At 34.4% G+C, this 1,065,504-nt stretch overlaps 22 protein-coding genes and 3 long non-coding RNA genes across 51 annotated transcripts; 18 read left to right on the top strand and 7 right to left on the bottom strand.

The window, feature by feature from the left end:
• Positions 1-864: 864 nt before the first annotated feature.
• On the top strand, positions 865-3,268 carry LOC132705658 (lipase 3-like). 3 transcript variants are annotated; one of them, XM_060676410.1, is made up of 7 exons: positions 865-1,004; positions 1,598-1,784; positions 1,837-1,951; positions 2,003-2,246; positions 2,298-2,453; positions 2,511-2,738; positions 2,815-3,268. In XM_060676410.1, the coding sequence occupies exons 2-7, from the start codon at positions 1,604-1,606 to the stop codon at positions 2,971-2,973; spliced, it is 1,083 nt and encodes a 360-aa protein (XP_060532393.1). In that variant the 5' UTR covers positions 865-1,004; positions 1,598-1,603; the 3' UTR covers positions 2,974-3,268. The 3 variants fall into 3 exon arrangements, with proteins under 3 accessions (XP_060532393.1, XP_060532392.1, XP_060532394.1); XM_060676409.1 differs by lacking the exon at positions 865-1,004 and adding an exon at positions 1,034-1,390 and having other exon boundaries at positions 2,815-3,265; XM_060676411.1 differs by lacking the exon at positions 865-1,004 and adding an exon at positions 1,262-1,390 and having other exon boundaries at positions 1,575-1,784.
• Positions 3,269-3,582: 314 nt separating this feature from the next.
• LOC132705657 (uncharacterized) lies at positions 3,583-17,206 on the top strand. The gene is made up of 7 exons (XM_060676407.1): positions 3,583-3,750; positions 7,004-13,927; positions 14,501-14,621; positions 14,684-14,893; positions 15,700-16,041; positions 16,108-16,212; positions 16,617-17,206. Exons 2-7 carry the CDS (start codon positions 7,020-7,022, stop codon positions 17,013-17,015), a joined length of 8,085 nt encoding a protein of 2,694 aa, XP_060532390.1. The 5' UTR covers positions 3,583-3,750; positions 7,004-7,019; the 3' UTR covers positions 17,016-17,206.
• Positions 17,207-18,621: 1,415 nt separating this feature from the next.
• Positions 18,622-27,974, bottom strand: LOC132705164 (microprocessor complex subunit DGCR8). Of its 2 annotated transcripts, XM_060675605.1 has the most exons (4): positions 27,932-27,974; positions 27,224-27,639; positions 25,885-27,045; positions 18,622-22,295 (listed from the first exon to the last, which is right to left on the bottom strand). In XM_060675605.1, the coding sequence occupies exons 2-4, from the start codon at positions 27,618-27,620 to the stop codon at positions 21,742-21,744; spliced, it is 2,112 nt and encodes a 703-aa protein (XP_060531588.1). In that variant the 5' UTR covers positions 27,621-27,639; positions 27,932-27,974; the 3' UTR covers positions 18,622-21,741. The 2 variants fall into 2 exon arrangements, with proteins under 2 accessions (XP_060531588.1, XP_060531587.1); XM_060675604.1 differs by having other exon boundaries at positions 27,224-27,953.
• An 813-nt stretch (positions 27,975-28,787) lies between these two features.
• Positions 28,788-31,569, top strand: LOC132704661 (alkylated DNA repair protein alkB homolog 8). Of its 3 annotated transcripts, none has more exons than XM_060674818.1 (5): positions 28,788-29,372; positions 29,428-30,295; positions 30,344-30,531; positions 30,931-31,080; positions 31,145-31,569. In XM_060674818.1, the coding sequence occupies exons 1-5, from the start codon at positions 29,253-29,255 to the stop codon at positions 31,553-31,555; spliced, it is 1,737 nt and encodes a 578-aa protein (XP_060530801.1). In that variant the 5' UTR covers positions 28,788-29,252; the 3' UTR covers positions 31,556-31,569. The 3 variants fall into 3 exon arrangements, with proteins under 3 accessions (XP_060530801.1, XP_060530802.1, XP_060530800.1); XM_060674819.1 differs by having other exon boundaries at positions 29,428-30,232; XM_060674817.1 differs by having other exon boundaries at positions 29,428-30,531.
• Positions 31,570-32,819: 1,250 nt separating this feature from the next.
• LOC132705603 (THO complex subunit 2) lies at positions 32,820-50,066 on the top strand. Of its 5 annotated transcripts, none has more exons than XM_060676284.1 (22): positions 32,820-32,963; positions 33,095-33,257; positions 33,365-33,496; positions 33,548-33,663; positions 34,453-34,586; positions 34,642-34,895; positions 34,957-35,276; positions 36,127-36,954; positions 38,609-38,726; positions 38,880-39,224; positions 42,860-43,447; positions 45,139-45,666; positions 46,251-46,329; positions 46,387-46,492; positions 46,548-46,752; positions 46,803-46,977; positions 47,097-47,134; positions 48,474-48,647; positions 48,710-48,767; positions 48,826-48,926; positions 48,990-49,051; positions 49,128-50,066. In XM_060676284.1, the coding sequence occupies exons 1-22, from the start codon at positions 32,902-32,904 to the stop codon at positions 49,156-49,158; spliced, it is 4,617 nt and encodes a 1,538-aa protein (XP_060532267.1). In that variant the 5' UTR covers positions 32,820-32,901; the 3' UTR covers positions 49,159-50,066. The 5 variants fall into 5 exon arrangements, 4 of the variants coding, with proteins under 4 accessions (XP_060532267.1, XP_060532268.1, XP_060532270.1 ...); XM_060676285.1 differs by having other exon boundaries at positions 46,548-46,746; XM_060676287.1 differs by having other exon boundaries at positions 46,548-46,746; positions 48,474-48,626.
• Positions 50,067-50,203: 137 nt separating this feature from the next.
• On the bottom strand, positions 50,204-52,062 carry LOC132705605 (Krueppel homolog 2). The gene is made up of 5 exons (XM_060676292.1): positions 51,694-52,062; positions 51,317-51,498; positions 51,074-51,141; positions 50,886-51,019; positions 50,204-50,827 (listed from the first exon to the last, which is right to left on the bottom strand). Exons 1-5 carry the CDS (start codon positions 51,873-51,875, stop codon positions 50,587-50,589), a joined length of 807 nt encoding a protein of 268 aa, XP_060532275.1. The 5' UTR covers positions 51,876-52,062; the 3' UTR covers positions 50,204-50,586.
• Positions 52,063-54,074: 2,012 nt separating this feature from the next.
• Positions 54,075-58,201, top strand: LOC132705604 (ATP-binding cassette sub-family B member 10, mitochondrial). Of its 3 annotated transcripts, XM_060676289.1 has the most exons (7): positions 54,075-54,923; positions 54,973-55,170; positions 56,029-56,231; positions 56,325-56,606; positions 56,725-56,956; positions 57,017-57,563; positions 57,768-58,201. In XM_060676289.1, exons 1-7 carry the CDS (start codon positions 54,590-54,592, stop codon positions 57,994-57,996), a joined length of 2,025 nt encoding a protein of 674 aa, XP_060532272.1. In that variant the 5' UTR covers positions 54,075-54,589; the 3' UTR covers positions 57,997-58,201. The 3 variants fall into 3 exon arrangements, with proteins under 3 accessions (XP_060532272.1, XP_060532273.1, XP_060532274.1); XM_060676290.1 differs by lacking the exon at positions 54,075-54,923 and having other exon boundaries at positions 55,054-55,170; positions 55,987-56,231; XM_060676291.1 differs by lacking the exons at positions 54,075-54,923; positions 54,973-55,170 and having other exon boundaries at positions 56,108-56,231; positions 56,312-56,606.
• A 146-nt stretch (positions 58,202-58,347) lies between these two features.
• LOC132705606 (cyclin-dependent kinases regulatory subunit-like) lies at positions 58,348-59,206 on the bottom strand. Its single transcript, XM_060676293.1, has 2 exons — positions 59,065-59,206; positions 58,348-58,800 (listed from the first exon to the last, which is right to left on the bottom strand). The coding sequence occupies exon 2, from the start codon at positions 58,798-58,800 to the stop codon at positions 58,549-58,551; it is 252 nt and encodes an 83-aa protein (XP_060532276.1). The 5' UTR covers positions 59,065-59,206; the 3' UTR covers positions 58,348-58,548.
• A 380-nt stretch (positions 59,207-59,586) lies between these two features.
• On the top strand, positions 59,587-64,105 carry LOC132705452 (arginine--tRNA ligase, cytoplasmic). The gene is made up of 5 exons (XM_060676037.1): positions 59,587-59,703; positions 59,756-59,902; positions 60,030-60,249; positions 60,302-60,868; positions 63,072-64,105. Exons 1-5 carry the CDS (start codon positions 59,659-59,661, stop codon positions 64,094-64,096), a joined length of 2,004 nt encoding a protein of 667 aa, XP_060532020.1. The 5' UTR covers positions 59,587-59,658; the 3' UTR covers positions 64,097-64,105.
• Positions 64,106-115,885: 51,780 nt separating this feature from the next.
• LOC132705524 (teneurin-a) lies at positions 115,886-853,108 on the top strand. Of its 3 annotated transcripts, none has more exons than XM_060676144.1 (36): positions 115,886-116,056; positions 301,396-301,451; positions 391,353-391,568; positions 440,283-440,489; positions 445,777-445,977; positions 456,205-456,360; positions 547,522-547,606; positions 715,301-715,587; positions 716,069-716,188; positions 723,085-723,438; positions 735,300-735,542; positions 741,604-741,876; positions 765,002-765,178; positions 770,019-770,246; positions 771,676-771,861; positions 786,860-787,006; positions 789,085-789,292; positions 808,582-808,701; positions 815,350-815,514; positions 815,569-815,777; positions 815,841-816,079; positions 818,457-818,639; positions 820,964-821,175; positions 821,504-821,645; positions 823,384-823,635; positions 827,918-828,095; positions 828,268-828,606; positions 828,763-829,166; positions 832,437-832,626; positions 832,683-833,979; positions 834,048-834,215; positions 842,886-843,086; positions 843,140-843,470; positions 843,722-843,899; positions 846,204-846,922; positions 850,462-853,108. In XM_060676144.1, exons 3-36 carry the CDS (start codon positions 391,364-391,366, stop codon positions 850,735-850,737), a joined length of 8,880 nt encoding a protein of 2,959 aa, XP_060532127.1. In that variant the 5' UTR covers positions 115,886-116,056; positions 301,396-301,451; positions 391,353-391,363; the 3' UTR covers positions 850,738-853,108. The 3 variants fall into 3 exon arrangements, with proteins under 3 accessions (XP_060532127.1, XP_060532128.1, XP_060532129.1); XM_060676145.1 differs by having other exon boundaries at positions 815,572-815,777; XM_060676146.1 differs by lacking the exons at positions 115,886-116,056; positions 301,396-301,451; positions 391,353-391,568; ... (2 more) ...; positions 456,205-456,360; positions 547,522-547,606 and adding an exon at positions 680,780-681,221.
• On the bottom strand, positions 188,805-218,004 carry LOC132705517 (uncharacterized). 2 transcript variants are annotated; one of them, XR_009619449.1, is made up of 4 exons: positions 217,838-218,004; positions 209,948-210,107; positions 198,096-198,403; positions 188,805-193,495 (listed from the first exon to the last, which is right to left on the bottom strand). It is a non-coding gene; the product is annotated as an uncharacterized LOC132705517 (long non-coding RNA). The 2 variants fall into 2 exon arrangements; XR_009619448.1 differs by lacking the exons at positions 188,805-193,495; positions 198,096-198,403 and adding an exon at positions 207,377-208,485 and having other exon boundaries at positions 208,535-210,107.
• Positions 713,115-713,769, top strand: LOC132705526 (uncharacterized). Its single transcript, XR_009619450.1, has 2 exons — positions 713,115-713,240; positions 713,310-713,769. It is a non-coding gene; the product is annotated as an uncharacterized LOC132705526 (long non-coding RNA).
• A 12,633-nt stretch (positions 853,109-865,741) lies between the features above and the next one.
• On the bottom strand, positions 865,742-869,830 carry LOC132705027 (acyl-CoA:lysophosphatidylglycerol acyltransferase 1-like). Of its 3 annotated transcripts, none has more exons than XM_060675437.1 (6): positions 869,395-869,830; positions 868,949-869,169; positions 868,341-868,555; positions 868,011-868,278; positions 867,463-867,843; positions 865,742-867,408 (listed from the first exon to the last, which is right to left on the bottom strand). In XM_060675437.1, exons 1-6 carry the CDS (start codon positions 869,412-869,414, stop codon positions 867,386-867,388), a joined length of 1,128 nt encoding a protein of 375 aa, XP_060531420.1. In that variant the 5' UTR covers positions 869,415-869,830; the 3' UTR covers positions 865,742-867,385. The 3 variants fall into 3 exon arrangements, with proteins under 3 accessions (XP_060531420.1, XP_060531421.1, XP_060531419.1); XM_060675438.1 differs by having other exon boundaries at positions 865,742-867,843; positions 869,395-869,508; positions 869,596-869,829; XM_060675436.1 differs by having other exon boundaries at positions 865,742-867,843; positions 869,395-869,546; positions 869,596-869,829.
• Positions 869,831-870,395: 565 nt separating this feature from the next.
• LOC132705028 (uncharacterized) lies at positions 870,396-871,665 on the bottom strand. The gene is made up of 4 exons (XR_009619344.1): positions 871,257-871,665; positions 871,104-871,160; positions 870,791-871,013; positions 870,396-870,717 (listed from the first exon to the last, which is right to left on the bottom strand). It is a non-coding gene; the product is annotated as an uncharacterized LOC132705028 (long non-coding RNA).
• A 56,491-nt stretch (positions 871,666-928,156) lies between these two features.
• LOC132704322 (odorant receptor 49b-like) lies at positions 928,157-928,743 on the top strand. Its single transcript, XM_060674244.1, has 4 exons — positions 928,157-928,223; positions 928,275-928,367; positions 928,424-928,579; positions 928,630-928,743. Exons 1-4 carry the CDS (start codon positions 928,191-928,193, stop codon positions 928,678-928,680), a joined length of 333 nt encoding a protein of 110 aa, XP_060530227.1. The 5' UTR covers positions 928,157-928,190; the 3' UTR covers positions 928,681-928,743.
• Positions 928,744-933,179: 4,436 nt separating this feature from the next.
• On the top strand, positions 933,180-935,399 carry LOC132704448 (odorant receptor Or2-like). The gene is made up of 6 exons (XM_060674453.1): positions 933,180-933,219; positions 934,333-934,675; positions 934,726-934,825; positions 934,886-934,978; positions 935,034-935,189; positions 935,251-935,399. Exons 1-6 carry the CDS (start codon positions 933,180-933,182, stop codon positions 935,305-935,307), a joined length of 789 nt encoding a protein of 262 aa, XP_060530436.1. The 3' UTR covers positions 935,308-935,399.
• Positions 935,400-935,830: 431 nt separating this feature from the next.
• On the top strand, positions 935,831-948,024 carry LOC132705363 (odorant receptor 49b-like). Its single transcript, XM_060675914.1, has 8 exons — positions 935,831-935,930; positions 935,988-936,052; positions 937,829-938,068; positions 940,434-940,776; positions 940,832-940,931; positions 946,358-946,450; positions 947,680-947,835; positions 947,905-948,024. Exons 1-8 carry the CDS (start codon positions 935,845-935,847, stop codon positions 947,956-947,958), a joined length of 1,137 nt encoding a protein of 378 aa, XP_060531897.1. The 5' UTR covers positions 935,831-935,844; the 3' UTR covers positions 947,959-948,024.
• A 7,436-nt stretch (positions 948,025-955,460) lies between these two features.
• On the top strand, positions 955,461-961,475 carry LOC132705362 (odorant receptor 67b-like). Of its 4 annotated transcripts, XM_060675912.1 has the most exons (8): positions 955,467-955,545; positions 955,603-955,667; positions 957,506-957,745; positions 958,095-958,437; positions 958,491-958,590; positions 959,383-959,475; positions 960,789-960,944; positions 961,022-961,263. In XM_060675912.1, the coding sequence occupies exons 1-8, from the start codon at positions 955,502-955,504 to the stop codon at positions 961,073-961,075; spliced, it is 1,095 nt and encodes a 364-aa protein (XP_060531895.1). In that variant the 5' UTR covers positions 955,467-955,501; the 3' UTR covers positions 961,076-961,263. The 4 variants fall into 4 exon arrangements, with proteins under 4 accessions (XP_060531894.1, XP_060531892.1, XP_060531896.1 ...); XM_060675911.1 differs by lacking the exon at positions 961,022-961,263 and adding an exon at positions 961,285-961,475 and having other exon boundaries at positions 955,461-955,667; XM_060675909.1 differs by having other exon boundaries at positions 955,461-955,667; positions 961,022-961,262.
• Positions 961,476-962,415: 940 nt separating this feature from the next.
• On the top strand, positions 962,416-974,095 carry LOC132705052 (odorant receptor 82a-like). The gene is made up of 7 exons (XM_060675477.1): positions 962,416-962,632; positions 964,363-964,602; positions 964,699-965,038; positions 971,764-971,863; positions 973,279-973,371; positions 973,753-973,908; positions 973,968-974,095. The coding sequence occupies exons 1-7, from the start codon at positions 962,428-962,430 to the stop codon at positions 974,022-974,024; spliced, it is 1,191 nt and encodes a 396-aa protein (XP_060531460.1). The 5' UTR covers positions 962,416-962,427; the 3' UTR covers positions 974,025-974,095.
• A 1,451-nt stretch (positions 974,096-975,546) lies between these two features.
• On the top strand, positions 975,547-980,752 carry LOC132705025 (uncharacterized). 3 transcript variants are annotated; one of them, XM_060675434.1, is made up of 7 exons: positions 975,547-975,752; positions 975,859-976,098; positions 978,600-978,942; positions 979,955-980,054; positions 980,126-980,218; positions 980,267-980,422; positions 980,508-980,752. In XM_060675434.1, the coding sequence occupies exons 1-7, from the start codon at positions 975,548-975,550 to the stop codon at positions 980,559-980,561; spliced, it is 1,191 nt and encodes a 396-aa protein (XP_060531417.1). In that variant the 5' UTR covers position 975,547; the 3' UTR covers positions 980,562-980,752. The 3 variants fall into 3 exon arrangements, with proteins under 3 accessions (XP_060531417.1, XP_060531418.1, XP_060531416.1); XM_060675435.1 differs by having other exon boundaries at positions 980,126-980,212; XM_060675433.1 differs by having other exon boundaries at positions 980,126-980,422.
• Positions 980,753-984,584: 3,832 nt separating this feature from the next.
• Positions 984,585-994,624, top strand: LOC132705260 (odorant receptor 82a-like). Its single transcript, XM_060675745.1, has 7 exons — positions 984,585-984,786; positions 984,929-985,168; positions 986,700-987,039; positions 987,782-987,881; positions 987,936-988,028; positions 988,856-989,011; positions 989,833-994,624. Exons 1-7 carry the CDS (start codon positions 984,585-984,587, stop codon positions 989,884-989,886), a joined length of 1,185 nt encoding a protein of 394 aa, XP_060531728.1. The 3' UTR covers positions 989,887-994,624.
• A 12,434-nt stretch (positions 994,625-1,007,058) lies between these two features.
• Positions 1,007,059-1,012,516, bottom strand: LOC132704774 (odorant receptor 49a-like). The gene is made up of 7 exons (XM_060675011.1): positions 1,012,272-1,012,516; positions 1,011,698-1,011,937; positions 1,010,764-1,011,106; positions 1,009,207-1,009,306; positions 1,009,066-1,009,158; positions 1,008,856-1,009,011; positions 1,007,059-1,008,792 (listed from the first exon to the last, which is right to left on the bottom strand). The coding sequence occupies exons 1-7, from the start codon at positions 1,012,474-1,012,476 to the stop codon at positions 1,008,739-1,008,741; spliced, it is 1,191 nt and encodes a 396-aa protein (XP_060530994.1). The 5' UTR covers positions 1,012,477-1,012,516; the 3' UTR covers positions 1,007,059-1,008,738.
• A 6,941-nt stretch (positions 1,012,517-1,019,457) lies between these two features.
• On the top strand, positions 1,019,458-1,025,508 carry LOC132704663 (odorant receptor 49b-like). Of its 3 annotated transcripts, none has more exons than XM_060674822.1 (8): positions 1,019,458-1,019,710; positions 1,021,240-1,021,479; positions 1,021,533-1,021,872; positions 1,022,634-1,022,733; positions 1,022,830-1,022,922; positions 1,022,972-1,023,127; positions 1,025,204-1,025,369; positions 1,025,426-1,025,508. In XM_060674822.1, the coding sequence occupies exons 1-7, from the start codon at positions 1,019,476-1,019,478 to the stop codon at positions 1,025,258-1,025,260; spliced, it is 1,221 nt and encodes a 406-aa protein (XP_060530805.1). In that variant the 5' UTR covers positions 1,019,458-1,019,475; the 3' UTR covers positions 1,025,261-1,025,369; positions 1,025,426-1,025,508. The 3 variants fall into 3 exon arrangements, with proteins under 3 accessions (XP_060530805.1, XP_060530804.1, XP_060530806.1); XM_060674823.1 differs by having other exon boundaries at positions 1,019,459-1,019,710; positions 1,023,331-1,025,369; XM_060674821.1 differs by having other exon boundaries at positions 1,022,972-1,025,369.
• Positions 1,025,509-1,029,446: 3,938 nt separating this feature from the next.
• On the top strand, positions 1,029,447-1,038,425 carry LOC132704627 (odorant receptor Or2-like). Of its 2 annotated transcripts, none has more exons than XM_060674748.1 (7): positions 1,029,447-1,029,645; positions 1,035,045-1,035,284; positions 1,035,338-1,035,677; positions 1,037,704-1,037,803; positions 1,037,881-1,037,973; positions 1,038,026-1,038,181; positions 1,038,330-1,038,425. In XM_060674748.1, exons 1-7 carry the CDS (start codon positions 1,029,462-1,029,464, stop codon positions 1,038,372-1,038,374), a joined length of 1,158 nt encoding a protein of 385 aa, XP_060530731.1. In that variant the 5' UTR covers positions 1,029,447-1,029,461; the 3' UTR covers positions 1,038,375-1,038,425. The 2 variants fall into 2 exon arrangements, with proteins under 2 accessions (XP_060530731.1, XP_060530732.1); XM_060674749.1 differs by having other exon boundaries at positions 1,035,117-1,035,284.
• A 15,124-nt stretch (positions 1,038,426-1,053,549) lies between these two features.
• On the top strand, positions 1,053,550-1,061,777 carry LOC132704745 (uncharacterized). Of its 3 annotated transcripts, XR_009619317.1 has the most exons (7): positions 1,053,550-1,053,645; positions 1,055,156-1,055,954; positions 1,056,782-1,056,881; positions 1,056,944-1,057,045; positions 1,057,098-1,057,253; positions 1,057,341-1,057,552; positions 1,061,188-1,061,769. XR_009619317.1 is itself a non-coding variant. In XM_060674959.1 (6 exons), the coding sequence occupies exons 2-6, from the start codon at positions 1,055,170-1,055,172 to the stop codon at positions 1,057,380-1,057,382; spliced, it is 1,185 nt and encodes a 394-aa protein (XP_060530942.1). In that variant the 5' UTR covers positions 1,053,550-1,053,645; positions 1,055,156-1,055,169; the 3' UTR covers positions 1,057,383-1,061,777. The 3 variants fall into 3 exon arrangements, 2 of the variants coding, with proteins under 2 accessions (XP_060530942.1, XP_060530943.1); XM_060674959.1 differs by having other exon boundaries at positions 1,057,341-1,061,777; XM_060674960.1 differs by having other exon boundaries at positions 1,056,944-1,057,039; positions 1,057,341-1,061,777.
• Positions 1,061,778-1,065,504: the final 3,727 nt, after the last annotated feature.

A 1,065,504-nucleotide genomic window follows, 5' to 3' on the forward strand; every position in this document is an offset into this window, starting at 1 on the left:
GATCCGCAAAAAGATCGAGACCAACAGATTCGTTGCTCGCATTGATACACTATACCTACTAATCTAATGTTGATGAAATGATGAACGTTCTACCATCCAGTAACGCACCGCAAAATAGAGTTTGATTAGATGTTATAGGGTTGGACATTTTGATTCGAATTAGAGAATATTTAGAGAAAATAAACAAAAATGAAATTTGCCATTCTTAACCAAGGTAGTCGAAACCGTGACTAGCCCTGGCCTCCAATTTGTCTTCTCGATATTAGTTCCTCGGACTCGTTCCTTTGTATCCAGTACAGCCGGATCAACAAACCAAAACAGACAAAGTAACTAACATATGCATTGAACATCTTCAAGCATTGACATAACACAATTCACAAAAAACTTCGAATTTATAAATTGAAAAATATCAATTTGAAAGGAAACTAAGCACGTTCGGAACCATGTATGTGGATAACAATTCTTGCATTTTACTTGCTTAATCACCTGTTATAATTTCGATAGGTAGTTTCGCAAAAATAAGCAAAAAGGTAAGATGAAAATATTAAATTGAAAAAAAAAGAAAGCTTTGAATATGGATGATCATGATTGTGCAAATATATATTTAAGGTTTTATTTGTCACCAGCGTCATATAATTTTCTTGCGTTAAACCAGTGGTTTCAAAATTTAGCTGGTTAACGTGGACTCCCTGCAGGTAATATTTCTACCATCTTGGAGGACAAAAACATATTTTTTGTTACGCCAACGTAGACCCCCGTCGAATCTCTCTTGGACCCCTAGGAATCACTTTGGGAACTAAGGACATAAAAAGAAACACGTTCCAACAAACAACAAAATTACATATTACTGTCACAAATTAAAATGTCAATATTGTCAGTTTGAAAGGAAATTAAGCACGTTCAGAATTAGTTAAATTTCGCTTTTACCCTTTTTTTGTGACTTTGTCATGAATTAATTATTATAAATATTTAACTAGGGTCGTGGAATTCGAATCTATAAGACGGTATGCCGAGTAATCACTTATGAAACTGCAAATTTAAGGGAAACTTTCATGTCGACTTATTTCGTTCGCTTTTTTTATCTATAGAGGTTATATAATTTTTCAATCCTGAATTTATTATTAGCTTGTTTTTAACCAATATGACTAATAACTAATTATTCGAACGATTACAAATCGAACGATGAACTTTAAATTAGTCAGACTATGTAATTATTCTGACTAAATTTTGCAACAGATTTTACCAATCAACGTTTAACAGCCGAAAAGAAAAGATGTCCATTTTAAAGGGCTTTGACGTTTCGCTAGTATTTATCATTTGCCTTAACGGTTTTTCAAAAAGTAGTTTAACCAACATTGATATATATAATCCAGATAAATACTTAGATGTGGTAAGCAACAACTATTTTGTAGCGATGTGCTTTGTTATATACATATGAGCCGATAAAACGCAGAGTGAAGAGTCGTTTTTATTTTTATGAATATTACCTAAATTTTATTCAAAATATCAATTATTAGTATTACAGTTATTACCTGACCATCATCACTTTGCTTTTAACTGACTTATTTATTTAGGTACAAATATAAAACATTTCTAGCCCCAGATGATAGCTCGGCATGGATATCTCTCTGAAACTCATGTTGTTGTAACTAAAGATGGATACCTATTGAAACTTCATCGAATTCCTGCAAAAACTAATAACAAAAAAGAGGAAACTATATTTTTACAACATGGGCTGCTTGGAAGCAGTGCAGACTGGTTAATTAATGGCAACAACTCTTTGGGTTTATTTGGTATAAGTTTAGATAACTTATTTGTTCATGTATTGGTTTTCAGGATTTTTATTAGCTGATCAGGGTTATGATGTTTGGTTAGGAAATGCAAGGGGAAATCTTTATTCCAAAGGACACATAAATCTTTCCACAGAAAGCGAAAAGTTTTGGAATTTTAGGCAGATATGAGTGGTATTATATTCTATGAAAATCATAAAATAACTTTACAGCTGGCACGAAATGGGTACTAAAGATTTGCCTGCTGTTTTTTCGTATATCAATACGGTGACACAACGAAAAAACATAACTTACATTGGGCATTCTATGGGCACTACCATGTTTTTTGCATTGTCTTCTACTTCACCAAATCTTGCTGAGAATGTTACATTAATGGTTGCTTTGGCCCCAGTTGCATACATGACTCACATAAAATCTCCAATAAAGTACTTGGCCCCATTCGCTAATGACATTGAGGTTGTGCTTTTACATCTCGAACTCTAGATACTTACATAGTTTAATTTGCAGTGGGTGGCAAGGTACTTTGGTCTAAATCAGTTTCTGCCCAATGACAAAATAATGAAGTTTTTAGCTTATGACTGCGAACTCTTAAAAATTGAAAAGCAAGTTTGTGAAAATATAATTTTTATAATCAGTGGTTTTGATAAGAAAGAACTTAATCAGGTAATCAATTTATTTTGACAAATATTTCAGTTTACTTTTTTTTTGTTCATTGTGTAGGATATTTTGCCTGTAATATTTGCTAAGGAACCAGCTGGAACTTCAACCAAAACTGTCATTCATTATGCCCAGGAAATAAATAATGGCTGCTTTCAACAATATGATTATGGAAGCAAAAAGAACTTAATATACTACGGAACCAAAACGCCTCCACAATACAATTTAACAAATATTAAACAAAATATTTTTCTCATGTATGGCCAAAATGACTGGCTAGCCAATTATATAGTAAGTAATACTTTAATCATTCAACTTCTTTTCTTTTACCATTGCCTATGTACAACCAATAGGAATTATTTTTTAGGATGTTAGAAATTTAGCGGCAAACCTAAAAAATCTAAGGAGCCTCTATAAAATTCCAATGGAAGGGTTCAACCATATCGACTTTTTGTTTGGCAAGGATGCTGAAAAGTTAGTGTACAAACCTATTCTCCGGTTAATTGAAAAGTCGTCCAAAATGTAAATGTAAATAAATTAAATAAAAAAAATTTATAATGCATTTTGCAGCCTTTAATATTTAGAATTTGAAAATTACAAAAATGTAATATTTTGCTAACACATTTTCATTTTACATTTATATCCTGTATTAATATATCAAACGAGTGAGGGAAATATCAGTTACATCAAAAATAAATTCACGTTCCGCTCAATATCAGATATGAAAAAATAAATTATTATGAGAAGTAATTTTTGGCAAGGTAAATTTATCCAAAAAAATTGAATACAGCAAACGTTCCATACTCATCTTACCACCTCGCCAAGTATACATGTATAAAAGTCTGTCAATCTGTCAAAAGTTTTCTTTCCATTCGATGTTGGATGGCGCTAAATTCAGCAACGTTGTATTTTGCGGTCAAAATTTTAAATTTGGCCTAATGTTTTCCGTTGGTTAAACAATTTTTCTACTGCTAAACAAAGAAAATTTAAGATATTAATTACATATATGTAAAGCGGTACTTAATTTAGTTGTGAAGTGGCTAGTTTTAGTTTCAGTTCATTCTAATAATATAATTAAAAAGAGCATCAAAAAGTTCATCTTTATTAAAGGATATTTCAGCGGCTTTGGCAACGTTGTACGAAACCTCACCTTCGACCGCCATGTTGTTTTACTGGCTTCTACAAAATGCAAAAGAATCCGATTTAATATGTTTACGCGTTACAAACTTGGTATTTTAAGTTATTTTGTAAGTGGTGTAATACCAACTGTTAATAGTTTGTGATTTTGTTATTTGTTGATTATGTAAGTACGTTCATGCTTTATTAAATACACTTGTCGTGTTCGTTGTTAGAGGTGTGGTGTTCGGTACGTTTCGTATTCGTAAGCCATCTTCCGATCTGTCACTTTTGAAACGGTATGACTATGACAGTGAATTGCCTTGGCCAATAGATTGTACAGCCCATTTTTATTGGAGCGAGTTCTTGTGTAATATATTGGTTGAGAAAATTTAAAGGTATTATAATTTTGCAAATAAAAAATCGAGACGAAATATGTATTAGTTCCGTTGATGAACTTATGTGGATGTCATAAACCTAATAGGTATGTTCAAAACGGAAACAATAATATTTGTCATTCATTCGCCGACACGGACGCCATGATGGATATAACTGCGTCAGAATCACAGACCACAGAATGGAGTTTGCTTGCGTTGAACTTACGTAATAGTAATCTTGAAAATAGCGATTAGCTCTCGTTTTATAGGCAATGCTTTAGCAATAAGATATTATTTTCCTGGTCTACATGAGGTGGAAATGTTAAATTTGAAAACTACTATGTAATATATAGACCAATGAATAAGTGATTGAGATCGTCGATTGATTTTGAATGGAAGACGCTAATCGATTGTAGCTATATAGTCCGATATCAGTTTTTATCAACAAATCTCCTTTGGAGAGAAATTCGTCATTTTTTTTTAGGTAAATTAGTTAAGTAATAATAATAAAATCAATGCTATTAAAAGATATTTTTATATTCAAGATGTTTCAATAAATTCAGATGCGAATATGCTTTGTTTACAAATATATACGCACGTATCTATGAATAAGAGCCCCCCCCCCCCTTTCAAACAATTTAAATTCAAATTCAGATAGCATTTGCAAAATTTTAATTTCTCATCAGAATTTTACATTTTAATCTTCTTTCTCTTCTTCTCTCAGTGTAATTGTTTATTACAAAGTTCGTTTTTAAATTTTTAGATATTATTATGTTGTTTTAAGTATGCATTTCTAATAATTCATTGTTAAATAGAACGCGTTCTTACATTTTTGGGTCAATTCGTTAGTTAGGTACAATTTAAAAAAGAAATACCTTAACTGGTTTTTAAACACTTTTTTTTGTTCCCAAGTTTCTGTTATTATTCAAGTTCAGATATAGGTAGTGCACAATTTTAAGACAAAATTTGTGTTTGATACACAAAATGATGATGATGAGAAAATGGTGAGAACGATTGAAAATATTGGTATTTGTAGCATATTGCCTAGTTATATTCTGTTATGATTTTAGCTGTTTTAAAATAAAGTTTTTAATTTCTCAGCATTGAACAGAGTCAATAAGATATTACTAATTATAAATTCTAATTTAGAGTTCGTAAGGCATATTTTTTATTTTTGTGGTTAATTTCATAAATAAAAATACTTGATTCATAAAAGTGGCGTGTTTGTCTTATTTTGTATTATATCTTAAGAAACACTGATTTAGCATATCGATGGTCTAGTGGCAATATCACGTATCAACATTTTGATACGGATAAATATCCCGCCTGCTACTTAGAATTCGACTTTATTATTTTGAACCTTTTTGGGTTTCTATAGGATAAAGTCATTTACCATATTTGGTTGAAACCTCTTAATGAGCGCAGAAATTATTAAATAAAAATGCAAACTTTTAAGGAAATTGTGTTTCTCTCTAGCTACATATTCTGTGGTTTTTCAATGATGTTCTATTAAACAGAAATGGACTTTTACCGCTTCTGGGTCACTTACGAAGGCGACAATAATTTTTTCTATTCCCTACTTCAAAATACCCAATTATGGACTAATCAAGAGTATGGAAAGTGTCACTTCGTTACTCTCGGTCGGGAGTCACTTCCGGTACCCTAGTCACTGGTTTAGGTGTGATCGGAAGTTTTCGGCAAATTTTAAACACTCATGCCATGTCACTTCTGCTGATCACCCGTGAATATATTGGTGCTGTCTTGCAAAAATGTACCCAAAAGCTAATGGGTGCAGAAAAAATGTATTTTGCCAACACGTTGACAAAATTTTTCAGTCACTTATCATATTCAATATTAAAAACTTGCTATTATTAATATTAAGAAAATAATATTTTTTGCAGAACTCATTATATGGTGTCCTATTTAAAATTTGATAGTTGCTAATGGTTTCGTGTAAATCTGACAACCCGGGGTTTGGTATAATGTCTGTCAAAAAAGCGGCAAGAACATTTAAAAAATTATGCAATGAGGGCGTTGAGATTATGGTGACTTATTAGCCTTAATTTCCAAGTTTTTTCTGTAGGCTGACTTCACGATGATTTTTATTTGTTTAGAGAGTACTACAGAGTACTAAAGGACCTAAGTAAATAGTTAAGTAATATATACAGGGTAGCTTTAATAATGATAAAGTTGCATATCGATGAGGTGACGCGTATCATGTTTTCACCAACTCCCATTTTTCTTATGGACACCGCGTTCTATTTTTATCAGTTCGTGACTTCGATATACCATTCGATCTTTTGTAAAAATCCTACAGCTGCCTGGGGTGAGACAATTTTAACGTATTCGCGGCCTCTATATTTATCTAGTACCTATCACTTTAAATCAATTTTCTGGTTTTATGAGTTTATAAGACCATATAGCTACTAGAGATATAGAGGCAATGCCCCTGCCGATAATACATGAACTTATGAAGCAATTATGAAAACAAATTGGGAAGGTCCTTTCAACGTGCGTTTGCACGAGATTTAAAATCTCGTTTTTAACTGATGACCTTGAGTTACTCAACAACTAATATGGTCGCTGACAGATCATTAATAAGCTTGGATGGTTAATGGCGCAAAGTGCAGGTTAGTGGTTGAAATGTTGAGGCACGCGCGGAAAATCATTACCATTACCATCAATTTTTAAATTAGTAGGGCCACTAAATTATCTAATAGCTATTTGGTCTTGTTATTTAGTGTTTTGTGTACTGTGATATAAATTCCTTTGTTTCACTACTAACTATTTTAGATGATTGATGATTTTTTTGGTTTTTTGATGTTACTTCTAAGGGTTTATTATCAGATAAGGCCTCTGTAATAATAATAATAATAATATTCACTTGCGTTTTTTTTAGTTGTCAAAGCATGGATCAATATTGATACGTAGTTTTGCCATTAGGGCATCGATATGCAGTTAAGATAACATAGGTTTAAATTCGTGTAGTCTTTCGATAATTCATGTTAAGTACAATTGCAATTGAAACGGCGTTCCTAATATTGTAAAATGTTTTATGTGCAGAAATATAGGAAACAAAATGGAAATGGAAACAATCGATTTAACGGATCCGCTTCAGGAGTTTCTAAGGAGAACCGGATGGTCGCACGAAGAGGTATTGGAACGTTTAGAAAAATTGAAAGAAGACTCTCAGAAGACTAGGAATCTGGAGCGCAATTCCCAGAGCGCCGATTGTATGTCCCGTTCAGAATACGGCGTAGATGGTTTAAGAAAAGCGCATCTGGAAGAGATGGAAACTATTGAGCTGTCCGATGACGAGACAGAACAAATTACTAATGTCGTAATTGAAATAGAAGATGACGATGTAGACAAGAGCGGCTGGTACTGCACCAAAAATGTACACGATATCGACTCATTGTGTGAAAACGTCTCCGAAAACGTTATTAAGGAAATAGAAACATCTCAAGATATTGATAATCTTGAACAAAAATTGAGACACGAATACATTTTCCAAGAAGATGGGGATGATAAGGAAGAATCTAACACTGGTGTAGTGACTAAACTTAAACCACCGGCTGTTACCGATACTTCCCAAGATTGCTCTCAAGAAAAGTCTTCTCTGTCGCGGAATGAGGTTACAGAAACAGATATATCCCACCATTTGGTTGTAAGTGATATCCGTGCATCAAATCAAAGAAATGAGGAGAAAACTAATGCGAATCATAAACATAGTATAGAAAACAATCCAAGTTCCGCAATCTGTCAAACTACTGAGTTGATGAATTGGGAAAGTGTGGAGGACAATCAGAAAGATGGAACAGCCAATGATGATCACACAAAACATCAAAATATTGAAGCAAGTGATCCGGAATTATCACCAAGTCAAGAAGACAAACACATAGAAAATACAGTTACAATAGAACACACAGTTTTTAACGGATTTGGCGACCACGGTTTGGGGTTGTTGATTTCGTCCGTCAGAGGCGGTGTAGAATTCGATGAAACAGATGACCAAGCAGCTGTCACGCCGAAAGAAAAGTTGAGTTCAACAATTCAAGAAACTGCTGAGTTGGGAAACTGCGAAAGTATAGCTAACGCGCTCGCTAATAACCACTTGAGTTTGTTAATTTCATCTGTCAGGGGCGGGGTAAAATTAGAAGAAACAGACGAAAATACGACTGTGACCGATGTGGATGTTGCTGAAATACATAAGACCCATGATGATCGATTATCAAAAAGAACAAACGACAATAAAGAGAGCACTAATGACCATCAAGGAACTTGTGGGGAAGACGGTTTGGCGCAAGAAAAGTGCGAATCTTCGAAAGACAATTTTGGTTTCACACGACAAGAAACACCCGATTTGAAAAACTGGGAATTCATGGACAACAAACCGGAGAATAGAATGCCAGTCGATGATTACGAAGAACACGAAAATTCCGAAGAAACGGATTTGCAATCGTCATTGCTGATGGTCGAAGTCTTACAAACAACAACTGCAGTCGAACACTCGGTCGTTTCTAATAACGATTTCGGCAAGCACGATTTAGGTTTGTTAATTTCATCTGTCAAGAGTGGGATAAAATTAGGTGAAACAGGTAAACAATCAACGCTTATTGATACGTCGAAGCCAATACTTGAAATAAGCAAAGTTGATCTTGATTTGAAAAACAGTCCGCCAAGTAAGTTCCCTTCTTCGCCGAAGATGCTTCAACATATACCAGAGCAAAAAACACTTTTATCTCCCAAAGAAACATTAGAATTGTTAAGCGGGGAAAGGACTGAGTTGGAAAATTATAAATCTATAGGTAACGAGTATTTGGATAGAAAAACAGTTGGTCGCAAAGAACACAAAAATGGGGAAACTTGTTTGGAATCGTTAGGATGTACAGTCACTCCTTATAAAATTTCAAAGGATACTAATGAGGATCGCCTCGCCGGTTCGTTTTCGTGTTCGAACGTAACATCATTGCCACCGTCACTGACAAATAAGCTAATCATTCTCCCAGAAGATTTCCCAGATGTAAAAAAGGAAACGGACTTAAAAAACATCAAAAATATTCCAAACAAGCATCTCGAAACTGGAGATACAGTCAATTGTACTTTTAAGTGTCAAGAAGTAGAACCAGGTTATCTTAAACTAAAGGAAAATGAAGAAAGAGTGGATGACCCAGATTCGTCATTACTTGCCGTGGGTTCAGATAATACTTTTGATCAGAATTCAGGCATGATTGTAATTAAAAGACGTAAAGAAGCACGGCAGCCTTCGAACGAAGAGCAGCAGACACTGAACGATGCATTAATTACCAAGTTTGGTTCAAACGGCAAACCACATTTGCGCCAACCAAACGATTTTCGTATGCCACATCCAAGTGTTCCTACAACGAGAAGTAACGATGAGTGTTCGACCTTAACATCTAGTGTTTCAGAGGACGAGTGGTTGGTTATGCCGGATAAAGAAACAGCTACCACCAAACAAGACGTAGAAAAATCTTTATCAGCATCATCAAATGAACATTTGCTTTCAATTAAAGAAACAAATTCTTTACGATGCCCCGATCAAAGCAAACCAGGGAATACACAAGAAACAATTCGTACTCAAGCGACAATAAAATTGGCCAATTCTCCACAGCTCATTACTGAAATGCGAAAAAATGAGTTTATTAAATGCGCGGCGAGTGAGATCAATCTAGACCGACTCAGGAAGGATTTAAAACTGCGACTCAATGGGGTATTGCTTCCAGAAACTCCCTCACAGCTAGTCGGAGATGTTAGTCTTAATGAAGGGGAGTCGAGAGATGTCGATTCGGGTTCAATAGCTATTAGCAAGGCAAAACCTTCGGATCCGCACAATCAAATCGAGGATAATTTCGGTATAACCTCTGTCGCCGAGGACAAGGAAACCCACACGGCATTAACAAAGGACATTTGCTGTACGAATGCGGAAGAGACTGCGTCATTGAAATCTGTCGGAAGCGAGGAGGAAGAAAACGAAACAAAACTCAGTTTCGAAGAAATACGAAAGAATTTGAAAATGCAATTGACTAGCCTGAGAACCAGAAAAAACCTGGGTGTGCTTCCCGTATTACCTGATAACGAGCACCAATTGGGTAACATTTTCAAGAAAAAATTACTAGACGACGACGAAGGTTTTCTCCAGCGCAAACTGTTTACTACTAGTGTTTGCGCAGACGATAAGCCGGCGGTAGACGGAGACCGCAAAACACGTAGTCATGAATTGGTTGATTCTATTAAGTCGGTCAGCTTGTCCACACCGTCGAACAAAGTGACTACCACTTCCATTGATGTCGTCGCCGATACCGAACAATCTCCAGAAGCAAAAACCGACAAAGTCGATGAAGAAAATTTGAATGAAAGCGCCAATGACGGCATCCCAAACGTACTCAACGAAATCAGGAAAATCATTAATAAGCAGAAGGCGTCAGTTACTTCAGGAATTTCGGAATCCGTTAAGCCACCGGTTTTCCAGCCTACTGCGGAGCGCATAGGACTCGACAGTGGTGAAAAAATTCGAGAAACAAATTCAGGCAACGACCAAAAAACTGACTCAAAGAACGACGGCAACTCGCCGTTCGTGAGCGACTCATTGGACGAATTTCTCACGGAAAATTCCAAATTGAACGTGAGCTACGTGGTACCGAAATCCGGTGCCGAGGAAGGTTTGCGGAAAAACTACGCCGAGGAACCGGTAGTGCCGATCAGCGTGTCCGCGGGTCCCGTTAAGGAAGAACATTCGGAAAGGTCAAAGTTGGAAATGCCTAAATTTAAAGCTAAAACGTTGGCGGAGAAACGGAAAATGTTCGAGAGAAATAAACGAAGGGAACTAAAAGAGTTGAAACGGATGAAAAAAATTAGCGACGAACAGGAAAGAAGTTACGTACTATACGAGAATAAAAAGATATGGGTGAAAAGTGAGGCGAAGAGTAAATGTTTTGCTGAAATCGATTCGGATCGCGTCCAACGCTCGTCTTCCAAGATGACTCCTAGAAAATTATCCCTGTTGGACGAATTCAAGAGGCGCAAACATGAGGTGAAGTATAAGGCGGGGCCGCTTTGCAAAAAACCAGAACTGCAAGAGGAGGACGACACGTGGGAATCGGAGGTGAAGACGTTGCCGAAAATCACGCTCGAAATTCAACCCCAAACCGGCAAACCTATTTGGCCTGGTGTGCTGCATCTTTTGCCGAGCTACGACGGTGAAGTCACCGAGGACCAGATCGATTTTGCTCTAACCGCTTTGGTCACGAATCGTGGCGAATCTGACATAAAAAAATTCAAATTCGACGTTCCTTACGCGAACAACCAAGAAAAGATTTTGACGAAGAAACGAGTCGACCCCGCGTCGATCCCAAAATCGCGTCTCGATTTGCAAGAGAACAAGGATATCTCGTCTGAAAAACAGGTGGCCAGTGTCATCGAAGATTTATTAAAATTCGTCGAATTGAAAGAGATAGCGCCATCGTTAATAAAGGAAGACGAGGACCGCTCTGGTATCGAAGACGTTTCGATGAAGGAGGAGCCCAACGACGGACATCTCTTGGTAAAGAGGAAACGAGCCAAGAAGAGAAGCAGAACGGATTTGGAACTGAACCGTCTCAGTTGTAAAATAGTAAGCGTCGATGTCGAAGACAGTCCGAACGAAGCATGCGGGAAACCCTACTGCGCGTTGGGGTGCGTCTGTATCTCCCTCGCGTGCGAAACATTTATCGGGATGCATTGCAGGAAAGTGGATTGCATGTTTGGTTGCAATTGTCCTGAGGATAAGGGACTGAGTCTCTATCACGAGAAGATTAAGTTGCCGGTGGGATCGAACGTGCTCTCGACCGACACCGTGTCACGGATCGAAGATGCGGCCAAAAAAAATTTGGCGAAAGTGGAGCGTGAGTTTACGCAAACCGTGATACACACCAGTAACAAGACGATTATAGTCGGTAGCAACAAGCCCAGAAGAGCGACTCGTACTCCTAAGAAGTACACGGACTTCTTCGACGAGTCTGATGATGATTCCAAAGCGGAGGTAAAAAGTGCAGCAAAATCGTCGCACCAAATGATGCCCTGCACAGTAGAGGTGCAGAAGTTTAACTTTTCAGACTTGACACCGTTTTGCATAGTCCATAATTTGCACGACTGCCATTGCAATTTGACAGGCACGTTTCCGATCGACGAAGTAATATCGACCGTCCGGGATCCTTTAGATCTCACAGACTGCCTGGTGACGAGCGAAAATCCGACGGTAGTGCAGAAAAGGAACAATCGGAGCTTGCACAAAAAACCCACGCGTTATATCGACGCGGAAGACCACGCCCTTCCCCCAAAAGTCGCAAAAGTAGAACCGCCAGAACCATCGAACTGTGCTAGAACCAACGTGGCAAAATACAGAAAAAGTAGACGGTTATTGGAAACGGTGTTCGATAATGATTTTATCAGGAACATCACAGAAGCGGACTTGCTAAAAGCGCAGCTGTCCGGCAAGAAGCGGTTGACGGAGTGCGAAAGTTTGAAACTCGCACTGCTAGACCACGAGCAGAAGAAGACGGAAGAAATAGAGCGTAAAAACAAACGCAAGCAGTTATTGGAGGTGCGCGAGGAGTGCCAAAACGATTTGCCGAATACCGACGAAGTGGTGCAAGCGAACAAGACTTGCAGAGCGGTGTTCGATGGCGAGATTATCGTTAACGACCAAGAGTGGATCGAGAAATTTGGACAGACCGCTAAGCAGCACGTCGGTAGCTACGCACGCATCCTACCTTGGAAGGCGCTGCTCGAGGGGTATCTTTCGAAAAAGATTCGCGTATATTGCCTCACGAACAGTCCGTATAAGTTGATTATTACGAAAAGCGGACGCGTGGTAAGGAACGCTTTAAATGTCGACACGCACGCCGCGCTAATCCTGTCGCTGAAGGTTAAGAGTCCGTGGCTGGTGAGCCAGTGCGACAATGTGAAGGACATAGTGAGGTGGCTAATGACGTGCACTCTGCCGGAGAAGTATAGCGGGACGAGTCTCTCCATTTTGCTCGTCGAGACGCACAAAAATATGTTCGAGGTCAAAGGGTTGTGCACGCAGAACCTGAGCTCGGCTTTAGGGAAACCGGGCGACGAGAGCGCCGACGCGCAATTGGTGAAACACAGAGATATGCACAACGATGTCAAAACGTTGAATTTAATTAAAGAGAGGTTCCCGTTGCAAGAGCTGCTGCCTGAAAAGGAGGACTTCTTGAACTCGTCCGAGGAGATGTACCTGTGGGTAGGATTACCCAAGGTGCACGACTTTTGCAAATGGCGAGTGGTACCTCTTAACGGGGATTTTGCCTACCTTCACTTCAAAAAGGTCAACTATTCGGTAAAGTACACCGATTTGGTAAAATTCAGCGAAATGGCGAAGGAAGCGCAATGCACGTTAGTGATAAGGAACGAGCAAATAGCGAACGGTCACAGTCACAGTGAGTTCGGGCTCTATATAGACCAGAGCTACTCGGACAGGGTGTTCGTCGGTCCGTATTTTAAGCAATGCCAGGAGGAAGACGTGGAAACGTTGCGCTACATCAACGGCTCTTTGGTAAGTTGCGAGTGTTTTAACAAGATGCGTGGCAACACTTCTTACCAATGCGGAACGTGGATGACCGAACGCGTACACAAAGCTCCTAGGAGATACGTTAAGGCTACCATAGACTTGACGGCTGACGATGATGCCGTCGAAATCGACGATAACGCAAAACAGGAAACGATTAGAAAAGCACCGGATTTCCAGCAAGTGATATTCCATAATAACATAGCGATTCACATCAAAAACGCGAAACCAAAATCTCCTTCCGACTACAACAGGTACATTCTAACGAACATTCCGAGGTTCGGCTACCTAGGAGCCTATCAACCGGATAACTCTCATGTATTGGAAGTGTCTTGGCCCTTCGAGAAGAAAGTCCTTCAGTTTGAAAACGCCGATCACGCCAGAGATTTTTTGAAAGAGTAAGTGGTTCTCATATTTTCATTAAAAATATTTCTTAAAATTTGGATAATGTAAAATCGGGCTCAAACGACTCTAGTACTTGGCAATTAATCGTTACTTCCGTATATTTGGCATGTTGTGTGAGTGGGTTACTTGTACAAATATATTTATAATTTGTTGGTTTTCCATTTGTGGTCGGTCAAAATAGCCCAAGTCGAAGGGATCACGATTATTCGTACACTTGCCAAGTACATACTTGTGTATGGTTGACGAAATGCACAAATAATTGACTGTTACTGCAACTATTCAGACCTAGCAGAAGTGTACAAACATTTTGTTGGAGTTTGTTGATTTTTTTGAAAATGAGCCAGTCATTTGGATGACTAAACATAAAGACGATAAAAATTGTAATACAGTTAATGATGTCTGGAAAAGAATACAAGATAACAAATCAGTCCAGTGTACTATAAATGAACTGAAGAATGACACCATCCACCATCTTCTTCTTCTCTTATTAGAGGCTCCTGCATTATCTAATGGCTATATTAGTTTGAAATAATGCAGCACTCTCTTTAATATTTGGTATTTTTTAGGAGATTTAACCAGTTACTTCAGCCGGTACCGGAAACGTTTGAAATCCAAGTGATCGTACTAGTGGAATTGGACTTGAACGAATACAAACCCATTAATTCCGACTTTCTCAGCGGCCATTGCGTAAGGCACAAATCAATCGCGTATCGGTTTACCGGAAATTCATCGGACCTATCGATTTTCAGATATGCGGCTATTTCGGAACTTATAATTTTAGAGAATTATCGGAGGACTTTTGCAATAACGTGTTGAAAATATCAAAGGAAGAAATAACAAAGATGTTCGCTAAAAGGGCGCAGGCGTACGTAAGGAAAAGGGTCGACGAATTGGCCCTTGTTATCGGCATGAAGCAAGAAAATGTCCCCAATTGTACCCTCGATTTTGTGCTCGATGCGGTAAGCTCTTACTTATTTTTTGCAGACGTTAACTGACTTAGTACTAGAATTATATTCTCATATGAATGGCCTCTTTTATACATAAATATAATGTTTTCTATCTCTTTTAATTTATAATTTTTTTTTGTAAAAAAGTAATTTGAATCCGTCAATTTCCCCAGAAAGTTAAACGCCACGTCACTTGTTAGTGTTGGTTTAACCACAGCTGAACATAACACATAGATCCAGCATTACTTTCCTCACTCTTATGTTTGTTACGTTGTAATTTTTTAATAGTGCGGCTCTGATATGATTCTTTTCTGGAATTTAAATAAATAACCAACCAAACCAACGAAATGTTTCATATTCTCTACACAATCTCTAACTAATGAAACGAAAACGAAAAAATACTTTTGTTTAAATTTTTAACAGCACAAACATGTTCTGAGTTTCACTCCTTCCTTCTTAATCTACTAATGAAACTTGTAAACCAGTTTTGAAAGTCGAGTCGAGACACGTTGCTGATTTGTGCTCCCCGAAAGGTGGAGCTACCGCAAACCTTATTGTTGATTCAGTAGTGCTCCTACGAGAAAAGTAGGAAATTGTTACAAATAGTGTCCCACATAAAGTCCAAAAAAACAAGTTCTTATTTGCAAGGATAATTTCGCAATTAAATAACCGAAAAACGACTATCTATTTAAATATTGTTTTACCAGAGCGAAATCTTGACTAGATTCGCCAGTGAAATGTCAACTAACAAGTGACCAACCAACAAATTATGACAAAAATTACTTTTTTGACTTTACTACATATTGTTTGCGTTTCAGGCTTTAAATCTAATTAAAACGTTAGATGATACTAAAAAAAAACAAATAACGACTATAAAAAATCTAGAAAAAAGCGTAATGGAGAAAATAAAAGTTCTGTACGAATTAATGCACAATTTGCCACCAAAAGAGAGGAATATCGAGTCGCAGGTTTTCAAAGAAATTTTGAAGATAAGACCGGACAGATTTATTTCTAGAGAAACGGTTGAAATTGAAGATGACGATGCAGGCAGTTTCAATGCTCAAAGCGACTCTAACGTTATAACAATCCCAGTGAGCAGCCATACACAAAACAAATTCGCCGATTGTACTGATAATCAACGGAAAGCTAATACACATATGGTAACGAAGCATACAACCTCATAATAGAATGACCGTTACCGATACCTAATCAAAATGATTTTCTAGATTGGAATCGGCACATCTGGGGAAAAACAAAACAGCGGCAACAGTTTCAAGTTACTGAATCCGAGAGCGATGACTTCCGTTGTTGCGCAAGCCAGGAACATTAAAGTGAGTTAGTTGTTTTTGTAATAATATTTACAGAACATAACATAACATTTTACCTTTCATTTTGGAGTATCCTAATAGTGCATCGCCGATTCACATTTTGGAAACTGTTGGAGATTAAAAAAATTACAGTTGGACAGGTGCATGAGACATATTTTGATATATACAGGACATCCGATAAATGTGTAAAATATTTTGTTTTCTAATGGTTTTCAAGTATGAAAAAACATAAGAAAAAATATAATTGTACTTTCTTACACATCCATGGAATTAATCTTAGGTTATGCATCTTATGCCCTTGTGCCACTTTCAAATTCAATATTTTTATCGGCAATGATTTTCAAGATATCAATCGCGACTGAATGTTGGGACACCAACGTCAATATTTTTTAAATATGCCATTTCAGGTGGCCAAAGTAGCACCATTTCAGACTGCAAGTACGTCTGGACAAAGTTCCGTTCTACGACCTCTATTGCCTAAAGCCCCTATCCTAACCCCCGTGCATCAAAAAATTAATGCGTCCCAAACGGTTAGTGATGCTTCTGTCATACCGTCATGGTCAGATGTAAACCCTCCAGGTCAGGAGCCGCCCCCATCACCTTTGGCGCACACTCTGGGTGTAGTGAGTCCAAAAGGGACTCTGGTTAAAGGTATGAAAGTACTGAAAACGCGCGAAGGGAAGTTCCTGTTAGTGACGAAAAGTATGAAGGCTCTACCGGGTCCTCACAAGAGAGTGATAATCAAAAACAATAAAGTGTACAGACAAACTGTGGGTGATCTCGGCGCGCATCCAGTCGGTAACTAATTTAAGTTACTGAAAACAAGAAATTTGTTTTGAAGCCAAAGAGACTGAAGTTGTTTTATTTATTTTTTTAAAGGATGAACCGTTTCTGTAACATTCAGAAATAGGTCGATACTAGTTCTGGAGATTAACAGACTGTTAGTTTAAGTTAACGACTTTTGTTTAAGCTGCAATCAATAAACGCGACTACTTCACTGGTGTTTTTCTTTATTTGTCGGGCGTCACATGAGCATGTTGCGTTTCTGAATTTCGTTATATTCTTTGCTATTGGACTGGTCCTATCTAGACTTGCTTATAAGATCATCGGTAAATAAGAACTTTCACAAGTATTCAGCTAAAAAACATGCATGGAGAACATCAGCACAGTTTTTAGTAAGTTCTTTTATTAAATTTTCCGTTAGAAAACAGGTTAAGTTTGTGCAGGTAGCTTTTTAGGTAGAAAGTGTAGGTTCGAAAAATGTCATACCCTGATGGACAAAGATGACAATAGCGAAAAAAATAAAAGCAATTCGGATTAATTTTCTAGTTATTGTCTTGGCCATCTTGTCTCAAAAAAATACACAGGTGCTTCATAAATTTTTGTTCAATTCGATTCTACAGATAGTTACAATAAATTGCTTGCTTTCTAGAAAAACTGATAAGTTCTCTATCCATCTATATCTAACAATTTTTTCTGTTTATAAATAACCCAACTTTATTTTATGAACTTATCATTTCTTTGAAACGACTATTTAGTACCCATCCTTTCGTTAGAGGGTCATCGTTAAAAGCTTTTCTGGTCTCTTAGGGGCCTACGATTATGTCGTCTGTCAATTCGCCTTACTTCAAGATATGTTTTCCTGTGGAAAATGTCATTTCTTTAAAAAGTGAAAATATTTTTAGGAAGAAAAAATCGAAAACGCTGAAATATTTACGGGGAGAAAGTTAAGCAACCGGTGACCCCATAAACTAAGCAATAATAAAAACTAGAAATTTTATTCAGAATAAATTTGTGACCACGACTAGATGCATTGTCGAATTAAATCCAAAAGTTGGATCGGGCTTACTACCTCTAACTAGCTTGGCTTCTGAAGTGAACTGATTGATCAGTAATCATCGACGTCTATCTTTACCTGCAGTCTAGATGTTTCTGTTGAGCTTTGCTTGGAAACTAGAAACGTGATCTGAACTGAAGCTTCATCTATCGGACAAATTAAGAACTAAACATTCCATCCTCCTTACAGACGATAATCTGTAGCAGTAGCAGTGGTTAGTGATCTCCTAACGGTAATAAAAACAGCTCCAATAATGACGAGCGCTTCTGTACAAATGAGATTTTTTAGTGGACACCGTTCCACCCGGAACTGGCAATTCAACTTCAAATCACTTGGAAAACAGTTTTTGAGTTGCAAACTGCCGAAGGTGGGTACAGCTGTACTATCGAATGATACAGTAAGGTTACAACGCGCCTCAAGCGGCATTATTTTCCTAGAAAAGGGACTGAGATTCCGCGCATGCCACTAACTACCTAGTAGCTATATCGGTTCAGTCCATATTTCACTTTTAGGATAGTTAAAACGGTTTAAAAAAAATTGTGAGCATTTTTTCGTGTATTTTGTGGTATATTTTATTTAATATAAATGCAGGTGCGAACATATATTTTTAACCAATTTTAACCCACGGTGCAAGTAAAACATAATTGAAATAAGTTTGAAACATTGTTTTTATTGATTTAATTGCTCTTCTTTAATTGGTTTTTCACACGTTAAAAATCATAATTAAAATTGCGAGACGCAATCAAAAATCACATAATAAATATTAATTATAAAAAGTAACAATAAATACATATCAGTTCAATTTCACCACACATGTATAATAATTAATTTTTGGTTGATATCAACTTAAATAAAAGCCTATATATAACTAAATTCCTAAAAAAAAAACATTTTATTTTACCAAAATTGTCGAACACTCCAAAAAGGGATGTCTCAAAACAAGTTAAATTTTGATATCGTAGTTCAACAGGGTGAACGGGCTTATGCAGAAAATCCTTATGCACATTTCTTGATTCCTATTGTAAAGAAATACTTCATTTTGAGGCACCGTATTGGAATTTTGCTAATGTTAAACAGTGTTTTAGTACGATGTTAATAAAAACTAAAGAGTTTTCGTTAACGAAGAATTTATATAAGTATATAAAAGAGAACTTTCCCATAATATCATTTACGAAGGTCCCAAAAGTTTTGAAATAATTTTCAAACACTGATTGCGGATCCCATTGTTTACAAATGGATTAATTCGCATTGTTTTCTTTTTTTAACTTTTATTATTGGAGAAGCTCAAAATTCATTTTGATATCAGAAACGGACCAACAAAAGCAAATTCGCATGGAAAATTTCTCTTCAGTAATATGTAATAGGTTTAGTACGTAGCAAGTAACCAAAAATTTATCATAAAATGCAAAAATTCATTTAATTAAAATTACGTTACAACCTTGCTTTACGATGGGCAAATGATGACCGTCGTACACGATTGATACTTTTTGAAGGCACGACCAATTGTCATGCGTTTCTGACCCCTAAGAATAATTTGAATCTCGCAGCATTTTATATTTCTTACAATAATTGTAATAATTTTTTTATTTAAAAGTTATCTATTCGGGATCGCTAGGGACTCTGAGAGATCCGGAAGGCTTTGTGGGATATTCGGATTATCCCAAAGTCAAGGCCGGTCTGGAAACCCAAAAGATGCCACTCGAAGCACAAGTCAAACAGATAATAAAGTCTAAAACACCACACTTATTTGCTACCGATAATTATACTTTCCTCAAATATTTTTCTCAAAAAGAACGCCGAAAAAGGCAAATCACGGACAAAAAAAAGGGTAAGTTGACAGGATCCTTAATAGAAGGACAAAAATAATCATAAAAAAGATTTTAAAATAAACAATGCGAGGACGGACTCATTTTGAGAAAAAAATTGGGTGACACAATTTGTTTCTAACTTAAGTCTCTAAGCAATAGTACAATTGAATAAATTTTAAGTGCCATAGATATTCTAAGTACGGAGGGCGTAAAAAAGGAGACGCGTGCGGTCTCATCCCGATAATTATTACGAGTTCTACAGTATCACCAATAAAGCGCGTATCATATCATTTTGCCTTCACCTGTCAAAAGTGACATTTGTAATATGAAATATTAAACAAAAATTGTTATTGACTAGATCGAATAAAAGAATAGCTTCTTTCATTGAAAGTTGGATAGCCTGTTGTAATTCATTTGTATTGAATGAATGTAATACAACTATCAACATCAATTTTAATTGCCCAAATTTTCCAAGTGAGAAACGGGCTTAAAAGCTTTCGTAAATTGGTTTATTTTTTATTTTTTATGTATAAACTATCCCCGGGATCAAAATTTGCTAAAACTCATCGATAAAAAATGTTCCCATAATTAAAACAAATATTTTTTGAAATATGTGTGACCGTTATATTTGTAATAATGCCTTGGCATTTTCCTTTTTAGGTGTTTTAAAGAGAAAAATCTATCTAGATACTCTTGACACTCCATCTAGATCGTAAACTTGAAATAATATAAAAGTAGGGACTGAAATTTTGACGCACATTGTTATGCATGTCGGCTTATTTTACGCCCTCCGTAACTATAACGTACGATATAGTAATTTGAACCTGAAGAAGCTTTGTTATGCTACGTTAACAATTCTGTTCAAACATTTTGCAACGTTTACTGGGTGATATTGAAGTTTACCGAAAAAAAAACATACTCGTGACTATCCTGTCGGTATGCCAGCTTTATTGTTTCGAAAAGGTTATAGCAATCCAAAAAAAAACCAAGCAAATACCTGTACAGAGTCGATAAATAGGAAGGGCACTTGACCCTATCTTGAAAAGTATTTGTGGTATAGACGCAAAGCGGCCACGAGAAAATGTTGGATTAAAATTTCCATAATGGCCGACGTATTTTATATGACAGACAGCTAAAATGAACACAATTGAGAGAGACTATAGTCTTTTTCGTAGAATAGTGTCTGCTCTGCCTCTTAAGAGAAAGTTGGGGGGGGGGGGGGCCGAACATTTTCAGAAATAAATATTAAAATTATATATTATTTGGGGCAAATGCTATTACATTTCGGCCACTAATCTGCATTGTGTGCCATTTTCTTTCTAAACATTTATTTCCACAGACTCAATCTAAACATCTTTTGAGAAAATACTGCCGTAAAAATGCTACATCTAAACTGTGGAATTGACGAACTGTCAGCAGCCATGTTAGTTGTTGAACGTGGCTGGATCTTATTTGCTGAAAACGAGATTCCAATTTACCACGCGTGCGCATTTTAAATGGCGCACCTCAATATTTTTCTCATCGTCGCTTTAATCGAAAACTCTAACATTATGGCTTGAAAATGTCGAAAATACTTAATAAATTGAATCAATAAGGAAAACAAAATCTTAGGAACCGGACGGAAGCGCCTGTCATCTCATTAAATTCATTTTTGCAAGAAACACTTTTTAGAATATTTGCACAGAATTACCGTTTGCACCATGTCAACAATTAAAAAAACAAACACAACCTATTTGTCTAAGAGTAAAATAGCTCATTTGGTCAATTACCTACTCTATTTGCTACAATGCTACTCAGTCTGGACATACACGCCAAGGCAATTTTAATTTTAGTGCGGGGGTAACTTAATTAATGGCGAATGACAAAACAGCACCCTTACATAATTTTCTAATCATTCTCTAGAATAATTTCACCCTCGGAAGTGTTCACCAACCCAACTGGTCTTACCGTTTTCCTCTTTTCATTTAGTTTACCCAATTCCATTTTCAGTTTGTTGAGGATGGCAAAATTGGGTTGATTCACTGCCGCCTTGCTCTGTAAAGAAGTAATTTCTTGTTCCTCCATTTTCTTCTCCTTGAAACTCTTCACTGAGTGATTTCCGTATAAACGTAAAAGTGAACCCCATGAAGTTATACTGGGATGTAGGGCTTGTAAAATGGCCTGCGAAGCCCTTTGCTTGCCGTCCCGCTTGTTTTTGCACGCTACCGTCGTCGTGTATTTGCCGACGGTCATCGTAAACTCGTTGCCTTGGTGTTTGGACGTGTTGCCTTGATAGTGGATTTTCAAATCGTCTAAGCCGAAATTTCGCTGCAGACACGTTAACAGAATGTCGTAAGGCGCAGGTTCCGTCGTTTTCGCGCAGAATTCGGCGATGCGCGGATCTTCCACTCTGATTTCGTCAAAAAACGAGAGATCTTGTTCTTTTTCTTTTCTTGTCCGGCCTAAAATAAGGGAACAGCTCTTCTGATATTACATCGAGAACACAAAAATGTTGGTGTTGCAGATTAAACAAGTAAGCGGTAGGACCAACCTATAAAAGAGCTAGATATATAGAGGCCATGCCTATGCCGATAATACAGGCACTTTTGAAGCCACGATGAAAAAAATCGAAGAGTAAATCTGGCAGCTCTGTGAAAGCCGTAAATCCTGTGAAATCTTTGTTATCTCTAAAATCCATGAAATCTTTGTGAAATCATAACATATTTATAAAATTTTCCCAGAGTTTTGAAACATTTCGTAATTTAATGTTAAAAATGAAAAAATTAATAAATTTAAATAAAATTTAAATTTAAAAATTTAAATAAAATTTAAAAATTTAAATTAAAAACTAATTAATCAGAAAAAATATATATATGTCACTATGTAATTAAATAAGTATTTAAACACCCTCATTATCCACCGATCTAGCAGGTGCAAAGCGTCACTTTACCACGTGCGTTTCTTGTCCCACGGATCCGAGCCCCTTACCACTTTACCAAACGTGTTGTATACTACACTTTTTCTACGACCGTTAGTTTTTGAGTACAGTTTTGCAAATGACAAACGTCAAAACTCAAGCCGTGCCTTTTTTTCCGATTGCTCCCAAACCCGTGCGGTAATATCCAGGAAATGTCCGAAGGGGCTCGAATCCGCGGAACAAGAAACTCATAAAGTGACGGTTTCCGCATGCTAGATCGGTGTATAATGAGGTGTTTTACAGAAGGGAGTACAAAATATACTATTACGTTATTTGTAGATTGCGTCTAAGGTGCGACCCACCCCTAAGATTGCCAATTTTCACAAATAGCAGTTAGTATTATAATATTAAACTGACTTCATGTCATTATGTCTTATCTGGATTTTTTGGAGTTAATACGAGATATCCTCAGTTCGTTTGTTAAATTCCTCTTGGAATTCATCGAACTTAGCATTTTTAAGTTTATAAGATATAAGGCATACGATAAGGTCATAAAAAAATAGGCGGTTTCAACATATATTAATACTTAACTATGTATGTTTTCTATAAAGAGAATATCCTGCTTAAAGTTGAAGTTAAAAAGAAATTAATGAACAAAATTTTGAAAATAAATAAATAAAAATATTATTTCCACCTCCACAGACTACTGTAATACTTTTTAAAAAACTTCTGGATCCCTCCTGCGTCGGTTTTTGTTGAGTCGAACTAGTTAACGTTTCGCCAATCATCCTGTTGGCTTCTTCAGAGCTTGATTGAAACTCAACAAAACCGACGCAGGAGGAATCCAAAAGTTTTATCAAAAGTATTTATGGAATTTACAAAATTTATATTTATTAATGTAATACTGACAATATTCTCCCGCTTTTTGAAACGATTATTCGAGAGTTTTTTTTTATTTTAATACTTTTTTAACTACGATGGATTACAAAAATTTTAAACTAAAACCAAAAATTGTGATTCACAATTGCTGAAATCTGTAAAATCATTTAGAAATTTAGAAACCTGGTGTATGGTATGTTTCAAAGTATATTGTCTTGGCTTTTCCAGAAAGTTATTACGACCTACATACCTATTGATACGGAGTAAACAAAATAACCAATCATTTATTGACAGGTAAGGGTGAGTCAGCTAATGTCGACCACAGGTCTGCTGATATCAGTGGCAGTGTTGAATAACCTGTTTTACCGTGCCATTCGAAAAAACTTCTTACTAGCATATTTTTTCCATTTGTACCGTCAAAATCACTTGTCATTAGATGCAAAACAAATTGATAAAAATGGTTATGAATGTTTAATAAGTAGAAGATAGATAGACAAAAACGCCAATATTCTCGAAAAAGGATATTATTAACAGTGAACTATTGTAGGAAAAAAATAGTTATCAACACCAGAGTGGTCAAATGTGACAGCAGAAAATGTTACTCCTAAGTTAAGTCCGAGTGTTTGATTAAAAATGTAATAAATAATATATTTATTAAGGGATGGGAAAATGCAGTACATTTTAAAAATTGAAAATTCTTACACTTGCATACATCGAGCACATCGTAATTAATCTTAATGACGGTTTTGAGAGTGAAACAGAATTATATTATGAATAAAAACGTACTTACTTAGGTAATTATTTTTTATTAATGTGATTTTATAATGCTGATGCTCTGTCCTACAATACTGACTCGTCAGGTGTTTTATTGCCGCCGGCAGGGTATTTCGATTTCCGCCAAAACCCCAGATATACTTTGGGAGAGACCATACCAATTTTTTTTGGTTTGGACAGAAAAACATTTTTCAACGATATGATGATTTTACAATTCAATGAGACCTCTGGCGGAAAAAATATTATTATAGATTGCAAGTAAAATTGGGAATGGTTGCATTGCTTTCATATAAAGTTCAGCTTTGCGTTGTATTTTTTATGTTGATATTGTTTAACAAAAAAAATTTTTGGTATAGTTCTTATGGTATATCACTCAAGAAATATCGAATAACAATTATCCTATTATTAGTTTTTAGTTTTCAAGTTTGTCTTTAAGTTATCGGTTCCTGTAGTAGACCAAATTCAAATTACATGTTTTTCGATTATATGTTTAATTGAGGTATTTGATAGTGAAAAAGCGACAAATAAAAAACAATATTTGTGAAATCGCCGTCATTGCCATTTTCAGAGTTAGTGTATAGTTATGGTAAACACTTGCTGTCTTTCGAATTGTATGAATGAACCAAAAATGGTAATTTTTTCATTCTGACAAATTGTTCCAACAAAAAATACAGAGATGTAAAATAGCTGACATAGTGTAGTGTAGTAGTTGCTGGATAAGTGTAGGTATCTTTAAAATTTAAGTACTTCAAGATGGGCTAGCAAGTTAAAAATTTTAAAATCTTATTCATTTTAAGGTATTTAAGCTTCATTTTCCACCCCATAAAATTCACAAGGTTACAACCTGCACTGTTGAATCAACGAAAGTACTAACAGCCATGTTAAGAACCCCTCATTTGATCAAAAGTATTTAATTTAGTTATTTATTAATTTTTTAATTCAGTGATAATTAACTTTTTTTAAATAAGGCTTTATTATTACGCTAAAGAATACTATTAAAAAATATAATGACAGAGTATGTTTCTTCACATGATTCCTAAAATTTAATTTTATATTACTTAATCCAAGAAAATATGTTTGATATTAAGAGTAGATACAAAAATATGTTCTTCACATTTAAAATAATAATAATAAATAAAATGTTATATAATGTGATGACTGATACTTTGGCGTTTCACGACCTTGTCATGTGTTGTTCCAACCAATAAGACCTAATGGCATTCATCAACCAACATGGCCGGTGACAATGAATTCAATAGTTTTCAGTTAAATGTTTAAGGAAAGACGAGTTAAGTGTGTGGATATTGCTGTTTAGAAAGAATATGGCGCGAAGTGCAGGTTAGTGTGTGGAATTTACGGGCATGCGCGGAAAATGATTCCAATATCACCATATATAGGCTCATCAATTTTTATCTTCCTCATGGCCACTATAGTATCTAATAGCTGTATGGTCATAATTGACAACAAATATGTTTGCTTACCTGTCTGATTGTCAGTAGTTATTTTTGATTTCATTTCAGGAATCAAAATTTCTAAAGTAGCACGCGCAGCTTCAGATTTTGCTTGTTTTTTACTAGTACCATACCCAACTCCATATCTCATATCCATTATAATAACAGTTGCGGCATAAGGAGTCGCTGCATTTTCCAGTTCTGTAAATTGGTAAGTGGGTTGTTTTTTTAAAGCATGTTGAACATACTCATGCAATATACACACATATGATTTCCCATTTGGATTCATGATCCATTCTTTCTTTGCATTTGGGTTAGTTTTCTCGCTATTATCAATATCTTTAATGGGGAACGTTATAAGTTTTGTACCATCAGGTAAAGTTGGTCTTTGAAGTTGACTTTCGTGTTTTCTTTTCTTGGTAAATTTTCGCCTCTCTGACCAAGATTTAAACCGCAAAACGTTAATTGATTGGAACTGAAATACATTCTCACAATAATTTCTTAAGGCTTCAGCAGTTAAATTTTGAGTTTCTATATTTTCCTGGACTGTTTCTATCCTTGCGTTTGGTAGATTTTCGGGTAGTTTCGTATCGTCTGTCCTTTTTTCTTCAACTTTTTGTAGCTCCCTTTCATTCTCCAATGCTTTTTTATAATTCAAACAAGGAATTGCATTTACTGGTATTAGATGCTTTCTGGCAGAGCCGGGCCCCAAGAAATATGGTCTTGACAAGGTGCACACCCTTGTAGTTTTGTGCAAATAAACTGGCATCCCGCTATTATGAGTCACTTGTATCCATCCTTCTGGAAGCACATCAAAATGATTTCGTCCTTTTTCCACCAACACTATTTTAGTTTTTTCCTCAAATGGCACTTTGGGATTATCGGCATCCAGTTCTGCTTCTCCTGCTTTCCGTTTTTTTGTATTGAGTGCTTCTTCCAACATTTTCTCAACTTCCTCGTCAGGAATATCAGAGTCATACTCAATTGATTCATCAGATTCATAGCTGTAATATTGATTTTCCTCATTACGGCTAGTGTTGTTTTCTTTCAAGCTCTCATATCCTCTAGATAAATTCAAAGGGAGATGCAGTGCATTCCCAGTCTGAGAAGCATTGGATTGAAAGTTGGTTTGATGTGAAGTTGTTCCATTTATAAGTCTATTTTCACCAGCATTCCCTTCTTCAGATTCTCCTACAAATACAATTCTGATGAATAATGATCAATAGATGTATCAAATAAAATTAGAGTCTACAGGTTTAATATAACTACCAGTGATAAGAATGTTTTCTCTAAGCACCTACAGATTTCAGTAGAAAATTAGAAAAACCTTTCAAAACAATTTAACAACTCTGATCAAAAAATACTTTACCTATGTTGATTTCATGGAAACTTTCTTTGTCAGGACTTTCTACAGAATAAAAATTCCTTTTTAAAGTATCTTCAATTGATGTGGAACTAGGATCCAAATTCTTGCTTAATTTGCCATTTCTGAATGGACACTGTTCACTCATATTTATTATATGATTAAAGCCTTGCACAATATTTATTTCTTTTTTAAATATCATTTGTGACCTGTTGCTAGTTTTAATGACTTCATTAATTAAAGGAGGGTGGCTATTATATGTATTACGGCGGTTTGCTTGGTCAACTAATGGATCTGTTCTGAAATCTTTCTCTTCAATGGTATCAGTTCGATTTTCAATTAAGGTTTTGGTAGTTACACTGGTCCTCCCTAATGACCCACTTATACCTTCCTTGAGTTCCATAAGTTCTCTATCCCTAATACTTATTGCTCTTCATTGTCGATGATTAAGTTTTCACACGGTAACAATCAAAAGAATACTTCAACAATATTAAATTAAAAATTGAAATATTCTTTAGAGGGGAACCGAGGAAAACAAGCTAGCTAGATAGCTCATGTTCCAGGTCATTCCTCTTTGTCTAAGAGAGATAACCTTGAAATGTTATTAAAGAAAACTAATGCCGTGTTATAATTATATTTGTGAGAATGTTCTTTTTAGTTTGTTTTCAATAAATTCAAGTACAACTCCACCCCTAAAACTACTTGCATTAAAACCTTTATATTTGGTATCACTCAATCTTCTGTTGGTAACACAATACCACAGAATGTAGACAGCGAGAGAAAATGTCATTATAATATCCACTAAATTAATCGCCCATTACCGGTCTATACAATAGATTACAAAAATCATCCTTGAATGCTAGTATTGGGCGAATGACAGCCGTATATTCATATATATATATATATATATATATATATATATATATATATATATATATATATATATATTCAATAGACGCGGCAGCACATTCCTTGTCAGATTCCTGCAGAATTCGCTGTTTGTCGGTATAAACTGTTTGATATCAGCTGAATTGTGCTTGTGGTATTTCTTTGAATGGCCGGTTGGATGTCGGCTGGACCTGTTTGGTCCGCGGCAAAAGCCGGGAGAAATTGTTTTTTTGGAAAAAAAAATACTTTTTTGTTACTGTTGTTGGTCTTATTTGCTACTGGGTTAGTTAGTAACTAACAGTAAAAACTTTGAAACGTGTTGGTCTTTGACCAAAATGTCAGAAATTCTTGTTAGGGTCGCAAATGGGCGAATGATCCTAACAATCTTGCCTAACTTTTTTTTTGGAACTTAAAAAAAGTATAGTATTCTTTTATCATTGACTGTATTAGTGAAACGCATTATTGAATTGAATTTATCATTGACTTACTGTTATGATTCTGTGGTGGAGTATAGTACCCGGTGGTTTAACCTCCGTTCGCTCCCGACAGAAGCGAAAATCCTCGACGGAAGTCGGCAATGGGCAAATGATCCTAGCAGTCTTGCCCAACATTTATTGTGAAACGAATTATTGCATTTTTGATTCTTGTGATTCCAACTGTGGGATTCTGTGGTGGAGCATTGCACGCGGCGGTTTAACCTCCGTTCGCTCCCGACAGAATCCCTTGTATTCGTCCTCAAAAGTTTGATATCGGTTTCCACTGTGTGGACTTAGTGTTGTTAGTGTTCAGTGCATGTTTTAAAGTTATAATCGTCGTCGGCCCCGTCGTTTTTCCCCGTTCACGCCGGTATGGAGGCCGGATGGGCCCGGATGGTCCGCGGTGGAAGCGGGGGGTGTCGGTTTTTTTTTGGTATCGGTCAAATTTGTTTTTTTGCTAGTTGAGCAAATATTGGTTATATGTCTTCTTTGTACGTGTTGGTCAATGACCAAAAGCGAAGATCCTCGACGGAAGTCGGCAATGGGCGAATGATCCTAGCAGTCGAGCCCAACATTTTTTTTGTGAAACGCATACTTGAACTTGATTCCAACTGTATTAGTGAAACGCGTTATTGAATAGAAGTTATTGTGATTATAAGGAGCTGTTGAAAATGCAGGCTTTACAAGATGTATCCATTTCTAAATTTAAAAAGATTGAGAAGAAATTGAGGAAATTCCAACACATAATTAAGAAAGATGTTGGAATTATGTGTACTGCAATTCCTACTAAGGTAAATTTGTAAATTATTATCATTATATCTTCAATGAACCCCTCTGTTATTGCAGAATTTAGTCATTTGTAATGCAGGGTTGGTGAATGGATTAACTGAGGAGACAGTATTTCATCATTTTATTCAATTTGGAAACCTCACAAAAATTTGTCTCTTATCAGGAAAATCTTGCTGTTTTTTATCTTACGAAAATTGTGAGGCTTCTGTAAATGCATATAATGCTTACAATGGAAAGTTAAACATAGCACAACAGGACAAACCTATTTACCTCCTTTTTACTGAAATACTGCCTAATTTTAAGGAAAGCAAAATATGGGAACCAGAAAAGTATCCCTCAGGTTTAACAATTTTAAAAGATTTTGTTACAATGAAGGAAGAGGATGAGTTACTAAAATTGTGTAATTTTGAAGAGTCAGAGTTGGGAAACATGAGGCATAGGCATGTTAAGCATTTTGGTTATGAATTTAGGTATGACATCAATAATGTGGACAAGGCAAAACCACTTGAAGCAGAGGTTCCAACAGAATGTAGTTTCTTATGGCAAAGACTATTGCATACAGATTTAGAATGCAAAAATTTTATGCCAGATCAGTTGACAATTAATCACTATACTCCTGGTCAAGGAATACCACATCATGTGGATACTCATAGTGCTTTTGATGATCCCATTATCTGTTTATCCTTAAAATCTAGTATCGTGATGGAATTCAGAAATGAAAAGAAACATGTGTGTGTTTTTTTACCTCAAAGATCTCTTCTTGTAATGTCTGGCGAAACTCGTTATAACTGGACTCATAGCATAATTCCCAGAAAATATGATGTTATTCCTACCCCAACAGGGTATACATCTTATAAAAGAGGTACTCGCATATCATTTACCTTTAGGAAAATAGCAACTAGTGAATGTCATTGCATTTTCAATAGTAAGTGTGATTCATACAAAAAGCGTCAAGAAATCAATAACATTACAGCTGCCACTTTGGAAAATTTGCATGTTCGCGAGGTATACAACTCCATTGCCAATCATTTTAGTGATACCAGACATAAACCTTGGCCGAATGTTTTAAAATTTGTCGAATCATTTGAAATAGGATCAATACTTATTGACCTTGGATGTGGAAATGGAAAATATTTGGCAAGAAACCTCAATATATTTGATGTAAGTCTAAATACATTGCTAAATGTGGGTTACTGTTCCATAAAGTACTAATTTAACAACAAAGAAAATCATTGAAAATAGCAAATTTTGAGGTTGTTTCGTAAAATAATTGTAAAAAGTAATGTACAGTATGTTTCCAAAAAATAATATAGGGTCCCTTTTTTTTGGCTACTACTGAAATAACCAATTTAGCCCTCCCACAAAAATAAACAATTTTAATTAAAAAAAAAGCATGAAGAATATCTTATAGATGGGAACAATAACTTTCCATCATTTCCCATAATTAATCTCAGAGTGGCACTAAATTATAGATAAAATGTTACAAAATAACTGCCCTGCAAAATGTGAATACCATTTGCATATGTACCTACAAATTGCAATAAACTTCTGTTTTCTTAGGTAGGTTGTGATAGCAGTTTTGAGCTGGCTAAAATATGTAGTGAGAGAGGATTGGAAATATTTATTGCAAATTGTTTAAACATTCCACTTAGAAGTGAAATTGCAGATGGGATTATAAGTATTGCTGTTATCCATCATTTGGCCAATGAGGTATATATTTATATGCTTTGGATCATAGTAACTATGATTTACACAATTTTATTTTTGTCCGCAGGCTAGAAGATTACAAGCATTAACAGAAATAGTGAGATTATTAAAAACTGGCGGAAGAGCTTTAATTTATGTATGGGCCAGAGATCAATTAAAAGATTGTGAAAAAAGTAGTTACATTAAACAAAACAGAAAACATAATTCCGTAAATGAAAACTCAGTTCCATCCCAGGAAATCTCCGTCTTGGATCTATCATTTCAGGTTCATACAAATAGAACGCAGTTTCAGACAAAAGATGTCTTGGTGCCGTGGAAAATAAAAAACGACCAAAAAAGTACTTATTTTCGCTACTACCATGTGTTTGATGAGCAGGAGTTGGATAGTTTGTGTCAAAAATTACCTAATGCAGCTATTGAAAAAAGTTATTATGATCAGGGCAACTGGTGCGTGATTATTAAAAAAATTAGTTCATAGGTTGTGAGGTTTAATTTATACCAAATTCATCTCTTCCCTTATAATCAAAGTCATTGTCTATATTAAGCACTTTTTTGTCAGTGCCTGTACCTTCCAAAGACAATTCGCCCTGATATCAAATTTCTCGACTGATGGAGAAGAGAAACTTCCTGAAAGAATAGATACTACTGTAATAAAATACAATAAATTCACAAAAAAATTATGTAAGAGTGCTATACAGAATACTAAGATTTTTTTTTACTGGTTTATTTGGCCCTGCAACTCGGGCAATTTTTCCAGCTTACAAATATTGGCAAATATAATTCAAAATTCCTAAAGGATGCCTTCGTAAAGAAAGGGTTTGGTAACATAACGCTTTACTTAACATAACCCATTAATTAACACCCTTTGACAAAAAAAGTTTTTTTAATCAATACTATAAAAAACGCGGCTCTCCTCGTTTCTACCGCTGGACCGATCCGGCGTGTATGTGGAAAACAGTTTTAGTGATATCACTAAAAGACATTATCTATTCACTAAAATCGAAAACAATAACAATGTGACCGAAAACAAATGTTAAAGTTCAAAAACGGATTCTGTAGGCGGCAGACAAGAATCTACCTGTCTCATGCAAGCCATCCAAGGATAATACTAAGGTTAGTAAGTAGTAAGTGAGTCGGCAAAGTGCAAAACTTAAATATTCGACACGCACTAATTTAGCATTCAACAATTTAATGTACAATTAAGGCAGTTTTTTGGAGGCGGGCTGGGGTTAACCCCCCATGCCCAATGCTACCCAGAGATTCCCTGCATTGCACGCGGCGGTTTAACCTCCGTTCGCTACCGACAGAATCCCTTGTATTCGTCCCCAAAAGTTTGATATCGGTTTGTACTGTGTTGATATAGTGTTTTGAGTGTTCAGTGTATGTTTTAAGGTGATAATCGTCGTCGGCCCCTTCGTTTTTTTCTGTTCGCGCTGTTATGGAGGCCGGATGGTCCGCGGTGGAAGCGGGGGAAGTCGATTTTTTTTTGGTATCTTTCAAAATCGTTTTTTGCTAGCTGAGCAAATTTTGGTTATATTTTTTCTTCGTACGTGTTAGTCATTGACCAAAAGCGAAAATCCTTGACGGAAGTCGGTAATGGGCGAATGGCCATAGTAGTATTGCCCAACAGTTTGAAAAGAGCAAAGGAGAGAGAGAGAGATTCCCTGCAAAGAATTATAATTTGGGGTTAACATTTTTTACTTTGGGTCTACATTTATTTGCTCTCTGGTGATGTCATTTGTCAACACAAGCGGTGGTGGCATCGTTTAGCTTGATTTTTTTGTGTTTGGCATGGTCTAGATTTTGTTGGAAGTTTAAAGTAAAATGGCAGTTGAATTATCAAATGATATCTGGAAAAATTGGGATAAAAGTGGAAGACAAGAATTGTAAGTTTTGCTGTGCACGTTTGCTACAATTTGTATACGATACCTTTACGCATGCCGCGTCTTAAATGCGAGGATAAAGCTACTGATGAAATAAATATTTAGACATATTAACAGTATCTTTCTCATTCTAGTATCAAATATAACGTTGCCCGCTTAAAAGACGAATCGTCTCCGTTATTTGATAAAAATGGGAAAGCAGCCCCAGTAGTTACCAATATAAATTTGCTAATTGAGAAGGCAGTTAAAGGTGTCATTAAACGGGAATCTGTTGTACCTGTTCTACATGACCTAGTGGTATGTATTACAAAAATCTAAAACTGACGTTAATAAGATTACACATGTTTTAATGATAGTGAATGTATTTGATAATTTTAGATTTATTAATTTTGTAATTGTTTTAGAAAACCCATAGTATTGTGGCTTCAATAATTTGTGATGTGTTAAATATTACTGATGCTATAACTTCGCAAACTGATGGAGAAGACGCCAAAGATAGAAATAATTTTTGTTATTTGGTAAAAGAATGTGAAAAGGTATGTTTGTGTATAGTTCTGTGTGTTGTACCATGCAGTATTTGATTTCAGTTTCTGTCAGACAAACTACTTAAGGAGAGATTGGAAATTGAAACTTTACAGGAGGTTGGAATATTAAAGAACAAAACTTTTTATTCAAAATTTATTAAAATAAAGACCAAACTCTAGTAAGTATTATATTTATTGCTAAAGTAATTTTGCACTGAGCAATAAATGCTAGGGTGCTAAATTAAGTGAGGCTTAGCAGACTTCCCCAACTATGAAAAGTTAAGTTCGGGTTTTATACTAAGCAAATACGCTAGCCATTAGTTAATTTTTTCCTAATAAATGTTATGCTTTTTTTGTGCTTAATCTTACACCATTTTCCTTGTGATTTTTTTTTGTTTCTGGTGACTTTCTCCAAGAAATTTCACCTTTTTCAAAAAAATTGAAAGATATGGTTTTTTTTTACTGAACCAAAAAACTTGAACTGGAAATCAAAACTGTGCAAATAGCTTTTATATTGTCAACCAAATATGTTTTTGATTTTTCACATTGACATTTGATTTTTTTTTTCAAAAATTCTAACATTATAAATTATAAATATAATGGTGTTCAGGAAAGATGACCAATACGTTAGCAATGACACTAAGGGTATTCTTATGGCATTTGCTGGTGTCATCATGATTTTTTTGATATATTTTTTTATTTAGCTGCTTGTAAGATATTTAATTATTTTCATGATATATGTTTTTTGACAAAATTGGAAGAAAATAACCTTTATCTTAAATAGCTCAACCTATGTTATATAAAATGCTTCAGAATTTTTCACAGAATCCTAAAGTGCAATTTATTTTGCATTACATTCTATTTTAAAAAAGTAGTTATGCCCTTCAAGTAGATTTTGCAAAATTTGTTGTGCAAACATTTTTTGAAATTGTATATTATGTACTAGGTAATTTATATAAAATTTGTAGCTACAAACAAAGAAAATTTAACCTGTTCAGGGAAGAGTGTGAAGGCTTTGCAAAATTGCAAACTGAACTAAATAAGGAATTCAGTGATTCCACCACTCATAATGAATTAATAGATATTGTTCATTCTCTTATTGGTAAATAATTTAACCACTCTTAAAAAAAGGCAAAGTAATTGAGGTTTTATTGCAGGTTGTTTTAACTTAGACCCAAACAGAGTTTTGGATATAATTTTAGAGAGTTTTGAGAACAAAACCAGAGATGCAAGAATCTTTGTGCCCTTGATTTCATCCTATATGAATGATCCGAACATCATTACAGAAGTGTTATGTACAAAACTTGCATTTTTAAAAAATAATGAAGATGATATTCCTAAGTCATTTTATATTTTAATGGCTCATCTGATTCAAAATTCACTTATAAACATCAACGATATTTATTCTCGAGTAAGTTATTTACAGGGTCATCATTGTGAAAAATGAAAATCAATTTTCTACTAATTTCCAGTTAAGTCCTGATGATAAACTTATTCAGAGGGATTGTGAAAAAGCCATGAGAGATGCAAGAGAGTATGTCCGTAAACTTCAGATTATATCAATAAATAATAAAGAAAAAGAAGACAACCAGGAAGAGCCAGAAGTAATTGACGATAGATATATAAACAATCAGAAGTTAGGCCTTTGTGAGGCTTTGCTTCTCATAGGTGACTGGGAAAACGTTCAAACTTTCATAAAGATATTGCCAAACAATTTCGCTGTTGGGTATGAACCAATTGCAATCGCTCTTTGCAACTTATTACATTCCATTATTGAACCTGTCTACAATGAGTAAGTATAATAAACTGTCATATTTTGTTATAGTTGATTAAAATTGCGAATGAGAAAAATAAGAAAATTTGAAATTATTTCTTAAATTGTGGTCGAAGTGTTACTAATTATGAAACCTGTTTCCCAATTGTCTTAAATATTTATTTGGGGAAACAAAGGCAGAGAACAGATGGCTTTATTTACGCCATAAACTTCTAAATTGGTATCTATAGAGCGGCAAGATGGAGGCCAAATCTACTCATTTTATCCATTACCCATACCGCTGCTGCATGTCATTATACTCTTTATAATTGTATCATATATTGTCGTTTTCGTTTTTTTTTTTTTTGACATTCTTGTAGTAGCATTTTTAAACAGTGTAAATCCCAAGTATCTGAAGTTGTTTGTTCCTTTTTTTCAATGGTGTCCTCTATTGGTAAATTGACTGCATTCTCTTCCCCGTTGTCATGTACACTGTCTTTAAGTTTATTTCCAATCCTACCTTCTCATATTCTTCCTTTAACTTCCTGACCATGTAACTGAGGTCTTCTTTATCTTGGGCTATCACTACCTGGTCATACGCGAAACATGTAAAGGTATTCATTCCTTATAGAGACTCCAATTCTACTGACAGTTTTTCATGGCCTTCCATGGTTCTGTCGTGGGCACCGTGTCGTAGGTCTTTTTCAAGTCCATGAATGCTAAGTATACTGGTCTGTTCTTTACCTTTTTCTTCTCCATTAACTGTTTGTTTCAATTATTTAACTTTTCCTGTTTTGTTTTATAAAATCAAAGAGTGTGGCGCCTTTGGTGCGACGCACGCCACTGTTCAAAAATCCCAGATTTTTTCAAGCATATATTTTTATTTAAGATATTGCAGTCTTGGTCCCAAGATCAAACGGAAGTCTGTGCCACAGCACGAAAATCCCCGCGCGCCTAAACAAGCCACCACCTTTTTAGAGCTCCGCGATACAGCGATTCCAATGCTGGTCACGCTCGGTTCATCTTTACATTACGATCCCGTATTACTTAGCAAGATCGTGCGATTAGCCAAGTCGGCGCTTGCAGATTGCGGGATTAATAATTCCAAAGCCACGGCGACGGCAAAAAATTCCTTATATTACGATATTATATCGATTCTCGATCACACCATATTGCCGTCGCTTTCTTATTTGGATTGCAACTGTTGCCTGGCAGAAGAGATCTGGACGTTGGTCCAGCTGTACCCTTACCAGATTAGGTACTGCCTTTACGGCAGATGGAAAAACGAGACCTACTCTGTGTATCCAGAGTTGATGAAAAAACGCGGTGACTCGGAGAAGCAAATCAAAAATATAATGAAACGGGTCAGTAAAGAAAACATCAAGCCAGTGGGCAGGCTCATAGGAAAGCTCACCCATTGTTCTCCCGGTTTCCTTTTCGACTACGTCCTCCTGCAAATCCAAGTTTACAATAACTTGATCGCGCCGGTAGTGGATTCGCTAAAATACCTCACCAATTTATCCTACGACGTATTGGGATTTTGCCTGGTCGAAACACTAGCGAACGCGGACAAGAAAAGGGTTAAGCACGACAGCACGTCCATTTCGACTTGGTTGCAGAGCTTATCCAGCTTTTGTGGTGCGGTGTTTAAGAAGCACTCGATCGAACTGACTGGCTTACTCCAGTACGTCGCTAATCAATTGAAAGCCCAAAAAAGGTAGGTGATTAGGGCAGTTACTAACAGCTGTAATAGGTGTAATATTGCATAAACATATCTAAAGCTTTTAATAGAAATATGCCCCTAATTTTTTTTATTTTAAGTTTTTAGAAAAATATGGACTTATAATTGGAAACATTATTTTTAAAAAATAAAATCTAAAGTTAAACAAACTGTACTCCCTGAGGGTTACTAAACTGTAATTGCTATTAGACAAGAGTTATTCACTAAAATATTAGTTACTCGTCAAAATTATCTTTTTTTGAAAATGTGTAACCATTTTTCACAAAATTCTTAGGATTTGCATTTGTCTTGACTTTACAATTACATTAAAAATTGAGTTTATCATATTTACTTTTCTAATTATGTTTTTAATATGTTTTGACCCTATAGCTAATAGAGATAGAGACCCTGTCCATTCCGATAATATAGGAACTTATGAAGCAACTATGAATAATTTTTTGCGCATGCACCAGATTTAAAATCTCATTTGCAACCAATGACCTTGAGGCATTCAACATCCAGCGTGGCCGCAGTTACATCGTCAAAAAGTTTTTTTACGACAATATTTTCTCAAAGTATGTCCAGATCTCGTTAAATATTTTGTAAAAACGAGTTCAATGTGTAGAAAATCGCTGTTTAGAAAGAAAATGGCACAAAGTCATTGCGGCCCACCGATTTTTACCATATTAGAGCCACTATATGGGTTCGGCAAACTCGCTTCGCGTAAAAGTTTAGGGAAATTAAAATATCTTGCGTCCAAAATAACAAAGTCACCAACTATTTACATACTACTGTGCCCACATTATACACGACGAATAATTTATATAACATATTTATGTATATCCGAGGATTTCAGACTTCACTTCTCAAATGCAAACGATCGGTTTTATAAAATGCCTGCTCGCGATAAGCGTGGAATAGTCGAGCCGTCTTCCCAATATGGGTCTGTCCACTATATATATTCGACTTTTGGGAACACAGGTTGGGGCGGTGGCTGGCTCGCCAGTACCGGACTGAGTCAATTCTGCTCGTTCGTCACAAAATTACTTTAAATGACAATTTTGACAGGCAGGAGCTGTTATTTTAGCCGGCCAGTGCACTGTGAAACACAATTTAAATTGTTTAAAAAATATATAATATGCGGACCTTTTTTTTTTTCAATCATAATCTGTTTTGAAGCGTCGAACGTTGAAAACCTGTCAATAGTTAGCAAGGTATTCATTGATGATTATTAATTATGACATGACAAAGAGAGAACAGTTACCATAACTAATACCAAAAAAGCCCGACGAATCGAAATTTATTTGGGGTTTATTATGAACATTATTATTATATCAATATAAACTTAAACTAGTTCAACGTAATTATTCAAAGAAGTCGTCGCAATTTTATTAGTAGAGCGCAAACCACAGCTAGGAAGATGCTATATCGGTCCTCAATAATCGCTCTTACAGCAACGTCGGTTAAAGTGAGACAGATGGTTAGCGATTAATGACGGTTGTGGCATATTCTTGGCTAGTTTGGAATCTAATGGGCACTATAAAGCTTGTTGATTTTTTTCTTTGACTTATCTTTCATTTAGTCGCTTTCACAAACCACACATTGCACTTAAATGCTATATTGGCGTTTTTTATACTGGAACTCTTTTTAGCCTCGATCTTTTAATTCTAAAAGAAGTTGTGCAGAAAATGGCTGGCGTCGATCCTGTTGAAGATTTAACCATGGATCAGTTGAACGCAATGTCGGGCGGTGAACTTCTAAAAGGAGAGGTAATAAAAATGCCCACCAATGGATATTTATTTCTAATCTCCGTTTTTGTTTTTCTGCTAACTTTATGGAAAGATCAAAGTTAGTATCGAGATATCTGCTCATGTTCACGAAACTCGTCCGCTTTTTTTTGTTATACCATTGTTTATTTACAGGCGGGTTACTTTAGTCAGGTGCGCAACACAAAAAAATCTTCTCTGCGACTGAAAGAAGCGATGGCGGAGAATGATTTGGCGGTCGCCCTGTGTTTGTTGATGGCGCAGCAAAATTTTTGCGTGATATATAAGGAAACTCAAAAAAGTCACCTCAAACTTGTCGGCAAGCTATCGGATCAGTGTCAGGATACTTTGGTGCAATTCGGGACGTTCCTCGGTTCGACTATGTCGGTTGACGAGTACGTCAATAAACTGCCTTCGATTCAAAGTATGCTGATTGATTACCACATACCTACGGAGGTGGCATTCTTCCTCGCACGTCCAATGTTCAACCATGCAATAAACGTAAGCGAAACATTTGTATGTGTTGCCACCGCATTTGTATATTTCGGGGTTGATTGATGTACTTTTTTTTAGAGGTATTTGTCAATCAAATTGCGCTGCTGGTTACCACAGTTTTCCCTTTGTATCAAATTTTTTTTTCCTGTGTAAAATATACTCTACTTTTGTAGATGTAGAGTTCCTTTCAATAACCCAAAAGCCAAAACGAATAAAATACTATTTTTTAAAATATTATATTCAAGGCTATTAAATTCTGCCTGAAAATTTACCCTGCAAATCGAAATAAAAAAAAATTTCATAACAAAAATAGCTACAGCGATTTTTTGAAAATGTACTTTTTCGAAAAATGCACTATAAATCTGAAACGAAAACAAACATATGTTCTATCATTATGTTTTCTATAAAATCGAGCTCCGGACACCGACATTAATTTTCGTCTATCTCTTTTAGAAAGGGAAGTTTCTCTTTAAAAGTGACAAATTTGGTCCACTGTTAATCTAATCTAATTCACAATTCAAACAATATTTAACTTATTAAACATAATGTCTATCCATAGTATTTGTTTGTTTAGTTAGTTTTATTTATTTTGTAATTTTTTAAATTCTTCAAAGGCTCAGTTATCAGTCGAAACATTGGTTTTGATTGACTATTAATTAATTTCTTTTTTTTTATTCTTGGATTTGTTTAATCAAGTTCTCTAAAAATATATTACTAACTTTTAAAAATATGCGAATTCGATTTTGGGTTAAATTTGTTTATTTTTTATTTTCATTAATTTTTAATAATTTACAGACATATTTTTTAGTATATTTATTTTATTTTATTATATGTGTGACGTTGGGACAATTAAAAAAAAAACCTTTAAAAAAATATTGGTTAATATCATATATAAAATGCTAATTTTTCAAAGAACCTCCCGCAGGCTACTGTAATACTTTTTACAAAATTTCTGGATTTCTCCTGCGTCGGTTTTTGCTGAGACGAACTTGCTGACGTTTCGCCAATCATCCTGTTGACTTCTTCAGAGCTTGACTGAAACTGGCTCGTATTTTACGTACCTACTTATATATTGTTTGAGGGGGGCGGAGCTAAATGAGGAGGATAAACACTGTCTCGGTGACAGGTAGAGACGTGAGTCGCGGTTAAGATTTTTAGGTTGTTTATAGGTTTCTATAGACTCTCGGATTTTTCGTTGGTAGAAGAACTGATTGCATGCAAGAATTTTAGTTTTATCGAATAAAATTTTATATCCGGCTTCATAAGTGTGTTCGGCAACAGCTGATGAGTTTATTTATCTTAATCGTAAGGCCCTTTCGTGTTCTTTGAGTCTAGTTGATATTTTTTGTCCGGTCTCTCCAATGTATTCTTTGCCGCATATGCATGGAATGCTGTAAGCTCCTGGCATCTCAAATGGGATTTTGTCTTTGACGGACCGAAGATGTTGAGAAATTTTTGGACAAGTGGTAAATCTGGTTTTGACGTTATACTTCTTTAGAGCTTTTGATATGTGGTCAGTGATGTTTTGAATGTAAGGAAGGACCACAGTGGAAAATGTAGGATTGCTTTCGGGCTCATTGTTATTGGAAGGTTGTGATGAAGTGTATTTTTTGATGGAACGCTTAATATCTTTAATGTGGAAATTATTGGAGAGAAGAACAGAAGTAAGGTGTTTTAATTCTGGGTTCAGTGACTGGGGTTGAGATAGTTTTACGGCTCTGTAAACAAAGATTTGATAACCGATGATTTTTGGGCCGGATGGTGATGTCACCATGCATTAAAGTATCGGTCTGTGTGCGTAGGTTTCCTGCAAACACATGTTAGGTTTGATTTTCTATTGATAAGAATATCTAAGAATTGAAGGTTATTATTAGTTTCCAACTCAACGGTAAAACGTATGTTAGGGTGTATAGAGTTTAAATATCTAAGAAAATCTACTAGGGTTTCTTGACCATGAGGCCAAATAACAAAAGTATCATCGACGTAGCGTTTCCATAATTTTGGTTTTAGATGAAAGGTGTCGAGAGCTTTTTTCTCAAAGGCTTCCATAAATATATTGGCGATAACTGGTGATAGTGGAGAACCCATAGCTGTTCCCGCCGTTTGTTCACAAATTTGACCGTTATAAGAAAAATATGTTCCCGACAAGCATTTTTCAATTAAGCTTTCAAAGAAGGTTTGATTCCAGATTCTCGGACTTTAAAATATCTGAAATGATGTCGGGAGTTTCAGGAATAGGAACTTTGGTAAGGAGGCTCTGAAGAAATCAACAGGATGATTGGCGAAACGTCAGCAAGTTCGACTCAGCAAATACCGACGCAGTAGGAATCCAGAAGTTTTGTAAAAAAGTATTTATGACAGCTGTTTTTAGATCCAATTGGTCATTAAGTAATAGATTGGAATATTTCATGTTCTTAATAATTTCCATGGCTTCCAACACATTTAGTTTTTTTGCTATTTGATTAATTATGTCAAATATGAAACTTATCAAAACTTATCCATTTCTGGATTTAAATGAATGGCGTTAGACGTTAGAATCCGAACTTTTATTTTTATTCGCCTTCATTCGTTAATGCGTTTCTTCACTATTCTGGGTTTTGGGTTCTGTGTTTAATATGGGATAGATAGAGTTCAAAATTATTTGAAACTGCATTTTTGTTTTAATCTTATCTAGCAAAAAGGGGTCATAACCATTGTTAACAGCTACTTTTTGTTGAGTGAAACTTGCTAACGTTTCGCCAATCATCCGGTTGTCTTCTTCAGAGCTTCACTGAAACTGGTTCGCATTTTACTCTGTACCTGCTTATATATTGTTGGGAGGGAAGCAGAGCTAAATGAAGGGCATAAACATCGTCTCCGATGACTGATTCCCATATTGGTGACATGTAAAGTCGCGGTTAAGATTGTTAGGTTGCTTATAGATTTCTATAGACTCGGATTTTTCGCTGGTAGGAATTGATTACTTGCAGGAATTTTAGTTTTATCGAATAAAATTTTATATCCTGTTTCATGATTGTGTTTGTCAACTGCTAATAAGTTTACTTTTCTTAATCTTAAGGCCCTTTCATGTTCTTTGAACCTAGCTGATATCTTTGACAGATCGAAGCTGTTGAGAGAATTTTGGACAAGTGGTAAATCTGGTTTTGACGTTATGTTACGTTAGATCTTTTGATATGTGGTCAGTGTTGTTTTGAATGTAAGGAAGAACAAACGTTTTTTTTTTTTTATTTCATAGAGATGTACACGTTTGACACATTTAGTTTAGAATTTCGATTGTTCGCCACGATTTCACTGGTTCTCTAAAGATTTTCACAGATTACGAAATGATCTTCCACATTTCACCGATTTCGAAAAACAATTTTTAGGTTATGTGATTTTTTTTTTGGTTTCTGTCGTAATTGAAAAACTGCTAAATAAAAATAAAAAAATACACTTAAAAGCATTTTTAGGAAGTGGAAAAAATGTGTTGTCAACACAAAAATATGATTTTATCCAACTTGATTAAACAATTACAAGAATTAAAAACAAAACACGTTTTTTTTTTTAAATAGGCCTTTAAAAAAAAAATTTGGTAATAACAATTAAACATGCTGTTTTTTTTTTATTGAATTAGTTTTAAAAATAGATAAATTTCTTTGCAGCAAAAATACGATCAAATTCGTAAATCCGATCCGAACTACAAAAAAATGTCCAGTTCGCTGAAAAATCAGAAATATTACGAGGCCGTGCAGGAGATCATGCAGCCCGTTCATGGGTCGCTTTTACCGTTGCACTCACCGAAAATATGGGAGGACATCACATCCCAGTTTTTAGCCACCTTTTGGTCGCTAACTATGTACGACCTTTTCGTGCCCGAAGACACTTACCAACAGGTTATAAACAAGGCGAAAGCCCAATCGCTCTCGGCGATGGAATCGAGCACGAGTAACAAGAGCAAGAAAGAGCAGGAACGGTTCATGTCGCTGATCGAGAAGTTACAAGACGAGAAGAAAAAGCAAACGGAACACGTCGAGAAAGTGCTGTATCGATTGAAACAGGAGAAGGACAATTGGTTCCTGTCACGGTCAGCGAAGACCGCCAAGACCGAATCGATCACGAGGTTTTTGCAATTGTGTCTGTTTCCGCGTTGCACGTTCACGCAAATCGACGCAGTATACTGCGCGAAATTCGTTCACACCATACACATATTGAAGACTCCTAATTTTTCCACATTGTTATGTTACGACAGGGTAAGTAAAAAATATGCAGGGACGCCACTGAGACTTGCATCCTGTGCAAAAGTTAGTTTTGCGCGAAAAATATTTAAAAATTTGACATTATTTTATCTGTGAAATATTGCTCTGGTTAGTTTGTAGTACGGTCCTCTTTAAAATTTCAGAGCGTGGCGCTTTCTTTATCGTACCAAGGACAGACAGAATTAATCTGTAAACTTTGATTTGTCTGTTCTTAGAGTACTAGGCGAGGCAAAAGCAAAAGTTTTTTGAATACTCATACTTTCAAAGCATTATATTGCTATATACATTTTCTACATAAAAGGAGAGGTTGTAAGGTTGTAAAATAATTTTTAAAATACCATGAAATTTATATTTATTTACTTATATTGTGGGTTACGCCGCCGTCGCGTCGTTCTGGGAACCCAATGGAGTCGATAATATTGGGATTCCCAAATCGCTAAGTATCGTATTCGGATATTCATTGAGTAGGGTTATAAAATTATCAAAATAAATAAGAATTAAATTTTCACATTTTCACGAAATTATATATTTTGACATGACAATTGTTTCGACAAACACCGTGTCTTTATCAAATGTCATTGTCATGTCATGTCATGTCATTTGATAAAGACACGGTGTTGTCGAAACAATTGTCATGTCAAAATATATAATTTCGTGAAAATCTGAACTTTTAGTTCTTAGTTATTTTGATAAATGGATTTTCATCAAGTAAAAGCCTCCTCAGTTCATTTTTTTATAAAATTGTTATAAATTTCTTATAATATACATATTATTATTAAATAATGATAGGTAACACTCCACAACTGCAAGGTGTTATTTAAAACAATGTTTGACTAGTCAATTAAGAAGCGGTTAACTGGGCGTTCAATGAGAAGTGGTCAGTTGACCAGTCCGAACACTACATAAAAGCCATCACTCTGTCATAACCTTAAAAAAAGTTATGGAATCGTACTAACAAGAATGTTATGGCATGAAATAGCTATACCATAGCGCCCTATACATATTATGTGAATAAATGTAATCATATTCGCCATCTCGAAAGCTCCCAAACCAAGTTTTCATGTCAATGTTTCAAAAACTGCTTTAGCCGAACAGAAATAATTCTTCTAATATTATTTATTTTCACGTGTTTAATCTAGGATTGCTTCTTGGCATAACTTTCTTATTTTTAATAAAAGACCCCTTGAATTTATTCATCGATTTCTTCAACTGAAAGCATTTGTTCTATATTTTAGAGGTTGATATTTTAAAAATTAATAAATACAGAATATTTTCTGTCTGTTACAATTTTTTATTACTCTTATAAATCATGCCCTGTAACGAAGTTATTAAATCAAAACTAACCAAATGTTATTAAAAACATGTTGAAATTTGCTTAAAAATATTGAAATAGACAAAACCTCCAAGAAAGAGTATTAAACGAATAGTAGAAATTTAAAAAAAATTAGAACTGCTAAGGTTAGGCAATTAATAAAACCATTTTAATAAAAAAATCTCATTTTACATATTTTCGGAATGTTGCAATTAATCGATTTTATAATTTTTTGATTTTGCATTAAATTTTACAAAAAACCATGTTGTCAAATTACTTTGGAACCAAAAGCAAAAAAAGATGTAATTTGTTTTGACCTTTTAAAATACCTATTCAAAATATCCCAAATTCCCAAGAGATGTTTCCTTTTTAGATTTTTTGTGATGTAACGTATTCAATAATATCGTGCACAGAAAACGAAGCAATGCGCTACGGTAGATTTCTTTACGCAATGCTGGAGACGGTGATGGGGTGGCACAAATCCAAAGAGGTGTTCGAAAAGGAATGTTCGAATTTTCCCGGTTTCATGACCAAATACCGGGTTAGCAATCATACGGCCGACAACCTGGACAACGTTGGTTACGAGAATTACAGACACGTGTGCCACAAGTGGCATTACAAACTCGCTAAAGCGGTGGTAACCTGTCTCGAATCCAAAGATTACGTGCAAATACGGAACTCGCTGATTATTTTGATCAAAATCATTCCGTTTTTCCCGATTCTCGTAAAACTGGCCCAGTTTATCGAGAAGAGGATAGAAAAAGTCCGGGACGAGGAAAAGAACAACCGACAGGATTTGTTTACCCTGTCGAGCAGCTACTTGGGTCAGCTTAAGCAGAGAATGACCAGCGGTCATATGATGAAGGAGGGCGAGTTTCATATACCCGTTGAGAAAGAGAAGGTAAGCCAATTTCATTCTTAATTGCCGACGTACAGAAATGAACCGCCAACATTTTACATCAAAAGAAGGCGTTAATTGTCAAAATTAAAAAAAATATATTTTGAAACAAAAACTTCATTGTCGCAGGCTGGAAATCCGCTAACTAGAATTTGGAATTTAGAAACTCCAACATTAATAAAAGCTGAAATATGCTCCCTAAAAATTATAAATAATTTTTTTAGGTTTTACACTGTGAGGGGGTAGTCCCAGTCCATGTATTCCTTATTAATTTAATTGAGTTTTAAATGTCGATTGTTGTTTTCATTTGGGTTTAGAATGTGAGTTCGTGTTGGCTGCATGAATATTAGAGCTTGCTTATATATAAAATAATTTGGAAAACATTCCTTTAAATATTGCAGCTCAACATGCAATGTATGGAAAAATAATTACCAAAAACTTGATGAGGTCTTAAAAATGCAAAAATCATCAATTTACATTTTGGTTAGACGCATTTGTTCTTTATTGGGATATTTTGGGGGTTTTCGTACTTTTTTTACGAACCTTTCACACTATTGTGCAAAATTCAAAAAATTTCACATTTTCAGGTCAACAAAGGCAACCAGGACCAGGCCAATGTAAATAGTAAGGATAATTCTGCGAATAAGATTAATGGTGAGGCAAAAGGTAAATTTAGAACTCAATTTCCTCGTGATCATAAAGCATAATCCCTTCCGTTTATAGAAACGACGCCTAAGGAAAAATCCGAAAAGAAACTTATTCGGACGGTTTCCGAAGAGCCTAAACTAATTATAAAAAATAATATTTCAATTGTTGATGTCGCGCCGGGGTAAGAAAAAATAAATTACAAAAACTGATATCAAATATTTTTGAAAATATTTCAGTGGTGGGACGTCTAATAATAAAGAGAAGCGCGACGAAAAGAGCGTCAGGGAAGAGTCGAAAGAAAGATACACCAGAAAGGAGGAGAAACGCATAGACGAATATGAGAAAGAGCGTGAGAGAGAAAAGAGGCGAGAGAGGAAAGAAGAAAAGTTGAACGTTAGTAAGGAAGAGCGGCAAGAGAGAAAGCAAGAATATAAAGTGAACGTAAGTTCTGATATCTTTGGTGTGTCGATTTTTTGAATTTTTTTTTTTAGGAAGAGCGCTATATCGAAATGGTTAGTCCCAAAGACGATTACGCTGTCGATGGTCGGCAAGTCGATAGATTTTATGAAGAACGGCCTGGTCATTATTACAGAGAGGCAAGGGATGAAAGAGAACCTGGTGGTAGTAACTTGGGCAAGCACAATCCGGAACCCGAGCCAGATAGAGGTAAGTAATAATTGTTTGCAAAAAAACGCGATGAAATAAAAATTTTGGCTAAAAAGCGGTTTATGCTGATAAAACTGAATTTTTGCTTGTGTTCAAATTGAAATTTTTTACTCTTGCAGATGTGAAAAGAAGAAAAGTGGACGTCTCTGCATCGAAGGTTAGTATCGGAGTGAGATAGCATCAGTGCAAGTTTCAGGGTTCCTTTCTTCCAAGCATGGCTGATAGTTAGCACCTACAAGGGAGATTGGGCTGAGTTGTAAATAAAAAGAGGTGATTCTGTGAAGTGTATTACAAAGTGGACTTCAGAGGAAGATTATGAACTTTCGAGGTTTCCGGTCTCTTTTTTTTCCGGATGGAGGAGTCATTTCTTCTTTGAAAATATTCCATTGGAGGATCGATAGTTACTGCTTCTGAGCTGTGCATGTAATAAGAAGATTTGAATGAAACGCCCAGTTGACATATTAAAACCAATGGTCAATGGATTTTCCATTTAGTATATAAAATTCATCCAGAGAATTTCGGGCTAAACTGTTGACACTGTGCAAAAAAATGCTCAATTTACAGATCAGTCTTCTTGTGCCTTGATTTGAGCAAGTTCCACTATTGCTATGATTAGCGTATACTAATATTGGTACGAAGGAAGTTCCTGCATCAATTTTAAATTTGGATTCTATAGTTTTTGAATCTGATCCTAGCTATTAACATATTTACCTGAAATGTACATTGTCTCCCATGATCTTGCGAAAATGATGTTACGATTCAAACTGCGGAGCAAGATAAAAGGCACCAAGTTATTTGTCAGTTTATCAAAAAGCGAATGAATAAATGGAAATATACATTTTCCTTATGGAAATAGCAATGTCTGAAGAGATTTTGGGATTCCATATGGACCATAGAAGTTTCCCCCTGTTGAGCTGTTTCGAAGTGGATTTTGAAATTTGAAATCGGTTCAGCCCACGCAGTGATTTTGCCAAGAAATTTAAGATAATGGCGTATTCAAAGAAAATCCCGCTGCTGTGAGGAACATCGCGAAAGAAGGGTGTCTCCTGCATTTTTTTGCCGTTTCAATTCGTCGCGTTTCTTTGGAGAGGGACTCGCAGACTCCAAATCGTTTCCTACGAAAATCTATCCGTTTTATCAGCCCAATCTTCCGCTTTGTATCGTTTGATTATTGGGAGAGGGACGCGTCAGGTAAGTATTTATTTAAGCGTAAAGCGTGGTTATGGAAAACTTAATCGTTGACGTCGCCCATCGTGAAATTTTATTGTACAGCGATGGATTAGAAAATGGAAATTTAACATGTTTTTATTAATTTTATGTTGGAAAAGATCATTTTTGTTTTATTTGGCAAATCTTCGATAACCATTCATAAGGGAAATATTTCGATGTATCAACTTTAGCATGTCAGGTGTGTTTTGATCATCAACAGTTGATTAGTTCCGATGTGATGTGTGGTATATACCTTAATGCGCCCCCCATATGGTTGTCTGCCGCAGAATCCCAAACATGAAGAAAGAAAAACGCAGATTGAGTACTTTGTTGAAAAACCAGATAAGAAAGAACGGTCGGCCAAAGCAAAAGAGAAAAGGGAAAAACTGACGGAAGAAGAGAAAGAGCTGAAACGGGAAAGAAAACTAGGAAGAAAGAGGGTAGGTTTGGTTAAGACAAAGGTAACGGCCATATAAAAATGACCTTAAAAAGTAATTGGTCAGTATGTGCTGGAATTTTGTAGGATCGACTTGAGGAGAGCCTTCAGCAAGACCTGAAAAGAAGAAGGGAAGAGGAAAAAGGTAAAAAAGCCCGTCGGCTATGAATGAGTGTGAACCAAACGGTATGTTTTTCTTGTAGTCGCTAAGTTACTGTCACACCAGAATGGAGACATGCTAGAGCCTCAGGTACCTCGAGAAAAACACCACAGACGTGAAGCCAGGGAACTGAGGGAGTCGCGGGTAATTTGTGACGCGAACAGGTTGCTTCGGTCAGTTAAACCAAAAATTACCGTTGTATTTTAGGAAATATCTCCATATTCAGGTAGAGAGAGATCCCACGAAAGGAGCGAACCAAGAGAAAAACAATATCCTTTTTATACAATTTTATCCCTTTGAGATATTAAATCAATATGATTTTTTAATTTCCTTAACAATAAATACCAGAAGAAGTTCGGAGAACAAGAGGAGGTAGCTTTAGCGGAATCTGTGAGGAGAAGGCACGAGATTCCATAACTGTGTAAGAGTCGTCATTTCACTGAATAGTTGTTGAATGTGATATAAGTGGATGTAATATATCGAATTAGAACTTATAACGGCTCTTATACGATTTCTGTATATATATATATATATGTCTAATTTTTCCAAATAAAAACTTCACTGTCCACAGGTCCAATCATTTAAGGCCATGTAATATTAGGCAACTGAATGTTTTCGCGCTGAACGTGAAACAAAAATGCTGAAAAATAAAATTTAATATGTTCCTAATTATAAAAGAACATTAATGCGTTAATTTTCAACCTTACAAAACAGGCACCCAGAAAGTTTTACCAACACATTAACAACTCAGAATCAAAGCACGTTAATTTTGCCTTGCTTGACAGCTCTGCTGCTATTTTCACTTATGTAATATTAATTGTGACTCTTACTAGATACTAATTAATACTTTCCCACATTCAAATCTTTACTTTCTTTTCGTGCAATGCTCACAAACTTAAAAATATTTGTAAGTACACTTCTGCAGAAGCATTAAGAAGATTCTTTAGTATCTATGTCACTCGCTTCCTTGCCTGTGGCAGGTAACTATACATAATATATATAATAAAACAAATTCAGTATCAGAAATTCCAAATTTTTCCAATTTTTGGTAGTTAAGTCACAAACCGAAAGTTATTTATTTACTGTCCTATTTATGACATCTCTTTATGTACTGAACTAGATAGTAGGTACCGTTTCTTGTTGCGCTTAAAAATTAGCAATAAATAGTGTATATTTGGCTGACTTGACTTCTATGTTTTGGCTCATTCGAGCTACATTACTGTTTGTATTTGTAAATACAGTAAATTTGGCGGTACACCAACAATTACCTTATCGGGATTATTTTTCGACTTATTTGGAGAAACACTATGACCACTTTTTGAAACTCAGTTGTTTGTTTTAAATCAATTTCTCGTCGCTACAGCTTACTAAGGCACAAAGTTTTTTTATAAAAATAATATTGATTAAAATAATACAACCTATATCTTATAAATCTGTAATATACATATAAGTAGAACTTGTATCTCTCACAATAAAATAACCAACACCATAATTTGTTAGTGTTCCAAAGTCCATTTAGTGATTTTATTGCATAACATGCAATCTTGACAAAATGGAAATGTTGAGTGTACAAAAGAGGTGATAAGTTACAAGTAACTTAACTACATTTCTTGAACATAATTTCCCTACTAGGAATGCATTTAAACAAAAACGTCAAACTACTCACAATTTATAAGATTTTGATCTGCTGGCATACCACAGAGTTGAAGTTAAATTGCAAACATATAATAAAAAGAAAATTTTCGCTAATGCTGTTTTTGATTTGTTCTTGCAACACCTGGTATTACCTATAGCTAATTCAAAATTATTGTTGTGCTGTAGGTGACTGTACCTGAATTTGCGGAGGTGCTAATTTTACTGTGAAATTTATTATAGTAAGGAGAATTGTTTTTACAAATTGTGGTGTGTTTGGTTTGTAAGCAGTTTTTTCAAATAATAGCCGCAGCTCATGGAACATGTTTCTTGTGTATGGATTCCTTCTCGAAGCATATCTTTGAGTTAAGAAGTTGTAATAGATAAATGGTGTAAGCAAGCCAGCTCTACCCCTAAAATAAAAAGCACTCTTGCAAATATAGAGAATCCTATTGAAATTCAAAAACTTACATTAAGATTAGTAAAACTGTATATGGCATTAGTAAAATCTCACTCAAAGCTACCAAACGAAGTATATTCAAGGACTGGAATTCCACAAGAGATATCAGCAACCGGCATCCCCACCAAGAGTTTTGGCCCAATGTCTAAAAACAATAACATTAATTGCATTACAATCTAATATAGAGTTAGATACTTACATCTAGTAAGGTCAAGGAATAACTAGCAGCATGTAAAATTGCAAATAATAACACAGGCAAAATCACCACTAAAATTTGGGTTAAGGCTTGATATTGATAACATAAAACACTAAAATAGTGTATCACGTTGGTTGAAGAAAATACCTAGCATACTGTGCAAGAGAAAATACATTTCCAAGTTTGTGGATTTACGGTGACACTAAATCTTTGAAGGAACAAAAATGTTGCATTTTTAAAGGATACAGTTTACAGGTGCCACATAGATGAATATCAACGAGTAGAACAAGTAGTGACAGCTGTCTTCTAGCACTAATTCGGAAAGAAACTGTCTTGAGAACTGGACCCTCCCCAGCCTTTGGTGTAACCTAAGAGCGCTTATTGCAGCATTGGCTATAAGCACTTTGTAGTAGGCATTTTGGGCACTCCTAAATATTTAAAAATATTAGTTGGATACACAGATTTTTTTGAGGTTTTGTAAATAGAGAAATATAAGTTAATAGAAATCTTTTTATTTGAACTTTGATTCCTCAAAAGTGACCTTTGAATCGTGATCAATTACTTAATGAGTTAAATTAAAATGCAATTACAATGTGTACATTGTTCCAGTTTACATTACTCACCCAAATATAGGGATAAAATACCCAATTGAAAATACAATTACAACCATCCGTATTGCCCATAAAGCACAGTCAATTTTATGTGCAATCACGTGAGCCTTTAGGGCATCGAAGTTTAACCCTCTGGGTGATTGGGAAGCTGTATTCCCAGAAGAGGTTGAGCTGCCCTCATTTGAATCACTCATGTTTTGAGATTTAAAATTAATTCGAAACGTTCCAAATAAAACTGAATGCACCCAGCTTCAAATAACTAGTTTTTCCAAACTTTCATAACCACATCAAACGTATATATGAAATCAGAAAACGCCACTCGAAAAACTAAACCTAACTGTAGGAAGATGGGACCAAAGTATTTGTGGATTACAATGTCGAACAAAAAAGAAATGTCATTGAATTGGTATATTCTTTGGCGTAGTAACAATGGCAAATATGTCACATGCACAGTCTAGGTAACAATTTGGTAATATAAAAAATATAAGTGTAATCAATTAATAAGAAATATGCATCAAAAAATAAAAAGCCTCACTAGAATAAAATCGAGTAAATAAATTTGAGAAGAAGCTACATAACAAACTTGTACTCTTTGTATATTCCTAAACTACAAAAACCACTATCACGTATTTTAACTTTAAAAATTCATTAATTGAATCATTTTATCGTTATAACTAACTTAGAACTAAATAAAAGCGCATTTTATAATACATTATCAAGATCCTCTGCTTAAGAATCGCCCGTTCAATGTTTTCAACGACATCTTAATCCTATCGATGACCTGGTGTTTTTGGCTTTTTGTCTGTAAGTTCGTCTCTTTAATGCCATATACTTTTTGCCACAGGTTGTGCAAGTCGTCTTTCAATGTCGCGAAATATAGATATATTTCAGAACTACTCATGTTATGAATACTTTTCTCTATAGTTTCTAGATTTCCCACAATTACTAGCAATTCCTGTGGATAATTATTAAATACGTCGTCGGATTTGTTTTCTGTCACATTACGACTAAGCCGATCATTATGGGAAGTCTCAGCTTCGTATTTGTTATCAAACGGTAACGCGGTTGCGTCACTGAATTCGAAATCGACCACTTCTGTAAATTCGCTATTCTTTAAGACAGAACCGGTTTTTAGACGTCGATGAAATGTTGAAGACTGCTTATGGCCCATCGTGATTTCACTAAAAGTCTATGTAAAAGTACACATTTTGGAAAGTGGAAGGTGGATGGGGGTATAATATAGTAATGGTAATAAATACTCACGCAAACACGATTGTTTATGGAGAATACGGAAAAGTAAAATATCAAATATATGATTCCATTGAATGCTAGACAGCTTATTAGCACGTTGAAAGCCAAAATACGATAACGCGGTATGGGTTTCGATAACACAAAGAGATTAACGAAACGTACGTGCGATTACAACACCAAAGATCCGAATAAATTATGTTTGTTTTACGATTAATATTATACCCATCAGTCTACGCGTATAATGGTTTAATTGGGGAAGCGTTTGTTGACAAGTGATAGATATGCTTATATACATATAAGTATTAAATTTTATTAAAAAATGTGTAAACGTGCCCAATTTTAATAACTATAGCTGCGAATTGGGAACAGCGTAACTATTATTTTTGTTTGGGGTAAGCTTAATATAATTTTTTGAAAAAATACAAAACAGTCAAATGATTGGATTGCATTGCATTTGAATTGCTGTATGTACGTGGATAAGCAAATTTATAGTTAATTTTTGTAAAAGTCCTTTATAAATAATTTATAATTTTTATATAGGTCGTTAAGGTTGATGTATAAATTATCACAAGATATTTCTCGAAATAGATGCCTGTGTTGTTTAAATTTATATAAGATCAGCTTAAACATCACCGTTCCCGCACAATAATGTTTTCCTGCATAACCAAAAAATTCAAAACCCAAATAAGTAAATGTTTCTATCATCAATAATAAGCTGACTCTTTTGCATATAGCTATTAGATAATATACTGACCTTACTACGGTAAAAGTTGACCATCTGTCAGCGGCCGTGTTGGTTATTGAAGACGGCCAGATCATTGGTTAAAAATGAGTTTCTAAATCCCTCGCATGCGCATGGAGATTTTTTTTAATAGTTGCTTCATAAGTTTTTGCATTATCGGCAAGGCCTCTGCATCGCTAAAGCCTGGTAGACACGATGCAAAAGGGGCTTAAGTATTTTGGTACAATTTTGTTTTTAAAGGTTGTTTTTTAAATTTTGATACAATAACTGATACTTTTTAGCGTTTGTTAGTGTTAAATGGCTAAACTTTATGCAAAAATGTTTTTACCAACCCTATAAGAATAGAAACAAGAGAAATGAGGATGTTTGTTTGCTGAATTAAACCCGATATATACTAAATATATTAATTTATGTATTTTCTAAAACTAATTTCTTTGCCATTCTCTTACATTTATGTCTGACTTAACATGCGCATATGCGAGGTTTGAAATCTATTTTTTCCACCAATGACCATTCAACAACCAACATCAGTTGTGTTAAACTAAGCAAAACTTACCTTCTTTACGAAAATGTCAATGCAGCCTGCGTCGATTCAATTTTTACCGTAGTAGGGCCGCTATATTATCTAATAGCTATATGTTATAAAATAAAATAACTATGGGAATTAACCACTAATATCTTAGACAGTAAAAAACAAAGATTGAATCTAAGCACAGGTGAAAGAGCTTGAATTTATCATCATGTAACAAATTGTGATAACTAAAAACGAAGTAGAAGTAGAAAGTAACCTAAAGCGAAAGACGATTGTTTGAAATATCAAGCTTATCAAACTGATAAACAGTAATTTATTAGCAATTTTAATACCCCGTGAGACATATTAAATTGTTTTTTATCAAGGATCAGTTCATATTAACAATGATTGTTTATTCTGGAGGCTTATATAAAAATAACGTCTCTATACTACTCAAACATGTTTTACGCTTTCACGAACACTTGTTACCTAGAAGAGACTACGTTGTCAAAAGTTTTCAAAAAATGTCTCATAAAGTCGATCGGAACAAAACCTACGTGGCTGTTAATATTAATGGACCAGGTGCAGCTGAAAATTTGAATCAAAGAAAAAATATATTCGCAATTTTTCGAAGAAAGAAAACGTCAAACAATGTAACCAAAAAGGAACCTACCTTAAATAAGTCTGAACTAAAGAGACTGTTTAGTCTTGCAAAACCAGAAAAATGGAGACTGGCATGTAAGAACTTATTTGCTTTGTTTTTCTTTAAAAAATTCTATTCCTACAGGTGCAATATGTTTCCTGTTTATTTCAAGTTCAGTGACTATGGCCGTGCCATTTAGTTTAGGAAAAGTCTTAGACATCATATATACAATCGCTGAAGATACTCAACAAAGATTAAACAAAGTATGTGGTGTACTTTTATGCATATTTGTTCTTGGCGCTATATGCAATTTTGGACGGGTTTACTTCATGTCTGTAGCAGGTGAGTTAAATTTTTTTGTTTTGCAGGTCTTGAGTCGGGCTTATTAACTTTTGAAACCTAATTGATCTCTTCTGCTTAAATATCTGCCTACTAAAACTAAAATTACTTTATTTACCATCTTCTTATCTTTATTGGCAAATTACATAATCAGATAAAGTTTCTTAGCTTTTTATTTAATATATAACTTGTATCATTAGAACAATTGCTAAAATTTTTACTTCATGGAATAATCAACTGATGATCAATACAGTAAAAAAATGTATAGTGGGGTTTACATCCAGCATAAAACATTTAATAAGTTCATTGGTAATACAAGTTTTTGTTTATTAAAGCCTCCATCACTAAGCTTTTTTCTGCTAATCCGAGCCTCCTTTAAAATGTTTTAAAAAATTTGAACTTTTTCAAACTTTATTTAAATGTTGTGTTTTGTAATTTAATATCTAGAAACTTCCAGTCACCATAAATAGACAACCCACTTCTCACTTTTCTTATTAGAATGTGTCTTAAAAATAGGGGATAAAGGGATAAAATAGGTTTTACCAATTAGAATATTTTCTTGGATAATTTGTGTGAGATCATCATAATTTTTTTTTTCATTGCAAATATTTGACGGCTTGAAATCATGGTTGCTTTTAGGCAATTGCCTATTTAATCATTTAATGCAATAATTACTTCTTTGAAAGGAAACTACAAAATCACTGAAAATATATCTATCTAGTTCCAAACTGTCAGAAGTCCAATCGTACCTCATGCATGTTGTCTATGCTTAATCGTAGAAAGTTATTTTTGGTTCTGTAAATCATCAAGGATTTGTAGGGTCATTTCCCGTGGATATAATTTCATTGGCTTGAAGTATAGGTTACAGGATGACTCAGGCACTGAGAACAAAGGTTTTCAATGCCATCTTAAAGCAGGAGCAGGGATGGTTTGATAAACGACCTACGGGTGAACTGATTAACCGATTATCATCAGATACTCAAATTGTTGGACAGGCGTTATCCCAAAACATATCCGACGGGTTAAGGTCGACAGTTATGGTATTTGTCGGAACGGGAATGATGGTATTTATGAATTATTATTTGTGGAATTATTTATGACTTTGCATTGCGCCTAATAATTATTTTGGTTTACCAAACTTTAGTAATCATTTGTAGTTTTACATGTCCCCTCAATTGGCTTTAGTTGGCTTGGCGATAGTTCCTCCAGTTGCTGGAGTAGCAGTGGTATATGGGAGATATGTTAGAGGGATTTCGAGGCGGCTGCAAGACTCATTGGCAGAAGCTACTAAAGTGGCAGAAGAAAAAATATCGAACATGCGCACTGTGAAAGCCTTTGCACAGGAACCTAGAGAAATGGATGCCTACTTGCATTCTATAAAAAATGTCTTAAATTTAGGATACCTTGAAGCCAAAGCCAGAGCAATTTTTTACGGAATGGTATGGATAAAAAATCATCCAGTTGACATAGAGAAAAGTTCTTGTACTTAAATATCTTGATCATGTCACATAAGTTATTTTTAAATTGACAGTTCAAAAGAGTTCATACTCTTTTTAGACAGGCTTTAGCGGGCATGTCATCATAATCTCAGTACTGTATTATGGTGGAGTAATGGTATCTTCTCATGAAATAACAGTCGGCAACCTATCATCTTTCTTACTCTATGCGGCATATATTGGTGTGTCCGTGGGAGGATTATCAAGTTTCTACACAGAGTTGAATAGATCTCTGGGTGCCGCTACACGAATTTGGGAAATTATCGATAGGCCACCAACCATTGCAGTTTCCGGTAACATGTTAGCCATAGCTCTTAATTGGAATCAATAAATTAAAACGGCTTGTTTTGCAGGTGGTTTTACACCAATGTCTGAACCGGATGGTCATATTGAGTACAAAAATATAAAGTTTAGTTATCCCTCGCGAGAAGATATAGAAATTTTAAACAATTTTGATCTAAATATAGTACCAGGTAAAATGGTGGCCGTTGTGGGTCCTAGCGGTTCTGGCAAAAGCACTCTGGCGGCTTTATTGTTAAGACTCTATGATCCGGACAATGGTGCTATATATTTAGATGGACACAATATAAAAGATTTGGATCCATCATGGTTACGCAAACATATAGGTACTGTCAGTCAGGAACCGATACTATTTTCATGTTCAATAAAAGACAATATACTGTATGGAGCTGATGATCCAGAAGAAGTGACTGAAGATGAACTTATTAAAGTAGCAAAGGAAGCCAATGTTTATGAATTTGTTCAACAGTTACCAGACGGTTTCAATACTGTTGTTGGGGAACGTGGTGTAATGTTGAGCGGAGGGCAAAAGCAAAGGGTGGCCATAGCTAGAGCACTTATTAAAAATCCGAAAATTTTGCTTCTTGATGAGGCTACAAGGTATTTTTTTCCCACTACGCGAAACAAACGAAATTCTGTACATTTATTAAAGTGCCAACTATGAATATTGTTTTTCCAAAAACATCACTTTTAATGATGTAAACAATTTGGGCCCTCGAAATAGTTATCTTTGTAATATTTTCATATGCTATTCCATGAAATTCAAAATTTTTTTTGCTTCACATAAGATTTTAATCATTTCAGTGCTCTCGATGCTCAATCCGAAAGACTGGTGCAGGAAGCATTAGAAAGAGTAATGAAAGGGAGAACAGTTTTAACGATTGCTCACAGGTTATCCACAATTCAAAATGCGGACACAATTGCTGTGTTAAAAAATGGCCAGATAATCGAACAGGGCAATTACCAGCAGTTACTGAATAGGGAGAATGGCGCCTTTAAGGAATTGATGAAACATCAAACATTCGAAAGTTAACCTTAATTATTTTATTAGGGTGTTTTTGTAAATATGTTTTGTTTTTAATATACCAGGTCCTGCTTGGAGGTTGACTTATGAGTTTGTTTTTTCTTAAGACTTTCGTGTGCCTATAAGTTGTTTCAACGGAATTTTACCAATTCTAAAGTGTGAAAAGTACACTTTTTAGGAGAGAAGATACATTTCTGGTTCTAGACCTCTTAGGTCAACATAAATAAGAAAAAAGTAAAGGATTCCTAAGTCAATAATTTTTTAACTTTAAAATTAAATTTTATTTCATCACAGTATAGTAGGAATGTTATTATAATTAGTTTGAAATCAAAGTTGTTAGATCCAAAACAGGCATTTTTTGAAAATCCTATACATCAGCAAAAACTTAATTAAAAGCAATTTTTTAAATAAAAAAAATTAAAGAACTTACTTAATTCCATAGATAAATAACAAATTAAATTCCTGCAAAAAAAAAGAACTTGGTACTTTTGACTACATGAGCAAATTCACTTCATTTTCTTGAAACAAACTTCCACATATTATGATATAGGGTGTTTTATATCAGTTATAAGACACTGGTTCGAGTGTATGATATAATGGTCGTCTAAACAATAGCACATGAGGTTCGGGTCCATGTAGCATATAGTGTACCCAATTTGGACTTTGCTGTACACCTAAGTTTCGCCATTCAGTTTCAGTCATCAAATGCAGTCGTGGTACTAGTTTTGCTAAATCTGGAGGTAGAATAACATGTCTGTACTCGTAACGTTCATCACAATATTTTTCCGAATATTGTATATTTTCAGCTGGCATCTACAAATATTTTAAATATTTTTATTGTGGTTCCTGCAAATTCCAATTTGCCTTGGATATTTATTAATTCCACTCCCCGTGCAAATTCGGCTGACATTGAAATTTATTAAGAGGCTCTTTGAGTACGATTTCATATCCTGTATTACTTTATTGAAATAGTAATTTGTTTTTATTTTATAATCCATATAACCTTTATAAGCACTATATTTTTCATGCCAAAATTTGCAGTTCAAGCAGAGCGCAAAAATTTGTAATCACAATTACCTTCTAACTGCTTTCTTTCTAATAAATTAACATAGATATTCATAATATACACATGTATATAACGGTATAATAAATATACTTCCCTCCCAAGAAAACTTTTATTTCCAAAATCAATCAAGCGTCAGCATAAAGTAGTCACAGGATAAATAACTAAAGTTTAATATTCTGTGATAGAATTCTTATTCTTCTTTAAGTTGCCCCAAAGCAATTTGCTAGCATGTATTTAGGCTCCTAGAAATACAAATAGAAATAGAATAGAATACAAATAAAATATTCTACTTCTTTTGTGATTTGAATTTAAAAGTGGAATAGAAAATTATCTATGAACGCGATCAATAGACCCCGATTGGTTTACAATAAAAATGGTAATATGTAGATATTATAGAAATGATAAAATTATCCAGGTTGTAGTCCACAAAGCTTTGTCACTGATTAATGCCGGCAATGATCATATGGACCATGTCCTACTGATTTTAGTAAAATGTTCATGTATGGTTTCTAACTACCACGTTTATTCTTTGGTGATAACCTCATTAGGCAATTTTTTCTTGTTGACGAGAGAAATATCATTTATTTATTTTTTATTTTTCTATTATGGAAAATAATATATTAGTCTATATCAAGGAAACAAAAGAAGCCGTAAGAGTCGTATTGGACATATTCGAGAATTTTAATCCATGGTTATTTCCAGGAGCAAGAGGTGAACATATTAAAGAAGCAATTAGAGCAACTAAAACTTTGTATTCAGAATAGCGATTTGTTAATTGCTGATCCCGAAATTTCTAAGTTGAATACTCAAAATACTAAATTAAAACACAGGCTGTCAATATTGAATCGAGTAAGTTTAAAATTTATAAGTAATAATTTGTTATACTAGTTATTTGTTTAATTAGAATTTTGGACATTGTATACTTTTTTTATTTATATGTTTTTGTATAACAACCTTATTTTTTGATATGGAATAGGCAATCATGATAGAATCTTCTAAAACTAAATCATCTACTGATGAAAATTATCAAAGTATATCAAATATACTGAATATCCTCTTCTCAGCAGCTATAAGTCTAGCCTGTGACGATATTGCTGATGCCCCTATTGACATTGCGTTATCAGGTAATAATCCTAAATTTGCTGATTATCAGTGTAATTCAGCATTACAGATTGCAAACCTGTACAAGAAACTGGGTATGTGTTGTTGTAAATGGTTTGTTTTATGTTATAAGGTGTATAATTTTAGGCAAAAAAGTTAATCCAAGAGAAATAGGCCAAAAAATAATACAAAATGTACCCTCGCATAAGTTAATAGCAAAACTGGAATTAGCAGGTCCTGGTTTCATTAATATATATTTAAATAAAGAATTTGCAGTGGAAGCACTTACAAAACTATTGAATGAAGGTTTAAAACCCCCACCAATATCGAAAAAACTCAAAATTGTAGTCGATTTTTCTTCCCCAAATATTGCCAAGGAAATGCATGTTGGCCACTTAAGGTCTACTATTATTGGTGAGAGTATCTGCCGACTTTTGGAGTATCTAGGTCATACTGTATTGCGTCTAAACCATGTTGGTGACTGGGGTACTCAGTTTGGAATGTTGATTGCTCATCTTCAAGAAAAATTTCCTAATTATTTAATTAGCCCTCCACCGATTAGTGATTTACAGCAGTTGTATAAAGAGTCGAAGAAGAGGTTCGATGAAGATGAAGAGTTTAAGAAAAGGGCTTATAGTAGTGTGGTCAAATTGCAATCATTTGATCCTGATCATAAAAAAGCGTGGGAATTAATTTGCAATGTATCAAGAAAAGGTAAATTTAATTATTATTTTAAGTAATTATAATCATCAAAATACCTCAAATCTTGGCACTGTCCAATCAAAAAAGAGGGTGTTTCTTTATATTTTGCTTTATGCAATCTTAAAGACTAATACAAAGACGTAGGGTTTTTTTATGTTTTATCTTTTGGTAATATTATATTCTATACCTATTGTACTTGTGGTGAAATGAAAAACACCCTGTTCAACTTACTTTCAAGTCCAATAAATCAAAATCGTCATTAAACTTCAAATATATTCAAATATTAAAGACAGTTTTCCTTACCTAGTATTGTGAATGGGCCCATAATTTATTAGCCCAAGTTCACTGGATAGGTATAGTTTTACACTGACAATTTTTTCATAAATCTTTAAGTAATCATATATAGAGGCCCTGTTTATGCCGATAATACAGAAACTTATGAAGCAAGAAGCAACAATGAAAAAAAAACGAGTTAAACGAATTGCTATTTACAAAGAAAATGGCGTAAAGTGCAGGTTAGTCAAGGTGACCAACTTCGAAAGAGATGGGTCCAGGACGCTTACATCAACCTCCCTTCCCTTAACTCATGTAAAAATAAAAACAAATTATATATATTTTTAATTTATTTGAAAAAAATATCATTAACTTTAGTGTATAAAAAAACTTTTACATGGAAAATATGTACGAATTAAATTTTAATGCCAAATGATTTTTTAAAACCACCTATTGTTTAAAAGGATACTTATTTTGACCACCTATTCCTTTCAGAGCAAAATCATTTTTTTAAAAGGAATTTGTGAAACTCCAGACAGCTTAAATTCCCGTTGCAAGTTGACTTTTTTCGCTACTCCAAAAGTTGTTTATAATTGGAAACACTCTTTCTTCCTCTGCATAGGCAGACCCAGTACTAATGCTTTTTTATACAATTATCAAAAATTTTAAGCCATTGGACGCATATATTGATATAATTAGCTTGCCAATCTTCCAACTTTTCATTGGTTACAAATTCCTTTATTAAAGATATTTCGTCAAATTGTTCATCTAATTTGCCATTGTGAGAGGTATTCCTCGGCTGTCAAGTAAAACTCAACTATGGTTGTTTCTATGGAATTACTCGATTGTGATAGTGCATCTCGGAATTGACGAAAAGTACGACTTAAGAGCGGGAAATAGTTGGGAGATAAAATCTAATGCCTAATATTTAAAAATCCGGAACAGTTCAGTACGAGTAGGTTTTCTAGGACGTTGTCAGAAAAACCTGATATTGTACCGGCCAATTCTGTACGGTTGGTCAGCCAGGGTTAGTGGGTGAAGAGGCATGCATCAATTTCTATCGTACCCTCTGTATTATCTATTGGTTTACCCATAGAGCTACCAAAGATAAGAGGGCCTGTCCAATTCCAATAATATAGGAATTTATAAAGAAACTTTGAAAAAATTTTTGATAAGGTCCATTCAAAATGTGCTTGCGCGAGATTTAAATTCTTGCATTTAACTAATAACCTAATAACAGCTCCTCAATAAGTTTGGTTTCGGCAATTTTTTCTTAAAATGTGTCTAGATTTCGTTGAATGTTTTGGCAAAACGAGTTGTCTGTGAAAAGCAATTTTTTACATATGTTAATTTACTTGTAAAAATTCGACCTTAAAAGGATCCTATGTTAACCTACAAAATCTTGGTGCAAATAAGGAATTAATGGCCTATGATGTTTGAATGCTGTATATAAGTGCAACTATGGTTAAAAATCTTACTAGTTGCCTTAAGTTTATCTTCTGCACTTATCGCATCTCAAAAAATTGTGTTCATTGTTTTTGGGTTTTGACTCAGTATTTTATCAATATTTACTGTTGTCATCCTCATACACTGTTCAGGAACCATTTTAAGCTCTTTTTACACCAATTTATACACCTCTTAATTTTTTTTCTAGCTATTGCCTGATTGACCACCTTCTTCCCATGTTAGGTACCAGAAAATTATTAGCAGCAAAGACATATCATTTCTTTTTTAATTCTTGAACATTCAAACTAAATACTAAATACTTGGTTGAACTGGTAAATGATATTTGGAAAGGTTGAAATTAATTGAGGAAGATTGTTCTTAGTGTAAAGTTAGTTTGTCTTGTCAAGAATATCACGAATTTAAGCAGTTATTTCATGAATTTATTATCAGTGTAAAACTAGTATTCTGGACAGTAGTATTTTCAATTAATATTTAGAGTTTCAGAAAATCTATGATCGGCTCGATGTCAGTTTAGTTGAACGTGGCGAATCCTTTTATCAGGACAGAATGGAACAACTCGTCAAGGAACTGGAAAGTCGCGGGCTGTTGGAGGAGGACGAAGGGAGAAAGGTGATGTGGGGTGACACAAGTATTCCGCTAACTGTAGTTAAGTCCGATGGCGGTTTCACGTATGACACTTCCGACATGGCGTGCCTCAAACAGAGGCTTCATGAAGAAAAAGCAGATTGGGTCATTTACGTAACTGATTTGGGGCAAGCCACCCACTTCAATTCATTGTTTGGGTGTGCGAAAAAAGCTGGTATATTGGACGAGAAAGTGCATAAAGTAACCCACGTCGGATTCGGCGTTGTATTAGGAGAAGACAAGAAAAAATTCAAAACACGTTCCGGCGACACCGTAAAACTGCTCGATTTACTGGAGGAAGGATTGAAACGAGCCTCAGAGAAATTGAAAGAGAAGGGGCGGGACAAGGTGTTAACTTGGGAAGAATTAAAAAAGGCTCAGGAATCGGTGGCTTACGGGTGCATTAAATATGCGGATTTATCTCACAACAGGAATCACGAATATGTATTTTCTTTCGATAAAATGTTGGAAGACAGAGGAAACACCGCAGTCTATTTGCTTTACGCCTATACCCGTATTAAATCCATCGCTCGTAATGCAAATATGACGCCGGACAAAATCAGGGAACTGGCCAAAACGAACCGGGTGTCGCTCGAAGACGACAAAGGCTGGAAACTGGGAAAGGTACTGATTCGTTTTCCCGACGTCCTCTTGAAATCTGCGGACGATCTTTGTCTGCATCCCTTGTGCGAATACCTATACGAGATCGCCACAACGTTTACGGAATTTTACGATTCCTGTTATTGCATGGAGAGGGACACGAGCGGTGACGTGGTGAAGGTTCACGTCGGTAGAATTTTGTTGGCCGAAGCCGCCGCGACAATTATGGCGACCTGTTTCGATATTTTAGGAATTAAACCGGTCAGCAAAATGTGAAATAAAGGGTTCGTTCTCTAAGAAGTTGTTTTGATTATTTCCTATGGAGTAATCGAAATCGCAAAAGACAAGAAGTAATCTTTTTCAATCTTCTTCTTCTGATGCCAATCCATTCACTGCATGTTGGAATCTGCCTTTGTCTCTTGCTGTGTTTATGAGCTCTCCTATAGTCTTCGGATTGTCTGAAGTTTCTTGCCCATGACAGCTGCTTTCTACCAATTCTCCTCTTGCCTTCTTTCCATCTTTCCTTCGAGTATGAGTTGTAGAATATTTTCCAGGGTATTTTTAAGACACGTCTGTATGGCTATTTTATTCTATTTATGCTGCTGGTTTTCATGGTATGCGCTTCTACGCCATCGAGCAGGACAGACCACACATAGCATCTTGCGTACCGCAAACGTAGTTGCAGTTGGGTATATTGCAGCTTAGTACATTTCTAAACTTAATAAATGTTGCACGTGCTTTCTCTATTCTTGTTCTAGTTTCCCTTTCAGGGTTCCAGTCCGCATGCTGCCAACATCCAAGGTATTGATATTTTTGGACAAGCTATACGAGTTGGTTAGTGTGCGTTAGCATATATTTGTTTGTCTCTGCTAATGATCGTGGAATCTTGGAATTGATGTTTAGGCCATATCGCTTGCCGGTTTCATTCAGTCGGGTGCACATGTCCTGTAACTCATTCGTGTTTGCAACTAGTACGGAGTCATCTGCGCATCTCAGGTTCGATATTGGGTTTCCATTAACCGTTATTCCATGTTCGGAGTTCTCAAACGTTCTACTAAAAATCTCTTGCGAGTATATATTAAATAATACTAGTGAGAGTACACATCCCTGTCTCACACCTCCATGTATACGGATGTCTTCGGTTCTGATGTTTTGTGTTTTTATCTGTGCTCTTTGATACCAGTTTAAGTTTCCTATACATCCGATATCTTTTTCATCCAGTATGTTTTTCGCAGTATCTCAGGCCTTTTCGTAATTAATGAAGCACATGAACACATCTTTAACATCTAGACAGTACTGTGTTAGTATTTGTATGCTGAATAGTGCTTCTCTGGTGCCCATTCCAGCTACTGTAATAATATTTACCAAAGTTCTGGATTCTTCGAGTTGCTGACACCTGCTTATATACTGTTTGAGAAGGGCACAGCTAGGGAACATGCCTTGGATGGCTTATTCCCATATTGGTGAAAGTTTGGTGAAAGAGACCTGAGTCGCGGTTAAGATTGTATGGTTGCTTACAGATTTTCATCTAAGAATCAATTGTTTAAGACATCCAAATATGAAAAAAAAAACTGATTAAGCGATCTTCAAAGAAACTTAAACCGGCTATTGTAGAAATTTTCTTCTTAAAGTGCCATCTGTATTCAATGAAGATCGGTAACAATCACGGACAGTGATCTATTTTATACATTTTTTAATAAGGTGTGCGAGTCCAAATCAGTTCAGTCTCTGATGTTCTTCAATCTGGAGCATTGTCGACGCCCGGGACCGCGTTTTCCCTCGATCTTACCTTCCATTCTGAGTTGAAGGAAATTGTGTTTGTTATCTCTCATAAGATGACCGAGGTGCGCTACGAGTTTTTTTTTTCTTTATTGTTTCGAGGAACTCGCGTTCCTGGTTCACTCGATCTAGAACTTCCAAATTTGAAACGTGATCAGTCGATGGTATCCTTAACATTTTACGATACATCCACATCTCAGACGCTTCCAGCTTATTCATTGTGCTTACTTACTTCACTTTTACGGTACCGAAAAAGAAGTGTGGAGTGCACGTAGCATTTGACGAATTTGTGTCTTGTGTAAAGGGTTCATCTATTTCTTTCCGTCTGCATTTAAAGTTTATGAAATTAGTTTCCGTTAAAAATTCGAGCCGTGCGGTCGTTTGCAGATGTTTCAAATCAACTAAATAATTATCTATTAAAAATATACATGATGTACGTTTGCGCATATCAGATAGGCACTGTAAATTTTGCGTTTTTCGGAGTTCTTTAAACAATCAAAGATCATATAAAAAATTCTCTGCTCTTCGGATTATTTATAGTTCAATTAGGTTAGTGAACAGAACTAACTGCTGTTTTGCTAAATAGTACAATAAACCACACATCCGGTATAAATACTTTGAAAAACAAAATGATAGAAGTCAATAAAACCGTGTTTCTACTACGCATTGTTTTATCAGAATCAGTAGGACTTAAAGGGTTTCAAGAGTTGCTCTTGCTCTTCTATTTCAAGGTGTTATTTTATTGACACCAAATGTTACTATTTAAGTTAATGAATATCAAGTAGCAACACGGTTGGACCATAAAGAAGATACGCTCGGTCCAAATTAATCTTTATAGCTGCAAGTTCTAAACTCATCCGATGTAATTTTATCATGTTTCTATTTGCATTACACCATGAACAATGTATCAAAAGAAGAGTGGTAATTTATTCAATAATTACAAAACTATGAAATAAAAGTATGGGACCCCCAAATTACAAGCATAAAAAAAGTTAACACAGTATTTATTAGTTTATATCTTTATAACGATTAAAATTAGACGATCTTTGGTTAAGCTATTTCAAAACATACAATATAATTAAATCTAAGGGGAGTATTAATTTGGTGTAGTTAGGTTCAAAACTACTCTTAAAATGGCACAGAAAGAGTGCTTGCTTTAGTTATTTTTTGATTGCACATAAAAGTTTGTGAGAGAATTTGTGGAGACAACAAATAAAAGGGTTTCTTAATAAATCAAATTTTATTTTGGATTATCAACAACACTGTCCTGCTATTTTGATCGAAATATCATACAGTACGTACGCGTAAAATTTCCAACAGTCGTAGTTTGTTGCCCTTAAGGTGTGGATTTATATACTGGATCTATACTCTTTAAACGTCACTGTCGATATGTTACACAGTAAAAAACCCATAAAAATCAAAAATTGCTTAAACTAAAAAACAGTTATATTGCTCCCAAACCCACTTGATTGGGTATTTTCATTTTTTCTGGCTGGAATTCTACTCTCTACCCGCTTATATCCTGTATGAGATGGGTGGAGTTAAAGGAGGGGCATACACATTTTCTCGGATGACTGATTCCCATATTGTTGAGCCGCGGCTAAGATCGATTGCTTCTAGATTTTTATGGATTCTCGGATTTTTCTTTGGTGGAAAATTTGATTACAGTATATGCAAGATCCACTGGATAAGTCCTAGTCAATCAATCATTTCGATGCTCAGCACTAAATTAAATTCCGGAGTAAATCCTCCAATGGGATCTCCGGGGAAGACAGTTTTGAGCGGATCCAAGGATATAAAGCTTAAATATAGAACCAGAATCAAGATATGTACATAGAATGTGAAGACAATGGCAAGGGCAGGAAAGATTCAGAATGCAATGCAGGAGATGAGAAGAACGAATATCGGGATTATGGGAGTGTCTGAAATGAGATGCCCTAATTCAGGAGAGCTGAAAGTGGAGGACCACACAGTTTTCTACTCGGGAACCGATGGAACCCATGAACATGGTGTCAGAGTCATAATATCTCCTAACATAGCCCAGTGCATTACGAATTTGGTCCCATATCAGAAAGAGCTACTACAGGTCAATGCTACTCCAATCAAAATCAACATCTTGCAAGTTTACGCCCCAACTGGAGATAATCCAGAAGACCAGGTCATAGAGTTCTATCACTACATCAACCTCGTGATTGAGAAAATACCTAAACATGAGCTACTCATTGTGATGGGGGACTTCAATGCTATACTGGGAGCAGGGAACAGATCTCATCACATCGGAGAACACGGTCTCGGGAAAAGAAATGAGCGAGAAGATCTACTGGAGACATTTGCAGAGAGCAACGATCTGGTGGTTATGAATACATTCTTCAAGCTCCCGCCCTTTATACATGGAAATCACCTCAAGACCAACCAGGAAGGATAGTACGAAATAAAATTGACTATCTGCTCGACAAAATCAACACAGGCTCAACAACATCAGATATGCTGATGATACAATTGTCTTTGCTGATAGTCTCGAAGACCTACAGCTCCTGATGGACAAAATTACCTAACGCAGCAGTCAATACGGCATTGAAGTCAACGTAAGTAAGACCAAACTTATGATAATCAGCAGAGAAAAAATAACAGAAAGTCATCTAATTATAAATCAAGCTACTATCGAAAGAGTAGATCACTACAAATATCTGGGAACCATAATGAGGACTGGAATAACGCACAGGAAATAAAAACACGCATAGGAAAAGCCAGATCAACCTTTAACCACATGGGTGCATTTTTCAAAAGTCATAACCTCACCCTTGACACTAAAGTAAGGCTCCTGCGATGCTACGTCTTCTCCGTTCTTCTTTATGGTGCAGAGTCCTGGACGCTCAGCGAAACCACAGCCTAAAAACTGAACGCTTTCGAGATATGGCTGTACAGGAGAATGCTAAAAATCCCCTGGACGGCAAGAGTAACGAATACGGAAGTTCTGAGAACAATGAAATAAGACCTGGAACTAATGAACACAATTAAAACCCGCAAATTAGAATACCTAGGTTACATCTTGCGGAATGAAGAAAGATTCGGTCTGCTGCAGACAATCCTACAAGGAAAAATCCTTGGACGAAGAGGACCAGCTTAAAAATTTCAGGACCTGGTTCAACAAAACATCCACGCATTCCGAATTGCGTCAGACAAAGTCCGAATCGCTATGATGATCGCCAACATTCGCAACGGATCGGCACCCTAAGAAGATATGCAAGAATTTTAGATTTTTCGGTAACTGCTGATAAGTTTATTTGTCTTAGGATTAAGGCTCTTTTAGGCTAGCAGATATTTTTGGTCCTGTTTCTCCAATGTAATCGTATTCTTTGTTACATATTCATGGAATACAATAAACTTCTGTAATTTCATTTGTTTAGGGTCATGACTTTTTCACAGATTCTATTTCAACCCGAGTCACAGAGCCCAGAATTAAAACACCTAGAGATACACTTGACCACAACTCACTGTTATACTTCCTTACATTCCTAACACATATCAAAAGTTCTTAGGAAATATAATATTTAAACCAGAGTTACCACTTGTCCAAAAATCTTTTAACATCTTCGATCTTATCTTATTCGAAAAAACTAAAAATCTTCTCCCAAAGAAAAATCCGAGAATCCATAGAAATCTATAAGCAATCAAACAATCTTAACCGCGACTCAGGTCTTTACCTTTCATCAATACGGGAATCAGCCATCCGAGGCAATGTTCATGCCCTTTCATTAGCTTTGCCTTTCTCAACAGTATATAAGCAGGTGCAGAGTAGAATGCAATCCAGTTTGAGTTAAGTTCTGAAGAGCAAGTCAACAAGTTTGATTTATCAACAACCGACGCAGGATTGATCCTGAAGATTTGTAAATAGTATTACTACAGTAGTCAGTGGAAGTTTTTTTGAAGATCGCTTAATCAGTTCTTTTTTTCATATTTGGTTGTCTAAAAGTAATAAACTTGTTTCGAGGGTTGATTTATTTGTTTCTTTGTAGTGTCACTACACAAAGTAATACCGAAAAAGTTTTCTTTTATATTCGAGCTAATTAAATGCGAGGTTGCACGATTGCCCCACTTATTGCTGTAATTATTTTATCTTGCCGAGAGATGCAGTGGCAAGACAAGCATTTTTTTAAAAATATTCAAACCATCAGGCAGCCCACGTTTGTAATGAGTATTTTTGCGCCATTTGTTCCGCGACCTGAGATTCATTCATTAAATTATTTGATGTAACTGAGTTCTAACTAACTATACAACTAATTTTTATACTTATCGAACTTTGCACCATCCTATATAACCTTGGCGAATGTATGGTGCACCTTACTTGAACGATTTGCGCTGAAAATTATTAAGGTATAACTTGTTTAGTTTTTACTTTTCATAACGTTTACAAAGTACTCTTATCGCTTTATTGCAAATACGGGAAGTCACCTGCAAAAACCGCTTCCCGCTTAGAATGCTCTAGGTTTCGAAGTTGTTACTTTGATGCACAGCTTTTCCCGTGGGACCCGAGATTGGGAAAGTTCTAAAGCACTGTCACACTGCCCGATATACGATCGGAAAAATCAAACTTTTGCACAGGATATACTGTGCCCGGCCAATATGTATTACCGAGAAACTTCAAAGTGGTCGTCCCACGACGCGTATCCCTTCGGCCGCCCAGACGAAAAGAAATATTTTCGCTTCAGATTTGGGACGGTTTGTCATATTCCAAGCTTTCTTTAAATAAAATTTGGAAGTACTGATCTAAAATTGTCACCTTTTGTAGATTTGCTTAATATAATTGAATGAGTGATTGGAAAAAGGGTAACATTCCAAAAACATGGCGAATTAAAGTGAGATAGTCAATATATTAAAATTTGTATTCTCTTTCTGCTGAGCGCAAAAACGATAATATCGGCGGCTCCCTTCATATAATAATTTTGTTGTTAGGCGGAAAGAAGATAATATTCCTGGAATGTTATCGGTCTTCGGCGCAATATGATTTACGCGCCCTGTTGACAACCGTTAGCGTCTTGAACCGATTATTTCACATAGTTTTGCATTTTCGTTGAGACAACAGGTGTTTTAATAGTTTTGATTATCTGTAATTTGAAGTTTGAGAGTTTAGTGAGTAGAAGGTGAGTGCCTATTTAGTGATGGTTAAATAGAAATATTAAAGTTGTATTTCTGTATTGTACATTGTGTTGTATGTCAGATTCAGCGGATTCAGAGGGAGAACGTGAAGGGAAAAGGTGAAAGTTGGACAAAAAATGTCACATAAAAGAAAGGGAAAAATTAGCTAGACAACGAGGAGCACAGTTTGTTACACATAAAGGTAAACTAGTTAATGCTAAGATAACCGGGCCGGATTGCACGTGCCGTAAAAAATGTATTGCAGATTTTACTATTGAAGAAAAACGTTCACTAATTGAAATTGTTTATAATGGACAGCCAAAAAATGAAAAAGATACATATCTTATGGGACTAATACAAAGATACGATGTTGCCAGACATCGTCCTGCAACAGCAGAGTCTAGACAAAATCCTTCTTCTTTCACATATTTTGCTATGGAAGGTACGTGCAGAGTTGAAGTTTGCCGCAGTGCGTACATGAGTTTGTATGGTCTCTCGAATAAAGTCGTACAACGTTTAACCAAGCTCCGTGGAACTGAAACTTCACCATTTGACATGAGAAGAAGCCATGCAAATAAATTCAATGGCGCAATTGTTGCCAAAATTGATGACCATATCAAATCATTTCCAAAAAAAGAGTCTCATTAATTACCTACTTAGATGGAAGTTTGAACATCACTAAGATGTATGAGCTCTTCACTAATGAAAATCCTGATTTGTGAACTCGCGTCAAGTATGAATATTATTTGAGACACTTTCAGGAAAACTACGGATACCGGTTTGGTAGGCCTCAAATCGACGTTTGCTCGACTTTTGAAGATTTAAATGCAAAAATAAAGTCGACTACTCTTAATGAAACAGCAAAGAGGTGCGCATTTGCAGAGCTTATGATTTATAAAAGACGAGCATCCAAATTTTACAAAACACTTTAAGAAATCAAGGAGACCTGTAAAGAGAGGAATGACGTTGGAACCGTAGTATTTGATTATATGCAAAATCTTTCCCTTCCATTAATGCCAGTTCAGGAAATGTTCCATCTGCAATAACTTTGGTATTATGTTTTGAACGTTCACATCCTTGACAACGATGTATCGGTCTTTTCTATACTCATACAGAGGGAGATGCTCAGCGAGGCCGTAATGAAGTCAGTACGCCCATTTTGGACTTTATCACCCAATATATTTCTGAAGAAGTCAGAACCCTTCATGTTTTTAGTGATGCTTGCGCTGGGCAAAACCGCAACCATATTCTAACCAGGTTGTTTACTGCCCTGACTATGAATGGCAGATTTGAAGTTATCCATCAATACTTTCCCATTCGAGGTCATAGTTTTTTGCATTGCGATAGAAACTTTTCTGTTATCAAGCGCTCTTTAAGAAAGTTTGACCGAATTTACTCTCCAGAACAATACAACGATATCATTACGTCTACCAAGAAGAAAAATCCCAAGTTTCAAGTAAAACGGCTAACAAATACCGACATACTTGATTTCAAAGGTTGGTGGTCTCAATACTTTAAAAAGACTGCCTAAGATGTTGAGAACTCTTCACCCATGGTCTTTTCAATATGATGAAACAATACAATGTGGATCTTCCCATTCCCGTGGGAAAGTTTCTATCAACTATAAGAAGCTGGAAGATATTTCCAAAATAGTTCATTACATACCCGAAGACTACAGGACCTTCTATAATGAAATTCTGGCCAATCCCACTACAAATAGAGAAACCAGCGACCCAGAAGTCTAAGAAGCATATAAATAATATTTCTTACTAAGTTGGTTGCTTAAATAAATCAGAGTTCTTCATTAACGCCCTCATTTTTTTTTAACTAACTTTTTGCAATTTGGAAATTAACGGTTTCGCAGATAAACTGTTTTTTTCGATTTCCTAGAAACAGGCTTCACTGGAATGATATCCTTCTTCCAATCAGCCATTCAATTAAGCATTCATTTTCTATAAAAAAACTTAATAAAACTTAGTTGTCTGTGGCGCTTTTGTTTTCGTTTATTGTTTCGTTTTATATTTTACCCAATTAATATATCTTATTGGTAGAAAATTTATATTTAAGGGTCATTAATTATTTAGTTTTGGTTAGTTTCATCTAAGAATGCGCTAAGAAATTTTTCCCAGATCGATAACTTCTGCGACTCTGAGTATAAATACATAAAATAAAACTTAACAAAGCCCGTTTTTGTTTTGTCTTTTGCTACCAAGAAATTACCTACTTTCGCGTCAATAATTAGATAGTCTTTTGTACATTACAAATTGCAAAATTGATGCTAATTGCACGCCGAACCGATGCGCTAACTTCAGTATAATTATCTGCACGCATTCAATCACATATCTGTTTTTTTTTATTTTGCTTACGGTATCGAGTTATTTGCGGGCAAACGGTATACCGAAATTGCAATCAACTTTAACACGCGTCAGGCGAAATTCGACAATTTTGTTTATTAAATTCGCGCTTAAAATATGTCAGCGCTAACCGCCAAAATTAATCGAATACTCGATTAAAATTGCGCCACGGACCCGAAATCGAAGTCACTTACAAATCGCCGTAAAAATATTCGAATCGCTTAATTACTGTTAAAAATTAATTGCTATATTGTGACATTTTTAAATTGAGAAAAAATAATTAAACAAATCACTCTGCGTAAAACTTAACGGAACTTAAAATTTATTTGGTCCAAAATAACAAAGCCACTAACTATTTACACATTAATATGACATCTCTATTTGAATTGCTAAGTGCAGAAAGGAGACATCTCCATTTTTTTGATAAATTGACAACTATATATTTTTTGATCGATTAAACGTGTTTGCTATTGTAAAGCGATATAATTTCCGTTTACTGCAGAAAGGAGACATATCACCAGATGTGTTAGATGTTTCAAAGCCATTTGACACCATTAATCATAATTTGCTTATAAGTAACTTAAAGTTTTATAGTTTAATTAGATCACATCTATCAAACAGGTTTCAAAGAATATTCTCTAATAATACATATTCCGATCAGGTTGCTTTGCTTTCTGGAGTCCCACAAGATTCCATTTTAAATCAAAATCAAAATTTGTAACTACTGCAAAGAATCTGGGGATTGTATTGCATACTCAGCTTCGCTTTATGGAACATTTAAAATTAATTTTCAATTTGTTAATATTCGTAAACAAATTGAGTCCTACCCCGTCAAAACATCGCAATACACGAGTCGAGAAATTCATTTTCTGGATTGCAAATTATCTGTGAAAACAATGTTTGAAATGTTTCAACAAACAAAAATTTGACAGGCTTGCGAAGGACACATGTAGTACTTGTGAGGAGCTCAAAGCAAAAATTAAAAGCGAGACACTGAACGAAAATGCTCCGAAAATTTAGAAATCCAAAAATATGATTCGCTACTTATATTGTGAAGGAGAGTCGCGTAAAGGCGCAGATGACGCTTGTTCCTTTGTTAAATATTACTTAGACCAGGAACAGAATAAGAAGTATAAAAGACTTTAAAATTTTTGCGATAATTGTTGGGGAGAAAACAGAAACAACACTATAATTCGCTTTTTAATGAATTTGGTTGCTCTGGAAAGATTCAAAGAAATACAAATTTACTTGCCCATGAGAGGGCATTACTATATGTCATATTCCGAAATGTATCGAACTAATTTCGAAGGCATCCAAAATTGATCTCATTATTCTCAGTTATTTCAGTTTTCAAAGATTTAGTTAAGGATTACAAAAACTGGTGGCCCAGATTTTACAAAACAACTTGCCTTAGTAATAAATCTTACGGAAAAAATGTGCCACTCATTCAGAAGAAGTACTTTTCTATTGCCTCCTACTATTTCACGATTTCTTCCGCCCATGAATTAATTTACAGGGAATTCATAAACTTTCCAATAGTGGACACTTACCGACTGAGAAATACCGAGAAAGCAATAACGTGTTGTATCGAGAAGATAGCTACTTCCAAGAAAAAAAAATACTGAAGATAAATTAGAATTTTGGAAGGGAATTACCACCTGGTAAATCATTTTTTTATGTTATTTACTTAGTTTAGTTTTCGTGAAAAGAATGCGATTTAATTGTAAAAATTTGAAATACATGCTTTTTGTTTTATTTTACTGCTGACAACCAACCAATTAAAACACAAACAAAATGCAAAATTTCTCGTTGGTTTATAAAACGTATTCTGAAGAATACGCAATTCATTTATATCCGTCGATTCTCTTTTCGAATGACTGATAACTAAGTGTGACCCTGGACTTTGTATCGTGTTCCAGAAAAGGGTGGTGTGATCTCGCTCCGATCCCTGCATACGCCCGAGTTCTAGGAACGCACACAGGGCCAGGTCAGAGCCGGGTTCAGCTTACTAGGTCACATTACTTGGCCTAGACTATTTAAACATTAAAAAGATTACAAACAATATAAAGAAATATCCTAATAGGATAATATTACACAATAAAATAACAAAAATGTATAAATAATAATAAGACAGGATAGCCACTAAACTTTAAAGTTAAAAGAGTAAAAGCATTTGTGCTGGAAGTATAAGATTACCTCTCGTTTCAATTTCTCTCTGTTTTCAACCCTAACTATGCCGCTGGGCAAAGATTGGTATGGCTTTACAGCCCGATAATATGGATACCTTTCAAAAGAAGTTGAGTTGTTTACAGGGATACTGACTTCGACCTTGCTCCTGGTTACACTAGTTATTGACTTAGTTTAAGTCAGAATTGTTGTTAATGTTCACCAACATAACCAGCTACCGGGATAATATTATATATACCTATAATGTAATATTATATACCAAATAATATTTGCATTCCGCTTTCCCATGCAGAAATATGTTCTAAACATTTTGTCAATATACCAGAAACCAATGAAAGTCGCGTGTAAAAAGAAATAAAAGCATACTCCAGTTAAAAAGGATATAGACAAAATTAACTTTATCCAGGAACTAGCAACTGCACTAAATATTAGTTTAGTTTAGTGTTATTATGTTTCAATAAAGGCAAAACTTTTTTTAATTTAATGTTAATGTTCATCAATTTGACAGTTTTCCGTTTAGATGGGGCATTTTTTTGGTAGAATTTTGTCAAAATATGCCTTGGTCCCATTAAATTGACAGAAAAAAAAAGGTTTAAGTGTGTGGACATCGTTGTTTAGAAAGAAAACTGCGCCAATTACAGTTTGGTGTTTAAAATTTAGGGGCTTGCTTACAGTTTCATTACAGAATTGTACGAGTGGTTTCTATATTACCTAATGACATGAGTATGCTCCCACTCTTGATTGAGTTTACCCTCGCGGATTGTCGGAATTCTGGTAGAAATTAGATCGGCGTCAATAAGAAAGCACGAGGCGGGTTAATTTAATATAGTTATGCGTTGTGTGCCCAAAATAGCTTCTGCTGTGGTTGTTGAATTTTGTTCCCATGCTGGGGAGGAAACAAGACAGAATGCGAAAGGAGGACGCAACGTTTTGATTCGTGACTGGAATACGACAATGGCGTATAGGATTTTCTCAGACCGGCGATGATAGCGACTGTTCGGTCGATTTGGAGACGATCAGTTAATCTTTCTTGAAAACATGTTATGAATATCTTCAATTTTTTCAAAGCTTTTTTGTTTATTCGGATTAGGGAACGATTGTTTTCCCGGTTTTGTTTAGTTTGTTTCTCGAATTGGTTGTTAAAAATGCAGAATGACCGGTTAATGTGAGAAATAAATCATGAAGTAATGTAAATTTATTAAACCTCATAATCTCAATTGTCATTGTTTAAAATGGCCAAGCATGGCGTGCTGCCCAATTACGAAAGTGTTATTGGGCAAAATGCAGAAGGCGGTATTGCTGGGGTCTCTTCGTCTACTTCGGAAACACGACTGTACCGACCAGTGAGTCACTTCGAGACTCGAAGAGCCCCTGGTCATATTTAAACAAGGACGTCGTTTTGCGAAGTCGGAGTCACAGAGCGGCCTTTCTGGAATATCTCAATTAATAACAATAATAATAATAATAATAATAAAGGTCTTTATTGAATTAAGTAAACATATATTTTATAAGAAATTTATACATACAGGCGTGGTTGAGTCCGGAACTGTAAGGAGGCTGACTGCTATTAAATATACAGAAATATAGAGTAAATATATTATGTGACAATCGAAAATGTGCTTTTTGAAGTATTTGCGGAATTTGCTAACAAAAAAATGATAGAAAATCAACCGCGAGATATAAGCTTATAAGTGAGCTGGAGGCGTAAGGGTATCTTTAAACCTAATATAGATCTTACATACGTCAGTCTTAAAGCTAATTCTATTATATAGATACTATATCGTCTTTAGTGCAATTGTATTAAACAAAGTAGGGAATGTAAAAGACGCACAGAAGGTACAGTTTCTGTTTTTTCTATATAAAATATTCAATTATGCTGTGATCAGGCGTTTTCGGTACATGAGTCACGGGTTGGAGAGCGATCGGAAAAGATGGTCAGATTTTTTCCGATCATGTTACATGTCGAATGTTTCGTGTTGTGTTACAGAAATGATCTCAAAACTACTAAATGATAAACTTCTTCAGTCGTTAACTGATATAAGCAGGCGTTATAAAAGTTCTGGTCTGCTTTTCCAGGTGACGGTCCTGAAAAACCGTAAATATTTAAAAAATGCTGGTGTTCAATTCAAAGAGAACTTAAAAAAAGTCGACTTTCCTTATTTACTCGCGCTATTCATCTTTGAAAAGTGCATGGATGTTGAACGGAAACATTTACATTAAAAAACATGACGAATTATAACTGTAAATTATAAATATGTAAGTAATATGGGTTCATATTTAGTATAGTAACTATATTGCTTTTTTTTCTTTTTCAGACTTTCGAACATATTTCATTTTATTTCCTCTTCAGTTATGTGTTGTTTTGAAAGTTTATTACTTTTAAATAGTTACTACAAGTATAATCTCGGCTTATATGTTTATAGTGCTTCAACATAAGATGTATATGTAGACGCATTATTTGTTCCTTTATCTTGGGTTGTTTATTCTTCGATATACACCTAACACATTATCTTAAGCGACACATCAATTTTCTTAGTATTTATCGGTAAATATTGAATATACTTTTTTTTCCTTTGATTTTTAATATTTGTGTTCTTATTAAGCGATAATATTTATATCAATATTTTCGGGCGGATTCGTCATACTTGTCTTACTACGTTGTTTTGCTTGCTTTAGTTTACTTTACAGCAATTTTAGCGAGTGCATAGCTCTTGCTGATCGTTATTATGAAGGTTGGTCATCTGAACGTAACATCGATTTTTACTCGCTTTAATGAATTAAAATACATAATTATTGACAATAATTTTTAATATAATGTTCCTACCTGAAACATGGCTCTCGGAGGGTGGTGTCTCTGGGTCATTTGAGATTCCTAATTACTATTTTTTTAGAAAAGATCGGATTGGAAGGGACGGTGGAGTTGGTGTTTATGTCAAGCATGAGTACAAGGTTGATATTATGCAGTTTGATTTTGATATTAATACGCAATTAGAAAACAAAAAATAAGAATAGGGTCTATGCTTTTCTGATTGCCTACAGGCCTTCAACTTTATATTTTAATAGTTTTGGTTAGTTTTGTTTAGTTGCCGGTTATGATAACATATTTTCCAACAGTTAATGAAATGTTTTGTTTAGGCGATTTCAATATTAATTTGTTAAATTTAAGTAAACCGCTTTGTTCCTTATTTGAGAATTATAATCTGGTGCAAATTGTATTTTTGTATCAAACAATGATCTGGATTGTGGTGTAATTTCTGCCGATAATTCTCCTGATCACAGGTTAATATATTGCAATATAAATCAAAATACAATTCCAGTTGTTTCTAAAATTAATAGATATCGTTCTTTTAAAAATTTTAATTTAAATTATTTTGTATATATGTGCAGCTTGCCTTGGGATAGCATTTATATAAACACAATAATAGCGATACAATTAATATATTTAATAACCTTATGTTAGATCTATTTAATCAACATGCTCCCGTTAAGGAAGCTCGCATAACTAAATCGTGTGCCCCGGGGTTAACGGCCAACAGAACAAAGGATCCTAACGATTGGAAGAATTTTAAATTTTTAAGAAACTTTACACTATCCATGACAAGAAGGGAAAAAAGAAATAAGAGAGAAAAAATAAGAATACCGCCTTGTTTACAGAGCCCTAAAACTATCTCAACCAGAGTCACTGAAGTCAGAATTAAAACACCTTACATCTGCTCTTCTCTCCAAAAATTTCCAGATTAAAGATATTAATGGTTCCATCACAAAATACACTTCACCACAGCCTTCGAAAGACAATGCGTTTGAAAACAACCCCATATTTGCTACTGTTGCCCTTTATTACATTCAAAACATCACTAACCACAGAAGCCAACAGGACGATTGGCGAAACTTCATTAAGTTTGATTCAACAAAAACCGACCCAGACTTTTTATAAATCAAAAGTTATATATCAAAAGTTCTTAAGAAATCTAAAGTCAAAAACCAGAGTTTACAACTTGTCCAAAAATCTCTCAACATCTTCGATCCGTCAAAATTCCGTTTGAGATACCAAGAGTTTACAGCATTGGAGAGACAGGGCGAAAAATATCAACTAGGCACAAAGAACATAAAAGAGCCTTAAGACTACGACAAATGAACTCATCAACAGGTGCCGAACGTAATCATGAAACCTAAATTCTTGCATCTAATCAATTCATCCATCAAAAATCAGAGAATCCATATAAATCTATAGGCAACCAAACAATATATAACCAGGTAGAGGGCAGAATGCGAGCCAGTTTCAGTTAAGCTGTGAAAACGTCAGGATGATTGGCGAAACGTCACCAAGTTTGATTTATAAACAATCCACGTGGGATGAATCGAGAAGGCTTGTAGTGGGGATAATAGGGGAATAGTAGTGCCTAAATTTTCAGTTTTGCAAAGTTTTACGCGCAGTTTCACAATCGAGCTTATTTGGTTTTAAAACGTAACAGTTTTATAAAATGCTCCCAAATTTAAAATGTTTTACACAATATTAGTTGGAATGGTATTCTATTTATTATATCCTGTTTTTTTTGTCACTATTTTTAAATTTTACGCTGTCTTGCAACTCGGTAGATTAATTTTATAACTACATCAATTAATTTTATTTCTTCTAACATTACAATTTCACTGAATTTTTGTCGAGGTCGATATTTTTACCGACTTCCACACGAAAAAATATTTATTATCTCTGAGATAAGTTATAAAGTGGGAATACACAGGATTTTCCAAAAAAAATTTCAATTTTAAATCTGTAATTCGTAAAGCGATTTCCCTATTTAAGAAGTATTAAACATTTTGATATTCCGCATAAGAAGTTGCTTGAGGAATGTTTTATTAATTATCTTTAATAACATGAAGGTAGCATTGCTTCATTTTTGGTGTTTTTTGAAACGCCGTCCAGCTGTCAAATTTTTGCAGATGGCCAAATTTGGTTTGAACTAGCGACTCTTTTATATTATCCTAGCGACAGAAATATGGCTCCAAAATTTTCTCTTCAAATAAGATGTTTTCATTAGAAAAAACTTGTTTGACCCACCCTGTACAGTCTTTTTTTTTAAGTGGCGTTCATCCTTAACTAGTCATTTTCCTTTTTGCCTGCTGTCATTCATTTCTACGAAACGTTTTTGTTCCCATTACGCAAACGTAACTCGGAGAAAAGCGTCCTGAATACGAAACGCAACTCCCAGTTCTTAATTGCTCACGTCTCTTTTAAATAGGGACATTACGTAATAATTTTTCTTTTGAGAAATATACTTTTTCACTAAAAAGTTCTTCACTTTATTACGTGCCACAAATCTTACTTGCAGCGCTCTGTACCGTTTCGCATGTTAATGTGACGTATTAATTTCTAATTTGCATAAATGTCATAGTAAGAACCAACGTCTACGTTCGAGTGCTAATTGCGAAAATATTAGTTGGTCTCGGTGTGGCAAAATTTATAGTTAATTGTATGCAGGATAACGAAACACTATTTATTTTATGGTTTGGAATTTCATAATAAATTCTGAACAGTTTTGGAATAAGATATTAGGTATTTGAAATTAGGAATTTAAAAAACCATCGTTTCAACGATGCCAATTGCAAACCGCAAGGTGGTATGAACCATATATCTAATTTCCTGGTAAAAATGTCCATGTTGACGTATTAAAATTATTATTCTCATTGTGATGTTACTGAATTTTATATTGTATATTTCATAAAAGCGTAGAGTGATAAAATGGGAAATTCCGTCTAGTCCCGCTCAATTTCGGTGTATAATAAAATTATTTTTGATCCATATTGAAACTCGTAATAAATACATTTTGTTATGATTTTTGATCGCTTACCATCTTACCTTACCTTTGAGTCGTGCTCTTTTGGAGATTTTTACGAGGACAGTAAGTGGGATGTCTTTGACTCCAACTTCATATTGAAGAAACAACCTAGTGTAACTGTCCTGCGCACCGCCATATAACTGCTACGTAAACCCTACACACTACTTCATCAAGCCCACAATAGGGAAGACTTTGCCAAATTGGTCGCCAACCTGCCGAGAGAAGGTACACAGGAGGAGGGAAGAAACCTTATAGAACTTATATTGGCAAAACTGTCTTAATAAATCAAGACACCACCTGCAAAGTGCTTCAAAATGCTTGTGTTTGATCAAGCCATTGAGGAAAGTGATATCAGAGAACTCGCGACAAGCAGCACAGCATGTCACTAAAGAATGTGGGATCTCGACTACTTGATCGATCGACAAAGAGGAAATGACAGTTCTTCAGAAGACGAAGAATATCATGTTAAAACGTAAAAGTTTAGTTACACAAATTCTTCCCTTTTCACGAATTTTTTTTGGCATGTCTATTTTCAGTGGTTTTGAATAGGGAAGAATAGGCAAAACTTATTAAATTGATTCAAATCCTGATGGTTCTATCTACACTGGATAAAAAAATTGCAATGAAATCAATGCTCAACAATGAAAGTGGTTTAAGTATTCGTTGGGTCGCTCTTTGGTTCCTTTGCATACCTAATGAGGTTTTGTTCCTCTATAGTTTTCTGAAATAGACTATGGTATATTCGAATTTCGGCCACAATCTGAATAGAAAACAATTTAATAACATAAAAATGCTGTAAGGTTAATTATGTCTCTCTGAATGTTGAAGACTCTATTTCAGTGTTTACTTACAGCATGTTACTTACGTTGTCCGTTACCAAGTGCAAACTAAACTTGGGTCTCGTTGATCGTGAATTGACTAATAAGGACGCCAAAGGAGACACTTTATTGTAGAGGATGTAATAATATGTAACATCAATAGTGTCCTCAACTCAACAAACCCAAGAATCCATCTATCAAGTACATCGAAGAAAGTAAAAAACACACACGGGAGGGCGAAACATGACAAAATGATTAGAAGTGTGATGTGTGATGTTAGATGTTCACAGTGAACATCACTGGAAAGAGCGCAAATTTAAACAAGATTGCTTTCGAAAAATCGGCGGTGAGTAGGACAAGTTCATAGCAAATAGCGCGATTCACCTTTTTATTTTAAAAAGAATGCGCTTCACGTATTCTTCTCCTAGAGGGACGCATTGTTTTTCTATCGTGCTCTTGCGGACCACTATGGAACTGTCCAAAAATCGATGAAATTTGATTGTAAATACACCCTGTATAAAGTGTGCTTCAGTTCTCGTCGAACTTCAAATTTACGGCATACTTCGGTAAATATCAAAATTTGTACCGGTAATTGCAATTTAAAACGATATTTTTTCGAATATCTTGCGTCCCCTGTATTATAGGCTAAACCTCAAACTCTCTCTCAACACAATTTACGATACCGTTCATATCAAATTATCACATCTTTAAAAGTTTTTCATGTATCGCCAATAATTCACAAAAGCGGAAATTTTTTGCCCACAAACGACGTACACTGTATATAATTTCAACAATGTTCGAAATAGAATATATAGCTCTGGATCTCCTTAGTTTGCTGGTATCTGAATTTTTTTAATGGAGTAAACTGTTTTCAAAAAACAACTTGTTTTCTGAAACCATGCAGTACGTGGTAATTGTAAATGACGTCATCTCGTCTATATTGAGGGCGAGAAATGGTGATTTTCATTTGGATTTTTTCAAATATCTCGAACAGCGTATGTGATAGACGAAAACCGTAAATACAAAAATTGTAGCCCTTGATACGGCCTATAACACTGTTTGAACGGATTACCTATTGTTTGTACGAATTTTGATTTACGGTTAATAATTTACTCTCTAAAGGAACAATTTTCAGGGTCTTTTAGATTTTTGTCCATAAGTAAAAAATCTTGTATATAATCAAAAAAATGCGTAAAACAAAAGTTATAGCGCCGGGTCTCCCACGTATTACGGAGGTAAAATTTTTCCGATCGGATGAATGGCTTTGGAGGAAAAGATGTTTTTCTGGATGCCAAAATAACCACAAAAAAAAATAAAAATTAAAAAAAAAAATACTTCGCGTTATTTTATTACTACCAATTTAAAGAGTCTAAATGCGGGTCCAGACTTCTACTTCTCTCTCGAGTCTGAAGTCGGTAGCTGCAAATTTGGAGTACTTATTATGTTTTTTAATATTGCACGGAATATCGCGAACACTCTGTACGATACTTAAAAACCATAAATCCGGAAAGTTTAAGCTGTGTATATGGGCTATATCGACATCTAAAACACAGATTTGAAATTATTTCCAATTTTCAATGATAGGGGGACCCATTTTTCAGTTTTGTGAATTTGCGGCGCACCGTATATTTTTGAAAAATTGTCAAAAATAATAGTTTTAGAGCTGTATCTTCTGCTTCTTCTGGTTCAAGATTTTTTTTGGTCACGTAAACAGTTTTTGAAAAATGATGTTTTTTGTAGACCCTTGCACGCGCGATTTTTTATTTTTTTAGAATACTTCACGACCCCCCCCCCCCCCCATTTTCCAATAGGTTCCGTCCCGGGGCAAAGCTGCATATATGTGCCAAATATGAAGTCGATTGCTTCAGATTTCGGACACTTATCGTGTTTATAGCAAGGTCCAAAAAACAGTCGAAAATCCTGAAAAAAAGATGGATACCGCCGTCGGATCAGGACCATTTCTTATAAGCTTGTGTGCCTCGCAGCGGGTTAAAAAAGAGGCAAATTTCAATTTTGTAGCTCCAAGGGTTCGTAAGTTATTCAGCAAAAACCAAAAGACGAGAACGGAGAACGGACAAAAAGACAAAAAAATTTTTTTTTTCGACGGTGATCATTTCTGTACCAATGGTGATCCCATAGAACTTACCGTTACCGAGATATAAAATTTTTATACCAGCGCAGATACTTTCGAAAATTCGATTTCATCGATAAATTAAGCAAATATTAACGAACATTAGCAACCCACGATTTGACAACAAGTAATAAAACACACCATCTGAGCTTTTCATCAACAACGCACTGTACATTCTCTTATATAACCGCCAACTGGCTTAGTTTCTCTAAATTATCGTGTTCCGCAGACCTATTCGGGCTAACTGTCTTGAATGTCGTTCCGAAATCGGTATCGGTTATTAAATTGACTTTGTCAAGTCTCAAGGACCGTCAGGACTAAAGCGGTTTATATGCAGATTAGATTAATTGCTTTCATTATTATGCAAAAGCGGTGATACTAAAAAACTTGGTTTTTGACATTAAGGCATAAAGGCACCACAGATGCATGTTTTCGAGTCACCGACTTGTTTGTGTTTATTGTCGAGAAATCAATAAATATTTTGTTCGTAATAAAATTTCAGTCTCAATCAATTCTTCGGTCTTTCAAATCTATCTAGTCAATAAAATGGAACAATTTTGTGACGATTCCTGTATATTAAGAGTTGACACAAATCAACAATCTCTTCATGAGTTGTAAAACGGCTATGCATTGAAAACTAGTTACTAACTGAAAATCGCATGTATTATAAAAGTTCTGTTTTGTTTTTGTATAATTGTAGATCAAATTGAGACCGTACTTAGTTATAAAAAGATTCTGCTCTGTTGTCCACTTAGTATATTTACGGAAACGTTTTTTTCTTCCATCAATTATCAACAGATGTCAAAGTTAGAACCGCGCCTAACGAACGATTTTTTTTTGTAGCCGGAAATTTTTCCTCGATTCTCCATCAAATTAACTTCCAATCAAAAATCCTGTTCATAAAATTTCATATCACCATTGGCGCTTTTTCTTACGCCTCGAAGAAAGAAAGGAAAATGGGATTCGCCACTCCATCGTTGATATTAATTAAGCGTCCACAGACGTAGTTGCATTTCATTTTTAAAAGAAACCTGCACAGGATACTGTAATACTATTTACAAATCTTCTGGGTTACTTCTGCGTCGGTTTTTTATAAATTAAACTTGCCCTTGTTTTGTTAATTATCCTGTTGGCTTTTCAGAGCTGAACTGAAAGTGGCTCGCATTCCACTCTGTATTTTGTTTATATTGTTTGAGGGGGGCGGAGCTAAAGGGGAGATATGAACATTTTCTCGGATGACTGATTCCCATATATATCGCGGTTAAGAATGTTTGGTTGCTTATGGCTTATGAAAATATTTCGTAAGCAACTTTTTACGCAGAACTAAACGACTTGAATATAATATTTCCAAAATGAATGGAAAAATTGATTTTCTATATGAAACGCCTATATTTTTGTATAATTTTTGAAATTACCCTGCCAAAAATATGAGAAATTTTGAATTTTCTTTTGAAATTTTTGTGGTAAAATATACTAAAATACTGATTTATTGTTATTTTTAAATAATACGCAGAAATCTAAATTATCTTATCATACAAATGATAAAATTACATGAACTCAAACTCTCTCCCGTTCTAACACTTTTTGTGACTTGGGAGTAATAATAAGGTACTCTCAGAAGCCTCAAAAAGCTACGGATTTATGGTACGTTGCACCAAAGACTTACCATTCCTTAATGACTTTAAAATTTCAAATAACTTGTTTGATTGCTCTAAAATTTTCATCTATTTTTTCAATGTGCGCCAAGTACAATGCTTGACACGATTTGGACTTTTTTTGCAATCTATTACTAAGGTAAAAACGTCATTGCTCTATTAACTATAATTAATAATTTCCCATTCCCTTGCGTTTTTTTATTATAGTTGATGTTCATGTTAGGCTAGACTTTAGGGGTTAAGTATCGTCTTATCTTTATTTGCAATTCATCTATAACTCTATGTAACTCTTTAATACTTTGCACTACACAGACACAGACACAGGCATCTTTAAATAAATAAATAAATAAAAAAACTCACATATTTGTTATTTATTTATAAATCAAAATTTCATCTGTAAATACTTTACTGACTTCAAAAAAACTTTCTTATATAGAATATGTATTATTACAATCCACATAAGCAACAAAAGGATTTACAAACTAACCAATGACAAATTGGTTTCACGAAGTAGGTACCCTTTTGCAAACGATTTACGCTCAAAAAACCCAACCGCGTAGAAAAATTGATTATTAGTGTAAAATAATCTCGGCATTTATTAGTATAGGGTAGGTGTTTGACAAAGAAAATGATCCCCATTGTTACCCGTTTTGCTATAACTAAAATTTGCTTCACAAAATTGATATTGCTGAGTGAATTTCTGCCTCTATGTTTGGATTCTAGGGGGCACTGATGGTACCAATAAGTAAATTGCGTCAATCAGTCACTGTCTTTTGGCTTAACAGTTTTTTCTCGACTATTTGAATGTTTATTGAACCAAAATATGCTAAAAAAAGTCTGGAAGGCAAACGTATCGTGGAATTGCGTTATCTTCAAAAAAACTTCAAAATTTTCCGCGGGGCAAGTTTTCCGCTAAAAACTTAAGTTTCCGCGAAAAATATTTTCACCGGATCCGGCGCCTGTCGGAAGTTTATTTTTTGCCAGAAACCGCCGCAAAGCGTTTCTTTGTAGTGCGGAGATTGAATTCTTTGCCTTGACGTAATTTGACTATAAGAGAAAAGTGTTTTATTATATTAAAAGAAGGAATCGTTGTTTGCAAGTTAAAACCCGCCTCGGGCTCGATCAAAGATTTAATGGCGGCTAAGATATGAGAGAAAACATTTTTCTTTCGGGATGCGAAAGTTTTGTAGAAATGCGATTTTAAAAATTTAAACTTATCTTAAAACTTTATGTCGAGCAGCTACCGAGTGCGGGAAACGTTGCTTCTGTCCCTGACTTTGACAAAAAATGGAAAAACTCGTAACCACTCCTTAAGTGCGATACGCTTTTGTTATCTTTTTCTCCTTTCAGGCGCTCCAAACAAAGTAATGTTAAAACTGATTTAAAAGTTTTGATCATATCTTATTTCATCTGTGGAAATGGTAAAACCGTATATGCAGGTGATATACTTTTTTCTTTAGAATGAAGAGCCAAGTAACATTTTTTTGACTGGCTATATCTCGACGTTAACGTCAATGTATACGATAATGAATTAGTACCTTGATTTTCCGTCGGTCGTGGTATAATTTTGTGGCTGTGATGTTACGTTTATCTTCCTTAAACTTAAGTGACGAAACAAGCATAACCTTACTTGTGCTCAGTGTTTTGATATCATTTATTTCACGAGTTGGATTCGTTCACAATTCGGTGTCATTATGGATTCATCCAAGTCTTAAACATTGAAGGAAAAGTCTTACTGTTTCAAAATATAGACATGTATAATAATTGCTATGTTTATGGAAGGAAAGGTGAAAATATTTGTGTCTTTCCCAATAAAGTTAGCACAATTCAAGCTTTGGTCGAGAGGAAAAAATAGACCAAAGAAAAGCAAGGGAAAAGTTTTACTTGGGATTGTGTTAAAGGTACAATTCAAAAATGTCCTAGATTTCCGCAGTTAAAATTACATGCTCTGCATTTAGTAGGGCACCACTTTTCACAAAACATTTCTACCTCGTAATCTAAATAAAATGGATTTAAACGTAAGATATTGTTCCTGTGCAATTTTCTACAAACAACCAACACTAGTGCAGGCAAAACTAGGGTAAAATGTGCCGTTCACCCTTCAAACTCAGTAGGTGCCCAATTAGAATCAGTTCGGCTCTAAAATCTTTTCCTAGGAAAGCAATATAAAATCTTGTGTAGATAATTGATTTTTTAATGGATGTTTTCCCAGTTTGCTATTGGTTGATTTGTGGGTGTTAAGGGTTGAATAACATTTTTCGGTAACTTTATATTTTTTTTCCTTTGAGTTAACTTTTTTTTTCGCGCTGTGTATACAAAACCCCCACCATACCCAACCTGGGTTAAGCCGCGCGAAAAGACAGACTTGCGTGAAAGTCCGTAGCGCGATCCACGAAAAAACAAGCCATCTTCTGTGACCGGTTCGCGAGAACCCCGCGCTGTGGTCCTTACCACCCCCAACCCTCCAGAAAACACCCCTAAGAAGACCCGGCCGGGCAGACGACGACGCGGGAAACCATCAAGGTGGGTGATTAACCGTTTCGGGTGTTGTATGTCCTACCGTTTTCTTGCCGCTCTTCCCCGTTTAAGTTTTGAGGGTGATTTACAACCAGGAGTGTGCTGCCAGTTTTTATGAATCAGCATGTTCTTAGCCGTCGAAGCTTTGGAGTTATTTCTATCCTGTCTGGTGTTTGTTATTAGTAACAACCAACTTATTGTTATTCAATTGTTTTTCAAGACTCAGGGTGCTATTTTTATTGAGGTACCATATACATTTTATTACAGTTCATTTTTTACTAACATTATTCAATTTTGTTAGTCACTGGCGACGTCCAGCGACGAAGAAATTGAGATTGTGGTCGATGCGGGGATTTAAAGTTGTTTTCCTCCACATCATTGCAATTTTAATCCGATAGAACTGATAAGGGGACAACTGAAACCCAGATTAGGAAGAAGCAACACCTCGTCGAAATTCAGTTTTGGATCAATACAATTAATTAAAGTGATGTAGAAAAAGTATCTGCCTTTAGTTGGAAAAAACGAATATGTTGTCGAAGAAGAAAATGTTTAGAGAAGTCGACGAATGCCAGAATTAATATCAATGTGGTGATTATTTTGATGTAGAATAACTTTTTTTGCGAGAGTAAAATTATTGATTTTGAGAAAAAAATTAACCATTAATCACTATTTTAAAGCAACGGAGAAGCTAAAAGTGGAAAAAGTCAACGAAAAAAATGATACTAGTGAGATAAATAAAAAAGTACATTATCTTGAGCAAAGTCTAACAACTTCGAGGTCCAACACGTCCAGGAAAAACCTAACGAAAATTTTTCAAGTTTCGGTTATCTCAGAAATATGTAAGTTTCTCAAATTTAACGGGTTTAAAATCCCCGGCATATCTGACACACGTTATATAAATGAACATTTGCCACCCGATACAAAACTAATTCTGAAGCAAACGCGTCAAAAAGCTCAAGCAAAACAATACAAATTTGTTTCTATTCAGAATGGTAATGTTCTGGTTCGCCAGACTGAGAAATCTATGATCATCCATGTCCTTAGTGTTGATGGTTTAATCAAACTTTAACCGTCAAGTTGTGTTCTGGAAAGATATTATATTGAAAAATATGTGGCTTTAAAGAGAACTCTACCCCGACATTTTATGTGTAACTGAATCATGGCTGAATAACTTAATTTTGGACCATTAGATAGTTGATCTAAATCAATACGCTTTCGACGGGATCGTGACCGCATTGACAATACAAAATCTAATGGCGGCAGCGTATTTATTGCCGTTAAAAATAAGTTTAACGCGATATCAGTTACTGACTATCAAAATGGCGCGAAAGGTATCTCGGTAAACCTGAAAACATTACTAATTTCTTGCGTGTATCTACCGCCTGCTGATCTGGTGGCGCACGGAAGTTTCTCCTCCGAGTTAGAAGAAGTAATAATTAACATGTTTACAGTTAGGTGGTTAAAAGTGGACGAATATCACGTTGAACAAAAATACTCCTCGTTGATTCTAAATTCGTCTTGTCTTAATTGTATGCACTTTAACGGTGTCTTTAATTGTAGCAACAAGATTTTGGATTTGATATTTTCGAATGAAAATAATATAACGGAGGTTGTTCAATTTAACCTTTGGTAGCCGAGGATGCTTAGCATCCTAGTATTGAGTTTATCTATGAGGTAGTTTTTCGCAAAGCCCTTTAGTTTAATGTCAATATCTACTTTAATTTTAAGAAAGGAAATTAGAACCAAATTAATATCTCGACTGTTGACTGGTCCTATGAATTTAAAAACAAATCCCTTGACAGTTCAGTGCAACATTTTTACTCAATAATTGAAAACATTGTAGAAAAACACATTCCACAATATGGTAAGAATAAATACTTTTCGACATATTACAGATCTAACACAATAAAATTAATAAAAGAAAATGACTTTAATTTATTTAAAACTTTGAGAGCTCGCTCTAAAACAAATACTGACGACAGAACTCGATATTAACAATTACGTCAGGTCTGTTGAAAGTCATAAATTATCTAAACGAATGCTACTTGATGGAACAGTCGCTGAAAATGAAACGGATGCAAGTAATTTATTTAGTTCATAAAGCCAGAAGGGTGCATTTTTTCTCACTCAAGCTACCACTCAACAAATAATTTTGGTCTTCAAAGTATGTGCCTATCTCGGAGGAAATTTATCGTGAAATGCTGAATCTCCACATTAAAAATATTGGCAGTTCTGGTAGGCAGCTTCCAAATTTTGCTAAAAAAACATAAACCGATCCCACAAAATTGTTATAATATTCAAAATGTCTCTCTGCCCAAGACTGATCGAGATTTGGGCGTTCTGATAGACTTAAAACTTATGTTCGACTTGCATATAAATATGATTGCAAACAGCGCCGTTATGTGTTTCAAATTACAACAGCTTGTAGCTCAGTTGGAATAGCGTCTCGGGTATATGTTTTTTATAATATTGTACATATATTCTTGTGGATGCATTAATGGGTGCAAACCTGTAGTATCCCTGTTGATCTGCGACTGTGGATTTACATGTTATAAACTACTACTACTCACCTCTAAATATCCATAAGATGTAGTAATATTTTTCTATTTACTACTAAAATTAGGTATATTTAGTGATTAGTCTACACAAATTTGTGTTTACCGAACGTGTTGCATACTACCGTCAGTTTTTGGGTACATTTGGCATGACTGTCAGAATTGACAAATGTCAAAATTTATGCCGTGGGAAATTTCTTCGAAAACATCCGATTGCTCCCAAAACCATGCGATAAAATCCCGGAAATGTCCGAAGTCGCTCGGATCCGTGGGAAACGAAACTGAGGTAGTAAAGTGATGTTTCCCGCACGCTTGATTGGTGTGTAATTGGGCATTTTATAGACGAGAGTAGAAAAAAGGGTTTTATGTAGTTTAGAGCTCGTACATTTTGCCTTTATGGTTGCCTTTATGGTGGTTTATAAACGTTAATCAGTAGTTATTACAGGTTAAGTTGATTTGCAACCTATCGTTTGGTATATATGTGATATAGTATATGATCTCTCAAAAAAGTAAAAAAAAATACATCCTCCTCATTTTATTGGGTTGTTCGGAAAGTCATTTCGTTTTTTTAGGGGAACATGAAAGACAGTTTTCATATAATGAATAAATATTTTATTAAATTATATATTGGCCATCCTGGTCCAACACCTTTTGCCATCTTTCTGGCAGTAACATAATTCCCCTCTCATAAAAGTTTTGGTCCTTGCTGGCAAAAAACTGGTTCAGGTGGTTTTTGACATCTTCATTTGAGGTAAAGGTTTTGCCATCCAAAAAATTTTGCAGGGACCGGAACAAATAGTAGTCGGAAGGCGCCAGATCTGGAGAATATGGTGGATGTTGCAGTACGTCCCATTCAAGCTGTAAAAGTTTTTGGCGAGTGACCAAACTTGTGTGAGGTCTCGCATTATCCTGGTGGAACACTACATCCTTCCTGTTGATTAATTCGGGCCTCTTCTCTTTAAGTGAATCATTCAATTTGTCCAGTTGATGACAATAGACTTCTGAATTAATCGTTGTATTGTCCGGCAAAAGCTCAAAAAAAACGATTCCTTTGACATCCCACCAAACGGAGAGCATCATCTTTTTTTGGTGAATGTTGGCTTTTGACACGCTTTGAGCCGGTTCATCTTTTCTGCTCCATCACCTCTTGCGTTTAACATTGTTGTATACAACCCATTTTTCGTCCCCAGTAATAATCCGCTTCAAAAATGGATCATTTTCTTGACGTTTGAGGAGCGAATCCCACACCTCAACGCGACGACACAAATTTCGCTCCGTAAGGACATGGGGCATCCACACATCGAGCTTCGAGGTTAAGCCCATGCCTTTCAAATGGCCATAAACAGTCGAATTCGACAAATTTAATCTCTCACCGATCTCTCGTGTGGTTATTCGCCGATTTGCATCAACTAATGCCTTTATCGCATCTTTGTCAGCTTCGACCGGCCTTCCAGACCGTGGTGCATCTTCGACATCAAAATTGCCGGATCGAAATTTTGCAAACCAGTTCTGGCACTGGCGTACTGTTAACACGCCTTCTCCATACACATCCGTCAATTTTTTTCTCGCTTGGACAGCATTTTTACCTTTTCTGAAGTAAAAAAGTAAAATATGACGAAAATGCTGCTTATTGCTCTCCATATTTAAAAGGGCACCAACCAAAAACTACTGCGTAGAATTAATAGAACTTTTTCACACACAAGCCTTGCAATATCAGCTCTCAAGACATATAATGGTTATGCGGCTTAAGTGAAAAGTTGGTTTCGAAAAAACGTAATTAAGTCCTCTGACGGGAAAAAACGAAATGACTTTCCGAACAACCTTATAATTTAACCATATGATGTCGGTTGCCGACGGTGTGTCACAGTGCTATTTCAAAATGCTTGTTGGGGTACCACACTCATACAGGAAATTAATAGAAAGCGATAGCCAGAAGTTCCAAATTTGAACAAATGTAGTTCCAGAATAATTTATGTCATTTGAGTAAAAATATCCCAAAACCACAAAACAAAAATGAATTGAAAGTAAGTAGTTAGATAAAATGCCTAAACGGATATTATACTTTTAGAATTTCCATTTCTATGACGAACTTGGTTTCTACTAATTTAAATCAGATCAATTTTAGCATTGCGGGTTTAATGATACAGATGTGTCAAACTTGCGATAGTCAAATAAAAACAAGCCCCATTACGTGTAAATTACGGGTTTTCAATAAAATACGCTCTCGATTTCGAGGTGCGACAGAAAACTTTTGGCAGTTACGAAAATTTGCAAGCCAAGTTAAATGCTAAATCCGGCAAGTTGAATGAAACTTTACTGCACATATGAGATTAAATTTCATGGGGAGTTACACCTAAATAATAATTTTGTGGCTGGACTTTAGCTACAAGAGTTTACATGCTCGAACGACAATCGATATTACAGAGGCGGTGACCGTAGGGCAAGTTTTGTAAACGATATTTTAGTCACGAATGTCTGAAAAACTTTAGTTATGTGAGTGTTGCGTACTATATTTTTTCCTTCCTTTACTTACTATATGTTTGCCTTTGGATATATTGGGTACACGGACGTGAAACATTTGAATTCGTTTTTTTTTGTGGGGCGCGGTACCTACAAGTTTTTTTCAATTTCAAAGCCTTATGACATTTTTTACGACCCTGTGTTCGAAATGTTTTGATTGTTTGTTGCTATTTGGGACCTTTATCTCATGGAACATTAAACAACTAGAATCGAAATCAAACCCGTGGAATCTTTATTGCCTTGCCTTAAACGAACAACTACAGATCCGAACGCATAGAGGACTTAACCACCTGCTAACAGCTTCCGTCCAGGAGCCGCATCAATTCTGCCGTACTCCGCTTACCCCTTTTTTTGTAGGAAGAGGAAATACATTTACGTACGAACTGTGGGACTCTCCCGCAGGAGATTGGCGAAATGCTATTTTATGCCCTGTTACTAGGCGCCTCAAGCTCTTTGGTTTTCATTGCCTCCCTGTTGAAGCCATATATTTCCTACCAATGCTGCTCGCTTTCCAGCATTGTATCCACTATGTTGTGTGTCTCAAGTCGTACTTCAACAGCTGCCTCCTGCTAACTTCGAACTTGGGACACACCAGGATGGTATGTTTCGCGGTGTCTATATTGCCACTGTATACACACTTCTCGTCCGGAATCTTGTCGAACCCGTGAGTATACGCTTTAAACAAGCCGTGTCCTGTCAAGAATTGTGTTATAAAATAGTCGGTTCTTTTGTGGGCACACGTTATCCACTTTGTTATTTCCGGTATAAGTATCTTGGTCCACAAGGCCACCGAGGTGGTCTCATTCCACTGAGTCTGCCAGAGCTGCCGCGTCCCTTCACTCTCTCTGTCCGAGGAACTCCTTCGTTCAAATGCTCTTCTGCGTTTCTGGAGTGGGGCCAGCATATTCCTATGCTTATCCACCTTCAACACGTGAGCCCAGATAGGGCCGCCGTATGTCACTCGGGACTGCACCACGTCATGCAGCACTACCCTTTTGCGCCTGCCGAGCCAGCTGATGTTTGGCATTATCCTTGTCAGCGCTGTGCCCAACGTTTCGGTATTCCTCACGATGAACCGGACGTGCTCCGCGAATATATGACGGTCGTCCAACCATCACTGCCACCGTCCCCAGTTTAAAGCGGACGTCCTCTCTGTCCTTTCTTTCCCAGGGGCGCCTGAGCAATACAGATTCGGTCTTCTGTGGGGCAATTGCCAGATCACTCTACTCCATCCAGTCCGCTATCATCTCGAGGGCCCTATCGGTCTTTTTCGCTAGGCTTTGCTCGTCGTCGAAGGATGCGATGGTGTAGCAACAGTCCGGTAACCGCAGTGTCAGCACACTCTCATACAGTACGTTCCACAAGGTGTGGCCTAGCACGGAACCCTGTGGGACGCCCTAAGTCATTCCGTGTTGATAGTTCTCTCGTGGAAGTAATTCTCGACGATCCTGATCAAGTAGGGACTAATTCTTAGTTCCCTTAGCCTCTTAAAAACTTTGCTCCATATGGCTGTGTTGAAGACGTTCTCTTGACTGCATCTACGGTTGACCTTCCTTTCTTGAATCTAAATTGCGTGTAGGTCAATGCCTCTCTGTCTTCCGGTTCAAACTCAGATCTATTTTTGATTACGGGCTCGTAGAGTTTTCCAAATGAATCTAGCAGGCATTTGGGGTCATACGTCGTGCTTTCTCCTCCTGGGTGCCCCTTAGGCGAAGGACGATTTATGGGGCAACCTGCGGAGCCACCTTCACTGCCTCTGGGGTGATCTGGTCAGGGCCAGACCCTTTCCCTGAATTAAGCCTGTGGGCTGCATTCAAGACCTCTTCTCCTGTTATAGGGTCCGACGTGTGGGTCCATTGACCCCTGTTCCACCAGTCAGGCTTCCTGGGAAACGGTTTAATTACGATTTTATCTCGTTTAAGTCTAAGTTGTACTGGGAATTTGGGGCTTTCAATTGCCTGGTTACGATTTTGTAGCCCTGACACCATACGTCATTTTCAAGTTGATCGCAGAGTGTCTTCCAGTGTTCCTTCTTTGCTCTTTGGACGTACGTTTCCCATTGTTTAAAGCCGTCAAGGGAATAAACCGCGACAGAAAATTCTGGTCCTACAGGTTGGGGGTTGAGACGTAGGGCCAGCACCCCTACCCTTGGAAAAAATTTATTAATCGCTAAAGATCCTACTACGAACTTGAAACCGGACGGATTTAACAGACGACGACTTTGCAAACGAAAACGGATTATGAATATTGGAACTTGGAATATAAAAGGCTTACGAACAAAACAAAAAGAAGTTTTAGAAGAAATTAGACGATTTAAGATGGATATAGTGGCTCTTACTGAGACTAAAAAGCAGGTGTGTCGTTACTTATAAAAAACAGACTAGCCAAAAATATTTAAGATTGGGAGGCGTTTAATGAGCGTATATTGAAAGTCGAACTCAAACTGAAAGGCTTTGAAACTGTTATAATAGCAGTGTACTCACCCTCAAATGACGACATGGTCGCACATAAAGACGACTACGATGAGAAACTAAACAATTTATTGGATTCCATAAGCAACAGAAAAGAGATTATTCTTATCGCTTAACGCTGACGTAGGATCAAAAACAAAGGACGCAATAGTAGGACCTTATGGAGGAATTTACGTTAATGACAATGGAGACAGGCTCATAGAACTATGTCAACAACACTCACTACGAATTCAAAATGGATTCTTTAAACACAAGGACATCCATAAGTATACTTGGGTTCAGCCTACTCCCCAGAGAAAATCAATTATGGTTTTTATTATAACTAGACAAACCACCAAAATAAGATTATATGATGTTCAAGTGTATAGAGGTGCAGACTGCGGCACAGATCATTACCTCGTAAAGACAAAAGCTTTCTTTCCATTGATAATCCATTCAGAAAAACAGCCAACAACCAATTGTTGAGAAGAAACACATGAAATAACATATAAATTGGATGGTCTAAAAGAGGAATCGACAGCATTCCTATATACACTCAGGTTAAATTTAAAACTCAGTAATGTAACATATTCATCTGGTTTAAATACCTATGATAGCATATTGAGATGTATACGAGAAGCCGCAATGGAGGCCTTGGGAGAAAAACAAACAAATAACTCACATAAGATCACCGAATGGTGGAACGAAGACGTTGAACAATTGATATTAGAAAAGAAACAAGCATATAACACCTGGCTGACTATAAACAGAACAGAACAGAACAGAAGATAGAAGATACTATTCTCGATGCTCCTATGAGGTTAAAAAAGCTGTACGAAAACATACAGAAAAGAAAGAGTCCCTATCAGCTTTATACAGCCAAGTGAGTGGGTATGCCATTATAGGCAAATGTTCACCGAAAATCGCCCAGAATTTGTAAGAGAGAGTCAAGACGAGAGTATAAGTTTAGATAGCTCACTTACAGAAGAAGATTTAATAACAGAAGAAGTAAGAAAGGCTCTTAGAGAAATGAAAAATGAACGAGCTCCTGGGCCAAAAGGAATTCCCATCGAACTTTTAAAGAATGGACCAAACTTACTCTTCCAACTACTTACATTTGTTTTCAACTGTTTCTTGAGAGGCGAACAATTACCCCCAGAATGGAAAACTGCCTACATATCGAATTTACATAAAAAAGGTGACAGAAAATTATGCTCAAACTATAAAGGACTTAGTATAACAAACTCCCTTTCAAGACTATATGGAAAAATCATTAAAACGCGAATAGAACAACAAATTCATGATATAGATGCACAAAAGGGTTTCCGTGCAGGCCGATCATGCTCTGATAACTTATTCTGTTTAAAACAACTACTAGAAAAAAGAATGACTCGGGATTTAGAAACACATATGATATTTTTACATTTAAAAAAAGTCTATGACAGTGTGCCCCTCAGTAGACTGTGGCCTGCAATGTCGGAAATGGTGTAAGTAACGTCTATATACAGGCTGTCAAAAATTTGTACACTGATATGACTAGCAGCATTAATTTGGGAACGAAATTATCGGAGGAATTTCCAATATCTAAAGGCCTACGGCAGGGCTGTGCAATCACTCCTACCTTGTTTAAGATATACCTGAACACCACGTTAAAACATTGGAGACGCAGCTGCCGAAACTTGGGAATTTCTGTTGGTAATAAATTCTTCACAATGCACTTTGCCGAAGACCAGGTCATTTTTGCTGAGGATGAGGATGGTATAAACTATATGGTCAGGAAACTGACCGAGGCGTACAAGTCTTGGGGTTTATCAATTAATATGGAAAAAACAGAATATCTTATCGCAGGAGGCACAAACAGAGATTTAATCCTAGATCAGGGAACTATAAAATGTGTCGATTCCTACGAGTACTTGGGAGTAAATATAACAAAAAGTGGCACTAGTGAAGCTGAAATTAAGAACCGCATCCGACAGGGAAAACATGCAACAAAGCAGTTAAATGGAATACTGTGGAGTACCCAAATTCGACCAGAAACTAAAATCAGGATTTATAAGACCATTGTAGAGAGTATTACAACCTATGGGGCCGAAGTATGGAAAATGACTGATTATTTACGTAAAAGATTATTGGCAATGGAAATTGACTACTGGAGACGCTGTTGTGGACTAACACTGCTAGACAAAATAAGTAACAATGAGATAAAACAAAGAATGAAGATAGACACCTCCATTGTTGACACTATCGAAGTCAAAAGTTTAAAATGGTATGGCCACGTATGTCGAATGCCGGATGACAGATGGCCAAAAAAAATATTGAATTGGGTTCCTCCAGAAAAAAGAAAAAGAGGACGTCCCAGAAACACATGGGGAGACGGTATAAGAAACGCGATGACTCAAAGAAATCTACAAGAAGAGGACTGGAGAGACAGAAAGCGTTGGCGAGTAGGATGCGAGAAACGACTTTAAGTTGTATTAAAATCACAAATATATATAAAGCCGTCAAGTCTAGAGCAGCCATCCACATAGAGATGTACTCGCCCCGCGCATCTATAGCATTAGAGTCCCATATGGGTGCTTTAGCGTTTACATCCCTCGCGATTAGAACGCAGCGGTTTTTTCTTCAATCATCCTCCATCGTCGTGTCGAGCTGGTTTTTGAAACTCTGTATGGTAACATTAGGTGAGAAGTAACAATTGAAGATGGTGGCATCCTGGTCTCCTCTTGCGTTGGATCTCAACGGTTTCACCCCTTCTCTCTCTTGTGCTTTTCTGGACGGCACCGACAATCGCTTCCTCATCTATGTCCGCCTCGATTTCTGTGATGTGTATCCGTCTTTTCTTAGCCTCCCTTCACTTCTGGCATAACATCGCCTTTCGCAGTCCACATGCCGAGTTTCTGGATGTCAACTTGCTTCACCCCTCTGACAGCGTCTATATTGCTTTTAACTTCCGATTTTATTATTATTTTTTCTGTGGTCTTTGGGGCATCATCCTTACTAGACTTCAGTCTACTCCTTGCTCTTGCTGGTTTCAATAGTCCAACCTTAACATGTGCGGTGTATTCAGTACCGGGATTTCCTTAATCCGACACAAGGTATAGCGTGTTCACGCTCTCTCTATGGCCCGTACTTGCTTCCCTGCTTTGTTTACACTGGATTCGCTCGACTTTACCATCGTTCTCCAAAATGATGCTCTTAGGATTCGAAAGCTTGCTCGCTAGGGTTTTGACTTCAGCTCTGTTGATAGTTTTTATATGGGTGAGCAGTACTGTCACCCCTTTACATAGGTAGTCTATAGAAGATTTCTTTTCGTCCAACGTCGCCCCGTACGCTCTGGAGGCCAGACTACATTCAAAAGGCATTCAATGTCTTCGAAGCATTCTGCATTGCAGAGTCTGGATTTCCCTAGTCAGCCTTGCCTGACAGTCTGTCAGCCATATGTTCGTTTGTGTGGCACTGATTTTCTCTGTTTCCGTCTCCTGTTGTGGCTTGAAAATTTGTTCTTTTTCACGTTTCAGTTCTGACCCCCACTTTTCTGTTCGTTCGATCCACGCACAAGCACAGACCCACAACATGGCTCAGACAACGAAAAGTCATAAACCACTTAACATCCGGGTCCGTTACATACTACGTGACGTAGTCGATGCATATGTTTTTTAAAAAATGACACTATTCTAATAAGGGAAAAAAATATCAAGTTAGCTAGTAAGTTTATTCTACAATGCATTTTCAACTACTCAACCCTAAATCAAAATTTTATTATATTTGTATTTTTTGCATGACAATACAAACAAAACGTATTGTATAGCTTAATAGCTTTCTTGATCTTTTTTTAGAAGTGTTTCACTTTTATAAAAACTCATTTATCGATTAACTTACACTGTATCTGGAAATCGAAGCTCCATTGACTAAATGTTTATAGAAAGTATCATTTTGGACATTTATTAAATTACTCCCTGTATAACGTATAGAACTTTAGTTTGCAAATCTGATATGAAAGAGATCAGAGTGATTCAACTCTGATAGCACTAACTAACCATGCAAATATTTTTACTTAATTAGATTTTTTAGAATAGATTAAATTACTTTCACAATATAAAGAGGACTAAGTTGATATACACAACCCTGGCAAAAATGGAGATACAAGAAGAAAGAAAAGTTAAAACAAGCTCAATCAAAATGAGTAAAAATATACTGGATGTCCTTTTTAAAAAAATAAAGTCCCATAACCCGTTGGACCCAAAAACTGTATATTTTGCCATTTTTTGCGATTATTTGTTTTAATCATTTTAACCAGTCTGGATGGCCTGTAATAAAAATGAACATCAGAGACCAAAATAATAATAATAGGAAATGCTGTTTGTTTTTAAAGTTTAAATGACCCAGACTTTGGGACTAAACTATTTCGTTTTTATTTTTTTATCAAACTGCTTTTTTTACGTACGATTGGCATTAGAGTATATAGAGTAGTGTTCGAGACGCAACTCCACACCATAAATCTTTGCCTTTCAACGGGCTTCGAGGGGAAATTCCGATACTGGATAGATTCGGACGAGAACATAATCTACGATTGAGTCGGTGACCGGCTATAATGACCAAACTTTATCTTTCACGGAGTCAGCTTTCTATCCCGACTATGTGTTTTCCGTTAGATGTCTGGGGGCTCTCGCGCGCCCTTCTTTTCTTACTCGAAAAGTAATTATGGAATAGATTTTCTCTAAAGTTGAAAACTATGTGGGTTAAGCGTTAGAAACTAGTCGGATAGACGAGGAGTAAATCAGAAGTTGGAATTAATTGAAAATTATCAGAGTCGCACGAGTTAGTAATAAAAGTTTTCATCTTGCTTAGTGACTGGTAAGAACGGGACAATTATCCTTTTGAAGGCGACGTTGCGCAAAAGATGCCAGCCAATTTTTATTTGATTAAAAATTCGTCGATGGATAAGTATAGAAGCTTTTAATTAAATCTTCTCTTGTCGAAAGCGAAACAAATAAGGCACATGTATAGTCTGTCTCAATCTTCTTCGTGTTGGCTTTTGCTTGCAATTATGGAAGTTACCTGCCGACGGCAATAAAACTCTGGGGCGGTAGGCATTAAATTATTATTAAATTACACTAAGGAAAAACAATAAAATATATACAATAAATTCATAGTACGGAATATCTATTACATAATTTCATTTTTATCTAAATGTCTAAATCTAATTCTATTTCACTATCAGAGTCGTCATTGAGATTAATTATAATATTATTTATGTTGTTTTGTATAGAAATGTAAGAATCCTAATTTTTATAAAGTGATGTACTAAATTTTTCCAGCTCTCATTTGGCATGTTTTTATCAAATTGATAATACTGGGACTTAAAGTAGGAGTAACATTTTCTGCTCTGACCTTTGATTTTGCTCGGTTCCACAAATGCTCTATGGGGTTAAACATGCAATGATATAGAGGTAGACGTAAAACAGTATGTCTAGCCTGTTCAGCAGAATACATACTGTTTTTTAATTGCATATGACTTTCAAAAGTTGTGCTTTACTGTAACTGAATTCAAAATAAATATCATTTTAAAACAAATATTCGTGGATTTTAATTTTTGAACTTGATGAGGCTGGTACTTTGCTTAGCAGCCGGCTGTGGTAGCTTTACCCAAAATAATAATAATAACAATATTATTGGGAATATTTAAAAAAAATGTTTTTAAACGAATTTTCAAAAAATGCGGCAGTTGTATCCTCATGATAGTTTAAGCTGGAATGCTTAATATCCTTTGCAGACAGTAGCAAGCAGTGTGGGACAGATCCGTCGTCTGATCCAGCGTGTATTATGGTGACGCTATTTGAAGGTGTTTTCGTCATACAGTTTTGAGTGGAATCAACCCACCGTTTGGATACGGTGTCGTGTATATGGAACCATGTTTCATCAAGGTAAATTACGGATCTGTTGTCTATCTATCTTTAATTTCTTGAAGGTGATTAAATCTCCAAGTTCGTAATCTGTGTGATTCCATAACTACTTGCCTTTTGTCTCATGTACAAACAACTCTATGGAAGGTGGCACGGCTTATATTTATATTGGTTTCATCTTCTTCTAGCTTCTATTTCAGTTTACCAGGTAGGAACAACTTCGTTTTGATAAAGAAAATATGTTTTCCTACTTATTGGGTCCTGATCAGTACTGTGAGTTCGAAAAGCACTACGTTAATTCCTTTTCATCAATTCTCCACTATTAATAATATCCCTTATCGACGGTATTGGAATTTTTGTAGGTAGACAGGTTTCTTTTAAAGCTCTACTGATTAAAGCTTCTGTTCCGTTCAATCGGAATTGTTTTGTTTTATTTTTCCTCTTTAATTTTATAATTCGGGAATTTTTATATCGAGCAAATTGAAATTGGTTTTCATTTAATTAATTGCGTCGGTTATATTCTCCGCGTATTTTGGTGACAATCTCAATGGGTATATGGCCGGAAAAAACCCGTATGTTGCTCCGGTATCGTACTTCGCTGTGATCAGGACTACTCGGGTAGAGACCAACGTGAGAGCATTTTCCGCGTGCCAGAATTAAAATCTCGAGTGCCGTCAAGTATTGCGAATTTGTGCAACAGCAAGAGCTGCATCAACGTATGCCAAGAAGAAAAGAGATTCTCATTTTTTCGTCTCGTTACATCAATATGTTATTATTTGAATCACTGCGTTATTTCTAGCTTCAATTTTGTAAAAATTTACAGTCTCTTTGCTTTTTTTCGTCCAGCTTCTTATACATTTTTCACAACCTATTTTGCTTCATGCGTCAAATGATTTCGATGTTATATTCTCGTAAAATAACTTTTTCGAAATGCATAGAAGAAACAATTATTCAAAACTGCCAGAAATGGACAACACGGAAGAAATAGAAAGAAAGAAATATTGGCCCACTCCTGCCTTGTCACTCAAGTAACAATAAATTTTTTGTTAATGGCTTTACCCAATTACGACAAGTAATAATATCGTTAAAGTTTTATTGGGGAGGGTCCGTCGAAAGCCAACATGATGAAGATTGAGACAGACTATACCAACTAACCTCACTTTAAGTATTATACACAAAGCTTGTCTTTATACTAGTGATTTACAAGATTCGCAACTAAGTAGAGTTCTTAAGTGTTTGGTACTTTTGAAAAATAAAGAATTCTTAGTTGGCGTTATAAGGAATCTCAGCTCTAAACAGGGTCATAAAGCAAATGCGAGGAACAGTAGCGGTAAAATATTTAATTTTTGTTAAGTTTTCTTGTTTATTAATAATGTCAATAAATGTATTCTATTTTCGACATTTCTTATCTACGTCAACAATCTTAAAATATGTTCGTTCCATTGGCGATTGCTTGAGGCTACAGAAAGATGTGGATAAGGTCGCAAATTTTAGAAAAAAATATTCTTGGTTTCACATAAATTCTACTCTATTTTATTCGTCGAGAATCGGCAGGCAATAATATTTGATTTTAGAAATTTTCAAAGAAACTTCCACAGTTTCAGTTAAGTTCTGAAAGTTCTGAAGAAGTTAACAGCATGATTTATCAACAACCGACACAGCAGTAATCCAGAAGATTTTTAAATAGTATTTGATTTAAGAGTTGAGGAAATAAAAGATTGGGAAACATTTTAGACCGACATCGATTATATTGCAAATAATTTACTTCTCATTTATAACGAGTTCAGGTCTCAGGATAGGTTTACCTTGATTTCGTATAGAATGCGTATAATTTTGCGTGTTTAGTTTGGAATCCTTTTTATAGCATTCTATACATAAAAAGATTCGAACCACTACAGAACATATTTATTTGCACGATTTTTGAGTATTTAAGGTAAACAGTTGTTCTGGTGTTAATTACGTTAGTCAGTAAGAACGCATATTTTTATTTATTTATTTATAGCCCTATCTATAACGCACAATCCCTCTTGGGTCAGTTTTCATTGCATATTAGAGCAATTGGCACTAGATATATTGCCACATTTTACATATGGCAAGCGGGAACCAACTTGGGAGCTAATTCTTTTGCAATTGGCTTTTTTCAGAATATGGATTGCATTTTAGTAGTTTAAACCTAATTAATTCAATTGAAATAAGATCGTTGTATTTTTAATATCACTCTTCAATCTTATCACAGAATATTTTGTAGATTTTATGTTTCTCTCTCCCTCTAGATTTACATTAAGAGGATATTGTACCTGCTTGTAGGCCGAATTCAATAAGAAATTTCCCAAAAGTTGAAGCAATAATTTTATACTTTTGCCACAAGTTCCCATCGAGGCTATTGTTCCAAACAGTTGTATTGTGCAGTTATTTCTAAAAATTATCCAAAAATTATTTACTGACAAAAACTGTTTTCTCTATACCGTCACTACCGCAGACTATTTACATCTTTCATTAAAAGAGTGTTTAACGCAACAGAAGAAAACATGCTTATTTTAAAACGCCATCGTACTTTTGTTATTGAAGAGCATCTCCTGTAACTATATGCGAAGAAGAAATAAAATATACTGACAAAACGTGGACAACTAATTCAATTAAAACGCAAATAGAGAGAATTTTTACTGTGTGTTGAAATTAATAATACAAGTGAATGTGCCACGCTTTCAGTAAGTACTACCCTTCAAACATCTAATTACGTAGGCATTTCCCGAATTTAATTATTTATCGTCCAATTAATGGAGTAACCCAATTATAGGTGGGAAAGCATTTCTAATATCCGAGAAATTCCAATTACTTAACACGATTAAGTGACGTAGTCCAGTCGCATATATACATTCCACAAGATATAAGGCAAATTCCAGTTAATTTTCTTACGGCTCGAGTTATAACATCTTGATTTTGGAGATTCTAATTATACTTCATTTACACTTTTGAAGTGCACAAAATCTCTCTGATATCTAAAAGATGGAACTTTCAGTAATGAGAAATTGTTCTTTAATAAATGAGAAGTTTTTTCCTTCTGCCACAAACCTAATACCAAAGATGAGGTACTACGGTTGTTGCCTTTAGTAGTTTACTTGAAAATGCTTAAGCATATTTTTACTATATGAATGCAAACAGCATTCCCTGTAAAGCCTTGGAATTGGAGTGCCACATGACTCAGATTTAGGCCCTTTGTAGATACACACCTTATGGATTTCTCCTGTTTTAGGTGTTTGACTCTGCATCACTGGCGTTTCGCCAAACATACTGCTGGTTTCTTCAGAGCGCTGTCTGAAACTTATGGAACCAGAGCTCTGAAAAAGCCAGCAATATGTTTGGCGAAACATCAGCAAGACAGAGTCATTAACAAAAAAAATTTCTTACTTGAGTGTTGACCATTTGTGGCAGTGTTGAATAAAATTGTTTTTACTGAGCTTTTCGAAAAAGTTATTTTACACATGACACTGTCTCCAAATGATTGATTACACTCACAACTGTCAGGCGAAAGTACCTTTAAATAAAAGAAACCCAATTACCATAATACACGTTGGGTCAGAAAGACCCATTAGTTCCAAACTGCTTGCCGTTGTCTGCAAAGAATATTAAAGATTTAAGCTTGGATTATCATCAGTATACAAGTGCTTTTGAAAATTGAAAAAATAACAGTGTTATTGTCGCTTCCCCAGCCATCTGCTACGCAAAGCACTAGCCTCATCAAGTTCAAAAACTAACCAAAACTGAAGTCCAGGAATATTTGTTAGAAAATCATATTTATTTTGAATTCGGTTACAAAAAAGCGCAACGTGTATGCGATAATTTGGCTGTACAGGCTGGGCATACTGTAAAAAATGTAATTAATAACATACCAAATGAGAGCTGGAAAAATTCAATACAGCACATTATAAAAATTGTGGACTTACATTTCTATACAATACAACATAAATCCCATTATAATTAAACTCAATGACAATGAGAGTGTACAGAAATAGATTTAGACATGTAGAATAAAAATTTAATTATGTATAGATACTCATAGCTATGAATTTATTGTATATATTTAATGCTATTGTTTTTTCTTAGCGTAATTTAATAAGATTATACCCAACTAAATAAACAAAAAAAATACATTATTACCAAAACCTTTGAGAAAGAGTTTTATTGCCGTCGGCAGGTAACTTCCATAATTTCGGCAAAAGCCAGCACGATGAAGATTGAGACAAACTATATTTACAAGTTTGAAAACCTGCGGAGGTTTTTTCGAAAAAGTTTAGGGGTTTTGCTGTTCATCATATAGGTATCAATAAAGTCAAATTTAACATAGCTTGGTTGTGTTTGCATGCAAACCATCATCATTTTAAATCTAGACGCTCTACCTAATTATCTCTATCTAAATATAAGACAAAGCAATTATTTTAAATCCTTCTGTCTCTTCCATATTTTTCAAAAAGTTGTTTTTATTTATACATTAGAAACTAGGTTCATGTTAGCACTATAAACTGGACACGTCCTCAAACCATTCCAAAATTATCAAAACGATAAGAGAATAGTTTACACAAACAGAAAGACAATCATTTGAGGCTGTTAAGCTCGGGCGGCATTCTTGTTTGTGTAGTTCTAATTGCGCGCAAACCCATCATATCGGCAAACAAAACACAAAGTACGCTCTTAAACATAATTTAGGGGTCTATTACTTGGTGGCGTTGTAGGCAAGATTAACCGCTCGCCAAGAAAGGTATACATAATCTGTTTTGGTATAAGATGTCGGGCGGTTTAAGCGAGGGAAAATTAGACTCGCGGATCGGATAGCCTTTATTTTTCCACTCCACTCCTCTCTTGAGTAAATTGTGGGTATTAGGTCGGTTGTCCAGAAAGTGCGAATAAGTTTTTTTTTAGTCACCTATGTATACTAAAGTATATTTGCGTTGATTTAATAAACTTAAAATATTAAGAGAATCACAGCAGTCGTAAATATGCAGCAGTTAAGGTGGAAATTTAATCCTCAGTCAAAGTTTTTAATCAGGATTTAATCTTATAAATTTGCCCTAAAAGTATACACTGTTATATAAAAATAACTTTGAAAAAAAAAAGATTTAAAATGTCCGTGATTAATCAGCCTTTTTCAATTCCTCGGAGAATTTTAGATATATTTCATGTATGGCGTATTTTCACCTTTTTGGGGATATTTAAAATTTTCTGTCAAAAATAGCATAATATTGTTATTTAAACTTTTCTTTAAAGTCTGTATGATTTTCTTAATTAACTATTACCGAGTTTTTGATTCTTATATTATATCATATTTTTAAAAGTCTTCGAAAATTGAGTTTTTCGCCATAATATTGAATATGCAAACTTTTACAAAATAAATGCATATACTGGGATTTTTAACTATAGTCGAACTTCGATAAGTCGAACTGCGATTTGACACTTGAAAACTTCGAGTTATCAATAAAAACTACAAATGCATGTACTTTTTTGTGAATGAATGAATTCATTCATTTTTGAAAATACGTTACATAAATGCCCTAATATCTATGATTTTTGGACAAAAAACGAAAATTATTATATATATATATATATATATATATATATATATATATATATATATATATATATATATATATATATATATATATATATATATATATATATATTCTAGTTTGTGAGTTCATGGATCCTTTTCATTTGATATATTCTTAAGAAATGGTTCTTGGGTTTTTTTTGGTCCTTTTTTAGTGAAATTAAAATAAGTTTCCGTTACTTGTGAAACATTTAATTTTTTGTGACGTTTCGGCCTTCAAGACCTTCTTCAGACATTTAATTTTAAACTTAATCCAAAAAACAACGGTTCACTATATAGTTGTTTGGTAATTTACAGTTTAACAACATTCACAACAGACATATCGAATATGTAAATCGACAAGTCAAATTGATAAGACGAACCAAAACAATAATGCTCGCATTATTAGGCAAATCAAGGGAATCTCATCTTCTTCTTCCCATTCAGAATACCGACCAAAACCGGCTTTTTTAAAACAATTGGAAATTGTTTTAGGCTTAACGTCGATAGTCCATGCGGTAGTTACGTCGCCAACACAAAAATCCAAAAATGTCTTTAATATAATGTGTAAATTGAATAGGGACAGTATTTTTCACTTAGTATTAACTAGTAAGTCATACAAGTGAACTTAGCAAGCACAGAAACTGAACTGCTTGCATAGATACGTTAAAAAGACATGTTAAGATCGGTCGTAATTAGGGGTTTCCCCGAGAAAATTCGACTTATCAAAGTTGGCACCAAATGTTTCGTTCGAGTTATCAAGATATTCGAGTAATCAAGACAAACTAACACGCATTTCCTACTTTTGATTCTATTGCCAACCAATTTGGTTCGACTTATCAAAAATTCGAGTTATCAAAGTTCGACTGTAATTAATTTATAAAAAAATATATATATTTAAAATATATTTAAGAGGATGCAAGCTTTTAATATGCCAAAAACAGTAACATTTAGAAAAAAAACTGAATAGGTAATTGGATTCTCCAGTTCTAACAGGATTGTTAATAATAATGAAAAAGGATGAAAAATCGACTCAATATTAGCGAGCGCAAACAAAATTTAATTCTATTTAAGGTTTAGCTATCCGTGTTTTCTTGGGAAACGGAATATTAAAAACGTTCCGCATATACAGCTGCGTCGCAGTTTAATAACTGAATGCGACACGATCGTAAATACTCGTACAACTTTTCTCGACTAATAATATCGAAATGCATAAACCGGGTGAAATATTTTCTAATAAAATGTTCCTCTAACGTGCGCCGGTGCAAAATATTACCTACGTTACCAGTCTCGAGTAAATAAACCATCGGAGAAACAATTTTTCAAAAACGTTATTTTTGAATATTCGCATTCTCTTTAGTGACTGTATTTTACAATGACAAAACGTCAAAATAAAAAAAAACAAATGCCATTCACAAAAAAGAATATAAAGATTATTACCTAATATAACCATAATAATTACTATTATATACATTGTGTTTATCGGTTTCTGATTTCGACTGACTTTTATATAACGCATCGCCTGCTCGTGATAGGGGTCGAACATTCAAATCGTCTCCCAGATAAATGGCGTTTGTAATCTCACTCTGATTTCTACCTACGAGTTCTTGGGATGCAGACAGGGCCCGTCCAGGGCGTAATCGTAATCACCAACTCGTAAACGGTTTAAATGTCGCATTCAAACATAAAAAAAACAAATGATCACCGAATACAGAACAACATTGTCAAAAGAATGTTTGAAATATTAATTAAAATAACCATTTTAAAAATAAAGTTTCATACTCTGTGTTTTGACATTTTAGGAGACATGTTTATATACTTTTTTAATTTAAAATACACATAAAATACGACCATCATATATATTCATCGAGTGAAGTACAAGCAAAACGGCCAGGACAGACAAACGTCAAAATACCATCAGTATTTTAACAATTTATCCAAACCAGAAATCGGCAAAAATAAGATATAAAAATTAATTTGCCTTACCGGTAAATAATCATAACCTATATCTTTAGTATGGGCGATAATTTGCGAAAATTCACCGTTTTATACCTAAACTACGCAAAAAGAAACTAAATACTGGTGTTATAAAAATAAGTGATGAATTCAGGCAGTTGGGGGGCATAATTTCGGATAAGCATTTTTGATATGTTTCTTTATTTTGATAGTTTTATTTACGCAAAATACGTTTGTGCTATATGTGTGACATCATGCAGTTAGTGAAGTGCAGTGAGTCTTCGTGAATATTGGAATGGGATTTTTCTTTCAGAAATGGATTCTAAAACATATTATGGCACCCTGAAACATTCGTCTAATATTTAGTCCGGCAGTGAAGACTATGATTTATCTAGCAATGAACCCAAAAATCATGTGATACAACAAAGAGACAGCCAAAGTAATTCCATAGGTCAAGAATCGGAGATGATTTAGCATTTAGCATTTAGCGGAGATACAAAATTGAATTCCGAAGAACATTAACTGAAAAGAAGGTCATTTGATAAAACCGGATTATAAAACACAGTGCAGAGGTAACCGAGATTACCATCACAACTTCGTAGGCCAGAGACCCATTCAGACTCTCACATTTCTTTTTCCAAAAAGCCTTGTAAATTATAAGGGGTGTTTTTTTTTGCAATAAAACAACGATGGATTATTCGATTGACATGAATTTTATTTATCCGAAAGATAATCTTGTGGCATTACATTTTAAATATGATTTCTGGCATATGACAGCCACGGCTGGCATGGATGTAGTCCATTCTGAACGTCCAATTTTCGATGACATTTTTTTTTCTCCTTGTTTCGACATACACTTGAGGATTAGCTTCGCTCCAAATGCGGCAGTTTTGTTTGTTGACGCAGCCATTCAACCAGAAGAACCAACTTGAAGAACATATGGCTATTGAGGAACAAATTATACCTACCAAAGCCGAGTTGAGCAGGAGTCAGTTGAAACAATATAACCCCAAAAAGTTCAAAAATTTAGTTTTGAGTCGAATCTCAGGATTTATTTACAACTTTAATATTTTTGCGGGGTCTTAGAGCAACGTAGTAACCCACGCATATCCAGATTTAGGAGTTAGCAGTAATGAAGTGGTAAGATTAGCAGAAATAATTCCGAAAAACAAAAATGATAAATTGTTTTTCGATAATTGGTTCTCCAGCGTTCCCCTGGTAATTTACCTACGCAAAGAAGAATTTTTGCCTTTAGACACTGTTACGATCAACCGAATTTCTTGAGTTCTACTAAAGGAAAAAGAAATGAAAGCAACAGGTCGTGAAACTATAACAATAAAGTCGTAATGACACTTTCTTCCAACGTTGGTTTCAAACCCACCGGAGAGAACAAAAGATTTTTTAAAATACACATAAAATGATTGCATGTCCTAGAAGTGTTTTTGTTGATAAAAATTACATGGTGGAGTGGATCTCTTAGTTGATACGCTGGGATCTTATCGGATAAAAATACAATTACGAACAGTTGGCTGCTGTGGATGCGCAGACAAAAAGAATTTGTACTGAAAGACTCCAAGCTTGCGGTTGCGGACGCTTCGTGCAATGCAAATAACCCCACAATGAGTTACAGACTTTGTACGAAATGAAGAAAAAAGCGTGAACCTACAGAGATTCCCTAGCAAGAAATTCGACTTGATGGTATTGATTATTGGACGGAATGGCGTGAAGATTCAAGATCAAGGTCCAAATAAACTTCATGTGAATTCAAAACATTTGTATTCTACATTAAATGTACGATTCCTTTATGTTTCAACAAACACAGAAATTGCTTCTTAAGATTCCGTTGTTTTTAATTATTCAAATTTTGTTTCATAATGTTCACCACATACCATTTTTTTGAAAAATAATAAAAAAAATCTTAGTAGTAGATTTTTTTGTGTATTTTTTTCAAGCCTTATATATACATTCCCATAGTCACTCTCAACAGTGTTTAATTTAAACTCACGTTTTATAAACGTAAATAAGGTGGTCAATACGTTCTGTCACTTTTAATATCTTATTTAATATATTAGTATTAAGTCACTGCTTTTTCAGAATAAGGGTATCTTTTAAGAAAAAGAATGAGAATTGTCTTTTTTTAATGAAAATGTTTAGAAACTGGTTAATTTAAGAACTTTAATTTTAGTTTTCTTAAGGTTTCTAAGACAAAATTTAGAAAATTACTAATGACACTCGAAATTTTGATGATGATGTTTTTGGGATAATTAGCAATCAATATTTAATTTTACGTTACTAGGCTAATTTTACAATAATATGACAAGCCGAAGGGGCAAAACCAGCCATGGCCCCTCCAGCCCCCTGTCTGTGTTTCAAGAATATAAGTGATAATAATAATAACAATATAAATAGAGACGTTATATAAATTATTGATTTTTTGTATAGTGAATAGTGCAAATAGTTAGTGACTTGTTTAATTTTACCGTTGCGTCTGACAAAAACGAATAATTTCTCTCAATGTGCAATGTTTTAAAAATAATTTCTGAGATATTTCAAAGTTTATTTTTTATTAACGCATTGAAACTACTACCACTAGTACCGTATTTTTTTGTAACCTAGCAACCGCATTACTTGTTCAAAAGTCGTCATTTTTTTTACAATTTCTCAAGTCTTCAATTAAATTTGTTCCAAAACAAAGCTTTCTTATTGCAATAGCTATTCAACAAGATAAAACGGATAGCAAACGTCCTTTAGTAAGCCATTCTTAAGGTAGAACGAAAGTTTAAATAAACTTCAACACTATTAAATTTTGTCTAATTCAAATCATCACATTTTTTGAAGTTAGAAGTGCGGGGGGTGAAAACTACGTCTATATGAACTTTTTTATTTCTTTAAAACATATTAACTGCCATTCTAAAAAAGCGAATTTCCAAATTTGTTTTTCACAAATTGGACATTGAAAAACATTAAAATTTCCATTTTTAGTTCATAAAGTTTGCTTTTTTCTGATTTACGGGGATATACTTTAATTTATTTTATAAGCCAAAGATGGCTTGTTTGACTTGAAAATAAACCGCGTTTTTATTTGTAAGAAGCATTAAAGTTTGTAGTTACTGGTCTATCTCAGCTGTAACAACTGTATTTGTGTATTATATGATAGAAAATAGCATCAAGAAAGTATAAATAAGATGTTCATGATGTTGATATGATTTGGTTTTATTTTCATGTGAAACTTTGCGAAGTCTATGAAGCCTATTTTAACCTACTTAACCTTAAAATAAGTTATCAGGATCGACATTATTAAAAATTAAAAATGTATGAATTTTGCGATGCCAAGGCTTTGGACGGAACTTAGTGATTATGTTCATGATTGTTATTTTTGTATGTTTAATCCAAGTAAGTGTCGATTTAGTAAAAATGCTGAAAACATTTTTTATCCTGATCTTCCTTCAACCTCAACTGCCATCACTTTCGGATAGCTTTGAAGTTCAAGCGTCACAAAGTTCATCAGAATCCAGTACACCGCTAACCTACACTGATGGTAGTGAATTAATGGTAAAATCCCCATTTTGGGACTCATTTCGTCAGCCCAAGTGAATTTGATGATTTAGCTCGGGACTTGAACCTATCCCAGAGTAAAGCGGAAATTCTAGGTTCACGACTGAAATTACTGATTAAATAGAGCGCCATAAAAGTGTTTCATGTTTTTTCACAAAAGAAGCCGACATTTGTTACTCTAACAACGTAACTGAATTGTTTGGAATACCCTTCGTTGCATATGACTGCGCTTTTTATCGATAGCTCTTCAAATAGTTAAAACGAAGTTTTGCTTCACAACGGAATTGAATTGCCTAGTCTTTCTCTAGCCCATTCTCTATTTTTAAAAGAAAGCTATGACTACGTGAACATAATAATAGAAAAATTGATACAGTGATACCAGTCGCCAATGGTCGGTAATTTCAAAATGGTGGGTTTACTGTTGAGAATGCAAGGCGCATAACTAAATATTCCTGTCATCTTTACTTGTGGGATAGCAGAGCAGATTCAATGCATTATCAACTGTGTATATGGCCTCATCGAGTCGAATTTCATATTGGAAAACATAACGTAAAATCAAAAAGGCAAAATGTACTGACGCCGACATTACATATAAAATTAGGCTTAATGAAGCAATTTGTGAAAGCTCTGAATCCGAATTCCACAGCTTTTAATATTTGAGAGAATTTTGTCTTAAGTTATCTGAAGCTAAAGTTACACAAATTAAACCAATAATTAAAAATGATGACTTCACCAATCTTCAATAAATCAATAAATAATTGATAGACAACATGCTTCAAAGCTTTAATGGGTTGGAAAATGTCAACAAGATTGCTTTCGAAAAATCGTCACTGGGTGGGACAAGTTCATAGAGCGTAGCGCGAAACAGTTTTTTATTATAAAAGGAAGGAGCTTCGCGGTTTCGTGTGGTAAAGGGACGCATTGTTTTTCTATCGAGCTCTTGCGGACCACTATGGACCATTCGCAAAATCGATATAATACCGTTGTCGAATAATATTTTTTCAAATATCTCACGCCCTGTATAATTGACGACACCTGAAACTCTCTCACAACACGGTTTACGATACTGTTCAAATAAAATCATCCCATCTTTAATGGTTTTTCATTTATCGCCAATAATTTACCCACAAAAATGGAAATTTTTAGGATATTTTAGAGTTTTTGTACATAAATGACACACCCTACGATGATACAATCATTGTGCGAAGTAGAGGTTACAGCCCTGGATTTTCCATGCGTCCTGGTTCAAATTTTTTTTGAAAATAGTGAATGGTTTTTTGAAAATAAGTTTTTTCTAAAACCATGCAGTGCGACGTAATAATCAATGACGTCATCGCGTCTTGACAGCCCCCGAAATAACGACTTTAATATGGATTTTTTCAGATATCCCGAGCAGCGTATGAGATAGACCAAAATCGCAAATACAAAAATTGTAGCTCTTGATGCGGCCTATGACACTGTTTGAACCAATTAGCCATATTTTTTACGATTTTTGATATGCGGCTAATAATTTACTCTGTAAAACAACAATTTTCTAGGTTTTCAGATTTTTGCCTATAATTTGAAAACCCTGTATATAATCGAAAAAATGCGCGAAAAAAATGTTATTGCACTGATTCTTCTGCGTCTGCTGGTTAAAGAATTTTGCCGATCGGGTCAACGATTATGGAGGAAAACATTTTTCTGGAAGCTAAAATTAATAAAAAAAAATTCAAACATTTAAAAAAAATACTTGGTAAATTTTGATTGCGCCCAATTTCTACTGTTTAAATGTGGGCGCGGACTTTAACTTCTCTGCTAAATTTGAAGTTGATATCTGCAAATTTGGGACACTTAACACATTTTTCATTTAGTACGGAATATCGGGAACACCCTGTACAAAATCGATCACTTGTGAAAATTGTTTGCTGTTTATGCGGGCTATATCGCAATATAACAGAAAGTGAGATCTGAATCATAGTCTTTCAGTTATAACTAATTTTTAATAATAGGGATACCCATTTTTCAGTTTTTTTTCATTTGCGCACCTTGTATATTTTTGAAAAATTGTCAAGAATAAAAGTCTGCGTTTTTTGGTTCAACAATTTTTTTGGTCTCGTAAACGGTTTTTAAAAAACGATGTTTTTTGTAGACCCTTGCACACGCGATTTTTTATTTTTTTAGACTACTTACCGCACTCCCCCACCCCCATTTTTCGTCACGGGGCAAAGCTGCATATAAATTTCTTACACTTATCGTGTTTCATAGCAATGTCCAAAAAGCAGTCGAACATCGCAAAAAAAAGATGGATGCCGGCGTCGGATCAGGGCCATTTCTTACAAGCTTATGTGCCTCGTGGATGGTTAAAAAAGAGGCAAATTTTAATTTTGTGGCTCCAACGGCACGAGAGTTATTCAGGAAAAAATTCGATTTCATCGATTTTCGAAAGTAACAAGATACTCCGAAGAATAAGGAGAACGTTTTCCAGATGTACTTTGTCTAGATGTACTTTGAACGGCGTTATCAAGGGCAGCACAACGAGAATATGATGGGGAATTACATTTGGGGTTTAATCCGAGAGAGACCATACGAACATACGAACATAAACGAAATAAGAAAAATATTCATTTTTAGACACTTATTTCTTGTTATTTTACATTTATATGCCATTGTTTATTAGAAATTTTGAATAAAAATGCACTGATATTAAAAAAAAACGTTCCTTACAACAACTTAAAGTAAAACTATAAACAAACAACGTAAGATTTAGTTACTTTTGCAGAAAAAATGAAAAATTGCTCTAGTTTCTGGAAAAGCAAACTTTAATTCAAAAAATTTTTTTTTTCTTATTTTAGTGTAGGACCCAAAAATCTTGTTGACCGGTGTTATTTACTCTCTGGGCCTTGAGGTGCATGAGGGATGGTTTCGTGTGAATAAATAGGCCATTAGCACGACGGGCGGGGGGATAGGAACCTTTTAATCCGCCGCCTAAATGGATGCAACTGTGTCGCAGATTTTAAACCGTCGCCTGAAACGAATTAATAACTGTGTTGAATTTTGCGCTTCGAAAACGGCAAAAACAGATGAAGAGTATATGCGCGTCGATCGGCGTCGCAGGCAGGCGTCCAGAGCGTCGTTCAGTCCATCGACAACATTGTAGGAAACCGGGCAACCCGAATTTGGGATCGAATTTTCGCGGTTTGAGTCGACTTTCGGGAATTTACGGCGCGTTCCACGGTGGACGTTAATTTCGATTTGCATAATTTGCTAGTGATTGACGTTGTAGTGGTTGTAGTTCAGTGTCTAGGCGTGCAAAATATCAGGTAAGTGAGGCCAGTGTTTTGTTGTTTGTTGGTGCTTGTCAAATGATTTCAATAAAAATTAAATCAAATAATCGATCAAATATTTATTTTCAGTATAAATAATATGACAACAATAGGCCACAAGTCATAAAACACAAATCTATAAATATTGTGACAGAATACATCATATTGGTTTTATTTTTTATTTCATAATTATTTTCTGCGGATTTAAAATAAACAAAACAAAAATAACATATAAGAAATGCAATATGAAGTGTACATTAATAATATGTTAAATTAGCTGCTAATAATTTGTATTTTATATACTTAAATATTCATAAAAAAATAGAAAAAGAGAACTGCAAGAAGACAAAATGACAGTAATATCAATTTATAATTAATTCACATTAATATGAGAAAGCACAAAAAAGACAAAAAAATGTATGTACAATGTATATCTAGGTTTTTGAAGAGTGTATTAAAATGAAGCAGAATAGCCTACATAATAACTTGTGATTCTTCATTTCTGGGGTCTGTTGTAGAATTTGTTATTGTTGAACAACAACAACATTAAGATCTTTACGTAATCAAGACAATTTGGTAAGAACAACAACAGAGAGTGTCACAATAGTCAATGAATGATACAAAACATAACGATGATTGTTTTTTGTTTAAAAACCAGAATTAATGAGAGTTCGAAAGTGATCAGCCAAACGAACTAGATCTGTTTCCGGTTTTGATATAATTTTTGTCTTTGCAAGGTATTTTACGTTCTATGCCTTGAATGTCGGGAACATTTTTGAAATATTTTTCTTGTGTTTCTCAAAAAGCATAGTAGTTTTATTTTGATGTAAATAGGGACAAACGCTTTAAAGAAATTAAATAGGAATGAAGAGAATAACACTACATCAGAATTGACATAAAAGTCAGTCCAGTTCATCTAAAACAATGATTCATTTGTTGTTAGTTTGCCCGCAGGTGTAATACCACACATTGGGCAAATTTGTTAGTAAATTATCAATACAGCTTTTACCAGTTGTAGATACTCTGGTAAAGTCACTAATAGCTGAGGAGATATCAAAAGAAGCCTATTCCCTCACTATATCGTAGATGATGATGCTACTTCAAATATGATATTTTTTCATTTATCAAATAATAATAATAAACGATAAATAACAGTTAGCAGTGCACAATGGACTTATGCTAAACATAAAATTTCGTTTTAATTCAAACCATAGGGATTTGGTTCCGAACTAATTGGTTGTTCGACGTTTTTTATAATGGAGAGCATAAAAATATGAACTAGATGTATTGCCGGATATTAAGTTTCTTTTCTTTTGATATGGTGAAATTTATGAGCCCTCAGTTTTATTGTGGCAATGATTAATATTTTTTCATAGTTATAATATATTTAGGATAAGTTATTTTCCTTGTTTAGAACATCACATTAATTATTGGATCAATTAATAGAAACTAAAACAATCAATTTTAATTAATTTTTCTAAAATCAAAGCATGTTATTTAATTATTTAGCAGTCGAATTAATTTCCAAAAAATAATAGTATATTATGCAACAAGTGTGGTAAACGGCATCTGAGTCATAAGTTTATTTGGCACGTGCGGAGCGAGTGTTTAATGAACGACTGACTAAAAAAGTTTACCAAACGTGTTGCATACTATACTTTTCCTACGACTGTTAGTTTTTGGGTACATTTTTCCAAAACAACACGAATACATCCACTGACATGACCGTCAGAATTGACAAACGTCAAAATTCTAGCCGTTTCGTAATATCTCCGAAAACATTATACTATATAATTTACACATTAAAGATATTAAGCATTCCATCAAAAAATACACTTCACCATAACCTTCCAATAGCAATGAGGCCGAATACAATCCTACACTTGCCACTGTGGTCCTTCCTTACATTCAAAACATCACTGACCACATATCAAAAGTTCTAAACCACTTGTCCAAAAATCTCTCAACATCTTCGGTCCGTCAAAGACAAAATTCCATTTGAGATGCCAGGAGTTTACAGCATTCCATGAATATGCGGCAAAGAATACATTGGAGAGACCGGACGAAAAATATCAACTAGACTCAAAGAACACGAAAGAGCCTTACAATTAAGACAAATATACTCATCACCTGTTGCCGAACACACTCATGAAACCGGACATAAAATTTTATTCGATAAAACAAAAATTCTTGCATGTAATCAGTACTTCTACCAACGAAAAATCCGAGAGTGTATAGAAATCTATAAACAACCTATCAATCTTAACAGCGACTCAGATCTCTTCCTGTCACCAATATTGGAATCAGTTTTCCGAGACGGTGTTTATGCCCCTCATTTAGCTTCGCCCCCCTCAAACAATATAAAACCAGGTAGAGAGTAAAATACGAGCCAGTTTCAGTCAAGCTCTGAAGAAGCCAACAGGATGATTGGCGAAACGTCAGCAAGTTCGACTCAGCAAAAACCGACGCAGGAGGAATCCAGAAGTTTTGTAAAAAGTAATTGTGTGTTTAATAAACGAGTTATTTAAAAATTTTACCAAACGTGTCGCATACTATACTTTTCTTGGGTGCATTACTGCAAAACAACACTAATATCTTCACGGAAATGACCGTCAGGATTGACAAATGTGCGGTAATATCTTCAAAAACATTTGATTGCTCCCACAACCGTGAGGTAATATCACGGAAATGTCCGATGTGGCTCGGATCAGTGGGAAACAGAACTGACGTAGTAAAATGATACACTAGATCGGTTTGTAATTAGGTATATAGGAAATAGAGGTATATATAGGAAAAACATGTTTTTTTCTCCCTTCTGTAAAATAAAATAAAAAGGAATGCAGAAGTTTTGTAAAAAGTATTACAGTAGCCTGTGGAAATTACTTTGAAAAATAAAATAAACACGAGCATATTTTGAATTTATAGTGCGATTCATTCTTACCCGGACACAACTTGCGATCGTCTTCCTCAGCTTAGAATAAGTAATACAGTTAACGAGATACGGTCAAAGAAGATTTATTTTCTTAAAATAGTTAGTTGACTTTTCTACAAAAAATACAAGTGCTAAGAAGTAATAGATGTAACCAGCGGACACAATTTGAGTAAGTTGTTTTAAAAATTTTGGGAGATATATAAAAAAAAAGACTATGGTTCCCACAAAAAATGTTTTTATGAACATTTTGTCTTATTTTAAGTTAAAGAACTATTTACAGTAAACGTTTATAATAAATTTAAATCTAAAATTCAATAAATATGTAAAGCGGCCTATACACATGCAGGCAAGTGTTAAGACTTGCCTGTACAGGTACACGCGAGTAAGTGCGAAAACTCAAGGCGCGTTCAGTTCCAAGCTCTGCTCGAAGTGAATCAGATTGTGTCTGATTTTTAGAGCAAGTGCGAAGGCCAACTTCATTTTTCCCACAGCAGCAGGCCACACCAACTGGTGAACCTCGAGGTTTACCTGAATAGTGTGTGGCCGCAATTCGTTTCGCACTTGCTCGTGGACCTACCTGGACACACTTGCGCGCGGACTTGTCTGCATAACAAATGTATGTAAATACCCAACAACAGATAAATGAGGCCTGAAACTTCATAACAATAAGGAAAAGTCTAATGTTTACTTTCTTCTGACATGTGTACCGGTTCAATGGTTTTTTATATAAAAACGGCGAATCCTTTGTCCTGAGGGAGGCATTAAATTTGCAACAATATAAAAAATTGACTCTTTTAGACCTTCCATCTATCTTTTAACAGTCTGAAGACCCTCCTTAAGCTAATTTTATCAATCTGTGGATTTTTTTATCTTTAAGTATTGTCTAGATATTATTATAATTCTATAGGTCAAAATTCGAAAACAAAATGGCTTCACATTTTAGTTAAGAACATTAATTTTGTAAACACGATTATTAAGTTACGCGTTTAAAAATACAATAAAACGACTCTTTACCTCTAGGACAACATCGAAGGCCAAAAAAAAATAGAGCAACAATAACACTACGTCAAAAAGCCATTTCTCGTGCAGTGCTGTTATAATATTCTGTACCCTCCCCCTACGAAATTTACGACAGGTCAGGTTTTATCAAGCCAAGCATTTCTTCTGGGGGTTTTACCTTTCCGTATCGATTTTCCTATATTAAGGTGATGCCCTACAGAATACAGTGCACATTGTAAACCTTTAGCATTAATACTATACCACTGACGCGTGGAAGTTAAATTCTGCGCATTACGTACAGAAAACTGTACACTGTTGTGACATCTGGCTGAAATTATTTTTTTTGACGAACTCCGGCGATCCGTTTCGGAAAGTATCGGTTCGAGAAGAAAATTTGAGCATTAATAACGTCGAATCAGCTGTTATAAACAGCTTTACTGATTAGTTTTCCACGTAAGCAAAGAAATTTTTCACAGTACGTCGAAACGAACGTTCGAATAATTTAGTTGGATATACCATCGAAATTGAAGATCACACGTCAGCCCTCAATTTTATTAAAAAGATAGGGATCTTTCTGAATCCATAAAATATTATGGAAACAAACGAGTAAGTGTAATTTCCTTCTGTTTTCCATGGTTAACCATTTGACCTCCTTCCGTTTGTAGGACACTCTTTCGTATTTCCGAATGCCTTAAATACACTTCGAGCACGAGTTTGGTGCCCTCTTATTACCACACACCACAACACCATAGTTAAAATGACTTAAAATCAACAAGTCTGCAACTCTAATTTTTAGATGAACACCAGTAAGTGGCGATGAGGAAACAACATCTTTAAATTTATCTATACTGCATCAATCGATTTAGAGGATAATAAATATACAAATAAACAGCGTTATTATGCATTCTCGTATACATGAATGCTTACTTGTTGAAGCAATACCTCAAACTTTACAATCCAAAATAGAAATGAAAATGGACCATTACGCTAATAGGCAAATATTTATTTCACAGATAAACCTATACAAACCCTGACCTATTTTTATCTAAGCTTTTGTCAAAACTACACTAAGTCAACTTTTTAATACTTACTTTGCATTTGAAGTAACTTTTCTGATAAATAGTTGGTACAAACTAAAAAGCTTTACGTATTTCTACAAAGTCAAAGCCATTATGATTTTTATTTCTTGTCCGATTATTATCGTTTTATCCGTCATTCTCTTTTTATTACACGTCTGGCAAAATGGCAAAACAGAGGCCAATAAGAAAATTGATCGGTGACAAGTGTACATGTACCGTTATTCGAAACACTCTCCGCGGAAAAGTAATTACACAGTCGCGTCGGTTTGCTTTTGGGTGATTTTTAATGGAAACACTAAACTGTACACGTGGGTCTATATTGCCATACAAAGGGAACTAAAAGCGCGAGGTACACAAAGAGAAAAAATAGCGGTTTTGTATTTGCAAAAGACCGCCTGCCACGGCAAATGAAAATGCGACATGCAACCCGATGTACGCTTCAAACACGGCAGATAATAGTGGCGTCTTTTTTGAGGTAAACGCGGTGCAGTTGGTAATGAATGTTTCGTTTATTGACAAAGTTCATCTTACCTGGTGTTTCTTTTGATTATTAACAATCCATTTCTTCAGTATTGACTCTAAAAACGATATTCAAAATTGTACTTTTACATGTTAAATATTTCAACGTTAGGGTCGTGGGTTAACTTATTTATAATTCAATTTGACATTACAGATCCTCGTCCTCTATTAACAGCTTTCGTCTTAAATTGCAGACAATTCTGAAAGCGTTTCTACAAGTGATTGTAATAGTTTATTTAAAAAAATGGGTAATTGGTCTCGATCTACTTAAACCCATCAAAAGCGAAACTTAAGCGACCTCTTCACGCACAAAAAAAGTAAAAAAAAAATAGGTGAGAAAGGTGCAGAGTAATGGGACTGTTAGGACTAACAGGGACTATAGAGTAACTTAATGAATACTTTAATTTTAACGAGTGCACCCGGATTTGGATGAAGTAATCAAGATCCTACATTTTTTCCTATTCTTTAATAGCATGCTGGTGTTACTTACTCACTTACCTATTTGCTATTGCTCTCATATGCGCTGGGGGACTGCTACAGAGTGACTTATTAGTAATGTTTAAGATTCCCCACTGCTGAATCGTTTATATAAACTTTGCAATTCATTAGTGGATTGCCCTGAGTTGCTGAACCAGCTGAAATTTAATGTTCCTTCATGGACTATAAAGGCATCACCTGTATTTCACCTAGTAGCTCCAAGGACCAATTTTTTGATTATATTATTTTATTATTTTATAATATTGACGTTTTTTGTCTCAGTGGCTCCGTGTTTACCACATTAATTAAACGTAAATTTGAAATATTATAATGGGTTGTATGTTTCACTATTACTTTGCTGGAGTGAATATAGTTGACTACTTATTATAGTTATAGTTCTTAAGATGAAATTATCTTCTAAATGGACGTTAATCTGTTAGACAATAAAGATTATTATTAATTATTAAGTTCCATTGGATTTAGTTCGCAATGATATGGTGGTGTGCGCGGCAGAGTTACAATATGTTTTTTTGCTATTTCTTCTTTATAAAAATTTCATCAATATTTTTGGTGCTTAAGCACAAGATAATTACATGTTTTCTTCAACACTACCCTTTTGGTGTGTAGAGATCGCTGCAATAGCAATACCGTCTGGGATCAACCGAATCTTTTCTAAGATGGCTACCCCTCATGCGTCTTGGACGCTAGGTTTTTAATATGGAGGAAAAGTTTACTGGCAAAGTTGAGTCACGGTCGTAACGAAAAATTAATGACTTCAAAGTTACCGCGGTAAATTGTCGTACGATGCAACTTTAACGCTGCTTAAACAATGTTTATTTACAGAGTTTTACATCGCGTTAGCGTGTTTGCCCTCCATTGTTAACTGCGTGAGTTTAGATGAAAACGTAACGCCGCCTGGGGTGAAATTGAATGCCGGATTCGAATTTCGAAGTAATAATATGCACGAGGCAAATGTGCCTCTGCGCGATCAAGTAAACGTGCATCCTTTTAGCGCGTAATTCGAGGTTCGATTATCAAATATCAGTAATTTGGGTTTTTGGTCCCTCTTATGCGTTATCCATTAACGCTCGTTTCCGCTGGAGAAACATTTAGCGATTTTTTTGTTCTGTTTTCTGTTGCTTGTTTCGGAAAAAGTTTCCCAAAATTACTAAATGTTTCTGATTATTTCTCGATGTTTCGGAAACAAAAATTGTGTGTTATTAGTTTTAGTTAAATAATAGGCGAATCGGCGAAACAGAAACCAGTAGTCGCATGTGCTCATGCAGGCAATTATTATAACTAAAAACGGGAAAACTGTTACAAACTAGTAGCAATGACAAAATAACTATACCATTTAAGTGAAAAAATTAGGTAGTCATAGAATAGAGAGTTAGCAACTGGGACTCTCTCCACAGCTTTATATATAGAACAGTGACTCGTTGGTGTGCCTCGCACTCTCGACTAATCTTAGCACGTGTAAAAATAAGGAGGTGGGCAGCAATTAAATTGTTCAAGTCCCAGTCCTCAAATCTAACCTATCTTACATATTAAAAAATATGATATCACAGAGAAGAGATTTTTGTTCACAAGTGAATTTAAAGTTTAATTATTAAATGTTGTCATTTTGGGGACAGTTATCTCCCCAGTTTAACGATAACATGAAAACAAGAGCTTCAATCATAGTGCGATACTTTGAAATATTAATCTGTTTTTTTTTTAATTACTAATCCTCAGATACTGGATTAAGAAGGGACAATTGGATTGAGGTACGGGAATCTATATTTCACTAAACAGCAGTTTCTTTAGTTGCCTTTTAAATCCTCGTATGGTTAGTTTTTTTAGTTTTTTGTATTTAGTGTTAGGGGGAGTTCATTGTAGAGGCTATACACGTTGTAGGAGAAGCTTCTTCTAAACAATGTGGTAGAGTGTTGTGGTTATGAATATCAGTTCTATTTTTTTTTTCAAATAAACTTCCACTGGCTACTGTAATACTTTTTGTAAGACTTCTGGATTCCTCTTGCGACAGTTGTTGTTGAGTGGAACTAGCTAATCATCGCCAATCATCCTGTTGGCTTCTTCAGAGCTTGAATGAAACTGGCTCGCATTTTACTCTGTACCTGCTTTTATATTGTTTGAGGGGTGCGGATCTAAATGAAGGGCATAAACACCGTCTCGCATGACTGATTCCCATATTGGTGACAGGTGGAGATCCGAGTCTCGGTTAAGATTAGGTTGCTCATAGATTTCTATAGACTCTCAGATTTGTCGTTGATAGAAAAATTGATTACATGCAAGGATTTTAGTTTTATCGAATAAAATTTTATGTCCGGTTTCATGAGTGTGTTCGGCAACAGCTGATGAGTTTATTTGTCTTAGTCTTATGTTTTTTGAGCCTAGTTGATATTTTTCATCCGGTCCGGCATGGAATGCAGTAAACTCCTGTCATCTCAAATGGAATTTTGTCTTTGACGGATCGAAGATGTTGAGAGATTTTTATACAAGTGGTAAATCTGGTTTTGACATTATATTTCTTCAGAACTTTTGATATGTGGTCAGTGATGTTTTGAATGTAACGAAGGACAACAGCGCTAAATGTGGGATTGTTTTCGGCTTCATTGCTATTAAAAGGTTGTGGTAAAGTGAATTTTGTGATGGTAAGCTTAATATCTTTAATGTGGAAATTATTAGAGAGAAGAGCAGAGGTAAGGTGTTTTAATTCTGGGTTCAGTGACTTTGACTGAGATAGTTTTACGGCTATGTAAACAAGAAAGTTGCTGAAGTGCGACATTTGTTAAGTTTCGCAAATGTTTGTAATATAACCAATGATTTTCATTACTTGAGACCTTAAACCGATTGTAAGCCTTGTTCTTCAGTCTCACCATGCGAGCAACATTGTCAGTAAGAAATGGAATCTTTTGTTTTTTGACTAGTAAAGTTTCACAAGGAGCCAGCATTTCCAAAGTCTGAAATATGGCCCAGTTAACATGCTTCTTGAAGTAGAATTTGAAAAACGTTTTGATCGATTTTTTTAAGTTTCTAAAGGTAATTTGTATATTTTCATCAATTTGGCATGCGACATCATCAATTGTTCGTACTTGACAAGAAAATTATTAATCTTTTTAGGAAGAAGGATCAAATCCAAGAGAGTTTGCGAAGTTTGCTTAACTCTTGTTGCAGAATTGATAATCTGTTCTAAATCGTAAACTTCAACATAACAGAAGCATCTACTATCGATATCCAGATGATTATTGTTAACATCTCCCGACAAATGTCTCTATCCGAAGCTGGTGCATGCTGTGACAAAGTATCATCCACAGTTTCCAAGAATGTCCTGTACTCTCCTCTATACAGCCGATACAATGACCCTATGCAGTAATTTTTTTTATTAATTTTTATTTTAATCCAAATTTGCTCGATGCTGTCATTTGAAATGGTATCTAAAATGTCAAAGTTCAGCGAGCTCCTTATATAAATTCCCACACCTCTGCCCATAAACCTTGTCACCAATCGCCTGTCGATCTTTTCATGTTAGCATGTAGTAGCAGTAGAGTCTCTAACATAAAAAATACATCAAACTCTTCTGTTTATAACATTTGTTTGATATTTATAAAATGAGCTACTAGAGAGCTGACATTGAAAAATGCAATTGACAATTTTTTCATTTTTGTGCAGCACAATGAGGCAAAATATTTTTTTAAAATATACATATATAACCGACTGAACCTCAAAATATAACGATGACACAAGTTACCTTTTTTTTTGGGAGATTCTACATTCCGTGTTTTCTTCCATTACAATTGGGCTTAGATGTCTCTTAGGCCGGCTGTGGTCCGTCGGTACACCTACTGATCTACTTATTCTTACGCTTAGCTTTTAGGATGCCAAATATTAGGAGGAAACTAGACACAGCATTTGAGATCTGCCACTCTCCATTTTTTTTAGTTCAGTTTAAACTTTGGAATACCTATTCGCGAATTTATTCTCCAATGGTGTAGCTGTCGCATATTTTTAACCTGTTGGTTTCGAACCTTGACCTGAACTAGTAATAGTTGAAGCGTTATTGGTGGATTCAAGAACAATATGTTACTATATGAAACTAGCAACATTGGTCACATTAGGTCGGTTTAAAGGATCAAATATTTACATCTAAAGCCATTGTTATTTAACGTCCTTTGAGTGACGTGCATCAACAGAGCAATTTGGTTATGTTTGGATTTGGAACCTGCAAGCTTTTTCTTTATTGTTAAATAAAGGTTTGGATGTATTCCTAGAGGCACTGTATCGCTAACGATACCAAACGAACTATTCTAATCAAATTTTAATTCCTAAGCAGCAGTAACATTTTTTCCGTCAGAGTCAAAGGTATTGCAGCTTGAAGATATCATTACTCGCTTTTAATTGGCTTACTACACTTTCAGTTCAAAGAGCAAAACAAATATTCGTTGGTCGACTATTTGGAAATAAAAATTTCTTTTGATTTGATTCGTCGCATTCGTACGTTTTATTCCGACGACGTAAAAACTCGCCTTTCCTCGACAATAAGGGGGATATTCCGGTTTTTCCTATTTCAAACAACAATCGACGCCGATAAAGGAAGAGACGGAGTTTCTATCGCTGGCACGAGAACTCATTAATGACTCTTATCAAAGGAGTTATTCGCCGCCACTAAAAGCGTCGAGGCGTCCTCTCGCTGTAAACTTTTAACAAACTTTTCAAAACGTTATTTAAGAGGTATTGGTTCGCGCCGATTTCTTTTCTTACGTGTAGACGATGCCATCGTGAGACGTTCCTTTGAAAATTTATTTCTATGCAGCTACGCGAAGGCAAGCTAAGTCACAGTAAAATTAATCGTCGTAAACGTAAGAAAATTTGTTACTGTTTTAAGTCGTCTTAATTCGTTTTGGGTATATTTTTCTCAATTTCTCAAATTTATCTCACATACAGGGTATTGCAGCAGTATGGCAAAGTACTATATCTGCCTTGTTTATCAAATGTTTTAATAAAATCAAAAAATAGCATTTAATTTTTTCTTAATTATACAGAATGTTTCATAGAAGCGTGTCAATACCAAAATATATACATTTTTAAACGGAACATCGTATAATGTTAATGCGATGTTGGCAATAAATTACGAAAAAAAAACCCAAAATTGTTATATAGTAATACAAATTTTGCAGTAAATATTATATATTATATTAAAATTTAAATGTAACGCTTTATTTTATATTCAGGGCTCATTAAATAGCGATAGGTCATGGTACTTTTGTAAATGATTAATAAAAACGAATATCACGGAAAAACTTTAATCGATAGTTATAGGAAAACCATAACAAAAGCTGTAGAAGGGCAATAGCTGAACAAAATCAAGTTAGTTGGATACAGGCTCAATTTAAAAAAATATTGAAAACTTAGTTTAAAGTTCGCCAAGTTTGTAATGCTCTGCAAAACTCCATGTATAAAATAATTACTAAACTGTTTTACTAAGCTCTTAGTAATGCATTTGACTATATTATGGTCCATTTTTGATGTTATAAAGGCAAATCAAATTTTTCCCATGGTGTCTTATAAGCACTTATAGGAACAACCGTAATTTGCAAAAATGTATAGCGTGTTCCCTGTAAATAAATATTTTTAAATTTTCACGCTTTTACGTTATAGAATATTTTTTCAATGAATAAAATCAAATAATATGGTAATATGGATTGGTTAAGAGCATTTTTTTTTAAACTATGTGGGACATAATGCTTTTTTATGCCAAAGACCAAAATTTTATTCCTTGATCCTATCGCAGCTAATCCAAAGCGATTCTGTATGCGATTGATGTTTGGACACACCTGAGAAAAGTTCCGCATTTTTGCTTGTGATTGATATATGGGGATCGAAGAAAAGATCACATATGTACTTGCTTGAGGCGATCAGGCTGGCTAAATGTGTATAATAGACGTAACTTCATATGGCAGTTTTTTTTACAGTGCACTGAGGTTTAAACGTGACATATAACTGATTCTAACCTCTACTGGCGTCAAACACCTCTGTAGTCCTAGCCACACCTTCAAAGCGAAATTTAGGATCGCATTGCAACGGTCTCAGCAAAACAGTGCCAGCGTCTTATGTTTGCCATACCAATGTATGCGTATACTCAACAGTTAATATGTGTTTCGTTTTGTTGTTCTTTGTCATATTCTACGTCTATTTTGAAATATAATACAAACTTTAATATGTCTGTTTCAACTTCATAGGAGGCCTAAACAGCACCCAGAATTCTCTGGAAAACTTATTGATATTATGCCTTTTCTCATGATTTATTTGTTCATACAATAAATGTATTTATTATTAGAGAAGTTAATTATAGACCTAAAAATCTGCAGAAGTAAGGACAAAGTTACTGTTCCGCGTTTTTTTTAAATTTGGAAATAAGGTATTTTTATTGGTTGTAGCCTTCCCTTTCGTCAAACCGAATTTTCCTAAACGTCTTTGACCTTGGGAGTAAGGCACTATTTATTACTGTTATTATAATTATTTATTATGAACGTTTCAAAAATTATTATTTAATTTTTCTCAATGTTAAGTGATGCCAGGGAGTATTTAAATATAGAAATTATTTATATATGTAAAAGAAAATGTAGAAAACTTTGTACTGTTATTGGTTATTGATTTCTCCATTTGTTCACACTACATCTAATTTTTTTTGCTAATTTTAATGACTGCCTGTTCATATATTATTTTTCTGTTAATTTCTTAAAAAAAATATTGGGATTGTATCGTCATGATATTTGTATATTCTGGTTTTCAATTCCATTAATTAATGATGTTTTCGTTATTGCTGCAAAATAATATGTCATCTGAGATAATATAGTCATAAAATGCGTAAAACAAAAATTTCGGAAACTAGATTTAAGAATCCACATACAATTATCAGCGAGATCCTTTGCTGCTGACTTGGTGAACGGTTTATCTTCCTTTGAATCCCGGGTCGATGTATCTATTAACTTGTCACTTTGACTTCCGACTTTGACTGCCCTCTTTGAAAGACAAGCTCTGCCGTTACGGTCACACCTATAAGTGCTAAAAAACTCAAGGAACAATGTATTAAGTGACAAGTTTCCGTCTGAGCGTTAGTCACCGTCTTATTGGCGAGTAACCTGGGAGAATGTGGTAACTGATTTTATCCGTTAAGTTTTTGAGTTTGTCGTAATTGTTAAATTTCATTTCAAAGTTTTCCTAAGCTGTCAAATTTCGTTCTTGAAATCTGAAAATGTTTCACTGACATATTTTATGTCATGTTTACCAGGAAATAATTTCAATACTTTAATGCGCATTTTTTCTAGTTTTCTATATTTAATGCATAACTTATCGCGTGTTTTCTCAGAGACTAGAATAGACATTAAATAAGCCAGAGTTAGTACCATACAATAGTATATTACGTTTGGGTTAGTTGACAGATGATATACTATTCACATCTACTGAGTGTCAAGGAAAGAATTACGCATTTGCTTGTAAACAAAAACAGCAGTTGATATTTGTAGTCATTTTTCCGGTGCCGTAGCTACTGGTTTCGATGTGTGACCCTCATATAACCTCTAAGCACGAGATTCAGTGACACTCCCCGTATATCGAATATCGACAAACAGCTTGAGTGAATGCCTAAACAATTATGTTTAATGTGCCGGCGACCGTAATTGTATCGCGAATTATTACCTCGTTAATTAAAATCCACTCAATAATATTTAGCAAATGTATAGTAGACGATAAGGGTGTATATCGTTGTACGTTATTATTTTAATGAGGCAACACAAATATTTCGGTAGATCTGAACGATATGTCGGCGTGTAAGCTTTTCAACCGGTCGGTGATATACGATAGCTTGTCGTGATTCGTTGCATTAATGCTGAACATTATGTCGAGCCCCGTGCAATCTAGTAAACGATCTGTCCGTTAATAAATTTTAAACGAGATAAAAATTTTCTATTTATTAGGGTTGCAAATAAGGCGTGGGCGCGTTCGAACACTGTTCGTTTGAACAGGTCTTTAATTTAATTTTGGCGGACTTCAATTTACCGCAGAAGATGAATTTAGTGGCGTATATACAGGGTTCCGCAAAATCGATAGCCTAACGTGAAAAAAATTGGGTTGCGACCAAAGCAGGCTTAGATTTCTATTTTAAACATATTGGGGCAAGCAACGTTGCCGCATCTATTCGAACTAGGCGCCAACTGCAGTTTTCATAAACGGAAAATTTTGAAACTTTCTATAGAACATATATAAGACTCTCTTGAACTACGTACGAATTTTATTCTGCCAATGATTCTTGATGTTACAAGTATTATAACATACCGTAAATATTTTGTTCTATTAAAATAGTATACTAATTGCTCCATTTAATTATTCAAGGAAAAACATTTATCATTATCATATATCATTTTGTATAAGCTTTAACCGGAGTATTTTTTAAAAAGTTTGATTATTCCAAATGTTATTATTTACAAATATTTAAATAAAGTGTTTTTGACTATTAAATAATAGTATTTACATGATTTCAATAAAAATTATTTCGGTAAATAAAATAGGTAATTAAAAAACGAGAATATCTGTTTAACATTTATATAAATTAGCAAGAGAAAAAAAAGAATCCCCATTACTAGCCGACTTTTTATATTGTAAAACTTTAATAAATTCATCATGCTCTTACCATTCCAGTTTGGATTGAGTTCGCTGCTGTATTAATGGCGTATTAAACTAAACTAAATATATCATATTCACTAATAAAGCATTAAAATGAATGAAAGTTTCAAAGTGTAATTGTATAATTAATACCCATTACTGTTATTTAAATTAATAACTGGCAAAGATAGCAAAACTTGCCCTAAATTTGCAGCAAAATGCCACCTTACCGATTTTAAAAATAAGTACAATTAAGTAAGTACAATTTAAAATAACATTTATAAAAATGCAGCCTTCAAAAACGAACATGAAAAGAAATGTTTATATGTTCATCGTGTATCCAATGCAACTGCAAATAATCAAATAAGTTACAAGTTAAAATAAGAAACTTAAAATTGTGTACGTCGACTAGAATCGCAGATCGTCGCTCTCATCCACACTTCTAATGTAATGTATTCATGAAATGCTTGCGAAACGGTTTGTTTCGCTGTCAAGAGGTCAGGTCAAGCGGAAAGTCATTTTCTACGAATGACTTTCCCTACACGAGGTGCGTTCTTTTGCGGCTATGTGACCTGATGACGAAAGGCAACAAAAAGAAAAAAACGCATCTTGTTTAATGACTTTTTGCGTAGAGGTTTTGTTATATTCTGCCCATTATTTAAAAATTGTATTCGTTCCGTGGTTGTTTGCAACGTAGAAAATGGAAGATTGCGTTCAAACACACGAACACAGTTTCCCAATAAAAGTTTTAGATCAGAGTCGCTGAAGGGTCGTAGTTTCTGGGCTTTTCTTTAAGTCCAAGACAGAACATGAAAGAGCCTTACGACTAAGACAAATAAACTCATCAGCTGTTGCCGAGCACACTCATGAAACCGGACATAAAATATTATTCGATAAAACTAAAATTCTTGAATGTAATCAGTTCTTCTACCCACGAAAAACCCGATATGCTATAGAAATCTATCAACAACCTATCAATCTTAACCGCGACTGTCACCAATTTGGGAATCAGTCATCTGAGCTTTGAAAAAGCCAACAGGATGATTGGCGAAACGTCAGCAATTTCGATTGCTAGATTAAGTGTACATATACAGGAACATTATCAGACGTTCAGTATGGTTTTCGAGAGCGCAGATCTACTTTGAGAAATCTCATAGATTTTACAGAATTCTGGGGGGCAGGTGGATACTATCTTTACATATTTTTACAGATTTTGAAAAAGCTTTAAATATGACTACTTTATATTAAAACTAAGTTAGTTTATTTATCAAGTAGAATGTACTATGTCTTAGTTAAAAATAATAATTCCGACCATTTCTGGGGAGCCACAGGGATCAACAATAGGCCCACTATTATTTCTATTATTACATCTTACAATCAATACCAAAATAAAATGGATATCTTTAGTAATTCAAACGCATTGTTTGCAAAATTATTACAAAATTTATTCCAGAATCTTACCAATAGATTTATTTTAACTGGCGGGTCTCCTGTGTCTCTTTCGGAAGAGGCAACTCTCTTGGCAGATTATAAGTAGTCGTACTTAGTTTTTTAAGCTAGTTTTTTTAAGTTAGTTTATTAAGTTAATTGCAACTTAAGCTATTATCTTCATTCGGGTTTAAAGGCCGTCGTCGATTGGAATTACTTCCTAACGTTTCGCTAGCACGAGTGGCGAGCTTCTTCAGAGGTCCTTCCATCTCCGATGTTGGACGTAGACTGACGATTTCTCCTGCGCAGGTTGTATTTATGCCGATTGGTGGAGGGCGGGGCTTGTTCCGCTTCGGTTGGTCTCGGGATATCGATCGGTACTGCTCGGGCGTTCCTAAGGATCGGGTTCCAGATTTGGTTGAGTCTAAGGGTCTCCTCCTTTCGGTTGAAATTGTGTGGGTGTTTTTGAATCTCAATGGCTTCCCTGACTAGTCTGTTGTGATAGCCGTTGACCGATGCTAGTAACCTACAGCTCTCAAAGTGTATCCTGTGTTCCCCGCTGCCCAGTGCGTGTTCAGCCACTGCAGACTTCTCTGTATGTCTTAGCCTGCAGCTTGCTTTATGCTCCTTAAGCCTCGTTCCCATTGATCTCTTGGTAGTTCCGATGTAGACCTTTCCGCATGAACACGGAATGTGGTAGACTCCCGCAGCTGAAAGTGAGCCCCTCTTGTCCTTCGCTGACCTGATGGTCTGCTGGATCTTCTGGATCCAGCAGACCAACCGAAGCGGAACAAGCCCCGCCCTCCACCAATCGGCATAAATACAACCTGCGCAGGAGAAATCGTCAGTCTACGTCCAACATCGGAGATGGAAGGACCTCTAAAGAAGCTCGCCACTCGTGCTAGCGAAACGTTAGGAAGTAATTCCAATCGACGACGGCCTTTAAACCCGAATGAAGATAATAGCTTAACAACGGGCCGCGAAAGCCTTAACTAATTGCAACTTGTTATTGGGTGATCAGCCTGTAAGTTGAACTAATAAATAAATAAATTAAATAAAATTCAATATTCTAAGGTGACAAATGACATTTAGCAAAATATTGATCACCAGTTTCTGAGCAGTGTCTATATTTATGCTGATCGTCATTCTAATCATTTTGGTGGGTGGTTGCAATTACAATTTATTTCCCTTCTTTCATATTTTATATGTTTAGGATTAAGTAATCTCTAATTGTATTTATTTATAATCTCTTTGCCAAATATGAAGTAATAGTAAAAGTTGAAACGAATCATGTAATATGCCTTTTTCATTTCTTATATCGAATTTGCTTTTAACAGTTGAACTCATTGAACAAGTGTTCCAAATTGTACTGTAAAACGCCATTAAAAATAACAAATTTACGTACGACTGAATTTGTGCAGCTGCATAGACGCCGTATCTGAATTTGCTGTTCGCAGTTTTCGACAGATAGTGACGTTAACGTTTAATGTTCGGTTGGGCGTTGCGGAGCAGCTAATTTAAAATTTTATAACCCGTTTGTATCGGCTACTTCGCAGACTCCCATTAAAACAATCGGCGGAGCGGCAAATGGAAAGCCAATTTTAATTAAACAAAGCATTTATTTGCCGAAAATTAATTAGAATCGTTAAAATCGAAGCCAGTCCGGAATGCGTGTTTCGTGATTTGCCGGGCCGGGAGTCGGAAACTCCGGCACTGATCGACATAGCTGCAAGATTAAAACTATGCACTTATTAAAACTAATCGCATTAGAGAACCTCATAAGAATGCGATTAAACTTAATTTATGTGTAGTGAAAAGTGAAAAAAAGTTTTGTTAATCCTTCAAATAATTTTTAATATTTTAAATTAAATTATTAAATATTTTACGGACAATAGAAGTTATTTTAACGAGACCATGTCGAATTTGCTATTTTGCCATAGAACAATATACAGTAGACCACACACAATAACTAACTGAAAGTAATTAAAATTGGACAAACTACCTTTAGTTAACTATAAACTAGTTTCCTGGTTTCTCGTAAACTGATTTGAGACAGGTCAAACCTGTTTGGCCTGAAATACTAATGCACAGCCGTTCACGTTAACAAAAAAGGCGAATACAAACTTGTCTAATTATGACAAAATTCCGTATGTAACTTTTTTTAGACTTAATAATGTTAGTGCGCAATGCTGTCATCCATCGTCCATATTAGCATCTTCCCAAGATTTCTACCAGTGTTAGAATGCGACTCAGTATGGACCCTACTGGTCGTATGACTCGCTGTACAGTGCGCTCTCTAAAAAAAATGGGTATTTATTTGAATTTAATTTTTATTTTTTTAATTTAATTTGATTGATTTGATGATATATTAATTACACTAGTATAAAAGCTAATTGAATAAAAATAAGTTAATTGTGAATTCCTACATTGTTAGTTGAAAAAAGAAAGTGTAGCACAATATTTTAATTTATTGTCGTATAATCAATCAGTATTATTCGGAAGTAAGGAAGAAGTTGGGGTGAAAGGTGTATAGCGAATAGAGAGAATCGTACAGAGCTGCATGCCTTAAAGAAGCTAGGACCTAGCATTGCTTATGCCAAAAGTACTTGAACAAAAAAAAACAAACAGGTGGTTTGTAATGCTGTAACTATTAAAAACCTGAGTTTCGGAGAGTTCTAGAATAAGTGTTTTTGTAGACGAATATGTCCTTGTCGCCTTAACTTAGCAGAAGTTGTAGTTATTTTTATGGCAGGCGGTAAAACTGATCCATTGAATTAAAGGCCCATATAATCTCTTGGAACAGGATATTATAGCAGACGTCAATATTTACTGAAGTACTGAAGTACTGAAAGAAATAAAAAGTAAGAACTATAACAAAGTGCTCAAAAATATAGTGACAAACTTTCATCTAAAAGACGCTTATTATTAAATTATTATTAATTATTCCATCTCTGCAGGGGAATCTTAGTCTATTTACAACTCTGTATTTTTTGTATTTGATTTTTAACTAAATAAATAAATAGAAAAATAAATATTTTTCTTGTTTACTTTAAATGTCATTGAATATTTCCATTTTTAAATTTTCATCCAAAAATAAAGCCGATTTTGTGCACGCAAGTCGTGCTACTTTTGAAATACCAATTAATTTGCGCATTTTTTTTAAACCGAGGATTCAACGGCAGATTAATTTTGCTGTGCAGTATGAAGGAATCCCAGAGGAATACAAATGGAATTTAATTTTAAATGTTGCCTGATTTCCAGAGTTGTCTATCTAACTAACGATGATTACTGCTCATGCTCAAAAAAGGTGATAGATGAAGCGCAATCTGGACAAAATTAATTTTATTCTTTAATATAGGGCGAGTTCGAACCAAAAACGAGCAATAGAGATCTCGGCTTACATCTGTCTGTGTGTACAATATAATGTACGTGTTACGGTGAGGCGGCTTGTGTGTTTTTCGTTAAAATGGTACGCTTTCCAGACACTAAATTTCGTTTATTTTTTATGTTTTTCCGGTCAATTAGCGGCAGAAAAATTTTAACCAGCGCTTGCGACATTCTTACGACTCTTTAAAAACAATTTATTTTCATAACAAAGCCCATAATTTAGCCCAATGAGAAACCGCTCAGCTAATTATGAATAATGTTTGAACATCCTTGATTCCGAGCAATTTCATATTCCTTTGATGTCGTCTGCGTTGACGTGGAGCCGACAAAATCCCACCTCATAATTTGTGGTGTCGTGCTTAATTTGATTTTTGTTTTTATTAGCCATATTGTTGGTTCTAGTTGAGGCGGAATTATTTCTGGATATAATAATTTTATCTCGCCCGACGTGTTTATCCTTTCGGGCTATTCAACCGTCGGAGATGAATCGACGGAGTACTCTTCGGTATTACAGCTCCGCTGGACGAAAATAATATACCGCTTATTATTGAACTACAAAAGCGGTCTTAAAAAGAGAGACTCTCTCTCTCTCTCTATCTCTCCCTTTCTTTATCTTTATCTTTCTCGCTCATCATTGAACAAAGTATATTTAGGAAAACATTCTCATTTGTGTTCGTTGCAGATTTTAGGTCGATTCTTTCTCATTTTAAGGTTGTTTAAATGCATAATAATCTGACCAAATTAGACAAAAATAGTAATCACATAACGCAAATGGTAGAAAAAATGTGAGAAAAGTCCTCATCGATTCCACAAGTCTTAACATATTGAGTTTCAAAAAGTTGAAAGAGTCTTTTTTTTAATGTCGTTATTCCCACGCCACGATGTGTTATAGCCAAGTTTTATGGGAAAATACTGTATTTAAATGAAGATGATTTATTGCCACGCGTACAATAGAGTAAACAGATGTTGATCAAGACCATGGATATACCGTTTTACTACATAATTCACTATTTAACTTAGGTAAATTTTTATGAAATTCTAACCGCAAGCCTATCTCGCTTGGGTTTATCTTTGTACCCTTCTATAAATAGATACGCAATTCCACAATGACGTTTCAGAACCATACTTCGGTATTTCGTGCATACAAATGCAGAAAGCTGACGGATTTGTGTCGACTTTCATCGGTGAGAATCCTCGATTATTATTAGTCCATACAGTGAAAAATCCACTCTAAAATGTTTATTATAAATATAAATGAAGGATTAAATTTAGGTATAAAACAATGTTAGAATACTTAAAAAAAACTTATTCTACATCAAAATAATCACTATCGTCACCGGACTCGTCCTTCACATTAATGATTAATTTTGGCACTAGTCGACTTCCGTAAACATAGTCTTCTTCGATGTCATGCTCTATACATTTTTTACAATTAGAAGCAGATATTTTTTCTACTTCACTTCTAATTAATTGTATTGCCTCAGAACTAAATGTTGAGTTTCAGTTGCATATCATTTTGAAGCCAAAATTTTTGAATGACTTCATTAGTCGATGATGAATTCGGTATTTTTTCTGCTTGTGCAGAATGGTAGCTGGCGTTCCACCACGACAACACTGTTTGGTGGAATATTGGCAAGCAATTTTTCAGAAAATCATTTTTCAAGGATGTCTGCTGTCATGTTTTCGTAGTAATCAATCTTTGCTTCTTTGACGCCATTTGCAGAAAGCAGCAAAGCGTTATTTATCCAACCAGCTTCAGAGCAAGGATGTAGTATGATAATTCGTTTGGCCCGCTAAACTGGCACATCCAAATAACATTTCCTGCTGTTACCATCAGTCCATCCTTTCTTGACAGTATTGTGGCTATCAAACCGGGTCTCATCTAAATATATGATGGGGACGTTTTTACCACGAATTTCCTGGATTTCTCTAAAATGTCTTGTCCTCCACTCCGAAATTCTTTTTAATTCCATCAAAACTTGTCCAATACCAAAACTTTTCATGTGAAGTTTTAATTGTTATATTTATCAACCGTCTCGCTATTCCTGCATGGTGCATGTCAAGTAGACTTTTTGACACCCCACGATCTTTCTGTGTTTTTCTTTCATGGACACCATTCACAACTATGTCACGACTATGGCATACCGTGTTTTACTCTTCTCCAAAGTTAATTTTCACGATTTCACCAACCCGCACAAATCAACCAGTACTGGGAAAACATCCATTACAAATCAATTATGTACATAAGATTTTGTTAAACCCTTAAATTGGAAATAAGTTTAAGCTTTCTAATGCGTTTTTAATATAGAAGATCAACTTATCTAATGGGTAAATTCAACTTGAAATCGAGCTACCTCAAGTAGGGACTGTTTTAGCAAGATTTATAAAAAGCACACTAATGTGAATTAATATATCAGTTTAATCAAACAAAATTTCTCTACTCTTAAAATACAACAATCCGCACGGCACAGGTCTTGTCGGCTAACATCTTAAATACGGTCCTAGCTTGCGGTACACATGTTGAAAAGACTGGTCCGTTCCGCTTTACAACAGGCAGGTCTTAAACTCGTTTCCAAGTCAAAACCATAAAAAGTTGTAAAAACGGTATATATTCATATAATGTTCATATAATGTAAAAGGGAACTTTTCCAATCGTGATATTGTACGAATGGAAAAAAAGAAGTACCTTTTTTAAAGATAATTATTTGATATACTTAATGCTTGAATAAACATACTTTTTCTAGAAAAATTCAAAAAAAGGAGAATTTTTGATCTTAAACAATTTTTTTGGCGCTTTATTTCTACCGATTCAAGCCTGCCGAAATTTTTCTTATTTAAATGGGCAAGACTATGATATAGCCATATAGGCCAAATACGTGGAAAGCTACCAAACAATCAACGACCGCATTGTTAAAGTTACTGTCCGTACAAAGCCTACTAACATGCATCTCATCCAGGTGTATATGCCAACAACTGACGCAGACGACCAACAAGTAGAGGAGATTTACCAGGAAATAGAGCAATTAGTTTCAGCCACACCAAAAAAAGAACCCTTAATCATCCTAGGCGATTTCAATGAAAAGGTTGGAAAGACCACTGATAACAGCAACTTACAGAATGTCCCGAGTAGGTATGGACTGGGAGACAGAAACGCTAGAGGATAGAGATTAATTCAATTTGCATTAGACAACGATCTCACTGTCGCAAAACCATGTTTAAACACCACCCTAGACGACTCTCAACTTGGACATCGCCCGATATCTTAATAAGATGGCGGTCCTCTATTACCAATGTTAAAACAAGACCTGGCATGGAATGTGGATCAGATCTTAAACTCTTAGTGGCAAGCTTTCATCGCAAACTAAGCGCAATGAAATTAAACAAGACGACAAGATGTCCAATATCTTTTGCTGAGAAAATAATGATAGCACTGAGCTCCGTCAAAATGCCTAGAGAAAAAGATGATGCACAAGAAATGTGGAATGATACTAGAACTTGGATAAATGAAAATAAAATCCAAACCTTGGTTATCTAATAACACTGTCAGTTTGCTGGAATCACGAAAACACCTAAAAGCCTTGCCAGCAACAATTTCTGATAAAGAGTTGAAATTGGAAAGCATCAATAAAGAAATAAAAATCAGCTGTAGACAGGATAAAAACGCTCACATTCACAAAATCTGCATGGAAATAGAAAGGCACTCCGCAACCAACGAATCTAGGGAACTGTTCAATAAAGTAAAATACCTGTCTCGTGAGTTTAAACTTCGCACACAAATTATTCAGGACGAAAATGGTAGAACGATTACCGATCCGGATGGCATTTCTGAGGTCTGGCGGAAATACTGCAATAAACTTTACAACGGTGATGGACCCTTCAACACTGTAAACCATTCTACACTTACTGAACACGAACCCGGGATTCTTAAATCGGAGGTTGAACGCGCCTTAAAGAGTCTCAAAAACAATAAAGGTCCAGGCATAGCAGCAGAGATACTAAAGTCAATAGGACAGCCAGTAGTTGATGTTTTACATTTTATATGTTATCGAATGTGGAAGACAAGAGTTTGGCCAGGCGAATGGTGCGGCTGACTTTATATGGTACTGTATAAAAAGGGTAACCCAGCAGACAGCAATAACTACCGCATGATTGCATTAATACCCCATGCATGCAAATTTCTCTTACAGATCATGAAAAATAGACTTAGACCATATCTACTACCGAATACATAATGCGGGACATTCTGGATAATTGGCAGAGTGGGGGGAAGAAAAGTCAACAATCTGAGATAATCATAACATCCAGTGTGGAAGAAATGGAATTTATTATGCACCGTCTCCAGGAAACTAGTGCAGAATTTTAATTAAAATTAAAACCCAACAAAATTAATGTCTTGATTGTAGACCGGCAAAACCAGAACCAACCCCACGTAAAAAAACATAGCTGGATTCAATGTGGTGAATAAGTACCTGTACTTGGGATCCTTAATTGACAATAGCGGTGCATGTGAAGGTGAAATAAAGCGAAGAATTGCACTAACTCGAACAGCCGTAATTAAGTTAAGTAAGATCTGGAGAGATACAGCCATCATTAAAAACACCAAACTAAATTGTTGAGTTAACTTGTGTTCCCGATTGGCACTTATGAAGCTGAAACCTGGAGGATCAAGAAGAGCGATGAAAGGCGGATTGAAATATGAGAGATGATATAGCGTATTCGTTAGTCAGTCGGTCCGATCAGAGTAGTAAACGTTTGGGCTCTTGTGTTCCTATGTACATTAAGTAAATTCGAACTTCTTCTTCTTCGATATTTCCGTGACGTCGATGCGATCGCCGCTTCGTTTATTTTTTATTTAGACCTTGGTTGTGAACGATTCTGGTTAATGATTTAACACATTTTCGAGGTGCAGTTTAATAGAAAAATTGCTGAAACAGCTTTAGTAAAATCTGTTGATATGCAAACTAGGATGAAGTCCACGTACAAAAAAACCGTTGACATCTTGCAACGGTTTCAAAATTTCTTGAAGGTTTTCAAAACAAATTTAAATACATTGAATTCAAAAAAAGACAATTACTAGAACTTGTTGTGTATATTATTTTGCAGGGGTATTATTTTGAAAGACATTTTACAAAAAGAGGCAATACTATAATATAATTAATTATAAATTTTCCTGAGTATGAGTAGTAGAAATACAGTTATTTTATTATACAGATTAGACGCAATCTCGTTAAAAAAAAATATTTTAATTCACAGATTATATGAAATTGCAAATTCAAGTCAATTGCTTCTTCTCGCAAACGCACAGAGTATTCGTATCAGTTAATAAATTAATGACTACATTTGACAAGGGTGCAATTTAAACAAAATCCATAACTCGTACCTGCGATAAAGTAGAACAGTTTATATGACTGCATAAATGGAGTTGACCAACGCGCAGAACTTTAATTGGATTCCACCGAATTCAATGCGAGATATGTTATTCTGCACTAGTTTATAAGGATAATAACTGTTTTATAATATATTCCTCCCTATCTGTGGCCTGCGTTAACTCAAACTGAAACGTGAAGGTAATGATATTCAAACAATACTTGAAATACTTTTAGTCGGATTTCAAATAGGCTAGATATTTATTCAACGAAATATTGTACGAAAAAGGGCAAAACAAAATTCCCGCTTGCGGCTAGAGGCATTGCAAAGGAATTGTGTGTTTAATTACCTTGGGTTATTAAATTATAGTCATAGACAAACAGGACTTTAGATTAAACATTATAAGATAATACCTAAATGCTGCAACAAGAAACATAAAATAAATATAAAGTTTACTATCTCCATCTAGTAGATTCACATAACCATTAACTGAGTTGTATTATATATAGGCAAGGGCTACAAAGACTACACTTGATAGTCTTAGTAAGATTATTTATCACACTTTACCGTACTACAAAGCATTCACAATTTGCCAGCAGAATGTGACTTCTATTTTACTTCTTGTACTTAACTTTTTTACCATCTTCCACTTGTATTAATATTTCAAATATTGTGTCCGCTTGAGCAAATACCTAGTTTGCTTAAGTTTGGCATACTGAAATAAGGACGCGATAGCAAATTTGTTCAACCTGAGTTCTAAAATTCTGTTCCTCGTTGGAAATCACTATGTAGTTTTAAGAAACCTCTGTGAGTTAGTGTTTGGTTTGGATTATATGGCAACAAAGCTCAACGGAGAGATAAAGCTAGACGAAGTTCTAGCAATGCCACTGCTGCTTTGCGGATTATTACAGTACTCAAACCTCGACCAGAGAAGGCTGAAAAAATGAGCCACCAGCAAGGGCAGAAATAATCTGGTACACAGACTGCTAAAAATCTCAAGAATGAGAAGGAGCTTGAATATATATACCCAAGATGAAATTAAAATTCTTGCATGTGACAGTGTTCGAATTATTATAATAATAAAGAAAACGAAGATTCGCAAGCCGTCAAGCTGTAGCTATGCAATCCAGCAAAATTACAACCAAGTTAGAGTTTTCTATTGCCATAAAGCATTAAACGAGCTAGCAAGTCAGGATAAAGTGACTATGTCAGGGGTGCCGCTGCACAAAGGCCTCCAAGGTAACGAAAGCGCCGAATAAGTGACCTGCAAAGCTACAACAGAAAGGCCGTAAGAACAGTGGGAACAATGGGAATAGAAGAAAACACTGAATATAAATTCTGCCAAGAAGAAAAGGAAACCGTCACTTAAATGTGTCTCGAGAGTGAACGAGCTTACCAAGGAGCCACTATGGAAGATGTGGAACGTAGTCAGAAAGAGGAACATAGATACAGCTATGTAATATGGAGGTAGTCACAATTATATCCTTTAGGTCGCAGTGACGGACAGGCTTAATTGCTAACTCATCCAATCTGACTCTGAATCTGAATCTGGCCGAAAAGGGAGGCTTGGTTTTGGTCGATTAAGCAAAAATGTACGATGCATTAAATCCTCTCGAACAATAGGGCACCCGTTTCCTTTTTGAAACGCTACGTGAAGCGCACTTTAAATGGATGTTCCGAAACAGAGAGTATAGAAAACAAAAAGCCGCCGCACCTAATATCCATTAATCACGATGTCCCAATTAATTTTTCCATCCCCGTAATAATGAGATGTGATTTTTTTTTTCGCGTCAGTGCCGCCACACGTTTTATAAAATTGCCGTTGCATGTTGCTCGCAATAACTAGACCATAACAAAAGGGGATCATGAATCAACGGTACAATGGGTCCGTGAGCCTCAGTCTGTACGAAATTTGAGGATTTTGTCAAAGCTTTTTGTATTCGCGAACGCTCGTTACGTCCCGATCCATTGTCTAACGCAATCGGCTTTTGCTCGGAGAAGTAATTTATAGTGTTGAGGCGCATGGGACTAAAGCCAAATGAAACACATTAAAACGTCCATCGGATACTACCGATGTTGTGATTGTCACTCTGGGCGGTGCACAGTTTCATACTATCCACGCAAGCTGAAAGTCTGCTCTCCATAAGATGTTACCGTACGCACTATTATGTACTAATAATTTCATAACTCTCCCCCATCCATACATTAAAAAAGTCGTGTTTTTGATTTAGCTTAAATTTCAGTAACGTAGGCACATAATACAAAGGAAGGAAAGTAGCCAAAGACACACAAAATATTTTTTAAAATGGTGAATCTTATCAGGAGTCTGAATAAGTGGCTAATCCAGTCAAGGCGGAAAACGGACACCTTAATTGCCTTTGACTATGCCCGATTTTTATTACTGCTGCTGTGTTATATTTTCATCTTGAAATGATTTACTTTAGACCAGTTTATAGGTTAGTAATGGTTAGTTAGAATGTTAGTAGGTATACAATCAATTATTCTGTCGATAACTAGTGAATCATTTTAAAAAATTTGGTATTTTTGGAAGTAATATATGAAGCATACTATATTGTAAGGTATATTTGAAATATTAATGAATATTACAAATAATTAATATGTAAACAAAGGCGCTTTGGACACGGTTTTTTCAAAAAAACAACATTTTTAATAGCAAATAAGCGACCTTTAAAAAGTGCATAGTTTTTATCTGTCTACTACCTCTTTAAGAGAAAGAAGTTTTCCCCTACAAGTGCCCCATTGGACTCACCCTGTACAAGACGTCTCGATATCCAAAGCTCGCTTTTTCCATCTTTACCTGGCTCATCTTTTTCAATTCCTACTTATGCCAATTAGTTATAATCTATCTCTTTCGCCTGCAATAATTTAGCAACTGTGTGTAAAGATACTTAGTTAGAACATCTAAGTTTACTAAGGCTCCTGCGCCTTGGATCACAAATTATAGCAGATTCATGATAGGCTTTCCCGACAGAACTTAGAAGCTTTGAATCTATTACAAACAGTTACGTAATTCTGTTGTATCTGCCATTCGTAACGAGTAGAAGGCGTATTTAAATAACAAATTTAAGAAGGACCGTTCTGGATTCTGAAATACAATTAAATTGGTTAATCCTATTTCCAAGCCAGTTTGCCAGAATTTGGTGATATTTTTATCAACACCGCGGCTCTTTCAAAAGCGGATGAACACACCATCCCAGTGATATACGAAGTGCCTTTAATGAAGTCGCCAAAGAGGAGGTTGAGGAAGTTATTTTCCAAATAAAATGCTGCCCCTCCGGATCACGTATCACTTAAGATGGTAACTTATGTTTCACATCTAACTGCTCGCGTTACGTTTATAATAAATATCTGTATAAGACTGAGGCAGTTTCCCTCTGTATAGAAAAATGCTTACGTAAAACAGTTATTATAACTTAGTTATTATTATTATTATTATATTATTACATATGTCTGATGATATATATAAAGCCAGTGATCAGAGATTCAATGCCTGCCTTGTATTGATTTACTATAGTAAAGCATTTGACGTTCTCGATCACAGGCTGCTGACGACTAAGCTGGATATTGATTTCCCGGTAAATTATTTAGCAGAGTGAAACTATCCAGTTAAGCTAAATGCAAAAATGTCAAAGTATGTAGTGATCCCTCGTGCTGTGACCTAGGGTAGCATTCTCTGGGCACTTCCCTTCAGTGTGTATATTGCGGACGTGGGCAATTGTCTAAATATGATGAGATCACATCAATATGCTGACAATGTACAACTTTATTGCTCCTTAAGGACATTGGATTTCAATTCTTTTCAGAATCATATTAATAATGATCTAAATGCTCTACAAATATTCTCACTAAAGCACAGGCTGATAACAAATACAAATAAAAAAGGGTTATAATATTTGGCAAGGAATATAACTTTGTAGATCGCTGATTCTGCAAAAAATTTAGGGCTTCTGTTTGACATATGCACAAGGATTGCCTCAGTGAAGATGTGAGAATTAAGACTGTGTGACTCACTTATCCCCCCATCTCTGGTTTATTGTGACATAGTGTATTGGTCTGTCCTTCATAATAGAGAAAAGGTGAGTATTCAGAACGTCCCTAAATATGTGTTTTCGAAACTGATTAAACGTTCAAACTTTTACAAAAGAAATACTGGGCATTATTCCTAGACATCAAACTGCACTTTTTTTTGTCAGTGTTCATTTACGTACAATGCTGTAACAATGTAGATACTCTCTACTGGACCAAATTAAAATATACGTCAGATTGGAGCTATAAAACAAATAGTTTGAGTTTTTTTTGTTACATATTTATGAGCTGCGCATTGCATTGGTTTAAAGAGTCATTTTTTGTTCTCTCTTAACTATATTATGCTCTAAAGTGTTTTGCTCGAATGTTTCATCTAACATCTAACATATAGGTCACTAGATAGAATAGTATTTTGTAATAATAATGTTTCATAAAATTTAAATAAAGATATTAGTTACTTATTTATTAATTTATTTAATTATAATATTCTTATACAGTGACAACCATATAAGGAAGTATAGTAACAACTAACTGGTGTTGAACTAACATAATGAATTTTAGAAATTTTTGCAATTTTTTGTTATCGTATTAAAAAAATGAGCTGTCCAGCAAGACCAAGATTGTTAAAATCCGTTTAGTCATTTAGGAGTAACAGTTGTTTATTTAAAAAAAAAACATTAAATGAACTCATCACCTCTTGTCAATGGACAGGCGAAAAATTGTTAAATAAAACAATGGAATAAACCTTAGCTTTAAATATGATATCTTTTTTTGTTATAGTTACTTCAGAGTTGAGAGAAATATCACTTTAAATATCTCATAAGATTCTTGACGACCATATTGGACATATTTGACTGTTTCCTTGACTAATTTAGTAAATTTTGATTTTTTTGAAAAAAACTTGGATGCTGTTTGCGTCATCCAAGCAATAATAACCAGAAATTAACAATTTCATATTCGGGGTAATTAAATTCCAACCTCGGTCTTTGCTGGGACCGTGTCTGACTTCGAGCATTAAGCCGACAATATCTGCGGACAAAGCGGCCTACATTTGCATTTGAATGTAAAAACTAGGCCCTGCATATCGTTGTCTCTATCTAGAAACTGAAGGGGAACGAGGCAAGGCTTGCTCATAAGAGACTGCTCCTGCCGACTGTAAATCTAGGTCTGAATATATATAACTTGCAACGGTAACGTTAGCGACATGCTTGCCCAGGTTTCAGTTTAGTTACATTTCTCACGCTATATTTACGGTGGGTGCACTGCGCACAAGTGGAAGCCTGTAAGTAATAACTATGGGGACCACGTTACAAGAACTTCTGTGTCTATGGTATGTCTTCGATTAACCAAAAGAGCGTCGTCTGAAGCTTGCAGTTTTTATGTGCGTTAGTAGAAGATTCTGGCATACTAAAAATAGGCAAAATATTACACATATCCTCAAATACAAATCCACAGATATCAGAAATTACTGGCTTCCGTTAATGGCGAAGAAATAAGTGCAAATGTTTCTTGAGATAAATAAAGAAACCAACAACTATCTGTTCCTCTCTTATAGTGAACATGTTAACTAGACATTACCACATTATTAATTAGCCTGTTAGCAAATAAAATGCTAAGTTTAAGCCTACTTAATAAACAGAATCGTAGCATTTAGTACAGTGAACATATCAAATGTGTCTGTGAAATACCAATATACTCTCAACGTGTGACTGTTTAGTGCGCTTTATGTTCTGAAGGCGTTTCATTTACGGCGGGTCATTGGCGAACGTTTTTTCTTCAGTTTCAAGTAGTATACAATTTTTATATCAAGAAAATGGTGTGACACACTGTCGACGAAGAAAGAACTATGGCCTTTTCTGCCTCTGTCTTGTGGTGAAAGATGGATTCAACAATAAATTACAATTAATTACAATACCAAATTGGTTACAATCAAGTTGGTATTATAATTACCAATTTACAAGTTACTAATTTACAATTACAATATCAAATTGATTGTAAATGTATTGGTTAATTTATGTTCCACCATAAGCAAGTACCTAAGCAATAGATTTTTTTAAATTTTGCTAATTTTGCATATCAGCAGCTGATATAAACTATTAAAGCTAAGTTTAATGATTAAGTATCTGGAGCAGTGGTCTCCGAGTACTTTGTTGTTGTCACAGTAGCTTCGTGTAGTTTATTGAATGATAAAAGATAGTAATACATTATATATTAGATTAGGTTAGGTAGTTCCACGTTAGACCTGGAGTTTAGAGTTTTCATTTGTAAAAATACCATGTTTTAATCCAATATAACTATCAAATGTGGGATTCGCATTTTTCGTCTACAATAAAAATTTAAAAAGTATCAAAACACTTATTCCCCAAAGACGATATTTTGCTGATAAGACTAACGAAATATTAGATATAGGGGGAAATTTCGGCGGTTTGGCATCACTAAGGCAGTAACAGAAGCTAACCAAAACCAACCAAAGTTAAAAAAAATCAACCGCCTTCACAGTGGACTTTCTCAGCGACTGCTTGGCATAACCGTGGCGAAATCTGTGTTTTCTCTGCAATATTCAAGAAAATATTATCGTTTAGGGTTGTACTACGTACATACAATCTAAAAATAACTTACTGAATGTGTTTTCCTTTTTTCTTCCCTTTTATTAATTTATTTAATCCTAGGTAAGTTTGTAAGTTAGGTTAAGAACATTTGCCGACTGACTTATGCACAATGGCCCACAATAGGATATAATGGGTGTTTTTTTTCGATGTATAGAACTTTAAGTTGGTATTACTGTTCAAGATGGCGACCGATTTAACAGCTGTCAAGTGATTTATTCTCAAACGATCATCAAGTAAGGCGTACATTCGTCGAATGGGCCCAAAACGAGATTGCCGTTGTTCCCGATTTTCATAAGCGAGTTTTGTTTAGCGATGAAGCGTACTTCTGGTTGAATAGCTACGTCAACAAACAAAACTGTCGCATTTGGAACGAAGCTAATTCTCAAGTGTATGAAACACCGTTACATCCAGAAAAACGGACTGGTGCGCTTTATGGGCTGGTGGAATCATTTGTCCGTACTTCTTCAAAAACGATGATGGCCAGAACGTTACAGTCAATGGTGATCGGTATAGAGCTATGATTACTAACTCTTTCATTCCTGAATTGAATAACCATGATGTCCAGGAGATGTGGTTTCAACAAGACGGCGCAACATATCACACAGCTCGTGCCACAATCGATTTATTGAAAGAAACGTTTGGTGATCGCCTAATTTCACGTTTTGGACCTGTGAATTGGCCTCCAAGATCTTGTGATTTAACACCGCTAGACTATTTTCTGTGGGGCTATGTAAAGTCATTGATCTATGCGGATAATCCACAAACGCTTGACCATTTGGAAGACAACATTCGCCGTGTTATTGCCGATATACGGCCACAAATGTTAGAAAAAGTCATCGAAAATTGGACATCCAGATTGGACTGGATTCGCGCCAGCCGTGGCGGTCATATTCCAGAAATCATATTTAAAATGTAATGCCACAGGATTATCTTTCGGATAAATAAAATTCATGTCAATCCGTTGTTTTATTGCAACTTAAAGTTTTATTCATCGAAAAAAAACACCCCTTATATGCGAGTGAACGGACGAAATTTGACGAGTTAGTCCTAAACTAGGGTAACAGAAACCCCACTCGCCCGACCGACGCTGGTTAAAGGTTAAGACATAATTTTAAAAAGACGACTTTAGTTGTTAAACACTGTAAATAAAACTATTCATTTTGTGATAAACTATTCAACTTTAATTAATGCCCTAGACAACACAAGAAAACCCTACATAAATATGCTGGAAAACGAAGAATTTTAGTCAATCACCGAAAAAGCACATAGAGTTATCGGATAAAAAGTAACTAAATTTTGAAAAAAATACAAACACAAAATCGGTTAATTTTTGCGCTTACAAAACACTAAAAGTCCACAGCGCCTATTGGATTTTCGTTGTTAATTTTATCGCTCCACATAAATCGGGCAGAATGCGCAAAGCGTAACACATCATTGCACCGGGCAATTGTGGACTGTGTCGCGAAAATGCTATGCTGAATGTGTAAATGAACGGCTGAGCAAAAATTTATTACTACGGTTTTTCGGTTGCGCAATATTAAGGACCTTTGAGGTCAGACTTAAACTCGATTTAGAGGATGGTTCGGATATGGTTAACAAATGATTTGCTAGATTTTCGCGACGCATTTTGACTCACTGTCTCTGCTTAGAACAACTTTTCTGAATTTATGCATGTGATTATCATTACCTTAAAGCTAGTACAAAATATTCAATTAATTTCCCTCGTTTTGTTAAACCCACTTTATAACACTTATAACACTCGTCATGTTCAAAACCGCAAAGACCCCCGACATAGAATAAGAAGTTTTCAGAAATCCTGTTTTTTCGTTGCAATATAATTATGCAACAGCTTGCAGCGGCACGTGAAAAACTTATCAGTTATTTAAATTAAAAAATATATCACGAAGGAAATGCTGTTAAGAAAACAGAGACATGGTCGGGTATTCTGTTTTTTTTAGTTTGTTGTTTCTGCGTCGATATCTAAAAGGGTTTCATAACCCGGTCAGTCTTCTTCCCCTTTACCCCCACCAATCCAAAGAATTTTGTCCCACCTTACAAGGAAATACTGTGATTGTTTTCCTATTATTTTTAGATAGATAACACAACAACATCTAGTTATTTGCATACATTATAGTATAGGGCCTTTTTGAATGGGTTTTCTGAGACTTCGTCATCGTCATCGCTTTTTATAACTATTAAGAGGTCCTCTTTGTCTAACGTAATTTTTATAATTTGATTATTTTTATTCTTTATAACAAATAAAATATTTTGATTTTATTTGATTTAACCGGTTTCGTGGCTTCAATAAGACAGAAGCTAGCCAGCAATAGTGTCAATTTGAATTTGTTCACGCTATATGTTCTGATATGAGAATGTAAAACTTAAAATCGAAATCACCAATAGCAAACAACCAAATTAGGCGTTCTGAAATATCAACGCAATCATGTGCGTTTAGAATATGATCAGTGTATCCGTCCGGAAATATCAATAGTTTGTGGGGTCTTTTGTATATAATGCTTTAGTCTAACTACTATATATTTCTAATTTAATATTGCCAACCATAAATTACATGCCATCATATGCCTAAGAGGAGTTACATATAATTCTAAATTATTAAAAATTGTTACCCCATGTGACAAGGACAGCGAGAGGTAGACCAACAATAAAGAAATTTCTGTGACGTAATACCGGATGGAAAATAAACCGACAAAACAAATTCTTGGGGACTGTTCTTTTTTAGTTATTGGGCGTTCAAATCAAAGCGTCTTCGTATGCAAATTTTTATCTGAGCCGGGTATTTTACAACAGCCATAAATCAGTCCCGTATCAATATAACATGGGACCATGTATTCCTATTACGACACGCTAATGGACGAGATGGTATCGTGGTCGTAAATTTGAATTAATACTAGCAGAACGAGGGTGGCTGGCAGTTACTTGAGAAATTCTGTAGTTTAGTTCGCATCGAATTATTAAGCTAGTTAAGCGAGCAGAGACAGGTACGGATACGGGGCCTTATTATGGATTTAAAATTTAAAGTTCGAGTTGTTTACCGCCGCTTACGGCCGACCTGCAAGCCTGGCGGCCATGTTTATGACTTTGCGTGTTAATATCGTTCGACTCCATATAGTAGTGTGATAAAGTAACCTCTAGCCACTAACGAGTCGTGATTAACGAGTCGCCGCTGACCCTTACCAATTAATTATGCTTCAATTATAGTTAAGTACTTAAAATTAATCAAACTAAGAGGGGCTTTCCTCTACAGTCTCTATTATATCTTTTCAATTACTAAAATTTGGAAATGGAATCTACATAGATTGAACTAGTTATCATTAATAAGATTCCAAAAGTCAATCTCTCAAAACGGAGTTGCAAAGTCAAAGCAAAAGAAACAACCTTGTTCTTCTCTTCACGAAATTGATGAAAGATCCTTAAAAAAAAGCGTCAAGACGTCGGTATATGTTTCGACGACAGAAGTGTTCATCTTCTGGTAACCTCTAACATAATATATTCTGGGTCAAATCTCTAAAACTAACCAAAACTAACTAATCAAACAGGAAACTGGAGTCAAGGTTAAACTTTTAAGGTAGAACTAGAACCTCACTCTGAGCAGAAAGGCATCATCTTGAGTTAGAGTGATTTAGGTTGCTGTTAAGTACGAGAAAATGACCTCATTTAATCAGTAATAATTAGCAAACAAGTGTGACATAGTGCCAGAACAAAGGAACAAGCACAAGCAGTTTGGAAACAAAAAGACGTGATGATTTATGGTGGAGGGGGAATGAAATTGCTTCCAATTAACTATCTCCATCTCAAAAAACAAATTTTTATTCATCGCAAGGTGGGTAACTGAAAAAATATAATAATAATAAAATTATTAAAAAAAAAATACTTAAAAAAGAAATTTCCATTAAATTGGTGTGGAGAACAAGATTCCAAGATGAATATGTCCGTTTTCAACTGTTTTTAGCTCATTATGCAGGAGTAACAGTATACTTTATTTAATCAACCCACAAAATAGTTAAAAATGTATTTTATCAATCGCTAATACTATGCTTTTAAAATTTCTGACCACTGTAACTGTTAAACTGAGAAATATCGGTAGATATACCAATTCTCCTTTCTCCTCTTACTCACCATACTTTGTATCTCATAATAAAGTTAGCTTTTGCAGTACTTTTCCTGTCGTTAATGTCGAACTCGATTATTTCCAAATTTCTAGGTCAGTTTTTCTAGACGAGTATGGTAAGTAAATCACTTTTTTCATTGAAAAATAATTTTATATGAAACAATACAATTCTATTCGCTCCAATTTTGTATTCAACCTTTACGGTGTTTACGATCTACGTCCATTTCCGACCAACAGGAATTCTCGATAAAATTCTATATCGTATCAATTTATGGGACTCTTGGGGAATCCAGAAGATTTATAAATAATATAAACTTAGGTTGCCCAGAGTCTCCTCCAAAACTGCAAGATGCTGCCAAGAAGCTCTATTCACGTTATAGGGAGCCGGACTGGACTCGACTAGACTGGACGAGAATGCAGTGAAGAACCGTGGCTATTCTAACATCGCATGTCCCAAAAAGAAATGCACAATGATCTGACCTCTTAGGCATCATTGTAAACCTGCAGAGTCGTATTTAAAAAAAAACTAGTAATCAATACTTTTTGTATCCCACGCTCTTATATTTAATTCTTTTGGGAGACTAGCTTTCTTACATAGAGTGTATTCGCTCTGAAAACACAAGACCTTATGGTTCGCTGAGAGCTGGTGGAAGTCGGTTCCAGAACTTGACTTAGTTATGGAGTTTTTGAATAGCGAATTTAGTTACTGTTACAATTGCATTTACAGTTGTCGAAGTAGTAAGCCAATGAGGTTTTAGATGTTCTAATTTTCCATCTTAGGGGCTCTAAAATTACCGTCTTCAAGAGAGTTATCAATTTGACGTGGATGGTCGTATATACACCAGAACAATATTGAATTTTATTACCTCTCGAAGCGAATTCGACGCAATACTCTCGCGGAAAACGAGTAACACGAACCATAAACATAATTACTAACCACGACAAGATTAGGACGATAAATCAAGGGTATAGACACAAATTGAGATCGCTCTTCCAATTTGGAGGTCGAAAGAGGTTAAAGAGGGGGGTTTTCTTGGGAGAGGCGCAGCCGGCAAGTATTTATGAGAGACTGTAAAAGACGATGTCTCTATATCGAGTCGATATTAAGGGTTCGCGATAGGGTAATTTTGCTCCCGGGCTAGAGCCGCATTTCATAATCCATAAATCAGGACAAATTATTATGAAATAAAATGGGAGTTTGAATATAAATCCCTTGATATCGGTTACCATTGAAACTTTTGCCTCAAGGTGTTAATTTTGTTTTGCCTCTAGACTGCCACTAGATTTTCCGTGAACAAAAAAGAATCGCTACACACACACACACACATATGTATATATATATATATATATATATATATATATATATATATATATATATATATATATATATATATATATATATATATATATATATATATATATATATATATATATATATATATATATATATATATATATATATATATATATATATATATATATATATATATATATATATATATATATATATATATATATATATATATATATATATATATATATATATATATATATATATATATATATATATATATATATATATATATATATATATATATATATATATATATATATATATATATATATATATATATATATATATATATATATATATATATATATATATATATATATATATATATGATGACACTATATTCCGGGATATCATCCGTTCGCTTGTTGAACTCCGACTGGAATCCTGCAGACGTTTCGCCAAAATCTCACTCTTCACATCTTCAATTCTCCAAGTGAGATTTTGGCGAAACGTCTGCAGGATTCCAGTCGGAGTTCAACAAGCGAACGGATGATATCCCGGAATATAGTGTCATCACATTTTTCCATCCGTGAATCAATACATGAAAAAAATGCTTTTTTATTAAGTATGGATTCGTTTTTTTTGTTTTAAGATTATTTTGTACATCGATTGTTATCGATTCCCGTAGTACGAAGTCTGCCGGGTCAGCTAGTTATATATAAAAAAAATCTGAGCCCGGCTCTGGTTGTGCTCTTTTACATTTTCTATATACACATTTTGAGCTTCTTTAAGTTAAATTAAACAAATGGTTCGTGTTATCCATAGCTTCAAAATATGTGTTCGTCCAGTATTCCGAATTAGAACTTATAAAGCGTGTTCCAAACGAATTCTCCGTTAGTATTTGCTTATTTATTATTAAAACTTACTAACTAAAATTATCTGCATTTAAGGCACATTTTAATAAAAAAAAGTAACGTTCTTGAATAATCGTTTTCAATATAAGGTATGGCAGGTACATCAACAAATTAATAATTTGTTATAAAATGGTTGGACCGCCGAATAAATGCAAAGGATATAATTTAAATTTAAAATTATTAAAAATACTACCTACATAATTTTGAAATTAATGCAAAGCGATTTTTTCCAAATGCCAATCAAAATATTTTTCTTTTGAAATTATTCAGAAAAATCGAAAATGATACGAGCAATATGGGTCAAATGACGATCGGCAGGTCGATCATACATAAACGGATCGGCAGATTTCTCCTAATAAAAGTCTAATTCGATGATTGGCGACGCGTTCCAAAATTAATGTCCCAAATCGTTTTAGTTTCAGCAAATAACCGACCTGGGCAATAATTCAGTAGGCGGTGCTCTGAAAATGACACGCATTTGTTTGCACGAATGTCCGCATAACCATAAAATATCCGGCCACTTTCGATGTCTCGAGCAGATTCTTTCAATATTTCATTAAAAGGGAACGCTACGGACGTTTTTAGAAAAGCATATAAGAAATTGGAGACAATCGCGTTAATAAATTAAACAAAAAAATTTTTTGAGGGAATGTTAACCTGAATCAAAATATAGAAAAAAGGAAGAATGCAAAATCTACAGGGTTTTCCATTATTAGCGACACTAAACTGCACATTCCTTGGTCGTAAATATTAAGATTGGGCTCAATATAGTGTAGGTCATAAGTTGATAATAAGCGAGATACCGGGTGTCCATGTGTGTACATTTTTCGTCCTATTTTTGCGTGAAACTTTGGGCAGCTTCAAAACGCATTTGTTCTGTGTATTTTAAACTACAATTTTATTTTCGAAAAACAATCATTATATTATTACATTCTTGTGTAAATAAAATAACCAAAACTAACCAAAACTATTTACAAACTACTAATAATTTATATAAAATCTCTATATCTGTTGACTGTTTATATTTCCCCACTGCATTCTTTTCCAACTGACTGTTTGGCACGTAGTACTCTCTTTTATAGAATGGTGCGTCTGCTCGCGATATGGATCGAATATTCCAGTAGTCTTCCCGTGAGGGGGCGTCTGTCTGGCTCATTTAGCTAGTCACATTATTCGAATTTAGTAATAATTTATGTTAGATGTTTTATTTAAAGAGTCCACGCTATTGGTTGGTTTTGATTAGTATATACATATATTATAGGTAGTATATTGATTAATGTAAACAGCTTTATTTTAAAATGCCAGATGAAAAATATTTCTGATGTTTTAGTAGTTAATTTATTCAGCTAGAGAAAATTCGAATACATATTTTTTTTTATTCTTTAATAACAAAAAAATTAAAAGTCCTCTTCTGAAGCTTTGTGCATCGCTATTTCAAGTTTTGGTAGAAATATTTAATGCTTTCAATTACTATACTGTTGTTTGTTTTGAATTATTTTTTAAATTTATTATTTGAATTTATTATTCAAATTTTGTCTTTTAATTGTATAATTGTCTTAAAGTTATTTTTAATTTTCAATTTATATATGTGTACAAAAACATTAAAGCTCAATTAATTTTGGTTGCCGACATGAAGATCATCATTGCAATCAGCTCTTTTTATGTTTTAGTTTCCATCATGATGATAAATCCTTTTGTGTTCCGAAGCTAATACGACAGAAATTTTGAAAAATCGCTCCCCTTTCGCCTCCGACAATTTGCTGGCGCCAACTTACAGACCAAAGTGGAAGTAATCTATCAAGTCGCTTTCTTGAAAGATTTCGTTGGGTTACCCCCTTACATAATCTCGTTAGTCTTGGTGCATCTTTAGGCAAAAACCATTAATTTTGATAGACTCATTAACCCATATCACGCTGTGAAGGGGGAGGGGGGGAGGCGTCGATCCATTTCGTAATTTATAGAACTCTTTTGTCGGGCGAGTTTCTGCATACCTCCGTCTGGGCAAATAGGACGGGAACATTAACGCCATCGAGGCATTGCCGGGTGAAGATAAATTTTTTATTGTCGAAGTTATTTGATTTTAACCCAACATTTAAAACGATGAAAACGCAATTTGGAGTGGACTCGCTTTGAGTATGGAGATGCATATCTTAGAAAAACCATGGAAAATTTTTATTAATAAATAATAAATAAATATATGTTTTTTTACTACTATAATGCAATAAATAAATAAAAGTTTTCAAAAAATAATTCTAAAATTATTGTAAATAAAGAAAAAATAATCTCGCTGCTTGCACGCGATAAAAGACCTCTCCGATAATATCATATTCACTAGTTGTATTATGCTTTGTCATAATCGATAGAAGGGTCATAATCGGTATAAATTAAAGCATTTTGAAAAAAAAATAGGTGTGGATATTTAACTATTTTTAAAAAGGATATTTATATAATAATAGTGTAAACTCTTAAATATGTTATGTTGACGTGCTCCTGCATTTATGCACCAAACTGAACTAAACTATATATATATAGCGCAATCTAATGTCATTGTATGCAGCACTTCCGTGCAAAATTTTTCTACCACTTATATTTATTTGCCTAATCTGAGGTTTAGTCAGGGGTCCTTGCCCTACAGGTTCGTTGATAAATGAGTATTACGTATGGAGTGTTATTGGTTGTTAGCGTCAAGAAGCACTAATACCAGTAGTGGGATGGATAGTTTCTCGTATCAAAATCATTAAAAAAAAAAAAAAACAAATAAACTTGTAGGTTGATTTAGATTCGATGTGAATTACTTTTCTGATGATTTGTAGAACGATTTAGGAAAGAAATGACAATAATATTGCAAATGGTGGTTAGTTATTGATCATATAGAAAACTGTGAAAATGTGATATGTATCTTGATAATTATTGGAATGAAGAAATTATTAACTTATCAAAAGTGTGTGATGTTGTTTATTTTGATTTTATTGAAAGTTTCCTGAATGGCAGAGGGTATTGTGTCGAGAGGTCATGTTTAAAGTTCCCTGAATTTAAGGCAAGAAAAAGTTGGCTTTGTACAGTTAAATAAATGGAAGCCTACAGTGCGATGCCGATATAGATAAAAATTACGTTGTTGGGTCATAAGTTGTTACTAAATGTTTTAAAAGATTTGCAATTTAAATTTTCAGTATACACTACCGGACATGGTAAGTTGTTGTTGTTTGCAAATCTAAAGTAGGTTGATTTATAATTATTTATTGTAACAATTCATTGACAATTCAATTGACAATCGCGACGAAAGTAGAGCAACTCTTCCAATTGACACACAAGTAAAATGTATTTACTAGAAAAGTAAGTTTAAACATGAAATTTTGGAGGTTGGCTTTAAGCTCTATTGGTATTATTTTTGTTGAAATAAATATGCCAAAAGCAAAAGTAATCTCCACAGAGAAAAGTATAGAAAAAATATTAAAATCTGGAATGATTCAACAGAATTTACCAAAAAATATCCGTGGTTGTTAGGACCAATAATAATTTTTGATAATTTTTGACAATTAGTTGAAGCGAAATTTATATAGCAGTAGGCATCTAGTCACTAAATAATTTAGAAAAGATATTATTAGATTTGACTCAACGTATGTTATGCCAACAATAAAGCATGGAAAAGGTAGTGTGATTGATTTTCGTGGAGTAGAGTAATCCATTCCACTTTATTATGAATAGACTGGTATACAATATTATCTGCCATATGCTGAGTGAGAGATGCCATTGTTATTTGTGTTTCAGCAGGGCCATAATCTAAAATATTCATCTCGTCTTACTCAGGAGTGGTTCCAGAAAATTAATGTATAGATTTTTAAATGGCCAGGACAATCCATTGGACCTTAAAGCATTGAGAACCTTTCGGAAGTGGTGAAATGTCAAATTCGGATTGCAAGATTCTCAATTATGTTTTATAAAACTTCTGGATTCCTCCAGCGTCAGTTTCTGTTGAGTCGAACTAGCTGACGTTTCGTCAATCATCCTGTTGGCTTCTTCAGAGCTTCACTGAAACTGGCTCGCATTTTACTCTGTGGAAGTTTCTTTGAAAGATTCTCAACTATATAGTCTTGAATTGATAAAATTAATGAAGTTTTGACGAACATGACGATTATTACGATTATATCTTATAAATTATTTAAAAAATGTGTTAATGTTGTTAAAACCGTTCAACTCTATTTCCTGTTTCTTATGTATTTAAATGAAATAAAATTTTATTCTTTCAAAAATTGCTTTCCTTTTGTCGGGCCAATAAGTGTAAGTTATTACATAATATATTTGAAGACACTTCCATTATACCTGCGATAGGAGTTTACTAAGAGTCTATGCACTTCATAATTACTGATTTTCACATTGTTTTTCACATTCAGTCATTAGTTCAATTTCCAATAACCGACTTCATCGTAAAAGTTTGTCCGATAGTGTGTTTCCATAGCCTGCTTCTTAATCTTTACAAATAAAACAAACCCATTCAATGTCATTGATAATCCTACGAATACAGTCAAAATTGTCCCAGTAATTTAATAACCTAGTAAATCCAATGCAACGAAATAACTATATCAAAGAAATTTTGACAACAGCAACCATTAGACATGGCGGGGCAGAAAACCGAAGGGATCTGAAAATCTGAAGCCGTGACTAGCTACTAGTAAAAGTTATTAAATCAACCATCAATCTGCACGCCAGAAAAAAATGTAGAAGCGGTTTACGGTTGACGAATACATGAGATCTCCGAGCGTAGCAACAACAATGGCGACTTAGCTTTTGGACTTACAATTTATGTATTGCGTAATTCATACGCGCAGACTTAACGAGTCGCAGAATTCTGTTCTATTGAAATCAAAAGCCGTAACCTCTACGAAAGGGGAAAATTGTATATAACTGGGAGAACGTTAATATCGTCAAAGATCCGGGGGCATTAGCAGTATTTAAAGCAACGCCATAAACAGATTGATTAATGTTCAGTAGGGAAAGAATAAATAAGGAACGCTGAACCGCTGCGTCGCTGTGATTTCCGTGGTTTTCCGGGTAGGAAACCAAGGAACGATACAAATTCGAGATACGCTTTCAAAAATTACCCTTTTTTTTCTTAAGATGATAACATATTGTTGGCTAAAATAAGCAGCCGCGACTTCCTCTGTAAGGAGTGTGCCAAATTGGAGAATTTTAAAAATAAATTTCCTTTCTAAAGCAGATAGGCGAAAACTAATCTGTACCGTTTCTGAGTGAAATTGCATTTTTCGGAAATGAAGATGAAAAAAAATAATTTGTTATTGAAAATGCTGTGTTTCTATTATGAAAATATTTCTAAATCAAATTTTGGCATAAATATAATATTTTTAAAACTAGTTGCTTATTAGTTATCAACCGAAAAATGGATTGTTTACATTTAAAAAAAATTGGATTCATTTATTTCCGTTTGGCTAACCAGCTAAGGATAGAAACAGTAGTAAGTAAATTAACATAATAAAAGTGAGTGACATTGAGAGACACATACCACATCTCAAACACCAATTTTAGAAAATCTTATCAATTTTTTTTTTATAAAGAAAGTTTTTCAATTCTTTTAAATATATGTACGAAATGTACTTTGATTTTATTTATTTCATCATGAACTGGAAGTTTTCGTAAAGTATGTTGTGAAACTGTGACTAATTTATGAAAAATATGTGTGAGTTAGTGACTTTTTTAAAAGCTAGAACCTTTTGCTGTGCTGAACTTGTGAGTCATCAGTAATTTAATTGATTAATAACAAATTGTTCATAATTTTGGAAAATTAATTTTAGACCTTTTGTCGTGTTAGTAGACAAAATAATAAGTCCGTTAAAACAGTTTTTAACATTTAGACTTATTGCACTATTTGGCAAACCTCATAGCCTGACTTATCGCTGTTATTATTTCATTCCTCCGAAATATTCACATTGGTGCCACTGTATTTTATGGCAAATCTTTGGGCCAATTTTTGCCATTTGTTTTTTGTTTACAAGAATTATACATTGTAAGAAAACAGTTATGCTACATTTTGCTGAAAATAAAAGACAATTGCATAACTAATTTTCAAATCGAATGAACAAATCTAGTTTTGGTGAAGTCAATTGCCAATAAAATTAATTTTTAATTAATAAAATTAGCGCAACTGTAAAGGTCGAAATAAAAAAAAACGAGTTCAGTGAGATAGTCGAAATCAATTTTGTGACGTCTCGCGTAAGCTTAAGCCATAACCAGAGTGCACTCGAAACTACCTTTAATATTGGAAACGGTTAAACCATGTAGCAGACTCTTGGCGAGTCAAACTTGAAAGCTGAAACAGATTCGATATATATGTTCGTTTTCTTGGGGTAATACCACGTACCTGCCGCTGCCGGCTAAAGTAAACTTAAATGTAATGCCGGGCAAATAACTTTGGAAATTTGCATTAACTATTCCGATCCCAGCTGGCTTTGGAATCGTTGAATATTGCTTTGCTTTAAATGGTTTGTTATAACTACAATTCGTTTCGGCTCAACATAAATGGCAATTTGTTTCTGACAAGGATATGGACTTAATAATTAACTATTATACTCTTTTGCAGAATATTTAACCATTAGTAGAAGAATTAAAAATGTTAAGAAAAAATATTGTTTTTTCTATATCTTCTTGGTTCCTCCTTCTGCTAGTAATTTAAAAAGAACATTTTTTAGAGAAACAATTTAGAAACTGCAAAACAATGTATAAAAATATTATAAAATCTTGCTCAATATGACAGAATACGTACGTTTTCATGTTCCGGAACGGTTTTCTTTTTGGCAAGTTGTTAAAATGTTGTTACTAATTTTAACAGTAGTTTTTCACAGTCCAGATTATACGGTTGTTTTTCTTAAATAAATAATACTTAATTATAATATTGCGAATTTATTGGAACATATTACAACAAATAATTGAAAATCAACCCACCATCTGCTAAAGATTAAGTTGTTTTATTTTTTAATCGATTAGGTATTGCATTTCAAGTATTCCTTTTTCCTCCATTCTACCTCTCTGTACGACAGCTTCAATGTCTACAAGAAAGTAAAAGAACTGGCAGGGTTACAGAAAAAAAGACAACCGTCAATACTCACTGACCAGAATGGCAAAATTATTATGGAAATGGAAGAAAAACTAAGAACATGGAAGAATTACATAACAGAATTATTCGATGATGAGAGAGATATAAACAGAATAGTAACAGAACAAGAAAACAGTGGACCGGAAATAACTGAAGAAGAGGTCATCCATGCTATAAAAATCACAAAAGATGGAAAAGCTGCAGGGCCTGATGAGTTACCCTCTGAAATTCTCAAATTGATAGAAGAGGAAAACATACACAGTCTAACAGATCTGTTCAACACCATATACAAAACAGGTATTATACCCAGGGAATGGTTGCTATCAGCGTTCGTCACTATCCCAAAAAAACATAATGCAAGGCAATGCATAGACTTACTTACATACGCTAAAAATATTTCTGAAAGTGATACATCACAGGATATACAAAACATTAGAACAAGATATCAGCGAGACTCAATTCGGTTTCCGAGGTGGCTTAGGCACAAGAGAAGCAATATTTGCCTTGAACGTTCTCGCCCAACGATGTATGGATATGAATCAGGATCTTTATATATGTTTCATTGATTACAACAAAGCCTTTTATAGGGTCCGACACGAACAACTTATCCAGCTTCTGAAAGAGAAGAACTTAGACACCAGAGATATAAAAATTATTACGAATCTTTATTTTAATCAAAAAGCAGTGGTAAAAATAGAAGGGAATAACACCGAAGAAATAGAAATTCGTCGAGGCGTTAGGCAAGGGTGCGTGCTATCACCGATGTTATTTAACCTTTACTCAGAGGAAATAATGAAACGAGCATTGGACGATGAAACGAAAGTACTAAAAATTAACGGAGTGCCTATTGCCTATAAACAATATAAGATATGCGGATGATACGATCCTGATAGCTACCAACCTAAACGAATTACACATTGCAGTAGACAAAGTTAATACATCGAGTGAAGAGTTCGGACTGTCACTAAACGTAAAAAAGACAAAATTTATGATAATATCAAAAACAGCACAAAACAATTCACAAATTCATATAAATAACCACTCCATAGAAAAAGTTGACAGTTATAAATACTTAGGTACATTTGTAAATAAAAATAACGACTGCTCTGAAGAAATCAAAACTAGAATAGGACAGGCGAGACAAACATTTGTGAAAATGAAAAGAGTGCTCTGTGGCAGCGATCTCAGCTTGGATTTAAAAATCAGAATGATGCGATGCTATGTTTTGTCGGTACTGTACTATGGTGTAGAGTCTTGGACTCTGAAGAAACTGGACATAAGGAAACTGGAGACGTTCGAAATGTGGTTGTACCGTAGAATACTTAAGGTAAAATGGACCGATAAAGTGACCAACATGGAAATCCTGAAAAGAATAAAAAAGGAAAAAGAAATTATCATTACGGTAAAAAAGCGTAAACTTCAGTACCTTGGACACGTCATGAGAGGAGAAAAGTACCAACTACTCCAACTGATATTACAAGGAAAAATTCAAGGAAAGAGAAGTGTAGGAAGAAGGCGTCACTCATGGATGAGAAACTTACGTGACTGGTTCGGGTGCACCACAAACCAACGATTTCGGTCGGCTGTGTCACGAATACGAATAGCACTAATGATTGCCAACCTTCGCAACGAAGACGGCACTTAAAGAAGAAGAAGACCTCTCTGTTTGTTTGTTTATCTTAAAGGCGCTGCTTTCCAAATAAATTAATTGAAATTCTGATTGGCATAGAGGTTCGTTGTTTTGTTCTTTGTGTACTACTTAATTTTGAAACAGTAAATCTATCACCTACTTTGTATTTTTACTTGAAACCCAACGGAGTGTAAATTACTGTTTCATATGTATTTTACTTCAACTAAACCTACAATCATAATTAATAAGTCTGCAGGATTAATAAATTCTTGACTAATTTTGGTATACGAAAATGAGACGTCTGGATTTTTGGTGAATTTTAGGTAGGGTTTTTCTCATAGAGTTTATATTTAAAAGAAATTGGTGTTTATGAAAAACTATTTGATTTTCACACCTTTTCCGAGAACGAGAGGAAACTTTTGAAGCTTTTCTCTTCTTCCTTTCTTCAATTTTCTACAAATTACTTCTCTTGTACATTTTTTGATTTTTTATATAAAATGCCGTCCCCAAAATTTATCAAAGATCATATTTATGGTTACCACTTGTCGATCACCCTGTTTGTCCGTTTATAGGAGATGTTTACAACAATATTTCGTGGTGGTCAATTAACGGATTGCTTCATAAATAATTTGCGGCCCTGATAATTAGCAAAAGCATCCCAGTTCGAACGCAAAACACATCTCATTTGTTAATTAATGACGCCCATACTTCTGGCAATACCTCCAACAACTGCAATTATCCCCGACAGGCTTCGAAAGTGTATAATCGGTCGGATTTAAATGATTCCTTCACCATTATGACGAAGAATGAAATTGTGTCACCCGAATAGGTCATCGGGTCGCAAGAACTGGGAAGCGGCGAAAACTCATTCTTCATAGGCGGGGCTCCTTTTTATCGCGGCGGACCCCAAGTGTCGAAAGTTTATTCTCTCTCAGCTCTGTGTCCTTTTCTGTCCTTCGGATGTAATAAAAAACTGGTGGTATAATGTGCGGATCGATTCTGTACACAGAGGACATTCTCATCCCTGGCTTTAAGGCATAATCACGTCGTCAACGGTGAAGTTTGAATTATCTCTGATCGGTGTATTATTTTGAGTGGCACGGAAATGATATCCAACATTCTGAGAACGCGGATTACAGACACACTCTTTGTTTTTCGTTATAGCCAATGATAAAGATACATAAAACCCAGTTAACATTCGTATATATGTATTTTTGCAAAATATTATAAAAAAGTTGTAGGTTATGATATACACGCTGTATTATAAGTATCTACTGACGCCTGCAAACACACAACTAAAAGCACTCCTTAGTTTTTTATTACTTAATTACTCGTTAAGCTAATCCTCAATACCTAAACGAGTGTCCAACTACGACACAATGAAATGATTACTTCAATTAATTAAAGTGAAAGTTTTGTGAAAAGAAAAATGAAAAAGAAAGTAATATATCTTATTTATTATTTGTTTCAGAAAAAAAAAAGAAGTTAAATACAAAAGTTACAAATAAGACTAAATGAAACAATTTAAAATTTTTTTCAACCAACCAACCAAACTTCTATATTTTTAATGGAACACTTTGTATTTTATTCCAGTACTCATAGAGATATAGAGCCCCTGCAGGCAACATGGCTGCTCACAGATGGTCAATTAGTTTGGTTGCGGAATTTTTACGACAGTTTTGTCTCAAAATATGCCTAGATCGCTTTAAAATGTTTTGGTGAAACGCGTTACGTGTGTGGAAATAGCTGTTTAGAAAGAAAATGGTGCAAAGTGCAGGTAAGTGAGTGAACTTTAGAGGCTACGAAAATATCAATGCCGCCTGCGAAGCATCAATTTTTGCCGCACTATATTATGTAATAGCTATATTGTATACTCCCTTTTATACTCAATCACCCAACGAGTGTTTTCGGATTTATGGGTATTTTTTTGTGTTAAGCATTCCCTATACCTAAACTCTTTGAGGGGTACACATTTTTACGAATAAAACTTTTCAAATTACGAGAAAACATCGCAACGAGCCAAGACAAATAAAGATAAATTATATATTGGTATTGGAATTTAAGCGCTTCGGACACCAGATGGGCCCGTTGTTCCCCTCTAGAGGGCGCCCAGAATGCCGCCCGTCCTATGGAAGGTCAACAACTCCTTTAGCCCAATAGCGTGCACTGAGTCCAGATCGATCAGGGCGGTTCCGAATTTTGCCCATGTCAAAGCAGGGCACTCGGTGACCAGATGACAAGGGGTCTCCTCCCCTTTCAGATCGTGTCTTTTAGTGCAAATGTAAGTTGGTCATACAAATCTAAGCTTGGCGATGCAAATACATAATTACTTGACACCTCCCAATTTTGTATTAGTTTTCTCAATTAATTTGTTGTTAGTTCCTTAACTTGCAACTCAACCATGAATTTTTCGATGGTAGAAATAATCGACATGATTTTCGTACTGGGATCTAGCGAGAAGAATGCATTATTAGCTATGAGAACTTACAAGCAATGTCATCCCGATAGAAGGCAGCGCTCTAAAAGAACTCTTAAGAATTTGATGAATCGTTTTACTCGAACTGGAAGTGTTGCTTTAGAAAAGAACGAAAGAGTCAAGACTCCAATTTATGATGACACACAATCATAGAAAATGATCTTTCAATGTTTGGGGTGGTATAATAGGAAATAACTTTGTAGAGCAGAACTGGCAAAGTACTACACACCATGCCCATCAAGCTACGAACTGCTGAAATAATATATTTTGTCAATGCATAGGAAGAGATCGTAGGATTAGATGGCCAACTAGATCTCCTGATCTAAGATGGACTATTTTCTGTGGGGATATGTTAAAGACCAGGTGTATAGAACTGCCTTTAAACAAAAGAGGACATCAAACAGAGGATAAGAGAAAGCTTCCAAAGGGTTAGTCGTTTAAAGTCCGTATTAGAGCGTCTATCGAACTCGGTAGGCGATATTTAGAGCATTAAGGAATGCTTAATAAAATTGACAGAGTAGGAGTAATTAATGGAAGTGCAATATACAGGCTGTTAAATTTGATTTTGGCACGAAAATTAATATTATTCATTTTGACTCACCCTGTATAAACGATTTGAACTAACTTCAAGACAAGCATAGGATAAATGAACAAAAATGATGCAATTGTGTACATAATAAAATTACAGATGTCGGAAACGGCGTTAAAAATATAGGGTATTAAACACAGGGCATTTTTGACGAAAAAATGTCCATAAATCCAAAAACCTTCAGCATAAACCATAAAAACGCTACATTGAGTGATTGAGTATATAAGGGAGTATCTATTAATTCGATAATATACAGGGTGTTCCATTAAAAAATATATAAGTTTGTTTTCTAGCATATATTATCGTATATTTAAAAATAATGTTAAATTGTTTCTTTTAGTGTCAATTGAAAAAAAAATCGGCAAAGAGAAAGTGCTGGAAATTATTTTCGAGTTTTTGAATTAGGCACCAGAGGGCGTAATTGTTATCTTCAATTTTATAACTCTGTTTTCACAAAAATTTCTCGTGTTATTCAAATTTAAATCTTTTTATTTATTGCTGTTTGCTCTATCTCTGCAAGGAAAGCTTTGGGAGTATTGAATAGTGAATATATGAAAAAAGAACTTAGCGCTCAAAAGTTGACCAAATCCAACCAAATGAAACGCTAATTTATTATTTAAAATTTGGTTTTTATCTTTTATTACTTTCTTTAGCTTTCACAAAATTACCTAGTAGCTTTACGAATAATTGTTTTTATTCATTTGATCAAATCCAGTGAATTGTTGAAGACTAACGAATTTTGTTAATTATTGAATTATTTAAGTATTACAATATGTATTGAGATAATGAATGTCATTCTTCGTTCCTAACGCGCATGCAATAAATACTCCGTTTTCTTTCTAATGTAATTATTTTATTTTTATTATTAGTGTTATTATTAATGGGAAATAATTATTATTAATAAGATCGACTAAGATTATTATTGCAGTTGTTATTGTGGGAGATGATATAAGATTTGTATTATATTTCTCTAAGAGTTCTTTTTTTAATTCATAAGCTTCAATTTACTTAAGCGATGTGACCCTGTGATTCTTGTTATATAATGTTTTTACTAGGACCACTCTGAGAAATTAATTCGGATAACTAGTTTTTTTTATTGATTTGTGATTAATGGATTACCTAACCATAATTCTTAAATTTTGTTATTATATTATCTCTTGGTCATTCGCCAGCGTTGCATTAAAAATTTACCTGTGATACAAATAACACAGAGTTACGAAATTAAACTTGGAAATAAACGTCGAGACGGTAGCTGTTTGCGTGCTGTTAATATTGATACTTCACCGGATGTTGAAAATTTAAATTGTATTTGTTATTAATTGAAACCGGGGCGGTCGCAATTTAGTGGATAGTTGCTAAACGAAAATATTTTCATTTTGGACCGAATTAATCATTTGTAAGCGAGGGCCGCTCCAAATTAAATCCAAACAGTTCTACACTAAAGCGTAATGGCCCTTATCGCTTCCCGCGTAAATGAGTTTTTATCGTTCTGCTTTAAATTACTAGGGATTTTTATTATCCAAGTTGCAGCGTCCAGACTTTCATTTCGATTATAGCAATAAAAAAAACATCCGTCGCCAGGCGGTGGCCAGGGAAATTTTTTAATAGACCCTTCAGGTGCTAGATTTGGCCCTCAACAGCGTTCTGCACGTTTCCGTCTGTTAAATTTTGCTTTTGGTTATATTAATTCACTAGGGACTATATTATTTTGCAGTTATTAAAAATGCGCGTTCTACAAGTATTAAAGATAGAAAGAAATGGTAAAAATGAATATTCGGTTTTTTCATATATCTGTATAACTCATTTCTGTAATTCTCTATAATGCGTCGTCCCCGAGAAAGTTTATAATTGAAAATTAAGGCTGAACGTAGCGCAAAAGCTTCGTCGCCAATAAAAACAAAAGGAAGGTGTTTATCACTTCCCACAGGTTGTTCAGACAATGGTATCAATAGTTTTCCTTCCCTGAGTTTTGTGTAGAAAAGTGTTTCTTCAATAACGCCACCGTCACAAATGTGACTATCGGTACCAAAATCACATAATATAAATTAATAGTTGCATTAGCTACTGCCATTAAAACTAGGCTGTTTTAGCCTTTATAATTCCAAAAGTACGAACCACTTGCGGGGGGAGCTGTTATCTTTATGTGTTTGCCGTCAGCAGCTCCCATACAGTTAGGAAAATTACATTTCTTCTCAAATCCTTTACTAATTACTTTCCATTCAGCGGTAGTTGCCGGAAACTGAAACAATGAACAAATTGAAGACATTTTGTAACACATGTGCCACACCTATAATACCAATACATTATAAGTACGCATTATCTATATTGACATGGCTACGTGCGGAAATCAGGATTGCACCTGTTTGGTACTTTTCTAATGATAACAGTCAAGAAACCTGGGTTAGGATAAAATTTTCCCATATAGCTTTTTTATGTAAGTTCCATACTTTACATGGAAAAGTAACTATTACAGGTGCTGTCCGATAACCAAGACACCGACGACAACCAAGACGTACAAGACTCCCAAGACACTAGAGACACCCAGACGGACGGTTTTATTGATACTCCTTCGCCTGCTAACACTACAGAAACTGAGCATTTCACTTCACGTGGTATAATCAGACCTTCACGAAAAAGGCCAATATCCAATACTGCTCCGGTTTCTGAGGCCGATGAAATTTTAACATTAATTTGCCACAACTGAACCAGAAAAAGATGATGAGTTTAATGCGGTGGGCCACAATGTCGCTTGCAAATTAAGAAGGCTGCCAGGAGAAACAAGAGTGTTTGCCGAAAAGCTAATCAACGAAGTTCTGTTTTATGCCGAACTGGGCAGGGTTAATGAATGTACCACCGTTATGGCAATGCCTCATTCCTGCCCGCCTGGACCATCCGAAGCCATAGTTTCCCATACACATAACGCAACTGGTACTTCGATTAGCAACACCGATAATATTGGAAATACCGATAATATTGGTAATTATTTTAGTAATTATACTTCTTTAAATACGTACAACTATTAATCATTTTTGTTAGCAAATATGTACAATGTAGTTTTTTCTTTAGTTTTTGTTTGTGTTCTGCTTTTTAAAAAATAAAGTTCATACGTTTTATTAAAGTATAGCCTTATTATGTAATTACCTTCATAAACTCATTTTTTAATACAGAATATATAGCAGCACAGGTTTTATTGTAGAAAATTTGAGGTCTTCATAACTTCGGCCAGTTGCCAAGAAACGTAAAGTAGCAGTTAATTTTTCGTGTACGGATATGGCAGGTCTCATCAAAATGTGTTGTTTTTGAAGAAGAGGAATAACCAACTTCAATAGGTTTCTAAATCCATCCTTAAGTAGCTATGCCAATCAGCAGGTTCAAGCCACAATTCTTCGAACAGATTAACATGAGAATATTCATTGCGCTTTTGTAGCCATTGTTTAACCCATTAACCATTTAACACAAATGCACGCCCCTGTCATGTAGTATAGATCCTTCTTTGCAGACATAGCTATGAACATTTGATACACAACTGACGGGAAAGACGTAGTGTGTGTGGAGGTACAAACAGTAAACTTTTAACTTAGGACAAGCGTGCACACGTTTAATTGCACATTCTTCCCTCTATGTGAGTGGCCGGCTTTAGGATTGTTAGATTGCTTATAGATTTCTATATACTCTCGGATTTTTCATTGGTAGAAGAATTGATTACATCAAGAATTTTCGTTTTATCCAATAAAATTTTATGTTCGGTTTTGTGATTGTCTTCGGTAACTGCTGATGAGTTTATTTCTCTTAATCTTAAGGCTCTTTCATGTTCTTTGGGCCTAGTTCAATGTCCGGTCTCTCCAAGGTATTTTTGCCGCATGGAATGCTGTAAACTCCCGGCATCTCAAATGGAATTTTGTCTTTGATATATCGAAGATGTTGAGAGATATTTGGAAAAGTAATAAATCTAGTTTTGACATTATATTTCTTTAGAACTTTTGATATGTGGGATCAGTTATATTTTGAATGTAAGGAAAGTCAACAGTGGCAAGTGTGGGATTGCTTTCCGGCTCATTGATATTGGAAGGTTGTAGTAAAGTGTATTTTGTGATGGAACGTTTAATATCTTTAATGTGGAAATTATTGGAGAGAAGAGCAGAAGTAAGGTGTTTTAATTCTGGGTTCAGTGACTGGGGTTGAGATAGTTTTACGGCTCTGCAAACAAGAGAGTTGATAACCGATGATTTTTGGACCGGATGGTGATGTGACAATGCATTAAGTTATCGGTTTGCGTGCGTAGGTTTTCTGTAAACATAATGACCCAATGTAAGGTCTGATTTTCTATTGATAAGAATATCTAAGAATGGAAGGTAATTATTAGTTTCTAATTCAATGGTAAAACGTATGCTAGGGTGTATAGAGTTTAAATATCTAAGAAAATCTACTAGGGATTTTTGTCCATCAGAAAAAATAACAAAAGTATCATCGACGTAGCGTTTCCATAATTTTGGTTTTTGTTGGAAGGTGTTGAAAGCTTTCTTCTCAAAAGCTTCCATAAATATATTGGCGATGACTGGTGGTGATAGAGAACCCATAGCCATTTTCGACGTATGTTAAAAAATTTGACCGTTATAACAAAAATATGTTCCAGACAAGGATTTTTAAATTAAGGTGAGAAGGCTTGTTTCCAGATTCTGGTATCTTAATATATCTGAGATGATGTTGAGAGTTTCAGGAATAGTCTTGTCTAACTAATCTTGTGTATCTAATGTAATGCTTTTTAATTGTGTAATAATGAAGTGAAAGGAATTAAGTACGAAACTATCCGTTTTCCCTGTAAAGGGTTTTAAATAAGGAAGCTAGATATTTTGCTAGAGAATATGTTGGAGAACCAATGGTGCTGACAATAGTTCGAAGGGTAATCGTTGTTTGTGAGTCTGATAGAGAGGAAGCCTTAATAACAGATTTAAGGTTCCGCTCCATAGATGACGTAGGATCTTTTTTAAATTGACGATATGCTCCATCTCTAAGAATATCTTGAATCCTTTCCTGATATTCATTTGTGTTCATGACCACCCATTTCCTTTATCTGCTTTTATAATTACGATGTTGCGATTAGATTTTAGGGCAATGCGTTGAGACTTTGGAATATTAGATTCAGGAGGGTTGATTTATTAAGGATTTGTGAAAATGAACATTGAGTTTTTCATACACATCTTTTAAATTGGTGGATTATTTTCTCATCATTACCCAATTGTCAAAAAACAATTTAAAAAATATTTTGAAATTCACAAACGTTGATACTGGCAGGTTGATGAAATTTGCGCCCTAATTTTTATATCCAATGGAAATCGGGTTTCATTAATAGTATATTATGCAACAAGTACGGTAAACGGCATTTGACCTTCAAGTTTATTTGTCATGAGCAAAGCGAGTGTTTAATGTGACTCAAAAAGTTTACCGAACGTGTTGCATACTATATTTTTTCTACGACCGTTACCTTTTGGGTACATTTTCGCAAAACTACAACAATACATTTACTGACATGACCGTCAGAATTGACAAACGTCAAGGCGTGGGAAATATCCGAAGTGACTCGGATCCGTGGAAAACGAAGCTGACGTGGTAAAGCTACGCACCCTAGATCGGTTGCTACTTAGGCATTTTACAGACGGGAGTAAAAAAAACTTATACTTATGATATGTCTCAGTGAACACAAATTTCTGTTAGTTACGGTCATTCGTAGTTTACAGATTTGACAGTAATGATTTTTCATGAGTTTTTGTTTTTGCTTTAGGTTTCGTTAATTAAAAACAGTTGGGAATTATTAGTATTATTAAGAGAATTAAGAGTATGTAAAATTTTTGAATTAAAAGATTTGAATACCATAACAAGAACCGACAGCGACCTTTTTCATAGCAATTTGGGAGATACCTATGTGAAATATCCTTTTTGTTGCCATCTACTACTATTCGAAATTGGAATCCTGTCCGACAAAGCTTTTCATTTTCTAGAAATTTTCTTTGCACGAAGGTTAGCCTTTTCTAAAATTTTAATGGATCGATGTTTATTGTGTCAAATTTAACAGGATTTTGCAACCAATTTACAAACTAAAAAGTTAGAATAATATTTTAATAGCACGCGTTTTTTTTACTGCATCTAACTATGAGGGGAATTATATTTACCACTTTTAATAATCTTTCATAGTGCTTTCATATCTCCTTTCTATAGATCACAGACATCGCGAATTGAGTGGTTGGAATATTTTTAGGATTTTAAGAAAAGCAAATGGTAAAATACGTTTTATACTGACAAAACCATCATTTTTGAAAATTTTCTGGTTAACAAAAGCTTACTACTTACTTACTTTTTGATGACGTTTGGACATTAAAACTGAAACGAATTCAATCGGTTAAACGAGTTAAGAATTTCCGAAAGGGGACCTTTTCAGAAAAGTTCGCCATAAAAGAAATGGAGTACAGCAAAGGGAAAGTGAAATTCTGTTTTAACTCCACTAATTCTGGCTTCATTTTGAAACTTTATTCGCTTGTCAAAAACACGGCTCGCGCTGGAATTTTTTCTAAAATGTTTGTGAAAATTTAGTATATTCGAGGAGGGTTTTATTAAGCAAATCGATTTTAGGATTTCATATTCAATTTTATTTGCGTTATATATTTAATAGTTATTTGTTTATTGTTTCAGTAAATGTACGCGAATTATTCTGTATCATTGGAATATGAACACAGAACCAATACAAATAAATCTTTCAAAAAATGCGAACGGTTCAAAGTACTGGTTTAAATGTTTTAATTTCCTAGAAAACAGTATGCCGATTGTAAAACCGCCACATTTAATATAGGGTGGATCAGGTCTTTTTGTAGAAACTCAATTGACAGGAAACAATTATTTGGTGGCTTGGTTTCTGAGAAAAAAAGTGTTTTTATCATAATTTTTTCTAATTCTGTTATTTGTAAGGGGTTTCGACTGAACATTTTTGAAAGAAAAAACTTACGCCACTGAGTCTTCTCAAATATGTCCCATTCTATTTCAAGTCAACTAGATATCTGTTTTTTTTTTCGAACAATACGATCTGTGCTCAGAAATAAATTAAAATTTAAATAAATTAGTGATTAATTTAAAGTTTTTATATTAGCAAGTTGTTTAACTAAGTAGGAACTTTAAATAAAATTGTTTTGTACAAACAAAATGGGAAATTACTTTAGATCTTACAAATTTTTCCTTTTGGAACACGTAATGTCTGGCGTTCACATTTGCGACCAAACCAATCCCAGGCGCGGAAACAGTTTATGTTTTCGATCCTTAAAAATTTAACGAAATTGGATTGCACTCCGCCCCTGGTAACCGCCGGACGTTGTCCGAAGTTCTGTTTGTTCTAACGACAGCTTTTATTGATGGAGTCTCATTATCGCGCCTCTCCCTGAGGCTGGCACCAATTAATTGTATTTGTCTACAAAAATGGCCGTAAATAAAACATTCAAGTGTCCACTTTGTCCTGGCCAGGACTTTTTTACCGTTTTCTTCCTTAAGCAAGACAGAGCTCCCAGGTTTTTTTTCATTTTTATTTGATAGCTTTTACCTCTTCATTGCTCCGGGATGTCTCGATGTCTGTAGATTTTAGAAAAGGAGGGGATGCGAAGGGCTCGAGACGTTTAATTGAATTGGTTAGGGGAACGCTAAAATCCCATTTTGCTCTTGTCGTGACAAATTGATATCTGTTGGTAATATTTAATTTAATACAATTGAGCTAAACTAAATCACCAGTCCTGAAGGACCGGTCGTTCAATGAATAATGGTTATATTGCAGGGAATAGCATAAGCATTCAAATATTTTTTTTTTGTTTCTTGAAAAATTGGTAGCAAAACAGTAAAAGAATTAACCTGTATCGCCATACGTATATGAGTGGCGAAACTAATTTTTAAATAATCCCTCAGGTCAGGTCTCATATTAATCAAGAACTGGTTTGAAGAAAACAAGAGGACCCAAAACTCCTCTCAGAAATTTGTTTTCTTTCATTGAATATAAAAATAAGCTACTATCCATTGAAATCATAGATAAGTTTTGCTCGAACTTTTGTTGGAGACTTATGGAGCACTATTTGCGGATTGTTATGGTGGAAAATTTCACTTTCGGGTTATTTAGAACCATTTCCCAAAATGTCGCCTTTGTGTTATTTGGAACAATTTCCGAAAAGCATCGAAACCGATTTCTGTTTGCCAATAATGATGGTAAATGAATTGTTTTAAATGAATGTGCATAGATTGCAAGGTCCCCGCCGAGGGGTGTCTCGGAATCCAGTCCAAGTTTTAGCGCTCCAAATGGTGCTAATTATCTTATAAATCTTATAAACTTTAAGACCGAATTGGACTAAGGCTGATTATTGAATTAAATAAAAAGTAAATTAATACCGACGATTAATGGAGCAAAAAAGAAACCAAGTTTAACGAAAACTGATGGCGATAGTGCATGCGTGACTGCAGTAGCTGACAAAAACTTTTCCATAACCTTACTAATATGGTTTCTTGCGTTTCACGCTATACGATCTTCTGTTCTTTTATGAAATAGTGCCCCATAAAATTTATTTATTCTTATAATACCGCCAGGTTTATTACAAGTTGTTTTGCATTTTTGTCTTTTCTTATAATTTGTCACCCCCGATAAGAGATAATAAAAATCGGCAAGTTTTGGGAAGTGAAATGTACCTTCTTCATTAATCTATTTTGTATATAATGGGTGTTTTTTTCGATGTATAGAGCTTTAAGTTGGCATTACTGTTCAAGATTGCGACCGATTAACAGCTGTCAAGTGATTTATTCTCAGTTTGGTTTGGCAATTCATCATCAATAGACTCACGCCTGAACAACGCTTGCAAATGGTGCAATTTTATTTCGAAAATAATGGTTCTGTGCGGAATACGTATCGCGCACTACGTCCATTTTATCGTCGACAAAATCGTCCATCAGAGTAGTTAATTCGATTAACTATGGAACGTTATCGCACCACGTTTACTCTTATTGATAACTCGCATCCCCAGAGACGCCGTACGGTGCGTACAGAAGAAGCTATTGCTGCTGTAGAGCGTAGCATTGAGGAAGACCCGAATGAATCCATCCTCCATCGAGCATAGGAATTGAATCTGTGTCCATCCACTTTATGGAAGATTTTGCGGAAGGATCTTGGTTTACGTGCTTACAAAATCCAACTCGTGCAAGAATTGAAGCCAAACGTTCATCGTAGATGCGTCGAATGGGCCCAAAACGAGATTGCCGTTATTCCCGATTTTCATAAGCGAATTTTGTTTAGCGATGAAGCGCACTTCTGGTTGAATGGCTACGTCGACAAACAAAACTGCCGCATTTGGAGCGAAGCTAATCGTCAAGTGTATGTCGAAACACCGTTACATCCAGAAAAACTGACTGTTTGGTGTGCTTTATGGGCCGGTGGAATCATTGGTCCGTACTTCTTCAAAAACGATGATGGTCAGAACGAAACTCTTTCATTCCTGAATTGAATAACCATGATCTCCAGGAGATGTGGTTTCAACAAGACGGCGCAACATGTCACACAGCTCGTGCCACGATCGATTTATTGAAAGACACGTTTGGTGACCGCCTAATTTCACGTTTTGGACCTGTGAATTGGCCTCCAAGATCTTGTGATTTAACACCGCTAGACTACTTTCTGTGGGGCTATGTAAAGTCATTGGTCTATGCCGATAAGCTACAAACGCTTGACCATTTGGAAGACAACATTCGCCGTGTTATTGCCACAAATGTTGGAAAAAGTCATCGAAAATTGGACGTCCAGATTGGACTATATCAGCGCCAGCCGTGGCGGTCATATGAAATCATATTTAAAATGTAATGCCACAAGATTGTCTTTCGGATAAGTAAAATTCATGTCAATCGAATAATCCATCGTTGTTTTATTGCAACTTAAAGTTCTATACATCGAAAAAAAATACCTCTTATAATATTAACGAAAAAAAAAACACATACATACAGTCTGATCTTCTGTATTGTCGATGGCCTTTAACTTTTTTATTTTAGGTGTCCTAAAAAAGTTAAAGTTATGATTATAGAAACATAGGTACTTAAAAGCGATCAATGTATGAGAAGTCTGCATTTTGTAATGGATCACCCTAAAAAAAACATTATTCGATACAGAAGATTTAGGTGAAAATAGAGCAACCTGAACTATCGGAAAACCGTCTGTCATATTATTACGTCACCTCGTTTCTCTCCGCAAAGAAAGGCCAAGTGTTTCAGCGATACGCACTCCAAACGGCAAAGTATATAAGCGGGGTTAAAACGGGAAGCGGGTATATCCTTTCAGTATGTGGAATGCCGTTCAGAAATATCGCTCTATTTATTCTAAGTATGTCTGCGTGTGACGTGTTTATTTTCATTTGAAAACTTGGGGAAACATGTACGCTTCCTGTTTGTAATGAATTAGTTATATTCTCCGACGGTACGTGTTGAAAAATGTTGAATGAATCCTGAGTGAAAAATTGAATTACAGCCATGGTTTTTGAAGTTTGCAGCAAAATTTGCTTATACAACTCTCCGTGCTCCGTTTTGGGTACTATATTTTTCTTGTGCACATGACGTTTTCCAATATATCTGATACTAAACGATGTGCTTCTTTCTGATACATTTATCAATTCAGAGGAGACGATAATCCAGGCGGGCTAGAGAACAAAAACAATTCACTGCTGCTCTGAGTAAAATTGAAGTAAACACGTCACAATACCCTTAGAACTTTGTTTACATTATTATCGTATAAGTTATGCCTTCATACCATCATGTAATTCCTCTCATGGAATTACCACAATATCGGAAAATTACGGATAATGCCAAATTCAAACTTAAACGCGGTAAGCCGTTGTTTGTAAAACACAGGGTAATTGCAGTTTCATGTTCTATTAGTTATAGATTAACTCAGCTATAAATAATTAAAAATTTAAGTTCAGAAACTAAATATAAACACAATGTTATATATTGTCAATATTTATTATTATTATAATGTGTTTATTATTTCAAAAAGTATGTTTAACACCCCATGGTTTATTACATTTTTTGGGATTTTCTGTAGAACACTTTTTACATTTTATTCTATTAAATTAAGTAAAAAAAATCAGCTGTGTTTCTTATAAAATCAAAAAATTTCATTGTGAGTAATAATTCAGAGTTATGACTTTTGGCAAGAATATTGTTGATTTTTTTTTTCATTTCAAGCTTTTCCAAACATCAAATATTTCAGTTCAATATAGATAAGTCTTTTCCCTATCTGTTATAGTTTTCCAGATTTTTACATTTTTGTTTTTATTAGGTACATAAGTTGACTTGACTAGAATGGAATACTGATACTCCTCTAACTAGTTATTAATAAATTTGGTCTTATAAACTTTGCTTAAAGATCTTAAAAAACCTAGTACTGCAAATAAGAAGACTTAGTTTCAATTTAAAGCTAGACGATGGTCTTGACAATCTCATAATTTTTATTGTAATATATAAAATTGCATGCGTTAATATTATATTATGCAATAAGTGTGGTAAATGCCATTTGGCACGAGCACGGGTGACTTAAAAAGTTTACCATAATATACTTTTTCTACGACCGTTGCTTTCTGGCTACATTTTTTCAAAAAAAGTGAATATATTCACTGATATGACCGTCAGACTTGACAATAGTCAAAATTCAAGGAGTGGGAAATATCTCTGAAAACATCTGACTACTTCCAAACCCGTGCGATTATTTATATCTCGAAAAAGTCCGAACTGGCTCGGATCCGTGGGACAAGAAAGTCACGCGATAGTGACGCTTCACGCGGTGTATAATTAGGTATTTTACAGAAGAATATATATATATATATATATATATATATATATATATATATATATATATATATATATATATATATATATATATATATATATATATATATATATATATATATGTATATATATAGAGAGAGCGAGAAAGAGAGAGAGAGAGTAGGTTTTCTCCATAATAGTTTCAGCAAAATTTTTGCCAATAATCATAATGCGGCATTAAAAAGGAAACCACGCATTACCTTATTTAAAAGACTTTACAATTCACACATCTTGTGCGAACTAGCAAGTATTTAAAAAAGTACTAAGTTTATCCCTTGCATATATTACACAAAATGTGTTTAGAATTCACGGTAGAAAAAAACATGGGACGGACATCCTGTAGGCGTATGTATACATATCAACGGATTCCGAGATAGTAACCGCCGACGCACTATTGGGACACCCTGTATATGTTACGTGTTTATTTAAGACTTCTAAGACTCGAGACAAACAATACAATTGTAAACATTTTAACATTACCAAATCGTTCAGTCTAGTTGCACAGCTGTGTTCGTGTGCGATTTAGGCATCGACGCCACATCATCGCGACGGTTCCGAATTAGCGAAAATTTTAATGGCCGGATACTAACTGGCAAATTGGAAACATTTCCGGCGGCCCATGCTGATCGAAGACAAAAAAGCTGAGTGTTTCCGTCGCGTTATTCGCTAAAGCTTTTATAAGTTGCCAAAGTTCCGAAACGCTTTACCTCTAAATAAGTTATAGTTTAGCAAAACCGCGAAGTTCGGTTTTATTATTCTACTCTGGGTCCGTGTTTTAAAACTTTTGTCGACCAATAAAACAATCCCCCATGCGCGGAATCGTTGAAAATTCTTCTGTCTGTCTGAATTTCATTCGCCTCTCTCTCTCTCTCTCTCTCCCTCTCTCCCCCCTCCCCTCTCTCTTTATTTTCGTTTAAATTCAAAAGCTTCTAAATATTAAAAAAAAATGGTGACAAGAAACAAATTAATATGATTAACTCAATATTTGATGTTTTGGATGTTTGGTTCCTGCTTGTTCTATATGCAGGAATTTCTATATATTTAAGGCAAGACCTAAGGTACATGTGCCACCTTTCGGAAATATCTAACTTAAGAATAACGCAAAAAATAAGTTTTTCTAGTCCCGTCTGTAAAATACCTAGCCCGATCTAGCGTACCGAGAGCGTCACTTTACCATGTTAGTTTTCCAAAAATCCGAGCCACTTGGGACATTTATGGGAGTTTACCGCACGGATTTGGGAGTAATCGGATGTTTTCGGCGATATTTCCCACGCCTTGAATTTTGACGTTTGTCAATTCTGACGGTCATATCAGTGAATGTATTCGTGTTGTTTTGCGAAAATGTACCCAAAAACTAACGTATATAGTATAGTATGCAACACGTTCGGTAAACTTTTTAAGTCACTCGCTTAGTAAACACTCGCTCCTCTCGTGTCAAATGCCGTTTACTGCACTTGTGGCATAATATACTGTTTTCAACGAAATCGATCATTACTACTCCGCTATTATCCTTTCCCTACAGTCTACCAAAATTAAAAAAAGTAAACAATTATTTTCAAAAAATTATAAAATGTCAGGTTGGTACAACATCTCAAAAACTGCTTGTTTCATCTTTCGGGCTACATGTGCATTATTCATCGCTCAAGTTTTGTTTTGCTTTTGTTTTGTAAAATGGAATGTTTAACATGAAGACAATGTTGTTTTCTTGAACAAAAATAATAAAAATAAAATAACGGGAACAAAATTAAAACAAGTTTTAACAGAAATAATGAAAAATATGCAAGGAAATATAATACGCACTAAATATAATTTTTAATACCCACTTTTAGCAACATCTATATGTCGTACCAAACCAAATAATCAAATTATAGTCTATGCTGTTTTGGTCTACATAAAAAATTGTATTGCTAAGAGTATTTATCTAATTTGCTGGACGGCTGTAATAGAGGGATTGTCTAATGTTAGAACTTTTGGCACCTGCCATAACTTTAACAAAGCTTGTTTTTTAATTGCAAGCATTGAATCAAAATCAGTGAAGGCATACACTAGGGCACTGACTCTTTTAGTGTTTTTTTTTAACCACCTTAACAATCCTAGTTTTCTGAGTGAACTTGACTCCCCATTTGCTTTTGCTGCGTATGCGGATTGCTCATGTATGAGGAATAGGTTTTTAATTATTAATTTTATTAATCGACCAGCTTGCAATATGTTACGAATATGCTGTGTGTTATTTCCGCCCTTTTTATATGTTTCATTTATTTACCTACAACGCGACCTCGTAAAACGTATCGATTTTTAAACCCAGTCCTTCCCTGGACGATTCGGAGCGCGACCGAAATGTCACGAAGTTATTAAATATTTTTGTTGTCGAAAATGTCAACAGAAGCGAAGATATTTCGTTTGATTATCGGACCTACTTTTATAGAGCGGCAAAGGAAATTGTAGTGGAATGTTTCCGTTGGAAGTCCCGTGTTAAACTGAAATGTTTTAAATGTCAAAAAACGGAAGGTTAATTAAACGGAGAATTTTGTCCTCCGTCGTTTCTCCTAGCGCAGTTCATTTTCAATAATTGTCTCCATTTTCGACTTTGATGTTTGTTACTATGTGGCAGGCATCTAAGCCTGATGGAAGTGGAAGAAAACACAGAATGTAGATTCTGTCACGAAGAGGGGGAAACAGCCGCACACGTACTGTGCCACTGCGAAGGCCTAGCGAGAATGCGTCTCCATCTGCCGGGCGATACCAAACCAGAGGCAGAGAGCTATCTGAGGGAGCCATTATCGAAGTTGTGGAGTCTGGTTAGAGAGACGAACCTAGATAAAGCCCTATAGCTATGGAGAGAGAGAGTCACAATAGATCCTCTGGGTCGCAGTGACGGACAGGCTGACTGCTAGCTCTCCCAACTGTTAATCTAATCTAGTCTAATCTACTATATGGCAATTGACTTTGATTTGTGATACTAAATAATATACACTCATTACACAAGTATCAAGTCTTAAGAACAAAACTCTAAATATCCGGGTTGACTTTAGGGAAAAAGCAATAAAATGAACTGCTTTGTTAAATTAGATAAAATGATATATTAGAATACAAAGAAGTGCAGCCAATTATTTTGATTAGTTTTGCCGACAGAAAATTACAATTTTTTAAAAGATTTATCTGTGAAAATAACACCCGACAAACAATGATTATCCCAACCGATCACATTTGTCTAATGCGAGACTACCAACGTTAAACCTAACCTGGAAAGAAGATAAGGAGGAAAGGCCACCGCCAGATGAGAGAGAGGAAAAGTCAGCAAAAGAAGATAAAGCAAGAAATACCGAACTAAAAGAAAGTGACGTAAAAGTAGGACTAACTTCATTATAACAAAATCCAGAGAAAGGGTGTTCTAGTAAAGAAAAGGGGGAAATCACTAAAGATAAATAGTATTTTTTTGTATACGTGGGAGGATTTTCTTTATTTTCAATATATTCTTCAATATTTAGTCTTAAGTAGGAAATAGCTAATTTCCATTATCAAGTCCATTATCAAAGAAGATGCCCAAGTATGTTGCCTTTAGGGTAGGTTTAGTATAGATTTGATTTTTTATGTTATTTGCTAAACATGCCTTTGTATTTTGCTTCTTGCAGAAGACTAACACCATTTCTTACAATTTGTTGCAAACTTGTTTAAATTTTGTTTATTGTTTTGTTGATTTAAGTTGTACTTCCACGTTTGGTTTACATAAGGGTATATTGTCGTCTACACATTGACCAAAATTACTAATTTGGTCTGCATCATTCATTGAACAAAAATTAGGCTGGAAACACCGAACTTAGTAGCAGCCTTTTTTTCTAAAAAAAATGAGTTTTCTACTACTGTGATTTTTTTATATCATACTATTAGTTTGATCTATAAAATTTAAAATTTTAAAATTGAAGAATTACGTTTTAATTAGTGACGTAATGGACACAGAACCATCAGAAAAAATGTCTATTAGAAACATCCGATTGCCCCCAATCTATGACTAAAGTAAAAGAAACGCTCGAATTTGCTTGACAGGTTTTAAATAAGAGCACATTTTAAAGTGACCCCTTGCGCACGCTTAGTGAGTATTTTAGATAAATATTTTATAGCCAAGATCACATTTTAAAAGCACATGATTACATGGACATTATACTACTTTGCGGGAAAATTTTTACCTATCAGATGCTTTGGGATTTTGGAAATTTCAATTTTGAACGTTAAATGTGGTTCTTTGCTGTTGGTGATTTTGCGATTTGTGAACTGTTTTGTTTTTAAATATCAATTAAACCATTATTTTTAATGGTTTTGAGCTGTTTACTGTGTGGAATAAGCAGTTACAATTATCTTAACTTCAGTTTTTGTAGGTAAGCCTCATCTAAATGACATCACATAGCTTAAACTGAAAGCTTTGATATTTCCAAGAGATTGACTGAATCAAGTTATGGAAAATTCGTCCTATCGCCTCAAGCTGCCGATTTCATTTTATGAATGGATAGTCTTGTCTATTTTAGATATAATGCCTTTGATTTTAGAGTAGTATTTAAAAAAAAAAGATTGAACTGAACTCAAGTGAAGTTAAGAATTTGTTAGTAACCGTAGAGCGCTAATAATGACTCGGAGAGTGCTGCCAAAAATTTCAATCTATGATCACAATGTTAAAGTATACGTATGTCGATGAGGGCTACTCTTTTAAAATGTATTTCTGGGCTTAAGATTTTCTTTAAAGTTATGCACTAGAATTTCTCAGTTAACCGTTTTGATAAGAGGAATGGTTAATGAGACTGCATATTCAAACGGACATCTGGAAGTAGCTAGTAGGCACATTAAAGATCCAGCGAGAACATTACAATATTACAAAATGTGTAATTTCGACGAATTTTATTTTTTGCATAAATTTCCTTAGCATTTAGAACTTACCCAGTGCCAGTAATTTTAACGAGTTAACAAAAGACAGCGATCTGGAGGACTGCGGGAAGAAGAACAAGGCGATCGAGACATTGGAGTGCAAGCCAGTAACTTGGTTTTGATACGCTAGTGAGAAAGCGAGGTAACAAGCTGGACCATGTAGTATATAGCACGTCGACACATACGGATAGGTACCTGCATGCCAACCTCTCCAAGGTAAAAGTATGGGGTCATCAAAACTCTGGCTGAACGAACTCGAAAGATTTAAGAACCGAAGTACCTCTAGACCGAGTTCGAACATTTCAATGGACTCGACAGCGTTAAGGTCACAGGAAACCGACCCATTACCTCTCGAGCATATCTGGCATACATTTCAAGGGTTACAGACAGGATTAATAAGGTTCTGAAGAGACAGCACATGGAAATATTCTTTAAGATTACGAGAACGATCTGGCATACCATTAGAACAGCGAAGCATAAGAGAAACCCATTTTCTCGTGCAGGACTCTACCGCATACTGTGGTTCCCGCTGCCATATTGGAACTGCCAAAAGACCGATGTGAGTGACACTCAAGAAGCATAAAGCTAGCTGCCGGCTGGATAAATTAAGAAGTCTGCTATTGCCGAACACGCTCCAAGCAATGGAGATAACAGGATACACTTTGGGAGCTGTAGGTTGCTGGCATCAGTCAATATTTGTCAGAAAAGACTGGTAAGGAAAGCCATCGATATCCACAAACATTCGAATAATTTCAATAAGAACCAAGAGACCGTCAGTCTCGACCCGATCTGGAATCTGATCCTTAGGACTGTCCGAGCCTTAGCGATCAATAACTCAAGGTCATCCGAAACGGAAGTCAACCGAAGTGGAACTAGTTTCGTAGTCAACTGAAGCAGGAGGATCCGTCAGCCTACTAACCAAGACAACAGTTCAGTTTTAATTTAATGTCGATGTTTAGGTATAGTCAAATCCCTACATGAGCGGGTTTTTTCGTTTGTTGATACAATTTTTAGGGGCCCGTTTTTCATTTAATTATCCCGTAAATATTTCAATGTTATTTCTGGACATCCCTATGTAGGTATTGCTTTAACTTTGTTTATAGGAAAATATGTTGTATGTGCTCTAACACTGGCAGAGCAACAAACTTATTCCAGTCTGCATTTTGCGCTAGTAAGACTATTTGCGGATATAATATTAACGGCAATTCATTAGAACAACCGTATTCGCACGGCTAATTCAATAGTAACCCGAAATTATGAGTTAGGGGCCGCATAGAGGGAGGTAACCGGATTTAATCCGATGTAAACCTCATTGGCTATGCATAACTCTCGCGATTCGGGATCCCTCGAGCAACACCGAAGCGAACTTATTCGGCAATTATTGCGAAATAAGCTCGATATAAATTCTCAACGCTCCGACGACGCCGCCGACGTAACCTTTAAACGCCGGAGCGGCGCGTAAACTGCGAGTGGCGGAATTTTAACGTTATATTTGTTTCCGAACGTTGATTCGCCATGCATAGTTTTCATACTAAGTACACTGAATTTAAAGTGAACCCGCCCTCGCGCCGCATGAAAGAGTTATGCATTTCGAATTAAAATTCGCGGGTGGTGCGAATAAATTTGAATTTATACGATGCCTCCCCGGATGAAACAATCTGTCCGAAGGCCGGTCTCGAGGGATTTTAAATTTTCGCATAACAGCAACGCGAAAAACAAGCGCTAAACCCTATGCGAAAGTTAGCAACACCGCACACTGGAACTGCTCAGTATTCTCACGGACATAGAGGGTGTTATTATTATGTCATCATCTTCCTTTTGTCCATTGTCAAACATAAGCCTCCTTCAGTCTTTTCCATTCTTTCCTATGCTGTGCTGTCTGCATCCAAGTTCTACTTAATCTCTCTTCATCTCATAGGAGGTCTCCCTATACGTCTTTTATCCATGCGAGACCTCCACTCTAGTATTCTCTTTGTCCATCTGCCAGCCTGGAGGCTCCACTTTTGCTCTGTCACGAATTTCTTCGTTTCTGATTTTATTTGCGAGATTTAGTCCCAGTATAAATTTTTCCATTCTCAGTTTCATTTTTGAGGCTTTTCTGAGTGGTAGCGTTTCAGCTATATCTATATCCATATCTTTCGGTTTTCCAATGATATTCTCCTACTCGGCTCTGCTGTTTGGATTTATCTACTTAATTTCCCTTCATTGCACAAGTCTACCAGTTGTATTGGTTTTCTTTTCCTATTTGTTGACTGCAGAGCATGTTTGTCATCATTTTCGTCTTCAGATAGTTTATATGTACTCCGATTTTTGACGTGATTTGTTATATATAGTTCTTGAACCATGTCCCTTATGTTTGCGAAATTGAGGACTACATCATCTGTAAAGCAGAGGGAATCAACACCTTGTCGTGGTAAGGGGCTCAGTAACCTCATATGAAGGGAGCGTTACGGGTGGTCACTCATCCCGATGAGGCCTCAAAGTGACAAAGGTGAAGTTAAGAAGATTCCCATGTAGCGAATGATTCCGAGTGCGCGGCTGTAAACAGCGTGTGTACTCCACTTTAGTAGCCGCTGAAATCAATACTCACCAAGCCGCAGAGTAAGCGCGGCTTCTTTAGTAGTAAAAAAATAGTCAAAAAAAAAACTTTCATCGTAAAATTTTGAAGTTATTTAATATTTTTGTACAGTTCTGGTTAAATTCCACATTACGTAAATTATTTTCGGCATAAAAACAATAATAGCATAAAACTCGATAAAAAGACAAACATCAAAAATTTAAGAACAAGAAAATTTGAAATACAACAATACAACAACTTTATTCAGGTAATTTCGACAGAGAAAATTACAAAAAAAGGCAAGAGTGAACTGCCCAGACATATCTGCTTGCTGATTTCCATACTTATCCTTACAAAAAGAGGACGTACCTCAAAATTTCCATATGGTTTAAACTGAAATTCTCTATTCGTTAAGTACCTACCTATATATAGAAAAAAAAATTCTAAACCCAGCTTTATTGGTACAATGTCCTTGGCAGTTCCTGCTAACACCGAATAAATACTATACCACCTTCAAGCTTTGAATGACCACATCTATAAATCCTTAAAATGCCATATTCGTTAAGTACCCACCTATATATAGAAAAAAAAATCTAAACCACTAGCAAAACTAACAGCTAAAAATGCCAGTACATTTTCGAGAGTAACCAGGTTTATAGATTTTTGGACAGCGGTGGTGGATCAAGCGCCGCGTCTTCATATTGGTCGAACTCGCATTAGTCAGTTAGTGGCTGATGGGTATTCCATGATAAATGCCGTAAATTAATCACAGGCAGCATTTTTGAAGTTTCTCAATATGTTGCGAGAATTAGCTGTCAAGCAGGACCCGCCCATACACGACATCACAGCGAATCAACACAATTTTTTTAAGATTTCTAGTTACGAAATGCCGTGAACTATACAAACCTTTTAGTGATCAATAGCCCTTTGTGTACAAGCCGAGATGTGTTTTCCAAAGCGAATTTTGGTGACTAAACGTAACTTCAAATTTTTTACTTCGTGTTCTAATGGCAGAGAAGTATTGCCTATTCTTGTGAATACTTCGGTAAATAAAACAGGATCTAAAATCGAGTCTTGTGGAAATCCACTTGTTATGTCTAGCAAGCAGACTCGACTTTGTTCAAGACCACTGATAATTCCAGACATCTAGTTGGCATCACTAGCAACTAGCATTTTGACAGGTGTACGTCGTTTAACAAACTGGTTTTATGATATACTTTCAAAGCAAATTGAACCATATAAGAAATAATATTTCGTTCATTTAAGAAGTAAATAAATATTTTTAACAGCTCGGACGCAAGGCGCAAAAATGTATTGTCAAGATCTATCAAAACATTGAGCGCATCACCTACTTCACCAGTAAAGTTACGTCTTTGTTTCTTTTGCATTGCAGCCCTTTTTTCGTTTTTGTTATCTCATGTCGGTCTGATCGCTGGTATTGGTGCTTTCTAACAACTCTAACCCCTTTAATATCACAACTATTTACTGGATCAACAGATGTACTCTGTTTCGAATTGGCAAATTTCCACCCTGATATCGCTTTCAACCATTTAATCTATTTGACGTGTGCCCTCTTGTAAGTATTGGTCTAACCTTGCGATTTCCCCAGATTATTTTAAATAGCATCTTACTGTGTAAAATCGACACTTCTTAATAATAAATATTTATAAAAAAGAAAGAAATGCTTTTATTCAAGAGTTTTGAAATGGATTTAAGTTACATTAAAACGCTTTGGACGCTATTATTGTGCAAAAGTATTAGCTTCCATTTTTATCTATCTATCACTATTTGCTCAATTGCTCAATTGCCTATTGAGCAGTTCAGAAGTTTCTAAATGTATAAATATTTAAGAGAAAGCTTAACAACAGTCTACCATTTCAATAAACAGACATTATAACCGATTGCTTGTATTTTCAGGCGACCATAAGTTGGTTGGTTCTCGTTCGTTGCCTTTTGCAATATCCCATGTATCTTGCTTACTGACACAGTTTCGATTCTTTTTATTTACTCGAAAATCAGCGCCGGCATCACCATTGTCCCAGTTGTCTCCGAGGAGAAAGCCATTGTATCTTTTCTTTCACGAAATGGCAAAATCGCAATTGGTCCGCGAGAAAGGGGTCGAAAAACGTAAAGGAGTGTATTCATTTTCCCTTTTCCAGTTGCGGCTCCCGTATATTTCAATGGCAGATACGGATCTGATTGTATCAGAGGCGCATTACCGCCCGCTCTTAATTGATTCTTTGAAATAGCCGACGCTCTTGGAAAAATAAACGCTTTTATTTCCTTTTAAGTGGAATTAAATGGCTCCGCTCGTTTTTTATGTGGGCGTTGGAACGGCTTTCATCTTAATTTTGGTGCTTTTTTTTCGATTTTAAACAAACCGGGCGGCGGCGGGCCGATATGAAATTTTTGTCTTACTTAGTTAATTTTAGAATTTCCTGATTGTTGCTCATTATACAGGGTTGTGGTTTTTCTATAACGCCACTTTTGGATATTTGGTAGTGGTTGGGATCGTATTGAGCCAGGAGACCGTAAACATGGAGCACGTTTATCGGTTGATTTAGGCTTAGCTTTCTTGAAATGACAGATCACACTTATGAACGAGAGGCTAGTGTAATACTATTTACAAATTTTCCTTCTTTCCTTCTGCGTCGGCTGCGACAATCATTCTGTTGGCTTCTTCAGAGCTTAATTAAAACAGTTTTAAACTCTCGACTGGAACCTTCGGCACTGTACTAACACACATTAACGCGTTTTACCACAAACCGAAACTCAATTTTACGTATTCGACGCGCGTTTCGCCAACCAAGTTGGCATCTTCAGGAGATGCTTAAAACTAAACTGAACTTGAAGAGTTTAGTTTGAATCTTCTCCTGAAAATGCCAACTTGGTCGGCGAAACGCGGGTCGAGTATGTAAAATTGAGTTTCGGTTTGTGGTAAAACGCGTTATTGTGTGAAACTGTTTTAGTTAAGTTTGATTTATTAACAACCAGCGCAGAAGGAATCCAGAAGATTTTAAATCGCTTAACCAGAAGATTTGTAAATCGCTTAACCAGAAGATTTGTAAATCGCTTAACGTGATGAGACTTTTGTTATTTGGCCTCATGGTAAAGAATCTCTGGGAGATTTTCTTAGACATTTGAACTCTATAAACCCTAACTTACGTTTTACCATTGAATTAGAAACTAATAATTACCTCCCATACTTAGATATTCTTATCAATAGAAAATCAGACCTAACATTGGGTCATTGTGTTTACATTGTCACATCACCGTCCGGCCTAAAAATAATCGGTTATCAACTCTTTTGTTCGCAGAGCCGTAAAACTATCTCAGCCCGAGTCACTGAACCCAGAATTAAAACACCTCACTTCTGCTCTCTTTAGAAATATACTCCTTCACAATTTTCGAACGGCAATAAGGCCGAAAGCAATCCCACACTTGCAATTGTTGTCCTTCCTTACATTCAAAACATCACTAATCAAAAGTTCTAAAGTCAATACCACATTTACCACTTGTCCAAAAATCTCTCAACATCTTCGATCTGTCAAAGACAAAATTCAATTTGAGATCCCAGGAGTTAACAGCATTCTATGCTTATGAGGCAAAGAATACATTGTAGAGACCGGAAGAAAAATATCAACTAGACTTAAAGAACATGAAAGAGCCTTAAGACTAAGACAAATAAAGTCAACGAAAAATCTAAATAAAAAAAAGTCAAGCATGCTACATATATTGTTTCTAAATTGCATTTCGTTAGTTAGTTGATACTCAGATGCCGTTTAATTATAATTCTTTGTTTCAGTTATCATGTTATCATATTATTACTAAACTTAATTTGAGAAAACGTTTTTTTCGATGCAGCAATGGACTTAAATAGTAAATGCATATATTTTTCCAAATTACCATATATTTCTGGAAGTTGGAAAAAATGCTTCCCTAGTGAAAATTTTATCATACTTTCGTATACAGCTGGTGAAGTTAAACTGCAGCATCTTGTTGGTCATACAACTAAATTATATTTGTTTTCTGGAGTTTTAAATTTATCTAAAAATCGTTTAGTAAGTTTGTTCAATGTACATTTTAATATAGAAATATATTAGTTATAATGAAAAAATTCTTAGTATGTTATCATGCCTCCTATTGCTACTATTTCAATAAGGAATATAGTTATTTGTTTTTAGGATTGATATTAGTATATTATGCAACAAGTGCGGTAAACGGCATTTGACTCACGAGTTTATTTGTCACGAGCGAAGCTAGTGTTTAATAAACGAATGACTTAAAAGTTTACCGAAGGTGTTGCATACTATACTTTTTCTACAACCGCTAGTTTTTGGGTACATTTTAGCAAAACGACACGAGTACATTCACTGACATGAAAGTCAAAATTGACAAACGTCAAAAATTCAAAGCGTGGGAAATATCTCCGAAAACATCTGATTACGGTAATACCCTGAAAATGTGGCCCAGATCCGTGGGACAAGAAACTCACTTGCTAAAGTGACGCTTCTCGCACATTAGATCGGTGTATAATTAGGTTTCTTGCAAAAGGGAGTAGAAAAAGTAATTTCTGTGTGTGCACATTTTGCGTCTTGTGGCAATTTCTTTGGCTATCGTAGGTTTGACCCATAATAGAGGAAAATTTATGCTTATTAATCATAATTTTAACCATTTTTCTAATGGTCATATTAATAATGTGTTGTGCAATTAGGATTCAGTTTAGTAAAAATGCTCAATGTCTTCAGTGTGGAATATATTCCATGTATGCTTTAATTGATTAAATTAAGAGCATTGTTTATTTTTCTCGCACTTTGACAAGTTTGCTTCAACAATTTGAAACCAATTTGAAACCAGAATTTACGTCATTATTAGTGAACAGTTTTAGTTTCTGTACCCTAGGAAAAAGTTCTATTCCTGATATTGATTTTGAAAACTCTTTTGAATGACTGTTTTTAAGTTAGTTGTTACATAAAAGGTTTTCCCCAAAACTTGTTTTACAGATAGAGGGCGATTACTTTTCTTGTATGCAAACAGTTTTTAATCTGTTTGTTTTCTGGCAGTTCACGACAAATTGACCAAACAAGTGCCAGGGATTAGAAAATTGTTACATTAAGTTTATTTGTTTCGTTCGTACTGAAAGTTTTTCTAAAAACCATTCCAAAACAATATCCATCAAGCTGTCCGGGAAAACGGTAATCAGTTTTAAAGCTGATATTAATAGAGTTGATAATTTGTGCGCCACAATGGCCCATTAGTCTTTGTTCCTACACGTAGCCATGGAAAATGTTTTATCGCTCTTTGATTTTATTCTACGACCTATTTTGAATATTTTTAAACGTATATTATACGCTGTCATTATAACGTTTAGCTGTAAGACTGGACAATCCACAACAATAATCAAGGCATTAGAAACATATATACAAGTAAATTACAGTAAATTAGGAAGTTCCACTCTTTTTCGGGTTATACAAAAATCAATAGACTGCCCACCATGTGCACGTCGTGACGTCAGTGCCGGTATTTTTTGTACATTCGTTAAAAAACAAAATGATTTCGTCTGAGCGTTAAAAAGTGATGGTTATGTAATCTGTAAAACCAATTTAGTTCGTTTATCTGGTACAAACATGGTTTGTACTTCACCGATTAGTAAGTAGTAAGTAGTAAGTAAGTAATTAGTAATAAGGTGCCAAAACGTTAGCTTGGGTTGGATGACAAAAAAAGGCACTAAACAGATTTACAACCAAAGCACATTTATCACAAGTATCTAAGTCATTCAGGGCTAGCTCGAGTATTTTTCCACCGTGTGCAAAATTACTAGAGTTACTACTATCATCTTGGTCGGTTAAGTTTTTTGTAATAGGCTATTATCTTCTAGAATGTGAAATCTTTACTTCAAAGCATTTGGGGTTGTATCTAGACTAAGACACTGAAATTCTATTTTACACTTTTTTTTTTATCTATAATCAATATTTCTTTTTCGACGAAGGCTTTTATGCCTACCTGTAGCTTCCAAAGATTTTTCCACGTCAATTTTTACCGACAGTTCCCCAGCATCCACAAGTAGTGGATTAAATTGATTTTCTCGTAATATGTGCAAAAAAATTCTCTAAATTCTTTAAAGCCTCGGTGGAAGAACGAATATCATAATCTTTTGTCTTTATTAGTTTACTTACAGAGTTGTTGATTCCTAACTATCATTATATAAATTCAGCACGATCCTATTGAATAGTTACAAATAAAAGTTTGTGAAGGCACAACAAATAACAGTGTTTGTGAATCAATCAGATTTCATTTGTGATTAACAAGGACACGGTAGTATTATTTTGATCGAAATTTTATACAAAGTGATGTAACTAATGCAAACTAATCTAGAATGAATGGGAAGTTAATCGATTCGATGGATATTAACCAAAACTAACCAAATTTGGAATTTGGAAGGATTGGATAATTTTTTGGGTTTGAATTGATTTGTACCTCGGTTTCTAGAATAAATAGTTTTTTGTTTCATATTTGAACGTATTAAACTAATGGTGGTGAAATTTTGTTAACACTTGATTTAATGAAGATTAGCAATGCTCGTGTGAATATGAACCCTTTGTAGCATTAGTAGACACTCCGCTGAAACAGTTTTTTTTTTATTTGAACTTATTAAACGTGAGGTTCCGGAATTTGGCAACCTTGTTAACGTGTCTAAATGAAAACAAGACAAACCTTAATTTTCATTTTGTTAACTTTCCTGAAAAACAAAAATAATTATGGCATTTCGGTTGAACAAATCTTAATAATAATAAAAATTATAATAATAATAATATAGATTAAAAATAAAATTAAAATTAAAAATAATATGGATTAAAAACCAGAAAGACGCGTTTGCAGGCTTAAAAATGACAAAAATCAAGGTCACAACAGAGAACATTGGAAGAGTTATTGGAAGGGTAGCAAATTGGAAAAATGGATGGCACATATGCCGAACCATCTCCTCTACATGGACGACCTGAAAATATATGGATCAACCAAAAATCACTTAGAAAAAGTTCTAAAATTAGTGCACAAATGACATAGGTATGACGCTCGGACTGAGTAAATGCCAGACGGTAATAATAGCAAGAGGAAAACTCACATCGGAAGCCCCTCTCTCTCTGAATGAGGATGTCACTATAAATGCAATGGATAACCAGCCCTACAAATAGCTGGGAATGCTACAATCAAACAAGATAGAACATGCTGAAATCAAAAATATCCTTATCGATAAATTCAAGCAAAGGGTAAATGTACTCCTTAAAACAGAGCTAAATTAAATTAACATCACCAAAGTCAAAGCTGACTTGGAAAATCTGAACCGATTAGTGCACACGACAATCTTAAAGTTCCGAGAACACCACAAAAAATCATCGATGGAAAGAACTACTCTACCTAGGCACGAAGAAGGAAGAGGTTTAGCCGACGTACTCAACACGTGCTACCAACAAATTCGAAACCTGCGCAAATACTTCCAGCAGAAAACGGACCACCTTCATCAAGTGGTCACGAAGGCAGACCAAGCGTTTACACCGGTAAATCTTAGTGGAGAAATTAAGTTAGGAAAACCAGATACGACTCCGGAAAAAATTAAAACGTGAGCCAACAAAGAACTGCATGACCGATACTAACGTGATAAACCGAAACACTGTCGACAAAGATGCTTCCCTTAAAAGGCTGAGGAACGGCTATTTAATGCCAGAAACAGAAGGGTTTGTTGTAGCGATACAAGACCAGGTTGTCAGCACTCAGAACTATCGAAAGTACATCATGAAAGAAAACATCGCATGTGACAAATGCAGAAAGTGCCAAGAACACTCGGAAACGATTGAACACATCCTTTCGGGATGCCCCAAATGAGCCGACACAAAATATGTAGAGAGGCACAACAATGTTGTAAACATTATGCACCTCGAATTGGCGAAGAAATACGACATAAACCTTGAAGATAAAAAGCCATATTTCTGACTCCAACCACCACCAGTCATCGAGAATAACAAAGCGAAGATTTACTGGGACAAAGTCATAATCACAGACAAGGAAATCAGGCATAATCGACCAGACTTGACAGTTATTGATAAGGACATAAATACCGCTTATTTTGTTGATATATCGATCCCCAAAACACACAAAATCGACTCTAAGAAGGCTGAGAAGATCCAAAAATATGACGATCTGAAATGGGAAATTAAAGAACTGTGGCACATGGAGAGAGTTGAGGTTGTCCCATTGATCATATCCAGCATGGATGTTATACCGACGGACTTGAAAACAAACATAATTAGACTGGGTCTAAATCGCAATACTTATCGTATGATGCAGAAGTCGGCACTCTTAGGTGCAGCGAACATTGCCCGATCGGTCCTGGAGGGGAACGCTTGAGGACGTAGTCTTGCTGCCCCGCAGCTGACGAAGTCCTGATAACCTGTAACCAGAGTTAAAAAAATAATAATAATAGTAATAATAATAATAATAATAATAATAATAATAATAATAATAATAAACCGTCTTTATTAAAAATCAAAACAGTACAAGAGTGGCGACATTCGCAAATTGCGCTCTTCCATATAACCACAAGAACCAAGACAACAGCACCAACACGATAACTGTCAACAAAATACACACCGGTATCGTAAGTACAAGAAATGGCGCGTATCATTAACTCATATGCTTTTGCTAGATACTTGAAGGACTTTATTGTGTCTAGGAACGCAATATCTCAAACAATTTCGGGTGCCTTGATTATGAATATTAATTCTTCTGCAAAGTTTATCAAACAAGTACGACGGAGTCTTATTGGAGTTTAGTAAAAAGACAAAGGTGGCTAACTGAACTTTATAACGGTCCTCCAGTTTGAGCCAACTCGAATCATAGAGGCACTGCAAGCATTCTGAAGTCGAAGTCTTTATCTCGATTTAGTATAGCTGGCCAATAGACAATACTGCAAAAAGCGACATGGGATAAAACTAACGTATCACAGAATTTAAGTTTGAATCATAGGCGGGTCTATGTAACACCGAGTCAACATGGTTAGAAAACTGCAAGTAACCGTTAAACCTAATCCTAAATTTTTATACCCGACTGAAGCAAAAAAAACACGTTGTTAACGAGCTAATTTGCTCGAAGCTTTAACATTAAGACGCCATTTTGTCCGCAGAGATCAATTTTCCCTCTCAACAGGTCCCAAAGAGACACGGTGAAAAATTAATTGGGTTACGTGCAGCCCCGAAACAAAGCAACCGTTTATTGTCAAACAGGACGGTTAAACTCACGAAAGCAGTTTCATTTTCTTCGAAATAAAATAGGATTTCTCAGTAATTACAGTAGGATGAGGCTGTTAACGACTTGCCACCATCCCCATTTTCTTGACGCTTACTTGGAAACGAATAGTCTGTGGAGAGATTCGGCCAACATCTTATTCACAAAATAATTAAATTTCGTCACATTAATATAATATAAAATAGTATTAATAATATGCTTCATTAATAAATCAACTTTGATGCAAGTTTTGAACGCTAATTGCTGCTCTATTGCTGAAAATGTTTCCATGTTCAATAATGCTCCTGCAGGTTCAGAATTAGAGAGTAGATGCTGTTTTTTGTTACGCTTGAGGATTTCATCATTCATAAGCTTTCCATTGCACAGACTAGCAAGTTTATTCTCTATAATATTACTGGGTAAACTTCTTCTTGCTGCATCAACCCATTTTTTATAAATTGATTTTTAAAAAATCGGAAAAATAGTTGAGTTTCATAATGTTTTATAATTTATTTTATTTTATATATTATATGAAATGTGTCCAGTATTGACGTACACTTTATACAAATTTATATGTAGGTAAAACAATCTACGAGGGATAAATGTAGTTCAATGTATTTGCTTATTCATTCTACAATCAATACTTCATCAATAATATCTTGTTGCTCATTACGAAGCGCGTTATTAAATGATACCTATAAAGTATAGGGCGGCGTAATAAATAGCCCACACACGAATGCCGCGTGGGTTCCACAAAACATTGACTTTCCTGTTTAATTTAAACCCTTTCGAACTCAATTGAGAATTAATTATCGGAGTCGGGGGCATAGAGACCGGTGTTACAATACTTCACGTTTCGTTGCTACCCGGATTAGTGAAATTTTCAGATCGCTCCGGTTCGAAGGCGACCCTCTTTGTGTTTCTCGGCTTTAATTCGATTTTATTAAAAGGTTGCGAAGCTGATTACGGACAATTGAGTTTTCAGAGTTGAGAAGGTCGTTAACGAATGTCCTGCAGAAACTGACTGCTAATATTCCGGTTTTTTCTATTTTTTTTTTAAAGGCAACGAAAATCTGTTTTAAATTGCACAAGTACACGCGGTCAACACTACAATCCCGATATTGGAAAATACGTATACCTATATTTCAAACTGACTATAAAATTTTCCACTGTAGCATATTTAATTTCAAAAATAAAATGGTTTTAAGTTCACTACAACCTGCGAAGCAGAGTCAATAAGTTCTTGAATCGGATTTTGAGCAACGATAGAAAACACTATATAATTTTTATCACTTTGCGTTTCTGCACCTCCTCTGTGCATGGAAGCAACTGAGTTACTGACAGTAACTGAGGACCAATATTTTTATTATCTTAGATAAATAAATACTCAAAAAATTCAAAAGCTAAAAACTAATCAACAATGCATTATAAATGAATAATGCCTACACAGAAAAAAATCAAATTCTCAATTGTAGATTACGTATATCTTCAATATTTTCTACTCGATTTAAATTTAAATATTTTTAAATTTAGAACATCAGTTTAAATTAATAATTTCAATATGTTTGAAATTGTTTTAAAATGTTGAAAATTTTTATTTCTAAATTGCAAATTCTTCTTCAAAGGTTGCATCATCTCTTCATTTGTGTTGCCTCCTGAAAATGATGATATGTAATTTTAGAAGGAGAAACAATTATACCTATTATGGAAATGTATTATTTTCGGTTTTAAGCGATCTAATATTCAAATGAAAAGGACAAAACGTAACATACTTTCGATTTGAGAATATGTTTGTGCCGTATTCGCATTGTTAGAAAATATCTTCTTTAGTTGCCAAACAATTTACTGGATGTTAGCGACTACATGTTGGAATCTGTCTGTGTTTCTTGCGGTGTTTATGAACTCAGCTATAGTCTTCAGATCCGTCCATTGTCTGATGTTTCTCGGCCATGACAGCTGCTTTTTACCCATTCCCCTCTTGCCTTATATCACTCCTTCGAGTTTGAGCTGTATAATTTTATATTTTTCATTTCGAATTATATGTGCCGCGTAGGAGGTTTTCCTTTTTTTAATGGTACCAAACAATCCTCTCTCCTTCTGCATCCTATCATCCTGCTTCTTCATTTGTTGATCCATTGGTCCAGGATATTTTTAATATACGTCTGTGTGGCTATTCTATTCTATTTATGCTGCTATTTTTTTTGGTATACGCTTCTACGCCATAGAGCAAGACAGGCCACAGGCATCTTGCGTAGCGCAAACGTAGTTGCAGTTGTATATATCTGCAGCTCAGTACGTTTTTAAACTTAATAAATGTTGCACATTCTATTCTATTCTCTATTCTTGTTCTAATTTCCCTTTCAGGGTTCAAGTCTGCATGCAGCCAACAGCCAAGATGTTGATATTTTTCGACCCGTTCTACGCTTTCTATGCTGTGTTGCGTTAGCATATATTTGTTTGTCTCGCCTAATGATCATGGATTTAGTTTTCTTGGTATTGATGTTTAGGCCATATCGCTTGCCGGTTTCATTCAGTTGAGTGCACATGTCCTGTAACTTATTCATGTTTGTTGTTCGGAATTCTCAAACATTACATTGAAAATCTCTTCTGAGTACATATTGAATAATAGTGGTGAGAGTACACATCCCTGTATCACGCCTCTACGTATACGGATACCAGTATAAGTTTTTTATACATCTGATATCTTTCTCATCCAGTCTGTTTTTCGCAATATCTCATGAGTGTGTTTTCTTTGTTGTTCTTTGTCAAAGGCCTTTTCGTAGTCAATGACACATGTTTTCTAACATCTAGACAGTACCGTGTTAGTACTTATATGCTGAAAAGTGCTTCTCTGGTGCCCATTCCAGCTTTAAATCCGAACTGATTTGCACTTATATTACGCTCACATTTTTTATACATTCTGCTATGTAATATTTTCAGGAATATCTTAAGATTCATTAGACTTATTAGCCTATGGTTATTACAGTGGCGTGCATTGATTTTTATTCGAAGGGGGATGAAGATTGAACTGAGTCAGCTTTCAGAAATTTGGCCTGTGTCATAGATATAATTGAATACTCTTTGTAGAAGTAAATATAAGTCTATAAAATAATTATTTTGAAATTATGATATCCTTGATGTAATAAGTTTGATATTCTCAATTTGAAAATGCTTTGAAAATATACTTTCCATTCTAGCAGTAGTGGTAGAGTTGATCGCATATCATGGCTGCACGAAGCCTGACGAAGTGTAACGATTTCTCACACGACCTTTCAGTGCAGTTTCAGTTTTTACCTGTGTAAAGTGTAAGGGTTGTGTAACAGTAAATATAGAAGACTTATTGAAAAGTTGGGAACTTCCAGAGTTCGTTATAAAAGTATTGAAAGGTATGTATTTAGAACCCTATTATTTTTACATTTACTACCTACATCTTTTAAGTATGTTATAGGGAATAGCAATTTTTTCGAAATGTATCTGAATTTAAAAATTTTTAAAATAATTTTGTATCATTTGGTTAAACTTCATTCTATTTTTTTGTAAGATTTACTATGAGGACAACCAAACACTTACAGAAAATTGACAATGCGAAAAATTGCCTATACAAATTCTTTTCTAAAGCCCTCCCTCCTTCCATTTTCGAGATTAAAAGAAAAAGTTGGTAATGAATTTATTCTTTGTCTAGAAGTACTTTTAAAGGAACTATTTACATGTTCTGCCTTCTGGATCACAAAAATTTTCTGTATATAATAATAGACATTCTAGCTTACCTTCTTAATGTGAGTGTAATCGGTTTAGAACGTCTTTCGATGTTGTCCGACTCCTTGCCTCCACCTCTTTTGATCTTCCCAATAGACATCTTCTAGGTTTATTGCGTTCATCGCTTTTGTTACGCTCTGTTTCCAATAGGTTTTTGGTATTCCTCTTTTTCGGTGTTCTTTAGGTTGCTATTCCATTGCTTGGTTGGGAAGTCTTGTATGTGGCATTCCTTGCACTTGTCCATACCAAATTAATTGTTTCCTTCCAATATCATTTTGCAACAGTTTCTTCTTAATAAAATGTGTTATTTATCAGGAGCCTTTAACAATGAGAGAAATTTATTTTTATCATTATATATGTGTGTAATGTATCTTTAGTAACACCTCTGAAAAAGACCATTCTTAAAATTATTTGCATCTATCTTTATTTGTTAACCATTATTAAAAATCATCGCTGAATATTTTTCAGCATTCTAACGAATTTAAAACTAACTAAAACTAACTAAAATTTTAAATGATGGGATGAATTTGAATTTGGATTCCTTACATGAAATGGAAATACTCAAACCAAATATTTCATTTTGTTAAACGAAGCTTAAGATATTGAGAATTTGCCATTTTTATTTTAAGCCGACGCAGTCTTGAGTATATGCAAAGCTTACTTATGCTCAAATTGAGCCTAACCTATATGAACCAAGTATTTGGTGTACCTCAGGTATTAAAGAGGATGATTTTCAACAAAATAAAACATCGTATAGCTTGTTTTTTCTAATAAAAAATGTAAATTCAAATTTATTAGTGTTTACTGTGTATTGTTTTATGTTATATTTAGTAAGGTTCATATGTTTATGTATTTCAACAAGACACCCTGCTACAATACTGATTATACAACGATATATAATCAAGGGAGTATTGTTTCCATTTAACGTGATGCAAATATCTTCACGGGCGGCGGCAATGTTGCTGGGACTGCACATCGCCCGGGTTTTATACCGATTTAATACATTTCATATGCAATTAGAAATTTAGTTAAATATAGTCTAACAATTTAAACGCCATATGGTTTGTAAGAAATGCCTTTTTGAATATGACAATTTGCGCTGAACTAATACCAATGTAGGGGAGTAGTTTAACGTTAATTTTCTGTCTTTTTCCACGTCTACGTTTTCTTAACTTTTATTAGAAAAGCGACTTTTTGAAACTGAAAAGGTCTTTTTGAACATTGATATTACAAAGATTAGCTAATAAAAAAATTCCTAACTTTAAAATCGTTGTTTGCAGTGATATGTATTTGTCATATTAAAACAAATAATTGTGAAATCCAATTTCATTTTTGCTGTGTTTAATTGCTGTTAATTTTGTGGACGTTGTATCTACGTTGTCAAGATTAAGTAAAAACCATTTAAGTTAAAATAACTTTCCATAGTTGTAAATATACATTATATATATTATTATACATAGTTAAGTTTGTTATTTTCTTAAACGTGGGTGGTTCATTGTTCCTCTCGCGAATTAATTTCTCCTACCATACCGTTCATGGTTAGGCAATATCCCGCGACCCTCTCGCCCAAACTCACCCCGCAAAGGCAATTTTTTGAATGACTTATGCAGTGTATTTTAATTCGCAACTAATACAAGGTTTTTAGAGCAAACATTGTGCTAACCAAGTTGATATCATCGGTCGATGATCGAAGTTTATATACGTAAATAGTATATCATGTGCTGCTGATGTTAACTTTGTTGGGAATTCATATGTCTAGAACTTATACTCTCTCGCTTTTACAGACGCTGCGAATGGATATTTTCGCCTAAACTCGAGACATAAAAAAGGGTAAATGCGTATAGTACTTCGCGTTTTATATCTCTTCGTCGAAATGGAAAGAGTACGTTGTTTTAGCGAAATTGCGTAAGAGCCCTCGGTTGTAATTTGTTATTTTATTTTCTTTGTATATAGGCGATGTATTGTTCCGGGACTTATGAGAAGATGGAAATCTAGAAGAATTATTTTTAGTTAGGGATATGAAAAATTCTCGTCCGTCGATATTTGAAATTCACAGTATTACATTTACAGTCCTTAAATAATACCTGTTTTTCACCTACATTAAGAAATCATATTTTCATTGAAATTTTTTGGCCCCTTTTGCACGCCGCTGGATTTGACCGTTTTCCTTAAACGTTATTCCTTGTTGAAGTTTAGACGGTATATGTCATTGTCTAATTAGAATTTCATGATACTGGCATATTTCTATAAAAAGCAGTGCATCATGGAAATTGCAAAAGGTCCCGAAGTGCTGATCTAGTGAACATTATAAGGAACCATCCGGAACTTCTTCACGAAAAAAAAGAATTTTATAGCTGTTTCGCGTTTTTTCTTCTTTTTCAAAACGTTAATCGAAAAATGGAAATTCAGGCTCCCTTAGACTCGATATAACGAGAAAAAGTTAAAAAAAATCCGACACCACTTACTGCATCAGGTCGTCACAATATGAAATGATGTCAAAATACAACTTCATTATTTCATGTAGGTAAGCAACGTTAGTTTAATTTACTTGTAACACCAATACTTTACTCTTTTGCAATTTTTATTTCTATCTGCAAATTGCGTTCCCTCAGTGCTCAACTGGTTTCCGAAGCGAATTAAACGGTAACTAGATAATCAGTTCAGAGTTTTATAGTAACACATTACTTTTCATAGTTGGAAAAATTTTCGTTGCAAACTGCATACATTCTATCGTTAAACCTAACCGATGAAAAAATGTCGTTAATATGGTGTTAATTAAAATATCACGCGAGGCTGCAAATTATGCGTCAACAAAATACCGTACACTCCGATCGTAGATTACTAAAGTTAGTAACTTCTCGGAACCAAATACTCGGGCGCTATCGGGATAAACGAGGCTGTTGCAACTTTGAAAGTTTGCCTTATTAGATGGGTGACATCTTTTAAATTATGAAACTTATAAAGTTACTAGCGGCCATAACTTTCGAAGCTGTTTGTTGTTTACCCGGAGATGGTGTTAGATTGTTGGTAGTTTATCCTGAGCCGGAAGCTAAGTCTTAATCGCTCGGTAAGTGAAGATAATATTTTAATAGTTTGCAAAACTGAATAGAATCGACTTCGACCTTTTTTTTGGAGGAGGCTCATTGTTTCTTGCGTAATATTGGAATTTGTTTAATTATATATATATATATATATATATATATATATATATATATATATATATATATATATATATATATATATATTCTCACGTATTGATTCACGGATGGAAAAATGTGATGACACTATACTCCGGGATATCATCCGTTCGCTCGTTGAACTCCGACTGGAATACTGCATCCGACTGGAATCCTGCAAATCCTGCATCCGACTGGAATCCTGCAGACGTTTCGCCAAAATCTCACTTGGCATCTTCAATGCTCGCGCTCCGAGTGTTCGAAGTGTTTTCGAACACTCGGAGCGTAGTTGGAGAGAGGAGGTGGAAGAAGCAATGGCAGCAAGAATTATTTTATATATATATATATATATATATATATATATATATATATATATATATATATATATATATATATATATATATATATATATATATATATTCTCACGTATTGATTCACGGATGGAAAAATGTGATGACACTATATTCCGGGATATCATCCGTTCGCTCGTTGAACTCCGACTGGAATCCTGCATCCGACTGGGATCCTGCAAATCTTGCATCCGACTGGAATCCTGCAGACGTTTCGCCAAAATCTCACTTGGCATCTTCAATGCTCGCGCTCCGAAAACACTTCGAACACTGTTCGAACAGTGTTCGAAGTGTTTTCGGAGCGCGAGCATTGAAGATGCCAATTGAGATTTTGGCGAAACGTCTGCAGGATTCCAGTCGTATGCAAGATTTGCAGGATCCCAGTCGGATGCAGGATTCCAGTCGGAGTTCAACGAGCGAACGGATGATATCCCGGAATATAGTGTCATCATATATATATATATATATATATATATATATATATATATATATATATATATATATATATATATATATATATATATATATATATATATATATATATATATATATAAAATAATTCTTGCTGCCATTGCTTCTTCCACCTCCTCTCTCCAACTACGCTTTGGTCGAGCACGTTTTCGTCTCTGCGGGGGAATCCATTTTAAAATTCGTTTTGGCCATCTATCATCTGTCATTCTGTTTACATGTCCAAACCATACCAGTTGTCGCCTTTCTATTTCCTCTGTAATGTCTTTTTCTATTTCCATTTCTCTTTTTACATCGATGTTTCTTTTTCTTTCTAATCGTGATACGCCCAAGCTTTTCCGCCAAAAATCCATTTCTGTACATAATAATTTATTTTTATTGTCTCTATTCAGATCCCAGATCTCCGCTCCGTATAATGTCACAAAGGAAGAGGACATTCGTTTTTTTGTTGTCTTCCGTATGTTCTTCTCCCATAGTACTGAGTTAAGTGATCGGATTATCTTTCTTTCTTTTGCTACTCTTTCCCGAATTGCTTCCCTGCTATCTCCGTCCTTATTAAATATTACCCCCACATATTTATATCTTTCTACTCCTATAATTTTTTCGTTTTCTAGTGGTAGATCTCTTATTTCGTCATTACCTACAATCATGTATTCTGACTTCGTCATGTTTATTTTCAAACCGGCATGAACATAATACTCGTTCAGTTTCCGTACCATATAGCTCAGATCATCTGCATCTTCGGCTATTACTATATTATCAGCATAGAAGAGGGTCATAAGGAGGTTTTCATCTACGGCTATTCCCATACCTTTACATTGTCTTATCCACGTTTTAAATTTTCCATTTATATATATATTAAACAATGTTGGCGATAAGCAACAGCCTTGTCGTAGTCCTTTATCAGTGGTGTTATCTGTTAGATGCATATTTGCTATTTTAACTTTTGCAGTGTTGTGCTGGTACAAGTTCTTGATCGCCTCGATTAATTTTGGCTTGACTCCTATGTCGAACATTGTTTTCCACAGCTTGGGTATAGGGACGGTGTCATATGCCTTTTCCAAGTCAATGAAGGCTAAGTGTGTCTTTAGGTTTGTCTGTTTGCTCTTTTCTACAAGGATTTTAAGAGTAAAGATATTGTCTATCACCGATCTTCCGGCACGGAAACCTGACTGCTCTTCCATTTCCCTTGTAGCTATTTGCTGTTCAATTTTTGATTTTATGACCCGCGAGTATATACGTCCGATTGAACATATAACTGCAATGCCTCGGTAGTTTTTCGGCTCTCTCTTTGATTCATTTTTATAAGTAAGTGTGATATGACAAGTCTACCAATCCTTTGGGACGTTTTCCCCATTTATGCACCTTCGGAAGAGATTTGTTATCATTCCTAAAAGTTTTCCTGAACCATGTTTGAGAAGCTCTGATGGAATGCATCCCACGCCAGCCGCTTTTCTATTTTTTGTCTCTCTTAGAGCTTTTCTAACCTCCTCTATGTGTAATTGGATTTATTCTGACGTTGTATTCAGCGGTTCTTAAAATAAGTTATCCATTCATTTTCAGGTATCGCTGTGGTCACTGAGTTTATTTTATCACTTTGGCGTATTCTCTTTAATGAATTCCACGCTTCTGTACATCTTTGTCCTCCGATGGTTTTGTCGATTTTGTCACAGGTTCTTATCCAGATGTTATTTTTTCGAGCCGTTACTTCCTTCTTCACCTCTTTGTCTGCCTGTTTGTACCTTTCTTTAGTTTCTGGGTCCTTACTGTCTAGCCATTTCAGGTATAACTGCTTTTTTTCCTTGATTTTATTTTCAACTTTTTCGTCCCCCCAATATGGTTTTCGTTTAATTTCATACCTTCCCAGTGGTTCCAATGCTGCATGTTTTATACTATCAGCTATATGCTTATATTCTTTCTCTATTGTTCTGCTGTCTTCTATTAGTTTTTCATCTAAGCGTCGTTTATATAAATAGATCGTACTTGTATCTTCTAAACTTCCTAGGTTGTATTGTCCTTGTGTTGGAAGAAGGAGTTCATAATTTTCAAGTTATATTCTTCACACATTTGTATCAATCTATCCTCATTGTTGTTACAACAGTCTTCACCGTGAGGGCCTATTACTTTGTGTCTTTTTTTCTACCCACCCGGCTATTGAAGTCTCCAGCTAAAATGAGTTCCTCGCGTTTCGGAATTGTATCTAGTACTTGCCTTGTGTCAGTTTCAAAATCATCTTTTACCTTTACTAGAGAATCATCATTTGGAGCATATATTCCAATAATATTTATTACTCTTATAATTCGTTTGTTTATGGCGTCCCAGTATTTAACATGTTTTTCTAATTTCCTTTTTATAATTATTGATACTCCTGCCTTTGCTCTTTCACTTTTTTCTACCCCGCTATAATAGTGTGTATAATATTTGGCCCTTTCGCATCCTTTTCCCTTTTTTTGGATTCAGATAATATGGCGATATCTATATGTATCTCGTTCATTTCTGAAAAAACTTCCTAGTCTTTATTCCGTTTCCCTTGTTCGTTCGAAATTCCTATATTTGTTAATCCTTTTTCGTTGCCATGTCATTTTTGTTTAGGTCTGTCCGGTTTACTTTCGTTTCTGAGCTATTTAGCGGTTTATGTCTTTTTATATGAGCGGGGTGCTGACTCACTGCATAACTCCAAACTGTTCCAGTTTTGGTCCACCCCGAGTATTTTATTTCTCCGGTACCACCCATATCTGGGAGGCATTCCCTTATCCGCCACCTGGGGAGGCGCCCGATGGAGGACTAGCAACCCCACACAAATTAAATTAATCATGGAAATTATTCGAGTCTCGTGACATAGTTTAAAATTAAAATTATAATACAGAACTTAAAAGTGTTTGTGAGTGTAAAATATAGTAGTAATAATAACGTTTCCTTCAAACTAAAAAACTTGGCTCTTCTTAATTTTTCCTTAATTACCCAATTTTTGATGATGATCTATACCGCGACCACATTCTTTCCAATAGTAGCGAATATCTACATGGAATGGTTTTGCCCATACCAAGAATACTGCTATCGCTAGTCTGAAATAAACATATAGACGGCTGGACTGAATTCACTTAATGGCTGTTTCAAATTCCATTACTAGATGTCCCTGTGAGTACGTCTGCAAACCGAAAATCAACAAATACTAGACGATATCTAAGTTTTCTTCGAGCAGTTGGAAAACATTCACAATAGTACCCGTAACTGACCAAGATACGCTCTCAATACTTCAGAAAAGATCAAACGAAAAGCGAAAAGAGAGAAAACGCATCGAGTATTATATGAATACGGTGATAATATTGCAGAAACCAAATGGCCTTCGAATGTAAGCACGGAATAGAACAAATATACACAGGATAGCAGATTATAGGAAGAATCACAAATTTGGTACATCTTGTACGACGTCGTATCAGTAACTAGACTAAACTAAGTTATATTTATAATCAATTCTGAGCTATCGAAAGCATCTACTAATCTATTATTAGATGCACTAAAGCTGTGATTAATTTGTAAACCATTACTATATACCGTATATTAAATATTTTTATCCTAACATTTATTGAACTTTTTGTGTGCTTTAGATCGCAAGTATTACAAGTATTCGAGTCCTTCAGGATCTGAACTCGAGTTTATGCTCTCCAACTTTAATGTGTTTTCCGACGACGTTGTTCGGAAGGATATATCCCCAATAATTTCTGCGGGCGTACAGGTCAAGATTTTCGAAACCGTCTGGATCTCTCAGTGAGGAAATTTAACGAAACTCTATTGTTGAAATTGCGCCGCATCGAAGCGATTCGAGTGTTGCGCGAGAGTGTTATTGTTCACTCTAACCGTGTCGTGTTTAGTCTTCGGATTTGACTCGACTTTAATCAGATTGCAAGTTTATATGGCTTTTAAATGTGATATGTTTTTGCAAGTTGAGATTGCTTTTTGAGGTGTCACGGCGTTCGATTGTCTGCTGTAACTATGTAAATGTGTAGACATGGCAATTTACTTAGCAGTTGAAAAAAACCGCAATCTTTTTACTAATTTCAAATTCAGGTCAGTCGGTTTCAGAGCATTACAAATATATTTTTTGGTGTTGAATCACGTTTTCATAGCAGAGCGATGGCGGATTATTAGAATTCGATAACAGTTGTCTATTATTGGTGGTTCCAATGCGATGGTGGCACGATTTATTTTTGTTGACTAAATCCCAAATCAATCCAAAAAAGGTCGCGTTTGGACTACTTTGATATTCATTTAAACTACTTCTGGCGAGACGCTAAATACTTACACTGCATTACCTGCCGGAATACTTCATCAGACTGGCTTCGGTTCAGACAGGATACGAGTTTCAGATTACCCGACAGTAGTTTACATTGATCTGGCGGCGCAGCAAATTAGAGACAAAATGACAATGAGAAACGGGACCCTAGCTTCTGGCGGATCGTTTTTAAACCCATATTTATTTACTTATTTATTTCTTTTAAATTATAAAAAAGGAAAGGTTTACTGTTTTTCCAATATCTGTTTTCAGGTGTGGAATAAAATACGGTACGTATCGATTTGCTCTTTAGCCCATCTGCACAAAAATGTCTTGAACATAGACGGAAGTAGGCACGTACATTTTTTGTGAAATTATATTTTGTAGACGCATTAAATTAATATAACTTAGTATTAATTCCGGAATTTTCTAAAAATTCTGAAATACTTGTTTTTAATTTGGTTTACTTTTCATTATTTTAAAAAACTAATTTTGTCTGTATGTAATTTTATGATAGTATAGCAGAGCAGCTTCCGTACTTTTTATTTCTTTAAACCTTGCAATGCATAATGTGTATCCTACCTATGATGCAAGACGAAAAAGAATCTAAACGTTCTAGTTCAAGTCTCAACTAAAGCCATTTAGAGACTGAAAAAAAGCTACGCCAGCCATATAGAAATACAAAATGAAGTTATTACAATGGTCTCATTTGGCCAAGCGGAGTCAGCGGAGCCAGTGCTTAATAAAGGAGTGACAGAAGAATTTTGTCAACGTGTTGCACACTATATTTTTTCTACTCCCTTCCTTAAACTACCTAATATTATCGGAGATGGATGGCACATATCAATAAAAGAAATTACTTTAATCTCGATTAAAAGTGAGCTGTTCCGTTAAAATATTTTTATCTATATATAATACTTTAAATTTTAATTTCAATTCAATTTAAACATAACTTCTATTTGGAAGTGTTCGAATGAGTAAGTTATGTTTAATTACCCATCGGTAAATAAGGTAAATAAATTTGCAAACACAATCACTTTAGGGTTTACTAACCAATAAATATATTGCAAGTAACACAAAGGGCATCATGTAAAATAACTAAATAATATCTATGCGAGTAGTAAATAATGTTAATGTATTTACAATACTAAAATAAATATCCGAAAAATATTTTACAATTGTTATAACAAGAAAAATATATATTAAACGTAGAACACTAATAAAAGAAAATATCAAGTCCATACAAACTAAATACGGACAATCCACATCGACCAAAATTAAAATGATATCCACAAATATAAAAATTATCAAAATTTATATGTTTTTTAATTTATTTATTAAATTTATATTTTTTTCTACTCCCTTCTGTAAAACACCTAATTATACGCCGATATAGCCTACGGAAAGCGTCACTTTACTACGTGAATTTCTTCCAGCCCCTTCGGACATTTTCGGGATATTACCGCACGCACGGGTTTGGGAACAATCGGATGGTTTCGGAGATATTACCGCATGGCTTGAATTTTGACGTTTGGCAATTCTGATAGTCATGTCAGTGAATGTATTTGTGTTGTTTTGCAAAAATGTACCCAAAAACTAACGGTCGTAGAAAAATTATAGTAAGCAACACGATTGGCAAACTTTTCAAGTCATTCGTTTATTAAGTACTCGCCCCGCTGCGCCCGCTAGTGCCAATTGACATTTACAGCACTTGTTGCATAATATCCTATTTCTAATGTCGTGAATTTTTGCAAAACAGCAGGAATACATTCACAGGGTGACGTGTGGCGTGACCGTCGGAATTGACAAATGTCAAAATACGGAAAACATCCGATTACTCCCAAACCCGTGACTAAAATACGTCTGAAAGTAACCATTGCACACATGATTGATCAGTGCTTAACTGGGTTTTAGAGTATTGAGTAGAAAGAAGGTTTTAAAGTTGTTTGGTTTCAGGGTCGTCTTGGAACAACCAAAATCACGAGCCCACATACAATCAAATTAGTAACAGGAGGCAAGGTTCAATGGTTTCCCCACAAATAAGGGCTTATTTTCGATTCGGAAGTACGCAAACCGCTTCCATTTTAAACAACGATGTGCAGATGCAATCCAGACCGACAAGCGCCGAATAAAACTAAAAGATTGAAATTAAACTTTCGCCACAAAACTGATTAAATTGTTACTTTGTTTCGTTGAAGTTTATCATTTGAAGTTACACGCGACGGCGTGGCATCCGGAGACCGAATGCATCCAAATTCAAGGAAACACTGCACGGTTTATATTCCGTGTGAGCACTTATGTTAAATTAGTTCGGTTCTCTCGAGACACACACACACAGTATTCCTGTTACATGGCAGTTGAGGTTATAAAAAACGAATAAAACTTTACACACAACTCGCTGAAATAAATTTTCCCCACTTGCGCGGGAAACATCATTACGTCGATACACATGGGTTTGCTTTGTTGACAGAACGCGATGATACATCGGCCCGTTGTGAAAAAAAAAGTTATTCCTTTCGAGGGGTGCTATTTTGGGAGTTTTAGTTGGTGATGAATGGGAAATTGTGGGAATCGATTTCGTTAACCAGCCCTCGCAAAATATGATAATAATGTTTTATGACCCGTCGCTTTTTTGAGTTGTTTAGTTCCGAAAATAACTGACCTTTGGAAGCCATAATAAGAGCGAAACGTGACGTTGTCAAAGTCGCAAGCTCGAAACTGCACGACCACTTTAGGACAGCTAAAGAAAATACACATTACTAACCACTCAGTACCACCTACACTTACTGATCTTCTCTTGCTTGCTTGCTTGTTATCGATCATATTTATTATAAGTCGTTCTTGAGCCGAAAAGTTGGAGCACGTTTAGTAGCAAATTTTCCCAGTGTTATCAAATGAAGAAGTTCGTAATTTTCTGGGCTATGCCGCCTTCTGATTCGGTCTCTTTGCTCATTATCATATATTTTGTTTTATTAATGTTGAGTTTTAGGCCAAATTATTCGCTCTTCTTCAGTTCAATAAGGCTTGGAGATTATCACTACTAACTTGATATTTTACTTGCAATTATATAACAAAACAACCTAGGTTAAGGGTTAAATACAGCAAACCATCTATTAAAATCTGGATATAAGGGATATGCACACCGACCAAGAAGACAAACGAGATCTAGATGTAGCAGACTTTGCAATTTGACAGTCGGTACTAGATAGATATAATCCGAATAAGAATTAGCAAAAGGTTGATTGTTTTATAGATACAGGACATACATCGGATGCTAAATCCGCACAAGACACATGAATTCCTGTGCATACAATCAATTATTATTTCCAAAATAATAGTGATTAATTTTATTGAAGGGCACTACGACCCGAATGCAAAAGAATATTTTTTACTAACCCGTGAGTATCTTTGTGAATATTTTTTCGTCATTATCGTCCCTTATTTATTGAAGCCACCAGCTAAGGTAAAAGGTGACGTCTACCAAATCAAATTTATCTAAATTTTATGACAACTTCATTTTTTAAACAAGCACCTTATTAAAGTATTTATGACTTTTTTCCATCTGGAATTTAAAAATTACTTACTTACTTACTTACCCTATGAACCACTCTGGATAAAATTTTAAAAGAAACTTTCACAGGTTACTGTAAAACTGTTTACAAATCTTCTGCATTCCTCTTGCATCCGTTGTTTACAAAACATACTGGCTAACATTTGGCCAATCATCCTGTTGGCTTCTTCAGAGCTTAACTGAAACTAATGATGGCGAAACGTCAGCAAGTTTGATTAATGAGCAGAATTTCAAGTTTTTAACATTTCTTAAGCTTCGTCATAGAACTGACAAGTGATAGATTAGTGAACATTTATTTTTTAGCAAAATAGATTTTGAAAGTGCTTATCAACTTGACTAGATTCACTGTGCAACATGTCCCAAGTTAATTGTGAGTGACCCTTGGGGTAACAAACATGAATAAGGTGCGACATTTCTCATATCCACATGAGAATCACATAAAAATATATTTATAGTGATCCAAAATTATTTTGAAATCTGCAGCATCGTGGACTTGGCTTCTGGACCCACGGCCTCACGGCGACCCTGAAATGTCCCCACCAAATCTTTTGTTGCATTGGAGTAGCAGAAAATATTTAAATTGATTGTTCATCTTTCTGATGTAAAAAATGGTTAAAATGAAACAAAAAATTAAAACACAATCACTTTAATAATCATTCCTAACATATAGTATTTCCGCCATAATTTTCTTCCATCCACATTTCCTTGTCCAAATAAAAGTCTATAAGAATAACATTTTATATTTTTATGACAAATGCTAATCTGTGAAAAAATCAAAATTTATGCGACGGCAGAAGTAATCCACCCTACATCAAAATAGAACAGAGCTATTTTATGAATAAATTTTAAGGTTATATTTCGCTGTATTTTTGTTGCTTGCTTTGCAAAATTTGGAAATTGGAGCAATAATGAACCAAGCAATAATACTTTCAGACCGCAGATCAAAGTTCTCTTACGGCCATGTTCTACCGTTACCGACCTCGTAACATTCTATAGATATCATAATATTGCTCAAGTATCAGCTTCAAATGTAACTACTAGGCCCACAAGGTTTATTGAATTTACGGGAAATTATTTTCTGGTAGGAGAGACGCGTGCGTGCTTGCTGTAGATTTGACGAAGCTTCGCGTTTGCGATTTGCTATTTAAACCCTGCGATCACGTGAGCATGTTTCCGAGGTCGTGGCTTGAGAAGGGCCAAACTCAATCAAACTCTTTTGAAGCGCCAAGCCGCTCCGAATTTTCTTGGTAAAGTAATCAAAACATAAACAGTTCGTCGGGATGCGACGGCGGTGAATGATCCTAAGTGGTGGACTGAGGCAACATCGATTAAGTTTATTTACTCTACTCCGACAGATCCTGAGTAAAGTGAACATTTTCGAAAGACATTTTTTCTTCAACAGATATCTTGACTTAAACAGGTTTAATGCATTTTAGTTTTGCCAATAAATAATTGGCACACACCCTTAATGCATTACGTACTATCGTTTTACATAATAAAATGCTGGGATATGGGTAGTGAAACTGCCGTCCACTAGCTCGTTAATGCATTTGCTAATTAAATGTCCTTTCAAAACTCTCGCTTCGAATCTAACTTGTATTGCATAACAAGCTTTCCAGGACGCATTTTGTTGTAAGACCGGAAAGCGCGTCCTATATCGTACCGGAAAAGCTCCGTTAACCGGATACCATATCACCATGCCTTTTCGACGTGTTATTTTCCACGGACACTTCTTACCGTCCGTCTCTCCTATTCCTATTTTTACTTTAAAGGTGGACCGACTTTAAAATCATGAAACGACTGACATTTTAATAATTTTCTTTTATTGCTTGATTAAATTGTTTTAGATAAATCCCTAGCTTGTAAGATAAGTTACAGCTTACAGTAACAGTTTACAAATTACCAGTTACAGCTCCAGCGTTTATGCAGAAGTATTTAAATTTTTAAAATATTTACGAAAGTTGGATAATATATATAAAGTGTGCCAATGAAAAGCGCTGAAAAATTGTGGACTGTTTTTCGAGTTCGAATAATTTGTACTCCCGTGTGACATCTAATGTTAGGGTTCCATTCGCTATTTGTCCCTTTAACTTTGCTATATACGTATCTATAAAATGTCGCTCATTCACACAAGCATTCACAGCTGCCGGTAGGAATCAAATCCACAACCTCCGGTGAAGTTTAGACTTCCTTCTTGCGTAACCGGGAAATACGTAATTGAACTCGCGTATTAATTAAACTTCAGAATATATTTGTACAATTATTTCATTATTACATTGTATATAAGTATAAATATTCATTTTATACGATAGTAATACAGAGCTCAACCTAGATACTATTGATTTGCCCAATTCAATTGGATAAAGAAATACAGTATTTACTTTTTTTGCATTTTACTGACACCATACGCACCTATATGTGTGAAAAGTTCGTCAAACTCGCAATATCAAATTTTTGAATAATATCGTGTTAAAGTATTGGTGGTAAAATAAAAAAAACAATTACAAAATCCCTATCCAAATATTTGTTTAAGTTTTGTACATTTGAATCTCTCAAAACAGGCAATTTTTGCTTAGAAATAGAAATAGAAATGGAAGCTTATTTACCAGGAACTTTTACAGATTATGGTTTCGTCATCACAATAAATATTAATAAATGTTCATAAATCGTAGATGTCACAGGCTATATGTTATTGTCAAGACAAAGTCAAAACAATATAAATGTAAAACAATTAAATAGAAACATATACACAGATGAATACAGAATTATTAACATAAATATTAGCACAAGGCTCAGTACTGGCTCCACTACTTTTTAATGTTTACATAAGTGACACCCCAAATACTACGTCACGTAAGTTTTGTTACGCAGACGACATGGCTATAGCCACTCAAAATAAACACCTTGAAGAAGGAAAAACAATCATAACAGCCGACTTAGAAACCTTAAACCAATACTTCCAAAAATGGAGACTGCGCCCGAACCCAAATAAAACAGAGACATGTGCCTTCCACTTAAATAACAGGATGGCGCACAGAGAACTAAATGTCACGTTTTGTGGAGAACCAGTCAAACACAACAAACACCCCAAATATCTAGGCGTAGTCCTCGATAGGTCTCTCAGCTTTAAAAAGCACCTTGAATTGACATGCCAGAAACTTAAAACCCGAAACAACATCATACGTAAATTGGCAGGCACCACATGGGGAGCAAATGCAGCTACCTTACGCACTGCAACACAATCCCTTGTTTACTCTGTAGCGGAGTATTGTGCTCCTGTATGGGGCAGAAGCTCTCATGTAAATAAGATTGACACCCAACTTAATGAAGCCATGAGAGTAGTAACAGGGACACTGAAGTCGACTCCTTTACCATGGCTCCACGTACTATCAAATATCGCTCCCCCAGGAATCCGAAGACAACAGGCTACATTCCAAGAATGGCAAAAGATAAATCACCCAGACCAGCCAAGAACGTGGCCTATTCACAAGGTAATCGATGAACCCTGTGTGAATCGACTGAAATCAAGGGCCCCAATATGGAACTTGGAAGCACTTGCTCCAGGAAAAACCTACGACGCCTCTGAATCATGGACATCCGTATGGAATAACAGCAATGTCAATCAACACAACATAGAAGATCCTAATAAACAGCTCCCAGGGATGCAACTACCTCGTAAAACATGGTCCCTATTAAATAGAGTTAGAACTGGACATGCAAAAACGAGATCAGCGATGCACAAATGGGGAATTGCCAACAATCCAGCATGTGACTGTGGAGCTGAAGAGCAAACATTAACACATATAGTCCAAGACTGCCCACTGAGAAGATTTACTGGACAATGGAAAGACTTTACTGATGCAAACCCCGCTGCCATTGCATGGTTATCTGAACTGGATTTGGACCTGTAGATTTAATTTTCCCATACCGCTAGGTTGCTCGCATGCACCTGTTATATGTACTGTCTGTGTCATATTTAATGTGTATTACTGTGTTTTACATTACTTGTATTAATTGTCATTTATACCTACCTTTCATAAAAATTTTGTTTGTAACCTATTATATAGCACTTGTAGAGCCATACGATAAATAAATAAATAAGCACACAAAAAACAAAAAAGGTGAAAACTGCTTAATTATTTTTGTCGAAAACAAAATTACTCTCAAGGTATTCCTGAACAAAATAGAAGCAATGAGCAAGCAAATATTCTATCATTGATCTTTTAAATTTTTTGTTAGATGTTGGTAGTCTATTGTACAGTATGTAATTCCAAGAATTACGAACAGACTTTGATATCTTATGCAGCGGGATAATGATTTATTTTTATGATGCATTTCAATTAAGGGAAAATAAACGAAGATGCAAGGTATAGGCATAATCCCTTAGCTCAAAAAAATGCAATGGGCACGATAATGCCCACCACATAATCTAATCGCTCTGTTTTGTAATTTAAAAATGACCTGTGCTGCAGTACTGTGCCCCCACAATGGAAATTTATGCAAGATCGCAGTCTTCTTATTAAAAATATCAGACTCGATAAAGCTTTAGAGAGTTCATCTGTAAGGTGTGACCACGACAATTTGTGATCTATAATGAGACGCAACAGCTTAATACTGTTACCTACCGCTAACCTCGATTAAGTCGGTATTTTCAAAATTTCGGTTTTATAATTATTTAAGAAAAGATTATTTCTCACCGAACCATCTTTCGGCTAGATTTCAAGCAGCATTTGAGGTGTCAGACAAAGTTTCAATGCTGAGGCTGGAGGTAACAAATTTTGATTGAAATCAAATAATTACTCAAGTCATTCACATATACGATAAACAATAGCAAAATTGAGCCTTGCGGTAGTCCGTATTTTAGTTCCGGGGCGTTTGTTAAAGAGAACCAGATTGAGATCTAATTTTCATATAACTTTCGAGAAGTATCAAAGGCATCCATCCCCTTTATTCCATTGTATTCTAATTTTTTAATAAAATATCATGGGACACGCAGTCAAAGGCCCTGGACAAATCATTACAACACTATGGAATCGTTATAACACCATGCAGCCCCCAAGTTGAAGCCCTCGACCACACCCTCCAAGATCCGTAATAGGGCCTTCGTTGTAAAATGTCCAGCCCTAAAACCAAGCTGGTCCTTATTCAAAAAATCACGTTTTTTAAAAAAATGCACCTATCTGTCCTTTAAAATTCTCTAAATTATCTTCTCAAATAAAAGAACAGTTCAAATTGGACTGTAATTATAGACATTGTTGGGATCTCTTTTTTTCCAAAGCGGTAAAACTCGGTTAATTTTAAATTTAGAAAGAAAAACGCCAGTGAGAAAGCTCTTATTAATCAATTAAGTTGACGGAGTCATCAACAGGTCAATAGTACTTGCTAAGATTTTGAAATTTGCATAACAAATGTCAGTTGATGGTGAATTGTTAAGGAGAGAAATGTACTCTCTGCCTCGTCAACGGGATTTATATAAAAAGAACCAGAGAAAATTGGTGATGAGATCGCTGAAAGAGCAGTGTCTCTAATTGCAGGCAATTTTTTAATCACTTCCTCAGCAACGTTTACATAAAAATAAAGCAAGATGCTTTGCAGAGAGAACAGATTCATTATCACATGACTTGTTTTTGTTACGCTCCGTATTTATTAGGCTCCACGCTACCTTGCTTTATTTTTTGCCTCCAGTAGATGAGCATCGTATGCTAGTTTTTTGACTCTGTTTATTTCGTTTTTATATTGTTTAGATAACGGTTCAACGAACTCTTTATACCGGGGTCATTTATTGCTTTTATTAAAAAGTTTAATCGTTTCAATCTGTTCTCTCATGCGTTTTAAGTCTTTTTTTCCTAGCTGTTTATCTACTATTATAAACTGACCGCTGTGATCTGACTTTAATATAAGACTTAAAATAGGTTTTGGGCAAATAGGTGAAAATATTGTCAATACAATATTTCCTTTTTGTTTGTTTAAAAATGGTTTGTTTAATACCAAAAGAGCCTATTATGTTTAAAAGTTTTGAGATATCGGTTGATGGTTGATTGAAATGAAAATTAAAGTCACCCAAAATGATTAAATTTGTTGAAACAGATGTTAAGAAGAGATTCCAAACTGTTAGAGAGCCTCCAGTAACCTAGATGTAATTTTTTTCTACACTTTTTTCTAGGTATTTAATAATAACTTTTCCATTTTGAAATAAATGTAATTTTTATAATTGCATAATGGTCGATCAAAATTTTGCGGTAATTCGAGAATGATTGTCATCATCTGTTGCGATTAGCTGACAAACGCACTCTCGGTCAATTTGACAAGGCGGTAATCAAACAAATCTCGAATGTATTAGTTTACCATCAGTAAACTGCGGTTTGCGTTTCTGTAGCTGTTCTGAACAGTGGTTAGGTTGTGGTAGGTTTGATAGAGGATAACGTCGAACATCTCCAACTGACCAAATTTCAACAAAGCTTCACAGTATGTACAGATATACCAAATAGTTATGTGACGTTATTTTCACTTGATCTAGTCAGTTTGGAAAGGGTTTTGTTAAAAGAAAGCATTTTTCCTGGTCTCTAAATCAGGCTAAATTATATTATCGCAAGAAAGGGGATATAGGTAGAAGATTTTCGACACTTCAACAACATTTAAAGTACAGTAGACACCTGTAATATTTACAGTAAGCGTAATCGGAGATTGTGTTGCAATAAATATTTGTTGTTTGTTTTATTACTTTATACATATTAAAAAGCAAAATTAAAGTAGGGCTTCCCTAAATCGGATTATCCAAGAGCCAGAAAATAAAATTCGAGTTATAGAAAATTCGAATTAAAAAGGAAAACTTAAATCTTTGTTTTAAATTAGTCCTTAATTTTGATTAAGGATTCCAAAAGGAATAGAATAGAATAACATTTATTAATTCCAAAAGAATCAATAGAGTATTCGACATTTGTCAAGAAGATCGAAAAACAGATCTTAGTCATCCGAGGTGTTATAATTTATAGTTAACAAAATTAAATAATATTGAAACGTATATAATAAATAAAATATGTAATTATGAACAATACAGTTCCTACAAATCAAAACATATTTTATTCATTTTTTGTTTGGAGGAATTGAAAACGTTATTCTAAAATTAAGATATTTTGTTTTTAAATTTAAAACTGTCGGTGTGTTGTATGTCGCAAGTTTAATGTAATATATCAAAACCGTCGTGAGAAGTGCGATAAAGTAGCATAATATTAGTCTCTATGATAAAAAGTATTTTTAGGCTTCGCTTAGGGAGGCATTTTAATATAACTGTAACATATTTAACATTTTTTAGGATTCATAACAATTTGTATCCTGTTTTTTCCTAAAATGTATCTATGACTTCCATGATGGTCTACGATCTGCCTACTAAAAATTATTTTTATTTTAGAAATATTTCATGAGATTAGTATGCAAAGAATTAAAAAAATGTATTTCTTTGCATAAATAACAACGATATATGAGAAATGATAAGTTTGACAGCTACAGCCGAAAAAAAACGGCACAAGTGTATTTTGAAACATATCCGGAAAAATGATAGTCGGATAAGAATATTTGCAATATATAATTCACAGGCTAATGTTGTTTGACAAGAACTTTGTCGAGAGTTATGATTTAATGTAAAAAAAAAGTTTTGAATATGACCAGAGCTTATATATTTATACATTATTTAAAATTTGTTAATAACGAGTTTTCCTATCAAATATGGAGCACATGCGGAACCCATCGATAATCTAGTCGAGTTCTTGTATTTCTAAATGTGATTGAAGATTTTACACCGCTTTATAAGCAAACTATTTCAAACCAATCTATATCTAATGGGTTAAACGATATGAAATTAGAATCCCTTTAAACAATGGGATATTATCGGGTTGTGCGAAATCAAATTATATCCTACCTGTTTTGGTTGCGATGCCACGTTTTTTTTGGAACCGAACTAAATACGCTAGCGTCATGTTTAATTAAAATGAACGTAATCTGCAGCATGCTCGACCATTTTGACCAAAGTACCGACATTAACGGCAGATTTCGAAGCTTATTGAATATAAAAGCTGCCCGGACCATTATTAGGCTCGACGTTGTTAGTTGACTGCCTGTATTTTCAACGTGTAATCAGCGTCATGCAATAAGGTTTTCTATTACAATTACTGGCTGCGTGGTTATTTCTCTACATGCACGCGTCAACAACAGCCCCCTCCCAAATATGAGGACATAGGAAACGATTTTGTCAACGCATTCGGGCGATTGCGCAATAATGCGTCATCTGGAGGTCGAAAAACCTTTGGGGTTCAACTCAACAAAACTCAACAGGAACCAATTGAAACGTGACCGGAGAAGATTTTTTTTAATGAGAAGGGTTAAAAGCTGATTTTAAATCAATGAATATTACCTTATGATATGGCAGCATCGTAAAAGACAAAAAAAAACAAATCAGATGACAAATGATTGCGTTTGTTAATCATTATATCTTGAATTCTCAATGTTAGCAATTTGTTTTAATTTTATCGCAACTAAACCTCAAAAACCCGCCAAAACAAAGCACTGTAATCTGAATAATATCAGAAACCTTTTCCTTTACCATGCCGGAAAGTTTGGTCACGAATGGCCAAGACTACGTTGACTACGTTTGACATCTTCTAGACACTGTGGTGTTGATGTTGGCTCTGCAAATTGTAATATATAAATATATATATATATATATATATATATATATATATATATATATATATATATATATATATATATATATATATATATATATATAGATATATATATATATATATATATATATATATATATATATATATATATATATATATATATATATATATATATATATATATATATATATATATATATATATATATATATATATATATATATATATATATAGATATATATATATATATATATATATATATATATATATATATATATATATATATATATATATATTATATATATATATATATATATATATATATATATATATATATTCTCACGTATTGATTCACGGATGGAAAAATGTGATGACACTATATTCCGGGATATCATCCGTTCGCTCGTTGAACTCCGACTGGAATCCTGCATCCGACTGGAATCCTGCAAATCTTGCATCCGACTGGAATCCTGCAGACGTTTCGCCAAAATCTCACTTGGCATCTTCAATGCTCGCGCTCCGAAAACACTTCGAAGTGTTTTCGGAGCGCGAGCATTGAAGATGCCAAGTGAGATTTTGGCGAAACGTCTGCAGGATTCCAGTCGGAGTTCAACGAGCGAACGGATGATATCCCGGAATATAGTGTCATCATATATATATATATATTATATATATATATATATATATATATATATATATATATATATATATATATATATATATATATATATATATATATATATATATATATATATATATATATATATATATATATATATATATATATATATATATATATATATATATATATATATATATATATATATGTATATATATATATAATCAAATAATGCAAAATTTGCCAAAGTGAAAGAAAAGTTTAGGATTTAAAGGCAGATTTTAAATAATTCTGTTGCTATAATGATGGGTTAAGTTTTTCTTGATTTAAGAAAGCACATCCTAGTAATCTTACTAGGAAGTTTCTTAAAAATTGCAAAGTTTAAAAAAATCAAATGCCTGAAGTTATAATAAATACCAAGCATAATTTTTGAGTTTGTGAAATAGAGGTTGACAGGAATTACGATAGGCGCGATTTTTTTCTGCACAGCAAGTGAAGATTTAGCTGCAGAACTACTGCCAAAATCTTTCACGGAATAATAATATGCAAAATCTATAAAGAGTTTTAATCTTCGAACAAGAAATACTAAACTTGAAAAACTTGAACATTGAAATGTTTCTGGCAGAGATCTCTGATAAAGCAGATAGACAACAATAGAAGAGATAAAGTTGGTATCGTTTGCAAACAGTATCGACCATGCAGTTATAAAAGTAAAAGCAATAAACAGTAGATGGATCCTTGCAAGGTCAACACATTGCCAAGATAGGATTTTAAAAGGTTTTTCATGGTTTTTTTTCTAATACCGTATTGGAAAATTTCTGCAAAAATAAAACGCTTTGACGAGATCGAACAAAGATACGGTGCAATGCTCACCGTACTCCAATCCTCCAACCACATCAACCAATTCTCTTAGTACCGCCTTAGTAGTTGAATAACCTGAGCGGAAACCAAACAGAGCGTTTGAGACGATATTCTCTTAAAAAGATTCTGTGAGACCAAGTTTGAAAATGAGTCTCCCAAAAAGTTTGTGTAGTGAGCAGAAGTTCGTATTGCAATGTTAAAGGATCAGGCAAGTCTATGTTCCCGGATCACTTTACTCCCGGGGCACTTGAATTTTAAGGAATAGAAATAATATTGTCAATGGTGATTTTGAGGAGCTCTGGAAGAGATTGGTTTATTCAAACCGATGCTTTTCTTTTAATTTTCTTCAACTATTTAGACTAATTAAACCTCTTGTTCAAGAACTTGTGAGCGTGGCCACTAACCTTGAGCCTTTTCTGTTATATGCGAAATCATCTTTTTATTCTGAGTTCACGATTTTTCTATTTCTTTTATTAGAGTTAAAAGTAACCACTAAGTATCGACGAACTCTACGGTAACGAAGTTTAATAATGGCACTACGTATATTGCAATTTTAGTAGGTTGAAACCACACACGTTTCTTTGATCTGTTAACTATTAAAATTATTTGGGGAAATGCTGTTTAATAATTTGGCAAGGTAGAATTTTTTCTCCCACAAATATTGATATAGTCCGTTGTCCTTTGGACTCCCGGCTCCCCCTGTGCCTTATTTAAGAGTCACTAATGTATGTAGGATTCGCACCACATGTAAGTGGAGAAGTCAATAAAGTTTAGCGCGTTTTGTAAAGCGCTCGCTTTAGGACGAGTACGCACATTTCTGGAAATTTCTGCACAACCTATTGCAAATGTCCTAGTAATGCGAAAGCTGAAAATTATGGACCTTTAGTAAAACTGGAAATCGTTGCTCGTTATTTTCGCAGAACGATTTTAATAAGCGTAAATTGGCACACTTAAAGTAACGAAACACGAAATGGAAAACGCTGGGAAACGTCTCTAATTTGGACCCGGCAATAACGAGTGAATTACAACTGAAGTCTTGGCAGGAGTATGTGACGCTAATTGCCGAAAGAGTCACAGTAGGCCATTTTCGTTCCTCGTAATACCCCTTAGACGTTATTGCTACAGCTACCGTAGGAATTTAAAAGAGAACGGAAACTAGACTCCCTGGATATGCTAATGTACTCCTAGCAAAGGTATTACGTTTGTGGATGCTTAGTGTTTTAGGGATGGTGGTATTTAGTCGGCTATTTGAGAGAGAACGCTTCTTATATCACCGGTTAATTCCTAGTATAAGAGCAAGATCACGTCAAGTGGACCCCCCATTTACCACTTGATGATACTTATGACGGAAAATTGATCCCCACAAAGTTTGATTTTAACAACATTTTTTTTATAACGAAAATTTTAAGCACTTTTAATTCAAAAATGGATTAAAAATCAACCGTAGAGATAAATTTATGAAATATTCAGCATAAGAATATATTAACGACTTAAAATCATTTGTTTATTTTCGTATTGTTAACTAACTTTTATATTAACAAAGGAAAATTTAACTGATTTATTGTACAAAAAATCTTTTTTTTTATGGGTCACATGCTTTATCCATTTAAGTTTAAGATTCCGGAACAAAATGTCACTGCTCGTCATTAGTTTAAACAAAATTAAAAAAAATTAAAAAAAATTTTTATTATTATTTATGTTATTTTATTATTATTATTAATAAAATTTTATTTTATACAATACAATCATAACATACTGAATAGAACAAACAAGCTCAAAATAATTAAATTGCAAATTTGTCGTCAGTTATTTTTATTTTTTTTTTAAACTTTGTTAATAAATACTTTTTCATCCTCTGAAACGAGCCTGCATTCTAGTGAAAAAATTTCCAATGGTTTGTAATAATGAAATTAGCTAGTATTTTTTATTGTATTTAAACATTCGAATCGTGGTTGCCATTTTTTTTTTCATGTAGCTCATGATCTTTAATAGTACAGAAAGCAAAATTATTTTTTTTAAAAGAACTTTGGGCCCACTGGAAAAAAGAAAGTGGGGTTGTTATGTGGTTGTTTATATCACGTTGGAGACTAGAACGACAAGCTTGTCTTTTTACACTCCCTGCTAAGCCATCACACGCCCTTTGCCATGAGATGTAGCGAAAAAAGGCCCATCAGCATCAACACAAAAATCATTTTTATGATTAACTAAATTGGCAAAATTATATTTATTTTTATATTGTGAAGCTGCTCCATCGCTTTCAAAAATTCTATCAATTTAGTATTAAATAAATGTACTGAACTTGCATCGTGACTAAGTTTTTCTGATATCACAACAAAATTTTCATGCCTCATTTCTCCATTTACCTTAGAATAAATAACATAAGGGTGAAGTATAACCTGATCATTGGTGACCAATGGTGATTGAATAGCATCTTGAACAAAAAAACAATAATTTTCGGAAAAATCGAGACATACTATGAAGTCTTCACCATCAACCGATTCTTTTTGTTTAGAGAAATAAGACGCTTGAGACTTAGCCACAAAATCATGCTTTAACAGCTCGGAGTATTTATTTTTCAGCTCAGCCAAAAAATCTTCCTTTAAATACGTAGCTTCAACGATTTCAGTATTGCAAAATTTTAAAAGAATGTATTAGATAATAAATTGTGTATAAAAATCAATCATTAGACAAATTGATGAAATGAAATTATTTATATTAAACCCTTTTCCTTACCTGTCGGTACTTTTCCATTGACTAAACGATATTTCCTTTATCTCGTGACTTTCAATTAATAATTTTAACTTATCAATAACAGCATTAACTTCTGGACACTTTTTACAGGTCGAAAAAAGATATGCAAACAGAGCTTCGAATTAAGTCATTGGAACTTTCAGCAAAATCAACATCATTCTCCTTGACACTTTGAACTCACCTCGTATCATTTTGATGGGCCAATCTAGCGGAAGAGTAGTCAAAACATAGATTTTCTCCGATCTACTAGTTTTTTGATCAAAAGTAGACTTCAAATTATATAACAAAACGTCACTAGAGTTATTATCATTAATATCATTACCACTCAATTTTTTTACAGAAGTTAAAATTGCTTTCTGATACTCAGCAACACTTGACACTCGCCTCAATTTTATCGGTGGTTCATCAACTTCCGACAGCAAGTTATTAACATTTTCAATGTTCAATTCATTGTCAATAGCATAACACTTGAAAGTCGGATCTTTCTTATTATCATCTGTGATTTTATCGACTTCTGGCTCAGTTGTATTAACAATAGGATCATTATTTACAGGTTTATTGCATGTATTTTTACGTATCTCAGGTTCGCGGCCCAGATAAATTGCTCTCTCACAAGCATTGCACATATAATTTCCTATAAAAGCTCTGAATTGCCAAGAACGATGAGCTATCATTAAAACTAATTTTTTTAATCACATTATTGTGATTTTTTTTATTTAACGGATTGCAACATTTATTCACTCGGCCCATTTTATATCACATAAAATATTATTAATACAATTAAAAATAATAATACTAAAATATTAACTAAAAAAACACATCAACACTCAACAACACTTCAGCTTTTATTTTTAATAATTATTTCATGTTCTGCGTATAAACTTATGTCACGAATAGACAGGAATGACTTCTAAAATGATTCTGTTATTTACTTGGATACGCGAAAAACAAATGAAAATCGTAACGGAGCGATTTTTCTTTTGTTAACTAAAGATGGAGTGTTGACTAGTAAATTTAAACATAATAATTTACTAAATTACCTAGAAAAAATAAATAACCATAACAGTTTTCAAAATTTAAAGTAAATTATTTTTTTCTAAATTTACGCTGTTTGGTAAAAATAATAAAAAAAATTGATAGTATTCTTTATAGTATTGATAAAAAAATTAATTTTTATTCATAATAATTATGATAGAATAACATAAATAATAATAAAATTTGTTTTGTAATAATATTTTGTATTATTATTTTAAATTATCACTGATAGAAACTTCAATGTAGTTCGAGACGCTCGGCAGCGCGGCGCTTCCACGGCCGGTGCGCTGTCATAAATAAATTCATTTTGTTTAAACTAATGACGAGCAGTGAAATTTTCTTCCGGAATCTTAAACTTAAATGGATAAAGCATCTGACCGATAAAAAAAATGATTTTTTTTACCAAGAAATCAGTTAAATTTTCTTGTTATTACTTCTTGAAATAATTCCTATGAGAAATCTTCATGACGAAATAGGAATATTTATTAGAAATCTATTTGTCATAGGTTAAATATGAACAAATTAATTCACGCAGATATTAACGGTTTAAAAGTCCACCACATATTTTAATTGTTTCCAATTTGCTTAACTGTTATTGAATCCAAAAGCGGCTTCGGGTGCCCTTTCTTATCTGTTTTTTTTTGTCTTGTCCAACAAATGATAATAGGTGGACCAGTTGCGTTCTCACTCATTTGAGCTTTAGCCATTTGTAATATATGTCTTAATTTGCGGGAAAGACAGAGGGCGGAAGTGCAGCAAAGAAGGGGAGAGAAAGAGAAAGGGCGACAGGGAGTGACCCATTACCATGAAATGCTCCATTGCTTTATTTATGTAAGCTTTGTGATTTTAAACAAAATGTCTTGATACGTGTCGCCAATGCAATGGTTAATCTTAGCTTTGTGCCGTTTCTGTTTTTTAGACGTTCGTATAACCGAAAAGTCGTGGAGCTTTTAACGGGTCATTCGAAATAATTTGATTCCCACTCAACTTTTGCATTTTAATGGAAAGTGTAACTCAAACCGCGGAACGGAGAGGAAAGGAGGTCCCGCATTAGGCAAATATATGGCGCATTACTCAGCGAAAGTTTCAATTTCGCAAATTCATTTAAAAATCGGTAAATATAAACGGGTGAGGAACTTGTTGAGAATTAATCTTTTAAAATGCTTTTAGCGGTGCTGATGCGGTTCGTGGCCGTGATTTAATTTCAGGGACCTAAACGCGAAAGCATTTTATCAAGTGAGGTTGCGTCGGATTTTTCGGGCCTTTGTCGTATCTTGGTTAATGCACCGTCGAAGGGAAAGGTCCGGAAAACGTTAAATCCCTAACTCGTGATTGTTTGTAATGGCATTTAAGGTAAATCTTATTATGTTTAGGAGGACAATTTATACAGAGCGTCGTCAATTCAACTGGAGCCATTGTTGTTTGTTTGTTTTTGAATAAATGTCGAAATCAATCGCCAAAATGTAAATTATAAAACACTCAATAGCACTTTTAAATACCACATTTTTTTAAAAATAGGTTCAAAAATATTTAGTTTATGAGGTATATTTTTAATAGTCAATTTGGTCTTTGAATAAAATATAAAAAGTCTGTCACCAAGATAATCATATACTTATCATAACTTTAAATAACACCAAGAAAAAATAAAAACGAAATCATCAAAATTCGGTTTTTTGGCGAATCTTCGGAAGTGATGGGAACTTTTTAGTTTTCTCATTATTAATCTTTGAATTGTGAAACTTTTTTTTCTAATTTAACCATTTTCGTATCTGTTATGGTTTCCAATATCTCAATGATAGAGGACATCATTATCTTTTACAGACTGTATTCACCTTAAAGTCACTCCTACCTTCCTTCGTTTAGCCACAATTATTTTCTTTTAAATTTTCTATGAATATCTATCAACATCTCATGATCATAAATAAGCGAAATATAAAATAGCAAAAATTGGTAATCAAATTTTGTACCTGTTTTTTGGTCGAAAATGTTTTATCTAGATAATTTTTTTAAAATTAAGTAGAACTGGGGTTTTCAAAGATGGGGAATTCGAATTTAATATTATTTTTTGAAAATATCAATAAATTATGTATATATTATTTTATACGTATATTTTGACCGTTGGCGGGATTTTTTTGAAATCCCACGTTCGTCCGGGAAAGTTATAATTCTTACTATTGGAAGAGGTAAATAGTCTCTAGCAGCAGACACAATTCTTCTCGGTTCGTCATGAGTTGGGTATCCAATTGAAATCCCATGATTTTGGGGTCGCTTTTAATATTGATGTCCATCTGGTGGTCTTCTTGTTTGTGAGTTGTTTTTCCCAAAGCAGTTTTACTAAACTTTCGTCTGACTATTTTTGTACCAGCGTAACGTAGCCTTCCGGATTTTATCTTGCGTACATGATGATTCGTCTAATTACCGTTATGCACGGGAGAAGTTTTGTTTTTTTGTTTGTGACATTTTGTCTCTTACTTTCTCGAGCCACATGTACTTGGTTTTTATTTCATTGATATTAAGACCTACTTTTTAGTTTCTTTTTCTAGTTTAATGAATTGTTCTTTCCATTTTACGGTGTTTCTTTCTACTACATCAAAGGCAAGCAGCAACCTAGGCCCATTCTTGTCTATGTCTAGTGTTTATTCAAAACGGGGTTGACAGTGTCTAACAAAAACTATCCAAACAACCGTCCCATCCCATTTATAATAATTTTGATCTTTTTACAATAGGGCCGAAGTTAGATTTTGATTTGAATTAAGTCCAGAAATTCGTTCACTGGTTTCCGTGAAAAGGAAAATTGTCTATTTGTGGGTATCTCATAATAATTTTGCTTAGTATAAAGTTGCGATCTACCAGCATTCCAGGTGTATAAAACCCGATAATTATTCTAATTTGGCATGTGTCAACATCTATCTCTTTTTTGTTGATTTAAAAAAGTACTATCGGCAATAAGTAGATGGGTGTTCGTCATCTCCAACTGGTGTAGAAGGATAGTGCAATAATCTAATTGTTTGTCGAGAGAGATATCGAGAATAATAAAAATTTTCGAAACTGAATGCGCGACAGTATCGGAAAACTGAAAATGCATTAGCGAAGTTTCTTTGAACTCCAACAGAATACATCAAAAGAGATGCGAACACAGCAAATCCTAAAGTAATCGTCAGATTCTTCGAATTGAACATCGTTTCGGTTAATTGAAACTAATAAATATCGCAGATATGTTCTTTTTAATCTCGTCGAATGAGGCACTTATCTTATATCTGATATCATCACAGAAACATATTGAAATGACATAATTTGCCAATAAAGCGGAATTTTACGCGATTACCCGGAGGAAAAGGGCATCGATATTTCAATAGATGAAAATGCCGAGACGGCAAAAACTCGAAATCGCGATTCCGAACGTTCGACGCACTTGTCCGCCCCACTCGGTTGATTCTGGATAAGTTTGATATTTTAGGCTCGTCCGGAGCTATCGGTACTTTTATACTCGAACGAACGAAACATGTGTTGCGATTTTAAATCAAATATAGCGATCGGGCATGTTACCTACAAAGGAAACTGCAACGGCGATCCTGGCAATACTGCAATTGAAAACACTTTTTCTCACATATTTTAGGTTTAGCAGGAAGCGTCTACTACGTCGTTAACAGCGGAGCAGGAATTGGTAGAAGCAGGAAACGTTGTTTCCAGATAATACTGTTGTAGAATCGATTGAGGAAAAGATATCCTGAATATTGGCTTTAATTTTTCAAAAAAACTTCTACAGGCTACTTTTATCCATTTTGCAATACTTCTGGATTCCTCCTGCGTCGGTTTTTGCTCAGTCGAGCTTGCTAACGTTTCGCCAATCATCCTGTTGGCTTCTTTAGACCTTGTCCGAAACTGACTCGCATATTACTCTGTACCTCCTTATATATTGTTTGACGGGGGCGGAGCTAAATGAGGGGCATACACACCATATCGGATGACTGATTCCCACATTGGTGACAGGTGAGTCGCGGTTAAGATTGTTAGGTTGTTTATAGATTTCTGAAAAATTAAAAGGCATTACGTTAGGAACACAAGGGTGGTTTCGATGTAGAATCCATCTTTACCAAAGTTCCTATTCCTGAAAGTCTCAACATCATTTCATGTATTAACAACATCATTTCATGTATTAAAATCGGAGAATCTGGACCCAAACTTCTCACCTTAATTGAAAAATGTCTTTCTGGAACATATTTTTCTTATAACGGTCAAATTTTTGAACAAACGTCAGGAATATAGGTTCTCCATTATCACCAGTCATCGCGAATCTATTTATGGAATCCTTTGAGAAGAAAGCTCTAGACACCTTTCATCTATTACCAAAAATATGGAAACCCTACATCGATGATACTTTTGCTATATGCCCTCAAGGTCAAAAAACTCCAGTAGATTTTCTTAGACATTTAAACTCTATACATACGTTTTACCATTAAGTTGGAAACTAATAATATCCTCCCATTCTTAAATATTCTTATCAGTAGAAAATCACACTTAACCTTGGGGCATTGTGTTTATAGAAAAGCTACGTACACAGACCGATACCTTAATGCATGGTCACATCACCATCCGGTCCAAAGATCATCGGTCATCAACTCTCTTGTTTACAGAGCCGTAAAACTATCTCAGCGGGAGTCACTAAACCCAAAATGAAAACACCTTACTTCTGCTCTTCTCTCTAATAATTTCCACATTAAGGATATTTAGCGTTCACCACGACCTTCCAATAGCAATAGCAATGAAGCCGAAAGCAATCTTACACTTGCCACTGTGATCCTTCCTTACATTCAAAACATCACTGAGCACATATCAAAACTTCTAAACAAATATACCATGAAAACCAGATTTACCACTTGTCCAAAAATCTCTCATCCTCTTCGACCCGTCAAAGACAACATTCCATTTGAGATGTCAGGAGTTTACAGCATTCCATGCATATGCCGCAAAGAATACAATGGAGAGACAGGACGAAATAAATGAACTAGGCTCAAAGAACATGAAAAAGCCTTAGGACTAAGGCAAATAAACTCATCAGCAGTTACCGAACACAATCACGAAACCGGACATAAAATTTTATTCAGTAAAACTAAAATTCTTGCGTTTAATCAATGGACAATGGTTGTTGTCCCAATAGTGATAGTTGCCACGAGAGAAATACCAAAGATTTAAAAACAGCAGCTTTAACTGAAATCGAGAATACGCAAGGATCTCCAAAAATGGGTGCTATTGACACGTGCGCCATAGTTCGTAGGGTGATGAGTTGTTAAAAACGGTTTGCGATCAATCGGACCGATGAATAAGCGCTTCCTGTCGCCAGGAGATACCTGAGAAAACAGAATATGTCATAATAATAATAATAATAATAATAATAATAATAACAATCTTTATTTCATCAAAAGGCGAAATTCAGTCCACTATATTAGTATCCTGAAAAAGTAAATATATTACCAATTGCGTTACTCAAATAATTAGCATACACAAGAAAAGCAAAGACAATAATGCTATTATTGATAATTGAAGCGTCATATATATATTATTAGTAAGTGTTTAAATAGTAACTTTGTTAATTTTCAGTTCGGCTAAGTTTTAATGGCAATGACTTGCTTAAAATTATCGTTGCTTTTAAGGAACAATTTTATTTCACTTTATTGTTGAATTCGTTTTTCAGTCTCAGCCATCATGGTTTAATAACTTTCACGGTCATTCTTTTTATTCTACAGACATACTTCCAATACTTCGAGAAGTTTAAAATATTTTTTTTTTCCAAAATGTTTGTACAGGTTCTGACTGCGATTTGTGGCCCGCTCTCGATAAGTTTCTCCATTAAGACATCAAATTTTAACAAACGAGTGCCGTATACCTTAAATTCTACCACACAAAGGTAACTTCAGGAAAGCGGCTTCGGTGTTTATCCAATAATAGTGGAAAGTTTTAGTATTACGCGAACGTCGACAACTTTTGTATTAAGGAAAAGTTTTAGTTGGGCCTAGGCTGTTGGAAGTTGTGTTTCGTTGATTAAAAATGGCGCGGGGAACGTGATGCCACGAAAATCGCGCATACTTTGCGTGAACTTTGCCGAAATAAATCCGAAACGTTTTCAATTGAAATTCGGCGAATCGGGGCAACTAAAGGCGTAATAAGCATGCAAATTTTATTATTCACCGAGGGACGCCGTTCGCGTCCCCCTCTGATGTCGGAGAACCGAATTCTTGCCGGCGCGTGCGATTGTGGAATAAGTGGTAGAATTAATCGGCCATAATTGATAGTTACGGATACAGCAATTTTGACTATACTAACCTAAAAAGATTTAGTAATTTTTTATAAGGATAACGTTATTTCTGTATTTGTGCAATATTTGTTTAATTTATTTTATTTATGAGGACCATTATTGTACTTCAATCTTTATGACAATAAATGTCTGTCTTTCATCCTTTTCAAAGGTAACATAACGCTATAAGTCGAAATTTTGTATAAATCTTTGGACTGAAGGAATTAAGCTCCCAGTATTCTTAATAATCCTACCCATGAGAATGCCCAGCTGGTTGCGAGATGGATAGGAATTTCCTACTCTTTTAAACACTTAACTATCGTCTGTAACCTTCATGGGGCAATTGTATTTTCTGACATTTCTAAGTGTACTGTTTGATAATAAATAAATGTACGGCTGTGATCATTTATATACTTTTTTAATTTCGCCTGGTTAAAAGGACTTAAACTAAACTAACAGTTTTTTGTAGCCCATCAAATCGAATGTTTCATCTGTTGTCTATTTATTTCTTTGTTGTCAATCTCATTCAAAATATCATATCATATAAAATCGTAGTTTATTTAGTTTTGATTTGGTGTAGCGCAACAACATCATAGGAAAAAAGTGAATTTTTTAAAAGGCTATACATGTTTTGGATATTTCCAGTACTTTAGTCATGGGTGTTTTGAGTTTTGTGAATTCTAATTGTTGTATACGAAAAGTATAGTATGCAACATGTTGATAAATTTCTTTAACCACTCGTCTATTAAGCACTCGCTTCGCTCATGCCAAATGAAACTCGTGCGTAATACGAGGTGTGTTCAAAAAGTAAGGTGACTTTTGTAATGTTGGTACACATGTCCCTAACATACGTTCACAGTTTCAGCCGGTTCACCGTTTTTTTGTGAGACAGTGAGACGTGTTTTGTGTGCCCGGAGATTTTATGCTGTCAAAAAAAAAATCAAAAAATTTGCATAAAATTGTGTATACAAAATTAAATACAGTTCTGCAAAACACTTGAAATGTTGATAACATCAAATAGTGAATCTACTTTGAACAAAAAAAAATTATAAGTGGTACAAGCTGTTCCAAGATGGTCGAGAAGACGACGATGACGAACCTCGCTCTGGACCCCCAGCACGTCAATAACTCATGCAAGCGTTGAAGAAGTAAAACAAATGGTGTTGAAAAATCTCTATTGGTGCCAAGTTTTGGGCATGAATCGTGTACCAGCAAAATTTGTTCCGAAACTGGTTAATTTTGAACAAAATGACCGTCGAAGGAGCATCACTCAAGAGCTGTTAAACGACCTCAATGATAATCCTGATATGCTCGAAAAGGTTACGAATCATGGGTATATGGTTATGATGTCGAAATCAAATCCCAGTAGTCCCAATGGAAGAACCCAAAATCGTCAATACCGAAAAAAGCACGTCAAGGTCGATGAAATGTTAAGGTTTTGCTTACTGTTTTCTTTGATTATCGTGGGAAAACAATTCATGGATTTTGTACCTGCACCTGCCCAATCATCGTTGCTTGTGTCTGATTTTTTCTAATTTCGATAAATAAATAAATAAATACTTTTTGATAATACTTAAAAGTCACCTAACTTTTTGAACACTCCTCGTATAGTATTCTAATATATATTGCTTATCTACGTTATTCTTTTAAATTAACTTTAGAAGTATTAAATTAATTTACATTGGTTTGCTTAGCTCTGCGCAAGCAGCTGAGTTTTGTATTCAAAGTAATTTCTCACCCATTATAAATTGAATCAAATTTGTTATTTCTCACCTGCCCATTGCAAATTAAATCAATTTCGACCGATCATTCGAATATATTCTCAGCCTTACTGATGAGGGTTCGGTTCAAATTCGGTCAAATCTGAAATTCAAGTTTTAATCTCTTAATATCTGATGATTTTTTTTTGCGATTAACACAGATTTCAGCAACACATATTAACAAAAAACAAAAATCGTAATGTAATATAATAAAACATTACCAGGATGCTAATTAAGTAAAAATAAATTCACGTAACTGAATAGAAGGGTCAACTAGAGTTTTTCGATGAAATTCTCGCAAAGTTGTAGTTTATGGTTGAACACGCCTTTTTAAAATCTAAGATTAATCGATGCATTTTACAACCTCCCTATTAATCTTAGCAAAATGTCTCGACGTATTGAGGTTAATATTCCATGTTTAGCGGTATTACGGGTATGTAGTTCTTTCATTCTTTTCCTTACTTTTTTCTAATGTTAAGTACGGCGTCGCGATCTGATGTAGCATATAGACACCATCTTCTACATTTTCGTGTATATCCGGAAGAAGCAGCTTTTGTCTAAGCGCATCTGTGTCACTGAATCTAAATCAAAATGTCGGAAAAGTTCGTAGACTTCGCAGTGACATTCGCCCACCCGATCTCAACGTCCCACCATTAGTTATATTTAGTTGTTAAACAACAGTGCAATACGTTTGTCGGCATCTGCAGCGCCGGCGAGGTCCTAATGTATAATTTGCTTTTGGTTTTACGCTCAAAGTTTCCGCTACTCTCGAAAGTTTCCGCCTGTAAATACTCGAACAAACAATAGGGTAATCCGTCTACCGGCCAAAGTACAAAGAAGTGAAATGCACGAACGGAGTTAAGACGATATTCAATTTTTCTATTTGACTCGTTCTTTCCAAATGATAACATTTATTTTGTTTATATTTACCCTCGACATTATTGATTTTATTTGCATTATTTAATAAAAGGAAAAGAAAAACTCTCGTCCACCTATCAACATTTAAATTTGTTCGTCAATTATTTTTGTTATATCTGTATTGTATCGCTCTCTTTTAAGGTAAATAATCAATGTTAATTAGCCTACCCACAATCATTCTCAAAAAACGTGACTCTGAGCTTTAGGACTCTAGTTGGATAATCGGTTAAATTCCTTGTCCCTAAGCACTATCTGCTATCAGATTTACTGCGGTCTGCGAAAATCCTTTCCAGTCGGGTTCATAAATGTTTCTTAAAAGTTTCCTTCAGTGTAACTATCCATTTTAAAAACATACATTGCTTAAAAATATGTTGGACCTATAAAAAAATGAATTAATGGGCCCTTCGGACTACTCAAAATATTTTATTATATTTTCCTGTGTTTTCTAAAGAGAACATTGTCCTGAAAAACTATTATGAAAATGGTTCTAGAGAGACTTAAGCTCTCGACACTCCGGGTTATTCGATATCCAGAGAAGGTTAATTCGCAGTGATGAAGAACACTACGAAAAGTTTACCGCAAAACCGTCAGCCAAATGACTGCCCTAAATCACAGTCTCACTTGAGAAGTTCGTACCATTTATCTAAACCGCTATTATCCCAAAAAAATTGCTACGACATATGCTTATGTTCTTAGATTCCTTCCCAACAGGTAAACGCGCATGGAAACTATCGCTTCTATCTTGAAAGTCTATTTTTCACCTAAAAGGATTTCCGTTCCATTTAAAAATCACACATTCGCAACGATCACGAACAACGAAAGGTATTTGGGCCAAAGGCCCGGCAAACCGCTTTCGCCCGAATGTGTGGCGGAGATGATGAATCGACCTCACATATCATTCCGTAAATTGCGATGGACCCGTTGAGGAAACGGGTCCAAACAATCGGAGCTCCGGACGACACGGGTAGCGCCCCCATCGCTTTCGAAAATTCACTTCTGACACCAAATACAATTTCAACCTCTTGTTTTCCACTTGGGTCTTGATTAATGTTTTTCCCGTTGCGCAGTTTCGCGAATTGTTTTGCTTGCATAATCGCAGGGTCCAAAGGATTTTATTTTCTATTTTCTGTTCTTCAGAATGGATTGGAAACAAATGACGAGACGAGTGATCAATAAACAAGAAACTGGAACCTGGAACTAGTCGCAGATTTGAGAGCGAAGATATATTTCCAAAAAATTTCTAAAAAGCTTATTTTATTAATTTAAAAGGTAACTGAATCCCAATACTTTATTTGTGCATTTCAATTACTGTAAATGACTATGAGCATTCTCTTTGCAAATGATGCATCCGTCAACTGATAATCAAACGGAAATACCCAAATATTTTCTTTTTGAACTGTTACCGTATCCTGAAAGACCGCGTAACAGAGAGGAAGAATAATAATAATAAATGTGAGCCTGCCGGCGAAATAAATGTGCGCTTCCCCAAATGTGACGTCACAAAAATTAGAATCCATTTTAAAATATTGTTTATTGTCCTTTCTATACTTACTTTTTCCAAACCTGCTGGGTTCCTCCTGCGTCGGTTTTTGCTGAGCCGAACTTGCTAACGTTTCGCCAATCATCCTATTGGCTTCTTCGGAGCTAAATGAGGAGAATAACCACCATCTCGGATGACTGATTCCCATATTAGTGACAGGTAAAGACCTGAGTCGCGGTTAAGATTGTTTGGTTGCTTATAGATTTCTATAGGCTCTCGGATTTTTCGTTGGTAGAAGAATTGATTACATGCAAGAATTTTAGTTTTATCGAATAAAATTTTATGATGAGTTTATTTAGCTCCTTTATGTTCTTTGAACCTAGTTGATGTTTTTCGTTCGATCTCTCCAATGTATTCTTTGCCGCATATGCATGGAATGCTCTAACCTCTTGGCATCTCAAACGGAATTTTGTCTTTGACGGATCCAAGATGATGACAGATTTTTGGACAAGTGGTAAATCTGAAGTTATATTTCTTTAGAACTTTTGATATGTGGTCTTATTGATATTGGACAGTTGTGATGAATTGTATTTTGTGATGGAACGGTTAATATTTTTAATGTGGAAATTCTTAGAAAGAAGAGCAGAGAAGGTGTGTTAATTCGGGGTTCAGTGATTTGGGCTGCAATAGTTTCACGGCTCTGTAAACAAGATGGTTTATAATCGATGGGAGGTTATTTTTAGTTTCTAACTCAATGGTAAAACGTATGTTAGGGTGTATAGAGTTTAAATGTCTAAGAAAATCTACTAGAGATGGTTGAACATTAGGGCAAATAACAAAAGTATCATCGACGTAGCGTTTCCATAATTTTGGTTTTGGATGAAAGGTGTCGAGAGCTTTCTTCTCAAAGGCTTCCATAAATATAGTCGCGGTGATTGGTGATAGGGGAGAACCCAAGGTAGATATTTTGCTAGAGAATAGGTTGGAGAAGCAATATAGTGATTGTTTATTGGAGACTTCATGCGGTTTTTTGTCATATGTTTGCGGTCTTATGGAATGTTTGCTGCTAGTCTGCGTTTTACACTTGTAGACCACTTAATTATGAATCCTGAGTGGAGCTACTAACGACATAGTAATGTAAAACTGAAAATAACTTACTGTGCTGTACTTTTTTAGCATCCTGATGAAGTTTGCGCGAGCCCACGCGAAATCATGACTTTATAATAAAAAGCAGTTCAATTATGAGCATTAATATCATTTACTGGTGGGGAAATGATTGTCTATTCATAGCAATTTGCGCAGTTGGTGTAAAATTTGTGTTTCCTGCTCTCGACTCCAAAATACCTAGTTTTAGTAGATTTTAGCTAGGGGTGGTATTTTGATGTGCGTCAATTCTGACGGTCATGTCACACGTCACTTGGTGAATGTATTCGTGGTTGTTTTGCGAAAATTCAATTCGGGAAAAATTATAGTACCCCAACACGTTGACAAACTTCTTCAGTCGCTTAGTTATTAAGCACTGACTCCGTCCGTGGAAAATTAAAGTTGTGAGTAAGATGTTCATCATACTTTTTGCAAATCATATTCACGCCATTTACGCCGGTTTTAATAATTCCAATCTCAAGGGAATGAGCGATAGCATTTTCTTCAGAGACGTACGGGTTTCACGTGGGATTGTAAGATTTTATTGTTTAGCAATTTTTAATTCTCAAGTGTAAATCGAATTTAAGGTAATTCGAATTTAAAACCCGTCAAATTTACTACCCAAAAAAAGGTGAGTTAATCGATTTGTTGCCCCTACCCGCAACCGTGTTATTCTTCTCACTGTCTCAGAAAAAGTTTCGGTGGCAACACATTATTCTAATTCGTTTTTAAACCGACGGGAAGAGAGGACAAATAGGGAAATTTCAAGTTTTCGGTTTTGCTATATTGATCCGTTCGTATTTACGTTGGCCGGCGTGGGACTCTTTCAACCTCCGTTTTTACCAGCTTCAAGCGGTCAAACATCCTCGCTTGTTTTCATTATATTCAAAGGTGTTCCGTTAAGGTATGGATAAAATACATTGAAACTTGCAGCCAGCATAAACAAAATAATTACAAATGAGGAAGATAAAGTCGAACTATAGTGAATAGCGTTATATTTTTAGATATATGATTGCCCTGTAGCGTATTCTATAGAATTACCTTGTCAAAAGAGAATTTCATCCGATTTTGACCTATCTAGTGGATAGATTTTCTATTGAACTAACAACTACAACTACCTAATTAACTAAAACTGCAACAGTGAGACGTGCCTTCAAAACACTGTATTAGTTGTGGTATAGATAGATCAAGTTATTATTACATCGTAATGATTATAACAGTTTATTTCACGCACAAATAGAATAATGGTAGCGTTTTAGGTAACTTACCATTTATTATTTTGAAATATATTATCTCAGAACTATTTTCGCAACGAGATGTACCACGATGCTACTTCAATTTGTAGTACTAGTTACTAGTACCCTAGCACTCGCACGAGTATTAAAACATTTAAACATAAAGCTTTTGTAAAATTTTCTTATCTTTAGTTTCAGTTTTTTTTTAATTCTAGGTACAAATAACAAAAAAATAAAAAAATGGGATGTCGAAAATAGTATTTAATAAAATATAAATTGACCTAGTAAGGGAATAATTATTTTGGTGTTCCTTACTTTGGTACTTATTTTATTTTGTGTCTTTTACAAGCATCCACCTCAAAAATGCTTAGTATTCATTTGATTACTTAATAAACCTAGGTAGAGTCAGGTTTACCTTGTGGTTTTTGTACGGTAAAAGTTTTAATTGAAACTTGCATTTTTGGGACACGTCTTTTGCATACAAGTCACCGATATACTTGCGGTTTATACAGAGCATTTCAGGGTACATGGAACATTAAACGTTCTGTAGAAATAGGACGTAGACGCAAAGATTTGGTCATTTAGGGTTTTGACCCTTAGTGTCGCAGTGTTGCCGCTTGTATCAAAAAGTAGGGACAACTTTGTAGATATACAGTCCAACTTCGATAAATCGAACTACAAATGAATGTACTTTTTTGTGAATGAACATTTATTCATTCTTTTTTAAAAATGGGTTATACGTTACATAAATGCCCTAATATCTATGATTTTTGAACAAAAAACGAAAATTATGAAATAGTAGTACATATGTATGTATGTATTTACATAATATATGTCTATACGAATGTATTGTATATGTACCCAGTATATATAAACATAGTATGTATGCACATATACATACATATGTATGTACATATTAAAGTTTACTCTTTCACTGGGAAAAAGTCAGTTATTTGCAACTGACGACCGGATTTCTTATTTTGGTGTTCAACAAAAGCTTCAATTTTATTTAAACAATGATAGAGGGAATCGGTTGTGTATTCACTGGTTTTCAAATGGGAACGCAAGACAATCAACGAATTTTCAACCACTTCATTTGAAGGTGGTTGCTGAGAATCATCTTTCAATTCCTCTTCCATCGTGTCACTTTCGCAGTCATCTTCGATGTTTAACTGTACCGGTTCGGATCTGCAGGACTCGATAATATCTTCATCAGTAGGAAACTCTGAAGTAACAATATCCTCATCCACATGTATAAAATCGTTGATGGTGCTACCTTCTGCTATACCTCTAATGTTTGTCCAAGCTTTAAACTCGATTTCTATTTGGATTTCGTCTTCACTCTTTTCTTTCAGGCGTTCACTTGGGAAAATCAATGGAATCTCATCTTCTGCTTCCCATTCAGAATACTGACCAAAACTGGCTTTTTTAAAACAATTGGAAATTGTTTCAGGCTTAACGTCGATATTCCATGCGGTAGTTACGTCGTCAACACAATCCATTAGTGTAATGTTATTGTTTTTGTTTTCTTCGAAACGTTCCATTGCGGTGATGACTGAATGTTTATTTTTCAAAATTGTAGACACTGTACTTGCCGAAATCCCATAGTTCACAGCTACATCTTTATTTTCTGAGCCACTTTCCACTTCTTTTATAACCTTGAATTTTTGATCAACAGACAAAGATTTTAAAGTACGTTTTGATGACATATCAACAAATGCAAAACTCCAAAAATGTCTTTAATATAATGTGTAAATTGAATAGGGACAGTATATTTCACTTAGTATTAACTAGTAAGTCATACAAGTGAACTTAGCAAGCACAGAAACTGAACTGCTTGCATAGATACGTTAAAAAGACAGGCTAAGTTCGGTCGTAATTAGTTAATTAGAAGTAATTAGAAGTTCGAGTAATCAAGACAAACTAACACGCATTTCCTACTTTTGACGCTATTGCCAACCAATTTCGTTCGACTTATCAAAAACTCGAGTTATCGAAGTTCGACTTATCGAAGTTTGATTGTACATGTAAAATATTTTCCTACACATGTCTCTAACCGTTTTCAAGATATTTATTATTTTTTATATTTTGCGACTCAAACAGACCGCAATTTGGATTGATTGAATATTTTCAAAGCTGAAATTGTTACCCCAATTTGTTAGTATCCTGGATACCACTTTCTGGAGAATAACAATTTCACACAAAATCATGAATTTTGTTACAGAAAATTAAAACTGTTTTCAACTCATGTATCGAATCCTATAACTAAATGGTTTGATTTTCGAAATAGAAGTAGTTTTCTAACAAAATATAATTATTTTCAAATAGCAGTAGTGTATATATAAGCTACGTTTAAGACTTGTAAGTGGTATTTGGTATTTGGCAGTCTTCTTTTGATGGTCAGATACTTCTGTTCGTATTTGCTAAGTTCACATTCACATCTACAAACGTGGGTAACAGTCACGACCAGTATTAATTAATATTGAGAAAATTATTTAACAAACTTTAACACATGCGTACACATAACTATGCTATACAATACATACAATTTTTACAAGGCCAATATACATGATATTCTTTAGTAATAGTTTTACAGAATTAAAAGCAATTAAATGATAACTTTGAATTCCGTATTTTTTTTTAACTCACTTAGCTCTTCGTATGCCCAAAGTTAAACTAACTCTCTTAGTTAAGTTCAGTCGTGGTAATTGAGTTTGTCGTAAAACTTTCCAACTGTTTTCATTAGTCGGGACAAAAAATGTAAAGACCGCACAAGGGCAATTTCCAAGTAATCGAAATAATCCGAGATGGGCTTTATATACCCAAATCAGTTGACAAAGGCGAAATGGGAAAAGTTCCGATGTAGACCCCGAAAATAATCTTATCTTGACAAATTTATACGGCATCGATTTCGCTTCGACAGTCACCACGCAGAAAAACAGCATTTGAAAAATGAGTAACAGCTTAGGATATCTGAAAAATTGTAAGCTGATGAACGCAGCAACTTTTCGTCGTGGTGAATTTTTTATTGGAGCGTGACACGAAATCCGTCCAGAAAATTAAATTGTAATATCATCCATCTTGAGACAATCTAAACGAAAGTCGAAAATTCTGTTTCCAGTTTTTATATCTTCTTTTTTGTGGGTTCGGTAGAAATGAAAAAAAAATCAACTCATGGTTACTTAGTTTCGTTCTATTCGAAGGAATAATCATAGTTTTATTGCCTGTGTCGAGAAAACAAATCAACAGTAAGAACAAACTACTGAGAAAATTAACATTTGAATTTCGATTAAACTTTATATTTTTACATTTCGTCAGTTAATTCTTTGTAGTGTTGCATACTCCTTACGTTAGCCAGGTCTATTGTTCCAAGCAAGCAATAATCGGAACAGGGTTTAACTAATTTTTAAAGGCACCGCCTACATTTTATTCTGGCGGTACTTACTGAATCATATAAGCAATGCATTGGTGACCTGAGACCTACATTTTAGATTGCAAACTAAATAAAATGGTGAAGGATTTTCTAACAGAAAATCCTCTAGTCTCTAAAAGTGGCATAATTGAGACATTTTAAATTACTTGGTTAAATAGTCAAAATGTTTTTGTTGTTTTTTAAATTATTTGAGCGACTATTATTTGTTTATAAACCAAAAAAATGCGAAGGTCTCAGTCTAACCAAATAAAAAAAAAAGTTTAAAATCACTACTAAGAAGTGTGTCGCACGCCAATTTTGTCTACGAGCTTAGTAGGTGATAAGAAAAATTTGCGGAATGAAGAGAAATCGTTGCTTGGTAATGCTGGATGTCTATGAAAGTATATGAAGTCTCCTTCCCCCGACTTATCATCGTGACACTATTAAATGTCCGGCCATGTTGCGTCATGAGACTGTTAGTTTTATTGCTACCATCAGGTAAACCCATTAATAATAACGGTCCACCAAGCCGTTGGCGGCACATGGTTTATTTGCATTTGAGCAACTCGGATTTATTGCAATGTCAGCGTCATTATCACAATGTAGCCCCGTTTGTTTGGGGGTTAATATTTAACTGCGGTTTAGCACTTTCGTCACGAACCGTTTCCTAAATTTGATTTTCACGGATTGAAACTGAACTCTATCTATCCCATATTAAACACGGAAAACAAAATTTATAAAATAATAAAATACATAGGAGAACCTAGTAAGAAAATTGCGAAACATCTATCTAAATTTAGTCTTAATATTGCTTTTAAAACTGAAAACACCATAGGACATTTTCTAAAAAACAATAAAACTAAGTTACGAAAAACTCAAAAATTCGGAGTCGACAAGTTGAAATGTGGATCTTGTCCCAACATTTATATCGGACAAACAGGTAGAACATTTAAGAAACGCATTAACGAACATAAAAGGGCGTATAAAAATAAAAATTCGGATTCTAACTATACCATTCATTTAAATTCAGATATGCACAACTTTGATGATAATTTTAATATTTTGCATAATCATTCAAAAAGCAAAAAACTAAATTTGTTGGAGGCTATAGAGATTAACAAAATTACTTAATGACCAATTTAATTTAAATGCGTCTCGCTTGTTAAATTTAAATTAATAATGCTATACCTGTAATTAAAAATCTGTTACTATCTGTTTTTATATATAACTGTCGGAATATATAGTCATATTTTGTATTTGATAAAGACACGGTGTTGCCGAAACAGCTGTCATAAAGCATTAAAAACTGTGTCAAGGATCAGGAAAGTTTTGTGTAATAATAGATACAAGTCATTTAAAGTTAGTTTGATGGGTTGAGAAAAATTGTATAGTCTTATTGTTTCATATTTCGAATTCTCACAATTCTACAGACTGGTCAATTTCCGTGCCGTCTTCTATTGAACGTTGCCGATCATTCTAAGTTAGATATGAGACCGCTACGCGAAATAACTATCTTGCAGAACTTGCAGAAGGATAGAAACATCAAGATCCTCCCAGCAGATAAGGGCAATGCCACAGTTATAATGAATACGCAGGAATATGAACTTTACCCCTATATCAGACCAAGCCATGTTACTCCAACTTCAAACGTATCATTGTAAATTAAACATAATTCACACATACGCCCCGACAGCAGATAAATCTGACGAAGACATTGAGGAATTCTAATAACATCATACAATCTCTAAAATCAAGGGACATAACACTAGTATTAGGAGACTTCAATGCCAAGATTGGCAGATGTAGACTTGACAAACATGTGGGAGAATATGGACTTGGTAGGAGAAACGAAAGAGGTGATAGACTGCTGCAATTTTGCCAAGAAAACGATTTTATTATATCGAATACGTTCTTCAAACTTCCAAACCGCCGTTTGTACACCTGGAAATCTCCGCAAGACAACAAACAAAATATAGTCAGGAACCAAATTGACTACATCTTGATAGACCACAGATATAGGAATGTCATCAAATCAGTTAAAATCTACCCAGGGGCAGATGTCTCATCGGACCATAATCCACTAATAGCCCGGTTTTTAATAACACTTACAATAGAGTAATACCAACAACAAATTGTATAGACGTACCGGGTCTAAAAATCCAAGAAACAAGACAAAGGCTACAAAATAAGATCAATAACAACCTCAGAACCCTCAAAAACAATCAAATAACAGCGAAAGAAAACACGGACAAACAATAGAAAGATTTAAAAAATGCATTAACTGAGCCGAGCAAGACCATTCTGACAAAACAGAAAATAGGAAAAAAACAGGAATGGATGACTCCAGAAATTTTGAATTTGATGAACGAACGACGTGGTGTAAAAGACAACAACGAAGCATATAAGAATATTCAGAATGAAAGCCGATCACAGATAAGAGAAGCAAAAGAGGTATTCTATAAAAGAAAATGCGACGAAATAGAAGCCCTTCAAGAAAAGCACGACAGCTTCAATGTCCACAAGAAAGTAAAAGAACTGGCAGGGTTACAGAAAAAAAGACAACCGTCAATACTCACTGACCAGAATGACAAAATTATTACGGAAATGGAAGAAAAACTAAGAACATGGAAGAATTACATAACAGAATTATTCGATGATGAGAGAGCTATAAACAGAATAGTAACAGAACAAGAAAACAGTGGACCGGAAATAACTGAAGAAGAGGTCATCCATGCTATAAGAATCACAAAAGATGGAATAGCTGCAGGGCCTGATGAGTTACCCTCTGAAATTCTCAAATTGAAAGTAGAGGAAAACATACACAGTCTAACAGATCTGTTCAACACCATATACAAAACAGGTATTATACCCAGGGAATGGTTGCTATCAGCGTTCGTCACTATCCCGAAAAAACATATTGCAAGGCAATGCACAGACTTTCGAACAATCAGTCTAATGAGTCATACGCTAAAAATATTTCTGAAAGTGATACATCACAGGATATACAAAACATTAGAACAAGATATCAGCGAGACTCAATTCGGTTTCCGAGGTGGCTTAGGCACAAGAGAAGCAATATTTGCCTTGAACGTTCTCGCCCAACGATGTATGGATATGAATCAGGATCTTTATATATGTTTCATTGATTACAACAAAGCCTCCGATAGGGTCCGACACGAACAACTTATCCAGCTTCTGAAAGAGAAGAACTTAGACACCAGAGATATGAAAATTATTACGAATCTTTATTTTAATCAAAAAGCAAAGTAAAAATAGAAGGGAATAACACCGAAGAAATAGAAATCAGTCGAGGCGTTAGGCAGGGGTGCGTGCTATCACCGATGTTATTTAACCTTTACTCAGAGGAAATAATGAAACGAGCATTGGACGATGAAACGAAAGGACCAAAAATTAACGGAGTGCCTATCAACAATATAAGATATGCGGATGATACGATCCTGATACCTACCAACGTAAACGAATTACAGATTGCAGTAGACAAAGTTAATACATCGAGTGAAGAGTTGGGACTGTCACTAAACGTAAAAAAGACAAAATTTATGATAATATCAAAAAAAGCACAAAACAATTCACAAATTCATATAAATAACCACTCCATAGAAAAAGTTGACAGTTATAAATACTTAGGTACAATTGTAAATAAAAATAACGACTGCTCTGAACAAATCAAAACTAGAATAGGACAGGCGGGAACAACATTTGTGAAAATGAAAAGAGTGCTCTGTGGCAGCGATCTCAGCTTGGATTTAAAAATCATAATGGTGCGATGCTATGTTTTGTCGGTACTGTACTATGGTGTAGAGGCTTGGACTCTGAAGAAACTGGACATAAGGAAACTGGGGGCGTTCGAAATGTGGTTGTACCGTAGAATACTTAAGGTAAAATGGACCGATAAAGTGACCAACATGGAAATCCTGAAAAGAATAAAAAAGGAAAAAGAAATTATCATTACGGTAAAAAAGCGTAAACTTCAGTACCTTGGACACGTCATGAGAGGAGAAAAGTACCAACTACTCCAACTGATATTACAAGGAAAAATTCAAGGAAAGAGAAGTGTAGGAAGAAGGCGTCACTCATGGACGAGAAACTTACGTGACTGGTTCGGGTGAATATGATAAAAAAATCGAGGAGACGCTTACTAAAGAAAAATACAGACTACTGTCTAGTGACCCTACTAAGACGATTGAAGGAAAAATCTACCGATCTCTCCATAAATACAGACGCTATATTCCGGATAACATTAGAACCACGTTAACTCCAAATCACACCAAACCTCCACATCTTTATGGACTTCCAAAAATCCATAAAGATAATATACCACTCAGACCAATGACTAGTTCAAGAGATTCTGCAACCAGCAGCTTAAGTAGATTTCTCCTTCAAATCGTCCAGCCACTTGTAGGTAAAACTTCTTCGTTTGTAAAAAACTATCTGGGACTTTTTCCATACCACTCTCTCAAGTTCTTTAGCCACGATGTCCGTCTTCGTCCTAGTGCTCGTCGCCCTTAAATATACCTTTAATCAGTTAAATTTTAGTAGTTTATTATGAACCCTTTCCGGCAATCTCTGTAAACCTTTTACTGAGCAAACTAAATCAATATGCATTCAATTCTCAGGTCCCTGATATGTCCTACTTTTGGTAAAATTTTACTATTAATAAAATTGCTAATGATTTAAAACAGATTATTCTATGTACTAAAATACTGGAGTCTATTAGGATGACTCGGATTTTATGAGAGTATTTAACATTTAAAACAAGTCCGTAAAATTTTAAGTTGTCAGCGAATTTCTTGATTTAACAATACTTAAACCCATGCTTTATTTGATACATATAAATTGTGACTAGTAACGGGCCCAGATAGGAACCCTGTGGAACGCCAGATGAGGCGGGTCAAGGATCCACATTTAAATCCCTGGAGTAAAATATACAGCAACTCATTTCAACAATATGTTAAGACTTTTCTATGGAAAGTCTTGCTAAACTCAGTGAAGACCGCATTCAGTTTAACTTACTGAACCAAATTTTGATGTAAGTTATTAGTAAATGTTAATAAATTTGTTGTCAACCGAGCGACCAGCGTAAAGAGCATGTTGGTGAGGAATGGTAAAACTCTTTACCAGTTTGAATAAATATTGCTATACAAGTTTTTCAAAAAAATTTGGTCTATATTTGATTATGATTTTTTTTTGGCACTCCTAAAAGTTGTTTTTAAATTAGCGTTTGCATATGAATGTTAATATTATGAAGTAATTCTGTTAAGATCAAACTTACTTAGTTAAAAAATTATTTACTTAATAAATGTGGATAAACAATTTGTATTCATTTTGAAAGCAAAACCGCACAATTATCTGGCAAAATCGTTCACTCTCATTGTCAGGGTGTTGACCTCCGACAACATGCTAAACCAGACCGGATAAAAAGTCAGTCTCATGCAACGCGCCGGTTCAACGTCACAACGACGACGACGAAAACTCGGACACGGAAGGAGAAGATGCTCGAGATAAGATGTTATCCTAAGCTTTTATATAGTAGAGTAAACCAGTTAGATTTTCAATTTGTGTGCTGAAAGTAACTTGGCGATATCGAAAAGTCACGGGAAGTTTTCGGCCGATTAAAGGCTTTGTAAGAAAATATTGCTTTAACTTCCCCGGCCAGATGGAGTGGATCTGCGAAAATTGACGGGTTAGATAAATGGGGAGCTCGGATGAGGAACGCTATCTGTTATTCCGTTAACATTGCGCCGGGTTAATGGTTTCATGGGTTTGATGCGATTGTTGTTAATTTTCTACTGCTTTTCTAGTCGCGGACTTATACCCTATAAATTCTCTCATTTTAATCTTTATTCTTTGATTAAAATTATAATTACAATCATTATGAAATCCAGAAAAAATCTGAGACTACTTCGAAAAGAGAAAGAGATTTTTTTTTTAAAGAGACTTCCACAGGCTACTGTGATACTATTTACAAAACTTCTGGATTCCTCCTGCGTCGGTTTTTGCTGAGTCGAACTTGCTAACGTTTCGCCAATCATTCTGTTGGCTTTTTCAAAATTTAACTGAAACTGGTTCGCATTTTACTCTATACCTGCTTATATATTGTTTGAAGGGGGCGGAGCTGAATGAGGGGCATAAACATCGTCTCGGATAACTGATTTCCATATTGGTGACAGGTAAAAACCTGAGTCGTGGTTAAGAATGTTTAGTTGTTTATAACGGGTGATTCGCATTTTGGTGCGGAGGAATAATTGGTCCTTTTTTTTTTTGAGAATAATGCGGAAAACGCTGTTACGGTTAATGGTGTTCGCTATCGAAACATGATATCTGATTTTTTCTGGGAGCAGTTGGAAGGTATGGACATTGATGATTTGTGGTTCCAACAGGATGGAGCCAATTGTCACACATCCAGAGAAACGATGCAATTGCTGCGGGGCAAGTTTCCTGGTCGGATTATCTCACGTAACGGCGATATCAATTGGTCGCCGCGATCATGTGGTCTTACTCCCCTAGATTTTTTTTTGGGTAATCGAAAAAGCAGAGTGTATAGAAATAAACCAAACACTATTCCAGAGCTGAAACAGGAGATTAGACGCGAAATAGCCGGCATAGGACCTGAATTGTGTCAAAAAGTGATAGAAAATTGAAATAAACGAATTACGTCATACCACATGAGTCGCGAGGGTCATTTGAATGACATCATCTTTCATACCTAATTGTAATACACTAATCTAAAATGGCAAATAAAAATGTTTGTATATTTTTATATTCTTCCGAGTTTTTTTTATTATTTTAATGTGGAAACCCTTATTGAATCACCCTTTAGATTTCTATAGATTCTCGGATTTAACGTTGGTAGAAGAACTGATATTACATGCAAGAATTTTAGTTTTATCGAATAAAATTTTATGTTCGGTTTCGTGTTCGGCAATTACTGATGGATTTATTTGTCTTAGTCTTAAGGCTATTTCATGTTCTTTGAGCCTAGTTGATATTTTTCGTCCGGTCTCTTCAATGTATACTTTGCCGCATATCCATGGAATGCTGTTTACTCTTGGCATCTCAAATGGAATTAAGGTCTGTGTGCGTAGGTTTTCTAAAAACACGATGACCCAATGTTAGGTCTGATTTTCAAAGATTTCCAGAAATATATTCGCGATGACTGGTGATAATTTAGAACCCATAGATGTTCCCGATGCTTGTTCAAAAATTTGACCGTTATAAGAAAAATATGTTCTAGACAAGCATTTTTCAATTAAGGTGAAAAGGTTTGGTTCTAGATTCTCGTATTTTATTATGTTGTTGTTGTTGTTATGTTTATTATGTTATTATGTTAAATGATGTTGAGAGTTTGAGGACTTTGGTAAAGAGGGATTCTACGTCGAAACTAACCAGTATATCTTGTGGACCTAATGTAATGCTTTTAATTGTTCAATGAAGTGAAAGGAACTGAATGTAATTGGAGAAGTATATGAAAATCCAAGCATATCCTCACGGGCGCTATCTGAAGCAACAAGTGCTGGAAAAGCCAAAGTTTTGACTACTTTAAAAAAACACAAATTGAAGCCAAAAGTTTCCTCAAATACATGAAGGAGATACCTGTAGAAGAATACAATTTCGTATCTGGTTTTTCGGAAAATGCAATGAGCATACTAATTTTCCACTGTTTATTGTTTGGAGTGATAAAGCCAGAATTAACTGTTCCGGAATATTTAGCAGTTGCATGCTGTAGTGTATCAAGATCGCTTTGGATTCAATGTATTGGTAGGAATTTTACGGGGTAGATTTGTGGAACCTTATTTTTTAATGAAAATATGACAGCGGATGGTTATATAAATATTTTGCGGACATGTTTGTTCCATTTTTGAAAGACTTGTCATTAATTCTTGGAAATAGTGTTTATTATAATAAGACGGTTGATTCGATCACAACGCACGGATTGTAAGCGAACTTTTGAATGAAGAGTTCGAGCAATATTCTATTCGAACGATCTACGTCTTTTTAGGTCTTTGATTTGGGAGATTAAAAGATATTATAGTTAAAGATAAAAATTTCCAAACCAAAGTAGAATTAGAGGAAGTCACTCCATCAATTGAAGAGTGCGGCGCCTAATTTGGACATTTACATTAAAATATTTAAATATAATTAATGAAAAAGTTAAATTTTAATATTTTGTATTCTAATATTTATTGTTTTGCTTATTAGATTAAAATAATTATAATTGTTTTCTAAATAATCAAAAATATTAAAATTAAATATTAAACATGATATAAAAGTTGTATTCATTTATGAGGAAACGGGGAACTGTAGAAAAAAAATCTGAATACGCTATTGAAAAAATATTTTTATCTGATTTCAAAATTTTCAAAAATGAAAAAGTTTTGGGCAAGTTTCAAAAGATCCGAAAATTGAAGAATACCTTATATCTCGGTTGATAGCGAAGATATCGCCATACGGGTTTTACCATTTCTCAAAAATCGAAGCCTTCACATGCAAGTCGAATTTGCTTCATCCGGTTCAGAAATATGTTTTTCCTGTTAAAATACGATAATAACAAACAACAAATTTTATTGTATGTAATTCCCAAAATTTAAAATATGCTTCCAAGAGAAGTAAAAGAAAAAGCAAGATAACTCTAGAAGTAATTAAACTATTGACTTCAGAACTAAAGAAATATGTTCTTAAAATATGTTCTCAGAGCAAAGAGATATACGAGTTAATTCTTTCAGTAAAATTCAATTACACCTTTTTTATCAAGAGGAAATTAGAAATCTTCATAAAAATCTTCATATTTTCTTTCTGTTACTTTTCGATGCCTTGTTAATATATATAAATTACTATAATAACATATTATATTATTACTATGAATATCGGCATTTTTGTACATCCATAAGTGATATAATTCTACAATAAATTTTGCGGAATAGCAAGTCATAGCGACCATAAACTTTATTTAAAATAATTAACCAAAATAATTGCAAATTAAATATAAGAAAATTGTCTGTCCGTGCTGATGTGTTAGGTCTGTCGGTGCGGAAATAGAAAGATACAGATAGATATGAGTTTGTATGTATAATAGTAAAGTGATGGTGATACTGTGGCGAAATTTAATTTTTTGTGAATATTATACGGTATCCCAGCCTAAGTTGTGGTTTTCTAAAATCTTAAATTTGGTAATCATTTAGTACATTTCCGCTTGCTTTCACAATAAATTTTTGTTTACCCTTTCGCGCAAGGGGGCAGCGTTTTTATCCCGACCGATGAACTAATTAGGTCGATTTATAACACTTTAATGTTGTACACCGAATATAATAATTCCCCGTTCGTAATTTCCCCGGCGTTGAAATATAAATTAAACGAAATTATCGTAACTCGCGTTCATTTAAGATTTATAGGTTGACCTCCCGATACGTCCGATATTAAAAAAATTATTAAAAACGCTGGAGCAGCCGGCAAATTTTAAATAATTCGCCATTCCTGTACCCGGGGCTTTCCCATACAGAGACGGTTAAAAGAACTGAATAGTAGAACACAGGAAAAAAACTTGAACGAAACTTGTAAGGCCGATGCAGATGAAGAAGATAGTTTCAATTATCCCTCCTCCCTCCTACGTGCCTTCTCTCGCGAGGTTGGCGACCAATATGGCATATATTGTGGGTCACGATTTCCTCTCTGCCTATAGTTTTCTTACCCTTCATTTTATCTTCTAGAATTAGCTGCAATTGTTCATACTGTTCATGGCGTATTATGTGTTCAAGTTCCTACCTTGAACACATAGTGCTAAAACTAATTTTAATGACACCAGTCAGTGTTAGAATTTCAGCTAGTTTTTTTAAGTCTTTTTGTTTTAATATCTATGTTTCGCATGCGTACAGAAGCACAGGCCATATGTAGCATTTTAGGGTTCTCAGTCAAACCGGTGTGGAGAGCTTGAGGTGGCATAACAAGTTACAAATTCAGGAATCCGGCTCTTGCGAATGACTTTTCATTTCTCTGTTCTTGTAGCTCTTAACATTTTGAAGAATTTCGCCATTGAGAGTTGTCTGCGTATTGACATTATCTTTGGTGCGCCCAAAAACCGTTGTTTTTGTTTTTGTTGTGTTTATTTCTAAACCCCATCTAACACTATCTTCGGTCAGTCTGTTCATCAATATTTGGAGGTATTCTTTCGATTCGGCCATAATGACAGTGTCGTCCACGTACCTGATGTTATTGACGATTATGCCGTTAACCTTTGCGCCTTCTACTGGGTCTTGCAGGGATGATTTAATGATGGATTCTGCGTATACGTTAAACAACAAAGGAGATAAAAGACAGCCTTGCCGAACTCCTCTCTCTATATTGATGTAGTCGAACAAAACCTTGGTGGTTCCAGTAAATATTTTGGAAGATTATAATATCCCTTTTGTCCATCCCGATTTCATGTAAAGTGTTCATTAATTTCTGGTGTCCAATTCGGCTAAACGCTCTCTTATAGTCTACAAAACATACATACTTTGGACCTCCAGGTACCTCTCGGTATTTATCGAGAGAGGCAGGATAGCTTCCCTAGCCCAGTTCCTCTTCTGAAACAGTACTGAGACCTGCTTAAGTACGATTGAAAATAAACCTCATGAAGGTTTTTGCAGCGTGGCTCATTAGACAGATGATCGTCGCCCTTGCGAGCGTTGTTTTTCTTTGGCAGCGCTACGTAAATTGATTTATGCCAGTCTTGTAGGATTTTACCACTTTCATATATGTTATTAAAGAAGGTCATTCGTTTAACTGCGTTTTCCCTAAGATGCTTGAAGTGTTCAGCCGCCGTGCCGCTGTCTTTAGCCTCTGTTATAGCCCGCTCTACTTCTGTCATGAGTATAGGTAAGTTCTCGCCTTTGTCAATGTGTTGATATTCTTGTCGTTCATTGTCGTTAAATAGCTGGTCTAGATATCTTTCTTAAATTTGTTAATGTTAATTTGGTTCCAGTTCGATTTCGTTAATCTCGTTGGTCACTAGTGAAAATTGTTTGGGCTATCGCTGGCTAGTGATGTCTTTGATCTTTTGATGAAGTTCTCTATCTCTGTGCTGTTGTTGCAGGTTTTCTACTTCAACGCAACAGGCTCTTTAAGCCATTTCTCTTTTGCTTCTAGAGTCTATTGCAATATAGTCTATCTGATTCCTTATTATGTTGCCTTTCTGGTCTTGCGGGAATTTCCATGTATACCGACCCTGGTAGCTTGAACCAAGTAGCTTAAACCAGGTGTTAGTTACTGTCAGCTTATTCTCCTGGCATATTTCTATGAACCTTGTACGTCGTTCATGTCTAATTCCAAGACCATATTGTGCCGTTATATATTCTGTTTTTTCTGTTCCCATATTGGCGTTCCTTCTCTTCTTGTCGTTCCTTCTCCTAACGAAGGTTGGATATTGTCCGGCTATCCTAGTCTTGTTAACAGCTGCTCTGACTAGTTGTTTTGAAGTCATTCCAATCCATTCCCTTAAGTTTTTGAGCCAAGGGGTTCTTTTTCTCCCTTGACTTTTCCTGCCCTTGATCTTTCCTTCCATAATGTGGTGTAGCATCGCATATTTAGGTCCTCTTATCACGTTTTCAAATTATTTCAATTGTTTTCTTTTTAGAGAGTTAATTACATCCTCCTGTTTCTGGGTTTTCTGTAGCAGTTCCAGATTGGAGACCCTGTCATGAGATTTTCAATATTCGCCTATAACACGGTCTTTCAAAAGCCGCGATCTTTTCCACATCTGCCTTTTCAGTATCCATGTTTCTGTTGAAATAAATTTAGATGAAAGCCACTGTCTTGAAATAACTCCGGTTGAGTATAAAATGTTAAAGAGATTTACGAGGATTATAATTGTGTCTTCATCTATAATTTTAAGAAGCTCGATCAGTATGCTCTTCCTCCTTCCGCGCAGCAACTTCGGATCAGTCTCTTCAGCATGGCCAAGAATCATTTCAGCCTGATCGTGATTGAAAAGGGCTTTAATTTATTCTGTCCAACGAATCAGCTGTCGCTTGATATCCGAAATAACACTGCCGTCGGAACTTCTCAATACAGTAGGCTGCCTTCATTCTGGTTGTCTCTTTCAGTTTCCTATGCAGATTAAGGCTGTCATATCTTTGCTTGTATTCTTCCGCTTCATCCCTCTCCCTCCATATCCAGTCTCCTATAGCAGATTTTATTTTTCTTTGAACACTGTTGTCCTTGGCGTTCCAGTCCCCCATAAAGTATTGATGTCCTGACTTTTTGGATTTTTTTGGTTATTTCATCCTCGGAGCTGTCTGCTGAAAGGGCATATATTTGAATCAGCTTCAGATCAAATGGCATAACTCTGTCGCTAACTGGCAGAACGTTTTTGACGTATACCTTAATTTTCTTGGAGATCAGGAGCCCCACTCCGTATTGAGCCCTATCGCATCCTGAGTAGTAGAGTTTGTTTCCTTTCTCGGTGGTACGATCTTTTACGCTTCCATCGGACCTCGCTCATGCCTAGTATGTCCTATTTCATCCTCTCTAATTCTCACTCGGCATTCGACAATTTGTCGGCTTTATATAATATTTTGACGTTCCATGTCGCAATTTTAATTTTCCACCAGTGGATTCTTAGCACCCCCCGACCACATATCTTTCCTACCTTTTTCCATATTGGTATGATTGGGAATCTTAATGCGATAGTTTCCCACTTGCCTTTCGCATCCTATGCCGTTGGCCAAGTTGAGCAAAACTTAGTTCATCCGCCTTCGGTGTTTTCACTCTTGACAAACAGGTTCTGCTTCAGCCGCACCTAACATGGTGACCAGACGCCATGCAGCCGCCCATTCTGGGTCAGACAGTACTTGGGAATCATCCATTGCCAAAAAAGCCTTGGATTAAAAAAAATGTTAATATTTTGAAAACGGTGTAAAATACGGATATTGAACAATAATAGATTTTTTCTACTCCCGTTTGTAAATTGCCTAATTACCCACCGATCTAGCGTGCTGGAAGCATCACTTTACCGCGTCAATTTTGTTTCCCACAGATCCGTGCCACTTCGGTCATTTCCGCGATTTTACCGCACGGGTTTGAGAGTAATCGGATGTTTTCGGGGATATTTCCCACTCCTTGAATTGTATTGTTTGTCAATTCTGACGGCCATGTCAGTGAATGTATTTGTGTTGTTTTGCGAAAATGTTCCCAAAAACTAACGGACGTATGCAACACGTTCAGTAAATTTTTAAGTCACTTGTTTATTAAACTTGTGAGTCAAACGTCGTTTACCGCACTTGTTGCATAATGTACTGTTTTACTTATAGAATGCCAGAAAATAACCCTGTCTTATCAGAAATTAGATTTGAGAATGAAAACAAAATGTGATGGTATTGTTGTGAAGAAGTGTGTGCATATGGCGCCATTTACAAGTTATCTCAAAACAGATTAGATCCCCGAAAACCTCCACATTTTTGTGCCTACATTTTTTAAAACAATGGATGAAAGTCATAAGAAACGACAAAATAAAATTAGTTTTGTCATCCTGTATCTCCGTAAGTTTTGACTTTAGGACATAGATTAATTTGACAAAAAACAACAAAAAAAAGAAAATATTGGTATTGTATGACCATTTGTTTTGAAACTCCCTGTATGTAAAGATATGCTCAGGTAAGAAAATTATTGGCCATACACAAGATTACTTCTTTTTTATTTATTTAAGAACAATCATCCGCAAAACTTTTGTTCTCTTTCAATTCTAATACACATTAATCCTAATTTTTAATTCTCCAAATTTCTGCTGGTAGCAGTTTCCTCATAACGACTCTGTATGTTTACGGCAGCGTCGCGGCGACAATAACTCCTCGTTATTCCATTCTAAAATTTGAAAACCGCCCGCCAGTCGTTAGTCATTTTTCGGCGAGTGGTTTTCGTAAACCGCTGCCCGAACTAACGGCGTCGCTTCAATAATTTTACGAACCGCAACACGTACGGGGGATAGAGCAGCCCCGTATTGATTTTGTGGTTCTGACTAAATGTCTGACACCGAAGGTTGTGCCTCACTGACACATTAACATAGACAACGACCCACGTTTACGGCGCATCCAGTCGAGATTATGACGGGGTTAAAATAATAAATTGACTTTGGGATACGTGCATATCAACTTCGTGGATTAAAGTTACGGATCGTTGACTACTGGATCTAAAGAATTATTGAAAACTTCTAGCAAGGAAAAAGCTGGCAGCAGAAGGTTTTGCTTAAAAATGTCAAGCATTTCTTTTTTGAATAAATTGTGGCAATTGCTTTTACTGTATCAGCAATTGCTGGTAAATTGCTGGTAAATGATGAATCATATAGTAGGTCATCCTTGTTTTGATCCTGAAATGGCAGAATTTTTGAAGTGTAAAGTGAAAGTTTCCAGTACTCAAGGAATGTGTAGAAGAATATTATCGAAAATTGTATGGCTTTAATCATGCAAACTCTTTCCGGCAAGAGAGTCGCCCAAGGTCTCGGGGAATTGTAGTAAGGCAAATTATAGACAACATTTCTCCAAACTATGGGCCAACCGATTGGCCCCAAAGATACCAGTTTTAAGATGCTATTCTTTTTCAAACGCAAAATATTACAAGTAGTTTTTTCAACATAGTTGATTTTTTTTTTATTTCGTAGGATTAAATGATATGAATTTGCATTATTTACATCTGAAATTTTTTCTTAGTGACCAATAACTACCGATTACAAGTGTACCTATCGAATTCTGTCTATAGCGTTGAAAAGCTCTGTTCACCTTATTCATCCGTCATTTTTTTTTTGTAATTAGTCTGTGTGTCCAGAAGTATTTTTTCTTGGTTTCATAATAATTTTTTGATTGTCGTTTGGCATTTTAAATCTCCTTTCATATTGCCTAAGGCGTTTATCAGGAATATTAAGCAATTACATGTTCTTAAAGCCTTTGCTTTGGTTAATAATATTAATTATATTATTAATAATTAATATTATAAAATATTAATTATTAATTAATATTATATATATAAATATAAATATATATATATATATATATATATATATATATATATATATATATATATATATATATATATATATATATATATATATATTCTCACGTATTGATTCACGGATGGAAAAATGTGATGACACTATACTCCGGGATATCATCCGTTCGCTCGTTGAACTCCGATTGGAATCCTGCATCCGACTGGAATTCTGCAAATCCTGCATCCGACTGGAATCCTGTGTTCGAAGTGTTTTCGGAGCGCGAGCATTGAAGATGCCAAGTGAGATTTTGGCGAAACGTCTGCAGGATTCCAGTCGGAGTTCAACGAGCGAACGGATGATATCCCGGAGTATAGTGTCATCATATATATATATATATATATATATATATATATATATATATATATATATATATATATATATATATATATATATATATATATATATATATATATATATATATATATATATATATATATATATATATATATATATATATATATTTTTTTTTCACGTATTGATTCACGGATGGAAAAATGTGATGGCACTATATTCCGGGATATCATCCGTTCGCTTGTTGAATTCCAACTGGAATCCTGCAGACGTTTCGCCAAAATCTCACTTGGCATCTTCAATGTTCGCGCAGGTTGCCAATATCGGGAACCAAATACATGCTTTGGTATTACATTTAATTTTTATAGTTTTACCAGGTGTTCTGAAGAAAAGACTTTCATTATCATCAAAGATGTCGAAAATACGCAAAAAAATTATTTCATTTCTGTGTATAACCCCAAATGGACTATATTCGTGATTATTCATAATTTGCGGTGACTTCTTTATCTCTGGGTTGTCCTTCTCACTCTCTGTTTTACACCAACACTAATATATACTCACTCGCCGGTACCCATATTTTGTTCAAATAACTTACACACCGTATTTTTGAAAAGAACAAAATTTTCGTCACAAGAGTACAAAAAAAAATAAATTTACAGTGTGATGCATTGCTAACAAAAACGAAAACGGCTGTTTTCTAATAACAATTATAATAATAATAATAATTTCCTAAATTCTTCTTGCAATGCCTAAAATCAGATGGCGGATTTCATCTCGTTGCAATTAATTTAAACTTAAAGGGGCAGGGTTACAACTTCGTATTCTTCGCCCAAGCATTTCTTGAACATGGTCAAATGGGTCAATTGGATTCTCATCTGAAAGATGGTCTTGAAAGGATGCACAAGATATGAAGGTATGTTCTACAGTTCGATGCGACTGTATTCGTTTTCACCCCAAGTGTTAATGATATAATATTTAGTTATTTCTGTGAAACAATACATTGTCCAAGCGACGTTTAAATACAGACAAGTTCGGTGTACACAAAATATCTGAGGGTAAACTGTTCCAATAATCGAAAGTCCTGTTACTTATAAAATGCAGGCGATGTGAATTCCTGAATTGTCACGCACGAGGACTAGGATTTTTAAAAGTCTTTTTTAACAAAAATAACGCGCAGTTTGCTTTTTTTGCAATATTTGGTACATGTACAGACCACGCAAGATCACTGTCACACGTAAGTCCATCTGAAAATCGACACTTGACACAAAGTTTCCATTGATGTAATAGTGCAAACCGGGCAATAGCTAAGTTGGAAATAGTATTCAAGTCTCTCTGCAATACGTCCGCATGTGTTGAAGAATTTTCAAATAATTTACTGTCATCAGCATAAGCGCTCACATGAGAATCAATGCCGGAGAGCAAATCCACAGAATACACTAAGCATAGCACTGGTCCCGGCACCGATCCCTGGGAACACCACTAGGCACGTTTTGTGGCAGTGAAAAAGCATTACCAATTAGAATTCTGAACGACCGGTGGCTTAAGAACGCCGCTATCCACTCTACCAGTTTACCCCCACTACGACCTTGTCAAGTTTGAATAACAAGCGTCGATGTGGCACTTTGTCGAAAGCTTTGCTGAAGTCGAGGGTAAATAATATCCACCAGATAGCTGATTCATCAGCAAAGACACTAGCAAAATATGAAGCAGATTCATCTGAAATGAAGTCCTGGTTATAGGAGACCTCTCCCGAGGTATCTCTAATGACAGGAAGGGATACCTTAGACGATACGTGTTGTCTGACACAGGAATAAAACGCTTTGGGCCGATTGAGAAGGTCATGTTCGAATGCTGACCTCGCCTCTCTAATCTCCAAGGATAAACTATTATAAACTCTTCTGTGCAAAGCATAATCGGAAGCTGAGCCAGAGGCCTTAAATCTACGCCACAGAGCTCTCTTATATTTTGTTTATTATTTTTAACAAAATGAGTTTTGGAGCTTGTGGCTATGTAATAATCCAGAGTAGAGAGAAAATATGTCCGCGCGTCATTAACGTCGTTATCAGGAAAGTTCCATGTATGGTGACCTGCTTGGGTTAACACAAGGCTTGAATACAAAACTGAGTAAGGTCATGATCACATTTGCCAATTGGGGAATCAAGCTCCAATTTGCCAAGTAAATTGGGATCCGGGGTAATTACAAGATCAAGAGTTGACGGAGCGTCGTTATCTCGGAAGCGCGTGTGTTCTTCAACTCGTTGACTAAGATTACAATCTGACAAAAAATCTAGGAACATGTATTCCATGCAAGTGGGAGCACAGTCATCTGAAGTAACAGTAAGTACCGGCAACGTAAATACAAGCGCCGCCACCCCGCCTGCTAGGTTATTAGAATACAGTCAGGTTTAACGGAACTCACATAAGCAACAAGAAGATCAAATTTGGCAGGCAATAAGCAAATATTGGTGTAAACAATAGGCAAGGAAACAACGCTTACTTTTTTGGAGCCAAGATGTTGACGATTGAAGGCACACCTTTAATATATTTGATTGTTAACTGTTTTTCTCCAAAAAGTCGGGCTGAGAGGGCGTTGGGTCGTCAAATATCTTAACATTTCTAAACGGTCCAGTCAGAAGTTTGTTTTTCTGCTTTAAGATTTTTTTAAGCACTTCAGGATTTCCAACTACGACCTTTAGCGGTCGAACTCTAGAGCTTTCCCCATCAGGACGAAGGGCTCCCAACCGACACACTGAAGCATTTAGAACTTTATTCATTATCTGATGTATAATCTCCGTTACCGATTGCTTATCTTGATCTGGATCAGACTTGGGAAGTTCTGAGATGATAATATTGCCAGAGCGTATGTTTGTATGTCAGGGGTGGGGGGAGAACTAGTTGAATTAGCGATCGCAGCCTCAAGAGACACTATGCGACTGTTGAAGGTTGTTATCTTCAACCCCTTATTCAGCTCATCCATCCGTCTATCTCTTGCCTCAAGTTTTCTAACTAGTAGATCAAGCTTGTCCTCCTGCTTGCTGCATTTACCGCAGAATATTCTAAAATTTTTTAGTTTGCTGCGCGTCATACAAAAAGCTACCTCCTTCAACAGCCCCACACAGTCGGCATCCAAGTCCCAGTCATAGCACTGGGAATTTGAGAAGACAGCGATGTATTGCACTGCTTACAGAACATCGCGTTTTATATTGATCGGTCCTGGTAGCGGCCAAAGTGAACGGGAGCCAGAAAAAGTTATACCTTTTTTGAACGCCACAAAAAGTCGAACCGGGCTGGCGGTAATCAAATGTGTTTAGTCTAAACCGCTAACTAAGAGTATTTTCACGCAATACACTACAGAGGTAAGAACGCGGCCGACGTAGATATATAAGCGAGTATGAAACAGATCACTTAACGAAGTTTCAGCAATAAGAATCAACCCGAGCCTTAGTTACACGCAAAAACTAATCAGAGCAACAGCACCGATATCCGCACGCGTTGACGGTAGACATACGATTTGTTCGCTTTCGTTGGTATTCCAGTGAGTTTAAGTAAGTTCCTTCATCGTGTACGTGTGCAAATACGGTATGATAACGTTCGGATACATATCACTAGCTTCGTCTGTAGCAATTTAAGCGTTTATTGATCAACAGTACAATGTACCCATTATAGATAAAAAATATAAAAAATATTAACAATATTACAGGAAGATTAATAAACTATAATGATACTAGCTACCCTGCAAATCTTGTTCCACACAATACTTAAGAAAAGCAAACAAATTATAAATAACAAATCAATATATCTATAAACAGAGTTCATATTAGCTTTGGCGTTAGGTAAATAGAAGCTGTATCTTGGTAATGTCCTAGGGACAGAAAAAAATACATTGTTAGTAAGCAGTAAAGCACGGTTAATTTGACAGTTTATTATTTGATTTACAAGCATAAAATATTGTTGTAAATTTCTTTGCCAGAAAGATGGTATATTAGGTATTCAAATCCAATCTGTATATGATGAAAGAGTTCGATAGATCCCACTCGTTTTAAATTGTTCAATTTCCTCCGTAAATTATCCATAATTCTTGACCAATATTACGTTGCAGTATTCATTATTTATAGGCATTGCTTATAGTTTTTCCCTAATGATCTGAGAATGTAAATTTTGGATCGGGGTGCAACCTCAGGTATGGTCTGTTCATAGATATAAGAAAGTGACCAATTGCCTTTCAACGGATTATTAGATTAGAGTGGTCATTAACATACAATGCACTATAATTAATAATTAATTAATTAATTGTTACCTTAATTAGTAATAATAATCTTATTGCATTGTATGTTAATAACCACCCTTGGATTCAAAAGCAATTGGTCACTTTCTTATATCTACGAATCTATTATTTATTTTGTAGGAATATACTACTGGATTGTGTTTATTTGAAGATATAATAATAGCGCATTTTTTATATTAAAATAACTTTATTCGTCTTCTCAACTCCATTTAAGTATGTTATCATATATTAAAGAGTCATAATTATTAGAAACCACATATTGTTTTCTTGCGATAAGAAAAGATTTGATAGCATTAATAAGATCATTATCAAAATTAAAGGCAGCAAGTTTTTTTTTAAACAAGGCATGAGTAAAACGCCTTTGCAAAGTGTATATATACTGAATCGATCTGTATATTTTGATCTAACGCATTTGCACTTTTTGATTTGGACTTATTAAGATATTTGTCATGCTGAAAAATCTTACTCATCTTAATCTTAACTATTTCGAAAACTTTTGAACATACGCAAACGATTGATGTTAGTTTAGGTTTATGATGACTTCGCTCCACTCTTACCACACATAACAGGGTGTTGTTTCCTTAAAAGTGTTGTTTGAAAAATAATAACGCATACATTGCAGCTGCTGTTTCAGGATTAGCAACAGGCATTTTTGGCTGAAAAAACTTTAAACCACTTTCTAAGAATGACAAGACTTTAAGAAAGATCTGGCAAATTTGTCAAAAAAGTCCACTGCAAATTACGCAGTTTTATGTTGCAAATTTATTATAATTTTTTATTTTACTAAATTGTTATTGAAACCCCGATTTTCGTTCCAAATAAGATTGTTGTTATACAATTTACGAAACTTCTGGATTTTCGGCGCAGGTGGAATCCAGGAGTACCATAAATAGTATTATAGTATCCTGTGGAATTTTCTTTAAAAAAAATGTTGTTAGATGTTTGTTCTCCCTTTTTCGTGCCTAGAGTTGCGAAAATTTACCAAGATCTATCGTTGGGATCGGTTTTTTTGTGTCATCGTCTGAGCATTTCCACCATAGTTCTTACCTGTGACTGTTCCACGAATTTATAATCCAAAATCCAATTTTTGATGTTTCTCCACGACCACGACCTGATCTAAATTTTCGTCCCGAAACGCGCCAAAAGGGGCATCCAACGACGTGAAAATATGGCGGAAAGTAACGGGGAACAAAACAAGAGAAACGGAAAGCGAACCCGCGTAATTTGCCGCCCGATTGTCTGAACCGTCGGGGGGAGGGGAGGGGACGACGGAAAACAAGGTTAAAATTAATATTCCTAATAAGAGAAGTTTTAATTCGGACCGGAGCGAATAAAATTACGAGGAACAGAAAACATGTTTTAAAACAATAGGAAAGGAGGCCCCCGATGGTTGGGAGTCCGGAACTCCGGGAGATTTAAGCGTAAATTTTAAATTAGATTTGCGAAAAATATCGTCCCGGGCAAACGGTGTGCGAAAGATAAAGCCGCCACATTTCACTACTTTGCGAAACAGTTTCGCAGTGAGATTAATAAACGTACCCCGGGATGGGGTGCTAACATATGCCCTGCACTACAGTTGGTTTAAAATAAAAGTGCCGCATTTGCGTTTAGAAAAATAAATCTATTAAAATTTTAGTTAAATGTATGTCCATTTTAGTTACGGTATTGAAGCTGACAAGTATTGCGCATAAAACTACTTGTATCAATTTTAAGAATACTTTTATTTATTTTAAGGTGAATGTCCCACCCACCGTAGATATCGGAAATATCTAACTGTTTTTAAGAGAAACCGCTCAAAATTACGTCGTGTAAACAGTTCTTTTCAAAAAATTATAAAATATGAGAGAAGCAATTGCGCATTATTTTTCGGAAATATAACGTTTTGTTTTGTTTGTTCTGTAATATGAAACTTATAGCAATAATTTGATATTTTTCGTTGTTATTGTTTATAATTTGTGTTAATATTATTTTTACTTTTGGTTGAATAAGAAATATAACTTACACTGGCCCACTTATCGGACATGTGTCCGATATTTAAGGTAACCCGTTTTTCTGTCTCCCAATTATCGGACAAAATAAATTAGATTGTTAGAAATATCCTATTAATTTACCCAAAAAATATACAAGTCACTATCAGAACAGAACACTTTTAATTAATTTTTCAAAGAAACTTCCACAGGCTACTGTAATACTTTTTACAAAATTTCTGGATTCCTCGTGCGTCGGTTTTTGCTGCCAATTATGCTGTTGGGTTCTTCAGAGCTTCATTGAAACTGGTTTCAGGAATTTTAGTAAAGAGAGATTCTACATCGAAACTAACCAGAATATCTTGTGTATCTTAATTCCTTTCACTTCATTGAACAAATAAAAAGCATTACATTAGATTATTCGAAAAAACTAAAATACTTACATGTAATCAATTATTCTACCAACGAGAGAGTCTATAGAAATCTATAAGCAACCTAAGGTTGTTTATGCCCGTCATTTAGCTCCACCCCCCTTAAACAATATAAAAGCAGGTACAGAGTAAAATGCGAGGCAGTTTCAGTCCATCTCTGAAGAAGCCAACAGGGTGATTGGCGAAACGTTAGCTAATTCTACTCAACAAAATCCGACGCAGGAGGAATCCAGAAGTTTTATAAAAAGAGTTTATTTGTCCTAGGCTTAAGGCTCTTTCATGTTCTTTGAGCCTAGTTGAGCTTTTTCGTCCGGTCTCTCCAGTGTATTCTTAAACGCAATTTTGTGTTTGACGGATCGAAGATGTGAAGATGTTGAGAGATTTGGTAGTGGTAAAACTAATTTTGACGCTATGTTTATTAATAACTTTTGATCACATGTGACAACGACTGAAGTAGTGAGAATCTAGAATATTTGTAAATAGTATTACAGTAGCCTATGGAAATTTATTAAAAAAAAAGAGAATAAAAAATAAAAGATTAACTGGCAAAGATAATAAAAGAAATAATGAAAAAACAACTTACGTACATGTTATTTATTAAAGTCGTACCGACCTTTTAATTTTTGACCCAATTTTTATTATCTGCAACTCTTCTAATAGGTAAGTTGACAATTATTAAATTTATATGAAATAGCTAAAAAAAATAATTTATCGTTCGTCACTAAACTTTTAACAGGCCTGTTCGATAGCTCCAAAACAAGATGGCAGTTGACGCACATTTTCTAGTTAAATATTGAATCTCACTCCCGGAGAGGGAGCCGTCACGTCAGCGTTTTACAAAAAAAGTTTCAAAGATGTAGAAACAAAATGTTGGCCCATGATAATTATCCAAGCGAATATTTCAAAAAATAATCAACCAAATTTTAAAATTAAAACTTATTCGTACAAGGGTGTGAAAAATGTGTTCGGGGTTTTTTAGTTTTTTAAATACTTTTCGAACAATTCAAGGTAAATCCTTTTATAATTGTCATTATTTCCTGAAAAAGAAATTATATATTTTGTTTGAAGATATATCTGCATTCTCCAATTAAAATTTTATATATTTCTTTTCTGGTGCCTGATTTTTATTCATCCACTATTTGTTCTTTCAGAATATAAATTTGAGTAATGTATTGTAGTTCGATATCGAGAAGTTCTTTTGTTCTTGTGTGTGAATTGGTGCTAGTATCAACGCACGCCACGCACCCCGAAAAGTGTTTGTTGCGTGTATTTAAGATTATTTAACATAATAATTTAATATAGAGTAGAATAATTGAGACCGACTAAGCCGTTTTCGTGACCGAAAATCCAGACTTTGTATTTCAGAATTGAATATAATGGAAGTGGTATACGAAGAAGAGCGCTTAAAAAGAGCGGTTTTGTGGCGCGGTACTCTTTGGTATCAGGATGATGAGTGGTACTAAGTTGCAGCACGAAATAAAAGTTTTTCCCGAAAATATCAAATAATTCATACAAAAATCTAACGAAAATGTCAGTCTGTTCTGCATGTTAAGTCGCCCTAAAATACTTGGCTTTCAGCAAACATGATATCTTATTTGTCTCTTGCATGAGTGTAAGAGAACTAAAGACTGACTAACTGTTTTTTAAATTAGGCGTTAAGTACATCCTTGTTTTATATCAATTTATGAAGGACATAAATATTTTTTTTACTATTTTGGAGATTTGCTTGTGAATTCTAAAGGGAACTGCCCTCTCCGACACTAATTTTGTAATGAATTTACTACTTTACTTTGAGAATTGGAATAGTCTTGGATTCTTTGATTTAAGGTTACAATCAAAAATTATTCTGAGACAATATGAGAAAACTTTTTTTATTTATTTTTAACTATTTCCAAAAAAAATGCTGTCAAAAACAAAACCAAAGGCTTGAACTTTAAAAATCCCAAATAAACGAAGCAAATAAACCAAAGCTACTGAGCCGAAGAAAAAATCTAAATAAATGTAATTCGCGTGCCGAAAGTAACCCCTGCCGTACAAACGCAAAAGCTAATTTGGTTCGTCGCAAACATCGCGGGGTCAAATTAACTGTAAATCTGCAAACGGTCAGTTGATGGATGCCCGACCGTCCGACGCGCCTGTGTTTCCGACAGAAGGGTGCATGCCAGCACGACCACCAAGAATGTACGAAACGGTTTACCCCATTACTCAGATAAGGGTTCGTTTATATATGGATAAATTGCCAGAAAGATAAAACTGATCGATCGAATGCATTTCGGGAACGGCAGGCCGCTTTGCTTGTCAGTTTGAGTTTTTCCCATCGAACGGTGACGTTAATTAGTGCAGAGACGAACGATATGGACCGCGTCTACCCATCCTCCCGCAACACTCATGGGTGTTTTTTCTATGGTTAGTTTGATTATATACTTTTTGTTATTATACTAGCCTAAAATCGCAATAGAAAATTAATTTACGTCGTGTAGGTCTAATACTACGAATTAAATTCCTTTTCTCTTCAAAGGAAACAATTTAAGCCAGTGAACTAGAGTGTGAATAGCCATATAATATACGTCTGAGTTATTCATCGGTTCTTGCAAATATTGAGTCAACGTCAAAAGTTTTCTATATGCACGATTTGTTTGCCACTAACTTGCAGTAGGTTAGAATAATTAATTTCACCCACCTGCTATCAAGTTTTAAAAATTTGCCTATGTCATTAATTTCTAATATGGGTCGATAGATCGAAGTAACTTGGGTAGCCTTGTATGAACAAGGACAGTGTTAATGGCCTGAATACAGGAACCAGGTAGTAGAGTTCTCCAATCGATGTATCGTTTTTACAACCTTTTATGGTTTTGACTTCGGAATGAGTTTAGGCCCCCACCTGTTGTAAAGCGGAATTGATCATTCTTTTCAGCACGTGTACCACAAGCGAGGCCCATATTTAAGATGTTAGCCGACAAGAAGTATGCCTTGGCAATCTTGTATTTTAAAAGTAGGGCAATTTTCTCTGATTAAACTGTTATGTCAATTTACATTAGTGTGCTTTTTATAAATCTTCCTAAAACAGTCCCTACTTTATACTGCTTTATACATATTACAAACACATTAGAAAGCTTAAATTGATTTCCAATTTATGGGTTTAACATAATGACTTTAATAGTATATTATGCAACAAGTGCGGTACACAAAAAAAAAACTTTAAACAAATCCAACAGCTTTCAGTATTTGTATGCACGAAGTACCGAAGTACGGTTCTGTAACGTCATTGTGGAATTGCGAATCTATTTATTGAGGGTTATAAAGAGAAACCTAAGCAAGGGAGTCCTGCGGTTAGTCCTTCATAAATATTTATAAAAGTTAAAGACCGTAAAAACGGTATATCGTTTGGAGAACTCCAACAGCACTTGCTTTCCATTCTTAATGAATATTATTTATATAACTATTTATATAATTATTGTTATGTATTTAATATATACAATTACATTTTTTATTGATTTATATAATTATATTATTATATATTATATTATTATATTATTATTATATTATATTATTATATTATATTATTATATTATATTACTTCGGTGATTTCAACAGTAGCAGCGGGACCAATTGTTGGTGGGCATTGTTTGTCAATGACTGAACAATTAATTTAACTATAGCCGAATCAAAATACATATCTACAAGCATATTCACTCGGATCTTAATACTTCACAGTCATAAGACACAAGACTTAAAATTTCGCAGGACTTCTCTTATGAGTCAATAGGAACAGGCAGGTTGCTTAATTTGAAAGTTTTTAATAGTGCGAGTTCAATATATTTAAATTGCGTTCTCATTTCTTATACAAATGAATTACTAATTATTTGTTTCGCAAAATCAAAAATAAATTACCGCATTTAAAAAAATAAACAATTTCACGGATTACCAACACGAAACTTTGATATTGGGGCAATCTTTTTTAGAATTTTCTTGATACAAACACAAAATAAATCTCGTCAGATTAAGATTTGCTCTATCGGTAAGTAGCGTTGATCGTCACGCAACCGAAATAAAGCTAAAAATTTAAAACGACGACGTTAAGAAAGCAATCTCTCGCCACTTAAACCAATTAAAAAATATTTCATTCTCGACGGACCATTGAAAGCGGTAAACACAAAAAGGCGACAGCTTTATGAATGACTTACGGCAAACGCACTTCGCGCACACACCGGTGCTTTACGTTGCCAACGATTTCTTTAATTAGAGGAGGGTAATTAAAAATAGGGTGTAACATCCTGTCTGAGTATGTCGTGCAGTTGGCACGCGTTCCCAGCTTTCGCGCAAATCTCGAGGTTCATTCTCGTTTACGTTGTTGCACCTGTGCTGGACGAAAATAGGTAGAAGTGTTTTGCATATTTGGTCGCTTTCCAGAACATAACCTATCGTCGTAATTGACCATTGAATGTAACACCCGACTCTAAAGAACGCTTAATATACCGTCTATCAAACAAAAAAATCCAATTTTCAAGTGAGGGTACATATTGATTGGTTTTGAATTTTACCACTTGCATTATCTACAAAATGATTATACGTGTTCCTATATCTATCTCTTGCCGTTTTTTAAAAAATTGTCATAAGAATTTACGTGTTTGACGCACCTATGAAGATCACACCAGGTTGGCCATGGCTGGCTTTTATTCTAACTCGCCATACAGAACAGAAACGTATTTTCAGGTGGTAAGGTGAAGCAACTGAATGAGCCGTTACTCCCAGCGGGCTATGACACACCTTGTAGTCTTCTTCTCTATTTCAGCTGAATTTAATGAGTCTAAAGTTCTACGTATTCGAACAATTAATTCGTCAGCATTATATAAGGGAGCCGATTTTCTATTGCTTAAAGACGTCGACTGTGTCTATTAAATATATCTTACTTTGTAAATTTTTGGACTCATCAGATCAAATTATTTTAAGCAAGAATTCTGGGTCTTGTTGGGTATGAATTAGGAATATCTCGTAAAATTGTGTACGCCGAGCAAAATCTTCATGATAGAGATATGTCAACAGAATTCAGGATACACTTCATGTTACGGGCTTCAGCAAATCTCTCTTAGTTTTAATACTTTAATTTTCCAGAAAAATTTTCTTGAACATTTTCAATTTAGTACGATTCATAGTTCATTCATTCATAGTAAATTTTATTCACCAATCTGCGAATTCCACTAATAAAACTGCCGCACTCCCCATATGTTACGATTAATTTAGAGTTCTAGCAGAAGAATGTGGACTATTTTGAATAATTTCAAGACTACAACCTTAAAGTCATTCAAACTCCGTCAAGGAATTTCAATTCATTGACACCTGACAACACGTGTCTGCATGGTGAGTTAGATCTTCATAAGCACGTCGAACACCTCAATTGTTGTGACAATAGAGAATATCTTTCATTTCTTCAAAAACGACAGGAACTCATATAAACAATTTGTAGATAATTTGTTGTCCTAGTACGTATTACAAAAATGAATTTATTATTACCTTTTCTTTCAACAGTGTATTTTTTCGGCGTCTCTGGTATCAAATATTGTCGATATTACATGCACAGTTTTTAAGTAGTTCATTAGTAGCTATCATCTGTGAAAGTGTTAATTGAATAATTTGTTTTTTTTCTGCCACTGATTGAAAGCCACTTGCATCTGGTTTGTGTATCGATATATTTTGAAACACCAGATTATATATATTTATTTTTTCCGCAAAGACGTAATTATTGCTATATTAACAAGGAAATTTATGCATACTCCAATATTCCAATCAGAGCAGAGAGCAGGAATCGTGGGTTAATTTTTGATTTTGAGTTTAGATTTAAATCTCAGCCAACAAATAATATGGCATATTCGAAAATTAAATGCATCTTTTGTCTAGGAGTGACACGATCAGATTGGCTGATTCACTTGATCGTAATCATTTTATTTTGCGGATGTTTTATATGGCCCCTGCCTCCTTAGCAAAGTTTGCAGAATTAAAATATAAGTTGCCGTACTCTCTGTCGGACCCTTGATGTGTCTTTCATATGTTGAGATATAAGCCGACCGCGGCCGCTTCCCTTTGACATGCAGTGGGTCGTTATTCTACAGGGTTACTGATTGTATGTTTGTTCCGCGTGTAGCATATATACGCGAGAGTTTCCAAAGTATGATATGTTTATAAATTAATAATATGACGCACTAAATAAAGTGATTTTTATTTTTACAGTGTTTAAAATGAAAATTTTTACATAAATGTAGGAGTATAAGCTTCTTGGACAAAAATATTGAATATTTAAATATATTGACATAAGACGTAATCATGCTCTACCGAAAAGTTTAATAACTCCTTAAAAAAAGAAGGTATGAGTCTGAACGAAAAATTGAACCATTAAAAAAGAGCAAGGGTTATGGGTATAGCAATAAAACATTTCTATTCTTACCAGTAAATCCCATAAAGTGACAATTTCAATTGTCAAATCTATCCAGCCTTGTTCTTTATAATGGTTTAATTTTTCGTCCGGCTTGATAGCTTCTTTTTCCTTTGTAGTGGAGCATCGTTACATTAAGTCTTATAAAAATAAATTTAAATATTCGATAATTTTTATTATAATAATTAGTTAAATAGTGGAAATACAAAGAAAAAAATGGAAATTTTGTTTTTATGATTATATTTGTTTTATATTATTTTTATACAAACTTATTGACATGAATGTACCAGTCGATAAGTAAATTCGGCCGTTTGTTAATTTCCCAAGAGAATCTTACCATCGGAAGTGAATCTGTAACCTAATTTCAAAGAGAGAATTGCAAATGGCTGAATTCGATTTCGAGCTTTATTTGCAAAGCTATCATCACTGAAATTTAAACTGCAAATTCTTATTCGATTGGACGTTGAATATACTATGAAATATAACGGTAGGCAATAAAATCAATAAAGAAGGTGGAGTACTGAACTTTGTCTGTAAAGAAAGAGAAAAAAGCTTTTAAAAGCATATTAACTGGCCTCATCTAATGGACAACGAAAAAACGACAGTCCCTCGTTTAATTTACTTCCACAACAACTACACAATGCGTCACAGACATTTTGCAATCTCAAAACGATTGATGGGCGGTACGTTACCGAGTGCGGCAACTTATATTTTAATTCTGTAAACTTTGTCCTTAGTATAGACAGAGTTAACGGAATAAAATATAATTCTGTAAATTTTGGTGTAGGCTAGAGACAACAACAGTATATAGCCCGTCCGGGTAGCATGCCTTCGATTTTATTTATGGCATTGCAGCGTGTGCGACGGGTGTTTCCCTTGTAAGATTTTTTGTTTAGCCGGAATTAAACAATAATAAAAACATTATAAGTGGACTTTTCTTTTTTTTTCCTTTCTTAAAATTATTATAATCAACTGTTAAATCGTAGAGTGACTCCTTCATTTTCTTTTACTCCCCTTTATACGGTGTGCTTTATGTAGGGGATATAGGTAGAACTTTTGTTCAATTAGCATGATTAACATTAATAGATATTTTTGGGCTAGGTTCGTTTTTAAACTAAATTTCAGCTTCCTTTTTGCTTCTTGAATGGGTTATTGGATATAGCTACTGTAACTGATTATGCAGTATAGGAAATAAACTATGATATACTAACATTCATAATATTTTTATCTGATAACTTGGAATATATTAAATAAATATGCGATATACAAAATTATTATTGAAAGAATTCGTGAGATTTCCAAAACAATCCGCCAATTATTCAGTCAATTATGTAATAATCGGCAACAACTGGGAAGATCTCCAAGTCACCACAAAATTCATTCATAAGACTAAAGGTTGTGCCACACAATATTACATTTTTAAGATATATTACAACAACAAATAATTCATTATATCAATTTAAAATATATAGATAATTTTCTTGATTTCCTGATCAGGAATTTTTACGTTTTTTATCTTAGAAACGCTCACTTACTCGTGACTATGGAAAAGTGAAAACTTAACATCCTCATTAGTGCTGGAAGGAAAATAATTTTATTCAGCGTTGCTAACGAAATCGGCCCTATTTGGTTGACTCAAGTAAGCGAAATATTAAAACTATTTATCACGCAAATATTTTAACTATCAATTAAAATCGGGCGATAAAAACACCCCGCTGCTTCAAATTACAATTATTAACTTGTTGACTAACAAAAACGAAAAACTGGTAGTCGTCATTAATCATCCCTCCCTCCATGCTAATTCCGATTAGGTTAAAGTAAGAAAACGGGATTATTAATAACGTTTCACTTTTGGAGACTGGCGATCATCAATCACGTTTGATGTTTACATTCGATCTTCCGTATTTTTAGGGAACCTAACGGAAACGCCTCAACGCCTCAACATTTTAATTAAGAAAATTTCTAAACTAAAGACGTTTGCTGACTTGTGCGCTCCTTTCCATTTTTTTTGTCTCAAAATTGACGAGCCGTTTTCGTAGTTTCTCGGAATTTATTGGCACAAACTGAACAGGTCGCAAGTTTACGAAGCTTAAATCCAATCCAATCCAATTTCAACACAAATTTATCGACAAATTTAATGAGACACTTTATAATTTTAAAGGATAATTGGACCCTGATTATAAACAACGTTTAATGTTAATAATTAAAATAAATATTAAATAAAATAAATAAATAACCAAAATGAACAAAATGTTTTCATAAATTTGATAGGATACTGAACTATCGTAGTCATTATGATATAATAATTTCATTATTATTAATTATTATGTAACTATTCTTTTATACAAGAAAAACCAGCAATTTATTTTTATTAATATTAAGACATATTAAAAGTAAAACTTATCCCTTCTTATGATCTCTTGAATGTCAAAAGAAAAGTTTGATGCATTCGTTGAAGCTTTCTTCGGCAAATTTTCTGCCACGAGTATTTTCTTTGCTACATTTTTTAAAATTTTTCTTGGGTCTGTCGATGTAACCTTCTGTTTATTTTCCATTCTCCGTGGTCTTTAACTGTCAAAGGCTGAATCAGCCAGCATCCATATTTATGTCGTAAAATGCATTTGCAATGCAGTGCATTTTTCTGGAAGAAGTGAGGATGCAACGTTATGGGCAATTGCTTCTATATCCTACTTATGATTTGATTTACTCAGGTTGATTTACCTTTTCGCATTTTTTGTCCAATCGTCACCGTAATGAAGCTCACACCGCTGTGTAAATATAAACAACAATACACTAGACAAATTAACATTTTTTTTTCAAAGAAACTTGCACAGGCTGCTGCAATACTTTTTATAAAACTTCTTGATTTCTCCTGCGTCGGTTTTTGCTGAGTCGAACTTGCTGACGTTTCGCTTCTTCAGAGCTTGACTGAAAATATATTAACATATATTTTTTCCATATATATTAATCATTAGGCAAAATTTCAGACTGTATAAAGTAAACAAAAATGAGTTATTGGGTTACAGCTCTTATGGGAATATAACTCCTCCCGCGCCACATGAAAGCACATCCTTAAGGTGTGGTTTCACTTTAAAATCAATATTATTATCGGCTTGAATAAAGCGGAATATTGTCGGCCTAAATTCTACAATTAGGGTATCCGTTTTTATTAAAAAAAAAAACGAGAACACACAATATGACAATCTGCAGAAAATTGAAAGGAAATTTGGCACTTACAGTATTGCTGTTGCTGTTTTAATTCCTAAACTATTCCGTGGGAACTACCAATGAAGTCCAGGATGATGCTTGTTCCTGTTCTTCGCGCTAATAGGACTCCGAACAATGTTCCTGTTCCCTAGCCAGTGAGATGCACTTGCTTTCGCTGGCGTGTTCGAATTTGTTACAAACCACTGAAACGATGACGGACCGATTTGCTCGATGCACACGAATTATCTGCGGACAAATCCTACCGACTGCGCCAGTTTTGATTCTGAAATTAAAAATTTCTTTTTTAAAAAACAATTTTGTTTACAAGCGAGCTAAGATACATCTGCCTCAAAATGGGTTTTAACATATATTTATATTATGTTATGTGCTGATACTGCATGTGAACTTAAAAGCGCGAATCTTGCAAAACGTTTTGAGAAAGGCATTATATTACAGCTCTCAGGGCCATGTTTTGCCTGTAAGGAAATACAAAAAATGCGAAGAGTTTTTTGTATTTTTCTATGACTTGTCGAATAATTTGTGTAGAACTTTATAATGGATTCTTTTTGGAAAATAGTGAATTCTTAAGTAATCTGGTTAAACGCGAGAACCTATGACGTTGCTTAAAGGAAAAATTAGTTGCCCCGGTGAGTCACTTTCTTTCGTAATTTGAATTGATTTTACTAATGGCTAAGTAATGGTGTTTGTTGCTTAGTAATATATTAGACTATTTTCTGAGGGATTAATTTATATTATAGAAACGTCTATACTTCGGTTTGGTTTACTGTGTTAGTAATAAGACCGCTTATCAGCTTTATTTCATATTTGAACCTATTAGACTGGTATTAGAATGGTGGCCAAATTTTGCACTAACAACGGCACAAATTATTTTTTCGGGATTTGAATTTACCTGATTAGGAGCTTGTTAATAGACAAACAAATAAGAACGCTTAATCAGTTTTTTCATATTTGTTTTCCAGCGTGCTATATCAGTCTCGTCTGGAGTTCAGTGAGAACAATTAGAACATAATATCAAGGGCCTACAAGAGAGAAATAATGAGTACGCTGCGTTTTTTTTTATTAATATTTGAGCTCATTAAACGGGGGGGAGCACCATTTGGCAACCCAGCGCCATGGCAACCTTTGTTGCCTGGCTTATCGCTTTGATTATTTCATACCAGCGAAAGATCCAGTATTTTGTACCAAGTCTTTGGAGCCTCTTGAAGCAATAATGAGTATATCTAAGCTTATATTTTATTTTATTATGACAACTAACTCATTCATTGTATTCTGGTATGTAAAAGAAGAGACCAAAAAATAGTTGCATTTAACCTCTACGGACCGCGCGGTGCATGTTTCTATTCTTCCTAGAATCCGAACGTTCCATAAAACCATTTTTGAAGACGGAATTATAAAAATTATATCTCAGCGAACCGAACTATTAAATTCCTTAAATTTTCCATTAGTCGAATTGCAATTGTAAATATTCCTGGTACGGGCGAGGGTTAATGTGATTAGTCCCGCAACAGAATTTATTCATTTAATGGAACATTTCGCCCGATTAGTAGGTATCGTGAATGCAAATCGCATTTGTGCGCAATCGTGACGCAGTAAAAGTGGCTGATAAACAGAAATTTAATTTGAACTTGTTGCGAATATGGGCTGTGCTGAAGTATGCGAGGTATCCGTACGGAAAATGCATCCCAAAATGCGTGTTATTAATGAAATTTAATCGCACATAATTTTTACCTTGCTGCGATTGTGGTTTACGGAGTTGTATTGAATAAAAAAAAATATTCATTTTGTATTTCTTGTGGTCCAAGTTTTTTTTGTCTCTTTCATTGTTTACTACGTTGTAAATTCAGTTTGTCAAGTTATCTTTTAGGGTCTGACAAACATCACATAAAAATAGTTAAAACCTTTAAAAATGGGTATAGAGAAAACGCAGTCAATGAGTGCAGAATTATTCTGTATCTAACCATAAATATTTGTTATTTTAAAAATGAAAGAAAAAATTTTGAAAATAACGTAATTTCTCATCAATCAAGCCACCTTGTTTGGGGTAAATCAATTGCTAGTTACCATTCTTGTCCTTGCGTGTATGGCATAAGCGTTTATCAACAGTTGAAAATCATGATAGGGCGCGCTCTATGTTGGAAATAATATAACACCATTCAAGATTTCAGACACAAGAGGAGAAAGAGAAAATCTAAAGCCCTCATATCAGGCGATCTAAGTGATGCCAGAGTACGCTAACGCCTTATATGTAAATAAAATCTAAAACATTTGAAACTTTGTCAAAATCAATGCTAACTAGAAATAACTTTGGCTTTGAAAACGGATAGAGGAAAAAGTCAATCTATATAGAATTACATTTCTTTAAGCACGTTTTTGTATATTTGAAAATGATGTAATTGGTTGGTAAATTTTGTATATCTCAATATTTTTTTGAAAGGATGATTTTTGTGTTCCCCTTCAACCACTAGCCAAAATTGCCTCCTCCTGGACTAATAGTAAGTTACAAATGTTCGTTGCCTTCCGCTTGATGTGTCCATGATCCTACTTTACTCGGCAAATTATCTTTATTGCAAACCAAGCAAAACCAATTCGATAGAGAGGCTGTTGAATTATTGCCTATTAGTGCGAAATAATGTTACATCTTTCAACAATTTAAAAATTAATGAATATATCTAAGAAACTATTAGAATTAAGTCAAGGTATGTACCACGAAATCCAAAAATGAAATAATATACCTGGTGCCCCATTTAAAGTAACCTAGGTACCTCACAACTTGCTGCGAGGTACTTAACAGATACCCTGTAGAATAGCAACTATTTTCATCTCATGCAGCAAAAATTAAATATTTAAAATCTTTCTGTTAAGTAAATTATTAAAGGAATCCGGCAATAGTTGCATATGCATTTAACCAATAATTCAAATGAGACACATCGTTTTTTAATCACAATTAAATTCCAAATTTTTAAAAAAATGGCAAAAGCACGTATACCCTCAGAGTGTATATATTTGCCGTAAGGCTTCGAGTGTCTCGTATACACCTGGAAAAAAGAAAATCCCATTACGGCTGTGGCAGGCAGTAAACCACAAATACCGAAAAGCGTCGGATTTCCCAGGGTGAAAAAAAGTCACCGTCGCACCGGTAGAGCATCGGAGGAAAGAGGATCACACCTCCACGTGTCAGATAAAAGCCCCGGGCGCGACTTTAGTCGAAATCTGGACGACAGATTTATGGCGGTTCGCGCGGGAAGTTTTTGACCAATGGAGCCGTGCGAGCAAGAGATGTTCTTTTCGGGAAATTTGCGGGCCGATGCTTATTCTAAAATATGGATGGATTTATTTAAAGAGGGCGAGGGAACGGAATGCCGTTGGTTTTTCAACATTTTGTTCGGAGGAGATGTGGGGATTTTCGGAAGACCAGTTTCTTTTACCTTAAAATTGCAAATAAAGCAAGCAACTGAAGTGGACAATTAATTGTTGAAATTATATGTGATTTTATATGGTTTTAAGAAAATATACTCAGGATATTATTTTTGAAAAACTATTTTGTAAAATCTACATAAAACCGACCATTTCAAAAAAGATTTATTTTTAAAAGTTACTCGATTAACAAGACAAAGTTCTGTTCACACTTCGTTGAAAAATGTAATAATGTAATGTAGATAACATATCCGGAAATAATTATGGTCAACTATCTGGTTGCCAAAAAAAATGAATCATGAAATATTCATAGGTGACGTCAATTTTATATACGTAGATAATAAACTCTTTCGTTAACGTACTAAGCAAGTTTTCAAGTTATGAATTGTCCATGATGGTTGAACAAATCATTTCACCAACTAACCTGTACTTTGCGACGATCTGGAAGATACTGCCGTTAAAATGCTGCATCTAAACTTTTTGACGATCTGTCGGTGGTCATGTTTTTTGTTGAATGGTCATTAGTTAAAAACGAGACATTAAATCTGGCGCATGCGCATGTTGAATAGACATTAATAGTGTTTTCCTAGTGACTTTGTAAATTTCTCTATTATCACCATAGACAGTGTGCCTATATTTATTCAATAGCTATGGGTCACTGACACTATTTTTAAAATGCAACAAATTCGGCTACCAACCATGATATTTTTTAAATTTTCGGCCACTTAGAAAATTTGCGATAATTTGAAAAATATTGCTTATACTATTAAAAGAAGCACAGTTCACAAAAAAAATAATTTCGTAGCTCTATGTATAAGCAATTAAAAAATGTAAAATTTAAATCCTTTTTGAAACGCTCTTTCATTGGCTGTGACCGGTAGAGAAGCAATTAGAAAACTACCACGTGTTTGTCTGAGTGGTTTTAATTTTAATATTAGTCATGATCCTGTCGCTAGCTTTTGTTATCATGTGTTTAGTATCAACAAGAAAATTTCGAAAATGACCGAAGCCTATTATTTAAAGGAATAATTTAAAAAAAAACAAAAAGGACTTTTTTAAACTAGTGAAAATCTAAATACTGATTTTAAAGAATACAAGTTCAATATTTTATATGGATTATGAAGCCATGCGTAAGGAGACTACAATAAGATGGGTGCAAGTTCGAAGAATTAAAAATGTGTGCACGATTAAGACCAAAGTGACACCTGAACATAATGTTAACAACAAACGACGGATTTTATTTTCTGGTGGACGAATAAAAAGTTTATCTGGCATTTTACGGGTCGTACTCAAACACGATGGCACTATTTGTAATATTGTTTTACACGAGTCAAAAATAAACGTAAACAATATAATTCTCGGCCTATCACTTGAGAAGAATACTATAACATGTCGCCGTATCGATCGAAAAGCAGCGGTATGACGTCACGATTATTCCCGCTCGTTTAGTGTCGTTTAAAAGGAATAGCCAGGTTTCACAAAACTTGAATTATTTATTGAAACTTAAATATTGGGTTTTGCCTTTTGATATTGAGTATGCGTTATTTCTATACATAAACAAGTGTATTAAAGAAATTAAAAAAAAAATCAAGTTCCCTTTTATCATGATTTTTTAAAAAATGTCCCCATTCCGCAAACATGTAAGATTTAAGATGCTTTTGGTTTATGTATCAGTAGACTTTGCATAAAGCAGTCCATTGCCATTATTTTTATTGGATAGTGTTAGATCGTTTTTGTGGGCAAATTTAAATTTTAAATTCAATTATCAATTTAAAATGAAAGAAAAGCAAAAAAAAAATGTTAAAATTGTACAACGGGTTTCATTTATCACATTAAAATAACTGCAATTTTGTTAATATTTCGCCAAATATATACTTGTTCTTAAGTAATATAGAATATTAATATTAAAATATTGAATAGTTCTTGATTTCGTAATTTTTATTTAAGTCATTAAAAATAGATAAATTTTTAAACTTGGTGGGATAAATTATTCTCGACTCCTCTATGTCATGTCTTTAATGGACATTGCATGGCCTACTTACACATAAACAAAATAAGTTTTATGTCGCTGTTATTTTTCTTGATAGAAAAGGAAGCAACATTGCTATTTTTTTTAAACCATAGATAGCTAAACTAATCAAAACTATGATTGTCATATAAAATAAGAGTCGTATTCGTTTCTGTGGTGACAGAGAATTAGTTAATCACAAAAGCTATAGACAAGTATTGTCTACCATTTCGCAACGATCCAAAAATACGTTAAATCGATCTAAACATTTTACCTCACGAACTCGCAGCACGAAAAAACAACCATTTAGCATTTATAACTAAGGAAATATAATTAAACCATTAGTTTTAATTTTCTCATATTTGCTTACCTATTCTTAACATTGTTATGCGCGGGCTATGCTGACGAAGGATTTTATTTATTTTATTCTCTGTTGCTCAGCTGTCAGGGCCGCGACGTAATTAGTGCCCTTTGCGGTAAACAAGAGACCCAAAGTAAACTTAAACTTTAGTCAATTTCGAGTCTAGCTCGCTCGAACAATACACATTCACAATGCTATTGTGTGCTTTGGAAAAGTATTACAATACCCACAGTTAATTTAACGTTAACTCTTGTTCAAAATCTAATCTTGGGGGGATTTTGGTGTTTGCTTAAGCCGAGACTTGTCCGACGAAAATTTGTGTTTAATGAAGCCGCGGTGTTTAACAACAAACAAAACAACACTTACGTTCGTTAAATTTGGTCGTTGCTGGGTTTTGAGCGCTTTAAAAAAATGCTCCTACAATTGCTTTAGGTCGTATAATATAAATAAGTAAATAGTAAATGGAAAAATTTCTTCAAAAGCTGTGGTGTCAAATGTTGGTCATTAGAAATTTATGAAAATCTTTCCAAAATTAAGTTTTAACATATACATTTCATTTTTATTGAACAAATCTTACGGCCCATATCTTACTGCATATTCTTTATATTGCAAGGCAATAGGAAATTATAAACCGTGTATGTTCCAGTGTGGGAAACTGTGTGTTTCTGTAGCGATGACGAACCGTTTTGAGATGTGGATCAAATTTTTTTAAATTTCTTTTAAGAACTAGCTTTTGGGTCACTATTGCCCAATGGTGCCAAGTTTAGAAAAAAGTCTAGCAACTACTCCAATAATAATTATAATAATAATAATAATAATAATAATAATAATAATAATAATAATAATAATAATAATAATAATAATAATAATAATAATAATAATAATAATAATAATAATAATAGTAAATAATAATAATAATAATAATAGTAAATAATAATAATAATAATAATAGTAAATAACTTGTGTATGTTGTTAATACATGCTCATTTAAAAGAAACAACATTGTCTATGTGGACCATTATTTGAAAAAAACGAAACACAACATTGTTACCACACTTACAACGTTATCACTTGAAGACCTGAGATTAGTGGAGAAAGATTTACAACTGATGAGTAAGTAATCGTCGACAAATGCCTATTTCGAAAAAGACAAATGTATATAAAGTGCTTATATGAAAGGAGATTATGTGAAAAATAAAAAAATCCCAAAAAAACAGTGGCGGTAGAGATTTAAAACAAGCAACCAATGAATTTTTTTTTGTACAATAACAAATTTGATCCATTAGGAAAACCCAGCAAAACTTATTCATTAAATTATTACTCTAATGCTAATTTTGTTGTATATTCTAGAACGGTGTGACGGTAATGGTCTCGTTAGCAACAGCAGACAGCTCAACTTGTTCCCTAGAAAAATGATATTTGATATCAATATTTTTTGACCTTTTCTGTTTTTTAGAATTTTTAACATTGTTATCTTCAAAAATAATAATTAGTCAGTTTCCGTTGACGAAGCTACTGAATATTGAACTTTTTTGTTCTAACATATAACATAATTCTCAAATAATTTAAATAAATATCCTCTTTTGCTTTTTCTGTCATTTCCCTCATTACCATCCCACGTAACCTACGAGAAACTCTTTATAGTCCCTCCGTATGTAGTCTAATTTAATAATTAGATACGATAATACTTTTTTGATACATTTTCATAGATCTATATTATTCTTATTGATCACCCGATTTGATAAACCAAATTCAAATGTCGATAGCGACACTTAAATCAGGTCTCGAGCATATCAGTAGATACGTTAAACATCCGATAGCACTTCGACGACGAGCAGTACACGGTTTGTTTGCTATGCTATGCTAAAATGCTAAAATGTCTATTTTACTTTCAAGTGCACTATTGACATTATTGCATAGACGCTTTGATTTAAGCAAATTTTATTAGTTTTAAGAGAAACTTTCATTCGCAGAAATAATTTGATTTATTTTAAATCATGAAATAACTTTTAAAAATTTATAAAACCTTTTTCTGCTAGAGCTCTTTCAAAGTCTTCGAACCAACATCGGGCTGCTTGTTTTAAACCATAAAAGCTGCTTTACTTATCCTACAGACCTCATTAGGCTCACTCTTGATTCCTTCAAGAACCTGAATATAAATTTCTTCATGTAATTAGCTATTTAAAAACGGAGTTTTAACAACCATCTGTAGAGTACGAATTAACAATTTTAACTTGCAAAAGCCATTATGAATCTAAAACTTGAAATCCGACCTACTTGCGCAAAAGTTTTGTTGTAGTCCACAAGGTGTTTTTCATTAAAACCTCTTGCCATCATTTTTCAGAGAAAATTCCCATTTACAACTATATTCCTACTTTTAGGCCTTTCTATCGATATCTAGGTCTTATTTAGCCTATCAACATCTTTTTAAGAATTTCGCACCGATTGAGCACAAAAATATAATCGGGGATACCATCTTCATTGTATGAGAGAGGGGGTTGATTTTTAATACTCTCAATTTTTCGTGGCTCTGCTGCAAATTCAGTTAATGATTCTGACATAATGTCAGAAATATCGGTTACCTATATTTAATATTACAGTTCTAGATTTAACACCATCCGGTTTTTCACTGTCAGAAATATCAGTTTGAACTCCAGAGTCACCTATGTCACTTCTGTTTGTTTTTAAAGCTCAGATTTAACACCATCTGGGTTTTCACTGTCATACACCTAGCCTAGCCTAGACCTTGTTTTTAAATAAGTAATCTCCTCCACTATGACATATCTTACCACAACGATTTTTGGGGCTCCACTTCCTACACTTTATACTCATAACCAACAAAAATTCCTTTCTTTCCTTTTCTTGAAATTTCTTCTTCTTATTAGGCCACAATTCATAAGGCGTTTTATTTTGCTGCTGCACCTTAGTTGGTGAAATAAATAGCAATTAACACCGCCTCCCCCCAGATACCTTTTTGTAACTGCGTTCCGTTTACCAATATTACAGTACCATGCCATACCTTAAGCTCTTTTCCATGTAATAATTTTTCATTTCTGTCAACAAATATTCTCTACTTTTGTCACATCCTTAAACACTGAAAAAGTTTCTGATTTGTTTTAATGCAGATAGGCTACCCAGTATGAAATGAAATATTTTTTATCATTCACACTTGGCGGAGTTATGGGTCCGCAAACGTCCGAGTGTATTATAAACAATAGCCTCTCAACATAATTTTTATTTTTATGTTTATGGTAACATGACTTGTTTCTAATTTGTACACGACTCACGTAACTCATTTAAAGGTTTAATATAATAACTACATTTTTAGTTTTTGAACTTCCTACCAACGTCCAGGTCTTATTTGGTAACACTAGCATCTCTTGGTGAGTTTTGGTTAGTTTGAGTTAGATTGAGCACCGATTGAGCACAAAAAAAGATAATTGGGGATCGTACTATAGATTAGTAGGTGTAGTATGAGAAATATCTTCGATCATTTGAATTGTTTTTAAAACTCTAAATTTATCTTTGCTTATGCGATGTCAATGACGTTAATGACGAGTAAATAGCACGACCGTTTTCCCTGATAAATTTTGTTAACCTAAAAATTTTGTTGTTGTACTTTTTCTAACTTGTTTGGGTCACTTGCGGACAAATGACTCCATGACTCCATTATTTATCAAACCTGTGGTATAGTTCTTTATTGCCAATGTCTCGAAAATATAGTAAGAAAAAAGGACCACACCATTGAAACTTTACAAAGAGCTGTGCAAGAAATTAAAGAGAACAACACTCCTTTTCGACAGGTGGCAGAGAACTATGGCATTCCCAGAGAGGCCTCTTTTTGATCAAGTAAAAGAGGTCTGTGTTAGTACCACAAGAGGCCAAAAAGAGGGAAGAAGTCAGTTTTTAATAAATCTCAAGAAAACGAATTGGTTTAATTCATTTTAAACTCTTGCAAAGCCTTTTTTAGAATAGCAATTCCTGTTCTAAGAAAAATTGCATTTGATGTTGCCGCTGCTAATAATAGAGCAAATGACTTCAATAAAGATGCCAAAATGGAAGGTATAGATTGGCTAGGCACCGCAATATATCAGTTCGAAGACTAGAAGCTACTTCAATAAATCGAATCACATCATTTAATCAAGAAGAAATAGATATATTTTTTTATTTAAAAATACTTATGACAAAATACCAATTTAAGTCGAATTCAATCTACAATGTTGACTGTAAAACGAAATTGCAGGATTCTCGCAGCGAAAGGATTAAAACGAGTACCAGACCACAGTCATAAATTGTTTTAATGCGGGAGGCACATACATTCCCTCATTTTTCATATTCAAGAGAAAGCGAATGAATGCACTGTTTATGAAGGACAGTAACAGTAACATGGTGACTTGTGTTTTTGGCTCAGGCTGGATAACTGAATCAATTTTCGTCGATTCGTTTCAGCATTTCATACTGGGCAGCCATGAAAGCCACTTAAGTTTGTGAGCTCACAAGAATTTTATTCATGTTTTAACTGGTCATGGTCAACCGTCCAGGCATCAAAATTTCGGCATGTGATGTTGTAGACCGTTACACAAAGGATTTTAACCGAATCACAATTACCGAAAAAGCTATGAATAGCTTTAAGTTTGCTGGAATTTGTCCAATGGATCAAGACAAATTTAAAAACACTCTCGAACAATAAGTAGAAATAAGCCACAAATTGAATTTCAAGTTGTCTGTGATTCTGTCAACGAAAATATTTGTAATCCAAGAAAAACATTAAAACTTACCCACAATGAGGCTAACTTTGACGATTTAAATAAAACAATAAAATTAGTGGATGATGTTAGTGAAGTTGGTTTATTTACCTTTAGAGCAAAAGGTAAAATTTAATTACATATTGATTGATTTCATATAATTCTTAATGTTGATTTGATAGGTAAACAACTATAGTTTTATAATTAATAAAAACAGACTGATTACTGTTTGAGTTTTATTTGTGATTCTGCTAAAGCTTCCGCAATTCCCCCACCTCCCCCTATATGTGTGAACTTCGCAATTGCGTTGTTTTTAGCGAATACGAGGTAATCGTAACTTAAGGAAGACATAAAGTTTACCAGCAAAACAACTACACGTACGGATTCTGTGGTGGAGCATTGCACGCGGCGGTCTAACCTCCGTCCGCTCCTAGCAGAATCCGCTGAATTCGTTCGAAAAACCTTTGGTATCGGTCTTCAATTTGTGTGACTCTGTTTCGGCAGTGTTTGGTGTTTGTTTTAAGTGTAAAAGTTCCGCCGGTCCCGTTGTTTTAACCGTTCACGCCGGTATGGAGGCCGGATGGGCCCGGATGGTCCGTGGTGGAAGCGGGGGGGTGTCGGTTTTTTTGGTATCGGTCAAAATTGTTTTTTGCTAGTTGAGCAAATATTGGTTATATGTCTTCTTTGTACGTGTTGGTCCATGACTAAAAGCGAAGATCCTCGACGGAAGTCGGCAATGGGCGAATGATCCTAGCAATCGAGCCCAACATTTTTTTGTGAAACCCATAATTGAACTACACGTACCCGCAGGCAACATGGTTGTTGTACTGCTGGAAAAATATTGGTGGACAAAACAAAATCTGCGTGCAAAACTGACGGAAACATAATACGGCGCCATTACCGGGCCGCCGCCGCGCGCCCGGTAATAATGTTTTATTATGTCAAGGATGAAATATAACGCGCAGCGAAACAAAAGGTAATCAAAGCGGCGAAACCTGTTTGATGCGAATTTACAGCACTTGGTGCTTAATTAGAGCAATAAAATGAGGTTTGCGATGCCGATGTTTCCGCGTGTTCGCCGGCGAAAAAAGAGGCGAATTGCGCTACGAGGTCGCTCTAAACTAGAAGTTGAGGGTGACGTTATTATGTACTCGCGGAGCATATGATAATATCGCCTACGCTAAATATGATTACATTGGGAGAGAAAACAACACCGACTTCAAGACGGAAACTCTTCCGATGGGAAAAAGCTGGATCGGCATATGTTGCGACACCTCAACTAGTGCTAGCTGTATTAATTATTGCGTATTATTAAGGATACGTATTATTATTATTAAGTACCGAATGTTTGAAGGATCTGTATTAGAAGTAATGTTGACCAATTAACAAGGCTGCCTTTTGGCAAACAAGTGCGTGGTTAGTAGATATTCACGTACATGAACATAGCATTACCACTAGCTGTTGTTTACTAATTGATATTTTTGTCGTATATTTCTCTGTTTGAACATTCTGTTTATGGATAAATAATAATACTAATAATAATAAACAATATGATATGACAAAGTTATTACATAGAAATAATTTCATTTACCTGTCCAAGTTTCGTGCAAGTTTAGACTTGGCTACTCTACTGAACCAAACAGATACAAATATTTTACCTGTGGAAATAAGTTAAAGAAAAAACTTTTGAGTTATAATATTAGAGGAGAATTAATTAATTTTATGACATTTTGGAAGTCAGTGATATGTAAGCATATATATACACGTCAAGAAACTGCATGGGAATTAAGTTAAAATACTTTAGGGCGTTGTATGAAAATGAGCGCTGAAAGATTGCAGTGTTACGAAATATTAAGCGATTTTTATGGAAACTGGCGAATTAGGATTATTTATTATATTAAAGAATGATGTCGGGAAATGTTGGATTCTGCGCTCATACATTTTGAGCCATTTTATATCATTTAATGTATATGTAATACAAGAAACAAGAACCAGTACATCCGGTTTCTTAGTAGGGTATAAAGATCTGGAACCCGTTTGGATACGCGAATGTGCGTTTGCGGATGATGTGGTTGTGTTTGCAAGCAATGAAAGGGAACTTGAGAAGAACCTGGAAATCTGGAACAACAGGCTAAATGAAAAAACCTTAAAATCAACGAAGAAAAAACGAAAATTATGGTTATGTCCAAAACAAATGGAATTTAAATAAGAAACGAATAGAGCAAGTTGACGTTTTTAAATACCTGGGGGTACTACTAAGTAGCAACGGGTGTCACCAAACAGAATTAAATGCGAGAATCGAGAGTGCCTCAAGACTATTTCATACTTTAAAATCAAGCTTCATAGGAAAGAGGGAAATATCAACTAAAACCAAAATAACAATATACAAAACAATATTCATCCCAATTTTTACATTTGGAGGTGAAAGCTGGGTACTCACCCCAAAAGGCAAAAAATAGGATTCAAAGCATGGAGTATTTCAACATAAGTGGGGATATTTCCAGTCCGGTGGTGTTACTTTTAATATTATTAAAAATTGTATTTACCGTGGATATATTAGTAATTTTGAACGAGAAATTTTAATTGTTTTAATAGAAATTGTTATTATAAAAGTTTATTTTTTGCTGGACAGTTTGACTTATTTTCATTAGGTTCTGATAAATGTTGTGGAAATACATTATTTTTTGTGGTGCATATATTGTAACTTTTTAGAGCTGACCAAGTTTTTTTGGATTTGCTTTTAAAGGAGCTAGATACTGCTTCTCTTTTTTTTCAAATTGATGCACATTTAATATACTGTAAGTTAAAATTTTTAGGTTTCTGCAATATCCCTGCCCTTCGTTTCATAAACAATTTAATGTTTTAAGTCAATCAAGGAGCTTTTGGCTTAATTTTTTAAGGATTCTGTAAATAGCGCATGCCGACCAAACAAAAATAAAATGAGTTTATTTAGCATAATTATTTTGCTATCAATGTTATTTTCGTACAATATGTAATCCCAGGGTAAAAAAAATCTTAGGAAGGAGCTGGGTGTGATGGTATTTGTTTCTGAAGTAATTATTGTACCGTTACTGATTTAAATATAAATAATTAAACCTACTAATAATTAATTTGATTGCAAATTGCCTCTGTTGTACATAGTATAAATCATTAAATTCCCTTAACTTGCCATTATTCTGTATCAGTATGATCAGTAAAAATGTTGATTAAAAGGACCATCTAAAGCAGCATATGCGTTTAAAATTGCAACTTTTAAGGGAGTTGTGAAATTCTGATTGAAGTTAGTAAGATAACTCCGAAGAGAATTGTATGTTATAAAATGTGACACAGCAATATTTCTTATTTTACGACAGATTTGCGACAAAATATATGTACATTTTACGTAAATTTTATTACTAAAGTGGTGAAAGGAAGATCTTGGCAAATATTTTCAGATTTCCAAAATTGGGCCTTCCTGATCGCCATATTAAGCCATTTAAATTAATTTTTCCCTAAAATCCACCCAATAAGTGCACCAAAAAAATATATGCTTTCTTAAGCTTTCCTTTTTCGTATGTTTTTATTTAGCACTTTCAATTGTTGTTAAGATAAAATAGTGGGGGTGATTAAATGAGATTTCAAATAAACAATTAAACTCCTAATTTTGGTCTGTTTCATCCATCACCATCCATCATTTGGGATATATCTAATTGTTAGTGATGTCCAGAGCCCGGTTTTTAATCCTCTAATAAAAAAATTAAAAATGTTTTTGAGAGACTTGCAAATTACTTGTCGGATTCTTTTCCAGTTACTTCAGGGGTGCCTCAGGAGAGCTATTCTTTCTCATACTTATCAATTATAAGCTGCCTATTTCCATAATGCTAGTTACCTTCTATTTGCTGATAACCTGAAGGTCTTCTTATTCCAACTGGTGAAGATCAAGTTCGTTTAATGGCGGATTTACAATTTTTGACCTGATGGTGTCAACCAGGAACCAGATGGTGTCACGTGAATGAATGTCAATATCTCAAAATGCCTAATTATTTCGTTTCATAGTCTACTCGATCCTACAGTTAGAATATATGAATATAGATGGATGAATAATAGGTTTGAATAAGCACAGTCTCAATTTCTTCCAGAGGCCCCTCAAAATCGGCAGTACTCCACTACGCAAGTTGTTTAAGGTCCTCAATTATTATTACCATTTTTGACTGGCCTTGAATTTAGTAATAAAAATATTGTGCATAAGCACGAAAAACATCATGGCCAATAGAATAGATTTTTCAATGAGGAGTAAAAATTTCCCGACTTTTTAATGGAAATTTTTAATTTTAAGGAAACGCATCCACTTTTGGCTATTTGCTCAAAAAATTTACATTCTCTAAAATTCAAGAATACTGACCCTTAACCGAACAGTTTTTACAGACCTTGTCTAATGTCTAAAATCAAATAATAAAATTTTTCGTATGCAGAGAGTGCAATTTGTGTTTGTTGCACACACAAGAAGGGCCTTAAACCAATTGAAATTCTTTTTTCGAATGATGAAGTAAGAAATATGCTTAATACTGATGGCTTTCGACCTTTGTCGTGAAGACACTCTGCTAGAACGATGCAATAGGGAAATAAAAACAAACAATAAACAAAAGTTGACTCTTTCGTATGCCCCAAATTGCGCACTTTAGAAAAAAAAAACAACTTTCATATCCGATATGTTGCATTTACTCCCTTAATCGCTGAATAATGAAAAAAAGGAGACACATAAGAACGACTGGAATTTTGGGGATTTCTTTATTTTTTACCGTATATATGCTACAAAATCCCGTGAAATGCCTAAGCTTCATTTTTATTTTATTGGAAACGCAGATTATTTTATGCTACATTTCGTTTTTTATTACGAAATTCTTCGTATATATAAAATATGTCCCTGTCCGGTTTCCGCGGGAAACCAACGGAAAAAGCCGTAATAGACGTGATGTTTTTCGGAAACAGAGGTCGGGGCAATAACAGTAAAACCTACGGGTTCAATATTTAATTTTGCGCGTCAGGAGCGCTGTTATGCCGGTGTATAATATAAATTTTTCAACGGGAATACGGGTCGGACCATAAAGCGCCATCTTTATCGGCTCCGGGGTTAAGCAATACTAAGTCGAATCAAGCGCGTCTTATTTTAAAATTTTTAGATAATTTAGGACAGTTCTAGCTTTAGAGTTTTTTTTCCTGTTATCAGTGAAACAGAAACTGCGAACATTTAATAAAAATAAAAAATTTATAGCTTATACCACCATTGACTAAAAGTACACGCAGTTCCAATCACCGGTAGATTTACACCAGTGGCAGTCGGGGTTATGGCCCCGAGCGACAAAATTTGGAAAGTGGAACAAAATAGTTTTAAGGTGATGATAAACAACAACACATATCATCTATAATATATATAGATAACGACGTGGTAACTAAACACAATACATTTAAGATAATTATTTTGAAATATATCTGTGCTACATACCTGTGAAATGATACATCTGAGCTTTTTCCCTCTCTTCGGTTAATCTAGTTAAAAACTCTATATCACACATTTTAAAAAGTCTCTGTCGTAAATACAATGGCTGTTTATTAGTTCAAAACACAACCATTACCACAAAAGAAAAGCAATATCATCAAAAACACTTAAACATAGTTCAATGTTTACGAAAGACGCTTGTAATTCTGGATACAAACTGTCACGCCGATAGGGACAGAAAATATTAATGCTTACGCATTCTATTTTATAGTGTATTTTGTATTTAGCTTTCTCGGTATAGTCATTTTTACATTTGACGTTGACATGAATCTAACCTGCAAAAGATTTAATTAATGTTGAGCATAAATATACAACCATTTGTCAAACATGGCTGATGGACGCAAAAAATTGAGTGGATCTAAGTATCGAAAGTGATGATCCAGGAGAATGGGTTATAAACGATTTCACCAGCTACCCAGGAGTGTAAATAAACTAAAAAATTGTATTTCTCCGGTATAAAACGTGATTACAGGATTACAGAGATGGAACTTCACGATGGTTGTCAGAATCACTATCAATGGTGAAAAAGTTCAACGCCCATAGCTCATTTACTCAGTTAGTAAAGGGCCTGTATTTTGTGCAGCTTGTCTTCTCTTGGATTTAACATTGGAAATATGCAGACGTTCGTGTTAGTGAGCATGAAAACTTAAAACATCATAAAAATGTATGTTTACCCTTAAGCAAAGATCGGATGCTAAAGATAGAATAGACCATGACTTAGTCATTCAAATAGAGACAAATATTTCTTATTGGAGAAATGTTTTAGTCGCTGCTACTAAATCCTTAACTTCTTGAGGGCTTCCATTCCGATGAAGTAGTGAAAATTTTCTCTCACAGAATAATGGCAATTTTTTAATGCTGATTCAATTTCTTGCTTCTTTCGATCCATTCCTATAAGAGCATATTCGAAAATTTGGAAATAAAGGTTCTGACAGTAAAAGTTACTTATCGAAAACTCGCTACGAAGAATTTACCTTCGCCAAATATTATGCTATCATTGTTGATTCCACACCTGATATTTCGGACTTTGACCAACTTTTTTTTTGTTATAAGATATGTGCAAAAAAGCTTTCTGATATTTATTGAAAATTCTGGACATAAAGCTGAAGATTTGCTAGTTGCTATAATGTTTATTGTTGAGTTTTTTGATTTTGACCTCGCAGAATATAGAAGTCATATTGCAACTAGATGATCAGCTCGTTATAAAGGTGTTCATGTACGTAATCATTATTTCGACGAAATAATCAAGATATTGATTACTATTGAAGAAGATATTGAAGAAAATGCAATTGCAAGACAAGAAGCAAAAAGCATTCGTATTTAATTGGCGCGACTTGATGCAGAATTTATACAGATACTTCGGCATTTTTTACTTTCACGGTTCAATGCTGTTAGTCAAAGAATGCAAAAAGTTGATTGCAGCATTGGTGACGTGATCGATGATTATCGTCGTTTGATTAAAGTTGCTGATACGCAAAATGAATTCGAAATATATGAAAAAAATGCTTTAAGTATTTCAGAGATTAAAGAATTTAAAACTACAGTTTCTAGACAACGGAAAATGTCATTCTTGACAATCTGGATTTTGAATTACGAAAAAGATGTGTTGCGTATTAAAAGATACCGGAAAAGTTCTCGGTTATCATTGAATTTGGCCACTTCAATACATTAGATATTTTAATTTCTAAAAAATAGGATATTTCAATTATGGGGCGGCATTTTTTTCAGTATCTAGAAATTTCAGAAAATTCAGAAATTTAAATCCAGCCCTGGTTCCAATGTTTACGATAGGTAGAAAAGGGCTAACAAATTCAAACATCTAGCAAAGCTAGCGAGACACCATTAAAGCCCAGAATTTAACTTGAAATAACTACATGAGCAGTAGACAACGCTCATCTTTCTTTATAAATTTTATTTTCAACACCAGCATTGACAAAGCAGGGTCAATCGAATTGTATAATACCGACGGATTGATCTGATCAACTTCAATAGTGGTTTTGCGTCATTGGCGTGATGTGTAAGATGGAACAAGGACCGATATCCAGTGTGCTCGAGGGACAAACCAGCAAAAATAGGTACACCAGCTTTCTATAAAATTTTACGGAGTTCACAAAGTTTCTCGGATTTTACATATTTCTAAATGATTTTACGGACTTCACAGATTTTGACAAATAATTCCTAAAACGTGAAAAAGTGGGTAGTTAAGTTATTTTCTTCATAGAAAAGAGCACGTTTAATATATTTAGTCAGCAATATTGATACTTAATTATGTAAGTTGATGAAAACAATTACAATTGAACCCAATTGGAAAAAAACATCGCAAATAGATATTTTTTATATGCTTAAAAACCAAGTGAGTTTGCTGATTCCAATTAGAAAACAAGCAAAAGTATTCAACGAGAATTTAATTTGTTTGTTTAATATTTATTTTCATTAACGGAAAGTGATAAAAAAAGATTTGACAGGTAACAAATTTCACGCATGATTTACCCTTCGGGCGCGATTTCGTGGTGTATTCAAAAAGTAAGGTGACTTTTGTAATTGGACGGGCTACGTACATCTTCGATCTTCGATATTCTTTTTTTGTTATGTTGGTCACACATGTACCTAACATATGTTCACAGTTTCAGCCAGTTTTACTTTTTTATGTGAAAAAAATGGAATAAAGAATTTGCATAAAATTATGTGTAGAAAATAGAATACAGTGCTACAAAGCACTTTCAATGTTGACACCGGCATACAACGGAATCTATTATAAAAAAAATGTTTAAAAGTGGTACAAGCTGTTCTAAGAAGGCTCAGAAGACATCGATGACGAACTTCGGTCTGAACGCCCCAGTACGTCAATAACTGATGAAAGAGTTACAATTATTTCCGAAGTTTTGGGATGAAACGTGTAGCAGCAAAAATTTGTTCCGAAATTGATCATTTTTAAACAAAAGGTCCGTCGAAGAAGCATCGCTCAAGAACTGTTAAATGTCGTGAATGAGGATCCTGATATGCTCACAAAGGCTGGTGACCAATGGGTTTATGATTATGACGTCGATACCAAAGCCCAGTCGTCCCAATGGAAGAACCCAGAATCGCGAGAAGCAATACGAAGAAAACGTCCGGAATTGTAGGAAAACAATACATGCATTTTACATCATGATACGGGTCCATTGTCATCACGCATCGTTGCTGGTGTCTGACTTTTTGGCCAAAAACAAAACCACAATCATGCCTTAGCCATCATATTTAAGGGATATGGTCCTCTGCGACTTTTTCCTGTTCTCAAAACTCAAGAATCCCATGAAAGCAAGTAGGTTTGGAACGATTGAGGAGATAAAGAAAAAGTCGCTGGAGGAACTTAGGCTATACCAGAAAGTGCTTACCAGAAGTGCTTCGAGGATTGGAAAACACGTTGTCCCAAGTAAATTATGTCTGGGGGGATTACTTTAAAGGGGATAACATTAACTTTAATAATTAAATTAATACTTTTTAATAAAACTTTAAAGTCCCTTTACTTTTTGAACATACCTCGTGTGAAGTAATACTAGTACGTCTTTTCTTGTGAGTAAAAGTATCCTAATCTATATGTTTTAAGTCCCAAAATTATTTCTGAATGGATTTCGTAAAGGCCACAGTACGTCATTAGAGCTATCACAAGAAATAGAGATGCAGTGCCATTCATATGGATAGGACTGGATTATTCGACACAATTTCTCAGGAATCTGTTGTGAGACTTATATTGTTTGTATGGTATTTCTTTTCTTTTCCGGAGGGGATAAACCTTGCCTTTTTTGTTCATCTTAATGCATAATACCAATAATAATGATATGGCTTTGCAGTTCTGGTCAATTTTTCTCGGCAGTAAGAGTCCCAGTACCCTCTGTTGAGGTTCTCGTGAGCACACAACAAAGCTGCCGAGTGTGTGTGGTTGTCAAAGTGTTGTCAAAGAGCCGATCACCACTAGCCACCCCATACTTTGCACTAGCCCTAATATTGTGTTTCTCACCCACCATACCAAAAAAATAATTTTAGCAGTAGGTTTAGCATTCAGAATAAATTAGAGACGCATGAATAATTTGATGAAACTACAACTTAAAAAATATTGTTTTATTTTTATAATTTATTATATTTTATTGCAAAAACATTTTTGCCCGCTACTTAGTCGAAATACCTATTAGTTATAATAGGAACGGTTTTTATTTTTTTCAAATGAAAGTTCATCCGGCTTTGTGCCAATACGAACTCCGCTAACTCATCAGCGACGTCTGTCCCGAGTGGAATCCAATGATATTAAAAGGAAAGCCCAGAAAAAAACAATTGCAATTTAATATTTTATGGATCAATATAAATGTTAACTAGACCAGAAGCCATTTGGAACGGCGTATTCGGAATCGTTGCTAAAGAAAGAAATGGAGCGATTTATATAATAGAATATCGGTATTATAAAATCAAGCCATATAAACGTTCGCGTCTACGAGAGCCATCGAAAGGATTTCAAAATCACTTCCATTGATTTAGAATTTCAATCTCGTGTGATTGAATTCCGCAGACCTCGGTAAGGGCGTTTCGATATGTGAGTTAAAAGAAGTAGGCCGTGATGTTGGAAAAATGCGTTTTAGCGCAATTTTCTGTCATGCCATCAATAATTGCATAAAACAGAAACAAAAGTTTTAAAAACAACCTTTCAATACATTCAAAAATTAAAAATATAATTATATTAGCTAAAAATGAATTCCAATATCAATGATTCTAAGAAAAAACACCACTTACAATAATTATCTTTCACAAAATTTTATTCAGCGGGGCAAGTTTGGAGACTTCAGTTGTTGCACACAAGAAATTGTGTATGGATGGATAATAACGCAAATACTAAAGTAACGTTGTGTGGCAAGCTCAACTCTATAAATTAATTTGTTTTTTTGACTTTGGATTTTTTACAGAATAACGTCTCTTGATGATAACCTAATATAGAATTAGATTAGATAGAGTTTAGTTTTTCGCTAGCGGTTCATCATTATAGGTCCTCAGCAGAGGAATGGAGGAATGTCGGAAAAAGGATGCTCCCCCATAGCTTTTACTTTTCATTTAATTTTCCCCTTTCTGGGGGATCGCATACCCCCGTCAAGAAAACATTCGGCTAAAAGTAAATTCCGCAAGAACAAAAACTCAATTATCGCTGATAACGTTAGGAGAGGATCAATTCCCGGGATCCCCACCGAGACACGTGACCGAGGCGTTTCCATAATTTACGCGACGGGGTACATTGTATTGCTTTTACATTTTACTGCGCGCCCCGTCCTGCCGTTGTCCTGGATTCTCGAGTTGGCACACGTGGTTGTGGAATTTGAGAGTCCCCACTTTGGCTTGTTCACTTATTTGTCTTCATTGCGCAATACACAGAGTCCCGATGTATGTGTAAGTGCTTATACCGGTTTCCCAGCGGAGAGGCGGAAAGAAAAAACTCTATTTTGATAAATGAAACCCTTTTCACCTACAATAAGGACTATAATTTCTGGAGTAGTTGAGAAGTGGGAATCCAATCTCGATTTATATGTTATGACTCAATTAAGTAATTGAAAAAGGAGGAGGTTACATATATTTGGTTGCCGGACCTGTTTCGATTTGAAAATTTTCTCCTTAACAAATCTTAGGCCAATTGCTGAAGAGTGGTTACTGATTCGAGAACAAAATTTGCAAGTTAGTGCACGATTGAGCCAAATATGTTTATTTGGTTGTATCTTGTACAATATTTTCTAAATACTTTTGACTCGCTGTGGACGGATAAAAAAACAAGATTGCTTTCGAAAAATCGTCGATGAGAGGGGCAAGTTCTTCGCAAATAGCGAGAATCAGCTTTTTATTTTAAAAAGAAGGCGCTTCGCAGGATCTTGTCCTAGAGCGACGCATTGTTTTTCTATCGTGCTCCTCCGGACCACTATGAAACTTTCGTAAAAATGGATGTAATTTAATTGTGAATACACCCTGTATAAAGTGTCCTTCAAATCTCGTCGAACTTCAAAGCTACGGCAAACTTCGGTAAAAATCAAAATTTGCACTGGTAATTGCAATTTAAAATAATATGTTTTCAAATATCTCGCGCCCCCTGTATTATAGACGAAACCTTAAATTCTCTCTCTACACAGTTTACGATACTGTTCATATCAAATTATCACATCTTTCAAAGTTTTTCATAATTCTCAAATAAAAGTGGAAATTTTTAGGATGTATTAGAATTTTTTGCACACGCGTCTCGATTGAGCTCGAGAAATATCTGGAACAGCGTATGTGACAATTTTCAGGGTCTTTTAGATTTTTCTCCATAACTAAAACACCTTGTATATAATCGAAAAAATGCGTAAAACAAAAATTATAGCGCCGGGTCTCCCACGTATTACGGATGTAAAATTCTTCCGATCGGATGAATGGCTTTGAAGGAAAAGATGTTTTTCTTAATGCCAAAATAACCACAAAAAAAATTCAAAAATTAATAAAAAATACTTTGCGTTATTTTATTGCCCCCAATTTAAAGATTCTAAATGCGGGCCCAGACTTCTACTTCTCTCCCGAGTCTGAAGTCGGTAGCTGCAAATTTGGAGTACTTATGTTTTTTAATATTACACGGAATATCGCGATCACCCTGTACAATACTTAAAAACCGTAAATACAAAAGTTTAAGCTGTCTATATGGGCTATATCGTCATGTAAAAGAAACTGACATCTAAAATACAGATTTGAAATTATTGCCAATTTTTACTAATAGGGGATCCCATTTTTCTATTTTTTGAATTTGCGGCGCACCCTGTATATTTTTGAAAAATTGTTAAGAATAAAAGTTTATGGAGTCGTTTCCTCTGTGTCTTCCGGTTTAATAATTTGAAAACGGTTTCTGAAAAATGGGCTTTTTTGTAGACCCCAGCACACGTGATTTTAATTTTTTTAAAGGACTTCCCGACCCCCCAGCCCCCCATTTTCAATAGGTTCCGTCACGGGGCAAAGCTGCATAGATGTGCCAAATATGAAGTCGATTGCTTCAAATTTCGGACACTTATCGAGTTTCATAGCAAGGTCCAAAAAACAGTCGAAAATCGAGAAAAAAAGATGGATACCGGCGTCGGATGAGGGCCATTTCTTATAAGCTTATTTGCCTCGTAGAAGGTTAAAAAAGAGGCAAATTTCAATTTTGTAGCTCCAACGTTTCGAAAGTTATTCAGGAAAAACCAAAGCAGAAAACGGAGAACGGACAAACAAAAAAAAAATTTTTTCGACCGTGATCATTTCTGTACCAACGGCGATCCCGTAGGACTTACCGTTATCGAGATATAAAATTTTTATACGAGCGCAGATACTTTCGAAAAATTAGATTTCATCGATTATCGAAAGTAACCAGACAGATCGCAATATTGATGAAATACGTTATAATAGAGACATTAAGACAGCAATTTTTCGGGAGTTGTCTAAAGTTTAGAATCCAAATAAATAGATTTACCATTTAGTTTATACGGTCCATTCAGTTTTTGTTAGATTTTTTATCATAGCCAGATTATTTAACAGAGCACGTGATCATTTATATATAGACTACGATTTAGTTATTGCTTTGTAATTATTAGAATAAGAAAATGCATAATAAATAAATATTAACAGTTCCAATACCCCGCATATTATTTGTCTAAACTAATATTTGAATTAGAAGTGTCTGAATAACATCTTATATTTTATTTTTTATGTTCAAATAAATACTCTAATGCATTGTGTCACTTCTAATTCTAATACTGCAATACTAAAAGGTGTTAAGGAATCATGGTCTCTGTTAATAGTATCTAATTATTAAAAAACACACAAAAAGGAAACGTTGACAGTAGTCCATGCCAGGTCATCAGGTAATATAGCAGGAGGATGAATTATCGAATCTAATTTGCTACTTCTGACTTGCTGTAGTTTGAGTCATCGAAAAACTGTGAATCTCGAACAACTTGCAATTGATGCTAGTATAACTGAATCTGAATGTTTTCACAAGCCACCATCACTGTTATATATGGGCTGATTGAATACGTAGAGCCAGATGTCATTATATAGGATTTACTAAACAAAAGACGTCAGTGATGCCCTGGAGCAGCATCGTTCAAAGGGCATATCTTTCCATATCATGACGCATGGATCGCGGCATATCACAAATACGGAAACGAGATAAGTATAGTATCCTTGGCATATTTGACATCGATTCACATTGGTTATGAATCTATTTTAATTTGAGAATGTGTGTGGAGTGGAGAGGTCCCATTTATTCAGAAACGGTGTAATGTGATGTGATGTGATAATGAGCAAAATTTGGATGGATATTGTAAAGTAATCATTCCAAGTTAATAAACAACATATAATGATCTGTAATTTGCTGCATGAATTAAGAAATAGTTAATCTAAATCAGTTAAGGGAGAATCATTACTGACCCATGCTTGTCTCAGCTTACCAGCTGTTAAAATTGGACTTGAGCTTTGGCACAGGTGTGTGACCGATAATATTTAGAGGCAACTCATTTATTCATATAAGAAACACCAGAGGCCTAGTGTGGTCGTCCCTATTCTTGTGTCCACTTTGTTGTGTCGCCCGGTATACTTTTTCGCCATCCTATTCTACTGCGAAAGGGGAAAGCCAAATCCCACGAAAAACATTGGTTTCCTTACATAAAGCGGGAAAACGATTCATTTGGCGAAAGCCTGAAACTTTATACCTCCATCTGAGTGCTATATTCCAGGTTTCCTTCTCTGCTTAAGTTAAACCCGAATCAAATAAAAAGCACAAACGGTTTAAACAGCAAGCGGGATACCGTTAGTGTAGATAACTAGTCCCGCGGCATTAAAAGGGAACATTTCCCTTAACTCGGAAACCTTGTTCACCTGTCGATTATCCATCCCCCGCATCTCCACCGCAGTAAAAGTATTTGCACACTCGGAAAGCTCCTACCGGCGGCGTTTGCCTGGAATCGAGTTTGGCGATGGTGCGATTTTATGGGCTTTTGCTTTTAACAAAAATCCGTTTACTCTCGCAGAGTGCTGAGGATCAGCTCTGAATTCCGACGAATGTTTCGTTAATTTGGTTTTCCAAATCTAGCGAATGAAAGACCACGATGAAGGTATCTTTATTTAATGATTGTCAGTAAAAAATATTTAAATAGCTTGCCTCTGCTGAATTAGCAAATTTTCTTTCTTCTTGGCAATTGGTGCATGAAGATGACGTGGCAATTGAGTTGCACTGATTATTATGAAATAAATTCAGAAATCATAAAAAACTTTTCCGGAACATAACTTTTTAAAATAAACGAAAAACTATCAGTACATAACCAAGGTACCAAATTTTTCTATAACTTTTGAGTGGAATGACGGACATCTGCAGCATTTTGAAACAACAACCCATTGGTCAATTGCATGTTTACTTCCAGTCGCCAAAGGTTCACCGTTGCCCCTATTCTTTGATATTGTGGTAAAAAATTGCTCGGGTTCCTCTTGTTCTATTAATACCGTCATGTCTACAGATGACACTACTACATTCGTCTCTTCTAGAAATAGAAATATACTAAGTACTATACCTGATCTTCATGATGATTTAAAAAAAGAAAAATTATGGAACCTTCCAAAAAAATTTCGTTCTGAATATAGCCTTGATCACGATTAATGATGTTTAAATATATTATGGTCATTTTTGCAAATTAATAGCCACTCCGGACACACTTTCGAAGTACTAAAAAATGTATAGGGTACACACTTCACAAAAAGCTCAATAGTAAGTTAAAAGTTAAAAAAAAATGTTCCCATTCTCGACTTTTTAACATATAATTACAAAATCGGTGAAGGATATTTCGGTGAACGTGTTTAATTATTAATTATTCATTTTTTTTCTCTATTTTTCTGGTTGCCCTTACTTGTAGAATATATATTTATACGGCAAAATTTTGAAGCTTTTAGGTTGCTTATTCTTTTAGAACTTGGTGTACAAATATCTGTTGTCTGGTTAGCTCGCTATTTTTCTAATCAGAGGGATAACGCATAATTATTTTTTCCTTAAAGCCCCCTGAATGGCCCCGACGTCGTAGGTTTAAATTAACGTAACCGATGTGATGAGAATTTTTAGACGGCGAACCTCTGAGAAACCAACCAACCATAATGATATACAAGATATTTTCTCGAGAATCCAGATGTGACCTATATCGTAACAAAAATTTACCTGGAAAGAATTGCATAAATGTATTTATTATTTTTAGCGGGCATATGACAACGGGGGCAAACTTTGTCCACATGACGTCACATTAAACTTGACATAAAAAACTAGACCGATTTTATATTTCTGCGAACGGCACGAATTTCTAGTCAGGAATGACATATTTCATTGGTTGCGAGTTTATTCCTGACACTCGGGACAGAATTTTAATTCGACAGAATAAATTACATTAACAGTCAGATTTTAATAACGTGTATTAGAATTAGTGTGTTACACTGCGAGCCCGTGTTCTTGTCCATTGAACGTTTGCCTCAAAATCGTGATCGAAATTTACTGGGTTACCAATTCAGAAGAGCACTGGGGTCTTTCTCAAAATGTAATTCTCGTAAAACTTGGGGCTGAAAGAAAGTTTTAATTGTATATTTATAAGTTTCTAGAATGGCTGCTAGGTGGCATTATTGAATTTTTCGTTTTTTTTCGTTAAATAGATTTACTGTAACTCTTATGGAAAAAATGATGGGCGGCGTCCGAACATTTTCGGAAGTAAATGTTAATAGCCTGAGCATGGCTGAACGCATTTTGTCAAACTTGATGTGGTCGAAAAGGATGTTTTTAGAATATCAACGCTACCTTGAGCCGATTAATTTAGATTTTGCGACATCACTGCAAATGAAATAGAGTCCCTCAAATAAATTAAACACATCGATATTGCCTATATTGCAACAAAAGATAGCCCAATAACGGTCTAACACGCTGAAAAGCGTATTTCCATTACTCTTTCGCAACCTATAACATCAGTAAAAAAAATAAAAACTGAAAATAATGTTGCAGTATACCTGCCATTTATTGTAAAAATATCATCATTTTATTAAAAATTTCAATAAAAATTAATACACATTTAATATGATTGTAAATTACGCATCTTTACACAACAAATTCAAAATTTTAAATATCCAATTGTACATTGGAAAACAAAATACCAAAAATTATAATAGTGGTATTTAAGTGTCAATAGTATGCCATGGAGTATGCTACATTAAGTACACTACATTAAAACCCAAAAGTTTTCTGTGTTATTGTTTTTCATTATTGTAATATATTGATTTATAATATTCAATCATATGGGAATTAGTAATAATTATTATTACATTTTTAATATAAGCTTGGCGTTTTACAAGCAAATTTATATATATTATGCAAAATGAACGCAGATTAATACGTAATAATGGTTAATATTCTCAAAGATGGTGACATTATTTTGTTTTTATTTGTTTTACTGATATTACAGGCTAGTAAGAAGATGAGGTTTTTACTAGCCTATGGCAATAAAAGTGATATAATATAATAAATGTTATGGGTAGTGATGTAGCCAAACGCCCTTTAGTGGAGGTACAATAAATCTAAATCAATCCATTCAGAGCAGAATTGATAGCCTAAGAAGAGCCCTTTTTGATCGTTCCAGGTTTGACAAAATTTTGAGTTATTGACATTTATTTTGCAGAATATTAGAACACCACCGAATGAAAAAAAATCCCTTGTCAATTTAAGGTACTTGTAATATAACACTATTTTTTCAAAAAACGGGATATAGAATTTTGGAATGCGTCTTGCAACTATTCTAGAAATATCCTGCATTTTCTGTAGGTCGTTTTAGTTATACATTTTTTAATCCCAAGTCTTTACCACAATTAATTCTCGAGATAGGGCTGAGTGCCCGTCTTAATGGGCCACCCTGTACACTTGACTCATTTTAGGTAGCAGATAAATAACCATTATTAAAAAAACATACATTTCCTACGGGATGATAATTGATAATATAATTAATAAATAATAAATCATAATAATTCATTAGTAATATTGTTTTTTGTAAACGAAGTGCTGAAAAAGTATTTAGCATAAAACGATAATTTCCTTATTATTATCCTGAATTATTTTACAGGTAATGCACAATTTTTAATATGTCAACGAGGATAAATAATTTATATCACGAAAGTATAAAAATTACTTGTTCGTGCTCAAAATAACTATGGTACTATGGAACCTAACTGTACAGCCATTTCAACTATATAATAAATACAAACACAAAACTCAACAATGCTTTTTTAAAAGACTCCAATGCCAATCTCACCTATATTTGCGAAATTTCGTAAAACAGTTTTAAATAGATTTTCCATTTTCCATCCTAATTGATTTTAACAACGAATGATTTATTTTTTATTTTAATTTTGTGTTCAAACTATTTTTGTAAGTACTTGAAAACTTATTTGTAACATAGATCATCTCTATTTATGGATATAATATAATACTTTCGTTATATGAATGTTTTTGAAAAATGCCAGGAAGAATAGATCATTCGATATTGCTTATCTTTGTGCATACTCTACTGTACAGAGTTGATTCTGAATTTGAATCGTTTTAAAAGTTTTTGAATCTTTACTAAAAGTTTCGATACTACAGTTGACTTAGAATGTATTGCAAATAAAAAATGCGGAAATTGAAACGAAAACCATTGGTTAAGTGCAATCTTTGTTCTTGAACTTCAAACGGAACAAGAGAGCCGTATTAAAACAGTTCAGTCAGAAACAAAAAGGAGCAAAGAAACTGTTTGAACATCAAATTTTCAATGAATGCAAAAGAAAGATTGAAATGTGTATATTGGAGATCGTAAAACAAATAATAATAAAAATAGTAGAATAGAAATAGAAACCAGGAGGGGCGGGTTCTGATTGCGAGCGAGGCCACATAGGGTTAGACTTGTCGAACATATTAAACAACAACAAAATAGCGAATCAAAAATAAACTATCGAAGGTAACACCCAACCCGAAATATGGGACAGTATCGACCACTTAAAGCTAGGGCGCCGACATATATTAGGTTTGATCGTGTCGAAATAGAAGTAGAAGATATGAATTCGTTTAATAGTGATAGCTAAGATAAGAAAAATGGACAAATTCGATTTGGGACCACAGTTTTTACACTTTACTAATTTTACTAATAAAAATATATAAATTTCAAATGTAAACAAAATATATTTAAAGATTTGTTCGACAATTGCTTTTTAAAAGGTCGGAAGTAATATATAAATAAATAAATTTATAACTGCAATAACCAGATTGCATAAAAAGAAGTCAGCAAAAATTTACTGGTATTTAATATACTAGTGCGGTTGTTTGCTCGTCTCGATACGAGTGCTGACGTTATGACCAATGAGAAATGCGTATTTCAACCGATAAGCACTTTTCAATAAAACTGATGAATTGAACTAAATTATTAAAGCTATTTTTGGCCATTTTATGATAACATGAGGAAATTTCACTCTTGTAAACACCTCTATTGCATGTTAAATATTTTTTGCTTTCAGATTTGGCGGAATCCACGGCCTACGAAAATAAGTTTTCCAGAATGGTTGGGTTTTAGGTGAGTAAAAATTTCATTATTATATTACAAACTGTTTTTTAGTTCGCCATGTGCAAACGAACGACAATTTGTGACAACTAAACTTAAACTTATTAACAGGCGGGTGACCAATGGTTCGCCGCCAATAAACTTAAGCTTAACACATCGAAGACGAAAAAAATGCTAATAACATCCAACAAAAGAGCTGTAAAGTCACAGCCTGCTAAGCTTGTAGGTATCTTTCTCGATACCTTCCTAACCTGGTCGACTCATATCGAGTATCTATGTTCCAAACTCTCATCTCAAATCTTTGCATTAAGGCAATTAAAAGACTGCATTTCGCAGAAGACCTTAAAGACAATCTACTTTGCACTCTTTCACAGTCATTTGACCTATGGCGTGCTTCTTTGGGGTAACTCTTCAGATGCTGATCGGGTTTTTCGGCTTCAGAAGGCAGCAGTTCGCATTCTCCAAGGGGCTCCTCCTGGAGCACATTGTCGTGAGCTTTTTATTAAATTTAAGATTCTAACTCTGCCTTCCCTATTCATATACTACAACCTTCTGGAGGTCCATGCTGGTTTGCAGAGGTATCCTACTCATGGTGACTACCACTGCTACGGCACACGCGGATCTAGCAATATTGTTCCACTTAAGTCTAGATTAGCCACTACTCAGAAAAATAAACTAAATTTGAACATATATAACATATTTGTGAACAACTATAACCGCTTGTATAAAGCTAACGCTAAGCAATTTACGATAAGAAAATTTAAGTTATCGGTTAGAAGCTATCTTTCCAGTTATGGTTTTTACTCAGTTGAGGAATTTCTATCGCATATCCCAAGAATATAGTGTATACTGTTAACTCAAGCAAATATTTTTATTTATAATTTTTTTTTTCTATAAACATATGTTTATATACATATTATTTTTCCTATTTCTTGTTAAATTTATCAAATTGTTGTTGTATTTATATTTTCTTCTTTTTGTTATTGTTGCTGTTATTTCTATTTTGTTATATTACTGAGTTTCGACTTCACAAATACATGTATTTATAGGTGGTCAATAAATGATATCTATCTATCTGTTATTTATTATAGCTTTAAGATGATTTATGCCTTTTTGAAATTTAGTTTCTCTCTCAACTTACCATTGTCCACCAGTTATCATTAAATACGTCACCTTATTTTGGAAAGTATTATGTTGTTCCCTATTTCAAGTTGAACGTGCATAAATGAATTCAATTTCAAGTTAACCGGGACTTTTCCGGAAGTTTCTAAAAATGGATTTCAAAGTCGTGTTAAAAGGGAATTAACGAAACTCCGCATTTGAATATCTAATTAATAAATTTTAATTTACTTTACGAGATAAACAGACTCCAAAAGGATTTCGCTCACTGTTTTATCTAACTCTCGCGTAAGTCAAACAAATTAATTTCCTAAACGAAAGAAAATTGTTTGCCTTAATTAGAAATTCTTTCATATTCGCAAGAGAAGATAAATTCGCCGGAGACTTTGAGGGGGCTGCAGTATTTCAAAAATAAATTTAGCTTTTCCGGGTATCGCTGGGAGTAAAATGGTGTCGGGTTGTCAAGTTTTATGTAGCTCCGAAAATAAACCATTTGCCATTGGCATAAAAATTTGAAACGCCGTCGACAGCCTTTTGCAAAAACTTTTTCATATTTCGACTCATCTATCACTTTAAATACAGGTGATAAAAAAATTGACCAGCCGACTGTAAACCGTTATTACCAAGCTACGTGTTATTAATTTCACACCTTTCATTAATCAAAGGGTTTCGTTCTAATAAGTCTTTTATTAAATTTATTAACAATTAGTCTGCCGCCCACCGCAAGGGCGCGAAGCTGTGTAATATTAAGGGATTTTCAAACAAATGAACGGAAAAATAGATTTAGGTTTACGAGTACACATTTCTCGAAAATAGCTTGGCTCATATTAGATTTCACACGACCTATTGTTCCTTTTCACTTTCTTTGCGGATATATCTGTGATAGAAGAAAGTGAGAATAATCATCAGAACGTTCGTTGCGGTTAATTCAAAATCATTAACAAATGTGCTCATACAACAATATCATCGTAATTGTAAAAATAAACTAACAAATTCCTATTTTCAAACGGAAAAAATCTTTATTACAACTAGAAAATATTCTTTTTTATTGTTTCTTAAAATTTTAACTATTAACTTATTATCGACCTTTTCGTTTGTTGAATATTGCTAGTTTCAAACAGAAAGTTGCATTGTCATGTCTCTAGACTATATTCGAACAGGTTAATCCCTATGGGATGTTTTAATGTATGGCTTCCGAATAATTCCTATGCGCGATGGTCTAGCGACTGTGTATTCGGCCTTTAACATGAGAAATTGTTTAATCTGCACAGCAAAACTGAATACGAAGCGGCTGAACCGAGTTTGGGGGCAGCCATTTCAATTTTTTATTGTGTTTTATATGCTTATTTAGGTCCTTCTTACCTATCAATTAATTATGGTGTAGTTACAATTTTCAAAATCAAATAAAAAAAAGTACAATAATTATTTTACAAAATTGAAAAACTGTAGGGTGGTGGTACACTCTACAGTATATTATGCAATATGTGTGGTGGTATATTTGACACGAGCGGAGCGAGTGATTTAAAAAGTTTACCAAACCTGTTGCATACTATACTTTCTCTGCGACCGTTAGTTTTTGTGTACTTTTTTGCTAAACAACACTAATACATTTACTGACATGTCCGTCAGAATTGACAAACGTCAAAATTCAAGCCATGCGGTAATATCTCCGAAAACGTCCGATTGCTCTCTGCGGTAATATCCCAGAAATGCCCGAATTGGCTCCCATCGGTGGGAAAAGAAACTAATGTCTTAAAATGACAGTTTCCGCACGCTAATTGGATATTTTACAGAAGGGAGTAGGAAATAATATATTATGCAGCAAGCGGAGCGCAGAGGAGCGAGTTTTTAATAAACGACTTAAAATGATTACCAAACGTGTTGCGCACTATACTTTTTATACGACTATCAGTTTTTGGGTATTTTTCTACAAAACTACATGAATACATTAACTGGCATGACCGTCAGAATTGACAAACGTCTAATTTCAAGCCGTGCTCTAATATCTCAGAAAATATCCGATTGCTCCCAATCCAGTGCGGTAATATCCCGGAAATATCCGAAGTGGTTCGGATCCGTGGAAAACGAAACTCACGTGGTAAAATGACATTTTCCGCAAACTAGATCGGTGTATAATTAGGTATTTTACAGAAAGAAGTAGAAAAAAGGATTTAAAATTACGAAGAGTATAAAACTGGTGTACAAATATTTTCATATATTTTTGTTTTTCGTGTTTCACGTTCTTTATTAACGAAGTACTCACTCTTCGTCCATCCACATTTATCTATTGTTATCTAAAATGTTTTTAATTTAACTGAACGTCCTGGTCCTAACTCTCTCCTATATTGCAGAATGAGAGGAATTTTCTGCTGAAATTTTCAAGTAGGATCTCAACGTATTCGTAAAAATAACTATAGTCGCACTTTAGACTTGGGCTCTAGAGAAGCTTGAATATATGTCTCCCAAATAAGAATAAAATAGTATAAACCAGAAAGGAAACAATCAAATAGGAGGACACAATTTCATATACAAGTTTTGGATGCATTACATGTTGTCCTAAATATTGTTTTGTCAAATGATCACTGGTTATTTAAAAAATGCCTTGAAAAGGTAAAGTCTAAGTTTTCCGACTTAATATAATAAATTACTTCCAAAATTTTATACCTGTTGTTTTAAACATGGACTTTGCCATGAGGTGCAACGATCAACTGAATTTTTCGAAAATATTTTGCATCTGCTACATTAATATAATAAATATCAGGAAAGATGGCAACTACGTCATAATGATATCACCAGCAAATTCGGTTGGTGTCACCATTACTAACGTAATCGTCATCTTTCCTGAATGCGGATAATATAGGAACTTAAGCAACTATGAAAAAAATGTTGAGACGGTTCATTCAACATGCGCTTGGGAGAAATTTAAAATCCCGTTTTTAACCAATGTCCTTAAGGCATTCTACAATCAACATGGCCGCTGGCAGATGACAATAAGTTTGAATGTGGCATTTTTACGGAAGTATTTTCTTAAAATATAACTAGATCTCGTTAAAAGTTCTAGGAAAACGATTTATATTCGTGGAAATCGCTGTTTAGAAACAAAATGGCGCAAATTTCAGGTTAGTGGGTGAAATATAGAGAGATATCATAACCTTCTCTACCAAAATATCCATGCAAGAAACCCAAAGAAAATGTCATGCAAACGTTTTGCCGTCTAATACAGAGGGGCTCTTTGTTTTCACTTGCTCTAATTCATTTTTATAAGAACCAAGAAATTATTTTATACGTGACAATCAAGGGATAACATATTGCAGTAAAATTTACAGCCTAATATAAAATATGATTATATAAAAATGTTCGGTTTTTGAAATATAAGTGGATAGTGTTCCTCGTATAAAATGATTACAGAAAATCGCCTTTCTTTTGGAGGCGCTTTGAGGAGCCTACGGGAACTATTATGTTCGTTATATTTGTTACCATGAATTTTATTTCTTTTTCTTGTTGAAAGTCTTACTGAAATCTTAGTGTTCGAAACCCACTTTCATAAAACAAACGTTTCACCTCTAAACATACGGCCTTATAAATAAATGTATATCTGCAGCGTTCAAAGCAACAAAGCTAGAAAGTAGGAGGAAGGCAACTACGAAATGGCAGTCACGTGCACCTTGTTAGCGTCAGTTGTTGCAATCAATTACAGGCATTGTTAGCGTCATTATGGGCAGAGTCAACGAAAGCTCTACAAGGTTGTTTGTCTCGTGTATATGATGAGATATAAAAGGCAATGCTTAGTTGGGTGTTTATTCTGCGCCACGTAATTTGTTTAAAAGCCTACGATCCGATGTTCCATTGCGGTCGAGGTAATTGAAACTGAAGCTATTATAAGAGAAATTTGAACGGAAAATGGTCCGCCCAAACGAACTTAACTTCCGTGAAACGTTTTGATTTGTCGAAAACGGTAAACAAAAATATATAAATCGTTTCATCGACTTTAAACCTACTCAATACTTGATTAATCACCAATTTACTTAACAAATTACATTCTAAATTCGGTAGTCGGCTTGGACAATTTTTTCTGTGGACGTTCACAAGAAAAAATAGCAACACAAAAAATACCACCAGAAAATTTAAGTGAATACAGATTATAAAATCCGTGTAAGTCTTTGGTATGAGTTAATTATTATTAAAAATTTCACACTTCCCCCTTCTTATTAATTTAGGTGTCACAGTAAGGGCAATAGACTGTCCTAGAAATTGGTCTTTGCTTCATGTCTTAATGGAAAGGGATGGAGAATATTCTTATATTTTCGGAAATAAATGTAGCCAACTCCACTTGGATTTAAACTTAATAGCCAAAGTGTATATTATCTATTCTACCTGTCTTAATCTATATCTATGTTAATCTAGGAGCTAAATACGCTGAAAACAAACATTCCGTATTAAAATTCATAAAATCATATCGTCCCCAAATGTAATTGTGGGATATATTTTGGTTTAGTTTTCGCACGTTATTTTTAAAATTCTTTGCGGATTTTAAATGCACACTTCCCATTACCGATATTGTCGCTGACAATGTTATTGTTAGTTTTAATCCAATTATGACGCAAAATTAATTAATAGGTACGTACACTGTGTAACAAAGTTCCATCAGCTCAATGCTGCGGATGACACCCTATTGACGTGATATTAAACGGAACAACAACCTCACAGTAGGTACTCCGAAATGCTTCGCGTCGGTATTTAAATTATTGTGTGTCTAATATAATGTTGCTCTGCTTGGAAAATACGGAGAGCGTAATATTTTGCGTTCCTCTTTCTGCCCGGTGGGATGATTGGGCGCAAGACTATAAAAATTCCGCAATGAAAGGCGATTCATTTTAAGAAAATAAGGAAAAAATATCTTTTTTTAAAAACTAACTAAAAAATATCAATCTTTAACTAATGCTGAGTATGAAAATTCTTAAAACAGTATTTTTTTTATTGAATCATCATTCAGGTTCCAAAATCTTAGATAAACTGGGTTTCCACTCAGTTAACGGTTTTTCTTTTCGGGTGATATTTTAACAATATATTTTTCATTCGGCTTCTCTAACCATTTTCCAGAGAAATATTATTATCGTTCTTTTCGTAATTTGTTCTTGTAGGTCATTTGTTATTTATTCTTTTTCCGAGTTCTTAACCATGTGCTCCACAAATCATACTTAAACTCATCATTAATGAGAAAGTATAAACAATTATCCTCGGAATTTTGATTAAATCTTACTAGTAGTAGAAAAAAAGGGCATTATACAAAATTGTTCATTTTCTTGAATAATATTGAACCAATTAAGTAAAAGCTAAACCGTTTCGAGCCAATGTGGAGCAATATTCTTTAAGTTATATCACGTTATCTAATCCCCAACACTCTGGATATTGTTATTGCTGAGGTATGTAAGCCAGAAACTAACTTTAAAGAGATAAGCTTGGCCGCAGTTGGTGATATTCCTAAAGTTGTTCAAGCTTTTGATATCGTCCAGAATAATTTGCTTTTAAATATAAATTCTGATCATCGCGGGAAATACTATTCAGTTACATTTATAAGGGCGGTGTCTGCTACGGGTTGTTGTCCTATTACTTAAATTAGTGATATTAATGAGTAAAGTTTGGACGTCATCTCTATATTACGAGTGTACTTTAAAAATTGAATCTAAAAACTTGGTCAACCTAATTTAAAATAACCTAATAACCTACATGCTGATCTAATATTATCACTACTTGAGTGAGTTAATCGGAAGTTGCCTTTGAGTTAACGTATGTCGCCGAATTAGGCACTGAGGATTAATTTAAAGGACTGAAAATAAAAACCTTCTTCGAAATATGTTCCGGTTGGGTTCTTAATGATATTCATCTTATAACAATAATTATAAAGAAACTTCGAATTATTGTAGCATTTAATTTAAACACTAAGATGGTCGAATTGCGAGCTTTAGATTCATCATTAAAAGTGCGTTTAAAAAGATTCGTCTTTTATAATGTATCAAATGGGAAAATTCCATTTAATCGTATTCGACGTGAAGCTCTGCATAAATATTACACGAACGCGAACTTTTCGTCATAAATTCGAAAATATGAAAACCATTTCCGCGACGTAGTCTCTACTCGAAACGTTTAACTTTTAATCTGAAAGTTCGTATGCAAATTAGTCGAAACGTTAAATTTTATAATTTCGAATGCAATAATTTCGTTCTCGTGTTTCACAACACTTGCTTTAATCTCTAAAAACCGGGAAACTTTCAAACTTCATTAAAGTTTACTCGGACGCATTAAGGTTACGACCCGGGATTTGTTTTTTTTCTCTCTCGCGATTTGCTATCTGGAATTTTTCAAGTTAATTAAATCCGGCAAATAACTTGGTATTCAGCATCGCCGCAAACTTATTGCTCGATCAATTAGTTTTTCAAGTCTTCAACGCTAAAAGTAAAAATTCCATAATGTGCAAATGGAGGTTAAATTTTAAATATAATTCTACCCATTTCCATTTCGACGAATTCTCTTTGTTTTTGCATTTGTTAAAAAAATGATTAGGGCACTGATGGATTTCAATCGTTTTAAATAGAAACACATAAATTTTCACATTGGAAATATGCACTTGCAGAAAATCTCAAATCTGATGATATTTTTTTGCATCTTGCTCTTTGCTTCTTGGTCTTCTCTCTAAGAATTTCCACTTTAAAGATATTAAGCGTTTCATCACAAAATACACTTTACCACAACCTTCCGTACATTCAAAATATCACTGACCACATATCAAAAGTTCTAAAGAAATATAACGTCAAAACCAGATTTACCACTAACCACAAATCTCTCAACATCAAAGACAAGATTCTATTTGGGACACCAGCAGTTTACAGCATTCCATACATATGCGGCTAAGAATACATTGCAGAGACCGGTCGAAAAATATTAACTAGGCTCAAAGAACATGAAAGAGCTTTAAGACTAAGACAAATAAACTCATCATAAAAGTTTATTCTGTAAGACTAAAATTCTTGCATGTAATCAATTTTTCTACCAACGAAAAATCCTAAAGTCTATAGAAATCTTTAGGTAACCTACCAATCTTAACCGCGACTCAGGTCTTTACCTGTCACCAATATGGGAATCAGTCATCCTAGAAGGTGTTTATGCCCCTCAGATAGCTCCGCACCCCTCAAACAATATATAAGCAGGTTCAAATGCGAGGCAGTTTCTGAAGAAGCCAACAGGATGATTGGCGAAAAGTTAGCAAGTTAGAGTCAACAAAAACCGACGCAGGAGAAATCCAGAAGTTTTATAAATAGTTATCTCATTATTACATTGCGATTGACATAAGCAGCTCGACGAGGCTTATTGAATCTTCCGTTATCTTTGTTTTATTTCAGTACTCGTAATCCAAATCTCGAAAGAATAAGAGCGTATTGGTCTTAGCATTGTATTGAATATTCTTAGTTCTGCTTTTTGTGATATTTCTTTGGTTTCCAAGATTTTCCTGAATTAGTTTTCCTTCTTCTATTTAGTTCTAAGCCTTTTGTTCTAAGTTCTTTCGATGTGATTATTAGTTGCGTTATGATATTTATAAGCTCCGTCTATTTCTTGTAATTATTATATCATACACATATTTCCGGCATTAGTGGGTTTAATTTTAAAATGAATATATTCAACAAAATAATGAAATTTCCATTCCCCGTCATTCCTTGTGGCATTTGCCGTTAACTTTTCGTTTTTCTCCCGGTTAAAGCCTGAACAATCATAATTCACGGGCGCGGGAGCAAATTTTCATTTCCGATGTGACAGGCAATTTCTTATTTTGCTTTTAACAAATTTATTATTTGTATACCCTATTTCGATCCTTCTTGTTTTTTCTTGGATATCGATGTTTTGTTCTAACGTCTCTGATGTCCGGTTCGTTATATCCGACATATTTTTGTTTCGTTGATGTATCGCTTTCTGTTTTGCGAATTTTCTATTATCTTTTCGAGTCGAGTTTGAGACTTGATAAACGACTAACCGTATTTAATATAACTGGGTTTTTATATTACCGGTCTTTATTCCCAAAACAAGTTTTTGGATAGTTAATAATAATGATTAATAAAAGTTGGTATTCACAAAATTTTTCTGTTTAAAAGTGATTTGGAAGAGTCGCAAATAAAGTAACATTCATCAGTCTTTGGTATATTTGAGAAATGAAAAGGTGTCAGACGGGGTTATTAGGAAATCTAATCAATTGGCTAATTAACAAGGTCATAAGGCTAAATGTGAGTAATAATTTACTGTAAAATATTTAATTTAAGTTAAACATTATCTTAACATTAAACAAAAACTCTTTTCTATATACCTTCCACATTTTTTTTTGTAGACTGTTTAAAATAATTTTCTTGCTGGCTTTGAAAACTCCGTGTGATCATGTGACTAGTCATAATAATAATAAGTACTTATTATGAGCTTAACAATTATTGGTACAGGTATCTTATAACTGTTTTAGTAAAATTAAAACATATATCAAAAAGAATCCTACTTACTTTAAAAAAAAAGTTAAAAGAAAAATAATTTCTAAACACACAGTTTCACCTAACTATAATGAGATACATTTATCGAATAGCGGAAAAAAGATCGAATAGAAAATAGAATAGGAAAAACATCTTTTCCTACTCCCGTGTGTAAAATACCTAATTAAGCACAGATTTACCGTGCGGGAAGCTTCACTTTACCACTTCAGTTTCGTTTTCCACGAATCTGAGCCACTTCGGACATTTCCGGAATTTTACCGCACGGGTTTGAGAGCAATCGGATGTTTCCGGAGATATTTCCCACGCTTTGAATTTTGACGTTTGTCATTTCTGACAGTGATGTTATTGAATGTATTCGTGTTTTGCGAAAATGTAGGCAAAAACTAACGGTCGTAGAAAAAGTATAGTATGCAACACGTTCGGTAAACTTTTTACCGCACTTGTTGCATAATATACTATTTTTCTACTCCCGTCTGTAAAATACCTAATTATCCACCGATCTAGAGTGCGGGAAGCGTCACTTTACCACGTCAGTTTCGTGTCCCATGAATCCGAGCCACTTCGGACATTTCCGGGATTTTACCGCACCGATTTGGAAGCAATCGGATGTTGTCGGAAATATTTTCCTCGCTTTGAATTTTGACGTTTGTCAATTCAGTGAATGTATTCGTGTTTTGCGAAAATGTACCCAAAAACTAACGGTCGTAGAAAAAGTATAGTATGCAACACGTTCGGTAAACTTTTTAAATCACTCGTTTATAAAACTAAAAAATAAACTCGTGAGTCAAATGCCATTTACCGCACTTGTTGCTTAATATACTATTTCTACTCTCGTCTATAAGATATCTAGTTACACACCGATTTAGCAAGCGGGAAGCGTCACTTTGCCACCTCAGTTTCCTTTCCCGCGGATCCAAGCCACTTCGGACATTTCCGGGATTTTAGCGCACGGGTTTGGGAGCAATCGGATATTTTCGTAGATATTTCTCACGCCTTGAATTGTGACGTTTGACAATTCTGACGGTCATGTCCGTGAATGTATTCGTGTTGTTTGGCGGATTTTTACCCAAAACTAAAGGTCGTAGAAAAAGCATAGTATGCAACACGTTCGGACGACTTTTTAAGTGACTCGTTTATTAAACACTCGCCCCACCGCTCTACGCTTGTGTCAAATAAACTAGTGAGTCAAATGCCGTTTACAGCACTTGTTGCATAATATACTATTAACCTACAGAAAAACAGCGTAAATCTTTAAAGACATGGTGGATCGGAAATAATCAGATACGTTTGATTGAGCTTGAAGTGACTGCTAAAACGAACAGGGTAAAAGATAACAGCTCAGATAAGTAACAGTTTTTGGTAGTATAACACTCAGGTGAAATTCTGTAAAGAATCAAATGTAAGGTAAAGGGTGTTTGAATTGGTGGGGTAAGATGGTGACGTCTGTAAAATCTTATCATTCAGTTACTTACGCCAAATCACAATGGCAAGTTACACCATTGAATACCACGTGCACAAAAACTCGCAGACTTCAACTTCAACAAAATCAAACCCAGGAGCTTAAAGTTGATGTCCATAGAAAATGCCATTTGTTTGCTGAATGGGCTTCAAATCGTTTAGCGAGGTTCACCAGGCACATCCTCAAAAAGTTACCGTTTGGTGGGGATTTTGGGGCTGTAGCGTCATTGGTCTGTACTTTCTCGAAAACGACGTTGATGAGACTGCCATAAACAAAAATACCAACTGTTGGTGACAAATAATAAAAAAATATTGGTGTGAGATGATGACAATGCGTATTGATTAAACTTTAAGTTGACATTTTAAAATGTGAATTAAACCAACAACTGACATAATAAAATTACAAAAAAATAAAAATGGCTGTTTGTCACAGCTGTCGTTTAAGCTATAGCACTGCTTAAAATGTTTTGATAAACATTGAAATGACAGCCAAAGAAAATATTCATCACAGTGATCGTGCACGGCGCCCTCTGCGGGAATGCAAACTCAATAGATTTTTTTTCTCATCCCGACACCAATTTAATAGTTATTTTGTTGAATACTTCCACTCAGTTATTTGTTCAATCATCTTCTCGCCTAAATGTAACCGGATCGAATTATTTTAATGCAAAAATTATATTTTTAACGTTAATGTTAAATGTTATGGTCAATTTACGTATGCTTGCTTTCAGAATATAAGAACGTACGTGCCTTTTTTTTTTCGCTGTGCAATCTACTGTGAGAGACAAAGTTTGTTTTATCGACTTGACATAGTTCCAACATCGATAGCGCTGAGCAATTTTGGGAAGGTAAACATATCCGGGGGGAGCTACAAGGTAAAACAGCTTAGCTTCGGTAAACACCATAAATTTGATCTAAACTATATTTTAAAAATAGAAACTTATGTGCTTTAAGGGGGTTAAATATTGAACGACAAACGTTCAACGTTGCACCGGATAAACTGTCTAGGCGGGTTTCTGATCGATTATTTAACTGAAGTGTAGGTGGGGCATTTTTTTAAAGTTCGGCAATTTTCTTTTATTTTTAGAGTCGGGTTTTTAAATATTGTCGCATTGCTTTATACTTTATAGCATGTACTATATGTTAAGAAAAATGTAGCTTTACGGAGCACAAGACCTGAGCTCCATGACCACAATCTTGTTGGAATAAAAATGAAGGTTGGTTAGAGGAGAACGCATTATTTGGGACTTAAAATGTACAATCAGGGCTCCATTTATAAATGATTCAACAAAACGGACTCTCGAAATTAAAAAAAAAAACAGCAGTTTTTGCTAACAAAGTGTTGCGATTCCACAAATTGTTTATTTTATCAACCATATTTATTTATTATGGTTTTTACTTGTCATATTGTTCACACCATTGTGCTGATTGTATGTATGATGCGACGATGATGATAGGAAGGACAGCAAAATATACTTTGTTTACTTCACTTCGTGCGAAAAACTACCAACTCAACAATGAATCTGCTACAAAAGCAAAAATTTTGGAGTGAACTAAGAACATAGGTGGTTTGATAATTAGAAAAGTCATAATATCAAAAACTAGAGTTTCATTTGACGAGTTTAGTAAATACGATAGTCGCGCAATAATAATTATTAATGTGACCTTTAATTTTCAAGATAAAAAAATGCCAAAGGAAGAAACAACTCTAATTAATTCATAACAAATTTCAGAAACTGTGTATCTTCACTTTTGCTCGTTAATACTTTGCATTTCATTTACAAAGTAAAAATTTTCTCACGAATTAATTTTTCAAGAGAACAGAAAGTCTTACATATCATTCGACTACGTTTTTCTTAAAACTTACAAAATTCATGGAAGGAGATATCTTGGATTTCTTCATTTCAACTAATACGACTTTATGCTTTGTGGGAAGTACAGAGAACTTCTTTGTCCTCATGTTTTTTCACCTTGGAACTGCTGCAGTATTGATTGATGTTAGAATTTAAGACATTGGTTTTAAGTACCAATTTTTGGATTAAATGTAAATTTTTTAGATGTTTAATGAAACGCCTACCCAATCGATGAATTCCATAAGGTTACTTTAAGTTAACGAACTTGTATTTAAGTTTTAGTATTAGTTGTAAAACAGCTTTTTTGACGAGGTGCCTACCATATATAAGATCTTCGCATTTTCTAATATACTCGAATTCAGGAAAGATGGCAATTACGTTAGCAATGACACCACACGTATTGTCATTGCACTTGCTGGTGTTAACATTATGACTTAGTAGTCATCTTTATTATATATTATTTATATTCTAACAAAATTCTTGAATGTGTGAGGATCAATTTGATGTTTCAGTTTCTTCTTATTTTAAAGTTGTTCTTTTATTGTTTATCTAAATGGTCTGAATATTGGTCAACATGTTGTAAAATTGTGTAAGTTTCAAATAATCATTTATCGATTGTTATTGTCGTAAAAATGATTTATTTATTTTATATCGAAACGACGAATTGCAGCTCAAACTATACGAGAAACTCGAAAATTCAATAAAGTATATTTTCCGTCTGAGTTTTTTTGGTAACGTATATTATTCAGATCCCGCAGTAAATCCGGATCGGGCCATTAAAGTTCCGGAATAATGAGCCCATTACTTTCATAACGACTTCGATTTTCCAAACGTTTTACGTTAACGGGAGTTTAAGTCGCACATTTTAATGGGAATTTTACTAAAGTGGAAATCGGAGAAAAATGCGAGAAGCGGCACATTCGGTTGATTTTAATGAACGCAACGCGCTTTTAAATTTTTTTAAGGCCCGAAGTTCACCTCATTTACGATAATGGAAATTTAAAAATGTGTGGGCGTTTTTAATTTTCCCCGAGTCAGTAAATATAAGCAAATCCCGAAAGTTGGGCGAATTTAACTACCACATTTCGTAAAAATGAAACGCAAATGACGAACAAAAAAATGTTGGTTAGACGGTTGATAAATCTATGTTGGAAACGATTTTCTTTATGAGCTTGAGTAATTCTTTTATCAAATGGAATAATATTGATAGCGGAAAACACGAATTATTTACTAAACTATCAAGATATCTATATGCAAGTTGTAACAATGTTCTGGAAATTTTGTTTTTTTTTTGTAACACTACATAAATACTGTGCGGTTATCGATGTTCGTGTGCTATTTGTATCCTGCTAAGGAGATCGCAACAGTGCTGATTGGTCGAATCCATCTTTAGCACCGTCCCTCGAATTATCGCGTCCTTTTTTATGCTTGATGGCGCACATGGCCTTGTCATATCATTTATCGTTTGATACATTTGTTATTTAGTTGTCCGGACGTCGCTAGCTCGCTGACCTCGCGTATGATACTGGTTTTAAAGTTCCTACTTAGCTTACCTTACATATTTGTTTGCCCCATTCCGGTTTCTGACGTGTTAGATGTGCATACTAAAATAGAGTAGAGGTATGTTTATTTCTATACAGTGGACTGTATAGTTGTAGTTTTTGGGAGTTCTTGCTAGATCCAAAGCAACACACCTTTAACTTTCACAAAAACGTACTGAAAAAAAAAACACAAATATATATTAATTTGTCACACGAAAAATGACACAAATAACTAGCAATACCGAAAACGAGAGAAAACTAGAAAAGTACTCAAAAAATCGATATGCAATAAAGAAAGGGTCAAGAAAAGAGAGAAGCGTAATTCGCACTGCACTCGAGGTTTTCTGTACCCCTTCGTTTTCGAGCAAGGTCCCAGCAACACGATAACAATCGCTTTAATTTATTTGTTATATTTTTCTTTATAAGTGGGAAAAAAAAACTAAAACCCAACAATTTCTAATAGTTAATTTATGTTCTTATATATTAATAAAAAATAAAATCAAAAGATCACCCTGGGCTTCTGGCGTCATGTGCATAATTAGTTTTTCTATTTCCGTCTGTAAAATGCCTAACTACATACCGATTTATTGTGCGGGAAGCACCACTTTACCACGTCAGTTTCGTTTCCCACGGATCCGAGTCACTTCGGACATTTTCGGGATCGGGAGCAATTATGACGTATTTCAATTCATGTATCGTGAATGGATTTGTGTTGTTTTGCGAAAATTTACCCAAAAACTAACGGTCGCAGAAAAAGTATAGTATGCAACAAGTTCGGTAAATTTTTTAAATCACTCGTTTATTAAACACTCGCTCCGCTAATGTCAAATAAATTCGTGAGTCAAATACCGTTTACTGCACTTGTTGCATAATATTCTATTTTTAATTAATTATACACCGATCTAAAGTGCGGAAAGCGTCACTTTACCACGTGATTCGTTTTTTCGTTTCGTTTTCCACGGATCCGAGCCCCTTCGACATTTCCGGGATATAAGGGGATCGGATCCGTGGTACACCAAACTAACGTGGTAAACTGATGGTTTCCGCACGCTAGATTGGTTTGAACTAGATATTTTACGGAAAGGAGTAGAAAAAATAAATAGTATTCAACACGTTTACAAAATTTTTAAGTCACTCGTTTATTAAACAATCGCTTCGCTGCGCTCCGCTCGTCACAAATAAACGCGTGACTCATGCTGTTTACCTCAGTCGTTGGATACCATCAAATAAAACGCATACCTTTCAAATTTTGCCCGTGCAGAAATTGTAATAGTATATTATGCAACAAGTGTGGCAAACGGCATCTGAGTCACGAGTTTATTTGGAACGAGGGGAGCCAGTGCTTAATGAACGAGTGACTTAAAAAGTTCACCAAACGTGTCGCATACTTTACTTTTTCTACGACCATTAGTTTTTGCGTAGATTTTTGGAAAATAACACGAATATTCAATCCCATGGTAATACTTCCAAAAACGCCCGATGTGGTAATATCCCGGAAATGTCTGAAGGGGCTGCCAGCCGTAGAAAACGAAACTGTAGTCGTAAAGTTACACTTTCCGTACACTAGATCGGTGTATAGTTAGTAATTAGATATTTTACAGAAGGGAGTAGAAAAAAACAATGTTTTTCAAATTCACTCTTCGAATGCCATGACCATACATTGAGATTTAAAGTATCGCCCGGAACTTTAATCTCCGTATAGAAGTTGTTTTAAGGCTCGTTTAAAGTTTTTCATAAAAACGTACCGTTCACTATTGATTAGGTTACCACTGATCGTCACTCAGGAACTCTCGATTATCTTGTGACTTAACGTGAATTTGCGTAACGTAAAAAATGATGATATAAGGTAGCTACAAGGATCAGTCAAAATAAAAAGGCAAGTTATCAGTTACACAAGTGTTATTTGCTTTGCAGCATCTTACAGGTTCGTATATACATAGCAAATGATTTCAGCTGTTTATGTCGTTTATTATAAATTGAGTTAGATATGTAAGCTCTAAAAGAAGCAAACACGTTTTAAAAATATGACCCGAACGGTGTCAGCTTGTAAAGTGCTCCTCGTTCGCAGTGTTTAAATGAATTCCTCAATCTAAGGTAACCGTTACGGTATTCGTTTTAATAACCGTTGCACCAGGAAAATACGGTCCGTTTTATAAGCTCATCTGTTTCCGGTTAAATCTCGTTTGAATTAATTTCATCGCCAATGTAATATACGGCAGAAATTTCTGCATGCTATAATAATCTGTCGTACATAACGGCGTTGCCGAAATTACCTTTTTTGATATGTTAATTCGTACGGCGGATGAATACGTGATTAGTAAATATTGGAACATGAAAATTTGTTGGAAACCGAGGGTTTTACGAGTGCAAGACGACTTGTTGAAACGAATCCCGAATTGAAATTAAACTCGCCACCAACATAATCGATTCCGTGCAGTGTTTTCATAAGTTTTATAAGAAAATATGATATGGGGTTGATAAATGTAGCATTATTTGGGCAACAATAAAATATGTCGAAAATAATTAATAAATCAACGTTTCAACCTATATTAGACCATTCTCAGGACGGATCTTAAAAGCAAACTGTAAGCATAAATATTTAGATACTTAGATACTGTATAGATATTTAGATACTGTACTGTTCATGTAATTTATACACATAACGAAGAAGAAATATGTAAATAAGGCATTCTTGTAGAAGCAAAAGCACCCTGCACGAGAACTTATTATAAGTTATAGGCATGCGCACTAACTGGAAACTATGAAATTCAGCAAAAATATTTAACAGCGTAAGTATGCACTTTCATAAGTTTACACGTTCCGGGTTCAAATACATAAGCCTAAGACAATTAGGTATTTGAGTCACGAGTCTATTTGGCACGAGCGGAGCGCAGCGGACCGTGCGCTTAATAAACGAGTGACTTAAAAAGCTTACCAAATATATTGTATACTAAACTATACTATACTACGACCGTTAGTTTTGTCAAAATTCAAACTGTGCGGTAAAATCGCCGAAAACTTCCGTTTGCTCCCAAACCCGTGAGGTAAAATCTCGGAAATGTCCGAAGGGGCTCGGATCCGTGGGACACCAAACTAACGTGATAAAGTGTAAGTAATTAGGTATTTTACAGACGGGAGTAGAAATTCAGATAGTGTATACGTTAAGTTGTATCCCGTTACTCCATTTTAGGTCAGAATAGTATGATCTAGGTCAAATCAGTCTACTTGTGAGAAATGAGAAAAGGAACAGATACTAACCCACACTGACCAGAAAGTAGCTTTTCCTGAGCCAAGGATGACAAGTTAGATCAACTTTGGTTAATTTTTGCAACTTTCCTTCAAATGGTCGAAACAGTCCTCCATCAAAGGAGTTTAGTTAACTTAGTTCTAGTCTCGCATTTGTTTTTTTTATTTTATTCACGGAGCACATCAATTGAAGAGAGGAAGTAATAAAGCTGATAAGTGCCTTAATTTCTGAAACTGAGTTATTCCCAGAGAAAAGTGTTAAACGGCATGTTTTTTGACCTGACAAAAGCAGTAAGTTCCGATGTTAATATTAAGCTCCCTGCAATAAAAGTAATTAAATACCATTGGTAAATGTCAGTGTTATTTCTCATCAAAGGAGGCAAGTGCCAATGTCTGTGTCAGTTGACATTTTACATGGCTATAAGAAAATTATTGCATAATATGAGCAAATGTGACAAAAATATGAGTTGAAACAAGGACAGTGGCCGTTTTGGTTATGAGCAAAGCTGTCTAAAAAAGCTAGCAAGGATTATAAAAGGCGAAAATCATTAAGGAAGCTGAGCTCACCGATCATGTTTGTTAATCTTATGCATTTAATACCTATAAGGAGACGCTGACATTGAACTTGTAAGGACCCATTAAACAGCAGGCGACAAACAACAGCTAGTTACACCATTGTTTTAGAAGGTAGAAATTTTGTTCCAGTCTGTAAGGTAACTTTTATGAATACTTTTACCGTGACAAGGAAAAAGTAGGGTATACTTATTGCTGAAAACAGAGCAGGTGAAAGATATTTTCTGATAAAAGAACATGCCATAAGGCGTCAAAATTTTCTGGGAATGATCGCAAAGCATATTAATTCAATATTAAGATATGTTGATTTGATACACAATATCTAACCTCAAATTTAAATATTAACAGATTATTTAGGGCATTTCAAGTACTCAATCGTGGCCCTGCCGTCACATACTGATTTTATCGATCTCTTTTTATTAAAGGAATGGACAACTGTCAAACCTCTGCTCGACTGAAACTAAATCACAATTGGTGCTTCATCAAACGAAAGCTGACGGAGCTAGGAATCTTCTAAAAAAAGATAAATGCGAGACATTACTTCCACAAAGTCGTTTATCGGTCGACCTGGAACAGAATCAGCGTAGGCCTTCTTTTTCTTAAAAAATGTATTTATTTTTAACATGGTAATTTTTCCACAATTACATTTAGAAGATCATTGCTATATCCTTTCATTTTTCTTAAGGCGTCAATAAACCACCTTGTTACCTTTTTTTGAATTATTGGTGGTTGTCTAAAAGAACGAAGATTATTTCAGAACTGGACAACATTATGACAATCAAAGACTTGCCACCACGGTAGATTTACTAAATCTCTTTTAAAAGTATCAATAGCAATAGATCAATTAGGGATCCGATTCATCAGCATCAGTTTCGACAGCTGTATCATTTATGATACATTTTGTTTCACGTTTATAGTTAGCCTATTTTTAACTTACCCCGTTCCTTTTTTGTTTCATTTTATAACTTCTATTGTCAGTTTTGTTATATTAGCCACATCATTTTATGTTAGTATTAGTTTTCCGTTTGCCTCGAACCTGTTTATTATTTTTTATTATTTTTTTTTTTTGTATGAGAGGTTATAAGGCGAATCTTCCTCAGCCCGTTCTGGGCGTCTCAAGACACTCTGGGGATGGATGGTGTGTCCCCTTGGCGACGACGGGTTGGCAACAGCCGACCGTGTAAACCCAGTGTGAGAGTACTCACACTTCCTCTCTTGACGACAAAACGGTGTGCCCTCCATCTGGAACTGCGTCAGCATTACTTCAGATGGAGTGTCGTCCGGACGCGCGTGATATTCTCTCGCGCCCTATGATCTTCCCTATGATCTTTCGGTCTCCTATTGACTAAGGTTCAGCGAGCTTGTATAAGATTTGGACGTTCTATCCTCTTGGCAGAAAGTATTTGCTTTGCCATTTTGCAGACGTGGTCCCAATTTGTCGGTGACTCTAACATTTTTTCTACTAGGTTGTCTGGGCTTATGTGACCGAGTATTTGCTCTGCTATATTCCGCTGCATGTTCCATCTTGGGCAGAAAAATAGAGTGTGTTCAACCGTATCCACGTTTATGCAATAAAGGTGTATAGAACCTCTATACACCTTCGTGTGTGGACTGTATCTTGCTCTCGTACCGTCAAACGCACTTTCCTGTGTGGTGGTCAGTTCGGTACTGGCGCCCTGGGCGGCATCCCTTCGGCTGCACAAACGGTCTGGCACGCACTTGGACCGTGATTGATGCATGATAGTCACGTGACTCTGGCGTGTTCACACATAGCGGGGTTTCACATATAACAACGAAAACTAATAGGTTCTTAACAAAAGGCACTCCTCGGTTTCGGCCAGATTGAAACGTTTGAAGTAGGCTTCAAAGCACCCGTGCCCGGTGAGTATTTGTGTAAGAAAGAAATCTACTTCACCGAGTCGTCTCTCAAACCAGGGTCTTATATTTGGAATTAGCTTTTTACTCCATTCCGCTGTACCACCATCTATGTCCCATTCCTCTTGCCAACATAACATCACCGTATTTGTGCTTCCGTTTTAGCGTCTGGTCCATCTTTCTCTATACGGGCTCTGCACTTAACTAGGAGATTAATAGGTGGGATCCTAGCTATCACCATAAGTGCCATATTGGAAGTTGTTCTGTATGCTTCGGAGACTTTTATGGCTACCCTCCTTTGAACACTACTCAGAATCCTTTTATAGACTGTCTTCTCAACTGCTTGCTCCCATATTGAGGCGCCATATAGTAGTATTGAAGTCACTACTGAGCATAACATCCTCCAGGTGCTTTTACGAGGCACATTCACTTTTGGTAGAAGGCGACTGATGTTCAAGGCCTTGTTGGCCTTTTCTGTTACGGCTTTGATGTGGGCCCCCAGGGACATGTTTCTATCTAGTTTTATACCTAGATATCTGAGTACTTCCTGACTCTGAACTGTTGTGTTTTCCACTGTGACTGAAATGTTTTTAACTTTCCTTCCAGCAACAAGTAGGACAGCCTCCGTTTTTTGGGGTGCTAATTTCAGGTTTTTAGATTTCGTCCATTCCGTGACATTGTAAAGGGCATGGTTGTCTACTGTTTCCATCATCTCGGCTTCTTTTACTTCTGCTAAGATAGCCAGATCGTCTGCATATCCGACAAGGGTAATACCATTTGGAACAGGAATTCGGAATACACCGTTGTAATACACATTCCATAGGGTTGGACCTATTACTCACCTATGCTTAAACGTCTATCTTCGAAGTAGCTTGCTATGATGTTATACAGATAAGGGGCTATGTTACGATTTCGAAGCTCTTCCAATATACCACACCATGGTGACGTGTTGAAGGCATTTTCAACGTCTACCGTGACAAGAGCACATAACTTTCTCCTTCCCCACGGTGTCTGTTTTACGTCGTCTACCTTTTCTCGTATCCTTCTTGAGACGTTTTACCAGCAAGTGTTCCAGTAGCTTACCAGCTACATTGATTAAGCAGATGGGTCTATACTTCTTATCCTGAACTGGTTTCTCTATAAGGATAAGTCGCGCCAATTTCCATATTCTAGGAAATTCTCTCTTCAGCAATATTTTGTTTATGAGGTCTGTGCACTCCTCAATATAATCCTTCGCAATTGTCTTTATAATTTCAGGAGGGAGATTGTCCGGTCCAGGGGCTTTGCTATCCTTTATCTTTCCAACTGCAGTTCTTAGTTCTTCGACAGTAAACAGAGGTATGTCCCTAGGTTGAACTGTTACCTTGTTCCACTTTTGAAGTGGTCGAGTCGGAAAAAGTGACTTAGCAATTTGTAATTGCTTTTCATCTGACATATTTAATGGTGGATACTTTATTTTGTTGGTAACAATCTTGTACCCTCTTCCCCATATGTCTTTGTCTACTTCCTCGATCACTTTCTTCCATGCAGCTTTTTTTGCCTCAGAAATTGCTCTTTTGAGTTGGACTCTATCTGTTTTATATTTATCATGTCATAATCTCTTGACTGATTCATCGCTACGTTTGTTCGCTCGGACCATCTTTCTCTTACTTTCAATGCATTTTTTCCTCGCTTCTGCCACTTCTGCTGTCCACCAGTACACCGGTCTTCTTGCGCTGCTGCATTTCCTTACAAAGGTCTTATCGCACGCATTTGTTGCTAAGTCCGTAAAATGCTCTGCTGATCTCAGATTGTTATGGTCATTTCTGAGTTGTCTGCCTACTTCCAGAGACAGATCGATAAGCCTTTCTTTATTTATTACCCAGCGCTGTGCTGTATTGGGTTTCTGGAGCTCGGTCCAATTGCTTCCAGTGATTGTATAGAGGATATGTTGATGGAGACTCAGGTTTTCTTCTTCAAGGACTTTCCAATTTATGACTTGTCTGGCTATCTTTTGGGTGCTAAATGTTATGTCAATATATGACTCACTGCTTCCCCTGATAAAGGTTGGTACACTGCCTCTATTGTGTACAATGAGGTTCTCTTCAGCCAACCATTCTGATAGTAATTCCCCTCTCCTATCTTCTGGTTTAGGGCTCCACAGAAAGGATTTAGCGTTGAAGTCTCCTTCAATGACCATCTCTTTCTTTTGTTTTTTCATATCTTCCCTGAGGTTATGCAGAAAGTTCTCAAACGTATTAATATTAATTAATGTTAATATTAATATTGAATTTTCTACTCCCGTCTGTAAAATACCTAATTACACACCAATTTAGCGTGCGGAATGAGTCACTTTTCCAGTTAGTTTCGTTTCCGACGGATCAGAGACTCTTCGGACATTTCCAGAATTTTGCCGCACGAGTTTGGGAGCAAATTCATAATTAGGCACCGATCTAGCGCACGGAAAGCGTCATTTTACCACCTGAATTTCTTGTCCCACGGATCAAAGACTCTTCGGGCATTTCCGGGATATTACCGCACGGGTTTGGGAACAATCGGCTGGTTTCGGAGATGTTACCGCACGGTTTGAATTTTGACGTTTGTCAATTTTGACAATAATGTCAGTATACACAGAAAAATGTTACGTAATATATCAGATGATTTAAATACTACGTACTACAAGCTACAATTAAAATCTAATGAACTAGTCGGTTTAAGTTTCCCACAGAAATACCGTTCGAATAAACTTTAGCTGTTTTTACAGTTTTTATATTAATATCTTGCTAAGATCAATTGTACCCATATCAAATATCCATCTCTCATCAGTACAAACAAAACAAAATTGAAGGTTAGGACCTGCTTTTTCTTGCTTATACGATCTGGAAAATTTAATCCTCTTAAAAGCTCTATCCTTGGATGGATTTTCTTTCAATTACAGTCTTCTTCTTTAAATAAACTACTTAATGAGCGATTGTTAAAGATAAATTAACAACATAATGATTTAAAATTGTGTTTATTCCATTGTTTATATGGCATATCCAATACTACATCTCTCTCTGTCTAACGTACACAGTCAAAAAGAGACAGCACCGATCGGAACGTTGAATGCTACGAAATATACTAATCCGATAATCTGTTATTATTTTTAATTTGTTAAATTGTGATTTTTTCCTGACGACTGTAGAAAAAGTATAGTCTGCAACACGTTTGGTAAAATCTTTATCTATAATCTATCTTTCTATCTTTATAAATAATCTATAATATACTAATTCCTTAATAAAATGTAAAAGATATTCAAGAAAAATTACTGGCGCACTTAGTAAAAAAATTAAAAAAAATTGCGAAAGGTAAAGCTAATTTGCAAATGTATATTAATAATAATAATATATTAAACACCACACAATAAAATTAAGGTGGAAGCAAGTTTCTCTTGAAGTAGTGTTGCCGAAAATTGGTCTTGGTCTTGCATTTTTGCAAGACAAAAATCAAGACCAAAACCGTCTAATTTTAGCAAGGCCAATACCAAGACTGACTATGCAAGACTTTAGCAAGAACAAGACTCAGATACCATGACTCTTGCGTCTTGCAGTTAGGTCTGAGTGTCATTTCAGGCATTGGATACAAGACAAAAAATAAATACAAGCAGTCCTCATACTTACGGCATGTTAGGTTCTCGAAATACGCGACGTAAATCGAAACGACGTAAGTCGAGACATATTTTTTCATATGTTTACACGTAAAACTCAAGGGTTGGGATCCACACGAACTCGACATACTTTATTATCAGAAGTAAGTTGTTAAAATAATTATATATGCATTTATGAAATTGATAGTTATTTTTCGCATTTGCGTGTTATTAATTTTAATAATAATTATAAAACTTTAATATGTAATCAAAACAAGTAATGAGAAATATTAAATTAAACTTTTGGCTTAAAAAAACTATCAATTCGAGATTGCTTCGTTTCTTTCTTCTTGCTATCATACAGATCTTTGTAACACTGATAGGCTGCAGAAATTTCATTATCATGTACTTAAAAAATTTGCATGGCATCCTCCAAATTTGCAATTTTCCTATGCCGGAAATCAAAACAAATGACGTATGCTTGAGGAATGGTGTCAAAACATTGTTCGAAGTAACTTGAAAAGGCGGCATCCTTTGCTTAGAGCCTACACGTGCCAAGGCGAAGGGATTATAAAAAATAGTGTCTATTTTAAATAATTATAATTCCAGCAGTCACTTCCAATTGAGCTTTGCTTCGATTCTCATGTAATAATTGTTTTTACTCAAATCTTATTGTTCTTGGAAAACGTAACTCGTTTACAATTTAACATGAGTGACGAAGATTCAAATAGTACTAGTCGGAGTAGTGAGAGTTTGAGTTATATATCTAAAAGACCTAAACTCAAATTTGATGAGTTTTTTGAAATAATTCATTCATTCCAAATTGCTTTATGTAAATTGTGCCAACATAAAAAGGTTGAAATAAAAATTAAAAACAGAAACACTTCAGGCTTAAGGAAGCACCTAACATCTTTTCACAAAAAGGAATCAACCATTTTTTTCCAGAAAAACCAAAATTAAGTGTAACTTTTTAATAAGCGCTGGAAAAAGTGGACAGGTAAGAAAAAATATACTTAATACATAATTATATAAGACAATATAGGTATCTAAATTGTAATTATAGTATTAAATAGATGTTTATAAATCTATATTAAATTTGTTTTTATAATCGGCGAGAAACAACTACTTCATTTTGGTAAATTATGGTATTAATTACAATCTACTTCAATTAATTATAATCGACTTAATTTAAAATAACTTGTTTTTATTAATATTTTTTTAAAAACCCATTCCTAATTTTTTCGTGTTAGTTATTTATATAAAAGTAGTGTTAACAACATTTATTTTGCTTAAATATATGGATTATAGTTTGTTATCTTCCACCAAAGGAATGTGTGCTCCTGAAACAAGTACTAGGTATGTTTATAAGCAGGGCGTTCCATGACTATGCTACATGAAAGGGAAGTACCTTAAATATTGTAGGTGGAATAACTTACTATAGGTACCTACTTATATCGACTGTGATATCGTCTGAAAGGACACCACAAAAAATATTGACTTGTTTAATGAAAAATAAATTTCCCTTTAAAATAAACTAAAAATCTTGAAATAACTTTTAGATATTTTGAAGTTTATTTCAATATTTACAATCGTTAACCGCCTTATTAAAATTAGAAACGAAAATAAGTTATTGGAAGCTTTTTCGTTTATTATCTTATTTAATATATTTTTTATTAATAAATGGATATTTTTATTAACACATGATTTATTGTTTTACTTCAGTCTGGAAATAGCAGTAATAACATCATGACAGCTACAGTTGAGTGGATAGTGAAAAAATATCTTCCCTTCTCATTTTTCGATGACGAACCTACACAAGTATATTTACGATCGATTTGCCCAAATATGGTGTTTCCTAAAAGGTCTACACTTAGAAGGTCAAAAAGCGATTTGAAGAGCTTCAAATGAATCTTAAAAAACGATTACAACAAATTTCATCTCAAATGTCATTTACTATTGATGGATGGACGTCAATTGTCGGTAGGAGTTACTGTGGGGTTACTATTACATACTGGGGAAGATATTGCAACGATTTTCCAGGAAAGTTTATTGGAATACTAAATTTATGTATGTATGGGCTTGGCAAACAGCTGCCACGCTTTGATTCAGGCAATCAACATTTCCGATGCTTTCCTCACATTTTAAACCTTGGTGTACAAGATTTATTAAAGACGTTGTGTGAAACTGACGGTAACGCACAAGAACAGCAATATGAAGATTATGAAGACGAAACTGAGGAAGATGAAAAATATGCGCCAAATATTACTGACTCACAGCTATAACAAAATTACGCAGTATTTCCTGTAAAATAAAAAGAAGTGAGATATTTAAGAGGAAGTTTCAGTTTGATTGTGAAGCAGCTGGCATGCCATCAAATCTGAATCCCTTGCTCGACTGTCCAACGAGATGGAATTCTACGCATGATATGATTGGATTTGGTTTAAAAGTGAGAAATGGCATTAACATATGAATGATTTTCAAATCACAGGTAGTGAATGGCGAACACTCGAAAAAGTTCATAAGTTTCTAATCAATTTTAAACTTCTATCAACAAAACTTGGTGGAGAAAATTATGTTACGTTACCACTTGTCATTGTATCATTCAATCCCTTGCTCGATAAAATTGAATCCATGGTAAAACAATTAGATGAGAAACCTAATCGATCTGAAGTGGATAAAAGGCTCATTCTGGGTTTTCAAGCAGCTCGCGACAAAATACTTAAACATTATAAGAAGAGCAACTGGATATATTGTACTTCTTTAATTTTAGACCCAAGGCTCAAACTTTTGACATGACAGTATGGGGGAAGCAAATTAAAACAGAAAGCCTGCCCAAATTTAATGTACTTTATGAAGAATATAAAAGTTTAAATTCAGTGAGTAAATCTCTAGAATCACAAAAATGAAAATGAAGATGACTTAATAACTTAAAAAAACTTATCTTCAACGCTTAGTTATAGACGAATTTGAAGAGTACGGAAGTAAACTCAGAGCCCCTCGGAAGACATTTTAGAGTGGTGGAGGACACATGAAACAGAGTATCTGGTTTTATCGAAGTTGGACCGTGATTTTCTTTCTTTCTAAAGAATCATTAGTAATTAGAAAACATAGAATTAAGTTAAGTGGTGAGTCAGTCAGATGGTTACTTTGCATTAATTCATGGTCAAAAGAATTAATATAAAGTACTACTAATGTCAAAAGACTTGCGAGACTCTTGCTGCAAGACTAAGACCAAGACCAAGACTGGGAGTGCAATACCAAGACCAGGTGTATTGACGCAAGACCAAGACTGGCTAAGTTTTGTCTTGGTCTTGAATTTGGGTAACACTATCTGGAAGTGTCTCTGTTAAATCGCAACTCCGACTATCATTTTGAATTTTGGTTATTTATTTCACAAAAATGATCGCTAATACGTATATTTTTAATTTTTCGGTACTTCCGCCATTGCGACGGCTGTGCCTTAATTAAAGCGCATCAGAAGAAGCGGACGACGATCCTCAAAGTATTTCTAAAATATTAAGGCAAAATGTCGCTAAAAAAAAGCAGCAACAGCGCATTAAATTTTGGGTTAAGTGCCGCTCGGCTTTACAGTGAGACGGTCATTTATTCACGCTAAAAATTGAGCTTTTCCGGTAGCACTTTCCGGGATTTTTTTTTAATTACTGTCTACGTTTTGGGTAAAGACAAAAAATTGACAAAAATATGATGGCAGGCGCTGGGTATTATGCTTCAATCCGCATTCCTTAAATTCCAGATAAAAATTCCGAAAATAAAACTGCATATTGTACCAGTGTGTTGTAGCGGCGAGTAATTATAGAAATTCATAACCGGGAGTAACGCGGGCAGGTTGTTCATATTTCTGTTTTGGAATTAAACAATAACAGGCGTACCGTCCGAATAGCAATTTGGGATAAATTTTGACGTTTGAATTGGACGTTGGCGAAATAATTAGAGGATTGTTTAAATCGTGAGTTCCGTAGATAATATACAAAGTATCGTAAACAAATAACGGAAAATCTGAGAATAATCTTGATTGCACCACTGGAATTTTTAGTTTAGTTGAGTGGTAAATTTTATTTAAAATTATAATTTAACGTTCTCATTTTTTAATTTTTTATATTCTTCTTCTCTGTATGTTGCAGCTGGATGAATATACTTCGTTCATTGGACCAGTAAAAATTAAACATTTGCCAAGAGCTAGGTGTGTTTGTAGGTGCCATAAAGTTGGAAGAAGGTCTACTTTTGTTACACTAATACATTAATAACGTGTTACCATCTGTGGCGTTGCCTACAGATATCAAATTTTTTAGCACAGTAATGGTAGACTACTGACGCTGCAGTTATTGGGGAGCCTGTAATGTTACCAGAAATATCGAATGTTGGACTTGATAGGTTGAAAGCTAAGTCGGATCAGGCAGATATCAATCATCCGATTACTAAGTGGCGCAAATCACCATTCATAATTATGCCAAGTACTACCCAAAACTAAAACAATTATTGGGTGTTGCAAATTTTTAAGCAATCAACGCATTAATAATAATAATAATAATAATATCAAAAGTAACACAAATCAAAGTTGAAGCTTTGGTTTTTATCTTAACATATTTTATCCTAAACTAACCTAACTTTGTGGCAACCTTAGAAGGCTTGTTTATAGAAAAGCTGTCATTTTAAGGTAGAAGATAAAAGCATCCTATACAATTATCCTTATTAAATTTTAAGCTGGATTTGAAAATGTTAGACAATGCCACAGAATATAAACTATGACAGAACCAAACTTGCGCATAGTTCACCTTTTGATAAATTAAGTTGGTTATCCAGGGTGTTTTTTAATTGAATGTCAATAATTGAAGCAGCGATTTTTGGGTCAATTTTAAACAGAAAACTTCATATGAACATACGTCCTAAGCGTCTTAACTTTTGATATAGAGAGTGGTAAAGTTTACAAAAATGAAATATTATTTTTGATATTTTAATGAAATTTGGCACACATGTACGGTGTATCAAGAGGCATTTTTAGTGTACCACATTTTTTTTTAAATTCACCAGTGGCGGGCAGACATTGATGATACGTTACTGATTTCTCTTAATATAAAAATTATTCTTACAATCTTCAATCATTTCTAAAGAAATTTCTTCATTTTTTCAGTCCGGTTTACGGTTTACGCTTAAAAAAATAAAAACCTCTTCTTTACATGGTCGTAACTAGTGTTGGGTCAAATGACCACTTTTTATTTGACTAGTCAAAGAATATTTTAACTGCATCTTGCATTTGTAGAGTGCTATCTATAATTATTTAATAATAATACGTATTTTACCAACAATTTACCTATAACTTCTTCAAGGAGTATCCGAATAGGAATCGGGGAATGCCAACAATAAATGCGATATAAATAAATAAATATGAATTTCATTATATTTTAAAAATTATTTCGGTGTTTCGGTGTGCCACTGACTGTCTATGAACAAATAATATTTTGGTTAATTAGGTCGCCACTGTGCTGGTTAAATCGAGAATTTTTCTTTGTGAAAATAAAATATGTCGTGAATATCCGTTTCGACTATTCTAAGGTATTTGATAGGCTAGACCACGTTATTTTGGCTAGTTAAAAATATATTGAGTATGGAGGTGAAACCTGTTTTATGGTGGGAAGCTATCCACAGCTATGCTTGCACCGCTTCGTTACCTTTAACGCGGCCTATACACATGCAGGCAAGTGTTAAGACTTGCCTGTACAGGTCGAGACACGCGAGTAAGTGCGAATGTGTATGGGTCAAAACTCGAGGCGCGTTCAGTTCCAAGCGCGGCTCGAAGCGAATCAGATTGCGTCTGATTTTAAGAGCAAGTGCGAATGCCAACTTCATTTTTCCCCACTAACTGGTGAACCTCGAGGTTTACCTGAATACTGTGTGGCCGCAATTCGTTTCGCACTTGCTCGTGGAATTACTTGGACACACTTGCGCGCTTACTTGCCTGCATGTGTTAGTCCCCCATTATACTTCCGAGATTTGGATGTACCCTAAATTTTCACAGTTACCCTTCTATGATAATGATTAGCACTTTAAGCTAATCTTAAGGACGCTTGTTTAGGTTTAGTAGCGTTCGCCCGAGTTCCATTGCAAAAGACTTATTGGAAGTTATCAATATCTATAATTATTAACTCCAGTTCCAAAAAACTCGTCTATTACATGCGATTTCTTATTTATTATTTTGTTTGGCTTGTGTTATTGGTTTTTGTTTATTTAAGACGAAAGCTATGCTGGGAGAGTTCAAATTTCCTCAACTTTGCATCTTTTGTCTGTGGTACAATCAACAATCGTCCAAAAAGTTCTCACCACCTTAGTTATTCCCATTCCCGAATTCAAGAATTTATAGATGAGCAGCCGATCTATCTTTTATTTAGTTTAAGGAGTCGGCGTGTTATTGTATGCCATTAATGGGAAAGAACATGACGTAAAAAATTGTATCGAAAAGTATTTAATAAAAGTGACTATTTATGTTTGTAATAGCACAGAAGTCATAATAAAAGAAACGACATTTTATCGTATTATACCTACCCCAATTAAAACTGAAATGGCGAAAATATTTCGTTTGACGCTCAGGTTACAAATACATACCTAACGATCTACGGAACTTCATTAACTCGCTGGAAAAAGTCCTAGTTTACGCGAACGAATCGCCGCCAGCGTTTTTACATCGGATGCAATATAAAACTATTTGTGGAATCGTTCCTCTGGTTTTTACTCCAAATATTTAAAGTCGTTGCCAAAAGGCCGGATCGTACGGTCGAGAAAAAAAAAATCCCGTAAAGTATTAATTACTTTTCGGTTCGACTTTGCCGTAAATGAGTGAACTTTCAATTAATATGAGACTCGTCATGCCTCGCAGGCAGTCGACTTATATCGCAGTTCGGTAAAACGGAAATCTCGTGTATCGAAATCGCAATATGTGCGGCGGATTTACATTCATTTCGCCATGTTTAAATCTCCGCGATCCCGTTTCAAAAGTTTTATTGGAACCCGCTTGTTCGCACTTTTCACTATCGTCCCGTTGCCAGTTCCGTTTAATTAAATCGGCCAAAATACCAACCTTCATACGTCGGTGTTTAACGTATCCGTCGCGTTCAAGTCCGGCTCAAAAATCAAATCGTTTTCGCGTTTCCTCTCGTCGCAATTTTTGCGATTCTCATTTGATCGATACGTTTAATTAACTTTCGCGGAAATGACGCGTCATAAATTTAATTTAAACGGTCATCATATTCAAGAACCATCTATTTCACTGTGTAATTTAATGCAATATGGCCCCCAAACTCTAGATATATATTATAATATAAAGTATGTTATGTACCTATTTTTAATACTTGACGATTAATTTTGACTTTTCCAATATTTGCCCTTCTTTATGTCTAAAGCTATTGCTGTAACATTAGTTGACCATGACAAAATGATATTGTCAAAATTTTACCAGACAACTGAGTAAAAGAATTCATAAAATTTATTGTGGTGTCAGTAAATAAAAAAAAACTAAGTGTCGAATTTCCTACAGCTGAATTATTTGATATGATTTATACACTGGTTGAGACGAAAGAAAAAGACTTTTCCTACATTCTTCTGTCAAATAATTATACACCGATGTGGCGTACGGAAAGCGTCACTTTACCACGTGAGTTTCTTGACCCATGGATCCGAACCCCTTACCGTACGGGTTTGAGAGCAATCGGATGTTTTCGGACATTTTACCGCACGGCTTGAGTCAATCATGTCAGTGAATGTACTCGCGTCGATTTGGAAATATGTCCCCTGAAACTAAAGGTCGTAGAATAGTTTGAATACATTCTACTATACTATACATTCTCTTCTGTGTTTAATGGAGCGGTTTGATGGTAGTGGTAGCATTGAAAATGAAAAACGGAAAGTGGTAAACCCGAATGCCACTATGACGAAATTTTACTTCAAGTTCAAGATAATTCCCAATTCCCAAAAATCGAGATTTTTCAGTTCACCTTTTACGTTAATTTTGTAACAAAAATAGCTTACTAGTAGAACACCTCCCTTTCATGTACGTTTTCACACCTCCAAACTATCCGGATGTACGTCTTTATTCTTAAGGCATTATTTCGTTTAATAAACCTTTTACTTTGCATATTATTCTTTCTCTTGTGTAATTTTAATGTCAATAATTGTAGTTTTTATGATATTAATTAATTGATATGCATTATATAAAAAATGAAAATTATCAAAATCATTTTTTTATTTTAACTGGCAATAACATAAAATTCTTACGCATAAAAATTGGTTATTTTAGTAACAATTTAATTAATTTAAATTTAATTTAATTTTTGTAGGAATTATTAATTTTATTATGAAACATTTAGGACTTTAATCCTCGGGATTACAGTTTTTACAGGGCACCCGCTGCTAGTATGCCATTTTCATATACAAAATTAACGTGAAAACTGTATCGTAATAGGACAATTATTCATACCAAGCCTCAACAAAATATGTGAAAAAGGGCAAGGCTTATCATTAAAAAAAGTTATTTCTTAAATAAAGTTTGACGACCAGTATTTTAGAAACCTGCGTCGAAAATAAAAAACGGCATAATAAATTCGCAATTTTGTCCCACAAAGACTCCGTCATTAACGGCTTGATCCATCTTTTCGACTCACCAGGTATATGAAATTGACTTTAGCAGTGTTGATGACAAATTCCAAGAACCCTACATGATTGAAAAGCGCTCAACGTGGACATTTTTTAATAACAAAAAAGTGATCAAAAATTTGCATAAATAAAAGGTTATGGTCAATTTTCAAAATGGTCGAAAATTGAAAAACGCTGTGTATCTCAGTCTGTTTTTATCATTAAGTATTCCTGAAAAATGAAATCCGTCAATATGTAAGTCTAAGTGTTCCATCTAGTTTAGAAACAGGTTTTTACTGTTCAACAACAACATTTTGTCATTTTTACTGGTCGTACCATCATCCCCGAGTCGCCAGAGTTTTGCGTTTCATTATTTCAACTTTATTTCGCTCCATTTCACGACTTATCCGCGAAGAACCGGCTCAAAGGCGTCCCCGAAAATTATTGTTTTTCCGTATTAAAGTATAAGAATTTACGTTCGAGAAGGGGCGGAAATTATTATTTGTTTCCTTCCATAACACTCTCCGCCCAAGCGTTGTTTACGTCCTTATTCGAAATCCATTATGCGGAATAAAGATAGAAAATATCAATACGCTCTCCGTGTTCTATTTTCTGGAACGATACGGGAAAGTATTTCGGTTGCGTTTCGGCTCAAGGCAACCGTAAATAATATGTTTAGAAGATATCGAGCATAAACAAAAATATAAGACGATCTACCAGCCCGTGGCTTCGGTCGATATGCATTTCGCGTACCGTGTTGATCTGTTTTGAAATCAATTTTATGTTTTCAAATACCGAACATTTCATTTTAATACTTCTCCGATAAGCGGAATAAATATATACAGGGTATTCCTTTATTCTGTGTCAGTAATGAATTAGAATGAATTTTTTTAGAGCTCATGAATATTTTCAAAATTATCATGGGTCGGAAAATGTAAGAAAATTTCACACAAGATGGTGCGGTTGTATGATTTTGAAATTCAGTTGCTGTGGTAGAGTGCTCCAAACGATATACCGTTTTTACAACCTTTTAAGATTTTGACTTCGGAATGAGTTTAAGACACGCCTGTTGTAAAGCGGAAGGGGCCATTCTTTTCAGCACGTGTACCACAAGCCAGAGATGTTAGCTTACAAGAACTGTGCCGTGCGGACTGTTGTATTTTAAGAGTAGGGAAATTTTCTTTGATTAAACTGTTATATTAATTCATATTAGTTTGCTTTTTATAGATCTTACTAAAACAGTCCCTACTTGATGTAACTCGATTTCAATTTGAATTTGGTCGATAGCTAATTTGATCTCCTATATTAAAAACACATGAGAAAGCTTAAACTGATTTCGAATTTAAGGGGTTAACATAATGACTCTAAAATGTTTTCCTAGGAAAGCAATACAAAATCTTATGTAAATAATTGCTATTGGTTGACTTGTAATTATTTCAATTCCTTCTGGTGTTTTTAATTAGTAATTACTAACTTACTGTTGTTTACTGCATTGACTAATAATAATAGAGGCATTTTCAAGTACGTAATACCGAAGTACGGTACTGGAACGTCATTGTCGAATTGCGAATCTATTTAGTCTACAATGGCTAGGGCTAGGGTTACAGAAGCGAGGTAGGGAGACGATTAGACTTCATAAAAATTTACCAAAGTTAAATACCGGATTATGCGTAAGAACAGTGTATAGTTTGGAGAACTCTAACGAGCAACATTCGTAATGGTATATTATGCAACGCCATTTTAGTTATGAGTTTCATTTGGTACTGAAGAAGTTTATCGACGTGTGGCATATTATACTTTTTCTATAATCGGGTGGCAGTCGGAATCATCAGACAATAATCTAACGAAATAATTCGACCGCTCCCAAACATTTGACTAAAGTACTGGAAATGAACGGGGCCGTGGGTAACTAAACTCTGACTGATGTCTAAAGAAATACTTTCCGCGCGCTCGATCAGTGAATATTTTGAGTATTTTGGAATAGGGAGTTGACAAACGTTGCCTAACTTCAAAAGCTCTCAGCTTGGTAACAAAAGTGTCTGGTGGTGTGAGGAATGAATACTAACGTATCTAACACAAGCATTTGGAAGCAGTTCATAATCTTTTGCTCATAATTTTGATAGAGCAGATTTTCTGTGAAGAAACTCGCACTTATTCTTGACTTCACTATTTTTATAAAAATGGTTTTGCATTAGTTTTATCAAAAAGTATTTATTTATTAATCGAAATTAATATTGTCTCCTTCAAAGTTATCCCCCCACTTGTGCCAGCATTTTTTCCAATCTTCGAAGCACTTTTCGTAAGCACATTTTGGTATTGCCTCCAGTTCCTAGAGCTATTTTTTATTTATCTTCTTAATCGTTCCAAAACTCCTTTCTTTCATCGGTTTCTTGAATTTTGGGAAAATGAAAAAGTCGCAGGGGGCATATCCGATGAATATGGTGACAGAGGCATGATTCTGGTTTTGTTTTTGGCCAAAATGTTAAACACAAGCAACGATGAGTGAGCAGGTGCATTATCGTGATGTAAAATCCATGAACTGTTTTCCCACAATTCCGGATGTTTTCTTCGTATTGCTTTTGGCAACCGGCGCACAGCTTCAAAGTAATACTCTTTATTGATCGCACGACCTAGTGGTAAGAACTCTTGATGTGCTACGCCACGATAATCAAAGAAAACAGTAAGCTAAACATTTGATCGAACTTGACGCGCTTTTTTCGGTCTTGTCGATTTTGGGTTCTTCCATTGGGACAACTGGGCTTGAGTTTCGACGTCATAACCATATACCGGTGATTCTTCACGAGCTTTTGAGCATATTGCATTGAGCGATGCTATTTCGATGGTAATTTTATTCAAAATTAAGCAGTTTCGGGACAAATTTCATTACCACATATTTCATACCCAAAATTTCGGAAAAAATGCATGACACGAGCCAATAGAGATGCCGACTTTTTCAGTCACTGTTCTAATAGTGATTCGACGATTTTTCAATACCATCTGTTTCACTTCTTCAACGCTTTCATCAGTTATTGACGTGCTGGGGCGTCCAGAGCGAGATTCGTCATAGACATCTTTTCGGCCATCTTGGAATAGCTTGTACCACTTATTTTATTTTGTTCAAAATAGATCCATCATATGCCGTTGTCAACATTTCAAGTGTATTGCTGCAGTGTATTCAATTTTTTACAGAAAATTTTATGCAAATTTTTTGTTCCATTTTGTTCGACAGCAGAAAATCGCCGAACACACAAAACACATCTAACGCTTCTGTCTCACAAAAAAAGTAAACGTGCAAACTGGCTGAAACTGTGAAAATCTGTTAAAGACATGAATTATGTCACGACTCATCCCTACACCCATAGGAAGAAGATGCTCAGCCAGATTTTGCCGCGTCAGCTTTTAATCATATAAAACTGTTGTTGCGCTTATTTGTTGGTTAGTCAGTTGAATACGCTCTTGCGGTAAACAATTAATTTTGTAGTTTTGAAAAATAAAGTTTTTTTAAAAAGCGACTTTCGGTTTCCTGTTAGAAAAGTCATGTGTACCAACATAACAAAAATATAAATCGAAGATCGAATGTACGTAGCCCGCCCAATTACAAAAGTCACTTTAGTTTTTGAACACACCTCGTATACTATATTTTAGACAATTTCATAAGATCGGATGTTACATGATCTAGTGCAGACGTTGGCGCTAGGCATATGCATATGTTGTCTTCCTCATTTTGTCTAGTCTCATGTAGTTTTAAAAATTATTATTGTCGATTTTTAAAAAAAATATTTAAAAAAATATAGATCTAGAAATATTGTTGAAATATTAATCCTTCATTATTAAATTACGTTTAATCAATGGAATATTTGTCGCAACAGTTAGAAAGCTACATGCATTTTTTCCTCAAATCCCGTTTTAAATGCCGAACAGTCATAATCCTGAAATTCTTGTTCAAAATGTTCAAGTAAAACTAAATGATGATGCCTATTCTTATTTTTTAAATTTTTGATTCAAGAAAAGAAGTCTCTCCTGAAATAAATATGGCGAGAAAACCGCAATGGCTAAAAGTTAGTTTTAGTTTGGTCCGCTGGCGCGATCGCGAGCACACTTCTAATATACTTAGCACATAACAGTTCTGAAGATAATTTTCCTATGTTAACTTTCAGGAAAACGTAAGCAAAATCCTTTGATCCTCGAACTAGTTCCAGAGCTTGCGATACGTGATCCCGCAATAAGAAGTAAAATTATATTTCGGGTGAGTTGTCTTGTTCCCAAATCGCAAACAATCGGACGGAAACCGAGTAGTAGACCATTGAAAGTCTGGAGAAGAATTAATCGCGACCAGTTGCATATATCTCTGTGACTTATATGTATGCCATATAGTTTTAAGTAAACTAAAATAGTGGTAATGACAAAGTTAATACAGTTTACTAATAACATTTACTTGCGGAAGCGGTGCAAAAAAATCAGACCAGGCAAACTGAAAATTTTCCTTAAAATATCACAAAAATATTTCAGTAGAATGCTTCGCCTATCCAAGAGGTCCAGAACGATATTGTATTCAAGTAAAAGGCATACAATTTTAGTGTTTTTAAATTACTTGCACGTTATATTACAAAAATGAGCAGCTATAAAATGATCAACATTTTTATATACTGTAAACACTGCCCTTCCAATATGCCTTAATAAAACATTCGTAAGGAAGGAAAATATGTACTACAAGAGAATTAATTATCTAAATAATTAGTTAAAATGAAGGGAGTATAAAGAAAAGATACATTCTATTAGGAAAAGCTACACTAAATCAGAAAATGAAAATTGTACCAATAAGAAAATTCACAAAACTCAAATAAAAAACAGGGACAAGAAAAGCGTCAAATACGATAGAAAATAAGAAATGGAGAACAAGAAGGACGTCGATATATTTGTTTTTATGAAAATGTTAAAAAAAATTATGATTAATTATTACAATTTTTAATTTTGTTAGAATTAAAATATTTAAATACATGGAGAGGTTGGACTCATATTTCATTTTGTTTATACCCCTATACCTTTTTTTATTATATACTACGCACTTCTCAAATTGTTGTTTTCATTCTAGTCAATTTTTGTGGTGTTTTAATCTAAGAATATACAAAATTTAGCTTACTTTCTAGATGGCGGTCGATCTCGGATCTGTTTTATCAGTGCATTTAGAAGAATCAAATTTAAGTTATATCTTTGCAATTCTATTTATATGTCGTTCAGCCAAATCCGTATAACAAACCATGAATAAAGTGCTTGATAAATATGTATTCGAAAACACCTTCTGCAATAGAAGATTTTTTTTTACTTGTACCTGAAACAGTTTAAATCAACTAAATAAAATTTAAGCCGCAAATATATTTAAATTTGGTGATAACAGTTACTGCTAACAAAATTTAAATTTAAAATAATTTACAACTTTTGCTCCATAAATTATTACTGAGCTAGTTCCTTCTCCCTTATAAAAATTGATTAAACTAATTTACTAATTCGGTCAAATTTACTTGCTAAACGCTCAAGTAATTCAAAAATTCGTAATTTTTTAAATTTCAAAGAGAAGCACTTTTTTTTAAGTTTTTAAAAAACATTTTGCTAAATAAAAATATCAAAATATTCCCGTAAAAAAAGTTGGCAACTCTGCTGAAAAAAATATTAATCTTTCATTTAGGTATCTTAACCGGAAGGTGCTTCTGGACATATGTTTATTAACCAACCTAAAATCACATATTAGTAGACTTGAGTAGTTGGCGTAGCGTTTATTGAAACACCCTGTTTATTATCTTTATCCGAAAATGATATTTTATTCTAACCATGTACACTATTGAGAGGATTGGCTGACATGTTTATTTATTTTACGGCATTCGGATTAGAAAAGCAGTGTCTAAAGTCTAGTCGAGAGTCTACCATGTGTCAAAAAAATCGTTTTAAACGTCTGCATCCATTATGTACAAAAACAATAAAATTTGAAACAATTCCGAAGACCGCAAAAAATTTACCGTTACGCTACTGTGCCACTCAAGCAGGAAAGATTCCGTCGTGAGATTGCAGCAAATTCTCTGACTGCATCTCCTTATTCCAGCCAATTTAGCCACAGGATGCTGAGTAATCGGCACTGCAATGTCGCGAGCAAAAAGTAGACGATGAACGAAGCCTGCGTTAGTTAAATTTCAATTCGGGATCGGATAATTTGTCAGCTTCAAGTAAGAAAATTCGTCAAGTTTTACTGCGAGTTTATGGCGATGGCGTTTCGTCTTTTTCGCTCGTACAGTTTGCAGAGACGGGTCAATGTGGCCATTATGCATTAATTGTTAATGTTCGTTATGATTAACAACCGCAAAACAAAATGGTGGGGAAACAAAAATCTGTCAATTGGGAAATAGTGACGTTTGATGAAAAGTCGTTTTGGAAATGCGGTAAACGGCATTTGATTCACGAGTTTATTTGACACTAGTGGAGCGAGTGTTCAATAAACGAGTGAGTTAAAAGGTTTCCCCAACGTGTTGCATACTATACTTTTTCTACGACCGTTAGTTTTTGCGTACATTTTCGCAAAACACGAATTCATTCACTGACATGACTGTCAGAAATGACAAACGTCAAAATTGAAAGCGTGGGAAATATCTCCGAAAACATCCGATTGCTGCCAAATCCGTGCGGTAAAATCCCGGAAATGTCCGAAGTGGCTCGGATTCGTGGGAAGCGAAACTGAGGTGGTAAAGTGACGCTTCCCGCACGCTAGATCGGTGGGTAATTAGGTATTTTACAGACGCGAGTAGAAAAAGATTATTTAATTAAAAGAAATGAAAAAAACTTGCAATTTTGAGATATGGTTAAATTCCAAATGTGTTACACTATCGAAAGCCATTATTGGAATTACTATCGCGTAGAGTGGGAAGAGGTGGAGCAGAGAGTTGGGAAGAACAAGGAAGGAAGTGCAAGTCAAGTGATCGAGCATCTTTCAGTTGCCAGCCAGCTTTAAGACAAAGGAATTCGATGACAATTTTGGATTTTGATCATTCGTAATCCATTACTGCAAATATAATTGCAAAAGCCGTTTGAAATATAATAGATTATTCGAGCCAACGGATGGTGAGACCAATATTATTAATATAATGACAATATTTAAAACGAAGAAACAGTAACTGAAAAGACGCGTCCTTATGTTTTTTTCTACTTTACATAAAGGAATTACGTTCACCGATAAAGGCAGATCAGGAGAACCTTATCCATTGCGACTTTTAATAGGATTTTGCGTACGAGTTTACGTCAATAATGAAAAATTAAATTCTTTCAATTTTTTTAAAGATGTGTTTGAACATCCTCAATATAAAATTTAACTTAACTCATTTTTATATTATTAACATTTGTTGAAAATTAGAAATTAAGTATTTGTTGTCACACAGTCAAGTTGGTGAATTGATTTTAATATGATGCAAGTTCCTCAAGTTCTTCCTTCTTTATACTGACAAAAAAATGCAATATCTGTTAAGCTAAAAACGGTTATAAACAATGTTTCTGATGTCACAGTTGGTGTCCAAGTGGAACTGCTGACACTTTGTACTTGGAAGTGAATTATCGGTAGCGAGGTACTAATAAAATAATGCTTAAATAATATGTGACGTGGCTAAGATTGGTAGGGGCGCCCCTGATTCGATGGGAACTCTTGCAGGAAGGGGCTCTCTGGCGGATGCATATTTCTCAAGACAACTGCAGTTTCTAATATTTAATTAATGCGATGGGGGTAAGCGTAATTTATGCCGTGCACGGGGCGGTATCTGTGACAGTAGGAGGATGGGTTGCTAACATAATTCAACGTTGCCGACCACGCATAATCGGCAATTAATTCTCCCTTCCTCTGATTTAATGCGAAGTTTGTTATGTTGAACATGTGTCCAATTATCAAAAATTATTTAAATTAAGTGTTGCAGTATTTATATGCACGAGTGAATATGAACTCAATCTACACTTAAATGCCAACGGTGTTGTAGAAAAGTGACGCAAATTTTACAAAAGAAAAAGACAGCCATATAATATAAATTCTTGTCATTCTGTTGGTCACTTATTTATATATTTTATATACTTAAAAAACAAAACAATATGCAATAGATACTTATTTACTTACTAAAGAAAAAACCTTTCTTTGTCTAGACGCATAACTGCAACCATAAGCAACACAAGAATTGACCATTTAAAAAAAATTTCAGCTTCAAAAGTAGTCAAATTATATTTCAGCCTCTTAGTTCGATTAATGATAAACGATTGATTAAAATGATTTCACAAAGTAGACAATTGATAAATAATATTAAAACAACCTCCTATTAAATTTATCTGTCATTAGCATCACCCTTTACGAAAAAGAAAAGAATCCACATTACTACCCGTCTCTCTCTAAATAAAATTTTACTAACAAAGTCGTTATTTTCTGCGTTACCGGTTTCGATCGAGTTCACTGCCTTGGCCATACATACAATACACATTGATCCCACGTTTCCTGAAAAGTGCACCTATACAAAATGTTGGTCGTCCAGATGTACCAGTATGTTTGAATAGTTGGCCTCCACCAGGGAAACTTTTATTCGAAAGCTCCTTTAACCAACATTTTGCGGCACGGGAATTACATTTTACAATTTCAACTGGAAACAAAATTTTATTGTCCTTAAAGAAAGAGAAGATGGAACGCAGCCATATATTTGCCTTGTTTTTATTGCAATGGGATGTTTTGAGTCTCGTTTAATCGCGGTTGAATTATTTTCTCTGTTAAGTAATTGCCTGCACTTTTCCGTGCATCTCTCGTATGGCCGGTATTTTAATTAGTTAATAAAGTGTGTACCAAAAATGGAAGCGCTGGGTTAATTTAATTTGTATAGCCTATGTAGACACTATAATAAAGTTTTAGCACGAAATATCCGAGAGAAAACCTTTACACCAGAAGTAAATTTGAGTTATAAATACAACCGACTTATTTTAAGATTCCTCACACATCAAGGCTGCAGAGAGTGTCACTTGAAGATGTCCGCTTCGTTGCCCATGGTCGCGAGCTAGTTCGGATATTTCCGGTATTTTAGTTTGAGACCGATCGGATATTTTTATTAGATTTTTCGAATCGTATTTTTGTCATTTGTGACGATCATATCACATGTCACTCAGTAAATATTCAATTATGTTGTCAATTTAAAAAATTGATCTCAACAACCGTTCCAATTTTGTGGGTCATTACAAATCTTTGACCAATGTGAGTGCGACTTTTGCTATAGATCTGGATTGTTTCTTCGATTGCTTTTATATGATTTTGAGGGGACGCTATATCAACACTACTAGATATTGTTTTATTACTTGAACATACCCTGAAGTTCGTCGGAATTTCAACGAATTTTAGAGCTTTAGAGCTTGTCCAAACACTAAAACTTCGTCGTATCTAAAACAGATATTTGACCGATACACAACGAATGTATCTGAAATTACTAAGTCGTGTTCGCTTCTTTACATTTTCTTCTTTCTCTGCTTATCCATTAACGGATGTTTGCAACTACATTTTCCACAGCTTGTCTATCTCTGGCCTTGTGGATCAATGTCAGTCGACTGTCTCACGTTCCTCGGCCATGACATTCTCTTTCGATCTAGTGCTCTTCTACCCTCGGATCTTGCCCTCAATAATTAGCTTAGAAATTGTTCTTTTTTGACAAAATTAAAGAGTTCCCGATCTTTGTTAATATGCCTTAGAAAATTTTCGTTTCTCATTCTGGTTTTCCACGGTATCTTATGAATTCTGCGGTATATAAACATTTCAAATACTTCCAATTTGTTTATGACTTTTACTCTTAGTATCCAGCCTTCAACACAGCACTGACCAAACATAGCAGTCTACAAGTCTAAACCGAAGACCAAGGTCAAAGTCGCTACAAGCGAAAACTTTTATGAATTTTAGGAATGTGCCTCGGGCATGTTCAATCCTGCTCTCAATTTCCTTGCCTGAAGATCATTCTTTATAAAACCCTAAATTTTTCCACGCTTTCTATAACTTTTCTATTATAAGTTAAGCTGGGGTTTTTGTTTCTTTTAGCGATCTCTCTCGTGATAACCATGAATTTAGTTTTCTTTGTGTTCATGTTCAATCCCATATCCTGGCTACGGTCTCTCACCATATTAACAACCTGTTGCGGATCATTCATGTTGTCCGCAATCAGAACAGTGTCGTCAGAATAACGTATGTTATTTATCCAAACTCCATTGACTTGATCCCAATTTTTTTGTCCTCAAGCGATTCCTGAAAAATGGCTTCCGAATATAGGTTAAACAAGTGTGGCATTCTGACTTGTGCTGATTGGTGCCAACCTAAATTATCAATGTCTTTTTGAACCAAATCAAATAAAATTATAAGAAGCTGCATAAGTTTATGATGTTGTGAAAAGCCTTTTCGTAGTCTATAAACTACACGATTTTCCACTGGTCATAACAATTCTGTACTAATACTAACGCCTCTATTATGCCCATCCCGTGTCTGAATCCAAACAGTGAGTTGCTTATGGCGTAATCGCATTTTTTATATAATCTCTGATGTATTATCCTCAGGAATATTTTTAGGAAATGACTCATAAGGTTAATGAGTCTGTGTTCTTCGCATTTTCGTGCGCTGGTCTTCTTTGGTTGAGGAATAAAATTTGGAGAGAGTCACTGTTCCAGGTATTGCCCAGTGTAATAGATTTAGTACAATAACTTGTAAAGTTATCTCACCCGGCCTAACAGCCTAATTATTTTTAGAGATTTGTATAGCATTTTTTATCTCTTCTTTAGTAATAAATGATCCACTTAGATTATTTTCGGCTATGAGTTCTATTATCATGAAGGAGATTTTCTACATAGTCCTCCCATATTTTGGACTTTTCAGTATCGTATTTGGTTATTTTCATTAACTAATATATCTAGAATTCGCTTTTTAAATATTTCAGCGGTTTATTTAAGTCTTTTATGAAGGTTGAGATCATTATGATTTCCGATCTTATCCGCTTTTGCAGTTTTTTGTAATGGCCTTTATCATTTTTGAATTGTCTGCGTTCACCCCCGAGTAGCAAAATTTCATCGGTCATCAATTTTGGTTTTATATTTCCAGATCTGCATCCCATAACATTTTGTGAGGTTATATTTTGCACATTTGCTATTTCTTTCCATATAATTTCTGAATCTGCGAATTTAACCGGTTAGTTAATTCGGGTTTATTATGTAGTTTATCCGATGCTATTGGGCATCTTGGTGATTTTTTTACAGGCTTTGGGAGCGACACTTGCAGTACGGCCATTAGTGGTATATAATCGCTATATTATCAGCTTCAGGATACGTACACGCCGTTTTAATAGAAGAGATTTATAAAGATATAATCTATTTGGTTACGAATTATGTTCCCGGCTTTTCCTCTTGGTGATTTCCAGGCCAGCCGGCGAGGATTATATTGAAACCAAGTATTAGTGACTGTCATGTTTTCTTCTTGACAAAACTGTAGAAATCGGTCGCCTATTTCATTTGTTGTACCCCGGCTAAAGGGTCCAATGATGTTCTCAAATCTACTTCTTCCTAGTTAAGCATTTAGGTCTTCCACTATTATATTAACTTCTTGCTTCTTAGTTATCTTTAGAAGATCCTTTACCTAACTGTAGAACTGTTTTACATCTTGGTCTAGTGCGTCGCCTGTTGGTGCATAGACCTGGATCACATTTAGGTTAACTGGTTTGGCTTTAATTTTTATAATAACAATGCGATCTGAATAAGGCACGAACCTCACAACTCATCAGGCTCTTCAAAATCCTATATCCTAAAATATTTCTGTACTTTCTGTCCTGACTACCAGAGTAGTAAAAAAATCTGGCCATCTAGTTTCTGCAATTCCTAGAATATCCACAACGCCGTGTCGAGTGTGCGCGATCTTTTTTGGAACTCTATGGGTCGGAACCGAAACCTGTGATAGAAACTATTGTGACGGGAGATGAAACTATGGTTCTCTATTATAACCCTCTATCGAAAAAAGAATCAATGGAATGGCGTCGTAAGGGTGAAGCACCTCCAAGAAAATTCAGAGTATGCCAGTCAACAAAAAAGGTGATGGGCGCGATCTTTTGGGATTGTGAAGTTATTCTTTTGATAGATTTTAAAGAAACTAATACCACTGTCAATGGTAAATATTAAGCAACATTATTACACAAATTGCGAGATTGCTTAAAACGTCGAGGAAAACTGACCAGAGGCGTGCGTCTTTTGCACGATAATGCACCTGTCCATACTGCTGGTGTTGCACAAGCTGCCATTTTAGAGTGTGGATTCCAACAGATAGACCATACTCCCTATAGTCCAGATATGGCCTCCAGCGACTATTATTTGATATTGTTGATATTGATATTGATATTGATATATTGTTTGGATATTTGAAAAAGCACTTACGTGGACTGCGGTTTAACGATGAAGTTGAGTTAAAAGAGGCTCTTTTAGCTCATTTTGCAGACAAACCAAAAGAATATTTGTTTAAAGTGATTGAGTTGTTAATAAAGAGATGTAATAAGTGTATTGAAGTTAAGGTAGATTATATTAAAAAATAATAAAAAATTGCTACTCTACTTTGTTTCTTTCATATTCAGGCCGGGAAATTTTGGCGCTGGCCACGTATATTTTTAAATATCATTTATTAATAGTTAAATAGCTTGTTTAGAAAAAAACAATCACAAAAATTCAACACTGCTCCCAATTTCAAAATCGATTTTCTTGACAGACCGTCCGCTTGATACTGATGATCTTTTTTTATTTTGATTCTTCTGCAATAATACTATGACACTTACTTTTATTCTGAATTTGATCTGAGCACGTAGTCGTTGCCACAATGTTCCGCCTTGTATCTCGACTAGTTCTAGTTTGCCTAATTTAACATGAATAATTTAAGTAATTCATCAAGCTAGAACCTTTGAAGAATTTGAGCCGCCCTCTTCTTCGAGAGTGTAGTTGCATAATTCACTATTATAAGTTTCAAAAAAACTTTTACTTTTTGGATTAAAATGAAAAAAAAAAAAAGCCGAACTAGTGAATTAAATTTTGCATGTTATGAGCCAAATGCTGGTTAATATTCCTCATACTCGTATTTCATGGAGAACTTCAGCCTAGATAATTAATAAATTACATTGTTTCGTATTTTTATTGCATATTGCGCATCGGTAAATGTTGACCGGCGTATCGCATTACATTTTGGCCATAAATTATTTCTAATAAATAATATTAATTATATATGTCAATCTTTATTCTATTATAAATTCTGTCGGGCTTCGCCGTCAATTAAAACAAAAACTGAGTTATATTGTCATAGATTCGCATGAAAATATGTGCAAAATTTATATGCAAACTAACGGTATACATACATTAGCCTGGATGGGCAATATCGATACGGATGCCACTAAATTTTGTTTATTGCCTTATCGGCATTCATAAAAGTCATTTTATATCGACCATCGGAAGTTGTGATAAATTTACGGTATTCCGGTATCTTCTTGGCAAAAGAGGTGCATAAATTTACACCCCCGTCAAAGTTTTTAAAAGTTTAAATTTTTTAACTACGCTGCAAAAATATGCTTGTATGGAAACGGGTTGAAAAAAGTTAATAAAACTGTCAAAAAGTCAAAAACATTTAATTATTTTGTGTTTTTGAAAAAATGGTATATGGCGCAATAAGTTTGATAAATGCAATTTTAGCCGTTTGGTATGAGCGAAGCGAGTGTAAACAAAAGAGGGTGTTATAACTACTTTGCAAAAGAAAAAAATGCTGTTCCTTTTTTTTTGTTAAATTAACTCAACCAGTTTGTCGACGTGTTAGACTACTATACTACCTGCGACGTAACCGTCAGAATTGGGAACAAAATTTTAATTTGAAAAATATTGCTTATAAACGTAACTTTATACTATTAAAAGAACCACAGATATTTTCGAGCAGAAAGTAGAAAAAATATACTCTAGAAGTAGGGAGCATAAAAATGTATTTGTTTTTTCCCGCCTCAAAAATGGCAATTATGCACGGATCAAGAGTGCAGAAAGTGTCTCGTCCCCTTCATTAACTACGTTTGCGAGCTATATAAGTGCCACAACTAATGGTCGTAGAAAAAGTACTGTATGCAATATGTCGATAAACTTGTCAGTCACTGATGTGTTAAGCACTCGGTCCGCTGCGCTCCGATCGTTTCAAAAACTCGTGACTAAAATTTCGTTTTGTTTGCTTCTTCAGTGGCGGCATAAATCCGTAAACAAATATCAAACTTTACAAAGAGAAATCTTTCCTACTTTGCTATACTGAAGTGATTTGTGTTAGTTTTGAGAAGTATAGTAAATCGATTGGAAGATTGGAATTACTTTTAATTTCATTTAAAAGACAGCAAGTATTTTCTGCATTATAGCCGCGGTCAAAAGCCTTCTGCTGCCATTCAAACTTTATAATCTCTCCAATTTTCCCTTTTTCAAGAAATCCTAAAAAATATATTGTTTAAATGTACATATTTAGATAAGTCTTTATTACTTTGTTATTTGATACCGTTATTTTCGAAACGATGATTTTTGTTAAACGTGTTAAGTAGTTTGAATTTTTCATGGAAACTTCCACATTCTACTGTAATTCTATTTACAAACCTTCTGAATTCCTCCTAGGTCGGTTTTTGATGAGTCGAGCTAGCTAACGTTTCGCCAATCATCCTGTTGACTTCTTCAGATCTTAACTGAAATTGGATCCAATTTTACTTTGTACCTGCTTATATATTGTTTGAGGAAAGCGGAGCTACATGAAGGATATAAACATCGCTTACTGACCCAAACTAAACATTGCCTGAGATGACTGATTCCCATATTGCTGACAGGTAAAGGCCTGAATCGCGGTTAAGATTGTTTGGTTACTTATCGGTTTCTATAGATTCTCGGATTTTTCGTTGGTAGAAGAATTGATCACATGCTATCTCCAATGTATTCTTAGCCGCTTATGCATGGAACGTTGCAAACTCCTAGCATCAAATGGAATTTTGTGTTTGACGGAGCTGTATCTTAACCGCGATTCAGGCCTTTACCTGTCAGCAATACGCCTCTCCTTTAGCTCCGCCCCCCTTAAACAATATATGCTAGCCAGTTTCAGTTAAGCTCGGAAGAAGCCAGAAACATCAGCACGTTGGAACATTTTTACAAGGTTTTATTTAAAAATCTACATATTTTGCTACTGAGGATCTCATATAGCCAAGGAAAGAAAATTTGGAAAATATTGACAGAACTCGTGACTAAAATGCAAGCAAGCAAGACGTCCGGTGAAATGCGGATAGCGCTAAAGTAAATCCTCCATTATCTTGCACATATTCCGTCAGGATGCGATCATTTCGGGGAGAGTTGTTCCATTATTTAACCGACGTAGAACGGTTCGTATACCAAAGCCTTTGATAATTTCTAATATACTATGCTTGCGCCGAAATAATTCCAAGTGGTTTAGGTCGCAAAAGGTCGTGTGATTATTTATCGCCCAGACCCAACCCTGAATTTGACAAATGCATAACGGCCATCGCGACCATTTTCATTACATTCCACTGATGCGTAATTTATTAACGCTTCGCAAATTCATTTCCTCGTTCGAAGGAGTTTATATTTTAAAACAAAAGCCGCAAGGATGGATCGCGTTCATTTACAACGCCCGACCCATTTGTACGTTGACAAATTAATTCGTTTTGAATTTATGAAGTGCGATTTGCGTCACCTGGAACTCAGATAAATCCCGACATATTTATCATATTACGCAGCTTTTGTAGCTTGAAGTAACCGATACATTTAAAGTTAAGGCTAAGTACACCAACAGTGCCACCTCCATATAGGATATATAGGGTCTATCAAAAAGTTTGCGTCAACGCTCGTCATTATAAAAAAAGAATATAGGTTCCCCTAAAAGCACAACTTTTTTGACTCTTGGTTTGTTTTCGTATTTGAAGCGAAGAAAAAAAACTCATTAATATTGAAAAAAGGAACATTTATTTGTTGATAGATTTTGATAAACTCTGTTTTTATCGCTATAAAAATGACGAAAGTAAGCACCATCTGCGTCATTGCAGGCATGTGACATATGGCGTAGACATTTTCGTACTCTAGTACAAAACTGTTTCATTTTTTAATATTTAACTGGAAATTAAGGATTTTCGGAGAAAAGTCTAACGAATCTACAGGGTGTGTGTTTACTGTATGTATTCGAACCAACAGCAAAATCCATATATGAAAATTAAGTTCAAATCTTATTCAAATGTTTACGAGATACCGGTCGTGAAAGGTACTGTTTTTAAACTCGCATACTCATATTAAAACTCTATTCTGTTTCCTAACGGATGGAGGATGGATGATCCTATCAGTAAAAATGTTATATAAACTTTACTACACATTTTTATCATATAGTTCTTGGACACCCTGTAGAAAATATCAGTCCATTGTATTAAAGACAACAAAACATTTTGTAGCACATAGGCTAAAATGAAATTTAATAAGAATTTTATTAATTAAGTTCTCACCAGTCAATGTTAAGAAAAAGTATGTATTCAATAATTAATGAATACAATGGTTAATACAAGTGAGACTCATAACTGTCTTTCTAAAAGACGACGAAAACTGAAAAAAAAAGATTTAAACCGAATAGTTTGATAGTTTTCAATAGATCTCAATAGGCCTTTTATATTTTAAAAGAAATAGCAAAATGAAGAGTCTCTAAAAAGTGAGCAAAAATCGCCATCCCAAATTTCTGAAGGCAAAATATGACGATTTAACCGGGTTTACCTCTAACCGTTGAGTATTATGGAAAACAATAACTTATGTCTAACTTTAAATACGGTGTGATGCAAAAAAGTTACTCGAGTAAACAGATTGGCAGTAAGTTAGGGTTAGAACGTCATGTTTTTTTTTTGGACATTGAAATTTAGTATTTTTCGTAGCTATTATTATTGTTTAGTATTAAATTTATTGTGTATCAAAGCATCTCAAAAATTAATGATCAGAAAAATTTGTTTTATCAATTCGGACGAGGCAAAATATGAAAGCAAATCAAAAGTCAACAAATTAGGAGCTTATTCAAAGTCAATTACATTTTTTTTAATACCGTTTGTTAATATATCGGGAAACCTTCAACAGAATTGGGCACAAAATATTTAACATATTAAAAGAAATTCTAATCAAACATATAAGGCCATAGCCTACTACAATAAAGCAGAAAACAAACATAATCACGATAATAAAGAGGAAGTGTTCTCTCACTCCAACAAACAGTTTCTGGTTTTAATTGTAAAACAATCGACAATTTTTGTTCTGTGAACGGGTCGAAATTTGTATAGTTTTCAGTTTTTCTAGTTAACTCACGATCGGGAGGTTGGCAAGGCCATCATTATTATTTGGGCTACATAATTTGCGACTATAATTTTAATTTTTCTGCCTACATCTTCATTGAATAGAATAGCTTGTCGCCTTGTAAAATCTAAAAAAAAGTGTTTTCGAACACCCAGAAACTTGGCTGTCTCATTTTTAATCACAACCATGATTAGAAAGAATTTGATACATAATACCTTTAAAAAAGCGCCGCAGGGTACAGATAGACAATTAAAATGTAATTTCTACAAATTTACTAAACCTTGAAAACATAAAAAACCATAAATGCAATGGCACTCAAATGTATTCATTTCTTTTGCCTTCTGTCACTCGATCCAATCAGAAATGGGCATGTTTCTGACAAAAAATTTTTTTCCGGTCTGGTCGTTGGCAACTAAATCTAAACTGTGATTTTATGTCTATGAACAAAGCATATTTGGATCACCAGTTGTCGAACCGTTTCTACGAACCCTTTTATTTAAATGCGCATGCGCTGCTCTTCGCTGATAGTTTCTGACTGTTCTACGAACGAACCTAATAATATCTCAAAGAAACACTGTAGGAATTATGAGATGTCAAAACTAAAACTAATAAGGGCTAGTAAAGAAGATTTACGGTTGGGAACTACATATATTGTTAAAACGCCTATTTTAAAATATTTAACATCCCATTGGAGCATACTTCTTGAATCACCTAACGTACGGAACGCGTTATTCAAACTTTTTTATTTTTAATATCGCGCTTTCCTTCCTTAAATTGGGTATTTTTGAGAACGAGCATATTTCACGAAATCCACACCTACGCAAGTTTCAATTCAAAAAGGAAATCTAAAGTCAAAGGGAGTCGCTAACGGCATATTATTATCTTTCATTAAATGGGAAATTGGAAAGCTCGGCTGTTGAATATCGAAAAAAGCATTTTATGTAAATGTTTAAATTTGATTCGACGTGGAATCGGACAGCGTCCTGCGAACTATAGGGACGCGCACAACCCGACTATCATTATTTAATCGTTAATACTTGTAACGTTTATGGCGCGACACGTTAACACGTCACACGGCAAAATTAATCTACGTTAAAATTGTAAAATCCAATCTACATCACCTGCAGCGAGAACGCATACCGTGCACCCATTAATCACAAACCCGGATTATTCTAATTCGTTATAGGCCACCGTAACTTTGTTTTTAGAAATATCGCTGGGAGAGATTTACGACGCGCAGCGACGCGTTGTAACGCAAAACGTCGAACCTATTACGACACCGGAATGGCAACGGCGTTACAGAAAAATCAGGCAAATTTTACAACAGAAAAAGGCGGCTAGTAAAGGGGATTCTTCTCTTTGTCTTTCTTATTTATATAAATAGGAGAAAAGAGTATTCTTTTGGTTTAATTTATTTATAATTTATATATATATATATATATATATATATATATATATATATATATATATATATATATATATATATATATATATATATACATCTTCTTTAATTGCTCCCCATTGCTTTCCATGACGTTCCTTTTTTTCTTCTGTTTTGGGGATATATTTTAGTGCTCTTTTTGGACATCTCTCATTCATTCATCTCTACCCATACCATATAAGTTGTCTAGTTTCAATTCGGTCAGGGCTGGTATGTATTCTCCCTGTTCTTCTTCGTATTTCTTCAGTCCTGACGTGTTTTACTCTCGACACTTGGCATGCTCTTCTCAAGAAATCATTTCTACTGTGTCGATAACTTTCTTGTCGTTCTTCGCCATTTGCCAGCACTCTGCGCCGTACGTTAAGATGGGTTCAACAACTGCTTCATATATTCTAAATTTTCGTACATGTTTTAATATCGTGGGACCACAGCAAGGAATTAAGCGCTTGAGTTGCTCTTCTTCCCTGCCGAGCTCTGTTTTGAATATCTGTTTTTGAATTACCTTCTTCCGTTATGGCGCTTCGCAAGTACTTATAATTTGTAGCTCTTTTTATTTTTCTAATATAGAGTTCAGGATCTTCATCTTCGTGTTTCCCCCTACTTTCATATATACAGTCTTCTGCATATTCATATTCAGCCCCCAATTTTCATAGTGTTCTTTCAGTTTTCTCAGCGTCGTCTTCTATATAATCTATAATCACTTGATCGCCTGCAAAAAAGAGGCTCGTAAAATATTTGTCATCTAAATCTACCCCCATATTTGCTATTTTTTCACTCCACTCTCTTAGGGCTTCCTGAATATATATTTTGAATAGAGTAGGGGACATGCTACAGCTTTGTTTTAATTCTTTGTTCACTGAAAAATGGTTCGATCTATGTAGTCCCCTCTTGATTACACCCGTCCCATCTTTATATAGGTTCCAGATGGCTCTCACATATACATTGTTGAATCCGGTTGTCATTAATACTTCAAACATTTTCTTCAAGGGTACCGTGTACCCCTTTTTCAAGATCTATAAATACTAAATGGGTAGTCAAGTTGTGGGCTCTACGTTGTTGAATTACTTGTCGCAAGACAAGTAATGCGAAAACCGCTTTGTTCTTCTATTTCTTGGAAGTTGTCTTCTATACTTCTTTTAAGTATTCGACCGTACAACCTCCCAATTGAGCTAATAACCGTTATGCCTGTGTAATTATGACACAACTTTTTATCTCCTTTTTTATATGTAGAACTAATATATCCTAAATTCCAGTCCTCGGGTATTTGATCTCCATGTATACATTTATTGAATAGTTCTTCTAATAGTTCTAGTAATATATCTGGTGCATTCTTTATTAGCTCTATGGGCATGCCTCCGGGTCCAGCGGCTTTTTTATTTTTCGCTTCCTTTAGGGCACTTTTAATTTCAGTTATTGTGATTTTATGTACATTTTTCAGTTACTAGCGTTTTATAATACTTTCGAAATGTTTCCACCCCAATTTCAATAATGTTTCAAAAGAACTTTCACAGGCTACTATAATACTATTTACACATCTTCTGGATTCATCCTGGGACGGTTGTTTATAAATCAAACTTGCTGGCTTTTCGTCAATCATCCTCTGTTGGCTTCTTTAGTGTTTCTGAAGCTATCAAAAATTCAACAGGATGATTCGCGAAACGCCAGCAAGTTTAATTTATAAAAAACATACGCCGCAGGAATCCAGAAAATGTGTAAATAGTATATTTAAGTATTTGTAATTTTTTTTTCAGGAGTATGATTTAAAAAAACATGGTATCCTCCACGTTTCGTTATTTGTTAATATTGTTGTTCTTGTAAATTGTTATTTGTATATCAAACAAAAATTTCACACGTCAGAAAAACTCACTTTACATACACAAATTAATATACTTAGAAATTAATAATTAATAATTAATAGTCTTAATGCTCTTCCATGTTCTTCTGAAATTTTTGGTGATAAATCTGGTTTTGAAGTTATATTTCTTAAGAACTTTTGATATGTGATGGATGTAAGGAAGCAGAACAGCGGCAAGGGATTGCTTTAGAACTTATTGTCTTTGGAATATTATGGTAAAGTATATTTTGTAATGGAACGCGTATTATCTCCAATATGGAAATTATTAGAAAGAAGGGCAGATGTAAGGCGATTTAATTCTGGGTTCAGTGACTCGGCTTGAGATTGTTTTTAGGCTTTGTAGACGAGATACCACCGATGACTTTTGGTCCCGATTGTGATGTGACAATGCATTATGGGTCTGTATACTTAGCTTTTCTGAAAACACAATGACCCAAAGTTAGGTCTGATTGTCAATTAATAATTCAATGGTAAAACGTACGTATAGAGTTTAAATGACTGAGAAAATCTCGGAGATGTCATTAAGGTAGCATTTTCATATTTCTGGTTTTAGATGAAAGGTGTCGACGACCTTTCCTCAAAAGCTTCCATAAATGTGTTCACGATGATGAAGTTGATGGCATTATCCGTCTGTTAGAATATCTCGAATATTTTCCAAATAGTTGGTTCATGACCACCGTAGAATTTGCTACATCTGATTTTAGAATTACAATGTAGGGGTGGTAAAATTGAAATATCAGATTTAGGAGCTTTGGATTTTTTAAGGATTTTTGTGATTTCAAACCGAACTTCATCAGCCGTTTGAGATGACAATAGACTCGATATTTGAAATGATTTCCTCTTTTGTGGTAATTCGTGGGTCAAGGACGAAACTGCAACAACTGATTTTTCCGTCTCAAACAAAATTCCGTTTGAGATACCCGGAGTTTGCAGCATTCCGTGCATATGCTGCAAAGAATATGTTGCATAGACCGAACAGAAAACTCATCAGCAGTTGCCGACCACAACACATCACATCTTATTCGATAAAACTAAAATTCTCGCAAGTAATCAATTCTTCTAACAAAGAAAAATCCCAGATTCCATAGAAATCTATAAGCAACCTAACCATCTCATACACGACTCAGGCCTTTACCTGTCACCAGTTATCCGAGGATGAATGGCGAAACGTCAGCACCTTGAATTTATCAACAACTAACAAAGAAGATTACAGAAGATTTGTAAATAGTATATTTTGAGTAAATTTTTACGTATGTGTGAGTAAAAAAAAGTTATTAACAATTAATATTAGCGAGGTCCTTATCAAAGGCACTATCATTATCATCATTTTTATAATAAACTTCTTGAGTAGGAAACTTAGATTTTATCTGCCATATATATTGAAACATTTCCTATAACACCATATTTTTCACACCTCCAGAGACATCCGCAATAACAAAATTAATATTCACAGCTTTGCACACTTGCGGGGATGAATTTTGACCCACTTAAATTTGCCTTGGGCCCAATTTTAAGTATGTATATATTTCGGACTTATTTTATTGTTATGTAATAAATTAGTTTGACAAATAAACCTTATTATTATTGCTATTATTATTTTGACTGTTTTTAAATGTAAATTTCCAGAAAAAAAATATTCAAAAAACATACACATTTGATAAAGACACGGTGTTGTCGAAACAATTTTCATGTCATGATATATAATTTCGTGAAAATCTGAACTTTTAGTTCTTATTTATTTTGATATTCAAAAAAGTTCAAAATAGATAAACTGGTTCATTTCAAGGTCATTGACCGGCAGCAATTACATGGTGTCACTTATTTTTCATTAGACCTCCATATGCGTTATCATTTGCTATACTTAGCCCATCATAACCCGTTATTAGCAATATTATACTCCTTAGCTCTGGGTTCAAGTCACCATACCCTCCAATATACATTCTTTTATCCCATTGGAATTGTAAAGTTCGCTCTATACAGATGAGCATATTTAACTAATAGTGGTGCAATATCAAAATTTTTCTTCGTTTTCACTTTGAACCGGAATTTTTTTTACCAATAGTCTAACGAATTAATAAAGGAAGCTTACTAAAGTAGGGATCAAGCTGATAATTTTCAGATAAATTCGACATTCTATAGCAAGTAACTTTGGGCTCAGGCTCGCGACAGATGGGATTACCACTTTCTCTAGTACTGCCATACAGTATAGAATGTTTTGAGGAAGAAGTTATCCTTTCTGTAACTGACATTAACAAAGGTTAGTTAAGGTATAAGGAACAATAATTTTGAACAGCTGAAATGTTGGAGTACATCACCATCAAGAAGAACAAGGGGTCGGTTTCAGATCAAATAAATATTCGCAATATTCAATCACTCTAAGGGGACTAAATGAGGAGTAATCGAATCAGGAGCAGATGAAAATGCCGAATAAATATCCAATAAAACTGATAATTAGCCAACCAACCCAAAAAGTAGTAAATATTTTATTTATCATTTTACTTATATGCATACATTCACATGCGATCGAAATATGGATACCATTTGATACAACACAATGAAATATATTTATCATCGAACGTATACAAAATGCCCCCAGCTGTTGCTGCCACCATCCGAAAAGGTTAATTGAATTGCCCACGCAAAGTCCTTTGTATACTTTGAAAACACATTAAGATGGTCGTAAATTTTCGTTACTTCTGTTCACGCTTCTCGCATAATGTTCCATCTCCGCAATAGTGAGGTTAAATGTTATTTAAGGAAATCAAATTGCACCTTTAAAAATGAAACTAACCAAAATCGATGAAATAACCAAAAATTTGGCAGTGGATTAATGTGAATGTTAAAAATTGATTAACCAGCAGCACTATATATTTATTTTTATTTTGTTGATTCAATTAGTCGTTTGATTTCATCTCAACAGCGTAATATTATAATGTTTCCCAATGCTTATCGTAATTTTTAGTGACCGATTCTGGTTAGTCTGAATTATAATAATTGTAGCTTTTTAGCATAAGCAAAACTTTAACTAAAATATATATATATATATATATATATATATATATATATATATATATATATATATATATATATATATATATATATATATATATATATATATATATATAAACAGGTAGTAATAGAATAATTTTAATTATTGGTGTAGGGTTATAGATTTAAATCTAATTTGTAATTAAATAATAGATTCTAATGTATCATTTTATTAATCTTCATAGCTTACAACAAATTCAGTTTTTTGCTTTTTGATTGATTGTGTAAAATCTTAAAATTATCGTCAGACTTGTGCATTTCTGAATTTAAATCAATGGCATAGTTAGAATCCGAACTTTTATTCTTACACGCTCTTTTATGTTCGTTGATGCGTGTTTTAAATGTTATACTTGTTCCTAAGTTTATCGTGATTTACTTTTATGGTAAAAAAAAAATCTATGGTATTTTCAATTTAAAACCAATCAAGACCAAATTCAGATATATGTTTCGGAACTTTCTTGCTATGTATTTTATTGTTTTGTAAATTTTGGGTTTGGTATTTAATATGGGATGGATAGAGTTCAGAGTTATTTGAAACTGTTTTTTAGTTATAATATTATCTATCAAAGAGGGGTTGCAACCATTGTTAAAATGTATTTGTTTTATTATATTTAATCTTTAACCTTTAATTCTGTGGGAAGTCGCACGGTGCTGGCGAAACGGCTGCCACCAAGTAAAACGAGAAGAAGAATTAAGAATAAAAAATAAAAACCAATTAATTAACTGCAGTTTTCAATGAAATTCCAAATGAATAAAGAGAAAAGTTTTACTTTTTTACATCGCTTATTATTTTAGGTTTTTTTATTCATTAACTGGTTATTTAGTTTACAGGGAGCCCTGGCGCGACTGGCTCCTCCCTCTCAATTTATGGATGTTATTCGGACTTTTAAATTAGTAATTCGCCCAAAATACAGGGCTACAATTCAAAACTGCTTTACGTAGCTGCCGCCATCTCATGGCGAACGCCGAGACTGCGCCTTGCCGAGTCCCGCGCAGGGTCCTTCCCAAACTGGAGAAATTTTGCTTTCGGTTTTCTGGATGCACGTTGCATTTAGTACGGCATTGCTCCGTTTGTCGTCGCCTGTGATGCTTCAGTGATCGAAGAGCTTTTATCGATTTCAGGATTGCATAATGTCTAGCGATAAAATACGGTTTTGAGGGGGCGGAGGCGATTTCGCTGACGAAACAAGAAATTACGAAGGGCAGATGTAGTCTCTCAAAGGGATTGTTTTTGTTTGGTTCATAACGAAATGGAATACATAAAGGGAACTAAATTCGGGTTTTCATTGTCCTCCTTTTTAAAAGAAATTTTTGCTTTGGCACTGATTAAGTAGCGTTTATAAAAGGAAGGATGAATATCAGGAAGGGATAGTATTATTACTTGAGTAATTTATTTGCAATAAATAAAGCATTTGAGGAATGCTTTAAATGCTTCAAAATGTTTTAAGGGAAATTTGCAGGAAGATAAAAGAAGTGAAATAACATTGTATCTATATAAATATTGTCCCCTAATGAATGACAGTTGAGGTTGAGGTTGATTTAATGACAAAAATTCTATCGTGACAATCAGGCTTAGAAAACTATATATTTCTGAACATTCTAGAATAAACTTAATCGCTTGAAGTAAATTTATACATAGGATACAATAAAAAAAAACAATGAATCTGCTAAAACCAGTTTTCGGTTTTCTGATAACTTAGATCTCAACGGAGATACATGGCGTTATCGTAAATGTTTAAGCAAAAATACAACAATGAACACTCTGTATATTTTTAATTTGGTTTATTTGATCTTTGTGCGATACAGTGTATAATGTATGATTCATTTTATAATTTATTGCAAAACTAAAATTCAAATAGTATCAAACAAGTTCCAAGTTTATTATTTTTTATTAACCCTTAACACTTTCATAAGTTTATCAATTTCGTTCGGTTTTGTATAAATGCAAGCATATTTTCAAAGTTAGCATCGATTTTATGGGGAATCAAGTTTTACGTTTTTCGTAAAAATTCTTTTTCCATTAGTCAGGAAAGAATAATTGACTTAAAAAAACTATAAAGGTGTTTTTATGCTTACCTTTTAATTTTAACGAAAACTTATCAGAATTTTGAATAACAGAATAACATTATTCCAAACAAGAAGAACCGTTATATCCTGAATTCCATTCTAACTTTCGGCAATATTTATATTATGGTTGTGCGTTCCAAATACTCTTATTTTGACATCGAATTCGATTTAATCTCACAGTAGTATGCCCATGAGGCAATTTAATCCTATGTGTGTTTGGTTGGTATCCAAAACAATCGAAAACACTTCTCAAATACTCTCCTAATATTAGAGTAGATTGTACAGAGCCTTTTTCTTTCCATATTCTAGTTACAACTCCACATTGATACATTAGTACGGAGATGTTAATTGCAGTTTGAAAATATAGTCAGTTTCAGTAAAGCTCTGAAGAAGCCAACAGGATGATTGGGGAAACGTCAGCAAATTCGACTCAGCAAAAACCGACGCAGGAGGAATTCAAAAGTTTTGTAAAAAGTATCATTTTAAGAAATGCTTACCGTGAAGTTGTGAAGGCTATGATCGACTGGAATTTAGTATAGTATTTTCTAAACGAAAATGGCTTTAAGATTTAGCCACAAACTAACATTCTAAGTTAAGCAGATGTATTGAACAGTTTTGCTTAATGAATTCGATAATAGTTGTCAAATTGGCTTACTTTGATCTGTTGGACAAGGAATGAATTATTATTATTATGAATAATATTGTACCAGTCGATTATTTTAGACTTTTTTATACCTTTGGAAACTTTAAAAGATTATATAACCTATAATGTAAATAAATAATTGAACTTTGAAATTGTTCAAAGGGAGGCCATGTAGCTAGAAAATGCCATGATGAAACAAATTAAAGCGATTAAAACTACAATTAAAATATGCTTCCATCGAAATCAACCATTGAGGTCGTTATAGCTTAAATGGCCTTGTATCAAGTTACGGGTTTAGAATTCCTTTTATTTCAGTCGTTATACCGACAAAGAAGCCATCAGGCTTTTATTTGTGTCGGTCGGATATATTTCCCCATTTTAATGGAGACAACCATTAAAAATTATATCCACAACGGTATTGGATACGCGGCCATTGGGGCAACTATTTATTATATCTTTACGATGTAATAATAAAGATCACGGGGGGTGGGGGGATTTTACTACAATAGTATATTTAGTTTGACGTGGAATTTACGGCGCACATATTGAGGGAGACACTTTAAGTTGATATTTTAATATTGCAAAACGGCAACGGGGAAAGTTCGGTGGAAGTTTGAAACTCGTTTCGTGATCGGCGGTTGTTCTACACGGCAAAAGATTTTACTTTAAAGAGTGAACTTTAGATGCAAACGGATTATATGTAACTTAAATTGGTTTTTGTTTATCTTGTAAAGCGGCACCACCGACGCATTTAGGCCCGGCGTATTATTTTGTTGTTTTGAAGAGAGGTTTGATGTGGCATGACAAAACAGATAAAACAAGTCGATCATAAAATATATAAAAACATGCAGTCAATACGGGTGAATAAAAGTTTAAACCACTTATCACCACTAAATATATGGAGGGGATAAAAGTGATTTCAGTCTATGTTTTTCTTTTGTTTTTGTGCCGGATTTGCTCGAGTCTCATCGGCTTCTCCTCCGTCTCGTCGTCCGCCATCTTTTCAGCCTTGTTTTTGTTGGCGGTATAAGGTATATGGCGACTTGGCGTCCATTTTGAGTATTTTGTGTGCTGTGCTTACTGCTTTCAGTGCTTTCATTTCAGTTATTTTTTTGCGGTATTATTATTACTGAAAAACTAATAATTCATTTAAGTAAAGCTTTAAGGTAATATATAACATAAGATTTGGTAAATTCTAAGCTGAACGAACCATTGTTGTATAGTCTAGCAACATCATGCAGTGTTTTTTTATTATTTTGCTAAGTCAATGAGATAACAAGATCAGGCAGCGGCAGCAGTTATGAGTTTGTAAAACAAGCTCAGACCCTGCTTATTTCAAATGAATTTGCAATTAAATTTGAAGAAAAAGGAGAAATTTTCAAAATTAAAATTGGGCAATTAAGTACTTGGTAAGTAGGTATTATGTTTTTTTAAAATAAATGGGACGTAAATGTAATATAAATAAAGTATAAGAAATAAAATTTAATAAAATATATATTTTGGTGGTCGCCTAGTTGATACTTTATACTATATTATACGTTTTAGATTAAGTAAGCAATTTTAGAGAAAATCCCCCAGAACAAAATTATATTTTGAGTTATAAAGTATAGTGAGTATATTTTTTTGTTAAAATGGATGCAAGAATCACGCCCCCTCCCCCAAACACAAAGTATTAATTTTAGGAATCACTGTTCGTAAAGTACGATTTTCAGATTTATATGGTTGTTAGGTTAATTCATAAAAACTTTGTGGTGATAGCAGCTATCATCACGACCAAAAAAAAAACTAGGAAAATGTTTATTTTGGCAAAAAATATTGCATGAAAATAGGCCTTTACTGTCAAACTGAAAAGTCATATTTGTGCTATTTTTTTTTGCGCGCGATAGTACCTACTCTGATGAAAGAGATCTTACCGATGAGAGTTTAATGAGGATTGTATTCAATGAAATGAAATACATAGAGGCATACCTACATCATCGTGGGGATTAGCATCTAATATCACTTTCATTAAAGGACTATCAACGTCAAATCAAGATTTTTGCTTAAAAGGCGGATATACCAGATACTAGTTTCGTTCTTTTTATTTTTTTTTATAAAGTACAGATATATAAAACCTGTCTTTCTCAAAACTAAAATATTTTCAGTTGCGGATAAGAAGACAAACACATCACAAATATCTTTTTATCAAAGAATGACAGAAAACCTGTCAAATATTAGTTATTCTTTTAGAGTTTAGTTCAAGATATTTTGCTCTATATTTAAGCTAGCTTAAGTTTAGTTCTATATTTTTGCTATATTATATACCTACAGTTTTGTCATATCTGCAATAAAAAAAATCAAATGTGTATAAAAGGTGTTTTATTAATGGTATCAATGGTATCAATGACTTCAGCAACCATACGCATAGGTTAACTGGTTAACTCCATCACACGCGAGTACCAAATACGGGGATAGAATTTTTGTAGTCGTACAATAATTAAGTAAGGTCCACTGATCCTATATCCTCACAGTCGGATAAACTGACGACGTCGCAACTAGTATAACTGGATATCCTTAGTATGTCCTAACAAACATCCTGCGGACATACGTATCTGATATACTGTGGACATCCGTATCTGATATACTGTGGACATCGTAACATCGTAACATCTTTGAGACATCTTAGTTGACATAGCGTATACCCCTAGGATATACGCTATGTTCCGCCAGATATCCCGAGGACGTTTTACCGAAGTCCTTGAGCTATTTGGGTTAATCTAATGAAGGCAATAAAGTTATAATTTTTTTTTTTTAAAATAAGAGATACGCAACTCTTTTCCATTTGATAGCAGATTCAATAGCTAACTTTCATACGTGTGTATCTCTAAAATATTACAAAAAGTACAAAATTAATATTGCCGGTGTGTTTATTTGGCGCACAGATATGACATAATAACTGAAGATATAATAGGAATGGTAGGAGCGGGGGTTTGTAACTGTTTTGTATTGCTGCAAAAGAAACACAAGAAGATGGCAGCTTAGAATGTTTTTAAATTTGATTGATATATCAAGTTATAATGCTTTTGTTTGGTGGATAACAAAATAGGATTCATTTTCTAGTATTTTCAATGTCCTTTTTGTTTTTTTTTTTTTCAAAGAAACTCCTACGGACTACGGTAATATACTATTTACTAATATTCTGGATGTTGGTTAGTTCTGTTTAGTTTTTGTATACAAATATAGATTGCAATAGTGCAAACATATATTAAATAAGTCTAAAACTTATCGCTGTCTATTTTCCCTCTAGATCAGAAATTACAGATTTTGCAATAAAAACAGATCAGCAACAGGTTTGTTGTTGTTTGAATTAAATCCTCTAGAATCCCGTAAAGTTTAAATTATACGCATGTGCTAATATCTTGTAAAATTGTGCTGTGTTTTAGTAATTTATCGCGATTCATGAGGTGACCGATATATTTCATTGATAATAGATAATGGATATTGATAATAGATCCACGCCTCTCTTTGTTTTATTCACATATTTTTTTGCTTTAGTAACATAGTACACTAATGTTAGGTCTATAGTCTATAGAAAATAAGATGAGTAAACAACACGTGATTTTATATCCAAAAGAATCTTTGGTAAGTCCTTTTTATTTTTGCGCATATTGCCAATTAGTGTTAGCTTTTTTTAGATCTCCCGCGAGAGTTAAAAAATTATATGTCGTTATAATGCATCCAGTTCCATAAAAATGATTTTATATAGCCTTTACTACGCGCGGTCCTTAATTTTTCCAAGAGTTTCTAACTGCTTTCCTAGATAAACTTCAAAATTGCAGCAGTAAAATGTAATCGCATTACATAATACCCAAATTTTAATCCCATATTTTCAAGGTTTGCTGGGTATGTAAATCTGAAGTGGGCAGCAGCCTTTATAACTTACCAAACGCTCATATATTGTTGCACGTGCAGTTTTTTATAAATAAATATATAAAATGTATAAATAAATACATACAAGCTCGATGAATAGGTCTTGAAAGATTTATTTGTGAAAGACCACCTGTAAACTGGGTTTTCTCTTGCATCTCTATATCTTACAGATAAAATTAGTATTGCACGAAACCACGTAATTCAATTAAATTGTTTCAATGAGTCTCATTATGTTTATTTATATTATATTCACTATTCGATTAGTAAATTTCAAAAATATCGCCCGATAAAAAAACAAAGAAAAACAATCCAGAATAGAATCGGTGTCTTCGCTTTTCTCTGTCAGACGAATACAATCAGATTCTCTTATTTTACCTATTTTAGGAGCTACGTATTTCCATATACGACCAGCAACTTCAATATTACCACCTAAGTCTTTCTCAGCTTCATCGCTATCATCGTTTTCTTCACTGGATAAAATTCTGTCGTCATCTAAATTAATACGTTCCCTCAATCATCATTTCACCTTCATTTTCTTCTCCTGAATCATTCATAAAAATAGAAGAGAATTTTTCGACTGCCCTTTTTATGTGCCATATTGATATTTGAACTGCCTTTGTTCAATAATTGCATTTTAAATTTGTTTTTTCTGTTGATTTTGTTGCTATTTGACACAGATACCTACTTTTTAAAGTTCGTCATCTAATTCATGTTGAAAAGCCTAAATCTCTGGTGGATAGTGATAATATGTGTTTAGATATCGGCAGGCAGTTCGTTGGTTGTTGTCTTCACATTTTTTTGCCAAGTCTTTACATATTATAATTTCTCTCTCTGTTTCTCTATTCGAAATTTCGAAATAAATCATAAGTTGGTTGGCTAGCCATTTTTCAAGCAGTGTGAAAGATCAGCTATTAGCAGTGCCTCTTTGCAAATGCAAATCGACAGATCCTATTTTTTTAAAAAACGGGTGGCAAAATAAAATGATACTATAATTTTATTAATTTTATAATTTTATTTTATTTAATTTTATTAATTTTATTTTTTACTATCCGAGTAACTAATGCAAAATTTACTAATATTCTAGTAGAACTAATCAGAATGACAGCTCTATTGGAAGAATATCAAACTTGTTATCTATTGTTGTTAAACTTTAGACCTCATATTGTAACCGTATCTTTTTTACTAAAAAATCGAGACTGTTTTTAAGAAGATACAAGATTACTAGCTGACTGTTATTAATAATATTATTTAAAGTTTTAAAAAGTCTCCACACTAAGGTTTAAGGGTCAAGATTAATTAATATCCTCCTTAACGTTCTAGATTTAGTTAATCCCTTGAATGGAAGTGGTTGTTAATATGAAATATGGGCTCCCTTGGACAAAGAATGTTGTAATTTCTAATGCGTGTCATATCAAAAATGTTTCCTTTTTTATACTACTCATAGAAATACAATTGATACATTATTGTTGAGATAAATTATTTAGAAAAAACATACCAACGATTTTGGGGAAAGGCTTCAAGTTTTGTGTGACATTTGTTTTTTTTTTCTCGTTTTTAAAATATTTTGACAATTTAAAAATGGTTTTGCAATTTTAACACCACCCTGCGTCAATTTAATAAGGATAATAATTTTTCTAAAATTCACCAAAGATTACGATTCAGTTGAACTGAGGAGGCTTTTACTTGATGAAAATCCATTTATCAAAATAAATAAGAACTAAAAGTTCAGATTTTCACGAAATTATATATTTTGACATGACAATTGTTTCGACAACCCCGTGTCTATATAAAAAAAAATCATTTTGGCTACTGTGAAGTACCGTGTAAAGTAAATCGTATGCTGATTGGTATTAAAACAAACTGCTCTGGATGACATCACCATCAATGCTAAAGTACTGTAGTCCACATATTCATAAATATATTACGCATAAAATCAACTTCTGAATGAATGCAAGATATCAATAGAGAAACCATTACCAAAAGTTTCTAATCCACTGACGTATAATATCTATTTGATAAGCATTCTTCCGGTAATTTCAACAATTTACGAAAGATTATTATATCATCAAATGTACGAATTTTTTATTGCAAACAATATTGTTCCACTTACTTAATGTGGTTTTAAAAAGAAGTCTGGGACACAAGTAGCATGGATGATATTTTTCTAGCGTGTAATAAGAAAATGAGTACCGTTCTTGTGCTGTTGGATTTCTCCAAGGCGTTCAATACAATCAAGCATAAACCTCTAATGAGAACCAAAATATTATTGGAGTCTTTTACTCTTATGACATCGCATCTCAATAATAGAAAGCAAATAATATCCTCAAGTGATAAATTTTTTGATCAGTCGGGGTTGCCACAGGGATCCATTTTAGGTCCTTTGTTATTTATCGTGCATGCTTCGGACATTTTAAAATCATTAACTTTCAGTAAAATTCAAGCGTTTTCCGATAATACAAAAATTTATAATTGTTTTGAAGATCTTCTGGAGGTAGAACAAAACATAAATCATGAACGAATTTATGAACCTTGAAAGAACTCTCCAAAACCTATAATTTAAAGTAAAACGCTACAAAATCTTCATTATTACTTTGTGGTAATAAAAATAAGATGAACAGGATCAAAAATTAATTTTTCAAAGAAATTTTCACAAGCTACTGTAATACTTTTTATAAAACTTTTGGATTCCTCCTGTGTCAGTTTTTGTTGACTTTAACTTGCTATGGCTTCGCCAATCATGCTGTTGGCTTCTTCACAGCTTTACTCAAACTGGCTCGCATTTTTCTCTGTACCTGCCTTTATATTGTTTGAGTGGGGCGGAGCTAAATGAGGGTATAAACACCGTCTCGGCTCGGATGACTGATTCCCATATTGGTGACAGGTAGAGGCCTGAGTCGCGGTTAAGATTGTTAGCTTGTTTATAGACTCGCGGATTTTTCGTTGGTAGAAGAATTGATTACATGCAAAAATTATACTTTTATCGCATAAAATTTTATGTCCGTTATGTGATTGTGTTCGGTTTATTTGTTTTAGTCTTAAAGCTTTTTCATGTTCTTTGAGCCTAGTTGATATTTTTCATCCGGTGTCTCTTGATGAATTCCTTGCCGTATGTGCATGGAATGCTGTAAACTCCTGGCATCTCAAATGGAATGTTATCTTTGATGGATCGAAGATGTTGAGAGATTTTTAGACAAATGGTCAATCTGGTTTTGACGTTATATTTCTTTAGAGCTTTTGATTACTTTCGGTTTCATTGCTATTTGAAGTGTATTTTGTGATGGAACGCATAATATCTTTAATGTGGAAATTATTAGGGAAAAGAGCAGAGGTAAGGTTTTTTAGTTTTGGGTTCACTGACTCGGGCTGACTTAGTTTTACAGTTCTGTAAACAAGAGAGTTGATAATCGATGATTTTTGGTCCGGATCGTGATGTGACAATGGGACCCATGCCGTGTACATCTATCCTAAAATTGTTAGGGGCCTAGAAAAACCGTAGACTTGGCCGGTTTGGCGTGCAACGCTCTGTTGTCACGTTAACTCAAATATCCGGTATGTTTAAGATAGACAAAATGAAAACGCAAATTACATCAATTTGTACTCAACATTAGGGCTAGGGAATTTTTAACAATGCCTCATCATCGAAGTACCATGTTTGGGAGGAGTTTTTCGTTAAATAACCTGGTAAATTTAAATTGTATTTCATTAAAAATTAAATATAAGAAAGAATTACTGCATCTACAGAATTTGTTGCAGAAATTTTTTCTGTTTTTTTTCTTCAGTTTTTATCATTCATTTGCTTTAAAAATTCGTAGCTGTATTGTATGTTTTTTATGCTATTATATGAAATAAAATTCGTTTATTATTATTACTATTATTATTATTATTATTATTATTATTATTATTATTATTATTATTACTATTATAACAAACTATTATTACAAACTGTAAGGACTTAAATATTTTTAACCTATTTCATATTAATGTACAATCAATGTTCAACAAGGTAGATGAAATTTTAATTTTTACAACATTGAACAGAGTTAATATTCTGTGTGTGTCGGAGCACTGGTTGAGCAACTAGGAACTGAATTCCATTAAAGTTGGTGATTTTGTACTGGCAGCCTCATTCTGTCGCCCGGCGGGCCAGCATGGTGAAGTAGAAATATTTTTGAAATCGTGGCTGAAATACAAAACTTTAGATATGTCGAATTTTTCCATTCAAAGCCACGCTGAATTCTGCGCCGCAGTTCTGAATACTAGAACGGTACTTGTGACAATCTATAGATCTTCGACTTATGGTAGTTTTTCTATTTTTGTGGACAACTTCAATGCTATGATTAACTTTCTTTTCTGTAGGTATGACAGAATTATAATTGTTGGCGATTTTAATGTCGATCTTACATCAACTTCTAATCAGTCATCTGAATTGAAAAATTTAATACAGTCCTATGGCCTAGAGTTTTTTGTGAATGAGCCCACCAGAAATGTTATGTCAACTGTATCTTGCTTGGACAACGTAGTTTCGAATTTTCCTTCTCGTGATTTAAATGTTAGTGTTTGTGATCATACTTTATCGGATCACTTTGGTCAGCTTATTAAGGTTAATGTAGTAGAATAATGACTATTTTAGATTAGTTAATGATAAATCAATAAGTGTCTTTATCGATAAACTGTCTCGAGTTTGTTGGCCTGACCAGATTTGGAATGCTCAGAATGCTAATGACATGTGCACCTCCATTATTAATACCTTGTCTGAACTCTCAAAAGCATCTTTCCCCCTTACTAAAGCTAAGGAGCACCGCTGCCCTTTAGTGTGATTTTCTAATGAACTGAGAGAAATGCGTAAGCGTGTTTATGACTTAAAAAGAACGTATAATTGTTCTAGAATCACCCTTGACTGGCATAGATATAAAGATTACCATAGGGATTATAAACGGGCTATTAAAGAAAACAAAAAAAAGGCGTACGACAATATCATCACTACCTCGGAGGATGCGTCCAAAATTACGTGGAAAATTGTTAATTTCGAAAGGAAAACAAATAAAAATGCAATAATATCTACCACAATTTTGTCAGACACTTTCAATAAATTCTTCTCATCGATTCCAACTAATATCATAAACAGTATAGCTACACCGTCGACCAGTTCCTTGAGTTTTTTGCACCGTTTCCCAAAACCACCATTCTCTTTTTTATGCCACCAGTGTTGGAATCTGATGTAAGGCAAGCCATATTCAGACTTAAAAATTCAAAGTGTCTGGACTATTATATATTGAATGCCAGTATTTTCAAAAAATGTCTAACTTCACTTTTAGGACCCATTACCTCACTTATTAATAAATCCATGGAGGAGGGGTTTTCCCCCAAAAACTTAAGATCACAAAGATTTTGCCCTTGCATAAAAAAGGGGATCCAGAAAATCTAGATAATTTCAGACCAATTGCAATTGTTCCAGTAGTAAGTAAAATTTTTGAAATTATAACTAAAGACAATTTAATGAACTACTTTGAGGACAAAGGACTGTTTAATCAGTCTCAGTTTGGTTTTCGCAGAGGGAAGTCCACCATTCGGGCTTTGGTTACATTGATTGACAGTGTGGTTGGAGACCTGGATGAGGGTCGCTCAGCCTCGGTCACCATGTGTGACCTTTCGAAGGCCTTCGACTGTGTTGACATTGAGATTCTGGCTCAAAAGCTTGAATACTATGGCGTCAGAGGCAATTCACTGAGTCTGATTGAATCGTGTTTGGCAGACCGTGTGCAATATGTATATGTTAATGGTACCGAGTCTAATATGGTAACGGTTAATAGGGGAGTTCCCCAAGGATCCATCCTCGGTCCCCTCCTGTTTCTAATTTATATTAATGATCTGGTAAAGGCCGTCGATACGGCGAACTGCATTGTATTTGCCGATGATTCGACCTTGATCTCTTCGGACGAGGATATTGCGACTTTGAAGGTGATGGCTGACGCTGATCTTCAGGCGGTTGACCAATGGTTCGCCGCCAATAAACTTAAGCTTAACACATCGAAGACGAAAAAAATGCTAATAACATCCAACAAAAGAGCTGTAAAGTCACAGCCTGCTAAGCTTCTAGGTATCTTTCTCGATACCTTCCTAACCTGGTCGGCTCATATCGAGTATCTATGTTCCAAACTCTCGTCTCAAATCTTTGCATTAAGGCAATTAAAAGACTGCATTTCGCAGAAGACCTTAAAGACTATCTACTTTGCACTCTTTCACAGTCTTTCAGATGCTGATCGGGTTTTTCGGCTTCAGAAGGCAGCAGTTCGCATTCTCCAAGGGGCTCCTCCTGGAGCACATTGTCGTGAGCTTTTTATTAAATTTAAGATTCTAACTCTGCCTTCCCTATTCATATACTACAACCTTCTGGAGGTCCATGCTGGTTTGCAGAGGTATCCTACTCATGGTGACTACCACTGCTACGACACACGCGGATCTAGCAATATTGTTCCACTTAAGTCTAGATTAGCCACTACTCAGAAAAATAAACTAAATTTGAACATATATAACATATTTGGGAACAACTATAACCGCTTGTATAAAGCTAACGTTAAGCAATTTACGATAAGAAAATTTAAGTTATCTGTTAGAAGCTATCTTTCCAGTTATGGTTTTTACTCAGTTGAGGAATTTCTATCGCATATCCCAAGAATATAGTGTATACTGTTAACTCAAGCAAATTTTTTTATTTATAATTTTTTTTTCTATAAACATATGTTTATATACATATTATTTTTTTCTATTTCTTGTTAAATTTATCAAATTTTTGTTGTATTTATATTTTCTTCTTTTTGTTATTGTTGCTGTTATTTCTATTTTGTTATATTACTGAGTTTCGACAAATACATGTATTTATAGGTGGTCAATAAACGATATCTATCTATCTATCTATCTATTATTATTATTATTATTATTATTATCATTATTATTATTATTATTATCATTATTATTATTATCATTATTATTATTATTATTATTATTATTAATTCCTGTTTCAATGTTTACTATTTGTCTATTACTATCAGATATTTATGTTGCTCCCTATGAATGTTATTAGAATATATTTGATATTGTGTGAATTCATTTTCATTCACAGATGTGACTTGCCATTTGTTGTTCTCGTAATGTATTTAATGGCCAATAAAGTAAAAAGTCCAAAGTCAAAAGTATTATATATTATTATTATTATTATTATTATTATTATTATTATTATTATTATGCTGTGATTAGAATTACTACTCAGGTGGAAGAAGAGTGGAATATTCGATAGATATCGCGGGTTGCATTCTGTAAAGCGGAGCGCCGCGGTTTGCCGAGTCAGTCGAAACGAGAAACCGTGCAGCATAACGGATTTAAATAGGCGTTATTGAAATGATTAGTGGGGGTAAAATGAATAGTAAAGTTGAAATAGTTAGCGAGTTTATTTGGGAAGAAAAAAAAATTCGGTTGTACGCCGAGTGACGAACGAATTTTGTCAATATAAAAACGTAACAATGTTATCATGCAAAATAAGTGAGCTCTGGGATATTCATAGATCCGTGTGCAAAATGTAGGATATGCAAGCGTAGAATTTTAATTCCATAGCTGCCGACACGATATTAAAATTTTAAATTAACCTGTGTATTTTAACGTGAAATTGCATACATGCTAAAATAACTATAAAACCAATAAACCGATAAATTAATGGTCGCAATAAATATGGCTAGCGCCGCGCTCCGACCCCATAAACAGAAATCCAATTTGAATAAACGAAAATGGTTAAACTTTATTAGGTGGGGGGAGGCCGTAACGGTTTTAATTATCGAGAAAAACCGTTTCGCCGGTTTTAATATTTCCATTATGAGCACATTTCGGTTATTAAATTAAGCGAGCAAATTCCGTAAATACGCGGTCGTTGCAATTTTGCGCGGGCGTCTGGAGAAGGTGCACGAAACAAACGCAAATCGAATATAATCGAACAGTAAAATGTTGTGTTCAAAATCCGCAGAACGCGGCGAACTGTTTACAAAACGTTTTGGCTGAAATTAAGGTTCTAATGAAGCCTTCAAAACAAATATTAGCGATTGCTCTGCCATCAGTTGTGGTTCGGTCTGATTCGTTAATCGTTTTTATTCATGTTTGGTACATCAGCTATCAGACGGGATTTTCATCATAGGATCCCTGTGATAAGTTACCTGAAATTGCCAGTAATTACATCCGTATTGCTACTAGTATTAGCTCATTACTTAAGAATATGGATATTTAATAATAATAATAATAATAATAATACTTTAGACTTTACACTTTAGACTTTATTGGCCATTAAATACATTACAAGAACAACAAATGGCAAGTCACAATATCAAACACATTCTAATAACATTCATAGAGAGCAACATAATTATCCGATAGACAAACACCAAACATTGAAACAAAAATTAGGTAAAAAAAAATAAGTAAATAAATAAATTCCCAATTAGTATTATGGAGACACTCGTGACGCAACACGGATGTACTCATCTGCAGTATAGAATGCGTTCTCCAATAGAAATTGTTTTATTATATTACAAAATTTAGTGAATGGCAGATCCTTGACAACGGTTGGTAGAACATTGTAGTAATTAATGTACAATTTATTTAACTCGGATGTGCGCAGCCTAGAATGGCCCTGGACAATTAATTCAGATCCACTGGTGTACTGATTGTGGCGATCACAGTGCTTAGGCATATCGTTCTTTAGCTCATGTATGAGAGTGACTGTATAGTAAATAAATAGTGATGGTAAGATCAAAATATTAAGCTTTGAGAAGAGCGGGCGGCAGTGATCACGAGGCTTTGCATTCGCAATCACACGTATCGCTCTTTTTTGCATAAGAAAAGCCTTGCGGGCATGCACGGAACCACCCCACAAAACAATAGCGTACGCTAAATGAGAATGGAACAATCCGAAATAAGCAAGTCTTGACATGATAGGAATGAGTGACTTGTTTAAGTATCTAATTAGAAACAATTGACTTGACAGTTTGTGGCAAAGGTGTTCAATGTGATCCTTCCAAGAAAGAGTACGATCGATCCAGACTCCAAGTACCTTAACCGGAGCATTGTTTAAATTGTGCACCTTGCTACAAGAGAAAATAAGATTGTTCGTTTTATTTTCGTTTAACTGTAAGGAGTTCGACCCGAACCATTCACGCGCTCTAGTCTTATTGGTCACACTGTCAATACTAAGTTCATATGGGTTTCTAGATCGGGATAAAAGAATTGTATCATCCGCGTAAAGCGTAGTTCTACATGGCATGTGAGAAGGCAAATCGTTGATGGAAACTATAAACAGCAGGGGCCCGAGCACCGAGCCCTGCGGCACTCCAAACGATACCGGCAAGCTAGAACTACTGAATTTTCCATTCACCTCGACACATTGAAGTCTACCGCTAAGGTAAGAGCGCAATAATCTGTGAGGCATGCCCCTGATGCCATACTACTCGAGCTTCTGCATCAGCAGTCCATGATTCACACAATCAAAAGCCTTCGTGAGATCGCAAAAGGTGGCCTCCGCTATCTCACAAGCGTCAAAACCTTCGACAATGCTCCCCACAAGACTTAGCATAGCATGCGTGGTGGACCTTCCGCCACGCATAATAATAATGATAATAATAATAATTATAATAATAATAATAATAGTATGTACCTGCCAAGTTATGTAAAGCTATATAAAGGAATATATGGCCTTGATGCAGCCTTCTTCGCAAAATTGCCAAAACATAAAATATAGCACTTTCAGGAAAAAAATCCATCAAAACATCTTCAAAATATGAAGGAAATTGGCTGCAGTTTGAATTAGGTGATCTGTAGACAAAACATACTGATTTTCCACCCAGATGTGCACTATGATATCTGTGCAATCACCTAGTATAATTGTGTATTGGGTAAGGTCAGAAACAATATAAATTCAAACCCCTCTACCCTGCCCCAAACGGTCCTATCTAACAAAATTATAAACATTTAAAATTACAACCTGGCTACTAATATTCGGAGTTAGCCAGGTTGCCAATACACCTATGACAATCGTTCACTAATGTTCTAATATTCGAATGTGAAATAAGCATTACAGAAATAGCAGAATAAAGATTATACACAAATAAAGAAGAAATGAGGTTTGGGCACAAATAAACTCAGACTAACCAGGAAAATACAACCCCACAAACATAAAAATTTGGAAAATGCAATTTATTTATTTGTATGTATGGTAAAAGTCCGCTGCGCTCTGCTGCGCTCTGCTGCGCTCCGCTGGTGTCAAATAAACTCGTGACTTAGAAAGTTTACCGAAACTGTTGCATACTATACTTTTTCTACGACCGTTAGTTTTTGGGTACATTTTCGCAAAACAACACGAATATATTCACTGACATGACGGTCAGAGTTGACAAACGTCAACATTCAAGGCGTGGGAAATATCTCCGAAAACATCCGATTTCTCCGTGGAGTTAAATACCGGAAATATCCGAAGTGGCTGGGATCCGTGGGAAACGAAACTGACGTGGTAAAGTGACCCTTCCCGCATGCTAGTTCGGTGTGTAATTAGGCATTTTACAAATGGGAGTAGAAAAACACTATTAATACATCAATATCAATGATAAATAGAAATGTACAAAAAATACCCGGATATAAACACAAGAACGAAAAAAAGAAAAACCAATAAGGAAGTGCAAAAAATACTATAAAAATAGATAACAAAGAGAAACAAAAAGCAGTAATTTTGAGATTGAATTTTCACCATCCGGTACCCTTTCTCGTTTTCAGTATTCATCCTGAGCCGTGTTCGTCTGTTTATGTCCTTCAACGTCTTCCGATCCCACTGTTTTTGATCTTATTCTGCCGTGTTGACTTGATGTTTCAGCCGCTGGAGCACTATTTGATGTGACAACTTTTACTGTGTTCTCTGAATTTACAATGTCACTATGTGCATCGGCTAATTACTGAGAATTTCCTGTTTTTACTAATTATTTTTGCAGGTGAAGTTTTACTCTTAGCTAGTTTCAAATGTTCAAGTAAAATTTTTCTTTATTTACCGTCTTCAAAGCATAAATACTCCGCTATAAAAACTTTTGTTCCTTTCAACTTAAAAGCGTTTTTCAATGTTGTTTGTTTTTTGGTGACTGTACCAATTCCACTTTTATCGACTGTTGTTTTGATTTTGCATTTCGTGTGTGATATATGTTGTTTATATCGGAATATTGGAATGTTTAATCCCAAACTGTTATTTAAAAAACTTATTGTACTTAGCAATTGTTATCTTTTGATTGGGGATCATGTAATCCATAAATGATAACATTGTTCTTCCTCAATCTTCTCTCAATATCTATTTGTCTGTTCCTAATTTCTTCACACTTCTGTTTCAGGTGCGTTAGCTAAGCTTTATACTCACCTAATTTTTTTTTTTTACTATTCTTTGTTGATTGGTTTATAGCTCGACACAATTTTATTTTAATTTTTCAAATTAACTTCTACAGGCTACTGTAATACTTTTTACAAAACTTTTAGATTCCTCCTACGCCGGTTTTTGCTGAGTCGAAATTGCTGACGTTTCGCCAATCATCCTGTTGGCTTCTCAGAGCTGGGAAACGTTAGCAATTTCGAATCAGCAAAAACCGACGCAGGAGGAATCCAGAAGTTTTGTAAAAAGTAAGTCGTTATTTTAGTTACTCATTAATTAAATATGAGTATTGGAACAGGGTGTCTATGTCTTGTTACCAAAAAAATGTTCCCATCTTTCAATCAATTTTCTTCATATCTAATGATGAAATTTTATATTTTCTTACGAACTCACTATCTAGTACAGCTATGCTATCACCACATCCAAGTTTGTGTATTAATTTGGTAAACCAGCCATTAAATTTTGAAGTAATCATGGAGCACTATGGAAACAAGGATAGATAAAAGCACTCATTAAACGCATATTAAAATGAGCATTCAGGCATTTTACTCTTCCGCAATCTGAGGATGCAAATGATTTTTGACGAATTCGTTGTGATTTATGAAACAATAATCTCCGTTGAGATTCCCAGATGCTCTAAAATTGAAAAATAACACAAAAATCAGAAAAAGGCAATACATTTTTGATAACCTATGTGGAAAATGAATAAAAAAGCATGTTGAATTTTGAAGATTTTATCTTTTATGAATAATTTTGTATACCTACATTTGAATCGGTAATTTTTTGTGTGCTTTGTGTGTGTGTTCCTCGAGAGGATAAGTAGACTTTCTGTTAGTAAGAACGTAATGAAAGGCAGTGAAAAGTCACAATAAACCTCATCGAGAAATTCGAAAAGCTGACGGGAATAACTTGATTTTAAAAGTCATCGAGGAATAACTTCAATGATTTTATACTGCGTTCAACTTTGTCGTAATTGAGGTTAACGAAGATGCCCGTTATATTCAATGCGATTTCAAGTGGTCCAAAAACGCCCTTTCATCCTAACGCCGCATTCAAAACTGGGCTACACGCAGTAACGGTCCGCATTCCGCGAAACTTGTCCGAAATAATTTACCGCGATCCTCGTTCCCGGATGATAAACAGCGAACTTCATCGGAGTATAACCCCCAAATAATTAAAACTTTCATCTCAAAAGCGAAGGAGACTGAAATGTCTTTGGGAGAATATTCGCGTCAAGTTTTCCCAACCGTCAACCAAAAGTCCAGATGTTCTTGCAGAATTCTAGTAAATTCCCGAGCTATCTTTACATATCTTAAAGGCTGTACGCAGCCGGCAGGGCGCTCGTTCTCAAAGGCTTGCGGAATTTCAATTTCAGACAAAGTTTCTGTTCTGACGCGGACCTAGATGTACCTTAACGCTGCCTCCGTTTTGCTTGCCATTTCCTCTCGGATACGTTTAGCCGGATATTTTTCGCTTACCGACAAAGAAAATTGCTTTGCGGTAGGATTTTTTTTTCAGCGGAAAAGTCGACGACCCTGGAACGTGACGGGTTATCGTAGAACTAGCCCCACCAGTTTTTATGTAATATGTAATATCCGTGCCTCGTCGTAATTTATATTGAATTTTGTTTACGCACGCTCCAAAACGTAGCTTTTAGTAGACAATTATAGAAAATGGATACCTCGATGACTAACTTGCCCTAAATAATAAAAAACAGATCTTACATTTTTAACAAAAAAATCGAACTAAAATTAATTCGCAACAGTTTTTTTAATTAAGGTTAAGGGTGATGTAAAAAAATATTCATATTTAGCTCGTAATTTGAGTGAGCATTTCGATAGAGGTCAATCATTGTATACGATCAGCTTAATTTAGTCTTAAATAACATTCAATTCGTCATTACATAAGTTTTTCGAAAGATGCTGTGTGAATCTCTAGTTTTTTCTAATTTTAATTACGGATATCTTGTGTACGGGCTTTGCTTGGACTCTCGTTCTTGATTCTCTGAAAACTAAACCTCAGAGCAGTCAAGGGGGCTTGAAAATATCTTGATCTCCATACAGCCGTTGATAAGGGTTGCTTCCCTATAGAAATAGTACCTATTCTATCACCTATCTATTGGTAGTTTTTTTGTATTGCTTATTATTATTATTATGGAATCTAGCTGATTGTTTCATCTTCTAGTGAAGGTTCACGGTAAATTACCCAGGAATGGTGGAAATGTTGATCATGCTTAAAAAACATTTTTGCGGAAGCACATGACATTTCATCCCTTAACCTTTAAATTAATTTATGGACGATTTTGGTGAAATGAGAATCGTTTTAGGGTAATTTCTGGCAGCTGAAGCGATTAGAATTGGTTTTGCTGGCTATCCTTAAAGTGTGTTGAGTGTTGTTTTTCAGGCTTTTTGGATTGCAAAGTAAGTAAAGTGTGCTTCGAAAAAAAAACATTATTTGACTCCACCAAGCGGTTTATTTGTACCATAATACTCCACATTATTTTAGCTATCGCCCTCACTGATCATAGTAATGACGGTTAATTTATACTGCCACAACCATGCAAGTTCTAAGCCAGTATAACTTTCTTCCTGCAACAGATCTTTGGTCTAAAAAGTACCCAAATCATTAAAACTTCCATTTTTTTATTGGTAAGAGAATTTCTGCTTCTGTCTCCTAAAAAATTCAGTGTCGGTAATTTTTTTTTTATTAATTTTGAGCCCGAACTATATGTTGAGGATTTCCCCAGCAACCGTAATTCAGCGTTGATATATTCTACCATTCGATGACTTCATAAACAATAGAGCTTCATTTATCTTTATCAGAAATTGATAAAATCACTTGAAGTTCTTATTATATTGCAATACATTTTTGAACGTTCTATATAAGATGGGAAGTTCTTAAAATTGGGATATAGAGTGTTGTACTTTGCTACAAATTTCACTTACATGACTCAAATACTGGACTAATCAAACCTAAATTACATTTCGTCAAATGTACGGTAGTAGAAATCCTTGAGGTATTAGGTAGATCGTGTTTATGAAAAAAAAAAAGAAACTAAATTACTTAATTATATTTGCAGATTTTCGAACATGCAGCATCTTTCGTTCACTGAATAAATAAATCGGAAATTTAAGTATATTAAAAAAAAATGATTCAAATTAAATTAACCACTGTTTATTCTTTAATATTTTTTTCATCGATACAACAGGAAATCGTAAACAATTTTCAATTATATTGTGATAAAAGCTGCAAAAGAAAGTACAAAAAGTAGGGAAGCATTGTACCAGTGATAACAAAGGATCGATGATACCTACATTAGCTTTTTGATTCCCTGACAAAAAAAAGATTTGTTAAAGAGCTGAAATCTAACGTAATACCCAAAATAACAAAAATAACCCTCATTATTTCCGGACTAAAACATAATAAGGCCCTTTACTTAATAAAACTTTTGGAAGCCCTCGGGGTTTTAAAGCTTAATAAAAGGAAGAAGGTATACTTTTTCTTTTGAACGGTTATAAATCCACTGAAATTGCCTAAAGTCATTTTTGTAAAAGTTCTCGAGCTCATTAGATAATTGGATTTATTTTTACTGTGCCTTAAGACGTTGCAAAGTTGGTTGCACATCTACCCTAAATTAGCAGTTTGTTAATTTTGTATTTAAGGGGTTGTAGGTTGGAGGTGGTGGAGGCACTTCTGTGCCGAGCAATGTTACTGGTAACATCTTATCCCTGTAAAATATATCAAAAAACTTAAACCCAAAAGTTGTTCGTATCCACTTATACTTTTAAACCCTTATCTTGTATATATTGTTGTGAACAAGTTACAGCTTTCTTATTTTAAATAGGGCACCGTGTATAGTCAGGGATTTTTTAGTTCTGCGGAATATTCTCGACATATTTTGTAATACAACTTTTCATATACATAAAAGTTTAGTCTTGAATTCAAATATTCCACAAGATATTATTCCTAGGACAATAATGATGTCATTTAATCTGTTAGCACACAGCGGTTCGAAAACACAGGTACGCAAGAGAACTGTAAGCTTGATAGAATTCAATTATCCCGTGTGTACAACATTGTGACCGAAAAGGTAATTCTATAGGTTGAAACACAATGGCGATAACTGAAACAGTATGCTCACCTGCAGCTCCTGATGTTTGTTTTCTGGGGCCCCTGGTCTCCAAAACTGAAGTAGTTAACTACTAACTTCACTTCTCGAACTGTATAAGATTTAATGTTCTTCGCAAGATGTCGAAAAGGCAAGAGACCGTTCAAAAATTTCGGCGATAGCAGGTCGTACTCAAATTTTTCGCGCAATCGCATTATGGTACCCTGCACGTAGGATCACAGTGGTGTGTTTTAAATATAGATAACAATAATTTCTTTTACTTCGTTGCGTATACGCTAACATGATCCATTTTTTTTAAGAAACTTCCATAGGCTACTTTCATAGGTTACTGCAGAAATGTTCTGGATTCCTCCTACGTTAGTATCTTTATAAATCAAATTTACTGACGTTTCGTTAATCATCCTGTTGCCTTCTTCAGAGTTTAACTGAAACTGAACAGCAGTTTCAATTAAGTTCTGAAGAAGGAATTCAGGAGGTTTGTAAATAGTAATCCATTAGTTTTCCTTTGGACTATTTAAACGTCAATCCTTTCTACCTGCATTTTCTGATCCCAGCAAATTTCAAAGGGTTACGCTCCTCCGTGAATTTGTGTAAACTCGGTTTACACGTTTCGTTATTATTATGTTTAATTTAGTTAAATTGTTTAAGGCCCGATGCGTTAATTTTGCCGACTGATGGCTGGGTCTGCGTAAGCCTCACCGCGTGCTGAATCAGGCTGCAGCAAAATTTCATTCACCCTTTGAAACCAATAAAGCGAATGTCCCCGGGCAATTAGGATAACAACAGAGCATTGAGATGGGGAATAGTTTGAGGTGCTTCCGCCTTGAGCCTTTATGTCAATATTTATGTGGCTGGCCCTCAGTTTGTTACAGTTTTGGGCACATTATGATGCCAGTGTCGACGGAATGAGTATTTCCTAAGGCAAAGGTCGACCCTTTAGACGGATGTCCACGGAAATAAAGTTTAATCGTGGCAGATGGATTGTGTTACATTCAATTCCTGTGAGTGGGATTCGCTTCGTGAAATCCGAACGATAATTAAAGGACGCATCCGATTTGATATAATATTCATTTTCCAAAAAGTGGGTTAGTTGAAATATAGTTCTAGACTCCCATCCGGGGACGTCCCTATTTCAAGAGTACTAAAATCAGGCTTTTCTTCAATTACTTTATCGTAGCGAGAGGAGTGCCATATTCTAACCAGAAACTCTGCGTACTTTCACATACTAATCGCCATCACTGGCGACATTGAGAATCAATCGTTCTTGGCATAAAATGTAAGTTATGCAGACAGCACCTCCAAACTCCATCATTCCCTTAAATTGGTAGCAAAAGTCCTTTCTGAAAATGTTGGGCCTTCCGTCAGTGTAGCTTCAACAATACCATTTAATGATTATAGACATTGCAATGTGGCTTCTGACGTAACAGATCGACAATGGATCAGATTTTCATACGAAAACAAATTTTAGATAATAGCCTGGAGCAGAAAATTCCTATATATATGCTGTTTTCTGATTTTAAAAAGTCTATGATACAGTTAAAAAATAAAAATTGTATGAATCGATGGCGGAATTGGGAGTATCAAGTAAAATTGTTAATTTAACAAAAATGACTTTAACGGAAACGGATTAAAAGGTAATGATAGAAGGAAAAACATCAGACAAGTTCAGGGTAATGACTGGGTTAAGACATCATTATTTAACATACTATTGGAAACAGTTGTTGGGAAAAGTGGTTTGAAAAAATTATTGCTTAGACAGATGATATTTAGATCTTAGCCAGAACAAGGGAGAATCTAACAGATAGAAAAATCAGCTAAAGAGACAGGTTTGACAAATAATAAACTAAAAACAAAATATATTTCATTAGGAGAAAAATAGTGTAGTGGGCAGAATATGTACCTAAAGGTTAAGACAGAGATTAACGAATATTATTTTCGAAAGGTAGAAAAATTTAATTATTTAGGGCTAGCTGTAACATGAGTCTGCGGAAAAACATGAAATTCAAGAAAGTATAGGAAAGACATGAAATGTATGTGGTGATTACGTCACATATTAAGAGCAAGGGACGTGCCAAGGAGTCTCAAAAAGAGAGTATATAAAACCATGATTAGAGCTATTGTCTTGTATTGATGTGAAGTAAGGAAGCTCAACAAAAGGGAGGCAGAACCGTTAGAAAGTCAAGTTTTGAGAAAAACATTTGATGGAAAGAAAGGAGAGGATCAGTGGCTAAAAGGACTAATATGGAGCTTAAAGAGCTCTATGGAGAAACATCCATAACAAACGTTACAAAAGCTCAAAGAATACGGAATAACTGGAAGTAGTTTTAGAGGTAGGCCGCGGACAAAACCTGAAGGCAACCAAAGTGCAGGACTGGTAGGCTTTATCGAAAAATAAAATCAAATGTAGACAAATTTTAACCAGGTCATGGACCTGCTTGACTAGATAAACTGATTTATACATATTGCTGTATAAACTTAAAGACTTAATTCTATGTCCGTTTTTTGTAGTTACGTAGCAGTCGAAACTCGTCGAAGGGAAGGAACCAATCGTTAAAATTGCATTATTAATGTCACACGCTGCAGTAAAATCTCATTGGTTTGCGCAAGTTGCCGCGGTTCCAGGAAATGATATTTCTTTGTTCAGCCGCTATACACAACTTCGTTAAGTATTTAATATCTGCTGAGATTTCTGTTCGAGGATCGGCGTCCGCCGCCGTAAGTATTTTTGAGGGATTGGGTATCACCGGCAAATATAATTTCGCCGTGTTGCAAGTCATCTTCAATGTAATTTATAACGGCTTGGGATGTAAGACAATTCCCTTGGGTTCCCGCGGAAAATATGGCAAAAAAATCGTCGGAAAATTCTTCGCCAAATAGTTTGGGAGATGATAAATTGCGTTTCGTAATATCGAATTAGCTTAAGACGGCGGAGGGTTTTGTTCGGCTTTTGTTTTTCCGATCTCGCTTCTTTTGTAAACTCCGAGTCGATTATTTATCCCCTCGAGGAATACGTTTTTATTTAAATACGAACAAGTTTGAAAATTAGAAGAATATAACGAAAGCAGTAGTGGTGTAAAATAATAACGGATGTGTATTTTTAAAAATATGTAATTATAATAGATAAAAGTACACTGTGGAATTATTTCTTCTCTCTTTTAACTAATCACATTTCGAGCCATTCAATGCTTTATTCTTAGGTACTCTGAAGAGATCTATTGCAAGAATGTTCCGTGAAAGTGAACTCATAGCTGCTATTTAACTTTACTTGCGCTTCTCAAATCTTTCTCGTTTGGGTAACTGCTGGTCAATGAGAAGGTGCGGCGGTAATAGCCCATCTTGGACTGATGTCGCTTGACGATATACTGAAAGATCGCGCTAAGTAAAATATTCGGGAAGCAGTTTGGTCTGCACTGCAATGGCGAGACTGAGACAGTCAGTAATTCTGGCAGCAAACCTGACAGGCTGTGCTATCAAAGAAGGCACTTACATACTATAAGGTTAATGATGACTGCACATGCAGGCTGTGTTTAGAGGAGGAGAAAACTCCCTTTTATCAGAAGGTGAATCCTAACTGAGCACCATTAATAGTACTAGATTGTCGATTCACTGTGCCCGATGATATATTTAAACTGTTTATATATAAATAAATCAAAACGGCTTTATTTTAAGCTCGACGAAGGTCAGCTGAGCTGTTAACTTATCCGAGTATATAACAAGACAATGCAATGAAATTTAAAGGTGCGTTCTGTGATGGGCTAATCTGCGGATATTTATTAAGTATTCTAACAGATGTATACGAGAACCAGAATTATTGGGTATTTTACACTGACAATTGAACCAGGTTCTACGCAAATAAATGCGATTTCTACAAGTTAGTTCGTCTTATATATATGTATGTACTGTATACTACTGCAGGAGTGGAACAAAACGTCATATATTATTTGAGATTTTAGCGACACAATTTTTCTATTCAATAAGAAAATTAACAGGGAAGTATTTCACAGAATGTGCGTTATTTAATTTTGAATTCGATGATATTTTTTACAGATTTTGCAATCCTCTTGTTACAAGGCCTTGCATAAAAATGTGTATGTAGGTAGGTGTAGGATATGTAGAAACATACTCTTGCTCGCACTGATCGTATTCGATATAAAAAATTGATCAATTTTTATTCATTATACTTTTTTTTAATATCTTTCTTTTTTAATATTTCCCCTAATCGGTAGATTATATTTGCCACGTTAATAATGAAAATAGAGGAAATGAATTAATTTTGCTTATATTGCAGGTATTTTCTCCATTTTCTATTCGAATACTACTAAGATCGTAACATACTTCTCAAAATAGATAAGGCTCCCCATGTTTAATTCATTTTGCTTGTTTCGTTGAACTTTTCGCAGAATTTCGGTTAGTTTCATCATAATTTTCCATTAAAAGGCGGGGAATATAATACAACTAAGGTGATCGCGACCTTAACCGTAGCGGAGATCGAAATTAATGAATCGGAATTAAATTCCACTTTGGGGTTTTTATGGCGCATTAAACATCAAATTTTAATTATTCCCGTTTTTTTCTTATCGTCCAAGGCAGACGCTGATGCTATAATATTGTTGACCGTTTATTTTGTGTTCCAAATTCGTCTTCGTGCCCTCTTGCTAATCTTTTGAATTAGTATTTCCGTGTCGCTCGGAAACATCGCAAAACACATTTAAAAGCAAGCCTGAAAATACTTTCCATCTATGGAACGTCGTCGTTGCAAAAATGTTTTAAAGTTACATATACCTAAAAAGAAAGTAAAGATCTATGCATTACATAAGGCTCAAAAATAAATTTTGATTTACGTTTAATTACAAAAGGAACATATTGTAATGTTGGGTTTATTCTTTCTTACTTGTGTAACTTACATCATTACTTATGTAACTTTATAAAATTTATTGGTGAGAAGCACATCTGAATATGTTTGCATGGTCGGGGATCATAAATATATTGAATCACTAGATAAAATTGACCAACCACTCAATGTCAAAGTTAGAAACAAAAAGAAAGAAGCGTGTCAGATTTAAAAAAATATTATGTCAGTAGGACTGACTAGAGATTGTTACGATCTCTTTATTCTTAGCTTATGAAGTTTCGATTATGTTATGGTTATATGTCTCTGGTTGAGGTTCCACAATTATGGTTTGGGTTAGATGAGGTGAAAATTCAGTAATCGGAAAAAATGATCCATGATTATTTCATCCATCCGTCAACGGCTTCTATATACGTTCTTTTATGACTGAGAATAATCAGGGAAACTTTCTAAATTCGTAAATAGGGATAGGTTTTATTTTTGTCATTCTAGTGGATTAAAATGAAAATTTTTCAGTATATTTAGATAAAAAATTGAAAATAACGGGTTTGATTTTGAATTCGCAATATTGAACAATACAGCAATATCGGATCAATCATAACCCGAATTGTTTTCTAGTTTTAATCGCCACTGAATACGTGATTCGATTCACATCCGCTTTAATAGACCTGGCAAACGATTTCATCGACTTTTTATACAGTAGCTTGTTCGGACCAAAGCTTTCCAAGTAATATTATTTAAATTTGAATCAATAGTTGCTAAGTTAAACATTCTGTAGGAGTAGAGTCAATGCAAACTGCCAAACTTTTCCCTTTACCATGGCAGCCAGCGGAACAGAGATTAATAATGCATGATGCCTGATTTAAAAATAAATTTATTCGCGTTTCGGATGAACGGCTCCGGTGACAGCCCCCGATTCAAATTCTCGGAGACAAAAAGGACGTTGTATGTTTTGAGGGGTGGGGAGAGAAGTTTTGTTATTTTATGCGGGGTTCGATAAACAAAATGGAATATGTGCACCCCAATATCTGTACGTATTTTTGAAAACTGCTAGAAAATTAATCAGACCTTAAAAATTTGGTTATGTATTTTATCAAAACCTTAAATTTAATTTTAAATTAATTGGTATTCAAGTTTAAAAAACCACAGCAATGTAAAATTTGTGATACGATGACGCCTGCGGCATGCAAAGTTTCTCGATCATAAAGAAATTGTTGCGTATTCTTCATAACTCTGAAGCGTCTTTCGTGGTTGTTTTTCCGTCAATTTCTAATTCACGATGCACCCCCAACATGAGTTTTTGTATCCCCACATACTGACACGGTGGAAGATTAAAGTTGAAGCTCTGTAGTAATCTAGATATTTGCTTACTACAGTCTTCATGAAAAATATTTTCCTTATATGCTTCCCATTTTCCGAGTTGTGCATCCCCACATATCGATATAGTGGAAAATTAATGAAAAATATGTCTAAAGCTTCGGACTGGCCTAATTTTTGATCTGTACAGTCTTTGTCATCGATTAATTAAATGCTTATATAAATAAAACTACTGAAAATTTTATTTTCTACTCCCTTCTGTAAAATATCCAATTTTACACCGATCTAGCGCACGGGAAGCGACACTTTACCATTTGAATTTCTTGTCGCACGGATCCGAGAAACTTCGGACATTTCCGGAATATTACCGCTAGAGTTTGGGAGCAATCGGATGTTTTAAGAGATTTTACCGCCCGGCTTGAATTTTGCCTTTTGTCAAGTCTGACAGTGTTGTCAGTGAATGTATTCGTGTTCTTTTACAAAAATGTACCCAAAAACTAGCAGTCGTCTAAAGAGTAGAGTATGCAATACATTTGGTAAACTTTTTAAGTCACTCGTTAAACGCCGTTTACCACACTTGTTGGATAATATAGTATTGTTATTTTGTTTCAAAATAGCACCAACAAGTTAAATGGATAAATCCAAATTTATTTTTACATTTAGTGTCCGTTGTAAAAGACAATAGTTAGGCAATAATTTAAAATAGTACAAGTCAAAAAATAAGTAAAAACATGAGTTTTTTTTAAATAACAGAATTACACACATGAAAAATAGCTTTTATCAGGATAGCAAATAAGGATAACAACTGTTCAGATAAGTTATTAATCGATTAGTAACATGAGTTCAATCTATTACCATAGTGAGTTACTATAGATTGTTAGTATTTTCGTAAATTTTTTATTTTGTGGATCGAAATATGGTTCTCATTCGACCTCATACATCCGATATTTATAATAAATATAGGCTAATAGAAAATTTAAAAAATATTTCTTACTCATCAGAATTGGAATGGCGAACATAAATACAGGCATCTCAGCGGCATCTACGGCTTTCTATAGTTATTAAATTCTGTACAATTATATTAACTAACAGAAAAGCATTTTAAAAAACGGAGATGCATGCTAGGCTCTCAGTTTTTCGTGAAAATTAAAGTTTCGGGAATTCATTATAAGATAAGATTTATTTATCTATCGATGCTGAAAAGTTGCCAAGTGCCAATTGAAAGAGCTATTAAATATCCCCATTAATTGCCGCTTACTTTTTGAAAAGCCATCGATCGGTTTAAAAAATTGGTGATTTGAAATGCTAATAAAACATTTGATGATAAAAATCGATCAATCAGGTGTGGCTGTTTATTAATTTGTGCTTGACCCCAGTTAGAGAAAATGGAATATGTACGTTTTCGAAACTAAGAGAAAAAATTCTTTAGATATGTTCACACCACGTGATATTTCAAAATCTAGCAATTTGTATTTCAATATTCCTGGTGTTCTCGGTGCCCGTTCTTGTTCGAGTAAATCGAATATTTTCTCTGGCATATCGCGTTACCCGTTATTGCGTTATTGTACTGTGGCGCATCCGACCGGAAAACGCTGTAGCTTCGCTCCCGCAGTAATCTATGTTTCGCAATATAATCCCGCACTGTTTTATTGTCAAATTAAAGCAAACGAAGACATGAAACGGCCCGCCAAGCGCGCCCAAGAAGAAATTCCTCGGTTCTCATATAACAAAGAATCGGGCACATTCCCAGTTCCCGAGCTCTCCTAATATCTAAGAAATTTAAGCGGGCATAAACTATCGCGACGAAATCTTGAAGGCTTATTTTTCGGTGGAATTCCATTGTACGCGGAGAAGAGGAATTCCGTCATGGGAAATTGTTCCCTGACGAGGTTCTCTATTCTATTAAGCCTAGTTATGAAGCACTTTTAATTAGTCGTTAATTCGAATTAATTTTTCTATTCTACTATTTTCGCTGAATGCTACTTAACATCTTCGAGAAATCTAAGAAAACGTGTTCAATTTTTTACTCGCGAGTGACAGCCATAAATACTTTTTTTCTACTCCCTACCTAAAAAATACCCATCACGCTCTGATCAAACGGTAAATAGAGTCATATCTGGTGTACTAGCTCTATGAAATGTGTGCTACTTTTGTGGTATTATAACGTATGTCTAAAATTTTGCTAGGGTTTTGAACATTTCCCATTAAATTAATTAAATCAATTAATTAAATAACATGCATTGTTTAATGGCGTAGAAAATCTCATAATTCTTCATTGTCAGCATCTAGTCTCGCAGTTTTCATTGTTTTGAAATAAGGTGCTTCTATTTTATTTATAAATTTACCTCTGCTTACCTATTCATGTTTTGTGCTTTTTCATATTTATGTTTAAAAGAAGAATTCTATTTAATTATGAATTGATCTTAACATATATTTTTATATATTTTCTTAAGTATATTTACATACAATCAAAATTATTAGTAGCTAATTTTTTATATTAATAATTCCCATTCTTTTATGCTATACATATAAATAACTACAATGTATGAAGTATTTTTTCTAAATATTTATGGATTATAAGATACAACACAAGCACGTCTTGGGTGTCCAATTGTCGTCAGTATTGCCATATTATGTAAACTAAAAAAAAAATAGGACTAAATCTTCAAGATAATTTCTAAAATATTTCCGTCCGTTTTGAAAATTTATAGAATTTATAAAATTTGTATTTATTAATTTAACACTGCCCCTGCCTTTCCTACTTTTTGAAGAGATGTTTTAACAGAAAGTTTTGTATATATTTTTTATTTTCATAGTTTTTTAATGACGGCGATATACAAAAATTTTCCACATATCATAAAAGTTAATATTCAAAATAGACGAAATCCGTAAATTATCTAGAAATATGTTAAATCATTGTGACATCCATGAAATCTGTGAAATCTTACGGTTGTATAAAATCTGGTGCCTCTTCCTTACCTATGCTTTAGTTACTAGTTTCGGAGTGATTTGGTATGTTAAGTCTGACAGTGAATTCACACGTCATGCAGTGAATATATTTGTGGTGTTTTGCAAAAATATTCATAATGATCGTATGTAACATGGTATGTAACACGGTGATAAACATCTTCAATCACTCATTCTTTAACGTCAAGACCAGCCAGCAACAGAAAATGTGTCAAATAAAGATATAGAGCATTAGATTCCTTTTTTATTAAAACGTCCAACGTTTTGTTTTTTCATCTATTATTTTGTTTAACATTCAGTAAATAATTGAGAATAACAAATTGAGAAACGCAGAAATAATCTACTGTCTATTCTTTGTTTTTTAAGAGCATTAGAAAAGTAGAATCAATTAATAATATGAATAATAGGAAATAAATATTAATTTCCGCTACTTTTAAGCAGTTTGCAAATATTGGCAGATCCTTTTTAATGTAAAATAAATCCTGGAGGTTGGATATGATGTTTTATAAATAATTTGAATTAATTCCTTTCTTTCATTACATTAAGCAGCTGCGTTTTTCTGTCTCTTAACATTTTCCAGGACTGTAAATTACTCTTTTTTTTCTTGATAATCAATTTCTTTTGTAGAATTTAAAAATGAATACCATGTTGCCTAAATGCTAATGATAGCTTAGGGCAGAAAATATCAAAAAAACTTACAGGCAAAAGTGGTTTTGGTTCACTTATATTTTATGCTTTATTTACCTCATATACAGAATGTTTGTTTGTATATTCGAAGACAAGTAACAACTTTTTCATTTTATATAGAACACCATATATTAGGGCATTTTTCACTTCCGTAGATTTTTCTAAATAAGCCTTGCCGTTCCTGACATTTTCAATGGTGTTTGGGATCTTAATATATCTGACAATTTCTCCGCGTGAAAGTATTTGTGCTATATTGGGGAGTCGATTTCCTTATAGAAGATCTACTAGTTATCTATTTCGTGGTATGCATTGATATTTTAAAAATAAATAAATAAGGGTGAATCAGAAGTAACATTAAAAATTAAAATGAAAAAATCGTTATAAATCTTTGTTTTCAAATGGAAGTATTTTTCTAATTTTATTGTATTTAGTGTTTAACAGGAGTGCCTCTCCATAAGGTAGTCCTTTTCAAAAAGTTGTAGCTGTGCAAATATAAGAAATAAAAATGCTATACATAGATTAAATGAAAAAGATGACGTCGAAACATGGCAGAGAAAAACAATGGAGCACTACAGAAAGGACACGTACTATTTATTGTCGGTGATCTTTTTTTGCATATCCTAAAAACCATGCCATTAAACTATTTAAGCAAAGGTAATGCGATTTTGCTTAATTTCTGAAAACAAATTTTTTCAAACACACAACTAACACTGTAAAACTAATAATTGTAGAAATCAGCAAGCAGACACGTCTGGGCGCTGCACTCTTGCCTTTTCTTGTAATTTCCCCTGTCGAACTTACCTGAATAAAGTATATTATTATTATTATTATAGAAAAAAAAAGAGTTAGGCAATAGAACCGTTTCACATTCCAAATATTGTAAATATAATGTTAATAATCAATATCAAACTATCTTCTTAATTTGTTTTATTGAAGATAATTATTTCCTCCATTATCTATTTTGTTTTTAGAAAAACGTGGCATACAGATGAGATCATTTGGATGTGTTAAAATAACGGTAACAATAAAAAATTACTAACTTTTTCTTCTATAAGGAAATTAACCATTCTTATATAACAAAAGGTTTCAGTCGGAAAAATCGATAAATATATTTAGTTGCTGGTCACATAGAATTCAAAATATGTCAGAACATGTATACATAACAATATAATATTTTTAAATTCTTTAAGTTAACTGTTGACAATTTGAAGAAATAAGAAAAAAAAAATTTTTGGATATGGATATTATTATGAAGATTGCAATCAGTCAGTTACCAAAAAAAAAAAAAAACAAGTGTCAACAGCTTTGCTGAATAAATTATTATAAGCAGTTTGCAAGAATCATCATCTCTAGTTTCAGAAAAAAATTACCAGGGGAAATGTATCAGGTAACTTTTTATTATATCCATACTATATTTGGTGTTATAAAATCAAAATTTCATATGATTTTATAAAATTATTTACACAATTCAAGTTAATTGAATTCTTTTGTCACTATCAGCATTGTAATTGATTATACTGATGTTTATAGACATAATGGGAATAATAAGGTCAATCTTATGTCCATCCAATGGTATGAAGTGTCATCTCGTAATAAACGTGCCGCCGCGCACAGAAAGGTATCCTTTCTTCGGGACGTTCGAAACTTGAAAGAAATCAAATCGACGGATTGTTAAACATTGATAGTTTGTTAATCAAACAGCGGCCGTTTGCTTTTCCAACTATCAAAGCAAATTTAAATGACGTTGTTTACAGATGGACCGAAAATGAGTAAAGCGAGTAGCGGCGGCGGTTCGTGGAGCAGAAAGGGGAAGTCTGCGAGCAAAGAGTTGGCGGGCATGCGGCGACAACGCAGCTTGGAATGGAGAAACGAACGTGGATACAGTTCCAGCGAAGAGGAGATAACCCCGAGGCCCGTAGACAGCCACGTATTTGCCTCTTTGCTAGCACAAGCCCAGAAGGAGTTTACAAGTGAGTTAGTAATTAGTAGACGAGATCAAATGGCAGTTGTTGCCGAGATAAAAGGTGGAAAGTCGAGAAATCTGATGGAGTTGCGCACGAATTGATAAACTTTGCAAATAGTTTTCATCGTGCTGGGAAAATGGCTGCGAATTTCGACGGTATTCGAGAATAATAATTTCAATCGGCTTTTGTTATAGAAGGTTTCATCATGGACGTTTATACAATGAATACGAGTTTAATTTGTTGTTACATTTGAATTATTCTCATCGATGGGAAGCTCAGACGTCCAACTAAAAGAGACCGAATAAGTCATTCATAAAATAATAAACTACGTAACGTGGGAGAAAATTCCCGAGAGGGGAAATAAATCATTCGCCTCATTCGCCTGTGAGATTATAACGTAACAATATGAAACATTTTTTAATTACATTATTAACAGTTACATTATAGACAATTGACACACTTCTAGTGATAATGGAACTCTAGAATAAATATTACTAAGCATAAATACACAAAACACGACAAAAATATACCCGCCTATGAAACACGCCCTCGATTTGTTTGTATACACATGAAATGACACGTCGGAATTCAAACTGATAACTTCAGTTCAAACTTCATGTTATTGCATCATTTTCTCTTTCAGTCTTAGTAGCAATAATATCCAGAAACTTTTTCACTTTCACACAAAAAATAAGCAAAACTTGCCTTAATTGGCCTAACCATATCGCTATCGTTAAAAAAAGAACTATTTGTTTTTTAATGGGTAATGTTTAACAAAATCTTTGTAAGACAAAATTTTATTCCATGTATGGTGTATGGCGTAAAAATTCCGGCGATATCCAGCACTGACAACATTGTCCCTAAAATAAAAACAGAACCGTCGATTTTGTATCAATGATGGGAAGGCAATAGTTTTGTTGCAGAAACTAGTCGGTTGAATGGATTTATATAAATTTTTTATATTAGTCAATAATCTTCTACCATGAAAGTCATGAGATATTAGCAATATTCTTACATACATGATATACAAAATTAAGTGCTCACTATCGCTATCTTCTTTACTTTTAGTCTACTGTACCAATGCAATAGTATATTATAAACGCTTGTGTACAATATTCACTAAAAATTGAAAATGACTTACTTATTGGCATAATTTACATTTTCACGATTTTATGACATAAAATTTCGTCTTAAGACACACACTAGATTAAAATCATCATCGCCATTTTGTTTAAAGTACTTTCAGGAATTTTTTAATACGCAGGGGAGCGAGGGGTAATTCCGAATAGCGGATAATGCCGAACACCTGTTTATGTCTTGTGCTGAGAGCTATTGACAACCAAAAATAGTGTGGTATGGTAGGAAACTGTATTAAAAGTTAACAAATCGATCGGAAATGGATCTAAGTGGCCTGTTGTAAAAGTAATGGCATAAGTTTTTACTTGCAATATTAAGGCAAATTAATAACGAAACTTAATATTTTTTTCAAAATTAGCAACCGATATGATTGTCTAGGTCTTATCTAACCATTCGTATAATAATTTTTTCAAATATTATAATTTTATATAAATTCTTATCTACAAAAAAATCTGAGATGCATTTTCGCATTTTGCAGTTGTTCGGCATTACCCATACGCGAAACAGTTGTTCGGTATTACCCTGAATGCATTTTCGTGCACAATAAAGTTATTTTATTAAATTACATACAGCTAATCACGTTATTTTGTTTACTTTAGACGCCGAGAAAACATAAAAGAAGAACTGTCAACTGTTGTTGGACAGGAGAAAATATGGTGTCTACAATAAATGCTGTTCAAAATGGTGGTGGCCTGCGCGACGTATTGATGTACGTGTAACATGCCTTTATGAAAGAGTTAAAAAGGGAAGATACTACAAGCCAAGGATGGTGGTCCGTACCATATTCTCTGAAGAAAAAGAGCAGGAGATTTTTGACCATTTGTTACAATTATCCCAAATATTTTAGGAATTTTAACGGGTAGGAAGGAAGCGACAAGTATTAATAGAATTCAAGCCTTTAACCAAGAAGAAATCAACAGATTTTTTAAAAATCTTCAAAACTTGATGGTCAGTTTTCAGTTTTCTCCAACTCGCATATTCAACGCCGATGAAAGGGGAATCACTACCGTTAACAGCTCGCCTCAAATCATTGAGAAAAAAGAGCAAAAGCAATTTGGAGCTATAACAAAAGAAAAAAAATATTATACTTGTATGAGTGCCAATGGTTCATTTACCCCACCTTTATTTATTTACCCTGGAATGAGGATGACACCGTCTTTGGAACGGAATGGCCCACCAGGTTCTATTTACACATCTACTAAGAGCGGTTGGATGACGGAAGATGTATTTCTGGTTGAAACATTTTTGCAAAACAAATAACAATACAAAAGAAAATCCTGTTCCTTTGATTCTCGACAATCATACAAGTCACATATCATTACAAATCTACGAATTTTCTAAGGACAATGGAATTCATATGTTGTCAATACCACCACACACGTCCCATCGTATTCAGCCACTGGAGTTGACATTTTATTCCTCCCTTAAAAAAGCGTACGGTAACGAATGTGACTTATTTTTTAAATCGAGGCTATATAAAATTACTTTCATGACTGATATTAACAGTATATTTACCAAAGCCTATATTTCAGTCTATACTGCAAAAAAATCCATAAAGGGTTTTGAAAAGGCTGGGATTTTTGTAATTAATCCTGGTGTATTTCGTAAGGAAGACTTTTTTGTTTCCCTGAATGAACCGATAGTGGCGATTATTGAATCCGGTGACAATAATATTTATAATAACTCCTTTAATGAAATTATACCTTTGCTACCGACAACCCAAATAACCGAAAACAACAAGGACAACGCTCAAAACAAATATCAGAAATCCTTACGTCCTATACCTTTGAAGTCGGTATTGAAAGAGAAACAAAAGAAAAAGCTGATAAAAGAAGAAAAAGAAAAAAGAGGTAAAAAAGTACACAAAGAAGATAAGTACATACAAAAAAAAACGGTTATTAGACAAGTGTTTAACTCAGTAGTGAAGGCGAAGATGATATAAATGAGAAAAACGTATGTGATGATGACGAATTAGATGATATGGATTTAAAAAAGATAGAGCCAGAACATAATGAAGGACAAGAGTCTCTGGTATACTGAGAAATCGGTAAAGACGAAATTTGGTATCGTTTTATTGCATATGGTGGTTGGATGCACAAGCTTTGCAGTGGCGTCGCAACACCAAAAGACTACATTTGTGATTTTTGTTCATATTAAAATAAGGTTCTGTTATATTTTGTTTCTATAGATGTACGGCATTGCCCGCAAAGTTTGGGTAATGAGGAATTTGCAGTATATTTTTGATAAATTCTTTTGACTTATTTTTTTTTTTAATCTGGACTGTTCCAATTACTAGAATATACTTTAGAAACATGATTGTACTATCAACAGTTTCAAAGTTATGATTTTTTTAAGTGTTCGCTGTTACCCCTCGCTCTCCTATATTGATTCTGCAATTTTTTCTGTACACAATATACACTTCTAACACGTCCATGTCTTTAAATATTTAGGTATACAATTTTTTAAAAATTTTAATATTTATAACAACATATTTTTTTTTAACAAGTTGGCGGTGTGTCTACGACCAAAAATGAAAATTACATTCGACAGGTCAAAGGATTGTTTTTTTTTTTATCAAAAAACAAGAGGTTTATGTTAAATACGTATTTCAATTTAAAATTATCATATAAAATGACGTTCGCGCATCTAAAAAGATGCGAGGCATTGAACCAAAAGGTGGTGTCCGTTAATCTAGTTTGCAATCCAAGACGGAGTTTTGTTTCATTAAATCAATGCAAAATACCTAATTATATACCGATCTAACGTGCAGAAAATGTCATTTTACAACGTCCGTTTCTTTTCCCGCGGATCCGAGTCACTTCGCACATTTCTGGGAACCGCACGGGGGTATGGCAACAATTGGATATCAATGTCAATGAATGTATTCGTGTTATTTTGCAAAAAAGTACCCAAAAACTAAGGGTCGTAGAAAAAAATAGCATATGGTATATTCTAAGGTATTTTAAGGTATTCGATTTACGAAAAATTGTTTAATAAAAATTATTAAGATGTTTAAGGGAACTTTTATATCATATAACTTTCACGTATGTGCTCAGTTTTTATGTATGTGCACCAACAATTAATAATTTTCTGGAGTGGCAAAACGTAAGGAAACAAAATATTATGTATGAAAAGTCGGGAGTTTTCCTCCCCCCTTTCAGCATCGCATTTCTATGTCGTACATGTTGTGCAACGAAACTCCCCGTTCAGCCTTTTTTCGAACTAAATTACTGCAAAACATATTAGGACAATTTGTCCGATCGCCACCCAAATTAAAAAAAAAACAGACTCTAAATAAATCGTGACGCAAAACGAAGTGACAAACAGGGCAACGCGACACCCAATTTATAACGTCCCCCCCTGGTGGTAACTAAACGAGGCTCGCAGCGACCCAAAAGCGTCCTCACACACGTACACAACGACTGCTCCGTGGGATGACGTTTAAATGACCCTTCTCCGGTATCAACGTTCCCCGTAAATGTCAATTATAATGTGGCAGGAACCGCCTAATTGCGAGCGACTGTTCGCCGCTCTACTAGAATGGCGAACTCATTTGGCGCGGGTCCTAATTAGTGATCGAAGATTGCTTTGATGCTCGAATGCATTGATACTTCTTGAAAGTTCAGCAGGATGGAGGCATGAAGATATTGTGTTTGCGAGGTTCATTGACACAGTCTGTAAGGCCTACGTTGCGATAGAATAAACAGTGTGGAGCATAATGAATGGCTAATTGCATGTATCTTTTCGTTGAGTTAATTAGTGTCATTCATCTGATGGACCAGCTTGATAGAATGTGCGCCAATAAATAGAATAGTTACAGCAGGAAGAGATGATGAGAAAATCCGTTATCTAGTGAAAACTGGACTATTTTCGAAGAATACTACGCTATTTAGGCTGTTTGTCTGTAATCGAATATACTTCTTCCAATGAGGTTTTCTCTGAATAATGCGGACCTCTAATCATTTTATCTTGTTGTTTCCCAGATCTCCTTATTTCCACCTTCCGTATGTGTCTTTTGTTTTCTTCGTGTCGCACATTTAGAGATATATATTGTTGACGAGTGATTTCTCGAAGGCCCTTCCTAGCTTGGAAACTCTTTTGATGTTATAATCTTTCATAGTTCGCCTAATCTTTTCGGACAAATTTTTCATACACGGACTCATTAACAACGGAATGTTCCTTCCACACGTGGCTGTATTATTGAGCCTATTTTAATACTGCTTGTGATTGATGTATTGATTTGGATATATACGTCCCGATCCTTACTTTTATATATATCCAGCAGCAGCAAAATAGTAAGTTCTTTATCAATGGTAAATTTGATACAGTCATTGTGTGAATTATGGTGTTTGAGAAAGAAGTGCGGTCTATCGGTTCCGGTTTTGGGTCTGTCGGTTGCAATATTTATGGTATGAGTTTCGAACCCTTCCATGTGTTTGACTTCACTGAGGATTGTTGGAGACCTATCAGTAAACCATCATCAAATTAGATAAGTCGCATACCGTGACGTTTAAGATATTGCGAACGTAGGTCCTTGGTAGATTTTGGATTGGGATACCATTTTTTTGCATAAACTCGTATTTTTGATACTACTGGCGATAGTATCGTCGACAAAAAACAAATTTTAGTCTAAAGTTCCTCCAAATTATTAGCTCTATTATCTACATAAGAATAGTATTTGGTATAAGTAAAGAAGTCATTAAGGTCAACATTGTGAGTGGGGACGACCGTTATGCTGAAACATTGTTTCTCCAACTGACTAGTAACAACTGCCTAAGGTGTTGCAATAATTTTCTGCTGCAGTAGATCAAGTAAATAGGAACATTAAAATTTTCGCCAATAAAGAATTTGCAAACTGTCGCTGTAAGTTATCTTTTGTTGTCGAGAAAGATGCTCACCACTCGGAAAGTATTATCAACACCCATTTGTTCGACCTTCTTTTCTTAATTTTTGACATACAACTTTAAAACTCCTATAATTTTAAACTATTTGAGTTCGTAAAGCACGCTACTATTAATTTTTCATATATCACTGCAAATTAGAGAGAAAATCTTAATAACTGTACTGTAGGATAACCGAGCCAACACTCCACGCAAACAATAAAATGCAATTTCGATTCCAAGGGGTCCGATTCAGGAATAAAAATCTTTTTATTATTAAAGCCACTTCAGGTAAGTGAAAACGCAAAGCGATCGATACGGGAGACCCCGGTCGAATGAAGGGGTATAATTCCACAGAAGGAAAACAACTGTAATAACATCAAACATCGTGTTCTCGAGGGGGCATTTCGATTGGACTCGGCGGTTTCCTCCGACACAAATCGCAGACGTGTCGCGTTAAGCACGTGGACTTTGTACCGCAAGCGGGGTGTCAGCTCGAAAGCCCCATCCATCACGCCACCACTCAGTTCTTTACGCCAGGTTCTTTTCTCCAAAGCTTTGCTCCGGATAAGCGTCTGGCTCCGCGTGGACCGTATCTACGATCTTGTTTAATAGTTTTACACGATGTTGGGCTGGGAGCAGTCTCGACGATGTAACGAAGCGTGTTGCCGTCACGCCGCCTCAGCAACACTTCGTTAACAGTGAATTATTTACCACAAATTGTATTGCAAAGTTCGCATAGGGCTAGTTTGCCGACCAGTGTCCCTGATGTATCCAAATAAGTATCAATGGGGCTTTATTTTGGGATATGTAACTCTGTCATTACTGGGACTGAAATTATAGTAACAGTTTCCTCCACACAGAAAAAGGCGAAGCTTAAAACCGTGGTTGCGTTTCAGATAACTAGTTCTGCAGTCAATGAGACAATACTCATTTAATTTTTCTTAAATGTGTTGATGTTGGTATAATCTACCCGTTTTTTGAACTCCCACCTCCCCTTTTACACTATCCGAGGTGTCAGTCATAATGGTAAGATTCACACTTACCCGCGATCAATCAATTTTATTACACTGGTGTCCCATTATCTAAGAGCCACATTATATAGCCTTATATTTATAGTCTATTTCATCTTTGTTTTTCATATATTTCAATAATTACCAGTCAGGTTTGCTTCCATTAGTCGGTTTTGTCTATTGTTATACATGCCATTCTGAAAATGGTGTGCTGGCTTCCCGGCTATGATACTCATAGAAGGGAAACAATGTTATTTTCTTTAACATAAAATGAGGCATTGTGTATAGTCTTAGATGCCCTTATTTAAGATACATTACACGGAATATATCTTCTTCTTTTTGGCACTACAACTCTGGGTGAGTCTTGGCCGCATACACTATTGTCCTCCAGCTCTGTCTATCCTGAGCTTCCAATTCCCAAAGGGTTATACCCATTTTCCTCGCGTCCTCCGTAACTGCGTCTTTCCACCTCCTTCTAGGTCGGCCAACAGATCGCTTTCCTTCTGGCCTTTCACAGTATATGATATTTAAGAGTCTCTGATCATTGCTCCTAACAACATGCCCTGCCCATCTCAGTCGACCAGATTTAATACATCTTACTATGTTTTCCACACCATATAGTTGTTCAAGTTCATTATTATTTCGACGTCTCCATTCTCCTGTTACAATATCCCTGGTTGATCCAAAAATCGCTCGTAGTATTTTTCTTTCGAAGACCAGAAGCTTGTCGGTTTCTCTTTTGTTTAGGACCCACGTTTCGCTACCGTATGATAAAACAGGGCGTATTATGGTCTTATATATTTTTATCTTAGTTCCTCTTGTAAGTATTTTGGATCTAAGGAATCCTGATAGCGCATAGAAAGCCCTATTTGCCGATGCAATACGTGCGGCTACCTCTTTTTCGTTCCTGTTGTCATCTGTTATTGTCGCTCCTAGGTATTTGAACTCTTTTACGACTTCAAAATTGTAGTTATCTATTGTAATATTTTGCCGTATTCTTTGCCTGGGGTTCTTAGACGTTATCATATATTTAGTTTTAGCTTCGTTGATCCTTAATCCCATTCTTTGAGCATGATTTTCAAAAGAGGAGAATATTTCTCTAACATCTATAGTATTATGTGCCACAGCATCTATGTCATCGGCAAAGGCTAACATAAGTTTCGTACCATCCGTTGCGAAACCCGGTGTTATTTGGGGAGAGATTTTCTTCATGGCCCAGTCCAGAGCCAGGTTAAAAAGCAAAGGGGATAGAGGGTCTCCCTGTCGCAGGCCTGTATGTATTTCAAATATTTCTGACGTAGTCTCACCAATTCGTACTTTTGCTTTGGAGCCCCCTACGCACATTCTAGTTAAACTTATTAATTTTAATGGGATTCCCAATTCCCTCATTGCATACCATAGCTGATCCCGGTTGACTGAGTCGTAGGCCTGCTGGAAATCCAAGAATATTTGGTGTATGTCTTTATTGAATTCCCAGCATTTCTCCATAATCTGGCGGACTATAAAGATTTGATCCGTCGTAGACCTCCCCGGTCGGAATCCACATTGGTAATCTCCTAATATTTCCTCGGCATATGGTGTTAGTTTCTGCACAAGGATCAATGTCACTATCTTATAGGTGGTATTTACCAATGATATTCCTCTATGGTTACGACAGTCCGCTTTACGGAATATATAAAAAACCATAATATTTTTCGTATTCTGAAGAACTTGTCTTCTTGACACTATAACTGCTCAACTCAGAGTTTTACCAACAAAGGATGATTAAAAAAATGCTTTTCGTCAAATCGTGCACTTTAGCAATGTTTTACGTACAAAACTCTAGCCAAATGTTCGACTATTTGTTTAAGAAAATTAAATGAACTATGCAATTTAAACTAAATAAACCATACAAGCCTTCATGTGGATTATTGACTTGCAGAAAGCGTTTGATCGAATACAATTCATAGATATAATACACCTTCTTGGCAAACTCAATAAATATCTGCAAGCAATGGCATTCGGCAAGGGGACTTTTTAAGCCAGCTTCATGATTACAAGAATAATATTAATCATTTTAAATATAATGTATTTATATATTACAAAATTAACTGCTAGCATTAGCTATTTAGCAGCTAAGCTTTTTAAAAGAATCTTTAAAATAAAAAAATCATAAACTTAATTTCAATCATCAAAAAAAACTTGTAATAATTGTAGATGCGGGAAAACAAGCGAAGAAATTCTACGACGTTTTTCAGTTTTTATCAAATTAGGGCTAGCCGATGTGATATTAATGTGACAAATTTCGAAAAACGGTCCCACGAAACTGCCAGCATTTTCATTCAGGATTATCTGTGGTTTCATATGCTGTCATTAAATTATAAGAAGATTAGCATTTTACAATGGTTTGATAAACCTTTAAAATAAATTTTGAAACGCACTTATTCTGCATTTCGAATATGCAATTAGCTTAAGAACCATATAATTGTTTAATTAGGGTAAGTTTGCTGTATCGAATCAATTACTTTTTGCGTTATGACCAAAGGACTACAGAAAAAAAAAACTTTTAAATTCCAAAGAATTATTGTTACTTATAATATGAATAATGTAGAACATGATTCATTCATTTAAAAATGTAAAAGTGAACGGTGATAAAATTATATTTAATCATTTTCTACTAATCTATTAAAAATATTAATTAATATTAAAAATAAAGGTTTTGGCCACATCCATTTAAAAGGACGAACCATCGTGCGACGGGCCGATCGGTCCAGTAGTCAAGGTACTGCATTTTCTCCTCTTTTTTAATGACATGCGGAACTGCTGAAAGTGAATCTGAAAATGGTGTGATAAAAGTGATAAATTTCATCTGCTCTTGAAGTAGTCAAGATCCCGCCTTTTCTCCTCTTCTTTAATGACATACGGACCTGCTTTTCGTCAGTCCTCTGTTGTCACTTCCTCAATGGCTTAATCAACAGCAGCTTAAGAACTTTAATTATGAATCAAATCAAATTCTCGTCGTAATCTCCTGGGCACGCCTGAAAGGTTAGCAATTTTATTGAACAAAGTTTATCTATGCCTGTGTCCGACACCGAAATTGGACGGAACTGGACGGAATGTTCAAATTTATTACTCCACACTTTCCTATAATGACAAGTCTTGCAGGAAGTTTTGCGGAAATTACAAGCAAGCCGTTATAAGCATTCTGCTAAAATATACGCATTTACAGAAAACCAGCACAGCATATCTTTTAATATGGGTATGAATTCAATGCAAAAAGTGGCGAATTAAAACCTCGGTAGTTTATGTATTTACCGTATATGGACTTGATTCTAAATTAAGTGCATAAACATAACAAAAATAACAGAAACAAAAGACAAAGACCAACAGTTTACAGATATGAACCTAACTTAATTAAAACTAGATTTGAAAATTTAGGTGATGGATCCATTCCAATACAGAGGCAGTGACGACCTCGTAAAAGTCGGTTAATTCTCCAATTGCCGTAAGTCGGTGCCCCGACCAATCCCCACTTATGTGGCTGAAGTTAGATTTGGATTTGGATTCGGATTTGCGAATATTACAGTGGACCAGTTTGTTACTTACCTTAATTAAAAAAACGTATTCCTGAGAAAATTCTAAAAAAGTAAGCCGGAAATATTGTAAGGAAACTCGCATCACCCCAAAAAATAATTTCATTACTATTATGCAATCTTGAAAAAATCTGACGTTCAATATTCAACCAGACCATTGAAGAGTCAATTAGTAGAGCTTCAAAATGCTCAACCATTTTGAAACCGTTGGGAAGACAAAACTACCCCCAATAATGAAATGCCTTACATTCGTTTTATTTATTTCGGAATCTCAAAAAAATCTGACGTTGTCCCGGATATTCGATCCGGCCACAGACCAGCCACTTAGGAGAACTTCAATTTCATGTATTGTTCAACCACCTTAAATCCGTCGGGAAGTTATAAAACCACCCCAATAATGGAATATCTATATTCAATTAGGAAGCTAAAGAGTCACTTATGAGAGCTTCAAAATGATGTATTCTCAACCACCTTAAAAACGTCGGGAAGATATAAAACTTCAATCCTAAAATGGCCTAAATTTCGTTATATTTATTTCGCAATCACAAAAAAATCTGACATTGTCCCAGATATTGAATTAGATCATTGGGAGCCAATTGGGCGAGCTTCAAAATGATGTAGTACTCAACTACCTTGAAACCGTCGGGAAGATATAAAACTACCCCCATAAAATTCGCCTTTATCAAAGTAGACAATTGGTTTTTGATTCGAAATTTACCCGCACACACACATCCATCGATCATGGATGTTCACACCGATATTCAGGAAACTTGCTAAATTTTATTTTTACTTTTCATTTTATATTTATTTAGCTGTTCATTAAAAGTTTGCGGAGACATTTGAGCTTTTAGAATTAATAACAGTTGCATATTATGTTCCATCATATAATATTTCCAGCATAGGGAACGCTAATATTCGATAGGGGACTAAATTCTGTATTTGATGCCGTTTAGAGAAACAGGGTGTAATATTTAAAAAGTGAAATTTTGCATCGTTTCCGGATTTGGAGCAATAGTTATCATGCTGGTTGTACAATTTCTTTCAAATAATTCAAAAACAAAAAGAGATAGGCAAATCACCTTTTGAAAATTAACTAAAAATTTGGCATAACAATAAAAAATCATAAAAATATACAGGGTGTGTAACTTAATATTTTAAATACGATAACCGTTTGTAAACGAATTTTAGCGCATCTCATAATTGGGGGTAGTTTTATATATTCCCGACGATTTGAAGGTGGTTGAGTAATACATCATTTTGAAGCTCTTCTGACTGGCTTTTTGATGGCCTAATTGAATATCTGGGACGTCAGATTTTTTCGAGATTGCGAAATAATAATTACATTACTTTTTGGGGTGATGCTAACGGAAAAGGGATTATTTTCTGTATAGCAATATGGAATATGGTTTTTCGGAGTTCCCTTACAATTTTTTCGTGCTTACTTACCCAGCATATCCACAGGAATGTTTTTTTTTAATTAAGATAAGTAACGAACTGGTCCACTGTAATATTTGCAAATCCGAATTCAAACCCAAATCTAACTTTAGCCACATTTCCGACTTGTATATGTGTCACGGCAAATGCCGCGTGATTTTCTGATCCTGATTAACGTCTTCCACTTATAGCGAAGCACCTCCATTCCCGCTAGTGACACTGTAGGGTTAGTTACATGTTCTCCCTGGTCAGCTTTCAAGGTTTCCCCCGCATTCCTTCCATGCATCGCCCAATATTGTAATTCTCACCTACAAGCTCTTGCTCTAGCAGTGATGAGGGAGATCTAGATTTCAGTCTCTGTAAACCGGTATTAGTACCGTCGCTGTGTAATGGTATTTAGGGTTTAATATTAATATTTTATATTCCCTAATTACATGGCTTAGAACAAGTAGCGAGGGTAGAGGTATTGTTCTGTCTCCATTTACCTTTGTATTTCTTTTTCTTTTTTTATCTTACTTTTATTTAACTTTACGAATGATTTTTTTGTTTACGTTGGGTGGTATTCATTCACTTTAGGAAGTGCTTTGGGTTTCGGGATATAGTTTAATTATTATTATTTTGTGCGTATATACATGCCTTGACAACTGTATACTCCGTCTTGTTCTCCCTCCTTTATTCCCGGGAAACCTTTCCTTCTTTTATATATACAATCGAGAATTGCGCGTTGCGAGTCGGAAATTTGAACACCTGTTTTGAAAAGCAGTGTGCAACACCCTCAAGAGTGGAACCCTCCGGTAGAACCGTGCAGCGCATTCCCTTCAACCCAGCACATCCTCCACAAGGAAATTTGGGGTAAGTCAGGGCATGATTACGGTCATTTTACTTCGGATTCGGGGAACCAGAGTGATCTTGGAATTACAGATTGGTACCAACAAATTTATACACAAATTTGTTGCGTAACCGAACACAAATTAGGTATACTTTTCATACAGCCGCTAATTAAAATCCTCGTTTTATTAACTCTAGTATCAATGGTCTTTACGTGACAAATGTTTGACCAGATGCCGGCCCAATATTCAGCCACCGAGTATCCCGTATTGTTGTTTTGCTTTCAATACAACAGTTCATACCGAAAGCAAATATATCCCATTCGAACTTGTTTTGCCAAACAATGCCTTAAAATATTCAGAATCAAATGCAACCAAGCTACAACGCCGTTCACGTTACCACAATGTTGGAAATAGAGGGTTGGTACACAACATCGAAAAGATTACAAATACATAAAAATAGAGTTAAAAGTGATTTTACTTAAATTAGTTTTAATGGCTTTGATAGTAATTATTTTTATTCTGTTTAAAATTGTATTAGTGTTGTAAAGGAGGGTGTGCTGGGAGCTAGGTGGTTAGTTAGGTCCTTGAACTTAGTGAACAAATATTTATTTTTATTTTTAATTATGTAGTTTACGGTACCTTGGAAATTCCTAGGTTGTAAAAGTCATCCAATTAATTAATAAACTGGCATAGAAAAAACCTCATTGTCGTGAATTACATAAAAAAAAAACATATCAAAAAGTGTGCTAAAATTAATGTTACTGGGTAAACTAGAAAAAAAGTTATTTAGGAAAACTAATTATTGTGCTTTGTTTTTGAGACTTTGAGTGGAATAGTATCAGAGTAGAGTAGAATCAGTCCTCAAATACTTTACTCATGATTTGCCCAAAGTATTATGTATTTCTGTATTTGAAAATTATTAATAAAATTTTTATCCGTACATAGCAAGGAGAAAATTGTTTAATGGCAATATTTCCCTCCTCGAAAAAGTTCACATAAGCCATTTAAAAAAATGCTCAACTGTACTGATAGGATCGCCGGGACGCGACACCCCGTAGATATCATCGGAGAATCATTTATTCTGGTTGGCGTCGTAATATGGCATCTCCTCGCCCTAATTAATGTAGTTTGCGCGGTCATTTGTCAAAATTAATATTCCAACGGGGGGGCTCGTGCTCGCGAGCCAAATATAACTTGGAGACTTTCCAGTGCCATTAAAGTTAAATGTTTTACCTGTTCCTACGAAGTTAGCGGAGGTATTTAGCGTAAGTGGATGTAAACACAATTAATTCATAATGGGAAACCGGCGCCCGGCGGAGTGCCGTGTTTGCTTCGGTCGCTCTTGCGAGGCGGGGGCGGCGGCGGCGGCGGTAAGGGAAGAGACGCCACTTTGATTGATAGGCGCGCCCCTCAAATAAAACCAATCAAGCGGCCCCCACATCCGTCTTCAATCACTCGTTGGTCTTTATGCTTCCATAAGTTTTCCGCCGCTTATTTAATGTTCCGTCTCTCTTTAATTTTCGATACATCAAAGCGGCAAGTGACATGTTTTCCATCAGGGTTTCAAACTACGCGTGGTGTAAGAGCTGCGTCCGTCATTTATATTTTAACGTCGCGTCGAGTCGGTTAAACCAGCAGCAAAAGGTCGATTGTATATGTAAAAGTGTCAAAAACATCATGTCCGATTCTAAACATTGAAGCCATGTTTGAACAGGCATTAATAAAAGTATTTGTATTGAAGATTTTGACCCAGAGTATGACGAGCGAGTTGCAATAGGTTATTTTCTAAAATATAGATACGCATAACTGTGAGTTGTATTTTATTGCTAGTCAGCTAATGCTACTGAAAGGAAGTCGTTTCAAAATGTGAAGTGGAAGGTCGTGTAAACCTGTTATTTTTTATTTCTTCATCTTGTTTTAAGTTCAGTTCCAGTGGGTTTATCCATACCTATTTCTTTTGGTTTATGAGTTATTTGTAGTTTTCAACAAAGTTATTGTTTTGTTGATTCCTGCTGTACTCTCCTCACACAGGATGGATATTGCTTTTTGCACTTTTAAAATTAAATTAATTAAATTTTTAAAAATAGACGAAATATATAAAAAATAATTGACGATTACTACTTTACAAGAGAAATAATAACATCTTAGAAGCTACGATCTGTTTAATTAAAACAAATAGAAAGTTAATATGTATAGTAGACATCGGTACACTTGAGTCGTCTTTTACTGCTAAGTTCAAATAAACAACAGGGACGAACATTTTTGTTTCTCATAAGACATCAACAGCAAAGACCTCGAGACCTAGCTCAGCTTCTAGTCATCTAATATATTCTGACTGACTAAATTAGCTCCTGAACCAAGAGATCTAAACGAATGCAACGTGGTCATTTTCTATATACCACATGAACAGTGACCACACTTGTGGTTGCTTCGAGAAGCAACTCACTATCATATTCATTTTAGAAGTACTGCAGAAAGACTGGGCAGCTTTTCTTAGAAATGGACAACGTCTTATGATTAAAAAAATGCTTGGAAGATGGCATTTAGTGACAAATATTGATGCATTCATCATCAGGTCGACTTACGTTAATTCTACTCTGCAAGACTTCCACTGTCACTGCGTTACCACTAGCAATAGTATGTTTTCATGAAATAGAAAATTTTGGGTCCGAGCTCTGTGTGCGAATGTAGTAAAATAGGAGATGTCTATATCCAACAATTTTACTTATTCTAGAAACCCGCTGCGGCCTGCGATGTGGAGAAGCCTCTCGACATATATTGATTAAACTGTTCTCATGGAGATTTCACTTATAATTTTGTTGAGTTATTTCATAAAAAACTAAAACTAATCTAATTATACTCTAGCAAGCATTCTCGCAATAATAACCGATTTGTTTCTTAAGTTAAACATTGGATATTCTTTGCCATTTAAAGAGGCACTCGACAACCTTAACTTGTCAATTTTATCAGATGTATGTCGTGTTCAGTCCGATCATCATATTTAAATATAGTGCCCAGAAAGCCAAACATCTCATTCCCATTCCAATTCGAATAACTTCAGGGTGTAGAAATTACTAGAACCTTACCGTACCCTTGCTTTTAAAAACCGCTCCACTTTAATTTTTGAAGGAATGAAATGCGTGATTTTTATAAAAACATTGTTTGAGGTCTAAAGAACAACTCCACCAAGTCGTTAGTAGCAAAATCTCAGTATTTCGAACATTAATACCAAAATTGTTTTTTCGGCTGTCCTAGATAGCTCTCGTTGGTTTACTCAAGCTTAAGTGTCACTTCTGGAACGTAAATTATGTTCAACAGATAAGGACTAACGCATTATGAATAATTAAATACAGGTATAAGCTCGAAGTCGGTTTATTTAGAATTCAACCGCGATCGAACGAAAAGCAAACGCAATTTTGTCACTCTATCAAACGCACCTCCTCGTGTGTATACAACTGCGAAGAATATATCAAAGGGGAACCCGACTGCGGAGAAGTCCCCCGGGCCGACGGGAAGCATTTCTCAAAGACACTTTTAATTAAGTATTTCGGAGGGGTCAGGTGAAATAAGAAAACCTTTTTCCGATTCTGGAAACTACTTCACGTTAATGGACTTGCGAGCTTCACCTTGTACAACTTTTATTAGTGTCGGAAGAGCTTCGATTCGCGGGAGTAGATTGTGTTTGTTTTGAGGGCGGCCCGTTGAACGGACAAACTGATTGGAAAATTTTCACAAATTTTAGGAGGAGGCACTGAAAGACGTTGTCACTGCGAGTGAAGGTGTATTTCTTAATTTTTGAGTATTAGTTAAAGACTGCTGGCGTTTGAAAGGGTCTAAAATTACACCGATAATTAACGAGTTTACAAGACGTCCCAAGTAGGATGCTCTTTTGTAAGTACATGTTTTCCTCAACAAAAGTAGTCGAAGAAAATTATTGCATAAAAAATGTTTAACGCCGAATATCTTTTAAACAGCGAGAGGTTTCCGGCGGTTATTTTATACAAAGTTACTTTTATTTTTGTGAATCGTGTGTGAATCATGTGAAATCTTATTCGCTAACCAATTATTCTTTATTTGATTTTCCCATGATTTCTTAATATATTATTTCTTTTTTGGTCTGTATTATCAAAATTAAGGTTGGTAGAATGAAAGTTTTACTTAGCTAAACCTATTGATTTCTGAACTATCTTCAATTTTGCATTTCTTGTAACGTTTTTTTACTCAGTTGATGTTTTTTTACCACATCAATCAAGTCCACTCGATTCGCACTACTTTTAGATAAATTAACATTTTTACTGCATAGATCACCAATTATTGCTGCCACTAATAGAACGATTGTCAATTGACACTATTAATAACTGGCTATTAGATAATACCCTACTACCGTAAAACTTGATGCGCCTCCGTAAGCTATAATGTTTTCGTATAGATGGAAATAATTTTGCCTTGGCACTAACCAGTACTTTACTCCATTTTATTTCTAAACAGCGGTACCCACAAACTTAGCCCATGTTTTCCTCAAGATTTTGTAGGATTTGGGCATATTTTGAGAAAATACTGCCCTAAAAATGCTGCATACAAATTTATTGATGATCGGTCTGCTGCCATGTTGGTTGTTGAACGCCGCAAGATCATTGGTTAAAAACAAGATTTTAAATCTCGCTTATGAGCATGTTGGATGGTCTATCTCAAGATTCTTTTCATTGTTGCTTGAACGTACAAATTCAAAATGAATGTTTTTAAAATGTAGCCTTAATGCGTATCCCGCCATCCGAGAAAAAAAATCCAAAATCATTTTCTTTAGTCATAATGTTTTGTTTTACATATCAAGTGACCCGTACTTTTGACAAAAAATCAAAATCGGACTAAACCAACAAAAAACTGGACACTCCGGGAATACGTGAACCTTCTATAATATAAAAAAAAATCAAAACAAAGGCACTTTGTGACATCTATGGGACAGCCTAGAGCACATCGTAGAATGGAAATATTTTCTATTATTATCAATATTATCGATATCGTGATATATAATTTGATGACTTCGAGCCACGGTTCAAGTAAGCTTAACCTACAACTAATTAATTATTGCAGGTATCTTAATTTAAAACCTAAAATCAAAATAACCACACCACACGATCTAAACTGGAGTGATGATAAGGCAAATTTTATTTAAAAGTAGACGGGTAGTGTGTAGAGGGTACGGTAAGAATTACAACACGGATTATTATTTACGATCTATTGTAAAATTCGCCTAGCACACCGTTGTCATACCATTTTCGAATCCATCGGTTGCCATTAATAAGCTAATGAAAAATCTGTGGCGTCAGCCTTTTCCATACCAATGTCGATTGCACAATAATTCATTTGTCATTATTCCGCCCCTGTTAATTAGTTCGAACTAAAATTTTCAACGTACGATAATCGTAACATATAAACAACCCCTGGCGGGTTTCGAATCGGCGAATCATACGCGCCCATAAACATAATAATTGTAGAATTTGTTAATCTGAGTAAACTCAACCGCGCCAATAAAACCCTGTAATTGGATTTTAATGTTCCAATTTCGTCCGACGTAATCTAATTGAAACGCCGTATCCGTATAGGTAGAAGTAATAAATTTCCAACAATCTTTCACTTAATAGTTGTATTACGCGCTCAATGTACTGGGAATGCCGAACAGAGTAAAGGGAAAATGGCTGCGGTAGGCGTTTCCTATTATTAGAGTTGCTGTGTAAAATTTGTCCGTGAACTGGAGACTGAATGTCGTTTATTTTTATCTGCTGTGTAACAATTCTTCATTATGACGATCGCCACAAGACCAACGATTTCTCTATTTGAAGTAAGGGGTGTTTTTTTTCGATGTATAGAACTTTAAGTTGCAATAAAACAACGATGGATTATTCGATTGACATGAATTTTATTTATCCGAAAGATAATCTTGTGGCATTAAATTTTAAACATGATTTCTGACATATGACCGCCACGGCTGGCGCGGATGTAGTCCAATCTGGACGTCCAATTTTCGATCACTTTTTCCAACATTTGTGGCCGTATATCGGCAATAACACGGTGAATGTTGTCTTCCAAATGGTCAAGCGTTTGTGCCTTATCCGCATAGACCAATGACTTTACACAGGAAGTAGTCTAGCGGTGTTAAATCACAAGATCTTGGAGGCCAATTCACAGGTCCAAAACGTGAAATTAGGCGGTCACCAAACGTGTCTTTCAATAAATCGATTGTGGCACGAGCTGTGTGACATGTTGCACCATCTTGTTGAAACCACGTCTCCTGGACATCATGGTTATTCAATTCAGGAATGAAAGAGTTAGTAATCATAGCTCTATACCGATCACCATTGACTGTAACGTTCTGGCCATCATCGTTTTTGAAGAAGTACGAACCAATGATTCCACCAACCCATAAAGCGCACCAAACAGTCAGTTTTTCTGGATGTAACGGTGTTTCGACATACACGACATACAAATGCGGTATTTTTGTTTGTTGACGTAGCCATTCAACCAGAAGTGCGCTTCATCGCTAAACAAAATTCGCTTATGAAAATAGGGAACAACGGCAATCTCGTTTTGGGCCCATTCGACGAATCTACGCCTTACTTCAAGATCGTTTGGCTTCAATTCTTGCACGAGTTGGATTTTGTAAGCACGTAAACCAAGACCCTTCCGCAAAATCTTCCATAAAGTGGATGGACACAGATCAAATTCCTGTGGTTGATGGCGGATGGACTCATTCGGGTCTTCCTCAATGCTACGCTCTACAGCAGCAATAGCTTCTTCTGTACACACCGTACGGCGTCTCTGGGGATGCGAGTTATCAATAAGAGTAAACATTGTGCGAAAACGTTCCATGGTTAATCGAATTAACTTTTCTGATGGACGATTTTTTTCAACGATAAAATTAATCTAAAAAATAAATTATCTTTTTATTTATATCTTTTTATTATAATTTTTCTTTGGCAATATGCAGGGTGTCCCAATAGTGTGTCAAAGTAATACATTTCGTTTATATAAATAATATAAAATACAAAAGTAAATATGTGAAAAATCAAACATATATTTTTAAATGGAACAACTTGTATGTCATGATATTAATAGATACTCTTTAATATTTAATTACTTAATGTAAGGTTGTTATGGTCTATACTGAGTGTTTTCGGATTGATGGCTATTTATTTCATCAAAAATTGTCTGTGTTTAATACCCTATTTTTTTGACGGCATTTCCGCCAGTTGTAATTTTATTATGACAACAATTTTAAGAAGTGGTACAGCCATTTATTCTTCAGGTTAGTTCAAATCGTTTCCACAGGGTAAATCCAACCTAAACTTAGTATTTTTTGAATTATTCACATTTTTATGGACCACACTTAAAATTTTGAAACCGTGCGAAAATATTACAAAAGATTGAAAACAAAATAAATATTACCTGAACGTGAAAAGTCTTCAGAGACGAATTAGGTATATTTCTTTCACATTCGTTACATGTACAAAATATAATGCAGGAATAATTTGTTAACTCCAAAACAAAATTATGAACTGTGCAACTTTGGAAAAAAAAAATTAAACAGTATTTTATGCTAATATTGGTAATAGTTCCACAAAAAATACTTATAGACTAAGAACAAAACTGCAAAACAAAAAACAATTGTTTAATTAAGTTTCGACCGACTTCGACATGGTCGTCAAAAGATTGGGCACATGACAGACTTCTCTTATCTTCTGTTTCATGTCATCTTTTGTTGTTGGGCCAGTTTTATACACCTGGATTTTAACATGTCCTTACAGAAAATACTCCATAATTGTTAGAACAGAAGATCTATCTAGGTGACCATCTAATAGGACCATCTCTTCTTACAGACCGTTGAGGGAATGAATTATTTAAGTAGTTTGTACCTTGATGGGCACATATTTTACAACCTCTGGTTGAAAAACTCTAAGCAAACTTGCCCATTGACTTTATTTTCAATAAAATTCCTATTTTCAATTATTTCCTATTAAACCACTCCAAACATATAAAAACCATTTTTTCTTACTGTGTGTCATCATACAAGAGTTTAATAAATACTATTTTGGCCTTTAAGCGTTTTCTTCGTAAAAATATATATAATTCAAAAAAATACTAAGTTTAGATATAGAGAATGCTTAATAAAATTGAAAGTGCATTAATAGGAGTAAATAATGGAAGTCTGATATACAGGGTGTTCCATTTGATTTTTAACCTACCCTGTATTCGATTTGAAATAACTTCAAGCCGAGTATAGGATAGGTGACTGATTTTATTTGCAGTTGTCGGAAATGGTGACAAAAATATAGAGTGTTAAACACATTTTTAACAAAAAAATAGTCATAAATCTTAAAACACTCGGTATATACCATACTAACCCTACATTGGATGATTGAGTATACAGGAGAATATCTACTCATGCAATAATATACAGGGAGTTCCATTAAAAAATATGTCTATCTATCTATATTTAAATATAATTTGAAGTTTTTTCTTTTAGTCTTTAATGTAACTTTTATGTTTAACATGTATTTAACAGAGCTTAACAAGTACCAGCTATGATTGCCAAAAAAAGTTTTATTCATTTTTGTTCACAAAAAATAAATTTTGTCACCTTAGGATAAAATGATCAAACATATCGATAATATGCCCCTAATTAATAAAACAATTTAAAAACGACAGTTTTAGCGAGACGACTTATTAGATATTAATTATTATTTTTAGAAAAGCAAACTTTTACGCACTTTTTCGTAGTACAGATTATAGTATTTGACCTTTGAAATTTTTTTATTTATATAATACTATCTGGCCCTAGATTGTAAATTAACAACCAATAAATCTTTCAAAGAAACTTCCACAGGCTACTGTAATGCTTTTTACAAAACTTCTGGATTTCTTCTACGTCGGTTTTTGCTTAGTCGAAATTGCTCACATTTCGCCAATCATCCTGTTGGCTTCTTCAAGCAAAAACCAACGCAGGAGGAATCCAGAAGTTTTGTAAAAAGCAACAAATAAATCAGCCATTTTTCCGAAAACTTTGTTGATTTCAATTTTATAAAAAAAATTTTTTTGATATTTTTATAATTTGTATTATTCTCTATTCTGGTATTTTCTATTCTAGTTCACACGAACTTACAATCTATCTCTACGTATATCTCCACACTATCAAACCTTACACATCTTTCTTTTAAAAACTATTTTCATAGCCCTCTTTGGTTCTACTTAGTTTTACTTATTCTCTTGTCTGGTTGACAAGTGGCAATATGTGCAATTACAGCTGGGACATTATTCACTGTGTATTTGTAAACTCCTCATTGCTGCAACAAACGAACAAACGGCCTACTAGGCCTCAAAGTCTATTAATTTTCACAAAATCTGAAATAGTGGAACTTTATGTTAATTAAACTCCAATTTGCTTTTAAAATTCAAAAGGTTTTCTTAACAGTTTTTATATATTTGTTTTTGATAAAAAAAAATGATTTAAGAAATGATTGAATAAAGAACGCTTGTTGTACGCAACAGTTGCACAAATACAGTTTATAAAAACAGAGAACGGAATCGGTATTAGCAACTTAATATTTCTCTCTTGATTTAATATAGGAATCCTAGTATTTATGAAACAAAAAATTCAGGTTATAACACAATCTCAAAAATCTTAGTAAGAAATGTCTACAATGTTAAATTATAATAAAACAGTAACAAAATAGTGGTGATTGGAGTTAATTGAAGACTGAAATTTCAAAACTCTAACAGACAGCGAAATAATAAATAATGTTGTATTTTCATAAGTAAGCGAGAATGGAGAATTGGAGAAAATTAATATGGAAGAGCTCACCTATCTACACGTCCATATGTTCCTACTCTCACAACGTTACTCCGTTACAAGCGCGAACAGCGCCTGTGGCAACAAGTTAAACGCCATTACGGAGCCAAAGTAACAGAGCAACCCTCTCGAACGGTCCGTTTCCCTTATCACGTCCAGGAATATCGCAGCCCACGAACTCATATTTGTATTAAGGGGTCAACGTACTTGGCGAAACACATGGAAAGGCACAACCACCTAACATTCGGTGGCAAAATGCAGGAGCGCCAATTTTCTTCGAAAACTTGTCGTATGCGGTCGTCTGTTTGGAATTTGTTTATCCGAACGACAGGAAAACATTCGGAAACATACAAACATACTTGCAAAACAAGTCTACCAAATTAGATTCATGTTACAATTCGACAAATAGTTTTTAAGTACCATTTTTTATACCATTAAAACATTTGCTGGAGGAGGTATGTCATCTTTTACCATATATCGAAAACTTATGGCATTTTTTGCGGAAATACCAAAAATTTGAATTTATCTGTACATGCATGTTGCTTCTTCAGGAGCGATGAATTTTCCGTTGATATTTTGTGATTCAGATCTATGAAATTTGTATATCCCTGGAGACTGCAGACAAACAACTTTTCTTTCAGATTTTTTCAATGTTATTTAATTTGAACAACTCCAACTTCTAGAATACAGTTGTTAAAATATACGGTTAATGCTCGCCCTAACTTTAGAATAACGCTTGTTTTATCAAATTAATCCTTTAACATAAAAAAACACCTTTTTTTATTTGTTTTTTTTTTAATATGCATGTACTAACCATGTATTAAGAACATACAAAAATAAATTTCAAAATAATAGTTCCGGGAAAAAATTAGAACTATTTTTAACAAAAGTAATAACATATAACCACAAGTTATATGGAGGTCATTAAATGTAATTTTAAAATACACCTGTAGCAATAACTTGTCAATAAGTAAGTTACATATTTTTTAAATTAAATAACTCGCCACGCCTTACGAAAATATAATCAATAAATAATATCTGCTTCTTGCGGTGCCTAATCGTTCCGAATGTTGGCGACTAATATGGCTATGTTTACTATGTTGGCAGCTGTGCGGAACACTCCAGTCGATGTAATTTTAAACCATTTTTTACTTTTGAAGCCAGGAGATTCGTCTCCGTCCTTGTCCCCTCTTGCCATATACTTCTAGTTGTAGAATTAATTGGATGTGGTTGTATCGCTGTTCGTTTCTCATAATATGACCTAAGTATTCCACTTTACGTTTTCTAATTCTTTTAATAACTTCGCATTCTTTGCTATTCTGCGTATTACTTCATTATTTGTCACTCGGTCGACCGAGAGCATCCCGTCGAGGGTGTCCAAGCCTCCGCTCGGTATAATAGAACTGAAAAAGTATAGCACTGTAGTACGAAAATCTTGGCTGTTAGCGATAACTCGTGGGTTTTAAAGTCGGTGCTCATGTTTATAATTGCGGCTTTGACGTTTGCTATACATTGTAATATTGATAGTTTACAGTCGTGCCAAGATATGTGTAGCTTTCAACCCTTTCAATTGGCTGTTGGTTGATAGTCAGCTGAGTATTTAAGACCGGACGTTTGCTAATGACTATATATGTTGTCTTCTTTGTGTATGTCGAATCCGTACTGTTAGCTAATTTCAGTTATCCGTGTCATCAGTGTGTTGTAGGCTTTCTAGACTGTCTGCGATTACTGCGTCGTCTGCGTGTCTGATGTTATTCAAACGTTGGCCATTAATTAGGGTGCCTTTATCACATACCACCAAGGTTTGGTTGAAGATATGCTCGGAATAAAGTAATACTCTATCAATAATAATTTTTAAAAACCATTGTTATTACTTTCTCTCAGATTATTGCTCAGATACTTATTTTACTGTTATTATGAAAAATATATATATAAACAACAAACTTCCATCCAATAAAGTACCATTAAAAAAACTTTTAAAAGCAGGTCAGGCTTAATAGGTTTGCTGCCAAGATTTCAACCATGTGCCCCCTATCAGATATATTGTGGTTCAAAAATCACTACTTTCATAATTGGTTGGTACACATTTTTACGTAGTACTGGAAAGTTAATTTTTACTTTACTTTTGCTTTGCTGTTTTGTTATAGCCCGGGTTTTGTTTTATTTACTGCGCCGATTTCATTTAGTTAGTAACAAAGAGCAAAAATCTTAGATGGTAATTAGATTGGACCATAAACACGATGATTTGTAATGTATCTGTTACGGATAAAGCCCGTAATTGGATAAAATTAGTTTTAACACGATATTTCCATTTGCCATTATCCAAACCGGCTGTATAATATGCGAAAGATTCAATGATTTCCTACATCATCTAAACTAATCAAAAGGATACTAACTAAAAGTTAAAACGTTACCCTTTTCTCGTGTAGTAGAACATTGATTTTAAAAGAAAATATATTTTCTCGAATAAATGTGGAAACATAAAAAAATATATAGCAATATAAATAATAATAAAAAAAAAATATAAAGTATAAAACTGCACATTTACTATTTGATCCATGAACATTATTGATTTGCATAAGATAGGCTGGAATGATATTTTGAATTGCATAATACTCCTGAAAATTCACAACAGCATTTAAGCGTGGAACTTTTGATTTCCACTGATATCTTTTATATTAATTAATATCAATAAGTTGATTCTCGCATACCATAAACTGGCTCCTCAAAAACTTTTCTTCTATTGTTCCAGTCTCATTACCTAAAATTGCCCTTACGGATGTGAAATTACTTGGGTAAAGTATAGAACTACTTACTAGACGGTACAAGCATTCTGCTCTAATTCTGACATCAAGACATTCTGGTTTCCTCGTCCTCTATTACCCGCACAGTATCTCCTACGTTACAAAGAGGGAATTTGACAATCTTTCTTTCTTTTTTTTCGATTTTTAACAATTTGTGTCTTTTTTAACAAATGAAACGTGTTTCACCAGTTAAAGAACATTTCGTATTGCAATATGAACAGAGATTCTCAGACTCATTTTTCCGTTCATCATTTTTTGTGCTGCTTGATAGAATAACATCTTATTCTTGCTCTTGATCTTCTTCTGTGTGAATATTTTCGATAACCTGAAATTATTACCTCTTTTGGTAAAGAAGACGATGTAAGTCCAAATTTGACATAGCTTTGCAGGGTGAAATGTTTATGTCATCATGATAAGCTCGGCGAATAGCAAACCCCATGATTATTTCTTACTTTTCTCGTTCCCACTACTCGTCTTGGTTTTGCATGTAAAATTTTTAGTCCACTCCACATTAAGCACAACTTCTCGGTTTGCAAATTCCCCACTTCAAAAAGATTTTACTGGGTATTAATAGTGAATTGCACAAATGAGACAATGTAGAAATTACTTCTGATAAGCAATAACCATTAGGTACCAAAAAAACTATAAGAGAGTGCACTTACCGTTATCCGATTGCACTTCTGCTCTTTTTGACTGTATAGGCCTAATTTAAACAAATTTTGTTAAATGGTCTTGATGGACCATAATAAAGTTATATACCCTTTGTGTATGCATGCCCATTAAATCCACTTAAAGTTTTAAATAAACCATTATAACTTCGTGTAAGATGTGATGTTTTCCTCCCTATCCAATTATTGGCAGATGGATTTCATGCAGGATATCAAAGATCTACCCGTTTTTTCATAAAACATCTTATGTTTTTTCGCCATTAAAATGGAAAAATAAGCCTTGCAATACCACCAATTACACAAAAACCGAACCTTTTTATTCGTTCATAGTGTAGTTGCTGATTTAGATTTTTCTTCGCTTTCCTTAAACTGCCTATATTGGCTAGAATTGATGTAATATGAATTTGGGTCTTTACGCGACATTAAATCGTACAGAATTTGGTTAAAGAACGCGCCTCTAAATCAGTCATCATTTTGTCACCTCCAGCTTTTTTTTATTTATCTAAACACCGTTGTAAAATTCTAGTATCAATTTTGAATAATTTTATGAATATCCGGGTAATCCTAGTATAATAAGCATAACATAATAATAAGAAATTTATCAAATGGGAGTATGGCACATAATAAATTACAGGAATAAGCAACAACTCTCGGGACACTCAGAAATTTTGGTTAGTTTAAATTTGTGTAACGAATAAAATTAAAGTATATATGGTTATGTTAATAAAAAATATATAATTTTTTTAGTTTCTTTTAGTTTGTCCATTGCAGTTATTTTCAGTTTCATGTAAACGTCAGTTTCATTTGCCACGGATCCGAGCCACTTCGGACATTTCCTGGATTTCCTAGGAGATATTTCTCACGCTTTGAATTTTGACGTCTGTCAATTCTGACGGTCATATCAGTGAATGCATTCTTGTTATTTTGCGAAAATGTACTCAAAAACTAACGGTCGTAGGAAAAGTATATTATGCAACATTTTCGGTAAACTTTTTAAGTCACTCGTTTATTAAACACTCACTCCGCTACGCTCCGCTCGTGTCAAATGCCATTTACCGCACTTGTTGCATAATATACTATTCTATGTCTAATATTTTCAGTAATATTTATATCGACACAATTTATTTGCCGTCTTTTTATTTGAAGTTGAAATCTTCTTGGGATTTCCTAAACATTTCACAACATAAAAGTCATATCGGAATAGTTTTTATCGCAAAAACTTCCCTCAGTGGATAAAAAATCTGTATATAGAGCATATTGTTGCAAGATAAGGAGATGTCAACTTTTTTGCAAAGAGAAATTACAATCTTTATATCTCTTATCTTAAGTAGCTCAGGACTGTTGTGAGTTTACTTCATTAACAAGCAAAATTCCAAGCAGAATTTAGGTTCATCTTGGCTTATTGAGACTCAAGAATTTGAGTATCATGTTAAATGAATCAATCTGATTACTGTTTGAATTTATGAACATTTCGCCCACTCAAACAATTCAGAAACATTTTGTGAGCCAAGTGTGTGCGCTAACTCGACTAGTGAGAAAAAGACACATGAGCTTAACGTGATTTTTCTACAATGCTATAACATAAATTAATCAAAAAAGAAATCATTTGTTTCACAATGGTATGAAGTCACAGTTTTACTTTCCATACAAAAGTTTTAAGGGCATATTAATCAGGCAAAAAAAAGTCTGCATTTTTATATAAGGCATTTTTCCTCACCTGCTTTATTTTCGAGATATCCAGAGTCAAAGATTATTTAAAACATTGCTTTTTTATTAATTGCACGAAACTTTTGCCAAAGCTTGGTGGAAAACTTATCGTCATAAGTATAAGGGTTTTAGTGTTATTCAAATATAAAATTACTCCGTATTGAGTTTTTTCTTCAAGATAAAAAATTAAAACCCGTTGCCCAGCATGTTCCTGGACTTTCCGAAGAAATAGATTTTCAATTAATTATTTAAAAACTTTGAATACTTGCTTGAATGAAGAATGAAATTATTTATCCCAGGGGCGAACCAGGGGCGCAATTTAATCACCAATAAGTATTCTTCTTTGTAAGATTTAGATAAAATTAAGCGATCAAAAATAAACTTACTTACAAACTTACAAATTTGTTCAATTCTTTTAAAATTATTGTCTATTTATTCTTTAATTAAAATGAGGTGGCTTTTACTAGATGAAAATCCATTTATCAAAATAAATAAGAACTAAAAGTTCACATTTTGAAGAAATTATATATTTTTACATGACAATTGATTCGACAACACCGTGTCTTCTTTATCAAATGTTTGATACATTGATACATTTGATAAAGACACGGTGTTGTCGAAACAATTATCATGTCAAAATATATAATTTCGTGAAAATCTGAACTTTTAGTTCTTATTTATTTTGATTTATTCTTTAGTTTTAGTCCCTTTTTGAATGTTACCCATTTCGTAATTAAATTAATTTTGATTCCAAAGCTTTTTGCTCATTGTTTTGAGTTTAATATTGATCAATTTGGCTAACGATAATGGAAACACAATATTAATCCATCGATAAGGCTTCCTAAAAGGTATAGTGAAAAGTGCTCCTTTATTTCTCGAGTGTGTATTATGAATTACTGCAAAGCGAATATTTTGCGGCCAAAGTTCCAATACTTCGATCCTGCGCTTTTTTTCTCTGCGTACCTTTTTAATTAAAAATTGTTGATTGATTGCTTTTTAACCCTTTTTCGCTATATAAAATGCACTATCGATCGGACCTGGTTGTTTTTAATTCATTTTAATCTCGGCGTTCCGGGGCAATGCAATTCTCCCTGATTAAAAATTAATTCAATTCGTCCGAAACACCAAAGGTAAATTATTTGAAATTAAGTTTTTAAATTAAAATAAATATGTTTATATTGAATTATATTACCGATGCTCCATTTTATCGCGTAAAAATTGCATTTAAACGGACCAAAATTGAACGTCACGCGATACGTTTTGTTTAATATCGGCATAATGCGCGGGTAATTATCATTGGAGTATTCACGGATCCGCGTTTGCGAAAATATCAAAAATAACATGCATCTGTCGAATCCTGTGTGGCCGTTTCGTTGTTAATGTTTAATGTTGTTTGTGATTGTTGCAGCATAAATATGTTTCCTTTAATTTGGCACAATTATATGGCCAATAGATTTACAGGACGTTCTAAACTGAAAAGCAAAAAAAATGTACGCTGATTCTAATCGTGAATTTAATATTAAAAATTCGTCATTTTTTCAAAATCAGTCAAAATAAGAGGACCTTGGCTTGTCTATAAGAAATTGCCCTGAAGCTTCTTACCTTAATGATTTTTGCAAATTTCAAAACCTCTCAATTAAAGACCATTAAAAAGCATTAAAACATACTTTCTCGTTAGGCCTCAATAAAATGTGTATGTACATATTATAGGTACAGATGAGATGAAAAGAAAATATTTAAAATTATTTTCAAATATACAAGGTGATTCATAAATATGTTATATTACTTTTATATACTCAATCACTCAATGTAGGGTTGCAAGGATCTGTACTGAGTGGTTTCGGATTTATGGCCATTTTTTCGTCATAAATGCGTTGTGTTTAATACCAATTATTTTTGACGCTGTTTCCGACAGCTGTAATTTTATTTATCCTATAATATGTTATAATCTTTTATACAGGGTGAGTCAAAATGAACAATATTAAGTCTGTGAGAAAACAAATGGAACATCCTGCATGTTATACTTCTCTACTAATTGCTCCTATCAATGATCTTTCAGCATTCGCTATACGTATTTTTTCGATCAAAATAATGGAAATTTTCAAATAGTGCGAAAATATCACAAAAGAATGAGAACAAAATAAATATTACCTGAACTTGAAAAGACGTTACATGGTAATACAAAATTTAATGCCGATATAATTTATTAAATTCGAGATTTAAACAAAAATAAAATTTGCACTGCCCAACTTTGAAAAATCAATTTAATTTAATTAATTTTATTTTATTTTTATTAATTTAATTACTTAAATTAATAATGCAATAGTTCCAGAAAAAGTGTTTAAAAACTAAAAACAAAATAGAACTGTTTAATTTAGTTCCACTTTATTTATTGCTCGGTCCACCTACTTCGATACAGGCTCTATCACGCCCTTTAAACGATTGGGCAGTATTTGCTAGCATCTTGTGACTAACACTTTGAAAGGCTCTATTTCATGTCCTCTTTGTCCTCTTTTGTTGGGGTAGTTTTATACACCAGGTCTTTAACATATCCCCACAGAAAATTGTCCGTCTTTTTTAGATCAAGAGATCTAGTTGGCCATATAATCGGACCACTTCTTACTATCCACCAGGAAATAAATTATCTTGATGGGTATGGTGTGTCCACAATGAAGGAACGACATGCTCTGCCTCACATCGTTTGGAGTAGTTCTTAAAATATTTTTCAACCTCCGCTCTAAAAAGGCTAAGTAAACTTTTCCATTCACTGAATTTTCAAAAAAATGAGACCCTACAACATTACTTCCCATTATACTTATTTGTGTGACCAACTTATATTTGCACTAAAAGATACGATCTGAAAACATTATGCAATAATACTTTGGGCTTTAAGAGAGGTAAGATTTAACTCAATAAATACTAAGTTTGGAAATAATGGAAATATAATATATAGGGTGTTCCATTTGATTTCTTCGCGAAAATTAACATTTTTCATTTTGACTCATTCTATATTAACGATTCGAACTAACTTCAAGACAATTTTAGTATTAATGGACTCTATATAAAGTGTTAAACATAGCATATTTGACGAAAAATGGCTATAAATTCGAAAATGTGCAAATGTCTCGCCGGTGTTGTGTGGGTCATGGATGCGGGAGTTAAATAGAAGCAGCGCATGGAGAATTGAATGGATTATGTCATTACCTGCTTTATCGACCAGTCATAAAATTGAATATTAATGTTTGGAAAAGAAGGTCAATCATAACAAAAGCATTTTTACAGATTGATATCCATCCGTCAGATAGGGATTTTCTTCGGTATTTGTGGTACGATTCGGATGGAATTCAAATCACATATTGACACCGCAGAATAGTATTCGTCATTAGTAGCAGTCTCTTTCTGTTGAGGGTCATGAGGGAGCATTATCTGAGGCAATATTTGGAGCAGTGTCCTATATCAAACGTTTTCTATTCTAGGGATATGATTGTAAAGCTTTTGTGAGTTTCTTCGTGCACAAATATGTCACCAGTGTGCGGGATACTATTTTTTTCGGACATTTTGACAGAGAATCTACGGAAATAATGGCTAGTGCCAAATTTGATCTCAGAGGGTGGGTGTCGCCTGAACATGGAAGAGCACGCATTCCTAGATGGAGAGATAGTGATCAGATTGCGATCTAGGTGTTCACACCTTTTCCGATGCCAGCAGCACTGCCTATGCCGCTGTTATTTTTTTGACGGTGAGCAGAGGCCCAGAAGTTAAGGTGCATTTATTGGCTGCGGCTGAATGTAAATTGCACCGTTAGGAAAAGTTACTAATCAATGGTATTCCGTGGTTCGGTACTCTATCAACGAGTCTCTTGGCGATCTGTATCAGTAGGTGATGTAGTTCTCATCGGAAACGACCAGAGCAAACGCTTGGACACGCCAATGCAATTGCAAGAGGTGATTTCCGGTGTTTATGGTTAGATACGATTGGTTCGTTTTGACACTTCCAGAGAAAAATTGCTTCTCCCGAAAGTCAGAAATGATCTTCAAAGCGGAGTATTCGAAAATACGTTCCGTCCTATGCAAAGATTTTAGTTGTTTTGCTTTGATTTCTTATCGGCGGTTTGACTATATTGACTATAACTTTGTGAGGAACTTTTCTACAAGCAAAATAGTTCCTCAGGTGGAAGGACGTTGCGAGCAGACGAAAATATTTGATTTAATTTTTATTTTGTCATAGTGACACAGTCGATGTTGTTTCGGAGTGACAGTTTTGCATTTATCTTTTGCCGAAGCCATCGGTTAGGGTTTATTTGGTCCTAGTAGATTTCGGGTACGTAATAAATTAGGTATGCATTTAGCGTAGTGCTTTATTTATTCGTACCATTTTCTCATTTCGTGTCACAAAGGAGGGTAGTTTCTGTTGTACATCACAATAGGCTTATTCGTAACATTCAGCAACATGGGTATATTTGGTTTTTATATTAATATTGTAGTTTAAATGTTTTGGTAATGTATTCACCTGTAATAGGAATTATAAAGGCCGATTCCTCAAAATTAACAGAAGTTGACAATCAAAATATAGACTTTATAAGTCCGAAAATTGAGAGCAATTAAATTGCAGAGGCAAGTAACAGGTTAAACTAGAAGTATGGTAAATAGAGGCTAAATAAATGAAGGTATAATCCGACCAAAAGTATAGTGCATTTATTGCTTTGACGTTTTAAATATTTTACAGTACCTTAACAGCAGACTTTCGCAGAACCGTGGTAAAACCCATCCCAACAGATGCTTATTCAGCATTAAGTAGGTCTTCCCTGAGATGGACCGTAACGAATATTTGTAGAATGCCTCGTATTATTCAGCAGAAATTATAAAAATTCAAAATACTTCTTCAAAATAAAGAAGAAATTAAAGAGTTTCTGTACAAAATGATTTATATTTTGAAGATAACGAAAAGCAACTTCTGGAAATAATCAAAATAATAAATTTTAATAAAGTCTACAGAATCGATTCGATAGCACAACAAAATGGACATGAAATCTTGAGATTACCAACGTACCATTGTATATTTTACCCGATTGAGATGATTTAGTCTGAGTTGAGAGCACATATAAGAAGAAATAACACTGCACCAAACTTTAGTAATAGTATCATAAACATCATTCGGCAAGAGGTAAGTAAAATATCAGTACAAAGCTGGTCTAACTGAGAAAAACAAGTAATAAAAGATGAAAATATTTATCAAGAACTATTAGTGGCGGAGTTGATCATTAAAATAGGTCACGACAGTAGCGACAGTGACGATTTTCTACTATTACTATATTTAATATTCTGTATATTAATAATGATACTATGTAGATATGTAATTAAATAGAACCTAATAAATTGTTACTTTGTACTAATTTTTTTATGTAAATGTTTATTGCTAGGCGAAAAAGATTGAAAACATACTTACATCCCACTTGTTTTTGTAGGTGGAGTAATAAACAGTAGGCAAAGTTAATCGCGGGGTCGGTTGTAAAAGCACTATATTTCTGGTCGAAATATAATATATAACAAATTGAAAGTAGCCATTATCGGTACATAGTTTCACATGATTATTATTTAAATTAATTTAATATAAAATCAATGTAGAGAAAACTCAACCGTGACACGGAAAACCTATTTTTATTCGTTAAGGTAGGGCCTTTATGGAATAAAACTCTGAGCAGTTGTAGTTTAAGGCAATCAATATACCGAGAGTCTCATTGTTGTTATGTAAATGTAATTGTCTTTATCTCGTTTTACATAAAAAGAAGCCAATAGTTTAGTTTATGAAATATAAAATGAAATATTCTTACCAAATGAATGAATAAGTCGGCTAATTGGTTGAAATGTATAAAGTCCTTTAGATCAGTATTCGGTATGAAAGGCTTAATCCAAACTGGTCTTCACAACAACCTCCACGGGTTTTGTCTAATAAAAAAACATCTCGACTCATAGCATTCTGTGAAACGCTTCTCACTTTCCCATCGGAAGGTACGCTTATAAATAGTTTTCCTGGAGCATTTCTCGAAATATCGGGGCAATTAGGAACCACATAGTACCTGTTAGGTACTTTCTTCCGACTCATTTTAAATTATTACACTCATACACAACACCTAAACTTCTCACTTTGCAACTAAAAGCATTCCGCATGTCGCATGAACGTTGCCGCCGAATCTGATGAAGGGAATGACTTCATCGCCAGGCCTCGCCTGGTTTATACGTGGCCCAAGTTCTTTAATTTATTTAGGGGCTTTAACATTTCACAAAAAGGTTGAAATTTTGTATATAACGTCTCCTAGTTTCAATTTCCAACATTTAAAAAATATGAAAACAGGCCCATTATCATTAATTAATTATTAAAATTAAATTAATTCGATAGGGGTGATTATTATCCAGTTGCTTTTTCAATGAGTACGCTAATGGGAGATATATCTCATTCGTGTAAACCAGTGGGGAAAAATTTTAAAGTGCTCTGGAATTCTTACAAAAAAGTTACCTTAACCAAAAGCAGAGAATTATTAATTAATCAATTATTTGTTCACGACAAACTTGACTGTAACTCACTTAGAGTTGTATCTAATTAATTAATAAGTCCACGAAATATCCCGGGATTCTCGGAAATTTCATGTCAACGGAGAGCTAATTCAAAAGCTCCGCAAAATTTAATACAATTAATAATTTTGAATAAAATATATCTTATTCTTTGATGCATTTTCACTATGTTTCTGTATATTTACATTAAAAGGAGAATCTAATTGAACCCTGCCCTTGTAACGCAAATTTAATGCAATGATGTAGGTCTCTTTTTATATTCAAACTTAACTGCAGTAGGTCGGTGACACCTATTTCCATCTAAGCTTTATCGCGATCAAAAAGTAAGCAGGGAAAACAATACAGTGCATTTTTTTTGTTACATCCAAAAATCCATTCGATTTTTGAACTTCCGTGCATAACTTTTTTCTCTACTTACACCAGCTTTTCCAGTTATAATATCTGATAATAACCTTTTGCTTTCAATTCTAACTTTGCTTCGTATGTGTGTTTAAATTAAAATTAAAAAATCTCTTCACATAAATAAACTAAAGACTACCTCCATAGTTCACAGTGAATATAAATTGTCATAAGTACGCAAAAACAGAAGCACGTGCACTTTATTATTATAGCATCTATGTTCATTAGGCCTCGCCGTAAACCAGTGAACCGCAAAACCGCGATTTCGATTTTTATTGCTGATAAAAGAAAATATTTTAGATTTTTTAATTATTATGTAAGTTGTTATTTTTTTTTGAGCTCTACAGCACTGCAGATGTACCAGCCTAAACAACTGTAATTTGTAGTCTACTCAGTATTCTTCAAACGATCCTTTAAATAGAATTCAGGATAATATTGAACTTTGTGTTGTGTGTAAGATTGTGGAATTGACCGGTCAAATTTTGTTGTCTCACTTGACCGAAATAATTTTAAAAATATAATGATATTTATATTTATTTATTTATATTGTCGGTGTGGCGTCGTTCTGAGAACTAAATGGAGTAGATATTTTTATATTCGGATATTCCTAATAGGTAAATTGGACATCACAAAGGCATAACTATTTATTTTATATAATATTAAAATTATTAATATTAATAATATTATATATATATATATATATATATATATATATATATATATATATATATATATATATATATATATATATATATATATATATATATATATATATATATATATATATAAATCATTTGATTTTCAAAAAACAAAAATATTACGTACTGAAAGCCTTTCCAAACAACGAGAATTCTACGAAATGATCGAAATTCAAAAAAATAGCAACTCCGTAAATTCGAAGACAGACACGAAGAATCTCAATAAAGGTTACCATAACTTAATTAGATAAATATAAAAAAAAACAACAACTCCAAATAAAAACCAAACAAAAAAAAAAACAAAAAACAATGCAATGAAAAGAGGCGCACTTCCTCGCCTATCAGTGTCATTTTCAAACTGTTGTTCGTCAAATATACGTCTGTGTACCTGTCCGTGTATATTTTACCAGAAGAACAAATCATTTTCGCTTAAGGTATGTTAATCCGCATGGGTTTGGGAGCAATCGGATGTTTTCCACGCTTTGAGATTTTGACATTTGTCAATTCTGACGGTCATGTCAGTGAATGTATTCGTTTTGTTTTGCGAAGATGTACCCAAAAACTAACGGTAGTAGAAAAATTATAGTATGCAACACGTTCGGTAAACATAATATACTATTAGTCCCTACTCCGAAATCTCTACATTGCTGAAAGTATAGGAAAAATGACGTGAGCAATAAAACAAAATGACTCCTGTTCAGTTTGTTGTCGGTCCAGATAACAGATCATTTTAGATACAAATGCTACACCGTCGTGATGAGCTTAGCATTGTATAAACTCTACTCTCTACCTTTTTTAAACCAACATCGAATTAGCGTTACGAAACTCTATCAGCGGACGAAAACAGTTCGGTTATTTACATTGCGCTCTAATTTCTTACCGGGGAGCATTTTCCCTAATAAAACCGTAAATAAGCTTCCAGCTGAAAGAAAATTTGCATCGAGATTATCCCGTGACAGCTTTCCAAATTGAATCGCCTATTTCGAAGTCATCTAATACCCGAAAACGGGTACTTAATATTCATTGGTTGTCAATACGGCGTGTCTCACGCGTCCCGACGCCCGAGCGTCGCAACAAATCCAATCGGTACAGTGCCGAATTATATGTACGGGTACGAAACGTTTTCATCCATAATTGCAAACCTGCGAGCACTATTTACCCATAACAAAGGAATTTAACTAATCTTTCAATCCACGATAGCATATTATGCAAAAAGTTAGATAAATGTCACTTAGTAACGAGATTTGGCACGAGCGAGCTTTCGCAAAACAGGAACACTGTGCGTCGCATTTTATTTCAAAGGCTTTTTGCTATCGTGTTCCTGCGGACAAGGCTATGTAATTATTGCAAAATCAATAGATTCTTTTTGCGTTTACCATGTATAAACTGTCTTTCAAACATATGCACTCACCCTAACTTCAAAGTCATATCGCGCACCCTGTATGATAGACGAAAACTGTAAATAAGAAAATTGTTGCTGTCGATATGGCCCACTGCTTAAACGAAATTGCTCCGTTTTTAAGATAATTTTCGATCTTGGCCTATAACCAGGTCTCCCGCGTTTCCAAGTTCAAATTTTTTTCTGACCATGTTAATCGTAATGTGAAGAGAGACTTTTACCCCGCTTGCCAAATTTGAAGGCCATAACTGCAAATTTCGGATACATTTCGTACACATTAGCATAGCACGTCATATCTTGTACACCCTGTATGACATGCCAAAACCATATAGCTTTATTTATATGGTTTTGACCTTGGAGAGGACCTAAAGAGCAAAAATTAAAGAAATCACTAATTAAGTCGTGGTGTTTTATTTAGGGCCAACTTTGTTTCTACGGGGAACTCAATTTTCATTTTTTTGCCCATAACCAGTACACCCTGCAGATTTTTATTATTTGTGTTCTGATTCAATAATTCTTGCGTTTCGGCAGCTCAAGAGATAGTCCGTTAGTGGAACAAATTCTTCAATTCTACCGAAAACATCTCATCGCTTCCAGGTCCTATTTGTCTGGTTATGCAAATAATCCCGACGAGGTACCGCGAATGAATAATATTGAATAATAAGGCAGCCACTGATCCTTAAGCTTAACGCCAAACAGTACCCGCTGTCTAAATCTGAATCTGCCGAAGCCTTGCCGAAAATTCATAGAATTAGAGCAACGTCAAGTACATTATAGTTGTAAAACAGTTCAGACATCACCCAAAAGGACCATAAAAAGTGTTTCATTTTAAATATTTTTCATTGCAATGCAAAGGAACTATTAAAAAATATGTTAGGTTTTATAGTGTTGAAATTCAGATATACATAAGTTCCCATAATAGTGATAGCGGTAAACTACTAGAAGTGTGGAAGAAAAATATACAAAATCAGCTTAGTTTTATGACTTTTGCTATTGAAAAAATGTAAACTAGAAATATGTATGATATATATTTAAATTTAAGTTCAATTTAAAGCAACGAATTTTTCGGAAAAATGACTGACTTATTGGAATGTCAACAACTTATTTCAATTTCTCAACTAACTGATCCTAAGCTGTTGTATTGCTAGTTTACAATCTAGGGGCGCAGAGTTATAATTAATATATTTAATAAATTCTGTAAAAATAAAATGTCAGTAAAAATTTGCCTGTTCAAGAATAATAATTAAATATGTAGTAAAAGTCATAACTAATTTTGCACACATCAAAATGTTATGACCAAGGAGAACGCGTTAAGCGAAATTGAATTAGTAGATGTCTAAGTAAGGTTTTATTACAGATTTTGATCATTTTGTGATAGGGTTGCCATTAATTTTTTTTTACCCTTCTAAGAGAGACATGAGAATGTAGAATAATTTGGCAAATGGATCATGCCTATTTCAAATTCTTGAATGTAGTCTGAAGGCCTGAGGAACGATTATGAATACGGCCTTATTTAGCTAACTGAGCTAGGATTATTTACTTCAAATTAATTGTAAAAATAATGATGTATGATTGTTATAACTGAAAGTACAGAGGAAAATCTAGCCCGTAAGCAAACCAAGAGTCGGCTCAGTCTAAGTCAATTCTTTTTAACTTCAGCTACAACCTTCTTAACATAAAGTGAAATCTGCCAGATAAACCTAAAAGGTAGAAAACGGAACCTCGACAGGATAAACGGTCCTTTTTTAACGTGAAACGTATTACGAAATATAGAAACTGACAACTGTGGATGAACGGGGCCACAAACAAAGATTTGCGGGGCCAAAGCCATTACAGCCGTAATCTTTGTTGGCGCACTTAACGTCAGAAGTAATTATTTTTTTATGCGGTAGCGGAGCACTTCGTTTCCGAGTCTTCTAGCTTGGTTTTGTTCCCGTTTTTGAGATGTTTTTGTTGCCATCGTGCGCTTCCACTCGTTTAATTAAGGGGCTAAGAATCTGAGCGGTGAACGAACAAAGTTCATTTTTCGACACTCTTGCATGGTGTCTCACTAATTTTTAAAGTTTGAGAGTTGCGGTTCTCGCGACAATCAGCTACTCTTTTGTGAAAGAGATACCCAGCGAAATTGAAAAACTGAGCCTATGAGACACCGCCCACTATTTGTTTTTTCTAACAGTAAAATGAAAACGTATTTGTATAAAACTTTTTTCGTTGAATCCAGTGATGTAACCGATTTTGTCCTGAGGTATTCCGTTCTTGAATTGTTAAGCAAAAATATGTTTTTTAATGAAACTTCCTGTATATTTTTAAGTACACTATTGTATATGGTGCTTCACTAATATAACATACGATGCCTTTGTGTATACTATTTGAAATAGTGAGTATCAGAAGAAGAAAAAAGAAACTAACCACGAATGCACGAATCCTACTTAAAAAAAACCCTATCCAGATCAGTTTTCACCTTTTTCTTTAAGTTCTCGAGTAACAGAACTACAAAGCGTATCTAAAAACGCAAAATTTTCAAAATTACTCAGTATCTAAAAATCCAAGATCTCTATGTCATTTCTCTTTACTCTATCTTTTATTTCACAAAATAGTAGTTTTGAGTCACTAGGTCACTAGGTTGCCAAATTTATTAAAGTAAAACTACCAAAAAGGGGACACACTATACAAAGTACTGTGTAAACGCTACTATTATCCCATCTACATGGATCCGAGTTACTTCGGACATTTCCTGGATATTACCACACGGGTATGGAAGCAACTAACGGTCATAGAAGAAGTAGAGGATGCAACGTTTGGTAAAATTTGTCACTCGTTTATTATGCACTCGTTCCGCTGCGCTCCGCTTGTGCCAAATATACTCGTAACTCAAATACCGTTCACCGCACATATTGCATAATATACCATTGAGTTAAAACTAAAAGCACAATATGTTAAGTTATATTAATCGCCAATCATGCTGTTGACTGTCATTATTAACGGGAGTATTATTTTGCACAAATTTTAAATAACTATGATTAATAAGATCAGGAAAGTTCAAATTATCAGGAATGCTACTGTGGAACACACCACAATTGGTTAGTTCACGCCACAAGCGATTTGAGTTACCTTGCCACGAGATAATCGAAAATTCAAAATATCTTTTTTTCCATTATATTGATTTCGATTTGTTTAAATAAGTATAGTGCCTTTCGTTTCATTTTTTAATTTGATCATTTTTTTACTATGAATGAGAGCAAGACTTCATATAGAATTTAATAAGATTCTGTTTAGCAAATCAGGATATTATTTAAACGAGGAACTGTGACCATCGAATTTTATATTGAAATTTTTAAATTAAAATCAATATAAAAATCTGAAAATCCGTTTTCTACAATATTCAAACAATCTCTAAGATTTGTTAGTCCTACTTGTCTATATATTGAACCTATAGTAAATGTTTTAGTGAGAATTGTCAACTTTATCCAAATTTCTTCCAGAAGTTCTTTAGACGCGACATGCAATATTTCATATTTAAAATGACTCCTAACTTACATTCCTATTCCACTTGTTTTCTCAACAGAATTTTTCTGGTGAAGCAAGGTATATCCCTCTATTTGGATAATATCAAAATTATCCCACCATCTTCAAGTTTGGTTTCTGGCTCACTTAGAATATCATAAGTCAGTATATGATCCCTAATATCCGAGAAATGGAAAGTTAATATTCTAACATTGAATGCTATCGAAAAAAATTTCATTTACTTTGAAAAATTTTTCATTTACTTTTTAATTGAAAATAACCAAAAACATTAAGTCTATAAAAGAATGCAAAAAAAAACAAAACAAAATTAGTTTAGAGTAGGAAAAGCGCATTGTCTCTTCATTCCGCTTCCGATCAAACAACGAGAAGCATAGATTCTTCCCTGGTTGGACCACACGTCTCTTTTTTCAGACATTTCTTTCGTAACTTTCATCAAATTATATCTGTATTTAATTAGATCCACTGTTATAGCAATCTTTGCACCTTTCAATTTCTTTTTGTTGAAATAAACCTCGTTTCTATCACGCAATGTGACAAAGCTGACAATCTTGGTTCAGATTTCTTCGGGGCAACTTTACCAACTCTAATCCGTGCAGAATTGTATTAATATATCCTCGAATTTTTGAGGCCTTTCCGAACTTGACTCATAGATACCATGAATTCGTAACCATGTCTGCTACTGAAGTGGTCAAGGTAGACAAAAAAATAACGAGTTTTTTATTCAGCCATTTTTGTTAGAGATTAACAACTTATTCTACAATTGGTCTAAAAATTACTTACTATTAAACTCTCGGAGCGAATTAAATGCGACCTTGTCATTCTTTACTCATACAATAAATTTGAGTATTTATATAGGAGATCTCGCTAATTACAAGAGCTTTGGAAAGATGGACCTGCAATCTAAATAGCTCTTTTGAGAGAAATCCCACGGTGAAAAGCAGAAATGTCTATCGCCCATTGTTTTAGAGTTATATCAACAAATTCGATTTTTTCCGAGGGTTTCAAGACTGTCAGCCAATAGACCATTTTTTTTAATTTCGGTTTTAATTCCAGCCACTGATTACTCTCATACATCGCACAATCAACTCTGCATCACTAAATACTTTCACTATGCCTTTGTCACATCCTTCCATCACTTCTAGTGAATCTTCCTGTTTAAATGTCTTGGTTAAATATGATTTTCGAAAATAAAGTTAGTTTGGTCAAAACATGTAAAACGTTAATTTTTTAAAGAACTTCCGCAGGCTACTGTAATAATGAATTTTTCTGATAAATCCCAGCAATTTATTTGACTTTTCTATGAAAGTTGACAGTAACATTAAGGTGGTTGAGATGAAAATAAATAAGAGCTAAAAGTTCAGATTTTCACGAAATTATATATTATGACATGACAATTGTTTCGACAACACCGTGTCTTTATCAAATGTAATATTTACAAACTACCTGCTACTATATATGACCATAAAACCTTAATTAAAGTTGTTGCGAGAATTTAAGTTCAATAAAGGAGAGGTATTTAAATCTAATACATGTGAATGTCTCGTTTCGTTAATCTCCATGGCTTCTAATAAATTTAATTTTCTACTTTTTGTAGCTGTGTGTAATATATCAAAATTGTCGTCAAAAATGTGTTTTTCTGTGCTTAAGTGTGTAGCATAATTAGAATCTAGACTATTGTTTTTAAACGCTCTTATATGTTCGTTAATGCGTTTCTTGAAGGATCTACCTGTTTGTCCAATATAAATTTTAGGACAAGATCCACATTTCAACCTGTAGATCCCTGATTTTTGGGATTTTGGACATTTCGATTTATTGTTTTTTAAATATTTTCCTATTGTGTTGTTAGTTCTGAAAGCTATTTTTAAACCACATTTTGACAAATGTTTTGAAACTTTTTCGCTAGGTTCTCCTATGTATGTAATTGTTTTAAATTGTTCGCGTTCTGTATTTGGTTTCGGATAAATAGAGTTTATTGTTGTCTGTATTTGTTTTTTATTTATAATTTTATCTATAATGGACGGATTGTAGCCGTTGTTCAGTGCTATTTGTTTAATGATATTAAGTTCTTTGTTGTAATTTTCTGTTGAGAGTGGCGTATTAAGAAGTCTGTGTATAAAAGAGTTAAATACAGCCATTTTGTGTGTATAAGGGTGATTTGAGCTGTTATGTATGACTGTGTCCGTGTGTGAAGGTTTATGATTTATTGAAAAATCTAATTTGTTTTGCACTTTCGTAATCGTTAAGCCTAAAAAATTAATAGAGTTATCCTGTTCAATCTCGATAATGAATTTTATACGATTATGTATTAAGTTAATGTAATTTAAAAAAGAATTCAATTGTCTGTCCGTTCCAACAAAGCAAGCAAAGACATAGTTCACATATCTATACCACCATAAAAAACTTTTACTTAAAGGATGTTCTAGTATGATATTTTCCAAATTATCCATAAAAATCTAGGCTAACAAAGGACTAAGTGGGTTTCCCATAATCAAACCCTCTTTAGAGATATAAATCTGTCCATTAAATTCAAAATAATTTTGGTCTAAAGATACTATTAAGCAATCTAATAAATCTTGTTTCACCAATGGGTTAACCTGTTTCCGAGTTAGGGTAAAATCTACTAAATTTATCACATCCATAGGTGGAATACTGTTAAATAAGTTTTGTACATCAAAATACAATAGAGTTACGTTAGAAGGGATTTTGATATCTTTAATTTTGTTGATTAATTATTAATTATTGACTACGTTTCGTACAAAAGGGACATACAATTGTAGCAAGTCAGAAGTGATATTCAAGTGCAATAAAATCAAATTAATAAATAACATAAAAACACACATCTCATACAAACAAAATTAGACAGTACTATACAGTTTTATAGCGCATCGATACCAGTGACAGTGTCAATGTATGCTCGCAGGGAGTAAAAACAATGACGTTGTAGCAATTCTTTAATAGTATGTTTAAATTTTCTATTGCTCATCTTTTTCACGGTACCTGGCAAAACATTATACAATTTCAGATAAAATTATAAATAAAAAACAAATACAGACAACAGTAAACTCTATTTATCCGAAACCTAATATAGAAAACGAACAATTTAAAGCAATTATATACATAGGAGAACCTAGTGAAAAAGTTTCAAAACATTTGTCAAAATATGGTTTAAAAATAGCTTTCAGAACTAACAACACAATAGGAAAATATCTAAAAAACAATAAATCGAAATGTCCAAAATCCCAAAAATCAGGTTGAAATGTAGATCTTGTCCTAAAATTTATATTGGACAAACAGGTAGATCCTTCAAGAAACGCATTAACGAACATATAAGAGCGTTTAAAAACGATAGTCTAGATTCTAATTATGCTACACACTTAAACACAGAAAAACACATTTTTGACGACAATTTTGATATATTACATACAGCCACAAAAAGCAGAAAATTAAATTTATTGGAAGCCATGGAGATTAACAAAACGAGACATTCAAATGTATTGCTTAACGATCAATTAGATTTAAATACCTCTCCTTTATTAAACTTAAATTCTCGCAACAACATTAAGGTTTAATGGTCATTTTTCGGTATATATAGTAGCAGGTAGTTTGTAAATATATTTCATTTGATAAAGACACGGTGTTGTCGAATCAATTGTCATGTCATAATATATAATTTCGTGAAAATCTGAACTTTTAGTTCTTATTTATTTTGATAAATGGATTTTCATCAAGTAAAAGTCGCCTCAGTTCAATTAGTGGTTGAGATGTCCAGCTTCTTCAAATCTTTTTTTAATTTTTTAAAGAAACTTCCACAGGCTACCGTAATACTATTTTCAAATCTTCTGGATTCTTCCTAAGTCGGTTGTTGATGAACCAAACTTCTTCAGGGCTTAACCGAAACTGACTGCACCTGTTTATATATTGTGTGAGGGAGGACGGAGCTCAAAAAGTGGCAAAAATATTGTCTCGAATGACTGATGTCCATATTGGTGACAGGTATAGACATGAGTCGCTGTTTAGATTGTTTGGTTGCTTTGACATTTCTATAAATTATCGGATTTTTCGTTGGTAGAAGCAAGAATTTAAATTTTATTAAATCATATTTGATGTTCTATTTCGTGATTGTATTCGGCAACTACTGATGAGTTTGTCTTAGTCTTAAGGCTCTGTAATATTCTTTGCCGCATATAGATGGACTGCTGTAAACTGTAATCTCAAAGACAAGTGGTAAATCTGATTTTGACTTTATATTCCTTAAGAACTTTTGATATGCGGTGTGGTGTCTTCTGTTTCTTCTCAATGTGATCAAAATCTGTGCTGAGCATTCTTTTTTACAAAACCATAACTTAATTAAAATAGAAATTTTCTGCGTGACTTATATGGGGAAGCTTCATTATTCACGTCGAACTTTCATTTTTTCACTTCACTAGATAAAGTAAAAAATCACCTTTGGGATGTCCATTTCAAGGTGAAAAATGAGGAAAAAATATCGACCACTTTGTTAATCAGCATACTAATTCTCGGTTTCAATTGTGGAATCGCTCACCGGTATTCCGCGTTTGTTTCGAAATACCCCTCGTTAATTCCCTATTTGTTGGGAAATTGCGATTATTACTACTGCATTGTTTTCACTCCGCTTTGTTTCTGGCGAAGTCTCAAACCACCTCGGCATATTCTTTAACGACAATAGTTGGAGCAACATAGCGGATAAGAGGAGGTGGGGGCGAATCCACCCCCGAATATTCCCAATTAAAATAGTACATATAACCATGGATTAATTAAGTCTACATTCAATTCGATTACCCTCGTCCGCGACACTAAACAAAGATAGACGAACGACGGCCCCGAAATCGCACAAGTTGGGCATAGTCTGGCTTCCTCCCTCGGGGAAACAACTCAAGATTGAATATGAAAATTTAATCAGGTAATTTCATAGGGGATGATGCTTCAGTGCTCCGCTTTCGCGAGAGCCTACCCTCCCGTTCTTTACTTACTCTTAGAGGCTTTTACAACGCCACCTTAGTTCATTTAAAATATAATTATCAACAAACTAGCTTATCATCCAATTTGTTTTCCGCTTCAATCGCAAAGCAATTAGTTTTGCGAGAGCAACATCTTCACGGCGTTTCCGCGCGAACGGGCACGAGTCACAATAACTATCAACAAAAGCGAGCGTTTCGTGTGATTGTTATGATGTTTGCGTCATATCGCTGTAGTGAACATAAATGGAATTCGCAATATTCGTAATTATATCTGTTATTGGGCCGTAAAGGAATTGAACTCGACGGCGTTAATTAGAAGTCCGTATAAGTTACATTCTAACCTGCCATTCGGTTTAGAGATGTTTTAGGCCAGGGTTCGGATGTGCAACTGCACTGTTAGGCGTCACGGATAAGGTTGTTAGAGTTGCTTATTATAAAGCCTTTGCTTACTTCGCTACGTTTACTTTACGGTGTTTCACAAGTATTTCATCAGTCAACGGGCCTCTTCATTTATTATTTGCATTCGTCACATAACATCTTGTTTGCAATATTGTATTATACGCTTTTACGCGAGGATTCCCGCTATTGTAATAATTTCTTCCATTTTCTAAATCCGATAAAAATAATAGAACATTTAAAAAGATAAATGGAGTTTTCCAAGGAGAATAATTGGAGACTAATTTAACAAAATATTATTTGATAAAGTGCGTGGGAATTGCTTATTGGAAAGACTGGAATTTTTTTCAATAAAACTATACGTCATGTTAAAGACAAGGTTGACTGATTTGGAGGGTGCAAATATCGTGTTCGCAACATTTCCAGAAAGTTTTTTTGCTCGACTTAATAGGATTTTTTTCCCAAACACTTATCAACGAACTAGTAATCTCCATGTCATTTAAACCTTTCCATAAAATGCAGAGCGCGATAACCACGGATGCAAGTGGCATGCAGTTATCTAGGCCAACACGTATCAGGGGAGCTTCTCCTAGAGGTTTTACTTGAACTGTTGTATTATTATTATTATTAATATTTTTAAATTTTTGTAAAACCCTGCCTACATACATGGCACGGGGCTTAGCTATGAAACTATACTGCTCAATTAATATTCGCTTTAAAAAGGTAAAGTTAAATGTAAAAAGGAATGCCTTAGTTATCGAGAAAGAAGAAGAAGAAAAAATGAAGTCATCTAATACCTTGGAGGCGCGAGAAATACGGAAGATTGGAAATTTCTTAAAGCATTGAGACAAGATACAACACAGGATATTGTTTTTTTGAATAATGGGAACGGCACAAAAAACATCACTACAATAGGGTCCCGTTAGGACTAGAATATAAGGAAGTGAAGGAAGCATGTAAAACCCTGAAAAATAAAAAGGCGCCGGGACCAGGAAACATTGCATGGGAACTTTTCAAATATGTTAAAGTTGTGTGCTTTATTAACTCAACTCTTGGAAAGGTGTTTTAATGGCGCACAAATCAGGAAAGAATGGCCTCTCTTTCTGATTTCAACAATACATAAAAAAGATAACAAAATGAAATGTGGCAACTACCGAGGAATCTCAGTCACGAGTACGATGAGTAGAGTGTATGCAAAGATAATCAACAGCAAACTAGAGGGAAAGTACAGAGGCATGGAAACAGAAGAACAGGCTGGCTTCCGAGTAGGGAGATCTATATTGTCTCCTACAAATTATGGAGAAAAAAATAGCTTTGAATCAAGAACTATGTGTGGTATTTATAGACCTTTAGCAAGCATACGGTTCTGACCCGCATGATGAAATTATGGGAGGTCTCGAATATACCAACATTAGAGTCAATCTTATTAAACCTATTAAAAAAATTACAACAAATCGAGGCAATAGTGAAAGAAGAGAAAATACTTAATAAAGGAATAAAGGATAATAAAGGACTGAGACAATGGTATAGTATTTCTTCAACATTATTTAAAATACATTTGGAACAAGTCCTGAAGAGGTGTAAGGAAAAATGTAAGAATGTGGGAATACCATTGGGTGAGCAAATGTTTTGTGGACAATCAGGTAGTCTTGGCTAAATATTATGATGACATAGAGTACATGACAGGAAAGGATATTAAAGAATACAATAAATGGGGCGTGGAAGTGAACATCAATAAAACAGAATATATAGAAGGAGATTCACTAAACAGTACACTGTGGGATCAGAGGATCTCAAAACAGAACAAACAAAAAATTTACAACCCACTTACACAACTTACAAATAACAATGGGAATCACACACAAAATCATTGATGATATAAAAACGAAACAACTCCGATGGTATGGCCATGTACAAAGAATGGGTAAAGAAAGACAACCAAAACAAACTATAAGATTAATTCCTCAAGGGACAAACAAGAGAGGAAGACCCAGGCGAAGCTGGATAGAAGATAGGAAGGATAGAACGATAGGGAAAAATGGCGCTTGGGTATCGGAAGACGGCGGAAAACGTTATGAAATCGATGTAATAAGAGAAAGGTACGTACCACACCGGCACGACTGGCACATAAGTCGAGAGTCAGGGTGGCATTTCGATTTGTAAGTCGACCTGACCAGCTGTTACGAAAGTCATAAGGCAAAAGTAACCAATTCAGTACGAGAGGTCGCCGTCCGGCTATAAAGTAGATGGAGTTTCAAAATCAATGGTGTTTATCATTCGCATGAGGCTTTGGTTGAAATTTTGTTAAACCCGATACTATTTTCGTATTTGTAATAGCTTATCTATCTATCTGTCAATAAAAAGCGTTTCATGAAACGGTTTCGTCTCTAATTGTGTGTAGTCATGTTTTCACAACGACTTGAAAGCACAGGCTGATCTTATTCTACAGAAACAACATCGCAGTTGATTGCATGGGAGACCGAGTGGAATGGAGGAGACTAACAATAATTTCGCTTTTATGGACGCAGTAACATTCAATAGCGAAATCTCCCGGATTTGCGCATTATTATTTCTGGATTATCATCCGGCTCACAAATATTCTGTTAAAAAAAATTAATTAAAATTAACTTAAATTTAATCAGCTTTAACAAGTTTCCGCTCGCTGCGAATAAACCAGTCCGATAAGCAGCCTCGTTAGTTTAAAAATACGCCTCCGGTGCGAACAGAGAAGCACAATAAATCCCTCTCCATTATAAACTGCATTTTCCGATCCTATCGATTAAGCCATCTACAAAACAACATCTCGGTGAACCTGTTACCTAGGCTTTGCGTCATTATGATCCCACGTTTTTTTTCTTCTTTTCAGACGATATCGAACGATCCTATAGGTCGAACGATACCGAGGACTCCGTGACAACCGACAACCAGACAACCCCTTTCCCATCGTCGACCCCTCAGATGGTGTCTCCGATACCCCTCCATCGGCAAGCTTCCCCGTTTCCGCTGGAAAATACTAATACCAGACGAATACACTATCAGACTCCAGCTCAGGACAGACTGCGGAGCGCTAATGGTAAATTAATAGGAATCTGTTTCGGATTAATCACACGGACGTGGCCGTCTGTTTGCCCGAACGGACGGCGATCGATTTTTCATTCGCGTTTCCTTCGAGGTATATTCAGATTTAAGTCTGAAATGATTATGTCGGGTGTTTAAAATCCAACTTTCAATTTTGAAGTCTCTGAAACGGCCAGAGTTTACTTTAAAATTTAACAGGAATCTTCGTGCGTCTCCTTTGCCGAATTTATAGATAACCAACCATCAACATTACTTTTTCCTAATCTTAGGATAGTTTTTTTAGTTAGCATTTTCAATTTTACAGGAAATACCATGCTTCCGTGAACAAAAGTTCTGAGTTCTCAAAACGTTGTTATATAATGCTAATCTAACATTCAGGAATGTTCGCATAGACAACAAATGTGTATTGCAATTTCAAACAAAGCACCTTTTATTTTATTACACAATTTTTGTTAGATACCGTATCTATCGTAACGTAAATAAATTTAAGTATTACCAGCCGGAACAGTTGTTGATATAAAAAGATTGCGAAATTAACCGAGTTGTATTCATGCCATTCATGGAGCATCAAAGGGTCGACAAATAAATAGTCATAAACATATATTTCGTCACTTCTTATGAGCTTTGTCACAGGCGTACAACTAAAAGAGGTCGCATAAGTCATTCATAAAAATACCTTTTTCTACTCGCTTCTGTAAAATTCATAATTAGGCACCTATCTAGCATACGGAAAGCGTCGCTTTACCACGTGTTCGGACATTTCCGGGATATTACCGCACGGGTTTGGGAACAATCGGATGTTTTCAGAGATTTTACCGCACGACTTGAATTTTGACGTTTGTCAATTCTGACAGTCATGTCAGTGAATGTATTCGTGTTGTTTGGAAACAAGTGTGGTAAACGGTATTTGAGTCACTTATTTATTTGGCACTAGCGGAGCAAGAAGTTCTAATTCATTCACTCACATGACCGACGGAAATGACAAACGTCAAAATTCAAGCCGTGCCGTAAAATCTCCGAAAACATCCGATTGCTCCGAAACCCGTGGGAACACCACAAATGATCGAAAATCCCGAACGACGTTCGGTCGCTTTTCGGAAAGTCTCGGTAAATCTCGCCTCTCGCGAGGGATCTTGATGTAGCAGACGGTCAAAAGGCAGACTTTGCAATTTGACAGTCGATACTAGATAGGGTTAATCCGAATACGAATGAGGAAAACAGTGCTTGTTTTAAAGATACAAGACGTACATCGGTTGCTAAATCCGCACAAGACACATGAATTCTTATGCATTCGGTCAATTATTGTTTCCAAAAAAATATAGGTTAATTTTATCGAAGGGTGCTGCGACCCGCATTCAAAAAAATATTTTTTATTAACCCCTGAGTATCTTTTGAATATTTTGTTGTCATTATCTCTATTTATTACAGCCACCGGCTAAGGTAAAGTTGACGTCTATCAAATCAAATTTATAAAAATTTTATGAATGACAATATCCACAACAAAATTCATTTTTTAGCAAAATAGGTGGGGTTTACAGCTGATGATGATGAATTCACTGTGCAATTTGTTCTAGATAGTTGCGAGTGAGTCTTGGGATAACACACATTTATGAGCCCTTACCCCTAGCCTACTTTACAAATAAGATGGGGCATTTCCTATAGCCACATGAGAATCATAAAAATGTACTTATGGTGATAGAAGAATACTTTAAATCTATAGCATCGTGGACCTGGTTTCTGTACTCACAGCCCCAAAGCAGCCCAGAAATATCCCTAGTGGCCCCATCAAATCTTTTGTTGTTGAATTGGTGTAGCAGAAAATATTTGTACTGATTGTTCTCTTTTATGATGTAAAACTGTTCAAATGGTTAAAATGAAACAAAAAAATTAAGCACAAGCATTTTAATAATATAATATTATTTAATTGATGGTTCCTATTAACTTATGCAAAGGTAGAGGTTACCTAGCGGAAAAATATAAAATACTTGCTAATCCCAGAAAAAAATCAAAATTTATGCCCATATTTGATGCAGGGTAGGTCCAACAAATTGGTTAATATCCTTTCATACAGGACCTTGCGACAAAAATGGCTCATGCCAAGCTTCTTTGCCAAACTGTATAACCAAATTAATATCTAGGTCACTCGCTTGTTCCCAGAGCTCTAGTCAAGTCTTTCTTTCTTTCTGCCTAGAGGTACATACTGAGTTGATGGAAGTATGGCACCCTTGGCATTTCTAAAATTACATTAACATAATTGAAATTTATTAATACTTACATAGTTTCAGTCATACAGTGTAATGTACTACACATTTCTAGAAATATTTTTATTACTAATAACTTCTTTACCTTGTCGCAACTCTATTGCATATATTCTTTTGGTCTCCTTTTTTACACATGCTTGCAACTCCTGTCTTGTATTTGGTCCTTCAAGTGTTCATGATTGTTGTCACTTCCTTAAGATGAATACACCGTTCTCTTCAACTTTTCCTGATGCTTGTTATTTTGTTTCTGTGCTTCTGAGATATCATTTTGGAATAACTTGAATATACATATATTTATTAACCTTTAATCCTATAAATTGAATAATGTTATAAAATATGACGTTTCTGCATTAAACATGCAAAATGCCTTTTTTGTGAGCTACTATAAAATATTAAATCAATTTTACCTCGTTCCGTTACACCTTCTGCATGAATAATACATAAAGTCGTGATTAAAAACTATTTGTTAAGGGGTTATGTTCCTGTTCTGCATTACCCTATGAATTTACAATCCACAATTAACTGAATTCCTGTGTAAGAAAAGTAATAAAATGTTAAATTATTTTAAATAAGTTTGAAGCTTGATATCCCTATAAAAATTGGTGGTTCTAACCTAAACATTCTGTCACTCGATCACGTATATGTCAGGACTCAGCTGTTGGCGGATCCGCTGTTACAAACCACCTCCCGCTCGAACTCGAACGCCGTTCGGGATTTTCGATCATTTGAACATTCGTTCATTTGCTACCATCTCAAACCTGTGCGGTAATATCCTGGAAATGTCCGAAGTGGCTCGGATCCGTGGAAAGCAAAACTGATGTGGTAAAATGACACTTTTCGCGCGCTAGATCGGTGTATAATTAGGTATCTTACAGAAGGGAGTAGAAAAAAAATAGTAGAGTGCTCCAATGGGAATAATTACTTTAATTTATGCCTTTAAATACATGAAAATAGTATCCTGTGTATGTTACGTTCGTAAAAAACCCCGGCAGTGTCCGACACATGCAAAATTCTGTATCAATGAGTTTTGTGGTTTCGCCAGATAACGCGGCAATATACGAAAACAAATCAAGAGTCAAAACGGCAAATAACAAAAATTTCAATACTATTAAGAAATTATTAAATAGGTTTTATTTATATTTATAAACCTGTACTTTATAAAACAAGCATTTTTAGGGTCTATGAACTCTTTTTTGGGATGACGAAGCTCTAGCGTAGCGATGTCGCACAACACGCTGTATATTGAATATATTTTCTACCAACGACAACTAAAACATCTAAGATGTAATTTAATAATTTTTTTTCTGGTTGTTGAATTTTTGGTTATGTTCGCTTGTTGTTAGCAGTATCTAGATCTCAACAAAAATCTCCAACCTATGGCGATTTGTTCCAATCTTATGCACGCTAGGTAAATTTTCTTTACTATCAAACATTTTAAATAACTCCTCATGAAATAAAAATAAATTTTTCTACTCCCGTCTGTAAAATATCTAATTACGCACCGACCTAGCGTGCGGGAAGCGTCACTTTACCACGTCAGTTTCGTTTCCCGCGAATCCGAGCCACTTCGGACATTTCCGGGATTTTACCGCACGGGTTTGGGAGCAATCGGATGTTTTCGGAGATATTTCCCACGCTTTGAATTTTGACGTTCGTCAATTCTGACCGTCATATCAGTGAATGTATTCGTGTTTTGCGAAAATGTGTCCAAAAACTAACGGTCGTAGAAAAAGTATAAACTTTTTAACTCACTCGTTTATTAAACACTCGCTCCGCTGGTGTCAAATAAATTCGTGAGTCAAATGCCGTTTACCGTACTTGTTGCATAATATACTATAAGCTAAGTTCAGCTAGGAACTTGCCAATAATTATAAATAGTGACCTACGGTTTCGTGAAAAATGTCTTATACAAAAGGCATACATGTCACTAAAAACTTTATATAGTAACAGGCATATTTTTTTTTTAATTTTAAAATAGGGAATCACTTGCTCTCTCAGATTTACACTACTCTGATGTGAATTATGTTTTTTTTATCGATATTTAGTCTAGACGCTTTATTCAGAGGCTGCAGAATGTTTGTGTACGTTTTATTATGGGTTTCCGAAAATATTATCATGTATCTGCTGCATATCGACAGCTTAATTGGCTTCAAATGGAACAAAAATGTGCTCTACATTTCAACATGAAAATTTTGCGTAATTTAAGCAAGGTACAGAAAAAACATAACAATGTAACGGCTTCAGAGTGCTTTGTTTTAGAGATCATTTGCATTCAACGAGATTCATTGTCACAAAAATTCATTAACTTAAATTGAAATTCATTTAAAAATTGTACAATGATCATCGGGTTGAAATACAATTTTCCTAAGTCGGATATTGTTATTGTTGCTTTTTCAAATTCTTCGTTACTCGTTCTGGTCAGTGTCTTTTTTTTTCTATTCTGTTCCGATTTTACAGGTATTTTCTATTGTTTCAGTAGTAAATTAATATTAATGTGTAAGTACATTTGAATAAATAGTGCTCAATTGCGCCACTATTGAGCTCTCTGATTAGTTTCGGCTGGGTGTAAAATGCTGATATGTTGATATGATATGATATGATATGATATGCTGATATAATATGTTGTTTCTTTTCTTTTTAAATGAAGGTTCTTATTCATTATTATATTTTCATATTTAATCTGAAAATTTTACATATTTCCGCTTTTCTTTACTTTTTCCTTGAACTTATCATACAGCAGGAATATACCCCACATCCGCCACCAACGTAAATTTTGAAAATTCTGAAAATTTCTCTTTTTTCGCATATCAATTTTCATATTTTCCTTGCCAAAACAACAACATTCTTTACTCAAAAACAGGGCGTTAAAATGTAAGAGAGTTACTTGTCCATATTCCATACTTTTGAACGACAACGAAGTCAAGTTCTGGGGTGCGTGTTATGTGTAATAGCGATGACCAATAATTTTTACGCCCTCGTCGAATAAATATACTGTTACATTTTTACAATTCCCATTCGCAGGAGACTTAATCTACGGAACGACGAACAAAAAGTCAATATCAAACAGCACGCTGGGCAGATCGGGAAGGCGACACAGGATTGGGGGCATGACGTCAAGTAGCAGCGCGACTTCCTGCAGCAGTAACTGCAACGACAATATATTGCAGCCCAATGGGGATATCTCGTATCACGAGCAGCAACCACGGCTGAGCCTAAACAATGGTGAGATTCCTTGACTGTATTGTTTCGGATATCTTTGTATGCAGAGGAAATAATTTACATGTCAGTGTAGAGAAAAATCTAACATAGTTAAACCAACCGAGGAAGCAATTATAAATCATTAATTTTATGATAAATTGCCCTCGAGCCTTTGATACATGTACAAGATGGTTGTTCAACTTGTATCCTTAGATGGTCAAACAGAACGCTACCGAGAAACCTAACAATCGCTATATCTATTAAACGATCTTTCTAAAGCATCGGAATATAATGTCGTCAAATATCTGTTATATGGTTAGTTAGTTTCCATAGTTAATTGCCCTTGATCCTTTAATATATGGCAACTCGGATGTTTTTTTATAACTTTTATGGCCCAAAAGGACGATCATGATCTTACGCGGTTACATTGCACGCCAAAGCGGGTATCCCAATAAGAGCACCGATGTACTGGATAATAAAAATTGCATAATGTGAATGTAAAGTGTGAATTAGTTATAATTTACATAATTAATGTATATAATTAAATTAATAATTATGGTTGCTGTAAGCGTTAAAATGGGATTATCTTCGAATTTCAAATAGCTTTATAATATGTGGCAATTTATTTCAGTACAATTAATTGGCGTGACAAAAGTTAGCAGACTGCCAAGGGAAAACAACAATAGATTAGGCAGTTTATGACGACATAAAACAAGTCTTAGTAATAAAAGAAATATGTTTTGTCAGTTTTCCGTCTATTTTTTTATATCAGCAGCATGCTTTGGACTCTTTAAACAGCTTGATATTTGATTTCCATATTATTAAATTTTTTAAATATTTGAAACCGTTACACTACAGATCAGAATCTATAAAAACTTGTACTCTTTGTACAGGAACTTAGGAAGTGTACGCCCTCGTTCCCGGTCTAGACTCGTAGTCATAATCAAAATTTAAGAGTGACAAATTTACTTAACAAATCTAAACGTAAACAACAGCAACTTAAAACAGTTTCTATTTTGAAGCTCCGTCACTTAGACAAAAAGTAAAAAGATCACTATACAAAAAACTCTACAAGGATACGTCATATGGTATTATAATCAGAGCAATTATTGTTAACTCTTGATCTGTTATTTAACATGTGATTACTATATGTATTTACAGTTTTGACAGCTGCATTCAGACCTTTCATCTATTACGCCGCACATCTTTGCTCCATCTTCTAGAAATACCCTGTACGCTCCAAGGCGTAGTCAATTGGAGTTTCCTGTTCTTAACGTAGCCTAATTGTTCTGTCGTCGTGCAGCCCCCCTGATATGGAGGTGCCCCCTTCGATTGCTTCTGCAAACTTATTTATCCAGCCCGCTTTTCAGCACACTGTTTAAGGTTCTCAGCCAGCTCGTTGCCCTCAATACCCACACGAGCGGCTACCCAGAGGAGATTGACGGAGTTACATTCCACTAGTTTTGTCAATATATTTTATACGTCAAGTGGCAATACCAATATCCCCCTGACTGAGAAAAGATCCAGGACAGGCGCATGACTATCGCAACAAATATTGTTCGAGTACCATCCGTTGAGGTTCTCGTCAGCACACAACAATATCGCGCAAACCTTTGCTTGACACTAACTAGATCACCATTGGCACAGTTATTTGTGCCCTAGAAAAACTGCCATACATAGCAGTTCCTGTTCCTGTATTTGTTTTGAACCCATCCTTGTGTAAACTAATCTGCGACCTAGAAAAACTGCAATATATGGCTGCTCCTGTCCCTGTGTTTATTTTAGAGCGACCCTTGTATAGACTATCCCGCGGGATACAAGAACATTTTGTCCGATATAAAGCCTTTGTCGGATTGCCTCAATCCAGGAGTTGCAGTGTTAGGGCCTAGGGCAAAAAGAATACATTGCATTCTACAGGGTTTCTCATCTTAGCCGTTCTAATTTTCTAATTTTATTCGATTTCATACGGATTAACAAAAATCCGTTGAAATAGGTTAAAGTTGTAGCAGATCGATGCAGAATTGAATTCAGCATCTTATTGTCCAAAAACATGAAATGTGAAAAAAAACTTTTCGACTCTGAAAATAATCTAATCGGATGTCTAATTTTGGACGCCCCGTATGCGCTTAATCAGTTGTATTACTCTCCTGCTTTAGTTTATTGCAGGAGCGTGTATTACCAATCAAAAAAGGCCCACTGTTATTTTTTTTATATCAGGAAACCTGATGAACAGATGAATAAACTCATAAACTTGTGTAAACGGTGTAACCGATAGTGGTGTTAAATGAAAGGAAATCTTGGATATGCCTAAGTCCCAGTATTTCATGCTTCTAAGTTTTTTCTAACCTCAAAAACTTCTAATGAACAGCAGCGAGGAACGTGGTATTGAGAAGTATGGCTTTGGGCTTAAAAAATTTGGAAGAATTTTTTTTTGCTTAATTGTAATAATTTTCTTGTAGGTTCGGATGTTTATGTCACTTGTATTTGCAGCTTGTATTTTGACGTAACATTTGATGTTTTTCTGCACAAATATTCACAATGTCAAGAAAATTAAGTAGTATAAATAAATATTACAATTATACACTGATTAAGTTTCGTTATTCACTGTGTGTTTGGGCGCCATCAGATGTTTTCGGCAGATTTTAACGTTTGACGTCCCCCAATCAATGTTTTGGTTTAATAGCCTTCTTCATTCCTCGTTTACTAAGCACTCGCTCCGCTACGTTTCGCTCTTAACAAAATCACAATATAGTGACTAAAATATCAAACTTAACATAATATGCTATAAAGAATTTTATGCTCTGGTCTATAAACAATTATAAAAAATTTGTAATCGCACTTTCCAGAGTTCCAATTCCAGTGCCATATTATTCAAGGAATTTCATTTTATCCGGAAATAAAAAATGTCATTTGAATAGATCGCAGATCGTCATCTCGAACCGAACTTCCAATACGTTCAGGAAGCAGGTAGATTTAGTGTTTATCTTGGATTAATCAATTTAAGTAGTCCCGCTCGCTCAGGCTGGCGCTGCCGCCTCCGCCTCCCGCTCAACAAATAAAGAAAGGGATTGTAAATAACGTCGGTATTCTCCTCGGACTCGCGCTGCAGACGAGTAATACCCACGGAAACGACATAATCCGGTTAACTGATGCGAGATACTTGCAGTGGCGCCACCTATCTGGTTTTAAGCTAATTACGAGTCGTCATTCATTAGCATAACTGCGCTGCCGGGTTAATTTCATTATTGAAGTTAGTGTCGCCAACTCCGTTCAATAAAAGCATTTTAAACCTGATTAGTTCTGAAAATTGACGTTGTAGACGTGGGGTTTTATTGCACCCGCGAAAACTTTTGAGCCACTCGGACTGATTGAGATTCGATTTAATGAAGGTCGACTCTTACAAACGAACGAGCCACCCACCTATCCCAATAAATTTCAAGTTTAATTGCCAAACACAAAAGGCGTCTGTTCTGAATTACCCATAGTGGTTTAACTTGAAACTAGTGGTGTTGAATCGCTGAATCGTATGTTCTAGTCTAAAGCCACCGTAGCTATCAGACTTTATACCTTATACAAATCTTCCAGTCTTCAAACTGCTCATAAAATTTTAGGAGAAAGATATAGAGAAACCTTAATATACTTTATTTTATTTCAACAGTACATTCTACAAATAAAACGGTATACGGGGAGCGCCATTTTAATTCAGTAAGACGAGCACATCCTCGTATTTCGTGAGTAAAATTTAAACAGTAAATTTAAATTATAGCTCTGATCGGCAGATAATTCTATCATCGATAGTGATTTACTAGTACCTAAGTATACAAGGTGTTATAACATTAAGTATAATACATAAGTATAAATATTAAATTAAGTATAGAAAAGTAAGTTTTTTATTAATTCCACCAAAACCATTTAGTTAATTTTGACAAAAGTTGGCACTCTTTACCAAACCCTATTAACCGGCACAGTGCTGCCCAATCTCTGTAAATGGCCCCACCAGAAAAGTTGTTTCTTTTCTATGAATTCTTCTATGGATTCCACCTTTAACTCTTCTCTTATATGTGCATTTCTAATTTTGTCCCTTCTGGTTATACCTTCAAGTATTTCATCTCTGCTACACCAATTTTGCTCTTGTCCCTATCTGACAATATGCAAGACTGTAAATTGTTTTGTAAACTTTCGTTTTAATTTCTCTGGAAATTTCCTTTTTATTTATGAGCACCTTGCTCAATGCATTTATTTGCCTTTTATATTCTATTTATTTCTGTATCATTTCCTCCTGTTTCTTCGAATATACTTCCCAAGTGCTGGAAGCTACTAACTTGTACTATTAGTGCCTTCTCTTTTTCGTTTAACATAACTTTGGTTTTATTTATTTTCATTTTCATTCCGTTTTGTGTTAGTATCGGATCCCAATTATTTAGATTTTCGTCCAGATCCTTCGAGGATCCTGTTATGATGGTTATATCATCAACAAGTGCACATTCCGATATATTGATACGTTCTAGTTATCGGTATCCAACATAAAGGGCTTTTGATCGCTGTTCTGCCAGTACTCCAAGTACATAAAATACTATTTTTCTATTTCATTAGTTTTTTAAATTAAACTATGCATGAAAAAATCAACAATCAATAAAACACAGTTGATTCTAAAAAACTTGACGCTGTTATATCACCTGTTCTTTTAAAGAAACAGGCTTATTTGAAGCTAATAAATATGCCCTTAATATCTTTGAACGGAATTTTGAAACGTCTGTATTTTAAGACGGCGCTAAACATTTTGCATATGTCCAAAAGCAAATAAAGCATAATATTATTATTGTTATGATTATTATTACTATCTCTGGACATCATGACATCGTAAGCTGCTGTGAATAGTAATTTTTGTTCAATTTCATATAATAGATTTCCATTTAAAGTATCAGAACTGACAGAAGGCGATGATTTCCCGTCTCATGGTGTGTACGATTTATTGAAGCTTTTTTCTCTTTATGCTTTTAGCTAAATTGAAATAAGTACAAGCTTATTTTTACTTTTTTTTTGGTGACTCTGTCCATCTATTAGATTTTTAATTGAAAGACATTTTGAAAGTACCATTGACAACATGCATTGACGACATTTATGGTTGAGTCTTCAAAAATTCGTATCAGGCGTGACGGTTGTTGCTTTCTGCATTGTGCAAATTGTTAAAATGACGCCGCTCACCTATTCCCTATCTATTCAAGTGGTTTTGTACCAGTTATTAATGTTTATACTGTGATGAACATCATCTACCGCTTCCATGAATGTTGACTTCATCGAATATACTTGAATTCTATCTTCACCGCTGATCTTAATAGCAGGTGACTGAGTCCAGTAGCTGGTCTAGATGATATAACGACAGTAAACCAACGGAGTTTCTGCATTTATTTTCGTCCATTCCGATTACCTAAATCGAAGGTTGAAAACAGATTGATGCCTAAGCAATAACTTGAATGACTGGGCGCGTTGCAGTAGTCCATTCTCCCCACAGTGGACCGATAATAAAAAAAATTTCTATGATCCATAAGTGTGCATTTCCAGATAAAATTGAGTCGAGCAGAATGTGTCCTCATTGTTTTTTTTTAAACTGTAGTTACTTCCGATAGTAGAAGAGTTTTAGTCATCATCTGGTGGATCTCCAAATAAAATGCATTAAATTTTTTATTTTTTATTTGATCAATGCAAGAGGTTTCACCATAACACTAATCAAATACATCGTAACATTCTTTCAATCGTTTACAGAATAAGTCTAAAACCGGGAGCCAACTGAAAAAATATATCAACGTGTTGCATACTATACTTTTTAAGTGAGTCTAGGAATCTACAAACGTGATAATAACATAAAATCTACTATATATGCACTACATTACTATCTTATTGCGTATTTATTATATATAGTTCTGAGCAAAACAGTTGTAAATGGTTTGTTCTCATGCTTGTGCATGGCGCTAGAAGTCGATGTTGTGCGATGTCAGCTGTCGTATAAAACAGAGCAAACGCTTTAAAATAATTATTTAGTTAACATTTGGGAAAACACAGCTCAAATTTTTTTATCGTATTATAGTAATGCATTTGGTACAAAACATAAGGGAAAGTGAAATTAGCTCAGAACGAGGATAAATTAAGGTACTTGGCGGGATTACCTGTATACCTTTAAAGGAACCTATTAATTATTCAATTAAAGTAACGTGGAAAAAGACCAAAATTTTTTCGTTTATTTTGTAATAATGCTGTATGCAATTCGAACGACGCTGCAGAATTTTAATGACGCATGCAAATATAAAATAATCGCAGTCAACTTCGTTCGTGAAATAACATTTTAATTAAAAGGGTCCTCGTCAGAGCCGCGTTGTCCCGTCGCATAATTTAAAAGAATCATTCGCAACTTAATTTTACAATTAACAAAGGATCTGCAATTGTCACAGTGTGGGTAGGGGGAGAATAAGTAAACACTGATGAATTTTAATGAAAGTGCCGCGGAATCGCGCACCGCTGCAAATACGAAAACATGCAAATTTATACAAAATTAATACCATACTGTGTAAATAACGTTACAATGGAACGTATATTTTTAGAATATCATCCCGTCCGGAATATTGCGGGCTCGATACGCCGCTTTTTGCCTGAATAAACTAACGCGTGGTCGAAACATCGGATAGTAGAAAAAGAAAGCTAACACGTCCGATTTGGTTTAACAATGTTAACAATTCCCCAATGCATCAAAAAAGACGGTTATAGTCCCAATTCATAAGGGGGGTGACAGGCATTTGATTTCTAATTGCCGGGGTATATGTCTATTGTCGGTTTTCTCAAAAGTCTTCGAAAAATATTTTTAGAGGATATTAGAATAATTTTTGAGCAAAGCAAATTTTTTAGGTGATTACCAATTTGGTTTTCGGAAAGGCCATTCGGCTTTATATATATATTTTTTTCTCGTTTTGAAGAGAATGGTAAGTCTCTGGTGTGGAATGGTTCTCTTTTTTGATTGGAGGAGAGCTTTTGATGTAATAAGTATAAAATACTGCTCGATAAATTCTATAAGTGCGGGATGCGAGGAATTAGTTATTGTTATATAAACTCGGTTAGTTCATCTTATATTCCAGTTATCAGTGGAGTACCTCAAGGAAGCATACTGGGACCGCTTTTGTTCATAATTTTCTTTGAAAACATTATGTAGGATTTTCCTAGTAATTACGTTGCTAAATATGGACTTGCTTTAAATGAATCAAAAATAGAAATTATACTTTTTGGCCTGATAAAAGGGTTAAACAAACCAGAGTTGTGAAATCTCTGAGAGTTTTTATTGACGTCACTTTACGCGGACTACTCAGGTTGATGCAGTACTAAGAAAACTGTCGGTTTATGCGTATCGTATGGCAATCGAGATATAAGGTTGATGTTCAGCTTTTGTTACTTTACTATTATTACTACGTAAAATCCTGCTTATCATATACCATCGCGTGTTGGGGTAACTGTGCCAGGGCCGGTGAGGTGTTCAGAGCAGAAAAGAGAATACTCAGAATTATTTTATTTAAGTCATGCATATACTCCTGCAAAACATTATTTCCTAAACTAAATTTATTAACGTTCCCGTCTCTCAATATTTTAGCTTCCATCCAGACATTATTTTAGAGTCAATTTAAATTTGAATTTGCTTAGACACAGGCTGGCTAAGGTAGCAAATAGCCCGATAGTTTTACCAGTTAAACTCTATAATAAATTTCCCACTGGGGTTAAAAAATACAACACATTTCATATGAAATTATCCTATACTTTGTTAAAAGTCAATGGGAATGAAAATTTGTCTTGTCTTGTCTAAAACAGTTACTTCAGAAAGTAACGGAATTCGAAGAAACTATGCTAACTATTATACTCGACCGTCTATAATCTATTTGCGAGGAGTGGATCGCGAACGCATTCGAAATACAGACCTGCGCATTACTAAATCAGGTGTTTGAGTAGTATGAAATGACTAATCTGGATCTGGAACAGATTATGTTGGTGAAATGATTTTTTCTTCGAAACGAATTGTAACACTCAAATTAATTGGTTATTGTTTTCATGGTTTGAGGTGTAAAGGTTTTGTAGCAATGCACATTTTATTGGACGAAATTAAAGGCAAAACACTAATAAATAGTTAAAAGAATGATGATCTTTTTGTTTACGTGCCTTCTATGTTGCGAAGTTTGGCGGCTAATCCCATAGATTTCTCAATCAGGAATGCCTCTTTCCCACGTATCTCTATTCGCGTAATTTTTCTAGCAATATGAGTTGCAATAAATGGTCCTCATCTTACCTCATTACGTGTCCCAAGTCTCAAGATTCCTTCCTTTTTATTGAAATAGTAATCTATTATCCTTGCGCATTCGTCTGATAACTTCAACGTTAGTTATATTCGCTCGAATGCCTCCCGACTTTTTATTTCCACGCTTCTAAGGGTCCATGCCTATATGCTATTGAATGGTACGGACAATACGTAATATCTCACCAACATCTCACTAACCAGTGGATGTCTTCGTCTTCTAACAGTGACCTGTTTCTTCTATTTTGGTGTTCTGATTTTTTCATATTCATTTTATAGTGCTCTGTAGGTTACTTTTTGATATTTTGTAGTTGATTTTGATGTCTCGAAAAAAATCATAAAATTGATAGATTTAGCAAGAGTTCGTATTTATCACTGGCGTTATTTACTTTATTGTTTCAATATTTCCTCTTAGTAAAAGTTAAATTACATTGGCGATAACGTGCATTCTTTGCTGACATCTTTACAGATATTTATTCGATCCGCTGTCTCGCTGAAGTAAAGTTTCATAATGATTTTAATGTTACTGTTGTCTAGATTCCTTATTCTAAGCAGCTTTGTTTTAATAGATAAAGCATACGTCTTGTAATGCTGCACAAGAACGTTCAATGCAAAGATTTTTCGCTGATATCTGCTAACATTTTGTACATTCTGCTATGTATCAGATTCAAGAATATTTTCAGGTAATTATCATATAAATCGAAGAATATGAGAGATGTATTTGCAAAATTCATCACTTATTCGGTTGATATTTCGAATAGGTTTTAGGTGTACATTTTATTGAAGCAGGAGCCCCCTCACTCTCTCTGTATATCTGTGTCACTAAGTTTAGAGAGTTGCTCAAAGAAAGAATTCTTTTTTTTATTAATATCTCAACGAATCTTTTGCGGATTTTGTTAAAATTTAACAGTTTTGTTAGTTGAAAGTTTCATGCAAGATATCTTACATTTAATACAATGACGCCATACAATTTCATGATTTCGAATAAAAAGAACGTAAAGCAATGGTGTTATATAAATAAGGGTGCGAATAACTCACCGTAAGGGGTATGTGTTTGAAAATTTGGAAGAATTTACTTACTTATACGTTGCTGATGTTATACTTATGTATAAAGTATATTAAAAATTATAGGATTTTAAATAATATCGAACTTTTGCACTATACCTGCCATCGTTTAGGAAAGCTATTAACGACTTTTTTATTAGCATTTACCCGAGCATTTACCTGAATAATAGTACAAAATAATAATATGGTATTAAAAAATAAGAGCAAATGTCCAAAGCAAAGGGTTGGTGAACTTTTTCTATTAGGTTCTCTCTCACGGTATATTGAAAACTTTAAATGCGTTGTGAAGATAAATCAATTTTATTATATTCGTCTTAAACTTTACTGTAAAATATTTCGCTGGGAATTTCATTCATTCCATAATATGTTTTCCTGTTTAGGTCTTAGTAAATTTTCGTCTAAATGGGTGTGCAACTTCCTGGAAGTTAAAAAATTCTTCGATAGTCAGCTCTTTAACTCAATAGGGCTTTCCTTTTCTAATGCAGGTTCTCATTAATGGTGACCATTGCTATATAATAGATAAATACAGGAAATAAATGCCAAAAAAAATTAGAGTAAAATTCAATATTCTCTTAAAATTTAAACTTATTTCTATGTCGAAGAGTGTTCGAGTTGATATTCTTTACTATTTCAACAAGACATAGCTCAATTAAAGAGAAGAGTTTGTCGCTTTCTCGAATCAGCTAAAAAATCAATTTCAGGGTTTTTCAAAGGTTTCTGAAACTACTCGGCTCATAACCTTATAAACGGAAATTTTTGGTTTTGAAAATATTCAATTTTTAACCAATTTAACAGATCGTTATTAGTTGTTAGCTGTGTCTAAAACGCAATCAAAATCGCTATAGCGAAAGGTTCTATTTTAGATGTAAATGAAGAATCACCTCCCGAGCCGGCTCCTCCCGAGGTCCCCCCCAGGGGTCCATCTTTGCATCCAGCGACACTGAGGCGCAGAACCGATTTCGGTCTTCCACCCAGTGAAAACAATTCTTCATGCCAGGAGTCCCAGTTCCATCAAGCAGGTAAGCCTTTGCTGCATTGCCTTTATGGTCCTAAATGTGCTCTCAGATTTTGAAAAACAAATAGAAAATAAATGAATTTTATGGACTGTGCAAAAGAATCGTGATAAGCGTATTATTACGCATGGACTAAATTTCGAAAGTCGCAATATCTGATTGCTTCAATTGAGTAAAAGTAAGTAGCCAATAAAGGCCAGGAAGATGTAATCAAAACGACTAATAAACGTTGCCGAGCTGCTTGCCCGGCGTCGAGAGAAAGAAATTATTTTATATTTATTTTTAGACATGGTGAGATACATTCTATTCTTATTGGTATTACTGTTACCTCGACTGCTACTTTCTGCCTTTTATCGATACCATTTCTTCTTGTACGGCGACAGTAATTTTGAGATTAGTAAGTTGACTGGACTGGCTAGCTTAAACAGTTTGATAGAATAGTATCGTTATTAAAAGGATTACCTCAGCACTTCTCAAGCTGGTACATGTGCCTTGATTTCACTAATGTTTGTTATTAAGTTGCAAAAGCTTATGGTTAATAGAAAATTGCGTATGGATAAAGACATCCAATAAAGTTCTTAATTTAGGGCAGAGCATGATTACATTACAATATTACTACTACAATAAATACTACTCACACTATTATTACATATTACGTAATGCATTTTTTTCCCATTTGCAGTTACGTAATAAGTTAGAATTAGTGACTATTGTGTAAAATTAACATATTTTACAATTTTAAATAAAAAAATATTGTAAAGTTTAGGTCTTGAGAAAATATTGTATGTTACACGTGCGGTAAGGTTCATCACAGTACTCATGTGGTTACATATTGGTGGTGACATTATTCCTCATACCGCACTGCTAATATAAATAACTGTTTAAGTAAATTTAATATAAAACCGTTATTATATTAACGTACATTTATTTATTTTTTTTATTCTAACAGCTTGTCAGCGTCAAGGGTTGATTACATGACAACTTCAGACGTTAAAAAAATCGTCACACGATTGCGCTATTATATATTGTTTTCTTTCAAAATTCAGCTAGTTCCGCGAATTCCATCCATTAATGAGGTTCATCCATCCCTTAATTTACATCCTCTAAACGCTGCTGCTTGTTATTCACGAACAGTCTGTGTCTCCGGCAGAAAATTGGCCTAAAATTCTCGCCGTATCCCGCCTTAAATCAAGCACCGTTGCTCTTTGTGACATCGTTAGTTCAATTCTCGGCAAAGGACGGTCAGCTAGGCCGACGCGTTCCTCTCCCGTTCGTCCCACGAACGATGCATACTAATTTTGGCCCGTTGTGACGCGTGTAAACTTTATTCCCACTTAGTGAAGCATTAATAGTGATTGTGAATCCGGTCGGGTGGCTCATTAGATCCGACCGTGGTGCCTGACACCCCTGACTGGGGACGAAATTTAAAAGGATTTCGCGACACGTCCAGGTTGGAACTACGCACGTTTTTACCTCGTTCGGAGGGTACGTTGTTTGTTTTACTAAATGCCCTGTTATAAATTGGTGATTGACGGAAGATCTTTGAACCGACTGAGTGTGACATCATAGTATATCTTTTACGGCGGGACAACACTACACTAAAAACTAGAAAAATTTTAATAACTTATTTGAACAATTTCGATTAAAAAAAATACAGAAATACATATTTCACCCAAAATACTTGCATCTAGCCAATGAGTTCAATATTTAGATTTTAATATTCGCAATGGAATACTTAAAAATAAAAAAGAACAAAAAGCAATAAAAATTAAAAATATGTTAGCTATTAGTTTTCAAAGGCGTTAAAATTTTGTATAGAAGATTTTGTTAGCGGTGTGGTTGTTCATTGAACATTGTTTACATTGCACTGCTAATACTGTCCAATTATTAACGTTGCTTGCACCACCTAACATGTTCTTATCTTCTAGTCATTGTGAAGTGTAGTTTTTAAGAAATAATTTTATAGGACAAACTTAGAATTCATTTCTTCCAAGTTATTATTAGCACAACATGAATTTAAAATATTAATCGTTTCCTGTAGCTGATGACAATTTGACATGGTAACAATCTGGCTGTATATCTTTAAATCATCGGCAAAAGAAGATTAAGGCATGTCATACCAGGTTTGTCACATTTTTAAGGAAAACGAGATATCAGTGCCAAAACTCATTAATTTTAGTTTGTTTTTAGTAGCCCTATTGATCGGTTTTGGTTATTCTTATGGTCTGAAATCGTAATTTATGTAATAAGTAATAATAATATTAACCAAAGTTATAAAAAAAAAATCAAGAAAAAATCAGCTGTGACTATATTTTGAACAAACTTAGTTATTCCCCTTTTTATTGAATCAATTCGACTCACTTTATTTATTATGTCAGTTCCCAAGTGATATGTATAATTTTTGCCACTATACTCTTGTTGGCAATACACGTAATTTTTCGGAGAAAAATTAAACCGCTAAATTATTAACTGAAGTGTCAGGATAAGGGAGGTGTTTCAAGTGAATAAACCACAAAAATTATTACTTTTTTGGCATTTGACCCTTTTTCTATAGAAAAAATAAAAACCATTAAAATTGGTGAAAGGTATTTTTATGAAGGTTTATGTTTAGGAACCTTTGATGACAATAAACCTAGTTTTAAAATATCAACGCCAATGAAAATGATGAAAAGGAGTATAGTGAGTAATAAATACAAACATAGAAATCATAGGATTTTACTAAGCTTAAGTTACTAAGCCGAACTTCTATTACCTATCACTGCTCAGAGAGGTTGGCATAGATGATAAAGATCTGAGAATCATCAAAAATATTTACTATAGCCAAAATGCTAACGTAAGAGTCGACAACCAGTTCAATAGAGCGTGTCGCCCATGCTGTTTAATGTTTACATCGAACATATCTTCAAACAAGCCTTGGAATGATGTGATGAAGAATTAACGGCCAACGTTTGAATAACATCAGATACGCAGACGAAGCATTGATATTCGCAGACATTCTAGAAGGCTTAAAAACACCGATGACATGTATAACTGAAATTAGCCAACAGTACGCATTAAACATAAACACAAAGAAGACATATATATATATATATATATATATATATATATATATATATATATATATATATATATATATATATATATATATATATATATATATATATATTAGCAAACGTCCGGTCTTAAATACTCCGAAAACACTTCGAACACTGGAGCGGAGCGCTAGCATTGAAGATGCCAAGTGAGATTTTGGCGAAACGTCTGCAGGATTCCAGTCGGATGCAGGATTCGAGTCGGAGTTCAACAAGCGAACGGATGATATCCCGGAATATAGTGTCATCACATTTTTCCATCCGTGAATCAATACGTGAAAGTATATATATATATATATATATATATATATATATATATATATATATATATATATATATATATATATATATATATATATATATATATATATATATATATATATATATATATATATATATATATATATATATATATATATATATATATATATATATATATATATATATATATATAATTTATTTATTTATATGTTGAGAATATATTCCGGGATATCATCCGTTCGCTTGTTGAACTCCGACTGGAATCCTGCAGACGTTTCGCCAAGATCTCACAATGCTCGAGCTCCGAAAACACTTTAAACAGTGTTTATTGGGCGGAGCTAAATGAGTTGCAAAAACACCATCTCGCATGACATATTGGTGACAGGTAGAGACCTGATCTGCGGTTAAGATTGTTAGGTTGTTTATAGATTTCTATAGACTCTCGTATTTTTCGTTGGTAGAAGAACTGATTACATGCAAGAATTTTAGTTTTAACGAATTAAATTTTACATCCAGTTTCGTGATTGTGTTTGGCAACTGCTTATAAGTTTATTTGTTAAAACTAAGGTCTTAAGGCTCTTTCATGATGTTCTTTGAGCCTAGTAGATATTTTTCGTCCGGTCTCTCCTAACATTCCTTCAAGACTTGTTCATATCTCTCTAACATTAGGTCATGGTGTTCACAGAAAACCTACGCACACACCGATACCTTTATGCATGGACATAAAATTTTATTCGATAAAACTTGAATTGTTGCATGTAATCAATTCTTCTACTAACGAAAAATCCCAGGGTCGCTATAAACAACCTAGCAATCTTAACCGCTACTTAGGTCTTTACCTGTCACCAATGTGGGACTCAGTCATCCGAGACGATGTTTATGCCCCTCATTTAGCTCCGCCCCCCTCAAAAAATATATAAGCAAGTACAGAGTAAAATGCGAGCCAGTTTCAGTTTCAGCTCTGAAAAAGTCAACAGGATGATTGGTAAAACGTCAGCCATTTCGACCCAGCAAAAACCGAGGCAGAAGTAATTCAGAAGTTTTGTAAAAAGTATTACAATATACATTATGTCAAATTTTAAAACCCTTATCCTGCTCTCTAAGATCAAAAAATTTAAATTTGTAATGCAACGCGTACAGTTAGAAAAAAGAAATAGATTACAGATAAACCCAAATATAATTGTTAACTATTATTACAGCATAAAATATTTATTTTATTTATTATTATTCATTTATTAATTACCAAAAAAATTAAATGACATCGGTGCAACGTAAGGATTTTGGCACTGTGTTGAAAGAGCCGTACGGAACAAAACCTATCTGCATGCGGTGTTGGAATCAAGATAATTTTTTAATTTAATTTTAAATTGGTGCGCCTTGACTCTTGTCGGTGACTAAATGCCGTTTGTCACTCGCGTTTAGCAATTGTTCTCGCATATTAACTAGGGCAAAAGGAACAAAATATAGTTGGAGACATCTAGATACGGTCTATCCGAACGTCGCTCGGACCTTTTTATTTCATTATCATTAATCTGTTTAAAACGGCGCATCTGTGACAGTGCTTTCGCCATTTAGTAAATTGCAGCGAGTTAAATTTTTCACAATGGGAGGCGCGGAGGCCCGAGGAACGGAATCAAAAAATTAGGACGACTAATGCGGGGTAATTTATCATCGGGCGGAATTATTGAATATGCCGCTCCGGTTTCTTTTCAACGATTTTATTTGGGGAACATTTCACTCGAAGGGACGCGGTTTTGCCGAAAAATCGTTCGAACATACGCGTTACCATTCGGCGGTTTTCTGTGCCCTAATTCTGTTGGTTTTTTCCTGAATTGTATTTCTCAAATTTAGTTCCAATACATTTTAATTTAACTACAAGGCGAACTTTCTCAAATTTGACGTAGGTTCGGGTATATAAAAGAATATATAATAAACTAACCAAAACCTTCCTTCCACAAACATATTAAATTTGAAAAGTAGTAAATTTTTTGAAAATTGAAAAAGTCTGTTCAAGTAGTAAATAACAAAGTCTGCTAAATTTTGATTTCTTGGACATTTTATGTGGTACTGATTCTATTTTTTTCAACAATTCAATAATACCCACTACTCTTAAAAACTGAAACTGCCAAAATTTGTTATGTAGTATAATACATATGCTTTAACAACGTAAAATTTGCCAGGAAAATATTTACGAAAATACAGTGTGTCCATCTATAAGCTGACAGCTTTTAATCGCTAATAAATAGAGAACTAAAAATGATATCGATGTGCGGTTTTTGTAGAACTTTACTAATTTTACATTGTAGCTAATTTTTTAGGGCCATTATTGCAAAAAAAAATGGAACACCCTGTACTTTTCGATTTTACGTGTGAAGCTTATTAATTCTCTTTTTCGAATATGTATAATTTTTTTTTCATTTTAACCATTTTTTCCGGAGTAAAAATTTAGCAAACGGCCCTTTCTTGATAATTTCCCTACATTCATCGACGATTGATGAAAATGATTTTCATCTCCCCAAATTCTGCAGTTATACTTATTTACCCGCCTACCAAGGTGAAATATTGCCTCATCTGACATTAAATTAGTAAATTGAAATTTTGACTTGTTTATTGTTTGATATTTTTTCCTAACAGTAAGTATAGCCAAACAGGTCAGTACATTTGATATACTACGATCATACGTAACATATATGGAGGTATAAAAGACGTATGGAGGTATACGAGACGTGTAAAGGAGATATAAAAGAAGTTTAAGGAGGAATAAAGGAAGTATATCGAGGTGTAGGAGACGCATATATGGTTATAATGAGTAGTTCAAATGTTCAAATGGCTGTCTGGCGTTAGAGACGCAATACCTACTGGATTCATTTGGTAAAATTGGCTCTTGACCAAACAAAATAAATGCAATGAAGACATTTTATACATATTCAAAAAAGAGAGTTAACAGGCTTTCATGCAAAATCGGAATATGAAAATCATCAATTTTTTACATATTTCAAATTCAAATTTAAATTTTGATACTGGGAGACACTCTAAAAAAAACTTTAAAAAAGTTGATAATGTTCTGTGAACTTCACACATAGATATGATTTTTTGTTCTCGACTTATAAGCGGTTATAGATGGGCATCGAGTGATAGGCCATTGGTCAACTTTTTTCTAACGGTGAATCCATTTTTCAACGTTAAAATCAAGACTGCTTACTTTCTAAGCCTAATCTAAGCGTAATGTCAGTTTAAGTTGAAAGTGTTATGTTTTTGACATTTAATGTTCGTAGATGAGATCAAATTGAAACTCAGGAACTTATATATGACGGATTTAGTAAAAGAGTTCTGTTCCTGTAAAATTTTGAAGGGGAAGTCGCTCCTGGGGCAAGGGGCGGCTAAACGAGATAAACAATGTAGAATTTCATATTAGAGTTTTATAAAAACTTCTAAAATGTCAAAATCTCTAAGGTAACATAAAATTATAAAATTAGCGCGGATTTTAACAATTGATAAACAGAAACTTATCTTTTATTAATGGAAATCGTGGACAGTTTATGAATTAATAAAACGAAAATTGCTGCTTCGAGTGGTTTGTCCCTTTTACTTTCCGTTTCCTATTTGTAAATCCGTGTTAACACAACGAAGTTTCGGACGGATCCGAACTGTTTTCCAATTGTGAAATTGAAAACTTCGTGTTATGCCGAGCTAATAACACGGAAAAGAGTTGCCACATTTATTTTATAAAATTTTATTTACTTGTGGAATATTTTTTACATAAGTTTATAATTTTCAGTTCGATTATTATATATTTATTTTTATAATATTTAATGAAATTGTTGCTTCTACTTCTACGAGGTGTGTTCAAAAGTAAGGTGACTTTTAAGTTTTATTAAGAAGTAATTACCCCCAGATATAATACACTTGTGTCAACGTTTTTTCCAATCCTCAAAGCAATTCTTGTAAGCTTTTTTGTAATTCTTGTATACTTTCTGGTATAGTCTTGGGCGATTTTTTCTTTATCTCCTCAATCGTTCCAAACCTCCTTTCATTCATGGTTTTCCTGAGTTTTGGGAACAGGATAAAGTCGCAGGGGGCCATACCCGTTCAATATAGTGGTTGAGGCATGATTGTGGTTTTGTTTCTGGCCAAAAAGTTAGATACAAGCAACGATGAGTGAGCAGGTGCATTATCGTGATGCAAAATCCACGAATTGTTTTCCCACAATTCCGGACGTTTTGCTTCTCGCAAACAAACCATACCTCTTTATTTATTATTATATTTTATTTATTTATCTTGGTGTATTACGCCACGATAATCAAAGAAAACACTAATCAAAACCTTGACATTTGATCGAACTTGACGTACTTTTTTCAGTCTTGGCGAGTCTTAGTTTTACTGTTGGGACGACTGGGTTTTGGTTTCGACGTCATAACCATATAGCGAACAATCAGTTATCACATTTGGAGCACATCAGGATCATCATTGACGTCGTTTAACACGTTTTGAGCGATGATCCTTCGACAGTCCTTTTGTTCACAATTAAGCAGTTTCGGAACAAATTCTGCTGCTACACGTTTCATGCCCCAAAACTTTGCAAAAATTGCATGGCATGAGCCAATTCGATGATTTTCTGTACCATTTGTTTCACTTCTTCAACGTTTATTGAGATACTAGGGCATCCAGAGCGAGGTCCGTAATCGGCGTCTTCTCGGCCATCTTGGAACAGCTCGTACCACTTATAAACATTTTTTTTTGCTCAAAGTTGATTCCCCATATGTCGACAGCAAAAATCGGCGAGCACACAAAACACGCCTAACGCTTTTGTCTAAAAAAAAAAGTAAACTTACAAACTGGCTGAAATTGTGAACATGTGTCAGGAACTTTTTGAACACACCTCGTATAGTATAAAAGAAAGCATAACCATTGTTTCCTAGGTGGCGTTACCCTCGTCGAAAACCCTTTCCAAATATCTGTTTAAATTTGATCTTTACAAGAAAGCTTACCTATTTCGGGTGTCTCAAAATGACAACGACAATTTCATTACCCTTACTTTTGTTGAAAGAATTTGTAATTTTTGACTAACTCGACTTTCATCTTCATGGAATCAATTCCAAAAAAACTTAGGATTAAAGTCAAAATTTTCAGAAATAGCAGGCCGAACTTAACACTGGCAAATTAAAAATTCAATTGAACAAAAATATCCCTTTTAGGGACAATGTATTGACCTATATGTTGATAAAAATCTTAAACGGAAAACTTAATTTTAAAAGTAAACTTTCAAAATTATATTCTGAGACAATTAAAATCCAGTGCTACAAATCGAATAGATTAATGTTGCCGCGAGGCTCAGACATGGTGTCTGTTTGGGGGGTCAACCCTCGCTACAGATGTTTTTATTGCCCGAAGAAGGTGTTGCAAAACTCATAGTTGTAGAGATTATTTTAAAATTTTTAATATTTTAACTGCACTGGCTTTGTTTCTGTATGAAATCTGCCGTGTTATGGAGGAGATTCTTTACAAATTGTAACAAATGTGCATCACTTTTCGTTTTTTCTTTTAAGTTAGTATTAATAATGACCTTTTAATATAAAAATATTCAACACCTTGGAAATTTAGCGGAACTACGCTTCTGTGTTTCTTTTGCCTTATTCTGGATGACGAATTTCCAACCGAGTCTATATCACCCTATTTAATTATATTTATTTTAAAAACTCTCGAATGATTTTGTTGGAAATTTTTGCGATTATTTTGCGATATTACTCTTTCAACTATTGTTAATCAATTTTAAGTTCTTCCTGAATTTATTAAAAATGAAAAGTTCAAGAAACGTTATTAACGGTAGCGGTTTACGCTATACCAAACTCTCCGCGGACTCGAGAACCATCGAATTCGAAACGCCGGGATTAAGTACGAACAAAAAACGTCAGAAGCGACGTAAAAGAAAATCCATTTCCGTGTGAATTACCGGCAGTTTAGAGATTAAACATCTATAAAACAGCCGGACGAATCAGCAGCCGTGGGGCAAATCCTTTACATTTTTTACAGCTCGGCGTCTTTTATATTTCCCCAACCCAAAACATACAGACCGCCCGTTATTGAAACAATGTATCTTTTAAGTCTCGAAAAATGGCGCAGTAGAAAAGTTAACTTCCAATATAACGCGGCAATTTGATGCCATATTTGCCCGTCCGACTCCACGTATACGTCTTTCTAAATGTTATTTCTGGCTTATCTAAACTTACAAGAAAAATGCCTTCCCGAGAGCAGGTCTTATTAACGTACCGCAAATAGCGAACGGCGCCATGCGATGCGATACGTGGGGGCGCCATGATGAATTGTTTTGATGCGCTCCGGGCACCATCGCAAAGTACTCGGTGACGTTTTGATGTATTTAAAAAAAAACACCGGAACTTAAGCGATACCATTTTCAACGGCGTCTAGGACACACAAACTTGTTTTTACCTGTGTGACGGGAGGGCAAAGCGGTGACGACATGAGTAATAAATAGCAGCGCTATTCAATTCGTTGTGTTCGACAAGGACAAACTATTTTGACCACATGACTATGGGCAAAAGTCCGCAGCACTTCATTTAAAATTGCAATTGTTTTCCGTTTGTAATTTCTGAAGTTTGTCAGATAAAAGCAAGGGGTAAGTACGTTTCTTAGCTCTTTTTAAGGCATATATTGAAAATATTAAATGAGGCAAAAAAAATTACTTAATTTACTTGAATTTATTTTTTTTATTTATTTTTCATATAACAATCAGTCGAATATGTAAAACAGAATTTAAAAAAACGCGTATTTGCAAAATAGTTTGGTTCTAAATCTTATCAGAGGAACTGATTTTTATAGATTTTTTAAAAAATATGATAACTATTTTTTCCAGCTGTGGGGTTCTTGTTCGACAATTTCTCGCAAACACAATTTTTCGGTAAAATAAAAAGTCATAAGATGCCCAACCTGTGTATTTAAGAAAGCAAAAGTAACAGATTATCCCGACATTCTTAGAACCTACAAGATTGCCTTATTTTAAAGGTATGTCTACTTGTATGTGCGACTCGGAGATCGACTGATTCTCATCTCATAAGTTATGTGTGGCTTGACTGAAAACTATGAAATTAAACAAAAATACTGAATGCTACCACTTTCAACACAAAAGAAAAAGAAAAAGACAAAGCCAACAAATTGTCAATATGACACTTCATTTCACTGGTAGAGAGCAAAGTTTACAAAAAGCTCGTTTAATTGTTCCAGCTTGAGTTTTTGATATCGCTACGCGACTAACACCGGGATGTAATGTCGTACCTCTGCTTGGAGGGTATTTTCAGTCTTCCATGTACACCTTTGTTTCAATTCGGGTACATATTACTCATTCCATCTTTCCCAAATTTCCTGCAGGTGTTGACATATTGACAGTCAGTTTTCATGAATTTTCTTGAGAGTCGGATTGAGAAGGATTCAAAGGACTTGCGGACTTGGAAATGATGGAGAAATAAGTCGGGAGTTTAGTATCACCTCGATTTGCGTGAGCAGTGCATAAAAAAGTTCAAAAGTTAAATTTACGTTGGATACTACTCGTTTTAAATGATATTTCATAGTTTTCACGCCCGCTTCCTATAAAACGCGAAAATGTGGAGGCGGAATAAATTGCCACTCTACGTTTTCTTCTCCAAAAGAATGAATTAATTCATTGTCATTTTTTGTAATAAAATTGCATAAATCATTTAATTCTACCTGCCACAAAATTGGTTCCTTTGTCCGAAAATATTTTATACGTAAAGCTAAAAACAAATGCTTCTTTCGGGAGGTTACCAATTCCATATGAATTGCCATTTTCAAAAAACTCAAGAAGTATAATATAAGCTTTTTAGCTTTTAGAGCCGCGACCTGTTTTACTTCTTGCTCATAGACAATGCACATGCGTTGTGGGCATATCGATGGACAAATGCGCTGCTCAAACAAATTTGGCATAATTGGGTTGAATCTAAAACATTTGACACAATTTCGAACTGTCTACTTGGCAAAATTCCGCCGTGAAATTGTCCAAAATTTCTGGCCTATCGATGCCAATAAATATCGCGGGTCTGCTTGAAATAATTTTTCATGCTCGTTTTTAAGTAAAATTTTTCTTTACTCCACCCGTCTGTAACATACGTAATTACACACCGATCTAGCGTGCGGGAAGCGTCACTTTACCACGTCAGATCGTTACCCACGGACCCAAGTCACTTCGGACATTTCCGGGATTTTACCGCACGGGTTTGGGAACAATCGGATGTTTTCGGAGATATTTCCCACGCCTTGAAATTTGAAGTTTCTCAATTCTGACGGTCATCTCAGTGAATGTGTTGTTTTGCGAAAACTAATCAAAAACTAATACACAGAAAAATGTTATGCAATATATCAGACAATTTAAATATTACGTACTATAAGGTGCAATTAAAATCTAGTGGACTTGTCGGTAAGTAAAGTGACAGAAATTTTACATACCTACCGTTCGCCTGAACGTTGTTGGTTTTTACAGTTTTTATATTTTCAAATATCCATGTCTCATCAGTACAAACAAAACAAAATTGACTGTTAGGCCCTGCTTTTTCTAGCTTATACGATCTTAAAAATTTAATCCTCTTAAAGGCTCTATCCTTGGATGATTTTTCTTCCAATAAATAAACTACTTAGTGATCAATTGTAAAAATTAAGTAAACAACATAACGTTTTGAAATTGTGTTTATTCCGTTGTTTATTTGACATATCCAATAATATATCTCTCTCTGCCTCTCTGCCTAACGTACCCATTTAAAAAGAGACAACAATAGGAGAACCGATAGGAACCATATACGAATAAGTTTAATGGGAACTTGTAAATATATCCGATAATCTGCTATTAACTTTAATTTGTTAAATTGTTATTTTTTCGTAACCGTCCTAGAAAAAGTATAGTATGCAACACGTTTGATAAACTTACCTTTTCTATATCTCTATAACTTTTAGGATAGACGTGAACAACTTAACCCAAGATTTGTTCACCTGCCTAGTATAGTTGAAAAATTCTTCAATCACGACTTGGCTAAACTCTGTAATGACCTGCCCTTATCCCTTCTGAATGCGAAAACATACTTTTTTTCAAGCAAACTAAAAACCGTTATCTTCAAGGATGTAAAATGTAAACCTTAACTTACATCATTGTATATCTTCCGTGAGCGGAAGATCATTCCTATCTCTACGAAAATATCGGAATTTACATTTTACATAATTTTTTTATCCTAATAGGAAAAATCTTACTTATGGATTCGAAGAAAAGATCACATATTTCCTCAACTGATGCGATCAGGATAGCTAAATATGTATAACACACGGAAATGTCATGTTTATATTTTTTTCGAAAATATATCCTTTCAGATTGAGGTGCCTAATTTAAACGTGAGGAGAAAGGGAATCTTATTGATATGAGTCTTTTAATATTTGTCATTTTTGTAATGACAATATCTGCATTTATTCAAGGGACAAGTGCAGTGCCATGGGATGTTCTCTTTGTTTAATTACTTTCCCGATATAATACTCGCCGAAATTGTTTACGTATTATTATTATTATCAAACAAGTTTATAAAATATTGTAACTTCGTAAAAAAAACTTCCGAAATATTGAAGTTTTTTTCTAACGTTTGTATTTTTCACGAATATTATTTAAAAGAAGAAACTTAAAATAGGTATATACACATACATTTAACTATACACAGGGTTAGTAAAAATTACCGGAACCCTTAAATTTCTCAAAGACCAAAGCTGGAATGATCAAATTCAGAATTCAACAATGCAAACGCAAAATTGCTGTGAATTTAAATTGAATTAAATTGACCGTTGTCAAATTTACCACTTTAAAGTTACACGTCATAATTTTGTTATTTTGTTAAGTAACGGAACGATTAAATATATCCAAAACTGCCAAAGCTGGAAGGATAAAATTCAAAACGTGGGGGCTTTTGAACATGCAGAATTCAAAAATGCTAACGGCAATGTTGTCAAATTTCGGGATGATGTTTAAGATTCTGGTAACCTTTCACTTAAACACTTCTAAAATTTCCTATGTTGAATAACTTATAATAAATTTTTTTATTTACAAAGGTAAGTTTGACAACAATGCTGTTAACATTTTTAATTTCTGTATGTTCAAAATTCCCAGTTATTGAATTTGACCGTTCCAGCTTAGGAGATACTTAAGCATTTCCGTAGTTTTTGCTAACCCTGTATGTACAGTGTCAGGATCTTTGGTTGTATATGCAATGAATTTCCGTTATTAGCAATAATGACGCGATGCAGAAACTTGTCGTGCCCTAAACAAAATTTCCTTCATCGCTTTATTTTTGAGGAAGAAACTGAAAATGATCAGTTCTGAGACACTTTCGTATATCAGTTTTCTTTAAGTTAATGGAAACTTTGTGTCTCGAATTCAATGCCATTTTTGGAATATGGCACCAAGGTCATGTCAAAAAGTTATGAGACACTACTTAATTTTTTTAAATGGGACTCTGGTCTATGTTTACTTATTCTTATTCAACTTGTTTTCAGTTTTTCAAAACTATATTGTTGTGTAAAAATATTTCGAAGAATAAAGCTACAATTTTTAGAAATTGTAGCTTTATTCTTCTAAGGATTTCCGGTGTGACTGGACACACTATGTACACATCTAAAACGTTTTTATTTTCACAAAAAAAGAAAAAAATTATTTTTTTAAAATTATTTATAATTCAAAAACTAAATCAATAGATCAACATTACGGTAATACTACAAATATAGAGTGTCATGCCATACAAATAATAAAATCGAATCAACTATAATCATATTTTTCTACTCCCTTTGAAAAAGATATCTAATTATACACCGGAAAGCGTCGTGCCAAAAAAACTCGTGAAACCATTTACCGCACTTGTTGCAAAATATACCATTTCCTTAACGAATGTTGTTATGGTAAACTAAGTGGATATTTCTTTCCAAAGTCATACTTTGCATTTCACAGCCTGTCCCCAACACGCAAACGGTCAAAGTCGTCAATAAAGCCGTATTACTTACCAATTGTATTCGAATTATTATTAATAATATATCTTTCTTGACTAATTCAATTTCATGGAAAAGTGTAATTTAAAACATCTTCAATTTCTTGGTCCGAACTGACGATTCTGTTTCAAATTCGTACAATTTTCTTCGAATCCAAATATAAGCGTAATTTAAAGCAATAAATACGTTGCTTGGAATATGAGTAAGCGGTTCTTCGCCATTCAAACTAATATTGGGTCAATGAATTTTGATCAACGGAAAAGAACTGGAGCTCAAGTTAAGTTGAATTTTCACAGAATTTTGACAGAGAATCACTTTCGGGGATGCATGACAAAATTTCCGAATTACTGAAATAGAATTTTTTTTAAGTTTAAGCAACCTTGACCAAGTATTTCGGACTTTCGCAATATCTGAGTAAGCCTCCTTTTCATTTGCTAGTTCTACAAGACATCCTATCGCAACAAAGGAATCCGCCGCTGTACAGGTTGATTTGATCCAAATGTTTTTAACATTTTTGCTTTTGAGTCTAAAAATGCTTTTAAATCTTCTTGGCTTTTGGATTTAAACATCTCCCAATCCCGAGCAGTAACGCTATCAAATTTTGTCACTCCTAAATAAACGCTTAAAAGATCTATATTCATATTAATGTTCATAGTGCCTTTAACTTTTGTGATCCATTAATCCAATTAAGCATGGATAAGAACTCTCAAGGTTAGTAACATTGAACATTCTTTTAAGATTTAGTATTTAATAATAATCACTATAAGAAAAAATATATTTTTCTAAAATAGCTCTGAAATATTTCTGCTTTGAGTTGCTTTTGTTGGAGTGTGAGTGGATTTCTGTGGAGTATGAGATATCCGGTTAGTAAAGGACAAAAGAAATGAGTTTCAATGACAATTGGCTTGAAAATAATTTTTTGAGATATGGTTATTTCAGAAACCTAAATATAAAATCATTTTAAAGAGGCAAAATCTGAAATTTCATTCCTATTTAATACTGAACACGATCATAAACCTGAAACTAAGCTTAATCAAATCAAGTACGTATGAGGTATGCAAGTTTGTTTACGAAATATTAAAATTGATTTAGTTGAATATAATAAGATTTTGTTTTGTTTATATTTTTGGACATTAGTTTGCGTGCTGGAAAAGTGAGATAAATTTAACAATAGAACAAGACGGCTAATGGGGATTCTAATCTTTCTGTCGTTAATTTATTAATTTATGTTGAAAATGTAACGCACCAATTTGCAAAAATGTTTTCAGTTTCGCAATTTTACTCTCTATATCGAATATTAGGTGACTACTTACAACAATTTGTTTGAGGCAGCCACCTGTATATTGCTTAATTTTTCTCTGGCCTGTAGAATTTTGCTCCGTTTTGTAAAATATTTTCCTATGCGTCACGTCGTAGCAGCAACCTCTCAAACTTTTTTGCATTTAGTTGGCTTAAAATAACAGGTATCAAACTTTCTCACCGCATACTGCTTGTTTCTTGGATTTTAGTCACGATTGGTTTTAACACGAGTGGAGGGCAGCCGAGCAAACGGGGGATTATAATAATAATAATAATAATAATAATTTATGGATTTTAACAACCCTGCGGTTTTACACAAGTCAACAAAAAACATTGAGGCACCGCGACATAACACAGAAAACGCTAAACATTATTAAAATTGGCTAAAAAGTCATCAAATGAGTAATAGGCCCCATCCAGCAGAAGTGATTTGACCTTAATAGAGAATTGTCTCTCCGGCAGCTGTCCGACGCTTAGAGGCAATAGAATAAAGAATTTAGGTCCGTAATAGTTCTTATCTTTTCTAGTCTTTACAATTCTTGAGTAGTTAATCAACAAATCATTTCTGTTTCTGGTGAGATGGTGGCAAACATTAATATGAAGGGGATATTGATGCTGGTTACTTTTAGTATATTTTAATGCCGAATAGATATAATAACATGGAACAGTTAATATTTGGCCCGCTAGACCTCCTTCATCCTGTGCACCAAGTCATTCTCAGAATGACTTCGACAAGAAAAGGTAGTATCATCAACGAACAATGTACAAACTATATCAGCAACATGCTCAGAGAGATCGTTTATATAGATCAAGAATAGAAGAGAGCCCATAACGGATCCTTGGGGTACTCCATGTTCAACAACTCTAATTTGTCATGATTTTCCATTCAGGACTACGATCTGCCTCCTGTTGGAAAGATAACTTTGAAGGAATCCAACCGATGAGGGATCCACACCATAACTCAGCAATTTACTCAGAAGAGTAGGATGCCGGACACAGTCCAACGCTTTTGAAAGATCGCATAGGACTGTGCCGGAGTACTCTCTGCCTTCAAAAGCTGCGTAAACCTGATCAAGAACTCTACTAATCGCTCCACAAGTCGATCTACCATATCTAAACCCAAACTGGACCGGAGACAACAAACGGTCGTCCTCGAAGTAAGCTGCTAATTGAGAATATAGAATCTTTTCAATAATTTTACCGATTGTGGGGAGAATAGATATTGGACGATAATTATTTATATTATTTACATCGCCTTTCATGAAAACTGGAATCACTCTGGACAACTTCAAGGAGTTAGGAAAAATACCATCGGATATACACCTGTTCGTCAGCTTAGTCAATGGAATAACTATTAAGTCTTTAATGTAATGGATAATATTGATAATTATATCATATATGTCTTTACTATCATTACACTTAAAACTGGCCAAGATGTCTCTCATTTCAATATATGATACTTCACGGAAAGAAAAACGCTTATCCGTATGCGCCCTCATAGACTCAGTTGAATCGTAAGTATTAGCAATATTTGCAATTAATTAATTTGCTACGTTTGAAAAATATTCATTAAAATTGTCGGGAGTGATACCCAGTGAATGAAAATTTGATCCACTCTTGCGTTTCCTATTGATGACCTCCCATGCTGCCTTAGGAGTGTTATTGCTTTTATTTATGTGGAACGAGTTAATATTACTTATTTTACTTCATTTTATTTTCGCCCTGTAAGCAGCTCTATGAGATTTTATTATATTTTCAAAATCGGGAAATTTAGGATTTTGCTTTTTGATATCCTGAAGAAAGTTTTGCTGATCCCGCCATCTCTCGTAATGCGTCGGTTACCATTCGATATTTAATTTGGTATTTTTTATTATTTTATTCTTGAGGGGAAAAAAACACAGTAAATTTCGCTTATGAGTATATCAATAAATGTACTGAATTTTTGTTCAATGTCTATATTCGTGTAGGATACAAAAGACCAATCACGTTTACTAATGCCCGAATATAGATTGTTTGAACCAACCTGAGTTATAGGCCTATGGCGAACAGTCTGCACCCTGTCAGTTGAATTTGTTAGGAAATAAATCTTACACGTAACTGCACAGTGGTCAGACAAACGAGTATCAATGACATCTACCTCACTCTGGTATTCAAAATTTATAAAAATGTTATCCAAACAGTTTTGCTGCCTGGTTGGGACATCAATTAGACCTTCAAGGCCATGGGAGAGCGTGACATCCAAGAAGTGACACTTGTTCATTTTGTCTTTGTAATTTTTAATATTTTCTTGGAAATGGATATCAAAGTCCCCAAGCAAAGCAACTTTATTATTTGCAACAATAATGAAGTTAAATAGATTGTTGAGTTTATTTAAGAAAAGATGGATATCCGCTTCTGGCGATCTATAAATAGAGACCACTAAGATATTCAAGCGAACAATTTTCACCACTGCAATCTCGCTTATCATTTCCGCACAAAATTCTGCAACGTCAATCGATTGAAACTCAATACCCTCCTTAACAAAAATCGCTACGCCCCCGTGTCTATGAATTCTTCCAAAGAAATTCATCAGGGTATTAAGTACTATACTTCTTCTACGATTGACAACACTAATATATTCTCTTAGTGACGTGTGACGTGACCGTGAGAATTAACACACCTAAAAATACCATCGGCGGTCAAAATCTACCGACAACAACCGATCGCTCTCAAACCCATGACTAAAGTGGCCGAAATGTGAGAGATGGCTCACGACGGTGGGTAACGTCCATAACTGGGTAATTTAGAGCAGCGAGTAGAAAAAATATTTTTTGATGGCAAGCAACTAGAAAAATCCGTATTCTTTTTTTTTATTACTTTAATGCATTTGAGTACGAAATAGGGTCCGACTGTTCAAGTGCACATTTAACTATAGGTAAAATTTTAATTACACTTAAATTAATTTCTTCATATAACCTTGGCTCATACAGACAACGCCTATAAACCTAAAATACGCCGGACTGTATGGTGGCGCTTCAACGGTTGAAATTTCCAACTAAAAACAAACGGATATTGAGCGGCTCTTGTCTCTATCACACGTAGTGTCATCTCCGTCCTGTCGAAGCGCGGTTATCCAATAAAATCGCGTTCGACAAAGTGTCGCGAGTGAACGATGGAAAATGCTGAGTACTTTATAAACACACTACAGCAGGGAAAGGGACTAGAGTATTTTTTACATTGATATTAAAAGTAAAAAACTTTTTGGTTAGAAAATCGAAAATTTGATTTCAGCAAGCCGATTTCCAAGCTGCTAGCATCGGTATAAAATCTGCCTGAGTCTTGTTTCCATATTCGACGCTTATAGACGAGGATTTTATGCAGACATATACACGAAAGCTTTTCGCAAATTTCGTAACCAGCCAAAGGACAACAAACATTTTTCCCATTCACCCATTTGCACCAGAATTAAGTTTAAAATTTTTTGACTGAGTGTTTGTTTATCTGATGGATCTTTAAAATTTATTGGCATGGCAGTCAAAAACGAACCTAGTTTGACGATTCAATTTAATAACTTTTTTTTTTTAATTCTGTTCGTGCAAATGTGAATGAATATGACATACAACTGATATGAATATTATTTATTAATATGTATGGTATAAATTGGAATAACAACGATTATAAAGTATTTAATGAAAAATCTATTGTTTATTTCAAATAGTTTCATATTTCGTGTTAATTAGGTTTAATTGGATATTTTACAAAAGGGAGTAGAAAAATACATTTTTATAGGGAGTAGTAAAATACCTAATTACCCATCGATCTAGCGTGCGGGAAGCGTCACTTTACCACGCTAGTTTCCTTTCCCACGAATCTGAGCCACTTCGGACATTTCCGGGATTTTACCGCACGGATTTGGGAGCAATCGGATGTTTTCGGAGATATTTCCCACGCTTTGAATTTTGACGTTTGTCAATTCTGACCGCCATGTCAGTGAATGTATTCGTGTAGTATTACGAAAATGTACCCAAAAACTAACGGTCGTAGAAAAAGTATAGTATGCAACACGGTCGGTAAACTTTTTAACTCACTCGTTTATTAAACACTCGCTCCGCTCGTGTCAAATAAACTCGTGAGTCAAATGCCGTTTACCGCACTTGTTGCGTAATAGTTGGTTGGTTGCCTAGCAATCGTGAGTCAGTTAAAAAGGTCGAGTGGGCCAGTGCCTAACTACGGGTGATGGGTTCGGCATGACTGTATTAAATGGTAAATCATTATATGAAGATTTGCGATAAGTTTTGCTACATGCAACTGTTTCGCTATGTGTTATTAATTTTTGGTGTACGGCTTTTTCGCTGAACATAATGACACTAATTCCGCTGATGTTTTAGAGGGTTAAAGTGAGAACCACTACAAAATAGTGTATCACCTTGTAGATTTTAAATAACGCTTAATAGCCTCAAATATTGAATTTTGCATAATACAATTGAATATAAACTTTTACGTTTAATTCAAATGAAAAATTAACGTTTTATGCTACGGTAATAACCTAATTTTTTAATGCGTGAGCTACTAATTTGCTCTTTGCATGTCGTGTCCTGTCCATTCAGAAATCCATTATAATATAATGTATATATCGGCTTCCGTTTAATAGGCGTCTGCATATCTAGGAGGCGTTTAATTTCGACTATAGCATATACCCTCAACGACCGCAAAGACTTCTACATTTTGATTTTTTAAGTATATTAGTTAGCATGTTTTTTTGTGGAGTATATTTAAAGAAGTTAATTTATTTAAAAAAAATTTTTTTTTCAACTACCCACTTGAAGAAAGTATACTTTGATTATATTTATGATATGTAAATGTTTTCAATACGAATTACACAGACAAGAATCCCCTTCTTGTTCCATTGTAAAATTTGTCTCACCGTGCAATAGAACCGTGATATGAGAAATGTGAGATAAGTAGGGTTATCCACAGAAACATAATAATTTGTTTCTTTCTGGATTTTTGTTATAATATATGAAAAATTTTAAATATTTATTATGATTATTAAACTTAAAATTATCGCGAAAGAAGCTGGATGTGTTAAAAAAAAAACACAAAAATCAACAAAAGCTCTCTATTTTTAGTAGTAACTTAAAAAACTGCAGTTTTTGTTGCATAAACGAAAATAATCACTTAACAATATAATTAAGTTACTTGTTGGAGCCTATTCCAGTTACTTCGGGGGTGCCTCACGGCTCTCACTCGTGAAGATCACGTTCGTTTACAGAAGAATTAAGAACGGTTGACTTCACTTCACTTGAATGGTATGAATCCCAATCTCTCAAAATGCCTAAGCATCTCGTTTCAACGCCTCCGTGATTCTATAGTTTACGAATATACTTAGACGGATGAAAACCTAAAAGCGGTATCACATGTTAAAAACATTGACGTGCTCTTCAACACCGGCTACCTTTAACAATCATATGTTCAACAAAATTTTAAAGGCTTATAAAAGATTCAACTTTATTAAGAGGTCATCATTAGATTTTTAAAACGTGAATTCCATAAAACTCCTATATTGTGCTCTGGTTCAACACTACTTGGAATATGCTTCATCTCTATGGAATCGAACAAGTTCAGAGCCGTTAGTTTTCAAGTTGGCTGTCGACTTGGTTAACATCGATTATGTTGCCCTTGAAAACTCATTATACTTAAAAACGCTTGACAAAGTTGACCTGATGTTGCTGTTCAAACTTATTAATTCCAGTTGTTTTTGACCCTCCGTTCTGTCAAAAATTTAGCACCAACTAACTCGTCTAAATAGCACATTTTTTGTACCGTACCACAGGATCAACTATGGACGTAATACATTCATCGCAAGAGCGGCCCGGCTGGCCAATAAGAACGAGCGTTTGGGCTTTTTCACTAGTCAGGGTAGGTTTAGGAATGAGATTCTGGCAGGCATTACGAAACATAACATAGCTTATATTTGTTATTTATTTTTCTCTCCTTGTGAGATTTTAGCTTAGGCTTTTACTTTTAGTTCACTTTTCCTAAGTTTTATGTAGAAATGGACCTTTTCTGCGACCGTTGGTTTTTGGGTACATTTTCGCACACCAAACTTACATGACTGTCAGAACTGACAAACGTCAAAATTCAAGGCGTGGGAAATATCTCCGAAAACGTCCGATTGCTCCCAAACCCGTGCGGTAAAATCCCGCAAATGTCCGAAGTGACTCAGATCCGTGGGACAAGAAACTGCCGTGGTAAACTGACGCTTTCTGCACGCTAGATCGGTGTGTTAGGTATTTAATAAATTATGGGGCGGGACGTGCCGAATTTTATTTTTTTTTGTTCATAATGTTTGTTTATTGTCTTCCAGTCGTGGTCAAAATGTAAATCGAAATGCGTCTCCATAATAGTCCTAAACTTCGGCGCTTATAGCGGCCAGCCCACGATTCCTCCTTTCTTTATCAGAAGAAACAGCCCGGGTTTCTTATTAGGAAAGCAAAATCCAATAAAACAAAAAAAAAACGTGACAAGAATCAGAGATAAACGTCAACCGTGGGGATGCGTCGACAACGCGAAATGGGTTTCGTTTCAACGTTCAACATTTAATCATATGAAACGATCAAAAGATAAAATGGTTCGGGATTCGGTAAAAATTTCTACGTCGTCCGATGTCACGAATTTAAATACTCTTGTCAGACAGACGTATGGGGAACGTGCTGCAATTGATCGCAAAAAGGGGTCAACACTGTAATCACTGCTAATATTACGTTCGAGCCGTGTTCATTAGAGTTCGCCGTAGCAATTTGTCTCGTTTTTCGCGCATTCTAAAATTGATTCGGTATAGTTTGTAATTGAGGAAAATTGCGACAAAAAAATTAGACCGGCTTTTCGCTCGGTTTAGTCCGATCAATATAGTCATTTCAAATAACAAAAATTCTAATTGAGCTGGATTTAAGTAGCGGTTCGTTAGAAGCTTTTGGGGTTAGGAAAAACATAGAAATTCTTTCATTTATTTCCGAGGTCACACCACTTCTGATTACACCGGAATTTCTTTTTTTAAGTTTTTACAGGTTTACCCCTATTTTAGCAGTGGGTCTATTATATATTTTTCATTGGTCGCGCCTCTGCACTAAGCTAATGTAGCAGAATAATACTTATACATTATGCATATCCAACATTATTTTCAAATACCAAATACCAAAACTTTTGGATTCTTCCTACTTCGGTTGTTGTTGAATCGAACTTGCTGACGTTTCGCCAATCATCTTATTGGCTTCTTCTTATTTTAGTGTCATTAAGCTCTGACGAAGTCAACAGAATTCCGGAAGTATGTTTCGCATTGCATAGTTACTCAATGCTTGAATATCAAACAATTATTGTTATTAATTATTTATTTTCATTATATCGTCTAGTTCCATTAATTAATGTCCCACCTTTACTGCTGTAAGTTTGCTTTGTTATGTTATGTTATACATTTTCACTTTTGTCTTGTTCAAGATATCTTTTTAACATAAAACATCAAACTTATGTTAAAGGAATGTGAAGAAGTCGCACATAGGAACCATTAAGATATTTACAGAAAGGGGCGGGATGTGACATATTGATAAAGGCGTAAAACTGTCAGCATGACAATAAAGATACGGCAAACATGTAAGGAATGAACATAACGGGATAAAATTACTAATGCAAAACCAAAGCTGTCACTAACACAGTGGGAACGCAAAAATAATACATCAAACTTATGTTGAGAGAATGTGAGAAACTGACACAAACGAACAACATAGGAATTATAAAGATATTTGCAGAAAGGGGGCGAGATGTCGCAGATAGATAAACGTATAAAACTGTAAGCAACACAATAAAGATACGGCAAATGTGTAAGGAGTGAACATAATAGGCTAAAATTACTAATGCAAAATCAATGCTCTATTCCAAAAGAGTTGGAACGCAAAGTATGTACACCATTCATAAATATTTGTTTCCGGTTTTAGAGATCTTAATATTACATCATTGATTTAAACATAAGGACAACATAAAGACAACAGAAAAAAGTTACATTATAATTTAAAAGTTGACAAAATTACCTGCGTACGTATTGAGTCATAATTGCATGTAGTCGAAATCACCATTTTTTGTAATGTTGTGTTTTTTTCTAGTATGTTATTTTTTGATGACGTAGAGTGTGTCCCATTATTCATATTTTCCTTGCCATATCTCTGTTATTAACAAAGGTAGCATGTTGTGGCTTTTGTGCCCCATCACTACTTTGGTGGTGTATCAGTGGAAGTAAATCAACAAAAAAGCATATCTTTAGTTTTAACTTTTTTTATAAGTAGACCAGGAAAAAATTAATTATTATTATACTTTCAGCATCCTCTTCTGCCTACTATATGACGATTATGAAAAATTGAATACTTATTTTATTTACAAAACTTTTGGATTCATCCTGCGTTGGTGATTATTGAGTAGAACTTGCTAACATTTCGCCAATCATTCTGTTGGCTTCTTCAGAGCTTACTTGAAACAGACATGACAATTGTTTCGACAACACCGTGTCTGTATCAAATGTAATATTTACAAACTACCTTCTACCATATATACCGAAAAATGACCATAAAACCTTAAATAATGTTGTTGTGAGAATTTAAGTTCAATAAAGGAAAGCTATTTAAATCTAATTTATCGTTAAACAATACATTTGAGTGTGTTTTCTGTTTTTAAGTCTATAGCATAATTAGAATCTGGACTATTGTTATTAAACGCTCTTTTGTGTTCGTTAATGCGATTCTTGAAGGATCTACCTGTTTGTCCAATACAAATTTTAGGACAAGATCCGCATTTCAACCTGTAGACACCTGATTTTTGGGATTTTGGACATTTCGTTTTATTGTTTTTTAAGTATTTTGCTATTGTGTTGTTAGTTCTGAAAGCTATTTTTAAACCACATTTTGACAAATGTTTTGAAACTTTTTCACTAGGTTCTCCTATGTATGTAATTGTTTTAAATTGTTCGTGTTCTGTATTAGGTTTCGGATAAATAGAGTTTACTGTTGTCTGTATTTGTTTTTTATTTATAATTTTATCTATAATGGACGGATTGTAGCCGCTGTTTAGAGCCATTTGTTTAATGATATTAAGTTATTTGTTGTAATTTTCTGTTGAGATTGGCCTATTAAGAAGTCTGTGTATAAAAGAGTTAAATGCAGACATTTTGTGTGTATTTAATTTGTTTTGCGCTTTCGTAATAGTTAAGTTTAAAAAATTAATAGGGTTATCCTGTTCAATCTCGATAGTGAATTTTATACGATTATGTAATGAGTTAATGTAATTTAAAATATAATTCAATTGTCTGTCCGTTCCAACAAAGCAAACAAAGACAAAATAATTTTGGTCTAAAGATACTATTAAGCAATCTAATAAATCTTGTTTCACCAATGGGTTAACCTGTTTCCGAGTTAGGGTGAAATCTACTAAATCTATCACATCCATAGGTGGAATACTGGGAAATAAGTTTTGTACATCAATAAAAGACACTAGTGTTGCATTAGAAGGGATTTTGATATCTTTAATTTTGTTGATTAATTCAAAAGAATTTTTTATTGCAAATTTTGGTTTAAAATCTGTGTGGAACTGTTACATAAGACAACACAAACACAGACAACAGTAAATTATATTTATCCGAAACCTAATACAGAACACGAACATTTTAAAACAATATATTTGTATGTGTGCAATATTAAATGCGTATTTATAACAAGTGTTCAGTTTTTCAAAGAAACTTCCACAGGCTACTGTAACACATTTTACAAATTTTCTGGATTCCTCCTGCGTCCTGAGTCGAACTTGCTAACGTTTCGCTTCCAGAAAAGTTTCCGCATTATAAATAAGGGAGTTACCTGCCATAATGTTACTATTGTATCAGATTCTGATCGTGTCTATAATGAACATAGTTGAACCATTTTAGTGAAGTCAATTCAGTGTTGTCGTTTATCTGAGATGTTACTAAGATGATATAGCAAGCTTTTATGCACTGTTATATGGTATGGTAATTCAAAAAATAAAAGTGATCGTGCTATCATCTATGTACGCGGCCAATTGTAATTCACTGTAGTAATAGCGACATTTTAGTGAAGTTATTGTACCTAACGTTTGCATGAATCGGGTGAAAAATGGTGATTAAATTTATCGAAAACGACTATTTTCTCGTCGACTCCGGGCAAAGTAAAATATTACATAATCCGCATGTCTTTATGGTTCTCTATAGGGTAATAATATAACGTAGCTAACTGCGTGGGCACATGTCCAACGCTGCGCCAGCAATTCCTGGGGCGTTCACTCCGCCATGTTTAAAATTTAATCTCGCTTATAAAGGATTAAACATAACTCTAATATGTTTTACCCCCGGTCTTTAAAACAAATATTTATGGACGGAAAAGTATTTACCATAATCCCGAACTTTCCGTGTGTGTTTTTCGGGTTCGCGTTAAATTTAATGGTGTTTGGTTAAACGAGTTTTTCGTATATCCGTAATATGTTTCCGAAAAAACGAACGCCGGAAACCTAAACATCATGCAGATACATAGTATATCTGTTAATTTTATTACATTTTTCAGCTCTGCAACAACCAACAAATTCTGAGTATTTCAGTATTAGATAGTTTTGCCAGAAAATGGAAGAAAAACGAAAAGTTTTTAACCTACAAGATGAAGAGATAAGTGCGGAAATGCGTATTCAAAATGAGACAGAAAACAGGACTGAGAGTCAAACCAAAACTCCTATAGAATCCCCAGAAAGGGAAAAAAGATAAGAGTAAGATTGAAAAAGTCAAATCGAAAGATAATACAATATCTAACCGACCAATCGAAATTCAATGACCTGTATCTTGGACTCAGGAGATGAAAAATGTTTTTGCCATGGACGCAGATGAACCGTTTGCCCCAAGATTAGTAAACATAACTATAAAAAAGATAATCAGTCATGGGACTATGACAAAGTGTCATTGTATGAGGCAAGACTAGTTAAGGGATTTCTACAAAATATAATCTATTAAATAGTTGTTAGTATTAGTGTTTCTCATTTGTAGTTTATTATATTCAAAATAACATATTTATATATTTGCAGCTTTTAATCTAGTAATAAAATCATTATGAAAACATTGCACTTTTAGTTGGGTACGTAACTAACTAAAGACAAATTCAAATATTTAGCAGCAGTATTTATTCACTTGCTTTTCATTATTCCTTCTGTTTATGCTGGATCCAAGTAGTAGTATCTATGATGTCTCTTTTATGTGGGGCCTATAAACAACTAGTTGCGTTTTGCCAAAAGTTTTATGTTCTTTTGAGGTTGCTTTTCGTTCGTTATTGAAATTTCCGGATTTGTCCAACGGTTGTTTTTAAATTGAAAATTTCGTATTGTACTTTAAATATTTTCTTTATTTTCCCATTTATTTCATATTTGAATTTGGAGTGCTTTGCTTTTTAGAGTTGTTTATTGCTATTATGAAGGAAGTTTCATGGGAACTTTGTCGATCTGTTACGATAAACCCATACCCATTAAAAATATTATTTTTGTGGGTATGTCGGAAATGAGTATCACTTTGTTCATTTTAAACGGAATGACCTATTTATTATTGGATATTTGTTGTTGTATAATGTTCTAATCGTATACCGTTTACAAGATATTTAATATTTTTTGGCAAAAATTAAGTTCGATGAAACTATTTTTCTTATAGGAATAGAAACACTAGGTTATTAATTTTGATAATTATATTTCACTAGCTAGGTACCCCTCTACTGAATTTCGAACGAAACTAAGACCTGATGTTAAGATTTTTAACACAGAATTTGCAGAGGAACAGGGCGATAAAGAATTTTGTAGTCTAGTTTCCTTATTCCATAAAAATGTTTCGAATCTTGGCTAGACCGGTTTTGATGCAAATATTAGGAAGCCGTTGTGGATCAAATTAAGTCCCAAAATAATATCTCAATTTTCGATTTATCTTCTTCTACGTCATCCCAACCGGTTTTATGCACTCTTATCGTCTCCTTTGTGCATGCCGCGATAGATTTACATGAAAATGACGCGAGTTATGGATTGGATACAGATCTTTTGTTGTTGGGCTCGGATCCGAAGCAACTTATGGGTAGGAAAATCGATATCGACAGGTAATTTATTAACGTTGGATGAGAAAATATGTCGCTCGCGAAATATCTTTCCATTTTTATATCGGAGATATTAAGAGGGTATAGAGTTTTTCAAACCGTTTTGCACAAAAATTCATAAATAAACGAAAAAGGGTGTTAAATCAAAAAAGACAAGGTATAATTGCTTTCGCTTGTATTAATATTTTGCCCCATTACTTGCTTTGTGGTTCCGGTAAACATAGTTGCTAACAGAGGTACAGTTGACAAACATTCCGGAAGATCATTCAGATAAATAGAAGTCATGGAATTCATAGCTCCTACGAAGTACACTTTATTAGTTGCTTACGAGGTCGTTTACACAATGATACTAAGTTAGAGCTTATGCGATAGTGCTCTAGTATTTTAAAGAGTATGTTTTGCTTTGCTGTATCAAAATTTTCCAGTGTTTGATAATTATAAATAATACAGTATAGCCGAAAGTTCTGTGAGCTTGAGTATAAAATATTTATTTTTTTGAAAAATGCACTATTCGATATTTAGTTGCACCTTTGAATGCTTGAATTATAATATATTATTATTACTATTATAATTATAATAGGATAAAATAGCGATATTGTTTTTGACCCTGGATGTTTCATATAGAGTATCCACTACTTAGGGTTTTAGGTCTCAAATTAAGTGTAAAGGAGAATCATCTTTGTTTTCAAAATTTGTTTAAGACTTCAGACCTTTAATTGCTCTTTTTTTTTTCTCAGCTCTATTTGCTTTTTAGTCATTGTCATTACTAATTATTCTCGATATCGCTTTTCGTAAAACCTATCATTGGAGATGAAAGCCATTTATTTTCATTATTATTAAATTATTTATAATAAAGAAATTTTAAAAATCATCCGCTGCACGATGAGTTAGTTGGTTTTTTTTGAGAGATGATTTTTTATTTTGAAAACTGGTTACATCTGTCAAAATAATATTGTTTTGCTTTGTAAACAGTATTTTGATTTACTGTTTTTAAGAAGTTTTATAGTTTTGCACTCTTTAATTGAGTTGAAATCCATTTTTAAAGTAGACACAAATTTGTATAATTTATATCTATGGAATTTTTAATTATTATGCAGTTCGACGGTGTTTCCCATTATATTCAGAACATTTCATAATTCTTTCGAGAAAAGTTTCAGCCAAGTGTCTCCGGAGCGCCCCAATCAAATAATAAATAGAACTTTCCCAAACCTAATTATGTTATATACCATCAAAAATTAACATGTAGGCTAATCGGAGGAGCTAAATAAAACTACGAACTCTGAAAGACAATTGCATCGAAAAATATCAGTTCTTCTGTCAAATCGGCAACTTTATTGGGCCCCAACCAAATAAATATTGAACTTGTATCTCCGGGTTATTTTTTGCCGTTTCCTTTGAACAATTAAACAAGACAAGTAATAAAACTCAATTAACTAATAATCCCCTTTATCCGTCAGCTCCCCCATTTCTTCGTAATCGAAGAATCAAAAATAATAACATCGCAATTTTCAGCTGTTCCTCGTAAGTTTTCGGGTTATTGACTTAAGCAGGCGTTAATGGAAAATATCGGTTTAATTACAGATATCGGCAAAAAATAACAGATATAATAGGGGGGGGGGGAGATTGTAGATTTGTCTAAATTGCTGTCATTAAATGTGTGTTAGCGTTCGCTGGAATGAATAAACTTTCATTTGGAAAAGGAATTAATATAACGGATCTGCATAAGGGATACATTGCGACTAAATAATGGAAATTTGCAATCTTTATCGCTGACGTGCCGCAAAAAATCTTATTGCTGTCTTCCAAACACGCTAAATTCTTTAATAGTTTGACAGATGACTGGAACCCAAATGAGTGACATAAAAAGCTTGTGTTACATGTTTCTTTATGTTTAACAATCTCAATGGATTTTCGCATGTTGGATAGAAGAATGATATAAGTACTTTAGCTTCGTCAAATAAATCTATTTTAGTCTGACGATCATAGATGTTAAGGTCTAATTTTTTTTTAAATGTAGACTATTTTATTAGTGCTACTTTTGCAGCATAATAAAATAAAAGTAAATGAAAAAAGTAAAACAAATTAAAATTTAGTAATATTTTACTTAAATTTAAAACTAAATTAATATGTATTTACAAATTCTCGGATTCTTTCTTACCTGTGAAAATGTAATGAAATTATATTCCTCTTTTCCTCAAGTATAACTTCAAATTTATGTTTTATTGAATTATATCAATAACTTTAAGCAAAATAATGCAAATGACCTAAATTGCTGAACCAAATGTTGTGATATTAACGATGAAGCAGTTTCTAAGTCACCTAATAGTCCCGGTGCTGAGTACAATGTTCACATTGTGCTAAAAAAATAAATATGAAATTCCGATCAGACCATCACACTTTCCAGTTTTCCCATACGGGGCCCAGCGTGGAAATTTTAATAAGAAATGCCAGATCAATTGCTGATATTTGAAGCAGGACAGCTTGCCGGACTTGGACATTACTTTGAGATGTTATCAGGTAACCGACTATAAAACAACAGGTTCTAAAATTATCGAACTTCCATTTTAATTCCATACAAGTATAGATGTATTTCAAATAAATCTATTTTATTCTGACTGATCATAGATGTTAAGGTCTAATTTTTTTTAAATGTAGACTATTTTATTAGTGCTACTTTTGGAGCATAATAAAATGAAAGTAAATGAAAAACGTAAAACAAATTAAAATTTAGTAATATTTTACTTAAGTTTAAAACTAAATTAATATGTATTTACAAATTCTCGGATTCTTTCTTACCTATGAATTTTTAATGAAATTATATTCCTCTTTTCCGCAAGTATGACTTCAAATTTATGTTTTATTGAATTATATCAATAACTTTAAGCAAAATAATGCAAATAACCTAAATTGCCGAACCAAATGTTGTGATATTAACGATGAAGCAGTTTCTAAGTCACCTAATAGTCCCGGTGGTGAGTACAATGAATATGGAATTCCGATCAGAACATCACACTTTCTAGTTGTCCTATACGGGGCCTAGCGTGGAAATTTTAATAGGAAATGCCAGATCTATTGCTGATATTTGAAGCAGGACAGCTTGCCGGACTTGGACATTACTTTCAGGTGTGACCAGACTATAAAACAACAAGATCTAAAATTGTCGAACTTTCATTCCAATTCCACACAAGTATAGATGTATGTTATAACTTAATCAAAATTTAAAACGCATGCGTGTGTCGTTATCGGCTGCAGTGAAAAACCCGAAATCAAAATTCCGAACCGTTCTGCAATAAATAAAGTTATGAAGTAGACTGCGGATAACTCCTGGAAACGAAAACCTGGATAGAACGCGGTCAGGTGAACCGGTGCCGTTAAAACAGTCGTTTCCATGGTGATAAAGAGGTGATTATACGAGAATGTGCGGTCTGCAGTAACCCGACATAGCGGCAGTAACAGGACTACCCACTTCACACACCTCGCAATAATTATGTTTAATTTATAGTTACATTATAGGCGAGCGCTGAAACTAAATCTCGGTTTAAGTGTCGCTCTTTCGGGCGGACAGCGGGAGAGACTGCCAGGCCGTCCATTTTGCGCGGAAGTCTACAATTTTGGATATGACGGGACGTGTTTTATAATAGTGTGCGGCAGGAGCAAAGGCTTAAGAACTGCGCAGGAAAAATATCATCTAACCGAATTGATTCAAACAACATTTGATTTTAAATCATCAAATCTAAGAAAACATTCTACTAATAGCAGATAAGCAGAAAATAAAAGGGATCAAAAACAAAAGGTAAAGCCAAAAGTTTAACAAACTGGTAGTATATATATATATATATATATATATATATATATATATATATATATATATATATATATATATATATATATATATATATATATATATATATATATATATATATATATATATATATATATATATATATATATATATATATATATATATATATATATATATATATATATATATATATATATATATATATATATATATATATATATATAGTAGATTGAAGAATAACCAAATTAATGTACGCATGCACATGAGAAATTTGTTTGGAGCAGTTATCTAACAGCATCCAGTTTCTAACAAAAGCATAGCTCAAGGAAAAGTCTTTCGAAAAGCAAAACAGTCACTTAACGCAAATCTGAGGTTTTTAACGTTATATGTAGCAAATCCTACCGGTAAGTAATAAGTAATGAGTAAACCAAATATATTTTTTTATACTGGACAATTGCAGCATAAACTCGAAAAGGAAGATGCATAAAATGGCTCTTAAATTACTTATATTTACATTTAAAATATTAATAATAGATATAACAATGATGTTTCTTAGCCAGGATTTAATAAATGTCACATAAAAAATTGGTTTTCTGGCTTAACCTTAATATGACCTTGAATTATTATAATTTTGGATTTATTTTCTGCATGGTCGATAAACCGGATTATCCTAAGCACTCACTCTCCAATCAGATTCAGCCCTCGAATAAATTCCATTATTTTCTTTGTTTATTTGGGGCGTATTTGGTTAATATGTAAGTTTTCCTGTGGTTTCTTCGCAATGAAAGCCTGACTATCACAGGTTTCCATTTAAAGCCTTGCCCATTGACAGGATATACCCAAGTCGGGTGTGAATTTCTTATCAATGTCAACCTATCTTTTCCTACCCACTTCATGTAAATCTCTAACACAATTTTGATGCAAGAATATATCCATTGGTGCTCGTTGTTAATTGATCGTCACACGATACAATAAAAACGCCGTCTATAATCGATAAGCTATTAGACGAACTCTTGCTGACGGAAAAGCAATTAAATTTGCAGATATTCCAGACACACAGACTAGTCTTCAAATATAAATACCGATTTGTTTGGAATTGGTTCGGTTAGAACTAAACCGTGAAGCGGAACTTTCCCGGCAGTTTGCGGTATTGACAGAAATTTTGATTAATTCAAATTGACGTATTTTAGCAAATGCAGTGAAATAATATGGTTCGACTAGGTAATTCCGTCTCTACCCTTATTGTCTCGTGGAAAAGCCGGGGATCCGGGAGTTTGAAATTATATTTCACGTTCATAGGGTTCGATAAATCAAGATAACTTCTTTTATTTTTTAATATTTAAGTCACATATGCCTAGCTGAACCGAGAGCTAAACGTAGCAGATGTGTCTTTTGAAAAATGTGCGCGATTTACTTTTTGATGGAAGGTTGCGTGTTTTGGTAGACAATATTACGGTACTACGAACGACTTATCTGTTGGCATTAAGACAATCTGTCAGCTCTATGCACAGTGTACCAAATTAGTGGGCAAATAAAATGTTTTTATAGAAAGGAATATTTTTATTTTTTCTTGTTTTATTTGTATTTGTACATTTTTGTTTTTATTATTTTGTTTTCAGAATGAAATAGAAGTTGAAGCACATTACAATGATAATTTATTATTACTTTTTCTATCGCCAATTGTTTCGAAATTATCAACCGATTCATTATTGGGAAACTTTGTATAATTCATTACACCTTCCACTGTACTTCCGCGTGAAAACTTGACAAATACGTTGATGGTTTTGTGTTTCAATAGGTATGGAAAAAAAATATACCAAAATTTATAACTAAATTACTGAAAAAAAAATCCCAATTGGACGTCAAAAGTTTAAAAACTATATCTAGTCAAGTATCTTTCAAGTTTTTGGATAGATAGATTCCGCAAATTCATATTTACAATAAATCCTTAACACCCTGTATGTTAAAAATACCGAAGTTGTGGACCCCAGTTGATCAGAACTTTTATCTCCATTTATGGGGAGAGGTACAATACGTGACTCAAATATTGACGTCTAATTTCGAGACACCTTGTATAGATTATTACGTGTTATGGCCGTATACCATACTTGGAAAAGTTTTCTTTGTTAGTTTCCCAGAACTTATAACAGGACACTCAACGTGCATCGCCATTTCTATTATGCGCTCAAATTAGGATTCGGCATGACGAACAGCGTACGTTATTATTAAAAGATTTTCTTAATCGTTTGGTTATTTGTAGCTGCGTATTACGTATTACAAATCTGCAAATTGCTTTCAGAGGGATAGATAATATCTAATTGGAGTCTCGTCCAAATATTTGGAAAATCGCATTGCTTTCAAGGCCTATAGTAGAACTGATGAAAAGTGCTACAGATTCTATATCTCACAATGCAAAATTTTTTATTAACTTTATTATTCCAATCTTTCTTATTTTCGTCGCGCTAATGGCCACACCTCCAATAATTTTCCTATTCAGTCTTTTGAGGAACAAACGTCACTGATTACGCATATTTTTTTATTATAAGCCCCTAATTGGCTGGATTCTCTTTTGGTCGGATACGGAAAAAGGGACGAATAAAGAAAGACCTGTTCGTCGGAAAATATCGACGGTCCTTGCCCCCCAAACGATCCCCTCTACTTGTTCAACGCATCCGGTCCGGGAGTTCAGACAATGTAACGGACGGGAGTACAAGCCGACACTGCCAAAAACCCCCCTGTACCTTCATCGCCCTCCTCTTTGTCGCCCTTGCATTTAATGTTGGGACGGTGTTTAACTTTCGCCGCTGGATTTGGGATTTTTGTTTTTTTGTGTAGTCTATGTTGTTAAACCAAATAAGAAATTCACAATTATTTTCGCAAAGAAATTAGAAAAGTGAGGCAAATTTTACAATAGAAAAATATGGCGAAACTTCATTCAATAATAATATATACCAATAATAGTGAAGCTCGCCACCACTTCATCTAAACGATAAACGGAGTTGTTAGGTCAGGCCAATAATGTTATAAGTATTTATAAGACGAATTAAACATATTTTGCTAATTATGGCGGATCAGAAAGTTATGTTTTACCGAAATGAAAAAGACGTCTCTCTTAGGAGGACTTCATTTATGAAAATAGGGTAGACACACAATAACCTAATAAAATTCTAAATTATTGTATCACAATTATAGAAAATAATGCTTTTGAAATATCAAAAGAACAAAGAAGGAAGTTTTTATAGTACCAACCACAGCAAAATGTATATATGTAATATTATGTGACTTATTTTTAATGTATTTTAAGAATTTTATTCATATATACTCTGCTGATTTTTTAAAAAGACCTCCACAAGCTCCTGTAATACTTTTTACAAAACTTCTGGATTCCTCCTGCGTCAGATTTTGCTGAGTCGAACTTGCTGACGTTTCGCCAATCATCCTGTTGGCTTCTTCAGAGCTTGACTGAAAGTGGTTCGCATTTTACTCTGTACCTGCTTTTATATTGTTTGAGGGGGGCGGAGCTAAATGAGGGCCATAAACAACTTCTCGGATGACTGAATCTCATATTGGTGACAGGTAGAAACCTGAATCGCAGTTGTTGATAGATTTCTATAGACTCCCGGATTTTTCGTTAGTAGAAGAATCTTAAAATATCCCATTACTTCAAAACCTCATCCACTTATAAAATTCTTCGAAAATCTAGTTTCGCTTAACGATTAAAAAACATTACATTAGATACCCAAGATATTCTAGTTAGTTTCGACGTAGAATTCCTCTTTTCCAAAATTCCTATTCCTGAAACTCTCAACATCATTTTGAGATATGTTAAAATCCGAGAATCTGGAACCAAACCTTCTCACCTTAATCGAAAAATGCTTGTCTTATAACGGTCAAATTTTTGAACAAACGTCGGGAACAGCTATGGGTTCTCCACTATTACCAGTCATCGCGAATATATTTATGGAAGCCTTTGAGAACAAAGTCCTCTACAACTTCCATCTAAAACCAAAATTATGGAAACGCTACGTCGATGATACTTTTGTTATTTGGCCTCGTGGTCAAGAAACTCTAGTAGATTTTCTTGGACATTTAAACTGTATATACCCTAACATTCGTTCTACCATTGACTTGGAACCTAATAATAACCTTCCATTTGTAGATGTTCTTATAAATAGAAAATCAGACCAAACATTGAGTCATTGTGTTTACAGAAAACCTACGCACACACCATGCAGCCCAACAAACATCGGTTATCAACTCTCTTGTTTATAAAGCCGTAAAACTATCTCAGCCCGAGTCACTGAACCCAGAATTAAAACACCTTACATCTGCTCTTCTCTCTAATAGGTTCCACATCAAAAATATTAGGCGTTCGATCAAAAAAAAAGCCTTCAAAACAACCTTCCAATAGCAATGAGACCGAAAGCAATCCTACACTTGCCACCGCGGTCCTTCCTTACATTGAAAATATCACTAACCACATATCAAAAGATCTAAACATCTTCGGTCCGTCAAAGATAAAATTCCATTTGAGATGCCACGAGTTTACAACATATCTATGCATGTGAAGCAAAGAATACATCGGAAAAACCGGACAAAAAATATCAACTAGGCTCAAAGAACACGCTGTTGCCGAATACAAATACGAAACCTTACATCAAATTTTATTCGATAAAACTAAAATTCTTGCATGTAATCAATTCTTCTACCAACGAAAAATCCTACATTCTATAGAAATCTATAAACAACCTAACAATCTCAAAAGCGACTCAGGTCTCTACCTGTCACCAACATGGGAATCAGTCATCGGAGACAGTGTCTATGCCCCTCACTTAGCTCCGCCCCCCTCAAACAATATATAAATAGGTACGGAGTAAAATGAGAGCTAGTTTCAGTCAAGCTCTGAAGAAGCCAACAGGATGATTGGCGAAACGTCAGCAAGCTCGACTCAGGAGGAATCACGAAGTTTTGTAAAAAGTATATAATCTGCTGAATTAAAAATTTCGTAGATTAGTTATCTCTTATTTTATTTTAGGCTAGTGAAGGATGCTAACTTCCCTGATATTCTTCAATTGATACAGAATCTTGACCTATTTTTGTGTATAGGAGCGCGGATATGTCGAGCAGTTTAGGCTAATCAAATTTAAATTGCGATGCGATGCTCCTTATATTTTCGCCAACGTCAGTGGCGAGGTTGGTACAATTTGATCAGAATTTTAAAGTAGTCTGCAAATTTTTGCGTTGTTGTTTAGAAATCTTCTGAATTTCGGAGCCTAACTAAAACTGAAAAAGCTAACATTTGCGACACGTCAGCAAGTTCGATTCAGTTAATCAATAATATAATATATAATATGAACTTTATTTCAAAAAGATTGAGAAACAGAACGAAATACAAAGTAATTCTTATAAACGTCTTTCTTTAATAATTTCAAAAATAGACGTCTCCAGAAAATAACTACCCAAATCAAATTTAACTTTACTTCCTTAAGTGGACCGGACGCACTTTTTTGTTCTCTTGGACAAAGTCATTTACCAAGTAAATTAATCTATAATAGTGATATAGTCACACAGCGTATTCCAAAAATGCGCATTTTTGTCGAAATTGCAAATGGCAAAAGAAGTCGTTTAACAAAATATGCTATAATTTCTCTAAACATGTCCCTGTAAGAAATAAAGATAAGCTGTTTTATTAAGGGTGGTCTTCGGCCATACCTTGAAAACTACTGAAAGCTTCAGGAAAAAAACCTACTAACTACTGATGTTAATAGGAGTGGGGAAGCTCATGAAACTACCTAAATTGCTGTGTCTTCTAAATGACGTATTCGATTTTAATAAACTGAAAATAAACCTGACATTTCTTGCATATGTTATATCCTTTAGATGATTCCTAGGATTGTTCAAATTATGGTTCAATGTTATAATAGAAAAAATCTTTTCTGATCCTTATATCCTCATAATTTATTGTGAATTATTATTATTCATTTGCTAGTTTAATTAGATAATTGTTCACTTACTTAACTTTAACTTATTCTAGACCTAATGACCAAACAAAAATTTTGTAATAAGCTTTTCAGAAAACGTACAATAACAAATAAACATAACAGGACCGTATTACCAAAAATATAAAAGATAGTGTTTTTTGGAGCTAGAAATACGTCGCAGATCATTATAGAAAGCAACTAAAACGGTTATAAATTAATGAAAGAAAGACAATATAACGTCGCGTAATTGGTTATCAACGAAATTTTCGTTTTCGGTAAACAGATTTACAAACAAAATCAAAAATGTGCGGGTAAAAAACTCGCTCGGGAAAAATATTGAAAGCAGCTTTTTTTGGATAAACAAAGGGAAAGTGCTTAGGGCAAAGCTCATTAAGTTATTCATTAGAAAAGGTTTCCATGTCTCTCGCTTTTTCCTCGCTCTAAAAAAAAAAACGAACACGGTACTTTTTGAGTGCAAACACACCGACAACCATTAACGCAAGATATTATTTTTTAATTAAAAATTACATTCGTGTCCGCAAACCGCGTTTTCCTGATTCAATTTGGTCCTTTTTTAAGGGCCGCATTTTGCTCAATTTTTGTCTTCGAGATAATTAAGTTTGGTATAATGCGTTAATCGCTTTTTCTGAAAATTAATATCTGCACAAAAAATATGGTGCTTTGTTAAATCATAATTTGATTAACTTAACTTAACAAAATGACTTGAGTTTATTAAAATGGCTTATTCACAAACAAAAATTTTCTGCGAATGCTCGTAAACAATAATATGTGTAACAAATGTTTGGATGCCGGAAACGAATACCAACACAATACTAACAATGTTGAGACTATTGATCTATGTATACAGAAAATCTTTTTCGCTGATATTTCTCATTTTAATAACTTCATGAAATAACAAGAACAATTGGGAATTTAAAACTAATATGTTGGAATGCACAAAGTTTTTTTTTTTCGATAAACAGTGTATTGCTGCTAAAAGTACCAACATTAAAAGATGATTCATAACAAGTACATTAAGTTATAAAGATAAGGAGAAAATATAATACCATTAAGGAGAAATTTAGATGGTATGAAGAATAATATTTTATACCTGAAATCAGACAGTGTTTGTTTGTTAGTCTAGCGGTTCTAGAAATAAATCTCTGAATTGCTCCAGTAGCACTGATAGGGATGTGAAGGGTTTTTGTCAAGAATTTCAGTGGAAGCAGCATGTCCATGGAGAATCTTGTAAAATGTTAAGGGTCTCTCCTAGTTTGACGCACAGATGTCGGCTTAATATTCAGCATACCATGTACTTCAGCAACGTTGTAATTGTCTAAAATATTCACCATGAAAGAAGACCTGATACAGACGTATTCGAGATGAGGAGGCACAAGAGAGAAATACATTGCATTTATTCTGGTGAAGCCTTAGGTACTTCTTCTAATGAAACCAGACCTCTAAAAAGCTTTAATAACATCATTAGATTAGAAAAGTGAAAACTTGCATTCAGTGTAACTTGTAGAATTTTGATACTGGAAAAATCATCAACTTTATAGACATTTTATATTGGAGACCGTGAACTAGAAAAGGATCTGAATGACATTTATAAAGACCTTTATCACCCAATCATGAAACCAAAGGCTCATAGATTCCAACTAACTAAAGCTTATATTACTGTTGAAAGGCTTTAGAGAAAACGGTATAAATAGTATTCTCTAGAACCTCCTACATCAATCAATATTTGTGTCCACTCGGAGGCACACTCGAAACAAAACTGTTTATTAATTAATTGGGATTCAACAAGAGGTGTCAGAAAGTGGCAAACCAAATGTTCAAAGACCTTAGGAATTATGCTGATTAGACATAGGGGTTTATACTGGTTAGGCAGATTATCACCAGATTTAAAGATGGACTTCAGAAAACTCACTTTCGGGTAAACTAGAATACGCAGATAAGATTACAGATAAGTTGCATCCAATTATCGTAACATATTAACTCTTGCATGATTACATTTGAGTATAAAAGAGAGGACAAACAGGTCCTAAAATCGTATGTTATTGGATGCCTTCAAAACAAACTTGTGCGGTTTCTATGCACCATAAAGGCGTTGCTGTTGGAAACGTTCGATTCTGTACATGAAACATTTATAAATACGTCCGCCCCCTTGAACAAAGCAAAGCTCGCCGACGGAAGACCAATTTAGTAGCAACTGGCAATGTAGACATCATGAAGGTACCTCGCATGATTAATTACCGGCACTCCGACGCAGACAACTTGACGGTTTAAAGCCAATTTACCTCCCTCTATGGGATCCCGGGGAAAAAGGATGAAATTAATCCTTAATCGAAACGTTATTTCGCCATTGTTTTTAATTCCTCGCCGCCTGTCATTTTCGGTAATTAAAACTCCATTGACGTTCTCTAAGTTAACGTCAAAAGCACTGGATTTAATATATCATTCTAAATGAAATCCACTTCCTATGTAAGGTGAAAATTACTTGAAAAGAGCGCTCAGCTGCCAACGGGATTAACTGATAGATCGCTGTGTAAATTGCCTTTAGAAGGTAGATATAATAAAATCATTTCTGACACTTTGGCGACGTCGAAACGATCCCGGGCCTATTTTATACTTGGCGGTTCGTGCGAGCAAAAACACAAATTTTCTATGCTTCATATTTTTTCATGTCCACTTGGCCGGCATACTTATTTTTTTATGTTTATACCATTTTTATTCTTTCGAGTAGAAGTCTTTGCAATTTAACCCCGCCTTCAATATCATTTTCATAATACGTTTATTACTTATACCACTAACATAAAACTATGGGCTGCGATAAGAATATGTTATGCAACACGTGCGGTAAACGGCATTTGACTCACGAGTTTATTTGACACGAGCGGAGCGAGTGTTTAATAAACGAGTGAGTTACAAAGTTTACCGAACGTGTTCCATACTATACTTTTTCTACGACGTTTTTGGGTACATTTTCGTAAAACAACACGAATACATCCACTGACACGACCGTCAGAATTGAAAAAACCTCATAATTCAAAGAGAGGGAAATATCTCCGAAAACATCCGATTGCTCCCAAATCCGTGCGGTAAAATCCCGGAAATGTCCGAAGTGACTCGGATTCGTGGGACAGAAAACTGACGTAGTAAAGTGACGCTTCCCGCACGCTAGATCGGTGGATAATTAGGTATTTTACAGACGGGAGTAGAAAAATATATAAATGTATAAATAAATAATTGCAATAAGTAGCAAAGGGCTGAGAAATTCAGGCATCTAGAAATATGAACCAGACCCTATTAAAGCTCAGAAATTAATTTAGAATAATTATTTAACCAGTAGAAAACGCTCCGTGCAAAAGAATAAAAGTAAAATTTAGCTAAGGAACTATTTGCCCATCATTTTAAATTTAATTTTCAACGACAGCAACGACACAACATGATCTATTAGTGAAATATCCTTATTGACTAATGGCGTAATTTGTTATGAACAAGACCCTTGGGAATGCCCTTTTCGATGTTGCTATAGCTTAAGGAAGCCGCCCGTCCTTCGAATATTTGAATTATTATGAACTTACGAAATCGAATTTTATAATACAGTTAGGGTGGCATTTAATAATTTCACAACAGAATAGACGGAAATGGAGTTAATATTCTACGTTCAAAATAAGTCTTAGTTTTCTATATAAACCCATGTCGAAAAACCGAGCCACATGATCTAAAAGGAATGGACCTGAAAACGTGTTTTTAATATTTCCGAAACAGGTTGAGATAAAGTTTTGGAAGTTCAACGATTTAGTAATTTTGACATGCCGAACGCGATTCGGAAATTGTAAGTAATAAATTTTAGTGACGGGTAACTTTTGCTGGACACAAAAATTGTTATAACATTTTGTGGGTAACTTTTTTGTTATAAAATCGGGAAAGCTGTGTCGTGCTAAGTGAAAAGGGCCACTTAATTGATATGGCTAGGAAGGACCGTTCACAAAAAAATTGGTTTTAAAAAATATACTGTTTAGCATACCCATCTTATTTATTCATCAAATATTGGCGTTTCTGGCTGCATTTGTCGATATATGTTTATAACGAAAATTAGGGCCTATTTTGATTGATTTTTGGTTAGACTTAACCAACATTGGCGTTGCTAATCATTTTGTATGTTGCTGTTTTATTTCGCTTCAATATTGCAATGGCTGAATAGAAGAAATTTAGAGAAAAATCTACCACTCGAAATAAATTATGCATGCTATGATCCTGCATGGTTAGCGATAGCGATGTGTGTGTAATTGAAGTGTTGAAATGCTGTGCTCTGATAAAGATACTTATAAAGATAGTGTTAGTATAATTAATTAATAATAATAATAAATAATGTTAAATAAAAAGCAAATATATAGACAATAACAAACAACGATTACGATTGCACATACTAGGAACTGTCAATAAAGAGTGTTGAGGAACTAGGTCTCAACATGAAAAATTTCGCGGCTTAAACAGCATGGTCCGTAAAATGCGTTTCTGCATCCTAAAGGCTTGCTTCCTCCGTGGAGCCTCCCAAACAAATCCAAGCGCAGTTAAAACAGGAATAAACATAGGAAAAATTGTGCATTCTTAATAAGGGAAAAGAAACCTGCTAGCGGAGCCTCCATATGACGAAGCAATTTGTTCTTGATTTACCTCTAAATGAAGGAACTTTGTGTCTTTGTTGTGGAGTTTGGACTGGCTCTATTTCAGCAAACAAATGTCTGCCCACTCTTTGTTAATTCAAAATAATTTATGCAACTTTTTATTCGGTAATTTTGATTTTACAATATTCTCCTTTCTGTAATCTTGTTTATGTGAAGTAGGTATTAAATTATCGAAAAACGGTACTTGCTATTTTGCACATGTTCTAATGCAACAAAAAAGTTCACACAGCTTGGGGGCCATAGGAAGCAGTTGCACATGGATAATTCCGTTCTAACTATTTTTTACTTAAAATTTATGGATTTTAAACTAGACTTTTAATAGTATATTAAGCAAAAAGTGCGGTAAACGGCATTTGACTCACGAGTTTATTTGACCCGAGCGGAGCGAGTCTTTAATAAACGAATGACTTTGAAAGTTTACCGAACGTGTTGCATACTTTATTTTTTTTACGACCGATAGTTTTTGGGTATATTTTCGTAAAACAACACGAATGCATTCACTGACATGACCGTCAGAACTGACAAACGTCAAAATTCAAGGGTTGGGAAATTTCTCCGATAACCCGTGCGGTAATGTTCGGGAAATATCCAAAGGGGCTCGGATCCATGAGAAACGAAACTGACGTGGTTAAGTGACGCTTCCCGCACTCTAGATCGGTGCGTATTTACCTTGAAAGCATTTTACGAGAACAACGAGAAACAAATTTCAAATTTTTCATTCCACGGTACTGACTCATTTATGCACAGTACTGACTTAATGGTATATTATGCGTGGGTAAAAAGTTTACCGACGGTGTTGCAAATTATACTTTTCCTGCAACTGTTAGTTTTTGGGTACAGTTTTGCAAAACCAACGCGAATACATTCACTGACACGACCGTCAGAATTGACAAACGTCAAAATTCAACCCGTACAGTAAAATATCCGAAAACATCCGATTGCTCCCAAAGCCGTGCGGTAAAATCCCGGAAATGTACGAACCAGCTCGGATCCGTGAGACAAGATACTCACACTTCTCTCACGATTCACTAGATTTTCGTAAAATTTTAACCGGAATTCAGTGATAACTAATACCATATACGGAAAAAAGTGTAAATTTTTTTTAGTTTGATTATGGAAATAAGAATTAATGAGTAACAGTTTATATCATTTTATGCGACAAAAGAAATTAAGAACTTATAGATAAATTTTTGAAACGGACATGGTACTGACATTTAACTGATATATCGTAGGTTCTCTCTCAATGACAAATTATTCATTATCACCTTATTAATACAAATATTTCATTATTTGATTATCACCAGTGAGAACAAACAAAATAAGACTCATAAAATTACATTTAAAAGGGAATCACCTATATACTGAACAATTTAATAATTAGAATGTACTGCAATGTCATATTTTGATTTCTATAAGATACAGTTCAAAATAAGATTATTATATTTACACATTTACGAATACATAAGTATGTTAAGCATCATTCTTTGAGTTGTCGTGGGAATTGATTTTAATGCATAATACCGCGAAAGTCAATTTAAGAAATTGCTCTGTTTCTAATTTTCCATCAAGATTAAGAAAAATTGAATTAAATTGAAAATAAATTAGAAACAATAAAAATTAATTCGTATGACAAAAACTTACGTAACATCGCATTAACTTACAACGAGAAATTTCTGTAGAAACTTTTTGTGGAAATAACATTAAAGCTTATTTTCTATACGCATGTAAAAATAACGCAATTTCATTTCCCCATCTGCGAGGTTTTCTGATAGCTTCGTTACTTAGATTCAAACTCTATAATGAATCGCATTACACTGTGCCCGAGTGGCTAAGGAAAAGTGTATATAATCCAATTTTTCGAGTTAACAACGTCGGTATTCACCAAGATTCTGCTTTTAGTTACCTTCTTACGTTGGGTGCTTTAATGAAAAGTTATTTTACTTATTTACGTAAGAAATAAATTGGTTTATTTGTTTATTTGGTTAGGGTAACAATCTTCTTGGAGTTATTTCAGAAGAATTTAATATTTTTGCTTCCTACTCTAAAATAAGCAATTATAATAGTAGCTTTATTATTTTGGGAGCGATCAAATATTTTCGGTAGATTTTAGTAATGGTATTTTGATAATTGTCAGTCAGTTTGTCAGTTTTGCAAAAAGTAGTGGTTGTAGATAGGATCCAATACTTATCAAACTTATTACCTAATATACTATTGAATCATTGGCATTGGTGTTTCGAGAATTGCATTAAAAGACGTTATTAATTACAACAACTGGACCTGTGTGGAACAAATAGGAGTATTTTTGGTAAGAAGGTGGTTCACTAAGGGTTTAGACCGAAAGAAATCAAAGATGAGTTAAACGAAATTCATGGCAGATCTGTGTTTACAACTGTTTAAAATTGGGTGAATGAGATTAAACATGGTCGTATATACACAAAAGAGACTCATAGACGCATTGTGGAAGTTTATTATTGACAAAATTCAAGATGCGATTTTCAATGACTGACGAAAAAGCTGGATGTGAAAAAAATTTCGACAAGACGAGTGCCGAATTGCTCACATTTGAGAATAAACACTAATCGTGTGACCACACGAGAGTCGACCGACTCTGATTCTGTTTTGGCGCTTTTTACTCGCATTGCTTTGAGTTTCGACGTTCAAATCCAATTGTTGATGAAACATGAAACATTACTACACTCAGAGACAAAAGAAGGAGGCGAAAATGGTCAAGTCGACTGGTCGTCTCGGTCTTTTGGGATGCTCGCGCCTAATCATCTGTAATGATTATTTGGGAAAAAGAAAAACTATGATAGGAGAGTATTATGCGTCATTATTTGAATTGCTGGCCAATGAAATCAAGGAAAAATTTCCTTTTATGAAAAAGATCCCGTTTCATTATGAAAGTTATGGAATTAACGCTTCGATTTTTACAACATCCACCGTATTTACCAGATTTGACCCTCTGTGACTATTTCTTGTTTCCAGACTTGAAGCAATGGCAATCAAAGAACGAATGAGAAGTAATCGTCTTAAAAAAGGTTTTTTTTGAGGAGCTTCCGGTCTTACTTTTTATACGGGTTAAAAAAATTGGAAATATTCTTAGACCAATGTATAGAAGGAAATTATGTTAAGAAATGCCTTTGCCCAAAAAAAATGTTTTTTGCACTTTCTTCTAAGAACTTATTAAACGACACTCGTAAACTCGAGGGTTATAGGAGCTAAAGCTTTTTCCAAGTTCTACTCTTGATATTTTGCTTGTATCAATTCGAATTCCACAAAGGAAGAGATGACAATGCTCAAAGCACTTTGAGTCATTGATTTCGGTAAAGGATTGGCTTAATCGAAATCGTAAAATTGCATCTGGTGTTTTTTTTATCGAACATTTTCCCTATCTCAATCGTTTTTCGCCCTACTGACGCGGACGAAACTAATCAAAATCGAAACCCATTCCTCCCCACAACAACAAACAGTGTTTATGACGTATATCGTACATGTAATTAGTTGCCGTAAAGGTTTCACTTCAGCTTGACAGTTTTAGATCGATCGTCGCATCACATCAGGGAGATGAGCAACACTTGTGTTGTTTTGTTTATTGCTTTCTGACTCATCATCCGCCCACATAAATTTTTTGAATCGGCTGTGATTGATGATTTGAAACGACGTATTGATGTAATATATTTTAGGGCCTTTTGTGTGCCTGTTTGGGGTTTGAAGTGTGCTTTTTTTACGGGCGTTTAGGAGCATAAAGGGTTTGAAAATTATTTGATTTAGCTTGATTGGCAGTAATTGCGATTCGCTGACGGCTTTAATAAAAGAAATTCGACCCGTTCCATCAAGTGGCGGAAATTACTACCATTCGGTTTATTAGATTCCGTTACAACAAAACACGTATTTGTTCTTTTCGTGTCCTTTTCGTCCTAAATAATTGTTTTTTTTTTTAAGTAAATTGGTCAAGACAATATTATGGAAATTATTTTCGAGTTTCTGAAATGGCCACCAGGGTCGTGATTGTTATCTGGAATTTTAAAATTCGGTTGCTGCAAAAATGTCTAACTTGAACCATAGTTACAGTGAGTACTATCTTCAAAATGGGTTAACGTATTTTAATGAACCTCGGAGTCGTTAAAAAGTGATTTTTTTGGTTTTCTTAGGCTATCAATAGTGCTACGAATAACGCAATTGTGCCTTGCCATAATCGCAATAATAATAATTTTCTTTACCCTAACCTAAAATATGAATGAAAGAACTTAGGGGCAAAAACAGTTACATTTTAGGAAAATTTTCCACTTTACGGATTGTTATATTGTTATATATTGTTATACTTATTCACAATTTACCAAATGAAACGCCCTTTTTATTTTTAGGAAGCCAAATGATTTTTAAAATCAAAATAAAATGTTATAAATTTTTTTTTCGTTTTATATAATACATTCGAAGGACATTTCTACGTTTTGACATGGTTAGCTGTTTTCGAATATTTAGTTCTATTACTTATTCCTCCATTAATAATTAGGTTTAGTCAACTAACTAAAACTGATCAATTGTTGAAGACTAGCCAATTTTATTAATTAATTATAAAATAATTAAAATTTTAAAAATATAACTAATTAAAACGGTAGGCAATCAAAATGTGTTTTAATGGCAATCTTGATAATTACAAATAAATTATTTCTATAAAAATATCCTTTTTCATGCAAGGTATGCAACCACATTCGCGTCACTTGGCCTGGTTAAAGCATCGATGTGTGCATTTATTTACCCTCCACCCACCACCATTTTCCTTGCAGAGCAACATTAATGAAAAAAGTTTGAATTTGCTTTAAACTGAGCACTTTAACTATGGTTATCATTAGAAATTTTTGTAGAAATCGAGTTCAAACTCAAGATAACTATTACGCACCCTGGTGGAAATTTAAGGACTTAAAAAATAATGTCCAGCTATTTTTTCCGATTTCTGACTTCATCCGTTTCCCTATTGCCCCCCCCCCCCGCCATTGCTTGGACCGCTGGTATTCAAAAATATACCTGCTGATTCGTTCATTAATAACTATAAAACTAACCAAAATACATGGATTTAACCCGACAACTTAGATAACATATTTCCTGACTCATTAACCCTGGAAAGCTAAGCATATATTATAAAACCTATTAATATGCATAAATATTGTTTACTAAACATTCTTTTTGAGTAAAAAATCTTTCATTGAAGTCTAGATTCATAGGTTCACAAATGTTTGCGCAGGGTCCACGCAAAATACTTTGCTACAGAATTTACACTGATTGGTCGTTATATTGGTCGTCCTATTTTGTCGATAGTTTGTCCTAACATTTTTTCAATGTATTCAGTTGTGTTTACTGCGCCTTTATCTGGTTGAAGGTTTCCATAATTTCACGTCTTCCAGTTGCTTATACCTTAATTATATTCTTTTTAGTGAAAGCAAAATTTTGAGCTTCCAGGAAGGTTGAACATTTTTGGCGGACTATTACGTTTGTTTTTACGAATAGTTGCGACCACAGTCGTTTAATTGTTGCAATAGAATCTTTTCAAAATACTTGGTCAAAGGTATGTGCTAGAAGTGTAGCCATTTTTACAGTTTTTTATCAAAATGTCCCCGATGGCAAGAAAAGTGTCATTCGGTTTTCTTTCAACTCTATGGTGGCCATCAAATCATGAGCATTTTAGTAAAGCTTTTATTAGTAAAGCTTTCTCTGCTCAGTGGTTCTTTACATCTAATTCCACATTTTCTTTTGTCAAAAAGAACTAATAAAAAAAAACGGCTATATTGTGCAGCTCGTACATTTATTTGATTTTTATTTGATAATAACGGACCGAATGCTTAACAAACGAGCGACTACCATCACTGGCTAAAATTTAGCAAAAACATCCCAATCACTTGGACGTTCCTCAATTAATTGGATTAATTTATCCAAATCCATCATTTCACTAATCGCATATAAATTTAACAAAGCCCTAATAAAACAATATCGAGTTCGTGGTGTGTGGTATTCAACCTACTTGTTTGTATGCAGAGGAAAACTTTTTTCCGTCGGCGGCCCTTCGCAATTTGTGGCTTTCTTCATTTAATCTAATGGGCTGATGTACACCAAAGGATTCGCAGTCTACTTGGAATCTATCGACGGAAACTCCGCTTTTATTCTGCCATGTGTGGTATAGGACTATTAGAGTATTTAGAGTATGGCGGATAAAAAGCAGATTTTCATTTTTATGCCATTTTTTTTAGAAATGCTCAAAATTATGTAAAAGTGCCCATTTAAAGTATTTATACGAATTGCCCGTTGCAGCAGAAAATTATTCAAGGACCGTAAACGCGCATTAAAAATGCATGAGAGCCCCCATACTATTTGACTAGCAAAGCTCTACGACGGCTGTTTTTACACGTAATGGGGCTCACCGCATATGTCTAAAGTACACAAGAATGTGTCACCAGGGACCCGCGCGCTTATTGTCGGAGATACACATACAATCGCACCAAATTGTGTAAACACAATTACAATAAAGGTTTGCGCTGGGTTTTCGAACATATGAATACAATGGACAAGCTATAAAGTGCGGGTGCCAAAACGACCGGCATATCGTCGTGTGTAACGCAATAAAACGTTGATTCGGGGGTTTAATATTTTCGAGATAAATTGGGCGCATCAAGCGGTCAAAATGCGAATTATTGACCGCTCACCTGTTACTAACGTGCTTCGCGATGGTACGAAGGTTTACATTTATTTTGTTGCAGTTACTTCAAGAAATTTTGATGGACACAAGTCAATATCGAAGTTATTTCTTGTGCCATGGTTTCCATTTTTGCGATGAGAGTGTGTTTAAGGACCGCAGGACTTTTAATACGTGAAAAACAGTGAAACTATCATAAGCCTTTGTCCACAAAAAATCCAGCGAAGGAGATTGGTTGTACGTTTTTCCAAATGCGAAATATTTTTCGATTCGTTTTTTTACATTGTGTAAATTACTACTCTTGTATTTTCTTCGAAAAAAGACTAAAACTTAAAAACCCATTCAAAAATATGTCTCGATACTCAAATGAAATGTGAATATTAAATATTTCAATTGCGACACAAGTTTTGACATAGCCTACCACATTTTCTAGTAAAGTAAAATGATATTTTGCGGCAGTTTGGTCGGGTATCTAAATGTTTTGAAAAGTTTTTACTCAGATTTTTACTAAAAAATTCGATCTCCTTTGTAAAACATACAACAGCATTGGTGTGAGTATTGAACGGCGGACTATTTTATTTAGAAAAAATATTTCACTAATACCCTGTATCTCCACCACTGGTTTGGTAAATTTTGGTGAACATGGAACTAAAAAATTAATATACTTGCCTGCGTTTTTTTAACAAAAAGAGAAAACCTAGTCTTAATATAGGTACGAAGGGTTTTTTTGCTACCTACTACTCTATATATCCAATTATGAAAAATTACACACAGTCGCTATCCACATCAGAGCGTTTCCGGTACTTTAATCACGGGTTTGGGAGATGTTTTATCTTTTGTCATTTCGAATGGTAACGTCATCATTCAGTGAAGCATTTATTTATTTTTTTATTATAACAACATACTCTAACAACACGAACTAATGTGATAATTTACAAAGCTACACTAAAACTGAGAAGATTTATCTTAATTCCAAAAACTTAGCAAGACTATTTCTAAACCTAAAAAAACGCAAACAAGCAGGAATGTAGAAACAAATTTAATTTAGAAAGAGCGAAACACTCTTATTACTTGATTCCTAAATGAATTGAGTGACAGGAAAAATATTTCTGTGCAAAAAGTAACTGCTATAATTTCTTTGCAAAAGAGAGATATTGGTGAGTTGCTTCGTAAATTTGTACAATATTTAGGCGCATGGAATAAAGCAGGCGTTCTGGTCATTACCACCCTATACATTAAAGCATAGTTTTTCGAACAGTTTTGGACAGTCTACTCTTTTATTAACAATATTGTCCAAAAAATGTCACTATATATTATTCGCCTACAATGCACCAATTAGATTGTGGTTATATCTAAAATTCATGAGAAAAACTTATTTCTTGTGAATGCTTTCAATTATGCTTACATGCTTTTGATATTGGGGATTCCATATCACACTGGCAAACTCAAGATGGGACAGCACATAGGCGTTATAGAGTACGACCAGCGAGTTAGGATCTTTAAATTATTTGGAAACCCATGTAATAAAACACAAGTTCCTGTTTCTTCTTTTCACTATGTTTTCAATATGAATTTCAAAACTCAGTTTTGTGTCTATAGTTACTCCAAGATCTCCAATATGCTTTACTTCTGTAATACTTACTTCACTGAATTTAAAATTAATTTCCATTAATTTTTTACAGAAATTAAGAAGTAAAATTTGTCAATATTTAAAAAACAGTCGGTTTCCTAGGCAGTAGTCATAAAACCTATCAAGATCGTCCTGAAACTTGCGACAGTCGTCGATGCTGCTGACAGGCACATACACCTTTTCGCTAGCAGGATATGAAATAAATTTTGCAAAACGAAAACATGTACTTGCGTCTGCTATGAACAAAGAACACAGAATAGGCCCCGAGTACGATTCATGAGGTATGCTAAACGTGACATCCATATATTTAGATTTAGTTCCATTTAACAAACTGAGTCCTGAAAGGAACGATTGAAAAGTTTTGAAAAGGGAACCGTGCACACCTAAGTTTTTAAGTTTTACTAACATTGTAGAATGATGTACTTTCTCGAATGCCTTGTAGAAATCAGTGTACACATTTGCATTCTATTATCTAACTCCTCAGACACATCCTGAACATACAGCGAGAGATTTGTAGCGACGGACCTACCCCTAAAAAAGCCATGTTGCGTTTCACCAAGAACGTACCTAAGTTTAAAAAATAACTCCTCTGTTATAATTGCCTCAAGTCTTTTGCCTGGAATAGAAAGAATTGATATGGGTCAGTAGTTTGTGATATCAATCTTACTGCCAGGATATGAACAGGTACTACTTTGGCACATTTTCAAATAGTCGGGAAGTGCCCGTCTGATAAACTTTTATTAATGATTAAAAATAGCGGTAGCAGCAGATGATTTATAAAAGATCGGGGGAAATTTGTCTCACCCAGGGCCTTTGTTTATATCTAATTAGTTTGACTCAATCCTTATTTGCTCTTCAGAAATGGAGTTGAAAGTGACTATGTCATATGGCGTATCCAGCAACGGAATATTTCGCAGGAGTTTTTTCTGGCTCATAAACACTATTCGTAGTGGCGGTAGAAAAAATATAATACTCAACACATTTATAAACTTCTTCAGGCACTCGCTTAGTGCAAAATCTAATTCGTGAATAAAGTATAATTTACAGAACTTACATAATTCACTATTTTAGTAATATAATAATAATTATTATTATTTTACATCAAACACGGTGGGGATTTGTTATAGCCCTCCAAAATAACAAATTCAAATAGTTGGTCAAAGTTAAACGTTTTATATTTAATCAAGACCATCCGCGCTCGCCATATTCGATAATTATGAAAGCACAATGAGCGCTTATTTGTTTAAAAATAATTAACTGAAGTGTTTATGTTATGGCCCGCTGCGATAATGTAATGTTTATTTTGAATTGAATAATACCATAGCCCGCAACGGTAAAATAAGCCTTTTGGGTTTGGGTTTTGCATTGAAAATGCATAATTATGCTATAATACCGTCTATTAAAACAAAATGTAATTAATTGGCAGGAACATTTCGAATTTTAGGTGAAGGGTTTGTGTTATAAAATAATCCACATCGAAACTGAAAAGCCTTTTGTGGTATATGGTCATTATTTCGTTTCTCGTTTGGTTTAGAAGATTTTAAGGGTTGAAATTTGGTCTTAGTCAATGTGGATGGAACAATTTTCGATTTTACAATACCCATGGCTGATTTATATGGAATAGGAAGTTCTTCAGAAAATAATCCTAAAAAGTGTACAATTTAAAAAAAGCACTGAAACTAAAAATGCAGATAAAAGATTTAAAAACCTCCTAACCTCTGTAATTGAAAGGTCAAAAAAAAACTCCAAAAATTGCAGGTTATTTCGGATCTTTCATGAACAACGCAAGAAAGCACAGATAATAAGGAGAGAATGGCGTTTTAATTTTTTTTTTTTTTAATTAGTTTATTTTAAATGTTAAAAAGTCTACAAAAACTTCATACTTCATTAGTAGGTCAAAATCGCTAAGAATATTTCGTTCTGCTCTAACCGTCATCACCTTTTTTTTCTTACATCTTTACCAGAGCTAAACTGTCTATTTTTTTATTTATAATTCAAAAAATTGAGAGAAAGCAGAAATAGTTTTTAGTAGTTTATCTTGTGAAACCCCCGTTCAGAGAATTAACATTGATTTCATTAATATGGTAAATTACATTTTTCTTCTCCTTCAGTTAGAATCTGATCAGGTAGGCGGAAAGTCTCATTTGAAATAGAACACCCTGTATATTAATATCGATTTAGATGGACCTTTGAAAGAGGCGTCCAATGATACAAACAGTGTTTAAACGCAACCCTTCGCAATTATTGACGTTCATCTTCATTATTGGCCCGATATTTATACTGATTTAGCTAAGCTATTTCAATCTTGTTTCAAATTCTCTATGCCTATAAAAAAAATGTTTTTGTCGCTTATTTATTTTGCGGAACTTACCTTTTCAGTAAAAAAAATCTTGCAGTGGGGCCATACTTTGCGCATCTTCAGTTTCCTCTTTTTTTTCAAACACCGTATTATAAGCTATGTCTAGAGAAATCACTGAAAGGCCAATTGAACGATATATAATATGAGGGGTTTAAGAATCGCCGTTTCTGAATTATTTGTCATCATCTTCACTACCAAGCGTATTTTCCGAATAAAATACACTTTTTAAATATCTACAGCGAATTTTAAAACATCCTGTAGAATTAAGGAATATTTAAAACATGCAGAGGGAATTCTCCAATAGCCACAAATTCTGCAATGGTAGGCGTTGACAGCAATTATTGTTATACTAGTAAATAATTTTGACGTTTCTTTCATCCAGTGTTTACACTATTAATTATTTTTCGTTCATAATGTTTACTGTGGAAGAAACAATTGATATTGTATTGTTATTTATTAAGTAATAAAAATGACAGTGCATTGAAGTAAACTCTGCATTACAATAAAGAAAGACGTCGTTAGATAATCAGCGAAAAAAAAGAAGCTAGTTATTCTATTGCACTTTGAAGACAGTCCTGAACCATCCATCCGGCAAACATTTTTGGATCTCAATATTAAAAGCACAACGCTTGCTTTCGGATAGATTCTCTGATTTTTCGTTGGTAGAAAAATTGACTACATGCAGGACTTTTAGTTTTATCCAATGAAAGTAGATAAAAGAAGTGCTACGGTGGTCATCAGCATAAATGACTATAAGGAAAAGATTCATTATATTCGTACAGACGGATCCTTTCGTCAACTTAAAAAAAAATTAACGCCATCTATGGAACGCAACCTTACATCTGTTATTAAGGCTTCTTCTCTACCAGAATCCATGAAAAGAAGAAGATTCATAAACCAGGATTACCCCTTCGACCTACCACTGGTTCCCCAACATTTTTTCTAGTGACTGACAGTGGCAAAATCATCGGTTATTAACTCTGTTGTTTACGATGCCGTAAAACTATCTCAGTCCGAGTCACCGAACGTAGAATTAAAACACCTTACTCCTCTTCTCTCTAATAACCTCTAGATATTAAGTGTTGCATCACAAAATCCACTTCACCACACGTTTCAGAGACAATCAGACAAAACATCACTGACTGCATATCAAAAGTTCTTAAGAAATATAACGACAAAATCAGATTTACCACTTGTCCAAAAACCTCTCAACATCTTCGATCTTTCAAAGACAAAATTCCGTTTGAGATACCAAGAGTTTACAGCATTCCATGCATATGGGGCAAAGAATGCTTTGTAGAGACCGGACACAAAGTATCAACTAGGCTCAAAGAACATGAAATTGCCGTAAGGCTCAAATAAATTCATCAGCAATTGCCAAACATAATAGAAAACTAAAATTCTTGCATATAATCAATTGTTCTACCAACGAAAAATTGGAGAATCTATAGAAATCTATAAACAACCCAACAATCTTAACCTGTCACCAATATGGGAATCAGTGATCCGAGACAATGTTCATGCCCCTCCCACCCCCGTCAAACACTATATAAGCAGTTTCATAGTAGAATGGAAATTTTTTCGTCGAAGCATTTTGTTGACATTATTTGTACTGGCGCATCTATTTTCACTATTTCAGCAAGAATATTCAAACGAAAAAACACTCAGCTCGGCAAATGGTTTCTGTAGATTGCATATTTTTCTACAGGGGTTTCTCGAAAAAGTGCTTTGTAAATTATTTGGAAAGTAGACTGACCATTAATTCATAGACCGTGATTTGTAGACCGCTCATATTATACATCGTTGAATTCGCCTTTTAGTAGTCCATCTAGACATAGCTTAAAATTCGAAGGTAGAAAACCGATGATGCGCGAAGTATGGTAACGCTGTAAGATTTTCTTTATTTAAAAATGAAAGTTTTGCTATACAGAGTGGTCCGAAAAATGTAAAAGTTCATAACTTGCAAACTAATTGACGGAATTGTCTCATTTTTGGAAAGTGTAGCTTAAAGTTCAACTTAAAGATATCACTGTAAGTTGGATATTTGCTTGTTCATCCAATGTGGTGAGCAAATGGATTGTTGTAACACAAGATAGTAGTTAGATGGACTTGCTTAAGGGTCGTCCAGATCGTCGTTTGTGTACATCTTTAACATAGCCTTCGGCTTCAAATTTGTCTCAAATGCAACGAATCGTTAAACATGTCGGTGGGTCCGTTTGATACTCATGATTGCCATTGAAATTCCAGTTCAAAACTGACTTCCTTTCATCAAATGCAAGCTTTTCGTCAGTCATCTTTACTCAAGTAACAAAATACAACTAACAATAAAATACTAACTATCTGGCGACTGTGTTAGACAGTTAGACAACTCCGTCAATTAGTTTTTTTTTAAACAGTAGATATATTGTTTTGGACCCCTGTGTATAAATAAACGACAAGAGTATATTTTTTATATGTATAGAGAATTTGAAACGAGATTGAAATAAAATAACGTCAACGTACTGTTTTCGGTAGATTTTAGCCACGTATTTTGAAGTTTGTCAGTTCTGATGGTGACGTCGTATGTCACTCAGAGAATGTATTCGTATTGTTTTGCAAAAATGTATAAAAAAACTAAAAGTAGAACAGTTGTAGTAGGCAAAACGTTTATTAAGGACACTCATCTATGCACAAAAACCGTAAATTTATTTATCGCATTTTTTTTTAAACAATAATTAAACGCTTTCATTGCCCTACTTCTTCACCTGCGTTCGTCCACTTCTAGTTTCCTTCCCGTACACACAAGTTAGTTGAAAAATGCGATCCACTTTATACGGCCAATGATTAAATAGGTGAAAACTCTGAGTTTAAATCCTTATACGTTCGCGCATTTGTCTTCTTTTTTCGCGCTGGAAAAACCTAAGGGAAAACCGACGGCATCACTAATGCCCGCGGCAGGCTTTTATTTACTTCGGTAAAACTTTCGTCCGGATAAAATTGAATGACAAAGTTTGTTTGGCGGTTCGTCAGGACCGTGTCTGTATTTGCAATTGGCAGTTAATTAGAATCTTTCGATTAGGAATTGTCTCTAATTGTTTCCCTCGTGCAAATTGAAACGCCGCTATTACGGCGCTCTGCGAAATTGCGGTCTGATTATCAGATTAGATTTTCTCTTTTTTTTGCGGTTAAGAACCAACCCCATGTATTTGTTTGTTACGACGAGCGTTCGTGTTGCGAAATGAAAATTACCGTAAAATTGTAAAGAATTTAAATGGAATTTCTAAAATTACCCCCTCTAAAAGGGTGGAAATAATGTAATATATATTTTTATTGCAATTACCAATAGTTGTTGGCGGTAGAAAAAATAAAATTGTGCACAGGTGCATGAGATGAACAACTTAATATTCTTTTCATTTATGGATGATGTAGCTTAAATGTGCAAGAAAGTAAAATTAGGGTTTTGCATATTCAACTTCTCTAGATATCCCTTCATTTTGCGGCAAAACTTAACAGTTTATGAAATATTTCGCATTTGGAAACAATTTATTCAACTTTTCAGCTACTAGTTACGAGGAAAAGTTACATTCGATTCATATCGATAGGATGAACCGATTTAGACGAAAATGAATTTCAAAAATACACTGTTTAGCAGGCCTATTTTTTTTTTGCCAAGAGACTTCCACAGCTTTCTGAATCTCGGGTCGTCGGCAACTTTGATTTATAAACAACCGACGTGGAAAGGATCCAGAAGTACGCCTTGTTGTTTTATCGGCAGCTTGACGTTTGTTCACATTGTCGCTAACGTTTTTTTTAAAGTAGTTTTGGACAAAATTTTATGGTGTGACTAGGCAACATTTTGAAGAGATAAACCATCACTCACAACTCTTATTTCTGGAGTAATGAGATGGAGGTTGTTCGAAGGACCAACACTTTCAACATAGGTGTTCTATCAATGTTTGGGCAGGTATCACAGGTAGTACTTTAATAAGTCCTATTAGTTTGCGCCAGATAGATTTGGAGAAGTTTGGTCAGGGTAGGATGAAAATTTTGCAAACAGGTGGTGGCCCATTAAATAATGGCCAGCTCGGTGTTAAACCTAATCGATTATTATATGTGGGGTAAAATGTGTAATTCTATTCATGTCACAGAAGTAGATAGTCCAGTGGGGTTACTAAGCCAAATTGATATTGCTGGAAATCAAATTAGGAACAATCAATTTTATAAGAAAAAAGTCTAATAGCAACTCACAAAAAAAGTTACTGCAGTTTTTGTTACCTCTAACATTTCAAAACTTTCTGTCGACCTGTTCCCTTATATAGTTTATATAGAATCCTAGGGCTTATTTTGGACGTAGAATATGCTGTTACAGTTTCGCCCACTAAGCCCACTAAATTTCGGGGCACCCTGTATAATCTCACTATAAGTGGAAAACCAATAAATAATTAAACAAACAAGAAACTTAATGGCTTCAATAGGTGTTCAAAATTTCCTAGTAAATATATGTTTCATATTCGGACATAGAGTAAGAAATTCCACTAGGTAGATACGCTGAGTAAAATTTTTATTAAAAAATGATTGTATGATTCTGCAAAATTAAAAACCGACTGCACGTGTGGACATTTTCATTCTTTCTCTCTTGAAATTTCTCTCATTGTTGGAAGAGTGTTTGAAATCTCGAGATTTCAAAAAGTTGATTTATTTGTTTCTAATCTTTTTGTGTATGAAGTTCTTGTATTTAACAAAATGAGCGTGGAAAAGGTTGTAGATAAATGAGATTGGACCAATGATGAAGTTCTTCAGTTATTCCATCTTTATTTTATTGGATATGAAATATATCTTTGATATCTTATGATATTAAGAACTGTATTGCATATTCTTTTGGTTCAAAACTTATGGAATAGGGCTGGTAGGCAATACCCACATACTGCACTGAAGCCAGAAAGCGAAGTGTGGCCATTGCATCACTTTATTTTGTATCTTTCTTGCCGATCTACTGTTCGACTCAATTTAAAAGTAGTTCAAGCACTGCAGACAGTCGAATATAATTTTTAAACTCTCGAGCATCCTCTAAACGCAGCTAATTTACGAATGTTGAACAAGCTCCCAATTCATTTCGTCGATCCAACCATTTTCTTAATAACTACTCTTTTATTTTCTCTTCTCTTTCCGTTTTCTTACAGTCTTATATGCAATTAAAAAAGCTAGGACCTGACGCAAATCTATTTTGAAAGAATATAATTAAAAGCAAAAAATGGCGGTCAACTGTCGCTTCACGTCCGTTTAAATTTAGCTCGAATTTCGAACTGTTTTAGAATTTCGTCGAATGGCGAAGACCTATTGTGGCTATTTGCAACGATAATGTGCTACGCAACTAATGCAATTAACTAAAGATTTGATGCACTTTAACCCTCTAGTGCTAAGCAAAATTAGGAAGAAACAAATCTAGCTTAATTGCTACAAACCAAAGCAAACAATAATAAAAAAGGAAGTGGAGCGGGAAATATATGGTATATTTTTAATTAATATCATGTTTTCTGCTCCTGCTGTTTATTTTGTACCACCGGAATATATCTGATTCAGCATTAGATGCGTTGGGGACAATGGGGGAATTACGAACATTGGCCTTGATCAATTTTCTTGTTGTACTTATACAAGAAACAAATATATTTTTTGAACATTTAAGAACACAGGGCTTAGTACTGTACAACGAAATTTCAGGATTCTCGCATCGAAAGGAATAAAGCAAGTAGGCAGCGCAGAACGTGATTCCTTGACCACAGTTATAAATTGCTAGAGGCATATACATTCCCTTGTTTTTCGTATTCAAGAGAAAGCGAATGAATGCACTGCTTATGAAGGACAGTAATAATAACATGGTGGCTTATGTTTCCGACTCAGGCTAGATAACTGAATCAATTTGCGTCGATTGGATTCAGTATTTCAAGGCATTCGCAAAACCATCTGCAGATGATCCTATTTTACTGGACAACCATGAGACCCACATTAGTTTAAGAGCTCACGAATTTGTCGCAAGAGTTTTGTTCACGTTTTAATTTTGTCACCTCACACAGCCCATAGGATGCAGCCTTTAGATTTAACTTTCCATGGGTCACTAAAGGCAGCATCAAAATTATTATTAAATCATATGATGTTGTAGGCATTCATACAAAGGCTTTTAATAGAACGACAATTACTGAAAAAAAGTATGAATGACCTAAAGTATGCTGCAATTTGTTCAATGGATCAAGATAAATTTAAAAACGCTTTTGAAAATTTCTGCATCAGTATCTCTTCTTGAACAACGGGTACAAACAGATACCAATAATTCAAGCGAAAGTAAGCTCCAGAATGAATCTCAAGTTGTCCATGATGCTGAAAATGAAAATATTTATAATCCAATAGATTCTAAGGAAATATTACAATTTAGCAATAATGACAATTTTGACGACTTTGACGATTTCAATGAAACAAGTGATGTAGTGCAACTACCAACTCTAAAAAAAGACGTTCCAATATTTTCACCAGCACACCGGAAAAAGTAAATCTAGAACAAAAAAAAACAAAAGAAACTAGCAAGAAAGATAAAGAACCTGGAACAGGAAAAGACTAAAACTACAAATAAGAAACTAAAAAACTAAAGAAAAACGACCAAAAAGTTCATGAAACTTAAATAGTTAATTAATTAAATTAATTAAATTAATAGTTAAATTGTTAATGTTGATTTAACATGTAAACAACTATAGTTTAATAATAAATAAAGACAGATTGATTATTATTAATAATTTGAGTTTTATTTGTGATTCTGCTTAAGCGCCCGTAATTCCCCCACGTCCCCCTTCATTTCTCGTTCAATAAAACTTATTCTTATTTTGTGCAGTTTGTTTTATTTCGTGACTCGTGGAATTAGTTTCCAAGAAAGTATCTCAAAAACATAATTGCTCAAAAACCCGCCTAAAAAAGTAAATAGTTCGCAATAACAGCTGCTGTTTCTTTTCCAGCGTTTATTTCCATAAAATACCGCAAGCAATCCACAACAACCGCAATAATTGTATTATGAGGCGGGGGTATTTTCGTAGACGATTTATTATTTTCTGAAAATAAATAAGTCGACGCTAAATGTTCGCTTCGTGATTTCACCGAGAAATAAATGAATTTCGTTTCCTTTTAAAAGTCGCGAGTTTGCCAGAGCGTAAACACTATAAATCAGTTCAGCGCTTATAGATTTTACATTTATTTCAAATATTTGATTATATTCGATGTTCTTCTTCGGTATTTATTGCCGTATATTGACAGACGAATGAAAAGTTCTGAAATTTCAATATTCCTTTTGACTCTCCTAGGTGATTATTCATAACAAGACACCAGCTTGTGCACGAACTATCTTTCGTTATATTTGTTACAGACCTCCGCAGGGATATACGCTATTCTGGCAGCAGACGTAATGTTAGCACAAGGATCATAACATCTTTCTGATACTTCTTCCAACACTAGGGATAAACATGTACCCAAAATTTGAAACCAATGTGCACAGAATGTGAGGTTATGTTAAGAATTGAATCGCATGCGCAATATATAAACAGCCAAGTTAAAATCCAGCCCAAATCATGGATAAATCACAGTAAATTATTCTGAAATTCTTAATAAATCGCCGTAAGTCTTTTGAGGCTATGAAATCACAAGATATTAATCCGTGGTTCCGATTTAAATTTTACCGTAGGTTTATTAATGACCTTGGCAATTTTTCTCAACTAGTGGACCAACTGGAATTGTAAATAATGATATTATTTTTTGTTTTTTCACATTGGAGTTTTTAGTCGCCCCTTCTCTTTTATTGCCTCAATCATAAACTGCTGCAATAAATCATGGCGATGTGTCACTCTGACAGAGCTGTAGCAGACACGTCAAGCAAGTGTTGCCAAGCGGGATGGAAATAATAGGAGCCATATTTCCAGATGTTTGGAAACTTATAAGCAATGATTGGTTCTATAGAAATTTTGACATGTTTCTGAAACCACCAAGTGGAATATTGTTTAGTCTGATTTAGGTCGCGTTTTTATGGTATTGATTTTGTAACCATGAAGAAAACTAACCATAGTATTTTTGAACTTTGGAGAAGACGATTCAAGCAGCGGGCTCCCTACCACATCGTTAAATAAATGAAATATATGGATGCAGAGACAGTTGCGTGCAGCTCCTACAGCATCTACAGTTACAAATTATAGCTAAATTGCCAGCACTATGGAAACATCCCTCGCACAATGCAAACAAACCGCATGCCGTTATTGACCTCTAAAACATGATTTTTCTCATAATTTTTTTTTCTCAGTCTTAGTTTCTATTTTCAGAGACATAACTCTTATTGGGGCTATAAAAACCAGCGAAAATACAGTACAGGAGTGAGAAACAATACCACTGGGTTCACTATTTTACGATTGTGGAAACAAAAATTGATCTTGGAATAACTAAATTGAGCTACTAATTCAAAGTAGGTTTTTAATTTAGCCAAATTAATTGAATTACTTAAATTAAATCTATGTCATTATTATTAATGGTTCTTCAGTTGTTGCTGCTTTCCTTTCCAAATAAAGTTCAGTATTGCGTAATTCTCGATATTTGCGCACATCTAGAAATTGGAGTGTTCGCATTCGACGCTAAAATAATTCCATTACATCTCGATAGGTCCCGTATTACACGTACTAGACTCCGGCGTTGGTCATCACATCCGAACACAACTCGAGCATCCTTGGCTAATCAATCATTTACCAACAATTAGCTCATCCATAATCAGTCTGTCATAGCTTCATACCCAATTAAAGGGTGCGGCAATATTCCGATCTATGTACGTAGTGGTATTTTTCAAAATGCAGTGTTGACGAAAGATTTCCAGGAAATATTAAAATATTTATTTCGGTTGCACTGAATCTGTTTTATGCCAGTAGAAATTTCGACAGAAAATTGAAACAAAATCTCTGTGAATCATTAGTGCTGTCACATTTTATTTATTGTGACTAATTTTATGTTGACTTCTCTCTTCACTACGCATCTATGATCAATATTTCGCTTAAAATTCTTGAACTATCACGGTTTACTATGAAAAATTGCCGGAGACATCATTTTTGAGAATTTATTAATAAAATTATTTTCACTCAAAGGTAAAATTATGTAGTTAAAAGCTCCGCTAAAAGGCTGATCGTTCTTCTGTTGCACTGTTAAACATTTAATCTCTTGCCTGCCTTTGTAAAAAATTTAATAAACGCACTATTTTTAAATTCAAACTTAAAACTTATTTATTTTTCTGCGAACTAATTCAGTCCAGTTAAATGTTTAGCTCAATATTAATCTGTATTTTTGTTTGTGGTTATAATTAATGATTTATACTAATTATTATTGTATCTGTATTATTTGCTTTCTTTTCGAACAAGGTTAAATAGAAAAATAGCACCTCGTTCTGTAATTCCAATGAGGAAGCTACACTTCGCTCTTTGGTCAATTTAATATAATATTTTGATTCGTGGCAGATATATATATTGGTGACCATACCACCGAGCCATTGTCAAGCTTGGATCTAACGTATCAGTAAAACAATATTTTAATAGTAGCTGAGCTACAAAAATGCCTGCAATTTCTTATTACCTAAAATTTGCATTGCACTAGAAGTCATTTTAGTAATTTGAGGTACAAAACAGAACGTCTGGTCAAATAAAATCCCCAGATTCTTTACAGTGGCAAGTCTAGTCAAAATAGTACCCAAACTGTAATTAAAGGCTATAGCAGTTTTTGTACGGTGGTAGAAACCTAAAATTATACTTGCTGATGTTAAGATGCAATTTATTAGTATTCTCAATGACAATGTTGATGTTTGAATGATTGGAAAATTAGTTTATTGATGAGTGACACTGCGTTTTTCACTATCTTAGCTTCGAAGTTATTGTTATTTAGTATAATGTAGTATTATACTGCGATGTAACTAGCATCGGTTAATTTTGGTTTCTAAGACTCGCCTTTATTTACAAAACACCTCAAGATAGTTATGGTACGTATCAGATAAAAAAGTTCAAGAGTTTTTCCATCCACAATTCCATATTAAAAAATGAAGTTACCAGACCTGAGTACATACGGTACTGCTGTAATGGGAGGCGGTGTCTTTGTACGGTTTCAACCCAATTTATAATACCCATCTTGTAATTGTTGCTGTTGCTCTATATCTATAGTGAAAAAGATGCTTAAAAAAAGATTTACACTTAATTTTAAATCCTAAATATAAAAACATATAAATATAAAAACGATAGAAATATTAATAGCAAAACTGTGATCATAATTTTTAATTATATAGCGAACTACCCGGAAATATTCTATTTATGAATAAATTCGACGCTTGATTTCAAGACGCTATATAAACTGTGGAAAAGTTATAATTTAAAGCTCCACGATCTCCGCCCGGCCCCCTAAATAAATCCGTAAAATCAATAGGGCGACGTTAATATTAAACGGCCATTAGATACCTCGTCGGACCGAGAGAACAAGTTTAAACGACTCCCGGTGCTACTCCCCAAGTCGATGAATATTCAGGGGCACGTTCCTCGCTACTGGACTGCGAAAACATTAAAAGCGTAGTCAGCGTGGAAATTTCGTTTCCCATACTCCAGCACGACATCGTCGCCAAACACAGAGCTTAACCTTACCCTACTACTACTTACAGTTAGTTCCGCTTTATATGATAATAATATGAATACGGAAGACAATAACATCCTACACAAATCCCACAAGAATGGAACCTGGAAAGGTCTGCCACAATCAGCGGCGATTGCGGATATTATGGACAAAATTTTATATTTTAACAATGATCGTTTTTCCAACGTCGAAATATAGATCGCTGCCTGAGGGAAATGTGAAACCATCCAACCCAAAAAAACTTATGTTAATAAAATTTAATGTCAGTATAAAAACTAGCACCGCAATTTGTTCAAATCAATTGTGAAAGAGATAAAAAATTTATTTGAAATCCTTTCTTTAATCTTATTTTTTATAAAACATGCATTAAGACGTCGCTTTTCTCATAACAGCATGCTGGGCCACTATTCTTGAATTTTAGCTAATAGAAATATAATAATAATAAAATGTTAAATCGAATTGAATTCCTGAAAATTTTCTTTTAGAAAAAAATGGACATCTAAACTCTCCTAAGGGTGAATAGGGCAACATAAACTACACATTTGTTTTTTTGTCTTTTGTGCTCAATCACTGTATTTTTAAGGCCAAATTAATACTTATCTAAAAATAATAATAGGTAATGCTTTTTACAAAACTTCTGGATTCCTCCTACGTTGGTTTTTGCTTAGTCGAAATTGCTGACGTTTCGCCAAACATCCTGTTGGCTTCTTCAGAGCTTGACTGAAACACTGATAGTTTCAATCAAGCTCTGAAGAAGCCAACAGGATGATTGGCGAAACGTCAGCAATTTCGACTAAGCAAAAACAGACGCAGGAGGAATCCAGAAATTTTGTAAAACCATTACAGTAGCCTGTGGAAGTTTCTTTGAAAAATTAAAAGGTAATAGGTAATAATAGGTAATAGGTCGAATATTTGTATATACTTTATGAAAGTATGACCCTCTCACCGTCGTCGCGCAGACAAGCCGTTCCCCAAAGTTGGTCCACATTAAAAACTTTTCGCGGCCGTCACAAGGCCCCCAAGTCGGAGTGGAAGAATGAAAAGGCATCCAGATGTGAGTTTTCGAGATGAGCAAAGCGAGGGTGTCCGCAACTAGGCCAATCGATACGGACGAAGCGCGCTATCGCCTGCGCCGTTATCAGTTGCGGGGTGCGTGTCTTTTGCCCACCAAGACAAACAATAATTCTAACGAGCACGAGGTAATATACGCGTACGTGGCGACCCCTCTTGGGTCACGAACAAAGTCGGAAATGTATATGTCGTATGGGCAACGCGGCGAAACTCACTTGTCCGAAGACCGAGTCGGTGAGTTTGTTGCAAACGAAAAGCAAACATAACCTTAATTATTAGTAAACAAGAGTTTTGTCCATACCGGACTATTTCTCTGTTTGTTGCTTATTATGAGCAGATTGGCAGGGCGCAAATACCTCGATGAACTGTGGTTAGAATGTTGGAGGAAATATTTCAATATGACGAAAACCCCAAGTTTGATCGTGTGCACAAGAATAGCTTTCAAGTTTCAAGTTTTTTTATATTTTTTTCTACTCCCGTCTGTAAAATGCCTAATTACCGATCTAACGTGCGGCAAGTGTCACTTTACCACGTCAGTTTCGTTTCCGTCGGATTTTATTGCACGGGTTTGGCAGCAATCTGATGTTTTCGCAGATATTTCCCGCGCCTTGAATTTGTTTGTCAATTCTGGTGGTCATGTCAGTAGATGTATTCGTGTTGTTTTGCGAAAATGTACCCAAAAACTAACGGTCGTAGAAAACACGTTCGGTAAGCTTTTTAAGTCACTCGTTTATTAAACACTCGCTCCGCTCGTACCAAAAACGGATATATTCGGAGATATTTCCCACGGCTTGAATTTTTACGTTTGTCAATTCTGACGGTCGTGTCACTGAGTGCGTTCGTGTTGTCTTTCACAAATGTTACTCCGTTATTAGATACACATTTATTGAGCATTCGCTCCGCTGCCCTCCGCTCGTGCCGAATAAACTCGTGATTCAAAAAAACGTTCACCACACTTGTTGCATTACATACAATTAGGGTCAGCAGTGAGTGTAATTAATGTTTATAAGTCCTTTTAAATCGATCGGGAGATAATATTATAAGTTGCTGCGGAATAGTATTGTAAAGACTATAAATGTCAGAAAAACATCCCGCAAAAAAAGTTTAATTATAAATAGGCGGAGAAATATAGCCACGATACCGGAGATTCAACGTGTACATTGTTTGGGTATTTTATTTTTCGTGACAAAAATATTCGGATCGTACTATTATATGGAACAGTGTATCTGAGTGTAACTTCCTTCTATCGACCATAGCAAGCCATTTGGTGGCGGCCAATTTGTGAGATACAGGGTGATATATCTTAAACAAGATTTTTGGACACTCTGAATTCTATCTGAGTCAACCTTATGCAGGCAGAAGCAGCTGACTACGTCAGCAAAATTGAAGTGATTAAGCACGAGAGTAGTTTTTGATAGATAATGTCTATGGGGGATAAACTTTTTTAGATTTCCATAGCCACGTTGAATACATTTGTTATCGTAAGGCTTAAACTTTAAAGTTGAATTGAAAACTAAATCCAAGCTGCGCCATGATTGTGTACGTGGAATATCGTCACCTTCAATTTTAATTTTTATATCTTAATTTAGACTCGATTAGCCATAACTAAATAATTAATAGGTTATGTTTTTGCGAAAATTCAAATAATTTAGTGAGATCCTCGGGTGTCGTTCCCATATGAATGAGTCTGGCATTGATTTCTAGAATTATGTTACAAGTATAAATACATATTAAAAGCGGTACCGGAATTGAACCTTCAGGTACGTCAGTTTCCATAGGCGAAGCACGGCTGTTCATCTCCACAAACTGGAGTCGATCGTTGAGGTATGTGTATGCATAGCTACTCGTGACTGTATTTAATTCCAATATAGTCAATAGTTGTCAGAAGTAGCTCATGATCTACTTTATGAAAGCCTTTACTAAAGTCATTAAGAATCAGAATTGTTGCTTTACCCTGTGAATGGCATAAATCAGGACAAATACTAACTAGAATACAGGAAGTTATTATATTTATTATATTTATAATAAAAGGGAGGATTCTATTAATACAGAACCATGTCATATCTAGGTTTAATTGATCTGCTCCCGCAGCAGGTGTTCTTTTAACACATTCTCCGAAAGAACATTAAAAAAAGGGAGAAGGAATTCCATTTTTTAGATTATTTTCATAGTTTTTAAAAAATTGAAGCGTAATTGTTATAACAGGAATAGATCCGCATAAAACTTTCTTTTCCCTCTTAAAGGGTATTTTACCAAGCAATTTTGTTTCGCTCTACTGGGACAAATATGTAAATAAGGGGTGTTTTTTTTTAGACGTATAGAATTTTAAGTTGCAATAAAACAAAGATGGATCATTCGATTGACCTGAATTTTATTAATCCGAAAGATAATCTAGTAGCATTACATTTTAAATATAATTTCTGGCATATGACCGCCACGGCTGGCGCGGATGTAGTCCAATCCGGACGTCCAATTTTCGATGTTGTCTTCGTAGACCAATGACTTTACATAGCCCCACAAAAATTAGTCTAGTTATGTTAAATCACAAGATTTTGGAGGCCAATTTACAGGTTCAAAATGTGAAATTAGGCGGTCACCAAACGTGTCTTTCAATAAATCGATTGTGGCACGAGCTGCGTGACATGTTGCGTCGTCTTGCTGAAACCACATCTCCTGGACATCATGGTTATTCAATTCAGGAATGAAAGAGTTAGTAATCATAGCTCTATACCGATCACCATTGACTGTAACGTTCTGGCATCATCGTTTTTGAAGAAGTACCGACCAATGATTCCATAAAGCTAACCAAACAGTCAGTTTTTGTGGATGTAACGGTGTTTCGATATACACTTGAAGATTAGCTTCGCTCCAAATGCGGCAGTTTTGTTTGTTGACGTAGTCATTCAACCAGAAGTGCGCTTCATCGCTAAACTCATTCGGGTCTTCCTCAATGCTACGCTCTACAGCAGCAATAACTTCTTCTGTACGCACGGTACGGCGTCTCTGGGGATGCGAGTTATCAATAAGAATAAACGTGGTGCGAAAACGTTCCATGGTTAATCGAATTAACTGCTCTGATGGACGATTTTGTCGACGATAAAATGGACGTAGTGCGCGATGCGTATTCCGCACAGAACCATTATTTTCGAAATAAAATTGCACTATTTGCAAGCGTTGTTCAGGCGTAAGTCTATTCATGATGAATTACCAAACCAAACTGAGAATAAATCACTTGACAGCTGTTTAATCGGTCGCCATCTTGAACATTAATGCCAACTTAAAGTTCTATACATCGAAAAAAACACCCATTATAATCACACTAAACCCGCTTGTATTCTTGTCACCATAAAGAAATATAATTTTAATTTGCAACTATGCCACAAGCTTTTTAAATAAACGTATCACTTTCTGCCTAAGCAATAACCACGATTAATTCGCAGCAGTATTCACTTTACACAAGTATCGTGGCCCATTTGTTCAAAAGGATTGAGTTTTGATTAAAAGTAAGTGAAAATGGTGTTCTGTCCAGGGCGGTTCTGCAAATACGTAAGTATGGAATAATAAAATGGTTTGCTGCTGCAAGAAGAAATTTGCAAATACAAATTGAGTAATGAAGCCCGATGTAGAAATAAAGCAGCAATCCGCGTATGAGTTAACAGAACCAAAAAATTGCATGGAGTGTGTTTTAACATCAGATGAATAAAATTGCGTGATATAGTGATCGTAGTCAACTAGCGGTTAATAAGAAAAATATATCAATTGTTTTGTACACATATATTAATGAAAACAATTTTGATTTTGTGGCTTTTCCAATCATTGTAAATTCAAAATCTGAAATATATAATGCAACTATAATAATAATAAATTTTAATACAATTTAAATGTTCGATTTAAATGTTATTTGGAATGACAACAACGTATGCAAACAAATATGAATTTTTGGTAATTTCTCAAATAAATAATATTAAATTTATTGGTGGTTTGGAATCTATGGCGAGTGAAACGTAGACAGTAAAACTTTGGACAATCCGTTTAATAACATAATAGTAATAATACAAGGACATATTCAGTAAAAGCTAACATTTATAACACATATAAAAAATGCTTGGCTACTTGTGCAGCTGACCAATGAGCGTGCGTTTTTCCAAATTTTAACCAATAAGCATTTTTTTTTCCGTTTATTTCGCTGAAACGCTTTTTTTTATTATTTAGACCATATTATTATAATATAATAATTGCGTTCATTCTTCCAAAATTCTTTAGTGTTCGCTTGTAAATCATCTTCTGTATCCGAATCCACACCAGAAATAGCAAAGGTTCAAGTGCACCGTCATAATTAAAAATTTACAAGGAATACCAGGATGCCATTGTAATTATATTAACGATAAAAAATATATTACATAAAAATAAACATTTCACCCCAGACAATAATAAATGAAAAATACCAGTCAGTATGTTGTGTGGCGCTTATCCGATCGTTCAACCAGGAAAGGATTTAGATCTTCCGACATAGGGATTTGAGATTCCTATGCGCAATGTCATTTTTTTTATCCGACCGTTCGATCGGAATAAGTCGAGAAAAACTTTTCCGCATTTTGTCGGTAAAATCCGGAGCCGGATTAAAGTCAAAAACTTAAAATGCTTTTAGAGCTGACCAATCAAAATTTTATACGGCGGCCGAATTCTCGACGGAAAACACATTTTCCCGAAAATTATAGACGATAAATAAAAGAAACAAGAAAACACATCGCCGCCGGGATTTAGTTAAAATTTCAAAAGGATTACAGTGTTTTCATTTCCTGTTTGTTTTTCGGTTATAAACGCCGAAACGAGGAAATAAATTGAACACGTGATCACAGTACATAAACGTCCCAAGTCGATTTCGGGTTTGTTGACGACCCACTCCGTCCAATCTTCCTCCTTGTGTTGATTTGCGAATTCTTCGGCTTTCCGTGAATGCATTCTCGATAAACGTACTCTCGGTGGACCTGGTTTTGTGTTATTATTTGTCAGAAGTTAAAAAATATCCGACTCCGATGTACTATGAAGTTATTAATTTGAGTGGCGTCCTAGAGGGTGATTTAATTGATATGTACAGGTAAAATCATGGTACGCTACTGATTTTTTGATATCGATATTGATATATATTTTTATATGATTTGATATCTTTTTACATCAAACAAACGAAAATTTGTTTGTACTTTTCGTCTTTTATATTTCGCTTCGTGTTTAATGCACAAAATAAAAACGGCTGCCTTGGATGTTTCTGGACTTTCATAAGAAATCCACATTTTCTGTTTGTTCTTTAGTTTCAGTAAATTTTTTTAAAGTTAACCTTTTTGTAATTAAATATTAGATAGTAGATATCTGGCAAAAGAAAATTTATATTTTTGGGCAAGTATTTATTGCATATTACAGAATTATTACATAAATAAAATATGCAAATATGATTATAAAAATAAAGTATTTCCATGTATATTAACGAATATTCTCAATTTAATTTTATCAAATTCAAGCGTACTATTTAGAAATAATAAAAATAGCACTTCTAACGGTTTCTCGCAAAAATTAGAAGAGAAAATTTAAAACATTTCCGTTTCTTAAGATACAGAGAAAATTGGTTAAATATACATATTAAGCAAAATACTTTTTCGACTCCCGTCTATAAAATACCTAATTACACACCGATCTACCATGCGGCAAGTGTCACTTTACCACGCCAGTTTCGTTTCCCATGGATCCGGGCCACTCCGTACATTTCCGGGATTTTATCGCACGAGTTTGGGAGCAATCCGATGTTTTCGGATATTTTTCCCGCGCCTTGAATTTTTGACGTTTGTTAATTCTGACAGGCATGTCAGTGAATGCAATTTGTGGAAATGTACTCAAAAACTAACGGTCGTAGAAAAAATATAGTATGCAACACGTTCGGTAAATTTTTTAAGTCACTCTATTATTAAACACTCGCTCCGCTCGTGTCAAATGAACTTATACATATGGTGGACACGTTATATCGTAAAATTGAAATAAATTACAATAATAGTTTTTCAAAATTTCTTATTTCAGCTTTTAACAAACAAACAAAGATGATTTTGGTGAATGAAAGTAATGTGACAGCGGTGTTACTACAAATAAAGTATGAAAAATATGAATGTCGATTAATGTAATGTTATGATTAATGTTATAATAAATTGTAGGTGGTAATTAAAACAAATCCTACTATTTACATTTGTAGTCATTCGAGTAGTCACTTGAACTATAGTCGTTGAAGTCCAGCGATATAATAAGGGACTCTACATGTACTACGTACTTAAACCATTACAAAGAGGTTTATTCAATTTTACGTGACTATCACAGATCCAGGAGGAATAAGATCTATTATTTGCTTGAACGCAGTCTTCAAATGCCGTTTACTGCACTTGTTGCATAATATTCTATTAAAAATATTTTAAGTATTTTTGGAAATACTCCTGGAAAAATATATACTGCTATTCTGTGAAAGCTCCATTTTTTTAAACCTTAAAAATTTAAATATTTTGAATTTCTAATTAGTATCAATTTGTGCACATTTTTGCAAAACTTGCTTCACTGTTTTATCACTCCTGTTCTGTTGCACTTTAGATTAGATTAGTTTACTGTTTTGTAATAACCGGCTCCTCTACTGAGCTCGTCTCTGTTAACGCCAATTCCACACGTTTCCATTTGCCCGAGCGCAATGGCTACGCACACACAACGTCCGGTTTTCTAACCTCCAAACTAGCGTAAAATACGTGGAACCCCATCGGAGCCCTCATAGTTAAGGGGTGTTGATGTATAAATACACGCTGAGAGAAGTGCCGTAATTGCTAATTACCATTTGAGCCCGTTGCCGAGCGACACTGATTTAAGTCCGCGTATAATCTTCCCAAAAGTCAGTCATTTGTGAAATATTGCGTGGGGTAGATAGCGCTGGAAGCGATGTACGGGAGAGCTCGAGCGTTCAGTGAGAGGTTCGTGTTTAAACACTTTTAAGCATTTCAAGTGGGGATGCTTACCGTAACTTTGTTTTCTCTGAACTAGTTCTGACGTGTTACGGGCTCTATATAGCAAAATTGTTCAACAGGGCAATTCTCCAATAGGGAACTTGAAGGACATTTTAATTTGAAAAATATTGATTATAACAGTCCGTTTAGAGAAAAACAATGCTTTTCGTCTTAGTGGTTTTAATTTTAATTATAGTCTTGACCCTGTTGCTTGCTTTTGATATCTCGTGTTGAGTATCAAAAAGAAAGTTTTGAAAATGACCGAAGCCAATTTTTGAAAAGGTCAATCTGATAATTTACCTTTACCAGATATACTTATGGTGGCATCTTACATACAACACACCGAAAGTTTTTCTTTTGCTGAGATTCGCGGTGTTAAAGCTAAAAGCACTTCACAACAACCTTCCAATAGCAATAAGGTCGAAAGCAATCCTACACTTGCCACTGTGGTCCTTCCTTACATTCAAAACATCACTGACCACATATCAAAAGTTCTAAAGAAATATAACGTCAAAACAAGATTTACCACTTGTCCAAAAATCTCTCAACATCTTCGGTCCGTCAAAGACAAAATTTCATTTGAGATGCCAGGAATTTACAGCATTCTATGCTTATGCGGCAAAGAGTACATTGGAGAAACTGGATGAAAAATATCAATTAGGCTCAAAGAACACGAAAGAGACGGATAAATTGTAGGTATTATTTAAAACAAATCGTACTATTTACATTTGTAAATTGTCTTGTCATCTTGTAGTCATTCGTGTATCCGTGAACTATAATCGTTGAAGGCTAGCGGTATAATAAGGGACTCTACATGTTCGACGCACTTCCTCTATAATTCACAAGAGTGCCTTTTTAAAATGGTTTATTTCACAGTGATACGGCCATTGTATTTTGTACAAAGAGGTTTATTGAAATTTACTTGACTATCGCAGACGCAATAGGAATAAGATCTAGCATTTGCTTTAACGCAGTCTTCGAAAGCAGATAATTTTGTCTTTATCTATTAAAAGTGTTTTTCTCTGTTGAGATTTATCGAAAAGAAAATACATTTCTTTCAAAGTTATCCAGAATCATCCTTTCAGTTCAGACATTATATTGTCCAAAGCAGGTATTTCTTTTTTTCATGATATTGATGTTTCTGCACTTCTTTTTGCTGATCTGAAGGGGCCGCGTTTATCCTTGGTGTTTTGTTTTGTTTGTTTTGTTTCTCATGTTTACTAATACGGTTCTCAGCAATAAATTCTGAAACAATTAGGTTTTTTCGTTGCCAGCAACTGCTGGAATATCACTATATAAATCAAATTATAAAAGCACTAGCTACTCAACATTTTTTTTTACTTTTTTACTCAACATTTGTCGAATGAATTTATACTCAATTTATACAATATATACAGTACAATTTCGCACAGTTCTGATTTACTCTACAGAAATAAAATAGGTGCAAGTGAAATATATTAAAGAAATTAATCAATTAATCCAGAAGCTTCTGGGCAATCAAATCTCTTCGGGTGCCTTCCAATTATGAACTCGTTTTTGGGGAGACGCCCCACCCCAACCCTTCCCATTTATCTCGTTCAGTGTTTTATCAGAAGTTGTCAAGTCGCTGCTAGTTTCTAGTCCATCAGTGTCAGTCCGTCAGACAGGAAACAATCGCTGCTGGGAATTGGATTCGAATAAATGTTAAGCGTCTTCTCGGTTTCTTAACACGCCGTTTATAAACTAAACCAAATGCCCTCGGGGAGTTGCGCGAAAAGTTGTGGAGCGTTAATAAATTGTCGATTATAACGCGGGGGTACTGTATATTTTGTCGGGAGAACATATTCGCGGTGCTCGCGTTGAGGTCGTTTGAGGGAAACCGGAGATTGTGCGAATTGCGAGGCGAGCTAAGAATTCATCATCAAAGAGGAAAATCGAGATGGGATTTTAAATTGTTGAAGCAATAAAAACTTTTTGAAACGCGACGATGAATTGTTAAGGGGGTAATTAGAGATTAATTTATTCACTAAAGCGCAAGTTATAAAATACGGATTAACTTTCCCAAGTGCTCAAAGTGAGCGCCACAAAAGGTGTTTTACAACATTCTCTCCGACGAGATATTTTACTATTTTGTGCTCGAGAGATTAAGGCGTTAAAAAGTTCTCGCGTTTCCATCTAAATGTGCCAGTCGGGCAAATGGAAAGCTCGATTTTTTTTATTTCGTCAAGAGTTAAGGAACTGAAATCTACCCTCTCTTCAAAGTGTGTTAAGAATATCTAGAGTTTAGAGTTGTCTTCTTAGTACGTAATGAGGCAAAAGGACGATACTTATAAAATTTCGTCTGTTTAATGACTTAAATTATCACATACGTTTAGTATTAATAGTAATAGTATCAAATGTGTGAGTGTACGAGGCCGTATAACTTAGATCGTATACATTGCAAAGTGTGATCTGCCGTGTAAGGAGAGTAGTCAGTGAGTACAATTATTCCACTATGCAGAGAAAAAGAATTAGTTCGGAGAAATACTTTTTTTAATTCTTATCTCAGTTAAAATGTATTTGGTGTCTTACACTATTACAAGAAATATCTTCATACTAATACAATTCTACTTTACTTATTGCATTGGAATACTAGGTAGAATTATTATTTCTTTTCGAGAACTTTTCGTTGAAGTAACAAAAAAGAAATATTTAATTCAAGCGATATCAAATTAATTTTTAATATAACGAAGGAGCGACAATATTTAGTTACGTTAATAACGTTTTGGCAAAAATCAAATTTACTATCTTCAGGTCAGTTTCTTCGCGTAGCTACTTGTCACCAGTGAATTCCAATTCCTGAAAAATATGGGCAACTTTTGTCCTACTTATTAAAAGAAATATTTTTTATAAAAAGTTGTGGTGCATGATGGTCTAAAACCTACAATATCCAGAGATATTAATTTGCAAAAGCAAGAGCAATGTAGGTGTAATCTTAGTGACTATGGGAGCTTCTACAATGGTAAAGGGTTGTACTTTTATGCCATATTTTCTTACTTTCTCTTTTGCACATAGCTTCTTCTATCCGAGAAAATATCTAAAAAAACCTATATTGAAGAACAATAGGTTCCCTCGACTCAGCAATATTAGGTTTCCATATTTTAAGTTTGAGGGATCTATTACATATTAAATAATTTAATTTCTACATACCTTGAGACACCGGAACACGATGTTATCCTCCTCATTCAGATAATAATAATTTGTCTATTATCCACATTCACAATCAGCCTATAATATGGCGGCAATACAAATGGTAATAGCGTATCAGCTCCTGTTCCCCTCGGAATGTAAAAAAAAAACAGTTACTGGAATCAAAAAGATTATGCTTCCGGGAATTAGAGATTTACTTGCAGCCAATAAATTTTAATTGTAGGAAATATGGTAACATAGCATTAATTTAACATTCGCAAGCAATAATTTTTGTATTCCAGTTAATACTAAACGTATTAAGAAATGTTGAATTCGGGGAATAAATTATATAATATATATTTTGTTAATATCGGATTGTAGAAAATTTCAGCAAAACTTTTTGGCGCAACAAGAATATAATTTATAAAATTGTGGATTATTGAATTAAATATTTTAGTTAAGAGAATTAAAGTAAAAATATAATCTGTTTGGTCTAAACACAAGCTTATTTACTGTGAACGTAATTTTATTCTTGTAATTATTTTTTTCGTAACGTTTATTATTAAAATGATTTAATTCAGCTCAGCGAAAAATTTCTCTCTGTGTAGGGATCAGAAAGTGATAGGCAAGTCAAGTCAAGTCTCAACATCATCTACTTAGCTCTAATGTTGTAAGATATTAAAATATTATAATGATTAAAATAATACAAAATAAAAAATAATAATTTCTCTTAATAATCAGTTTAGGTGAACGTTATTTTTTCTACTCCTGACTCCCATTTTGGTCACGAGCCACTTCGACGTTTCCGGTACTTTGGTCACTGGTTTGGAAGCGATCGGACGTTTCTGATTTGAGAATTTGGCCATTGTATTTTGATATTCTGTTTTAGAGCTAAAAAGTAATGATTATAGAAAAACTATTAAATTTATTAAACCCTCGCTCCACTGCGATCCGCTTGTGCCAAATCAAACTCGAATGATTGTATTTTTAATATTATTATGGTAGTCTGCTAATATTTATTTTCGCATTGCATTTTTTGCACCATAATTATTCCACAAAGAATTTTGAAATTGTAAAATATTGTAGAGAAAATAATCAATTTCAAAAATTTAATGTCTTAAATTTAGAACTTTGTAAAACATGCAAATAACATTAATTTAATTATTTTGTGAAATGTTCGATCGGACTGTGCCCCAATGTTTCTTGAATGTGTTTCGTAAAAAAATCTGTAAATGGCCAAGAGAGCATCCGAAACGAAATAAAAAGAACAGAAGTGCATGTCTGTTGTGAAATTCGCTTAACTCTTAGCAAATTGCCGCTCAAATGACTACTTTCAGGCATCCTGAATTCGTAAAGAATCGATTTGAATAAACAATTAGCTCCGGAAACGGGCAAAATTGGCACGTGTTTGGAATTCCCGAAATACGAATGGTAGATTCAGGCTCTTTTATTGAACCAATTGCGTTACAATTTTTCCGTGACGGAAAATTACTTTTTCCTAGTCACGAAAATTGTGTCGTGCTGTTATAATTTCCCACACATCGTTTCTTGGGACGTAGCTGCTGCATAAAATATTTTTTTTACATTATGAACTGATCAGGCCTGCGCAAAATGTCACTTTAATGCCGCTTTTAGTGTTTCTGGTACTTTAGTGACGCGTTGGGAGCGATCGGATATATGTAGTAGATTTAAAACACTGATGATATTTTGACATTTGTCACTTCTGATGGGCACGTGACATGTGACTTAGTGAATGTATTGGATATATCCATAAATGTTCATAGAAAGTAGGCAATACGTTTTTAAAGTAGTGTGATATTGGTAGATAACATACTTCCAACTTAAAATTTTCTAATTTAAACTTTTAATGAATATAATACAATGAACTTTTGAAGTCACTGTCTGATGGTACTTCATCGCCACTAATAATATAATGGTTTAGAGTAAATTGCGTGATCGATATTCTGGGCCAATCGGATCACCTGATCTCTTCCACCACCGGCTGGTGAGTTCGACAATATTTGCACCCACTGAAGGTGAGCGGTGATTCGCCATACTTCACCATAATTTGTTAAAAGTATATTGTGGAGCGAAAACTAGGACAACAGCGTCTCTCGACGAGCGGATAGTTCGTTCAACTGAGAAAGATAGCGTGAAATATACTTAAAAAAAAAAATACATATTACCAATCTATAATTATAGCCACACTGAATCACATCGAAAAATTCAATTATGTCAGGCAACTCATTCGAACGTGACGGAAAATAAATATCTTCTCCCAAATTAAACTTCTCCATACACTCCCATTGACCATCTCACCAAATCAATCAATAATGAATACCAAAAGAACACTAAATTCTAATCCGACGGAGAACGTTCTAACCTAAGAATCGTGAAAAATTTCCAATGGCAATTTGATGTAATGTCGCTTCGAGGTATAAATTTCAACTTAAGGATAACATAACAAGGTAATCCTCGAATGATTAGTAATATAACAATTTGCAGCAAGTGACAATATACCAAACTGAGCAAAACAAAGATCTTCAAAGCGACTGGAAATGACGGGACGCTTAATTTAAGCAAGGATAATCAAACTAAGGAATGAACTATTAGAAGAAATCGAGCCACTAAATCAGTATTGACATTATCCTCTCATCCAATGCCGAGGCAAGGTTAAGAGTAGTGTTTCAATGTATTATTACTAACATTTTGAAAAAAGGAAATTATATTACTAAATCTACCATAAGTATATTATTTTCTTTATAAATACGCCACATGGGCAAATAATCACATTACAAAGTATCCTCGCTCAATAACTAATTGTACAATAAGAATGCAAAAATATCAAAACATACCTGCCTGTCGCCCAAGCAAATTGAAATAAAATCTTTCACGTTAGTTTGATGGTTTTATCTAGTTAATATTAATCACTCAGCCCGATGCAAAGCAAACTCCCATAAATATTTGACTGAATATAGGCAAGTAATAGGTACCAAATTTTCTAATCGCGCACTGATAATTTTTGGCGGAGCTCAATGGCAATTCGGTGAATTATCTGTGCAATCTATTCTTTCATTCGTGTCTATTGAAGGGTTAGTTCCTCTCCAAAATGGGGTTAATTGTTTGTATTCCTGATATCAATTGCATACGGCTACAATACACGGAATACAATCCCAACGGCATGATATCTTTGGAAGCCGACCACTACCTTAGGTTCACTACATAAAGAAAATATCTGATGTATGTCCTTATCTGATTGCTGAAATTTGCATTTGCATACTGCAGTCAAGTTCTTGTCAATTTATGTGTAAGTTTTCTCATTTTCATCCGAATCCCAGTTTGCGATTGGGAAGAAGACATTGATAAGATTTTGGGAATTGGGTCAATTGAGAGAATGAAAAAAATCCGTCCCGATGGCACAGTGCGATACAAAGGCGAGAAGTCAGAGCCGGGAGTCGAAAACGAAAATATTAATTTACGACGATGACATTTAAAAAGCCGAGACGCCCTCTTATTTACTACCCCCAAGTTTAATCAGCATAATACACTCGCGAGCGTGTCCCCGTAAATGAAATAAGAAAAATAACGGCGATAACTCTTGGCGGTGTTGAGTTGACAATTGCCTGTTCCCCGATCGTATCCCGCCCGTAGCCAAGGGAGCGATGCGTCAAGCAACATGTCGCCGGCGGTGTTTATAACCGGGAAACCTAACGCTAAATTTAGGGAAAGCGAAATTCGATTTGCATAATTGAACCGTTAGGTTTTTGCGATTCCAACCGCTGCATCGTCCGAAAAAGTACACCGTGGGGTTACTTTCATTCGTTGCTAACCGATTTGATTAATTAATTTTGAAACGGGATATATTACAACCGGATTTTTACTAGCCCTTTTTGGGTGTTATGAAAATTTTGCCTTTTCCCGTATCTATTTTATTTAATAACTTCTTGAAGAGTCAATCAGTGATCCTTTTACAACATCTTGCGTAAAATTCACTTCCGCTTCTGCAATAAGTCGCTTCAAGAATTTATTTGGTGTTATTTTGACAGATTATGAGTTACATCGAAATCCCATCGCAAACAACTAGATAATGGCCCACTGTTAGCTTCGCAGAGTGCGAAAATAAAACATCTTCAATCATCAATATGGGACATTATTCAGATTTTCCATTAAAAAAAACTGTACTTAAAAATTTTATTATGTTTGTATTTATTTGCATGACAATAAAATGCATTGTAGAATAAATTTTGTGCCGTATTAAAATTCTTTCACTTTTTGCATCGATAATTCTTAACATATTTCGAAAACTGTTACTTCTAGCGGCTTCGAATACTTTTTAACGTAAATGTGACTGAAAAATTCTTTCTTTTGCCAAAAATGTAATACAGGGTGGGACAAGTGAGAATAGAGTAGCTCTACCAAGCCCTATAAGTATTAACTAAATTAAAAAATTCAACTGCAAACCTACTCGTTCGTTATATAAGTATGCTAAAATAGTGCGTTATGCAACAACTGCGGTAAACGGCATTTGAGTAACGAGTTTATTTGGCATTGGAGCGGAGCGAGTGTTTATTAAACGAGTGACTTAAAAAATTTACCAAACTTGTGACATACTATACTTTTTATCCGACCGTTAGTTTTTGGGTACACTTTTACAAAATCTGCGAAAACTTCCGAGTGTTCCCCAAATTGTACGATAATATCCCGGAAATGTCCGAAGTGGCTCGAATGTGATAAAGTGACGCTTCTCGCACGCTAGATCCGTGTATAATTAGGTATTTAACAGAAGGGAGTAGAAAAGCACTTTTTATCTCTAGACGGATTATTTTAGACCAAACGTTTATAGTAAGTTTTCGCTTGAAATAACACCCTGTGTGTATTACAAATTACATGATACTTTCAAGGACGAGTTCATTGCTATGTAATAGTATATGCTTGTCTCCCAACATAAATTCGATAATGAAACTTTCTTTTGACCTGACCTGATCCCAACAGGAATAGCCTAAAAAAAGAAAGTTGTAAAAGATAAAGCAATTTGTCACTTAAAAATTACCCTGTATAGATGCATGCAACGTTGCATTTTCCAAAATATTTTAGTTCGATAGAGCAGACTCGAAAATCCAAGTACTCTAGTTTTCAAAAAGCATCTTTTTTCGGTTCTCGATAAACGTCAAACCATCACTTTTTCTACATTAAAATGTGTCGTTATTATGATATATAAACCAACATTGCGAAAATAATCGTCCGCAAGTTGGTATTTGCTTTAGTGTTTCCAATTAAAACTAAATCATTGTGTGATTTATATGAACCTCCACATAAACTTATTTTCATCTTGATACAAATGCAGCATATCCCTGGATAGAGCCAAATATAATTGACCGTAACAATTATTCTTGACCCAGTTCCGCGACGCAATGAATTTCAATAAGTACGTTCGCGAAAACAAACCAATTTACAAAACTAACAACGTTAAAAGTCTCGAACGAAATAAGCGCATAAGATCGGGTCGTTATTCTCATCGAATTGTCAAAGGAATCCCATTCTTTCGTTCGCAAATTTCCCCGTTATATATTCGCCCGATAATAATGCGGTCTCTCGCTATCATTTTCCAACTACCTCGACAATTGCAAACCAAACTATTCTTCGGAAATCCTTTTACCCGGAATGGAATTGAAATCCTAACAAACAAAGAATTTACATACCGATGTCATTTCAGAATCGAACTTGCCCAATTCCACGTTCTGCATTTGCTTGATTTCTTCGTTTAAGACGGGATTAAGTCGGTCAGAATAATATTTGCGTTATTTATGACGATTTGAAACGCGGCGTCCCGAACGAAAGAAGACTATTTAAATTTCTCCGTTTATTTTTCACTTAGTAAAATTAACGTTTTTCCACTTCTGGTTATGGAAATATATTTTTTCACATCGGGTAGCACTCAGCCTTATCTCGAAAAGTAGTCTTAAAACTAAAGCGACCAATAGAAAATGTTGGTAAAAGCATCCTTAAATTTTAAATCCGCTTTTGTTTTTTTTTTTGTTATGTTATGGATAGCCTACAGCCTGAATCAATTTGATTCTTTTTTGTTAAGTGGTTTGTCAAACACGGAGTTGTTGAAAAGGGCCCTTAGACCATCACCGCTGCCCTAAACGGATTGATTTAGGATGATGGTACCACCGCTAGAGTCCGGCGTTTTGCGACATCATCACAACGAAAATTTATTTTCTCAAAAAAAAAAAATTATGCAACGATATCACTTTTATTGCAACCAAAGATAGCAAAATAAGGGCCCAACACCTTAACCTACAATATCAATAAAAGAAATAATGTCACTTCCGAATATTGTCAGTAATGTAATGTATATAAATTTACTGTTAAAAGACCCCAAGTTTTGGTGCACTTCTTAATTAGTCACCCGGTATATAAAAAAATCTATGGACACTACAGGAGCAGCATAAGCGATTTAATAGTAGATTAACTAACAAGTGTGGTAAACGGCATTTCAGTCACAAGTCCATTTATCACTCGCTCCGCTGCGCTCCGGTCGTGACTTCAAAAATTTACAAAACGTATTCCATACTGTATTTTTTCTACGACGGTTAGTTGTTGGGTGCATTTTTGCAAAACAATACGAATACATTTGCTGACATGACCGTCAGAATTAACTAACGTCAAAATTAAAGTCGTGGGAAATATTTCCGAAAATATCCGATTCCTGCCTAACCCGGGCGGTAATATACCGGAAATGTCCGAAGGGGCTTGGCTCCGTGGGAAAAGAAACTGCCGTGATAAAATGCCACTTTCCGCAAGCTAGATCGGTGTATAATTTGGCATTTTATAAAATTGAGCAGGAAAAAAATTTGTGAATAACTAGACGCGAGATTTGTTAAAAAACAAGCCACATGCATTACCATGGTCGGCACGAATTTAGGAATTCTCTGAAATAATGGAGGATTATGATTTTCGATTCATAGAAAACAATTTAAAAAAATCAGGAGCGTATTTTTAAGAATAAAACGTCAATTCATTTATCAATCTTTTTTTTAAGGCAAATTTATTTTATCGGCCATAGAAAGATGTAAGTTTTTTATGCTTAAGGCACATTGACGTTGAGTAATGTTGTAAACTGTAAGCTTTTCAAGAAAAGCCGACTTGCAGCGGTGTCTTTTATTGACTCAGATAATATAATATAACATCTAGTTTACATCAATGTTCTTCATGAATTTTCCTTTGAGGCTCTTCTTCGTAAAATTAAAGGTCACTTTTTTGGAGAATAGGAATGAGGATTTTCTTTTTTACTATACTTAAAAATTTTCAAAACTGCTGTTGCCGTACTTTCGTGGAATCAAATATACCTTATACTCTTTATTATTTTTATTATATATTATAAAGTTTACCAGACATACTAACACTTTTTCTGCGACCATCAGTCGAGATTCAAGTCGTGAGCAATATCTCCCAAACCCGTGCGGTAATCTTGCGGAAATGTCCGAACTAGCTCGCAGCTGTAGGAAACCAAACGGATGTCGTAAAATGACACTTTTCGCACACTAGACTGATGTATAATTGGGTATTTTACAGTCGCAGTGACTCTATGTCTATGTTTATGACCGTTAGTTTTTTTGGTACATTTTTGCAAAACAACACGAATTTATTCAGTGACATGATCGTCAGAATTAACAAACGTCAAAAAACATACTATTGCTCCCAAACCCGTACGATAATATCCTGGAAATGTCCGAAGTGACTCTCAGCCGTAGGAAACGAAATTAGGTATTTTACAGAGGGGACTAGGAAACAGAGGGAGTAGAAAATTTTCGTTCGTTCGTTCGTTCGGTAAACTTTTTAACTCACTCGTTTGTTAAAAACTCGCTCCGCTCGTGTCAAATAAACTCGTGAATCAAATGCCGTTTACCGCACTTGTTGCATGCTGTACTTTTTCTACGACCGTTAGACCACGAACATGACCATCAGAATTGACAAACGTCAAAATTCAAAGCGTGAGAAATATTTCCGAAAACATCCGATTGCTCCCGAATCCGTGCGGTAAAATCCCGGAAATGTCCGAAGTGGCTCGGATTCGTGGGAAACGGAACTGACGTCGTAAAATGACTCTTCCCGCACGCTAGATCGGTGTGTAATTAGGTATTTCACAGACGGGAGTAGAAAATAGTACTTTTCGTCCAAAGGTTGATGATATACAGCATATAATATACAAGGGTAAAAAGAAATTTGGGTTAAAGTGTTCTATTGTGGTCCACTCTACTCTCTCTCTCTCTCTGTAATCGCAGATCTCGACTTTAAAATCATTTTTCCACCGAAGCCAAAGGCCTTGATTTCTCTTCAGACGATTTTTAATTAACACAATGTTTTTCTCGTTGGTTACCCAAAAGTATAGAAACGAATTTCATAGAAGTGTGTCTACATTATTGGAAAAAAGCATAGTTGGGGATTATTTTGTTTGGTGGAGTTAGCGATGTCTCTTAACGAAATGTAAACTGTGTGATTGATGTTTTTGATACATTGTCCCTTGCTGTTAGCAGCAGCAATTGGAAGTGGTACTGGAATATCCCGAAAAAGGCTGCGAATTATTAATGAAGAATTAGAGAGAGAGCCGAATATAATATTGTATCGATACATAGGTTCCAACAAAAATATTTTTGGTTTCTAATATTATTATTTGAACGTCATGTTCTCAAAAAAAATTCTTTTAATTAGTGCATTACAGGGATAATAAAGTGTTCTAAGAACTCTCTTGTAAGATGTAGGTACTGCCAATTGTCAATAACTAAAAATCTAAGAAGATCCAATAATTTTCTAAAACGCTGAGCAACCAGGTGCTGTTGTGGACATGCCACTTAAAAACTGTTAGTGAACTACTTACGAAAACGAACAATTAGTTTCTCGTCTATCGCTTAACGACACGCAAACCTATCGTTAAATCCGAAACAAAAAGGCATATTAAGGGGACTGTCCTTTATCGAGGAACTTGCGTTCTCCTTCCCCGTTACCATTGTCTTTCAAGGAAATGGCTTAGAAATGAAACCGAGTAATATAATTTAGTTATTCCTCCTTTGTAAAGGGAATTGGAAATAAGCAATCTAAGAGTACGGGGGTCTGCCAGGAAACAATCCATCTGTCGTGTTGTTACCTAAACATTTATATTCATAATGTCGCTTGATAAAACTACGAAATCATTATATTATTATTATTCGATAGCTAAATAAAAAGTAGTTGGTAATTTAAAGCAACAAACACACATTTTAAATCTCAAATGATTTTATTTTCGTGTCGATGCAAAACAAAATGCAGCGTCAAAAATTTGACATTACATTAAAAATAGTAAAATGGTAGCTTTAAGGGATAAACAAATTAACTGAAACTCTGGATAACGATCTTTATTAAACAAATCAATAACTGAACACGATATTTACGTACATTTAAAATTAGATGTCAACTGACTACTATTTACAAATCTTCTGGATCTCGATTTGGTTGTTTAGAGATTTATGTGGAGTGGCGGATTTACATTTAGTAGAATTGATTGCATGCAAGAATTTTAGTTTTATCGAATAAAATTTGATTTCCGGTTTCATGATTGCTAAAAATATTATGCGTTTTAGGTTAAGGGGAAATTCCCTTTAAGAAAGTTAAGTTTCACCCACCCTGTATAGTTTTATTAATAGAAAATGGGTTACAGTGCCGCTTTTTATTGAATCTGATTTAAAATAACGTATGGTTGACATTTTGAAATGTTTCAAAGTGTCTCATCTTTTTACAAAACTTCCGGATTCCTCCTGCCCGTGGATTTTTGCTGAGTCGAACTTCCTAACGTTTCGCCAATTATCCGGTTGGCTTCTTCGCATTTTACTCTGTACCTGCTTATATATTGTTTGTGGTGGGCAGAGCTAAATATCCTGTCGGATAACTGATTCACATATTGGTGACAGGTAAAGACCTGAGTCGCGGTTAAGATTATTAGGTTGTTTATAGATTTCTATAGACCCTCGGATTTTTCGTTCATAGAAGAATTGATTGCATGCAAGTTTTATCGAATAAAATTTGATTTCCGGTTTCATGATTGTTATAGTTCGTTCCGTTTCTCCAATGTATGCTGTGAACTCCTGGTATCTCAAACGGAATTTTGTCTTTGGCGGATTGAAGATATTGAGAGATTTTTAGTCAATTGGACCACAATGGCAAGTTTGGGATTGCTTTCGGACTCATTTTTGTTGGAAGTTTGTGGTGAAGTGTGTAGCGATGAAACGTTTAATATCTCTAATGTGCAAATTATTAGAGAGGAGAGCAGAGTAAGGTATTTTAATTCTGGGTTCAGTGACTCGTGTTGCGATAGTTTTAGACCTCCTCTTGTTGGCACAATCTGCATCTAGTGTTTTCTTCCACTCTCATTAATCTTAGATGCTTCTTAAAATGGAAATGGCTAATCAACAATCCTTAATTTTTGAGGCTTAACGTATATGCCGTAAATATGCCCGATAAGCTTTTGAGGAATTCTTTAACCTGTCTCGGTCTTGGTGTGCCTCTCCACCATTATAGTGTTCTGGTTCGTTAGATACTTCGCTTTCGTTACCTTATCTCTGACCGAACCCTTCCGTTGAATTGCTGAAGAGCTAACTGAATAAATAACTGGGAAGGCAGTTCGCTTGTCGCTGGAAGGCTTTACCGGGAATGAGACAGTAGAGGGTTCTAATTGCGAGTCTCTTTAAACTTGAGGTGCGAAATTCTGGTAGGAATCCTAACAGAAAATTGTCAGGCATCTCCGTATCATCAACTACTCAGACCCCCATATACATGGACGGATAGCAGATAGTATAGGAATAGTGCGGTAATCGCTGCTATAAACACTTTTGCCAGCTTGTCAATTAGAACCCTGAGTTTTTGAGCTATCCAGGTTCACTTCTCTCGTTGGGATTTCATTGCTGTAAAATTTAACAAAGTAGCACTGCCCATAGACAGCCTAAGGACTTTATCACCCAGTAGAGCTTTTCCTGTTTATTGACATATCTACCAATTATTGGTGACTTACATTGCAGTAATGTATACGCAACGGATCTTGCTTCTCCTTGTATATAGTCCTGCATTGGTGTAATAATCAGTAGGACCTCCAGCGCTGCAGTGGGCATTATCGAGTGTCTGTAACAGGAACAGGAATAGGAATATTACAACTAATATCGGTTTGTGAACTTTTGAATGGAATTTTATCCCACTTTTTTAATATTTTAAATATGGAAATATGACTTAATGTATAACAAGCACAAGCATTACAAAACATTTAATATTATTTCAAATGCGTGTTAGTAGGGGGAGATTTTATGGTATTCAAATTACAGCCAATAAAGTTGTTGTAATAATAATAATAATTAATAAATATAAAAAAGTCTAAGTTTTAGTCAAACAGATGAAATTATTGATAGCTTGCAATTCCAGTAGACATTAAAATTAAAAATATAATGCTTCAAGTAGTTTTGCGTGAGAAATGTAACTACTCAACAATATCAACCACATAATACTATTTGTTGTTATTCTAATATATTTTTAATTGCATTATTATCTTCGATATGTGAACCAATATTTTTCTTGTGATAAGTCGTTAGCGATTGACAGAAATAAAATCACGACCATGTCTTGTACGAGCGTGAACCCGACTTAAATTAAATTGATGGAAATGCCGCACCTAATTCGAAACTTTATTCGACAGCGAGTAACACATTTCGCGCAAGACATATTTTAAACATTTTATTCGGTGCAGACGCATTTTACAAATTCATGCGATGGAATCAAATGTACATTCTTATCCCACACGCGTGATTTATGGCGTAAATATGAATTTAAATGATATTTCCTTTCGGATTATGTATGCTGCCCTGCACGGAAAATACGAAAAAAAACGCTTTCGCGGATATATTTTCGTATTTATTTGTCATAAATATTAGAGCAACTCAAAAAAAATGTTTCCGACGACTGATTAAATTGGTCCGGTTTCTTTTTTATTGTAAACAGTCTTAAAAAGATCATCCCTAACTTCCAGGCATTTAGTTGCATAAATTATATTAAAATGTGTGTGGGTAAAATCGTTTAGATCTCTTCAATATCACAAAATCAAATATCGTTCTTCGTCAGTTCTTCAGCTTCTCGTGTGCTTGTTCTTTCACTGATCTTACCCTTTTCAATTCCCTATCCATAGTAAACAGGAAAAGTATCTTACCTACGTCATTTACCAACAGGATCTCGTTACTCCATGCTATCACTTATACTAAGAAGAAAAGAAGAAGAAATTGTTATAGCATGTCGAACTCAGTACCATTATTAAGACAGGCCTAGGAGAACATGCAGGATGTTCTGTAGTTATGAAATAAAACAACGATGCCAGCGACCAAGAGAAGAAGTATACCGGACTATGTCAATGCGATTTCTGATTTCAATATCGAAGACTTTGCATGTGCAATCTGCGACTTATTCAAAATGATGAAAGGAGGCGTCATGGCTTGCAATCTTCTGCGTACTGTCGTAATTCTTTATTATTATTTTGTGAAAAGAACGGAGGGGAGAACCAAAACTTCCTCGTATTTCTCGACCAATTACCGAGTACAATTTTCCACTTGCGGGTATAAAAACATCAAGAAACTGAACTAGTCTCCGGATAATTACCGTGCAATTTTAACTTTAACGAAGTAGGTGGGGTCAAAAGAACTTGGCGAAGTTAATTCTAATTTTTAATTTAAATAGGACTGCACCATAAAGACTATTGCGGTTTAGATTCGCGCATGATGATTGCGGTTAATTTTAAGTGATAACGAAACTAGCAAACTGATAATCGCATTCTAATGGGAATTTTCTTACTTTTGGCCCGTAAAATCTTATAATCAATGTATAGGGAGCAACGAGTTTCATAGAGAGCCGACTTTCATAATTCCATAAGCACCGGGATATGTTCTGTACGTTTATGAATGTATATATTAGTAGATATGCCATTTAGAAACTCGTTAAAGATCCGTGATAATGTCGCTTATAGATAAGAAATTTGAACTGACTAAGTACGACACTATTTGATTGAAAAAATAAATTGCGAAACGCGAATCCATTGTTGAAATTATAAAAACATGTTTTTATGGTTGTATATCATATTCGAATCGGAGGGGCTGGTGTGATATCATAAAAATTCACTAAAATTGTCTGGGTAATTGGGTAGGGTATATGAAAAGTCCATTTACTCAATTCAACTCAAATTCAATTTCGTGAGGATTGTTTCACTTGACAACTAAACAAGACTGCAAGCTTGCTTTGATTAAATAGTCAGATATAGACAAGAAACAGGTAACAAATAACAGTCACTAAGAATGCAAATTAAGATTGATTAAAAGCTAGCCACGAAAGTCAAGAGCCAACAAGAAACAGTATCTACTGTTTAAATCTGAACCCGAATCCACCGAAATAGGGTTTTAATTACCTGTCGTCTTATCAGGCAAATCAAATACACCATCGTAGTAAAGCAGTTCACATAGAACCAAAAGGAGAAAGTGATTTCAACATAACATTTTCAGTGCAATGCAAAAAAAAGCTTAAAAGGAGTGTTAGGTTTGATAGTGTGGAAATAGATAGATAGAAGTTAGTGTAATAGTGATAGCAATGAACTAGTGGGAGATACGAAAACAAATAACAAATTTAGTTTAGGCCATGTTTTGTACACACATTCTTATAAACAAAGTCAAGTTGGAGTGTGAAGTTACCAATAAAAATATAGAAATTCAAAGTGTATATAAAATATACTTAAAATTTATTACAATGTAAATAATCAATTTTCCTATTTAACTCCGATGTGTTTTTGAGTAGCATTATTAACACATTGTTCGGTATTATTACTTCTCTTTCTTGTGGGATCAAGTTGCTTATAATTTATTTCATAACTAACCTTCAAACTGGACTCGCATGTCGATGTACATTTCCTACTTGATTTTTTAATGTCACAACAATGAGTCCGGATCGTCCTCCATAAGCGCTGATTATATGCTGCAAACATATGAAACCATCTGTTAATAATTAAATAATTATCATTTTTTACAAAACTTCTGGATTCCTCTGCGTCGGTTTTTGCTGAGTCGAACTTGCTGACGTTTCACCAATCATCTTGTTGGCTTCTTCAGAGCATAACTGAAACTGACTCGCATTTTACTCTGTACCTGCTTATATATTGTTTGAGAAGAATTTTAGTTTTATCGAATAAAATTTTATGTCCGGTTTCGTGCTTGTTTTCGGCAACAGCTGATGAGTTTATTTGTCTTAGTCGTAAGGCTCTTTCGTGTTCTTTGAGCCTAGTTAATATTTTTCGTCTAGTTTCTCCAATGTATTCTTTGCCGCATATGCATAGAATGCTGTTAACTCCTGGCATCTCAAATGGAATTTTATCTTTGATGGACCGAAGATGTTGAGCGATTTTTGGATTAGTGGTAAATCTGGTTTTGACGTCATACTTCTTTAGAACATTTGATATGTGGTCAGTGATATTTTCAATGTAAGGAAGGACCACAGTGGCAAGTGTAGGATTGCTTTAGATCTCATTGCTATTGGAAGGTTGTGATGAATTGTATTTTTTGATCGAATGTTTAATATCTTTACTGTGGAAATTATTAGAGAGAAGAGCAGAGGTAAGGTGTTTTAATTCTGTGAATGGAAGGTTATTATTAGTTTCCAACTCAATGGTAAAACGTATGATAGGGTGTACAGAGTTTAAATGTCTAAGAAAATCTACTAGGGTTTCTTGACCATAAAGCCAAATAACAAAAGTATCATCGACGTAGCGTTTCTATAATCTATAATGATTTTAGATAAAAGGTGTCGAGAGCTTTCTTCTTAATTCGCGATGACTGGTGTTCCCGAAGTTAGTACACAAATCTGACCGTTATAAGAAAAATATGTTCCAGACAAGCATTTTTGATTAAGGTGGTTTGGTTCCAGATTCTCGGATTTTAATATATCTGCAATGATGTTGAGAGTTTCAGGAATAGGAACTTTGGTAAAGAGGGAGAAATCTATAAACAACTTAACAATCTTAACCGCGACTCAGGTCTCTACCTGTTACCTATATCGGTAACAGTCATCCGAGACGGTGTTTATGCCCCTTATTTAGCTCCGCCCCCCTCAAACAATATATACAGAGTAAAATAAGAGCCAGCTTCAGTCAAGCTCTGAAGAAGCCAACAGGATGATTGGCGAAACGTCAGCAAGTTCGACCCAGCAAAAACCGACGCAGGAGGAATCCAGGAGTTTTGTATAAAGTATTACAGTAGCCTGTGGAAGTTTCTTTGGAGAATTAATTATCCTTTTTTTGTATTCTTTACAATGTAATAAAGTCCACTGAGTTTTGTCTGGTTTTAACTATTTCTATAGGTGCATTTGAAGATGTTCTTTGAAATCGAGTGTTTAAGATGAATTTAAGGAAATACACTTAATTAAACTATTCAGTCTAGTCCGTCTAAGTACTTCTTTAAGTTAACATGTATCGAAAAATGTTTATACTTTATTTTTGAAAATCGGCACAGTTTATACAAAAGTGAAAAAACATCCTTTTTAAAAACGTGAAAAAAAATCAAGTTTGTCCAAAAAAATCTTTTTCCATTTTTTTTTATTTAAAAAAATAACCATTTCTATAAAAATATTTTTAATAAATCCAGAAATGCATAAGTTTACCCATTATTTTTAATCGGTACATTTTACGAAACTGAAAAAAGAAAAATCTTTATCCAATACCCATTTTTCATTAAAAAAAAAAATTAAAATACATTTTTAATAAAAAACGCCAATTTTGACAGGTAAAGTCAAATGTTTTAAACCTTTCGTAAATTATTGTTAAAATGTTACCATATGATGCGGACTTTAGTGGTGACGTTGTGTATATAAAATAATCCTATAAAAGGAAAATGTCAGCGAAGAGAAATATTTAATAACTAGTAAAATAATGAATAATAAGGAATAAATAAAATGAGCAGCCCCGTCAAGTTGTTTTACTGCCACTTTATAATAACGTGACGAAATTTAATTTTTTGTGAACACATTTGGAATCAAATTTTAAATTATGTATTCATATAAACAATATTTTCTAGAGTCAGGTGAAGATATTGGGACGTCTCAGGCAGAATTTGTCTTGGTAAAGTTGAACAGTGCAATATAAATTTTGCCGCAGTTGTTTCTAGTGCCGAATAAATACAGACTTTAGTCACGGCGTCTGAATCACTTACGCTCCTCGACAGCGTTCGGTTTGTTACTAACAGAAATATTGTTGCAGAGTATGTGCTCGGCGGGAGCCCGAGGGCGTCTGTGTACCCAGCCCGGTCACCCATGGCAGCCTCAAATGCAAATACGCAACACAGGTAAGTCCGCATCGCGTTACACGTTGCCCGCTTCCAAGTTTAATAATAAACCACCGACGCCGCCGTCGCCGCCTCCGCCCCCGGCTGCCGAGCTGCAAGAGAACTCTCGTGCGCGTCGCGAAACTTTCAAAACGAAAACAATATTTTAATAAAGGCTCGTGTTACTGCATCGCGTCCGCGGTAATTGTGAAGGCGCCTTTGCCCACGAGCACGGATCTGCCTAAGAAAATGCCTCGAACAATCCCGAGTTGTTTATTTTTGGTTATTCGCTTCGAGCTCCCCTGAGAGGGATGGGGTAAAATTTAGTCTTAATTAGTATTCAATGTTTTTGATTTCATTTCAGAGATCGGCAGTTATGCTATGCGATATAAAATAATGTAGAGCAATCGACCGTAATGCATTGTAGTGGGAACGGTATCTAAAATACAGTGGAAATTTTACTTAAACCCCAATGTTAGTTTTCTGAAGTACAGTACTATAGGGTTATTATTTATGATGTATAGAACTTTAAGTTGGCATTACTGTTCAAGGTGGCGACCGATTTAACAGCTGTCAAGTAATTTATTCTCAGTTTGGTTTGGCAATTCATCATGAATAGACTCACGCCTGAACAACGCTTGCAAATAATGGTTCTGTGCGGAATACGTATCGCGCACTACGTCCATTTTATCGTCGACAAAATCGTCCATCGGAGCAGTTAATTCGATTAACCATGGAACGTTTTCGCACCACGTTTACTCTTTGCTGATAACTCGCATCCCCAGAGACGCCGTACGGTGCGTACAAAAGAAGCTATTGCTGCTGTCGAGCGTAGCATTGAGGAAGATCCGAATGAGTCCATCCGCCATCGAGCACAGGAATTGGATCTGTGTCCATCCACTTTATGGAAGATTTTGCGGAAGGATCTTGGTTTACGTGCTCACAAAATCCAACTCGTGCAAGAATTGAAGCCAAACGATCATCAAGTAAGGCGTAGATTCATCGAATGGGCCCATAACGAGATTGCCGTTGTTCCTGATTTTGATAAGCGAATTTTGTTTAGCCATGAAGCGCACTTCTGGTTGAATGGCTACGTCAACAAACAAAACTGCCGCATTTGGAGCGAAGCTAATCTTGAAGTTATGTCGTGTTGGTGCGCTTTATGGGCTGGTGGAATCATTGATCCGTACTTCTTCAAAAACGATGATGGCCAGAACGTTACAGTTAATGGTGATCGGTATAGAGCTATGATGATTCATTCCTGAATTTAATAACCATGATGTCCCGGAGATGTGGTTTCAACAAGACGGCACAACATGTCACAGAGCTCGTGCCACAATCGATTTATTGAAAGACACGTTTGGTGACCGCCTAATTTCACGTTTTGGACCTATGAATTGGCCTCCAAGATCTTGTGATTTAACACCGCTAGACTACTTTTTGTGGGGCTATGTAAAATCATTGGTCTATGCGGATAAGCCACAAACGCGTGACCATTTGGAAGACAACATTCGCCGTGTTATTGCCGATATACGGCCACAAATGTTGGAAAAAGTCATCGAAAATTGGACGTCCAGATTGGACTACATCCGCGCCAGCCGTGGCGGTCATATTCCAAAAATCATATTTAAAATGTAATGCCACAAGATTATCTTTCGGATAAATAGAATTCATGTCAATCGAATAATCCATCGTTGTTTTATTGTAACTTAAAGTTCTATACATCGAAAAAAAAACACCACTTATATTACTTTATAGACGATTTTTGAAGCACTGCAATCATTTTTTAATAATTTCTAGACCTCGAAGAGGTTAGAATTGATTTTAAGTCAATTGAAAAGACGGTACGGCTCTGTGGGCACTATCTTTAGAAATAGTTGCCGGATTAGCATGCAACGCATAAATCCACCATTTTTACAGGCTAGATTTAGCCCAAATAAGAACATTTTTAATAGGTACCAAATAGTTGAGCCACATACAGTTGCAGCGAGTGCGGTAAACATCGAGTGACTTAAAAAGTTTACCGAAGGAGTTGCATACTACACTTTTTCTACGACCGAGCGGAACGCAGCGAAGTCAGTGACTCTATGTCTATATTTATGACCGTTAGTTTTTTGGTACATTTTCGCAAATCAACACGAATATATTCACTGACATGACCGTCAGAATTGACAAACGTCACAATTCAAGGCGTGGGAAATAGAAAACAGTATTTTATAGACGGCATCTGAGTCACCAGTTTACTTGGCACGAGCGGAACGAGTGTTTAATAAACGAGTGATTTAAAAAGTTTACCAAATGTGTTGAATACTATTCTTTTTCTACCACTGTTAGTTTTTTGCTATATGTTTGCAAAACAACACAAAAACATTCACTGACGTGACCGTCAGCATTGCCAAACGCCAAAATGCAAGCCGTGCGCTAAAATTTCCGAAAACATCCGATTGTTCCAAAAACCCGTGCGGTAATATTCCGGAGATGTTCGAAGAAGCTCGGATCCTTGGGACAAGAAACTCACGTGGTAAAGCGACAGCTCCGGGTCGTTATATGGTCTGGAGTCTAATCCTTACTCCCCTTCCATTACGGGCGATTTTAAAATAAAACTATTGTTTACTAAGATTATAATAATATTTATAATTTTTACTGCAAATTACTTCGCCTTCCGGCCTGTAGATAATAAGTTGATTTGGAATTCGGAATTTCTAAAATATTTAACATTAACCCATTAATGCCCAGAACTATCAACTAAATTCATTCTTTTGAATTAAAAAATATGATATAAAAAAATGTTTTGATTTTGATAATGGGTCGTTAACGACCCCTTGAATAAAAAACAAGACTTAATTATCTTTTATTTTATTTTTTGATATTTTAAACAGTGGTTACATTTTATGGAATTCATCAAAACATTTGTCGTGAAGTGGAATTTGACAAGTTTCACACGATTTTGTGGTTTTGTTTTTACATAAACACCTTCTTCTTGGCTGTTGACAAACTATCAAGTGGCGTCCTTCCGAAGTGGTACAATATATAGAAGATTTTTTGGCCCAGGCATTTTCGGCTTTACTCCGTATTTCTTTAAAAGATACTGGGAAATTTCTCTTCGAAAATAAAGATTATCTTGTTCATAACTGTATGCGCGGGCTAGTTGCCTAGCATTAGCAAGGCACAAATCAATCATCCAATACAGTATGGGGGTATACCACTTTTTGAACCTCATGGCAATTCGGTAATTGGATATATTATTATCCATTTGATCCACACCTCCCATGAACGTGTTATACATTTTTATTGCATGGAGTTGGGGAGCATCAACTTTCATTTTTTCTTGAACCGAAAACCTTTTACATTTTTGTAAAGGCTCAACGCTGTACTCATTTGACAAAACACAACACTGTTGTCCTTCCATTTTATTCCTACGATACCTTTGTCCTTATCCACCGCACTGTCCATAATTCCCCTTTTTTCGTTTTTCATTAACTTTGAGTCATTTAATTCACATTTCATCGTTCTATTTTCTTTCACTGTCCCTGTTGCCCCAAAATTTATCCGAGTAAGTTTGTATATCAGTTTAGCAGAGGTAAAAAAATTGTCAAAGTATTGTGAAAAGCGCAAACCAGAATATTCTCTTTGCAGAACCTCAGCAAAGTTTAGTACAACAGATTCCCCAAATTTCGAACTGTAAGCAATAACCTGGTTTGGTACTCATAACCCAAGCTTTGTGTCCGAATCGAATCGGCTTGCTGCGTATATATTGCTTGCAGCCATGTTTTCCATAGTAAGGACTGCAAGTGTGCATATTGTATAAATTTTTTGCTCAAAGTTTCAATAATTGGGCACAACTTAGCCATTTTGTCCCCTTGAGGTAAGACGTTGTTATCAGCAGCATGAAAGAATCTACATATTTCCTGAAACCGATTGCGTCTCATTGACTGAGCTACCAGTGAATGCACATCTTCTGCTTCTTCCCAAAACATTCTTCGGCGAGGTAGAGGAACGTAACCGCTAACTACAAGAATTCCAATAAATACATATGATTCATTGCTTGAAAGCTCAAATCTGGGAACATTTTTTTGAGTGGCATACATTACCGTATATTTCACGAGTTCTTCGATAAGTGACGGACTCATAAAAAGTTGAAAAAATTCGACAGGATGACTATCTTTAGATAATGTCAAGAGACATTTACCTTATTCAAATCACCCTTTTCCCATTGAAATTTTATTTCTGGTTTACTCTTTTTTTAGGAGGTTGCATGCTTTTAGTAACTGACTGCGATTGACAGTCAACATTACCACCTTCTTGCTGTTATTATATATTGTCCTCCATATTTAATAAAGTGCACCTATTCTCTTTGCTATACACAAGCTCGCCTTCTGCCATGAGTTGCCGCGTACTAAGATGGTTTGGATCGTTATCTCGTTCACCCCCTGAGTCGCAGTTGATAGTTTCGCCATCATTTTCTGGCAATATTTGAATTTCATCCTCGTCCAACTTTTCAGCTTCTTCTAGCAGTTCAGCAACGGAAAGTGGCTTTTTCCTAAAAAATACCATAATTATAAAATGGTCTCATAAGTGCCCAAGAGGTCGTTAACAACAAAAAAAATAAAAAAAAAACAAAACAAAAACTGGCTTGTCAGTTTTATATATTACTAAAAACGCATTTAAAACTATAACAAATATTTACAAGAATCTCTAACAAACATTTAAAAATAATTATAAAAAAACATATTAAAATTTAACCTACTTACCAATAATAATTCGAAGACATTGTTTTGCCTTTTTCTTACACTCGTAAATCTCAGCACTTACAAACAAGAGTATACGGGCCACGTGTTGCACAGGAATGAAAATAGGTGGGTGCGTGCTTGCTAATTAAAGAGGACAAATTCTTAGCGCCATCTCTTCATTGCAACACACAATAGAATAATTTGGTGGGTCATTAAAGACCCATTGGGCATTAATGGGTTAACTCCGCTATATTCGTATATTTGGTCCTTCCCTTTTTTGAATTAGTTTAGTTTCTAGCTGGACCTTTTTTTGTTAGTTTTAATGTTGTTAATGTAAGGTCCGAATTTTTCTTTCTTTCTAGTGTTGAATTTACCACTATTCGATGAGCGTACGTTAAGTGGAAAACGGGTGCCGCCAAAATCTTCGTAATCTGTTCCAGGTTTTGCTCACCCCTCATTAAATGGGTGTCAGGGCAAAAACTGGACGTATCCCCTTAATCTTTAACACTTTTCGAGTAGTGAGTTAAACCACAGATGTATATAGTCAGACCACCCGCCTCCGGATTAATTTCCTTACTTCCTTTGTTGTTTTGTCCTTTTTTTTGACGATATTGTTGTTAGTCCGGTGTAGCATGTCATTTTTCTCTTTAGATAGCTATGATCAAATCTGATAGCTTATTTATTCACATTCAAGTTTAACTTTAAATCAATAAATAAGTAGTAGGAGTACTTATTATACGATACAATACTTTCTTTGCGATTCCAACTAAACATCAAGAATACTTGGTACAATTGACTAAGTTTGATGTTGAAGTGAAAGCCGTGAAAATAGTTTGGAAATCAAGGCACGTCCAACAGCTCCCACCTTACGTCGGATACAAAATTAATATGATTTTTTAGTTGTTTTACAATATTCTTGCTGAAACAAAGTGTTTAAAAAAAAAAGAATTTTCTTTTGTATAACGTTATAATCACAAATCTTACAGCTCTCTTTTGTAATGCAGATATGGCTGTGGTTTTGAACAAAAAATTAAGAAAGAAGAATTTTCGAAAATTTAAAAATAGGGAAAATATAAATTATCAGAAATTATATTTAACTTTGTTTTACCTTTATTACTTATTATTATTCCTATAGCGTTACATATTTAAAAAATTAGTACGCAAAATATTTTCTATTCTACTGCTATAATTTTAGTAAGCAAGATTTAAGATATTTACACAGTCCTTTCATTAATTACCTTTTGGTGAAGTCAACTTTTTGAAGTGTACTTGCCGCACCACATGGTACATTTTCGAAAAACAACACAAATATGTTCACTGACATGATCCTCAGAATTGACAATACTATTTACAAATTTATAAATCAAACTTCGCCCAGTTTCGCCCATCATCCTGTTGGCTTCTTTAGACCTTATCTGAAACTGTTTCAGAAGCCAACAGGATAATTCGCGAAACACAAGCAACGAACGCAGGAGGAATCCAGAAGATTTGACTAGTATTTACGTTCTTTTTTAAAATTTCAGCAATATTACGAAACAGAAACTTGCAAGTACTCATGATATCAAATAACCGTTACGTGGAATCGGTCGATAACTTTTAAAACCCTTCAAAGTGCTATTTTTAATTTATGAGCCCGTTACGGCGTCGGCGTTTTGGAAGCAATGCTCATATGCCTTTAAAAAGCGCACAAAGAGAAATGTTTTCTGCTTCAAACGAACCTTGATGTTTTCTTTTAGTTCCTTATGGATCCTTTGTTAAGTGAACCTTGTCGTAGAAATAAAAGTGTCTTTTGTTGTGAGGTACATCAACTTGGTCTAGCGAGCTATTTGACTCAATCTATTATGCATAGGCTAGCAAGTTTTATACATTTTACCTCCACTTTTATTTTCTATTCCATTTACAGTGGAAAAAAAGGAAAAAAGTAGTAGGAACCAGGTGTCGGAAATTTTGCTGGTTAATGCTTCCACCCGAATTTCATTTGTTCTACATAATAAATTACATTATGTCAATGCAACTTTCGACAATGCTATAAAATCCTACAAACTACATTCAAAATCGTTTATTTAAAATGGGAGTAGTGCCGTGACTATTGAACTAGAATTACTTATATGCTACGACAGCCGGTTAGCAATTTCGTACCGATAATACACAACACAATTAAAATAATTGCCATATAAAAGCGCAATATATTCCGCCATATCAATGATCTCCAGAAAATAATTCACCTTTTAACAGGTGAAATGGAAAATTGAAATTTTCCATGGTCACGACACCTTGGTAAGTGGTGTTTTGAGTAAAATGTTCGAAATCATCGGGGTACGAGCAAATGAGCATAAAACGTTTGTATATGAATTATTTATTTTGATAGGAAAAAGCTATATGCAGTGAGGTACAAAATTATAATTCTGAAGATTCTGTTTCCAATAACAAAATTTCTCTTCTATGAGGTTAATGGTAATTAGATAGTAACAAAATGAAGGCTATACCAAAATAACTAATTTATAAAACTTCGTGTATTGTTGCAAACAAGCCTCTTGGAAAAAATATTGGATACGCCAATGTTTATTGCATTAATAAGAAATCAAAATATTTGTCATCATAAATTCATCTATAAACTGCATTATTGTCGGTATATTTATTGACCTATGGTTTACGAATATATAAAATTTATATTTCCCATATAAATTGTAATTTATTAAAACGATGAACATCAAATTCTGTGTAGTTATAAATATTAAAATGAATTAGTCAAATTAGAACGATGCAAATACGGTTTCGGTAAACAAAAACATCGGTTTTACGCAGCAAAATTGCTAATACCTATATGTAAATAATTTATTAAACAATTTTAGGAAAATGTACATAAAATTCAGTGTGGCACGATGCGAATGTGAATTCTGCAGCGGAAATATACAAACCCAAATTCTTTTGAAGCCTACCTATTCCCGAACAACAAATTTAGTCGATTAACAATTATTTCCTCTCGGTAATGTTTTTATAGAATTCTCAGTATCGCCTTAGGGCCTTAACTAATTAAATAACTTAATTAATTAAACAAAATTAATTTAATTAATCCCGGAACAGAACAGTCATACAAAGAAATTTGAAATAATATGTAAAAATTCAGTAATAAAAAAATATATCAGGGCGGAAGAGCTTTTACTGCCATGGACACCTTTACATATAATTTTTTTATATAACAATAAAAACCAACAAAGAGATTCTTTGAAAGGACTTGTCTGAGAAATGTGTACTTTCCTATCTAAACAGTGTGTAAAAGGTGATTTTTTATTATTAATATTTTTTTTATTATTTTTTTTAATGGATCTTGTTCATATTAAAAGGAATTTTTCAGCGATTAATTAGAGATCCATTTATAAAACGGGATCTCTGGGTACTAATAGTTGTTAATTCCTCCCCTAAGCAAACATTTTCGCCTCATAAACAAACAGATGTCATTATAAAACATTAATAACGCGTCCGGCATAATGACGATTAATCATTTAAACCTAAGTGAATATTCATGAGGGGTTGAAATCCGGCTTGGATAAATAAACCGGGAGTCTGGCTAATTTACAGGTGAAGAGGGAACGTATGAAGGCGAGTACCGGGGAAGGGCTAAATTAAAAAATTAATTTAGTTTTGCGTTGCAACGCTCGGTTTCAGGATGCTCTAAACATAATCTAGATAACGTTTTATTAATCCGTTTTAAATCGGCCGACTTAATCGTTTCAGTCCTATGCATATTAGTAATAAGAGTTTGGCCTATAAAGTGTTTCTGAAAATAAGTACAATTTTTTTTTATTCTCTATACTTTCTCTATTTATCAAATTGTGTCAGTTAAACTAAATGGTAGTAAGTTAGGGAATGAACCGATCTCTTTTAAATCGTTTTTTAGTTTATTTTTGCTTTTGTATGGTTGTTTATTACTATTTGGTAATTAGTAGCATTTATATTTCATTACCATAATTAAAATTATTTTTTCTAAGTGAATAGTAATTTATTTTAAATTTAATTTTCATGTTGGGTACAAAACAGCTTAATTAGTTTTTTTTTCAAATACAAACTGTGTAAAAATAACGCAGAGGAAAATATGAATTGAAGACTTCAAGACAATGTTAAATATCCATAACTTAAAAATGGTTGTAACCGGACTCTCGAACGACAATAAAAGATAGGAGACTAAGATTTTATGTAATGTTAGATTCAATAAGATAAAATATTACCGTCCATGTAAAAATAGAAAATCAATAGATTTATTAATAGTGAACGTTTTCATAGATAGGATAAAGGGAAATTCACTCTAGCAATGTTAAGTTTCACCCACCCTGTATAGTTTTATTAATAGAAAATGGGTTATTCATTGAAAGTGTGTCTCATCTTTTTACAAAACTTCTGCTTCGGTTTTTGCTGAGTTGAAATTCCTAACGTTTCGCCAATTATCCTGTTGGCTTCTCCGCATTTTACTCTGTTTTACGTCGTCTCGGATGACTGATTCCCATATTGGTGACAGGTAAATACCCGAGTCGCGGTTAGGATTATTAGAATTTTTCGTTCAGAGAAGAATTGATTACATGCAATTTCTTGATTATATTCGGACTGCTGATGAGTTTATTTGTCTTAGTCTTAAGGCTCTTTCCTGTTCTTTGAGTGTAGTTGATATTTTTCGTCCGGCCTCTTCAATATATTCTTTGCCGCATATGCATGGAATGCTCTAAACTCCTAGCATCTCAAATATAATTTTGTCTTTGATGATGGAAGATGTTGAGAGATTTTTGGTCAAGTGGTAAATCTCGTTTCGACGTTATATTTCTTTAGAACTTTCGATATGTGGTCAGTGATGTTTTGAATGTAAGGAAGAACAGCTTTCGGTCTCATTGTTATTGAAGGGTTTTGGTGAAGTGTACTTTGTGATAGAACGCCTAATATCTTCAATGTGGAAATTATTAGAGAGAAGAGCAGAGGTAAGGTGTTTTAATTCTGGGTTCAGTGAATCTGGCTGGGATAGTTTTACCGGTCTGTAAACAAGAGAGTTGATAACCGATGATTTTTGGGCCGGATGGATTAAAGTATCAGTCTGTAAGAATATCTAAGAATGGGAGAAATGAAAATCCACTAGGGATTCTTGATCATGATGGCAAATAAAGAAAGTATCATCGACGTAGAGTTTCCATAATTTTGGTTTTAGATGGAAAGCGCCTAGAGCTTTCTTCTCAAAGGCTTCCATAAATATATTTGCGATGACTGGTGATAGTGAAGACCTACGTTTGTTCAAAAATTTCACCGTTATCAGAAAAATATGTTACAGACAAGCATTTTTCAATTAAGGTGAGAAGGTTTGGTTCCAGATTCTCGGATTTTAATATGTCTAAAATGATGTTGAGAATTTTAGGAATAGGAACTTTAGTAAACTTACCAGAATATCTTATGTATCTAATGTAATGCTTTTTAATTGTTCAATGAAGTGAAAGGAATTAAGTACCAATCCGTTTTCCCTGTAAAGAGTTTTAATAGGGAGCCTAGATATTTTACTAGAGAATATGTTGGAGAATCAGTGGTGCCAACAATAGGTCGAAGGGGCAATCCTGATTTGTGAATCCTTGGGAGTCCGTAGAGACGAAGAATTTTAGAGTCATGAGGGGTGACAGATTTTTTCACGGAGTCTGATAGAGAAGAAGCCTTAATAGTAAATTTAAGGTTGCCTTCCTTAAATGACGTAGGATCTTTTTTAAGTTGACGATATGATCCGTCTGTAAGAATAACTTGAATCTTTTCGTGATATTCATTTATGTTCATGACCATTTCTTTTATCTGATTTTGGGACGGCGATAACGGGATTAGATTTTAGAGATTTTAGGGCAATGCGTTCAGGCTTTCAGGCTTTGCAATACATATAAGCAGGTACAGGGTAAAATACGAGCCAGTTTCAGTCAAGTTCTGAAGAAGCTAACAGGATGATTGCCGAAACGTTAGCAAGTACGACTCAGCAAAAACCGACGCGGGCGGAATCCAAAAGTTTTGTAAAAAGTGTTACAATAGCAGATTAACAGATTTTTCTAGAAGTTATTCACTAGAGTGATGGAAAATTCTTAATCCAAGTATCATAATGAATTTAGTTCACTCAATTCCAGAGTGATTCGTTGGAGTAGTCTAAAAACAATGGTGATTATTAAATAATGTATAAAATTCTAATCAAATATTTATTATAGCTTTCTCTTTGCATTATAATTATGTTATTATTTTGTCTATCGGAGACCATAAGAAATTCCCGAATATGGTAAAATTTAGTCATAAGAATTAGAAACCAATAATAACGCATTATTAGATGTTCTTGCTAATAAAACACTAACTAACCAAAACTAACCAACACTAACCAAAACATGAGACCTAACTTTGGCTCGTTCTGAAAACTTACACACCCAGACCGATATCTAAAGCCATTGTCACATCACTATCCGGCCAAATATCATCGGTTATCAACTCCCTAGTTTACAGAGTCGTTAAACTATCTCAACTGAATCCAGAATTAAAACACCTTAGATCTGCTCTTCTCTCTAATCATTTCCACATAAGAGATATTAAGCTTTCTATGAAATACATTTCACTACAACCCCCAAAGGCAATTTGTCCGAAGGCAACCCCATACGTGCCGTTGTCGTTCCCGACGTTCAAAAAAACACTTTTCACATATCTAAAAGTTTTAAAGAAATATAGAAACGTTAAAAGCAGATTTACCACTTGTCTAAAAATCTATCAATATCTTCCGTCGATCAAAGACAAAGTTCCGTTTGTCCAGGCGTTTACAGAATCCCATGTATCCAAATGCAATCAATTCTTCAAAGAAAAATCCGAGAATCTATAGAAATCTATAAGCAACCACACAATCTTAACCGCAATTTAGGCCTTCTCCATTCAAGTATATGGGAATCAGTCATCCACCCCAATGTTCCTTTAGTTCCGCCCTCTCAAACAATATGTAAACAGGTGCAGAGTAGAATGCGAGCAAGTTTGATTTATCAACAAGCAACGCAGAAGAAATCCAGAAGATTTGTGAATAGTAACGGTGCATCGATTATCAAAAACATTATTATTTTATTTTCTTATCCATGACTTGATGCAATTCGTATCTTTATTTAACGATAAGTAATAAAGCAGTATTTATGGCATCCAAGAGATGAAATTGTTTGGCCGTCGAAAGAACTCCCAATTATTCCATATTTTTTGCCAAGTTAGGAATCTCACATTCACTCCCCCGGACCGTCTCGCAGGTTTGTGTTCTTGCCGCATTATTTCGCAGCCGCAAAGTGGAAACCCAGACATCTGGCTGTCCGCGGAATTTTCTCAGTTAAAATAATAGAAGTTCCGGCGTCGTTTCTCTTTGTCGGAGGTGATGGCGTGCCGTTCCTTCGAAGAATGCCATAAATTTACCAACATGCAGCCGGCTGACAATGAGGGAAGCGACCGTTATTTGCTTTATCAGTTTTATAGGCCGCGAGTGAAGATTCCTGCTAAATTTACTGCCTACGATATGAAGGCTCTCTAATTGGACAGACCGTCATTTATTAATACACTCATCGGGATATTAACTTTTTCGAATTCTTCCTGCGATTATTGACCGATTGTCATCGAACACAAGTTGGATAAATTCAGCAAAATTTGTATGTCTAATTAGCGCTTAAAGCCCTTGGTTCACATAGGTGGAGGTCACCCATTGCAATTTTTGGCGATTTTGTCTGATTTTGATTTTGTCAAAAGGATTGAATCAGGACTGTTTTGTTTTCGTCCATACTTCTGAGAGAGATGCCAAAAAACATAATCAAATTCTGCTCAACGTGTCAACTTTGAATACTAATAAACAAAACTAAAACAAACAAACTAAACAAACAAAAAAAAACTAACAAACAAAAAAAACTAAAACAAACCAAACACTAGTTTTTCCGGAGTCAAACGAATCTAGCCTGCTGCAAAGTAACATATGTGGCAGTTTTGCTAACCAAAACATAATCAAATTCTGCTCAACGTGTCAACTTTGAATACTAATAAACAAAACTAAAACAAACAAACTAAACAAACAAAAAAAACTAAAACAAACCAAACACTAGTTTTTCCGGAGTCAAACGAATCTAGCCTGCTGCAAAGTAACATATGTGGCAGTTTTGCTAACCAAAACATAATCAAATTCTGCTCAACGTGTCAACTTTGAATACTAATAAACAAAACTAAAACAAACAAACTAAACAAACAAAAAAACTAACAAACAAAAAAACTAAAATAAACCAAACACTAGTTTTTCCGGAGTCAAACGAATCTAGCCTGCTGCAAAGTAACATATGTGGCAGTTTTGCTTTTGGTCTTTCTGGAGGAAAAACTGTGTCTAGTCTAGGTTATAAAGAAAACTGAATATCGCGGACAAAAACGACTCTAAGCGTATATGTTAGAATTAAAATTTATACATAAAACTGACTCAGGCAGTGACTTCGGATCCTACAGAAGTTGGATTTCCATTGGTTAAGCCTGAAAATTTGCCCCATTTTTGGTACCGATTTGCATATAAATAATTAGTATATGTTGTTCCTGACTCTTTTACGACGCTTTCTCCATTCACGCTCGTCATTAAGACGAATGAACTCGGATGGTGCATGAGGAAACAGAGCCGAAGTACGTATTTTATTTTGATCTGAATATCAAGTTCAAATCGTCGTATTGTTTGTGAGGCGTAGAAAAAAAAATGGAAACATAACCTTACTAACAAAATAAAGTTATGTTCATTTGATTGCGGATGGCGAAGTTGGTGACATAGTTATGCGATATATAAATCGCTTCTTCTTGCCTAGAAAATTGAAAAAATCAGTTCCTTCAATTCCTTAGGGATCTCCAAAGTGGATTGCAAAATTCAGATCATTTTAAAAATTAAGGTGTGACAGTATGCCAAAATGGCTGGGTTCACAACTAGATTAGATTAGATTCTAAAAAATTTAAAAAATGAAATGCAGAAAGAGTCAGCTTTTACTGGAATTATGGTAGTTAACAAATTTTTGAACGAAAACCGGATTTCTTGTGGAATAATTATAATAATAATAAATATAATAAAAAATATAAAATTGCAAAATGAAATAAAGAAGCACAGAATTAAAAAGAGAAGCAAAAAATATGACAAGAAAATTGGAAACAAAGAAAAAATGATCAATGCCGAAGTATAGCAAGAATATTTTGCTCAAAGACAATCGTTATCGTTTGACTACCCAATGCTACGAAAAGGAATTAAAATGAAACCTATGCCTTTCTTCAGGTGCATCTCTGACCGTTCTCAAGTGCAAACTAATCTTAACCGCAGACACAGAACACCATGTTATGCTGTGTTGCAGTGGTGTATGAGATTGTCTAATGAAGATCCAGAATATGTGTTATTGAGAACGCAATCTATCTACCAATCAGTTAAACTCCAAATTTTGAAGTAATTCGCATTGTTTTTGAAATTGCTATAATCTGTTTTTTTCGAATCGCTAAGACAGAAGTTTTTAATTATACATAATATTGCATTTAAAAATTTTGATTTAATTGATTCGTGTATGGAAACAAAAGTACTGCAACTTTACTTCAAATACAAATAAAAATCATCTTAATTCTTTGCGACCGTTCATTAAATATACCACTAAAAAAGAGAAGAACGACTGCCTTTCGCGTCTAGATGCCCTAGTAACTAGAAATAGTGACTTTTTCAGCACCTCTGTTTATAGGAAATCTGCACGTACCGGACAACATATAAATATTGGGTATAACCATTTTGAACCAACCAAACTAAGCATCATCCACACACTCTGCAAAAGAGCTATCACAATATGCAGTGACAAAGCATCGCTGAAAGTAGAATTAAGCAGTGTTAAGAATAAAATCAAATTTTAAACGGAAAGCAACAGTAGACTGATGTGCGATAGATACTCTTATCTCTCTTCACGATCCCATGTGTGAAGGGAATCTCAGAAAAGATCAGGCGAATAGCGAAACAATCAAAGTTAAGACCATTACATTAAGAAGAGTACTTACAAGAACAAAGCAAAACCAAACACCCTGTGAATGTGGAGATTGCTTATCGGAGAAATAAAAAGACCTTTAAACGTTAGAATTAGAGAAAAAGCAAATATACAAAGATCAGGTCGCGGGACATGTATGGACCAAACTCAACATCAAATGGCTCGGGTTGTTCACAAGGAAGCGGATTGGAAAACCCGCAAGTTTAAGACAACTATATTCAAAGTCATTACCAATCCAAGCGTGAAAATACCTAAAACCTTACAACCCTTAATGGAGCGCACCGATGTTGTCCTATAACATCACGGTTGACTGTACCCGACTGACTCCGTCACTGGTGAAAGCTGTCTAGTACTTTAGAATGAAAATTAGTTTGCACTTGATGACGGGTAGTGATACCGTCTGCCTGCCTGCAATATTTCGTAAACATAATGGAAATTGGATAATCTCTAACCACCTTCAAGCAAACGATATGTGTTCTACAAACATTATTCAACACTTCACAGTGTTTTGTTGTATTTAAAAATAGCAGTGTTTTGCGACGGTTTTCCCTGTACTAGATGATGTTTTGGAAATGCCTAAAATCTGTCAACCCCTAATAGAGCGCATCAATGTTGGTGTCCTTGCGAAACAGCCTCACGTTTGACTGCACCCGACTCTGTCACGGGTGAGCGTTGTGGTCTTGTATACAAGCCTCGTAGCCTTGGGAAGTTCGACAATCTCTCTGAATCCCCATAAGTTTCTGAAATCTTTAAACGAGTTGTTAGGTACGTATAACGATTGCCTTGAGTCGGGTATTTCCCACACCATTTAACATCAACCAAAATATTGTGACGCTTAGTCATGGCTAGTGGTGATTTAATATTCTTCCTTCCTTTTACATCTAGATTACGGGCAACACGCGCCCCCAACATTTAAACGACGTTAAAACGAACGGGAAATAGTATCAATTTGTTTTTATTGCGTGCCAAAGACTTGTTCCGAATTCGGCCACATCCTATACACGCGCTTTTTAATAAAATTAAGCACTAAATATGATTTAACATCATACGAGACGTAACTTTCCATCCTTAACCGCGATACTCCGCGTGATTTCGGTAATTTACGACGTGCTCGACCGATCTATATCATCCCGTACAGCAAATAAAACAATTTTTTCACAGTTAGAAAAAGCGCGATTTAATCTTGCCTTACGGGGTAGGGGCCAAGCCCAACAAATATTAATATTAATACACGTATAAACGTAATTTAATCAGAAACCACCTTAACAAACTGCATTTGCGCATGCAACGTGCATTTTGAATTGAAATTTATTCGTTCGGGGCGAAATTTACGGCGCAGTCTAAGTTAATGACGTTTTATATTGTCGAAAAGCTTATCTAGAAATTAAATTTATCTATCAAGCCACGCATTAGCGAGCTTTCCGACTTGTGTGTGTATAATAAATTCTGTTTTAATGGAATCGAATTTATCAAACGGATTGACCTCGAAGCGTTTGTTCCGCCGGTAATGGCGCGCAATTTCGCGTATATTACCCCCCAGTGCGAGAAGTTTTTTTTTTAATAAACGCAGTTCTAAATTTTTAAACAGTGCTCTGCCGATGGTCTTTGAAAGTGTCGCTTTGCCGCGACACTCGTTCGTTTTGCAGAATATTCGGTAACGAATAAAACGCGCTTTACGGGCACACAGGACAGAAAAAGCTTTTTACTCAAACCGGCCCAATTAAATTATTAACTTATATCGTGGCTGGTGAGTAATGGTGGAGTTTTAGGTAAAACAAAAACGGAAATAATCGCAGACGAAAATGGTAAAAGTAATGTGACTAAAGTTAGATTTGGATTTGGATTCGGATTTACGAATATTACAGTGGACCAGTTCGTTATTTACCTTAATTTAAAAAACGTATTCCTGTGGAAACTCCGAGAAATTAAGCAAGAAATATTGTAAGGGAACTCCCAAAAACCATGTTCAATGTTGCTATACAGAAAATAACTCCTTTTCTGCTCGCATCACCCCAAATAATATTTATTTCGCAATCTCAAAAAAATCTGACGTCCCAGATATTGAATTATACCATTAAAGAGCCACTTAAGAGAGCTTCCAAATCACTCAACCACTTTGAAGCGGTCGTTAGGATGTAAAACTGCCCCCAATAATGAAATAACCAAATGTTCGTTTTATTTATTTTGGAATCTTAAAAAAAGCTGACGTTGTCCCAGATATTGAATTAGAGCATTGAAGAGTCACTTAAGAGAGCTTCAAAATGATGTAGTATTCAACCACCCTGAAACGGTCGGTGAGGTATAAAACTACCCCCAATAATAAAATAACCAAATGTTCGTTTTATTTATTTCGGAATCTCAAAAAAAGCTGACGTTGTCCCAGATATCGAATTTGACCATTGAAGAGCCACTTAGGAGAGCTTCAAAACGATGTACTACTCAACCACCTTGAAGCGGTCGGAAAGTTATGAAACTACCGACCCTGACTATGAGATGCCCTACCATTCGTTTTCAGATGGTTGTCACATTTAAAATGTTAAGTTGCACACCCTGTATATTTAATCATGTTTTATTGCTATGGTTAATTTTAAGTTAATTTTCAAAAGGTGTATATGCCTGTCTCTTTTTGTTTCTGAATTATTTGAAAAAAATTGTACAACCAGCATGTTAACTATTGCTCCTAATCCGGAAACGATTCACATTGTTTTTTCATTAAAGGGGACATCCTGTTTCTCTAAAAGTCATCAAGTACAGAATTTAGTCCCCTGTAGAATATTAGCGTTCCCTATACTGGAAATATTTAGTAATGAAACATAATATGCAATTGCTATTAATCCCAAAAGCTCAGATTTGTGCGAAAATGTCGTCCCAGAAAACTTTTAATTAACTGCCCAATAAATATAAAAACTACAAATACAATTTAGAAAATCTCCGGAATATCGCTAGCATTCATGCTTGATGTCTTCCGAAATAAATAAAACGCATATTTGGTTATTTCATTATTGGGGGTAGTTTTATATCTTCCCGACCGGTTCAAGGTGGTTGAGTAATACATCGTTTCAAAGCTCTCGTAAGTGGCTCTTCAACGGTATAATTCAATATCTGGCACAAAATCAGGTTTTTTTGAGATTCCGAAATAAATAAAACGCATATTTGGTTATTTCATAATTGGGGGTAGTTTTATATCTTCCCGATCGCTTCAAGGTGGTTGAGTAGTACATCATTTTGAAGCTCTCCTAAGTGGCTCTTCAATGGTCTAATTCAATGTCTGGGACAACGTCAGCTTTTTTTGAGATTCCGAAATAAATATAACGAACTTTTTGGTATTTCATAATTGGGGTGGTTTTATATATTGCCGGTAGTTTCAAGGTGGTTGGGTAATACATTATTTTCAAGCTCCATAAAGTATCTCTGCAATATCACATAGGTACCGTGGATTAATTTTCCGCTTTATTTGCAAAAGTCATTAATTCTGTAAACAAGCCTTTATTTATTTATAGTTTGCTTGAATATGTTAATGTTTATCCTACTGGATGTATATATGTATGGTTTGGTGCGACAAGTGCGGTAAATGGCATTTGACTCACGAGTTTATTTGAGACGAGCGGAGCGACGTTTTGACAAACGTCGAAATTCAATGCGTGGAAATATCTTCGAAAATATCCGATTGCTCCCAAACCCGTGCGGTAAAATCGCGGAAATGTTCGAAGTGGCTCTTGCCGCATGTTTGATCGGTGTATAATTTGGTATTCTACAGACGGGAGTAGAAAAATACATTTTATTTTGGTATTTATGATTAACTGAGCCACTAACACATCTTTCAATGCATTGATAAAACCATTCAGCCGTCGTACAAAAGATGTTTGTTTAAGAAATATGAGAAGTAGTTTTAGAATTTTTAAGTTCGCCACAAGAAGAAGCACAAAGCTTGTCTCGGTATAGGGTGTCCCACTTTGCTGGCGAAATTCTAATGCTTATGAATAAAATAATAATAATTTCCCTGGAATTTTGTGAGTAAATATCCAAACTAAATGACCTTATATTAAACAAAATGGTACATAGATGAGCGTTAACAATCTTTAAAATTATCTATTGCGAGTAAGATTTAACCCTTTTTTTAGGGTCGTACTTCGTCATTTTTGGACTAATAAGTATAAAAGTGCTTTTAAAGTTACTGGGACAAATCGGGCAAAATGCAATTGTATATAAAATTTTCAAAGCAGGAAGAGGCCGCCTGGCCATTTTCGAATAGTTTCCATTATCCAACAAATGCGATGCGAGCGCCAAAATATTCGTGCAGAATGAATGAAAATGATGCACACGAGTTAAAGCTTCATCAGTTCCATCGAGTCACCAGACCGAACGCTGCCCGTAACGTCGGGTATTTTACCTGCCAACCGAATAAAAAAAAATTGTATCGGATGTCTGGTTGTTATGGTTACTCTTGATCGCTGCAACCCTCCGAACAGGTGACACGGCAAGGAACGTTTTCATTGAATCGCGTTCGAAAGGGCTTTGTCAATATAGCAATTCGCAAAAGCCGAACGATTTTTCGAAACACCGAATTGCATATTTTCCTGTACCATTCTTTTGACGTGCGGTACAAAGAAATTCTTTTCAAAAGGACCACAATGCCCCCCCAGTGCGAATACTTTTGGCACTAACCACGTCCGCTAAATGTAGAAAATACATATTTTTAACATGTTGAGGCAGTACATATTATAGAATCCGGTTCACATTAGCACAATCGTAATAAAAAAATTTGCCATAAAAATAACTAGATCAAAAGTGTGGAAAAATGCAAAATTTATGCTTTTTTGCGAGCTTTAAGTTCGAATTACTTTATAATGCGTAGTAATCGATATAATTTCCTTACTGGTTACTTTGTTAGCAGGGTGACGCACGTGTGTAAATACCTGGTGTTATTGCGTAGCATTTGGCATCACCAAGACGATAACAACCAAACTAACCACAACTAACCAAAATGGCAAAAAATCAACCCCCTCCACGCTGGATCACGTCCTTGACGATTTGGCATCACCAAGTCGATAACAGAAACTAACCAAAGTTGAGAAAAATCAACCTCCTTTACGGTATACAAACGAAAAAACACAAACACGCTACATCAGCTATTTACACACGTGCGTCACTCCGGTAACAAAGCAAATAATAAGGGAAATATTTCGACTACTACGCATTATAAAACAATTCCAACTTAAAACTTAAAACTCGTATAAAAAGTTATGCATTTTTCACCACCATCCACAGCTATGGCTAAAGTACACCGAAAATGTCATACCTAAACATTATAAAATCTGTTCATAGATATAAGAAAGTGACTAACTTATACGAATTAAGGAAAGACTGGGGGAAAAACATTGTTACGACGAATGGCAGATTTCAGTTGGCGTCAAACATGTTCAATGGGATTAAATATACAGTGGTAAGGTGTTGAATACACTTCCATAAGGTAGTTCTGCCACAGTTAACACCGGTTTCATCTTTTTCAAGCCTCCTAATTAAGATATCTAATGTAGGCACACTTTGTTCCTCGTATAACTGGTAAATTTTACGCCGTATTATATCTTGATCACTTTCATCTACACTCGAGAAAATGTCAGCATCGCTTCTTTTTTTCCTCGCTGAAATGGGATTATTCCCAATTTTCCATACAGTTGATGTTGGAATTTTCGTCAATGTGGCCGTTTCTTCTAAAGATGCTTGCTTGCTGGCACAACGTTCAGTGAGAGTGAAATAAACATTGTTTATAACTTCCTTAGTCTCAATAGAATAGTGTTTTCTACATTTGGGCGAGAACATCTCCTGAGATACACTAGACTCGCACATATTTTGCATAATTCGCACACGATTCAACGCACGCTGTATTACACACGAAGCAAGAATGATTACTAATAAACTTAAACTAAGTAGTATACCAAACCAAAGAATATTAAACACAGGTAGATATAAAATTTATTACGGACCACAATTTTACCTGAATTTAAATTCCGAAACTTTAGGTAATAATCTTGTTGCATCGTATGTTAATGACAACCCTTGGATAATCCCATTCAAAAGCAATTGGTCACTTTCTTATATCTATGAACAGACCATACCCAGAAGACCGGGCAATCCCTTCCGCACAGGCACACCGTAAAGCTAATATAGTGGCCATATTACGGTAAAAATTGATGCGCCGCAGGCTCCATTCATATTTCCCTAGAAAAGGTAGGCCTCTACATTTCACCCACAAATTTTCACTTTGCATCATTTTGTTTCGAAACGCGATTTCCACAGATTTAACTCATTTTTTCCGAACATTTAACTATATCTACGCATATTTTGAGAAAATACTGCTGTAAAAATGCAAAATCAAACTTATTGATGATCTTTCAGCGGTTTTGTTGGTTTTTGGATACCCAAGGTCCCAAGGCCAGCAATATATTTGCATGTACATGCTGAATGAACCTTTTCAAAAATTGTTGTGGCAATATGCTACACACCGATCATTTGCCTTCTACTTCCCATTTTTATGAACTGGAGTTCGTTCGGACTCTTCATATTTTCTTCCTCGTAGTGTAGTTACATCCGGAATACAGTCCGTGCACACTCCCACAGCTAATAAAGGAATAAAGGCACAGGAAAACAATTAATAGACTCTTCTCTCATTTTGCAGCATTCCACATAAGGGAAAATGGATTACTGTTACGTGCGAAGTTATGAGAATATATCAGTTAGTTTTAATCATACATGCAACTGTATTCAGCATTTTTCCAAGATGCGTAAAAATTTTGTCGTATCGAGAGGACCTTTGCTCATTTATACGATTTGTTTACAACTTCACCGTCCATTTGAGTTTTCTAGTCTCTTTTTTCTCCGATTGCTTCCCTCCCCATGGTGCAAACTTCCAATCAGTCATGTTTCAAGCAGTTACAAATTGAGCTTTAATGGCAATATAATCACCACAACATACTTTTTTTTTCTAATTTGTTTTCTTTTACAATTAATAGTTATTAGCGCATTGTTAGCGCACTTTTACATTCGATGCTTTTATAGACTCTAGGGCCTTCTCTCTAACATTTTTCTCATAGGAAGGTCTTTAGGAACGGTTATTATTATTATTATTATTAATTATTATTAATTATTATTAATTAGTTGGAACATGTACGTTATCAAATCAAATTAAATTCAACAAAACCAACGTCTTTTTAAACAGAGAATTTCAATTTCTGCCAGTATTTTTAATCCGTCAATTTACTTTTCATTTCGTTTTTGGTATCGGCGACAATTTGAAGACGAAATTTAATAAAACTTAAATGAAACTCTTTGCTGCGGGTTGTTTGTTCAGGATTGCGCCGCGCCCGAATAACGACGCCTAATGAACAATGTTCTGAAGTTCATTAAAATTTACAGTCGAACGTGTGCATGAGGCGGAGTTAGTTGAAACTTTACTTAGCGAAATTCTAATCAGAATTAACCGGAATAGGGTAAGCGTATACCTGTTGCTTTGGGACATGTCTGGCTCTCGGTAACGAAATGATGGCGGAAGAAATCTACACCGGAATTTGCTTTGTCGTTATTTTGCCGGGGAAATTGCGAAATATTTTGCTGCTTTCGTCGCTCTACTGGCGAGTAATTGAGACGGACTCGTCGGTACCCTCAATTTTAAAGACAGGTTAATAATCACACATGTTCTATTTCTACAGGGCGTTTGTTATAAGTACCGTATATACTATCCTTATTCTAAAGTTTGGTTTCACATGTTTCATTCTGTAATTGAACTAAACCATAGTTGTCATCATTTTCATCGAGATTTAATCTCAACAACGAGATTATTTATCTCTTCGTTTCCTTCCTGGTCGTGTTAACTTACTTTAAAGGAACATCACTTTTATTTTGTCTTTAACGTCACTTAATGATTGGGGATGTCATTAGGCATTCCCCTATTAAAATTAGAGACTTAAAGTTCACCGGGTGGGAATTGTTAAACTAACCTAAAAAACGCATTGATTTATAGATAATACGCTACCTTATATATGTGAGAGGTTATGTGTTGTATGTTGTATGTTGTATGACGTCAAAGGCGTAATTATTCTGAGTAAGGGTATTTCAAAAATATTTTTCAAAGTATGTTTCAAATCTACTAATAAATATTAGTAGCAATTAAAAAATGTAGGATCAAGTCTCCTAGTGGACTTTAAATGGAAATCACCGTTTTTTCAACAAGTTTTTACTTCGGGTACACAAAGATGAACCAGGCAGAAATATTTTTGAAAATTGAATTATCTTTTTTAGGCTCTCAAATAGGCTAAGGTTTTTTTTAACCAATATTAATCTGATGGGTATGTATTGTTGATTTAAATCTGCAATCTATATTTGCAACAAATTCTCCATATCTTCTTTTAGAAATTTCGTAGTTATACACCAAAATTTGCATATTGTGCATGTGTACGAACACGAACACTTGCTGTACACAAATCGTGTACCATTTAACCGATCTTTTATCCTTAATGGTTTGAAAGTTGTAAATACAATCCCATTGAAAAAGAGGCCACCCCCACATAATAATTTTAAAAATAGTAATGCTGCACTTGCATTTTTAAAAAATTGTGTTGTTCAAAACCTGTGCGTATGTCTCTAGTGATATTAGTTTATTGCCAAATATGCGTTGACTTGTGGTCTAGACGAAGCTCTAAATTATTTCCTAAATATCTAAACTTTTTCAATAACCACTAGCAAATTGTCATTGCATTTTTCATGTCAAAATATCTAAATAATTTTTGTTCGTCGCTTTGCTATGGAATGTTTGTTGTTGTTAGATTAAAAACTTGTGATAGTAGGATTCCGGGAACTGAACATTTGGTAACAACCAAACGCGTTTAAAATATTAAATTAGTAACAATCATTTTTTCTAAGTAATAATGCTTGAGCTATCAACTTAGCTATTACAATTATTGTTAACTAGAAACAGAATCTATATGATAATATTGAATTGATTTCGTTTTTGTTAATAGCTTCTCATAGATCAAGTTCGCAAGCTAACCAAAAGCTTTCTGTACCCTTCATTTGGCTGTCTCATGCCTGGCTGGTTACTATAAAATTATAGTGCGCTAAAAAGATATAATATTTAATGATTCCCGATGAACGTAATATTAATTAATTAAACTAAATTAAATTAAACTTTTTTGCGTTAAGTGGTTAATTAACTAAAACTTGTCTTAGAGTGCCAGGCGTAAAACGTATTTTTCATATTTTTGTTAATTTTTTATTGGATGATTTTATATTGAGTTCCAAAGCAAAGCCCTAACAGTTTGCTACATTGCGATTTTCCTATTCTATTATTTTCTACTATTACGTCCAGTTTTGGTTAGCTTAGCTGGGTGTGGGGCAGCAGAGATTTGTGGCTGCCTAGCGGCTTCGTAATTTGCTATTCCTTTTGCTATAATTTCATTTCATTCCGTTTCGAGCGATTCGATTGATTTAATCACTAATCACTAAGGCCCGAATCTTTTCGGAAGACTGAATACCAAGCAGCCCGATTATTTACTTTAGCAGAGCTAAACCCACCGATTTTGCTCGTGATCTGATTTAAATTTCACACCGGCAGGAACCTACTGCGCGTGCTGTTTACCGGCGGCGGGATCAATCAGACCCACTTTATCAGCTCTACACCCCGTAATCTAATTACCGAGGGATAAATACCTGCGAACCTTGCAAATGATCGCTACGATGAGCTGCTCCGAAACACTTGCTTTGGTCGCTGTCCGGATTTCAGGTGTTTGTATAGCTGATATGCGTGACATTTTGCATAGCGCGCGGATTTGATCAAGGGAAAATGGAGGTTGATGCGCAAAATTGGCCTTTCAGAAAACACTGCGCACGTTTATCTTTTGTCGTCGAAGGAAAGGACAAATTAAATTTAACGAACATTAATTAAAATTAGGCATCACATTACTAAATAGCATACTTAAAATACTTACAAAACTTTTATTTAAAGAAACTGACAAAATCATTCAATTAAGGGAACAAGGATTTCGGGTAATTGCTCCGCTATTGATGCAATCTTCACCTTGAAACAAATAATAGAGAAATCATTAGAATTTAATCGACCCGCCTTTCTGTGCTTTGTGGATATGACTAAAGAATTCAACCGAATACGTCTGCCGAATGGCATAAGAATCTTAAAATGGCAACATGTTACCCAGCATTTAATACAATTCTTATCACAAGTACTAACTAAAGAACTAAATATGAATAGAGGTATCAGACAAGGAGATTCCATCAGGCTATTTATTTTCAAGGCACATGAGAAGCTGCCTAAAATATTGAAATACAGAATAAGAGAACCCCATTTCCATATAGTGTGCTATGCAGAAGACGCTGTACTTATCGCTGATTGCCAGGACCACACAGCTAAAACAATAATAAAATAAAACATGACCCGATAAGATTTAAATTAGAAATTGGTACGAAATTTGAAAAGGCAATACCAAGTACAATGCCTAATAGTATATTATGCGCGAGTGCGGTAAACGGCATTTGACTCACGAGTTTATTTGACACGAGCGAAGCACAGCGGAGCGAGTTTTTAATAAACGATTGAGTTAAAAATTTTACCGAACGTGTTGCATTCTATACTTTTTCTACGACTGTTAGTTTTTGGGTACATTTTCGCAAAACAACACAAATAAATTCCTTGACCTGACCGTCAGAATTGACAAACGTCAAAATTCAAAGCGTGGGAAATATCTCCGAAAACGTCCGATTGCTCCCAAACCCGTGCGGTAAAACCTCGGAAATGTCCGAAGTGGCTCGGAATCATGGGAAACGAAACTGACGTGGTAAATTGACACTTCCCGCACGCTAGATCGATGGGTAATTAGATATTTTGCAGACGGGAGTAGAAAAAAGATATTATATGGTGCAACACTGAGAGAAAAACTGGGATATAATGGGTGGTTATTTTCGATGTATAGAACTTTAAGTTGGCAATACTGTTCAAGATCGCGACCGATTTAACAGCTGTCAAGTGATTTATTCTCAGTTTGGTTTGGAAATTCATCATGAATAGACTCACGCCTGAACAACGCTTGCAAATAGTGCAATTTTATTTCGAAAATAATGGTTCTGTGCTGAATAGGTATCGCGTACTACGTCGTCGGCAAAATCGTCCATCAGAGTAGTTAATTCGATTAACCATGGAACATTTTCGCACCACGTTTACTCTTATTGATAACTGGCATCCCCAGAGACGCCGTACGGTACGTACAGAAGAAGCTATTGCTGCTGTAGAGTGTAGCATTGAGGAAGACCCGAATGAGTCCTTTCGCCATCGAGCACAGGAATTGGATCTGTGTCCATCCACATTGTGGAAGATTTTGCGGAAGGATCTTGGTTTACGTGCTTACAAAATCCAACTAGTGCAAGAATTGAAGCCAAACGATCATCAAGTAAGGCGTAGATTCATCGAATGTGCCCAAAAAGAGATTGCCGTTGTTCCCGATTTTCATAAGCGAATTTTGTTTAGCGATGAAGCCCACTTCTGGTTGAACAAACAAAATTTGGAGCATTTGGAGCGAAGCTAATCCTCAAGTGTATGTCGAAACACCGTTACATCCAGAAAAACTGACTGTTTGGTGCGCTTTATGGGCTGGTGGAATCCTTGGTCCGTACTTCTTCAAAATCAATTATGGCCAGAACGTTACAGTCAATGGTGATCGGTATAGAGCTATGATTACAAACTCTTTCATTCCTAAATTGAATAACCATGATGTCCAGGAGATGTGGTTTCAACAAGACGGCGCAACATGTGACACGGCTCGTACCACAATCGATTTATTGAAAGATACGTTTGGTGACCGCCTAATTTCACGTTTTGGACTTGTGAATTGGCCTCCAAGATCTTGTGATTTAACACCGCTAGACTACTTTCTGTGGGGCTATGTAAAGTAATTGGTCTATGCAGATAAGCCACAAACGCTTGACGATTTGGAAGACAACATTCACCGTGTTATTGCCGATATACGGCCACAAATGTTGGAAAAAGTCATCGAAAATTGGATGTCCAGATTGGACTACATCCGCGCCAGCCGTGGCGGTCATATGCCAGAAATTATATTTAAAATGTAATGCCACAAGATTATCTTTCTGATAAATAAAATTCGTGTCAATCGAATAATCCATCATTGTTTTATTGCAAGTTAAATTTCTATACATCGAAAAAAAACACCCCTTATAAAAGTTAGACCTATATTGACGTATGCAACAGAGACAAGATCACATGCTAAGTACACCATGCGCAAAGTGGAAATAAAACTGGCAAGGTCCATGTTCGGAAAATCACTATACAACAGAGTGAAAAATAAAGACAGGCAGAGAATAAAGTGACGTTATTTAAAACTATAAAATTTAAAACAATCCTAGTGAATAACAGTGAAGAAATCCAGTTTAATTTTTTTATTTTTCGTGGAGCTACTTGTCGCGCTATCTAGTTTCTAAAATCATTAACTAGAAATTGAGTAAGCTTATTGGCATGGACAAATTGACACCATTTTGGTTATTTTTTGGCTGCAATTAAAAGTTGGTTACAAAATTTGTTTTTTTAGATACAACAAAACTTTGTGTATTGAATAATGTTTTTAGAACATGTATCGTTTTCTTGAAGGTGGTAGACAACGACTCTGTAGAAATACTAAGAGATTGTGGACCTTTCTTTGTCTTTATTTTTGTTTACACAACGTTTCAGCCAGATGTATCACCACATGTATCATGTGCAAATGAATTCTAAGGCTACGAGGCTTATATACTAGACCACAACGTCTTGCGTGATGGAGTAGGGTACACTCAAGTGTGAGGTTGTTCCGCGAGGACTCCAAAATTGGTGCGCTCTATTAAGGGTTGCCAGACTGTAGGTATTTTCACACTTGAATTGTTAAAGATCTTTTCATTTTTGTTAAATAACTTGTGGACAACCCGAGCTTCGGACCTTTTGATGAGATGTTCTTTGGTTCATACATGTACGTGTGTTTCCTATGTTCTTCAATTTTCACTTTAAAAGTCTTTTTGATTCTCCCATTTATGACTCTCCACGTTCACAGTGGATTTGATAGATACACTGTTTCCCTATTCGAATGATCTTTCCTATGATTCCCTTCACATGGGCGATCGTGAAGAGAGAATGGGAGTCGTTCGTTCGCTATTGCCTTCTGTTTACAATTTGATATTATTTTGTCAATACATTTTTAAGTGTAGTCATTAATTCTATATCGAGTGGTGCTCCGTCACTGCATTTTGTGATTCTTCTTTTGCAGAATGTGGAGTGGATAATTCCTTGTTTGGTGCTTCAGAAGGGTTAGACTCAAAATTTAAATACTACCCCGTTTCCTACATACATTTCTATTTACTAGGATATCAAGAAACCATAGGCATCCATTCTTCTCTTTATCAACGGTTAAGACGCTGAGAAAGTAGTCTTGTTTTCTATCGTTTCCATTCCAAACGACATATCGGACACATAGCAGCCAGACCCTAGGTTTAACAATTGCCTCATCTATAGCTTGAGTTTTAAACTGATATGTTGACGATACTTTCATTATCTGCAATGGAACAGCTAGACTATTTTTTAAATCATCTTAATTCCTTGCGAAGCTCTATAAAATTTACCGTTAAGAAAAAAAAGAACGATTGCCTGTCATTTTTAGACGTCCTAGTAAGTATAAATGATGGTTCTATCACCATTTCTGTATATAGGAAACCTACACCTACCGGACAGTCTAACCATTCTGCAGTAATCACTAGCAAGAATTTTTAATAGAGAATTTTAGTGCCAGGCGTTAGGTTCGCTCATACTAAATAAGTTAATTAATAGATTTAAGCGTGTTTCCTGGGGTTTATGTATAAATACGTTACCACCATCATCATCTTTAAATATAGTTGACGTCGTTGCTTCCTAGCTCAAGGAATAAGGTAAAATTAAAGCCCCAGACGTGAATCATTGACGAATACGATCGAGGAAGCCGAAACGACTTTTTCCCGGACTAAAACGTTTTGAAATATTAAGCAGGTTGTTAAGTTAACGCGTTTTGCTTTTCGACTGTTACCGCAAACAGAAATAAAAACGAACTGAGCGACAATCACGGCCTGAGATCCCGGCGAAGCTGGATTTGGCAAGGGAGTAACAACATCGAATTTCACTTCGTATTTACCGAAAAACTTCTTTCAAATTTTATACCTGTTTCCTTTTGCGATCACGTCGCCTTGAATTTTTAATACTGGGGGGAAATAAAATCCGTTCGCGATAAACCGTTTGACCCGTTATCGAGAGGCAGTCGGATAAATACTTCTACGTAGAGAAGAGGCGATGAGACAGAACGACTGCGGAGGAGTTAATTAGAAGTTTCTCCGGGGACCATCGGAACTGTTATGGTGGATTAACGGAGCTTGAAGAAAGACCTAATGGACCTCAACAAAAACGTTTATGAATAGTTTCCTAATAAATAGACGTAAACTACCAAACTTCAGCAAAAAGGACGGTGGATACATATATATTTTTAACATCCCCTTTTCTTGGGATTATGCATTCCTTCATAACCATGCTGACGATTCCCATCCGCTCTACTCTTTTCAAGCAAGTGGAGTATTTAATACAGTCGAGTTGTGGTTGAAACATGATTTAAATCTGAAAGAATTCTCAGTGTTTCATAGAAAAGGAACTCCTGTTCGATAGCGTTTGGGTGGACAATAAAACAAAAGACTTACGTTGGGTGTGTTTTCTAGTGGTTTTGGTTGGTTTTGATTAGTTGATAGGAAACTGGCAAAGTGCAAACAGGTTCCATATTTAAAAAATGATTTGGAGTCATAGCGTTAATACCATTAACCTTGAATGACATGACAGTTAAAGGACGGCTATTTAGAACCGATTCGATCAACGTAAGCACATTACAAAATTCCTCATAAGTCACCAAGAATAACAAATTTAGTTCCTCTCTCCCACATCAGACAAAAAACTTGTTACTCGGAACAATTCGTCGTGTAAAGAGTAATTAGAGATTAAGAGCTCAGAACAGCCTCGGCAAAATTTGACTATTTTAACAAACGGCGTTGATAGCAATAAGCAAATGTTTTTGACTTTTCAATCCATTTCGCACCATTGCCATATTTTTCTTGATAAAGAGTTAAGTTTAGAATAACGAACGGAACCCATTCGATTAATGCATGCTTTTTGTTGTAGTGTTATCTATCCGGCATAAAATATTACAATTTGAAATGCTACTGGCAAATCATTCTATAGCAAAAAATGCAGCCAGGAGTTCTAGATGGTTTATATATTCCTGCATTTCGCTCTTGTTCCAGAAACCATGGGCCCTTTTTTCCTCACAATAACTGCCCCAACCAGTTGTTGACTCGTCAGAGTGAATATCAAGGGAGGGAAAGTCTCCCCGAGATTTTATAAGCGAAATTGCTTTTACTCTTTCAACATTTTTCTGTATGAACATCCTTACATAACTGCCCGGCAAGTCGAGATCAAAACACCAATAAAGTGAGCAAATTTCCTGATTCTGCATATTTTACGTCCTAAAAGTTTTATAGAAAGCTTGATAATTTTTTGTTTTTTACGCTGCGTCATATTAACTGGGTTATAGGTAAAACCTAAGAAGGTGCAAATCTGGTGAGGGATATAAGTGCTTTTAGAAAAGTTTATAATAAACTCTAAAAATTCCCATAATTTAACAGTTTCCTGCGTTACGTTCACACTCCTAAATTGTGTTTCCTAATAATAAAAGGTCATCTAGATATAACACAGAGATGAATCCTTTTTTCCTTAAAAAACTTAAGATAGGTTTCATTAGTTTTGTAAAAATTAGACGAGCACAATTTAACCCGAATGGTATACAGGTAAATTCATAAAGTGAATTACTAAACCGAAACCGTGGGTATTCTATTCTATTCTTCCTTGTTAGCAGACAATAAAAAAGAGGCATCTTTAAGATCCAGTGTTGCCATGAAACAATGTTTATTTATTAGTTTTATAGCAATTTTATGATCCTCTATTTTGAAATGGTTAGCATTCATTAAGATATTTGAGATTTAAAAGGTCATATCTTGTTCACGTAAAGGCCATTTAGACTCAGGTGGTGCACAAAATTGCAATGGCGGTCGTGCGAAAGGTATTTTGATACCCTGAATCCAAGACAAAACACACTTGTCTTTAGCTGGATACGACCTGGCTTGATAAAAATATCTGAGTCTACCAGCGATTTTACTTGTCTTATACTTTACTATTGGTATATGGTCTTCTGTCCTTGTCTGCCGTGTTTTGTGATCCGGTAGGATTTTCCAAGGCGAACTCTTAGGGTTTAAAGGACGCTTAGGATATGAGCCTGTCCTCTAGGTCCTTTTCAAAATAGCTATTCATGGTTTGGCGCATTAAGTAAAGTATCCTTTAGACTCTTGTTGAAGTTCAGGGCTACGAGCTCTCTACGAGAAAGCGTCTCTTGGTGAAATAAATCGGTTAACAATCGTCCAGCTTCGCCCAGTTGCTGAACGGATCCTACACTCCCCCACCCCCCTTGATTTTAAAAGGGTAGTCACCGTCAAACCAATAGCCGATGTGCCTGCGCTAATCTGCGCTTGGATATCACACGTTTTGTCCCTTCGAACTACTGAATCTTAACAGGCACCAATCATCAAAGGATTTAGCTTAGGGGGAGCTAGGGAAATGTAGCTCTCCGGGTGAGGAGATTTCCTAATTAACTCTAGCCTTTCCTCGTCACCAAGTCCCTTATTTGAAATTCCTGACCATATTTTTGAAAGGTCTTTTGCAATTGGTGGACTCAAGTTAGACGCCTGAATAATATTCTTTCCAAAAGAGATAATACCTCCTGATCCATACTGATATCACTATCTGATTCAGAGCTTTGATAGCCAATGAGTCACAAATTACATCATCCTCTCGAATTCGAGAAGAACCGGCGTCGTCCTCGCGCCTATATGAACTAAAAGAGGGAGCAACAGAATCTCGATCTGTATGATGATTGCGCCGTAAAAGCTTTGCCAACGAGGCTAGAGCGGTCTCGTCCTCGGACCTCTCATCGCACTGCAACTTTGCCTACGAAATTGCGTACCATGGCGGCGGCTGGGGCCATCACACTCAAAACTTTTTTCAGATTTGGCAACATCCTCGAGCCTTTGATCGGAAAGTTTGTCAACATCACCGTTAGGTGATGGCAACATCGTCGTGCTGTCGATGCCGCTTATCAGATTTGTAGCCATTTTTCTGCACCTACGGCGCTTCTAAATCAGCCAGTTGTTTACGTAAAACAAATAATTATTTTTAAATTAACACTATCCTCCTGTTCCTCTGGATACCGCATAATACAGAAAAACACTATACGTTCGTAACTACGCAATGCGAAACGCTCGGCCGAGCAAACGACGCGCGACGCATGCAGTAGTTTGACACGCGATAAAGAATGAGGTAAGACGCCGGGATGACGGACCGATGGTAGCGGAGTGCAGGGAATTAACAAAAAAAAATCGATATCTTTAAAATGCGTGTAGTTTGAACAAGAAGTGGAAGGTACTACGTTATACTTAATTAGATGATGCGTAATATAATATGTTCGACCGAAACAGAACATGATTAAAGAAGTTGCGGAGGAAGATTATAGCACAGAAGCCTTTTCTGATGAGTGACTAATACCATGCAAATTGAAAAATTCAGCGTTTTCGGGGATAACTCTGCGTGGGATTTCAAAGTTTCAAATGTATTTCATCCCAAAGTTAATCCCAAACTATAATTATTTCCATTGAAGGTTTAGAGTCTCATCCCGATCTATCCTTCCATAACCTTTGAATTAAATATTTCAGAAGAAAAGCATCGGGGGACTGATATCCAAGAGGGTCAAAAATAGGCGCTGAAATTGATAACATTGTACGTTTAACGCGTAAAGCTTGAGACCACACCGAAAATTTAAAACAATCCGATTTAGGATTTCACTCTTACCCTACAACCTTAAGCGAAACGGCATTATGTCATCTGATTTTTTTGAAAGAGGGAATGGAAAATAGAATCTAAAGGAGGATCTGACATTCTGACATATCAGTATTGACAAAAAGTGAAAATGGTGAAATTGCATTGGTAAAGATCGTTTTACCCAAAACTATGAATCTAAAAATATTATGTATCTTGTGAGTTTGATGCTCAGAACCTCGGACACAACCATGCAGTAAAATTTTTCCAAAACAATCAGCCCTATCAAACAATCAATTAGGATCAACTAATTTCGAATTAGAATCTTACTTGCCCATTTGTAAGTTTTGACAACTTCATCTCACCTAAACCCTCACATTGCACGAAAAAATCATCTTGAATTAAACATACCTAAACGAGTCACTATAAATTGGCCTTTGGCACTGTAAATGACACCATAGAGCCGCTTTCAATAATACAGCGACAAATTTGTTTTGAAATTAATCCCTTATTGCGATTAAACACGTCGCTAACAAAGTCGAAATGTCTTTGTGGTTAGAAAAAAGGAATTAACCGAACTACTGGAATTTAATGAGAACTTGGATGCGACTTCTCAAAGCGAAGTAACTTTGAGCTACAGTGGCAACAGACATTAGCAGAACAGAAAGCACGAACATCGTGAAAATTGCTACTAATACAGGAAAAGCAGGTAAAACTTGTCTTTCAACAATTAAGGCACTCAAAAGGGGTTTATTTAGAAAAACAGGACAGTTAGAATGATTGTGAAAAGTAGTTGAGTTACATACGAGGGCTGCTACTTAGATTTCTATGCTAATCATTAGAAAAACAAATATTTATCAATGAAATTGGTTTTATTGTTTTTCAAAATATTCTCTATTAAGATTTTTGCATGCGCCGGAACAAATCGTTGAAGCAATTTTTTCACTCTGATTGAGTTAGCTTCAAAACAAATGGTTTGAACATATCAACCGCTTTTGCGGGCGTAGCAAATCGTTGACCACGTGTCATTTTTTAATGCGCTGGAATTGGAATAAAAAGAAGGCGTTAGGTACCAAATCAGTGCTGTATAGCCCATCAATTCGATATTTTTACTGGTGAAAAATTCCTTTGTTTTAGTTGATTATATTTTTTTAAGAAATCTTTGCACCAATCTGACGATATGAGTTTGGACGTCGATCATGAATGAATTCGTTATACCAATTTTCCACAGTGCTGTAGGATGGTGCTTCATCTCCATATAAAAAAATGAAGTTTATCGATACCTGTAAAACATATGGTTGTAGATCAAAACGTTCTGAGAACACTTATGCTAAAAAATATTACATTTTTCAATGGAAATGTCAGATTGCACATGAAACTATTCAGTGTTGCTAAAGAATGAAATATAAATAGCAGTCCTCATAATTGACATTTGTGTTTGGTGCAACGCTTTGATTTTTCTGAGAGTGTTACGGCGATTGTGAAGCAAAAAATGAAGGGGAAGATTAATTCTATGCGGGTAGCAGGTTTTGGGTCGTTTCACTCGACTTTACGATCATATATAAAGTATCATAGACATTTCAATCAAGCGTAGATCAGTGCGATTGGGCAATGATAACTGGGTTTCTTAAATACAGAGTTTTTAAAGCATCGTATAAACTTAAATAATTTCGTTTCTCGTTTTTCACCAAAAAAATATTGAAAATTGAACATCTTGTTTGCAGTTAACAAGTTCAAGATATTTTTTCTGATTTTTCTATACATACCTAAAATATGAGAAGGTACAGGGGGAACAATCAAAAATCAATATTTAACCATAACAGTTTTCGTAATAAAAATTAAAAAAAAACTTTAAATCAAATGTTGCGATTCTACGCCATCTACCTAAATATACTTTACAATACACCTAAATTTATATTGTTGCAAACGTAAACTGGTAAACAAAAAATACCGCGACATAATCATGTTTTTCATAGTGAGATTTGATGATTTGTGTCTTGTTTGAGACGTCCAGACTTAAACCCTCTAGACTTCTCAATATTATCACACTTAAAGGAATTGGTATGAAAAAGTTTTTTCTTTACAGGAGATATTGGCTATTCTTTTTGAATCATCCTGTATATAAAAGTACTGAAATTAGTATAAATAAATGCGTCAATCTAAGTAATATGTGAATTTGTGAATGTGAATAAATCTTGAAGCTAGAGACTCAAATTATTACACTTAACAGAAAGCTTTCCACCATGTTACAACTAGAGTTTAGTAGAAGTATCCGTATTTATTTATTATTATGGTAGCTTGAAAATGTATAATTTACTACGTTTTAGGTTAAGTGAAGAATGTGATATATTGACAATGTAAGTTAAAAAATATTCCTGTGCCGTTCAATGGTGCAATGAACCTTTAATGCACATTCAAAGACATCGCTTAATGAATTAGGTCATTAAACTTTAAACAAATTCAACTGCGCCCTTATTGTCTGGATAACTTGTGGCGTATAAATATTCGGTACACCAAATAGGTTTTAAAGTTTGCTTACCCCTTGATACTAGTAATTAACTCGAAACGACCAAAATACCTGTAAAAACAACAACTACCATTAATTGATAAAGGTCAATAAATGAAAATCTAAAATTCAAAAAGTTGTGGAGCATTAATCTAGTACTGTCAAAATAATAATAACATTAGTCTTTGTTCTAAAGGAAAGTTTTTCAAGATCAAAGACAAACGATAATATTGGTTGCAAAAACAAAATATAAATTGGTAGTTGGTTGGGGACAAACCAAACTACTTTGGATAGAGATAAAACAAAAGATGAAAGAAAATTAATATCTACTTATCATCATTTCCTGATATGGCCATACAGGCTCATGTTAACTGCAGAGTTATGAAATGAAACAAAGGATGCTTTTTACTGTGATGTAATTAGCATACCGCTAAACGTTCCACCATTCTCTTCCAAGCGAGGAGAGTAAACTCTCGGCTGACGGCAAATATTCCATAATAGTTTGTCGACTCGATTACTAGGTATCGGTGCGACAAATATAACAACAAGCCCGATGGTAATAGTAACCGTGAATCTATTTCAAGAAAATTAGCTTGGAATTGGCCTCGCAACATATAATTGTCGGTTTGACTATGTATGAGATAAATGAGAACTTTTAGTTCCTCCGTCTGCAGAATATAGGTGGCTGACAACTTTAAAAAGATTCGATTGTTTCATTTATTAAACTTAAACTTTTCGTAGCTTGAGTTCTATATTCCATAATTGTTAAGCGCTGTAACTTTGGATAAGTTAGAAAACTTGGAAACAAAATCAAACGTTTAGCAAGGCACAAATTGATTTCCCACATATATTTTAAAGTTATGCTGAAGAAATAAAGTAATCAAAAATTGTATATTAGCACTCACAGAATTACCTTAACAAGAAGCCTGTATTTCCATTAAGGAACTGCTTCGTGAAGTCCAGACAAACACCCCATTTACTGGCACTGTCAACTAAGTTATATTTTTCAAATTTTTCTCATCAGGGTTCTTTCGGAGCAAGGAGAAGTGTCTCAATTAGCGAAAATTTGATTGGGTAATTCAATTTCGACATAGCCGGCAAGAACATATGTAGTTATACTTTTATTTTCTTTAAAGTATATCTCCAGAATATACGCAAAAAATCGATGTCTTCCAGATCACCGCCTTTTCAAACAAGAAAACAAATATTTGCCATCACGGCTGCATCATTCCCTTAGCTTGAACGCCGCCTTAATTAACTCGTCGCCATATCCAGCCATAATATTAAATTCGCGATTTAATCGGATGAAAACCTTAAAACTACCTTCGAAGTTAAATTCGCTTCGCCAACAGAAGCCTTTTTTTGTCACATCGAAACGCGATTGAAACTCAATTATTACACTGGTTATTCGTCCTTGCGATTTCCTTTGGCAAATTAAATCGGATGCGAACATCCTTTGAGGAGACTCCTTAAACACTCCCTCCGTTCGTTACGTTTTCTTTCTGTTTCCAGTCCATGCTCGTCCCCGGTTCCCTCTCCTTTTCTTGCCGCCGCCGCCGCCGCCGCCGCCAAGCGTATGCACGTCGCTTTTCTATGCTATTAAAGCTCGCCAAACTAAACTTTGGAGATATTAATCCCCGTATCCCGCCTCCAGGACTAAGAGTGCATCCTTAATCGGCGGTACAGACGGCATTCTCTTTTAAATCTACGAAGATGACGCATACTCGGCTTTATTTCGGTGGTTTCGGATTAACCAAACCAAAGATGATTTTTAGGGAGTTTTGTTCTAGCGGGCGTCGGGGATTTTCTTTCGTTGGCAAACATGCAGCCTTCGAAAGACGGCCGACTATGAAGATGAATCGCCGCAATTCAGCTTTTAACTCGCGCAAATTTTGCCGGTGGATTTTCTAAATTTTGTTTTCGAAGTTTGACACTCGTTTTAAATAACTTTTTAAGAGGTTATTATTCATCATTTCGGGGACCGGGACCCTTTTTTACTTTTATTTATGTCCGGGGGATATCGCGTTTATTTTTCTTGCCGCCATGACAGATTGGTTATTAAACCGGTGGGATATCGCCCGATCGCAGTACTAAATTATTGAGGTTTAATGCGGAATTACTTTTACATTCACTAAAATTTTTGCTAAAATAATCACAACTGCTTTGGAGAACAAAAAGTCATGGAGATTAGACATTCTCTTTTTCGTTGTTGTAGAAATAGAAGAATTAAAAAAATTGTAAATGCTTGCAACGAGATAAGAGATAGAATTCGTCGTGTGAAATGCATTTTGGATATTTCCAACATTTGTTTTGGACGCAACTGGTCTTCATGACTACTAAAACACGAAATAAGCAGAATATCTGCTGGCTTTCTCATTTTATATTCATCTTAAAATAAACATGGTTAATCTAATTATTAAATGGTTACTGCATTATTCTAAGAAGGGAATTTGAAAAACTTAACAAAATTTGTGGGTTGCTGAATGCCGGAAGGTCATTGTTTAAAAGCAAAATTTTAAATATGCGCATGCGCAGAGCCCCTATATCTCTAAGATCTGTACGAAGAAATGGGAGGGGTCGAGTTGGATACTAGTCAGAACTTTTTGATATTTTGTCTACATGACTTGGTAATTTTCACAATTTGCTTAAATCCAATAAAAAAGTATAGTATTCGAGCTTCAATCGGTTTGTACAATTAATGTATTTGAAAGGTGTTTCGCTATCATAGTTAACATCATCAGATCTTACAGTAGTATGTTACTTTGGTTAATAATAGAAATCGGCCCGTATGACTTGTTTCAAAAAGATTTAAGCAAAGCTAACTATGGCCCGGACTTTGTGCTAGTTCTCGTCGTTATTTCAATTTGATCTTTTTGAGAATAATTTGAAGGTATAAAGTACAAAATATATCTTCACAAAATTCTAAATAATCAAGTTGACCCCCATAATAATATTGATATTTTAAATTAAAAAAATTAAAATTAAATTTTTTAATATATATATATTTATATATATATATATATATATATATATATATATATATATATATATATATATATATATATATATATATATATATATATATATATATATATATATGGTATTAACCAAAAGATAAAGAAAGAAGAAATTGTTTATATAGATGCATACAAATAATAATTCATATTAATAAGAAACCTAACGCTTCTTCAGGTTAAAATAAAGAAGAAATTGGAATAGTCTCGCGTTACTTTTCCAAGATGTACTGTATGGTTATAACTATAGACCGAGATAGTTTGACTGCTTTGGCGCAAGTGTAGACCTATTTAATCTTTTACTTGCGAAAAAACGAACGAATTGGAAAGTTATCGCGTTCCTGCTTCGCCGATACGAGTTTCCCGACGGGATTCGCAAACTTGACGATCATAAATTTAATTTTCCCTACATCTCAGATTCTAATGATTTTTCTATGCGAGCACAATAAACGTCTCCTTTCAGCCGGATCGAGATCTTTTGAAATATTCATGGAGGTGTGCTTTTATTAGACCAATTCAATTTCGTGCTTTAGAGCGCGACAACGTGGCAAAGGAAAACCCCTCAATTTAAAATTCCCTTCATCTTTGATCAGTTAAATGAATTTTAAAATAATGAACAAAAATTCTAACCTTTTCATCGTCGAAAATATACGTTTCAATCTTTTTTTGTTTCCGATGCCGACTGACTATGGTCGGAGAGGAAAAAGGCGTCACGCCATTTTGCGCGGAGATTAAACCTGAGCCGGGGTTTAAATCTAATTGCTTTTTGCCCAGGATTTTTTTTACCGAATGCTCCGAGGTACAAATCATGTCACTTTCGTTTAAACCCAGAGAAAACTTTCATTATTTTATTTGTCCGGAATTTATATAGGGTAAAATATTTATAGCATCTATGGATTTTATAATTATAATAAAAGAAACGGTTTATACAAATTCAATTATTTTAACATGTTTGCTTTGGGTAGAAATGTAATTTGCAAATACTTTTAGTCCTTATTAGAATAGTTACTAACCCATACTATGTACAAATCTTCTAAAATTTCGATTGATCTACAGCCGATGCAGACGGAATCCAGATGATTTGTAACTGGTATGACAGTAGACTGTCGAAGTTTTTTTCAAAAAGTAACTAACCCGTCATTGTAAAATCGAGTTACAGCTTGGTCGTTGCACTGGGGAACCAACAAATTATAAGGGATCCATTGATTTTTACTTGTAATCTAATTTTCACTAACGAAGTATTGATTGCTTTGATGCAAGTTCAGGTAAATAGGGATGGCCTCAAATAAATTTACGAGTTTTCGGATTTTGAAAACTACTGGTTGATATTAACAGTGCAGAAACATTTCAAGTTATAAAAGACATGGTGTGCAGAATTAGCGCACGAAGTGTAAACTTGCATGTGATACTGATCCGACCAAGATTCACCTTGGACGGAGGCTGAAGAATCTCAAAATCATCGGAGTTGGAACGTGTGGTGCGGAATCATGGAAGAAAAATTATAGATTTCTGTAATATTGTTGAAAGAGGAGGCTGAGTTAATCGTCTAAATCTAACTTCGTCAAGAGGCAAATATCATTTTCACAGTTGGACTTGAACTTTTCTTTTGTGACAACTTGCAACTTTGCATTTCACAAAGGTAATACTTTGTCTGGGTGTTTTTAAGGTGGTGCATATTTTTAAATTTAGTTGGTGGCCTATTATTGTGCCCAATTTTTTTGCTCCTCTCTTTAATGGAATATTAACGTTATAACTGTTTGTGATTTTGTTGCTTTTAGTTTCAAAATATGATCCTTTGCATATTTTCGAATGTGATCTAGTTCCAGATTTATTTCAGTTATGACGTTATCAAATCAACTCAGATTGTTATAGGCTATTGCCATGTAAATTTGGGGCTTATTACTGTAGAGAAGAAGTGGCAAGTTCACCAAAAGTCAATTTCGTATTTTGTCCTCATCGGACAATCTCCAAAGAAAATTATTATTATTATTATCGTGAAGCACACTATATGATGGAAGCTATTGTGCCTAAATAGAGTTGCTCTTTGACTAAAACTCGATTCACAAAAAAATCATAATTGCGTTATTATACGTGCCTTCCATTAATTAAACATTATCTCCGGGCCAATCATGGAAAGTCATTTAAATGTCTCGACGCCGAAACAGGGACCTGAATTGTATATGCGCCTACGTATTGCACAACATCGCGCTACGGTCTACCTCACATTAATTAACTGCACCAACTAAATAGGGCTGTTACGCGATGAATAGATGCGCCTGAATTGGCAGGATGGTTGCAGACAGATAAGATACATTTACAGCTACTACAGGAGGGGCACGCGTAGGGGCCCTCAAGAGAGAATCGGCCGATTAAATTGAAAGAATTGAGGCAATTACGGATTGATAAATGGAAAAATTTTGTGAAAGGGTTGCTGCGGCAGCAAAAAATGTGGGTCGTTAGCACTCACACTGAGCGCAATGGGAGTCGATAGTGAATAGTGTTTATGCCTAAGCCAGGGGTTATTTTTTCGATTTTAACATTAACGATGCTTGTGGGTTTATTTATTTATCGTGCAAAAATGCAAACTGTGTATTATTAAAATTTTAAAATTTGATGTCTAACAAAAAAAAGCATACTTCCTACAAAAATATGCAATTAAAGTAACTAATTATTAATTATTTACATATCACTATTCAATTTTTTTAATATCAGCAGATTCGTCCCAATATTATTTATAATCCCACAATTATTTAGAACTAAACGTGCACCATTAACAATCTTGCAGATATACAGTGATAGTTTCTTTCTTTGGTGCCATTTTTGTTCAAAATTATTTGCTAATTATGTGACGTAATTTCTGTAACACACTGTATATAATTGTAAATTGCAAACATTTTAAAAATATAGGAAACCAGATAATAATCTGTGTAAACGTCGAAAGTTACGAAAATAAAATCAGATAAACCACACCAAAAATATTACGGACCTATTATTTAATTTCTATGTTTTATGAAAATAATAAAAATGGGGAAAAGAAATAACTTAATCAAAATCAACCAATTTTTAAAACTTGCTAATAAAATATCACCTCAAAAATGATACAATTGAGAGTGGTAAGTAAATATGAAAAAATAATGGTTAATGACCAAGATCACGTCAAGTGGACCCCCATTTGCCACTTGATCATAAAAACTTAATCTATATATATTTTTTATATTTATGATGGACAAACGATCCCCCAAACGATTTTTTAAAATTTTGTCTATACTTAAGAATATATATATTTTATCAGTGATATTTTATTATAATTATTAATAATAGAATTTTATTTAACAATGTTATTACGAATACTATCATTTTTTTATCATTTTTACCAAACAGCGTAAATTTAGAAAAAAATAAATTTTATTTAACAATGTTATTACGAATACTATCATTTTTTTATCATTTTTACCAAACAGCGTAAATTTAGAAAAAAATAATCAACTTTAAATGTTTAAAACTGTTATGCCGCAAAGTATGCATTGGAGAGACCGGACGAAAATATTGACTAGGCTCAAAGAACATGAAAGATCCTTAGGACTAAGACAAATAAACTCATCAGCAGTTGCCGAACACAATCACAAAAACGAAAATCTATAGAAATCTATAAGCAGCCAAAAAATCTTGACTGCGACTCAGGTCTGTCGCTTTTAGCTCCGCCCGCCTCAAACAATATATAGCAACTACATAGTAGAATGCGAGCTAGTTTTAGTTATGCTCTGAAGAAGCCAACAGATGTTTGGCGAAACGTCAGCAAGTTCGAATCAACAAGAACCAACGCAGGAAGAATCCAGAAGTTGTGTAAATAGGGAACTTGGATTTGTTATATGAGAAGTCACGTAGATGAAACCATATTTTGGTTAGCCTTTTAGCGTTTGAGCCAACGAAAATATCAAATTTTGAGAAAAAATTAAATTATAGTTGTTGTCTTAAAAATCCACCACAAGTTGTTAACATGCCTTGCATATTTTTGCAAATGCAACAACCAATGATAATGTCACAGTCATCAAGAACTGAGGCGATTTTGGGCAGCCATCGTGGTACGGATTTTACAATAAAATTCTCGACTTACGGGCGAACAAAATGTCTATTCGGCGAATTTTAAATTTAGCAAAATTAACCCGATAAAAATACTCGAAAACGAAATAAAATCCACTAGCGCCGGAAATCCGCGCTGGACAAACTCAAAACCAGCCGACACGGCGAATTTATTCCGCATATTATTAACGCACCGCGAGCATTTATTACAGGAATCGGTTTTATTGACAGAACAATTCGCATTATCACCAGTAATTTGCTCCCGGCCGCCATATTGTTTTTAAATATTAATATTAACTAGATTCGCGCGCGCTTTGTGTCCAGGCCCGGTATAAATTGAGTTTTATGCAGCCGACGATGCTCGCGCCTATCCATGGCAACGCTTAATTTCCCGAAACGATTTTGGTTGTTTAATTAAATCTGTTGAAAACAATAATCAGAAACGAAAGCTGCAACCAAATAATAAACTAGAATTTGGGCAATTAATGTTCCGCGGTCTAGGTAAATCTTAAATTGCCTTTTTTGTTTTTATTTCCGTGTAGAGTAACCTCATTAGGTAAACAAAAGGATTACAACGATCCTACTTATATTTATTTTGTAGTCTTCTCTAAGCGGCGTGATATCTTCCGTTCGAAGTCCTCTCAAAACTATCCGAATTCATGTCATCTTCAGTATGGGCTTAAAGCAAGGTTAGTTAATAAGCTTTGCCAGTAAACGTTGTTTTAAAAATTAAAAAAATCATTTAATGAATGCTAGTTCCTAGATTACTTCAAATACAAATTCCGCAACGATAGCGTGAAGACTATCGTGATACAAATGTTGCAAGCTCCATAGCATTGAACTAGAGTAGTTTTTGGGATCAGTAGAACAGGGATTTTAAAAATTTCGCATGGCTCTGAAATCAGGAGATATCGTGGGTGAAGAGCAAACTAACTCGCAAAGTTTTGTAAATTGACATTCCTAGACGACATATTCTAGCTTCCACAAAGGTGCAATATCCTTCGAAAACGCTAAACCAATGTGGTGTCGCCACTGGAATACATACAGAATCCGTCAATTTCCTTATCATCTTGCTAGTTTTGTAAAGGAAATTGTTCCCAGCTCGTAGAATCCCACAGGACTGAAAGGAATATTGTATCGTTCTCGAATTTTTGTCGGCTTTTCACGGAAAGTCCTCCAAAGAAAAGGGAAATGCGACGACTCGGACGACATATTGCATCTATTTTTATATCCCGCGGTTGTTTCGAACAGGATTCGGAACGTTGTCTGTTCGACTAGACTTAAATCAATTGTCTACTACTTTTTTAAAGTCAATTTCCCATCTATAGAACACAATTAAAAAAAAAGCTTACAAAATTGCTGTTCGGGAACAAAATTAGAATTACTTTTTACAAAAATAATGAATTAAGAAAAGCAGTAATTCTAATAGCCACTGATCGAAATAGTTTGTCTTTTACTAAAAGAACTATATACTGACGCAGTAATCAAGAAAAATCAATATTGCTTTTCCTTTAGTCACCACGAATGTGCTTATTTAAGATTTTTAATAATTTTATTGCAAAAACAAAAACGCAACATTTACCAGTTTTGGTTACTTAGTAGTCCAATTTCATAAAATTCTAAATTAGCATAAATCTTGCCTGGATCGCAGTGTTGCCAAACCTTCGAAGAATTTACTGAGATATATTTTACTATATATTTATTTGGTTAAAATGTTCCTTATCCGATAAATCAAGCGACCAACCGTTGAGGGTTGGCCGGTAAAGGTTTAGATTTTTCCCACAACATCCTGAAAAATTTACTCCTCCTGGATTGTCCAGGATTTTTCAATGTATTATATTTTATCCCCCAGAAAACTTGTAAACATTGGCAACGCCGCAATTTTACATTACTCGGAGTTTCGACCCGCAACCAAAACTATTTTATTGTAAAATGAAACACTAATAAATGAAGACCAACTATTTGACGAAATATCTTTAATCAAGGAATTTGTGAACAATAAAATGTTGGAACATTAGCAAATTAATGATATCAATGTTTGTGTCGGATGGCTGGAAGTTTTTGATAATTGTACAAAAAAGCAACTGGGCTAGTAAAACATATCTTTGATGGTTGAGTTTGCCTACCTTGTAATAGGGCAGAGAAAGAAAGAGTTTAAATTAAATTAACAACTTTTGGAGTAGCGAAAAAAGTCAACTTCATGTGAGCACTTTGATATTTAAGTTGTTTGAAGTTTTACAAATTCCTTTTAAAAAATGATGTTGCACCAAAAACAACGGGTGTTGAAAATAAGTAGACAATATTTTCAAATGCTATAAGATATAAGTTTTTTTTTATACACAAATATAATAAAAATTTACCTGCAGTGCGGCGGAGGATGTTGTTCTGGGACAAGAAGATCACCCCACTAAACCGGGCCGACGAGGAGGGATCTGGAAGAGAAAATCTATTAGAGCAGATGAGGCAAAGCTGGCAGGGCAAATTATTGCATGGTAGGATTCTACACAAACTTGTATCAAGCAGAAGTGGATATAAAGAAATCCAATACTTACCTTAGCATAGAGACAGAAGGTCAGATCATGGCGATTCCGGACCAGGTAGTAAAAACGCGAAACTACGCTCGCCACATATTACTGGAAGAAGTGGAAACAACTAAATGCAGACTCTGTAATATGACAGAGGAAACAATACAGCATTTATCATCGGGATGCACAGTTCTCGCCGGTACCAAATACCTAGCCTAACTAAAATACACTGCTTATCAGGCATACACTCCACAGCCGCTACTGGAAAATGACACAACAAAGTTATACTGAGACGTCACTGTGATCACTGACAGACCTGTCGAGTATAACAGACCGGATATGCTTATATGGAAAAAACAAAGAAAACCGCAACCATAATCGATTTTTCGGTACCGCACGACTACAACCAAAAGTTTACGCAGAAATGATCTCAAAATATGAAGCGTTAGCCCAACAAATCAAAACAGTCTGGGGCCTTAAGAAAGTCACGATTATGCCTCTAATGATTAGCGCAAATGGACTAGTTCATAAAAATACCACGAAACGCATCAACGAACTAAACTTACCTGACAACATTATCACAAAAATGCAGAAAGCGGTGGTAATTAGCAAGGTGAACATCGTAAAGCGGATCGTCTCCCCTTACTGACACTAAGAGTGACTTGGCATCTCTTGTTTTTATTTTTACATGTGGTCACGGGGCGGTGGGGGAGGGGTCGTCCTGGATTCATTTCTCTCGAATTACCTTACTACCAAAATCCTACACTCGTGAAACGCTAAAATAATAGCGACAGGCGTTTAATTTTATTATGGCGGGCGGCCGCTGAATTAATTCATTTTGATGATACCTTTTGTAATTTACGGTAGAGCGGATTAACGAGCTACAATATAGCGTTAATAGTGTCCGATAACATTCTAATTGAGTTCGACAAATGTATGATGTCGTTTGACAGCGGCTTCAAAGACATTTTTCACGCCGGAACCCCTGCTGTTTTGTTTCAACTAACGCCGTAATTAATATTGTACCCGTGGAGGTAATAATATGCTGCAGGGTGTGGAATTGCAAATGCATATTGGACCGGTTTTGTACGGAAAAATGAATATTTTACACACGTTTTTCGCTTTGCATATTTCATTTGTTTTGATTAGTTTCTAGTAATCGAAGAGCGCCAACCATAAAGAAAGGGGGAAACTGTTATTGTTTCTTCTCTTTCGTTTATCAATTTTATAATCATTGACAACTTATTTACATATTTTAATGTTCTAGTATTACCTTACAAAAACAAAAACGTAACTAATAACAACAGATGTCGTCATAAATGGAGAACTAGTGGAGAGAGTACAAACATAAAAATATTTGAGGTGCTGGGTAAATGAAAACTGGGACTAACTCAAAAAATCAAAAACAGGATAGAGCAAGCAACAACATCTTTGCATGCGTTTATTACGTTGCTATCTCTTTAGCATATTATTCTATGGTATGGAAACTCGAGCCCTCACTGAAACAATGTGTCAAAGGAATGAGACCTTCGAAATGTGGGCTTATTGAAGATATCATGGGTGGACAGAGTGACGAATCAAGCGGTTCTGCAACATGAACAAAGAAGGAGAGGTACTTAATACCATAAAAAGAAGAAAGCTGTAGTATTTTACCAAAGTAATGAGAAATAAAAAATATGCATTGCTCCATATAATTGTGCAAGGAAAGTAGAGGGAAAATGTGGTTCTGGTCTCCGAAGAACGTTTTGGCTCAAAAATCTTGGTCGGTGCTATGGAGTAAGCACCTCCACATTGTTTAGATCATGCGACTGATCGACATTGTTCTGAGAGGACACGACACTTGAAGAAGACGAAGAAGAAGGTATTACCTACTGCTCTAAGGCGGATACGTTTCGATACACCTTGTATAGAGGCAAACAATTTTGTCATGTCTTAGTCAGCTAGAATGTCTTCCCTGTCTACTACGTCTCTTCAATTGGACTTATTTTATTGGTAGATAGGTACTTTATTCATACTTGACTAATAAGGCAGCGGTTGTCCAGGCAAGAGTCTTCAATAAATTCAATAAATTCAAGCAAACACCAACACAATAGGCTTTAATATTAATTATATCCTGAACTGTAACTGTCCGTTGGAGTAACAGAAAGAGCGATATGAGCTTTGGAGAGAGTTGATTCACGATTCTACGAAATCGAAAGTCTTCTATGAGGATGACGTCTGTAGCTACCAGATTTATTAAATATAGGCACAGTTTCTGCAATTGCAATGTTTACTTTATCGGCAAACAAGAACTCCCCAATAACTGGCCATATAGAATTTCCAGTCGGAAATAAGAGGCCTCAAACGGGAGAATTATAAATTATTGCCCTAGCTAGGCGAATAGAGCCTTTGACGTGGGTCATAAATTTCCCTTTTCATTAATCCTATTAGTCTTAGCGCTGCTCACTCGACAATTTTCTAAATCTATAGGCGGAGTTCGGACTGTGTGAACCAAGTTATCCTTTTTATGGACGGGAAGCTTAAAAGCAATATGATAATATAATTAGTGCGCTTTACAGTTCAGATAGTGCAATAGTAATGGAATTATAAAGACATTTCCTGAGGTGAACGTCATCAGCAAAGCGCCGGATAAAAGCTTACCCGTGTCAAGAGGACGGCGGCGGTATCGGCGTGGTCGATAAAAGGTCCGCGATAAAGCCCGTATAGAGAGTTAGGGGACTTTCTCTTTATTATTGGTTATTGTTCGGGTGCGGTAGACCGGGCGTCTGTGTCATATTCGATGACATTAGATTATGTTCTCATACTGCCGTGCAAAAACGTCGCTAAAACTGAAGTGTATGGAAAGTGCGATTTGGTTAGTTTTTATTGGACTCACCAACGATTAATATTTACATATTGACGTTGTCCGTACGGATGGGTTACAAATTCTTATTAATTAAGCTTCTTAAAATAAGTTATCAAAAATAATGCGTGACTGCTGTTGGTAAGAGTCTCTAAACGAGATTAAATTCAGTAAATCAATTAAAGTTTTTTTTGTTGCAAATATACTCGAAGCTAGTATTTTAAATAGCTCTCTTTTTGATGTAAGAAAATTTTATACTGGGTGTTCCAAATTTCAGATATTTTTTAAATGGCAACCATAGTTTTTCTGTTACTATTTTTAAGGTGTAAAACAAGTTACACAGACCTTGCAAATTTAATTTTTTTGTTCCTCGGCAATATGAAACATAGTTTTCTACTTGCTTCTATAAAATGTCTAATTATACACCGATCTAGAGTGCAAAAAGCGTCATTTTGCTACGTCAGTTTTGTTTCCCACGGATCCGAGTACCTTCGGACATATCCATCATGTCCGCCATTATGTCAGTGAATGTAATCCGGTTGTTCTGCAAGCTAATGGTCCTAGAAAAAGTATAGTATGCAACACGTTTGGTCAACTTTTTATTAAACACTCGCTCCGCAAATAAACTCGTGACTCAAATGCCGTTGATCACACTTGTTGCATAGTATAGAATTAACAAACACAATAATAAAATTATTATAAAAATTCTTTTTTACCCTTTTTAAGGTTGTCATTATGTAAAATCTAGCGTAAGATAGTAACCTCAGCTACTCAACATTAGCAATTTTTGTGAATATTACAGGAATAACAAATCCACACCCTTAAATAATAGTTAGAGGAATGATAATTTACTTTTGACAGATATTTTTATAATTCTTAAAAAAAGACTTTAATATTTTCCTCAATACTGGAACTGGATTCAAAATACATATTTTTATTATTATTCTCTCTAATCGCATTTAACATATATAACAGATGACAATCACTCAACAAAGGAGATTATTTAATGTATTCATTTTAGTGCGAGCGAGTGGGAGCTCAAAAATAAAATAAAATAAAAGAAGATCGCGCCTCATAACCGTCTTCTTTCTCGAGAATCCAAAATTTAGACCAATCTCTGGGGGACATGTATAAATCTGTTTACACAAATTAGAAAGGTGTCCACTATATCTCTATTCACCATCCGTTGGCACACGTATCTGATTCGAAAATTTAAATCAAATTAAACATTTATCATAAACGCAACACCAGCAAACAACAAATTTCTTAAGGAAATTGATTATTAGTTGAGAGTTTTTGAAAGTGTTCGGGACATTAACAATGTCTGCAATAAACTAAATAAAACCTTTTTCGCAATATTAACAATTAGAGATTCATTTCTTGAGAAGGCAGTAATAGCTTTTTACTACGCGTCAGCTTACTCTTCCATTTCACACAATATTGTCAACTGGGGACAAGCGAATGATGCTGAGAGAGTGTTTATACAGCAAAAAAGAATACTTAGGCTGATTTTTAAACTTCCTCCGAGGCAATCATGCAAAGAGACATTTCAACAGCACAAAATATTAACAATGCCTTGTATATACCTATTTAAAATACTTTTGATCACACATAAAAATAAATATTCACATAGGAAGCATACTGATATCCACAGTTACAATACTCGCGATAGAGAACATCTGCTGAAGCCAAAACTCAACCATATGTTTTATAAAAAATCACTAAGTTACGCGGGACCATATTATTATAATTTGCTGTCTCCAAGCTTAAAAAATTTATCTATAAATCAATTTAAAAAACACATCAAAAGGCTCCTGTCGGCCAATGCTTTCTACAGCCTGAAAGAATTTGAAGCGTACCTGAGAGCATCGTAAATAACGTTAAAAGTTTACCGAGATTTTTCTAATGTATACTCTCTTTTATTTTAAATTACATTAACTTGTTTGTCATATTTGTTATATAAATATATACTCGTATTCGTTCTATACATTACTTAAGATTATGATATACATTGTTTTTACAATGAAACTTGTAATTTATTATTTGTATTTATTGACGAAACATCCACTGTACCACTTGGTTTTGTGAATAAATAATCTATCTATCTATCTATCTATCTATCTATTCAGTTGTCGCAGTAATATTTATCCATATCCGACGATGGATAAAATATTACCTACACTCCATTATAATTATAAGGATGATTTAAATATTTAGCTCACTTAAATTTTCCAAATTCTTGTTTTATTTTTTAAAACTTTTCAACGTTGATCTCGTAATATCGCCACTGATGCGTTAAAAACTCGTTCAAGTCATTTTAGTCGTTTCTAGTACATTCGGACTCCTTCTAACAGTTAGTTTATTATTGTCTATTGTCAGTATTCGGAGAGTTTATAGAGAATTGCGTTTTGGAGTGGTTGAAAATTTGATAGCCTTTATATTTCTTATTTTATTTTTATCATCTCGAGAGAAACTATCGGCGAACTGGAAGCAATATGGCGGAAATATAAAATCATCCGTTGATTGTATGTTTCGTCGATCTAAAAGCTTTCATTGGTAGCGGCTGATTTGAGGGCCTCCAATAAAAAGTTTAATTTAATTTGGATTGATCAGCGTAACATGGCAAAGTGATCCGCCGCGAATAAGACGGATCCTGCCCATTTGTGGTCTATTTTAGTAACTACACATAAACTTAAGTTGCTGTATTGAATTTTTAATATATTTTTAATATAAGTCATCTGCACAGCAGTTCCATTCTGTTCCGCAATAAAAAAAAGATTGATTAGATGAGATAGCTTAGCCGTCATGTTTTATGGGTAATCGAACCCTCTCTTTTTGTACATATCTCACAGCTCGTCGGTTAGACTATTGGTTTTCGCTTGTCTAATTTGAATAATTTTGGTTTAATTTTCAGGCGGGCTTACTGCACAATTTTTTAAGTATTAACTGTAAATATATTGTATCAATTTGGAGTAGTTATGGCATAGAGCAATTTAGAAATTTAATTTTTGGGAATAATAAAAAGCTTATTAGCAACTCAGTTCAGTTTACGCGTGTTTGTGTTTATTTATGTTTAAGTTTGGATATTGCAAATATGTTTTGCCTAATTAGTATTAATGAACTTAATTTTTATTAGTTTTTTTTGTGGTAAAGAGTTTTTGCTATTTTTCTTCATTAGATTGTATATTCTAAATTTTTCGTTCCTTAACAGCGGAAAAATTGAAGATGTGCACCGCTAATATCCGCAAATCGTTAGTATGCATAATAACTAAGGATTTTAGGAATTATGCGAAATACTGAAACTGTTAGTGATTTTGCATAATAACTGAGAACATTAAGAATTATTCTTAATTACTAAAATCGTTAGACATTATGCATAATATTTGGGATATTTAGTTAATATAGATTATATTTAAAAAAATTATTATCCGTAATACCTAAAACATTTGGTGAGAGGTTAGGGAGAGTGTTTGTCATATTAATGACCTAGATTGCAGCCGATAATGTTGAATCCAAATGTATTGAACAAATTAAGAAGCTAACAGGTAGAACAAACGCAAATATTTTGTTCAAAGAAGAATATGACACCCTCTAAGATATAAGAACTTGAAAGGTGCAACTGTACCAAGCTCCGCAGAAACAGTACTTGTGTAACAGAATAAAGAATAAACTTCTTGTTGTTCAAGCTAATATAGTGGTTAAGTTTTACAAGCTGTTCTGGTTTAAATAGATTGCTGACCTACTTTCCTGTGTTTGCTACCTTTAAGAGCTAGTGATTCAAAATTATGCATAACGACTGAGTGTATGTGTATTACGGATAATTCTCTTAAAATTTTTAAATATTATCAATATTAATGGTTAAGTTATGCAAAATCACAAGCAGTTTTGAGTAATTAAGCATGATTCCTAATATTCCCAGGTATTATGCAAAATCTCTAAAAGTTTTAGAAAGTACCCATAACTTCTAGAATACTCAATTATTATGCAAAATCTCTATCAGTTTTGGTAATTACGCATAATTGCTAAAATGCTTATTTATTATCCATATTAACTATTGTCGGATATTAGCGGTAACATACAAAAATTGCTAATTTATAAATACAAAACAGTTTGTCTCTATTTCATTTTTTCAATGTTATGTTTATGCTGATGGCTTGATTTATCCGTTGTATCCAGGAAATATATTCATTAGTAGAATAAGAAAGTAAATGAGAAGTAATAAGAAAATTTCCTAAAATTTTTAAGGATACCATGATACTCGATTGAAGTTCACATAATCAGATGAATGACCGTTATTTTAAGGGTGGACTTGTTTGAAGAGAATATTTCCATAACATTAATTTGTTATCCAGCTTAACTAGATTAAAATAATGTTTCTACTCCGGTCTGTAAAATACCCAATTACCCACCGATCTAGCGTTCGGACATTTCCGGGATTTTACTGCACGGGTGTGGAAGCAATCGGATGTTTTCGGAGATATTTCCCACGCTTTGAATTTTGACGTTTGTCTGACAGTAATGTCAGTAAATGTATTCGTGTTGTTTTGCGAAAATGTACCCGAAAACTAACGGTCGTAGAAAAAGTATGGTATGCAACACGTTCGGTAAACTTTTTAACTCACTGGTTTATGAAAAACTCACTGGTTTATTAAAAACTCGCTTGGCTCGTGTCAAATAAACTCGTGAGTCAAATGCCGTTTACCGCACTTGATGCATAATATACTATTTTAGGTTCGGGGTCAGGAATTCATTTTCTATGGCTTAAATCAAAATATTCCGAATTTTCGACAACCTCAGCTCCCAAAATTTTAAATTGATAGGAGATCTGTCTGTTGAATTATTAGTACCTCACCTTCCGTCTGTCACCGTAAATCGGTGGCTACTTGGTTGTAATTCTCACAAAGAGATTTTTTTAAGGTCGACAGAAGAAAGTTCTCCCATTCGTTGCGTGGAATCGAAGAATTTTCCGTATATAAAATAGAATGTGCAGTTTTCGTTGCATGCATTTTCCGAATAACTTGCCGGAATCGCGGAAAATATACGCCCTTCCGGTAGGGGAATTTATTGAAAAACTTTTATTTACAGGGGTGAGATAAAATCGGCCATTTTCGTGTCTCAAACGCCCAATATCGCGAGGCAAACGTATAGCAAGTACACTGACCGTTTCCGGGACGCATATCTGCATGCAGCAGCGCCTCAGTTTATGCACAGTTTTATAAGGAACGAACAAAAAGCGAAAAAATGGAATGCATCTAAATGACGTCGTTTGCATACATCAAACTACGAGTCAGTTTCGCAACGTCTGTATTCCACGCGTTCGTGTCTTACATCTATGTAGAGGGTTACCAAAAAGTCTACCGGATTAAGGCATTCGTGATTAGCATTTATATTATCACACTTGTTAAAGGTTTTGCGAGATACCAGATATATAATATTACACAAAAGGGAAACTAATAGATGATTTGAAACTTCATAAGGCGTTTATTTTTACCACAATATTTATAGAGATAGTGTGATGCCAACCATTTCTGGCATGTTTCTACAAAGCATTGAAGAGATATAGGAATTTACCAATAGCGGGCGGGAAAAAATGAAGCCCTATTACCACATCAAAATTGCTAGTAAAATTTCAGACAGACTTAAACAGTTTTTTTGAGCACTGTGCCTTGTTCGACTCCACTTAAATATTGATAGTGTCACTGCATAGTTTTTTAAGCTTACATTTTAAGCTTACATTTTGTATGTTTTTCGCGTGCGTGCTTATGCGGTGTTGTGGCTCTGATTAATTTTTGCGTGTAACTAAGGCTCGGGTGGATTCTTATTGCTGAAATTTCGTTAAGTGATCTGTTTCATACTCGCCTATATATCAAAGTCGGCCGCGCGCTTACGTCTGTAGTGTATTGCGTGAAAATACTCTTAGTTAGCAGTTAAGACTAAACACATTTGATTACCGCCAGCCCGGTTCGACTTTTTGTGGCGTTCAAAAAAGGTATAACTTTTTCTGGCCCCTCCCAGGACAGATCAATATAAAACGCGATGTCCTGTAAGGAGTGCAATACATCGCTCTCTTCTCAAAGGCCCAGTGTTAAGTGCAGTGGTTGTGACTGCCTTGCATGCCGACTGTGTGGAGCTGTCGAAGGAGGCAGCTTTTTGTATGATGTGCAGCAAACTAAAAAATGTTAGGATATTCTGCGGTAAATGCAGCAAGCAGGAGGACAAGCTTGATCAACTAGTTAAAAAGCCTGAGGCAAGAGATAGACAGTTGGATGGACTGAATAAGAGGTTGGGGAGAATGGAAACAACCTTTAGCATATTATCATCTTAAAACTTCTCGAGTCTGAACCACATCAAGATAAGCAATCGGCAACGGAGATTATACATCAGATAACGAATGAAGTTCTAAATGTCTCGGTGTTTCGGTTGGGAGCTCTTCGTGCTGATGGGGAAAGCTCTAGAGTTCGAGCGCTAAAGGTCGTAGTTGGAAATCCTGAAGTGGTTAAAAAAATCCTAAAACAGAAAAACAAGCTTCGTACTGGACCGTTTAAGAATGTTAAGATATTTGATGACCAAACACCCTCTCAGCGCGACTTTTTGGAGCAAAAAGGAAGGAAATGAAGGACAGACACGAGAAAGTAAGCGTTGTTTCCTTGTCTATTGTTTACAATCTATGCTCATTACCTGCCAAATTTGATCTTCTTGTTGCTTATGTGAGTTCAGTTAAACCTGCCTGTATTCTAATAGCCGAAACCTGGTTAAAGCCTTCCATTTTCGATTGCATCATATATATTCCAGGATATACAATTTATCGTTCCGATTGACCTAGCAAGCGGGGTGGCGGCGCTTGTGTTTACGTTGCTGACCATATTGCCGGTACTTACAGGATCAAACTCTTAGATTTAATGATGGGTCAGATGGTGGAAGCTATTTGCCTGTCATTTACCAGTTCTGACTTCAGTTTTTCACTCACCTGCGTATACAGGCCGAGCGATACTGATGATGATTCTAATCTTCAGCTCATACAATCCATGAACAATTTTGTCACAAATTCCGTCAACCCTGTTATGTCTGGCGACTTTGACTTCCCAAGAATATCCTGGCCTGTTACTTCAAACGACTTTGTCCCTACTTCCATGGAATACATGCTCCTAGATTTTTTGTCAGATTGCAATCTTAGTCAACTTGTTGAAGAACACACGCGCTTCCGAGAAAGCGACGCTCCGTCAACTCTTGATCTTGTAATTACCCCGGATCCCAATTTACTTGACAAATTGGAGCTTGATTCCCCAATCGGCAAATTTGATCATGTCGTTTTTGAGTTTTGTATTCAAGCCTTATGTTATCCCAAGCAGGTCAATAATCGCAAAATGTTATGCAGGACAAATTTTGCAAGATTAGGTGCAGACCTATTCCACCATACATGGAACTTTCCTGATAACGACGTTAATGATGCTTGGACATATTTTCTGTCTACTCTGGATTATTACATAGGCACAAGCTCCAAAACTCATTGTGTTAAGTTCAATTCTGAAAAACCTTGATAAAACATAAGAGAGCTCTGTGGCGTAGATTTAAGCCAACTGGTTTATCCTTGGAGATTACAGATGCAAAGTCAGCATTCGAAAATGACCTCCTCAATCGGCCCAAGGTGTTTTATTCCTATGTCAGACAACATTCATTAGAGATACCTCGGGAGAGGTCTCCTATAACCAGGACTTCATTCCAAATGAATTTGCTTCATATTTTGCTAGTATTTTTGCTGATGAACCAGCTAACCTACCTCACTATGAGGGTCCTATAAATCTAGATTTATTAGTGACTTTCGCCAAGAGGACGTGAAAGAAATTCTTTCTGAGTTAAAAGAATATTCTGCTCCCGGACCTGATGGAATTTCCAGTAAAATTTTAAAAGCGTGTGCCGCCCTGCTTGCAGAGCCTATTTATATTATTTTGAGAAAATCTTTGGACTCTGCCACACTCCCGACCCAGTGGTTATACGCAAAAGTAACAACGATTTATAAAAAGGGTGATAAGCTCGATATTTTAAATTACTGCCCTATCAGCCTAGTGTTTATTATATGTAAAGTTCTTGAACGCCTTATAGTAAATCAACTGTTACCGTGTTTAGTCGACTGCCATATTATACCTACATCGCAGCATGACTTTGTTCCCGGCAGATCAGTCATATCAAATACATTGACATGCTTGAATCACTGGACATTATCTCTTGACTCAGGTGATCCGGTGGATATTATTTACCTCGACTTCAGCAAAGCTTTCGTGCCACATCGACGCTTGTTATTCAAACTTGAAAAGGTCGGAATGGGTGGTAAACTGCTAGAGTGGATAGCGGCGTTTTTAAGCAGCCGGTCGTTCAGAGTTCGAATTGGAAACGCTTTTTCACTACTACAAAGTGTTATTCTTAACATGGATTTGCTATCCAGCATTGATTCTTATGTGAGCGCTTATGCTGATGCGCTAAATTATATGAAAATCTTTCAACACATGCGGACGTATTGCAGAGAGACTTGAATTCTATTTCCAAGTGGTGCTATTGCCGCTGAATGCTCAAAAGTGTTCTGTGCTGCATGTTGGCAAGAACAATCCCGGTTTGAACTATTATATCAATGGAAACGGTGGAAAGTGTCGATGCTCAGATGGACCTAGGTGTGACAGTAACTAATGATTTTGCGTGGTCTGTACATGTATCAAATATTGCAAAGAAAGCGAATTGCTTATTATTTTTATTAAAAAAGTCTTTTAAAAATCCTAGTCCTCACATCGCTTGCAGACTTTTTACCACTTACATTTGCCGCATCCTGGAATTTGCTTCCCCAGTCTGGAACCCATGGCTATTGCGTGATTGTGATGTTCTGAAAAGAGTGCAACGAGCCCCTACGCACTGGCCACGTCAACTTAGACACACATCTTATGATGACCGTCTGAAAATACTTAGTCTGCCAACATTAAGTCAGCTTCGGCTGCGAGGGGATCTCATTCAAATATATAGGTTTGCGCATGACCAATTTCCATCTGACGTGCCATTTGTGGTCTTATAAAATGATGAACGCCAACGTTGTCATCCATTTAAAATAAGAAAGGAATAATTCAGGACTTCAAACAAGTAACCGGACTTTCGATTATTGGAACAGTTTATCCCCAGGTGTGTGTGCGCCGAACTTGTCTGTATTTAAGCGTCGCTTGGACAGTGTATTGTTTCACAGCAATAACTAAATATTTATTATATGTATAACATTCTCATGCTACTAACTATCAATGTGCATAATAGGTTCTCCTCTGCACTTTATTCTTTTTAATAATAATAATAATAATAATAATAACAATAATAATAATAATCATAATATACAATTAGAACGTGTTAATGTGGTTAAAGATTCTAACAGTTGTTCAAGTTCCCTGAAAACTACTCAAAGCTCTAAGAACCCAAATCTCTTAATTGCATTAAACCACAGTAAGAAGTGTTTCGGTACATCGGTATCCCAATACTTTTATCGTTTCAATAAGGAAGTGTTTTGATATGTTTTTTTTAATAAACAGTAAATGGCTAAAATATGAAACTAATTGAACTAAAATAATCGCATCATAATTTTTTCTTACTTGTTTTTTGCGGTAAATAGAAAATATAGAGGGTGGGTCGAAAGGTAGACACAGATACCAAGTTACTTTTTTAAGTGGAACACCATTTTTTAAAATCTATTTTCGAATTATGTGTCAAATGTCGCCAATAATTCAAGTATTATATCTTTTTTATTAGAAAAAGATAAGTAATCCCAGAAAATTGAAATGTTTCATTCTATACGAAGACAAAACAAAAACTCAAGAAGAAGTTTGTAATTTGTTTTGAGAGAACGGAGCAAGTAAACAATTTCTACGGACAGGTCGTCCAAAAAGTAATGGAGCATAAGATTAAATTTATTAGAAGTTGAGGATTATCCCCATCGTGTCACTTCTGAAGTAGCTACTAATAATAATGTTAGTCATCAAAGGAAGAAAAATATCATCGGTACAAAATTACATTACTACAAAAAGCTGAACGAAGATCATCCCGACCGCAAGCTAAAATTTTGTGAAACTATGTTGCAAATATGAAACTTAAGTCTGCCAGGTTTTGTTTATATGGAAGGGTAAATAAACAAAATTGTAAGTAATGCAGTACAAATAATGCATGAGGGATTATTACGAACAACATCCACAAAAAATAAATGTTTGTCCAGAAATTTTCAATAACAAAATTTCTTCGGTAAGAATCTTACTGACGCCCGATATTTAAAATTTCTTCAAAATTTGTTAATTCGTATTCTCGCAGTCCTTTTCCCAAATCCAGATCAGCCCAATATGCTACCTAGAGAGATTTGGTTTCAATAGCATGTCTCTCTAACCTTTTTAATTTTCGTCTTACACGATGTGACACTTACTAAATCCTAATTTATCTGCATTTAAAAAGTTTATTGAGAACAGAATTTCTATAACCTTTCCGCGTTATTTTATATTAAAACCTTATTTTATATTGTACATTTTTCTGTGTGCAAGTACTCCGCCTTGGTTATTTGAATAAATAGATTAACAAATAAATAAAATGTAATTAAGTGAGAGATTAAGACGTGTAAATAACTAAGCACCCCAATATTTCGAGCCTATAGGCATCTAACTTCAAAACGTTTAGGCTTGTGCCGTGCACTGATCTCGGTAAAATGTAGAATACTAGGAATTTCATCCTCGTTTCCGTCGTCTCTTTAATTCATTTGCTGATAATATTGACTCTAATCAGGATGCACCAATATTAGCATTACCAGACTAATAATTATGGTACCTGTACTGCAATAATGCATTTGTTTTCATACCTATAATAATATTTAAAGCAATTTCTCTTTTTACGAATCAGGTATCAAAATGTTTGTTTCCACTGTGCCAACATTAGCTAAAGCCATATAGCTACTAAAGATGTTAAGGGCCTTCTTATGCCGGAACTTATGAAGCAAACAACCATGGAAAAAAAATGGACAAGGTCACGAGTCACGAGTTTTAAAACCTTGTTTTTAACCAATGGCCTTGCGGCTTTCAACAACCAACATTTATATGGCAGTATTTTCTCAAAGTCGGCCTAGATCTCGTTAACTGTTCTGAGAAAACTAGTTAAGCGTGTGGAATCGCTGTGTATAAAGAAAATGGAGCAAAGTGTAACTTGGTGGGTGAAACGGAGAGGTATGCGCGGAAAAATATTATCTTCTCTACAAAAATATCATCTTAAAATCGTGTTTCTAGAAATATACAGCATACAGCTTTATTGCACAAAAGGGTCTCCTCCTAAATGGTGTTCGTTCACACCCCAAAAAAATCAAACAACCATCGAACCTTTGCGGTGTGAATAGGGCGATATTTAATTACTGCTCTGCGCGCTTTAAATCCTCCCTAGCGATACTGGACCCTTTGTTTCAAAACGCCGGTCCCGATTTTAATAATGAGCGTCGAGAATCGCCCCCTACGTTTTGCACGAAACGCCTCGTGGATTTGTTTTCATGCTCCGGTGGGCGAATTGTCTCGCAGCACACATCGCATCGTCCAGGTGGCATGATTACCATGGAAAAGGTTCACGAGCATCAGCGTTGGTTAACAAACTCACCAAAAACTAGACATTTGATTTTTCACCCGTTTCGCCCAACATTTTGTTACTGTTACAATTAAGGCTTCTTACCATTATAAAAAAAAGGGAAAACTGGAATTAGGAATTTGTCGAAAACGTAACCATGATGGACACTTGGATTAATGACTGCTCTAGCGATTTAAACTTGGAAGTAGTATTGTTGCCGCCGATATAAAAATATGTTATGTAGGTATATTGTTTCATTTTCTGTTCCAATATTACTTCATTTTCTGAACATTTCTGTAAAATATTATCTAGCATCTGTTGCCAGCGGTAATTATGATTGCACAGAGTCCATTTTTGTTGCGTTTCTGCGATACATTGGTGAATATTTCAAAAACTGTTGAACTTCAATACGTTTTATATAGGGTTAATATTTTCGATGTATAGAATTTTAAGTTGGCATTACTGTTCAATATGGCGACCGATGTAACAGCTGCCAAGTGATTTACTCTCAGTTTGGTTTGGCAATTCATCATGGATAGACTCACGCCTGAACAACGCTTGCAAATAGTGCAATTTTATTTCGGAGTACGTATCGTGCACTAAGTCCATTTTATCGTCGACAAAATCGTCCATCGGAACAGTTAATTCGATTAACTATGGAACGTTTTCGCAGTACGTTTACTCTTATTGATAACTCGCAAACCCAGAGACGCCGTACGGTGCGTACAGAAGAAGCTATTGCTGCTGTAGAGCGTAGCATTTAGGAAGACCCAGATGAGTCCATCCGCCATCGAGCACAGGAATTGGATCTGTGTCCATCCACTTTTTGGAAGATTTTGGGGAAGGACCTTGGTTTACGTGCTTACAAAATCCAACTAGTGCAAGAATTGAAGCCAAACGATCATCCAGCAAGGCGTAGATTCGTCGAATGTGCCCAAAAAGAGATTGCCGTTGTTCCCGATTTTCATAAGCGAATTTTGTTTAGCGATGAAGCCCACTTCTGGTTGAACAAACCAAACTTTGGAGCATTTGGAGCGAAGCTAATCCTCAAGTGTATGTCGAAACACCGTTACATCCAGAAAAACTGACTGTTTGGTGCGCTTTATGGGCTGGTGGAATCATTGGTCCGTACTTCTTGAAAAACGATGATGGCCAGAACGTTACAGTCAATGGTGATCGGTATAGAGCTATGATTACTAACTCTTTCATTCCTGAATTGAATAACCATGATGTGCAGGAGATGTGGTTTCAACAAGACGGCGCAACATGTCACACATCTGGTGCAACAATCGATTTATTGGAAGACACGTTTGGTGACCGCCTAATTTCACGTTTTGGACCTGTGAATTGGCCTTCAAGATCTTGTGATTTAACACCGCTAGACTACTTTCTGTGGGGCTATGTAAAGTCATTGGTGTATGCGGATAAGCCACAAACGCTTGACCATTTGGAAGACAACATTCGCCGGAAAAAGTCATCGAAAATTGGACGTCCAGATTGGACTACATCTGCGCCAGCCGTGGCGGTCATATGCCAGAAATCATATTTAAAATGTAATGTAATGCGGATAAATGAAATTCATGTCAATCGAATAATCCATCGTTGTTTTATTGCAACTGAAAGTTCTATACATCGAAAAAAAACACCCCTTATAATGAGGTATTTTACATAAGAAAAAATAATCATACAAATCATACAAATCATACAATCTTTTGTAATTAATTTACATTTAAATGTGAGAAATTAATTTTTTTGACTTTAGTTTCTTAAATTTTTAATTTGGTAAACAAAATGTTTTTATTTTTTCATCGTAAAGAACATGTTAACATAACCAGAAGTTTCAATTTCTCATTTAATTCATCAATAATTTTAAAATAAACTATTATACAGGGTTGAAATCCTACAAAATGTTTGCTCATTACGACTTCAATCTATTATTTGTTTTTAAACAATTTTCCAAAGAAACTACCATATGCTACTGTAATACTATTTACAAATCTTTTGGATTTCAACTGCGTCAGTTATTGATAAATCGAACTTGCTGTATTTTCAATTCAATCCAGAAGCTTACTGTGTAAATTACTGTGTAATTCTATTTGATAATACTATGTGGAAGTTTCTTTGAATAATTATAAGAAAGTTTTCTTCCATTTTTGATTGATTGAGAATCACAAAAGTAAAAATAATCTCTACTAAACTATGTCTAAATAATGTCAAGTAGGTCATTAATATGCCTAGACTAGATGGTTTGCATTTATGCAAATGTTTTTAAAATGGTTTCTTTGACGAGAATTTTATAGTAACCCTTTTTACTAACCCAACAATCTATCACAAATAATGGAATAGTACGATTACCAGAAGATGTGACATTAAGTAACGAGATTACACAGTGTAACTATCGCCCTGTCCCCAGAAAAATATATTAAGTATAGTTTGAGCAACAGTAGTAAAAACTAAAGCTTGGACGTTACTAATTTTTGTCACGAAATTAATCTATAATTCCTTTTAGCGGCTCACCCTGTGTGACATAACAAGCAAATTAGAATTTAACTGGAATAAACATTTTTAAATCCAAGAAAAATTCCATTTATGACGCAGGTCTCCTATTAAACAATATTACCTATTTAGAAATGAATGGATATGTAAGTATGTGGTGTTTTTTTTTATAAGCCTTACGACACACTAATAAAGTTATAAAGCCCCACTAATTGGTTAACCTAATTTACAATTTAAAAAAAGGAACACAACTATTAATTATAATCAGTTACAGAACCCAATGACTACAAACAATACGCGAATTGTTGGATAAAACGACGTACATATTCTTTTAAATTTATGAACAGAAATTTTAAACTCGACTTTTATTAAAATCTAAACGATGACTACTTACTTGTTATCACATAGCACACATCTAGTAGCTATTATAGATAACCCGAGCGGATGTGTGCCGCACAAAGAAACATATCGTTTTGCATAAAGGGTCCTTAGTACAAAACGCTCCAGGCACAAAGCCAATAATCCGCTCTCCAGGGGCTCAAATTGTTGGAATTCGCAGCGATTACCTGTATATCTGCTTGAAACAATTAGATCCGTTCCATACGATTATATATAATTGAAGAGGTAGTAATAATCATATTACGACAGACGTCACATAATGCGAAATTATTATTGTCGTATAGTTCATGTTTCATGTTTGCTGCATACTGTAATTAAAACTACTATCGATGGGAACTTATTAAACCCATAGAGGCACCATTGTGCCGGAAAATATTGGCCCCTTTGAGTTGGCGGTTTGATGAGTACATTTAACTCGAGGGAATTTAGTATGATAATCAATCATATCTACCACCAGATGAGTAACCAAGTTGACAAAGATTGCTAACATAGCAACCACCGTTGAGAAAATATTTACCGTTATGGGAACTTTTTTGTTGCATTAAAAAATGTGAATCATTCAGTACAGATTTTGGTTAATTTGTATGCATTACATAAGCAACCATTAGAGAAAGAATAATCGGTACCCTTGGGATTGTAGTAGTCCTCTTAAAAGAGCATATAAAAAGTTAGTCAAGAAAGAGGTCGGATATTTCATTTATTTATTATTGAATTTAGGCCATTTATACAAGCTCCACATCTTTTGCGTGTCGCAGTTTTTATGTACATAATGGATACTAGATCATATCAGATGAAAACTTAGGTAAATATCGTGTTAGTCAACCGGCGATAAGTAGAATATTGCAGACATACGCAGTTGCTTGTTTTGGGGTTATATATTTTCCTCTAAATTAATTTGATTCCATTATTAATGGGAAATTAGAGCAATTGAAAAACTAATGGGTGTTTTTTTTCGATGTATAGAACTTTAAGTTGGCATTACTGTTCAAGATGGCGACGAATTTAACAGCTGCCAAGTGATTTATTCTCAGTTTGGTTTGGCAATTCATCATGAATTGTCTCACGCCTGAACAACGCTTGCAAATAGCGCAATTTTATTTCGAAAATAATGGTTCTGTGCGGAATACGTATCGCGCACTACGTCCATTTTATCGTCGACAAAATCGTCCATCAGAGCAGTTAATTCGATTAACCATGGAACATTTTCGCACCACGTTTACTCTTATTGCGTACAGAAAAAGCTATTGCTGGTGTAAAGCGTAGCATTGAGAAAGACCCGAATGAGTCCATCCGCCATCGAGCACAGGAATTGGATCTGTGTCGATCCACTTTATGGAAGATTTTGCGGAAGGATCTTGGTTTACGTGCTTACAAAATCCAACTCGTGCAAGAATTGAAGCCAAACGATCATCAAGTAAGGCGTAGATTCGTCGAATGTGTCCAAAAAGAGATTGCCGTTGTTCCCGATTTTCATAAGCGAATTTTGTTTAGCGATGCGTCAACAAACAAAACTGCCGCATTTGGAGCGAAGCTGATCCTCAAGTGTATATCGAAACACCGTTACATCCAGAAAAACTGACTGTTTGGTGCGCTTTATGGGCTGGTGGAGTCATTGATCCGTACTTCTTCAAAAACGATGATGACTAGAACGTTACAGTCAATGGTGATCGGTATAGAGCTATGATTACTAACTCTTTCATTCCTGAATTGAATAATCATGATATCCAGGAAATGTGGTTTTATTGACCGTTTGGTGACCGCCCTAATTTCACGTTTTGGACCTGTGAATTGGCCTCCAAGATCTTGTCATTTAACACCGCTAGACTACTTTCTGTGGGGTTATGTAAAGTCATTGGTCTATGCGGATAAGCCACAAACGCTTGACCTTGTTATTGCCGATATACGGAAACAAATGTTGGAAAAAGTCATCGAAAATTGGACGTCCAGATTGGACTAGATCCGCGCCAGGCGTGGCGGTCATATGCCAGAAACCATATTTAAAATGTAATGCCACAAGATTATCTTTCGGACAAATAGAATGCATGTCAATCGAATAGTCCATCGTTGTTTTTTGCAACTTCTTTATTCAAGTTCTATAAATCGAAAAAAAAGCCCCTTATTTAAGCCGACTCACTCAAAATACTAAGGTTACAATTAGCAACGTCATTAGCAATGTTGATTAAGCCTTATTTCATGAAGGAAGCGAAATACAATTTTATATATTCGGGTTGCTATCGTTTAAGGTTTTAACAATATTGTAATTTAACAACGGTCGTAACAATATAGAGTAATATTGAAATAAAAATCTAGTACTAGTTATTTGAGAAATATTGTAATAAAATTTAAATATATTCTGAGTATATTTTTAGTTGGCATTTCTTCATTAGTAAAGCCAAGATTTTCTTTATAATATCTGATACTTTTATTTTTCCAATCAGTGCACTGTTATTACTATTTTACGGACTATAACTTTTACCTTTATCGTAGCGCATCATTCGTTATTTTGTCTTGTGTATTTTCTAGCGTAGTCAATTTCCTTGTTTCTATTTTTGCAATTATTGATTGTTTTTGTTAATAATTATATTATTCTTATAAGATCTGCAAAAATAGTGGAACTTTCTAATAGGCTTGTTTCAGCAGATGCTAAATGGACTCATAAAAGTACGCCTAATTTCAGTATTATTCTTCGATCAAAACAAATAAAACAGGCCTCTCCCACATACCCCGCCGTGCCCTACTTTTCGGCAAAAAATATTTTCGTGGCGTTCAGTCCCTGCGGATCGTGTTGAGATTTTCCCCCCTTTCACCTCTGCTCGTTCGGATTTACTATATATTTCTGTGCGGCGGAAAACATGTGGCCCGCTGTAAATTTAAGGCATGGCTCGGACTCGAACGCGGCGTCAACGTAAACATTTAACATATGGCCTCGGATTTGAGGGGTGTTTCCCATTTCAAAACAAGAACCGTCCTATTAGCTTGTCGAGAAAATATATTCCTCGACTAAATGAGATAATTTGATCTGGCGTTTGTTTTAAATCATGGGGGACGTAGAGGCGTTTCCGGAAACTTTACGACTCTTTGACCTTGACTTGCGTACTTTGCTTTAATTACATCGATAAAATATAATACAAAAATATTAATTAATAAATAGATCTTTTAATGTTTAGCAATGAGAAAAGGAAAACAATAGAATAAATGAATATTTACATTGTTAAAAATGCGCCCGGTATTAGATGACCAAACTGCGTAACAGGATGTACCCTTAAATAAAGCCCAAGTAGAGAAAAGAAAAGTAAAAAAAAAACGCAACCATATGTAAATAGAATATCAATTTAAACAATTTTAACACTTTAATTTAAACACATCTCTGCCTCTTCAATATTTTATCCAATTTTGATACGAAAAACAAAGTTCGATGAGTTGAATTCTGATGTTGTTCCATCTCGAGCTTTGACAAAACCGCAATAGAGGGTGTTAGTAATTATTCCTGAAAATGAGATCGGTCATTCTGTCTTGATTGACTACGACGATGTGTTTCTACTGAATTTTTTTAAAGGTGTACTTGTGTATACGCCAAATTCAAACAGTTTTGGACATGCTGAATTTGTCGTGTGTCTTTAGCTTCAGGACAGCCATATATTCTATTACCATAATTGAATTTGGAAAGGACTTGAGAAGACCTATCTGAAAAAAGGTAGTCTTGTTACATGAAGACTCAAAAAAATGAATCCACTGGAAAAATGTATCTAATTACTCTTGTCATTGAATGAAAGCAAACACAAATTCACATAAATTTATAATAAAAAAAATTATGGGGTCATTATGATAAAAAACAAATAAAACATTGAAGACTTAAGAAAGAAGATCGAAAGAAGCAGAAATAAGTCTTTGTTGCTTGTATGCTGAAAAATAAATATAAAAACCAAAAAGATTTTCGATGCAAAAAGGGATACAGAGAAGCTGTATTTCCCAAAAAAAGGGACCGCATCTACTATTAGAACTATGACTGTTACTTTAAAAACAACGGCGGATTGGTTAAGTACCTAATACAAAATTATTTAGTTTGAGATAGTTTTCATATTTCAAAACATCCTTTCCAATGATACCAGAAATTTTTACCTCAAAACACTTTAAATATGAATATAAAAATATGTTATCTCATATTGTTAACAAAGTTACAGTTCACTACACACACCTACCTTCAGAATTACGAAATTCAAAACCATTTCGGCCTTTCTCTGTTTCCCATCAAACTTATAAAATTTTCATTCAAAAATGACTAGGAAGATTTTTATGGTTAGTTTGTTTTATTTTTTATGGTTGCATCTTTATGTCCATTGAGGTAATCTTTTTCTAGAATCTGAAACATAATATTCAAAATAATTATCAAAGCTGCTTATCAAACACCAATTCCATTTGTTATAAGAATTTGACAGGTAGAAGAGGAAACTTTAAGTACTTCTGTTCACATTTTTTTTTAACTTCGTTTATAGTGTAGAAAATATATTTTAAGGGGTTGCACGTCCGACTTTGTTGTTGCCCTTACATTTGATAGAGCCTATGTCGGTAACTAAATTACAAAAATCTAGAAACTCGTGTTCAACGATTTTCAATACTTAACTCGGCGGAACAACAAGGATAAATCACATTTCCTCCGTGTAATGACATTCCCCTGGATCTAAATATAGAAAATCCATATAGCTATACGAAAATCAAATTACCTTCTAGAACACGTCATGCCGGAATCGTATAATAACTCCAAACAAATTGGAATTTTCCGGAACGAATGGTGGAGCCAGGGAAATATATGAATATATTTTGAACTAGGCTATGATACCCCGGCAAATATCTTAATCATATCGCCGCGCTTGTAAGTTCGAGGAATTTAAAATTCCTATGTGTTGTACGATATTGTGAGAAAATGTCAAAAAAGGGACGGCTCTTAATAATGTGCGGAGTTGAAATTGCCTTTGTGACCCGAATAAAGTATCGGGAATTTGATGTTTAGGCTGAGAGAAATGAAAATTAAAAGATAAGGATATTCGGAAAATTAAAAATTTTTGGTAATAGTTGCTGAAATCTATTTCAGATAGGTGTAAAGTAAAAAAATGTCAAGTGCGAAGGGAATTCAGAGTTTGGATGAATTTACGATTTTTTTTTATTGTTACCCATTCACCAACACCAAAAATGGCGTACCAAAGCATCCAGTTAGGTTAATCGTAACAAGGGAAAAGTTTATGTTAACTCAATGAGAAAGTCCAATTTTGTTATTATACGTTACTCAATAAATGCATAATACCGAAATTAAAATATAAAAATCATAATATTCTCAGTCATCTGAAGAATTGTCAAGTGTAACTTGACCTTTAAATTAACCCGTCGATTGTCCGATGACATCTTGGACTACTTTACGGCAGTTCGCTGGTGTCTTTTCCTCGACGAATTGATCAAAGAGTTAATTAAGGTCTTATATTTTGAATTTCGTGTTTTGCCTTGGTACAAATTCTTTCAGTTTCTCCCACGTAAGTTCTATAGGAATTAGTTTAGATGATATCGCGGTGTTTTGGTGCAATATCGTATTTCAGGAAGCAATGTTTGTATAAATTTGCTATATAGAATACATTATTATTCTGAATGTGCTCAAAAAAAGTTGAAGAGTCAAGAATATATCGATTTGTGCACGAGGATGTGATTGTGATTGAAATAATTGAAAAAATGTGGCATAACATGCTAGAAAACTCTGACTGCTCGCCACATGATGCAAATTTACAAATGAAGCATTACAAATTGTAGATGTATTTTAAATGATTATGTTTATTAATTTATTATAAAATACTACATGTACTAACGCCGCTGTTGCCTTTACCAACCTCGTCGTTCTATTGTACGCAAATTAGTGTGTCTTTAATTTAGGAACAATTCGAGGTGTGTAGGTCTTAACTGAAATACAGAATTTATCAGAGACCATCAATTGCAATTTTGAGATTTAACTTTTTTTGTCGTTCACCCTTTAAGTCGTCCGCCCCTGTCATTGTAAATTTCTATGCCGAATTTCCCATTTCATAATTATTAGCTTTTCTGAAGTAACCTATATAACAATTTACCGTTAAATATCTCTTTCATTTTGTTTCAGGTATGGTCTACTTCCCATTACATAGTTTTTTCGCCATCATCTTTTGGGTGAGTGTTTATTGATTTTAACAGATATTAACCTCGCAGAATAGAGTAAATTGTACAGGGCGTTTTAAAAAATATTCGTCAAAAGTCAAGAAAAAAAAAATTCTTACAGATTTAGTTCCGGAAAAGTTTAGTTTAGTTAGTTAGAGCCTTTGTGTATCCGTCTAGGAATGAGCATTTATTATTCAATTTTGTAGTTTCACGCTTTATTATACAAAAAAAATTAGTTTTTCTTTTTTACTTTTCTTGTGCGAAGAAACATTAAAAGCGAAAAAGAAATTCAGCTTTAAAAAATATTCACTCTAACTATTCACAGACGGTAAAAGAATTTTCAGCATTTTCCCTATGCCGATTGACTACATTTTTTTTAAATGTCTAGACCCATCCATTTCCCTAATATCATAGCTCGTTGCCCATAGTGGGAGACACGGTATACAATAGAAAAACCTAAATTTATTTACCAAGGTATAATCTTCATTTTAGCAAATATAACAGGGAAACTTGGTATTTCAAATAGATTATTCCTGAAATCAAGTGCAAATTATTAGACTATGAATGTTTTATTAAAATTGATCAGAACAAACCAGTTGGTCGGTAGTAGGAATGCGGAGGACTTTTTAGTATTCCCCAATTTTATACAATTTCGTATGCCCGGTCACATACGGGAAAGGCACGTCCACAATAAAATCTCTAATGGTTTTTGACTTTGACGAGCAAATTTAACGGCGATTTTATTAAATCCCAGTCACGAACTGTCATAAATTTCTCTCAATATTGACCGAGAGGCAATCTGCTAGATCATATAAACTGCAATCAAGTGTTTTACTCTCATTATTGTCGCCCGGATCGTTGTGGAACCGTCGTAAAGTTGGTACAGGCCAGAATATCCTTTTTTAGCTGATAAAGATTTGCCGATTTCTCCTCCCTTTGATTGTAATTAGTTTTTTATTTATTACACGATAATGAACTAATCAAAATTAATCAAAAGTTTTTAAAACTAACTAACAAAAATAACCAAAACTTTGGTCAAAGTAGATGATTAGATATGCACATCGGAAGAAGTTGTGCTCTGGTGGTCTTGAAACATGATATCGTAAAAATACTATTGTTTGTTGGGGAAAATTCCAGAAAATATCAATTAACCTTGTAAAACGTCTTAACAAATTAAATTCATAATGTTTAAAGATAGGATTAGGATTTTACGCACGTCTAGAATTTTATACAATTGTATTAAATAAGTATCCGTGAAATTTTTGTAGTCAAACTTATAAGCACCATTTAATTTTTTTCGAATACAACCATTAGAAATAATAAATAAGTACCTATGTGGTAATTAAAGAAATTGCAAAGGTAAGAAGGAATAGGGTATAAATTGTTTTTTTTTTGTAAGGATGAGCGACATAATTATTTTTGTGAAAAATTAGGAATTTATTTAATGACGAATTATTTTATGCAAATATTTGTTAAAAGTAATTTTCGTACTGTTTCCGAATTGTTTTGTTTTTGTTTACTAACACACATTAATAAATAAAAAAATAACAATGGTGATAGAAATGGTGTGCACATAGTTCAATAAACACACAGTCAGAACAGTTGTGCATTTACGTCACATGTAGTGACGTAATCAACAATGATCTGTATTTCTTAGCTATATTGCTACAATATGCTTTTCGATTTAAATAAATTCATTAGCCATTTTCCAATGCTAACTTGACCATTCTTAGAAGATTATATTTTGAAATAATTTCATATTCAAAGAAAAATACTTCGGAACTATCTTTGCAGTTTTTCTGGCAAGTGTTGGTCCACTGATATCCTTAGCTCGTCGTTCATTATACTCGACTGAAATTGAATATTCCTTTTTTGCAGCCATTCAACGACAGACTGCTTCATCTAACTTTCATTAGTTATTAGGGCCGCCAGTCAACAGTTCACCGCACCACCTTTTAAAATAAAAAAACTTAGTTAGTTTTTGCCCAAAGCATATTCGTATTGAAGCAGTGAGAGTCATGGTTACAAAACTAAAACTTTACACTTTGTTCATAGGTTAGAAAAAGTCTACTTTTCCCATAAAAAAGAAATATAAATCAGCTTTCAAATCATGGTAGTCTGCCGATTTGCAGCCCGATTCAAAAATAGGAATGGCATATTCCACTCATCCATTTTTGAAGCTAGCATGTAAATTGATATAGCGAAATCCTTTATCATATTTTTTCCGAACAGAATCGTCTGGATAGCTTTTTTTGAACGCTTCTTTACTAAATATCCAAGTATTGTCCAAAAATTGTGGATTGAAAGAAATGGCATTAATCTAGTTTTTCATAAATTCTCTCAAAACTGTCAGTCGTTTATGAACAATGAATGGGTGTTCCATCAGATATTTCCTGCTTGAAATATTGCATTTTTCAACAAAATTTCAACTTTGTTAATCAATCAATTAATGAATCATGCGAAATATCAGTACCATCGATTTCGTGACATATTGATCTATAAGTAAATGAATGAACTTTGCGATCATAAAACAGTGCCACGAATTATATTATTTATTTGGATTTTATACCTGCTGCATACACAGCATAAATTAGTGTCCGTACGCTTCGTGTACTTTATAAAGGGGTGTTCCATATGACTGGTCTGAACTTTAACTTTATGTTCATGATCGGTTTTGATGTCTCCAGAAACAAACTTATGCACCGATCTTAGAGAAATATCGAATGCATCGGCAACACGCAACAAAACATTATAAGTACCCACCTAATTGATAATTAAAATTGAGAAAAATGGGATGGTTTCAAGTAAGGAAACGATAAATACTTTCATCGAGTAAAGCGTTTAAGAGTAAAAGCGGTTTCCCACAATTTTTTCTCGAGCGAAATAATCCACAAGTTTAAAATTATAGGCTTGCTCTTTTTCACCAAATCGTTGAATCATTTTGAAACGATTTAATTATCCGTTAAATTTAAAAAAAATTATTTTGACGCGGCTTTTGACATGGATTTCAAAATTGACAAATAAAATTCCTGTGTCAATTTACGACAACCAGTAAGTGCTTTATATATCATGACATAATTTTGAACTGCTTCCTTAGTCATTCTTGGGCTATTCGAAAGTGAGATATTTTCTTAAGTGTCCGATGGGTGGGACACAGCAATACAGACAATAAAAATATGAAGCGAATGTAAGTTTTAAACTGTATACGAATACCAAATCAAAATTTCACGTTACCCTTTTCCGGTAATAATTTTTTGTCTGACCTGCCTTCAACATACTTGCGTCGCTTTGATAACTTCAAAGTACCTTTCTGACGTCATCGAAGTGCAGCGGCAGCGGACGCTCTCCCAAAAAAGGGTTGAAAGCAACGCACACACGTTCAAACTTATCCGAGGCGACATTAAAACGTAACTCAGACTATTAATTAGGTTGTCGTCGTCAGGAATTAATGCTTTCGGCCCGGTTTTATAAATGAACGCGGCAATCTAACAACGAGCCTTTGTGCGCGCGGATCATGATACTAGCAAAAAGGCCACGATGAGAATGAGCAGGACTGGTTTATAGACATAGTTTGCTAGTTCCGCCGGACAGCGCTTAGTGAAAGAAAAATCGGCTTTAATTAAATGATGCCGTTGACGGAAGTTTTCGCTTCAAATAAACAAAAGGTGATTCCAATGGCAAACTCGTTAAAGCCGATGGCGCGCTGCCGGCCTACAATATAATATACAAAGTGGTACAAAAAAATGAAAAAATTAAATATGTTTTTTTTTATTTACCTACCAATTTAATTGATTTTGGTTTCGCTTGAGAGAGAAAAACCCACTACTATCCAAACTTGGAAACAATCTGGATTTTTTAAAATAATAATAATTATAAAGTTTATCCATATTTGGGACTTACATACATACATACATACATATCACTGAAGTAGTAAAATGTTTCCAATGTCTTACTTTGTTCACTTTGGTCAATATTCAAAATATTAAAGTCTAAATTTTGGTAATATGAAATTATTTTATTACATAAAACTTTTCGCAATTCAAAACCTGCACTGCCTAATATTGAAACCACTTCATTTTCAGCTTCACTATCAGCGCCGGTTAACATATCTTCTATATAAAACTCTATTTCGATTACCTTGCAAGCTTATAGAAATTATTTTTATTTTTTTTTTCTAACTGAAACGGGCATTTGACAGCTAAAAATGTGGAGACCCGCAATCATAAATAATCGTATTTAACATGTAGTTTTTTTATTTTTCTTCTGATTACATGCAAGAATTTTAGTTTTATCAAATAAAATGTTATGTCCGGTTTCGTGATTGTGTTCGGCAACTGCTGATAGGTTTATTTGTCTTAGTCTTAAGGCTCTTTTGTATTCTTTGAGCCTAGTTGATATTTTTCGTCCGGTTTATCCAATGCCGCATATGCATGGAATGCTGTAAACTTCTGGCATCTCAAATGGAATTTTGTCCTTCACGTATCGAAGATGTTGAGAGATTTTGGGACAAGTGGTAAGTTTGGTTTTGACGTTGTATAAGCAACCTAATAATTCTAACCGCGACTCAGGTCTCTACTTGCCACCAATATGGGAATCAGTCATCGAAGACGATGTTTATGCCTCTGCCTTAGTTCCGCCCCTCTCAAACAATATATAAGCAAGTACAGAATAAAATGCGAGGGAGTTTCAGTCAAGTTCTGAAGAAGCCAACAGGATGATTGGCGAAACGTTAGCTAGTTCGAGTCAACAAAAACCGACGCAGGACGAATCCGGAAGTTTTATAAAAAGAATTGCAGTAGCCTGTGGAAGTTTCTTTGTAAAAAATTACTTATTACTTACTTACTTACTTATTACTTACTATCGCTTGACTTTCCTAATTTGGATTAATTATTTTTGAAAGAAATGAGCTTTTTTCAAAATAATTTTCACCAAATTTTTCTGATTGTGATAAACACCTATTATTTTTTGTAACCTCTTCTAACTCCCAAAATTTTACCACATCATTAATAAAACAATCAGTATTTATTACTGCTTGACAATTCAATGTAATGTTGTTCGATGTTGCGTTTTGATACAAATTTCCCGTCATGCAACATGGACATTCTAAACGTATTTGTCCCGCCTTTATAACACACCAAAGCATATTTGAAGCTAACAGCAAATCTATTTCACCGAATTGATTGAATTCCGGATCGACTAAATGCAAATTACCTGAAATTGGTAACATATTTTATATCAAATGATATTAATGGTAGCCTATCTTTGATTTTATTTGGTACAAGACAATTAATAGTTCTTTCAAAGTCACTAGCACACTAGTTTACTGCTACGTAAACTTCCACATTCGTCGACATTTGGCCGATGACTTTTATTTTAAAATCAATTTTCTTGGGATTTCAATTTAATTTTCGACATATTTCAAAAGTTATAAAATTGTTCTGTCTAAAAAAGCCCGTGCTAATACTAATGAGAACTTCACAATCGGTCGATGGACCATGTTTTGAGTAGGTATAACTTTTATTATATAATAAACTTAAAACCTATTATAACGGCGTGGCTTTGCGTACCACAATTTCGCCATCTTCCTACACACACATGATCTTGCAGCGTTGCCAAGTATGGTCATGTTCAAAGGATTTTAATTCTGTTTTTCAAGTCACTTATTAACATCGTTTTCGGCCGTTTAAGTCAGTACGTTAATTACAGTACATACGACCTTTTTGTGTGGAAGGAAAAGTTAAACTTGCAACTGGAATGAATCATATTGTCTTCTTGATTCTTTTTGATTTATTTCTGTTGGAAAATATCGAAGTTTCGTCTATAAATACCAATTTTTTAAATTTTGATATGTAATTTTCAGTATATTTCTTTAAATTTGGGCTGGCCATCTGTGGCTGGTCGCATAAAAAGCTTCGGTTACAGTCGTTTTTATAGCGAAAACCTGAATTTTCGAAACGATTCAAGTCCAATACCCAAAGCACTATGTTTTTAGAGTTTTTTCAAAACATTTCAATGAGTTACATTGAATTTTGATCTATATAAATTATATATCGCATTTCGAACTTCCATTTTCACGTATTTCCTCAAATTTTCTGTCTTTGACTTTTTAGTCTTCTTCGGCATTATTTTGTCTTTTTTTTTCACGCACACATTTTTGCACAGTCCTCTTTCATTTTTGAACTAGCTTATCAAACTTAAAACCATTGCTTCCGATTGATGATTCAGCAAACCAAAAAACTGCTTTTTATTAAGATTATCCTTTTCTTTAATGTTAACATAGTATACGTCTGTCTTATTTATCGTACGAAGACCCGCACGGTTGAGACTATAGCAGAGTAGTATATTGGGATACAAAAGTCATCAAATCTGTGAACGTAACAAAATGTGTTCGTTGAACTTAATGCTTTATTTAAAAGGTATAAAAGTCTCGGATATGTTAACAATTTCATGTATGTGGCATTAATTTTTAACCTAAACTTACAGCCGAAGATAAAAGATTTCCTTTAATTTCTGTTTTCACATTATTCGCAAGAATTTGTGTGTAAATTTAGATATGAATAAAATATTAATCCTCGTTTGATCGTTTGATTGGAGTCTCCAAGAATCACATTCTTCGTGGTCAGCTGTCGATGTAAAGGCTAAGCCTCTCGGCGATGTGTGTCTTTTTACCTCAAGGAAATTCATTAAGGGCCTTATGTCGCTACTTAAAAATAATGTCATACGTTCGGGGATGCGATGGAGCGGATTAATATCGCCTCGGAAGGGGAACGGAGAAAATAAGGAGAAACGTACGTTCAAATATTTATTAGCTTCTCAAAGACGTATGTCTCGCCTGCTATAGCGAAAAAAGATATTCTACGTCTAACTCAATTTGATTCTCGGCAGAATTTAGAGTGTGTTCAAAAGTTGCCAAGGATTTAAGAGTCCTTATTTTTTTATTTATCATCCGGATATACCTATTTTGTGCATTAAGTGTTATCCCTACAATGATCAAAGTAAATTTTACCCATTTCAGTAGACATTCAATGAAAAATCCAAACCAAGAGGTGGGGGATGCGCCTACAAATTCCAGTAAAACCAAACAAAACAAAAATAAAATCAAACTGTCAAAGTTGGCTGCTTTATAAGAATTATGTTAATATTGGATGGTAACTCATAATCAAGCTCAAGCAAAAGATATGATACCAGGAAATTTTGTATATATTAATACTAACCCGTCCTTTAATAAACTAGTAACTCAAGAAATTTATCAACTTAATACACACTGCATCTCTCAGTTATTGGATACATACCATACCATACGTGACATCTTTAACCGAACTCAACGCCGCTTTCATTATTTGAGATGGTTTCCTTATTCAGTAAAATTGTTGTTGCTCATCATTTGCTTGTAATTTTATTCCTCTTTTTTTATTTATATTACTATTACTGAATTGGGAGTGAATGAGTGATCACATGAATAAAGTTGTCATGTATTGCAAGAAGAATATGATATCTGTGATGTGCACAAAGGTCTGTAATTTTCCAAATGTTCAATACCCGCTATACTTCTGATCAACTTTTCTTGAAGTCTATAAACTCAAAACATTAGAATTATATGCCCATATTTTATAAAGGGAAATACGCTTTTAGTAAAAATTCAATGCTTTTTAAGTAAGTAGTTTTGACTTGAAAGCTTTCGCGATAATTGATTCATATGAACACATCAATGCAGTACCCTAACTAAATCAATTCCCAGAAGTTGCATGCAATTTTCGGGTATTAGCGTTATTTGGGTTTCTTCTCGATTTAGGTTTAAATTGTTTAAATTAGATCATTGTTCTGCTTTTTATCGCATATTCTGTAATATCATTCATAACGTACAATTTACAAATCTTTCGGATTCCTGCAGCGTCGGTTGATCATAAATCAACCTTGTTGACGTTTCGCCAATCATCTTGTTGGTTTCTTCAGAGCTAAATTTAAACCCTGTACCTGCTTATATACTGTTTGAGAGGGCGGAGCTAAAGGAGGGATATGAACATTGTCTCGGATAACTGACTACATGCAAGACTTTTCAATTCAATCTAGAAGCTTACTGTGTACATTACTCTGTAATACTGACTGATTCCTATATTGGTGAAAGGTAGAGCGTTGAGACACTTTTTCGAAAGTGGTAAACCTCCTTCCAAAGACAACGAGTCCAAAAGCAAACCCACAGTTGCCGCTGTTGTCCTTTCTTGCATTCAATCCAGTGCATTCATGTCAGTCACTGACCTGACTGACATATCCAAAGTTCTTAAGAAATATAACGTCAAAACAAGGTTTACCACTTGTCCAAAAACCTGTCAATATCTTCGATCCGTCAAAGACAAAATTCCTTTTGAGATACCAAAAGTTTAGAGCAGGAGTTTACAGTATTATTCTACGACAAATAAACTCATCAGCAGTTGCCGAACACAATCACGAAACCGGACATGAAATTTTATTTGATAAAAATAAAATTCTTGCATATAATCAATTCATTCATCAAAATCATTGATATCATTTTGTGATTTACCACTTAGTTTGAATCATATCGTTACTGAAGTTATTTAAATACACTATGAAAACAGATCCTTGAGGTACGCCCATTGAAATATGAAATAGGTCACATTCTTAAATATTACATCTGTTTTCTATTAAGCCGACATAAACTAAAAAATGAATAAAAATAAGTAATACCACGTATTCGATGTGCTTATGGAGTAAAATTGAGTGAGACACGTATTCAAAAATTTTGAAAAGGTCACAAAAACCCGTTGCCATCAAATCTCTTTTCAGACCCTCGAAAACGTACTCCACCAGAGCAATAGCGCATGATTGTTACCGAGCAAAACGTCATACTTAATACAAAACGCAGTGACCGGTTACCGTGTGGTCAGCCCCGATGTTGTTCCCGTTATATCTATCCTCCGCAGAATGCTTTCATCGAAATTTCGGGGTGCATTTCGAAGCAAAATTGGAAAAATATGAAGACTTGTCGACTAATAGAAACCGTCGACGACTGCCTCGAACATTCCGTGCATCCGGAACAAATTTCTACGGAACACGGGACTTCTGATTACAGTGCGGCGACAGCATGATGAGTTACAAAACCATACTCGAGCATAACAGACAATTTGACTCGGAAATAAAAATGAAAAATACACAAGATTAATATTTGCATTTTTCCAGCTGAAAGTCGTACAGGCTTACTTCGTCGTTGCCGTTTAATTTTCGACGAAACGTCGGGCTAAATTAAATTACTTTTTATTCGTTGTAAGGGCCATATTGGATTTTATTATTTTAAGACTTTTCTCGAGACTTTCGATTGCTCTCTCCAGATCGCCCAATCATCAAATAATATCGGATATTGCTTTCCTTCTACCGTTCACTATTGAAAACTGCACATTATTGGGATAGAAAATCAACGAAATATTTTGCGGCAGTGAAATGATACATTTTCAGTAATTAATTAAAATATTTTAAGAGGTTTCTGTAGATCTAAAGACACAAAAGGAAACACGTATTGTGGGGTCCAGTGGAATGGAGAAGTTTTCACTTTTTGTTAAATAATATATAATTAAAAAAAAGAAATAATATTATTTACTTAAAAAGAGATTCTGCAAATATTGTTTCCTAAATTTATACACTAACTTCGTAAATTTTTTATTGACGTTCTATCAGTCTTGAAAAGTTTATTTTGCATCAATCCGGTGATTATTTTTGTCCCTCATGCCACAGGCGATTGTGTACAGTTAGATTACTCCACGTGGCTTTTAATTTTTTTGTGTTTTTATTATGAAAGGACAAAATTAAAACTGCTGGACTGCTAGACTGCTGCTGCTGTTGCCATTGAAAATGCGAATCTTACTTTAGGTCCATACTTTTAAAGATATAAATATAAATATTTTATTAATAAATAATTATTAATTAATAATAAAAAAGCTAGGGAAATAAAATATAATCAACTCCAGTCTTATCATGTGTGTCCAGAAGTCATGAATCAAACAAGAAATTACAGAGGCAACAAAAATGTTGTGCATTTACAAGGAGAAAGGAGAAATAATTTTATTATTGCACATAGTGTTGCTAGAACCGTATAATATTATTTTTACAAAAAACAAAACCATATTAAATTGATTATTTGGGTAACTTAATTAATAATAATCTGAATTTTATCGTATTAGTATCAATAAGAAGCAGTTCAATTTTTTAGCCAGTCTCTAAAAAGCAGTAGCGGAAACAGTGGGAATCAGTTTAAAGACTGTACTGTGTTGCACGGATTTGTAACCATCACCTTCATGTTTGTTGTATTGATTTGTGCCTCAGCCCATATTAATTTTATTGCGTTAAACGGGTTGATTTTTTAATTAAATTATATTATTATTTCAAAAATTATTCTGTTTGACGTTTTAAACATGTTTTCATATATTATGATTTGTATTATTGATGTTTCCTAATTGAAATTATTGTCTAACTTGACAACCATACATTTTGGTAAAAACACTGAAACATGTCGGGCGAACATAAATGATTATCGCATCATTTATATTGGATGCCGCACTTTTAATGATCTTGTATCTGTTAAATGAGACATCCTGTATAGATTACTTACATTTTACAGGGATTTATTCCTGACTTTTGTTCCTCGCTGTATAATGAATACGAATCATGCAACGAAACTCTCTTTTCTTGGTAGAGACTGTAGCCAAGTTCCATTTATACGGCATCACAATTCGCAAACAAAACTTATTTTTATGCAGCATTTTCCACTTTGGCGAAATCCCAAACGATACTCTCTCTCTAACTACATGTCTCCGGACCAAATCGCGCTTATGTTCCCCATTTCGTCTTTTTATTAAAACAATAATCGAACAACTCAGTAGTGCATTTTACACAAAGCGAAATTTTAGATTTTTTTTGTCTGATATAAATAAATTGGCTAGCATAAAATTCAAACAAAGAAAAATGGCAAAGTGGACAAAACTTAAAATATTAACTAATCTCAATAATTAATTAACTCGACTTAAAACTCAACCCAGTAAAAAATCAAAACATTTTGGTTGGGTAGTGTAGTTAGTTAGAATTTTGCTTTTTTTTGTGTTTTTTCATTCAGCAGTTTATTTTACGCATTTGGCTAACTTTTTTATATATATATATATATATATAAATATATATATATATATATATATATATATATATATATATATATATATATATATATATATATATATATATATATATATATATATATATGATGACACTATATTCCGGGATATCATCCGTTCGCTCGTTGAACTCCGACTGGAATCCTGCATCCGACTGGAATCCTGCAAATCTTGCATCCGACTGGAATCCTGCAGACGTTTCGCCAAAATCTCACTTGGCATCTTCAATGCTCGCGCTCCGAAAACACTTCGAACACGGAGCGCGAGCATTGAAGATGCCAAGTGAGATTTTGGCGAAACGTCTGCAGGATTCCAGTCGGATGCAAGATTTGCAGGATTCCAGTCGGATGCAGGATTCCAGTCGGAGTTCAACGAGCGAACGGATGATATCCCGGAATATAGTGTCATCACATTTTTCCATCCGTGAATCAATACGTGAGAATATATATATATATATATATATATATATATATATATATATATATATATATATATATATATATATATATATATATATATATATATATATATATATATATATATATATATATATATATATATATATATATATATATATATATATATATATATATATATATATATATATATATATATATATATATATATATATATATATATATATATATATATATATATATATATATTCCAATCCTCCTTCCAGTTCGTTGGATGCACAACCAAAAGATGTAAAAAATGTCAATGCGCAAAAGTTAAGTAATTTGCAAAAATACGTTAATTCCAGCTGACCCGCTACACTTATTAGACCCCCATACAAAAAAGGGAAACTTAAACGATTTTTCTCTCTGATCATATATGTCACATCGAATCTTCCGATCTGCAGATCAAAGTACAGGTCGTTGTTCGCCATACATACAAGGATTGCATGAGGGGATAAATATTTTAGTTGCGTTAAAAAATGAACAGGGTTCAAGAAATTATGTTCAATTTACTATAATAAAAAATATAAAAGATATGGTTTTATATATACACCAAGTCTTTTTTTCTTATTTTTTAATTCTTGAAATCAGGAAATAGAAATGAAACAGGGAGAACGGATTTTATGTTGCCAAATTTTTCAACGGAATTTTCGCCAATGGATAGTCAACTGACCAAAATACCTATCTGCTTTTAACTTATCTTTTTCAATTGAATCAGAACGGAGAATATTGTGCGACTATTACACTTCATTATAGTACCTGTATTCACCTAGTATCCACTCTAGTAAAATTAATCAAAAAAAGATTAGCGCCCAACAAAAATCTCTGATAATTTCGTATAAAACAGAAAGCCTCAAGTTGCTGAATAAATTGTCTCTTGCAAAGCAGAAAGTGATCCGTTTAAATAAGAGCAACCTCGATCTCATTTTCCTCCAGATCCTCCTCAAAATCATGCCAGTACGCAAGTTGGTCCTCCATTAGCTCTCTGGCGTGTACAAATTTTATCGCAGACCCGCCCACTTTTGACTATCTGGCCACAATATTTCTATTACCCCCAATTCAAGAATAATAATGCTGAAGGCGTTTCTTAGGCTTTAGACTTTTTCCCTTCCGCAATTGTAAAGATAAAATTCTGGTTTTTCAAAAATTGATCAAATTGTCAAATTATTGTTCTGGAATTAAATGATAATGATAAATGATAGCTCTTCACCGTCATCGCCAATAAATTGGATTACGTGAATATCTCTTGCGCTTTGCAAAAATAGTAAAGATTTTACTGCAACCCTCGAAGGGTATTGATGCCGGACATTGCTAGTCTAAAAAGAATATTACTAATGAGAACGTCCGCTCAACGGCCTCGCAGCCCCCGCATATTCTGGCCCTATGTATTGATGTATTGTTCCTTATCTAAGAGTTCTTATATTGTCAGTCAAATCATAATCTAGCTCTATTTTTCATTCCCCGTAGTAGTAAGCCTTAGCAACGGTTTCGTGCCTCCATGGTAACGTATTCGCTGCAGGTTAGCAAAATAAGTTGCGTTTCGCAAGGTATTCGACTCTAATTTGATGACATTATCGGACAGTTACCATGGGGGCCGTGTTCGGATGAGTGCGCTATGGAGGGGGAGGGAGCGCCTTCTGATTTTACGACGCAATGAAGCGGGCCACATTAATCCACCATTGCTAATATTGTCGTGCGGGGGTTTCTTCTTGCGTAGTGGTTCCTAGAACCAATTATTTTAATAGACATAATCTGAAATTAATAAATAAACAAATAATATATAATAGTATATTATACAAGATTAATGAACGTCAGTTTAGTTATGATTTTGATTTGGCACAAATGGAGTCAAGTTCGTGCAATAAAACTATTTTGGGTCCCTATTGAGTAAGATCACGTCAAGTGGACCCCCATTTACCACTTGATCATAAAAATTTATTCTATATATATTTTTTATAAGTACTTATGATTGATCCCTCGAACGATTTTTTAAAATTTTGATTTTAACAACCTTTTTTTTATAATGAAAATTTTAAGAACTTTTAATTAAAAAATTGATTAAAAATCAACCGTAAGAGAAAAATTTATGAAATTTTCAGCATCCATGGTCAAATGTCTATACTTTAAAAATATATTAACTACTTAAAATTATTTATTTTCGTATTGTTAACTAACTTTTAAGTTAACAAATGAAAATTTAAAAAAAATCATGTTTTTTTTATCGGCCACATGCTTTACACATTTAAGTTTAAGAATTCGGAAGAAAATTTCATTGCTCCCCATTAGTTTAAACAAAATGAATTTATTTATGACAGCGCACCGGGCACCGAGCGCTGTGGAAGCGCCGCGCTGCCGAGCGTCTCGAACTGCATTGAAGGTTTTATCAGTGATAATTTAAAATAATAATACAAAATATTATTATACTATAAATTTTATTATTATTTATGTTATTTTATTATAATTATTATTAATAAAATTTATTTTTTTTTACAATATTAACAATCATAACATACTGAATAGAACAAATAAGCTTAAATAATTAAATTGTAAATTTGTCGTCATTTATTTATGTTTTTTTTTAACTTTTTTTTTTAAATAAATTATTTTTCATCCTCTGAAACCAGCCTGCATTCTAGCAGTTAAGCGTTCGATTCGTGGTTGTTATTTTTTTTTAAAGAACTTTGGGTCCACTGAAAAAGGGAAAGTGGGGTTGTTATGTGCTTGTTTTTATCACGTTGGAGACTAGCACGATAAGCTTGTCTTTTTACACTCCCTGCTAATCTATCACACGCTCCTTTGTCATGAGCGAAAAGAGTCCAATCAGCATCAACACCAAAATCATTTTTATGATTAACTAAATTGGCGAAATTATATTTAAATAATAATTAAAACTAATTTTTTAATCACACAATTTCATAATTCACTCGGTCCATTTTAAATCACAGAAAATAATATTATTACAATTAAAAATTATAATACTAAAATATTAACTAAAAAACAACTCAACAACGCTTCAGCTTTTATTTTTAATAATTATTTCATGCTTTGCGTATAAACTTATGTCACGAATTGACAGGAATGATTTCTAAAATGATTTTGTTATTTACTAGGATACGCGAAAAATAGTTAACTAAAGATGGAGTGTTGACTAGTAAATTTAATAATAACAATTTACTAAATTACCTAGAAAAAATAAGACCATAACAATTTTAAAAATTTAAAGTTGATTGTTTTTTTCTAAATTTACGCTGTTTGCTAAAAATAAAAAAAAATTATAGTATTCTTTAAAACATTTAAAAAAAAATAAATTTTATTAATAATAATTATAATAAAATAACATAAATAATAATATTTTGTATTATTATTTTAAATTATCACTGATAAAACCTTCAATGCAGTTCGAGACGCTCGGCAGCGCTGCGCTTCGACGGCGCCCGGCGCGCTGTTGTTTAAACTAATGACGAGCAGTAAAATTTTCTTCCGGAATCTTAAACTTAAATGGATAAAGCATGCGACCGATAAAAAAAAAAGTGATTTGTTTTACCATGAAATCAGTTAAATTTTCATTTGTTAAGTTAAAAGTTAGTTAACAATACGAAAATAAAAAAAAAATTAAGTCGTCAATATAATCTTAAAGTATAGATATTTGACCATGGATGCTAAAAATTTCATAAATGTATCTCTTATGGTTGATTTTTAATCCATTTTATAATTAAAAATCGTTTTGGAGGATCATAAGTACTTACAAAAAATATATATAGAATAAATTTTTATGGTCAAGTGGTAAATGGGGGGTCCACTTGACGTGATCTTGCTCTACTGTAAATGCGATACTAATAAATAAGCTTTGTTGAATGAGTCAGACTATTTTGATGAAATGATAAAATATCTTCCCCCTGCTTCAGTAATTCAATTCAATTCAATTTTACTAATTGATTATAAGTATCTCTAAAGAGTTAAGCGTACTTAATGCAACTATCCAAAAATATTATCTGTGACACATTTTTTCTGAAAACCGTTAAAAAGGCAAAAATAATAAGAAACGACCTAACTTTTAGAATCAACATCAACCCTACAGTTTTTCCACAAAAATTCCACATCCTTGAACAGTACGTGAAATAAAGTTTCATTTTCGTGGAGATTTCATGCAGTGCAAAGTTCAGTATCGCTGAGTTTATATAACAAACCGTAAGCGTGAATTTTGGAAAGTGATTATGCGTTAGTCTAAGTTAAAGTAGAATCCTTTATTTCTGCGAAAACAAGAAATTATCGGCTAGCTAACCACCAAAATTATCGAATTTAAAGATAATTTGTTAAATAACATCTTTTCGTGTAAGGTATAACAGAAAAATATATCGCAATTGTTCTGTGCACACCGCCATATCGTATAGCCAGTATTGAGGAACTGGCGAAAAGCAGTCCAGCAAGTCATTAAAGAGGAAAAAATGTTGGATCGGAACTACTTGACAAGTCGGACCTTCGGACAGTGTAACGCACCCATAGTTAAAATTAAAAAACACATTAATACGCTAATGAACATGCTCGTTCTACTATCTGTGTCACCATTATCATCCAACAGGAAAAATGGAAATAAAAGCAAGAATGTTACCAAATATGTAAAATTAGTATTACTATATTATTATTAGTTGTTATTATTAGTATTTGAATAAATATTTCATCCTTCAAAATTTTTCAAATGTTAATGATTTTTCAATAGGTACTATTCAAAAATTGTAAATTATTCTTACAACGTAGTTTTAGTTTAAGTATGTTGTTTTGTATGGAGCAAAGGTATTGTTCGACGTTGTTAAAAAATGGCGAATAAAATATAACGTTAATACCAATTTTCTCTAAACATATTAAAAATTTATGAATTTTTGATTACAAATAGGGTTTTACTATCCAAAATTTCAAAAACTTAATTTTCACCTCAAACTCTTGATCACCGACCTAAAAACCCCCAGTACCAAATTTCAGCTAAATTTGCGAGAATGTGTCATTATCCCCCTGTTACCCGTACCGTTAATTATGTCAAAAGAAGATGAGAGTTCCACGGATGCCGAATAATGTCATGATTTAATATAATTCATTTTCTGTATAAAATATATTGTTGAGTGTTGAATGGCAAAATGGAATAAAATCAAAGAATTTTGCAATGAAATCAATGACACACAATGACAGTTGCTTAAGTATTCCTTGGGTCACTCGGTAATTTCTTTTTTTCACCTAAGTTTTATTGCACTATTGACTATAAAAAACGAGTATCTGAAAAAGTTTATTAACAGCATTCTCTAAGTGACTTGTGCTCGTCAGAACTGGCTATCAAGATACGTCTTAAAGTGTGAGTTTGAATTGGGAATTTTAGAGTAGGGAGTAGAATAAATAATTTTCAAGAACTGTTACGACCACGACATTTTGTTGAATAATCGTAGAAAAAGTATAGTGTGCAACACGTTGACAAAATTGTTTAATCCCCGGTTGTTAAACGCTCGCTTCGCTTATGCCAAAACAAAGTACTGACTAAAGTGGCGTTCATCAAATTTGTTGGCTAATATATTATTTTCTGAGATAAATGGTTCTTTCGAGACTGTTTTCAATGCTGGTGGCGTATAATACCCAAATTTGTTATCTCCAGTATGTTATCTTGAGACCTATTTGCACATTTGGTTTCTTTTACAGGGCGATTTAAAAATAATTGCATATTTATGGATAGAGTAGGGTACCTAAGGGTAAGATAGCCTCTTGGAGCTTTTAAAGATTTTTATGAAGAATTCATAGGCGTACACAATTATTTTAGTCTTCCGTTTTTGAAATTTAACCCAAACATACCCCGCATTTTTGCATTTTATTCAATAGTGTTAATTTTTCTCCTTTTCATCAAATTACTTATCGTTGCTTATTTGATTTTTGATTGCCCTGTGTCACGTTCTGTCAATAAGTAATAACACACACAATACAAAAATGTGAAACTGGAAATTCAGAAACATATTTTGAATTTTCCTTCTGTAAATTTTACTTTTAATATAAATAATTATTAAGTTACATTTTCATTAAATACAAATATTTTTTGTTGATTATCATTTACCATTTTTTATTTTGTTTATTTTTAACATATCAATAAATACCACTTAAGTATTTCTTCTCCTTCTATAAATAACCCATCCCCAAATATATAAAAAAGGTTTTCATTTACAACCGATATTTAGTCCTCCTTTGCATTATTGCAGAGTAGAAAAAAACAAGTTCAAGAAAAGGCAGATAATAATTACAGGCACGATTTTTTAAAAATCGCGCCAATTGGAGACCAATGTGTAAAATTTATGTGCATGCGTTAGCAAAGATCGCTTAAATTTATTCGTTAATTGACCAAAACGCATATGTGTTTCTAAGATTATGCAATTATGTCAAGTGTGGATCATACAGCTATTTGATAGTTTTTGGGGTTATTGAATAAATTATGCATAATGTTATAAGCGGGGGAGATTGCGAATCTATTTTATTACCTATTACAAAAACAGGACAAATAAAACATATACAATAATTCAAAATTTCTGCTCGTATAATTTTCTCAGCTACAGCTCGAAATTTTTATTAAATCTCGGCGAACGAAATTTAATCAAGGCCTTCGAGCATTTGCATCCGACAAGACCCGGACTCCGCTTCAAAGAACGGACAAAAAACTGAGCTCTATCTATCTACAGTCCCGTTAATTAACCAAACATAAAAGATCAACAAGCGTCACCCCCTGCGGGAGGCCTTTCTTTCCGTAATCAGTCTACCTCCGCAATTCGGTCCTTCTGCCAAGAGACAGAGAGATTTGGAGAACCGACTTTCCGTCTAAAGCGGCTTACGGTGCCTGCCGTACTTAACGTGACATTGTGTGCCTGTCCTGTGCAGAAACCGTTATCGTGGCTCGCTTTGTCTCAAAGCTCTTCTATGTTAATCGTGACCCATTGTTGGAATCTTCCACAGAAGGAGTCGACGCCAGATAGCAAGCTCCAATGGTACATATCTCTCCCGGTCTTTGCGACTGCATTAAACAAATTAACTTTTTTTAGCTGGCCTCCCGTGTATCCTCCAATGCTGCAGTGTAGGTCGTTTATAACAAAGGAGTTTAACTACTTTAACCTCTTACAATTGGCTACAAACTCTCTAGGTCGTTATGATATGCACTGATCTGATGTTTTAATTCACATTCGCATTCTTGAATTAATCATTCCCTTCTGTATAGTGTCTTTTTGCATAATGAGGGTGTTTGCGCAATTCTGATAATGCTACTTATGTAGATGTTGTGAAAATTTAAAAAATGATAAGATCATCATAGGGCGGGGGAGAACTATAAAAGTTCAATCTCAAAAACTATTGAAACTTTACTTCATTTACTATAAAACAGCAGCCCAAGTGCAAAAAAATTATATATCAATGAAGTGAAGCAAGTGAGCACAAAAAATAGATTTATGAATTATTTTAGACTCCAAATTGTCTTTTGAATGTCATGTTGAAACTAGGATAATGTAATTTCGGATTTATACCACTAGGCTTTAGAAACGGAAAATCTTTAATTTTTTATTTAATAGCATGGTCAGATCGATTCTTGAACATTCATCAACTGTTTGAACCGGTAGTTATGATAAATATATTTTAATAATACTTGTTTTTCTTGCAGCATACTGAAAAATCAATTGTTCAAGTGCGAATAGTTAGTGAGCTATGTTTAGAGACATATTTAGTAAAAATTTGACGAGAAATGATATCCAGTGATAATTTGAATAATATTAAACATTATCGTCACAGATATAATATCCAATTACAATTAATTCGCTACGTATATTAAGTATGATTTTCTAAGTATACTAAGTATACTTACCAGGGCAAATGAAAATTCCGAATACCGAAAACGTACCAATAAAGAACATAGTAAAAACTAACCCAAACAAAAGCAACCATATAAAGAACATTACATCCATAAACAATAAAAAAACAACACTTAAAACCGAATCTACAATAATCACCTGAAACGTAAAAATCTTATCTTTTAATGCCAAAGTAAACTGCGTTCGATAATTGACATCTATATCACTACAAATACAACCAAAAATGTCCATTGTTTTAAACAGTGGACTTCTAACCAAAAATTTGTACGGGGAATATTGAAGATGTTCTGACTGGCCGCGAATGAATGTGAAAATCGATCTGCGATAACAATTCAGAGCATTATATAAGAGATCTATATAATTTTAATAAAAATTGAAATGATGCGTCGTTCCTAGGATTGATTAAAGCAGCTATTTCGATCATCTTGAGAGAACATTATGATCAAAAGACCTCTGTAGAAATACAGTTTGAAAAACCAACAAAAAAACATTTGCCAATAGTAAATGGCAACCTGTTAAGTTTACACCAAGAGTCAACAAATTGAAGATCCCTCTGAAGAAGGCGACAGTCATCTTGATTACGGATAACTCCCCGCTTGTAGCAATGAACAATCTGACTTGTGTCGTCGCACCTCGACGTACTACACTCTGTCTGTCAAGTACGGCTTAAGGAACAATACTAGATCTATCTTCACAAGTTTGTGAAAACCAACATTATGTTTACTTCTATCGAAAGCTTGCGAGAAGTCAGTGTATAATACATCCACTTGAAGTCGGTTCTCTAATGCTTGAGAGGTAAATTCAGAGAAGTATACGATATGCTTGTTAAAGAAACCATGCTGAACTTCGCAAAAGGTGATAATATAGACACCGGCATGTAGTTTGAGATTCCACTGTTATTTCCCTTGTTAAAGATCGGGGTTAATCTATTCTAGCCTCCTTGCAGCTATTAGAAGAAGAATGTGTCTTAAGTACAAGATTAAAATGATAAGACAAGGGCTTTGGCAATGGAACTGCACATTCTCTAATCAAAAAGATTCTATCAAGACCACAAGAAGTTTATTCTGCTATCCTGTCCAGAGGTCACATGGTGACTTACCCCAGATGGCGCAGCGAAAACACCACTAAAATCATCGGCAAAGGTGATAGCTATTTCCCCAGGACCGGAAAACTGACGGTCGCCGAACGTAATTCATTGTACTGACTTTTATAAAATTCAAAGTAATATTTTTTCAACTTCTTAAAAACTCTATGCTTCCGTTTCACAAGTTTAATTATTTTAGTTGTAAACGAGACAGAATATGATCTGTTTCGAATTATAGTCCGAGGTACATACAAATCAATAATGCCGTGCAAAATACAATAAAATTTGTCACATGCAACATTTATATCATCCATAGCATATAATTAAGGCCAATCTTGTTGAAGCAAACAATTATACACATGCGAAAAATCCGTACGTCCGAAGTTCTCGGTGTCGAATAATAGGTAGGATCTGTTTTTTACTTGTGTCTATTGTCAGCGATATGTTAAGTGTAGGGTGGTGGTTATCCTCTCTCACCAATCTTTCTATCTCTCTAGAAACTCTATAATTAAACTGCCTCAAATCAAATAAGTTACAAAACGTATTGAGCTTTTCCTGTTTTTGCTCTATTGCACGATCTGTCCCAAACGGAATACTGAAATCATCCATGGTTACCATCTTACTACCATCGAACCAGTACAAGGCTTCAAAATATTCACAAAATGCTAACAGTTCCGTCTGTGTAATACTAGAATGTATGTAAAACACAAAGATGTAGATTTTAAAGTAGTTAAATTTGAAATCAACTAGATCTACTGTCGTTTTATTTCTGCCATGGATTAACCGTTATAGGCAGGACGCCTCACGTTTCGTAGATAGCAATACCAGCACTTTTCGACACGCCCATACCGGCAAGGTTTTTATCAGTACGATTCACTGTGGATATAGCATTAACGAGTCCACTTGGCAGAATATCCTTTAACCAGGTTTCCGTGACCGCGATTATATCAGTCACAACCACAAACTGACTTATAAAACTCCACAGATTTCGTATTCAAACCCCTGACTTTCTGGTAAATAGAAGAAACAACAAAATTTTCAGACCTCAAGATACTGTCAAACAAGGTTGTTAATTAAAATTGTTATTAACTTTAATAATTTTTCGAACTCCATTTACATATTTCATTTTAATATTAGTTTCGCCATTCTATATTCTTCAACTTGCTTAGGTATTCTGTCGAATGAGAGGAAAATATCTTTGCAGGACTCAATTTTCCTCAATTCCTTTCCTCTAAGTACGATATCAGCTACATCTGTTGATCTCTGCAAAGTTACCTTCAAAGACCTTTTCTTTGCTGCGTTCTCAAACACAATATCTATAACCACGGCAGCATTTAAATCACCTCTTGAGACACCCTACGTCGGAATCGCTTCGTTAATCCGAAAAATCATAATATTATTTCGCTATTATTGTTTACGGTATGTCAGCCCATATTTATGTTATCAACTTCATAAGGATCATGAGGAATGTTTCTCGATCCACCCGGGTCAATAGATAGGCGTTTCTGTGAACGGTGAATCCGTGTTGAAGTGCCTAACCTTTTCCACATTGCACATTGCTTATTCAACTCACTATTAGTAAAATCGGAACAACTCTTTTGGAACCAAAAAATTCATACAGAGCAAAAGTGCACTCACAATGTGAACACCTCAACATATTAGGTGGCATCAGTAAGCAAAAATTACTCAAAAGGAACCATCGATGCAGATTCTCCGCTCCCTCAACGCCTCGATTGACAAAATGGATTGATTACTAGTCAAATCTCGAGGTGCGTGGACTTTAAATTATTTTATAGACACTGCCACCCAATTTATTCAGCACATATATAAATATTTGCCACTGAACACACGGCTGTGGCAACCAATCTTAAGTAGGTATAAAATCACTTGAACAACTATTTTTAAATATCCAATTATGCTAACTTTTTATATCAACATTGTTCTCAACACTAGACTGTCCGAAACTAATAAATTCTGTACAGGCTAATCTTTGGGAGACAATAGCCCGGTTTTCAAGTTAGTTTCTGCCTAATTAATATCGCAAAATGCTTTAAATAAACAAAATTACACAGTATTTTAACATGAATAAATTACAAAAGTAATGTAATACCTAAGTGCAGTTCCAAAATCCCTAGTTTCAAAAATTTTATAGTCCTTTAAAATGTTCGGCGAAACTAATAAATTATCGAAGAACGAACGTCCGTCCACGTTCTTGTAAACAGTTTTTCCTTTTGAAAAGTCCTATTAGCTTTGTTATTGTTCGTGTCCTATATATATAACCAAAGTTTTCGTAATATCCCATTATCGACAACTGTGCCAGTCATGCTTTAGGACGATATCGATATCGAATGGGCGTGTTGAATCTCTTCTGACACGATATAATTTCCTCGGTTCGAAGGAGAGCCCTCGAAACGTTTTCCATTTCATTTAGCATAACGATGTATCCCCTGTTCTTGGGTTCTCGGGGATTAATTCGGTTTAATTTCCCTTCTTGGCCGTATTGATCCCCGCTGCTGTAGTTTTATTAGGGATAATAAATAATTAGAAGCTTTCTAAATATTCCTTTAAGTATTAAAAACGTTTATTGATCGGTTCTAAAAATATATATTATATAACGTGTTTAGAAAGACATACGTCAATGCTCGGCTGAAAATACTCCATCCCAAAAATGAAAAAAAGTTAATCTAAATGCCTAGTTTTGACTATTTAAGTTTGAAAAAGCGTTGAAAAAATAAATGTTCATAGAAATTTATTTCCGTCGAGGCAAGATACCGAAACCACCCAAAGTAAATTACAAAAATTATAAAGTCAGTAGAGTACATTTTTTGACAATACTATACGTTAAGATACCTCGCAGAACGCCACTGGCCTTAACACTTTTAATCTAGTGACTACAAGTTAGCCCTCTATCATTGTAAATGATGTAGCCAACCAACATGATGAATCTCCAACCCAGTGTTGGCGCATGTTTTTCAAGCACCCTATATATGTTCATGTGCTTACAAAGACCTAAAAAATAAGGTAATTTTGTTTCGAAGGTACCTAAAATATGTTCTTTCAGCATTCGTAAAATATAGTGTGAATATATTATCAGTTAGCAATTACGTACATACAAAATTAAAAGTCAAGAGAAATAAAATATCTAATTGCTCGTCAACAATAACAAAAAACGACGCTGAACATATAGGAATACCGTGTGTTTCAAATTCTATTCTCAAAATTGAGACTTCATAAACGGTTAGAAAAACATGGTGGTTAAATTAGGTTTGAGTATCCATGAAGCCAAAAATGTTTCCTCTGGTACTTCATTATTTTATGAGTTTATTATTCAATAACTCCTATAAAAACCCACAAAAATATGCTCATTGGAAATTTTTGGTCTTTATCTTTCTGCAAAGTAAAAAATCTCTTATGACGTTTTATTTCTGTTAGACCATCGACAGAATATTTATTTCTTCTAGATACCATAATACATTTTGAATGGCTTCTCTTATAACCTTTTTACGATACATTACCGGTAGTTACCAATATAGCTCTAAAAACCCCTAATATTAAAGAAAACGTCTATAAACCTTCTGAATTTTGCTTTTTATTCTTAAGTTTTTTGTCAGTTTTGGTTACGTATTTTGTCTAAAAATATTAACCTATATTATTCCAAGCATAAAAAATAAATAAAAAAATACTTTTTTGCTCTGAAATCATTTATTATGTGGCACTCAAGAATACATTACATGTTTCAAAAAAAAACTCGAAACATACAAAAAACTACTGGTGCGTAAACGAAACACTGGGAAAAAACATTAAATAATGTTTTGGGGCACATAAGATGTAACATATAATTTATACATAAATATACAAAAGAAAGTTCAAATTCGACAGAAAACAACGAAAAGTAGATTGTTTTCCAAATAGAACCTGATTTGATACAAAAAAACGCATAATATTTTTGGTGATATTTTACAAAGCATGAAGTATGTAAATGCACGTTACACTTATTACAAACTTAAATTGTGTGGCTGTGGCAGATTCTACATCTCCTTCGCGGTTTATTAGCATGAACAACATGAGGTGACCTTGATTATCATAACGCACTGCATCTATGGCAGGTGCAAGATCTCTTTGAGTAAAAATCAAATCATCAAAAAACATAAAAAATATTTCAAGCGGAGTTTTTCCAGATAACCTTTTTTTAGTTCCTCACATGATCTAAATTCATCGGATATAGGTGTGTGATGAGTGTACTCAATCTGACCTTTCTTCCATTTGATAGTAGAAGCAAGCCTATCGTTTGCAGAAAGTCTTCTTTTGAATTCCACGGTTTCATCATCTGATGAGTCCCATTCAGGTTCAGTAGTTGATGACAGCTGTATCATTCGGTGTATGTAACTCGAAAGTTCCAACTATATCAGTTGTTTCTCCAAACTCTTGTAGATTTATGTTATCGTTCGTCAGTCAAGGTAGAAATATCGGGTGGAATATAGTCTGCGTCAATATGTTCTCTAAATATTTTTTCACGTTATTTTTAGTATAAATTTGCAAGGAATGAATGCTACAAAACATAAGAATACGCAAATCCAAATAATGCCTACGACTTTCATCACGATCTCCTCCATAGCCGGCTCTAATTCCCTTTGAGTCAAATACCTCGGAAATGCCATATTTTACGCACTGTAACGTTCATTGCACAAGGCACAAAAGAATACTAAAGAGCACGCTAATTTCTAGATGTTTATTCTACATGCGCTGACTTTGTTTCGCAGTGGTGCATTCACGCACCAGTAAATATTTTCAAAAAATAAAGCATAATCAATATAGTATTTCCAATGAATGTTTGCAATCTACATGCTATAGACTTAAGAAAAATGGTAATACAAATCCAAAATATATTTTTTTACTATTTTAGATTTACTTGAAAATGTGATACAAATTTATGTACCGCTTTTGTTAACTTTTGAAGTCTTATATGAAATCTTACCTTTATACATAAATTATCGATTTCTACGGTTTTATGTCCTGTATGTAGTGATAATAATAAAATTCCTAAATGGACGTGCAAAAATATTTCCTGGATATGACAAAAAAAAATCATAGAATAGGTGGTGCATCAATGCAAAACTGGAACAAAATTGGTTAATTAATTAAAAATGTTTCCAGTGAAGAGTGTCACGTAAACGACATTTCCGAATGGAACATTATACTACTAAATAATTATCGCTGAATTACTAATAAATAATATTACTAAATTTGAAAAATCATATTCAAAAAAGTTGCGCATGATCTTGAACCTAAAGTTTACCTATTAAGTATGAAATTTTGCCAATCGAAATTGATGGACAGTCCTTTAAGGTTAAATTGGGGTGAGAATTATTAAAAGGGAAAGTTGTTTAGGGAATTAATAAGTATTGAATATTATTAAAACTATTACAACCATTAATTTAATAATATACCTACTACTATGGTTGCAATTATCTCCGAAATTTTAATGAGCTATTAATTATAGTTATAGGGATGAATATTATTTATTTTGTTATAATTTGTAATATCAACAATCTATTGGCAATACGTTAATGCATTTCCGTATAATGAATAAAAATAACTGTTACTATTATCGTTTGCAAATAAGTAACTTTTTTAATTAAATTAATAATATAAATTTAAGAAATTAATAATTAAGGGTCAATTTGCCACCGCTACTTAAATTCAAAACTTCTTGATTAGTCCAAAAGGTTGACGATATGTAGGTGTTCAGCATGTATTGTAAAATATTGAAAATCGTTCAAATTCGCTTTTTATAGTAATCAGGGAATTTTATAATTAATTTCGCAATGCGATAACCTAGCATATTACCCGGTCTCAGTATGTGCCAATTTTAACTTCGTCGCAACTTCAAACTTAATATTAGGCGATCGATTGAAACTTAATAACCACGGATACAGTCTTATATAGATAAGGACAATATTGAATCTGTGCGAAATTATTGCATATAATAAGGATTTCGTTTAATTTTCGATAGAAGCTGGGGTGAAAATTAAACAGAGAACTTGCTCAATATTATACCGCAAGAGTTCCGATTTTTGACTAAACACGGACTAACCAAAGTCAAAATAATGGTTACCATTTTTTTTTCTTCAACGAATGGAAATTATTTTATCTCCCGGTTGTGATATAATAACATATCATATGTTTTCTCCCCCTGTTATTATACAGCATCCCCTTCGAGTTCTTAATACAGTTTTTGTCAAAGCCGAAGTCTATTTATTACACGTCAAAAATTGCAAGCCCCACAACTTGTCATCTGCTTGTAGGTTTCTGTGTTTGCGGTTGAAAATATGTATATGGAAAAAATATATAACGTCTTTTCGAATAAGCATCATCATCAGAATGCAAAATTTAAATATCTATTTTTGCAGGACTATTTTTGGTATACTTATTATGCCAAATGCCGCGTTTGGTTCCCTGATATTTATATTACGAGCTGATAAAAAATTTATGAATTTGTCGCAGATCTATAATTCTGGACTTCAGGTTAATTTAATTTTATTTCAGACAATGAATAATTTCACCAAAGGCAAATGATTAAAATTTTCGATGCATATTGACCAACAAATATTTCTATTAATTTAGTATCTAATAGAAGAAAACGTATGTCAATTTTTCAGATGCGTTGAATCTAAAATAATTGTCTTTATTTTTACCTTACTATACGAAGTTTCTGACCGATGGATGTATTAACGCTGATAACGAACAATGATACCCTATTTGGTGTAAATCAAATGTTAATTGACATTTTTGCGCTTGCGTGTATGGGATAAGTGTTTATCAGTTAAAAATTGTGAAAGGCGCTCTGGTTGAAAATATGTATATATCATTAAAACCTTACGGTTCCAGTAATGATAATCCAAAGGCCTGAAAATAAGCAATCTGAGTGATCAGTTTCAGTCAGTCACATTAACATAAGTAAGACCGAAAATTTTGTCGAAATCAATGCTAACTAAAACAAACTTTTGGTTATGATAATTTAGAGAGTGTCGTATTTGGAAAAAATAAATTTTATTAGCGCGAGCCAATATAGGAAAACCTGAAGAAATCTACCATGAAATTTGGTCAGAAATCCAATAATGAGATAGTATAGCCGGTATTAAATTTGAAATGATGAAGTTCGGGGTGCTAGATATTTATGAGTTACCCTTTATAATGACAACTAATTGCATCGCATGAAGCAACAAACAGCCATCAAACATCTTTTGTATTTAACATTTTTCGATGACAAACTATTATATACACGACAATATGGCAGCCTGTGTCAAGTCAATTTCGAAGAATGACTTGGAATAAGCGAGAGTTGGGAATATTCTTTATATTTTTATATATTAAGTTTCTTATATTATACACCATGTAAGATATGTAGATATTCTCTTACTTTTGACGATCTCAAACATCCATTTTTTATGTTTTTCTATAAAATTTCGTGTGTCTTTTTATTCATGTTTTGTTAAGATGCTTTAAATGATGAGCCAGCATTCTTTTGCGTATGAAAGCTTTTCCAATAATTCGAATATGAACCTTCGTCCCTTGTGTAGTTTGCCGCTTCGACGTCATTCGTCCGGAAAACATATTATTAAAAAATGCACCGCCTTCAATGCCAATGAACTTGGTCGCGTACAATATTACGGAGTAGTTTGTATCGATGTCGACAGCCCCGAGACATATTAAATTTGATTTACGATTGGGGACTCCAATGCGACACGGCTTTTGTGTTATTTGTTATGCGAATTTCTCTGATTAAAAACGGTGACACGCTCCTCTCTCCCTCGAAACCGAACAATATGTCCCGTTGTAGAGGATTTATTTGGCCAGAGTTCACAATTCGACTGGTTTTATTTAATTTGGTAATTCGAGAACGAGAGCGAGTGACACAATGGTTTTTTAATATTAATATTAATAATAATAAAGAAACTTCCGTAGGCTATAGTTTGTAATATTATTTACAAATCCTGCTTGGTTGTTGATAAGTCGAACTTGCTAATGTTTCGCCAATCATCCTGTTGCCTTCTATATTGCACCTGCTTAGATACTGTTTGAGACGGGCGCAGCGCATGTACATTGTCCCACGTATTTCATTCTTCTACCAAAGAAAAATACGAGAATCCATATAAATCTATAAGCAACCAAACAATCTTAACCGCGACTCAGGTCTTTTGTCACCATTATGGGAGTCAGTCATCCGAGACAATATACCTTTAGCTCCGCCCACCTTAAAATATATATAAGTTTGCAATTTGGAATGTCATTTAATTGCACTCCGAGATATTAAAAATTAAAACTCCACATGCCGTCAAGAATTGTAGACAGAACGTTCACGAAAAGAACCTACATAGTGGGAACGGTTTGTTAAATTAGAGAAAAGTTGCTTTTTTATATTTGGCAGTATTCAGTTTAATTTAATTGAAAAAATCTATCTATCTATTGACCTATCTATATTGACTTTATTCAACGGTGTTGGGGAGCAATTGAAATATTCTTTTTAAAGCAGATTTAAATTATTTTAGTAATTTTTTTGTTTCGATATTTTTCTGTTCCCACTGCCAATAAGCGTAAGTAGCTTTCGATGTCTACAAAAAAATGGCAAACATCAAAAGGGAGAAATTAAACCCATTTGCATTTGGAGGGGCAATAGCATCGGAGGTTCCTACGTTGAATTTCATTATAAACATTTTTCTTAATTGTCAAGTTCTTGTATTGGATGTGGTGGCAGTGATGTATACCTGAGAAAGATAGATCGATTCCTTTTTATAATACTTCTGGACTCCTCCTGCATCGGTTGTTGTTGACTCGAACTTGCTAACGTTTCACCAATCATCCTGATGGCTTCTTCAGAGCTTTACTGAAACTCTCGGATCACTGATTCCCATAATGGTGACAGGTAAAGACCTTGGTAGAAGAATTGATTACATGCAAGAATTTTAGTTTTATCGAATAAAATTTTATGTCCGGTTTCGTGATTGTCTCTCCAATGTATTCTTTGCGGCATATGCATCTAATGCTGCAGACTCCTGGCATCTCAAATGGAATATTGTCTTTGACGTACCGAAAATTTTGAGAGATTCTGCGAGTTTCAGTCAAGCTCTGAAGAAGCCAACAGGATGATTGGCGAGGGGTTAGCAAGTTCGAGTCAACAAAAACCGACGCAGGAGGAATCCAGAAGTTTTATAAAAAGAATTGTAGTAGAATGTGGAAGTTTCTTTGAAAAATTAACTCATCGATTTATTGTAAAAACAGAAATTTAAATGCAACTCCATAAAGTAAGCATTTCTTTGTAATAACGAAAATTCTTAATTTGATTTTTTCATTTGGATTGGATCGAAAGTTAAATCAGAATCAGAAAACTATATAACAAAAATTTAATTTTTTCCAATTTAAAGAAATAAACATTGTTATTAATGTTATATTGTGATTGTAATTGGAAAACGAAGACATGTTTTACCTTTGCCTATCTATTGTAAACGTTAACCTATAATTATTTTAATTTTATTCAAGAGCACCTCTAGTCATAAATACGCAGCAGATTACTCCGCGAATTTTAACAATATCTCACTTGGGGTACGTTGATATGCCGAAAACTATCCTTCGTTCATTGTGCGACAATAGCCGCCTATATTTGCCCAGCTTCAATTTCTATTTGCGCAAACTTTTCGGGACTTAATTCAACGCCTCGAGCAAGGTCCCATACATAAACAAAACTACGAAAACGACGGATTGTGCAAGCGACCACTCGAAAACCTACCCCCTGGAAATGACACACTATAATATGGTCAGGCACAATGCGTTTGCTCTCGAATACGACAGGAGTGCCTAAATTTTAATCCCGGTCTTTTATTCGGAGAAAGAATTTTTCCCTTTTGTGGTGCTGCGCGCGTGTATGTATGCAATCGTGCATAAGCGTTGCATCGAGGCGGTTTATATAGTCGATTGAAATACTCCTTTACCTTGGACGAATAATGAAAGAAAATTGTTTATTGACCACAGGTTGCGTGGAACAATTATTAAAAATATACAGAAAGTTGGAGATATAATTTAAATTAAGAATATCGCTTTAACAATTACATAATTTGATTTATTTTATAAATATAAATCTTTATAGTGGGTATTAAGAATGGAATTTAAACAGTTAACATTAAAAGAAACAATTTTATGTGTATTGATATACTACAAAATTTAAAATTACCAGAATGTTAAATATATAAAACAATGCAATACTGGTAATCTTGACAAGTCAATGAACTTCACTTCAAAATGCATTAAAATTGTCAAAGAGGTTAAATTTAAAAACAAAGAGCCAGTCGGAAATTAAAGGTGGATCAATAGATCAATACAGAGAAAATCCACAAAAAGCACAAGAATTGAAACCACAAGGATACAAAGAAGGGAGCGTGCCGGAAGAGCTTTTGTTTTTACTTTGTGTGTTTTATTTATCTATAAATGGGTCGTTATTATAGTTCAAAATAATGAAAATGAAAATATTGAATGAATGAAGGATAATATAATTTTTCAATTTTTCAGATTCGATTTACATAGGCGTACGGGTATAAATAATAAACAATATTTCGCTAATCGTATGTTTATTACGCATTGGAAAACAAATCAATAAAATATTTGAAACCGAGTGGCCAGAACGAGTGTATTTAAGGACTGGCAGGATTGGTTGGAACCTGACTTGGGCTTCATATTTTCTCATAACGTAAATTATAATAAATTAGTTTCTTAGTCATACTAAAAACTGAACCAACACTCTCCGGGGAATGTTTTTCTCTGCTTCGAGTGTCTTTTCTTATGGAAACAAATAAAAAATTCATTATCATCATCAGTATTATGATGTTACTCTCTCCACTGTAAAATCTGAAACATCAACTTCTGGAAATGGGTTTTTTCTCCTTGCGGTTGAACGTCTGATATTATGTACTTTTGGATTTTAATGCAGAATCAAAAGAAAATCTTTCTCTTGTATAAGTATTATCTTACTCTCTTCCTTCTCAAAAATTACAATGTGGACGTCACGGCAGGGGAAAATTGTTATCAAATTCTATTTGGAACACGGTCAGATCAACGCAAGGGCTCCTACGTCACCCCTATTTAGCGGAAGCTTAGGACTCATTCTTTGTCCCCAGATTTATTCAGCACCATCTAATCTCAGTTTAGGGGTTGCACTTCATTGCGTTATCTCAGATCTCTAGTGCCTCCTTTTTTGTTATTATATATTTGACAATAGAACTCTTTTGTGTGCATCAAAAGAACTTTGCAAAGGGATTTCGTTCAAAGGGATTATACCCGTCATTGAGTAACCGAATACCCCATAGGTGTTTCACAAAATACAAAATGTACGGGGCGAATATTTTAAACACGTTTCATAACTTCTACAAGTTTACATTTAATTTTATTTATTTTGCCTATCTTTTGAGGCGAGGATGGGAAAAAGCTTTAAATTTCTAAGCATAAAGATATAACCAACTGCACCGCCAGACAACATTTTCCTGGAGTAAATCGCAATATTTTTCTTAATACTTTTCCAGTTTCCCGTTAAACTACTTCCGCAGACATCTTCCGTCTGCCGTGTTTGCGCTCCCAACCTTTCGCGAAATTCATTTTTCAGCTGCGATACAGAAGAAAGCTTTGTTATTTTCAGGGAAATTAAATAAATTCGCGTTGACATTTAATTATTCCACATTTCAGAGGGATTTCCCTGGCAGAAGAAGATTTTCAGTCACTTTAAGACTTAATAAGGTAATTGTTTTTATGAAAGGTCGTGTCAACATTTTTTTTCTATTCTCCACTCTAAACTACCCGCTGATCAAACGTGCATAAAGTGTCATTTTAAGCTTCGCTAAAAAGCGTCGCGAGACGCTTCGAGCATTTGCAATAGTTTAGCCATATATGTCCATTTTACGAATTAATTAATAACTAAACCAAAAACACTGAATTATAAAGACAGGAAATGTCAGCAAAGACGGAGTAACCACAATATTATAACTGGGAAGAACAGTTTATTTCTCATAGTAACGGAAGGAAGGAAGGCAACAATTACCTCAAACATTTTAATAAAAATTTTTCATAGCTTATTGCTTATTTCGACAAGGCCATTATCAACTTTATTTAAAATTACAAAGTTGGTTCACTGTCAGGAGTTGTCGATGCCTTTTCGTTTGTCGCAATCCTGTACCGGTCCCTGATTATTTTTGTATTTTTGTTCCTCTTACGTCGGAAAAGCCTGAACGCGAATAATGCTATCAATTTCCTTACTTAAATTATACCGATGCACAGAATATTTAGTGTTATCGTTTGGTCTTGGCTTGGGAGGCTCGGTGGCCAACTAGGCCCGTAAAATAGCATCAAAATAGGCCAAGTTGGCCTCGGCCCAAAAGTGTTATATTGTGGATGGACCCATCTCTACCCGAGATTCACGAGCTTTAATACACTCCGGAATGAAGTGATTATTTAGTTTAATTAATGATTAAGAATATGAAATCGACCAGTGAATTTAATGACCGATAAAGCTGGAATCCGGGATTCACTGTACTACTGGTAAATCTAACTAATAATTAGTTAGTTGTTAGTTATAGTTAGTAACTATATTGACGTGGGCGTGGTCCGTTACAGAAAAAGGATATTCCAAATAAAATGAGCTTGGAGAAATGATCAATGTAAAAAATAAGTAAAACGGATTCTGGATCATTTAGACATTGTAGGTTGAATACCGAAAGCGTAATTTTTGAGCTCATTTGAAGTAAACAACTTCACGTGATGTAAACGTCTTTTTCTACTCCCTTCTTTAAAATACCTAATTACCTACCGAACTAGCGTGCGGGAAGCGTCGCTTTACTACGTCAGTTTAATTTCCCACGGATCCGTGCCGCTTCGGACACTTCCGGGGTATTACTGCACGGGTTTGGGAGCAATCAGATGATTTCGGAGATATTTCCTACGCTAAGAGCGACAACTATGTGGAATTTATTAACAGCTTTCAAAAATATAGGTTGTCCCTTATCAATCAAAATGCATTTCTTGCATACTCACTTTATTTTTCTCCAGAGAATCTTGCCGACGAGGGATGATAAGGGATCATGGGTTGAAATAAATTTGTGATCAGTATAAAACAAAAAGTCGCTCTAATAGTAACCTAAATGTTATAAAAATTAGAATAAATGGATAGTTATATATTTTTTGTATAAATATAATATGTAGTATTCCAAATGACATTTTTTGTGTAATTTATTAACTTTTTATACAAATTTATAACAAGTTTTCTTTAAAAAAAATTTTGCATTTTTTTTATTGAATTAAGGTGATCATGCATAAATGAAGAAAATTTCAATAAACGAAACAAAAGTTAAACAATTCTTAATAATGCATTTTAGCAAATTTTGATCCCAGGATTACTTTATCATTTGTCATTTTTGAAAATTTCGAAAAATAATATTTTTACAGTTTTCTCAAACTTTTTTGGTATATCCCAATTAGGTAGGAGGTACTTGACTTAAAAATTACAATCAAAAAAATATTTAACTTTGAGTTGTAATAAAATCAATTAAATTTTATAAGATTTTAAAAGTAATACTAACTTTAAAATAAGTGTTTAAAATAAATTTAATGTTAAACATTTTTAAAGTTTTCAGTCTCAGTCAGCCCATCTAAGTAGTTTGATTTTTATTTCTATAAATTAGGATGTACTAAAAAGTTTGACCCACTTTTTGTTGAAAACTGGAAAAGCCATTTTTTAATATTATTTATAAAAAAAAATCAATTATGACTGCTAAAGGCAAAATTTTAAATACTTTGTTTGCTAAATTTATGTATTATTTTTGATGCACAAATCAACCCCAGTATCAAAATTTTCTTAAAACTCAATAAAATTGTCTATTGTATTATTTTCACTATATTTTCTAAGATTTCTGTTTTTTTTTGTGCAGGTGGAAGGTTTTAAAAATATTATGTTCGAAGTTTTATGTCACTGTTTACAAACGTTATATCAGTTCCTCGAAATTCGGTTATTCATACAAATGTTGGATTATTTGCAAGTGGCTTCATCGTTTAAATCGTATACCGCCCTCGCTTTTGCAAAATTCTAAACTAACGCGAATTAATCGTCATCGTTTTGATGAAGCTCATTCGTCTATTCCGCGCCCGTGCTTGATGATTGTCAGTTTTTCGTAAAAAACCGCCCGAATATGCTTTATTCGCCAGAGCGCCTTTTTCATTACTGCATATTTAACAACGCGCTTTCAAACAGAATCCTTCTGTTTCGGCACTCTACAGGATTAATTTTAATTGTGTACGGGCGGAAATTTTATCGGAAAAAAAAAGAATATCCGTTTGCATTTTGACGTGTTTCGTTTGAACGAGTTTTATTTTTCAAAACTCCGTTTTTTTCATTTAAAACATGATCTGATGTGTTTCATACCATTGAAAGCATTAATAGAGTCGTATAATTAATGTGTGTAGTTGTAGATGCCAAGCAGCATTTTTAGTCGCCATTATATTGCTGCGACTTTAGTTAGGAAGGATTCTTAAAATTATGATTTCTAGTTGCCGGACTACGTTAGTCTTACCACTTTTCGACAAAAATGGGGAACATTTTGAAGGTAATAATTACTTAATGGCGACTATCCAGCAAGTTATACTACCACCACCGGCTTACATTCCCGTAACTTGGCAGGAACATAGCAGCGTTGTCACCGCTACCTCAATTTGTTTCTTTACATGGCGTCTTCGCTTTGTCTTTGTCTAAATAAGTTTAAATATTTGAATAAAGCATCTTCCGTCACTCACCAGCTGTCCAACCATGCCATCAAAAATGGAAGTCAAATTTTTTATTCATATCTGTAAATATGGTAGTTATCAAAATAAGGTATGGTCTGTTCATAGATATAAGAAAGTGACCAATTGCCTTTAAATGGGATTATCCAAGGGTAGCCATTAACATACGATGCGAAAAGATTATTACCTACGGGATTTAAATTCAGGTAGAATTGTAGTCCGTAATAGAAAATAATTTTATACCTACCTGTGTTTAGTATTCTTTGGTTTGGATTAAGTTTGTTAGTAATCATTCTTATTTCGTGTGTAATACAGCGTGTGCGAATTATGCAAAATATGTGCGGATCTAGTGTATCTCAGGAGATGCTCCCTCCCAAATATAGAAAACACTATTTTATTGGGACTAAGGAAGTTATAAACAATGTTTGTTTGACTCTCATTGAACGCGGTGCCAGCAAGCAAGTATTTTTAGAAGAAAGGGCCACATTGACCAAAATTCCAACATCAACTGTATGGCAAATTGTGAATAATCCCATTTCAGCGAGCAAAAAAAGAAGCGATGCTGACATTTTCTCAAGTGCAGATGAAAGTGATCAAGATATAATACGGCGTAAAATTTACCAGTTTTACGAGGAACAAAGCGTGCCTACATTAGACATCTTAATTAGGTGGCTTGAAAAAGATGAAACCGGTGTTAAATGTGGCAGAACTACCTTATGAAAATGTGGGTTGTAGATTAAAAAAAAAATGACGAAAAGCAAGTTTTAATGGAATCTTTTAGAATTCGGAAATGGCGACTGGAATATCTAGAAAAAATTAGGATTTACAGAGAACAACAAAGGCCAATTATTTACTTGGATGAAACCTGGTTCGACCCCGGAAAAGGGTTGGGTTGACTTAACTGATAAGTGTAAAACAAAAGCGCCATCAAAAAGAGGTAAAAGAATAACTATTTTGCATGCCGGCTCTAAAGATGGTTGGATTCTAAATGGACTTTCTCTCTCTGCGAAAAGTATTAAAGATTCCTCTCTGGATTTCCATAAAGACACCACCGCTGATTTATTTGAAAGTTGGTTTAAAAACAAACTAGTTTCAAACATTGCTCCTAATAGCGTTATTGTAATGGACAATGCAAGTTATCACAGTAGACAGTTGACTAAAACCCCTTCCTCATGTGACACAAAAGCAACAATCCAAAACTACATATATAATAACGACATTTATTTTCATGAAGATTATACCAAAAAGCAATTAATTGAGGTTCTACAAAGCTTGAACCTGCAAAAGGAATACCTCTGTGATATTTATGCAAAAAATCTAGGGCATACAGTTTTATTTTATTTACACTTTATATTTAATCCCATTGAACATGTTTGGCACCAACTGAAATCTGCAATTCGTCGTAGCAATGTTTTCCCCGTGTTAACTCCGATGTCCTCAAACTTATAGAAACCGAAGTTTTTAACATCCCTCCATAAAGTTGGGCAAATTCTGTTAAACATATAGAAAAAGCAGCACAATCGTATATCCATATTGCAAATAATATAGAACAAATAATAATTAGAACAGGCGATGATAGCGATAGTGATACTGATATATTATGTGAATAATTTGAAGTAATTTAAGTAGGTAATAAAAATAATTTGTAATTTTATTTTAGATTTAAACATAAATAAATATTGTTTAGTATCTTTCCTAACAAAACCCCAAATAATTCAAAAATTGCACTGAAGTGGCTTTTACTTGATAATTGTATGAATGTGTGAATCTTCTCTAATTTTAATAAAATGTAGTTTTTGGAATTAAATTGTGATCAGCTCAGAGTTTTATATTGTAGTTAGGAGCAGAGTTAGTTTTTATTTGATGCATTTCTCACAGTTAGTTTGAAAAAGCAAAGATAACAAAATTTCAATATGATTTTGTAAAGGAAATAGATATCATCCAGTTTTCATGTCTTTTGGAGAGCTTTTCCCACAGTAAGCCCTTGGTGTGATCCAAAACACTAAGCTGAACAATATCAACGCTATTACATATTCAGGGTGATTTCAGAATATAGACCGTTTTACAATAACGGACTTGTAGTTGATTTGATGGGTAGTTGCTTAATGAAATCCGCCACCAGCTGATTTGTTATTACTCCACCCTGGACAATTTTTTGCACCCCAGTTTTATTTTTATTTTTAATTTCAGTTTTGTAGTTTTGATCAGTTGCTAAACTTAAAATAATTATCTTATTTCAAATAGGTGCTTAATGTCTTTTCTCTTTTTTGGTTTGTTTACTGGTGTTGGTAAACTGAGAAAGATTTGCCCCCAGTTGTTTAAATTAGTTTGTTTTGCAAAGAATCGTTTTCAATTTTACTCAAAATGTTTTCAAATTGTTTATTTATAAGCACTTTTCTTATCTTTTTCTTGTGTAATATGTATCTGGTGTTACTGTTTTAATAACAGCGCTTAGTCATGGCAATTACATTTTTTTATCCGAATGGGCTGGGTCTAGCTATAGCCTAGCGCTGTCTACATTATAATCACTCTTATTGCAAGCAAGCGCTGCGTTACATAAAAGAGATGTGCTGCTCGATGCTCGGTCGGTCAAAAAGAGAGAAATATAACTAGCCAACGAAATTAAATAGAGACGTTTTATAAGTTATAACTAGTGTGATAAATTGGTTAAGGCTTTCGCGGCCCGTTGATAAGCTATTATCTTGATTCGGGTTTAAAGGCCGTCGTCGGTTGGAATTACTTCCTAACGTTTCGCTAGCCCGAGTGGCGAGCTTCTTCAGAGGTCCTTCCATCTCCGATGTTGGACGTAGTCTACGTAGTCTACGAAACCCGAATCAAGATAATAGCTTATAACTAGTGTGTTCATAGTTAGTGACTTTATTAATTTGGACTTAGTAAATGTTTAGTCCTGAAAGACTTCTGCGGTTTTAAACACCTTACAGCATTTACAAACCTGAATTGATTTAAACGCTTAAATTTAGTTTTATTTTGCCCGCTATCTAATCATTATTTTCAATTGCCTAAATGTGTACAGTAACTACTTAATGTAGCTCATAAAATATTCCCAGTAGATTTTCGGCTATAAACATTATAATAAAGAAACTATCTCGGTATTATAATTTATCGACTATGAACTCAATGGAGATGCTCGGAGAGAGCTCTTATAAATCCCAAAACGTCTTCCAAAAAGTTCTACGAAAACCAAGTTTCAACTATATCTTCGTAATACCGATCCGTCGACACGCGACGCACTCAAAGCAGGACGAAATCGTGAAATACAACTTAACCGAAATAGTCATTTTGCATGCGATCGTAAACTTTAGTTAATTTTATTTTAATACTGGTGGGCCTTTAAGTGTCCTTTCGAATGGAAAATTACTGCTGTGAAGTTAAGAGCGCCATGATTTTATGCGAGGTATTCAAAAAGCATGATGTTTGTTAAGGATTGCCGTCCATTTAAACTTTTAGGCTTTAACTGCGGTTAATTCATCATCTACATGAAGTCGTTTCCGCCATTAGTTATAAAACCAATTCGTTCAGGCAATGTGGGTTCAACGATAATTAAACTCGTGTCCCTGAAACAAGACTTTTTTTTTATGGAAAATTAAATAGTTTTATGTTTATCCTATTTTACAGAGTCGTGTTATTCCTGACCCTGATCCCACCTGTCAATTTCAGCTTGTACTTTCACAAAAAACAAATAACACAAAATATTTTCTATGTACTTGTATTCATTGATGTGTTGGTGGGTTTGGGATTTTTAGATTTTCAGATTGTCCTAGTTTGTTTTTTCAATTAAGTCATTTGCAGCTTTACACTGTTTAGTATGTGGAACAAACTGTTACGAACATCTTAATATCGGTGTTAATAAATATGAAATTCGATAAAATAAATTAGATACAGTGTTTGATTTGATTTATCTGCTTTGCATGCGGTTTGAACCGAGCAACCTACCGTTTGTTTTATAACTTTTGACTATGCTGATATTAGTGAGTAGGCCAATTCGCGTGGTCAGGAGAGAGGGCTTTTGAGTTTCGAATCCCTAATAAGAGAGAGACAGAAATCAGTGTCGGACATTTACTCGTTAAGTCGTCTATTTACGGAGGAATTGAGAAGCTGCTGATGTCGAGGTAGAATGCCATAATTTTCGGGACAATTTATGGGCAAAGAACATGTTGGGTAAGATAATAAAATCATTACATTTCGGTTCTATTGATGAAACCTGAATATTTAATATTCTAATAATACATATCATTGCACAGGTTTCTTTGGGTTTTCCATTTTCTAGCAGCTTGTTTGGCCAAACATAAAAATATCCCAAACTTGAAACAAAAGAAATCCAGAAGATACACGTATGGACAAAGTTAATTTCAAAACAGCTCAAAGCAACCGATTAAGTCAATCTATAAGTTAAAGGGAAGTTGAACAAGAATGTTACGTTAGGTATCTGTCATCGATTTTTTTCCGAGGGCACTCAACAATTATTAACGTTCCATCTTCTCCCATCAAAGATTCTCGCTTTTCCGCACGATCGAATTGTAATTGAGCCATGGCGGCGTTTTTATGCGAAGTTATTGGTAGCTTAAGGCGTTGCCATGCAAGGGTCACAAACCCTTAATGAAATAAACGGAAAATTCTCATTATCTTAGACAAAACACCCGAGCAAGTGTGCCGCATCCCCTCTTATATCGCCCTGTGCGGATATTTCTTTTGACGATAATAAAGCAGCCAGAAGTAATTGAAGGCTCTCTTTAGAACGGCCATTGATTTTTGTTGTTGCCGGAGGGACGAATGTTTATCGGGGAGGGATAAGATAAAATTTTCTCCTGGTGTCCGTATAATCGCCCATTTAATTGATGAGTTTTTCGTTCAGGTGATTTTTTGTCCGATATCCACGAAGGTTTAATAACAGATATAATGGGTGTTTTTTTTCGATGTATAGAACTTTAAGTTGGCATTACTGTTCAAGATGGCGACCGATTTAACAGCTGTCAAGTGATTTATTCTCAGTTTGCTTTGGCAATTCATCACGAATAGACTCACGCCTAAACAACGCTTGCAAATAGTGCAATTTTATTTCGGAAATAATGGTTCTGTGCGGAAAACGTATCGCGTACTAAGTCCATTTTATCGTCGACAAAATCGTCCATCAGAGCAGTTAATTCGATTAACCATGGAACGTTTTCGCACCACGTTTACTCTTATTGATAACTCGCATCCCCAGAGACGCAGTACGGTGCGTACAGAAGAAGCTATTGCTGCTGTAGAGCGTAGCATTGAGGAAGACCCCAATGAGTCCATCCGCCATCGAGCACAGGAATTAGATCTGTGTCCATCCACTTTATGGAAGATTTTGCGGAAGGATCTTGGTTTACGTGCTTACAAAATCCAACTCGTGCAAGAATTGAAGCCGAACGATCATCAAGTAAGGCGTAGATTCGTCGAATGGGCCCAAAACCCCAAAACGAGCGAAGTTTGTTTAGCGATGAAGCGCACTTCTGGGTGAATGGCTAGTCAACAAACAAAACTGCCGCATTTGGAGCGAAGCTAATCCTCAAGTGTATGTCGAAACATCGTTACATCCAGAAAAACTGACTGTTTGGTGCGCTTTATGGGCTGGTGGAATCATTGGTCCGTACTTCTTCAAAAACCATGATTTCCAGAACGTTACAGTCAATGGTGATCGGTATAGCGCTATGATTATTAACTCTTTCATTCCTGAATTAAACATGTCACACAGCTCGTGCCACAATCGATTTATTGAAAGACACGTTTGGTGACCGCCTAATTTCACGTTTTGGACCTATGAATTGGTCTCCAAGATCTTGTGATTTAACACCGCTAGACTACTTTCTGTGGGGCTATGTAAAGTCATTGGTCTATGCGGATAAGCCACAAACACTTGACCATTTGGAAGAAAACAATCGCCGTGTCATCCAAAATTGGACGTCCAGATTGGATTACATCCGCGCCAGCCGTGGCGGTCATATGCCAGAAATCATATTTAAAATGTAATGCCACAAGTTTATGTTTCGGATAAATAAAATTCATGTCAATCGAATAATCCATCGTTGTTTTATTGCAACTTAAAGTTCTATACATCGAAAAAAAACACCCCTTATAATCGTGCTGAAAAGCTATCGATATATCGAAGACACTATTTACGGATTGATAGGTTTGTTTATTTATTTTATTTGATGCTAACAAATGCAGAAGGTATTTAGCTGTTTGTAATCAATATTGGTCGAAAGCACTGCCAACTCAATATACAGAGTCAAGTCATTTTAAACGGTAGAAAATAGCCAGCACAAAACTGTTAACAATTAATTATTATCAAAACGATAAAAACCTTGAGCTAAATCAAAGATCAAAGAAAGCCAAAGTTTGAATAACATAAGCGTAGAAGAACACGTATCTTCTAGAGTTTTTCAAAATTAAGGCTTTCCATAAACACAATTGAGGAAATTTTTGTAAATAGCACATATCATACACCTTTCAGTTTCGTTAAGTAGCTTAGATTCATTTCAATGAAATTAATTTTCGTTATTTTTTACTTAAATGCGTATTTGCCAATTCAGTAGAGAACTTCACATGCATATTTAAAGCGTACACTAAAAAAATCTCACTTTTATTTTTACGTCTGTTTTCCTGATTTACTCTTTTGTGATTCTGTTTTTATAATTTATTTATTTAATGATATACTTAAGGAACACAAACGGAACGAACCCACAAGAAGGTATAACATTATTACATTTTACACACAGTATCACTATACATAACGTTAATAAGTTTTCCTTATATAATAAATTATCTAAATATTAAGAACTTAATTTAAAATTAATATTGGAGCTAATATATACAAAATTGTAAATTTTAAGAAATATTTTTTGTACATGTGGGATTTTTGACAAGCTTATCTTTCGTTGTAAATAAAAAAGCTTTTCATTTTTGGAGTTTTGAGGTGGCGCATATACTATGTAATACTACTTTATAGAGGTATATAAAGGAACTAAAGAAACTGTTTTTAATAATTTGTTTTAAAATTTCTGGTGGTAGGTACCTATATCAAATGTTATTTTACCTTCTAGTAACGGTTATGGTATTACATTTTTAACAGTTTAAAATCAAAAACTTATTTCAGCACTTAACGAACCTATTAATTTTGGACTGCATATTCAGGTAATATTCCAATGCTTCAATATTTTTAAAGATTTATCTAAACTCGAGTTAATTTCCTCCATAGAATTCGAAAACATAGGACTTCCCTTCAAAACCTTATATGTGTTGCTTTGGCTCAGCTAAACTGTAAACCTAAACCTGCTAATGTTCGGTGATATGTTAATTAAATATCTTAGCTACTTAAAGTAAAGTAAGTAAGCAAGATTGGACACGGTCCATCATGCAGCGGATATCCGCTCCGTGTCTATCAATATTTTTTAGCGATAAAACATTATTGCTTATGTACGGATGGATAACTTGAAAGAAATCCCTTTGCCAATTCAGTTATCAAACTCTATGTTCAAATAAAAGTGAGGGCATGAATGTTTCCATAGGTAATTTACGAAATTTTGAAAAAAGCTAAAAGTTTTAACTATAAAACATAACGCCTTTGATTTAAGTTGAATATGTTAATCCATATACTAGTCTGTATTAATATTAAGTAAACAGATATATTAAAAACAAACATCTAGAGCGGGGGTCTGTACCACCCTCTTATCAATCACAGGACACATGTCCTTATAGTGTTCAAAAATCTACAAGTTAGACACGGAGGTAGCAAATCAAAGCGAAACCTACATCTCAGAGAACCCGGAGAATCATTCTGCAAATTAAAACGTCCAAACAAACTGATACATAAAAAAATATGCAGAACATATTCAACATATAAAACAGGGACAGAACACATGCCCTTAAAGTGTTAACAAATCTACCAGTTAGAGGAGTCTCGGCCACGGAGGTAGCAAATCAAAGCGAAACCAACATCCCAGAGAGTAAAATCGCTGAACATTACCGTTGTCAATAACGTATTCCGGAGGATCGTTCTGCAAATTACAACGTTCTACCGCCCCTTTGTTGAGACGAAAAGGAAAAGTTGACCCTTTAATTCGATTTCGCGAGTTGTATTCGATCAAAAGCGCCATCCACTTTTAGAGTATCGGATTTTTGATTGACAGTAATCGTATGTGATAAAAGCTTTAGGCCCAATTGCATTTCGATCTATTAAAAACCTGACAAAAATTCTCGTGCAGGATAATCATGGCTGCCTTTGTAATCTTGATGTTTCATCATCAAAGGGCAAACCGATGCAACAAAATGGTGTTTTTCTACTATCGCCCAAAAAATTATCTGATCTGATCTGATAGCGGCAAGTGCAATAATTACTTATAATTATATTATTTTGTTGGAAAGCTGAAAAAATTATTCTGATCAGCAATAATACATGTTTTTGAACTCGAATTCGCACTCACAACTACTAATTTTCAAAATTTGTTCAATTTCAGCTTCTTCTGCAAAATATAAAAAAATTGTACTATGTTTGGATCTAAACTAATCACCACTAAAAACTGGCATATTGACAGGCAAAACGAAAATCAAACTGCTTTGCTGAAACACAGAATTATATCTTCTAGATATGGATTTTCACAATTATAAGTTGAATTATTGTTCACGTATTTATTGAGTTTTTTGGCGTGAAAAAACGAGAAACTGTCTTCAAAATAAACAGACTTTATTTTGGAATGACATAAACAAATCATAATTTTTTTTGTCAGGTAATCAGAAATAATTTAGCATTGCCAAAAAATCAATTAAAACCTCCCCGACTCGGTCTAACTTCATAAAACAGTAAATTACGATGCCCCAACCGTGAAACATATACCCAGCAAAATGTCTCCGATGCGTATGATTTAAATCCCGACTGTGCATTTCAATTAGATCGAACTCGCGATTAATGAAATTTTATACATGCCCCTGCAAAAGTAACATTCTTTATGCATTACCATGGTGTTTTCTTTGTTTGATGCCATAGACGTGCGTCAAATTTTTCATGAGACAAACAATTTGGAATTCTAATGCGTAGGTGTTCACATTTTAAATGCCAATATTTACTTCATTTTTTTAAACAAAATAACCGTTTTCTAAACTCTTTTTCGTCAAGATGCAATTTTTAGTAGGTTCCTGTCAAACTCTCTAAATTTTGTTACGCAACATTTTATTTTTTAGTTCAGTTTTTAAAGACAAGGACAATATTTTGCAATGACATTTGCTATCGCCAATTTTAAATTCATCATCATAAGTTCAGTGGTGTTGTTCGTTAAGACGGTGTTTCATATTTGTTGGACTGGTAGAGAAAAACTGATTTCAGATTTGAATTTAGCTCTTTAATCAAGAGGAGTGGTTCTACAATTCTCGTCAACAAGAAAAAGTGCGATAAACGGCATTTGACGCACGAGTTTATTTGACACGAGCGGAGCAAGTGTTTAATAAACGAATGACTTAAAAAGTTTACCAAACGTGTTTCATACTATAGTTTTTCTACGACCGTTAGTTTTTGCATACATTTTCACAAAGCAACACGAATATATTCACTGACATGACCGTCTTAATTCAAGGCGTGGGAAATATCTCCGAAAACATCCGATTGCTCCCAAACCCGTGCGGTAAAATCGCGGAAATGTCCGAAGTGGCACGGATCCGTGGGAAACGGAACTGACGTGGTAAAGTGACGCTTTCCGCTAGCTAGATTGGTGTATAATTAGGTATTTTACAGACTGGAGTAGAAAAGTCATTAGAACCATTGTACGTTTCAATGTTGAAATCAACCTATAGGTAGCCATTTCAACCACGCAGGATCTTATTTATGTTTGGCCCTGTCAGATTAAACCACTGGTTATTGAAAATCAAAACATAAACATTCGAGTAACTTTTTTAGGCGACGAAAGTTGGCCGTCAGAGTTCGATTTGTCAAGTTTTCGTTTTCCGCGAAGGCTGCCAAAATACACGTCCTTTGAGGTCGCGAAGTGATTGTGCAGATTTAAGAGTTGAAAAAAGTAGTACTCGTTGTTCACTATCCAAACAAAAACATTCACATATTAAAAGCCAATGTTCTCTTCACATATTATCAGTTTAGTCCAGTTTATTATTAGTTCCTTTTACAAAATTTCTGAATTCTTCCTACAAAAACCGACGCAAGAGGAATCCAGAAGTTTTGTAAAAAGTATTATAGTAGTCTGTGGAAGTTTCTTTAAAAAATTTTGTATTAGTTATTTGAGAAATTCCGAAAAATTCATGTGTCCGCAAATAATTCAACCATTTTTCCCAAAGATTCATTGAATTTATTTGTATCCAAATTTAAATATATTTGAAATAGATTTTTAATTTACAATTTTTTCATTCTCAAATCCACAAAACCAATGTTTTCTTTATGAATAGCTGGGCACAAAACATAGTGCTAAAAAGGATTTGTTAATTTTTCTTATTTTCCAGTAGTTCAGTGCTATCACTATTATGCAAACCGATATCTCTCTCTATCTACATTGGCACACTATCAAATGGAACAGATTCTTTAGTTTTCATTTTGAACCACCGTCTATGCTCCATTCCGGTTCCGTAGTTACTGGAGATTGGAGACTGTATTCAACAACTAACATGGCCGCTGACAGATCGCCAATAAGTTTGAATGAAGAATTTTTACGGCATTTTTTCTCAAAATGTACCTAGATCACGTTAAATGTTCGAGTAAAATGAGTTAAATCGCTGTTTAGAAACAAAATGGCGCAAAGTGCAGGTTAGTGTTTAAAAATGTGAAGGCATGCGCGAAAAATCATTACCTTTTTTTACGATACTTTACTGATGGCTATATGGATGGATAATTGCCGGTCTATTTCTGAGGATATTTCTTCCACGTTCCATAAGGCTTCTGCAGGTTCCTGACTTAGACAGTAGGTTTGTTTCTTATAGACAATGTAGTTGCGTAATGTTGCCTAACTAACCCATCGTATCTGGTTGACATGCGAAAATATGTGGAACTACATCAATAATTTGAATTTATAAACTTCTTTATGCGACAGCAAACCATTTTTTCTTCCACACTAAATTATTCTGGATAATTTTTTAATATATTTGTTCTTCTTCTTATTTGTTGTTGTCCCATGTAGGTATAATTTGTACATCAACAAGAGGAACGAACGAAAATTTCAATATGCATGGCTTAGTTATGTTTATGATGAATAGTATTGATCTATTTATTCTCCATGGCAAATCAATAGCTGGGTTAAAACTTTTATGATTGATGGTTGATAATTTGAAACATAGCAATGCCTGCCAGTAATGCCTTTGATTCATAAAAAATTTTAAAGCACTCCTATTTTTGCCCTTACGTTAAGTCACAAACGCCGCAATAGTTAGCTGAATGTAGTCAAGTTTTTAAGCCATCATTCCAGTCTGAGTCCATCAGGATGATCAGCGGACGCCACTGCCTTAGCGCTCGGTTACTCGGACGCCAAAGTATAGGGTGGCGGGATTGTTAAATTCGTAAGGCTAACACCATTACAGGCTCAGCCAGACTGAGGGTGTGCAAATTGCAGCGGTACGCTGGATAAACGTAGAACTTCATAGTGCGTAACCCAGATTGACTCATATATACAGAGGGTGGGAGAGAGAGACACACGGGGTGATACTAGGGGCGTTTTATTAAATGTCGGAGCTAATATTGCCCGCCGCGCTGTTACGGGACTCGTAAATCGAGCTTCAAGAGATGAATTTGTGGGCGTTTTTTTTTTTAGAATCGACGGAGACGCTGAATCGTTTCGACGTGCAGGTTATTTGGAATAAATCAATTGCTTTGACACTTTTTGTCGGCGGCTGTTTTCGCCGCGGATGAAATGACTTATTTTCCGAAAACTTCAATTTCAAATTCTGAAAGAAATCAGTCCGAAATAAAAATTATTTATGTTACACAGTCCGAAAAGGTTTATAGTAATTGTTTCATTTAAATTAGTAATTTACGACTTTGAAGTTTCAAAGCCTGGAATTAACAGCAATTAAGGAACACTTAGACAGTTGGCATGCAGTTTTAAAACGTACTAGTACGAGAAAGCCTTTGAAATTTTGAACGGCGTTCTGATATTTTAAGTACCGTCTATAATCAAGAAGTTTTGGCAGTGTGACCCTCCAGGCTTTGGTAAGGTTGCCTTTCTCTCTGATCGGGCATCTCAATAAAAGCGTTGGTCGCCATATGCGACTCCACAACAGCCTTTGATTATATGGACATCAAAGCTTGCTTAACTCAAACTTTACTTTTCGCAGACTCAGAGGTTTTTGAATTATTTTCACCAAAGGAATGAAAAATCGAAGTCAGCGAAATTCCTACGCATTTTTTATTCCTTCCTAACCTGGTCAGCCTACATTGAGGAGGTGGATATGTATTTTCGAAACTTTAGAGAGAAAGGACTAATTCAAAGCAATTGCGCATATAGTTACTTTAATTCTATGTAAAAAATAATTCATTTTAGTAATAGAAACATTTAGTTGTCTTATAAAAGATGTATTTTGCTATATGTTTTATTCTTTTTCACACGCGTGATGTGTAGGACAAATATTCATTATTTAGTTTCTTACTTTTACTTTCTAATTGATTGTTACTTCAGTTCACAAATGCGTACTTTATTTATGTATTACCTATAAGCGGTAGCTATCTCTTTCTAATCCATGGATTTGCAAGAAAAAAATATTCAGGCATCCTTTCGTAGGTCGTCCACATTTATAATACTGAAGTTTATCCAGGTTTTATGTGGTATTTCATGGTAATACTGATTTTATGGTTCTGTATTGTAGTTTATCTTTAGAGATCGCAATAATTTAATAACACATTACGAGAATTAAAGCCCGCATTTGACTAAGTAAATTTTAATGTAATTACCCGAATGCACAATTTTAGCGACTTGCGAATTTACTTTTAAACATTTCCCAGGATGGGACCAATTTTATAAACAGGTCCAATTTATAGCAACGCCTGTCTACGTTCGGAATCCTGACTACCTGTTGGTTTTTGGAAACAGGGACAAACCAGGCATGGTAAGAGATATTTGAACTGAGTTGTTCGCATATTGACAACTAGTTCTGCGGAAAGTTAAGAGAAAATATTGTTTTAAAGTATTTTGTAAGGAAACAATAGTTACTAGTCCTATTCAGATACACATATTTCGCTTTAATAACTTATATGTTACCTGTTTACTTTTTTGAACCTACCATTTCGTAAATATACATATATTTTTTTAATTATGTATCAAACTTGAAACAGGAGACAATTGGTTAATTGTAACATGTAGCAATTTTAGCAAAGTTTTAAATATAGAGTGCGATAGATGATATTTTTTCATCGCTATCGAAATTTAGAAATCAAATTTTGGTAATTTGGTTCTTATCTTTTAGACTCTCTGGTTTACCTCGAAGAAAAAAACGTTTATTGCTTAAATACCCAAAATATCACAAAGAATTATTGTTTTTGAAGAATTAATTTGTTTTAGGTTTTTGCGTACGTCGTAACCTAGTCTCAATTTGTTTCTGATTGTGGCGAGAAAAAAACTGTAATATAGATTACGATATTATTTTAAATTAAGCACTCTCTATAGCTAATACTAATTTTGAAGTCTGATTGAGGCGAACAGTTTGGGTTAGAAATAATTCCGTACGAGCTTTACCAAAAGTTTAGGATTGCATTTATTTGACTGCACTAACTAACTACTACTTCACAGTAGGTTAAAATCACAAGACAATCTATTTCTTTCAAAAAATCTATTTCATCCCATTAAATTGATTAGTATAGTAGTGGCGGTTCTGAGCCATTTTTGGCGGGAAAATGAGAATTATCAAGAATTTTTGAGAAAATTGAAAAACGATCATATAAACATGTCGTAAAGGAATATATGTTTTGTATTGTAACGCATTTATGAAATGCCCATTCATGAAACATTATTATTATTAAATGTTTATTTCTAAAGAGTTATAAATAAGGGTAACGTCGAAGTTTGCTGCACTATCTGGCCACCCTTTACGTAAGAAAGAAGCACATTTACCTAAACCAACGTGATATAAACCTGGACCAATTTCTCTTACACTCTTACACCTTGACAAATATCTTTCTCGCGGATTTATTTATTTTTTTGCTCGTTTATCATGCAAGGATATATATACATGCATGGGATATTTTTATCCGCGTGCTTCCGAGTTTCTCCCCTAATCTCCACGCTTTCGTGTAACGTCACTGATACTATAAGAAAGTTTCGACAAACTCGACAACACAACACGTTCTCTAAAATCTCGTATAGAGACGCATATGCTTAGCTCGTGCACGAATTCCATATCAAAATCCTTAGGATTGGGGCGCGGCGGGTGAACGGACGGGGGAACTCAATATCTCGGAAATTCTATCCGAAATCGCAGCTATGAAGAATCGATCGCTGATGTAGGTGCATTTCGAATGCTGGAGCGCGCAATCTTGGCATGATGTACGTAATAGATGCATATCTATTAAGTTTCTGTACTTGATTGTCTCTCAAGATTTAGGTCAAATGGGAAACTGGAATGTGATTCGACGGTGCATATTCACCAAAAGCAAAAATTACTTACACACTTCAGATTTAAATGAACTTGGCCACATCTGTGTTCGGTATGCATCTTCATAAAATAGCCTCGATAAGAAATGTGGTTTTTCGTTCGTCTGATACTATTTGATTGATTCCAGAAGTTTTGAAAATGAAAATGTAAGTTGAAATTCATTTATTGGTTCTACGAGAAAAGCACATTGTCTATAACAACAAATTGTTTGCGACTGGGAAAGTAATCATTTCTATGGGAGGCTCATAATCTAATTTTATTGTGTGAACTACGGCTTCTGTAGATTGTATGTAGAGGTTATCAATGACATGAGTAAAGCGATCTGATTTTGAAAACAATTCGTTCCTGCTATTGCTCAGATCAAAAAAATAAACGTTTACTATGAACATAAATTTTCAAGAGTGCTGATCTTTTATATGCGTAGCAACGGGCAAACAAATGAAATGAACTTATGTGGCAGTGATAACGATAGCAGAAAACTTGTCAAAGACTTAAATTAATTGCCTTTGCAACCGAAATTCTCCCATTATTCGTTTTTAATAATTTGGTTAGTGTTTAAGTGTATTAGCTACACTGCAAAAAGTTGCTCAAATTAATGCTGCGAAAATGGACTTAGCCAGCGATCTGTTACACGAAAACTGGATGTGACACGCGCAGCAGTTCGAAGAGGGTGTCGACGTTATGAGGAGACTTTCATAGGCGACCTGGAACAGACAGAAGACGAGACCTTGTACTCGTGATGACCGTTTTATTTTGTAACAATAATAAGAAATCTTCACTTTAATGCGGTTCAAGTGCAACAACAGCTCCGTGAAGTTCGGCGAGTACATGGTAGAACTCGATGAAATAACCTGATCCAAAAAGAACCTGCAATTGGTCCAGTTCATCGACAAGCCCTCCAACATTGGACATTGGAACAATGGGAGTCTATTTTCAAATGAGACTAGAATATGCCTCTGTGGTAGCGACCGACGAAGAGAAGTATACCGAAGACTAGGAGAGCGATTTGCAGAATGCTGCATTGAAGAAAGAAGTACTTATGGAGGTGGTTCCTGTTGCTAGGTACATCGAAGAGATTTCAGCAGCTTATGTGGTACCTTATGTCGACTACATTTTAGAAGAATTCGTTTTTAGACATCGCAATGCTAAGCGACACACCTCAAGAATGGTGCGCCATTATGTAAGTCGGTTTTTGAGTTATGAAGTGGTCAGCAAGTCGGGCTAGAATTCGTACCAAAACCTCGATCTTAATCAGTACAGGTTTAAAAATTCCAGAAGAAATAATAGCGAACTTGATTAGATCTATGCCTAATTGTGTAACAGATGTTATTAAGGCAAGAGGGGGTTATACCCACTATTAAAAACTAATTAATAATAAAAAAAAGTTAATTTTCGTCATGCATGCGAAACTTAAGAGGCCAAAATAAATTTTAATCAATTTCAACTTGTATTAAAGCATCTTAAATTGTCTTTCAAGCAGCATATCTATTTTTTTTTTATCTGATGAATTGTTTCTGAAAAAATAAAATTAAAAGAATTATTTTTTAAACTGTTTTACTCATATCCTGATTATATTGTTGTATAATTTCAAACAGGGTTTAAAATCATAATTGGTGTAATATAATTTAGACGGACATTTCATTTAACTAGTTCATGCTTTCGAGAAGAAAATGTATTAAATAACTGAGATAAGAACTAAATTAGAGTTTGGAAAGGTTCTTAATATGTGCTTAAATGTGATTTGTGTATTTGATTGCTCCTCGAGAAAAGTTGCAACAACTTGTGACATTCAGTGTTCTGTAAATGTTTTCTTAATGTGCTATTCAGCCTATAATGGAATGAAATACTGTCTACGTAACAGTTTTCACATTGGGTTGCCCCATCTATTGAAATGCACTTATTACTTGAAATAGAAATATTGTTTGAGAAGTTGAGTTTCCTGACTGGAATTTCTCCCGACGTGTGAACGCTTTTGATGCTGAAAAGGATGTTCAAAAGGATCACCCTGTGTAGTTCACAGGCAACGGAATAAAAGCTGCATTAAACTTTAATATTTGCTTATTCAATACTGTGGTTGATACTACCGTACACCCTGTAGGAAAATCGGATGTAATTATGAGCACATTCACCAAATTCGTTTTGTCCGATTATTTGGAGTAGTACGACTATGAAAAGTTAAGATCCATTTTTGTCGGTTTTCATCTTTGAACTACTGAAAACTACATGGAAAAGCCGCCGGCTGTCACTACGCTGACCAAATTCTAGTGATTTCCAAAACTAGTGCAGGCCCTCTAAATTCTAAAGCTAAAGACTCGAAATTAATGTTGTGAAAGGGAAACAATAAAATGAAAGAGGTAGTGTAAAGCTGACGGAGGTTGTATACGTACTATTCAAAATTAATTTACTCTCGAACTAATATACATCATACAAACAATATCGCTCCACACATATAATATGAAAATAAATAAAAAACAGTTAGAACTGAAATAGTGGATTCGACTATATCAGTGGATCCAGTAGACTTTTTAAAAAAAATTGCGGTGCTAGCACTCACACCAGTGATTTGGTTCATCTGTGTCGTCATTAATAAAATTCTTAAAAAGACCTAAAACTGTTACAATTGTTCTATTTGCTTTCCAGGTAGCAAAGCAGAAATGATAGTTTGGAGATATTTTCCCACTTTTACGTTTTGGACAATATAAAAAAAAAACAACTCAAAATCGCGCTCAACCTATAAAATACTTTACAGCAAGTGCAGTAAACGGAATTTGACTCACGAGTTTATTTGACACTAGCGGAGCACAGCAGAGCGAGTGTTTAATAAACGAGTGACTTAAAAAATTAACCGAACGTGTTGTGCATATACTTTTCCTACGACCGTTAATTTTTGGGTGCATTTTCGCAAAACAACACGAATACATTCAATGACACGACCGTCAGAATTGACAAATGTCAAAATTCAAAGCGTGGGAAATATCTCTGAATTACTCCCAAACCCGTGCGGTAAAATCCCGGTAATGTCCGAAGCGGCTCGGATCCCTAGGAAACGAAACTGACGTGGTAAAGTGACGCTTTCCGGGCGCTTTATCGGTGTGTAATTAGGCATTTTACAGACGGGAATAGAAAAATATAATTCTCAGTTTTTACGGACCAAATTTTAAGATCTGCGAGTCAATTCGAACATTTCCGGAATATTACCGCATGGGTTTGGCAGCAATAAATGTATTTGTGTTGTTTTTTGAAAAGTATATTAAAAGTATAAATATAGTCACTCGTTTATTAAGCACTCAATTTGCTCATGGCAAATAAACGTCTAACTTAAATTGTCATAGCTGCTTTGCTCATCCGGGATTTAAAAAGACATTACAAATAACAAGACAATGTACACTCTTGTAAAATCCTTGGTTATAGTTCGATTTTGATATATTTTTCTGACAGATCTCTCAAATGTATTAAAACCTTATTTGGCTTATTGCTTCAACTGTGACTATTTACCAAAAGAGAGAGAAGAATGCTATTAGGGATTTTTAGAAGAATAAATTGGCAACAAATTCTTATTCAGGAGTACTTATAATCCAGCTTTTTTTTTGTTGGATAGGTCTTACTAAAATCGAGAAGCATTTTTGGGGATTTTGAAAATGACATTTTTTCATGAAAATTTAAACGAAATAACTTTTCTAGTGAAAGTGATAAATTACTTCTCGTTGATCAGTAAAATTTGTATTTCCAGCTTGCAGATACATAACCAGGCTTTTCATAACCAAAGTTTCCTTTAATAAAATACCTAAAATTCTTACTTTGATTTAAATAACCCAAATATATCCTATGCATGATGAGGGAGAATCCGGAACACGTTGGAACATTCCTTTAATCTGCTTGCCGCCATCCCCCGATATCACGCCGCTAGATTTTTTTCTGTGGGGAACATTAAAACGTAAAATCACGACCTCAAAGAAAAGAAAGGCAAAATATTTAATTTCCCTTTTGTTTTAAACAATCTCCATTTACCAAAATTTCATTTGCTATTATTGGTTATTTATGTAACTAGAATAACAAAAATATATTTTTTTATAATATCATATATTCCAACGATCGCGGAAACTGCTTTTTCCTTTATATAATTGAAGCGATATGTTAAAACGAATGCCAAAAAGTCCCGAGTGTTTGAAATCAACTTTTCGCCTATCAACTTTTTTTTTTCATTTAGTAGAACGCTTTCCACATTTTAAAATCTAAAATGTTATCATTATTTCTGAAATTTCTATAATTACAATTTGTTCGTAAGATCTTAAAATCACACATAAAATAATCGTTACTTACGAGGTGAATATTTATTTTTTTTTAAATATTAAAAAGTTTGGGTCTTTGCTGTCTCGTTGCTATTGGGTGATTACGAATCTGTTGTCATTTCATTATAAACAAAGATTTTTCAAAGGTGCACACTTCTTAAGTTGGACACACTGTATGTTATATAAATATTGATGTAATATTTAACTCTATTACCCATCATAAAATGCGGAAGCTATAAGAGCTAAATTGGGACACAGTTGCCTTTTTCAGATTTCGATTTTGTTTTTATCTTATTTGGAAAAGCAATTCAAAATTGCTCTTCTTAAAGATGCTCTTAAATAGTTTCCGAGATTTTAACTGAACGTCTACCAATGTAGTTTGCAAAATTTAAGTTTAATGAGCAAGAAGAAAGATTTTAATAAGATAAATTTTGTCGCAAAAATTGTTTTTAACATATTTTTGTTTATCAATAAATTCCCACGTCGAGTTAGATCTTGCTTCGAAGAGATCGAATTGTTGAACTAACGGTAATGCGGCGTTAGCACTTTAACGGTCGCCATAGTTACACGCGCAAATTTGAAATCCGCGTGCTCGCATCAAGCCAGGACCCAATACGAACTTTCCCAAAGATTAATATTATATTTAGAAACACGTTCCTTAAACCGCACGAAGATTTGCAACTTCCCCAAAGTTTTATTGATTGAGCCATTTTATACGCCATCTGTTCTCATAACTTCAAAAGCACGCGCGAAGTTTCGCGTCTACAACGCTTTTGAAACTTCCCTTCGAGTCGCTGTCTCGATAATAGCGGTAAATTTTAATAGTGACTGGTAATTTTTATTTGTAACACGAAAAACTTTGAGCGGCCGTTATCGGGAGAGGGGAGGCGTCTCGGCAACGGCACCCCTTTATACGTACCCCTGCTTATTACTCGCCGCTTACGTTTCCCCTCTCTTGGGGAGTCCGGCGGGTCACCTGACAAAAACACATTTGGAAATCTCTGCGGGATTGAAACGCCACGTGTGCGATGTCAGAGATTTCTGATCTTGCTGATGATGCGTCCGTATCGAGGATCGGTCAAGTGTAAAATTTTAGTTAGCTCTTAAAGTACTTTCATTACAACAACTAGATGTAGAGAGTGTTTTCAAATTAAACGTCAAATTGAGGGGACGACTTTTGGGTCCATTTTAAAAAGAAACCTTCATATGAACATATGTCCTGAACGTCTTAACTTTTGAAAAACAGGGTGATAAAGTTTTCGAAAATAAAGTATATTTTTTTAATGTCTATAATACCATTGGACATTTTAGTAAAATTTGGCACACATGTACTATGTATTAAGAGGCATTATTATACACCAGTGTGGGGCGTACGGAATTTCACCTGTCTACTTCCGCAAACCTCTCTTAAAATAAAAATTATTCTTACAATCTCCCATCATTTCCATAAAAATTTTAATTCTTGATTTTTGAAATGAAAACCTCTTATCTGTATGGTCATAACAATATCGTTAATATGAGAGCATCCAGTATCTGTAGGTAATCATCTTCTCATTCTATTAGGCTGTGTGTTTGGCCAATGACAGTGCGCCGGAACCTAGGCGATTATATCAAGAGCGCTTTCGTAATACCAGATAGGCGAACATTTTCAAAGGTTGACTGCAGGTACTTTGAGGGCAAATAATCATTGGACAGGTCGGAATTCCAGAAATTAGAGAAGCAGTTTTAAAATCTATTGATGAAAATCCTGAATTTAGTACTAGAAAAATTGGAAATAATCTGATTATCTGGCACGTCTTGGTTTGGTTGGATTTTCTATTGCACCTATATTATATTCCAGGCGTTACTTACCAGAGATCTTTCCTTGCGTGTTAATTACAGATGAAGCTAACTTTTCCAGAAATGCAATTAGAAATTTCCACAATAGCGATGTCTTGGCAGTTGTAGAATTTAAACATTAAGAACAGTGCGCACCCTTTTTCCTGTCAGGAAGGCTTAATGGCCATATTTATCGCCGGTTTTTAGAAGATGATTTGCCAATACTTCTAGAAGAAGTACCATCATTAATTAGGGAAGAATGTGGTTCATACATGACGATGCGCCTGCTCACTTTCAACAGCTTATCTAGTTTCTAGGTTCTACTTTTTTTCAAAAAGGTTGTTATTAATTTATTAGTATTCAATTTTGTTCAAAATTATTAATAGTAGGTAATGTTTTTTTTATAGGAATCGTATATTATTTATCTTGCTAGGATGTTGTGTTGTTTCATTAAAACTGTAAAACTAAAAAGAACAGCATTCTATTTTTTTCCACACTAATACACAAGTTGGTAACTAAGAACTAGATATTTTGTTTTAGATGGAGATTTTATTTTTCACAAAAAAAAGTTCTCGATTTAACCAGTGCAGTGGCGGCCTAATTAATAAAAATATTATTTGTTCTTAGGAGGTCAGTGGCACGCCACTGATTTCCTTACAAAAAATGATGACATTTGCATTCATTTATGAGCATATTTGATCTCTTTCACGAAAAATATAAACTAATTTCTTTGCATGCTGTCATATTAACGATATTCGAAACGATAACAAAAATCGTACATCGGATTGAAAAAAATGAACAAATGAAATTTCTTTATAAATGATTGGAGATTGTAAGAATAATTTTTATTTCAAGAGAAATCAGTGGCGTACTATCTCATATCTGCCAAACTAGACAGATGAAAACTGTGGTGCACTAAATAATGCCTGTTAATATATAGTATATGTGTGCCAAATTTTACTCAAATATTTAAAGTGGTATTACAGATTTTAAAAAATAGACTTTATTTTTGAAAACTTTTCCACCAGTTTTTTTCACAAGTTTTTTTTTAATTGAACAAAAATTCGCCCCTTGATTATTTACATTTATTATAAAACACCGTGTATAGAGCTCCTGCTGATAATACAGGAACCAATAGGAGAAGGCTCTAAATGTTTGACTCTACTCCATCGTTGCCAAGTTGTAGTCTCTCTCTTAAATAATAATCCTCTCTTCTTCCTTCTCTATCAACTCAACAACAAAATAACATAAACTAACCGAAACTAACTAAATAATTGCTTATTTCGAAATGACTAAAATGCAGAAAGCTATCAGCAACGTTCGACCACGCTCAAACATTTAACGCCTTCTCCAATAAGATCTAGTGGCATTCAACAAACAACATGACCGCTGGCAGCTTTGCTGCAGAATTTGCTCAACATTTTCTCCGATCCCGTTAAGTGTTCTGGAAAAGCGAGTTAAGTGTATGGAGATCGCTGTTTAGAGAGAAAATGAGGCGAAGTGCAGGTAAGTATGTGAAATTTCGAAACATGTTGGGAAAATTGTTCCCTCCTCTAAGAAAATATTATTGGCGCCTGAGGCGCATTTATTTTGACTTGGTCAGGTGTAGACCAAGATTGAGACGTATAAGTAGAGATGAGTTAAGTTGATCTTAACTGAGTATAATGGAGTGTCCAACTAAATTAATTAATGGTAAATTAGTTTTGTTTTAAACTTTTGTACGGCTGCGAACAACGAAGGAAAATAAAAATAACATTTGATTTGATTTATTTAGATCAATTTAACAAGGGTAAATCAAGTAATATAGTATTAAACAGGGCGTCACACTTTTTGCTAATATCCTTCTGGATTTTCGAATTTCCTAAATCCCCTTATGTTCCCATAACTTCTTCTACTTTTTCCGTTATTTTGAGTTTTTGAAATAGATTATTTATATTATGGAAAAATACTATATTATTTATATTTTTGAAAATCAGCTCTTAATTTTTTTACTTATTAATGATTCGCATGCATTTTACACACTAACCTGCACTTGGTGCTATTTTCTTGCTAAACATGAAAATTAAATGGAACTTGGGACTCTTTTGACTCTCTTTTGAATATCCCTTCAATGTAATATCAACATACGCTCTATATATCTAGTAGCTATAAGTATGTCATACATAGCATAGCTATTAGATAATATACATTAAAAATTCATGCGGCGCAAGCGACATTGACATTTTGAAAGTAAATAAATACAGGGTGATCAAGAATCATCATTATAAATTTAAATGAAAAAATCCCATACGGTTTATGTTTTGCTGTCAGTTAGCTGACTATTAAAAAAGTTACAGTGCACTACAGGAACGCCACTATTTTTACTACCGGGTAGTTTCTAAATTAATTTTTGACAGTTTTATACAACTTCACATAATTATTTTATATTATTTGCTATTGTTTTTTCGATTTATTTTTTTAAAAATGCTGTAGTTGCTAGGTTTTTCTTTTTTAACGTATACCTCAGAAGAAAGAGCCGATGTGGTGTAATGTTATTAATCAAATAATAAAAGCATAGTATTGCCGTAAAAAAGTTACTAAATTTTAAAATTAAATTAAATATTTTTTTATTAATTGTTCATTACTGTTTTTTGATCCATTTTTACAAGTTAAGCAAATAGAAAATTTTTTTGTTAATAACTTAATTATTGTTAAGATTAATAAAATTTATAAAAAAAATATCAAAGAACCGGTTTTTTGCCGTATAGCTTTTATAATAAAAGAAAACGTTTTAATACCGAAAAAGTTCTGAAAAATTCAAAGATGCCTTAATAGACGGGATATTCCATTTAAAATAAGAAAGTTGTTACTTATCAAAGAAAAACCAAACACCCTGTATATAAAACAATAAAAAAATTTAAAATATAAACGTGTCTAAGTTTTTTCATATTTTTTACAGGTTCCGAGATAAGGTGTGACACAAATTATTATTAGTTATAATTGGTTATTAAGAATTTAAAATTATCTGATATTTTTTAGTTCATTTAACCTAAACATATGGGTTTGAGGATTTTTGATTTTTGTTTGTTGTTTGTTGTTTGTATATAAATGACCCATAATCGCCTCGGTATTTGTAAAATTTAGCATTTCAACGGAGAATGCATAAGATTCCCGGCATAAAAGATCAGTGATCAATTTGTACAACAAATTACATTTGTTGTAATAACTAACTTCATATTTGATAACAATAGAACGCCTTTTCGTCATCCATTCAGATGTAACCCAGAGTCGCCCTTAACTAAATATCTTGTATATACTTGAAATAAATGTACTTTAACGAAATAAAAAAAAGGGTTTTGGCTCAAATTTCGATAGACTATACTTCATCTGGCTGATATTTGCAATATAATGGAATAAAGTACCTTTCTTACATTTATTAGGAATCATATACTAGTTTCAATTTAAAAAATGCAACAGTCTTATCACAGAGGAATTCGTTTGGTAACCCGGAAGAAATAGACATTTTAAATTGCAATAATTCGCATAGAGCTGAAAATTGGTACAGGGCTTAAGTTCATCATTATAAATAATGTATCAAAAGTCCCCATTGACTTCATGCCTGCTAAAAAAGTTATTCAAGTTCAAAGGTAAAAAAATCGATTTTTTGCGGTTTTTGCATTTTTTTCGTAAACGGTTATCGCCAAAACTAATGCAATAAAAGTTGTAGATCAGAAAATTATCTATAAAAAAGATTCCTTTACTTTTTTTTGTTCGAGTAACCATTTCGCAGATATCGCGATTCCAAAACTTGTAGAATTCATATTCTACTTAACATGCACACATTTCCGCACCACCTACGAGGTAGTGTGCTTGACGCTTTTTTTTAACGTGGTATCCCCGGGAGGACTATTCTACAGTCTATGGTGATTTTATTTTATTATAAAATATTTATTTAATAAAAAAATGGCATTATGAGTATTGTCAATAATTGACTAAATTGTTGTTGATGATGGAAAAAATTTTAGTCTGACTGATAATCTTCAAATGCAACTTCAACAGTAATGTCTTCTTCAATTTCGTCGTATTCTTGTTCTTCTTCTCCTTCTTCTTCCGTTTGTTGAGTGTTTGTAATTTGATTTAAAGAAGGTGAATCAGTTGATTCTTCATCATCATTAAAATATTCATCTGCTGCATCCGGCATACGGCATTGGAGCAAGACTGGCCTTGGCAATTCGTGCATGCTAGTGAACAAAATAATCCGACTTTTTTACAGCCACAGTTTGCACTACATCCCTATTTGTAATTACAAAAAATTGTGTTAAGTAATTTTTCTGGAACAGGTGGAAGTAAAGTGTGAATAGGCTCCAAACCCATTCTTCTGGATCCATTTCATTGCCCAGCCACACTTGAACTTGATAATACATTCGATATAAGTGTTGATAAGCAGAAGCGGATGTTGGAGGAAGACAAGATAATTCTACTCTTTTATTGTTTCATTTACATTTATAATGATGAACTTAAGCCATGTACCAATTTTCAGCCAATTATTGCAAACCTGGCCTGATTTTTTGGTCTATTTCTATCTGACTGTGGTATCTCAGATTAATAATGAAACATATATCTTTGGGGAATATTGAGTGCCACAAAATAGGATGTCTACTAAGCAAGACAAAAAAAATTGAAAATTAGTACAACTAACCAACTCGGGGTACTACTTTCTGGTGGTATGGCTAAATTCTCAAACACCTGACTGTAGTGCTCCAATTTGAGGCTATTATTTGAAAAGAAAAAAAATGAACATTTACGCCAAAGTGTCCCTCGTAACCAATATTCCTTACAACCCTTTCCGTCAACAGAGCAAAAGCGATGAGCAGCGCCCTCCCCGAATCTCGAAACTTGTAACCATTCTTCCGCGATGCGGTAACGCTAAACAAGCTGGAGTTTGTTTGGGGGGTGCCAGATGCCCTTACACGCTACAACTCCGTTTCCGTTTGTAGTGTTTCGTACACTCGAAACTCCCGAACTTAAGAGCGTCCCGATAATACCGCGCCTCGTTGCACGTTTATACCATCCTTTCCGGAGATTAGGAACATATGATTTCAGGCACGTGCTTCTCGTTTTTAAAATGAGAGAGGGATTTCGCTGTGATTCGGAAAGCTTAAGGAAACGTTTCCCTCGAATTGTTGTCTTTTCTTCGTCGCCCCATTTAAAACAAACTCGTCCGTCTGGGGATTGGTATCCCAGGATAGTTGTTTGATCTCTATTTTGGAAAAGGAAGCAGTCCAAAGGTCACCAATGAAATGACTCAATTCAGACAACACAGATAATATCGAGATTTGCACCGTTTACATCAATTTCGTCAAGGTTTTTTACCTTCATCTTCTCGTGCAGCTGAAGAATTTCGGTGCTCGAAATGATCGCATTTGGACCCCTTACTAATTCTTTATTTCTTTTGCATGCATGTCTCTAAAAAATCGTGTATCAAATTTAGATTTATTGTTTGTGTATAAAGTTTAAAAAAATTGATTGAATCTTCGCTCATTTTGGAAAAAAATTCTTTTATCAAACTACTCTTCTAACTCTCCAATTATCACATGCACCTGTACCCATAAGACAGATGGAAACGAGTTTGCCGATTCTACACTTATTTGCTCTCAGCTTGGAAGCTTTTAAACGACACGTAATACGGTATATCAATTAACATATTGCAATAAAAAACTATAATTTGTTCTTAAAATCATTCTGGTTCTAAAGATTAATTTGAACTAGTCGACTTACTCTGTGTCTTTTTTGTGATATTTTGCGTTTTCTATTTATTGGAAAACAATAAAAAATATTGTCCACATATTGACAAAATTACAAATATGCAAGGACAACTCCTTTCGATTGAAATAGACAAGAAATATATAAGAGCTCCCCAAGAAGTTGTTGGATACCGCCACCTGGATCTCAGGTGATGAATTTCTATTTCATTTTCGAAATATTTAATTAAATCTAAAACTAACTCGTTCATTTGAGGAGAAAAAGGTGTTTTCTTTATTATTCATGTTATCACTTTGTCTTCCCAGTTTATTAACAAAGTAAATCGCACTAATATATCCACTAATATTTATCCTTTTTTTCTTGCGGAATTTATTTAGGCAAGGAAATATCGACAGCTGATAAGACCGACAACATAAAATAAGTAAATATTGATCGACTCAATCGTTAAAAATAAAAAGTACAGCAACATTTGAAATGTTTTTCAGGTTCACACTTTATTATTATATTTGAGTGTTGCGTTAAAATAACTGGACTCGTCTCGTCAGAAACTAAATGGATAGGGGTAATATTTCGTCGGGCTATCGATCACTGTCAAATTGTGATGAACGCGGTGACAGGGCCCTGCAAATGTTTAGTTTTGCTGTCAAAGGAATGGACCTTTTTTAAGTAAAACGATCATAAACTAAAAATACCTTATAAAAAACATAAACCTAATATCTGTTTCAGGAACTCATTATTTTGCATAGCTGCAAAAATAATTTTTAAGTACCACTGACTCAATAGTAATAGTTTACTTGATTAAAATCGACGATGGAACTTTTAAGGGTCCGAAGTATATAAAAAGAGCATTAAAAAAGGAATTCAGCAGAGCCGAGCAACTCCGGTGAGTTTATCTCTATAATTAATAATTTAACACCAAATCTAACAAACTTTTAATGGGATTTCTCGTTCATTACCCACGGTACATGCTTCAGAACTTTTCATCGCGAACTTCTTTTATATCCTGAATTAAGTAAAAAAGCGAAAATATTGGGCGCATCAACCTTCAGGCACGAATGTGCCAAGAACACGGGCCAAAGCCGACAAAGGGAAAACGCTTTTAAAAAAGGGGGTGTTGTATAACAATACAAACACTTAACATTAAATTAAGTTATCGATACTTACACGGAATGAAACGTTTACTTGGAGTAACAAAGAAATTGTTACAAAAAAAAAGTTTTTTTATTATATATTTTATTGGATCAAATATTTTACTGCTGATATGGTTATTTTTTCCTTAAAATATTTTGTCAAATCAAAAATATGTTTCCCCTTGACTGAATACCAAAACTGATTTAGGAAACCAATACTTACATTTAATATATTGACTGACTTCGGACAATGCAACAAATCTATTATTTGTACAAAATAAGTTAAATAAATGTATGTATGTAAATAATTGTATGAGTTGACTAATAAAATAAAGAAATAAAGTTAGATCAACAAACCTATTGTCAACGCTATCCATTTTTTGTCTTCGAGACCAGAGAATAATGATTCAATTCAAAAGGTAATAATATATTTGTATTGACAAAGCACATATATTGAAATAAATGATTTTAAATGAGGGGAAATGAAATAAATGTTAATTTATATTTAAATATTTACAAACATAGAAATTTTCCTAGTAAGAAGTATAGTCTAAATTATATATAGCAGAAGGAGCTCCATATCAAATACATAACTTTCCAGTATTATTCGGATCATTTAATATTAAATGCTTTTATTTTTATTTATGGAAAATTTTGTGCGATCGCTCCTGTTCTCGTTTTCAGGTCGAATTTATCGAATTTGTTGCGGCGACATGATGTCGGTCACGTGACTAATGTCAAAGTGTACTTTTGGGTTATTGGTCATTCAGGAGCGATCTCAAACACTCACTTACCCTTATAAAAATTTCTCTTGCGTAGCGAAAATCATGAAGTAAATATATATAAGTCTGTAGAAGTGAATATAGTATTCAGTTGAATGTTTTGCTTTATTTTTTGTTTTTGTATCTCCTCGTTTATTTTTTTTTAATTACCTATTTTGTTTTTGAATCAAAATCCAACTCGTTCTACCTTATAATCTACATATTGCTATGAAGTCATTATGATTATTAATATTTAAATGTTCTAAAGCTATTTTACCTTTTCAATGTTTTGGCTAATTGCTCGGCATATTTAATGTAGCTTGATATCATTAAGATTGGTTCTATTTTAGTTTAACACAGTGTGGGTAAGTGCATAACAATTGTTTTTCATCATATTTTAAATGATAAGAAATTAAAAAGCTGGACTAATTGTGACTGATTTTAAACATGCATGTACACAAAATGTCGGATATTATGATGGGTGCTTTTCATTGGTTTTAGTTGGTGTAGTAGTTTTCACTACAATCATAAATTCAGCTGGATAATTATAGACTAAACTTTCCCATAAATTCATTTATATAAGCAATTGATTTTAGATCTTATCTGAAATGTACTGTAAAATCACCGGGACAATCTGTATTTTCCCCATCTTACCAGATTTTCACAACCATTCCATTAAGTGCTTTGTTCCCCCATGTACGAATATACAAACAGCACTTTTTGAGGAAAATGGAAAAAGTGTAGAATAGGACGTCATGTAAATTGGAGAAAACATTGTTACTTCCAATCCACCGTTCGACGTTTCAGACTTGTTCAAAGTTTGACGTAATGTTGTGGAGTACAGGCACAAAGTTAGACGGAACGTTTGCAAAGTTGCCGTGGAAAAAACTCCACTTCCAGTTCTGACGAAATGAAATCCAATAGGAACTGGATTCGAAGTATCGGTCGTCGGGGTAGCCCGACGCAGGTGAGACGACAACGGACAGATACGACACAAGGGGGTGAGTTCGAGGGGTGTCCGACATAGGGACGCAAGCGCGGCCCTCTGCCGTACGCGCCCCCAACTCTAAACCACCACCGACGTTCCGCATCAACCCCCACTTCGCTACAAACTGTTGAACGAGACGTCCACGTCCGTCTCGACGCGGTTAGAGAGTAAGCTCACTCTTATTCGGTTTTGGACACTTCGCTGAGATAAAGAACGGTATTGGGGATGTGGTGCTGACGAGAAAGCTTTTGCATCAGCACTCGTTTCACCTTGAGAGGTCGGTGGACATCACGCTGGATTTCGGACGTTTTGCAGAGGACACTGGTGCGCGCGTATGCTCGCGTTCGATACCGTATAGCGATGTGACGTGTTTTTGTATGTTGTGAAAGAGTGACACACTGTTGGACAGTTCGCCAAGCCTTTATTTCCATACAACGACGGCCGGATAATGGACGGGTATTATCCAAGACCTCCACCGCTTCCGCGTAGGGTTAGAAACGAGTATGCCGAGCCGTTCGTTCATGAGTCGAGGTAAATTTCATGTTTGATTGATGATGGTTTTAGTGGCATTGCTCCTTCTCAATTTTATGTCGTGATTCATTTCTATTGAAGTTACAGGTGGTGATAACGACCCTACTTGGTGAACTGTTTAAGTAAATAACTAAGGTTTCCTCTATCCTTTCGTTTTGTTCTCAAGACGTTTTTCTTTTGGAAATATATATATATATATATATATATATATATATATATATATATATATATATATATATATATATATATATATATATATATATATATATATATATATATATATATATATATATATATATTCTCACGTATTGATTCACGGATGGAAAAATGTGATGACACTATATTCCGGGATATCATCCGTTCGCTCGTTGAACTCCGACTGGAATCCTGCATCCGACTGGAATCCTGCAAATCTTGCATCCGACTGGAATCCTGCAGACGTTTCGCCAAAATCTCACTTGGCATCTTCAATGCTCGCGCTCCGAAAACACTTCGAGTGTTCGAAGTGTTTTCGGAGCGCGAGCATTGAAGATGCCAAGTGAGATTTTGGCGAAACGTCTGCAGGATTCCAGTCGGATGCAAGATTTGCAGGATTCCAGTCGGATGCAGGATTCCAGTCGGAGTTCAACGAGCGAACGGATGATATCCCGGAATATAGTGTCATCATATATATATATATATATATATATATATATATATATATATATATATATATATATCAAAACTTTAAAATGATTCCCATAATTTTACCAATCAAACTGCTTCATTAAAGAAACATTTTATCCAACAAACGTTATTATATGAAAAAGTAGATAAGAATTATAAATGACCCTGTGCAACATATATTTTTATATTAATTCAGGATTAAAACTTATTTTTCCGCAAATTTTAGAGATATACACATTTTAAATGATATTATAGAAAATAGTACTGGTTACGTGTTATAGTACTAGTACTAGTATAGTATTAACAAACTTACGAATATGTTCGAAATTTTGTATTTTGCATTGTGCTTTTTATATGTTACGTTTTGTTCGAATATGTACATATAATTAAATTTTCGTTTGGTTCGTCATCGTTTGCTGCAATTTTAGTTAGTTGACCACTTATTGATTTTAATCTCTGAATCCCAATCCCTTTACTTGCTTGACAGACGATCCGACAATAAAACGTATATTTAACTCGATACTTAATTATTACAAAATTACCCAAATAATTGTATTACCCATAAGTAAAATAAAAAAATTGAATAATGTGTTTTGTACTTCATAAATAAGTGGCCAACGTCAGATTACTGCGAAGGAAAAAAAAATTGATACGACAGTACTACATTTTAATTAGTATTGAAACAAGAGCTTTTGTTAACTCTTGTTTCATTAAATGCAGATTCTTGTAACCACCGTCGACTGTAAGAAACATAATCTTCAATTCTATTATTAAGATACAGGCGACAATAAAAACAAACTTCAAGCCTTTCTAAGGTACCCAATTTTATAGTCACTGATTTATGTTTGAATTTTTTTGCTTCTAACAGAGGCAACAATTCATTATCAGAAAAGCTGTCGCTGCTGAGCATCTTGCCAGCTTCGTGAATTTCGCTAATTTTTCAATAATCCATTTTTCTATTTCATCCAGCAATGTCTGGAATGCAAATTGACATAGAATTATTTTATTTTACTTATTTTAATAAGTTCTCTCGTAAATACATGCATTTTACGCACCTAGAAACTAATTGCATACATATATTTGTGTGCTATCATAAACGGGAGTTTAACCATAATAAATAAATACTTGTAATGCTCAACGAACTTGAAAATTTTAGATGTTGCTGTATAAGTAATAGTTTATAGGTAGGTACTAATAAAAAATGCTTAAGTTAATATCAATTCTGAGGGGTACTTTGTAAACATATAATTGCATATTTCACTTAAGTTCATTAAACAAGTTATTTCTGATTAAGGGTGGTTTAAAAAGTACCTATTTTGAAAATTAAAATGGGTGTTTTCAGAATTTGCTGGCTAGAATTATAACAATGGCCTGTGTGTTACCATTTAGTAATCAATATGTCTGTTGTTGACTTTAACCGCACTCGCAATTGTGGAGCATTTTAATTAAACTTCAGTTTGAAAAGGCAACTAGTGCAGTCTGTATATGACCAGAACTCACAAAGAAATATTATTCAGGTCAGCAAGTTTAATATCTATCTATTGTTGGAATTTCCGATGAAAATTGTTCTTTTCTTTGTTGAGAAATTCAGCGATGCATTCGAATGAAAATCTACCATACCATGGAATGAATAGCTAGGTTACTTTGAATATTAGGTTATGTAGTGATTCAGTAACCAAAAAAATAAATGTCGACACACTATCATGAATTGATCCAAGATAATATTAATAATGTGTTCCGCATAATCGACCAACTTTAATGCGCCAGTTTGAGGGAAAAAAAGGAAATAAATGTAAATATACGTTCAAGTTCGCTATAGGTGCTCTGATTGGTGATGACGTCAGCGCACGTATCGATACATCCCCGTCAGTAAAACATTAGTTATGGCTTTTATTAGATATTAATTATTATTTTGAAATTATTTGAAATATATTTTTTGAACCAGTTGTTCGTAGTTGATAAAATTTCAGCTACGAAAACAAAGACCGAACAGCCGTTCGCAATTACAGCTAATAAATTAAAATTATAATACAAAAAGAAATATCTGTTTTATAATAAATGTGATGGAAATATCGAAGAGGAAAATGTGCTAAGCAACCTATTGGTATCAACAAATTTGAGAATTTGGCCATAAAAGTTTAGTTAACGCTGGGGCCGACATATCAGTTCTAAAACAGAAAATGGATTTTTTTGTTTTTATTTATCAAGAAATGTTAATCAGTGACATAAATATAATAATAATAAAGGTGAAGAATAAAATGATTTTTATTATTTATTAAATCCCTAAGAATTAATAGATAAACGCTAACTTAATTTAATTACAAAAAAAACTTCACAGTAAGCATTTAATCTTAACTAGGAAGTAAAATTTGAATCATCGTCAACATTATTTACAACGGGGAGACACTTAGTGACCACATTTTTCGGCCAAATGGTCAATCAGATATTTCGATAGTGACTTATGTCGAAAATAATTACACAAGTTTAAGAAAAGAACTGATTAATACATTAAATAGCAATATAAAATCAGTTCCCTATGATTATTCAGATTTCAAAATTTAAATTTATGAAGCAATTTGCTTTAATAGAGAGCATTATTCAAAACAATTATCGATGGCCACAGTAAGAAGTTTTCATTTTCATCGCGCCATTATAGTCACACCGTTGAGTTCTGACTGAAAATATAACTTGCTCTATCAACAAATCCGAGTTTCATCATCACCATACCTAGAAATGGATGTTATAAATAAACTAAACATTCTGATTCCTCTGGAACTATACACCGTTTACATCAACTTTGCTGGTTTTTACACTGTTACTTGCCACCGATTGAACCATTTTCAAATATCCATGTATCATCAGTAAAAACAAAATTGAAGAGACCTGCCTTTTCTTGTATATACGCTCATAAAATTTAATTCTCTTAGCAATATTAACCTTCCTTCCGTTTAAAGTCTATTTCTTTTAACAAACTGCTTAGTGATGAATTGTAAGTATGATAAGATTTCAGGTAACCAACATAATATATTTAAATATTTTAAAATGGTGCTGACATGATATATCGAATAATATATACACATATAATACGTTATTTTTACATTGACGACGCTAGGCTGGTTGAAAGAGAAATTGCCCCCAAAACAATTTGAGAAGAGCGTCCGTGATTAAAGCCTAATTGTGTCGAAATATCAGCCCGCCCTGGTTTGATAAATCACGTTTTCACTTTGACCGGTGTATTTAAAAAAACAATTTATTTTCTGTTACTCCGAATTCCTGTATATTTAAATTCGCCAGGCATTTTTTGTCGACGCCGCTTTGTTGCCAGCAATCTTGATCCAATTTTATCATTTATTGCACTCGCCAGTTTATTTATTTGCAGATTTTACCGGTTTGCAGTATGAAGAAATAAGGAGATCTTCCACAACAAACAATATTGGAAGTTAAAATTGCATAAGCATTATAGTTATTTTTTTTATTATTAATAAAAAATGAAATCCTCGACTACTATTTACTTTTACTTAATTCTAAATATTTTTACATCTGCAAACGTTTCATACAGAAATCTCGAGTTTTTCAAATCCTTATTTTAGTAAAGAAGTATTTGTAGAGGTTAGATAAGGAACTGGGCCTTATTTTAAAAGTAGACTGACCCCCTCAATTATGTGCTTCAAATTTTTAGGCACTGTATACGGGTTGGTGGTACCATCTTATTCAAGGTCATTTGTGGAACCGAAATATGAATACTTAAATAGTCAATTGCTCGAACAAAGATAGAGCGTTTGTGATTTAGTATATTTTTTTCTGGAGCTATAACGCATACATTTGTCAGCAACCCTGTATATCCAAATTTTGAAAATTTACTTTAAGACCTGAAAAAATATAAATAATAAGGCGAATAAATTAAGTTTTAAAATTACGTTATCCGACATTTTTTTTGCCGAAATGAAAATTCGCTGATAATACCAACCCGCCTTAGACTTTTTAAATAGAAGTAACTACAACAAGAATTTCCGCAAAAATTTAGCAAAGTTAAACTGCAAAAATAGAGTAAACAGTAAAACAATTTTATAAAAAGAAAAGCAACATACTTAACAATAAAATTGAAAATTACGGATACTGTTCAATATGACACGTCTTTCTTTGTGCACGTTTTTGCATTCACTTTTGATTGCTTAGTTTCTTTTGCAATTTTTTTATTGCTCTTGTTTCTCAGCTCTTCGAGTTAATTGAGATTTTTGTAAGCAAAGAAATCGGTGGATAGGAAATAAAACGACACCTACCCTATTTGATTGCCACCGAAGAGTCACGATTTTAATGGAGTAGAAGTTCAATTTTTTAAAGATCTCGTTAGATTTATTCGGATGATAGTTTGAGACATTCAACATTTATAGTGACTCATTTTCACTGGCATATCATAATGTGGTCCTTTCTTGCTCTTCTTGGGAGTGCTTTCTTCTACTCCTGGTTTTGCAACCCCGAATGGTTCTAGTCCAATCATGCACCCTGCCTGACACGTTTGCCTTGATGACTTTCGTATCACTTCGTGGCATCTTTTTCGTCTTTTTTATTGATTTCTAACTTGATCTTGGGTTCATATATACCAGCTCCCACTCTTTGATTTTGTGTAGAAAATTATTTTTAACAGTTTTCTTTTATGTTTATGTTTAACAACGCAACTTAGTTGTAGTGCTGTCCATAGGAAGGTCTACGACTTCGTCTACCTTTATCTAGATGTAGAGTTTGTCATGTTTGTTCCCAACGTCTTGCTTCACCTTGTATATAGAGCAGTACTCAGCGACCTTGTCGGCTACGCATGCGTTCTTGTAAGATATCAAAGCATTAAATAAATCTACCTATCATGGCAAATTCGATCGTTACGTGTTATAAAATTTTCCGCAACCACAAAGTTTACTTCCATCGCAGTCACCAACTGTTACAATAACAAAAAAGCCCCCTTGTTTTTCGGTTCGCTTCGCAAATCACACAAGCCCACGCAAATTGCCGGTAAATTTAATAGAGCCGACACATTTGCAAAACAAAAGTGCTAATAGGGTTGTAGGCCCCGTCCGGCAACCAAATTGGCGAGCCTATCTCGCGCAATCAAACGTCAATTTTACAATGCGCCTCCCGAATAACGCATTTCGCCTACAAATTTGATTTTCTTTGGTCCCGCCGGACTTTAGTTTTTTGGGAAAATAAAATGCATTTAAATCACCGGCACTGCGATCGATGCAATTATATTATCCGCAACACGAAACAAACGCGAATATCGATTCGGGTGAAAAATATCGCGGGTCCGTTTTGATTTTCCATATTTTCCGAGGCGCTGTGTTTAATTTAAAATCGCCTCGTCCAAAAATCAACTGCAAAAATAATATTGGATTGTTGATGACTTTTTATTTGTTCCCGCCAGCGTCCCGAAATTTAAAAACAAATATCCAACTCGACGTTGTCGACGCTTTTTCATTTTTTCATTTTCTCTGCGAAGTTTGACTAGTCTGCTCGTAAATATTTTCGTACAGCACCGGTTATTTCGGAAAAGTATACTCTTCAAGTCCATTTCCTAAAGTTAAAAAATAATTTTTCAGAAGAATCTCGATCTAGTTAAGCTGTCTTACAACTTCTTCCGAAGATTAACATAGTAATTTAAAGATACAAATTAAATTAGTACAAAAAATGTTCAGATTTTCAGAGTTTTTAATGCTTTATGACAGCTGTTTCGGCAACACCGTGCCTTTATCAAATACCAAATATAATTACAGGTATAGGGTTATAAGTTTAAATTTAACAACATAGACCCATTTAAATCCAATTGGTCATTAATTAATAAATTCGAATTTCTCATTTTGTTAATCTCCAGAGTTTCCAACAAATTTAGTTGTTTGCTTTTTGTATTATTATGTAAAATATCAAAATTATCGTCAAAGTTGCGCATATCTGAATTTAAATGAATGGCATAGTTAGAATCCGAACTTTTATTTTTATACACCCTTTTATCTTCGTTAATGCGTTCCTTAAATGTTCTACCTGTTTGTCCGATATAAATGTTGGGACAAGATCCACAATAAGGTTAACTTGTCACTGCGTGAGAATATTGTTTATTATGTTTATTGCATCAATTGGTGGAATGCTAGGAAATAAGTTTTGAACATCAAATGAAACTAGAATTGCCTTAGGAGAAATTTTTATGTCTTTAACCTTGTTAATTAGTTTGAAAAAATTGTTGATAGCATATCTAGGTTTAGAGGCAGTATTATATTCTAAAATTTTAATAAATCTTGTTGAAAATTTAACTGATGCTGCTGTTACAAAATAAACTACAGGCCTTATTGGCATATGCTGTTTGTGTAATTTAATTAAAGAATATAACCTTGGAGGTTGAGGGTTCATGATTATTACTTGGTATTTATCCTTGTCATTAAAAACTGATGAATCGATAATTACTGTTTTTATTTGTATTTGAGAGAATTCGGCGGGACCATATTGTATACTTTAATACATATCTGGATTAAGAAACTGTTTGATATTTGTAATATCTTCTGGAGTACTAGATATTTTTATTGTTTTTTTTATGGCACTTATATAGCTTCACTTTTTATAACAACTTTTCTGTATAAAATATGGCATTACGTATTACAATTTGTGTGATTTAGTTAGCTTTGCTTTTAGTTTGTCTGCTCTAAATCTCAATTGACAAGTTTCAAAAACAAGTAAATTTAAACTATTAGACATGAAGATATAAAATAATCGCAAGAACTTGCAGAACGACGAATGAAGATATTTATTTGCGTTAAAACCCAGAACTCGGCAATAAGCACTAGAATAGAAATTTTTCTATTAAGTTGAGCCACAATTAATGACAAAATACAAGAAATATAGAAAACTAAATCGGTAAATAAAATTAACATTAAATTATAAAGTAAGAAAAAAATAAAATTATGAAATTCATATGAAACTTGGGTAAAGTCTGTTCATAGATATAAGAAAGTGACTAACTGATACGAATTAAGGAAAGACCCGGGCAAGCTGTAAGAATGAAATATGACCGAACAGGTCCGTACTTTGCTTAGAATTTAATTATTTGGGGTTTTGTTAGGAAAGATACTAAACAATATTTATTTATTTATGTTTAAATCTAAAATAAAATTACAAATCATTTTTATTACCTACTTAAATTACTTAAAATTATTCACATAATATATCAGTATCACTATTATTTGTTCTATATTATTTGCAATGTGGGCATACGATTGTTCTGCTTTTTCTATATGTTTAACAGAATTTGCCCAACTTTGTGGAGGGATGTTAAAAACTTCGGTTTCTATGAGTTTGAGGACATTGGAGTTAACAAGTGGAAAACCATTGTTACGACGAATGGCAGATTTCAGTTGGTGCCAAACATGTTCGATGGGATTAAATATATAGTGATAAGGTAGAAGCCTTAAAACTGTATGCCCTAGATTTTTAGCATAATTATCATTGTAGGTTCAAGCTTTGTAGAACCTCAATTAATTGCTTTCCTTTCAAATGAATCAGCGGTGGTGTCTTCATGGTAATCCAGAGAAGAAACTTTAATATGTTTCGCAGATAGAGAAAGTCCATTTGGAATCCAAACATCTTTAGAGCCAGCATGCAAAATAGTTATCCTTTTACTTCTTTTTGATGACGCGTGTGTTTTACACTTATCAGTTGAGTCAACCCAACCCTTTTTCGGGGTATCATAAGTGTCGAACCAGTTTTCATCTAAGTAAATAATTGGCCTTTGTTGTTCTCTGTAAATTCTATTTTTTTCTAGATATTCCAGTTGCCATTTCCGAATTCTAAAAGATTCCATTAAAACTTGCTTTTTGTCATTTTTTTAAAATCGAAAACCCATGTACTGAATACACTTCCATAAGGTAGTTCTGCCACATTTAACATCGGTTTCATCTTTTTCAAGCCTCCTAATTAAGATATCTAATGTAAGCACGCTTCATTCCTCGTATAACTGGTAAATTTTACTCCGTATTATATCTTGATCACTTTCATCTACACTCGAGAAAATTTTAGCATTGCTACACAGGTAGGTATAAAATTATTTTCTATTACGGACCACAATTTTACCTGAATTTAAATTCCGGTTAGGTAATAATCTTGTTGCATGGTATGTTAATGACCACCCTTGGATAATCCCATTCAAAAGCAATTGGTGACTTTCTTATATCTATGAACAGACCATACCCAATAAAAATAAACAAGAAAATTTGGAATACATTGCTAAAATTGTAAAGAATGAGGTTATTTCTAAAATTAATAGTTTCAGAACGATTCTGTTCGTTTATGTATTGTTCACCTGTTTATCGATTGGTCTAAAAGCAAAGCTACAAAATAGCAGCACCAACCCAGCCTGATAAGAATATATAACACAAAGTAGAACTAAGTATAAGGATTTTAAAGTATATTATGCAATGGCTCCGTTCGTGCCAAATAAAGACTTTACTCAAATGCCATTTCCCACATTTGTTGCGTAATATACTATTAAAATTAAATAATCTCACTAAATTTGTATTATGTTTTAACCGATTTTTTTAATTTTGAGTGAAGATTCAGTGGTTCAGTGAAGATTGGTGGCTGTTTGACCCCAGAATCTCAATTCTAAGTAATTATTTTATGGAAGGAAATAATTCAAATAGAAAATAGTACAAAAGTAAAAAAGTAAAAAGTAGGTGGCGGCTGTATTTTTGGGTATTCATTTTGGTCATAATATCCTTTTTAAAATTGTTTTAAGAAAATCATGTTCTTTGATTCTACCATGTCAATTTGATTTTAATATAATAATAAACTAATTAAACCTAAACTTTAGGATTTTAATATTTTTTCTGAGTTACTGTATAGGCAAACTGCCGTAAAATTCATAGATGACTGCACCAAACCCTGCGTGGAGTTGAGACTGTTGCCGCTTTAGTAGCATAAAATTAATATTTAATTTTTATCATCCGTTAAAGCTTTGTAAAAAATTCAACTGGTTCAACTGGATAATTCTTTCAGAAAAAGTGGACGACAAACCTAAATTGTATATAATTAGAACAGAATATATCACACCCGCAAAGAAAACCTCTTCAAAGTACGTGTCTGTCGCCAGTCATATAAAGCATTTGAAACAGTTGGCACTCATTCAAATTTCCCACTGTAACCAAGAAGCAGCCGATGGGATCGGGAAAGATAATGGCGTTTAACGGCACTAATTTTCGTGCAGAAATTCCTCAATTTGGCTTCCTTCGTGACAATATTCATTTGGAGATGGACTGTGGCTTTGCATTTTAATCGTCATCTTTGTGCCGAGTGCGATAACCACGATCATTCAGTAAAATGAGGACCGTCGAACGGCTACAGAATTACACAAAAAATCCGAATTGACTACTAGGTAAACGCATTTTCTTTTAAGTTAAGAATTTCTTTACAGGCAAGTCCATACCCAGTTACCAAAACATCTAGGCCGCCAACTTTTAGTACATAACTCTTTTTTTTTTTAGTTGTTATAATGGGACATTTTTTTTGTTTTTTTTTTTGGAAAATGTGTAATATACATCCGTGTAAAGAATTAAAAACACATATTTTGTTTTACCATTGGTTGCAATAGGAAAAACGCCAAAAATGTTAAGGCGGTAACACTAGGATTTTTTTCCATATTGTTCTTCCAACATTTTGCAAACAGATGTTACAAGATGATTCACTAGTTAAATTCGCTGGACTGAGAGAGAACAAAAATGTGCCAATATTAGGGTTCTACAGTCAGACCTAAGACATAAGCTCCCTTTAGCGCAGAATTTGCCAATACCAGCTGTTTGTGCGATTATATTACAAGATTGCTCTCGATAAATCGTTGGTGCGCGGGTCGAATGCGTAGCGCCGAGCAGTTTCATATTTTAAAGATGCCGCTTCGGGCTTTCTTGTCCTAGAGGGACGCATTATTTTTCTATTATGCTCCTGCGGGCCACTATATAACTTCAAAGTCACGGCAAACTTTGATAAATATAAAAATTTGTACAAGTAATAGCGATTCCCAATATTTCTCCAAGTATCTCGCACACCGGTGTATGATAGACGAAAACCTGAAACTCTCGCTCAAAATTATCCCATGTTTTATAGTTTTTCATTAACGAATAATAATTCACCTATGAAAACGGCAGTTTTCAGGGTCTTTTTGATGTTTTGTTCATAATCGACACACCTTGTACATAATTGAAAGCCGGAAATAGAGGTTATAGTCCTGGATCTCCCATGTTTTCTGGTGCAAGAATTTTTACAATAAAGTAAATGGTTTTCGAAAAAATTATATATATATATATATATATATATATATATATATATATATATATATATATATATATATATATATATATATATATATATATATATATATATATATATATATATATATATACTTTGTTTGAAGAAATTAGCCATATTTTTTACGAATTTTGATTTACGGGAGATTCTGGAAAAGAACAATTTTTAGGATCTTTTGATTTTTTTTTCATAATTTAAAAACCCTGTATATAATCGAAAAAATGCTTGAAATAAAAGTTATAGTACCGGATCTTCCGCGCCTCTTGGTTAAAGAATTTTGCCGATTGGGTTACCAGTTTTCCAGAAAATATTTTTTTTCTGGAAGCCAAAACAACAAAAATTATTTAAAAAAATACTTGGTGAGGTTTGATTGTGTTTCCTAGCACTGGATCTCGAGGAGCTTTGCGTCTAATAACTTTTTAGACTTAGACTTAGATCCTTGCAAACGCGATTTATATATTTTTTAAATACTTCCCAAACCTCCAGTCCCACCCAATTTCAATAGGTTCTGTCAGGGAACCAAAAACTATTTGTTCGCCAAATTTGAAGTCGATAACTGCAAATTTCGGACACTTCGTGTTTCATAGCACAGTCCAAAAAACAAGCGAAAATAAAAAAAAAGTTGGTCGCCGGGGTCCGATCGCGGCCATTTTTTATTGGCCTTTGTGGAAAATTCGATTTCATAGATTTTTCGAAAGTAACAAGGTCAATTAGTAGAATAGTTAAAAAAGGCAGTATTAGTGATTTCATTGAAAAAAATCGGAGAAATTTTAACTTAATGTCCAAGATTTACAGCCATAACTTTTTTGTTAGTTATCATTTCGTAGTTTCGTAGTTCTGTTCAATAAAGCATTTTATACATTTTCAAAACAGAAATGTTATGTTAAAGAGTTATTTGCCAGAAATGGGAGACTGTGGAATTTTTCTTCTGTTATTTGTTATGTTTACCTGATTTTCTTTCTCTAAGAAAAACATCTGTGCTGCTCCTGGCCTGTAAACTGATTTGCAGATTGTGAATTAAATTCGAAAATTTCTTACTGGAAGGATAGACGTTCCCTCCAAGCACTTTCAACTTTCAGAGGGGCACTCGTTTCAAAAACTTTTCCGAGCTGTTTATTTTTGCATATTTAACTACCATAGAGAGCAATCAAGGAAATGATTTAAAAATTCATAAGATAGGACGGGAAAAACAGGTTGCATAATGCAGGGAGCGGACAGGTTTGGAAAACGCACCGAGGAGAGGAAATTTAGCATTTAGCTCGAAAGCGGATTATGTCGGAGCGTTCGCGTTTGCCAAGAAGTTTTTTTTAATCTTTTATGCCTTGCACCGTCGAGAGTAATTTGTCCGGAAATATGGTTACTGGGTTCTTGTTTCGATTGTTGCGCTAGAGTTATTTACATTTAAAAGATTGGGTTAAACATGTCTTTTCCGATTTTGACCAAAAATGAATGAAGATATTCTTGAGACAAACATTTATTCTTGGTCTTGCACCGGGCGTGAGTGTATGTACAACGAGAAGCGGCGTTAGGAAGATAAAATGCTGGAAATTATTTTCGAATTTCACTCAAAATTGTTGTATGTTAGAAATGTCTTAAAGTTGAGACAAATTCATTCCTAAAGCCTTTCAATAAATTTGAATTCGTTGAAAAGTACTACTCCTAGGCTATCATTAGTGCTATAAGTGAGGCGATTGCGCCACCAAATCCAGTTTTCTGACAAAAACATAAATTTTCTAAAAAAAAGGATAAATTCAACGATATAACTCAAAGGCAATAACGATAACTATAACGAAATTTTATTTATATTTTGGAAGAATAACTTATTGGAAACTACATTAGGTTAAAATACTATATACTATACTGTTGAGTTCAAAATTATGTAAATTTCTTTTTAATTTCGTGTATCTTAAACATGCCGGATATTTCAGTCAATGTGACAACAGGGCGTTGTACGCCAAACCGGCAAGGTCTACGTTTCTGCTAGACTAGTAACAATTTTGTAGCGTTACGGGGTAGACGTGCACGGCATGGGTCGCGACGTCGCCGCAATGTGAGATACAGTCCATTTATAGAAAAGAAAAATTCAATAAATATTAAGTGATTGAGGAAACGCTTGTATTATTGAAGAAACATATACATAAAATACAAATTAGGTCATGATACAAACATGGCTTGAACTAGAAAACTTAACTTAAAAAAATATATTTTTAAAAAACTCCGGTAAAGCTAATCAAGAAACTTTTCGATATAATCAAATGTGGTTTAGTAAATATTCTATAAATTTCGTTATTATAATTAATAACTACCAATCCACTAAAACTGTAAGTATGACAAATAACTATAATTTATTTGTTTATTAACTTGACCTCAACCTACTTGCTCTGGTACTTTTTCTTTATGGTTTGTGGTATTAATTCAAATTGTGAAATTTGAAACCGCGATACAATTTCAACAAACCGATGAATTTTTTTTGTTCTTTAATTATAAAGACCATTTCCAACCTGCCAACTACTTGAAAGAGCGAAAATTAACAAAAAAGGAAGCAAGTAGTTCAATCTTCTTATATAGTACGCATAGGAAGCAGAAATTAAATTACCAATGCCTCAAAAGGATTCATAGATGAACCTAAACCAAAACTAACCAAATCCTTGACAAGAATCAAACAGTAATAGACGTTAGAAAGCATTGTTGTCTTTACTCACATTTAGTACTTTAAACTTGGTTTACTGGGGTTTAATTTTGAATTAATTCTAAAGAAAAATTTAAATTTATTCAATGCGGCTTTAGGCAGAACTAACGCCTGCAAAAGTTCAAAGACTACGCAGAGAATACGAATTATAGCAATTATAGCAATCAATATATAACAAAACAGTCTCTCCTTGAACCTTGAAAGAGTTGCAAATGTCCGAAGACCCAAATTTTATTTTTAAAAAAATGTTGTTCACTGGAATGTTTGGATATATTTTTAGTAATGTTGTAAATTATAACACAAAACCCATAATTACTATTATACATTAAATAGTTTTTTGTTTGTTATTTGAATTATTTTTTGTTATAAAATGGATCCAAATTACCAAATTACGTAAACAAACTCGTTGTACTTTCTTTTTAAAGTAATGTTATAAAAATTTAGCGAAACATAAAATGTTCTCCAACACATTTGGTAAATATTTTAAGTCACTCGTTTATTAAACACTCGCTCCGCTCGTGCCAAATAAACTCATGACTCAAGTTCCTTTTACCACACTTGTTCCACAATATACTATTTTCAATTTTCTTTTTTGAGTTAAATAAAATATTGATCATTTTTCTGTTACGAATTTCTAAGAAACTTTTCTGTGCGGTCAAATGGGAAAAGCGGTGATCCTGGACCAATTACCATATGCCATGTTTGAGGTGTGGTTACGTAACGAAGCCGCGGTCAAATCAAAACGAAAATCGCAAAGAATACTCAATTAGTCCTTTTAAACCGCAGAACTATGCTGAACGCTAATTTTGTTGCGCCAACCCAACTTTAGAGCGAACTTTGCCCGACACAATAATTAATTATTAGTAGCGTAAAACTAAACCTTTGTTTCGGTACTGCGGGATTATATATTTTTGGGATTTAGCGGAAAAGTAATTAAATTTGTTGCTTAGCGGAAAAGTTATTTCGGCTTGCTTGTTTGCCGCTGCTTTTTTGGACTTTAATTAAGGAAAGGGCAACACGGAAGCGCATAACTGTGTACCTAAAAAGGAAACGGTCTGTAGTCATTGCGTCAAACTGAATTCCGCTTGAATTTATCTATTTATAACATCTATAATAACTTAATTTATAAGTTAATCATTTTCAATATGGCGACGTTTGTTGGCGATTCTCAAACTAAACTTGTGCCAAAGGCTAAGCTGACGTGTGTCAGTAATTGAGCTAGCTTCAGTCTCTCAAATTCTATTGCCCTATGAAAAAATCAGTAGACCAATTCCAGAAAAAAACTAGCAAATGCATCCAGCTCGAGGTTTTGTTTTTTTTTGTGCATTTTTGCAATTCCAGTAATAATCACAAGAAATGAAATCCTGAACCCGCATTAGCCTTATTATTAGCCGCATTATATTAATAAAGCGGTTTCAACATGAAATGTTGTGACGGTTTCATATTTCAATGGTAAAATTTAGCATTTTTAAAGTACCAGTGCTGGCACATTTGCGAAGTAACGGGTTTATTTTATTAGTACCTTGTAGAATTAATTGTACTGTCCATTTCCTTCACCTTTTGCTGTTTGGCGAGTGCTCCTTAACAATTAAAATTCTTGTTTATTAGGTTCATATCGATTTTGTGATTTGAACACATGTTCTTTTGTAGACTCGGTTCCTTTAGTTTCGGACTTGTACTCCCCGGCCGATTGTGTTGCCGAACCATAAATATTTTATGCTGCAACGGCTGTGTGCGTGGCCCCTTGTTCGCTTGGTTTTCTCTTAAGTGACACCGGTTTACTGAGAGATACTAATGCAAAAAACAGAGTATTAGTTGCGCATTAGAAGGAGTCATAACCATTACCATCTGTCACCCTATGAGACTAGGGACCCCATTTGCTTTTCATTACTTCGGTATTCCTTGGCGAGCCTAGTAAACATTGTGTTGTTTCTTAACCTATTCTTCCTCGATTTTCTGTGACTGGCCGTCCGGTCGCCACCATAGATAGCGTTCGGGTAATTCGATCTCGTTGACGCAACCTCGATTCTTTGGCACGGGCCATACGGCCATCACCACAGATATAGTTCGGTTGTTCTTTGTACTGGCGGCGTACCGTCGACTAGGTTGGCAAGAGTGGCGTTTTCCCTCTAATTTTTTTGTGCCCGTTTAGCCTTTTAATAAAACTGGTTGTCTGAATCGTCCGGCATTTTGTACGCTAGCTTTTGAAGCTTGGGGTTGTGGCAGGTTTTCTTTTGACCGATTTCTTTTTGAGCCGGTAGTGCTACCCCAATAAAAGGGGGATATGTAAATTGGTCACTAATTTATGATTTCCCATACTTTTGGATCTATTTGGAGTTTGGAATGGGAATCTTCCTCAACGAGGGATTTTGAAAAGAATTGTCATTGCCCACATTTCCAGAAAACCCTCGAATCGAGGTAAGTTACCTTTTGGAACCATTTCGCCACCTAATCAGTGTTCCTCAATTTATGCCGATTTTATTTTAGGGTTTTTTTTTTAATTGGTATTGTACGTATTGTTGCTCCGTTTCCCGCAAACCTTCCATGTGGTTTCTTCTTTCACCGGAATACCAGACCAGGCTCGGTGTCTTGCAGTGTATGCTGTCTCTTGGGTACATGTTTAGTTGTGGAGTTTCCCCTATCGAGCAGCCGGCTTTCTCTTCAAGAACGGTTTGCGGAACTTATAGCCTTAAATTATAGTGTCTTACATTCTTTTGCACCGCCAAAACTTGAAGGTGAGATTTGACACTCACACCTACCACCAGGTTGAAGGAAATAAATTATTGTTCGTGATTCACTTGTTTATTTCCTTTACGGGTTGGAACCTCGGGTTGATAAGTCTACCTTTTTCGAATCACGTGGCGCCTACCTACCACCTTCCGGGACTGACCGAGGTGCCCTTCACCGCCTTCCAACCTGGCTTTGGTTTAGTATTTTCTTTTTTTTTTTAATGAGCTAGCCTAGGCATTGTCTTACCTCACTATTAAATTACGAATTTAATTAATTAATGCGTTTCTTTTTCACGACCCTGAGATGGAGAGGTAAGAATGTATCGATGAAATGCAAACGAAAGACTGTAAATGTGATATAAATTGGTGTAGTAGTGATAGCAGTGAAGTAGTGGAAGATAAAAAAAACAAATCCAGTTTATATATATTTATATAAATATCCATAAACGAAATCTTGGTTTTGTGGATCAATTAATAAAAGAATATGAATTTAAAAATGTATATAAAATATATTTGCACTTTTCATACAACTTTTATCAAATAGTCCAATGCCAACGACACCAACACCCCATATGTTAACATTGAGAAAATCGTAGCATCTACATCTACATGTAGCACCAGGCTTATGCCACAGGGTATTATTATTATTATTTGTTTATTTTGCGTTAAATAAAATTCATCACAAAATTTAATCACTATCCTACTGGTGATGGGATGTCGAAACCTGGTTCTAATTCTTTGAATTACGTTCTGTATAATACACTGCCACATCTGTTAAAATTCTCTCTAATACAAAATTGAAAGATTCATTGAAAGGATATCTGTTTGCTCATTGTTTTTTATTTCAGTTTAGTAATACCTTGGGAGTATTTTTTTTCATGAGAAAAGAAATCTTTTTTAAAGTTTTTTTTTGCTTATAGTCTATATTCCAATAGTTTTGTATTTACCTGTGCATGTGTGTGTTTATATTTAATTGTTTTATATTTACATTCTTTCGACTTGCTTTGATATACGTTCTAGAAAAATAATCAATGTAATGTTTAAATTTGTTTTATACTATTGAAAGTTGTTCTACTTTTCTCCAATTTCGTTTATTTGCTCGCATTTGTTGTTGAGAAATGTGACTATCAATCCTTTGTTTCATTTGGCATATTTCTGCTCTATAATTTTCTAGAGACCCTCGGTTCTGTCTGGAAGGCAACATTGCTTCTTGAAAATATTTTGTAGGGATTGTGGACTGTCGGCTGCCTATATTAAACGAAAATATTATCCGTCCGTAGGGACATCACAAATGTGACCAAGATACTTCGAGATTCTAAAGAAATAAAAGCAATATCGAAAATTTGTTACGGTATTTTCAAATGTCTTGCAAATGTAGTAATATCAATCGTCCCTCCGTTTTATGCGATTGCTTGTTCTTCGAATAACCGGTACGTTATATTTTAGGTTAATAGCAAGATAAGCTTTACTTCAACTTTTCTGATTTTCTATTACACTTTAGTATTTTTCATTAATATGAGTATTATTAGGTTTATCACTTATTTTAAAGCCTATGAAACTAAAATTGCCCACTGTGACTCCGCCCACGCTCAGTGCCATAAAGGGCACCGCATATTTTACCATATCAATTTTAATAAATTGCCCACAGTATGGAGAATCGATTGCTCTCGGTAGAGTAAGTCCACACAAAAGCCCATAATGAACATAATCGGAAGTCAGAGTCATTTCACGCCGGTTGAGCATTTCCAAGTGTGGGGTTATGCAATACGTATATATAGGATTTCCCTGCACCGGCTTCAGTTGTGGGTACGATTTTCCAATTATTACGAGCGATACCATTTGTCAAATGCGAAATGTCGTCTCGCATTCGATACGGAGGTTTTTTTCCCTCGCAGCATATAAAGTGGTAATTTATATGTAAAGCTCGCGACGGTCGGTGGGCTGATTATGCTTGAGCCACGGTTTCATGTACGTTAGTAGATGCGTTGTTATATTTCCGTAGAAGTAATAAATAATAACGCGCTTTAGATTAGAGGGAATTTTCGTATGACTGAAATGTGACCTCCTTAATTTTGACGGCTTTTCGGCAACTTAATTTGTGTAGACGTTGCTCTGGAAATGGTAGGAGCTGAATTCTACCAGAAGTTTTAAGACAACAATTATTGAAAAGAAATCATGTTTTTTATTAGTGAGTTTTATTAAATTAAATACAAGTTCGGTATTGAAAGAAGGTGGGGAAATAAAAATCTTTTCCCCTTCCGTCCTTCCTTCCGCAAAAAGTCATCAGCAGTTGTATGAGGTAAAAAAATATATTAACCACGAAAGATCTTTCATTTGCAACGGCTCTAATTCGATTACAAATTGAATTTAATATAAATTAATCATCAACAGTAAAAATATGTGCGTTGAATATATTTCCGTTGTTATGCCTGGTCGTGTTTCAACTCTACACAATTTAGTTCTAGTTTATTATCAACTTATTTCTTATAAACCATTGCAAAAAGCTCTTTACCCTTATCACTAACCTCGATGAGATTTTTGGCACCTGCAGTTTTTCCGAACTCGAGATGAGATGGAGAGTGTTCTATTAAAAGTACAGCAGGCCGCTAACAATAGTCATTATTGAGTCGGTAGATATCATGGTACTATTAAGAAGTTAAGTGCTTATTTAAGCGACAGTGCTGTTAGTAGTTCTGTGATATAAATTTTCACACGCTTAGGATGGTATTCAGTTGATCACAAGTTCGATACAGCCGATATAACAGTCAGGATGTCAAGCACTTTAACTAATCCTGTGGTGTGGTTGTACAGCTCAGTTATAAGGGAGATGAGGTGTTGTGGTACGCCTGCCTCTTTTAATATTCGCCGTAAGTGGTGCCATTTGACTTTGTCGAACGTCTTTCGATATTCTACAAAGCAAATGGTGTTCTCGCGCACCTTTGCCTTTGACAAATCTGACCTCTGGCATTTCTGCTTGTAAGAAGATTCTCGGTCTTTCGTTGATAATTTATAGCAGTACCTTCCTGGTATGCGAAAAGAGTTCTGTAATTGTCACATTTGCTAAAACTGCTTATTTTATTTAATCTTGTTATTGCCGATTAAGACAGGGATATATAGTGTATCCACAACTCTTTAATATATATGGAGAGCGCTCAAGGATAGGGATAATGACCGACAAATAAAAAATCTGCGTCTCACTGATAACACGGCACTTCTTGCGAGCAGCCAAGAGGACCTGATTGACCTTGTTGGACTGATTGAGAAGGAAAGTTAACTGTTTGGACTGGAATTAAACACATCCAAGACAAAAATCATGATAGTGGGACAACACAACAATCTCTCACAAATAACCAAGGTCGACCGATTCTACGTTGTGTCTATATTTGTATCTGGGATCACTAATCACAAACACAGAAGAGGTCAAACGTAGATGTGATCTGACAAAGGTTGCTATGGGACAGATGACCAGAATATGGAAAGATCATTAAATTTAACAACCTTAAAAATAAGATTAGTCAACTGTCTAATAATTCCAATACTGACATACGGGTGTGCATCTTGGACACTGCGATAATCAGAAAGAAGGAAGATTGATGATAGCACAAATAACTAAATTTTAAAATTTACAAGTGACTCTCCAGTAAAGGCAACCTGCAGCAATTAAAATATTTTGGACATGTCATGAGAAAAGACGCAGTCAATATGGAGAGACTCGTTATTCAAGAAGATCCCAGAGTAGGAGTTTTGACCAGATCACAGGAATCTCTAAAATGCCAATGCATGAACGAACTCATAGAGATGATCAGAGATATAGATATGTGGAGACGGGTTTAAATAAAGCTAATTTGAAACCAGAAGAGAATAATGGGAGGGTAAACTGCATGTAGTCCAAATGTTTTTCGTTGTATTTTTTGAAGGCATAATAAATATTATGTTTTTTTTTTTACATAATAACAGCGAACTCGATCTATTCTGAAATTATTCCCGTAATGCAACCAACATCGATGCTTCCTTGTCATATACATTTATACTAATAGCAGATAATTGTAAAAAGAGATTTACATAATTTTTCAAATTTTCTACGCGTTTTGAGTTTTTAATTCTTTTAATTTAGTTAATTTATCCGTTTATCCTTCTTCGAAGCAAGTGCTTGTGATACAATTTGTCTATTTTTCATGACGAAAATCTTATCTATATGAAATACTGAGTAATAATTTCTTGCTGGTGTTAATTACTAAAACATTTTTTAAATGCAGTAAACCAGCAAATTAATATAAAAATAAATAAATATGATCATATGAATAAAATACTGTCATGTAATAACACAAATAACGGATAAAAATTTCATTTTCATCCAAAAATTTATTAAGAAAATTGAAAATTTTTCCGTTTTTAGGATTAAAAAAATAATACTCCTAAAGAAATACATATTGCTACATTTTTTAAAACTTTAGAAAAGATTAAATATTTAAGGAGTCCAATTATATAAAAACTTGTTTGATCATCAAATAATAATGAGTTATGTAAATAAACAAGGGAAAGAGTCATTACAATTCTTTTTCTAATGCAAAATTTGCTTCACATTTGCTCGCTTCGAGCCCGTTCCTTTTATATCAGCAAATAACTCTGTTGATATTAAAAGTCCGTGATAAGAACAGAGAACTGTCATAGAATTCCGCTGCTGATGACTTCGTCCATTGTAGACCAGTGATATTTAAATGGTGTTGCCAAATGCAACATTATATCGATCCGTTAACGACTCTATCGCTCGAATTACCGCTATTATAATTCGCTTTTTCGCATAAATGTCCTCTGTCCGTGTAACGAGTCGAACGTTTGGCGAAACGGGAGTGTTACGCAAATTGTAATTTTGCACCTCGAAAGCGAGCGGGAATGAATTCAAAGCGCACAATACCGCAGTCTTCCCCGCACATGTGCTTTTTATTGCGCGCGTTTGTTAAAAAAAGTATATACGTATATAATTTCACGGTCCCCGACGCGGCAGGCGCGCCAGATTACATGCGACGTCCGCTGCCACCGGAACGTGATTGCTTTTATTTGTCAAATTTACATTCCGTTGAACTTCTGATATTAATATGTATTAGGCTCGAATTGATCCCGTCGACGTTATAATTTCAGGAGCGATGCAAATGCACTTAGCGGTGGGATTTGCTTGACCTTTGACGCCTCGGGCCGTTATCCAGACCAAATCCGATCGATAAATATGTTAATGTTCGATTATTCATCCGTTTGTCGAAATCGCTAGGCTGAAAATTGTATTGCTGGCATAACTGTTGGGAGCCCAGGGCATTTCTATTAAACTCCCGAAGACTTACCTAGCTGTTTGTTTGTTTTCAATATATCTAATGGAATCTAAAAACAAGTGAGAGTGTGTTGCCAATGCGGCATGGTGTTCCACAAGGTTCTCAAAAATCGACCTTAAGTAAGTCTTAGATCGATCCAATATCATCATCTTGGATTTATTATAGTAATCTCTCCTGGGCAAGATAGATTGGTGAACTTTGGTCAAAGTTATCAAGCAAATTGCTTTTGTTAAGAAGACTTAATCATTGCGAGACTCTACCAGTACTGAGAACGGCATACTTTCGTCCACTCAATAGTGTGATATCCGATGGCATTGTGCTTTGGGCTGCTTTTCGAATTTAACCGAGTCTGGAAGTCTGGTGCAGGCCGCTAGTTATTGACCAAGACATAATGACTCTTCCTGCTACTTTCATTGTTTAAAATACTTTTATATATCAACGAAAATCTATCTAAATATCAAAATTGCTGATCTGCATAACTATAATAGCAGCTTCCTTCTTTTCATGAGGTCATCTCAGAAAAATGATGTCAATATTAAATTTGTTCATATCCCACCAAATCCTATCCAATATGACACTCCAAATTTAAAATGATAATGAAATGATCAATTCTTAAATCTGATTAACCTAGACATAATGACTCTTCCTTCTATTTACATTTGTGACGGTTTCATATTTCAATGGTAAAATTTAGCATTTTTAAAGTGAGAGTGCTGGCACATTTGCGAAGTAACGGGTTTATTTTATTAGTACCTTGTAGAATTAATTGTACTGTCCATTTCCTTCACCTTTTGCTGTTTGGCGAGTGCTTCTTAACAATTAAAATTCTTGTTTATTAGGTTCATATCGATTTTGCAATTTGAACACACGTTCTTTTGTAGACTCGGTTCCTTTAGTTTCGGACTTGTACTCCCCGGCCGATTGTGTTGCCGAACCATAAATATTTTATGCTGCAACGGCTGTGTGCGTGGCCCCTTGTTCGCTTGGTTTTCTCTTAAGTGACACCGGTTTACTGAGAGATACTAATGCAAAAAAACAGAGTATTAGTTGCGCATTAGAAGGAGTCATAACCATTACCATCTGTCACTCTATGAGACTAGGGACCGCATTTGCTTTTCATTGCTTCGGTATTCCTTGGCGAGCCTAGTAAACATTGTTTTGTTTCTTAACCTATTCTTCCTCGATTTTCTGTGACTGGCCGTCCGGTCGCCACCATAGATAGCGTTCGGGTAATTCAATCTCGTTGACGCAACCTCGATTCTTTGGCACGGGCCATACGGCCATCACCACAGATATAGTTCAGTTGTTCTTTCTACTGGCGGCGTACCGTCGACTAGGTTGGCAAGAGTGGCGTTTTCCCTCTAATTTTTTGTGCCCGTTTAGCCTTTTAATAAAACTGGTTGTCTGAATCGTCCGGCATTTTGTACGCTGGCTTTTGAAGCTTGGGGTTGTGGCAGATTTTCTTTTGTGTGACCGATTTCTTTTTGAGCCGGTAGTGCTACCCCAATAAGAGGGGGATATGTGAATTGGTCACTAATTTATGATTTCCCATACTTTTGGATCTATTTGGAGTTTGGAATGGGAATCTTCCTCAACGAGGGATTTTGAAAAGAATTGTCATTGCCCCATATTTCCAGAAAACCCTCGAATCGAGGTAAGTTACCTTTTGGAACCATTTCGCCACCTAATCAGTGTTCCTCAATTTATGCCGATTTTATTTTAGGGTTTTTTTTTTTCTAATTAGTATTGTACGTATTGTTGCTCCGTTTCCCGCAAACCTTCCACGTGGTTTCTTCTTTCACCGGAATACCAGACCAGACTTGGTGTCTTGCAGTGTATGCTGTCTCTTGGGTACATGTTTAGTTGTGGAGTTTCCCCTATCGAGCAGCCGGCTTTCCGGACGGACTTTGCTGGGTTAACTGAGACTGCCCACCTGCGGCTGTCTCATTGAGCCACCATTCCATCTTGGCTTGGTTCCCGGGATAGTGACAGACAGCTGTGTAACGTTCGGGACATCTTGAGGTTTGGGTAGCTTAAGTGGCCTGTTCTCTTCAAGAACGGTTTGCGGAACTTATAGCCTTAAATTATAGTGTCTTACATTCTTTTGCACCGCCAAAACTTGAAGGTGAGATTTGACACTCACACCTACCACCAGGTTGAAGGAAATAAATTATTGTTCGTGATTCACTTGTTTATTTCCTTTACGGGTTGGAACCTCGGGTTGATAAGTCTACCTTTTTCGAATCACGTGGCGCCTACCTACCACCTTCCGGGACTGACCGAGGTGCCCTTCACCGCCTTCCAACCTGGCTTTGGTTTAGTATATATATTTTTTTTTCTCTTTTCTTCTTTATTAATTTTTCTCGGTTGTTAATGAGCTAGCCTAGGCATTGTCTTACCTCACTATTAAATTACGAATTTAATTAATTAATGCGTTTCTTTTTCACGACCCTGAGATGGAGAGGTAAGAAACTGGCGCCCAACTGAATATTTTTTCTGAGTGTTCAAAATATTTGATTCTCTTCAAGTTTCGGTGGTTCTTTTATAACAAGTTTGTATATATTGCCGTTTTACTATGCAATGCATTTCATTTTTGCGGTTTAATTAATTAGTGTTGTACATATACAGTTGCGATATATTGTTATTTGTTAATTTTTGATTGTGTGATATTTGGACGATATCTATACCAGGTGGATACATTTTTTGGTATATATCCCTTTACTTGTGGAGGATAACTGTTGCTATTTTTTTTTCAAATCGAAGCACTGCGGAATTTTTGTATATTCAATATCGGTAAAGTTGTATTTGTGTTTGCATTGGAAAACTATTATTGTTAAGAATTTTTTTTTGGAGGTGTCAAATTTCACAAAATTCTAGTACTTGGCTGGTGGTTATAACGGTGACTTCAAAATTGAGGGAACAGTGTGATTGCAATCCTCCGACCTCTTCTGTGATTTGGAAATTTATTTAAAAGCTTTTGGAAGTAATTACCGATAGTTCTGTATACTTTGCCACGTTTTCAGTTTATTTTTCACGGATCTTATTTGATTATTACTATTATTATTATTTTCGATTTGCGGCTTCTTTGATCAGCCACAGGTGGCCTAGTGCATCGCGAGTTGTGTGCGGGTGGTATTGTGTTGGTCCATTATTTGGTTGCTTCTATTGCGCTATCGTTCTCCCGTTTTTCTTTTTCTATTTTCCTTATACCAGGAAGGGGTGGGGAATTTAATTATTTAAATTTTAAATGGAGATTAATCGGCTTAGGAGTGATGAATTGACGTGGGAGTTAGCTGCTAGAGGTTGTGATGTGGGGTCTACAGTGGATGAAAAGAGAGCTCAGTTGCGGGAAGCATTTCAGCGGAACATTCGGGAGGATATTAACATCCATTTTGAGCCATCTTCTGAATTGGGCATATGTGCATCTAAGTTGGATGAATTGGTGGGCCTTATTCAAGAGTTTGATGCGGAGAATAGAGAGAATGAATTCAAGAAAATTTACAGCAGGCTAATGCATGTCAAAAGCAGATTGCACAGAGTGGTAGCTGAGGGTCAGGACTTGAAATCAAAGAAACAAAACCTGATGTTTTTATTGAGTGGGTGTTTTGATGCCTTGCAGGACGCGAATCACATCGCCAGCCTTTGCCAGACTAGTGTTGGAGCAATGTGCACACAAAATGAATTTATTCATCCGGAGATAATGGATGCTCCTGTGGGTAATTTGATAGATCTGGGAGGTGCAGCACCTGATCATAATCCTACTTTGGAGAGGCCGGTAGACTCTGGATTATCACGATCGCTCAATAATGATGTAGATTCCAACCTTACAGGGAACTCGTTTGGAGATGCAAGGAGGCGAATAACGGAATTTGAATTGCAGAATTTAGCTCAAACAATCAACCGTCGAGCCTGTACCCAGTTGGCCGATCGGTTGGCCGCATTTACAATTTGTCCGATTCCTTTTATGACTGAGGAGGCAACTTCTAGTACTCGTCGAGTATCATTTGCGACTAATCCTGACTCAAGCGCGGTACCAATGATCCAAACGTGCTCTCAATCCGGAGGAAACAGTACTTCTAGGCCAAATGGCAGCATATCGTTAATTACAAACCCAGTGAGTCACATTGGTGCACCGTCTCATGCAGGCTTGTCTAATGAGAGAGATGTGCCTCGATCCTCAGGATCATTCGTACCAATACACAAATGGAACGTTTTCTTTAATGGTAGTGGCAGTGTCACTTCATTTATTGAAGATATAGAGCATTTGGCGGAATCAAGAGGAGTGACTGAAGATCAGTTGTTCCATTCAGCTTACGAAATCTTGAGAGGAGATGCACGAGATTGGTATACGCCCCGAAGGCGGTCGTTCCTTGACTGGCCCGATTTAAGACAAAAGCTCCGCGATGCATTTCTGCCTCTGAACTACGACGAAGATTTGTTGGACGATATTAAGAGACGTACTCAGGGTCAAGATGAACGATTGCTATTATACGTTACAAGGATGCAAAATCTTTTTATGAAATTGTCTTCTAGCAAACCGTCCGAGAGCGAGCAAGTTAACATTATTAGAAGAAATCTATTACCACACTTACAGGTAGCCTTGAGCTTTCAAGAAATCGCCACCATCGAGAGTCTTTTGGAAAGGGGAAGAGCTGCCGAGGAGATACACTGGCGCGCACAACAATACTGTCCCCCACCTGCGCATCCTCGTCTAGTGCAGGAACCTCATTTGGCGTATCGTCGGCAAACTGCAAACCGTCCTGTTCAGGCCAGAGCGGTGGAGACGGCAGTCCAAAGTCCTAGAGCGCAGCCTCGCGGTGATTTCCCAAGGAGACCAATTGAGTGTTGGAATTGCGGCCAGACGGGTCACAGACGATCCAGTTGTCCTCAATCACGTCGCTTACTTTGTTTTCGATGCAAGCAGCCAGGTTATACTATTAGAAACTGTCCAGAGTGCTCAAAAAACGAGACTCAGGGTAATTAAGTGGTCGGTTAGTGTCCCCTGTGAATGTTTCGACGACCGATAATGTACACACTTGTGCTTTTCTTCAGAAGCGAGCATTGATTGATTACGTAATATCCCATTCAAATCAGGATCAGAGACCGCATATAGAGGTTACCGTTTTGGGACATCCCATTCTGGGTTTGTTAGACTCTGGGAGTAGTGCCACTTTAGTTGGGAAGTCAGGTTATATGACATTGATGCATTTAGGTTTGAAGTTGGATACCTCTCGGAAAACGTTGTGCTCTGTTGCGAACGGAAATACTTGTCGGAGTATTGGATCCGTAAAGACGCCAATGTCCCTGATGGGGAGGGTGTCTATTATAGATGTTTTAGTGGTACCGGAGCTATCAAATAACTTAATTTTGGGAACCGATTTTTGGATTTCCATGGATGTAGTACCGAATTTGAAAAGGAACGAGTGGCGTTTTGGAGAATACCCTATGGTGGAGGTTTGTGGTATTACGGACGAGAGCACTTTGACTGAGGACCAACGAGAAAGATTGAACTCTTTAGTGGATGAAAAATTTGAAAGAATGAGCAAAGGTTTGGGGTATACTACAGTGGCGACTCATGAGATTGTCTTAGAGGAGAACGTTAAGCCCATTAAACAGCGATATTATCCCGTTTCACCCTTCAAGCAGAAGATCCTTGATGAAGAAGTTAAGAAAATGCTTGAAATGGACGTCATCGAGCCTTCTAAGAGCGCTTGGTCTTCACCAGTACTTCTTGTGCCCAAAGAGGACAACGCCTATCGATTTTGTGTAGACTACAGGGCACTTAATAAGGTTACTAAGAAAGACGCATACCCTTTACCATACGTTTCATCAATTTTGGACAGGCTGCGTGGAGCCAGATATTTAAGTTCCATGGACATTAAGTCGGCATTTTGGCAAGTGGGAGTGAAGAAGGAGTGTCGAGAGTATACCGCATTTACAGTACCACAACGGGGACTTTTTCAGTTCAAGCGAATACCGTTCGGGCTTACTAACGCACCGGCAACTTGGCAGAGACTTATCGATGCCGTCCTCGGCTCAGATTTAGAACAGTATGTTTTGGTGTATCTGGACGATATTATAATAATTTCTCCCGACTTTGAAACGCATTTAATCATTTTGGGTAAGGTATTTGATCGCCTAATGAAAGCAGGTTTAACATTAAGCCCTGGGAAGTGTAAGTTTTGTATGCCTTCCCTTAATTATTTAGGATTTGTAGTTGACTGTAAAGGTCTTCATGTAGATGTCAGAAAAGTTGAAGCCATAATGACGGTTCCTCCGCCCAAGAATATTACAGAGATTAGGAGATTTCTAGGTATGGCTGGTTGGTACCGAAGATTTGTGCCAGATTTTTCCACCCTGATCGCGCCGTTAACCAAATTGACCCACAAGAATGCCTCTTTCGTCTGGGATAGCAATTGCGAGGCTGCCTTTAATCATATTAAAAATGCACTTGCCTCAGCTCCTATATTAACGTGTCCAGATTTCTCGAAACCCTTTGTCCTTCAGACCGACGCTTCTGCTTATGGACTTGGCGCTGTTCTGACCCAAGAATCGGGCGACGGAGAAAAGGTAATCTGCTTCTTGTCACGTTCGTTGACAAAACAGGAGCGTAATTATTCCACTACTGAGCGTGAGTGTTTAGGTGTCATTTGGGCTGTCGAAAAACTGCGCAATTATCTTGAAGGGAGCCATTTTACTATTGTCACGGACCATGCTTCACTCATTTGGCTTAATAATCTGAAAGACCCAACCGGAAGATTGGCCAGATGGGCTCTTCGTTTGCAACCCTATGATTTTGACATCGTACACCGAAAAGGGAAAGATAATGTCGTCCCGGATTTTCTTTCGAGAAGTGTCCCGATCAACGTGGAAGTTGTTAGTACGAGTCCTGAGCAAGTCCTTGATTTTGGCAGTAGTACTGATGCGTGGTATAGGAAGATGATAAGTAATATTGAGAGTCGACCGGAGCAATTTCCTCAATGGCGTGTGGAGAATAATATTGTATATAAATATGTAAAGTGTCCGATTCCAGAACTTACTGCGCAGTCTGACTATTGGAAGATTGTAGTACCCAAGGATCACCGAAATAAAATCTTTAGGAAGTATCATGACGAGCCCGTTTCCAGTCATGTTGGAACTTATAAGACTTATTGGAAAATTCATAATAAATATTTTTGGCCGAAGATGAGAGCAGATGTAAGGAAGTATGTTCGTAGTTGTCGCATTTGTGCCCAACACAGGCCGGAGCAAAAGGCCTCAGCAGGTCATATGGGTACACGACCTGAGATAAACCGCCCATGGCAAATGATAAGCCTTGACTTTATGGGACCATATCCTAGAAGCAAGAAGGGTTACTCCTACCTCCTTACAGTATGCGATTACTTCAGCAAGTTCGTTGCTCTGTGTCCATTACGGAGCGCTACTTCAAGCGCCCTGTGTCGTTTCGTGGAAGAGCAAATATTTCTGGTGTATGGAGTGCCTCAGTTCCTCATTTGCGACAATGGCAAACAAATGAGAAGCAAGGAATTTAAAGCCTTGTGTTCCAGATATCATGTGAAAATCTCGTATACCGCATATTACCACGCGCAGGCGGACCCTGTTGAGCGGTACAACAAGATTGTGAAAACCATGGTTTCCATCTATTTGGGAGAGAATCACAAAGAATGGGACAAAAATCTTGCTGCAATTGGATGCGCTATAAGAACTTCTCGAAGTGAAACCACAGGTTATACCCCGTACTTTGTCAATTTTGGACGAGAGTATGTCGGAGATGGTACCGAGTATCGTTATATGTTTAACAATGGTAATGATGATCGAGTTGAAGTACAGACCGAGATGAAAGCACGCGTAATAGGTTATAGAAAACTTTTTGAGGATGTCAAAGCCCGTATAGCTAGAATGGCGGACCGATCCCGTAAAATATACAATTTGCGTAGGAGACCAGTTCACTATCAGGTCGGAGATCGGGTTTGGAGGAAAAATAAAATTCTCTCCGACGCGTCGAAAAACCTCAATGCTAAACTTTGTCCAAAATTTATAGGCCCCTTCACGGTTAAGCGTAGAATAGGAGGTTGGACGTATGAGTTGACGAATAGTCAGGGTAGGTCGTCGGGTGTTTGGCATGTTAAAGATTTAAAACCTACTTATTTTGCTTCTGATGACGATTGATTTAGTTTTGGTGAACAACTGGTTTGGATTTACAATCTATTCTTCAGACAGTTGTTTTCGTGGGTTAGAGGTGGGTTACTTACTTATTAATAAGCACTGAAGTTTATGAATTTTCTGTCCCTAAACTTTTCAGTTGCTGTTTGAAGGCCGTACATCGATGCCTGACCAGTCTGTTATTCTTTTGACAGATTTGGTAAGCTTTTTTTACATATTAAATCATATTGAGAGTGTTGGAGAGTTATCACCAACAAGGTAGGGCTCCTGCGAGCTCTCACCTTTTCTTTCCCGATTAGTGTCTTTGGTCTTGTTATGCCAGGTTGATCTTGCGCGGCCGCGTGCGTCGGTTTCGCTTGGTGGTGGAGGTGTAATCCTGTGGGCTGTTGTGAGGGCTAATACACGAGACTTGTTTACCGCTGTAGTAACCTGTGCAATTTTAGCCTACTAGGTCGACTTAACATCACGGTATATAGATTACCGACGGCCTAGTGTTACCACTCTAGTCTGGAGGTTTTCCCTTCTGCTTCCGGTGGATTCGTCGTTGCGCTGTTGTTGGGGATCACTTGGGTATAGCTAACCTCTTTTAAAAATTTTTTTTCGGCTTCTTATACGGCTCTCTGGCCCAATGGGTGTCGTGCGGTTTCACTGCTGCGTCTCGCAGGTATGTGTTGGTGAGTGCGATGGATGTCTTTGGCGTGGAGCTTAGTATTGGGGGGCTCGAGATTGGCCCGAATGGTAGCTTCGGCGAGCCAATCAATTTATGGGAGGTCTCGGCTACTGGTATTCAAGTGGCCCGCCTTAGATGTGGTAGTGTCTGATGTGCGACAGTAGTGGGTTAGGGATTAACCTGTCAAAATTATTCAATTGGTATTAGTGGATGCGCAGGCTCCACTAGGTAGTGTCGAGCGCAACAAGAGTGCGCGCGATACTGCTGTTTCACTAGTTGTAAGTTCTTGTTTTTTTTCCTTCGTGCTTTACCGAGTTTTCGGGTGATATTGCTGCTCTTTTACTAATATTTAAGTTTTTTTTTTTCGGGCGTTTCGGCAAGTTGTACGCTATTTTGCTGTTCTGGTGGAAGTCCATGTGTCGATCGGTGTTCACCTCTGACGGAGGAACGGGGGAGTGTGACGGTTTCATATTTCAATGGTAAAATTTAGCATTTTTAAAGTGAGAGTGCTGGCACATTTGCGAAGTAACGGGTTTATTTTATTAGTACCTTGTAGAATTAATTGTACTGTCCATTTCCTTCACCTTTTGCTGTTTGGCGAGTGCTTCTTAACAATTAAAATTCTTGTTTATTAGGTTCATATCGATTTTGCAATTTGAACACACGTTCTTTTGTAGACTCGGTTCCTTTAGTTTCGGACTTGTACTCCCCGGCCGATTGTGTTGCCGAACCATAAATATTTTATGCTGCAACGGCTGTGTGCGTGGCCCCTTGTTCGCTTGGTTTTCTCTTAAGTGACACCGGTTTACTGAGAGATACTAATGCAAAAAACAGAGTATTAGTTGCGCATTAGAAGGAGTCATAACCATTACCATCTGTCACTCTATGAGACTAGGGACCGCATTTGCTTTTCATTGCTTCGGTATTCCTTGGCGAGCCTAGTAAACATTGTTTTGTTTCTTAACCTATTCTTCCTCGATTTTCTGTGACTGGCCGTCCGGTCGCCACCATAGATAGCGTTCGGGTAATTCAATCTCGTTGACGCAACCTCGATTCTTTGGCACGGGCCATACGGCCATCACCACAGATATAGTTCAGTTGTTCTTTCTACTGGCGGCGTACCGTCGACTAGGTTGGCAAGAGTGGCGTTTTCCCTCTAATTTTTTGTGCCCGTTTAGCCTTTTAATAAAACTGGTTGTCTGAATCGTCCGGCATTTTGTACGCTGGCTTTTGAAGCTTGGGGTTGTGGCAGATTTTCTTTTGTGTGACCGATTTCTTTTTGAGCCGGTAGTGCTACCCCAATAAGAGGGGGATATGTGAATTGGTCACTAATTTATGATTTCCCATACTTTTGGATCTATTTGGAGTTTGGAATGGGAATCTTCCTCAACGAGGGATTTTGAAAAGAATTGTCATTGCCCCATATTTCCAGAAAACCCTCGAATCGAGGTAAGTTACCTTTTGGAACCATTTCGCCACCTAATCAGTGTTCCTCAATTTATGCCGATTTTATTTTAGGGTTTTTTTTTTCTAATTAGTATTGTACGTATTGTTGCTCCGTTTCCCGCAAACCTTCCACGTGGTTTCTTCTTTCACCGGAATACCAGACCAGACTTGGTGTCTTGCAGTGTATGCTGTCTCTTGGGTACATGTTTAGTTGTGGAGTTTCCCCTATCGAGCAGCCGGCTTTCCGGACGGACTTTGCTGGGTTAACTGAGACTGCCCACCTGCGGCTGTCTCATTGAGCCACCATTCCATCTTGGCTTGGTTCCCGGGATAGTGACAGACAGCTGTGTAACGTTCGGGACATCTTGAGGTTTGGGTAGCTTAAGTGGCCTGTTCTCTTCAAGAACGGTTTGCGGAACTTATAGCCTTAAATTATAGTGTCTTACATTCTTTTGCACCGCCAAAACTTGAAGGTGAGATTTGACACTCACACCTACCACCAGGTTGAAGGAAATAAATTATTGTTCGTGATTCACTTGTTTATTTCCTTTACGGGTTGGAACCTCGGGTTGATAAGTCTACCTTTTTCGAATCACGTGGCGCCTACCTACCACCTTCCGGGACTGACCGAGGTGCCCTTCACCGCCTTCCAACCTGGCTTTGGTTTAGTATATATATTTTTTTTTCTCTTTTCTTCTTTATTAATTTTTCTCGGTTGTTAATGAGCTAGCCTAGGCATTGTCTTACCTCACTATTAAATTACGAATTTAATTAATTAATGCGTTTCTTTTTCACGACCTTGAGATGGAGAGGTAAGACATTTTTAAAACACTGATCTGCATAGCTGTAATTAATATCAGGAGCAATCTTCTTTTTCAGGTTGAAGTCATCTCAGAATAATGATTTCAATATTGAATTTTTTTATACCGCACCAAATGAAATCCAGTATTACATGCCAAGTTGAAAATGAGAGTGAAGTAATTTTTATTAGTTTTGGTTAGCTTAGCAATTTTTGTACGAGCTGATTAAGCAAACAACACGTGCATAATAATTTTGAGTTTATTTGTATTCGAAATTCTATTCATCTATAGAATTATTTACTTATTTATTTGATGTCAATTATTTGCTATAACATTTGTTTTTTTCTAAAGCCTACATGAATTATCTATAAAGTTCTTAATTTCTTTCTTCCTTCCATTAAGCCAGCTACACACTGGCAAAACAAGTTTTTTCCACTTACTTGTGGTTGGAGCGGTGTTCGGGTTGCATCGATCAAAATGAAATTGGCCTATTGCTTAGATACCAAATGAATCGAAAAGTCTGTGCGTTTGTTGTTGCATCCACAAGCATGACTAGCTGTTTTCTTCTATTTAGTGCCGTAATTTATCAAATCAAAAAGGTGACATTTCAGGTATGCTTGGACATATTTCCTCAAAATATCATGAATATTCACAAATCTAAAAGCATTTGAGAAATGCCAAAAAGTAGTAATTGAAGATGGCAATGGAATGTATATTTGCAAATCTTTTTCGTTCCGGATACCGCTTGTTGTACTGCAAGATTTAATTGTCAAAAGCTCGCGTAAACTGACAACTTCGGAAAAGTTTGTTACTACACTATCGAAGCGTATTTTATTAAATGCTTTTTAATTCAGACTGTATATTTCACCATAGTATTACTCCTCGAATTATAAATCATTTTTTGCCTATTAGTTTTAGCGAACAAGTTTATAATTTTAGTAGTTAAATATGTGGGAGCATTGCCTGATCGTACTGATTCCCAGCAAGAAGATTACAGTCACAACTCTTCAGTATCTGTTTTTCTTTGCCTTAATGGTTGCCAATGTCATGGATTTGCTCACTGAAATATACTAAATTAGTAGCTTAAACATATGGTTTGATTAGTATTACATTTTTGAAATTTTACTTGAAATAAATGTAAATATAAATGTAAAAATATTAAACTATTAAAAAAGGCAAACGAAATTGTACGTTTTTATTACAAAGCATCGCTGTGTAATGGTAGCTTACCTTAAATAAGAACTTATTTAAAATTAATTTCAGGATGACCCCCGGGCTGCAGCAGACGCAACTTACACAGAATCTACCTTCCGGAGCCCCTGGTGGAACCTTGCCATCTAATATGCCACCTCAACAGTCCGCCCCTTTGGTAATGCCGGTCTTTCCACTCAGGCCTGCACCAGCTGCGTCCTCTTCTCAGTATTCTCCATACTCCCCGTCCAGGTTTCATATAGATAAGAGATGTCAGCACAGGTGCTCGTGGAAGTGCTTAAGTATCGGTCTTATTTTTCTAGTGGTGGTCTTGACCGGGATGCTGACATATTTTGCGGGTAAGTCAATATTATCTTCGGTTTGCAACCTACTTAGTTTGGGTTACCTTAATCCAAAACTAATCTAATTACCATTGCACTGAATGTTAAACTGGAATTAATTATTTAAAAATATAATCTCATAAGAAATATTATGTAAAGTACAGTCACGATAATAGTAGGTCTTTTAAATTCGCCACGTTGGGGAACGGTTTTTCCATTGGCTTTCCATTTTAATAAAAACGGACAATGGCCTAATATGTTGCCTAATTCGATCCACAGGAGCACTTATATTTTTATCTCCAGCACTAGACTGTCGTGCGAACGATATTTGCTTCTTTTAGATTTTCAAATGTTAATTACGTCTTTGCGTTTAGGGTTTTAGATGGTTTCTTTAATTCCAGACTAATATTATGGTGCAATATTAAGGTGTCTTATGGTTAACCTTGTAGTACTAAAGCCATTCGTGTATTCCGAAATTTTAAGTTCGGTTTCGTTTCAGCCGTTAGCTCCATGAAACCAAACATGGACTCGCCGAATTGTATATTGGTGCAGGATGTCAAGGACGTTACCCACGATCAAATAACTATGGGTTCGGAATCAACGCAAACTCCTACGGAGGGTAAGTTTGACGTTAAGTGAAATTTTTTATACGAATTTATTGCATGTTATTGGATTCTAAAATCATTTTAAGTTACCATTGTGAACAGAGAGATTAAAAGCTCTTATGAAAATAACTCCAACTCAATAACTGCAAAATCGGCGGAATGTAAATTAATACAAGGAGTAAATCAGATCGCGTTTTAGGGTGTAAGTAAAGTCAGTGGAAAAATGCTGCGGTTAGAATTCTCGATGACGTGAAAGTTTTCGGCAGTTCAAGGTCACCTATTCAGTTTTTTCATACAATGTTATTTACTGAGTATTGTTATGAAATCTATATGTGTCTCAGCAGAACAATGTAAATAATATTTTTTTGATAGATTCGATTTTAACCTATTTTTGTACAATGGACTGACTCTTATCCACCATGTTTGAACTTAAAGGGAAAACTACTGCTATATAATTTACTGGTTGATCAAGTTATTTGTGACCTAAAATTTAAAACAATCGTTGGAGTAACTATTTGCCCTTTAATTGTTAAGCAACGTATTCTAGAAAAACAATAGCAGATTCTTTGGGGCCTAATAAGTACCGCTAAAAGGTGGATACCTAGAGGATATCGAAGAGGATATCTCAGACCAGTCCGACAACAGCGAAAATCTCTACCAAAGCTTTTCTGAAACGGGTATACACGGGATAGCGGAGGAGCTACTCTACCACCATGACGTTGCAAGATAGCAAAACTGAAGAAACTGGAAAACGCAGCACCTACCCAGAGACAAAAAGTCAACATTTGTCTAAACACATAGTACCAACGTCCAGAACCACAAAAAGTCACAGTCAAGGCTGCTTTCGATACTGTGGGACGACAAGGCATTATCTTTAAGGTCCTGTGTGTGATCATGCATATCATTTGCTTGCCTGCTAAGCAATGTGGTAAACGACAGAACGTTTCAAGTCATCTTAGTTCTACCAGGATCGATGCTACACTACTCCCTTGCAGCCTATAAATCGCAGATATATCCGAGACAACTTCGCTGATGACTGGGCACTAGTAACAAGAGGCAGCTCGTTTCCATTTCAACAATAAACTCCTCAATAGACAACTTAAAATACAATTTGAGAACACGTTGCTCTTACACAACAAAACACCAAAATATCTAGGCGCGGCGATCAATAGAACTCTCTGATTTAAAGAACGCATAACGAAAGCAGCAGAGAAATAAAAAATCAAAAAGCAATATCATACAAGTGCTTCGTGGAAGTACATGTTTAATAGTTCTGAGTCTCGCCTTTTCTGCTGCAAAATATTGTGCGCCAGTGTAGCTTAACAGTCCTCATGTCAAACGAATTAATGAACAACTCAATAAAATAATTAGGATCATCACAGAAGTTATCAAATCCTCCCCAAGGGTGAGGCTTCCTATATTGAGTCATATATCTCGTCTAAACTAACGCCACAAAAAAAACTGCTATGAGAGTGTGTAGGAAGATTCTTAGCAACCAATACATGAGGACACCAATGACGCTAATTACAACAACATTCGTTCTACCCACGCCTGAAAACTGCAATCTTAGCTGCAGAACAAACAAATTAGTCAAACACCACCGGAATTTGACCAGATACTTAAAACCTGATCAAAACGACCCAGCAGGGATAATGCGCCTAGTCCCTTCTGTGCATTTGATGAAACAAAAAAGTGGGAAAGTGCTCTGGAACAGCTTATGGTGGGACACCCGAAGGCTTTTTGTCTGGTACCATTTTTTAAGTGCAAACAAATAGACCAAATGTCCGAAAGAACTACAAACAAGCAAAGGATGTTCTTGTTAATGGTAGGTCTACTGACGAGCCACTCTTGGCTAAAGAAGCAGCTAAACCCAATGTGAGTCAAAAAAAAAATCCTAGAGCAAGTTCTGTCACGAGCAAGAAACAATGACTCGGAAGTTTTCTCAGAGGCTACCAGTGGAACTCTGGAGTCTCATCGAAAGGACCAACCTAACTAAAGCTCTGTAATCATGGAAGATGTCACCATAGATGCGTTACGGTGACGCGAGGCTAAGGGCTAACTCTTCCACTGCATAATTAAACAAATCGCCAATCCTCCAAATTCATTCCTTCAAATATAAAGATGCACTTCCGAATCTTAATTGTCTTCCACTGCAATCCGTAACCGGTAAACAGAAACAAAAATATAAAAAGTGCGGGGTGTGACGGTTAAAGGACATATAAAAAGATCTCCATGGTCGTTTTAAGTATTTGGCAAATAGTACTTCCCCTTCTACTAAAATTGAAACCGATGAGTTTGTTAATAGAATTTTTACTTTTCACGTTATGCTCAGTATCGATTCGTATTTAAATAACTTCATTTCCGTATAGATTTAATATTCACAACAGGAATAATTCAACGTTTATTTTAAGTACACATACGTCGTCATATTAGCGTCAACTATGTCCAAGCTTCCAATTACCTGGCACGTTTTATACTCTCGCTACTGAATAATTTACCTAACGACACTTTGTTGCCTTTAACGGTTTCTAAATACGTTATCATACGCTCCGATAAACAGATCGATAATGAGTTTTCATTCGCGTGACAGACACGTCTCTTCGGACTAAGGTTTAATGGAGGGTTATGAATATGCGCCAAAGGTATTCTTTTGATGTCTGTCTCTAGTTGCCAAAGGACATTAACATCGTCAATATAAAGTTGGAAATAAATATTCAAATTGTTTTTGTCTACCGCCAGTTGAAAGCTTTAGTGATACCACATACTATTGTTTTAAAAACGGCCTAAAAATAAATGTTTCTAAATTTACTATGTTTTTTGAGCCAGATCGGGTAAGGGCTAGGGAATATGTTCAGTATACATTATACCATAATTAACAATAAACAAATCTTAATACCTACGGAGATAGAGATTCGAACTACAGAATAACATAAAATGTAAGTGCATTTCAAAAATTATTTAAAACACTTATAGAATCATTGTAAAATAGTGTTTCATGACTTTTTGTTTCTGCCATTTCTGCCTAAGTTCGTTATTAATTGGTAATGAGAAATGATTAATATATATACATAACACCTTGGTTTGATATAATACTAGAGCAGTTGTGTATATAAGACTGGCTAAATCTTTTAAAATCTTGATTTCTCTGCTCTTCTGTAAATGAAAGCTATGAATTGATTATGATGATGATAACACCAGGAATAATGCAGAATGAAAATGCGTATTTTTCAAAATTTGTCTCATGACTTTTAGCAACTTCCAAAAAAACAGCTGAATGTTTAAAGATTTCTTGCTTGTTTGGTTGGTTCTTGATTATTTGCGACACTATTTTAAAATTTTAAAAAAATCTTCTGGCCGTATTGCCTTCATTGGATTTTCCAATATCTTTTTTTGTATATCAACAATTTTTCTTTGAGTTTTAATTTAATAATGAGATTTATTATTTGAGTAAATTTTGCAAGAATCTTAAAAATAAGACTACTAGGTTAATTTTGAGTTAGTAACCAAAACTTGGGTCTGCTTGGATAACTTAAATTTAGGTATATAATACCTGCGTAAATGATAGGACCCCCTTTTTTGTAGCCTGGTACATAGCACGGTGAAATTTAACACGCACGTATAAAATTAATTGTCTAACTTTTGACATAAAAACAATATCTCAAAATGTCAAAATGATACCAGGGGCCCATTTTAAGTATTTTTTAAATATTAACAGAGGTCACGTGATACTTCTTTTTAAAGATCTTTGACATTTGGTTCGTCAGTTTTTGCAAGACAAGAAATTAAATAAATACATTTTTAATTACAATTTAATTTAAATACTAATAACAATAATAATAATTGTAAGGTTGCGTGTGAATAAGCATTAGAGAGGGCCAGGTCATATTATATTACTTTTCCTTGGCAATGTCAAAATATTTAATCGGTGCTTCAAGTCCAAGACCTATTAAGGAATACTTAAATAAAACTTTTCCTAACAGGTGGATAAGAAGACGAGGCCTCATTGAATGCCCAACTCGGTCGCCAGACCTAACACCTATGGACTTCGAAATATTTGCAGTGTAATTCCCCCAGAAACTTTGCATTATGTTGAGAATGACTTTATGCACATTGCATTCCGGAAATTTAGATAAATCTCCATTAGTACAAGCGATGTGGTTGAACTGTGCGATGGCATAAATAGACTTTATCAAACCGATATCACTCAATAAAGAAAAAATAAAATTGACCTCCTGGATGTTATTATTTTATGTAGAACTCAAGTTTGCTCTCCATACACAAAAAAATCTTCTCAGTTTGAAGAAAAAATGCTAGAAAAAATCACAGTTTGCATTAAAGATATGTTTGATTTCGTTTCAAGAATGAAAATTACAATAATTACAAATTCTCATTTTTTATGCTCCAATTGAGGAATAAAAAAATGACGCTTTCCGCACGCTAGATCTGTGTATAATTAGGTATTAGGATTTTTGTATCATTGGATATTTTAGAGAGGCGGGTAGAAGAAATGTATTTTTTATTCTGAACATAAATATATTTTTAAATTAAGAATACTGATTGATGTTGTAGAATATGTTTTCAAAAAATAATAATTTTCTTAAACCGAAACTTATTTATTAAGGCAAAGATGTTTTGTGTTTTATGTGCAAGAATACAATACATCTTTCGAGAAATGGTTTTTTTGAGCTTATGCCAGACTACCTTCTTGAATTTTATCATTAACAATGAAGAAAATGTGAGTAATAAATTTCAAAAAGCTGAAAACTTCGGTACGATTCGGGGAACGTTTCATGTTTTAAGTTTCGCATTTTATTTACTAAGTTCGCCATTATACGGTTCGCTTTTTACCTGCCTCGATTTATTTATTCTTTGAATTCTAACTCGATAGAAAAACTGTTATCCAACACTTGCCGCAAAACGCTGTCGCAGATTTACAATCGAACTTTTCCGCCAACTTAGATTTACAAGTTTTCTTGTTTTTATTAGCGAATGCTTATACATTTTTCGAACGGAATGAAATTGCGAAAAGTTTGAAAACTTCGCCCAAACTTCCCTCGATACCATTATCGTTAATTTCTGACAATGACACGCTATAATTACTGTGTCTAAACTGCGAAACATTACGGGAAGTTTTTGAAGTAGCGGGCACTTTGTTTCGGAAGTTGTTTATTTGCTTTAATTAAACTCTTTTACCTTAAGTGACTTTAAAAATATAAATGCGAGGCGCGTTCTTTTGGCGGCGGTAAAAGTTACATATCGACATTTCCAGTTTTTTCTTTGTGCTTATTTTCTCACTGACGAATTTACCGTTCTGCAACAAACGAGCCTTTGAAGGAATATGTTTAATTTTGAGAAATTTTCGGAAGCATATGTTGATAAATCCGATGTTAAACTCTTGTACACAGAAACAACTAAAGTAGAGACTGTAATGAAAGTATGCATTATTTATTATAAATTAAATATTTTCTTGGTCATCTTCTTTGCTTTGCCCTTTGCCTCGTTTGCTTCGTATATATTACTGATTTGGACAAACAGATCTTTAAATACTTCCATTCTATTAAGTACCGATTATAAGGACCTCTAACTTTTGTAACCTGCAATCAATAAAGCACACGATCTTGTCTGAACTATTTGGTTTTTTCTTACTCTTATTTGTTATTAATTTAAATCATTATAAATCATTCTTTTTATGTTTTCTTGATACTCATTATTACTTTTTCGCTGATGTCCATGCCTCTATGAAACAATAATTACTATGATACAAATATTTATGAACGAATGAAAATTATTTTAGAAATCCAAATTTGAACAAAAAAAAACAAATGAACTCGAGGGCCAAATCACCATCCAAAATTAGCACAGTACTGTACAAACTTTCACAGATTATGGGGAAAATTGTTATATTCCGCTGTAATTATAAAAACTATTAAGTCATAATCATATATACAAAAATATGTCATTTTAAAACATCTTTTTAAAAAGTGTTAAATTAATAAATATTTTAATTTTAATGATTAAATAGACAAAATAAATAAATCATTACATTTTCAAAACGGGCGTAAAAATTTTATTTTATTTACTTCAATATTCTGTCTCTTAATTTAATTTCTTTCTCTTTAGATTCGTTTACTAAGAAGCATAGAAAATGTGGAATAAGTAGAAAAAAATTTAGAAGCACATTGTGTGTGTTTGCTGTTAAACGCAGTTTTATCGGATCTTTACAACTTTTTTTAAAAAAAAAGGCCATATTTAAGACGTGACATTTAGTAAATTATTTCGATAATTATAAATATATATTGATGAAAAAATTACAAATAAATTCAGAAATAATTTTGAATTATTAGTTTTTTGAATCGTTAGTTCATCACAATTTGTTATGGTATTGGTTGTCTTTAACCTCGAAATATTTATTTAATAATTACGTATTGCCATCTTTTAATTATAATTTGTTTATTATTTGGTGATGCTTTAATTAATGGAATGGATCAAAACTCCAACAAACTTTGAGAAAGGCGTTATAATTTTAGAGGTATATTACGGATTGCATGGAACTGGTACACCAGCTTTCTCGACTGATTTACACCTCGAATGAACCAAAGTTTAATTGTGGATAATTTTCAGATACACAAGGTGTTTTTTTTTACATTTTTTAAATATTTTTCAACATTCTTAACACATTGAGACGCAGGTCACGCAGGGTATTCAGGTTTCAGTATTCCTTACAATTCAATAGAGCTGCGCAGATTGATATACAGAGTGGAGTAGTAACAGACTGCGTTTAAATAAACCTGTGCAAGTTTGCTATGCTACGCGCACAGTAGTTTTGTTATTTCTTCTCTGAAGTCACAAGAGACATAACTTTATTACATAAACTGCTTATAAACAACTAGATTATATGCTTTTATTGCAGAATCATTGCCAACGAGTACAGCGGAGCATTCGAGCGCCACAACCCAGCACAGTTCGCTAATGCAAGCCGCTCAACAACCGCAACGTTCTTATTGGTCGCCTTTACCGTTGGAGCAAAGAGAACTGGACACCTTACACACGGCTACGATACCACCTTATCAGTTTTGGCATTCGGAATTCCGTAATAAGCAACCCGCTTTTATCCGGTTTAATTTCACTTTGCCCTGGGGCGCAAACTTCGCCGTATACGGAAGAAGAAACGTCGCTCCAAGCGTCACACAGTACGATTTCGCGGAATTTGTTAAGGGCGGCAGGGTCGATCATAGGCTGAAGAAAAGAGCCGCCGCGGATAACGGTAAGCAAAATGTGATTTTCGTTGATCGTTGCGGAAAACTGTCACTTGGTGGTTAGAACCGTTGTTTTAAATACACACGGGGTGTCTACTTGAGCTCTGTTTAGAATGTGATTACAAATTTAACAAAAATGTTCTTTTGCGAGATGAGAAGGTTAACTGACTTAAATGACATTGAGATTAAGTAAGTTTGGTTTGGAAAGCTTACTTTTTTGAGACAAAAGTTATTCATCTGCAAGCTGTATTTATCCAAAATGTTTGTCGAAATTAATTTTTAACTATGAAATGGTTGAAGCTAGATATATGCATCGCAAGTGCTATAAATTTAGAATATTTTTGCAAGATACAAAAACGGAATAATCTACAGGGTTTCGGTGCGTTATGACTTTATAGTAAAACTTGAAATAATTTCAGGTCCCTAGATACGTTTAACAGGCTATAAAGTTGGGTAATTCTCCTTATAGTTATGGAGATTCAAATTTAAAAAAATATTTATTTAATTTATCCAATTTTTAATTAAGGAGGTACATTGGTATTATTGGTATTGGTATTGATATTAAAGGGGGGCGCCCTCGCGGGCCTCCAAGCACTTAGGCCACCAGATGGGCCCGTTGTGCCCCCAGGCCGCTCTAGAGGGCGTCCAGAATGCCGCCCCTCCTATAGAAAGTCAACAACTCCTTTAGCCCAATACCGTGCACTGAATCCGGATCGATCAGGGCCTTTCCGAAGACTCCCAATCTTGCCCATGTCAAAGCAGGGCACTCGGTGAGCAGATGATACGGGGTCTCCTCCCCTTCCATGCACCACCTACACTCCGGGTCGTCTCCAATGCCTAGCAAGCAAAGATGCCTCCTAAGCCTGCAATGTCCTGTGTAGGCCCCTGTTAGTGCTCTACACTCCCTTCTGGTCAGTCTAAGCAGCTCCCTGGTCTGAGGAAGGGCGGGCCCATCCATCATAAGCCTCGCCTGCCTCATTCCCGCAGCAACTCTTCAGCCCCCCGCGGCCCAGTCTGTCGCCCAGGCTTCGAGAGCTCCCCGCCTCACACACGGGGCGATCCCCAAGCGGGGCTCTGGCCCTATATGCCTATGCGAGGAGCCCTCTCTGGCTAAGGCGTCCGCTGCCTCATTACCCGGGATACCGGTGTGACCCGGGACCCAGACCAACGTGACTTTTCTCTCCTCAGCCACCCTCCTCAGTACCCCTTTGCACTCCTTTATCAACAAGGAGCGCGTACGCACTGACTTCAGCGCCATGAGTGCAGCCCTACTGTCCGAGCAGAAGAAGACTCTCCCGCTTCCGTTGTTGCGCCGAAGCACCTCTCTGGCCGCCATCAATAAAGCGAAAATTTCCGCCTGAAACACAGTGCAGTACTGACCCAGAGGAACCGACAAGCTCGATCCCGTTGTCTCGCAGTACGCACCAGCTCCGGCCAGATCTCCCATCCGTCCGTGTACTAGACAAGTCCATCCCAGGAGCTGACTCTGCCCTCTCTCCAATCTTCCCTTGATGGAAAGAGAAAGGTCAATTTGTCAAAGAGGGTCATCTCGGGGATCATGACGTCACTCGGCATGCCCATGACCCCCCGATCCCCGCGACAACCATCTAAAATGTCGTACTTGTACTTGACACTTCCGCTTGCAGAAAGAGGCACCCCATCCATCGAAATGTTGAGGTTGCACTCCATCTTCCTTTTTCTAGTGAAGATAACCATCTCCACCTTGCCAGGATTGACAGCCAACTTGCTGTCCAGGCACCATTGTGGGAATCTTGCCAATGCCCCGTTCAGGAGCCCCTGCATTCTCCTCACGTCCGTCCCCTGTGTCATCACAAGGTCGTCTGCATATGCATAAGGAGTCTTCCCCTCCCTATGCTCCTCTGTCTCAGGGAAGCTATTCTCGAACGCCCGCATCATAGCGGAGCTGACTCGGTCGGCGGCCTCGTCATTCTCCTCCATTGTCCGGTGTTTCCTTGGTAAGCCCACTAGGCGCCAAGCGAGCTCCTCTCTATAGAGTTCCCAGTTTATTGCCCGGGGGTTCCTAAATCCAACGGGTTTCCGAACACCTATCTCCAACCCAAAGGTGATGTATCTATGGTCCGACATAGAGTCCTCCCCACAGACACACCACCCAGTTATTTCCGTTAGCAGAGCCCTGGTACAAAGTGTTAAGTCTATGACCGAGGTCCGACCCGTCGTGAAAAACGTGGGTTCTTCCCCTCTGTTGGCCACCTGCAGCCCTGCCGAGGCCATGAAATCCACGAGGTCTCCCCCCATTCTATTCGTTGCCGCGCTGCCCCACAAAACGTGGTGAGCATTGCTGTCGCAGCCAATTAAAAGAGGAAGATTCGCTTCCCCACAGTAGGAGACCAAGTCACTGATCTCCTGCGGAGGACAGCTGCGGTCGCCTGGAAAGTACGCAGAGGTGACTACTACCTCCCTCACGCCGTCCCGAGTGAGGGATCTGACCAGAATTGGAACCAGGTCCCGGGACGCCTTGTCCCTTAGGAAAAAGGCCTCCAGCCCCATGGTTAATATACAGGCCCTGGGATCGCCCTCTAAGGAGTCGACACTATACAGCATCGATCCTCCCAGAGATAAGCCCCTAGCCCTTGATTTTATAATCCAGGGCTCTTGGATCAGTACAATGGATGTATCGCCCTCCGAAATTTTCCTGCATAAGTGGGCCGTTGGAGCCCTGCTGTGTGGCAGGTTAATCTGTAATATCCCTGTGAAGATGTTATTACGGGAATACCACCTGCGGGTCACGATGCTAGCCTCAGCCCGAATCCGAGCCCGAGGTAGCACCTCCCTCCGCTACCGCTTCCTGACTGGTGGACCCTGATGGGATTCCCCGGTCAACTTCCATCCGAGATACCTCCTCGGTTCTCGCTTCCTCGGAGGGCCCTCCGGAGATCTCCTCCACAGAAGCCGTGGGCGCCGCCTCTCCGACAGGCCCCCCAACCTCCATGGACGAGCTCTCTTCGTGTGAGCCCCCCGCGGCCACCTCATCCCCCTGCGGCCTCGGCGCCGCCAGGTTCACTTTTACCTGAGTCGCCAGGCAGAAGAGAAGTGAGCCCTTAGCCGTGATGGTGCTTGCCGATTTCTCGTCCACGCCCACCACCAACCTTGGGCCCCTTGCATCCTCCGTCCTCTGCCAGACCCTCCAGGCACGGCATTCTAGGCCATTCTGAGCTGCCAGGCAGCGGACTAGTGCCTCGTTCGAGACACCCGCCCCCAGGCCCGGAATCCAGATCGCCGCTCTTCTCAGTCTCAATCCTTTCGGATCGACCTCCACCAGGTTTGCGAGCCCCCAAGGCCTGACGTTGATCAGCTCCCTGCGAACCCACTCCCTGGTTTCTTCATTCATCATCTCGATCAGGATTTAGCTCCTCCACAGCCTAACCGAGCGTATCCGGGGAGGGGTGTATTGCCCCCCTGCATGATATACATGCTTTTGCGGAGGTTAAGAGACCCTATGAACCGCAGTAGGTCCTCGGAAGACAGGTCAGTTTCCTGTCTTCTGAGGCCCACCACCAGTTCAGGCCCCCCCGCCGCCGCTTGTGCATAGGACCGAGCCCCCCTCTCAGAGCCCCCCCGAGGCGCCTTTCCCGGGCCCAGCTTTCACCGGGCCGCGTGTCGGCCGCCGATCTCCGGCAGGTGCCCCAACCTGGGTGGTCTCTCCCATTTTTCTTTTCCGCTTCCCGCCTGGGGCCCCTCCTCCTTCTCCTTTACACATTTCATTTCTGATTCCATAAAGGTCCCACGAGTAGCTAGGGAAACAAACGGTCCACCTCTGCAAAGCCCCGCATGTAGAGGTATGGCTTCCTTCCCCGAGGTGCGCGCGGTGCCTCGGGGTTGGGATCGGTAGAGACTGATCTTCTGTCCAGCCATGCATCCCCTAGGCCCGACCCCCCACCGTAGGATTTAGGATTTTTATTGAGGTTTACTCCTCTTGGTCCAAGTGGTGAAGCTCAGACCCCCCGCGTCGCGTGCCCACTCGTCGAGCCGGCACCCGACGCCTGGTTTATCAACCGACTACAACCCAGTTTGCACCGTTATACCCTGTGCAGGCCCTTAGCCACGACACGACAGTTGGGCAGGGTGAGCTGGTCCACGACTGGTTATTTGTCAGCCCTATTGGATTTTTACTTCCTCATGCCTCCTTATTCCCAGCCACCCAGGCCCGTGAGAGCCTGGGCTCCCCTATCCGCCACCCGGGGGACGCGCCTCATGGATTGCTCAACCACAAAGGTCAAGGAGGTACAACTGTTCACTTAGGTTACATGATTCTTGTTTTTAATAGATGTGTTTGATTTTTTTAAAGTATTGTATAAAAGGTAATTATTTTAGGTCTTCAGATAAGGCCACCATAATGCAACTTAATGAAATAAAAATTTGCTCAATTTCTGCTAGAATTTAATCTGGAATGGGAAATAAGAATAGAATATACTCTGCTGGCTATAATTATTTATTTTATTTATTATTTTGAAGTACGTAAAATGTATGGTCATTCTCTAATCCAATGTGTTTGTTTTTCTCTAGACCGTTCGGTTTATGTATAAGTGACTTCAACATAATTGATCATATATCACAAAATCCAATACCGGCAACTAAAGTTATTTGATACATATAAGGAGTTCTAGTAATTGTAGAACTTACAACGAAATTTTTGTAAAATCGATATTAAAATAAGCAAATAAAAATAAAAATTGGGAACCGTCCTGGGACTGAAAGTCACGCCGACAAATCGCTAACGATTTTTTTACACCGATTGTAACGAACCGACCTAGTAAATGTCACTAGCAACAAATTTCATTAGTTTCGTCCCTGGTGATCGCTAAAGACGTTATTCCGTGTAAACTCAGTTAACGATGTAATTCCGTGTTAAGTTTTACCGATATAATACGGAAAAGTGACGAATGCGAGAGTGATTTTTTTTCCCATTTTTTTTTTAATTCAAATAAATCTATAACCGATATGTGATAGACGATATGAAGCGGCGGCGGATGAGTTAGGATACATATGTTATGTCGTAAGCTAAAACTTTGGATTTTGTCTAAGCAGCATTAGTGGAATAGTTACCTCTATTCCACTAATAAAGTATAGCTATGTAACCATCGGCATATGGAATATCGTCCATCTCGCCGTCAGTTAAACACGGGGCTGGAGAAAATTTAATTCATTGATTTATAAGAATTTTTTAAGCAGTTATTCCAACAAAGAATCAACAGAAATTTCCATTCTAGCTGTTGCCAATGCTGTCGACTCGCAAAATGTTCAACGCAGTCAACAAAATTCGAAACATTGACAAAAGATAACATTGGCAGAAAAAAAATTCCACTTGCCTTATACAAGACACCCCGACATATGTGACACATAAGTTAGTTGATCAACCGAATCACGCAGTCATTTTGTCCATGACCATCACTCACATCTGCTGCATTAGCACGACATTCATATCATGGTTTTCATCAGATTCGTGTGTGGCAAGAAAGAACTTTAAATACAACTGAATGGGGCTGGAGAAAAACTAACAAAATTCTAATGCCAGCAGTTACAGTCTACTTCATTAGCTCATATCCCGTGGCTCTAAAAAAGGACGTGGAAAGCGATGCAGCTATGTGAACTACGCTGCAGGATAATGTGCTCTAATAAAGGTGGAAACGAACTCAAAGTCAATGCAAGTCAATACGTCCTTTTATATGTCCACTAAAACATGTTCATAAATATTTTATTTCATTTATTGATATATTCATTCAAAAAGAGGGAACTGCTCTTTAATTTGGATTGGCTCATTTTTCTCTTCCATCTGCCAACCATGTTTATGACGTTTGGTTGGTTTGGTAATACTATACCAACTAATAATTAATACAGTCAGATTTAATCAAAAATTTAACCAGCAATTGGCAGTCATCAGCTAAAGTTTTTTAAGTAACAAGATCTTAGTACAGTAGTCACATGATAATCGCCTGAGCATTTGATTCCTTCTAGTATTTAGCATCAAGCAATTTATTTTAGTTTAGCCAAAAATCACACAAGATGTGTTCCCTCTGAAAACTTTTTCAGAATCAGAAATTAGAAGATACATTTATTCGCTGCTTTCTAATGTGGCCGTCAGCAATTGGTGATATTTGTCGATAGAAGAAAGAGATCCATCTTCAGAACTTCCATTTCCATGGTCTAGTCTAACATAAACATTAACTCTAATAAAAAAACAAGGAGATGGGAGAAGACTGAAATTAATAATTAAAGTTAATGGGACAATAAAGTTTTTACCTTAGTAATAGATTGCGAAAAAAGGTTTAAATCGGGCCGAGCATTGTACTTTTAGCACGTTGAGAAAAAAAGATGAAAATTTTAAAGTATTGTATATTGTATTAAATGTTGTAGAATTTCTTTCTCAAGTATCATTTGCAATCTATTCATGGTCTAGTCCGCTAAGCGTCGTAGCAACTGCTTTATTTTTCATTTCAACAAAAATTTGCCCTAAGTATTTGGAGAATTGAAATTGTCGATTGGAGCATATTGGAAATCAGTGTAACCAAAATTTTAATGGTATTTTGGTAAATGATAGAATAAATAGAATAGGTAATTAAATTTAGCAAAATCCGTCCGTGAAATAAAATGAGTTTCATCCAAGTCTACAAAAATATGCTTCTATATATTGCGTTATTTGTTTTATCCTGATAACGAATGAAATCCCATTGTATGAGAGACTAGTAATCCGTTTTTAATTACTTCATATAAAAATAAAAACATTTATAAAAGTTTCCGAAAAACCGGCCAACAATATTCAATTTATAGAGATTTCAATTAATTAAAATAAATATTTTCATTGCGCAACGCGCAAAACAAATATAAACGGATTTAGGCTACAATGAATTAATAAGTACATATATAGATAAAATGCAATTGAAGATGCGGAGAAAAATTCGTTCGTGTGCATCCAAACGCCAATATCAATCATTTTAATAGCCTATTCCGTATTATTCATCCCAAAATTATTTCGCTAACATAAAATGGAAAATCACAATTCGGAATGATTTTAAATAAATAAATAAAGGCTGTCGGTTTTGTATATTAAAACCATCCTACCAATATGACTATACAGGATGTTCCCTACTGGTGTGTCAAAAGTGCAATGGATAATTCAATGTATAACAGGGTGGTCAAGTTTTAAAAAAATATATTTTTTAATATGTTATCTAATAAACGATTCTAGATATCTTTGTAAAATTTGGTAAGTGCTGTACATTAAGGCACACCTATATGTGCACCACTATTATTTCTACCAGTGGTGCCATTTACGATTTTTATCGCATATTTTTTCAGTTGAATATTTTCTTTCGAGAGTCTAATCGTTTCTGCATGCTTTTTCTTGTCAAATGCACCCTTATTGATGAGACTTCTACATTTCTACATTTGCCAACACGGCCCAATAACTTACGTGTTAAGAAATATCATATAAATGGTTTAAATTTATTAGTTTTTGTTACTAAATTATAAAAATTACTAATAATTTCCTCCCGGACATTAAAAGAAAATTGGTTTCAGTTCAGGAGTTTATGCCCTCCTCCACAGGATTATTAAGGAAAAATTTGTTTTATCCTGTGAACATTATTAGTGTTAGTAGTGTAGTATTAGGTACGTTTACGAACTCTTCCATGATAAATATTTATAATTTACCATATTGACAGATTCTAAAAAATATGAAAAAAATTAGATTTGCTCAACTAATCAAAAAAAAATTATCATTTTATTTTTTGTTTGGTTGTGAAATGAAAAATATTAGAGCAGCTCAACTAAACAAAAAAAATATTATTATTTTATTTTTTGTTTGGTTGAGCTAATGTAATTTGACAGGTTTTAAAAAATATAAAAAAATTGGATTACCTCAACTAAACAAAAAAATAAAATTATGTAGATAATATAGGTGAGTAATATTTATATTATCTTCATGATTTTATTTTTTGTTTAGCTAATCTAATTTTTTAGTCTGTCAATATGGTGAATTAGTAATATTTATCATGGAAGACTTCCTAATCGTATCTAATACTACACTACTAACACTAATAATGTTCACAGGATAAAACAAATTTTTCTAGGGATTTGTTCAAAATTTCCTTAATAATCCTGTGATGGAGGGCAAAAACTAAACTAAACTGAGACCAATTTTCTATTAATGTCCGGGAGGAAATTATTACTAATTTTTATGATTTAGTAACAAAAACCAATAAATTTAAACCATTTATATGATATTTCTTAACATATCTATACATAATATAAGTAAAAAAAAACTTTGCGACCCATTTCGAAACTCAATAGTTTTGGGTACTTTATCTGTATCAATATTATCACGCGTATTTGATTTCTTTGCTAGTAAGGCTTTAAGCCCGCATCATTTCCTGAGAAAATGTGGTTCCATTTTTCTTAACAGTTTCTCCAAACCACTGGAAATAAATGTTTTTTTAATAAGATATGTACCTAACAAAAACGTAAAAGCTATATGTTGCTACTGAATAAATTAAAAGGACAGTATTGAAGTCGCATCTAATTATGGAAAAATAGTTTCTGGGGTTAACTATAATATAATATATTTATGTGCTATATTAAGAAAATATAATGGTATTAGTAATTGACATCACTCTGAACATATAAACACAAAGATGGTTTTCGAAAAAGCTCTTAAAGTGATTAAACCTAAATTTACAATGGGTCCAGATTTATTTCCAGCATTCCTTATACATGACTATTGTTTTATTTGACTAAACCGCTTGTAATACTTTTTAATCTGTGTTTTAGAATCTCTCCTTCAAGACTAAATATATCATGTTGTGAAGAACCAAATAGTCTCCAACATATTTACGAGGCTATTGATGAAGGATCTCAAATGGACGTCATATATCTTGATTTTTCAAAAGCGTTTGATCGCCTAGATCACAAAATTCTAATCTACAAGCTCCGGGGCTTTGGGTTTTTCGAATCGCTTGTTAATTTGTTTTCTTCATACATGTGTCATGCACTCAGTACGTCTATCTCTATGGTCACACTTCCGATGAATACATTGCTTCCTCAGACGTTCCTCAAGGCTCAATTATTATTCAACATTTTCGTTTAATGACATTAGTAAGGACCTTGATGTCAGTTTTGTTATATATGCGGACGACATATATTTTTTTTAATCCGGTGATCAGAGTATTGTTTTACTCTCCAGCGTAGTTTGAAGCAAATCAACAATTGGCCTGTAAATAATAACTTGCACCTTAATACAGCCAAATGTAATGTAATCTCTTTTACCAACATGCGTGCAGCTGTGAAATGTGACTATCATCTTTTTGATAAAACTCTCTCCCGTTGTAACACTTTTTCTGACTTGGGAGTAATATTCTACTCGAAATTATCCTTTGCTCCTCATGTTAATAAGGTACTGGCAGAAGCCTCAAAAAGCTATGCATTTATCGTACGTTGCACCAGAGACTTTAAAAATACAGAACTGATAAAAATATTATATAACTCATACGTCAGGTCTAAGTTGGAGTATGCATCAGTGGTTTGGTCTCCTGGGTATAATTGTTATATTAATAGCCTGGAAAAATTCAGCGGAAGTTTTTGAAGTATGTATGGTATAAGTTGGAAGTAGTATATCTCCGACAAGGCTTTCCGCATACAATATTATTAAATAGATTTGGTTGTGTATCTCTTAGGGATCGCCAAGATTGCCATTATTTAATGTCTTTATGTTTTTAATTTTCTGGTCCCTATATTAACTCTATACATAGTAACACATTTTCGCCTTTTTTAACAATGTGCTCCGAGTACAATGCTCGGCACGCTTTGGATCTATTACTAAGGTAAAAACGTTATTGCCCCCTTAACTGTAATTATTAATTTTCTTTTCCCATTTTCTTGGTGTTAGGCTAGGCTTTAGGTTAAGTTTCGTCGTATCATCATTACTTGCAATGTCTCTGTAACTATTTAATACTACCTACCTGTTAGTTGGGCTTCATGCCTCTTAGACAGTTTTAAGTAAATAAATGTTGTAGAATTTATCCAGGTTCCGAATAAATAGAAAAGTAGAACTAACTTCTTATTTATTTATAAAAGTCAAATATTAGAAACACGACAATCGGTATCGAATATCGATCGATCGTTCCTCTGTGGTTCCCTTGCCGGGTTCACAATATAAATAAATAAATAAATATTACTGATCTAAATCATTTGCAAGTTCCAATTTAAAATATAAGACAATGGCAACCAGGCAATGATTTAAGCGTGATAATATAGAACGGAAGAGTGCTTTTGATTATTGTCACTCTTATGCCTTCATAGGGTAATAAACATTGGCTTACTTTTTTTATTGTTGCGGATCCCCAAATGGTTTTCAATTGGTTCTAAATATCGCTGAGCAATACACTATCCGTTTCACTTCGACACAATCGAAATCGTACACGGTCTAACCAAAGCTATGTAAATTTCCCGTTTAGTTAATGAGTTATATATTGTCACGTAATGTATTATATTGTTACACGTATGCGAATAGGTTTAGCGTTTCCGTTGAAACCTCTATCGGAGCCATTGAAATTTTATTTAATTGAATTGCAAGGGTTGTTGATTGCATTATTAGGTGCCATATCACGAATTTCATTCAGCCAGCGGAATTTCAAAGGAAATATTCCTACATTAAACTTGTATGACACCAATTGTAAGAGTTATGTGGCTACCCAAATTAGTTCAGAAAATCTTTTACAAAATGCCATTTGCAAATTATTTAATACACGGGAGCGTATAAATAAGAGGATTCATAGTAAACACCTTTAAACGGAAACTTAATCACATTTAATTTACTTTACAAACGTTTTTTTAATACTTCATAAACGATAATGTAAGAAATATGTAAAATTTTTATAGAGTTACCAAAACTTCAGATTTTTAATTAAAATAATTTGAAGATTTATTTTATTCTTTTGTTTGTGTTTTTTTTTTTTGTAAAATCTACAGCAAAACCAATTGCAGTTTCTGAAAGAGTCAATTTTTTTTGTGAAATCTGAAAAGGACAGGACAGCATTTAAAACCAGAAGAGAGTACGACCATTCGATTAATATTTGGTAACTCTTCAATGTCACAAATATTCTCACAAATTACGCCACAGCACAACTTTTGAAAGTTTTACCATATTTATGTGAATTACCTACATCCTATCGACTTTTATTCTATCAAAAAAGAAACATTTTCTTGGTGTTTTTAAATTTTCAGGCTAACCCTCATTCACCATTTTAATTTACTCAAGGCTCTGAAATTTGCGTTTGCTTAGTATGATAAGCGAAACAAATTTTTCGTTTTGCTAACTAACTAACCAAAACTAACCAAAATTGTTATTGTTAAATATTGTTTGTCTATTACTCCTCGTACCTTTTCATCTTTTCAGTATTAGATCGGATCGGAAAAAATACCTACTGTAACAACTTTCTTAATTAATTAGAAAATTCAGAATAAAATTTAAACTTTAATCATAATAGTTTGGTGTCAAGTCTCGCCATTTAGAGATTGACCATTCTTTATGAATCACCCTGTATATAAAATTTGTCTAAAAAGTACCCAGAAATCCAAAATGCCTTATATACAGGATGTTCTATTTAAAAGAAGAAAGTTTTTATTGGCCTTGAAAATACAAGCATCCGTTATATTTTATAAAGTACATAATACAGTACAATACAGCCCTCATTAGAGCACCTTACGTGTGTCTATAAACCTTTAAGCCGCAAAAAAGAACAAACATTATAAACGACAAAAAACGGCACGTAAAACCTAACCGACGGCTCTATCCGCGGAGCATTTTACTTTACCTTTTTTTTACGCCCTTTTTCAGGTTCGGTAAATGGGGAGGATATCGAAGAGGAGCTACGTCCATTAGCGCGATTCAAATTCTCTTATAAAGGCCGCAACTCCCACAAAAGTGATGTCTTGGACAGCATCTCGAGCTCTTACGAAGGAACAAGAAAAATCCTGGCCGACTCAGAGCCCAGGGGACCATTCTACGTACCCCACGATGTAAAAATAGATTATCGCAAGGATCCGGGTGCCGATCTCCCCCATCCGACCGTTGATATAGGTAACTTTTTTTGTTTAGTTTTTCCGTATTGGTTTTGTTCAAACCAAAACTCTTAAAACAATGTTTTGATTTACATGTGTGGCGGTGGAAAATAGAATAAACTCCAAAGCATGGATACTGCATATCAAAATGTTCTAAGAAAAACTGCGTAACTCAATCAAAATAAATAAATGAATACTCAGAAAATCGCTCGAGACATTTAAATAATCAAATGAATTCAAGTGAGTCAATTCTTTCTTCAAGTTTGATGAGTTCAGTTTATTGTGTTTTCCCGAAGTAAATCAAAATGCAAATTTGAGACACTCTGTGGGAAAATTGATACGGATTATATTTTTTATGTAGTGTTAGTAGTAGATCTCAAATTGTAGACCACGCAATTCAAATAACTTTTGCTATTAACGTATTTCACTACAGTTATACCATATTAACACGCAACAAATTATAATATTGTCACTTCCAAACATTCTGTCACAAACATCGTGTAATTGAGCTTACGTCGGTAATTTTTAACAATACATGCTATACGACGTGTTTTCTAATTGAATGTCAGTAATTAATGGGGCGATTTTTGGGTCCATTTTAAAAAGAAAACCTCTCATGTCAAATGTCCTAAACGCCATTGGTGCTAAGTTTTCAAAAATAAATTTATTTTGTTTTATATTTGTAATACCACTTTAGATGTTTATTGAAATTTGGCACACATGTACTATGCATTAATAGGCATTATTTGGTTTACCACAATTTCTTAAAAATACACCAGTGGCGGGCGTAAGGAAATTCACCTGTCTATTTTAGCAAACATTGATGGTACCCCACTGATTTCTCTTAAAATAAAAATTATTCTTGCAACCTCCAATCATTTTAAAAGAAATTTAATTTCAGGTTAAATCGAGAACTGTTTTAGTGAAAAATAAAATATCTATCTAGTTACCAACTAGTATCCTTCAAAAAAAAGATATTAGAAGACTGTTCTTACTTACTTATCCAGAATTAATGAAAAAATGAAAGAACACTACCTTCATGCTGTTAATCATTTTGAAGAAAATTGTCTGTTAATAAATTAACAACAAAAAAAGTAAAACATAGGAACTAGATAAGTTGTGGAAAGCGTCCTCCACCTTGACGGATACACGCTTTCCTCCTCGACTTTTTGAGGTATACCTCCATTGTTTCTTATTAAATCGCAAGAAGCTATTATACGATCATTCAGTTCTTCTATAGTATCAACTGGGGTTCAATGAACCAGACTTTTGAAATGCCCCCCCCCCCCGCCAAATTTTATTAAGAATTAAAAAAATATAGATTTTATTTTTGAAAACTTTACCACCTCTCAAAGGTTAAGAGGTTTAGGATATATGTGCATATGAAGTTTTTTTTAAATGTCAGCAAAGTCGTTTTCTAGTTCAAATAGATGCGTCAGCATTACAATGTTAGCAATATTTTAAAAACTAAAGGTCATAGACTCCTATTACCGAAACAAAATTCCTATATATATACATCTTTTTGCATTATCCATATACTTCTAACAGGCCACGGAGTTTGGGGAGTTTTGCATATTTAGTGGTCAATTTGTATTAAATAAAGTTTAATATGATGCTGCTATGCAAAATGATAATAAATATAATCACATATTTCAAAAAAATATTGTATTATTAACAACAAATTAGGGAACTGGAAATTAAAGTAATTACCATATCAACTCGTATTTGAAAGCGAAAATCATTACTCTACCAACAAACATATTTTATCATTGTTCGTTCCTTGGTTATAAAAGTTGTCAGCAAACGCAAAAGGACAGTGACATCAACGAATCATTTTTTTTCCTGATCTGGGAAAATCCGCACTGTTCTTCGATCCCTTTTTTTCTTCCAAAATTTTTTGCACACAAAAGACGGAAAAGCCTCTTTTAGGTGGATCCCTTTTATTTACTTATACCATGTTCGGCGGGTCGTATTTTGCTTCTTAAAAACTTTTCTCGGAATGCGAAAGAAAACGTTCCCGTATTATACTTTTAGCCAAATTCTCAAAGGTATGCTCGAATTTGACGAACAGCAATGTAGATTTTCGCCATGAGGGAAGTTTTATTTCGGATTTTATTAAATTTCGAGTACGCTCGAGGAAAATTTTCTCGAAAAATTGATCATGTTTCGTGCCCTGGAGAGAAATCTTTTTTTTATGCTTTCGGTTGGTTTGTTTTATTTTTTCCTGTTTTTATTTTTGTGGTCTCAAAAGGCAACTTAATTTAGCGTTAAAAACTTTGTTTCTACTTGCCAGAATGGAAAATATCAAATTTTTTGACTTAATATAGTAGTAATTTTCAGGAATTATAAACACACCAAAAATATTTCATACGAAGCTGATTAGGTCTGAAAAATGAAAATGATTAATAATTTTTTCAATTTTAATAATTTAATTTAAAATTAATGCTAAAATTAACTGCTTTCCAAATTTAGGGATGAATTGTTTTGAATTTTGTGCATATTGGTTCACCGATGTGTAAATAACATAACACTTGCTTCAATCTAGGGCATATTGCTTCCGTACATTTATGATTACCTTAAAGTTGTTTGACAGGTTTCTTATGAGTTAGCGTATTTCTGCTTACCAGGGTTTGTGCTTGTTGTTGTGCTCCTGTCGTTGCTGCATTTACTTCACCTTTTACTTTGATATTTCTTTTTGTTATCTTTAATATCCTTCTCGATTTATTCGTCCCATCAATAGGGTATATAATATTTCCTCTCGTCACAGTATCCCAACGCTTCTTGAGCTGCTTCTTTTAGGCATTGCTTAATTAATATATTCGTAATGCTCTGTATCATTATTGTTGTTGCAGTTTTTGCTCGAGTCTCTTTTTGTATAGGTCTTTGGTATTTTCATGTTCTGAGCTTTCTAAATTATATCTAGGTTCTCTTATTTCCGCAGATTGGCTTTGTTCTTGTCCGGACTCTTGGCTTTGTCTTCTATTCAAGTTTGGTAGTAGAAGGATCTTAACTTTGAGCAAATGATGATTCGCTGCGCTTTTACGTACCCGAACGTCGCAAACTTTCATAGATGTGGTCTATCGGATAATGGTATAATCTATTATAGATAGTAGGTTTCTTGATTTTCTTTCCCTTGTGTACTTATGGATCCAGGAATGCTGGAAGAATCCATTCTCTTGAGCTGCCAATGCTTGATATCTCTCAGTGCAGCTGTTCGAAGACTAGTCCTTTTTGTTGGGACATTGTCGTTGATTGCGTACACTCCGAATATCGTCAGTTTACGTCCGCATGATTCGTTCACTAATTGGTTCCCATGATGTTATAAACCCTTGTAAGAAAAACGAGTCATGGGAATAAAAATACACCAAATTAAATACCTTTCTGGGAGGAATAAAAAGCAGCGAAAGGTGAAACGTTCTTAAATCCCTACGCCAAAACAAGAAGAGAGAGCTAGTATACCCTATCACCACAAATAAGTGGAATGATAATTTCGAAAAACTGTTAAAAGAAAATCGAACACAATGAATGAAGTAAAAGATGTATGCAAAATTCTGGACCAGGAACTCTGGGACAAGACATAGCAAACCAAACTAACCAGAATATCACCCCAGAAACATGGTCCGATATCATTACAAATGCCAGCCTTTAAAATCAGAAGGGATCTAGGAGGGCAAAAGAAACCTACCTACTGGTGGACACCAGAGATATCTGCACTAAGAAAAGAGTGTCTGAACAAAAAACGAATCATGACCAGGAAAAATAAATGACGCAACACAAGTCAAGAAGAAAAAAACAAGGCTTTAAAGCGGTATAAAGAAAAACGAACATTCCTTAAAAAGGCAATCCAGGAAGCGAAGAAAAAGGTATGGAAAAAATTGGTGGAAGAAGTCGAAAATACATATGGGGTTTGGGATATAATATAGTGACAAAAGCATTTTGCATGAGACGACCCCTACTTATGAACGACGAGGCTATGCTGGAAGAAGCCAGAAAACTTTTTCCCAAGAAAGAAAAAATTAAGCGGTCCCCAATATATGTAATGTATATGTATGACATTCCTCTCTTTAAAATAGCATCCAGCAAATTAAAAACAAAAAGAGCCCCTGAACCAGATCGAATATATAATATATATATATATATATATATATATATATATATATATATATATATATATATATATATATATATATATATATATATATATATATATATATATATATATATATATATATATATATATATAATATATATAGCATAGAGTATCTTATGCGCATGTTGACAAGTTACCTCGAAAACACGGAGTTGCTTTTGGGCAACAGCAATATAACAGAGACCACTTGTGGAGTACCGCAAGGATCCGTTCTCGGTCCTTTTCTCTTACTAAAATTAGAAATACCACGAAACGTTAAAATTATGGGATATGCAGACGACCTTGCTATCATAGCATTATTTTATTATAAATTACAACTTACAAATGATAGATAACAAGAGTTATTTCCATATTAGCAAAAATAAAAATAAATTAAATTATTTTATTATTCTAGATTTAAGTCTAAGTTCGTAGCTCTGGATGAAATCCAATATACTGGCGTAACCTTCTGTTACTATAAAAATATATTTCAAGCACATCACTTCTATCTCGGATGCTAAATTGGCAACACGCAATTTTAATAATGATAGTAATGTCAATAGCTTGCCAGTGTTAATCAATACTGATTCGAGATTTGTCAAATATAAGCATAATTTTAATTTTCAGTCGTAGCACTCTGGTGGAATAAAATACAAAGTGTGTTATATAATTGTAACTAGAATAAGGTGTTTTGTTGAATTGTTAATGTTTTTCTCGGTGTTTTTGAAGAAACAGAGCTGCTAACTCTACATTTTGTTCCTTCTATTTATCTGGACATCTTGAAAAAAAACAGTCAATCGAAAATAATATCAATATTAAATTGGAAGAGTTTGGTTTACTTTTGGGTTGGAAATGATTATATTGTGGTCTTATACCTACACCTGACATTGGATGGGGGGTATTGATTTTTATAGTTCTACGGGTTGTTTTGATTAGAGGTGCTGAAAGGGTCGCCTGACAAATTGGTTTTGTGGCTTGAAGAATTGATTATGAAGTTTAAAGAATCGATTCTGAAGTTTGAAGAATTGATTTTAATGTGAAGTTTGATTAGGGTGTTCAAGAGGTATTGAATACTCTTTGGGTGTTTGACAAAATATGATTGGTTTCTGTATATTGTGCTGCATTAGGTTACTATTTTGCAGATAATTAATTTTAAATTGACTTTGACTTGTTAGAATTTCGTAATTTGTTTGTAATAATGTCAATAGTATTATCTACATCTAAATATTCTCCCAAAGATTTTGTGTTGCTGTTAATTCATTTTGAGAAATTAATATTGCTTCCGCAGTTTGAATTTCAGAACATATTTTGGTATTGATTTTGGTGACTAAGGCTTTGAGTTTTTAGACATAATCTTGGGTTTTTCTTAAATAAAAATATTAATTGTTGCTGAAGATGCGCACGAAAGATTCGATCAGTGAATTGTTGCGTTAAAGCTAATCTTATCTCGCCCCAAGTTGTAAGGTCTGGTCGAGTAAATAAAAAGTCTTCGGCTGTTTCTAGTATTTTCGATTTAATTACCGTGAAAAGTGTCTATTTGTTTTATAAAAGAATCCAAACGGGATGGTGTACTATCAAAGGTTTTTAGCAAACTAACGGTAGAAGTAGAATTATTTTTTATTTATTTATAGAATTATTTTCGTTTAGACAATATAATAAAGAAATATGATAATAAAGTTCGTTTATATCTCGCGGTTGATTATTTGTTTAATTATTTCTTCGAGCATAAGTGATATCCGATAATCTATTCCTAAATTTCTTCATCAAATTGTTGTGTTCTGTTGAATTGTTAGTATTTTTCTCGGTGTTTTGGAAAAAACTTAGCTGCTAACTCTACATTTTTTGTCTTCTATTTACCTGGACATCCTGGACATATTAAAATGGAAGCATGTTATCTTTGCTATCAGGGCCAGGTTGGAAAATTTCCAAACAGCTTCGATTTCAATTTCAGGAATTTCCGTCGAGGAGCGGCACGTAATCGAAAAGAGGGACGTCGAATACGAGCCGATGCTGGTAAACGTCAGCCTGCTCCAATACTTGGACACAGGCCGCTGGTTTCTTTCCGTTTACAACGACGAACTCCAACCGCACAGCGTATCATTGGTCATAAGCGAAGCCGAGGGTGTGAGCACTACATGCCCGAACGATTGTTCTGGCAGAGGATCTTGCTACCTGGGCAAATGCGATTGTATTGACGGCTTTCAGGGGATAGACTGCTCCAAAAGTGAGTATTTACCCTTTTTATAAAGTGGATTTTCGTTATTTCGCGATATTCCGTTAAAGCTCACCGCTCCCGAACGGGATAAGCAACCTTTTAAGTTTTTCTCACGGCGACCGGAGGCGTGTTCGCAATAATATAAGGGGAAATTTGAACCATAACGCCGCTGACGGAGTTTGTCTAATAGGGGTTTGATAGATAGCATCATCTTGGAGGTAATCTTAATCGAGGCGAGATTTACTGTGCGTTTAAGTTAGCATTGAATGAAATTAAAATCTTTAGCATCAAACACTAACGTCTCCCAAGTTCCTTGTCTTGAATTAAATTACATCCTGAACAGACATTCGCAAGCGAAATTGTTATGAACTTCAACACAAGGTTTGTTTTGAGATAATAATATGGTTTTGGTTGGTTTACTGACTGACGCGAATACAAACGTATACGCCGGTTGTATCTTGACAGTTAAATAATAAAAATTTGTCAGCATGGTAGACTGGTTCTCAATCAATAAAAGAACGGTAGGAAGGCACAAAATTCTCCATAATTTAAGGTTGCTTAAATTAAAAGTACTTTGATAGATGGTTAATATTAATATATATATATATATATATATATATATATATATATATATATATATATATATATATATATATATATATATATATATATATATATATATATATATATATATATATATATATATATATATATATATATATATATATATATATATATATATATATATATATATATATATATATATATATATATATTCTCACGTATTGATTCACGGATGGAAAAATGTGATGACACTATATTCCGGGATATCATCCGTTCGCTCGTTGAACTCCGACTGGAATCCTGCAAATCCTGCATCCGACTGGAATCCTGCAGACGTTTCGCCAAAATCTCACTTGGCATCTTCAATGCTCGCGCTCCGAAAACACTTCGAACACTTGCAGGATTCCAGTCGGAGTTCAACGAGCGAACGGATGATATCCCGGAATATAATAGTGTCATCATATTTTTCCATGAGAATATATATATATATATATATATATATATATATATATATATATATATATATATATATATATATATATATATATATATATATATATATATATATATATATATATATATATATATATATATATATATATATATATATATATATATATATATATATATATATATATATATATATATATATATATATATATATATATATATATATATTCAGCTCACATTTTCTCTTCACCGTTAGCTTCATGTTATGATTTCTCTGCAATGATGCGATTTGTTCGTTCTACTATTCCATTTTGCTTGGGTGTATAACGTACAGTAACTGGATGTTATATGTTAATATCTGAGGTCAGATCATCCTTCATGATTTTGTTGATGTATTCTTTTCCGTTATCACTTCTTATCATTTTAATCTTGAACTTCTGTTTTCAATTTTAGAAAAATCGCCTACTAAAATTGAAACATACTTTGCTTCAGGACAAGATAGGTCAACACAGATCCCCGTGAACAAGCTCGAGGACTTCGTTCGCCTGCTTACCTCCAACCTTTTCAATCCGTTGCTTTTTCGGTTTCCTAAGTGACAAACTGTACAATTTTTTTTTCAAAGAAACTTCCACAGGCTACTGTAATACTAATTACAAAACTTCTGGATTTCTACTGCGTCCTGTTGTCTTCTTCACTGGCTTGCATTTTACTCTGTCCTTGCTTATATATTGTTTGAGAGGGTGGCAGAAGAATTGATTACATGCAAGAATTTTAGTTTTATCGAATAAAATTTTATGTCCTGTTTCGTGACTGTATTCGGCAACTGCGGATGAAATTTTGAAGATACCAGGAGTTTACAGGCTCAAAGAACATGAAAGAGCCTTAAGACTAAGACAAATAAACTCATCAGCAGTTGCCGAACACAATCATGAAACCGGTACATAAAATTTTATTCGATAAAACTAAAATATCTGCTTTTTGATCACTTGTCTATTGCCATGCTGTTGTTTAACCATGTGATGCTAATTCTATTGAGATTGAGATTTGTGTTAAAAACTGGAGCATGCTCTTTCTCTACCTCCTTACTATCCGACAGAAGGTCTCTCAAATCTGGGACATACACTATTTCAGATATGATTTTTATACCTGGGGAGATAGACACTTGTGCCTTGCTAACACCAAAACTTGACACTTTTTGGTTATTAGCTGTCACCTGCGATTCACTTCTAGTTTTAAAACATGGCAATAAATCCTTCTGGTAACTTACGTGTGTAGTTGCCTCTGAATTTATGTACCATAGAAGCTGCTCTTGATCACTTACAGCTTTCACACTTTTCAAAGTTCCTTCTGTTTTAGAATAATTCTTAGTTTCTTTCTTTTCCTTCTTTTCTGCTTTAATCTCTTATTGATTTTTCTAATGGTCTTTCTGAAAACACTTTAATATATATGGCTGTTTCATCAGGTACCTTGCGATATCTGTCGTCTTGAAGACGTTTCGTCATGACAAAGTCACTAGTAATTTCGTCATCGAATTTTCTGGCTTTGGCTTTAGAATCTTACTCCCATTTAGTATTTTAATTGCTAAGAACTCATCTTCAACTATAGGCCCCACAACAGACAATTTCTACGAAAGAGACGTGACCTCCTCATTTTCAACTGACGTAACAAATTTAACATCCTGGACAAGCATTTGTTTTTATAAACTAAATTATTCCAAGTCTGCATAGGAAATAAGACAATTTTTCGCTGAAGCCTTTTGGTTCCTCTTTCTGCAGTCGTGGTTGTATCTTCTGTAGGATACCCATCTTTCCAACGCCGTAGATTTTCGTGAATAAGTGACATTTTCATTCCGAATTGCTAATTATTAAAATTTTCTCTACAAAGCGACTTCTCAAAACCCAACCCACTTGGTGACCATCAAGAGTCAGCCATTTTGGCTAAAGTAGACAATCTCCTTGAGCCTCTTCCACACACAATTTTATTTACACAAACCTAACGCTGTTTTGCCTAGTACCCACTGAAACAATAACCTGTGGGATTCTTGATACTCGACTTTAAAGAAACGTATTTATTTGGTCCGAATGTGTACAAAATAATAAACCACATAATAATAAACCACTACAACAGTGCAAACCACAGAATTAATTTAAATAAAAATTCTAATAATTAATACCAAAAGTGATTTAAACAATATAAAAGGGATCACTGAAATGTTGATAAAATGATAATTATTATTTAGTAATTATTTTCAAGAAAACACTTAAGTAATTAGAAACAATAAATAAAAGCCAATCCAGAAAATTAGAAAAGTTGTTTTTCCAGGTACTTCCAGAAAATGCTACTTTATTTATTTTTATTTAATTATTGCAATATTTTTCTTATTCATATCGAAAAACCCAACTTTTCATTTGGTAACTACATATAGCTATTAGACATATAGCTATGCTATGCTAATTGTACAGGAACTCATGAAGCAACTATGTCACAAAATTTTGAGACGGTCTGTTAAATATGCGCACGCGCAAGATTTCAAATTTTGGTTTTAACCAATGGCAGCCTCTAATTGCAAATTCTAAAGTTCGACCCATAAGGCTTTGCGGCACCCAACAACCAACATGGCCGCTGTGAGGTCGTCAATGTTTCGATGCTGCATTTTTACGCCAGTATTTTCTCAAAAAATGTCGAAATCCCATTAAATTTTCAGACAAAAAAGAAATTAAGGTTTAGAAAGTATTGTTAAAAAAATTATCAATAAGTGTAGAGTTAATATTATGCTGAATTACAACAGACGGATCCGCGTCCTTAGTATAATTCTGTACGTTTTTCGGCGTTTTGGTTCTTTAAGCGCTATAGACACAATAGCAGCTAATTTTCCCCGAATTTGTGCCCGTAAATCGACGCAAACAGTTTGTTTTTATAAACTTAGTTTAACCTTTATTGAAAATGTGAATAAAGTCGAATTCACGAAATGTTACCCTAAAAGGGTTAATGTAACTTTGAGGTACTAGATATCGCACTGGAAACATCTAAGTGGAAAAAATGTTCAACAAGCACCTCGTATAGACAGAGTCTAGTAATTGTAGAAAGTTTCGCCTTCCAAATATATTATTATGAAAAGTACCAATGGACAATTTCGTTAGGTATGTAGGTATTGGAAAATATAACCAAGAAATTTAAAAACTAGTATAAAACAAGTCAATAAACAATTAGCTCTAAATGTAACAGAATTAACATTACCAAACGCTAAAGAGTGTTGTTAATGTTATCTCAAAATTTAAAAAACATTTTGCCAGCAAAAATTGCATGGCGGCTACTGCAAAAAATTCACCGTCAAAAATATTTAACAGCAATTGTTAAATGCTAAAAGTACATGTAGAAATTGCATTGTGTCTACCGGGATTTAAATCTGGATTCAATTGAAATAACCAAAAATTACTTTTCCAGAAATGCTCAGAATCTTTTGAAACATGAAAATTGACTTATTAAGAAATATTTTTTTCCAGATGCACACTCCAGTCCTGTTTTGTAGACAAGATCGTGGTTTATGCTACAACTAACTAACTAACAACTACTAATTATAATAGCATTTTCTATAGTGTTTTATTAACTCATTTTGTTGTTCGCAGAAGACATAGTTGGAAAATGAACGCAATGTAAAAATATAAATGAATAAATACATTAATTATTTAATAACACCTTTATTGAAAAAAATAAAGTACATTGTTGCTTATAAACACAATAAGAAATTAAATAAAAATAAATGCTGCATTTTTTATTAGCATAATAATATTTATTTTTTATTTGCACAATGGCGTGCGACATAAGGTGCTTCAGTGTTACTCTTTTCAAGGAAATTTTACATTTCATTTCAAAATTTCATTAACTGTAAATTGGAAACAAAATTTACTTTACTTGTTGACAATATATTACTGTGCCTTAAGTTCTTTTTAAAACCTGATGACCGCTGGTTATTCTGTGCCAGGCTTCTCTATAACTTGTAATGTTGTTTTCACTACCACTGAAGATTAAAGATCATGCTCCTGTCAACAAAAATTTCTAATATGTTAAAGATGGAAAATTTTCAGTCACAAATTATGCTGGAAAAATATTAATATTTTAGACTGGAAAATACTGATAAATTTTATTAGTCGGGGTAAAAAAAGGGCACTCTAAATATGGCCTGGCCGCTAAGTACCAGGGGCAAACAGAATGACCAGAAAACAAGTAACCCGTATTTACAACTGATCACAATATCTACCTAAAAGGCGCTGTACTGCCTACTTTATCAAGTGTTTACCATCTCTCCTATAGCTTAATGGAGTGATATGGATGCTCTTTTTCTGACAAGGAATGTTATCCATTGTTTCCTTACAATTTCATCTTTTGGTAAACTAAAAAATAAAATGTAAATTAAATGACACTACATGGATATGTGATTAATATATCAAAACTAGGAAACAGACATATGCAAGTCTACAAAAAAAAATGGGATAGAGAACATGGATCAGTTTCATAACTTGTACAAAAACGTGATCTCTTATTCCCAAGTTGTGCATATAATATTTTGCCTACTCAAGTTGTCCCTAATCCAACAAGCAGCTTTACAAAATCAATATTTATTGATAAAACTATTTCTATTTAATCAGTGTCAAATTATGTGTGTATGTACTGCAGTATTCACTTACCTCCCTAAAATTTCGAATAGTTGCGTAGAATTCCTGGTAATTCTCAAAAAATTCCTGTAATGCCTTCAGACTTCCCAAAAATATCCTGCAGATTTATCGTTTAAATTCTTCCTGTTGCAGTTGCAGCTGAACTGATTCTAGTAAATCCCCACTCTCTGCGGTAATAATAATAAAAGCCAATTTTATTTTCAGTAAACGTGATGACAAACGAAAACTTCCCCACAATGAGGTTTACAAGGATTTGTAATTGTCAAGGAGTATTTCTTGTGATTGTTCTAATACTACTTGCAGCTTAATTGTTTTCTTATATTTCCTGAAATTCTTGTATACTAAAACATATTACCCAAACATCTTTCCTATGTAGCTATTTAAGTATAATTTGCAGTTTGTTTCACTCGGATTTGTCTAAGATCCTATTAGGTCCTCATACTTGCCATGCTTGTAATTTCGTTTGTGAGTGGGAGTCCTATAGAAATCTCTTTTAGATCTTTTAAATTAAGTTGTACCTAAGGCAACACTTACCCGTATATAGGCACATTGTTTTCCTTACAGTTTTGACCACAAACACAAGTTTTTCACAAAAACACGAAAAAGGTACGGAGAGAATCATAACCACCAAAAATGTAAACAACAATAGTACCGACTGTTAGTATTCTCTGGTAATAGCAATTTCTAGGTCGGCGTTGCCAATTATGTTCGGATTTCAAACACCGAATTTGCGTTCTTTTGAAAATTAGTTCATTTTTTTCAGAAAAATTACGGCAATGTGGCAACTCATTTATTTATATATTCTGCGGCGCATCACTTTTTACCGCAGTGGGGCCACTATATTATCTAATAGCAATATGGGTAACTAAATATAAACCTTATTTGCTTTGGAAGCACTGGTTTTATGAAATGGCAGCCAGCGTAAACTATACTGTGTGATTTTGTCAGGTGGTTGAGTTAAATATGAATAACAACTCATGATACTTTCAAACGAATTGATTGAAAGCAATTTTTAAAAATCCAGTAGTGAGTCACCACCCAAGTTTTGATATTCTGCTAGTCTTCGTGGCATGAAGCGAATCAGATGATCGGTATCAGTCTGCATGTGTCTTCCAGAATAACATGACCTCATAACGTAGACGTATATATCCAGTGTATATCCTATCATAGTCGACTGATTTTGCGGGCTAAGAACAAGTTTATAGTAACTGAATTGGTACATGGGATGGTGACTTGCTGAAGCTAGGACAACGCGACATTTTGTAGCATGTTATGTGATATTGCTATGAGCGTTCATGTGTCAGTCTGAATAGACTGGAAGCTATCTGCGACCTACTACCAAACCATTCTCCCCTTTCTTCTGCGACTATCTTCCACCCAATTCTACTCTTTTTGCAGACCTCACCACATGCCAAAATAACCACCCATAAATATGCAGTTATTGAACTGAGTCCGTCAAAAAAAAAATTGACCAACGAGGGTTATGCAGCTTTGATCGAATACGTGGTTAGAAAGTTTGTCTCCGAGAAATTTAAAAATTTATTTGTTGTTTTTTTGTTGCTTTTCACGCACAACACACGCAACTTTTTTCTTATTTTTACCCTACTGAGTATTTTTCTGGCCAACAAATTAGGTTGTCAGTAGAAACAATGTCAAGGATATCGATGCGTAGATCTGTCGCCACGGAACTATTCCCAGAGAAATTTGCAATTTTTTGAAACTGTTTTCGTTGTTAATAAGGGTTATCTCAGCTAATGTTAGAGATAGAGGAATCCGGTTTTTGCAAAAATTGGTGCAAGAAATTCAACAGTTCAGAAATTTTAGGAAAATTTAGGAAAAAAATTAATATCCAGTGATGCTGAAAGTCGGATAAATTTTTGGTCATTTTTATGTTCAGAAGAGTACCATAGATCCAGATTTTCCAAAAAAAAATTACGTGTATGGTGTAACGAATCTTGCAATAGTGGCTAACCAAAATTATATTACCAGAATTGCAAAAAAATATACGATTAGCTATATATAATAAATCAATTTCCAATGGAATAGTGCCTCAGCAGATAATTCCAAATTGTTTATAGGTATTCGAAGAAACAATTTCTGAATTTTAACGCATGGCTCTGTGCGTTGGCCCGCAAAGGCGCTTGACCAATTTATCTTGACCAATCTATCGATCTCCCTCTCCCTCTCTCTCTCCTCCTCACCCCCCTCCCACTAATAATAACTGAAGTACCCCGCAATAACAATAAAAAATGGCCGTACTGTACATACGGGGCAAAAATATAATGGGGAGAACCCTGTATAACTTTCCTAATATAATTGACCAAATGTAATGAGAACTACTGCCTCATTATGATTTAAATCGGACTGACCGCAACGTAGAAACGGAATTTAGAAACGAGTTTCTTTTGTGTTAACAAAACGGCAGGAAGAGAGCAATCGTGTTTCGCGTTACGAATTCAACTCGGAATCAGAAAACGCGGACCGGTTCTATTGTTCTCGCGTTTTCAAACCCCTCACACTAAGAAATATGCTTTGTCGGAGTAAGTACTGTTAAATTCCATTCTGCGCGACCTCCAGAACTAAAACGAACCGGAATAGTGTTCAATTATGCACGATAAAATGAATCTGTTGTTTTTTTTTTTTTGGCCCCTTACTATAATTTGCGTTGCCTCTCTAAAATCGCAAAAGCTTTCCTAAGAAGGATATTTAGAAACGGAACATTTCAGTCGTTGAATGAAGGTAGGTAAAGCTATAGTTTATTTCAGAAAGGTATAGAGTAACAAGACCTCATCAGGTGTACAAAGGGACTACAGAGTGACCCAATGTCTATTTAAGGCATTGTTTAGCATTGATTTCGTTGCAAAATATAGGTTTTGCCTATTCCATCCATTCACCAAAGGTCTCCCGGTAGGATACGCACAAAACAGAATAACAAATAGGAATTATATACATAATTATAATACGACCAGAAATATAGTTCATTTATTGCTTTGACGTTTAAGTATTTTTCAGTACCTTAACCGCACACCTTCGCAGGACCGTGGTAAAACCCATCCCAATAGATGGTTATTCTGCATTAAGTAAGTCTTGCCGTAACGAATATTTGTAGAAGCTTGAAATTTTTATTTGAATCTTAAATGGACCGTTTTAAATTTGATTAAGCATTGATGCTGCGGGTATTTTCGAATAAGTAGAAGCGTTTATTTTAACATCAGATTAGGAGTTTAATCTAAATATGTTAGTATATGTAACGGAGGAATTTGACTGGGATCCTTCCAGTAAGTAGGTATTTATGTATCCGATTCTCGAGCGAGGATGTTTTCACTGGATAGTTAAAATGGTAAGGGTGTGTGTACCTGTCGATTAACAACATTATTCTTGTATTTTTGTGTCTTCTACATAGTTCTTCGATTTGTAAACAACAAAGATACGTCATAAGAATACAGACAAATATTTATTAGAATCTTACAATTATTTTTTTTTGAAGGTTCTTATTTTTTCACTGTTAGAAAAAGCCATGGAAAACAACGCAGAATTTGAAGACGAAGTGGATATGGTGGGCGAACCTAATGACAATTTAGAAGACGAACAACTTCAGCAAATAAAAAGACGGATTCATTTGTCTTTTATAAGAAATTCAGAAGGGGAAGTAGGAGCAGCAATAAAAACAAGTGACAGGAGCAAAGTTCCGAAGTCAACTTTAAGAAAAATTGTTGCAAATGGTATAGCCAAGACGAAAGTGAGAGAAGATGCTGGTACTTAGCGAGTTTTTAAAGAGCAATACGCACATCTAATTAGCCGTATAATCTTAATCTTCGACGCTTATAAAGTGTTTAAGTGTTTAACCCTACAAGAACTGAATAAAAAAGTACTAACAGACTTAAACATTAGTTGTGCCAAAGAGTCGTTTGTGTATTTTTTTTTTTTGAAGAAACGTTCCAAACGATTAATGAAAGTCAAATGCTAAAGGAATCTCAAAGAATTTCGCAATGGAGGGTGGATTATTTAAATGCAAGGCACTCACGACACAGTATAAAAAGGATGGTGTGATAACAGCTACTAGTGCGTACTAGACTTGCCGCCTTGACAAGGAAAACATAATAATAATTGAGTTTGAAAATAAACTGTTGCCAAAACTATCGCCAAATACTGTTATTGTGTTGGATACAGTCTCATATCATTCAGCCCAAATTAGAAAAATTGACAATACTTCTTTAAATAAAGAATTATTATAAAAAAAACATTTTAATAAAGGCTACGAAATCGATTTGATAGCACAACAAAAAGGGGGGGGGGTTTGTTGTGCTATCATTGTATATTTAACCCGATTGAGATGATTTGCTCTGAGTTGAAAGCGCATATAAACAGAAATAACACTGCACCAAAATTTAGTGATAGTACCATAAACGTAATTCGGCAAGAGGTAGCTAAAATATCAGTACAAAGCTGGTCGAACTGTGAAAAACGAGTAAGAAGAACATATTTATCAAAATCGATTAGTAGCGAAGTTGATCGTTGAAGTAGATCACGACAGTAGTGACAGTGATGATTTTTTAAGTGACTGATACTTAATTATTATTACATTTAATATTTTGTATATTAATAATGATACTATGTAGAAATGCATGAAATACTACGTAATAAATTGTTACTTTGTACTATTTTTGTATGTACATGTTTCAGGAATTGCTCGGCGAAAAGATTGAAAACGTACTTATATCCCGCATGTTAGTGTAGGTAGCTAAATTGCTGGGATGGTCCTGGAATGGTTACGGGTAAGGGTCTACTCGGGTGTTCAATAAGGGGCTGCGGTTTTAGAATAATAAACGGTAGGCAAAGTTAATCACGGGGTCGGTTGTAAAAGCACTATATTTGTGGTCGAAGTATAACAGGTAGGCGTGACGGTTTGATCGATCAAGTAGTCAAGATCTCACATTATCTCCTCTTTTTTAACTACATAATCGCTACATTTGGCAGCTCTCAATGGTTTTACCAAACAGTATCTTTGAATATCGTGTTGTGTCTTGTTACCAATCTTTTCACTTGCGCCCATATAAGTTCCATAGCATTTAATTATTGAACTTGCAATGATACGGCGGTGAGTGCGGGTGCAACTACCTATTTTTGCTGCTTTGTATCTTCCATGGTGTATTTCATAAAACCATGTTCGTGCAAATTTAATGTTTTTTTTTGGTAGTTAGTTTTTGGTAGTTAGTCAGTCGATAATTTTTTTTTTCTCCAAGAGGGAGTTGTAGTCTTCTTTATGCTTTGTTAATGCTTTGTATGACACAATGACAACAACAACATATTTATTAGCATCGAGTTCTAAATAGACACCAAAAATAATTTGCCGTCACAGAGGTATTGGGTATCCAAGTCCAAACATAAGACCCTGGCTTGTGAGGAACATTTTGAGCTTAAAAAAGTTGTTCTTGCTTGCTCTATCTTATATTTGATTTCTAGTTCCGATGGGTTGCTGCCTTAAGTATACCCAATACTAGATTTTTACTTAAATGGTCGCACCAGTCCTAGGTGAGATATACCTACGAATGATTACATAATCTAAAGCATATATGAAAAACTATTTAACTGTTGGTCATATTCAATGATATGGTTTTGATTCATGTGGTTAGTCCTACTTTTGAAGCCTTTTTTTGTTGATTTGTGGTGTGTATTGTAATACTAATAACAACTTCTCTTCTCTCAATAACTACAAAAGTTGTAAGAGTAATAGGTGTATGTCGCAAAAATAAGGTATGCCTGGTGAAATCCTAGTGTTTTTTAAGAATATTCGTAGAATATAGATTGATTTAAACTTTAGTATCAAGACTTTAGAGACATATTTTCCAAGTTTAAATAAAACATTTTTCTCCTAAAACCATATGTTCCCAAAGGCCTATCCATGCACAAGGTGTTCAAGTTTCTTCAAGATTTGTAATTAATTTTTCATTTCAATGCTAAACAAATTTAAACAAAATTAACAAAAATCCGATTTCTCATAAAATTTGAAATAACATGAAACGTTACTAAATGTCATCTTCAAAGGTCAAAAATGAAAATAGCATTCGAAGCTCAAAATTCTAATTGAAGTTGAATAAAAATTATGTGACCGACCGAGTAAGATTGTCTATGTATGTGCATGTTTTCTATTAATATGGCTCTTAATTGTTCCTATTCTATCGACACATAAAATTTGGTATATGGTATTAGTTTTTGTTGAAAACTTAATTTGGCTATAACAGAATCTTGATGATATTTTTGATCAGAATATTTCGAAGAAAGCCTGACAGCTCAGTCCTATTAACTTAAAGGGGTTACATTAAAACTATAAACTCAAAAATGACTTCAACGTTTGAAACTGCCGCGAAAACATACGAAACCTCTTATCCGAAGCGAAAGCAAATAAACTTTCAACGAGCCAAACCGAACGGCGTCAGAACCGGATTGAACTCGACATTTCGGCAAATTTCGAAAAACACACTAACTGCACCGCCAAAGTTTCGGTAGTTACATTAATTCGAATAACTAGATTCTTGAAGTTTTTGACGACCCTATTAGACCGCGTCAGCCATTTCCAAACAAAACGGCCCAAAAAGGAGATCGCATAATCCAATTAAAACTTACTGAAAATTCGAATCCGAGGCGAACTTTCAGGGAAACTCGTTTTAATGAGTGCGAACAAAAGAACATAATTCTCGGACGATTTCGGGGATAAAATCGAAAAATACGTAATTAAATTTAAAACCTGTGTGCCCGTCTACTCTCTCGATCGGCGCCAAGATTATCCCCTCAAAAATATTTTCAGCCAATTAATGGAAGGCTTTAGAATACAATTATTTTTCAATTTGCCAAGCTTTCTCGCTAGATTTCTACTCTTTACGTTATTCTGTGGTCAAAACTGGGCTTTTAACCTTGTACAAAACCTTCTTTGAAAAATTTTGAAAGTATACCAAAATATTACCTGGGTTAAAACTAACTTTGAGCTTTCGTTGTCTTTATTTTACTACATCACAGATCGCTCTCCGTTATCACAGATAAATTACAGCGTTTGACGTCACACGACACTAGCGACTACATGGATTACAGAGAGAACTAAATGAAAGCGAGCCCCATCTGAGTAGAAAAATTCTTTTTGGGGAACATTTTTTATTTATCGATAAACAATCAACTTCCAATTATAACAAAATCAAAATAAGAAAACAACAACATCAATACATCAAACAATATATATAAACAGTAATAAACAAAATGGATTGAATACAAAAAAAAATTGACGTATCGGATAGTAAGTCTACTTTATTAGTAAGTAAGCATGTAGTAAATAATGTGTTTTCACTACATTGTGATTTTCTGGGTGACTTTCATTCTAAAATAAGGTTTTTACATTTCCGAAAGTTGTTTTACTTTTAAATAATCCATTCTGTTTGCCTTTAAATGTTTGTTTTTAAATAATATTGAAAAGTACTCTTAGAACATTTAACTTCTGAAGCGATTTTGCCCAATAACCTTTGTAGCAAATTATTTCCACAAATTTGTATACCTAAAGAATCTTTCTGATGTATAATGTATATGGCGGGTGTAATTGAAAGTCCTGACCTATGAGGACAACATGAAGTAGATCAAAACAGTCAAATCTTCATGCAAATTGCTGCTGAATTTTCTTCCTGTCAAGAGCTACATAATATTTCTTGATCGTTTAGACTAGGAAGTCATTTACCAAATCAAATAAAAAAGGAATATATTTTCTAGGTTTCCATGTGTTTGGTTTTATTCTCGATTTGGTCTTAATTGGTAGATAAATATTTTTTTATTTATTTTTGTATAATCTCTAAAGAATAAAAATCCTATGTAACATGCGAAATAAATGTAGGATAATCCAGAACGTTGTACTTGTATAAGCTACGAAACAGTCAAAATAAGCTTAGCAATACGTAGCAGAAAGAAATTACAGATACAGACCTGATTTCGGCAGCTTTATTCTATTAGAAAATTTAAACCCTGAATCAAAACGGAATGGATATTAAATGGTTGAATTTTTTTACACGACTGAATTGAAAGGGAAGACGTTAGGATAATAATCCCTAATAACGCCAGTGTTCTCACAAAGGGATGATAACACAGAGATGCAAATAAACAAAATATATTAATTTTTCAAAGAATCAACCTGTTGGCTTCTTTAGAGCTTAACTTAAATTGGCTCGCATTCTACTCTGTACCTGCTTATATTGATGAACGGCACGCGGTTAAGATTGCTTGGTTGTTTCGAGAAACGCTACTTTGATGATACGTTTGTTATTTGGCTCCATGGTCAAGAGACTCTATACACATTAACACACGTTTTACGATTGAATTGAAAACTAAGGAATGTTTTTTTTCGATGTATAGAACTTTAAGTTGCAATAAAACAACGGTGGATTATTCGATTGACATGAATTTCATTTACCCGAAAGATAATCTTGTGGCATTACATTTTAAATATGATTTCTGGCATATGACTGCCACGGCTGGCGCGGATCTAGTCCAATCTGGACGTCCAATTTTCGATGACTTTTTCCAACATTTGTGGCCGTATATCGGTAATAACACGGCGAATGTTGTCTTCCAAATGGTCAAGCGTTTGTGGCTTATCTGCATAGACCAATGACTTTACATAGCCCCACAGAAAGTAGTCTAGCGGTGTTAAATCACAAGATCTTGGAGGCCAATTCACAAGTCCAAAACGTGAAATTAGGCGGTCACCAAACGTGTCTACCATACCATATCTACTGGACATCATGGTTATTCAATTCAGGAATGAAAGAGTTAGTAATCATAGCTCTATACCGATCACCATTGACTGTAACGTTCTGGCCATCATCGTTTTTGAAGAAGTACGGACCAATGATTCCACCAGCCCATAAAGCACACCAAACAGTCAGTTTTTCTGGACGTAGTCAGTTTTGTTTGTTGACGTAGCCATTCAACCAGAAGTGCGCTTCATCGCTAAACAAAATTCGCTTATGAAAATCGGGAACAACGGCAATTTCGTTTTGGGCCCATTCGACGAATCTACACCTTACTTGATGATGGTTTGGCTTCAATTCTTGCACGAGTTGGATTTTGTAAGCACGTAAACCAAGATCCTTCCGCAAAATCTTCCATAAAGTGGATGGACACAGATCCAATTCCTGTGCTCGATGGCGGATGGACTCATTCAGGTCTTCCTCAATGCTACGCTCTACAGCAGCAATAGCTTCTTCTGTACGCATCCTATGGCGTCTCTATGTGAGTTATCAATAAGAGTAAACGTGTTGCGAAAACGTTCCATGGTTAATCGAATTAACTGCTCTGATGGACGATTTTGTCGACGGTAAAATGTACGTAGTACGCGATATGTACTTCGCACAGAACCATTATTTTCGAAATAAAATTGCACTATTTTCAAGCGTTGTTCAGGCGTGAGTCAATTACCAAACTGAGAATAAATCACTTGACATCTGTTAAATCGGTCGCCATCTTGAACAGTAATGCCAACTTAAAGTTCTATACATCGAAAAAACACCCTTTAGTAATAATCTGTCATTCTTGGATATTCTTACTAATAGAAAACCAACTAATTAAAACTAACATTGGGTACAAGAAATGCATTGTCACATCATCATTCGGCCTAAAGATCATCAATTATTAACTTTCTTCTTTACTGCAACCTTACACAGAAAATGTGTCCAGAAACACTTGCAATTGTGATTCTTCGTTGCATTCAAAACATCACTGACTGCATATCAACATTTCTTAAGAAATATAACATTAACACCAAATTTACCACTTGTCCAAAAGTCTCTCAACATCTCCAATCCGTCAAAGACAATAAATAGCATTCCATACATATATATATATATATATATATATATATATATATATATATATATATATATATATATATATATATATATATATATATATATATATATATATATATATATATATATATATATATATATATATATATATATATGATGACACTATACTCCGGGATATCATCCGTTCGCTCGTTGAACTCCGACTGGAATCCTGCATCCGACTGGAATTCTGCAAATCCTGCATCCGACTGGAATCCTGCAGACGTTTCGCCAAAATCTCACTTGGCATCTTCAATGCTCGCGCTCCGAAAACACTTCGAACACTGTGTTCGAAGTGTTTTCGGAGCGCGAGCATTGAAGATGCCAAGTGAGATTTTGGCGAAACGTCTGCAGGATTCCAGTCGGATGCAGGATTTGCAGAATTCCAGTCGGATGCAGGATTCCAGTCGGAGTTCAACGAGCGAACGGATGATATCCCGGAGTATAGTGTCATCACATTTTTCCATCCGTGAATCAATACGTGAGAATATATATATATATATATATATATATATATATATATATATATATATATATATATATATATATATATATATATATATATATATATATATATATATATATATATATATATATATATATATATATATATATATATATATATATATATGCATGTCCCTCATTTAGCTCCGCACCCCTCAAACAATATATAAACAGGTACAGAGTATAATGAAGAAGCTAACAGAATGGCGACAATAACAATCAGTGCAGGAGGAATGCAGAAAATTTGTAAATACTAAAATACTCCATTTTTTGATAAAAAAAAATCAATAATGTAAACTAAACTAATTCTTAAAAACCTAAAAGTTCATTAGGTTCATAAACCAAATTCAAAAAAATAATAAAGTGTTTAAAATTATTGTCAAAATTGATGACAAATGTAACAAATTATTCAGAATTTGCTCTTAATTGCTGTGTGTAGATTGATGTACATTGACGAAGTACTGCATTTCGTCTCTTGAATTCACAACCGATATCAAAAGAAACTCTTCAAACGCAGTGATAAAGTGTTTGAAACCACATTGATCTGCTAATTCGAATTGATTTGATACTAAATGTTCAAGACTATGATCTGCTCGACGGCGCTCTTTTTTTTTTTTTTCATTTTACCGACTTCCAAGGTGTTTTTGTTTTGACTAATTGTTGTAAATGAAAAATACTTTTCTTTGAAACTAAGCCACTAATTTTACTAAAATTTGCATCAACTCGACAACGTAAACGCACATTTACTTCAGTAGATTGTAACGGATGACATATTCGCCATCTTTTGTGATTTCCACTTTACCCTGGTTGAAAATAATATGATATCAAAAAATATATAATTTCGTACGTTCTACCCAAATTTCGCACCGGTCTTTTGCGTAAGTAATTTCAATGGAAAAAAATAATGGCAATCAAACTTTCGTTAAAGGCTTCAGTTGGGCGCAAAGTTTCTTCCGACCGAAACGTTTGGGCAATATTCCGCGCCAAAATTTCAAAGGTAATATTTATACCGTAACGGCTCTAAATTTCTTTACGCGAAGCCTCTTTGCTCGTTCCCGATGTTTTCCCGAAAGAAAGAGAGCAGAATGGTAGTTTCGGAGGAAATCGATAATTTAACGGTTTATACGAAAAGCATTCTCTTAGCGGAACGGCTTCCCGAGAAGATCGTTTTGCATAACGCGGCGCCATGACGGAAAAATCTAATATCACTTTTATATTACTTTTATTCCTCTGTTAAATGATTTCCGTTTATGTAACATCTTAAAACGCAAAGAGAAAATCTACGAACATTTCCATTTGCGTAATCATGTCGTAGGATACGTGTATTTGCTGCTACAGGGTGTTTCAACATTCAATATACATTTTTTAAGAGCTTATTTATCAGCCGAAAATAAGTCTGTTTTTTCATATAAGTATGTAAAGAACTTTTATTGGAAAACGATGAAATGCCTTGCTGGCAGTTCCGAAAAGACCAGAAGAACATTTTATTAATATGACAAGATAAAAAGTGCCCGCCACACACCATAATTTTGTTATTTTAAATGGAATGCTCTATTTATTATTGTTGAAATGAATTGCGCATGTAGAATTTAACGCCTCCTCATAATTTCAAAATTTGGTTTCCATTAATTACTGAGCTACGGCAATACCCGAAAGTACCGAAAGTGCCAAAGCTGGAACGATAAAATTCTATACCTAGAGGTTTCTAAATATGCAGAACTGCTGATCGCAATGTTGTCAGACTAAAGTGTCATGTTCAAAAACCTCAAAAATTCGAAGATGTTAAGATTTTTTTTATTAACAGTGGTAAATCTGACAATACTGCAATTTTGAATGTTCAAAAGTCCCTATTTATTGAATTTTATCATTTCAGCTATGACAGTTTTGTAGATATTTAAGCGTTCCGGCACATTTTACTGAAAAGGCAGTTTTGCCGTAACTCTGTAATTAATTAACTAAGTAATAAAGAAAAAAAACTGAATTTACGAGACCCTAATAAATTCGACATGCGCAATTAATTGAAACAAAAATAAATAGACTTGTGAATCCTGCATATTCAACAACTCTCAGGTATTGAAATTTATCGTTTCAGCTTCAGCAATTTTGGAAATTTTTAAGCGTTCCGGTACTTTTTACTCACTCCGTATATAGAAAATTTGGAGGAAAAAAACATGGTGTAACTGTGCACCACCGCCATATCATTGAGAACAAAATCCTCTAAAATGTATATGGGCTCGAGTGTTGATTTGATGCAAGACACAACACAACAATTAAAATGATATGTCTTACGCTACTGTCATTAAAGAAGAGGAGAAATGGCGGGATCTTCACTAATTTAAGAGGGGATGAGAGTTCTTGAGATTACGATAAATATTGTTTATAACTTTTTATAATTTTTTCTATAATGGTTTTTTGTATGATGTTTAACAAAAAAATAAGGGTACCTTATACTATGTAGTACTGTGTACTACTGTGTAAATAACTTGAGATTACTTTAATATGGAATTTATTGAATGTATAACAATAGGTAAAACCCATGATTATTTAATTCGTTACAATTAATCAGAGTCAGATTTTCTCTCCATTTTACTCAAGAATGTGTTAAATAACATGATATAAATAATATATGATATGATAATATAATATATGAAGATTTTCTTCTTCATTTATGACTCTAGATTTTGACGAATAAATATGAACATTTATATTTAGCCGTTCTTCTTGTTTATTCAGAAACCATGAAAAATATAAATAATTAAAAAAAAATCATCGACAACAAACTGTAATCCGAATTAAAGGCCTACCTACGTACAGAAAAGATAAATGTGTAGGAAATCCTACCTTGGAAAATTATGTGATAACTGTGTTCCGCCGGCTGACTGTTCTTTAAACTCGTGAAGAATAGAAGAAAATAACAGAAAAAAAACCTAAATTCTTCGACAGCAAAAAAAAACACCCGTGCAAGCAACTGGTACGAATTCGTCTCTCTCTGATCGTCTTTCAGGCACCTTTTTACGTCAGGCTGAGGTTAGCGTAGAATTCCTGCTATCCATTCCGTACGTCACGTACTTATAAACCATTAAGTAAAGTTAAAATGATAAACAAAAAGAAAGCGAAAAATAAAGGTTAATATTAAATCCTATTTTGTTACCTAAACCTAAAGCAAAAAATAAATTAATAGGAAATTTGATTGAGTTAATACTTATTTTATATAACAACATCCATAATTTCATTAATAATGTTCATTCCATAACACTATAATCCGTATAAAACTGGAAAAACACTGAAAGAAATATCGAAACATTAAGCAGTCAGCAACTACTTCATACTTCATCATACAGGAACACTCCAAAAGTCGATAAAAAAAAACATGAGGGATATTTTTGATATTAGCAATGAAGGCATTTTTACGGGCAAAAATAAATAAATCATTGAGGCCAACTAAACATTGTATGTATCTATTCTGGGGGTCAATTTTACAGCTCACACACCAGAATACAACTTTTGATAGTGCGCAGTTTTTTTTAGGATATGTGTGATTTAGAGATAGGCAAAGTTTTGTTCCATTGCCGTAACGTACCCCCAGTATTATGCATTTATGTGCACGGATATAAGCCAAATTCTGTTGGTATTGTCGTTTCTTAAAAAATGAAAATCGTAAAATCTGGAAAAAAATCAATTACTTGTCATATTGAACTTAAAACCTACGAGCTTGTTATCTATTCTTAAAACCAAAATTCCATAAACCTAATTTTGCTTTTGCTATAGTTTGGAATTTCTTTAGTTTTATAATTTCTTTTAGTTTTAACATCTATCTACAGTTTTTAAGTTTTGTAAGTAGTGAATGTTAAAATTAGAGTAGAGTTTATTCCGACCGTAAAGGGAGGTATAGAAAACAAAAGTCAATTCTTAATAAATACTAAATTAGACTGTATATGTTTATGGAGATGCTGCAAAATTACATAGTATGCTGATGCCATTTCGCATTCCGTACAAAATAAAGGCAGATATTGCTTAGATTGATGTCAAATCCGAAGCCATTTAGATCATCATACAAGTTTCTAATATCGTTCGATAAAGTTCTATTAAAAAACAAAACTAGTTTTTTATTATTTTCTCTGTTTGGTTGTAATTGGTAAAAATGCACGTGGTGCAATTTTCATACAAACTGTTCATTAATCTATATGATAAATCTTATTATTAAGGAAAAAAGTTCGTTTTATATTTGCCAGAGTCCAATTTTAATTCCACCAAGCACTTTATTTCGAGATTACTCGTAAAGTTTATATCGCCTATTAAAACGACGACATCTTGTATTATGACGGCTATAAAAACCGTCGCAATAAGACTAAAAGCTTCGGGATTTACTAGCTTTATTATAACCTCTCGCGTTTAATTATTAGTATTTAGGGTACTATGTTTCGTAATTATCACAAATCGCTCTCGGCCTCAAATTTTCCCCAAATATCCATAAAAGCTACAATATTGCAATGTACTGAACTATCAAGACCGCCGTTCTGAAATATACGAATAATTGAGTAATAATTATGTTCCCGCGCCGTCTGAAATGAGTTTATAAAAATTCAGATGGTTTATCTATGCCAGAAACATATTATCCTCTCGGTATAAAAAGTTCGGCTTCTTGGCAATGCCGGCTCCGGGAGAGGCAATTTTTTCGGGAGAGTTTTTAACGACGACGCAGCTAAATGCAATCATTTATCGAAATTAAACTAAACTATTGTTAATGTGACCCTTAAATTATGCTAGTGACCTAACAAAACGGCATTAGTCGCATTGAACCGATGATAGCTGCTTCAAGCTTGCGAAAAATACTAGACTTGTTTTACATAATGCTGCATCAGTTAATATAAAGTAAGTAATCATACTCGAACTCTATTGTGCACTAGAACATTTACGACTAAACCACAAAACTACTATCACTATTAGGCCCTTTCAACGCGTCCTTAACTGCTAACTAAGTGATGCGAGGTCGTTTTTAAATCGTAGAAAGTGCCTTAGACTCACAAAAATCTGTATTGCCTGTTTTATTTGCCAACTCGCTAAAACAAAACCCTTGTTTCGTTATTCAACTATTCGCTTCTTCTCCCAAAGTTTAAGTACTCTGTAACCTCTAAGTAATTCTTGTTAAGGAACGAATAATTATAAATTTAAACGTAAAACCGCTATATTGCTGTATTCTAAAAATACTTATAACATGCTTTTAGACAATTTGTTAATTTTATTTTTATTTTATCAAAAGTATGCACTGCACTTTTTGTGAAATCCCAGCTGCTACCTGTCAAATCTAATTGAGTCACGCGATATTTGATTCAGGGTTGCTTTAAATCTTGGCCACTTGTCTGATAAACTGGAAAGTGTTTGGCATTAAGGATCAGTAAGATGTTAGAACAACTGTAGAATAGCATTGTTCTACGGTTGGGCTGTATCTCTTTGAATTATGTCACGGAATCTTCAACTACGCTTTGAGTGACTTTCTTATTTCTTCAGGATGCGTGGTTACAAATTGTTATAACAAATATAACCAAAACAAACCTAAATTAGTTATATCAAAAAATACAAAAGTTTACTACAGATTATTGCTGGAAAACAACTTAAAATATCGGCAGATGGCACGGACAAGATCATTTTACTTTTTACGACCCATTTGTCAAATTACTAAGGATGTCACACAACTAAATACAACATCTACTACTATATTTGATGCATTCCATTTTTGATGCTTAAAACAGACGTATACCAAATTTTATAAAATTATCTAAAGTTGTGTTCAAGTTATGATAATTTTTTTTACATCTTTTATCACGTTGTTGGGAAATGTTTTTAAATCAAATCTCCCTGTGAAAGTCTCCTTTACTTTTCTGTGTCACCTGTCAAATTTTATTGATGGACGCGCTGTTTGGTTCCGAGTTGCTTCAAATCAAACCGGCCAGTGTTTAGTATTAAGCAAATTCACACAAAAGTATAAATGTATAAATGTTGTTACAAACCATTTATGGAACTAGTGATTTTATTTTTTGAAATAACGCGATAATAGTAATCTAATAGAGACATAATATGTGAGACATAATATGTCAGATAGGTGATTTTGTATTCGTTGATTTTGTCAGCAAAACTGGTAAACGTCACCTGCTTTTTTGATTTTTTACTACAAACATTGAAAATGGTAAATAAGTATGTGAGTGGTAATTGAAGAAAAATTAGTATTAATGGAATATAAGTCGTTGATTTTTTTTTTTTGAGGATGTTGCGACAGAGTTAGTTTAGTTAAAAAATATGAAACTTATTTACTGAATGTAGCGCGCTGGCTAGAAGGGCCCGAGACGTACCCCAGATAGAATAGGAATAACGACTTACTAGTTAGAGTTCCCCAAACGATATACCGTTTTTATGGTTTTGAATTGGAATGAGTTTAAGACTCGCGTGTTGTAAAGGGGAAGGGACCATTCTTTTCAACATGTATACCACAAGTCGGGACCGTATTTAAGATGTTAGCCGACAGGACTTGTGCTGTGCGGAGTCTTGTATTTTAAGAGTAGGATTTAAAAGTAAAAATGGATTTTTCAGTGCACCGATAAAACTCTGCACAATCCGTCAGCTTTCAGCACTTGTATGCACGAAGTACCGAAGTACGGTTCTGGAACGTCATTGTGGAATTGCGAACCTATATAGTAAGGGTTACAAAGAGAAACCCAAGCGAAGTAGGCCATAAAAATTTACCAATGTTAAATACCGAATTATGTCGTAAAAACAGTATATTATTTGAAGAATTCTACGACTTGGTATTAAAAATTAAATTTAGTACGTTTCAGATTAACTATACATATTTTTGTTAAAACTAGTTTTAAATGTGTTCGCGAACCTTTAATTTTTTATATTTCAATTTTGTATATTAATACATGCTTTTTTAAAAAAACAAAACGTTAAAAAACTTAAAATACTTATTTTTCGCGTTTTTGTAAAGTACCTTAAGTATCTTATATATGAAAAGCAAATGTCAATTCGTTTATTAAGAAAAAAATTATTAACTTTTTCTATTCGTTCCAGGTGTGTGTCCGGTGCTGTGTTCCGGCCACGGCCAATATGGCGGCGGCCTATGTCACTGTGAGGAGGGCTGGAAAGGGCCGGAGTGCGACATTCCCGAGGGCGATTGCCGCATTGCCGACTGCTCGGGTCACGGGAAATGCGTCCGCGGCTCTTGTCACTGCAAGCCGGGCTGGAAAGGTTAGTTATTTCCCTCGGGACGTGCACGACTCGGCAATCGTCTTAAACACTTTGTATAATATAAATTCCCTCGTCAGTTTTAAAATACGAGCAGAACATTTTTGGTATTCCAACGCCGAAGCGTCATCGCCATTGTTTATTGAGACGGAGCCGTACTATGATACGTTTGTAAAAAGACAAGTTAATTTGAAAATGAAAACCAAAAGAAAACAAATGTTGATCGATATTTGAAAAACAGCAACACTTACTGATTTTTTCATTGAATTCTGCCTCAAAAGTTCAACTATTTTTTTAGTGAAAAACGAGCTCCAAACACTGACATCACTTTTAGTTTATCTACTTTTAAAAGTAGAAAACTTTGCTCATCCTGTACATCTTTTTATGTGAAACAGTTGAAAGACGAACTGATTTGCTAAAGAAAACTGTATTCATTAATTACTCAATATAAAAACTCTAAAAACTAACCAAAACTCGCCACCGCCAAACGTCCCAATTAACCAAAACTTTAACTGATTTGAGGCATACAAGGTGACCTTTTTTGAAATATCACTGTATAGGTACTAAACCATTAGAGGTACAGAGTGTCGGAATTTTAAACTACCACTACCAACAACCAAAACCATTTGAACCGCTCAATCTTAGCTTATTATGCATTCATTAATGCACTAAAACCACCTCTTTCCTTCCTTCCTTCCTTCCTTGAGTACGCAAAAATACAGGTCTTCTATTTAAAATTTCAATGTTACTAGTAGTAGTCCGAAATTTTGACACCCTGTACATGACAAGTGAATTAAAAAAAAAACATTTGGTACAACTTTTTTTTTGTAAAGTTTTAAATACCAAAATCAAGAAATTTGCTTTTGTAAATATGCCTTAAAATTTAAACGGCCCTGTATCTTTATACATAGTGGACACTATATATGAAAATGAATTCCCAGATAGTAACTAACGTACAAGCTAACAATCAATCAAAATAAACAAAAAATCTAATCGCAATTAATGTTAGGCCCCCTTGAACATAGGCAACCCGATTTCCTTTCATTACGTAAACAAAATCGGGTCACGTGATACGGGAATTGAAACACAGGCAAACGAAGCGGAGCCCTTTGATTCGCAATCGTTTCATCTGCAGATCAAACCGCGCGAGAGCACAAAAGGGCGTCACGTTGCAGGGCGAAACAACCGATTTTCTTACGCGCGCGGCGCCGTAGGGTGATCGTGGCCCCTGTAATTTAAATCTTCCGACCTCGCGCTTTGTAATTTTTCTAGTCCTCCGCGCGAGCGCTCACTTCACCTCGTTTCACGCTGATAATTACCGAAAACTTTAACCGAACCTCGGTACCTGTGCCACGGAACGGATGCAAATTACCTTCTTAGAGAAAATAATTACCCCCCAACACGAAATAATTACTTTACGGGAGAGTTGCGGGTGTAACGGAGGCTACTGCGGGGGCACGACTGCGACCCCAAAACTTCGAATATCTTAAGCAGAATTGTGGAACTTGAAGGCTGGTTATTTCGTACCAGTAACCTGCGAGTTGTCTACTTTTCCATGTGGAACTAAACTAAACAGCCGTTTTTTTATATATTTATTTATTTATACCTTTGAAATTTTGAGCTACTCATAATAATATCATTTATTGCATCTAGCTGAAACTTTCATTACAAGAAGTAACGTTGCTTACAAAAATTGAAAAAAAAAAGAGTTTCAAGAATCCATTGTAACTTCATATACAGGGTGTTTTCTAATTGAATGTTAATAACTACGGGGGCGATTTTTTGATACATTTTAAAATGATAATATCATATGTCCTAAACGTCTTAACTTTTGAGGTATAGGGTGGTAAAATTTTAATATCACTAATACCAAATCAGTCTCACATGTACTATCTATCAAAGGGCATTATGGCGGGCGTACTGAATTTCACCTGTCTTTTTTGGCAGACATTGATGGTACGCCTCAGATTTCTCTTAAAATAAAAAATCTTCTTACAATCTGCAATCATTTCTACAGAAACTTAAATTTCTGATTTTTTTCAATCCGATGTACAGTTTTCGCTTAAAAAAAATAAAAACCTGTTCTCTGCATGGACATAACAATATCGCAACATGCAGAGAATTATTATCATTATTATTTCTTTTGCGCATTATCTCTTGTTTGGTCAATGTTTGGGCTGGAATTGTTGGGAATTACTTAATTGGACCCTTTTTTCTGTCAAAAAGGCTAAATGGCCATAATGATCGCTGGATTCCTTTAAAAAAATAATGTCATTACATGACAATTTTTTTATATATTGTATAATTTGTTTACATATACTGTTTATATATTGTTCTAACCATGCAGAGAAGAGGTTTTTATTTATTTTTTTGCGAAAACCGTACGTTGGATTGAAAAAAACAAGAAATTAAATTTCTATAGAAATGATTGGAAATTGTAAGAAGCATTTTTATTTTAAGAGAAATGAGTGGCATTCCTTGTATTACAGATATTAAAAAATATATTTTAGTTTTCAAAACTTTACCACCCTGTATCTCAAAAATTAAGGCATTTAAAAGTTTTTTTTTAATGGACCCAAAAATCCCTTTCAATTATTGTCATTCAATTAGAAAACACCCTGTATCATTATTAACCACAAAATTCCTACTGATTAATATGTTTGAAATAAATTTCGCAATAGTAACCAAGCGACTGAAGCAATTAGAATAACAAAACTAAAATTGAATAATGTTTCAAACTCTCCTTCTCCTTAAGTTTCAAATAGAACAGAAGTCATTGGTAGAGTACACAATTTCTTAGCAGCTTTGGATAATTTAAGCTGGGAAATTATACGACAGACATGTTAGTCCATTGCTGATACATTACTTGGATGTCTTTCAAAGCTGAAAAACGAGGTCCTTGCAAAATTGTATTTGTTATTTGGAATTAAAAAATTCCCATAGCAACTCGGTAGCAACATGTGCTGCGGCAATTCCATTTTACTGCACGAAATTTAATAAAGTACTATTTGTGGTTCTACTAACAGTTTTTGAAGTGCGTTGTTTACTGCAAATGATACAAGAGCAAATTATATCCATTATATAGTGTTTAAACTGCAATGGGGATGCCGGAGACTACTGCAAAGACCGATGGGGTGATTCCGTTCCAATTGTTACTTTTTTACGTTAAATTTCTAAGATTTTAAAACCACACTTTAAATTTTTTACTACAACTTCAAAGAGTCAAGAACTCTTTGCACTATTTCATTGACTCCATGTTTGTAAGCAGTACTCAGATGACGATTTTCAACACTAGACGTTTCATAAATCTCAAGGTGAAATTCAAAAATTTCTTAAATTTTAAGGGCAAAATTATTGAACCGGAATTCAGTGATAACTTAAAACTTTATCCAAAAAAATGACATTTTTTTTATAAATTTGGTCATACAAATAAGAATTTATGCGGTAATTAATTTAAGTTATTTATTGCAACAAAAATTTGTTTCTTTAGGTGCTCATCCAATCAAACTAACCTATATTAATCAAACGTTTACTACAAACGTTTTAAAAGTTGGGATGGCTTACGTCTATCAGTTACAATTTGAAGGACGGTTCATTCACAGGAACGCGTACGAATTGAAAATATTTTAAATTCGTTTCGAAGGAGGTGTAAAGCTGTTTGATCCGTTCGGTGCCAAATGCTCTAAGGGAACTTGGAAGTTTAATAAGAAGAGATCATTATTGTCGTCGCGACGCGACTTTCTCGCATGTTTCGTTGTAGCATTACCTAATGGACGAAAATATATTTTTGTTGACTTGCAATTTTAGATGATCCTTTCCTGCGAATTAGAAGACAAAAATTTTGGTCTAATGTATTTTATCTGCCTATTTTGTTTCGCATTTATATTTTTGATGAATGTAAAAATGCAAGAAGCGAGCAAATTCGTTAAAAATTATTAACAACATAGAGGTGTTCACAAAAAAAAATACTTTTTATCAGATTATCATAAAAAATAATGCGTCAATTTTAGCTAGTTATCAGACTCACAATAAACCAAATATTTTCATATATAACTTATAATTTATTACTGATTTTGTATATTACTAAATATTTTCAGTTTAAATTACATTTATTTATATAATCATTCTGAATTTTAAATTAGAAATAAAATGAATCTATAATAAAAATTCATCAATTCATCAATCAATCAATATAAGTTGTTAGCATTCCAAATAAGTAAGATATATCTTTTTTAATTCCGGAAGTTTGCCAGCAGGAAATCATAAACGAAAACATGAAGTTTGTTGAAGAGTTTTCAAACTCTCATCAGCTCGATATAAATGCCACTAAATCTGACATTAAGTTATTTGGTCAATCTAAAGAACTAATTGAACCTTACTTTCGGATACGTGGTAAAAGTCAACATTTAAATCGCGCTGAACCTGCACGGATTTTTTGACTAAACTTTGGTAGTAATCCCAATGGTTACTATTTATCAACTTACTTCTTTCTCATTTTAATTAATTGATTTATAGTCCTTGTTTGGATCAAGAAATGTGCTGCATATGTCGTATAAAATAGACTCCGTAAGGCAAATGACTGTAAATGGAAAAAACTCGATAGTCTCTCATTTTCCGTATTGCTTGGTCCCCCATATCTTTTTGAAAAAATAAAATGCCACGCTTTGAATGTTCGATTAAAAAGGTCTTACTTCTCTTCCCCCAGATTGAAAAGATTTCCGTTAATATGATTGCATATAATTTTTCTTTTTCTTATGTATAAAGGTTTAATGGGTTGATAGATTAAATGTGCCAGTTAAACTGTTATTGTTATTATCACAGCGGTCCCGATTTCTTTTTTCAGGAGAAGCGTGCGACGAAGTAGATTGCGAGGATCCTACGTGCTCGGAGCACGGTGCCTGCGTCAATGGTCAATGTTACTGTAAAGCGGGTTGGAAGGGACAAAACTGCAACGTCATCGACGAACAAGTTCATAAGTGTTTGCCTACATGTTCCGAACACGGCGTCTACGATCTAGAATCGGCAAAGTGCGTCTGTAACAGGCATTGGACTGGTTCCGATTGCTCTCAGCGTGAGTATTGCGGCTTTTATTTGGGGCGAAAATGCTTTTTCTTCCTCCAGATTATTGACGGTCGAATTGCTTTTGGGAAATCAATTACCCGTCACGATTCCTCACACTTCTGCTAAAATTATACAATAGATCATTGGTTATTTGTACGCCACATTGCAAGTCCAAAATTATATATTGATTGAAATTCGACGCTCAAGTTGTATTTACACGTTCTTCAGGAGTGGATCTTAGAATCTAGGATGGTTCTATATGGGGTTCTTCAAAGGAACTTGTTGCTTATAGCCTTTGTTATTATTGTTACAATTTTGAGCTATTAAGTAGTAGCTCCAACGCCAACATTGTTAAGATACAATCTTACTGCTAGCCTACCTAACCTTAAATACCGATAAAACAGATTTACTGATGTTTTCTTGTAAGGACTAAAAGCATGTGGGACTAGGCAACAAGGGCATTCATCAAAGTAGTGTAGTTAAATTTCTAGGGGGTTTATTTTTATTTCATAATAAAATTCTTGGCCATAAGATGTGGTTCCTAAACTTTATAATCATTTGTATACTTCAAAGGAAGATGGTTTGGTGCGTCATGCCTTTATAGGACTTAAATGAGTTTTTTGCCTGTGAAAAATGTTTATTTTAATAATTTTTGTTTTACCCTACGTTCATATATACGTGTTTCATTTTTTTAAATTTAAACTTTGACAATACCCAACACTTGGCGACATAAGTCTTAGATTGAAACACATTGTTTTTGATTTACATTAACTTATGTAATTATAAAGTGTAAACATAGTTTTATAATAAAGCAACGTCACGATTAAGTCAAACTGAAGTTATGGATATTCACAATGTTTTATGAAACATAATTTATAAATCCAGAATACATTTTGTATTTTATTATGATATAAATGCCGTTCTTTCCAAGTATAACTATATTTATAATATTTTGTAACAATACCAATTTTTTATTTAGCCTTTGCCGCTCTATAAAAATCACCTTTACAATTGCCCTACTTTTTCAACACAACAAATTAATTCAGCGTTCAGAAGTGACATATAGCATCACCTTAATGGACAATATAAAAATGAATGACATTGTAACGGCGAGTGTTTTGTGATCATCATGTGACCCGATTCGTTATTATAATTGATAAAACTAATTAGGTTCGTTGTAAAGTCACACTTAATTTCAATTTTTAAATTTCATTTTGTATTTTTGTCCCAGTAACAATAAATAACTAAACATATTTTAGTGGGAATTTTGTCAGTGTGCATTTAACTTGTATGATCATTTTTATGTTTAAAGTAATAAAATAATAAGTAAATACTAAAATTTATATAAATAAAATTAACTAAACTCCAAGCTTTCATTAAAAAATAATAAAAAAAAACAACCTTATTTTTATGTGTTTATTAATGAGATTTTTTTGCAGCTCTGTGCAACTTAGACTGTGGTGATCACGGACATTGCGAAATGGGTAAGTGTCGGTGCGACGTAGGTTGGACTGGTCCGCGATGTGAACAACTGCCCTGCGACACCCGTTGCCAGGAACACGGACAGTGCAGGAATGGCACCTGCGTTTGCTCGCAAGGCTGGAACGGACGACACTGCACTTTGCGTAAGTTTTTATTAGTTGTTCTGACTTGGAGTACTGTTTTATACATCATAACCTGGAATTTTGTGTTAAGATTGTGCTAAATGTAAATTCGTCTGAAGATTCTAAACGTGTCTTACTCATAATGTCGTGGGAGGATCTGTGTGCACTAAGTTATCACTTCTATCAGAAATAACCTCAACCAAATCCCACCAAATACCACTTAAATTGCCACCAATGTCCACTAATTACACCTGCCATTATCATTGCATATGATTTTTCATCTAATAAATAAATAATTAAAAACTAAACTTTTGAAATATTTGTTTATTTCGAGGAGAATAACATAACATCAACAAGAGGCAAAATAATATCAAAATTAAAGCACACTAAAAATCAATGGAATCGAAACAAAACTCACATCAGTTCTTTCTTCAATAACGACTTCTTAAAAAATTTACACGTGTTATAACTTTTGACGTGTATGATCTGAAAACATCTTACCCTTTGATTGATCCAACAATTTTTTGGAATTTTTTATACTTTCTTGGATATCTTGGATATATATATCGCATTTTGCTTTGGCTATTTTGGTATTGATTAGTTTGTTTGGCTGATATTGGAATTTGGCACGTTTCTGTTATAACAGTGACCCCTATATTTTCCAATGATTTTTTTCAGAGAATGGCTGAAGCAAATTCCGAAAATCATATAAAACAAATATAGTTTCTTAAAAAAAATTGTCTATTTTTGCTCAGAAAGAAAGAAAAAAATTTAGTTAGTTGAAACAATTCATTGTGGCTTTTAAAATTTTCAAATCAGATAACAATCAAGAATACTACACAGGGGGCAACTGGTATAGTTATGGTAGGTTTTGATAGATTTCATGTGGTATGATGGTATTTTTTCATACGCTCCCGTTGTATGTTGGAACCTCCTACTATTTGCTTCTCTTTACAACTAAAACAACTAAACAGACAATTAAGCAAATGTAATGACTCGTAATTGATATTGATATTGGCATTTTCCTGGATAAAGTATTTTCACCATTCCCCTACACAAACGTGATAAAACATCCGAAACTTTTTCCTTTCATTTGATACGTGTATCAGTTCTCAGTGAAAGTTCTCGCCTTTTTTACTTACTTAAACTTTGCGAAAAGTTTTTGCGCGCTTTTGTTCTGTAACCTGATTTTTGTTGTTAGTAAGTTTGGTATATGTGGTATTTAATTTGAAAGTTTTTTAGCTTTTAAAGACGGGCAGCTGGAGATTGGACTACAGGGCGTCCCACTTCCGACACTTTTGCTTGAAATTTCCCAAACATTGCATTTTGACCTACCTCCTGTAAATTCTCTAATTTGATAACGAATCGAAAGGTAGCGACAGTTTCTTGTATAACTTTTCGCGTAGAATTCAGTACTGTACTCAGATTTAATATACGTGCACAAGTCATAAAAGTATTGGACTTGCTTTATTTTTTTTATGAAATTTTGACAACTTTTTATATTGTTCGATGAAATTTATAAGCTAAAAAATTTTGTGAATTATGAAAATCTCTACGCAAACGAAATTTATTGGTTAGCCAACAAGTCAAATGTATTCGTCTAGGGCCTCGCAAAAGCTCATCAACCATGTCGTTTAATTTAAATTTTTGGACGATAACGACATTTGTCGTTAATTTATGTGACGTTCCGCGGAGTTGGATGATTACACGAAGACTTCCTCGACCGTTAACGATACTTCGTCAACTAAAGCGGTCCCGTGATTAAACTATAACAAAAGTCACTTCCGAGGGGGTATTTTTCACGAGATCGGTATACCGTATCGAGGCGAATGCACGAGCTTGAAAGCCCCCGCCGTTATGAAGGAATCAGTTCAGAATTTCATAACACCTAACACGATATTAGAATACTAATTACTTCGAAAGTTTCCGAACTTGGATCTATAAAGTTTTCTCCGGAGAGAAGGAGGAGAATATAAAGATACGCGAGTTACGAGGTGGTAGTCTTTGAACGACCTGGAAGGAGCATTGCAAGCAATCCTTTTTTTTTAATAATAATAATGATATTAAAATAATAATCTTTATTTAACAACAATACAGTGAAGTTTGTTGCAAGCCACACGTCATATAAGACGAATTTTCAAATGAAGGAAACCAGATGACAATTAAATCCGTGATGACTTGAGCTTATTATAAAGTAAAGTATTTAGTAAATTTTAACAGTAGTCAACCTGAACCTACGTGGAATTTTAAAACGCAGTCCCCCATCTAGTTGAATTTCCAGAAGTTTCACACTATTTGCAGCATAGAAAGCATTACTGAGAGAAAAGGTCATTTTATGGGTTATTTTTGAATTTAGTTTTAGCATATATTATATTAAACCATTGTTCTGCTTTTCTTATCTTATATTCTGTAATACAAATGATAATTCATTGATTCACCACTTTGCACTAAGATTTCATCATTCGCGTTTTGAGATAGTTTTAGATATTGCTTGGTTTATACTAAAGAAGGGGTCCTCAAAGCGAACCTTGACGTACGCCCGTTGAACTATCGATCACACATAAGCTCACATTATTAACAGATACAATTAAATGGGAGTACCAAGTATTCCTTATCGAGTAAAATGATAAAATAATTTCAATAACTTTATTTATAAAAATTATCGGTTACATTTTTCTGAACAGGCACTAATTTGCAAAATTTTATGGAGGAAGACCCCCTGCAGGAAACATTTATTTATTACTATAGCCAAGTGCGTTCGAATCTGCTCTAATATTCACAAACTTGAAAGTTCAAAAATCGGGTATCAGACGATTTTGTCTCCATAATCGACGCGTTTGTTACCACGAAGCGCAAATGAATCCTTCTACCATTGCTGACGCCTCAAACACAGCTTTTAGCGGAGACAGGAAAGAAATAATGCACTAAATATAAAGCTAAAAATTATTTCTATTTGGCATCAATTAACTAACTAAAACTAACCCTTAAGTTTTTAAGGGTTACGTTAAGAATGGGACAGCTGATACCGTATCATGTTTCTTGAAACTAAAATAACCTCATACTTTCATTGTATTTGTTTTTTGCCAAATCGTTGGTATTTCCACGCATGGTTTGCTAAATATGTTCTGAATACATGATATGAAGATAATTTCTTTGAATTCGACCTTCCACTGAAGTATGCTGATTACAACAGTGACCTCTGACCACTTACGATCCCAGTGTATGTTTTCTTTTTGTTCTTCGAGTCACAAGGTACTTCATAGATGTACCCTCTTCTGATTCCATCTTTCAGTTCTGGTTTTGATCAAAAGACTTGATATTACTGAATTGATAGGCTGGTTGGCATATTGCCATTGCTTAATTTTCAAAATCAAAATTTTGTTGCTCCAGAAGAATTAAGCTGAAAATTTAGATTTCGTCCGATATTTGTTAGTTCTCCTATACACATGTGCTGGTGAATCCACTTTTTTTACTTACAAGTACATCTGGAAACAAAAAACATGAGTTTCCCTCGTATCAATGCTAAATTTGATACAGTCATTAAATAATCAATCATTGCGAAAGAAGTCCTATTTATGGCTTCCATTCCAGATTATCACACATCAGAGTCAGATTTTGCGTCAGACGATCACAATATTTATGGCGTGACTTTGAAACCAATCATATATATATTATATTTTCTTATTGCTCTTCTATACTTGCATCCCTATTTTTATAATTGCTGAGATTCCATAAGTACGTGCTTCTTATCTCTTTTTTTGATATTTGAAGTCCATTGTAGACAAAACTTTCCAAAGGCTAATTCCACAGCTTATTTTCCTTCGGATTTCGTAGTGTCTTGCTCTTTTTCCACCTAACTGTTGCTTTCGTCATTTGCTGGAACCAAAATACACTTCGCCATAACCTTCCAATAGCAATGAGGCCGAAAGCAACCCCACTCTATCAAAAGTTCTAAAGAAATATAACTTCAAAGGCAGATTTTCCACTTGTCCGAAAATCTCTCAACATTTTCGATCCGCCGAAAACAAAATTCCATTTGAGATGACAGGAGTTTACAGCATTCTATGCATATGCGGCAAAGAACACATTGGAGACACCGAACGTAAAATATCAACTACCCTCAAAGAATATGAAAAAGTCTTAAGACTAAGACAAATAAACTCATCGGCACTTTCCGAACACAATCACGAAACCAGGAATAAAATTTTATTCGATAAAACTGAAATTCTTGCATGTAATCAATTCTTCTACCAACGGAAAATCATAGAATATAAAAATCTATAAGCAACGTAACAATCTTAACCGCGACTCAGGTCTTTTCCTGTCACCAATATGGGAATTAGTCATCCGAGACGATGTTTATGTCCCTCATTCAGTTCCGTCCCACTCAAACAATATGTAAGCAGATACAAAGTAAAATGCGAGCCACTTTCAGTCAAGCTCTGAAGAAGCCAACAGTATGATTGGCGAAACCTAAGCGTCGGTTTTTGTTGAGTCGAACTAGCTAACGTTTCACCAATCATCCTGTTGGCTTCTTCAGAGCTTGACTGAAACTCGCATGGATTTTACTCTTTTCCTTCTTTTATATTGTTTGAGGGGGGGCGGAACCCCCTAAATCTAATATTGCAAATCCTGAACGCGTTTCCCTAAAATCTCTAAAATCTGATCCCGACATCGTAATCCTAAAAGCAGATAAAGGAAATGCTACTGTGGTCATAAACACAAATGAATATCAGGAAAAGATTCAAGATATTGTTACAGACGGATCATATCATCAAATTAAAAAAGATCCTACGTTATCTATGAAATGTAACCTTAAATCTATCCCAAAATTCACAAACTAGGATTACCCCTTCAACCTATTGTCAACACCATCTAAAACCAAAATTACGGAAACGCTACGTCGATGATACTTTTGTTATTTGGCCTCAAGGTCAAGAATCCCTAGCAGATTTTCTTATACATTTAAACTCTACACATCCTAACATACGTTTTACCAAGTTCTAAAGAAATATAACATAAAACCAGATTTACTACTTGTCCAAAAATTTCTATTTAATATACATCGAGAGAATACATTGGAGAAACCGGACGAAAAATATCAATTAAACTCAAAGAACATGAAAGAACCTTACAGCAGTCACCGAACACAATCGCAAGATCCTAACAATCTTGCCCGTGACTCAGGTCTTTACCTGTCATCAATGTGGGAATCAGTCATCCGAGACGGTGTTTATGCCTCTCATTTAGCTCCGCCCCCGTCCAACAATATATAGGCAGATACAGAGTAAAAGGTGAGCCAGTTTCAGTCAAGCTCTGAAGAAGCCAACAGGATGAATGGCGAAACATTACCTAGTCCTACTCAACAACCGACGCAGGAGCAATCTAGAAGTTTTATAAAAAATGAAACAGAACGTTGCTACTTAAATCAGTATTTGACAAAACAGCAGCGTACTAACACATTTTCGTATGAAATTAAGACTAAATTTTAAAAAATAAAAAACCTCTTACTTATTAATCTTTTCAAATAATCATTTTAACCTAACCCAAACCAATGGTAATGTAAATTTACGACTGCGGACCCCTTTTTATCATTGTCATTATGCCAAAAACAATTTTTCTGTGAAGGCACTATACCAAAATTTAACTTTCAAATGCGCGAATTTTCGAGGGCAGCCATTAAAATTAGCTTTATATAATATAATTATATATATAATTATACCCGGTCGGTTTGATTAGAGCGGAATCTTTGGATTAGAATTTTAATTAATAAAAACCCCCGGCTATCCGAAAGTTCGAAACTCGTTATATTTGGGGACCGAAATTGATTAGAAAGAGGAGTGACGTCGACATTCGAGATTAATAAAATCGATATCCTCACGTCCCGTCAGAATGTCATTCCGAGTGTTTCCTTTTATTCGTGCGGCTCGAAAACTGCTTTCACAATACGAATTTTCGTTTTAAACGAACGCACCGCTGAAAAGACGCACTTTGATTTTCAATTAAATTTCGCCCAATCGCAATGTGGGTAAAATAGAAACCTAAAAATTTAATGGTTCTATTTTATTGCAAATTAAAGAAATATTTTCAAATTTGCTGCATAACTTTAATCAAAAAGTGCACTATTTAAAATGAAAATTAATAACTTATTTGTATGTGATGGATATGTAAGAGGCAGAAAACAATTTCTATTATCTGTAGTTCTATCACATTTTAAATGCTCTAAAAACGTACTCTCCACCTTTACTTCTTCTCCGGCGGAAGAGAAACAAATAATCGATCATAAAGCAGTGCTCACACAACAGTATTTGTAGTTGCACGTGGTCAGGCTTAGCCGTGTTTATATATTTTTTTCTGAGAGTGAGCTTGCCCACGGACGTACTGCACGGATGGCGCCTAATATCTGTGAGAGATCAATAAAAGAAAGTCAACCTTCAATATCATGTCGTGCCTATGTGTGGTGGTTCCACAAGAGTCTCACTAACCACGAGTTTAACAAACAGGCAACTATGTGGAATAAAACCAAAGAAACCATTTGGATGTACAATGCCTGCTTAGATATCGCGCAATCTCAGTCAGGCAGCGCACAAACCTCGAATAGCAACCCTCGACGCTCAATTGGACCGGGTGCTGCGTTCCTCCAAGTTATCTCTGGTGGTGATATCTCCAACTCAGCAATAATCCATAACCAAGTATCTTTGAACGACATAATGGAAAGATTTATAAGCATAGAAGCTCAGTATGCCAAGATATGAAGACCAAGTCAAAATTAATGCTGATCTTAAATTGGAGATTGCAGAGTTAAGAAATCAAATTGCTAGTAACAATCGCAGTGATTGCAGAGGCAGGCACGCTTGCACAATTTGATGATTTTTAATCTTTACCGCGACGAGAGCATTCCCGAATCACTTCAAATCTCTTCGCTGCTCTCCAGCAGTGGATCCACACAGATTGAAGTCACTAACGTTGTTTCCGTCGGTAAACCAAACCGTAATGGCTACAAACTAGCTAAAGTGACACTGTCTAAATCCAGCGACGTGTCACTTGTGCTCAAGAGTAGGAGAATCACTGAGAATCACCACATTAATGTTGAGGCGGATCTTTCTCCGGCACAACGTAAGCATATTCGGGACATTAAAGGATTGCTGCAAAATCGTCCCTCAAATGGAGAAAACAATTTGATTCTAAAATACATCCGTGGTGTTCCCACTATCGCTACAAAAAACCCAGCACCACCGCTACCTTCTGGGTCTCAGAACTAGGACCCATGTCTTTCGTGTCTTTTACAAGGGCGTAACTTCCTCAGAGTATGATATCGTCTCTGTTACCGAATCCTGGCTTTAACCATATTTTCGGCACTCTGAACTCTTCCCTGATTCTCATCTGGTCTACCGCTCCTGCTCGTTCGTGACACTTCTGGATACCTCCGGCATCAGCAACAGTACTTCAAACATAGACTTGTTAGGCTGTAAAATCTCTTTAGATTATTTTGTATTTTATGTATTTATAGTTTACATTCCTTCCACTGCTGCCAGCTTCGAAGTTGAGAACTTTTTTGAATCTTTTGCGTCGCTGGACTTTTTTGGCCGATCTGGTTTCTTATTGGGTGACTTCAATATTCCTTCTTTCACTGTTAAACAGCATAACTCTGTAACTAATCTAAATAACTGTTGCTTAGATCGCGTTTTTGCCAATTTAGACGTTGGGATAGTGAGAAAACCTGGTACTTGAAACGGGTGTTTATCCGAACCTTGGAACATTTTCAAAGTTTATGCTATTCTCAAGAAAGGTGATCCATGTGTAGTTGAAAACTACCGATCTATATCGATCTTATGCAATTTTTCTAAAATATTGGAGGTTATAATCAATAAATTTATTTTTGCTCAAATTAGAAATAAACTATCTACGCAATAACATGCGAAAAGATCATGTATCACCAACTTATGCTCCCTGTTTTTCTTATGTCTGTAACTCCCTGAACAAGCAAGATCAAGTTGCCGTTATATACGCCGACTTCCACAAAGCTTCTGTTAAATTGTCAATTAACTGTTACGTTAGGTCCGCGCTTAGCTATCGGTCGTTATTATGGTCACCAATATATAACTGCCACGTTCAGTCCATTGAGAGTGTGCAGGAAAGGGAGGACGGTTCCTATGATGAGAGGGGCGTTAATCATGATCTTCTGCTGGGAAGGTTCGCTGTACTGTCTTTGAGCTTGCGCAGAGACTTGCAATCTGTTTCATTTCTCTACAAGTTAGTTTATTACGGAGTCGATTGTCCGTTTTTTCTGGAACAATTACGTTTTCATGTGCCGCGGCTGGAAGGGAGACATCAATCAACTTTCTTTCCACAGTAACCCAGGTCCAATATCACTTTTCAAAAACCTAATCAAAATATGTGGGTTACTTTCAACAATCTATCATCGCACTGCGATTTATATTATTAGGTCTCCAGGAGATACTTCGGCAACTTCGATTGGCGTCGTGTTATCCGTAGTGACAAGTCTTCTTTCTCCTTCATTCATTCTTTTTTTAGTTATAAGGTTAGTAGATTTGAGATTAGTTTTTAGGTCCCCTATTTATATATATATATATATATATATATATATATATATATATATATATATATATATATATATATATATATATATATATATATATATATATATATATATATATATATATATATATATATATATATATATATATATATATATATATATATATATATATATATATATATATATATATATATATATATATATATATATATATATATATATATATATATATATATATATATATATATATATATATATTGTTTATATTTTGTTTTTTCTTAGACCTTCTCTATATTTATGTTTAGCTTTTGGTTCTTGGGTTATAGGTCTTTGTATTAAAAGCGATTAAAATTTTTTTTGTCCATATATTGACGTTTCGGTCTTCTATGACCTTCTTCAGAAAGGGGTACAGTCTAAAATTATGTTATAGTACAGTTCTTTTTTTTACATATACACAACGGAATTACAAAGAACCTTACCAAAAAGAGACAAACACAAATCTTAATCTTTTTAATTTTGTTTTTGAAATCAAAAGAGTCTTTAATATAGTATCTATTTTTATGTATAACGTTTTGCAAGATGTTCTTTAAAAATTTTGAGAGTTTTTCAAATGGTGATTGGATACATGATACTATTGGTCTTAGAGGGATGGATTCCTTGTGAAGCTTGGGTAATCCATAAATTCTGGGTGGCTGAGAATTAAGAATTTTTAAGCTTTGCGCTGTGCTATGGGAAATGTATAACTTTTTTTCCCAGGAGGACACTAAGTCGTTGTTCTTTCTCTGAAAAATAGCTGTTGGGTCGTTTTTCATTTCTCTGGAGGTGGTATTGTCTTTTAGTAGATCTAGCATTTTTTTGTCATACTGAGCGTCCGTCATAATAACTGTTTTATTTGTTTTATCTGGTATCAAAATTTTGAGTTCTTTATGTTGTTTCAGGAAACGTTCTGTTTTTTTAATTTTAGCGCATAGTTTTGAATTTTGTTTATTTTGATCTGTTTTTTTTGGTTTTTTGTTGAATTTATTTTTGTAATTAGTTATTATATTGCAACATTCCGATCGCACCCCGTCCCTAGTTTGAGTGTTAAGACCGTTTAAGGAAGTTTCTATACCTGCAATTATGTCACCGATTGGTAACTGATCGGCTCGTTCTAACGGTGTAGCAAAATTTGGACCAAGACTCAAAACTTCATTTACGTATTCCGGAATAACGGTCTCTGTTAGATTTTCCACCCAATCGGTGACGCAAATATCTGGATTTTTGTTTTTTTTGTATAATTGTTCGAATTTCTTAATGTTTTTGTTTTTAATTTTTTGGAACAAGAATTCGGTTTTTTTTGTTTGTCTGTCGATCAAAATTGTTGATATGTTGTGGTGAGCTTTTCTATAAAACCGTCAATTTGCCTTTGTAGTTTTGAGATATTTTTAGTTGTGTCCGTGATTAAAAGATTTATTGTATTTAGCACAAAATTTCCCATGATGCCCTCTCTGAATTTCTTTTCGAGATGTTTACAATTAAAAGTGATGTGTTTCATTTTAAAATTGAGAAAAATGGGGGTTACACCGTCGTTTTTGCACCGAAGGAGGAATATTCTTCTGTTCTTCTGTTTGCATAGTTGTGTTACTGATTTGCAGTATAATTTCAAGGTTCTTGTAGTTCCCTCGCCGAAAGTGTTAGAGATGTATTCGTAGGTAAGCATATTTTCACCCATGCTGTATATATATTGTTTATATTTTGTTTTTTCTTAGACCTTCTCTATATTTATGTTTAGCTTTTGGTTCTTGGGTTATAGGTCTTTGTATTAAAAGCGATTAAAATTTTTTTTGTCCATATATTGACGTTTCGGTCTTCTATGACCTTCTTCAGAAAGGGGTACAGTCTAAAATTATGTTATAGTACAGTTCTTTTTTTTACATATGCACAACGGAATTACAAAGAACCTTACCAAAAAGAGACAAACACAAATCTTAAAATTGAAGAGGTAGCATCATATGAAAGTTTATACTTTAAAAGCGTTTGGTTTTGTCATAGTGCCTAGAAATATTATTGTTTTGGTTTTTTCCAACTATGAGAATAAAAAAGTCATACCCTTGATAAAAGATAAAAGTCCAACAAAAAATGATTTGTATACGGCACTCACACACATAATACACACAAATTTAACGAAACAGTTAAAATATATATAAGAGTTTAAAATAATAATAATAATAATAATACCGATACGCGAGGTTTGCTCGCGTCGACGTTACTGTAAAAACATCGTACGATGCACGATTGTTTTGGTGCAAGGTTCAGAGGATATACAGAGTGTTTTTGTTAATTTATAATTTTTTTCTTTTATTTATTTTAAATTATTTTTATATATTATAATTTTATATTAATATATCCCTATGTTGTTACTTCCATTGTTGTTTTATTTCAGAATGTTGCAATATAATCGACGGATGCGCCATGGGAGTTTCAATTTCCAGCGCCATCGCACAAATTGTACTGGAAGATTTGGAGGAGTCGGTCCTTAGCAATGCCCTTTTTGACATACCTTTTTTCTACAGATACGTAGACGATTGCATAACGGCAATACCAAAAAACAAACAACACGAAATTCTTCAACTCTTCAACAGCTACCATCAGAAATTACAATTTACAATAGAAATAGAGTCCCAAAGTAAAATCAACTTTTTAGATTTAACCCTTCATAATTTAAAAAAAGGAATTAAAACCGAGTGGTACACTAAAGTGACCTGGTCTTCCAGATACGTTAATTTTAACTCCCAGCACCCTATATCGCAAAAAAAATCCGTAATTATTGGCTTGGCTGACCGTGCAATTAAACTCTCTGATCCGGATTTCAGAGAAAAATCGATTACTAAAGCAAAACAAGCATTAAAACTAAATAACTATCCGGAACGATTAATTAACACCATTTTCAAAAAACGTATACACCTATTCTATAACCAAACTAAACAAAAAAGCAACACCCAACAAAAACAAAAAAAAAATTATCTTTCGCTTCCTTATATACCCAGTATGTCCGAAAATTTTAGCAAAATTTTTATGAATCACAACATTACTATTGCTCACAAAGGATACAATTTGGTAAAAAACATTTTCAGTAAATTAAAAGACAAGATACCGGACGAAAAGAAGAGTCACGTCATTTACGAGATACCTTGCAACGATTGTGAGGGTGTGTACATCGGTCAAACAAGCCAGTATCTTAAAAACAGAATTAATGGTCACAAATACGACAAAAAAAATACGACTGCCCTGAAGAGTCATTGCGCGGAAACCAAGCATTCTTTCAACTTTGCGAAAGTAAAAATTCTAAAAACCGAAAATAATACAAAAAAAAGGGAAATTCTGGAAATGGTTGAGATCCAAAAAAATAAGAACTCTATAAATTCGAAAACAGACACCAACAATCTCAGTAAGTTATATTGCAACATTCTGAAATAAAACAACAATGGAAGTAACAACATAGGGATATATTAATATAAAATTATAATATATAAAAATAATTTAAAATAAATAAAAGAAAAAAATTATAAATTAACAAAAACACTCTGTATATCCTCTGAACCTTGCACCAAAACAATCGTGCATCGTACGATGTTTTTACAGTAACGTCGACGCGAGCAAACCTCGCGTATCGGTATTATTATTATTATTATTATTTTAAACTCTTATATATATTTTAACTGTTTCGTTAAATTTGTGTGTATTATGTGTGTGAGTGCCGTATACAAATCATTTTTTGTTGGACTTTTATCTTTTATCAAGGGTATGACTTTTTTATTCTCATAGTTGGAAAAAACCAAAACAATAATATTTCTAGGCACTATGACAAAACCAAATGCTTTTAAAGTATAAACTTTCATATGATGCTACCTCTTCAATTTTAAGATTTGTGTTTGTCTCTTTTTGGTAAGGTTCTTTGTAATTCCGTTGTGTATATGTAAAAAAAAGAACTGTACTATAACATAATTTTAGACTGTACCCCTTTCTGAAGAAGGTCATAGAAGACCGAAACGTCAATATATGGACAAAAAAAATTTAAAATACAGTTGGGTTTACTTTTAAATTAACAACAACAATAATAATAATAATTATAACATTTTATTTCCAACAGGAAACATGACCCAATTACAGGAAATATATATATATATATATATATATATATATATATATATATATATATATATATATATATATATTTCCTGTAATTGGGTCATGTTTCCTGTTGGAAATAAAATGTTATAATTATTATTATTATTGTTGTTGTTAATTTAAAAGTAAACCCAACTGTATTTTAAAGTCTTAACTTAACATTACTGTACACTGTGGCCAAACTGGATTTACATATACAAGTTTACCAAATATGGCACGGAGGCACCGCCTGGAATGCGAAAATTCCAGGATATAGCGATTGTTTATTAGTTGAATAAAAAATATGCAGGGACTGGAAAATTCATGTTATCTTTCAAATATCACGGAGGAAAATACACTATGAACAATTAATGGCTTGAAAAATAATAAAGCTCCTGGAATGCATGGCGTTCGATCTGAAACCTTAAAGTTGGTCGCTGACTTCATTCTGACGCCTCTCACATACTTAATAAACAAATCGTTATCTGAAGGAGTATTTCCGACAATTCCTAAGGAAGCTATTATTCTCTTTATAAAAATCGATTCAGAGACTGTGTTGAGTTACAGGCCGATTTCACTGGTTTCAAGTTTTACGAAAATATTTGAAAGAATATTAAAACAGAAAATGGTATGTTATGGTTTTAGAGAGAAAAGGTCGACAGAGAATGCAGTAGCTGAATTAGTTGCTAATATAAACCAATGTATTGACCAAAAAGTTTCACCACTCTGTATATTTCTTGATCTGGCTAAAGCATTCGACACAGTTGATCACGAACAACTTTTAGCTTGTCTGCAAGATAGTGGCTTTAGATGCATTCCTTATTAATTATTACAAAGTTGCTTAAATAATCAATAATAATGTGTTAAAATATTACGAGCGAATTCCAATAGTTAAAATATGGAGTTCCTCAAGGAACCGTACGTGATCCCATACTCTTTAATTTAACTTAATTTCATTAACGGGGTTTTTAAAGTTAAACATTAAAGGACGGGTTGTGAATTTTGCTGACGACACCGCAGCTATTTATAGCGCAGTAAACTGGACAGAACTTAAGTTAATCACTGAAGAGGACTTTAAAACTGTATTGAGTTGGTTTGATAGTATGTTGCTGACTTTAAATTGTGAAAACGCCGTTTTCTTACCCTTTACGTTATATGCCAGCAATATCCCTACTTATAATATATTAAGATTTACTATCAATCTCAAAATGGTCCAAATAAAATCCAAACAACCTATAAAGTATCTATGTATATATCTGGATAGTAACCTAAAGTATTATGTTCAGATCGCATATGTTGTGAAATAGATTAGGGCACTTTTAGCCGGATTCAAGTTTTTGTCTTCGATCTTAAACTAGGCACAATTAAAAACTGCTCTAACATGCACTTGTTGAAACCCATATTAGATATAGTATAATAGCCTGGGTAGGTGCATCCCTTTGTCCAATTAGCAAAAAATCAATAATGGATCTTAAAAGTAATTTACAAGAAAACAGTGCTCTTCCCAACCCAAGAATTATATGATTTGGCAAAAGTTCTCGATCTGCATCAAATATTCTGCCCCAAATCGACCATGAATACAATACAAGGAACAAACTCAACAAATATAAATTTCCAGATCTCGAGAAGACTATTGCATCGTGATGCGATACATACCTTGCTCCAAAATTGTATAACTGCCTACCTGAAGATATTAAAAAATTAAATTCTAACTAATGCACGATTTCATAGATTCTCGAAATATGTATATTAAGTGCGTGTATTAAAAATTAAGTCAGTATATCAAGAAAATGAATGAAAATAATAGGTATAAAACTGCAATTAATTTATTCTTTAATTATTTTTTTTTTATAATTTATTTAACTGTTGATTTTATCTTGTTGACTCAATTATTATATTGTTTATATCAACTGGAACCTAAGACAAACTTTGTTAGTTAAGTAATAATTTTAATTCTATCGATATAAACAATTAGTTGTATTACAAGATCTTGGAAAATATAATATATTAAATAACGTTACATCCGTCAAGAGATTTCTTTAGTGGGTTTGTTTGTATTATATTGGTCGTATTATAAAAAAGTAGAATAACTGTATATTATTTAATGTTTTGGTAAATATATTAATATTATTATTATTATTAGCATTACAAATTTCAGAAATTTAGAATATTCAATTTTATAATTTTTGATTGCTACTTTGAAAGATTTGCCCGTAGTGAATCGCTGCGATTTTCTGTGCAGCGTCCTTTGTCAGATAATGCAATTTTTAGATTTAACATCCCCTTTATGAGTTTCCTTGTTTATCTTTATAGCCGGATGCGAGAACGGATGTTCGGGTCATGGACAATGCACTCTGGAGGATGGTTTGTACAAGTGCGTCTGCATCCAGGGCTGGGCAGGGTTTGATTGCAGCATTTCGTTGGAGCAGGAATGTCAAGACGACGTTGACAACGATCATGGTATGTCGTTTCGTTTTTTTATAACAACAACTGTACGCTAAACCCGGTAGACACGAAGCAATTTCTACATGTATTTTTATCAAATAAAATTTAAATTTTTTAGTGGTACACACGAAGCAAATTTTTCGAACAAAATATACTTCATTTCTTTCACGGAATTTTATTTTTGAAGGGTGTCTCTAACCTTTAGACATGTTAGCATAGCCTTCAGCGTTCGGGCTTTTTAATAATGCAAAAATGTATTTACAACGCATATAATAACTTGTGAGTGTATAAGGATCCTAAAATTTAAACCGAGAGAAATGGGGATGTTTGTATGAAGTGCCGAATAAATTCCAATATGCCATTTATATTCATTTTTGTATTCTCTATAAACTAATGTCAATGTCCCATTTTGTGTACTTTTGTATCTTAGCGATTTTTTGCGGTTTTCAAGACATTGTACAACTTTTTCGTGAAACTAAAGATGGCTTTAACAAAATTTTCATTTGCATTTTAAGGTACTCTATTATATAACTTATCGAAAATGTGAAACCGTCCTTCATATAACTTTTTCAGTAGAACTCAATGCCGCCTTTGAAATTGGTATACAGTGTCAGGTCCACAAAAACTGTATGTTACATAGACACATAGACTATAACATTTGCCTTTCTTTTACCTAATCACTTTTTCTCTGTTTTAATATATATATATATATATATATATATATATATATATATATATATATATATATATATATATATATATATATATATATATATATATATATATATATATATATATATATATATATATATATATATATATATATATATATATAGAAAAATTGAAAAGAAAAGTGGTGATTCAAAAACTGAGGATCTTAAAGAAACACAAGTATATATCGATACAAATTTAATATGGTGTAACATTTGCATTCTGGCGTTGCCGAACGCGTGGCTAATTATTTATTTGACGGGACAGCGAATGCTTTTTCTCAAGTGAGGGCACTTTTTATAGTCACAATGCCAGAAATTGCCACACAACCAGGATGATTTGGGGATTGATTTTACAGGATTTTTGAAGGAGAACTGGCACCACGTAGACATCCTCGAGGAAATTATTCCAAAACTCCTGGGCCTCAAGTCATAACTCTAGGCTCGGAAAGAAATTTCTCATTTTCTCAAAGATGAATATATTTGTTCGTATGTTTATATACAAAATGAAGTATATAAAACACGATATGACAGTATAGTGAAACTTGAAGGAGCAATTCCTTTCGAAATCTGCGAATGAGACCAATGATTCTTTTTAACACTATTCAGATAGATTGATATCGCTTTGGCCACATGGTTAAATCAGAATGTCGTATTTCAAAAAGTTTTTACATCCCTGCATCCATAATCCATAATAAGCCGATAAAATGGAAAAATCAACTTTGACAAAATCCCAGTAAAATAACTAAAGCTTTATTGGTTTAAATGATATGGGTGAACTTCAAATATCAGTTTTTCTATCTATTCCTGAATTGATTTGAATTTATTTTATACGACTACTATATAGATTCAGCTTTCAGCTTTATTGGTTTAAATGATATGGGTCAACTTCAAATATCAGTTTTTCTATATATTCCTGAATTGATTTGAATTTATTTTATGCGACTACTATATAGGTCTCTAAAATAATTATTAATAAACTGAGTTGACGTGTTTGTTTGTCTGATGCTGCCCGTATGCTGGCAACACGTGTAGCAATTTCGAAATAATTATTTTTGAAACTTTTTTTTTTTTCAAAGAAACTTCCACAGGCTACTGTTACTATTTAAAAAACTTCTGGATTCATCCTGAGTCTGTTGTTGTTGCGTTCAACTTGCTGACGTTTCCTCCAATAATCGTGTTGGCTTCTTTAGAGCTTAACTAAACAGTTTTCTGAGACCTTGACTTCGGAGTGTTTACAGTGTTGTGAAACCAGGTCTCTTCTAATGTTGTATCAAACTACGATACATTTTTTCGTTCTTATGTTCTTTCTAATGTTGTATAAAGCTAACCTAATTTTTTTCGTTTTTTCCGTTAAAATCGCGATGACTCGCGTTTTTACAGATGGCATGACCGATTGTTCGGACAGCGAATGTTGCTCTCACCCGAGCTGCCAAGATCATATAATGTGCATATCTAGCAACGACCCTGTCGAGGTTTTGCTACGAAAACAACCGCCTTCAGTCACGGCCTCGTTCTATCAGCGCGTAAAGTTTCTCATCGAGGAGAACTCTGTTCAGTCGTACGCTCACATCGACGAGTACACGGAAAGGTAAGTCTGAACTATTTTATCGCGAAACTAAACGGAGTATAGGTACTTCCAATTAATAGAGCTTAACAAATGTCGCGCCGCGATAGAAATTTCGACTATATTTATAGTCGATGTTGCCGTTATGCTTTCTTAATTTGATATTTCCTCGTTGGAAGAAAGGAAATCATCTTAAATTGGCTGTCTACGATGTCGCGTTAAGCTTTCGGTCCTATTCCGCGCGAGCAAGGGATGATTTTATTTGAAAATCTTTTTCCATTTGTCTTCTCCGGGACATAAATCCTAGCCGAGGAGAAATGTAAACCAGGTCACAAATCCTGTATCCACACTGTTCGGCAAAATATCAATAGTGTAATCAAATATGGCGTACCCGTGTAACGGGGAAGCCTAATCGGATGTTGTTTAAATAAAGTGGTTTGGACCTTATCTGTATAATGTCGGGCATGTAACGGGACGTCCCTTATTTTACACTGTTTACCGCTTTGTATATGCGATTGTCAGTAATTCAATTGCAACGGTTCGTTCTGATTTTGCAAATTTATATCAGGGCCCAACACGGGCCAGTTTATTACGAGATGACATCTTATCTCAGAATATGCAAACCATGTCAAGAAAACTTAGAAACACAGGTTGTTTGGATTCACAATTTTATATTTTTATCTATGCAATATGTTCGTGTTTAAGTAATTTCTTATTTGAAATCGATTATCTTGTATATTATGAATTTTTTGTATTTTGTATATAATATCCTATGTCTATTGCAGGGATGACGTTTGCAGGTCTAAATACTTGGGAGTGATATGCTTCTACAAGGGGATCTAATTTAGTAGTCGGTGTTGACATTTTAAAAATTAATAAGTCCATTGGTATCAAAAATTTGACATTAATCTTAAAATTAAAACCCCTTTGTTATAATTTTCTCATATATATTGAGCATTTAGAAAAAAGGCTACTTTATAAAGTTGCCTATTATTTCTGACTATTAGCAATAATACGTTTGTCGTTTGCAAAAATGCTATTCGGATATTAATTGGCTGAGAAGAAGGTGACGAAATATGACAGAAAAAAGCAATCGAGCATTACAGAAATGGAAACTACTATTTGATACTTTTTTGTAACCCTTATAAATCATGCTCAATGTTACCAACACAGAAGTTATTAAAATTTGTTTTTAATTCTAAGCATCGAACAAATTTCATCAGAAACATTTTGATAATTGCGGGAAAATATTCAGACGGCCAAAAACCCATAAGAAAATAGAAAAATTTTAACGTTTTGGACATAACTAAAATAGATATGCATATTTTTTAATTTTCTTAAATAAGTGGACAGGATTGAATTGGACTACCCCTACTATTCCTCTTTTTTTAGGAAAAACTTACGCAATGACATGAAAAGAAATATTTCTTTTATTTTATGTTTTATTTAGAACCTCTTGTCTCCTGCAGTTTTAAATAATTTTAAGAAATAAAATCTAAAGCAACATAAAAAAAAATTAGTGGGTTCCTGTCACTTCTTAAGGTGTTTCTTATTATGCTTTATTTGACATTGTTCAGTTAGTTTCATTAGTTTCATCGTTTAATTGTTCAGTGATCAATTCAATAACGGTGAATTACACTAACGCAAAAGTGAAAGTGAAATTCCTGGAAAGCTCTTTTTTCGACATACAATTTGGGAACCATAAGTTATATCAAAAAATTACACGAAACAAAAAAGTTTCTAATAAACTAATTTTCTTTTTTCAAATGTTCAAAGTTAAGTGTGGCTAAGAAGAATGATAGGGGTATTCTGAATGAATATCCTCCACTTATTTTGATATAATAAAAAAAATATGCACAAAGTGTGTTTGCGTTTTAACAATAGTAATTCTTCCGCAATATTTTATTGTCTATCTATTTTCGTTTTTAAGTTAAATAATTAAAACCTTATTTTTCCGCTATAACGAGTAATAACCTCCTTAAGTTTTTTCAATTTGTTTTGAAACAAGATGTATATATTTTTTTATGAATATTGCAAATAATAAACTATTCTTTTATTTGTTTCATTTACCATTGGGACTTTCCCCATTATGTACTTTTTTTAAGACAGAAGATAATAAATCAGAAAATAAATTAGGTAGCAAACATTGATGTCCAGACTCACAGCAACCCAAAATAGTGACGTTTCTGTAGAACTTGATGAAACCGGTTTATTGTTACTATTTCGAAATCTAGAACTTTTGCAAATATTCAAGGCCGCCCTTAAAAATAACTTAACTATTTTTTTCTTTCAAATTTTATAGTTACCTTTTGATTACCCTGTATTTATTTATTTTTAAAATGTCAACACACATGACTAAATTAGATCCTCTTCTATAAGGAAATCAACATGATATATGTATTCAAAATATGTCAGAAATGCGCCTAGCCTTACGAATTGGTTATAAATATGAAATAATGTCTAGAAACTAGAAAGTTTCGAGAAATCAAAAATGTGTATTAATGCAGGATGTTCTATTTAAAATGAAAAATTTGTTACTTGTCCACGAAAATACAAATTACATACATACACATCAATATATTTTAAGTGAATTCAAATTTTGTCTTGAAGTCTTTGTTTTTTCCTTAATACCAAACTTAATGTTTTTAAATCAAATTAAGAAAGTCAAGACAGCAGCATCGATAGCGGACATAGTTATAGAGAAAAGGCGACTAAAGTGCAGGTGGAGGCGGCGTTGGCTAGCGGCTAGCGGCAGTGGGATCATGTGCTATACCGAGTTCTACTATCGAGTCAGTTCGATATGTATAATAGGGAGTATTTGGAAAGTATCGATTAGGCTTAGATTTTGAAAAGTGAACCCTTGCTACACGTTACGATGACTTACAATTTGCTAACAAACGTCTTATTTTTATAATGGTTTGCTTAATTTTAAAATAATATTTTAGACATTTATTACTGAAGATTGGACTTATATAAAATGGTTACTAATAATTTTATATGATTCAAAATTTAGGGCTCCAGAGAAAATTCTAGCGGGCGGCAAATTAGATGATTTGGGCGATAAGTCCCAGAGTCCGCTCGCTCCTTTAACCTAAATAAAACCAATAACATGTCAAATTTGCTCAAAATCAATACTAGAAAAAACTTTCGGGTGACTTTTAATAAAACACGAAATAATAAGGAAACCGTTGAAAATATATCTGGGGAAAGTAATTGTATGTGAAAAAAAGAAATTTTGCAGCTTTGAAAAGATATAATTGGTTGGTGTTCATAATAATATAATATATTTTAAAAAATATTCAAGATATGAATATTGCTATTTAAGGGACACCTGAGAGAGTTTAAGATGAAATTTTCTCAGAAATTTTAAAATGAAATATTATATCAAATATGACATTTAAAATTAGTAAGTTTGGTGCTCTGAGATATTTATGAGATATGCTGTATCGTTGGAGTTATTTTCAATGCATGCAGAAATTTCTTACCAATAACTTTTATATTAAAAATTTGTCATTAATAACATCAACTCTTATAGTTATATAAAATTATTCCACAGCAGCTGCCTCCTATGTTAATTAGATATTATGTTTACATAAACCGACCTATTTAAAATCAAGCCTAACCGACATGTTTCATTAGCGCCTCATTTTTTCGGCATAGTTGTTCATATATTCCGAATGATTTCGATTTGCGAGGAAACATTCTACGTCACATGCACCAATCGAATAAGGACAAACGAAACTACTCGACAATAGAACGGAAAAATAGAAATCTACGGGACCCGCGATCTCACTGCCATCTTTTGTCGCAGCCATCGAAACAGTCACCTACCGTACGCACATGGCGCGTCATCCACGCAAGCGCGTCGCTCACCGGAGTCACTTTCTGCACGTTTGAGCGGATGTCGGGGTGTTATATTTTACAAACACACAACCCTGACCGCTGGCTCGGGCATCGCACCCCCCCCCCCCCTTTTTAGCGGAGCTCTATTCCCCCTATCTGATACCACGGACCAATCTGCCCCCCCTACCCGATCCCCCCGAGGCGCTACTTTAATTAAATTCGCCGAAAATTGTGAGCAAGATAATCCGTACGGAAAGTCCAAATATGACCTGTCATGTTTTTCACGATTAGTTCGTCGTACCCTTTTGTGGGATTGTATAAGGAGGAATTATGCAGCCCCATCGAAGCCATCACCATCCGAACTTGGCAACGGCGCATCGCTTGTGGTGTTCTTTAGCAATACTCGCGTAAGGAAAGAAATCGGTCAATAAAACATTTTTTTACCTTCTGTCTCTTTCGCTGTGGAGCACCGCTCTGAAAAATTTTTCAAGATGAGAAAATACCACCACATTGATGCAGCCTCCTCTATTCCCTATCACAATTACCAGCTACTGCGTTTTTCCAAGACTTTCAAAATAAAAGCTAGTCAATCTTTTAAACTAAATTTTTACTGAAAAAGTATTAAATAGTTCTAAATTAACTAAAAATTGCGTTGATCTGTTCAAATAACTATTCAACGGATTGAAGATTTTTACATGCGACTTAGCCAATTTTTTGAAGTTTTCCGTACATGTTTTACGTAGCCAAAAAAAGTTGTTTAGAAAAAATCGTCACTGTATTTTTTATTCAAAACGTAACACAATTTTTTTTCAGAAAAGTGCATTTTTGTATAAGAGATTAGTATTAAAAACATTTAAACAAATTTCTTATGGTCTAATTCCTTAAGATTTTTTGTCATTGCCAGTACCAGTACTAAGTACGCTACGACACAATTGAATCGCAGGAACAGTGAACTTGGTGACGTCTCAACTAATTTGGAGGGACTTTTCAAAATGCATAGTTAGAGGATGTTGTCAATAATCCTTTAGCATAGGAAATACTATCGTATCATTTTGTGAACAACATAAAATTAAAATATTACCTTAATAACGTGTATCTTAAAATGAGAGACGAATTCGGAGCAATGCCATAAGACTGTCCACACAAACTGAGTTGTTAATTAGAACTTATAATGAATAAACGTTTAGAAACGATAATATAGAATTGCTGATACATACAGTCGTTGTTCTGGGCCTCTAGAAATTAAACCAGAAGCAGGTCACGTTTCCGGTTAATGGCGTCAAACCGATTTAGCTTACTTGCTCAAACAGGCGTTAAATGAATTAGCGCATCTCAAATGGCTAAACAGGAAATGACAATTTATAATAGATATGCGTGATTTTTGCCAATGGTTTCCGATTTTTTGCGTTTGTTGCAAAAAAAAGTTTTCACGATCGCTTCGCATTTAAAGAAACTAACCAAAATTATTCAAAAATTAGAAAATTCCTTCTTCAAATACATAAAGTGCATATGAAAATTAGACACCATATAAATCATTCATAAAAAAGACACTACCGATAGATTATAAATCATTCTATGATTACTTGGCAAAACACGTCGAAGATATACTTTCTATTAGGCATTGATAAATAAAAAAATAATTGCCTCTTATTAAATGGAAATAATTATTAAGAGAAACGGGTCAGAAAAACCAAAAATTTTTTGAACTATGAATAAGAAATAATTTCAAAAATTTCAAAATTTTCTTTTAATGATCGCATATTCGTATTTTTCTAATTTTCTTCCATAAGTACATGTTGTAAATGATACGAATATTTTAATTTAATTAGGTTGAAAACACTCCTCAAAGTCTAATTTTAGCTAGTAGTTTCTCTTATAACATCTGGGAAAATGTGCAATGAGCTGGTATATTGTATTTTTTCTTAGAAGCTAAAAGTGAGCAAAAACGAGAGATGCGTCGACTTTGCGTTAAAATTCGTCTTACAAGTTGACTAGATTTTTTTCCGGGGCAACGAACTTTTACACATTTAACCCGCCGGAGACCGTACGGTATTGTTGCAGTTTGCAAAGATTTTCATTACCGGAGAATTTTGTGGCGCCTCGGAATATTACCCTTGTGTCTCGTCTTAATATTCCTTTGTGTTTGTCTTTACCCGTGTAATCCGACCCGAGCTGTCGCTCAGATTGCGAATCCTTTTCAAATAATTAGAAAAAATTACTTTTGCTACCGAGACGAACGTTTTTTCTGGTCTGTGTTAATCACGATTCTGGTTGATGGATATACGTATACAAATCTCCTAGTTGTTAAGGTGTAGGAGTTAAATGTTTTCTCCAACAAATTACAAATTCACAAATAACACATAAATGTATCAAAGAAAACAACCCCTTCCACTAAATTTGGAGGAATTTAAGTCGGTTTCGGTTATAGGTCATCTTCAACGGCCAAGATATTCATGGTAGGTATTAAAATTATTCAAATATCATTAGTACTTGCCGGAACTAACTTTTGTTTATTTGGATTTTAAACTTGACGGCGTTTGTAGGATGAAATTAATTTAATCCTTTTAACCCACTTTTCGAAATTCATATCCTGGATGCTGAAAGCAGAAATATGTTGCTTTTTGAATTAAATTAATACAATTTTAGTGGAAGAGACTGAGGGATTTTCTCTGACAAAATTAAATTGGTCAATATTTTAGGACTACATACAGGTCTGTACACCTCAGAAACTAAACCACACTCACGCATGGAACTTGTCTAAAATTTTCGTTGATTCCATATATGCAACAAGATATTCGTAAACTCTTGATATGCATTTTTTTCCTACACTCAAAGCAAACTGTTTCCTGTTAGTATTAAAACTTACACTTTGGTTTAAATTTTCCTTCTCTTTTCTTTCTATAAATATATTCTCATTGGAAGTTTTTGAGCTTCATCTTGTTTTTTAATCATCAAATAATGATTTTATGGACCCCATATTGACCTTTTGCAATTTTGTATAAACTCTTTGTAAAGGTGTCAGTATTTTGATAGCTTGCTCATCACTCTGTTATTACAATTTTACTTTATTACTGAAGACAAGGGAAATATCAAAAAACTGACTGATTCTTGTCTGTCAATAAACTTATTAATTTGAATTGAAAAAAAATATAATAGTAATGTCAAAAGGGTTAACGATAAAATTGTTGTCCAAAAAGTTGTCATTGATTCCTAAAACTCGATTCTCTATTGTTCTGCACTTTGAGTAGAAAGTTCTTTATTATTTAATACGTCCATAAATTCTTTTTTTTAATGTTAATGTGTAGAGAGCACTAAGAACTTTGCTTCATTGGGTCATGTAAAATTACAAAGCTAACAAGATATCTTTAAAAATATAATAAAGAAGTTCCAATAGGCTGAGTCACGTTACACAGAAAACAGCAGAAGTGATGTTTATTTGATTTTAAATTGGTTTTCATAAAATAATTCCCAGATTTGTTTGTTCGTAGTTGCAATATTCCTTTATAAATCAACCACTGAACACATATATCATTAAGGCTGGTATCTCTATCTAAAAGCCAATGGCCACTATTTATACGATTTTACAGCTAATTTTATCTGCTCAATTTTACTGCAATCTGGACAAACTAAAATTTGTCAGTAAATTTATTAAGTTTACTTCGACTTAACAACAGTGATTGTATACGTAACTCTAGCACTCAGGACCAGAAATGACTGAAAATATATTTACGAAAAATCCTCTAAATTGTTATCGAGCAAAAAATAAAACAGATATTTCAATCAAGCGATATAGACTATATAAAATCTAGGTACACGGGTATTATTTTTCTCTCTCTCCCTCCCTCTTATATCGCTGTAGAAAAATCTGAGTAAAAATAGACTTAGGTATGTATCAAAAGACATGGTGGTGGACACAAGTTGAGCATGCTGCTTTCCCTGACTTCTCTCCGCGCACACATCCATCTTCGGAACCGATTAATTTGTTTATGCAAAACCATTATGTAACGTAACATAAAATTACTAGCGATCGCTAGATTCGCTATCGATTTTCATATTATTAAAACCCGAAAAGAAATTGCGATGAAAATTGGAATACCCAGAACGAATATTATTTTTCCTAGATTATGTTCCCACCAGGATTTTTTACCTTCGGCCGAATTTTGTAGCTCGAATCGGCATCGCGATCCTTCCGGTCTCTCTCATTTTTGAGCTTTTAGACTAACCGGTTTGGCCTAATTGTATTTTATTTTGCTGCTTTTTATTTGATTTTTTTAAGGTTTGAATTATTAGTTGGGCAGTAATTTTAATCGAGAAAGTTGCTGCTGCAATTGGATCCTGGGCATGTCGAATATATTTCTAGTTCTAAATATGGTTAGTTTCTAGAATAATTGCGGATACATATTGTGTTTGAAGTTATTGAAGTTTTGGCCCTATCGGTTCTATCTACGCAAAAAAATATAATTTATTTAAAATTTCTAAAATGGTTCGTGATGATGGAATTGAAATTACAATAAAGAAGGGGATTTTTCTCCAAACAACTTATTAGTCATTAAATGTATCGATAAAATAAAATCATCACTACCACTAAAGCTCCTGTGGAAATTGCACTAATTTGCTCGAAAAATTATAGGGATTTTTGATGCGTTGTGGTTTTCTATGAGTTTTTATTCTGTGTTTGAAATCTGAAATTGTTTTATTTCAACAGTTTTGTCTCCACTTTTTCTGATCCCTCGGCAACATAATCACAAGTATGCAACCCAGCATTTAACGTTTATGAATCTTTTTGTATCCGTGACGATGATTCCGACACAGTGGCTGAAAAAAAAAGTAAACTCTCATCTCTTTCGTCTACTCAGTTTTGTTTATCATTTTATTTTGTTTTGGTGTTTGGTATTTCATTAATCATCAAACAACCCAATCCACTTGGAGATGAGAGGACTACATCCACAACAATATGTCAGAAAATTAATCAAATCAACAACCAAATAGCAACATTAAATAACAAAAAGTACTTACTTCATAATGATAATATAAATTAGGTGCAAATATCAAACCCATTTTTTAATTTCACTGAAATCACCATAGAAAAATATCCAGTCTATCCTTCCGGATGTCACAACTTGAGTAAGTAATAGTCCGGGGAGAATTTTGAGTTATTTTTTGTCGAAAGAGTAAGGTAAAATATATCTTGAGCTAGAAACTCCCTTGGCCTTGCAATAAATGTAAAAAAAAATAATAAATAGGGACTTTTTTTTGATTTGCCAAGCTTCAAAAACGATCCTAGAAGAACGTCGTAGAAAAAATCTATTAAATTATTTATTGGTGTACTTCTAAATTTAAACGAATGGCATGATTAAAATCCGAACTTTTCTTTGGTGGTATAAATATTTGGGTGTTGTTTTTGCTTGTTTCACTGAAAATGAAAACAATCACAGGCCTTTTTGTATGAAATTCACGATCAAGACCATGGACTGGACTTAACTATAACTAACTTAACCATAACTAAACAACAAAACAGATTGCGGAGACGGACGGATACATAGTCACTCAAATCATTCTTACACGCACAAAATGTTTCCATTCTTTTATCCACAGAATGATCAACATACCACTTTCAACAGAAAGTTTTAAAAAATAACGAAATTTGAGAAAAGAAATAACTTTTAACAATGATTGATAAATAAGATTGTAACTAAAAAACGTTTTTAAATAACTCGGAACTCCATTTACCCCATATTAAACACGGATTCCAAAATTTTTAAATCAATGAAATTAAAAAAAAATTAAATTAAATCATAAAAAAAAACTAAAAAATCCGGAGTTTGCATGTTAAAATGTAGAACACGTTATAAAATTTATATCGGACAAACAGGTAGAACATTAAAGAAAAGCATTGACGAATACACAGGAGTGCATAAAAAGTGCGGATTCTAATTATGCCATTCATTTAAACTTAATGATTTAATAAATTAAACTTATTTGAAGTCATGGAGATTAACAAAAAGAGATATACAAATTTATTACATAATGACCAATTGGATTTGAATGCATCCCCGTTGCTGCAATAACTGCAATTTAAAAAATTCATTACAACCAGTTTATATTTATAGACGTCGAAAAACTGTAATGTTCTGCATGTGAAAAAGGCACGGTGTAGCAGAAACAGCTGTCATACCTCAATAAATATTCTCAACATCGTTTGTCCTAATTTAACTTTTTAAAGTTAGGAACTTCGAGAAATTTCTTTGGAATTTTTCTATTCCATCGGCATACCCCTATGACTACCAAATTAGAAAGACATATTTCTCGTAACAGAATCAAGTAGCTTTAATACAGTACTATAACTAAGGGTAAGGGATTTTTCTCGCAAAGCAGATACATACTTCACAACTTTGCTCTGATGGTCTTATAATTTTATTTTTTAAAGGTAAACTAAACTAAAGCGTTAGTTTTCTTGATATTATAATTACTTATTTTCCTAGGAACAATTGCGAAGTTGTATGAGAATTGTCAAATTGTTGAGTTATCCTAAAAACTTAAATACGACCATCAAGGTATACAGCCTACTATGGAGTACCCCCTCTCATACACTTGCGATCCACATTACCCACTAACCTAGTAATTTAAATTTACTAATTAATATTTTCAAAAATAAAAAGGCTAGTCACTGTTGGCAAACAAACCCCTGAAAGTCACAAAATACGTTCTTGAGTCAGAAATACCATTTGAGCATTTACGGATACTTCCCACCAAGGGAAGGAGCCGTCACATTATACATACTGAAGAAAATATCTCGATGATTAATAAATAAATAGTTTACACTGTTAAGAGTTAATATTTGATTATTGCAATAAGCTTTCCTCTTTTAACTTGTTGAAACTTAGCCCAAGAAATTTAATTGTAACTATTTGCATGCGCCTAAGAAAACACTAATATTATTACATTGTTTCTGATAGTTCTGAAACTTATGAAATAGTTTGGGTCTTTTTTGAATTGAAATAAAAATTATTTTTTCTATCTGTGAAGTATCTTAATTATTTATTCCCTAATTTCTTTCAACTGTTACAATTATTCATTCCGTAACTTACACGTCAGCACTTTCAGATAATACCAATGTCATATCATTTGCACACATCCCCCTACGGGACACCCATCTCAATACGATGACTAAATGAATTTATGTTCTCCGTTCGTCCAACATTATGTGAAGAAACAAAAATCGATCCATCAAAACACCCCCAATCCAGTCAAGATTCTTACATCGTATACCCGAAATATCTAAGATCCGCAAAATCGATTCATTTACTCGACTCAGGTTGCAGATTATTTTGTTCAAAAGTTATCAAACGCTTCGCTTTTACCAGTCACTAATTTTTGAATATATTTACTAAAACAGCCCTATAGAAAATTTTCCTGAACTATGACTTACTTAAATTTAAAAAAAATATAAACACTTAAATTACTTATAGAAATTACATTCGACATGCCCGATCTTAATTTTGGCGGAAAAAATGGTTTGTTTTGTTGATCGGTCGTTATCGATAACTGGCAAACGATTTACATCGCAATAGGCGCATTTGCATTCGAAACATTTTGTTTATCCCATTTGTACGACTTAGACTTCCGTCGCGAAAGAACGGAAAGAAAACTTAAAACGATCGATACGCATCGTTCGAAAGTCAAACTATAAGCAAACAACAGTCTCTGTGTAAGTATTAGAAATATCAGTATTAATTGTACAGGGTAAGCAGTCATTGTTAGTTGTTTTTCACAGCTTCGGAATGGTCTTAATGGGAGCGTTCACTTTTTTAAAAATATCGCGTTACTGGGCGATTTCCTGGACTCGAATATCCCATCGACCACCTGACACTTCATTATCTTTTGATCGATTAATCTTGATTGGGTAATCAATTTCGGATTTCTCGCCTGCCAATTACTTTATTGAATTATGGGCTGAGGATATACGGCCCTAACACTTGAAACCTCACCAGTGGTTTTAATTAATTTATTACTTTACGGTAAAGGTGGGCTATATTTTAATTTTGTGCGCCAGAATTCACTCATAGCGCATACTGGGTTTGGGCTTTTGTTGAGGGTGCTTATGACACTATGGATCGTAGTTGTTTGTCAAGCCTTAAAAATTTTAGAAATAGAATTTATCAAATCATTATTGATGTCACATTCCAATATCTTCCGTGGGGGATGCCTTAAAGTACCGTCTATTAATTGCACCACTAGCTAAGCTAATAGCTGCAGAAATAATTTATCCACTATTACGTAACTTGCCTAAATAAAAATAGAAAGGAAAAATATTATATATTTTAAAGCTATAGTGAAGTAAGGTAATTTTTAAGTAAAAAAAAATCATTTAAAAGTAAGAAAATATATATCAGACTGGGCCTAACAAATTGACTATTTTGTTTTATGAAAAGTGTATCTATAAAATCATTCAGAATTTTGAAAAAAAAGATATCATGTAAGCTTGTGCCCTTAATGTTAATGGGAAGAGTTCTATCATTTGTTTTAAATTTATTGGTTCTGATCTCATTATTGCATAAAAACAGCCAAACGATTGGTGTAAAAACATTTATCTGAATATATTCAAATAAATAAATTCAATTTTCTGTTAAAAAGCTCCGATTAAAAATTTTTATTAGGAGAGCCGTTTCCAAGAAATCAAGTCATAAACAATATTAATAAGTTTCTTTGATTTAATTTTTTTTTCGAATTGTGTTACTAACAAATAACTCAATTGAATTGATTGAACTTGAAGAAAAAAATAAATCCTTTACTTTTTTATCCAATTCTCAATAATCACTTAAAATAAACAAAAAAACTACGATTATCTTATTTACTTACACTATTGTACACATCAGTTATTATAATGGTTAATATAGACGAATTCGTATCTGTTAATAAAAGTAGTCCATTTTTAGAACAATGAAACAACAAAGGACAAAAATCAATATTGTTCTTTTTTGTATATTGAATTTATAAAAATGTAACACAATTAAAAAATTAATGTTTAAGGCTTAATTTCTGGCAGACGCTCGTCTAATGAAAATTTTTAATCATAGTTTTTTTTACAACTTCCTACAAAAACATATCCAGAAAAAAAGTTTTGCCGCAGTCGTTTGGCTGTTTTGGCGCAATAATGAGATCAGGACTAACAAATTTAGAATACTAAACTTTCAAGATTATTTTTTCATAATTCTGAATGATAAAGAGTTGATTTTTGTTGACCAGTCTAACATATATATATATATATATATATATATATATATATATATATATATATATATATATATATATATATATATATATATATATATATATATATATATATATATATATATATCGTGGCGAATTGATCACCAAATAGTTTTACTTTCGTTATTTACACTATCGATAAGAGTTACTCTCAATTATCGTTGAGGAGAGTCAAAAATAAATTGATTTATGTTTCGTCAGCGTATTATTTGATGGGTTGCGATAAAAATAACAATATATTTTCTGGAGGACCGTGGATGATGTTTTCTTTAACATTCTGCTGAAGAGATTTTTAAAAACATTTCCTTATATCAATTATCGCGTGTGTAATGAATACAATGTTTTCCACTTTGTTAAGTTATCTTGACGTTTGACTGGTTTTTATGGATAACGGATAGCGTTTTTTCGAATGGTGCTTTAATTTGAGGCCAGTTATATGAAATTACTCACGTTGGACAATATACCTTACTTAAGACAAACTTTAGCGGCGGAAACTCCAAATTTTAAAAATTAATCTGCCCCGTAGAACCACCTAGACTGTGAACATCGCCATAATAACTTAGAAACATTGTTTTTATTACATTCCCCGAAATTTCGAAAGATTGCAACGGATCGACAAATTTATGGGGCAGTGTATACATGCCTGATATACCTAATAGCTTTATAAAACTCGTGAGCCCGCTCCAATAAATAACTAACAACGTATGTAGCTTACTTTGTATATTTAGTCGTGTCGTCTAATTCCATCCAACATTTTCCCTGTCTGTCTGTTTGCCAGTAGCGTAAATCTATATTTGCCTTAACTTGTGTCTGTCATTTGTCTGTAGATTATAGTTTTTTTTTTATTATTTTTGTCACTTTAGTTTCCGATTTTAAATGTGTGTCCGTCATATTGTGTCGTCACTAAGGACCGTTTGATAGTGAAACTGGGCGAATTATTTGGATCCTCAAAATAAATGCGTTTCATTTTTCTCTCGAACATCACATTCCCAATATTTGAATACAATATGTACGAACGGCACCAGAAAGGAATTCGTAGTAATAATTAAGTTACAAAAAAGATCTCTTCGAGAAGTTATGTATCGTCTTCATGTTGATAGGAAAATCGGAATTAATTTCGCTTTCGCTCGTTCCATTTATTTTAGCGATCCAAAGCTTGTAGTAGTACATGCGCAACTGCACGTGAAGGAGCCTGCTGTATCTTCCATCTCGTGATGCGTATTTGCGATCAATTTCGTTCAAATTAACAACGATCGCGGCAAATAAAAGATACAGAGTTTAAAGCTTTCATAATGGTTATATATATAAAATAATCTCGTGCAGGCCTAGCGTTAGTATTACTGTGTGATTAGTAATTGTCCTGTCTCTTGTGTTCCCTGTGTCGCTGCTGCAACCTCATAGTGAGTTCTGGAACTCCTTTACACCGCGGTAAGTGGCAGCATCTCCCCATGTTCGTTCTCTGTCTGACTGTTTGTCCGTCTGTCCGTGTGTCGCCTGTTACCATATAAATACTCATTTACTCGTTAGTCAGTTGTCGAGTTAACATACTGTAGATCGATTAGCGATAAACGTTCTTTCTCGATAGCGTTTCCGCTCGAGTCACCTTTTTCTAGGATCGTTTTATAGTATGTAAATTCACGGGACTAACATGTTCAAGCCTGCGAAGCTCAAGCTCAGTCTATATTGACCTGACCCGACCTGTGTTTGTCCACTATTTTTCGTTATCGTAAACTAACGTAAATTAATTTATATGTGTACTTTTTTCACTTTCCTCGTTCATGCTTTTTACATAAATTGAATTAGAAAAGCTTCTTGGAGGTTTACAGTAATTGTCACGTATATGAATGTTTTCGCGTGTTAATTTTAAACTCGAACGCGAAACACGAAGGCCCCAAAGTATAAGGCTTATATAGAAGCAATGAGTAGGAATTTGCGACATGCCACAACGAAACCTTTATATTTGCATTATAGCGAAACGGCTATTCGTTTCTCTATCGTGCTGTAAATCTTGTTTTTTCATTATTATGCAAAACCCACTGGAATTGCCTATAATGTTGAGGTGACATTCGTATTCTGCTAATTGGTACCTGCGCGATAGATGGTAGGCTAGAAGTTTGATGAGAACCGGAAAGAGATTCTTGTTGAAAATCTCTCTGGAACCGAAATATTTCGCACAATGCAATGCTGCCGCTTCCAACAATAACATGTGGCAACATTATTTTTGCCGTACTTTATCTTTATATTTCAGTATATAGTATATTATTTAAAAATCTAAAACGTAATTTTTTTTAATAGATGCAAGGTTTTTGAAATAATGCGACAATTCCAAAAATCGTTTTATCCTATCATACCGTGTTTAAGAGTAACTGATCGTTTACTATGTTAATTGTTTTTGCGAGATGCCATAGTTTTGTACCTAAATCATAAGTTGTTCCAGTTCCGATGGACGCTTGGGGATATGCTGGCAAGTACACCAAAACGTTCACGTGTGTGAAATTCTAGTTTCCTCTAATTTTTTTTTCACAATCAATCACAACGCCTTCTTTTTTTTTCATACAGGGATACATTTCGTTGAAATTCCTGAATATTTGTTACCGAATATTCTCTGTCTGTTTGTTATATTCATTATTATCTCGTAGACGTTTCACCAAGGCTTCATTTGAAATTTTCAATGATTCAAAATTCTGACTATTATTTCGAAAACCGCACTACTACTAGTTTATTAATTTCAAGCGACCCAGTGTACTATGAAATGAATTTGTCCAAATAAGTCTAATATAGGAGGCAAACTACAATAAAAATTTGACGTTCTCTTTCATTCATTCTCAGTCTCCGTCATTCAAAAAATGTATGACAATATAGTGTATACCACTTAATTTAACGATGTTTCCATTATATTATTGTTAGAAGCATACATATCGTTGCATAGTCCAAAATATTTTAGTTCGATAGAACAGATTCAAAAATCGAGCTAACAATCCATTTCTGGTTCACCATAAGTGTCGTTGTGTAGACGCTGATTTTCATCAAATCAAATTAAATATACTCGTTAAAATTTGCAATATAAAATTATTGAGAGGAGTGTAGTAATTGGTATACTAAAATATTTATTAAGGTTGGTTCTCAGTAACTCGTGTTTGTTGTATAACATTTTCAATGTAAATGTTACTTTTTATGAAAGTTCTGGATTCCTCCTGCGTTGGTTTTTGTTGCCTCGAACCGGCAAAAATCGACGCGGAAGGAATCCAGAAGTTTTATAGAAGTATGGAAGTTTCATTGAAAAAAAAGAAAGATTGATAACAAACTCGAATAAACTGGGGATATATTTCTCACCATATTTGAAAATATAACGATCCTCAGGGTTGTGCAATTAATTTTTTATTCCAAAATCAAATTTTTTAATTACCCTCTAAGATTTAGTTAAACTATAATGTGAATGTTATAAAGTGGCAAAGCGTAAAGGAGATTTAATTAAAATCGAGTGTCTATTCTGCCGTTCAAATTATGTCTGTATAATTTGAAATAAATCTCATGAACCGTTCACGAATAACCGATTTAATAAGAGTCACCCAGTATATCGCACATCCCGATACGTCTCCTCAAAATTTTGTATCAAAATGCTAAAAAAATATTCCAAATTGCTTGCTAATCATAAACTATACTATATATACTATATGGCCTAAAAAACACAACACTGTGTAACTGACAAATTGGCGGAATTATTGTAGAACTGCAAGAGGCGTAACCCGTCTTTATTTTCCGTTGCAATGAATGTTATCTCTCAGCTCTGTCGCAATCGCCATCTGTAAATTTCTTCATTGTTCATCTGCGTCATAAATTTCCCCTAAACATAACGTACCCACAACTTACATGAACAATAAATTTACAAACTTGAGGCTTTATTTATGGTTACTGCAAATGACTCGAATCAGCCACAAATACAGCCAATTTGTAGTCGAATGGAAACCGCTGGATGTTCAGTTTCCAGAAGAGGGGTTAAAATTTATATATCTACCTACATGTCTGCTCACCAAATATTCGGCTTTATTGCTGCCGAGAGTTTATGATTAATCATTCTGAAAGGTAGTCATTTATTAATTTTGTAATGTTGGCGTTTCCTGTCCGGAATAGATCGAGGCACGGGGTATGTTTTTATTAAACTCTCAGTTTTTGTCAATTATTTTACATCATTATTCACTTTTACTTTTCTTACTCTCTTGCGATATAAGTGCTTGTCGATCTTTCACCTCGATGAGCGACAAACATTAAAACTTTTAAATTTTTATCGTCCCAAATATACAGGGTGTTTGCCAAAGTTAGTGCCAAGGAGGTGAAACTAAAGTAAAAAATAATGTATGCACATAAGCAATTCTTGAGATAACATTTTTTGTGATTAAAGTAACGAAATGAAACCTTCATTTATAATAATATTTATCGTAATCGTAAATACAGTTTATAACTTCCCTTTTATTTCATTGAAATACTAAGAAAATATTATTTTCGGCATTATTTTCATTTTCTTCAGTTTGTTGGGATTTATTGTACTGTAGATAAATTGAATGAATCTAAAAACACAAGTACTTTCGTAACTAAACATCTTGTCGTGTCAGAGTGTATAATTTTTTCCTGTCTAAAAAAACAGCCTTTATATTCAATTCATCTAGTAGCTATATGGTTAGATCAAACAGTACAAGACGACATGTCTTGAATCTCAGTCCCAGTTTTTTTATCTATGTGATACGCGAAGCAGCCTATAAAGACGTCCCATTAGAGGCTGCAGAAGAGTGGGGACCGAGCTCGGCAGAGTTTCGCACCATCGGAGGGTTGCCTATTTTATCTGTTTACTTTAACTGATGGTTTGCTACAGGCCTCCGTGTTTAAATGAAGACTGCTTAGATGATCCTTTTGCCAATGTTTATGTATTTTTTCTGTCTTGTAAGAATTAATTTGGAACTACGGCATATTAAATAAAAATTAGGAAAATATTTGTTGTAATTGAAAATCTGCACATGATTTTCGTGTATTATCATCAGAAAGAAGCTATTTCGGGAAATACACAAGGTAGCAATCATTTTGAGAATATCATATGTAAAGAAATTTTAATACAATTTTTTTCTTTACTTTCCAATCTCACTTCAGCGTTGCAAAAATTTTCCAAACACCTTGTATGTTTGTAATCTGTCTTTTTGTTATTTTACTTGTTAGCCCTTTGTACGTTTACGAAATAAACTTAACCTCGTCTTGTCGCATCTACCCGACAGGAGACCAAAACTGTCGCACACATCAAAGGTATGTTATATCCGACAACAATTAAACACAATTTTATGTGAAAATGACGGCTCAAACCGATGTCCCTCCTTTGTCTACGTGTCATACTCACCCTTAAACGTTGACCCCTTAACCTTTGTACAACCCTATTCCCATTATAGCACTACTATATAATTAATTATTCCCCAAGCGCCCCTTTGCATCGTTGCATTTTGCTCAATATTCACACAAACACACACACACTTATAATTTATTATTGCGGAAATCCTACGGTAACTTTATATGGGCGTTATTTATGTTGCTAATCCTTTCGCAAATGTAATTTTTCGATATTATATCTGGGTAGATGGAACTAATTCGATTTAAAAGTTCGAATATTTTTAATGGATTGGTGGCCGTTCCAATTTTGATAATTTTAGAAAATGATTGGATTAAATTCCAAAGGAGTGATCGAGAATTTTTTTTGGATTTTACTACCGCAACTCTTAGTTCGACGCTTTGTCAGCAAGTAAAGTTACGGTAGCGATTGGTAGCCAAGCCAACAAACACAGTTAGGTGCCTTGATGATATACTGAATGTCCGACCATTTTAATATTTCACATTACGTAGTGATGGTATGGTACATACTGCCTGAACAATGTACATCACTTTGCTGTAATAATGTACAAACCTTACACACGATTCCTGTTTCTTTGTACACGTCTCATTGGGTGTTTATTTGTGTATACATTATTACAGTTAGCCGCAGCTTACTTTTACCGCTTTATGAACGATGCTATAATATATGACATTTTCTGCATGTACACAAGTTTCTGATACTTTATATAAACTAACCGAAACGAGTTATACTTCGATATCGGTACAAGAAACACGCTTTACGTTATGATAGTTTGGATCATCCGAATTTTCATCTAATGTGCCCTTTGATATAGTCGAGTTGCAGTCATGAGAGGGCAAGTCGTCACACCTCAGGGACTCGGCATTGTAGGAATTCGAGTTTCGGTGGACCGGGAATCCAAATTCGGATTTACGCTCACGAGACAAGGTGGTTGGTGAGTACTTCGACCGCTTATAATTTAATTTTATATTCGACCGTGACAGGTAATAAAAAAGAGTTTTCCGGGCTATAAATCGAAATATTTTTTATAGGCAATGAAATTTCTTGTGGAATCATCAGACAGAGAAATCTGAAAAACCTAAACAGCAATACTAAAAAATTTAACATGAGCAATTTGAATTTGAAAATTGTAGGCAACGACTTATTGAAAGTAGTTGTGTCAATTTTTATTGCCTTTATTTGAACTATTTCTTAATACTTCATAGTTATGTGTGAGGTAACGGTTTCCATAGCCTGTTTAGTTCAATTGATTATTGCATATCAAGAAGTAATACCACAAAGAACAAGGGAAAACTCAAGGAAGCAGTCTTTCCTCAGGAAAGCAAGGAGATATGTAGTAATGTAGTTGAAGTAAAAAGTCATGGAAACCACTACATCACATATTATAGTTTATAGTTACAGTAGTTTTAGGATTTCGCATTATTCTCTTGAAAACAGGCACTAACCGAAACGCTGAGATATAATTGAAATGAAAGTAAGGAGTTTTACAGTAACAGAAAATGAAAATACTTTTCATATTTCTTCCTATCCTTTTTTTCTTTTTATCTATTATAGTGTTCGACACAAAAAATGAAATTTCTCTATAAATTTAACTCTATACCGGTAACGATTTGAATATGTTTTAAAAATTTGAAATTTGATTAGATCAGGTACGAGGTTAACGTTGAAATTTCAGTAGGCCGAGTTTTTTTCAATTTGCTTTCGTTTGCCTCATATTATTAAAAAAATATATACATATTATAAAATTGCATCATCAAAAAAAAGCCACTACTTTTTGGACTTTTCGTTTTTGGAAAATTTTAAATTTGTCGTTTTAAATTTTTTATTGATTTAATGAGCAAAGAATGTATGAAAATACTGAATTATTATTTATTTCTAAATTATTCACACAAATATATATTTAGTCATACTTAAAATAAAATCAAGTCAACAATATCAATCATTCATATATTTTATTTATATGTAATTTATTTATTTTATTTATATGTACTTTATTTATTTTATTTATATGTAATAATTTATTTACAAAAAACTTTATTTTGCCGGATATGCACACAGAGGTATATGGTAAACGGACCAACCGATTAATAAAGTTATACAGGATGTAAGAGAAGGTGCTCTGTCGCTTTACAATATCAAGTGCTACCGCTGCTATATAAGCGTGGCAACATCTTGCTGAGTTTTAACGATACCCCCTGTATATCATTTCATTTTCAGATTCTACTCAAGAAATAAAGTAGATTTTGTTCAAGCTTGCGTAATACCAATGTCTTACCGTTATTGAAATAAAAATTAATTTCCGTGAATTTTAGGCAATTTGGGCTTTTGAAGAAATCTTGATACTTCCATGGTTTAATACAACGAAAAGCCGAATTTTAGTTGGAATATGTAGTGTGTTTCAAGATTTTGAAAGGGAGCTCTAGAAACACTGTTTATTGAGTTTCTCTAAATAGTGCACCTTCTACATTCTTTTATTTTCAAATTCTAAGAGAGCACTTTGTTTGTTTGCATTTTCTTAAAATTTCCCTATACCTATCTCTCTCCGTCCTTGAAATAAAAATTAATTGGACACAGTCATTTCGATGAATTTGACACATAGGCTGAATGAACTTTGTAAAGCCCATTGTCATTTAATTTTAGTTTCTCTCCAACTATCGAGCCGTGTTTCGGCATCTGCTTCGATTATAATAATCTAATGAAATTACCACAGACTTTTTAAATGTTTACCCTATTCACAAGGAAGTCTTTGCAGCTTGACAGCTGTCTTCATTAATTAAATGACAAATTTTGCGTCAATCGAACAAGGGATGGTCCAAGGTCTGCGACCAATCAAGAATACGAATTTACTATTCTAGCTTTAATTTTGAAGCTTATCCCAAATCGTCTCAAAGTTGAACCAAACAAGATTTAGGTATGATACGGAGATCAATTCAGAGGGGTTTGAAGAACCATAAAATGTTCCATAATAAATTTAAAAACGTTAATTCTTTGAATCATGAAAATTTTCAAAAACGAATCGAATTTTATCTTCAACTGTTAAGCAAATTGTATAATGCGCCGAGTTAACATCAGAGAGGAGTTGGAGAAGCGAGTAAGCCAAGCCTTTTGTTAAAATAACTATCTCATCTTTACATCAATAATTTTAATCCTCGCATTTACAAAAACCTTGAGGGTTTTAATGCAGAATCGATTCGATAAAGTTCCTTTCAATTCTTCGAAACTTTTTGTTGTTCATAGGCTGCAAGGTATGGTCTGTTCATAGATATAAGAAAGTGACCAATTGCTTTTGAATGGGATTATCCAAGGGTGGTTATTAACATACAATGCAACACTATTATTACCTATAGTTTCGGAATTTAAATTCAGATAAAATTATCCGTAATAGAAAATAATTTTATACCTACCGGTGTTTAATATTCTTTGGTTTGGTATATTACTTAGTTTAAGTTTATTAATAACCATTCTTATTTCGTGTGTAATACAGCGTGTGCTGAATCGTGTGCGAATTATGCAAAATATATGCGAGTCAAGTGTATCTCAGGAGATGCTCCCGCCCAAATGTAGAAAACACTATTCTATTGAGACTAAGGAAGTTATAAATAATTATTTGACTCTGGTTAAACTTGATGCCAGCAAGCAAGCATCTTTAGAAGAAACGGCCACATTGACGAAAATTCCAGCATCAACTGTATGGAAAATTGTGAATAATCCCATTTCAGCGAGGAAAAAAAGAAGCGATGCTGAGAGTGTAGATGAAAGTGACCAAGATGTAATACGGCGTAAAATTTACCAGGTATACGAGGAACAAAGCGTGCCTAAATTAGATATCTTAATTAGGAGGCTTGAAAAAGATGAAATTGGTGTTAAATGTGGCAGAACTACCTTATGGAAGTGTATTCTACACATGGGCTTTAGATTTTAAAAAACTGGCAAATGGCAAGTTTTAATGGAATCTTTCAGAATTCGGAAACGGCGATTGGAATATCTATAAAAAATTAGGATTTACAGAGAACAACAAAGGCCAATTATTTACTTGGATGGTACCTGGGTCGACACTTATGATATCCCCGAAAAGAGTTTGGTTGACTCAACTAATAAGTGTAAAACAAACGCGGCATCAAAAAGAGGTAAAAGAATAACTATTTTGCATGCTGGCTCTAAAGATGGTTGGATTCCAAATGGACTTTCTCTGTCTGCGAAAAATATTAAAGATTCTTCTCCGGATTACCATGACCAGAAATATTCTGTTTTTACAACCGACCCCGTGATTAACTTTGCCTAGTGTTTATTATTCCAAAACCGCAGCCCCTTATAGAACACCCTGCCGAGCAGACCCTTACCTCTAACCATTCCAGGACTGTCCTAGAAATTTATCTACATTCACTAACAAGCGTTACTTAATGCAGAATAACCATCCGTTCGGATAGATTTTACCACGGTCCTGCGAAGGTCTGCTGTCAAGGTACTGCAAAATACTTAAAACGCCAAAGCAATAATTGCACAATATTTTTGGTCCTACAACCAATACTTTTAAATTTCTACATGTTGTACTTTTTATAAAACTTCTGAATTCCTCCTGCGTCGGTTTTTGTTGAGTAGAAGTAGCTAACGTTTCACCAATCGTCCTGTTGGCTTCTTCAGAGCTTGCCCTCATCAGCAGTTGCCGAACACAATCACAAAACCGTACATAAAATTTTATTCGATAAAACTAAAATTCTTGCATGTAGTCAATTCTTCTACTAAATCTGCTAAAATCCGAGAGTCTGTAGAAATTCATAAGCAACCTAACAATCTTAACCGCGACTCAGGTCTCTACCTGTCACTAATATGGGAATCAGTCATCCGTGACGGTGTTTATACCCCTCATTTAGCTCCGCCCTCCTCAAGCAATATAAAAGCAGGTACAGTGTAAAATACGATCCAGTTTCAGTCAAGCTCTGAAGAAGCCAACAGGACGATTGGCGAAACGTTAGCAAGGTCGACTCAACAAAAACCGACGCGGGAGTAATCCAGAACTTTTATAAAAAGTATTACAGTAGGCTTTGGAAGTTTCTTTGAAAAAAAAACAATCTACATGTTCTTTGCGAAAATCGCACTCTAAGAATTTGCTTCAAGATAGCTCATACCTTACTGGATTATTAGTTGTATTGTTGGAAAGAAAATAAAATTAAATTAAAATGGGGTATTACGAGTTTCATTCTGTCAATGTGCAAAACTCTTGTTGATATTAGGGGAAAGGGAGGCATAACGGATCCTCCAGGTAAAACGGTCCGTTAAACTTCGGACAGTTACCCACAAGTCGGTAAGAGTGACCTACGAAATTTTAACAAAGAAAGCTATATTTGGTAGAATTTAATATAAAAAAGAAACAATAGTTGAATGCGTTTTTTACAAAACTTCTGGATTCCTCCTGCGTCGGTTTTTGCTTAGTCGAAACTGCTGACGTTTCGCCAATCATCCTGTTGGCTTCTTCAGAGCTTGACTGAAACTGATTTTAATAAACAGTACTTTCATTTTTCATTCAACAGTATTTTCATTTATATTTAACATGATACTGAAAGGAAACATACTATGTTATACAAATATAAGTTCAGTTTGTCAAAAGTGTTGGTCATCTGTTTTTATCCTGGCCATAACTTTAAGGGTACCATTTTGCCTTCTGTTCCCCTATGTAAAAATTGTGAAGATTAATTTTTGTTTCAAAGTGTGTTACGTGTAAGAAACTTGAACAAAATTAGGTTAGTTTCTTTAATATAATTAAAAATATAGGAATATAGGAGGAATTGGAGAATATAGGGGAAAATATGGAATATGTACAATATAAAAACGCTCAATAAACTGTGTTTCTAGAACTCCCGTGCAAAATATGTCCTTTTAAATGATATGACAGGAAACAATCCCAGAGACCTTCTGGGAACTGTCTGGAAAAATTGGACTTTCACTTTCATTAAAGCTATCCTGGGACCAAATTGCTTTAAAAGCTAGGGAATTATTTGTTACTTCTATAACGGTAAGTTAATAATATACAGGAGATGCCGTTTAAACTAAACCAGATAATTCTAATTCAATACAACAAATATATGCAACATAAGAATTTGCCATTAAAAATTTGTATTAATTGAGTACTAGCTTTAAATTATTAGTAGGTTTCCCGGACAACTATAAAAATCTTCTAGTACACTTATCCGCATTAGTACCAACGTGAATGACAAAGAACAAAATATTGCATTGCATACTGCATTACCAAGCTCATTGCAGTTTAGATCAAGACGGAGTTGTGTATCTTTATTTGTGGCCAAATATCTATGACCATCTTAACTCGTTACTGCATGACATAGGTAGTCGACTTTCAGATAAGGTGCCTCCAAGTTGGCGATGGGAAGCGATTTTAATTTGGAGGAAAATATTTACGTTTAATTTCAGACAGTAAAAAGTAGACTCTCGACAACAAGGAGTTTGCCAGATTGCTTTGATGTGGCTCGGTCCGTTGCTCGCCTCCTAATTGGATTCGTAATTTTATTTTAATTAAGAAATCCTTTGTTATCTTCCTCGTGGAACTTGATCCTCGGGCCGAGTCACTTTTTTTTAGTCGATTTGTGTTCGTTTTTTACAGCAGCGTCTAGAGTTTCCTGTTATTAAGTAAACGAAACTTTTCCTAAAAGTCAATTCTCGGGCCTCCATGTAATTCGATTCGGTGCTGGCTGGTCGATTGTCAATTTCCGATTTTTCAAAATAATGAAAGTATGAATTTCGATGTATACTGCTTTTCGTTTGAAAGAGTAATAGCAGAGCGATAATTTGTTTCAAAGAACCCAAAAATCATTTTAAAGTAGCTCCTTAGTATTTTAAGAAAATAAGATATTTTACAAAAAAACATTTACAAAGTTTTGAAATTTTGTACCCTTTCCCAAAAGGAATCAGAAAAAAGTATCCGAATTACCTTAATGGAGCAACTTTACAGCAAATTAAAAAATATATAACTGCTAAAGTTAAAATTCGGAATTTCTAAATTTACTATTTACAAATTCTCTGCGTCAGTCGTTTATAAATCAAACTTGCTGACGTCTCGCCTATCATACTGTTGTCTTCTTCAGGACGCAGGAGGAATCCAGAAAGTAGTGGAAATTACTTAACACGATTTAAAAGCATAAAGGGTATTTTCTTCATAACTCCAATCCAAATGATTCATCATGTCAAGTTTTGACTCTCCTCTTTAAAACGTTCCTTATCTTTACTCGGCCGCACATTCAAGACACATTCCATTGTTGTATCATCGGTCTGGCTTCCTGACCCCAACTGATGCTCCATGCGGTCCAGACAGACCACAACGACTAATACCGATGTATTGGTTCCTCTTGCATCTTCCGTCTAGTAAACATGCAAAGCTTATTAAAATCTATGAGATGGTGCAAATATATTTTGCTTTCATATTTATTTCATATTAACGCGGAGAAGTCTTTTTCTCGACTCCTAAGCAGTTCAATTCGTCTTCTAGACACTACTGAAATTAAAAAAAAAATACAAAATTTGGGTGGATACTTTTCGCGTGCTATAATTTACTTCATGTCAATCGTAATTTTAGGTTCGACGTCTTAGTAAACGGTGGAGGCGCGGTCACATTACAATTTCAGAGGTCACCTTTTAAGCCTATGACTATAACGGTTTACGTACCTTGGAATCAAATCATAGTCTTGCCTCCCGTCCACATGCTACTATCCGACGACTCGAATAATCAAATTTTGAAAAGGTAATGCCCGATCGGCTCAAAATAGAAATAGAATTCAAATATCTCGTATCGTAGCAGGAATCCTGCGTTATATTTTCCCGGAGTTTCGAGGTCGTTCTTCGGTATCGGCGGCACTTTACCTCACGCTTGTGACGAACACGATCCCGAATTACTGAAACCGGTCATAACCGGAACGTGGATGCCAGAAGCGGTCGGCGGCCTGATGAGACGAAGCGTCGTGTTTGCGGAAACTCAGATCGTGCAGGAATCGATTCCTATACCAGGTTTGACTGAGGCGTCGTTCTTTATGGGTCGATCCTCTTGTCATTGCAATATTATCGTTACAGGTTCAGACTTGAATATAATTTATCAAAGCTCGCAAGCTACGGGTTACTTGAGCACAATTTTTATGAAGCTAACTGCAGACGACATTCCGAAAACTTTAACTCACGTGTATGCGAGAGTAGAAATAGAAGGTTCCCTGTACGTCAAGACGTACGAAGCTGATCCTAATTTGTACCACACGTTCGCCTGGAACAAGAGAAACGTTTACAAGCAAAAAGTTTACGGGATCGTTCAAGCTAAAGTGAGTATACCGTTTCGAAGTTAATTTAAACATCTTCATAACTCGGCTAAACTAATTCATCATTCTAAAGTTCATTGACTCTGATTAGTGACTCTGCTGCTACCTACTTGGATCATTTAAAAGCTTAGACCGGTCGCTTCTATTAGGTCTTCTATAGGATATTTTCACTGGAGGAGCACAGATGCGGTTTACATTTAAATGTATTTTATTAACTATTTATAAAGAATCAAACATAATTTAGCGCCGAGTTGATGTGAATATGTTTGTAATAACGTGTAATATTGTGCTCTCTATCTACCCTTAATTTTACTAACCATATTTCTTCGAATTATCAATTGTAGCAAGTCAATTTAATGAATCAAATATCAACCTAATATTGTAAGGTGCTCTAACTGCAAATAATAAGGGAAAAGCTTATATATTTTAGCGCGAATTTGTTCATAGTTCATGGCAGGATTCAAGGGATTATGTTAAAATTAGTTGCTGGAAGATTTATTTCTACACTATTGGCAATTATTGAACCAAATAAAAAACGAACAAATCAAAGTATATGCAGCTGGACACAAAATATCAATATAATACACATGCACTGTATAGAATTCAATCTATCGCAAGTATGTCGATCGGATAGAGAGTGTCCAAAAAATGCATTTTAGAAACTTTAACTTTAGATATAATAGAAACAGCCACTACTTTTCGTAATAAAATAATCTACAGTTTTATAAAATGAGGTCGCTTGAAACACGCACAAAGACGTATTTTTTTTTATAAAATTGTCAACAATCTTATTGAGTCGTTTTCTTGTACAAATCACTTATCTTTTAATGCTAGTCGTTGTCGAGTGAGCACTTGGCTAACTTTTTCTATAGAAAGAATCAGATGTAAACTCTCGGCTTTTTAGATGTACTCGTATGTACAATAACTGTGTTTTTCTGAACAATGAAGATACGGACTTATTCAACTTAAGCCTAAATTTGTTTATAACAAACGTGTACAAAATTTTGTAGGATTTTTTTAATTACTGTCTATTAGCAGCTTATTAAATATCTAGCTAAGTTTCTTTTGTATTCCCGACCATGTAATCTTACTATGCGCTATCCAGTATTTGGGCAGCCTCGCCTACCTGTTGGTTAGGCTTTGGGTTTATAAATAAATAAATAAATAATGTTATAAAATGCTGAAAAGGGAAATAATAAACAAATTTAAGAATAAATAAAATAATTATAAGTGGACATCGTAAAAGTAGTTTAACTTACTTCGGTACCTACTGGGAGAATCACTATCTGAGTGATATGCATTCTGAAGCAAAAAAGTTTTAATTTTCGGGACGTTAGAATATTGCACGGAATTTGTGGAGAATTTGCTGAGTCTAATTGTGCAATTTGAATTAAATTAACAGATCTGTTGGTTGCACAATTAAGACAGATACAATCTTACTGAAAGTTTTCCAGAGATGCAGGCTGTTTCAGAACAGTTGCTTTTCTTCGTAAGTCTTTATTTTGTGTAATTAAAATAAAATTATTCACTTCAGTAGTGTCCTGGAGGGTGACCTAATTGAAAAAATAGGTAACATTATGTTGGGCTAATTGATGTTTTGAAGACTTGTCCATTTACGTTTTTCGTGTCTAGATTCGTTTAAAGCAATGAGCAAGTTTCATTTTTTATTGCAAGATCCAAAAAAATATTATAAATATAAATTAAATCAGCCTTTCGGGCGCTACTAAAACGGATAATTTTGTTTTAATTAATTACCCTTATGACGATAAATAAACGTGCCAAGTTTTGTCAAAAAAAAACGATTGTTTCGCCGTATCTTTAAAACAAAGGACGCATGTCTATATGAAAAAGATACTTATTTTTGGGTGATAAATATATCATTGCCATCTAAATAATAAATGTTGAAACATCTTCCATAAAAATCGAGAAATTTTCATAATCTTGAAAAATATGAAATTATGAAAGATGCAAACAATTGCTCACGTATTGTCTCGAGTTGTACTATTTTTGAAAAAAAGTTAAGTTTAAAATTTCTGAGTAATTGAGATACTGGTCACTAAACCTTTTAAAACAATTTCGCAATTGTAAATGTTGTAAAACATATTTTACTGAGACAAAACAATGTTTCTGAAATTCAAATATGTTGTCAAGCATTTTGAAAGGAATTGCTAGTTATATGCCTATCAATATAACTTAATTATCAAATTTTCTGGAAACGATAGCACAGAGGCCACCTAGAATAAGCGCGCTATCGCTAATATCCGCCGTGTAATTTTGCAGCTAATTTAATACTTGATCCGCACACGAACTTCGATGTAATTTTCACAGTATATTAACTAGTTAGATTCCTCTTCCATAAACTAACTAAAGTTAATCTCAGGTCTCGATTGGTTACCAACACGTCTCGTGCAACGAGCCGGTATGGGTCACTCAGACGGTCGACATCAAAGGTTTCGACGTCGACATTTCCGACATCGGTGGCTGGGGACTCGACATACATCATCATTATAATTTCCACGAGGGCATACTTCAAAAGGGCGACGGCTCAACGCTCCACTTTAAGGTTTGCAGTTTACTATCTGTTTAATGTTCTTTGTCAGCGTCCGCAGTTTGAATAGTTTAACGGTGGGGGTTTATAATTATGTACCCACCCCGAACTTGACGTTCGTATATGCGGCGAATCGTTTTCAAAGCCGAGAGATGAAATATGGACGAAATTATTATCGCGCGAATGTTATTACTACTCCATGACTAAGTAGGGTTGCTCGTACCTAGGTGTGGCTGTTTTTCGATCTAGACGTGACGGGTTCACGTTTACGTATACAGGATGAAATATTAATAAACATTATATATATATATATATATATATATATATATATATATATATGTATATAGGATTTTGAATACTAATATGAAATATTAATAAACATTATATATATATATATATATATATATATATATATATATATATATATATATATATATATATATATATATATATATATATATATATATATATATATATATATATATATATATATATATATATAACCCAAATAACCCAAAAGCCGAAGTTGAAGCTTAGTTACACTCAAACTACTACGCAATTACCCAACTTACCCAAAATCAACGTAGTGGCAACTGTATAAGGTAGTACTTTTTATAAAACTCCTGGATTTCTCCTGCATCGGTTTTTGTTGAGTGGAACTAGCTAATGTTGGCTTCTTCAGAGCTTGACTGAAATTGTCAAGCTCTGAAGAAGCTAACAGGATGATTGGCGAAATGTTAGCTAGTTCCATTCAACAAAAACCGACGCAGGAGGAATCCAGAAGTTTTATAAGAAGTATTACAGCAGCCTGTCTAAGTTTATTTGAATAATATATAAAATAGATAAGCAAATAGGTTTCTGAAAAAATGTCTTCCAGTTAATTTTTCAAAGAAATTTGTATCTGTTTAAATACCCTTTGTTCGTTGCGGAGTTAATGATTACTGATGATGAATTTTAGTTTTCTAGAATAAGGTTTCATTTCCGGTTTCATGATTGTGTTCGGCAGATGAGTTGATTGGTCGTAATCTGAAGGCTCTTTTGTGTTTCTTTAACCTAGTTGATGTTTGTTGCTCTATTTCTCCAATATATTCGTCGCCACATAGGTCTGGAATGCTGTAAACTCATGGTATCGCAAGCGGAATTTTGTCTTTGGCGGATCGAAGATATCGAGAGATTTTTGGACAACTGGGAAATCTGGTTTTAACGCTATATTTTTAAAAAACTTTTGAGATTTAATGTAAAGAAAGACCAAGAAGGCATGAGTCCTAAAACAACCCCATATATGCGGCATAGAATATATTGGCGAAACAGAATGAAAAATATCACCTAACCTAAAAGAATATGAAAGAGCCTTAAGACTACCCCAAATAAACTCATCAGCAGTTGCCCAACACAATCATGAAATTCTTTTATCAAAGAGAAATCCGAGAATCCATCGAAGTCTATGAGCAAGCAAACAATCTTAACCGCGACTCAGGTCTTACCCTGTAACAGCTGTAACCCATATGGGAATCGACAACCCAGACATTGTTCATGGTCTTCCTTTTGCTCCGCAATCCTCAGACAGTATGTAAGCAGGTACAAGGTAGAATGCGAGTCAGTTTTAGTTAAGTTTTGAAGAAACCAACATGATAGTTGGCGAAACATCAGCAATTTCAATTTATCAACAACCGACGCAGGAGGAATCGAGAAGATTTTTAAATAGCATTTTAGTAGCGTGTTTGAAATTTCTTTAAAAAATTAACTGGAAGATATTTTTTACCTTATACTCGTACAATTACCACAACGTTAATTATGGGTAGTTTTGGATGGTTTTATATTTCAATAAATTCAATGTTGTTATTATTTTTTTTATTTGCATATCAATATTGTTTGGTGACAATGACGTAGAGCCATTGAAAAAAAGATAAAAGCAAATTCTACAGAGCGGCATCTTATACATGTCCCTAATTAATTTTGTGTTGCTGGGACTTCTCAAAATATGTTACTTTTATTGTAACAGCTGCAGACAAGCCGCATGCCGGTTGTGGTGATATTTGGTATACATGCCTAAAAATTTAGACTATCATTATAATCAAAACGTTTGTAAATTGTAATTAAAATATCATGTTTTCAAGGGAGTAACTGGTAAACGGGACCCCCAAAGGTTAAACTTGTAGTATAATCGTCTCGACGCTTTTTAAAATAGAGGAGGGTATTTCATTGAATTGCTGCCGAGGGAGGGGTTGTATCTTTTCCTCTGATTTTACAACAATATAGCAATAATATCAGACCTCGGCCGGCGTACATTTTCGATTTCACAGAAGAAAGAACCGAAATAAATAGGGATTTTCCGGCAGCAATATCCTCGCATGGTTAAGGTCGTTATGGGCACGGGTCTCCAAAGGAGCGTCGATTGTCCCGGTCAATGCGGAGGGCCAGCAAAAGACGCTCGACTTTTGACACCAGGGTCGCTGGCAAACGGTCCCGACGGGAGCGTCTACGTGGGTGACTTTAATCTTGTTAGGCGAATTACACCAGAAGAAAACGTATACACCGTGCTCCAATTGAGGTGAGTCGAAGAATTACATTTTTGTAAAGGGTGTTATTTCATAAATGTCAGATATTTCACAGGGTGACTTATTAAGCATTTGTAAGGTAAAAAGTAAAAGTAAAAAGATGTGTGCTCTAAAATGCTTCGTTTTCGTCTCAAATTTTAATTTTAATGAATATGGTCTTGCTTGCTGAGCGGTTCCCACAGGTCTTTTCTTTATTATTTGTGTTGAAAAAAACAAAACTTTGAGACCCTGCATCCAATGTGATATAACCAACACATATTAAATGACATCCCCTATATCGTGTTAATTTTTATAATATGTTGCGTAAATTTTTATGTGCAGAGCAACTCAGGTGGCGTACCAATATTACCTGACCGTATCCCCAGCCGATGGTCATTTGTACGTTTCTGATCCTGAGAAGCATCAGATTTTGAAAGTTCTGTCCCTGGAACCGGTTCAGGATCCGACGATAAACAGTGAACCCGTAAGTTCCATTTTCATTGGGATTCCCTCAGTTTTGCTCGCCATTTCCATTACTTGACTTTGAATATAGCCACACGAAAATCAATCAAACCGCTTAACTAAAAAATCCAAATTTAAAACTTTGATCATCTGTCGAATATAAAATCTCATTGGCTTTCAGGAATAGAAGATATCGATAATTCACGCTTCCTCTTTTTCTAACTAAGGAATATAATTCATTAGTATCTTAAACAAATCAGCATTATAATTTTTATTATCACTTTTATTATTGAAAAAGGAGATTTGAACTTTTAGATACACAGGATTGAGAAAATTAGACGCCCATTTTATACCCTAAAATTGGTCACATTTAATAAACCTATTTTTAGTCATTTTGACCAGAGAAATTTACAATCAAACAAATTAGCCTCACTTGCTTCCTGACCCACTAATTATTTACACTTCAATTTAGGGAACATTCAAATAAAATAAATTAATTTGCTCTTAAAAATAATGCGTCTTAGAGAACCAGGTCAAGGATTGAATACTCCACAATTAAGAAAATTTACTTCGATTTGAAATGAAATTAACAAAATCTGTTAAATTCTTTAAATACATTCAAAACTAATAATAGTAATAATTAAAATTTTAAAAAATATTAACCTTAGCGGTCTGTACTTCGGTTACAAGACGTCCCTAGAAGCTTGATATTTAATTTTGAATTATCTATATTATATACTCATAAGGACCATCCAATTTTTTATTGATATAAAGGGTGATTCACGTTGAGTGTTCTATTAGAAGCTCTGGAGAACTAATTTTTTTTTCAAATTTGGTTTAAGCCATAGTACTTACATCTTTTTCAAATATGTTGCCAGGGTTGCCAATTCAACACGAAACAAATGGCAATATTGCAAATTCAAATGGGAACCTATTTATATTAGTACGTTTTCAGGTTTTGTGCAAAATTCTGAGTAACTTTTTTTTCCTATGCCTATCTATTTCTCTTCCTTCGCATTGCATTTCATTTTACTGTTACTATTTTTGTTCAGGAACGTAAATTTTTGCGACACCCTTTATGGCTTACCATAAAAATCACGTCATTGAATATTCAAACAAATGTTTTAGCTAATCCCTGTTACATTTTGAAATTGCTTACTCACTTCCACACAATAGTATATTATGTAACAAGTGCGGTAAACGGCCTTTGAGTCATTAGTTTATTTGTCACAAGCGGATCGAGTATTTAATAAACGAGTGAGTTAAAAAGTTCACCGCACGTGGTGCATACTATACTTTTTATACTAGTTTTTGAGTTGGATCCGTGGGAAAAGAAACTGACGTGGTAAAGTGGCGCTTTCCGCACGCTATATTTAGTTATTTTACAGAAGGGAGTAGAAAATATATTAATTAAGCTTTAATAAAATGGTGTTTTTCTCCAAAAATATAATAAAATTGTTTCTTTCTTTTCGATGTAAGGGAAAGAAAGAATTTTGCACAAAATTAGGATAGATATTAATATACATGGTATTGCAACGCTACGGTTGGAAAATATTTGTGTGAATCACCGTTTACTGTTCAGCCAAAAAAGTAGGGTGGTTTTCCACCTTTAAATTAATATAGCGAAGTAAATCTTTTGTTTATCCCGACTTTAGATTTTTTATCACCTTTTTGATTTCCAACGTTATTGAACGTACCGAATAAACGCAGCCCCTTACCAATACATTACGCCTTTCTGCAACATTTGATAACCCCAACAGGTCGTCGGGAACGGAGAACGCTGCATTCCCGGTGACGACATGGCGTGCGGGGACGAAGGTCCAGCGAAATACGCCAGATTGGCTCATCCTAAGGGCATCGCGATTTCGGTGGACGGCACCATGTACATCGCCGACGGCACTAACGTACGAGCCGTCGACCCTAAAGGCATTATACACACCCTGATTGGCAACCACGGTCATCACAATCATTGGACGCCGATTCCTTGCCGGGGGGCGATCGCAGCCAGCCAGGTTAGTGAAATTTAAATTTAATCGGATCGTATATAAATGAGATTATTAACGTTAATTTTACAACTGTCGTTTAACATCGACATCTGCGCTCTTAGATGTGGGCGGTCAAGTGGGCAAAACATAATTTCGTGAATTGGAGAACGTAGGTGAGGCCGCCATTGAATGATTTTTGTCATATTAAAAGCGGACTAAATGAAATGAACAACAAAGGCTTTTAAATGAAAATAGGAAATTATTCCCTGTAAAACAAGCCATTGAAAGCTAGGCGTTCTTTTGACGTAAAATATCTCACCTGTCAGATATTTAAGGAAATATTTAATTTTGGAATAACTCATTCTTTAAAAAAACCGTAGAAAATTACACCGTGATAATTTTTAAGCACCTTGAACCTATTTATTCTATGAGGGAGTCGACCTCAAATACATAGGAAAGTTTCAAAGGTAGATGTCACTTTTGACATAGAATTCAAAATGTCTGAATTGGTAGGACTAAGTATACATGAAGTATTTTTAGAAAGTTCCAGAGAATCCATTACGGCTAAAATAAATTTTTGACTGTGAAAATAGTTTATTATAATAATTTTTGTTTTCTCCAATGTAGGACTGTGTTTAATTTTTTCATTTAATTTTGATATCATATTCCTATCGACACAACTCTAAATGGAAATTGGTTTGAATTTTGAATTGAACTTTAGATTCGAATTACTATCGTCCACAAGATACTCGACAAAATTTTGAAATATAAAACACGTCAGTCTCTTTACCGTAAGATTCAGTTTCGAAGTGTTATACACAAACCTAGATCTGCATCGAATCGATGATCTCAAAGTACCAGAACGTAGAAATGAAATGTGTAAGAATCCTGGGCTCAAAATGCAAATTGCATATTTAATTTTAATATCGACCAGTCTCCACCAGTATCCAAAAGTAATTATCCAACATTAAATTCAAAATATTGAGCTCTCTCTATCTCTATTATTTTGTGTAATTGTATTAAACTTTAATTGTCATTGTAATTTGAAAGTGTCTACGTAGGCCTGCACAGTATCCCGAAGTCATATGTTTTTCATTTATATGTGTATTTATATTTTATAGCAATAAAAGTTTCAAAAAACTTGAAGTTTCACAACATAGTCACCGTATATATTACCTCAAAGTATTTAGGTATAAATATGAATTCAAAAAGGGTTACAATATGCAAATAAATTTAAATATCTTGTAAAAGAGAGTTAGAAAGTTGTATGGCATGCCATTGATAACTGAAATGATTTTTGCTTGAATTGAACTTTACATTCGAATTTTAATCTCAACGGAGACTTAACCGTCCCACCGTAAAGTTTCAATACATAATCGCCTCGTGTATTTCATGAAAAATTCGCTCCAGCTCATCCAGTCTAATTTATCACGGTCGTAAAAACCAAAGCAAAAAAACGCCAAGTCATCAGAACCTCCCCGCCGTTTCGTCCTTATTGTTTACACGATACAATCGAAAATCAGTTTCTATACGTTCCTTGCCGAAAACGTTAACGTCCTTAACGTCGGCCATTATAGTAAATCAATGATCGAAAATCGTCGCCACGTTCCCGACATCACTCCCGCCCCACCCGCGCCCCGACTTCCGGGAATGATATCGGAAATTTAGTTTGCGACCCTGTCTCGGTAATCGCCGAAAGTTAAATTGCCTAGGTATTTTGTTTCTGGGTGCCGTGTTTGTATCAACTTTCCCTTTAATTGACGCGTTTGTGCCCTTTAATTAATTTAAATGTTATAATCAGTTTGACGCCAAAAATTTAATTAAATTTACACGCGCTCAAAGTTTGTCTATTTAAAATAATACGGTGCCGCGCGTATTATTGTTGCGGGATATATAAAGGCGTAATTTAAATTGCATCGTTGATTAAATTGTGTTTGCTTTAAGCACTCCCGGCGACTCACGTGTTTTTGTAGTTAATTACAGCGCGGATTAACAATTTTTCAGTCCGTAATGTGTTACAATAATTGAATCGATATTATGCCGGGTCGACGCCAAACACACAAAACATTTTTGTTTTACAAGTTGTCCAACCACTGTGCTGAGACGGGCAGGAAACTACCGAATCAGTACGAAATCATATAAATGTAATTCGGTTGTCTTGTGCTAGCACTAGTGTCAAAAATGGAGAAAAGCAGAAAAAAATCGAGTAGAATTGTATAGCATAAACTCAGTGGATGATGTTGAAAAGGATATTGGAATATTAATAGTCAGTACACGAGAAAAGGCAAAAAGTGAGGGCAGCTATGTTTTAAGTACGCAACAAGGGCGGTAAATGTGTTGCATACTATACTTTTTCCTCGACCGTTAGTTTTTGGGTACATTTTCGCAAAACAACACATGACCGTCAGAATTTACAAACGTCAAAATTCAAGGCGTGGGAAATATCTCCGAAAATATCCGATTGCGCCCAAACCAGTGCGGTAAAATCCCGAAAATGTCCGAAGTGGCTCGGTTCCGTGGGAAACGAAACTGAAGTGGTATAGTGACTCTTCTCGCACGCTAGATCGGTGTGTAATTAGACATTTTACAAGCGGGAGTAGAAAAATACTTTTGAAAAATACGTTAGACTGAGTTGGGAATCGCCTGTTATTGCCAAACTTTCGGTTATACCTATAGCATTTCTGTGATTATTTTTATCATTTGGAAACTACAGGATCATCAAGGCATAACAGATTCTTAAAACCTTGTGTGGACATTCTTGAAAATTGCTAAAGCTTGAGCAATTCTCACCACTTCGTCCAACATGATTATTACGTAACTGAACTAACAGTTTATTCATAGAATAACTTTTTCGCTGTTTTAAGCTTAGTCTCGTCCGTTTCATTTTACCACCATCGGATGAAGAGGAGCGAAAGGTATAATAACTGGCGACTAGCAACAAATAAATTTTCATTTTTACAATTTTCTTCCTGGTCTGTCGCAGTTTTTTCTACTTGGTCTGGAACGGCATTATATCGAAGCGACAGAATCGGGGTGTCGTAAGTTGTTGGTGTCGGGTGTGGGGTTGTACCGATTCCTCGATATTTAAATCCCGGTGTCTACGCAATTTTAAGGGCTGTCAAAAATTTTCTAAAATAATGACAAAAAAAATAATTCTCTGAAAAGAAAATGGGACAATATGATTTTTCATTTTCATTAAATAATCCGTTCACTTTTTTTTTTAAATTACAAGAACCATTCCTTTCCGTATACGGTACCCCCCTTCCCTTTCTGAAACACCCGGCATAAGCCAGATGTTCGCGTCACTAAACCTTTTAAATGAAATTATTTTTTTTAATTTCGAAAAAATAAGGTATTATACTATTTTAGCAAATAAGTTAGGATCTCACAATTCGTTGATATCTGTTTATTCATTAATTATACCGTGTAAGTCAGTAACTTCTTACTTCGTAAAGTCTTATATTATTGTAACAGATGAATTAGGGCACAATTCGTTGACATTATTGGTGTCGGGTGTGGGGTCGCTATACGCTAGATGCACAGCGAATCATTGACATAGAATGATTCATGGTTTTTGTATTATTTTAGCAAATGAATTAGGGCCTCGCAATCCCTTGATATTGGTGCCAATGCCGGAGGAGTAGAGGCGATATCTCAGTGCATGTTGTCTTACCGAATTAAATTTCTACACTTTGTGAGTCCTTGTAAGGATCTCGTTAAAAACAGAAGCTTCGCTATTTGCTCTTTTCAAATTTGAAGTTATCTTTTCTATGTAACTTTTGAAGGAGAAGCCGAATCGGCTACAGAATGATCACACCCATTAAATGTCAAAGATGCCATGTAACCTTGATTTCCGATATAAACGCAACTTTTTCTATTGTGTACTCAAAAATACAAGTTTTTCGGGCACAGTCAAAAATGATTTTAAGTGTCTCCGTCGAAATAAAAGCTATTTGCTTAATTTGGCGTAACTGTAGGTGTAGGCCTTATCGGCAACTAAAATTTTTGTATTTACAGTTGAGGAGCGCTATTTTTTTAAATTAGATGAAATCAGATTGAGTTCTTAATTGAAGGCGATTTATACAGGGTGCGCCCAAAAAATAATTTTATTCATTTGGAATATTATGTCGTGTTGAACTGGGCGAGATAGTAAAATAGTAACCACCGAAGAAATTCCAAAATTGAAATTCGAGCATTGTGTAATAAATCGTTAAAATAGACCACACCCAGAACAATGTCGGTTGTGGGGTCATATAAATAATTAGCTTATACCGACATATTGTGACAAACAAAATACGCGCTTTTTTAGGCACAATTGCAGTGGCCAACCGGACTTGCGCTAAGTCCTTTGGATGGTTCCATTCATTTCATAGATGACCGCTTGGTGCTACAGCTCACGCCTGACATGAAAGTGACAGTCGTCGCTGGTTCTCCGCTACACTGTCACCGAACAGATAACGGAACCAAAGAGGAAGACAATGTGTTAGGTAATACCCAGGTTCAATTATCTAAGCTAATGTCAAGATGGATGAGTAGTGGGTAGTTAAAACTGGTTTTGCGTACAAGCTGATGAAGCACATAAAACTGTGCCCCACCATAAACCGGCTGGGTCAAATTAGACACTGTTAAAGAGAAATTCCTTTTTTCGTTCCCTTGCAGGTACAGTTCTTGCCTTGTCGTTCGCACCAAACGGCGACCTTTACATCGCCGAATCAGATACCCACAACACGTATTATATCCGCCTCATAGATACATCCGGGAAAGTCGTCCACTTCGCCGGCAAATTGCAGGAAAAAGACAAAAAGTGCCAATGTCCCGTAAACGCAACTACAGCAACTCCCGTTAGGAGCAGTCGCGATCTACCTGCTACTTGTTTATGCCCTCCGGGAGACGACACCACCAGCAACGCGGAGACATTACTGTCTGCGAACGCCCGTTTCCAGACCATTTCCGCCATCAGCGTTTCGCCTGGCGGAGTTTTGCACGTCGCCGATCAAGGTATAAAGTGGTCCTTAAATCGCAGTCGCGGGGAACTTAAGTCGATGTAAAACATTTTACGGGTTATAAAATCCTTCTTTTATTTTAACAAAATATACGATAATCTCTTTGCCACAAAAACGAACGCACAGAGAGAAGGCAACGTTTTAATTTCAGGTTCGCTTCACATCCTGGCATTGGAACATTATCTTCCAACTCACGACGAGAACGGCGAATTTCGAATTCCTTATCCGCCTGCAGGAGAAATCTACGTCTTCAATCGCTACGGTCAACACGTTGCCACCAAAGACTTGGCGTCTGATAAAACGCGGTACTCCTTCCTGTACTCAAAGAACACCAGCTTCGGAAAGCTTTCAACGGTTACCGACAGTTCTGGCAACAAAATCCAATTCTTAAGGGATTACAGCAACGCCGTGAGTTCTATAGAGAACACCCAAGATCACAAGTCCGAGTTAAAGATATCCGGGGTGGGATATTTGGTGAAGCTCACTGAGAAAGGAAAGTCGGAAATTGAGCTGGACTACGACATGAACACAGGACTGCTAACCAGCAGATCAGGAGTAAGATAGATTTTCTCAAAACACACCTAATTTTAAATTGCATATTGTCTCCAAACTAGTTTATTCTATCTCGTATCTTATCTTGTATTTCAAAGCATTTAACTTCCTTATTTCTTTAATATCTTGATTAATTTAAAATTTTTGACAGATGTAATATTATTTAAAGCAAAGCGCCTTTTAAGTGTTCGTACCTCGCTGTAATCCCCTGTCTCGGAAACAGAAACTCGAAAATCGTCTTTGGAAATTGATATTAATTTATTCCTTACCAGCCAAGTACATCATTTTGAAAACTGCAATATTTCGTTTCAATATATAATAATAATAATTCAATTTAACTTTGGATTTGCTTGCCTTATAAGGGGTGTTTTTTTTTTCGATGTATAGAACTTTAAGTTGCAATAAAACAACGATGGATTATTCGATTGACATGAATTTTATTTATCCGAAAGATATTCTTGTAGCATTACATTTTAAATATGATTTCTGGCATATGACCGCCACAGCTGGTGTGGATGTAGTTCAATCTGGACGTCCAATTTTGGATTACTTTTTCCAACATTTGTGGCCGTATATCGGTAATAACACGGCGAGTGTTGTCTTCCAAATGGTCAAACGTTTGTGGCTTATCCGCATAGACCAATGACTTTACATAGCCCCCAGAAAGTAGTCTAGCGGTGTTAAATCGCAAGATTTTCGAGGCCAATTCGCAGGTCCAAAACGTGAAATTAGGCGGTCACCAAACGTGTCTACCATACCATATCTACTGGACATCATGGTTATTCAATTCAGGAATGAAAGAGTTAGTAATCATAGCTCTATACCGATCACCATTGACTGTAACGTTCTGGCCATCATCGTTTTTGAAGAAGTACGGACCAATGATTCCACCAGCCCATAAAGCACACCAAACAGTCAGTTTTTCTGGACGTAGTCAGTTTTGTTTGTTAACGTAGCCATTCAACCAGAATTGCGCTTCATCGCTAAACAAAATTCGCTTATGAAAATCGGGAACAACGGCAATTTCGTTTTGGGCCCATTCGACGAATCTACACCTTACTTGATGATCGTTTGGCTTCAATTCTTGCACGAGTTGGATTTTGTAAGCACATAAACCAATAAATCGATTATGGCACGAGCTGTGTGACATGTTACGCCGTCTTGTTGAAACCACACCTCCTGGACATCATGGTTATTCAATTCAGGAATGAAAGAGTTGGTAATTATAGCTCTATACCGATCACCATTGACTGTAACTTTCTGGCCATCATCGTTTTTGAAGAAGTACGGACCAATGATTCCATCAACCCATAAAGCGCGCCAGTCAGTTTTTCTGGATGTTGGCGAGTGTTTCGACATACACTTGAGGATTAGCTTCGCTCCAAATGCGGCAATGTTGTTTGTTGACGTAGCCATTCAACCAGAAGTGCGCTCTCGTTTTGGGCCCATTCGACGAATCTACGCCTTACTTGATGATCGTTTGACTTCAATTCTTGCACGAGTTGGATTTAGTAAGCACTTAAACCAAGATCCTTTCGCAAAATCTTCCATAAAGTGGATGGACACAGATCCAATGCTACGCTCTACAGCAACTACAGCTTCTTCTGTACGCACCGTACGGCGTCTCTGGGGATGCGAGTTATCAATAAGAGTAAACGTGGTGCGAACACGTTCTATGGTTAATCGAATTAACTGCTCTGATGGACGATTTTGTCGACGATAAAATGGACGTAGTGCGCGATACGTATTCCGCACAGAACCATTATTTTCGAAATAAAATTGCACTATTTGCAAGCGTTGTTCAGGCGTGAGTCTATTCATGATGAATTGCCAAACCAAACTGTTAAATCGGTCGCCATCTTTAACAGTAATGCCAACTTAAAGTTCTATACATCGAAAAAAAACACCCATTACATATGTACTCAACAGTTACATTGTTACGTCATATTTTCTATCAAAAATTGGTACTGACTTTGACAAAATTTTATTTATAGTATAGGAGTTAAAAACTTGGTAATTGACTACCTAGATTCAATGTGAGTGATATTACATACCAATACACATTTTCCGGAAATTCAAGGGCTTATTCTCCCCGTGAAATTAATATTAAAGTTCAAATTCAAACTTTATAACTTTCTTTTCTAGTTTCCATTTAACCTAAAATTTAACACACTTATTATTTATTGAATAAAACATTTATTTCTACTGCCTATAGATAACAGTACAAAGTTCATCTTATCTTTAACCAAAAGCACAACAATACAGGAAGTGCTTTTGTATTTAAGACCTATTTTTCTTCTGAATATTAAATTCAATAAACATCACGAATGCCAATGGTAACGCTAGTCTTTATTCGAACCCCAACAACAGACAACAATATGAACTCTATACATAAAAGTCACAGCTTTAGAATTTTACTTGTAGCGCCTTCTGCCGGCATGGCGTACGATAATGCGTTGGGCTGTAGACCCATAATAGTATCCACCATGTTCACCTTATAGGGACCCTACCGGTTAAGCCGGGTGAGTGACGGTCGATGGTAGGTTAGAACGTAACGTGGATGAAAGAACAATAACATATAGCAACCTCACACATACTATTTACAAAACTTCTGCTTTCTCCTGCCGCGGTTGTTGTTGAGTCGAACTTGCTAAGGCATTAATAATTAACATCACACAATTAACTGCTTCCTTCTGATTATTTTTACCTAATAGCTGCACATACCTTTCTATTACGGTTTTCAAAATAATAGTTATTTTTCTTTTCTCCCCAAATTATGATCTCACTAAAGTTTTAAATTAGCTGCCAGTTGAAATCACAGGAGGCTGAAATTTTGGTTGCAATTTGTTAACGAAATAATTTCTTAAAATTTTTAGTTTTTGACAGATGCCAAAGTTTCATGCCTAAATTGGGAGTTTTTGCGGTTCGAATATTCGCTGGGAAATATGCGGACAGGTAATGCAGTATATTCACGCTGAGTTTACGAAATTTGGAATTGCCTTAAATTTTTATCCACAATTGATCGCAAGTCATTCCATATTGACACAAACTTTCTTTCTTTTTTTTTTTTTTCAAATAAGTTTAATTGAATTTCCTGAACATTCTTGTTGCAAGAGAGTATCTTTTAATATTTTTTAATGGTCTTTAATTGTGTATTTCGAAAACATGTGAAAAACAAAAAGGGTCTAACAAATTATTCATAAATATAGATTATTTCACTCTAAATCTACGTCTTTGGAAAAGTAGTACAGAATATTTGTTTGAAATTTTTAGGGAGGTGATACGTTTATTTACCAGTACAACTGGCTGGGCAGGGCTACCGGTGTGATACTCCCCAGCGGGGAGACCCTCCAACTATCTTCTAAGATGTCGGAGACTGAAGGTCTGGAAATTGTTATCAGTCAACCGCCTACCGTGTTGAACGTTAACGGCAAAGCAAACAAGCAAGTTATTTTGATCGACGGTAACGGAGTAACAACCGGTGAGCGTTTCTTGCCTTCAATGAACTTGTAATTCCAGGTACGGAAATCACCAAAGCGGTAACCCTAACGAACTCGACGGTCGCTCTAAAATCTGCCTACGACGGTAACTTAAAGATATGCGCGATCGAAAGACACCCGTTGCTAGAAGCTTCGCTTCCGCTCGAAGCGGAACTGTTGCCTATCTGGTCCGAGCAGACCACGACTTTCGGCGACGCAGTGTCGAACGTAATGTCCACGTCATTCAGTCTCGTGGGAGACGTTCGAAACCCGCAGCAAACGCTGTATCGCGAAATCTCCGTCAACCGGTCGAAAGTGCTGGGAATCGAATTTGATCAGTTCACCAGCAAAGAGACGTTCTTCGACATCGATAAGATGCCGCTGCTGACGATAACCTACGATCCCGCCGGTCTCCCACTGAGCTACACGCCTTACAACGGGGCGGACGTCTTGAACATAACCTACGATAACTTCAACCGAATCGACGGCTGGAAATGGGGAAACACCGAACTAAAATACAGTTACGACAGACACGGTTTGCTGTCCGAAATTACCAGTCCGCAGGACGGGACTCAGATGTACACGTACGACGACTCCAACATGCTCACCAAGATAACATTAGCCAGCCAGAGAAGTTTCTTGTTGTCCTACGACGACAACGGAGGACTGAGACACGTCACGTTGCCCAGTGGTACCAAACATTTGTTCGCGCTGCAACCGTCCCTAGGTATCATTAGGGCCGTATATACCCCGCCCGGCAGCCCGAAGGCTTACCTTCAGCATTTCTCCAATTCGGGGAGGGTTTTGCAAACGGTCTTCCCCGGTGATGGCGTGCGAATCGTCTATCGATACCACGACAGCGGCAAGCTGAGCGAAATCGTCCACGGCGACGGAAAGACCATTTTTTACTACTCGGAGTCTTCTGGGCTGCCGAGCCAAGTGAGCCACGCGGAGAAAGATCTGGAATACCGAGCCGATTATCAGTACGTCGGCGGTCTCCTAATGGAGGAACGAATTGATTTTGGTGCCAAAACGGGATTAAGCAACGCCAAATTCACATACGACTACGACGATAACTATAGACTCGTTACCGCGCAGGGGCGTATCGGCGGACAGAACTTGCCCGTTTATAATTTGGCGTATAATTTTAAGAGCGGCTCGGTGGAACTGCTCGGACCGTTCAAGATTAACAAGCCGAGACCGAACGAAACTCACGTTTTCGACGGCACCGCGTTGTTCTCCAGTACGAAAAATTCCAGGTTCCTGGAGACGAGAGTCGCTCTGACCATACACGGAATGGAGGTGTTCCGGATGGAGTTTGGCCACGACTTACACGGGTATGTACCCCTTCAGCTGGTGTTTGCGAAATTGTGCAATGTCACCGAGACTTTGTTGCGTGTTGCAGGAGAATATCGCAGACGAGGACCTACACAAAAAATGTCGGAGTCAATACTTATACCAACATAAAAAATTATACGTGGGACTGTGACGGGCAGCTGCTGGGGGTCGAGGCCCAAGAACCGTGGGGCTTTAGATACGACGATAACGGCAACATGCTGTCGTTAACCTACAGGTATGTTGACTGCGTATTCCTCCTGTTATACGTATATCGAGTACTGCTAGAACCCGCATGGAGAATGCCAAAAAACAAAAAGAACACCAAAAGAAAACCCGACCTCCTAACCTTACATCATGAGAATGCCTTCCCTCTGGCGTTACGCCGTAAAACAAAAATAATGCACTAAAGGTTTAAACGTGCGCACGTTAGATGGCGCTATTCAAAAATAAATTAAAATTAATCGATTCATGTCGATAGAATCGATTGATACATTCGTATTACAAGTTAAGAAAAAATCCAAACTCATAGATCATTAAGTTTTTTTTGCCACCCCTTCTATAGGGATTTTCAATACGGGCGGGTCGATGTTGAAATGGAATGAAACAAGATGTGTGTGAGATATTAACTAAGTTGAGCCATTATTTATGGAATATAACATCGCATGACTTGAGCATGGTTCCGACTGAATTCTAGCAATTGCTTAAGTCATGTTGACTTTAGAAAACCCCACAAGAAAAAGGCCAGCGGAGTCAAATCGCCACGATCTTGGTGGCCAATTCACTTCACCTCTGCGAGAGATAATCATACACCTAAAATGTTCACCGAGAAGCTCCACCGTGGCGTCCGCTGTATGGCAGTTGGAACCACATGTTGTTCATGTCCATATCGTTCAATTTGGGCCAAAAGTAATTGGTTATTATTGTTCTGTAGCGATCGCCTTTGGGGGTAATGCCGTCGCCAAAGTAAAAAAATGGGGACCAATAACACCGCCACTTCAAAATCCGCACCAAACAGTTACTTTTTGTGGATACATTGCTACCTGGTGAACCTCGTGTGGGTCCCATATCCGGCATTTTTTTAACATAGCCATTGATCCAAAAATGCGCCTCGCCTAAATGAAAAAAACAGCTTAAACAAACTTCGACCCGTCCTAATTGAAAACCCCTTTATATCTGATATTAATTAAAGCCGAATTTATATTCACAAATAAATATTAAAATTAGGATAAAATTAAAAGTAGAAGTTTACCTTCACAGAAATTAGTTTAAGTTAGATAGAACGACAACTCTCTAACAAAGAACTGCCTGGCGGGAAGTACCCTAATTGAAATGTAGAAAAATTTAAAATTTAAAAGGAAGCCTTTGAGGACCGGATAAGTGGTAAAATGAAAATAAGTTCAAAAATTGCTTTATATTTAAGACGCTCACTATATCACCTATTTATTTAAATTAAATTATTTAAAAGTTAAATAAAAATAATAAAATTGTTTAACATTTCAAAACCATTTCTTGAACTCATTTTGAGTTTCTCGCCACAGCTACAGCAACAATTTTTGATCACAGTGTATAAAATTCCAAAAAAATAAAATAAAGCATTTACTTGTACCCTCAATAAGCAGCATTTCAATTCAAATTTTACCTAAACTAACTAAACGCAAAACATAACAACAACAACATAATGTTGGAGCTGGTCAATTGACCACTTCTTAATTGACTATGAAAGGTGGGGGTTTGCGGGTACACGAAATTAAACAATTTATGTGTCACTACAAATATGTAATTCCGAACTCAAGTAAAATACTATGGGTGGACAACGAAATATTCGAAATTAAACGCGTTTTCCGAGAGTCGCTGCATAACCCTTTGCGGTCGGGGTTCTACTACTTCTCCGCGGTTCGTCTAATGCATGGTAGCGCGGAGGGTCGCGGCGACGGGTACGTCTGGGACGTGCGGCGCCACACATGGGCGTGCGCTTTTTAAAATGTTCGTTACAACTAGCCAAATTCGATAAAAATGTTTTAAATAACATCTTGAAATTGTAGAGTGTTATCTATCATTATTATTATTATGCGTTTGTGATGTCTAATTTACCTATAACCCTCTTCAAGGAATACCTGAATACGATACTAGCGATTCGGAGAATCCCAATAAAAATATTCGCTCCATTTAGTTATCAGAAAATTATTTCGGTCAATTGACTGGTCAATTGATACAATAAATTTGACCAGTCAATTTCACAACCCTACTTAAGATCTATTTTTCTTCTGAATATTAAGTTTAAATTTTACTCAACGTTTCAGTTATTAGGAACATGAAATGCATAAAAATATGATATGAATTAAATATTTTCTATAATAATATTGACATATCTTAGCGACATTTTTAATGGAACATGAATGTAAATATGAAATAACTGAAATGAATATATTGACTTTGAAAATTATGTTGCTAAGAGTTTACTTAATTGTTGGTTTATGTTCATTTCTATTATAATAAACTTGTATCGACGCGAAAAGTAAATCCTACTTTGCTTGTTTAATCGCAACTGACTAGGTGCCATTTTCGTTCCTTTTTGTCGATTGTCTCTTCAAAAAAAGAAATGCGCACAGCGTCGCAAAAAAATAGCCTGATTGAACCAGGCTAGAGGTTAGGCAAATTTATAATAATAAAAAAAACTAATTGATACAATTTACCCGAAAAATATTCCTCTACCAAAATAAGATCGAACATACCGCCGACCTTAAAATCACCAAGTGTATTTTAACAAAATAACATTCTAGTGTAATTAATGAAAGAAAAGAAAACAAAACGAAAATAAGAAAAAAAACATTTTCTTCTAAATTTATTCTAAATAAGGTAAACGACATAGTTTGGATATGGGCCTTTGCAAAAAACCGTTTCTAGTTCTAACTGTCGCTACTCGGCAAATACCGTCAGTTCCAGGATGAACCTGTGTTACTCGGGCAAGTAACCATCGAAGGGACGTATTTAATTCGTCTTTTATGACTACCATATCTCCTATGTTTAATAAGGGGTATTTTTTTGTCCATTTCGAACGCTGCTGAAGCGTGTTCAAATAATCGTGATGCCACCGCTTCCAGAATTCGCTATGCAATCGTTGCACCAATTCCCAACGTTGTAAAGTATTAATATTAGCGTTCGTATAATCCTTAGAAGGTAAAGAAGTAAGAGGCTCCAGAGTTAAAAAATGCCCTGGAGTCAAAGCGCTTATGTCATTAGGGTCACTACTCAAAGGGTGTAAACGTCTTGAGTTTAAAACAGATTCGATGCAATATAGCGTTGTATACATTTTCTCGAAAGTTAATTTGTTTAGCCCTATTGACCGAACCAGGTGATACTTCATGCTACGCACACCAGCTTCCCATAACCCTCCGAAATTAGGTGCTGATGGTGGATTAAAGTACCATTTGATTTTTTCCGTCTCAACGGCGTTTTTCATGAGCTCCACCAGTTATCTATTGGCACCACAATCGGAGCGGATAATATTACAACGTCCTCTAGGTTCGATAAAGCGCTTTAAAGCACCAACTAAAGCGTCAGTACACAAAATGGAAACCAGTTCTAAATGTATGGACTTAACGGCAAAACAAACAAAAATAGAAACATATGCCTTCTGGGCCTTTATCCCTCTGCCCTTTAAAGGCGTTACAGAAAAGGGACCTGCAAAGTCCACCCCTACTTCCTGAAATGGCTTGGCCTGTGATACACGTCCTGCCGGTAAATCGCTCATGTATGGTACAACAGGCTTGGGATCCACTCGAAAGCATCTTAAACAACGAGACAAACGCCTACGAATAGCATTTTTCGCTGACAGTATCCAGAACTGTTGTAGAATCAAAAAATGCAATGTTTGCAAACACGGATACAAATATTTCCTATGTAAATAAAATATTATCAGTTCAGTAAGACGATGTTTTTGAGGGAGTAACAATGCAAATTTCCTATCGTGTGGCAAAGATTTGGAATTTATCAAGCGACCGCCGACCCTCAAGAAACCTTGATTATCCATAAATGGATTCAATTTTCTTAAAACCTTATCTACGCCTTTGTTTTTTTCTAGCTTATATATAGCATCAGAGAAAACCTCACGTTGTACTTGCCAAACAAGACACAAAAGTGCATTGTTTATATCAAAGCAAAAGCAAAGAGCCGCTGAACAAGCGGCAACCGGATTTTGGCGTTTTGTACGAATATTATTGCAAAATTTTACACAATATGCAATGATCCAATGAAGAATATCTATTAAACACACCGTACGGGTCGGATATGTAAATTAACGTCGTCATAAATTTGCTCTCCTCTTCTAAGCATTCAGAGGGACTTTCGGCCGATAAATCGCGAGGCCAATGATAAGAAGAGTAACGAAGAAACCGAGGCCCATGAAACCAAGTAGGGTATTCTAAGATTTGTGAAGGAATAAGTCCTCTACTGGCACAATCTGCGGGGTTATCGTTAGTAGGAATATAACGCCAACTATCAGGAGAAATCTTATCTTGGATATGACTTACTCGATTACTAACGAATGTTTGCCATCTATGAGCAGAGGATTTAATCCACGCCAGAATTAGTTTTGAATCTGACCACGCGATTTTTTTTTTAATTATAATTTTATTCAGAGCATCACGAATAAACTCTACTAAATTTGACAACAAAACAGCAGCACATAGTTCCAAACGGGGCAAGGTTATTCTCTTCAGAGGTGCGACTTTCGATTTTCCAACAACGAAATAATTTTATGCTCGCCATTTACAAAAACCCGAAGGAAGAGCACACACCCATATCCGCTTTGGCTAGCATTGCAAAATCCATGCACTTCACATTCAGCTTGAAACACATGCATGTGCCTAGGAATTTTTAGAGAAGACAACAGATCCAACTCACACTGAAATTTTCTCAATTTCGCGGTAATTTCGGGGGGAGGTTCCTGGTTCCAATCAAGGCCCAAGCTCCACAGCTGTTGAATTAAACATTTAGCGTACAACGTTAGGGGGGCAATCATGCCCAAAGGATCAAAAAGTCTAGCCAAATTTGACAAAATCTCTCTTTAGGTACACTCGGTACTCGAAATATTACCAATTTTAAAAGTAAAACTATCAAAAGCTGGTTGCCACTGCAACCCAAGAAGTTTGAAGCATAGCGGTTCGACTGTATCAAAATTAATGGGTTGCTGATGTTCAAGAGGGGTGTCCGATAAAACCTCCGCACAATTAGTAGCCCACTTTCGTAACTCAAAACTACCTCTCTTTAAAAGTTCTGAGAGCTCAAATTTTATACGTTTACCAACTTCCAGATCGTGAAAACCTGTCAGAATATCGTCAACGTAAATATCAGACAACAGGATATCCGAGGCAAATGAAAACGATTGCCGTTCATCTATAGCTAATTGCTTAATGGTCCTATCGGCCAAATAGGGTAAACTACCAACTCCAAAAACCAAAGTATCCAATCTATACTCTTGTACCGGCTTTTCACGGTCAAATCTCCATAAAATAAGTTGAAACCTTTTATCCTCATCGTGAACCCGTATTTGTAAAAACATCTTCTTAATGTCTGCTATCAAAACGAATTTATGCAAACGAAATTTAAGCAAAACGTTAGAAATATCGGAATGAAGTTTTGGACCAGCATAAAGTTTAATGAGACCCCATTGGAGGATTTCATCGACGAATCGAATACCACGCGGAGCTTGGTTGACACGGATTCTTCCCGTATGACACAATGATGAGGAATGTAGTACCGACCAGGCGCATCGGTCCGACTAACGATCGACATATAACCAGCCTCGAGATATTCCCTCATAAAATTTCTATACAAGTCGAGCAAAGCTGGGTTATGATATAATCTATTTTCCAAAGAATAAAGTCTGCGTAAAGCTAAATTTTTCGATTCACTAAAAATTGGGTTCCTTAATCGAAAAGGCAAAGCGACAACGTATCGACTAGAAGAATCTTTAAAATGGGTTGTCTTGTATAGGTTTTCACAAAATTCAGTTTCGGGCGATACCGTTTTGATATTAGGTACGCTTTCGACCTCCCATAGCCGCTTAATATTATTATTTAGCGACTCCAAAATTTTTGTACAATACGTCGGTAAGCGACATTAGTTTTGTTCGAAATCTTAGATTTTCCTAGAGGTTTACACTGTTCCCGAGGCAGCCCAAGACGCATCAGACAATCTTCCGAAATAAAATTGGCCGCTGAAGCGAAGTCAAGCAAAACACGAATTGACTAAAATTCTTAATGTGAACAACAGCCGTAAAAAATTGACATTGCATCGGAAGAGGAAACTAACGATGCTGCGACAGGAACAACACTATCACAATTATTCAACGTATCTTGATCTTCGTTTTGTCCGCCCGCTGGCGATGCAAGTTGTGTACCCGAAGTACTGGTACTACTATTACCTTTTGAAAAGTGTAGCAAAGCATTGTGGCGACAGCCGCACCAACAAATCTGTGACACAGAACAATCTTTAACAACATGTGCTCCAAAACAAATCAGACATAAATGTTTGCCTTTTATAAAATTAAATCTGGCATAAGGAGTTTTCCCCAAAAATTTACTGCAAGACGCTAAAGAATGTTCCGCCCTACATAACGAACAAACAACTCCACCGGCTACGAAAACACCAGGCGTTGATTGTGGTTTCTTAAACGAGGCGCGCGCATCTTTATTTAGATATGAAGTTTTGAAATTATTTTTAACCGCCACCTGTATTGCAATTGAAGCCTGCATAGCCCAAAGTTGCGCATCCAAAAATGACGGTTGTCCCTTCGAAGTGCCACTACTACTGTCGTTTGTTTTATTAGCAAATTCAAGTTCGAATCTATTACGCGTGTTGCTTGGAATTTTATACAAAAGCAAATGAAAGTTTACGAAATCGCATTGATCAACTGGGTATTGCAAGTTTCTGAGTGCCTCCAAATTTTCGGAAAATGTATTCAAGAGTTTGCTCAACTCGGTAATATTATCAACACTTTTCAATGAAGGAAAAAAGTAAATTTCATTCCAAAAATTTTTAGCAATCAGTCTATGATTTTCATATTTTTTAACCAGTGCATTATATGCAATAGAATAGTTATCGTCCGTAAGAGGCATAGAGCGAACCAGAGCTAAAGGCTCACCCTCCAAATACTTAAGCAAATACCTAAATTTATCGATATCGGCTATCTCGGTATCGCGGTGAATACAACTATTGAACATGTCAAGAAATGTTCTCCACTCTTTATAGTTACCCGAAAAAACCTTTACGCCTAAAGGCTCCAGTTTGATAGATTTTTTTGTACATTGCGAAATGAGTGCGGACGAAGAACCAGTACCAACAAGCTCGAAATAAATCGCTTTGAACCCATAAAATGTCTTTGAAGTAGTGGCCCTAACTTCATCCTGTTGTAAAAATTCTTGTTCCCCCAAAACAGAAGTTAAAATTAAGATATTGTTATGAAGTTCTTGAAGTTTTGTATATTCTTTCAATGTATCTTCATATCTACCCTTGAGTTCATAAATTTGCGAGTCATCAACCTTGGCTTTTACAGCTAAGGAGTATGCCTCTTTAATACTATTTAAAAAGTAGTTCTTTGAACGATATATCTATTTAATTTTTCAGTATTGGAAGCCGAAAGAGTGGGTGCCATTTTCCAATAACAAAATGGACAAAAAAGACCCGAAATTTTCTAAATTGCCGCCGCTAATTACCGATAGATGTAATCAGTTATTTAGGTTAAATTAAGAATCCGAAAATGAGGCTAGTCAAGATTTAAACCCGGCTAGAATGCCTTTCAAAGTAAAGGTGAAGTCAATTGGATTTGCTCGAATATATATATATATATATATATATATATATATATATATATATATATATATATATATATATATATATATATATATATATATATATATATATATATATATATATATATATATATATATATATATATATATACATCGATATATTAATCGAATTTCGACGAAAATCGGTAAAAAAAAAAGAAAACGAGTTTTTGACAATACGAAAGGCACTTGCTCGAGAACAACGAAAAATCCGGGGAAAGTCTTGCAATCACCGATTACACAATTATTTTCCGAAAACTAATATCCGACTCGTATGGACCAAATTTTGTATCGACGCGGAAAGTAAATCCTACCTTGCTTGTTTAATCGCAACTGACTAGGTGCCGTTCTCGTTCCTTTTTGTCGATTGTCTCTTCAAAAAAAGAAACGCACACAGTGTCGCAAAAAAATAGCCTGACTGAACCGGGCTAGAGGTTAGGCAAATTTATAATAATAAAAAAAAACTAATTGATACTCACAATTTACCTGAAAAATATTCCTCTACCAAAATAAGATCGAACAAAACTGAATTTGATTTTTTATTTAGATTATGTTATTAAATTGCGGTATAAAAAAATTACCAATACCTTTTCTATCATTTACTGCATTTATATCTTTTTTAATACGAATCATTTCTTTTATTGCCATTTATTTTTGTATACTTATTCCATCGTATACAGAGGTTCCTTTAAAATTATTAATTATGCCAGCACCCTGTATATTATTTACAATTATAAAAGAGGTTGTTTAAAATGATTTATTTGCAATTATAAAAGAGGTTGTTTAAAATGATGTATAATAGAATACCTAATAATTATTTCCAAATATATGTATATGAGTTTATGGAGCTATATTATCCATAGATTATGTAGATAATAAAAAGATTCTTTTTCATATACGTAGGGTAATTTATATTTTTCGTTTTTGGGTAGTTCGGACGGTTAAATTAAATTGATTTGATGGAATTACTAAGTAACACTAAAATCATGTTTAGTTCATTGATGTATAGTTGTTTTGCTTCCGTGGACACTTCTAAATAACCAGAAACATTGTAGAGGCAACACTATTCCCATGGAATACAACTCTATGGATAGGATAACCAAGTTTGGCGAGGGCCAATATAAGTACGACAGTCGGGGATTGGTCATCCAAAATGCTCGGGAAGAAAAATTCCACTACAATGCCAAAGGTCTCTTAGTCAGAGCTACCAAGAGAGGGCGCTTCGATGTTCGATATTTTTACGATCATATGGATCGGTAAAGATTTATTATTAATTTTAGCGTTAGTTCGTTTAATTTTTGACCTTTAGATTGTTGGCGAGGAAAGATAATTTCGGGAACGTGACCCAATTTTTCTACAACAATGACCACAGACCGAGAGAAGTCAGCCAGATCTATTCGCCGCGCGACGGAAAACTCATGTCTTTGATATACGACAACAGAGGTCACCTTATCTTCGCCCAAGTCTACAGACATAAGTATTACGTCGCCACAGATCAGTGCGGCACTCCGGTCATGATTTTTAATCAGTATGGAGAAGGAATTAGAGAAATTATGAGGTCACCTTATGGACACATTGTATATGACTCGAATCCGTATTTGTACCTTCCTATTGACTTCTGTGGAGGAATATTAGACCAGGTAACTATTTTTGAAATTGATCACGTCTATTTCAACGTTGCAACAGCAGTTGAGATGTATACATTCAGTTTTTTTCTTAAGGGAAATTAACCAAAAAATTAGCTGGTGGAAACGAAACTTTCACTGAGGAGGTTTATTAATAAATGCTATTAAAAGAATATGTAAATATATATTTGTTTATATTTTTGTATATATTATTGAGTGTGTACCAAAGAAATACTTTTCTAATCTCAGAATTTGTGTGTTTGCAGGTCACTTCTCTGGTCCACATGCCAAATGGAAAAATATATGATCCACTAATTGGGCAGTGGATGTCACCTCTATGGGAGAATGTGCTCGAGAGGGTGGCAACGCCCACGCAACTTCATTTGTATAGGTTTAATGGAAACGATCCCATCAATATGGGTGTCGACAGAGACAGACCGAAAGGTTAGCATTTGATATTTAATGATTTCGTCTAAATAATTTTTTAAATACTTCGTCAGCATTTTTACAAAAAAGAAGTGATTTTCAAAAAAAAAAAGCGTGGTTTTATTACAATTCGTTTGGATTTACAAAATGATAAGAAGTAGGGGTGAAAATAAATGACACTCTTAAAATACAATGAATGAAAGCAAATATTAAAGACAGTATATAGAGTTGATGGAACCTGGGACTAAGAAATTTGCGTATATATATATGTGTATATATATATATATATATATATATATATATATATATATATATATATATATATATATATATATATATATATATATATATATATATATATATATATATATATATATATATGTTTAGCTTTTGGTTCTTGTGTTTGTCTCTTTTTGACTGTACCCCTTTCTGAAGAAGGTCATAGAAGACCGAAACGTCAATATATGGACAAAAAAAATTTTAATCGCTTTTAATACAAAGACCTAAACATAAATATAGAGAAGGTCTAAGAAAAAACAAAATATAAACTATATATATATATATATATATATATATATATATATATATATATATATATATATATATATATATATATATATATATATATATATATATATATATATATATATATATATATATATATATATATATATATATATATATATATATATATATATATATATATATATATATATATATATATATATATATATATATATATATATATATATATATATATATATATATATATATATATATATATATATATATATATATATATATGATGACACTATATTCCGGGATATCATCCGTTCGCTCGTTGAACTCCGACTGGAATCCTGCAAATCTTGCATCCGACTGGAATCCTGCAGGCGTTTCGCCAAAATCTCACTTGGCATCTTCAATGCTCGCGCTCCGAAAACACTTCGAACACTCGGAGCGCGAGCATTGAAGATGCCAAGTGAGATTTTGGCGAAACGTCTGCAGGATTCCAGTCGGATGCAAGATTTGCAGGATTCCAGTCGGAGTTCAACGAGCGAACGGATGATATCCCGGAATATAGTGTCATCACATTTTTCCATCCGTGAATCAATACGTGAGGATATATATATATATATATATATATATATATATATATATATATATATATATATATATATATATATATATATATATATATATATATATATATATATATATATATATATAGTAGCAAAAACTTGGGGATTTTTTAGACAACCTTTGTATAGTTCAATTTTTCTCTCTGTCGTCACTTTCCGATCATTTTTGTGAAATATTTTCCTATGCCTATTCCTAATTATTTGGTCATATCTATTTTTAAGTGTAAGGTGAAACTTCATAATACTTGTATTTAAGAAAAATTGACAAAAGCCATGAGATCAAATTCGTAGCAAGTAAACATTTTTCTATTAAAGTAAAAGCAAAAAATGATCGAAAAAATTATAATCATTTAATTAATTAAAACAAGATCGCCGAAAGTTTAAAGAAAATTACGGGAAAGATTTTATAAATGTTAACTTTCAAAGTTGAAGGACAGTACCCTCCTATAAGTTTTCTTTATTAGATTCTTTTCAGTACTTTCTCAGTTTTAAGTTTTTCAAGTCATAGAACAAGCCAGTCTTTAATATTTCTTCGAAACTTGTCGCTCGAGTAGCTGATACTACTTATCCCCTGAAAAGCTCTTGACGCATTTTGTCTTCATATATTTTGAAATCATATTTTGAAATTTTCACTGCTGCATTTTATGTGCTCTAATTCTAACAACCTCCAGGACAGGATGTACTTTTTTTACTGCAGTTATTAGGAAATCAAAATGTGTTTCTGATATTTACTTCTAATTTGTAATGTTATCATTAATATTGTTGTTGGAATTCTGGAATTCCTGTTTTGTTGTCTTGGTTCGTAATTTGTACTTCCCCGTCTGGCAACTGGCTTCGTCTATTTGATGGGTGTAAATAAATAAATTAATAATAAAATAAAAAAGATCTTAGAAATTGGGTATTTGAGCGACTTTCAAGAGATTTTTTTTTGCACCAGTTCTCTGCAAATGCGGATTTCTGTAGTTTTTTAAAGTAAAAAAACGGCGTTGCTTGAAAAATAATTTTTTAATTGCGTTTGCAATAATACTCCAGATTAGCTGGGATTTCGAAGACCAGACAAAATAATTAATTAAAAACTCCTCGTCCTTATGCTACTAACCAAAACTAGTAACCATCTCTGAGAATGCATTGGAAGGCAACTCAGACAACTCGCATGTCAAGCTGTCGCTTCTTTTTCAAGATCATCTCGACTGGATGGAGAAGATAGGAGTCAATCTGAAAAGCTTGGCACCGCAACTGTTCATGGAAAACCTACCGGGAGGTAAAATGCCACCATTACTGACCCAAAATCCAGACTTCTGGAATCCGTCCGAGGTGCTTAGCAGCCAGCTGACTCGCCAAGCTGCGATCACCGAAATCCAGTCGGGTTTTCTCGCCCACCTGAACTCGAGAAAAATGCAAAACGCGAAAGAACTGTCTGTATTCTCGAAATCGGCCCTCAAAACTGACGTAATCGATCTAGTGCCGAAGAAAATCGGCGCCTCTTCCGATCCGCCGTTCGGCAGGGGTATATTGGTATCCAAAACTGACTCCGGGGAAGCAATCGTGTCCAGCGTGCCCGCCGCAAACGCCATCTATCGCGACGTTTACACCTCGGTGTTTAACAGGTCATTCTTGCTTCCGTTTTCGTTTATCGTCCACGGCAATCAGCAGGACGCGTTTTATTTCGTAAAGAAGGAGACGTGGAAAATAAACGACGACAAGGCCCAACTGAAGAGGCTCCAGGGTCAAGTCAACACCACCTTCCACGAAAATGTCCGGGAAAACGGCAGCGGGAACAATTACTTCGACGTGAAGATTCACCGAGCAAACGTCGTGATCAATTTGAGGTACGGTACGAACGTGGAGAAGGAAAAACAAAGGCTGCTTCACCACGCCAAGTTATCGGCCGTCAGAAAGGTAAGCCAACTGAATTAGAGTCTAATCGAGGTGGTTTTTATAGAAACTGCCACCTAGTTTCATACTGATCAGTAGGTTTGAAGACAAGGTGTGACAAAACAGTTTTCTGACTTGTAAGTAATGCTATAGCTTTTTAGAAAAAAAATCATACAAAAGTTAATAAATTAGTTTGAGCAAAAAATCTAAACGACTGTCGATTTTAAATTGTTAATAAACATTAGCAGCATATATTGAACAAACTTCAGGAAATGAAGCTTCTTCAGCCATAAACCCTAGGATTCATTTTTTAATATAAACAAATAGAATAACCCTTTTAAAAATGATGCCACCGAAACGCTGCTGAATGAACTAACTAAAACGTTAAATAAACATTAAGAAATTATTTAGACAGGCATTGCTGTCAGCGGAGGGGGATGGATCAAGCTTTCATGAACAAAAATTCCTGATTAATATTTTTCAAACTGTGACAAACTGTGACAAAAGTAGGCTCCTTGAAAGGATCGGTTGTCACCCTCAGTTATCCATCCAAAGTTATTTCGTAATATTTTAAATATTAATAAGAAAAAGGTATAATATGTCGAATTAGCAATCGCAGCTGTTAATTTTAAATACGAGGTGTGTTCAAAAAGTACGGTGACTTTTGTAATTGGGCGGGCGACGTACATTCGATCGTAGATTTTTTTTTTGTTATGTTGGTATACATGTCCCTAAGATATGTTCACGGTTTCAGCCAGAAGCGATAAATGTGTTTCGTGTACTCGGCGATTTTCGGCTGTAAAAAAAGAAAAAGAACTTGCATAAAATTTTGTGTAAAAAATGGAATACAGTGAAATACACTTGAAATGTTGACAATGGCACATAGCGAATCTACTTTGAGCAAAAAAAAAAATTATAAGTGGTACAAGCGATTCCAAGATGGCCGAGAAGATGAAAACGTTGAAGAAATGAAACATATGGTGCTGAAAAGTAGTCGAAACACTATTAGAGAAGTTGCTGAAGACGTCGGCATCTCTATTATTTCCTACCATGCATTTTTTTCCGAAGTTTTGGTCATGAAATGTGTAGCAGCAAGATCATAACTTGTGACAAATCGTGGGTATATGGTTATGACGTCGAAACCAAAGCCCAATGGAAGAACCCAGAATCGCCAAGACCGAAAAAAGCATGTCAAGTTCGATCAAATGTCAAGGTTTTGCTTACAGTGTTCTTTGATTGTCGTGGCGTAATATATAAAGAGTTCTTACTACAAGGTCGTACGGTCAATAAACAATATTACTTTGAAGTTATGCGCCGTTTTCGAAGAGTAATACGAAGAAAACGTCTGGAATTGTTAGAAAACAATTCCAGGATTTTCCATCACCTGCACCTGCTAACTCATTCTTGCTTGTTGTTCCGAGTTTTTCCTGTTCCAAACAGTCAAGAAACTCATGAAAGGAAGGAGGTTTAGAACAATTGAGGAGATAAAGAAAAACCCGCTGGAATAAGTTACGGCTATACCGGAAAGTGCTTACAGACAACATTAATTTTTATGAATAAATAAAGACTTTTTGATGATGAAACTTAAAAATCACTTTACTTTGTGAACGCATCTGATATATCGGTACCCCTATTTCTGAAACTCTCAACTTTATTTTAGATATATAAAAAACCGGAAATCTTGAATTTACTCGTCTCATCCTAATTTGAAAATGCTTGTCTGGAACATATATTTCTTGTAACGGGTTAAGTTTCAATTCAGTTAAATCTTCTCTGGTGCAATGCCTAGTTCGTTTTGGCTTATCCATCTGTCGATCTTCCTCAGTGCCTCATTAGATTTATCCATCAGGTCGTCCATAATACTACGACAAGTAAACCCACCGAACATAACCATGAAACCGGATATCAAATCATATTCCAACAAACTAAACTCCTTGCATGTAATGATCCAAAGAAAAATCCGAGAATCCATTTCTAAACAAGTAAACAATCTTAACCGCGATCTTTCACCAATATGGGAATCGGTCATCCGAGGCAAAGTTCCTTTAGCTTCGCCCCTATCAGAGAGTATATAGGCCGATGCAGAGTAGAATGCCAAGTAGTTTCAGTTAAGCTCTGAAGAAGTCAACGGGATGATTGGTCACGTCATTACAAATAGGTATAATAATTCCTACACACATTTCGATGGTATTATTTTGCGATGATTCTATTTGTTTATAAGAAAAATATGAATATTAACTTTTAAGGCCTAGGAAGCTTTATTTGCTGGGGTAAGAGGTTTATTTGGTATAGGGAACTTGGACATTTTTTTTATTCATTTGTTTATGTATAGAAATAAGACATAGCAAATATCCAAATTCAAAACCCAATATTTAGTTGCAATTAATATTTCAAATTCTGACGACACTCAACGCGCGGAAATGATATAATCATATTATTTGCATTTATTTTTTGCATGGTAGAGGTGTGTTTGTATTTAATCTACATCAGTTGGTATTTATGCTTAGTGTGCTTTACATGATAATAATGGAAGCAACAATATTACAAATCCTGCTACTGTGTTTGACTACAACCCGTAAAACGCGAGATAACATTTTTATTCGTCTACCAGAAAAAAAAGCGGTTGTTTTTAACATTATGCGCAGGTGTCACTTTAGCCTTGTCAGTGCAAACATTTTTAACTCTTCGAATTTGCACCCATCCTGTTGCAGTCTCCATGGGAATGGCTTCATGATCTATATAAAATTAAGAACACTTTAAGTTATCAATTCCAATATACTTTAAAATCAGTATTTAGATTTCCACTAGTTTAAACAAATACCTTCTTGTTTTTCTTTAATAATTTACATTTTATTTGATATAAAGTTTGAATTTTATAAACTAAAAACTTTAAGCTGATTACAATATTATTTGGTCTAAAATTAGTGACTAAATTTTCTATGAACATACCTTTAAGCTTTCACATCGCGAACCTAACCAAAAGAAAAACTTTCGGTGTTTTGTATGCAAGATGTCACCATAAACATCTACTCAAGGTAAATTATCAGATTGACCTTTTAAAAAATCGGCTTAGATTATTTTCAAAACTGTTTTTTTGATACTAAACACAAGATCACAAGAGCAAGCGACAGGATCAGGACTAAAATTAAAATTAAAACCACCAAGACGAACGCGTTGTCGTTCTCTAATGGCTTCTCTATGCTACCGCCCGGCTGGAATGTAATCTTTCGAGCGAATTGACGTCACAACCGGTCACAGCCAATGACAACGCGTTTCAAAGAGGATTTTTAATTGCTTATTATTGTTACATAGAACTACCAAATTATATATTTTTTGTGAACTGTGGTTCTTTTAATAGTATAAACTTACTTTCATAATTAATATTTTTCAAATTAAAATTTTATTTATTAAAGAAAAACCCTTTTTTTTGAGATTTGCAAAAATTTATAAAATTTAATATTGCATGAATGCCGTGGCTACCAATTTCTTTCCGACCACTGTCCTCGAATCTACTGATACCCAGCAATTACAAACGCCCTTGATACTAATTCGTTTGAATTAAGGCGTGGCACAAGGAGAAGGAGGCATACAAGAACGGTTTTTCGGGCAGCTTCGATTGGTCGGCAAGCGAAATCGACGAACTTACCAAAAACGGTTACGTATCTAATTACGAGGGTAATTACATACACAACGTGCAGGAGTACCCGGAATTGGCCGAAGACCCCTACAATATTAAATTTATCAAGAAGCAGAACGAATCGTCGAAGAAGCGGAGACGAAAACGTGAAACGGAAGGGTGCCCGGAGAGCTGGTGGTTCCCGTGGAGCGACGCGTGCTAGTGGCACTCTCTACACACCCCTGAGTTAACGTAAGATTATTCAATTAACTAAGTGTGATGTACCAAAAATAAATTTAAAAAGCTTACCGTAAACTGTAAGTCTTTTATACCAAAAAACCAAAGTCTATTTGTGTATGTAATTTCCAAAGATGCCAAAAAGTGTATATTATTTATTTACAATTTGTTACCTATATGTATGTGATCCACAGTTTGGTACATAGTGTACTACCCAATTTTGTATAATGAAACATTGACTGATTTATTGAAGTGTACAATATGTATCAAACTACTTTTGTAATATAGTAAAAAGTATATTAATATTAAATAGGTACAGCCAGTGTGCTGCCAAGCGGCATAATTTCCTTTCGAATATTTCTAGAATTTCACCATTTTCACCAATAACGTAAATTATCAAATCTAACAATTTATTTGAGAAATAGCAATTTATCAAAACACAAAATGTCACAGTTGGGATTTTTGCATTTAAAATCACATTTTTCCAATTTCAAAGAGGTAAAAAATAATTGTTATTATCAAAAACTTCAATGAAAGGGTAATTATTTGACCACAAGAAAACTAGCAAACTAAACTAACCAAACAAACTTAACACATTGTTTAATCTTTCTTTTGCCATTGCATTGAAAGTTTTTATATTGAAACCTTGTCTAATGCTCGTTTTTGATTCTGTTTGGACTGCTATTATATGGCTATTCGTTATTTATATCTGATTAACCTTGTTGCTTCCGTTTGGTTCATGCAAGCCTCGTTTGTTGGTTTGTACATTTTCTATTGGGTTATTCACGGAATGAAATTAAACGTTAAAATAAGCGTTTTACTTGTTGGTCGTTTTTATATACATATACATATTTGAACAATCCTGCATTTCGTTAGTTACACTAATCTTTTAGCACAAACAAAAATATTAAAAAATCTTTGACAGTGTCATTATTTATAATTCCTGCTCTATTTTCGAGAATCTTTTTATGTTCGTTAAAGGCTTCTGAAGGTAAAGAATTAGGCAGTAACTACTGGGTTCTTGTTCAGGATCGGGGTTACAGAATTACCACTGTAAATTTGGCTAGCTTGCCATCAATAGTAGATTTCACTTTCACTAATTAATCGATGTATGCTTATTCTTTTGTGTTTACAAGTTAAAATTTGTGGAACTGCATTTGAGCTTGGTATTGGTAAACTTCTTGCTGCAAATCATTAAAGCACAGTAAATTGCCCTGTACACCACCGCAGCTACTTTATCTAGATTATTTCTCGAAGTATTTGTACAACCGCCGGGAACAAAACACCACTTTTTTAACCCAAATTTAGGGATCCCAACGATGACGTCACATCGGATGTGCTTTCTAGTTTCTTCAATTTCCTTTTTTTTAATTTGCAATTATTTTGGTTAATAATTCTTTTAAATGAATTGCATACTCGCTACGAATTACTAGTACACTGAGTCTATTAGTTTTTATAAAATCTGAAAAATAAAACAATTATACTAAATACCGTTGTGGTTTTATTTCAAATTTGTCGGCACAACTTACCTTTATTACAAGAGAAAATGCGTGATTCTAGAAATATTCAATTATTTTTGCGATGTTTCTTACTGCTACGAACGAAAGGCGACTTTTTAGAATGAAGTATCACAAAAAAAGTAAAAATTGTAAATATAGTCCAGTTAAAAAACTTTTTAATAATTTTAAAATTAAAGAACGAATTTATCTTAGATAGGAAGAGTATAAAATTATCGATAGTCGTAATAAATATATGTTGTATTGCTTTTAATTTCGAAAATGTGGATTTTAATAAACATCAACCGGACTAATCCACGTTTCAAGTAAACGTAAACGTTAAAACAAAAGTCGGTATGGGATCTTTATCTGCTATGTACCTTGCAATTTTGTAACCTCTTTTTAATGCTTGATCTTTCGTGTTTTTTAGTAAATGCTTGTCTAAATCTGAAGTAAAACAGGTAATAGTAAAATAAAAATACCGCTTTAGAAAAATATTATTATATGAATTGATATGTCGCAAAAAAGATCAAGTACTAAAATGTTCATTCGGTTATTCGAAAAAAAGAGTATATATTTTTCACTCTAACCCCGCCTGCCACATAGTATATTGGAATTCTGTGTGCTCCTTGTTATTATACTGATTGGATATAACAGACTATGTATTAATTTTTAAATGTTATATATGTTGTCCATCAGGATCTGTATTGCTGCTGGCGAATTGTTTGTTAATCGATTAACTGCTGTTCCTTTTTGAAACCGCCTATAATTTCTCAACGTAAGAAAAAAAATATTTTCAATTATACGCTGATTATACGTTATTTACTTTTCGTTCTTACCTATTATGAATGTTTTTAAATACAGACATTGTTTTTTATATCCCGAATTTGATTTTTGTGCCAAATTTTTTATTCCAAATGAGGACGAATATTTCGGTTGGCTGTCCTATTTTGTTATCCTCGCATCAGCTCCAGCCACATCCGGATCTTTGAAAACAATAGGTTGCCCAATGGTAAGAGGTAGATAAACGCCAATTGGCTACTTTGGTAGTGGCGGCATCTCCCGTGCAACCATGGCACTAATTACTTAAAGGACACTCCAATAGATGGCACCATATCTCGGTAACCCTTGTAACTAATTAGTTGGAGCAACATATTATAAATGGCGCAGGATGCAGTAGTGAAGCCCCTTTCATTAGACAATTAGCATTAATAACTTGAAGCAAACAATAACAGACAAGTGAAAATATCGCTACCGCTCGTTAAATCATTTAACTATTTACTTGAAACTAGCTCCACTAGAGGGTGTGCTTGCACCAGTGACACTGGATCTTATTAGTTCAAGCGAGCAACAATAAATGGCGCATCTGCATGGTAGTTTCGCCATCTCTCGTTGAAAACCTTAACTAATTAGTTGATGCAAGCTACAATAGAGGGCCGCGCGCGGTATTATTACCATCTTGCGTTAAAATAGTAAGCCCTTTTACTACTTAGTTTCTGCAAGCTGCAATAGAAGGGGCGCGAGATGAGTGGCGTTTTCTCTCTTTAAATTATGGAACTAATTTTGACAAATTCAATGAATTAATTATTTCAAGGAATCATCATTAGTAAGGAATTATTATTAAACGCATTTTCATTAGAAATAATTTATTTTATATAATTAACAGTCATAAACCATCATCAAACTTTTTCAAGGTTACAAAGGACAAAGAAACCTTTGCAACAAAGCATTTTGATTTCCTGTCTTCTGATCACACCTAAACATAAACATAAAGGGCATTAATATGAAAAGGATTAACAAATATCTTAAACTAACTGGCGTAAAAATGCTACACCTAAACTGAAACCGGTTGAATTGACGAAGTGTCTGCTTAGACAAGGCTTCTACAGGGTGTCCTACAGTGAATTTCAATGATCTGTCATGGAAAAACTATAAATAGCGAAAAAAACGAGAATTATTTGAATTTGATGAAGTATGTCACAAAGTTTTAACCAAAACATGCGATACGTTTGCGATTTGTTATCGGTAAAAATCAACGGGCGCGAGATTTAAAATCTGGTTTTTAACCGGCATTCAACAACCAATATGACCGCTGACAGATCTTTAATAACTTTCGATTCGGCATTTTCAAGACAGTATTTGTTTGAGTTAATTGTGTGGAAATCGCTATTTAGAAAGAAAATGGCGCAAAGTACAGCCTAGCGGCTGAAATGTAGCATGTGCAGGAAATCATCCCCTTCTATATATTTTCCCATAGCTATCTTGTAAAAACACAAAGAAAAAAATATATAAAAAATCTCAACAATTTTTGATTTGGTTGAAGCGAAGGCAAAAAAAAATAGACATCGCAAATTAAAAATAGCTATTATGTGAAAACGATGAAATGTTAATTTTAATGAACGTCCCTAGTAGATATACTACCTGCGTTCAACAGCAATTTCGGCAGTTTTTACATGTAAATTCCCATAAGAAAATTTAAGGATCATATTAGCGAAAATTAATCCGGTCAAGGTAATTCGATCCATCTCCTATCTTAGCACCAACCTACCTACTCTCCACCCCATCCCTCAACTTTTACCCCATCCGTGAACCCCCTCACTCAATCCTCACCCCACCACCATCAACCCCCACGCAACCCATGATTACATGTGGTCACGTGACTCATCTTTCTTTTCGCGTCTACCGAGGATCGAACGCGGGAACCGTCTCTTGTCGAACGCCGACTTTAACGCCGAGCTAATTATGTACCGCCGGTTTGCCCCGGCAGGTGGCGGTGACGATGGGACGGGATGACGGGGTGATGGAGAATCGGGATGATAGGATCGACGGTAAACAAGTCGAGTGACTTATACAGAGTGTCTCAATGATCAGTTATACCCGGTGTTAAATTAAAGAAAACTATATACAATAATAAATATTTATTAGTTCAGATGTCCTGCGAGGAGGGTTTTCTTCTTCTTCTTTTTGCATCCAGTTTGTCGGCCATCCCGGTGTTCCTGTTCATGACGTTCTTGTTCCCGTTCCTTTAAAAAAACTAAATAGGAAATACACTCCTTGCCGTCGCACTCTGTCGACCACCCACCCTGCTGGATGCGCCAACATAATATGCGACTTGTCAATTTTTTCTAGAACAAACAAAAGTTACACACACATAAGTTTTCGTCGTGGAAAACGAATTTGATTTTTTAAAAAACTTTATTCAAGCGAGATGACAAAAAAGCTAGCGATGTGGTTCGCACCGTGGTTTTATACAGACAAATTGCTGACGCTTTGAGAAACAAGTAATATAATATGTATGGGAACCTTTACTCAGCAGTTTACAGTATTAAAGCGTTTATAACTCCTCCGCCCTTAGATAAAAGCACGGGTACAACAAGTGCTTTTAAATAACAATATTTTCTTTTTGTTTATTAATTTTAGATTTAAATGGAAAATATTTATATAATAAATAAATCAAGATTAATATAAGTATTACGTATAACAAAATTGTCCAAACACTAGTTCTCGTAGAATATATACGTGATGACATCTTTCCAAGGTTTTCTTTTGCTTCGTCCATTTGGATTTGCAGCTCCTTTATTTCTTTTAGGTTAATCGTGTCCAATGTGAGTTCTGGTGGATCGAAGATTATTTTCTGTTTATGTAGCAGTGAGAGATTCACTTCCGGTAGACGAGTGTCATCAAATCTCAATCGATTAGGGGTATAGGTTCTTAGTTCAGTTTTTCCAATTTGTACTTTGCAAATTGGGGAGGATTCGATAAGGTGGGATCCAAATAATGGAACAGTATTAATGTCGTCATTACATTGTACTGTTGCTATTATCTTCTTAGGTGTCACAATAATCCATTTTCCATTTTGGATTTTGAAAATTTTTATTTCTTGAAGTTGGATTTTAATTGGTTTACAGTTTGTTATATTAGTCTTGTGAGTTATTATTTCCACTGAACAAGGCGGGTGTTCCTTCATATAGGTAATATGTATATTTTTACACATGAACTCATTTTTTAATAGTTTTACGCATTCAGAGTCCATAAATGAGTACATATTTCCACTCAATGCAAGATATGGTTTGACCGGTATATTAACGTAATATTGCAGTTCTTGTTCACTATTAACTGGTAGCGGATACAACTGGTAATATTGATAAATTTCTGATTCTACTAGCGGTAGTTCCAAAATAAATGTTATTATTAGTCCTCTAGAGTAGCTTTTTATTTCTATAATTTTTTCAAAATTTAATATATTTTCGATTGATAACTCGAACGGCAGTTGATTTTCCTTTAATTCTTTTTTAGTGTTTTTAATTTCTTCGAATAGATCAGACGGATCAATTATCGAATTATGTAAAGTGTTTAATTTGGCAAAACTAATTGCGGTTTCAATTTTCTCAAAAATGTTATATATTAAATTATACATAAAGGTAATTTGATTCATTACTACATGTATTTGGAAATACTCATAGTCATTCGTTTGTTCAATGGTTATTTTTTTAATTACTTGATCAATTTGTAATATTTTAGATTTAAGATTAAGTTGGTTATGAGAAATATTTGATATCGAATTTTTAAATGAGTTGATTGTTTTTTCTAACAGTTTTATTTGATTAATTGAATTGATTCTTAAATTATTTTGGTTTTCTTGCAGTTGTTTGATTTCTACATCGTATTTTTCCGCGTCAGATTGGTCCAAGTTTCCAGTAATACATTTAATAATAGAACCGATTGGGTTTAATAAGTCTCTTTTACTTCTTATAGATAATGGATTGAGTTGACTAATTTGATTTTCAATGCGTTTTTCTAATGTTACAAGAGGGATGACTGAATTAGAATATTCGTGAAAATAATTAGTATTATTTTTAATCTGACTAATTAATATTTTTACTTGGTTATAGATTACATAGAATTCAGCAACAGCTGGGTTTAAATCAAAAATTTGTATAAAGGAAAAATGGTTGGAGGTTATTTTTGCGGTACCTAGTTTATAAGGAAGGATTCCTGGATAGTTGTTCAGGTTGTGGATTTTTACTTCGTTTGCTCCGATGTTTGCGAGCCATCTGGAACAATGTTCATTATTTTAGTCTCGTTAACGTGAGTTATTTCTTTTTTATTTGTTTTTGGGTTTTCTATTTCAATTTTATTATTATCTAAAATTTTTGTTAATATGAATGGTCCAGAAAATTTTTTGTTTAATTTACTTTTTCGACTTTCGGTGCGCTTATACACTGTTGCGCCAATTTTTAGTTCTACTGGAGTTTTGTTTTTGTTAATTTTATCGATTGTTTTTTGTTTTTTTTAAAAGGGAATCATTATGTACCTTTTCGTAAAGAAGCTTAGTATTTGTTTGATGGTTATTTACGTATTCACAATATATTTGAGAAGGAATTAGGTGTATCAGTGTGTCCTAGTGTTAATTCAAAAGGCGTAAAATTAGTATTTGAGTGTATAGTACTGTTATATGCAATGATCGCATAGGGCATAAGTGAAATAATATCGGAATTTTTATCTATTTCCTTCAATAGGCGTAAGTGTTCGATGAGGGTTGAGTGAAAACGTTCGATAGGTGAATTGGATTCGTGATGACTCGGCGTTGTGAAATGGATTTTAATTTTATGTATTTTTAATAAAGAGTCTAGAACGTCATTTTTAAATTCTGTTCCGTTGTCAGAAATAATTTGTTTTGGTATTCCATAGAATGAAAAGAAATGTACTAATTGTTGGCATGCTGAAATCGCAGTTCCAAAATAGGGCAATGCCTGTCCAAACTTAGAGAATTTGTCAATTATAGTTAAGAATTTTTGTCCGCCGGCAATAAAGGTATCGACGTGTATAATTTCAAATGGTTTAGAAGGTGTTTCAGTTAACATTAAAGGTTGATCTGGTGGTTTTCGTTGATATTTTGCTCGCTGGCAAATTTCACATTCGTTAATATATTTTGTAACATCTGACTTTAAGGATTTCAAGTAATAATTATTTTTTAAAAATTTACAAGTTTCTTCTATGCCTCTGTGATTAGTTTTACCTTCATGTTTATATTTAATTAATATATTTCGTTCTTCCGGTTCAACATTATTTATTAATTTTGTGCATTCGATTAGTTTATAATTTTGAAAATGTTGGGCGATTACTTTTTGTACAATTGGTCTTAGTTGTTGAGATAAAAAGTGAATATACGTTTGTTATTTAAATGTTCTTTGAAGAATTTTGTTAAACTAATTTCTTCTTCTGGAATTGTTGCATGTAATATATTATGACCGTCGAAGTTTTTAAAGTTACATTTAACATAAGTAGAATACGGAGATTTCTGAAGTATTATCTGATTTGGTTTGTTGTTAATAATTTCATTTAATATAGGTATTCCTTGTAAAGATGCGTCAGTATTTGTACTATGAATTGTATTTTCAAAAGCCGGTCTTAAAAGTTTGTTTTCGAGAATGATTATTTTTGGGCTCCTAGGACGTTTATTTTCTATTTCTTCGAGTGTTTTCGAAATTTCATTTGATTCTAATTTATTCGGATCAAAATCGTTGTCTAGAAATTTGTTAATATCAAGATCAATATCTCCAGGATTATTATAAATAGAGTCGGTTTCTAAAGCATTTAATTTTATTCGTGACAAGGCGTCCGCATTTGTGTTTTGTTTACCATTTTTATAAAGAATTTCGTAATCAAATTCTTCTAGTTTAAGTCTCCATCTCATAAGTTTTGAATTTGGTTCTTTTAGGTTAAATAACCAGACTAATGGTCTGTGGTCCGTAAAAATTTGGAATTTTCTACCGAAAAGATACGGTCTAAAATATTTACAGGCCCATACTATGGCAAGTAATTCTTTTTCCGTTGTAGAGTATTTTTGATCGGTGTCATTAAGTGTGCGAGACGCGTATGCGACTGGGTTATCGTTTGGTGGTGTGCCTTGTGATAATACGGCACCTAACGCGTAATTTGATGCGTCTGTAGTTAACACGAATTGTTTTGAAAAATCTGGATATTTTAATATTGGGGCATTTATTAGTAATTGTTTTAAATGGTTGAAAGCTGTAATAAATTCGGGGCTGTGTTCTACTTTAGATTTTTTCTTTAGACATAAGGTCATTGGTTTTGTGATTTTAGCAAAATCTTTAATGAATCTTCTGTAATATCCTGCCAATCCTAGAAATGACTTAATTTCTTTTTGTGTTTGGGGGAGAGGAAAATTTTTTACTACTTTTATCTTGTCAGGATTTGGACTAACGCCTTCTTTAGTGATTTTATGACCTAAATACGCTACTTCTTTATGTAGAAATTCTGATTTATCTAATTGAATTTTAAAGTTTGCCTCCCTTAGTCTCTGAAAAATTTTTCTTAATCGATCAATGTGTTCCTGTAGGGATGTGGAAAAAATTATAATATCATCTAAATATACTAAACAGATTTCGTTTTGGAAGCCTCTTGGCACATTATTCATAACACGTTGGAACGTAGAGGGTGAGTTTTTCAATCCGAAAGGCATGCGTTTAAATTCGAAAAGTCCAGTACCAGTAGAAAAGGCTGTCTTTGGGATGTCATCGGGATGCATTTCTATCTGATGAAAACCGTTAGCTAGATCCAGAGTTGAAAAATACTTTACCGAGTTTATCAAGAATATCTGAAATATTAGGCAAGGGAAATTTATCATCAATTGTTTTTTCATTAAGTTTCCGGTAATCTATGACAACGCGCCATTTACGTTTATTTGATGCATCTAATTTTTTTGGTACGATCCATATAGGACTACTCCAAGGGGAATGTGAGGGTTGGATTATATTATTTTTTAGCATTTCGTCTATTTGTCTATTTACTTCGGCTTTATGTATTTCAGGATAACGGTAATTTTTTGTGTAAACGGGGGTTTCGTCAGTTAGATTAATTTTGTGTTTAATTTGATTCGTGAAAGATAATGGCACTTTATCGCAATAAAATATGTCTCGATATTCATAACATAACTTCCTAATTACTTTATATTCTTCTTTATTACAGTGATTCAGTCTTAAATTTTTTAGATTTTCTTTTTGCAAATTGTCGAAATTACTTATTGAATGTTCGATTAAATTTTCATTGTTATCTTCTAATTTTTTTATGAAATTAGTTTCACATTGATTTATTAATTCTATTTCTAGAGGTTTAATAAATTGTATACTAACAGGATTTTCAGATGTGTTAGTAATGGTTGTTAACGCGAATGAATCGACAATTTTTACTAAAGCTTCGGGCATTTCAGCATTTACGAATTTTTCACATTTTAAGATTCCTATACCATTTTGTTCTGTCACGGGTATTTTAACTTTATGTGTTGTTCTTGGTTGAATAATAATTTCATCGAATTTAAATTTGGATTTGTCAAAATTTTTATTTATTTTTGGGTCCGCTGGGGTGTTTTTAATATTATGTTGGTAATACATTGGAATTATTACATTCGGTGTTTCCAGTGTAGACTCGCTAATATTTATTTTTGATTTTATTTGTTTCAAAAGATCTACTCCTATAAGTCCATCAAATTTTGGGGAAAAATTAAAAAGATAGAATTTATGTTGTTGATCAGGACAATTGAAAGAAGGAAATAATGGTATTGTCATTACTTCATTATGAATAGATGTTGCATGAGCTGACATTACTGAAAAATTTTCAATATTTATAAAGTCTGGGTAATATTTGTAAGCTAACTGTGGATTTATAAAACTTTTCGCGCTACCTGTATCTAGTAGAAATTGAGCATCAAGTTCAGGAAAATAAACTATTGGTAAATCAGAATGATTATAATTATTAACATATATTGAAGTGTAGTTTTGGGGAAAATTTTGCGTTAAGTTTGGTTGCTTGTATTCGGAGTTTCCTGAAAATTTCCGTCCTGTTCATTATAACAGTGGTTATTTTCGTCTAATTGATATATTTGATCGGAAAATTCTTGTGTATCATAATTTGTGTCGTAGGTGTATTGTTCTTCAAGGATGGGATATTCGTGATAATAAAAATCATAAGGATTTTCACTTTCAAAATTTGATATTTCGTTGTTTGAATTAGCTTGGGGGGTTGTGGATTGATTGTCAATCTCTTTTGCTAGATAGTAATTTTTATTTGGTTGAATTTGATTTATACGGGTATTGCCTGATGAAGTATCCATAGGTTCCGGTTTGTCAAATTTTGGGGTTGGATTTTGGTTATACTGATTAAACATCGGTCTTGTAATTGAATGCATAGGTCTTTGCATAAATGGGTAAGGTCTTGGATTAAATTGATATCTTTGGATCATCGGGTTAATTCTTTGAATATTCGGGAAGTTTTGTCTTTGATTATTTTGGAAATTTGGTCTTGGAATATTCTGAAAATAAGGTCTTGTTTGGAAATTATTTTGAAATCTCGGGGGGTTAAAATTATTAAAACTTGGTCGAATTGTTGGCGGTTGAAATGGGCTAGTGAAATTTTGTGGAGCTAATGGGCAATTAATTGGGTATTGACCTAATAGAGGTTTTGGCTTATTTTGCATTGCAACAGGTGTAGTTTTGGTTGAAATATCAACACGATTTTTATAAGCGATAAAATTTTCTTCTTCTAACGAGAACGACATGGCTTCTTCGAGAGATTTTGGATTTCTTAAACGTACAACTAACTGCATATGGTAATTAAGACCGTTTATAAATGTTTTTAAAATTAGATCTTCAAATTGGATAATTTTTAGAGTTTTTATATTGATATCTTCGCATGTAGAGTTAATTTTTGAAAATAAAATACTACGGGCATCTTGCAAGCGTAAACCAAAATTATGCGCACTTTCGCTACTATTGGGTTTCATTGAAATTATATCCTGTAAAAGACAATCAACTGATCTTTGATCGGAGAACGTTGCCAGAAGGGCTGTTTTAATTTTTAACCAACTATCGAGTTCAGAACGAGAAGCTATTAAATCAGCTGCTCTACCAATTAATTTACTAATTATTGTATCGATTAAACAAGCATTAAGCATTTGGGTTATTTACATTTTGATGATTAGTTAGAAAATTTTCGCAGATTCTAATAAAACGATTTATTTGTTTGCCGTCGAAATGAGGGATGTTATCCGCTTGGTACCTAACTAATTGAAGATTCACCGTATCCGGCATTGTGTTTAAATTAATGTCAGAATCGGAATCGGAATCAGATGATGTATTAAAATTATCGACAGAAGCTATTCTAGGTTTTAACTCTAACGTTTCAAAACGAGAAATTAATCTTTCCAGTTTGAATCAGAAAAATATTTACAAAAGAAAAACTTACATTAACAGTGAGAGAACGACGATTTTCATTCCTGGTTGTTTCGTTTCTTAATCTAGTTTTCCAATAGGATGAGCGATGCTTGTCTCTTCCCTGGGCTACGTATGAAATTCGGACGATTTTTGTTCCTTATTTCGCACCAATAGGGTTGTGGACGATGCTTGTTCCTTCCCCTGGCCAATTGAGCACTTTGCACCCACTTGAACAGTTTTTTGTGTTGTTCGGATTTCGCGAATAAACTCTTGAGAGAGACCAAACAGTGTCGATTTTGGAATGCTTGTTTCACGGAAATCCTACCGACTGCGCTAGTTTTCGTCGTGGAAAACGAATTTGATTTTTTAAAAAACTTTATTCAAGCGAGATGACAAAAAAGCTAGCGATGTGGTTCGCACCGTGGTTTTATACAGACAAATTGCTGACGCTTTGAGAAACAAATAATATAATATGTATGGGAACCTTTACTCAGCAGTTTACAGTATTAAAGCGTTTATAACTCATACCAACATTCACATTTCTATTTCTTGTAATGTAAAAGACATTAAAAAACACTATATACTTCAATTTAATTCGATTATTATGCAAAGTAAAAATACGGATCATTGTCAAACCGACAAACCGTGTTTTTTCTAGAGCAGACAAGAAACAAAATATGTATATGTCGCGTTCAGTAAGTGACGAAAGTAAATTCACATTTCTATTCCCGGTCATTTAAAAGATATTAAAAACACTATATACTTCAATTTAATTCGATTATTATGCAGTGGATTAAGATTATTATATTATAAAAACAGGTAGGAACTGACCAAATAAAGTGATAATTGTTTTTTGTTATTCACAAATCACTGAGAAAATTAACGAAAACTGAAAACTGAAACCCACAAAAAACAATTGTAGAGTCGTAGGGAAATAGACATCGCACTTGGCATTGCACTGAATATAGTCGACAATACACATTAAACATATTTATACACATGTGATGTCTTTGTAGTGTGATATCTTTCTATTATCTCTTTCTGTTCGTTTTGATCCTTTACATCTTCGAGTAACGTGTTAGAAATGACGGGTTTAAATGCATTATTTTTAAACGTTTCCTGGTAGGTCCTTATAATTACTGGGTTCTTTATTAGGGAAATGTAGACAGTAAATGTCTGGGGGTAAATTGTCCCGTAGAAGCTTTTGGATTTCTTCCATGGTTGGGTTTTTGTTAATGTACATCATTAGTCTTTTCTTAGTATCAAATAATCTTTCTGTTCTCGCATGAGGTTGTGTTAAAGTCCATTTAAATATAATTTGGCTTTTAAATGTATTAAGAGTTTTATTGACATATGGAGCTCCTATAATTGGATTTTCCATAGATGAATGTACCGTGTCCATTTCAGAGTTGTCTACCTTTTCTTGAGCTTCTTTTCTTGTAGATGGGTTGTTTTGTTCTTCTAGTCTTTTGGGTTGTAGTGTTTTTTTAACTGTATATGGAGGTCTTATTTCAGTATCCGAAATCATCCTAATTTTGGGTTTCTTTTTTGGCCAGTGACATACGAGTATTTCAATATCTTGATTTTGGAATAGGTGATTAATCATTGATTTTACCTTTAACCAATCCAATTGGTCTAGTCCACATCCTAGTTTGGGGACCGCTATTCGCGTAACATGATTCTTGCATGATTTTTCATATTAATTAAGGTTTTCCAAAGCATAAGTAACGTTCTCAACTCGCTGGAAATATTCGCCAAAAGATTTTGTGTTGCTGTGTTTTAAGAAATTAATATTGCCCTAGCTTCGGCATTTTGAATTTCAGAACATATTTTTCTACTAATTTTGGTGACTAAGGTTTTGAGTTTTTGGATATAATCTTAATTTGTTTTTCTTGGATAAAAATATTAATTGTTGCTGAAGATTTGCACGAGTGATTGGATCACTGAATTTTTGTGTTAAAGCTAATCTTATCTCGGTCCAAGTTGTAAGGTCTGGTCGAGTTAATAAAAAATCTTTGGCTGTTCTTAGTATTTTTGATTTAATTGCCAAAAGAACATATTCTTGTTGCTATACATCATTGGTAAAATATCTTACGATTTACTTTATAAAAGAATCCAAACGAGAAGGGGTACATCAAACGTTTTTAGCAAACTAACGGTTGATCTCAAAGCGTCGGCCATTGCACTAACAGTTTTGCTTTGTAGACTAGTATTTATAGAGGTAGAATTTTTTTCGTCTATACAATATAATACAGAAATATTAGAGTAAAGTTCGTCTATATCTCGCAGTTGATAATTTGTGGAATTATTTCTTCGAGGATAAGTAATATCCGATAATCTATTTCTAAATTTCTTCATCAAATTTTCACCAATAAATTTAAAATTTTCACTTCTTAACTAACAGGAGGCACAACTATAAGGAACAATTCAGTAAAAACTTACAATAAGTTCCTAGTTTCGTTCCTATATAAACCAACACGTTCGTCGGAGAGATTCACTTTCCAAGTGAAGTGCCAGGAGTCCCTAGTGCTCCGCGTAAGTAGATCTGGAGTCCTTTTCTTAACCGTTGAAACGGAAGCGTGTCGTTCCTATCGAAATCCGAAAGGGTAATCCAGCGCAGAAATCACGATCCATTCGCGACGGCAATCCGGTACACTACATGCAACGGAAAGTTTTCCAAAAACACGCTGAAAAGGATCCTACCGACCGCGCCTATTTTATTTCAAAATGTGAAATTCGTATTTTTAGAAAACGATTTTTTATTTATAACACAATAATTACTAACGCAAAGCGACTTTAAGACTGTCCTATCTTACGATTAGCGCGCGTATTTATATAATTAAAGCTGCCGAATAAGTATATGTCTCGTATTACTATTCTTTATTAACATACGCATCATTAGCGGCCATATAACTTAACCATCAGATATCGTACTAATTAATTGAAATTAAAATAAAAAAAACATAACCCGAATCATAACACAAATAAAGCGTACTGTTTGTTAATTTTTTAACATGCACCACAAAAATATGGTACTGAATAGGTTTTGCAGCGTATATCGAAATTTTCACAAAATATTTGCGGTTAGTCTGACAGTGAGATTCCAGGATACTATCCTAGCCGTTCTGTTGATTAGGGTTACGAAAAAATAACCTTTTTTATAGAATTCGGATCGAAGAAAATATCGGGGTGGACAAAATTTCTCCGGATTGATTCATATTCGATTTGAAGCAGAAAGGCTGAAAGCAATTAAAACTACAACTCTTGACAAAATTTTATATATTTTCTTTTGATTTTCCGTCACATAAGGGCAATCTCGACCGAAACGCCAACTCCAAAATCAGACAAGACAGTCCGGACTATTTATATTTATAGTGTTCCACGAAATTATCAATACATACAAATAGCAAAATGTTCCAATTTTAAAGCCTCAAATATACACAATATACAACTTTATACAAATTTGCATAGATCCGACACCTTGTCAGATATTAAATTGGTACAATTTGAAAAAAATCAACTAGCAACAAATTTGTTATCCAAAATTCTGGAACAATAATTCTTCCCGCTTCGAAAGTCAATCAAATGAAAGAAATAATTATTAGTAGCAAATTTTTGTAATAGTCCCGATTAAACAGTCTTTACTCCCTTTATTAATTGATTCAATAGGACACCCTGTTTTTTGCAATTTCTTGGACCTAATACCTACACATAAGACATAGTAAGCGAGCCAAAAAAATTCCAGTCTGTTTCTGCTTCTTTCTTATGAGAAATTCCACAGGAAATCAAAACCTTTTTTTTTGGTTCTTTGTATGTACGTATTGTTACTTTCTTCCAAGAAACACATTCTAAACTGTTAATTACAAGGGATTTTGTTTCTACTATTCCAACTACATTTTTATTGTCCCAAATACCCTTAAAAATTCAGTTTACTTCCATATACTCTTAAGACACGGATGTTTTCAATATCAAAAAACCTCGCTTAAAAATAGAATATTCTGCCAAATAGCAAAATAAGTGGTAACAAAAATTGCTCAAGTATTAAAAACCTACGGTGTCATAGTATGGCAAAAATCTTACTGTACACTTCACTTCATAATTTACATAATTCGGTAAAGCTTTTAATAGTTGTGTGCTCTTAAAAAGTGTGCATTTAAAATTCAAAAGAGGGGGTCATAAAGGGTCATGCAATACTGCACTCTCACTGCTTTGTTTGAGTTGGAAAGAAATGTACAAAGAAAAAGAAAATGTACATTTCAATCAAACTTTCATTGCTGTACAATAAAAAGATAATTCTCACAAAAGGTGAATAAATAAAAAGTTTTGAGAAAAATACCACCTAACCCACAATTTGTTTACGGACATAACCCGAATGATGTCGATTATATAAAAAACAGTCCCCTACGGTTCAATCCACATAGTTCAATTGCTCATAAAGTACACATTCAGCTGCCAACAAATGCCCTGATTTAAAAAGTCAATTACCAAGTGCAACTGGTTTCAATAAATATTTAGTTATTAATAAATTTAACATCAAACATCCACCAAACTTGGGACCATGCTCTATTAGGCGAAAGATAATATTGCATTTACTCAAAAATATTAATTCACAGTTAAGCTTTCATCGGGCAGATCTCATTCCCAAGTTTGATTTGTAATTTGGTAGAATGAAAGATAGATACTGAGTAATCAACACTGTAGGTAGTATCATAAAAATTCAGACTATGTAAATTCATACCTTTAGTTCATCAAGAAAATGAGACAATTTGAGTAGTTTCAACGTTTATGAAAATGTTCAGAGGTATTTTAAAATAGTAAAAAAAATTAGGATAAAAATTGTCCATCAGTAAATGCAGGCTTTTGGAGAGCTGCCAGTCCCCACCCCCATATCTCGTTTTGTCTTCAATCACAGCAGCATATAATACCTAACTAAACAAACCAAAAAGTCTATATGGAAATGCTAGTAAACACAAAACGACCTACATAAATGATATGTCGCCAAAACCATTCGCACGTGAATATACGTCGATATGATAAAAAAGATGTGCAGCAAAAGGAACCTTAAATAGTCCTGCACAACAACTTTGGGTGGGCACGGTTTCTTTCTGCTGTACTCCATCGGAAATGAGCCAGTATCATAAAAAGCTTGCAACATGGTCTCCTTTTCCTCCCATCGTTTGAAAAGCCAATTTGTCATTTCATCGGTCTCCTCAGGTATCTCTGAAGCACGATAAAGACGATAAAATAATACGGTCTGACATGGTCCACGGTGACCGAAAGCTATGTGACTAAAGTCAACAGGTTCACCGTTTGGATATGCTATTGTTATGTCAAGGACCCATTCAATACAGTCCTTTTTCACATCTAAAAATAAGGACAACTCTATCTAAATATATCAAATACAGATGCGCATAGAGGGACTCAAATAACATAATTACATTTTAGGGTACTATAAAGGATTCATTAAGTCAAACAAGTATCACTGTTAGATAGTGGAAGTAAACTACACATGTACATCTATTGTTATTTACCTGAATTAGCGGTTTTGGCATTGTTGTTGATGGATGATTTTGGTCCTATTGTGTTCATAATAATCTTCATTGCCCCAACGCGGGGCAAAGACACATTCTCAAATTTGGGCAGGTTATTCTTTTCTGCATAACGATGTGAAACTGCTTTCCTTTTTCGAAGGAAACCCCCTTCAGGAAACAACATCAGCCACTTCCTGTGAAGTGGAGTGTATTTTTCAAGCAAATGATTAGCGAGGGATTGCAAAGACTTGTCCCTATTGGTTTTCCCCTAGGAAGTAATTGTAATCGCGTTTTATAATATCACAGCTATTATAAGAATTTAAAACCCACCGACATAATGAAAAAATCTTGGTGTAGAACACTCACTACCCCAAAGTTCGTGTACTTAAACAAACTGTCCATTATCCACATGATGTTGGGCAAAACATGTTTCTTTGCATTAAAACAGGCAAAGAGTAAAGGCACATCACCAGTTGATTGGTGGTTGGCTAAAATTAATGTTCTTTCTTCTATACATTCACTTATATCATCACCAACTTCTACAACTAGAAAGAAATCTATGTGAGAAACAATTGTGAAACCATCCTTAAGTGCGGCTTTTTTTGTAGGTAGAAAAAGAATTGTGATCTTATAATTATTGAAATAACCTTGAACAAAAAACAACCACAATAACTTTTGCCTCGAATTTAACTTATTCCATACTAAAAATGAATAGATAGTAACCAATTTTATCACACTCCTGCAAAGGTCAAATAACTTCTGATATGCATGAAAACATATTAATTTTCCATATTATATTTACATGTTTGTAGAATTTCTATGCTGTCAAAGTGCCCTCATTATAAAATAGATAAGGATAATCATGTAATGAAAAAACAAATTGCACTTTTATTTACCAACTCTTTTACTTGCAATTTTTTTTATTTTCATTGGCTTACCATCACATCCAGCTGAATGCGACCACAATGCTACCATAGCTAGGAGCCAATGAAAGAAATATCCTTCTATTTTCCAATACAACTCTGAATTTACTTTTCGTAATGGGTGGAGTAAAAACATCCATATTACATATGTGGGAATGCAATACAGGTTATTTGCTAGAATGAAACAAAACCGGGCAAACCCCTTTGGTATTTGAAACAACCAGCCTCCAAGGAATCTATAAAAATACAACAATATTATTTTTATAGAATAACAAAAACAATTTGCTCAGTGCCTCGATAAACTGATTTTCCTTGGTTAATATAAGCATTCTCTGTATGACAGGCTATTACTCTGGGATATGGTGATTTAATGAAGTGAATCAGAAAATGGTAATATGCAATCAATAAAAATATTTTGCTTATATAATAAAAAAAAATTATAACTGCTGATATCTACTTACCTACATTTAATATTTTCCATTTTTATTACTCGTTACTAAATTATCTCTTCTTCAAAATCACACTTTGATATGAATAGATAAAAATAAACGGAAAATCAATACCAAATACATGCACTACAAAAATAGGCAATGTACGTTTGACATTTTAACGGCTGCAATAATCAGAAATGATATCCTTTCCAACAAATTGTGGTAATTTACCAGCAAAAAAATCCGTGGGCTGTATTGTTTGCCTCCCAAACTTTGATCCCACAGGAATGATTAAATTTTCCAGATAAACGTTATTACCACTACTTAACGGGATACACTGAAGGATGACTTTCTAATCATGTTGTATTACTAACATGAAATAATATTTTTACGCATTTACACGTAAATTGAAAAACATGAACATTCCTTCATGGAATTATTTGAAAGAATTTGCTTTTCTGCGTTCTGTCGAAGAAAAGTCAATTCTCTTTTGCTCTCTTTTAAAAATGGGTGGCCAAGTGGACTGGGGCCATCTGGTCTAATTCTTCTTTTTCCAATTTTACAAAAATAAATGGTCGCTTTCAGCGGACGTAGCAAAACCCTCCCGATACGTAGCGGTAGCGACTGACAACGTGGATGTATGTAGAGGTTATGGTGTCTTATTTTTGTTTGGGTGTTGTTGATTTGGAAATTTAGATTTTTTTCGAAGGTATATCTTTTTCGGTGTTTGTGTGTAGTGCTGCTGATTTAACATGTGTTAATAAAGTAGAACCGTCTTTGTATTCTAGGACCTACTACATCAGAAATTAGTAGAAAGGACGTTATGGATGTTTTAATTGAAAACGAAATGAGGGAGGATAATTTAGTCAAATGGCTTTGGAATTAGCAGAACCAATTTGAGGATAATGAAGGTGTCCAATACCAAAGAATTGCAAGACTGTAAGGAATTTAGAGGGAACTTATTCTTAAAATATTTTCGAGGCCTACATTTGTAAACTTATTAAAGACTTTATTTTAGAATTTATCACGTTTCAGAGCAGCGAGACATTTGGTATGTTTAGAAGAGGATCTACCACACCTGGAAGTCGATATTGCAGATGAGGTTGGAAATGAGGAAAGGAGCCAAATAGCAAATATGCTCTTGTAACAAATAAAAATGTTTTCGAATTACTGCTCTTTTTTTGTAATTCACATAATACGTGCAAAATTTTATTTCTTTCCTGCTGGATTTTCTTACTCCTTTCAAGGGCATTTCATAAGAGGTTAATTTCTTGTACTCAAGCGTCCTCGATATTTGTCAGCCTTCTTCGTAGATAAAACATTAAACTCTTTGACTTCCTAGCCTTGGTACTTCTAAAATGAAAACATGTTATAAGCCTTTGATTAATTTAATTATACCAATAAAAAAATTGTTAAAACAACCTACGGGGGTGGAATAGGGGGTGGGTCCTTATTTTTGGCAAGGGGCGTTTTCCGTTATGCCAGGAACCATTGTAGAGGTATTAGGTTAGGGAGGTTAACCGTTTTGTCCTCCCTAGTAAATTCTACCCCTTCCAGTTTTCCCTATATTGTGTTTGATGCCTATATAGATTTTTTTCAGATTTCTCCATATCCTGTCCAATATTTCTTCGGTTTAGGGAAAATACATTCTGCAAATAACTTAAAATTGCATCTCTATTTCATGTGAGTGTAATTTGCGTTTAAAAAAAGATTACCGTTTGTGTGAAAAAAAGACATACCTTCATACGATCTTCGAAAATTCGTGGGGTTTTCGAAAAAACTTTCCCGTTGGGAACCTGAAAAAAATGTTTTTTGTTAATTTTGTAAATACGAACAATAACATAAATAATAACAAACAACATAAATTTATTATGTAGGAATTTTGTACTCACCATCACTGTCCAATACACCCTAACCAAATTCATCTTTCAAGACTAAATTCTGCTAACACCGATCGCTTCGCTACCGCTACCTAGCAAAAATAAACTCGCTACTAAAAATGGCATCCACCTCACAACACGTTGGATTTGTAGTGCCAGATGCACCTGGCGTTTCCACTTCGGCTATGTAAATTCAAATGTCCAACACGCTCCCAATCGCAATTGCTACCGCTACGTATCGGGAGCATTTTGCTATGTCCGCTGAATGCTGTTTTTGCTGTTTGGATAGAATAATTTTGATGTTGCTTTTTGACTATAAATTGTCTTTCAGTACAATTTTAAAATAATCTGAAAACCTTACTGCAAAAAATGAAATAAAACAGCTTAAGTGTTATCTCACGAAATGTTATTTTGACTTTAATTCTCCACTCCTTCTTCTTATCCCATATAAATTAATATGTTGTGGCCACTCTCCCACTTCGGCAGTCGAATGCCAGACTGTTACTATCCCCCAGATGAAATATTGATAGTGCAACCTACACTCCACACCAATACCTCTGTTTCTGAGCTATGATGTTTTCTTCTCGGTCCTCGCCTTCCCTGAAGGATAACTTTAGGGTTGGAGTACCGAGCACCTCTTGGTATATGGCCAAGGTATGCCATTTTCCTCTGTTTTACGATGTTGAACAGTTGTCGTTCCACTCCAGTCCGTCCTAATACATCGTCCTAAAATCTGAGTCCTAAAATGAGTCAAAACTTAATTTAGTTGAAGATAATTTCAAGCATTCCCTGTTGAAACTTTTATACAACATCGGGTCAAAATTTAATTATGTAACATCCAACCTACGTATCAATTTCAAAAGTCCAATATGACACTCAGAGCCTATTCAAATTCAATTAAAAAATAATAAGTCTAGTTCCCTCGAATTTACTTAAAAACTGAAAGATTCGTTTCGTTAAAGGATGAAATGGTATGTTAAGCTTGTAATATTCGGAGACAAAGACGCATAAATACACGTGTAGGGGTTTATAATCACTTTGCTGCATAGTTTTATAAAACGTCCTTTGTGGGTCCTATACTTCGTAACACTGAAATTACCTCCTTATTAAAGCTCTTGATTCCCTGAAAGGGGCACAGAAAACGTATTTAGCTCCACATTATGCTTACTTGTGGTATAAAAAGACTTTGTTGTTAAGAGTCTTTTTGTTTGGCTTGAACTGTTTAATTATTGTCTTCTCTGCGAGACGCATGAGATCTAATTAGGGTTTTATTTGAAGTTAAAATTGAAAAACACGAACCAAATTTGGGATTTTGGTGCACGTTGCCCTGCGCATCCGTCATATTGGCAAATAATTACTACATAAATGTGCAGTGAAATTAAACTTCCCAAATTAAATTTAGGTGTTTGTGGCTTGTAGTTGTCTCTTGCCTTTCTTTCATGGTTTGTGGTTTACTTCCTCTGTCTATTGTAAAAAAAAACATTAGAAGTTGTTGAACAATTTTACTTGCTCTTCATGTTGCCCATGAAAAACACATAAAATCTAAGGGAACTCAAAAATTCGGCTTTTTTGAGCTTCATTTTTACTACATATATCTAAATATTTAATTTGACATCTTACATAAAATCTTATGGTATTAAAAAATTGAATTAAAACTTTCTTTAGAAAATTGGATTAGCCCTACTGGTTCCTATAATGTATTCCCGAATCACACCAAATTAACCTTTGGATGTCGGGTAATTTCGAAGGAAGGAAGCGACTACATACGAAATAAGTCAATATTAGCATACAGCACTCCTTCCTTTACACAGACACCGAAGGATTCATTAGCGCTTTGGGCTGGTACGGAATAAGCAATAACTTACTTCACAGGATGCCACACAAAGGTAAATCCCTTCTACACGCCTTCGTTTCTAATCATCATCAATATGCATCGACAAATCTGACTTCGGAAAGGTCCGAACTGAACAATTCAAGACACGACTATATATAACCAACTTTATTTTGCAGAACTATTTATTAGTTATCTAGTACAAAGCAGTGCAACAGCCTGTTTATTTATTATTTTGATTTCTCCAAACACATAATAAAATACTAAATAAAAATACAAACTAAATATTTTTTAGTCAATAATTATCTTCAACATTTATTAAAAAGAAAAATATATCTGAGAAAAACTAACCAAATGCTGAGGGAAGTTTAACTAATACCGTAGCTTTAATTACGGCATTGTGAATATGCTGGTGACCCAAATGCGTATTTCTGTGTTTCTGCGCATTCCGTGTTCAATGTTAACATAAACAATACTGAAAATTCTCCGATTTTTGATAGGCAATCCATAAGTCATGGAAATTTTAAATAAAAATTTTCTCGTCTGCCCTCTCATTTGGCGATATTCTACTGAGCTACAAGCTTTTGAAATTTTAAAGAACATTTAAAAATAGACCGCTTTATTGAATTAGTTGTTCCAGTATTATGTTCTGCTGTTAATTTTATTATTAGAAAGTCCAAGTGGCCGTGGATTTTGCGTATTTATTTTCGTGTGTTAAATTAAAATACTCTTCAAGATGCAATGTTTAATTTTTCGAAAGAAGAATACGCCGACATTCATTTTGTTTATGGATTGTGTAATGAAAACGGATGAGCGGCAGATGAATATCGTCGACGATTTCTCACTCGTAGGGGAAAACCGGGTAAGATGACGAGGTTAAGAAAAAACGTATATATTATTGGTTATTTATTATAAATTCTCACAAAACTTTCTCATAACAAAATCTTAGGAACTTCCTTATCAAAAATAAACAGTATCGTTACATCCAGTAAGGTCCAAATATTTAAAATGTATAGTTTAAAAAAAAATGCAAATTCGTCATCCTACCCAACATGTCGGATAAGTTGGCGAATGGATGAGGATAAGATGACGAATTAACAGAAGTCACAAAGTAATTTATTCCATCAAAATTACTGCGCGTCTCATGCTGGCAGGACGAGCATTGAATCCACTCCTCCGTTGGTGGATCTTGGTAGGTCTCGTCACATCCCGGACACAATATAATTTCACATTCACTCTTTCTTTCGTCATGTTTTTTCCGAGTTTTATTTTTCTGTTCGTTAAGTTTTCTTTGGTTTTTCAGTTCTCTCTGTTTCTTTTTCTCGTTTATTCTTTTTTCGTTTTCAATGGCAAGATTTTCTTTTCCTTGAAGTTCTTTTTTTACCGGTGTAGACGTTATAATTCTTGTTGTAATCTTTTTCTTTTTAGTAATGGTCTCGTTTCTAAAAGCTCTTGGAAGTGGTTTTATTTCTTGCACTGAAACTCTCTTTTTTTTTTTTTCGTTGTACTGATCAGTTATTGTAGATTTTTGACGGTTAACATTTTCCACTTTTTCTTTCAACATTTGCATTCCGCTTGGACCCGGTTGATCTATCAGATCCATTTCGTTGTTTGCCGAATTCCCAGCATCAACATATAAGGTCCTTTTTACTGGATTGGATTTGGATTTTCATCCAGATTGTTTTGCTTTGGTACAAGCTTAATCAACGGTTGATTGTCCTCAGCCTCACTGTCAGTATCGTTTAACATATTAACTTCTGCATATTCTATTTGTCTATTCTCACAGTTCAAATTTGGCATTTCTCTAGTCAGTAATATCTTTGTCAGTAATTGTTTGCCCTGGGTGGGTTATCATGAAACAATCACACTCCTGATTAAAATAGGTTTTTAAGGGACCAAAAAATGACACATGCATAGGTTGTAGTCGATGGGTTGTATGTGGGGGAAATTCGACCAATATAATGCCAGATTCACTTGCATAATCGATAGATTGAAGAGTAACGTGTAATAACGTGTAACGTGTAAGTAATGATTGTCCACAAAAAGTAAAATGGGTTCCTCCGAAGAGCATTTCGTGTGTTGCTTGAAGTGTTTCAGGTATTTTAGAAATATCTCCGAATCCATCCATCCGTTTTTCTGCGCGCTTCCTGATGACCCTACAGGTGTTCCATGAAGAAGTTCGTTTTTCATGCGGACTCTGCCGAAAACAAAAAAAGGTGGAACATCAGCAACCAGCAGCATTGGCAGCGCAGACCACCGTTGTATTCTTGCCCCTTTCCGCTGAAACTACTTTTGCCACTCTTCTATTTCCACGTGGACTGAAGACTTTAAAAATTTTAGTATTTCAGTTTCAGTTTCATCTGCATTATAAATGCTTTCGGGTTTGAAGTGGTATTTTGTATAAAGTTCGCTAACGATATCGAAGATGCCGACTGATGCTTTATTAAATCCCATTAATCTTGCCAACGACGTAGATTCTGGTTTTCGCAAGCTTAATTTCCATTTTTTGGCAAATCCAGCAGTCCAATCTTTTCCGGCCATCCCTTTTTCACTCTTAAAACGATGGGAATTTCGTTTCTTTCCGCATATTCATATGCTATTTCTCTCAGTTAAAGAAATGTAAGTCCAAAGGCACATTCATTTACAATTTTTATGTAATTATAAAGTTCTCTAGATTGAAAAAGACAGCACCAATTACTGTACAAAATTCGTTCATAAAAATACGTTGTGGGTAAGATGACGAATTCGTCATCTTAGCCGCGCCATCTTACCCGCCACCATTACGTAGAATTAAAAAGGCCAAAACTAATTCAAAATCTATTATTTTTGGCAAACAAGACAATATTTTGCCTTAAACTTTATTTTCGCTATTAATTAATGTTCAAATAGTTAAGTTTGTTATATCATAAAACACTATTTTTAAGAGCACAAAAATTATAACCTGAGCTGTTCAAACGGCAAATGTCAAATAGCTGTCGATCTGCAGACTGCAACGCCAAGGCAAGTATAAAATTTAGTTCTGAAACTTATTCTTAGATGTCCGTGTAAGTTTCATGAAGAATTATTACATTTTAGAATTTATAACGAAAGTTAGTCATTTTAGTCGCTTCGTCATCTTACCCGGTTTTCCCCTACAGTGCCTCGTAGAACTATTTTCCGCAATGTCCATCGATGTTTGAAACAATCAGCTACTTCTGAACGTCCCGTTCAATATTAACCTGCTCAAGAAGGAGCAATATTTAATACGATTGATGCTTAACCGTGTACTAGTGTCGGAAGAATGGGTAAAAGACTTAACGTAGGTCGGGTGAGAGTATGGAAACGGTATCAATAACAATTGAATTCACATTGTTGGGCACTTGAAAATCCACGACAAACTCGGGAATCCCACTTTGGAGATAGAGTCTCGTTATTTACGTTTCATTTAAAATGCTTTTCCAATATTACTGGATGATATTCCTCTTAATGTTAGACAACGAACAACGATCCAGCACGATGACGAACTTCCTCGACAAGTAATAGAATTTCTTAATCAAAGTTTCACAAAGCGGTGGACTGGGAGAGGTTCAGCAGTTTCTTGGCCAGCAAAGTCCCCTGACCTTAATCCCTCAGATTTATTTCTATTAGGAAGATAGAAAACTTTATTTACTTAATTATGGACTCCCCAGAAACTATTCGTGCTGATTCTGAGAATATTAGCAGAACTCCCACTTCAATTCTAAGAGGTATATTGTGTATTCATCAACTCGGTGGACATTTTGAACAATTAATTTAATAAAACAACGCACAAATAAATAAAAAATAATAGCATAAAAATTAAGGGGGTTTCTTTTAAATGGTCTTTAAAATTTCAAATGTTGTAGTTCAGTTAGAATAGCATTCCGGGCATATATTGATTTGATATTTTTAACTTGAAATCACCCCAGTAACAATATCCCAAACAGTCATGTCGTACGACACCCTGTATATTTGAATGAATGAATGAATTAATTAATTCGCTTCTATTTAAAACATATATGGTGATATGGAATGTTATTAGACAGTCCGGGTGCTTAAGAAAAACTGCGGGCCAAAGCTCAGAAAAAAATACAAATGAAATGCTTTGTTTCAAAGCAAGTAATAAAAATTGCAAAAATATCTGTGGCGTACATCTCTTTAAGAATACTATACGTTAAGATATATCTCTCGAGATGGCACTGGAGGTCACAATTTTAATCCGGTTAAAACGACATTTAAAAAAAAATTAAAAAAACATATGTATCGCCCGGTATCTTGGAGGCTAAATATATCCGTTTATATGCACTTATTTTTCGATGGCAAATCTTCAGGTGAATATGCTGCATGGTTTTAGAGACACCCCGCATAAAGATATATGCGGATAATACAGGTAGGTGCGTGTGCAGATCTTCTGTTTAGAAATAAAATGACGTTAAGTACAGGTTAGTATGTGATATTTAGGGGCTTACGTAGAAAATCATTTTCTTCTGTATCAAAAAAGTCATTTATGCGCATTAATTTTACGGAATTTATTGTCCCATATATTATCTAATAACTGTATGAGTTTTAATTGATTTACTAAAAAAATTAACGCAATTAAGTAACTTTTTTTTACAAAAATAAAGTGAGGTACATATCCAAGTTTCATTTTTAGTTGCTTTATCTAAAAACAATCAGCGGTACACATTCTTGTTACTAATATTGATGAAAAGCTCTCTGGGGCCAAGAAGCAGTGCCAAGTTTCGACAGTACGGATATTTGAAATATTTACAAAATGGCCACATGCAAATGAGACTTTGACACCTTCTGACTTGAAAACTAGGCAATCTAGAATACATGTTCATATGAATTTTTCTAATCAATATTGGTCCAGTGGCACGCCTTTAAATTTAGTACATATCTTTTAGTAACGCTCTGTATATAAAAACGCTACCTGACAGTTCGGAAAATGTTAAGCAAAGTTTGAACGCTTGGGAATGCTATGATACTCAACATAATATTCCCATTAAATTACCAGAGTCAATCCATCGAAGATGTCAGCGATAAATCCAAATTAATGAAATTGGAACTGATATAACTAGTATTGATGGATAGGCAGCCGATCTCGTCGTCCTGTCAAGAAACGCAAACTACATTGGGAAAGCATCTTCCAATTGGCGATACGGTTGTTTGCAACTTTCAACAATAGCGAAATGGCGAATCATGATATGATTGTAGTTCCCAGCGTTAAATTTTATCGACATAAAAATCGTCAAGATGGTTTTAGATATCTAAACATGCCTTGTATATTTAATAAAAAAACAAATATAAAAATCCTATAACGCTCTGTTATTAAATCACAATTATAATATCATAATTGACAGAATTTGGGCAATATTTATGTTACAAATATTTATCACTTAGGAGATATTAAGTAACATTAATTTTCAGACATATTAAGCACAGGGCCAGATTGTTACCAATGCATCTAGTTTGAGGGTTATAAATCATAGTACCTTTTTTCTTATGGAACGATCAGTATTTTATTTTATTTTTAAGTTCAGCATTAAATTCTCTTTAAACTGATGCATTACAATTAATATTTCATTTGTTCGATTTAAAAAACGCGAACTTTTAAATTTACTGCACCGGTAGCCATATTCGCATGCGTGTTTTTCTTGTATATCACCAGTGGCACGTGAATCTGTGCTGGAAGCTAGACGGTTAGCTAGGCTCTTGTTAATGTAATAATTTAAGAATACTTTTCCCCAGACCCACAAAAAACTAGAATTTTTAGTTGGACGAATAAACGTCAAGAAACATTAAAATGGTCCTTTATTAGTCAAATATATTTTCATTGTGCACAGACGCAGGCGGATATGGTGGGCTGTAGACTGTGGCAGACGTATTATCACGTATAAAAATTGAGTCGAGTGAGTTAAATAACAAGTGTACTTATAAGAGTGAGAGTGCGAATGTAATGACCAGAGTGGCAGAATTCATCACCCTGTAGTTGTCGAGGTGTAAAAAATTATTGGCAAATAATCATCATAAAGCCATAGCAATTTATTTATATGAGCTAGGGGACACGTAATAAATAAGGTAACTCAAGGAAATCTGCTTAAAAAATAATATTCCGGACCTACTTATTGTAAAGAACGAGCAGTGTATTGAATGTTTAAATCATTTTAAATTAATTAAAGAGCTCTTATTAATAAGTAAAGTAAGGATATCCAACGTACAAGTAATAAAAAATGAAGAACTCTAAATAATTTCTAATAATCTAGTGGACATGCAGGTATGGTGGAGTAAGTACAGGGTTACATTCTTTTCAATTTTCCTAATGACCTTTCTTTTCAATTTTCCTAATCGTCACTTTTTTATATACAGGGTCATAAAACAAAGTTATTTTTTTTTAAATTGAACGCTTCCCTTTCAACAATATATATGAGGATAGGTTATCATTGTTGGGTTGCTAATTAACTTTTGAAACTTTTTTTAAATCTATTATTTTTACGAAGATAATGCTATTCTTCAGGCAATGATGATATATAAAATATTTTCTTAAAAGAAGCTGTGTTGCCACGTTTCTAAAAATGATACTTTTATCAATTTTTTAAATGGGAGACCCTGTATATTATTGGATTTTCGAATAGCCACTTTAATGGCAATTTCAATTATATAACATAGTACGAGTTTCAAACTTACCGTTTTGGCTTAATTGGCAATTATTTTCCAATAATACATAAATTCATTTATATTCATAATTTAAGAATCGTGTAAATAAGGTCCTTAAATGCAAAAAAAAACTTTTAAAAAATATACGCTCCTCTTAAACGGGCCACCCTGTAGAGCACGCCCTGGAATTAGGGGACAAAAAGAATTTATCCAAAAAAGAAACTAAACAAGTATGGATGACTGAAGAAAAACTGTGTCTGATCAAGGAGAGGCGCGAAAATAAGAATAAACTATAAGAAAAATATGATAAATCTAAACCACATCATAAAATCAAAAATAAAAATGGTAAGGTAGTAAATTTGGCAGATGATAGCGGCCCAGAAATACTAAAAGAACAAGTTAGGTACGCCATACAACAGACTAAGGTAAAATATCATAACAAACTATACAGGGGGTCTCGGCATTGTTAGGAAGTCATATTAAAAACAGAATATTGAGCTTTGTACAATATTGCCAAATTTCGCAAATTACTTATTTCAAAGTTGAAATTTCTCCGTGAAATGATAAAAAAATAATAAAACTAATGCATGTTACTTGAAAGTAAAATTAATTAAATTGGTTTTTCAATATGTCCGCCGTTTTGAAGAATACTAGTAGAATATGCTAGACTATGCAATATGGCATTTGAGACGTAATTCGTCTCATTCAGATAGTGTATTGCCTCGCGAACTCGTTGCTGCACTTCAAAAACTGTTGACGGTGTATCTTTGTAAACCATACCTTTCAGTGTGCCCCACAAAAAAAAAAGTCCATTGGGGTCAAATCTGGATTGGCCAGGAGATTGTTCCCTTTCGTCCAATCCACTCGCTGAAATTTTCGTTTAAAAAACGCACGATTGCAGCACTTCGATGGTAAAGAGGGTCATATTGCTGCCAAATTAAATTTGGATGCTCTCTTTGGGGAATATTATTATGTATAAGTCTATTAAATAACACCGCAGACGTTGTAAATATTGATTCATCGGTCCGAATTATATTTTGAAATATGTTATGTATAAAATGCCTATCCATCATTATATGCAAAATTCGAGTCTTAAGTTAAAATCTCGTTCTTGTAGTTTTTGTACTGGTGTGAGTTTAAATGGCTTATAACTGTTAATTTTTAAACGTTTGAAGTGTGATTCATCTTACGTCTACATCTGAATATCAATTTTGTGTTCGTGTCTTTCATCAGGCAGGACTCTATATATCTTTTAAAGACATGTTGTCTATATTATTAAGAATATGATTTTTTTTTCATTTAACGAGCTTATTTACAAGATTCTTAAATTATGAATGTAAATGAATTTATATATTATTGGAAAATAATTGCCAATTAAGCCAAAACGGTAAGTTAGTATACATTATACAAAATAGACTCAACAAAAATGCAACTTAATAAAATAAATAGAAAATAGTGGTCAGAAAAAAATACGCGTCAAATATTATAATACACTGATACATATCAAAAAGTCAGTACTAGTACCACAACAGAGAATGAAAGGTCAAAATTTATAATATTTTGTGTTCGTGTCTTTCAACAGGCAGATTGATATATATCTTTTAAAGGTCTATATTATTATTTTTTTTTTATCTTATTTAGAAGATTCTTACATTATTAATGTAAAAGAATTTATGTATTATTGGAAAATAATTGCCAATTAAGCCAAAACGGTAAGTCAGCGTACTATGTTATATAATTGAAATTGCTATTAAAGTGGCGATGGAAAACTCCAATAATATACAAGGTGTCTCATTTAAGAAAATTGAAAGAAGTATCATTTTTCGAAACGTGGCAACACCGCGTATTTTAAGAAATTATTTTAAGTTTGACCATTACCTAAAGAAGAGCTTTATTTTCGTAAAAATAATAAATGGAAAAAAATTAAAAGTTGATAAGCAACCCAACAATGATGGGCTTCGAGATAAGGCCCCTCTTAAACGGGCCGTCCTGTACAGTAATATGAACAAATATTACACGTGGCCCGGTTTAAAAAATTACGTCAATAGTTACAACAACCACTTCAGATTTTCAGAATTGTTAGACTCTTACCGACAGAGATTAATCATTTTAAATATGTTTTTACTATTCAATGTGGATTGACATAATTCGTGGAGGCTTATCTTCTAGTAGATAAGGACTCCGAAACTGTTGCCAAGTGTTTTGTAGAAAATTTTATTTTCAGGTACCACGTTCCTCAGCTTATTGCCAATAGAGGTTCAGAATTTTTATCATATTTGTCCAAGGAGGTTTGTAAACAGTTAAATATAACGCAATTAAACTCTACAGCATATAATCATAAGACTTACAAGAAAGGAGTTCTTGGATCCGGTATTGCTGTTTTGAACACACCGCAACCAAATATGCCCCATTCGAACTTGTTTTTAGGAAACAATGCTTTTTACCTTTAAATACTCAGAATCAAATACAACCAATCTGCAATTTTGATGACAATCCAAAAGAAACTAAAATATCGTTTACACACTGCAATTTGATAAACAACGCAGTTCACGTTATTACAATGTTGGAGATAAAGTGTTATCTTTAGAGGCTCCTATGTAGTTTTGGAGGACAAGGACCCAAATATTATTTTAGATGTAGTAGGGAAAATACTAGAAATACATAAAAATAGAGTTAAAAATTATTTTACTTAAATTGGTTTTATTGACTTTTGTAGTAATTATTGCTATACTGTTTAAAATTATTTTGGTGTTGTGAAGGTATTTTTTTCTATTGGAAAAAAGAGAGGAAAACATGTCGAACTGTTAAGGTTTTTCGCAGAAGGTGTGCTGGGAGCTAGATGGTTAGCTACGTTCTTGAACTAAGCAGGAAGTATTTAGTTTAAATGTTGTTGAACCTTCTATCGATCTGGACGCTTAGTCAGATAGTCTGTTTTATATTATAGATATTATTTAATAATTTATTAATATTAATAAATTTAATTTAATCATTACTGATTTAATAAACGGGCATAGAAAGAACCTCGGTGTTGTTAATTTAATAAAGCAGTTGAGTTCCTTTTTGTAAGTAATCAATCAATGGTTTTTAACGCCAGCACAACAGATCATAAGATTTATAAGTTCCAAATTCTTCTTCTTCTTTTTCTTCGGTTGGCGCTGCTACTAGGCAGTTTGCCAGCACTATTTCGAACTGCCCCAGATAATCGAGAATGTTCTCCTGGGGACGTTTACTTTTCAGATTTCTGTTTCTATTTAAGAGGCATCTAAAGCTGCTAAGGAGATAGGGCCAGTTAGTAGGCAGGTTCAGAGCACCCAAAAAACACAGACAAACAGGCAAGACTGTCACATCTAAAAACAAAAAAGGACAAATAAATTCCAGCACTATGGATCTTGGGACGGGCGTTCTTCGCCTAGGGTTGACCATGGGACCAGGCTCGTCAGATCTGAGACAAAGCGACAGAGTCAAATATATACAATTTAAAATTCCCTAGTATTGTTACTAGGGAGAGGCTGTGCGACCTCGACTCCTAACTTAAAGTTTTATCCTATTATGACCTAAAAAGCATATGACCATTTGTATGATTTCCGCACTCGGGGTGCTTAACATATTTTCAACAAAAAGTGGTAAGTTAAGTCCGAAACTTTTTATAGGGGAGACCTTTGTTATAGGGCACTCGAAAAATATATGATTAAGGATCTCAACCCCGCCGCACTCGCAGAAAGGAGAGTCCCTAACCCCTATCCGGGCCAGGTGTTCCCCCACCGCGCAGTGGTTCAGAAAACCATCTTCTATTAGGAAAATTACGTTGTATTAACTTTCTAAATCTTTTACCTTTGTCTTGTATTGGGTTTTTCCACCGTTCTCGAAAAACATTAGTAATATTTCTAAGAATTGTATTCTTCACGTCATGTATGTCCAGTTTGATATTCAAGGGGATGTTTAGGTCTTTTCCTATTTTAGGCAGAGTACCCACTTTTTCATTACCTTCAAGACCCGAGTGCCTAATATCTACTCCCATACTTTTAGCCCTCATCATCATCTCTCGGACCTGTAACGTTATGTAGTCCATTTTAGTGTCGGAATTTCCATTTGAAATTTTAGAAATCCCGCTTAGAGAATCGGATAGAATAATAACTTTTGTAAAGGCTCTTTGTAGAGCAACTCTTAGTCCCTCCTTTATTGCTATCGTCTCTGCTGTGGCAAAACACATTTCTTTGTGAAGTTTTGCCGAAAATTTATAATTAATTTTTGGTATATAAACACCAAATCCAACCCTCTCACCCTGTTTAGAGGCGTCAGTAAAAACCAGACAATGTATTAGGATATATTTCTCTAGTTTCTCTCTAAAATGGGCTTCGGCATTTTCTCTATTTATATTTAGCTTAAGTGATTCGATCACGGTAATAGAGTTAAAAAAGTCTACGTGAAAGCACGGGAAAGTCGCACTCGAGTAAAGTCTGTTACGGTAAGGAAAATACATATTTAATGCCTGGACCAAGTAGGGGGCACCCGATGTTCTATCTTCATCTCTATCTAAATCATCTCCGTACATACCATAGTAATTTCGGAGATTATCTATGAGGTCTGTAAAAGGGTGATCCGCAATGGCTAGGGTTCCAGCCAGAAAGGACACTGCCAGTTTTCTCCTCCTTGTATCCAGGTTCAGTTCCGATGCTTCCGCCAGCAAGACATTCGTTAGTGTTGACCTCATACATCCCAGCGCTATTCTCAAACCTTCAAAATGAATCACGTTGTACTTGTTAAGTGCAGTCTTGTTATTGGGGTTCAAGAAGATGCAACCATAATCTAGGTGCGTCCTAATCAGAGTATGAAGTAAGGTCATTAGGATTTGCGGGTCTGCACCCCATGAAACCCTGCTTACGCATTTCATTATATTAATTGCTTTCTTTGCTTTATCACAGCTATATTCCACGTGCATATTTCACTTCAAATGTTTTTGTAGCACCACTCCTAAATATTTTACGTGGTTCTTAAAAGCAATTTCCTTATTATTTATTTTTATATTTACCTCTAGCCAGTTCTGTAATGTTTTTAGAGCTCTATTAAGTTTGATTAGCAGTAACTCTATGTCTTTTCCTTCGCAGAACAGGAACCAATCATCCGCGTAACCCACTATCTTCACTTTCCCTTGAAAGAGTTTATATAATTCTAAGGTATAAATGTTAAAAAGAACTGTACTTAGGGAGGACCCCTGTGGGAGACCCGAAGTAGCTAATATTGGTCCAATTAGGGAGCCCTCATTATTCTTGGAGAATAAAGATCTATTTTCTAGAATTTTAAAGATAAGGTTGGAAAGTTGTACCGGCATATTAAGATCATTTTTTTCTGGTCTTGCGTTTGGGAAATATAATTCTTTGTTGTGTTCTTCTTTGTCATAACATTTTTGTACTATTCTCTTTTTATTTGGACCGGTTGAAGCTACTTGTTGATATGATCTTTTGTTCCTACCTTATTAAAATCAGTCACCCTTCTCTGGGAAGGAATGATCGTCTCCTGCTCTGATAAACTTCGCTTATTGCGAGAGGGTCGATCAAGATTTGGGAAATTTCTAGGGTCATAAAAGTATTCATCCTTTTGGATATATGTTTTTGGACACATTTTTTTTGCATCGTAGTAAGTCAAATTTTCAAAGGCTTAATATTCAACTTCTTAATATTTCGCTGCCTTACATATTCGGGACATGTCTTACTAGTGGTCTTGTGGTTACCCCTACAAAAATGACATTTAGTGGGACACGAATGGGAATCATCATTATCGTCTTTGTCATGTTTCTTATCCCCACAGTTGAAACACTTCTCTTTTCCTTTACAGTTTATTTTTGTATGCCCATAGACATAAGTAACATTGCGTCACTGGTGAGATGTAGACCTGCACCGCATAGGGTAGGCCATACAAACTCACTGATTTCAGTAGAATTGTTCCTTTAAATGTGAATAAAATAGTTCTTGTTGGTATGAATTCTGCTTGTCCATCTTTCAGGACTTTGCGATATAGCATATAGTATTTCTACATTTGGCCTACAAAATTGAGAAAACTTCGTGATGTCTTCATATAGATCTATGTTTCTAACAATGTCCTTGTATGGAACAAAATTTCCAGGAACGTATAGGTTATAACCTCTCCCCGCGAGCGCCTCATTTTTTAAGAAATTGTTTGTCGCTTGAAAATTATTAAATTCCACAGAGATTCTGTTAATGCCCTTATTATTAATTTTAAAAACGTCTTTTAGTTTAAGATTAAATAATTCGCGAGCAATTTTTAGACTAGAGAATCTTCCCACATTACCTACCTTTTGTGAGGATTCTACGTAAACACAAATGGCCCACCATCTTGTGGTCCATAAAAGAAAGTTTGTTTTAATGCATGATTGTTGGTATCATTCTGCTTATTATTATAGATTGCATTGTCTTTATTTTTTGGTATGTCTTTATTAATGTGTTGGGAACTAACGCCTATCACTTCGAATATCTTTTCCCTGGGGGGATTTTCGGTCCCCCCGGAGGAAGCCATTTGGTGTTGTTGGCTAACGGCTACCGCGCCGTGCCGAGATCGTACACGTTAAATTTAAACCAATAGTTGTCAATGAAGTCCGGACAACAAAAGAATTCGTTTTAGTCAGATCCGACTCACCTCCCTCTGGATTCGGGTAATTAGTAGGACAAAACAACCCTTCTCCGTCGATTCAACGCACATAAGCTTCTGAAGTTCCAAATTAGTTTTGCATTGTATTTAAGGACCATGACTGGTCATAGGCCATTCTCGTGATACAGACGCTCCGTGTCCATTTCCGGGAACCTTGTATATATCGAGCTGGGTATTATTTCATCGCGGGTGTCGTTATTATATGTTCAGCGTTTGTACGCAAGCGCAGTTTGATACTGATACTGACACCGACAGATAAAAACTTTTTTCTCCCTAATAACGTGCCGGAACGTCGCTATCTCATCAAGTACATTCGAATCGTTTCCCCAGCCCTCGACCGAATCTTGTTCGGATCTTCGAAGCGTACGTCTTCGCCAAACTCTATCTTCACCGGGTCTGAAATATATTTACCCGATAATTAAAACGTTCGAGAGCCAATTAAGCTCGCGAACGTCGGAAACTTCAACGGATTGCCGTAAACTTTTGTGCTAATGTCATCAATAGGTTCAGTTATTTTTGGAGCGAGGCCTCTTAAGCTCTCGTTTTTTTTTGTTTACTGCAATTACCGCAACCGGATCTCAAGTTCTCGCTTCTTTATTAACGAATTCGTTTCGGAACCTAGCCGTTCCATTTTTTAATAAATTATGCAGTTATCGTTGCGATTGCCAAATTTAATAGGGGATATTATCAACCAAAAAGATGTTACGTATTTAACACTTCTGCACACTTGTTACCAACTTACTCTAAGGGCTTTTGTTAAGCAATAACGATATTGCTGGATTAATATAGTAAATATAGTAAAATATTTTAAATGATTATATAAAAAAAAATGTAATAAATTTTTGTTTCAAGTGAACTAGGCATTAGATGTTATACCATTTCAGTTGTCAGATTGCTATTTATGGAAACAAAACTTTGCTACAACTAAAGAAAAATAACATAATTTTATGGTTGCTAAATTGGTGAGAGAAATAATCTGTTGGATAAGTCGGGACAAGCGTGGTTGACGTCGAAAAACTTTGTTACGTCCCTGTCGTGATTAAAACGTTCCGGAGCCCTTTATTTATCCGCCCAGCTAAAGTTGCTCAGTTCAGCATGCGGTCAGTTTGAGCCGTAATGACGAAGCCTGTAGAGGATGCCCTTTTCCAACGGGATAATCCGAACTTATAATGCTATGATTGCTAGTTTCCATCGAGTTTAATTGGGACGAAACTATGCATTATTGCTTCTAAAGCCGCTTTGGCCGATGTTACTTGCGGTCCGCGCTTTTGTATTCTTTGTTGCTCGTCTCAAATAGAAGTTTATTAATTAATTCCGATATTGGTGCAGGTTTGATTCGAAACGGCGTTCGTAACCGCCGCGTTCCGGATTTCAATGTTGTTTATGTACCTAAAACGAGGCGTAAACCACAGCCACAGTATTTTGTGAACATTCCATTGGCGTTTCTATTGCCTCATTGATCTTGAGTAATTGCTAACCATTGTTCGGATTAATGCGTTTTTATAATTAGATGCCAAAACGCGAATTTAATAATAATAATCTCAAATAGTAAATTTGCATCAGATTTAAAAAATAATAATAATAAATGTTAGATCTGTAGTTTCATGATTAATGAATGGTCTAGTGCTCAGGTGAGGTTAGAATGAGTTGGTCTTTCACTTAATTATTGATTACACATATTGTAATAGGATATAAGTTGACTCAGAAAATCATAACTAATAATAAAAAATTTAAATTTTCTGCAGACATTTTTCTATTAAGCTCATTGTTGCACCATTGTAGAACACACATATATTATAATAAATTTTTATTTCAAAAATAGCAGTTCTGTGAAAAGAAAGAAATGAAGAAGTTTTGAAGGATACTGCGCAATAAAATTTTCCTCTATATTATACAGGGTGTTTCCTAATTCAATGTCGATAATTGAGAGGGCGATTTTTGGGTCCATGTCCTAAACGTCTTCACTTTTTAGATACAGGGAGGTAAAGTTTTCAAAAATAAAATATATTTTTTTAATATCTGTAATACCACTTTGGATATTGTAATGAAATTTGGCACACATTATTTAAAAAATACACCAGTGGCGTTCGTAGCGAATTTCACTTATCTATTTTGGTAGATATTGGTGGTACGTCACAGATTTCTTTTAAAATAAAAATTATTCTTACAATCTTCAATCATTTCTAAAGAAATTTAATTTCTTGATTAAAAAAAAAAAAAAATAATAAAAACCTCTTCTCTGCATGGTCATAACAATATCGTTAATTTGACATCATGAAGAGAAATTTCTTTTTATTTTTAAGCGCAAACAGTATGATGGACCAATAAAAATTAAGAAATTAAATATGCTTATAGATGAATGCAAATGTCACTATTTTTTTAAAGGAAATCAGTGGTGTGCCACTGACTGTCTATCAAAAAATGATATTTTGGTTAATTAGGTCGCCACTGTAGTGGTTAAATCGAGATGATTGATGTTGAATTGATGATGATTGGTCACTGGTGTATTTAAAAAAAATTGAGCTACACAAAATAATGATTCTTGATACATGTTACGTGTGCGAAATATCTAAATTGGTATTACAGATATTTAAAAATATATATTTTTGAAAACTTTACCACCCCGTATCTCAAAAGTTAGTTAGGACCTATGTTCATATGAAGTTTTCTATTTAAAATGGTCCCAAAAATAACCCCCCCAATTATTGACATTCAATTAGAAAACACCATCTATATTAAGGCAATCTAGTTACCTAAATTATTGACTGATAATAACACAGATAAATCTTATACAAAAATTTTAGATATTTTTGATCCCCTGTGGATTTTTTGCTGCACAGCATGTATACACAGCATGTTCGAAGTTAAAACTAAGGCTTAGAAAATTTTCATCCTGACAAAACAGTTTTAATTTAAAGATTAATTTTTTAATACCTTTATAAATGGGGGTTTCGAATAGTAGGTCATTATCCAACCGAAGTCCCAGCTAGACATTTTATTGCACACATACACAAAATGATTTAGATTATCAACTAAGTACATTTTTATCTCGCATGATCCTTGGAAATCTCTTAAATAACATTTAAATCTTCGATTATTATGTGCAAGCTTTCTATAAAACTTTTTATGGGGAAACAGAGAAATAGTCGAGCATGTCATTTGTGTACACCGGTAATTATTATTATTATTTATAATTTCTAATAACTGCTTCTGCTGAGTTCCAGAATTAGAATTTCGAATTGAGCGTCTCTGGCCATCTTTTCTCACCCTCAGTTGACGATTGCTCAAATGACTTTGAAAAAAATTGACGGTCTCAGTGCTAAACTCCTTGAAGCAAAGTTTGTTAATACAGGTTTAGTGATTTAATGTGTCAAAAGCTTTCGAATGGTCAAAGAGCACTAGATTTATGACTGTCGTACATATATGGCCTTTTCGAAAACCACACTCACACACAAGTTGTCTTTTACGTCGTTACTCGCTGGAAAACTTTGGTTTTAGTGACACTGTCAACAAATGTTTTTACTTCTTTTATTTATCATTGAAAGAAACTCAAATAGCGTAAGAACTATTAATTTAGCAGTCCTCATAACCACTCCAGTATCTGCAGCTTTTCAATTGGTTGCTAATTTTTCTTCATTTCAATTTTATTAGCCCCCTTTTCTCTGCAAAATTTAATAATACTTCTAAATTTATACGGGGTGTTTCAGAACGTTTCTTCCGTGGAGCAGAGGATGATACTATAAATATATTATAAATATAAAGATATAAAAATAGGTAGAGAAGTAATGAGACACTCTGTATAAGTAAACTCGAAAGTTCGCCTCTACAAGCGAGCAAACAGCCCTTTTATCAGAGGCAATTTGGCGGATAAGCGTCCCTGGTAGACAGTTTTGTTTTATTTTCTAATGGTACCGGAAGTTTCACTAACTTTCTACTTTAGCCCCTCCTTTTTTGAATTCTTCGGCGGCCTTAAATGGAAACTTTGATTCTATGTTAAATTTAACAGAAGCGCGAAACTTGTTTGGAGCCGGGTTACTAAATACTTTTCAATAACGAAGTTTCACTAAAACTCTACATCACGACACCGATTCATTCATTTCAATCGTCATCATTTTCATTTTCAAGATTTGTTTACAATGGTTAGTGGAAGTATCCGAAAATATATACGCTAAAGCATTCATTTTAATTTTCCTATACTTATAAGCAATTATTTTTAAAGAAAACTGTTTTTTTTTAACATATATGTTAAGATAACTATTTGAAGCAGTAGCAGATATCATACCCAAAATGAAACCAAAGAGACTTGTAGTGAAAGGTTTAGATAGTTTCAATTCAAGGAGCATATACCGGGTGTCCCAATGACTACAACGAGGTACGGTATTGGGAAAACGGACTGTTCTAGACATTTGAAAAAAAAATCTGTGGTTATCTTGTTTTTTAAAATTCAATTTCTACAAAATAAGCAAAAGTAGTGGGAAGTGTTTGAACATATTCGAAAATAAATATCGACTAACCAAAAAGGTTTAACGTATTTCAATTAACTTCGTAAAAAGTCGTTCAAAAGGTATACCAGGATGACCGTTCATCACTTGAATGAGTAGTAAGCAGGGTGCCCCAGAGTTCCGTCCTGGGCCCGCTACTATTTACAATATACATAAATGACATTTATCATTTCATGGCCCCCAATCAGTGCGTGATGTTTGCCGACGATACATCCTTCACTACATCTGCTAAGAGTATCGAGGAGTTGTCCGTTAGGGTTGGCATGTTGGAGGACAGGGCTAATGTCTGGTTCGAAAATAATTATCTTAAATTAAATTTAGACAAGACCCAGAGTATTGTGTTTTCCTCCAATTGCTTGGTAAATAGTGGACAGTCCGTCAAATTGCTTGGCATTAGGATCGATGATAGTCTAAATTGGAAACAACATATCTCAGACCTGAAAAATAGATTGTCCAGCAACATATTCGTTCTTCGACGACTGAGAGGCCTGATAGGAACAAGGTCTATGGTCTATTTTTCTTTGTTGCATTCACACTTATGCTATGGCACGGTACTGTAGGGTGATTCCTCAGCTGCTGTGGAGATTTTTAGAATGCAGAAAAGGGCCATTCGAGTCGTTGCTAATATAGGATATAGGGACCATTGTCAACCTTATTTTAAAAAATTCAAAGCGATGCCCCTTCCTTGCATCTATATCTACTACCAGTTATTAGAGATACAGAGAACGAAAGGAAACTTTAGCGCTAATTCCGATTGCCATGCCTATTCAACTCGTTCGGGGGATCTCCTTAGACGGTCTAGGTTTAGACTGAGGAAGTCTGAGAACAACTCATTGAACCTGAAATTGTATAATGTTTTGCCAGGTACCGTGAAAAAGATGAGCAATAGAAAATTTAAACATACTATTAAAGAATTTCTACAACGTCATTGTTTTTACTCCCTGCGAGCATACATTGACACTGTCACTGGTATCGATGCGCTATAAAACTGTATAGTACTGTCTAATTTTGTTTGTATTAGATGTGTGTCTTTATGTTATTTATTAATTTGATTTTATTGTACTTGAATATCACTTCTGACTTGCTACAATTGTACGTCCCTTTTCTATGAAACGTAGTCAATAAATGATTCTATCTATCCATCTATTTTCATAATTTAAAAAAATATATTTTTTTCTGAAAAACTGCAGTTTGGCAATTTTTAAATATGTACTTCCTTCAACGCTGCAATAAAAAAAAGTAAAACTATCTGTATTGATATCAGTGCACTCACACGCCAACAATTTTGGGATGAAAGCTTACTATTAGTATAGCAACCTTAGGTTCAATGCCAATGAGGGAGTTACTGGTATTTTCAAGTGAGGACTTAAATAAAAGTTGTTATAAGTAGTCACTTACTTGGATTCTCACCTAACCGGGACAAATAAAACAGCTTATATTTTAAGAAAACTTTCTACCTATTGCTACGTGATGGGACCATTAAGAAAAGTGGTTTCCATAGATCTTTTAGGGTTATATTATTTTGCATATGTTCCATCATACCTCAACTATAGTATTGTACATAACTGTATGTTAGGTGGCTGTTAAAACTAATTCTGGTAAAAATGTATCATGAATGATAAGGAAAATTTCTAGTCATAAATTGTCCATTTTGGAAAATAGGCCAGTTCTTGTGCCCATAAAACTTTATATTAATAGGTTGCACTGTGCAAGTAAATTTAAATATCTGATAAATAGTTTTTTTTTATTGTGCTAATAATTTATGTTATCCTATGTAGGTAGATATGTAAAATTTTTTTTACTTTAACTTATATGCAACACTTCCTGAATCTGAATTTTCAATAATAATCGCATGTTATAATTCAAGGCACTAACCAATTGTGTTATCTATGGTCACATGGGTCAGACCTGTTCACGAATTTCCTTCCAGATAAATCCTTCCTTAAACTCGGAGAAAACTCTGAAGTAACTGTTGCATACGGAATTGGCACATCTGGCAACAACGTCGATTATATCCCCGGATAATCATAAAATATTTGCGATGCTTTGTAATACGATTCTGAACGGTGCATATCGACCCCAGAGATTTATTAAAACGTCTTTTGAGAATTCTTTGCCGGAACGATTTCCTGACTACCCGTATTGGAAAATCTGGCATTGAACAGACGTTTACTGTCGAGATTTTAACGAAACCGGACTTGTTACACTTAGAAAATTGATCTTGTGGGAAACTAATGAAATTTACGGCCTGTGGCGATTGTTCTCCTTCGCACTCAACGGTAATCAATGAAATTGATAGTACCTGACAAAACAAATTTCGTTTATGATTAAAGATTTGCTTACTAACGAAAAACTTTTGAAGTACAATGTACAAGTAGATAATTTTTATTTGTATTCTCAAAACTACAAAGAGTTGTTGCTTCATGTTTACGTTTTGTTAATAACCCCTTATATGAAATTTAAGGCGCTCTATTTCTCATTGCGAAGATTCTTTAAGAACAAGATTACGTTCAAGAGTTACCTGAGTGAAAGTCCATTAAAGTTTTCTGGCATGCTTTGTTGCAAAGAAATAAAGAAAGAAAAGAAAAGTGACATTGTCAGAATGTTAGAATAATGCATTTTTTATTTGCTATTAAAAGTAGAATAAGCGGGAATTATACAAATGTTGCTTCCCACTTTGCCAAATTGAAGGATTGCTCTTGCTATGCATTTGAATGATTTGATTTTATCATTGCTGCTCATAAAACAAAATTATTTAATTAACATGGAACATTGGGAAAACATGATCTCTCTTTAACTTAATTTTGAAAATTGAACTGAAGAAAGAATTTCTTTCATTATCAACCGCGTAACAAATTTTATGGATAGTGCTATGAACTTGTGAACTTTCAATCGTCTTTGCGATGTGATGATACTAAATTGCTAACTTCTGTAGTTCGGGGTTTCTTGCCCTGCACTCTTGCTTTAAGATCGGAGGAGCTTTCCGATGATTGTTGCATTTTTTTGTAGATGATTTTTTGCTACATTTTGAAGTTCTTTGCTTGACCTCAATATTACTTTGCATCAGCTTATCGACCTGGAAAAGCAAAAGCGCCAAATGTCTGTGCAAGCCAAAGGGTTTATATTTCACGAATCCACTGAAATTGACAGAATATCAAATCTAGGTGTAGTTGCAAAGGAGGAGTATGAAAGTTAAAACTAAAAACAAAGTTAACAATATCATGGCCTATAGTTAAGCTTTAGTGTGTCATCCTAGAATGACTGTCTATTACTGGATGTTGGCGATCGCATGGGAATATTATTCTTCGTCAGCTGCAGTATGCTCCGCCTTGATCGTTGGTAGTCCTGTCCATTTCCGTTTGTTTTCTACCTATCGAGCGTTTGCCTTCAATTTTTCCCCATATTATCAGCTGCAGAAGCCGATATTTTGATTCCGCATGTCCAACGCAACTTTTATTCTTTGAAGGATTTCTTCTTTGGACGTTTAAGTTGTCCATGGTATTTTTAAAAGACTGCGAGAAGTCCACCTTTCAACCACTTCCACACATAGCATTTGACGTAATGTTGCGTAATGTTGCATTCTTATATCACGTTCTGATGCTTGAAGAAGGCACATCGGGGCAATTCAATTCGGCATTTAATTAATCTCTTTGTCAGGATCCCGGTTTCATACGGTCAATATTTCAAGTATTTGTTATTCTATAATATGCATTCGAACTCTTCGATGTTATCTCCAAGTCGGCGTATCTGATACAATTTTGATGTACTCCAGTAACTTTTATTCTCAGCGGCCCCTTTTCCAAGGCTTGATTAAATATATTTTCGGAGTAGAGGTCGAATAGCAGTCGTAAGCAGTATTTGAATATCGTCCTTGTTGATTTCATTTGAAGATATTAGTGCTGTTTGACTCCAATATAAACTCTCAATGCACCTTATATGCTTTTCGTCAATATCTGTTCTTCTTAGTATGTCAATCGGCCTTTGATGTTGACCCTGATCAAATCCTTTTTCGTAATCTAAGAAGCATAAAAACACGTCTTTGAAAATATATCGGCCATTTTAATGACAACTTTTATTGGAAAAGTTATATTTCTGTGTTCTACATATGTGTCAATTTTCGAAAAAGTCAAATCAATCAAAATCAAATTGACAACTTCGTTAATATTTTTATTATCTTGCAACTTCAACATTAGCAGGGTGGTGACAGGATTTTATTGAATAAATTGTAAATACAACTATCAAACAATCGAGGTACATATTTTAATAATTTTTAATCCCATCCCAATAAAAGCAGCACCACTCTTCAGTTGTCTAATCAGACTCCTGAAACTTCCTTCCTTCTCATCACTATGTTTGTGTATACACTGATTTTTACCAACTCTGTTAGCTTATTGATGCATGTTAGTGCCTGGCTTACACCCGGTTCTACTGAAAATGTGTTTTCTTATTTTTATCTGTCTGATTATAAACAATTTTCAGTGCCTTAACATTGATTTGTTGCAGAGTAAGAAGTAAGAAGTAAAGAAGAAGAAAGAATAAACAATAAACAACAAAAAGATTTAATCTAATCAGCACCCCTGTAAAAATATGTATAATTAGAAACTGAAAAATGCTATCCGCAATAGCGAAAAAAAACATGAGTATACTTCTGAGTTTGATATTTGTTTCGATCGCGGTAAGTAATAGAAAAAAATTGCACTTGATAACATATTAAAAGTATGAGTTTTCGATATCACAATTTAGGATGAGTCAGCTTTTGGCTATTGGACTGTGTTATTGTTAATTTGTTGTCAAATTTGAGCAAAGATTTGTTTAGATTTGTTTTGTATCCTGATCATGTTTCAGAATTGCCATTTATTTTTTATTTTTAAGAAGTCTTATTGGAAGAAGGAAATGATTTTAGTAATGTTTCGATTGCACTTATTTTCAAGGTGTATGAATGATGATAATATTTTTGCTGTTATTTTCATTTAATTAAGTTTTATTTTAATCGAAGTCTGATGATTGCAATGGCAATAGTAGTGGTAATGCTTTAGCAGCAATTAGTGTGCACAGATCATCTACGGCAATTCCTCTTGCTTGAGGATATAGTTAGAAGTAAATTACTTAAGTAATTTTTCAAAGACTTTATCAACTTGCCTTTTTAAGAAACTTTAGTTCAATTATATTACAATTTTGCTTTGTCCATGACAAAATGGGAATTGTAACCTATACTATGGTTCTAGGGTTGGACTCTCAATAATATTTGTGTGAATTTATTCAACTTTTATAAAACACTGTATACACATTTGCATATTTTGTTTTAAACAAAATTTGAACCGTTTTCTTTTTTAATAATTGTTTAATTTTACTGGAATATAACTGGGCTAAGACATTTTTGTCTTTTATTAACGCTTCGATATTCATTTTTTAAAAACTAATTTTCATTTTAAGTTGGCGGCAGATCTAATCATCCATCTTCCCGATGGTATAATTCGAGGATTCGAGATCACCTACCAGAACCAGACTTACTTCGCTTACCGAGGAATTCCTTTCGCCGCCCCTCTTCTGGGTAAAACTAAGTTTCCAGGTAAAATATCTATAATATATGTGGGCATAATTTAATAATGGTTATTATAGAAACTTCAAAAAATGCATAATCAAGTTTCGAGCAATTATAACCATATATCCGAAGTGACTTTTTTTAATTTTCCTACTTTACTTCCTATTATTTTAACCTTTGTATTCCTCAATCAAGCAAAAATTCTAGCATAAATCCAAGAAATCATGTATGTCTAAACGTTTTGTTTAATTTTTAACACTTTTCAAAGTATGACAAATTATGACAATGTATATTCGTTTTGTATTCGGGTACTCTAATCAAAATGGAATCTTTATCTTCTATCGATCGGCATCAAGGATAGAAGAATAGGCATCAGTGATAATACTTAATAATTAAGAAGAAAACACAAAATAAACCATTATCATCTGCCTCACTTACTAATTGATTAACTTCCTCTTGAGTTTATCCCTTAGATTTCTTAGAATGGTATTTACGTTTTCGCAGCACATTTTTTTTGCTTTTAGCATTCATAGGTACAGCGATTACTTAATTTGCGTCTCTTTAAAAAAATCAAAATTGATCATAAAAAGTAGCATTTTGCGCAAAAAATAACTATTACATTTAGGGAATCCAGGATACTTTTATCCATTAACGTTTGAACATACCGTATACTTATGTGAATTTTTAATTAAAAATAAAATGAGTTTAAAAATAGAATAAAATCACAACGATATAAAATCTCTGACAGCCAACAGTAAAATGTCTTAGCAAGTAAAAAAAAATCACACACTTTATCGAATAGATTCTTTTTTTTTACTTATTCATTTAAATATTTATGGGTGCTTTATTTTCTGCTCCCAGGCTCCAGTACCTCCTCAACCATGGCATGGTGTTCTAGATTAAACGACGTATATGTACCGAAAATGTGGCAAAATAAAAGAGAAGACTAATAATCGTCCATACTGGAAGCGAACAAGAATTTTTTGAAAAAGAATCATAAAACATTTTCCTGCTGATTGGTAGTAGTTGTTGATAACACAAACTAATCAATCACGACGCATAGAGAAGACTCCATCTTCATTTTGGGGAAAACAAGAAATTATTGACTGGTTAACTACCAAAAATAATGAACTTGAAGTGAATTTGAAATTGATATAACTATTACATATGGCAGACTTAAACAAAGATAGAAGAAGATATAGCAGAAAAACCATAGCGTAACTATATTGCGTATAGCGCTATATCATTGCTGACTAAGTAAAGTGAAAGGATTTGTAGCAAGGATTTGTTTGATCAAGTCAGAAGTGACATCAGAGAACTGGCGAAAAGCACTCCAGCATATCATTAACGAAGAGGAGAATGCAAAGAGGAAGTAAAGAGAAATCAAGTAGTCAAAATGTGAGATTTGGTTACCCGTTTATTATCAAAGGGAGGCAGTGCCTTATATTTTTTGTATACTGTTTAATTAAAAGTGCGCACAAATTGCTTCTTTAAAATTTTGTGACTTATACAATATAAGGGTGTGACCGGTTTTATTTTTTAAATTTTATTATATGTGTATCGGGTCGTTCAACTTAAAAAAATTATTATTTATGGTGCTTTCGGAACCATGACGAAGAAAAGAAAAAATATATAAAATTCTCATTTGACCTTTTGTACGCTCATCAATTTTACTTGAATTTTAACAAATAAATAAGAACAGATTTTCACGAAATTATATATTATGACATGACAATTGTTTCGACAACACCGTGTCTTTATCAAATGTCGGTTGTTGTCGAAACAATTGTCATGTCATAATATATAATTTCGTGAAAATCTGAACTTTTAGTTCTTATTTATTTTGTTAAATGTATATAACAATAACCCAAACCGAAAATTATTGCTATCTTTTTGAGGTTGACATTTGTGTGTTTTTGTTTGTTTCCTTTCAAGAGTTTACTTTAAAAGTTTTACCGAAGTCTAAAATAGCTTATGGTGTTTTTCTCTAGCTACCAGAAATTTCTTTCTAAATTAAATTCTCTAAAATTAAATTTCTGTTTTAATTACAATTTTAAGTATCTCTTTTCGCTTGCATTCCTTCGTATCTTGCTACTAATAAAATAAACCTTTAGACAGGTATTGTCTTCGAAATTGAACATGAAGATGCTTACGTCACAAAGAGTAGCGGTGCCTTATTGGAGTCTGGAAATTTCGTGCAAGTTCCTCTAATACTTGGAACCGCGTCGGCGGAAGCGCTCAGCTTCTTTGCTTTCACGGGTGGTAAGTTACTATGCGCGTGACTTGAAAAATTCAACAGCAATTCCTCGGTGACATTCAAACAAAAGCGAGTGAAAAAAAGAAAAATAAAAATTCATTATCTCATTTCAATTGCTACTGTTCTGCGAATGAAAATGTATATTATGTATTACTAACTTTTATTTGATACCCTCTTTATTATTATTTCCCTTAAAATTGAATAACGTAACAAAAAAAAAGGATGTTATAAATTTGAACTTTGGCATCCCTTTCGCATTTAAACTACACGTAACTTTGAATTTGTTAAAATACAGGGTGTCAAACTTTTATTTTTATTTTGAACGAAAATTGGTACCCGGGGGTTTTTTGTCATCATAAATTTGAACTTATTCTTAACTTAGCAATTACTTGCAGAGGGTGCCACCTACATATCTTGCATCACTTTCAAAGACAACGTTTTGTACGAACATGTATTATAATTTTGGTAAAGAAAAATGAAGGTTGAAATTTGTTTTCTTTTTATGTATCTTTTGTCAACGTTTCCATGAGTCGCGAAAGACAAAAAAAGAATAATCTTATTTTATATAGGACTCGGATATAATCTTAATTCGAGTGCTATGATATCATCAGATCTGGTGCTCTTGCCTTGTGCCAACGCGACGGAGGTTGGATCGATAATCAAAGAAGCATATGTTGGACCAAATTAGTTATTAGTTGATAACTTAGCTGCCGTTGAAGATGTAAGTTCGATATAATTCAAAGTACCAGTGTTGAATGGTTAAAGGTCTGGTCCTATGAGGCTGACCATGACAAAAATTGTGGCGTCCTAGTTGGTAGTGTAAGTTACCTTTAAAACAAAATCGTTTGAACGTCACTATTTTATATGTTTACTATTTTTTTTATGCTAGGCAATTAAGAAGACAATCTTTTGATCTGCCTGAATTTTTTCGTAATTAAAGCAATGTTTTTGGGAAAATAATTGATTATTTCGAAAACTTTGAAGTAAATTCTGAGAAAAAATAAATATCGCGCTTGTATGCTAATATTTATTTGCACGTTTCCAGAATATTATTTGTACGACTTCGGAATTTGGATCCAACGATAAATAGAACAGCAGCTTGATTTCCATAAACACATTCTTTTTGGAGATTAATTCACGTTTAGAACTAATGGTGTTGTATCTTTCCAAAATTATAAACTAACCAAAATTAAACAACTTTTCTTAATGGCATTTTGCAATTTTTTTCTGTGCAATTGATGTATTTTTCATCCTATTTTGTACACTGTTTCACTTGCAAAAGTTTTAAATGCAACTTACTTTAGTTAGTAAATAAAAGACAATTAAGAGAATTTGATGGGAGATTGACTGAAAGAGTATGTTTCGTACCACTCCCATTGCAGACTTGGTTATTGAGCGTTTGCTTCTGGAGTCAGACTGGGCTGAATCAAGCTACTCGAAGTATATATACCACCTCTCTTTCAGTCATATTTGCAGAGGTTTAGAAAAAATAATGATGATATGAAAACAGCGCAATTTGCATAGTTACCAAATTTTGATAATCCTAAAATAAAAATCTAAATATTATTACACACTAAATCAGATTTGACCAATCAAATGAAGAATTAAAATGAAGAGTGAACAGAAATCACATGCAACTTCACTTTTATCTCCGATCAGCTTGTTGCGTAGCAACCTAATTGAAATAACATACCTTTTTATGTTCATTTTCATTTCGGTATTGTTGGAGGCCCCCTTTTTTCCTTTCTAGGCACCAGAAGCTGTTGTATATCGATGACGCAGAGTTAAGAATCAGCCAGCCTGGAAAATGAAGAATGCTTGTAGGTTAATATATACACTCATCCATGAAATACGAGTAAGATTTTAATCAGCAGATTTGAAGCACAATTTCAAAAAATCAAGAGAAAAACTTCTTGGTGATTTTTTTACACATCTCAACCTTCTTCTAAATCAGTGAGAAGTTGTCGGTAATGATTTCGATATATGGAGGTGGTTTCACTATTGGATGCACGTCCGAGTTTTCGAGTGGTCCGTTTTTTATTGGACGAAGGCGTGATAGTCGTCTTTTCAACTACAGGCTCGGATTGTACGGGTTCCTGTCCACCCAAGACGACGTCATTTTGGACAACGCAAAGCTGAATGACCAGTTGTTAGCGATTAAATGGACTAAAAATAATATAGCTTTTTTCGGTTTAAACCCAGAAAAAATAACGATCTTTGAAGGAAGTAAAGGGAAAGTAATTGTGGGTACTACTTAAATAATATAATATAGTACCCATTCGTAAATGCGCGGTGTTCCAGGTGTCCCACAAATACTATGATGGGTTTACATTTCGATGCTTTGCTGTACAATTCATTTTTACAGTAATACCGTTAAATTTTTCAATATTTTTTTTTATTTGTCTAAGTTTTGATAGTCTTTTGTTCACTAGTCATTGTGAAAAATAAAATAGATGTTTAGACAGGTAAATCCGCTGAAATTGAACACGAAGATGCTTACGTGAACAAGTTTTCCCCTACTGCTGTCTGGGAATTTCAATCAGGTTTCTTTAATATTTGGGAGGTCGTCAGCGGAATCTCTTACCCTCTTTGCCTTCTTAGGTGGTAATTTACAAATTACGATTGACTGAAAATTCCATAGTAGTTGCTTATCGACAATCTCGAACGAAAAATAAGAAAACACAATTACAATAACAGATATTTTGCAATTTTATGAATTAAATAACATGTAGCTGAGTGTGACACATTGAGATTTTGCAAAATTCTCAAAAATACTTAAACTTATAGTTCGTTTTGATTTTAGGATATTTATTTTGTGAATTATTTAGCTACATTTTAACAGGAATCTTTTTAGAGTAATGATGTTTTGTAGGATGAATATATCACACTAAAAAGATTTTTTCATGGTGAGGCAGGTGAGCAGTGGATTTTCATGGTGAGTCAGATAGAAAAATGTCAAAACTGTTCAAAGCTCGGTTGAAGGTTGAAAAAAGTAAAATAGACGCAAAGACTTTTTTGGAAAAATATTTTCAAAACTCGAAACGGTAGAATTTGTTTTCACTTTTAATACAGAATTTAGTGGTCTTTGAAGAAAACTAAAAAAACTGCTGCAAAATCTTAGCGACGGGCCTCCATAAACTCAGTTCTTAAATACATTGTGTTAATGAAGGAATTTAATTAATTACACTAAAAATTTGACTTATTCTGTACCCTACGCTCCGATCAGCGATCAAATATTTTCAAATAAAAGCAAAATCTGCAATTCTACTATTCTATTTTTGAGGAGTACCGTTAATCACCGCAATAGCAGCAGTTTTTAATTCTTATTCGGAGGCGGCAATACCTCCTGATCTTGTGCTATTGCCAGGTGCTAAGGTGACGGAGGTAGGATCGATAATCAAAGAGGCATAGGTTGGTCAAAATGTGTCATTCCTTGAAAATTTGGCTGTCGTTGTGGCAGTAAGTTATGCGAAGTGTTTATAATTATTGTAAGTTCCTCTATTGTGTCGCATATGTTGAATAAAAGGCCCAGTAAGGAATAGAGTAGCAGTGTTCAACTTGGCAGACAAATCCATTATTATTATCGTGGTGAGGTAGTTGATAGGATCAAAGCCGAATATAACAAGCGGTTCAACATCAAAGTTTTAATACAATGCTAAAGAATGAATATAAAATGTGCAAATATAGAAAAAGAGAGACGTAAGTTCTTGTAATAGTGATAACAGTAAACTAGTGGAAGACAAGACAAATAAACAGATAGGACCAATTTTGTACACATATATTCATCTTGAAAATCTTGGTTTTGGGACTTTACTACTGAAAAAATGTATATTAAAAATATGTATAAAATATATTTCAATTTTAATACAATTTAAATCGACGAGTCTTTCGGATAAATTATCTGGAACGTTCATAACTTATGAGCACTTTTGAATTTCATGTAATTTCTAATGCTTGTGGTATGGCCAGTTTATAATCTAGGGGCAGAGAGAGTTAGAGAGCAAGTAAAAGAATTTGCACTGCAGTTACTAAATTTTATTGAAATAAAAATGAATATTAATACTGATTTTAAAAGATATTTTTCTGCTTGTCCGGTTGCTAGCCAGATCGATAAGAACGCTGAAATCATGACCAATGAGAGTGAGTTTAACAAATTTGAAGAAATAAGCGCATTTCTTTCCGTTTTTACTGGCAGATCTCTGTAGCAATATAATGTATGAGACTTCCCGATGACACTTCATGCGCCGTTCAGCTAAGTTAAAGCGGATTAAGGTCTCTTCTTTCCTTATTCCGTTCGTTTTAACTATAAGCTACTTCAGAGACATGCATATTAATAAAATGGGATACTCCGTACAATTTAGCTGTTAGCTATAGCCAGATGTAAACTTTTTTATTCCGTTAAAATAATATTCTTTTCTTTTTACTATCATACTGGGATGCCTTGGTACATAGTGAGGTTGTATTACTTCACATCTTTTTGAAAGAGACTGCAAACAGATTTTTGATGGGTCAGCGGAATTGGTGCCATTAAACATTACATAAATCACAAAAATTGTAATACAATACCAATAGAATATTGAATCTAATTATCTGTATTAAAATGTAATTCCAGTTAACCAGCAACATCATGTATGTGAAATCAACTTTGAAGCAGGCCGTAAAGTGAAACTTTAAGCCCGTATATCTTTATTCATTTTCCTTCGAAGGTTACGTAACGCCATTTCTTCCCAACATCGAAGGTAACTATACAGCTTGGAGATTACGACAAGTTGCATATTTACAAATTGGCTTCAGGGGCCAGAAGAGTGGGTCACGGAGTACAAAACCCTTTTGCCGTAGTATCGTTGGTCATTGACCAAGAAGTATAGCAATCAAATTGTCAAACTCTGGACCAACTTTGCGAAATTGTATGTGCAATTCCTTGAACTATAGAAAATCACTAACAATTCCGCCAATAGCTACTTACCCTTATACTTAAACTTATAATAATATAAAATTAACTCACAAAAAAGTTATTACAAGTTCCTGAAGGCTAAGATTTTCGAGAAAATCATAATATTCGACAGTTTTAACTAAATTTTCATTGAAATCCCATTTCTTTTGTGGCATGAGGATTATCGACAGAGTGTTCATTCTTCTAGTGAAAGCACCCTCTTCGGAAAATTAAGCTTCGTCTTGCTAAAAAACGAATTATGAAAAAGTAATGCTTGTATTTCAGAAATCAAACGATTTAGGTATAGGGACATGATACATCGTTTGAAAGCGAATTTAATTTACTCTTAGAATATGTGATAAATATAGGGTGTTCTATTAATAAAAATGCACTTTTCACAAAGGTTATATCTGGTAGGCAAATCATTAGTTTTGACCAATTCTGTATAATTTCGATATTAAGGAATTTTGTTTCATAAGCTATGTCCAAAATTTTAACTTTTTGCTGACTCCAGTGTCGTAGCAATAAAAATCAGAATCGGAAGTTGGAAAAATGAAAATAATTATTTTTTCAATAACCGCTGAAGGTAAGTATAGGAACGTATTATTCAAAAACAATTAAGAAGTATTAGCCGATCGGAAAATGCAATAACTCGCATGGTGTCCCCTTTAAAATTTCAATGTTGATCCTACTTTTCCGAAGAAGCGGCAACGTCGCAGCGTTAAAAATATTTTAGGTCGATAGGTTATCCATCGCCGCTTATGAAACTGACCACATTGTCAGAACAATCCAATGTACCGTTCTTCGTAAACGTCTAAGATACCATCAACCGCAAAAGACCCCGTATATACGCAAACATATATTTGTCTTGAGGTATCGGTCGTGATGAGGGCTACTCCAAGCTTTTCAAAATGTTTAATCTCAAATGCAAAAAGAAAAATAAACACGTCTCGATGCAACTGGAGCAATTTACGATTGAAATCGAAATTTTATTCTGTATGTTGTTTCTTTTTTGAACGAATGAAAATGGATATTTCTATTTCCGTATAGCTTTAATGTTTAGGAATAAAAATACCCCTGAAGGAAAAAATACATTTTCGAATGCTTGGAGTAGCACAAAAGCCCTTTAATTTGAGCCCTCTTCATGATCGATACCCCAACAAAAATATATTTCAGTGTTTTAATTAGCCGATCACGACTGCTCATCGCTCTATATAAATACATATATTTTGGTAGCCAAATCTTTTATTTTGCGTTCAGTAGCTAGCTGATTGTACACTTTAATCCGTTTAAAACTTTTTGTAATACGTTGTTGGTAACAGGACTTCCAAACTATTTCTATATCGATAATAGATTTGTTGTTATTTTCTCTATTTATAATTTTATGGTGTAATTCATTTTTTATATTTTCTTATGTTGGGTCGCATTATTTACTATTTTTAAACGTCAGATATGAATAAATGAGTCGAGTTCTAATTTTCAGGAGCCCCACGCCTGATGCATCTGCTTCAATACTGAATCTGACGAGGCCGCAAGTTTCGCCGATTAGATCGCAGTGAAACCAAACAGAAAGGAGAAACAGATGGCCATGTGGAAACACACGTATGGGCAAGAACCCTTCACGGGTTTTTGAATAAAATTTGCTAATAATTTACACATTAGCGATTACTTAATTGTTTGATTGTTGTCACAAAATGAAATGACAAAAGGCCATTTTCTTTTACATGGTCCATTTTATTATGGCTAGGGTATTTATTATTATAGGGTATGTTATAGGGCATATTATAAGGTATATTTTAGAGCTTTTCTAATGGTCTCTAGTTGCCAGATTTTATAATTGTAAGAAACTTTAATCAAAAACGTTTGAGGACAATCAAGTTAGGCCCTTTGGCATGGTTTTTAAAATTCAAAAGAACTTTTATTGTGCTTAATTTAAAGTTAATCTGTAAACTGAAAAAAAGGTTGCTATGGAAAATTTATGAAAACAATTTTTTGACACCTTCTAATTCCGTCAGCAGTTTGATTCATCAAATAATTACTATTCTCAAAAATGCTTTGCCTATTTTCAAATCGGATCATGGCCATTCCATATCTAAGTTTAAGTTAAATAGTGGCAATTTTAAAAATACATATTTTTCCGTGTAAACCTTGAAGTTATGTGATGCCTAGTTAGAAAAATCGATAATTATTCGTATAGTATAATTTGTGATTTAACTTTTTTGTAGGTTTTCAAGTGACTACCGCCTGTTATAGTCTTGCTGAAATCTGGCTAACACTAATAGTAAAAAAAAACATTTTTTTGGATTTGTGTTTCCGAAATGAGCAATTTTCGTGTTAAAAATTAATCGGCAACCTTTTTGTAGTGTCCACTGTTGCGTTTTTTTTTTATATTTGGGCTTAGTAAAAGCAGGGTTGCACGATTTGACAATTAGCAATTTAGCATTTTTTCCGGAACAGCAGGCGGCAACCCTTGAAACGAGTATTTTCGCCATTTGTTCCTTGACTTTGAAATTTCAATAATCCCTTGTATGTAGTCTAGCGACTTAATTTCTATTATCCCAAAATTGTTTGAAATTATCTTGAAATAATTGCTTAACAAATTGATGAGATTGACATCGACGACCATTGCCACAAAGGTTTCCTAAAAATACGAAGACAGAATATTATGTAGTAAAAGTGTTCCAAGTGAAAACTGAATCAGAAGAGTGGACACAGTGCGGAAAACATTTTAAAAAGCTGAAAGAAACTTTCACACACACTTATATATTCTTCTTTTACGGTAAAATACGCCTATATGCTTGCAAGTCTAACATTTGGGATACTACACGCTGGCTGTTGAAGAAAAATAATAGTACTCCTCTCGAAAAACTCTACCTAAATCAGCGGTTTAAAGAGCATCCGTTACTCCTACTGGCTCCTGTAATAAATTGCAAATCTTAGTACTTAGTTTAAATTAGAAACACTAAAAGCGGAATAATGGCCGAAAAATTACGTTTTTATTCCTCTCTAAACGGGCATAAAGATTTACAATAATTGGTTTTCGTTCTCTCGAATTTGTTTTACTCCGATATGGGGCATAGGAAGTTACCGCACTGGTCGAATGTGCAAAAAATTGATACACGGAGTGTTTCAAAATTAATAAGGTTCATACAATTTTTTGGTAATTAGTCAAAAACATTTCAGCTGATTTTAAAATAGCTTGGCACACCTATTTGTTATCATACGGTTGTCTAATTCGTGTAGTTAAAATTAAATTGTTAATTTTAGTGACGTCCGAAAGGGTACGCCACAATCAAAAATAAAACTCTTTCTCTTTCTGTTTTCTTCTTATGAAAAAATAAAGAAATTTCCTGTAAAATTTTCTATGACGATTTTTAAAAAATTTCAGAATTAGAAACCTTTATGACGAAAAACTACTTCACAATGGAGAAATTTACTATCTTGTACGAAAGTAGGGCTCTTTAAATTTAACAAGAATTTATACGGGTGTTATCTTAAACCTCGAATATCTCAACTGACCTTATTTTTAATAAAAAAAATAAAAAAATCTTAAGATTTTGTTAATTGAATTCACCAAAGCGGCACCACCTATTTGGGACACCCTGTATAAGCTGTAGAGCATCGTCTCCTTAGTCTGTGGTTAAATTTTCGTTGCCATACATGGATGAGTAGCGTTAAAACACATTATCTCAATTTCTGTCTATACTATGCGAAATGCGAATAGCAATTTCTTAAGAAAGTGTCTTTTATTTTAACCAAGGGTTCAAAAAAATGTCGAAATATAACAGGGTGTTCCATTTAAAATAACAAAAATCATGTCGGCTGGGAGGGGACACTTTTGACGTACCCTGTATCAACAAAATTATTATATTTTAAATCTTTAGAAGCGTCCAAGAAACTTTTGTATGTACGTATCTCTTATGGGTTTCCAGATCGTATAGTGGATCGTTTTATTTGACACACTGTGTATTTCAAGGCTATTTGATTCACAAATATCACTGTGCCTACGATTTGCCTCCTGAGGTTAATACGATCGGTTAGTTTGATACGGAAGCATAATCTTCTCATCTTATTTTGGTAATAACTACAGGCTATTTCAGAAAAGTCTACAATAATTAAACGAGAAATCCCGCCCAGTTCCGCTTAATTTGTAAGTAAACCTTATTGAATTGAATTTGAATATAGAAATATCGATTGACCCCTACTTACTGGTATGTTAAAATCATTGAAATATTTCCTTCCTGAATGTGATCTGATTATGCAAATGCATATTTGTCTATAGCGAAGGCGACTAATTAGATTAATGTTTGATTACGCCTCCTCTGCCACCTACAAATTCGCAATTTAATTGAAATAAAACATTAATGGTAACAATTATATACATGTATGCAAAATTCTTGTTTACATTTATCCACATCAGAATATATATATATTATCTACATAAAACAGCACTTAACCCACATACCACGGAGAATAGAAATTTTACTTTTTTTTTATTTACCGCCAATTGCTGTGGTAACAAGGAGCAAAATTCTGAGACGATAAACAAGATACGCTAACCAATAATCAGTTATTATTTTTTTGCTCCAAGTAAAAGCGAGAGAAAAAGTGTGTGAAAAAAATTGCAAAACACGTCCAGATACTTAAATGTTCAAAATTGGGGTGAGCGTTTTTAAAAACATTTATTACACGGAAAGCGAAATAAAGTTTTATTCGAACTGGCCGTTACAAACGTTGGAATAATTAAGAGCGTATTTCACAATATTACAATCGAATAAATAGCTTTGGGCTTCGTCTGCAGTTTGGGACATATAACTCCTCCTCCTTAACTTTCGAAAATAACGGAGTGTTTTTTCGAAAAAGCTTCAAGATTTTCTCACTGGCAGGTTTCCTCTTTGGACGCGATTTTCTTCAATTCTCGTACCTTTTCGAATAAGAGCTTCTTAATGATGAAAACTAAAATTAGACCCATGATTATTCCAAAAACAATAACAATTATTTGGAACGTATTCGTTTCTTCTTCCACTGGTTCCATGGGAGTTATTTTTTCTGCTAAGTCTCTCAGCTGGTATATGTCATCGATATTTATTTTTGAAAGACTGGGGGTATCCAGGACTTTCATTGCTTTCATTTCTGTCAATTGGATTGGTTTTCCAAACTGGATTTTCACATCGTTGAAGAATTTTTCTTCATTAATTTCTATTTGACAGTTTACTGGTATCTTAATCAGTACTGGTACTTCCATTTGCATATATCGATCCGTGTTACACTTAATTAGTAATTTTTCAGGCTTCTGTGGCAAAACAAGAACTAAATTTTGAGTGATTTGTTCTATAATTGCCTCTGACAAGTTCATTTTCGTAATTGGGCAGTTTTCCATTCCTATGTCGTCAAATAAGTTCTCCACGCATACATCTCGGGGGTGAGTTTCTTCTTTACAAAAGTAGATTTCTTCGGTGACGGGACATGTTTCTGCGGTGAATTGTCTCTTCTTCTCCGCTTGTGCCATATAAGGGTATCGGGGTATAAAAATTGATTGATTTTGGATTATTGGGAAAATATGGTAAAAGGAAAATGTTTCGGATCTTAAAATTGGTACATGGACTGCAAAGATCACTTTCGAGTCAACAAAATTTACCTGAGTTCCCACAATTTGATAAAAAGATAAAATATTTTTAAATTGGGGAATTTGATTTTCTTTATAAATTGATGCTAAATATTTAAGCATTTTATTCAAATCCGAAATCGGTAAAATACTATTATGAAGCGCATTAACTTTTGCAAACATAATAGGGTCTTCTAGGTTATCTAGAAACATTATAATATTTTGGCAATCTAAGTTTAATTGCGTAATGATCCCGTGAAAACTAAGATAGTCTTGTAAAGAGTTTATCGTCATTAATACTGCATTTTGGAATGTTTTTAAACCAGTTTGTAGTTTTCGTTGATTTTCATTTAATTTCACAATACTTTTATTATAATTATTAATTTTGCCCTTTGATAAAGATATTTGTAGTTCTAGTTCTTTGGCTAAATTATTTTGGTTTTTCTCAAGAGTATTTATTGCTGCTTTATAATAATTTCCGTCGTCAGCGTCGAGAGTTCCAAATAGATATTTATTTATTTTACCAACCGCGTTAATTAAGCCTCGTTCTTTACGAACATGTGGATGTAAATTTTGAAAATTTTCCACCGTAATTTGTATAAAATATTCAATTCTTAGAAGTAAATTTTGGGCAAGTCCGTAATAAGTAATATTATTAGTTATATTTTTAACATCAAACTTATCTTTAGTTACTTTAAATGCGTTCTCTTTGCTTTCTACATGGTTAATTATTTGGCTTAAATCTACATAATGGATAAATGTATGATTATTATAAATTAACTTCGCGTTACCTATCTGGATAGGAAGTATAGGATTTACGAGTTTGGTAACTTGTACGTCTGTCGTTATTATTCGTTCGGTTAGAACTGCTACGAGTAGAAGAGTCAACATTTTGATCTTCATTGGTTTCCTGAAAGTATAGATTTTTATTAGCCTTTGGCCTCTTTGCACTACTTTTATGATAGTTTGTCTTTGTTGTTATTAATTTATTTTCCGTTTGGTGTATTAACGGTATCTTTTTAAATTTTGGAAGTTATTTGCTTCTTAATTTTGTTTTAATGAAAGCATATTTTTGATCATTAAAATCTGGTGGTTCTTCTAAGTTGTTAAATATCGAGTCAGTTTCAAGAGCGTTCACATCTATTGGATGTAGTGATAAAGCGTCAGATGCTTGGTTGTTTTTACCTTTTACCATACTCCTCAAGTTTAAGTCTCCATCTAACGAGTCACGAGTTTGGCTCTTTTAATGACATAAGCCACTGTAGGGGTTTATGATCCGTATAAAAAATGAATTTTTGTCCGAATAAATAAGGTCTATAATATTTACAGCTCCAAACAATTGCTAAGAGTTCCTTTTCAATTGTTGAGTAGTTTATCTCTGCTGGGTTCAGCGTTCTTCATGCGTAGCATATTGAATATCCGTCTTGGGATAAAATTCCTGAGATGGCATATATATATATATATATATATATATATATATATATATATATATATATATATATATATATATATATATATATATATATATATATATATATATATATATATATATATATATATATATATATATATATATATATATATATATATAGAATCATTTAATATCTCGTTGGGTTTTCGGCAAAGGATATTTTGTTATCGCTTCAATCTTCTTTTGATTTGGTTTTATTCCATTTGGGGTAACTATATGTCCAAGGAATTCCATTTCTCGTCGTAAAAATTCCCACTTGTCCGCTTGTATCTTCAGAGTAACTTCTCGTAATTTTTGGAATATTAATCTTAGATTTTGAATATGTTCTATTAGTCCTGTACTTATAAAAATTACGTCATCCATAAAGACCATACATATTTTATTTTGGACGTCTTTCAAAATTTCATCCATGACACGTTGGAAGGTTGATGGTGCATTCTTAAGTCCGAATGGCATTCTTGAGTATTCAAAATGTCCGTTTTCTACGCTAAAAGCTGTCTTTTCGATAGAGTCCTCCTTCATTTCAATCTGATGAAAGCCGCTGGCAAGGTCCAGTGTAGAAAAATATTGTGCACGTCCCAATTTATCCAAAATATCCGTTAAGTTGGGGGTTGGATATCTATCTGTAGTCTACAACTATTCTCCATTTTTGGGTTCCTGATGAGTCTAATTTCTTCGGCACTATCCACATAGGGCTTGACCATGGGCTGCTTGATTTTCTTATTATTCCTTTTTCGAGCATGTCATCTATTTGTCTCCTTACTTCTTCTTTGTGGACGAATGGATATCTATATGATTTCGTATGCACTGGTATTTCATTGACTGTTTTCATTTCGTACTTGATTTTCGAGGTAAATGATAACTTATCTCCTGGATTATAGAAAATATCCGAGAATTTTTGACACAATTTTGTGATTAAAGATTTTTCTTCCGAGTTCATGTGTTGGGTACGGATTACTCCTTTTATGTCCTTTTGAGGTTTCGTACGTATTTTTAGGTTATCAGATATAGTGTTATAATTGTAAAATTCGTATTGGTCAGCGTTAAATCGTTCAACTGGTAAGGGTTGTGTTAACGTAATTAATACTGTCTCATCCGTGGGGTTTTGAATTTCAATTTGAGCAAAATTATTTTTTGCATATGAAATAGCAGATGGTATTTCTAGATTTTGTAGTTTTCGATTTTTTATAAAAATATCGCCTTCGATTTCACTTGCTGGTATTTTCTTTAAAGATGTTTCATGTGGGTTTGCCGTTAGAGTAAAGTTTGCGTCTGGTTGTTTTCTGTATTTGATTGGAATTTCGTTGTTAAATCCTATTAATTTTTTATTTGTTAAATCGATATTCAGATTCATATTAATTAAATCAGTTAAACCTATTACTCCGTCAAAAAAGTCGTGAAAATCAAATAAGATAAAATCTATTCGATAATCGAATCGGAAAATGCATGCCTGCTAGCTTGAAATCTAGTATTTTGACTTCCTACTGCTGTCTTTATTTCATTATTTTAATGATAAATGCAATTTGGAAAATATCTTTCAGCGATAGTTGGACGTAAAATATCGAACGTGAACTACCTGTGTCTATTAGTAGTTTAATATTTGGATTACGTATTTGAATATACGGTAAAGCGTTGTTAGCAGAAATATTAATTTCTACTAGGGTGGGTTGTTTGTTTGGCTGAGTTCGTGAAAATTTTCGTCATTTGGATTTTGTGTTTCGACGTTTGGTTCGTAATTTTCCTTAAATTCGTTATAATCATTATATTAGTTTTGATTAACAGGATAATCAAAGTTTTCGTCGCATTCTTGAAAATGAATTGTTCGTTTGTCTTGAGATACCTGACATTGGTGTCGGTTTTGGAAGTTGGTTGGGTGATATTTGATTGGGTTTGAAGACATTTTGTGGGGGTCCGAAAACTTCCCGATTTGTTGGAAATCGTCTTTGAGGTATTTGCCTCCGTTGAATATTTATTGGTTGAGATGGAAATTGTGGTTTTTGGATTTGATATTGGTTTGGATTTGAAAAATTGTTAAAATTGTTTGGCATGAAATTTGTGTTGGGATTTATTCTAGGCTGAAATATATTTAGATTTGGCCGATTTTGGAATTGTTGAAATGGTTGAAAATGTTGTTTTGTGTTGAAATTTGGTGTTTGAAATTGCTTTGCATTGTTTTGTTGGAAGTTGGGTATTTGGAATTGTTTTGAATTACTTTGTTGAAAATTGGGTATTTGGAATTGTTTAGTTGTGTTGCTTAGATTCCCGTAGAAGTTTTTAAAATTTTCAAATTCAGAAACATAAGCAATGGCTTCCTCTAAAGAATCTGGTTGTTTCAAAGCATGTTGTTTTTGAGCGTCCCGGTGCATCCAGCTATAAATGTATTGTTGTAATAATTAACATGGAATAGTTTTTCATTTTGATCTAAATCTTCTGAGTTACTAATCCGCTGTATTACAATACTCTTTAAAAGTTGTAGTTATGCTTAACCAATCTGTCAATTCTGATCGGTTTCCTACCATTAACTCTGCTTTCCCTACTAGTTTGTCTATGATACAATCGAAAATATGGCCATTTAGTTCCGCATCTCCTAAACTAACGTAGAAATTTATTAATCTTTCGCACTTAGCAATAAATTTGTTTAGCGTGTTGCTATTTCCGTCATAAGGTTTTATGTCATCTACTTTAGATTTAAAAAGATTCCAATTAAATGTAGGTTCCGCACTACTCATACTATCTGAGCTTCCTTATTGGATCATTGTTTTGACTCTTTTTTGTGTTTTGTTCCCTAACTTTAAAATTGAATTGAATTGTTTTTCGAGATTTTCGATTTCAGAATCGCTCATTTACGATTTGATTTGTTTTCTTTTTTCTTTTCTTGTTTTCTTAACCTAATCGCGTGCAATGCGAGCGCTAAAGTATCCCTTCAAGTGACCTTATACAGAGGTATCGGAGGGGCAAAAGGAAATGGCACTTACGGTTTCGTATTTCTCCGTCTCCTTTCCGGCTCAATTTTCCAACTCGTCACATGCGGGTTGTACCTTCCTAGACCGTCGTTCTGCTTCCCTTGCTGCTGGTTCTGCGTGCTGAAGGATTTGAAAATCCACGTAGCGGGTGTCCAAAAGTTTCGAACTTTCTTCGATTGGCGATTTCAAAGAACTCCCAGAAGATTCTGGTTAATTGTCCACCACTACTGCACTGCAAATCCGTTCCGACTGCGCCACTTAAATGTTCAAAATTCGGGAGAGCGTTTTTAAAAACATTTATTACACGGAAAGCGAAATAAAGTTTTATTCGAACTGGCCGTTACAAACGTTGGAATAATTAAGAGCGTATTTTACAATATTACAATCGAATAAATAGGGCTTCTAATGCGGTGTCAGCGATGCGTTATCGTCGCTTAGCTTTGGACTTCGTCTGCAGTTTGGGACATATAACCAGATTTTAAAATGATGATGCCATTCGATGCAACTCACGGATGCGACTTAGGAGACATTAAATAATTTTGCCTACAAAACAACATTTTTTAGGACCATTATTATAATGAATTTATATTCTTTCAACATTGGAGAGAATTTTAAAAAATCCTGGTGTAATATGTACATTTTGACACATGTTTGACAAAGTAGTGAATGGGATTTTATAACCAAAATCATAGATCATTATTTTTGAAACTTATTTACTCTATATCTAGTTGTTTTTGTTGAAATCTCTTTTCCATCTATAGCCAAAATTGTTCAATTTCATTCCCTAGTTCGATTGTCGAATTATCATATTGACTTTCTAATAAAATGGAGACTTGCTGACTGGTATAGAAGATGAGTTATTTTGATATATGTAAGGAGATTTGCCAGTAATGAAAGAAAACCTAATTGAACTGCCAATTATTGCAGGTGCCGAAAAATTCAGTGACACTCATTTTACCAAATCGTTAGGACTATTTTTCTGAAATATTGGGCTACAGAAGTTATAACCACTATTTTTTTCATTCGTCTTTTAATTCTGAGATTCACTCATTAAATTATGTGTCGTCATTTCAATAGCACCCTGTATGAATGAATAAGTTTTACTTTTAACCGTTCAATTTTTTATAGATATTTGTTAATAACATTATTTTTTTCTTTTATTATAGTCATAATTAGTGTTCGCCAGCGGTGCTAAGGATTCGATATCAGATTGCCTCTTGGATTTACCGCCTCCACGTAAAATTGCACAGACGAAAACTCTTAATAACGCGAAAGTGCGAAATGGTTGAAACAGAAACGAAATCCTATTCGGATAAGGCGATTTCGAAAGGTATTAAATGAAAATAACCTCTAACAAACTGTGAATATACGTAAAATATTCCAGCGGAATATGATTTTCGAGAAGAATTTAGTCTATTTAGGGGCGAGAACCCTCCACGCTTCCGCTACAAACGAACGTAAATGCGAAAGTGTTGCGAATAAATAATTTTACGTCTTTCACGACACTTGAAATTGAAAAGTGCTTTCGTTAGTATTGTTAGTCGAGCTATAAAAATTCAGACGAGATGCAAAAGGACTGGCGAGGTTTAACAATTACTCATCTATACTAGTAACTGAACATTTCAAATATGTAAAATAATTGTAAATGTACGCATTTCCATTTCTCCTCTCCCTGACAGAAAGAATGAAGCTGACAATTTTTAAAAATTACCACCTTTAAATGGGAATATATTCCCTCTCCCTCTTAATTAAATGAAATATTTTTCATGGACATGAAAAAATATGTAAAAAAATTGATTGCCGTAGAAGTCAACGCCGTGTATATCTGGAAATAATTGCTTTAACGTACATTATTGCGAATTTCTTCTTTCTCCATAACTATTTGTTTTACCGAAAAATGTAAAATTTTGAAGTTGTTGGTACGAAGGCGCTATATGTAATGGGTTGTCAAATGGGTAATACAATCTAAGACAAATTAGCACTAAATATGCCAAGTTTTTAACCAGCTGAATTTTATATTTTTTCAAATTCCAAAAATATATGATATCATATTTTTAAAAATTTACTTTACTTTACTTTTTATAATAGAAACAAACATACAGTTCGTACAATTTGGTTATGCGTTTTAATTTACAATAAAAAATAAAATAAGGAAAATAAATTACTTTTATTTTAGATAAGTCCGGAAAAGCAACACATAATTTGTGTGAGTTCGCATGACGCCTACCATATTTTATTTTTTTAAGTAACCCACAGAAAAAGTCTAGGGCGAAAAGATAATGGACTTCTAAAAAATCATTAAAGCATTGCAGTGTCCAAAACGTGTATTTCATCGACCTCTCAATTTTTATTATTGTCGGATTTAGAAGTCTGGAAAGGTATCCTAAAAGGTCTTTCTCCTTTCTGGGTATCCAGAATTATTCATATAATAAAATAAATAAATTAAGGAAAAAATTTATAATATTATTACCTCTTAAAATATGTATCATACTTTTCTGAGATGCTTCATCAATTTTTTGAAACAATTTTTTTATTTTTAAATTATGTTCGACATTACAATTGTAGAAGAATGTTGTTTATATCGTTATTCTTAAAAATAATTATACCCTGTGTCCAAGATGAGCAAATCTATCATGCGGATATTGGAAATCATAAGAGATATATAATATGTAAAAGAATTTTTTATTATGCCTACAACGATGTATGACAATGGCAATATGATTTTATATTGTTTGAATCTGAAAAAAGAGGGTTTTTTTTAAATTTTCAATGTTTTGGTCTTTTGGTGTAGCTGAAATGATAAATATAAAAAAAAATGAAATGATAGCTAAATATTATTATAATAATATAATAATAATTACTTAAAAAATATATAAAGAATATTAAAAAAACACACAAAAAAACTGCGGAATTTAAAACATTTCTTAACATATCAATTGTTAAGCAAAATTTTTGCAATATTCCCATATAAAAAAAATCGAGGGAAAGGAGGTCCGGCGAACAAGGCCACGAAACCAATGAAATCTGTCCGATAGGTAGTCGCCCACGATTAGTACATTGTCCCCGGGTGCGCCGTCCTATTGCAACGAAACGTGTTTAACTTTTGTGCTCCTGGAGGTTGCGGTAACGCCGTAAGAAAACACTTACAAAAAAAGGACCTACTAAATGTGTTCCAAAAATTCCAACCCAAATTATTTTAAACCCAAAACGATGTTCATGTAAGTTTAGATAAGTCTAGAAATTCCATTATTGGTTTGTTAGACCAAATAAACTTATCGTTTATAGCTAACAACACGTTATTTACTTTTTGTACTCCCGTTTGTAAAATTACACACAGATATAGCGTGCGGGAAGCTTCACTTTACCACGTCAGTTTCGTTTCCGACGGATCCGAGCCACTTCAGACATTTACGGGATTTTACCGCACGGGATTGGCAGCAATCTGATGTTTTCGTAGATGTTTCCCACGCCTTGAATTTTGACGTTTGTCAATTCTGACGCTCATGTCAGTGAATGTATTCTTGTTGTTTTACGAAAATGTACCTAAAAACTAACGGTCGTAGAAAAAGTATAGTATGCAACACGTTCGGTAAACTTTTAACTCACTCGTTTATTAAACACTCGCTCCGCTAGTGTCAAATAAACTCGTGAGTCAAATGCCGTTTACCGCACTTGTTGCATAATATACTATTTTCTACTCCCGTCTGTAAAATACCTAATTACACAGCGATCTAGCGTGCGGGAAGCGTCACTTTACTACGTCAGTTTCGTTTCCCAAGATTCCGAGCCACTTCGGACATTTCCGCCATTTTACCGCACGGATTTGGAAGCAATCGGATGTTTTCGGAGATATTTCCAACTCTTTGAATTTTGACGTTTGTCAATTCTGACGATCATGTCAGTGAATGTATTCGTGTTGTTTTGCGAAAATGTACCCAAAAACTAACGGTCGTAGAAAAAGTATAGTATGCAACACGTTCGGTAAACTTTTTAACTCACTAGTTTATAAAATACTCGCTCCGCTGCGCTTCGCTCTTGTCAAATAAACTCGCGAGTCAAATGCCGTTTACCGCACTTGTTGCATAATATACTAATTTTCTTCAAGGCAGGCTTTATTTCTGAATAAAACTGCTTTCATAAACGCAACATGCTGTCTACGATTTCTAGTTAATCTTGTCTCTCTCTTATGCTCAGCTTCAGCGGCGTTATTATATAATAAGATATTGTATATTATAGCATCAGATATTGTATATTGTAGCAAAAAGACGCAACAACGTTAAAAAACGACATGTAACAATATGTCAATAAAACCATTTTGATATTTTCTTAACGTCATCATGTCCACTACACCAAAACATTAAAAATTTGATAAAAACCCTGTTTTGTGATTTAAACAATGTAAAATCATATTGTGTCCTACAGACGGGCCTATAGCTTATCTCGAAACTTACGGGAGTCACAAAAAAAAAGAAATAAAAAAGTTGTTTCTATTAAAATGCTTTAATGCTAAAATAATCCTTTTGTTTACGCAATGATCAAATTTAAAATATTTTCTTAAAATACGGGGTGTAGCCACGTTTGGCAAAATGATAATTTTCTCAATTTTCTTAAATGAGACACCCTGTGTATTATTGGAATTATGGCATAAGAATATTAAGCATATTAAGAATTAATTAATTAGCTTCTTATCAACTTGTTCACAACCCTTTTAGAGCATTGTTAAGAAGTCCTATTAAAAACAGTATATTAAGCTTTGCACAATGTCGCCAAATTTCGCAAAGTCTGAGTCTAAGTGAAGTGATTAAAAAAAATTAACACTAACTACTAGTGCACATTACTTACAAGTAAAATTAATAAAATTTCCTTTTTCTAGAATCTACTCTCTGAAATTTTCGTTTAAAAAATGAATGATTGCAGCATTTCAATGTTAAGGAGCGCCATCTCGCTGCCACACTAAATTGGATGGATATTATTATAAATAAGTGACAAAATTTCGTTCCTTAATAAGTTTAAATATCGTACGGATGTTAATTTTTTTTGGTAAAATATGGGTCCTAAAATTCTAGATCTCCAGATTACACCATACTTTCACGGATCTTCGCCTCTGTTTGTTTACTTAAAAAACACTTTTTTTAAATTTTCTGAACTCCAATAATACGTATTTTTTCTATTAAATAACACCGCAGACTTTGTACATATTGATTGATCGGTTCAAATTATATTTTGACATATGTTATCTAAAAAATGCCCATCCAGCATTATATTGAGTCTTAAATTAAAATCTGCTTCTTGCAGTTTGTTTGTACTGGTGTGAATTTAAATAGCTTATAAGTGTTCATTTTTAAACATGTTTGAAGTGTGGTTCGTCTTACGTCTACGTTTGAAGCAGCAAAATCGGGTGGAGGTCTCTAGAGTATTTTCAAAATACAGAAGAATATCTAGCTGCATATTTTCATCCAGAACCGTGAGGCTCCTACTTTTGTTCAATAAATTTGTTCGAAACTACTGGCATATTTTGGAAAATATTTTTTTTCTTGGCAATCGCGTATAGGAAAATTTGGCTCTATATTGGCTGAGAGCAAGAGCCGGACTTTTGTTATTGGCTAATTAATAGGTCAACTCTTTCCTCCTTCGTATACATTATAAAAAACAGACTCAACAACGTAATAAAATTAATAAAATAAAGACGAAATAGTGGAGAGAAAACTACTATTGTTTTCAAAGCTGCGATGAGTATGTGGAAAAGGTTAAAATTAATAAAATCAATTTTGTGCTTGTGTCTTTCAAGTATTTCAAGTCTTTCAAGGCTTCTATAGTTTTTTCAAAGACATGTGGTCTATATTAATAAGAATATGAATATTTTTTTTAAAAAAATTCCATTTACGGATCTTCTTTACAAGATTTTTAAATTATGAATCTAAAAAACGGTAAGTTAGAGACCCGTAGTAAAATGGGAACAGTATCACTTTGCGAAACGTGACAAAACCGCGTATTTTAAAAAAATATTTTAAATTTGATCATTGACTAAAGAAAACTATTATATAATAGAGCGAAAGAAGTTTAAAAAGTTAAAAGGCAATCCAACAATGATCGTTTAAACATAACCCGAATTCTGAAAGTGATCGCTAATAAGTTCGAAATGGCGCATCACAGACCCATACTCATATATATCGTTGAATTTGTCTTTGAAAGGACTATGAAAATGCAATTCAAATAAAATTTAACTTTGTTTTACCACTCTCTATATAAAAAAGTGACGATTAGGAAAAAAATAAAGGTCATTTTAATAGAAACAACTTTTGTATTTAAATTTTTTTTGTAACTCCCATATGTTTCGAGATAAGGTATAGGCCCCCTGTACATTATTATATTCGTTTTGCTATTTAATGCATGGTATAGTTTTTTCACGGACCATATGAAACAATAAAGATGATGATTTCGCTGAAACGTGATCTTTATTTTTTTATATCCCCTTAAAAAGCACCATATCCTTTTTTTTAGTTGCCTCAACACCAGATTATGAAACTTTTTTTTCTAATTTACCCGTTTTCGTATCTCTTACAATATTTTTTTTAATGGGCCAAAAATAACTTAACCATATTTATCTCATAATAACTGGGAATACATTACCGCAGTATTAACTACGTCAGTAGATTTTACAAAAAACTATGGCAATGCACTTTTACATCTTTAGCAAGTTAGAATGAAACCGGAGATAGCGGGGGTGTCCCAACAGCTAGACTTTTTAATTTCGCTCGTATCTTAGAAACCGAAAAGCGTAACTCTCTATCTTTAAAAATGAGCGAGATACCATGGAAAGGTATCGAACACACTGTACAACGTGTGAGACAAAATTTACCGTTAAGTACTCTAATGCAAGTACGGGAAATTAAAAAGAGATAAGAAAAGCTTCAACCCAACCAACTAACAAACCGTAGCACCAATTCCCAAATAAAAATATAAAAGCTAACCCGAATCTGCGAGAGGAAACTAAATTCTGTTCCAATTCGCCGCCGCCAATCCACTCCCAATCATTAAGGACGCGTAGAAGGATTCATCCGACCTTAGGCTAACGAAAATTGAACATCCAAACGAGGCGCAGTGATTGTAATTCATCTTTAGTTTTAGGGGGAGAACCTTTATAATCCTCCCTAAATTATACGCGTTACGCTCTATAGTTAACCTTCTGAGGGACCTACGTGAGACACAAGCAGACGAGTTAAATTGGCCGATAATCGGGATCAGAAGGAGTGTCGCTGGTTAAAATGGATGTTTTTTATGCCTCCGATATAAAATACTAATCCCCCTAAGAACGAGGGAGATTATAGTGTCTATTTTCTTATAAAAAAATATTAAAATAATGTTAGGTTTCCGTCATGAAAAATTCGTTTGGCTTTGTCAGCCAATTTTTTTTTTCGGACTAGATTTCGTGGTAGAGCCATATTACTTTCATATAATATATAATACTTACATTAGGTCATGACGAAAACAGTGTTCCAAGTGGAAGTTAAACATGAATTTCAGTAAAGCAAAAACACCAATACCCAAACATAAAAAAGTCACATTGTATATCAAATATCGTGCAACGACTGTGACGGAGTGTACATTGGACAGACTAGCCAACTGTGCACGATAAACAGACATCAGCAGCCATATAATGGAGAAAACACATACTTTTAACTTCGATGACACAAAAATAATTGCTACAGAACCAAACACACAAAAGAGGGAAATAATTGAGATGATGCATATTCAAAGAAATAAAAACTCCATAAACGCGAAAACCGACATAAAACACCTGAGTGAAACCTATTTCGAATTGTTAAAGTAAACCATTTTAATGCTCAGACGCTCCACCGTGCATCAGTAGGTCTTAAACTTAACACAAACGTACACTCTAAAAAAATAAATAAATGAAAACTAAGAGGGAAAAAAGGCATCAGACACAATGAACGTTTATTTTCCACTACTATTTTTGAATCGTACGCCAAAGCAAGAACGTTATCTGGTTTTGCAATGATGTATGTTTTGTAATTAAAGAGAAATATACTTTTCCACAAACAGCGCTAATAATAGACATTTAAAAAAAAATTATTTATGAATATGGCTTAATATATGTTCATTTGTTTTTGTAATATTTTACTATTTAAATTCGTATGTGTCTACTGTTTAACATGCTTAGTGTTACACGTTTTATTTTTTGGTATGATCGCGCCTTTTTTTTCTTTGTTTTTGAGAAAGACCTGGGTTGCCGGTTGAAACGTCAATGACAATTACAGTGTTTTAAAATTATTCGTGTGTTTTGTTAACTGCCTGTAAAAAATATACTGCTTGAAACTAGTTGCGGATTAGCATAGTCCCTACTTTTGAAAATTATACATGGTGGCCACTCTTTCAATGGGATTGTACGGGTAACTTTTAAACTATTAAAGATGCAAATTAGCGGAAGTGGCCAAGAAATATTTAAGTTACAAAAATTCCATCAGTTTAGGACTTCCATTCTAGCATATTTGTTTCAAACTTTGAAAGTGATAAGTAATACAAAAGGTGAAGTGATCAAACTGGGTTTCTTAGAAATTCAATAGTCTTGTCTGCAAGATGCCTGAATGTTTATTTGCTATTACCATTATATATATTGCAATGTTATAAACTACGCTAATTTTACTATTTACATATATTCTGCTGCGGTTGTTTATAAATAAAACTTGGTGACGTTTCACCAATCATCCTGTTGGCTCTTTCAGCTCGTATTCTACTCTGCATCTGCTTATATATCATTGGCAAAAATCTGAGTCGCAGATAAGATTGTTTTATTGCTTATAGATGTCTATAGAATTTAGTTTTCTCGAATAAGATTTGATGCTGATGGGTTTATTTATCGTAATCTTAAGACGCTTTCATGTTCTTTAAGGGCAGTTGATATATTTTGGTCTGTCTGTCTGTCCAATGTGTTCGTTGACACATATGCATGGAATGCTGTAAACTCTGTCTTTGACGGATAATGTTTTGAATGTAAGGAAGGACAACGGTGGACTCATTGTCTTTGGAAAGTTGTGGTGAAGGGTATTTTGTGATGGAATGTTTAATATCTCCAGTGTGGAAGAGAGAAGAGCAGTGTTTCAGGTTGAGATTGTTTTACAGCTCTGTAAACAAGAGAATTGATAACCGAAGGTTTTTGGGCCGGACGGTGATGTGACAATGCATTAAGGTATCGGTCTGTGGGCGTAGGTGTTCTGTGAACAGAATGACCCAACATTAGCTCTCTTTTTCTATTGGTTAAAATATCTAAGAATGGAAGAATATTATTAGTTTCTAGTTCAATGGTAAAACTTATGTTAAGGTGTATATTGGTATAAATAGCCAAGAAATTCTCGGAGGGATTCTTGATCATATAGCAAAAGTACCATCGATGTAGTGTTTGCATAAATTTGGTTTTAGATGTTGATGAGGGCTTTTTTCTCAAAGTCTTCCATAAATATACTTGGGATGACTGCTGATATTGGAGAACCCATAGCTCTTCCCGACGTTTGATCGTAAATTTGAATTTTATGTAAGTTTCGAATATCTACTTAAAACTGAGAGTTAGGGTTCTAGAAGTTTCAGAAATGGAACTAAAGTACGACTTTTGTTTGTTTTTGTTCGTAAATTTGACCGTTAAAAGACAAATATGATCCAAGCAAACAATTTTCAATTAAGATAAGAAGGTTTGATTCCAGAATCTCGGATTGTAATATTACTGAAATAATGTTGAGAGTTTCAGGAATAGAGATTTTAGTAAAGATTGATTCTATATTGAAACTTAACTTAATTTTGGATCTAAAGCAATTGATTTTAATTGTTAATAAAAGGAATTTATTTTGCAACTATCATTTTTCCTTGTAAAGGGTATTATTTTGCTAGAGAATATGTTGGAGAACGAATAGTGTTGACAATATCCTAGGTGTACTCCTGGTTTGTGAATCATAGAGACGAGAGGGGTCAATTAAAACATCTTAGATATGCTCTTCTCTCTAATAATTTCCACATTAGAGATGTTAAGCATTCCATCATTAAAGACAATGAGTCCGTTAAAACGAGATTTCCGAAAAAGGTAACATTCCGTTTGACATTGCAGGAGTTTACAGCCTTCCATGCATATGCGGCAAAGAATCCATTGGAGAGACAGAAAACGAATATAAAATTTTATTCAATAAAACTAAAATTCTTGCATTCTTGCGCGACCCTTGACCTTTCACCTATATTTGAATTAGTTATAGTTATAATTATATATAGTTATAGTTGCAGTTAAGCTCTGAAGAAGTCAAAAGCATGATTATCGAAACGTCAGTAAGTTTGACACAACCAACGTACGAATAGTCCAGAAGATTTGTAAATAGTGTTACCGTAGCCTGTGAAAGTTACTTTAAAGAAATAGGTTAATTTTATTATTAGTAAGGGGTGTTTTTTTTTCGATGTATAGAACCTTAAGTTGCAATAAAACAACGATGGATTTATCTGAAAAATAAACTTGTGGCATTATATTTTAAATATGATTTCTGCCATATGACCGCCACGGCTGGCGCGGATGTAATCCAATCTGGACGTCCAATTTTCGATGACTTTTTCCAACATTTGTGGCCGTATGTCGACAATAACACGGCGGATGTTGTCTTCCAAATAGTCAAGCGTTTGTGGCTTATCCGCATAGACCAATGACTTTACATAGCCCCACAGAAAGTAGTCCGGCGGTGTTAAATCACAAGATCTTGGAGGCCAATTCACAGGTCCAAAACGTGAAATTAGGCGGTCACTAAACGTGTCTTTCAATAAATCGATTGTGGCACGAACTGTGTGACATGTTGCGTCGTCTTGTTGAAACCACATCTCCTGGACATCATGGTTATTCAATTCAGGAATGAAAGAGTTAGTAATCATAGCTCTATACCGATCACCACTGACTGTAACGTTCTGGCCATCATCGTTTTTGAAGAAGTACGGATCAATGATTCCACCAGCCTATAAAGCCCAAACAGTCAGTTTTTCTGGATGTAACGGTGTTTCGACATACACTTGAGGATTAGCTTCGCTCCAAATGCGGCAGTTTTGTTTGTTGACTTAGCCATTCAACCAGAAGTGCGCTTCATCACTAAACAAAATTCGCTTATGAGAATCGGGAACCACGGCAATCTCGTTTTGGGCCCATTTGGGCACTATTTGCAAGCGTTGTTCAGCCGTGAGTCTATTCATGATGAACTGCCAAACCAAACTGAGAATAAATCACTTGACATCTGTTAAATCAGTCGCCATCTTGAACAGTTATGCCAACTTTAAGTTCTATACATCGAAAAAAAAAACACCGATTACTTCATGTCTAATGGATATTACAAGCAAATCACCCGTAGGAAACGTAGCCACCAATATTAGATTTAAAATGAACTTATTTTTTATAGGAGAACAATGCAATGCAATGTAAAATTTGAAATGAATGCGAAGGAACTACTAAAATCAAAGTATTTGGTTTTAATAAAATATTTGCATTTCCACCGTATGACAATGTATCTATAAATAGGTGGAAATTTTGTCTAGTCATTAATTTTATATTTTTTATTTATCATTGGGTTGTTTTCCTGCTCGCGTAGTTAACAAAAAAAAATTAAAAGAATTTTCTTGCAAGCATGTATTTCTAAACCTCTAATCATGGGACCTATTTTGGTTGATTTATCGGCAATTTGAATAACTCAATCACGCGTTGTTTGCAATGAAAGGAGAAATAACGCCTGTTCACTTTTCGGTTGTGCGAGGGAAAAACGGTCCGTCGATTTATTTGATGACGTTTGTCGGCATGTGGAGGGAAAAAATAACAAATAACTGTGTGCTCGTACAATTCTTGTACGACTTATATTCGATTTTACTCCAGATAATTTACGAGTCAGCGGTTGTCTTGCTAGGCGTAAAGTTTGGTATTACCTTAACGGAAGACTTGGGAGCAGGTGTTCCTTTCTCTGTAGAAACGTGATTAAAACCTATGACAGTTGCTTGTCTATTTTAGCTTTAGAGATTTTGTCGAGGTTAATATTCGTCACTCTCATCGTCGCTAAAGTGCTGCGTTGTCAGTCTCAAAAAATTCGCTATTTGTTACGCCTTGCGTTAACCAAAGAGGCATTTATTAAAGCCAGCGAAGATCAAAGAGTTAAACTGATTTATCAAAAGCACGTCAAACATTGTCGCCTGATGGTGTTTACTATCATGATACTAATGTGCGCGGTGTTGGGTTATTTCCTTGAAACTGGTGAGTAATGTTTCCCTTAAAATATTTCCGAGTAAGATTATTTTTTACCCTTCAATAATGAAATATGCCTAGAATTTTACGTAAGTTTCGAATATCAAAAAAACTAACCAAAACTTGTTTCGTTTTCGAAATAAAGGGTATCAAAGTTTATAGAAAATTGAAATGAGGTGGCTTTTACTTGATGAAAATCCATTTATCAAAATATATAAGAACTAAAAGTTCAGATTTTGAAGAAATTATATATTTTTTACATGACAATCGATTCGACAACACCGTGTCTTTATCAAATGAACATTTGGTTATATATATATATATATATATATATATATATATATATATATATATATATATATATATATATATATATATATATATATATATATATATATATATATATATATATATATATATATATATATATATATATATATATATATATATATATATATATATATATATATATATATATATATATATATATATATATATATAAACTTTTTTTTTTAATTATTTATTCAAAAACCTTTTATCTCATTTTTCTATAAATTTTGATACCCTGTATCTTGGACACAAAGCAAGTTAGGATACTGGCTTAAATTAAAAAAATATTTTTTCTTGGCTTGCGCTGAATTCCGAAGCATCCCGTATACGTTAGTGATGAAAAGATCTTCTAGATTCCTCCTTGACGGTTGTTTTTAAATCGAACCTGCTGACGTTTCGCAAATCACGGTATTGGCTTCTTCAGAGCATATCACTAAAACAGTTTGAGTTTTGAGCAGAGTGTATTTTTTAAAGCTTATTGCGCTGAAATCTTGCCTTGGTTTCAGCGACGGTGAAAACAATTCAGCTTCATAAATTTCAAGGATCCAGCAACGATACATTGGATAAACAAGCATCTGCGTTGTGTTCACTTTGTTTTTCCACGGAGCCGCACAATCGTTATCCATTTCGTTCATCCTTTTTTTAAGGTCGCAATTGAAAATACTTCAGTACCACTTCAGAAACTTTGACGTTTATCCAGTTGGTAGCGGAGACGCCTACATACAAATTGAGGATGTCGCTCAGCGTGCTTTAAAATTGCTAGCAATTAGACATCAAGAATTAATAAAGTGAGTAATATCTGGTTTTGTTTGTATCATCGTATCATGGCGTATTCTTTAAAATTATTTTTTAAATTTTTAAACAATTTCGTTTTTCTACTCCGTACTCTACAATAAAGAACATGCGGAAAGTGTCACACTAAGATTTTAGCTGTGTATTTTTACATAGGCACTAGTATTTACTTTAAATTTGATGAAATGTTATCTATAACAATTGCCACTTTTTTTCATTCAGAAATGTAATTTTATTCTATGAAACTGCAAAATGCAAATGCAATAATATGCAGGTGCTGATAAAAATGGAGAAAATCAATTCTAGCTATTATGCTAAATATTATATTACATTAAGAACATTACATATTCACATTTCCGCTTACATTTCCGATACTTTCCTTCCTGCGTTTAAATTTATTATTTATTATTCATTTCTTATGATTATGCTTATTTTTAAACACTGTGCAGTCATCAAACCAACTCCCAGAACTTTCGGTAGTATCTCTTGGATATTGATTAATGAATTTCTTCATCTAAAAATTGTATATTCGTCATAACCATATGGTTACGCGTAATGAAAAAAAAACGAACTTTATGTCGGAATTGATTTTCTCTTTAGATTGTGAGATTTTCGAAAACGCAAATCTAATTCAAAATTAACTTTAAAATACGTCATTGGCAATATTATTTTGTAATAGTTCTTGCCTAAATCAAACATCGTGCTTTGGAAATATCAAAATTTTGACTAGAACTTAATTGTCATTGTCATTGTCAAAGTTATCATTGCTTTTTAATTGTAGTTTTGGGTACAAACACAAAAAACAATTTTACAATAAAAATATTCTTAAACTATGAACCTCATGTCATTTTTGAGTTTTTCCTTGCTGTTCATATTTACATCAACCATTTAACTTTTTCTATTAGTATTTATCTTTACATCTTGTTCATCAAACATTTTATCGAGTTTATCCAGATCTAGCAACTATTGCAAATGCTTCTAGCTTTTCTGAGTTTCCACTTCGTAACGTTACTTTCATTTTTGATGAAGAATTCTGAGATAAAATGTAATAAAATACCAATTTTGTTTTCGTTCTAGGTGGCAAAAAGACTTAAATGACTCTTTCAAAAACCTGCTGTTATTAGAATATTCTCTGACGTCGTTCATGTTAGCAGCTGTTTTGTTTCAGATCTTTGCGGTAACTATAGATTGTGTTACTTATCTGTAACCACCTTGTGCCTCATTTTAGGAAAGAGATATTTTTTTTAATGTTCTTTACCTTTGTCTGTGTTTATCGCAGCTGTTGATACTTTCTTGGAATGCTAACGAAATTCTATTGCAAGTAATTTTGAAAGGCCTTGAACTGTTGTGCGTGATGCGATAAAGAAAATATTTCAGAGCACAGAACTATCGCAGACGCTATACGAGAGCAAGTGGGTTGACCAAAACGAAACGATTAAAGCTTGTATGCAGATTATGGTTGCCAGGTGCCTACGGCCATTAAGCTTAACAATCGGTCCGTTTGGATCCATTAATTTGGATGTTGCCATTTCGGTAAATATTAATTTTTGACTCACTTTTTCTACGCGGGGTATATATTTCAGAGAATCAAGCTGGCGTACACTTGTGTCTCGGTAATAACTGGTAAAAAGTGAAGCGATGGGATGAAAATGGAACTATAAAGTGAACTTAATGTTGAATTTAAGTATATAAATTTAAGTTAAGAACATTTCTTTTTTAATATCCTGTTTGTTATCTGTGTTCCAGAGTTACATTTAAAGAAAGGCAGCAAGGGCTTCGTATGCTACTCAATGGTACTCGCTATCAATTTTGAACTTTAGTTAGGTAGCATCACAGTATACTTATCTATATAAACTGAAGTGTATTATTTAATTTATCCCCTACTTTTGGAATTCTGTATTCAGGAGAAATGTCTCAACTAAACACTCCTTTTAAACTACCTTTTAAAAACATTAATATCGTTCCTGAAGTCAAGGGACAGAGGTTAACTCGATCTTGTGTCGATGCGAGGAGCCCTCCCTGGCTAAGGCGTCCGCTGCCTCATTGCCCCGGATACCGGTGTGACCCGGGACCCAGACCAACGTGACCTTTCTCTCCTCAGCCACCCTCTTCAGTATCCCTTTGCACTCCTTTATCAACAAGGAGCGCGTACGCACTGACTTCAGCGCCATGAGTGCAGCCCTATTATCCGAGCAGAAGAAGACTCTCCTGCTTCCGTAGTTGAGCCGAAGCACCTCTCTGGCCGCCATCAATAAAACGAAAATTTCCGCCTGAAACACAGTGCAGTACTGACCCAGAGGGACCGACAAGCTTGATCCCGTTGTCTCGCAGTACGCTCCAGCTCCGGCCAGATCTCCCATTCTGGACCCGTCCGTCATGACGTCACTCGCCATGCCCATGACCCCGCGATCCCCGCGACAGCCCTCTAAAATGTCGTACAGACCCCGATTGAAGGTTCCCTCCCTCCAGAGCCAGCAGCTCGCCAGCCTCACAGCTGTCCTGGCTGCCTCCGTCTGCACCCGATCCGCCAGAGAGGGCAGCCCCACCAGAGCCTCCAGGGCCCTCGTGGGCGCCGTTCTCATGGCGCCCGTTATGCAGAGGCAAGCCAATCTCTGCAGTCTGTCAAGAACTAGCCTTGCTCCCGCTCTTTTGGTCCCCGGCCACCATGCCACTGCCCCATGCGTGAGCATAGGCACCACCATGGTACCGTAGATCCACTGCATGATCTTCGGCCCCAGGCCCCAAGTGCCCCCTACCGCTCTCCGGCACGCCCACAGAGCTCCAAAGGCCGACCTGGTCCTTGATCTTATATGTTCCTGGAAGGTCAACTTAGAGTCCAACCATACGCCCAAGTACTTGACACTTCCGCTTGTAGAAAGAGGCACCCCATCCATCGAAATGTTGAGGTTGCACTCCATCTTCCTTTTCCTAGTGAAGATGACCATCTCCGCCTTGCCAGGATTGACAGCCAACTTGCTGTCCAGGCACCATTGTGAGAATCTTGCCAATGCCCCGTTCAGGAGCCCCTGCATCCTCCTCACGTCCGTCCCCTGCGTCATTATCACAAGGTCATCTGCATATTCCTGAGCATAGACCCCGTGTTCTTCCCTCAGAATATGCAATATCTCGTTCACCACTAGGCACCACAGGAACGGGGACAAGACCCCGCCCTGTGGACAACCCCGTGATGAACCGATGGAGACCTGCTCCCCACCCAGTCTTGCCTCGACCTTGCTGTCGGTTAGCATGGAGCGGATCCACCTTACAATGTCCGTCCCCTCTCCAGTACTCTCCACCGCCCTGCAGATCGAGTACAGGGCCGTGTTATTGAAAGCCCCTTCGATGTCAGCGAACATGCACACCGACAGCCGTCCCGAGCCCATACCCTCCTCCAACCTGGAAGTCAGATGGTGAAGAGCTGAGCCCACAGACCCGCCACTTCGGTACGCATGCTGAGCTGGCTCTAAAGGGGCCTCCAGCTCCACCAAGTCCCTCAGATACCGGTCCACCAGTCTCTCCAGAGTCTTCATAATGAAGCTGGTGAGGCAAACAGGCCGGTACGACTTCGGGTCCGTGTAGTCACTCTTCCCTACCTTGGGAATGAACACTACCTTAAATGTGGTATAGAGTGAGTTAAAAGACTATGATAACCAACATAAAAGGCCATTCTAAGAGGAAACAGGATTGAAAGAAATTACCAGAAGAATCGATTATGTAATATATATTTTTAAATATGCAGGGGTGTTTCCCGCTTGGGGATCGCCCCGTGTGTGAGGCGAGGAGCTCTTGAAGCCTGGGCGAGAAACCGGGCCGCGGTGGGCTGGAGAGTTGCTCCGGGAATGAGGTAGGCGAGGCTTATGATGGATGGGCCCGCCCTCCCTCGGACCAGGGAGCTGCTTAGACTGACCAGAAGGGAGTGTAGAGCACTAGCAGGGGCCTACACAGGACATTGCAGGCTTAGGAAGCATCTTTGCTTGCTAGGCATTGGAGACGACCCGGAGTGCAGGTGGTGCATGGAAGGGGAGGAGACCCCGTATCATCTGCTCACCGAGTGCCCTGCTTTGACATGGGCATGATTGGGAGTTTTCGGAACGGCCCTGATCGATCCGGACTCAGTGCACGGTATTGGGCTAAAGGAGTTGCTGACCTTCTATAGGAGGAGCGGCATTCTGGACGCCTTCTAGAGCGGCCTGGTGGCACAACGGGTCCATATGGTGGCCTAAGTGCTTGGACGCCCTCGAGGGCGCCCCCTTTAATACCAATACCAATGCAGGGGTGCTGAATTGGATTATAAATTAATTTTTAAAACGAGAATTACGAAGGACGTCCCAAAATGACAAAAATATATTTAAATTTAAAATATAAGTGAACCAAGCGAATTTTGTTTATGACGGTTTTCACATACTCGATTTATTTCAAGAAAACAATGAACAAAATCAAGAATGAATAAAACAAACTTCCCACTCTAATTGATAACGAAATAAACTATAGCTCCTAAACGATTTAGGAATGCTTCGTTTGAAAGGAGAGCTGATAGGGCGTCCTTTTTGCAGACTGTCCGGGAACGTTTAAAACGGAAAAGACATATATCACCGTCCGAAACAACAGACTGGAAACATCAGAATGTTCATAAATTATGCAAAGCTTTGGAAATATAATTTCGTCTTTGTTAGAGGGAAATGGAAAACGAATATTTCATGTGTTAAATGCATAACAAATTGCCTCAATTTTCTACTGCAACCCTAGTACCGAGAATAGCACTGTATTTTTTATTGAATTGTATAGAGTGTTGATTATTGAGTGGTAAATATCCATACACAGGGTGAAAAAATAAAAAAAGTTCATACAAATAAAGGTCCAGAAATGTTTAATTTCCAATATGGGTATCCAATATTTAATAAAATAACGGCTTGTTGGAAAATATTTTCATCATTTCAGTTAGTTATTTTTTTGAAATAAGCAACTGAGCAACAATTCCTGAATTAAACAAAGATCAGTATTCCTAACACAAAATAAAACATTTTATTAAATGTTCAAATTAACCAAAATTTCTTAAAAACAAATTAAAAGAGTATTAGTAGATTAATATATGAACTTATTTATATTGAACCGAAGTATTAGATCTTTAGAACAGCGTAAAATAAGGGATATACCTTATAAAAAAAATTATTTTCAAATTTCATTTTTCTCTAATAGTTGAGCATTTGCCGCTGAGGTTCTGTGCTGCATCCGAACTAGTTTTGACTTCCTGAAGATACTTCTGGTAATATTGATTAAGAAGACAGTGGCTCCATCTACTTTTAAAGATGTTCAAACAGCGAAATACGAAAAGCGTACTTGCTTGTGGGATAATTTGAGAAATTTTGTTTTAGTTCCGGTTTTTCCAAAAATAATTAGAGAAACAGCAAAACCAGTCGTGTTTTACATAAAACGAAACGCACGAAATGTCGAATACCATGTATTATATTATTAAGTTTTTTGTGTCCATCAGTTTGTCCAAAACCAACTTCAGAAAAAGTTTCGAACTTTCGGTAAAATTTCCAGTTTTAACATTAGCATTATGCTACACCCAACTAATAATATGGTACCACATTTTTTGGTCCGATATATAATTACGTCAAATATAAAACTAGACCGTCAAAATTATCCGCAGTTGACTTCCGATATGCCGACCGATACAAAACTGTTCGAATTGACTAAATGGATGTTAATAGTAAGCGGCACATATCGTACAAATTTGTTACAAAAATCTTTTATAGCAACTGCATTATATAAAATTTACTCTTTCTTAATTGTGTTTGTCTACGTTTTTTTCATTTTGCAACTTATAATCGACTTCTTAACCAGATACGGCAGTTTCACTACGCAAACAAGTAAATATATTTCTTCCGGTATTGTTGATGTCGCAAGAATTGTGTTTTTCCTACTTTTAGTGATGGAAAATTTATCGAAAACTTTATTCGGAATTCTGTTGCTCGTTAAGGTGTGGTTGAGTCAGTCTGAAAAACTTATAAGTTTGATTCAGTTAGCCATTAACGAAGAGAAAGAAATTTTTTACGGTGATGACAAAAGTTATCAAAAAATTTATAGAAATCACGTGAGATATTACTTCAGAATAACAACAGCAATCACTATGTATAGTTTTATTTTGGGCACCTACATGGTAGAAATTGGTGAGCATATATTGATTACTATTTTCTTATGGGCGTGCTGTTCAATACCGAAGCAAGCAAATGAAGCTTATTTTTTATATAACAAACAATCTCAGAAGAAAATTCCTTTTAAAATTTTAGGAAAATTCATATACCTACCTATGAGCTATACCTATAACATCTTTTACATCACAATATTCTTCCTCAATATTAAGCAGAGTTTCGCAAGGACCACAGTACGTGAGCAGCTCGCTTAGTAAAGATAACGTTTCTAAATATGTCAACATCTTTGATAATATTGCCTGAGGGGCTTCATCGCTTCGGGATGAGGAACAGTAATAATATTTTTATCCTTATGAATCAGCAATTATGCCTATTGAATCAGATATACTAAACAAGCTAGTTTTTAATTTAATTCATTAAAATTACCATAACATCTAAATGTTACTATATTTTCTTAACAGAACGCTGAAATAAAATCAGTAGTGATGCACTTTGCTTATTGAAACATTGCATATACAAATTTCCGGTTCAAAAAATAAATGGTAGTCGTTCAATATTTCAAATATAGGGGCCAAACCTGCCATATCTGAAAAATATTTGTCCTTTTATGCTGACAAAATGCATGATTTCTTTCCAGTTTTATCAAAAAAATAACACCTTCTAATTTAGTTTCACTTGCAAACTTAAATACAAACAAAACAAAAAAGATAGTCATTCCAGGCACTTCCTTGATATAATATGTGAGGCAATAGCATACCAGTATCAAGATGTTGATCTACTTATGTACTTTTTATCACCTACTTTACCTTACAACCTACTGATGATTAGTGTCAAATTGATATATTTTTTAATGGGATAGAAAAATATGGAGCCGTAGTGAATATGACACCTAAAAATAATCAAAATAAATAAGAACTAAAAGTTCAGATTTTCACGAATTTATATATTATGCCATGACAATTGTTTCGACAACACCGTGTCTTTATCAAAAATAATATATAATTTCGTGAAAATCTGAACTTTTAGTTCTTATTTATTTTGATAAATGGATTTTCATGAAGTAAAAGCCACCTCAGTTCAATTCCTAAAAATAATCCTGCATGGAAAGAGTTTACCTCATATTTTTTTCAGGCATCGATCGAAGCTATTCGTTTTACAAAGCAAATAAACATAGAAATGAAACTCTGAATAAACCTTTCTTGATGCCGCTTTGGTACCCCTTCGATAAGAACAAATATTACAGTTGGGCGTTCTGTTATGAAGTGGCAATGGTTTTTGTCACAGCTCTGTACACTTCCTCTGTATATGCGTTTATAAATTCTATTATAATATTTGCCAGGGCCCAAGTCAAGATATTGCAACACTCGTTCTCTAATTTCGATAATTACGCTGTCAAAATCAAACGTGAAAATTCAGACGATATTATTCTGGTGACGTTGAAAGCTTTCGTTATGAAACACCACAAGTTAATTAAGTACGTTAGGTTCATTTTTCGGATTCCCAGTATTTATCAGCAAATTTCAGTTGGTTGGACGAATTGGACAATTCGTTAAACGTTCTTCTCTTGTTGGAATACTCTATCACTTCGGTAACTCTGGCAGCCATCACAATTCAAATATACGCAGTGAGTGTAATACTATTTTTTTATATATTTTTGCTATAATAGTGTTTATACCTTTTCAAGGGCCGGGACTCTTTATATCAGGGCTTATATTTAACCCTTATATTTCTTCAACTGTTAATTTTGGCTTGGAACGCCGACGAAATTAAAGAACAGGCAATTCGCATTCAAAGCGCAAGCACCATTTGATTATAACTCAGTGGGCTTTTAGAGTTCAAATTTAGCTGATGCTCTGTATAGCAGCAACTGGTATGAGCAGACCCAAAAAGTAAAAGTATTCATACATATAATGATGGTGAGGTGTCAGAAACCGCTTACTCTCTCAATCGGTCCATTCGGAGCGATGACGGCAAATGCAGCCTTGTCGGTGAGTAAATTTTAACACTTGCATAGAGACATCGAATATATAATTTTTGGGTTCTTTCCAGAGGGCTAAGCTGGCATATTCCTACGTATCACTGATGTCTGGGAATAATAAACCATAATTGATAATGTTCCTTAGATTAGATTCTACTTCATCATTTAATGTTAACTCAAGAATCTTGCACAAACTGTTTTCTAGGGTTCCTATGGCATGTGCACTAACACAATCGCGTATTTTAAAAGAAAACTAATCGAAAAGTTTACGTGTTGCCTTGTAATTTGTTTATATCTGTCATATAATTTTTCACAGTCGGTTTATTCGGTTAGTAAAATGGAATTATTTATTAGACTAGCGACAGAGGCGTACCGACAATTTTTGAGCGACGGATGTAATTTATCAATCTGCGGTTTTTTATTGATTGTGGGCAGGTACTTGTAAAGAAGTACCCTCCTCTTAGTCATGATTTTAGCGAGTTAATTTGGTAGTTTAACAGAAATGAAATTAGGATCATCTCGAAGACGAGTCGATGCCACTGGATTTTTTATTATTTTATGCTTTCGCTGATAATACCGTCGGCGACCGACATATGTTGAAACATGTACTTAGCTCTCCCTTTTAAATATCCGTCACCGTATCGTGTACGTCAGACAGATGCGAAATGGCCACTGAAAAGGAGCTTTTTAAATCAGTCAAATTTCTCATGATCGCCGGTGGTATTTGGAGGTTACAAACTGCCACGTCCTCGTCAGTTTCATCTTGGGTCTATACCATTTATTCATACTCTATCCAATTGTTTTACAGTACCTTGATAGCCTCCTTGATAGTGGAATTCATCGTTCGATATCGCGCCAATAATATGGAGGGAGGTAAGATGTTAAACAGTTAACTAAAACTCAGACTCAATTACAATAAATAATGACCACAACAATCACGCCAAATTGTACGCTATTAATTTATTAAGTTATGACTCAGAAAATAATTTCATTGCATAAACAAAAAAGTTTTGCTAACCAAATTTCGCCAATATTTTCCATCTATCAGGCATATTGTGTCCAAGATGTCAAGTATTTTTGTTTAATTTTATAGCGTTCTAAGAATAGAATTCCCAGTCCGCTAAAAATATAGTGCAAAATTATACACTTTTATAAAATTTGAAGTATTTTTGGATAATGTCCGAATAAATATTTATTTTAAATTGTAGAAAAATAATTGTCCCACTTTTAATGGATGGCGAGGCGATAAATGTTTCTTTGATTCAAATAAATATGTTTTTTAAAACATCCAAAGTATTATTTAGGGAGGTACGCGTTTATGGGTTTTAAAGATTTTTTTGTTTGATAAGGATAATTTGTGTATATTAACTAATTAAATAGTTGATGAATTAGGTCAAATATTTATGTAATTTTATTTACATAGCTGATGTTACTTGGATGAAAGACATTTATTTGACTTCAGATTTCTTTCTTATTTGGAACGAGGATTTCATTATTTGATATAAATAAATTAGTTGCTTAGTCATAGAACTGAATTTTATTAGTTCATGTACATTTCTGCTTAAAGGTTCGGCATTTTATAGTTTTTAAATCAGCAATGACAGCCATCTGATTTATAATAAAGTAATAAAGTAGATTAATTTGTAACATTTTATTGAAGAACTAATGTATTCAGTTGATAATCATATTTAAAATTTTTAAATTGAACTATAGGGAATGGTGATTAAAAAAATACTAGCAAATGCTTAATAAATAACTTTTTATTAATAATCTGAAACTATAACAACATTTTTCTAAACAACAATTAAGATATGTAATATATATTGATTTTAAATTACATGTTGTTTAGTCAGTGGTTCATCTTCGCTAGAACAAGAAAATTTTTCAGAAATAAATATTAATAATTAAGTTTAATCTTAAATATTACTTTGGTATGACCTCGACCTGACAATGTATTTTTTTATTGTGGCTGGACAGTTAGTTAAAGGAAATACTATTAATTAAGATAAAATAATTTCTTACCTAAATTGTGCGAACAGGTGGGTAGAGAGTTTCTATTGAGATTAAAAAACTAAATATTCAAATTTAAGGTGTAAAATTGAATTAATTCACTTTCTTTATGCCTTGGAATATTGATCTACATAGAATACTACATAATGGATATTATATTTAAATGACCACCTACATAAAGTTTTAAATTTTGTAAGTACCACAAATGACTCACGCCATTATAATGAAAAATATTTCCATGTTCATAATAATTGTTACAGTTTCGCTTTCAAAAACAAATAAACTTAAGACCCTGCAGTTACCAAACTGCTAAAAAAAAGCACAATAGCCGCGTTGAGATAAGGAAAGTCATGTTTGTTAGAGGGTCCGATTGTTAAACATAGTTATTAATTACTTGGTTAAATAAACAATTATTTGCCATAAATAAATTTACAAAAAAACAAATAATGGAAAATATTCAAATTCACACTGCTGGTATCAAATAAATATACAAACAATAAACTAAATTAAAAAAAATTCTTGTAATTTTTGGTAATTTTTTTTTCAGTGTAGTTCACGAAAGTTAATGAGCCTTTATTATATTTACTTTGCTCGTATATCTGTTACGAAAAATCATAATCATATATATTTGTATTATAGCTATCGAAAATTTGTCGAAGACAATATTCGGTATCCTTCTCGTGCTCAAACTGCTACTCTGCCAAACCAACAAGTTCGTGAATCTGACGAGATCTGCAATTAAAGAGGAAGAGGGAGTTTTTGAAAAAAAGGACAAAGCAATCCAAACGATATATAAGTCCCATGTACGTTATTGCTCGAAGATAACTTACACCGTAGCGGTATATTCGTTTTTGTTGGGAGGATATCTAATAGAAATAGGTAGGTCACTTCAAAAGCCAGTTCAAAAATACAGAAAATAAAGCTAAGTAAATATGCGGGTTCACAGATTCTATAGGGGAGGGGTTCTGAACTAAGTAAGAAAGTTTTCTAAGCTCCGTGGAGAACACATCTACACGGCAAGCCCCAATTGCTGATAGATATACAGGATCGGCTAATAAGTCTTGCCAAATAAGCACCGGTGGATCAACTGAGGACAATACGGAATGATCGCCGGTATAAGCTTATCGATCAACAGCTTCGGGTGGAGGGGTAAGGATAAGGGCACCTTTTTGTCTGGCATTAGTCACTAGTACAATAAACATGACTAGTATAACTAGTATCCCTACTGATCCTGGAATTCGGATCCAAGTCCCGACAGAGGAGGACAAGACCTTCCCGGTCGTAAGCCTGCTAAACATTTGCAAGGTAAAAAAGACAAAAAAAAACATTAAGGGAAAACGCACCTGGTACGTCAAAACAATGACCCAAGCTGGTAAAATTCATAACGCCTTGAAAGAGATGATAGCACTGAAAATATAAATTATGGACGAGTGAGATGAGATGGCCTGGCTCTAGCTATTGCGACAACATGCAGAGAAGATATTACACAAAAAAGTACATAGAACAATTATTTTCTGATAAATATACGGAATCTGGACCCACTACAATGACAGATGAAGTTAGAGTCGCCATTAACAAATTAAAATCAGGAAAAACTCAGGACCAGATGAAATGCATTCGAAATTCTTTAAACTTCTTGATGATGAATCGGTTAAATTACTGACTAATATATTCAATAACACCTACCAAGTGGGGACCTCCCAAAAAATTGCTAATCGCAGAATTTATAGTCCTACCAAAGAAACAGGGGGCCAAAACAGGTGGTGACTATCGAACTATCAGTCTTATGAGTCACATACTGAAGGTGTTCCTTAAAATCAGCCTTCGGATAGTCTATAAATATGCCAGGAAAGATTATCTAACACCCAGTTTGGATTGATGAAGCATGTGGGCACAAGGGATGCGTTTTGAATGCAAGTATTCTTCCAACATTGCAGGGATATGAACTGTGATATTTTCGCTTGTTTTATTGACTATAAAAAAGATCTCGACAAAATAAGGCATGAAAAGATGATGGAGGTTTTGAGAAAGACGTGAATAGATAATAAAGATCTCAGAATTATCAGGAACCTTTAGTCAGCCCATATTAAGATCAGTATGGGCGAGCAGATCGACGCAATCCCCGTGAAGTTAGGCAGGGGTGCATCGGCACTCATTTTAAATCTGTACTCAGAAGAAATCTTCAGTGAAGCCCTTGAAAATACAGACATAGAAATTCTTCTAGATGATGATATTGTGATAACAGATATGAGCCGTCAATATGGCTTAGAACTCAACAAAGAATAGAAAAACAGAAATAGGTGCGAGGTAAGACCTTATGATTAACAACACACATATAGAAAGGGTTTCACAATTCATCTACTTGGGAATCATAATTAGCGAGGATTGGAATCAGTCACAGGAAATTAGAATTAGAACAGAGTAAGTAGGCGCCACCTCCAATCAAATGGCTAAATTGTTTAAAAGTCACCACAGTCTCAAGATAGACATCAAAATCAATAGATCGTATAGTTTGTCCATACTTTTTCTATGGAACTGAGTAATTAACATCTACTGAAATAACCGAAAAAAGGGCGGAGGTCTTTAAAATGTGGCTTTACCGAAGAATATGGATCAACAGAGTGACCAACAAAAAAGTACTAGAACGGATGCAAAAACATTTAGAATCAACACCACCAACAACCAACAACAACCCAATTATTTAGTCGCAAAGCTAGATTGACTGCCAATAATCAGAACGAATAGGCACTTGAAGAAGAAATATGTATTCTTACTGCTTTAAAAGTGGAAATAAATTCTGATATACTGTGAATCAATTATTTTTCTATTTAATCCAATAAATTAATGAAAAAATAAGCAGAAAAGCAAAAAATCATATAGCAGAGATAACTAAACAATTATATTGCACTATGTTGGTCCAAAGCTATCTGAAGTGATCGTAATTTCTGTTAATCCCCCTCGGTTGGTCTCGAACCAAAACGTTTTATGCCATAGTCCGTTATACTGGATTGCCCGTGAAGTGATAGCAATGATTGGGTGCATCTGTTTTGGAGATACATGGCATCCAAGAGTAGACAGGAGACTAGGGCAATAATATCAACTGAATGAAAGGGCAATGTAATGTTTTCTATTGCATTTATCAATTTATAATTCAGTTTATGAAAGTTGCTTCTTGCAAAGCAACCGCAATTGCTAGTTTTGACTTAATTTTAATGCAATCGGCAGCTAACTTAATTCTCCGCAGGGATTACCAATAGCTACCTATTTTACAAGGCACACAAAGGTTTCAACGTAAGTCTCGAAAAACCACTTCCGATGCCCCTCTGGTATCCATTTGACAGGAACAAATACCACGTTTGGGCTCTGGTGTATCAGATTGTAGAAGTTTTTCTTACCGCTTTATACAGCGGATCAGTCCAGGCGTTTACAAATGCCGCCATTATATTTGTACGATCCCAGTTGAAAATTCTACAGCATCACCTGGCCAATTTTGATGCATACCCAGTAACGGATGAATTTCTGGAAGTAGATGACGTTGGTTTACGCACGTTGAAAGTATTCGTTAGAAGTCACCACAAGCTGATTATGTAAGGCAGGTGCATGGAATAGTTTACGATGGAACGATTTTTTTTTTGTTTCCAGCTGGATGGATGATTTGGATAATTCTTTTAAAGAGTTGCTGCTGATCGAATATATCGTGTCTTCCTTACTGCTTGCTGCAGTAATTATGCAAATATTCGCGGTAAGTTTGACAGAAACCTCGTTTCATTAGATTAACATTTAGATCTTCTAATAGTAAGGGTACGTTATGGTTGCCTATTATATTCCGCCTCGTCTTCATAATTAAGTAAAACGTGTTCAAACTACACGCATTTTAAAGAAACCGATTTTTTTTTTGTTCCCTGCACTCCGCTATCATCGGTCCGTCATCCCGGCGTCTTACCTCATTCTTTCATCGCGTGTCAAACTGCATGCGTCGCGCGTCGTTTGCTCGGCCGAGTGTATCGCATTACATAGTCACGAACGTATAGTGTTTTTCTGTGTTGTGCGTTATCCAGGTAAGAATTGGAATGCCAAAAGTTTTAACTAAACGAAAAAGGAATTGCAGAGGAGCAGGATAATGTTAATTTAAAAATAATTAATTGTTATACGTAAACAACTGACTGATTTAGAAACGGCGCAGGTGCAGAAAGATGACGACAAATCTGAAAAGCGGCATCGATGGCACGACGATGTTGCCAAATCCGCTAAACAGGGTCACGGTGATGTTGACAAACTTTCCGATCAAAGGCACGAGGATGTTGGCAAATCTCAAAAATATTTTGAGTGTGATGGTCCCAGCCGCCGCCATGGTATGCAGTTTCGTGGCCAAGTTCCAGTTTGCGTAAAAACTGCGATGAGAGGTCCGAGGACGAGACCTCTCTAGCATCATTGGCAAAGCTTTTACGGCGCTATCATCATACAGAGCGAGATTCTGTTGCTCCCTCTGTTAGTTTATATGGGCGCAAGGACGACGCCGGTTCTTCTCGAATTCGAGAGGATGATGAAATTTGTGACCAAGCATCATTGATCACTGGCGATCAAAGCTCTAAATCTGATAACGACATCAGTATGGATCAGGAGGTATTATTTCTTTTGGAAAGAATGTTATTCAGGCGTCTAACTTGAGTCCATCAAATCCAAAAAACCTTTGAAAAATATGGTCTGGAATTTCAAATAAGGGACTTGGCAAGAGTTAATTAGGAAATTTCCTCACCCGAGGAACTACATTTCCCTAGCTCCCCCTAACTCCTTTGGTGATTAGTGCCTGTTAAGATTCAGTGGTTCGAAGGGACAAAACGTTGTGTGATATCCAGGCGCAGATTAGCGCAGCCATATCGGCTATTGGTTTGACGATTACTACCCTTTTAAAATCAAAGGGGATGGGGGGGGGAAGGAGTGTAGGACCCATTCAGCAACTAGGCGAAGCTGGGCGGTTGTTGACCGATTTATTTCACCAAGAGACGCTTTCTCGTAGAGAGCTCGTAGCCCTGAACTTCAACGAGAGTCTAAATAGGATACTTTACTTAATGCGCCAAACCATGAATGGCTGTTTGGAAAGGACCTCCTAGAGGACAGGCTCATATCCTAAGCGTCCTTTAAACACCAAGAGCTCGCCTCGGAAAATCCGACGGTATCATAAAACACAGGACAAGTGGTTGCGCAAGCCGGAGAGACAAGGACAGAAGATCATATACCAATAGTAAAGTATAAGGCTAGTAAAATCGCTGGTAGACTCAGATATTTTTTTCAAGCCTGGTCGTATCTAGCTAAAGACAAGTGTGTTTTGTCTTGGATTCAGGGTATCAAAATACCTTTCGCACGACCGCCATTGCAATTTTGTGCATCACGTGAGACTAAATGGCCTTTACGTGAACAAGATTCGATATATGACCTTTTAGAGAAGGGCGACATAGTCAAGCTAAATCTTGTAAAGAACTATTTATGTCGAAAATATTCCTTACTTCAAAACCAGACGGTTTACAGAGGTTTAAACTAAGTCTCAAACATCTTAATGAATATATAAATGCTAACCATTTCAAAATAGAGGATCATAAAATTGTTATAAAAGTAATAAATAAACATTGTTTCATGGCAATATTGGATCTTAAAGATGCCTATTTTTTATTGTCTGCTAACAAGGCAGAATAGAATAGAATACCCACGGTTTCGGTTTAGTAATTCACTTTATGAATTTACCTGTATACCATTCGGGTTAAATTGTGCTCGTCTAATTTTTACAAAACTAATGAAACCTATCTTAAGTTTTTTAAGGAAAAAAGGATTCATCTCTGTGTTATATCTAGATGACCTTTTATTAATAGGAAACACAATTTAGGAGTGTGAAAGTAACGCAGGAAACTGTTAAATTATGGGAATTTTTAGAGTTTATTATAACTTTTCTAAAAGCACTTATATCCCTCACCAGATTTGCACCTTCTTAGGTTTTACCTATAACCTAGTTAATATGACGCAGCTTAAAAAACAAAAAATTATCAAGCTTTCTATAAAACATTTAGAACGTAAAATATGCAGAATCAGGAAATTTGCTCACTTTATTGGTGTTTTGATCTCGGCTTGCCGGGCAGTTATGTACGGATGTTCATACAGAAAAAAAATTGAAATAGTAAAAGCAATTTCGTTTATAAAATCTCGGGGAGACTTTTCCTCTCCTGATATTCACTCTGACGCGTCGACAATTGGTTGGGGCAGTTACTGTGAGGAAAACAGGGCCCGTGGTTTCTGGAACAAAGGCGAAATGCAGGAACATATAAACTATCTAGAACTCCTGGCTGCTATAAAATACTTTGCCAGTTGCATTTCTAATTGTATTATTTATGCCGGATAGATAACACTACAACAAAAGCAGGCATTAATCGAATTGGTTCCGTTCGTTATCCTAAACTTAACTCAGCAAGAAAAATATAGCAATGGTGCGAAAAAAGGGAAATTTATGTATATGCATCGTATATTAAAACTCAGGATAATATGGAGGCAGACAAGGAATCTAGGCAGTTGGAAACTGAAACCGAGGGGCAGTTAAATAATGAGGCATTTCAAAAAATAACCCGTAAATTTAATAGGTCCAATATTGACGTATTTGCATCAGGAGTTAATAAAATACGTAAACGGTTTTTTTCTTGGCTGAGAGATCCAGAAAGTTATGCGGTACAGTTAACTGGTTAACTTTTTATATTTATGCATTCCCACTTTTCACGATCGTATTACATTGTTTGCATAAGATAATTGAAGCTAAAGCAACGGGCATTTTCGGTGTAGTGCTTGTTAGTAAATTAATTCATTTTACCCAAGTAAAGATTTACTTCTCTCTTATGATAGGGCTCGTCACGCATATACCTATTTTAAAAACTTTTCGATTTCTTTTCACTTTAACAGAAAAAGTCAACAATATTTATTGACTATAACTACAAGTAAACTTATCTTGTTTCTAATTATCATTATTTATAATTTTTAAATTTATCATTTTTATTGATCAACAGTACAATACACCACTTACGTATCAAATATCTTCAAAATATTAATAACATTATCCAAAGCATAATAAACCATAGTAATACTACTGTTACCCTGCAAAGCTTATCCCTACCAAAAACGAACGAAGTTTTTGTGAAAACTAGTATTTTTTAAATAATGGATTAAGTTGGTAGCAGAACTCTTATCCGGCAAGCATTGCAGTTAGGCGGAGTACCTGACACATCACTGGATATTTGTATGGCTTCCATTACCAGTGGTGCCATTAAGCAGTATAATCCCTGTTTAAAACTTTGGTGAGAGTCTTGCAAGCAAGAAATTCTAAATGTATTTTCAGTATCTGTACCAGATCCCTTAAAACATTTTTGACATTGTTTTTTAATGAAGGCGCTTCTTACTGGACCTTGAGCTCATACAGATGTGGAATAGCTCAAATAGCAGGATTATATTTTGCCAATGATTTTAGACTAACAAACCCAAATATAGCTTCTATTTGGGACCCGTCTAATGTCCTTAACTACATAAAAATATTCCACGGAGGCTCAAGATATCTTATTTTGTTCATCTGAACCGTGTGCTTTTCATTGGTTATTAATACGTGAATAAATTAAATTATTATTATTAATAACATTTCCTTACAAAAATTAACTTATAAGTTAGCAGCACTATTAGCGTTTAGTACCGGACAAAGGGTTCAGACGTTGGCTAGTATTGAAATCTCTAATATAGAGACGAGCGACTCCAGACATCTGGTTTAAATAGATTACAGCGAACTCTAGTTTTGCCATTTTATAAAGCAGATTCTTCATTATTAATTCAAAATTAAGAAACTCCCAGTGCAAATCACTATTTACTACTTTTAAAAAGCCTTTTAAAAATGCAAAACCTAACTCCATTAGTAGATGGAGTAGACAGTTCTCAAATGTAGTGGTGTTGATAAATCCATATTTACTGCCCATAGTACACGTCATGCAGCCATATCCGCCGCGGCTCCTAAGGGAGCAAGAATGGATATAATTAGGCAGGCAGCAGGATGGATTGAAGAGTCAAAAACATTTGCTTATTGCTATCAACGCCGTTTGTTAAAATAGTCCAATTTTGCCGAGGCTGTTCTGGGCTCTTAATCTCTCATTACTCTTTACATGTATTTCGGTTTAAGTTACAAAGGTAGTCTTTTGTTTAGTGTTGAACAATCGTTTATTACCATACTTTTGTGATAATTTCGTTTCCTCGAGGAATAGACTACATATTTATAATTGTTGCAAATTTCTTTAAACATCTACGATGGTAGCGGAGTGCAGGGAACAAAAAAAATCGGTTTCTTTAAAATGCGTGTAGTTCGAACACGAAGTGAAAGGTACTACGTTTTACTTAATTATTTCGACGAGGCTTCATATAATTCAGATCGAACTTCACTTCAGGTAAGTTCGTTTGATCTGTTAATTTTATAAAACCTGAAAAGATATCAATTGTCGGCTGAGCGTTTTCGTTACTTTTATTATAGCGCCTATAGCAAATAAGCCGAGAATCTTATAAAGATACGGGTGACCAAATTTTAGTCCATTGTAAAACTTTTACTCCCCATTTATTTCGAACTATATGGCTTTTTCAGTATCATCTGTTTACAATATATTTCAATTCGTATCCTCGTCATGCTTTTACTCTAGAAATTTGACAACAATTAATTTTTATTTTCGAAAATTTCCTGCGACGACCATTTAATACAAATAATTTTATATTTTACTTTTCCTAAAACTGAAGCGCCGTCTTTTTGAAAGCTCGAAAACATAATTTGGGTAAAAATCTGAAAGTTAAATTTATATCTCTTTTTTTTTGCAATTACAATGTAATATGCCGAATGTAATATGTGTAACGTAAAGACATATTCACTCGTTTCGCTATTTAAAAACTTCTAGGTTATATGGACTTTCAAGTAATATTAAACCCCTTGGGAGATTTTATAGAACTTACCTACCTGCTCAGGGCAACATTGTTCTTGCAATAAAGCCTAACATAATTTTTGAATACTTATAGTATTATAAGTTACCGAAAAGGTATTTACAAAAACAATTGAAAACTATTAGTGAAAAGTATCAATATAAAATGTTGAATATTGTATTTGCAATTTATTTTAAGGGGAAGGACGCGGTATATCATACCATCTACTTAATACTGATATTTCTTCAGCTTGTGGTTTTAGCTTGGAACGCTGACCAAGTTAAAGAACAGGTAATTATCTAATCAAAGAGGTAGTTGACTTATATATTGCATAAATAAAATAGGAAGTTTCAATATTTTTGATAATTTATATAAATCAAATATACTACGAGGTAGTAAACAGTAGCAAGCTAGAAATTTATTTAAAATAAGTATTAACCATAAAAATTGTAAAATGTAAATAAACAATTGACGATGCTAGAAAATGCACCCGTGATTCATGACATCAGTGCTCGTTTTAATTTGCGACTCTGTTCTGGTTATAAGCACGGCGTCATGGCTTTGTCGAATAAGGAATAAGCATGAATCGGTTAAGTAATCAGTTACGGGTACGAAATTGGTAAATTTTAGTTATCATAACTGAAAGTGAAAACTCTGATAAATGAAAAGCCACCCAAATACATTCTTTATTTCTGATTCTCAAGGGTAACTATAAACATCCTCAGAAATAGAGCAGCAATCAGCAAATTCAGTACAGTATCCTAGCAAAGATATTCAGATAGAATGAAATCGTATAGTGTTTCAACATCAAATTTTTAACTCAAAAAAAAGTTTGAAAAATGTTTTATAATCTGCATAAATAGGCATAGATATTAGTTCGTGTAGTAGTGATAGCAGCGAACTAGTGGAGGATTAGAAAAATAAATAAATCCAGTTCTGGACCATGTATGTTTGTTTATACTTAATACAATTTAAACCAAATCAATCAAATCTTTCGGAAAAATGCCTCAGTTAGTTATTTGGAATGTCAACATTTGCTTGTGACATATATAGTCAGTAAACCTGATATTTTATAGATAGGAATATATGCAGCGTTTATTTAATTACTAAAGTTTATAGAAAGCGAATTTCAGTAAAGATTTTCTTGTGGAAAAATGATAATCAATATCTAGCAAAGAACATATCTCATATTACACATATGAAAATGTTTAGCTGCTGGTGCGGCTGGCGAGAATGTTAAGAAACGAGCGCTGACGTTATGACCAATAAAAGCGAATTTCGTCAAATTTGAAATGATAAGCCTATTGATTGATAAGCATTGAAGTTTTTTTATTATTCCGAAGGGATTATTAATACTCTCTCAATATTATGTTACTATCTTTTTTGTACTTTTTCAAAAAAACTTCCATTCGATACTGTAATGCTATTTACAAATCTTCTGGATTCGACGCACAATGAATACAGAATATTTGTAAATAGTATCTACATTATTATTATGGAGTTTGAAATCTTTATTTCAGAGTGCCAATTTGGCAAACGCCCTCTATAACAGCAGTTGGTACGAACACAGTCAACAGGTAAAAGTTTTCATTCACGTTATGATGATGAGATGTCAGAAGCCACTAACACTGTCTATCGGTCCTTTTGGTGCTATGACTGCAGACGCTGCGTTGTCGGTTAGTATTAAAATATGACATATTGCTCTTTCATCGGATCACCGTTTGCCAACTTGTATTGATTTTTAGCGAGCAAAATTAGCCTATTCGTATGTCTCACTGATGTCTGGCAACAGTCAATAGTTCGATAAGAATCAAATGTAAATGTTATCGTAATTTTAGAATAACTATTAACAAAATTAAACGTGATTTAGAAAATCGTTTGTGCTTATAATTTTACCTTCCCTTGGCAAAGTAAATGTTTAAAATAAAAATTGGAAAAAATAAATTTAAAAATTATATAATAACATTCGCGCAGCGAGATAACATAACGAAAGATCTGAAGAATATATGCATTGAGATTACGAGAGACTGAAATAGATGATAGCGTCTTCTCAGGAAGGCTAAAATTTGCACTGGCATTGACTAGTTTAAAGGAAGGTAAGGTATTATCGCAGCATCCATTAACACTGTTGCTGACATCTCACTAAGTAGCAGCTGTGTCGATTCATTGATTAAAAAGTACATAGCGTCTATATTGTCTCATTCCTACGCCCATTTATATTTTAATCATAATATTAATTGTTGAAATATAATTTTTCTATTTTTTTTTTTGAGGTTAGAACAGCACCCACATAAATGTATTCCCGTAGGACGGTCATTTAACCTATTGTTTTGTTTCATTTATTTATTGTAACTTAATACTGGTATACAGCGTAAAAAGACTTAAGTCGTCACCGTGCTTTCTTTATTATTGAAGCCCTCCGGTATATAATGGCGACTATGATTAATATAGGCAAAACAGTGACCTACTTCATGATAGGAATGCACTGGCGAACCAAATTCAAGTGTGACAAAATAATAAAAATAATAAGTCAAAAATTGGTTGATTTCTGAGGCGTTTTAATCTTGTTATTTCAGAGTGCAAATTTGGAAAGCCTTCTCTATAACAGTAGTTGCTACTAACCAAGCCAAGATGTTAAAGTTTTCATTCAGGTCATAATGATTAGATATGACAAACCACTTGCACTGGTGCAATTCGTCCAACGATTGTAGATGTTTCGCAATAGATCATGATTTTATTGACTGTTTATTAGTTAAACTAAAAGCAAATTAAACTAGGAAATGCTTATCGTAGAACCAAAATCGAGTAAAATTCCAGGGAAGCAGTGAATGTGATTTCTGGTATGAAATTCTAGTACTCAAAAAAATCCCAAGACGTACTTACGTCTTCTTGGGAAAAAACGACATCATTCATTTACTTAGTTTAATTAGGATATGTCATTTAAACAGCTTGAACGACTATGAATACGTTGTGCAAAACTAAGATGAAGATGTCACTCCAAAAATGTGTGTGTGATATTTTCAGATTAAATCAGACGAAATGTCACCGCCACAAAAAATTATTCCCAGCCGCTCAAAAAGTGTGGCCATGTTTGGAATAAAGCAATAAATAAAACCTAAAATGGTCTGTTCAATTAGACAAGCGAAGCGAAGATTGTTCAGCCTCGGCAAATCGGAAAAAAGTGCTCAAATGTTGCGACATATGCGAGAAAGTAAGCCTACGCCACCAGACGGTATACCGCATTTTACAAAATTTAATCAATAAAATATGGAAAAATAAAACCAATCTTAAAAATAACTAGATACTGTCAACAACATCAGTAGTGTTTCCAGAGTATTCGGGTTGAATAGGAGTTTTGGTGTAGCTGGCGTTATAAATAAATAAACAAGATAGCTACATAGGTAGATCACGTCACATGTTAATTCATTAAACAAATCACTTAAAAAGAACTTAATACAAAAAAAATTATAAGGAACATTCGGACAATAACTATTTTATTTCTGGATAAAACTACTTTCATAAACGCAACTTGTTGCTTAAGATTTGTAGTTACTCTTCCAAAAATGTTTGTACTCGGTTGCCTTCTCTGGGTAGTTATTTAAATAGCTTCAACTGTTGCATACGATATAACATAACCATATGAATAAATAGAGTTGAAGATGATTTAGCGGAAAAGAAACGGCGTACTCAAAATCTCTCAACGCTATTTTGTAGAGCTCAAAAAGTGCCAATGAGAATGTGATCCTTATTTTTTATATCTCTTTAAAAAGCATCATATCTCCTCAAGTGATGGGAATTTTTTAGTTTTTTCAACAGCACGTTATTAGTCTTTAATTTTTCTAACCTAACCATCTTCGTATCTCTTATCATTTTCAATATCACCATATCTGAAACTGACTGAAATAGTTAAAAAGGTATGGAGTGTTCCGATGCGACCATATTTATCTCATAATGTAAAATGGGGAATACATTAGGGCAAAATTAACTACCTTATTATATTTTACAAAAAAATATCTACACGAATGCATTTTTACATTGGTGTGTGTCCAAAAAGCTCAATTTTTCAATTTCACTAGTATCACAGAAAAAAAGCGCAACTCCTTATCTTTGAAAATAAGCGAGATATCAAGGAAAAGTATCAAAAAATGAACACCACGTACAACGTGCGGGACAAAATTTACCGTAAGTACCCTAAGAAAACTACGAGAAATTAAAAGGAGATAAGGAAAGCGCCAGCCCAACAATAATACTAAAAAAACGTAGCACAAATTCCCAAATAAAAATATAAAACCTAACTGCAACTAAATTCTGGTCAAATAAATATTAAAAAGGTATTTAACACAGTAACCCTGAGACTTATAAATATAGATAATCCATGTACCACGAACACCATCAAACATTTAACTAAAAATAGGACGTTATCAAACCTCACTTAAATTTGGTGTAGAGTGCATTAAATGGTCCATTTTAAGAGAAAACGTTCCACAGGCTTAAGAAAAATTACCAGAAGGGTCGATTATTTATTTTTTTTTTATATGGAGTAGTGTTATTGAATTGGAATATACAGGACCACTCAACTGGTTGTGGAGAGTTTTAAGTTAATTAATTAAGTTAATTTTACAATTTTGGTGTTATTTTAATAAAACATTTTTATAAAATCTAAAAAAGACATGTTTTGTTAACCAATAAGCTAAGAAAATGTTCCTATTCCTTTCTCCATACAATTAAATACATTTTTTCTTTAAATTTGAAAGTGGTATTCAGCCCATTAGTTACATTAAAATTACTAATTCCAGTGACATCCGAAAATGACATTTTTCTATTTTTTTGTACTTTTATATGAACAGTGCCTGTTTTATATTTTGAAAACGAGGAACGTAAAAAGAATCAAATGTAGAGGTACTCATTAACACTGAAAAATGCAAACATTCTAGATTTATTTCAAGAAAATAATCAACCAAATATGAATGAAACATTATAACTTCCTACTATGGCTGATAACGGAATAAGCTGTACCTCCGAAACAGTTTAGTAATGTCCCATTTGGAACGCGTGCTGAAAGAGCCCCCTTTTTGCAGACTGTCCGGCAACGTTTAAAACGGAAAAGACATATATCACCATCCGAAACAACAAAATGAAAACATCAGAATATCCATAAATTATGTAAAACTTTAGAAATATAATTTGGACTTTGTTAGAGCGAAATGGAAAATGAATATTTCATGTGTTTTATGCATAACAAATTGTCTCATTTTTCTGGCGGTTCTGTGTATGGAAACTCGTAACCAATAACTTGTCAGTGATTTTAAAGGATTTAATTATCAGTTGCAGCTCTAGTGCTGAGAATAGCACTGTATTTTTTTATTGAATTGTATAGAACATTGATTAACGAGTGGTTAGATTTGTATGCTTGATGGAGACAAGGACACCATTTCAACTAAACATTTAACAACATAACATAAACAAACTTTACATCGTACATCATTTTGTGAGTTATTATTTTTTTTAAACTAAGGGCCCACAGAATAAAAAAATTAAATGAATTCAACAAAGGATGGCATTCCTGACGAAAAATGAACCATTTTATTAAACGTATAATATAACCACCATTTTTTTAATGCATTTTTGAAATCAATTAAAGAGGTGAAAGTTACTATATTTTTTATGTGACTAAAAACAGAGGACATAACAAAGCTTTCCTATAAGAATTTTTTTTTAATAACTAATTAGAAAAGTATTTTCTCAGGTAAGTTTTTTTTTCTATTACGCGCATAAAATTAAAGCCATAGGCATTCAATTAAAAAAAAAGATATATTGTTTTGACATTTTTTTATTTCTGTCCAATATATCCAAACTAGTTTTGACCTTCTGAAAATATATGTGGCAACATTGATTAAGCCGAGAGTGGCTCCATCTATGTTCACTTTTTTTAATGCCAGAGAAAGATGTTCATCTAGCGAAATAGGTAGGAGAAAGCGAGAAATATACGTTGGACAAATATTCGCACCCAGTTACCTCTATCTTGTGTAGTCAGACCAGTATCCAGACTTTATGACTAGAATCATGCTTGTCGAGGGAAGGGTGTTTTTCAACAAACGAAACGCAGGATATGAATATACAACGAGGTCGAATGCAATATCCACAAAATTATTAAATTTTGTGTCCATCAGTTTTTTCTAAACCAAGTTCAGAAGAAAAATCGAACTTTCGGTAAAATTTCCAGTGCTAACCCCATCTAATTACCCCCAATTAATAATAAAGTCACTTTTTTTGGTATGGATGTATAAATAGATGTTAATAGTAAACGGCATATGCCGTACAAATTTGTTTGTTGTATCTAGTAACTGTATTATATAAAATTTATTAAATTTGTCTACGTTTCCTTTATTTTCCAACTTATAATCGATTTCTTAACCAGATACGGCAGTTTCACTGCGCAAATGACTAAATATATTTCTTCCGGTTTTCTTGTTGTCTCAATAACAATATTTTTTTCACTTGTAGTCATGGAAAATTAGTCAAAAAATTTGTTGCTGCTTGTTAAGATATGGTTGAGTCAGCCTTATTTTGCTTTTTGCAAAACTTCTGGATTCCTCCTGCGCCGGTTTTTTATTGAGTCGAACTAGCTAACGTTTCGCCAATCATCCTGTTGGCTTCTTCAGAGCTTGACTGAAACTGGCTCGTATTTTACTCTGTATTTGCTTATATATTGTTCGAGCTGAGCTGAAAGAGGGCCACGAACGTTGTCTTGGATGACGGATTCTCACATTGGTGAAAGGTAAATCGCTAAATCGCTATTAAGATTGTCTGGTTGCTTATAGGGTCTCGGATTTTTTGTGACTAATAGAATTCGGCAAATGCAGATGAGTATATTTGTTGTAGTCTCAAGGCTCTTGAACCGAGTTGTTATTTTTTGTCCTGTCTCTCCAATATATTCTTTGCCGCATATGCATGAAATGCTGTAAACACTAGTAAAATCATCAAACTCTTCTCAACTACCAAATACTATGGTAATGTATCATGGCACCAACTTTCTGAGACGAAAAAATCAGTTCTTGCAAAGGTTCCAACTTGGTCCTTGCCACACGTGTTGTCCCAAAAAGGGAAATCATTTGAGGGAAGGAATGAGGGAAGTAAACACCGTCTCGGATGACTGACAGGTAGAGACCTGAGTCGCATTTAAGATTGTTAGGTTGTTTATAGATTTCTATAGACTCTCGGATTTTTCGTTGGTAGAAGAACTGATTACATGCAAGAATTTTAGTTTTATCAAATAAAATTTTATGCCCGGTTTCATGAGTGTGTTCGGCAACAGCTAATGAGTTTATTTGTCTTAGTCGTAAGGCTCTGTCGTGTTCTTTGAGCCTAGTTGGTATTTTTCGTCCGGTCTCTCCAATGGATTCTTTGCCCCACATGCATGGAATGCATCTGGTTTTGATGTTATACTTCTTTAGAACTTTTGATATATGGTCAGTGATGTTTTGAATGTAAGGAAGGACCACAGTGGCAAGTCTAGGATTACTTTCGGCTTCATTGCTATTGGAAGGTTTTGGTGAAGTGTATTTTTTAATGTGGAAATTATTAGAGAGAAGAGCAGAGGTAAGGTGTTTTAATTTTGGATTCAATGACTCACGCTGAGAGTTTTACGGTTCTGTAAACAAGAGAGTTGATAACCGATGATTTTTGGGCCGGATGGTGATGTGACCATGCATTAAGGTATCGGTCTGGGTGCGTAGGTTTTCTGTAAACACAATGACCCAATGTTAGGTCTGATTTTCTATTGATAAGAATGGTAAAACGTATGTTATGGTGTATCGAGTTTAAATGTCTAAGAAAATCTACTAGGGTTTCTTGACCATGAGGCCAAATAACAAATGTGTCATCGACGTAGCGTTTCCATAATTTTGGTTTTAGATGAAAGGTGTCGAGAGCTTTCTTCTCAAAGGCTTTCCATATATATATTCGCGATGACTGGTGATAGTGGAGAACCCATAGCTCAATCCTTCGACTATATGCCTAAATCTGCAATATTTGAATAAGGGTTTTCCTATTATACTGTTGAAATATATAATTTCTTGACAGTTTAAATTTAATTATCGCATATTTTTTTCAGGCATTGGTCGTTTAACAAAGCAAATAAACATTGAAATGAAACGCTGAATAAACCTTTCTTGATGTCGCTTTGATACCCCTTTGATAAGAAGACGTGTTACTGCTCTGCACACTGTACCCTGTATATCCGTTTATAAACTTTATTATAACATTTGCCAGGGCTCAAGAACAAGACATCACAATATTCGTTCTCTAATTTTGATAAGTGCGCTGTCGAAATGAAACGCGAAACTTCAGACGATATCATTCAGGTGACTTTGAATGCTTTCCTTATGAAACACCACAAGTTAACTATCCCCATTACCATTGTTATAACTCTGGCAGCGATCACAGTTCAAATATATGCATTTTTTGATAATTTTTTTTAATAATATATGCCCCTACCTTTTGACTTGAACTCCGACGAAATTAAAGAACAGGTAATTTTCATTCAGAGCTCACACACCATTTGATTATATATCACTAATTTTTGGAGTTAAAATTTAGCTGATGCTCTGTAGTAGCAGACCCAAAAAGTATTCAGACATATAATAATGGCGAGGTATCAGAAACCTCCAACTTTCTCAATCAGTCCTATCGGAGTGATCCCGGCAATGCAGGTGAGTAAATTTTAACACTTACATAGAGATGATATCAAATATATGATTTTGGCATCTTTCCAATAAGCCACAGTTATAAATGTTCCATAGATTCTACTTCATTATTTATCTTGCACAAACTGTTTTCTAGGGTTCTTATAACTTTGTGCACTAATGCGTGTATTTTAAAAGAAAACCAATAGAAGCTGTTTTCGGTTTACGTGTTGCCTTATAATTTGTTTATGTCTGTCATACAATTTTGTTTGTTCATTTCGTAAAATAGAATTATTCAGTAGCCTCGCAACAGCGGCGTGCCGACAATGTTTGAACGACGGATATAATTTATCAATCGGAGGCTGATTTTTCATTTGATTTTTGGGCAGGTACTTGTAAAAAAGTACTCTCTCCTTAGTTATGGTTTTAGCGCGTTAATTTGGTAGTTTAAAAGAAATGAAATTAGTATAATCTGCAAGACGAGTCGATGCCACTGGATTTTTTATTATTTTATGCTTTCGCTAATAATGCCGTCGGCAACCGACACGTGAAACATATACTTAGCTATCTCTTTAAAATATGCGCCACCGTATCGTGTACGTCAGACAGATGCGAAATGGCCACTGAAAAGGAGCTTTTTAAATCAGTCAAATTTCTCATGATCGCCGGTGGTATTTGGAGATTACAAACTGCCACGTCCTCGTCAGTTTCATCTTGGGTCTATACCATTTATTCATACTCTATTCAAGTATTTTACAGTACCTTGGTAGTCTCGTTGGTAGTGGAATTCGTCGTTCGCTATCGCGCCAATAATATGGAGGGAGGTAAGATGTTAAACAGTTAACTAAAACTCAGACTCAATTACAATAAATAATGACCGCAACAATTACGCCAAATTATGCTGTTTTAATTTATTGAATTATGACTCAAAAAATAATTTCATTGCATGAACAAAAAAGTTTTGCTAACCAAATTTCGCCAATATTTTCCACCTATCAGACATATTCTGTCCAAGATGTCAGGTATTTTGGGTTAATTTTATAGCGTTATAAGAATGGAATTCCCAGTCCGCTAAATATTTATTACAAAATTATACACTTTTACAAAATTTGAAGTTATTTAAAAAAAGTGTTTTTGGATAATGCCCAAATAAATATTTATTTTAAATTTTGGAAAAATGTTGATACTAAAATTGTTAGCGTCAAATAAATATTTGTTCAAATAAATACTTGTCCCGTTTTTAATAAATGGCCAGACAATACGTAAATCTTTGTTTGATTCGAATAAATGTGTTTTTTCAAATCTCCTAAGTATTAGGGAATACGCGTTTATCAGTTTTAAAGAAGTGTTTGTTTCTTAAGGATATATTAGCTTTATATATTTACTAACTAAATAGTTGATGTAAAGATTAAATCTTTGTGATAAACGTTGTATAATTTGATTTACATAATAGATGTTATTTCACATTTACATTTTTACATTTAGTTTGCCTTAGATTTTTCTTATTTGGACCCAGAATTTCATTATTTATTATAAATAAATTAGTTATGGTTAGTCATATATTTGAATTTTCTTAGTTCGTGTACATTTCTGCTCAAAGGTTCGGCATTTTATAGTTTCTAAATGCGTAATGACAACAATCCGATGTTCAAGTTCACTAGATAAATTTGTAATATCTTATTTAAGAAGTAGTTTATTAAGTTTATGTTCCTATTTAAACATTTTAAATTGAACTTTAGGGAACGGCAATACTAGTAAATGCTTGATGACAACTCTTAGCCGAAACCATAACAAACTTTTGCAAAATAATGAATAAAATATGTAATACAGTTTGAAGGAAGTTTTATATAAAATTTTCAAGAGAAGACAACAAATTAAATACTACTAAATACAAGTGTAATTTATTTTCGAAATAAATAATAATAATTATGTTTAATTTGAAACGTTTGTTTGGTACGATCCCGCTCTAATAATATAATTTTATAGTGCCTGGATATTTAGAATACTAATAATTTAGATGAAATAATTTGTTACTTTAATAATGCGAACACATGGGCAGAAAGTTTCTATTTAGATGAAAAAGATAAAGGGATACGGCAAGACGCCGTGAAAGATGCCGGATTATTTAGCGGAAAATTAGAAACTAATATGCAAATTTGAGGTGTGAAATTGAATCAATCCAATTTCTTTATATCTCATAAAATTGATCAATTGATACAATACTACATAATTGATATTATAGTTAAATGACTACCTAAAAAAAGTTTTGAATTTTATAAATACTTATCCTGAAATATAGACCACAAATGACCCACGTCATTATAATGAAAAATATTTCCATTTCCATAATAATTTTTACGGCTTTGCCTTCAATAACCAATAAACTTAGGACCCCGCAGTCCCCAAATCGCTAACAAAATGCACAATAACCGCGTTGTTATGTTTCTTGGGGGTCCGATTATTTCATGTAAATATTAATTATGTGGTTTAAAGAAATATTAATCTACCATAAATAAATTACGCAATAAAATAAACAAATGTTGCTGTACATTTTTCGGATTTTTTTCCATTGTTGTTCTGGAAAGTTAATGAGGATTTATTATTTTTATTTTGCTTGAATATGTGTTACGAAAAATCCTAATCATATTTTTTTGTATTATAGCAATTGAAAATTTGTCGAAGACCATATTCGGGATCCTTCTCATGCTCAAGCTGCTTCTCTGTCAATCTAACAAGTTAGTAAATCTAACGAGATCGGCAATTAAAGAGGAAGAAGAGGTTTTTAAAAAAGACGACAAAGCAATACAAACGATATATAAGTCCCATGTACGATATTCCTCCAAGATAACTTACACCGTAGCGGTATACTCGTTTTTGTTGGGAGGATATCTGATAGAAATAGGTAGGTCGCTTCAAACGCCAGTTCAAAAAAACAGAAAATAAAGCTAGGAACTGAAAAAATAAGATGAAAAGCAAAAAATCATATAGCAAAAGTGACAACAATAATAAAAAAGAAGCTGTTATACTTGCTTATTGTTGGTCCAAAGCCATCCGAAGTGGAATAATGGAAACAGTCCACTGATCGTAATTTTAACAGATTATGAAATTTGTGAAAGAGCAACTAGATTTCTATTGCATTTGTTAATTTATAGTTAAGTTTATGAGAGTTGCTTAAAGAAAAACACCTGCAATTGTTAGTTTTTACTTAATTTTAATGCAATCGGCATCTAACTAATGTTAATTTTGCTCAGGGATTACCAATAGCTACCTATTTTACAAAGCGCACAAAGGATTCAACGTAAGTCTCGAAAAACCACTTCCGATGCCCCTCTGGTATCCATTCGACAGGAACAAATACCATGTTTGGGCTCTGGTGCATCAGATTGTCGAAGTTTTTCTCACCGCTTTATACAGCGGATCAGTGCAGGCATTTACAAATGCCGCCATTATATTCGTACGATCCCAGTTGAAAATTCTACAATATCTCCTGGCCAATTTTGATGCATACTCAGTGACGGATGAATTTCTGGAAGTAGATGACGTTGGTTTACATACGTTGAAAGTTTTCCTTAGAAGTCACCACAAGCTGATTATGTAAGACTGGTGTATGGAATAGTTTACGATGGAACATATTTTTTTGTTTCCAGCTGGATGGAAGATTTGGACAATTCATTTAAAGAGTTGCTGCTAATCGAATATATCGTGTCTTCCTTATTGCTTGCTGCGGTAATCATGCAAATATTCGCGGTAAGTTTGAAAGAATCCTCGTTTCACTAGATTTAGATTTATAATTTCTAACAGTATCGGTACGTTTCGGTTGCTTATTTTGTAAAACCTGAAGACTTATCAATTGTTTGCGGAGCGTTTTCATTACTCTTATTATAATGCCTATAGCAAAATAAGAATCTTATAAAAATAAAGGTGATTAAATTTTAGACCGTTGTGAAACTTCTACTCCCCATCAATTCCTAATTATATAGCTTAATCAATATCATCTGTATACAATATATTTTATTTTTCCATACTTATTTTGCTTTTACTCTATAAATTTAACAAAAATGAATTTTTATTTTCCACATTTGACATTATAAAAATGCCTTATTTAATATTATAACAACTGAAAAACTCCGAAAATTTTCTGAGACGACTAGATAATAACAATAATTTTATATTTTACCTCTCCTATAACTGAAGCGCTCCCTTTTTGAGTGCTATAAAACATTATTTATGTATTTCCAATTAAAATATAACATTTCGAATGTAATGTGTGTAACAAAACACCATTTTCACCAGGTTCGCTTTTTAAAAACTTATAGGTTTATATGAAGTTTCAAGAAATATTAAAGACCTTGGAATTTTTTATAAAATTTAACGACGTGCTCAAAGCAAAATTGTTCTTGCAAACAAAACCTAACACGATTTGTGAATATTTATAGTATTATAAGTTACCGAAATAAGAACTCAGAAAAACAATTGAATACTATTAATGGAAAGTATCACTATAAAATGTTCAATGTTGTATGTGTAATTTATTTTAAGGGAAAGGACGCGGTATTTCATACTATCTACTTAATGCTGATATTTCTTCAGCTTGTGGTTTTAGCTTGGAACGCTGACGAAGTTAAAGAACAGGTAATTATCGAATTAAAGAGCTGGTTGACTTATTTCTTGCATATAATAAAATAGGATGTTTCAATAATTTTCGGAATTAACAAAAATCAAATACACGGCGCGGTAGTAAGCCGTAGCGAGCATGAAATTTATTTAAAATAAATATTAACAAACAAAAACAAAAATAAGACAATAGACGGCAATTGACGAGGATAGAAAATGTACCCTTAGCCTCGTGCCGTCAGTGCTCGTGTTTATTTGCGGCCCTGTTGTGTTTGTAAGCACGGAGTTGTGGCTTTGTCGAATAAAGTATAAGTAAGTAATCAGATATGGGTACTAAATACGTAAATTTTAGTAATCATAACTGAAAGTGAAAACTCTGATATATGAAAAGCCATCCAAGTGCATTTTTTATTAGTGATTCTCAAGCGTGGGTAAAAACCGAACCTTCTACCTATTTGTAGACCTTAAGAGAATTAGAGAATATGGTAACATACTCAGAAATAGAAGAGCAAGCAGCAAATCCAGTACAGTATCGTAACTGTTTTGTTCAGATAGAATGAAATCGTATAGAAAGTGTTTCAACATCAAAATTTAATACAAAAGAAAGTTTACAAAATGTTTTATAATCTCCATATATAAGAAGGGATTGATTTAAATTATTGTAGTAGTGATAGCAGCGAACCAGCGGAGGATTAAAAAAATAAACAAATCCAGTTTTAGACCATGTATTTCGAACATGTATGTAAACTAAATACCATTATTTGGAATGTCAAAAACATATGCATGAATGAATTTGATTGTGACAGATATAGACTGTAAAGCTTTCGACGAAACCTGATATTTTATAGTTCCGAATAAATGCAGCTTATATTTCAATTACTAAGGTATATAGAAAGAAAATATCAGTAAAAAATTACTGGCGGACAAATGAAAATTCGTTTCTAGCAAAGAATGTATCTCATATTACAGATAAAACATTTAACTATTGATGAGGCGAGAAGTTCAAGCTACGAGCGCTGACGTCATGACCAATGACAGCGATTTTCGTCAAATTTGTTAACGTATTTCTCTAATTTTCTTCGTTGAAACTGATACATTGAAGTTGTTTTATTTTTCGGAATGGCTTATTAATTCTCTCTCAATGTTAGTTAACTATCTCTATTTTTAATTTTTCAAATAAACTTCCATTGGCTGCTGTAATACTATTTACAAATCTACTGAAACCAATGCACTAGGAATTCACAAGATTGGTAAATAGTATCTACATTATTATTATAGAGCCTTTTGAAGAATGAATCGCCTGTTTGTTGCCATGGATATCTTTATTTCAGAGTGCCAATTTGGCAAACGCCCTCTATAACAGCAGTTGGTACAAACACAGTCAACAGGTAAAAGTTTTCATTTTAGTTATGATGATGAGATGTCAGAAGCCACTAACACTGTCTATCGGTCCTTTTGGTGCTATGACTGCAGATGCTGCATTGTCGGTTAGTATTACAATATATTAATATGACATTACCCTCGTTCATCGGATCACCGTTTGCTAATTTGGATTGATTTTTAGCGAGCAAAATTAGCCTATTCGTATGTCTCGTTGATGTCTGGGAACAGTCGATAGTTCGATAAAAAGCAAATGTAAACGTTGTCCTGGTTTTAGAATAAAATAAAACTACTAGCAAAATTAAACGTGATTTTTTGTTTTTGATTATAATCTAACGTTCCCTTGATAAAGAAAATGTTTAAGATAATCACGGCAATTTAACCTGTTGTTTTATTTCCTTTATATATTATTAAGTCGCTCCAAAAAAGTATGTGTGCTATTTTCAGATAAGTGGATGATATGTCACAGTCACAAGAAATTATTCCCAATCGCCGACGAATCTTGGTTATCAGGCAAAATTTGTTTGGAATAGAGCAAGAAATTAAACGATATCTCCGAGTACGCAAGAACTTGCCTACGCCACCAGACTGAGTATGCATGTGAGCGGTAAAAGGACCAAAGAATACTAAATAATTAAAGAAAATGACTACCGATGAAGCGCTCGAATATTTGTTGACACCAAAATTACGAAAACGCAATATAATCGTATATAAGAGAATAGTAAAAAGTTCAATGTTCAATCCATTTTTTATTTCTAAAATAAAAACTAACTTAACGAGAAAACTTGGTCTTAATACATATTTTCGTTAAAATGTAACTTAGCTTAAAAATGCTTTAGACTAAAACGGAACATATACGGTATAATAATACCATGCGTTTTTAACCTACAAATTAAGCACTACAATTATATTTACCCATAGATACAACAGCAAAATAATTTTTTCTCCGCATATTGTAAAAACTGCTTATCTGCGATGAGCCCATCCCGCTGAAGTATCAATAACTTAAATAACCACATCGGCAAACAAACGATGTAAAAAACTCTTTCAATACGTGTTTGCTTGTAATTTGCCACAAACCTGTAATTTCCTGAATAGCGGGCTTTTCGATCCAGCACATTATTTATTTTACCGACACAGAGGCGTTCGTGATCAAAACAAAAAAGCTTCATTACTTAAAATTTGCCAATAAAATTATTGACGTCGTCTATAAACGCAAAAATTTATGCGACCGCCATTAATAAAGTTTCATAACAATGAATAATAATTTGAACTTTTCTCAACTCACTTTGTCTGTTTTCGGTTCATGGAAAAGTAACTCATTTTTTTCAAATCTTTGACTCAAGTATTATTAATCGCAACAACGACATCTGAATAGACGGGTTAAATCGATCGCTATTATTTCCATTAATTGTTTTGGTTAGTTAGTTAGGATTTGTGACGACTCTGGCCATGTTTATTATTAAACGAACTCTGAAAAATAAGGGTATGAAGCGACTCAAATAATAATACCGGTGACGTTTCGTTACTAGCCAAATGAGTCTCTAAAAGTAGCTTCTTCTTCTTTGGTTGCGACATACGTCGAACGCTATGACAGCCGAAAGGGAGATCTTTAAAATTGTCAAGTGGTTGATGATTGCCAGCGGAACGTGGAGACTCGACATAGATACAATTTCGAAAACCTTGTACAAAGTATATTTAGGATACTCTTACAGTGTCCAGTTTTTTTACTACTCTTTGATTGTTTCCTTGGGAGTTGAATTTACGAAACTCTTTGGAAAAAATACTGATGCTGGTAAGTTTTGCAAATTTGTATTTTTATTTTATACAAAAAGAATAGGTACACTACGCCCTTTTAAAGGATAGCACAAAGAATAATTCTTAATTTCATACAGAATCACAACATCACACAACAAACATCACTCAAACACAAAAACTCTAATAATTAACTCTTTCTTAGTGGTAGCCAAACATGCTTCATTTTCAATATTTTTCAAGCAGTGATAGGGGTTGATAAATCCCATAAATGGAGAATATTTCGAAAAGTTGGTAGAAATATTTTGTCGAACAAAAGTTTTAGAAGCAGAATATAGGAATTGCACCAAGTTACAGTTTTATAGAAGTATTTTATAAAAATTTTAATTTTGTTTATAAATAAGAAAATGTCTAACCTATTAATTTTGTAATTTAGAGAATGTAACTTTTCAATGCAATCTATTTGAGGTGTTTTGAGATCCAAGTGTTTTTTATGTTTAATATTTAATATTTTATGTTTAATCTCGGTGATAATAGACTTAAAGTATAACGATATTAAAGTTACAAATTAAAAGTTAATTAATTTTTTTTCTATTCCCGTCTGTAAAATACCTAATTACACACCGATCTAGCGTGCGGGAAGCGGCACTTTACCACGTCAGTTTCTTTTCTCACGGATCCGAGCCACTTCGGACATTTTCGGGATTTTACCGCACGGGTTTGGGAGCAATCGGATGCTTTCGGAAATATTTTCCACGCCTTGAATTTTGACGTTTGTCAATTCTGACGGTCGTGTCAGTGAATGTATCCGTGTTGTTTTGCGAAAATTTAACCAAAAACTAACGGTCGTAGAAAAAGTATGGCATGCAACACGTTCGGTAACCTTTTTAAATCACCCGTGAGTCAAATGCCGTTTACCGCACTTGTTGCATAATATACCACATTTTTAGAAAAATTTATAAACTAGCATCTTTAGAAATTTGAAAACAATTTCTGGTTCCACGCTCCATTTGATGATGTTCTTTTTCTGTTTGAAAAATATAAGATCAGTTGTATCGAAATGTTTGAAAAAATGCTTATTTAAAAATAATTACACAATAGCACTATCAATCTATGTCATAACGGTATCCCTGATAAGTACTTTGTGAAAAATCTTAGTTCAATATTTACATGGTCCATCTACACTCGAATTCTCTTAGTTAACACAGGTCTAATCTAGTAGCGATGTTTCCCATTATTGTTTCATTTTAAGTGTTTGATGTAGAAATTTGAACTTACTAATAATATTTTTGCAAACCTCATGTTTTGTTAATCCGCAGAGACTGCTCCTGGAGTGCTGGTATATTTAAAATAGGTTAAATTTTACTTCACACTTAGAGTGTTAACCGTGCCATAAAAGTTTAGATTGTCTGCCCAAGCCCCATAATCCGCATTTACAAAGCGCTTACCAGTCTCCAATAGAACAATACTAAACAGCACACCCGACGCAACACTGCACATTTTGATTTTTACGAATGTAATAATTTAATAATATTCTCAAATTGATTTATTTATTTCGAAAACTGATATTTATTTTGGAAGTGTTAGCAAATATTTTATGCTTTAAGCTAGAATTGACTGTATCAGAAAACAGAAAAATGTTCGTGAATTTAGAGTTTTACTAACGGAGGTAAACAGTTATTCTTCAAAACAATCAACTTGAAAGGAGAATCGGCTGCAACGTTTTTTTTTGGTACCGATGCTAACGAATACTCTTCTCATATTTTCAAGCCATCGAGAACGTCTCAAAAATGTGCTTCGCGCTGCTTCTTGTGGTGAAAATAACTTTGTGTCAATCTGAAAATATACTAAAGTTAATGAGGTTCGCGGTCAAAGAAGAATATGACATATTTAACGGACGCGATGAGGCCACAAAGAATATCTATTTGGATCATATAACTTACTGCACTAGGATAACATCGGCTACAGCCATTTATTCGTTTGGTTTGGGTATATATTTAAGCGAAATTGGTATGTATCAAAAAAACATCTTTAAAGTATAACTTCCGAGAATCCTATCGATACTGGGTTAGGGAAATAAGAAAAATACAGATGGCAATTTTGCAGGAATCGAGAAAAGTTTCAGATTCAACAAATCGCATGACATGGTTAATTCGACACTGGACAAACCTCTCCCGATGCCCACATGGTATCCTTTCGACAAAAACAAACATCATGCGTGGGCTTTAGGTTACCAAGTGGTCGAAATTCTTTTGACCGCCCTGTATAGCGGATCCGTACACGCCTTTACAAATTCGGTGATGATTTTCATCAGAGCCCAGTTGCAAATTCTTCAATACCATTTCAAAAATTGTCACAAATCCGGTGCCGAATACGAATCTAATATGCCTGCGGCTAATGCTTCCGGCTTGAAATCACTCGCAGTAAAACATCAGCAGCTGATTGGGTACGGATTATTTTCTGAAGCTGGTTGGTTGATAATAACATGATGATCAGATACACACGATTTTGCATTTATCTATATACAGGGTGTCACGAAAGTGTTTTTATTATGTTCTAATGATGAACATCCTTCAAATTGAGTTGCCTTTATTCAAGCAGTATACGTTAGTGGTCTATTTAAGATACTCCTAAACCGCATTTCAATAAGTACGACCCTGAGGAAAACAAGTTAAATACAAATAGTGTTTGACCCTAAGTACATATTTTATTTATAGTGTTTTTATATATACAGGTTGGTCCGTTGTGCCAGGACAGCAATCAACTTTATTTTTTTAAATGGAGCGTTATGAATCTTTTTAAAATTTCTAAAAGTTCGGTTGATTTTGACAATTTTTTTGCCATAACATAGCGTACGAAATTATGAGTAGTTTTCGACAAAAATAAACTTTTCCATTTTATTGCGAAAAAACAGATCTTTGGAAAAATGTGTATTTAACTCTTGAAAACGAAAATTGGGAATTTTTATTATGGATCCATGGAAGTTTTTTTGTAAACAGTAATTAGTTAAATTAAATATAAAATCAACAAGTAACGCAACTAAGTAGAAATTAGTACTAATTACAAAACTTTTTCTAACCGCGCCTTATAGATAGCCATGAAAAGAAAAAACTAATAAAATTGTTACCTGGACACAAAATACACAGTTTTTATTTAACATTTAGTTGTCACCAACCAACCAATCAACCAAGATCAAATGCCTTTTTACAGTCTTCAAGAGCGTTTAGATCTTCACGAATGTTACATAAGAAATAATAAGAGTCCAGCATGAGTCCTGAGAGAATATAGGTTGTATTTTCAAAGACGGATACCCACTAAACATATATTTCACGAATTGATCATGATCTTGGACGTGGAGTGGTTGTCAATAATAAAAACGACGCCCAAAAGCAATTAGAAGTTCTTCTGTATTTTGAAGAAAACGAAAACTCACAAGGAGATGCATCTCGATATCGATCGGATATTAGTAAGGACTTTAAAATTTACTACCATCTATTCAAATTTTTGGCAGTTCAGAAATTATTCCAACAGGACCTTTAGACAAGACTTTTATTGTTCCCTTATGATGGACCACTATTTTGAAAGTGACATTAAAAAAAATCTATTTACCTCATATTCAATACTGCCGTATTTCAAATGGATATCGTCACAAAAAAATAAAGAAACAGGGTCGTTGTGTGTTGATGGGTGGTGTGGCATTATACCGACCGAATAATGGGCCCAGTATTTTATGGCTTTGTTTTTAGTGGTAAAAGATATTTGAATTTGATGGAGAACCATTTATTTCCATTAATTGATAACACAGGGATTGAAAATTAAACTTTTAGACAAATGTTATTATTTTAAAAACTGATTTTATACAATTTTGGTAGGCTGATTTCAAAAATCACGTAAAGTTTTTGTGCAAATATTAAAGGAAAAAAAAGGCTTTTCTAAAATTATTTATTCCATTAAACCAAACTCAATCGTTTTTCTCGACATCGGTCATTGTGTTTTGAAAATCCTTGTCTTTGCATAATGTTTTTACCTGTTCATTTTTGTCTTGGATTTTAACAAACTGCTTCATCAAGCTAAGTGTGATGTGTAGAAGAGGCAGTAAAACTTTTTTGGGGCCAACTAAGCTATCTCTTAATACACTTTTGTTACCGGGTGTAAGGCTTGTTCTTGAGGGCTATTCTATTTAAGTCTATCTATCTCTTACCCGACTATCCCACTCACAAATAAAGCATGGAAATTTTGTACAATACCCCTCTTGTCCTAGGAGCATGCACAGCACTTTAAGGTCACCACAAAGCATCCACTGACATTCTTGGTAGTATATTTTCTTCAAAAGGGGTCCTTTAACGGCTTTTAAACTATTCTTACTTGAGTCAATAAACTTGCCTTATTCTTGTTTTATATACGGCACATTTCCTAATTTTGAAACTAATTCAGGAATATTGTTGCAATACACTAGCGGTCCTTCCTAAACAAAAGCAAGTAAGTAAGTAAAAGTAAATGCTTCGTGCAGGTGCCAGTAAATGCTTGGTCAAGAAGATGGAAGATACAAATTTCTAATTAAATTATATGATTTGATTTGATTTGAAATCTGGTGTGAAATCTGGGCCATCTGGGTCGGAATTAGATTCCTCTGATTCTGGCGATATGACGTTTTCTAGTTCTCTTGGGGCGGTAGGTATCAGTGCAACTGGTCCACGAGAAAGTCAAGATTGCGATACACAATCTGTTTCTAATTTTTTCTGTTGATTCCTTGAACATTACACCAACAAAAATAGCAATCATCACTGTCATTCTATCATCAACATGTCTTCCTACCTTCTTGTCAGTTTCTTAATGCTTCAATGCAAAGGGAACAAACAGTATGAGAAGCCCATGCATTGTCTTGGTCGTCAATTTTTATACCAAAATAAGCGTGGTATACATTTTTCACAAAAGAAGTTATAGTTAGACACACAGGTATATCAAATGTTATTTGGATTGTTCACACAATGTCTTTTAGAACACTACAAATACGCAACAATGAAGACAACAGCCGCAAACACAGTAGCACGACGACCAAGATAATCAAACTGCGCATAAGCAGATTACAACGCTGTATTGACGCTTCTGCGCCAACACAGTGTTGCTAAATCACATTTAATTTCATAAAAATCAATTCATTTAAATATCGCGCCTAATATGAAACAAACATATTCATCTCGTAGGAATATATATTAATAAAATAATACTTATCAGATATAGAGCGCTATAAAAAAGATGATGTGATACAGCCAAAATATGTTATATAATATATATAACTAAGCTTTCGAGACATCAAAATCCCTGTAGACCTGTGTAATCTGTCCGTCGATATTAGAAATTGTTTAACTCAACGTTTTTCATTTTCGATTGATCGGTATGGGACCATGCGCTGGCCAACGAGGAGCTTTGACTTGACACCCCTGGACTTCTTTATGAAAATAGGTGTAATTACATTCAATATTTAAAAACGAGAATTCGGCAAGACGTAGAAAGACTTAATGCAATATACACGGTTAGAAATGCTATTGCAAAAATTGAAACCATATATACTACTTGTATTGCCAAATTTGGAAGTTATGGATTTACTTGCATTACTTGTGATTTTATATTGAATTTAAGTAATTAATGTTTTTAAAAAACTTAGAATAGTATATATTGGATTGATTAATAATACACATAAAAAAAGGAATATATATATATATATATATATATATATATATATATATATATATATATATATATATATACAGGGTTTTTCACTTAAAACTCCGCACGCCAATAAGTCCAAAACGAAAAGAAATATTTAATTTATGTAAAAAGTAGTCAAAGTGTGGGGTCAAGTAGATATTTCCCAAAGTTTAAAAAATTCGACGCCTGCAAAGAGCTGGGCGTCGCGACGCGTCGAAAAATTATTCGAATGCAGGGACTTTGGAAATACGCGCACACAAAAGTATATATTATTTAAAATCTTTTTCGTTATTTACTCAAACTTATTTACTTTACCCGTTTCTAAGTTATACCGATTTAAAGTAAACATTTCTTGATTAATAAAAAATGTGATTAACGCTTATTTTTACAAGTATGCCATGAATGTTGGACTATGGCAACCACTGTTATCGCAGTTGTTTTAAGTGCAATTACAAACGTAAGTTGTTATTGCTGTATCAAAAAATTGTCACATTTTGTCACAAGAAATATCCAAATTTGTTCGGTTAAAAAAAAACTAAGAATTATTATGTGAAAATGGTGCAATTTAGCAATGAGGAAAAAGTAGACATGTTACTGGTGTTTGGAGAATGCAGATGCAATTGTAGAGAAGCAAAAAGAGTTTACGCACGGCGTTATCCGCATAGAAGAGTCCCCGATGCAAAAACCTTTTCATGTTTATGTAAAAACTTAAGAGAATATGGCAGCTTCATAAAACCTAAAAGAGATAGGAACAGGACGGCTACAAATGATGAAAATACTGCTGCTGTAATTCAGCAGGTTGATAATAACCCCAAGATATCCCTATCAGAGATAAAAGAAATTACCGGTGTTACCATAAGTTCTTCGTGGAGAATTCTACATAGAAACTCTTTTCACCCGTACAAAAGTAAACTAGTTCATAAACTAGAACCAGGCGATTATGCTAGAAGAATGTATTTCTTAGCGACATTGTCCGATTTGTATAGCCAAGATGCAAATTTTCTCTCGAAAATTTGATGGAGCGACGAAAGTCGATTTCAAAATAATGGAATCGTTAATAGACACAACTGTCGTTTTTGGTCCGAAAACCATCCTCGTTGGATTACAGAAAGAGGTAACCGACGAATTTTTAGTATCAATGTTTGGTGCGGCATATTAAATGGATTCCTTATTGGACCTTACTTTTACGAAGGAACTTTAAATGCAGATCGCTATTTAAGATTTCTTCAAACTACACTTCCGGAACTATTAGAAGAAGTGCCTCTTGACACTAGAATGAATATGTGGCTACAGCAGGATGGAGCGCCTGCGCATAATGCCCAAATAGTAACGAGGTATTTGAACCGAGAATATCCCAATAGATGGCTTGGTACTAATGGACCGGTAAGGTGGCCTTCGAGGTCCCCGGACATTACACCACCAGATTATTTTCTTTGGGGCTACCTAAAAAACGTTATCTATGAAGAACCTATCGAAGATATGGCTGATCTCATTAACAAAATTAGTGCAGCGTGTGCCGCTATCACAAGAAGGACTCTCCTACAAGTGACCCAAGTTCATCTGTTAAAAGTTTTTGATAGTTGTGTTCGAGCAGATGGACATAATTTTGAACAAAATTTTTAAAATGTCTTATTATGTAGTTAATTGCAATAATAATTTTGGTTATTAACTTGTAGGTATTTTACTGTTTTTTCATTTATTTATCATGTCATCAGAACTAAATCGATAAAAAATAATAAATAAAATCATACTAAAATAGTTGAAATCTATTGTTTGCAATTGCACTTAAAACAACTGCCATAACAATGGTTGCCATAGTAACTAACATTCATGGCTTACTTGTAAAAATAAGCGTTAATCACATTTTTTATTAATCAAGAAATGTTTACTTTAAATCGGTATAACTTAGAAACGGGTAAAGTAAATAAGTTTGAGTAAATAACAAAAAAGTTTTTAAATAATATGTACTTTTGTATGCGCGTATTTCCAAAGTCTCTGCAATCGAATAATTTTTCGACGCGTCGCGACGCCCAGCTCTTTGCAGGCGTCGAATTTTTTAAACTTTAGGAAATATCTACTTGACCTCACACTTTGACCACTTTTTACATAAATTAAATATTTCTTTTCGTTTTGGACTTATTGGCGTGCGGAGTTTTAAGTGAAAAACCCTGTATATATATATATATATATATATATATATATATATATATATATATATATATATATATATATATATATATATGTATATATATATATATATATATATATATATATATATATATATATATATATATATATATATATATATATATATATATATATATATATATATATATATATATATATATATATATATATATATATATATATATATATATATATATATATATATATATATATATATATATATATATATATATATATATATGATGACACTACTCACACTCAGTGTTCGAAGTGTTTTCGGAGCGCGAGCATTGAAGATGCCAAGTAAGATTTTGGCGAAACGTCTGCAGGATTCCAGTCGGATGCAGGATTTGCAGGATTCCAGTCGGAGTTCAACGAGCGAACGGATGATATCCCGGAATATAGTGTCATCACATTTTTCCATCCGTGAATCAATACGTGAGAATATATATATTTATATATATATATATATATATATATATATATATATATATATATATATACATATATATATATATATATATATATATATATATATATATATATATATATATATATATATATATATATATATATATATATATATATATATATATATATATATATATATATATATATATATATATATATATATATATACATGGGTCAGAAAGTTTAAAAATTTTCCGATACTTTAGGTAATATTCAATTGTGTGGGTGCAATATTGCTTACTGATTCCATAAAAGCCTGATTTACGAGTTGAGGATTTATTAAAAACTTATTAATTTCATAATTTTCCTTATTATTGTGTACATTTAAATGGCCAACAGCTTTTAGTGACCTACCAGATATTTTCCAGTTAAGGGCACATAAAACAATTTGGTTATCAGTAACATCGTGAATAGTTCACAATATTCTCACTAAGCAGTTTGCAAAATGTTACATACATTACATAGGTATAATATATGTGTTGGTATATATTTTGTATAAATTTGTATGTTCTGTAGTAAACAGTATATTCACACTATATCTACATACATCCAGGTATTTAGCAGATATGTTATAACAACAAACAAACTAATCAAAACTAAAGTAATTAGCTCAATGCTTGACCTAATATAGATGTTCGGCACGCTAGGAGAAACCCCCTCAAATTTACCAAAGATTACGAAGTTTCATTTTCATTCGTGAATCACCCTGTATATACCGTTTGTGCTGTAAATTGCTCATCTTCGTTAAAGTTTTGTACTAAAATGTTTAACAAAAGACTTGTTTTAGTTTTATTCTTATTTCAGATGGATTGAGGATTTAAATGAATCGTTTAAGGATCTTTTGTTACTGGAATACAGTATATCGTCGCTGCTACTTGCCGCGGTCATTATACAGATATTTTCGGTAGGTACATATTCAAAGTGTTATTAGGTTGCATGCCAAAGTTCAGAAAGTGATTTTTCAGTGTTTAAAGTCAAAACGTCTATTTTTTTGTCATCAAGACGTTGTGAAAACCTTAAATATCATTTACCACTTTTACTGCAGGGGTTTAATTTATTCTCAATTACATTAAAATTACTGCTTCGAAGACTAAATAAAACTAGCCAATATTTGTGACAAATATATATATATATATATATATATATATATATATATATATATATATATATATATATATATATAAATGCAGAATGTTCGGATATTAGTGGGAGAATCTATAACAGCATATTCTGCATTAAAAATAATCCTTAATAATATATATAAACATTAGTTGAGAAACGGATCCATATGCCTTACAAGAATCTCTCTCTAATCTCCGAGACAAGTTCAGAGAACATTTTGAAATTTTTGCGTTATAGTAATTTTGGCCTGCTGAATCTTTTTCTAAAGTTTTATATATTATATAAGAGGCGTGACTTTTGAGGGGTTGTGTCCTGGTTTTCGAGTTTGAAAATACACTATACACATGCCCATTGATAACATTAACCACTAAGTTTAATTCATAATTCCTTATTGAATGACTAACCAGGAAAAATAAGTAAACTAAATAAAATTTTTTGGATACATAGCCGCGAACTTATTTGAGAGATTGGAACAATATACCGGTAAACTTACAATTGTTTTAGGATATGATATTTGATTGATGATATTTGCAAGGCTTGTTAATGCTGTTTGAGGAATCTCGTCAATTCTGCTTTTCCCTCATTATTTCCTTTGTCCCTGAGAACGAATAAACTATGCACGTTCTGCTAGATTTCTATGTATGTTGGAAGTAGTTGTCGTTTTTCAGGGACAAGGTGAATAAAAAAGCACCATAAATGTCAAATTGACAACAAAATTAAAATCTCTTCTTCTGTCTACCTTTCAATTTTTAATGGATAAATAAGTTGGGCATGCTGAACAGTGTCTTTTCAAAATTTAGTTTTTTTGACAACGGTCCATCCTATCGGAACACAATTTTTACGATTTTGTAAGAAAAATGTCTAAAAATCAACCCACAAAAAAGTTACTGCAATTTTAAACGTTTCCCTCCAAAAGTTACGTGACATTTATAATTTTAGGATCAGGTTCAGCTGGCCATAATTGATAAAACTTAAGTACTTTTTCTGAACCAGAACTGACATACAATCAGACACACTGACACATACACGAACTTTGCTACAACGGTTGCAGTAAAACGTATAGGATAACCTAACTTTCGAACACGTACTTAAAAAATGCTCTGTATAAATAGATAGTTCATCTATTGTAAAAGGCTAGTCTAAACCAAAATGTACTAAAAACTAATCGTTCAATTATTTTCAATTAATTTCTTGCAGGGAAAAGATGTGGGATTCAACATTGTATACTTTTTACTGATATTCTCCCAATTATTGGCACTAGCATGGAACGCTAACGAAATTAAAGAGCAGGTGAGAAAAGTTTGTTTAACAAGAATTGACCAACTAAAAGCTTTTGTTGATTACTACAATTATTCTATCAAAAGTTCCCAAGGTGTATAAGGTAAATAAGAAAACGAATGTCTGCGGAAAAAAATTAAGTTACAAAAATGATTCATAAACAAAAATGTAAAAATAAACTAAAAAAAAAATCAATTTGCTGACCGTTTTAAATATTGATGGCACTTAAATTTCCACAAATTAAAGGGCCATTAGTAACATACTTACTTTACAGCATTTTCACGCGTCCGGTGACAACTTTTACAAACCTCAATTATTTTACACAATTATTCTATAGTGTCGATATCCATCAGTTGGTACTACAATCACCACGATGGCAAAACTTGATTTTAGAGTACGGAACTATCCAACGCCCTTTACAGTAGCAAATGGTACGATCAAGTTCAACACGTGAAAGTCCTTGTGGCAATTATGATGATGAGGTCGCAGAAACCGTTGACTTTGTCGATAGGACCGTTTGGGCCAATGACTGCCGACGCTGCTTTGTCCGTAAGTCAATGGAACCAAAAATATTTCATGAGAAATTTAATTACCTGCCTTTGTTCCAGAGACTTAAATTGACGTATTCCTATGTTTCACTGATGTCTGGCAATCTGTACGATTAAGTGACGTAACATGGAGACGGTAGTTTCAGCTTCATTCATAAGGCGTGTTGTATAATACATGTGATTCGAACCTAATAAACTAGTAATTTTTAATAAAAATGTGTTTTTCCTACTAAATGCCAAAGTATCCACGGAAGACGACCAAAACAGGTCTAATTATTATGGATGTATTTCCCAAGAAACGTGCGGTTTGGCGGTGTTTTCCGTATACGTGTTAAATCGCACTTTCATTTCAACATACATACGTAATCATCCAAATAAAAGGGTTCCTGGACAAAGAACAAAATTATTTATATCTAGTCAGAGGCGGAGTGAATAAGGAAGACCGAAGGGAGCAAGCGGATTTATTAATGTATCTCTTTCCGGAGATATTTTTAGGGCTTAGTGACAGCAGAAAGCGACTCGGCTGCAATTAAGGAACTCTTCTTTATATAGTCCGGTGGTACCATCTAACCAACTCTGTTAATACGGAGGCTAGAAAATTACATCTTAGTAGTAGGTATATTTTACTGATTAAATGTAATAGTACTTTATTTTAATTTACATTTTACATTTTTTTATTCTATTTTTCATGCAACGATTTGGCGCTCTCAAGGCTTCTATTCGATAATGATCAATTCGGTTCAATGAAACGGATATATTCTCGTCGTCGTTCTTGGTTTTAACCATATATATACTGGAAATATAGAGGCCCTGCCTATGCTGATAATACCAACACTTGTGAAGCAAATTGAGGCGAATTTTACCTGCGCCTTCACAAGATTTAAAATATCGTTTTTAATCAATGCGTTCTGGAACCAACATGGCCGCTGACAGATCGTCAATAAGTTTGGCCATGGTATTTTTAGAGGTAAGTGCGGAAGATCATCTGTAAGAAAATGTCATGTAATTTCATTCGCATCAATTTTTACCGTAGTAGGACTATATATAATATAATAATATAACAATGAAATGGTTTTTTTGCTAGGTGTTGTTTAATCGATCAAAAATTCCTAACCTCTTCATATTTCACGATGTTAACCTATATAATATACTTTTTATATATATTTTATATACTATGTACAAATTGGAATATTATTATTGGGCAGTGTAGTGTGCTAGGCTATAATAAGAAAGACATTATTGTTTCTATTGTTGCGTCTGGATAGTAATTAAATCTCTGCTATCTGTTTGAAATTGAATTGAAATTTATACTGCAACAAATAATATTTAATATTACTTAAAGCTATTCAATTAATTAATTTAATTTGCGCAAATTCTGAAAAAGGATTATTATTTTTCACTAGATTTTCTATATTGTTACGATATTTTCTTATGTTGATAACTTATCGTTTCCATTGTCGCGCCCATGAAGTCCAATTATGAGCCGAACGTTTTTCATGAACGTGAAATAAATGCCGATTCAAATATAAATTATGTTACATCTAGGAGAGCGTACTTCTAGCTCCGCCTATTTTCCAACCACTGATTACCCGCGGTTTAAAATGGCCACGACACAACGAGTTTTATCACAGCAGGTAAACATGGCGTCGAAGAAGGAGTTGTTTAAGTTTACCAAGTGGTTGATGCTAGCCAGCGGCATATGGCGCTTGAAAATTACGATCGCCAGCGGGTTTTTGCAGAATTTATACAAAGTGTACTCCATTACTAGCCAAATTATCTACGATTCCGTTGTGATAATGTTTATAGTCGAGTTTTACAGATTGTATACCGTTGATAGGGCAAAAGGTAAATAAAGTGATTCGGAAGTTACGGTTTCCTATTTTCATTGAAAAATGAAAATTTGGAAAACAACAAAGCTTCTAATTTTTTAACACACGTTTAAAACTTTAAGCTGTCGAAAACTTGTCAAGGTTAATTTTCGTCGTACTTCTGATCGTCAAACTTACGTTATGTCAGTCGGAGAAGATGATAGATTTGCTATCGCTGACCCTCGATGAGGAATCAAGGATCTCTGCGATCAACGATCCCGAAACCCAGAAGATTTATAGAATTCACGTGAAATACTCAAACTCTTTAACCGCTATCATTGCGATTTGCTCATTTTCGTTGGCCATATACTTAACCGAGATGGGTAAGTCTTAATTTTTAATAATGGCCTGCAATTCACTGTTTACGATAGAAGACTGTCTTCGAAGAATCGTATAAATTGTAAAATTATATGATTCATCATATCATCTGGCATTTTACTTCAACTCTTTCCAAGAAATTTCTGGAACACACCGGTTGACTTTTATTTGTCACACACACATTTGAAAACCAAATTAAAACGAGTAATGAAAGAAATAATTAAATACATGTCTAGATAATTTGAAACGCAATAAATTAAATTTGTCATGAAACAATTTCCTATTATTGAAACATGCCCCAACGCCTTACCAAAAAAAAGATCAACAAATTATACTCTATTAACACTAATTTTTTAAAACGATTATTATGGTCATTTATTTACTTGCTACTTAGGTAGTTTATTAGTAGTTTTAATAATTGTGTTGCAAAAACAAGAAAAGCAGGTGCCACTTTTTTTCTATCAGACACTGCTAAAATTTTCAGATTAATATAAAAATATATTGAAAGCTTGTATTAAAAAATACAAAACAAAACAAATGAAAACATAATATAATTTACTTAAACATATATAATTTTTTTTTTATAGTACCTATTATAAAAAAGTAAGTGGTCGCTTACCGGTTTTTGGAACAGTATTTATCTAAATGGCTACTCTGACGAGGGTCATGTTGATTTGTTCAAAAAACAAGTGCGATATTCAACACAACTACTATTTTGTTTTAAACAGAATTTCGAATTTGCAACAGAAGCCTGGAAATCCTCAATCTCCAAATTAGAATGTATGCAAAATTTTGACGCCTACTTTGTGTGATATTTTATTTTTCAAAGTTCATTGCTACAGATAAAATACATTTCAAAATAATTACAGTCGCAATAGTTACAAACCGAATTAAAACGAAAAAAAAATCCAATAAAATAAAAACCTATAATAAAGTAATTTTGGCAAGTGGATAGAATGTTGGGATATGTTTTTCCAAATATTTCCTCCTTTTTTATAATCACAATAGTTTACTTTCTCATGCATACCACTAACCATACCACTGTTTATGTTATATACCTAAATTTATAAAAGTATTAGTATATTATACATTTGCATACAATTTCATTTCTTTAAGAACAATAAAACTTAAGATTTTTGACACAAACTATAGGTTTATATCGCCCAAGATTAAAACTTAAGTATCTTTTGCGATAATGGTTTGGCATAATTGACTGCTTTAAAAAAAAATTGTGTTCTGAATACAATTTGTCGAAAGAAAAACATTTAAATGGGTGTTTTTTTCGATGTATAGAACTTTAAGTTGGCATTACTGTTCAAGATGGCTACCGATTTAACAGCTGTCAAGTGATTTATTCTCAGTTTGGTTTGGCAATTCATCATGAATAGACTCACGCCTGAACAACGCTTGCAAATAGTGCAATACGTATCGCGCACTACGTCCATTTTATCGTCGACAAAATCGTCCATCAGAGCAGTTAATTGGATTAACCATGGAACGTGTTCGTACCACGTTTACTCTTATTGATAACTCGCATTCCCAGAGACGCCGTACGGTGCATACAGAAGAAGCTATTGCTGCTGTAGAGCGTAGCATTGAGGAAGACCCGAATGAGTCCATCCGCCATCGAACACAGGAATTGGATCTGTGTCCATCCACTTTATGGAAGATTTTGCCGAAGGATCTTGGTTTACGTGCTTACAAAATCCAACTCGTGCAAGAATTGAAGCCAAACGATCATCAAGGCGTAGATTCGTCGAATGGGCCCAAAACGAGATTGCCGTGGTTCCCGATTTTCATAAGCGAATTTTGTTTAGCGATGAAGCGCACTTCTGGTTGAATGGCTACGTCAACAAACAAAACTACCGCATTTGGAGCGAAGCTAATCCTCAAGTGTATGTCGAAACACCGTTACATCCAGAAAAACTGACTGTTTGGTACGCTTTATGGGCTGGTGGAATCATTGGTCCGTACTTTTTCAAAAACGATGATGGCCAGAACGTTACAGTCAATGGTGATTGGTATAGAGCTATGATTACTAACTCTTTCATTTCTGAATTGAATAACCATGATGTCAAGGAGATGTGGTTTCAACAAGATGGCGCAACATGTCACACAGCTCGTGCCACAATCGATTTATTGAAAGACACGTTTGGTGAGCGCTTAATTTCACGTTTTGGACCTGTGAATTGGCCTCCAAGATCTTGTGCTTTAACACCGCTAGACTACATTCTGTTTCTGTGGGGCTATGTAAAGTCAATGGTCTATGCGGATAAGCCACAAACGCTTGATCATTTGGAAGACAACATTCGCCGATATACGGCCACAAATGATGGAAAAAGTCATCGCAAATTGGACGTCCAGATTGGACTACATCTGCGCCATATGCCAGAAATTATATTTAAAATGTAATGCCACAAGATTATCTTTCGGATAAATAAAATTCATGTCAATCGAATAAATGGAATCGTAACCCAACTTTTACCTAAGCTGCATTATTTTTCAGGTTTCGAGTCCAATTATAAATCCAACCGGCGGCAGAAATTTGATAATGATACGTTGGAGACAGCACTGGCTGTTCAAGTCTGGTACCCCTTTGACAAGAACAAGCATTTCGGCATCGTTATGGCTCATCAAACGGTGGAAATACTGTTAACAGCCTTGTATAGTGGTTCAGTACACGCGTTTTCGAACTCCGTGATGATATATTTGAGAGCACAATTAAAAATTTTACAACACTATTTTAGACATTTCCACCACCCTTTCGATAGGTTCGAAAACGATTTGCGAACAAGAAGTTCATTTCATATTTTGAGAAACTATTGTCGAAAGCATCAGAAGTTGATTAAGTAAGTGCCAAAAATAAAGGTGGCGATACATAAATTCTGTAGTACCTACATTTACATCTTCTTAACGACCCATATGCTTGCATTTTTGATAATTTCTTTGAACTAAGTTGAATTGTGACGAAAGAGTCCAAAACCTAAAATATTAATAAACAAAGTTCTGTCAATTTACATGATGAAGAAATGAAAATAACTCAAACGTCTCACAAGTTGTAATTTTAGGGGCTTGTTCAAAGAAAACAACCAAAATTCCAAAAAATTCAGTGGCGTACATCTCTTTGAGAATCATATTCTTTAGGATACCTCTCGAGGCGGCACTAGGCTTCACTATTTTAATTTTTGAACAATGTTAAAAAAATCGGGCGAAAAATAATATAAAAAAGCTCTTTAAAAAAAAAATCCATGATACCTCGTCGGCCATTATCCAGGGATATTAAAATTCAAACTCCACGATTGTGCTCTCAAAATCTGTCTAATAAGAGGAATTTAAATTGCGGAAAAAGATATCGCGAAACAAAAAACGTATTTTCATTACCATTTCTGCACAGGATGACTCTTTCAGATTTTCTATTTAATTCTAAATCTAAAAATAATTCATTTTGTTTTAATTTAATTGAATATTTCATTTTAGTTCTTCAATATGAGTTTTAAGAAAATACCTTGTCGAATTATATTAACCAAATAATAATAATACTTTATTTACTAACCCATTAACAAGACAAAATTAAATACATAAATATAATAAAAAATAGTTACAGGAAAGAAAAACTTGACAATACAAAAAATAAGTGACAAAATAAGTTTTAATTTTAAATTAGCTCACAACAAAATAAATTACAACAAATATATATGCTAAACGAGCCAAAAAAAAAAACAAGAATTGATGAAGTCTTCTTACCTCAGATTTGTAAGTTTGACTGGTCGCAAAGAAACAAAAATGTCCATAGGTGATCCTACTAATTACCTGGACAACACATCCAAACACATCTAATTTAGTAGAAAAATTATCTTGCAGTTGGATAGAAGAATTCAACGGGTCGTTTAAATATATAATGTTTTTGGAATACTGCGTGTCATCTTTACTACTTGCTGCAGTTATATTCCAAATTTTTGCGGTAAGAACCACGAATCGTCTATGGGAAATCTATCGGATTTTTATATCTACAGCGAATATTTTCAATTTTAGGGAATAGAAGTATTATTTAATACCGTGTACTTGGTATTAATAATTTGCCAATTGATGGCTTTAGCGTGGAACGCGGATGAAATTCTGGTTGAGGTAGAGGTTATAACATTGGCTATTGATGAATATCCAGTAATTTTTCAGAGTACGAAGTTGTCTCTAGCATTGTACGAAAGCGAATGGTACAATCAGGATAAGAAAGTCATCATACTTATTCACTTCATGATGCAAAAATGTCGGACACCACTAACTTTAAACATTGGTGCTTTTGGACCTATGACCGTCAGCGCCGCATTATCAGTAGGTTGTTGGCTTCTTTGACAAAACTGCAGCTAATTTCTGGAATCATCATTACATTAATTTTCACCAACGATGTATGTTTCAGCGTTTTAAACTGGCTTATTCCTATGTCTCTGTGATGTCTTCTGGAACTGCTTAACAAAGATTTGCAATTTCTTGTTAAAAGATCTGTAATTTTAAATAGTTAGACAGACAGATCTGGACAGCCAGCCCATTTCGTAAATCAACATTGGAACGCAAAACATTAGTTTCAAAGATATATTTAAATAAGTAAATTATACGTAAAGTGATGTTTTGGAATTTTTTTCATCGAAATACAATATTATACATAATTTACAGAGATATTTTTTAAAAGCGCATTATTGAAAAACACTCTATAATTTGGTCTGCTCTGTAAAATAAAAACAAAGAAGATAAACATTCAATGACAACATCTATACACAAGAAATATCGCCTTTCTGTCAACGATATTCTCAGAACTGTCCAATATATTTGATTTTATTGAACCTCTAACTTGATATCCAGCATGAAACAACGTTTGAGTCACAACTTTAATTGGCATTGGCTGAGCCCAGCGGGTAAGTGTTTAATAAACGAGTTACTTAAAACGTTTATCAAACATTTACGACTCTTAGTTTTTGGCTACATTTTTGCGAAACATCACGAATACATTCCCTGACATGACGGTCAGAATTAACAAACTTCAAAATTCGTGTCGTGCAGTAAAGTCTGCGAAAACATCCGATTGCTCCCAAACCCGTCCGGTAATATCCCGGAAATGTCCGAAGTGTGGCTAAGAAACCACGTGGTAAAGTTACGCTTCCCGCATGCTAGGTCGGTGTATAATTAGGTATTTTAGAGAAGTAAGAAGAAAAAATTGTCAAGGACTTCCTAGTTTGATGTGACGTGAATCAATGAGGTTCAGAAAAGTGACCGCACCAAAAGTAGCTTCAGTACCGGCTCCGCTTCCAGGGAAAATTGTCCTTAGGGAAAAGAGAGAAAAACAAGAAAGAAAAAAATTCGTTTGCAGCAAAATACGCGTTTTTATGTTGAGGAGATGTGTATCAAATTACATAGGGATACATAGAGTAAAACCAAAGATGTGAAAAAAACTTAGTTCTTTTTTTAGAACTTTTGTTTGTGCACGTGCGGAACTATGGTTTATTTCGTAAGCTTTTGCAAAATTTGGTCAGAAACAGTTAAAATTTTATTGTTTTTGATATTGATATTGGTGAAAGTTGAATAATACTTTTTTTTTAAAGTCAAATGTTTACTTGGACTTTCGCAAATATTTATAAGCAGAGTGACATGTTTCCTTAACCCTGTAACTGTAACCAAAACTAACAAACAAAATTTATCTATACATGAAATCTAAAATCATTAAGGGTTAAATTTGTTAAATTCCAAAGTTCCCTTTACTTTCAAAATGTAAAATTTCACAATCTTGATTTAAACAATGATTATATTCTCTTCAATATTCTCATAGTCATAGTTGAACTAAAGCTTTTTATTGATAAATGAATTATGATGCTCTTTGATGCACTTTTTATTTACAAAGAAAAAAATAATTTTTCATTAGTCAGGTCCAGAAGGTTAGTTGATTAGTCACTACTAGTAAAACAATCTAAAATGTATGAAATCTTACAAAATAGTACAGGGATACCACAGGGTAGCAAACTAGGATTTTTTTTATTTTTTATATAAACGATCTACCAATAGGCATACATAATTTAATTTAATTTAATTATGCGGATGATACAAATATTTTAGCACCTGTAGAAAATCGATTGGCTATAACAAATAAAAAGAAAATGCATGCAAAATGCAAAATGCAGTGCAAAACAAACTAATAATCGATCCTAATAAAACAGAGATGATTTTATTTAGAACAAAACAAAAACAAATAACCCAGATTCCTGACTATCTAGAAATTGATAAAATAAATGTAGAGTTTACGGAGAATGCAAAGTTTTTAGATGTTGACATAAACGAATATTTAAAATGGGAAACGCATATACGGATAGTACGTACAAAAGTAAATAGGGTAGATTATGCAATTAGAGTCATCAGAAGGTATATGAGAACGGAAGCTTTAAGAACTGCTCATTATGTCAATTTTGAATCTATTGTACGGTATGGCATAATATTCTGGGGATGTAGTTCTGAACTAAAAGAATGTTTATTATTCAAAAGGGAACCATAAGATCGATGAGAAAAATGCAGTACAATGACCCTTGCAGAGGACGCTTTAAGCAACTACAGTTAATGACCGTGTGTGGAATCTATATTTACGACTGTCTAATATTTATATTTAAAAATAGAAATGAATTTAACGCAGACTATCAATAACAGAAAAAGGACAATATTATATGTGCATCAAGATATTTAACCATCTACCGAACTCTGTGAAATATCTCAGCACTATTAGAAATTTTAAGAAAAGTATTAGGGAAATGTTAATAAGCCTAGAACCATATACACTTGCCTAATATTTTGGTTAATTATATTTATTAATCGGTGTCTGGTTTTGACGTTATTTCATTTGTACTTTTCCTGTAAAGCAAATTGAAGTAAAGAAGTATTATTATTATGCTAGTTGAGAAAGTGTTTAAATAATTTATGTTCATAGATTTTTGTTCTAAAGCAACCACGAAAATCACAGCTAATATTGTGGTCATTTAATAATAATAATAAACTTGTATCGTTCATTAAAAACATTAAAAGAAGTACTTTTGGTGTAATTTGATAGCTTATTTCTTAGTTAATTAAGAATAATAAATGTCCAACAAATATAATCAAAAGATCAGAACTTTCTTGTCGCAAAACGTATATGAAAAACTTGATTCCAACTATGCAATTCGTGTAAAAGATTGTAATCGTACTATGAATTAATATTTTCAAATTTTTAATTTTGGTGGTAAGGAGTCAAATAAAATTTACTTGGAGCTTTGGTATTGCAGGGTCAACAAAACATGTTACTCTGCTTATGTGAAAGTCCTAGTAAACATTTTGTTTTCCAAAAAAAAACATTATAGATTATTTTTATATTATGAGTGCGCATGATCATTTAGCCTGAATTGAACTTCTAATAAAACAAACAATTATTAGTGAATTCTCTCTCTACTTACTCAAAAGATAAGAATAGGCCAGCTGTATAAATAGGTCCAATAGTGGGCGGTACTACCTGAGCTACCACTCACTTTGGTCAGAATGTATTCTCTTTATTTCTCCAATAGAAAGGAAAGTACTTAAAACTCAAAGTCAAATGGCAAAAGAGATGTAGATACTGTAATTTTCTGAACATACCCCCCCCCCCAAATTAACACTCCTTCAACCCCCCCCCCCCTTTTTGTGCACAAAACTTAAAATAACTTTTCCCCCCATGAAAAATAACTTATGCATTAAAACAACCAATATTGATATACGTATATAGAATTTACACCCCAATGCATTTTCTTTTGTTCTCTATTCGCTATTATTTCAAACATATAATCATCTAAATAAAAAGCTTTCTCAAAGAAACCACGCGAAATAAATCATTCAATATCCAGAGGCGTGCATTTGTCGTGTCATGCATTACAACTATAGATGACTCTCGGTAACCTCTACTCAAAAAGCTATCCTCGAGAGTTAGTAACGATATTGCATTAAATACCTATCAACAATTAATAAATAATTAATGTTAGTTAACAATTTGAGCAAATTTAAACAAATGAGCAATCTGAGCTTAGTTTTCGGAATTGTTGTTTTTATATTGCTCTAGATCCTTTTCAGATATCGACATGAAAACTTCGAATCGCGGAGGTTTTTAGCAATCGGGAATACGATTTTTCTTATATATCATCTGGAGGGCGCTAGTTACAGTCTTTCTAACAATAGTTATATCCTTTTTTTATCGAAAATTATGATAAAATAGTTATTTTTAACAAGGCGTAGAAGCCAAGATTTAAAATTTACGTAAAATAACCTTTTGACGATATGAAATGGGGAGTCGGAAAAGGAAATCACTAGTATTTCACAATTGAAAAATACTCATTTGATACGCCAATGATTCAAAAAAATTCACTGCAGAATTTATAACTCTGAAATTGTTACCCCCACCGGTGCATTTTTTGCAACATAAATGAAGGTGTAGAGCGGAAAGTCGTCCGTATAGCCAAAAATGACGGGTAAGATAGAGCTGTTTAAATTTACCCGTTACACCATGATACTGAGCGGCATATGGAGACTTGAAATAAACGCGTCAAGATGGGTGCGGAGACTGTATATAACATATTCGATTGCAACTCAAATTATCTTCGACATTTCGATATTTATGTTTAATATGGAGTTTGCTCATTTGTTTCGGGTGGATATTGAGCAAGGTGAATATCATATGCAGGAACCTTTTACATAAAACCGAATGACATTAAAAACTTAAAATACAAGAAATTAGATCATGAAATCACCGAAGGCATTCATATCTATGATTTTTAATATAGCTTACTGGTTGTCACTTATTTTTAGCTATAGAGAATTTATCAAGGATGATCTTCGTTCTGCTACTTATTGCAAAGTTTTCAATCTGCCAAACTAAGGGAATGCAAGTACTTATCAAGCAAGCCCTCGATGGTGAAACCAAGATCATTGCCACAGACAATTCTAAGATCCGCAGTATCTACGAGATGCATGCATGGTACTGTCAGGTTCTAATTGTCTCAATAACGGTTGCGAGTTTTGTCTTGTCCGCATATTTATCAGAAATCGGTAAGCCAATCACAACGGAAACATAAGTCATCCAAATTTTGCGACGGTACTACAGCTTTCTTTGCCGAATCCCGCATTTCGTACACAGCTTTCATTGTATGTCCGCCCTCTTTCCAGAAACTTGAGGATACTTTCTTGCTTGTTCTATTCTACGGTAGTATATTTTCATTTTATATATGCTCTGTTCTAGATATCTTGCAGTATCTTCTCAAGTAGTGAATTTCTACAGCTTGTATCTTTTATTTCGGTCAATCCCTAAGGCACCATAACTATAACTTTGTCAATTGTCAATTTGAGGTTAAGATAATTTTCTTGACCAAAGTAGTTAGTTAGTTAAACTGGTTACAGCTTTTTTCCTACAGTTTCTTTGGCTGTTCCGTTTTCGAAACTATGTTTCCTAGATATTTATAGGTGTATAAATCTTTTAGTGCTATATTTGCACGTAGCGGTCTTCTTCTGTACTTCTTACCGGCAGTTATTCTGTTTTTGACACATGCATTTATCTTTCCTAACCTACACCGATTTCGTCACCAGGTCTAACAATCTGCTCGTCTGCGAAAAATAAAGTTGCTACGCACGTATTCCCTCTCACGTTTCTTGAATATTGTGTAATTTAAATAAATTTAAATAATGACAAATCCTAAAAAAAATAGGAAGTTATACATAGGTAGTCGTATTTGTATCAGTTCGATGGATCTCTTTAATATAGGCTAATCCACGCTGATATTGTATTTCATATATGCCGTCTTTCTGCTCAACGAGTTTTATCTTGGTGAGGCCACAGCCATGTCAGATATGAAGGCACTTTTAATTTTGTAGTGGCGGAATATGGGTTGAAGCTTTTTTAACAATCCTCCGATGTATGGCAGATGTGAATTTGACTCTCTTCTTTGTCAGTGGATTATTCCTTTTCCTTCTCTATATTTGCTGGGATTTACAAATGAGCTGAGCTTTTTTGATGTGTTTCTGACAGCCTTAAATAGTATTCTAGTAGGAACTTGTGTTAAGTTATCAGTTTTGCTTTGTTATACTTGCTAACATTTTTCGCGACCTGTATATTATAGTATTACGCCTAAAAGAAGAACGACAGTTCCACGATTGGCCCTCCCTCTATAGGAAACAGCATCATCTGCAAGGCCAAGTTATATAATGCAAAAGTTCTTTTAAACACACACAATTTAGGTATATATTTTTTTCTGTAAATTACAAGAGAGGTTGAACAATTAGTGATAGCGGGAAGTCTGTAGCTTGAGAAAAAAGCTTAGCAAGTTCACATTCTTTTTATTTTGATTTAATTTAAAATCGGATGAAGGATTTTTTTACTTTCATCAAATTCAAAAAATACAATAAATTTCCAAGAATGTTGAAATTGCTTGTTTAATTCGACCAAACGAACAACTTCCTTAATAGAACTTTTTTCCCAAATTCTTTCAATACATATTGAGTGCCGTTGGCTTCAAATTTATGTAGATAACTTCTCAGTGACTAGCGCAACTTTAAATAGATGAAATATGTTTCTATTATATTTTAGGAATCGAAGAAAGTTACAAATTTCACAGGGAGCCAAGGTCCCTTAACGAAAGTCGGGAGGATCCGTTTCCAGTTGCGCTTTGGTATCCATTTAATCGAAACAAATATTTCATTGTAGTGATGTGCCATCAAACGCTGGAAATTTGCTTAACTGGTTTTTACAGTACGGCCGTAAACGCCATTACGAACTCAGTTCTAATTTACATGAGAGCTCGTTTGAAGATTCTCCAGCATAATTTAGAAAATTTTGCCACCCACCGAACGGAAAATTGTGCGAAAGGTGGCGATCATGCTCTCTACAGTCTGAAAATGTTTAGCAAGTTGCATCAGGAACTGATTCAGTAAGTAAGATATTTAAATATGCGTTCTACTGTTATAATCTTTTATGTGCTATTATTGTTTTTATCTAAAGAAAAAAATATTAAAGTTATTTCTTATTTTTTAGTTAACATGTCTGTTTCTAGTCGTCATCCCTGGAAGCTTTTATTATAACTTCATTTCACACACAACTTGGGAACAGAAATATATATTCTACAAAACAAAATATTTCAAATATTTTTTTTCCTTTTGGATTCCTTTCTGAAAATAAAAATATTGGAGTTGCCACTTTCATCAACACATTTTTTCAGACTTACTGCTAATTCTTATCTAATTCGCTTTTTTCTATGTAGACTCTGCTTCCTATCTCCATTATGGCCGTGGCCATCATTATTATTCATTATTTAATATAATTAAAGTAGAGTCAGAAAACTTTCAGGTAAACTTATTAATTAAAAATGGGCAAACAAATTAATATTACATTAACAAAAACTAATAAATACTACTAAATAAAACTAACTTAATCAATCTGGTAATATTTGGGTGGCGAATGGGCAGAGATTATTATTAGATTTTTATTTTCTATAAATATTTTCTATAAATATACATGTGCTTAAAGCGTTGTTCAATTCTTTTCTCTAATTGAAAATTGTTGACGTTCAACACTCCGTATCTTTTTAACGAGTTCTAGAGAAAAACTTTGATTATTCTTGTTAACTTGAGGATTTTATTTTTGGTTAGTTGGTAGATGAGTTTTTTTTTCAGATGGACCGTCGAGCTCAACGGCAACTTTAAACATTTAATATTTTTGGAGTACGGTGTTTCATCCCTTCTCCTTGCTGCCGTCATTTTTCAAATATTTGCAGTAATATACTTTATCCAGTAATTTTAGGGTAGCAAAAGCGTTTTGCATTTCTAGGGCATTAAGGTCGTTTTCAACTACATTTATTTTGGCTTGATATCTTGTCAGCTAATGGCTCTGGCATGGAACGCGAACGAAGTCGCGATTGAGGTTAGCTAGGGGTTATAGAATCAGTTTGTGATGACATCATCTCTAAAATAAACGGCAATTAAGTTTCATCATTATCCCCGAGTGCACTCAAATGTACAAATTATTAAGATGACTCAAGTCTAATTGTATTTTTTTTAGAAATTATTTCCTCTTAAATTTCATTAGATTTTATTTTAAGTTCTAAGCAATTTTTGATGCAACTCTATATCACTAATCATAGTTCAATGTATGTAATATGCAAAAATAGACAAGATTTTAGTGTCGTGCATTACCATGCACATTACAGATCCAGTCGTATTTTTGTTCTTTTTGTTATATATTTTTTTTAGAAGGACAAAGAACCGTTGTTTGATAATCATGTGTAAATCTAATATGACAACAGGATGGAGCCCCTCCCCACAATATCCTACAAGTTAACAATTTTCTTTGTGATAGGTACTGATTGTCGGTAGGAAAACATGAATCTTTTCCATTATGTTTGCTCTATGCTATGAAATTAAAGAGAAAGTGTCATCTTATCGGTGAATCTGCATGGCATGCATGCAACAATTGTGTTGTAAGATTTAAATATCATTTTATTAAAATTTTGAACTATATTTTCAAAATTAATTGATTCAATGTCCCAAATCACCAAAAAGCATCAACAAAATATAAAATAACATACAGGGCGCTCTATTTTTTGATCGAAATGATTAATTAAAATCATGAAACTTACGTATTTACACTTTCTTGTTATCTCTCATACGTAAGTAAGCCTGTTAGATATGGTAGAAAAATAGACAGGAAACCCTTGTACGCATTCGTGTATCTAAATTAATTGTTTTCAGAGTGAAAATCTTGCTACAGCTTTATACAATAGCAAATGGTACCACGAAAGTTTGCAGACTAGGGTCATCCTCCAGATAATGATGGTTAGGTGTCAAAGGCAATTAACGATTTCTATCGGTCCGTTCGGAGCACTTAATACCGAGGCAGTACTGTCTGTAAGTTTAAGTTCAAAATCCCGGTTATTTATTTTTAGACAATGCTCTATACCATTATAATTAAGAAAAAATTTCACAAACCAAAGAAGGCACGGTATCATTAAGTTTTTATTCAATGCCTGAAAAAGTTAGTAAAAAATTGCAATTTCTGTAGTTCTGCTTTTATTTTTGTCGTGAGTGAGCCAATGATAGTATATAGTTCATGATCTCATTGGTTTCAAAAAGATGAGAAAATGGTCATTATCAAAGTTTTAAACCAATTAAATAATAAACTTTAGTCTATGGCTGACTCACCCTGTGCAACACACAGTATACACAATATTGTGTATTATTCTTGAAACTGACTCACCCACCTCAATGTAACCCAAGTGCTCTTTACGTATGATGTGATTTTTTTTTACATTTTATCCAGAGAAACACAAGAAACAGGATTTAATAAGAACGATAGACACATAAAAAACTCTAAAACCTTTTCTTTCAACTCTTTTAAAAATTATTGTATTCTGAAGCCAAACCAATATCAAGGAAACATCTTTATTTTTAAAAGATACATCTAAATATCTAGGTTAGGTCAGTTCTAAAGTACTTATGGCGTGTAGAGAAAACAATTAAAATGAAAATGGTAGTAATGAATAATTATGAAATTTTAATTGAAATTTAATTCGAAATCAAAAATAAGTTGCATTTATTTATTTTTATCTGCTTATTATTCATTATTAAGTAATATTTCTTGCAGAATTTTGCTTCGTAATTTCCATAATTATTAATAAGCAATTTTTTTTTATGGCGCTTAAAGTATAAGTGAAAGTTTTGATTTGTAGCGGTTCAAACTAGCTTATTCGTACGTATCGGTGATGTCTTCTGGAAGTGTGTAATAATGGATCGTGGAAAGAATAGAAGGAACAAAAACATCATGATATAATAAGGAAAGCGTATTAGCAAAATAATTGTTTTTATGAAAAAAAAAAATAAAAAATTGTTGCACAAAATGATTTTTTTAAATTTCTTCCGAATCATATTAGAAGTTATGAAGAAAAAAACAACATTACTTGGGCGAATTAAGGGGTACTATGGTAGAAATTAAGTCCCCATTGTGGATTGAAAGACCATTGGAAAGATCTTTTAATTATCTAGCCAGCATCTTATGGATGTGCAAACTCTTATGCATGCATCGGCTGCCTTTGAACTGCTGCCCAAAAAATGCAGCTTTCTACATGAAAATAATTAGGATAGGCAGTTGGAATATCATGTAATAAACGTCTAATTGTGTATAATAAATTAAAGACTATATAATATTAAAGTCTCCGCTCTTATGGATTAATAAAGATAATAATAATTTCCATGTCACTTTGGACTTCGTTTTTCTTTTAAAAAGTCTAACTATCTAAAAGGTAATAGAGGTGAATCCCTAAAAGGTTTGTATTCACATATTTTCTGTCTCTTATAATGAATTCTCTAAATAGTGTGCAAAATATAGAGCCCTGTATAGGGGGTTATTTGGGAATATGACAGAAAAAATAATTTTTTGTAATTACTTAAGAATAAGTATCCACACACACAAATTATCCACATTTATTACGCGCTTTTTGTGGAATATTTGGCAAATCATTCGTGGCAAAGCAGCGCAAATTCCCTACTTGACTAATAAGATAAGAGTTGCGTTTTCCATTATACACATTGAAAATATAGTACTTATGGCTCCTTTTATACAGAGTTATTCACAATGTAATAAAACCTGATATGCTGGTTACTTATATAAGTGAATATGAGCTACCAATGTAAAATATTTTTGGCCATAAGGTATTGCCAGATATACTTGTAACGCATATCAACTTTCGTTTTTTAAATGTATATTATTACATTTTTGAACTCTGCGAAACATTCTGAAACTCTTTTATGTAACATATACTATACGTTTCTTGAACATCAGATAAAAATACTTTCTAAGAGATTTGACAACCAATAACCCGATATAAAATAATTTTTTTTTTCGCAACCCGTACAGCTAAACACTCGAATTGTTGCTTGCGGTTCCCTATTAAATTGCTTTAGCCCGTAATATAGTATGAGAATTAACTTATTGCATAAGACCTAATTGGCAAGATATTAAAATCAATATTTCGTGGAAATTTTAAATGGAACGCCCCATATTTTATATTGGCAGGTAAATGAACAATTAATTTTCCATCTAAAAGTACCGGACTATGGTATATATATTTTCACTAGTTTTCGATATATAAAAATAACCACATTTCATCTGTCCGGCCATGCGGATTACTCGTTTTTTCGTATTTTCATAGTTAAAAGTAGCATTTATTTGAAAAAGGAAGATGGCACATAATTATGCAAACACACACATTTTAAATTTGAATTACATTTATATTGAGTGTCAAAGAATTGTTTCAAGGACGTGCAGAATATTTAATGACCAATATACGCATTTACCACCAATTTATGGGATATAGTTTAAAAGAAATGAAACCTACGAAGGAAGTAAATTGTTAAAAACTCAGAAGAAAATGAAACCAACATTTTACCATATTTTTCGAAAGAAATATTTGTACCGACGCGGCGAATCAAAATTTTTCGCGGGAGTGTATTTTTAATAGAAGGAATAATCATTTTTCATAATACAATCCAAAATTTTTACGAATCAAGCTATTGCAACATACATTTAGTTTCAATGTCTTTTGTTTAATGATGGATAATAAAATAGATTTTTGTATCTACAACGAGAATTCGAAAGAGGAAAACGGTTTTTTACATTTAGATGGCAAATTATTTCCTCATTTACAGGCCAATATGAAATATGGGGTGCTCCCGCCTAGCATGGATTTTTATATTTGGCCAATTATTAATTGTACGCGATAAATTAATTTAATAGGGAATGGCAACCAAAAATTCAAGTGTTTAGCTGTACGGGTTGCGAGTTACGAGTTTTATGTTGCCAAACTTCTTAGATAGTATTTTTCATCTCCGAAAAATTTCAAGATAGGTATCGTACATGTTACATGTTACTGATATACAGAGTGTTCCATTAAAAAACGAAAGTTGATATACGTTACAAATAAATCTGGCAATACCGCATGCCAAAAACATCTTACATATGTAGCTCAAATTCGCTTAAATAAGTAACCAACATTTATAACAATGCTCCAACATTAAACAACTTATTTTTAAAACTATTTACTTCCTATTTTTATATTGTATATTATATATTGAATCGTGACCTCAGGTCTGACTTGAATTGCCCTCTTGTTTTTTATATCTTTACAGTTATTTTCGGAAGCTCAACGCTACCGTTTATGATCGGATAGAAATAATACCTCTATCTTCTTAATGAGTACGTCATTCATTTGAAAATGAGCCACACAGGGATTTTTAGACTAGGATCGTAAATCAGATCAGTAAAACTTAGTCTATACATCGTTTTCAGGATTTCAAAGTAGGGAATGATCTTTAAAAACTGCATTTAAAAACTGTATTTAAATCTTCGTTCAACATTTGCAAATTATTTATCCGGAATTTGAACTTCGAGTCGATGTCTGACGATCTCTCATCACTCTAGCATAGTATGTTTGAAAACGTTTCGTGATTTAATAGATTAAAAGCTTTCCTTTGGGTTGTGAATGCCGACTACCTAATGCACATCATTGTAATTTAAAAGCGACTGGTTTAAACTCAACTGTTTAAATTGTAAAATGATTGTTGAGTATAATCATTTTAACCTTTATTGAACTGCAGTTTAAAATGAGTGGAATAGGGCTCCTGGTTCCTTGTTGTATTTTACACATTTACACGAACACAAACATAACCATCAGGTAACACAGTATTGAAAAGGGAGTGGAGGCACAGCAATAGTAAGTTGCGGAAGACATTGACACGAGTAGAGTGAGGAAGCTTATAAAATTCACTTTATGGGATGCGCAACAGTATTAATTTAACTGGAACTCGTTCTTGTATTGTATTGTATTGTGTTCTAGTATTGCGGATTGAGATTTAAAAAGCGTTTATTCACTAACTCAGTAGTAATAATATGCAGTATTTGCAACATATGCATTGAAACTTTAAATCCCTCGTACCTTTCACAATTAGATTATCTAGCACAAGCAGCTCTTATTTTATTTTATATTTTTTAGAATATCTTCATCTTACTTATGTTGACCGTAAGGTTGTGGTTGCTAAATAAAGCACAAATTTGTTTCATGAATTTTACTTGTTTTACAATATCGTTTATAGACGTTTATTAGAAACTAGAAAACTATTTTCCGCCCATCGGCATTTTGTTTTCATTCTAACGCTTACTTGAATCAGTATCCCGTTTGCATTCCAAGCGAGAGCCATTAACTGGCAAAACACCAAAGTAAAAGTAATGGAGTTAAAAGTCACTCTGATGCCCAACTATACTATAACGTTTCAATACAGGGTGTTTGTAAAATCTTTGATTACGGTTTGATTTTGATTTTCTTTGTTGGATGGATCTCTCAAAAACGAACAAAAATTTTATTTTTCGTGTTACATCAACCTGCAGTTATGGCGAACTGACTAATTTTTGATGTCAAATAATATAAATATTAAAGTGGCTATCCGACAATCGAATAATACAGGGTGTCTTGTTTAAGAAAATTGATAAAAGTATCATTTTTCGAAAGGTGGCAACAGTGCGCATAAACAAAAGCATTATTTTCATAAATACAAAAGTTTGAAAAGTTAATAAGCAACTCCACAATGCTGGTTTAAACATAACCCGGATGATGGCTAATGACTTCGAAACGGTGCATCACAGACCCATGCTCATATATAAATTGAATTTGTCTTTGATAGGACTATCAAAAAATGCAATTAAATGTAGGGTGTGATTTAAAAAAATGTAACTTTGTTTTACCACCCTGTATATAAAAAAGTGACGATTGAGAAAATAAAAAAAGCAAAGATCATTTCAATAGAAACAAGTTTTTTATTTAAATTTCTTTTGTAACCAACGTAGGTTTCCAAAATAAGGTATACGCCCCTCTTAAACAGCCCACCCTGTACAAAATATTGTTCAGGAACCTGTGACTATAAGTACATACGCTGTAACCATACACAAAACTCCATTCTTCTTTCGCTGTCAGCATATTCAAGAGTATGCAGAAATTAACGTTTAAAGGCCCTTTTTCACTTTTGTTCAACGACCTTAATATTTAAGTTTACACTTGCGCACTTAATACTGGATCATTAAAATAATAAAAATTATTTGACTCAAAGGAATAACACGACTGCGTTGTTGGTTGGTGAGTTAAATAAAAATGTAAATCAGGCAATGAATTTGCCAGTCGAATATTCGCCTGTCCATAGCAAACTCGGTTTTACAAAGGAATCAGTATGCCAACGTCAATCAATTTTGATATTTCTGTTGTTTTCATTGTTTTCATTTTCAAGCGTTGAAAGTCCGTTTAGTCCATATCTCAACCTCTCTAATCATATCTAATTTTAAGAAAATCGTCTGTGTCTTTCAGTGAAATCTATCTAACAAATCAATTATCAAAATTGAGCCATAAACAAACATTCTGCAAGAGTAATGCTTTCGAGCACCCGGTATTCGAACTTCATGGAGATTAGTATTACTGTATTTCCGCTTTAGGTAGACTGTTGTTTTATAACAGCATTTGTTCAATATGAACGAGAGATGATCTACTCACCGATTTCCGATAAATACGCCGCCAACATAAAAGTAGCAACAGTCATAGCCACAATTAACGTTGTGAAGTAAAAGTTTAATAATTATCTGACTGTTTGAAGAGCAGATTCTACGTTTACCTTTCTGGGTTTCCCTCGCTCGTCTGGCAAATCAAAAACTTCACAATCAGCAACAATATGAAAATCATCCTGGATAAATTTTTTATGGTTTGAACCATAAATTATTATTAGTCGAATAAACTATGGTCTTCTGATTTATTAAATTTGAAAAATTAATATAAGAAAGTAAGTTTTGTTACATTATCCTAAAATGAAGTAGCTAATAATGTACCACCAATAATAAAACAAGGTTATTGGTTATGACGTCAATGCTCGTAACGGGAACTTTTCCGCCAGGTAGCAGCTACACAAGCAGCCAAATTGCTCTATTTCGACAAGCAATTCTTTAATGGCAAACTCTTTTATTTATATAATAATATAAACCTAGTCTTAGATGACATTCGGGCCTTTAATTGGGCAAATTCAAGAAAAATAAGAGTACGGACTGTTAAGGAATGTACATTTAAATTATGTTTATGTCTTATTTTAATTTTTTTTCTCTTTATTGGTGACAACGGGGGGTTACAATATACAAACTTTTTTTTCTTCGGGTTATTACAGTACCTTGTTAGTTTTAAACATGAGTAGCGTACAGAACTGATCGCAGGCATCCTGCGCTAAATTCTCGCCGACGCGGAAGTACGGAACGGCAGACGCGAACGGCGTACCGAGCGAGTGGTCCGGGTTTAATCGGTCGCGATAGTTTCCCGGGTTTTTTTTTCATCTCGTCTTAAAACAAGTTTTCCGGCCGTTTTTCTTCCGTTTAACGTGCGCGAGGCAAGAAGGCGACGAAGCTGCGAAGGCAAATTGGAACGGCGCCGGTGGAACGACGGAACCGCGTGGTCTGCAGGTAGGATCCACTGCATTTTAATCTTTCCTGTACGTTTTTCTGAATAGCCAAATTTCGGGTTACAGTTTGCTTCGAAGGTTTCTAAGAATTTAATCGGGATATAATTCTCCTTACAACTTTTTTCATAGTTTCTGCTTTTACACGGACATCATAAAGTGCGAACTTCACGCCTGACTAGCCTCGTCAATTGCATTTGCATTTATTTGGGTTAATAATTATTTGAAATGAATTTCATAGTCTCTACGCTACTCAACAGTTTCGAATATAGTTGAAGCTGAAAATGATTGACATTGACTAATAAAACTAATAAAAAAATAAAAAAATGTGGGAATTAATGTCAATTTTCAGTTATACTAAAGAAGCGAGAAATTTCCTATTAAAATAGTTAACCAAAAGAACCAAAATCCTTCTTACAATTATTATCAAGCACATATTTCGTTTACCAAAATGCCGTTTTGTTACATATGCAAATACAATAACTGTTTCAATGGACCATTAGTTCTGGGATACATTCTTGCAAAACGGTCCCAACACATTCACCGAATGACGTGATCGAAAATATCCGATCACTCGCAATATCCGTGATTAAAATAGCGAAGTAACTCACGACGCGAATATGAAATCTTAAATGGGCATCGTAGAATGGGATGTCGATAGGCTATTATTAAAATAGAGTTTTATTAGTGATAGGTTTGTGAGGTTACTTGAAAATTTAAAATACAATTTCATAATTTTTAAATGAAATTTCCTGCAGGCTTCTGTAATAATATTTAAACATCTTCTGGATTCTCCTGCGTCAGTTGTCGATTAATCGAACTAGCTGACGTTTCGCCAATCATTTTGTTGACTTCTTCAGAGCTTAGCCGAAACTGATTTTCATTTGTACCCGCTTATATACTATTTGAATTGGTTACGGTTAATATTGTTTTTTGTTTAGATATTTCAATGGATTCTAGGAGTTTCTTTGATAGAACAATTGATGCCATACAATTTTAATTTGGCCAAATAAGATTTGATTCCCATATTGGTGAAAAGTGAAGACCTGAGTAACGGTTAAGATTGTTTGATTGCTTATTCTCTTAATTGAAACTGACTCGCATTCTACTCTGTACCTGCCTAAGGGGGTGGAGCTAAAGATGGGACATGAATGTTGTCTCGGATGACTGATTCCCATATTGGTGAAAGGAAAAAGCTTGTTTCGTTGCTTATAGATTTCTAAAGATTCTCGGATTTTTCTTGGGTAGAAGAAATGATTATATGCATTAATTTTATCGAATAAAATTTGATGTCCAATTTCGTGATTGCATTCGGCAATTCCTAATGAATTTACTTAGTCTTAAGACCCTTTCGTGTTCCTTTAACCTAGTTCATATGCTTTGCTGCATATGCATGGAATGCTGTAACCTAATGGTGTCACAAACGGAATTTTGTCTTTGGCGGATTGAACATGTTGATTTTTGGAAAAATAGTAAATCTGCTTTTAACATTATATTTCGTAAAAAATTGTGATATGTTAGGAACGTTGTAGTAAAGTTTATTTTGTGATGGAACACTTAATATGATTACTGTGGAGATTATTAGAGAGAAAAGTAAATATTAGGCGTTTTAATTCGGGGTAATTCGCACTGAGATAGTTTTACGCCTCTGTAAACAAGATAGTTCATAATCGATGATTCTTTCTGTCATTATTTATTTCGATTGTTTTTTGATTGTTTTTTTTCGCTACCCCTGTTAGCGCAACTTTTGCCTATCATTGTTTCATTATGTCGCTTCGTTCATTTACCTTAACTGTAAAGTATTGTTTTGAGGAACTATGTGGTAGACTCTAATTTTGTAAGTATTTCTCAGGATTGTTTTAATTGTCTGTTATATAGTTTGACCTCTTGTTTTCATTAAATTTTAGTTCACTCCTGAAGAAGTCAACAAATAAATTGACGAAATATTGAGTGTTAAAGAAAAAGGAGCTTTCTATTTTCTTTGTTTTTTTTTAACCACGGACCGGTACCCGATATCCTTTGAATTCAAATAAGTTTAGTACGGTCGACATAAGAAGAAAAAAAAAATATATATATATATATATATATATATATATATATATATATATATATATATATATATATATATATATATATATATATATATATATATATATATATATATATATATATATATATATATATATATATATATATATATATACATATATATATATTTTATATTTCACTTTTCAAAAATAACTTTTTAAAAAATATATTTATTAACTTTAAATTAAAATAAAAATCAAAATGAAATTGGACGTAATAACCTCGTGACGAGAGAATGTTATTAGACCGTTAAAATACAAGTAAAAATGGACATAATAACCTCGTGATGAGAGAATGTTATCAGACCGTTAAAATCAAACTAAAAATGGACATAATAACCTCGTGATGAGAGAATGTTATCAGACCACGTTTTACAATAGAAATTAGTATTTATAATAAATTTATGCTGACGTTGACGGGGTCGACGGCTGCGGATGTTGCGACATATCGTTGACACGACGTTTTCGCAATCGTTGCACTCTTGCAGGTCGGTGGCATTTAACCCATGTGGACAATAGGATTTCCGGATATAACAGCTCCCCCATTAAGTGAAAAGGTGGAGCCTAGCTGCAGCTTTTCGTAGACTAATTAAAGCGTAGCTTCTCGGTTAGTTACTTCTGGGTGGATGCTAGTCCGTCTTTTCGGAGTTAGTGATTTGAGTTGCATCGGGAGCAGGGGTTTTCGACTTGGCTTCGGAGGTTGTTGGGGATCGTTACCATCGGCGATGCTGAGTGTTGTCGGTTTCTTTGTCCGGCATTTGCAAACGAAATAGTAAAGTACTAAAACAGTCATTAAAATAATCGAAATAATTGTCAGCCAGTGAGAATGTTTCTGAAGGGTTGGTTGATGAAGTAGGTTTTCTAATTTTTCCAAATATTCGTGCAGCTTGTGTTGGGCCACGTTAAGGTCGTCGGTGTCGATCTTACTTAGCTTCAGGGGTTTCAACTCTGGGGGTTGAAACTTCTCTGGAATGTAAGAACAGCAATCATATGGAATCTCCACGGCGTGGCTCTTGTAGGTCACGTTCTTATATTCTTCGACAAAGTATTTAGCTCGTACTCTGGAGCTTCCAATAAATGCACTGCAATCTGGTTGTAGTTTAAGTAAAGAATTAGTTTTTAACATTTCGGCTACGAGGTCTCTTTTTCCAGATTTAATGGAGATTGGTAGTGGTTCGGATACGGTAATTAACCAATAATTAAAGTCGATTTCTATAACATTGTAATCGGAGGCCGACACGATTGAAGATTGACATGTAACAGGAACACGATCGGAATTCGGATTCTTTCTTTACCGCGAATTTGTTTGCAGCTTTTTAGATCGTCAGGTAGTACATAGAGTAAAGAATCGTCATCACGCGCAATATATTTTATTGTTGATGGAATTATATGAAATAATCGTGTTCGATTGTACAAAATTGGAATAGGTAAAACACGATACAATGTGTATATTTCAGGCTCAATTAAGGGTATTCTTAGTACAAAAACAACTTTATTTTCAGTTTGAAATGCTTCTAGCTCCATAATATCTACGTACCTTGCAATGCTCGAAGTATAGGGTGGTAGTGGTAAATTATTTTTTGTCAAGGATTTTGAAATTTCCTGAAGAGAAATGACTAAATCTCGTGGGTAAATAATAGAACTATGTAAACTTTGATTCGTGCGAACGTGATTGCGTTTAATATATCGCTGAGGTAAGACTCTAGGTATACATAACTTTCCATAAGGCTTTCGCAAAGATTAAGTGTTTTAATTTGACTTTCGTAAAATGCTACGGTGTCCGAAATATCATAGAGAGATTTTTGAATTTGAGTTAGATCCTGATTGAAATTTAATCTAATCGTAATAAGGTTTAAACTTGTCAAAATTGAATTTTTAAACTTGTTCGGTAGTTAAATTTTTGACAGTGGCTGAAGTTTCAAATACTTCAAGAATTTCATACGGACCGTTAAATTTATTCTGAGCTTTATCGCTAATTTGAGTTTCCTTAACATAAACTTTATCTCCTACATTATATTTAGTCATATTTCTAGAGATTGCTTGATCAAATCTTACTTTGGATTTTTGTTTTTGTTGATCAGTGCGGGTACGCGCGACTCTGTAATAATGCCGCATGCGATTATTTAGGTCTCGGATGTATTTGGTGATGAGTTGTTCTTCATTATACAGAATTTCTGGAGGCCTACTAGAAGTGTGCCCAAATATTAGTTCATAAGGGGAAAAACCATGCGTTTTATTCTTTGTGTTGTTGTAGCAGATTATTGCGTATGGAAGAGCATGAAAGGGGTGTTCTTTTGGATTTTCGGCTTTATGAGCTCGGATCATTTCTGTGAGCGTGGCATGGAATCTTTCTAGTGATCCATTAGATTGTGGGTGGCTAACGCTGGAGAAAGTTAACTTTATATCGTACAAAAGACAAAGATCTTTGACGAGGGAGTTATCAAATTCCCGGCCATGGTCACAATGTATTCTAAGAGGAGTTCCAAAATGTTGGAAGTAGAGAAGAAGGGTAGTAACGATTGTAGAAGCTTTTTTGTCTTTTATTGGATATGCCTGGGTGAATTTTGTGAGTTCGTCTCTTATGGTAAGGGCGTAATTACGAGCTGGGAATTCGAAAATATCGATGTTAATGCGCTCAAAAGGAGTTTTAGGAGTTTCTGTGATAACTAATGGTGTGTTGAGGTTTTTACGATAGATGTTGACTTTTTGACATATTTCGCACTTTCTAATATAGTTTTCGACATCTTTGGTCAAGGTTGGCCAATTGTATTTTTGCTTTATGCGCTTAACTGTTTCGTTGATTCCACGATGTAAATTATTTTTTCCTGAATGGTATTGGTCTAAAATGATAGGGATTTCGTCTTGATCGGGAGTTCGAACTATATCTTGGCAGATTCTTAGTTTTTTATCCTTTTCGGAAAATATAAAGGAGAATACTTCTAATATTGGAAGTTGTAAATTATTTTCAATACAATACAGTTTTGAAAGATCAAAGTCATTTTTAGCTGTGAATAAAATATAGAATAAATGTTGAACTACAGTTTCATTGTCATATGGAAGAGGGATTATATAATATTTCCTGCCTTTGACGGTTTTGCTAGAAAAAATATTAATTTTGTTAAACGTAAAATTTATATCTTCTTCAAAAATATCGTCCATTATTTTGTTATGCAAATCATCAAGTTTTGATTGCCAAAAGAAAGTGACAATATCTTTGTGGTTTTTGTCGAGAAGTTGCGAATTAGAGGTTTCTATTTTGGAATAATCTATAAGGGATGTGGTTTTGTGAAGGTATGCGAAGTTGTTGTATTCTTCTGTAAATTCCGCTGTGTCGTCTTCGATATCTGAATTATTAGAATTGTCATCGTGAACAATTTCTTCTTTACTAGTGGATGGTCGGTTGTGAATATCATCGTTATTAGATGCAAGGATAAAAATTTTCTTTTGGAGATCGACACAATCTTGAATATGGTTAATTTTAACACGGGATAAAGCGTCTGCGTTTTTATTTATTTTACCGGGCTTATACACAATGGTATAGTCGTATTCTTCAAGCTTAAGACGCCATCGAGCTAAACGACTACCAGGATCATTTATCGAAAATAGCCAAGTTAAAGGACGATGATCAGTAACGAGAGTAAATTTTCTTCCGAACAGATAAGGGCGAAAGTGTTTAACTGCCCATACTATGGCGAGAAGTTCCCGTTCTATAGTTGAATATTTCGTCTCTGCACTACATAGAGTTCTAGAGGCATATGCTATGGGAAGGTCTTTTCCAATTGGACCTTGTGAAAGAACTGCACCAATGGCAAATGCACTGGCATCGGTGGTTAGGACAAAAGTTTCCTCGAAATTTGGATAAATGAGTATTGGGTTACGTATTAGAGCGTTTTTAAACTCATTAAATGAATTTTTGCATTCTGAATTGAATACGAAGGGTGTGTCTTTTTGGAGAAGTCTAGTTAAAGGTTTTGAGATCTTAGCGAAATTGGGGATAAAACGTCGGTAGTAACCGGCTAAACCAAGGAAGGATTTAATGTCTTTTGGTGATTTTGGTTCTGAAATTTTTTGAATAGCGTCTAGTTTCTCAGGGTTGGGTTTGACTCCATCTGGGGTCACGAGATGCCCTAAATAAGCTACTTCCTTTCGAAGAAATTCACACTTGTCAGGTTGGAGTTTGAGGTTTGCATCACGAAGGCGTTTGAAGACATCAGTTAACCTTTGTATATGTTCGTGTATGGTAGCGGAATAAACGATAATATCGTCCATGTAAACGAGACATCGTTCGTTTTAAAGACCTAAGAGAATGTTGTCCATGACACGCTGGAAAGTGGATGGAGAATTTTTTAGTCGGAAGGGTAAACGGAGAAATTCAAAATGACCATTTTCAACTGAAAATGCAGTTTTAGCAACGTCCTTGGGATCAATTTCAATTTGGTGAAACCCAGAGGCTAGGTCCAAAGTAGTGAAATATTGACATCTGCCTAACTGGTCTAAGAGATCGGAAATATTGGGAAGAGGGTATCTATCGTCGACAGAGACTTCATTTAGTTTGCGATAGTCGATGACTACGCGCCATTTTTGTTTCATAGAAGCGTCTAATTTTTTTGGGACAACCCAAAAAGGGGAAGACCATGGAGAAGTGGAAGGTCGAATGATTCCTTGTTCGAGCATTTTGTTGATTTGTGACTTTACTTCTTTTTTGTGGACATGTGGGTACCTATATGATTTTGAAAAAATCGGTCTGGCGCTATTCGTTTCAATAGTATGTTTAATTTCATTGGTAAAACTTAAATGATCTCCTTCTAAATAGAATATATCAGAAAAATCAAGACATAGTTGTGTTATTAATTCTTTTTCTTCTTCGTTTAAATGGTCGGTGCGTAACTGGGATTGAATTTTACCGCGCCTATCAACAGGTTGAGAGTTTAGATTGAAAATATTATTTATTTCTTTTTCGTTAAGATTTGTATTAAAAGGTTCGATAGATAAATTTGAAAAATCTATAGTTTTTGGGATAGCATTAGCGTTAATAACAGTAGTAAAAAATTCACCTTTGTTATTTACTTTAACTAAAGCATTAGGTAACCTAACTTTTTCGCATTCTTGAGAGTGGAGAAAAGCGTCTGTGTTTGTTAAACTACATTTTAATTTGAAAATTCTTTCGGTCCTAGGTTCGATTGAAATTCGATTTTGAATATTTTGTTCAGGTTCTTTACAAATTTTGGGAAGAACAGATTCGTGTCCTACTTTATGTAAAGGCATTGTTTTGAAATTCGTTATAAGTTTTTTGGACTTTAAATCGATTATACATTGGTAGTGATCAAGAAAATCTAAACCGAGAATTCCGTCAAATTCGATATCAAGATCGTAAAGATATACTTTATGTTTGTCGTTATCGGTGAATGGAATAAGTGTGGATTCTTTAATAGAAAGTGTTTGGTTTGTTATACCTTGGATGGTAATATTTTCCTTAACTCGTGTTCTGTAATTTTCAGCGGTTTTATATTTAAAGATAGAAATACCTGCGCCTGTATCTATTAATATTTTGAATTTTTGCGTAGCGTCAAAAATATAGTATAAATTTTTAGAATTTACCGTAAGAAGAGGGTTTAACAGAAGTTCTGTTCTGGAAAGTTTAGATTGGGATTCATGTTGTCTAAATTCAGGGTTTGAATTTGGGAATTGATTTCGAAAATCGGGTCTGGAGACATTTCGTCTGGTGGGATATCGTAAGGGCTTTCTTGAAAATCCTGCTCTGGTTCGCAGTTTTCTGGATGGTTAGAATAATGATTTTGAAGTTCATTATCTTCTTGAAGAGTGTAATTTTCATGTGAAAATTCCTGGGAATTTCCGGAATAACCGTCGATATAGATCGGGTTTGAGTTTACATGATGGGTTCGCTGCGGGTTTGGATTCATAAAATGTGGCTTAGGATAAGAGTTTGAAGATTTCATCGGTATTTGATTCGAGTTGTTGCTAATGTTGCTTTGTTGGAACCAATTAGAAGGTCGCTGTGGATATTGCGAAAAATTTGGTTTGACATGCTGATGCGTACTTCTACATTGATTTGAAGTATGGCCAATTTTATTACACAAAGTGCATTTGGGTTGCTGAAGAGAGGTTCGAATATTCGCAGAATGCGATTTAGGAGAATTTAATTTGACAGATTTTTGATTTTCAAAATATGAGAGTTGGAGTTCTCGACGAATCCTTGCTTGGGCTTCTAAAAGTGAAGTGGGATTACTAGCACGAATGAGTTGACCTAATCTAGGTTCTAAACCTGTAAGAAGTGTATTAAGGGTCATAGTCTCAATTAAAGATATCTGAGCATCCTTTTGCTCTTTGGATCCTAATGTGGTGGATTTTTGAACACATGAATGCATTTTCGCATTTAGGACTTGAAGACGATTGAAAAATGTTAATGCTGATTCATTGGGCAATTGTTTAAGACGTTGAAGGTCATGAATTAGGGAAGGTAAATCTCTAGAATCACCAAAGTGTAGAGTTAATAGTTTAGAATTAATTAATTGAGCTGCTTTACCGCGGAGCTTATTTTTAATGTGAATCCCTAAAAGAATTTTTTGTTGCGTTGTTGCCATATTATAAGCACAATCACACGCGTTTATAAAATTTCTTAAAAAGATTTGGTCGCCCTCAAATTCAGGTACGATACAGAAAATTTCCGAAAGTTTATATGATTCAACTTCCAGCATTGTACTAGGTTCGTCTGATTGAGTTGCCATTATTTTAGGTTTTAAGAAAAAGCAAATAAATTTATAAGAAGTTCAAACACAATTATTATTTGTTTTAAATATTGCCAAGTTAAACTTGGAGACTAAGATTTAATCAAAATAATTATCGCGGAACGATTCTACGTTGGGAAATTCAATAAATAGGTAATTTTCAACCTTGGGTAATCGAACTTAATAAATTCAACAATGTTGCAAATTAAAAATAAAATTATTCGTAACGATTCTTAACACTTACAGTACTATTTTCATTGCTGCCTTTCGAGACGGTTGATGGGTTTATCCTTGTTCCGGTACGATGGGCTGTCTTCGTTGTTCCCTAGATTTAGGGGTCGGAATCTGCCGCCACTAGTTAGAATACTCGTGTTCTAGCAACGTGAACAGATCCTACTCCGAATTCTTGCCTCTCGAAAGGGTGATGGAAGGTTCCTTGTTCCGGCACGATTGGGCTGCGATGGTTCTTCTTTCCGTCTAAGGGATTGGAATCCGCCGTCACTAGTTAGAATACTCGTGTTCTAGCAACGTGAACGGATCCTACCGACTGCGCCAATTTTTATATTTCACTTTTCAAAAATAACTTTTTAAAAAATATATTTATTAAATTTAAATTAAAATAAAAATCAAAATGAAATTGGACGTAATAACCTCGTGACGAGAGAATGTTATTAGACCGTTAAAATACAAGTAAAAATGGACATAATAACCTCGTGATGAGAGAATGTTATCAGACCACGTTTTACAATAGAAATTAGTATTTATAATAAATTTATGCTGATGTTGACACGACGTTTTCGCAATCGTTGCACTCTTGCAGGTCGGTGGCATTTAACCCATGTAGACAATAGGATATATAGGATAGGATAGGATAGGATATATATATATATATATATATATATATATATATATATATATATATATATATATATATATATATATATATATATATATATATATATATATATATATATATATATATATATATATATATATATATATATATATTGATTGATTTTTTGATTTTGATTGATTGATGATTGATTGATTTTGATTTTTGATTGATCAAAATCAATCAATGAAATTTCACGGCAATTTTACTAAATGATGTCGAAGGAAAATGCCGGCAAGGTTTTGCTTGTCCAAAAATAATTGGGCGGCTGCTACCCGAGAAGTTCTCTTTACGGGCGTTGACGTGATAACCAAAGTTGTTTTATTATTCGGAGAACATTATCATGATAATGTGACAAAACTTAATGTTTGAAGCATTTATTTACAAACAGTAAAATCGATTTTTTTTTACTAAATGAAGAAAATAATATATTGTTTGTTTGATAAAAATATGTCAGTATGAAAACTTCAATAAAAATGCAGAAACATGGTGTTCTTCCGTTGGATGGCAGTAATATTGTGATTAAAATTCACGGATCATTTTTTTATGACCGCAACCGACAAATCTGCGGGGAGTCCGATACCGACCATTCTAGCCACGACGTAATTTCGATTTCTCCTTTCCACGTCGATCTAATTACTCTCCGAAATTAAATTACCACGCGGCAATGAAATATCAGTGTCGCGACGACGCTACACCGAATCGCATGCCTATACACCGACTGATATTCGACAAAGCAATTTTCCCGCTTCATAAAATTTTAACGTCGAAATTTCCGCACCGATGTCGACGTCGTATCAAAATTATACCCATTTTTGGAGGCTCGCGTGGAACGCGTTTTGCAAAGTGACTTTGCATCAAAAACAATAGACCGATCCTAATTACATATCCCGTCACTTGACGCCCGAATCCTGGAAAATGTATGTCGCGAAACCCGACAAAGGGATCCGACAAAGACACGGGATTGGAGACGGCTTGTCATGTTTCCAGCCTTGGTTCCACTTCGTCGCGTTTAGCCTATCTGACAGTCGCATGCACGTCGCTTAAATAAGAGACGCATTTAATTTTGCATGGTTATTTTTGCGTTGCGACTTTAGGGATACAAATTTGAATTTGATACGTCAACGTGAGTATTTAAATGAGAAATGGGAATGCCTCTTTATTACCCCAGAGCCCCCGCGGTCTACGAACCTTAGATGTAGAAAGATAAACGATTTTGGCTTATTAAATACTGATTCTGCCTGTCCCCTCATGTAGAGATTGCCAACAAGCATTGCTAAACACAAAATCTTTTTAATGACATCAGATTAGATTCAGGTCAGGTGTTTTCGGAGCGCGAGCATTGAAGATGCCAAGTGAGATACTGGCGAAACGTCTGCAGGATTCCAGTCGGAGTTCAACAAACGAACGAATGTTATCCCGGAATATATATATATATATATATATATATATATATATATATATATATATATATATATATATATATATATATATATATATATATATATATATATATATATATATATATATATATATATATTCTCACGTATTGATTCACGGATGGAAAAATGTGATGACACTATATTCCGGGATATCATCCGTTCGCTCGTTGAACTCCGACTGGAATCCTGCATCCGAATAAATTTGACGCAACGCAAATTTTATTCGGTTGGTCCAAGTCTGTCTGTTGGTCTTGTTTGTAAATTAACTCTAATAGTAAATTTGGATAGTACAACTCCTTCGAATACATTATATATATTTATAATTTTCATTTTTTCATTAGGTAAAGCCATAAAACAAAAATTTTCACGAAGACCAAAAAAATGTTGTTCATTTACAGATATGCTATATGATAGCAACATAAAATATAATAAATATATATTACGGTAGGTGTTAAAAAGTAAAAAAAAACTATTGATAATTTCGGAGAGTTAATTAATAATAACTGAACCTGTTTTATGTTACAGACAAAAAAATTTGAAAACTTAAAAAGAATATATGAAGTCGGTGTCTTCTAAGTTGTCCTCGGTATTTTCCCAGTGTTAGTGCCTAATATGATTCAAAGCATCCTGCCAAACTATTCGAACTTGCTCGGATTTAAGACCATCACTTCACTATTTTTCGAAATATGATATTACCCTAGCCGGTGTCCACGCAAAATTTGACATACGATATGCATTTTTGGTTTTTTAATGTATTTTGAATTAGAAAGTTCCGATCTCGGAGTATTTGGTATCAGTTTTTCATTTAACTATTTTTCAGATATTTCAGAGTTCATGTTCTCGTGATAATCGAAACTATTTTAGTGGAAGAAAAAATTAAACTGGCACCGAGAATAAATCCTGTTGAGCCACCACCCTTTTCCAGTGCCGTCCAATTTTTTCAAACTTCATTTTTTACAGACTCATCTTGCCAAGACTTTGAACCACTTCCATTGGGGAATCTCCACTATTTTAAATTTTGATATCTAATCTTCACTATATTTGTTTAAAAATTGAAGACGCCGATTCACTTTCTGGGACTGCTCTACGTTTCTTTTTTAGGTTATTGCAAAACTGGAAGAGTTACATTTGTTTTTAATTTATGTAAATCATAAATCACGTTCGGAACTTTTATTTTCAAATCTTTCCGCAAATCTCTGTCTTTCTTTCACTTTTTAGTCTTCTCCGGTATTTTTTTTCCATGCACAATTTTCTGGAGAGCCTTTAAACTGATTCCCTGTCTTTCACTTTCGCTGCTATATCCTGGATATTATTGATTGACGATTTTCTACCTTCTCTTTCATTTTCAAAATATTTTATTGAATTTTAAGTTTAAAATTTATTATTCATTTTACCACTTAACATTTTCAAAGTCTCAAAACTGACAGCTGTAAATCAAAACTTTTTAGAACCGGTAAAAATTATAAGCTTATCCTTTGTTGTACGTGCTGTTGGTATACTGTTGGTCTGTTTTACTTATCTTACGAATTTTATTTGGAGGCTACAATTTTACAAGATTAAAAAAAATAAACAGGAAAGTTTGTCGTTGATAAATCGTAAGACCCACACGATAAGACCAGTTTTGACTATAAACTAAATTGGTTTATTTTCCCTATCTCGATCTAGTTCACTGCTATCGATATTAAAAGAACTTGTTTGTATCTATCTCTTTTTATATTTCCATACTATCAAACCTAATTCATTTTTTAATCTTTCTGTTTCATTGCATTGAAAAGTTGATGTTGAGGCAGTTTATAAACCCTTTTTCTCTTCACCTGAACTGTTTTTTTGCAATCATATTACAATGACCTTGATGTGACAAATAATAAAAGAAATTCTAAACCTGATTTGGTCAATTTGATTTTTATTACTTCGCGTCGACGATTTGATAACATTACTATTTGCTTCCTGGTGACATCACGGATAGATAGGAATAGGCCAATTTAAAACGCTAAAATAAATATTTAGAGGGTAATGTTACAATCAGCAATGAGAAAGTAAGAAGAAAGCTTACTGATAAAACGGCATTTGTGGTCATTGCGCCAAAAGGACCAATAGATATCGTTAGAGGTTTCTGACATCTCAACATAATAATGCGAACTAGGACTTTGGTACGCTGGTTTTGGTCGTACCAGTTGCTGTTGTATAGTGCTGAAGCTAGGTTTTCACTCTAAAATGTTTAGAAGTATAAAACTAAAAATTTCGAATAATGGTTGACACTTACCTGAATTAGTATCTCGTTGGCATTCCAAGCTAAAGCCATCAATTGACAAGACACCAAAACAAAATAAATTGAGTTAAAAATCACCCTAATGCCCTACGAAGGAAAATATAGTAAATAAAGTAATGATAAAAATGTTCTTACAGCAAAAATTTGAAAGATTACTGCTGCCAACAACAGGGAAGCCACACCGTACTCCAAAAAAATCAGTTTCTGGAAGGTTGAGTTCAGGTCCTCTGTCCATCTAAAATGTCTTAATTTTCAAAAAATGTGCCACTTTCTTTGAATCTTCACTAACAAATGTTGTATATGTTATAATATCAACTGGTATAATTATAGGTATAATATCTGAATTTAAAGTTAAATTGTGATTTTAGAAATTATTTTCAATATTTTTTTATTAAGCAGTGTCAAACAAATGACATAAATAAAATAAATAAATAAAAATTTTAATTTATAAAACAGCTAAATCAACTTTAATTAGGGGTTCCCTAATTTAAGGGTAGGATATATTTCACCAAGAATAACTCTCGGCTGTCTCTCTGAAAACACGCCTCTTTTGTTGCGAATAAGGAAATAGTTTTTTTTACAAAATTTTGCGAAGGGGAGAGATTGTTTTTGCTTGAATCGTTTTGCTCTAACTGTTAAAATAATGTGCTGTAGTGTAGATCTATTTATGTTGGGTTGTCGGAATAAAACGAGCTTGATCTCGTATAAAAGAGTGTGCATTACGCTGTTTTAAATGTTATTAATAATAGCAATATGCATTTGACAGTATTTCGATTTCGCGTTGTTCAAAAAATTGAAACCCAAAAAATACGAGAAACAAATAATTAGTTTATTTTGGCATCGATAGTATTACCATAGTACCATATGTGTAGGTAATAAGACGTCAGGATAGGCAGGCTGTGGAAAAAATGAACTTCAAACGCCAAAGTATTAGTAGATCGATATTTGCCAATGCAGAAATTGCTGCAAGGGTTTCTGCAGTACCCAAATTCAAAACATTCAAAACTTTTTTCCAACGCTTATCCGTTCTGCCATTTTAGTTATTACATATTAAGCCACATGGCTATAGGGAATTTTGGTATTATCATTGATATCAATAGTATATTATGCAGTACGTGCGGCAAACGGCATTTGAGTCTCGAGTTTATTTGGCACAAGCGGAGCGAGTGTATAATAATAATAAACGAGCTCCTTAAAAAGTTTACCAAACGCGTTGCATACTATACTTTTTCTACGACCATTGGTGTCTGGGTACATTTTTGCAAAACCACACGAATACATTCACTGACCACTGACCGCCAGAATTGACAAACGTCAAAATTCAAGTCGTGGGGTAAATTCTCCGAAAACATCCGATTGCTCCCAAACCCAAAATGGTCCTAGCATGCAGAACGAACGACATATTAAATTTTTTATGAAGCATTATTTGGAATATGTAGTTCCCTTTCAACCAGATTTAGTTCTTTTAATTCTAATAACCTATCCCGCATCATTTTCCCTTCCCCCACTACTTAATTTTGCAGATAGGGAAAATGCTATAAAAAAAAACGAAATTTTGCTGGGGATTCTAGCGATTAGAAAATGCTTTCTAGCAGTACTTTTTCTTTCCGTACTATTACTTCTTCCGGATAAATAGCCGAGAACTTAGTGGGACAATCGGTAAAAATGTTTAAGCCAACCATGTGTACCTACATAATCAGTCTTTGATGTTGTCTGCCGAACATCTTCAACAAATAGAGAGAAACATTTTCTCCGTCGAATATATCTGGTTTAATCCTATAATTCCCAAAATGTTTAAAGCAGTACTGCAGAATTTTCAATTCGGCCCTTAAATAGATCATCATGGAGTTGGTAAATGCATTTACGGAAACCGTATAGAGGCCGGTTAAGCAAATTTCAAGCGTCTGATGACACAGCACAAATATGAAGTGTTGGTTCCGATCGAATGGGTACCAAAGGGCAACAGGAAAAGCCGCTTCCACAGATCCGTTGAAATCTTGGTGTGTCTTGTGAAATTCATACGCCTCTGATATTCCTGCAATTTGAAAATTATAAATTTATTTTTGCATATAAAAAATATATTTTCTGAACTTGGCACATTTATTTGAGTTGTTTATATTGTGCATTTAATTTAATTTTATATTAGATCTCTTCTTAGATGATGCGGTGAGAAGTGTAGATGGCGTTAATTTTAAGTTTGTTTTAGGTAACATATTTACGTTTCCATGGTGTCAAAGATTATATTACTTTGCAAGCTTATTAGATAGAAGAGTATACTAACCTTTAGCACACTGAATCTCGCTAAATTTGTCAAAATGTATTGTCAGATTTTTTATAATTCAAACAAAGACCATTATTAATATTATTATTATTATTATTATTATTAATATATTATATATTTTGTGTAATTAGAATAAAATTAATTAGTTCAGTAGTGTTCCAAGGGGTGAGGTAAAATCATAAATTGATGTTTTGGAGATTTTTTTTTTTTCTAAATAAATCAAGAATGAAAGTTTTTTCATTTTTAGTGTCCACCTTTGCTTTAAAGAACAAAATCATCCTTTTTAATTATTATATTGAAACATTAAGCAAGGGGTGCATAATTTGATGATGGCAATTTACTCACCGATTTCTGACAGATATACTGCCAACATAAAAGTAGCAACTGCCATAGCCAAAATTAACATTTTGAAGTACCATGCGTGAGTGCTGTATATGTTAATAATCGTTTTACTGTTTGATGTGAAGATTTTACGTTCTCCTTCCAAGGCTTTCCTAAGCAGCGTTTTCATCTCGGTCGTCTGGCAAATCGAAAACTTCACAATCAACAGGAGCACGAATATCATCCTGGATAGATTTTCTATGGCTTAAACCATAACTTATTATCAACCAAACAAAATTTAGTGTTAATATTAGAACTATGAATATATTTTCACTTAAACCAAAGACCTAAGCATTTTAATCACTAACCAAAAGCGTGAGTGAGACATTGGGCATTTTTTCTACCGAGTATTCACAGAAATTAATATTTCTGATAGTTTAAATTTAATAAAACTGCAATTATCTGTAAAAATAAAGTAACATGGCGAACACAGTCGTGATTTTGTGGCCAAAGGGTTTTTTAAATAATTCAATTTTCAGCAATATCAAGCTCAAAGTCATTAGAAAATTCTCAATGCTCACTTTGCAAGGATAATTACCTTGATCGGTGTGTACCCCATACAGCTTAATGAATTCCATGTTAAACATTATAATGGATGTATCAAAAATTATTTGAGTGACAATGGAATACAAAAAGTATAATTTTTTAATCATAGAATTTGCCTTTGGTATTTCTAGCCTCCATATGCCGCTGGCTATCATAGCCCAACGTGTAACTTCAAAGAGTTCTTTCGTCTCAGTCATTGTCTGAAGTCGTCAGTGCTGGGTTGGCGCAGCCATTTTAACCTGCCAATAAGTACATGTTGAGCTGAAAGGGGCGTCATGTCGTCTTTATTGCGGTTACCATGTTCCTTTTGCGACCATGGGCGTATCGAATAGTTTTTTTGGTAATTACTTAGGTATTGGCGGGTCGCATTTCGTTGTGTTAGTCTGACAAATTAATAAATTAATTAATAATTGAAAATTAATTGATAGGTAAATAAATTAATTGATAAAGAGCAGCATCTTCTTAACGTAATTATAAATAATCGTCAATTTTTTTAAAATTTATTATGAATTAATTTTTATAAAGCCGTTAATGAGTAAGATTCGATTAGTGGCTTATAATTTTGAGGATTTTTTCTATATTTCTATATATATTTCTATATATGGCATTTTTGAGAAATTTGCCGCCGTCGCTGTAGACGGGATTAATAATTTACTCGATTCTACCATAAGTCCTTTTATTATCTCCATTATATGTTTGCATACATGGTAATATGCATAAAAGAACACGTACGGCGTAACTTGCCATATCATTTTCATCACATGTTTTTCAAATAAAACGTTACATACAGTATAAAATAAATTTCGCGCGAAGTCGCTTCTCAATTTGAAAGAATACATTAAGAAACGATTGCTTGACATAAATAAAAGTTTAATTCGGGTGTCCATAGACTATTAGTGTTTTTTGTTATTTCTAGTGTTGTTGGTTGAAAATAAGAATTTCAAAATTTTAAAACGTGCTGGTAGACCGTATTTGATTATAGAGTTTTTCTAGAAAGTATAGTTTCCAATCGTTCTGCGGCATTTAAAAATAATTTGTAAAGGGCAGACTTCGCCTATAATGTCTTTGGGATAAACCAACCTGTAGCACCGCATAGCACGTTAGTAGAACAAACGTATACCTAATATTTGGTAAAAATTTTTGTAAATAATTAAAAATTAGCTTTTTTAAATATTGTTCTAAGACGACCAAGAACTGGAATTTTTAAAGCACACGATAAACCCTCAATAAACCGAGCAAAAATCAAAAAAGCCTATCTACAGTACAGGGAGGTATTTTTATTTTAGTAGTGTGGAAACCTTAGAAATTTTAAAATCGTTTGCGCCTTGTTAATAATAATGCTGCAGTCAGTATTTGTTGTGTTTAGATCGTGGCTTGTAGAAAATTTCGACGGAATGGAAAAGAATAACGCACCAAAAAGGAAGTGTCATTTGAATATGCGCAGCAAGATAATGGTTTTACGAATATGTGAAGGTAAAATTTATATAATACTTATATTTTTATCTTTATTATCGGCCAATTGCACATACCGTTTCTAGGTATTTAAATTAAAATAAAACATTATTGGGGGAATGAAGACAAACAGATTTAACTTAAATTCATTTACTGTATTTACTCATATTTACTCGAGACTTTGACACCGGTGACACTACAAAGAAAGGCCGACAACATTCATCAAATTGAGTTTTGAATGTACCTGCATCAAAAGGAGAAAGAATATCCATTTTGCACTGTGGTGGTGGTAGATATTGTAAGATCTCCTTAGTCAGCATGACCTTTACTTTGAAGACACTTATAAAAAAAAAACAACTAGTTGAAGTTTTAAGAGCCAAATCGTTTGATTAAGCTTAATTTCTAGATGAGATCATAATAAAATCTGGTAATATGCCCCTTAGATTACTACCTTACTACTGTAACTTTAATTCTATAGAAATGGGCCGAATTAATAAACAAAGTTAGATGCAATAACATGTACTTAGATGTACTTGGATATTCTTGGATGTATTTGACACAGATTTAAACTATTCTGATGAATAATTTTATTTAATATGAATTTTTTATTTATATAATTACAATTATACATTACGCAATACAACAGGATGTATTGATATTTTATCTGTTTCAAGTTCCTTACTACTACCCTGGACGGGTTTAATTGATTGGCACAACAAAAACCTACGGGAGGATAAAAACGTTTATAGCAATATTTCAGTCATGACTATTAATCGTGTGTCGAATATACCACAAAGACTTGTGCCCAAAAGGCTATCTAATAATCAAATTACGTTATCAAGAGTATGACAGATTACGAATATAAACATACTGTGTGAAAATACTGTAAGTCAATTTTGGTTAATTTTTTAATTTTGGCCAAAAATGCACAATTCCTAGAGTGATATAGTTTTAAATTTGTGCCCAAAAAAAAAATGGGCCCTTATATTTAAAATTCTTGAAATGTTAATGGGCCACCCATTCTCAAACAAAACAACAAATTGGTAAAGGCTTTCGCTAACACGAGTGGCAAGCTTCTCCAGAGATCCTTCCATCTTCGATATTGGACATAGTAGTTTACTACTTTACTATATTTATTTTCACGAACCGGCGTCCACATTCTAGATAGCACTACGACTTCAACTGTTTAAAAGATACTATGTGCCGCTAGAACGTTTTAAAATAATTGTTTCCCACATAGATGAAAGGTAAAAAATTGAGTTGAGGTTGTCTGATTCTTGACCATGAGGTCAAATAACAAAATTATCATCAATGTCGCGTTTCCATAATTTTGGTTCTAGATGGAAGGGCTTTCCTCTCAAAGGCTTCCATAAATATATTTACCATGATCGGTGATAATGGATAACCCATAGCTGTTTCTGACGTTTCTAAATAAATTTGCCCGTTAAACATTTTTCATTTAAGATGAGAAGGTTTGCTTCCAGATTCTCTGATTTTGATATATCTGATATAATGTTGAGAATTTCAGGAATAGGTACTTCAGAAACTAAGCAGACTATTCTGTGGATCTAAGGGTTAGAATATTTTTTAATCGTTCAAGGAAATGAAAGGAATTATGTACGAAGCTACCAGTTTTCCCTGTAAAGGGTTTTATTATAGCAGCTAGATATTTTGCTAGAGAATATCTTGGAGAACCAATGTTGCTGGCAATAGGTCGAAGGGGTAATCCTGGTTTGTGAATTTTAGTGAGTCCCTAGAGAAGAGGAATTTTAGAGTCATGAGCGGTGACAGACTTTTTCACGGATTCTGATAGAGAGGAAGCCATATTGGTATTGGTATTGGTATTAAAGGGGGGCGCCCTCGCGGGCGTCCAAGCACTTAGGCCACCAGATGGGCCCGTTGTGCCCCCAGGCCGCTCTAGACGGCGTCCAGAATGCCGCCCCTCCTGTAGAAGGTCAGCAACTCCTTTAGCCCAATACCGTGTACTGAGTCCGGATCGATCAGGGCCGTTCCGAAGACTCCCAATCTTGCCCATGTCAAGGCAGGGCACTCGGTGAGCAGATGATACGGGGTCTCCTCCCCTTCCATGCACCACCTACACTCCGGGTCGTCTCCAATGCCTAGGAAGCAAAGATGCCTCCTAAGCCTGCAATGTCCTGTGTAGGCCCCTGTTAGTGATCTACACTCCCTTCTGGTCAGTCTAAGCAGCTCCCTGGTCGGAGGAACGGCGGGCCCATCCATCATAAGCCTCGCCTGCCTCATTCCCGGAGCAACTCTCCAGCCCCCCGCGGCCCGGTCTCTCGCCCAGGCTTCGAGAGCTCCCCGCCTCACACACGCGGCGATCCCCAAGCGGGGCTCTGGTCCCATATGCCTCGGCGAGGAGCCCTCCCTGGCTAAAACGTCCGCTGCCTCATTGCCCCGGTACCGGTGTGACCCGGGACCTTCCTCTCTTCAGCCACTCTCCCGAAAGCAGGCTTACGAGTAGTTGCGATTTGTCTAATATTTGGCAGCCAAGTGTTCAATTTGGGGTTATTTCTTAAGAAAAAAACTTTTTTTCTATTCATACTCTAAAATACCCACTGATCAGACTTATCGCAGGTTGGGAGCGATTAAAAGAGTGTATTTTGAGATTGGTCATTTCCATTATTCTGCCATGGTGGTCAATGTATTCACGATATTTTTCAAAACGTAGGCATACTCCGTCAGAGCAGTTACGTAGTTGTGTCACCTATAGTGACGTAATCAAAGATGATCCGCATATCTTAGCTATATTACTACCATTTTTAGATGAGTTCCGATTTTAATTAGTTCATAAGTTTAAAGTAGGCACGTTCGGATATGCAATCCTAATAACTAAATTTATTTTTTTTTGTAATGGTTTTTGCAAAGTGTACGTTAGTCATCTTGTTATAAATGGTAGAACCTACTAGAAACATGGCCATTTAAGGTTGTGTAGGTGTGACGTAGGATCTTTTATAAGTTGATGATGGGATCCGTCTGTAAGAATATTTTAAATTTTTTTCTGATATTCACTTGTATTCATGACCACCGTAGGATTTTTTTAACTACTTTTAGAATTACGATGTTGAGATTAGATATTAGAAATTTTAGAACAATACGTTCAGGCTTTGGAATATTAGATTTAGGAGGTTTTCGTTAGCTGATGGCAGTTTATTCAGGATAGACTCGATATTTGAAATGATTTCCCTTTTTGGGACAACACGTGTGGCAAGGACCACGTTGGAACCTTTGCAAGTACTGATTTTTTCGTCTCAGAAAGTTGGTGCCATGATACATTACCATAGTATTTGGTAGTTGAGAAGAGTTTGATAATTTTACTAGTGTTTACAGCATTCCATGCATATGCGGCAAAGAATGTATTGGAGAGACAGCACAAAAAATAACAACTAGGCTCAAGAGCCTTAAGACTACAACAAATATACTCATCTGCATTTGCCGAATTCTTTTAGTAACAAAAAATCCGAGACCCTATAAGCAACGTTCGTGACCCTCTTTCAGCTCAGCTCCAACAATATATAAGCATAGACAGAGTAGAATACGAGCCAGTTTCAGTTAAACTCTGAAAAAGCCAACAGGATGATTGACGAAATGTCAGCAAGTTCGATTCATCAACAATAGACGCAAGAGGAAACCAGCAGATTTGCAGATAGTATTACAGTAGCCTGTTCTTTGAAAAATATGTATAGAGTTGTTGAATATTTTAGTTGGTGTGTAAGTGTTTAATAAATAAATAAATCAACTGTGGTGCTTTATTAAGATCGACTTCCTTTGTGTCAAAAGAAACGCGAAATTGTGCTTCGATTTACAATTTTAAAAATACATATTATGCAACAACTGTGAAGCTTTTTCGGTCACTCATTTAATGAACACTAGCTGGGCTGCGCTCCGCTCGATCAAACTCAAACTCGTGACTGTAATGGCATTTATCAAACTTATTTCATACTTGCATATTTGAGCACATTACTGCAAAACTTCGCGAATACGTTTACCGAGTGATGTCTGATATGACCGTTAGAATTGTTAAACGTCAACATTGCAATCGTGGCTAAAATCTACCGAAAACATCCGATAGTTCCTAAACCCAAAATGGTTCGAGTCCGTGACTACCAAAGCTGACCGATATATCATTATACAGGGGTATACTATACTATGGCCAAATTTAATAGCTTTTTAAATATTTGATAATATATTCCTTTTGAAAAATGTTGTTCGCGATTTGATACTATGGTTTAATTTTTTAAGTTAATACAGCTAGTCAGTATTATACAGGATTTCTCTAATATTGCAGAGAAATGAAGAAATTGAATGAATGAAGGTCCTATACGTATCTGTCTTTGTTTCCGACATTTTAATTATACAGCGGTAACAGTTATTTACACTAATACATATTTTACTATAAAAAGAGTTTGAACAACTTGACCAGTGCTATGTGTAGCCCATACCCATCGCAGCTATAAAAAAAACTTGCGTGTTACTGATTTTTTTTTTCATAGCGAACAAGAAACAAGGATTTTTGTGCCTGTTAAAAGCTACCTCTTGAATGTTTGTCGATTAAATTACTAAATATTTATTGAAAACTTATAAAAACTAAAAAAAAAATTAGTTTCTAACACTTTGACAAGTTAATGACAATGACAAATATCAGATTTTTTTTAGGATTAGGTTTGAATTCATAGAGATAAATAAGAAAGAGATGGAAATCAACAAACGATCACGCTTTAAAAAGGCACTAAACAGTCTTATTAATTTTGCTATCAAGGAAAAAAGTCAGTGGCAGGTTTTCTTTTTTAGAAAAGTATTGCAGGGATAGGTCATACCCGCGGCAGTGGTCAAGTTGTCCAAACTCTTTTTGCAGTAAATCATGTACTAATTTAAATAACATTTCCGTTGTACATAGACTGCAAACTTCCGTAAAAAATGGTAGTTATATTGCATTAATAAACGAAGACAGATCTTTGTTTAATACAGGAATAATTACTAATTAAAGTTTACATTTTTGCATAAAATAGCAATAAAGCAAATCAATATCTCGGAAGCCGGTAACGGTTTCCAAGATATCAACCGCAGTCGCGCTATTGGGACACTCTGTATAAGTGAAAATATGAACGTTTTCTTTTCAATTTTATTACCTTATCGCTCATACACAATTTGGGTAATCGATAAAAAAAATACAGTTGATATTCACTCTTAACATGCATATTTTGTCACAGCCTCGAGGTGCTGGTGGGGAAAGCTTTCAAAGATTGCAAAGCTTAGCGAAAATTGCATCCTAGGATAATCTGCTACTATTTTATTCCCGCACTGATATTGATATACAATATTTTGCCTCTTGCGCGTTTGATGCAATTTTTCCGAAACCTATAATCATCGAAATGAAAGGGCTCAGCTAAGAAACCGCAATAATTTATTAATAGATCTCCCAGTGGCGCACAATTGAAGTTAGCAATTTTCGTAGATATTATCAAGGAGACAGTGTAAAATTGGGTTACACATTTGAGAGGTCTAAATGGCGATAACAACGAATTAAAATAATTAAATCAACACCGCAAATTGTTTAACTGTTTAAAGGGTGTTAAACCTACATGGGAGCTAAAACATTGATGTTTCTATTATACTCCGCCCATGATCCGGAGTTTGGAAAGCCTTGCCAACTTTCAAAGTTTTTTTTGAAGCCCGTTAATTATTGGCTACGTATTCACAAAGCGCGGACATGCATAAATAAAATGGAAGGTTCTGAATTACGTGACAGATGGAAAATGTCTGCCGACAGAGATATGTTCAAAGTGGCCAAAATTTTGATGATCTCCGGGGGTACATGGAAACTCAAAATGACCAAATCTAAACGATTGCAGTTCTTCTATTCGTTATATTCGGTAGTGGTTCAAGTTTTATACGCTTCGGGTCCGCCTTCGCTTTTGATTTCGTTAGTTTATTTGTTCCAAACAGATATCGCAAAAGGTGGGTATGACAAACATTAATTTTTATGGTATATGTTGAAGTTGTGACCCAATCAACCTCTAGTTAGCAATTACTTGTTTCCAAGTCGACGTATATTTGTTATCTACATGAGGAGATGGACAACTAAATAAAAAAACATAAACCAATAAATAACATGCATAAAATTCATAAACCAATACATTCAATAAAAAAAATAAGTCCAATAAAAAAATATAAAAACACGAAGGAATAATAAGGAAATGCTAAATCAGGTATCAAATATTGGTGAATCATGACGATGCTGGTTCAACTAGAGTTGACAATGACGATTTTTTTGTGGAATATTAGGTCCGAGTTCAAATTTATTGGCTCCCTTGTTTATTAAATGGGTTTGTGTTGGACTAGTTGTGGTAAGGTAGATCAATCACTTAGACAATCGCTTAGATACGCGTTCTTGGAGGCACTCAATCCACCAATGATATTTATAGAAAGTGATCTGTGGAACGAATCAGTCCATGTTGATAATTTAGAATCATCAAACTAACACAGTATTGCGGTTTAGGTCTTTGACTTGATAAACCATGTATTACTTTGAGGTAGCAATTACTAGATACCAATTTTAGAAACAATATAGGCAATCAACAATAATGATTTAGTTTTCAAGCAATAAAGTAACAGTTTAATGCAGAAAATCTGATAAAATGTTGCATGTTATTTATATACTACTTGTTGACAGATCGGATTAAATTTAATTGCATTTTGCATTTTGAAAAATGTTTCTGAAATTTCACTGGAAAGTGATTCAGAGAATTGTATAAATCAAATCATATGGGCTCCTCAGAATAAACAAAATTGGACGACTTTTTTTAGAAAATCTCTTTATTGAAAAATGTTATCTATTGACTCGAAGCTAACACGTTAAAGTGGCAAGTTTCATTGATAGAGCTTGGGTATTTTAGGGTGAGTAAGATAAACGAGAATAATGCAGGTAGCAATGAAATTATTATACAAACTTTTAAAAACTAAGAGATATCTGAGGTGAGTATGTTAATCACTTCGATCACAACTTCTCCTAATTATTATAAAGCGAAGCACCAGCGTTGTTGAAAACCATATGCAGCCTGTAAGTTTTCGTGGAAAAAATGCGGCTCAACCAAATAAGGGGTTGGGTTGCTTTCTTTCAGTCCATTCATGTATTGAAATACATTTCTGAGACTAAAACACTTCAGCAGATCTTATTTGCAACTCATTGAAAAGAAATTCATTTCAGATCGCAGCACCACATACCGATTCCTAACCAAAAAAGAAACAGCAAAACCGACTTTTGGAAAAATTGGAGTATTTAAACTTTTATGTAACATCACATAACATGTGTTTGTTTTTCACTTTGTACCTGCGGAATAGTAGAGATTTGAGACAACTTAATTTAGGCTATTTGTCCCAATGCGTTGCGTTCCATCTATTTAACTGACTTCGTAACCGCTACGGCTAAGCACACTGTACACATAATTATTGAATTCAGTGATACATTTGTGATTTTCGCCTTTTAGCCATCGAAAATATATCCAGACTAATTGTGGTCACCTTGCAAGTACTTAAAGTGTTACTGTGTCAATCGGAAGGGGTTGTCCGAATATTTTCTAGTGCCGTTCGAGAACAAGTTGATATTTACCGTCAACGCGATGGAGTTATATGCAAAATTTACCGCGATCACGTAAACTACTGCAAGTGGACGACAACGCCTGTTGCCGTTTTGTTCCTCCTGTCGGGGATGTTTCTCTCGGAAATAGGTAAAACTTTTCCTGTGGCTGCGAACGTAATTAATTAGATAGTGGCATTTAAGGAATCGAGACTACCTACAAGTTCGAGCAATTGCAGCGTCGAAGCAACGAAACCCTGGAGCTGCCGTTGACCGTGCCATTTTGGTATCCGTTTGACCAGAACGAGCACCATCTCGCGGCACTACTTTTTCAAGTTTTCCAGTCCCAGTTCACTGCTTTATATTGTGCGGTGACCCAGGCCTATTATAATTCCATATTTATTTTTGTCAGGGCCCAATTAAAGATATTGCAACATAATTTTCGGAATTTTGATGACCGTTGCGAAGCGAGCGGCCAGATTTCCGAAAATTTTACGTTGACTGCTTTGAAAAAACTATGCCTAAAGCATCAAAATCTCATTAGGTATGGTTGAAAATAGGTATCGAAAATGTAACTGTCACACCGATCTGATATCTCTATTTTAACAGATTCGAAACAATAAAATATATAGAATTAGAAAAATGCTATTATCAAAACCTGCAAACTTTATTCTAAAGTCAGATATTTCCTTAAGTATCCGATAGGTGCGACATTTCCTTCGAGAACTAAGAAGTTCATAGATATTACATTCATACCAAGAAAAAATAATTACAATCACATGTCCCAAAACAATCCCCAAAACTTTTAACTTAGCCATAACCGTAATTCTCGGTAGGCATCTTAAATTTAAACATTATTAATGTGACAACCAGCCTTTACCTTCTGATGGTAAGAGATTTAGTAATTAGAATGGATATTTTAACTATTCCCCATAAATTATTTGCTATATCCAAATAATGCGCATTTTAACACTTTTGCAGAAAGCAGTAGTGGAAGTTTTTTTTTAACCGGTTTTTAAAAGATGGTCGATTAGTATCCAACAATAATGAAAAAATTTAGAAGATTCAAGAAATTACATTTTTACGATTGTAGCGTTCTCTATTAAAATAAATAAATAAATAATACATTTCGCGTTTTTGGACGGTTTCATCTATCTGATTACCGATTTTCATTCAGATTTTTTCTGAAGAATCGATACGACATAAATAGAACAAAAAGTTACTACTTACCTAACTTTAAAAATCATGTTTAATTGGAACATAATATGCCAAAAAGGAATCATAATTAAAATATTAAAATTTCAGATCTGTAGAGGAATTAAATGATTCGTTAAAGTCAATTATGCTTTTGGAGTACAGTGTGACGTCGATACTCCTCGCAGCTTTGTTGTTCCAGATTATGGCGGTAATTTCGAAGTTTAAAGTTATAGAATTAAAATACCATTAAAAGTTTCAATTAAATGGACGTTATTTTATGATACTTAATGAGGAACCATTTTAGCAAATTGGAGTCGCATTCAATATTTTCGTCTTCTTTATTCTGTCATGTCAACTGATGGCAATGGCTTGGAATTGCAATGAGATAATAATTCAGGTACCAAATATTTAAAATTTAAATTTCGAATTTTACAATTATGTTCTAGAGCACGGGTCTGGCTTCTGCTCTTTACGAAAGCAGATGGTATGAGCACAGTCAACAAGTGAAGCGTATTGTTCAAGTAATGGTACTTCGCTGTCAGATGCCCTTAAATTTGACGATAGGCCCTTTCGGACCCATGACTGCAAATGATGGACTTTCGGTAAGTCATGAATGCTTAGCTAAACATTTACGATTTTTTGTGTTCTATGGGCGACGAAAAATTTTTCTACTTACTCTACTGCCAATCGATTTGCCATCGACGAGGAAGAACAGCGGAGAGTTTAGCCAGAAGTTCACATATTATAAATGCTTGTTTTATATTTTGTTTTTCAATGAAGATTTTAAATGTTATTTTTGTTCCAGCGTCTAAAACTGGCTTACTCATTTGTCTCCGTTATGTCTTCTTAATTTCGAAAACTCAGGATTGAATTTTGAAGGACACTTTAAAATTTTTCACATTTTCCTTTTTGTGGTGTAGTAAAATAGTTTCCAACGAAGAATTGGTGTGTTTCATTTCCAATTTCCTATTCGATGACATTCTTTTATCGCAATCTGATAGTTGTTTTTGGACAAAGAACAGGAAAATAATGTTTCAACCAATATATGTTGGCAACGTATTTTTTAGAATGAGTTGCCTCAATGGGATTTATCCAGACTTCCTCAATCATTTCATCCACCGATTCTAGGAAACTGAATTATGACGTTCACATTTATATGTGTGTTTATCGATGTTCGCACGGAAATAGACTAGGGAGGTCCAAGGAAAGAAAATTATGAGAAAACGTTAAGCTCACTTTTGAACTTAGTAATTGTTTTTATCTATCAGTTGCTTGCTCTATGTAGCGGGGCGGTGAGGGGGAGTGATTGAAGACGTTGACGTTGACTTGTCGACAAACTTTTCTACTACTATATAAGTTTTAGTGTAATGTCCAGTCACAGCAATTGTGCAATTGCGTCATAGCATGACATCTTTATCTAGTACATTACTGAATGTCGTATCAAAAGCCTTATCAAGCCCTTATTTTAAAACTTGTGGATTATTAGAGAAAAATATGCGCGAAACCACTTTTACCCTTCAACGCTGTATATCTACAATGTAAGTATTTTTTGGCTCCATACTTGAAAACATCTTATTTTTATTAACGAGCAATTTAAGTTTTTGAAAATTATTAATTACATAGGTGTTTATTATTGTAGTACATTATTGATGTGTTAGATATTTCTCTAAGATCGGTGCATAAGCTTGTTTCTGGAGGCATCAAAACCGATCATTAACCTAAAGTTAAAGTTCAGATCAAAATTTGCACGGAAGCGATTGTATTGATATTTCACATGGTTCATTGGTATTGGTATTAAAGGGGGGCGCCCTCGCGGGCGTCCAAACACTTAGGCCACCAGATGGGCCCGTTGTGCCCCCAGATCGCTCTAGAGGGCGTCCAGAATGCCGCCCCTCCTATAGAAGGTCAGCAACTCCTTTAGCTCAATACCGTGCACTGAGTCCGGATCGATCAGGGCCGTTCCGAAGACTCCAAATATTGCCCATGTCAAAGCAGGGCATTTGATGAGCAGACACATGGTCATTAACCGATGGATTATAACAGTTGAAATTTTGTTTAAAACATGCCACATTTTAATCCGGAAATATCAGAAGGAACAACTATGTATTGCTCATAAATGACTGACATCTTTTGAGAGAATACATGAAAAACCAGAATGATGCCTTTTGATTCAATGCAGTATTTTTGGACGAGACTTGCATATAGTAAAGGAGCATCTAGAAAAAACTGGCAAGACAATTCTCTACACACAATTCTAAAAAAATATGGCAAAAGAGTTCGCTGTATAATTTTACATGCTGGCTCTAAAATTGGCTTTTTGGAGTGCGTGTACAAGTTTTATTTTTAAATTGGGCTACTACCAAGATTCAAGAAACCCTGAAAATTTTGAAAGGTGATTTATATATTTTTTTACTTTAAAAGGTGGTTCAGTAAGCAGTTGTCGCCCTTCCTTAGTGAACCTTCATTAATAACAATGGACAATGCATCTTATCATTGCCGACTTGCTAAGCCAATACCTACTCAAAGTTGGATCAAACAGTTTCTCGTCGAGTGTCTGTAAAAAAGGATTATTCCATTTCAGCCAAGTTTAGTGAACGACCAGCTACGCGTGTTAGTAAAGCCACACACAAAACCCTTAAAAGTCACGCCAAGTATTTTTCATAATATAATCTTTTAAGAATGGACAAGTTAGCGTTGGAAAATGGCCATCGCGTCTTGCGGCTCTGTCCTTATGATTGCCAATTTAATGCGACAAAGATAGCTTGGTCAGTAAACGGTATTATGATGCCAAAATAGGTTCCATCAATCCCGCTGTATTACTGCATTTCGGAACTAAAGCGCTATGTAAAGTAAAATAATAATAATAGTTCCTATGGAGTATTCATAATACTGTGTTTCAGGTTTCATTCGAAAAATGGTGAACTATTGTAGGCACACAGACCGCCTGATAAATGAAGTTTGGGAAAAAGAAAGGTTAATCGACGCATCTAATATTCTACTAGTTGTTATCGATATGCATGAATCAGACTCAGAGGAAGATATCTTTTCGGTCGAAGACTAGTTTCTTTTTCTTTCTTTTTTTTTGCGTTGCTGATTTTCGTTGTTTTTGTTGTTAAAACATTAAAATAAACCTATCTAATTGATATTTGTTTTCTCCCATATACTTGATGCGTTTTATTTTGTCCGTTTGCATAAATACGCCACTGAACACAGTTTCCATAATCTCATTGTAACAAAGTAATAATATGTACCTAAGTACATGGGATTTTCTGCGAATGACCGTTTTATGGCCATGTTTCTAGTAGGTTCTACCATTTATAACAAGATGACTAACGTACACTTTGCAAAAACCATTACAAAAAAAAATAAATTTAGTTATTAGGATTGCATATCCGAACGTGCCTACTTTAAACTTATGAACTAATTAAAATCGGAACTCATCTAAAAATGGTATTAATATAGCTAAGATATGCGGATCATCTTTGATTACGTCACTATAGGTGACACAACTACGTAACTGCTCTGACTGGAGTATGCCTACGTTTTGAAAAATATCGTGAATACATTGACCACCATGGCAGAATAATGGAAATGACCAATCTCAAAATACACTCTTTTAATCGCTCCCAACTTGCGGTAAGTCTGATCAGTGGGTATTTTAGAGTATGAATAGAAAAAAGGTTTTTTTCTTAAGAAATAACCCCAAATTGAACACTTGGCTGCCAAATATTAGACAAATCGCAACTACTCGTAAGCCTGCTTTCGGGAGAGTGGCTGAAGAGAGGAAGGTCACGTTGGTCTGAGTCCCGAGTCACACCGGTACCGGGGCAATGAGGCAGCGGACGTTTTAGCCAGGGAGGGCTCCTCGCAGAGGCATATGGGACCAGAGCCCCGCTTGGGGATCGCCGCGTGTGTGAGGCGGGGAGCTCTCGAAGCCTGGGCGAGAGACCGGGCCGCGGTGGGCTGGAGAGTTGCTCCGGGAATGAGGCAGGCGGGGCTTATGATGGATGGGCTCGCTCTCCCTCGGACCAGGGAGCTGCTTAGACTGACCAGAAGGGAGTGTACACAGGTGTGTACAGGGGCCTACACATTGCAGGCTTAGGAGGCAACTTTGCTCGCTACGCATTGGAGACGACTCGGTGCAGGTGGTGCATGGAAGAGGAGGAGACATCTGCCCACCGAGTGCCCTGCTTTGACATGGGCAAGATTGGGAGTCTTCGGAACGGGCCTGATCGATCCGGACTCAGTGCACGGTATTGGGCTAAAGGAGTTGCTGACCTTCTATAGGAGGGGCGGCATTCTGGATGCCCTCTAGAGCGGTCTGGGGGCACAACGGGTCCATCTGGTGGCCTAAGTCCTTGGACGCCGGCGAGGGCGCCCCCCTTTAATATCAATACCAATACCAATAAGCCTGCTTTCGAACTGAGACCGCGATATGAAGTTTTAACACCTAATCTAGTTTGATCTTCATTTTATTATGCATCTACTTCGAGCATTTTTTTGTCGGATTCCCATATCAGAAAAATGAAATGCGGGCAGAAAAAAGTTAGGCGATCTACGTATGAGTTTTATGCTTTTTGTAAGAGATATAGTTCAGGTTCGATGGTTCTAGCATTTTTAGCTAGCTTAATAGAAAAGTCTATTAAGGTGAGCGATGGTAACATAAGGTGGATCTTTAAAGTGGCAGAAAGAAAGTAAAGGGACAGTGACCACATATAATTCGAACTGATCGATTGGGAAAACCAGTGAAATGTCAGGACAAGCCTACTGACGCGGGGAGTCCCAAAAAAAGCTACCTGAGAAATGAGATTCCTGAGACAGACTCAGTAGTCTGTACCTGTTTGTTCGCCAATAGATCACTACCCTCCAGTTTTTGCCACTCTCTTTTAATTAGGATGTCCATTTTGAAAAAATGCTCCAACTAAATTCAAAGTAAAAACTCCGAACTTTTTGAACGCCAAAGTTGTATTCGTTGAAAGAAACTTCAAGAGGATACTGTAATACTAGTTACAAATTGTATGGATTCCTCCGTCGTCAGAGTTATGCCAATAATGGCGTTAGATTCTTCCCACTTTATTTGAAACTGAGAGATTTCTACGGATTCTCGAATTTTTCTTTCTTAGAAGAATTGATTACATTCAACAATTTTACTTTAGACGTATGGTTTGATGTTCGTTTTAATGGCCCCTTCAGGTTCATAGTTGATACTTTTGCGTCCTGTCTCTGCGATAAATTCTTTTCCACATATCCATGAAATGTTTTAAACTTCCGGAGTCCCAAAAGGAATTTTGTCTTTGGTGGATCAAAGATTTCTTAAGAACTTTTACTACGTGTCAGTAATGTTTGAAATGTAAGAAACTTATGTTTTGAAGAAGCCAACGGGATGATTGGAGAAACGTGAGCAAGCTCAATTAATAACCGACATAGAAGGAATCCAGAACATATGGAAAAATTAAGTACATATATTATCAGCAAAAACTAATTTATTTAGTAGTGCTATACTTGAAATTAAAACTGTGCAAGAATTTATCCTTTATATGCCCTGTTTTACGACCTACATAATTTGTATGCTTGTTCGCAAAAAGTTGTGGTGTGTTTCAGATAATTCGATTTGCTGTCTCTCTGTTTGCGGCCTTGATATATGAATCGCTGTTTCCAGTTAAAATCTGAGAACGTTTTTCAACGACCCTCACCAGCTGTAGAAGAATGCAAATAGCGTTCAAAGATGTACCCAAAAATATAATACCCATGGACCCCATAGTGGTAGTAAATGGGAAAAGTTTTCTTATCTACTAGTTTTTGTTGGCACACACTACACAATCTGTTGCTGGGATTGCTTTGACCTGCCTTTTTGAAATTAAAAGAGAGAGGTTGAATTTAAGGCCATGTCAAAAGTTAGTGACTCAGGATCAATGGGAAACTTAAACCGTACTCGAGACGAAATCGAGAGATGCAATTGTATGTATACTGTTCCCAATATTGTGCTAAATTTAATAGCTTTGTACATTTTTCAGCGCCGCCATTTTGGATTCTGGAATCAGAATCCTTGACATTAAGTTATAGTTATTGACTAATACTGTGCGAAATAGAAAAAATATACCCTTATTGCAGCATTATTTTACGAACATCATCAAACTCGTTTCATTTGAAGGAGCATCTTCTACGCGGAAAACTTTTTCCAGAGACAGTGACGAAGTTGTTTTTGCACTATAGAAATAAAATTTTAGTAATAAAATTAATATGCGCATTATTACATAAGTGAAAACTGTAACTCGGAAGTTTAATTTTCAATTTTAAAACACAATAGAGTGTGCACTACTTGCATAATCGGTAAGCAGACAAATTCATTTTATATTCACCTTTCACATGCAACAAATATTTTGTCAAAGCCTAGTGGTGGAGGGGAAACTGTCAGAGATTACAAAGCTTAGCGAAAATTGCAAGGTAGGATAATCTGCTACTATAATATTCCCGTACTGATACTGATATAACATTTTGCCTCTGCGCGTTTGATGCAATTTTTACGAAACCAATAATCATTTAAATGAAAGGGTTCAGCTAAGAAACCGCAATATTTTATTGATATATAACCCAGTGGCGCACAATAATTTTCGTAGATATTGTCAACTAGACAATATAAAATTGGTGTGTATTTTACACAATACAAACAGCATTAATGCAAATTAAATTAATTAAATCAACGCCGCAGCCGGATAAAATACTTAACGACCGTTAAATGAAAATAAGCGCTAAAAAATTAGCGTTTCAGTTACACTCCACCTATGCTACGGGGTTAAAAAAGGTAATTCCAACTCCTGTGAAAGTTTTTTCGATAAACGCTAATTGTTACTTATGTATTACGAAGCACGGACATTCATAAATAAAAAGGAAAGTTGTGAATTACGTGACAGATGGAAAATGTCTGCCGACCGAGATATGTTCAAGGTGGCCAAGATTTTAATGATCACCGGAGGTATATGGAAACTCAAAATGACCAAATCGAATCTATTGCAGTTCATATATGCGGTATATTCGGGAGTAGTTCAAGTTTTATACGCTTCAGGTCCTGTGTCGCTTTTGATTTCATTATTTTATTTGTTTCAAACGGATATCGCTAAAGGTAGGTATGAAAAACAATTTAATTTGTAGACTTCAAAGGGATTTTTTTTTGAAAATATTGAATTAAATTACATCTTTAAATAAAGGAAAAAGTATTAATTAAATCGGTAAGTCATAGAGATTGATAGTGTTCGCAAAGCGTAAATCCATGTTCACATTTCGTAGAACAACAGACGGCAATGTTAGTGCTTCTTGTAAAATATTAGAACCGAGTTTGAATTTGTTGGCCTTCTTGTATATTTAATGGGCTTGTGTTGGGCTAATCTTGATCACGTATCTACGCAAATTGACTGGTACAAGCGTTTTTGAAGGAACTTAATGCACCAGTAATATTCATAAAAAGTGATTTGTTGACTTGACAAATTGCCTTCTATTATTATGTATTCTCAATCTATCAATCGAATTTACATATAATTTGTGCAATCAACAGAGGCAACAATAATAATTTAATTTCTAATCAGTGAAGTAATAACAGATTTTTGCGCAGAATCTCATTATGTAGTTCTAATAAAATCTCATCTCTGGTTCAAATTTTTAATTATTGAACGGAATCTTTGACTCAAATTATTAAATGTCCGTGAGCCGTAATGTTCTGTGATTTAACAAAGCTTAAATGCATGTTCAAATTTCGTGGGAGTAAAGATGGCCATGGTATTTCCGAATAATTTCTCCATGATACGAGTTCAAATTTGTTAGCGGATAAGTGTTTCAAGATGCCGATTTTTAAACTAAAACGGTAGAATTTTAACCTCGAAATGGAGGAATGTAACCCATCAAGAATATTCAGAACGTGGATTTATTAATGCTTTGATACCTTTGAAGCACTAAGTTATTAAAGTATTGTGACTTAAGTAATCTTTGGCTGGCTAAACTAGCATCCATTATCAAGTGGTAGTAACCATAGGTAATAGATTTCGCGATTACCTGTTAAGTAAGTTTTAATGAAGGATTCTAATGTTCTCTCGGGGTAATACTAAGATATGTACCTAGTGCATAAGGTGACTTTTCATTTCAAAAATAAAATAAAAATAGCTGCCTGCAAGGCACAGATATATCCCAATACCATTTAATAGTGGGTTATAATATTTTTTCTACATATAATCGGTCGTAAGTTAGGTGCAGACATTGCTCTTTCTATACCTCCAATTCACGTTTGCTTTGATGTACCTTATCTTTTTTCTCAGTTGGATCAATTGCAATATTTGCTTAGAAATACGTTCTTTATCCATTCTTACGACGTGCTCATACTATTTTAGCTGTCGTTTCGGTATTTCTTCAATTATAATTGATTTTACTTTCACATAAATCTCTTTACCTCGTTTCTAATTCTTTCGAGCCTTGATGTGCCAGCCAATCTTCTCCAGTAATTAATCTAGTTGATCTGCCAGGTTTCGCATTCATCCAAGGTTATACTTAAGAAGACACTATTCGCGAGATATACATCTGAACCAAATGATGAAATTGAAGGATCCGATTACTAGTTTTGCTTTCATAATTTGATGTATATTTTTTTTATCTTTTCGTCATTGTTTATCAATTTTTGTCCCTAGGCTGATATATTCCTGACTTGCATTATTGGCCTCTTGTTGATCAAATTCCAGATCCTCTATTTCATCGCCCTTCGAAGATACTGAGTTTTGGTTTCATTGACCGATAGAGTCAATCTTCGTAATATTTGAATAGTCTTCTAGCCATAAACTTTAGATCCTGTTCCACTCGACGATCTCCTCTAAGTTCTCAGAAATTCCCTATATTTCAAAAATTGTGGGAAGGAGCTGGGACTCCTGTTTCGGGCTCAGAGTCTTTGTCATCTTGAATTTTGATGTTGAATTTTCATACAGTTGTTGGACAGTCCCTATTAATGGGAGATTTTTATAGTACACGAGAGAGTGTTTATATGGGCACAGTATCAGGCCTTTGTTAGGTTCATGAGTAGTAGGTATACTTCACTGTTTCTTTCTAATATTTGTTCATTTATCGGTACCACTTCAAAAATATGGTTTATACACTATCTGGCAGCGCGGAAGTCAGCCTGCTGTTCATTCTCTCGGAATCAATACTCCTCTATTATGTCAATTAGTATTTTTCCATATAAACGGCTCATGGTACCGGTGACCACAGTATCCCTTGGGCCTTTCTTTTTTATTCGTGTTATATAGGCCTCTTCTTATCTACTTGGTATGGTTTCTCAATTTAAGTATCTGATAAATAGTTCTCTAACGTGTTTGATTAGTTAAGCAGTTCCATTTTTCAGTAGTTCCACTAGCACTTCCTCGGACTGTATGGCCTTGCTTTAACTTACCCTAATTAAGTTCTGTGGACTGCCCATATACCTGGTATCTTATTGGTCACTGGAGAATCTTTCTCTACAATTTCCTAGTTCCTGAGAATAATGATGTTGCCAGTTATATATCTGGAGCTGAATGATACCCTTATTAGTGGTCTTATGAGGGTCTATTTTTCTCAATTTTCTTTCCCTAGTTTCGTTCTTATTTTTCAACCGTGCCTTTTTGTTCTTGATGGTTATCCATTTTTGTTGCGTTTTTAGTTCTTTTTGCCTCTAGCTCAGTATTCCAGGCCACGGTTTGGTTTTTTGTACTTTGCTTGCTTACTTGTCCTAGGACATGAAATGCTGATAAGTGTAGGGATTGTATGATATATTTGTATAGGTATTAAATTGTAGAATTTAAACAGTCATTTTTTAACTTGTTTATCTTCTTCGAAACAGTTTTTTGATATCATCATACATTATACCTGCATTGATCTACCTCAGTCCATTTCTTCCTTCTTGGTTTCGACCATTGATTTGATGTATCTATGTTGAAAGCAAATATTGGTCTGACGAGCAATCGATACCTCTATATACCCTAGTATCTTGGACTTTCAAATCTGTATTTTATTATCACGTAATCAATCAAGCTTTTAGGCCCTTTTGTCTTGATGGAATGTGTACTTGTACTGTACTGTATTGTACTGTATGTATATTTTTATGTTGGTAGAATGCGTTTAATATTTCGAGCTCATGTTACTCACATAGTTCTATCAATCTCTTACCGTTATTATTTACAATATTCTGGCTATATTATTTTAGTCAAATATCTTGTGCAGTTTAACCGTGGTTGGTACCTCCAAGGGCAGAGTAGTGAATATTGTTTATTATTATTATTATTATTATTTTTATTATTACAAAGAATAAAGTGCATAGGAAAACCTATTATGCACATTGATAGTTAGTAACATACATATAATAAATATTTAGTTATTGCTGTGAAATAATACACTGTCCAAGCGACGTTTAAATACTGACAATTTCAGTGCACACACAACATCTGGGGGTAAACTGTTCTAATAATCGAAAGTTATTAGAACAGTTACTTATAAAATGCAGGCGATGTGTCCTGAATTGTTCCTTCCTTATTTTAAATGGATGACCACGTAAGCGTTCATCATTGCTTAAGACCACAAGGGGCACGTCAGATGGAAATTGGTCATGCGTAAACCTATACATTTGAATGCAGCCGACGCTGACTTAATGTTGTTGTTAAGTATTTTGAGGCATATGGTGTATGTCTAAGCTGAAGTGGCCAGCGCGTAGCGGTTCGTTGCACTCTTTCCAGGACAGACTGGGGAAGCAAATTCCAGGATGGGGCGAATGTAAGTGGTGAAAAGCCTGCAGGCGATGCGAGGACTAGGATTTTTAAAAATCTGTTTTAACAAAAATAACGCGCAGTTTGCTTTCTTTGCAATATTTGATATATGTGCAGACCACGCAAGATCATTAGTTACTGTCCCACCTAGGTCCATCTGAGAATCAACACTTGACACAAAGTTTCCATTGATATAATAATTCAAACCGGCACTGTTCTTCAGCGGCACTAGCCAAGTTGAACACCACTTATTTAAGTCTCTTTGCATTACGTCCGCATGTGTTGAAGGATCTCCAAATAATTTAATGTCATCAGCATAAGCGCTCACATGAGAATCAATGCTGGAGAGCAAATCCACGGTGTACACTAAGAATAGCACTGGTCCCAGCACCGATCCCTGGGGAACACCACTAGGCACGTTTTGTGGCAGTGAAAAAGCGTTACCAATTCGAACTCTGAACGACCGGTGGCTTAAGAACGCCGCTATCCGCTCTAGCAGTTTACCCCCCACTCCAACCTTTTCAAGTTTGAATAACAAGCGTCGATGTAGCACTTTGTCGAAAGCTTTGCTGAGGTCGAGGTAAATAATATCCACCGGATCACCTGAGTCAAGAGATGATGTCCAGTGATTCAAGCATGTCATTGTATTTGATATGACAGATCTGCCGGGAACAAAGCCATGCTGCGATGTAGGTATAATATGGCAGTCGATCAAAAACGGTAGCAGCTGTTTTACTATAAGGCGTTCAAGAACCTTACATATAATACACACTAGGCTGATAGGGCGGTAACTTGAAACATCGAGCTTATCACCCTTTTTGTAAATCGGTGTTACATTTGCGGATAACCAGTGGGTTGGGAGTGTGGCAGAGTCCAAAGATTTTCTCAAAATAATATAAATAGGCTCTGTAAGCACAGGGGCGCACGCTTTTAAGATTTTACTGGAAATTCCATCAGGTCCAAAAGAAGTCAGAAAGAGTTTTCTTCACGTCCTCTTGGTCAAAGTGAATGTCTTCTAATAAATCTGAATTTATAGGACCCTCATAGTGAGACGGTAGATTAACTGGTTCATCAGCAAAGACACTAGCAAAATACGAAGCAAATTCATTTAAAACGAAGTCCTGGTTATAAAAGACCTCTGTCGAGGCAACTCTAATGACAGGAAGGGATACCTGTTGTCTGACATAAGAATAAAACGCTTTGGAGCTCTGTGGCATAGATTTAAGGCCTCTGGCTCTGCTTCCGATTATGCTTTACACAGAAGAGTTTCTAATAGTTTATCTTTGGAGATAAACTATTAGAAACTCTTCTATGCAAAGCATAACCGGAAGCAGAGCCAGAGGCCTTAAATCTATGCCACAGAGCTCTCTTATGTTTTATTTGTTTGAACAGATGTCCTGTTAACCAAGGTTTCTCAGAATTGAACTTCACAAAATGAGTTATGGAGCTTTTGCCTATGTAATAATGAAGAGTAGACAGAAAATATGTCCACGCATCATTAACGTCGTTATCAGGATCTCGAACCGATGATATATCATTGTTGAAAATATAAAGTACAAATATAAACTGTTCTTTATAAGTTTATTGCAGTTAATTCTAAGTAAGTCTCAAATTAATAAAAAAAACAAGCATATGATTATTCTTTTACATATGTTTTATTTAGTAATAAAAAATGAATAAATGAATTGGAGAGTGTACGGTTTCAATGATGATCAACTTTTGTACACAATTTGTAATCATCTTCTTCTTTTAGCCATCGAAAATATATCTAGGCTAATTGTGGTGAGTTTGCAAGTACTTAAAATATTACTTTGTCAATCGGAAGGCGTTGTTCGACTTTTTTCACGCGCGGTTCGGGAACAAGTTGACGTTTACCGTCACCGCGATGGAGTTGTACGCAAAGTTTACCAAGACCACGTAAAATACTGCAAATGGACGACAGCGCCTGTTGCTGTTCTATTCCTCATATGCGGGTTATCTCAATCGGGAATAGGTATAATTCTGCTACCTGCTGCGGTTGCACTCGAGTACAAAGTGGCATTTAAGGAATCTGGACCAATTTCAACTTCGAACAATTGCAGCGTCAAAGCAACGAGACCCTGGAGCTGCCGTTGGCTGTGCCATTTTGGTATCCGTTTGACAAAAACAAGCACCATCTCCTGGCACTACTTTTTCAAGTGTTCCAGTCCCAGTTTACGTCCTTTTATTGTGCGGGGACCCAGGCCTACTACAATTCCATATTTATTTTCGTGAGGGCTCAGTTGAAGATATTGCAGTATAATTTTAGAAATTTCGATGATCGTTCCGAAGCGAACCGCCAGATTTCGGAAGACTTTACTTTGACGGCGTTGAAAAAATTATGCGAGAAACATCAAGAACTTATTAGGTACGATTTACATATTTCACATATTTTATTTTTTTATATCAGGACTTTAACAGTAAACAGTAATTTTACAAAAAAAAAAGATCAACAAAAGCCAATTTTCGGAATGTTTGTATTTATGTTTCTGGAAATGAAATAAAATTCACACTAATAAAACTAATTTTAAGAACAACAGTCTCCAAGACTTAAGTGTTTTTAACTCTACCACCATTAGCGCACACATTTTTAAAACTTGGTATTATTTTAAAATATCGCTAGATGAAAAGAAAATGCAGGCCATTTTACTTGTTACTATTAAAAAGTTAATAAAACTCTCTAATGACTTCCCGTAAAGTCCGTTCATATATGGTTCTTTAATTTAAAAAAAAATTGTGCCAAACTAAGAATAACATTTATACAGTGTCACCGCTAAAGTCCGCATCAATATATTTGTCAAAATTGACATTTTTTGTAAAAAATATTAAAACGTTAGGTTATGTTTTAAAATCTTAAAGTTTAAAGAAAATTTTCAAATAGCTATCATCAAAAACCTTAGCGTTCTTTCCAAAAAATGGACATTTTTGCAAATAAAAGAGTTATGAGGAAATATTAAAAATATTGGAAATGAGCTTATCAACATAAGCTTTTCGTATTTGAACTTTTCTCAAAAATCAAGCTCGGAACACCCTCACTTATTTTTCGATATATATGCAACAATCCTACTAATTATCAAATCTGATCGAAATTGGTCCACCCTGTACACTGTTCCGCGGCACATCAGTCATCATCATCATCATTAGCTTCATCATAATGTCCCCAGAGACTTTAGTTCTCCATTGTCAACGTCAGACTAGCTCCAACTTGATTATCTCCAACCATTATGATCTTTAAAACAAAACTAATTTTAACTTTTTTTTTGTACCTATTCATAATTTTATGTTGTTGTGAAACATTTTGCCTTGTCCTCCCATTTAACTATTTATCTTTTTTTCAGTAGCATCAGTGGTTTTCTTAGCATTGGGGGGGCTTTACAAGAGCAGCCTAGTTGAATTTGAATTTAATTAAATAAATATATTATTATTTCTTTGATTATTTGTTTACCACGTATATATTTGTTTTGGTATATATTAAGAAATTTATTTTTAAGAGTTTTGCTTATTTCCGCGTAATTTCAAGGAATTACAAGCTATTTGCGATTTCAACAATGGAAACGTTTCAAATTTATATTCAATTGTATGATTCTAAAGGGCAAAAACTTTTGAAAAAAGTAGTGGCGTACTATTCTTTTTAAATGGTTATACTAGTTAATAGATAGATAGATAGATAATCGTTATAAAAGTTTATCATCCCTTTATCCCGAAAACCCGTAAGATTTTGTTGACCTATATTAGTTCTTTTTTGATTATTTTAAAAGTAATATCGACCATACCGTATACGAAACACATTCTCGTCGCAAAGTGCAAAAAATTGGAATATGTAACGGTTGTATGTATGTTTCATTAGTTAGCCCATTTTTGAGACATCTTCCAGGCAGACTAAGGACTTAGGCTAGGACATAACTTAACTTTCGAAATAAAGTTTGCTTACTTTGCCTTCTTCTGTAGGAAGTCATTTCAAATCAAATTCTTTTCCGATGAAAAGTGATGAAACATAATGTTTTGGACTTTTGGAATTCCATTATTTACTTTCACAAAGTCAAGTATCTCCAGTAGGAACAATCCTGTGTGACTGACTACTGACTCGACTTATGGATATAACATGAGGTGGACAGAAGCTAAACTCACCGGCAAGAAACGACACTGGAACAGGAAAAGAAAAGAGGCACTCTCACTCTTTAGATGTTTGGAAAGCGTGGAAACTATTTTTATTAAATAATAAAAACAATGAAAGTCCTAAATATCCCATGATTTTAATGTTGATCATTGTCTACGACCTTTAAACAAGATCAATCCAAAATTCAAATCCAAAAAAAATCAGACCAAATTAGGTTGGTTAGAAGTTTTTTACGAACTTGTGGCAACCTATGGGAATAAATTATTCCAAATTTTAGATCGGTAGAGGAATTAAATGATTCCCTCAAGTCCATTATGCTCCTGGAATACAGCGTGGCGTCCGTACTCCTCGCCGCTTTATTGTTCCAGGTTATGGCGGTAATTTCGCAGTTTTAGCTTATATAATTAAACATACATATTGCCTTAAGAGATTAATTAATGGAGAACCATTTTAGAACATTGGCGTTGAATTCAACATCTACGTCTTCTTTATTCTATCATGCCAACTGATGGCAATGGCTTGGAACTGTAATGAGATAATAATTCAGGTACTCGAAAAATATTATTGATTTCATTCTCGATTCTTCAATTTTGTTCTAGAGCACGGGTCTGGCTTCAGCTCTTTATGAGAGCAGATGGTATCAACATAGTCAACAAGTGAAAGTCATTGTTCACCTAATGCTAGTTCGATGTCAGAAGCCGTTAAATTTGACTATTGGCCCTTTCGGACCGATGACTGCAAATGATGGAGTCTCGGTATGCTATTAAGTATTCCTAACCTTTATCAACCTTAGTTTTCCACAAACGAAGAAAAACGAAGATTTTAGTTAATGGGTTATTTTAACGAAAACCTTCCGGCTTTTCTGCTGCTTTGAAAGTTGTTGAAATGTTTTATTTGTTTCAGCGTTTAAAACTGGCATACTCATTTGTCTCCGTCATGTCTTCTTAATACCAGGAGTTCAGGGTCTAACTGTAAAATGGACTAATAACAAAATTCCTCACATTTTACTTGTGTAAGCAATGAGTTATTAAAGTAGTTACAAACGGTGAACTTGTTTCATTTCATAGGTATATTCCATTCCAAAAACACCCTCCGCTGGAGATTCGTCATTCAAAACAAAAGAAAAAATTTCATAGAAATGTTATATATTATAAATATAACTAAATATTATTATAAAAAGACGTTTTCGTCGGTGTCTATAATTTTATTTCTTGTCTCAAAAACGAGAAAAAAGATTCGAAAAAAATTCAAGAATCTAGTACTTTTAGTAGCATATTCAAAGTAAATAACAAAAATTGGAAAAAAAACCGGAATACACATCTTTGACAATGCCATTTGTTAAGCCGCTGTAGCATCGACGATTTAAGAAACCAGGAAGGTCTAACGAAAAACGCACCAACCAAGAGGCCCAACAAAATTCTCTACGTCAAGCAGACCAACCCTTCAAATTGATATTCAATTACTTAACACTGCTCTAAAAACCATATTGCTTAAAATGAAAAAATCATTATTTAAAATTGGAACAGATTGAAACCCTGAACTTCAGCTTTCGTATAATATGATTTATGATATAATATGTTAACCATTTCCAACAGTTTTGCTGCTTGCTCTTCTGAATATAGCTTTACTACCATTACATTTTTATATGTTTATGGACCTTATACTAGAAGAAAATTACAATATAGTCGATATATCTAGGTAAATAGTTGAAATTCCTAACTATTACTAAAATTACTGAAAATGTTTCCTCTAGAAATTAATTTCTGGATATAAAAACTATGAGAAATTCCATTAAATTCCTCCATTTAACGAGTAATTGCTGTTGCTTAAATCTCATCATAGTTGCTGCTGCTGCTGCTATATTGCTAGATTGCTATAGTTGGAAATAAGGTAGCTCCCGAACATGGTGGAGTGAATGTTTTTACTATACAAAGAACTATAAAACATGAAACGTAAGAATCATACCATCACGTCAGTAATTGGTTAATCTAGTAACTCATAACTAGATCTGTTTTGGAGACATAAATTAATATTTATTTGATATAAATGAGTATAGCTTATACTTATATCTCTTAGATTCGTTGGAGCTGGAGTAGATCATCGATGGACCGATGGTATGACGTTAATAGATCAAGTGAGAATAATTCCCTTGGCGTAATATGTTTGACTTTAATTCTGCTTTATTGACTATTAGATGGCCTTAGATAACGTGAAACACGAAACGTTGATGGAGAGACTACAGGTGATAGGCGTGACTGGCAAAGATATTAGAATAATTAAAGAAGTGTATTGGCAGCAGTCCGCTGAGATCCGTATTGATGGTGATCGGACAACCTTCAGCGTACTGAAGGGAGTTCTGCGGGGATGTGTACTATCGTGCATTCTGTTTAACATCATGGTTGAAAAAATCTGTCCGATGGCTTTGGACAGTGAGACACGACTTATAGAAATAAACGGCATGCCAATAAATAACATCCGCCATGCAGATGACACTACAATTCCGGCCAACAACCTTGAAGACCTCCAGATTCTGCCAAATAAACAAAACAAGTGCGGTGAACAACGAATCAACGTCGCAAAAACTAGAATCATAGTGCTCAGCAGACAATCATCTTAACATCAATGGAGAGAATATCGAAAGGGTCGCAAATTTTACTTATCTTGGCGCCTCCTTCAAAAAGTTAAGCGAAGAACTGGAGGAGCAAAAACAACGTTCTTCAAACTTAAGAATTTACTCCTGCCTAGAAATATGCCGCTACACACCAGGATATGGGTAATTCAGTCAGTATGGCCGGCGCAGAGACTTGATAACTTAAGGTAATAAACAGAATCTGGCATTTGAAATGTGTACACCCAGACAGGCAATTAATGCATAACGTAAAACAACGCAAAGTATCATATCTAGGACATATATTAAGAGGGCCTCAATACTCTATACCCAGGTTAGCCATAAAAAAAGACGAATGATCGCCACCGTGCGGGATAACACATAGCACCCGAAAAAAAAGAATTGAAAGTGACTTTCCTTAATGATAATATGAAACTTCTCCTGGATGTTTATGATCACTTTTAAAAGGAAACACATCCTAGATTATAGAAAATATTAAGTTTTTCATTAAATTTAGAAATAAAGCCAAATTTAAGAACAAAACAACTGAAAATCAAGCCCGTTATAAGGAGCTTAGAAATTTTCATAACAAAGTGATCCAGTATAATAAAAAAGAACATTTTAACAATTTTAAACCATGAAAACAGTAACAGTGTTTTGATAATCTCTAAAAAAATTTAACGTTATAAAAAAGTCAAAAAACAAGGGAATTAAGATTCCTGTCAGATCCAATTTCAAATTGAAATCATTAGTCGCCGATTAGTACAAGAACTCTCTCAACAGAACCGCAAATTGTACAATTTTTCGCTCAATTTAAGCGTTAAACGTCTTGCTTCTGAAGTATTTACAATCATAGGCAATATTCCTCTGCCATTAGAAAACGAATCAAAAAAATTGTGGTTACTTTTAGACACGAAACTTGGCTTTGAAAAACACATATCGAATTGTACACAGAGCTTGATTCAGCGCTGGTGCTGCTGTCTCTATTTCAAGATCATTTAAACGAAATACCCTGAATACCATTCAGGAAATATAAAAACGATTTAATGGAGTCTTTATTCCTCGTCACCAATCTGGTATATTGAATGCATCAGTTACGACCTGGCTAAACCTGCCCTGTTCCTTCAAAACGTAAAAAAATGTACTGGTCTTTTTAGGTATTACTTTCTTTAGAGAGGTAGGTTGAGGTCTTTCTTTTATTGCGGTACATGGAATTTTAGTTTAAACCATATACGAATTTCTCCTTGTCGAAATTACCGCGAAGAAAGTATACATATTATTATTTATTATTTCGGATAACTGTTCAACAAAGTTGATTAATTAATAAAAATGTAAAGCTTGTTTATCCACAAATAATGAACAATGATCAGACACAAACTTTTCTGAAAAAATGTTATCACCTCTGTTAAGCGAATATAAACAAAAGAGACTTATTAAAAATATGTATAATTTTCGACTATACTATACATAGTAACATACGCTTCAGTAATATTAATTTTAATTTTTTCCATCAAACCATGTTTAAAAACGACATTGCCGTTTGTTTATATTATATATTAAACAAACATTTCTTGCTTTTAACGAAATTGCTTACTATTTTCGAAAAAGAACTATTGAAAGCTTTTCCAAATATCAACTTCAAAAAGTTCTAGAGACTACACATCAGTCAGCATTTCAGCATTTTTCTAGATATAATAACTATCCGTTTTTCTATTAACTTAGGCAGTTTAAAGATAATTGCAGTTCCCCAATTACATATATTGGTGCATTACATATATTGTTTTGTTATTTATGAATTTAGCTCATTAAATGCATAAAATTGAAAGCAAGTGCATAAAAAATAGTTGATTTCCAAACTTTGGTAGCTATCTATCAGTTGCAGCAGGTAAACCAAATGCGAGAGAAATCGTATGAAGAAAAAAAATTGTTAGTTTCTTTTTGATAAATTTGACTTCTCTGCAGGATAACTGTTTGTCCTGTTCATAGAAAAAGCAATGGACTAATTCCAACATCGGCATCATGAATTGAAGATATGTAAGCGGACCATGGCACACGTTTTGAGCTTGCTAACACGATAATCATCCCACGCTGTTTGACAGCACACGACCGAACTTCCCTGCTTGGTATGCATTAAAAGTGTCTCCTTCCGTCTCCAGAACGAAAAGTTGCACCTGAAAACTTTCAAATTTATTACAAGACTAAAGTGGAGAGTGCATGTTCAAAGTTTATATTTGCAATAAGGTCCGTAATTACCGGGATTATTTGCATTTAAGACGGAACCGTGACTTTATGGTGCTCCCTTAAATTAAGTCGAAGTAATTTCCTCTATTTTTGTTTGAGTAGAAACTTTTTTAATGGCGGGTCGAAGACTAAAGGGGAGCAAAGGAAAACTAGGCGAGATTTGCAATTAAAACTGCCGCTAAATTTTGACACTGCAGGGATTTTCCGTTCTCTTGACGTTTAAGAACCGCCCTGTCATTTTAGTGGTAATTTATGCCGAGTGCAATTGGTTTCAGTGTATACTGCGGAGGGCTGTGAGGAGAGCAACATACAGATGTCCCAACGACAGTGTTCCTTATTTATTTATTTATATATTAATATGGTATTAGTGCCAAAATAATATTTATGGATTCCATACGGTACAATAAAGGTTTTATGTAATCACAATTTTTTGCTGGGTATGTCCTTTAATAGTTTTCGAGAAATTCCATTTTCCCTGCCGAGTAGGCAAGATATAAAAAAAGGGCGTTTGTGGCACCCTTTTCTAATCAAAAGTGTGGCTCAACCTTCAAACCAAGTAAATATATGAGTATGCATTCAACAGGGCACCTATATGAATATTTATTAAAATGTAATATAAATTAACGGTTTTTCTATTAGTATTATTTCGGAACAAAAACTTAAAGATGTGAAAAATTTGAAATTTCTCTACTATTGAATCTCTCAACCTCTCGTTTAGACGTGAGAATGTAAAATGGGTAAGGTTGATGAAGGGCTGAACTTTCTAAGAAAAGGCTGACAGTAAAATCATGTAGTGCACTTTCCTCTGCTAACAGGTATAACCACCAATCGTCTAATTTAATTGTCGTTATCGAACTTGATTTCAGACTCATTGTTATTTATCTATTTTTATAGTCGTATGTTGAACAAATGTTAAAAACAGGTCATCGGAATTTGTACATAGCTCAAAATTTGCAGAGTTTGGCCTTTATCATCACTGTGCTACATTTGACAAGGTCAACAGAGACAATTGATTTCGGTGATTCGCTTTCTCCGCATTTATATCACGACTATTTTACTTACTCAAAGAGATATAATTAAACGATGGCGGAATTGTCCAGCGCCTTCGCCAGATTATAGACATTTTTCCACCATTATGTGTTTTTGTTTAAAATAATAAGTGGGAAACGATTTATTACGTTTGGGTCGATATGCTTTTAACAAAAAATGTGTCGGGTCCATTTTGGGTTAATCGAGTTTTTTTCCGATCGAAAAAATTCCTATCTCCGCAAATCGCTGTTGCGGAAATAATTGTCTTTGACAAATTACACCGATTGAAATCGTTTATCGATTCCTCCATAATGGAATTGTCGGGGTAATGTTTGTATTCAATTTACGTTTGATTATAAATTTACGGGCCATTAGCGGAGTACCTAACGGTAAAGCAAAATTTAAAAAAATGCTGTTTTCAACTCTTTTAATATCCAGTAATAACCAATATAACAATGCAAGTTGAAAAATTCGTATCGAAGTTTTTAATATTTTTTATTGGCCAAATTTAAATATTTAAAACCGCCTTACCTAAGATGTTCTAGTTCTTAAATGTTTCATATTAAAATATACTGGTGTTTATGATATTGTTTAAATGATTATCTTTCACAAAAGGGCCAATTACAAAATAAAATTTAAATTTTTAATTAGTTGGGGTCTGTTAAATTAGTAAAATAAATTTAAAATTAAAATTTTATCTTTAAGAAAATAATTGAAAATTTATTATTTATTTATTTATATATTGTTTCGCAAAAATATATTTTTCTAAATTGACTAAAAGTTATTGAGTAGACTCTTATCCAATACCTAAGATTGACTTTCTTACACTTCTTTCATTCGGTAAAAATGCTCTACGTCAACAGTCCTTGCTATTCACTTAACTTTTTTCTTACACAAGTATATACAGGGTGATTCACAGTGGCTGGCAAGTTAGATGTTTATGATACACGAGACCCGTTCCGAAAATTTGGTGGTTTATATAAGCGAGGACGATCAATTGATCAAATATATTTCCAGCGATACAACATTCCCCTCTTTCGAAGAAACTCTGATATTTTAAATGTATATTATTGAATTTTCCGTTCGGCCCTCAGTTTCTGGTTATTTTGTATAATACTTTCCTATATCTTATTACTTCATTATTTTCCTATTTATTGTTTATAACATTGCTTCAATTACATCTTTATTATGGCCATATTTAGGCAAGTTTCATGCAATAGTTTTATGTAAACAAAAATAATAAAAATTAAATTTTTCCCTTCAAATGATATATTATGTTAAATTGTAACGATTGACCTATTTCGCATACTTGCCTTGTTTATTTTCCACAAGCAATGTGGCCAAATAATAGCAAAAACATGAAAAACGTTTTAATAAAATGTATTCTGATTTACAGCCGATGAATGTGAAAAATAGTATTTTGACATTTATCAGTTCTGACTGTCACGCACACTTCACTCAGTGCGGTTTTGTAAAAATGTACCAAAAAAGTAATGATCGAATTAAAAGTGTAGTATGCAATATGTTGATAAACTTCTTCAGTCACTCGGGTATTAGCACTTGGTGACATGACATGTATGACACTTATCAAACTTGTTGAATAACATCTTATTAATACCCTTTCATAACACCATTTATTTTATTACACTCACCTTATTCATGCCCCAGAAAAGAAGAGTAATAGAGCTTTGTTTAATGAAATTAATGTTGGTTTTAGCATAGTTTTTGAGAATATCTTTATACATACATTGAATGAGACATTTTTTGTGTTTAGTTTGCAGTATATTCCCAGTATATTTTATATTCCTTGTCCAATTAATTTAACCCTACGTCATGGTTCCATGTAATCGACGAAGCTTTCCTCTTCAAATGGCACTTTGTTGCCTCCTCATTCGAAGCACTGTGTGATTTAAAAGCAACTGCCTAAATAGTATTAATGATATATAATACAGATTGGCTTTGAAAGTATGTCCGCTCCATTACAAGTCTCCCAAGTTATAAATTTTAATGGAATACACAATTTCAACTTTACAATCTTTTAATTTTAACCTTTCTTAGGAATTCCTCGGGGATTAACTCCATTCACGTACACCCGGTTTCGAGCTGATTGTTTCGAGAAACCCAATTGGGCGGGCTTACGAGTCGGGACATGTTCGTCGTAGCGGCTGTAGTTCAGGTTTCGATCTGTGTAATTTCATCAGATAGCTAATTGGATAGAAGTTGTGACATCGGGTACAATCGGCAACGGTGTGCCAATTAGAGGTCTCGATTCAAAGCCGCGAAATAAAGTTTGTGCGACATTTAGACAACAAAGTAAATTGTCGCCAGAGACGGTTTACTTTTTATAGTTAAAAAGTTAATTTCTGGATATCGACGGAAGGACTACTGACTTTTCGGATACGCATTTACATTATCTTAACAAATTGAACATCCTGTGGGTTGTAGTGTTTTTGGAAATTATTTTAGTAAGGTTTGTTATAAATATACCGTAAGAATTTGTAAATAATACCAGCTTCATTTAGTCTTACCCTAAAATCTGTTTAGAATAATAATATGTAATAATAAATTTCTACACACAGCGGGCAATTTCCAGAGAATAAAAGAATAAGTGAGAAAGTAGTAGGCGACTGTGATCACATGCGTTTAATGACAACGAATACAATCAAAATTATAGCATATTATGTGCGATCTCTGAACTTACCGATAAAATCCTGGAATATATTATCGTATAATAAAATAAAATAAAAATTATATATATATATATATATATATATATATATATATATATATATATATATATATATATATATATATATATATATATATATATATATATATATATATATATATATATATATATATATATATATGTATATGTATATATATATATATATATATATATATATATATATATATATATATATATATATATATATATATATATATATATAGGAAATATATAAATATATAGGAAAAGAAGTTGTTGGAATTTGCAAATTAAAATATCATTTGCTAAATACTTATCTAAATAATTGGGTAATAAAATAATAAAATATTTTGATTTTATCGTCTTATTATATTAATATTAATATGTCGCCTGTTAGAGTCCGCAACATATAAGAACTATTTGAAACTATTTTATTGAACGATTTAAGTTCTTGACTTTTGCTTTTAATCAAACCAAAATAAATGTGAAAAGTAAATTTCTAAATTTTAGTAAAAATTATTATTTTGAAATGAACTTTGATAAAAGTTATTCGATAAAAGTGCCATTGTGCCCTAAGATATAAATAAAAATAAAATTAAACAAAGAATGACAGGGATGAAAAGTAAACTACGAAATATTCAATAATGTGTCACCATTACCACCGAATAATATTTTCATATTTTACTTTTTTTAATGTACCTAAACTTAAATCCTAACAATGCTTTTCTAAATATTACTCTCAAGGTGCATAACTAGTGTATAAACCTCTGAAGTAAAGTATCTGTTTAGGTGATTTTCGACATATTTAGTTCCTTGGATACCATCTAATTTTTTTTCCCAAATTGATTTTAAAAATCCCCCTTTCAAATTCCTGCTCTAAAATACCCATTATACAGTGTGGCTCAAAGACGTTACCTAGGGCTGCGAGCGGCTTCGAATATTTCCGGTGATATATTAGCCAGGGCTTTGGTTTGTCAATTCCGATGGTCAAGGCACGCGTATAGTATGCGACACCTTGTAAACTTGTTCAGTCATTCATTTATTAAGCACTCCCTCCGTTGGTGCCAAATAAATTAATCTGGCGTTTATCAAACTTGTCTAGCAAAAGATTTCTTGCTTCCTTGCTGACGTTTCGCCAACCATCCTGGAGATCTCAGAGATGGTCCTGTTCATAAATTTCACCGTTACAAAAAATATGTTTCAGACAAGTATTTTTCAATTCGGTTGAATCGGTTGGATTCCAGATTCCCGAATTGCAATATATCTGAAAGAGCTATGTCAAAAGTAACCAGAGAAACATAACAAAAAATATACGACCATGACAAATAGTCATAAGCAGTTGCCGAGAACAATAATAAAACCGAAATCTCATTCGATCAAATTAAAAATTAATCAATGTAATCAATTCTTCTACCCGGAAATATCCGAGAATCCATAGAAATCTCTAAACAACCAAACCATCTTAACCGCGACTCTGTCTTTCATCAATATGGAAATCTGAGACAATGTTCATGTCCCTCTTTTAGCCTCACCTCTCTCAAAAAGTATAAAAGTATATAAGAATAGAATGTGAGCAAGCTTCACTTAAGCTCTGAAGAAGCCATCAGGATGATTGGCAAAACGTCAGCTAGCTTTGTTTATAAACAAACGATGCAGAAGACATCTAGAAGATTTGTAAATAGCCTTCTGAAGAAAATGTTAATTTTGACGAGTATCGAATGCCGCTCTCATTGCTGTTGTAAGTGTTCTTTATAATTTTATGAAGATTTAAAAAATCCTTATGTTTATTAAAACTAAAATAGTAACTTCTAATTATACCTCCTAAATATTCCAAATATCTAACATCGGTCTATTTTAGACCAACATTAAACACACAACAAAGAAATATGATGTCCCAGTTATCCTCGTAAAAGAAAATAATTGAAAATGACATTAATTTCCAAATTAACAGTTTTTCTTCATTTGGTACAACAATTTATTGATCTGCAAATAAGTCAACTGCCAAGAACTTAGAAAACAATTTTAAAAAATAATATTTGAATATTAGTATTTACTTTTTACAAAACTAGTTTCCTCCTGCGTCGGTTTTTGCTGAGTCGAACTTGCTGAGGTTTCGCCAATCATCCTGTTGGCTTCTTCAGAGCTTGACTGAAACTGGCTAACGTTTTACTCTGTACCTGCTTATATATTGTTTGAGGAGGGCGGAACTAAATGAGCGGCAGAAACACCGTCTCGGATGACCGATTCCCATGTTGGTGACAGGTGAAGACCAGAGTCGTGGTTAAGATTGTTAGATTGTTTATAGATTTCTATAGACTATCGGATTTTTCGTTGTTAGAAGAATTGATTATATGCAAGCATTTTAGTTTTATCGAATAAAATTTTATGTACGGTTTCGTGATTGTGTTCGACAACAGCTGATGGGTTTATTTGCCTTAGTCGTAAGGCTCTTACGTGTCCTTTGAGCATAGTTGATATTTTTCGTCCGGTTTCTCCAATGTATTCTTTGCCGCATATGCATGGAATGCTGTAAACTCCTGGAAACCTCAAATGGAATTTTATCTTTGATGAAACGAAGATGTCGAGAGACGTTATACTTCCTTAGAAATTTTGATATGTGGTCAGAATTAAAACACCTTACCTCTGCTCTTCTCTCTAATAATTTCCACATTAAAGATATTGAGCGTTCAATCAAAAAATACACTTCACCACAACCTTCCAAAAGCAATGAGGCCGAAAGCAATCCTATACTTGGCACTGTACTCCTTCCTTACATTCAAAATATCACTGACCACATATCAAAAGTTCTAAAGAAGTATAACGTCAAAAACAGATTTACCACTTGTCCAAAATCTCTCGACATCTTCGGTCCGTCAGAGATAAAATTCCATTTGAGATGCCAGAAGTTTACAGCATTCCATGCATATGCGGTAAAGAATACATTGGAGAAACCGGACAAAAAATATCAACTAGGCACAAAGAACACGAAAGAGGGTTACGGCTAAGACAAATAAACTTAGCAGCTGTTGCCGAAAACAATCACGAAACCGGACATAAAATTTTATTCGACAAAACTAAAATTCTTGCATGTAATCAATTCTTCTGCCACCGAAAAATACGGGAGTTTATAGAAACTTACAAACAATCTAACAATATTAACCGCAACTTAGGTCTCTACCTGTCACGGTGTTTATGCCCCTCATTTAGCTTCGCCCCCTCAAATAATATATAAGCAAGTACAGTTCGTCTCAGCAAAAACCGACGCAGGGGAAATCCAAAAGTTTTGTAAAAAGTATTACAGTAGCCTGTGGAAGATTCTTTAAAAACTTAATATTAGTATTCATTTTCAATTATTAAGTTGTAAAAAAAATGGTGTAGATTTCACTTTTTATGCAAGTGCAATATTTGTGGCAAACATATTGCATTAAAATTAATCAATCGGGCGACGTATTAAAGAAAACATCTACACAAAGAAATTAAGTTTAGCAAAGAGCTTTAAAAACTAACAAATCTACCAAAAACAAATATAATAAAATAAAAATATAAAACAGTTCGCAAGAAAGTCTTTTCCAAAATATGGTGAAAATATTAATCGCCTTATACCCGCTGTGCACCGTTATGTTAAAAAGGAGAAGCGTGTCCTAAATACGATATCTATTTATATGTACTTTAATACACAATCAATCGGGCAACGTTGCTCTTACGCTCAGAAATCTGCGCAATAAATGAAAAATATACACAAGGACGCTGGGATGCTGGAATATAAAAGTTTTCCCGTGTATATTGGACGCTAGCAACTCATCTCTATGAAAGGACGCCGACATATTAGTATCACAAAACTTCATAAAAATGATCTTCGTAAAATCTGGCCTAAGGAAACCCAACGCTATCTCGTTTACCAAAATTAAAAACATTCACTTGTTAAAGTAGGAATCTTGAAGAAAACGATACTGGACGCTCAGAGAGGGATCCATGAAAGGACGCTCGGAAGATAGCGGGATCTAAATATATATATATATATATATATATATATATATATATATATATATATATATATATATATATATATATATATATATATATATATATATATATATATATATATATATATATATATATATATATATATATATATATATATATATATATATATATATATATATATATATATATATATATATATATATATATATATATATATATATATATATATATATATATGATGACACTATATTCCACACTTCGAACACTCGGAGCGCGAGCATTGAAGATGCCAAGTGAGATTTTGGCGAAGCGTCTGCAGGATTCCAGTCGGATGCAGGATTTGCAGGATTCCAGTCGGATGCAGGATTCCAGTCGGAGTTCAACGAGCGAACGGATGATATCCCGGAATATAGTGTCATCACATTTTTCCATCCGTGAATCAATACAGTTATTTGTGACTGAAGATCGGATTTCTTATTTTGGTTTTCAACAAAAGCTTCAATTTTATTTAAACAATCATAGAGGGAATCGGTTGTGTATTCACTGGTTTTCAAATTTTTAACCAATTCATTTGAAGGTGGTTGCTGAGAATCATCTTCCAATTCCTCCTCCATCGTGTCACTTTGGCACTCATCTTCGATGGTTAACTGTACCAGTTCGGATCTGCAGGACTCGATAATATCTTCATCGGTACGAAACTCTGAAGTGACAATATTCTCATCCATATGTATAAAATCGTTGATGGTGCCATCTTCTGCTATACATCTAATGTTTGTCCAAGCTTTAAACTCGATTTCTATTTGAATTTCGTCTTCACTCTTTTCTTTCAGGCGTTCACCTAGGAAAATCAAAGGAATCTCATCTTCTTCTTCCCATTCAGAATACTGACCAAAACCGGCTTTTTTAAAACACTTGTAAATTGTTTTAGGCTTAACGTCGATATTCCATGCGGTAGTTACGTCGTCAACACAATCCATTAGTGTAATGTTATTGTTTTTGTTTTCTTCGAAATGTTCCATGAATGTTTATTTTTCAAAATTGTAACACTGTATTTACCGAAATCCCATACTTCACAGCTACATCTTTATTTTTTGAGCCACTTTCCACTTCTTTTATACCCTTGAATTTTTGATCAACAGATAGCTTTTAAAGCACCAAAAATGTCTTTAATATAATGTGTAAATTGAATAGGGACACTATTTTTCGCTCAGTATTAACTAGTAAGTCATACAAGTGAACTTAGCTAGCACAGAAACTGAACTGTTTGCATAGATACGTTAAAAAGACAGGTTAAGATCGGTCGTTATTAGGGGGTTCACCGAGAAAATTCGACTTATCGAAGTTGGCACCAAATGTTTCGTTCGAGTTATCAAGATATTCGAGTAATCAAGACAAACTAACACGCATTTCCTACTGACGCTATTGTTAACCAATTTGGTTCGACTTATCAAAAATTCGAGTTATTGAAGTTTTGTATATTTGAAAATGATATAATGGCTTGATAAGTTATTTGGGCTAAGCTGCTGTGAAATACTTATAAGTTATTTCATTACATGCAGGCGCATCGAACAAAGAAGTTTAGCTTTTAAAAATGTCCAGGAAGATACAAAAAAATGCCTCAGTAGTGCGCTACTCTCTATAATAAGATACTTATGAGATTTAGATTTGCTAATTTTCTTCAATTCAGGTACGAAATTTTTCTTGTCGATTTTAACAGACGCTGTTCTACTTGTATAAATTAATCATAACGGTATTTTAATGGACGGGTAATCCCAGTATCATAAATACAAAAACAATGAAGCATCTTAATAATTGATGCTAAAAAAGCGGAGCCTTTCTCTAAAACAATTTCCGTAGTCTTCGATGTTTCTTTATTATTCCACTTCATTAACCCTTCGGGGACGAAAAACCTGTTGTTGTCTAAAAGTTCGCAAGGGGGTTCCACAGGTGGAAAAAAGAGACAAACGACCCTACTTTGAACTTTGCTTTGTGAGGGGTTAAAGTGCTCCGTTGGAGTAAATTCAATTGGAATTGGCTTTCTTTTATCACGGAAATTATGTTTTGTGGAAAACCGAATCGTTTAGGTTTGTTCCAGTGATACAGGTTGGACTTGTAATGAAATATAATAAAAAACTTAACATGATTTTGATATTATAAGAACTATTTGGAAAATTGAAAAAGCGTAGATCCCGTCTCTCTAAAATATTTTGAGATGCGTTGTGTTTATGCTAGCTTAACTAGTATCTTGCTTGGTTTCATTGACACCTTCTGCATAAGATTTGAGTATTAGATAGTGGACCAGAAACAAGATGGTTTGTTCCGGTTTGCCTATCATTATGTTCACCAAAAAAAAATTTCGTCACATTTTCACAAAGTGGTAAAAAATTATTAAATCATTATAATAAAATAAGTATTATATATCAATTGTTCTTTTTCTGCAAGGAAATCTTTACGGAGGTTTATGAAATAAATTCTATTATTTACATAATAATTTCCGACTTTAAAACATATTCGTTAAGGTTGTAAACAAGCAACAAAATAAGTTTAGATTAGTTATTTCGGAAATTCCAAAAAAAAAATCAAAAGTGCTTGAAGTAAATTACAATTATAATTAGAACAGTATATTTCAATTTTATTAGTAAGGCCACAAGATTTTCTTTCCTTGAACTGAACTGCTTTACTTTACAAGTCGAAAGCTGATTGCTGTTTTATTTCTTAGGGTTTTTCCATATTCGGTAGGCCTTCTCCGTGTTAAGAATTACCATGAGTAGAGATTGTCGTTTTACTTGATGGTGAAAAAAAAATATTTACTAAGCTATTCTTCCATCAATCAGTGATTATTACTGAAATTTTGCCATATCTTGTCCATATCAAACTAGGTAAAAGAGATAAGGATATTCCCAGCTCTAGTCTTGCCTGAAAAATAATGGAAGTTAGTATTAGACATTTTTAACTACCTTAAAGTTTAGTTAGTATTTTACTTCGGTGACATTAGATAAGCAACTGGGATTATTCGACATGGCTGTTTCTATCATTTTTACACCCTTATGTTTTATACCAATTTTTCAAAACACCTTGCATACACCACCACCGAGTTATTGTAAAAGGATATTCAATATACACACATTCCCATTCCAAGTTTTAAAATTATTTAGTGTTTTCTCTCTACAAAGGCGCTGAAATGTATTGAAACCACATTGCACTTTAAACACTTTTATGGTCCTTCGAACCCAAATTCGACCGAATCTTTTGTTGTCGACTCCAAAGGCGAAAAAACTTTCGGAAATGAACCTCGCGATAACACGAAAATACATTTTGCCCCGGTTCCGCCAAAATTAAAATGCACCGTCTCAATCTCGCTAAACACAGGGTGGAGACAGACAGAGATCGATTTTACGGACTAAACTACAGGCCAGAGAAAATCACATGTTTACACGTATGATTATAGGCCGCATGTAGCAAATGTTAAAACTCCCACGCTTGTCATAACGATTGGCCATTTACGTATGCGTTGAAGAATATATATAATATTTCTGATAGAAAGTTTCAACCATTTCAGCTGAGATGTGTAGGGACTGTGACATATGAAATTTTTCTCCAATGTGTTTTTGTGGTCCATTTGCAGCGGCTTAAGAGTTCGATTTGTTAAGGTATGACTCCATTTTTGATTTACGTGCTTCCTTTTGTCTTAAGAAACTAACACAAACAATAAAAGTATGATTGAAGTATACGCCATGGATACGAATTGTATATTCCAAAACACCTCTTTTGTGTTGTTTACTCTAAAAGGAAACAAAATAACATTTTTGTACTTGTTTGGAAATTCATCGAAATGTTTCGAACGGCATTTTGTGTTTAATACACGTGACCTATAAATTGGCTTCTGTAAACAAAATTCTGTATTTGCAAAACTGGACCGAAACTAAACAGATGACGATTGATATTTGTTAGAAACGAAAAATTCCCCGAATTTGTTTTTTTTAAGTCTCCGAGAGTTATTTGATTATGCCAGATTTTAAGTTACTGCCAATTAGGCGAAATCTTCTTGTCCAAGTTAGACTTCCATGGTAATGTCAAAATTTTAAAGTAATTGTATTGACCGCCGTTGAAAATTTAACTTTCCAATATAATAGAAATTTGTCTCTAAGCGTACCCCGCTGATATCTAATTGAGTTTTAATAGAGGAACTTAGACATTAACATCTAAAGGAAACGGTTAATCGTGATCCACGCTTGAAAATGTCAAAGCTGCGTTCTTACCTTAGGTTACCTATGAAATTAGAATTTAACATAAACAACGCAATAAACATGAAATTAGAATTTAACATAAACAACTCAATAAACAGTGCGAAACCAATTTAAATAACTGTTTAATTAATATTAAACACGTCCGTTGACAACATCTTTAGTGTGTGAGCAAGGAAATATTAGGTTTGTTCTCAATTGTCTATGTATCAATTCACCAACTAGTCAGCACTTGGGCAAAACAAAAAAATTGGTCCCAATCGTGTACCAGTTAATATACACTAGTTGGAGCGTCCATAATGGCCGTGATATAGCTTGTGCATTGTGTACTATTGGAACGGGAAAATCTTGTAATAAAGTTTGCACGAATTTAACTTCTTGTGCATTGAAGGTTATTTTGAAAAACTTTGAAATGAATGAAAAAAAACTAAATGCATATAACTTCAAACAACAAGATGTGAATGAATTTATTTGAGAACGTGAAATTTGCGATCAGTTAATTAAATGTAAAAAATATAAATGTCCACATCAAAGTCAAAAATAAATGTGCTTTTGTTTCAATGATTTTTTTTTAGTATCAGAATTTATTTGGCTAACTACCTATTTAAAAATACAAAATAATTAGATTTAGTTAGCACATATATTATACAATCATAACAAACCTGCTTCTCAGATTTCTCATGTTGGAAATATTGTACGAAAAAAACTTGAAAATTAAAATAATTACTTCAAATTTTAAATTACAAAAATTGGTTGTTGGCCGATAGGAAAACCCGGCAAATGAGCAAAACTGTTTGTCACTATAGTCTCTTACTGATTCCGATTGATGCTATTACGGGCTCGTCGGGTCCCTTGGATATAATTTATTTGCTTGGACTGATGCAGCTCATATCTCCGTGACTCGTTAACTTTCCAGGATCTACCAAAAGCATGTCGCGCCGTAACGATTTTCCATCCATGCTGATATTCTGCAGGCGCAACATGACTTACGCAGGTATTTGGAGATTCAACATCAGCAAAATCCCCATGCTGCAAGGCATCTACACGATTTACTCCATATTCGTCTTTGTCTATTTTCCGATATTCTTAACTTCATTGACCCTTCAGTTCGTAATTATGATGATGTGTGATGAGGAGTTCAAAAATGCCCCGCAGAATATCTTTCGCACGATTACGTTAATGATAACTTTGTGGACGGTCGAAGTCAAAGCAAAATTAAGTCAAACTAGAATGATCACCAGGATTATTTCTTACATCGTCGACGAGGAGAAGAAAATCAGGGAGTGTCTCGACAACGATGTGTTATGGTGTTATAACAGACAAGCGATGTTCTGCAGAAAATCCAATTTTATACTTTTTTCCGTCACGATGACAGTGGCGGTCGCCATGATATTGGGCAACGTCATACAGAGACGGCAGATTGATATCCACAATGCGATACACAACGACAGTATGACAAAACACTTCACTTACGAATTATATTATGCCGGTCTTGATCAAATATTGTCTGAAAATTTATTGGAAATAATGAACGACGTGTCCGTTCTAATAGCTGCCGCACTGGTTTCTTCTACCCAGCTTATTTTTATCTCTTGTATAATTTTTTCCACTTCCTTGTTGAAGATCATGCAAGTTAAATTCAGGAAAATGAAAAGTTACGGCGACTATATCATCACTTTGACGGAACTGATAACAGAGCATCAGAATGTTATAAGGTAGGTTAACATTTTCCTATGGGAATCAAGTTTTTTTTGTAACATCGAAATGACTTATTGTTTTCGAAAATTTTTTGTCGTACCCACATCCTCACAATTGTTTTTATTTTGGATATGTTTTTACGAAGTTTTAGGTAAAACAATGTTGCTTTTGTAAATCGACTAAAGTCATTCGGATCTGTCCAATGCGACGGCGAAGTTTTCTTAGGTCTCCATCAGGTTAGATCAAGTTGTTGTTTGGCTTGTAGGTTAACTAGCATTACTATTTTACTGAAGTGTATCACCCTATTAATTTTGATGAGCTACTTCGACACTTTTTAGTGGGTCTTATAATACAGGCTGTGAATGTAAGGTTCCATGATGTTGTGTGATCACTAGTTCAACATCTTAGTTTGCCATTTTCTTGATGCATAGCGTTGCTATGGAAGTAACGAAATTTTATAAAATCCCATGTCTTTCTTAAAATTTATTATTTATTATTTAATGTATGCACCTAAAATATATACAAAATATAAAAAAACTAAGACAAATTGTTTTCTATTTACTGAATGGACAGTTTTTATATAAACTTCATTGGAACCGAATTATTTAATAAATTAAATAAAATAAAATTAACTTCATTATTTCTACAAAACAAAAATAAAAATCTTCCAAATTATGGAAATAAGTCACGTTTTAATACTTTTCTCCAAGGCTTCTTTCTAATGGTCAAGCGTCTTGCATCTGCTGCAAGTTTTTGTTACAAGTAAGATATTGCTGCGCCTTCTATATTTATTTTTGTGTGTACCAATAAAGCAAGCAAAGTTAAATAAATGTTTTTTTATTAGTTTTGTAGGAAAATTAAACGATGCAATGAAACACATCATACTTCTTGAGTACCTGCTTCATTCGTTGAACGTAGCTTCGGTTTCGTTGCAGTTTATAAAAGTAATGTAAAATAAACATCTCCCTAATTCATGACCAACTAATAACCACTCCAATTATTTTAGTCGGAACACAACATATCAATGGCATTTCCGGTATGCTATTTCGGACTTCTTGTGGTGCAAACGTTCTTGCTGGGCTGGAACGCCAACGAAGTTAAGGTTCAGGTAATATTTTGCATTTATTATGGTCTCGTATAAGATTCCCCCATTGAAACAGAGTTTGGCGATGGCTGACGCATTTTGGGAAAGTCAGTGGTACGAGCCAAACTACAAGGCCAAACAGCTAATGCTCGTTCTGTTGATGCGTATGCAGCGACCTTTGGTACTAACAATTGGACCATTCGATGCAATGACTATTCAATCATCTCTGACTGTAGGTATTATAATCTGAGTTTAGATGCGACCAATTTTTAGATGATTATTTTATTCTATGGTTTTAATATACTTAGTTGGTTTTCAGATAATGAAAGCGTCGTACTCGTATGTGACAGTGATGATTTGAAGTTGATGATTTGTTGTACTGAATAAAACATTTTTGAGAAATGAAAGATGGTCCTACCGGAATTCCCAATGGACCTTTCTTTCAGAAGAGATCTTTTCGAAAATGCAACATTTGAAGGCATCCTATTTACTAACTTTTGGGGTAGAATGCCAATCTCAGAATATGTATACGTAAGTCAGATCAAAAAAACTTGTACATATCATATATCATTATGCCATTTCATAATTATATTTATTGTTCTTTTAATTATTTTATTATTAATTGTTATTATATTTTTGAGTAAAAATTGAATAATTTACAATAGTGAAATTTACTTTAAAAAACGTTATTTAAATATTACTTGTGTTGCTGAAATTAATGTTTTAAAATAAATTAATGACTCTTTTAAATAAATTATTTTGTCCTTGGTTTTCAAAATAAATATAAACATTATATAAAATCCTTCAATAATCTAAAATTTAAAATAAAAAATAATAACATTCCGGTTCCATTATCCAGTATTATATGAAATAAGGTCCGATTGCTTTTTGACCACACCTTGTATAATTATTTTGATTCTGAATTCTGCGCAAATAGTTATGTAAGCAGCCGTAACTTAACATAAGAAAAGTGTAGGGTATACTGTATCTTATGTAGTTTATTGCAATATATTTTAAATTGAGCCGATAAAATATTATAATCCAGTAACACAGAAATAATAAATATTAATAATGTCAATTAAGAAAAATATTCTAGAAAGAATTGAACTCGTTTCGAAAATAAATTGATGGGTATAAAAATAGAATCAAATAACGTGAACGCGATACTTACATAAAATACAATTGCTACATGCGTCTCGGAAGTCGGAACTACTTTTTTGATTCAACGGCCATTTCCAGGCTCCGATATCTTTCAAAAATAATTATTCAAATTCTGCTCTCCATCTAATTGCTTTGCTGGCATGGCAATTTTGATAAGAATTTTTGTAAAATGTCAAAGAGGCAAAGAAACAAATAAAATATTGGCCTGTCACGTCCCTGATGAGGCTGTAAAAACCGTGCGACAATTGTCACGCTTATAAATTTACAACAACTTTATCGTCACTGAAAAAATAAGCCTCTGGAAATACAGTCTGGTAGATCATATATTACAATCAGAAAAATCAGAAACACTATGACACTACCTAGATTTTCAATTTGAGAAATTATGTTTTCAATTTTAAGTTCTTGCGTGTGCTGGTTGGTACTTTAAATATTGGCCATATTTTGTTAGCAAAAATAGAAACCATTACCTGTTTTTTTGGTTTTTAAGACATAATTATTAAAAATAATGAATAATTTTATGAATAATAATTATAGAAAATGCAATAATAGTGGTGCAATAGCTATTTTTAATTTTTCCCCAGAACTGTAAGGTTTTATTTATATATGTACTTTGATATGATAAATTTTAGAAAACAATCATTACGTGTCAAATAAATAGCGCCCACTTAGGCTATTAAATCAAGAAAATGGTTAAAACCCAGACTAGATGACCGCCCAAGTATTTCATGTATGCACCTAAAATATATAGAAAATATAAAAAAATGAGACAAATTCCTTTCTGTTTACTGAATGCCTACAACGCAATATATCGAATAATGGCGTCCCGGCATATTGATCTATTGAATCATCATAACGAATTTGAGAGGACTATTTTTTCCGAAATGTCCGATAAGTGAGAGAAACATGACTCTCTATTAATTTCATAATTTTTTGAAAATAACTGTTTATTTTAGTGGATTATAAAGAAAGAATTATGGGGAAACTACAATCAGACGTAATTTTGACTGGTTTTATTAAACAACTTATTTTGGGTGTTATTCTGAAATGAGGTTTTTGAAATCTTTACATTATTTGTGTCGCTTAATTTAAAGCAAATGAAAAATCCACATTCAACTATTTTTTCGTTCGCATTATTCAAAATTTCGTTATGAAAAAAAAACTACCCAAAATTACAGAGTAATTCTAAGAACTACATCAAATTCCGTTCCATTTCCAGGCTCGTTTGCAAAACGCTGCTTTAGGAAAAACTAGCTGAATAAATGATCGTAATTCCGAGAGCTCGCTCTTCCCGGCGATAATTTTTACCGACGCCAGCGGTTTCGGCCAGCGTAATGCGTTTACCGTTCTTATTTTACCTTTTGTTTGAAACATTAAAATTAACACGGATTTCCTGGTTACAAAAAAGAAGGCGCCAGGGATTGAAAGAGTTAAAATGTTGCGTCTTGAAACGAAACTGTTTCAGGTCGCACTGTTGCTAATTTATTATTGTTTCTGTACCAGAATAAGATGCCTATGAAATGATTTTAAGGAAAAAATATCCAATAGACCTCCCGACTTTTGAGCTAGAGTGTTTTTATTATAACTATGATAATTTCCTAGATATTAAATTTGGCAAAATTTGGCACATGCATATTTTCTATCTATAAGGTGTCCCGGAACGTTTTCCCCATTTACACAATACGAATATTGCGAGAAGTAGTGGGAGTAAAAGCTTTTGCGTTCATTGAAACTCAAAGCGGCTCGATTCCAATGAAGCGATTCACCGGTGAACAACGGGGGCACCTTCGGCGAGGTGAATTAGATTTTGGGTTAATAAATTTGAAAGAATCTATACGCAGCCTAAAGCTTGTCCGAGGACTGCGAGATATTTTGAAAATATTGAACGAGTTCGCATCACAGAACTCCCGGTGTTCGGAAAAATTGCAGCGGCCTTATATTTCGCCAAAATGGCTGTTCACAATATGCTGTAGTAGAAGATTATCCATTTCACATTGCTCATGAGACTTCAATACTAAACAATTTCGAAACTTTTGGCGGTATCTTATTCCTCAGAAGTTCCGCAAGAGAAAGTGAAGTGAAAGAGAAGAGTACGGGCTGCAATAGACGCCCCTTTTTTTTCCAAAATGCCGCACTTGCGCCTACTGATCTTCAATACAATGACAATTTTTGTGAGATTAGAACTCGCTAATTTAGCTGAGAATACTTGCTGTCAACGTCTGCGAAGATTAACATTTAAACGGAGGATATTAACGTAATTTAACTCCCATGGAGTTACGACAAGTTAGTTACGATTCCAAGAAATTTCAACCAGACGAGACAAGGAATCCGTAACGAAATTCGGAATATCCCTCCACCATGATCTGTCGGTGAGTAATTGCGCATTTCTGGTTCTGTGTTGATCAAGTAAAACAGTGCGAAGGAAGACATCTCTATCATTTATTTCACTTTTCTTAAAATAAAATTTGTTCCAAATTTTGCTACTACAACATCAGAGACTGGACACACACCCATGGTAACACATTAGGGAAGACTGCCATATTGGTCGCCAACATAGGAGAAGGAGGTGGTTGATGATGTTTTATATTTAAGGATGCGTTCCATAGATGATCCGAGAATCTGGAACCAAACCTTCTCACCTTAATTGAAAAATGCTTGTCTGGAACATATTTTTCTTATAACGATCAAATTTTTTAACAAACTTCGGGAACCGCTTTGAGTTCTCCACTATCACCAGTCATCGCGAATATATTTATGGAAGCCTTTGAGAAGAAAGCTCTCGACACCTTCCATCCAAAACCAAAATTATCGAAACGCTACGTCGATGATACTTTTGTTATTTGGCATCATGGTCAGGAATCTCTAGTAGATTTTCTTCGATATTTGAACTCTATACACCCTAACATACGTTTTACCATTGAAATAGAAACTAATAACAATCTCCCATTCTTAGATATTCCTATCAATAGAAAATCAGATCTAACATTGGGTCATTTTGTTTACAGGAAACCTACGCACACAAACCGATACCTTAATGCATTGTTACATCACCATCCGGCCCAAAAATCATCGGTTATCAACTGTCTTGTTTACAGAGCCGTAAAACTTCTGCTCTTCTCTCTAACATATTCGATCCGTTAAAGAGAAAATTTCATTTGAGGTGCCAGGAGTTTACAGCATTCCGAGCATATGCGGCAAAGAATACATTGGAGAGACCGGACGAAAAATATCAACTAGGCTCAAAGAACATGAAAGTGCCTTAAGACTAAAACAAATAAACTCATCAGGTGTTGCCGAAATCACGAAACCGGTCATAAAATTTTATTCGATAAAACTAAAATTATTGCATGTAATCAATTCTTCTACTAACGAAAAATCAGAGAGTCCATAGAAATCTATAAGCAACCTAACAATCTTAACCGTGACTCTGGTCTCTACCTGTCAACAATATGGGACCCCGCTTGGGGATCGCCCCGTGTGTGAGGCGGGGAGCTCTCGAAGCTTGGGCGAGAGACCGGGCCGCGGTGGGCTGGAGAGTTGCTCCGGGAATGAGGCAGGCGAGGCTTATGATGGATGGGCCCGCCCTCCCTCGGACCAGGGAGCTGCTTAGACTGACCAGGTAGTGTAGAGCACTAACAGGGGCCTACACAGGACATCGCCTAGGAGGCATCTTTGCTTGCTAGGCATTGGAGACGACCCGGAGTGCAGGTGGTGCATGGATGGGGAGGAGACCCCGTATCATCTGCTCACCGAGTGCCCTACTTTGACATGGGCAAGATTGGGAGTCTTCGGAACGGCCCTAATCGATCCGGACTCAGTACACGGTATTGGGCTAAAGGGGTTGCTGACCTTCTATAGGAGGGGCGGCATTCTGGACGCCCTCTAGAGCGGCCTGGGGCCACAACAGGCCCATCTGGTGGCTTAAGTGCTTGAACGCCCGCGAGGGCGCCTCCCTTTAATACCAATATCAATACAGTCATCCGAGTCGGTGTTTATGCCCCTCATTTAGCTCCGCCCTCCTCAAACAATATAAAAGCAGGTACAGAGTAAAGTGAGAGCCAGTTTCAGCCAAGCTCTGAAGAGGCCAACTGGACGATTGGCTAAAAGTTAGCTGGTTCGAGTCAACAAAAACCGACGCAGGAGGAATCCAGAAGTTTTATAAGAAGTACTTTAGCTGTTTTTGAACTGATTTTAGACAATAAACAATTTTATATATCAAGTATTAAAATTAAGCTCCATCTGTTTAAAAATATAAATATATCATGTTTCCAAAACCTTCAGCCAACTAAAACTACTGAAAAGTTAATACTATTTTGACTTGTTCTGCGTACTCTTTATCTTAACCCGTTTTTGAGTATTTTGTACGAACAATATGCACTTCATATATTGTGGTTGTTGTTTATGAATTTTATTGTGACAATTGTGGTCAATTCTGATAGTTAATTAAATATTTTTTCCCGTTAAAAAATAATTATAACGTATCGAATTTGAAGTTTCAGTTATTACTCAATGTATCGATATAACGAATTGCATTTGCCACCATATTAATTGAAAAAAGTTCTTTTCATTTCATAAAATAAAATAGTTTCCTTAAATTGTTAAACTTTTAATTATAGTTAATTTACGTTACGTTTAAGTCGTTACACCAGTGAATGAAACCAAACCAATCCAAATGAAACCATTTTGAAGCGAAAGAAATAAAATACAGGTAAAACATATTTACATGGCTGTATTCCACATCTACATCTGTCCAATAAATCTTCGTATGAACGATAATTGCTATTTCGATTTTATCTACAACAATCTAATTTCGGGGAATGGTGAAATTTCGTATCCGTAATGTATACAATTTTATTTATGTATATGGAAACAGGTATTGTTTAATAATTAATTGGGCGAACTTGTAATTGATGACTTTCTGGACATCAAAAGAACATTGGCTCAAAATATTACCATTCACTGAGCACTTGAGTAATAATAATTGGAGCAGATTTGAATTGAGATATGAGCGCTTCCTTATTTTCAAGATATAACGAATGCTGGATAGACGATGGTAGGTTAAACATAAACTTGAATTTTCCGGTCTACTCTATAGAACTTAAATATTTTTTTCTTATCATTTTTGTTTGATACGTTCCTAGACAACGGTGCCGAGATAGCTGGACGTATCTCCCACAAGAGACACTAGATTAAACAGCGCATTGCCCTAGTCAAAGAAGAAGAAGAAGAACAAGACCTTCCTATACCTATCTGCTGCAGCTTTAAAGCTGAATTTTTGCTTGCAGATGCGACTTATCTAGATTTGTTTATTTTATTGGATCGCCAGAGAACGGAGAACAAAAAAATAATAGTTTGAAATTAATGATCTTGACCAGACAGTAAAGGTTATTTTTTAATCGTCAACGTAGTTAAATTTCCTTATATTAGAGGTTTTTACACAACACATAATTTTGTGAAACAATGCTTTTATTTATGCATATGAGCACAAATATTTATTTAATAAAAAAAATACATTTAAATACTCATAAGAATTCAATGTGAGGTTTGCCCTTGTAAAGAACTCATGATCGCTTCCATGTTCGGAACTATATGGGACATCGCAATCCGTAAGTCATCCCCTGGATCTACTCGAGATAGATATTTTGTTTTAATGCCGACTAATTTTGAAAAGTCGGATTCACACGAGTAGGTCAATGCGAATTGGATCAAAATATTGATTGCCCTTTTTTTTAAATATTTGTTTTCAGCTGATAACCAAAATTTTTTGCAAGTCAGAGAACTAAATTGAATACGCAGAGTTTCCTCACTTGAAATATCAATTAACTGTTCTTTTTCATTTAAAAGGATATTGGAATTAATAATATCAAACGAAAATGGATCACATATCCAACCTAATTCTTTATCTGGAAATTTTTCGAACCTTTTCGTAATGTTTTCTACAAATTTTATCAAATGATGGGAAATTATGTTTTCAAATAACATGAAATCTATATTATTTTCATTAGTAAAATCTGAAAAGCACCGAAACATGTCATCGTTTTTTTTTAAATCTTCTTGCCAAAGTATCAGCTTATTCTTAAAAGCTTCGATTTTACTGCTCAGTGTTAAAATGTTTGTTCCCTCACCCTGCAAACTCAGATTCAAATCGTTAAGTTTTTCGAAAATGTCAACCATGCAACTGAGTTTTCCGAGCCAATCTTCATTAATGAATGAATGTGCCATTACATGTTTCTTTTGTACCAAAACATTGTAAAATTCGTTTCTCAAATCAAAAATAAGTCGAAATATTTTGCCGCGAGATAGCCATCTCACCTCAGTATGTAGTAATAACGTCTCATACTCAGAACCCATCTCATTATTGATTATTGAAAAGAGACTACTACTTAGGCTATTGCCTTTAATGTAATTAATTATAATAACAACATCCTGTAATACTTTGTACGATTCCTCATCGATGTTTTTTGCAACTAGAGCTTGTCTATGTATCTCTGAAGTCCTTTCTTACTGTAAATGCTGCAGCGCTATCTGTACAAACGGCGACGCTTTGGGCCCAGCCAAAATCGTTTTCCTCAAAATATCTGTTAATAAGTTCAAATATTTTCTCTCTAGTTGTGCCTCCTACTAACCTTTTGCAACATAAAAAATCTTCTGATATGTCTTCTTCAAAAACCTATCTCACATAAACAATTAATTGAGACACTTTAGTAATGTCTGTAGCTTCGTCAAGTTGTAGAGCAAACACAGGAGAGTTTTGTATTCGATTTAACAGAACTGATTCTATATTACGTGATATGGCTGAAATTCGCCCAGAAACGATATCTCTTGATATTGGAATTGCTTTTAAATTGTTACCATATTTTTCTCCATGCATAATTGATGTCACTTTAATTACTGAAGGAAGAAGAGGGATTCTCCAATGGTATGTGGTTTCAATTTTTTTACTATTAAATATGAAACTTTTAAGGATGCCCGTAGAGCCTTTTCCGAAATTATAGTTTGATTTTTCATACTTTCAGCTCTTTTTTTAAAAAAAAATCTGATTTATTTGCAAATTCTTTATATTTCGGTTCCAAATGTATTTTTAATTTAGCAGGTTTCAAACTTTCATTTGCCAATTTATCCGAGCAATTAACACACAACGAACGTTCTTTCCCATTAACAACGCAAAATGTAAATCCGTTTTTTTTCAAAGAAACTTTTTACAAAACTTCTGGATTCCTCCTGCGTCGGTTTTAAGTCGAAATTGCTGACGTTTCGAAAATCATCCTGTTGGCTTCTTCAGAGCTTGACTAAAACTGATATGTCAGTCAGTCAGTCAGTCA

This window comes from Cylas formicarius, unplaced genomic scaffold (genome assembly GCF_029955315.1).
Source record: "Cylas formicarius isolate icCylForm1 unplaced genomic scaffold, icCylForm1.1 PGA_scaffold_7__23_contigs__length_41026272, whole genome shotgun sequence".
NCBI lineage: Eukaryota > Metazoa > Arthropoda > Insecta > Coleoptera > Brentidae > Cylas > Cylas formicarius.

What these genes read in the sequence shown, in the direction of transcription:
- LOC132705658 (XM_060676409.1), top strand. Translation starts at nt 1,274, where the DNA reads ATGTCCATTTTAAAGGGCTTTGACGTTTCGCTAGTATTTATCATTTGC. An exon ending in GAAAAGTTTTGGAATTTTAG is followed by an intron (nt 1,952 to 2,002) that starts GCAGATATGAGT and finishes ATAACTTTACAG; the next exon opens with CTGGCACGAAATGGGTACTA. An exon ending in ACTGGCTAGCCAATTATATA is followed by an intron (nt 2,739 to 2,814) that starts GTAAGTAATACT and finishes ATTATTTTTTAG; the next exon opens with GATGTTAGAAATTTAGCGGC.
- LOC132705657 (XM_060676407.1), top strand. Translation starts at nt 7,020, where the DNA reads ATGGAAATGGAAACAATCGATTTAACGGATCCGCTTCAGGAGTTTCTA. An exon ending in GGAAAGCTAATACACATATG is followed by an intron (nt 16,042 to 16,107) that starts GTAACGAAGCAT and finishes ATGATTTTCTAG; the next exon opens with ATTGGAATCGGCACATCTGG. An exon ending in CGCAAGCCAGGAACATTAAA is followed by an intron (nt 16,213 to 16,616) that starts GTGAGTTAGTTG and finishes ATGCCATTTCAG; the next exon opens with GTGGCCAAAGTAGCACCATT.
- LOC132705164 (XM_060675605.1), bottom strand. Translation starts at nt 27,620, where the DNA reads ATGGAACTCAAGGAAGGTATAAGTGGGTCATTAGGGAGGACCAGTGTA. An exon ending in TTTCCATGAAATCAACATAG is followed by an intron (nt 27,046 to 27,223) that starts GTAAAGTATTTT and finishes TTGTATTTGTAG; the next exon opens with GAGAATCTGAAGAAGGGAAT. An exon ending in AACTACTGACAATCAGACAG is followed by an intron (nt 22,296 to 25,884) that starts GTAAGCAAACAT and finishes CCCTTATTTTAG; the next exon opens with GCCGGACAAGAAAAGAAAAA.
- LOC132704661 (XM_060674817.1), top strand. Translation starts at nt 29,253, where the DNA reads ATGCAGGCTTTACAAGATGTATCCATTTCTAAATTTAAAAAGATTGAG. An exon ending in GTACTGCAATTCCTACTAAG is followed by an intron (nt 29,373 to 29,427) that starts GTAAATTTGTAA and finishes CTGTTATTGCAG; the next exon opens with AATTTAGTCATTTGTAATGC. An exon ending in TCCATCATTTGGCCAATGAG is followed by an intron (nt 31,081 to 31,144) that starts GTATATATTTAT and finishes TTTTGTCCGCAG; the next exon opens with GCTAGAAGATTACAAGCATT.
- LOC132705603 (XM_060676284.1), top strand. Translation starts at nt 32,902, where the DNA reads ATGGCAGTTGAATTATCAAATGATATCTGGAAAAATTGGGATAAAAGT. An exon ending in GTGAACTTCTAAAAGGAGAG is followed by an intron (nt 38,727 to 38,879) that starts GTAATAAAAATG and finishes GTTTATTTACAG; the next exon opens with GCGGGTTACTTTAGTCAGGT. An exon ending in TGTTCAACCATGCAATAAAC is followed by an intron (nt 39,225 to 42,859) that starts GTAAGCGAAACA and finishes ATTTCTTTGCAG; the next exon opens with CAAAAATACGATCAAATTCG.
- LOC132705605 (XM_060676292.1), bottom strand. Translation starts at nt 51,875, where the DNA reads ATGAGTGATTCAAATGAGGGCAGCTCAACCTCTTCTGGGAATACAGCT. An exon ending in TATTTTATCCCTATATTTGG is followed by an intron (nt 51,499 to 51,693) that starts GTGAGTAATGTA and finishes TTAAATATTTAG; the next exon opens with GAGTGCCCAAAATGCCTACT. An exon ending in CTATGTGGCACCTGTAAACT is followed by an intron (nt 51,142 to 51,316) that starts GTATCCTTTAAA and finishes CCCAAATTTTAG; the next exon opens with TGGTGATTTTGCCTGTGTTA.
- LOC132705604 (XM_060676289.1), top strand. Translation starts at nt 54,590, where the DNA reads ATGATTGTTTATTCTGGAGGCTTATATAAAAATAACGTCTCTATACTA. An exon ending in AGAAAAATGGAGACTGGCAT is followed by an intron (nt 54,924 to 54,972) that starts GTAAGAACTTAT and finishes CTATTCCTACAG; the next exon opens with GTGCAATATGTTTCCTGTTT. An exon ending in GAGCAATTTTTTACGGAATG is followed by an intron (nt 56,607 to 56,724) that starts GTATGGATAAAA and finishes TACTCTTTTTAG; the next exon opens with ACAGGCTTTAGCGGGCATGT.
- LOC132705606 (XM_060676293.1), bottom strand. Translation starts at nt 58,800, where the DNA reads ATGCCAGCTGAAAATATACAATATTCGGAAAAATATTGTGATGAACGT.
- LOC132705452 (XM_060676037.1), top strand. Translation starts at nt 59,659, where the DNA reads ATGGAAAATAATATATTAGTCTATATCAAGGAAACAAAAGAAGCC. An exon ending in TCAAGGAAACAAAAGAAGCC is followed by an intron (nt 59,704 to 59,755) that starts GTAAGAGTCGTA and finishes GGTTATTTCCAG; the next exon opens with GAGCAAGAGGTGAACATATT. An exon ending in GGCTGTCAATATTGAATCGA is followed by an intron (nt 59,903 to 60,029) that starts GTAAGTTTAAAA and finishes GATATGGAATAG; the next exon opens with GCAATCATGATAGAATCTTC.
- LOC132705524 (XM_060676144.1), top strand. Translation starts at nt 391,364, where the DNA reads ATGAGTAAAGCGAGTAGCGGCGGCGGTTCGTGGAGCAGAAAGGGGAAG. An exon ending in CCATCCGACCGTTGATATAG is followed by an intron (nt 735,543 to 741,603) that starts GTAACTTTTTTT and finishes TTTCAATTTCAG; the next exon opens with GAATTTCCGTCGAGGAGCGG. An exon ending in ATCGACGAGTACACGGAAAG is followed by an intron (nt 789,293 to 808,581) that starts GTAAGTCTGAAC and finishes CCTTTGATATAG; the next exon opens with TCGAGTTGCAGTCATGAGAG.
- LOC132705027 (XM_060675437.1), bottom strand. Translation starts at nt 869,414, where the DNA reads ATGGAAAATATTAAATGTAG. An exon ending in AAGATTTTTTCATTATGTCG is followed by an intron (nt 868,279 to 868,340) that starts GTGGGTTTTAAA and finishes ATTACTTCCTAG; the next exon opens with GGGAAAACCAATAGGGACAA. An exon ending in TTTGGCGACATATCATTTAT is followed by an intron (nt 867,409 to 867,462) that starts GTAGGTCGTTTT and finishes TGGTTTGTTTAG; the next exon opens with TTAGGTATTATATGCTGCTG.
- LOC132704322 (XM_060674244.1), top strand. Translation starts at nt 928,191, where the DNA reads ATGTTAGCAGCTGTTTTGTTTCAGATCTTTGCG. An exon ending in TTTTGTTTCAGATCTTTGCG is followed by an intron (nt 928,224 to 928,274) that starts GTAACTATAGAT and finishes GCCTCATTTTAG; the next exon opens with GAAAGAGATATTTTTTTTAA. An exon ending in CTAACGAAATTCTATTGCAA is followed by an intron (nt 928,368 to 928,423) that starts GTAATTTTGAAA and finishes AAAATATTTCAG; the next exon opens with AGCACAGAACTATCGCAGAC.
- LOC132704448 (XM_060674453.1), top strand. Translation starts at nt 933,180, where the DNA reads ATGTATAGTTTTATTTTGGGCACCTACATGGTAGAAATTG. An exon ending in TCACAATTCAAATATACGCA is followed by an intron (nt 934,826 to 934,885) that starts GTGAGTGTAATA and finishes TACCTTTTCAAG; the next exon opens with GGCCGGGACTCTTTATATCA. An exon ending in CCGACGAAATTAAAGAACAG is followed by an intron (nt 934,979 to 935,033) that starts GCAATTCGCATT and finishes GTGGGCTTTTAG; the next exon opens with AGTTCAAATTTAGCTGATGC.
- LOC132705363 (XM_060675914.1), top strand. Translation starts at nt 935,845, where the DNA reads ATGGCCACTGAAAAGGAGCTTTTTAAATCAGTCAAATTTCTCATGATC. An exon ending in AGGATATCTAATAGAAATAG is followed by an intron (nt 938,069 to 940,433) that starts GTAGGTCACTTC and finishes AATTCTCCGCAG; the next exon opens with GGATTACCAATAGCTACCTA. An exon ending in AGTCACCACAAGCTGATTAT is followed by an intron (nt 940,777 to 940,831) that starts GTAAGGCAGGTG and finishes TTTTGTTTCCAG; the next exon opens with CTGGATGGATGATTTGGATA.
- LOC132705362 (XM_060675909.1), top strand. Translation starts at nt 955,502, where the DNA reads ATGATCGCCGGTGGTATTTGGAGATTACAAACTGCCACGTCCTCGTCA. An exon ending in AGTCACCACAAGCTGATTAT is followed by an intron (nt 958,438 to 958,490) that starts GTAAGACTGGTG and finishes TTTTGTTTCCAG; the next exon opens with CTGGATGGAAGATTTGGACA. An exon ending in CTGACGAAGTTAAAGAACAG is followed by an intron (nt 959,476 to 960,788) that starts GTAATTATCGAA and finishes TCTTTATTTCAG; the next exon opens with AGTGCCAATTTGGCAAACGC.
- LOC132705052 (XM_060675477.1), top strand. Translation starts at nt 962,428, where the DNA reads ATGACAGCCGAAAGGGAGATCTTTAAAATTGTCAAGTGGTTGATGATT. An exon ending in TATATATTTAAGCGAAATTG is followed by an intron (nt 964,603 to 964,698) that starts GTATGTATCAAA and finishes GCAATTTTGCAG; the next exon opens with GAATCGAGAAAAGTTTCAGA. An exon ending in AAACATCAGCAGCTGATTGG is followed by an intron (nt 965,039 to 971,763) that starts GTACGGATTATT and finishes TTCTTATTTCAG; the next exon opens with ATGGATTGAGGATTTAAATG.
- LOC132705025 (XM_060675433.1), top strand. Translation starts at nt 975,548, where the DNA reads ATGGCGTCGAAGAAGGAGTTGTTTAAGTTTACCAAGTGGTTGATGCTA. An exon ending in CATATACTTAACCGAGATGG is followed by an intron (nt 976,099 to 978,599) that starts GTAAGTCTTAAT and finishes ATTATTTTTCAG; the next exon opens with GTTTCGAGTCCAATTATAAA. An exon ending in TTATATTCCAAATTTTTGCG is followed by an intron (nt 980,055 to 980,125) that starts GTAAGAACCACG and finishes TTTCAATTTTAG; the next exon opens with GGAATAGAAGTATTATTTAA.
- LOC132705260 (XM_060675745.1), top strand. Translation starts at nt 984,585, where the DNA reads ATGACGGGTAAGATAGAGCTGTTTAAATTTACCCGTTACACCATGATA. An exon ending in CGCATATTTATCAGAAATCG is followed by an intron (nt 985,169 to 986,699) that starts GTAAGCCAATCA and finishes ATTATATTTTAG; the next exon opens with GAATCGAAGAAAGTTACAAA. An exon ending in TTGCATCAGGAACTGATTCA is followed by an intron (nt 987,040 to 987,781) that starts GTAAGTAAGATA and finishes TTTTTTTTTCAG; the next exon opens with ATGGACCGTCGAGCTCAACG.
- LOC132704774 (XM_060675011.1), bottom strand. Translation starts at nt 1,012,476, where the DNA reads ATGACTGAGACGAAAGAACTCTTTGAAGTTACACGTTGGGCTATGATA. An exon ending in TGGGGTACACACCGATCAAG is followed by an intron (nt 1,011,938 to 1,012,271) that starts GTAATTATCCTT and finishes TTATGGTTTAAG; the next exon opens with CCATAGAAAATCTATCCAGG. An exon ending in CAACATCAAAGACTGATTAT is followed by an intron (nt 1,009,307 to 1,010,763) that starts GTAGGTACACAT and finishes AAGACATTTTAG; the next exon opens with ATGGACAGAGGACCTGAACT.
- LOC132704663 (XM_060674821.1), top strand. Translation starts at nt 1,019,476, where the DNA reads ATGGAAGGTTCTGAATTACGTGACAGATGGAAAATGTCTGCCGACAGA. An exon ending in CCAAACAGATATCGCAAAAG is followed by an intron (nt 1,019,711 to 1,021,239) that starts GTGGGTATGACA and finishes TTCGCCTTTTAG; the next exon opens with CCATCGAAAATATATCCAGA. An exon ending in AAGCATCAAAATCTCATTAG is followed by an intron (nt 1,021,873 to 1,022,633) that starts GTATGGTTGAAA and finishes TTAAAATTTCAG; the next exon opens with ATCTGTAGAGGAATTAAATG.
- LOC132704627 (XM_060674748.1), top strand. Translation starts at nt 1,029,462, where the DNA reads ATGTTCAAGGTGGCCAAGATTTTAATGATCACCGGAGGTATATGGAAA. An exon ending in GTTATCTCAATCGGGAATAG is followed by an intron (nt 1,035,285 to 1,035,337) that starts GTATAATTCTGC and finishes GTGGCATTTAAG; the next exon opens with GAATCTGGACCAATTTCAAC. An exon ending in GTAATGAGATAATAATTCAG is followed by an intron (nt 1,037,974 to 1,038,025) that starts GTACTCGAAAAA and finishes ATTTTGTTCTAG; the next exon opens with AGCACGGGTCTGGCTTCAGC.
- LOC132704745 (XM_060674959.1), top strand. Translation starts at nt 1,055,170, where the DNA reads ATGTCGCGCCGTAACGATTTTCCATCCATGCTGATATTCTGCAGGCGC. An exon ending in GAGCATCAGAATGTTATAAG is followed by an intron (nt 1,055,955 to 1,056,781) that starts GTAGGTTAACAT and finishes TTTTTTTATTAG; the next exon opens with TTTTGTAGGAAAATTAAACG. An exon ending in CTATTCAATCATCTCTGACT is followed by an intron (nt 1,057,254 to 1,057,340) that starts GTAGGTATTATA and finishes GTTGGTTTTCAG; the next exon opens with ATAATGAAAGCGTCGTACTC.